At 40.7% G+C, this 863,624-nt stretch overlaps 12 protein-coding genes, 6 long non-coding RNA genes, 3 other non-coding genes and 2 pseudogenes across 155 annotated transcripts in view; 11 read left to right on the plus strand and 12 right to left on the minus strand.

Annotated features, from left to right (window-relative positions):
• Positions 1-1,105: 1,105 nt before the first annotated feature.
• On the minus strand, positions 1,106-224,613 carry MYO9A (myosin IXA). 6 transcript variants are annotated; one of them, XM_081506176.1, is made up of 45 exons: positions 224,215-224,613; positions 170,836-171,746; positions 165,316-165,410; positions 162,200-162,262; positions 159,864-159,963; positions 158,107-158,163; positions 148,743-148,843; positions 147,221-147,347; positions 137,497-137,586; positions 133,329-133,445; positions 130,818-130,952; positions 123,128-123,249; positions 118,804-118,945; positions 109,293-109,488; positions 96,898-97,017; positions 85,415-85,490; positions 81,467-81,610; positions 79,840-79,879; positions 72,851-72,973; positions 68,483-68,563; positions 66,692-66,802; positions 65,711-65,833; positions 63,609-63,758; positions 62,473-62,792; positions 60,266-61,873; positions 56,326-56,425; positions 55,743-55,809; positions 55,597-55,661; positions 48,670-48,782; positions 44,973-45,115; positions 42,122-42,345; positions 41,537-41,653; positions 39,814-40,002; positions 39,347-39,394; positions 36,136-36,247; positions 34,116-34,177; positions 31,722-31,914; positions 30,147-30,275; positions 29,117-29,222; positions 28,231-28,362; positions 27,219-27,342; positions 25,860-25,913; positions 6,973-7,175; positions 4,587-4,729; positions 1,106-3,911 (listed from the first exon to the last, which is right to left on the minus strand). In XM_081506176.1, exons 2-45 carry the CDS (start codon positions 171,673-171,675, stop codon positions 3,448-3,450), a joined length of 7,869 nt encoding a protein of 2,622 aa, XP_081362302.1. In that variant the 5' UTR covers positions 171,676-171,746; positions 224,215-224,613; the 3' UTR covers positions 1,106-3,447. The 6 variants fall into 6 exon arrangements, with proteins under 6 accessions (XP_081362302.1, XP_081362301.1, XP_081362299.1 ...); XM_081506175.1 differs by lacking the exon at positions 25,860-25,913 and having other exon boundaries at positions 55,597-55,809; XM_081506173.1 differs by lacking the exon at positions 25,860-25,913 and having other exon boundaries at positions 55,597-55,812.
• On the minus strand, positions 85,470-85,651 carry LOC145516028 (U2 spliceosomal RNA). The gene has a single exon (XR_014061207.1). It is a non-coding gene; the product is annotated as a U2 spliceosomal RNA (small nuclear RNA).
• Positions 224,614-224,955: 342 nt separating the features above from the next.
• SENP8 (SUMO peptidase family member, NEDD8 specific) lies at positions 224,956-255,309 on the plus strand. 5 transcript variants are annotated; one of them, XR_014058568.1, is made up of 2 exons: positions 224,956-225,003; positions 254,305-255,309. XR_014058568.1 is itself a non-coding variant. In XM_081506350.1 (2 exons), exon 2 carries the CDS (start codon positions 243,795-243,797, stop codon positions 244,431-244,433), a length of 639 nt encoding a protein of 212 aa, XP_081362476.1. In that variant the 5' UTR covers positions 224,956-225,003; positions 243,759-243,794; the 3' UTR covers positions 244,434-245,208. The 5 variants fall into 5 exon arrangements, 3 of the variants coding, with proteins under 3 accessions (XP_081362476.1, XP_081362477.1, XP_081362479.1); XR_014058569.1 differs by lacking the exon at positions 254,305-255,309 and adding an exon at positions 233,650-234,296; XM_081506350.1 differs by lacking the exon at positions 254,305-255,309 and adding an exon at positions 243,759-245,208.
• A 7,987-nt stretch (positions 255,310-263,296) lies between these two features.
• On the minus strand, positions 263,297-288,796 carry GRAMD2A (GRAM domain containing 2A). The gene is given in 14 exon segments (XM_081506354.1): positions 263,297-263,405; positions 264,305-264,422; positions 264,425-264,500; positions 264,596-264,600; positions 264,641-264,785; positions 265,756-265,818; positions 266,335-266,406; positions 266,535-266,633; positions 267,217-267,320; positions 268,392-268,467; positions 268,834-268,891; positions 269,712-269,795; positions 269,905-270,030; positions 288,734-288,796. Coding segments are annotated over 12 exon segments (999 nt in total). The 5' UTR covers positions 269,786-269,795; positions 269,905-270,030; positions 288,734-288,796.
• Positions 288,797-297,260: 8,464 nt separating this feature from the next.
• On the minus strand, positions 297,261-323,589 carry PKM (pyruvate kinase M1/2). Of its 13 annotated transcripts, XM_081506245.1 has the most exons (15): positions 320,917-321,039; positions 317,763-317,827; positions 315,028-315,141; positions 314,918-314,939; positions 314,490-314,606; positions 312,040-312,221; positions 311,363-311,454; positions 308,463-308,594; positions 307,849-308,035; positions 306,750-307,020; positions 304,786-304,936; positions 304,407-304,559; positions 301,245-301,411; positions 298,703-298,884; positions 297,261-297,997 (listed from the first exon to the last, which is right to left on the minus strand). In XM_081506245.1, the coding sequence occupies exons 4-15, from the start codon at positions 314,932-314,934 to the stop codon at positions 297,891-297,893; spliced, it is 1,758 nt and encodes a 585-aa protein (XP_081362371.1). In that variant the 5' UTR covers positions 314,935-314,939; positions 315,028-315,141; positions 317,763-317,827; positions 320,917-321,039; the 3' UTR covers positions 297,261-297,890. The 13 variants fall into 13 exon arrangements, 11 of the variants coding, with proteins under 11 accessions (XP_081362371.1, XP_081362373.1, XP_081362372.1 ...); XM_081506247.1 differs by lacking the exon at positions 317,763-317,827; XM_081506246.1 differs by lacking the exon at positions 315,028-315,141.
• A 6,542-nt stretch (positions 323,590-330,131) lies between these two features.
• On the minus strand, positions 330,132-356,304 carry PARP6 (poly(ADP-ribose) polymerase family member 6). 39 transcript variants are annotated; one of them, XR_014058546.1, is made up of 24 exons: positions 356,240-356,304; positions 355,884-356,079; positions 354,793-355,052; positions 352,711-352,917; positions 352,009-352,086; positions 351,182-351,276; positions 350,693-350,753; positions 350,373-350,463; positions 349,854-349,920; positions 347,193-347,342; positions 346,225-346,375; positions 345,574-345,627; positions 343,971-344,066; positions 343,577-343,669; positions 342,447-342,572; positions 341,099-341,164; positions 340,086-340,153; positions 338,754-338,802; positions 338,393-338,502; positions 337,605-337,677; positions 331,561-331,640; positions 331,099-331,162; positions 330,844-330,928; positions 330,132-330,507 (listed from the first exon to the last, which is right to left on the minus strand). XR_014058546.1 is itself a non-coding variant. In XM_081506264.1 (24 exons), exons 3-24 carry the CDS (start codon positions 352,711-352,713, stop codon positions 330,405-330,407), a joined length of 1,833 nt encoding a protein of 610 aa, XP_081362390.1. In that variant the 5' UTR covers positions 352,714-352,917; positions 354,793-355,049; positions 356,240-356,304; the 3' UTR covers positions 330,132-330,404. The 39 variants fall into 39 exon arrangements, 10 of the variants coding, with proteins under 10 accessions (XP_081362390.1, XP_081362387.1, XP_081362388.1 ...); XR_014058539.1 differs by having other exon boundaries at positions 338,393-338,505; XR_014058533.1 differs by having other exon boundaries at positions 346,165-346,375.
• A 2,548-nt stretch (positions 356,305-358,852) lies between these two features.
• LOC145512510 (uncharacterized) lies at positions 358,853-377,666 on the plus strand. Its single transcript, XR_014058572.1, has 3 exons — positions 358,853-359,415; positions 371,034-371,215; positions 374,824-377,666. It is a non-coding gene; the product is annotated as an uncharacterized LOC145512510 (long non-coding RNA).
• Positions 368,861-398,781, minus strand: CELF6 (CUGBP Elav-like family member 6). 5 transcript variants are annotated; one of them, XR_014058564.1, is made up of 14 exons: positions 398,208-398,781; positions 394,371-394,453; positions 384,306-384,354; positions 373,871-373,999; positions 373,689-373,768; positions 373,385-373,528; positions 373,135-373,267; positions 372,880-373,026; positions 372,608-372,670; positions 372,264-372,344; positions 372,034-372,177; positions 371,309-371,463; positions 370,410-370,482; positions 368,861-369,200 (listed from the first exon to the last, which is right to left on the minus strand). XR_014058564.1 is itself a non-coding variant. In XM_081506345.1 (14 exons), exons 3-13 carry the CDS (start codon positions 391,840-391,842, stop codon positions 371,336-371,338), a joined length of 1,185 nt encoding a protein of 394 aa, XP_081362471.1. In that variant the 5' UTR covers positions 391,843-391,889; positions 394,371-394,453; positions 398,208-398,697; the 3' UTR covers positions 370,355-370,482; positions 371,309-371,335. The 5 variants fall into 5 exon arrangements, 3 of the variants coding, with proteins under 3 accessions (XP_081362471.1, XP_081362470.1, XP_081362469.1); XR_014058566.1 differs by having other exon boundaries at positions 368,862-369,200; positions 371,309-371,398; XM_081506345.1 differs by lacking the exon at positions 368,861-369,200 and adding an exon at positions 391,756-391,889 and having other exon boundaries at positions 370,355-370,482; positions 398,208-398,697.
• A 161-nt stretch (positions 398,782-398,942) lies between these two features.
• On the plus strand, positions 398,943-415,709 carry LOC145512513 (uncharacterized). The gene is made up of 4 exons (XR_014058575.1): positions 398,943-399,020; positions 404,025-404,120; positions 413,653-413,753; positions 414,780-415,709. It is a non-coding gene; the product is annotated as an uncharacterized LOC145512513 (long non-coding RNA).
• A 2,754-nt stretch (positions 415,710-418,463) lies between these two features.
• HEXA (hexosaminidase subunit alpha) lies at positions 418,464-449,808 on the minus strand. 6 transcript variants are annotated; one of them, XM_081506324.1, is made up of 17 exons: positions 449,525-449,808; positions 435,193-435,283; positions 432,123-432,215; positions 431,732-431,908; positions 429,282-429,374; positions 428,209-428,274; positions 426,498-426,544; positions 425,877-425,987; positions 424,906-425,007; positions 423,938-424,070; positions 423,183-423,363; positions 422,186-422,272; positions 421,863-421,935; positions 421,020-421,203; positions 420,776-420,866; positions 419,750-419,854; positions 418,464-418,711 (listed from the first exon to the last, which is right to left on the minus strand). In XM_081506324.1, the coding sequence occupies exons 9-17, from the start codon at positions 424,999-425,001 to the stop codon at positions 418,648-418,650; spliced, it is 1,014 nt and encodes a 337-aa protein (XP_081362450.1). In that variant the 5' UTR covers positions 425,002-425,007; positions 425,877-425,987; positions 426,498-426,544; positions 428,209-428,274; positions 429,282-429,374; positions 431,732-431,908; positions 432,123-432,215; positions 435,193-435,283; positions 449,525-449,808; the 3' UTR covers positions 418,464-418,647. The 6 variants fall into 6 exon arrangements, with proteins under 6 accessions (XP_081362450.1, XP_081362451.1, XP_081362447.1 ...); XM_081506325.1 differs by having other exon boundaries at positions 435,140-435,283; XM_081506321.1 differs by lacking the exon at positions 432,123-432,215 and having other exon boundaries at positions 431,732-431,912.
• Positions 449,809-450,087: 279 nt separating this feature from the next.
• On the plus strand, positions 450,088-458,188 carry LOC145512514 (uncharacterized). Its single transcript, XR_014058576.1, has 2 exons — positions 450,088-450,182; positions 457,823-458,188. It is a non-coding gene; the product is annotated as an uncharacterized LOC145512514 (long non-coding RNA).
• TRNAK-UUU (transfer RNA lysine (anticodon UUU)) lies at positions 457,812-457,884 on the minus strand. The gene has a single exon. It is a non-coding gene; the product is annotated as a tRNA-Lys (tRNA).
• A 3,900-nt stretch (positions 458,189-462,088) lies between the features above and the next one.
• On the minus strand, positions 462,089-463,529 carry LOC145512507 (NADH dehydrogenase (ubiquinone) complex I, assembly factor 6-like; annotated as a pseudogene).
• Positions 463,530-465,300: 1,771 nt separating this feature from the next.
• On the plus strand, positions 465,301-480,085 carry LOC145512502 (transmembrane protein 202-like). The gene is made up of 5 exons (XM_081506349.1): positions 465,301-465,410; positions 465,675-465,927; positions 478,154-478,303; positions 478,903-479,034; positions 479,751-480,085. Exons 1-5 carry the CDS (start codon positions 465,330-465,332, stop codon positions 479,939-479,941), a joined length of 807 nt encoding a protein of 268 aa, XP_081362475.1. The 5' UTR covers positions 465,301-465,329; the 3' UTR covers positions 479,942-480,085.
• Positions 477,406-491,901, minus strand: LOC145512509 (uncharacterized). The gene is made up of 3 exons (XR_014058571.1): positions 491,516-491,901; positions 479,728-481,067; positions 477,406-478,240 (listed from the first exon to the last, which is right to left on the minus strand). It is a non-coding gene; the product is annotated as an uncharacterized LOC145512509 (long non-coding RNA).
• LOC145512501 (transmembrane protein 202-like) lies at positions 490,224-522,233 on the plus strand. 3 transcript variants are annotated; one of them, XM_081506348.1, is made up of 7 exons: positions 490,903-491,011; positions 491,614-491,863; positions 492,478-492,624; positions 493,174-493,305; positions 494,337-494,422; positions 494,815-494,928; positions 522,150-522,233. In XM_081506348.1, the coding sequence occupies exons 1-6, from the start codon at positions 490,934-490,936 to the stop codon at positions 494,881-494,883; spliced, it is 762 nt and encodes a 253-aa protein (XP_081362474.1). In that variant the 5' UTR covers positions 490,903-490,933; the 3' UTR covers positions 494,884-494,928; positions 522,150-522,233. The 3 variants fall into 3 exon arrangements, with proteins under 3 accessions (XP_081362473.1, XP_081362474.1, XP_081362472.1); XM_081506347.1 differs by lacking the exons at positions 490,903-491,011; positions 522,150-522,233 and adding an exon at positions 490,224-490,336 and having other exon boundaries at positions 494,337-494,853; XM_081506346.1 differs by lacking the exon at positions 522,150-522,233 and having other exon boundaries at positions 494,337-494,853.
• On the plus strand, positions 517,664-623,264 carry ARIH1 (ariadne RBR E3 ubiquitin protein ligase 1). Its single transcript, XM_081506319.1, has 14 exons — positions 517,664-518,344; positions 569,178-569,245; positions 589,991-590,135; positions 597,603-597,695; positions 598,196-598,251; positions 603,272-603,338; positions 604,609-604,715; positions 607,263-607,305; positions 607,837-607,908; positions 610,340-610,470; positions 613,906-613,963; positions 620,078-620,338; positions 621,400-621,512; positions 622,472-623,264. The coding sequence occupies exons 1-14, from the start codon at positions 517,976-517,978 to the stop codon at positions 622,554-622,556; spliced, it is 1,668 nt and encodes a 555-aa protein (XP_081362445.1). The 5' UTR covers positions 517,664-517,975; the 3' UTR covers positions 622,557-623,264.
• On the plus strand, positions 596,390-596,462 carry TRNAE-UUC (transfer RNA glutamic acid (anticodon UUC)). Its single transcript has one exon. It is a non-coding gene; the product is annotated as a tRNA-Glu (tRNA).
• A 17,071-nt stretch (positions 623,265-640,335) lies between the features above and the next one.
• On the plus strand, positions 640,336-686,650 carry BBS4 (Bardet-Biedl syndrome 4). Of its 50 annotated transcripts, XM_081506277.1 has the most exons (19): positions 640,336-640,380; positions 649,084-649,126; positions 652,995-653,055; positions 663,087-663,144; positions 663,889-664,058; positions 665,991-666,070; positions 668,047-668,110; positions 669,366-669,477; positions 670,661-670,733; positions 676,912-676,965; positions 678,699-678,826; positions 680,693-680,747; positions 681,662-681,730; positions 682,652-682,804; positions 682,900-683,071; positions 684,631-684,700; positions 684,996-685,137; positions 685,657-685,858; positions 686,351-686,650. In XM_081506277.1, the coding sequence occupies exons 5-19, from the start codon at positions 663,953-663,955 to the stop codon at positions 686,458-686,460; spliced, it is 1,590 nt and encodes a 529-aa protein (XP_081362403.1). In that variant the 5' UTR covers positions 640,336-640,380; positions 649,084-649,126; positions 652,995-653,055; positions 663,087-663,144; positions 663,889-663,952; the 3' UTR covers positions 686,461-686,650. The 50 variants fall into 50 exon arrangements, with proteins under 50 accessions (XP_081362403.1, XP_081362441.1, XP_081362418.1 ...); XM_081506315.1 differs by lacking the exons at positions 652,995-653,055; positions 663,087-663,144; positions 663,889-664,058 and adding exons at positions 643,031-643,159; positions 650,082-650,141 and having other exon boundaries at positions 640,336-640,467; XM_081506292.1 differs by lacking the exons at positions 663,087-663,144; positions 663,889-664,058 and adding an exon at positions 643,031-643,159 and having other exon boundaries at positions 640,336-640,467.
• LOC145512516 (uncharacterized) lies at positions 680,918-685,328 on the minus strand. The gene is made up of 2 exons (XR_014058578.1): positions 685,103-685,328; positions 680,918-683,106 (listed from the first exon to the last, which is right to left on the minus strand). It is a non-coding gene; the product is annotated as an uncharacterized LOC145512516 (long non-coding RNA).
• Positions 686,651-694,517: 7,867 nt separating the features above from the next.
• Positions 694,518-725,615, minus strand: ADPGK (ADP dependent glucokinase). 14 transcript variants are annotated; one of them, XM_081506332.1, is made up of 8 exons: positions 725,031-725,615; positions 724,437-724,529; positions 718,536-718,761; positions 714,951-715,013; positions 705,604-705,724; positions 701,105-701,301; positions 700,400-700,498; positions 694,518-696,112 (listed from the first exon to the last, which is right to left on the minus strand). In XM_081506332.1, exons 3-8 carry the CDS (start codon positions 718,626-718,628, stop codon positions 695,558-695,560), a joined length of 1,128 nt encoding a protein of 375 aa, XP_081362458.1. In that variant the 5' UTR covers positions 718,629-718,761; positions 724,437-724,529; positions 725,031-725,615; the 3' UTR covers positions 694,518-695,557. The 14 variants fall into 14 exon arrangements, with proteins under 14 accessions (XP_081362458.1, XP_081362461.1, XP_081362459.1 ...); XM_081506335.1 differs by having other exon boundaries at positions 694,518-696,109; positions 724,459-724,529; positions 725,031-725,431; XM_081506333.1 differs by having other exon boundaries at positions 724,459-724,529; positions 725,031-725,431.
• A 61,846-nt stretch (positions 725,616-787,461) lies between these two features.
• On the plus strand, positions 787,462-788,013 carry LOC145513811 (tetrapeptide repeat homeobox protein 2-like; annotated as a pseudogene).
• Positions 788,014-850,786: 62,773 nt separating this feature from the next.
• LOC145512229 (uncharacterized) overlaps positions 850,787-863,624 on the plus strand; it is a 42,938-nt gene continuing 30,100 nt past the window's right edge. Inside the window, exons 1-2 of one of the 3 annotated variants that reach the window (XR_014058417.1) lie at positions 851,018-851,178; positions 861,446-861,750. This is a non-coding gene — a long non-coding RNA (uncharacterized LOC145512229). Of the gene's footprint in view, positions 851,179-861,445; positions 861,751-863,624 lie in introns of all 3 variants that reach the window. The other 2 variants (XR_014058420.1, XR_014058419.1) reach the window with 2 other exon arrangements.

Genomic DNA, 863,624 nt, shown 5'->3' on the forward strand with positions numbered 1-863,624 from the left:
AACACAGAATGACCAAGGGGGGAAAAATGAGAGAGAGGAGAATGAGGAAAGCCAGCTGGAGTGTTTCTTCTTAAAATTAAACCTCTCTGAGCTTTGAACACATCCTGAGAATATTTTCTTCTCTCTTGTTCATCAAAGTGCTTGTGAAAGGTACACATTCCTCAGTTACAGTTTAAAAAAGAAAAATGTGGCCCACAGGCACTGAGGTGGGCCTGCAGAACCTTGCTGGAGCTCCTGTTTTCTGCATGCTTCTGGGACCCTCCATCTTTGACAGTGAAAACAACCCTACTGAGATGGAAGACAGAAGTCTCTGCTAACTCCCATCAGAAGGGAGGGCTCTTATATCCCACCCCCCGAATTCAGGTCCCTCTGCCTCCACAAGCCCCATACTGGGCTGTTATCTTCTTTGTGTTCACAGAAACCCAGAGTGGCAAAATAATTAAAAAGGCAGGAAGTACACAGTGCATTACAAATGAAGCAAGTCACCTTCCTGAATCCTTTCTGTATTTACTTCACTTTGTGTATACATACTTTGACCCTACAATTATACTTCTCTGCTTCCATTACGTTTTCCATGATAAGGGATACGTTGGCTTTAATGGGGAGAATTAGAACTCCAGGCTGTATCTGGGGCTGGGAACGTGTGGTAAGAAGAGAATGCTCTGCATTTTAGAGTATGGGCTCCAAATGAGGGGCTGCCTCTATGCTGCCACATATGGGTTTCCTTTGAGGCATTTGAGATCAAAGAAAATGAGCAAAGGAGAAGCAAATATAAAACACACATTTGACACATACAGATGTTAAATATCTTAATTATAAGTGATTGTAATGCAGCATCAGCTTGTGGTACCGTAACATGAACCACAGAGATGACCGATTAAGATCAGAGGAGAGGAGAGACAGCACTTGGTTCTGACAGTTGTTAAGTGTTATGGCTTCATTTTTTTCAGGCCAACAATGCCCATTATTCTAGAGAACAGCAGCATGCTTTCTTTCAAAGGGAGGGTCCCCGCCTTTGCTCTCCATTCTTAGCATTCCATGCATCTCCCTTTCCCCACCCCTCCATTCTGACAGCTTGTTAAATGACTAGAAATCCACAAATCTAGCAACTGAAAAACAAATATTTATTTAATGTTATCCAAATTCAGGTTTTAGGTCCCTGAGAAAAAATTATAAAGTCTCTTAACATCCATCACCTGGTTCCTATAAAGTGACCTATATGAGTAGTTTTTTTATTTTTTAACTGCCAAAAACTTATTTTGCAAAACAACAGCAACAAAACAAAAACTCCACAAAGATTTAGAAGGGAGACTGTATGCCAAGATGTGTTTCCCAGGCCATTCTTCTAGGCCAAAGAAAACTACTCAAGAGGGGTAATCGCTTGTTTTTGTATGGTATTTAACCAATGTCCTGGAACAAGTGGAAAGGAGTAGTCAACACCGGCTAAAAACCACTTTCCCAAGAGTAATGGGAGAGACTGCGTCTGGCACAGGGACTGGGGCACCCATGCAGACACAGCCACGCTGAAGGGCTGGGTTCTGCTCTAGAAGATTCTCTGAAATTCAGATTTTTAAAGACTTTATTTACCTTTATTATTCTTCAAGGCAGCAAGAACAAGGCGGCAGATGTCTGCAGGCTATAGAATTGAACATGTTTAGTTACTAACCATCATCATTCTGGAAATTGACAAAGACTCCTTTTCCCGAGGTCATTTCTGAACCCCACCAGGGAGAGGTAAGCTGCCTGCTACCTGGAGCTGCCACTTGGGATGATATTTGTGTCTGGCCTCTGGGGCTCAACAGCAGCCACAGAGGCAGTGGCATGAGGTTCACTGTTGTGTAACAGGAGAGACTCTGCCTTATTAATGCAAGTCCTCAGGTTTCTATAACTTCATCTCAAAGAAGTATGAAAAGGAAGAATAACCAAAATTCAGGTTACAGATGGTAAAGGCTCTTTTTTAGAACAGTGCATGTGGTAGTTAGATGCATTTAGTAACTTTAAAAAAGAAACATTTTCACATACTTATCTCAAGAAAGGGTATCAGGTTTCATTTCCCATATATTACAAATAGCAAAAACAGACTTCTAATCCCACAAACACTAAGAAGCTTACAATGCTTTTATAACTCAGGTACATGGAGACACCCAGTGGTGAGAAAAATGGTCTGACTTATCCCTCAACCCAGGGATGTCTGGCTCTCACCACCACATCCAATGGCCCTTAATCTGTGGGAAGAAATTCTACGGGGAGGAAGGAAGCATAAAGTTAAAAAGAAATATGCACACTATACATATATATATTTACAGTAAACTTCAGTAACCAGAATATTAACAAAAATAGCTTCAAGTAGTCCTTGATTTTTTTTAATCTATTTAATACTGATGGTCCGAGGAAAAAAAGATAAAAGCTAGATGGGTCATATTAAAAACTTTTCTTTCTTTTTTGGCAGCTTTCTGTAACATTTATTCATGCAGTGCTATGTGTGAATGCTTGGGGAGAAGTGATGAAGTGGTCACATCATTTGTGTGAGCTCATGGTGGAAATCCACCAGCAGATAAACAGGTTCATATATGGCCTTCCGTTTAATCTATTCAAAGAGAAAGGCCTGGATAAATTAGAATGAAACCCTCCTGTTTAGGGATCACCATGTCTCTGGGACATTTAAAAAATATTAGAGGAACCTGATTCTAGGAACAGTATGGCTATTGAAACTTCGGCCCATGCAATACATTTGGCAGGAACTAACCAGGGGTTAAACCAGCATTGCTTATTATGACATCAAACATTGCTGAAAAACAAAACAGGTCTTCTCTTCTTCACTGGATAACCACCGAGGTCTCAAACATGCTCTGATGGCCTGATGGAGACAACTGCTTTTTTTTTAACTTTCCCAAGAATATAACATGGAGTGTTTCTCAAAAATCTTAAAATAGAGGGCTTAGGCTTTTTGCTTACAAATCCTTGAAAGAAAATTATATTCTATACCAGCTCCTAACTATCCCAAAATAAACCCAAAGGATTTTGCTTTCATGGTTAAGAAAGGTTTATATGTTTTCTTCAAATGTTAGAAATCAGTGGGTCCCTCTAGCCCACAATGTCCCCCCAGTTCCACACTCACCTCTGGGAAGGGAAAAAGGGAGGGAGGAGAGGCAACTACAAAGACCTCCACAACTGACCCAAATCCCAAGGCCCTGGGCACTCTGTTCAGCAAAATCTCTTGTCGGATACAGCAGCCAAGGCACAGCTGGTACCATCCCTGGCAGGCTTCAAAGAAGACTTTCCGCTTCGGCAGGAGGCCCACCTGGGACTCAGCACACAAGGTCTTGGTTGTATGCTAGGGCAAGAGGCAGGGCCACAATCAGGATGGATACTGTGGACCAGGTGATGAAGCCCCAAGATGAGATGTGTTTACCACTCTGTAGCCAAAAGGGATACACATCTGCCAGTTCAGACCATAAACTCATTATTCCCAAAGAGAGCTAGCTGTTGGGCCGAGCTGCAGTCTGGGTCCACAGTTTTCCTGCGGCCAGACACAACTATCCCCTCTGGGGTCTCTTTGGTTTTCTGAGGTGAGTTTTTCACATTCTTTAATTTTTGTTTGCCCTTTTCAGGGTTGAAGGTTCCTCTGCTGATGAACTGAGGCTTGTCTTCTAGGGATCTGGTCTGGCCCGATGGCCCTTCCATCCCCAGGGCCTCACCAGCTGAGGAAGCTCGGTAGAAAGGAGACTTGGAATAAATCTGAAATCGTCTTCTGGTCCCATGAGAAGATGCAGTGCCAGATGAATATAAAGAAGAGACTGACGAGTCCACTGAATCCAGTGAGTCCTGCTGCTTTTTGAGCTGTTTCCGCAACTTGCTTGAAGGTTCCGACTTGCCAGCTGCCTTCGTAGAGATAAGGGCTAAGCTTCTCTCTAATGCAAGAAAGAGACCAAAGCTGTAAATGACAGTTCTCTCTGAACCAAATCATCGTATGATGAAGAGGTGTCACTGCTCACATGTGAAAGTGGGTGGGCTAAGATCTGGAGGGTCCAGGGTGACCTGCTTTGGGCACAGTCACAACTCAAGAAGAGCTCACCACCCATCTCTACACCATCCATATTGTTTCAGAATCAACCCTGAGGAAGCTGGAGTGGGACCATGCCATTAGAAGAGGCCTACAACCATCCCCATGATTTAAAACACTGCCAGAATACATAGTAAATACCACATCTCGCAGAAACACGGCAGGCAGTTAAAGACTTCCTTGGGTCCAGTCCCATCTCATAGCAGGGCACGGCTCCCAATACCTGCCCTTAGAAAATGGGTCATGAGTCAGTAAGACAACGTGAGCTATGACTGCTGGCTTTCCTCTGTGGTAAATACAGAGGAAACATTACATTACAAAAGAACTACGTTACACTGAAGACTTGGTCTGATGAACAATTTATACAGAAGCTTCAGGAAGACTGGTGTATTTCAGCTCCTTAGGACACTGCCATTTCATGTAAGGTCAAGGGCCTTCTTGAAAGAGACTGTTTTTGCTTGGGAATCCTTATTCTTCCTTTGCAAAACAAATCTGGAGTCTTTGGTCTAACATGTTCATATACCTGATTTCTCAGAGATGGCACCTTCAGATTCAATATTCAAATTTTCTGAGCTATCAGCAGTCCCTATGGAGGCCTCAGACTCAAGGGTTTCATCATCAGAAGCACGTGGTTCCAGGACAAGCATCTCAAATGTTAGTTCTTCCCTGTAAGATACAATCAAGACATAATTATCATTGGATAAGAAATAGAAGGAAGCCAACAGGAAAGCAGACCTTCTGTGAATGTCAGGAATTTAGGTAGCAAAAACAGTCACATTTCTTACTGTTCCCTTCCAGGGTGGTGATAAGGACCTGTATACCTGATGTGAAGAGCCAACTCACTGGAAAAGACCCTGATGCTGGGGAAGATTGAAGGCAGAAGGAGAAGGGGATGACAGAGGACAGGATGGTTGGATGGCATCACCAACTCAATGGACATAGGTTTGAGTAAACTAAGGGAGATAGTGAAGAATAGGGAAGCCTGGCTTGCTGCAGTCCATGGGGTCGGAAAGAGCTGAACATGACTTAGTGAATGAACAAGTCACAGTCACAGTAAAGGTTAAAGACAGCAAAGGCTGGGACCTATAATCGGGCTAAGGGTGAGGCAGAGGAAGATGCTAAACCTGTAAGATCCTTTGATAAAATGAACTCTGGGCTGCTAATCAGGAGATTGGGATTCTAAACTCACTCTAAACTCATTCATAATACATCAGGAAAGTACTTTCCTCTTTCTGGACCTTAACTTTCTCATCCACAAAAACAATGAGACTAAACTAGATGGTCTCTACGATTCCTTCCAGCTCTTAAACTATTTTCTACAAAATTTTATTAGCTGCTACACACTATATCCTCTACCTTCTTTGGTCAAGGAGAGACCTCTAGATCTCCTAAATGAAATGAAACAGACTGACCTCTTCTGTCCTTTTAAACCTTTGCCATCTCCACTTAAGACTATTCTCTACTCCTCCTTATCAATCACTCACCTCCTCTCAGCCATGCCTCCTCATTCCCTGAAGTCTTTGGTACGTGGCTCCTAATCTTACTTTCTCACTACTGGCTGACACCACTCTGATTCATTTTAATCAATATCTTTGTTAAAAGCTCATGTTAATACCCTAACACCAAAGTTCCTTTACAAATGTGCAATTCCTAATAACCTTTTCTCCACTCTATGTAGGCAATTTTCCCCAGTGGGCAGACCCTGGAGTTTGTCGATCCACTCCTCCACTCTGTCCACTGCCTCCTTTTCCTTCCAAGTTTAACTCCATTTTCATCAATTCTCCTCCTTTTCAGAGCCCTCTTAGCTTCTCTTCCACTCTACCCAGCTTTAAACTATTCATCCTTTAATATCTCCAATACCTGGCTTGAGATTCATGGACAGTCTTTGCAAGGATATTCTCGTAGTGTCGCCAACAACTCACTGCTTCAATGACAACTGTCATAAGCAGTGCACATTCACATCTCTGAGACTATGTTCATACGTTTTCCTTTCTCTGGGACCTTCACCTTCCTGGCAAATTCCTATTCATCCTTCAATACTTCCAATGCCATTTTCATCAAAGCTGAATTAGCTCCTCTTTTCAGATCATTTTTGTATCAACTAGCTAGCTGCTCATCAAAGTAGACCATTTCTACCTTATCATGTTCAGCACAGTTGAGCCCTAGCTGCTTTTTCAGCTTGTCCAAATTCTAGAAGCAATCCTGACAAGCAAAAAGTATTTAAAAGACTCATAATCTCTTATGAATCAAGCTCTCAGACCTGGGATCCTGAAACTCAGGAACAAAAATCCCCTTAAAACTTGAGTCATCACTGTCAATCAGTACACAGTACCTTCAGAGAGAAACACGGGATGTTCACATTATACCCAAGAAGTAGTGTTACCATCCTTGCTCCAGGAATGGCAGAGGTCACAGAGCGGTTTATTTGCCTCTCCCTCAAATTGCAACTAATTTCCCTACCCGGTGTCCCAGCACCTCTAAGAGTTGCTGCCTTACCCTGACCATCAAGTTGCTGACCCCATGGTTATACTGATCTTCAGATAATAATGTTCCTTTATGGAGTTCTGAATCATCTTAGCCTGGGAATCCTTATTCCTCCTTTAAAAGAAAAATCTGTCACCAAGACTGGTGACCTGTTAGGAATCTTGGCTAAGATTGACACACCCTGTCCAGTCAGCCTTTTGAGAATCTCCACTGTAGCAGCTTCAGATCTCCCAGCTCATGAGCATCCTTCCCTGAGGTGACAACTTTCGCACTGCTACCTGAGTACGGACAGCATGTCCTTGTCATCTCCACATCCCCTGTACCCTGACGTAAAGTCTGACTTACAATAAGGAAGAATAAGCAGAGGGCAGGAGGAAGGAAATGGAAACAGGTAATGGTTGCTTGCTTTCCTTCCAGTGACTCACTTCTCTTTCTGCAGATTCTCAATCTGCTCAGTCAGGACTCTCTCCTCCTGCTGCATAGCTGCCTGCTGCTGCTCAGTGATGTCAGTCTCCAGGGCCACCTCACTAGTCAAGGGCTCTTCCGTGACATCAGACATGGAGGGCAACCGAACCACAGCAGGAGAGGATGGACATGGATAGTTTCCTCGACGAAGACGCCCCTTGCCCTGCAAAGAAAAATACATGTTAAAGGTAAACTGAGTGACTCCATCAGTTTTACTTGGCCCAGTTAGGATAACAAGTGTAATATTTCCATCACACCTAGTGAATGGTGGGAATAAGTGGAAACATTCTATGAGACCTAAAATATTTAGTGAGATACCATATCCATCAAACACATTTAGGCTAAGTATTTCTTAGAGCACTGGAAGATGGGTATGTAGGTGGGTGGGAGCGTAAGAACACACCGTGTACTGGGATGAGATTCTCTTTTTCAACTAAGGTATAGTTGTTTTACAATGTTATATTAGTTTCTTTTGCTGTACAATGAAGTGAATCAGCTATATATATACATACATTCCCCTCCCTCTTGAACCTCCGTCCCTCCTCCCAACTCCTACCCTTCTAAGTTATCTCTGAGCTCCAAACTAAGCTCCCTGTGCTATAAACCAACTTCCCACTAGCTATTTTACACATTGTAGTGTATATGTGTCAATCCTAATCTTTATAATGATATGAGATTCTTCTTTTAATCTAAGCTATACCTCCTGCAAACTAAATATCCACACATGGCTATTTAAATTTTAATTAATTAAAGTTAAATGGGATGTGGGGGAGGGATAAACTGGGAGACTGGAATTGACATATGTGTATGTGACATGTGTGCATATTACTATACATAAAACAGATAACTAATAAGGACCTACTGTACAGCACAGGGAACTCTACTCAATACTCTGTGATGGCCTATATGGGAAAAAAAAATTCTTTAAAATGAGTGGATATATGTATAACTGATTCACTTCACTGTACACCTGAAACTAACACAACATTGTAAATCAACTATACTCCAATAAAACTTTTTTTAATTAAATAGAAGTAAAAATTTAGCTCTGCAATCACCCTAGCCAGATTTCAAAAGTTCAATAGCCACAGGTGGTTAGTGACTACCACAAGGAAAAGTGCAGATATACAGCATCTCTATCATCAAACAAAGTTCTGAGGGACAATACTGCTCTATTAACGTTAACCTTGGAATATATACTCTCTCTAGGATGACTATACAAAACAGGTCCTAAAACTCAGCTTTATTTTTTAAAAAATATCATTTATAAATTATAGGGTGTTAGTGAGAGATATTCTCTAAGAACAACTCAAGAAACTTCCTTCTTGAGATCAGAGGGGGAATAATCTCATTGTTTTAACTGGTTACTTTGTATGTAACTTTAGCCTCTGATAATGACAATTAAACCTCCTGATGAGAACAACTGGACCAAACATAAAAAACCTAACAGATTTTTGAAGGCACTACAGAGCTAAAAAGGCAGACCAAAGAGAGGTTGGCCCAGTATTCAGGGCTAATTTATATTTAAGAAGAGGGAGATGAGAGTCTGAACAGAGCTTTTGACAGACTACAGCAGGAGTCAGCAAAACATGGGCCTTGGGCCAAATGTGTCCTAAAGTCAGATTTTGTAAATAAAGCTTTACTGAAATACTTTTCTGCTCATTAATTCATGCATTGTCTATGGCTCTTCTGCAGAATAATGGTAGCATTGATAGTTGTAACAGCTTCCATGTTCCACAAAGCCTCAAGTATTTAGGCTATGGTCCTTTATAGAAAATTTGCCAAGCCCTGGGATAAGATTAGTAGTCCAGACCCAGGCAAGGGTGTGAGCTGTAGTCGGGTGTTGAGTGTGGACTCCATCCATGCCTCATGCTGGGACCCCTAAGGTTTGTAAATTGAAATTATTATAGTTATTGCAGATACTGCAGGCTAGCTTCAAGTTGTCTGAATGGTTCAAAAAAACTGTAATCCCTAAAACTGGATTCAAGTAATCTCAGATTGCTAGTGTCCTACAACCTGGCAGAAAACAATGAAAACACTCTCTGGAGGAAAGTAACACTATCTCAGGTTTCAAAATATTTTTACAAATAATTTTTAAAAATACTTTGCTCACATACAATAAAAGGTAATCAAGCACAAAAGGAGACAAGACAATGTAAATGGAAACCAGTAAAAACAACAGAAACCCGCAATGACACCAGATATTAGGACTATCAGAACAGACTTAAAACAACCATGCTGAAAGACACAGAAAGACATAGTTTAACTAGTGGACTGGAATAGGTCAAAAGAAAATATAAAGAATCAAGCAGAGAAAACAAAACAAATTTTTTTTTAGAAAGATTCAGTAAAGAAGGTAAGAGGACACAATAAAAAGATCTCCCATATGCAAAAAGATTACTAGGAGAAAAGAGAGATCCTATAGGAGAAATACCAAAGAAATAATAGCAGAACATCTTTCAAAACCAATTAAAGATATCAACCTACTGGCTGAAGAAAATCTTCAACCTCTAGGAAAGATAAACATTGGGTTGGCCAAAAAAGTTCGTTCGGGTCTTTCCATCTGATGTTATACGAAAAGCCAGAGCAAACTTCTTGGCCAATCCAATAAAAAGAAGTCCATACCCATACCTAGAGACAGCTGCTAAAAAATAAAGGCAAGAGAAAATCTAAAAAGAAGTCAGAAAAAAATGTATCTGCAACAAAGAAGCAACTATTTGATTCAAGGTTTACTTTTCAACAGAAACAATGAAAGTCAGAAAACAACAAATGGTATTTTCAAAAGATGAAAGGAAAAACTAACTGCCTGTCTAGAATTCTATACATTGCAAAAGCAGCCTTCAAGAATGAAGTTCAAATAAAGACATTTTCAGACATACTAAGATAGGAAATCTGTCACCAGCAGATCTGCACTAAAGGAAGGGCAGACAGAAAATGACCCAAAGAGAAAAGTCAAGGAGAAAGACATGAAGAGCAGTGAAAACAGTAAATATGTAAGTCTAAATGAATTTTCATAAAACATAAGAATAATGTACTGCATTTAAAATACACAGATAATTTAAAACATCTGCATAACAACAACAGCAACTATATCATACAATAGCTAAAGCATATTAAAGAACTTGCACTATCTAGGAAAAAAATAAAAGCACCAACTGACTTTGATAAATCACAGAAGTCTGTTGTAATCTTTAGGTTGAAAACTAAAAGAAGAGTAAAAAAGTATAAAACTTTAAAACTAAGGAAAAAATGGAATATAATATGTAGTCAAAAGAAAAAGGAAAAAAAGAACTAAATAGGCAAGAAAGAAACAAAACATAAACCAGGTAGGAAAAATTAAAAGCACAAAATAAAATAGTAGATTTAAATGAAAATATATCAGTGATTACATTAAATTAAGTAGATTAAATGCTTTAGTTAAAAACCTGAAGATTATCAGACTGTATTTAAAAAAAGAAAACTCAACTATATTAAGTTTACAAGGCATGCATATGAAATATTCAGAATTCAGGAGGGCTGAAAGCAAAAAGGCAGGAGTAAAAGACATACCATGTCAGCAGAGAGAAAACAAGTGTCTACACACAAATCAGTAAAGTAATAGACCTAAACAACTAATAGACCTAAACACAAGTTATCTAATAGACATATAGAATTCATGACCTAACAACTACAGGATATTTTAAAGCACACACAGCAAAGACAATAATAAATTTCCCAGGATTGAAACAGTTTATCTGACCTTTGAAGTAATTTAAAGTAAGTTTTCTGATAGTGAAATTACAAAGAGAAAACTAAAAATCCCTATGTATGCAGAATTTAAGAAACAGACTTCTATGGATCAAGAGGATGTGATACATATATGAAATAATGCAATTTGCAGCAACATGGATGGACCTAGAGACCATCATACTACATGAAATAAGTCAGAAAGAGAAAGGCCAATGTCATGTGACATCACTTATATATGGAATCTAAAATATGACACAAATGAACTTATCTATGAAACAGAAACAGATTCCCAGACACATAGCACAGACTTGTGGTTGCCAAGGGGGATAGTGAGGGAGAGATGGATTAGGAGTTTGGGATTAGCAGATATAAACTATTATATATAGAATAGATAAATAACAAAGCCCTACTGTATAGCTCAGGGAACTATATTCAATATTCTGTGATAAAATCATAATGGAAAAGAATATGAGAATGATATATGTGTGCTGTACAGCAGAAATTAACACAACACTGTAAATCAACTATACTTGAATAAAATTTAAAAAAAGAAAAAGAAATAGACTTCTAAAACATCCATAGCCAAAGAAGAAATCACAACAGGAATTTAAAAATTCTTTGAACTAAAAACAACAATATCAAAACCTGTGGGATACAGTGCAACCCTGTTGATCTTAAAGTTATAAGCTTTATATGCATACATTAGAAAAAAAGGCTAAAAATTAAAAAGGTAAGTACTTTAGAAAAAAAGGTATCTATTTTAGAAAACTAGGGAAAAACAACAAAATAAACCCAAGGAGAAAAAAAGGAAATAAAGTAAATAGACACTAGAAGAGGACCAAAGAGGATCAAATGCAGCTCTTTGAAACAATAAAGAATTTTAAATGTTGGCAAAATTCACAAGAAAGAAAGAAATCACAAATAACCAAAAGCAGGAATGAAAAAGGCAGCATCATCCAAATCTAGTAGACATGAAAAAGAAAAGAGGCTACTATGAACAACTCTGTGTTAATAAATCTGAAATTTTATACAAAGTGGAGAAATTTCTACAAAAGTCCAAGTAACTAATACTGTCAAGGAAATAAAAAAACGTGATTAATTTTATCAACTTAATATATAAATAAAATCTTTATAGAGAGAAAACTGGAAGCTTAGATGATTTCACCAGTAAGAAATAACAAATTCTTCCACAGAATTAAAAATAAGGACTACTCTCCTGCTTGCCACAACTAGAGAAAAAAAACCCACACAACAATGAAGACCCAGCACATCCATAAATAAATAAAAATTACTAAAAGAAAGGACTACTCTCCAACTCATTTTTAGAGGCCAGCATAAACTAGATATTAAAACATAGGACATTAAAAGGAGAGTCTATTATAGGACAATTTTACTCAAACACAGGTGCAAAAATTCTAAACATACTATAAACCAATCTCAATAAAAATCCCAAGACAATTTTTGTGAAGCTGATTCTATAATTTATATGGCAATATATGCAGAGCCAAGAATAGTCAAAACACTATTGAAGAAGGTAGAGTGACTTGTTCTAGCAGGTATTTTTGGAAAGCTATACTAATTGAAATGGTGGTGTTGATACAAAGATAGTCAAAATAGACTAGAAAGAGATCCACCCATATAAAGACCACTCCCTACATTATATCACATACAAAAATATTTTCAGGTGGATTATACACCTAAATGTAAAAGGCAAAACAATAAAGCTTGTAGACGATAATAATAAAGATTATCTTCATAACTTAAGATTGTTAAAAAATTCTTAAACATGAACCTAAAAGTACTAATCTAAAGGAAAAGAAATGGTAGGGACCTAACAGAAACAGAAGATATTAAGAAGAGTTGGCAAGAATACACAGAAGAACTGTACAAATAAGATCTTCATGACCCAGATAATCACGATAGTGTGTTCACTCACCTAGAGCCAGACATCCTGGAATGTGAAGTCAAGTGGGACTTAGGAAGCATCACTACGAACAAAGTTAGTGGAAGTGATGGAATTCCAGTTGAGCTATTTCAAGTCCTAAAAGATGATGTTGTGAAAGTGCTGCACTCAATATGCCAGCAAATTTGGAAAACTCAGCAGTGGCCACAGGACTGGAAAAGGTCAGTTTTCATTCCAATCCCAAAGAAAGGCAATGTCAAATGCTCAAACTACTGCACAATTGCACTCATCTCACATGCTAGTAAAGTAATGCTCAAAGTTCTCCAAGCCAGGCTTCAACAGTATGTGAACTGTGAACTTCCAGATGTTCAAGCTGGATTTGGAAAAGGCAGAGGAACCAGAGATCAAATTGCCAACATCTGTTGGATCATCGAAAAAGTAAGACAGTTCCAGAAAAACATTTACTTCTGCTTTATTGACTACGCCAAAGCCTTTGACTGTGGATCACAACAAAATGTGGAAAATTTCTTAAAGAGATGGGAATACCAGACCACCTGACCTGCCTCTTGAGAAATCTGTATGCAGGTCAAGAAACAACAGTTAGAACAGGACATGGAACAACTGACTGGTTCCAAATTGGGAAAGGAGTATATCAAGGCTGTATATTGTCACCCTGCTTATTTAACTTATATGCAGAGTACATCATGAGAAATGCTGGGCTGGAGGAAGCACAAGCTGGAATCAAGATTGCCAGGAGAAATATCAATAACCTCAGATATGCAGATGACACCACCTTTATGGCAGAAAGTGAAGAATTAAAGAGCCTCTTGATGAAAGTGAAAGAGGAGACTGAAAAAGTTGGCTTAAAACTCAACATTCAGAAAACTAAGATCATGGCATCTGGTCACATCACTTCATGGCAAATAGATGGGGGAACAGTGGAAACAGTGGCTGACTTTATTTTTCTGGGCTTCAAAATCACTGCAGATGGTGATTTCAGCCATGAAATTAAAAGATGCTTACTCCTTGGAAGGAAAGTTATGACCAACCTAGACAGCATATTAAAAAGCAGAGACATTATTTTGTCAACAAAGGTCCGTCTAGTCAAGGCTATGGTTTTTCCAGTGGTCATGTATGGATTTGAGAGTTGGACTATAAAGAAAGCTGAGTGCCGAAGAGTTGATGCCTTTGAACTGTGGTGTTGGAGAAGACTCTTGAGAGTCCCTTGGAATACAAGGAGATCCAATCAGTCCATGCTAAAGGAAATCAGTCCTGGGCGTTCACTGGAAGGATTGATGCTGAAGCTGAAACTTCAATACTTTGGCCACCTGATGTGAAGAGCTGACTCATTTGAAAAGACCCTGATGCTGGGAAGGATTGAGGGTAGGAGGAGCAGGGGATGACAGAGGATGAGAAGGTTGGATGGCATCACCGACTCGATGGACATGGCTTTGGGTGGACTCCGGGAGTTGGTGATGGACAGGGAGGCCTGGTGTGCTGCGGTTCATGGGGTCGCAAAGAGTCGGACATGACTGAGCAACTGAACTGAATTACCAGATGAAAAACATATGGAATCTTTGCTCAAGAAGATAACAAGTTTTGGCAAGATGGAATTATGAAGTTGCCTGTAAAAGGGCAGAAAGTAGTGGAACAAAATGGTAAATGTGTTGTTCAATAAAGTTTTTGGTGAAAATTAAAGATGTGCCTTTTATTATTACTCAAAAAACCAAAGAACTTTTTGGCCAACAAAATACCATGTTCATGGATTGGAAGAATTAATATTGTTAACGTCACCACACTATCCAATGCAATCTACAGATTCAATATAATCCCTATCAAAACACCTAAGAAATTTTCCACAGAACTACAACTAATTCTAAAATTTGTATGAAAACATAGAATATTCCAATAGCCAAGCCAATCTTGAGAAAGAAAAACAAAACTGGAAGTATCACATTCTCTAATTTCAAAATATACTGCAAAGCTACAATGATCAAAATAGTTTGGTACTGGAAAACACATAAAGATCAATAGAACAGACATTGAGTACCCAGAAATAAACTCATGCGTATAGTTAATTAATCTACAACAAAGAAAGCAAGGATATACAAGAGGAAAAGACAGCTTCTTCAACAAATTGTTGGGACAACTGGACAGCTACATGCAAAAGAATAAAACTTTCTCAAACTAAATACAAAAATAAATACAAAATGCATTAAAGACTTAAATGTAAGACCTGAAACTCCTAGAAGAAAACATAGGCAGTATACTCTTTGACATTGGTGCTTACAATATTTTTTTGAATAAGTCTCCTCAGGCAAGGGAAACAAAAGCAAAAATAAACAAATGGGACTACATCAAAATAAAAAGCTTTTGTACAGCAAAGGAAGTTATCAACAAAATTAAAAGGCAGCCTACCGAATGTGAGAGGATATTTGCAAATGATATATCTAACAAGTAGTTAATATCCAAAATACTCAAAGAACTCATACAACTCAACTTCAAACAACAAACAACCTAATTAAAAAATGAGCAGAGCACCTGCATAGACATTTTTTCCAAAGACAACGTATAGATGGTCCAAAGACTCATGAAAAGATGCTGGACATCACTATCATCAGAGAAATGCAAGTCAAAACTACAATGAGGTATCACCTCACACCTGTCAGAATGGTTATTATCCAAAAGATAGCACGTAAGTGTTGGTGAGGATATGGAGAAAAGGGAACCCTTGTGTACTACTGGTAGGAATGTAAATTGGTACAGCTGCTAGGAAAATACTATGAAGGTGCCTCAAAAAATTAAAAATACTACTGTATTATCTTGCAATTCCACTCCTGGGTATTTATCATAGGAAAACAAAAACACTAATTCAAAAAGATCTATACACCCCTATGTTCACTGCAGCATTATTTACAATAGTCCACATGTGAAAGCAACTTAAGTATCTACGGACAGAAGAATGAAGACGATGTGGTACACATACACGTACACACACATACACATACACACACACACAGGAATATTACTCAGTCATAAAAGAGAATGAAATCTTGTCATTAGCAACAACATGGATGGAACCAGGCTATGCTAACTGAAATAAGTCAAACAGGAAAAGACAAGTAATGCATGACTTCACTTATATGTGAAATATAAAAAAACAAACAGTCACAACAAAACAAACAGATTAATAGGTAGAGAAGAAACCCATGGTTGCCAAAGAGGAGAGGGATGAGTTAAACAGGTGAGGGAAATTAAGCGGTACAAATTTATAGTTATAAAATAAATAAGTCACAGGGATGTAATGGGGACTATAGTCAATTACATTGTAATATTAAAAACTCTGTACAGTGACAGGCTAGACTTATAATGGTGGTCATTTTTTAATGTATAAAAATATCAAATCACTATGTGCACTGCAGCACTATTTATAATAGCCAGGACAGGCAAGCAACCTAAATGTCCAACAATAGAGAAATGGATATAGAAGATGTGATACTTATATACAATGGAGTATTAATAAGTCATAAAAAAGAATGGAATTGTACCATTTGCAGAGACATGGATGGATTGAGAGATAGTCATACAGAGTAAAGTAAGGCAGAAAGAGAAAAACACCATACAGTATCATTTAGAAGTAGAATTTAGGAAAATAGTACATAGCAACTTATTTGCAAAGCAAACAGAGAAACAGACATAGAGAACAAACTTATAGATACCAGGGAAGAAGGGTGGGTGGGATGAACTGGGAGATTGGGATTGATATATATACACTACTATATATAAAGTAGATAACTAATGCTGCTGCTGCTGCTGCTAAGTCGCTTCAGTCATGTCCAACTCTGTGCGACCCCACAGACAGCAGCCCACCAGCCTTCCCCATCACTGGGATTCTCCAGGCAAGAACACTGGAGTGGGTTGCCATTTCCTTCTCCAATGCACGAAAGTGAAAAGTGAAAGTGAAGTCACTCAGTCATGTCCGACTCCTAGCGACCCCATGGACTTCAGCCTACCAGGCTCCTCCATCCATGGGATTTTCCAGGCAAGAGTACTGGAGTGAGGTGCCATTGCCTTCTCTGAGATAACTAATGGGAACCTACTTTATAGCACAGGGAATTCTACTCAGTGCTCTGTGGTCACCTAAATGGGAAGGAAATGTAAAAAAGAGGGGTATATGTATACATATAACTGGTTCACTTTGCTGGTAAAGCAGAAACTAACACAACATTGTAAAGCAACTATACTCCAATAAAAATTTTTAAAAAAGAAAAAACTTTATGTGATAATATCTTACAATTCTAAATTGGTCGAATAATAATATACTTTAAATAAGGTTCCAGCCCCACATCCTGAGGTTAATAAACTCTGTAATTTCAAGAATTAAAAAATTGAACCACTATACTGTATATTTGAATATAATATTATAAATCAATTACACTCCAAATAAAAAATAAGTAAATCAAAAAATAAGTATAATGAGAGGATGTGTGTAGGTTATAAGCAAATACTATGCCATTTTATATAAGGAACTTGAGTGTCCTAGAAATTTGCTATCTGGGTGGGGTCCTGAAACCAATCTCCTGTGGATACAGAGAGACAACTATACTTCTAGCACTTTTATTTTTAAACTTTCCATCCTTGATTCATCTAGATCAACATTTATCTCATTTTTTTCTAAAATATAGCTAGCCTTTTTTCCTTCACCATTTATAGAATAGTACACCTCTGAAATGCCAGTAGATCTCTTTTTCTTTGCACTTGAGGTGTGACTTAGGAGGCTAAAGATATAACACACTGATGGCTGTATGTCAGTATGGACTGCTACAAGAACTCTGGCATAAAAGGAAGATCTTATGTTGTCTATTGGCATACTGTGCTTCCTGTCCCATATTCTTCTACATGATCCTCATAAGTGTAACCCATGGTAGTCTTATGAGTCTGAAAGTTTAGCTCAGTCTCAACAGATCCTCTCTCCATCATGTTGGGTGTTACAACAATAAATGAATAGATGAATCTGGGAAGAACTGACAACCTTTATAAAATCAGTCTTCATTTTTAAATCATTTATTTATTTAAATCTTTTGTAATTCTTGGGGCCTAAGACTTGCTCTCTACATATCGTCAACATTTCTTGTTCTAGATTTCTTTGTTCAAGTGTATTCCTTGGTATTTTATGTTGCTGTTTTGAATGTATGTGCATGCTAATACAGTGTATGTGTGAGCATTTTTCTTCCATTATATCATCCAACTGGTGTACAAAATCATTCATTGTACCCAGATACTCTATCATTTGTAACTGCTTTTGAGCTGATTTTTTTGAGTTTTGCATGTATATAATAATAATGAAAATGGTGATGATTTTACCTCTTCCTCTACATTTATATCTTTGATTCCTTTTTATTATCTAATTGCATTAGCTAGTTCCTCCAGAACAAGGTCAAATAACAGTGAGGATAACGGACAATGAGGGTAACTGCCTTTTTCTAATTTTAATTAGAAAGCTTCCAATGTTTCTCCAGTAAGCAAGATACTTGTTGGGGGCAGGGATGGAAAGGGGAATAGATATATTTTATCATGCTAAGGAACTACAGATATATCCCCACATTTTAAGAAGAATTAAAAAATAATACCTATATAATTATATCAAATGCTTCTTAAATATCTATGAGGATAATATAATTTGATTTTTTTTTCTACAGATCAATTGTGTGTGTGTGTGTGTGTGTGTGTGTGTGTGTGTGTGTGTGTGTGTGTGTTGTGTTAACTCTTTGTGACCCCATGACCCCATGCAGCCCACCAGGTTCCTCTGTCCATGGGATTTCCCAGGCAAGAATACTGGTGTAGATTGCCATTTCCTCCTCTAGGTGACCTTGCCAACCCAGGGATCGAACCTGCATCTCCTATATATCCTATGTCTTTCCCTGCTGAGTAACATGGTGAATTATGTTATTAAAGTCATTCTTGCATTCCTCAGTTAAATCACACTTAGTCAAAGTTTAGGTTTATGGGCCACTGAGTTATGCTTGATAGTATTTTAACTTGGGATTTTTGGATTAATACTCACAGATGTAGCAGTTCTGAAATTATGTATCAAATGTTTTACTGATATACATACATATCAATATGTATTTGTACATATGCATATATGTGTGTATATAAAGACATACAGGTAGAAGTATACATATATATACGTATCAAGTGCTGTTCTATGGCTTACAAACTCATTTAATCTTTGAATTTGGTACTATTAACCCCAATTTATATATGAGAAAACTGAGGCTTGGAGATTAAATGACTTGACCATGTTAGTAAACTGGTGCTGAGATTTAAACATAAAAGTTTACTCCAGAGCCCACTCTATACTGTTCTTCTTTTAATACTTTTACATAAGATTTGTATTAGTTTTTCTCTTTTTCTTTGGGGGGGATGTTAATAAGTACCAGTGTTACACTCTTCTCATAATGTTATATTCTTCCTGTCAGCACTGGAATACTTTAAACTGTATTATATTTTTAAAGGGTTGGTAAAACTCCTCTTTGAAACTTTATGTCTGGTGTTTTTAAAAGAGGAAACTCTTAGAAACCTGATGGTCTCTCATGACCTACAAGGAACAGGTTCAAACTACTAGTCCTGGAGTTTAAGAACCCAAAAACTTACTTGCTAATTCATTACATCTTATCACTCTCCCCTTCCTTCATTCTTACCAAGAAACCTTATATTCCAGCCATTGAAGCTTGTTTAGTGTTCTCAGGCATTAAGTTATCCAGCTCTCTGCTTTCCTACAGCTTTTTGCACAGACAAGGTGGGATTTCGCAAACTGAACTGCAATTATTTGTATCTTTGTTTACTAGACTACTAATTTATCTATACCACCAGCACCTAGCCCAAGTGCCTAAAACATAGGTGAACTGTTATACTTTGGTTATAAAAAAAAAAAAAAGAATGAGAATAAATGAAATTGAATCAAAGAGTAGGGGGACAGATCTCACCTTGCAGAAGAGGATAAGAAGTGTCTAAAGTGTTGTCTAAAAAGAGAAGTATCTCTTAAGAAACATACTGAAGGTAATCTCATTTTTACTTAGTAAAGTTTAAAAATATTAAATGAATTTACAACACTGAAATGAATCATGTTTTAACTCTATAAAAATCTTCCTAAAATAATAAAAGAAATATTAAACTGTGAATACCTTAGGATTGTCATAACTTCACTAAACATACATAAGGAAAAAGTTCAAGGGAGATACAAGTATTCTAAAATATTAACATAAAATTGTGATTTTCTTCTTGCTTTTTGCACTTTACCCTACTGGTCAAATTTTTCCACAAACAACATGAAACACATATGTCAATGTGTCTTATATGTAGAAACATAAGATCTTAGGCTTATCAAATGCCTAATTTTAAGATATAATATGCTATAAGAGAAAAAACAATTTTAGTGACTTGAAAATGCTAAATATAAAATAGTTTATCTTTCAAGTTTGGTGAGAAATTATAAAACTGTTTCTTTAAAAGCATTAAGTATTATACAAAAGTATGATACTTTTATTATATTATGTAATGCTCAAAATTCTCCAAGCCAATCTTCAACAGTATGTGAACTATGAACTTCCAGATGTTCAAGCTGGATTTGGAAAAGGCACAGGAACCAGAGATCAAATTGCCAACATCCACTGGATCATAGAAAAAGCAAGAGAGTTCCAGAAAAACATTTAGTTCTGCTTTATTGACTACGCCAAAGCCTTTGACTGTGGATCACAACAAAATGTGGAATACCAGACCACCTGACCTGCCTCTTGAGAAATCTGTATGCAGGTCAAGAAACAACAGTTAGAACAGGACACGGAACAACGGACTGGTTCCAAATTGGGAAAGGAGTACGTCAAGGCTGTATATTGTCACCCTGCTTATTTAATTTATCATGTGGAATGCAGGGCTGGAGGAAGCACAAGCTGGAATCAAGACTGCCAGGTGAAATATCAAAAACCTCAGATATGCAGATGACACCACCTTTATGGCAGAAAGCAAAGAGGAACTAAAGTGCCTCTTGATGAAAGTCAAAGAGGAGACTGAAAAAGTTGGCCTAAAACTCAACATTCAAAAAACGAAGATCATGGCATCTAGTCCCATCACTCCATGGCAAACAGATGGGGAAACAATGGAAATAGTGAGAGCCTTTATTTTCCTGGGCTCCAAAATCACTGCAGATGGTGACTGCAGCCATGAAATTAAAAGGTGCTTTCTCCTTGGAAGAAAAGTTATGACCAACCTAGACAGCGTATTAAAAAGCAGAGACATTACTTTGCTAACAAAGGTCTGTCCTAGTCAAAGCTATGGTTTTTCCAGTATGGATGTGAAAGCTGGACTATAAAGAAAGTTGAGGGCTGAAGAATTGATGCTTTTGAATTGTGGTGTTGGAGAAGACTCTTGAGAGCCCCCTGGACTGTAAGGAAATCAAATCAGTCAATCCTAAAGGAAATCAGTCCTGAATATTCATTGAAAAGACTGATGCTGAAGCTGAAACTCCAATAATCTGGCCACCTGATGTGAAGAACTGACTCATTGGAAGAGATTCTGATGCTGGGAAAGATTGAAGGTGGGAGGAGAAGGGGATGACAGAGAATGAGATAGTTGGATGGCATCACTGACTTGATGGACATGAGTTTGAGCAAGCTCCAGGAGTTGGTGATGGACAGGGAAGCCTGGAGTGCTGCAGTCCATGGGATTGCAAAGAGTTAGACACGACTGAGCAACTGAACTGAATTATATAAAAGAGCTAGTATTGAGCTTTAAATATGATTTTTTAAAAAAAGGAGATACAGAAATGAAATGAGACTATTTAACAATCAATTTTTAGAAGGCAAATGGTAGATCTTGCAGCAAAAACAATGTATAGGGAACCATCATCACTCATTCTTGTGTAATATTCCTTACTTTCTATTCTCTAAACACTCAATGCCCCTCAGTGATCTCAGTCACTCTACTGTTTATAAATCTTCATCTTCTCTTCTCTCATATATAATCCTACCGTGCCAAGATCATGCAATTCTTATATTTCCTTACTCCATAACTTCTGCCTTTTATTCCACAAACCTAATTTTCAAATTTCTTGAAAAGCACCCTTGCCAGAAATTACTGTGGTTCTTCCACTCCTATGGAATTCTATCTAAAAGAGTTCCCTACATAATCTTTTTCCTGTTTGTCCACATCTGAGAGAATAAGACAATTTCAAGGCTTCAAAAGAGATGCTCCTTTCACAATACACACAAAAAAGCACAAACACTGTTCTCCTCTTGCCTACTTTGCCGAAGAGGTCCTGGGCCAAATTCTTCTCAGCATGGGTACTGCATGCTTCCTGCATGCGGATCTTCAAGTCCTGCCTCTTGCCTATACCATCATGATGATCTCTCAAAGAGGGTTCCAGAGGAATAGAAAGAGCAAGGGTCTTCTGGTTGTGGTGTTATCTAACCATGATACTAAATGTTCTTATCGCAAGAAAAAAATTGTTAACTACATGTGGTGAGAAATCTTAGCTAAACTTATTGTAATAATCACTTCACAATATATATTAATACATATATCAAAACAATTATGTGTTACATCTAAAACTAATACAATATCATATAGCAATTATATCTTAAAAGAAAAGATTGACACTACAAAAATACCTTCTGGACAGTACCAGAAACAATAAGAACAGTTCTATATTCTCATAAAATCTTCATTCTGTGAATCTAATTCTTATTACGTCAAGTCACCTGAATGTGAAGAGTAGACTCAGACACTGTGCACTAACATAAGGAAATGATAGGAACCCTTGCCAGAGTCAAGTCCACACCTGAATCTTTTTCCTTTGGAGCTCTTCAAAGCTTCCACATTTCAATTGATTCTTAACTTTTCAATTATTAATACTTGACTTTTAGAAGGGCATTTCTTGCTTCTCTTGGTGTAGTCAATTGCAAAGTTTACCCTTGCAGATCCACACTGATATACAGAATTTCAGGGACGCCAATTTCTAACAGAGACATGCAGGCAAGTTCTTCAGAAAGTCTAGATGATGCAAAATTCACAAGCACTGCCAACTACTATGAGTGCAGCAAGAAAACCCTGAAGATTTAAGAGCAATTTTGAAATTCCAAAGTAAGTACATAAAATAGCAACTGATACTATTTTAAAAAACTAGAATGTTGTTTTTAAAATGCCTTTTTTAGAACTGTTATTAAACTAGACCCATCAGGAAGGAAGTACTCTACAGTTAATTTTAGAAGTGATATACATTATATCCCAAACTTTGTTTGGCTGTGAAAACTTCTGTGTGTAACATCTTTCAAAAGGATAATTTGTGAGGGGGTTTGACAGATTAGTAAACCTTATTTCAAATTCTATTCTTCATATTAATTAGCTTAAATAATATTAAATCAATACTTACGCTTAGAATTATAATATAAATAAGTTACAAAAACACCTAATTTGTTATATAAGAGACATAACAGGATAGACTGTGAGGACATCATATTCTGAAATCCTAGTATGGGAACAGCCTAGCTTACACTACACAAATTTAATTACATGGAAAGTACCTGGCAGCAGAAAACATTTCAAAATGGAATGATCAGGATTCAACCTATTTTAGTGAAGGTACATATGATTATCTACAAGTCAAGAGTCTTCTAACTGATAAAGGCTGCTAGTCTTGCTCATCTCTAATCTTTTCTTCTTTAAAATGCTACCACTTGTTTTTCAAAAAGAATAGATGGTAATGTTCCCTTACTTCAAAACCCTTCCATAGCTCCCAAGAGCTTCAAAATTGGAGAATTCAAAATTCTTAATGCTGCAAATCTGGTTTCAGTCTAACTTTCCAAATTGTTCTGCCACATCCACACAACCTGCCCAGCTCTAGCTATACAAGGTAGTCATATCTGTTTCATGCTTCTCTGGCTCTGGAATTGTCATTCCCCTTTCTTCTCTCCATTTGTTAAATTACTACTCATCTTTCAACACCCAACCCAAATGACTTTTCACGTTAGCAATAACATACAAATTCACTTCATTCCACTTAAGAAAAGTCACTACTGTATTTAATTACAGAATAGCAACTTTTTCACCTATGAAGACATGAATACAACTGACTTTGATTAGTTTATTTGTAGTGAATATTCTAAAAATCACTTCTCTCTCCTACATTCAGTTCTCAGATTCAATCCCTCAGTTGCTTAATGAATACCAAATACATACTAGACACAGTCTTGATCTTAAGTCTGGGCCCAACACCTGTTCTATAGCTAGATGCATATGCAATAGGATGCATATGCAAGTGGGAGTTTTCCTCATGTTCCAAAATTGTGCCTAAGGTCAAAAGCTGAGGATAATTAAATACCCCTTCTTATAGTTTTAAGGAGCCAACAATAGCTGGCACCAGTTTCTCCTCTTAGGGCTTATTGAGAGTTCCATTTTCTTTAAACCAACACTGTCATCAATATTCTAACACCTTTCCTTCAATATATATCTAAAAAGGCTTTAAAAAAAAAGAGGGGTTATTGGACTTTGAGAGGAACATAATGTTTATGAAAGGAGGATATTCTCTCTCCTTTTATAGGAAAAAAGCAGTGTCATAACTGAATCGAAAAGGTAAGAATCCAAGTTTGAAGTCATCTGAAACAAAGGCAGACTGGTATTTCATTCCCTGTTTGGGTGTCTGTATAGGCAAAAGGCTTACTGATTTAAAACTCTATAATATGCTTAGGGGAAAAGAGAAGTGGGGAGAGAGTGTGTGGAAAGTGTCACACAGGAAGGTAGGCAAGACTATCACCCACCTTAAGTTCTTAGGAACCAAGAGGTATGAAAAATATAACCTTTTCCCCAGTGTGCTTGCAGGCCCTAGAACTGGCCATGGGAGGTAGATCTGATTGGGTAAGGTCTTGAGGCAAAAAAAAAAAAAGACACACATATCAGAGACACATGGTATGAATGCCATCAATCAGAAGATATAACCAAATCTTGCAAGGGATTGCCAATGCCTATGGAAATAGGATAGACTTCAGCTCACTGTCAGCACAGTCAGCACATCTTCATTTAGCCTGTCTACAATGAAACTGAATAGTAGTGCTGAACAACCAAGAAGACTCAATACTTGGCACATCATGTAGAATTCTGCCTCCCCTATCACTCCTCCCAGTTTCAACACCAGAGGAAAAAAACAGCACAGGAAAGAGGGAAGGCAGAAGTGTGTGACCTAAAGTTTTCAGCCCCAGATTAAGGTCTAGATTAACGTCTAGACCTTAACGTCTATTCTATCCTGGGAAAAAGTGATAAGAGTACTGGATCAAGCCTGTGACTGATGCTATAACATGAAGAGAACTTAGTCTTAAATAATAGACTGAGACTAGAACATTTAAAAATTATGGGAAAAGTGACAAGACATGTTAAGGTACTTGATATACCCAGTAGGAAAGGGGATTTTGATATGGCAGAGTCGGAAGGCAGTTACTAGATAAAAAGCAAAATTGATTTATATTTATATCCCAGCAAATTGAGATCTTCAATGAACTGGTTACACAAAGATGGACAGTCTCTGAAATTAGTTTCCATATATACTGGTGCTCCATCTCTTCATTCTTTTGTTGCATGTGTGAAATTTTGGTATGAGCTCTACTATACCATCATTATTTAAGTCTAGAACCAGTCCATCAACAGGCTCACTACTACTTGCAGCTGTCTAAAAAATACTTAAGTAGATAAGAAGTCATACTTCTACCTCTAGGAAGACAACAAAGTCACAGATAAGAATGGGTAAATAAGCACTTCTAATGATGGAGTATGACAAAAACAGTAATAGGTTTTTCAAGTAGGAAGGGAGGAGACTGATGAGAACACAGCTCATAGAGCAGAAATTTACTTGACACCTCATTGCTCTCAATGTTCACCTTTCAATAATCACACCAAAGAAGAAATCCACAAAGAGGTTTATCTGACAAAGAGGAAAAACCAGAATATTAGAAATGGACAATGTTCAAAAGCATGATACAGAAGAAAGAAAGATTCTAAAGAAAGAGAGTAAGAGAAAAGCACGTGAAGGCTGAACAGGAAGTGGGACCTGAATTGGGGCTGCACATGGAGGGTGAACAGGCATGGATGATAGACAGAGCAGAACAACTGCTGGATGCATGAGAGACAATAATGTAAAGTGGCTGTGACACATTACAATATAATACATACCGAGACTGAATTGCGGGTAATGCTCATAAATCTAACTGCAATTAGTACAGGTTTCTGGATTAGGAAGGACATGAAAAGGAAAGCAGAAGGTTAGAATGTACATGTCATTGTCCCATTAAAGAGGTTTAATCTCTCAATGGAATGAATATATCCGTCTTCTGCAGCATCAGCTAAAAAGTACAGCTTGTCTACCTGCTTTGAAAAGTAGATTTACAGTAAAAAGTCTCTTCCTTTCTTCCCTGGATGGGTACTGCTAACATGGGTCTCTCATAACTGAGCTCTTAAAAATTCATACTACAAAAAGGATTTCACTTTTAAATGGGGTTTCTGTTTTCATTTGCTGGGGAGAAAATTTAGAATGTGTTTTGTGATGAGCTTTACTGAATACCTTTACCGGCTGGAAAAACTGTGTTTATGTTTGTTTTTAGAGAACACCCTTCACTAACTTAATCAACAGACATTTGTTGGGCACTTGTCCTGTGCCAGGCAGTTTAACAGCAAAGGAAGAAACAGAGTTACTTTAATGCTAATCTAAGGATAAACTATGAAGTATAGCAGAAGTATTGCTGGGCCCCTGCAAAAGCATGGGCTTGATGATGGGGAAGCTTGCTTCTCTTTAGAGATTTACTGGGGATCTGAATGGGTGTTCACTAATACAGTTTTGTTTTACAATTCAGGGGAAGGGTAGTAAATGGGCAATAATTAAACTTAAATGCAGCAGTAAGTTTCCAGTTACCTAGACCCTATTGATTATGGATCAGTGTGAAACGGAGTTATTTACATATAGGTCACTGGTTACACAGGAAGATATTAAACAGAAAAGCAGCCAAATGGAAGAAATAAATTATCATTTTTGTAAAGCTTTTCTTCAAAATCTAGCAAATCATTATTTGATAATAGCAGATACATAATGGAATTCTGTAACATATGAACCACATTCTTGTAAGTGATTAAGTTGTCTGCATCCCCGAAGTACTGGCAGGACCACCAAAAGTGACAAGGTTAAAGATGGGAATAGATGGTAGAAGGAAGTAGAGGCAAAAGTTAGGGTGGGTCAAGTTTTCATAGAAAGAACAGGAAAAGAAGACAGGGCAACTTATTAAACCACCATTTTATCCAAATTCTTGATTTATAAAATTGTTCACATTTAATTGAATATATTCTGCATATAAAACTAAAAAGAGCTAAAAGATGAAACATGAGGCATAACATCATACCCTGAGATAAGGTGATTTGTTTTTTCACTTGCTCCATGTGAAAAAGATTTGGAGAATAATCTCTCTCCACACATCATAATGTGCACTGAAAATCCAAGGAAGTCTCCCACTTTCCCCTGTGATTCTATGTCCTGCATCTTACCATTGATCTACGAATCAGTGATAGCCTGGTCTTTGCTTTATTCTCAGCAAATTCCAGACTACTAATATCTTTGAGACGAGCCTTATATTTATTCATTTGTTCCACAACAATCAGCTCCACACAGCTGAAACAAAAGGAAAGAGAGAAAACTGTTAAGAGTTGAAGTAAATACATTATATCAGCCACAGACTACTTTTCAGCTAAGTGTGGTACAGAGTTAGAGGATAAGAGAAAAACCAACATCCCTTATTTTATGAGCTCAGAGACAGGGTTTATAATGGTGGTTCACAACTGCAGCCACACTTTAGTATCCATTTGAGGAACAGGTATAAGCCCTGATCCCCGATACCAAGGTCATACCCCAGACCAATTAAATCAGACTCTCTGGGAATGGCACACAAACACCAGGCCTTTCTGGGGGAAAGCTCCTTCTGCAGGAAAGGTTAAGAATCAGCACTCTAGAAGGAAATCAGAGATCCGTGAAAAAAAGGCCAAGGTGAAATACAGGAATACTGAAGTATTAAGACCAAAGAGATACAGAGACACAAGAGTACAGTTAGACTGGATTATAGGAAAACACAAAGTATATGTAATTTGGTAAAATGAGATTTTAAAATACATTTGGAAACTATAAACAAACCTAAAGAAAAGCCAAATTTAAAAAATAAGACCTTTCAAAAGAAATGATGCTTCCTACATAGAATCTAAAGGAATTTTTCATATTCAGCATAAAAAAGACCAATGGTGCCTAGCAATCTTATTAAAAACATATGAACTTAAGAAATCATTCACTAGGGGAATTCCCTGGTGGTCCAGTAGTTAGGACTCTGCACTTCTATGGCAGCATGGCCGTGTTCAATTCCTGGCCAGGGAACTAAGATTCTTACAAGTTGAATGGCACAGCCAAAATAAAAAAGAATAAATCATTCACTCTGTTTGATATCTGGATAAAGTGACTACACTGACTCGGAAGTCTGTGGGGTATTGCAGAGGTGATAGTGACTGGCCTTACGTGGTAGTCTTACTGATGTCCTGCACACTTTGCAGTGGGTCGATGGTGTCAGGGCAGCGGAGAATGCAGGGTGCAAACACAATGGCCAAAGCATTAGCAGACATTCGATTAGTGTCTTCCTGTAGAGCAATCCTAAGGAACAAAAAACCCAAGTGAAACTGGGATGAAAAAGGAAAACTGCAGGGAGATAGACAGAAGAGATGAGAGAAAGACAGATGACATCAGCTGCACAGTACTGGAAGGATATTCCTATCAGTTGAGACACTGCAGAATTTTCCCAAAGCTGTGCCCTTGCCTCTGGGAAGCGCACTTTCCCTCTATTCCTTCCCTGAAGCAACTGAAGTCAGCAGATAGCTGACCAAGGGAAATTTGTGACTCACTGTCCCAGGTCACCATTACTAGATGAACATGTCTAAAGAATGCAGAGTAGAGACTTTAAGGCATTTTCAGACAGTAATAAAAGATATTTACCCAAAGAGAAAGATGGCTTTCTTCCCCAATATCAACACTCAGGAGAACACAGACTGCCCCTGAAGTCTCTTTGGTCAGTCAGTTCCTGAGCTCCATATGACCCCACCACCTCCTATGAATTAGGCTATGTCAATAAACACACATCTTCTCTAGTTCAAGAGTTAAGACATCTAGCTAGGCTACACAGTGCCACCGTAAGACTGAATGATTACATGGCTCACTCGGGTGGGGAAGCACCTGCCACGCAGTCCAACTCCATGGAGAATTTCTGCTCCAAGGAATCATAACCACCTGTTCAAGGCATTGACTTTATTAATAAGAAAAAAAATACCAGTTTTTCATATGAAGGAACTCTTCATTTATTTAAAATAATCCAAGAGAAAATGTTAAGCATTCCTTTGTTTCTTGAAGTTACCTGACCAGATGAAAGATGAGGCGTTCCAGTGTATTGAGATGAGTTCGGGAGAGCTGGTCAATGACAGAGTATACACCACGGATTGTCTCTTTTCTCTCCTGAAGGCCTGAAAACAGTAAGAGCAGCAATTAAGACTGAATATCTTCCTTCTGAACAGACACTGGGTACAGCTGACTTTTAGGAGTTTTAGCCATACCTGTATAGCAGAAGAAACCTCACTAGTTACCACTAATCTCCCTCTGCTTGAGTTCTATACTCACTAAGCAGTCTCCTGAGTTTTAATTTAGATCCCAGTAATTCTTGATTACAGCAAGGGGCAAGAGATACCCCAATTTTTCATTTTGTGGCAAACCACTTCCCCATGAAAATTAATCAACTGCTATATAAGTTATCTGTTGTTGTTGTTTAGTCATTAAGTTGTGTCCAACCCTTTGCAATCCCATAGACTGCACCATGCCAGGCTTCCCTGTCATTCACTATCTCACAAAGTTTATTCAAACTCACGTCCATTGAGTTGGTGATGCTATCCAACCATCTCATCCTCTGCCACCCCCTTCTCCTTTTGCTTTCAACCTAAGCTGTAAATCAATCGTAAGGGAATTTGAGGAGCCATGCCTTGGGGCCTAAATGAATATTTCTAGATAGGCCTTCATCAAAATCCTACATATCTGTAGCACTGAAAAACTAAACTAACATGTTAGGTATGGCACAGAATAGATAGCCAACGTTACACTGAGTTCTTGCTTACATTCACAATTTAATTTGTTTATAATCCTAGTCTTTCAACCTCTTTGTGAGAAGCAACTAAGTGACTTGCTCGGAAAGTTTTTAGGACATTGACATTTTAATGAGTCTCTAAGAAAGGCAACATTTGAATAGGTGAGAATTCAGTGGCAGTTTTATACTGACTGTATTACTTTTGAATCTGTATGAACTTAAGCCAATTGAGAGAATGGCTAAACAATCTAATATGAAGGTAGCATCTTTCCCAAGTGTAGCCCTTCCCTTAACCCAGGAAACCTGTGCTTACCCATAGCTCGAAGAAATTCCTCATAGAGTTCAAAGGTCATGAGTGGATTGGGTAAATCACGAAGCCATTGTTTGAATACACTCGCAATGACATGTATGTTATAGTCATCGAGGTTTACATTCTCAGCATCTACTCAGAGATAAAGAGTTTGATAAGAAAGCCAAAATATGCAGAGGGTCAAATAATGCACTTTAGAAACTATCATGACCAAAAGATGCCTTTATTAATATCTTCTGCAATCTAATTCCATGCTTTGGAACAGTGTTCCTCTTGTGGTAAAGGTAAAGTTTTTATCTGTTTTTCGAACTGCTGTGGACTGATAGATGTGTAAAATAAAAGATCACATGTTTTCATGTCAAAGTACTATAAACTGCTATCAAAGTTTCTAAATGCTTGCTCTCAATTTCTGTACTTCTGTTGCTGTAGCCTGGCCTGTGAACCACACTTTTACTAGTGATGTTTTAGATGACCAATAGAAGAAAGGCCTAAAAGACATCTTCTACAAGTCAGACTGATTTTAAGTGATTCTTAGAGATAAAAGGACAGTGATAACTGAGCTTATGAAATGTGAAGAAAATCTTTACTATGCTTCACTTAAAAACCTTCTAGGGTTATACATGAGATGACTGGGGTGATATAGGATGAACGGTGCCTGTCAGTAGACTCTTGGTTATACAGAGACAAGTGTTACACCTATATGTGATTCAAAAAGATCTCTTCCTGAGAATTCTCTGGAGGTCCAGTGGTTAGGACTCCATGCTTTATGCCGAGGGCCCAGGTTCAATCCCTGCTCAAGGAATTAAGATCCCACAAGCTGTGCAGTATGGCCAAAAAAATCTATCCCTTTTCAATAATGGTAAAGAGCAGAAGTTGAACATAAAGCCAAAGTCAAACCTCTGCACACATTGCAGAATTGAGGCTACAGCTCTACACAGACACATATTCAAACTGCTAATTATCAATTTAAATAACTATGTCATCAATGTAGGAAAGCAAGAATATACACCAGAAAGAACATCACTTGGAGTCAGAGTAACAGAGACTAACAGGCAACAGCTTAGATTATGGGTTAAATGCCAGCTTTGTCACTTATTGGTAGTAAGTCACTGGGCAAGATCCTCAATAAGCCTCAGTTTCTTCATCTGTAAACAGGGATAATAATCACTGTTTGTGAACATTAGTACAAAGATTTGTTGTGAAGATTAATACAAAAATATCAGCACATTGCCCTGCATCTTATCAGTAGCTCATTATTTAATTTTCCTGAACCTAAATTTTCTTCTTTGTAAATTAAAGATATGATCTTACCAGACTGCTAAAAAGATTAAGTGAGATCTGTCTGAAATATCTAATAATGCCTTGTACAAATGATACTCAATGTAGGTTTGCTGAATGGACCATATAAAAGAAAGCTACAAATGATAAAAAAAAAAAAAAACAAAACCAAGCACCACAGAAAAGACTGCATTCTTCTGGCATCAAGGAAAGGATCAACATGTAATAAAAACTAACAGCATAAGATGACCTACTTAAATTTAAGAGTCTTCGGTCTTGATTTAGAAGGCACTATCTTACCTGTATCTAGACCTTGTCGAAGCTCCTTGATTTTATTAGTTGAACCAGACTTTCGGTAAATACCTTCTGTGTACAGTCCATGCATTTCAATGTAGTTTATGAGCTTTTCCACCACCAAAGGAACAGTTCGGTCTTCACTGGTCAAACGGGACAATTCAACCCCAAATTGTCGAGAGGACAGCTCTGGATCATACTACATGGAAGATAATTTTTGATTCCAAATACATTCAAACACCTTTAAATATATTTATCCAATTCTTTAAAAGTAACAACTTTTTCTTTTCCTCAAGTTTTACAAGCACAGTTACGAGAGCTGGGAGGAAAGGGAATTCTTGTTAATGCTGAGAACATAAAGAAGTAAGAAGTTCGTTTCAATCCTCTTCCACTTGGAATCCCCCCACCACTGCACTTCCCCCCTCCCCACCCGCCCCTGCCAAATAATGGGGAAGAATGAAGGCAGTGGCTATAGGTTACTGCTTCCCTTTCCTTAAAAAAAAAATCTCTTCATGTAAAGATGGGCTGTGGGCAAAGGAGAAAGGGGAGAGACTTTGTATATTAAACATTTACCACGTACCACTAGAAAAATCTATTGATTTGATATGAATTAGAGTTGTCACTAATTTCTAAAGCATAAGGATGCTCTGGTGTTTATGTAAACTTTAGAGAAGTCAAACTGACTACTGACGTCACAGCTAAAGGCAGAGGCACAAAGACTGGCCCAAGATCAGTAACCTTTTATTTACTTCAATAGTGTATTCTGATATTATATTTCATTATTATTTTATGTGATTGGGAAAAAATGGCTTATCCTTAAGATTATTTGAAGTACTTCAAATAAAAGAAGAATGCCAGCTATTATCTCTGAGACTGAAAAGTTTTTATGTAAATCTCCTTTTTGTCCTTTCCTTCTCCTGCCCCATGCTCCTTGCCTAGCCCAACAACTGTATACCTTAGTCTCTCCTTCAACCTGTATGCAGTCAGTGCTGAGTTCTTTTAGTCAATCAGTACACTCTTTCTTTTCATACAACTCCAATTTTTCTTTCTTTGACACTGTGAGACTGCAAAATAATCTGCTTTTCTGTTAGCTTCTTGGCCTCTTGACCTGTGCAGCTTAAGAATTCAGAAAACACCTAAAGGGGAAAACCTCTGAGTTTTAGGCTCACTTCTCTATATGTTTTGGATCATGGTCCCTCAAGTCTTGGCAATCCCAAACTCCAACTTTTTTCTCTATAACCCTATAAGATTTCTAAAAGCTTTTCTAGATTTTCTGACTCTTAAGTGTGGCCTTCTGCCCAGAATCTTGATTTCTTGTCCTACAACAAAAACTGACAAACTCCCACTCAGAGGAAAACATCTCACACATATAGATTCACCAATCTGTAATTCTTTTCTCTGTAGGATCTAAATTCCAATTTTCCTGGGCAGCTATCTAATGCTAGGCAACAGACTTTTTTCAGTTTTCTCAGCACGAGTATTAGTCTACCACAAGCTGCTCCATCTTAGCTGGAAGCAGATGTCTTCCCTTCATTGTATATTTTAAGCCTTGAGTCAAATTTCTCTTTGTACTTTGACATGATTTGTCTACTAATTTGAAACAGATGAAAACTATATACATGGGCTGTAAACATGTACACGCATTTTATTATAGTTCAGATCTGCATAGTATTGTTAAAATTGCATGTGACAAATAAGTAAATGTGATTACATGTCAATAAAAGCCTGAAATGTTTCCAAAATTGTTGCTTTGTTGAAGCATAAAGTTATCAGAGTACATGTTCAGTATCGAATCCAAGTGGAATTTTGTAAACACACCAACTATGCTGATGAATTTTACTGTGTATGTTAAAATCTTTAACTGTAGCCTACTACTTTCAAGACAATTTATAGGAACACTTATGAGTGTTTAGAGTAGGAAACCTTAGAACTTCCCTGGTAGTTCAGTGGTTAAAACTGAACACTTCCAATGCAGGAGAGTGGGTTCAGTCCCTGGTCAGGGAACTAAGATCCCACATGCTGCATAATATGGCCAAAAAATTTTTTAAAGAAAAAGAAAAAAAAAGCAGGAAACCTTTTTAAAAAGAGTGCTTTAATAAGTTGTCGGTTGTGAAATCAGTTTAGCAGCTCCCATGTAGTAAAGGTAAATACAGTTCTGGGAAAATCGATTCAGTTATATATACACACATACCTCTATATGTATAAGCTGGATTATAATATAAAACTTATTTATTACAGTAATTTGTGGCTAAAAAGTTTGAAAACCACTACTCTATAAGATGATCAAAGAGGGCTTGATTTCTTTCCACAAGGCACAAAAGACCTTTTCTGTCCTTTCCTTTTCCTGCACCATTCTCCAACAGACCTGTTATTTATTACTCATAGGTAATAACTTCTTACCTTTTTAGAGCACTTGGCTGTGGTTTTCAGACAGCACTTCTTATGACAAGCATACTTGCACACTGAAAAACAGGTTAAGAATGTAACATTTTCAGAAGTCTATATATTAGTGGCAAAACTTAACAAGTTTACTGCTTTATTTTGAACATATATTTTTTTCTTTAAATCTGAGATTCCTATAGCATCATATACTTTGTATCAAAATAGAATAAAAAATGGTCTTAACTCATTCAATTCAGAAAAATGAAGCTGAAAAACATACCTAAAAATCCTAATCACTGTCTGGGGAAAAGCTTTTTATTCTTTCAAGATTGCTTGCCTCTCCTCCTTGTCCCCACCATATCCCAGCAAAATATTTATCTATCTTCCTGGTTTCATTCACAAACCAATGCTCATGTTCCCCTCTTATACTTGCTCTATGATCTGATAAAATGCAAGAAATACCTATTAAGAATCATTCCAGTGGATAAGAAAAGCATTAATATCAAAGACCTGTACTAAAATAACAACAAATCTGGTAGCATATTAGGCTATAAGAAAGGCCTTATTTACTCTCTTAGAAGGTCCAGAATACAGCTCTGAGGAACCAGAACATAAAGAACATCAGTAGTGATTGAGAAGATGAGATAAAAGGTTCAGAGCAGAAATCAGTTCTTGGACCAGAAGATAACAGGGTGGCTAGGCAGCAGTGTGGGAAGGGCACACTGAGAGGAGAATACTGAGAAAATACTTGGCCTATGTTGTTTTGCTATACCAGCTCTGGCTCTTGCAAATCAATACCTGAATATTCTTCTTGAGCTTCTAAAGCATGATTTGAGGGATTTTCAAAGCCAAGATCAAGTAGGGGAGGCCATATATTTGTAGTGGTAAAATCACCAGCACAACCACACAAAAAGTTAATTCTATTAAGGAATCAAAGCAAACCCACCCAAATCATAAAAAAAGAAGTAGATTCTTTATATTTTTCAGCTTCAGATCACAGAGAAAATTATACAAAACCTACAGGAATCAGGCTAACATTAAACATTCAAGTACATGGCAAACTACACCCTATTTTACTCTCACTATAGTTTTTTTTAAAGGAAAACCACTATTGAATCATTGAACAAGTGAATATATCTAGCAATGTCCAAGTGCTGATTTTGCTATGATGAACATGATTTTCATCCTTACTGCCATCCTGGACCCAGCCCTTTCATTCGATTCTGGCCCACTAGTAAACAAAGCTTCACAGAATTAAAAGCACCAGAGTAGATGTATATGGAATGACAGGAGTGAAAGCTAAAGATTCTCTGTAAGCGAGAACCAAGTGGACCCTCAAAAAACCCTCCACTCACATTCTAGGATTTAAAGGTTCTGATGAAAGGATTATAGTAAAAATAAAGTGTCTTTCTAGTTATAATCTAAGAATTTGTTCAATAATTCATCCATCCACCTATATAGGTCCAACTACCCAGTAGATATTTACTAAAACTTATAATGTGCCAAAACTGTTCTGATACAGGAGAGACTTCTGTATAAGACAGTTTCTTGATCTTATACAGAACACATTCTAGTGGGACAGAGAAACAAGGAAACGAATACTTAGTATCATTTTGGGTGGTGATAAGTAGGTCTCCTGCATTGCAGAGGGATTCTTTACCATCTGAGCCACCAGGGAAGCCCCAAGTAGTATGAAGACTAGAAAAGCTGAGTAAAGGGATGGAGAACTGGGTAACAGAGCAGCATTTTAGACAGGAGAGTAAAGAAAAAGCTCTCTAATATATGAGTGGAGACATGAATTAACTGAAGTAGTAAGTCATACTAACATCTAGGAGAAGAACGTTTCAGACAGTGAGCTACAAATACAGTGACCAAAGAACATCAAAATATCTTACTTGCCTACAAAGAGCAGGTGAAAAGGAGTATAATGAGAGATGAGTTTAAAGAATTAGGGAATGTGAATTATTCCTTAATGTTAAACTCAGGAAATGAAATATCAAGTGGTTAAAAACATTCCTCAAAGATCTCTCATACTTACATTTGCAAACAGAGGCTCGATCCATTATCCATATCAAAGAAGAACAGTATTCACAGTAGGTAGGGATGCTATACTGGGTGGCCTTAAAGATGTGACCATTGTGCTCTTCTACCTGAACGAAAAAATACAGTTATTTATGTCAAAGCCAACACAGTAAATGCTGCCCTAACATGTCAGGTAATAGGAAATCCTTCAATTCCTTGTTGTCTTCATTGGGCACTTATTCCAGGAGGAGAATTATGATCTTCTGAGAAATAAAATAAAAGTAAACTATACGACCCCTGCTTTCAAAAAGCTAACAATCTAGCAGAGACAAGACCAACTTATATGAAAATCAGAAAACAATGCTATAAACATATAAGAGATGTCTTATACAACTCTGAGGAGAAGGCAATGACACCCCACTCCAGTATGCTTGCCTGGAAAATCCCATGGATGGAGGAGCCTAGTGAGCTGCAGTCCATGGGGTTGCTAAGCGTCAGGACATGACTGAGCGACTTCACTTTCACTTTTCACTTTCCTGCATTGGAGCAGGAAATAGCAACCCACTCCAGTGTTCTTGCCTGGAGAATCCCAGGGACGGGGGAGCCGGTGGGCTGCCGTCTATGGGGTCGCACAGAGTCGGACACGACTGAAGCGACTCAGCAGCAGCAGCAGCATACAACTCTGAATCAGCATGTTAAATTAAAAGCAGTGGTTTTTAAATTTTTAACCTCAAGAACCTTTCACACTTTTCTGTTTATTTATCACAAATTCGTCTTCAATAAAGAGCCGGTACATGTCACTATGAACAAGTTGATATATCCACCAGATAAATTCCTAGATGCAGAACTGCTGGGTCAAAGTTTTTCTGGTTTTGTTTTTAATATTTTTAAGGCTTTTAATATACCATCATTAAAGTACCTTCTCCAAGGAAGTTATGCAAACAAACCCCCTATTTGCAGTATTGGAAAAATATCTATATATTTATTTATCTTTCCAGGTAACTAATTTATTTTTAGTTTTGCTCATAGATGGACAAAGTAGAAAATCACTGTTGTTTATTTTAATTTGAATGCTCTTAAGTATAAACATTTATTTATATATTTATTAATATTTCCTTCTATTACCTGCATTTATCACAGGCCCTGAAATATAACAGCTGTTGAATTAATGAATTTTCTTTTTTTTTAAATGTCATACGCTTTTACTCATTTCTATCTTCAGGTATTGTTCTCTCCGATATAGACATGAAAGAGACTACTCTTATAAGGCTTAAAATGCATAAAAGGCCTAAACACTACCTGTTAATAACAGGCACCTTCCTACTATTCCTCCGCCTTGCCTACCCTTTCCTTCATATACGATCTCAAAAATTCTCAGTGGTAGGTGGCATTACTCCTGTTTTATATAATATATACTCCTATTATATACATGAGGACATTGAGTCTCAAAAGAATTAAGCTGTCTAAAGTTTCTCAATTGGAAAACCCTCCATCGGTGAATAAGAATAAGCCAGGCTAAAGGGTTTAGATACCCTACTTTCAGGGTTCAGTTCTTAACAAGTAAGATCATGCTAAAAACAGAATCAGATCATGCTTCTAAAACACACAGTGGAAAAGTGACAAGCAATGATCTAAAGGACCTCAGAATTTGGTTTACAAGTGATAGGGAATGATTTATAATCCTGATTTATTAATAAGGTTAACAATAAATATTCTAGGATTAGAATCTGCCATTGGCAGGGGTGAATCCAGGTTCTGTAGGTCCTAAAGCTTAACATTTTCAGGGGAAAGGGAAGAAGACAGGAGAAGGAAGGGAAACAACCAGAGGAGAAGGAAGAGAAGATGGGGGTAGCAAACGCAGCTGAAGCAGAGGGAATGGGGGAGGAGTGGGAGGAAATGAAGTTTAGAGAAGTCACGATCAAGATGATGTCAAGTCTTATAGATGGTAAGAACTCTGGGTTTTATTCTGAGTAACACTGAAAGTTACTAGTGAGATCTGAGTAGAGGAGGAACATGACCTGATTTCTGTTTTTAAATGGTCATTATGGCTATTATTTAGAAAACTGTAAGGGGAGAGAATATAAGAAGGCAGACCAATTAGGATACAACACATAGTGTATTGGACTTCTCTGTCGCTCAGCTGGTAAAGAATCTGCCTGCAATGTGGGAGACCTGGGTTCTATCCCCTGGAACGGAAAGATCCCCTGGAGAAGGGAATGGCAATCCATTTCAGTATTCTTGCCTGGAGAATTCCATGGACAGAAGAGCCTGGCAGGTTACAGTCCATGGAATTGCAAAGAGTTGGACACGACTGAGCGACTAACATTATCACTTTCACATAGTGTATTAGATTATTGTAGTAGCAGTGGAGGCAATGTGAAATGGTCAGATATTAGACATATTTTGAAGGCAGAGTACCTACCAGTGTTCTACCTTTTTTTCTAGCTCCCCTATAAACATGCAATACTTGAACCTGTTAAAGCTACTGGTTCAACATGCCAGGTTTTTCATTCACATGTCTTTGGACATACTCTTTCCCTTTGGCCAGACACTGCCTGTCTAAACTACTGCTCACTTGTTAAGAACCTGCAAAAATATCTTTTCTTCTGTAAAGTATTTCTTCATTCTCTTTGTATTTCAACAGCACTTTGTACTATTTCTATCATAATATTTATCACATCTGAAACTAGTAATTTTTTAAATGCCTGCCTTCACTAGCAGATTCTGAGCTCCTCTGGGGCTTAACACATCCTTCTAATTACAGAGATTATGGTAAAGTATGCAATAGAGATAATACAAAAGATAAGAACATGAACAATGATAAAATATACTCAAATGCCTTTGGGAATGTCTTTTGAATTAGAAGGACTTATCTTTGTAAAATCCTAAATAGTCCTCATATTCTTTACAACAGAGAGAGAGCTCCTAAAAAAGTGCCTTCCCAGTTCCTACTTCTGCAAAAGGGTCATATTTGTTTGTAACTTTCATGAGTAAACATTTCAGTTTTCTGCCATTTTAGGAAGCCATCATTAATAACAAGTCAAGTCAAGGAATTCAAGACACATTTGTCATTATACATTTTTGTAAAGGCATAAACGATTACCCCCTAGACATCTGATAAACTTAATCCTTAAATATACCCAGAGAAATACTGTATGATATATTTCAGACTGCTAGTCTAAAAATTACTTTATAACATAGGGGAAAAAAAACAGATTACAACTTACTAAATCAGATTCTTTTTTCCTTCTTTTCTTTCTCTCTGTTTTTGGCACCTGGTGGGAAAGAAATACAGAAAACTGTGATATAATAAAGACTAATATACTTTCTTACTTCTTTCCTAAAGGAGAAATTTGTGAGTCCTTACATAAAAGTCACAAGATGATACAAGGAAATGATGAAAACCACTGTTTTCCAAAATGAAATTCATGTACTGACCTCTAGCAAAGCAGAGGGTATAATCTTACAGCAATGGCATTCTTAACATTATATTTTAATGCAATGAAAAATGTATTAATTGAAGAAGGCTTAGATAATACAGTCTGATCAACTTGTAAGAGAGAATGGAGTTTGCTAGATCTGAAGTAGTGCAAAGCTGACAAGTTCACTGCAGTGCTTTTCTCAAATACTAGATGTCCTAAACTCTTAAGAAGAATTCATAACTGAATTCTTTAGAAATCAAAATATATTTTACCTTTGTGGGTATATATTCCAAAGTCTTGAATTCATTCATATATTCATCTAAAAACACTTTAAAAGTGTTAACCCAAACTCTGACTGGAGACTCACTCCAATCTCGCTGCTCAAGCCTCATTGTCTTTTCCAAAATCTGTTCAAATAGTGCGTAGAGGTCTTTATATCGTATGCTTTTCCCATCATCTACCTAATAAACAATAAGAAAAATAAGGTTTTAAGAAGAAATTCTTTATATAGAGAAGACCGATTAAATTTTCATCGGGTAGTATTTTGAATAAAAATTATACTTTCTAATGGGCATGCCCATGAGGTCATGTGGTATTTGTAAACTCCCACCCTGCTATGGAATGTTTGCAGAATAAAACCTGCTACATTTTAGTAAAATACCTAATAGTTTAAACAATGTAATAATTGGAGAACGTCTTGGGAATTTCTCCCATAAATCTGGCTTTTTAATATTTAGGTATGAAGATTATTTGCATACCTCTTAATTATCTATCTCTCCAGAAATGAACCTTATTTAGATAGTTCCACCTTAAAAGTGAATAGTTGAATTCTTACCTAGTGAGACATTAGGTAAATTTTACTAACTTTACTTAGCTAACTTTACTTTTTCATTTTTCCAAGGAAGAATGACATGCCTAAAAAAACACTATATTTCTTGCAATGGGAAATGCAATTCCTTTTAAATATAAATGAGGTGTGGACTCTTCATGAGGAAGAAAAAATAGCATTTAAGTGACCAAAACATGTCATATACATTTAAAATTTATTTCTCTTTCACTTCCTCAGAATTAGAGGTTGAATCTCTTTGATCCAAGATTATAAAACCACTATCAAGCTCCAGTTTACAATGTTGGTCCTTCCTATGTGATTCAAAGTACATTGATCCCTAATCTAGAAAATTAGGTGTGAAGCATGATAAGTAGTTGGCAGGATTGGAAAAATATGGCCAATATTGTCCCTACCCAAACCTAGTCATTTGCCATAGTCTAATTACTACTTTATTATGGTCATGAAATTACTGCTCTCTAAGACTGTCTAGTTTCTACTTGCAAAAGGCCAAATACCCGTATACTGAGTGGAAGGTACACAGGAAAGCTCTTTCACTTTTCACATAAAATTATAGGTTGAACAAAGAAAAATCAATTAAATACAAATTATTTTTTATAGAATAAATATGAAAATTCAAGAAATACTAATATTCTATAGAGCAAAAGCATTAATTACTATATACTTTAGCACCAGGAATAAATTTTCTAAAACATGAACATCATATGAAAGTATACAGTAAAATAAAAGTGACAAAAACTCACACACAGAGATTATTAAACATAAACTGCTCTAATTCCACGGAATAAAAAAGTATAATAATTCCAACATAAATGAGAATTAGAAGCTGGAGCGAGAGCTAAAAGTATCACAAGAGGTCAAAAATAGAGAGCCACTGAGTGAAAAATAATCATAGCTAGAGTATTTGAATTTAATATCCTAAGAAGATGAAAATATACCCCTAAGAGGGGGAAAAAGACTGCTCAAGGAAATTAAAGGGTGTTATTAATCAGAGGTCAATCAGTATGCTTTTCCATATCCATCCCTAAAACTAAAAGAAGACACTGGAGAAATCTCTAGTTGAACATGGCCTTGTATTATTTTTATGGCGTTGTCAAAATTTTTCATATGTTGAACTTCTGAATATCTCCTGACACAGTCCAACTTACCGCCAATGCAGAAGAATAAAAGCTGAAGATATTCTGCCGAAATTCTTTCAGGGCTTTCTTGAATACAACATCCACTAGTGTGTCTTTCTTGCTGTCTTCATTATCTAGGTCATTCATCTGGGGACCACAGAAAGAGTTTTTGTACACAATCAACTAAATTGAAAAGAAGTGAATGCCACATTGTTTCTTCAACAATGACTATCCTGAAAGGGCAAATTATCATGGGACCCAGATAAAAACATGACTAGACAGCCAAAGTTTTATTACTTTGAGATAATTTCTAAGGTCTCTTCTAATATTGTATAATTCAATAGTTTTGCTACCAGGAAAACAACTCAAAGTGTACAATGACAAACCTCACCTTAACATATGGAATGCAACATGACAGTTACAGTAAAAGTGAAGTCAAAAGTAAAGCCTAAAACCTTAAATTCTGTCTACTCAGTCTGATTCATGCATATCCTATGATTTGCACATTTCTGATAAAGAAACAGACCTTCTAACTTACTGAAGCATACATACTTTAGGGGGCATATCCTGATATACACACATTCTACAGGCAAAGCTGCTTAGGGGCCTGAATACCTTTTTCAGAAGAAATTCATCCATGCTTTTTAAATCACTGGCACTTGCTATAATCTGGACAGAATCATTTTGCCAGTGCATAGACTCCAAAGCCACACTGCTGATCTTCACACTTCGCTTGCGCCTTGCCTTTGGAGAAGGCTCTTTGTTCTCTTTGAATTCCTTTCGGCAACTCCCAGGCAATTCCGGACTCAAAGGAGGTGTTGGGTGATTATGAGATAATTCTGTAAACCAAGATAGAGTATACAAAAAAAAATTTTTAGTAAAAATATTGAAATCTCCACACCTTCTTTTCAAGTTCCTTTCATAAGTCACTAAAGGAAATAAGCAAATATCTGAAAAGTAACATTAATGTCTGGGGTCAGGCAGTTAGGCAATTAATCCAGATTGTACGTTTGCACTGAAAATTTATTTAAGAATTATCACTTTCCAATGGGAAATGCTATCAGGTGTCCCAAAGAGATGAGGTCTGATACTGAAAACCTGGATGGAAGTGCTGTATACAACTGAAGCCTGGATTCCAAAGATCTCAGTCCCAAAGAAAAGAAGCATACACAATCACACTGGGACATTAAATGTTAACTGCTAACCCAGTCAGAGCTTTACTACATCTGTTTGAAAGAACAACCAGCTTATACATAACCAATAAGTCAGTGAAGCTTGATAATTAGTATTATTTCTTTACTAGGGTCTAAAGCCATAAATGTTTCAGTGACAATATCTGGTGTTACCCTGGCAACCTCTATTTAGAGAGCAATGTAACTCAATTGGTTCACTTCTGCTTAGATCTCTACTATTTAGGATTTTCTTTCATATGTATACTTCCCCCAAAATTGTATTAATTTCTCAGACAATTTCTGGACTGAACCAGTTTTGTATATAACATGGGAAAACACAACAAATTTTTTCTGCAATTGTTTATACCAGAGAAATTTGGTTCCATGTAGTCCACTGGAATCTAGAACTACACTGGGTTTGCCAATGCCTACCTGGGGCTTGATGAGAATGTTGGTCTCATTTCACATACCTGTTCTTCTCACATATATTTACCTTACCTTCTGACCAATGGTATATCCTCATTCCATCTAAAAGCTTAATTCTGATAATAAAGGGAAACAAGTAGCCTTCTATATGCTAAATGCCACAATAGGCAGGAAATGAGACAAACTAAATTTCAGATATGGCACCAGAATAAAAAATATGAAGATATAGAGAGGATACAAGTATATTCAAACTGGTGTCAACTGATATTAATTCCATTATACAACCTAGATATACAAGTATCTAATTATTTCATTTAACAAACAATATCTTTCTTTATACTAAAAGAAATAATGGTTACTAAAGAAATTGTCTATAATCCTAGTTCAGCCTTAAAAACAAGGGCTACCTTAACAAATCTTTACTCAAAGATAAATAAAAAGGTACAATTTTAATTTTTATACGTGTATCCTTATTAAGCAAACACTCAAAGAATTTTCTAATTCCTTCTTGGAAATAAGTAGTCGAGACTATAACTGTGAAAAATGAAAAATTTAGAATGACTACTATAAAACAGATAAAACATAAGAAATGGATCCTCGTAGGAATTCCAAATTTTCCAAACTGAACTTGTAGTATTCCCTTAATTTACTACTAGTTTTATCCATACCAGTTTGCAAAATGATAGAAGCAAAGTCATAAGACAGAAAAACAGGATTCTAGTTAAATTTCTACCAGTTTTCCCTCTGACACACAGGTGCTTCTTCTCTGGTTGATCCATGCCTCTGTGAAACTTGATCATCTTTCCTTCCTTTAGCTTATCTTATCTTCTGTCCCTTTATTTTTATCTTAGCCTAGATGTGACAAGTTTTGTTTACTTATTTTAACTTGGTCTGTTCTATTTCTACTTAGAGATAATAATTTTCTTCTAGTGCCTATTTCTATTTTATTCAATACTTACATTTCACCCACTCATTGGTATTTTACCCACTCATTATCACATAGCCACCTCTGATGCATATCCCCCCTACTGAAGATAGCTGGCATCTTTACATAGTAATTAAAAATGCTCATACATACTTGAGCAAAGGGCTTGGAGAGAAAGGGCTAATCTTCAAATGTTGGGATTACCGGAATCCTTGAAGAGTTAGTAATTCTAGCCTTTAGAGAGACCATATCAACAGATAAACTAACTGCTGGGTACTTGTTATGTGCTATGATTGATGCCCCCAAATTAAAATAACAGCTACCATTATAAAGTCCTAGCAACTGACATATAGTAGATCTTTTAGCACAACAGTTAAGAATATGGACTCTGGAGCCAGATCACCTGAATTCAGATCTCAGCTCTAACAACTGCTATATGTGTATAAGCAAATAACTTCTCTGTGCCTCAGCTTTCTCATTTATAAAGTGGGAAAAATAATCATACCAACCTCAAAAAATGGTTGTGAGGATCGAGTTAATACATCAAAAATGCTTACTTAGTACAGTGCCTTTTTCATAGTAAACAATCAAATATTAGCTGCTGTTATCTTATTAAATTTTACTAGGAATATATATTTGTTAGGTGAATGAATGGTGTCTAAATTTTTACACTTTAGAAAACTGAGGCTAATCAAAGATTCGCAATTGTTCTTGAAGTTGTTACTTTACTGTTTTGGTGCTGTATTTCCTTGAAACTGCTCTTACAGGTAAAATGTAATTCTATAATTATCTTTTAGTTAAGGAAGGATTTAACAATCTTGGTCCTATCTCACTAGAATATCTTGCCAAGAGGATTACTGTTACAAATATTAGAGGGATAGCAACTTTCAGAATGAGTAAACAGAAATTATGAAGACAATCTCCACCCTTTGTCCATTTTTACCATCTGGAAACTGATGAGCTGGAATCGTATCTGAGCCAGCAAGGAGTGCTGAAACCTCTGAGTGGGTATCAGGTTTCACTCTGGTAGTCTTCTTCTCCCCTTGTTTCCCTTTGGCCCAGAATCTCATCTTAGCTCTCTGAGGTCTGTTTACAAACAAAAAAAAGTAAAAATGGCAATCAGCATGTCCTATTGACATTATTTGTATATCACTTTAAGTTACATAAACAATTTTCATGTGAATTAATTCATTTAACCTTTACAGTTAACTTAAGTCATATTTAATCTTCAATTGTACAGTTAAACTTCATCTGGAAAGTAAATGATAGTCTCCTCATCTTGAAAACAGAAATGAGATCCATAGATGTTAACAAAACCACCACTTATATGAGTTATTATCATATAATCATATTATCATATTAGTTATTATCATATAAGTACTTATGCTCCAAGCATAAGTACTTGTATGGTTACCTTAAATACCTATAACAACAAATTTACATTCAAACCATAAACAGTTTTCAGGTGAAAAACTGGTGGTTTAAATATTAGGTGACTTTCCCAAGGTTACACAGCCAGTGAGTGACAAGGTGGAGGATCACACCTACTATGCAACATTGCCTCATTCTTAGTACTTCCATACTCTCTCCCATCACATACATCAAGGAAACATCCTGAGATAGTAACAGCTTACTGACCCATGTATCCTAACTGGGTACTAGGAGGCTTACTTGTACATTGAGTGTTGGTTCCTTTGTATGTTTGTCTACCAAAAAAGAAATTTTTTTTGAGCATCTACTAGAAGCCAGGCACTGGGCCTTATTTACAATGACTACTTTTCACAACTGCCATGATAAATGAGTATTTTTATCCTAACTACACATCAACAACCTGAGGCTCAGAGGGCTGATAGAGACAGAAGTTAAAATCAGGTCTATCTGCTTTGGAAGTCAATTTTCTTTTATTCATGGTGCCCTCTTTTTTTAATAGCATATTACTAAACTTATACATCTATATGTTAAAAAAAGAAATTATTCCACAAAGCTTATTTCAAATGATAGCTTTTTTCCTGCTATTCTTATCCCTTTTCTGATTCCTAAACAACCCTTTAGAACTTACTTAAATGGTTCTTTTAATATTCACCAAACTTATATCGCTATCATACTTGTGACCACAGATAATAAATTAAGCATGTTCCAACACTCCAGTTCTATACCCTCCACAAACACAGACATCCCCCCCAACAGAATATCATAATTTTAGTTATGTCAATAATACATTTTTTTCAGTAGTATTCACCTTTTTTGCTATGTAAATAATATCCACAACTGAGGCATATAGTACACTATATAACCCATATTTTTTAGAGTTAATGTTTTATTTTATATTTGCTCATTTTTCTACATTCAATTCACCTCCAAGTGTTTCCCCATTTGTGAATATCTCCTCTCAATATGTTGAAACACAGTTAGGTACTCCATCAGTTCCATGTTCTTAAAGAAATCTTTCCCGGAGCCTTCTAACCTGCTCTAATCTGGCATGGTTCCCTCTGTGACTGCTGTACAACCATCATTTGTAAAGCTACTTTCAGGATCATAATGGAGATTTCTTTTGTCTCTATTATTTTATGATGACATGTCTTTTGGTATGGGTCTTTTGGTATGGGTCTATTTTCATTCATTATGTTGAGCCTTGTCAATCTAGAAGCTCAAGTCCTTCAATTCTGTGACATTTACCTGAATTACTTTATTAATGATTTGCTCCTCTCCATTTTCTTTGTCCTATCTTTCCAGAGTTTTTACAAATGCGTCACTGGATGTCCTAAACTGCTCCTCTAATTTTCTTCTCTTTTCTTGCCTCTTCTCTCCCTTTGTCTTTTTGTTCAAATTTCTGAGAGATATCAACTTTCTTTCTCATGCTTTGGACTTCTTTATGCTATTGTAGTTTCAATTTTCAAATGCTCTTTTTTTATTATGTTTCCCTTTCAACTATTCTGTCTAATTTCATGAATACAGTTGTATTTCTTTATGCAGAAGATCTATTGATAGTTTCATGTATCTGTCTTAAAGTTTTCTTTCCCCTGTATAGTTTATTTCTTCCAAGTTATATTTTATCCATTAATTTTAGTTTCTTTCATTTAAGATGGCTCCTCAAATGTGTGGTGATCATGCTTGGAAGCACTTCCCTTGTGGCTCAGCCGGTAAAGAATCCACCTGCAATGTGGGAGACCTGGGTTAGATGCCTGGGTTGGGAAGGTCCCCTGGAGAAGGGAAAGGCTATCCACTCCAGTATTCTGGCCTGGAGAATTCCATGGTCTCTAATCCATGGGGTCGCAAAGAGTTGGACACGACTGAGTGACTTTCACTTTCACATGCCTGGAAGTTCTAGTGTGCATTGGTGGGGCTTCCAAACTGTGGTCACCCTTGCAGGGTTATCTGGCTGATACTAATCCCTTTAGGTCTTTTCTTGAGGGTTGGACCAAAGTCCCAAAGACTCTGAATCATCTGCTTAGAGGGTATGTGAAACATGGGAGCTGAATACAGAATAAAACCTGGGGGATCTTAACATCCAGTATGTAAACATTCATAAAATCCCCCTGGTTCCAAATATGTACCTCAATCCTCAAGTATATCTGGTTACCTCTAAGTGCAGAAACCATTTGTTTTATCCTTTCCAGAAAATATATCTCCTATTTTCTGCTAGGGTTGGGGAAGATCAGCCAGTCAGATGCTTCTTTCTCAGTTGGCTTAAGATTCAGCTTTCTCCTATCTATTAAGACATTCAAAATTTGTCTATTTATCTTTTAGATTTCACATTTTTATTATTCCTGTCTCCTGTTGCTTTGTTGCTGCTGTTGCTTTTGTCCTATACAGGTTATTTTAGGAGGACGTGGAAATTAAATTTATATATTTAATCTGCTATCTCCACTTGTATATTTTTCTACGATGTTATATTTTGTTTCTCAAACTTTCACCTCCAGCTTAATCTGCTCTAGATTTGGGTTACTTTGGATTATGCCTCTACAGTCATTGAGAAAGTGATCTTTAATAGGGTTATGAACCAGATAGATATTCAATATGATATTCAAGTGTTCAGTGAGGACCCAATTGCCTTATATAATACAATAAGGGACAAAGACATACTGTTGATAAACAAAAACTTCATATACTTTCCTAAAAAGAACAGTTATTTCCTGAAAGCTTTTTCCAGTTCCATTTGTAAAACACTTAACTCAGAGCAGAATTCAAGTCCAAAACCGGAAAATATTTTCACTCTCATCTCATCTAATGTCTTTTCTTTTACAAACCCTAAGTCATAGAATGATGTTAAGACTTTGCCCTGGGGCTTCCCTGGTGGTCTAGTGGTTAAGACTACACTTCCTCTGCATGGGGGTATGGGTTCGACCCCTGGTCACTGAACTAAGATTTCACAGGCCAAACAGTGTGGTAAAAAAAAAAAAAGATTTTGCCCAAATCACAGTGCTAAACATATAAAAAGACAAAGTTTACTATATATATCTGAACTGTTTGTTTCTGTCAGAGTAGGTGCTTAGTATTTGCTGAAAAATGAATTTCAAAACTTTTGAAATCAATAGCTGCTCTATGAATTATGCTTCTATAAAGATGCTTGGTATTTAGCTATAGTCTACTAGTAAATAAAATTATATTATCCCTATTAACTTTCAGTGTATGCTTTATACCTTATATCTGAATCTGAAGCCTTCTGTCTCACCGCCAACTTTGTAATCTCTCCTTGAGACATGGTCTTATGAAGCTTTGCTTCTTCATCAACTGAAGAAAATCGCTGTGATGTCTGTAATAATTACATATGTAAAGACTTTAAAACCAAGTAATTATTATCATAGCACTGTTACTAAAACTCAGATTACAGAATTATTTGAGAATTACGTCTATTAAAAACATACAAAAATACATTCATATTACTCAGAGATTCATTAAAATAAAAGAACCTACTAAAAATTTCATTAAGTTCAAACAGTAATCCAAAGTAAAGGGCACTTGGGTCAATAAAATGCTAAATGGGAAATACCAGCTCATGACAATTTAGCAAACAATATCAAGTAGGGTGAATAGAAAAAAAAGACTATCAAATGTAAAAGTAAAAAAAAAATCAAAACCATCTAAAGATAGAGACAAAAGATGTAGGACCTGATAAATCTAGATATACAGGATAATTAATCAGTAGTGATCAACTTAAAGACATAGCCTAAATTTTAAAGAAAAAATTCTCAAGGTCTGCAAGTTAAAAGATCAAATAACTTATAAGGGCAAGAGATTTAGACTGGCAACAGACTTACCAACAATAACAAACAAAGTAAGACAATAATAAAATAGCATTTTCAAATAACTCAGAAAAAGAAAATATGAATCAAGGACTTTATATGTAGCCAAGATGTCCCTTCAAATATCAAGGCCATAGAAAGATCTCAGGGAATTTCATATCAATGGCCCTTTGAGTAATCTAAGGGAAGAGCTTCATCCAACCAAGAGATAAACAGGAAAACTTCTGCAAAATATTTGAAGTGATAATTTAATACATTTACTAGTAGATCGAAGACAAAAACAACGGTGGGGACTATGGTGAAAGAAATGCATATAAAATTACATATTCTGAAAAAGTAGAAATAAAAGCTTAAAAAACAGGAGTAGAAGGGAATAGAGACTAGAATAAATCATCAATAGTTGTGTCACAATAGGTAAGAATATTACTCATTTAAAAATGACTAATTAGAGTATTATTGATTACATTTAAAAATATTAAAGGCATTTTTTAAAAAGTTACATATAAAAGTAAACAACAGAACAAGAACACAATGTTTGCTAAACGTCAAAAGAAATTTGAAAAAATAAAAGAGAAAAAAAATGAACAAAGCAAATTTAACATAACATGATAATAACAAAATTGCAAGTTGAGAATTAATCTCTCACTTTCATCAATAAACATGAATAGATTTAATTCACCTACTAAGGGAAAGATTTTTTAATTTGGCTCACAAAGCAGGGCCCAACTATATTATATAAAAAACATACCTCTAAACAAAAGGATCCAGACAAGCTAAAGTTAAAAGGATGAACAACAGTATTCTAGGCAAATGGAAAAAATAAGAAAACGGAGGCTGTGACATTACTAATGTAGAATTCAAGCAAAAAAACATGGAAGCTGACAAAGGACACTTTAATACTAAAAGGTACAATTCACGATGAGTAACAGGAATGACATTAACATTCATCTGACATAAGACAGATAAAAAATTATAAGGATATAGAAGACAAATAACATTATCAGTAAGGTAGAGATTATGTTTGTATACTGAAATTTTATACTCTGAATAGAGAATACACCTTATCAAACACACATTCAACACGTAACAAGTGCTGGCAAGGATATGGATAGAAGAGAACCCTCATTCACTATTAGTGGGAATGTAAATTGGTATGGCCACCATGGAAAACATTATGGAAGTTCCTCAGAAAATTAAAAATGGAATTATGATATGATCCAGAAATTTCACTTCTGGGTATTTATCCAAAGGGAAAAGAACACTAATATAAGATATATGCACTCCAATGTCCACTGCAGCATTATTTACAATAACCAAGTTATACAAGTAGCAAAGTGCCCACCAATAGATGACTGGATAAAAAAGATGCGGTATATATATAAATACACACATATATGTGTGGAATATTACTAAGCCATAAAAATGAATTCTTGTCATTTGAGCCAACATGTATGGATCTAGAGGGAATTCTACCAAGTGAAGTAAGTCAAAGACAAAAACAAGTAGTGCATGTTCTCACACGTGGATTCTAAAAAACAAAAACAAAATGAAAAAGGACTCATACAACAAAGAACAAATGGGTGGTTGCCAAAAGGGAGTAGGGGGAAGGAGGAATGGGCAGAAGAGGTGTAGGTTTTGAGATTAAGAGGTACAAACCTCCAGTTCAATAATAAACAAGTCATGGGTATGTGTATAGAGCATAAGGAATATGGTCAGCAATATTATAATAACCTTGTATGGAGATTGATGACTCTAAACTTATTATGGTGATCATTTCAAAATGTAGGCAAGTGCCAAATCATTACATAGTATACCTGAAAGTAACATAACATTGCAATCATATATATTTCAATTGAAAAAACGCACATTCATAAAAACTGATCATATTCTAAGTAACAAAGAAAATACCTATAAATTTGATCAAACAGAAGCATTATAAATAGTCTTTCATCAGAATACTATAAAACTAGAAACTAACAAAGATTTAAAAACAAAAAGGCTCTTCATCTGAAAATTAAAAAAATTTTTATTAAACAAGTTTCAGGTAAAATAAAGAAATATAAACTAAGATTACAGATTTTCTTACAAATAATGAATCATTTACACATTAAAATAAATGAGATATATCTGAAGTGTGATCAGAGGAGAATTCATAGCCTTAAAACCTGTATCAGTAAAAATAAATTAATTAAATTACTCACTCAGAGACTAGAAAAATAAGAATGTAAACCAAAAGAAAATATGATAAATAATAAACATAAGGTAAAAACAGAAATCAGTGGAGAATGAAAAAAAAGGGAATATGATAAATAAAACCAGATCCTGTTACTCTGGAAAAAATTAACAAAATAGACAAATAACTAGGTAAAGAAAAAAATAATCTATGAAATAAGAACTGACAAAAGGGAAATAACCACTGAAACAAAATTTTTTTAAATCATGAGACTACTTTATAGACCTCTATGCAAGTAAATCTGAACAATGAAACGGAAAAACTAGTTGCCAAAATTGACCTTATTAGACAGAAAGCTTTAAAGGTTAATTCTCCTAGAAGAAACAGAAGAACTTATACTACAAACAAGTACCAATCCCAGATAGTTTCATAGGAAAATTCTACCAAATCAAACAGCAGAAAGTGGCAATGCTGTCTTCTGACTTTTTGGGCGGAATAAAATACATATATAAATACTTAGTGTAGGGAGTTCCCTGGTGGCCTAGTGGTTAGGATCTCACTCCATGGCCAGGGGTTCAAATTCTGTTCAGGAAACTAAGATCCTGCAAGCTGAGAGGTACAGCCAAAGGGGGGCAAAACAAAATTAATGAAAATCTTAATAACAAAACTGAAAGCCAGAGAGCCCTAACAGGCTTGAAGAAATTAAAAAAAATAAAATAGAAAACAGTATGTTAAAAAGTAAATACTAAGTGTATGCAATAAGCTGCTGTCCTGGGGCCACCAATCTAAACTTTTTATGCCATAAACTGTTCAATTCACCAGTTTTCCAACTTGCAACACTCACCTCAAAATCACTAGCCTAGGTCCCAAAATATTATAAATACCCTTTCCTGACTTCCCCTTTCTGAAAAATTACTAAGACCTAGTCGAGGTGGCTTTCCTCTTACTGTAAAATAAGCTAATAGACTTAGCCGTGCTTGATCAATGGGTTTTTTCCTGGCAGTTTTCTGTGGAGTAAAGAGAAGGAAAATTCAACACAGATAAGGAGTAAACAGTATCTCAGAGAAATCCAAACAGAAATAGGAAGGTAAGAAGTACAGTAATTCTGGGGGAAAATGAAAAACTCAGTTTTATCATACAGGAGATAAAGACAACAAATTCTGGAGAACTGTTTGGGAGTCAGACACATGGAGATGACTGCTTTAAGTGTAGGGAATGGCAGAAGAAACTATACAGAGAAAACTCTGTTACCTATATCAATCCTACAAATAAGGGGTAGAAATGATTTTATTAACTCATCATCCACACAATTCAGAGACTAAATAAAAAGCTATATGAAAGCTATCTTTAAAATGTTGCTTAGCAGAACATGTTGTTGTTCTTGGGTAAAAACCAACATGGTATGTATAAAAACTAAGCGAAAGCAGCATACAGAGACTAAACAGTTATTCAAATGGCAGAGTTGAAAGTAAAAAAAAACCAAAACCGAGGTCATAAAGACAGAAACTACTACTCTCACTTCCACTCCTTCACTGCAAGTAACAACTAATTACCGATTTGTCAACTCCAGAGGTAATGCTTATCAAATCCCCTTGAAGGAATTCATATCTAACTGTTTTTAATCTCATTAGGATCAGTTATTTCACAAATGGAAAGGTCAGTTGATGGCTTCCTTGAGGAAAGACACACTTCTTAGCAAATGTCAGAGTTACTAAGTCACTTTGTCCAGGAAAAAAAAAAAAACCACAAAACTATCCAGCTTTTAAAAAAATCATGTGCCCAGAAAATCAAGACCGTTTACAACCCTGAAGATATTTCGATTTTGATAATTCAGTAGATTCCAGTTAGAAATAATTAGTCTTCATTTTCACAATATCAGATAACATTAGAACATGGCATATTTTCAGATAAACAGAAACATACTTTAAAACTGTCCCTACCCTTCCCACCCCCAACCCCAATAAGTATCTGTCAGCATAATCTAGAGAAAGCAAAGCTTCTTCATGCAAGTGTCCACCAGAAACAAACACCACAACCTATTCCTAAAATAGCTAGTGATGAAACACAAGGACAGTGAGAAAGCTGGAGAGGTGACTCACACACTGTGCAGGAGGGCGCTCTACAACTACGGGCATGCAGTGACCGTCAAGCAGGCGAACAGAATCACAGGCAAAGACTGCCAGACAGAACCCTTAAAGGGGCTGAATGCTCCAAGCAGAAAGCCCAGCTTCTTGGTTCATCTCAATAAGAGTTCTCAGAAAGAATTCTACCACCAAAAGGACTTGTATCAAAGAAAGGTTTGTATCAAAGAAAACTCTCAGGAACAAAACAGCAATTACAAATGCTGAATTCTTCAACAAATGAAAACTGGAGAATAATTTAAGTATGCTCCCTATTTATACTAGAAATATATAGCAGTGTTTTTTCATTAAAATTAGTTTGCTCCATTACATGATTTCATCTCTAACCAACTAAGCATATGATAGAATACGTTTCAATAATTATAACTCAAAAAAAGGGCCATCTCCAAAGTGGAGTTATTTAATCCTACACTGAAGAGAAGTCTTCGGTTCTAATTAGATATATTAATAAACATACAGGCTGAGTAACTTTTACCATTTGGTTCAGGGTAATGATTCATTTGTCTAATTAGATAACTGGCTGTGCATTTTTCTATTTTTGTTGGTGATTTTATTTTTTCTTCCTTAGAATATTCATATTATCATTTTAAAACTGGGTCTATCTCCAACAAAAGATAAAGACAATGAGAATATTCTGGAACTTAGTGATAATTTTAATTAACTAGGTCTTTGGCACAAACAGTCGGAAAGTAAAAAAAAAAAAAAAAAAGTGAAAGTGTTAGTCGCTCAGTTGTGTCTGACTCTTTGTGGCCACATGAGTCCACCAGGCTCCTCTGTCCATAGAACTCTCCAGGCAAAAATACTGGAGCGGGTAGACATTTTTTTCTCCAGGGGATCTTCCTGCCCCAGGGAACAAACCTGTGTCTCCCACATTGCAGGTAGATTCTTTACCATCTGAGCCACCAGAGAAGCTCCCAAACAGCTTAAAACCATTCAAAGATAAAATATTTAATGAGTCAAAAGAAGACCATCCTAAAATGTTCCTCCCATAGTGAACAGATACTACAGAAGAACATTAGAGACTAAACTTAATTAAGGATATGCATGGAAATAAAATGCATATCACTCTACTTCCTCAGTGATAACATTTAGTACATAATAGATATACAGGGTACTCCTACTGTATTTTCCAGGCCATTCCAAAATCAAACACTTTATATCCATAAATACACTCAAACATATCAAACTATATGTACCTAATTTGGGCTGAGACATGATAATAAAGCTATTTTATTTATGCAGCTTTATTTAAACATAATGTTAACGTTATAATTTGTGATTAATACAAATTCACATTATCTACAGCCTTTTAGTTGGCTGGGTTGGTCCAGGAAGATATTTTTGGCATTTCTCATTAAATTTTTTAAAAATTCATGTTTATTTTTTATTACTAAAAAATGCAGAGGGGAAGGTTTAAATGCAAAAAAAAAAAAAAAGAGAGAGAAAGAGAGAATACTATTTCAGTTAAAAGCTACTGGATTATTTAACATATTAGACCACAGAGAGATCAGGAAACTATAGCTAGCAGGTCAAATAAAGCTCATTGCCCGTTTTTGTAAATAGTTTTATTGGAACACAGCCAGGCACCTTTGTTCACTTACTGCCTACGGCGGTATCCACTCTACAATAGCAGAGTTAACCAGTTCCGACAGAGACTGTATGACCCATAGAGTCTGAAATATTTAATATCTGGCCCTTTACAAAAAAAGTTTGAGGCTCCTGTCTAGAAATTTTTAAGACAGAACACAGAAAACTTCTACATTAGTGCTAAGTTAAATAATTTTAATATTTTTTGCCTAATTTATGATTTAACTGACATATACTGCTAAACTGCCCTTAATCCAAGTCCTGTTAAATTAAGGTTTAGCTTTAGTTGCTGTGTTCACTGAGGTTTCCTACGTACAAACCATTATATGGAGAAGAAGCTGTGAAGGTTAGCTTTAGATTAGCAAAGACTATTTTCATCAGATTTGCTTGTTGCCTATTTTTCTTATATTGCTATAAAATTACCATTTCGGAGTCACTGTGAGAGGCCTGACCCAGGCTGGGTGCAGGCCCTAGCTCAGAGTGAGAAGCTTGGTCAAGGGAGAGAAGGGGCTCAATAATGTCATCGTAATCATCTTCCTCTGTATCCCCCTCCCCATCGGCAAAAGTACCTCTAGTCAAGAAATCGGAGCGCGTCCGCGCCATTCGAGCTTTCTTTTTATGGGCCGGTCTGGCAACCTGCTTGACCAAATGATAAAACAAATAACACAACAATGTTTTGTTTTGGTTTTTTGGGAGATGATGCCAATGAAAGACATCAGAGAGCTCATGAATTTCTTGAAACATCCCCTCCCGCCCCATGCCTTTTCCACTAGAAGTGACAGCCATAACCAAAAGCAATCCATATTCATTACTCTGGACAAAGAATGGAAGCTAAATCCACACTGTTCTTCTCCATAGCCAAGGAAGTCATTTTTCACTGCCATAATAAGTCACCAAAGTCACCTGCATAAATTGCCTTCTTTTCCTTTAGAATTCCTTTTTTGTAAATATAATCTGGATTTGTAGGCATTCTTCCCTGCCTGAAGTATTCCTCTCTGAGTATAACAGACTTACTAACTCATGGCTTCTTTTTCTATAAACACTTGGGAGTAAATGAGTAGATGAAGTGTTCTAACTATAAGAACAGTAATTTCCAAAACAGTATGCACCTATTTTGCATAGAGGATAAATAAAACAAAATTCAACACTTACCTCTCCTTGGCCCGGCCCAGTTAATTTTACAGGTTTCCAAGTTGGTTCATCTTGTTTCTGGAGTTGAGGATTTCCACTGTTCAAGGCTTCCATGGTGACACTTCAGATGAAACAACAGGATTGCATTTCAATTCTTAGCAGATAACTCATGGCAGCAGTCTTAAAAGGATAGCATGAAATATAGTCTAACAAGCCAGGTCAAAGAAATGGATTTCATGATGAGAAAGGGAAAATACCGAGTCCACAAATCTTAAGAATTAGTCTTAGAAGGGGTCTTTATATGCTCATCATTATAAAACACCTGATAAGTAGCTACCGAGTGATGAGGATCTCATCACTTTGCTTTATAGGGAGATGGTTCTATTGACAAACAAGTTTTCTTTCTGAAATCTCTCTGCCACTTTTATCTGTTGGCTTAATTTTAAAATTTGAGGCTGTACAGAATAAAATCAACACTGACAGAGTAAGAAATTGTTATCAAACTAAAAGAAGTATGCCCCAAACCATAAAGACAGGATAGTGTTAGTTTACAAGAATTTAATTTTTGCTTGAATAACCACATGACATGACTGCTTTATCATTCAATTCTCTGCAGAAATGAATGTTTGTGTCTGATGAAAATCTGAAGCAAACCTGTACTTTTACGAACCCAATTATCTATATTACCTCAGGACCATGAATCTTAAAATTTATCAGTAACATACTGCTCATCTCTTCTTAGCAAGACTGTAAACTCACTGAAAATCATATTTTACCTTCTAGCACACTGCTGAGTTTAAAGTAGACACTAACTTATAATATCATTTGGCAAACTAATTGCCCTTGCATTCAAAATCTTCCATGAAGGCCTAGGTTATCTTGTCCTTTGCCCCACACAATAATCCCTAAACATACCTTTCTTACAGCTAAAATCTTCTTAGAGACCTTCCTTTCTGACCAGTATAAAGTCAAGTCCAGCAACCCTAGGTTGTCCTAAAAGATTCCCTTTTGATTATTCAAATCTCTCTTGCCACAGTTGAGTCATTTACCTTTGATTTGTTCTCCAAAAGAGGGGCAATTAATAGGACCTTTGATAAAGAGGACCTTTGATAGCACCTGGATACTCTGATTAACTTTTAAACTCACAGCATTTTCTCTAAGTTTTTCCATGATTTCTTTTTTGTTGTCCCTTGCTAACCAGATGAGGACTATGATGTACTTACCACCCTACGGCATAGAAAGAACACTAATCTAATGTTACTTCCTAATCAGGACACCCAAAGCTGATTTCTAATCAGGAAACTCAAATTCTGGGCTCAGCTATTTCTAACTATGTGACCTTATCCAGGTCATTTCACGTCCACAGGCACCAGTGACCTCATCTATAACATGTGGTAACTGAATAGATAACTTAGAGACACTAACATTTACAATTCTATAAAATGCTAATGTTTCTAGTATTACTTACAGAATAAGAGAAGATGTGAAGTATGGATTTCCCTTAAGCTTTCATGCAAACAATCTAATACACAATCATTTTGAAGATAAATAGTTGTTAATAAGGTAAAGTAAACTAGGTCAAGTAGCTGTTAAGGCTGTATCTTGGCAAAATGATAAGAGGAGTAATTCACAAGGATGATTAATGTTTTTGAAATCTGCCTCTTAAGAAATCTGTATGCAGGTCAGGAAGCAACAGTTAGACCTGGATATGGAACAATAGACTGGTTCCAAGTAGGGAAAGGAGTACGTCAAGGCTGTATATTGTCACTCTGCTTATTTAACCTATATGCAGAGTACATCATGAGAAACGCTGGGCTGGATGAACCACAAACTGGAATCAAGACTGCCGAGAGAAATATCAATAACCTCAGATATGCAGATAACACCACCCTTATGGAAGAAAGTGAAGAAGAACTAAAGAGCCTCTTGATGAAAGTGAAAGAGGAGAGTGAAAAAGTTGGCTTAAAACTCAACGTTCAGAAAACTAAGACCATGGCATCTGGTCCCATCACTTCATGGCAAATAGATGGGGAAACAGTGACAGACTTTATTTTTGGGGGCTCCAAAATCACTGCAGATGGTGACTGCAGCCATGAAATTAAAAAATGCTTGCTCCTTGGAAGAAAAGTTATGACCAATCTAGACAGCATATTAAAAAGCAGAAACATTACTTTGCCAACAAAGATTCGTCTAGTCAAAGCCATAGTTTTTCCAGTAGTCATGTATGGTTGTGAGAATTGGACTATAAAGAAAGCTGAGCCCCGAAGAATTGATGCTTTTGACTTGAGAGTCCCTTGGACTGCAAGGAGATCCAACCAGTTCATCCTAAAGGAAATCAGTCCTCAATATTCATCGGAAGGACTGATGCTGAAGCTGAAACTACAATACTTTGGCCACCTGATGCAAAGAACTGACTCATTTGAAAAGACCCTGATGCTGGGAAAGATTGAAGGCAGGAGGAGAAGGGGACGACAGAGGACGAGATGGTTGGACAGCATCACCAACTCAATGGACATGAGTTTAAGTAAACTCTGGAAGTTGGTGATGGACAGGGAGACGTGGCGTGCTGCAGTCCATGGGGCCGTAAAGAGTCGGACACGACTGAGTGACTGAACTAAACTGAACGGAAGTCTTCTATAAAACAGATTCATGGATCTAACAACTATACACACACACACACATCCCTCACATAACTAAACTGAGTCAGAAAGGCAGAAAATAATATGTTCTTAACATTTTCTGATGGGCTTTTTTGCTACAGAGTCTTTGAACTGCTGGACAATCTACAGATTAACGGGCAGGACTAGGATCTCAAGCTGTCATGTAGTCCAACTGCATTTTATAACATAAAAATTCTTAGTGGAAAAATAAAATATCAATGATCTCTTGCTCATGTTTACAAAGGTTTTCTATAAAATCTGTATGCAGTTTTTTAAAGACTGAAAGATGTAAAAGCTCAGGATTTGATGAGAAAGTTATTTTCACAGTTAATATGAAATTTAACTTTTTTTAACCCTAAGATATAGCTCTCCTTTCATTTAAACAGTGATATTCTTCCACAAGAACTGAAAGAATCCACTGTGTAACTAGGCTTAATAAAAAATTTTAAATTTTATCAAATTTGTTTTATGTACCACTTAAATGCTTTCTCACAGCTACCACTAGTTAAGGTAACTTAATAGTATAAGGAACTTCCACTTATATGAGGTATCTAAACTAGTCACAGGGAATTCTCTAGCTATCCAGCAGTCAGGACTCCAAGCTTTCACTGCTGAGGGCCCAGGTTCAATCCCTGGTCGCAGTGCAGCCAAAAATAAAAATAAAGTAGTCACATTCTTATAAACAGAAGGTAGAATGGTGGTTGCCAGGGGCTGGTGGTAAAGGGAAAAGGAGAGTTGCTTTCAAGGGTAACCGAATTTGTTTTACAAGATAAAGTTCTAGATTTGTTGCACAACAATGTGCATATGGTTAACACTACTGAACTGTACACTTTAAAATGGTTAAGATGGTAAATATGACGTGGCTTTTATCCGCCCCCCTCAAAAAAGTACAAAGATCTTAATGAAGACCATAAATAGGCCAATAGTTATCACAAATCCCATTAATTTTAAAGACTGATACAAATAAGCATGGACTGCTACACCTAATAACTGTGGGGCAACCAGCATTTGCTGAATGTCTACTGCATTTCCAGACACTCTGTGGCTCTCCACAAATGCTTTCTCCCTTAATGGGGGGGAACTAAAAATCCTGCTGCCTGTGCTTAGTCAAAGACTCCCAGGGTATAATTATATCCAATTTTCAGGGGGCTGGTGTAGTCAAAAATCAGGAAATTTTTTTACACACAGAAAATGGCTAATTTGAGTAGCACCCATACAAATAACTGAGGTAGACCAAGGCACCTTAATGAAAATTTCCAAAAAGTTTCTCATTTATACATAAAAATAAACACTTCACTTACAGGGAACTACTCATATTTTCCTTTGGTGTGAAAAAAATGGCCTTAGTAGCTCCATCTCTGAAAGGGTCATCAGATTTGTGGCTACAAGGCTGAGCCGGCCTAAGGTGTTCTCTCTTTGAAATGCGACTATGAGAGTGTTTACAGGCAACATTCAGTTGGGTGGACATTCTGTCTGTCTTGGATAATTCCTTGACAGTATGAGATTGGCCAGGGCTTCCTTTTCTTTCAAAGAACAGAGTGACAGGTCGGTCCTTCAAGGGTAAGTGAGCAGAGGGATTGTCTTTTGGAGCAAGAACAGAATCTTTTATAGTTACTGATGGAGTCCCAACCATACTGGGTTCTTCATCCTTATTTGGGGTTTTCAGGATGAGTAGAGATGATGGTCTCTCTATTCTCTGCTTTGACTGATGGAAAGATGGTACCAGAAAACTCTCCCCAGTTCTTGGTTTTTCAATTGTCTTGAAGGCTTTACGCTCCTTTTCTAAAATATCTTTTTGTCGGCGAATCTGTTTCATCATCTCTTTTTCATTCTGCTGCTGCAATTGCTTTTGCCTTTCTTCCTTCTCAGTGTTCAACTTTTCTAACTTCTTAAGCACAGTATTTGAAGAATCTGTATTCAAAGACGCAACAACCTGATTTTCTCCTGGGAGGTGGTACTTTCCGGCTTCCCTGCTGATATCCAAAGTAAGAGATGGAAGAGTTTCTTCACTTTCCGATAGTTTGCTTCTCTGGACTCTTGTGTCTAGCTGGGAGCTCGTTTTCAGTGGGTCTTGATGGGGAATATAAAAAAATGTAGGCAAACTATTTGAAACAAAGGGGTCTCTCAGCTGTGGTTTACAGGTAATAGACTCAGAACTGCAAACTAGTTTTTCCTTCACAGCCCCATTCTTTAAATGCACTGAGTCAGAGGGTGGCCCTCTTTGAGTTAATGTATAGTTAGCCTCACTTGCGGCACTGAGAGAATAGTCCTGTGGATCAAAATCTGGACTGTGAGATACCTCAGGTGGTACAAATGGCAAGTCTCTTTCATCTAGAATTATGGGCTCTGGTTTGCTCTTTTGGCTCTCCTCACAGCTCAGAAGTTCCAAGCTTCCTTGTGAGCTTTCACTATCAGGTGTACCCTGTAAAGACTGAAGGCCCTCAGGCATCAGTTCCGTAGACCATCTACGCTCTTCTGAAGGAGACACACCACCAAGAGAACGGACTTTCAGCAATTCTAAGCTAAATATAGCTTGCTCTAGTTCTCTCATTCTCCGACTTTCTCTTTTGGCCCGACTCACTTTTTTCTGGTGGAGATCTTCCAAGGACTTGGGTCTTTCTCTTACAATCACATTTTCCTGCAAGTCCACACCACTTTGACTTCTGGCTCTCTCCTGTCGCTTGTTTGGGGACTCATTCAAGCAGTCCATTGAACTTTCATGACTAACTCGATTACTCTCTATCACAGATTTACATTCCTCTATGGCTTTTACTCTGCTGTCAAATGAACAATCCTCCCATTTTGAAGGGTCTGAACCATGAATTTCCAGAGTCCCATAGGGCTTGATACTTGCCAATCCAAGTTCTAGTTTTGCTTCTTTTACTCTTTGTTCTTTCAGAGATTTAAATCTATATTGAAACAGAAAAAAAAAAAAAAAACAAACCAGGTTAGAGATGTCTCTTGGTTACCAATGGAGAGAATAAGTTTATTCAGAATTTTTTAAAAAGTGAAAAGTCTCAAAAAAAATTTTTTATAATATTAAGTATTTCTTAAACATGGATGCATATTTCAGAATTCTGTTTCTATGAGTGAGATGATGTTTTATTAAGTATATTATTTCTAATTGGGCACTCTAATCAAAGCATAAATTAACTCAGAAGCAAAGCTCTCATTTTAATAACATCTTATTTTAAGATAAAACTTAACAATGAAATTGAAGTTTCTGAAAGTAAAAACAGTTGGAATGTTGCCAATTTTTAAGGATTTAACCCAACGTAAAGTTAATTCTTAGCAGTTATAACCAGAGACCATTTAGGTTTTCAATCCAATTTAATTCAGTATTATAAACCACACAATGTGGTTTAAAACTGCTGGGGGGATCACAGTCTAGAAGGGAAGACAAATTGTACACAACCAGTTCTAATTCAAGTTAGGCAAATGATAGAGCAGACATATAAGCAAAGTACTTGAGAAAAGAGGAGTTAATTATTATAGCAACAAAGATTACCTTTGTCTTGCTCTGAATCCTCTACACAGTGACTGCAAAAGGATAATTTTGTTCCTTTGTTCTTGATACCTCTTACGTTCCCTGTAGCCTTTCCATCTTGCCTGTATACAGACAGCGGCCAAGTGCCTCCGCCTACAGTGCTCCCTCCATCTCTGCTGGATGACAATGGCAGCAGTCCGCAGCTCCAAATACCGCTGCCTCTGTAAATGAGCACGCCAGGAGGCTTGCAGAAGAGTGGCTGCACTTGCCATAAGTAAAGCATCTTTCTGCACAGCTGCATCTCTGACTTGCTTCTGATGTACGTAATTCCTCCAGAATTGCTGTGGGGAAGACAAAATAATAAAACTGGCATCATATAACACATTTTCACAGAAAAAAGAAAAAAGAAATCTCTTATGTCATAACTAAAGATTAAGTGGCTAAACAGCTAAATTGTCGGTGGTTAAAGTAAAAAAATGTTTTCCAGATATGCTTAGTGAAAATAACAATTTTAGATAATATAACCTTGATGAAGTTAATTATACAACTTAAAATAATTTAATTTTTTGATGATTTCATGCCTTACAAGTTAATTTTAATAAATTACATTATATTCTCATCTACAATTTGCCAGTACTAATGGGTCAATGTGTATACATTTCAAAGATTACAATATTAAAGACTTTCTTGCACAAAGAGAAAAGGTCCTATGGAAAACAGCTGTGAATAAGGGAGAAATCAATGAGGGAGAAAATAAAAAGATAAATGTAAAATATGAACTTTTTATCCAGAAAGAATAATTATAACAACAATATATGTATCATTCTCAAATATCACTAAGAAAACTAAAAGTAACTTTGTCAACAAAAATTAAGGCACATAACTCCTTTGCTCCTAATTATACCTCACAAGACATTATAACTATAAATTCAATTTAATTTCAACTGTACATTAATATATTTACTAATAGTCTATTATTGTATTACCAGGTAAATCTGTTGGTTGCTATGAACATTTAAAAAATGAGTAGGACACATTTGCATCTCTGAAGAAATTTACATTCTTATTTAAATGATTCACAATAAAACACTTCTAGTTACTAAAACAAATGCTAAATAAACTGGCCAATCTCATGCAAAGGATCCTTTCCTTCCCACCTGGATGACAATAGATGCCTGTCTCAGATGGAGGAAATGCTGCCTACATAGCAAGACCCTGAACCATCGCTGCAGCAATATGATTCTGCGGAGCACCTCTTGGTGAAGCAGATCCTGTAGGTGTTGTCGTTCCTGCTCCTTTAGGAACACCTACCAGAAGGGAAAAAGATGAAGATGAAGATGAAGATGAAGGGGAAAAGATGAAGAATACAGCTTAAGAAGAAACGAGAAATTTATTTAATGCATTGTCATTCCTGTGATGATTCCCATGGTAAGCTTTTTTAGAGAACAGGTACTACTTGTACAGGTAGTCCTGATATTTCTATCAGGAAATATAGAAAAAGCAGTCATTTAGCCAAAGCAGTCATTCTCAAATTGGAAAGGAGGTATTAAAATATAGAAGGGGAACTGGAAAGGTGAGCATAGGTACAAAAATCCCAGTGCCAGAGATTGTGATATATTATGCCCTGGGGAAATTCACTGCTGTCAGGAGCCAATGATTATAATAGTGATAAATAAAAACGATCTTTTAAAATCCAGTATGCATCAAAGGTGTCTTTGCTGCCCAAAGATATTCATCAGTTTGTTTATTCACTCTTTCATTCAATTATAAATCTTTAGGAATTTAGGGGGATATAAAGATAAATTAGACACAGTCCCTCTGGAAACAGGATTTGCACCTCAACTTTAAGAGCAGATTGATATTAAAAACTGTATATATTTAAGATGTACCATGTGATGTTTTGATGCATGTATAAACTGTGAAATGATTATCACAATCAAACTAAGAAACATGTCCATTATCTCCCATTTTTGTCAAAAATTTAAAAAAGATTTTTAAAAAGCACAGATAGGTATCAGAAACCCATAGAGTGATATCAAGGGCAAGAGACAGAGGACCCTTCCTGAGCAAAACAAGGAGCTGGAAACAAGAATAAATGTACATACTGGGGACCATGGAACAATTAAAGAGTATGAAGTCACAACATGGAGGTTCTTGAAAAAGAGAAAGATGTTTAATCAGGAGGTTATTGGGTGATTATTACTGAGCAGGAAGCTGACATAAAGAAAGAAGTATATGAAGATGATGATTTTGATACTAAGGGCAGAGTTACACGGAATAACAGACTGATATCAGATGATGGATCTATTTACTATAAGAGAAATGTGTGAGAGCTAAGAAACAGAACTAAAATGGAAATAGTAGGAATGTAGGGAAAGGCAGAGATGTGAGAATCATTTGTAAGGAAAAACAATGGAAACACAACTTTTTTGTAAAAAGGTTAAAGTGAAGGGTAAGCCATATATGATTATGGTTTCTAGCTTAGAAACTACAAGAAAGGTGACAGAGAAAAAGAGCAGCTGATTAGTTAAAGACAGTAGGGGAATGTGGCTAACGTCATTTTGGGCAAACTGAGTTGAAAATTACAGTAGAATACCTAGAAAGAGATGCTTTTTAAGCAGTTAAAATTACAGGCAGCACTAGAGCATTGGTCATAAGCTCTTTGATTAATACTGATCATCTCATTAACTAAAAATCTTGGTCTAATCAATTTCCTTATAATATCTTGTACATTATCTTTCTTATCAACATTCTCCTAGGCAAAGACTGCCATTATTTTTTTTTTTAAGAAAGAACATAAAGTATCACTTTAATAATATTTTGTATTGGATAATTTTTTTAATTTATTTACTTTTAATTGGAGGATAATTGCTTTACAATATTGCGTTGGTTTCAGCCATATATCAACATGAATCAGCCATAGGTACACATATGTCCCCTCCTTCTTAAACCTCCCTCCCATCTTCCACCCTATCCCACCCCTCTAGGTTGTCACAGAGCACCAGATTTGAGCTCCCTGTGTCATACAGCAAACTTCTATTGGCTATCTAATTTTAGATTAATTGGTAATTTTAATCTATATTAAAATTTTAATTTTACATTAATATGATAATGTATGTGTTTCAATGCTACTCTCTCAGTTTGTCCCACTCTCTCCTTCCCCCACTGTGTCCACAAGTCTGTTCTCTATATTTGTGTCTCTGCTGCTGCCTACAAAAACATACTCAGTTTGGACAAGGGCTGTATATATTATATTTACCATGGACTTTCCAACTTGATAATTATCTGGATTAAGATTTATTTTCCTGAAGAAATCCTGAACGTTAAATTTGGATGGAATAATATTTCGGGGAAGTAGTACATGGAAATGGCTCACAAAATCCTGAAAAATGAAAAGAAAATATTGTAAAATCACAAGAGAATTATATGTAAACAAGACCCCAAACAAGTTAATTGTCCTTTTGTTGATTTCTGTCTCATTATTTTAAACGGGGTGAAACCAAGACGTTACTTGTTAATTTAAAATACTACAAAACGTTAATTAATTAGTAAAATGGGGGGTAGAGATTTCTATATATTTTGTTATCAAAGTGGAAGAAAAGAAGAAAGACAGAAACTAATTCTCCCTTTGAAAAAGCTATACTAAAGAGCAAAGAAAAAGTTACTTCATAAGGTTCTGAAATTTTTAGCAGAAAAATAAGGAAAAGTGGCAGCTATTTCAGGTTATAACTGAAAATAAAGCTTCTCCTCAACAGAAAAGACATGCTCAGCTTCTGAAAAGCTTCAAAATAATTTCTATACCCATAGCAGCAGTAGCTGATGAGAACAGCTGAAAGCCTTGTTGGCAGCGTACTATGAAAGAAAATTCTGCTGAGAAACTTTAGGGAAAATCAAAAGGGATCTTTTCTTTTGAACTAGATTGCTCTGATATAGCATTTCAGTTACTGGAGTAATCACTGTGAAGAACTGCCATGTTATGAGTAAACTTATATAAGCAAACATTCAGATCAAATGAGAATAGCCAAGAAGCAGAATCTATCACAACACAAGCTTAATGATACTGCTGTCAGTCAATGGAAATGAGTATTCTCTATCCCTCTTCAATTCTGTATGTGAAAGACAGAATGGGGGGGAGAATTAAGAGAAATAAACAAGTGAGTCCCAAATGAAAAATAAGCAAGACACAGGACTAATTTACTTGATGTACATATAAATTTAAATATCACTATAAAAGCATAACCTGGAAAGAATATTTGCAGCTGTATCCTGATTGGCGAATTCGAACTGTCTCCAGCATCCCAGTGTACCGAAGCTGTCTAAGCACCAAGGCATCATTGAACCTTAACGGTAACTAAAAGAAAGCAAACAGAAAAAGGGTTAACCCAGAACAACAGACCTCCAAATTTATGTTTGTTTTGTAAGTATAGTTAAATTCTGAATATCTAGGAACTGACTGGAGGTTGTCTGGTTAAGATACAGCAGAGGCAATGAGACAATCTTACCTCCACAACTGGGAGCTTCAGAAAAGTTCTGACTGCCTGACTAAAGGGAAAAAAAGAGACACCAAGCTTCCAGGCTTCACTACTTGTAGAAGAAAAGCACCCTCAAAACTCAAAAGGAAATGTTGCTGCCCACAGGCCATAGAGTTTAGTCACTATAAAATCTGTAACAAGATTAAACTACTTATACACAGTTAAGAGTATATTTTTGTTAAGATTTTACCCACCATCTCACTCAGAAACCACCTACTACAATCTTCCAGTTAACTTGAGAGCTGACAGATTCATCTTCTATGACTAGTACAAGAGCTGTTTATCTCCCTAAATAGTTTTTGCTGATGATCCTGTAAGACACCCTGGAAAATAAAAAATTCCTATAGTCCCTCATCACCAGTCACTCCTAGGTATCTCGTAGGCATGTTTTTAGACATTCAAAAGAAGATGTACTTGAAATTTCTGGTATTTCTCCTTATTCTCTAAATACCATTTTCTATTTTCCACTAAGGAAATCCCAAACATTTTCCTGCAGGAAGATAGGGTAAACCAACTATCAAGAAAAGAGTCAAGCGGGCAGCTTATGTTAAATAATAATAGCAGTTAATGTTTATTTAGTACTTATTCTGTGTCCTTAAATACTGTATTAATTGAACTCTTCGTAGAACAAGGTCTCGATAACAGGGACTCAAATTTCTCTTTAACTGTAAATAAAACAGTTTCCCTTTTTGTCACCATAAAAGAACCAACCATTAAGGAATAGCTAACATTTACTAAGCACTTAGTATGGGCCAGGAACATTCAAAGTACTACATAGGTTTTTTTTTTTCATGTACTCACAAAACACTTATGAGGTGTCCTACAATTACAGTATATTCTTACACAGATGAAATTATTTAAGTTACAGAGAGGTCATGAAACTCACCTAAGACCACAAAACTTGTAACTGGCAAAGCTAGAGACTGCTTCTTAAGAATTAAGAAAGCTGAACTTAATTTCCTACTACATTTCAGAAGTTTGGGCTGGAACTATTTTTTCCTATGATGGACATAAAGATGACAAACGTTTACACTTAATAGATACATTTTGCAAAGCTCTAATTAAGGGAACTGTCACATAAAACAAGAAGGAAATCAAGAATGTCCAGAGTAATCTATATTAAAGAGACAAGAATCTAAACATGAAAAACGCCAGGCAAGTTCTGTAAGAGTGATTGACTAACACCTTATGTCTGAACAAGAGATTAATCTTAGGGTAACAAAAGTTGCAAAAAATTCTTTTGTATAATGGAATTTCAAGAGATTTTTGCTTCTGTAGCAGATGCTAAATTCTAGAAAATGCTAAATTGAGCTCATATAAATAGTTCATAGGCAGGTAAGTGAGGAAATTAGAAGGATATCCATAGAAAATTCAGAACACCATTTTCCTTACAAAGATTCTCAACAGCTCTTTGCCTCCACATATCCTCCTTAGAACGAATTTAAAGTTTGGTTTGAAGTAAGCCAAGCTAGAAGCTCTCATTTAAGGGACATTCTTACCTTTTCAGCATTAGAGCGAATGCATTTTACAAAATACGGTTCTGCTTGACCAAGTGTTTCCATCAGCTTGCTTAATGAGGCCTGCAATACAAAGCAATATAGTTACCACTGTCTCTCATTCCAAACTGGAAACAAATGATTTATGATATTGGTAAAATATGCAAAAACAAGTGATAAACAGACCCAGGTTTGTTTCTGAAAAGCAAATTGTATACAATGCCATACTGATTAAACTGAGGCCAGTTCAGGACAAGGATGGCAGTTTAACCTTAAAGCTGAGAGACTGGCAATGGTAAATACTGCAAATAATTTTATAGTCAGCTAAATATATAATGGGGGCTTCTCAGGTGGCTGAATGGTAAAGAATCCACCTGCCAAGCAGGCAATGTTTCAATCCTCGGTTTGGAAAGATCCCCTGGAAAAGGAAATGGCAATCTACTCCAGCATTCTTGCCTGGAAAAACCCACGGATAGAGGAGCCTGGCGGGCTACAGTCCTTGGAGTCCCAAAGAGTTGGACATGACTTAGCAACTACACAACAAGTCTACAATAAATTTTACTTTTCTTCAGACTTCATGAAACAATTTTATTCAAATGGATGCAGTATTAGAGCAACTTTGGGGAAACCATTCAGTAGGGCAGCAGTCCCCAACCTTTCTGACACAAGGGACCAGGTTCACAGAAGACAGTTTTTCCACGAACTGGAGCCGGGTGGGAGGATAGTTTCAGGATGATTCAAGTGCATTACATTGATTGTGCACTTTATTTCTATTATCATGACATCAGCTCTACCTCAGATTATCAGGCGTTAGATCCCAGAGGCTGGGGACTCCTGCCGTAGGATATACAGGAAGGTAGCAGTCTCCTGCTTCAATTTTAACCTTTAAGTATGTAACGATGGTCCCTCTTCCATTCTTGATGCTGATTATTTGTGCTTTGCCTGTTTTTTCCAGGTTAGTCTAACTGGAGGTTTATAAATTTTCTGATATTTTCAAAGAACCAGCTTTTTTATTTCATCGGGTTTTCTCTTATTATTTTTCTGTTCTTTATTTCATTGATGATTCTACTTTATCATTTCACTCCTGTTTGCTTTGGGTTTAATGTTTTTCTTTTTCTAGTTTCCTAGGGTAGAACCTTAGATTACTGATTTGAGGCCTTCTCTTTTTGTTTTTTATTTCATTGATTATTTCTACTTTATCATTTCACTCCTGTTTGCTTTGGGTTTAATGTTCTTCTTTTTCTAGTTTCCTAGGGAAGAACTTTAGATTACTGATGTGAGGCTTTTACTTTTTCTAATAAGAGAATTTATTGTTATAAATAAACCTTGGAATATTACTTTAGCTGCACTGCAGAAATTTTGATGCTTTATTCTCATTTCTTTTTAAAATACTTTAATTCTGGCAATCTTAATGTTTTGAATAGATACAAATTCTGTGGTTTCTCATCATTTTTATCCCAAATTTAGCATTCTTATATTGTAGATTTCCTGGAACTGCAATCTCTCAACTTTTGTTTGTCTAAAAAATCTCTAACCTTCATTACTCACTTGTGAAGAGAATTTTAGAGTGACAATTTTTTTTTTCTTTCAGGCTTTTAAAAATATTACTCTTGAATTCTGGTTTTCATAGTTTATGATGAGAAACACACTGTTATTCTTATTTTCATTTCATAGAACATAAATATCGTCTTTTTTCTTTGGTTGTATTTAAAATTTTCTTTTTTTAACTGGCTTTAGCAATTTGATGTGATGTGTCTTGATATGCTTGGGGAGGGCTTGCTCAGGACTTGTTGAGATTCTTTGATATTTGAGCTTACATTATTCATAAAAATCAGAAAATATTTTGGTCATTATTTCCTCAAAATTTTTTCTGTATCCCCCCTTTTGCCTTTCCTTCTTAGATGTCAATTACATCTATGTTCAGTGACTTAGTATTTTCCCACACGCTACTAATGCTTTTTTTTCTTTTTTCCCCCAGCATTGTTTATTACATGTCTCTGCATTTTAAAGTAAATGTAAAGTCTAATTCACTATTTCGGCACTAATCCCAACTAGTGTATTTCATTTCCAAATATTACAATTTTAATCTCTGAAATGATTAATCATTTGAGTCTTTTTCCTATCTTCTATTTTTTTCTCACTATAATTCACGTTTTCCTTATATCTCTGGACATATTTATGTGGTTTATAATAGCTATTTGAGATCCTCATCTACTATTTCCGTCATCTCTGTTATTTTTACAATCTGTTTCTAACGATTAATTTTTCTGTCTTGTTATGGGTGGTTCTTTCCCTGATTCTTCACATGCCTAATAATTTCACATTGGACACTGAAGTGATTTTATATTCTTTGATTTTGCTGTATTTCTTTAAAGAGCAACAGACAGTTGCCCCTGGGGTTGAGTTACACAGGATCATTTTGATTCTTTCAAGACTTACTTTTATTAAGCACTGTGAGGGCAGGTTCAGAGCAAAACCTTTGGCATTTGTTTGGGCTCCCTCTCCCTGTGCTACAGAAAACTATCTTTGTGTAGTAACCTGGGACTTGCCTCATTTATTTCCCTTTTCTCAGGGATCATAATCCTGTAATGCTTATTGTCTGATAACTAAAAACACTCTATTTTTACCTTTTGCCTAGTTTTCTAGATGTTCATAATAGAAGGGCAATTCCTATATTAGTTAATCCTTAATGAGTTCTACAATTTCACTTTGATGAAATTAAATATTCATTCACAAGAAGGGCGTGAAATCATAGACACCTGGCTGCCGTCTATGTCCATCACTTCTAATTTCTTCATCTGTACAATAAGAATGATGGTATTTATCTCACAGAATTGGAGGAAAAATAGATAATGCATATGTATAAATATTTAATAAGGAATATGAAAAACACAGTACATTCATCATTATGTTTCTGGATGGTAAATGATTTTCATTTGTTTTTGTTCACTGTATTTTCTAAATAATAAAAAGTTTAGAAAAATTAATTCATTACTCATAATATTTAACAACACATTAGAAACATTACAGATGACTCTTTGTAAACGTTAAATACAATACATGAATATAATTTGAAAATATCCATAATTTCTGAATTTGGGGGATTTTAAGGGACATTATAGGACTATAATTAAGTTTTTACTGTAGTAGCTATAACGAGTATTCTTCAGGTTAAAGACTGAGTTTGATAAAGAGGCACCTGTAAAAGAACCAAGATGATAAAACAAAGGACACAATAGCTTAATGGTTCTACTCTTCCTAATCATGCAAAGGAGACTAATGGTTCCTTAGATAAATAGGGTCAAGCAACACCTCTCTCTTTTTAAATAATCAAATACCATTAACCCATAGGATTGTGATTTAAGAAGGTTTGTGTAAAATTCATGGCAGAGCTTCCATCTTATATTCAATTGTCTTTCCTTTAACTTTATTAGGACCTAGTAAGTTATTTGGCTCTGCAATCTTGTTTTTTTTTTTTTTGGAAAAAACATTTGACCAAGTAGCTTTTTCTCTGGGCCTATGGTGAAAACTGTCTAAAATAAAATGACATTTCTAGCTTATAGGTTGAAGGACTGTGCTTATAAATCAAATAAGATCATATCCAGTGACATGTTAGTAGATAATTTACATTCAGATATCCTGGATTAAAAAGGAGCACTGAAAAAGTGCTAACAAATAGAAATACAGCTATCAGTAGATAAATAAATTTTTAGTTAACAATGCTTTACTTATTACTTACTGCTTCTGTGAGTGATAAAAAACAAGGTAGAATAAAATTATCTAAAATACCATTACTCTTCAGATTTTCAGATCATTTTCATAAATATCTAGTAAATGAACAGAATATTAGAGATAATCTGATAAGAACAGGAAAAATGAAGAGTATTTTGAAATTCATTCTGGAGGTGATTTGGTTAATTTATTATGATATTTATTCCTAAATGCACAGTCACAATAAAATGATCTAGATTCCTATATATACAAAACTAAAATAAAAAGTCAAGAAAAACCTTACAATTCCATTTAGTTAAATAATGATGGCAGTAGCATGAAGTTTAAATATACAGAGAAAAAAAACATACATCATGTGTTAACAGTGCCACATCTGGGCAGTCAACTTTCTGGTGCTTTTCTCCTCAAGCTGAATATAATGAATTCCTCTTTGGGATACATACTACATACTACCCAGAGACGAACAAAAGCACCTGATTTTTCTCCTATCACTGGTACTACCAACCAAAAGGACCATTCTACTATAACTTTTTAGTCACATGAATTTTGCAGATTACTTTGACCTTATGATGTCAATCTGAACAAAACAGATTCTTCTTTGTTAAAAATAAAAGGAAAAAAAAGTAAACAGGAAACAACCTGGAACTGGGCACTGATGCTGGGAGGTTTCTTCTTCTTGTGCAAATGAAGAAGAGACTTGGTAATGCGATCCTGTAGCGTCAATCTTGTTAGATGCTTTAAAGACTTTACTTCCAGCAAATGCTGAAAAACAGGGGGAAGAAATCAAATTCTTCACATAAATTGATCTAAGAATAGGAAAAACAAAGTTGTAAGCCAGTATTTATTATTTCTATGTATGACTGTGGTGAATATGGGAGATTAATATTCAATACACACTCTACCCATCAGCTAAAAAGAAACTGTATTTCTCAAACTCTTACATCTCAGGTTCTGGATGTGATTTAAGTTCCACAATTCCCACATGTTAAACTGGGAAGGTCTAACCAAGGCAAACTCAAGGGATTAGATCTGGTAAGAGTGCCTGAAGAACTATGGACGGAGGTTCGTGACATTGTACAGGAGGCAGGGATCAATACCATCCCTGAGGAAAAGAAATGCAAAAAGACAAAATGGCTGTCTGAGGAGGCCTTACAAATAGCTGTGAATAGAAGAGAAGCAAAAGGCAAAGGAAAAAAGGAAAGATATTCCCATCTGAATGCAGAGTTCCAAAGAATAGCAAGGAGAGATAAGAAAGCCTTCCTCAGTGATCAATGCAAAGAAATAGAGGAAAACAATAGAATGGGAAAGTCTAGAGATTTCTTCAAGAAAATTAGAGCTACCAAGGGAACATTTCATGCAAAGATGGGCACAATAAAGGACAGAAATGGTATGGACCTAACAGAAGCAGAAGATATTAAGAAGAGGTGGCAAGAATACACAGAAGAACTATACAAAAAAGATCTTCACGACCCAGATAATCACGATGGTGTGATCACTCACCTAGAGCCAGACATCCTGGAATGGGAAGTCAAGTGGGCCTTAGAAAGCATCACTACGAACATAGCTAGTGGAGGTGATGGAATTCCAGTTGAGCTATTTCAAATCCTGAAAGATGATGCTGTGAAAGTGCTGCACTCAATATGCCAGCAAATTTGGAAAACTCAGCAGTGGCCACAGGACTGGAAAAGGTCAGTTTTCATCCCAATCCCAAAGAAAGGCAATGCCAAAGAATGCTCAAACCACCGCACACTTGCACTCATCTCACATGCTAGTAAAGTAATGCTCAAAATTCTCCAAACCAGGCTTCAACAGTACATGAACTGTTAACTTCCAGATGTTCAAGCTGGATTTAGAAAAGGCAGAGGAACCAGAGATCAAATTGCCAACATCTGCTGGAGCATCGAAAAAGCAAGAGAGTTCCAGAAAAACATCTATTTCTGCTTTATTGACTATGCCAAAGCCTATGACTGTGTGGACCATAACAAATTATGGAAAATTCTTAAAGAGATGGGAATACCAGACCACCTGACCTGTCTCTTGAGAAACCTGTATGCAGGTCAGAAAGCAACTGTTAGAACTGGACATGGAACAACAGATTGGTTCCAAATAGGAAAAGGAGTACGTCAAGGCTGTACATTGTCACCCTGCTTATTTAACTTGTATGAAGAGTACATCACGAGAAACGCTGGGCTGGAAGAAACACAAGCTGGAATCAAGATTGCCAGGAGAAATATCAATAACCTCAGATATGCAGATGACACCACCCTTATGGCAGAAAGTGAAGAAGAACTAAAGAGCCTCTTGATGAAAGTGAAAGAGGAGAGTGAAAAAGTTGGCTTAAAGCTCAACGTTTAGAAAACAAAGATTATGGCATCTGGTCCCATCACTTCATGGAAAACAGATGAGGAAACAGTGTCAGACTTTATTTTTATGGGCTCCAAAATCACTGCTGATGATGACTGCAGCCATGAATTAAAAGACGCTTACCCCTTGGAAGGAAGGTTATGACCAACCTAGACAGCATATTAAAAAGCAGAGACATTACTTTGCCCACAAAGGTCCGTTTAGTCAAGGCTATGGTTTTTCCAGTGGTCATGTATGGATGTGAGAGTTGGAGGGTGAAGAAAGCTGAGCGCCGCAGAATTGATGCTTTTGAACTGTGGTGTTGGAGAAGACTCTTGAGAGTCCCTTGGACTGCAAGAAGATCCAACCAGTCCATCCTAAAGGAGATCAGTCTTGGTCGTTCATTGGAAGGACTGATGTTGAAGCTGAAACTCCAATACTTTGGCCACCTCATGCGAAGAGTTGACTCATTGGAAAAGACCCTAATGCTGGGAAGGATTGGGGGCAGGAGGAGAAGGGGACGACAGAGGATGAGATGGTTGGATGGCATCACCGACTTTATGGACGTGGGTTTGGGTAAACTCCGGGAGTTGGTGATGGACAGGGAGGCCTGGCGTGCTGCGATTCATGGGGTCGCAAAGAGTCGGACACAACTGAGCAACTGAACTGAACTGACATGGGTCGATTTTTCTTAGTATTCAACTTATAGCTTAAATACCCAAACTTTTTCATAAAGTTATTACTTGCATACCCCAAAGCAGCCCACCTGTATGCTAATAATATGTCATTTCATCTTCCTCTTTGCATATAATATCATCTAAATCTTTTATTGTTTTTCTCTTTCTCTGAAAGAATCACTATAAGAGAGCAAGAGTTCTTTGACTAGACTGTTCATCCCTGTACTACCAATGTCTAAAACAGTGTCCTGTTCTACATGTGCCGTGCTCAGCTGCTCAGTCGTGTCTGGCTCTTTGCAACCCCACAGACTGTAGCCCACCAGGCTCTGCTGTTCATAGAGATGCTCCAGGCAAGCATACTGGAGTGGGTTGCCATGCCCTCCTCCAGGGGATCGTCCCAATCTAGGGATTGAGCCCAGGGTTGGGTTCAATCTCCCGCATTGCAGGCAGATTCTTTATCATCTGAGCCACCAGGAAAGCCCCTGGTTCTGCAAACTCAATAAATATTAGCTGGATGAATGAAAGAATGGTTAACAAGCAATGATTTTTGAACAATGTTTCCTCAGACTTTTGCCCATGAAACTCATCATGATTAGATCTATCAAGAAATATTCAGTAATTACTACAGATCCGGTTCTGTTCTAAGTGGTCAGAATACACTGCATTCAAGTACAAGGAAACAGACTATAAAGACATTAAAAAAAAATGATAATCTCAGGGTTATTCTGATTTATGAAGATAAAACAGCGCAAGGAAGAATGGAGATATAAGGCAGAGCAGAACAAGGCAGTGGACAGGAGGCTAAGAAGGCAAGAAAGAGATAAAACCAGTTAAGGGACAGCTTCAATAGCCCAGCATGATGTGACAAGGACTGAAATGAGGGTCCAAGATCTAGCAGAAAACAGATATGGATTTAATTCCTTTCCTAGATCTTCTGTTCATTATCTACTTTATTCCTTGCTTAACTTCATCTTCATTGTTTAGTTTATTCAGATTAGTCAGTTCATTCTTTTTCAAACAATTATTTACTGCCTGCTGTGCAAGGTGCTGTAGATACAAAGATTAAGAAGATATTGCTCATGCTGTTAAAGAGAACTAAAATGGATAATAAACTTATCTTCAAGGTTTGAGCCTGAGTGACTACAAAATTCAGTAGGGGAGTGACACAGAAAAGTCTCTTAGGGCGTCAAGTCTGAGATATGAGCAGGATGTCACAGTAGAAATGTACAACAGTGGAACTGTGGGTAAAAGACTAGAAATTTAAAGACAGATCAAATTATAAAGATATATTTAATAGAAGTGATGGTTTCAAGCTATGAGAGGGAAAGTACTCTCTAGAAGAAAAAAGTACTATCAAAACAGAACTATATTAACAGAGGGCTAAGGGCTATTGGAGGGTTATGTGTGTTTAATATTTGCCTGTGTTTATTCAGAATTGTAAAAAAAAAAAAAGCATTCTAAATCCTACCTTTATCAATAAAATGAGATGCTAGAGGTGCCCTTAATACAAGTGACTGAATCTTATTTCCAGTAGCAATAAAAGTTGTAGGAATATGTACATCAATGATTCACACTCAAGGTAAGAAAGCAGTTTCAGATTTCACAAAAGAGCAAAAGGGAAAAAAAGTTTAGGTTATCTGCATTGCTGCTGCTTCCTTCCACACTACGTGTAAAACTAACTTAATGCAACAGAAATATCTTAGTCAAAAATGACCATGGTCAATGAGGATCTAGGATCTGCTAATTTAATTTTATAAATATAAAAATTTATTTTGCCTTGGTTTGAACTAGACTGAAAGAAACAAGCAAAACATTCACTAAGCCTAATTAGAAAAAATAAGGTATATTTAAATAAGGGTAGGAAACTAAGATGAAGAGTGAGGTTACTAAACAAACTACACATTATACATATACCTATGTACACATATAAGCCACAAATTCAACTCTAACATTTTGGTAGAAAATATGAAGAAAATAATTATTTACTGAATACTAATCATGCACATGGGCTGTCCTGGTGGCTCAGTGGTGAACATCTGCTGCCAATGCAGGAGATGGAGGTTTGATCCCTGGGTCAGGAAGATCCTCTGGAGTAGGAAATGGCAACCTACTCCAGGATTCTTTTTTTTTCCACTCCAGCACTCTTGCCTGGGAAATCCCATGGACAGAGGAGCCTGGTACGCTACAGTCCACAGGGTCACAAAAGTGTTGGACACGACTTAGCAACAATAATCACGCACATACCAAATATATGTATTTCATCCTAACATATATTATCCCTCACATTACAAATGAAGAGACAGAAGTTAAGACAAGTTAGAGAATTTACTCCAAAGATCAGAGAGCAAGTAACAACAGATCCATTACTGAATGTAGGTCAGTTTTACTCCAAGGTCTATACTCTCATAGACTATGCTGCCTCTCTAATACTAAATAAAGCGAAGAAGAACTAAAGAGCCTCTTGATGAAAGTGAAAGAGGAGAGTGAAAAAGTTGGCTTAAAGCTCAACGTTTAGAAAACTAAGACCATGGCATCTGGTTCCATCACTTCATGGGAAGTAGATGGGCAAACAGTGGAAACAGTGTCAGACTTTATTTTTCTGGGCTCCAAAATCACTGGAGATGGTGACTGCAGCCATGAAATTAAAAGACGCTTACTCCTTGGAAGGAAAGTTATGACCAATCTAGATAGCATATTTAAAAGCAGAGACATTACTTTGCCAACAAAGGTCCGTCTAGTCAAGACTATGGTTTTTCCAGTAGTCATGTATGGATGTGAGAGTTGGATGGTGAAGAAAGCTGAGCGCCGCAGAATTGATGCTTTTGAACTGTGGTGTTGGAGAAGACTCTTGAGAGTTCCTTGGACTGCAAGGAGGTCCAACCAGTCCATCCTAAAGGAGATCAGTCCTGGGTGTTTGTTGGAAGGACTGATGTTGAAGCTGAAACTCCAATACTTTGGCCACCTCATGCGAAGAGTTGACTCATTGGAAAAGACCCTAATGCTGGGAAGGATTGGGGGCAGGAGGAGAAGGGGACGACAGAGGATGAGATGGCTGGATGGCATCACCGACTCGATGGACATGGGTTTGGGTGGACTCCGGGAGCTGGTGATGGACAGGGAGGCCTGGCGTGCTGCGATTCACGGGGTCGCAAAGAGTCAGACACGACTGAGCGACTGAACTGAACTTAACTTGAATACACAAAACACTAAAATAAACAAAAAATTAGCTACATTTAATTTTTAAAAATTGAGAAATAGATGGGATTCCTGTGTTTGATAACTGAATGGAATTATTGACTTCAGATGTATCTAACATATTCTTGTTGACTATCATATGAAGTTTAACAAGTTACAAAACAATGTATATACAGATACAAGGAGTCACTCTGCTGTACAGCAAAAATTAATACAACATTTTAAATCAACTATACTTCAATTTAAAAAAGTAAGTTATCCATCTGAAGAGAATGAAAAGAACAGGGCAAATGCTAGATCCACAAGTGGCATTCAAAATACTAAAAGGCTAATGAGACAGTGAAGGAAAAAAAAGAAAGACAAATGAACAATAACAAATATTTGACAAAGAACATGGTCTCCTCTCCTGTTCTACATAAAATTTTTCATAATCACAAATCACTCAGTAAGTTTTCTTTGTGGTTTAAAACACATTTGCCACTACCACAAATCACATTAGCAATGCATTAAATTTTCTTTGGAAATATAAGGTGACTTAAGTAAAAGGAAAAACTACAGATGCATTTTCTTGTTTTTTAAACTAGAGAACTTTGAGAATAAACAGCTCTTTTTCAGTTCTTTAAAATTTTTGAATTATGTTCATTAACCAAGTTAATAACACGACTGACTCCTTTGGAAGGGCACAAGAGAAAGAAAAACTCTAAGATTTTTCTATAGTAAATCTAATAAACATTTTGGCATGTAGATTAGAGTAAGCAAATTACAAGTCCTGGGCCAAATTATGCCCATTGTTTTTATAAGATTTCTATAGTTGAAACAATTATATGAAATTCAAGTTTCAGTATCCATAAGTAAAGTTTTATTGGAATACAGTCACAGCCATTCAGTTACATATTGTCTCCAGCTGCATTTGTGCTATGACAGCAGAGCCAAGTAGTTATAACCCAGACCAGATGAGCCTGCCAAGTCCAACTGGACCTTTACAGAAAAACCAGGCAGGCTAACTAATGTTAATGATGATGACAGAAATTATTTTTAAATCAGATAAAATTTTAAAAATTTTAAATCAGATAAAATTCAGAATGTCTCCTTAACCTGATTTAAGGAGAAATGAAAAAATCTATGCAGAGGCAATTACTCAACAAAAATTCACATTTATATTCAGAAGCTTTTCAAACACTAGAAAGTGAGATATATCACAAATATTTATCTGAAGCATTAAGCTTTGCCATTTCATAATAACATTCAGCATTATTTCTAAAATGGTTTTAACTGAACATACGAAATTAATCTCTATTTTGGGTACAAATAAGATACTTCTAGTTTATGATTTCTACAAATTGTTTGCATGAATAATAAAAAAAACATTCATGAAGTGAGGCACAAAGGAAAAAATATTTTCATAATACTCACCTTTGGAAGCCCAGGTTTGGATTTGAAATTTTTGTTTCTCCTATAGAGACAAATCTTACATTAGAAAAAAAAAAATCGGAATGATGAATTTCACGTTCTCTACAAAAAGAACATTATATACCCACTTCCAAGTTATAGGTCCTTTAAATGAAAACACTAATTCAACTAAGCAGGCACCTTTGGGAAGGAAGGATAACCAAAGTAAAGACATGCCTGCTCCATAATACGGGTACAAACAGATTGAGCTTGATGATCAGTAACATGATGTAGATTCAAAGCTCAAGTTTCATTTTCTTTTGGACACTAACAGGGCTCTGCATTCTTAACCTACAGAGGTTTTGTTTCTGTCATTTTAAACTTAAAAAGATGCCTAATTTCATGAATTATTAAAATGTACTTTTCACTAAGACTTATGATCTTCCATTTTCAGAAACTAAAAATTCTGCTCTGCTCTTTTTTTCTTTATTCATAATTCAATATCACATTTCAATCAAACCTTTTTTTTTTTTTCCAAATGGCTACAAAAAAGGAATAAAACCCAGTGCTTATGAACATGGGCTGGGGAATCAGGAAGACCTGAGCTTGTTGTATCTGAGCTCTATCACCTACCAAGGTATGATTTTGATCTCTTTAAAACTTGGTTTCATTATGTAACAGTGTAAAAAGGATAATGTAAGACAATGTAAGAATGATAATACTATCAACCTCACAGAGTTGCTGTGAGGATTAAATGAGTTTATTCACAATTCTGGAATGTAGCATGACATATAAATTGAGCTTATTGACACTGTTAAGAGATGACTTAGGGATTAAGAAATATAATCTAGTCACACTTCAAGCTAATGGTCAAAAAATATGTTTTGGAAGTGTTTTAAATATATTGATATAGGTAGGTAAGAACTTTTTACTGGTCTCCCATGCATCGTTAATACTTATATCCTGAAACCAGTTCTACATCAGGTAGGGAGAAACAGCACGTTTCAGCAAGTATTATGTATCACCATACAGGTGCCCCTTGAACAACAACAGTTTAGACTGTAAGGGTCCAGTTACACATGGAATTCTTTCAACATGAACTACAACAGTACTACTTGATCTGAGACTGGTTGAAATCTGTGGATGTGGAATCACAGATACTGAGGAGCAGTGGATATGGAGGGCTGACTATAGGAAACACATAAATTTTCCATTGTGCCAACCCTCTGGTTGGCACCTCTAACCCATGCAGTGTTGAAGGGTCAACTGTATGTGGTCTCATTCACCATTTCATAAGACATTTACCTGCCCAACTTGTTAAGAATGCCAGAATTAAAGGGCAACTGCAATTAAAAACTAGGAATCCTAAAAAAAAGCTAACAGTATTTGCTCTCTCTGGATGTAGAGTCTGTTAAAGAGCAATAAAGAATCATCTCCATAAGTATATTCAGTCACGAAAACAAATAAACAAATACCAGCTTTATAATACATGAGACTGTCACAGTTCTAAATTCTGACTACTTTTCAGTCTTGTTTCACTTAAAATTCTACTCATGAAAATAATGCTTCACAATTACCTCTCTTCTTTTTTAGCCAGAAATTTTTAATCAGTTATTAAAAAAAGCAAGCCATATTGTTGATCAATACTAACGTGAGAATCCCATGGGCTCTCTCCAAGAGTTTGCTGCTAGCTGAATTAGCGAATATCCCATCTTTATCAAGCAAGGAGGTGTTACTTGATAGTTTACTCTGGCAAATCCCAGTTCTGCCATTCCAGGCAAAATCAAATGTTTCACTGTAAAAATTAAATATAGTACAATTTCCTTAATTGAGACATCCCTAACACTCCAGAAATTTCTTTAAAAAGTAAAACAAAGCTTTAAACACTGAAGTCAAAACTTTACTTTACTTTAAAAAGTAAAACAAAGCTTTAAACATTCAAGTTAAAATTTAGAAAAAAATGCTAAACCAGCAGAAAATGGTTTTATCAAAGAGATTACTGATCAATTTGGCCTAATCTTTTAGAATCTCAGAACCAAATATTTCTAGGATTCTACCACATTCACATTCAAAAGTACATGATGAGCACACCATATAGCTATACATACCATTTAACAATCAGTAAATAATATAATGTAGTATAAGATACTGTCATGTCTTTTGTCTTTGTTTCAGGCCCCAAATCCCTATCCTTTAAAAAGTATATATTAGCCTGAGTGTAACCACTTCTCTGAGTTTCACTTCTTTTCTGAGAATATTCAATGTACATAAAATAGAAATAAAAACTGTTTGCTTTTTTTCCTGTTAACTGTCTTTCATTAGTTTAATTTACAGGCCTATAGCCATTGAACCTAAGAAGGCAAAGGACAGTTTTATACCATATAATTTGATGTATATAACATTATCAAAACAATAAAACTATAGAAATGAAGAACATGTTAGTGGTTGCTAGAGACAGGAAAGGGACATGGAAGAAAAAGAATACAAATAAGCAGTATGAATCAATTCTTTTATGATGATGAAAGAGTTCTGCATGCTGATTGTGGTGCTGGTTACACAAATCTATGCCACTGTTGTTTAGTCACTAAACTGTGTCTGACTCTATTTTGACCCCATGGACTATATAGCCCACCAGGCTCCTCTGTCATGGGATTTGCCAGGCAAGAATACGGGAGTGGGTTGCCATTTCCTTCTCTAGGGGATATTCCCGACCCAGGGATTGAACCCATGTTTTCTGCATTGGCAGGTGGATTCTTTACCACTGAGCCACCAGGGAGATAAAATTGCAAAGAAACTACATATATACAAACACAGATTTTTTTTAAATGGTGAAAACTATAGTCTAGTTAATATTAATAAAACAATGTAATTTTCTTGGTTTTCATAATGTACTACTACTACATAAGATTCTTTCAAGGAAAACTGAATGAAGAGTACATAGGACTCTATAAACTATTTTTCCTTTGTACTATTTTTGAAACTATTTAAAAATGGAATATAACCTTAAAATATTTATTTTCCCATTAGTTCTTTATTTAAATTATACCACTTTTTAGATAGACAGGACAATATCTTCAAAATCTTTTAATAGCTTTGTTCTATCCTCCTGGTCAAGTTTCTGATGAAGAACAATAGAAAATAATCAAACATGAAAAACTTTATCTATAAAAATTTTCATCAACACCAAAAAATTAGAAACAACTTAAATAGCCAACAATTGGAAATAAATGAAGAAATCACATCATAACCATACCAATGGGAGTCTATAAGGTCATTGAAAATCATGTCGTAGAATAGTTATTTAATGGCATAAAAAATTGTCTGCATATATTATCAAATCTAAAGTATTGCTGTATGGTGTGGTTTTGTTTAAGACAATTATATTTATACATATGGAAAGAGTACATACAAGAAAAATTTTATGGGCAAAGTAGACATTTGCTCAAACAAGATATATGAATCATCAAAAAAGATATACAAGTCAACAATAAGCACATACAAAGATGCTGAACATGATTGGTTATTAGGGAAATACAAATCAAAACTACAAGGAGATACTACTTTAATCCTGTTAAGACAGGCAATAACAAAACAACAAGGATGTGGAGAAATTAGAACTTTTATCCATTACTAGTGGGAAGGTAATGAAGCCTTTATCTCTCACTCAAGGAAAATGTACACAGCTAAAAACAGATTTATATTTGCATTTCCTTGTTTTACAAAGACTACCTCAATTCTTAGCCCTAGATCACCACCAAATTGGTTGTTCCACTCTTTCATTTATGACTCACTAATTAGGGATATTCCATAGGTAAGGTCCAAAAACCTCTACTCAGTAGATACAGGCTAATAGTTTCATGACTCATTTGATTTTCTAAGTATCTATTTTTCTATCCTCTCCATCTTCTCGCCAATTTTCTCTAAAATATGTCTAAAATAAACTCAGCAATACAACAAACATGAGCTGAAGGAGCTCCTGTTAAAGCTACTAGCTGGCCTTATCCTGATAACATTACTTCAGTGCCAAATATCTTTCTTTATTGTATGCAAAGGAAAAGAATCAAGCTAGTGTGATCAATTTCTCTGTGAAGAAGGGTCTCATAAATGAGCTTATACACACATCTTTATGAAATTAGACTGTCTTTCCATGAGTCCCTAAATTCAGTTAGCTGCTTGAACCCAGACTGATTAATCTTAAAACAAAATATCAGACTATTTCAACTAATGTATAAAAACAGAAGCTCATACAGATCACCTCAGACTTGAAAGCAGTACAAAGAAACACAAACTTGGGAATTCCCTGGTGGCCCAGTGGCTAGGATGTGGCACTTTCACTGTGGCGGCCCAGGTTCAGTCCCTGGTGGGGGAATTAAGGTCCCACAAGCCACACACAGCAGTCAAAAAGAAAAAAAAGAAAGAAAGAAAGTCCACAAATTAGGAATTCAGAAATCTAAACCATTAAATTGCTTTGGGAAATGCAACAAGTCACAGTTCCTTTTTTTACGCAAATCAAGAAAATGAGATCCTTAAGTTAGGGATCTCTAATGACCAGGGTAAGAACACTGCCAGTATATTGAAAAAAGGTACACAGGATCACCAGATGAATGATTTCATTTGTTCTTGAGTAAAATCTAACATGCACATATAATGGTGATTTTTGTCAGCAGCCAACTGTCATACATACACTACAAAGACAGTAAGTCATTCAATTTGCTGGCATTAAAGTAGAGTTGAGGTCTGATACTTGGGCTGTGAAAGTTCTTGTAGGTTAAAATAGTGAACCAAGACTTCTTGTAATAAGCAATAAAGAGTTGTAAAAAAGTTGTGGAGCAGAGAAGTAACAATATACATTAGGAAGACATAGTAATTCAAAATGGAAAACCTGATCAATGAAGTTAAACCATAATTCTAAATTCTAAATAGATCATCCTAAATTTAGTGTCTTTCCAGGGCACTAAGAAGCTCAATTCTCTTGATGTTCAAAATGTACACAGAAAACTCTAGATATTAAACAATATTCTTTTGCTTATTTAAAGTACAATCTTTATAAAATAGTATGTGCAAAGGAAACAGGAGTTTTATTTACAAACTCAGAAAATTACTTGTACTTGGTACTTTCAAATTTTACTCAAGAATTCTTCATTGAAAATGGTAAAAGGTAAGCTGTGGTTACCACATTCATCAAGAAAAGGTACTGGAGTATTTAAATGTGGCAAAAGTTTAAAGAAAAGGTTTCAGACGGTTTGATATAAATCAAATTACTCAGTTATTACTTACCAGTAAGATTTCTCCATGGAAAGAAGCAAAAAACTCATTACTTTTGCAAAAGACATAAAATGCCAGAAAAGTCTCAGAAATGAAAACATATGAACTCATTTTTAATCATTCTGGGGAAACTTTTTTTAATTGTACAACCATTTTACCAGAAGCAATCTTAGATAATATACTCTATTGTTAACTCTAACCTTATTACAGTTTTAAGAAGGTTTTTTAAAAGGTCTGATTTTCTTCATATTTTTAAAGCCCCAGAAGTATTATTACTAAAAATTTGAGCTATTTCTTCTGTACTTCCTTGAAAACATAAACCAAACATACTTACTGTTGGTTTTTTTCATTTAGAGTATTCATGCCCTGGAGATCAGAAAGAGGTGTTCTGGGATTTTTCCGAGTTATATCTAGTGTATAGAAAGCAAAAATTTTCAATCAGTGCTACCAGAGACTAAAGACAAAACAGATTTTCTAAGAGCAAATGAAATTAATATACTTAAATAGCAAATACTGCTAAACATATCAGAAACATCTACACTTGATCTTAGCCAAAAGGCTGAGAAGCGGTATCAGAAACATCTAAATAAAAATATGAACCAAGTCCCATGACTGTTACTTATAAATCTTAGTCAACAATGAAACCAATTAGGGAATTTAATAATAAATTCTTTAAATTCTTCTCTCATTTAAATATTTTTAGGAAATCCAAGGGTAACTGGGCTGAAGGCCTAGAAGTGTACAAGTTCTTTTCTTATTTTAATATTCAATATTAAATATTTAATCATTTAGTGTTCAAAACATTAATTTATTTGCATCACTTTTCAGCAATAGTATATTGCTGACATGAATTGTAGATTTTAGAAATCAATTAATCTTATAAAGACACTGAGAATCAAAGACGATGAATTGCTTCCTCAGAAATAACAATATTTTTTAAACAAAAACTCTAATTAAAAAATAAGCAGAAGATTTGAATAGACATTTTTCCCAAAGAAGATGCACAGATGGCTCACATGCACATAAAAAGATGCTCAACTTCATTAATCACCAGGGAAATGCAAATCAAAACCAAAATGAGACATCACTTCACACCAGTCAGAAAGGCTATCATTAAAAAACACAAATAATAAGTGTTGGCAGGGATGTGGAGAAAGGAAGTGCTCATATACTACTGATGGGGATATAAACTGGTGCAGCCATTGTGAAAACAGTATGGAGGTTTCTCAAAAACTAAAAAGGAACTACTATATATGATCGAGCAATTCCACTCCTGGCTACACATCTGGAAAACATGAAAATGCTAATTTGAAAAGACACATGCACTCCAATGTTCACAGCAGCCCTGTTTCTAACAGCTAAGTGACGGGAGCAGCCCATGTGCCCATCCTGTTTATAGCAGCTAAGTGACAGAAGCAGCCCGTGTGCCCATCAGCCAACAATTGGCACAAGAAGATGTGGCGTATGTGTATGTATACACACACACACACACGGGCATATTACTCAGATACTAAAAAAAATAAAATAATGCCATTTGCAGCAGTGGAGAGACCTAGAAAATATGCTTAGTGAAGTAAGTCAGACAGAGAATGACAAATACTATATATGACTTATATGTGGAATCTAAAAAAATAAATACACATGAGTGTATATGCAACAGAGCAACAGACTCACAGATACAGAAAACAAACTTGTAGTTACCAAAGAGGAGAAGGAAGATGGAAGGGACACAATAGAGATATAGGATTAAGAGACAGACACTACTATATATAAAATAGTAAAAGTATTTCTACTTGAGATAAAAATCTTGTATGTGGAAAATACTAAGAAATTCACAAAACAATATTAGGACTATTATTAAATAAGTTCAGCAAAATTACAAGATATAAGGTCACTATTAAATCTACTTTGTTTCTATACAATAGCAACAAACAATTAGAAATGAAATTAAGAAAACAATTCCATTAATAATAGCATTAAAATAATATAAAAGGAATAAGTTGAACAAAAAAATACAAAATATCTACTGAAAAACTACAAAGTATCTTAAAAAATAATTTAAAAAGGAAACCTAAATAAATGGAAAGCCATCTGTGCTCATGGACTGGAAAACTTAATACTGTTTTAAGATAGCAATGTTCCCAAATTCATTTACAGAACAATGTAATCTCTATTAAAATTCCAGCTGTATTTTTTTTTTACTAAAATGAATAAGCTGACCCTAAAATTAATATGGAAATGCAAATGACCCAGAATAGCAAAAATAATGTTGAAAAAAGAGAACACAGTTGGAGGACTCATACTTTCTGAATACAAAACTTACTATAAACATATAGTAACTGAGACAGAACGGTACCAGTATAAAGATAGACAAATAGATCAATGGACAGGAACTGAGAGTACAGAAATAAACCTTTACATTTATGATCAAATGAAATTTGACAAAGGTACCAAGACAATTCAATGAGAAAAGAATAATCTTTCAACAAAAACTGAGAAAACTAGATAACCACATGGAGAAGAATGAAGTTGGTGATCCAGTAGTTAAGATTTTGCCTTCCAATGCAGAAGGCAGGGGTTTGATCCTTTGTGGGGAAGCTAAGATTCCACATGCCGCATGACCAAAAATTCAAAACATAAACAACAGAAGCAATACTGTAACAAAGACTTCTAAAATGGTCCACATCAAAACAAAAACAGAAACAAGAATGAACTTGGATCAAAGACCAAAATATAAATGGTAAAAGTACAAAACTCTTAAAACGTGGGAGTAAATTTTTTTTTTGTTTTTTACTTTACAATATTGTATTGGTTTTGCTATACATTGACATGAATCCACCATGGCTGTACATTCTGACCTTGGATTAGGCAGTAGTTATATAGCTATGACATCAAAAGAATAAGCAACCAGAGAGAAAAACAAGAAATTATCAAAATTTAAAACTTTGGGGTTTCAAAGGATTCTATATCAAGAAAGTGAAAAGGCAATCCATAGAATGGTAGAAAATGGCAAATCAAATATCTGATGAGAAACTTGAATGTAGAATATTAAAAAGAACTTTCGCAACTGAATAATATGAAGACAACTCAATTTTAAAAAGAACAAAGGATATGAATAGGTATTTATCCAAAGATGACAAGCAAACGGCTATTAAGTACATAAAAAGATGCTCAACATCATTAGTCACCAGAGAAATGAAATTAAAACCACGAGATTGTACTTTACACTCCCTGTGCGTGCGTGTTAAGTAAGTCACTTCAGTCGTGTCCGACTCTTTGCAACCACATGGACTATAGCCCACCAGGCTCCTCTATGCATAGGATTTTCTAGACAAGAATACTGGAGTGGGTTGCCATTTCCTTCTCCATCACAGCCCCTAGCATGACTATAATAAACACAACAGATAAATGTTGGCAAGGACATGTAAAAACTGGAACCTTGCCTACACTCACGTGCTGCATGCTCAGTCATCTGACTCTTTGCAACCCATGGGCTGTAGCCCACCAGGCTCTTCTGTCCATGGGATTCTCCAGGAAAGAGTACTGGAGTGGGTTGCCATTTCCTCCTCCAGGAGATCTTCCTGACCCTGGGATCGAACCCACATCTCCTGTCTCCTGCACTACTAGGTGGACTCTACCACTGCACCGCCTGCGAAGTCCTTCCTGCATACACTGCTGAATGTGAAATGACACAGCTGCTTTGGAAAACAGCTAGCAGTTCAAGAACAGAGTTACCATTTGACCCAGAAATTCCACTACTAAGTATATGCCCAGGAGAAGTGAAGACATAACATCCATACCCATATAAAAACTGTTACTGGAAAACATATGTCTTGGGATCAACAAATTCAGTTAGAACTTTGAACAACTTTATTTTCTTACATATTTGAATGCATTGATTTCATTTCACTTACTCAGTTCGTAAGTCACGGATACCAATTATCCTTATGACAAATTATCATTTTCTATTCTCCATACCCATTCTTTTCTTCTGCATATTGATACATAATCATCTCAGGCCTTTCCTTAATACTACTAATGCAATTTTCAGTTATGTTTCCTCTACTTATTGAGATCACATAGTTGTTGATTTATGCCTCTGCTTTTAGCTCAAAACCTGTTTCAATATCATTCTGATTATTTCATAGTCTTAAATTTGTGTTACTGCTTTACTGGATTCATGTTCTTGAATTCTTCTTAAACTGTAAACTGCTCACAGGGAATTTTCTTCCCTTTTTTGGAGTATCTTCCTTGCAAACTCAATAGGGTGTTTCTTTTGTGCACATTTCTTTTATGGTATCATTTAAACTTTTTGAAAAACCCACTGTGAGACTAATTGGTAATGTAAATCTATTCATACTTTTATTAATTTTAAATCATAGTACTTATTTCTCATATTTTGTTTGATATTTATTTCACTCTTAAAACTGATTTTTTTCCCCTGATAGATGAAGGTTTCTTATGCTACTTTAAAAGATAAAGATTCAGGGAAATCCATGATGGTCCAGTAGTTAGGACTCTGTTTTTGCTGTGGAAGGCAAGGATTCAACCCCTGATCAGGGAACTAAGGTTCCATGAACAGTGCAGAGTGCCCCACTCTCCCCCAAAAATTCAATTTTTGTTATTACTGTGGTTGTCTGTAAGGCAGACCTTCATGTTTGTTTACCCATACTTATTTCCTAAGTTTGATAAATAGCCTCAATAAAAATAGCTCCCTGATATACCTCCAGGCTTACCTTGTACATGTTTCTGTCAACCATTTTCAAACAGGAATTCTAGTCACATAACATTTTTAGAATATTTTAAATTATGTTAGTGCAAGTCTCTGTATAGGGCAATAAATAGCCAAAGGGCTTTGGCATTCATTATCGCATTTGAGTCTCACACTGCCCCTGTGCAGAGGGACTACCTTTCAGAGAAGGAAACAAGCTCTGAGAAACACCTTCCACACACGGTAACACAGGGGCTAAGTGGCAGAGCCAGAATTTGGGCCTAGTCCTGCCCGACTCCAAATGCCAGGCTGTTTCTCATTTCTCTTTTGAGAGTAATGTGAAGCTCCCTACGTCATAGTCTATGTGCCCTGCCACAAATCTCAGGTCTTCCAAGAACTGGAGCCTTCCTCAATATTAGGCAAGCTGGCTGCTGGTTCCCACTCTGATCTGGAGGAAGCCCTTATGAAAAAGGTGCGGACATTTCCTGGGGTTTCTATATTTTTATTTTTAATATTCTTAATTCCATGAAAAATAGTCTCTTCTACATACCTATAAATTTATGTCAGGCTTCATGATAAGCAATTAATTTTTTAAATTGTGGCAAAATTTACACATTGTAAAACATATTCATTGTAAGCATATAGCTGGTCAAGTATAGGAAAAACTGCCACCGAAGAAGATATACTGAATGACTAATAAAGCTGGCAATCTTTAAAGAGCCTAGGGATCATTCATATATCTTCTTTTCTAAGTGTATGCTTAAACCTTTTGACCGTTTTTAACTGAACTGTTTCTCTTATTGCAGTTTTTTCATAGTTTGTCTTCAAGTCCATTATCAGTTATGTATTATAAATTATTATGAATATTGTTTCTCAGGCTGTGAGATACTTTTTCTTTTAACAATATCTTGAAAGTTTTCAATTTTGATGAACTTCAATAATAACAGGTTTTTTTCTTTCATACTTCACGCTCTTACGTTCCATCTAATAAATTTTGTCTCAAGACTGCAAAGATCTTCTCTCAGGTTTTCTTCTGTAAATTTAATATGTTATTCTTTCCAAAGAGCTGTATGATCCATTTCAAGTTAATGTTTATGTATAATATAAGGTAAGGATCGAAGTTCTCTTAACATTCTATTTGCCATGAAGTGATGGGTTTGGATGCCATGATCTTAGTTTTTGACTGTTGAGTTTTAAGCCAGCTTTTTCACTCTCCTCTTTCACTTTCATCAAGAGGCTCTTTAGTTCTTCTTCCCTTTCTGCCATAAGGGTGGTGTCATCTGCATATCTGAGGTTACTGATATTTCTCCTGGTAATCTTGATTCCAGCTTGTGCTTCATCCAGCCCAGCTTTTCTTATAACATTGTCTAATTTTGGTTTTAGAGTAAGTATACTGGCCTCATAATATTATTCGTATAATATTCCTTGCTCCTTTGTTTTCTGGAATAGCTGAGCAGAACTGGTATTATTCTTTTCTTAAACATTTTTAAAATAAAACTGGTTATCCAAACTGTATGAGCCTGGACTTTTCTGTTTCTAAGCGTGGAAAGATTTTATTTATGAATCCAATCATTGATACAAGACTAAACAAATTCTCTATTTTTCCTTGGATCAATTTTGATAACTTGTTTACATTCAAGGAATTTATCCATTTCATCTATGCTGCTGAATATACTGCCAGAAATATTCATTATTTCTCCTCAATCTTTTGATGTCTATACCATAGTAAATGTCTTGTTCATTTCAAATAATGTATTTTTGTCTTCCCTCATATTTCTTGATCAGAATGGCTAGAACTACACTATCCAGGTACAGCAGCCACCAGCTATATGTGGCCATTCAAATTTAAGCTGATTTAATTAAATTTCAGTTTTAAATTTTTTTAAAAAACTTCAGGTGTTTAATAACAATATGTGGCTACAGTTTTGAAGAGCATAGTTGGAAAACATTTTCATCCTCACAGAAAGTTCTACTGATCAGTACTGGACTCAAGCTTTATTAATTTCAAAAATTGCTCTTTTGGTTTCCACTGATTTTCTCTAATGCTGTCGGCTTTCTATTCAGTGGCTTTAGTTCCTTATTCTTTACTTCCTTCTACTTATTTTGGGTTTAATATGCTCTTCTTCTTGTAACTTCATAAAGTAAAAGCTTAGATCACTGATTTTTAACCTTATTTCTTTTCTTAGATAAGGATTTAAAGCTATCGGTTCTCTTCAAAGCACTTTAGTTGCATTACACAAGTTATAAATTGCTGGTCCTTCATATTGTTCATGAACATTACAGTCTCTTATAACCCAAGAAGGTCAGAAGTATGGGTTTAAATTGAAGTAACATTCTATCACACTCTCTCTCACTCTTTCTTTTCCCAGTATCTTATTTCTTCCCTTTCCAGGGCTCCTGATCTTTGTGGGAGTTGCAGCTCATGCTCCTAAGAACCCTAATTTCTTCCCCCTCTTCTAATTTCCTCCCTGCAAATCTCAGAGACTAATCATTGTAGAGAGAAGGTGGGAGACCAGAAATAAAATGGAGGAGGAAGAGCCACAATACCTTTTATGTCTAAATCTCAAAGGTCACACACTGTCACTTCTGCCACATTCGATTTGTTAGAAGGAAATCACTAAGTACTGCGTGTGCCTTTTGAAGGGAGGAGTATCAAAAAATTGATGGACACATTTTAAATCACCAGAACAACATCATAATTTTTACCCTAAAAAAAATCATATATATTTTTAAAAAGAACTAGATAAGGAAAGAAAATATATATAGTCATATTTTTATACATATGTATTACTTCTGGTTTCTTTATTCCTTTTAATAATTCACGGATCCGTCAACTAGAGTACAGATCAAACCCATTGCCTATTTTTGCATGGCCTGTAAGCTAAAAGAGATTTTAACCTTTAAATGATTGAGGGAAAAAAAAAATCAATGAAAGAGTATTTTTGTGACATGTGGAAATATGAAATATAAATATATGGAATTTAAATAGCAGTGTCTATAATAAAATTTTATTGGAATGTAGCCATGCTCATTTATTTATGTACTGTCTATAACTCCTTTCGGAACTGAGTTGTTTCAACACAACATATGACCCACAAAGCCTAAAATATTTACCATCTGACTCTTCGCAGAAAACATTTACCAACCTCTACTATACATCCAAGTTACCATCTGATGTCATTTCCTTTTAACCTAAAGAATTTCCATTATTTCTCCTCTTGGAACACATATTATGGTGATAAATTCCCTCAGATTATCAGGTTATCTATTTATCTGAAAATGTCTTTATCGCAGCTTCTTTTTTAAAGTATTTTTTTTAATATTTTTATTTATTTGGCTGCTTCAGGTCTTAGTTGCAGCACACAGGATCTTTGAACTTCGATCTTCATTACAGTAGGTAGGCTCTTTCAGTTGTGGCATACAAACTTTTAGTTGTGCCATGTGGGATCAAGTTCCCTGACCAGGGATCAAACCGAGTCCCTTGCATTGGGAGGGCAAAGTCTTAGCCACTGGACCACCATCAGGGAATTCTCTATTTCAGCTTCATTTCTGAAAGATACTTTCCTTAATTGATGATTGGACATTGTAGATGATGCATTGTAATAACAATGAATTCCGTTATGTTTTTCTGCAGACTTGATTTTTCTTCTAATAGACAATTAATTTATCTGTCCGCAAACTATAAATCATAGCTTTTATAGCTGTTTTTGTTATCTGGGTCTTGCATTGTTCTATTGGATTTTAAATTTCAGCCTCCATTACTTTCAATGAGAAGACAGGTGTTAATCATATCATTATAAGCAAGTCTCATTTTATTGCACTTCATTTATCACGCTTTGGAGATACTGCATTTTTTACAAGAAGATTGTGGCAACCCTGTGTTGAGCATGTCTATCAGCACCGTTTTTCCAACAGCATTTGCTCACACAGTGTCTCTGTGTCACATTTTGATAATGCTTGCAATATTTCAAAGTTTTTCATTATTATAATATTTGTTACAGTGATCTGTGATCAGTGATCTTTGATGTAACTACTACTCCCTGAAGGCTTGGATTATAGTTACCATTTTTTAGCAATAAAGTATTTTTAATTAAGGTATATCATTTTTTTTCCAACATAAAACTATTGCACAACTGGTAGATTACAATATAGCATAAATATAACTTTTATGTGTACTGGGAAACCAAAATATTCATCTCTCTTCATTGTGATATTTGCTTTATTACAGTGATCTAGAATCAGTTCTGAAACTGCTCAGAGGTGTGCCTGCATTCTCCTGTATTTAATGTAATTTCCTCTGGCTGCTTCAAGATTTCCTTTTTATTTCTGGCATTTAGCAATTTGCCTACAATGTGTCTAGTAGCGGTTTTCTTTTGCATTGGTTCTAGCTGGAGGTCACTGATTGTCTTGAATCTCCAAGTTAGTTTTTCTCAAACATGAGAAGTTTTTATCTACCATTTCAGCCACTATAGTTTTTTGCCTCTTTCTCTCTCATCTCTACTTCTGGGATTCTAACTAAAGACAGTAAGAATTCAGATATCCCCTAAGAGGAACTATGAAGAGATAACAAAAGGCCCTCTGTTTAAAAAATCAGTAAACTGCACTTGTGTTTTTCAAAAATTATCTCCTATTTGGTTTGCAATTCTATTTATTTATTTATTTTTAATCTTTTTGGCCATATTGTGTGGCATGCAGGATCTTAATTCCTGACTAGGTATTGAACCCGTATCCTCTGCATTGAGAGCACAGAGTCTTAACCACTGGGCCGTCAGGGAAGTGATTTATACTACTCTTCGACAGAGTTCCCAAATACTCAGGACAGTCAACCAGGTATGGATGGCTCTAAGTTTAGGCGTTAGCCTTTTGGCAGCTCTCTCCATTCCAGGATTTTCCTCCTAAACTTCAAGCTTCTTTGCCAGTCCTCAACTTAGTCCTCTGACACTTCAAACCAGTATAGTTGTAGTTTTCTGTCCCTGGAGCTAGGGGAGTTAGGGAGCACCTTGTGTAAAAAGCCACAAATTCCCAATTCTTACCCACTACTTATCCATGGACTTCCCTGGTGGCTCAGACGGTAAAGCGTCTGCCTACAATGTGAGAGACTGGGGTTCAATCCTTGAGTCAGGAAGATCTGCTGGAGAAGGAAATGGCAACCCACTCCAGTATTCTTGCTTGGAAAATCCCATCGACAGTAGAGCCTGGTAGGCTATAGTCTATGCAGTCGCAAAGAGTTGGACATGACTGAGCGACTTCACTGTCTTTCTTTCTACCCACTACTTAAAGAATAAACTTCCCATTAGTTTCCGCTTCTTTTTGGTCTGTTAGTATTTTTGGTCTCTTTTCCAGTGTTTTTAATCAATTGTTACCTTAAAATTTTTTTCCAGGTTTTACCATCACTACCTGTGGCAGGGTTTATTTACCTTACCAATTCACAATTACTACTACCTAACACTAGTTAGTCCCCTAATTTTTTAAAAACAATCTCCCAAACTTGAATTTATAATTTTATATATTATAAAATTTTAATTATTGGTAGTAATATAATGGAAAATAGCATAAACTACCTAAAGTAGTGGAAAAGTCCACTTCCACAAATGTAGAAATAAATTTGCAAGAATACAATGTACAATATCCTCCTGCAGCTCATGATGAAATTGGTGCCTTCCTATTCTACACCCATACATACCTACCTGGAAACAATCAGGCCTGTGAGTCATGAAAATTGACAAAGCAAATAAACTACTTGTAATTATTTAAAAGTTAAAAAGAACTCATTTAAGTGCCCCCTCAAAAGATTTGTCGACTGTTTTCAATAATATGTCCTGGATTAAAAGATTTAGAAAAGGAAGATGTGTATTTGGAATAAAGACTTGTATACCTTTTAGAAACAAGAGCAATAATTAAGAATAACATTTAAAGATGTATTTTTAAAATTAAATACTTACCTTTGCTTTTCTAGAATGAGAAAATATTTAATAATATTTTTCAAAATGTATTACACATTTTCTTATACCAAAACAGTATAGTAAGAATTGAAGAAAGAATCCACAACATTTGCCTTTAGGAATTCTACTTATATTCTCCTTTTACTGATAATTAAACACTAATATTCCATGCAATTTCAGTCACAGAATTGTGAAGTTAGCAAAGTAAATCTGTGATCAGTAAAAAGCTCAAAATACAAGACTAACTAATTTAGGTCCATTATATTATATGCAAATGGCTGAGTTAGTATTCTTAAGTATTCCTAGTATTCTTAAGGATCCCTTTATTCTCACTACAGCAATAGCAACAGCCAAACAACAGTAATTCCACAACCAAAAGAATACATTTTCATGCAGAATTAGTAGAACAAATAGAAAAGGAGAAAATGGAGACCAAGGGCATCTTTTCACACCAATTATATATATATAAAACAACACCCATTATTATTCTATCATTCTTCCTTAAGCCAAAACATTAACTGGTGGTTTTGCTCCAAACCAGACATGGCAAAGTCTGATAGGAGAATTATAGTCAAATTAAGTGGATTTGCCAATGATACATGAAAGCAACACTGCTGATGTTGAAGTTCAAGTATAAATAAGCATAAAAATCAGCAGGAATTCAAGAGATAGAGGAAATTATTGGCACTGTTAGATATGTTAATTATCTTGATGGTGATGAGTTCACATATATGTCAAACCTGTATGCTTTGGCCTGCAGTTTATTCTACCTCAACTAGATTTCAGTAAAGGTCAAAAAAAAAATCAACAGGAAAAAAATCAATACTCATTTTTATTCATCATTTGGATACTTTAAAGACAAAAATGGAAATCAATTAAAAGTTTGTAACCAAGTATAAATAACAACTCAAGGATCACAGACAAATAGTCATCCAAATTAAAAGAACATGTATATTATCTTTATATATATATCAATTCTTTCTTTATGTCAAGAAAAAGAATGAAAGTCTCAATGGCAGTATCCTGAGACTCTCTGGTCAAAGGATGATAGAGGTCACATTGTCTATTTCATTTAGGTTCCACCCAGGTGTAGAATGCTCCTGGTTTCCATTTCCAAATGGATGTGATAACACAGAGTTTATTAATCAGGATTTGCAGCCTTACTGTACTTCTCTTCCTTGCACCTCTGCAGAATCTCTAAGCTCCTCTGGTGGACTGGGTGTTGGAGAAAGCTAATACTATCCATACTTTTCAAAACTGCACATGGCGCTGTATCATCATGTCCTTAGGAAGCAAAAGAAAAACAAAAAAATGGAGAAAAGAAAAAGACATTATATAAGCCCACACCAACAGAGAATCAAGGACAATGCTGCCAACTATTTTAAGAGTACATAAAAATGTATCAAGTAATTGTGGTTAAATGTGAATAATTTTTCCAATTAATTTGAAGAAATTACACAAAAAGAAAAAAATAAAGGTCCTGTTTAGGTATTCAAAGTATTCTTTTTCAGTACTCAACATGTTGTTGCGTTAACACCATACCAAAAATCTCTAATTTAAAATACTAGGGAAATTACAAAAACAATTTGTATGGTGCTATTTTTTTTAATGGACTCATTTTTATCAGGTCTGAAATATAATTAGAATAGAGTTGGCAACAATGTAAGAAACACTGATGGAATCCCAAAGAGAAACAAACCCAAAACAATTTACCAAAAGTTAAACTTTCACAAATCTCGCAATTAACCACACTTGTAGGAAATCCAAGTGTGTCAATGTTGAAAAAGTAGAAAGAAAAGCACCACAGAACAGGAAAACCCAGCACCACTTCTGTGTTTATAAATCTGAAAACAAAGCTGGAGAATCTGTCAAAATTAACTATTGGGAAGAAAGGGAAGAGAGCACATTCAAGCAAGGACCAAAGCCCCAGATTAGTGTTACTGAAACAGTGGGTCACTCGAGCAGTAAAGAGAGAAGGACGATTGTACCATAAATATTAGGAATAAATGGATTTAAAGAGAACTCTGGTTTTCCAGGCTTAGAAGGTGTTGAGAATCATTTATACGAAGAACATCTCTAGAGTTAGGACATTAAGTTCAAATGTAAGTAACTTTGCCTTTAAAACACAAAAGTGAACAGTTTAAAAACAGATGGAGGCAAATTAAGCAACACATAATTATGTACTAAAGTTCCACTAGTATGCACGTACTGTATAATTAGGAATAAGATACTATCTATGAATAGTTCTTGAGGAAGAATCATTTTAAAAGTTAAACAAAGGCAGAGTAATTCGAAGAGGTTTGCAAAGCATGGTTTAATCAAACTATAATTCCTTAAACTGGATACCAACACCCAGAGAATAGGCATCAACTTTTCAGCTAAGGAGATATAAACTTATGATGCCGTAACAATAGATTACAATAGACAGACACAGGTATATATATTTGTATATCTGATATAGTATAATCAGGTTTTTATAAAATATTTTAAGAATTCATACTAGTTAATTTAAAAATAAGCTAATAAAACATTATCTCATTTATCTAGTATGGAGAGTCTACAGTTGCAAGTGTTCAATGTTTCAAAAGAGACAAGTTTTAGCAAGTTACCACCATTTCTTAGTCAAAAGATACCTCAATAAAAATATTCTCTTCTCAATAATCTCCCACCTTGATTGGGTGCTTGGAGAAGGAATGCTTAGGCTCAGATGAGCCTACATTTGGCTAGTAACATGGTGGGGTAGAGTTGGGAGGCTATCAGTGGAGGGAGACCATTTGAGGAAAAAAACACCTGGTGAGTTCTACTCATACTCTATCCACATTGTAATTTTCTAAAGTTATCATCAGAGTTTCAGGCCCTTCAATAACTAATGATATATAGCAGTCAGAAATAATTTAAGAAAATTATGGTATTAAAGCATTTTAAGTTCAGAATATTAAATATACTAAATTATTATGTAATCTTAAGTTAAAACTCACTCAGAATTAATACAGCCATTGTACTCATATTAGTCTCTCAGTCGTGTCCAACTCTTTGCAACCCCATGGACTGCAGCCCACCAGGCTCCTCTATCCATGGGGATTCTTCAGGCAAGAATACTGGAGTGGGTTGCCATGCCCTCCTCCAGGGGATCTTCCCAATCCAGTGATCGAACCCAGGTCTCTCGCACTGCAGGTGGATTCTTTACCATCTGAGGCACCAAGGAAGCCCAACTAAGCACAATTTCAACTGGATAATGGGTAATTTTCTATCTTGTGATCGTTTTGTGTCTTACCGGCATACCTACAATTCAGGTATGAATGAAAATTCTTCCATTTTGCTTTCTATGCCTTCTTTTAACTCTTTCCCAATTTTAAAGATTGCTTTACAGATTCTAATACTATTTCCAAACCTTAAATTGATATTCCTCTCTTTGTTGTGTTCATCAGCTCCCTGTCAAGACAGTTTGGTTTCCTAGAATGGTTTTATAAGTACATTTGCAGTGGAGTCTCAAACTCTTAAAAGGTTTATTTAGTGTTTGCTTGTGCTAGTTTTTAGTCTAGCCTGGATAATTTCTCAGTCTGAGATTATGCATCAAACTGCATAAATTCCTATGCATGGTTAACAGCCATAACCCATGCACGGTGAAGATACAGAACACTGCTTTTTTTAGGCAACCTTTGTTTTCAAATTTTATCCAAGGCCTTACACATATTGATAAGATTATTCTTGTTCCTCCTAGGCAGGGCCAATAAATAGAATTTTTCAATTATCTTTTCAGTGACAGAAAAGTTCAAGCTCTTTGAAGCTCCTTATACTACATAACAGGGGCTTAATTCCAGCTTCCTTGTAGCATTCAAATCTGAAACCATGTCTCTGATCCTGTAACAGTTTCTATAATGCCAGTTCCCAGGCCTTTTTTAAAGGTATATTTTTAATGGTCATTTTTAAAGACAAATTTCACATACAGTAAAATTCACTAATCTCAAGCATACAGTTTGATAAGCTTGAACAGACAATTATATCATGTAATCCTCAATCAAGATATAGAACACTTTCATCACCTCAACTAGTTCTTGTATTCCCTTCTGGTAAATACCATCCCTACCCCTCCCAGAGTGAACCAACTAATGATCTATGTATTATTTAGCCTGTTCTTAAACTAAGTGAAATCATACAGTACATATTCTTTCATGTCTGGCTTTCTGATAAATATTTTTGTGACTCATTCATCGTATCAGTAGTTTAGTATTTTAATTGCTAAATAATGTAACAAGGTAGGAATATATCACAATTTGGTTATCGTTTCTTTCACTGATGGTTATTTGGATGTTTCCATTTGGGGGTTATTATAAATAAAGCCACTACAGACATTAACTCTGCACATTTGTATATAACAGCTTCATAGAAATACAATTCACATAGCACACAATTCACTTATCTAAAGTGTACAATTCAGAGGTTTTTAGTAAAATTCCCAAAGCTGTTTAACCATCATCACAATCATTTTTAGAATACCTTCATCATACCAAAGAGAAACTCTATATTTTTAAACTATCACTTCCCTTCTCATCTCCCAGTCTTCCCACTCCAATCCTAGGCAAACACTAATCTATATTCTATATACAGATTTGCCTATTTTAGAAAACTGATATAAATGGAATCATACAGTATGTGACCTTTTGTGCCTTACTCTTTCACTTAACAAAATGTTTTCAAGTTTCATCCATGTTGTAGCATGTACTAGTATCTCATTCATTTACATGACAGAACAGTACTCCATTGTATGGATATAGCAGTTTGTTTATCCATTCAATTGCTGATGAATATTTGAGTTGTTTCTATCAATATCTTTCAGCTACTATTAGTATGCTGCCAAGAACATCAGGTACAAGTTTTGTTTGAACACTTGTTTTCAATTCTTTTGGGTATCTACCTAAGAGAGGCATTACTAGGTAAAATGTAACTAGCTGGGTGTTTTACAAAGCGGCTACATCATTTTACATTTGCACCAGCAGCATATGAGGCTTCCAATTTCTCCACATCCTTACCAACATTATTTCCTGTCTACTTTATTACAGCTGTGAAGTGATATCTCACTGTGGTTTCAATATGCATTTCCCTGATGACATATTATATTGAGCATCTTTTCATGTGTTTTATTGACTATTTGCATATCTTCTTGAGAGAAATGTCTTTTCACATCCTTTGCCCTTTTTAAAATCAGGTTATTAGTTTTTTACTATTGAACTGCAAGAAATGCTTACATTCTAGATACCAGTTCTTTATCAGATACATGTTTTATAAATATTTTCTATCATTCTACGAGTTGTCAGTTCTTAATAGTGTCCTCTGAGGCACAAAAGTTTTCTATTTGGGTGAAGTCTAATTTACCCCTTTTTGTATTTTGTTGCTTATGCGTTAGGTGTCATACCTAAGAAACCACTGCCTAATGCAAACTGAGAAATGTGAATCCTCCAACTTTTGCCCTTCACGCATTTCTAGATTTCCTTTACATATCAATTTTGGGATTAGCCTTGTCAATAGCTGGGGTTTTGACAGGACTGTGTTGAATCTGTAGGTCCATTATTGCCAGCAAACTACATTAACCCTTTCAATGCATGAACGCAGAATATTTTTCCATTAACTGTGGTATTCCTTAAATTTTTTCAACAATATTTTGCAGTTTTGGTGAACAAGTCTTGCAATTCTTTTGTTAAATTGATTAATAAGAATTTTATATTTGTTGGTGCTCTTGTAATTGGAGCACCAACTTAACTTTGTTTTCAGGTTTTTCATTTTTAGTGTATAGCAATACAACGGATTTTGCATATTGATTTGGACTCTTGCAACTTGATGAGCTCATCTATTATCTCCAGCAGATTTTTTTTGTAGATTCCTTAGGAAATTTTATACACAATATGCCATCTATAAATAAAATGGTTTCTTCCTTTCCGATTTGGATGTTTTTTATTTCTTTTCCTTGCCTGTTTACTCTTACCAGTATCTCCAGGGCAATGTTATATAGAAGATGTGAAAGCAGATATCCTGTCTTAATTCTGAACTTAAGGGAAAAGTATTCAGTTATTCACCATCAAATATGGATTTTTCACAGGTCCCCTTATTAGGCTGAGGAAGTCTTCTTTCTATTCCTAATTTGTTCAGCATTTTTATAATGAAAAACATGAAAAGGTGTTCACTTATGTGAGGCCTTTTCTGTGTATGTTGAGGTGATGACGTGATTTTTGTCCTTTATTATATCAATGTGGTGTATTAACACTGACTTGATTTTTCTAAGCTGAACCAACCTTGCATTTCTGAGTAAACTTCAGTAGATTATGGTATAAAATATTGTTTACATATTGCTGAACTCAGCTTATAAGGATTCTGTTGACGGATATCGGTTTGTGGTTTTCATTTCTATGATGTCTTATCTGGTATCCTGGTAATACTGTCTTCACCAAATGAGAACAAAAGTACTCCCCTATCTTCTATTTCTTGGGAAGAGTTTATAAAGAATTGGTGCTAATTTTTCATTTCATAAAGTACTGGGTAAAATTTATCAGTGATTTCACTGTTCTTGGCTTTGCTCTGTGGGAAGATTTTTTTCATAACTAATCCAATCTCTTTTCCTGTGACAGGCCTTTCAGACTTTCTATTTCTTCTGAAGTCAGTATAGGTTGTTAGCATCTTTCCAGGAATTTTTCCATTTCCACTAGATTTTAATTTGCTGCCATACAACTGTTCATAGTATTATAATCCTTTTCATTTCCATCAGTTCAGTAGCAACACGGTCCTTTATTTCCCCAAATTAGTAATTTGAGCTCCTTTCTCTTTTTCTTGGTCTATCTACCTCGAGGTTTGTCAATTTTGTTTACCTTTTTAAAGAAGTAGCTTTTGCTTTTGTTTTCTTCTATTTTATTTATTTCAGATCTCCTTTTTATAATGTCCTTCCTATCTCTTCCTTTAGGTTTAGTTTGCCCTTTTTCCCTAGAATCATAAGGTGAGGCATTAGGTTATTGATTTGAGATATTCTTTCTTTTTTAATAGAGGTATTTGAAGTTATATATTTTCCTCTAAACACTGTTTTAGCTGTATCCCATAAGATCTGGGTGTATATTTTCTTGCATTAATTTCAAACTATTTTCTAATTTCCTTTGTGATTTCCTTTGTCTCACTGGTTATTAAGAACTGTGTTATTTAGTCTCCACACATGTTTAGAGACATATTATTTTGTTCCTCTATTCTTTCAATACAATCTTCTTTTGTACTAAATATATGTTATCTAGTATAGTTTAAACATTTTGGTCATTTATTTTACTATATTATTTTTTAGCTATTTTCTTAACAGGGAATTAAAATTAGCATCTTGACTTATAACAATCTAGCCTGGATTAAAAACTACTTAATTTCAATAGTATATAAAAACTTTCCTCCTATATAACTTCATTCCCAACATCTTCCTTTATGCTGTTACTGTCATGCAAATTACAGCTTTTAAAATGGCGAGCCCTCCAACAGAGATATGTAACTATTGTTTTTTATAGCTGTCTTTTAAATCAGATTTGAGGAAAAAAAGGTTACAAAATTATTTTTTTAAAGTTACAAAATGTAAAAGATACATTTATACTGCCTTTAATGGTACTCTTTATTACGTCACATGATTTCAAATTACTGTCTAGCGGCTTTCATTTCAGCCAGAACTCCCTTCAATATTTCCTGTGGGACAGCTAGTAGCAGTCATTCAGGATTTGTTTACCTGGGAATGTCTTAATTTCACCATCATTTTGAAGGATAATTCTTCTTGTGTCTGTGTATATGTGTGTTTTTTTTTTTTCTTTTTTTGGCTGCACTAGGTCTTCATGGCTGCACAGAGGCTTTCTCTTGTGGAACACAGACTCCAGGCATGTGGGCTCAACAGTTGTGACACATGGGGGCAGTTGCTCTGTGGCATGTGCGATCTTCCCCGACCAGGTATCAAACCCATGTCCCTTGCATTGGCAGGCAGATTCTTAACAATTGGACCACCACAGAAGTCCTAAAGTATAGTTTTAGTGAATACAGAATTCTTGATTGACAGACTTCTTTTCTTCCAGCACTTTGTATATGCCGTGCCATTGTTCTCTAGCCTCAATGGTTTCTAATGATAAATCAACTGTCAATCATACTGAGAATACTTTGTGCATGCGTGCGTGCTAAGTTATTTCAATCATGTCCAACTCTTTGAGACTCTATGGACCATAGTCAGCCAGGCTCCTCCGTCCATGGGATTCTCCAGACAAGAATACTGGAGTGGGTGTGAGGACCTTCCTGAGTCAGGGATCAAACCCACATTTCATGTTTCCTGCACTGGCACACCAGTTCTTTACCACTAGTGCCACCTGGAAACCCCACTTTGTGCATGATGTGCTGCTTTCAACAGTCTCTCTTTACCTCTAGATAGTTTAATTATGATATATTTAAGTTTGAATCTCTGAATTCACCCATCTTATGATCTGTTGAGCTTCTGAGATGTATAGATTAATTTTCTCACCAAATTTGAGGAGACTGGGGCCATTATTTCTTGAAATATTCTTTCTGTCCCTTTCCCTCCTTTCCTTCTGGACTCTCAAAAGTTTATATGCCTCATGGTATCCCATAGGTCTAGAAGCTCTGCTTATTTTCTTCATTCTTTATTCTTCCTCTTCTTCAACTCAACTGATCTGTCTTCATGTTTACTGATTCCGGCTTCTGCTTATTCAAATCTGCTATTGAACCTTTCTTCTGAATTTCTCATTTCAGTTACTGTACAATTTTTCCCACTTCTTAACTGATGTGTGTGTATCTAAAATTTGATATTCTCCATCTAGTGGGACATTGTTCTCATACTCTCCTTTTGTTCTTCAGATATGGTTGCCTTTATGTCTTTAAACATATTCAAAATAGTTTAAAGATTCTGTCTAGCAATATCAATGCCTGGATTTTTTCAGAGATAGGTTTTTACAGATTCCTTCTTTCCCCATGTGTGGGTCATATTTTCACATTTCTTTGCATGTCTCAAAATCTTATATAGAACACCAGACATTTTAAATAATATAACATGGCAACTCTGAAAATCAGATTTTCTCTCTCTCCCCAGGATTTACTGTTGCTGCTGATTCTTATAGTTGCTATTTGTTTAGGACATTCCTGAACTAATTCTGAAAGTTTGTATTCTTTGCCACAGGTGACCATGAAAACCTCTGCTCACTTAGCTTAATAAATAGCTATTGATTGGAGGCATATATCTTTACATGCCTGAAACCAGTAATTCTCCCAGTCTTTGTAAAAGGTCATTGAGTGCTTACGTTGAAGCATGCCTACAACATTCAGCTAGGCAGTTTAGAACTCTGCCTTACCCTGCTCACACAAAACCTGAATGTTATCCTGAGATAAAAAATCAAGATCTCTTCAGGTCTTTACTGAGCATAGCCCTAGGCACGTACACAGTCCTACGCATGTGCTTAGCCACCTAAATTTCCATGAATACACAGAAACTTTTCATAGCCATTATGGAAACCTCATTCCCCAGGTGTTCCTTTTAAATGTTTTGATTAGTTTTTGCCCCAACTGTTATCTATTGCATCAGAGAGTTGCAATGTTCAACAACTGCTTCTGACTATTTTGGACAAACCCCTAGATCAAAAGTTATTCATACTGGGAAAGCTCCAAGTCAGGTTAAAAGATAGCCTTGTAAGTGAGGTCTTCCATGAAACTACCAAATAGGTTAAATAATGAAATTCTCTGAGAATGGAGCTCTGAAGGAGTGCCAGTCCCCTTCTACTCCCTCCAGTGGTTGTCCCATTTCTGATTTTCATTGCACATCTAGACTACAGGTTTTCAAGGCCACTGTAGAGCTCAAGAGGGAGGGTGGTGACTAGTGCAAGCTTAAACACTATAAAATGCACTGACATTAACAATATTCAGTCTTTTTTCTTGTATGTACACTTTCCAAATTACTGCAGGCCTTTGATGAATTTCTTGAGCTCCAACAAAGTTATTTTGACAATTTTTTCAAGTGTTCCTGTTGCTTTTATGGAAGAGATCCATTTTCAGAAGTCCTGTCTCCACGGTTGAATTGACATTCAATCTAAAACCCTTAATCTTAATCACTACACCATAGAGCCTAACACAGAATGAATTTATTAGTAATGGTCAGGGTTTTGTTGTTAAGAAAAATGTATTTAATTGTCTTAAGTACTGGGTAGAATTGCGGATAGACTACTGCATAGAAATCCTAGACCCAGGGCTTACCAGGTGGCACTAGTGGTAAAGAACCCAGCTGCCAATGCAGGAGAAATCCTAGATCCTGTTTGTTGTTGTTGTTTAGTTGCCACATCATGTCTAACCCTATTTAGGTGATATCGAAATTAGTTTTAGTACCTGGTTATTTCTGGAAATGGATCGTCACTGGAATCCTTCTCCCACTTGCAAAATCAAATGGGAGTACAGTAGAGTTATGCAGCCCATTGTGTGGGATGGTGAAGAGGAACAGGTTATGTGGGAACCATTAACACTCTCTACCTACAGACACTATATGAATGGCTTCAGATTTTCTCCCTGTAGATGAAGACACTGAATGGCACTTTAAATTCTCATTCTTGCCTCTTATGCCAATACCACAGGTGAATTTCTTGTCTCTCCATAGTCTTTTTAGATGGATTAAAATTCCTCTTTGGCTATATTTTTATGTAACTCCAAAAGAAACAAATAAGCATCACTGCACTCACAGCAACACACTGTATAACTCATGGTCAAGTTATGATCTCCACTGTACTCTCTAGTCCAGGCTCTTTCTTATTCAGAAGGAGTAAATCAGAGGCAAGATGGATGACACCACTGGAATAGCTGTTTTTCCATACCTCACTGTTGACCAGAAAAATCATTACCATTTCTAATTTTACCTCCTAGCAGGGCCAACATGGAACCTCATTCAAGTTGCCTGTTTACATGACTCTACTAAGAATATTTTATGGTTCCCTAATAAACTGCCACAGCTATAACACACAACTATTACAAATTTATTCTTCAAACAATTAATTTGATTTTTCTTATTTAAAGGTCTTAAAATGGGATTGTTTCCTCTAATATGGAAGTCTATAAAAAAGAAAAAATAACAGTCAAAAGAAGATTTAAATTTGATACTCTCATTTGTGCTCAGCTGGCTTGATGAAGAAGAATATTAGAGAATTCCTTAAGAAAATCAAGGACTTTTTTTCTTGGTTCAGCATCAAGGTATTTCTTGACAATTAGCTTCGAGTCCACTGATATTTCCTTTAAAAGATACTCTCAAAGGAAGTGAAAATATATTGTGTATTCTACATTTTCTTTTTTCATTAGAAATAATATTTTTGACATCTTACTCTAATTCAAAATCTGAATTTGGTTACCTTCTGCTTTTCACATGTTCTACTTCTGTTTAAATAATCTCCAATTCCTGTTTCACTTTGATATATCTGCATACTACTTATGGTGATTATAAAAGTTCTGAATCTACTACTTAGTCCATTTTCAGTTATTCTGTTAGTTTCTATTCTGCAATACTACGTTCTAATTTTATAATATCCTTTTATCCTAAACTCACCAGAAAAGAACAGGAGGTAAATGGTACAGAGGGAGGAAAAACACTAAATTTTGGCACTGACACTAATATACTGTAATACAATTATTCTCTGTAACAAACCTGCTTGTTTAGCGATTGTCTCAAAATGCAAACGAACTATATATTTTTTTTTCTTGATAAAAAGGGAAATTTTTAAAGTTTATGCAAGGGGGACTTTCTAGCATGTTGTCATATTCTCTTTCTTAACCTAGAAGATAGTTTCACAAGTGTTTTCACTTTGTGATAATTCACTGAACTGTGTTTTTGTTCAGTGCACTTTTATGCAGACATGTCATATTCCAATATAAAAGAGTTTATTACCCAGGAGCTCTATGCTGGTCAGAAAGAGAAATTAGATTAGAAAACAAGAAGAATCTAGAAATTATCAAAGTAGAGTTAATACAGGCTCAGCTGATTGATCATTAGTAGCATTAGTAACATTGCATGTCTTTGTACTCATACTAATATACACAGAACCAGCTTTCACAAATAATAGTTTAAATGCCAAAAGAACATACAATGTAACTTTTACAGAAAGCAAAGTATTTAACAGTAAATGTAAGAAAAGTTTATTGTCTTAGTTAAACCTTAGTAGAATATGTATCAATTTCCAGAATTGACACATTTTTCAATATTGATACATAAACTGATGTCCACTACAATAAATAAGAATGCATCTTTTAAAAAAAACTTTTCCTTCTAATTTTCTGTTGGTAACTGTAGTCAATATGCAGTATATATTTAAAAGTGGCCAAGAGATTAACTTGTGAAAGTTCTCATCGCATACAAAAAACATATTGTAACTCTGTATAGTGATGGATGGAATCATTTCACAGTATATATATAAATACTGAATCATTATGTTATATACCTAAAGCTAATATAATGTCATATGTCCATTATACCTCAGTTTAAATTTGTTTCAAGTTTTTTGCAAAGGTAGCCTCTTAGAAATAATTTTGGCAACGGCAAAGCAGTTTTAAGATTTTCTTTCTATTTTCAAAAAATACATATAGTTCTATTCACAAAGGCCAGTTCGCACACATTATAATCTGAAGTACAAAAATGAAATTCAATTACTTTTGCCTCTCATTTTAGAAATACAATCTTTCTAATATTTCATTCATTTAAAAAATATAATAACCGAATTTAAATTTTCACTGCTAATGCACATGCCAGAAAGCCACATAAGTAAGCCTAGGAGCCCTGAAAGCACAAAGTGTATCCTCTTGCACTTCTGCTGAGGCTTCTTGGGAGAAAAATATTATTTTAAATGATTACATATGTATTAGAAAATCCTCACTATGCAGCAATGGTCTATCTAAGGTTAGAGCTACAGCAGAGGGGCACACAAAAAAGTATCCAGCTTTATCCATTTCTAACTTTTAAAGTAAAATTCAGCTAACTAAATTAAGCATAAGGAAACAAAAATTACACCTCATAAAGCAGACACTTTACATGTATTATCTAATTTTACTCATAATATTGAAGGTACTATTAACACTCCAAGTAAAATAGCTAACAGTCACAAAATCAGTCAAGAGAAGAGATGACAACTGATTCAACTGATGACAACAGAGATGACAAGTGAAGCTGGGTTATCCACCATACTATACTACCTCCATCCTAATTTTTCTGTCTCCTGATTTATGCTTCCACATTATGTTTCATTTGTAGGAAAAACTATGACATTAGAAGAAAACAGAACGGTATCAATAGTAAGTTCTATACAATTAAATAATAATTACATGTTTTGCTTAAAAATCTTACCAATGTCAGTATGCCTAAGAAATACCAGGTGCTTTACACTCATTATTCCTATCAGTATCTATTAATAATATATATACACACACATACATAAAGTTCACCAGCACTCATTAGATCTGAAACACAATGTTAGGGCATGGTTTAAAAAAAAAACAAACAGAAGCATGACAGAATACTGATGTCTATTGCTTACCAGTTTTCCTCTGAATGTGTCTTTTTCCAGCTTCCCTGAAAGCAACCATAGCTCTAAAAAAAGCTCGGAGAACTGACCACCGGAAAACAGCTACGGGATCAATTCCAATCATCCCAGAGATAAATGCATTCTTGCTACTTCTCAGAAGAGCTACAATGTCAGGGCGCATATGATCTGTATTTTTTTCCCGGAAATCCTACGTGAAAAAAATACCAGTGTTATTTTTGAAAAAACGTACTAAGCCAAGAAGAAAATGGGTGGCATATTTGAACAGTGGCTGAATAAGGGTATAGAAGTGATTTCTGTGTTAGCCAGCTAGATGGGCCAGATAGATATCCTCTATAAAGTCCCATCCAAGCCTAAAACTACTTAATTCTATAGTTCATTTAAATTAGAATGAACATTCCACCAACTTATTGTAGCTTGTTAAACATTGGTCTGGGAGAGATTCTCTAAGGGACTATCACATAAAACAACAAGAAAGTTGAGTAATAAAAAGAAGCCAAAAGTGAGAAGACCAGGAGCAACATTTCACTCAAAGGGAACCCTTACTACCTATAGGTGGTGCTAAGTTGCAGAAGTTAGGAGAAAGTTAGTAAGACTGAAGCCTAGAGCATTCTCGGCAAGGGTGAGAGAGGTACAAGAAAAGGGAGATAAATAGGCTATGTAAGCTATGTAAGACTGAGTTAGGAGTTTGGACTTTATTCAAGTGTCAAGGAAAGCCACTGGAAGGATAATGATATGAACTAACTGGTGTTTTATAAACATCACTGATAGCTAGTGAGGGAATTAATTGTACAAAGAATGGAGAAAGGAGACCAGCTACTGCAGTATTCCAAATAAGAGCTGACAGTGACTTGAACTATGAGGATGGTACTATAGGAAAGGGAAAATGGTTACATATTTGGGACATTTTTTAGAGGTAAGGACGAAGGACTTGCTGGTGGATTAGAGCATTGTGAGTGAATGAGAGAATTAGGTTAACATCTACATTTTGGGTTTGAACAACGAGGTAGGAGGAGGTACTATATATACTAATATGGAGAAGACTTAAGAAAAGAGAAGATATGAGGATAGAAAATGATGATCAGGAGATAAGTTTTGTCCAAGAATTTTGAGATGCTAAAAATAATGACAATAGCAAGCAACATTTATTGAGAAGTTACTAAGTAAATGGCACACTTCTAAGCATTTTACATATGTTGTCTCATTGAAGCTCATTTCATCACCTTAACAAATCCTTGAGATAGATATACCTTAACAAGTCCTTGAGATGGATGATATTATTATTTTATAGATGAGGAAATTGAGTCACCGAAAGGTTAACTATCTTGGCCCCTATCACACAGTAATGAGAAGAACAGAGGTTCAAACACAGCCACTCATAACCACTATACTATGTCTGCATACAGACATCAAGTAGGCAGACAGATATATGTGCATAGAGTCTCATAGACTTCAGAAAACACATTTGGCTATCATCAGCATATACATTTTTAAAGTTGGATGAGATTACCAAAGGAATGTAAATAGCCAGTTAAAACCACTTGCCAATGGAGGTGAGAGATGACAGAACAGAAGAAAATGAGTTTAAATACTCCACAAAAAGATAAGGAGAGCAAGAAACTTACACTCCTGGAAGAAGGTCCCAGACTGATACATAGAGTCTAGGCATTTGACTATAACCACACCCAGATGGAAGGACTGGTGAGTAAATCACTTCATGTCAGTGCAGCTTCACAGAATAGCTCTAACTCAGATTCCTTGAGGGTCATGCCTAGTATAATGTCATCAACACTCAGGTCCACAAGGCAGCTTGGACTCATCCTGCTACCTTTGGGACTTTCTTTTCCTAATAATTCCTTGTTCTCCTGAAAACAGGGGGAAGGGGGAAACAAGTCAGAAGTCTTGGTGCTTAGTTTGTCCCTAAGTACCCTTTGAGCAAAAGTATATATTATAAAAGTTACTAAAACTGAGGAAGAATTTTCAAATCAAAATGCCAGCAGCAGCAAATACTGAGGGCAGACAAATGTCAGGCACTAAGTTAAGCACTATACATAATTAATTTAATTCTAACAATTACTCAATAAAGTAGATTCAATTATAAACCAAACTTACTGCTAAGTAGTCAGAGAGATAAAGAAGTTCATCAGAAGTCAAACAAAATAAGCACTGCTACAGGAACTAAAACATCAGTCTGCCCTACTCCAAAGACTATTCTGTCTTATTAACAACTACACTGTAAAACCTAAAATTCTTTATTTCTTTTCCATGTTAATAGTCATCAACATTTCCCAATGTAATGGTCCTGTCTCTCTGTCTTCATATTTCTACATTCCTAAGTACATTTCATAAACTAATCACATCATTGTTGAAACTGTCTTCTGCTGCTTTCTATAACAACACAGCTTGCGACTTACTACTTAACATCTTGTTCTATCCCTTCTCAGTCCCCACTGTTGGTTTTGTATTGAAAATTCTTAGTGTTTCATCTTGTGTACTCATATTTTCTGATCATCTTACATCAGTTTATCTCAACCATAATTGTGGCTTAAACTCTATCTAAATGATGAAACCCAAATCTGTATTTACAACTCAGATATTTCTTGTTATGTCTGAAGATACATTTATACATTTTAAAGGTATCTCAAACTTGAAAGAAAAATGTGTAAGACTAATATTGCTTATATGCTTTAAAGCAGTCACCAGTGAAACCAGGTGGACCTGGAATTCCCTTTGTAGAAACTTTTAAATTACTGATTCAAATTACTTAACAAACATAGGATTTTTAAGTTTTCCTCTATTTTCTGGTGTCAGTTTTGGTGATATTTTTTCATGGAATTTTCAACTTTACACTGTCAAATTTATTGGCAAAACATGTTCATATCTTATAAATATCTATAGAGTGTGTAGTTAAATCCCCTTATTTGTTTCTGCTACCAGCAATCTGTGAATCTTTCTCCTTTCATTAGTTATTTTCTGTTATCTTTTATTTATACAGTTTATCCTTGAACAACATGGGGGTTAGGAATGCTAACCAGAACCATAGCTGAACATCCCCATATAACTTTACTAAGATCTTCATAGCATCTACAATGCTGCATTTGTGGATTCAGTCGATCATGATCACACAGTACTGCACCATCTATTTACTGAAAGATGTCTGTGCCTAAGTTGTTATTCAGTCGTTCAATAGTTTCCGACTCTTTGCAAACCCATGGACTGCAGCATGCCAGGCTTCCCTGTCCCTCACTAGCTCCTGGAGTTTGCTCAAACTCATGTCCGTTGAGTCGATGATGCCATCTAACAATCTCATTCTCTGTCATCCTCTTCTCCCTCTGCCCTTGGTCTTTCCCAGCGTCAGGGTCTTTTCCAATGAGTCGGCTCTTTGTGTCAGGTGGTCAAAGTATTGGAGCTTCAATTCAGCATCAGTCCTTGCAATGAATATTCAGCATTAATTTCCTTTGGGATTGACTGATTTGATATTCTTGCTGTCCAAGGGACTCTCAAGAGCATTCTCCAGCACCACAGTTCAAAAGCATCAATTCTTTGGTGCTCAGCCTTCTTTATGGTCCAAATCTCACATCCATACAAGACTATTGGAAGAACCATAGCTTTGATTAGACGAACCTTTGCTGGCTAAGTGACTGTCTAGGTTTGTCACAGTTTTTGTTCCAAGGAACCAGAGTTTTTTAATTTCATGGCTGGAGTCACTATCTGGGGTGATTTTGGAGTCCAAGGTTATAGTCTGTCACTGTTTTCATTTTTTCCCCAGGTATTTGCCATGAAGTGATGGGATCAGAAGCCATGATTGTAGTTTTTTGAATGTTTAGTTTCAAGCCAGCTTTTTTACTCTTCTCTTTCATCTTCACCAAGAGGCTCTTAAGTTCCTCTTCAGGCCATTAGGGTGGTGTCATCTGCATACGTGAGGTTGTTGATATTTCTCCCAGCAGTCTTGATTTCAGCTTATGAATCATCCAGCCCAGCATTTCCCATGATGTACTCTGCATAGAAGCTAAATAAGCAGGATGACAATATACAGCCTTGATGTACAAATTTTCCAGTTTGTTGTGATCCACACAGTCAAAGGCTTTATCATAGTCAATGAAGCAGATGTTTTTCTGGAATTCTCTTGCTTTCTATATGATCCAACAGATGTTGGCAATTTGATCTCTGATTCCTCTGCCTTTTCTAAATCCAGCTTGTACATCTGGAAGTTCTCAATTCAAGTATTATTGATTTAAGTACTATTTTGATTGAAGTACTAGCTTGAAGGATTTTGAGCATTACCTTGCTAGCATGTGACATAAGTACAACTGTGTGGTAGTTTGAGCATTCCTTGGGATTGCCCTTCTTTGGGATTGGAATGAAAAATGACCTTTTCCAGTCCTGTGGCCGCTGCTGCTGCTGCTGCTGCTGCTAAGTCGCTTCAGTCGCTGCAGAGTATTCCAAATTTGCTGGCATTTTAAGTGCAGCACTTTTACAGCATCATCCTTTAGGATTTGAAATAGCTCAATTGGAATTCCATCACCTCCGCTAGCTTTGTTTGTAGTGATGCTTTTTAAGGCCCACTTGACTTCACACTCCAGGATGTCTGGCTCTAGGTGACTGACCACACCATTGTAGTTGTCCGGGTCATTAAGACCTTTCCTGTACAGTTCTTCTGTGTATTCTTGCCACCTCTTCTTAATATCTTCTGCTTTTGGTAGGTCCATACCTTTTCTGTCCTTTATTGTGCCCATCTTTGCATGAAATGTTCCCTTGGTATCTCTAATTTTCTTAAGGAGATCTCTAGTCTTTCCCATTCTATTGTTTTCCTCTATTTCTTTGCATTGTTCACTTAAGGCTTTTTTTAATCTCTCCTTCCTGTTCTTTGGAACTGTGCATTGAGATGGATAGATCTTTCCCTTTCTCATTTGCTTTTCGCTTCTCTTCTTTTCTCAGCTATTTGTAAGGCATCCTCAACCATTTTGCCTTTTTGTGTTTTTTTTTTTTCCTTGGGGATGGTGGTCTTGATCATGGCCTCTTGTACCATGTTATGAATCTTTGTCCATAGTTCTTCAGGCACTCTATCAGATCTAATCCCTTGAATCTATTTGTCACTTCCACTGTATAATTGTAAGGGATTTGATTTAGGTCATACTTGAATGATCTAATGGTCTTCCCTACTTTCTTCAATTTAAAGTCTGAATTTTGCAATCAGGAGTTCATGATCTGAGCCACAGTCAGCTCCTGGTCTTTTTTTTGCTGACCGTATGGAGCTTCTCCATCTTTGGCTGCAAAGAATATAACCAATTTGATTTTGGTATTGACCATCTGGTGATGTCCATGTGTAGAGTCATCTCTTGTGTTGTTGGAAGAGGGTGTTTGCTATGACCAGTAGGTTCTCTTGGCAAAACTTTTAGCTTTGCCCTGTTTCATTTTGTACTCCAAGACCAAACTTGCCTGTTACTCCAGATATCTCTTGACTATCTATTTTTGCATTCCAGTCCCCTATGATGAAAAGAACATCTTTTATTTTTTGGTGTTCGTTCTATCAGGTTTTATAGGTCTTCATCGAACCATTCAACTTCAACTTTTTTGGCATTAGTGGTTGGGACACAGACTTGTATTACTGTGATGCTGAATGGTTTGCCTTGGAAACGAATAGAGATCATTCTGTCGTTTCTGAGACTGCATCCAAGTACTGTATTTCGTACTCTTCTGTTGACTATGAGGGTTACTCTATTTCTTGTATGGTTTCTTGCCTATATAAGTAGATATAATGATCATCTGAATTAAATTCACCCATTCAAGTCCATTTTAGTTCACTAATTCCTAAAACATGGATATTCACTCTTGCCATCTCCTGCTTGACCACATCCAATTTACCTTGATTCATGGACCTAACATTCCAGTATATGCAGTATTGTTCTTTATAGCATCGGAATTTACTTTCACCACCAGACACATCTCCAACCGTGTACAAGTGGACCCCCTCAACTGAAAACTATGCTGTTCAAGGATCATCTGTATTATTTTCAGTTATTTTTTAAAGAAACTAACTTTTAGCTTTGCTCATTTCTTTTACTATATGTCTGCTCTTTATTGCATTGATTTCTAGTCTTTGCTTTATTATTTCCTTCTTCTAGTTTAATTTGCTGATTTTCCCTCGTGTTTTGCCAACCAGTCTTCCTTTCTAACATACACTTTTAAAGTTATAAATCACTGCTTTAAATGCATCCTACAAATTTTGATTCATTATATCTTCATTAATGTTCAGTTTAAAATATTACCACTTGTGATTTCTTTTTTAACTGAGGGAGTACATAGAAGAAGTTCACTTAATTTCTAAACACCAAAGAGTATCTAGTTATCTGTACGATGTGCCAATTAGGTCAGTTATTTAGCAGTGCTATTCAAATTTTCTGTTTTTAGTGATTTCATGTCTGCATATTTTGTTGTTACTGAAAGATATGTAGGAAAATCTACAACTTTAATGATAAACTTATCTAGCTCCCCTTTTAGCCTGAAGTGAAGTCATTAGGTACATATAATTTTTGATTATGTCTTCATTGAAACAGGCCCCTTTTATTGTTATGAAGTGTGCTTCTTTGTCTCTAATAATGATTCTTGTCTTAAAGCCTAACTTGTCCAATAATAATGTAATTACAGGAGCTTTCTTTTTGTTAGGGTCTGCCTAGTGTGTCTTTTTCCCATCCTTTTACTTTTAACCTATCTGATAATAAGAATGAATGAATCACAGACATAAATGTATATAATGTATGATTCTATTTATCTGAAGTTTAATAAGTAAAAAAAAAAACAAACTAAGGATAAAAAATTACAGTCACGTTTACCTCTGGGTAGGGGAGAATGAGCCTGGAAGGGGCATGAGAGAAATATGGACACTTGAGATTTCTGCATTTTGAGATGTAACTGACACGCAACATTGTTTAAGGTGTATAAAATATTAATACTGATTTGATACATTTATAAACTGTAATATGATTACCATTTTAAAGTTAACAAACACCTCCATTATGTCATACAATCATCATTTATTTGTGGTAAGAACATTTAAGATCTGGTATATCTTAGAAACTTTTGAAGACAGTGGTATAATCACAATGCTAACTATAAACACAATGTTTACTATAATTATGATGCTGTACATCAGAACTCCAGAAATTAACTGCAGGTTTTTATCCTTAGCCAGCCTCTCCTCAACTCCCCCACCCACTAATAACCACCATTCTACTCTGTTATTCTAAATGTGTGTTCTAAAATCTGTTCCTTCTTGTCTTTTCCATCTCAGAAAATAGCACCTCAAATTCACCCATCAGCTATAGCCAGAAGTCAGTTAACTATAATCCATCAACAAGGTTTACTCATTGCATCTCCAAAAATATCTCATAATCATCTAGATCTCCTCCACCTCTACTGCCACCTCAGGGGTCCAGTTTACCTTAATGTTTCATTGATCTCCCAGCTCCTAATCTCTCCCTCTGCTAGTCTTTCTCCTCTGAGAAATCAAATTTTAAAAACACATAATATATCCTTTGCTTAAAATTTTTTCATGGCTCCTCATCAGAATTCCAACAAAAACCAAACTCCTTTAACTTGATCAAGAAGCCCCAAAGAACTAAGTTACTGTCCATTGTCTAAATTGATTTCATGCCACTATCTTCCTTGATTACTATAATCTAATAACGCTGACCTGTTTTCAATTATTTTAATATATTAAATTCTGTCCTATCTCATGGCCTATAAGATTCATCATCCCAACCCCTCACCAAGGTAACATTTACTTCAGATCATCTCTCAAAATTTGAGTTTTGCCAGAATTGAAACAGACGCGTGTACCCCAATGTTCATCGCAGCACTGTTTACAATAGCCAGGACATCGAAGCAACCTAGATGTCCATCAGCAGACGAATGGATAAGGAAGCTGTGGTACATATACACAATGGAATATTACTCAGCCATTAAAAAAAATACATTTGAATCAGTTCTATTGAGATGGATGAAACTGGAGCCTATTATACAGAGTGAAGTAAGCCAGAAAGAAAAACACCAATACAGTATACTAATGCATATATATGGAATCTGAAAGATGGTAACGATAACCCTATATGCGAGACAGAATAAGAGACACAGATGCATAGAACAGTCTTATGGACTCTGAGGGAGAAGGTGAGGGTGAGACGTTCTGGGAGAATAGCATTGAAACATGTATATTATCATATGTGAAACAGAACACCATTCCATGTTCGATGCATGAGACAAATGCTCAGGGCTGGGGCAATGGGATGACCCAGAGGGATGGGATGGGGAGGGAGGTGGGAGGGGGGTCCAGGAAGGGGAACACATGTAAACCTATGGCTGATTCATGTCAATGTATGGCAAACACTACTACAATATTGTAAAGTAATTAGCCCCCAACTAAAATAAATAAATTTATTAAAAAAAAAATTTTTGAGTTTTGAAGGAGGTGTTCATTACCTACAAACTAAAAATCGACTAATTCACTACTTTCTCTCATAGAACCTATTCGTTTATTTATACACCAAGATCATGTCAGCTAATTAATCACTAGATCATTCTAAACACAAATGTCAGACTCTGTGCTTCGTGTTTAGAATGATCTAGTGATAAATTAGCAGCGGACAGTCTGATATGTGCTTCGTGTTTTAATAAATACTTCTTGAATAAATGAATCAGTGATGAGTGAATGAGTGGTCTTAATTCTGACTCTCACCTCAAGATCCAGGTAAAACATATTGCTCCACAATATTCCACAGCATCACTACCTCACCTAGAAATTGCCTTCAATGTCAGGCTTAAACATCAAGTAGTTGAAGGGTAATGGGTTCCTCAATTACAAACAAGGGATGGGCAAAATTATGAAGATTCCTTTCTGCAGGAGTTAAGTCTCAACATATTCATTAGGAGCTCAAGCTCACAAATATCCGAAGGTACATGAGGACATGAGGCCTCATGGATGTAGAGAAGAGAAAAATTCAACCAACCATACTTAGATGAACTAGTAGGTTTAAGACATACCAATGGTATCTATTCTTGCAGATCTAAAAAGGCTATTATACTTCTGTAATAACCTATATGAGGAAGGAATCTGAGAAAGAATGGATACATGTATATGTATAGCTGAACTGCTTTGTTGTACACCTGCATACCTGCTGTACACCTGAAACTAACACAACATTATAAATCAAGTAAACCGCAACATAAAATAAAAGTCAAATTTAAAGAATTAAAAATAAACAAGATAAAAAGGCTATTACATTTCGAATGGATTGACATCAATTTTAGCTGCAGGAAAAAACCAATACAACCACCAGCTAATGACAGCAGAATACTGCAAATAACAGTATGAATTTTGATAGTATCTTTATAAAATTTCTCCCACTGTCATTGACCAACTACAAAGAAAACAATATAATAGGGATGGTGATAACAGTTAAGAACACTCCTCTGTCCTAAAGGCTTATTCAATGAGAAATTTACTGACCTTTACCCCATATTTTACTTTCCCGGCATAATGCTTTATGATGAAAGCAGGCTCCATCACAGCTGGAAATTCAATGTAAGAATTCTCTTCATGTTGGTGCTTAAACTTGTCCAGCAGTGTTTGATTTGTAGCCTGTGGAAAGCTAAATTAAAAATAAAAACAAAATCACTAAAGAAAGATGCAGCAGTTAATAAAGTATTTTTTAAAATAATTATAATTTCATCTAACAAATTTAGCAAATTATAGAGAGTTTTCACTTAAATAAATTCTCATAACAAGCTGAGAAGAACTGGACATCAAGTTGCCAACATTTGCTGGATCACAGAAAGAGCAAGGGAATTTCAGAGAAATATCAACTTCTGCTTCATTGACTACACTAAAGCCTTTGACTGTGTGGATCACAACAAACTGTGGAAAACTCTTAAAGAGATGGGAATACCAGACCATCTTAACCTGTCTCTTGAGAGAAACAAGAGAGTTTCTTGTTTGCGAGGCAAGAAGCAACAATTAGAACCAGACATGGAACAAAGAACTGGTTCAAAATTGGGAAGGAGTACAACAAGGCTGTATATTGTCACCCTGTTTATTTAACTTCTATGCACGGTACATCATGGAAAATGCCAGGCTAGATGAATCACAAGGTGGAATCAAGACTGCTGGGAGAAACCTCAAATATGCAGGTGACACCATCCTAATGGCAGAAAGCGAAGAAGAACTAAAGAGCCTCTTGAAGAAAGTGAAAGAGGAGAGTGAAAAAGTCCCTCTTAAAACTCAATATTAAAAAAAACTAAGATCAGGGCATCCAGTCCCATCAATTTATGGCAAATAGAAGGCGAAAAAGTGGAAACAATGACCGATTTTCTCTTCTTGGGCTCAAAAATCACTGCAGATGGTGACTGCAGCCACGAAATTAGAAGATGCTTGCTTCTTGGAAGTAACGCTATGACAAGCCTAGACAGGGTATTAAAAAGCAGAGACATTACTTTGCTGACAACGGTTCATCTAGTCAAAGATATCATTTTCCCAGTAGTATGCATGGATGTGAGAGGTGGACCATAAAGAAGGCTGAGCACCTCAGAACTAATGCTTTTGAACTGTGGTGCTGTGTCCCTTGGACAGTAAGGAGATCAAACCTATCAATTCTAAAGGAAATCAACCCTGAATACTCACTGGAAGGACTGATGCTGAAGCTGAAGCTCCAATACTTTTGGCCACCTGATGCGAAGAGCTGACTCATTGGAAAAGACCCTGATGCTGGGAAAGACTGAGGGCAGGAGGAGAAGAGGGTGAAGAGGATGAGATGGCTGGATGACATAACTGATTCAACGAACATGAACTTGGGCAAACTCCAGGAGATAGTGAGGGACAGGGAGGCCTAGTGTGCTACATTCCATAGGGTTGCAAAGAGTCAAACATGACTTAGTGATTGAACAACAAAACAATCTGAAAGATGAGTAAAAAAAGATTCAGTATTCCTATTTTGTAGATGAGAGCTCAAAAGTTGTGATCTGCCTAATACTACTATTCAAGTATCAGAAGTAAGAAAGTTACTCAGGTTTTAGATGTTTATCTTGGGTCACAGTGTGCTGCACCATAAGGCTCAAAGGATAATAAAAACCAAATCATATGTTGCTTGGGCTCAAGAAATTGCAAAAAGCGAATGATCTCTCAGGTTGGACAGGTCCTTTAAATCCAGAGTCATTTTTTTCTTGTTACAAATTAAGTAGTAATTTTCTTACCTACATCAGTTACTGAATGTTTTTGTATTATATTTATTATTCTTTCAAATACACACCAATGGATTTATACTCACTGATGAACATTTCATATCTGGGAATTATTCAAATAATATTTATTAAGAAGTAACTACACAATAGTAGTAGTTATTTAGTGGATAAGCTGTATCCAACTCTTTGCGACTCCATGGACTAGAACCCACCAGGTTCCTTCGTCCATGGGATTTCCCAGACAAGTATACTGGAGAGGGTTGCCATTTCCTTCTCCAGAGGATCTTTCCGACCCAGGGAGCGAACCAGCATATACTGCATTGTGAGGCAGATTCTTTACCACTGAGCCACCAGGGAATACAGTATAATAATAGCAATAATAGTAGTACAGACATATAAAATTTATAACAGAAAAAAAATCACTAGTGGTTGGGAATAATGGAACGATTCAGAGGATACAGGAGGCAATTACAAGCTATATTTTAAAAGTTTGGTAGGAGTTTCAAACAGAGAAAATAATCACTAACCAAAAAAAAAAAAGTAGAGGGCAAGTATCTTTCACAGAATAGTGTCATTTAATAGTAGTTGAAATAAGGAAAAATAATGTGATGTGAGATATAAAGATGTTGAATACAATATCTAATGCATTAAAATGATTCCAAAACTACAAGAAAAATGGTTAATCACATAGTACATATTGGAATTAGGAAGAAGAATGGTCTTTGATGTCAAATAGATACAGCCAACATCATGAATTCTGTCTGTGACCTTGGGCAAGCTAGGTACAACCTTCTTTAGGAACTGGTTTGTTAATCCATAAATGAGTAAAATGAATGATAGTGCTAGAAGAATTAAATAACACTAGTAAAAATATCTAACATTAGTTGACATCCTATAGGGATGATATAAATGTAATTTACATTTTTATGTTAGCAACACTGCCATCTTCCTAGTCAACCGAGGCCTGCTTTTGCATCAAACACTATCCCTTCCTCTAGGCTTTTCTCTCCTTCCCAGAACTCTAAAGCCATTCCAGAACAGGTTACAACTCTTGAACAATTTCAGAGAGTACGGCTCCAGCCTTTATAGTAGCCTTAGTGATTCTAATTTTACCATGTTTCATGTCACCAAACCGGAGAAGGCAATGGCACCCCACTCCAGTACTCTTGCCTGGAAAATCCCATGGACAGAGCCTGGTAGGCTACAGTCCATGGGATCGCTAAGAGTCGGACACGACTGAGCGACTTCACTTTCACTTTTCACTTTCACGCACTGGAGAAGGAAATGGCAATCCGCTCCAGTATTCTTGCCTGGAGAATCCCAGGGAGGGCGGAACCTGGTGGGCTGCCGTTTATGGGGTCGCACAGAGTCGGACACGACTGAAGCGACTTAGCAGCAGCAGCAGCATGTCACCAAACAGAACTACCAAAATAAATTTTCCTACAATGTGCTTTTAATGGTATGCCTCCCCTACTTCAGAAAACTGAAATTCAAGCTCCTAAGCCCAGACCAACCCAACTTCTGCAAACACACTTCTCACTACTCCACAGCATGCTTCTTTTCAGGAAGGATGTTCATCTCATTGTTTCTAGGTAAAGGTCTATTTTCCTTCTAATCCTTTGAGTCATTAAAAAGCTTGTGATTTGTTTCTTTTTTTTTTTTTTTGGATAAACAATGGAAACAATTAAATGTTTCCATTTAAATTTCCTTTATTAAAACCAATGCTAATTTTCATGTTTCTGGGACATTTATATTGTTTATTTACATCTTTTGCTCATTTTTATTGATACATTATTTCTTTTTTTTGACTGGAAGATAGTTAATGAGAACAAATATGAGGGCAGTTTCTATTTCAAACAAGGAAAGATGGGAAAAAAGCTTTCCACCAGTCCTGCATTCAGTAAACAATTGTAGACACATACTACATAATCAAGCAAAAGAGCCTGGAACAGAGGCCAAGCAGACATTATCGTGAATCAATTAAACACGGACCTAATCTAATTCCTAAATATTTTACTAAAGAGTCACAGAAAACCAACACACTCTCCACCACCTTGGTTTCTCCAATTCTAGATTTGCCATCTCTTAGGATAATTAAACTATAATAATACTTTCTAGAGCACCGAGAACACAGTGGAGGTTTATTTCTGAAGATTTATTTCTGCAGCATATATATTTAAGTTTGGTATACTGAACAGTGTTACCAAGGGATGGCAAATATCTAAGATATGCTGTCACTAAAAACTTGCACAACCATGTCAGATATCACAAATCTATTATTATATTCTTCACCACTAAACAAGAAAACTGCAAACACACCTCATACGTAAAACTTAATTCAATAAGAGAGAAACACACACAAAATATATATATACCAACAATTGAACATCAAAGTGACTTTGCAGAAGAAATTTGGAAAAGGTCAAGGAAAAAAATGAGTTCAATAGTGAAGTCCATCCAATTTTCTTAGAAACACACAAAAAAATGCATACCAGGGAAACTTTAGCTCTTAATAACATTAAGAAGAAAGTTTAGGGCTTAAGAAGACATGAAAAACTCAAATGGACAATAACAAAACTGAAAAGAATCATACTCACTTGCTTTCTTCATCCAAAAGATGGAGCAGGCCTGTTGGTTTCTTGCTAATAAGATTTATGCAACAGGTATTATCAATATAGTCTATATTGTGCCAGCTGATACCTTCAGTTCTATATTCCTCCTAGGAAATAACAAATTAACAATTTATTCACCTTGCAGAAAATAAAAGGTATGTGAGAATAAGGACTAAAAAGTTTTTACCAGGATTAAAAGAATAGACTAATCTTTTAAAAATCATTAATCTACACAATGCAAGAAATGTATATTTCAGTTGCATAAAATTGTGATATAGCGTATGTCTATTTTCTTTTAATAGTACATGCAACCAAATTTTCTGATTAGAATCCTATTTGTGATTTCACTCAGATGGAAAATTAAGTCTGATTTGTTTTAGCTACACTATCTTATGACTACACTAAGGAAAAATATAAAATGAAAACGACAAATTTCTCCCACACAACTCGAAGCCATCAAAAGGAACCATTGGATCATCAACAGTGAATTTAATGAAACAATGTCTGAGAAAAGTGGAAAACTATCACCTCCAGTGATCACTGATAAAAATCATATAGAATTCATACATACTGAACTTTGGCAAAATAAACAGAATAACTTTCAAAAGCGGGGGCAGAGTAGTTTCCCCAATTCCAAGACTAAATAACTCAAAGCTCACACACTGAGTAACCATTCGAAACTCTCTTATGAAGCCCCCACTGTTCCTTCCTCAACCTCTACACTGGGAAATAAATATTCTTTTATTCATCTCTGTGATGCTTTTACTTTTACTTTTTAAACTGTCAGAAAGATGATTCTGAAAATAAAGAAGGTTCTACACTGCAATGATATTTAGGCACCAAATTAATATCCTGTTCATCTGATGGTTTTAGTATTCACTGATTATACTTGCATACCTCTCAGCAAATACAGTGGTTTCATGAAACAGTGATTTTAATAATTTAATCATTCTTTCCGTATTATCATTATCCTGTAAAGGAAAAGTGGACCCTAGTATAAACTAGTTACTCTTAACTGTAAAAAGTAAATGCTAACTTGATTCTTCCCCCTCAATAGTTTCACAAGCAAGTAATGCTATACAAAGATCACCCCCAAGCCACGGTGAAGTTTCTTCCCTATTCCTTTTCACAGCATGGATAAAAAGCATACTACATAGGATAAGCATATGGATTTTTATATTTTTTACTAGTATTTCAAAATCCCTTCTCATTCTGTTTCCCCAGTGGTGATTCAGATACTCCTACTCAAAGTTAACTTTTATCCTAACTTCTAATACCACTGACAAAATTCACCTCCCTATAAAAATTATATATGTATAGAATCATGCAATACATATTCTTTTCATCTGGCTTTTCTTCTGTTACTCAACATTATGTTTCAGAGAAACATCTATGTTGTCGAATGCATCTAAAGTACATGCATTTCAATTGCTGTAAGACAGGGGTTGCAGAGTACTACATTTACTCATTTATGCATTGTCTAGGCTGCTTTCTCAAAGTAATAGCAGAGCTGAGACCACATGGCCTCCAAAACCCAGAAGACTGATTTACTTATACTTTTTTTTAGAAAAGGCATGCCAAAATCTGCTACAGAGCATTAACTCTCAAACTTTAATATACAACAGAATCACATGAAGAGCTTGTTAAAAATAGAAGCCACAAACTCAGAATTTGTGAATAAGCAAGTTTGGGGTAGTGCACTTGGAAGGAGTGGCTAGGTGATACTGACTGTTTCAGTAGGGGTAGGAGAAAAATAACTAACTCTTCAAGAACCAATGATATATTTATATACAATACATTCATCTACTGGACTGGAGCAGGAAATGGCAACCCACTCCAGCACGCTTGCCTGGAAAATCCCATGGATGGAGGAGCCTGGTAGGCTGCAGTCCATGGGGTTGCTAAGAGTCGAACACGACTGAGCGACTTCACTTTCACTTTTCACTTTCATGCACTGGAGAAGGAAATGGCAACCCACTCCAGTGTTCTTGCCTGGAGAATCCCAGGGACTGAGGAGCCTGGTGGGCTGCCATCTATGGGGTCGCACAGAGTTGGACACAACTGAAGCAACTTACCAGCAGCAGCAGCATCTACTGGACTATTGATGGACATTACATTCATTTCCAATTTTGGCTATTAAAAATAATGGCATTATGTACATTTCTGTACAAAACTTTTTGTAAGCATTTATATAGATTTGGAGAGTGAAACCACAGGCTTATAAACGACAAACATATAAACTCAGAAGATACTGCCAAACAACTTTCTAAAGTGGCTGTACCAATCTATGCACCCATCACCAGTGTATGAGACTTTCCAGTGCACAGTATTTCTCTAATATCTGTATTATCAGTTTTTTCATTTTAGTCATTCTGGTGAATGCCTAGTAATATTTGAGTATGGGTTTAATTTTATTTTCCCTAAAGACTAATAAATGAAATATCTTTTCCTATGTTTACTTTCCATTTGGATGTCCTCACATGCCTACATTCATGATAAAAATTCTTAGAAAACATCCTTGCCTTGTTCTCAATCTTAGGGAGAAATCATTTAGTCTGTTTCCATTAAGTACGATATTAACTGTTGGTTTTTTGTAAATGGTCTTTATCAGGAAGTTCCCTTCTATACCTAGTTTGCTAAAGGTTTTATTTTGAACAAGACTGAGTATATAATTTTATCAAATGTATTTTATATTTTTATTGAGAACACCATGAATTTTTTTCTTCTTCTGTTTTGTTAACAGATGAATTAAACAGACTGGTGGTCAGATGTAATACACACCAGAAAAAACTCCACTTGGTTCTGATATATTATCCTTTTGTACATCTTGCTGGATTTAGTTTGCTAGTATTTGTTTAAATATTAGCAAACTGAAAATTTCCTACACAAATATTAGCAAACTGAAAATTTCCACTTCTAATAATGTTTTTCACAGATTTTGGTTATCTTGGCTCCCCAAAATATGTTGAGAATTGTCCCCTTTTATCTATTCCACAAAAAAATTTATGTTAAACTGAAAATACTTCTCTCACCATTGGCAGAATTCATCAATGGTGCCATTCTGGCGTACAATGTCCTTTACGGGAAGAATTTTAACTACATATTCAATTTAATAGTTACATAATTTTTTTTTTTTTTGGTTGCACTGGGTCTTCATTGCTGCACACAGGCTTTCTCTAGTTGCAGCAAGTGGGGGCTACTCTCTGGTTGCTGTGTGTAGGCTTCTCATTGAGGTGGCTTCTCTTACTGCAGAGCATGGGCTCCAAGTGCCCAGGCTCACTAGTTGTAGCACGTGGGCTTAGTTGCTCCACGACATGTAGGATCTTCCTGGACCAGGGATGGAACCTATGTCCCCTGCATTGGCAGGTGGCTTCTCAACCAAAGGACGACAAGGGAAGTCTCAATAGTTAAAAGATTTGAACCTTTGTTTTATCTGTGTGAACAGAGCTTTGAAAAGTTTATCATATTATTTGGTAAGTCTACTTATGGACATAAAGTTGTTTAGTGTATTCTGTAACTTTTTAATATGTATAGGATACACAGTGATATAGTCTTTACCATTGGAATTCTGGCTATTTATATCCCTCTCTGTCTTTATGTGTCTCTGTCTCTTTCCCACTAATTTGTTGAGGCTTTTATAAATGTTATTGGTCATTTCAAAGTATTACTTACGTTTCAAAGTTTATGATTTTTGTTGATCCCTTCCCGTAATATATTTATTTTCATTTTTATTTTTATCTTTTATCATTTCCTTTTGTTTAGGTTTCTAATCATTTTCAAATGTGTTAAATCATTGCTCTTCAATCCTAAAATGTTCTGACAGCTATAAAATTTTCCTCTAATTAAATCATTAGTCAAATTTCTTCAGTGACTAAAGTACATCTTTAGACACAAGTTTTAATATTTAACATATTAGGTTCAATATGTTCTCTAATTTTTTCAATTTCTAAGCTATTTAGAAATTCATTTCTTAACTTTTAATCATAAAGTATTTTCTAGTTATCTTTTTGTTGTTGGTTTCTGATATAACTTCACTATGGTTTTGAGATCTTTGTGGTTTCAAAACTGTGAAATTTCCAAAGACTTTCAGGAGTCTTCTCTATCATCGCAGTTCAAAGACATCAATTCTTTGGTGTTTTGCCTTCTTTATGGTCCAGCTCTCACAACTGTACGTGACCGCTAGGAAGACCACAGCCTTGACTATACAGACCTTTGTCAGCAGAGTAATGTCTCTTGCTTTTCAACACCTTGTCTAGGTTTGCCATTGCTTTCCCGCCAAGAAGCAATCATATTCTGATTTCATGGCTGCAGTCACCATCCATAGTGATTTTAGAGCCCAAGAAGAGGAAATCTGTCACTACTTCCACCTTTTCCCCTTCTATTTGTCATACAGTAATGGGACCGGATGCCATGATTTTAGTTTTTTATTAATATTTAGTCTTAAGCTGGCTTTTTCACTCTCCTCCTTCACCCTCATCAAGAGGCTCTTTGGCTCCTCTTCACTTTCTGCCATTAGAGTGGTATCATCTGCATATCTGAGGTTGTTGATGTTTCTCCTGCCTGTCTTGATTCCAGCTTGTAACTCATCCAGCATTTGCATTCTTAGGGCTTCTCAAACGTTGTATGTTGGAATTTTTTGCTTTTTGTTTTAATTTTGGAAAATTATCAGCCATTGTTTCTTCAAATATAGCTTCAATCTTATTCTGTCACTTTCACATATGTTTTTCCAGAATTCCTGTTACACATATGTTAGATCTTTTCACTATGTCCCATATGCCTCTTCCAATATTTGTATTTTCCGCCTTTATTCATCAAGCTGGTATTTCTTCTGACCTATCTTCCAAATCACTAATTTTCTCTTAAGTTATATCTAATTGTGAAAAATTCATATTATGTTCTTAATTTCACCTACTTTTTAGTCCTAGATTTTCCCAAATTAAGGATTTTTTTAAAGTTTGCTGTTCTTTAATAAAATTATCACTTTAAAAAATTTCTTGAAGCCACTGTTAAAGTTCATGTTTGATAAGATCATTATCTGAATCCCCTATGATAGTCTACTGTCTCACTTCTCTTGGTTTTTTTCTCATATTGGTTTCCTTCCTCGTATGTCTTAAACAAACATTTCAGTTAAAAAACTGAATGCTCGCACATGAAAAAGTGCACAGAAAACTTTAGTAATGAGATGATCTCTTTCTCCATCAGAGATTGAATTTGCTCTTAGCAGGTGGCTAAGAACACTGGAAATTCTACACTGTTTTAACCCAATCAGGAACTGAAATTATTTTAAACTGAGCTTTGGCCCCTATGATGCCTGCCTGCTCTATTTCTGCTCTGGTGGTTGGCTTAGTCGCTGAGTTATGTCTGACTCTTGTGACTCCACAGACTGTAGCCTGACAGGCTCCTCTGTCCGTGGGATTTCCCAGGCAAGAATACTGAAGTGGGCTGCCATTTCCTTCTCCAGGGAATCTTCCTGACCCACAAATTGAGCCTGGGTCTCCTGCATTACAAGTAGTCTCCTGTATGGCAGGTGGATTCTTTACTGACTGAGCCACTGGAAAAGCCCTACTTCTGCTTTACCTTGACTGTAAGATATAACCCTTTGAGGTCTTCAAGCCTCTGGGAGTTGCCAGGAAGCTCCCCTTTTTGTTCTTTAACCTGGAGAAAACCCTTTCTGGAAGCCTTCTACCAGAAGAGAAATGTCTCTAGCAATAAATCATTCCCTGAATGCTGAGCTCATCTCCCTAGATTTCATGCTTGCATATCTGAGCCCTGTAAAACTTCACTTATTTGAAGGTACTCCAATGCTTTCAAATATGTTTTGTTCAGTTGTTTTATTTTTTGGATGTTCTGAAAGGCAAGTTTGGTCAAAATTTCCTAGTCTGACATCCCCAGAAGAGGGACAGACAAAAGAACAACTCACTAGATTATGAATTCGACAATAAGATTCTTCAACTCTAAACTGTTTGTCTTCAATGCCTAACAGTGCCTGAAATATAACTGACTCTCTTCAATCCATCTTCCACAGTTCCAATTCAAATGTTTGCTAAACATACTTCAAATAGCTCCCCATTCTCTAACAGAAAAATTCTAATCTTCTCTGAACAACTATGTGATCGAGACTATCTCATCAAACTTATCTCCTTTCCTGCCCTCATCCTTATATCCTGTATTTTTGCTACACTGAATCATTTCCAGTTCATCAAAAGTGCTGTGCTATTTTATGCCTCACAGTTTTAAAGATATTGTTATCTTCGTTTAAAATATCTTTTCCCCACTGACAGTCTGGTGAGCTCAACTTTCTATTCAAAACTCTATTCCAGAATCACTCTATTCCTAGGAAATCTTTGCAGACTTTCAACAAATTCTAATAAATTTCATCCTTTCTATCACTACTTTACCTTATATCTGATTTTAGTACCTATCATCCTGCATGGCAATTATTACATATCTCTCCCATCTTAAGTGCAAATGTACTAATTTTGGGCAAGATTTAGAAGTGAACTTCAGTAATCAAAATTCTCAAAATGTTCCCTGCCAAAGCATCTTTGGTATATTTTTATTTCTATCACTTAATGGTAAGCACCACATGTTAGGTGATATTATAAAAAATACTACTATCTTTTAACAGTGGTGCTTAAACAATTGTGCTTAAAGCCAAGACAGAGCAAGCCCCAATGACGGGGAAGACCTGTTGTGATTTTCTGTTCATTTCTTTTCTTCATTATTTCCTTTGAGTTGAATGTGAACCCAGCTTCTATTTATGTCTTCATACACAAACTGAACTTCTGAGCTATAAACTTGACTTGTTACTGAATTCAAACCAGGCTTAGAGAAAGAACCCACATTCCTTTCGACCCTGCACTTACCCTAAGAATTCCCATGTAAATTGATGGCTTACTCTTTCTATCCTAATTCAATCAATTTTAGCATCTCAGAAAAATATGTCGTTATTCAATTTGGTCTCTCTATACTGTCCTATTTCTTTGTATCCACATTCTAAGCTGATTTAAGATTTTATTAATAAGCTCCTCTATCCCATCCTTGAACTAAGAGATCAAAGGAATTAAACAAGCATACTTAATATGACACACTGTGACCAAGGACACAAAAGCAATTAAAAATCAAAAACATCAACAAAAATCAAAACAAATCCATAGATCGTTTCATTCAAAGGTTCCATCAAATAAGCATATATTACTGATTCTACTTGAGGCCTTTTAATTAAAACAGCAAACCCTGTGTGATAAGGCCCAAAAAACTATGCTCTCATCTGTCATTTGCTTACACTAATATGAAGACAATAATGTATTTATTGAAATCAACACTTAAAATACTTGCCATGACTATGACTCAAAAAATTTATGTGGTGTATATGAAGGTGCAAGTAGGGGTTCAGGGAGTGGGAAAGGGGCAAGTGAACACACATTCACATCCTCACACATGTGTGTGCTCAGTCACTCAGTTATGTCCGACTCTTTGTGAACCCGTGGACTATAACCTGCCAGGCTCCTCTGTCCTTGGGATTTTCAAGGCAGAAATACTTGAGTGGGTTACCATTTCCTCCTCCAGGGGATCTTCCCAACCCAGGTATTGAACCCACATCTCCTGCATCTCCTGCATTGGCAGGCAGATTCTTTACCACCAAGCCACCTGGGAAGCCCATTCAGGTACTCACTTGTTCCAATTTAAAGATATGCTGATTAAAGTAGTGTTGTAAACGTTCATTAGCAAAATTAATACAGAACTGTTCAAAGCTGTTATTTTCATAATCTTCAAACCCAAAAATATCAAGAACACCAATGGACAAAGTCTGTGAAAAACAAGAAAGAAATTATGGTTAAAAAATGATGCTTAAATTTATTTCATGAACAATATTCACAATATAAGTAACAAAATGTTCAAAGTTCTTCAATAGCAGTAGAGGAAAACATGAGGGGACCCAGTGGTCAACCAAAATATACTACAAATAAAAAGCATTTTAGTTCTCTTTATTCTTCATCATTTTCTTTTTATCTTAATTATAAAAATACATCTGAAGTTTTAACACATGTAATTCATTGATTACTTCACAGAAATGTACAAAGCAGAGTTAAAGACTTGTTACTTCAATACCACAAATCTCTAAATCCCCAGAGACAAGGGAAGGAAAAAAAAGGGGCTATTGGAAAGTCAAAAGGTTAGTAAAGTAAAGCTAGGTTAATCCTGGGTATGCCTGGTTCTGGCAAAGGACCATGCAAATTTTCCTAGTTTGACTTCTCTATTCCAATAAAATTCTGCTTTAAGATAAGTTAACAAGCATATTTCTTGTTTTACACAGGCTAGAAATGAAACTGGATATCAGGATATGTGGTTTCTTGCAGTTAAAACATTAAAATTTTTTATCAAAAGAAGTCACACAAGATTTATGACATTAACTTAAAAAAAGATTTATGACATTAAACGGTTCTAAAAAGATTACAGCAAACCACTTCACCATCCTCAATTTCTGCTCACTAAAGTCAAAAACACTCAAATCTTTTTAGTTGCTTGGTACAGAATAGTATAATATAGCAAAAAGTGTTTATTCTTCTATTTCTTGATATTTCACTTCCAGGAACAATCTTCTAACTTCTTGCTAAGGATGATGAATATTCAGTTCTGACACCTCAAACCACTATTCTTCCTACACCCCCACCTCATGCTTAAAATAGAGCTGTATGACAGTTGTGCTTAAATGAAACAATTTTTCTTCACTGGGCTAAAAGATACTGGGCAAACTGATGTAATGAGTGATAAACAGCATGAGACTTAAAAGTCTCCATTAAGAGTATTTTGTTTGATTACTTCTGCTGACTAATTCTAAGCCTTTACAAAAAGCAGTGAAAATAATGATCTTCAAAAAGAAATCAATTTAGTAAATTAGATTAAAATTAAAATCAATTTCCTACTCTTGGACTTAAAAGCATGACATGGTCATATAAGAGCAATTGCATTAATATATTTAAGATGGTAGGATTAAGTAGTAAAGATGACATTGCTATTTGGCCTGAAAAGGTAGATTATTTCGTAAAAGTTGTTGGGAAATAAAAATGGATTTGAAAAGATTAAAGGTAAATATCTAAAATCTATGATGTTAAAAAATAAATTCCAATTGGGGAAAAAACATAAACATAATTGTGAATACAAACATGAACATAAAAAATTAAATTCTAAAAGTATGAGAATAAACATTCATATTTTACAAACTTGTACTGGACGAGTCCTTCCTATATAAGAAAAATAAACAAATAAAACCTAGGGCAATAAAGTAAAATAATGACAGATTTAACTGGGGACAAAACTTTAAAATATATAGGCTTAAAAACTAATATGAACAAATCTGAAAAGTTAAGAGAAAATATTTGCACTATATATCAGAAACTTTGTCTCTGCAATATTCAAAATAACTTGTAATAAAATGACAAATAAGATAAAATAGCAAAAATATATAAAGAAATAATAAAGAAAAGAAATAGAGAAAACATGAGAAGATACTCGACTTTCATCTAACACTGAAAAGATTCGTAATAAATCAGTCCCCCTTATCAGATTAGCAAGATGAAAATACTGATAATATTCAACTGAGTAAAATTACAGGGAAACAGGCACTTCCATTCATCACTAATGAGGTATAGCCTTTTTCAAAAGCCACTTAGCAGTAGCAACCAAACTTTTAAAATATATATGTATCCTTAAGTCCAACAATTTGAGGATTTTATCCTAGAGAAATGTGCACAAAGAATATCTGTTACATAATCATTTATAACAATAAAAAAATGTATTTGAATGGGGGAATTTATGCTACCTATGCATATTATATAATATTATAATATTGAAAATAATGAGGTCCAGATATCTATCAAGACATAGCTAGGTTAAAAAAATCAAATTAGAAACAATGCGGGTAATAGGATCCTATTTTTACATTTAAAAGAAACTCTGTACAGGTACATCTACAGGAATGTAAGGACATAGGGTAAAAGCTCTGACACACAGAACAGTTTCCCTGAATAGGGTCACAGAAACAGTAATAAGTAGAGAAATAGCAGGAAATAGTATAAGGTGATACTTATTGCTATATAAAATTGTGTTTTTAAATGTCATGCATTAAACATTTTATTAAAACAGTTTTTCAGGAAAAATATATTAGAGTCCAACATATGTCTACCTTGGTATTTTGCTCCAAATCTTTACTATTCATAAGTGCATGATTAATCCGAAAAACGATCCAGTCAAACAGGGCACTATATAAAGACTTAGCCATAGAGTTCCTCACTGTCACAGCCTAGGGGAAAAAAAAGTTAGGAATCCAAGTGAAATTGGCAACAATCTGGAAAAAAAAAAAGCTTATTATCTTGAATTAGAAATTAATTTTTATCTCAATATAAATAATTTATAATTGAAGTTTTCTACACATACTCATTAATTTAATCCAACTCAAGAAATCCAGGCTAAAACTGCCATGAAAAATTAAAAAAGCAAAATGTAGGTCACTCAATTCAAAATAGTTTTACTAAAACTTGGGGTATATATTTCATCTAGTAAAGAAGGTAGAATAGGAAGTTTATTAACAAATGAACTTTGACAGCTAAAGTGAGGAAGAATATTCCAGGCATAGGAATAAACCTGTTAGCAAACAACATCAGTTATCTGTGGAATCCTAGTCAGACACTTGAAACAATAATAATACCACCACAATTACATTCCTAGTTGTCTTCAGCCTGTCATCCACAGTAACATCTAGAACGTCTTCCTCCCCAAACACTAACAATTCTTTCATTATGGAGTTATTGTGATTTATTTTTTTCCCTCACCTCAAGCTTTCCCCAGTTTATGGAAACTCTGTATATATACTCAGTTTTTGTGAAAACCTGAAACTGATCTAAAAAATGAAGAAGACTACTTAAAGAAAATTCAACATTTAGAAGGCACTACAACCTAAAAAGAGGGTTGGGGAAGCACATATCTTAGACAATTGAATACTATCACTTAAAAAAGCAAATCCTAATAATTTACATATTTATTATTTAGGGACTTATTTTGAAGTTTATATATAGAGGAGGTACAGAGCATTGATTAAGAGCTAGACTATATTCCAATTTCAGTTTTTTACTTATTCTAACAATTTGAGATTTGTCAACTTGCTGAAACTCTTAGGCTATAATCTTTTCTTACAATTGTAAAATGGATACGATACTACAACTGACTACATATAAATGATGAATGAATGTCTGAATTTAAGTGAAGAAAAAAAGCTTCAAGCTGCTAGAACACAAACTAATTACTATTACCTACATAGAAAAAGAGAAAACAGGTATAAAATTCTCTATCCAACAATTAAAATTTGAAAATAATTGGTAAATGTTTAGAAGTTCTGAGAGGAAAAAAGATATGGACCTAAAATTCTATTCTTAGGCAAATGATCAACAAAGTATCTTTAAAATATCAAGAAAATCAATAGCAGAATATATAGAGAGAATAATCATTCTATGCTTCTGAGGGGTGATGGGGGGGAATATGGGATTAAGAAAATCTGATTAAATTCAGCAAAAGCAAAATATTTTAAAACATAGAATAAGAAAACATGCTAGTTGCCATAATCAATATAAATGAGCTGAATTTTTCATTAAAGGACAACCCTTCACAACAAATTAAAAGATTCAGAGAAAACTCAAATATATGAATATGTCTATTTGTGCCATAACTCCCAATATTACACTTCTAGCCTCTTTTCTCTGAAATGTAGTCTTGTCATAGCTTGACCTCAATAAGCCCAAATACCAATTAATTATTTTCCCACTCAAACAAGATCTTGTTTAGTGTTTCCTGTCTCACTGAATGTTACCAATATTCTTCTAGTTGTATGTACCACAAAATCAGGATTCATGCCTGACGTCTCCTTCTTCCTCCCTGCTTCCCACTAAGAACTCATTGCCAAATCTTGTTGACTTAATCTAAATTTTGTTCTTTTTAAATACACCCACTTCTCCCTATCAGAATGTCACCTTTCTAGACATAGTAGCAAGCATCTTTCTCCTCAGAAGTAGTAACTACTACAGCCTCCAAACTCATCTTTGCACATTCACTCTTGCCCTCTGTGTTAGAATCTTACAATGGTTGCCAAGACTCCCATCACTGGGTATACACGCTCTCTAAACCCCTCCCTCTCTAAATCCCCTCACAATTAGTGAGAGCACGACTGTAAAGATGATGGATTTCACTCCTATAACTATCTTATGTTATATGACAAAGGTGAAGGGATTTTAAATGTATAATTATGGCCCCAAATCAGCTGAAATTTTTAGTTAACCCAAGAGATACTGTCCCAGGTAGAGATGGCTTACTAGGGAGTGAGCGCATACATCAGAGTTTCTCATGCTGGACCTGAAGAAGCAAGCTGCCATGTGTGTACAGGACCACATAACAGGAAATGTCAAGTACACTCTAGCTGCTTAGAATGCCCCCTAACAGCAAACAAGAAATTATGGACTTCAGTCCTACAAGGAAGTGAATCCTGCCAACAAACTGAACCTGAAAGAGGATGTTGAGTCTCAGATACAAAAACAGCCATCAAGAATATCTTGACTTCAGCCTGGTGAAACCCTGAGCAGAGGACCCAGCTAACCAAGGCCCAGATCCACGGAAACTTTCTGATAATAACTTTGTGTTGTATTAAGTCACTAAAGCTTGTTACACAGCTACAGGAAACTAACACACTCTCCTCCAACTGATTGTTCACACTGCTGTCAGATTGTCATTAAAAAAAAATTCTAAGGCAACTTTTTTGCTTAAAACACTTCTCTCCATTGCTCTTCAGATAAAATACTAAAATCTTTAAGGACTGCTCTTCATTTTAACCATAATGCCTAGCACAATTCTAGGCACAAAAAGCTTTTTCAAATATTTACTTAATAAATAAATACACCAAACAAACATGCTCAGTCGCTCAGTCGTGTCTGCCTCTTTGCAGCCCCAAGGGATGTAGCCCAGAGGCTCCTCTACCCATGGATTTTTCCAGGCAAGAATACTGGACTGGGGTTCATTTCCCACTCCAGTGGATCTTCCAGTCCAAACAAACATAAACCAAAATAAAACAGGGGCAACAAAAATAATCTCAGAAAGATGAATTTAAAGTTAAAAGATGCAAATAAACATAACAAATATTTAATAATCAAAAAAGTTGAGAAAGAAAATGTAAAAGCATTGAACCTTTATGTAAAAGAAGAGCAAAACTCTTAAATGGTTTGACTTTTTCTGTGGTCTACAAAGGAGCTCTCAAAGTTGGCAAGTATAAAATATGACATAAGATACCTGAATAATGAAGAAATGTGGACTTACATCAGGAGAGACCCAAAAAATAGGATAAATGGATCAACGTCTGCCTAGAAAGCATTCTCTACACTTAAATTACTATTTTCCCACCTCCATGTCTTCTAGTCTCATATTCTTATCCTACCTTTATAATAATCATCACTATGATTTCTCACCATTTTTGTAAAATTTCACCATAAAGTAGTAGACCTTTCAATAATTTTCCTACTCCTATGTACTTCCAGTATTCTTGGGCTTCCCTTGTGGTTCAGCTGGTAAAGAATCCACCTGCAATGTGGGAGACCTGGGTTCGATCCCTGGGAAGGGAAGATCCCCTGGAGAAGGGAAAGGCTACCCACTTCAGTATTCTGGCCTGAAGAATTCCATGGACAGCATAGTCCATGGGGTCACAAAGAGTCGGACATGACTGAGCAACTTTCACTTCACTTCACTTTCATATACTTGAGTGGTAAAACAGTAATATTGGCTCCCTGTAGCAATAAAACTTAAGTGGAAGCCTTACTATACAGATGATATTTAAAGCCATGGGACTGAGTGAGACAATCGAGATAAAAAGTATACAGAAGGAAAGACAAAGACTGTCCTACGGAACTCCATCCTTTATCAACAGAGTCAGGAAGAAAGAAAAAAACAAACAAAAAGAACTGCAAAGGAGTGGCCAACAATGGAAAAGTAACCCAAGAGTATGATGTGCCAGAAGATATGATGTGCTCAAGAAAGAAAAATCATTTGGGTCAAATATTGCTACCTACCCATATTAATCAAATGAAAATTAAAAATGGTGATGAGATTAAGATCATTGGAGAAAAATGTAAGCATACTGTTTAAAATCACATTCAACTTTAAAAGTTTCCAAGTTGACAGAAAGTTCATGATCAAGTTTCAAGAGCCCAGAAAATATTTCAATCAACACTTCCATTTTCATTCTATTAAGAGCAAGAATATAAACCTAAACTTCAAAAAGCATTTAGAGTTCCCTGATTTCAAAGAAAATCTATTCATACCTCTGCCAGTTTGTATGGTAAAATAAGCTTTTCTCCCACTGTCACAGTCTTCCTTGTAACTAGTGCTTCAAATAGCATCTCTTCTTTAACCTATAAAGCAGAAAAGTAAATTCAATATAAGATTTATAAAAACAGTTGAATTACTTAGTGAAATGTCAAACAGAGAAAAAAATAATGAGAAAAGCAAATACACAATAGAGAAAAAACAGAAAGACAATACCCTGGGCAATTTAATTATTGGCCAAAGTGGAATTTAAGTGTCCCATTCACCCTACTTCACCACAAAAAAGACACAAAGGGTAAATAAGACAGTTTGGTCTTTTTAAAGTTTTCTTTCTGATCATAACAGAGAAACATGTTTCATTGTGCAGAGTATGAAAAATACACAGTAGCACAAAAAATATTTTAAGATAGTCAGTCATAATCCCACAACCTGTATACAAGGACTAAAAAAATGACAATACTTTTTTTTCTTAATTCTTATTTATTAAGTGAATTTATCTGGCTGTACCAACTCTAAGTCGTGGCATATGGGATCTGAGCTCCCTGACCAGTTATCGAGCCCAGGTCTCCTGCTTTGGGAACATGGAGTCTTAGCCACTGGACCACCAGGGACATCCCAACAATACTTCTTGAATTCCAGGAACATTACAATGGATAGTTATTGATGTTTCAGATGTTTATTTTCATTTACAGATGTTAAACTTTAAAATAAAGTTGATGCTTCCTTTATTCTTACTCTCTCTACAGAAGCCAAAATAATCATGAATTTCTCATGTATCACTTCAGTTCATGTTTTTATACTTATAAAACAACAGTGAGTCATTACCCTGCCACCAGCAAACTCGTGACAGGTTGATCATGTTTTAAAATAAGATTACACCATAAAGAAAATAAACCTTCTTTTGGAGCATCCATTGCTGAATCTTCAAATTCCAAACAACGGAAACATATTGAGGCAAATTAACTTCACAAAATGAATAGCCAAAGTTTAAATGTAAAAACCTCAACCTTTCAGTATATTTAAAATATTTCAAGAATCAAATTATCAATAATGCAGATTATACAAAATGACAAAACTAAGAAAAAACATATGTGATTAAAAAAAAACACTGTAATATTCTGAGGAGTATTTCTTCATGCCAGCAATTATTATTAAAACTGAACGTCGGAAAACGAGTGACCTATGCAACAGATGTAAGAAATGTTTTTAAAGGAACAAGCAAATCTAAACTGGCAACAACATGGAGCAAAGGTGACTTTCATACCCTTGTATAAATTGGTATAATCACTACAGACAGTAATATGTCAGTAACAATAAAGCTCAATACGTGTACATACCATACCCAAGATTATACTCCTTGAATTATATCCTAGAATAATCCTCACACATGTTAACAAGGATATATGCACAAGGCCTATCACAGTACTATCTATAAATGGAAAATTACAAATAACCTCACCCCCCACTAAAAAAGAAAAATTGTTTTATTCATATAGGAGAATTTTGTACAACAGCTCAAAGAAGAATCTAGAATATATAAGCCAACACTGAAAAATCTTAAAAAGCAAAATATGAAGTCAAAAAGTTTTAGAATGATACATACAGTATAACACATATAAAGTGTGAAAACATTCAGAACAAAACTATATATTCTTTATGGACACATCTATCTATTTTGAAAATATAAAAACAAGAATGGGAATGATAAAAACTAAATTCAACTCGTGGAGGTGATAGAATTTCAGCTGAGCTATTTTGAGTCCTAAAACATGATGCTGTTAAAGTGCAGCACTGAACGTGCCAGCTAATTTGGAAAACTCAGCAGTGGCCACAGGACTGGAAAAGGTCAGTTTTCATTCCAATCCCAAAGAAAGGTAATGCCAAAGAATGTTCAAACTACCATACAGTTGTGCTCATTTCACATGCTAGCAAGGTAGTGCTCAAAATCCTTCAAGCTAGGCTTCAACAGTATGTGAACCAAGAACTTCAAATGTACAAGCTGGATTTAGAAAAAACAGAGGAACCAGAGTGCAAATTGCCAACATCCACTGGATCACAGAAAAAGCAAGAAATTCCAGAAAAAACATCTGCTTCATTGACTACACTAAAGCCTTTGACTATGCTGATCACAACAAACTGGAACATTAAGATCTTAAAGAGATGGAAATACCAGACCACCTAACCTGCCTTCTGAGAAACCTGTATGCAGGTCAAGAAGAAACAGTTAGAACTGGACATAGAACAATGGACTGGCTCAAAATTGGGAAAGGAGTACGTCAAGGCTGTATACCATCACCCTGCTTATTTAACTTATATGGACAATACATCATGGGAAATGCCAAGCTGGATGAAGCACAAGCTAGAATCAAGATTGCCAAGAGAAATATCAGTAACCTCAGATATGCAGATGACACTACTCTAAGGGCAGAAAGTGAAGAGGAACTAACGAGCCTCTTGATGAAAGTGAAAGAGGAGAGTGAAAAAGCTGGCTTAAAACTCAACATTCAAAAAACTAAGATCATGACATCTGGTCCGACCACTTCATGGTAAATAGACATGGAAAAAATGGAAACAGTGACAGATTTTATTTTCTTGGGCTTCGAAATCCCTGCAACAGTGACTGCAGTCATGAAATTACAGGATGCTTGCTCCTTGGGAGAAAAGTTTTGATGAACTTAGATAGTGTGTTAAAAAGCGGGGACGTCACTTTGCCGACAAAGGTCCATATAGCCAAAGCTATGGTTTATCCATTAGTCATGTATGGACATGAGAGTTGGACTATAAAGAAGGCCGAGCACCAAAGAATTGATGCTTTCAAACCGTGGTGCTGGAGAAGATGCTTGAGAGTCCCTTGGACAACAAGGAGATCAAACCAGTCAATCCTAAAGGAAATCAACCCTGAATAGTCATTGGAAGGACTGATGCTGAAGCTGAAACTCCAATACTTTAGCCACCTGATGAGAAGAGCTGACTCACTGAAAAAGACCCTGATGCTGGGAAACATTGAGGGCAGGAGGAGAAGGGAGCTACAAAGGATGAGATGGTTGGATGGCATCATCAACTCAATGGACATGAGTTTGAGCAAACTCCAGGAGATAGAGAAGGATAGGGAGGCCTGGTGTGCTGCAGTCCATGGGGTGGCAAAGAGTTGGACATGACTGAGTGACTGAACAACAACAAATTCAAGGTAGAAGGTACAAACTTCCAGGTATAATATAAAGGTCACATGTCATGGGGATAGAACGTACAACATGGTAACAACAGTTAATAAAAATTGTATTCGATATTTGAAAATTGCTAAAAAAGGTCTTAGAAATCCTAATCACAAGAAAATAAACTTTTTGTAACTATGTATCCTGAAAGATGTTGATTAGACTTACTATGATCATTTTGAAATATATTGTATTTTGTATATTTGAAATATACTGTATTATGTTTAACAGCTGGAACTAATGTTGTATGTCAATTATAACTCAATGAAAAACAAGAAATTGTAGCTGCTAAGTCGCTTCAGTCGTGTCCGACTCTGTGCGACCCTATAGACGGCAGCCCACCAGGCTCTGCCATCCCTAGGATTCTCCAGGCAAAGAAATTGTAGGGAAATCATTAAAAAAAAGAAAACCTCAACACTGACTATATAGCTGAGACTAAAAACCAACTTATTTTTTTTAGGTGTTTTAATAATACTGTGAATTTTTAACAAAATTTTTTGGAGTACAGATGATTTCTAGTGTTGTGTCAGTTTCAAGTGTGTGGAAAGGTGAATCCATTGTAAATACTCGTGCATGCCTGCTCAGTCGTGTCTGACATTTTGCAGTTCCATGGACTGTAGCCCATCAGGTTCCTCTGTCCATGGAATTTTTCAGGCAAGAATACTGGAGTGGGTTGCCATTCCTGACTCCAAGGGAGCTTCCCAACCGGGTGATCAAAACCACGTCTTCTGCACTGGCAGACAGATTCTTTACCACTGTTCCACATGGGAAGCCATATTTATATAAATAAATATATATCCACCTTTTTTTTTTAGAGTCTTCTCCCATATAGGCCCATCACAGAGTACTGAGTAAGGTTCCCTGTGCTATACAGTAATTTCCTAATTATCATGAATATTTTTACAAACATAGCCCTTATCATTCAGATAACTGGGATTTTATTTTAGAATTTGTTTTAAAAGAATTGGGAAGTAACAGAGGTAAAGATACAGATGAAAAGAGACAGGCCACATTAATAAGTGATGAAGCTTAACAATGGGTACTTCAGGATCTCTCCACTTTTGACCGCATTTAAAATTTCAATTAATAAAAACTTGGAAAAAAACTAAATTCATAGTAGTATTTATACTTCTGCTGGGTAACGTACACAGTGGACTTCAATTACATGTAACATTTTATTACTTGGATAATATTTTGAGTCTACAGGTATTTATTATACCTTTTTCATATATATTATATTCTAAAAAGGTATTTCATAATTTAACAGAAAAGAGAAAATATGTTAAAAATATCAGTTCAGTTCAGTTCAGTCGCTCAGTTGTGTCCGACTCTTTGCGACCCCATGAACCACAGCACGCCAGGCCTCCCTGTCCATTACCAACTCCCAGAGTCCACCCAAAGCCATGTCCATTGGGTCGGTGATGCCATCTAACTATCTCATCCTCTGTCGTCCCCTTCTCCTCCTGCCCCCAATCTTTCCCAGCATCAGGGTCTTTTCAAATGAGTCAGCTCTTCGCATGAGGTGGCCAAAGTATTGGAGTTTCAGCTTCAACATCAGTCCTTCCAACGAACACCCAGGATGGATCTCCTTTAGGATGGACTGGTTGGATCTCCTTGCAGTCCAAGGGACTCTCAAGAGTCTTCTCCAACACCACAGTTCAAAAGCATCAATTCCTCGGCGCTCAGCTTTCTTTATCCAACTCTCACATCCATATATGACCACTGGAAAAACCATACCCTTGACTAGAAGGACCTTTGTTGGCAAAGTAATGTCTCTGCTTTTTAATATGCTGTCTAGGTTGGTCATAACTTTCCTTCCAAGGAGTAAGCGCCTTTTAATTTCATGGCTGCAATCACCATCTGCAGTGATTTTGGAGCCCAGAAAAATAAAGTCAGTCACTGTTCCCACTGTTTCCCCATCTATTTAGCATGAAGTGATGGGAACGGATGCCATGATCTCAGTTTTCTGAATGTTGAGCTTTAAGCCAACTTTTTCACTCTCCTCTTTCACTTTCATCAAGAGGCTCTTTAGTTCTTCTTCACTTTCTGCCATAAGGGTGGTGTCATCTGCATATCTGAGGTTACTGATATTTCTCCCAGTAATCTTGATTCTGCCTTGTGCTTCCTCCAGCCCAGCGTTTATAAGAAGTATATAAGAAATGAAAGACAAATTATGTATCAAAGAAAACATGAATAGAAAGAACATTAAGAAACATGAATAGAAAGCTAACATCATAGAGAAAAATAATTTAAACATTAACAAAGTATTCACAATGAATACAAAAGTAGTAAGTTTTAAACATTTAATCAACAAATTATTTCCCAGCAAAACACAAATCATCAAAATTAACTCAAACCAGAGTTAAAAATCCTGAAAAATCAGTCAACACAAAACTAACTGGAGGAACATTAAATACCATTGGTCATAGCGTTGATATTGTTCATATCTTTAACAAACATATTATTCTTTGCTAACAATTCTTCTATTAAATGCAGAAAAAAGATTTTAAAGAATGAAAAACTACCCAATCCATTTTAAGGAACTGATTTAATGCTGGCACTACTTGACAATGATCATACACAAGTCTACGCACATACCATAATCACATAAAATACACTAATCTTATTTGGATTTAATAAGCAACCTAAGAAAATATTACTGAATTCATATTTTAATCAGCTACCTTTATAATTTTCCAAAGAGTCTTTAAATTTTATTGGACTTTCCTGGTGACAGTGGTTAAGAATCCGCCTGTCAATGCAGGGGACACGGGTTTGATCTCTAGCCTGGGAAGACCCCACATGCCACGAAGCAGCTAAGCCCATGTGCTCTGCTAATGAGCCTGTGCTCTAGAGCCTGAGAGCCACAACTACTGAAGCCTGCTAGAGCCTGAGCTCCACAAGAGAAGCCATCGCAATGAGAAGCCAGTGCACCACAATGAAGAGAGAAGCCCCCTCTCGCCACAACTAGAGAAAGCCCGAATGCAGCAATGAAGACCCAGTGCAGCCAAAAAAAAAAAAACATAAGTAAATAAAATAAATAAATAAACTTTATGGGGGAATTCCCTGGCAGTCCAGTGGTTTCACAGCCAAGGGCCAAGGTTCAATCCCTAGTTGGGAAGCTAAAATCCCACAAGCCTTAGGGCCAAAAAAACTTTTTTAATAAAAAATAATGATAAATAAAAATAAGGTCTAACTATAGGCAGAACACTCTGGTAGGTGTTGTCAGATCTTCTCTAGCTCCTTGACTTTGAAGATATCTTCTTTCTACTTATTATTGAAACTTCACTCCTCAAACCACTCCAAACTAGAAGGAACCACTCCAAACAAGAAGGAATTTGAAAAGCTTGAATTCAAAATGTGGGATTTGCTCTCAAATCACACTTAGTTGTTAGTCTAACTTTAACACTGTAAGACCAATTTTCAGAATTGGATTGCTGCCCCCCTCTTTTTTTTTTTCCCATACACCTGAGTTCTTCTTTAAATTTCCCAAATTGCTCTTATTAGTCTCTCACCAAACAAGTCCTATTTCACTAAGACTAGAAGCCTTGGTATCTGCTGAATTCCTAAACTTCTAAAGATCACTAGCCACAACGCTCTGTATTACCACAATACAAAATGAACGACTAAAATATCACCTGGAAGTCCTGCCTGAAATATCTGTTTTCTGACCCTCATGACCTTCAAAATTATAGCTTTCAGACACCACACTCCACATTCTGGAACTCCTTTCTAATAAGTGAGTCTAGTTCCAATTCAAAGTACTCCCTCCTGCCTCTTCTACCAGGCTAACTCATTCCATTAAAGTTAATAAACAAACAGCAAGGTATGTACAAAATAATAAACATTGTAAGGTTAGATAAATAAGCACATCCACAGATCTCAAAGAACACTGCCAAGACCTTATAATGAACACAAACTGGTAAACAATTAACTATGTTACAAAGCCAATACTGAATTATGCTAAGGAGAAGCGAATTGTTCTATGCTGACAGAATCAGTTTAAACCATTTAATATGGTTAAAACTGATGAAGCAGTATATGAAAGAAGATTTGGAAAATAAGTGATATTTTAACAGGAAAAAAAAAGGTTACTGATAATTGTAAAAAAAAAAAAAAATTGTAAAAAAATAATTAACATGTTCTTCAATAGGTGGGCTTCCCTAATAGCTCAGTTGGTAAAGAATCTGCCTGCAATGCTGGAGACCCCGGTTCGATTCCTGGGTGGGGAAGATCTGCTGGAGAAGGGATAAGCTACCCACTCCAGTATTCTTGGGCTTCCTTTGTGGCTCAGCTGGTAAAGAATCTGCCTGCAATGCAGGAGACCTGGGTTCGATCCCTGGGTTGGGAAGATCCCTGGAGAAGGGAAAGGCTACCCACTCCAGTATTCTGGCCTGGAGAAGTTCATGGACTGTAAAATCTATGGGGTTGCAAAGAGTCGGACACAACTGAGCGACTTTCACTTTCCCTTTCAATAGGTGAATAGACAGGCAAACTGTGATACATGCACGTTATGGAATAATATTCAGCAATAAAGAGAAATGAGCTATCAAGCCAGGAAAAGACATTGGATGAATCTTGAATGTATACTGCTAAGTGAAACAAGTAAGTCTGAAAACATGATATATTAATACTATATGAATCTAATTATGTTACATTCTGAAAAAAGCAAACCTACAAAGCTAGTAAAAACATCAGTAGTTTGTAGGGAGGGGTTGAATAGGTGACACACAGGGAAGTTTCAGAGTTGTGAAACTATTTTCTAAGATACTGTAGTGGAGGATACACAACATTATGCATTTGTCACAATCCATACATATATACATACATAATCCATGAATCCTAAGGTACACAAATCTTTAGCAAATTATTTACGATGCTGGGGGAATCTCAGGAAAGAATGCAGGCCATGACATGGAAACTATATGACAAATATATGCAACAACCTCAGTGAAGAGGGAAGGAGGAAAACATACTGACCTAAATAATCTTGGAAAGGAACGGCTACCCATTCCAGTATTCTTTCCTGGAGACTCCCACGGAAAGAGGAGCCTGGCAAGCTACAGTCCACGAGGTTGTAAAGAGTCAGACATGACTAAGCAACTAACACACACACATAGTTGACTTACAATGTTTCAGGTATACAGCAAAGTGATTTCGTTTTATTTATGTATATAAATACATATCCTTTTTCAAAGTCTTTTCCATTATAGGTTGTTATAAAATACTGAATACAGTTCCCTCTGCTATGTAGTAGGTCCTTATTGTTTATCTATTTTACATATTGTAGTATGTATCAGGTAATCCCAAATTCCTAATTCATCCCTCCATCCCATTTTCCTTTTAGGTAACCAGAAATTTGTTTTCTATGTCTATGAGTGTATTTCTATTTTGTAACTAAATTCATTTGTATCATATGAGAGTCCCTTGGACTGCAAGGAGATCAAACCAGTCAACCTTAAAGGAAATCAACCCTGAATACTCGTTGGAAGGACTGATATTGAAGTTGAAACTCCAGTACTTTGGTCATCTGATGCAAACAGCTGACACATTGGAAAAGTCCCTGGTGCTGGCAAAGATTGAGAGCAGAAGATGAGGGTGTCAGAAGATGAGATGGCTGGATGGCATCACTGATGCAAAAGACATGAACTGAGCAAACTTAGGGAAATGTTGAGTGACAGAGAGGCCTGGCGTGCTGCAGTCCAAGGGGTCACAAAGAGTTCGACGTGACTGGACAACTGAACGACAACATCATAGTTTTAGATTTCACATATAAGTTATACCATATCATATCCCTCCATCAGTTGCATAGTTTGGAAATATTTTCTCCCATTCCATAGGTTGTTTTTCCATTTGTTTATAGTTTCCCTTGTTGTACAGATCATGTTTATCTTTATATAGACAGTTACATAAAAATATTTGGAGATATGTGAATATACTCAAGGTGAGTTTACACATACATGTTTCCTGTTCTGCCAGAGGAGAGGGCCCATAAAAAACTACACCACTTTTAAGATGAGTAGTTAGCTTAGAAAACATGAGAAATCATCAGTCCAGGAAGAAAGATTAAGGTAATGAGGATCTTGATGTGGGAAGAAACGCCATAGGACATGAAGACATTTGACTCCTACTTAGCCATGAAGAAATAAAAAGTAGCACTTTTTTCTCCACCCATCTAGACACTCCATCTTCAAACAAAATAATCTAACCAACATCCTTCTATGTAGGAGAAAATTTACAAAGACCTAGAACATGATATAGTATAGAGTGAAATATTCATCCTATTCAGCAAATTTAGCAATTACAGATATCTGGGACAAAGGGAGGCAGGGGAGAAAACCCACATCTTCTTAAGAGTCTGGCACACACAATAGAAAGAATTCCAATTTCTGGAGTAACACTAGTAATTAAAAGTATTAACCTATTTATACCTACAAAATAGTTACACAAAATAAAAACTGAAAAGTTACCAGTATTTGAAATGAAAACGGAGAATGTAATCACTCACTTCCAATAACTCTGAGACAACAGGCAGAACTTCAGGATTACAGATATCTATGGAGTCATCCCGGTATGTCTTCTTTTTATAACAGATATTACCCAAATGTAGTATTGCTGAGAGAAGAGAGAAAATCCTGTGAAAATAAAACCATAAATTACAGCTTTCTTATGTGACTTCTCTTAAGCTTATTTCATTCCAAAATTCTAATCAAGCTAATTAACCATTACAAATACAGAGCACTTTGTCTTCAGAGAAATAAGAAATATGAGGATAATAATAACTACAAAAACTAAAATTTATTGAGTGTTTACCATGTCAGGCACTGTGCAAAGTGCTTTACATAACTCTACTTTAAGAACTGTATCCACATCAGATATACAGATACAGTTGTTTGAAGGGGACTTTTTTCTTTTTGTTTTAATTTTTTTTTATTTATTTTTTACTGTACTGGGTCTTCATTGCTGCACAGACTTTTCTCTAGTAGTGGTACGCAGGCTTCTCATTGTGGTGGCTTCTCTTGTTGCATAACTTGGGCTCTAGAGACCGCAGGCTTCAGTAGTTGCAGCACATGGATTCCGTATTCGTGGCTCCTGGGTTCTAGAGCACAAGCTCAGGAGTTGTGGTGCACAGGCTTAGTCACTACATGGCATGTGGGATCTTCCCAGATAAGGGACTAAACCCACGCTTCTTGCATTGGCAGGCAGATTCTTTACCATTGAGCCACCAGGGAAGCCTTAAAGGGGACTTAATATTGTCTGAATCTTCTGTGGTGTTTCAAAAGTCTATGACATTCTAAGTGCTTTTTATCCTACCTGGAATGTCCTTTCCCTACACTGTCTATTTCAGACCTACTGAATTAGAATCTTTAAAATGCTTTCCCACATCATATTATACTGACCATCATATTATAATGCCTTTTTTAAAAACAATAATGGAGACCACTGGACTATATGATCTAATATTAGGCCCTTATTGTAAAACATCTACACCTCAATTGTCCTTCCCTCCTGTCTCAGAAGAACGCATGCCTCTCTTCCAGCCAACAGATAATCCCTATACTTGCACTCTACATCTCATGAATTCAGTTTACTCTGGGACATTATTATACCTATTTTCTGTCTCTCACCTGAACTTGACAAGAACTTTCTATCAAAGTAACCTCACTTTTCTTTTACTTTAAGCAACCCACCCTGAGATCCCACATTGTTTCCTTCCCTTCACAACAAGTGTTATAATTATAAAGCAACTGCTAAGGAAGGTACCCGGAGAGGTTTGGGGGGCACCATGAACTCCTGTAATAACATGCAAATGTTTATGGATTACATTTTTAGGAAGTAGAGCTCTAACTTTCAACAGATTTTCAAAGAATTTATGACAAAAGAAAACAATTCAAAACAAGTCTTTTACAAAAATAAATTTCCTAATTCTAAGTAATGCTTAAGATGCAAGAGGCACTAGATTAGGAATATCAGAAAATTGTTTCAAAGGATCTCTACTGAGGGTAAAGGAATACAATAAATAAACTCACTGTCTTCGTGTCTTGGGAAGAAATCCTACCATTTCCATGGCTAGTTGTAAGCGTTCAAAGTCATGCCTCAAATCTTCCCCCTCCACAGTGAAGCAATCCTGCTTTTTTAAGAAAAATGGAAAAGAAAAATCAAGATTATCTATTGAAAAGCAACCTAAGCCACTCAGAAATATAGTAGTTTTAGATAAGCATATCTATGCATATTTAGATATCATCAAATTCATTAGACTCTTATCCTACTACAAGCATGCAAACCAAACATATACCTACCTAAATACCAGTACATTACCTTTTCCCTCTTCTTCACAACCACCCAAGCAAGGATCTCAAAAGTAACTTACAATAAAGAGCTAGCAAAACTCATAAAATGTTCTGATACCAAGTTTGATTTTGAGTAGTTCTGAAGAGTCTTGGAGATGCGAAGCATTTAAGACATCAATTCCACATACAAATGTTATTTACTCAACAAATATTTAATAGATGCCTACCTAGATGCAAGGTGCTGAACTAGATCCTGGGACACAAAAATATATTTTAGAAGAAGCAGTAATTTAGTTGAGAAGGGGAGCCTAGACTTAATATAAAGATGTTTATATTACATCAACATTAGATGTCACATAAATAGTTTCTAACAAATAATATAAACAACATGGCAATCAGAAAAATAAAAAAGTATATGTGAAAGTACAAAAACTTTCAAAAGAACCCTCATAATATGAGCCAGTAAAAACAGTTATGGACTACCAGACCAAAAAATATTACTCTTCTAGAGCAATTCTTGCATTTCAGTTCCCCCAAAAGTCAAAAGGTAATACTGTACCATTTGGTAATACTGTAAATCTTTAAAACAATAAAAAAAGTCTTTACCTGCCTTTACCATGTGTTCTCATAGTTCCTTTACACTTATATTTTCAAAAACTTCTTCACATGTATTTACTTTTTTAATGCCTATCTTCCTATGAAATGTTGTATCAAATAGTCAGTGAACACAAGAACTATTATTTGTCTCATTTACTGCAGATTTCCAATATCAAGTCAGTGCCAAGAAGAAAGTAGGAAATTACTGGAGTAAACATACAGTCAATGAATAACTTAACTGAATGAGACATTCCTTTTGAAGAAATAAAGTGCTCATCTATTTTTAAAAAGTATTTATCAAGTATCTTCCATGTACAACCTGCTTTAGGTACTATAAAAATGAATATATATATAAATAATAAAATTTTAAACACTGTCTTAAAATGCTACTAAAAATAATTCTATTCTTTATGGAAAGGTATGCATGGATTTTAAATTCACTTTAAGAAAAGTTCTGACTATAAAATGTTTGGTAAGCAATTTTAAGACATAGTTCTACAGACATGACAACATCCTAACCCACTAAAAAATTTTAATTTAACACATTTTTCTCTTTCCTAAAGCTTTTTAAAAGCTCTTTCTTTTCTTCCCCCTAAAACCACAAACAGCTCACTCATTTTATAATTTAGTAAAAATTTTTCTGTAACAAATAAGTGGAGGGAAAACAACCTATATGCTTCAACTTGTGTAAACTCAATAACACAGTAATGATTATCATAAAAGACAGCTGCTCTTATCTACCTCAAGAATGAATAAAACAGTGTGGATAAAATATTGAGAGCATATATTGAAAAAAGAACTAAAATATAAAGACATTTATACCTGCTGTTATCTATAATCAAATGTTCTTCAGAAATACAAGACCAAAATCATAATGAACTTTTAAATACTTGTATTTAACATGAAATTCCTTGATGACAATGGTATTAGAAAAACTAAGGACAGATTCATCTATCAGACCAGAAATATCATTATCTTAATCTGGGTTCATATGTATGCAAACCTTGAGACCAAGATTCGGTACAAGTAGCGTTGGAATGTAGGGAAGGCAATGTTGCCTAAATAGAGTACAATATTAAAGTAGCTACCAAGGTGGGTAACTGGACTTTAATTCCAAAGTAACCTCTGGGAAACAGTATAAAAAATAGAAACGTGAAGGAGCCATAACACTTATATATCATCTCTCATCAGTTCTGGAGACAAGCTGTTAATTCCTAGGTACTTTTAGAGGACCAGGCAAGAGCACAAGGCCTTCCAGGATTCTAAGAAAAGCTTTCAAGCACCAGATACAAATACTGGCTGTTGGAGGTCATTCAGAAAACAATAAAACAGTAAAGGTCAAAGAATGAGGTAGGGAACTAATCAACAACTGTTCAAACCCTTTCTACTGAAAGAAGACAGTTGATTCCTATTGTCAAACTCAGCTCAGGCTCCAGTGTTACATGATAACATGCCACTGCACACTTCCCACAAATACACCAAAATATTCTTTCAAGCTATCAGCATTTTTTCCCTTTGTATGAGATGATGAGAACCCTTTCTCAAATAAGTACCTACAACAAGCCTGGCATGTAGGAAGTATTCTGAGGGAGAGAAAGTGAAGAGCAAAGTCAAATTACACGTTTCTCATATGTTGTCTATATTTCTTAGAATGCTGTTTATAAAAATTATACTTTTTTGTAGCTACTAGTTGATAATATAGGACATAAATCTGAAAAACTGACTTTGAGAGTTAGTAAAGATGTTGAAGATCATTTAAGAAAAAAGAGTATAAAAAACATAGCCTGATTTGACAAATACTAACAAGTATGAAAGGGGAAATTAACAATAACACAATAATAGTGGGAGACTTTAATACTCCACTCACACATATGGATAGATCAACTAAACAGAAAATTAACAAGGAAACACAAACTTTAAATGATACTATAGACAAATTAGATTTAATTGATATTTACAGGACTTTCCACCCCAAAACAATCAATTTTACCTTTTTCACAAGTGCACATGGAACTTTCTCAAGGATAGATCACATCCTGGGCCATAAATCTAGCCTTGGTAAATTCAAAAAAATTGAAATCATCCCAGCCATCTTCTCTGACCACAATGCAGTAAGACTAGACCTCAATTACAGGAAAAAAACTATTAAAAATTCCAACATATGGAGGCTAAACAACACGCTTCTGAATAACCAACAAATCACAGAAGAAATCAAAAAAGAAATAAAATTATGCATAGAAACGAATGAAAATGAAAACACAACAACCCAAAACCTATGGGACACTGTAAAAGCAATACTAAGGGGAAGGTTCATAGCAATACAGGCGTACCTCAAGAAACAAGAAAAAAATCAAATAAATCAACTAACTCTACACCTAAAGCAACTAGAGAAGGAAGAAATGAAGAACCCCAGGGTCAGTAGAAGGAAAGAAATCTTAAAAATTAGGGCAGAAATAAATGCAAAAGAAACAAAAGAGACCATAGCAAAAATCAACAAAACTAAAAGCTGGTTTTTCGAGAAGATAAACAAAATTGACAAGCCATTAGCCAGACTCATCAAGAAACAAAGGGAGAAGAATCAGATCAACAAAATTAGAAATGAAAATGGAGAGATCACAACAGACTCCACAGAAATACAAAGGATCATAAGAGACTACTACCAACAGCTATATGCCAATAAAATGGACAACTTGGAAGAAATGGACAAATTCTTAGAAAAGTATAACTTTCCAAAACTGAACCAGGAAGAAATAGAAGATCTTAACAGACCCATCACAAGCACGGAAATCGAAACTGTAATCAGAAATCTTCCAGCAAACAAAAGCCCAGGACCAGACAGCTTCACAGCGGAATTCTACCAAAAATTTAGAGAAGAGCTAACACCTATCCTACTCAAACTCTTCCAGAAAATTGCAGAAGATGGTAAACTTCCAAACTCATTCTATGAGGCCACCATCACCCTAATTCCAAAACTAGACAAAGATGTCACAAAAAAGGAAAACTACAGGCCAATATCACTGATGAACATAGATGCAAAAATCCTTAATAAAATTCTAGCAAACAGAATCCAACATCATATTAAAAAAGATCATACATCATGAGCAAGTGGGCTTTATCCCAGGAATGCAAGGTTTTTTTAACATCCGCAAATCAATCAATGTAATACACCACATTAACAAAATGAAAGAAAAAAACCATATGGTTAGCTCAATAGATGCAGAAAAAGCCTTTGACAAAATTCAGCATCCATTTATGATAAAAACCCTCCATAAAGCAGGAATAGAAGGAACATATCTCAACATAATAAAAGCTATATATGACAAACCCACAGCAAACATTATCCTCAATGGTGAAAAATTGAAAGCATTTCCCCTAAAGTCAGGAACAAGGCAAGGATGCCCACTTTCACCACTACTATTCAACATAGTTTTGGAAGTTTTGGCCACAGCAATCAGAGCTGAAAAAGAAATAAAAGGAGTACAGATAGGAAAAGAAGAAGTAAAACTCTCACTGTTTGCAGATGACATGATCTTCTACATAGAAAACCCTAAAGACTCTACTAGAAAATTACTAGAGTTAATCAATGAATATAGTAAATTTGCAGGATATAAAATTAACACACAGAAATCCCTTGCATTCCTATACTCCAATAATGAGAAAACAGAAAGAGAAATTAAGGAAACAATACCCTTCACCATTGCAACAAAAAGAATAAAATACTTAGGAATATATCTACCTAAAGAAACAAAAGACTTATATATAGAAAACTATAAAACACTGATGAAAGAAATCAAAGAGGACACAAACAGATGGAGAAATATACCGTGTTCATGGATTGGAAGAATTAATATAGTGAAAATGAGTATACTACCCAAAGCAATCTATAGATTCAATGCAATCCCTATCAAGCTACCAATGGTATTTTTCACAGAACTAGAACAAATCATCTCACAATTTGTATGGAAATATAAGAAACCTCGAATAGCCAAAGCAATCTTGAGGAAGAAGAATGGAACTGGAGGAATCAACCTGCCTGACTTCAGGCTCTACTACAAAGCCACAGTCATCAAGACAGTATGGTACTGGCACAAAGATAGAAATATAGATCAATGGAACAAAATAGAAAGCCCAGAGATAAACCCACGCACCTATGGACACCTTATCTTCGACAAAGGAGGCAAGAATATCCAATGGAGAAAAGACAATCTCTTTAACAAGTGGTGCTGGGAAAACTGGTCAACCACTTGTAAAAGAATGAAACTAGAACACTTTCTAACACCATACACAAAAATAAACTCAAAATGGATTAAAGATCTAAACGTAAGACCAGAAACTATAAAACTCCTAGAGGAAAACATAGGCAAAACACTCTCCGACATAAATCACAGCAGGATCCTCCATGACCCACCTCCCAGAATATTGGAAATAAAAGCAAAAATAAACAAATGGGACCTAATTAAAATTAAAAGCTTTTGCACAACAAAGGAAACTATAAGCAAGGTGAAAAGACAGCCTTCAGAATGGGAGAAAATAATAGCAAACGAAGCTACAGACAAACAATTAATCTCAAAAATATACAAGCAACTTCTGCAGCTGAATTCCAGGAAAATAAACGACCCAATCAAAAAATGGGCCAAAGAACTAAACAGACATTTCTCCAAAGAAGACATACAGATGGCTAACAAACACATGAAAAGATGCTCAACATCACTCATTATTAGAGAAATGCAAATCAAAACCACAATGAGGTATCATTTCACACCAGTCAGAATGGCTGCTATCCAAAAGTCTACAAGCAATAAATGCTGGAGAGGGTGTGGAGAAAAGGGAACCCTCTTACACTGATGGTGGGAATGCAAACTAGTACAGCCACTATGGAGAACAGTGTGGAGATTCCTTAAAAAACTGGGAATAGAACTGCCATATGACCCAGCAATCCCCCTGCTGGGCATATATACCGAGGAAACCAGAATTGAAAGAGACGCGTGTACCCCAATGTTCATCGCAGCACTGTTTACAATAGCCAGGACATGGAAGCAACCTAGATGTCCATCAGCAGACGAATGGATAAGGAAGCTGTGGTACATATACACAATGGAATATTACTCAGCCATTAAAAAAATACATTTGAATCGGTTCTACTGAGATGGATGAAACTGGAGCCCATTATACAGAGTGAAGTAAGCCAGAAAGAAAAACAACAATACAGTATACTAATGCATATATATGGAATTTGAAAGATGGTAACGATAACCCTATATGCGAGACAGAATAAGAGACACAGATGCATAGAACAGTCTTATGGACTCTGAGGGAGAAGGTGAGGGTGGGACGTTCTGGGAGAATAGCATTGAAACATGTATATTATCATATGTGAAACAGAACACCATTCCATGTTCGATGCATGAGACAAGGGCTCAGGGCCGGGGCAATGGGATGACCCAGAGGGATGGGATGGGGAGGGAGGTGGGTGGGGGGTCCAGGAAGGGGAACACATGTAAACCCATGGCTGATTCATGTCAATGTATGGCAAAAACTACTACAATATTGTAAAGTAATTAGTCCCCAACTAAAATAAATAAATTTATAAAAAATAAAATAAAATAACCAAAAAAATAAAATAAAAATAAAAGTAAAAAAAAAAAAAAAAAAAAACATAGCCTGATTTGAATCCCAATTACATTATTAAATTGCTTCATCACCATGGGGGAAATCACTTAAATTCTGAGCCACTGTTGCTTCTTGTGTGAAAGGTAATCATACTAACTACAACCAGCGGTTTTATAATGATCAAATATAATATGGATGGTAATGGTTTTTAAATGGAAAAGCATTTGCAAAGGAAGTGGTGAACCATGCAGAGACCTTCGTACTGGACTGGCATAAAGCCAAAAAGGTAGAATTTGAAGGAGTGACCCCCAAATGTATAAACTGTTGGACAGTAAATAGCAGTAAAAGTGTTATGCTTTAGAAATACTTAAAATATGGAGGATGTAAATATTATGGATTCAAAGGTTCCTGTCCAGTTGCATAGGATTCCTGCAGCAGGTCTACTTCATGGGAAAATGGGAGGTGAGGTACAATACAAATGGTTGGGTTCCTATAAAGGCAGTAATGACCAGGATGAAAGCTTGGCCTCACTGAGAATATGATGTTTTAATCCCTTTGCAGCATGCTATTCAGTATCCCGAGCCCCATTCTGGCAATTCTCACTAAACTCGCCTGATGTTGGACCCGACCATTCAAAGTTTAATTCAGAAAAATTTTAAATTAGGTGAAACTGTTTACATTGAAGTTATTCAGAACCAGCTTTAAGGTAAAATTATTAGAATAGATTATTATCATTTAAAGAAGGGAAATTAGCATTCACCATATATTTTCTACATACCAATCAATATGAGAGTCACTTGCTGTATATAATCTTAAATTCTCAAAACAAGAAGTTAATTACGCATATGTACATTTTATTATACCTATATTTATAGGAAAGAAAATAGACTCAGCGGTTAAATAAGTCACCTAAACAACAGAGGAGGTTACACCAAAATCTGTTCTAAGTCCTCTGCTTTCTTTCATGAAACACTAGTTGCTTGAGCTTGTTTTATTAATAGGTGATTTAATTCCTTAAAAGGAATTAAATCACCATGCAATGGGCAACAACAGGTCCCTTGTTAAAAGCAATTTTCTCACTTAAGGTCCCCTTGGGATCATTTATACAATTTCATACAATGTATATTAAGTAATATAGCAAACTGCAGAATCCTCCTTAATCCTCTCTTCCCATAAAGCTAGTCATATAAGTTCTAAAAACTCAGAGTGAAACAAGTTTAGTTTGCCCCCAAATATGATACGAGGAGGTGTTAAGAGGAAAGAATTAAGCAAAAGATCCTCAGATAGACTACTTGCTTCCATTAAAATTACCCTGCAAGAAAAAGCAGCAAAAATTAAAGTTCCAATGATAATAGATTTGAAAACATAATAAATAAGAGAATAGTGATGAAAGTAATATTAAGGGAGTAGGAAAGTATGGCTACAAATTTCTTCTAAAAGGAAAAGAAGGATATGATGCTTTCAATGGTGGCAGCAATAGTGGAAACATTTACCATGTGCTTATTAAGCATTAAGCAATTCATCAAGCTCTGTAGATGCACTAATTTAATACTCACAAAAGTTAAAGACCATTATTTTCCCCTTAAAGAGGGGATGAAAACAAAAAGATCAGTCACCTGCTTGGCTTCTCAAAACTAACAAGTAGATGAGCCAGTTTTCAAATCAGGTCTATCTACTTCAGAACCTAAAAATTCTTAAGCATTACTTAGACTATCTAAATAGCAGACCAGCTGACAATCTCACTGTAAGCTCTGTACAGGCAATCAAGTTTTATATTCACTATATGAGTTTCCCAGGCTCCTACCTACTTCCCAATGAGGAGCGCACAGTCAACTGGCATACTAAACAAAAGATGGAAGCATCTCAAGAGTGAAAAAACAGCATAAAATTTTTCTACTAAAAATTATCAGTATCTATAAATTTACTGTCTAAAATTTATTTTCTAAAACATCAAATCTGGAATTGCAAATTACTTGATTGTGAAACAGTACTACAATTAAACTGAAGGAAAAATTACTAAACCTACTCAAAATCTGATAGTCTTGCAATTAGCAGAGTTTGTAATCACATGCAGTGAGAATTAAAGTGATAGTTATTTAAAGCAGGATTAAGACATATTACATTTCCGGGAGGAGTAGTTAATATATTAGTTCATTAGTTAATGAATATATAGATGCGTGTGTGTTTTCAGCCTTTCACATCTGACCTAGTTGCAAACTGAAGTAAAGGAAAAAGATTTTTTATGTTCTATTCACAATTACAAAGTTGTTTTTATAAATAACAACAAATAATGCTAAATTTACCTACTCATTTTATATTACATCATATATGCCTTTAAATCATCCTTAATTTGAAACATAAAATAATCTTATTTAAAGGAATTTCAATTCTTAATTTTTTAGAAAATTACATATAGGCTATAGCCTCTCTTGCTATTAAAAAAAATGCATGCATTCATTATGTGAAAAGACTGTTAACAGACACTTAAAACAGGAAGGATGCAACTTTTTAAAATAAACAATAAATACTACCCATGATAGGAGGGTAACTAAACTACCACATAAGAATTGAAATAAATAAATGTATGTCAAGGGAAAAAAACCCTATAGGTTATAAGGATCCACAACAAGGCTGAAATTAGGAATGCAATCAATGTATTATTTTTCAAAATAAATACTGAATATAGTCTAAATATAGCCCCCCAAAATCCAAAAAAGGTAAATTATTTTTAATCAATAAACCATACATACACAAAAAAGTCAATTCCAATAAAATAGACACTGATTTATCTTCTTTCCTAGATTCTTTGTTTGTATTTCAGCTGACTTTCTTCCTAACTAAGTCACAAAAATGGTCCTTTAGCAGGAACACAGGATACTTAGGCACTTGTACTGACCGGCTCAGAGTCAAAGCAATAATCATCCCAGCTCTGTCTGAGGGGTTTCTTTGTTATCTGAAAGTAAGGCAGATTAGTTAGGTAGAAGTAATGATTATTACACTCTTCTAATGATCTCTTAGATGTAATGTTCAGGTAGTACCGCTGTTATACAAAGAAAAGTTATTTTGTATAGCAGCACAAAACAACTAGATAAACATTCAGATTCTGAGAGTCATATATTATTATAACCAATCCATATTTGCTATTGTTCAGTTACTATGAAATTTATAATAACTGTTGAGTCCCATAGTCTCTAAATACTGACCCTAAGACAAGAATATGCATAGTATGGCCAGTAATTACAAAAAGATCTGGAAGAGGAGTAGTAAACTCCAGATTTCTCTAGTATTAACTTTAGGGGTTTTCCCACGTGGCGACAGAGCTAAAGAATTTGCCTACCAATGCAGGAGATGCAAGATTCCTGATTTGGAAAGATCCCCTGAAGAAGGAAATGGCAACCCACTCCAGTCTGGTTGCCTGGGAAATCCCATGGACAGAGGAGCCTGGTGGGCTACAGTCTGTGGGGTAGCAAAGACTTGGACATGCTACACACATGCACATCAGCTCATTTTATCAGCAGTTGCTACTTTTTCAAAAGGAAAATATTTTATCACCCAAATATAAGGCAAATAATTTAAACAGGGAAGGGGAAAAACTTGAAAGCTAAATCAATGATTTAATATACTTAATTCAATACAGTAAAAATGCCTCACATTATACCAAGAAGTTATATTTTAAATAATTTTTAAATTCTCAATATAGTAACAGAATTATGTTAGCTTATATAAATATGTAGTTTCTAAATTATGAAATATCACTTATATAGCCTTCTCTACATCTTACGAAGTGTGAGATGTTACTTTCAAAGCCCTAAATACATGCTACAATCTTTGAGCCACCATCCAAGTGTCAATTTAATATCCCTCAGAAGAACTTTTAAAACTACCATAAAGGAATTTCTTTCCATAGACATTACATCTTGCCTCAAATAATTAAAAATGAGGGGAGACAATCTGTTACCTAAATGATGTACTGTCAGATCAATTTCATTATTATTGATTCTAGAATTTTTGTTAATATGAAAAATAAAATTGAAGAAACCAATGCAATGAAAAGTTGTGAGAATTACTCCTTATTATAGAAGTTTAGGGGAGAATTTTTTAAGTTTCAAGGTAAAACACAAATTCTCTAAGTCATTTCCTTTAATGAATTTTCACACTGAGTATTTAATAATCAGTAAATTATAAAAATAATCATACTCTAAGTCAGTATCATAATATCATGCAAAGAGGTATATATATTAGACTTCAAAACATGCAAATACAAGTTTCAGTAATCCTTTGTGAGGGCAAGCATTAATTATTAGTAACATTTAACATGCTCTGGTCTGTAAAAGGTAAATCACTTTACTTATTGAAAAGTGTAAACCATTTTTCTAAATTAGAGGTATCTATAAACAGTTTATTATTCTCTTAAAGAGTCTCACAAAAAACAAAAGGCACATAACTATCTTTTATGATTCATATAAGAATAAAAATAATTTTTAAATTTGAGAAGTACATCACATAAATTTTTAGATAGTATACATGAAAATGCTAGTTAATATCCACTACCAACCAGGTTTCAGAAACAAAGTACTAGGAAAAAAAAACTTTTCTCAAGAGCTAAAATTTAATAATGCCTTACATTTCAAAATGATATTCATGAACTCTCACCTGATTGAGATAATAATATTCTTCTGGCTGTTTAAGATGGAATGCTAATCTCTCTTCTTCACTTGCTCCTGCCAGAAGGTAATAGAATACATGATAGTTCCTGTTGGAAACAAAGAAGTATGGTTTTATAATGAACATGGTCTATGGTTATCATTTAACAAGAAAAAGAAATTAATTTGTAAACTGTTTCAGCTTTGCTTCATTTTTTTAATACAAAGGTGATAAATTTGAATAATAATCTGGCAGGTTACAGTCCATGGAGTCGCAGAAGAGGCAGACACAATTTAGTGACTAAAAAACAACAAGTTAACCAAGCAGGTATTTAAATGGCTAAACTCAAAAAAAAATTACAGACTTCAAATTAGCTCAGAAAATTCACAAAACAAATAGCAGGAACAAGATTAACAATCACAAATCCTGGGATGGGGAGGAACTCGTATCTAGAGCTGCCAAATGATTATTTTAAAAGTCCCATTATTATTTTAAATGTCCAATTTTCAACAAAAATTTGAGTCATACAAGAAAACCAGAAACTGTAACACATACAAAGAAGAAAAAACAATCAATAATAACTGTTTGTGGGGCAGTCTGGACATTAACTTACTAGACAGGACTTTTACTTAGCTGTTTTAAATGTATTCAAAAAACTAAAGAAAACCATGTTTAAAGAACTAAAGCATGAGAATGATGTCTCGTCAAATAGAAGCTATCAATGAATATACAGAAATTATAAAAAATAATCAGAAAGTAATTCTAGGGTTGAAAAATATAATAAAATGAAAACCTGTCTAGAGGAGCTCAACAGAAGATTTGTAGGCAGAAGAAAGAATCAGTGAACTTGAAAAAAGGTCAGGTAAAGCTAGCTAGTCTGCGGAAGAGAAAGAAAAATTATCAGTCTCAGGGATTTGTGGGACACCATTAAACAGACACCAACAAATGCACAATATGGTACACCAATATATGCACAATGGGAGTGCCAAAAGCAGAAGAAAAGAAGAGAAAGAATATTTGAAAAAAATAATGATCAAAGTCCCACCAAATTTGATGTCAAACATTAATCTCTACATCTAAGAAACTTAATGAACTCCAGTAGAGAAATACTCAGAGATCCACATCTGGACAAATTAAAACTATTAAAAGACAAAGACAAAATTTTTCAAAGCACCATGAGAGAAATGCCTCATCAAGGGATCCTAATGTAACATTACCACCTGATTTCTCATCAGGAGCCATGGAAAGGAAAACAGATTCAAAGCACTTAAAAAAAAAAAATCAAGAATTATATATCCAGCAAAACAATCCTCAAAAAAAAAAAAAATAGAAGAAATTAGGATATTCCCAGATAAATCAAAACTAAATACTTCACAGCTAACAGATGGACCCCATAAAAAATGCTAAAAGGAGCTTTTATGGCTGAAATTAAAGAAGACAAGATTCAATTAAGCATGAAAAAATAAAAAGCACCAGTAATAGTAACTACATAGGTAAATATTATAAAAGATAGTATAAATGTCTGTGTTGTTCGTAAGGCTTTTTCCCCTCCAACTAGACATTGGCAAAAAGCAACAACTATAAATCTATACTGATGAGTATACTATTATAAACATTTGTACAACACTAACAACACAAAGTCTAGATTAAGTAACATACGATAATGCTTAATGAATCTTTATTACATAAAAGGACTACACTAAGCATTTCATAAACATTATTTCATTTAATATTCTAAATGACTAAATGATAGCTTTCCATCTACAAAATAGGAAAAAGCATCTCAGAAGCAGAGAAGTTAGGTGAGATGCCAAAGGCATATCCAATACTTGAATGTAGGCTTGTTTAACTTCAAAATCTGGCTCTTCATTTTGTCTCACTGTAACATGAAGCAAGTCATTTACCTCTCTGATATTTGGCTTCCTCATCTAAAGGAAGTTACATATATATCATCTCTGAAATTCCATATACCTCAAAGATTATAATAAAGTTAAGAGCTTTATTAAAAACTTTTCTCAAATTAGAGAAAGAACACTAAGACATGGCAAAAGATCCAAAGACAAAACAAAAGATATCACCTAAGACACCACTATTTTCCTGTTCTGATAGTCTTCCTAGAATTTAGAGAAGACAGCAGTTCTATATAGTCGTTAAAAATATCTCACAGCATCTTCAAAAGTACAGTATTCTTCCCATGACAGAAATAGCAATTATATGTAAAGTTATGCATGGTATAAACTGAATTAAAAGTCATAACACACAAAGATCTGAAAAGTCAATCTGCATGATACAAGTGTTACACTCAATTTAATTACAATCTCAATTACACAAATTAAAATATGTACCGTTCATTATGCTCTTGATAAACGAGTCTAGACTTCTCCAGTAGATACTTTTCAACATAGGCACTAGAATAAAAATAGAATTGGTTGACATAAATAATAAAAGCCTAATATAAGGTAAACAAGTGTTTTATCAGAAAAGATGCAAAAGTCTAAAGAATACTATTCAGAGTACATTTTCCACTATAATTGGTGGTACAGTGGTGAGCATAGCTGCCTTCCAGAGTACATTTACCATTATAATTGTGTTATGGACGTAGTTAGTGTTATCCATGTTAAATTAATAAACTCCTATTTTTTTTTAACTTTCCATAAAGCAAAATAAAGTCAGAAGTTCAAAACATGGCACTCAAGACCCTACAATGACACACACTTTACTTTCTTTCCAGGCTCAATACCACAGTACATTCTTTCAAATATTACACTTTGGCTAGGCTACTAAGTAAGGCTCAAAGATATACTTTCTTTATACACCCATGCTGTTGCCACATCCTGGAATAAATGTGTTTATAGCTTGCTAATTTCCTCAATAAGCACTCATTAATTGGGCACTGTGTAAGCACTGTTCAGATACAGAAAAAGTGATACACTACCTGTTTTCAAGTGATATACTACCTGCTTTCAAGGGGCTTACAAACTAGCAGCTATCACATTGAGCTGACAGGATTTATTATAGAGCAATGACCAGAATACTATAAATGTAAAAAGAGAGACACATATGATTCAATTCAAGAAGGAAAAAGGATGTAAGGAAGAACTCCCATAGAGAGTGAGTACACAGTACTTATTAATATGGATATAAAAATCATAAATAAAAACTAGCACACAACACAACAACCAGTTTACATATGTATGTATAAAAATATGTCTGTATGTGTACATCTGTGGGTGTTTGTGTCTTTGCATTGATCAAATGAGAATCTTTTCTCAGGAATGCAAAATGATCCAATATTGGGAAAATAATGATAATATTAATAAATTCAAGAGTGAAGATCAGAATGATTTTCACAGATGCCAAAAAGGCCTTTAATAAAATTCAACAGCCATTACTGACAAAAATACTCAAAGAAAATTAAAATCAATGCTTAATTCATTAACATGATAAAATGTCCTAAAGCCAATATTCTACTTAGTGAAGAAAAGTAAAGGCATTCACACAAGTATCTAGAACAATATTATCATAGTTTAGGAGGTAGGTAATCAAACAAGATAGAAAATAATCAGAGATACAGTAACAGAAAAAAAAGTTAAACTATCTATTTTAGCAGATAATATAATAAACCTAGAAATCGTAAGAGAAACAATCAACAGTAAAACTAATACAAACAATAATTCAGCAAGATAGTAAGATATAAAATTAATATAAAAATCAATAGAAGTAATTGGGGCTTCCTTGGTGGCTCAGATGGTAAAGAATGTGCCTGCAGTGCAGGAGATCTGGGTTCAATTCCTGGGTCAGGAAGATTCCCTGGAGAAGGGAATGGCTACCCACTCCAGTATTCTTGCCTGGAAAATTCAATGGACAGAGGAGCCTGGGAGGTTACAGTTGATGGGGTCGCAAAGAGTCAGACACAACTGAGCAACTAACACATACAAGTAATGTGCAATTTTAGAAGATATAATATAAGAGAAAAATCACACTTTTAATAACAATAAAACATTAAAAATAACATAATATTTAGGAATAAACTCAATAAGAAATATAAAAAAACTAAAAAAACATGTCTAAAAACCATAAAGATGTTAATTACTCCAAAATTTATTAATCCAATAAAACTAACTGAGATGGATGAAACTGGAGCCCATTATACAGAGTGAAGTAAGCCAGAAAGAAAAACAACAATACAGTATACTAATGCATATATATGGAATTTGAAAGATGGTAACGATAACCCTATATGCGAGACAGAATAAGAAACACAGATGCATAGAACAATTTTATGGACTCTGAGGGAGAAGGTGAGGGTGGGACGTTCTGGGAGAATAGCATTGAAACATGTATATTATCATATGTGAAACAGAACACCATTCCATGTTCGATGCATGAGACCAGGGCTCAGGGCCGGGGCAATGGGATGACCCAGAGGGATGGGATGGGGAGGGAGGTGGGTGGGGGTCCAGGAAGGGGAACACATGTAAACCCATGGCTGATTCATGTCAATGTATGGCAAAAACTATTACAATATTGTAAAGTAATTAGCCCCCAACTAAAATAAATAAATTTATTAAAAAAAAAAAAAAAACTAAGCCATGAAAGACATGGAAGATTCTTCAATAAATATTGTTAAGGAAGAAAGAATGCAATCTGTAAAGACTATATTCTATATAATTTCCAATTATGTGACATTCTAGAAAAGGCAACCTATTAAGACAGTGAAAAGATCGGTGGCTGCCAAAGGTTAGTGAGTGGGAAGGGATGAACACGTGGGGCACAGAGGATTTTTAGGGCAGTGAAACTATACCTTTATACATTTATCAAAGCCCATTCAATGAACAACACAAATGGAACACACTAATGCAAGATATTATAAACAGAGGAAACTAGGGGATAGCATGAAGAGGTGTAAGGGAATGCTCCCTGCTTTCTATTCATTTTTGTCATTAATCTAGAACTGTTCTAAAAATAGTCTATTAATTCTTTAAAAGCTATAAAGAATACTGCTGGCACAACCAGAGGACTCTGATCACAGACTGTAATAGCAAAAATTATAACTATGACAAAATTAAATACCCTGAGTATAAAACAGTATACAGGAAAACGTCATTGTGGCTGCTTTAGGAAATACAGTAATTATTTCAAGGGGTCAAGTTATACACCCAACTTACTCAAAGACAATTTTAAAAAAATGAATATATGCATAACAAAGAAAGATAAAGCAAATGCATATAGTTGTTAACAATTTATAAATCTAAGTAAGGGTGGATGGATGTTACACTATTCATTCTTAGAACTTTCCTCAGGTTTGAACTTTTCCAAAAGAAAAAAATAATTGAGAAAAAAAATTTTATATAAATACTAATGTCACTATTTTCATTACAGAGCAAATGAAAAACTTATGATTTATAAAGGGGCAACGGCAAACATTTAAACATCTCCAAAGCCTGATACTGCTACTTACCCAAGTACAGTGCCTGTTTCTTGGTAATTTACTTGAATAAACTTGCCAAAACGACTTGAATTGTTATTATGAGCTGTCTTTGCATTTCCAAAGGCCTGTCAAAATAAATAGTTCTCCTTAATTCTATTTTTTAAAAACGGAAAATCCTTAGATTTCAACGAGAAAAAACAGCTAAAGAGATACTAGAAAAGCAATTCACTTATAGCTTTAGGCTCTTCATACTTCAGGTAAAGTAACTAATATCTGCAATAAAGTCAAGTAGATTGCATTTTATGCTACTGAGTAAAGTAAATCTTAATTGTAAAAACTTATTGCTCATTACAAATCAGATTTCACTTTCACATTCCAGTGCCAGCAAATTTTCTTAATACATTTATATATAATATATATTTAATACATATATACATTTTAAAATCTTGTTAAACTGAAATAACAGGCTAGGAAAAGAATAATTATATCAGAACAATTATAATTTAGAATAGTATAGAAGAAATAAAGTTCCATCATGCAATATACTATACTGTATTTTGCCTATTTAAAATAAAACTACAGTACTATTTTAGAAAGAATAAAAAAAAATACAAGCTTCCTAAGTTATAACCCAAAATATATACCATGCAATGAAATATCACCTAGCAATAAAGGTGAAACTACTGGTACGGATGTCAACATTGATAAATATTAAACGTTATGCTATAAAACCACACACAAGAGTATATATTATAACATAAAATTCTAGAAAAGGCAAAACAAGAGTAACAAGAAGCAGATTAGAAGCTGTCTGGGAATGGGGTAGGAGCAGGAAATGTCTAAAAAAGGGACACAAGGGGTAATGAAAATATTCTATAACTTGATTCTATGATGGAGGTTATCCAGCATATGCATTTATCAAAAATCACTAAACCATACATTTTAAGTGGCTATATATTATTTCAAGTTATATCTCAATAAAATTGAAATTTAAGAACCCACGTTTAAACTCACATATTTAACAACTTAAATGAAATCTTCAATACATACTGCTGAATGAAAGAAGGCAGTCTTGAAACATTACATACTGTAAGTTTTCATTAATATGACATTTAAAAAAAAAAAAAAGGAAGGAAGAACAAACAAACTGTCTCCAAAAGTTAATGGGAGTATGGAAGGGCAGAGGGTATGAAAATAAGGAAAAGCATCAGGGAGTTTTACAGGGATAGTGGAACTACTCTGCATCTACACTGCATACAGATGGCTATACAAATTAGTATGTTTTATCATTTATACAATTCTACTGTAAAGGTATTTTTTAATTTTAATCTCTACTTTTAAAAGTAAACATTAAAAAAAGGCAAATAAAAGACAATTTCAGATATACAAATGTGAAAATATTCATCATAAGTGAACCCACACTAAAAGAAACAAAGGAAATCCTTCATGCAGAAGGAAAATGATATCATGTTCAAATACGGATCAATGTAAGGAATGAAAACAGAAGAAATAGTAACTACATGAGTAAATATATGAAATACATTTTATTACTTAGATCTCTTGAAAAGATTACTAAGGATGAGATCAGAGAAAATGGTAAAGATCTCTGAAATCCCTCTCCCCTTCATAAAAGAAATAAGACCAACAAAAACTGTCAAAATCAACTTTTTGATGATTCTGGAAGTTAATGAAAGGCTTAGAGTAATCCCCTGTAAGAAGAATATTTAATCAAAGAAAACAGCTGGATTTCAGTAAGAAAAGCAAGCACTGATCGCATTTTAACCTACCTGATTACCAATTTCCTCTCTCTAGCTCCACGTTGAAAAGAAAACCAATACCCTACAATTAGTTTTTTCAAAAAGCAGTCTCACCTAGAAGCCACTGGAAAGATCAGACTAAAGTCAAAGCCCTGTCCCATAGATAATCGTCATAATTTGACCTATTTGGCATTCTCCTAGAAAACCTCAATCAAAGGGCTATCTTTATTTGACCTAACAAGAAGTCATCATTCACTGAGAGCAGCCTTTTTCCCACTAAAAGTAGACTGCCATATGATCCACCAATCCCACTGTTCAGCATATATCAGGAGAAAAATCTAATTTGAAAAGCGAAGAACTAAAGAGCCTCTTAATGAAAGTGAAAGAGGAGAGTGAAAAAGTTGGCTTAAAACTCAACATTCAAAACACAAAGATCATGGCATCCGGTCCTATCACTTCACAGCAAACAGATGGGGAAACAACTGAAACAGTGACAGACTTCATTTTCTTGGACTCCAAAATCACTGCAGATGGTGAATGCAGCCATGAAATGAAAAGATGCTTGACCCTTGGAAGAAAAGCCATGACAAACCTAGACAGCGTATTAAAAAGCAGAGACATTACTTTGCCAACAAAGGTCCATCTAGTCAAGGCTATGGTTTTTCCAGTGGTCATATATGGATGTGAGAACTGGACTATAAAGAAGGTTGGGTGCCAAAGAATTGATGCTTTTGAACTGTGGTGTTGGAGAAGACTCTTGAGAGTCCCTTGGACTGCAAGGAGATCCAACCAGTCCATCCTAAAGGAGATCAGTCCTGGGTGTTCATTGGAAGGACTGATGTTGAAGCTGAAACTCCAATACTTTGGCCACCTCATGCAAAGAGCTGACTCACTGGAAAAGACCCTGATGCTGGGAAAGATTGAGGGCAGGAGGAGAAGAGGACAACAGAGGATGAGATGGTTAGATGGCATCACTCACTCGATGGACAGGGGTTTGGGTAGACTCCGGGAGTTGGTGATGGACAGGGAGGCCTGGCGTGCTGTGGTTCATGGGGTCGCAAAGAGTCACACACGACTGAGCGACTGAACTGAACTGTCCTTTAGTCTATTAATGTTTAACACTGCATTTATTTTTATATTGTTTAACCAACCTTTCATTCCTTAATATAAATCCTACTTTACCATAGTGTATACTTCTTTTATATTTTGCTGAATTAAGTTTGCTAGTATTTCCTTAAGAATTTCTCTGTTTCAAGGGATGTCAGTCTGTAGTTTTCTTACGTTGTGGTGTCTTTGTCTAATTTTAGTATCAGTGAAATATTTTGGACCTTGTAAAATTAGAAACTTTTCCTCCCTCCTGTTCTATTTCTTGGAATAATTTTGAAGGATTTGTGTTAATTCTTCTTTAAATGTTTGGTAGAATACATCGGTGAATCCATCTGGTCCTGGGCATGATTTTTTTCTTAAGCTTTTCACTGCTAAGAAACAGACTCACAGACATAGAAAACAAACTTATGGTTCCCCAAGGGAAAAGGGGGTGAAAGAGGGACAAATTAGGACTTTGGGGTTAGCAGATACATAGTACTACATATAAAACAGACAAACAACAAGGTCCTACTGTATAATCATATTATATGATTATAATATGAATATAATATGATTATATATGATTTACAATTATATATAAAGAATCATATTCAATATCCTATAATAAACCATAATGGAAAAGAATGTGAAAAAGAGTGTGTGTGCAAGCATGTGAGTGCATGCTTAGTCGCTCAGTCGTGTCTGACTCTGTGCGACCCCATGGAACCCGCCAGGCTCCTCTGTCCATGGGATTCTCCAGGCAAGAATACTGGAGTGGGTTGTCTTGCCTCCTCAGGGGATCTTCCCAACCCAGGGACTGAACCCAGGTCTCCCACATCACAGGTGGATTCTTTACCATAAGCCACTAGGGATATATATAACTGAGTCACTTTCCAGTATACCAGAAACAAACACAACACTGGAAATCAATTTACTTCATTATGAAAATTTTCGAATTTAAATTCTTAAAGAGAGGGTTAAATCTGGGAGAAGATGTGTATATATTTTCAGAACACATGTCTGATAACGGATTTGCCCCCAATATACACAAAGAACTCTCAAAACACAACAATAACATGTTGTGCAATAGACTTTGACAGACACTTGACCAAAGAAGATACATAAGTGGCAAATAAACACATGAAAAGGTGTTCACATCATGAATGTATTATAGAATACACATTAAAATCATGAGATACCACTGTATATCTAATTTGAAGGCTAAAATTAGAAAGGATGACTATATCAAAGGTTAGCAAGGATATGGAATAACACGAACTGTATACATTGCTTGGTAGGAATGTAAAATGGTATGTACAATTTATACGTAAGTTTGGCAGTTTCTTTAAAAGTTAAACATATACCTATGATAGGATCCAGGCTAGCCAGGTGGCTCAGTGGTAAAGAATTCACCTCCCAATGCAAGAGATGCCAGTTCGATCCCTGGGTCAGGACCATTCCCTAGAGAAGGAAATGGCAACCCGTTCCAGTATTCTTGCCTGGGAACTTCATGGACAGAGGAGCCCAGTGGGCTACAGTCCATGGGGTGGCAAAACAGTCAAACACGACTTAGCGACTAAAATACATAAACATACATGATATGATACAGTCATTCCACTCCTAGCTATTTACCCAAGGAAAAAAACAGATTATGTCCACACAAAAACATAATATTTTATGTATAATATGTATAATATGTATAATATTATATTATATTATACATAGTATAATATGTATAATATTTTATGTTGTTTATGTTGGAAACAACTTACATGTTCATCAAAAGATGAATGAATAAACAAAGTGTGGTAAATACATACAATGGAATATGGAATACTGTCTTAGCAAAAGGGATTATTAACACACGCACAAAATAATTATACCATGTGAGAGAAATCACACATAAAATAGCACATACTACATGATTCCATTTATACAGAATTGTAAAATGTACAAACCAACCTACAATGACAGAAAGCACGTAAGAGGTTTCTTGTAGATGAGAGGAGCAGGAGGAGTGAGAAAGAGGCATGGCAAAAGGATATGAGAAAATTTTAGGGATAATGGGTATGTTTTAGTATCTTGACTGTGGTGGTGGTTTAATGGGTACACACATATGTCAAATTTATCAAATTGTACCTTTACATCTGTGCAATTAGACCTCACAAAAACTCTTTCAAAACAACAATATGAACTCTCCTTTAAGCTCTAAAACAAAAATAGTGTATTGTTTCCTCTCTACCCTTGATGGTATTATTTATAAAACAGAACTAAAAAATATTTCCCATATTCTCTATATTTTCAAAGATGAACCCTTAGAATTTCAATCCTAGGCACATTTTAAGGCTGCAAAGACAAAAATACATTGATAAGAATATTTTCCCCAACTACCCATTACCATAGTCAATTACAGACAGGAATCCTGCTCCTGCTATCTCCCTTTACAGGGGGATATATCTGACTCCAATTATCTCTTTCTTTTGCATCACTATGGCCCAAAGTTACTCTTTGAAAAAAATACTGCCACTGTTAAATCTTTCAATCTTCCACACTGTCATTTTCACTCTCCTATCTTCCAGTTTTCCTTGGTAACTAAAAAATAATGTCTATACTTCTATTTAGTTTTATTTCATTTTCTCACATCTAACAAATTTTAATTTTTTTTAGATATGTTTAATAACAAGAAAAATTATTTCTACACACTTACCTCAAGTACTGGTCCAGCGCCAAGAATAATTTGTTCCACTCCACTGGCAAATCCTTTCTGACTGAGGGCAGTAAGGTGATGAATAAGAAAGTTTGTGCTTTGAGTCTTTCCAGAACCGCTCTCTCCTGAAATAACGATGCACTGATTCTTTTTGCGCTGAAGCATGGCATGATAAGCTACATCAGCCACAGCATAAATGTGAGGCTCAAGTTTTCCCAATTGATGGTTATCATACATTTTGACATATTTGGGGTTATAAATAGGAAGAAACTTGAATGGGTTAATAGCTATTAGAATACTGCCAACATAGGTATAAATTTTTTCATGCTTAAAGCGATTTCGTAGGTTTTCTAAGAGAGTTTTCTCATTCAAATCAGGTAAGCTACATAAATCGTCAAAGTCCTTCTGTTGAGGCTGTGGAAGAAAACCCCGTTCCATCATCCTGCGACGTTCTTCTGTTACCCGTAGCCATGACTGAAGACTACCATAATGAATTGATCCATCAAGGTTTTTTTCTCTCAGAAGAAAACGGTAGTCCTCTCCACTCAGGCGATTTTCCAGAGCCATGCGGGGCCATAACATCATTCGCTGAACTGGACAGTCTGTTGGATTGAGTATCCATTCTTCTCCACCAAATTCTTTTACCTCTGCTAGAACGTAACATTTTGTTTTGTCAAGATTAAGCTTGTTTATAAGTGAGTCAATCACCTCAGCAGCTGTGGAGTTTTTTCTGGCAGGAATCGGACAGTAGATTGTCCCTTCTGAAATTGTCCCAGGATATATACGTAATGTATGTTCACTATCCTCAAAGCGTCGTCTTCCTCCATCATTTATATTCATATTGGATCCTGTCCCATCAGCATGGATGGTATGTGTTCAAGACTGCGCAAATCATTTTCATGGCAAGAGAACTGCAACATAAAAGATGTGAAACATTAAGAAGTCACATTACACAAAAAAAGAGGCTTAACAATTATGTTGATTATATCTTTTAGAACAAAAAAATCCCAACACTTCTCTTAGAGTAGGAACAGTTCTTGAAAACAGTCTGAGACCACAATATTTCATATATTGTCCAAATCTGGACGCTTTCTAAAGCAGCCAAAATTTTTTCAATGTTTTGTTATATTAATAATTCAAAACCCAAAAAGTAAAAATAATAATTAATTTGTCCTCTACTATCTCAAATTTTTCTGAGGTAGGTACCTGGGATCAGAATCAACTTCTTTACGTATGAAAAAGAGACTCACAGAAGACTGAATTAAGATGGACAGAACAATCACATAAATCTAATCACCATATATCCAAAAGCTCTTATGGATAAAGCAAAACCAAAAAAGAGTGTCACCAACAAAGTAAAAACTTGTGAAAGTAAAAACAGTAAAAAGATGAGATCAGATAAACAGAAATTAAACTAGATGGAATTATAACCAAGAAAACAATGAGAGGAACCTTCAACTATACTAGCTAGATATTAACAAAATGCTCTCCATAGTACTTGTATCAACTGACTATTGCAGTCACCTAGGAAGAACTTGTATTTCTCTGCCTCCTTACCAAAAGTCAGTACTGTCAGACTGGAGTTTCTGTCAATATAAGAAATGTAAAAAGATGTTTCATTACTTCAAATTTTATTTCCCTGATGACCACCGAGAAGGGGTAACACATCCTACCATTTGCCATTGGGGCTATGATTGCTTATTCATTTTCCCTTTTTTGATTTGTCTGCTCATTATTAATTTGAATGAGTTTTTTGTATAACCTATGTATTCAATTTTCAGTTGAATGAGTGACAAATATCTGCTACCATTCAGTACCTTATCCTTCTATTTTGTTCATGTTGCCTTTTGTTGTACAGAAGTTATATTTTTGATAAATTTAGCAATCCTTTACAGGTTACTATTTCTTTTTTAATAAGCAACATTAGCAATTGCAGTTAACTTTTGTTATGTGTTTATTTCTACTAGTCATTTTTCAAAGCACTGTACATGAATTATTTAATTTAAAACTCACAAGTCATCCGAGGGTTGTTTTTTATCATCATCATTTTACAAAAGGTTGTTTTTTATCATCATTTTACAAAAGAGAAAACATAGAAATTTTACATTAACTTGACCAAATGTGATAAAGTTGAGATTTGAAGCAGGCAGTCTGGCTCTAAAACCTATATACTATTATCTCCTAGTATAGTTTTTTAAAATCCTCCTTTATCCTAAGGATATAAAGTTATTACCCTATATTTTCTCCTAAAAGACCAAAATTTTGCTTTTCTTATTTAAGTCTTTAATGCATACAGATCTTATTTTCATGTGTGTTGTGAGACAGGGCTCATAATTATTTTCAAATCAATTCAGGTTAGCAACTGAACCAGCACCACAATGAAGAATCTAATCTTTCCCCACTGACTCATAATGCTACCTCTGCCATGTGGCTAATTTCATATAAGTATCAGTCTGTTCTGGGCTCTGTAATCTTTTTCACTCGTCTATTTACCAACAGTAAGCCTATCTTAATTGTTATAGCTTTATAATAAGCTTCGATATCTGGAGGGCATATCACCTCAATTTGTTCCTCTTTAATGTTACTTCAACTATGTACCACCATAAAAAATTTAAATATTAGCACATCAACTACAATGAAAAGACTTTTTGGCATTTTGATGGATTTTATAGCTCAATATTGGAAAAAACTGACATCCTACTGACTTCCCATTCATAAACACCATGTTGTTGTTTTTTGTAATCACATTGTTTCACTCCTAAGGATTATCTTATTTTCATATTCATCCAATCTTTTTTCAATTAAAATTTCATAATTGTTTTAAGAGATACTACTTGCTTACTTACCTCCTTAAACATCCTATATAACTGGATATTTTTCAGAATAATAATGTCATCAGAGTGAATTGCTCTTATGATTGTTGATTTTATTTCTTATTTTTCTCAGCATTAGATACCTTAGTTTGAGAATTTAGCTTTACAGGTACATTTTTTGATGGAAGACTTGTTTTTCATACCAACATTTACTAAGAACCCATTATTTACTACTTTTTTTTAACACCACCACAATACTATTAATCAATACTATTACAATATTAACCTTTAAATTAATATTTTTAATACAACTGACATTTAATTTTCCAAGTTATCTCATAAATATTTTTCTTACAGTTGGTCTATTCAAATCAGGAGATCTGTCCTGCAGTAACAGCATAGACACATTTTAAGCCAGGAGGTTTCTAGTTGGAAAGCTATGTTTGTGTTCTCCTGAATTCCAAGGAATAAAGCCTCATATAAACTATGGCCTCTGGCAACAGAAAGCAGCAAGGCTACTCCTTACAGTCACACAGGTTTTCCCTGTACTATTCCAGGATACTGCCTAACTCACCTATAAAGGTGAATAGTATGGCAACCCCAGAACTCAGAAATACTCTTTTCAATAGAGGAGCCCCACCTACCCTGGACTCGTGGTTACCTACAATGAGTCCAATTCCAGTGACATTTCTGCATTATCTCAAAGAGGCCAAAACCTCAGCTGCGTTCCCTGAAAGCTCCCAGTCATCAGCCCTGCTCACTGCTCTGTTCCATTCTCTTTCCAGAATAGGAATGTTTGCCTTATTTTGAGCCCCATTTATGTCAATTCAGTTATCTCGATTTGTTACTTTATCAGTCACTGCTCTGTGTTAGAAAAAAGGGGTTCTCTCAAAATGTCACTCATAAATTTCCTGGTGGTCCATGCTTTCACTGCAGAGGGCCCAGGTTCGATCCCTAGATGGAGAACTAAGATCCTGCAAGCTGTGCAGCACACTCCCCCCACAAAAGGTTTTTTTAAAAAAAATCACTCATAAATACATCTTGACAGCAGGCCATGTGTGTTTATCAGAATCATCTGGGAAACATTTTAAAAATATACATTTCTAGGCCTCAAAATGGTTCTGAGGTTGGGAAAACAAAGCAATTCTTTTGTTGCTGGTCCAGAGAATAGCATTTGGGAATCAATGGTCTATATTTCCACTTTCCACTCCCTTACCACTCTTTCCACATAGCAAGCTACTGCCAATGTTCTTTAAAGATGTCACCAATGACCACAAAGCTGTCAAATCCAAAGGCTTCTTCTCAAACCTCATCTTAACACACCACACTGCAGCATTTGACTAAGGTGGCCAGCCTCTCATTCTAAAAACAGCCCTCACATTACAATTATTTTCTTTATAATCTTCTTGATAGGTTCATTTTTTTTTTTATGACTCACTCTTACAGTTCCTCTTCTACTATCTCACTTTAAAGATAAAAATATTCTCTCAATTTTTAGACTCAAAGCAGTGCTCATTTTTCTGGTTGACTACATCTAGTCCTCTACAATTTACACTGTTACAGATGCTTTTGCACTATATTGGCAGAACTGAACAATTATGACAGAAACCATATAGTCCATAAAACCAAAAATGTTTATTATGTGTCCCCTAAAAGAAAAAGATGCCAACCCCTATTCTAGGATAACAACTAAAAAAATAAGGAAAAAACATAACTTCCCAACTAATAGAATGAAAATATGGGATGATAAAAAATAATCTATTCAAAAGAGGGCAACAGGGGCATTTAGAACAGACAGTACAAACAGAAAGCAAACTAAATATAAGTAACTATATTAAGTGTAAATGCTCCAATTAAAACAAAAGATTGTCAGAGCGGATTTTTAAAATCCACCTATGTGTTGATTTCAATAGACACACATGTATAATATGAGGACACAGAACCTAAAGGTTTAAAAAAAAAAAAAGAAGCTATACATGTAAATTCTAGCCAAAAGAAAGTTGGTATAATCAAAATAACTTCAAGTAAAATGGAAAAAGAAAGTTGAGTTAAATATCTGTTTTAGCTTTTACATACTGCAATACTAGGTTTACACCTGAGACAAAAGTCCCTGGCTATCAATGGTGACCCTGAGAAGCAGAAAACAGAAAAGAACTATAATAAGTTAAACAGGAAGTGCAGACTAGCAAGTAAGCAGACTAGCAGGTGTTCTCATATCTGCTATAGGAGAAAGGAAAAGAAATATGAGTGAAATGTTTATTAGTTAGAGGGCTTGAGAACACACCTTTATGATTATAAATAGAATCAAACAGAGAAGCAGACACCAAAAACTTAAAAAAAATGAAGGTCTAATAAGCCAAGGTTCTTTGGTAAACAAGACTAAATAAGATTTAAGTCAAAGGTGGACAGCTAACTCTTATGGAAAGAAAAAATGACACTTTTTCTGGAAGAATTTAAAAATGAGTAAAAGGATGGGTTATGAAATAGCTTTTCAGGTTAACATGTGTGTGTTAGCTGATCTTCATCACTACATAGGCTATTAGAGCCCAATTTTAACTTTTGGTAGATCAACAGCAACTAAAAGCCAGATTTGGTAGTAAAAGAAAAAAATCTTGTAGTATTTCAACTAAAGAAAGGGTGATGGAAGAAATGAGTTATTGTATGACACACTACAGCATAGGTATGTGGATATCTACTGGTTTGTCAGTAAGTACTCTGTACCTTCTTCTGCTGAAAGCACTATGTTTTTCCGCAGAAGACCTCCTCCCTTGCCATTTACCACCGTTTGAATGGACTGACCACATTCTCCAGTTAGCTGAGACACAGGCCCGGCCAACCAGTTTATTCCATTCTCCCTATGACAGTGGCTGCTGATTGGGAAAATCTATTGAAAATTTGCTGTAACTATTAGGAAAGAAGCATTTCTTTTTCCTACTAGGACTGCTAACCTAAGATGTAAATCTAGAGCTACTGGCAGCCACCTTCTCTGAATGCATAGAAGAAGCCTATCTCCAGTTAAAGAAATGAACTAACTCAACACACAGCAAGGCCTTACAACACTGAGCCACTGAATCTAGCTGTGTCTCTGATAAACTCAATCACTGAATTGCCTTTTTAAGCATGCCAATGAATTCCTTTTTATTCCCTGAGCCACTTCGAGTTGGGTTTCTGCTCTCTGTGATCAAAAGAACCCACTACAACAGGTTCAGTACAATATCCTTTGATAATACAGGTATCCCTTATTATACAAATTTCTCATATCCAAAAAATCTCACAATCTAAATTCAAGAGCCAAATATATTTGAATATATTTTTGGATACTTCCTTCAATATCAAACTATTTGCTATCCACTTAGGTAATCAAATAAATTCAAATAAGGCAGTACCACTGAGACATCCAAATTCACTATCAAAACTGAAGAATTAAACAGATATGGATGGTGAAGGATACTTGTAATACCAATCACGCAGAAACATGGCAAGGGATGAACAATACAATGTCAAGTAAAAACATATAAAATATAAAATTGTATATAAAGGTATACATATATATAATGGACCCAAATATTCGCTTTTGAAAAAAATCTTCAAATTTTCCTTTTATAGTCTTCACCAAAAATAAATTTGACATGCGTTCAGTTCAGTTCAGTTCAGTCGCTCAGTCGTGTCCGACTCTCTGCGACCCCATGAATTGCAGCACGCCAGGCCTCTCTGTCCATCACCAACTCCCGGAGTTTCCCCAAACCCATGTCCATTGAGTCGGTGATGCCATCAACCATCTCATCCTCTGTCGTCCTCTTCTCCTCCTGCCCCCAATCCTTCCCAGTATTAGGGTCTTTTCCAATGAGTCAACTCTTCACATGAGGTGGCCAAAGTATTGGAGTTTCAGCTCCAACATCAGTCCTTCCAATGAACACCCAGGATGGATCTCCTTTATGATGGACTGGTTGGACCTCCTTGCAGTCCAAGGGACTCTCAAGAGTCTTCTCCAACACCACAGTTTAAAAGCATCAATTCTTCGGCGCTCAGCTTTCTTCACTGTCCAACTCTCACATCCATACGTGACCACTGGAAAAACCATAGCTTGACTAGACGGACCTTTGTTGGCAAAGCAATGCCTGCTTTCAAATATGCTATCTAGGTTGGTTATAACCTTCCTTCCAAGGAGTAAGCGTCTTTTAATTTCATGGCTGCAATCACCATCAGCAGTGATTTTGGAGCCCCCCAAAATAAAGTCTGACACTGTCTCCACTGTTTCCCCATCTATTTCCCATGAAGTGATGGGACCAGATGCCATGATCTTAGCTTTCTGAACGTTGAGCTTTAAGCCAACTTTTTCACTCTCCTCTTTCACCTTCATCAAGAGGCTATTTAGTTCTTCTTCACTTTCTACCAAAAGGGTCGTGTCATCTGCATATCTGAGGTTACTGATATTTCTCCCAGCAATCTTGATTCCAGCTTGTGTTTCTTCCACCCCAGCGTTTCTCATGATGTACTCTGCATATAAGTTAAATCAGCAGGGTGACAATATTCAGCCTTGACGTACTCCTTTTCCTATTTGGAACCAGTCTGTTGTTCCATGTCCAGTTCTAACTGTTGCTTCCTGACCTGCATACAGGTTTCTCAAGAGACAGGTCAGATGGTCTGGTGTTCCCATCTCTTTCAGAATTTTCCACAGTTTATTGTGATCTACACAGTCAAAGGCTTTGGCACAGTCAATAATTCTAATTGAACAGAAATTCTATGAGATAGGAAATAAATTATTATCTTGTAAAACAGAGATTAAGGCAAAAGAGCAAAATATATACATATATAATTTACAATTAATATTTCAAATCAGCAGAGAAAGAAGGATGAATAATGATGTTGGGATAAATAACAAATTGTGAAAATAAAACTATACATATTAAGAATTACTGGCACTTAATAGCAATCAGACATTGTTATATTTTTCATAAAGAAAATTATTTAATATTTTTTTAATGCCCTACCAAAGCAGTTACTTCCAGAGTATATGCTAACAGAGAAAAACAATGTGGTGAGACGGTTGCTGTGGTCAGTAGGGTGTGGTTCAGAATAGGCAAGCTTATGATGTTATTCACTGGACGGAGTTAGAAGAGACTAATTACAGAGGAAAAACTATGGTGAAGGAAACAGAGTTCAGGAATACAGTTTCCTTTAAATGAGAAGTTTGGTTACAAAAAAAAAAAGATCAAAAGGAATAACTAAAGGTTTTTAATGCAGTGTTTTGCAGCTATGTGCTAATAAAACTTAATTCTCAAAAAAATATGCACTGTTGCTTTTACTTTTTATCAAGTTCTCCCAAGTTATTTTTCAACAAGAAAAAAGAAGTGGCCTTTCTCTTTATATGTACTTTATCACAGGGATCTGTTTATGCAGTTTAGCAAGCAAGATCATACCTTATTACTCAGTAACAAGAGAACTCGAAGGACAGAATCAGGCAAATGTACATCTAAAAAATGAAAACCTAGCTTTGCTATAGCTTCACTCAAAGCAAAAGACTCACCAGTACATTTTGAAAGAACATTCTACTATCAAGGTAGCATCCTTTGAGAAAACATTACTGACTTGTGTACTGCTATACATTTCATGGAGAGAGAGTTATTAAACATTTTGAAGTTATGTTAGAAAAATGATTCTGGAAAAGTGGTATTCAAGAGCTAGTATTCATGTTTTTTCATTTCTTAGTACTTAAAATTGAAATGTTCTACAAATAAATATACTCATTACCATACTAATGTATAATCACATGCAGACATACCTTGAAGATATTACAGTTTTTGGTTTCAGACCACCAGAATAAAGGAAATATTACAATAAAGCAAGTCACAAAGATTTTTTGGTTTCCCATTACATTTACACTATATATAGTCTACTAAGTATGCAATAGCATTATGTCTAAAAAATGTACATACCTCAATTAAAAAACACTTTATTGCTTAAAAAAAAAGCTAACTGAAAAGCTTTCAGTGAGTTGTAATCTTTTTGCTGGTGGAGGCTCTTCCCTAAATGCAGATTGCTGCTGATCATCAGGGTGACAATGGCTGAAGGCTGAGGTGACAACGGCAACTTCTTAAAATAAGACAACAATGAAGTTTGCTGCATCAACTCTCTTCCTTTCATAAATGATTTCTCTGTAACACTCAATGCTGTTTGATAGCATTTCACCCACAGAACTTCTTTCAAAATCGGGAGTAAATGCACTCAAACCCTGCTGCTGCTTTATCAACTATGTTTATGTAATAATCTAAATCCTCTATTGTCATTTCAGTAATCTTCACAGCATCTTCACCAGGAGTAGATTCCACCTCAGGAAACCACTTTCTTTGCTCATCCATAAGAAGCACCTACTCATCTACAGGTTTTAACGTGAAATTGCAGCAACTCAGTAGCATTTTTGGATTCCAATTATAATTCTCTTGCTATTTCCATCACATCTGCATTCACTTCCTCTACTGAAGTACTGAACTCCTCAAAGTTAGCCAGGACGGTTGTAATCTGCTTCTTCCAAACTCCTGTGTATTTTGATATCTTCTCATGAATCACAAATGTTTTCAATGGCATCTAAAATGGTGAATCCTTTCCAGAAGCTTTTCTTTCTTCTTTTTTTTTTTAATAAATTTATTTATTTTAGTTGGGGGCTAATTACTTTACAATATTGTAGTGGTTTTTGCCATACATTGACATGAATCAGCCATGGGTTTACATGTGTTCCCCATCCTGAACCCCCCTCCCACCTCCCTCCCCATCCCATCCCTCTGGGTCATCCCATTGCCCCAGCCCTGAGCATTTGTCTCATGCATCGAACATGGAATGGTGTTCTGTTTCACATAGGATAATGTACATGTTTCAATGCTATTCTCCCAGAACGTCCCACCCTCACCTTCTCCCTCAGAGTCCATAAGACTGTTCTATGCATCTGTGTCTCTTATTCTGTCTCGCATATAGGGTTATCATTACCATCTTTCAAATTGCATATATATGCATTAGTATACTGTATTGGTGTTTTTCTTTCTGGCTTACTTCACTCTGTATAATGGGCTCTCCAGAAGCTTTTCAAATGACTTTTCCTAGAATCATCAGAAGAATCACTCTTCATGAAAACTATAGGCTTATGAAAAGTTTTTCTTAAATAAGAAGACCTGAACGTAACAATTACACCTTGATCCATGGCCTTCAGAAGGGATGTTGTGTAGGGGGCATAAAAACAATAACATCACACATCTCTATCAGAGCTCTTGGATAACCAGGTGCATTGTCAATTCTGAAAGGAATCTTTTTTTTTTCTGAGCAGTAGGTCTCAACAGTGGGCTTAAAATAGTCAGTAAACCATTTTGTAAATAAATATGCCGGCATCCTGGCTTGGTTTACTCCATTGCAGACCACAGGCAGAGTAGATCTACCTTAACTCTAAGGGACCCTACGATTTTTGAAACAGTAAATAAGCACTAGGATTCAAGTCACCAGCCGCATTAACCCCTAACAAGAGACAGCCTGACCTTTGCAAACAACCCCTGACTTCTCCTCTCTAGCTATGAAAGTTCTAGATGGCATCTTCTTCCAATAGAAGGTTGTTTCATCTACGTTGAAAATCTGTTGTTTAAGCAACCTTCCTTAATTATCTTAGATTTTCTGAATAACTTGGTACAAATTCAACATCACCACTTGCTGCTTCGCCTTGCACTTATATGTTATGGAGACAGATTCTTTCCTTAAACCTCATGAACCAATCTCTGCTAGCTTCAAACTTTTCTTCTATGGCTTCCTCACCTCTTTCAGCCTTCTTAAATTGAAGAGAGTTGGGGCCTTGCTCTGAATTGGGCTTTGAAATAAAGGAATATTGTAACTGGTTTGATCTTCTGTACATACCACTAAAATGTTCTCCATGTCAGCAATAAGGTTATTTTACTTTCTTTTATAATTTGTTTACTGCAGTACCACTTTTAATTTCCTTCTAGAAGTTTTCCTTTGCAATGGCATCGTGGCATTGTGTCCTTTGCAACAGACACAAGAGGCTTAGCTTTCAACCTATCTCAGCTTTTGACATGCCATCCTTGCTAAGCTGAATCATTTCTAACTCTTGATTTAAAATGAGAGACACGCAACCCTTTCTTTCACTTGAACACTGAGCAGCTACTGAGGAGCTATTCATTGGCATGATTTCCATACTTCATATCTAAGGCAATAGGAAGGGCCAAGAAGAGGGAAAGAGACAGGGGAGTGCCCAATCCCTGGAGCAGCCAGAACACATACAACATGTACTGATTAAGTTCATCGTCTTATATGGGTGTGGTTTGTGGCACCTCAGAACAATTACAATAGCAACATCAAAGATCATTGATCACCGATAATCATAATAAATATAATAATAATGAGAAAGTTTGAAATATTGAGAGAATTACCAAAATGTGACTCAGAGACATGACGTAAGCATATGCTGTTATAACACTGGACAGGAGGTGGTGATCAAAACCATCCCCAAGAAAAGAAATGCAAAAAGGCAGAATGGTTGTCTGAGGAGGCCTTACAAATAGCTGAGAGAAGAAGCGAAAGGCAAAGGAGAAAAGGAAAGATATACTCATCTGAATGCAGAATTCCAAAGAATAGGAAGGAGAGATAAGAAAGCCTTTCTCAGTGATCAATGCAAAGAAACAGAGGAAAACAATAGAACAGAAAGACTAGTAATCTCTTCAAGAAAATAAGGGATACCAGGGAAACATTTCATGCAAAGATAGGCACAATAAAGGACAGAAATGGTATGGACCTAACAGATGCAGAAGATACTAATAAGAGGTGGCAGGAATACACAGAAGAATTATACAGAAAAGATCTTAAGGACCCAGATAACCATGATGGTGTGATCACTCACCTAGAGCCAGACATCCTGGAGTGTGAAGTCAAGTGGGCCTTAGGAAACATCACTACAAATAAAGTTAGTGGATGTAATGTAATTCTAGCTGAGCTATTTCAAGTCTTAAAAGATGATGCTGTGAAAGTGCCGCACTCAATATGCCAGCAAAATTGCAAAATTCAGCAATGGCCACAGGACTGGAAAAGGTCAGTTTTCATTCCAATCCCAAAGAAAGACAATGCCAAAGAATGTTCAAACTACCACACAACTGCACTCATCTCACATGCTAGCAAGGTAATGCTCAAAATTCTCCAAGCCAGGCTTCAACAGTACATGAACCGTGAACTTCCAGATGTTCAAGTTGGATTTAGAAAAGGCAGAGAAACCAGAAATCAAATTGCCAACATCCACTGGATCATAGAAAAAGCAAGAGAATTCCAGAAAAACATCTACTTCTGATTCATTGACTATGCTAAAGCTCTTGACTGTGTGGATCACAACAAACTGTGGAAAATGTCCACTAGTATTACCTGCCTCCTGAGAAAACTGTAGAAACAACCAGACATGGAACAATGGACTGGGTCAAAATTGGGAAAGGGGTACGTCAAGGCTGTATATTGTCCTCTTGCTTATTAAACTTATATGCAGAGTACATCACATAAAATGCCAGCCTGGATGAAACACAAGCTGGAATTAAGACTGCCAGGAGAAATATCAATAAATTCAGATATGCAGATTGCTTTCACCCTTGTGGCAGAAAGCAAATAGGAACTAAAGAGCCTCTTGATGAAGGCCAAAGAGGAGAGTGAAAAAGCTGGCTTAAAACTCAACATTCAACAAACAAAGATCACGGCACCTGGTCCCATCACTTCATGGCAAACAAATGGGGAAACAATGCAAACAGTGACAGACTTTATTTTCTTGGGCTCCAGAATCACTGTAGATGGTGACTGCAGCCATGAAATTAAAAGAAGCTTGCTCCTTGGAAGAAAAGCTATGACAAACCTAGAGAGCATATTAAAAAGCAGAGACATTACTTTGCCAACAGAGGACTGTGTAGTCAAAGCTATGGTTTTTCCAGTAGTCACATACAGATGTGAGTTGGACCATAAGGCTGAGTGCTGAAGAATTAATGCTTTTGAACTGTTGTGTTAGAGAAGACACTTGAGAGTCCCTTGGACTGCAAGGAGATCAAACCAGTCAATCCTAAAGGAAACTAGTACTGAATATGCATTGGAAGGACTGATGCTGAAGCTCCAATACTGTGGCCAACCGAGGTAGAGAGCCAACTCATTGGAAAAGGCCTTGATGCTGGAAAAGATCGAAGGCATGAGGAGAACCGGACGACAGAGAACAAGACGGTTGGATGGGGTCACTGACTCAAGGACAGGAGTTTGAGCAAACTTCAAGAGATGGTGATGTACAGGGAAGCATGAAGTGCTGCAGTCTATGGGGTTGGACATGACTGAGTGACTGAACAACAATTCTTCCTCTTCCTGGGCGCAAAGTTAAGACTTTATTCCACAACCTTTTCTGCAGTTAGTTACACTGCGATTAAGTCCCACACCAGTTGACACGTGGGCAGGCTGAGCATTAAAAGTCCCCCCCAAAAAAGGATCTGCCTTTCCGTATTTGCTGAAAGAATGAAGAGGATCCAGTTGCTGCTGCTAAGTCACTTCAGTCGTGTCCGACTCTCTGTGACCCAATAGATGGCAGCCCACGAGGCTCCCCGTCCCTGGGATTCTCCAGGCAAGAACACTGGAGTGGGTTGCCATTTCCTTCTCCAACGCATGGAAGTGAAAAGTGAAAGTGAAGACGCTTAGTCGTGTCCGACTCTTGGCGACCCCATGGACTGCAGCCTACCAGGCTCCTCCATCCATGGGATTTTCCAGGCAAGAGTACTGGAGTGGGGTGCCATTGCCTTCTCTGGAGGATCCAGAGAAAAGCTCTAAGATCCTAAGAAACACAGAGCCAATAGATGGAGGACCCTGAGTCCCCCATGACCACAAGAAAAAAACTACCCATCATCACCCCAACCCAATCCACCTTTATTGGACTGGGAAGTAAATAAAAATAAAATTTTATTGAGTAGAACCACTGATATTTGGAGGTTTTTCAGTTATAGTAGGCAGTTTACCCTAATGCATTATAGTTACATTTTTTCAATCCCTCCCTTGTAAGCAGTTCTGTAAGGAAACTCCTTAGATTCAATCCATCAATAATTACATTGGTCTGCCTCGAAAATATATCCTGAATCTAACCAGTTTTCACCATTTCTATCTGTATCACCTACTTCAAAGCCCACTATCATTCTCTCATCTGAGTTACTTACAGTGTGATGTCCTTCTTCTGTCATTGTTCTGTTACAGCCTGTTTATATACAACAGAACAGGCAATCACCCTTTTTAAAGGTAAATCAAACCTTGACACTCTCCTATTGAAAACCTTGAATGGCTCACCTTAACACAACTAAATAAAACTGAAATTCCTTATTATGCCCTAACCATCTTTCCCTCACTCCAATCCAGTATAGCCTCACTGGTCTTTTTTCTGTTTTGAAGCTTACACCTGCTTCAGGACCTCTATGTTTGTTTCCTGCTCTCTCTGCCTGAACCTTCTTTCATATCACTGAAGTCTCTGCTCAAACGCCAACTCCTCAGACAGGCATTTCTTTACAACCCTATTTAAAATAACCCTCTTTCTCCACTCTACTGTCATTGCCCTGATTTTTTTTTTTTTTTGCCCTGATTAATTTTTATCAGAGGACTTGATGCACTATTTGGAATTATATTATTTACTCACATTTTTGTTTACTGTCTGACTTCCCCATTAAAAGGAAAAGACTTGCCTTTTTCATCATCAGTATCCACAGCTCAAAACTGTGTTTGTTAAAGGAATAAACAAATTCATATCAACATTAATTCAAATATTTTACCAATTATTTCTATTGCCTAAGGTAGTTATTTTATTAAAACTTCACTGCAACTTTTTCATACTTTCTCATCTGTTTTCTATGTATACACCACTGTATTTGACTTCTTTAAGAGCTACTTTCAACAATTTGACAGTATGTGGCTTTAAATGTTATGTATGGTTAAAAAAAAACCACAATATTGTAATTATCCTCCAGTTAAAATAAATTAATTCCTAAAAAATTTAAAATAAAAAAAAAAATTTTTTAAATGAGCAAGCAATCAACGTCCTTTCCTAAGGAGGTAATCAATGTTGCAGATACAGTAAGCATGCCCAGCAACAATATATATAGGACAGTGGCTCTTAAGAAAATATCCAGGGGACTTCCCTGGCAGTCCAGTGGTTAGGATTCTGCACTTCTTACCTATGCATGGTATGTGGGTAAGAAAATATCCAAATGGTCAAGAAAGATATGAAAAAGAATGCAACATCTGTGGTAGATTAGATTATTGTTCAAAAATACTTCAGTGTCCATTGGAGAAGCATACCTCCCCTTCCTTCAAATTCAGGCTAAGATACATGACAATTTAGAGTGAAAAGTCAGCACACATTATGCAAACAAGGTCTTGAAATATGTGTGGTAAGCTAGGTAAGCCATCTTGCACTTTGTGCAACTACCATGAGAACATGCGTCAACTAGCCTACTGGTCTCAGTAGGAAGGAAGATAGGATACTCAGAGTAAAGCTGACCCATCTGACCCAAAAAATCAAGACTAACAAATACTTATTGTTGTACACCACTGGCAATTTTCAGATTGTTTGTTAGCCAGTCATAGTTGACTAACACAATATCATTAGTCATCAGAGATATGCAAATCAAAATCACAATGGGATACGCCAAATCACTATTAAAATGGCTTATGTCCACGAAAAGATTTGTACAAGAACGTTCATTGTCACTTCATTCATAAAATAGTCCCAAAATGAAAACAATCAAAATGTTTATCAACAATAAAAGTAATAAATGGAATACAAGACAGCATTAAAAAAAAGAACAAATTACTGATATAACATGAACTCACAGATAATATTGAGCGGGAGAAAAAAGCCAGATACAAAATGATACACACTAAATTATCCCATTTATATAAAGTTCACAAATAGAGAAAGTCAGTCTATGGTTATAAACTTCAGAAGTATGATTCCCTGTAGGGGAGGAGAAGTTTTGGAGGCAAGGCACAAAAGGAAGCCTTATGGCATTTTATAAACATTCTATATCTTGATTTAGATGATACATAAGCAGCTATATACATATAATTTTTAAATTGTGAACAGAGTATTTTAACCTGTGAACACCACACTCACTTTATGTTACACCTCAATAAAAATGAGGAAAAACTTTAGCATAACTAATGAGATTAGTTATCTGAAGTTAAAATGATATTTGATGTGATAATTATCAGTCTGATATTACAACTGTTACTGATAAGAATGTTTCAAAACTACACTTACCAGAATCTTTAAATACCTTGAGGAAGTACAAAAATCAGCATTTAAATTAAATATTATTACAAAGATTTACTTAATTCTAGTTGATTTAAAATATTATATTAGTGTTGGGCATGTAACACAGTGATTCAGTAGTTTTATAGATTATATATACTTCATTTAAGTTACTACATAATAATGGCTATATTTCCCTGTGCTGTATAATAAATCCTTGTTGCTTATTTATTTTATATATAGACATTTGTATCTCTCAATCTCATACTTCTGTCTTCTCTCAACTACCCAATGGTAATCACTAGTTTGTTCTCTGTATCTGTCAGTCCATTTCTGTTTTGTTATATACGTCAATTTGTTTTATTTTTTATATCCCACATATAAGTGATAACATAAGAGTATTTGTCTTTCTCTGACTTCTTTCACTAAGCATAACACCCTCTAGGTCCATCCACACTGTTGCTAATGATAGGATTTCATTCTTTTTATGGCTAAGTAATATTCCAAAGGTCCGTCTAGTCAAGGCTATGGTTTTTCCAGTGGTCATGTATGGACGTGCGAGTTGGACGCTGAAGAAAGCTGAGCACTGCAGAATTGACGTTTTTGAACTGTAGTGATGGAGAAAACTCTTGAGAGTCCCATGGACTGCAAGGAGATCCAACCAGTCCATCCTAAAAGAGATAAGTCCTGGGTGTTCATTGGAAGGACTGATGTTGAAGCTGAAACTCCAATACTTTGGCCACCTCTTGCAAAGAGCTGACTCATTGGAAAAGACCCTAATGCTGGGAAGGATTGGTGGCAGGAGGAGAAGGGGATGACAGAGCATGGGATGGTTGGATGGCATCACTGGCTCGATGGACATGGGTTTGGGTAAACTCCAGGAGTTGGTGATGGACAGGGAGGCCTGGTGTGCTGCGATTCATGGGGTCACAAGAAGTTGGACACGACTGAGTGACTGAACTGAACTGAATATTCCATCGTGCGTAATATTCCATTAGTGTTTTCTTTTTCTTTGGGTATATACACAAGTGGAATTGCTAGACCATATGGTAGTTTTTAGTTTTTTGAGGATCCTTCATACTGTTTTTCTTAGTGGCTACACCAATTTACAATCCCACCACAGAGCACTAGGGTCCCCTTTTCTCCACATCCTTGCCAACATTTTTTATTTATAGACTTTTTGAAGACAGTAATTTTGACAGACAGGAGTTGGTATCTCATTGTGATTTTTTTAAATTATTTTTTGAGTCTGTGGCTGTACAATGTTGAGTTAGTTTCTGCTATACAGCAAAGTGAATCAGTTATACGTATCTCACTGTAGTTTTGATTTGCATTTCTGTAATGATTAGCAATGTTGAATATCACATGCCTCTTGGCCATCTGCATATCTCCTTTGGAAAAATGTCTATCCATGTCTTCTGCACATTTTTTAACCCAGTTGTTTTTTTGGTATGAGTTGCATTGCTGTTTATATTTAATCCCTAATCAGTCATATCATTTGCAAACATTTTGTCCAATTCAGTAGGTTGTCTTTTCATTTTATCAATGGTTTCCTTTGCTATGCAAAAGCTTTTAAGTTTAATTAGGTCTCATTTGTCTGTTTTGGCTTTTGTTTCTTTTTGCCTTAGGTGACAATCCAAAACAATACTGCTAGGATTCATGTCAAAGAGTGTTCTGCTTATGTTCTCTTCTAGGAGTTTTATGGTTTCCGGACTTATATTTGGATCTTTAGACCATTTTGAGTTCATTTTTATATATGGTATAAGCAAATGTTCTAATTTCATTCTTTTATATGTAGCTGCCCTGACTTCCCAACACCACTTATTGAAGAGACTTGTCTTTTCTCCGTTGTATATTCTAGTCTCCTTTGTGGTAGACTAATTGGCCATAAGTAAGTAGGTTTATTTCTGCACTCTCTGTGCTGTTCTATTGATCTATACATCTATTTTTATACCAGTATCATGCTGTTTTGATTACTGTAGCTTTGTAACATAGTCTGAAGTCTGGCCACATACCTCCAGATTTGTTCTTTTTTTCTCAAGATTGTTTTCAGAAATTGGGGGGTCTTTTGTGGTTATCAAAGATTTATCTTTTAAGCGTTACATTACAGCTGATGCTCAACAACATGGGTTTGAACAGTGCAGATCCACTTATATGCAGATTTTTTTTAAACAGTGAATACCACAGTACTATATGACCCACAGTTAGTTGAATCCACAGAAGTGGAACCATGGATATGGAGGAATCACAGATATTGAGTGTGAACTATACCCTAAGACACAAGTCAGCACCCCCCAAGCCCTATGTTGTTCAAGGGTCAACTGTATTTCAAGGGTCAACTGTATTTCCAGAGTTTCAAAATAAATGGACTTTTTGCCATTCTACAGGGATACCACATGAAGACTAGACTATAATCAAAATACGAATCTTAACTTAAAATCTCTCCTTCAAAAGATAAATTTCCATTCTTTCTATAGCTACATTTTTTCTTAATACACAAGCATAATATGGATGGAGTACTTATGAAGCCTCTGAGCTTTAATTTAAAAAATTTCAGAAATTTCTAAATGTTTATTCATTCCAACAAAAATCTTGTTAAGGTTGGAAAAAATGTATATATTTTACTCAGCAAATTTTCTACTCTGTAGAAACTCCCTCAAATTTACTCATAGTTATAAAACAGTGCATAGTTTGACAGAATAACTAAGAATACTACAATTCTTTAAAATTCCTAGTGAAACTATAAAAATCCAATTCACATACAGAAAAGATTATTACAAGTTACTTTTTCTAGATCATTTATGCTCATGTTTCCTTCTACTGGTCAATGAAACTCACCTACAAGACTATTATATCATCTTTCCATGGTCCTCATGGAAAGAAAATTGTATTTTAAACAGCTTTCTCACCAGGTTCCCATTCTCTAAATAAAAACATTAAGTGAACATGCATTTAGTGAATCCTAAGAGCCAAGGAATGTGTCATATATCTCAGCAGTACTTCACTTCTCTAAAGTGGAATTCTATAACATTTCCTTTACCTCATTCACAGCTTCAAGAAAAATATCTCTTTACTGAAAATATATAGTTACACATTGTGGACAAGATGTGTTTTACATGTATTGTCTTATTTAATAAGAAATGTATGCTATTATCCTCATTTACAGATGAAAAAAACCAATTCCAGAAAGGTTTTGTAATGTTCCCAAGATAATATAACCAGTACAAGAATGATTTGGAGTAAGAATCCAGGTTCCAATTTCTTAGTCAATTTGCTACACTCAGAACAAATAAGAAACATGGTAATTAATAATAATACCAATAAACACTCAATATAGCATTTACTATGTGCTTAAATCACTTAATCCTCATAACAATCCTAATTAAATGTATGCTATCATTATCTGTTTTACAAATCAAGAAATTGAAGCACATAGAGGTTGCCACTTTTCTAAGGTTTTGTTGTTGTTCGGTTACTCAGTCATGTCCAATTCTTTGCAACCCCATGGACTGCAGCACACCAGGCTTCACTGTCCTTTACCATTTCCCATAGCTCACGTCCACTGAGTGGGTGATGCCATCCAACCATCTTGTCCTCTATCATCCCCTTCTTCTCCAGCCCTTTATCTTTCCTAGCATCAAGGTCTTTTCTAAAGAGTCGGCTCGTCGCACCAGGTAGCTAAAGTACTGGAGCTTCAGCATCAGTCGTTCCAAAGGATATTCAGGACTGATTTCCTTTAGGATTGACTGGTTTGATCTCTTTGCAGTCCAAGGGACTCTCAACAGTCTTTTTCAACACCACAGTTCAAAAGCATCAATTCTTCAGTGCTCAGCCTTCTTTATGGTCCAACTCTCACATCCATACATGACTACAGGAAAAACCGTAGCTTTGATTTTACTGACCTTTGTTGGCAAAGTAATGTCACTGCTTTTTAATACGCTGTCTAGGTTTGTCATGGCTTTTCTTCCAAGGAGCAAGCGTCTTTTAATTTCATGGCTGCACAAGCTACTAAATGGCAGAGACAAGATTTAGACCTCAGGGGCCTAGCCCTAGAATTTCGGTTCTTAACTATTATGCTACTTTGCCAGTCATAAACTACCTTATATTATAGTCGATAAGGAATGTATCACATTTCCTCTATGAAATCATAAGCTCTTAGAGAGCAGAGATCAAGTCTCAGCATTAGGTTTTCTCTGGTATGGGGATTGGTAAATAATGAAGGGAAACTGGGCAATGCACTGGAGTCCTAAGGAAGGCATCTCTGCAATAGAGGTGTTTGAGCTTAGCCTTGTCATTGAACTCCAAATGGTGTATCTAATCGCTTAGTTCACCTTTGGCAGTCTCTTGTCTATAGTCTTGTTAAGGGCACAGTATTTCTTTGTATCTGCTACACACATCTAGTACCTAGTAGGGTCTTCCCTGGTGGCTCAGGTGGTAAAGGATCTGCCTGCAATGCAGGAGACCCGGGTTCAATACCTAGGTCAGGAAAATCCTCTGGAGAAGGGAATGGCAACCCACTCCAGTATTCTTGCTTGGAGAACCCCATGAACAGAGGAGCGTGGAGGGCTACAGTCCATGGGAACACAACTGCGACTAACACTTCACTTAGAAACTCAAAATATGTCTGTTGTATAAATATGTGAAACAAACAGCTATAACTCATGATCCCCGCTATCAACAGATCAATAAAAGAATACAGATTCATTAGCATTTATATAACTTTAAACCACTATCCTGCTGTTGAAGTAGACAGGAGAGCAGGAAAAGAATGTGATAAAGAGTAGAAACATATTAAATATATCTAGCAGTAAATCCAGTAGTATCCTGTAGTATTCAGTAGTAAATATGGGAATAAGCAAAACAAAGACAGTCTTCTATTTCTTAATTTAGATATTCATAAATTTTTATTCCTCCCCCTTTTTTCAAGATATCCTTCATTTAAGCACCTCTCCCTCTGACTTTCAACAAGAATTAGATACTAGGGAAACTGATCTATAAGTTGATCCACTTAGGAGCCCCACATATGCCTGCATATTCTGGAGATGTTGTTGACAAGATATACTCAATTACTACAAAATGCATATCAAAATACTAAAACTCAGCATCACTTTCCACATGCTTAAGCTTGTGCAGCCAGAATTCAGCACTTATTTTGGCCTTAGAATCTTTCAACCCTACTTCATCTATGGAATACATCTTCCAGGTACTTCGTGGCCTTTCAGATGTGCATACTCTCCAGCACTTGAATAGTTATACATGTATATTTCTAAACTCAGATTTGAGTTCTCCATATTCTGAAGAGCTTTCAGAAGCAGAAGATCCTTTGAACAGACTCTCTCTTCTTGTCCACTTTGAAAGAAGACCTAGTCTCTTTAGACTTTGTTCCTACTACAATTTTTTTCTGTCCTGCTTTCCTATCCTTTTAACAATGATTCTAATGTTCCCTTTATTAACTACTGTTGCTCCATTCCTTCATTCTAGACAACATAACCAATGTTCCAAAACTCAACAATTAAGCATTCTAAAAACAAAAAAATTACCAAGGAACATAGTAATTTTTTATAGCTATAAATTCTTTTTCTGTGAAGGGACAGATAGTAAGTATATTATGCTTTGTGAATCACATATAGCCACTGTCACATACTTAGGTTTTTTGTGGGTTTCCTTTTACTCTTTTAAAAAGGTTCAAAAATGTAAAAACCATTTTTAGCTTTCAGACAATACAAAAACAGGCCACCTGCCGGATTTGGCCTGTGGGCAGTAGTTTGTCTATCATTATACTAGAGGGCTTCGGTGTGCTATTTTAGTTATCTGTAGCACTCAGGGAGATTCTGTGAGTGCTAAGAAGCCTATAGGACAATGAAGGAATCAACTATGCTAATAACATGGGAGAAATACCCCCAAGCAAAAAGAAATAGTGCGAAATCAGAAACAAACTTGGCACAGTTGAGGAACACAAAAGAGCTTAGTGTGGCTGAAGCACAGTATTCAAAGAGCAAAATGATGAGAGATAAGGTCAGAGATAAGGAGGGACTGGACTGTGTAGTACCTTGCAGTCTGGGATTTTAATCTAATGGAACAGAAAGTCTAAGGTACTGTATCATTCTCTTTTGTCTTTATATACAGGAAATGATACAACCTGATTTATGTTTTTAAAAGACTATTCCACTTGCTTGAAATAAAATGCATTAGAGGAGACAGGGAGGAAGGGGCAGAAGCAGGGAGCCCAGTTAGGAGGTTGTCACTGTAGTCCACGCAAAAGATAATGGTTAATTACTTTACAATATTGTAGTAGTTTCTGCCATACATTGACATGAATCAGCCATAGGTGTACATGCATCCCTCATCCTGAATCGCACCCCCCGCCTCCCTCCCCATCCCATCCCTCAGGGTTGTCCCAGTGCACCAGCTTTGAGTGTCCTGTTTCATGCATCGAACTTGGACTGGTGATCTGTTTCACATATGGTAATATATATGTTTCAATGTTATTCTCTCAAATCATCCCACCCTCGTCTTCTCCCAAAGAGTCCAAAAGTCTGTTCTTTATATCTGTGTCACTTGCTATCTTGCATATAGGGTCATTGTTACCATCTTTCTAAATTCAATACATATATGTAAAAAAAATAATAATAATAATGGTTGATGGTAGAAGTAGTAACAATGGAGACAGAAAGACGTGGAGAGACCGGGTATGTACTCCGGACTCACTGATGGATTAGATGGGAGAACAAACACAACACACTGGTTTACCTGACTGAAAACAACCAAGTAAACAGTGTTTCTATCTACTAAAATGAGGAAAAAAGAGAAGAGGTTTGTTTATATTTTTTTGTTGGTGCTGTTTTTGTTATTGTTTGGAAGGGAGGGGAAAATATGGCTTAGATTGTCTTTGGCCATATTAAATCTAAAATACCTAGAGGATTAGGACTTCTCTGATCCTAATCATTTTCCTGGTCCAGTGGCTGAGTTCAAACTCCCAAAGCAGGGGCCCAGGTTCAATCCCTGGTCAGGGAACTAGATTCCACATGCCAACACTAAGAACCAGCACAGCCAAATAAATAAATAAATATTTTTAAATAATAATAAAATAAAACACCTAGAGGATACGGAAGTGAAAATATCAACTAAGCAACTGGATATATATGTCTGTAAAAGGAATGAGAAAAGAACTAGAGATCTGGTATTCATCTGGTATGCCATCTGGATGGCATCTGAAACAATCAGACTAAATGAACTTGCACACACTGACTGCAGATAGAGAAAGAACTATGATCAAGCCCTTCAGTCACGAATGTTTAGTGGTCCAGCAGAGAAAAAATGAGAGTCAAAAATAGAGCAGCTAATGACTTAAAAACACACAGCAGTAACAGTAGAGTAATAACAGTAATAATGGTTAACCCTTAGGATACTTATTATGTGTCAAACTATCCATTTGAGTCATTACATCTCAGAACAACTTTGTGGAGGTAAGCACTATTATCTCCACTGTCAAATGAGGAAACTGAAGAACAGAGGATAAACAGCCTATTCCAGATGACACATCTAAGTAGAGGAAAACCACCAGGCAAATGAAGGGTCACGGAAAAAGAAATACTTCAAGAAGCAGCAAATGAAGTCAGATTAAGACAGAGAAAATGACCTATGGATCTAAAACCATGGAAATCATTTGTGACCATTTCTGTGTTTGATTCATGATTCCAGTTGATTTAGTATGGGAATGTACCTTAAATTCTCATAGGGTTAGTGTGACAGATACATAAAAGTTAACATATGAAAACAATATAAAACAACATCTGGCACATAACAACAATATATAAGCTTTGGCAAGTATTATTATTGAGTATTCCACTATGTACCTGAAGCAGGCATCTTAGTTTTTATATAACATATTTTATAGTATTATCCTCTAATAATATGAATATTTAAGACCTTGTAGCTATACAAGAAACCACCAGAAGTTAAAGATATCCACTGCTAACCACTTGTCAACTGTGACCTTCCATTAAATTAGCATTTACCTCTAAAGACCACAGACATATTATAGATTAACAACTTGCAACATTTCTCTCAGATACTTTAAAATCATTTAAGTAGCTCCTATAACTAGGATAAATCAGAAAGTGTACCTTACTCAACCACTGCAAAAATCAGGGCCTATGGAATAGCGAAAAATCATAACCATGTAATGCAGATGGCAACAGCCATTAGATATAGGCATACACCTTGCTCTAGCAAATTTATTCCATAGAGCCAACATAGTGTTTTGAGATACACATCTAAAGGGAATCTAAATTAAAACATCAATGACAATCTCGTAAGAACTGAAAGAAAGATTTAGATAAGGAAGAGTCACATTTCTAAAAAAACAAACGAATACATAAACTGTAGCTGGAATTAACTGTCTAGCAATGGTTCATCATGGCAATGATTTTATAAGAAAAGCCCCCTGGAGAGTTAAGGACAGCTAACACAAAGCAGCTGTGTGAACTGGAACAAGCTATTTAATGTGCAGTATTCAGTTCAGTCGCTCAGTTTTGTCCGACTCTGCGACACCACGGATTGCAGCATGCCGGGCCTCCCTGTTCATCACCAACTCCCAGAGCTTCTCAAACTCATGTCCATTGAGTTGGTGACGCCATCCAAACAATTCATCCTCTGTCATCCCCTTCTCCTCCTGCCCTCAATCTTTCCCAGCATCAAGGTCTTTTACAATGAATCAGTTCTTCGCATCAGGTAGCCAAAGTATTGGAGTTTCAGCTTCAACATCAGTCCTTGCAATGAATATTCAGGACTGATTTCCTTTAGGATGGACTGGTTGGATCTCCATGCAGTCCAAAGGAGTCTCTTCCAACACCACAGTTCAAGTCTAGGTTCGATGCATGATACAGGGTTCTCGGGGCTGGTGCACGGGGATGACCAGGAGGGATGGGATGGGGAGGGAGGTGGGAGGGGGGTCCTGGAAGGGGAACACATGTACACCCATGGTGGATTCATGTTAATATATGGCAAAACAAACACAATATTGTAAAGTTAAAAAATAGACAAACTAATTAAAAAAAAACGCATCAATTCTTCGGCGCTTAGCTTTCTTTATAGTCCAGCTCTCAGATCCATACACATGACTACTGGAAAAACTATAGCTTTGACTAGTCAGTCCTTTGTTGGCAAAGTAATGTCTCTGCTTTTTAACACACTGTCTAGCTTTGTCATAGCTCTTCTTCCAAGGAGCAAGTATCTTTTAATGTCAAGGCTGCAGTCATCATCTGCAGTGATTTTGGAGCCCAAGAAAATAAAGTCTGTCACTATTTCCATTGTTTCCCCATCTGTTTGCCATGAAGTGAAGGGACCAGATGCCATGCTCTTCCTGTTATGAATGTTGAGATTTAAGCCAGCTTTTTCACTCTTCCTCTTCCACTTTCATCAAGAGCCTCTTCAGTTCCTCTTCAATTTCAGCCATAAGGGTGCTTCATCTACATATCCAAGATTGCTGATATTTCTCCCAGCAATTTTGATTCCAGCTTCTGCTTCATCCATCCCGGCTTTTTGCATGATGTACTCTGAATATAAGTTAAATAAGTAGGGGGACAATATACAGCCTTGACGTACTCCTTTCCCAATTTGGAACCAGTCTGTTGTTCTATGTCCGGTTTTCACTGTTGCTTCTTAACTTGCATACAGATTTCTCAGGAGGCAGGTAAGGTGGTCTGGTATGCCCATCTCTTTAGGAATTTTCCACAGTTTGTTGTAATCCACACAGTCAAAAGGCTTTGGCATAGTCAACAAAGCAGATGTTTTTCTGGAACTCTCTCAGTTTTTCTATGATGCAACAGGTGTCAGCAATTTGATCTCTGGTTCCTCTGCCTTTTCTAAAACCAGCTTGAACATCTGGACGTTCTCTGTTCAGATTGCTGAAGCCTGGCTTGGAGAATTTTGAGCATTACTTTGCTAGCGTGTGAGATGAATGCAACTGTGCAGTAGTTTGAACATTCTTTGGCATTGCCTTTCTTTGGGATTGGAATGAAAACTGACCTTTTCCAGTCCTGTGGCCACTGCTGAGTTTTTCAAATTTGCTGGCATATTGGGTGCACTACTTTCACAGCATTATCTTTTAGTACTTGAAATAGCTCAGCTGAAATTCCATCACCTCCACTAGCTTTGTTCACAGTGATGCTTCCTAAGGCCCACTTGACTTCACACTCCAGGCTGTCTGGCTCTAGGTGAGTGATCACACCATTGTGGTTATGTGGGTCCTTAAGATCTTTTCTATATAGTTCTTCTGTGTATTCCTGCCACTTTTTCTTAATATCTTCTGCTTCTGTTAGGTCCATACCGTTTATGTCTTTTATTGTGCTCATCTTTGCATGAAATATTCCCTTGGTATCTCTAATTTTCTTGAAGAGATTTCTATTCCTTCCCATTCTATTGTTTTCCTCTATTTCTTTGCATTGATCACTGAGGAAGGCTTTCTTATCATCTCTCCTTGCTAATCTATGGAACTCTATTCAAATGGTTATATCTTTCCTTTCCTCCTTTGCCTTTAGTGTCTCTTCTTTTCTCAGCTATTTGTAAGGTGTTCTCAACCACTTTGCCTTTTCGCATTTCTTTCTCATGGGGATGGTGGTCTTGATCATGGCCTCCTATGCCATGTCACGAATCTTTGTCCATAGTTCTTCAGGCACTCTATCAGATCTAATCCCTTGAATCTATTTGTCACTTCCACTGTATAATCATAAGGGATTTGAGTTAGGTCATACATGAATGATCCAGTGGTTTTCCCTACTTTCTTCAATTTAAGTCTGAATTTGGCAATCGGAAGTTCATGATCTGAGCCACAGTCAGCTCCTGGTCTTGTTTTTGCTGACTGTACAGAGTTCTCCATCTTCGGCTGCAAAGAATAAAATCAATCTGATTTCAGTATTGACCATCTGGTAAGGTCCATGCGTAGAGTCTTATCTTATGTTGTTGGAAGAGGGTGTTTGCTATGACTGGTGTGTTCTCTTGGCAAAACTCTGTTAGCCTTCACCCTGTTTCATTTTGTACTCCAAGGCCAAACTTGCCTGTTACTCCAGGTATCTCTTTGACTTCCTGCTTTTGCATTCCAGTCCCCTATGATGAAAAGGACATCTTCTTTTGGTGCTAGCTCTAGAAGGTCTTGTATGTCTTCACAGAATTGTTCAAATTCAGCTTTGGCATTAGTGGTTGGGGCATAGACTTGGATTACTGTGATATTGAATGGTTTGCCTTGAAAACGAACAGAGATCATTCTGTCCTTTTTGAGAGTGCACCCAAATACTCCATTCCAAACTCTCTTGTTGACTATGAGGGCTACTCCATCTCTTCTAAGGGATTCTTGCCCACGGTAGTAGACATAATGGTCATCTGAATTAAATTCACTCATTCAAGTCCATTTTAGTTCACTGATTCCTAAAATGTCAGTGTTCACTTTTGCCATCTCCTATTTGACGACTTCCAATTTGCCAACTTCCAAAAGCAAGAGAGTTCCAGAAAAACATCTACTTTTGTTTTATTGACTATGTCAAAGCCTTTTACTGCTTGGATCACAACGAACTGTGGAAAATTAATGAGATGGGAATACCAGACCATCTGACCTGCCTCCTGAGAAATATGTGTGCAGGTCAGGAAGCAACAGTTAGAAGTGGACATGGAACAACAGACTGGTTTCAAATCAGGCAAGGAGTACGTCAAGGTTGTATATTGTCACCCTGCTTATTTAACTTATACACAGAGTATATCATGAGAAATGCTGGGCTGTATGAAGCAGAAGCTGGAATCAAGATTGCCAGGAGAAATATCAATAACCTCAGATACGCAGATGACACTACCCTTATGGCAGAAAGCGAAGAAGAACTAAAAGTCTCTTGCATAAAGTGAAAGAGAAGAGTGAAAAAGTTGGCTTAAAACTCAACATTCAGAAAAGGAATATCATGGCATCTGGTCCCATCACTTCATGGCAAATAGATGGGAAAACAGTGGAAACAGTGGCTGACTTTATTTTCTTGGGCTCCAAAATCACTGCAGATGGTGACTGCAGCCATGAAATTAAAAGACGCTTGCTCTTTGGAAGAAAAATTATGACCAACCTAGACAGCATATTAAAAAGCAGAGACATTACTTTGCCAACAAAGGTCCATCTAGTCAAAGCTATGGTTTTTCCAGTAGTCATGTATGGATGTGAGAGCTAAACTAAAAAGAAAGCTGAGCACCGAAGAACTCATGCTTTTGAACTGTGGTGTTGGAGGAGACTCTTGAGAGTCCCTTGGACTGCAAGGAGATCCACCCAGTCCCTCTTAAAGGAAATCAGTCCTGAATATTCATTGGAAGGACTGATGCTGAAGCTGAAACTCCAATACTTTGGCCACCTGATGTGAAGAACCGACTCAATGGAAAAGACCTTCAAGCTGGGAAAGGTTCAAGGCAGGAGGAGAAGGGGATGACAGAGGATGATGGTTGGATGGCATCATGACTCGATGGACATGAGTTTGAGTAAGCTCTGGGAGTTGGTGATGGACAGGGAGGCCTGGCATGCTGCAGTGCATGGGATCGCAAAGAGTCGGACATGACTGAGCGACTGAACTGAACTGAATTTGCCTTGACTCATGGACCTAACATTCCAGGTTCCTATGCAATATTGCTCTTTACAGCATCAGACTTGACTTCCATCACCAGTCACATCCACAACTGGGTGTTTCTGTTTTGGTTCCATCTCTTTATTCTTTCTGGAGTTATCTCTCCACTGTTCTGTAGAATATTGGGCACCTACCGACCTGGGGAGTTCATCTTTCAGTGTCCTATCTTTTTGCCTTTTCATGCTGTTCATGGGGTTCTCAAGGCAAGAATACTGAAGTGGTTCACCATTCCCTTCTCCAGTGGACCATGGTTTGTCAGAACTCTCCACCATGACCCGTCCGTCTGGGTGGCCCTACACTGCATGGCTCGTAGTTTCACTGAGTTAGACAAGGCTGTGGTCCATGTGATCAGTTTGGTTCATTTCCTGTGATTGTGGCTTTCATTCTATCTGCCCTCTGATGAATAAGGATAAGAGGCATATGGAAGCTTCCTGATGGGAGAGACAGACTGTGGGGGAAACTGGGTTGTATTCTGATGGGTGGAGCCACGCTCAGGAAAACTTTAACCCAATTTTCTGTTGACGGGCAGAGCTGTGTTCCCTCCCTGTTGTAATGTGCAGTATTATTGACTGCCATTTAATCGTGGTTTCATGAAGGGGCTCACAAACTTTTTCCATAAAAGTATAGATAGCAAACATGTTAAACTTGGCAGGTCATAATGTCTCTTTCCCAAATACTCAACTCTGCCCTTGTAGCACAAAAACACCAATAAACAAACATTTATCCTCATATTACCTGCCTTTTACTCATGAAAGCTGAAATCCAGAGAAAAAATAAAATTAACTGATAGAAAGTTAAGATTTTATTAGGCATTCTAGTCATATGATAATAAAAAATTAAACATGCTCCATATATCATCTTTAATGGAAACAGAAAAGCTTAAATCACCTGGACATTCCAACAAATTTGTTGATGCTATTAAGGAATTAATAGAATACCACTTTAGCAAATGGGCTTCCCTGGTGGCTCAGCTGGTAAAGAATCCTCCAGCAATGTGGGAGACCTGGGTTAGATCCCGGGGTTGGGAAGATCCTCTGGAGAAGGGAACAGCTACCCACTCCAGTATTCTGGCCTGGAGAATTTCATGGACAGAGGAATCTGGCAGGCTATAGTCCATGGGGTCACAAAGAGACACAACTGAGCAACTTACTTCACTTATTAAACTGTGCAAATGAAGAAACTAATATAATTTCTAAACAATTTTTAATTCAACTAATAATATAACGTTATGCTGAGGCTTCTTCCTCTAGTTAAAATATATAAGGTCACAAGAGTCACCTTGACCATAAATAAAAGAAGAAAGTCTGGGCGAACTATTAAAAGTTGCAAAAAAGTAATTTTTTTTAAACTCATCAGAGAGCTGAGAACACAAGGAAATCTAAATAAACTCAAATCCATAGAGGGAGGGACAAGCCGTTATTAGGTAGAGAGACAAGTGAGCAGTTTCAACTCTAATACCATGCTGGGCAAAGGGGAAAACAACCCTATCGACCAATATGATGGACTGAAATCCAGAGAAGGCCTGTAAGCAGAGTTAATCAATACAACCTAAAAAAATTCTTCCCTAGGGAGCTTTCAGAGAGTAGGGAGCAGCAGGCATAAACCTAAGGGTAAACCAGGAGGTCAGAGTGAGATCTTCTGGAGAGTAGTAAGCCAAGTGCAGGACTATAAAAAGATATCTAGAATCTAGTTGTACTTAAATTCCAAGCTCTGTTGTAGGGTGGAGACTGAATTCACCCTCAAAATACTGGAAACCAAAATTAACTATAGCTGTAGCCCAGCCTAGTTATAATTCAATTCTATGTCAGAATGAAGACAATTAGCTCCTTAGGCTTTTGCTCTGTCTGAGGAGTTAACATGCTTTTTTCCAGGAAGAAGCAGTAATAAACTTCATTCTAACTGTTTTATTCATATATAATATTCACATGCAATAAAAATTATAGGTTATTCAAAGAATCATGAAAATGTGATCCACAGGCAAGAAAAGGAATTCATAACAAACCCACACACAACCCAGATGTGGGAGTTAGAAAAGACTTTAAAATAAATTCTATAAATAAATACTTAAGAAAAATATGGATTTAATATATTTTGGCAGAGAAATGAAAACGCTGGGGAGAAAAAAGAGCCAAATAGAAATTCTCAAACTAAAAAACTACAATATCTCAAACAAAAAGTTCACTGAATAGGCCAAACTATAAACAAGATATAGAAAAGATCACTGAATGCAAGACTCAATAGAAATTATCCAAACTAAAGCACAGAGAAAAAAGAATTAAGGAAAGTTCAAGATTAGACTCATATATCTGTGAATATATGAAAATAGTCTGGAAAGAGTTTCATATAGTCCATATATGGAAATATATGGAATAGTCTGGAAAGAGATGAAAAAGATAATGGAATAGAAGAAATATTTGAAGACAAAAGGGCATAATTTTTTCAAAATTGATGCAAAAATAAGTCTACAGGTGCAAAAAACTCAGCAAACCACAAACAAAATAAATACAAAGAAAGCTGCACATAGGTGTAACATAGTAAAACTGTTTAAAACTTAAACTAAAGAGAAAATCTTAAAGTATCAAAAGAAAAAGGGCAAGTTACATTCAGGTTAACAATGACAAATGACTTTTCATCAAAAACACTAAAAACTAGAAGATAACTGATAATGTATTTTAATAGCTGAAAGAAAAATAAATCCATCTAGAATTCTAAACCTTACAAGAAATAGCTTTTAAACATGAAGGTTAAAATAAAAATTTTTTCAAACAAAAGCTGAAAGAATTTATCACTAGCAGCCATAAAAGAAATACTAAAGGAAACAGTTAGAACTGGACATGGAACAACAGACTGGTTTCAAATAAGGAAAGGAGTACGTCAAGGCTATATATTGTCACCCTGCTTATTTAAAACTTATATGCAGAGTACATCATGGGAAATGCCAGGCTGGATGAAGCACAAGCTGGATAAAGCACAAGCTGGAATCAAGATTGTCAGGAGAAATATCAATAACCTCAGATATGGGTGACACCACCACCCTTATGGCAGAAAGCAAAGAAGAACTAAAAAGCCTCTTGATGAAAGTGAAAGAGGAGAGTGAAAAAGTTGGCTGAAAACTCAACATTCAGAAAACTAAGATCATGGCATTAGGGCCCATCACTTCACAGTAAACAGATGGGGAAACAATGGAAACAGTGACAGACTTTATTTTCTTGGGCTCCAAAATCACTGCAGATGATGACTGCAGCCATGAAATTAAAAGACACTTGCTCCTTGGAAGAAAAGCTATGACAAACCTAGACAGTGTATTAAAAAGCAGAGACATTACTTTGCCAACAAAGGTCTGTCTCGTCAAAGCTATGGTTTTTCCAGTGGTCATGTATGGATGTGAGAGTTGGACTATAAAGAAAGCTGAGAGCCAAAGAATTGATGCTTTTGAACTGTGGTGTTGGAGAAGACTCTTGAGAGTCCCTTGGACTGCAAGAAGATCCAACCAGTCCATCCTAAAGGAGATCCATCCTGGGTGTTCACTGGAAGGACTGATGTTGAAGCTGAAACTCCAATACTTTGGCCACCTCATGCGAAGAGTTAACTCATTGGAAAAGACCCTGATGCTGGGAAAGATTGAGGGCAGGCGAACAAGACGACAGAGGATGAGATGGCTGGATGGCATCACTGACTCGATGGATGTGGGTTTGGGTGGACTCCAGGAGTTAAGTGATGGACAGGGAGGCCTGGCGTGCTGCAGTTCATGGGGTCACAAAGAGTCGGACACGACTGCGCGACTGAACTGAACTGATACTTCTCAGCCTTGGTACTATGGACATAAGGCATGCAGAAACATCACCAACCAATGAGAGTCCTTCCAGTCACTGAACAAAACAATAACATGCTGGTTTCTGTCAATTATTTATCTTATTGCTCACACAGTAGGTTATTTTTTTCTGATCACTGCAACTATCCTTGAGTCGAGAAAATTCTAATGTTAACTCTATGTAGCTTATCATATCGAAAATCACTGCTCTTCACATACTATCTAAAGAGAGTCCAGCTTTGTTGGTTCCAATTAACAAGACATGTACTAAGAGTTTTTTCTACTTACACTGATGTGTCTGTGCTCACTTATCCACAGTCATCCAGCCTCCCTTCTCTGATCAATGATGTGCATTTTTGCAAAAGTGGTCTTCCAAAGGTAGGAGTATGATCAGAGAACTGAGTATCACTATACTCAATAAACTTACTCAATAAACCCTAAAATTGTGTATTCATTAACATGGTACACTGAACAGCTAAGTTAATACTTCAAAATATTAATCAAATATTGCCTTAAGAATCAAAACATTATTGAAAAATTGATCATTTTTACTCCTTCAAGACCTTGATATTATCAGGAGCAATGCTGCCAGACCATCTACAAAAAACTTCAATCTTGAATGTTGTCTTAGGTTTGATCATTTTAAAAAGGTGCCGTCATTCACCATGTGTAAAAAACTACATTATGTGAATGACTTCAAGTGGGATTCTAAACAAACTTATCTCTCTTCTATGAAGCTAGGAGATAACAATGCTAAATTACAAACTTATGAAAACTGAGTATTTATGAAAAGAAGTTAGTTTCATGAAAAAGTGCAATTTAATCATTATTTTACTGTATAGTATTAGAATCAGATAGCAAATACAAATTATTTTTCAGCACATCAGACAATTTTCAACTATTCTGAACTTTTAGGGAAGTCATTCTAGAAATCCAAGTTACCCAACAAACTGGAATTTCAGCTCTTTGAGTGTTAGAAGCTACTGCTTGCAAATTCTCTGGAAAAAATTATTTCGACAACATTATTTCTAACTTTATTATCCTTTTAAGCAGAGAACAGTCGGCCCTCAGAACACATCCACACATGCAGAACCCACAGATACAGAAGGCCAACAGTAAGGAACTCGAGCATCCTCAGATTTTGGTATCTATCGTCGAGTGTTCTGGAACCAATCCCCTATGGACACCAAGGGATAACTGTATAATGAATATAATTTATGTGTTTCTTAAGAATTTGGACTCCTGTAATAAATGTCCACTTTTATGATAGCGATAGTCATAGAAACTACTGATACATAAAAGTAAGGTTGCCTGTCCCTATGCTCAGTATCACCAGATCGACGTACTTTCAATTTACAGAAAAAATTTTATCCTGCCAGCATAAAAACCTACAAATGCTCTTCTATTCTCATTGCTGCTTCTAATTCATGTGACCTTAGAAACAAAATACTACTTATTTGAATTGTCTAAAATAAGACTAACCTCTAAATGAATGCCTGAGGGATTCTCATAAGTATAGCAATGTTAACCACATATTTTCATAAAATGTCCATTAACCATTTAGAGTTTTGTTTTTTCACAATATAATTCTATAGAAAAAACATGGGCTTTATAGTCACAGAGGGGTTCAGGTCCTACTTTTAATACTTACTAATGCATGAGCCTTGGTCAATAAATAATAAACCATCTTCCCTAAATGTTTGCATACTTGTTAAATCAACATTATCACCTAACTCAGAGTAGCTATGAAGTTAAATATGATACTGTATATAAAAAACAATGATTACTACAAAGTAGGTACAAAATTAAATGGCCTATTTTCATCTTTGATTCATATAGTTAACCTGGCAGATTTACTAAATTTCACTGTCTTTCATACAGTCAATTTTTTTTTTCATTTCCTTCTCAACATCTTTTTATTTCTCCAATTTCTACACACGGTATTTGTCTTCCCTGCCAAAGACCTTATGAGTAATTTATGCCTTTCTTGTCTTCTGTAGCTAAGACACTTCTCCCACCTGGCCCAAGTAGCATAAATCCTACAGATTGTATTGGGAACACGGAAAGCAATGTACAATCCTAACTTCTCACTCCTAGCTGGTAAGCAAGCTTCCTAAAGTCAAAGCCTCTGTTGGCTATCTACCAGTAGTACAACTTTTGAGCTAACAAATCTATTTCTCTGAGTCTTAAACTTTTTTCATACTCAAAAATAAATAACAATCTCCAATAATATGGCCAATTATTTAGAACAAAACAGCCCTCTGAAATTTTTTAAATTAATAAAATAGAAAATACATAATTTAAAAAGTAGGAATTATAAGACCAAAACATTCAGAGACGTAAGCAGAAGGATGAAGCCAAATTAGCCCCTGATTGAAGCCGAGGCTGGGCTTTGGCTTTCAGTCTTACAAAGACAGAAGCCAAACCCAGGGCCCATCCTAGGAAGTGAGTCTGATAGGAGACCCTATACAATACAACTAGAACTCATAAAATAAACCAAAGTAAACCTGTCCCACTGTACCCTATCCCCCAAGAACTGCGAAAAAAAGTTGTGCTGGCACTGAGTTGTAAAGGAGAGTTCCTGACAAGTTGTAATTTTTTCTGTAAAAGGCCAGACATAAATACTTTAGGCTTTGGAGGCCATATTGATCTCTGTGGCAACCACTTGATTTGGTGGCTGTAGCATGCAAAAGCCACAGACAATACACAAATGAGTACAGCTGTGTTCCAATAAAACTTTAGTGATGGACACTGAGATGTGAGTTTCATATAATTTTCACATGTTGCAAAATATTATTTTTCTTCACACATTTGAAAATATAAAAACCATTCTTAGCTTGCAACCTTAAAAAACAGATGACATAGGCCACAGGATGCTTTGAATTATAACCAAAAGACACACCACCACCTCAGCTTATTACCACCCTAACACACACATACACAAAACACTCAGAAGCACAATTTTTTTACCTTAATTCTATTACCTTATTGATACACACACACCAAAAAAAAAAACACAGGTTATAGGCATCCAGAAGACGCATGTGCAAATATCACAAATAACGTCCCAAGAAAAGGCATTACTTAGACCAAGCAAGAAGGAAACAAAGCACCATGAATGAGAAGAAGCAAAGAGTAGAAACATATCTACAAAAATTTCAGATCTTGAAAATGATCACACAGGAAAAAAAAAAATTTGCTTACTAATGTATCAAGTGATAAAGAAGACTGAAAACTATCTGAAAGGGACAAGAACCATAAAAAAGGACTTTGAAGATTTTAGAAAGAACTAAAAAGGACTTCTAAAATTATAAAACACAACAATTGAAATGTAAAATGAATAGTTGAAGTGAGTGAACTAAAAGACATATCTGAAGAAACTGCCCACAGTGAAAGAAAAACAGAGTAAATTAAGAAACATGTGAGAAAGAAAATCCAATATATGTAAATTTGAGATCCAGAAAAAGAAAAGAAACAGCACTCAGATCATAACACCATGTTCTTTAAAACAAATAGAAATCAGTAACAAAAAAATGACGAGGAACAAATAGTATCTTCCATACAAATATCTATCCCATCCTATACACCCTTCTACAACGTGATATTTACACTTTCCCTATGTTTTCTGCCCCATGAACTTGGATGGACCTTTGTAACTGTCCTGCCCAGCAGAATGCAGTGAAGTGAGGCTAAGTGACTTCTGAGACGAGATCACAAAACAGCAACATGCTTCTACCTAGCGCTTTCTCCCTCACGAATTCTAGCGGTTATACCTTAACAACACTTAAAAAGCTCCATGGAAAAATACACACGGAAAGGAACTCAGGCAAAACTGCCAAGCTGAAACACTCTTGAATTCCTGACCCACAAATACTATAAACAATAATAAGTCACTAAGTTTTGGGCTTAACTTGTTGTACTGAAATAGACAACTAATATAGTAGGAAATCCTAACACAGTTGCAAACTTAAAAATACAATCCTAAATAATCCATGTGACCATTAAGTAAACAGAAAGTATTTTGAATAAACCGTAACATAAATATTATATTTCAAAACTTATGAGATGCAGCTAAAGCAATATTTTATAGGGAAATTATAATTCTAAATGGGTATAACAGAAAAAAGCAAAAATTAGGGAACTGTCTTTTCAAGAAGACAGGAAAAAAAAGAAAGTAAAACTAGGACAAGTAAAAAGAAATAACAACAAAAAGAAATTAAAATATATATATAAAATTAAAGGGCAAACAAAGCCAGAAGTGGGTCTTTGAAAAAACTATAAATTGGCAAACCTTGAGCCAAGAGTAACGATGCAACAAAAGAGAAAGGGATCAGGAATGGAAAAAAGGGCAAAACTATCAATGTTGTAAATGTTACAATGGTAACGTTTTAATTTAGATGAAATTGAATGGAAGTTAGATGAAATCCTTTATTAGGATATTTCCAACATATATATATGTTTATATATATACCTCTTAGCACAACTTCCGCAGAAAAATGGACTTGTCTCATTAAAAAAAATCTTAATGACCCTAATAAAAACTTTTCCCAACAAAGAAAACTCCAAAGAAACCTCCAGAGCCACATCACTTTACCAGCAAATTCTCCCAAACACTCAAGGAGTAAATAATATAATCTTGAATAAATTCTTCCAGATTCTTTTAATGAGGCTAGTATAACATCAAAATCAAAAAATTCTGGCAAAGACAACAAAATCATAAGCCAACTGTACTCCAGAACTTGCACACAAAAATCCCAAACAAATATTAGCAAACAACATCCAGTAATGTAAGTACAGTATACTATAATCAAGTTACATATCCCAGGAAAGCAAAGATAAATCTTATATTTACATCAGAAAGCCAATTAATATAATCAACCAGATTTTAAGATCCATAAAAATCCAATTATTTATTTACATCTCAAAAGGAGTCTTAGCAAACTAGGAATAGAACAAAAATTCTTCAGTTGCTAAAAGGTAACTACAAAAGTCTACAGAATACTTAATGGGGAAAGGCTGCTGAACATTTTTCCTTTGAGATCAGAAACAAGAAAACGATGGCCCCCATCTACTTCTATCAACATTATACTGGAGATAGTTGTATACTCTAGATGACATAGGAAAGCAAGAAAAAAATAAAACAAAAGGTATAAGGGACTTCCTGGTGGTAGAGTGGATAAGAATTTGTCCACCAATGCAGAGGACAAGGGTTTAATCCCTGGTCCAGGAAGATTCCACATGCCACGCGGAGCATCTAAGCCATGTGGCACAACTACTGAACCCATGCCTTAGAGCCCCCAAGTTGCAACTACTGAACCCATGCCCTAGAGCCCGTGCTCCACAAGAAAAGCCACTGCAGTGAGAAGTGTGTGCACCACAAGTAAAAATTAGCCCCCACTCCACAACTAGAGAAAGCCTGCATGCAGTAATGAAGATCCCATGCAACCAAAATAAAAAATAAATTAATTACTTTTATAAAAAGGTATAAGGACTAGAAGAAACAAGAAGCAAACTATTATTTGCATATGACATAATTATATATATATAGAAAATTTGAAAGAATCTACAGATATTTGCTTTATTGACTACGCCAAAGCCTCTGACTGTGTGGATCACAATAAACTGGAAAATTCTTAGAAAGAGATGGGAATACCAGACCACCTGATCTGCCTCCAGAGAAATCTGTATGCAGGTCAAGAAGCAACAGTTAGAACTGGACATGGAACAACAAACTGGTTCCAAATCGGGAAAGGAGTATATCAAGGCTGTATATTGTCACCCTGCTTATTTAACTTATATGCAGAGTACATCAATGTGAACTACCAGGTTGGATGAAGCACAAGCTGGAGTCAAGATTGCCAGGAGAAATATCAATAACCTCAGATATACAGATGACACCACCCTTATGGCAGAAAGCGAACTATAAAGCCTCTTGATGAAAGTGAAAGAGAAGAGTAAAAAAGTTGGCTTAAAACTCACCATTCAGAAAACTAAGATCATGGCATCTGGTCTCATCACTTCATGGCAAATAGATGGGGAAAGAATGGAAACAGTGACAGACTTTATTTTCCTGGGCTCCAAAATCACTGCAGATGGTAACTGCAGCCATGAAATTAAAAGACACTTGCTCCTGGGAAAAAAAGCTATGACCAACCTAGACAGCATATTAAAAAGCAGAGACATTACTTTGCCAACAAAGGTCCGTCTCGTCAAAGCTATGATTTTTCCAGTAGTCATGTATGGATGTGAGAGTTGGACTATAAAGAAAGCCGACCGCCAAAGAATTGATGCTTTTAAACTATAGTGTTGGAGAAGTCTCTTGAGAGTCTTTGGACTGCAAGGAGATCAAACCAGTCAGTCTTAAAGGAAATCAGTCCTGAATATTCATTGGAAGGACTGATGTTGAAGCTGAAACTCCAATACTTTGGCCACCTGATGCAAAGAACTGACTCACTGGAAAAGACCCTAAAGCTAGAAAATATTGAAGGCTGGAAGAGAAGGGGACAACAGAGGATGAGATGGTTGGATGGCATCACTGACTTGATGGACATGAGTTTGAGTTAGCTCCAGAAGTTGGTGACGGACAGGGAATCCTGGGGTGCTGCAGTCCATGGCGTCGCAGAGTCAGACACGACTGAGCAAATGAACTGAATTGATAATCTCTTAATACTCTCATTTAACAAACACAAGTTGATTATTAGTTTTATAGCTCTGTATGCCAACAACAATTAGAAAATAATCTTTTTTTTTTTCAAACTTTGAACTTTTTATTTTGCAGTGGGTGTTAGTCACTCAGTTGTGTCTGATTCTTTTGTGACCCCATGGACTGTAACCCTCCAGGCTCCTCTGTCCATGAGACTTCCCAGGCAAGAATACTGGAGTGGGTTGCCCTTTCCTTCACCAGGGGATCGTCCTAACCCACGGATCAAACCTGGCTCTCCCGCATTGCAGGCAGGTTCTTTATCATCTTACCCATTATTGGGGTATAGCCAATTAACAATGTGGTAATTTCAGGTGAACAGCAAAAGGACTCAGCCATACATACATATGTATCCACTCTCCCACAAACTCCCCTCCCATCCAGACTGGCATATAACACTGAGTAGTTACATGTGCTATACAGTAGGTCCTTGTTGGTTATCCATTTTGAATACAGCAGTGTGTCAGATCATGTACACAGAAAATAATCTTTTAAAGATATCACTACTTATAATTACATCAGAAAATATGAAGTACTCGGGAACAAATCTAACAAATAATGTATAAGACCTCTACTGAAAAGACTTTATCATGAATCATTACATAAATGGAAGGATATCCACTTTCATAGTCTGGAAAACTCAATGTTGGAAAAATGTCAGTTCTCCCCATCAGTTCGTTTTCAATAAAAATCTCGCATGCTGTTTTTATGTTGAATTATTTTGTTAGGCTTGCATGTGTGCGTGTGTGTGTGTGTGTGTATGGAATATGACACAGTCATTCTAAAATACATATAAAAGTCGAGACTTTCCTGGCGGTCCAGTGGTTAAGACTCTGAGATTCCAATGCAGCGGGCACTGGTCTGACCCCCGGTCAGGGAACTAAGATCCCACATGCCACATGGCCAAAAAGATTATTTTTAATTTAATCAATCAAATAAAATATATATGAAAGTGTGATGGGCTAAAAACAGCCAAGACTCTCCTGAAGAACAATAGCAAAGCGTGAAGATTTGCCTTCGTCACTCAGCCCCTCGGTCGTGTCCGACTCTTTGCAACCCCATGGACTGCAGCACACCAGGCTTCCCTGTCCTTCACCATCTCCCATTTCCATCGAGTCAGTGATGCCATCCAACCATCTCATTCTCCGTCATCCCCTTCTCCCTCCTGCCTTCAATCTTTCCCAGCATCAAGGTATTTTCCAATGACTTGGCTCTTCATATCAGATATCCAAAGTATTGGAGCTTCAGCATCAGTCCTTCCAATGAACACTCAGGACTGATTTCCTTTAGGATTGACTGGTTTGTTCTCCTTGCTGTCTAAGGGATTCTCGAGAGTCTTCTCCAATACCACAGTTCGAAGGCATCAAATTTTCGGCACTCAGCCTTTTTTATTGTCCAGCTCTCACATCTGTACACGATTACTAGGAAAACCATAGCTTTGACTATACGGACCTTTGTAGGCAAAGTAATGTCCCTGCTTTTTAATACGCTGTCTAGGTTTGTCATTGCTTTTCTTCCAAGGAAGAAGCATCTTTTAATTTCATGGCTGCAGTCACCATCCATGGTGATTCTGCCTTACCAGGTATTGAAATTTCTAAAGTAATAAGTAGTTAAGACGGTGCATTACTAACACAGGAATAGTCAAACAGACCAATAGAACAGAGAAGCAAATCCAGAAACAGAAGTATGCAAATATGGATACTGGACATATGTCAAATGTGGCACTGCAGATCAGTAAAGAGGAATCTTTCAAAATCCATGCTGGAACAACCGAGTATTTGTTTGGGTGGGAAAGAATAAGACTGGACGTCATACTACCCATGAAATCTATTCCGGGTACAGACTAAATTTGTGAAAGATTAAAACTTAAAAGCTCTCAGAAGATAATACAAGAGAATATCTTCTTTACCTCAGGCTACAAAAAGGTTTCTTAATTTAAAAGGAGTCAAACAGCACTAGCCAAAGTTGATAAATGTAACTACATTAAAACTGAGAAATTCTGTTGATCAACAGGCACCACAAAAAGTGAAAAAACACACTCAAAAACAGAAGATACGGATATACTACAACAGTTATAACTGAATGACAAGTATCCGAAACACATATATGGAAGTCCCTGGAGGTCTGGTGGTTAAGACTCCATGCTTTCACTGCTATGGGCTTGGGTTCAATCCCTGGTAGGGGAACTAAGATCCTGCAAGCCACGCAGTGCAGCCTAAACACACACACACATATAGAATTCCTAAAAATCAGTAATAAAACCACAGATCACCTAACAGAAAAAAGCTGAGCAAACAACTTAGACAGGTACCTAAGAAAAAAATTCAAATGACTATGAAAAGATGCTCAACTTCATTAGTAATCACGAAAATGCAAATTAAAACCATGAGACACCAATATGTTTTTCAAATTGGCAAAAATTAGAGTTTAAAAATACTAAGTGTTTAGAATGTAAACAAAGGGAACTCTCACACATTGTGTTGGAATTACAAATTAAAATAATTTTGAAAAACAATTTGCCATTATCAAAGTTGAATGTGTGCATACCTCGCAATCCAGCAATTCCATTCTTAGGAATTCTTAGAAATATTTGTGCACTTGAAAACATGAAAACAGGTACAAGAGCACTCACCACCTAATTATTTGCATAACAGCAAGAAACTGAAATCTACACAAATGTCCATCACAACTAGAATGAAAACAATTGTAGTACCCTGTGACCATACATTGGAATACATCACCACAATGAAATCTTATGAACGACAGCTAACAACTTGGCATTAAATTGACAAATTCTGAATTAAATTTTTTAAATCACATAAAATACTCATATTAAGTTCAAAAACAAGGAAAAATAAGCTACATTGTTTAAGGATATATGACCTGGGATTTAAAATTATGAAGCAAAGCAGGAAAATGACAGTCACAATAAGTCAGGATAATAGTCACTTTCACAGATTGGGATATGTTGACGGGGTAAGCTGAGGGTGAGGTAATGGGGAAGCAATTCTTGTTTGTTGGCCTGGGCAATGACAACACAAATATTTACTTCATAATTTTCTTAAAACTGCATATGTTTTATTTACTCTCCTGTATATGTGCATAAAAAAGAAAAGTAACAACTCTATATGACTGCTATAGTAATCTCTTTTTTGGGGGGGAGCTGAGTCTCACAGCAAGCAAGATCTTAGTTCCCTGACCAGGGATGGAACCTGTGCCCCCTGCAGTGGAAGCATGGAGACTTAACCACTGGACCCTTACAACAGGAAAGTTCCTGCTACAGTAACTTAATATGATAAAGCAATTTACATAAGCCCCAGAGACTGAATTCCTTGCATCCCAGCAGGTCCCTTCCCTCTCTCTTTAGTATTGCTATCTTTTACTCTTTACACTCAAACTATACATTTTATCTCCCTTACTAGACTCTAAGTATCTGCCCACTGAATGCTTGGAGATAATCTGAAAGAGTTAAGGCAAAAAGAGAAGAAAAGGTGAAGTTAAGGAGCAGGGAAGTTGTGGGGAAAAACAGTAAGGAAAGAACTTAACTTATGCTTACATGAAAACACCCAGGACATCAGATTTTTATTTCAATGCTTCAAGGAGCCAGGAAGCAAAGGGAGAAAGAAGTAGGTAAATCATCCCTTGTCCCTTCTGACCCAGGTGCCATAAAACAAAGCAGACTAACATTAGTGATATCAATCACCTAATATTTAGGTGCAAGAAAGTGTACTTATGTCCCAAAATATCTACTTTTCCGGAAATCTTCTTAACAACAACAACAAAACACAGTAACAAAGCCCCCACCTCCCCCGCCTTGGACTATAAGTCTCTCTGAAACAAATCAACTCCTTAATTATTTGAGGAAGAAACTTTACTGTTCAATTAATCTATTCAATATGCAATATTTATTCATAGTTCAAAAGACTAATAAGCACAAATATCTAATCAGATATAGACTCATTAATAAAATTAAGGTATATCAACACAACAGAATATTGTGCCTCCATAAAAAAGAATAAGATCTGTATATACCAATATGTTGTATTCTCCCAAATATACTGTGAAATGGGAGACAAAAAAGAGTAAGAGATACAAAACAGTAAATATGGTATGTTACCTTTGGTGTATGAAAGGAGAATACACACATACACATACACCTAACTTTGAAAGAAAAAAAAAAACTGGAATGATTGATCAGAAACTTACAAAAATGGATATCTATAGGGAAGCAAGGAGGAAATAGAAGGGATGAGGATGAAAATAAGATATCCACATATACCATCACATTTGGCTTCTCCTTTTGAGCTATGTATCTTACATATTCAAAGGGCAAGAGTAAATTGAAAAAAAAAAAAAAAAAGAGGAAGCAAACTCTAAAATGATAAACAAGTGGACCTAAATACACACCAAATTGGTAACAATCACACTGAGAAAATAATGATTTCAAGTGACTTTTAAACACAGTACTAACAGTAAGCATAACCTTGGTGGGATACATTCTAAGGACAAAATGAGATGCAAAGAAATCTTAAAGTTCACTGAGTAACTTTATTTTTAAATTATTTTAGCTATACTTAGGAAAAAATTCAATGTTAATAAAAACTAAGATTTTCAATATAAAAGAGATTAAAAATAAAGTGTTTTTTTAAAAAAAAGATGAAGAAAGAAGTGTGTAATGTTAAATTTGAATTGGAATTATCAATATGACCTCACATTTTTTTTTCTTCCTGACAAGGCCTAAAAGTGATGACAGTTCCATAAAAAGGAGCATATTTAGCTAAATATTTATGTTTTCTAAACATCATCCCCTTCTATAAAGAGACAGATCTCCTTGGAGAAACTGCTGATTCCAGTCTAAAGCAGGAAAAATCCTTGATGAGCCAAGGTATCTTATATCCAAAAGTAAGGAATCACTCAAAGACTAATAATAGGTTTATGCCAAAAGAACTCAGGTGCCTGCTTGAAGGAACTCCCAACAGCCTTACTTAAGACAATCTAAGCATCAAAAAAGAACAAAGGGAGGGAAGGAATGGGAATTTGGGATTGACACAGTTGAACTATTACATACAGGATGGATAAACAACAAGGTCCTATTGTGTAGCACAGGGAACCATATTCAATATTCCATGACAAACCATAATGGAAAAGAACATATAACTGAGTCACTTTGCTGTACAGAAGAAACTAACACAACTCTGTAAATGTACTATATACTTCAATAAAATCTAAAAATAAAAGAACAGTTGTAAGTAATTGTAATACAACAAATAAACAAAGAGATGATTAACAAACTCATTTGTCACCACTGTAGATGACTATTAAGACCAACTCCTCACTCTGAAAATTTGACAAGACTTAAGCATTTACTTACTCTGCCCTTTTAGGAAGAATTGCAGTTCACTCTTAGGTGATGAAAGTTATAAACCATTTGTTCACAGAAAAATGACAGTTAATAAATGTAAAAAATTACCAAATTGGAAAAAATCACCATTTTCAACCTTCAGTTAATAACTGATTTGCCCAAGGCTCACAAAAGATTCTAAAATCACCAGGTGAAGAATATTATGAAGAATGGAATATTTGTAAGATATCAAAGTATCACCCTCACAGACTATTGTACTTGATGATCATAAAAGAAAAAAATACACTTTTACAATGGAAAGATACAGCAAAAATCACTTTAAACTTCATAAAACTTAGATCACTAATAGTGATATTATATAGCTTCGCTGGTGGCTCAGTGGTAAAGAACTCGTCTGTCAATGCAGGTGACGTGGGTTTGATACCTGGGTTGGGAAGATCCCCTGGAAGAGAAAATAGCAAACCACTCTGGTACTCTTGCCTGAGAAATCCCACAGATAGAGGAGCCTGATGGGCTACAGTCCATGGGGTCGCAAAGAGTTGGACACAACTGAGCACCTGAAACAACACCACCTCCCATGTTGCCTATGATGCACTCTTGCCAAAACTTTTTAACATGCATAACCAAGCCTTTAAACTGTAACTTTCAGTGTTCAAGACATACAGGGGACAGAGAAACAGTTAAGCAAAAGCACAAAGAAATAATTAGATAACTAGAAAACAGGCCATTCTATAAGATAATGATCTAGTCTTGTCAAAGAAATTTCAATATCATAAGAAAAAGGAATGGGATAAGAAACTTTTCCACATTAAAAAAAGAATAAAAAGATAAATCAAATGCAATGCAAAAATCTTGACTGAATTCCAGTTTGAAAAACTGGGAAGAGTTAAATATAGTCTGAATACTAAATGTTATCAGGAAATTACTCTTATTTTTCTTACGTGTTGGTAATGGCACTGTGGTGACATGGAGAATATTTTCTTAGGAGATACACATTCAAGTATTTTGAGGTAGAAGTCAAAATAGCAACAACTTTCAAAAGGTTCCGTTGAAGTATATACAGACACCTACACACAAAAAACAATAAAGCAAATATGGACAGCATATTGTTAATTTTTGAATCTAGGTGGTGGACTTATAATGTTCTTTGTTCTATTCTTTCAGCTTCTCAATTTTTTTTTTTTTTTTGCCACACCATACAGCATGCAGGTGTTTAGCTCCCCAACCAGATATCAAACCTGTGGGAGGGTAAAGTCTTTATTGCTAGACCACCAGGGAAGTTCCTCAAAATTTCCTAAGTACTTTTATTATTAAAAAAAAAAAAAAGTAGGGAGAAAGCAGGAAGAAAACTATAGTAAGGCAGAGTTGCAAAAGAAGGTAAGGAAAACACATAATCTCAAGATCATTTATAAACTCATATTCACACAGTCATCTGAAGAAATTTCTTCTCCCTTACATTAAAAAAAAAAAAAAAAACCACCTTAGGAATTCCCTGGCAGTCCAGTGGTTAGGACCCCATGCTTCCACTACTAGGGGTGCAGATTCAATCCCTGGTTGGGGAACTAAGATCCGGCAACCCAGGGAATAAACTAAATAAACTAAAGTTACTATCCTTAAAAAAAAAAATTCAGCAACTATTCAGCCCACTATCATCTAATCAATATAAGTAAACAGATTTCAAACATACTACACACAGCAATAGTACTACAATCTGTCAATGATTTAAGGAATGTTTGTCATTGGCAAACAGAACATTGTTATGATACTTCACACTGAATCAAAAGACATTCTAACATCCATTAATTTGATATACTAAGATATTAAGAAAAGCTTCTCTTTATAGAGATTTTTTTGAGTTGAAAAATATGGTCACACTTCAAAGACAGCAGACTATCCAAAGATTTACTTCTACTAGCAACAAACTTTGATGGCCATTTATTTACACAACACTTTAAATTCTTGATCTCATATTTAAACATAACCAGAAATAGACATATTCAAGAGGGAAAAAGTAGACTTGTAGGGTATCAACCACGTGGTTGGTACTTGACATAACTGTTTAATGATAATCTTATGAGATGAACATTCTTGAAGCTCAGAAATGTTAAATGATTTGTCTACAAATAACAGCTCATAAGTGATAAGGCTGGAAACTGAATCAAAAAAGCTGGAAATCCAGGTTTAAAAGTCTATACAGTAAGTCCTCTACATATGAAGGATTTCTGTTCCAAGAGTGCCTTTGTAAGTCCAATTTGTTCATAAGTCCAAAAAAGTTAGCCTATGTACCCAACTAACACAATCGACTATATAGTACGATACTGTAATAGGTTTATAATACTTTTCACACAAATTCCTAAAAAACAAAAAATAAAAATTTTAATCTTACAGTACAGTACCTTGAAGAGTACAGTAGTACAACGGCTGGCATACATGGGCTGGCATTGAGTGAACAGGCAAGAAGAGTTACTGACTATAGGAGGGAGAGAAGTCAGTAACTATCCCGTAGTTACTGACTATGGGATATGGTAAAACTGAAGGACCATCAGCAATAGGAGACAGAGAACAAGCTGCAATTTCACTCATGCCTGACACAAATGGAAGGCATGTTCGCATCTTTCAAAGTTCACAACTTCAAGGTTCATATATAGAGTACTTACTGTATTCTTTCTACTTAACTGGTCTTAACAAATTTAATATTTACTGACAGAAAAGTCCATCTATGGAAAAGGATTGTTTAAAAGAATTCCTTCATATTCAAAGAGCCACATAATCTTAAAGTTGAAGAAAAATCAAAACAGAGAAAAAGTACTGTATAAAATTATTGTTAGTTACACAGACACATACAAAAGAAAAACCCAATTCTTAGCAGGCCAGCTGTCTATGACACAGGACAGCTAGTCCTTTCCTCACTGTACATGTAAAATTATACTCCAGTTGCCCGTTGGATGACCCCACTGCCAAAATATGCTAGCAACATAATTCACATTAAAACCCAGAGGCCAAACACCATTTGGAAAGTGCTTTACATGTTTACTATACTCATCCCAAGCACGTTCTTCACTCAAAACAGGCTATTTTAAGCAAATATTCTTTGGTCTATCAATTTTTTTCTGCTGCTCTAAAATATTAAACTTATAAACAAGAAAATCTACCTACATACAAACACCCCATAACCAAATCTTAAAATGTTATGTGACTTTGAATTTATCTACTGCACAAAAATAAGCCAAAATTACATTGTGTAATATAAACTATGTATGTGCTTTCTATAGGATCAAAATTCTAATGTCTATGTCTCTTGTACATCTCAAGAAACACAAAATATGTAGAGAAATCTATGTTAAAGAGTTTTCCTATTTAAAATCTTCTTTGAACTGGACTCTTGACCAGAAGAGGGCATAAGGTGCCTTGTAGGCTGTAGTAATATCCTGTATTATCCTAGATATGGGTGTTGGTTACATCTGTGTGTTCACTCAGTGAAAATTTACTGAGCTGTACATCTATGATCTGTGTACTTTTCTGTATACATTATAATTTATAATAAGAATATTCTTTTTTACAAATCCTCAATCTAAAAACCTGCCTAACTATATTGCACCGATACCAAAGAAGCTACAGCCCAGTGAAGAAAACAGATAAGCTATTAGGAATTTCATTAGAGAGCTAAGAAAGAAGCAAGCACTACATACAAGGAGCACACAGGAGCAACACCTAACTTAACCTGGAGGAAGTAAAGCATCCTGAAGATACACCTGAACTGAGACTTGAAGATCAGATAGCAGATTGCCAAGCAAAGAAAGCTGGAAGGGAAATACAGGAGAGGGAACAGAGCATGCAAAGACCTAAGTTCAATGAGTGGATCAAAGAATTTAAGGAAGACAGCAAAGAAGGCAAGCCTAAAGAAGAAAGAGTCAGAGCACAAAGGATCTCACATACATGCAATGCTACAGTTTAAAGTGCTTCCCTGGTGGCTCAGATGGTAAACCATCTGCCTGCAATGCAGAAGACCCGGGTTCAAACCCTGGGTCGGGAAGATCCCCTGGAGAAGGAAATAGCAACCCACTCCAGTACTCTTGCCTGGAAAATTTCAAGGACGGAGGAGCCTAGGAGGCTACAGTCCATGGGGGTTGCAAAGAGTCGGACACGACTGAGCAACTTCAATAAAGCACTGAAGATCTTTCAACAGAAAAGGACATGATTAGATGTTTATTTGTACCATGTCAATCATGGTGCCTGCCATGTTTACAATCCCATTTTGTGAGAAGTTACCCTGCACACTGCCCCGTGTTTTTCATTATTATGCTCCTGCCTCACATCCACATGCACAAATAAACACACAGTCAACACTAAATGGCTAGGAGTGGTCACATGATCCAGTACACAGACCTGCTAGCAGCCCATGATTAAAGATTAAACAATCCAAAAATTGTTTCAAACCAGAAAATCCTAGGAAGAAGTTAGCAACAGGAGCTTAAGCTAAAGAGACAGTAGCCAGGAGGCAAGATATTGGCACGGGAGTGACGGCAGTTATAAGAAGGCAAAAATTAAGAATAAATGAAAGCTGTGAGATTGGAGGGGGGTGGCGTTTAGAGAGAAAAAAAATAATACAGAATGAAGTAGAAAAAGTAGCTAAGACAACTTAACAGTAGAGCACTAGAGTGAAATCCCTGGGTTGGGAAGATCCCCTGGAGAAGGGAAAGGCTACCCACTCCAGTATTCTGGCCTGGAGAATTCCATGGACTGTATAGTCCATAGAGTGACAAAGAGTCGGACACAACTGAGCGCCTTTCACTCACTCACTCAGAGTGAAATCTGTCTTTTCCGGCTTCCAGTTTTATTTTTAAGCTCACGTTCTTTTTAAGACGGAGCTATTTAACTTTTCCTATGTGCCCTCGTGCACGTTTTCTTTCAGGAAGCACTCCTCTATTTAAGGTAACTTGAGTCTCTTCCTTGCGTACAAAAGAGCCTAACTAAAAGAGCAGTTTAGAACACTTACTCTGGCAGCAGTACAGGGAATGAACTAGAGGTTACGGCAAAACAAGAGGCAGATGAGAGGACAAGAAGACCAACAGACATTTGGGTTAAAATAGATTCAACAAAAATAGCAATAACAATGATTTGAAATATCATGAGGGAGAATGTGCCGGACTTAGTGATGTTGGTAGTATGGTACAGAATGGAGTGGAGGATGAGTTCCAGCTTCCTAACGGCTTCATGAGGAGGAGAGAGTGGTACCATTCATCAAGACAGGAAATCTAAAGAACAGATTCTGTTGCCTTTGTCTCTTTCTACCCCCACAGCTTTCTGGAAGGAGGGGAGGTAGAGATGAGTTTTATTTTGTACATATGTGAAGTGCTTGTTGAAATGTGAATCCAAGATTAAATGTCCATTAGCAGTGATTTACATGGGTCCAGAGTAAAGGCAAGAGCTCTACAAGGCAGCTCGAGATTTATAAATACATTAAGGCAATGTATGTCACAGTGGTAAAGAAGCTGCCTGTCATTGCAGGAGACACAAGGGCACAGGTTCAATCCCTAGGTTGGGAAGATCCCCTGGAGGAAGAAATGGCAACCCAATTCAGTATTCTTGCATGGAAAATTCCATGGACAGAGGAGCCTGGCAGTCTACAGTCCTAGGGTCGAAAAGAGTTGAACGCGACTGAGCACACATTTAATCACATGGTTTAAAAACACGACCTAAAAATCTTTGACTAAACTCTATTACTAATATAGCTAGAAATCATACAAACTAAAACACTTAATATTTTTGGCAAACAACATTTTCCAAGCTCCTATACTTCTCTGTAAACAATGAAGACTGAACAACTTTTACAATACTATAATCTAAACACTTAGAAAAAATGGGGTTATAGTGCTAACTTCTATTGAGGCTTTGCCTTTCTAAAAACCTAAGTTTACTTCCATTTCCCTCAGAACTATGTATCACTCAAGGGAAAACACTGTTAAAAAGTCTTGTCAGACAGTGAACCTATTGATGTTTAAACTATAACAAGATTCTTTACAGAACTGAACCACATAATTTACTATTAATAGCTTAGACATTCAATTCTATGTGTACTGTAAATGCTGGATTTCTATCCTACAATCTTTTCTCCTCTCACCTAAACCTACTATCAACCCAGAATTTAATAACGAGCTTAAGCCACATATCCAGTTGCCTATTGGCCATATGCATTTGGTAGAAGTATAATCACCAGTCACCCAAACTCAAAATATCACAAATTGAATTCCTCTTTCTTAATAAAAACAAAAATTCCACTCCTCCCTCATACAGATCCCAGTGAAAGGTACAAGCTAGAAACCTAGATCTTATCCTCTATGAACCCTCAGTCTAATACCAAATCCAGTGAAATCACCAAATCCTGTCTATTCTCAAAACCCAAATGAAGAAGCTGCACCATTATCATTTACCCTCCCAACACCTTTAGCCTGCCTTTCAATCCACCCTCCTCAAAGTAGATTGAGTGATCTTTTAAAAATGCAAATCATTTCAGTCCCCTCCTTTAAATCCTTCAACAACTTTATCAAGTAAGTTATAAATAAATATAAACATTTATGTACATATATGCTAAGTAGACTCTATGGACTACAGCCTGCCAGGCCCCTGAAGACTGGAGTGGGTTGCCATGCCCTCCTCCAGATCTTCCTGACCCAGGGAGTGAACCCGCATCTTCTGTGGCTCCTGCATTGCAGGCAGATCCTTTACCACTGAGCCACCAGGGAAGACCAATAAAACATTATAAAAAAATCCGATACAACATTATAAACTCTATCAAAGCTAGTAACTCCATGAAAGCCCAGCGAGTGGTTCAATGAAAAATTTACTTTAGCTATATCCTTTTTTTAGATTCATAAAAGAATCATCAGGAAATTTTTTGAATCCTGAAAATTACTTAAAACATACATATAACAGCTGATATATCTAAGAGAAAAGCACATAGCATTGTCTGTAAAAACAAAGACTGAAAATAACCTCAAGATCACCAGAATGGAATACTTACTATCTAGCCAGTAAATGAGTCAATTCCAAATGTACTATTGTTGAATGATCTCTAGTATCTATTATTAAGGGGGGGGGGGCTATAGCCATAATATACAGTATGCAAGCATTTGTCTGTGGAGTGTTTTAAAAATATAAATGTATAAACTTGTATGCTAGAAATATCACAAGAAGGACACACACAAAGATGGAAATAATGGTTGCGTCTAAGGAAGGAAAATGGGTGGCTGGCGAATAAATGGGGAAGAGAACTTTTTACTGCATATTCTTTTGAACCATACCTAGTTATGACCTATAATTTTCATATGATTTTCTCCCTCCTCAGTTCCACACACACAAAATAAAAAATTTTAAAGTACTGACTACAAAAACCCCTCTTACTTCATCCCCCTACCAACGTTAAAATTATGCACTGATCATTCGGTGTAAGATTACATTTCCTTCTTGACAGCTCAGGAGTTCAATAAACTATTTTATTCAATATTTTATTACTGCTGAGAAGGCTGCTGGTAATGACATCGGTGAACACTGCATGGTGACCGTACTTGTTCCTTGGAAAAGCAAGACAGCAGCACCAAGTAGCAGAATTTTATTATCGAACTGGCATTAAAACCTTCAGGGATTAAGGAAAGCTACAAATCTTACTTTTCCAGCAAACTGAAAAACAATAAAATAATGATTTAAGAAAACACCCTAGTATCCTTCAAAAATAGTGCCAAAGATATATTAAAATCTACAAAAACGTGAAGCAAATAATAACACATGGAGACACAGTTTTATTCTGAGTGATATGTGATTTAATCCTTACAGAAGTCCCAAAACTGTCAGCATCTGGATTACCTCACACATTCTAGAAAAGAGACAAGATGAGAAGCAGGCTGTGTGATCTTACAATAATAGCACACACCCCCTGCCCTGGGTTTCCATGCTCTTCCCTCTCTCTATAGCCACCAGACTAAACCCTCCAAACCTGGTTACCAGTTGATTCCCTTAATCCCCACGGAGGGAATATACTAGGGTAACACCCCTTCAGGATTTCATGGCAGTCTTTCCAATCAAAGAAAGGATCACGAGCGGGGAGAAAGATACTAAGGTCTGCCTAAGGAGAAGAGGTCTGTGGGAGAGGCTACAGCCGGAGTCGGGGGAAGAGGCGGCAGTTGATGGTGGCTAAAGAGGGGCTGATACCGGATCTCTCGGGAGGTAAGAGCATCACGAAACAGACTATGGGAAAGCCGAGTTGGGTAGGGAAAGGGCTAGTCGGCCGGGCGGTAAGCGAGCCGGGGGTGGGGGTTAGGAGGTCTGCTGAGAAGGGTGGCCACGACGGATCTGCCCTGGTCCAGGGGGTCGCAATGGGTTAGGGGTAGCCCTAAGTGGGTCTGAGAAACTGTGATCCGGTCAGCTTACGGGAGGATGTAAGAGTCTCGAGGCCCCATTAAGCATCTAAGAGTCCGAAGGGGGTCCAAGAGGGCGTACTGGCGTGGGGGTGGGGGGCGCCCATGATAGAACCCCAGGAGAGGATGGAGGGCCAGGAGGTGTCTGGCCAATGGAAGATACCATGGGTGGGGTCTACTGGGGACCCTGGGCAGCGATCGGGTATCTGGGAGGCTGCTGGGCAGACCCGCTCGCGGGGCGTCTCCGCTGGGGCGGGGCGGAGTGGCCCCGCAGGAGCCAAAGAGAGAGACTGAGACGTGGGCCGGGCCGGGCGGCAGGGCCGCTGGGCGGCTTGGGCGGGTCTTACCTCGGGCTCCGCCGCGGTGGCCACCGCAGCCCCCTCTTCTTCGGCGGAAGCCGCCTCCCAGCCTCGGCCCCAGGGTCACGCCGAAGGAGACAGCAGAGGCCGAGACCACCGAGGGTCGGACGGTTCCGGGAGGGTGGGCCCAGTTGCCTTAGGGTCCGGGCGAGCGGCCGCCGCGCATCCCCCGCCCTGTCAGAGAGACTCCGCCCGGCCTGGGCAGGCACATCCCCCGCCGCACCCGCCCAGCACGCGTTGCACCGCCGCCTCAACCGGTGTCGCCACCTCTGCTGGTGCCAGAGGGTGTCTTCGCAACCGCGTCTCAGCGTCCTAGCTGGACTCTCAGCAGCCACAGACAACCGCCACCGCGTCCCAGTCAGCTCCGGCCCGCGCGCCCCCGACCCCGCGCACGCGGCCCCGCCCCGCGCGACTCCTAGGCTGCAGACGAGCAGGCGCGCGCGCACTTACCTCCCACGCCCCCTACCGCCTGCGGGATCCCGCCCGGCCCCGCCCCCGCACGTGACGCCGCCAGCGAGTACAACGTGCGCTTGCGCGGACACGCCCCATTTCAATTGCCTCAGGCGGACACGCCCCGTCTCATCGGCCTCAGGCGGCCCCGCCCAAACGTTTCTTCCTCACTTTACGGCAGAGCTGGGAACCTCTGCCTTAGAGGGCTAGAGAGGAATGTCGCAAAGTTGGGGGGGTAGAAAACTCTGGATTTGCGACTATAGCGCTGCTTTTCCGGCCAGTACAGAGCTGCTTGGAGGCTGGTGGGGGTGGTGAGGCCCGAAGCAGGTAAGAAGCCTGCTCCCTACTTTGGTTTGTTAGTCTGTGGGTCCGGGCAGGGGACCGCTTTGCGGTCCACGGAGATCTAGCGTATCTGTGCTCCATTTCCAATTCTGGCAAGAATTCTCAACGACACTCCTGTTAGCCCTCTCTCCTGGTTTCCACACACACACACACACACACACACACACACACACACACACACACGCCCTTTATTTCCCCGCCCCGGACCTCCGTTTCCTAGTTGTACTTTTCATTCATCCCTCAAGACTTTTAACTGAATGGTTTCTGTGCGTTGAACTCCAGAAAGTCAGAAGCAAATGAAATAGTTTCAGCTTTCTAAAGCTGTCAGAGACGAGGAGATAATTCGCAGTGGTAGTAAAGTAAAATTAAAATAGGTAGAAAAAACCTACAGGATACTCTTGAGCGTGATTGTGTAGAAAGACTTGTGGAAACCCCTTCCAAGGTGACCTTTGAGTCACTTAATTTGTGTTAAAAGGCTAGTGAGCAGTAGGTGGTCAAAGAAATAGAAGCAGAGAGTACAAAAGCATATGCTAGTACTGGCTGAAAGAGTAAAAAGTTAAAGAATATAGCTGGTGAAAACCATGCAAGTGTAGGCTACTCTTTAAAAAACATCGTTGTAAAGGGGTTAGAGGCAAGCATGTGGGCCACAAAAATGTTTTCTTCTAAGATGGGAGACTTTTGGTGCGAGTAGTTAACTTACAAAACCAAGAACACTCGTGGCGTTCAATCTTGTATGCACATTAGAGTCACCTGGGAAGCTTTTTAAATATAAAACCAATGCAGTTGCTCCACCTGAGGCCAGTTAAACCCAGGTATCGGTATTTTTTTTAAACTTCTGAGATGACTAATGCTGTGGGTTAAAACCCACTAAACTAGAACAAAGGAAAGCAATGAGAAGTAGGGGAGGGCAGAAGGTTGATAAAAGTGGCTCTGTAACATTAAGATGGGAGTCATTTGATGAGAAAAAGTTGGAGATGGAATGGGAGCTTGGTCAGAGTGATGAAGTTTTGAATAATGGCTCTGGAAAAATGGAAGAAGGAGTCACTCCTGCCTTTCCCTTTGGCACAGTTCCATCCTTCAGTCTTAATTGGGTCCACCTCAGTTATTGCTCTCTTTCCCTTTCCCTTCCATTCATGGTTTATCAGCTGGGGATCCAGGCTTCGACCTCCAGGCCATCCTCATTTCTTTCCCCCAAAAGATCAAAGCTAGGCTAATTTATGAGATTCAAGAGCTAACTTCAGAACCCTAGAGATTAGTACAATACACAGTGCCTTGCCAGTTTAGAATCTGTCTTTTATAATTCATTTCATCAATCATTTAAGTAAGGAATGAGAAAGATTTAAGACTCAGCCCTATTAGGACATCATAGTATTAGGAAAAACAAACCTTTAAAAGAGTTCTTTAGGCAGGCAGAGAAAGTCTGTGTAAGGCAAAGCCCAAGCCATTGAATGGCTAATGTGTTTTAACTAGGTTAATTCGAAAACCTATCAGCCACCAGATAAGAGTGAGTCACCATTGTCTGGTGTGACTAGAGTTTAGTATGAAAAGTAGGGTGGGAGAGAGATGAAGATGAAAAAGTGGGTGTGAACAGATAATGAAGAGTCTTGAATTCCATGCTAAAGTGTTTAGGTTATATTCTGTAAGCAATTAATATGTATAAATAATAAAGATGTATAAAATACATAGAAACAAATGAAGTTATTGAAAGTTGTAAAAATATAAAAACATGTGTGATGTAGTTACATATGTGATTCCATACACACTAAATAACATCAGACAGCAGGTCTGTTGTTCAGTCACTCAGTCATGTCCCACACTTTGCAACCCCATGGACTGCAGCACACCAGGCCTCCCTGTCCGTTACCAACTCCCGGAGTTTACTCAAACTCATGTCTATTGAGTCCGTGATGCCACCCAACCATCTCATCCTCTGTCGTCTCCTGCTCCTCCTGCTTTCAATCTTTCCCAGCATCAGGGTCTTTTCTAATGAGTTAGCTCTTGCCATCAGGTGTCCAAAATATTGGAGCTTCAGCATCATTCCTTGCAATGAATATTCAGGATTGATTTTCCTTTAGGATTGACTAGTTGGATCTGTTTGCAGTCCAAGGGACTCTCAAGAGTCTTCTCTAACACCACAGTTCAAAAGCATCAATTCTTCGGCGCTCAGCCTTCTTTATGGTAGCAGGTCTAATTATGTAATTTCAAAATAGTGATGAGTATAAATTTTACTTTGAGACACCTGTAACAACGTTAATGTGATTTGGAAGTATATTCCTATTGGTGACAAAGAGACCAGTAATATTACTGAGGATTATTGCCTACACTTATTGAAGATGTTAAATTTCAGCCAGAGGTTATTGAAAAGATGTGATTTTTTTCCCTAATCCAAGTTCATGGAACTGTTAATTCAAGCCATCTTCTGGTCCAAGGATCCTAGATTTATAAATAGCTCACTGTAATGGTTTTAAACAAGATCACAACAGATCAAGTAAGTGTTTTGGAAAAGTACTTGAGCAGTGTTCACTTCTCAACCTTTCTGTTGGAATGGGGATGGGGAACTGGCGATTTTCTTTTCCTGTAATTTTCCTATAACCGCTACTGATATACTGTTGCCTAATTGAGAACTGAGCTTGTGGCTATCTATGTAGGATAAGTACAAGGAAGTAAATTGGGAAAGATAGGTTAGGGCTATCTTTGTTGAAATTATTTAATGCCATGCTGTAGTTTGTACTTAATTTTTGTAGATAATGGAGAAATGTTTGAGAACTTGGAGCAGGATAAGGAAACTAGAGTTCTATTTGAAAAATAATTAGCAGTAATGTACAGGTTACATTCTATCAAAAGAGAAGATAGGAATGAAGAGGCTAGACCAGCAATTAATTAAATTTTTTAAAAAACTAAATTTTATCATAAAGCAATCTCTAAATAGTCTACTAAGTTCCTTTATTTCCCCAGTGTGACCAACCTAAAGAAAAAGATTGGACTAAATTACATGCCTTTCAACAAAGAGGTACATACCTGTGTAGAGATCTGTTAGCATTTTTCCAGGTCGAGAGGCTAGCCCTTTCTTTTGTATTGTAATGATAATGTTAGAACGTCTAATAAACAGTGACTTTACCATGTATCTAGGTTCCTAGATGTTGCCAAGGCCTTTCTTGGTTATATTTACGTCTACACCTGTGAGTCCTACAGTTCTGACTTTTTAAGGTCAAGACGCGTCTCCTTGCCAATTCCTTAAACCTTCTTTGCTGGGTAAGTGCATTAATAAACAAAAAGGAAGTCCTCAAGGCCTAGGGAACCCATCTTTTTGGAAACTGACCATTGCCAGACTATATAAAACTTTCTGCTCAAATCCCAGCTACTCCCCAAATGATGTGCCTTTTTAACCATATTATTAAAAACATTAAATTTGAGGCCCAGATATTACTAAACCAAGTAAGTAATGTAAAGTTACTTTTCTGAACCAGATTCTACTTTCTTCAGCATGACTAGTTGATATTCACTTGTCTATCTACCTATTGGTGTGGTTCAATACAGATGAAAATCAAGTTTATGTAGATGTTGAGTTTCATCTGTTTGCTTTTCTTAGGGAATGGGAGAACAGGTCTGTTTTAAAGCAGAGTACTTGAAATTTCTGAGAGATTTTCATTACTTACAGAAAATCTCTGAAAGTTCCTTTCTCTGGCTTCCAATTAGATGACTACACCTTTGAACATTCATCCATTATAAAAGCATTAGAACACAGTTGTGATATTGAAAAAATTGTCCTGGTTGCAGTTATTATTTTTGAGCATCTATATTGTAGATTTAAAAAAAATCTTAGACCTGCCTTCCCTCATGGCCAAAAAAATAAGTAAATACTGTCTCAGAGTAGTGTGATAGGTTAAATTCCTTCAAAACAGTCACTTGTGGATTTCTGGCTATAATTTTCCCATTACTGTTTATTGTAGCAACTTGGCACTTTACATTAACAGCTAAAATATATAGATGCTGGAAATGTTTAGTCCTATTTCAGTTCAGTTCAGTCGCTCAGTCGTGTCCAACTCTTTGCGACCCCATGAATTGCAGCACGCCAGGCCTCTCTGTCCATCACCAACTCCCGGAGTCTACCCAAACCCATGTCCATCGAGTCGGTGATACCATCCAACCATCTGATCCTCTGTCGTCCCCTTCTCCCACCCCCAATCCTACCCAGCATTAGGGTCTTTTCCAATGAGTCAACCCTTCACATGAGGTGCCCGAAGTATTGGAGTTTCAGCTTCAACATCAGACCTTCCAATGAACACCCAGGATTGATCTCTTTTAGGATGGATTGATCTCTTTTAGGATGGATTGATCGGATCTCCTTGCAGTCCAAGGGACCCTCAAAAGTCTTCTCCAACACCACAGTTCAAAAGCATCAATTCTTCGGCGCTCAGCTTTCTTCACCATCAAACTCTCACATCCATACATAACCACTGGAAAAACCATAGCCTTGACTAGACAGACTTTTGTTGGCAAAGTAATGTCTCTGCTTTTACATATGCTATCTAGGTTGGCCATAACCTTCCTTCCAAGGAGTAAGCATCTTTTAATTTCATGGCTGCAGTCACCATCAGCAGTGATTCTGGAGCCCAAAAAAATAAAGTCTGACACTGTTTCCACTGTTTCCCCATCTATTTCCCATGAAGTGATGGGACCAGATGCCATGATCTTAGTTTTCTGAACATTGAGCTTTAAGCCAACTTTTTCACTCTCCTCTTTCACCTTCATCAAGAAGCTCTTTAGTTCTTCTTCCCTTTCTGCCATAAGGGTGGTGTCATCCACATATCTGAGGTTATTGATATTTCTCCCGTCAATCTTGATTCCAGCTTGTGTTTCTTCCAGCCCAGCGTTTCTCATGATGTACTCCGCATATTCAGACCTCGTCAGATAACTCAGCAAGTATTTGTGTTAATTAATATTTAAAGATAAATTCTGTATGTCACAATTGGGTCCCATCAGACCCTGTTTTCCTATCAGCACTGTAAAACAAATTCATTATTTTATTCATTAAATATTTATTGAGCACATGCTATTTGCCAGGCACAGTTTTGAGACTCATTAAAGAGGAGTTTGTAATAACAATTTACTTTTAACTATGGAAAAAAATAATTTACCAGACTTTGAAATCTACAAGACAAGTAAGAATTGAAAAATGATGCCTTTTTCATTCTCTTTTAAACCAGATGTTTGCATATAGCTACTGTGTGCTAAACACAGTGATTATGAAACCAGGCAGATTATAACTTTAGCTTGACCACATCTTATCACCTAAGGTATAATATTAGCTATATACTAAATAAAATTCTGTCTACTCTTTTGCAAAATATATCTTACTCAGACCTCTCATTAAAAAAATGTCCTCCTCATCCACTATATTTACAGTCCCAGTCATTTCAAATTTTGCAATTAAGTCATTTCTCAGAAAATTTAAACAAAACCACTTCTAGAAAAGACTGGTGTTTACACCAAGTATATAAGAAAGGGAAAAAAAAAATTGTGACACAATTATAGATGGAACCTTTGAAGTGGAATGGTAGACTAAGAATAAAGGGTTTTTTTCTGATCAGTGACCCCTTAACCATGCCTAATATGTATCAGAACCATAAATAGAGAGCCTCGGTGCTGGAAGAAATCCTAAAAGTTTACTTAGTCTATCTCCCTGGCCCAAGGGAGGGCCAAATGGAATTTATGGCTGATGAGTTACCAGGCATCATCATCATACCAAATGGTTTTTCTGCTTTGAGAGCTGAATTCCTCTGTTGGTAAAAGATTCATGTGAGAGGTATGTTGTTCAAATTTATAAATAATTTGGGGCTTCCCATGTGGCGCTAGTGTTAAAGAACCTACCTGCCAATGCAGGAGATGTAAGATACCCGGGAGTTCAGTCCCTGGATTGGGAAGATCCCCTGGAGGAAGGCACGGCAACCAGCTCCAGTATTCTTGCCTGGAGAATCCCGTGTACAGAGGACCCTGGCGGGCTGTGGTCCATGGGGTTGGAGAGTCGGGCTCCAACTGAAGCGACTTAGCACACATGCATAAGTAATTTATAAAATTGAAAAATCTTATGTTTTTAACAATCTTGTGTTTTCAGGCACTGAAGATAGCAGGCATGAGTAAACACTAATCTCTGTCTTCAAGAGAGATATAAAATCTTGATGGCAATTTTTACATGCCACTTGATACAAATCTCTGGATGGGTTAGGCTAGCATTAAAAGGAAATATTTAATTAGGGGAAATTGAAACCAAAAAATAAGGCTTCAACTTCCTTCCTGAAAATTTTTCTGCTTATGCTGACATGAAAAAGCACATTTGGTCTTGAATGTGATTCATTTTGTGAAATTACAAATGGAATCATACATTAGAAGTTGGATGTAATCTAATTTTAATGAACATCAGATTATATTTAAATATTTGTGTTTGAAACTTTGTGCAAGAAAGATTAGACTTACTGTTTTTTCTTAGAGGACATAAGTGAGACCAGCGAGTCGAAGAAACATATATTTTGCGTGTGTGTGTGTGTGTTAGTCATGCAGTCATGTCCTACTCTTTGTGTCCCCATGGACTGTAACCTGCCAGGCTCCTCTGTCCATGAGATTCTCCAGGTAAGAATACTGGAGTGAGTTACCATTTGCTTCCCCAGGGGATCTTCCTGACCCAGGGATCAAACCCAGGTCTCCCGCGTTGCACGCAGGTTCTTTACCGTCTGAGCCACCAAGGAAGCCCCCCAGATATATTTTAGGTGACTGTAAAAGTGAGAGGTGTTACGTTTCTTTCTTGAATGAATGAAAGTAGCTGTATTTCCTGGTTATATACTCATTAGAAAAGGGGGGAAATAAAGCAATATCAAGTTAGAGGAAAACAAAGTATTAAAATCCTATCCTTAAAACTGTATGACTATAGCTGGCTATCATCCTTGACTAATTTTGTACAAATTTTTATATAACCTTTCTTTTCATAGCATATTATGAGCATCTTTCTATGTCAATAAATTTATTTTTTAATGGCTGAAAAGTATTCCATTAAATGGAAACTCTGTTATTTTACCAGTCCTCTTTTAAACTTTGGGATTATTTCCAGTTTTTCTTATACAAGTATTACTGTGGTAAACATCCTTGTTAAATTTTTGCATGTATCCTGAAGTTTCGCTTAAGGTGAATTTATGAAAGTGCAAGGTGATCCAACCAGTCCATCCTAAAGGAGATCAGCCCTGGGTGTTCATTGGAAGGACTGATGTTGAAGCTGAAAATCCAGTACTTTGACCACCTGATGCGAAGAGCTGACTCATTTGAAAAGATCCTGATGCTTGGAAGGATTGAGGGCAGGAGAAGAAGGGGACGACAGAGGATGAGATGATTGGGTGGCATCACCGAGTCAGGGGACATGGGTTTGTGTAGACTCTGGGAGTTGGTGATGGACAGGGAGGCCTGGTGTGCTGCGGTTCATGGGGTCGCAAAGTAGACATTTCCAAAATATTAAAATATAATGGCAAATTATCCTTCCAAAAAATCACATTAGTTTACACTCCTGTTTACAGTGAGACTTCATTTTCCTGTAGTTACTCAGCAATGCTGGTTATTATCAGTTTTCCCATCTTTGCTAATTTAACAGGTGAACAATGAAATCTTAATTCAACTTACATTTCTTTGATTACTAGTAAGATGTTGGGTATCTTTTCATGTGTGTATTGGCCAGCTGTATAAAGTGTTTTTAAGCTGTATTTTAATATTTTTGTTTCACTTTTTAGCATTTAAATTTCACTCGATCTGAAATAGAATTCAATATGAGATCTGAAGTAGGGATCTAGCTTCATTTTTTTTTTAATCAAATGATTAACAAGTTGTCCCAATGTCATTTATTAAATTTCCCAGTTAGCATATCCCAAACGTCACTGCACAGTTAATGAGGTGTTAATAGATATTATACCAAAACAGAAAACAAAAAGTGTTTCATTGGTCAAAGGAGCGGGGAAAGAATCAGATCTAGAAAAGTTAAGTTTCTGTATTGCAGAACCTCTCCTAGCCTCCAGTATGCTTGTGTGCATCGTGAGTCAACAATAAGGAGTTTTGGGATGTAGCATTTCCCTAACTTACTTAACCATGTAATCTTTTTCTCTCCTGAAATGCCTATAAAATTCTTTGAAACTGTGCTGTCCAAAATAGTAGCCATGGGACTTCCCAGGTGGTCCAGTGGTTAAGATTCTGCGCTTCCAGGGGTCTCAGTCCCTGGTTGGAGAACTAAGATCCCATATGCCAGGAGGTGCAGCTGAGAAAAACAAAATAGTAACCACTGCCCACATTTAAATTTGAATTAAAATTAAGTAAAATCAGTCCTTCAATCTCACTAGCCCTTTACAAGTGCTAAATAGCTAGTGTGGCTAGTGGCTACTATATTGGACATTGCAGATGAAGAGCATTTCCATTGTTACTGAAAGTCCTACTGGACCTCACTGCTATAAGACATAGTGATCTTTGAAAACACGGAATAATCCCTAAATTTCTCCCATTGATTTATAGTGTCTTCATCATCATCATTTAAAATTTCTAACTGCATGGATTTGTTTTTTACAGTTGTATTGACTTAGCTATTTCTGCTCTAATATTACACAGCTAGTGGTGAATCAAACTCCTGCATGTTTTTCCCTGAGAGTTCAGTTCAGTCGTGTCCGACTCTTTGCGACCCCGTGAACCACAGCACGCCAGGCCTCCCTGTCCATCACCAACTCCCGGAATCCACCCAAACCCATGTCCATCGAGTCGATGATGCCATCCAACCATCTCATCCTCTGTCATCCCCTTCTCCTCCTGCCCTCAGTCTTTCCCAGAATCAGGGTCTTTTCCAGTGAGTCAGCTCTTCACATCAGGTGGCCAAAGTATTGGAGTTTCACCTTCAACATCAGTCCCTCCAATGAACAACCAGGACGGATCTCCTTTAGGATGGACTGGCTGGATCTCCTTGCAGTCCAAGGGACTCTCAAGAGTCTTCTCCAACACCACAGTTCAAAAGCATCAATTCTTCGGCGCTCAGCTTTCTTCACAGTCCAACTGTCACATCCATACATGACTACTGGACAAACCGTTGCCTTGACTGGAAGGACCTTTGTTGGCAAAGTAATGTCTCTGCTTTTTAATATGCTGTCTAGGTTGGTCATAACTTTCCTTCACGGAGTAAACGTCTTTTAATTTCATGGCTGCAGTCACCATCTGCAGTTATTTTGGAGCCCAGAAAAATAAAGTCAGCCACTGTTTCCACTGTTTGCTCATCTGTCTGCCATGAAGTGATGTGACCGGATGCCATGATCTTAGTTTTCTGAATGCTGAGCTGTAAGCCAACTTTTTCACTCTCCTCTTTCACCTTCATCAAGAGACTCTTTAGTTCTTCTTCACTTTCTGCCATAAGGGTGGTGTCATCTGCATATCTGAGGTTATTGATATTTCTCCCGGCAATCTTGATTCCAGCTTGTGTTTCTTCCAGCCCAGCGTTTCTCATGTTGTGGTCTGCATATAAGTTAAATAAGCAGGGTGACAATATACATCCTTGACATACTCCTTTTCCTATTTGGAACCAGTCTGTTGTTCCATGTCCAGTTCTAGTGGTTGCTTCCTGACCTGCATACAAGTTTCTCAAGAGGCAGGTCAGGTGGTCTGGTATTCCCATCTCTTTCAGAATTTTCCACAGTTTATTGTGATCCACACAGTCAAAGGCTTTGGCATAGTCAATAAAGCAGAAATAGATGTTTTTCTGGTACTCTCTTGCTTTTTCGATGACCCAGCGGATGTTGGCAATTTGATCTCTCGTTCCTCTGCCTTTTCTAAAACCAGCTTGAACATCTGGAAGTTCACAGTTCACGTATTGCTGAAGCCTGGCTTGGAGAATTTTAAGCATTACTTGACTAGCGTGTAAGATGAGTGCAATTGTGCGGTAGTTTGAGCATTCTTTGGCATTGCCTTTCTTTGATATTGGAATGAAAACTGACCTTTCCCAGTCCTGTGGCCACTGCTGAGTTTTCCATATTTGCTGGCATATTGAGTGCAGCCCTTTCACAGCGTCATCTTTCAGGATTTGAACTAGCTCAACTGGAATTCCATCACCTCCACTTGCTTTGTTCGTAGTGATGCTTCCTAAGGCCCATTTGACTTCACATTCCAGGATGTCTGGCTCTAGGTGAGTGATCACACCATCGTGATTATCTGGGTTGTGGAGATCTTTTTTGTACAGTTCTTCTATGTATTCTTGCCACCTCTTCTTAATATCATCTGCTTCTGTTAGGTCCCTACCGTTTCTGTCCTTTATTGAGCCCATCTTTGCATGAAATATTCCCTTGGTATCTCTAATTTTCTTGAAGAGATCTCTAGTCTTTCCCATTCTATTGTTTTCCTCTATTTCTTTGCACTGATCACTGAAGAAGGCTTTCTTATCTCTCCTTGCTATTCTTTGGAACTCTGCATTCAAATGGGAATATCTTTCCTTTTCTCATTTGCTTTTCGCTTCCTTTCTTTTCACAGCTATTTGTAAGGCCTCCTCAGACAGCCATTTTGGTTTTTTGCATTTCTTTTTCTTGGGGGTGGTCTTGATTCCTGTCTTCTGTACAGTGTCATGAACCTCCATCCATAGAGAGGGGAAATGAAAAATTCCTTCATGGTGTAGGAAGTTAGACTAAAAGGAATTAAAGTCCTTTATACGTCTAAGGGGCTTCCCTGGTGGCTCAGCTGGTAAAGAATATGCCTGCAGTGCAGGAGACCTGGGTTTGATCCCTGGGTTGGGAAGATTCCCTGGAGAAGGGAGCAGTTACCCACTGCAGTATTCTGGCCTGGAGAATTCCATGGACTATTCTGTGGGGTCGCAGAGTCAGACAAAACTGAGCGACTTTCGCTTACACTTATAAGACTCAGTAAAGGTAAAAATTTCTTTGCAGAACATGATTTGTATCAGGTGAGTATCCATACTCCATTATTCATTTATTCTACAATTATTATTTATTGAGTATCTGCCCAACAAGTTTTGTTTTAGGTCCAGGGGACCAGAATGGTAAGCAAGTTTAGGCAGAGAAGGTTTATTCTCTTATGATCATGGAGCTTATGTTTTGGCCTCAGGGAGAGGGGGAACAATTAATGAAGAAACAGTGAAAAAGAAAACTGTCAGATAACCACAAGTGCTGTCTATTTCAGTTCCACAAGGAATTGAAATTAGAGGACAAGCGAATGGTGGCCTCTTGTTTTGGCTGAACATGGGAGAGCTCTGTGAATAAGTGACATTTAAACTGAAATTACCCAGCACATGGTGCCAACCTCTAGAAGGTTCAGGCACAGCTAGTAGCCCAGCCCTCAGGAGGAAAAAAACATGGCGTGTTTGAGGAAAGTTGGTGTGGCTGGAGCTTAATGGGCAAGGGGGAAGAGTAATGGAAGTGAGGTTGGAGAGGTGCCTAGGGCCATGTAATCATTCGGGCGTGGGGGAGAGGAGGGCTTGTAAGCAGCTAGGGTGGGAAGTTCACATTGTTTCCTGAGTGTGATAGTGTACTGCCAGAGGACAGGACAGATGTGAGCTCACTTAAATGTTTAAACAATTACTCTTGACAGCTGTATGGTGAATTTACTGGAGGGGTCAGTAGTAGAAATAAGGAGACGTGTTAGGCTATATCAAGATAAGAAATAATGATAGACTTGACTAAGGTGGTGGTAGTAAAGACAAAGTGTTGGACAGGTCCAGAACATTTCAGCTGTAGAATCAGCAGGACTTATCAATTGGTTTATTGGGGAATCTGGTTCCTAAGAATTAGTGATTTATGTTACAGGCCTATCAAGTATGAAAGTGTTAGTCACTCAGTCATGTCTGATTCTTTATAACCCCCTGGGCTCTACCTCTGTCCATGGGATTCTCCAGGCAAGAATACTGGAGTGGATTGCCATTCCCTTCTCCAGGGGATCTTCCCGACCCAGGGATAGAACCCAGGAAGATCCCCTGGAGAAGCGAATGGTAACCCACTCCAGTATTCTTGCCTAGAGTATCCCATGGACAGAAGAAGCCACTGACCACCACCATCACCTCTAGCTATCAAGTATGGAGACTGACTAAACTGTTCCACTGAAGTGTCCAAGCCAGCAGAGTAGGGTGAATGAAGCAGAGATAATTGCCTTCCTCTGGTGCAAAAGTGCTCTGCTGATCTCTTATTTTAAAAATCTGTGCTGATGTTGCATTTTATGCTATGTTATATCCATGTTTATGTTAATAATTAAGGTATTGTAAGTCGCTGATTAAAATATTTTTAGTATTTAATATGTTAAAAAATACTTAAATTGCCTACCTCTTTTACCCCAGTGCTAGTGAAATTGAAGCTCTAGGAAGCTAGCCTGTGTTTGAGTTTGGTGTGTGCGTTTGTGTTTGAGTTTTGGTGTGTGTGTGTGTTGAATCTTGAGTTTTGGTGTGTGTGTGTGTGTGTGTGTTGCATCTTGCAGCTAGCCGCGTATGTATAGGAGCACTGACCACATTTGTGAGCAGTTGCAGTTTGATACAATTTAAAACAAAAACTGAAGGGAGTGAGGAGGGGGAAAGGGAATTGCAATTAGAAACTACTGACTGTTAGAATCTTCACTTAAAATTGACTAAACAGCTGCAGTTTGCACTTTATAGTGTTTAAAAACATAACTGAATGAAGCTGTTCCTTTTTCTTTTTAAGGAACTCTTACTGAATAATTTTGGGGGGGAATGAATAAAGGTCACGATTCTGGGATAGTAGGTTTTCTTTAGGGCTTTACAGTAAAGCTTATCTGGATCACTACTGTTATTTCAACCACAATAGACATATTATCCCAAAAGTTATGAGAATTGCTACATACTTTAAAATGCTTATTTATTAAAATCTTCAGGTTTATTTTTGATCTTAAAAATGAATACTCAGGCATCTATAAAGTAGACAATTCTTGTATCTACTAATTAAGCATTTTAAGCATTTCCTCATCAAAAATTCCAGTTGAACCAGCAGTAATATCTCTAGTTGAAGGTTAATCTCTACCTTTAAGATATGTTAACAAATAGCATCAGTGCTTTATTAGACCCCTAAAAGCTCTTAAAATTAATTCAACCTAGGCATTTACGACAGATTACATTATAGTAGTCTATAACAGAGACTGGCAAAGTTTTTTTCTAAGAGGCCAAACAGTAAATATGTTAGACTTCACAGGCTACTCAGCTCTTAAAGCTGAAAAGCAGCCATAAAAGACTTCCCTGGTGGTTCAGTGGTAAGACTCCTCGCTCCCATTGCAGAGGGCCCAGGTTCGGTCCCTGGTTGGGGAATTAGATCCTACCTGCTTCAAGGAAGAGTTCGCCACCCCCTGTAAGACCTGTCACAGCCAAATAAATAAATAAACATTTTTTAAAGTAGCCATAAAGAATATGTGAACAAATGAGCATGATTTTGTTCCAGTAAAACTTTAGAGAGGAAGGGAAGATTTTGAAGATGAGGCTTAGAATTGTAGAACCCTATAGCTAGAGGTGGTGGTAGTCAGTGGCTTCAGTCATGCCTGACTCTTTGTAACCCCAGGCACCTCTGTCTGTGGGATTCTCCAGGCAAGAATACGGGAGTGGGTTGCCATTTCCTTCAGGGAATCTTCCTGACCCAGGGATTGAACCCATGTCTCCAGAGGCTCCTGCATTGCAGGCAGATTCTTTACCACTGAGCCACTGGGGAAGCCCATAGCTAGAGGAATCTTGTAGAAATCATAGAATCACTTGGAAACATCTTAAAAATACTGGTGCCCAGACCCTCCCCCCAGAGATAGATCATGTGTTTAAAATCTCCATAGATGATTCTGACATGCCTCCCTGGGTAGAACCACTATTTCTCTGGTCCAAACCTCACTTTACAGATGAAAAAACTGAGACCCAGGGGTTTTAAAGGTCTTCTCCAGAGTCAAACAACTGGTTGATTGTAGATCTGAATTGAATCCCAAGTCTGCTGACTCCCAAGCTAGTGTTTTTTCTACTGAACCTGCAGCTTCTTGCCTTACTTATATCATCAGGAAATCAGAATGATTCTTGTTGAATTATAATTTTCCCTTTTAATTTTTATTTAATTGCCTGTTTTTTATAACAAATATTCAAGTAGTATGCACTTGAAGGATTTTAAGATGAATGTAAAAAAACAGTCTCTTGTTAAAATTAAATATTTTGGAAAGTGTTCTATACTTGGAATTCAGTATTCACTTAGCTACAGAAGTTGGAAGATATAATAAAGTAAACCCCATAACCACAAGGTTTGAGTATGCTGACAACACACTAACAGCATTGCTTCACTCAGGTTGAGAGGCTACTTTTCTGTGGTGTTAGCATTCACCTCTGCTTATGTCAAAGGTAAAGTTCAGATGCACAGTCATGCCCTGGCTGGATCTATCTTTGTGGCTTTATATAAAGAGACAAACAGACATTTTATTTTCAAGAAATCTTTAAGGTCCTTTATTACCGCCCAAAATATATAGGGAATGGGGAAGGAAACAAGTTTTCCTTGACAGCTTGCTGTCTACCAGAGAACATGCTAAGTCTTTGCAGTCATGTTTTTAATTCACAAAGCAGCTCTGAAAGACAGGTTTTATTATTACCTCATTTTACTCATGAGGAAAATGAGGCCCAGAAAGAGGATGAATAGCTTGCCCAGCCAGAGTCACACAGTTAGCAAGTGGAAGTCAGAGCCCAAATTCAAAGCCTCCTAGCTCCAAAACATAGAACTATACTGTATTTTGTTGAGTTTTACACACAGAACTATGGGGAAGTCATTGTCTCGCCAGTATTCCTATACCATCCACCAAGACCAAAAACATGTATCTTGTAATTCTAAAGGAATTTACTACTAATCAACAGAAGAAAACAGACAAAACACAAAACTAAAGCAAAAACAGGAATATTACAATATAAAATTTTTAAATGCCTTATTTCCATTAATTTGTATTTCCTGACTCCCTTTAAAAGTGTTTCATTCATCTGACAAACATTTATTGTACCTCAGATATGCTAAGTACAGTACTCACTATATAGAAAGGAAATAGCCCTAGGATGGTTCTAAATGGCTCCTGGTTCTTGTGCTAGGTCTGCTTCCATCTCTGTTCTCCCCTTACCCCATTAATGGTGGGATCATTGCCCTTCTGGTCACTCCAACAAAATCCTCCAAACTGTTTCTTAATTCTTCACTCCTATCTACCCTCCTCTGATCCCTTACTGATTCTGTCTATAATATCTTTTCCTGCTCGCCTCTCTCCTACTACCATTTTCCCTGATTTAGATCATATCCTCCTCCTACCTTTCATTAAAAATCTAATTGATCTCTACCTCCAATATCTCTCCCTACCAATTAATCTTATATACTATGCCTGAATCATCAATCTTTCTAAAGCATTGACATAGCCATTAATGGCTCCCCATTGCCTCCAGTAAAAGTTCTAGACTTTACACCTGGAAATCAGTCTATCAGCACCTAACTTCTAATAATCTTCCTCCAACCTTTGTCTGCATCCCTGTTCCCACTTCATTCCAGCCAGAGTGGACTAAACTTAAAGGCACTTTACTTCCCTCTGCCTTTTGAGTATAAGCCACCTTACACATCTTTATATTTACCATGACACTTGCATTAGATGTGTGTGTATTAATCACTCAGTTGTGTCTGACTCTTTATTACCCCATGGGCTGTAGCCCACCAGTCTCCTCTGTCCATGAAATTCTCCAGGCAAGAGTACTGGAGTGGGTTGCCATTTCCTTCTCCATCTGCATTAGGTACTTGATAGGTATTTATTGAGTAAAAGAGATGTATATATTCATTATGTGTTCATTATAACATAATAGGGTTAAGCTCAGTGAGGGTAGAAACTATGACTTTTATTCCCATTTTCATTTTCTAGCCCCTAGCACATAGGAAACATTCAATAAACATTTATTCAGTGTGATACACTACAGTTATCAGTTGCTGGGATGTGAATTTCCTGATGACCCAGTAGATATCCAGAAATACTACCTTATGTTATATTTTTTAAAATGTTAGTTACCTATGTTTCTTCATTTAATATTGACACATACCCTATGGTAAAGGTCATGTATTAATAGTCTCACTTTACAGAAAAGGAAACTGGCTTAAAGAAATGAAGTCTTTTTTTATGATGACATAGCCAGTGAGTAACAGAATGGAGTCTGAAATTCAAGTCTTAAGATGTGAAGTTTAGCGTCCATTTTCTTGGCCAAGGTGGTTTGACCAGTTTGGTTTCATTTGCTTTAGAATTGTTATGGCTAATCTATTGCAATCATGCTGTATGGAATAGAATTAAGTCCTTGATTGACACATTATCTATATGTTGGATGTTTTCAAAATCAGCCAAACCACAAAAACTATTTTCTAAAGAAAATCTTGACCCTGCCTGTGGACACAATCTTCATGGTGAGATGCATGTCTATTCAGATAGACACCCTTCGTGTTGTGAGCTTCTATCCCTACTTGGATTTGCTCTTAATATATGGGTCTGATTTCTTCTGGCAGCTTAGAGAGCAGGTCTCCAGATATTTAGCAAGTATTGCCATCTGGCCCTTACCACTCCTAGTAGTCACTGAAGACATCAGGGAGAGAGTCAAGAAGCCTTGCTCAATGCATATGCAGTCATTCCTTTTTCTTATATTCTTAAATTCATATATTCTTAAATCCAGTCTCATCAGCAGCTAGCTGAGCACCTCGCCTCTCCACAACTGCTTTTACTAGATTGCTGTTTGCTCTTTTCCCATCAGACTGAATATTAAAGATCATTGTTAGAAACAGTACTGTGAAATTATTTCATCTTTTATAAGATTATTATATACCCCATATATGTTATATATATTAATGTCCCATAATATAAAGATGTTATGGGCATTCATTATGATACTCCATGGTTTTTTTTGAAAATTTCTTGAGAGAAATCTGTCTGACCTTAATACAAAGAATGCTTTTACCTCTCCTGAGCAGTTGCTTTGTTTTTCCCTTATGGACATTGTGAATGTTTAACTTAACACTCTGTAGTTAGCTGCCAAAAGCTAAGAGCCAAATTTGTGGCCCACCCATAACAAATGTGCCTATGCCTCATTAATTTTGTTCCTGGCTCCAGTTTAGGCCTCTGCTCAAGTTATTCTTTCTTCTTAAGAAAAATCTTAATTCATGCCATCTTATTTTATATAGATATATACACTCATCAATAGCCTTGTATTCATTTTGAAATAGTTCATATTATGATATTCTGTATGCACAGAAAAACCATCTTTGGTGCTTCCTAATTACATCATTGCTTTAGCTTTCTTTTCTTCAGGGGTACATTTATTTCACTCTGTGGGGTTTTGCAGGGTTTTGATTATATGAAAATGATTGTGTCAAAAACTTTTATTGTTTTAATATTATAACCAAGCGGTAAAATAACTGATCTAATGGCCAGAATTGATTAAATTGATGACACTATTCTAGCCCAGTCTTTCATAGCAGTATTATTTTCTTATAATATGCTTTGCTTTGTACTCTCAACCTGCATGGGGCAATTTGTTGCTTTGTGATTTCTAGAAATATTGTTATGTTGCCAAGTGAGTGCATAAGCAGTGAACTCTTGAGTTTAAATGTCATATCAGTATTACCACACTTATCAGACTTCTTGTCTCTGTCAACACCTTGCTTAAGATGATCATGAGCATATAAATCTTACTATATGACTTATCTTGCTCCCACTCTTAATTTAGTCATGCCTTCGTTTGAACAAGATGTATAAATGGATATTTGCTTCCAAACCTTATTTGCTTTGATTGGTTTGGAGCTCTATCCAATTGTCTTATCATCTTACTAATGTTATCCAATTAATAACATAAATACTATTTGAACAACATTTTATTTTATACTCTTTTTAATACCATCAAGTAAAATTATTTGGACTTTTCCACAACTCTCTGGGACCTTTTTACAGAAAACCAAAAAGAAGGACAAATATCAGATGATACCAGCAAATCAGTGGTAGAACTAGGGCTAGACCCAGATCGCCTGATTCCTGTTTCACACTTCACTGCCAAAAGAATTTCTAAGTTACATTATAAACACTGTATAGTCTTTATCTTACTCCTTGAGGTTAAAGACGGGAAAGACTGTCATTCATGTTACTAACTGGGAAGAATCAGGAATGAATTTCATTTGTATTTCTCCCATTGTTTTCTGTTCTTGAAATTGCAGTTCCTTTTAACTACAACTCTAATCACTGTCACTTTCCATCACGCAATGAGGAAGCAATATTTTATCTTATCTCTTGAAAATTATGTTGAAAAGGAAACTATTTCCCTTAGTAATTAGTAACATTTAAATTGGACTCTGAAAATTCATCTTTAATACCATTTTCCATTCTTATAATGCATATTCATTAAAGGGGCAAATATATGGCTAGTGATGTAGAGTTTGATAGAACATTAGTTATAATTTTAACTAAATCTCAGCATTTGAAGAGATTTTAAGTCCATGCTTACTGTTTCATATGGAGAATTTGCAAAATTTTCATTCTGGTGGTTAAATTAGAGGTTTTTTGGGTTTTTTTTTTAATGTTTACCCTTAACCATGCATGGTTGCTAAACACTTTACAATTATATTTAATCTTTACCCCAAACCTTGTAAGAGCAACTGCTATTTATGATCGCCATTTTACAGTCAAGTATCGTGTTCAATAGTAAATATTGTCTTCTGCCTCTCCTTCAGCTTCTGGAATTTCTGAGCAGCCCTGGTCAGTACAAGATGGACCCAGTAGTCTTGAGTTACATGGACAGTCTACTGCGGCAATCAGACGTCTCACTACTGGATCCTCCAAGCTGGCTCAATGACCATGTTATTGGGTTTGCCTTTGAGTACTTTGCCAACAGTCAATTTCATGACTGCTCTGACCATGTCTGTTTCATCAGCCCTGAAGTTACTCAGTTCATCAAGTGCACTGGCAACCCAGCAGAAATTGCCATGTTCCTTGAACCCTTGGACCTCCCCAGTAAGAGAGTTATATTTTTAGCCATCAATGATAATTCCAAACACGCAGCTGGAGGAACCCACTGGAGCTTGTTGGTTTATCTGCAAGATAAAAATGGCTTTTTTCATTATGATTCTTATGGTAGTAGTAACTCATTCCATGCAAAACAGGTAGCAGAGAAACTAGAGGCTTTCTTAGGCAGAAAAGGAAACAAACTAGCCTTTGTGGAAGAGAAAGCCCCTGCTCAACAAAACAGCTATGACTGTGGGATGTACGTGATATGTAACACTGAGGCCTTGTGTCAGAACTTCTTTAGACAACAGCCAGAATCACTACTGCAGCTACTCACTCCTACATACATCACAAAGAAGAGAGAAGAATGGAAAGATCTCATTGCCAGACTTGCTAAAAATTAGCTGTTGAAATATATTTGACTTTTGAAGTCTCTTTCCGCCTGTCCCCATGTATTGGATGGCTGCAGTCTCATTGCCTGAGGGAAGATGCCTGGGAGAGGAAAGCTTAGAATGCTTAACTTTCTCCTGAGAGAATGTTGTCCTCCACATTATCCTATGGAAAGTGTCACTTTAACCCTAACTTCAGAGCAATATGTTCTGTGAAGATGTCTTCAAAATATGCACCAAAACTGATTAATTCCCTTTTGGGCTCCCTTATCCACATTGGTTTATTCCAAAGAAAAAAGATTGATCTGTAAAACAAATTAAGAATATGTGAAATTTAGAAGCAAGAAGAAAATTATAGAGCAACCGAAAACTTAACTGCACAGCCCACGTATTTCAAGAGATCAACTAGCTGGAAGCAGATCAAGACCTAACCTAATTTAAGATTGAAGTTTTATCAGTTACTCAGTTCTGTGATACCTCTTCCATTCAACAAGCAAAGGCTTTCCCAGCTATAACATTTGCCATTACTTGATAAAGATGGTGTTAGCCCATAGTCACCCATCTAATTCCTGGAGCACTTTAAAGAAAGGGGGAATCTTAAATAACTTTGTTAAAATTGATGTCTGTGGTGGACCTCTTGTTTTGCATCTGAAACTTACTCAAAATTCGTTTATTTTTGAGATACAAAGGAGAAAAAGTGACCTTTCTCAATTCTTTCACTTAATTCAAAATGCAGACAATGTAATTTTTGAAATGTGGAACCGAGAGTAAAAAGAAATGCTATTCTAAATTATGGATGTGTTTTTACAGTTATTTCAAATAACAATTTAAATGATATGTTATATACACATATTCTATTCTTAATGAGAATTAGATTGCAATGTATATGAGACTTGAAAGTCAAAGATTAGCTTCAGCTGTGAAACTTATAATTTCAGCCACCTTCCTAGCCTAACCCTGCCCCCAGCCCTCATGGCTCAAAATAACCTCACCGCTCAGTGACCACAGAGGCAATAACCCAGTTCCTTTTAGTCAGGAAGGGAAAACCCAGTAAGTGTAAATAAGTACGGGTCACATAGCAGGCATAAGTTGAAACTAAAAGTCAAAGAGAAAGCTACCAAAAAAGTTTTCAAGTCAGTATATTTGAAATAAATAAGGATACCTAATGGAAGCTGGGAGCAGGAAAAAAACATTAGGAACAGGCAATCAGCCATAGAGGTGGAAAAGGGAGGGAGGAATAGCAAAAGGACACAATTGCTGAAGCCAGGAGTGTAGATAATGATAAGGCAATATTGTTTCAATAACTGCTGGCTTAGGCATATAGTCTAGACTGAAAAGCTCAGATTCGTCTCTGGGAAAAGTTGTTGTCTTCCTGATAATGATAGTGCAAAGTGTATCTAAATGTCAGATTGTCTCCCTCTTAAAACAGTACGTATGGGAGCAATCTTTCCTGTCTCCCTAAAATTCATCCCAGAAAGAAATTTTTTCAACTAGTACATTCTTAAAAATTAAAACCAAAGGTCTCCTTTTCCAGATACATAGCATGATTGAATTGTCCCACAGGTTAGTCTACTGTAAAAGTTTGAATATGTCATTTGTGTTAGCATTGTAAATGATAGGAGAACTTAAAGAGTCTACTTGTAATATTTTACTCGATAGCAGCCTGTAAGTTATACACCTGCATGACCATATACCATTGATGTTACATGGTACATAATAGGGAGATCTTTTGTTGGTATTGTGTTCCCTTGTTTTAGAGTCAGGAAAGATCCAGTGTGCAAAGTTCAGCTTCAAAATATTCAGTAGTTAAGCAGATTATTCAAAATAGGATTGAGCAGTTACCACACTGAACCATGCTGCTTTCAGATATCCTGTTGTTTTTATCTTTAATTTTTGCTGTATCCATATTGACTATCTGGTTTAATAAGTACTCCACTAAAGTGGCAAAGTAGAATTTCTCAGTCATGTGACTATTTACTGATACTAAATTTTTTCTGCCAGCACTTAGAAAATGTTTAAAGAAATTTACATCCCAATGTGTGGGAAAAAGCATGAATGTTCTAATCAGTCTAAGCAGTATCAGTTATAAACTTATAGTCTCAGGCAGGTTTGAGATTCAGTAGCCTCATCTCCAAAATGAAATTGTATTTGATTTTACCAGTTTGGGTCCTCTCCCTTTTTTTTCTTAGTAAGTTGGGAGTTGGTGATGGACAGGGAGGCCTGGCGTGCTGCGATTCATGGGGTCGCAAAGAGTCGGACACGACTGAGCAACTGAACTGGCTAAACATTCATCAATTTTGTTTATCTTTTCAAAGAACCAGCTTTTCGTATCATCTTTTCTGTAATTAAGTCTATCTGGTCTAATGTGTTATTTAAGGTTTGTTTTTTTTTTTCTGTCTGGATGATCTGTCCATTGATGTAAGTATGGGATTACTGTTGATTTCACCATTTATTTCTGTTAATATTTGCCATATATGTTGAGGTGCTCCTCTGTTGGGTGCATATGTATTTGCAAGTGTTGTATCTCCTTGGATTGATGCCTTGATCATATGTAGTATCCTTCTTTGTCTCTCGTAACAGTCTTTTATTTTAAAGTCTATTTTGTCTGATAAAAGTATTGCTACTCTGGCTTTCTTTTGATTTCTATTTGTGTGAAATACCCTTTTCCAGCCCCTCAGTTTCAGTTCATATCTGTTTCTAAATCTGTGAGTCTTTTGTAGGCAGCATGTACAGGTCTTGTTTTTGTATCCATTTGGTCAATCTGTGTTTTTTGGTTGGAACATTTAGTCTGCTTATATTTAAGATAATTATCGGTCTGTATGTTCTTATTGCCATTTTGTTCATTGTTTTGGATTTGTTTTTGTGGTCTTTCCCCTCCCACTTCTTTTGTTCTTGTCTCTTGTGACTTGGTGATGATCCTTAGTGTTATATTCCTCTCTCTTTTTTTGTGTGTGTATCTAGTATAGATTTTTGGTTTGCTCTTACCATGAGGTTTTTGTGTAGCAGTCTGTTACATATGTGATTGTTTTAAGTTGCTGATCTCTTAATTTCAAATACGTGTAAAATACCCTGCATTTGTACTCTTCTCCTCTTATGATTACTGTTTTTGATATCATACTTTACATCTAATTGTTTTGTTTATCCGTTAAATGCTTATTGTGGATATAGATGATTTTATTACTTTCATCTTTCAACCTCTCTACTAGCTTTGTATGTGGATAATTTCCTACCTTTCCTGTATGTTTGCCTTTACCAGTGAGCTTTTTCATTCCCTAATTTTTTTATTCTAGATGTAGACTTTTTTTGCCTAGAGAAACTCTTCTAACATGTGTTGTAAAGCTGGTTTGTTGATGCTAAATTCTTTTAGCTTTTGCTTATCTGTAATGCTTCTAATTTCTCCAGCAAATCTGAAAAAGAGACTTTCTGGCTATTTTTGGTTGTAGGTTTTCCCTCTCAGCACTTAAATATATCATACCACTCCTTTCTTGCCTGCAGAATTGCTGCTGAAAATTAGCTTATAGCCTTATGGGAGTTCCCTGGTATGCTGTTTGTTGCTTTTCCCTTGATGCTTTTAGTATTCTCTGTTTATCTTCCATTTTTGTCATTGTGATTACAGTGCATCTTGGTATGTTCCTCTTTGGATTAATCCTTTATGGGACTCTGCTTCCTGGCCTTGGGTGACTCTCCTTTCCTAGGTTAGGGAGGTTTTCTGCTATTATTTCTTCAAATATTTTCTCAGGCCACTTCTCTCTCCTCCTTCTGGGACCCTTATAATGCAAGTATTAGTGTGCCTGATGTTGTCCAGAGGCCTCTTAAACTGTCCTCATTTCTTTTCTTTCTTTTTTTCATTTTTCTATTTAACAAGAGTGATTTCCACTACTCTCTCTTCCAGCTCACCAGTCTGTTCTTCTGAATCATTTAGTCTACTATTGATTCCTTCTAGTGTATTTTTCATTTCAATTATTGTATTGTTTATCTTTGGTTGTTCTTTTATATTTTCTAACTCTTTGTTAAAAACTTCTGACTTCTCTGTGCATCTCTCCTCCCTAGTTCTTTCATCATCCTTACGATTATTACTCTGAACTCTGTCTGTGCCTGTCCCCACTTCCCTTATTATTTCTGTACTTTTATCTTGTTCCTTCACCTGGACCATTTTCTTCTGCTGCCTCTTTTTGTCTGACTAAGCTGCTGTTCGTGTTTGTGTGTGTGTTTAAACTTTATTTTGTGTTGGGGTATAGCCGATTAACAATGTTGTGATAGTTTCAGGTGAACAGTGAAGGAACTCAGCCATACATATGTTTTTATATATGTGGTAGGTTACTTACTTTTCTTGACCTTGGAGAAGTATCCCTCTGTAGGAGGCATCCTGTGTATCCCAGTAGTGCACTCCCCTCTCATAACCCAAACTATATGCTCTAGAGGTTCCTCCTGAGAGGTCTGCATGGGCCTTTCTGTCGTGGCAGGCTGAACTATATATGCTGTTCGCTAAGCTTGGTAAGCCCCTAGTCTGTTTGGTTGCCAGGCCCTGCCTTGTGCAAATTCTGCTGCCTGTTGTTTCACAGGCCTGGTCCCGAGGTGGCTAGTAACGGAATCCAAAGGTGACCTGGGGCAGAATCGGGGTCCTGAAGACTCTGGGACTGTTGCCCACCTACTGGCAGGTGAAGCCAGATCCTGGGGTTGGTGCCAAACTACTGGCAAGCAGAACTGGTTCCTGAAGTCTGGCTTCAGGGCCCAAAGTTCCCAGAGCTCCTTTCAGTTCATTGGTGGGAAAGAGCCAGTTCCTGACACAGTTGGGTATGGAGTCTAGAGTGTCCTGAAGGTTGTGTTGCCCTGCTCGTGGACCGAGGCAGGTCCCAGGGTAGAGTCTGGCCTGCATTGCGGTATCGTAATTCTCTTGCTTCACCCCCTGGTGGATGAAGCTTGTCTAGAGGCTTGTGCAGCTTTCCTGGTGCTAGGGGCTGGTACCTGTCCACCAGTTCGTGGAGCTGGGTCTTGGCCCTTTGGTAGGCTGAGCCATCTCTAGGGCCATGGCTAGGTGGCTATGAGCTCTTTAGTTTTTAAGCTGCTTGTCTGCTGATGGGTGGGACTGTATCCCCACCCAGTTGTTTGGCCTGAGTCATCCTAGCACTAGAGCCTACAGGCTGTTGGGTGGGGCCAGGTCTTGGCACTAATGAGCCAATATGGCAGCTGCCAGGAGTGTTCTTGTGGTTGAATGTTCCCCAGTATTACTGCCACCAGTATCTATACCCCTTGGGTGAGCCACAGCCACCCTCACACCTCTCCAGTAGATTCTCCAAGATCAGCAGGTAGGTCTGGCTTAGGCTTCTATCAAATTTTTGCTTTTGCCTTGGGTCCCAGTAAGCATGAGATTTTGTGTGCTTCCTTTAACATTGAAGTCTCTATTTCCCCCAGTCCTGTGGGGCTTCCATAATTAAGCCCCACTGGCCCTCAAAGCCAAATGCTCTGGGGGCTCATTTCCCAGTGCCAGACTCCCAGGCTGGGGAGCCTGACGTGGGGCTCAGAACTCTCACTCCTGTAGAAGAACCTCTGTGATATAATTATTCTCCAGTTTGTGGGTCACCTACCCAGGGCATATGGGATTTAACTATGTCATGAGTCCACCCCTACTACCCAACTTGTTACGGTTCCTTCTTTATGTCTGTAGTTGTAGATCTTTGCTGGTAGTTTCCATTATTTTTTCAGCCGTGGTTGTTGTGCAGATAGTTGTGATTTGGGTGTGCTTGTGAGAGGAGGTGAGCTCAGGGTCTTTCTACTCCGCCACCCTGATTGCTCTCCTCATTATTCTGATTTTATAGAAAAGAAACTTACAGGAGCTCAGTCACATGGTTGCAAGTGACAGGGCCAAGATTCTAGTGCAGGGCCTCCATCTCCTCACACTGTATCCATCTGTACCTGTCTCCCTCTCCCAGAAAATGATAGCACATCTCCTTGCTTGAACATTTTAAATATAATTTTGCGTCACTTTATGCATTTCCTAAATTCAGCAGGTATATTATAGAAACCAATAATGAGAAACTGTCTTTCTCAATTAACTGCTATGTGACAAACCTATATAATAACTGGCTTTGTTTTATATATTAGGTCATATTTGGATCAGCTGCTGACATCAAAGTACTGATCTAAAGCATTTTAAAAGCCCTACATTGTACTTTTCAGATTTCATGAATCTGAAAGATGGGAAGTAGAACCAGAGCAGCAGCCGAGGCAATCGAGGTTTTCTTGTGTAAGAAAAACTAACATGTCCAAGTGTCAAAGGAAGTGGTAGCCAACTAAAGTGTCAGTAATAGGCAAGAGTTACCATTATTCGGGTACAAATTAACCTTGGATCTTCCTGCAGTTTGGGCTAAAAGACAAAAGAAGAATTACTGCCTGCCTCTTTTTCCTCCATGTACCAAAACAGAGTAGCCTGTATTTAGAAGAAAACCTTCCCCGCACAATGCAAGCTAGGACAAGTTTCTCTGCACTAGGCCATGCTTTCCTCACCAGCTCACACTCTAGCTAGCTCTCCACAGCTGCTATCTCAGTCTTCATTCCTCAAACCTGCAAAGCCCTCACCTCCTCCCACACTCTCCAGCTTCAGAGAGCAAATAGGCACGGTCATGAACTTCAGCTTTCCTGACACCAAATCTACGAGTCTTTCTATTCCCACCTTTGAGCCTTCCTCATTCCTGTTGCAGTGACCCTCAAGCTGTGGCTAATGCCTTCACCTGTGCTCAGGGATTGTGCACAGACAGTTCCTTCACACACAGCAGCAGCAGCAGCAGAGTCTCTCTCTACAGGCTCCTTTGTATCAGCGTTTAGTTGTATAGATGTATTAAATCTTCTGTCTTTAAATAAAGCATGACCTCATGTCCCCCTGTAGATACTGACCTTTTACTTTCTTCCTCTTTACAGCCAGATCTAAAAGTGTCAAAAGTTTCTCATCTCCTGCCCACCTCTCAACCCACTTTAATCTAGACTATGTTCCCATCACTCTACAAAAATTCTCAGGATTACTAATGGTTCTCATTTTACTAGTCCTCCTAGCAACATTAAACCCTCCTTTTCAAACAACCCTTCCTTTAATTGATGTGATACCTAGTTTTTCTAGTACTTCTTTGACCTCTCTTAATTGCCAGTTTCTTGTCTACTTGCTGTAGATTCTCAGGTTTGATTCCCAAATCCCTTTTCTCATTCTGTACATACTTCCTAGGCTCTCTCATCTTTTCCCCAGGCCAATGACAGATTCGGGCACATCTCTACTCTATCCTTCTCTCCTGAACTCTCCCAAACTTCTACCTGAATATCCACTTACAGCCAACTAGACATTTTCCCTTGCATATTTCACAGGCAACTCAAACCCACCAAATCCCAAAGCTCAACTCTTCTTTGTCCATCAAATCTGCTCTATCAGTATGTCCTACTTCAGGAAATGGTACCAGTGCACCACCCAATTCTAGCCAGAAATCTAGGTGTCATCCTTGACTTGTCCATCCCTCACACACGTCACACCTACCAGTCTCCTTGTCGTGTCTATTCTGCATCTTAAATATGCTTTGAATCCCTGTATTTCACACTGCCACCGCTCTCATCCAGACAGCCATCATCTATCTCATCTGGACTGCCACAATAGTTTGTTAACTAGTCTTCTGGTATTCACACATCCCCATGTTCATCCCCCAGTCCATTTCATATACTGGCAATATCTTTAATAAAGCTGCACGGTCTGCCCCTTCCTAGACCCCTCTTCCCCTAGTGTGTGTGTGTGTTAGTCACTCAGTCATGGCAGACTCTCTGCAACGCTGTGGACTGTAGCCCGCCCGTATACTGTGCCCCAACTCTGCAGACCTTTCTGTTCCTCCAGAACAACACATTCTTTTCTCCTCTTAAAGCCTTTCTACTTGCTGTTCTCTCCCCCTCTAACTCTCCCATACTCTTCAGCAGGAAAACGCCTGTGTAATCTCTTCATCAGGGAGATCTTCCCTGGTGTGCCAGACTAGTTTGCTTCCCTTGTTGAACAATACCCTGGAATCATGAATTCTTTTAGTGTGCTCAAATCACATATAATTTTTGGCGGTATATCTCTTGCCGCTAAACTGGAAGCCCTGGAGGCCAGGGACCATGTCTACTCATCATTGAATATCTGCTGTTTAGTGTGGTTCCTGGCACATGAACAGTGGTTGGTATTTGTTGAGTAAGTAAGTACAAATATATTGAATAGAGGCAATCTATCAGAAAACACATCATCCTTCCATGGTATTGCAGCAGAAATCAAAATGCCTTGTTAATCAACATAACTTTTCATGCTTGCATAAGACCAAGCTATTGTAGGGGGACAATTTGACAAACATAAGCAACTTGACAGAAAACAAGGAACTCAGCATGTAAATCTAACTCTGATGCATCTGCTGATTTTTCTTTAGAGATTTTCACATTTTACATAGTTGTAATTCATGCATAAGCAGTATTTTAATTCTGCTTTTTACAAATTTCCACCCTTAATCAGTGTCTACTCATGTTTAATGGTAACCTGGAGTTAACATCAAGTTAGTAGATCTTAATTTTCTTAGCCATTTCCTCACTGTTAAGTTTTTTGGTTAGTTCCAATGTTGTTATGAATAACAGGGCTGCACTCTTCATAAGTAACTTTTTCATTCCAAATTATCTCTTTGAGGAATACAAAAGTGGACTTGAGACATCAAAGCATATGAGCAATTTATAATCCCTTCATGGTGATGTCCAAAGAGTTCTCAAAGGAGAATCTGTGCAGTACCATTAAAAATGTATCAGAAAAACCTATATCTAATTCTGTATAGCTGTACCGACATTGGGTTTGGTACTTATTTAAGTTTACTTCTTGAAGTTTAATAGGTAATAACTGAAATTCATTAAGCTCTTTGTATGTGTCAAGGACTTACAAGGATTTGATGTAAATATCTCATTTTAATAACCATAAAGCCTGGTTATTATTAAAATGGAACATTTACATCAGTAATAACCATAAAGCTCTAAAGGGCTTCCCTGGTGGCTCAGACAGGAAAGAATCTGCCTGCAATGCAGCAGACCCAGGTTCAATCCCTGGGTTGGGAAGATCCCCTGGAGGAGGAAATGGCAACCCACTCCAGAATTCTTGCCTGGAGAATCCCATGGACAGAGGAGCCTGGGAGCTAAATCCATGGGGTCGCAGAGTCGGACACAACTGAGCAACTAACACAGAGAGCTCTAAGGTAGATACTACTGTTACCCTCCTCTTAGAGATGAGAAGACTAAAGCCTAACAGTTGCCCAGGTGAACTTAATGAGGTTTAAATGTGGATGTGCTGATTCCAGAACCTCTGCTCTTAACCATCATGGTACACTGCTGTGTGGTTTGTTAGTGGTAATTTTTTTTTTTCTGTTTTATTTACCCAAAAGGGAAAACCGCTATTAAAAACAAAAACTGAATACAGCCTCTCTGACTTCAGGAGTGTCACCTAATTTATTGCTAGAGAGTGTTTGTTGTTTCGTTTGAGGTAAATGCCTAGATGGACCTCTTTGATTGAGAAAGGTTAGCTCCCTGGGTTTAGCCTAAGTGGGCCAGGAGGATACAAAGAGAGATCAGTTACTGCAAATAATAAGATGAAAGAAATCTGAATTTTCATTGGATGCCCTAGAAAAAGAATGAGGCCTAGGAAAGAAGTGGAGGGAGGTTGATGAAAAGAACTGAGATGGGATACATGCCAGAAACATGGCAGGAGACAGGGGCCTACTGGAGGACATGGCTGGTGAGAAGTTTCCTGAGATAGAGCATGACTGTCAATTTTCATAACAGTCACATGTGCACTGAATTTGAAGTTGTTTTTGGCTTTGTGGCATAGCCTTCCATTAACACTAAATCTTTCGTGCAGGTTGGGTACATTGGATTTTCTTGGTGGTAGATCATTTGGAGGAGAGTCACATCATGGGCAAAAGCTAAAGGAACAGGAGACATCAGTCAACCAGACTGCATCATGGAAACTCTTGCAGAAATTGAGTCTCAGGACTGACCACAATGGTTGAAAATGGGGCTCGGGCCATTTTTGTGCTGAAAGAATAACCCCTAAGCATTAAATTGCTTGGAGTTGCCCAGGTTGGAAATTTCTGGGCTACATTCCAGTGAAAAAGAACTTTCACTGAGCCACGGGAAAAGAAACTCTTGGTTTATTAACAGCATTTGTCAGTCCCCTGCTTGCCTGTGGTAATTCCAGAACAACAAACTCTTCTAGGTTTCCTCCTGCTTTATCAGGCACTCATCAGTTTCCCTTACTAGTTCCTCCTTTTCTTCCTGATCTCTCAATGACAGCGTGCCACAGGGCTCAGTCATCCATACTTTCCTCTGTTCACAGACACAGTCCCTTGGCGATCTCATCCAGTCTCCTGCAATTAAATACCATCCATATGGTGACAGTTCCCAAACTTCTATCTCCCAGACCTCCCTCCTGACCTCCAGACCCATGTATCTGTTACCCACCTGACCTCCCTACTTCAATGTCTAAAACTCATCTCAAACTTTGCATGTTAAATAGTACATTTCTGATCTTCCAAAAACTGCACCACTAATGGCTTTCTTCATTTCAGTTGACGGCAATTCTATCCATCCTCTCAAGCCATAAAACATGAGTATCCTTTATGACTTTTTCTGTCATTCTCCATCTCTAATTTGACAGGAAAAACTATTGTTTTTACCATCAGAATATATCTAGAATCTGCCTGTTTCCACCTTCTCTACTTTTACCACCTGAGTCAGTGCCACTGTCATCTCTTAACGAGATGGCCCAAAGTCTCCTAACTGACCTCCCTGCTCTCACCTTTCCCTCCCTCACAGCCAGTGATGATCCTTTTAAGGCCCCTGTAATAAAAGCTTATTATTCACTCCTTTGCCTCTTATTTCATTCAGAGTAAAAGCCAAAGTTCTTACAATGGTCTTAGTTGATCTTCACTGATTCCTTCTTTAGACAGAGATACATCTTGGTAAATCATAGCTCTTCATTGCAGGCCAGGCTCTATCCATCCCCTCTACCAATTGGCAAGATAAAAAATGTTAAAAAGGTGAATGCAAGCCTAGCAAAATATAGATCAGTAGCTTCTCTGCCTGTGGACAGATTGTGCACTCAGTCGTGTCCGACTCTTTGTGACCCCATGGACTGTAGCCTGTCAGGTTCCTCGGTTCATGGAATTTTCCAGGGGATCAAACCCACATCTCTTGCTTCTCCTGCAGAGAGGGCATTCCTTATTCAAAGTGGAGTTGAGTAAGATGTGACTTGAGGGTGAGGGGTAGAGAGAGAAATCCTGAGATCAGCCAGTTTCTTGCTAATGAGTCTAGAGCACATTATGTGTAGTTTTGGTGTATCCTCTAGAGGTTTCTAAGATGCAGAATGATCTACTTCTGAAGCTTCCTTAGACCATTAAGTTCTTTGGCATTGATGACGAATTTCCTGTGGCAAGGAAATCATTTTACTTTTGTCAGCTATTCTAAATGTCAATAGATTGATGCAGTTGGTTATGAAAATACCTGCCAACATTCTGAGGTTCAGGCCCTCACCACGTGTCTTCTAGACTAATGGCTCTCAATCAGGGGCCGTTTTGCCCCCCAAGGGACATTTGGCAATGTCTAGAGATGTTTTTGGTTGTCACAACTAGGGGCGGGAAGTAGGAAGTGCTACCGGCATCAGGTGGGCCAAGGATGTGGCCAAACACCCTACAATAGGCACAGGATTACCCCCACCACTACCATCAAAGGACTGTGCGACCCAAAAAGGCAGCAGTGCTGAGGTTGAGAAACCGTGGTCTGGACTATTCTGACGGGCTTTTCACTATTCTGACCTTATGCTCCATTTCCCAACCAGCATTCCCAAACCATCATATTTATCCATCACTCCTAAGCTCCTATAGCCCCAGTAAGCTCTTCATTGCCCAAAAAATCAAGTTCATCCTTCTCATCCTGGCATTTAGATCCTGAGAAGTTTTGCACACTTATGTATCCACTCCCCAGCAGAAGTCTCCTCCTAAGCTGTCATTGGCACCACCATCCTTGTACCGCTGTCACCCACCCCAAACACACAGCCTGTGAGGATTCTCCCCACAGCTCTCTGATCAAATCTTGCTCATCCTCTGAATCCCACACAGGCAACACACCCCTTGCCACTGAGTCAGTCTATACCACTCCCTTTTGTACTTATCAGGGCTCACATGTGTCACACTGTCACATAGCTATCCTCAGTAAACTCTTCGGAGGGGTCCATAAGCATTTCTGTCGTATTGAGCTCTGTTTCTACAGCATAAGTTGTGAAAACTGTATTGTTGTATTGAGAGGTTCTTGTGAGAGTCAAATGAGCATAAAAAAGCACCTGGTGTGGGGCCTGGTATCCAGTTTGTTGCTCAGAAAATTATAGAATCATAGTATCTATAGAAGCATACATCCGAGGGTCCACAGAATGTGCTTAATACATCTTTTAAACCTAACTACAGCCTGGAAAGAGCACACATTCAGACTAGCCTGGAGTTTGGAACTAACAGCAAAGAAAAACTTCCATCAGAAATCCTATACCAATTAACACGCCTTCACGCCAGAGTGAATCCAGGAGCAGTGGGTGTCACGTTCTCCCAAAGCGGAGCCTAAGCCAACCTTTCTGCATTTAACAAGTTAATGAACAGCTTGTGAGTAACACTTTGCCCACTCTGGCCCAATTTAGAAGGCTGCCAAAAGGATAAGATGTCAATATGCCACTCTCTGCTTTGCCGGGGTGCCAGCTGCCTTCTGCCTAAGTGCTTCTGCCCTCGACCATTGGGGAGGCTGATGTCCTGAGACAAGGCAGCACCAGGAGGATGAGGCTGCAGCCAGGGCCTGGCCTTTCCCCAAGCGGAAAAGGGCCTTGTGTCAGATCCTGTGAGAGAAGTGAGTGGGGCACAGTATTCTGAGCAGTCCAGGTCTGGCTTGAGGCCAAGCACTGAGTGGCAAACAAGAAGGAACACATTCCGGGAAGGCAAGGAGCCCTGCCAAGGCGAAGGCGGGCCAGCCAGCAGGGCCTGCTGGGCGCCAGGTGCTCCTCGGCTCTGTGGAGGTCAGGCATGCAGAGGATGAACTCGGGTTTCTCTAGATTATCATTTCAGAGGCTTAAATGCCTCCCTCCCCCTCACTTTCAGAGGGCAAAGCCTGTGGAGCCATGTAACCATTAAATTCGAATCCTCTCTGCTCTGGGCTCCAGCCCCTTATCTCTAAGTGAAGGCAGGAGGAAAAAGAGGGAGATCACACAAGGTTTCTATAATTCCGTACCCTGAGTAAGAGAAGACATTACTGACAACAAGGAAAGAGAGGAGGAAAGCTGGGGGTTTCTGTGCCCTTGTGGGAAACTGAGCTCCCCACTTGCCCCCCCAGGCACCCCACCACACAGACACACAGCCCCCCTACACTTGTTCTTCACCCCGGCCGCTTCTGCCTTCTGACTGACCTGACCTCAGATCTGCAGAGCCCTCAGGAATGCTTTCCTCTCCATCATCTCAGGCCTCTCCCCCAGGTATGAAAGAAGAGGGGAGAGGAGAGAAAGGACCAGAACGGGCCAGGGAAACAAGGCCACGGGCGCCTGCCCAGCCTCCCTGCTGCCACTGTCGGGGCCTGGGGACGGTGGGGGGCCTTTGAGAGACAAGAACGAAGTCTGTCCCTTGCGCCTTGGTTCCAGTTCCTGCTGGACTTTGCTGCCACCTAGTGGCCCAGTGGCCTCTCAGCCCCCTCAGGGCGAGATCCACCTAGGGAACTGACTTGTGCCAGCCTGTGGCTGACAGGCGAGCTTCGGTACTCTAGGATGCCCTGATTCTGTGGTCCAGCTCCTAGGAGAGAGGAGCAGCACAGGGCCACGACCTCACCTAGCTCGACAGGAGTCCTGGTGTCACGGCCACCAGATGAGAGGGCCAGGGCTGGCTGGATGGGCACTTGGGAGTGGGAGTGAGGGCACTTCCTTAGTCCCAGGATGTCTCTGGCGGGATGCAGTGGTCCCAGAGCTCTCCTCACTCCTGAATGCCTTTTTCACAAGAACTCCTGCCTACTCCCACGATTCTCCCGCATCTGACTAAAGCCCATGATGCAAACTGAGGTTCCCACATAAAATATATATATACATATATCTCCCTCCCTTTGTCCAAGTTTAAGGCAGTTGTTTCTCCCTTATAAAGCTAGCTCAACTTAAAAAATATAAGATGATATGCCCGCAACTGTGATGATGCTATGAATTACTCCTCGGGAATAGTGAAAGGGAGGTGTATGATCACATGCAGAGATTCAGCCATATTTTTCTGCATGTTGCATCCACATGTTTACTTCCTCTAGCAAAAGAAAGCCCTTGGTTTCAGTAACCACTGACTCTACCAGCTCCAAATTTTCAGACCTGAGCTGCCATACCCATGAATGTATAAAATCAAAATTACCTTCTGCCTACCTCTCCAACCTCCTATTTTTTTATTGTGGTAAAATACACGTAAAATTTATCACCTTAATCATTTTTAAGTTTCACATTCACATTGTTGTGTAACAGTCATCACCATCTCGAGAATTCTGTTTATCTTGCATAACTGAAACTCTATACACATTAAACAATAACTCCCATTTCCCTTCCCCATAGCTCCTGGCAACCACCATTCTGCTTCCTGTTTCTATGAACTGGACACGTACCTCATACAAGTAGAGTCATACAGTATTTGTCTTTTTGTGATTGAGTTACTTCACTAAGCGTAATGTCCTCAAGGTTCATCCATGTTGTAGTGCGTGTCAAGACTGTCTTCCTTTGGAAGGCTGAATAATACTGCATTGCGTGTCTGTAGCACATTTTGTTTATCCATTCAGCTGTCAGTAGACACTTGGGCTGCTTCCACCTTTTGGCTTATTGTGAATAACACTGCTATGAACATGGGTGTACAGATAGCTCTTCAAGCTCATATTTTCAATTCTCGTGGGTATATGTACAGAAATGGAATTACTGGATCAGAGGGTAATTCTGCTTTTAATTTTTTGAAGAACTGCTATACTGTTTGCCACAGTGGCTGCACCCTTTTACCCTCTTATCAACAGTGCATAAGGGTTCCAGTTTCTCCACATCCTAACACTTATAGGGATTTTTTTGTTTTCTTTGCTAGTAGCCATCCTAATGGATATGAAGTGGTATTTAATTGTGGTTTTGATTTGCATTTCCCTAGTGACAGTGATGTGGAAATGTCTATTCAAGCCCTTTACTGACTTTTAAATAGGTTGTTTTGTTGTCACTGAGTTGACCTCTCCAATCTCTTTTCATGTCAGTCTCCCATTGACTCCTATTCCAGATTCATGCAGATAGTCTCTATTCCTCAGAGACACATGCCTTCTTTCCTACCTTTCACAGTTACTGACCCTTTGTCAGGAACATTCTTTCCCCAGCTCTTTTCATGACTGGCTCCGCGTCCCTTAAGCAGCAACTTAAATCTCACCTCAGAGAACATTTCTTGACCACTCATCTAAAGCCATCTCCCTATTTACTGTATCTCATATCAGTCTCTTTTCTTCATGGAACATAATCAGAATCTGCAGTTACCTTGTTTGTTCATGATTTACTTGGAACTTAGTTTATGTGGAATGCAAGTGCCACAGGGGACGCAGCAATCCTGCCTGACTGGTCACTGTTCTGTCCTTGGCACCTAGTTTAGCACTAGCTCAGAATCCGGGCTCAGTATTTACTGAAGGAACGGATCACCACTAGAGGGGTGCCTCTCAGGGAGAAAGAAAGGTGATGTGGCCCAAATTGGGTTTTTTTTTAATATTTTATTTTTGGCCGTGCTGGGTCTTCATTGCTGCACGTGGGCTTTCTCTAGTTGCTGCAAGCGGGGGCTGCTCTTCCTTGCAGTGCAGGCTTCTCATTGCAGTGGCATCTCTTGCTGCAAAGCACAGGCCCTAAGCGCGCTTGGGCTTCGGAACTTCTGGTGCATAGGCTTAGTTGCTCTGCGGCATGTAGGATCTTCCTGGACCACGGATCAAACTAGTGTCTTCTGCATTGGCAAGCAGATTCTTAACCAGTGGAGACCAGGGAAGTCTCCCAAATTGGACTTTAACCTCTGAAATCTGGGCTTGATATTATAGAAAAGGACACAGGAGTTTTCTCACTCTGAGTTTGACTTTTAATTCCTGAGTCAGGAGCACGGTACTGTTTGAACCACAGACCTTGCTTTGGAGTTGCCCGGGAGAATGGGGAAGCATTCTCAGTGTCCACCCAGCCAAGGCAGGACGCTTGCTATGTGCTGTGGCCATCTACACCATTCCTTATTCCTGACCTATGAGTCAGCTTAGCTAACGTCCCATGAGATCTGCAGAGTTCTTGGGATTCTGGGAATGACCTGGGCTCCGTCAGTCTCCTTGGTGCCAAGTATGTCAGTAAGAGTACCTTTAATGAGTAATCAAAACCTAAAAATGAACTTTCCATACCACAGGATTAGAAAAATCAGATTTTTATTTTAAAATATTTTCAAAGTTTAATGCCATAGTGGAACAACTGAAGGATAGTTGAACCAAATTCTCAAGGAATTAGAGAAGCATCTGCCAATGCAAGCAGGTCTGCATAAATACACATGGTTTATAAATGAGCACAACAGAAGGTACCTTGGCCGAAGGAACAGGCTGGGGAACAGAAGGAAGAAACAGAGGGCCCTCCAGAGGGACAGGCACACTGCAGTCACTCAAAGCTCTGGACCCCAAGAGGGCCTCCAAAGCCACCTACCCTATTGCATGCCTCTTGCCCTCTCTGAGCCCAGGGCATGGAGACTGGAGGCTAGGTTCACCATTATGTTGGCATAGCCACCCATGACTTGGCACCTCTCATGACCTCTGGCTCAACCCAGCAAGGTTCAGAGAATGGACCTATTCTCCCTGCCCTTCAGCAAGGACCAGGGAGGGGAGGCGTTGGGGCAAGTAGGATTATTTCCCTGAAAACAGGAAGCTGGTTCCTAAAATCGGACGGGCATCCATCCAGTGTGGTGCTGCAGGGAGAATGGAGCCATGAGTTTTACCTGAGACATACATCTTGAGTGAAAGTATCAGGCTCTGAGCCCGATCCTAGAACCTGGGATGGAGAGACCTCCAGCCTGAGTTTAGGAAGTTATCACCTCCTGTCAGTCCCTCCAGTCTTCATTTGGGTTTGTCATAAACAGGACAGTCACACTCCACAATAAAAAATTTCCACCAGGATCCCCACACCGCTCTCCCACCAGTTAACCCCTCAGGTGTCTGAAGAGGGGAAAAGTGGCTATTTCTGACCCCACCCACCCATCACCAGTGACCTTCCCTGATATGTCTGGCCTCCTCACCAAGGCCTTTCCAGCATCTCCAAAGACACTATCTTAGCAGATCGGAGTCCCAGGAGAGTTTTAAGGCACAGAAGTTTTGTAGCTTTGAGGAGACCTTGTCAGAGGAGGAGTCGTCTCTAAGGCAAAGCCACTGTATCCATTCTTCTTCTACCTCTCTTGCTCCCAAAGGTATCAAACAGACCCCCTTGGCCTGGTCCCTGCAGTCACAGGCCCACCTTGGACACCTCCATCTTACTCATGGAGAACAGAGCCCAAGGCGTGGAGGACCCTTCTGCATGGCCTGCAGCTGACATAGTGAGCTCTGCCCTGTGTTGGCCCAACACCATCAAGCCCGTCAGGCTGCCGTTGGCCACGCCCAAAATCCAGGCAGTGAAGCAGGGAGTAGAAAGCAAGACCTCAAATCAAAGCCACTACCCTTCCCATCCCCCACTTCCCACATGGGGCACCTTGGAAATGTTTGAGCACACCAGGGGAAGATCGAGTACCTGGTCTGTGACCACAGAGATCAAAAAGCTCTGCTCCACCTGTCTCACCAGGAAACAGCAGCTGAGGATGCAGAATGCTGGACCTCTGTTCTTCACAGCCACTGCCATTATCCCCTGCTGCAAGTCGTGTGCTCCCAGATTGAGCCAGCCTCCCCAGGAGGGGTCAGAACAGAGCCTCTGCACAGAGCATGAACACGCCCCTGGCTAGAATCCTGGCCACAGACCCTCCTTTCCTCATTCAGAGCTCACCTCACTCCCTCCAGTTTGCCCTGCATGGGCCCCTGGCCACCTGCAGAGAAACCCTTTGGGCCCCAGAACAGGAACTCTTGGGAGTCCAAGTGAGAGCACAGTATGCTGGGAGAGAGTGGAGCCCATGCTGCCAATTTGGGCTCTGGACGCTGTCCTGCCACTGGAGTGAGCCATGTGGTTGGTATCGAAGCATGGCCTTTGTCCCTTGCAGTGGCCCCAAGTGCTCTGTGTGTCGGAACTGTTTCCAAGGAGCAAATTAAAAAAATTTTTTTCTCATAAGTGGCTGCTAAAGCTTAGTGTACAGAACTCCTTGTCTATTTCCAGAAACTTGGCTTTCCATCTGAGTCCCCAAATTGTAGGAGTTTTGTAAACAGATACTTTAGACCACTCATTTGAGAAGGGAGAAGAGCTGCAGGGAGGAGGAGGATTCTGCAGTATTTTCTTTCTGACTTGGTCTCAGCACAGCGGCAGCACAAACCAAGGGCATCGGTGGTGGCACCTTAGCACCCAGAGCATTCCTCTTGGAGGATTGGGGTCAAAGGCCAAGTGGCTGTTACCTGCACACAGATGAGATGGCACACAGGTCAGGCAAAGGGCCTAGAAGGCAGACAGACAAGTCAGTGGGTCCGCCTATGAGGGTGGGTCAAGGTGGGGTCTGTGTACCCTGCATACCCTGCCCAACCTTGCTGAGGGCCAACAAACCAGCTCAAAGGCAAGGCCAAGACCAGCCAGACTAGCAAGGAGCCTGGCCATGGGTGTTGGCTCCTGTCCTTCACCCTCAATCCCAGAAGCATGAGAAAGAGAAGGGGCATCACCTGTGCCCAGGGACCGAGCCGCCCCAATTCAGGGAACATAACTGCTGTTCTAGCTGGGAGATGCGGAACGCCAGGTAGGATGAAGACATGACCAAGAAGCAGATCCTGGAAAAAGAGGGGTAGGGAGGAGGTGAGCCTCTCTTCTAGAAAAGGGGCATTTTTACAGGATCACCAAACATAGGAGTGGGACTAAGCTAGTTCCTGCAACTGGAGGAATTAAAGAACCCTTTGCCTACAGCTTTGTTCAGACCTGGGCCCCTTTGTTCCCAGAGGCCACAAGGGGGTCCTGAGACTCATCCCCATGAAAGTGTCCCTGAAGCCCAGCAGGAGTTCTGGGTCCTTCAGCAGAGCCCACCTTCCCTCTAACCAGCCACCTTGGTCCCACACCCCCTTTGTGAGGCCACTAAGATTACCCCCTCAGGTGGTAGCCCTTCCCCCAGGCAAGTGCTGAGGTTGACAGTCAAAACCCAGCCAGCAGACCCAGAGGAAGGTGCCAAGGTAAGGCAAGGGAATCCAGAGGCTGGCTGGCTGTTCATAAAACATCCCACCAAGCTCACTGCTCTACTGGCTCTTATGCCGAATGACAGACAAGCCTGGGGTCCCAGAAAACACCCCAGGGTGGGCGGTGGGAAGGCCATGGCCCTCCCCTGGCCTGTCTGATGGGCCTGTCAGACTTTGCCAGACCCTCTCCCCTCCCCAGTCCTCTGCAACTTTTTCTTTCTTCAACAGTTTCATATTTTGCCCTTCCCCAAAGCCTTAACCCTAAATTACAGGGTTGAAGGAATAAAAACCAGAGATACTTTATCTTGCTCCAGAAGGCGCTGCTGCATGGCCACCCCTGCCACCCAGGAGCTTGCAGCTGACTCAGAACCTTCTCCCTCACTCTGGACACTGACTTCCCACACACCAAAGCCCCAGCTTTAAACACCCAGACACCCAGGCAGGTCGGGTCAGGTGTGTCCCCCCTCCACCCTACCCCACCCCCGCACTCTCCAGTCACCTACAGCACAAAGAAGACCTTCAGGAGCCGGTAATCCCATAGCCTGAGCTCCCCATTGCTCGTGGGCCCCTCCTCCAGCTTCTCCTCCTCACAGTCGGAGATCTCTGCAATAGGACAGCATTCGGCATCTTCCTGGGGCAGAAGGCAAGCCCCCAGCCCACTCCCCAACCCCTGTTCTCTGAAGCCACTTGAGCTCTCAGCTTTCCCTTACAGATTTGCAGAAAGAAAGAAACTGCCCTCAGAAGCCCTCCTGGCTATGATGACCTCTTTTCACAGAAGTGGGAGGATGGAAAACCTTGTCTTTGCAAGCAGTTGCCATGGACCAGCATGCTGAACTCACCAGACCCCAGAGGCTTCCTGGAGGGGAAGAAGCCATCCGTGGATTCCATGGATGCCCGAGGGATACAAGGGATGCTGTCTGGGAGGGACAGGGACCTGGAGGCGGGGCAGACTTTCCTCCACTTCATCTCAGGGATGAGGGCTTCCTGCAGAGAAGGCAGGAGACAATGTCTCACCTTGGCCCTTGAGATCTCACTTTCCCTAAGGATCCACGCTAGGTTTATCAAAGCCTTTCCAGATATTCAGTATGGATGCCTAGCGAGCACAAAAACAGATAACCAGAAGCAGAGAAACCACAACACAGCAATCACATTTCTCATCTGCTCCCTTGCAGCTACTCTTCCAGGGGATGGTGTCTTTGAAGACTGCTAGTGTAGAACCAGGACATGAGGCAACCCAGGTATGTGCTCAGATCAGCTGAGTCCAGGAGAGCTCGCACTCTCTATCTTAGGTGGAATAAGTCGTGCTTCCTGCTAATCTGGGCTCTGAGTACATCACTGCCCTTGGCAGGGGCATTTAAGGTCCTCATCAATAAAAATGGGAACATTGCCTTCCATCCCCTGCATGGCATTGTGCATATCACACGCTTGGCTAAACACTTAATAGTTACAGACAGAAACTTCAAAACACCCTGGAGTCATTGCTACCCCCTCACCCCCACCCCCACCCTAGAAACTTTACTTACCCAGGATCCCAGGAGCAAAAGAAAGGGCTGGGATCTCTGCAAATCTACAATGAGCCTGCCTGTGTTCTAGAATGATAGCCTTCAGAGCTCTATCTCAGAGACATCTCCAGCCCCTTGAAGGCCCTCCTGACTCCACTAAAGGGAAGAGGATGGGTTGCTGGCCCTGTACCTATGAAGGTGTGGGGGTCCAACCTGGGCCATCTTCTGGGGGCTGGGCATGTGTTCTGCTCAGAATGTCAACATAATTTGCCCAGGACTCTGCATGGCGTGGAGCATGACGAGTCTTGGGGACACCCTGACACAGCATGCCACTGGCTCTTGAGCCTGGTGCCTCAGTTCTGCACTGTGGGCCCCCCACCGGGAGGCCCTGAAATCTCAAAGCCACGGGCAATCTCAGGCCAGCATCTTCTGCTCCCAGCCTTAGTGCTCACCAGAGACTCGCACTCAGGTTCCTCTGGAAATTCTCTTACACACAGACTCTTCTTGCTTGAAGGCTGGGGACAGAATGGAACAGAGGTTACCTGTCCATCATGGAACAGCCAAAGTCAGACATGGGGAGGTACTAACACTCTCCAAGAGAGCTCTACCTCCAAATGAGCCCTTTGGGTCAGATGGAGTCTAAAGTGTTTGTGGGGAGGATCCCTAGTTAATGCTGAAGCAGAGGGCAAATCCAAAGGGATGTACTCCCCCCCACTGCTGCCCTCCCCCTTCCTCAGCACAGGCCAGAGAGAGCTGAAGTGGCCACATGCTCCTGTCTGTCTGCACCAAGGAAGCACAAGTAAGGGCTGCACATGGGACACGCAGGGGCCCAATGGCCTCAGAGACACAAGCTCACTAGCACAGACACCCGGTCCAAGGACTCCCTCTGATTCACTGAGCCTGTTACTCCCCTCTCTGCCCCGGTTCCCTGTGCCCAAGAGATGGGCCGACTTCCTCCAACACCCATGTCCAAGACCTCAGTCCAGGCCTGAGCAATCTCCCAGGCCCCAGCCCTGCCCCAGGCTCCATACCTGTAGGTGGGTGCAGACCCTTCTCAGCATGTCGTATACACTGTCCCGGGAGAGCAGGGACACAAAGACATACTGGAATATAGAAAACAGAAAGGGACAAGGTACGTAAAGACTTGGGAGAGTGCCAGGGTCAAGCCATGGACTCCTGGGGCTGGAATGGGGAGATAGACAAGGGAGCGCTGGCCCAGAAACTTACTGACCTTCTGGCTGGTGTTGGTGGTGATGGCCAGGCCATTGGGAAGGAGCCGTGCCATCTTGTGTTTTTTGATCATTTGCACAGACACTACGGGAATGACCACCTGTTGAGGGGGAGGCAGGCTTCTCTCAGGACTCACCCCCAAGGACACAGTCCCTCTGCTTCCTGCTTAGGGCCCTGGCCACACCTGGCAGTGAGCCAAGCATGAACTCCATGGACAAGTCCGGCCCACGGGGGAGAGTATCTGAATTTCCCACCTCCTGATGTAGGCTCCCTTCCAATTATGTCCCACCCCCAGGCAGCACACTCCACTCTAGGCTCCTACTCCATCATCTAGGAGGCCAGGATGGTTGCCCTGGTGAACCCCATACTCTAGTAAGAGTTCCCTGAGCCACCACCTGGCCACTTTATGGCCCCGAAAGTGTGACATCCCACTCGGTTTCTGAAGGCATTTAGGAGGTACCCCATAGGCAGAGTAACTCGGCAGCGAACTCTTCAGGCTGTTCAGGCCAGATGTGGAGTCTCAATCGGGGCCCTGTTTGGAAGGGGAGGGGCTACTGCCCTGGACACCAGGGAGAATGCCTTGCAGTGAGAGGCCTCACCAAGTGCCAGAGTGCAGAGGGACAGGTCAGCCACAGGGCAGGGGCTTCTCTTCCCTGGGCTGAGACCTTACCACTTATTACTACCTTGATATCCTTGCCGAAGAGGCTGGCATGGAAGCAGAGCCAGTTGGGGGAGATGTAGAGCCGGCCCTGGAGAAGCAGGTCCCTCTGGAGGGCACAGGAGCACACTGGGAAGTCACACAAATGAGACTGCCGTGAGCAAGGCCTGGCCGGGAGCCCCAGGGCCTGGGTCCCCCCACTCAGAGGAGTCCAGAGTCCAGCCTCAGGGACTGTCCTCCTCAGTCCCGTCCCCGGTCCCAGGCCCCAACCACCCATTCCCTCAGCACCCTTGCATCCTTTCCTGAGAATCCTGACCACCTCTAGTAGTCATGTATGGATGTGAGAGTTGGACTATAAAGAAAGCTGAAAGCGGAAGAATTGATGCTTTTGAACTGTGGTGTTGGAGAAGACTCTTGAGAGTCCCTTGGACTGCAAGGAGGTCCAACCAGTCCATCCTAAAGGAGATCAGCCCTGGGTGTTCATTAGGGCTGATGTTGATGCTGAAACTCCAATACTTTGGCCACCTGATATGAAGAGCTGACTCATTTGAAAAGACCCTGATGCTGGGAAAGATTGAGGGCAGGAGGAGAAGGGGACGACAGAGGATGAGATGGTTGGATGGCATCACCGACTCAATGGACATGGGTTTGAGTGGACTCTGGGAGTTGGTGATGGACAGGGAGGCCCGGCGTGCTGCAGTTCGTGGGGTTGCAGAGTCAGACACGACTGAGCGACTGAACTGAACTACTCTACCCGCCCCTCCAGATCAGTAGATGCCTCCTCTTCCTCCACCCATGCCCTAAAAGATCTGCCAGGTTTCTGCACTGTCCCCCTAACCTGGATGTTCACCCCCATAGGCAGAACCTCTTGCCCTGCTCTTCCCTGGAGAGAGGGCCTTGATTGTGCAAATGCTCCTACACACTCCCTGAGAGGTCTGAGCAGGAAAGAATAATCACTGATAAGAGCAGAACAGAAACGAGATTTGGAAGCCCTGACATTCAAGAAAATTTTCACAATTCAACTTCATGTCTCAAATCGGCCCAAACTTCTCACACTTCTGAAGGAAAAAAAGACCAACCACTTCAAAGGGCAGCCAGTTCCCATGGCTGAACTGTGCCTGGAGGTTTCAGGTGGGGAGAGGTCCTGGGCCTCGGGCACTGCAGGATAGCCTGTCCCGCCATCCCAGGGAGGAAGCTCACCTTTGAGAACCACCTCCTCCAAGGGAATGTCCTTAAACAGCTTGTGGTACTGCTGGTTGTATTTACTCAGTAGCATCTGCAAAACACGGGAGCTGGGTCTGAGAAGTCCCGGGAGATCATACCACCAGAGGGCCCTGCTCCAGCCACCAAGAAATAAGGCCACAGGGCGTGGGGGACCTACAGGGTCTTAGCCATGAAGCAGCAGGTGAGCAGCCAGTGGGTGAGGAGGGCTGAGTTCTGAGCACAGCTTGTTTCCTGGTGACATGGGGTCCTAACAGGCAGCCCATGACGGGAAGGGGACACAACACCCACCCAGGAGGGAACATCTACCAGGTTTCCTGGTGACAGGCCTGTGGCCACAGAGCCAACAGTCACCAAAGTAAGGCAGCCCAGGAGCCCCTCCCTCAGCAGGTAGTTAAGAAGTTGGCCTCCACACACTTACCCCTTCTCGGCTACACTTCTTTACATCTTCACCCTTCAAGCTTTCTGGCCAGTACAGACTGCAAAGGAGACACGCCGTTGCAGGGGCAAGGAAACTCGAGTCCTCCCCCATGCATCCTTGTTGCCACTGCTGCCCTGGCCTCAAAGCCACCAGCTTGGGGCAGAGACTGGAGCCCGGGGCTCGTCTCCAGGGGTTACAAAAAAGTGGTAAGCACAGCAAGCACAGAGCTCGCCCTGGGCAGGGGCACGCCTGCTACAGGGAGGAGTCAGCTGTGCGCAGCCACCCCCCAGCCCCGGAAGGTATAGGCAACCTAGCCTCACTTCCCAGAGATGCTTAGGGGGTCAAAAACCCCCTTCCGTTTCTCTGCCCAAGGGATGAGCTGAGGAGCAGGCCCCGGGATGAATGAGCAGGAGACCAGGGATGGGGCCAGTATGGGGAGCAGGTGGGGTGGAGGCGTCAGACTCACGGCTCTGGGGCCTGGCCATGGGCCATGATCCCGGCAGGACTGCCCTCCTCGCAGCCGCCTCCCAGGGCCTGCAGCTCTGCGATGGGGAGCTGGGCAGACTCCCCTGACCTGACGGAGGCTACCAAAGCTGGCAGAGATGGGGTGGGGGGGTTCGCTGAAACGCAAACTTTTGCCCTGTCCAGGATGGCCTGAGGACAGGTGGGCAGAGAGGAGGATGGTAACCCGAGAAGCCTAGACTCTGCTAGGTCCCAGCGCCCTGAGTTAGGCCTGGGAGTGGGAGGAAGAGGCCCCGGGCAGCCTATGCCCAAACAGACCCCATGACGCGGACTTAAGGCCCCCTTTCTCACAGGTCACCTCCCAAGGGCTGCCTACTTCCAATCAGACATATGTCCGACTGGGAAACGGGCCTCACCTGGTGTCTTGGGCTCTCTGGACCCCGCCTAGCTTCTCGGTGCTCTTCTTAAGAGAAGCTGTCTTCCCATGCATCTGTTGGTTGCTAAGGAGAAATGGGCCCTCATTAGGAAGGGGGGGTCTCTGGGGACACCCTTCCTGGCCAGCTCCACCGTGCCCAGGGCGGCTGCCTCTGCCCCCCGCCCAACACCCACCTTGCTATTCCAGGGGAGGCTGGAGATGCCACAGTCTGGAGGCGGCACCCCAGGCAGGGGTTCGGGGCGGCTGAGAGAGGAGCCTCGCTCACCAGCCTTCCTGGAAGCCTGAAGTCCAGTTTATGCCTGGGTCGGAAGGAGAATCAGCCTCCCACGGAGCTGCCAGCCCCACTCTTAAGAAGGCAACTGGGAGGCAGGCCCCTGAGACTTCCTCACGCCTGAAAGCAAAAGTTTCAGAGCGCCCAGACAGTATTACCATAAACTGTCCCAGCTTCTGGGAAAGGACTCTGAGCACAGGAGGCCTTATCAAGGCTGAGCAGCTGATGCAGCGCAGATGTGTGTGAACGTCAGCCCACAGGTGAGTGTGGGCTGAGGGGGCGGGGCTGCCCCACACCAGGAAGTGGCCTCGACACCTTCACACCGTCAGGGTAGCTCGGCCCTGAGAGCCAAACCATCTCAAAAATGTCCCATGGAGAGGGCCCGGCAAGGGGGAGACACCTCTCCCCAGGCAGGTGGGGCTCCCCAAGGGCTTTTCAGTTCATGCCTCCACTAAACAGCTCCAGAGCCTAGGGTTCACCCTTTCCTGCTCCTCCAGAGCAGAAAGACTAGGAATCGATAAAGCCTGAGCAGGCAAACTAGCTGAGTGAGCCCAGGGGTGATGGGAAGAGAGGGTGGCCAAGAAGCAGGGCCAAGGCAGGGCAATGTGGTGGTCGTGAATAGTTAACGGGGTTTGTGCACTGATCTCTCAGCAGGTAAGGAACTGGAACCTGCAGATCCCAGCGCTCCATCCCTCTCAGCTGTGTAACCAGATAATGTCAAAGTTCTCTTTAAGAACAGAGTTATCGCCTCAGACGAGATCTGCCAAGACCCTTCAAGGTTATTAACCTGACGCCCTCCCACCCTACCATTGTAGAGATAGGAAACTGAGAGACCTGCCAAGGGCAGGCTGTACCAGTGTCACACGGCAAGGAACGAGGTGATCTCACCCACCAAATGGGCCCAACCATGTGGGCTGGTGACCTCTGTCCTCAACCTTATGGAGAATTTTGGTGCACATATCATGTACTTCCTAATCTTGCAAAGTGACAGGTTGTACTAGTGATTTGACCCCTTGACTCCTAAAGCTAGGGCTTCCCAGGTGGCTCGGCAGTAAAGAATCTGCCCATAATGCAGGAGACTCAGGAGACATGGGTTCATCCCTGGATTGCGAAGACCCCCTGGAAGAGAAACGGCAACCCATTCCAGTATTCTTGTCTGGAAAATCCCATGGACAGAGGATCCTGGTGGGCTACAGCCCGTGGGGTGCTCCTAAAGCTAACTTCTGGATTTATTTGGGTCCATCACTACACATTTCACAGAGACTCCCCTGCAAACCTTCAGCTTTTTAAGATTATAGAAAATACAAGAAATACAAAATATATAAAGTATGATGATCAAAAATCATGCATAAGGGACTTCCCTGGTGGTCCAGTGGTTAAGAATCTGCCTTCCAATGCAAGGGATACAGGTTGGATCCCTGGTCAGGGAACTAAGATCCCACATGCAGAAGGGAAACTATGCCTGCGTGCCACAATGAAAGATCCCAAATGCCACAACTAAGACCTGACACAGCCAAAAATACATAAATAAAAACAGTTCTCAAAAAAGAAAGAAATTCCCGGGAATTCCCCGGTGGTCCAGTGGTTAGGACTCTGCACTTTCACTGTGGAGGGGGAACTAAGATCCTACACACTACACAGCAAGGCCAAAAATAAAAAAAATTCTCCCCCAAATCACACAAAGAAAATATTTATTCATAAATATATAATTTGTGTAAGTGGGATTATGTATCACATAACTTGTATGCCCTGGCTTTGTTACTTAACATGGTTTCATGAGACATTCCCCATGTCACTATTCGTTCCTTGGATAGATTCTCAGAAGTAAAATTAGTGGATGGAGAATGAGCATCTCTTAGGATCTTTTAGACCCAGTTCCCAAATGCTTTCCAGACGCTATACCGATGATGAGCATGGCCATCAGCACTATCTGAGGGTGCCCACTGCCCTGCATCCAGGCCCTGCTGCTGCTGCTGCTAAGTCACCTCAGTCGTGTCCGACTCTGTGCGACCCCACAGACGGCAGCCCACCAGGCTCCCCCGTCCCTGGGATTCTCCAGGCAAGAACACTGGAGTGGGTTGCCATTTCCTTCTCCAATGCATGAAAGTGAAAAGTGAAAGTGAGGTCGCTCAGTCGTGTCCGACTCATAGTGACCCCATGGACTGCAGCCTACCAGGCTCCTCCGTCCATGGGATTTTCCAGGCAAGAGTACTGGAGTGGATTGCCATCGCCTTCTCCAATGCATGAAAGTGAAAAGTGAAAGTGAAGTCGCTCAGTAGTGCCCAGGGGGAAAAATCCCGCTTTCAGGTTGTTTCATTTCTAGGAGATAATAAATACTATAACCTGGAGGGTCAGTCAGCTAGAAAACAATGGTAGTGTTGCACCTAGTGATGAACTTTTAAATACTTCTGTACTAGTTTTCAAGGCTGTTGCTGCTGCTAAGTCGCTTCAGTCGTGTCCGACTCTGTGCGACCCCGTAGACAGCAGCCCACCAGGCTCCCCCGTCCCTGGGATTCTCCAGGCAAGAACACTGGAGTGGGTTGCCATTTCCTTCTCCAATGCATGAAAGTGAAAAGTGAAAGTGAAGTCGCTCAGTCGTGTCCAACTCATAGTGACCCCATGGACTGCAGCCTACCAGGCTCCTCCGTCCATGGGATTTTCCAGGCAAGAGTACTGAAGTGGGTTGCCATTGCCTTCTCCGACATCCAGGCCCTACACTGGCTATTATTTTTTTCTCACCTTGCAAAGTTGATAAGCGAAAATATATTGTTTTCATTTCTATTTCTGCTTACTGATAGGTTCAACATTTTTTGCCAAATACATTTTGACCACTGGGATTTCATCTGTGAAGTGTCTATAAGTATCTTCATGTCTTTCTTATTGATTTGTCTACCTTCTTTGTTGAGAAGATTCATCCTTAGTTTATCATTTTTGTAAATACTTCCCCTATTTGCCTTTTAGCTCTGTCTGTGGTATTGCTGCTATATTTGTGTTTAATTTTTGTATGGCAGATCCCAGCCCTCTCTTTCATCTCTCTTCCTTTCTTGCTTTGAGTGCTTCAATAGGAGAGGCCCCCGAGGCAAGCGTGCACAAGTCGAACAAGCCTTCACGAGCTTGAACCCTGCAGCCCAGGAACCCTCTGGGCCTCCAGGGAAGAGAAGAAAGATGTGAGCTCCACTCTAAGGAGCTCCACATTCCGGCCTAGACAACCAAGGATAAAACAGGATCCCAAGAGAAAGGAGGAGGAGCTGGGCCATGGTTTCAGAAGCAGGAAGCCTGTCACTCAGGTACTAGAAAGTGTGATTCAAGTTGTCAGGGCTGCAGGAGGTCAGATGACACACAGAGTCACAGTTACAGCCGGATTCCCAGAGAAAGGAAGCTGAGCCTCACCAACTGGGTGGGACTGCAATCCTGCTTGCCTTCCTCACCTAATCCTGCATGGATAATCAAGCCTTTGCATGGATTCTAAACCTAACTAACTGATCCTTAGATTCAAAGACCTCAGGAAGGGGTGCCTTCCCTGGGCCCTTCCCCAGCCTAGTGGTGAGCCCTGCTGCAGGCTCTCACTGCCCCGAACCTCAGGCTCCTCTCAGACACTTGTGGGTGAGCCCTAACTGCCCATCTCCAGGGGCTCCAGGACACTTCCTCCAACACCGCAGTCTCTGAGCCTAGGGCAACACCAATGTGCAGCTCACATTTGTGACAAGTGTAGACAGTGTAAGCGAGATCAAGAACAGAAGCTGGAGGAGAGAAGGGCCATGAGAATAACAAAAGAAGGCTGTTGTGATTCCCATAGCATCTCCATGAAGAAAATAGGAATGGAAAGAGGGACGTCCCTGGTGGTTCACAGGTTAAGACTACGCTCCTGATGCAGGGCGCGTGGACTCCATCCCTGGTCAGGGAATTAAGCCCACATGCTTACAGTGGACCAACATTTAGTATAGTGCTGCCAAAATTTTTCTTTAAAAAAGAAAAGAACAAAAAGAAAACAAGGGAAAACATCTCAAATATATTTAGACTAAAAGTAACCTCTTTTCATGTGATGATCATGGTGGTCAAAAGCCAATCCTTCATATCTATCAATTAAAACCAGCTCCTCCTGGTCATCCTGATAATGCTGTTGATTCAGAGACCCTGGATATGGCCAAAATGCACTGGTTTCAAAATCATCTTCAAATCAGACTCTCTACTAATTCGTCTTCTTTCCCATAGTATTTGTTTATGCTATGCTATGCTAAGTCGCTTCAGTTGTGTCCGACTCTGTGCGACCCCATAGACGGCAGCTCACCAGGCTCTGCCGTCCCTAGGATTCTCCAGGCAAGAATACTGGAGTGGGTTGCCATTTCTTTCTCCAGTGCATGAAAGGGAAAAGTGAAAGTGAAGTCGCTCAGTCGTGTCCGACTCTTAGCGACCCCATGGACTGTAGCCTACCAGGCTCCTCCGTCCATGGGATTTTCCAGGCAAGAGTACTGGAGTGGGGTGCCATTGCCTTCTCCAGTATTTGTTTAGATGAGTAGAAATAAAGAGATGGAAGTAAAGTCCAATGAAAAGCTAGGTCTGGGGCAATGGTCATCAAGAATTCACCAACAGAACCATCAGGCAGGATCCATGCAAGGAGCAACAGGGCTCTGATCCAGAGCAGGGAGATGGCAAGAGCAGGAAGCTGGAGAGTGGGGAGCCAGCCTGGGTCCCCCCACCCTGCCGGCAGCCTCTGTTCCCATAGAGAATTACTCAACCAAGTTGGTCTTGCTCTCTGGGCTGTGAACAACACCTCCTGCCTGGCACCCTTACCCCACCTCCACATGCAGACTGTGGAGTTAATATCAGGGGTCTTCAAATCCATATCTATTTTTTTAATCAAAGCTACAAAATACGTCATTACTGTCATGAGGAGGGTGGAGTGGGGGAGGCTCAGTATTTTGGACACTAAAGGGGGTTATAGGGACTTCCCTGGTGGTCCAGTGGTTAAGAATCGCCTTCCAATGCAGGGGACGTAGGTTGGATCCCTGGTCAAGGAACTAACAGCCCACATGCTACGCAGCTAAAAAAAAAAAAAAAAAAAAAAAATTTACCAGGCATCTGAGGAAAACAGCTAGAATAAAAGTTTGAGAACAAAACAAGCCAAAAAAAAAAAAAAAAAGCAGAGGGGGAGTTGCAGAGGCTTGAAAATTCCTCAAATGAGGCCCTCTCACCCTGCTGAGCCTGATGGGAAGGCAAGATGCTGATCTGGGGGATACAGCTGTGCTTGCCCCGCCCTTGGGCCTCATGCCTGAAAAACTCAGGCTACCTGCCCATCCCTTCCACAAATACTTGCTGAGCTTATCACCCCATGAGCCTGGTATGAACCTGCCCAGCCCGGGAGAGCTGCTGAGAGGGAGGGGATGGACAGCTAGCACTCAGATGTCGGGAGAGGAGCCAGGCCCATCAGGAAAGGGGAGACAGAGAGAGGAGGTTGAGAGGAGGGGAGAGGCAGTGCAAAGGGGACCCGGAGATGCAGAGCCTCGATGCTTCCCACAGGCCCCAGGGACGAAGTCTCAAGGGACACCACACACACACACACACACACACACTCTGCTCAAGGGACACCACACACACACACACACTCTGCTCAAGGGACACCACACACACATACACACACACACACACTGTGCTCCTCCAGGCTCAAAATATCTGTACCAGGCAGACACTCTCCAATCTAAATCCCTAACTGTGACACATCCCTCCTGAGCGACAGAGCCTGCCATCTAGATGTTTCCATCAAAGTGAATTCAGTATCATGTCCCCAAATCTGCTTCCCCTTGAAAGGCCCCATCCTCCACAGTTCCCCAAGCCAGAGTATTCAACTCACCCCACACCCCGTCAACCCCCAGGGCCCTGAGAGCCACGATGCCATCTGCTGTCCCCACTTCTGCTGCACCAGGCAAGCCCAGGCCACCATCATCTCTCTCCTGGATGCTGGCATCAGCTTCCTAACGACACCTGCCCCCTGCCCTGCCCTGCACACCTGGACCTCTCCCACATCCATGCTGCCAACAGAGCCATCTGCAGCCCAGATCTGAGCCTGCCAACCACCCCCCACCCCGCCTCCTGACTTTCCTCCTGGAGTTCCTGCTTGCCTCCTCAGCTGGCCTTCCTGCTTCCTTTCCAGCCTCACCCATGCAACTCAGTGGCACCCCCTTCACCCTGCATGTTCGCTCTTCCTGAGATTCCTTGCCATGCTTATCTACCTGGAGAATTCCCCAATCATCCTTCTAGGTTCAGCTCAGATATCACCTCCTCTGTGAAGCCTTCCCAGCTTTCCCCCAGCAGAGCTGGGCATCCCTCCTCTGTGGTCCCTTGCCCCTTTTTTCACGCTGCTGCTCCTGCACTTACCACCCCAGTGCTTGTCTGTTTAGACATCTGAGCTCCACCAGGCATGTGTCTTCTACATCTCTGTACCCCGAGCACACAGTAGGCACCCAATGTTTGCTGAAGGAATGAGTATGAAGGAGAGACCGAAAAAGAGACATGTTGTCACTTCAAGACAGAGAAGGGGAGAAAAAGAAGCCAGACAGTAAATGTAAAGGAGGGACTTGCCCTGTGATCCAGTGGCTAAGACTCTGAGCTCACAATGCAGGGGGCCCAGATTTGATCCCTGGTCAGGAAACTAAATCCTGCATGTCTCAACTAAGACCCAGTGCAGCCAAATAAATAAATGACTTTTTGTAAAAAGAGTGAAGGAGGCCCAGAGAATGATGGGTGCCCAGCAGTAAGGGGAGGGGTGGTGGACAGGAGCTGATGGGGGTCACCCACAGATGGGCCCTTCCAGGAGCCCCAGCCTGTGGAGCAGGCAGACAGCCCAGCCCAGCGCCACCAGGCACTCAATCCGTGCTGTGTGAATAATCAAAGAGGAGCTCAGGTGGGAGGCAGAAGCATACAGAAAGGATAAAGTGGCTAAGATGGCGCAGGATGGGGTATGTGGGGAAAAGCACAGGCTGGGCCACTCCTGCCCTCACAGCAGTGCTCACTGGCAACACTCCCTTGGCTTACCCAGCCCCCCACCCACAACCTTCCCTAACCACTGGGAAAACCTCCCCCCAACGCTCCTCAAGCCTCAGGCAACAGCAGTGCCCGTGGCTGATGCTGAAGTGGAAAACTTGGCCAGGCCTGACAGTGTGAACCAGCTAGGACTTCGTGGTCACAGGAGGGTCCCCTTGGGCATCTCCTCCCCCTGGGAGGCTGTCCACACACTCTCCCAAGTTGTCTCCTAGTGGACATCTGAGATGCTAGAGCGTCCTGTGGGTCCTGTCAGCTCTTCTCAAGGCCAAGGACAGCTCCACCCTCTCCTGCAAGCAGCCAGGATGCTGGGCCCCGGTTGGTCCAAGGAGAGCCCTCTTCCAAACAGAAAACACAGCAGCAGCCCGAGAATGCAAAGCCACAGACCACGGATAGAGCCATTGAGGGACAGACACATCCTGGAAGGAACATCAGCCACTGGGGCTCTGTGGCCTGGACCTTAGGGAACCTCCAAACTCCCCCAGCTCTACCTCTCAACACACAGCTCACCACTTCACAGAGAAAAGAGACCATTCTGTTAACTCTGCTGGGGACACACTAGAATTACCTCTAGAGCTTTTTAAAAAACCAACCAAACCAAACAAAAATGATGCCTGAGCCCTGTTCTCAAACCAATTAAATCAGAATCTCTGGGGATAGCATTTAGGTAATTACACATTTTTAACTTGTTACTGACATTTCATTTACATATTAAAGCGTGCACATAAAGTAACTGTACAATGCAATGTATTTTGCCAATGGACCAAACCTGAAAACCCACCCCCCCAAAGCCCCTCCTGCTTCTTCCAGTCCTACTGCCCCTACCCCCCACCTTGGGTCAGTGATAACCACCAGCCTGATTCCAGCAGCACGGATTGTCTCTGCCTCTTCAGCACCTACCCCCCACCTTGGGTCAGTGATAACCACCAGCCTGATTCCAGCAGCACGGATTGTCTCTGCCTCTTCAGGGACTTTCTATGGATGGAATCATATGGTACATGTTCTTCTTTTACTCGGCAACACACTTGGAGATTCATCCACGGTGCTGCATGTGGTTGCAAACTGCATTTTCACCAATCTTTAGAATTCCTTTATATGGACATATTGCAATTGATTGATTAATTTTACTGTTGAAAGGCATTTTGCCGTTACGTTTCCAGTTTTTGCCTATTACAAAACCGTTGCTACAAACATTCCAGCACCTGTCTGGCAGACACAAGTATTCACCCTATGGGTAAACACTTAGGATTGGAATTGCCGGGTCATGAGTTTCAACTTCAGACTTTTAAAAGCTCTCAGGTGACGTTAAACCCTTCCTTTCTTTGTGGTTCAGAGAGACACAGACTTCCTGGTCTCCATGGCTAATCCTCCCACCTGGGCTCTGGACCTGGGGCCCTGACCCTCCTGTGCCTCCACCCGGCCCTCCAGAGTTCCAAGAACATCCTTGGCAAGACAGGGAATCACACTGTTAATAGAGATTTCTTTCATCTGTGAAGATCACAGAGTTCATTTACTGAGTTGTGCCAAGGAAGTAAGACCTGCCTTCCCCATGTGGCAGGGCCAGCCTGAACTACACTGTGTCCTTCCCAAGAGCCTCCCTAGCTTTCTCTCAGGGCCACTGTCCCCACATACCGCCCAAAAACTGGTTAACGAGACCTCTCTCCAAGAGAAACTAGAATCATGTGGACAGTCAGGCTCATCAATTGAGCTCAAAGTCAGGTTCAATCAATACACTGAAACCGGAAGACGAAAGGCAATCTCCTTTTGCAAAAAATCACTCTATTATTTCTTACACAGAAGCTGCACTGCACTTATTTTCTAATAATTTTCTTATGTCCATATGCAAGACAACAACAGCTTCACCCTTTCCACCCACAAGAAAAGGTGAGACTTCCCTGGTGGTCCGGTGGCTAAGACTCCACCCTCCCAATGCAGGGGGCCTGGGTTTGATCCCTAGTCAGGGAACTAGATTCCATGTTCCACAACTAAGACCCAGTGCAGCTAAGTAAATAAAAATTTTTTTAAAGGCAGGGGGAGAGAATCCCATAACTGAACTCCACACTGAATGTAAGGGATGGGGCTTTGAGTTGGGGGCTACATGCTGGGTGCCAATCCATCTGTCCTGCTCAGCAACCCTGGCAAAGGACTCAGGGTGCGGCAGGCGCAAAGCCTAGTCACAAATCCTCCTTCCCAGGAGCTTTCTGAGAACCCCTGGGCCAGGAATATGCTTAGTTTCCCTTTACAACCTGCAGCTGTTTTGAAATAACGGGAGACGTGGAAGATCAGAGACCCGGCTTCCCAAGGCTACCCCGTTTGTACAGAGGACCCTGGCCATGGCCAATAGAGCCACAGGTGTGCTCCAGACCTGAGCAAAGCCACCTGCAAGCCGACAAGTAGCCTCTTCAGAATGAAAAACTGAGCTGGCCTGTCAGGTTCTCTTTCTGATGAATCCTAACTGAGAGATATGGGAGGTGGAGGTGGGCAGCCAGAGGCAGTGAGCCGGCAGGAGAGAGCTGCAGGTGTGGTCGGCCAGAGTCACTGGGTGCACCTGGAAACTGGGTCTAGAATGAGGACGAGAGTAGACAGAGAAGCAGGTAGAGCCTTCCCTGGTGGTCCAGTGGCTAAGACCCCACCCTTACAATGTAGGGGACCTGGGTTCGATCCCTGGTCAGGGAACTAAGATCCCACATGCCACAACTCAGAGTTCAATGCTAAGACCTAGTGCAGCCAAGTAAACATTTTTTTAAAAGAGAGAAAGAAGCAAGTGGGCCATGGGCCAAGCCCTCCATCTGGGAGACAGCAAAGACAGTCCCCTTCCCTCGCCTGCTCCTTAACTTTCAATTCTGCTTCCAGGGCCCAGGCCCTTGCAGCCAAGACCAAAATTCTCCACACCTGGTTTGCCCAAAGACCACACACGAGGACAGATATACGATGCCCTTTAAGACACAAAAGACACAATGGGGGCAGGTGGTACAACTTACACTTCACCCACGGGTGAAGGAGGGAAGCTCAGCTGGGTTCAGTGGCAGCACAGGGACAGGACTCCATAGAGGTCTGATACCCACAGCTGGGGGTACCATACTCGCAATGAGCCTTCAGGGCCAGGAGAGGGAAGAGAACTCTGAAGAAGGTTCAGATCAAGTCTGGCCCTGTTAATGAGGGAGCCCTCAGGGAGAAGGAGGTGAAGGAATCTGGCTCGTGATTTCCCCTAATTCAGTCCAACTCTAGTCACACAAGGGAGATGCATCATCCCCATTACACAGATGAGGAAACTGAGACCCAGAGAGGTAAAGCTCCTTGCTCTTGACCACATAACTGGAGAGTAGTGGAGCTGGAATTCAAACTTCAGTCTGGCTGAAAAGTGTACACACTGCTTGGAGGGGCTTGGGGGCCCCAAATGCTGTCCTTTCCTCGAGTTTTTCCTGCTGCAGGGCCAGGCCCCCACTCTCCCCATAGGGCCAGTAGAGGGGGACTCAGGGAGGCAGAGAGTGACTCTTGAGCTGAGATGACCATGCAGGAGCCCCACTGGGAAGTAGGGTTCCTTAGATCAGACCACTCCACCAGATTTTATTTTCCTGACTCCAAGAACCAAACAAACTGGGAGAGCTAGTTGCTCAGGAGATGTGGGCTGGCCCTGCCCTCTTGGGGCGGCTGGATTCAGCCTGAACAAGGACCCCTTTGAGCTCTGGTGCTAACAAGAACTCCTACCTCCTGGGATCTCAGAAACCCTGGGTCCTCCCATTGAGTGGGAGCTGGGAGGGCCGAGAGCTAGGCTGGTCCCATCTTCTTTCAGTAGTCAAGTGTTTGGTGGACTGGACCAGCCCTGGTTAAGGGGCCCCACACCTTTTCCTTGCCCCCTGACCTCCCACCCAGGACTGGGCTCTCTCAGCACACCAGGATGGCCTGCTCCTCATGGGGACAGAATTCGGGGGCAAAATGCTCAGGTTGACTCCTCCCTTGCCCCTGGGAGCAGTGCTAATGAGCCACCCCTCCCAGCCCTGCCAGGGCCCCCACTCAGCAAAGATGCTCCTGCCCCAGGTGGAAAACCCCTCACTGCCATCCCTCAGCACCTCTTCCCCCTGAAGCCTGGCCAGCCTGTGCCCCCAGGAACGCAGACCACTCCCTCCTTGTGCCCACTCCCTGTGTCTGTTCAGAGAGCTCCCTTGCCGCCTTGCCTGTTGCTGTGGCTTGTCTCCCCACTTCCTCTCTTACCCCAGGGCCTCGCACAACTCCAGGCATACAGTAAGTGCTCAATAACTGTTGACTGAATAGACAAATGCTTCCTGTAGGAAACTCCTCTGTGTAGTTTCTTCAGCATCAATGGGGGCTCGGGATGCAAACCTAAGAACCTGGAGTGAGAGCAACCACTCAAGTTTGCCTCTGGCTCCCTCCCCTCTGACCCCCAGGCCCCTCCTCTGAGTCTGCTTCCTCCTCTGTAAAGAGGGGAGAATCCCCTCTCCCTGCAGATGGTCATGGTTCCTGTGAGCATCTGAGAGAGGTCACGGCCCAGCCCTGGTCAAGGGGTGGGTTCTCCCAGCCTTGCCCACTGAGCCTCCCACCCCCGCCTGCACCCCGCCCCACCCCGCTCATCTCACCCTGTCCCCTGAAGGATTACTAGAGGTGAGCACCCCATGGGAAGTAGAGATGGAGGCACCACCAGCCCCCCGCTGTACCCACAAAGCTTCATACGTGTCCTGTGGGACTGAATCTTTTTCCTGGTGACAGCGGCTGCGGGAAGGCCCTCTTCACACCTGGGGCGGCACCCACGGTCAGCCTCCCACCCTCTCGAGCTCAGAGGTGCTCCCGGAGCTCAGACCCAGCCATATTCAGGATCCCGTCCTCTCTTCTCCCCCTACCAGAGGTCTGAGGCCAACAACCTGCCCCCTTCCTGGCCAGAGCGCAAAGACCTGCAGACTGAGAACAGTCACCAGGGAGACTGCTGGACAAACGGCCGAAACCTGGGATCTTCGCTCTGGGAGACATCCAGGATTTCCTACAAAGCCCAGGCTACGATGGGGCAGGGAGCTGGTCCTGCAGAGTGACCTGCCTGTCGCTGGCCCTGTCCTGCTGTGCCCACTGCTGGAGCAGAATAAGGGTGAGCTGGCACCCCTGGACCTGGTCACAGACCACTTTTTCTTGGCAGGCCACTTGGGGCCTGGCTGTTTCCAGACTAGAAGCTGATCATTCAGGTCTAAACACAGACTTGCATTCATTAAGAAACAGAGCACTCCTGTGCTCCTGGGGGCCACCCTCCGCCAGGCCTGCTGAGCAGAGGGCCCACAGACACCCTCAGATGCTCCAGGCTGCCAGGAGGGGTGGCTGCTCCTGGGACAAGTCAACTCTGTCCATCCATGGATCCCATGCAGTGCATTCTGGGACACCCATCTCAGAATCGCGTTAGCTTTGGGAACCCACTCAGCTCTTCCCAGAGCACTGGAGGTCTTGAGAGGTCTCAGGGTCCCGAAAGACCCTGGGCGTGGGGACAGGAAGACAGGGAGGCAGGCCTGAAAGAACCTCTCACAGCCTTGGGGAAGCCACTCTCTTCTTCTGGGCCTCAGTTACTCCTCAACAAAGGGGCAAGAAAGTCTCCAGCCAGGAGAGAAAGCAAATGTTGTCTGAGGGAATAACAAAGCCGAGCCCAGGACTGGGTGAGCACAGCTGGCCACTGGCTCTCTGTGGTCAGAAGAACCCCGACCCCAGGAGAGGCTGGCAACAGCATAGCCCTCAAAGGCTGCCGGCCACTCTGCCTCCCTCCTCTAAACTCCAGCTGAATGCCTGGATTCACTTAGCTCTGTGTAAGTTCTGTGTGTACGAAGAGGCATGAGGCAAACTACTATCCCCAAAATGCCTGGTGGGAGAGGCAGACGTGAAACAAATATTTATAGAGATCAATACATAATTATAACTGTGTAATGTGTACTATGAAGGCAAAGCACAGTGTCTGAGAGCACCTCAATCAAGAAGCCCTGAATCAACTGCAGAGAGAGGGGAAGACTTCCCTGAAGACATAGCAGCAGCATTTGCCCTGATAGTCAATGGATGCTAGTCAGACCAAGGGGCTGGCGGGCGAGAAGAGGGTTGGAGGGTATTGGGGAGGGGTCATGGTAGAGCAAGGGTTCCCTGCCTCTGGGGTCTGATGATGATCTGAGGCAGAGCTGATGTAATAATAATAGAAATAGTGCACAATAACTATAAAGTGCTTGAATCACCTTGAAACCACCCATTCCCCCCCACCCATCTGTGGAAAAATTGTCTTCCATGAAACTGGTCCCTGGTGCCCAAAAGGTTGGGGGCCACTATTTAGAGGGTTTATGATGTGCAAAAGCCCTGACGCCAGATGTGTGCAGCACGCAGGAGAAACATAAACAGAACCTTTGCGTCTGGAGGGCAGAGGCAAGCAGTGAAGTAATGAGCAACGGGGCTGGAGAGGTAGGCAGGGTAGATCATGCAGGGCCCAGTGGGCCCCAGTAGGATTTTTGTCATTCTCTTAAAAGCTAGGGGGAACCAATGAAGGGATTTAAAAGGGTAAAGACACTATCAATTTGGTATGTTAAAAGAGTATGGAGCAGCATCTGTTTGAGCTGGCATATGTGGACATGATCACAGATCACCCTAAGACATAGATTTGTTTCAAATACAAAACGGTGTGGGACAGGGGGAGTAGAGGATGAGTATTGATGAAATGGGGACAACCTTACGTTGGTAGTTATTTTAGTTGGAGGTGATGGATACATGGTCACTGACTCTCTGTGGTCAGAAGAACCCTGATCCCAGGAGAAGTTGGCAGGAGCCTAGGATGGAGGAGGGGTGTCCATCCTACAACTCTCCTCTTTTTTTTCTTTGATACCCAGAGAGTGGCTGTGATTCTTTTTTTTTAATTCATTTTTTAAAAAAATTTTGGCTGCACTGGGTCTTTGTTGCTTAGCAAGGGCTTTCTCTAGTTGCAGAGAGCAGGGGCTACCCTTCCTTGCAGTGCACAGACTTCACATTGTGGTGGCTTCTCTTGTTGCGTGGCACAGGCTTTAGGCACGTGGGCTTCAGTAGTTGTGGCTCACAGGCTCTAGAGCATGGGCTCAGTAGTTGTGGGGCAGGAGCTTAGTTGCCCTGCAGCATGTGAGATCTTCCTGGACCAGGGATCGAACTCTGCATTGGCAGGCAGATTCCTATCCACTGCACCACCAAGGAAGTCCCAGTCTCCTCTTTTGTATAAAAGAATTTTAGAATTTTCCACAGAGACAGGCCAGTTAGGAGATTATATTCCAACAGGGAGATGATGTCTCAGACTTGGTGGCAGTTGTGGTGATGGAAGTTGAGGGATGGATTCACGATACATATATCTCCAAGTAGAACCAATCTGGACTTGGTGATCAACTGGATGTGGGGTGTAAGGGAAAGTGTGTCAAATATGATTTTAGATTTCTGGCTTAAGCAAGTAGGATACTGCTCTGTTTTGCTGAGACAAAGCAGGGGAAACAATCATGAGTTCAGTCTTAAATATAAGTAAGAAGCATTTAAGTAGAGATGTCAAGTTATATATGAGTGAGGAGCTAAGAAGAAAGCTCCAGGCTGAAGGGAGAAATTCCTGAGTTATTGGCCCATGAATGGATACAGGAGCTACGAAGATCCCTCAGGGAATCTTCTTCTCTCCTAAAGAAGAGAAGCTATGGACAAGGGTGCCAAGACCAGTACAGTGGGGGAGAGAGCAGACTTTTCAACAAATGGCAGGAACAACTGGATGTCCACAGGCCAGAGAATTAAGTTGGATCCCTATCTCACAGCATGTACAAAAACTAACTCAAAAATGTCAGAGCTGGGACTTTCCTAGTGGTCCAATGGTTGAGAATCCACCTTGCAGGGGCTTCCCTGGTGGCTCAGTGGTAAAGAATCCACATGCCAATGCAGGATCCAGGAAGATCCTACATGCCATGGAGCAACTAAGCCCGACCACTCTGCCTCCCTCCTATAAACTCATTGAGTTTAACTCCTATAAACTACTGAGCAACTAACTCACCTGTTGAGTCTGTGCTGTAGAGCCCGGGAGCCACAACAATTGAGCCCATGAGTTGCAACTACTGAAGCCCGAGTGCCCTAAACCCTGTGCTCTGCAACAAGAGAAGCCACCACAATGAGAAGCCTGCCCACTGCAGTGAGAGAAAATCCCACACAGCAACAAAGACCCAGCACAGCCAAAGCTAAATAAGTAAATAAAATTATTAAAGTAAAAAAAAGACTCTGCCTTGCAATGCAAGAGACTCAGGTTCAACCCTTGGTTGGGGAATTAAGATCCCACATGCTGTGGAGCAAGTAAGCTAGCACATCCTGACTACTGAGCTCTCATGCTCCAGAGCCCATGTGCCGCAAATGGAGAGTCCGTGCACCACAAAGAAAGATCCTGCATGCCACAACTAAGACTCAATGCAGCCAAGTAAATAAATACATTTTTTTTAAATGTCAGTGCTAAAACTCTTAGAAGAAATCATTGGTGTAAATCTCTGATTAGGCAATAGTCTTGTAAGATACTCGCCTGCTGTTCAGGAGACGCAAGAGATGTGGGTTTAGTCCCTGGGTCAGAAAGATCCCCTGAAGTAGGAAATGGCAACCCACTCTAGTATTCTTGCCTGGAAAACCATGGGCAGCAGGCAACTGTCTATAACTTCACAAAAAGCTGGACACAAGTGAGCACAGCACAGATGTTCTCTTTGCTCCTGCCTCTCAATCTCTTAAGATATGACACCCAAAGTACAAGAAACAGCAGAATAGATAAGTTGAACTACATCAAAATTAGAAACTTTTGTACTGCTAATGATATCACTGAAAAAGTTAAAAGGAGACTCATAGAATGAGAGAAAATAGTTGTAAATCAGAGATCTGATAAGGGACTACTATCTAGAATATATTAAAAACTCTTACAACCTTGTAGGTATTATACTAAGTGAAAAAGGACCAATCACAAAAATACAAATGCTTTATGACTCCACTTATATGAAGGACCTAGAGCAATCAGATTCATAAAAACAGAAAGCAGAATGGTGGTTGCCAGAGGCTGGGGTTGGGGGTGGGTGGGTGGAGAGTTATTTAATGGATATGGAGTTTCAGTTTTGCAAGGTGAAAAAGTTCTGGAAACTGGTTGCACAACAATATGAATACATATATTTAACACTATTGTACAAATGAACTTAGAAATGGTTAAGATGGTAAATTTTATGTTATATGTTTTTTCATCCACAATTAAAATTTTTAAAAAGAACTCTTAAAACTGAACAATAAAAAGACAAATAATCCAACTAAAAATGGGCAAATGTTTACATAAACATTTTTCCAAAAAAGATCAAAAGACGATTAAGTACACAAAAAGATGTTCAACATCATTAGTCATCAAGGAAATACAAACCAAAACCACAATGTGATACCACTTTACATCCCCAAGAGGCTGTTATTTGTATCAGATGTTGGTGACAATGAGGAGAAATTGGAACCCTCATACATAGCTTCTGGGATTGTAAAATGGTGCAATTGTTTTGGAAAACAGTTTGGTGATTCTTCAAATTGGTAAACATTTACTATATGACCCAGGAATTCTACTTCTAGGTACATACCCCCCAAAACTGAAAATATATATGCACACAAAATCTTGTACAAGAATGCTCATAGCAAAGGGAACCTTCCTACCCTGTTGGAAGGAATGTAAATTGGTGCAGCCACTATGGAAAACAGTACAGAGATTCCTCAAAACTAAAAACAGAATTCCCGTATAATCCAGCAATCCCACTCCTGGGCATATATCCAGACAAAACTACAATTCAAAAAGACACATGCAACCCTGTGTTCATAGCAGCACTATTTGTAATAGCCACTGCATGAAAACAACCTAAATGTCCATCAACAGGTGAATGGATAAAGAAGATGTGGTATACATACACAATGAAATATTACTCAGCCATAAAAAAGAATGAAATAATGCCATTTGCAGAAACATGGATGGACCTAGAGATTATCATACTAAATGAAGTCAGAAACAGAAAGACAAATACCATATGATATCATTTATATGTGGAATCTAAAATAAGACACAAATGAACTTATCTACAAAACAGACTCACAGAAAAAATAGAATTGTGATTGCTAAGAAGGAAGGCATGTGGGAGAGGGATGGCTTGGGAGTTCGGGATTAGCAGATGCAAGCTATTATATATAGGATAAATAAACAAAAAAGTCCTACTGTATAACACAAGGAACTATATTCAATATCCTATAATAAGCCATAATGGAAAAGAGTATTAAAAGAATGTATATATGTATATAACTGAATCACTTTGCTGTACAGCAGAAGTTAACAACATTGCAAATCAACTGTCCTACAATTTTAAAGTTTTCAAAAAAGCAATGCTCATAGCATTATGATAATTATTACCATTACTATTATTATTACTATTACCATTACTATTATAGCCAAAAAATGGAAACCTAAACACCCAGCTGATGAATGGATAAGCGAAATGTGGTATATCCATACAGTGGAACATAATTCAGTCATACAAAGGAATGAAGTACTGATATATACTGCAACATGATGGACCTTAAAACTTTATGCTAAGTGAAAGGCCAGTTGCAAAAGACCACATATTGTATGACTCCATGTACAGGGACTGTCCAGAACTGGCAGATCCACAGAGACAGAAAGTAGATCAGTAGTTGCCAGGGGTTAGAGGGAAGGGGAAATGGGAAGTGACTAAGGCACATAGGGTTTATTTGGGGGGATGATTAAACTGTTCTGGAATTACACAGTGATCATGGTTACACAACTTTGTGAATACAGTAAAAGTCACTGAGTGGCACATGTTGAAAGGATGAATTTTATGGTGTGTGAATTATTTCTCCATGAGAAGGATGGGGGTTGGAGAGGAGAGTAGTCTGGGACCTCAAGAACTACAACACTTAAAGACTGGGTGGAAGGGGTTCCCTGGTGGTCCAGTGGCTAAGACTCCACATGCCCAGGGCAGGGGGACTAGGTTTCATCCCTGGATGGGGAACTCGATCCCACATGCCACTACGCAGAGTTCCCAAGCTGCAACTAAACATCCCTCATGTTGAATGAATATCAAGATCTCAAGTGCGGCAACTAAGACCTAGCACAGCCAAATAAATTAAGTATTTTTAAAAAAGAAAAAGTCTGTATGGAGGAGGAAGAGGAATGCCCCAAGGAGACGATGAGAAGGTGACCCAAGAGGCAGAAAGAAAACCAGGTGTATAGGTTGTCGTGGAAGCCAAAGGAGTGCTTCAAAAAGGAGGAGTGGGAAAGCAGGAAGTTTGCTGGGAGGCCAAACTGCAGGAAGACTGAAAGGCAGTCTACCAACCAGGAGAGGATCCATGCGGTAGTGGGGAGTCTGAATCCACACCTAAAAGTCTGCTCCTCCCCGCTCCCGCCCATGCTGGTGACTGCATCTCAGGGACGGACAGTGAGGGCAGGCCTCTGAACACAAGTGAGGATGCTGCCGAACACAGCCCGAAGCCTAGGTCACCGGCCAGCTCAGAGCCACACCAACCTTGGATCCTGCGAAAGGCCACGGAGATTCTGGGGGATGGGAAAGAGAAGGGACTGTACCTCTCTCACCCCGACTGAGGAGGGGTGGAGGGAGAGGATGCTGCCGATGCCCGAAGCCTCCCTGCCTCGTCCAGCCTTCCCCAGCCATCCTCACCTGACGCTCTTCCGCCCCTGGAGTGTCTCTGCCGCAGTCTGCGAACCACAAGTCCATTTTCTGCGTCTGCCCTGGGAAGGGCTGGAGAGCCCGCAGGCACCCGGCGCCGAGAGCGCAGCCACACCCAGAATTCCAGCAACGTAGGGCCCCGCTCCAGAGAGCCCGCCCCGCCTGCCCTGCGCACCCCTTGATGGGGGCCGGTGGGTCCCTAGGCGAAGAGCAGAAGCTTGCGTAGACCAGAGGCTGTTGGAGTAGAGCACCCTGGAAACGGAGCTCACGCCCCCTCCAGCACCCAAACCCGGTAGTTGGTCCGGATTTGGAGTGTCCCAGGCAGGATCCAGCTCCTTGCCCCGCCGCAGGCTTCTGCTAACTAGGCTACCCCAAGCCATACCTGCGCTTGTGTAAGGGCTCCGATTCCTGGGCGATAACCTACTCTTAAAGAGCTTACTGGATCCTGGGACCTTCTCCTCCAGGGAGAGCCCCAGATTGTTCAGCTAGTGGAAAACCCCTAAGAAGGGTTGCTTTCCCCACTGTTATTCAACATCGTTTTGGAAGCTCTAGACATTGCACAAAGGCATGAAAAAGAAACAACAGGTTCACATATTAAAAAGAGATTATTCTTTGAAAGAGAGCAACATGAACTACCTAGAGAATATATGTTCAACTGGAAAAATCATAAGAAAGTGGCCCAGATATTCTTATGTCTGGACACTGGGCCAGCCAGAGTTGTGATGAAGATAGACACACATAAAAATACACTCTCACAGACCTAATTGTTATTCTAGTGGTTACAAGATCAACATAAAAATCAATAGTTTCTCAGTAGACATGCAATAAACAGTTATCAAATATATTTGGGGAAATGATTCTATTCGTGTGGCAACAACATGTATAAGTTACCCAAGAATAAACTTTTTAAATGTAGAAAAATCTAGAAGAAAACCACAGGCATTTTTAAAATAACCTGAAAGAAGGCGTGAATAAGTGGAGAGATAAACTATTCCTGAGTGGGAAGATTGAAAGTTTTAAAGAAGCGAATTTATCCCAACTGTCATGCAAGGGTTTTGCCCTACCAGATGTCAGAACAAACTACAAAGCTGGAACAATTAAAATATTTACTAGTTTAGGAAAAATTAATAGATCAATAGAATGTAAGAGGGAGTCCAGAGCATGATCTATGGGTATCTGAGAACTTAGTATATAAGAAAGAACTACGGGACTTCCCTGGTTGTCCACGGTTGAGACTTCACCTTCCGATGCTGGGGGTGTGGGTTCATCCCTGATGGGAGAGCTAGGATCTCATATGCCTCAGGGCCAAAAACCAAAACATAAAACAGAAGCAATATTGTAACAAATTCAATAAAGACTTTAAAATGGTCCACATCAAAAGTAAAATCTTTTTAAAAAAGAAAGAAACTGTTTCAAATAAGTAAGGGAAAAAGAGATTGTCCAATAAATGATATTGGAACAACTGGGTACCTCATACCATTCATAAAAATACATTAAATAAATTCCAGGTAGATTAAACATCCAAATATTTTCTAAATCAATAAAATAGAATAGAATATGACTATGTAAGGAAACATCTTCCTAAGCAAGATATAAAACCCAGAACACATAAAAGAAAACATTTAAGTGCATAAAAATTAAAAACCTCTGTACGTCAGAATTTAAACTGACAGGGGACTTCCCCGGTGGTGAGTAGTTAAGACTTTGCTTTTCCACTGCAGGGGACACAGGTTCCATCCCTGGTCGGGGAACTAAGATCCCACCTACTGCACAGTGCACCCAAAATAAATCAATAAAAATTTAAAAGGTGAAGTAAACAAATGCAAAGAGTCGGACGCGACTGAGTGACTGAACTGAACTGGCTGAAACAATATTAAAAAATTAAACTGAAAAAGGACTGGCATTTTTAAATAATAATAACTCTTCTACATCAGTAAGAAAAAGGTAAACAATCTAATAGAAAAGTGGGCAAAGAATATGAACAGGCAAGTCACAAAAGAAGAGAGCTCTCTCTTACCTACTTTACTGATAAACATTAAAAAAATTAGAGTGCTCAATATTACCAAGGATGGATGTGGAAAAATAAGCATTCTTATTTTCCATGAGACTTAAAACTAAGTTAACCTTTCTGCCATATATCAAATGCTTTAAGAAATGTAAATCCATTGACCCTAAAGCTCCATTTCATGCAACTGGTTATAAGGAAATAAATGGACAAGTAGGCAAAAATTTATATTCCTATAAATTATGAGGAAATTAAACAATTATAAGGAAAAATGTAGAACCAAAATAGTATTTTATCAGTAAAATCAATTCCTATGCAATTGACTAAAAGAATAGAGTATAGCTGCATGTGCTAATATGGAAAAAAGGTAAAAAATGTGTTGTTTAGCAAAAAGTATATATAAGTTAGTAACCAAGATATAACCCATTTATGTATTTATGTGGAAAGAAGGGAACTCTTCTACACTGTTGATGGAAATGTAAATTGGTACAGTGACTATTGAGAATTGTATGGAGGTTCCTTAAAAAACTAAAAATATAGCTACCCTGCAATCCCACTCCTGGGCCTATATCTGGAGAAAAACGTCATCTGAAAGGATGCACGCACCCCAGTGTTCATTGCAGCACTGTTTACAATAGCCAAAGACATGGAAGCAACCTAAATGTCCACTAACAGAGGAATGGGTAAAGAAGATGTGGTTCATATATGCAATGGAATATTACTCAGTCATTAAAAAGAATGAAATAATACCATTTGCAGCAACATGGATGGACCTAGAGATAGTCATATTTAGTGAAGTAAGTCAGACAGAGAAGGAGAAATATTGTACAACATCCCTTATATACAGAGTCTAATAAGAAATTATATAGATGAACTTATTTACAAAACAGATTCACAGGCTTAGAGAATGAATTTATGGTTGCCAGAGGGGAGGGATGAGAGGAAAGGAAAGTTAGGGAATTTGGGATTAACATGTACACACTGCTATATTTAAGATGGATAACTGGGACTTCCCTGGTGGTCCAGCGGTAAAGCATCTGCCTGCCAATGCAGGGGACACAAGTTCAATCCCTGGTCCAGGAAGATTCCATGTGTCACAGGGCAATTGAGCCCATGTACCACAACTACTAAGCCTGCGCTCTGGAGCCCACTAGCTACAACTACTGAGCCCACATGCTCTAGCCCTAGAGGCCAAGAAGAACCACCACAGTGACAAGCCTGTACACTACAATGAAGAGTGGCTCCCGCTTGCTGCAACTAGAGAAAGCCTGTGAGCAGCAGTGAAGACCTAGAGCAGCGATAAATAAATCAATAGAATTTTTAAAAACACTTAAGATGAATAACCAGCGAAGACCTACTGTATAGCATAGGGAACTCTGCTCAATGTTATATGGCAGCCTGGATGGGAGGGGAGTTTGGGGGAGAATGGATACATGTATATGTATGGCTGAGTCCCTTTGCTGCTCACCTGAAACTATCACAGCATTTTTAATCAGCTATACTCCAACATAAAATTTAAAAAGTTAAAAAAAATATAACCCATTTATAAAATTAAAAATTTTGTATCAAAACAAATAAAACTAACAAAAAAAAGAAACAATAAAAAAATTCTGTATCAAACAATAGTGATGATATCTCAGGGAAGAATTCACTCTCAGTAGTTTCTGTTTTATCTGAAATTACTATAACAGGGGTGTAATATCTTTAAAATCAACAAAAATAATAAAGATATTTAAAAATAAGGTAGAAGTGATATCTTTTTTTACTTATTAAATTTCAAAGGTTTAAAAGTGTAATAACATCTATGGTTGATCATCATTTTGGTGAATGGACAGTCTCACACTCCTGTGTAGGAGAGCCATATGTGAATAGGTACATACGTTTACATGTAGATACCCGACAGACTCGTAAATTCCACTTCTAACAATTTATTCTCAGGAAATAATTGGACACAAATTTAAATGTATATAAATATTCACTGAAGTGTAGTTAAAAAAGGAAAAAAAATAGAACATGAACAAAGTGTGGTTTATTCATACAATAAAAGGCTATGTAATGATTAAAATATTTCACTATTAAAACATTAAAAATAAGTTTAACACAAAGGATAGCATTATCTAACATTGAAAAACAGCATTACATGTGTCTAGAACAGCATGCATACTAAAATATATTGGGGGACTTCCCTGGCAGTCCAGTAGCTACGACTCCACACTTCCAATGCAGGGAGCCCAGGTGGGATTCCTGGTCAGGGAACTAGATCCCAGACGCCATAACAAAGAGCTCGAATGCTACATCCAAAGATCCTGCATGCCACAACTAAGACCTGACACAGCCAGGTAAATAAATCAATCTTTTAAAATAAATAAACAAAATAAAAATTAACAATGTGCTTTCCCAGTAGATTTTAAACATCACTTGAGGGAAACACTAATTTAGGACAAAGACTTAGAGACTGGCTCAACCTCCATAGATTATTAAACACTCCAGTCCTAAATTCTGACCAAGCATTTGTAAAGTAATAAAAATGTGTGGTTGTGGTGGGGAGAAGGGAGGCACCAGCCTGCCCTGTAATGGTTTATATTCTTGGGAACAGCACTTTCTTTCTGTGCTTTGGCCAGCAGGGACTCCCTGGGGAAGCAGGTACTTCTTTTTTTTTTTTTAATTTTCTTTTTAAATTAGTTTATTTCTTTGTTTTTGGCTGTGCCAGGTCTTCATTGCTGTGTACAGACTTTCTCTAGTTGTGGCAAGCAGGGACTACTCTCGAGTTGTGGTACAGAGGCTTCTCGTTGTGGTGGTTTCTGCTATTGCGGAGCATGGGCTCTAGGGCATTTGGGCTTCAGTAGAGTTGGAGACGACTGAAGCGACTTGACAGCAGCAGCAGCAGTAGTGGCCCATGGGCTCAGTTGCTCCATGGCATATGGAATCTTCCTGGACTAGGGATCAAACCTGTGTTGCCTGCATTGGCAGGTGAATTCTTAACCACTGGACCACCAGGGAAGCCCAGGTACTTCTTGATTACAAAGGAAGCTCCACTCCCTTCCTTGCTGTCCCCATCCTCCTTCCTTTCCTACATTAGTAAACAGCTGGGGAATTAATCAAAACTTCAAAGGATGGTGATAACACATGGTGACACACTTGTGCCCTGCAGTCCAGGTGAATAGCCACACAGCAGCCAGACTGACTTCATGCCAAACTTACCCTTGCTTAAAAGAGGGCTGCAGAATTGGGTGGAATTAGTTTCACTTCTCAGGAAAGAAAAAAGGAAATTATTTTCTGGTGTCTGGACTCAGACCCTGGATACCAAAGTGGAATGCTTCATGGGTCTCAATGCCATGGGCTTTCTGTAGGTAGTCATGGCAACGAAGTAATTATGTAAAGAGATAAAATACCTTCAGAAATCAAGGGGAAAACAGGCTAGTTAGCAGAATCACTGAATGGCTGCACAGAAAAGGCCTTTAAGGAGCCTACAATCCGTTCTCCTTACCTTACAATGGCAAAGCAGGCCCAGAAAGGAGACCTGACTTGGCCCAGGTCATAGCAAAATAGGAACTTCTGACAAGAGAGGCTCTTCATGCTGGTCCGATAAGTATGGTATGTGGCATTCAAGGGCCAAAGCCAGGTTAACTTAACCAGGTTAAGGACTAGGAGGGGCCACCCAAGCAGGCATGTGGAAGAACTTCAGGAAGGCTGGCTGGCAGAGCCCATCTTGAGTACTGCTGACCTCAACCTCAGGGATCTTAAGTGGATGGATTGGCACACAGACCCTCCTGGTCTACACTAAAGCTCCAAGGACCCAGCTAAGCTCAGAAACATCAAAGCAATCGGTAACATCAAGGCCTGGATAGGACCTGGATTGTCCCCACTAGGCTATTCAGAAAATTCTCCCAAAGGCAAGTCAGGAATGAGAACCTTGTTTTGGCCCCCACACAAATGCTCCTGGAAGCTCAGTAACAGCTTCTGTCAGCTTTGTGCTCTAGATCTGCCCATTTGTCCCAGAGATATTCACTGCTTAACTGGTCCTGTAGAAGCACAACCTCAGACCCGAGTGTCTGTCTGTGTGATCAGAAGACTACAGAAGGAGCAAACCCTCCCTCTCACTGCAGAATGGGGGTGGGGAGGGAGATCTACACCCTCTACTCCTCTCTCTCTGAAGCCCCATAAATTTTGCTGTGAAAAGAACTGGACTTCAGAGCCAGCTAGAGATGTACATTGGAGCAAAGGCATCGTGGATTGTTAGGGCATTCTTTCCCTAGGAGTCCGATTCCTGCAGGGGTGGGTGGGGCAAGCAAAGCCAACAAAGGACAAATGCCAGCTGTGTAGGACTTCACCAGCTTCTTTGAGGACAGGACAGAAGGAGCCCTTAAGCCTTCCGCCAACTCCACGTACTTGTGTGGCTTGGGCACTGGGTCACACTACATCCACACTATCTGCCCCAGGGCTGGATGGCCAGGGGTGCCAGGCTGCCCATCAGAGCTCTGGCTGTGGGGTTTGGGACCTGGACAAGGGCAGCAGTTTAGGGCTTCAACCACTGACTCCATCTTTCCCAAATAATCCTACCCGCAGGGGCCCAAGACATCAGGGGGCAGAGGCCACAATTCTTGATCCTACCTGAAACGCCACCTCTCGTCTGCACTGCCTCCCTACCCCTTGACCAGCTGCAAGAACTTTCCTTCTTCCGAGAGTGACTGTGGAACAGATCTCGAGGCTGAGACTGGCCCCAGCCCGCCCGACGTGGACGGGCACGACGCAGGGGTGCGGCAGAGTCGTGCTGGGACAGCTCCACGCTGCCTCCTAGGCAGCAGAGCGCCGCTACAATTGCAGACCCGGTTAGAAGAGCGAGGCTGAAACTTCCGGGGGCCGGAAGGGAAGGATCAGCCTTTGGGTTGGGGGTAGTTGGGACAGGAGGTCGATATGGCTAGGGAATGAATGAATGAGCGAATGAATGAATGACCAGCGACGGCGGCAGAGGAGGATGGTGGTGAACCACGGGAGGTATCCCGAGGAGGGTGCCCTCCACCTCCCTGGTGCCTCCCGGACGTCCATCATCCCCGATGTTCGAACCCCTCGCAGCGCCGGCACCCTGACATCCCGCCCCCGCGCAACACCTCGCAGCCCGGGAGGCGCCGGGGCCCGCGCGGCGCAGCTCTGGAGCAGAGCCGCATTCCTGCAGGGTGGAAAGTGCCCGCCCCGCGGGCAGAATCCACCGAGGCCCGGCGGGTGCCGGGTCCCGCCGGGCAGCGTCCCTTCGAGGCGGACTCCAGGCTCCAGAGCCCGGTCCGTGGGTCGCACCCCCTTACCTGCTCGCCCCTGCGGCCGCGCCCGGACTCAAAGCTGTCATCCCGGAGCCTCCAGACAGCGCGGGGGACCGAGTGCCCACTCCGGACTGCCTCGGAAGATACGCCCCCGACCGTCCATTGGCTGCTCTCGCGGGACGGACAGAATGGGACCAGCCCATTGGTTGTTCCTCCCTCTCTCCAGATCCAGGTGGGGCCCCACGCTCTGCTTAGATCTTACCGCTCAGTCCACGGGACCGGAAAGTCCCGGAGACCTGGGCCTGGGTCTGCATCCTTTGCCCTTCCCAGCGAGGGCCTTGGGTGCCTGCTTCAGGTTCTTCCTCTTTAGCCATTTTAGTCTCGGAGCCTGAAGCCCTCTGCAGGAGCCCATTCCCACCCTCCTCCAACACCTCCCAATCCCAAGCTCCAGCGCAATTTCAGTTTCTCTCCACACCAGAGAAGTGAGGACATGAGCAGGGAACACCAGAGGGGATTTTGAACAAGAGTCTGCAATGATTTCATTTGTTTTCCCCAGAGCTGGGGATTTCGCAGGGTCTCCCAAAGCAGAAAGCTTCTGGAGGTGTTTGGAAAGGGACTGCAGATGGCCACGATTTTGAGTGGGAAAGCACAGGCATTAGAGCTCAGATTGGGGGTGTGACAATCAACCTGGTATGTGGGCCTCTTCCCTCTTATCCCCACCAGGAAAGGCTTGGTCCTTGGGAGTGGTCAGGAGGCAGGGAAGATGCAAACCGTTCTGTTCCATTCCCAATCCTCTCCTTGCTTTCTGAGCCTGCTTTTCATGGAGGGACGACGTGGGAAAACAGAAGGGGGCACAAATATTCTGGAAACTGGGAACAGAACCTAGCCTCAACCTGGACCTCTACTGTAGGATGACCTAGGGGCAAGGAGCAGGACAAGGGTCACTTCACTCCTGGTTTACCCAGAGCAGGAGGGAGGGGCCCTTGTGGCTGCCTTCTCCAATCTTTGGTCTAAATAAGCTGTTAAAATTTCCCCAGCTGCAGCATCTTTTAAACCCCAGGGCACTGAAAAGGGTAGCCTATATTCAAGGTAGTCAGCGACTGCTCTCCTAGCACTTCTGCACCCTGGGGGACAGGATGGCAGGTGGCTTGAGTTTTAACAGGAGCACTTGCCAGGAGCCATGGGGATCTTGCCATTTCACCCCACTCAGAGGGCAGGGTTCAACCACCCCCCCATCCCCAACAGAAGAGAGGAAACAGGTGCTTCAGCTGTTTATTGACATACAGGTAGGCTCTATAGCAACAAGCCTGGAGGCGGCTGCAGTAGTGGGGGAAATGGACGATGGGGGGTGGAGTGTTTTGTCTGCAGCAACAGCTGGGTGGAGTGAAGGAAGAGAAGTATACGGTGCACAAGGTGAGGGTGAGGGAGGCTGAGGGGGTTGGAGAAGCAAGTAAGGGCCAGGGCCAGAGTCTACTTAAACTGGAACCATTGCCCCATGCCCTAAGGCCCCTACTCTTGATCCTGGGCCAGGGTGGGAATTCTCTGGATATCCATTTTCTACAGGAACTGAATTGGGTACACAAAGCAAAGGAAGCAGGAGCTGTTGCCCTCTGTGTGAAGCTCTGGGGCCTCCAGTCCTGCCTGCAACCCTCCTTCATCCCTTGCTTGGATGCAGCCACACGATGGGTGGCCCAGCTCTGAACTACCTCACCTAAGCAGAGTCTTAAAGCCAGCCAGGTTTCACAGAGGTATTCATCTTCTTCCCTGGCGTCCCAGCCCACCAGTGCCACACTACAGCCCCAAGTGAGCACTACAAGCAATGCTGGCCTAATAGATGGTTTGGGGAAGAGGGGTGGGACAGGGGCTGGAGAAGGGGCTCCAGAGTCCATCATGGCACAGGAACTACACGCATGGTGTTGGTGAAGCCGGAACCAGGGCGCCACCCGGTCAGCACAATGACCACGTCTCCCTTCTTGAAGAAGCCTCGGGCCTTTCCTGGAGGAAGAGAAGAGAGCTGGTAAATGAAAAATCAAGCCAAGAAGGTATACACTTGGGAGAGTGCCCTACAATTGAGGAAGGGCTGACAGGCCTTTACTTCCTTATACCACAAGGTGGCGCCAGGCTCACAGCCCAGGCAAAGGGAACGAGGGAGGCCTTGGTATCATTTCCTTATCACTCGGATGGCGGAGGTAGCAGGGACCTTTGGACATCATTCATTTTCTACTCAAGAAGGTGGAAAGCCTAGCCCAAGGTCACAGCTAGCTGTTTCCTCTCATCCTATGACATCCTACTTTTATATTGTGACAAAGGCCATTTGAGTACATAATCTAAATGTGTACTGGCCCCAAGTGTAGGAAATCTGGTTAATTTTATGGGAAAAAACAAACAAACAAAACCCTCAATAATGAGCAAGTGCCAAAGAACGGACAAAGGTGATTATCCAGGATCCTTTGCTTTGGCTCCCACTCCCAAAGAACATGAGGTGAAAACCTAGGCTGCTCAGCCCCACACCTCAAAGGTCCTCTCCCCTCCCTGAGCTCAGCCCAGGACTCCAGGGACTGGGATGAAGGACCCAGTGAGGTCAACTAGTGTTCTTGCCCCCAAAGGCTGGCATGTTCCTCTCTATAGGGTCTCAGAGAAGCCAGTGCTCAAGCACCTTCCCCAGCCCTCCACCGGGAGCCCTCACTCCCAGACACGCACCAACATTCATGGCCAAGTTCACCCGGAGATCCACATCCTCAGCCCAGGCCTCCTGCACTGGGTCCTTACACACCACAGGGAAGATGCCGCGGTACAGGTGGGCCTGGCGAGCTGTCTGGTGATTCCGGGTCACAGCAATGATGGGGGCCCGAGGGCGGTATCTGGCCACCTGATGTGCAGACCTGAGATAGGGCAGGCAGACAAGATGGTTAAACAGTGTCCCAGGAAGCCCCTCAGGGCCTTCAGCAACAACTCACCCTGGAATCCAACTCTGCCAGCTGGAGGCTATAGCCATTTCAACATCTGCTCCCAAGACTGCGGTGTTCTATCACCCTGTATCTGCCATGGCAGATTCTTCACAGCTATGCTACCCTAAACCCCTCCTACAGGCCAGGGCCGCAGTATCACACTGACCCAGCATGGTCAGTCTCACCCACTTACCTCACATGGCCCATAGTTGGCAGACCCACCCCCCATCCCCTGAACTTTTCCATTCTGGCACAGAGAAGCAGCCCTATCCAACCTCAACACCCTTTTCTCTTGCTGCCAGCAACAGCTACACGCCAAGCAGCATGTAAATAGCACCTGACACTTGACATCTGCAAAAGAAAACAACAACCCAAAACAGGAGCAGAGACCACCAGCCTGCCTGGGAAATCTACAAGACAAGCCTTCCCTACTGCTGTGCCCTCTCCTGACCTCACATGACCCCCAGGCCCCTGAAACAGTCCCAGTGACTGGGCTATAGAGCCCCAGAGTCAAACCTTAGTATCTAAGCGAGGCTGAGGCTTAGAAATAGGCAAGACTAGGGGATGGGAGTGTCAGTGGGGAGTCTCTGCCTATGAAGGATCCCCTGGAGGGGACTGGACCCCTTTAAAGCTCAAAGGCTGGATGCTTCCTTCAACACTGACACTGTACACTTGTAGGGGTTGGTGTCCCAGGAGTTGGAGGGGCCTGCCGGCAGGGGGAACTCGAACTCTGAAGGCAAGCTATGAGGACACGCAACAGCTGTCAGGGAAACTTAAGCCATGTCACAGCAGAGGATGCCCTGCTTAAGTCCTGGCCTCCATACAAGGCTTTCAGAGGGAAGCAAGTGTTGAAGTCAGGACTCGCTGAGAGTGAAACCCCAGAAGACTGGAGCTAAAAATAGCCAAGTAGCAAAGGTTGGACCTTTTCACAAAGGTCAACCCTAACGGCTGGAGCTTTTTATCCTAAGCCCTCTACTGAGGGACTCGGCACACATCCTGTGTCCTGGTCCTAAAGGCAGTCCCACCTGCTGCTCCTTGATGCACGGGGGGTGCTTGTCTGCTCCTCTCCACCCGCCTCCTCCAGGAAACCCTAGCTGCCCCATGGAGAAGCAGCACACCCCCAGACCCAGGGAGCAAGGGATATTAACTTGATGTCCTGGATTTGGAAGGGACTCGAGCCGGAGGCCAAGCAGAGGTCTCAGCCTGGCTGCCTGGCCTGAGCGCCAGCAAGATAGCATAGTGACCTTTCCCGGGCAGCACCCACTTATCTTTGGGACTCAAAGACAGATGGGACAGGCACACCAACCAAACAGCACTGTCAGCAAACGGCACTCATTTTGCAAACTGGACTTTTTAAAGAGCACTTAGCCAGAAGAAGCAAAACTGGTGGTCCTTTACTTTTTAAGCACAGCTTTTCAATATCAAATAATCACTTGTCGTCAGGCTACCTGTGGTTATCTAAGTCAATCTAGCTTGTTGTGAGGGTTTAATAAACTTGCTTTGGATCCAAATGGTTCAAAATGCCCATAAGTGCTGCCTGAGGTCCTGTCCTTCAGGCCCAGGGCCCAGAGCCTGGCTGGGGGGCTGGGTGGGGGCTCCTTCCCTGCAGGGTCCAGGGTGCAGGCAGAGGGGTCTTACCTTGGCTTGACGCCATCTGAGCACCGTGCAGTGCACTGCTCCCAGGACCCCCAAGGAAAGGTGCCACCGAGCAGGGCATTCCCAGGGAGCCGCTGCCACCTCCTACCTGCCAGACTTGGTGAGGACGATTATGGCCCCACTGCAGCACTTGAAGGATGCCTCCACGGCCCCCACGGCGGCGGCTTCGGTGGGGTCGCTGGTAATGGGTGACAGGCGACGGAGCTCCTCGAACAATTGCAAATGGTAGATGGCAGCCTCTGCCTCACGGGCAATCTAGGGGCAACATCCGTCCAGAGGGACGAGGGGGACAGAGCTGTCAGAGCCGTGTCACACGGGACGGGGAGGGGAAGAGTCGCACAGACAGCTGGGGAGGAGCAAGTCCCTGAGTGCAGGGGCCAAGAGCAGCCCGATCCCTGGAGGCTCTGAGCTGAGTGAGATCGAGACTCGCAGGAACCAGCCCCTCACCAGGCGCCTGTGCCGTGGCTGTGCCTTCCGAGCCGGAGGACCCTGTGGCCCTGTCCTGCCCTGACCTCCCTGGCTGGCGTCCTGCAGGTGAGAGGAGTGTTCCAGGCTCGGGGCTGGGCCCTGGCTGTCGTTCAGCATGGCTGGAGCAAGAGCTGTTTATCCTACAGAGTTACCTGCCCTCGGGGCCCTACCTGCCAGATTCCGTCAGAACTATTAAAGCTGCCGCTAAACACTTATATGAAGCCTCCACGCTGCCCATGGCCATGGCTTCCATGAGGTCTGTGGAGTGACTTGAGGCTCGCGCAAGTTCTTCAAACAGCTTGCGGTGGAACATGGCTGCCTCAGCCTCACGAGCTATCTGTAAGGTTTAGGGGAAGGGGAGGCAAGGAAGAGGGAAGAAGGAGGGGGGGGAGAAAACAAACGAGAGACAACAACATGGAAAGACAGAATGGGGAATTAATGAGAGGAAGGTACCTTAGGTTAATTGGCTAAGTCTCTCCTTCAGGCAGATGCAAAGAGGCAGGGTGATGAAAGCCTGTTCAGGGAGGTTCAAGCTTCAATGGCTACTGTTTCTCCTCCAGAGGGGAAACTGGTTCTTCCATTCGGGAAGATCTTTTGATTTTGGTAGGGCTCTATGGCGGTGGGGGTGGAGGGAGACAATATGGCGGCAGGCTCTAAAGCCTCAGCATGGAAACATGTGGAGGCTGGGCCGCTCCCTGGCAGGACTTGACCACGCTGCCTCATGACATAGCTTGCAGGAAGGAACAGGCCCCCCTCCTCACATGGCTGCCTGATTACCACAGGGCTTCGTGCCTGGCCTCCTCCATGCACACATGGAGTGCCTGCTTGCTTAGGTTCAGACACAGAGATGCTACCTGCCTTTCCAGTGGCCTGTGGTAGAAGCACATTGAGCAGCGATAGAAAGCTGAGGAGGTCAAAGCCAAGGACGTGCGGCTTGACCACATTCTAAGCAGGCAGGTGGAAATTGGCAAGCTTGTGACGGGCACCCTGAACAGCCATGTGAAGAGACAGGTGCCTGTGGAAGCATACAGGTAAGCTTAACAAGGCATTTGATTAAAATCGAATGATTAAAACACCCATGAGGAAGTCACTGGGTTATTTACAGACCAGCTGCTCTGATAACACCAAGAATTAGAAAGAAAATTTAAGCTTTAGAGGGTTATAATGCAGTTATGAGCGTCTGAGACAATGATGAGTGAGGGAAGAATCAGTAACGTCATCTCATTAATCTGACAGGATAAGCCAATGAGTGGCTGAATTTGCTAGGTTAAAGGGTTTCTTCCTGCAAGAATGGAATGCATGCAGCCCAAAAGGACAGGGCACATGAACAGGACAGAGAACCATACCTGGTACTGCCTAGCCCATAGTTAAGGAACATCAATTGCATCAGTTAGATACAGGAGAAAGCAGTGGACAGTTAAGAGGGGAAGCTATTGGCCAGTGTTAACTAGTGACATGGCCAGGAGAAGCCTGGGCCATGAGGCCCAAACCCTGTAACTTATCTCCTGAATAGGGCCATGCAATCCCAGTCTTACAGTTCTAAGGTGTTTGTTCAACAACAACAACAAAAAAAGACTGGGTATGGAAAAACAGACATGCTTGCAGATCCCGGAGTCTGGTTCTTAGTCGCTGACCCCAGGACAGGCCCCACAGGAACACCTGTCCTGACCTGCTGGATGTGTTGTAAGAGAGAATGCTGGCTTCAGAGTCAGCTGACCTGGGTCCAAACTCAAGCTCTATTATCATGTGCCCTCATCCATAAAAGTGGGGTGACATCGACCTCACTGAGGTTAAGAACCTGCATAAGGTTCTTAGCAGACATTTTATAATAGCAGTGCAATTTAACACAAAGGCTGTAATTAAACATATCCCATCTAATTCACTTCTTAGATAAGGCCTTGAGAGGTCAAATGATGTGCCCAAAGACACCTACAGTCTATCATGTCAAGGACTCAAGAGGCTGTGGGGCCACATGACTAAGCAAGGCAGTTATCGTTACATATATATATAATTCTATATGGAGACCCATAAACATAACATCAACCACTTTAGAGGGGGCCGGTTCAAGGTCACTATCTCCCAGGAGAAAGTCACTGGGACAGATGAGAAGGACCGTGAGCCTGGAGTGCATGAGCATCAGGACAGCAATCATGTCACACATAGGGTGGCCATCAGCCAGGAAAACACAGCTGTCCCAGGGGCAGGCACTGGTCTCTACTGATTTCATTACGGGCAAATCCACCCAGAACACCAAGGACAGACCAAAAAACATCTGTAGTCAAGATGTCTTGTTCCACCCCTGAAAAAGTATTTACTGTAACTGGCATGTCTTCTTTGGAAGCCACTTGAGCCTAATCACATAGAAAGTGAAGAAGGAAAGGATGGTATCTAGTCCAGAGGTTTTTTTGGGGGGATGCATTGGAGGGATGTGGCACAAAGGGCTTGGGGTCCTTTGCTGGCTGGAAAATGAATAGGAAGGTTAAAGAAACAGTTTGCTGAGCTATACATTATCAACAGCCACCTAGGACCCTTCTGAAAGGTCATCTGTAGCGCTCATTTCCCCAGGCCTGTTGACCTACCCCTGTGTTACTCTTCAGGACGCTTTAGAGCAGAGGCAGCCAGGCTGTGGGACATGGTCCAGCAGAAGACCCTGGAAAAGCTAGCTCCCACAGGAGAATGAGGAGCAGCCACTAGGGCTCCTCCAGACACTCTCACCCCAGGGCCAGCTGGGATCAGCCAGCCTTCCACCTGTTTCTATTTGTAGGCCTGTAACCCCTCCCTTAAACCCCACTTCTAATCTAGGGTGAGTGCAACAGCTCAGCAAAGCAGGCGCTGCTGCAGGTACCATGCAAGGCCAGCTCACAGCCAAGTCAGGGCAGGCCCAGAGGACTCCGTTGGGGAGGCACTGGCTGGGGACAGGTGGGGAATCAAAACAGAAGCCAAACACAGGCCGGCTGGGAGCAGGAGCTCCTGGAATTTTCCACAACAGGACAGAGGTGCCTGGGTCCTCTAGACCGTCCAGGGGGAAGCAGTACATATATCCCAGGACTCAAGCAAGGGAAGGATTCACAACCCCAGAAACAGGAGTGAACTGTGCTATGTGTGATGAAGAAGGCCGCCTCCAGAACAGAAGGGACTGGGAGACCGGTGTGGGCAGGAAGGCAGAAGAGCAGAAAAGAAAAAAAAACCAAGACACCTCCACGACCCCAGCACACACCTCCTCACTCTGCTTGTGACTTGGAGGATAATAAAAGACCGAGGCACAGAAGGTGACACTACAAGGTGCCCCCATATGCCGGAGTTCGCCTCCACCCCCAGCAGGGAGAGCTTACCAGGTGCTGCATGCGGACAGCTTCCAGGGGGTAGTCCCCTTTGGCCGTCTCTCCGGACAGCATGATGCAGTCAGCTCCATCCAAGACTGCATTGGCCACATCACTGCCCTCTGCCCGGGTAGGGCGAGGCTTCTTGATCATGCTCTCCAGCATCTGGGAGGGGACAGAGCATTTGTGAGACATGGCCTGGGAGGTCCTCAGACACAAGGTGAACCCCTGGAGAGCATGTATATACAAGTCTGGCTTCCTGTAGGTGCGTGGGGGCAGGAGGGCAGGGGAATACGTGTGTGTATGATGTGGGGCAGGGTCCAAGGGAAGAGACCAGGTAGCCTCCAGAGCTTCCTTGTACAAGGATGTGAGCTCAGGGAGAGGCACACACCTGTGTGGCACAGATGACGGGCTTCCCAGCTCGGTTGCACCGACCAATCATCATCTTCTGGGCAAGGAAGACCTTCTCTGCGGGGATCTCAATGCCCAGATCACCACGCGCCACCATGATCCCATCACTGGCTTCCAGGATCTCATCAAACCTGACAGGCAAGTTGCAGAGACAGAGGTTATACAGAACAGGGGCCTTTCCCGGGATTCCCTGACTTGGCCATTCTTGCACCAGGACAAGTACCCATGACATCATCACAGGGGTGTTCCAGCTGTCTCAGTGCCCCAAAGGGGGCCAACAGTTCTGCTCGCTGGACTCCTTCAGCACCAGGATGGACACTTCACTGAGGGGAAGGGGAGGGGGCGGGGCCTCCTCCAAAATTCACTTCCAATTCACTTCCTCCAAATGGGTTCACTTCCTCTCCATCTCCTGCTTTTTTCCCTTAACTTTTTATTTTACATTGAGGTCTAGCTGATTAACCGTGTCTTGATAGTTTCAGATGCACTGCAGAGCGACTCAGCCATACACATATGTGTATCCATTCTCCCCTAGACACTCTCCTCCCACCCAGGTTGCCATGTAACACTGAGCAGAGTTCCCTGTGCTATACAGTAGTCCTTGTGGGTCATTTGTTTTAAATATAGAAGTGTGTACAGGTCCATCCCAAACTCCCTGACTATTCCTTCCTCCCATCATTCCCCTCTGGTAACCGTACGTTCATTCTCTGTGTCCACCTGCATCTTATGAGGTCGCTCTTAAGGTGTCTCTCTACCATCTTCATTTCAGTCATCACTGCTGGGGTAGAAATGGAACCCAAGGTGGCTGACTGCTCTTGACACAAAGGTCCACGGCCTCTTCCAGTCAAGGACACTGGAAGGCTGCTCCTTCAGAGGTCCTCCCCAGTGTGTTGAAGGCATGAGAATATGGTCTTGCCTGGCCTGAAGCCAAAGTCAGCAGGTACCCACGGCTTATCAGGATGGCAGAGGGAGGGCCCCGAATTTCCCAGTACCAGTACAAAGGACATTGACACCAAGCTAAGGATGGCAAGGCCACAACAGTGGGCAGCGCTGCTCCTCCCACTCTCCCCATGCACACACCTGACCCACTCAAGTAAGCCTGGGTTGTCGGTAGTGCTGGGTTTGAATAGGGAGCCAAGCAGGAGTAGATGTCACCCAGCTGGCCTTACTTATGTGGCTCTACCTGGTGAGCAGTGGGGAGCCAGTGGAGCAGTGCTGGGACCATGTAGAACCAGAGGAGGACGACGGCATGTTTCCCCCAGAGAGGTGTATACCATGCCGGAGCTAACCCAACCACCAATCCCACTGCTTTCCAAGTGAAGACTAGGAGGACACGTGCTTCAGCCCTGAGTTTCCACACAGCTCCCAGGTGAAGGAGCCTCTTCCTGAGAGCCTGCTGTCTTCCCCCTTGGTGGCCCCCAGTTCCAGCAAACTTTAGCTAGTGTAGGAACACTACACACGGTTCTTGAGCCCGGGAGCGGTGGTGACCCTGTCCTTCTCCAATGCTGTTCCCTGGAACAATGTCAAGATGCTGGCACCCCAATCATCTGCAAAGCTTTCTTTCTCCCCCTTGAAATACCAATACCAATTTCAGGCGTGCGCACTAAGTCACTTCAGTTGTGTCTGATTTTGTGACCCTATGGATGGTAGCCCACCAGGCTCCTCTGTCCATGGGATACTCCAAACAAGAATACTGGAGTGGGTTGCCATTCCCTTCTCCAGGGGATCTTCTCGACCCAAGGATCAAACGCATGACTCCTACATTGGCAGGTGGGTTCTTTACCACTAGCGCCACCTGGCAAGCCCACCAATATCATAGGATATTCTGAGTCAGTGGGTCTGAAATGTTCGAGAGGTTCATTCGAAAGGGCAGGTGGCCAGGTGTTCACAGGCTACATCTTGCTCTGCAGAGAGCTGGGCTGGGGATGAAGGAGGCAAGGGACTTACCTCCGAACTCCCTCATGGTTCTCAATTTTGCTGATTATCTTGATGTTCTTTCCTTTCTCTCCCAGGACCTTCCTGACTTCATGGACATCAGAAGCCTTGCGGATGAAAGACGCAAACACCATATCCACATCCTGCTCCACCCCAAACTTTAGATCCTGGATGTCCTTTTCTGACACAGCAGGCAGGTCCACAGCAGCCCCGGGGAGGTTCACACCCTTCTTGCTGCCCAAGAAGCCACCATTCTCCACCTCTGTCACCAGGAAGTCAGGACCTGTATGGAATGGAATAGGTTGGGGAGGCCGAGCCTTGGGCGCACGTGTCCTTACCAGGAGGCAGGCTCTCCCCCAAAGAGAGAACTGGGAAGGAGCACATGGTGGTTGGTGGAGCCACACTGCCAGGGTTCACACTCCAACTTGACTAACTGTGTGACTGTGGGCAAGTCCATTAACCTGTGTCTCAGCTCCAAGGGGATAATAGTATACTCATTAGGTTGTTTCAAAATTTAAACAAATCTACATGTAAAATACTTAGAACAGTGCGGATCACTTAAAGGTTAGCTATCATTCCCAGGTACACTGGAGCCCTATAGACACCATATTAAGTGGATGAAGGAGAGAAGCAAATCTTCAAATAGTGAGGATGGGTAAAAACACTTCTCATCTGCTCTCCAAGAGTACAACTAAACTGGAGTGAAATCTGTTTTTGAGGATAGAAGTTTATTATAAAAGGAACTCCTGGGACTTCCCTGGTGGTCCAGTGTTTAAGAATTCACTCTGCAATGCAGAGGAAGTGAGTTTGATCCCTGGTGGGGAAACTAAGATTCCACAGGCTGCAGAGCCACTAAGCCCTCAAGCCACAAGAAATGAGCCCATGTGCCACAAATAGAGACTCCAATATTGCAACTAATGATCCCATGTGCTACAACTAAGACCCAACGCAGCCAAAATAAATGAATAGATTATTTGAAAAAAAGAAAAGAAGTCCTGAGGCTATATAGATTCAGTCTCTCTGCAAGCCAAACAACCTTCCTATCTTCTGGCAAAGAAATTTAGAGATAGGAGCTGGTTTTAAACAATCAGACCCTGGCTCCTGTCCCTACCTTTCTGCTTCACCAGCAGAGAAATAAGCCCGTCATCCACGTAGATCTTGCTGCCCACGTCCACCACCTTGCAAATGTTCTTGTAGTCCAGCCACAGGATGTTCTCGTCACACTTTTCCATGTAGGCATTGTCCAGGGTGACCTTCAGTGTAGCTCCTTTCTTCAGCTCCACCTCAGCGGTGCCGCTCTGCAGCAGACAAGAAAGTAAGCCACAAGTCCAAAGAAGCTGGGCCTTCCTGGCAGGAGAAAAGCTTTTTCCTCTAGGGAACCAGGTTTAAATTTCAGTTGGAAGTAACAATAAAGCCTTTTCCTTTGGGAGGAAATAACCATACAGTCTAACTTAGTATATTTCAAGGAAATAACCCAAGAATAACCTACAGTGTTTTAGTTATACTAAAGAGGAAGAGATAAGCTGCTCCCCAAAAGACTTGGAAGTAGATTTTGAGTGTAAAAGAGGTTTCTTTCTGGTATTGTTTCTTAGCAAAGCAGATCAAAGGAACACTTTCCACAGTGATGGATAAAACTCTCATTTATAGACCTAAACTCAGAAATGTCGCTTCTGGGCTCTCTGGGTCCCGCACGCCTTTTCTCCTGCTTCTCCCCAGGATACTCACGCCCTTGATGAGCCCGGTTCGGATCTCAGGTCCTTTGGTGTCCAGGGCCACTGCCACTGGCCGATAGAGAATGGGGTCTGAAGCAAAGCTTTCCGTGGCTTCCCGTACATTCTTTATGGTCTCTGAGTGGTACTGGGGGAACAGAGGGGCAATGATAAGCTGCACACCTGCCATCCCACACAACGGAACTAGGGTTAGCGCCGAAGCTGATCACCACTATTCTAGACCACCGCCTCCATGACTGAGCATCCTCTCCTCACTTCTCGTCATCCCTGAGCACCAAGTTGAGCTCCCTGGGCTATACAGCAGATTCCTGCCAGCTCTCCACCCACTTCTACCACCGCCCTCACCCACTCTAAGGGCAAATCTTAGGAACTTTAGAATATTTACACCCATACCTTTAATGGTTATTGGTGGCAACACATGTCAACATAAAAGAGGCTTGTTTCCTCCCCCTCCACCCCCTAGGATTCAACAAATACCCTCAGCAAATAAAGCACACAACTGGGGTAAAAGACCTTGTATCTGGAAAATACTGCTCTGGCTACCAGAGTTAGACTGATAGATCTGATAATTCTGAGCTCTTCTCTATCGATTACAACTGCAATTCAAACTCTGTTATTTACTTAAGCTGATGCAGCCCAAGTTAAACACGTTGCTCAAGTCACGCAGGCCTGGTTCTGACAGTCACTTCCTCCAGTCTGATTAGAAACGGAAATGGAACATGGAAAGTGGGAATACGCCTTTCTCTGAACTAACTGACCTTTGCTATTTCTCACTTGCAACAAATCGTGGCTTCAGTCTCACCTTGGAAGCCCTTTCTCTTTTCCATTAGCCGTTACTGTTTGACTAAAAAGGGACTCAGAGCCAAGATGGCAAGTTCCTAGTGCTATCAGTGTGACATTGCTGATAACACAGGCTCCCAACTCAACACTCTGTGGGCCTCATCCTTCAACCACCACCATTCTGGCGAGCGGCACCTGAGAATATGACACATCTTGCCCACAAGAGCTGCCAAAAGTGGGGGCTAGAGACACTGTGGCAAAGCTGTTCAAAGACCAGATGCAATAACAATAAAACCAAAAACAAGAGATCAGATGGTAGATGTCCCTCTGTCTGAGTGAAGGACAGAAAGCAAATCCAATGTTCTGCCTAGTAGAATATTAAAAACGGTCAAAAGTTGGAAAAGCATGTCTCAGCAGTTTGTCAAACTATAACTGTTTACATTATATAACTAATATTTCAGATCAGTTTCCAAAACCCTGATTCCAGGGATAACATAATTTCATCCTGGTCAAAAACCTCAAATTAAACCCACAAGGGACTTCCCAGGTGGTCCAGTAGTTAAGACTCTGTGCCTCCAAGGCAGGGGCCCTGGGTTTGTTTGATCCCTGGTTGGGGAACTAAGATCCTGCATGCCACGCAGTGTGGAAAAAGAAAACAAATTCCAACTCTAGGAATAAGAGTTAAAGCACAGATAATCACCAAATGCCTCTTGTAGTTTAAAAAACCAAACCCCCTGAGCCAGCCCCCTCCAACAGGTGCAGATACCACCCTCTCCCCCTGCCATTTCAGAGCCCTGTGGTATTATTTTACTGGATGGAAGAGGCCATAAGGCCTAGTTAAAGGTCAACTTCCTAAAAGCTATTTCTTCTCCTTCCCCTGCACACAGCAGACCCTGGCACAAGTCAGCAGGAGGGATCAATTGTGAATGGACCTTCACTGGTGTCTCTAGCTCTCTCCTTGGGCTAAGTGAAGGCTTGCAGGAATGCCTAGTGACTCCTGTGGAGGACTCTTCACCTTTGGAAAATTAAGAATGCCATCTGTGGGCTTCTTAACCTGCCCCAGGGTGCCTGCTAAGCATAGTTCCTCTGCATTTGGTCAGGTCCCTGTGACATTTGGAGGCTATAGGCTGTTTATGGAACATGTGTTAGGGAACCTACGATGAAGACTCTCATGTTTCCAGAAAGGAGGCATACAGTTCTTGGATTGCATTTCCTGAGGCTTTATTTTTAGTTTCAACTTAACACCAACTTTCAAATGCCAGAGGGCAACCCCTTACTACTTGACCTTACAGGGCAGCATTTTCTTTATTCTGAACAGGAAATAGAGTCCAAGAGGAGCAAGAGTTTGCCTCATCCATTGGTCTTCTATCAATGCCAGTATGAAATCCCATGGTACTGTTCCTCAGGCAGCCCACACACTCCTCAAAATGAGCTTGTTCTGATCTTGGGAATAGAAGCACAATGGAGCACTTCCCAATAGCTGCCACCTGGTCCCAGAGGTCAAGTCAGCTCATAAACAACCCCAGTACTAACATACTCCTACCAGACCACCGGACAAGTGTGCTGACTTTATTTTATTTTAATGTACCAGAACTCCTGCGAAGGGACAGGCTGGGAACATAATGTTGATGAAGCGGGGTACCACAGGCCAGGACCCAGTCCTTCACTTGCAATAGTGGAAACCCTTCTCTAAGACCTGTCCTGTTTAGCATGGGTCTAAAATAGGCCAGAATAACCTGCAGGGTGACCTACTGGTTCATCATTGCAATTATGAGCTGTTACAGAAACCCTGGTGCAGAAGTGTCAAGCCCCATGGCTTAGAGGGGATTCCAGGAAAACCCTTCCATGCTTTCCCTTATCAACAGCTAACGGAGCATAGGTGTTGGGGAGAACCATGGCCAATGACAAAGCAGGTCATCTTTGCTTAAGGAGACTTGGCCACTTGAGATGTCAGGTTGGGGTGGGGGGCCAAAGAACAGTAGGGATGGGCTGGTGAAGACAACCTTCCCATTGATTCTCCACTTTTTCTTGCCTGGTCCACTGTGGCTAAATAAACATGGCATGCCCACCCTGTTTCCTACAAGCTGCCCCAGGGGCCACACCGTCGAGGCTCACCTCGTGAGTTCCATGAGAGAAGTTCAAACGAGCCACGTTCATTCCAGACTTAATCATCTCCTTCAATGTCTCCACTGCTCGTGAAGCTGGGCCTATTTCAGGGGGAAAAAAAAAAAGTTTGAAAGTCATTAAGTGTTCATTATCCAAAAGAGGATTAACACTTCAAGTGTGCTTCAGTTGAAAGAACTCTTAATAACCTAGGTAAAATGTGGCCGGCCCTCTATGTTCTCCTTGAAGCCCAGTCAGATGTCCAGCTACAGCATTTTGGTTGAACAGAGCAAGTCCACAAGATCTTTCCTGGGTCTCTGAGATGCTCAGAACCAGTAAGAACTGCCATGGAAAATACTCTCTAAATTTTACCTTTAGCAGAACACATAAACCATATGAATTCCTTCCTGCAAATTCCTATGAACTCAGTTTGAAGAAGGAAATGGCAACCTACTCCAGTATTCTTATCTGACAAATCCCATGGACAGAGGAGCCTGGTGGGCTACAGTCCATGGGTCACAAAGAGTTGGACATGTCTGAGCGACCAAGTCCATGACTTCATTTTCCCTAAGAATCTCTCTGTAGCATCTTGCTCAGAACCCAGGTTTGCTACATTTAGCCTTTTGGGGGAAAAAAGATCACTGTCTCAGGAAGCCCTTGTTTCACAGGGAGTGGGCACCCACACTCACCAATGGTACAGATGATGCCGGTGTTTCGGGCTGTGATGGGCGGTGAGTCAATGTCCAGGCGGCACATGTGCTCCAGGAATGTGTCGGCCATTGCTGCGTGCAGCTGCTGAGTCTGAATGAAGGCCGTCCCAGCGTCACTGTGGTGCTTCGACATGGCTTCTGATGTCTTGGGTCCAGAGGAACTGGAGAGAGAGAGTGATCTGTCTGAATGGCTAATATATAGCTTGGCACAGAAGCTGCTTCCTGCTTACACATTAACTCAACAAGCATGCTCTGTGCACAAGCCACAGGCAGCCCAGCCACGCTCTGGCTACGTGGGTGCTCAAGTCAGCCCATGGGCTCACATTATCATGAGCAAGTAGGAAAGACCCCAAATAACAAGTCAAAACCACATTCCCAATGAATATATTTCCCAGGCACATGTTAAGCACACATCTCCCTAACACTGGGCTAATGTCTATCTTGACAACGTCCCTACTAATCCTGTAAATGACACCATTTTACATGCACTGCAAGAGTTTCCTCAAAAAGAGCCAATCTTCCAGGGATACAGACAACTCACCCCTAGCTTAGTACAATCTAGCTCTTTGTGTGAAAAGCTGTCTCAAAGCTATAAACATCTGCTATGGGGTGTGGCACCCATACTCTCTCTTAACAATCCCCACCCAAACCCAAAGTGACCTTCCTGGTCGTGGAGACAACCACTATTCAGGTAGCCTCCTAGTCCTGGAGTCCTAGGTTTCACTAACCCACAGGGACACATAAGTCCATTCCTCAATTCACCCTAGGCTGGACTGTATGCCCCAGCCCACTGAGAGGTGAAAAAAACCCCATCCTTGAACAGGTAAGTCCAACCAGAACCAAGAATGCAAAATATTTTTTTCCCCAGGAATCTGTACTTAAAAACTACATCTGGTACTTTCAGTCAGAAGGACTTAAATACATTCAAAGCAATTTGCATCAAACCAAGGATAACCACAATGGTTCTAGCCTGGCTCTAAAATTATTGCACTATGAAGAAATTAACACTGCTTGTCAAATCCTTTCCAGGCTGATCTTCTGACCCGCCACCCATTCCCTTTCTAAGTCTGGAAAGCACACCACTCACAGTAACAAAGACCATCTGTTCCAGGTAATTAATTAGCCCAGGTCACAAGCCTGACCCAGGGCACAACTGCCCAGACCTTTGTTTTTCTTCATTACTGACTTGACAACTAAACTCACTCAGTCAGTTAGCTAGCTGATTACAGACAGAGACTTGAGACGCTTCCAGGCACTGTCTGCAGACTCATCTGGTAAGCACGTGAGCCAGAAGCCTGCAGTCCTCAACAGAATGCCATTCCTTTTTGCAGGTTTTCAGACCAAGGGCTACTCCTCTCCAAATCCTTGTGCCTAAATGCTGCAGCCGAGGCACAAGAACAAGTCTTTCTTTTGTCCTGTCCCACGTCCTCCAAAATCTCAGGGCTCCAAACCAAGGCACCCCATATATGTAACCCTTACTCTTTCTCCTCCTCCATCCTTGACTGTGTGGCCTCTCTGGGTGGCTTGAGCACAGCATGCATCTAAATCCATCTGTCACTTTCAAGAAGTCTGGTAAACTTTAAGAAGCTCTGTGACCAGTTATAAGGGAAGCTCCTATAAGCTGTTGAAAACCAATAGCTATAGATCCCCAACTATACCTTTAAAAACAAGAAAATAAGATACCAGCCAACTATTCCACATGGCATATACACTGTTTCTTTCGATGTGTATCTCCTAACTCCCTACAACATACTAGGTACCGAGATGAAAACATCCTCTCCACCAAAAAACAGCATCCTTTCCTCCATGACCTAGTGGTTTTGTATCTCTTAGCACCATGAACTTGGAGGTAGTCCAGTGTTTGCTGAATGATGTTTCAGAGCACCTATTAATGCCTCTGTGTCAAACAGAAGTTATAGCTATGCCCCCTCCCCCACCAAATCTGAGAACTTCTGAATCACTGACAGGATGGCCTGGGCAGCCAAGGTCCCTTTCCCTGCACTCAGGGTGGAAGCTGGGCTTACACAGTAGCACCCAGACTACTGTGGTGCGTAGGTGCGTCTGGCTATAAAGGGAACACCGCTGAAGAGATGGTTCCCTTGGTGGCACACCAAGGCCACTGGAACACACAGGTCTCACTGTGGCCTCCAGGCAAATGGAGTCGGAGTCATCCAGTGTGACCTCAATGAGTGGGTTAAAGTAACTCTTCTTAAAAATCATCAGTTGGGGACCTCATTGGCAGTCCAGTGGTTAAGACTGGGCACTTCCATTGCAAGGACCATGAGTCTGATCCTCAGCTGGGAAAGTAAGATCCCACTGCTACATAGCGTGGCCCCTAAAAAAGGCATTAGTTGGATCGGCTCTAGTCCTGAGACATTAGGGTCTCCTTGCAAAGACCCGACTGGGGGCCACTGATTATTGTGTCATACCTTGTGTTCTCTGGGCTTGGGCTTCCGGTGACATAATGCTCTTTTTTTGACTCAGGGTGGCTCCTTGGCCCCACTTGCAAAGACTGCTCGGAGCTGAGAAAGGTTTGCCCTGCAGAGCTGTACAAGGATTAAGGTAAAAGCTGAGTGCAACTAAAGCTCTTTGGGGTAATGGAGAAATCACCTTAATAACCAGGTATCCAGGCAGCGGTAGTTCTGGAAATTCTACGTTATAAATTAATACACAGAAGTCACCCAAGAAAATTCTCAGGTAAAACAGTTGTCAGTGGCTCCTTTGCAATGCTTTATCCCCTCCCCTATAAAGTCTCTTTAAACCTTGGTTTACTAACATTTCACTATTGCCTCCCCCTTTTCTTTGGGAGGGGAGGCACTAAATTAAACATACATAACTGGACTGGAAGGATACCTACCAAAATATTATCAGCATATTGTCTGGGTGGTAGGATTACAGCAAATTTCTTTCTTCTCTTTACTAAAAAGTTTACTGATACTACTTTCATAAGAAAAACTATAAATGTACCTCTTTCAAAAATGACACATTCACAAGCATCCTTGTAAAAATGTTGGAATTAAAACAAAAGTGAAGATCCTCGTGCCATTCTTCAACTGCCACTCTATGTACTTCAGGAATATTCTAAACATGGTAGAGGTGGAATAATGCATCTTAGGCCCTAGATCACAATCGCACAGCAGGATAGTTTCACTGACTTAAGAAGATCAACCTTAGGAATTCTCTGGTGGTTCAGCAGTTAGGACTCAGCGCTTTCACTCCCTGGGCCCAGGTTCAGTCCCTGGTCAGCGAACTAAGATCCCGCAAGCCACATGGCACAGTGAGAAATAAAAGAAACCCGAGTCACTCTAATACAGTAGTTACCAAAGGATGGCCCATGAGAGCATAAATTTCAAAGACATTATTTGCCTTCTTTAATGTGCTGGTATTTGTACTGATGGTGCAGAAGCAATGGGCAGGTAAAACCTTGATTCATCCAGAACCTCCAAATGGGGAGAGGAAAGCTAATATGGTCCATAGACCAACTCTGTGCCCTAAATCTGTGAGTTACATGCCCAAATCCAACAAACTTCTCTTCCTGTTTAGTCTGCCTTCAACCATCAGAGCAAAATCTTTGTGACAAGGATATTATAGTACAGAAGGGCAGGCTCAAGAACAGGAGATGCTATCAGCAGATACAATTAATATACTGGGCTCAACCACTAACCCTATTTTATCATCTCAGATTAACCCTGAGGTCTACAAGCTCTGTCTGATCTTTTGCTCACCTAGGCTACTAAGTACAAAAAAAAAAAAAAAAACAAGTGAAATGTTACCTGCCATTTGAGTGTGCTCACCGACCAGCAGCAATCTAAAAAAGCTAGCTTGTCAGCAAGTCTGTCCAGATTCCTATGAGATCTGACCATGTCCTTCAAGTCCAATACCAAACCAGAGACCGTGTCTCCTGCCCAGGTCCCCAGCTGTGTTTCCATTCCCTTAGGCTCTGTCCCGAAGCCTCCCATGAGCCTCTTCTCCGGAGCACAAGCTGTCCACCCCACCTAAAACGCCCCCTGGACTTCCCCCCAGCCCTGGTTCCTCAGGGCCAGCCTCTGGGAAGAGCTCCCTGTCCTCAGGCTGGTCGTCTGGACAGTGCCTGCCAGCACACGTCGCCCAGCTCGTGCCAGTCTGACTCATTTGTACATCCTCCTCCTCAGGAGGCACAGACATGCAGAGCCAACCTCCAGCCAGCAGTGGAAGCCGGGCATCTCCACTGATGGCAGCAAATGCCGTGCCCGGGTACAGGAACCTGAATCTTGAGCCCGAGCCCCTGCTGTAGCATCCTCCTCAGAGACATTTCTCCTCTGTGAGAAACAAGACACCATCAGAGGCCTGAGAGCAGTTGAAAGAACGGAGCGGGCCCAAGGGACAGCTCAGCTCCACGGGCCCCGACTCCTACCTTTCCTTTCTCAAGTGGCTCCTGGTCTTCTGAAGCCACAATTCTGTTCATGCCAGACACAAGTCTTGGATCACTCTTTAGAAACCAGGGGGTAGAAACCGTGAAAGAAAAAATACCCAACACATCACTGAGAGCCAGTACTGCTGGCATGGTGTGCTGGAAGGATTCACGCTTCACTCTACCAATTCGAGCTTTCACAAAAGCCCACATCATTCTGCCCTAGTAAGCCAGCTTGGCCTATGAGCCCATATCTGCATAAGCCAACCTTTAACCAATTTGTGCTCTGATGCCAATCTCACCACACAGACTAACTCAATGCATTATCAATGATTGTGTTTCTCACTGTGACATCAATTTGCTATCTACATCTCCAAGTCTCCAAGCTAGCATGGAGGTCTGCTTCCCAAATCTTTGGCACACTAATCACCATCAGAAAGTTTTCATCATAGTATGTAGGACAGGGACTCTCCTGCTGGCCCAGTGGCTAAGACTCGGAGCTCCCAATGCAGAGGGCCCAGGTTTGATCCTTGGTCAGGGTACTAGATCCCACGTGTTGCAACCAAGACCCGACCCAGTGAAATAAATAAATATTAAAAAATGCTAGACAAGGCATTCAGGTCAGTCTGCTCTCTATGAGCTCTGTTAGTAGATGACGGAGCAGAAAAATGTAATTTCCAAGACTGGCCCTTATCTGACAAAGGCAGCGACAAGATCAAAATGGGTGCCAGGCCAGCCACAAAACCTATTTGTTGTTGTCGCTCAGTCGCATCTGACTCTCTTGCAACCCCATGGACTGTAGCCCAACAGGCTCCTCTGTCTTCAGGCAAGAATACTAGAGTTGATTGCAATTTCCTACTCCAGGGAGTCGGGATTGAAACCGTGTCTCCTGCACTGGCAGATGGGTCCTTTACACTGAGCTACCTGAGAAGCCCTTCATCCTCCTACACAGTTAGAGTAATGATAACAGTATATTTGCATATGGAGTGGGGCCAGGACAAGCAGTTCTTAGCTAAGAGATGGGAATATTAAGTCCATTCTCTCCTCAACAGGTCCCATATAACAGAAAGCAAAGTCTGGTGTTACCAGGTTACACAAAACAAAATGAGCCCACCTGTAGGTTTAAGTAAAATTCCCTTGTTCTTTTATTCAGGGTTAGAACTAAGTGACTTAAATATTATACACAGGAGCCCAAGGTCCTATTTCAAATCTGAGTGTGTAATAGGGCACAAAAGCTGATGCTAAATGAGCCCACACCTATAAGGACCACTCTACTCCAGGGCAGTAAGTCCTGAGTCAGAGAAACCGTTACCATTTCAAATGCTGAGGATTTCCTGGTTCGATCACAGATGCCCAGAGAAGAGACCTGGTTTCAGTCTGGAGGAGGAAGTGGAGACAAAGCTTTTGCTGAGTTGTGCTCCTTACTAGACTTAAAATTATGAGGCAGTGCTTCAGGGTGTGAGACTGACACTCTGGAAGCATCAAGATCCCACCAAGCATCTGGGATCCTGATTTAGGGTCCTTCCAAGTCAGGTACAACACCGGGGGGAGGGATAGTCTCAGCAAAGGGAGGCCTTGGCTCAGCACTTAAAGGAGGAGCTGCCCTGCATCAATCATAGCTGCAGGGAGAAGAGGAGGGGATGAGAGGAGGAAGGGCACGCCAGATCTCTCAGAGCACTGACCTACTTAGTATGCCTGGTCTCCCTACAGTGACCACCATAGGTTTGCTTCTGTTTTGAACTGAAGAAACATTAACATCTACATTTCTGCCACCCAGAACTGATCATTAATATTATCCAAGGAATTCCCTGGCAGTCCAACAGTTAGGACTTCACACTTTCACTGCTAAGGGCTAGGTTCAGACCTGGTTGGGGAACTAAGATGCTGTGAGATATGGCCAAAAAAATTTTTTTAATTGTTTTTAATCCAGATTTTTAGACTTAAAAAAAAAAAATTACCATTATATCCAATTAATTTGTCCTCCAACCCTTTCACATCGCATCATAATACCCAACCAAGGAAGGTCATGAATTTTCTATCCTTATAGTTCATCTAAGGGTGTCTGTATCTCTACTAAACACTATGATACTGCTGCTCCTATTAATACGCTAAGTAATATACTGTAAGGCTTTCACAGCACATTTAAGATCTATCCAGTTGGCACACAGCTCTAGTTAATTCATATGAACTGCTATACAAGCCCAGCGTGTGACTAGACCATTTATTTATGTATTCCCTTACTGGTTGATCATTTTCCCATTAAACCCAATTTGTCCTCATTAATCAATACTATAGTATTTCTCCTAGAAAATGTCTCTTTGTGCAGGTGTGGCTTCTATATCCAGAGGTGAATTCCTGGGCCACAGGGTATGCCTGCTTTCTGTTTTATGCAGTAGTGCTGAATTGCTCTCTATAGTGGTTATATTCATTTACAACCAACCAGTCAAGTGAGTTCTTGCCTTCCCACACCTTTGCCAACACTTGACACTGTCAGACTCTTAACAACATTTGCCCATCTGATGGGTGACGTGTTAATCTGCTCTCTAACGAAATAACAAGAGAGATATCCGATATCAGGATAGTTTTCTTTTGAGTCTTTACTCTCCTGCCTCTTAACTAGACTAGAACTCCAAAACATCGTATGGCTTGGTCTCATATGCCATGACTGCACTCATCACCTGAGAAAGGGGTGATGTGATACCAGTCATCTAAAGTTAAATATTATCTGTTGGCTGATTAAATGTTTGGAAGGGCTGGGGCTCCTTTCAGAGAATTTTCATAAGAAAAAAAAAATTTTTTTTTAAACTGCCATCAGCCGAGCTGGTCCATACTCTGAAATGCCATGAGCAGCAACCCTGTCATAGCTAGTCTTGGCATCTCCCCGACTAAAGCCCTTGTCTGACTTCCAAACACAGCTTGCTGGCGTCAGGAAAGAGCGGCTTACTGGTCTCCAGGAGTTCTGCCTATAGGGAGAAGTGGGGGAGGGGCGTCACAGAGGCCACCAGAAGTCCGGCAGCCTGGCTCTCCCTCCTACGTGCGGACTGGCACAAACCAATATAGGAAAAACGGCTGCAGGGGGGGGGTTGCACCACTTGGTGGCCCTGCCCACCTCCCCTCCTAAGCGGAGCAGTCATAGGAGGAGGCCCAAAGGTTCAGCGGGAGTCTGCACATGCTGTCACTCACCACCCATCTTGGCTCACCTCCCCCAAAACAGCTTCTTTAACAAAGCCCCAAATAATCAGCCTATTCATTTATCTAGTCCTTGGCTAGTTTGTGGTTAAAGAGAGAAAGAGAAAAAAAGCAAGTTTTCAGAAAGTATGGTAGAATTAAGAATGGTCTTCATTGGGAATTCCCTGGCGGTCCAATGGTTAAGACACTGCACTTTCAATGCCGAGGGCCAAGGTTCGACCCCTGGTGGGGAAACTAAAGTCCCACAAGCCGTGCCACAAAACAACGCCCCTCCCCCCCAAAGAGTGGTCTTCATTTAGTTCTATTTCTATCTGTACCAGAACTGAAGCTTAAAGTGATGATTCAAGGTCCTATAGGACCAGTCACGAAATAAATCACTTACATATCTCACAAGATCCTCACTCAACAGTGTTGCAAGACAACTCTGCTCCCATGGATGCCTCATTCCTGTGGTGCACCAGTTAACTAGGATTTGACTGTGGATATTCCGAATGATTCAGAAATAAAGTTAATGTCAAATGAGTCACTTCCCCCTACCTTCACCTCAGTCTTAGCTCTTAGCCAAAATAACACACTCTTGACTTGTCTTCATAAAACCTGAAGACAAATAATTAAAAACTCCTGTAGACTTGCATTACAAGTGTGTAATGCAAGAGTTGCATGTTTTTCTACCTTCCTGCTCTCAACCATTTCCCCATTTCTTTCACTGCCTCAACATTAAGAAATAAGCAGTTTTAAGAAATAAAATGGCATTTCCTGTGACCCCACATTAATGTCACAACACTCGGCACACAAGCACCTCCCCTAAGGTGTTAGCTCTGTTTGGAGTAACAGCTACCAAACTTGCCAAGTCACTGGGGCTGCAATTCCTAAAGACCCAATAATGCTTTTGGTTAAACTGTGAATTCAACACTTAAATTATTTATTTCTAATGCAGTGCTTAAAATGAGAGCAGCTGTCCTATACAGAAGACTAATGTCCCTACATTTTGGCTCAAGTCTAGTAATTAAAAAATGAGTTCAAGGACATAAGCTTTAAGTCATCGTTATTCATCTTCCCTACAATGCTTATTCCCAAAAGGGCTGCACAAGGCTCAGGGCAGCCTGAGGCTCAGCCACGTGGTGTTTAAGCACTGTCCAGAGAGTCTGGGGACCTTCACCATCCATTTGTCACCTAGCTGAGACACTTTTAATCGGGATGCTTCATTATGTGACTCACTTAAAGGGGAGAGGGGATTTTTAAGTCTGCAAAGAACACAGTGCAGTTTCCCCACTCACCCAACGAAGACAGTTCTCTTAAAAGCGGAAAAATTCAAAGGTTGAGTCATCTTCCCTACAGCCTCCCCCACCACCCACACACAGATCTGGTGATGTGTTACATACTCTTCCCCCAAGAACAGCACCCCCTGCATTCCCAACAGCGGCCTCAGGCAACCTGAGGGCGAATTATTTGCTAACAATGCTGTAGAGTCCTCCGGACCTAGGCCCTCCTCTGTATCCCAGGGAGTGGCCACACCCTGCATACAGCCAACAAGGAGCTACCGTCCTTTGCCTCTTATCTTAATCTCACACCAGCTGGCTGAGCAAATCCCAGAACGCTACCTCCAGTAGGTCCCAATAGAACCTGAAGATTTTAGTCTTAGGGTTGCATGTCTGTTTCTAATCTTACAGCCAAAAGCTATAATACCAAAGGCTGAAAGCCATCTCCCTTCCTGCCTTCCTTTGGCTAGAGGACCAAAGAGCCCCTGTTGCAAGTGGAGAGTAGCAAAGTAACACTGTTAGTTACTTTGCCAACACTGCAGCAGGATCCCTGAGCGGACTGGTTTCTAGGTCTCTGGTATTTACGTAGAGCCTGACTCCCAAAGATGAACTATGGGTCTGTGTTCCGGGATGGCAGCGAGAAGAGGAGCGCGCTCGAGTTCAACTATGGATTAAGTCATTGGGCTCAGAAACCAAAAGAATACATCTGGAGGCATCTCACCAGAGATTAGACACTGCACCCAGTACTCAATATATTATCCATGTAGGTGTGTATATAGCGACCCACCCTTTCAACAACCAAGATGAAAAAAGTTACAATTTGCACATGGGAAACTGAGGTCCCGAGGCTGAATTCCTTCTATTATTCATATCAGTATGTAATGAGTTAAACCTGATTCTGAAAGCCTGTTTTCAACTTCCCACTGTTTCTGTCCGTCATGTCTGGACCTCAATTATCAGGCTCATTTGTACGGGGGAGGATCAGTGCCCTGGATTTGAAGAACAAAGATAAGAAGCCAAGGGATGCCAACCCATTACTGGGTCTTCAAATAATCTTCAGACTGGAAGGTGCTTTTCCGCTTCATCAAACCCCGTGTGATGCCACCTGGTGAGACCTCCTAAACCCCGACAGGAAGTGCGTACCTTCCACGTGTGGAAGCACGTGTGTACCTTCTTCACGGCACTTATCAGTGGTAACTTTTACATTCGTTTCCTAATCAGACTAGGTTCCGTGGGCTAGGACGATTTCAGTCATCCTGGTCTGGTCTCCACAGCCCTCCCCCTAACAACTCTTGACACGAGTTTTTATTGAGTGAGTTCATGTACGTGGCACCAAGCTCTTGATATATTTCCACTCTCCTCAACCCGCGGCCTCCGCGCTCTACAATTGGGCGCATCTGTTAAGCAACGCTGTTAAGTTACGTGAAGCAGAGGCAGGGAGCCAGGTGAGTGTCTCGAACTCGAGGAGGCCTCTGAGCAGCACACAGAGGCTTGTCGGGCCGGAGATGATGCTTGGTCGGTAACGGGCCCGAAGGTCAGCGGTTCATGATGCCGAGGAGCGGGCGCGGCAGGGCGGGTCCGGCGCCGCTACGTGCAGCCCCGTCTCGGCGGGATGGAGCCCGGGACACCACCGCCCCCCACCCCCCCCGGAGCAAACGCAGCGCTGCGGCCGCCCTATCGTATTCTGGGCGGCACAAAACAGGAACGCGCCACTGGGCAGCCACCCTTTCTTCCTCTGCAGCGGGTTAGACCAAGGGTTATGTAACCCTCTAGCTGCGCCTCCGGCCGCCCCCGCATCCATCTCCGGGCCGCCTGGGAGCCAGCTTGCCCATCCGCAGACCACTGCACTTTGGGCGCTGACCCCGGAACTCGAGCCCGGGGCTAGGGAACTATGATGGAAAAGGGGGGCAGGAGATGGGAGGCCGAGGGGCGGGGACGGGAGAGCAGGCGGACGTGACCAGAACAGAAGGGGAGGGGCGAGGAGGCTGGTGGCGCGAAGGAAGGTGCGCAGGAGAGGGATGCGCTGGAGCGGACGTGACCAGAGTGGGGGGGAGGGGCGGGAGCCAGGGCGTGAATGAGGGTAGGTACAAGAAGGGGACAGCATCTGAATGGAGGAGGAACAGGAGAGCGGAGTTAGAGGAGTTTCAAGGAGAAGTTACAAAGAAAGCATCAGAATGAGAGGGACACGGACAGGCTGAAAACAAGAAGCGAGTATTAAGGATGAAGGGAAAGAGACGGGCAAAGGAGTAGAGTGGAAACGGGGGAGACTGACGCATGAAAGGAAACTATCAAATTAGGAGAATAAAGGGAGGAAAACGAGAGGGAGACCAGATAGAGGAGGGAGGAATAGGGAGGTGAGAATGGGACCAGAATGGGGATGGGAGAAGCTCAGGGACTGGGGCAGGAAAGGGGCTGGCTGACCCATCTGCCTTCGGAAGAAGCGAGAGCTGGGGGCTTTGAAGGAGACCCTAGGCACAAGCAGCCTTTCTTCTCTTTTCTGATCCCAACCGGGTGAGCCCAAGATGCCCCGGATCCTGCGCCATCCTGAGTGCGCAGGCGGGCCAGCATTCCGCACTGCCCCGGGAGACGGATGGCCCAGTCTCTCCCCACGCTCACCTCCGACGTGGTCCGGCTCGGGATGCGCTGCCACCGCAAACAGGTCCGCAGACTCGCGACGCTTCGCTCCAATGCGGAGATTCGCTGCCTTAGCCTCAAGGTTATCCCGACTGTGGGCCGCCGCAATCCCTCCGCCGCCCCGCCTCCCATCCAATCCTGGCTCCCGGCTCTCGGGGCCCCGCCCCTCTGCGTCCTCGCGGGGCACGGTCACCTTCAGTAGGAAGTGCCGAGGAGGCGGAATGGGGGAATCAGGTTACCCTTTGAGGGAGGACTACATTCCGTGGCGGAAGGACACGAAAAATAAAACTCGCAGCATTGAGACTCCTTACGGCCCAATGGGGAAGCGGCGAGACAGGAGGACCCGCCCTCGGAGCTCTGGCGACCTCCCTCCCAGACCCTCCCGGCGCCCAGGCCACCTGTTGCGGCCAGCTTGGAATGCTGGACCAGGTCTTCTCTTGACCCTTGGCCAAGGCCACCCCAGCTGAGTGGCCCTGGCCTACCCAGATAGTGCCCAGATTTATGGGTCTCCGGGCAGCAATCCCCCTGCCCGGGTGCCCGCCCCAGCGCACGTCCCGAAGACTGAGCCGATCAGTCAGAGGTGGGGTGGGGGATGTAGACTAATGGATGGTTGGAGGTTCGGGCCGCCTTAGGAGGGGCTCCGACACTGGAACGGGGGTAGAACAAGGGAGGGCGGGGAGAACGCGGGAGGGCGGAGTGTGCTAGGAGCGGGAGCGCGAGGCCCTTTTGTTCTTAGGGTTTAGAACAAAGAAGGACCAGTAGAGGCCACGTGAAGACTTTAGTAGGGGCTGGAGTCCAGCGGAGCCTGAGAGTAGAAAGTGAATAGAAGGTATTAATATTAGTGCAGCTGACCATATCAGGAAATGTCAGAACGTTAGATCCCATAATCTCTGCCGAAGTAAAAATTTGTTTTCAACCTTGTGTATTTAAATCAATATTGTTGGAGATTTTCTTGTATTTTTCCTTAAGGCATTTTCTGATTTCCTAGTGATCACAGCAGTTACCAACGAAGCAACTGTTAACTCTTGCCTTCTTTCAGCCAAATTTTGAGAGCAGATACAATGTTAAAAATCTCGTTAAAAATCGTGAACACTATTAGGTTCTTTCCTTTTCCTGGAAAAAAGAGACCAATGGGTGTGACCCGCTCAGGCAGACACCCTGCCTGCAGCTGAATCACAGGCCTTCATTATGCTTTCCTGTTAGCTCAGATAAGCTGACAAAAAGTAACAACATTAATGTAAGATAAAATATTTTAATCTCTTCTATAAGCTGTTTCTGGTTCCCTTAGTTGCAGAGAGGAAGTGAATGCTTCGTTATTGAGGTGGTAAGAGCTCATGAAGTTGCTGAGAGGGAAAAAAAAAAAAATCATGCTTTACCAGAGGGAATCAGATTCTTCTCTATCCAGAGAAAGAGGGTGGCTTAAGTGGCCATATTGGCCCATCAGCTAAAGATGAACAAAGTACAGTGCTGAATAACACTAGAGTGGCAACGTTCTGGCCAGTGCTGGACTATGTTGCATTTTAAAATCTATATCTAGATATATTCCTGTGATTGAAAAGCACATGTATTAAACTGGAGAGCTGATGGCAAACTATTGCACTTCAGTTACAGATTTTGGTCTTCCAACAGTTATAAAAATGCTGTCCATGAATAACCAACAAGGACCTACTGTATAGCACATGGAACTCTGCCAAATATTATGTGGCAGATGGGAGGGGAGTTTGGGAGAGAATGAATACATGTATATGTATGGCTGAGTCCCTTTGCTGTTCACCTGAAACTATCACAGCATTGTTAACTGGCTATACCCTGATACAAAATTAAAACTTTAATAGTTAAAAATATATATATTAATGAAACTTGGGCAGACACGAATGGGCCGTATTTTTGCTCATATTAGATGCATAGTGAAAATCTGTCAGTTTAAGGTGATTGTCATTACTGTGCTGAGAAGCAGCTTAGCATAGACGCATGGGTTCCATCACATTTAGTTCCAGTTCCACTCACTAGCCCTATAATCATATCCTGTAATTTAGTGTGAGTCCAGTTCCTTAAAAGTAAACTGCAGACAATTCTAGCTCCATCGGGTGGGGTTTGATAGTTGATGTATGTCAATGAGTATAGCACAGGGCTCAACAGGCATCCTCTTTGAGAACTCACTAGTTCTGGAGGTTTCTCCTTGTGACTAGTGCCAGAACATCTGTCTCAATTCAAGTAACTGGGTTTGCCCTTCTCTGAGCCATCCTCCTGAAATGTACTTTTATTCCGTTGACCCAGCAACAAGTGACCCCAGGGCTACAGGAAACTGGGGAGGCTGAGGGAGGATACAGACCCTGCCTTAAGTTAGGCTCTGCTTCCAGCCATTCTGCTGTGCCCACGGGCTAGCAGGATAGGAGGAGGGGCTGCTAGGTTCACTGGACTGAGGTGTGAGTGAGGGTGTTGACTGCTGTGTTTGTTACCTGTTTGGATTTTCAGCCACAGAATCACAGAATCTGGAATTTAACCCTTGATGGTCATTTGGACTCCCTTGCAAGGTAGGTGTGTCAACAAACAATCCCCGAACAAAACTCTGGAGCCTAAAGACAAGCTTTGACCCTGGTGAAGAGGGTAAAGTTACAGGTTTTACCATTAAGTGATCTCTTGGCCTCTGCCTGAAACAGCAGTGTTACTTCTCTCAGGCCAACACAGGTTTCCAGGGCAGCCCACTGGCCTGGATGTCAGATTTAGAAGTGCTTACCACTTTGGACTTCATATACCCTTTCCAGAGCCAGATCAAGTAGAGTTTTTAATTTCTTCAATGTCTTCCTTCCAATTCCCAAGATCTCTTCAGGCCTACCAGGGTGGCAGAAAACCTTAATTTCTGAGTTTCCCCCAGACAAATCCTGGAAGGAAGACAAGGTTGACCTTTTGGAGCTAAGAGATAAAGAGAGAACAGGTTGTCTGTGGGGGAAACGAAAAGATTCATGGAGGAGGAGACTTGGGGGGCTGGTTACCATAGAGATGGGCACGGGAAGGCCATTCCAGAGGAAAGGGACAGTAAATAAATGTTTTCTGAATGCAACTGTGTATCTAAGGTTCCCCCTCCTGAGGAAATGGCTTATCAGCACTAAGAAAAGGGAGATTCCTGAGGAGTCCTTGTTCCTTCCAGGTCATTCCACTCCCTCAGCCAACAGGACCTCCAACAGTTTTTCTCTAGCCCAGAACTGTTACTAATCACAGGACAAAGCTTCCTTAGGGTGGGTTAGTCCTATCCAAGCCACTTCCATGGAGGCCTGGGCTCTCTCTTTTTGCGCTACAAGAGTAGCCAGAGCTCAGGCTCCTTATGATGCAAGTGGAATGGTAAGCAGACCCCAGTCCCCCAAAGTAATCAAGATTTAGGAGACCAAGAAAGGCATCAGTGGGAATTCTATGAAGGTCCGGTGGTTAAAGAGTCTGCCCTTCCACTGCAGGCAGCATGGGTTCAACTCCTGACTGGGGAACTAAGGATCCCGCATGCTCCTTGTTGTGGCCAAAAAATAACATGAATAGAGAAGTTTTGCCAAAAAAAAGAAAGGCATCAGCAAACAATAGCTCAAATGCCCCCTCCCCAGGAAGTCCTCCTGCTGCAGTGCCATCATAATCCACATTTTCCTTGGCACCGTATTTTAGTCTCCACCTCCATGCTCGCTGGCTACCAGCTAATCGGACCCGCTTATCCTTGGAAGGATAGCTAGGACAAAGATGACTTTGGTCTCTCTCCTAAAGAAAATAATTTTTGTAGGCAGTGCTTTAACTTAAAGGGTGACATCTTTGGGCCCACTGCAGGGTGACTCTGAAATAGTTGTGGAAAATTCTATATTCTAGAGAGACTGCTTCCCCTTCAAATGAATTGCTTTATTTTCCCCCACCCCTCCTCTGGGGGAGAAGGGCTCTGAAGGAATTACATGACTCCTGAAGCTTCCTCCCCGCCATTCCCAAACTGATCCCAGAAGCTGAGACATCATCACCGAAACCTCCATCTCAGAATCCTTTCTGTGAGAAGCTGGTAAGGAACCCAGTTATGACTCAGCACCAGACTCTTCCCTTCCTCTCCCCATTGGCCAGAATGAAAGGCAGAATCCAGAAGACTCCTCCCCTGTGGATGGCCACATTCTCACCACAAACTGAGTCATGGCCACATCCTGCCTGCAAAATGGAAAATTACTTAGAGAGGGAGGAGGAAGGTTAAACTCTAGGAGTTTTAAGTTTTCAATCCAGAAATCACAGCCATCTACTCTCCACCTGGAACTAATTGAGGAAAATAGTTGTTTACACAGCCCTAGCCCTAACACAGCATGTCCAAGTCTAACCGAATAAGGCTGCTTGAGTCCAGGACTACGTGGAAGGTAGGGGGCAACCATCAACCTCTGTGCATAGTGTCTGTACTGGCTTTGGTGAAGGAGGATCTCCTGCTCAGACCTGGCTTTCACAGGCTCCACCACCCCAACTCCAAGGTGGCCAGGTGGGAGAAAGGGGCAATCCTTCAACTCCCACTCCAGGCTATAGGATTCCTCTCCAGAAACTCAGGGCCCCATGCAATTTTCCCTGCAATAAAAGCATTCTTGTTAAAGGAATGCTGCGGGTTTTTATTAGGCTTGTTTTACAGTGTACATGTTTTGAATTTTTTCAGATACAGTTATATGGCTTTCAAAGTTCTCAGATTCAAAAGGTCCTGTTGCTATTATGTAGAACACTATAAAGTGGCATATTTCATTAGTTTTATTGGCATTAAGAGACTATTATGCATATGCTATTAAGAAAGTGATTCCCATGAGGCCAGCTCAGGTTTTTTGAGTTTTTCTGGCAACAGTCTATTACTTCTCATTCCACCATTTGCTAGTACTTGTTTTATCAGATGCCATTGATAAGAACTGTAAGAAATGGCTGTAAGAAATGGTTACAAATGAAAAAAAAATCTATCAACAATTTCTGAAAGTTGAGCAAAAACGCTGTCTAGCCAAGCACCTAGGTTCAATTGCTGGAACACTAGTGGGAGCAGTTTGAGAATCCCTGCACAAGTCAAAAAGAGCTACAAGTTCAGGTCCTGGAGTTGAGCAACCCTGGTTAAAAACCCAGCATGGCCACTAACCAGTTGGGAGACGTTACCCACATTTAAGATGCCTAAAAAAAACCTATCTTCCATCTTTGTTGTCAAGTTTAAATCAAAAAATAATGTAAAGTTTGAAAGGCTACATAGCAAAGAAACAGCACAGCAGTTCAGGAGTCAGGCTGCCTGTCACCAGCTGTGGAATATGGACATATTGCTCATCCTTTGTGTCTGCTTTCTCATCTACAAAATGGGAATAATGGCATCTACTTCATAGGCTTGTTTACAAAATTATTTTAGTCCGCATGTGTACAACACTTACAACAATACCAAGAACATAGTAAGCCAAGGTATTAGCAAAGTATTAAAGTGCTTAGCATAATGCCCAGCACCTACCTAATAAGAACTGAAAAATGTTAACTATCTCTAATACTATACAGATGAGCTGCAAGGGTCCTTCAAGGAGGCTGGCATTTCAGTTAGGATGGACTGCCTAATGGGGGATTTCCAGGTGGCTCAGGGGTAAAGACTCCACCTGCTAACGCACAAGATGTGGGTTTGATTTCTGGGTCAGGAAGATCCCCTGGAGTAAGAAATGGCAACCTACTCCAGTATTCTTGCCTGGAAAATACCATGGACAGAGAAGCCTGACGGCTACAGTCCATTGAGTCACAAGGAGTCGGACACAACCAATGACTAAGCACACACACACATAATGAAAGACTACAGGTAGTCTAGTACAGGCCATATAAATCAAGAAGCTATAACAATTTTTAAAAAGCCTATACTTGAAAGTCAGGCTTGTTTAAAGCTTTTTGTAGTCTCTGTGCTTATATTCCTGTTTTTCTTCATTAACAGTTTGTAAAACTGGCAATATACAACTTGTCTCTTTGAACTTTAGGGTTTTAGGTACATGGAGCACACACAGCCTGAAGGCCAGAAGGTTGGCAGTGAGAATTTCAACAAGGAGATGGCTTTCATGCAAACAATTAGATGTTCAGAAAACAGCTGTCTTCTCTCACATTGCTAACTTTGAAGAATCTGGATTTTGTTTCATTAAAGGAAATGGTATTTCCTTATGATCTCTTTATAGATTTCAAGTTAGAGAGCTGTCAGCTCTCCCTCCACCTCCCTTATCCCAAAGAAATAGCTGGGAGGAGGAGGAAGAGAGTAGAGCCCAGCCACCAAGATATAGAGCAAAGGAAAGGATAGGTTTTGTGCAGAAAAGAGGTTCTAAAGATAGGAAATCTGAGCTACTGTGGCCTCAATGGTCCTTTTAAATCTTGAAGAAGAGTCACCAGTGGTATTCTGTATCATTCTCAGTTTGTGTCATATGCATGTTTCCTTTATCTAATCCATTGAATAAAATGTTGACAGATCTATAGGATACTATACTAGATAGACTGAGCTTTGACTCCATCCAACATAAATAGTCCCAGCCCCCGTGATGTTCCACTCTCCCCACCCCTACCCCCATTTGGGGGCTTGGGGCAGCAGGTGCTGGGCCAAGGCTAGTCAGACCACAGTGATCATATCCAGTCCACAGCACCTTCCATTTTATTGTTTTATTTACAAACAGGGTGAAGTCAACTGGGAAAATCGGGGTAAGGAGTCAGTCTGGGCCATCCAAATGTGGAGTGGTTCCTGGGTCAATCTCCACCATGAAGGCCGCCTCGTCTATCTTTTTCCTGCCCCTTGGTAATGGCCCCTTGATTCCTCAGGGCAGACTTGTCTGCTGCTCCTGAGCCCTTTTATGAGGGCAGATGGATCCTGGGGGAACAGGGGTGGTACGAGGGCTGGGGCCCCCTCAGTTTGTGTAAACCTGAGTTCCGATCACACGCATGATTTCCTTCTGTATCTTGGGGTCCTGAGTATTAATGTTGGCATCGCCCACCTGACCATCCTCATATCTGCCAAAGATAATGCAAACGTGAGCATAAGAGGGAGACCAATCCCAGAATAATGTCAACCCATGGACCTGCATTTAGGGGTGTGGCCATCCCATCCCAGAATCAAAACCATTTCTTGCTACTCTTTAGGGTGGAAGAGTTTATCTGGTTTCCTCTAAACAGACCTTGATTTATACCCATCCTCATCCTCCAAGGGGAAAGTCCCAGTTCCGGCTCTACTCAGGTAGCCAGGGACAAGTCTCCAATAACAGAAACAAGACTTTCCCAGTAGTCCGTATCATTGTGTGCTCACCCTCACTTCTCCAAGTAATTCCCAAGGTACCCTCCTAGACTTACACAAAGAAGAACCGTGTGCAGACATGGTCGGACACAGGGCACACCCAGATGTTCCCATGCTTCTGGAGGTCCTTAGATGTAATCACTGGGAAGAGAAGGGCCAGAAGTTATAGGTATAATGCTTGAGTCAGAGAGTCCAGGCAGGGAGGGGAAGATAAGATGCTTCAACATCACCCTTGGCGGATCATGTGCTGAAGTGGCACCAGAAATAAAAGTTGGGCACCTACAAAAACAGGGACTGGGTGAGCTACCTACCTTCACAAAGTGCTATACAGTTTAGATTCCGACTCTGCAGGAACCTTGACTGAATGGATCGGGTCTAGAAGAGGAGAAAAGAGCCAGGTAGATGGGTTACAGCTTTCCCTAGAGAGCTGAGTTAACCGGTAGTGGTTAGGGGGCTGGGGATTGGGATATCCTGGGCTGCCAGCCACCTCCCAAAATTTCTGATTTTCATAATCAGTCTGGATGAGTCCAAGCTTCCATCTTTACATTTTCATGTCATTGGATTTAATAAACTCAGTCTCTGTTCTCATACTCATGACTGAAGCCACAAATGACTCTGGAAATGGGTTCCTCTTAGAACGTATCTGATTCCTTGAAATGATCTATAAGCCACCCACCCCCATCACTACCAATATTTCCCCATCCATCTCTGTAGCCTAAACTTATCCAAGAGGAAGTGTCCTGCCTCAGTGGAACAAGAGCAACTAATAATACCTGGGGGATGGTATTCATTCTGTTGTATCTCTGGACGAGCTCATCTTTGGAGGGCATCCTGTGCTGTCCTTTTCCCATTCCTGTCACAAAAAAACAAACCAGTTCATTCACCCATTCCTTCATCAAATATTTACTGAAGTGCCTACTATGTGCCAGGCACTGGAGCTAGAGACACTTGGTGACACAGCAGTGAATAAAGCAAACAGTATATCTGCCCTCACAGAATTTAGCCTGATGGAGATTATAGGAAAGGAACAAATAATCATGACACAGCATGGTAGGGGTTATGATGGGGAAAATACAGAGTACTGAGTGAGCCAAAGGATGGGAACTAGCCTAGCCCACAGGTGTGAAGAGGGCTTCCTGGTGACAGCTAGGCTAAGAACTATAGAATTAGGAAGAGTTAGCTAAACAAAGAGGAAGGAAGTGTTCTAGGCTGAGATAACAGGATACGAAAGGCCTGGAAGAAAGACAGAGTAGTGTACCTTAGTTTGTATGGAGCATAGTCAATGGCAGAGAAGTGATGAGAGATGATGGGGAAGAGGTAAGCTAGGATAAGATCAAGCAGGCCTTGTAGGCCATGTTAAGGCAACTGGAGTTTATCCTGAGAACATCAGGTAATCACTGATGGATTATAAGATAGGGAGTAAGAGGTGAAATGAGCAAGGAATGAGGGGCCTAGGAGAGTGGTGACCAACATTTCAGGTCCAATGCCAGGCTGAGTAAAATGAGTGGAAAGAAAGCAAGCAGAGCAAGTCAGATCTGCTCCAGTTTCAAAGTTACATAAAAAGCTCTGACGAGAGTCATTCAGACTAAAGGGAGAAAGCAGAACAGGTAACTGATGAATAATTTTCCACAGGTAACCACAATGGCAACTACCCTGAAAAGTCCTGCTTCCTTCAGAAAGTCTTCCCAGACTTGAGGAAGAGATGCCAATTTACTTGCTTTCACCTTATCTAAATCCATAAATCCTCCACCATCCTTAACCCTCACTGAATAGCCCTGTTTATAACATTTAGAGACTCACTCTGGACTCTTCCTATTTAGATATGAAACAGTGCTTGTGTGCCCCTATTCCCAATTCTTTCTGTCCCATGATTAGGACTCCAGTCTCTGTATTCAGCTTTATCACAGGCCCAGCCTTATCACAGGCCCAGCCTTATCACAGTAAGGGGTGAGTCTGTGTATGTGTGTAGGAGACCATGAGACCAGAGAGGGAGATGAAGATGGGAAATGATGCTATCACTACAGACCAGAAGCAGGGGCCCTTTTCTCATCAGTCCACCCTGGCACTTTCTATTATGACTAATTCCATTCTGCTGCAAGTCTTGGTTTTGTGGTAGCCATGGTATAGAAGCAGGGATGATAACCACTGGACTGACATTCTTCACTACTCAGGCTGTCAATTCATCATGCACTCACACTGAAGCCCCATGACAGATTTGTGGCTTGAATAAAAGTTAAGGCAACAAGAACCTCAAGATTTGAACTGCCAATTTCTTTCTCCTATAGGAATCCCCACCATCCTCTGTTTCCAACTTCTTCATTAGCCTTAGCTAGGTTTAACTCTGCATCCAAACATGATAACCTTCTCAGCATGGGTATTTCAGTGCATGGTTCTGAATAAAATTCCCATTTAGGTTCTACCCCAGAGGTTGAGAGACAATCTGATTTCTGTGGCTGGTCTTAGAGATGGCCCTTATGATATAATCCAAATCTTGTTCCATCCCAATCCTGCTGTATACTGCCCTGACTGTAATAACCCCAATCATCTTGTCTCAGTTTCCTGAGGCCAGACACAGAGAACCTAGAGGCCAGAATACTCCCTGGTTGCTTGGTGTCCAGAGTATATACTTGTGACAAGTTTCTAAACACGACTAAACAAACAGATGGAGCTTACCATCTTCTTTCCCACTCTCCCTCATTTTAACCTGCACACTATGGCCAAGTCTTAGAGGCTCCGCTAGTCAAATGGATGCTCTCTATTTACAATGACCCCTAAGAAGGCACCTGGATACCCTGAGGAAAAATACAGAAAACTAGAGCAGAAAAGGAAAGAAGGAAACATACAAAGAAGACAGAGTTAGTTATATGCTAGACTAACTAAAATAAGTCAGATATTTACACACATCCCATCCAGAGTTAGAGACTCACATATCCATGGGGTCCTCAGAAAATCAGTTATTCAAGCAAAGCCTGCCCTGTCAGTCCAATATAATGATAAGAACACTGGCCTAAAGGTCAGGAAAACTGGATTCCACTCGTAACTCTGCTAGTTAGATCCATGTGAGCCAAGAAAGTCATTTGACTTTTCTGTGTATCTGCTTTATCTGAAAAGTAGTAAGAGATTGAACACAATGACCTATACCTACAATAGAAAAACATGGTATTTTGTATCTATAATCAAATCAACCTTTGGAGGGAGAAGGATGGTGCCATATGATGTTTTTACGTAATCGATAAATGAAGAAAGTTAAGTCAATAGAGATTTCTAGCTCCATCTGATAACTAAAGGTATCCAGGCACTCAGTAGTAAACAAAGGCCAATGGGAGAGGGGAATAGGGAGAAAACAGACAACAAAAAAGAATTCTGTGGCCACCAGAAGCCAGGAGACTCACTATTTAGAATAAGGGATTAATCTGAGATAAGCTTAGGCTGGGACAAAGATAAAAATTGTATCTAGACAAAGCCAAAAGACTACCCCAATCCCACCCCCACTCTGGACTCCAGGCACACAGAATAAGATTCACTCACGCATTCAATAAATATTCACTGGGCACCTACCCTTTGTGGATTACTCATAGACAAACTATCATTTGTTTAATAGGACAATGAACTAAGAACAGACGTATGAACTAAAATATTATCAGTGACTTACATCTAAGTGCTCCTAACCCTATCCCAATATCTGCCTCCACTTGGGAGATACCCACTATTTTGAAATTTAGGTTGTTATTTTTTTTCTTTTCCCTTTAATCACACACACACATAGCTAAGTAATTTTACTTTTGAGCAATATAAAAAAGGCATCATATAGTAGTCCTTAGCCTTGCCTTTTTTTTTTCAACCATTATTTACTTAACATTTTTTCCATGTTGCTGAATGCCACTGTTGGTTCACTGTCATTGCTGAATAATAATCTATTGTGAGAATAGATTATGATGTATTTATCCATTCTCATGATGAGTATGAGTTTTTTTCTAAGATTTGCTGTTGCAACAATACTATGGGTGCACAATATTCAGAAAATACAATACTTTGGGTGCACATATTCAGAAATGAAAATGCTTGGTTGCCAGGATATTTCTCAAGCTTTATGAAATGTAACACCAAACTGTTTTCCAAAGTGGTTGTACCAATTTATATTCCATAAGCAATAAAAGAGATCCTGCTGATCTACAACCTCTGGTACAATCAGAGGTATTACTGGATTTTTTAATTCTTGCCAATCCACATAGGTGCTAAATGGTATGTCATTTTGGTCTTGCCTTTACTTCCTTGATTAATAGAGGCTGAGTAGCTGCTCATATTTTTGGTCACTTCTTCAGTGACTTGCCTGTGTTATTTGCCTATTTTTTTTATTGGGTTGTCTTTTTCTTATCTGCAAGAATTTACAATGCACTTTTATTACTAATCTTTTGTAGTTATATGTGTTGCAAATGTCTTCTCCTAGTTTGTAAGCTGCCTTTTTATTTTAAGGTGTATTCTGATGAACAGAAGCTTATAATTTTAATAAAATCAAATTTACTGATCTTTTATGATTTGTAATTCCATCTTTTTGTATTCTCTGGATGATTCTATTTAAGATTGGTATAATTTGTTCTTTGAAAGTGTGACTTAAGATCCACTTGTAAAATTACCTGGATTTGGCAAGGTTTTTGTTTTGTTGTGAAAAATTTTAAGCTACTATTTCAATGTTTTTTATGTTAGAGCTATTCAGGTTTTCTATATCTTCTTGAATCAGTTTTGTTAAGTTATATTTTTCTAGGGATTTATCCATCTTGACAAAGTTTTCAAATCATTTGCACAAAGTTGACAGAATTCTATCAGCTTTTAAAATTTTGGGACTTCCCTGTCAGTTCAGTGGTTAAAACTCTGGGCTTCCCATACTGGAAATGCAGGCTTGATCCCTGGTCAGGGAACTAAGATTCCACATGCCATGTGGTGCAGCCAAAAAAATAATAATAGTAATAAAAAGTAAAAATAAATAAAACTTTGCTATATCTATAGTTGTGTTCCCTTTTTTATTCATATTATTTAATGCTGCTCTTTTTCTTCTTAATCAATCTACCCAGGTTTATCTGTTTTGTTAGTTCTTTCAAAGAACCATCTTTTGGTTTTTGGGGGGCCTGTCTATTGTACCTGTTCTTCTTTCAATAATTTTGATTCTTATTATATTATCTCCTTTCTTCTTCTTTGCTTGGTTTATTCTGTCATTAGAGACCTTTCTATTATAGTTCTATTATTCTGAAGCTAAGTGTTCTTATTTTTGTAACAGTTACATTAATGGAGAATACTAAATCTATAAAGAATCTAGCACTGGCCTCTTCATATGGTAGACATGCAACTATATGGTGGCTTTCTCTTATACAAAGACTATACAGAACCCGAACTATAAAAGACTGAGAAGAACTCAGATATAAACTTGAAACAATGAGAAAACTGAGTCAGATTTCTTTTCTGAGCTGGACAAAGTGGGACTCATCTCATAACTAGAATCTGGATGTGGCTCATACCTTATCTTTGGAATAAAATGCTTCCTCTTGCATTCAATGTGACTAATATAATAGTGTATAATTACAAACAGTTTAAATTTTAAAAGGTGGTTGACAGGGAGGAGAACCATGTTCCAGAAATGTAAGCCAGTGAAAGGGACTCAAGACTTCAAGTGCATTCATGTATCAACTCGCATCCACGTGTGCACAAACACAATCTGACAGGCTACTGTCAGCACCAACAATGTGCTCTCCGGAGAGCCTAGTCACCCCCAGCAACTCCTTAACCCACTCCTAGGGCTAAGGTCCCACAGTGAATGGCTTTATTCATGAAGAAGAGGATACCTACGAGAAAGGGAGGTAATTGGCCTCACCATACAAATAATCTAAATTCCTAATGAAAGAAAAAAGAGAAAGATTATGTATCTATCCATGACTGGGGAGAGAGCTGACACAGACCAAGTGTCCATGATGAAGAGGAGACAGCATAGGTTTATGTAGTCACAAAATGGATGCAATGTAAATAGAGTCAATGTGGCCAAAGATTATTTCTTACCTGAGTATCCAAAGGAAATACTGGAGATGGGGCTCAGGTAGATGCCTTTGCCATAGGCTGCTCCATGCAGCTTGCAGGGAAACACCAGGATGAGCAATATGAGCCTGGGCCCTCCCATGGCTGTGTATTAGGCAGCCACAAGGCTTATCCAGCCCTCTGTCCCTCCATTTAATCTTCTCACTCATTCAGATAACTTTAGGCACCTACTCTTGAAAAGCTGATTAGCTGAAAAGTAGATGCAGGTTAACCCCTTTGCCTATGAAATACTAGATACTGATGCCTTGGAGAGTGGTAAGTGGCATAGCCACCGAGTCAGTCGCTCAGAATCCATGCTCCTGCCATAGGCATTGGTACATATGCAGATCCCTGCCCTCTAAAAATGAATACAGAACAGGCAGCCAGGAGGAGGAATAATAATCATTCCTTGGAGTCTTGCAGGACAAAGAAATAAGTCTCCTGTATCAACTCTGACTGAACAGTCACATATATTGAAAAGCTCTAACAGGTTCATTGATCACAGTGATTGCAATCAGCAATTTCTATTTCTGCCTACAGCTATATTCCCACTCCTAAAAACACAGCCTCAGGTCAAAACACAACCACCATATTCATTCTATACATATAGTTTCAACTTCCTCCCTAGGAAAGCCTCAGGGGAGGCTAGGTTTGAGGATGCTGAGGCAAACACAGTTGAATACTTTAGAGCAGACTTCCCCGAAACGAGTGGGGCAGGGAGAAGGTGGAGAGAAAGGGAAAAGGAGCACAGCCTCACCTGCAGTTTGGTGTAGGATGCATTGACCAGCCCATTGCGCAGGATCGAATGCCAGTTCTCAATGTGGGACCCACTGTAAGGCAGTGTAGAATACATGTCTCCTCATGGAATGAAGTTCCCAAGAAAATTCCAAGACTGCCACTCCCACCCATTCTCACACACACAGGACATGAAAATGGACACAGATAAAGCTAGCGATGGACATGCACATGGATATAGTTACAGGCATGCAAGATGTGTGTGTGTATGGCTAACCCTTACATCTTAATATCCAGGCTTATCTTCTCTTCCACGCTTCAAACAGTCCCATCCTAAATCCTCAACTGCCGGTTCAATATTTTCATTTGCCTATTATCCTGATATTTCAAATTAAACAAATTCATCTCAAACTCAATGAGTTTGATCCCAAATATGGCTTCCAATCATGACTTCACATCTCTTTTAAGTTACTCTTACTCTATTATTTTCTCTCTTCTCTCAAAATCAGGCATAAATTGCTCATTTTCTTCAAAGCAGTTTTCAAATCTATCCCTGCCAAGCTACCTTCAACCACATCTTTTTATATGTAAATGTCATTTCTCCTCAACTACATCCTAAGTAGCTTAAGATTAAAAACCATACCTTAAGTATCTTTATCCTCTACAGCACCTACCACAATAGCATTTAATATGTTGACTGACTGGTTGATGGACATAGGTCATACAAACTCCTATTCCTCAAGTGAACTTGCCCCATCCCCCTTTTTTGCCTTAGCCAGCACCCAGCCCCAACCCTGCCCCACTCCTCACTGGAAGGCAAAGGTGCTGCCATAGAGCTTCTTGGCGGTCCGGAACCGAGCCTCCTTGGCAGGAGGGCTGCTCAGCAGGAGGAACTGGTGTGAGGTGTGCATGAACTTCAGCTGCTGCCCAGGGTGGGGGTGGGGTCAGGAAAACAGAGCAGAAATGGGAGATCAGGGAGGGAAAGGTTGGGGATAGGGAGCAAATTAGGCTTGTACTGACCCCAAATAAAGGAAATATGCATTGGCCCAAAGACTACTGTTGATGGACAAGTCTAACCAGGCAGGTCTAGGACCAATGTGATTAGCTGGTTTGGAGCCTCTCCTTGCCCCTCACTAGAAATTTAGAGCTTAGACAGAGAATGGTCACTTACCCTGCTGAGAGGTAGTTTGACAATGTGCGACCTGTTGCTAGAGATGATCCTAGGATAAAACAGAGAAAAAAACAAAAAGGACAGAATAAACACGTGGTTAGGCCATTCTAAACAAAGCAGCAGCCTTGCTCTGCCCCTTGGAGAATACAAGGATTCCAGGGTTGTTTGAACTGTGAGCCCAGGACATTATCGGATATTCCTGTGGGTGCTAATGTTTGTGTATAAAAATGTAAAAGAAGTTACTGACCAGAGACCAGTTAGTTACTGGGTTAACAACAGATAAAAGAAAGAGAGGGGTGGGACGTGGGCTGCTACATCCAGGGAGAGAAAAGTAAAGAACAAAAAGAAGAGCATAAGAGGTCAGCTACCAAAGAAAATTAGAGAGGTGGTTCTGTGTTAGGATGGTGACAACTTACATTTGGGATTTAGAAACTTAGCTCTGGGGCTCAGGAGCCAGCCTGTCTGAGCCCAGAGGAAGGCTGAAGGCTCTCAGAGATGGGGGGAATGGACAGTTACTGTCTGAGCTGCAGAAAAAAACAGAAAAACTAGAACGCACTTCCTGAGAATTCAGGGACATACAGGCCTGTATGTAGGCTGAACTCAAGAGTACAGAAGAGAACAAAGGCATAAGCCACTGAAGAATCAGCAAGGGGGCAGTATTTCTTTTAGTGGTCATCTGGTTGTTTGTGTGTTTCACTCATATACCTGTAATGCCATCCTGAATGGTCTATGCCTGGTCATTCCTCATGCTAAGAGGGAGCATGGTGCACTGAAAAAGTACTAATATCAAAGGCTGACCTGACAGAGCAAAACAGGCTGGAAAGGGAAGGCTATGCCAAGAAGAGAGAACAGAAATCAAGGTCAGGGAGGGAGAGCAGGGGGTGGAGGGAAGTAGAAAGGAGATACAAGATCAGAACCTTTGCTCAGAGAAGGGAGCAGTAATAGTGCTTCAAGGCTCTGGACAGTCAACACCAACAGGGAAGGCCTTGAGATAGAGAAAGGGAGTAAAAAGAGAGAGACCTCTCTGCAGCATAGAAAATCTGATTGAAATGAAGTGTTAATTTCTACAGGCAAGCAGCACTCAAAAACCTACTGGCAAACAAGAAACACTAAAGAGAACTTGAAACATTGTATTAGAACTTGTGGGTTCTTTGTTGGATCCCAGTTCTTAGCCAAGCCAGATATATCAATAAAACCCCAAGAAAAAGCAGCCATAATATCTATAATCTTAGGAACAATGCTGAAACCACCTCTAAAGGAAGGTATAGGCTCCACGTCTGATACTATGCCCCATTCCCCCAACTGCTGAAGGATGAACCATTCTACTCATACCACTGTAGGAGAGGATGGGCCAGGGGATCCAGCTTGTCCATCTGCTTCTTGATTTCCAGATATGAGCCCTGTAAGACAAAGGCCGTAAGGTTATCTCCCAGAAGAGGTGGTAGCCCTCCCACTTTCCACAGACTATCAGGGCCCAGGGCAAGGTAGGCACTGAAGACCACACCAAACCAAGAGGAGATGGGGGTTCCCACCCTCAAGGACCCGTCAGGCTGGGACGACTCATAAATAAATATGAAAATGACTGAAGATGCTTACAAAACAACATGCAGGTGGGTCTCCCTCATTTTATGCAATTCCTACAGCCCTAAAAAGTTGATTATAAATCAAAAAAAATAAATAAGTAAATAAAATCAATGTCCCAGAAAGATCAGGCTAAGGAATCCTGTGGTAAAACTACATAAAACACAGAGTTCTTCTGACAAGTAAATCATCCCTCCTAGGTGTATGTTATGTGTTAATCTGAACTGTGATATATAGGATTTGCTGAGAAGAGGCCCACCTGTAAATGTGAGTACAAATGAATGTCTATTCATGCAGAGATTGCAGACGAGGGGTGGGGAAGTCTGGTGAGGGACAGCCTTGAGTCAAAGGATGGTCACTGCTCCATGTGGCTGCCCCACCCCTAGAAGGATAGAAGATGCAGGCCCCTGGGTCTAGTTCCTTACCTCCAAGCCCCCCTCCTCACCCTCCCAACCCTGGACAGAAGTCCTTCCCTAACTTCTCTAGTGCCCTAAGAATTACAGAAAAAAAACATTAAATAAGAACAACTTGTGAAGGAATTAGCAGCAAAGGTAAAGGTTGAGAGAGACATAAGGAGTGAGAAATAGGAGTAACAGAGCTAACAAACCAGAGAACAAAGACTAGGAAAGCTGAAGAGGGAAAACTAAAGAGAATACAGCGAGGAATTTGAATAGCATCTCTAAATCTTCACTCCACTCCAATGACTTTTAAACAGAATAGGGCACTTGAGTGGGCAGGCAGGGGACAGGCAGAGGACAGAATACCTGGGTCATCTCCCGGATGGACATCACACTATCCAGAGCTTTCTGCAGTCGCTCATAATTCTTCTTCTGTGGGGAATCAACAGGAAAAGAAGAACCAGGTGAAGAAATGTGGAAGAGAGAAAGATGTGATGAAAAAGAGGGCCACATGTACAAAAGAAATCTAGGCCCCAGGGAAACAGCATAGTATGTCATGAAAAGAACACAGACTTAATGCCAAAAAGTTCTAGAATCATGTGATAGTTCTCTTTTACCAGCTGAGAGTAATAGGGGTAAGTTACTTAACCTCTTAGAACCTCAGTATCCATGTATGTAAGTAAAGATAAAAATCCTCACTACCCTCATACGGTTAGTTATTTAAACTGAAGATTAAATAACATGTAAAGAATCTGATACAGTGCCTGACACACAGAAATGAGCAACTGTGAAGCACTGTGCTGGGCACATGTGATGGTTATTTCAACAACTGTCAACTGTGTCCATTTGGGAAATGAAGTGCCCAAACATTTAACTGAACATTGTTCTAGGCATGTATGTGAAGGTATTTCTAGATGAAATTAACCTTTGAATGGCAGACTGAGTAAAAGAGACTGCCATCCCTATTCAGGTGGCTCATCTAATCAGTTGAAGGCCTGAATAGAACAAAATAGCTGAGTAAGAGGGAACTCCCTCTGGCCTGACTGCTGGGACATTGGTCTTTTCCTGCATTCAGACTAGAATTGAAAAATCAGCTCTTCAATCTCGAGTTTGCTGGCTTTTGGACTGGAACTTACATCAGCTCTCCTGAATTTCCAGTTTGCCCACTACTCAGCCTGCTACTTCTCAGCCTTCATAATCACAGAAGCCAACTCCTTCCAGTAAATTTCTTTCTCTATATATCTCCTATTGTTCTGTTTCTCTGGAGAACACTAAGTATTACAATATTTTATATACATTATGTCTCATTTTTATAATAATAAATATTATCTGCTTTTTACAGATCAAGAAATTGAGGTTCAGAAAGGTTAAGTGATCTGACTAACACCATCCAGCTAGGGAGCAGCAGAACCTGAAATGGAATCAAGGTCTGTCTGGCTTCTAAGTCTGTATTATTACAACGTAACTAATATTAATTTGTCTCCCTGTCTTCTGAGAAACTCAGAAGTTAACCTTATATTATTAGTTATGTTTAGTTACTTATTCACTAAACAGTTAAATCTTAGGGTTCAAGAGTTCCCAAGAAACAAGTGTGCCATTTCTTCTGTCCCCTTATTCCAAGTTGCTGTGTACACTAGAATGACAGCCTATAGTCTCCCACTATCTTTCACCATTTCTGTTCTTTAGTCCTGACTTTCTTCCCAAGCAACTATACCTTAGGGTTAAAGGCCAGAGTCTTGGGATCAGTGGGGTCCACCACAGAGGGATAAGGCTCAAAGATGATGCTCTTTCTAGGGGACTCCAAAGCTGCCCTACACATGGCAACCAGCAGATCCACCACCTTAGGAGAAAGGAAAGAAAGGGGACAAAAGCTAAACGATTTCACAGGGCTGGGAGTTGCACAGTATCCAGCATGGGTCTACCTTCTGGAGGTGCTCGGTATTTCTCTTTTTAAAAGCAAATATGAGGGACAGACTGAGAGTTTTGGATTAGCAGATGTGAGCTATTATGTATAAAATGAATAAATAACAAGGTCTTACTGTATAGTACAAGGAACTATACTCAATATCCTGTGATAAACCATAATGGAAAAGAGTATGAAAAAGAATGTACATATAACAGAATCATTTTGCTGTGTAGCAGAAATGAAAACATTATAAAGTCAACTATATTTCAATACAGTAAATTTAAAAACCACAAATGTTTTGATTTTTTTATTAGAAAAATACAAGCTTATCATAAAAATTCAAGAACAATGTTTTTAAAAGAATACTTAAAGGAAGATAAAAACCATCCCCTTGCCCCCAAATCTCATTCTTCACATTAACTACTGCAAAGTTTGATGTATATTTTTCCAGATATTTTTCCTAAAGAAATTGTTATTTTATTATATAGGCAAATTTTAAAGAATTATACATATTGTTATATTTTCTTATTTATATATGTTATAATTCTCTATCCATAAATAATAGCTGTATAGTATTTCTACTGTAAGAACAAACCATCATTTCTTTAACTGGACCTTGTACAGATGGGCTTGTACCTATTTTTTCTTTTTTCAACTATTATAAACAATACTAGGGAATTCCCCAGCAATCCAGCAGTTAGAGGACCCTGAGCTTTCACTCCCTAGGGCATTAGTTTGATCCCTGGTCAGGGAACTAAAATATCCCACAAGCCATGTGGCACAGCCAAAACTTAAATAAAATATTTAAAAAAACCCACTACAGTGAACATCCTTACATAGGAAAGCATTTCTGGAGATTAAATTCCAAGCAGTGAAACTGCTGTGATTCCCAGCCATAAATGATCCCAATTCCCCAGCAGCTCTTCCATCCCCCATACCTCTGCTCCAGTGGCCACCTCCTCTGCAGCTCCGGACATGACTCCCAACGTGTAGAAGGAGAAAACGCACAGTTCACGAGTACAGACGGCTGGCTGAATGGACATATTAAAGAGATGATGGTGGCAGGAGGTGTGCAATAAGGTGTCACAGGGCAAGAGGAACAATTCTGACCTCAGACAACTCTAGACTGATATTCACATATCCTCATCTTTCCAAACAGGACTGCTGAGACTTGTTTTCAGAGAAAAACTATTATTTCCAGAGTTTCAGGGAGTATGGACAGAATTCTACCTTTAGCACAGATCCAAGAAGAAAGGAAAAACGGAGAGATGAGGAACTAATGGGCCTTAGCTAAGGGTGTAAGAAAGAGGGTCACAGAATAGAGGTGTATACCTTGAGCATGGACCCATTCTGGAAGACATGCTGCTCATCACATACAACACAGTACTCATTCAATGTTGGGATTCTCTGCTCTGCATATTTCATGATCTGGGGAGAGAGGAGATTCTATTAAGTCTTTTTTTGGAAGTCAAGACCCAGATATAGGAAACAATCTGAACTTCCTTTCTATTACTCTCCTACCTCCCAGCCCTGTGCCTAAGGTAGACTCTATTCTTGGGTCCTACACTTAATTAAATCGATGGCCTAACTCTGGAAGACTATATATTATAATGAAAATAAGACCAGCCATGGTAGAAGAACTGGGTTAAGAGTCCCCCTTCTACTACTTAACACCATATATAACTTGGGGCAAGTTAACTTGAGCTTTGGTTTCTTCATTTACAAAATGGACATTACTCACTTTACAAAAGTACTGAAATTAAAGAGATGATTTCTGTAAGAGTATTTTATAAACAGTAAGAAGCACTAATCAAACTATTAATATTATTTGCAGTAATTAGATTGTCCCCATGTGACAAGTGAGTTGAGTATTCAGTCCATGATCAGATGGCAGCGGGGGTGGGAGGTGGGGTGGGGGTAGTGCTGAGAAGCCATGTTTAACTACCTAGAACAATCAGCCTGTAAAATGATCAAGAGCACAAATAAAACTCTGCTGGGAAGAAAGCACAAATTCAGATCTCATGCAGCAATATCCTAAAGTATGTTTTACACAATCTGTCTTAAAAGGCTTTCACAATCACATAACACTGTGTAAATCAAATTGTTCCCATTTCACAAACTTTCGAGATCGTAAATGGACATGCAAGGGCTTTTGTTCATTCATTTAACACAGATTTTTTGAATGCCTACTATGTCCCTAGCTCACTGAAACATATCCTTTATTATTCAATAACATAAAAGACTATCCTCTCAAACCCTATAGTCCAACAGGGGAAATATGGTATGTATACAAATTAATTACAATTCAAGGCAGCATATAGTACCTGACACATTAGTGCTATATAAAACAAAAAGTATCAAAAGAATTCAGTGAGAAACACATTTCCATCTAATACATTTCAAGTAATAGAGAAGATTTTATGAAAAAGTTGGCATCTGAGACTTGATTACAATAGGCAGATATAGTGAGGAATTCCAGTAGAGGGAATGACAAAAACAAAGATATTGAAGATGCAAAAGTGAAACCATGTCAGGAAAATAAAGAGGTTTTAAAAAGAAGCAAATGACCAGTAGCAGCTAAGCACTGAAAGTTTGTGAGGAAAAGCAAAGCCCACTTGAGCAAGGATGTGGGGGATTATAAGAAAATCAGTGTCAATTCTCTTATCTTGGCACCAGTGCACTTAAAATTTGCAGTGCATCATTTGGCACTTGATCATAAGTGGTATATAAGCGTTGTCGTCCCAATAATGCTCTAAGCTTCTTGAGGGTGGGAACTAGGCCTTTTCTCCTATTCACACAACATTCAGTATAGTTCTGGGAGCAGAGCAATTAAGGAAATGTTTGCTAACTGACTGACGAGTTGAGAGATGTTAAGGGATCAGATGGGTCAGAAAACAGTGGAAAGGCTTTGGAATGAAGCCTTGGACTTGATTACCTGGACAAGGAATCCATATTCCAGAGTGGGGATGTTCTTGCAGTGACCACTGACCTGATGAGAGTAAAAAAAAAAACATAAGGCTTCATGAACCTCCTGGGAAGCTGGTGACTAGAAACACCTCACTCATGCCCATTACCTAAAATTATCCTGAAGTAGCTAAAACCTAGCTCTGATCAGTCTAAGCACTCCTCAAGCTGCAGAGAAGACCTTTAGACATTTTTGGCAAAGGCTCTTAATACAGGCTCACCTATCCTTAACCCTTTTCAAGGTAGAGGTAAGACGTTTGTAAAGTAGCTGACTACCAAGTCCTAACCACAACCTAACAAAATTAAACATAACATCTCCCTGGGATGCCCAACCCCAGACTCTGCTCCATGACATACTATCAGAGAAGCTTGCTCTAGACCATGTAGGTATAAATTCGCAACTATTAAAATATGTGTTATATTCTATTGATTCATGATTCATGCCCAGATTTGGTTTATGATGCCTGGACAACCAGACTCCCACCCCATTTTGAGAAGCTGTATTCCTTCACTTCCCCTCCCACCCTCTGACACCAAGTCAAACCCCTCCTCAGCCATGTACCAAAGGAGAGGTCCGTGCTGGGGGAGGGAGGCCCATGTGCTGGGGACACAGGAGACCTGCCTGGGGGCTGGGAGGGTAGCCAAACACCTCCACCTTGGGGTTTTTCATGGTGCAGGAGATGGAACGGTTCATGAGACGTCCAACTCGAAGGTCTGGTACACCCAGTTTGCCTTTCAGCATGGAGTCCTGTATGATAGGGAAACTGGGAGACCTGAACAGAGAGCAAAGAGAAGTGATGAAACTGAGGATTCGGTATGAGCCCTAGAAGCCTGGAGGGACTTCCCTGGTGGTCCAGCGGATAAGACTCTGCAGGGGGGCCTGCATTCGATCCCTGGTCAGGGAACTAAGATCCCATATGCCACACCACACAGCAAGGTCAAAAAAAAAACAACCCCTATCCAAGGAAAGTTCCACTGGATCAAACTGTCAAAACAAATAGATCACTACACGTCAGGTTTTATGTCATTAAAGCCTAGGTCATTCTCTACAGCATCTAGGCCAGCTAAGGAATGATACCTTGGAAAGGATACCTGTTTCACTTGCTCAGTGTGTGTGTGTGTTGTCTGTATTAATATATATGTGATTAAACTACTAGGTAAGAAATAGTTGGAACCCAAAGAGCCTACTGTCTGACTATCCATCAATACTGGTACCTGGAAAACTACAAATCTGGGTTTGTATTTCCCTTTGGGAAGATCAGAAGGCACAGAGTGCGGGGGAAAGGAGAATGAAAGTCTGGGATCAAAGAATGAAGTAATATTTGTTTCAAGAATCCAGGTAATAAATTGCCCTTTCATAAGAGCAAGGGGCTGGGGCCTATTAGCTCTGCCTCTGTCTCCTTAGGATAGGAAATAAGGGTGAGGGTCAAAGAAAGCAAAGATGGAGAAATTAGTATATATTTCTCCAAACAGACACCATGCACTAGCTACTATATTTTACATAAAGGACAAGGTATGACTCCTGCATCAGGAGTAGAAGGGAAGAGATCAACATGATTAGAGACAACCAGCTCGTGGAGAAACACTTACTTGGGGATGGGTGAGAAGATGCTGAGGCCGGCTCGGAACTTCTTGATGGTACCACTTGCCTTGAACCAGCTGTGCCGCTTCTCCTGCTGGGTCTTTAAAAAATCGTTGCTGAGATGTTTCCATTGTTGGGATGTAAACATACCCAGGATTCTAAAGAATCACAGAGGAAGAGACTTAGAAAGCTCAAGCAGGGGAATCCCAGGTCAAGAAATAGGACTATGAAAGTCAACTAATCTAAAATTCAGGCTTAGGGACTGCAAAGCTAGTTGGTTTAGGGAACTGTGTGTGTCTCAAAATCCCTCTGATATAATCTTAGCACATGGATATGTGCTATTCTAAAGTACCTCTTGACCTGGGTAAATTCCCACTCCCTTACCTAGTCTAATGGACCAGAAAAATTCTTAGATGCTTTGCCTTTACAGGAAGATCTCAAACGTGAGTCTTCAAAGGCTGTGAATTTGGCAATTTATTGCCAAGAAGAGCTATACTGAAAGTGAAACATAAGTGGTGGAATAGAGTGAGTACTACCCTTGGCCTTGTGAATAGTGAAGAAAAGGACAAGAAACCTGAAGGGTACTGATACTGTTAGGCAAAACATTACAACCCCAAATTTATGGTTTCCAACTTGACTAGTCTTAGTTCTTTCACTTGTCCTTGATCAATTCTCTCTAGTATTACTCTATTATTCTAAATCCTTATCACCTTCTTTAAGCTCCTAACTTTACCTACAACTGATATTCTTTCTTCTCAACAGAGAAAACTGAACTCATCAGATATCATCTTCCATGATTTTACAATCTTACTACAAAATCTATTTCCACTTCCACCCTCACTTTGATCCCTCCATCCTCTGGAGACAAGCTGACCCTCCTCTTAAGGATCAATTGCTCTAGCTGTACTCTAGATCTCAGCCCCTCTGCAGGGACTTTGATCTGGCAATTATTCCCCTTTCCTGTCAGTTCCTTTCCCCACATCTACAAAAGTTCCAAGTTTCTTTATTTCAACCTAGCTACCTCCTAATCCTCATCCAAATTTCTTAATCCGTATTTAATTGTTTTTACTTTGTGGCCAATCATTCACTTCTCCAGAACACTTATTATATTCTGGTTCTACCTTCACCATTTCACTACAACTCATTCACTTCTCCAGAACACTTAGTATATTCTGGTTCTACCTTCACCATTTCACTACAACTGCTCTCACCTTGATGGTAAATCCAACCGAAACTCCTAGTTCTCCTCTTACTCATCCTCTCTGGCATCTGGCCCTCCCTGTAGAAATGTTCCTCCTTGCCTTCTCTGACACTGTTCTCTTCCCATCCTTCTCCAAGCTCTCTATCCTACCTTCAGTGTTTCTTCTTTCTCTACCTATTCTTGGCATTTTTTTCTGGGTTAAAGGGTGTTCTGCCCTTGACTTTATTTTCTTCTCATTCTATCTAGCTCTCCTTTGACATTCTCATATTCTACACTGGATGCAATTCTCACCTGTACACTGCAATCTATCTTCAACCTGTCCCTTTCCTGTAAGTATCAAATCTACGTATCTCTCTATTGAGCAGCTCTACTGAATATCCCAAAGTTACCTTTAAACAACATATTTAAAACAGAACTATCTATCTTCATCCCACAAACTTGTTCCTCTTCTTAAATTCCTATTTAAATGAGTGGTATTACAATTTACCCAGACATCTAGGTTGGAAACCTAAGAGTAATATTCCTCTATTCCTTGGCTCTTATCATATACAACATAACCAAATCAGCCTTCGAGTCTTACTGACTTTAAACATTGCAAATCTTTCTAGTATATCTCTCATCTGTAAACATATCTACAGTCATACTTTGGCTCATCATCTCACGTATGAACATCATTTGTAGAACAAATGCCTCCTACTAAAATAGTTCTAGTCTCTTGTCATACTCCTTCTATCTATGCTGCACAATGCTACCAGAATGTTTTTTTAATTATTAAATCTGACCATATCCTTTCCTTGCCTAAAACCTTTCAAAGCTCCCACTGCCTACAAAATAAAAGCAGAAGATCCTTTCTGATTTTACACTTCCTACACACATTGCCTCATGTGACTGTCCTTGCAAATGTTATTTACTCTCAGAGTCTGTTTACATGGACAACTTTTATCCATCCCTAAAAACCATTAATCATCTCCCTTTCATATTTCATTCATCTACCTGCCACCAGACTGACTTACACCTTCCTGTGTTCTTTCTAAACTTTACATTTTCACTTGTATTAGAACAAGTATACGCTGGACTATATTTAGAACTTGACTGAGTGCACTTCTCTTTGTATACCAAATACTTATTTAGCAAAGTGCTCAATACATTTAGTAAACTAAACCTGTCCAAAATTCTAGGGCTTCACTCTGAGGAAGTGTGATGAGCATAACTTTAATTCCAGGGTTGTGTTTTCCTTTAAAGGCTAAGTACTGATGAGTCTCACCTCTCACCTCCAGGAATCCTCAAGGGCACATACCCCAGAAACACAAGCTCCCCCACCTAAAAATAAACTGGACTCCCCAAATTTACTTTAGTCATTCTTGGGCACATGTCAGAAATACACTTTTGGAAAGAAACATTCAAGAGTCTGCCTGTCCTATCTCTCTTTCCCTCAAATGTTCATAACCAGAAAGATCAAAGTTCTTACTTTTTCAACTGAAGACCCAGCCCAAATCCTTCCTTATTTGATGGCTGGAAAACCTCAATTGATGGTTCTGCAAAGAGAAGAAAAAGCTCCTACTACATATATGTGTCTATCCTTCTGGTAGTCCAAAGCCCCAGTTCAGTGGATTAACTTCCTCAGATTTCAGCACTCTAAACAATGATGATGGAAAACAAAAACCTCTGAGGCAGAAGGTAGATTCTGGGAACGGTCTGACCAATTTCAAATATCCTCAACTTTTATAAGGAAGCTGAGGAGAAGGGGAAGAATAAATAATATTGAGGAACTAGAGAAAACAATTTCATTAACCAAGAAAGTCTTTAAGGCATGACTATTAGGTGATAGGGAATGAAGACAACAATGAGAGAAGACTGAAAATCACCTACCAATGGCCTTCAGATTACACCAAAAGGCTTTGTTCCTAGTTTTTCTCTACCTCAGTTAACTTAGAATGTTGGATTAGACTAGTTACAGCACGCAGATGCACAAAGTCACTGCCTTTACCCGGTCCATCAAGGTACTGGGAGAGAGAAAACCGCAGCCTCAACACAATAGGTTCTGTCCGGAGGACCTTCCAGGCTGTAGAAACTTCCTCCTACAAGAGTAAGGGGAATAGTTTCTAGTTCAGCATCAGAGAGAAATGGACTTTGACATTTTCGCTATATGACACACACATGCATGCAGTACTGTCTGCTGATAGTCTAGAGGTAGGCATGAAGTACACGTGCTTCAAACACAGCACTTGGGAACAAGACTCCCGGCCTATGTGGCAAAACCCACAGGCTAGACTAGACCTGTTGTTGGCAGGTACTAGCATCACTTACATCAAGGAAGCTGATGTTGATGTGGAGGTCAATGTCCACGTCATCGATAGTTCCATATTCTCTATAGAGATACAGGTGATCACATGTGAGACTCATTAAGGGAGAAAGAAGGGAACAGAAATTGAAGTGGAAAGAGAAGTGAGCCTGGGGATAAGGGAGAGGGAAGGGTGGAAGGAGGCTCTGTACTTAGCTATAGCCACTTTTACAGTCAAAGCCTTTGCCAGGCCACAAGCCCTTCTTACCCCAAAAGTGAAACTTCAGCCTAGAGGATGTAGGATAAGAGGGAACTTCTAAGAAAAGTGGTTATACTTTCCTAATTGCTCCTGTCAGCCTACCTTAAATATTCTGAGAAACTCTCACCATCATTAAGCTCAAAACTTATGAAAGTCCACAGACCCCACCATCACACCATAAAGAAAAAACCTCTACCTTTTAGCAACTCACAAAGAAGTGGCTGAGCCCCCTGCCATCCCTGAAGTAGAGTCCCACCTGATGGATACAGAGTTCTCACTGTAGATCTCCTTCACAGCTTCAATGTCTGCATCAAGCTGTGGGTGCCGATATAGGTCAGCTGCACAGCTTCCCTGAGTCAGCAGCAAAAATGGTGGAGAGGGGAAGAGAGAGAGGAAAACAGAATATGAAGAAACATCAGGAACAGGGAAATCAAACTATAGCAACACATAGAAGCAAACGCTGCTTTATAAAGGGGTTCTTGGTGGTGGCCCTAGCTGGGGACTTCACTGACAGACAAGTCACCCCCCATCAGCACTCTAGGAGGTTTCAGTAGACCAACTGCGGGTTCTGCTTAAGGAGTTCACATCCTTAAGTCTCAGCTTCTCTCAACCTTGACCAGGACTCTTTAGGTATCCCTCCTGTGAGAACTCAGAACAGGCTGAAGAGTACAGAATTTAACTCAGATTGGTTCTGTCTGCAGCATCCAACATTTCTGCTCAGGATCATGCCCTGGGCAGTGACAGTACTGAACAATCACTGGTAGAAGAATCTTAAAAAATTTGACCCTAATGAATGAAATGACCCCTGCTGGCTAGTGAGGGAACAGTCAGAAAATCATTGTTTTCAATTAAGAACCTATGGCTAACTAAACTCCATGCACAGACGGTGTAGTTTATACTAGAAAAGATACGAGTTCCAGGCAAGAGCAAAAATATGAGATCAGCTCTGACCAAATAATCCTCAGATCACACTGACACTGTACCTTCATCTCTGCTCCAAAATAATCTCTTTCACTCCTGACATATCCAGAGGAAAGTATACATTTAGACCATCCAACACGGGTTTAAGGGCTGTAATCTCACCTGAACTCCATAGAGAAACTCCTCTGATTCATTGTCTCCCTCCGAATCATCATCATTCCAGAACTGGCCTTTGATGTCCTGATGATGAAAAACAAGAAATAGGGGTGCCTGGTATCTCATGGAACAGAGTGGGGTTAAGACAGGAAACAGATTTTCACAAATGAGAGATCCCTTGGGATAGAATAACTGAGGCCCCAATCCCTTTGCTGCCTTCCCCTGACCCTTTGGGGACATCTCAGTCTTTTCCCGAATCTGGTCATATCCATGGTCTAGCACTGACTTGCTGGCACAGAGGAAAACAATAGGGAATTTTAGCCTGCTTAGGTATTGGGTATGATGATTGAAGCTCTAGTAGCCAGTGGGGGAGGCATGCAGAAGACTTCAGTATCAAGGTTGATTCTCAGGCATATCTAAGTTCTAGTACAAGCTAGCCTCTTCTGGATCATTACCCAAGGTGGCTCTCAAGCACACCTTGCTCTTTTGTCTCCTAACTTCCTTTCTATCCCTTCAAGTATTTAACTCTTCCCTTCCTTCCCAAGAAAATTCCCTATACACACACCAAGTAATACTGTTTCCATGCCCCATCTCCTTCCTTTAACTTCAAGTAGCCACCCTATCTTCCAAAAGGGAGCGGAGAGGGAAGGTGAGGTCTGCAACCTGTTTCATCTACCCCCTGGACAAAGGTGGGCAGTGAATTCTCACCATTGGGTCAGTGGGTAACACACACTCCTAGGTCAGTGCTAGGCAGCACCCCTCCATACCACCAGTTGAACCCAGGCCAACAAGATGGGCATTTAGGAGGCCAAAAGAGGAGACAAGGGTTGGGAGGGAGGTGGCGATGTCAGGGGCTGACTGGAGATCTGCTGAGGAAGGCAGGATCTGCTGTTGTGGTGGTAACAAGTCACTGTCCTGCAGAAAGTAGACAACAATTGATCTCATCGTCACTTAACAGCTGGGTTGCGTGTACAAAAGCACACGTTTAGGGGTACACTGTTATCATACATATGTATGAACACTTGCACACAGAAACATACTTGCATGCATGTAGACACACTTACACACACAGTTCTTTAAAAAGAATGAACCATGAAAGCACTACATGAACATAAGACACTACTGTCCTCCAGTTGGAGAGCTCTGACTGAAGCAAGTCCCTGCTCTAGTTCACAACATTGTATCAACTCCTGAAGCCAAAATGATGATGGCAGGACCAGATGCTACGCTACTCAGTCAAGTCAGTTCATTTTAGAATATTCTTCATAGAGTCAACCACCATCAGCAGCAGACACTTTTTAAAAAATCTTTACCCCTAGTTATTTCTCCAAATTGAGTGTTTATCTCTTATTTAAAACCAGTATCCTTAGGAGCCTTTCTATAACAATCATAGCTAAGTTTAAAAGTCTCAACAACTCTGACCTAGACACAGTCTGAGTTGTCACAGCCAAAATAATGCCCTGGACTCCTCTTGGAACGTACTACCCTCCAACATGTAATGATGATCTGAAGAAATGCTCAGAAAAACACTAACTTCCAGCCCTTGTGCAAAATAAAAAACCACTGCTTCTTGGCTTTGAATTTATCAGTTTCATCCACTCCAACCTTAAACAGAGGTGTTCTTGATCTTTAACATGGTTCTCTTGCATCTTAGGTATCTAGATCAGTGGCTCTCAAGTAAGGTCTGTGAACTGGCAGCATCAATATGACCTGGGAACTTGTTTAAAATGTAAATTCTAAGATCCCCTATTGAGATCTACTGAATTAGAAACTCCATGGGTCTAGTAATCTGTTTCAACAACCCCTCCGAGTTATGCTGAGAACCACCATTCTAAATCCTTATGTGTTCCAAGGGCCTGTGGTCTGTTCCTCAGATACCAATGTAAACTTGTAACTAATCCAGTATGGAGACATAAAACACAATGCCAGGGAAAAGAGCATAGTAGTCCTTCAGCTGGCAGGGCTGCCTGACCCATCAAAAACAATATGCAAAAGGAAATTGCAACTAAAGTTCTTAGAGAAGAAATGGCCTGATATCTGAGACTTGCTTTAAAATACAACTCCAGCACAAAAGGCAGAAAGGGCATCAGGGTGGGGAACAGGTGAAAAAAACATGGCAAAGTGATGATTACTGATGAAGCTAAGTGATGAGTACATATGGATTCCTTATACTCTCTACTTTTGTGTATAGTTGGGAGATTTTCATTAAAAAAAAAAAACATCAGAGACTACCCTTGGAAGGGCTCTCCCTAAAAAGTTAACTATAAATAAGAACAGGAAGATTATCACTAAGACTCCATAAATGCCTATTTGCTGTTCTTCAAACATATCAAGCATATTCCCACCTCGGAGCCTTTGTCCCTGCTGGTCACCCTCCTCAGGATGCTATTCACCCAGATATCCACATGGCTTACTTCTTTACTCTTTCAGATCTCTGCTTGGAGGTCACCTTGACTATCCCATATAAAACAGCAAAACCCCAACATACAATATAGTAGCACTCTCCATCCCCCTTCCTTGCTTTAATTTTTTCCACAGCACTTACCACACTCTGATGTACAAAATGTTTGTTTGTTGTATTTATCTCCCACCAGAATGTAAGCTCTATGGTGGCAGAGGCTCTGACTCTTTTCATTGTCTATACTGTCAGTCCCTCAACACTTATTTACTGAATGAATGAACTGTCTGCTGGAGACCTAAGCCAAAGGGGAGATACATGCAAGAACTTAAACACAACTACACAGACAAAAGTCATACAAAAATAATTTTAAAAAGCAAGACTCCATTCACCTTCAACAGTAGCTGAGAACCAGAACATGAAAATCTGGGGGCTGGGTTTGTGAGATTTGAAAATAAACAGTCAGGTGCTGATCTGGATGATCACAGAGAAATAAAGAGGGAGGCACTAATGTCCAGCCTGGGGCGTCTTGGGCTGGGTGGTAGGATGATGGCAGCGTAGGCCAGAAGTACCAACTTTCACAAGCTCTCTGTCACTGTAGAAGTCAAGAAAACTTAGTCTCTCTCCAAGGGTTGTTGCTGCTTGGTTTCTGCTGTTATCATAAGGAGAAAAAGATAATTCAGAGGGTATTTCTCCTGTCCAGGGAAAAGACAATTCAGAGACTACCATCTTTTTCAACCTAGGCTGCTTCGGTGAAAGGGACTCCCACCTTCAACTCTCAAGGCTCATTCCTCTGAGAGATGGAGAAAGGGTTTAAATGATGAAGAGTGGCAAAAGGGGAATACTGGGAAGTTATCTAATTCACAGAATTACATTTTAAACTGGAATAAGCTGGAAAGATAGTCTTTTTCAAAGCTTTCACCTTACATATAAAAAAAAGTCAGGGGTAGAGAGGTCAAGCAGCTTGCTTAGGTTCAGGCAAGTGGAACTGGGACTTAAGCACATTTGATAGGTTCCACTCACATCCACTCTTCCTGTGATATGGTCACAAGCAATAAAGGGAGTTGCTAATGAATTAAATAAGAAAAACCTTTCTAACGTATCTAAATGAGGTAAAGAAGGGAATGTTTCAAGAAAAAAACCCAGGCCAAATATAGACTGTGTGAAGAGTGCCCAGAGAAGGGTGTCTGTCAGTCACTGCCTCGGACGACAGCAGAAAACGGAATTTGCACGGGAACTGGCCATATGTAATTAAGCCTCAAGTCCGGATCACAAAAGTCGTGGTCTTCTCGGTGTGACAACTTTACATCCAGTCAAAGAAGCCTCCGATCTCAATGTTTAAACTCTGGATGTGACTCCCACCCTTCTGGTCCTGGGCAAGGAGGTTACTCCGCTCTACAGCAAGTGCTTCCTCCTGGAAAGCCTAGGCCACGGAACAAAGAGCGCGGCGGCGAACTCATGGACCTAACGCTATCCCGGGTACCTGGCGGAGGGACAGGCCGGGGCGAGCCCCCGAACACTGGCTGCCACCGTACTTCCAGAACAGGCCGTGAGGCCTCCCTTGGGGGGAGCAGATAGACCTCTTCTCCGTTTTCCTCTGGAGACCCCCAACACCTGCCTCCCTGGAAAGAAGCTTTGTGCCCGATCTGTGTCGCTAGCCACCCGGCCTTGAGCGATGCCTGTAAAGCCCAGGAGGGCACCTCAGAGCCACCCGGTCCAAGCCCCTCACTTCATCCACCCCGGCCGAGGAGAGGCGGGCCCCGCACCCTTTCCGCGGCCCGGCCGCCCCGCCCGGTCCCGGTGGCAGCCGCCCCACAGGCCGGCCTCGCGAGTACTCACGGCGACCCCGGGCCGCGCACGGCCGCCGCCGAGGGGACGAGCGGCCCGGGACGCCCCGCGGGGGCGGAGCTGCAGGCCAAGGGGCGGGGGCCGGGCCGGGCGGGCGAGGTCGCGCGCCCCAACGCCTCGTCGTTCCGTCACGGCAGCGCTGAGCCACTTTGCGCACGCTCGCGCGGCTGCACTGTGGCCACGTGGCCCGCTCGGAACCAACTGCCAAGCAGCCTACCTCTGGGCGCGCCCCCGCCCCCGACTCCAGGCTTGGGGCGCCTGCTCAATGGCCGCTGGTTGGGAGGTGGTGCGCAGCGGATGATGGCGCCTGCGCCGTGGGTCGCGCCCGGTGCGAGCAGAAACAAGAGGCTCCCCACGGGTCCGCGGAGGGCCCTCTAAACAAGACGTTGGGCGTTTGGCGCCTCCTGTGGTTGGGAGGACGGAGCAGGGAACGCAATCCCGGCTCTTCCTTGGAGCCAGCGTGGCGGATACAAATTGAGGTTCCCCTGAGACTCCAGTACTCTTGCCTGGAAAATCCCATGGATGGAGGAGCCTGGTAGGCTGCAGTCCATGGGGTCGCTAAGAGTCGGACACGACTGAGCGACTTTACTTTCACTTTTCACTTTCATGCACTGGAGAAGGAAATGGCAACCCACTCCCGTGTTCTTGCCTGGAGAATCCCAGGGACGGCGGAGCCTGGTGGGCTGCCGTCTATGGGGTCGCGCAGAGTCGGACACGACTGAAGCGACTTAGCAGCAGCAGAGACTCAGCTGACTCCAGGAATATCTAGTTTGTAACACCTCAGGGTCTTTAAATTCTTAAGCTTAACTCTTTTGCTCCCCTGGTAGCTGTGATAGGCTGGAAAGCACTCTGGCCCTCTATTTAGACAATCTGGATTCAAAGCTTGGTTTCAGCACGTACTGATTGCTCAGGCTTGTACCAAGACTTTTACTTTCTGAATCTTAGTTTTCTCGTCTGTAAAGTGGGGACAATGATATCTTTTTAATGGGGCTGTTGTGATGAGGATGAAATGTGATGGTGTGTCGCACCATATGAATGTGCAAAGTATTTGACCCATTATATCTTACAAAACAGAAATTTCATATGGTTCAACCTAACAAATATAACTTATATGCAGAGTACATCATGAGAAATGCTGGACTGGATTAAGTACAAGCTGGAATCAAGATTGCTGGGAGAAATATCAATAACCTCATATGCAGATGACACCACACTTATGGAAGAAAGAGAAGAAGAACTAAAGAGGCTCTTGATGAAAGTGAAAGAGGAGAGTGAAAAAGTTGGCTTAAAACTCAACATTCAGAAAACTAAGATCATGGCATCTGGTCCCATCACTTCACAGCAAATAGATGCGGAAACAATGGAAACAGCGACAGACTTTATTTTTGAGGCTCCAAAATCACTGCAGTTGGTGACTGCAGCTATGAAATTAAAAGATGCTTGCTCCTTGGAAGAAAAGTTATGACCAACCTTGACAGCATATTAAAAAGCAGAAACATTGCTTTGCCAACAAAGGACCGTCTAGTCAACGCTGTTGTTTTTCCGGTAGTCATGTATGGGTGTGAGAGTGGACTATAAAGAAAGCTGAGTGCAGAAGAATTGATGCTTTTAAACTGTGGTGTTGAAGACTCTTGAGAGTCCCTTGGACGGCAAGGAGATCCAACCAGTCCATTCTAAATGAAATCAGTCCTGAATATTCATTGAGAAGGACTGATGCTGAAGCTGAAGCTCCAATAATTTGGTCACCTGATACAAAGAACTGACTCATTAGAAAAACTCCTGATGCTGGGAAAGATTGAAGGTGGAAAGAGAAGGGGATGACAAAGGATGAGGTGGTTGGATGGCATCACCAACTCAATGGACATGAGTTTGAGTAAACTCTGGGAGTTGGTGATGGACAGGGAGGCCTGGCATGCTGCAGTCCATGGGTTTGCAAAGAGTCGGACACAACTGAGTGACTGAACTGAACTGAACACATATAGAGTAACCAGCAGAATACCAGGAACTAGGATGTACTTCATAAATGGAAGCTGTTAACTGTGGTTATTATGGTTGTTGACCTCAGACATGGCCAGACCTCCCTTCATCTTTAATCAGAATTGGATGTCTTGGGGCTCCCCACATGCCCCTCTTTTCCATCAGCACTAATAGGGAAAGGTTTATCTTTTATCTGCTTACCTTCCTCATTCTTTTTTTTTAGCAGCCATGAAATTAAAAGACACTTTAGTCCTTGACAAAACTATGAAAAAGCGTGACAAACCTTGAGAGTGTATTAAAAAGCAGAGACATCACTTTGCCAACAAAGGTATAGTCAAAGCTATGGTTCTTCCTGTAGTCATGGACAGATGTGAGAGTTGGACCATAAAGAAGGCTGAGTACCGAAGAATTGATGCTTTCAAACTGTGGTGCTGGAGACGATTCTTAAGAGTCCCTTGGATTGCAAGGAGATCAAATCAGTCAATCCTAAAGGAAATCAACTCTGAATACTCATTGGAAGGACTAATACTGAAGTTGAAACTCTACTACTTTGGCCACCTAATGTGAAGAGCCAACTCATTGGAAAAGACCCTGATGCTGGGAAAGATTGAAGGCAAAAGGAGAAGGGGGCGACAGAAGATGAGATGGTTAGATAGCATCACGACTCAATGGACATAAGTTTGAGCAAACTCCGGGAGACAGTGGAGGACAGAAAAGCCTGGTGTGCTGCAGTCCATGGGGTCGCAGAGAGTTGGACAGGACTTATCAATTGAACAACAGCAAGCACACACAAGGAAGGCTTTGGCCCTGAGTGATGTGAACACATGACATATCTACCCCTCCTGAGCGACCTCAGTCATAATGTTCCCAGTGACCTTTTTTACATTTGAATATCCTTGGCATCTCTCTTCTCATTCCCTCTCCCTTTTGATGTCCCTCCTCTTCTCACCTGGCCTCTAAGCTTGTGCTCCAACACTGTCTTCGTATTAGTTTGTTACACCCATTGTGTATAATAACTGAAAAAAGTGAGGGATATAAAATAACAGAGCTTGGAGCCTTAGTCACAGAGTGTAGAAGTTCAGAGTCGCTGAGGAAGGAGTTGCCTCTGCTCCCTCACACAACTCACCAGCAAAGGCCCCGGAACAGCTTTGGAGAGCCAAGTATTCGTGGGAGTGTTTGAACAACTTTGGGTAAGCATGGGAGGTCTGTCCCCATGAGTGAAATGTCAAAATCCAGTATTCCATAACCTTCCAGGATTTCCCCTCTTTACTTCCTCCCATCTCACACCACTAGATATTCTACTCATTGTGAATCATGTGAATCTCAGCTGGCTAATACTTGATTAGTCTTTTCCTGTCTTCTTTTCCCAATCAGTCTAGATCCTGTGGTCAGTTACTTTAACCACATTTTTGCTAATATGCTTGCCCTTTAAAATCACAAGCAGCCATCTACCTTTTCTATTCTCCTGTCCTAAATCTGGATAAAGGAAATCACCCAGTCCTGCAGCACTGAGCTTGTGAGTGGACACTGTTTTCTGTTTGTCCAGCCTGTGAACCCTATTCTTTGGGAATTAAAATTTCCATACTGACTCTTCAGATCTGCAGTCCCCAGGACCAGGCTTATCTTCTGTGACCTCTGGCATCCCAGCTGCAGTTTATCAAACTGTGAGTGGATTCCTAATCCAAACTGAGCTAAGCCCGTGTTCTCTCCTGGGAAATTTGGATTAGGGCTGAAAGGCTATGATTCTAACTGAACTGGTTTCTTGAGCAGAAGAGATATGAACTCATGAGTCATCCACCATCCCAACTATTGGGTTGGCCAAAATGTTCATTTGGGTTTTTCCGTACCATCTTACAGAAAAATCTGAATAAATTTTTTTGCCAACCCAATGTTATGAGGAATGGAGAAAGGCTATCTCAGAGAGATAATGAAGACTGGAGAGGCAGAAACCAGAAATCATGAGACAGCTCTTTGGTTTCTGAAAATGTCCCAGGCCCTTTTCCTTCCTTTCTTTCTTTCTGGCTGTGCTGGGTCTTTGTTGCTGCTCATTGGCTTTCTCTAGTCATGGTGTGCCAGCTTCTCATTGTGGTGGCTTCTCTCATTGCAGAGCACAGGCTCAGTAGTTATGGTGTGCGGGCTTAGTTGCCCCTCGGCATGTGGAATCTTCCCAGACCAAGGATCGTACCTGTGTCTCCTGCATTGGCAGACAGATTCATAACCACTGGACCACCAGGGAAGTCCTCCCAGGCCCTTTCTAAGGCCCTCTGACCTTGGAATCTATGAGTCACCTTTATCTAGAATAAATCATATAAGGAAACTTACCCTGGACACGATATAGAGCTACAACAAATTCACTGTCTCCTCAGCTATGCCCTGAGTGTACAGTCCTTCTACATGTCAGCTTCTGCCATCACCCCCCATTCTGCTTCACAGAGAAAATAAAGTCAACGTGGAGGAATCTGGCTTAATGTTCAGCCCCCTCCAGACATTTGAATCTTCCCCACTCTTTCTCAGAAGTAATGAAGTCTCTCTTCAAATCCAAGCTAATCCTTTCTCTTAAAAATCCTTATAATTTGTTTTTCACTCCCTTTTGTCTCTTTGGGAAATTTGCTCCTTTATTTATATCCCTCTTTCATGAATAGTCAGCTTTGCCTCACTCTTACTCTCTGATCTCGGCATATAAACTTGATCAAATAGCTCAACCTAAAACAAAATCCAATTTCAATCCCACACACTACTGATCATTACACCACCCTTTTTCTTGTCTTCAAACAAGGCTCTAAGTAGTTTACACTCTCCATCGAGTGTCATCTTCCTCTCCCCCAAACCTCTACTGAAAACATTCAACAAAGTTACAGATGACTTCTGAGCTTCGAAACCCACTGGAAAATTTCAGGCTCAACAATAAATTGACCATTGATGTCAGTTGACATCCATGATTAGCAGTCCCTGCATCCTCTCCCTCTTTTGGCTCCTGTGGGCTGTGTTCTTCCAGTTTCTTCCCACATTTCACATGGCTCCTTCATGACTACCTTAATAGATTTCTGTCATTTACCAGTTGTTGTTGTTCAGTCGCTAAGTCATGTCTGACTCTTTGCGACCCCATGGGCTGCTGCATGCTAGGCTTCCCTGTCTTTCGCTATCTCCCGGAGTTTGCTCAAACTCATGTCCATTGAATCGGTGATGCTATCTAACCATCTCATCCTCGTTCACCATTTAAATAATAATATTATAAAGAATACAATTCAGGCAACACCCATTTCTCATTTCATCACTCTTTCCAGTGACCTCAATAGCATCTACCTGAAGCAGACCATAATCATCTGGGGCTTTGCAGAATCTCATTACCCTTCCTGTGTTACAAGTCTTGGAGGTAAGCAGAGCCCACCTTCCATGACAGACACTGTAAAGATTGGGTCTTTGCTTTCTCAGGTCTTTGGCAACTAAGACAGAGGCATGTGACCTAAGCTTGGCCAAATAAGTCCCAGGAAAAGAGCTTCTGGAATATATGATTCTGAGAAATAGAACCATGGAGAATGCATCCTGGTGGCAGTGGCCACCGTACTCTGTGTGTGCTTGGGGGTTGCAGCGGTGTGGGTTCAGGTGGTGATGACGTCCAGTGCCCAGTGGTGATGACAGTGGCAATATTCTCACTGGGTTGATCTGGCATCTATTTTGGCTTTTGCTCTGGTGGACTGGCCTCCAATTGCTCTCAGCTATTTTTCAAACTTGCATGTCCTGCTTGGCAATCCCGTGACCTACCCAGTGCCCTTTCAAGAAATGGCTTCTCTGTTTAAATTTTCCTGTGTGACACACTGACAGCAGGTGACTTGGACTCCCAAATATTTATCTCCATTCTTTGCTTCTTGCATTTCTTTTTTTTAATTTTTATTTCTTTTTTTATTATTATTATTTTTTTGCTTCTTGCATTTCAAGTTGCCTTTTAGACAACTCCACTTGTATGTCTCACAGGCAAACTCATCTTTTTCCTCTCAATCTGCCTTCCTTTCATAATCTTAGCTTAGTAAATAGCACCCAGCCAGAACCCAGAGAGGAAAACATCTTAGATTTCTCCCACCCTCACGTAAATAGACGGAGAAGGTACTCCAGTACTCTTGCCTGGAAAATCCCATGGATGGAGGAGCCTGGTAGGCTGCAGTGCATGGGGTCGCACAGAGTCAGACATGACTGATGCAACTTAGAAGCAGCAGCAGTATGTAAACAGAACCAATTTTACCTCTTAATACATCTTAAATCAATCCCTCTTTTAAAAAAGTTATTTATTTACTTGGCTGTGCCGGGTCTTAGTTGCAACATGCAGGATCTTAAGTCTAAGGGAATCTTTCTGAAACCCAAATCTGATCATGTCATTCCTCTGTTAAAATCCTTCAATGGCTCTTTATGGCCTCCAGGATAAAATCGGTACCCTTTCCATGACTCTGGCTCCTATTTGACCCTCAGTACTCTCTCACCTGCATCCTATGCTCCAAATAGGTCAACTGACATGTTTTTACAGACCATGCAGGGTGTGTTTTTACACCCCATGACTCCTTAGTGGGACTGACAGTCACAGGGCCACCTCTGCTCCCTCCCCGATTCTATCCCATAGAGATAATACATGACCCAGCAGGCCATGTGGAGGACTCCATCCTCCTGACCAAAATGATTAGTTCAGGTGAGGCTTTGTGACCAAAGTAGAGCCAATCATAACCTTCACCTTAAACTTTCTTGCTTTTGAGGCCATGGTGCCAGGAGCACACGGGACTGAAGCTGCTGGCACCCAGCTCTCTATCATATGGAGAAAGCACGTTTATGGCAAGTAAGAGAATGGACAAAGAATGAAGAGAAGCAGAGCCCTGAGAGATGGAATGAAAGAGGTCTGATGACATTTGTTTGAGCCCTTGAATTCAGTCCTGCCTGAAGTTATTAGTAGCACTACGCTTCTCAGCTCCCTTCTTGCTTAAGCTGGTTTGTGTTGGTTCCTATTGCTTGTAACTCAGCCAGTCCTAATATACTAATGGAATGGCATGTACAATCAACAGACTCTAGAATGTAGAACTGGTGGAACTGAAGTGGAGACAGTGTGGGGCTCTGACAATCCTTGAATGGGAAGTTAGAAATCCCTGTTATGTAGTATCAAGTCAGCTGGCTAAATGATCTTCTATTTTATCTGAAGCTTTGGGTCATGTATTCATCCTAGATGGAGATTTCAGGGACACCCTGGACAAATATCTGGATGTTGGAGTATACCGGCCTCTCACAAGATTTCTGATAAGGTCCTGAAGTTTACCTGCTCCCATGCTAGTAGAATCAAACCATAGGCAGCTTTGTCTAGAGTTCCTTTTTTGCCTGTGACTGGCTAGCTAGACAGCCAAGGGTCAAATAATCACATGTGTTATAGATCATAAAAGCCAGATCCTCTGCCCCAAACTAAAATGAATGAGAACAAGGGTGGAGAGGTGAGATATCCTGCAGGAGATACTGGAGCTTAGGGTCTGGGAAGTTCTAGAGAAAAGGCCTGATCCTCCAAGCCACAGCTGAATGTGTCTTTTTTTTTCTCCCAAATTAAATAATGTATATTTTACTTAAAATTTAGACAGTCCTGGGGGCTCTGGTGTCTGGGGACCTTGGCTGTAAATCCTGTGGGAGAGAGTGAGGTGCATTGGTCAAACCTGATGCACCTTTCCAGACTCCTCCAGCCACCTCCTTCTCTCTCTCTCGTAGCCAACCCCCACCACTTCCACATTTGTGGTCGAAATGCCACGTGGCAGACATGGGATCTGACTTCCCAAGCAGCCACCCAGGGGCAAATGATGCAACTCAGAAATGTAGTGGTGTCAGGTCTCTGCGGGGTGCACCTTGGCCAGTAGAAATCAAGCAATGAGAGGGGAACAGCTGGGAAAATCGCCTCTCAAATCTCCTCTTGGTAAACCCTCTAAGGTACAGTTTCTCCTTGCAAACACCATGTGCTTCAGCAGACAATCCCATCAAGTCACTGGCTCTGTCCACAGGGCTCATGTGACGCAGTGGCCACCACAGGGATACATTGTCTTGCATTGCTTCACATCTTTCCTCACCGCATCTCTCTTCTCCCCTCTCACCATCCTGGGTTTCCATCTCTCCAAAATGTGAGCCTCAGACTCTGCTTTCTAGAACACTTGGGTTAAGATATGGGGCCACAATGAAAGCCCCCATCCCAACACTGTATGGGGTAGCAAGAATGTCAGTTCAGTCACTCAGTCGTGTCCAACTCTTTGCGACCCCATGGACTGCAGCACACCAGGCCTCCCTGTCCATCACCAACTCCCGGAGTTTACACAAACTCATGCCTGTTGAGTTGGTGATGCCGTCCAACCATCTTATTCTCTGTCATCCCCTTCTCCTCTCGCCTTCAATCTTTGCCCGCATGAGGGTCTTTTCAAATGAGTCAGTTCTTCGCATCAGGTGGCCAAAGTATTGGAGTTCCAGCTCACTTGCAGGAAATCCAGTCCAGATCTCTGGATTCCTGTCAGGGTCCCAGTGCCAAGAGTGCTGGGTCAGGCCATTTCTGACCTACTCCCTAGGAGAAGCTGAGGCCAATTTTTCAGGCTCCTTTTGTGGTTCCCTACATATTCTTCTGGGCACCTAAGACCCTGGGAAGAATCAAACCCAGGCTTGCAGTTTGCTGTGCCTTCTGAGTCTCTGTGCTCTTGGCCCACTAGGCCACTAGAGCCTGGAAGTTAAAAGCCCCCTCTATAGGTGGCCGATCAAAGGCCCATTACCCCAGGCTGCACTACTGTGAGGGCAGTTCCTGAAGCCAGGGCTGGGGAGTAAAAGAGTTGTAGTCTCTACCCTTTCTGAGTTTTCACTTGGCACAGACTTGGTCAGCTCTTTGTGGACCCCACGTGACTCAAGCTCCAAGGGTGGTTGCAGAGTATGCATTGACTTTGAGCTTCCTGAGCCCATGAGGTGTCTTCCTTCATGGGTTCTCCCAAAGAACACAGGGCTGTAACATGCTTGTGCAAATATATGTTGGCTGAGGGAGGCCCAGCATGGATGCGTGTGTGCTTAGTCATGTCCGACTCTTGTGACCCTGTGGGCTGTAACCTGCCAGGATCCTCTGTCCTTGGGACTTTCCAGGCGAGAATACTGGAGTGGATTGCCATTTCCTCCTCCAGGGGATCTTCCCGACCCAGGGATCGAACCTGCATCTCCTGAGTCTCCTGCACTGTGGGCCGATTCTTTATCGCTGAGGCGAGGCGCCAGGAAGCAAGGGAGGCCCAGAGGCCCCAAACAGCCTCTGAATCCCTACTGCATTTGGCTGTGTCACAGTACAGGCAGGTATAGTCAGGACAGTGACTGCCCAAAGATAGAACCCAAGCTAGAAAAGATAAAGAGATTCTGAGGTCTCCCTGACCTTTGTACCCGCTTTCGGAGGGTATCACACGTGTGTTCTGCTCCACTGAGGCAGAGGTGAGACCCCAGGTCAGAGCACACAGCAAATCCAGAGCCGCTTCTGAGGTCAGAGGTTGTCAGTCCCATCATAGACCAAAGGTCTTTTCTCTCTATATCCAAGACACCCAGGTTGCATCCAGAGAGAGAAATTCCAGGAGCCCTTTTGAAGGCTGAAGACTCTGCCCACAGTGCCCAAGTTATACAGGTTCTCAGAGGGTCCCCCCAATTCAATGTCCACTGTCAGACTCCTCAGGAAGGTTTTGGTGATGTGACCTTCGTGTAATATGGACCGTGGCCACAAGGAAAGGAGCTGAGCAAGCTGATGATCCAGAACCAGTGCTTCTGTGGTTACCTTACTCCTGTCCTGAACAGTGCCTTGGGGCTGAGGCCTGCGAGCCAGTACCGCTTAGGGATTTTTGACTATAAAGTTCAACATTCAGAAAACTAAGATCATGGCATCCAGTCCCATTACTTCATGGCAAATAGACTGGAAACAGTCGCTGACTTAATTTTTGGGGGCTCCAAAATCACTGCAGATGGTGATTGCAGCCATGAAATTAAAAGACACTTGCTCCTTGGAAGGAAAGTTATGACCAACCTAGACAGCAAGTTAAAAAGCAGAGACATTACTTTGTCAACAAAGGTCGGTCTAGTCAAGGCTATGGTTTTTCCAGTAGTCATGTATGGATGTGAGACTTGGACTATGAAGAAAGCTGAGTGCAGAAGAATTGATGCTTTTGAACTATGGTGTTGGAGAAGACTCTTGAGAGTCCCTTGGACTGCAAAGAGATCCAACCAGTCCATCCTAAAGGATATCAGTCCTGGGTGTTCACTGGAAGGACTGATGTTGAAGCTGAAACTCCAATACTTTGGCCACCTGATGCGAAGAGCTGACTCATTGGAAAAGACCCTGATGCTGGGAAAGATTGAGGGCAGGAGGAGAAGGGGACAACAGAGGATGAGATGGTTGGATGACATCACTGACTCAATGGACATGAGTTTGGGTAAACTCCAGGAGCTGGTGAAGGACAGGGAGGACTGGTGTGCTATGATTCATGGAGTCGCAAAGAGTCAGACACGACTGAGCGACTGAACTGAACTGAGTCAGGGTTACTGGAGCATGAGCCAGCTAAGCGTTATATAGGTAATATATTTAATATATTACATATATAGGTAATATATATAATATTTCTGGAGGCACTGAGGTTAAGGTTGACATTATCACAGACAGGCCATTATGGAAGCCATGAAGCTGAGGGGGAAGGGAATGGGCCAAATGTGACCTGTTGCAAAGAGAAACCACAAGGGCCAGATCCAGACTCAAGGACAAGGACTCAGCAAGATTCTTGATGATGGTTACTAGCTCACAGAGAACAACCAGTAATCAAATCAAATCAGTTTGAAAGGAATTGTGCAGAGACTTCTCACTTGACAGTCAGGGATCTGGGAAGACATAATCTCTAAGACAATGTTTAGGCCTAAACCCACGTTCAAAGGGGGCTTTCCTGATGGCTCAAGCAGTTAAAAAAAATCTGCCTGCAATGCAGGAGACACAGGTTTAATCTTGGGGTCAAGAAGATTCCCTGGATGAGGAAATGGCAACCCAGTCCAGTGTTCTTGCCTGGGAAATCCCATGGACAGAGGAGCCTGGAGGGCTACAGTCCATGGGGTCAAAAAAGTGTAGGACACGAATGAGCAACTGAACATGCATACACATGCACCATGTCCAAAGGGAGGAGGGATGCTTCAGTTCCAGAAGGGGCATCTTCTCGAGGATGTCTATAAAGGACAATGGATAAAGAAGATACTTTCCAGTAAGAAAGGACCTAGAGTAATTAGTTTCATTGACCAAGAAACTCACTCCACTGTCCAGAAGGATGGATCTGCTATATGCTATGGATTAGTGACCATTGTTTTCTCTTCTATTCCAAATTGTTTTTTTTTTTTAATGGTTATCCTATTTCCCTCTACTATTTCATATTGGTTATGCAGAGGTAGATACATTTATCCTTAAGCCATAGATTGCAAAATCACAAGGCGTTATATCCAGACCTAATCAATAACTGCACATCACAAAGGGACCCTGCACTGAGGGCTCAATAAAGCAACTGGGCATGATTTGGTTGTGCCTCCCACTGAGAAGTGGGTGAGTGCAGTTTTTAGTTAGGCCTAAGAACATTGTATCGTTAGGCAGGCATATTTTTGACATTGTATGTTTGTCAAGAAGAGTATATAGGTGGATTTTGGAATATTGTGGATACACCTTGCTTATCTGCCCATCTTCTCTTCTTCTGAAGAGCCATTTCACCCTTCCACATAGTCCTGGTGAAGCTATCAATTATAGTGGCTTACTCTTCCACCCTAGATGTGGGCACATGTCCATTCTGGCCAAAGTTCTCCCAAGGTCTTTAGAGCTAGAACTGGTGAGGCCACCAAATAGAAGGAAGCAGAGTCAAGAGGTGGAGACATCATTGACTGAACCCATAAATCCAGATCCAGCCTAGATCCAGCCATACCTAAAGGCAAGTACATCCTTTGATTTATCAATTTTGTAAGCCAACTAATTTCCTGTTGGCTTGTTTGAATTGGGTTTCTGACACTTGCAACTGAAAGTATTTGGACTTATACATGCACACACAACAGAAACAAACACCATAGTAGTTTAAGTTCATTAGACATTATATAAGTCTTCTATGAGCTTAGAGGGATCAGCAAGTTTTTGAACTAAAGCAGAGGTCTCCAACCTCTGGGATCTAATGCCTGATGATCTGAGGTGAAGTTCATGTAATAATAACAGAAATAAAGTGTACAATAAATGTAATGCTCTTGGATCATCCCAAAACCATCCTTCCTCCGTCCATGGGAAAAGTATCTTCTGTGAAACCAGTCCCTGGTGCTAAAACGGGTTGAGGAGCACTGGCTTAGACCATGCCTGTGCTCCAGCTCTAGCACAGTGCCTAGCACCTAGCAGCGAGGCGCCTCTATGCCTCCATGTGAATAGCTGTTTGTACGTGCAGATGTTACATATTCCCGTCTGTGTCCAGGGTGCTTAGTCTGTGTGTTAGCATTGCGCTGGTGTACAGATGCCCTTGACACTAGCTCCTCTCTCAGCTGGAAATTATTTGTTGGTATATATGGCATCTTACCTGGTAACGTTAGTTTTCATCCCATTCCCTCCAAAAACGAGTCAAAGACAAAGGAACAGGTGGGAACAAGTTTTCTTAGAAACTCTTATGAAGGAGGAACTCTCCCTCCGCCATGTCCTTCATTGTCTGATGTGACATCAGATTGGAGGCGTCCAGCCTCAGCAACACTGGGGACCAGAGTGCCCACCACACAGCTGGGGCCCCAGACTAGTCTGATCCAGGTGTGTGGGGCGGAGCAAAGATCATCCTCCTAGGAACAGGATGTGCAAGGCCCTGTGGGCCCAGGAAAGGCTGACCAAGGCAAGGTGAGTCATGGTGTTCTAAGCCGAAACTTTTGCCCATCTCACAGAAGCAGGCAGGAAGCACCACCATCGATCAGCTTTATATGGCACCCACTGGATACACAGACAAAGACAGACAGACAGGGCACACACCACTTCTAAGCCAAACACTGCTCACCATCTAGAAGCACCTCGGATAAGCACATGTGAGACACTCTTGCATAGGAAAGATGTAGTTTTTAAAGGAATGAAGAAGTATTTTGGCAAAACATCTACTTCCCTCCCAGGTCCTGGGTAAAGACGGACCTCTAAATTCTGAAGCTTCTACAATATTGAAAATTATCCCCTTCTCTCAATGGCAGTATATACAGTAGCAAATCTTCCAAGTCTGTTGTCACAGCCCTCTATATATATCCTGAATCTACTTTACAGGTGGGTAGACTTAGACTTAGAGAGACAGAAAGTGGTCTGGAGCAAAGGGGACACTAGGGCTGGTTCAAGGTGAGGGGAAAACAGGAGGTGTCTCAGCTCAGCCAAAGGCAGGGCCTCTGTCTATCTGGACAGGGAAGGGAAAGACTGGGGTGGTCCACACTCCCTTTCATCCTAACTGGGGAAGCAGAGGTTCCACAGGAAAGGCTGTCAAGAAGGAAAGGCAGGTTCCCACTCCTGCTGGCTTAAGAGGTCTTTCAGGGTGGCCAGGACCAGGACAGGCCAGAGCTCCTCGTCAAGGCTTGTTCAGGGATGCTCTCTGAGTTTGGGGGCTGTGGGCTCACTGCCTTCCATAACTCTCTTGTTACCTGCTTAGGAGCACAGACTTCAAGTCCTTAATTATTTTAAAAGGTGTAGGGGTGGGGTTGGGAGGTTAAGAGGGAATGAGACACAGAATAATCTTTCCACAGCCTTCCTCTGCCTAGGCTGGGGCCTTCAGGGGTCTTCTTCACCCTGTCTCCTAGGGATATTTAAAGGCAGCTTTTATTAGACTCTATACTGTTTCTTTTGTTTCTCTTGTGATTTTTTTTTTGTTTTTTTCTTTGTTTTAATTTATATACATATATATATATATATTCTTAAAAAAGCAATAGTCCTTTGGTCCCTAAACTCTAAGGAATGATATGATTTTGAAAGAAGTAGATCTGGGCTTCCCTTTGGAGAAGCCCTTGGCACCCCCTAGGCCATCTGCTGGTTCCTCTCCCTAGACAGTCACTCCTCAGCCAGCCCCAGCTGCCTTGCCAGCCTGAGCTCTGCATCACAGGCACAGAACAACCCACTTGGTGAAAACAATCCTTAAAGCGGCCTGAGCCCAGGCGTTGGCCTAGGGTCCACCTCCATCTGCGGCTGCTCCTTCAGGAAGGGCTGCTCAAGCATTTCTGTGCTTCTCTTTTCCTTTCTTCTCACTCTTCCATTTCCAGTGTTGGGTGTTAATTGATAAGGAGAGAGAAAGGAGAAAAAGAAAAATGTCACTCTAGAGAGCAAGACAGAAAGAGCAACTTGCCCCATCCGTGACATCTCAGGTGAGTGGCTGGACCTCAGGCTTCTCCTGGAGCCAGACTCTGGGTCCTGGGCAGATCACCATGGCCTAGCACCCCCTCCCAAGGGCTCCCTGGAGGGCAATTCATTTGAAGGAGGGTCTCATGAACCTTCTGAGACAGCAAATCTCTCAAAGTCACAGGTATCTGGCCTTGCCAGAAATCTAAGAGAGCTTGTCATCTTCCTCCCCATCACCACCAGGCCCCGTAAATCTTCAGGGTATTTGCTTCTCTCCTCATCTCCATGTTCACTGCCATCATTCCAGCCCTGACATCCTGTCCTTTCTTTGCTTAAACTCCTCAGTGATTCTCTACCATCTTCAGGATAAATTCCAAACTCATGGCCTTTAAGATCCTTCACGAGCTGACACAAACCTACTTTTCTAGTCTCATTCTCCACCCCTCTGCTCTCCCTACACAGGTCCCCATGACTATCTCTGGCATGGAACAAGCTGGTTGGATCTTACTGTAATCATTTCTCCCAGGCTGTGGGGACAGGAATGATGTCAAATTTATCTCAGTTCATAGATGGAAGGAAAAAAACAGCCCCAAACTGAGGATTCCTCCTAACTCCTGGCTCTTCTCACCCAGATTTTTTCAGAGGTGGGTGCCCTCAACATTGAAAAAGGAATATCAAAGCTGAAGAGTGCCTCCATCACTCAGGACCCATCTACCTGGGGTCCACAAAGGACTCACCTTTCATGGTTGGTCAGTAAGAGCAGATCAGTAAGGCCGGTTAGCATCCTTGGGCCTCTTCAGCTGAACCTTGAGCCTCTTCATGCCAATCTGAAAGCCATTCATGGCCTGAATAGCTGTCTGGGCACTGGTTGGATTGTCAAAGCTAACAAACCCTGGAGGGTATGTGCAGAGAGGTTATCTGGGAACTCTACCTAGCCGCTTCTCCTCACCCCGCTTAGGCCAATTCCATCAATCATATACTCCTCCACCCTTCAGTGTTTGCATATGTGCACACACACACACGGACACTGGCTCATACAGACATGGACAAGTGGCCCAAGTTTCCTGTGATTCTTGGAAGGACAGGAGGTAATTCTGAGTGCGTGTGTTGGGTGGCGGGTGTTTCTCTGTTTTTTCCTGGCATGGAAAAAGCTCTCTCCCACCACAGCTCCCATTCTGATCCTCTGAATTGCAGTTGCAGTTGGAGGGGATCTCTGACTCCAGACCCCCCCCCCCCATCCACTTGCCCTGGCCAGATTCTGAAGCCTAACCTGGTTGAAGATCTACCAGACACCTGAAGGTTCCAGGTGAACCTGATATAGACTTGTTCCTGGTCTGGGACCCTGCTGAGTGCTATACACTCAGTTTCTAGGAATCATTGACTTCTGGAGACGCAAACTGAGGGTTTGTAGGGAGCCTCATAATTAGGAGTGGGAGAGGTCCACGGATGGGGCTCAACTCACCAAAACACTTGCTCTGGTTTGTGGCACGATCCACAAAGACTTTGGCAGAGACAACGGCTCCAAAGGGCAGGAATGTCTGGATGAGTTCTGCATCACCAAACTCCTGAGGCAGGTGATAGATGAAGAGGTTACAGCCTTCGGGGCCTGGAGGAACATCGGCAGGCTGGTTCAGCGGAGGAGTCCTGAGTCCAGCCCCACCAGGCCCTAATCTCCAGACCACTGTCCCTCACCTTCTCTTTGTTGCTGGGGCAAGGCTGAAGGCTGCTGGGGAAAAGTTGTGCTCACTGGGGCATAGGCCGACGGATAGGCTGCTGGAGACAGAGGTGGGAACGGGCATTGACCCCCAGGAGCCATCCCCCAAGCAGGACCCCATCTGCCTGGCCACTTATGACCAATTCAGCCAGCTCACAGTAACCCTCACCCCTAGAAAGGTCGTTCTGGGTCCAAGGATGAGGGAATGGAGGGTCGACTCCTCAGAACAGAGCCTAACCTCCCCCACCCCGCCCCCCACAAATCTCCCAGTTACTTTCTGGGGCCCTTCAAACCTCCCAGGCCAAGTAGCGCCAAGTGAAACCTGCGTAGTGGTGCATCCCAGCGTAGGCCTGCTGCAGGGGGTCAGCCACGCCGGGACTCTGGGCTGAGGAGAGAAGGGTGCAAGGCCGAAAATGAAGGTGGGCTGACGGGCAGGGCCAGGTGAGAATTCAGGGAGTGTGGAGGGAGGCGGTGAGAGGCATCAGGGAAGGAGGAGTCTCTTCTTAGGGATGCCTTGCCACCACCATCCCCCAGCCCCCACTCCCCGTTCCCCACTCCATTTGGGGGGAGATTCGGGCAGAGTGGGGGGCCCACCTGGGTAAGGAGAGAGCCCGTTATTGTAGAGACTGTCCGAGCCTGGTTGCCCGTTGGTCTGGGGAGTCAGGGGACCGAATCCATTGACGCCGATGGGAGCCGGGAGACCCGGAAGCGTGCCCGGGCCACCGCCGGGCGGGGAGTTGGCTGCAGGTGGCGAGGAGGTGGGAAAATCAGGTCGCCGCCCCACTCTCGCTCCGCCCTGGCCTCAGCCCCGCCCCAGCCCCGCCCGGCCCCGCCCCCTGCGCGCAGTACCTGCTGCGGGCAAGAGCGGCGCTGCTACCAGGCTGAAGGCCGCCACGTGCTGCATCTGTGCAGCCACTGCCGCCACTGGGCCGAGGCCTGGGCCCTGCGCCGCCGCCAGCAGGGCCGCCTGGTGCTGCAGGATCTTTGGGAGGGAAGAAGGGCAAGTGTGGAGAACCCAGTGGCGGGCAGCAGCCCGGGCTCCCTAGCCCCCGCCTGACTCACTCGCTGCGCCCCTTGTACTCCAGGACCAGGCACCTACCGCGGTGGTATAGGCTCCACAGGCTCCTAGTGGCAGCGGCGCCGGATGGAAGGCGCCCAGCTGGCCCGCCATTTGCTGCATCCGCCGCAGTGCGCGCTCGCGGTCCGTGTCTGCCAGCTTGACCACGAGGCTGGACGAGGCGCCCTGGGTAAAATAGAGAAGGCTGCAAGGACCGGTCTAACCCTCAGCTCCAGCTCTGGGCCCAGTGCCTTGCTCATCATCAGGCCCTTTCCCGGGGTATGTGGGGAGAAGCAGCCAGCCCCCACCCCACTGGCCTCGCCCTGGCCCCGGCGCCTGCCCTCACCGCCATTGTCCGGCTGCCGTGCAGACTCTGGATGGCTGCCTGAGCTTCCCCTTGACTCCCGAACTTCACAAAGGCACAGCCTGGGGCAGGATAGAGGTGGCTCAGGTCACAGAGGCCAAAGGGTCCTGTGGTCCAGAGTGAGGTAGGGGTCATCAGGAAATCCAGGGGTCAGCTCAAGTCACCTTTACTAGTGCCATCAGGGCTCCGCAAGACGGTGCACTCCTCGATGTGGCCGAAGGGCTGGAATAGGCGTCTGACGTCCTCCTCACCCTGCTGCTTGCCCAGCATACCCACAAACAGCTTTCGGTCCTCTGGGGACAAATCCAGGAGTCACCTGGGAACCCTAAGTCCTCTTGGACTCTGCAGAGGAACAGAGGAGCCTAGGAAGGGAGCTAACCACGGTCTAGCTCTGGGAAGAAGAGGAGGAAATGAGAAGGCCCTACTCATTGGGCCCACAAGGTTGGGTTTCTTTGAGGGGCAGGATGACCTTCAGATGGATCTAGAGGAAAGTAACTTGGGATTTCCATCAGGAAAACCTGAGTCCTGGAAAAACTCTGACTCATGGCTGCTCTTGTGGGAAGTGAGTCAGTCCATATTTTTTGGTTGGATAAAGCCCTACATACATCATTTTATGTTTGCCCTTTATGTTCTTCGAGTTTGGGAAATGCTGTTTTGGACCATTTCAGCCCTATTAAGGGAGGGAGTCCTAGAGGAGTCCTAGTATTCATACTGGGTCTGGAGGAGATAAGTACACCCTAAGTAGAAGCCTGCTGGCAATGACTGGAATCAAGGAAAATTCTGGATCAAAAAAAACCCACAAAAGACAAAACAAAAAAAACAGCACAGAAACAATTGTCTCATTGTACTGCTGCATCCCCAGACTCTTGAGCACTGGAATGATGAACACCCACTGCCAGCTCCAAACTCAACCTGGGTGCCCCTCCCAAAGGCCTAAAGAGGAAGGGAAGCTTGGATTCCTAATCCTCCAACATTGGCGTTTTCCCCACTACACTTCCTCAACCCGTGACCCCTTTCCTTACGTCCCTTCCTTCCTCACTGAGCTTAGGAGGCCCTCCCTGAGCCCTGCTGCCTCCTCCATGACTTCCCCTGTTTTCCGGCCTTGATCTCTCCCCAGGTGTTCGTGCTATGGGAGAACAATTTCTGCCTGCAGACCCAATAGCCACCTGAGAATCTTCCTCTGTGTCCCCACTTCCTATGGGAGTGGTAGAAATGCCAGGAAAGGGGCTGCAGGCTGGGTCTGTGCCCTTGAAAAAAGCTGCAGAACTGTATGCAGGACTTAGATGCACATCCAGCAAGAGCACTATCCAGGAGTCCAGCTCACAGGTCCTGCTGTCAAAGCCTCTCTCATTTCTGCACCAGGGTAAGTCTGAATTTGAGAGGGGGCTTCATCGGGGTGATACAAGTTGGAAGAGAAGGACTGGGTGGGAATATGGTTTCAGGCTCCACCTTTGCAATCCTGGAGCCTAAGAAAATCCATCCCAAACTCCTTTTCTCTTTGACCAGCCTGGCTAGGCTGTTGGGATCCTTGGATCCTGAGTGCAGAAGAAACAAGGCTAATGAAGGTCATAGGCTGAAGCATGGGTGACAGTGAAAAGGAAGAACAGATTGATCAAAATTAGCAGTGGAGGAATCTCTGACAAGGAGATTACGTGTGTGTCCATATTCACCTGGATGGTGTGGGGTTCAGCCTAGGCGGCCCTGAATACCATGGTATCTGTCATCTGCCTGTCAATGCTGTGTCTGTGTGAAGGGCAGGGGCTGCAGTTTATATGGGATAGAATATGTTTCAACAGAATCCTTCCCTCTGTCCAGAGGGTTACTGCCCAGAAATCCTGATGGAGAAGGGATAGATAATGTACTTGTGGCCAGAATTCAAGTGGAGGTATTGACCTTCTGTGGTAAGAATACAAACCAGTGGGTGTACTTCACTCCTGGGTGTGTTAGCCACAGAAGAGTGCCCTTGGAATGGATCACTGGCTTTCTAACCTTTTTAAAAAGCTGTGAAATCCATCATTCTAACAAAAAGATCAGGATGAAGCTCAAAATATAAAAGTAGAACTGTTTGGAGTAAAGCCAGAAAAGAGGGAGGAGGGCTGGAGTTTCTTTTGCTTCATCTTCCCTTGGTTCTCCCTAGAAGGGGATCCAAGGAAAGTCCTTTGTAAACCACTGACCTAAAAGGCAGAACATACAATTCCACATGGTATATGAAGAGGGATCTGAGATCATTCTGTTCAGGAACCTGAGAAGACAGGAATGGTCTTTCATGATTCTGTTGACTAATATGGTGGTTTTGCTTTGACATTGGAAGATAGGCCCTATTTGATCAAGGAATCAAACCCTCTGAGATTGTTATTGTTCTTAACTATGAAACTAAAGTATGCTCATGCATCTACAAGAGGCCCAGGAGGGGCTGGAGAAGATCCTGGGGTCTTCAGAGTCCCAGGGCTTCATAATGTCCTAACTTGCAGTGCAGTTGTGACATTGGGTAGCATCTGCAAGATGATGATAGCACCCGGGTAAGCTGTCACGCCACGTGAAACAGCATCCAGGTAGCCCTAGGAGGGAAGAAAGATGTCATGGCTGAGAAGATGCCCCCAGAACAGAAAAGAGGTTTGTGTGGACAGTGGTCCAGCCCTTCATCTGCTCTTCCTCCTGTTGCTCTTTTCTGATGATGGTGGTCAATTATATTTCATGTCAAAGACCATGAAATTCTCTGATCCTTCTTTTCCAATGAAAATCTCTCAAATTAAAATTTTCCATTTCCATGACAGGGCACTGACCCTATGGTTCTGAGCTACTGGGTTGTACAGAATTTGAAATTGAAATGAGTTTGGGCCATGGGCTGGTCTCTATGCTGCACATTGCACAGGTATCACCTTAAATCCTAGTGTCCTCTTTGCCCCTTTATAGGAACGTTGATGGTGTTAAGAGGAGGATGATCTGGGTCACAGTGTGTATTAGCATCAGATGATCCAGAAATGGTGGGATAAGTTTCTTAAAAGATCTGGTCAAAGAGAATTACAGCCTGGCCCCCTGAGAGTAGACCCCAAATGCACATCCCTGAAGATTTTGAGGGCTGAGGCATGCTCCCAGAGAGACGGTGATGACAGGGCTTAGCCCAGAAAATTCAGTATCCTCTAGGTCGAACTATACCAGTTTGGTAAAAAAGAGGATTCTGTAAGAGGTAGGTCAGAAATGTCTGAATAAAAGCATTCCATGAGTGGTGGGCAGGTCTGTAGAAAGATGGAAATATTGGACAAGGAGGCTTAACTTTCCTGGAGTGGACGGAATTAGAAGATAGCATCATTGTGGAGTTCAGACATAGCAGGAAAGAGACACAGTTGAATAGTATAACTGCCTTTTCATGATGCAACCAATGTGTACTCCTTACTTTTCTATCAATGCTTTTTTGAACCAAACCAAGTTATTTGGACCCTAGAGCTTCATCTCCATAAAGCTACCTTGTGCAGCTGGTCATACAGGGATTCTAATGTAGCAAACAATGGGGTTGAAAGCCCAGAGTTAGAGTCAGTCCCTCTGTCTTCTTCAGGAAGGCTATCAAGACACTGCTCTAGAAAGAAGGCTCTGCCCCAAGTTGGCCCAAAGGAATTTTTGAGGTGCCCAAGTTTCTGGCTTCTAGGCCCCTCACAGCCAGCCACTCACTTCCATGTTGGTGAGATATTATGATTGTAGAAACAGTGCAGGGACAAAGTTTCAACATTGGGATACCAACCACCAATGCATCCTAAAATTACCAGTCCAACTTTCCATCCAACTACCAACTCAGGAGAGCCTGCTGATGGCAGCCTTTGATGCCCTGATGTTCTTAGTAATGACTGCAGCATAATGACCTAGCCAAGGAAGACTAGGAAATGAGTGAAGGAAATATCCAGGGGAAACAAAGTCTTCTGATCAGATCTAATGAGTATCAGGGAGGGCGTTAATTCCAAAAGAAAACTGTTAGAACTAAGAAACAAATTCAGCAAAGTTCCACTATAAAAAAAATCAACAAAATAATCAGGGCTTCCCTGATGGCTCAGTGGTGAAGAATACGCATGCCAGTGCAGGAAACACAAGTTCAATCCCTGGTCTGGGAAGATCTCACATGCCACGGAGCAACTAAGCCTATGCGCCCCAACTGCTCCACAACTACTGAGCCTGTGCTGTAGGACCCAGGAGCCGCAACTACTGAGCCCATGTGCCGAAATTACTGAAGCCCACATACCCTAGAGCCTGTGCTCTGCAACAAGCGAAGCCACTGCAATGAGAAACCCGCACACCACAACTAGAGAGTAGCCCCCGTTCACTGCAACTAGAGAATAGCCTGTGCAGCAATGAAAACAGCCAAAAATAAATAAAATTTTAAAAAATCAGTTGTGCTTCTATACACTAGCAATGAACAATCTGAAAACAAAATTAAGAAAACTATTCCATTTAGCATCAAAACAAATAAAATACTTAGGAATAAATTTAAACAACGATGCCAAAGAACTTGTACCCTGAAAACTATAAAATACTGCTGAAGGAAATTGAGAAGGCACAAACTGAAGGAAACTGGAGGACATCTATTGTTCAAGAATTGAAAGGCTTAATATTGTTAGATGTAAGTATTACCCAAAGCAATCTGCAGATTTAATGCAGTCCCTATCAAAATTCCTATGGCATTTTTTTAAGGAATAGAAAAATCGATCCTAAAATTTATATGGCATCTCAAAATACCAAGAATAGCCAAATAATCTTGGGGGGAAAAAGAATGTTGGAGGTCTCAGAATACCTGATTTCAAAACTCATTACAAAACTACAGTAATCAAAGTATGGTACTGGCATAAAGAGAGACGTTTAGACCAATGGAGAGGAATAGAGAGACCAGAAATAAGCCCTCACATACATGGTCAAATGATTTTTGACTAGAGTTCCAGTCTTTTCAACAAATGGTGCTGAGAAAACTGGACATCTACATATAAAGGAATGAAGTTGGACCCTTATCTTGCACTGTATACAAAAATTAAATGAAAATGAATCAAAGACATAAACATGAAGGCTAAAACTATAAAGCTCCTGGAAGAAACAGGGGGAAACCTTCATGACCTTGCATTTGGTAATGATTTCTTGGTGATGACACCAAAAGCACAGGCAACAAAAGTAAGAATAGAAATTTTGGACTATGTCAAATTTTAACAGTACTCTCCATCAAAAGACACAGAGTGAAGAGGCAACCTACAGGATGAGAGAAAATATTTGCAAACCATATACCTGATAAGAGTTTAAGATCCAGAATATACAAAGAGGTCCTATGATTCAATGATAACAAAATAATTCAATTTAAAAAATGAGCAAAGGATCTGAATAGACATTTCTTCAAAGAAGATATACAGTGGCTAGCAAGTATATGAAAAGATGCTCAACACTACTAACAGTTAGTAAAGTGCAAATCAAAACCACAATGAGATATCAACTCACACCCATTAGGATAACTGTTATTTAAAAAAAGAAGAAAAAAAGGAAGAAAATACATGTTGGCAAGGATGTGGAGAAATTGGGACCCTTGTGCACTATTGTTTACATATGTGCACTAATGTAAAATGGTACAGCCATTATGGAAAACAATATGGCAATTCCTCAAAAAATTAAAAATAGAATTACCATACTACCTAGCAGTTCTGGGTATATATCCAAAAAATTGAAAGCAGAGTCTCAAAGAGGTATTTATACACTCATGTTCACTGTAGCATTATCCACAATGGTCAAAAAGTAGAAGCAACCCAAATGACTATCAACTGATGAATGGATAAGCAAAATGTGGTGTATACACACAATGGAATATTATTCAGTTTTTTTAAGGAAAGAGATTCTGATACATGCTGCAACATGGATGAGAACTCTAGGTGATATAAGCCAGTCACAGAAAGACAAATACTGTATGATTTCACTTATGTGAGGTATATAGATTAGTAAAACTCACAGAAACAGAAAGTAGAATGGTGGTTGCCAGGGACTAGAGGGAGGGAGAAATAGAACTTGATGTTTAATGGGAACAGAGTCTGAGTTTTATACGACGAAAAAGTTCTGGACTTTGCACAGCAATGTGAATGTTGCTAACAGTACTGAATTATATTCTTAACAATGGTAAAAAGAATAAAGATTATGTTATGTCTGTTTTACCCCCACTTAAAAAAAAATACAGGAGTGAAGGAGGAGGCCTGAAAAATAGGGACTTAGACCAAGAAAGAACAGAGACTCCACTGTTTCTTCATCCTGATTCAAGAGAGCCAGGAGGCAAGTAAGAAAGCCTGGGCTTTCAGGTTCCCTTAAGAGAGAAGGCCTCAGCCTCCGGAGATGCATTAGTGTGGAACCTGGCTGCAGAATTTATGGGAACTAGCATACATTAAACTATGTATATTTGTATAAACATATACATAGGGCTGGCATATATTTAAAGGCTATTGTGGGATGTCCCTGGTGGCTCAGTGGTAAAGAATCCGCCTGCCAATGCAGGAGACACAGGTTTCATCCCTGGTCAGGGAAGACTGCCACATGCTGCAGAGCAACTAAGCCCTCAACTACTGAGCCTGTGCCTTCTAGAGCCCGTGCTCTACAACAAGAGAAGCTACCGAAATGAGCACCCTGTGCACTAGAGAGTGGCCCTCACTTGCTGCAACTACAGAAAAGCAATGAAGACTCAGCACAACCAAAAATAAATAAATAAATACATTTTTTTTTTAAAAAAGACTGTGCCTTCCAATGAAGGGGGTGTGGGGTCAATCCCTGGTCAGGGAAGTAAGGTCCCACACGCTGTGGGGTGTAGCCAAAAAAGTTTTTTAAAATGCTGCTGTAATGTAGTCCATGAAGACTTAGATACACTCCAAGTGTCACCAATGCTACCAGAGATGGCCATGGAAGAAGAGGACCCTAGAATGAAGGTCATGAGACGGGTCTGTGACCTGTAGAGCATGGTTATACAGAGAGTCTTATGATCATTCAGATTCATAAGGAGCTGTTTGGTGTCAGAACAAATGGGTAGTTTCAAGAACAATGATGTTGTAGGTAATGTTATAGTGGGAAGAAGACAGAACATCTCTGCATCTTTCCAAGCTATTATGAAAAATGTGTTTTATAAATTTGCTTTAAATATTTTTTCAATGAAAACAATTCTACTTTTATTCAGGCTTTCCCCTGCTGTGCTAACAATCTGATTTCTACAACATTGGCTAGAAGTGAAAATAAAATAGACCTACAATAGAAGTTATAAAAAAGATAAAGTAAAATATAGGTTATTTCAACCACAATCCTCATGTCTATTGATTAAAAATAATAGTAATACTACTCTGTTGCATTGGCATCAAAATTCAAGAGATAGAATGTGAAGTGACTATTTTTGTCAAAAAGCTCATGCACGTGTACATAGTAGAATACTCCTGTATGGCAGAGGGAAAATGGAAGTCTTTGGGCCAAAGACACAAGCTTGATAGGCTTGGTTAGGCTGTCACAGTGCTGGTCCACTTTTAAAAATGGAATTAGCTGCCAACATTTAATATATTAAAGGGGAAATTTTTAATTAAATCATGACAGTCTCAACCATTTAGGGTTACTTACCTGGCTCCTATAGCATTTGAGTTAGTGATCCCTGTTTTATGGGAAGAAAAAGCTAATAATCTCTTCCAGAAAAAAATGACAAAGTTTTAGAAGATTATATTTGCCTTGATACTCCTTAGATTATGTCTGCATTGATACCAATATTTTTTTCAGATGTAAAAGTCATTAATCATCTGTATACAAAGGATTTAATTTCAGGAATAATTTAAAAATATGCAAGCTCACAGGCTTACCTATATCAGGGCAGGTATGCTCATTAACTCTGAAGGTTTATAGAACATTTGGGATCACAGAGATAAGATTTGAATGGGATAAGCTGTCCTACATTGGTGTCAAATGTTACGTTTCAAAATCAAATTCAATACCATTTTAAAAATTGCATTTCTAAAGCATTAATATGTGTTAAAATTCAGCAGAGAGCTTCTGAAGAGATATACAATAGCATTGAAGAGAAGGAGCACATTTTGATTAGTATCTAACAGATCAGTTAGTAGTAAAATACTTCAGTTTCAGTTCAGTCGCTTAATCATGTCCGACTCTTTGCGACCCCATGGACTGCTGCACGCCAGGCTTCCCTATCCATCACCAGCTCCCAAACTTGCTCAAACTCATCCAACCATCTCATCCTCTGTCATCCCCTTCTCCTCCTGCCTTCAATCTTTCCCAGCATCAGGGTCTTTTGCAATGAGTCAGGGTCTTTTCCAATTTTACTGGAAAAGTAAAATATTTATAAAGACCCAACTGTTCTACAAGACTTAGTACATATGCCTCCTCTCTCCCAAATGTGTATCAGGGAACATTTGGTGACTTTTAGTGGGAGCAGGAAGGAATTGAGAGATCTGGTCATCCAAAACTACAAGCAGGATTATCCATAGATGCCTTTGGAATATATGCTCCTTAAAAGCCATCACTTGTCAAAAAATATCTATGTTATACATGACTACTAAAGGACTTCCCTGGTGGCTCAGATGGTAAAGAATCCTCCTGCAATGCAGGAGACCTGAGTTTGACCCCTGGGTGGGGATGATCCCCCAGAGAAGGGAATGGCTACTCACGCCAGTATTCTTGACTGGAGAATCCCCATGGACAGAGGAGCCTGGAGAGCTACAGTCCATGGGGTCACAAAGAGTTGGACATGATTGAGTTGCTAAAACTTTCACTATTTTTCTTTTTAAAATTATGAATCCTACTGCTAGGCAGACCTCTTTTAAGCTAGATTTGCTTTTCCTGCTCTCTTGAGCTGCTCGGAATCTGATCAGGTATAGAGGTGAAATGCCATATGTACAGAATTTGTCAGTGATATTACACCTGCAAAACTTGTACAAAAAGGGGGAGGAAAATGATAAAACTCACACTGATGCCACTGCTAGGGGCCCAGATGACCAAGACATCTGAACCAGGCTAAGCAGAAGCATTATTGGTGTGGAGGTCTCCTTTGGGCAGTGGCCCTCACCCTGGTAAGATGTGTTAGACTCCAAGCAACAAGTGTGGCCCCAATGTCCTGGACTCAGTTCCTGAACCAGACTCCAAGTTGCATCGTGTTCTTCTGAGCCCTGCACATGTGCTTCCCTCTGCCTGACATACTTGCTCCCTTGCTTCTCCTTTTTTTATTTGGCTACTTCTTGTTCATCCTGGAGGTCTCAGCTTAAATATTGTTACCTCTGGGAGCCCACCTCGACCTCCTAGACTACGTTAGGTGCCCCATGTTTGTGTCCCCACAACCCCCAGGACTTGAAAAGCACTGATTACACTGAATAATAGCTTCCTTTACTGTTTATATCCCCTTATAGCTCCAGAGCTCCATGAGGCCAGGTGGCAGGTTTGCCTTGCATTCCTAATGTGGAGTAAGTTACTCAAAAGATATTGGTTGAATGGTTGAACAAACTACAGTCCAACCTGTCTGCTTCTTAGCTTACTCAAATACTCTCAGGTGGCCTCTCAGCTGTGGGACTGTCTAGTGTTTGTGAGCAGGACTGAGAAGATGGCCAACATTGGCCGTGATGCCTAACAGTTTCCCAAGAAGCAGAAATTCTTGGGACAGGTGAACCAGAGGTTTGGTATGCAGCCTGGAACTTCTCAAAAACCAGTCTGCAAAGAATGAGATGGAAAAGGAGGATGTGTGTATGAAGGTGGAGGAAGGAAGCCTGGAAATAGCTTCTCAAGACAAACTGGGATGGTACTATCTTGACCAGAAGCAGAGAATCAGAGATCAGGAAATCAGAGACCAGAATCAGAGATCAGAGAGAGTCAGCAGATGTCAGGGAGAGCTACAGGCAGATATTTTGGAATGATTTAACACCCAAGGGCAAGAAAGACACCAAGAACTGACACCAGAAGCTGGTATTGCTTTTCCAGCTTAGAAGCTGGCCATAACGTGGCTGGTTGTCAAAAAGCACAGGCTCTCAAACCCTCTGTTCTTAAGGAGCTTTAGTCTTTTTCTGCACTATAAAACAGTGCAGCTAAAAAAAAAAACACCACTTTTGAAGACTTTCCATGGTCCTCAACATAGAGTCACATTTCTTAATATGGCCTGCAAAATCTGTCTGACCAGCCTCATCTTTTTCCTAAGGCAATTACAATGAAGGAATATGAGTGGCTCCAACCCAGAATGGACTGGGTTTTCTGTAATCAGAAGAATCTGGAAAAGGAGACTAACTCTAGCCTGGTTCTTCAAACAAATCTAGAAGTTCCACCTGTTAAAACAGGAATGAACTTTCTCCAGGGGCAAGGTGGCAAGAACTCCCTTCCTTTATGTGCAGCCTCTGTCTCCTGTCTCTTCTGGGTCTGGGGATGCTGGGACCCCATCCCTCCTCAGTCTGATCTGGGATGGCTGAGTTGTTTCTGGGGCTAAGCAATCTGGTCCCTCCCTACTTGTTCCCCTTATCCAAGGTGGGCGGTGGGGGGGGGCTCTAGTAATAAAACATGGGTAAGCCTGACTTCAGGAGTGGGCCCACCATCCCCGACAAGGATGATACCCTGAGATTTGTCAGGCAGGCAAGTTACCTCCTCGGCCCTCACTGGCAGCCGGCTTCACCTGGATAGGACGATTCATCTGAAAGACATCGGACCAACACACCCCATCAGCATGACCGCCTGGCCCTGGGGCCCTGGCTTCTCCACCCCTGGACTTCTCAGGATCTAAGCCCTCACCCCACCGCTCTATACCCCACCACTCTCACACAGGAATCTTAGATTTTCTCCAAGTTTCCTCCCTTAAACGTAAGACTTTAGAAGGTACTGAAGCCTGAGGATTAGGCCATAGGAAGCTCAGAGCAAGTAGAGGAGGGAATATGGAGGCTAAAGAGATTCTCCTGCCTTGGGCTCTGTGCACGGACCACGTGAGGCCTGTCCCTCTGGCTCCTGGACATCCTCTGGGTGAGAGGCATTGGGTAGCAGGGTAGAACTGATACTGCAGATTTGTGTTTTGTGTCTAAGACTGAGAATATAATTTCTATGTGTCATTTAAACAATCTGGGAATCAAGATTTAGTGTTGTCTACCCCCAACTCTGCCGTTTAGTGGTTGTATGACTTAGAGTAAGCCATCCTCTCTCGGATTCAACTTGTCAAAAGAGAAAAACCTCCCCCAAGCTTCTATGTCACTATAGTCTACACTCACCCTCCCAGTCCTCTCCCTGGGCACCCCTACCCCTAAGGATGCTGGAGTTCTCCAGGGTACCATCCTCAGCCCCACTCACCCCACTCTTCCCTTTCATCCTGAAGAGTCTCATCCACACCCACAGCCTCTGCTCCTGTCCCCACAGGGATGACTCAGAGCTCTGCGTCTCCAGCCTGGACCTCCCACCTGAGCTTGAGCCCCTTGTGGCCAGCTGCTTGCTGGACACCCCGACTAGAAAGTCCACTGGTACCTTCCACTGAACACACCCAAACCAGAGCTCATCTTTTTGCCCAGACCTTCCAGTCATCCAAGCTGTAAACCTGGAAAGCACCTTGACTCCTTCCTCCCTCCCCTCCCCCACCAACCGATTTCACCTTCTAATTCAGGGGTTTCCTGATCAGGGGTAAATATGAATCACCTGGGAACTATATCAGACTCTCAAGTTGGGGGAACTGTATCATTGGTAAACGTTCCCAGGTGATTTCGATATACACCCCACCCATTCCCATCCCCCAACCACCCTGAGAGAATTCATGATTGAATCCCCATCTCACCTTCCTCTCATGGGTGTTGTGGGGATCACATGAGATAATGGGGACGCAAAAGGTCTTTGTAAACTGCCAGGAGCTGGGTGCGTAGGATGTGAGGAATTATTGTTGGGGGGCAGACAGCTGAGTGCTGGGAGGAATGAACCGCAGCCTTCCTGTTCGTGGAGGAAGGGGTACTGATGCCCATCTGGCCTGAGAAGGTGATGATCTGACCCCCTCCCCTCAGGAAATGCAATGCTTCTGCACCAATCAGGGGCCACTCCATCCTCTACCAGTGTGCTTGTTGCCGAGACAACGGGCAGCTTCCTGTTACCATAGCCACAAGTGCTACCCAGTAACCATGGTAACACCCTGGCAGTCACAGTTGAGCAATTTCCCTTAGATCAGATTTGGAGGAGGGGGAGTGGGGAGGGCTTTAAAAAAAAAAAAAGGAAAGGAAAACAGGCCAAGCCTGAACCAGCACAATCCCCCTCCCTCCCAGGACTCAGGTTCTTATGCGCTCTGACACACCCACCGGCTGGTGGCGGAGCACCTGCAGTGGACCAGGTTGTGGGAGGGGGCCGAGACACCGACAGGACTCAGGCTGCAGTCTAGAGGGGATGACAGATCAATCCAAGCAGATTAGGGCGAGCTGGACAGGTCTGGAATGGCCTGGACCAGGGACCGGGAGGACAGAACCCCTCCCTGGTCATGGCCACCTGTGACTGTGGAGGAGAGACCAAGAGACAGAGCCATGGAGAGCAGAGACACAGGGAGAGATGAAGAGACACAGGAAGACAGAAATGATAAGAGAGTAAGACGGACCTACAAAGGGGCAAGGAAAGAAATACTGATGGAGATGAGAAGGAATTGAGGGGATAGGGGTCAGGAAGGGAGCATGGGAAAGGGAGGGTGGAGTGTGGCAGAAGGGGAGAAGCCTGGGGTGGGGGGCAGTGAGGGTGAGCAAGACCATCATTATTTTATTAGTTCTTAAATAGATTCTAAGAATTTCTCTCTGGAGCCTAGAGTGATGAGCACATGTGACAGCAGTTTCCATGGCAGCTGCCTCCCTGGCTGGGTTTCTGGGGAGATGGAGCTCATTGGGGCTCTGAAGGAAGTCCCTTCCCTCCTCCCCCACTGCACCACTCTTTATTAGGTGGGACATAAACATCCTATGTAGACCTTGCAGAGTCTAGGTCTCAGAGGTTGGGCACCTAGACTTTCCACCACTCAGCCATGTTGTCAGTATTCCCAGAACTCTGAAGAGCCCTGAGATAGGCCCTTCAGGGGAGACAGCAATGACCCTGGGACCCTGTCCTTAAAGGGTAAAATGATGCCACCATTTCCTAAGAGCCCACTATGTGCCAGGCCCTTCCTGGGGCACTTTATATACACTGTCTCTAAATTCCTTCCAAACACTCTACAAGAGAATGCCATTGTTCCCATAGTACAGATGAGAAAGTTGAGGCTGGGGGAGGCTAAATCACTTGTCTGAGATCACATGGTGGTTGAGCTGGGATTTGCCCCCAGGTCTGTTTGGCATTGAAGTCCATGATTTTCCCTTGAATTGCTCAACTCTGTTCTGAAGACATGAACACAAATGAGGCACAGAGGGACCAGGACCAGGGGAGGAGTGCAAGGTGAAGTGCTGTGGGAGAGGCTGACTCCAACTGGAGGGGATGGCTCAAGGACTGCTTTGTGGAGCAGGTAGGGTTTGAGCTGGGTCTTGCAGCACTGGGGTCACTGGGCCATGTGGAGATCATGGAAGGGGCAGGGCTGGAGGCTGAACACTCCAGATGGCTGGGGTATGGAGAGGGAGATGCAAGTCTGAAGGAGCAAGGGTTTTCAGGTGGGTGCCTGACATTGAGGAGGGGGCTAGTGAGTGAAAGTCACTCAGTCATGTCCAATTCTTTGTGACCCCATGGACTATACAGTCCATGGAATTCTCCAGGCCAGAATACTGGAGTGGGTAGCCTTTCCCTTCTTCAGGGGATCTTCCCAATCCAGGGATTGAACCCAGGTCTCCCTCATTGCAGGTAGATTCTTTACCAGCTGAGCCACTAGGGGGCTAGGGTAGTACAAATTTCTCCCAGTCAGAAGTGGATTTAGATCCTGGCTTCATCAGTACATTTACTTAAAGGTCTCTGAGCCTCAGTAGCCACATTAGTAAAAGGCGACTCATGATACTACTTTGAAGGGTTGTGGTGAAAGTGACAAAAGCTAGATCTTAGTAGATGCACCGATGTAATATGTTTTTTGTTTGTTTGTTTTTTGTGTTTTAAATGGAAGGATATGAAATTGAAAAGTCGGAAGAAGCCAGATTGGGGCAGGTTTTGAAAACCATGATGAGGAAGTTTGTTATATTTCAAAGGCAGCAGAGATCCAGGGAAGTAGGGGAAGAATCTGTCTTTTAAAGGATCCCATGAGCTGTCATTATGCAGAGAAAGGATTGGCAAGGGAAAGATTAGAGGCAGAAAGATCAGTGATACAGGTAAGGGGTGAGGGTGACCTGGATCAGGGCAGAAGGAAATGGACAGATTCAAGAGATGTTGAGGAAGAATGAACTGGACTAAAGTTGTATTGGACATGGGGAATGAGGGAGGGGAGGAAATTCTGACTGACTCAGGTGCTGGCTTAGGTGTTGGGGAAGTTAGTAGTTTGGCGGGTAGGAGGTGCAGGGGAGGGGCCCAAGATAGTGATGACTGAGTTGGGAAAAGAAATGCTCCCCTAGGCTTGACCTTCAGCCTCCACTGGGAAGTGGTTGGAGAGGGCATCCGGGATTTGGGTATGTTATCTGTGACTGAAGGAGAAAGAGAGTTGCCCACGTGAGTTACCTGGGCAACCCTACCCTGCTTCATTGCTTCCATAGCCAGGGGAGGGATGTGGGAGTGGGGTGAAGTACCCACAATTCCCCTTTGAAGAAAAGATGGCATTGCCTCCTTGGTCAAGCACTTGTCATGGGACCTCAGGGGAGCTCTGGCCCTTGGCTGAACACTTGTTCCCCTGAGTTTCCCAAGTCCAGGCCTATGTCTGCTTCAGGACCTAGCCCTGGAGGGGAAGTCAAGGGAGAGTATGTCAGAAAAAGGAGAGAACAACCTACTCCAGGCCATGGAATGAAGAAGGTCAGCAGCAGCACAGACACATACTGGGTCCTGATCCTTCTGCCCCTGTGAGCAGCAAGGAAGGCCGGACCTTATTCCTTCTCCCTGCTTGACTTGCCTACAGTTCCTGCCTTGGGCTCCGCATTGCCTTCTTCAGACTCTTCTGTCCTGATGCTAACTATTCCCTCCACTCGGCACTCATGATACCCTCAGCCCCTTCCCCTCACTGTGGCTGCTGCTGCTGCTAAGTCACTCCAGTCGTGTCTGACTCTGTGCAACCCCATAGATGGCAGCCCACCAAGCCCCGCCGTCCCTGGGATTCTCCAGGCAAGAACACTGGAGTGGGTTGCCATTTCCTTCTCCAATGCATGAAAGTGAAAAGTGAAAGTGAAGTCACTCAGTTGTGTCCGACTCTTTGAGACCCCATGGACTGCAGCCTACCAGGCTCCTCCATCCATGGGATTTTCCAGGCAAGAGTACTGGAGTGGGGTGCCATCACCTTCTCCACCCCTCACTGTGGGAAGAATGTTTATTGGAACCTCCCCAAAGAAGGGGCTCCTGGTGGGTCTAAAATAGGTGTCATGGGTGCAAGAGAGAGTTGAGCAGATAAAAAGGAAACCACCACTGTAGCACTTTGTTTCACCTCACCCACTTCCTTTAATTCAGTCCACTCCCGAGTCCCATTCATTCTAGGGTCTGTATGGTTTTTCTGAATAGATCACAAGTCCATCCTCTCCTCTCCATCCCTACCTCAACCCCAGCTCCAGGCCAATATCATATTCACCTACACTCAAGCAACAGTGCCCAGAGTGTCACCTGCCTCCAGCAGTGCTTCCTCTCCACACCAGCCTCACACCATAGCCAGTGTGATCTTTTAATACCAGTCCCTCACTCTTCCCTGTTCCAAATGCACCCACAGTTTCCCATTGTAAGCCTCCAATAAAGCCCGAGATCCTAAGACTGGGAGCCCAAACCTGTTAGTCCTGCCTCCCCTGTTTTCCTGTACATGTGATCCTCTCCATTCAGTTGGAGCCTTAGCCATCTCTGCTGGACACCTTCCCTGCCAGTTCTCACACTGTCCCCAGGATTCCAGAAGTGGCCTTTGTCTTTTAGGTTTCTAAGCCCTCAAACGTGATGATCATGATTCAGCCCAGATAGCATCTCCTCCCTCTCCACTCCTGATGCCTCTTTTATGTGCCCAGAGGTAAACCCCACTGAGGTGCAGTGGGTTATTTCTGGGCTGGAAGCTCCTTGAAGGCAAAGGCGCCAGCTCACACAATAAGCAGGTGCTAGCACATACAGTGCATCTGTGTGAGATACAGACAGGCAAATTAGATACTGTGGACAAATTAGGAAGAATGTGCCCCTTCCTCTGGGCTGACACAGTCCTATGATCATGAGCATGGCTGAATCAACAGAGCATGGCTAGACTGCAGCCCCCATTTGCCTTTTTCACTCAAGCTCTTTCGTGCAGGACACAACCTGCAAAAGCAAGTGTACTCAGTGTTTGAAGGGGTGGATGCCCAGGGAAAAGGAGATCATGAGCATGAAGAGAGACAAGTGAGGGAGGGGGCACCTTCTGAATCCCGGAAGGCAGGACCGAGGTCTGGCCTCACTTTCTCCAGGTGGATTCCGGAGCCTGAAGTGAGGCTGAAAGAAGCCGCTCCAGCTTCCTGGGGAAGATGCTGCAGAAGCTAGGACAACCACTGAGGTCTGAAGGGAGTCCTGATTTGGGAGCCAAGCTTTGATAGGTGATAGAAATTAGCAGGGAGCTGGTAGAGAGGGGACCGGGGAGGTACCAGCTGGGCAGACACCATGAAATTTCTCCTAGGAGTTCAGGCTGTCTCTTTGAGTTTGACCCATCTTTTCCTAACCCCACAGTGACAACTGTGACTGTCTCCAGTAGGAGTCCAGATTGAAGTCTTGTCTCTGCTTCTCCAGTAGGTGGCAGGTGTGCCCAGGACCCTGCGCCTACAGGGATCTGGGCACCTTCCCCCTCCATGCTGGTGGGCCCAAGGCCAGGTGACTAAAGATACTGCTGCCCCTGGCAGGCCCAGAATATAGATGGATGGCTCGGCCAATGCTGGGGCTGGCCAACAAGGCCATCGATTTTCATTTAGGAGAATAATTAAATATTAATTTTCACTTTGTTAAGCTGAGGAGGGTGAATCAAGCCAATCCTGGCAGTATCAGAGGAAGTCAGGCCATGTTGGAAGCCTGAGGATGAAAGGGTCAGAGGGGACAGGTGTACCCAGTCATCATCTGCTCTAGAACCTTTGACCCCTCTCTGCCACCAGCCTGGCTCAGGTAACAGTGCAGTGGTTAAGTGAGTGAGTTCTGGAGCCTGACTACCTAGGCTCAAAGCCCTGATCTTCCTTCCTATCAGTAACTAACTGACCTTGGGCACTTGTTCTCCATGACTCAATTTCCTCATCTATAAAATGTGAATGCCATAACAATACCTTTTTCGTAGAGGATTAAATGACTTTGAACGTGTCAAGTGCTAGGAACACTATCGCTATCAATACATGTTAGTTATTATTTCTCTTTTCCTTCCCAGAAATTACCCCAGTAGTATAGTGCTTCACTGTCCTTATCTCAGGTGCCCTCAGCCTGATAGAGTCCACCAGGTATCCCTTCAATTGTGGAGCCCTGTGGCTGGTTGAGGAGGAGATTTTTTTCTTTATTATTTATTTATTTGGCTGCACCAGGTCTTAGCTGCAGCATGCAGGATCTTTAGTTGCAGCATATGGATTCTTAGTTGTCCCATTCAGAATCTAGTTCCCTGCATGCATGTAAATGCTAAGTTGCTTCAGTAGTGTCTGACTCTTTGTGATCCTATGGACCATAGCCCACCAGACTCCTCTGTCCATTTGATTCTCCAGGCAAGAATGCTGGAGTGGGATGCCAGGCCTTCCTCCAAGGGATCTTCCCAACCCAGGGATAGAACCAGAGTGTCTGACAGCTCCTGCATTGGCAGGTGAGTTCTTTACCACTAGTGCCACCTGGGAGGCCCTGTAGTTCCCTGACCAGGGATCAAACCCAGATGCCCTGCGGTTTTGTTTTGTTTTTGTTCTACAATAGGTCCTTGTTGATTATCTGTTTTGAATATAGTAGTGTGTCCCCAACTATCCCTTTCCCCAGGCAACCGTTAGATTCCACATATAAGGGATGTCATATGATATTTCTCTTTCTCTGTCTGACTTACTTCACTCAGTGTGACACTCTCTAGGTCCATCCATGTTGCTGCAAATGGCATTATTTCATTCTTTTTAATGGCTGAGTAATATTCCATTGTATATATGTATCATATCTTCCTTATACGTTCCTCTGCTGGATCCCCTGCATTGGGAGCACAGAGTCTCCAGAGTTAGCCACTGGACCACCAGGGAAGTCCCTAGGAGGGATTTGTTCTCCCAGATTTCATCTTAGTTTTTTCAGTGCCTTCCGTTAGCTTTCAGGATAAAGTCCAAACCCTTCACCCTGGGATTCAAAATTTCCCCTTCAACCGTTGCCCTCTGTGGATCTTCTCTCTGGTCTGGCCTGTGCTCATGTGGGGACCCTCCTCTACACTCCCAGCCCCATTTCACACCCATCTGTTCCTCTTGTCTCTGCACCTTTACCACGATGTTTCCCATATGGAATCTTATCACTTGTCTCACTGACTCTTAATTCTAGTGACAGAAGTCATTTACTCCCAAGGGTAGATGCATAATGACTTCTACTATCACTCTTAGTAATGCTGCTGTTACTACTACTACCATCAGCTAACCTGTACTGAATACTTACTGTCTGCCAAGACTTGTGTGAAGCGCTTTGTATGACTTAGTTTATTTATTATAACAGCCCTACAAGCTCAGTTTCACAGAGGAGGAAAGCCTAGGCTTAGAGCGGTAAAGACTTGCCCAGGGTCATAAAGTTTGTGAGTGGTAAGTCCTGGATTGACACCCAGGTCTGTCTAGCTCCAGAGCCTGCCTACAGAGGATTAGTGAGGGTGATAAGTTGGTGTTGCAGTGGCGGTATTAGACTTAGTTGCTAAGTCTTGTCTGACTCTTTGTGACCCCATGGACTGTACCCCGCCAGGCTCCTCTGTCCATGGGATTCTCCAGGCAAGAATACTGGAGTGGGTTTGCCATTTCCTTCTCCAGGGGATATTCTCTACCCAGGGACTGAACCCGGGTCTCCTGCATTGCAGGCGGATTCTTTACCACTGAGTCATCCAGGAAGCCCACATTGGTGTTACTTAACACTGAGCCTTCAAGAGCCAGGCTCAAGTTCCTTCAATTACAAGGATTGGTTCTGGGATCTGACACCCCATTAACAGCTTGATCAGCTCTAAGTAAAGCTTGTCTTTTTTAAAAAATGTAATTTAATTTTAATTTTTATATTTTGATTGTACTATGTGGCTTAGAGGATTTTAGTTCCTCAACCAGGGCTTGAACCTGGGACCTCAAGCAGTAAGTGTGGAGTCCTAACCATTAGACTATCAGAGAATTCCCTAGATTGTTTTATTGCTGGAGAGCTCTGATGATGAGAAATAAATTCTTTATACTGAGCTGAAATTAATGTGCCTGTTCTTTATACCCCACTGATCCTGGTCCTGCCTGGTGGGGACACCCATAGAAAACCAAATCCTTCTTCAGGATCTGAAAGCGGGTACCCACCCCAGCAGTAATATGTATTGAGATCTTACTTTATGCCAGGCACTTGCTAAGCCTCAGTTAATCCCCCCAATAGTCCAGTGAGCTAAGCGTTAGTATTACCCACTCCCTATAGGTAAGAAACTGAAGCTCGAAGGTCTAAGTAATGTATCTGAAGACACAGAAATGCTAAATGGCAGAGCTGGGATTCAACTCCAGTCTGTGAGACTCAAAAACTAGTATTCTTAATTATTATGTTACGATGTCTCCCTATTGTAGCACCCACTAAACCCTGTCCAGCTAAATATCCCTGATTCTTCAAATTATCATTCTATAATATATTTTATGTCCCTATACCATCCAAGTCTCTTTCTGGTAGGCTCATGACCCTCTTAATCCTGAGGCCTGGAATTGGATATATTCCCAGGTTTGGCCTGCCCAGGACAGTGGAATAGCATTCTTGCTGTAGACATGTCACTCCTTGGACAAGAGAAAATGAAGCTGTGTAGTATGACTTGCTCTTGGTGAACCCTAGTTCACCAAGTGTTAGGAACACTAGTTTCTTAACAATCACCACTTTCTTCTTTCAGCAGTAGGTCCTACTTTGTTTTCTGTCCAGTGATTAGCCATTAGCCAAGGCCATATCAAGTGCCACTGATGTACAGTGGCCTAGCTGCCTGTAGAATGAGGTCTCTCTTAACTTTGAGCTAAGTGTTTGGGGGTGTGGAAGGAAAGCAATCTTGGTGAGTCAAGACACCCAAAAAAATGTTACAGGAAGAGGATCATCAAGGACCCCAGAACTGGAAGAAATGGGATACCAGCCCAGCAGAGCCTTCCCCTATATATCTGCAAATATGCTCACACCAGTGACAAATGACACCTAAAGTCATGATTTTAGCCAACATGGACAAATTCTAGCATAGCTCACAAGAGTAATGCCTTTCCTAAAAGATGGGAATAGTACACTTGGCCCAAGAGTCTCAAGCCCATTTCTTTGGACCAGAAGACTGAATACAACATATAACCTGTAGCTGTTAAGGATACAAGTAAGTCCTCTCCTAGAGAGATGACTCTTCTTCTAGTTCCTGATCCCAACCCAGTCACCACATGCTGCTTTGGCAAGCACATAGGGCATGTTCCCAGCCAGAGGTGATTCCCACCCCCCCAACCCTGGTGGACTTACCCCTGGCAGGGTCTTCTGCTCGTGCAGTGCACTCTGGGCCTTGAGAGCAGAGTCCCGGGCGCAGTAGGTGAGGAAGGCACAGCCTGGGGAGGAAGAGGCTGGCTCAGGGGGTTTCCTGAAACCCCCAGATACTCTTCCTGGAAAGACCCCATTACATCGACAAACTCAAGGCCATTCTCCTTTCAACAAGGGTACTGCTTCCAAGAAGCCTTCTCTGCCTCCCACCTTCTCTGAAGGGAGGGGCTTCATGTGACCATGTCGCAGACTCTGGCTCCCTCATTCGCTCCTGGCCTTTCGCCTAGGGAACATGTGCACCCACACCCAGTCACATATTCATGCAATCCTACATCTCCCCTCCCCATGCCAGCCATAAATCCTGTTGGGGTTAAACCTCCCTAAGCGGCTTTGCCTTCAGCTTTAACCCCAACCTCCCCCTTCCATTTTGGATTCATACTCCCAAAGTCTCTAAGAATCAGCCTCAATTCCTTCCCAACTCAGTTTCAGATGGGAGGAGACAGAAGAGGAGGAAGAAGGTTGGGAGCCAAGCCCAGGACCCCACAACTCCTTCCTGACCTCCTCCTGGTTTGAGTCTAAGGAATGGATTGATCTGAGGCTTGGGAGATGGAACTGGTTTAAGGACATCCTATAGATAGGAGCTTCTAGGGACTTCCAATCCTATCCAAAGTACTTGATCCATCAACCCTCTTAAAGAGGGCCTCTTAAAGAGTTTTTATGCCCCAAATCTGCCTTCTCTAAAAGAATGAGTAGTTAAAGGGGAGAGAAGGAGTCTGAGTTGAACCAAAGGTTCAGTCCTACCCACTCTTTGTCCAGCCTCAGAACCTGTAGCCTGCTAGGAAGCATAGGGGCAAGACTTCTTCTGTTCCAAAAGTCACTGAGCACTCACTTACTCAGAAAAGATTGATTGAATACTTACTTCTTATAGTGGTATATTATGATGGCTTGAAGGTAAAGTGGTAACAAGACAGACACATTTCCTGCCCTTATGGGAATCATGTGAAGGATCATGAGAGAGACGTATCTAAGTCCACACAATTGAGGAATGAATGTCTCAAAGAACACACTGAGCTCTCAGTGACAAAGAAGGGTTAACGAGGTGATGGAAAGGGTAGTGATTATTTCAAGCAGAGAGAATAGTATATATGAGGACTGAGTGAAGAATTCAGTATGTTGGGGAAACAGATGGAAAGCCAATATGGTTGAAGGTTAGTAACTGGGGGCAGATTGGCCAGAGAGGTATGCAGGGATCAGCTCATCTGTAACTTCAGTTTGGATTTTGAACTTTGTCCTAAGAACAGTAGAGAGCAACTAAAGGGTTTGAAGCAGGGTTGTGACATTAGGTCTGTGTTTTCAAGAAGAGCCTTCTGAGTGAAGGAAGGAGAAAGACTAAAGGAAGAGAAAGTGGATGTGGGAAGCCATTAGGAGCTTGGTGCAGTTTTCCACTTAGACCTCAGCAGACTGCAAAGGCAAATGGGAACATTTTATCCATTGTCTTCTATGTGGCTATCCTCTTAGGGTGGGCAGATATCTGCTATTCTCTGGGTTAAAGAGACCTTAGAGAACTCCTGGAACAAACACTTATCATATCATAGGAAAATTGATGCCCAGAAAGTATACCAGTGGTAGGACAGGGTTTGGAATCTCCAACTCCTAGGCTGAGCTTGTTTTCAAAGCACTGTGGCTGCCCCCTTCAGTATTCAGCCATCTAAAAGAAAATGAGTCAGTCTGGCTTTTGGATGTCACTGTTGCTGGAGAGAAGGTGGAGAATATGTTGATTTGGAGACCCTCTCCATTGACCTTGCAAAGTAACCTTGCCTTCAAGAGTTGTGGGTTGATTTGGCGAAAAATCACCAAAACCTGATTCTGCTTACGTCCCTGCTCCATCTTCCACCACCAAACCGTATTAGCTGACGTCAGAACTGAGCAGGGCTGGGGCTCTGTCTGAAAGGCTCAAGGGCCTACTTGCTGCCCAAAGGATCCCTGTGTGGACAGGGAGTGGAAGAATGGAGGGATAAAAAGACAGAGAATCATGACTTGAGGGACAGAGGAATGGGGAAAAAAAAAAAGAACAATTAGAACTAAGTGGAGAGAGAGAGAAAGGATTAGGGAACAGTTCAGAGACTCTGATGGTGTTTGAGTGAGAAGAGTGAGAATTAAAGATAATCTATACACTTCCTTTACTACACAGATTGCTCAGAAAGACCAGCTTGTACTTACATACTGAAATAAATGTCTAAAAAATAAGACCATAAGTTGCTATGGATGTTCAGGCAGTTGGGCAACTGGACTGCATTAGAAGGAATCTGGGTGGTATGGTCTTGTGGTTTCACGCCCCTTTAAAAATAACCCCACTCCAGAGGGTGGAAGACACACAGCTACATAGCTGGTCCTGGATCCTCTATGGGCATTTTCCTGAAACCCCTACATTAGTGTGCCTAGGAACTCCCCAAAGCCTCTGAGTTGAAAAGGTGGTAGCCTGATTCCAGCTCTCAGCCCTTAGGAAAATACATTTAGCTGTTACCCAGGGCCCACCACTTCCCTCCTGGAAAGATCATGGAGGATAGTTGGAGACCCTCCCCTACTCCACAAATCCTGAAACTACAGCATGGTGAAGGTGGGGAGAGAAAAAGGTGATTCTTCTCAAATAATTTCCTTCCCCTGCCCATGTATGACATGTGACTCTGGCCATCTTACTCCAGCCCAGCCTGGACAGACTTTTCTGCATGTAAACAAGCCTCCTCCCTCTCCCTACAGGAAGAAAGAGGTGTGGCAGGACAGGACCATGGTGCCTGTCTCTCAAACAGGGGCTGGGAGAAGACCCCTTTCTGCCTCTTCAACTTGATCCGCCCGGAGGCTCTGGTCCACAGGTTCTGGTCTAGGACCAGCTTGTGAGGGAGGGAAAGCCATAAAGAAGATTGGGAGGCCATAAAGAGGATTGGGAAGGGACAAATATGTGGCACGTGAGTGAGGAGATTAGAGGGTAAAAGAAGTGTGGGTTCAGCAGAGAGGACACCTGAGATACGGGGGATAAGGGAGCACAGATGGCTGGAGTTCCTGCTGAGGTCAGAGTCCTGGACTCGGATGAGAAGAAGATAGTGTTGGGGTTCTGGATGGGAATGGAGAGACTGGGGCTATTCCTAAGCAAGAAGGTGGAAAATTAGTGCTGAGAGCCTCCTGGGAAGGGAATTGGATTTTGTGATTTAGACGGGCCTGCATTCTGAAGAAGAGAGTTTGGGTCTGTGGGATTTTAGGTTGGCAATCTGAATCAAAAGAAGGCTCCAGACGTTGCCAGGTCTTTGAGGCCAGAATGAGGGGTGCAAGTCCAAAATGTGTGTGAACGTGGTTAGCCCTGAATTGGCTGGCACCAGATTGAGGGGGGGGTGGTGATTCAGGAATGACTGGGTCCAAGGTTTGGGAGACTGAGGGTGTCAGAGACTTAGAAGGTGGAATAAGTTCCCAAATTCCTGGATTTGGGCTGTCTGATGGGAAAGATGGAGGGAAGTCCAGCTGAAAGGCGGAGACTGTTAGGGTGTGAGAGCCGAGGGGTAGGGAGTTGGAGGTTAGAATAGAAAACACGTCAGGGGGCCAGAGTGATGATCAGAAGGAGGGTGTCAGAAAATTCTAGGTTGAGGGTTCTGTGATCTGGGAGAAAGGCTGGGCTTAAGTGGGCTGGTACTGGACTGGTGTTGGACTGGCTCTAGGCAGGGCTTGGGTTGGGGCTGCAGTTGAGGCTGGGATTTGGGCTGGGCCTCACTCTAATCGGATTGGGGCTGGGCTGGGCAGGGCTGGGCTGGGCTGGGCTGGGCTGACCCCGCGCACCTTTGTGGAGGCCGGTGAGCCGGTCCTTCAGCACCGTCAGCTCGTAGATGCGGCCGAACTCCTCGAACAGCGGCTTGAGGTCCTGCTCGTCCAAGCCCCGCGGGATCTGCCCCACGAAAAGCTTGATGGCGTCGTGGTCCTTCATGGGCACGGCAGGACCCGGGTTTAGCCCGCTCATGCCGATGCCGCTGTCCGCGGTGCTGAAACCCAGGCGCGGGCCGGGGCCGGCGGGCGGCGCAGACCCTCCGGGCGCCGCGGCCATATCCCCGCCCGGTCCGCCCTCCCGCCGGTCCCGCCTGTCCCGCCGTCCCCTCCCTGGACCAGTGGAGAGGGCCGGGGGGGAGGGGGCGGGACCCAGGCGGCGAGGGCAGGGGGGGAGGCTGCACAGGGGGCGGGGTCCGGGTGGAGGGGCGTAGAAAGGGTGGGGCGGGCTGAAAGGGGGCGGGGCAAGGGGCGGGGCAGGCCCGGGCCGAGGCGGCGGGACGCTGGGGTCTGGCTTGAGGTCCCCGCGCGGCGCTCTCTGGGCTCCCGCCCGGGCTCTCCCGGAGCTGAGCCCCGAGCCCCAGCCCCTGTGTTTGATGACGTAAGGGCAGCTGGCCGCCGGGTCTACGCAAATGATTTGCATAATGAGGAAGCAACGGCCAATCAGAGAAGGAGTTGACCGGGTTCGGCCGGGGGCGGGAGGGGCGGCTGGGCTCTAGCGCTCCTTCCTGCTCGCCATGGCAACCGGACCCTAGGATGCCCTGTGTCTGTCGAGTATGTGCGGGCGTGGCCGTGGATCGTGCGTGTGCGCCTTGGACAGCGTGAGGGGAAGTAGCTTTGTCATGCGTGGTGATGTCTGAGGAGGGAGCTAACCCCCCTCCTCACACACCAGCACACACAGGCACACACCTCCAATCACTGGAGCGTTTCCTGCGGGGGTGGATGGGGATTCCTCTTCTCCATTCCCACTACCGAAGCCAGTCCTCGGAGCCGATCCCACCCCGCCTATCACACAGCTCTCTCCTCAACAACTACCTTACGCACGAGACTCAAATACATTCGTCTCCTACGGATCCCACAAAAACTAAAAATAAAATTTTAAAGAAAGGAAAACAAAACAAAAACTCCAAAACACTCCTGGAACATGAATTCCTCCTCAGGAGAGTGAGGGAACTTACATATTCATATGTGCTCACGCGCCTAGTTCATCCAGATTCTGTGAGCTCACGAGTGTTATCCTCTTTTTCCAGAAAAGGAAGCTGAGAGTCTGAGAGTTTAGGACCAAGCCAACCCCTAACATCTGCTGGGGCCACGGCAAAAGAAGAAATGAAAATACACATACTGCACGTCTAAATATTTAAAAGATATAAATCAAGTTGCAAGTTGTTAAATAAAATATGTTTATTTCTTATTTCCACAAATACTCCTTCATAATAAAAATGAAAAATATGTGTAAAACTGCTTTTATATGATGGAAAATTGGCAAAATATCAGAGCTGATGGAATTTTATTGCTCTTGCTTATGTCTGAGTATTCTCTTGATGGGTCAGTGATATTTGGACACAAGTAGTACAATAAAGATAAATAATTCATAAGTTATATGTTTATTTCATAATTTTTTCTTGCCTTCTTTCATTAAAATTGCTAATCTGTCTCCATTGATGACTGTTCAAGAGGAGCAGTAGCAACTGGAATCAACAAAATGTTACAGTATTCAAATTCAGAAATAAAAATTAAAGTTTTTTTTTTACTTTTAGTAAAAGTTATTCCTTGTAATTACCTGATTATGGAATGGTTACCAGAATATTTGTTTCACTGAGCTCGATATATTTTTTTAACTTTCTTTCAAACTTTCTCTATAAGTGTATTTTTTAGTTTTCAAGTGTTTGGAGAATTTTCCTGTTGTCTCTCTTTTATGGACTTCTAGTTTGAGAACATATTCTGTATAATTTCAGTTTTTTAACATTTGTTGAGGTTTTGTGATCTTCAGAATATGATCTCTCTTGGTAAATGCTTTGTTGGTTACTGAAAAGAATATTTTCAACAGTATATTCTGCTGTAACTGGATGGAGTATTTTATAAATGCTGATTAGATGCTGTTGGTTGATGGTGTTGTTGAGTTCTCTATCTTTGCTGACTTTATGTCTACTTGTTTTCTCAACCGTTGAGAGAGGGGTATTTAAGGCTACAACTGTAATTGTGAATTTATTTCTCCTTTCAGTTCTATTAGTTTTTGCTTCACATGTGTTGCAGTTCTCTTGGTTGGTGCATACACATTTAGAATTCCTTTGTATTTCTGGTGGATTGACTCTTTTATCATTATGTAATGTCAATGATTATATTCTCTGGAGCCAAAGATGGAGAAACGCTATACAGTCAGCAAAAACAAGACTGGAAGCTGACTGTGGCTCAGACTATGAACTCCTTATTGCCAAATTCAGACTTAAACTGAAGAACTTAGGGAAAACTACTAGACCCTTCAGGTATGACCTAAATCAAATCCCTTATGATTATACAGTGGAAGTGACAAATAGATTCAAGAGATTAGATCTGAGAGACAGAGTGCCCGAAGAACTATGGATGGAAGTTCATGACATTGTACAGAAGGTAGTGATCAAGACCATCCCCAAGAAAAAGAAATGCAAAAAGGCAAAATGGTTGTCTGAGGAGGCCTTACAAATAGCTGAGAAAAGAAGAGAAGCTAAAGGCAAAGGAGAAAAGGAAAGATATACCCATTTGAATGCAGAGTTGCAAAGAATAGCCAGGAGAGATAAGAAAGCCTTCTTATCAGCCTCAGTGGTCAGTGCAAAGAAATAGAGGAAAACAATAGAATGGGGAAAACTAGAGATCTCTTCAAAAAAATAAGAGATTCCAAGGGAATATTTCATGCAAAAATGGGCACAATAAAGTACAGAAATGATATGGACCTAACAGAAGGAGAAGATATTAAGAGGAGGTGGCAAGAATACACAGAAGAACTATACAAAAAAGATCTTCATGATCCAGATAACCACAATGGTGTGATCACTCACCTAGAGTCAGACATCCTGGAATGTGAAGTCAAGTGGGCCTTAGGAAGCATCACTACAAACAAAGCTAGTGGAGGTGATGGAATTCCAGCTGACCTATTCCAAATCCTAAAAGATGATGCTGTGAAAGTGCTGCACTCAATATGTCAGCAAATTTGGAAAACTCAGCAGTGGCCACAGGACTGGAAAAGGTCAGTTTTCATTCCAATCCCAAAGAAAGGCAATGCTAAAGAATGTTCAAACTACCGCACAATTGCACTCATCTCACACACTAGCAAAGTAATGCTCAAAATTCTCCAAGCCAGGCTTCAACAGTGCATGAACTGAGAACTTGCAGATGTTCAAGCTGGATTTAGAAAAGGCAGAGGAACCAGAGATCAAATTGCCAACATCCACTGGATCATCGAAAAAGCAAGAGAGTTCCAAAAAAACATCTACTTCTGCTTTATTGACTATGCCAAAGCCTTTGACTGTGTGGATCACAACAAACTGTGGAAAATTCTGAAAGAGATGGGAATACCAGAAACCTTACTTGCCTCCTGAGAAATCTGTATGCAGGTCAAGAAGCAACAGTTAGAACCTGACATGGAACAACAGACTGGTTCCAAATTGGGAAAGGAGTACGTCAAGGCTATTTATTGTCACCCTGCTTGTTTAACTTATATGCAGAGTACATCATGTGAAATGCCAGGCTGGCATTGTGATGAAGCACAAGCTGGAATCAAGATCAGATATGCAGATGACACCACCCTTATGGCAGAAACCGAAGAAGAACTAAAGAGCCTCTTGATGAAAGTGAAACAGGAGAGTGAAAAACTTGGCTTAAAACTCAACATTCAGAAAACTAAGATCATGGCATCTGGTCCCATCACTTCACAGCAAATAGATGGGGAAACAATGGAAACAGTGAGAGACTTTATTTTCTTGGGTCCCAGAATCACTGCAGATGGTGACTGCAGCCATGAAACTAAAAGACGCTTGCTCCTTGGAAGAAAAGCTATGGCCAACCTAGATACCATATTAAAAAGCAGAGACATTACTTTGCCAACAAAGGTCTGTCTAGTCAAAACTATGGTTTTTCCAGTAGTCATGTATGAATGTGAGAGTTGGACCATAAAGAAAGCTGAGTGCCTAAGAATTGATGCTTTTGAACTGTGGTGTTGGAGAAGACTCTTGAAGAGTCCCTTGGACAGCAAGGAGATCAAAATAGTCAATCCTAAAGGAAATCAGTCCTGAATAGTCATTGGAAGGACTGATGCTGCACCCGAAACTCCAATTCTTTGGCCACCTGATGTGAAGAACTGACTCATTGGAAAAGACCCTGATACTGGGAAAAATTGAAGGCAGGAGGAAAAGGGGACAACAGAGGATGAGATGGTTGGATGGCATCACTGACTCAGTGGACATGAGTTTGAGCAAGCTCTGGGAGTTAATGATGGACAGGGAAGCCTGTCCTGCTGGAGTCCATGGGGTCGCAAAGAGTCGGACATGACTGAGCGACTGAACTGAACTGATTTCCTTTCCTCTTGGATCAATACCAAGGGATAGAATGACAAGACTATGTCAGAGATATGTGTTTAGCTTTTTAAGAAACTATCAAAATGTTTTCCAAAGTGGTTGTTTTATTTTACATTCTCAGTAGTAGTGCATGAGAGTTCAAGTTCTTCTACATTTTTTTAACATGTTATAGTCAATCTTTTATTATTTTTTTATAGTCAGTCTTTTAAATTTTAACCATTGTAATTGGTGTGTAGTGGTATTCCATTGTGGTTTTGATTTCAATTTCCATAATAATTAATGATGTTAATAATCTTTTCATGAGCTTATTTACTGTCTATCAAAATCATTTCCCCATGATAAAAATTGTTTTTTTTCCTTATCATTACATATTGGAAATTCTTTAGATATTGTAGTTCCAAGTTCTTTGTCAAAGTTATGCTTTGCAAAGATTTTTCTCCCAGACTATGTCTTGTTTTTTCATTTTCTTAACAAAGAACAACTGAGCAACTGAACAGCAGTTCAGGTTTCTATAGCAGTTTTTAGTTTTAATTTTTATGATGACCAAGTTATCAATTTGTTATTTAATGGGTTATGCTTTTGGTAGCATATCTGAAAAATCATTGCCTAAACCACGGAACACAGATTTCCCCTTATGTTTTTTTCTAGAAGATATTATAGTATCAGGTTTTATATTTAGTTCTTTGCATAGTTTTTAGTTAATTTTTTGTACAGTATGAGGTATGGATCAAGTTAAGAAATGTTTTTTTTACATATGGATATCCATATGTTCCAGCAGCATCTGTTGAGAAAGGCTATCCTTCCTCTACTGAATTGCCTTTGTCAAAAATTAATTGTATGTTATGTTATGTGATTATTTCTGGACTCTGTTTCATTCCATTGAACCATTTCTTCATTTTTATTCCAATATCACCCTGCCTTGATTAATACAGCTTTAGCATAATTCTTGAGATCAATTAGTGTTGGCCGTCCAAGTTTGTTCTTTTTCAGTTGGTTTGGCTATCCTAGGACCTTTGCATTTCCATATAAATTTTAGAATCAGTTTGTCAATTAAAAAAAAAATGCCTGCTAAGATTTTTCCTGTGATTGTATTCAATCTGTAGATAAATTCGGAAGAGAATTGCCATCTTAACAAAACTGAGATTTCTGCCCCTCAAACAAAGATGGGTTTACATTTATTTAGACTTTTAATTTCTCTCAAAAAATTTTTGTATAGTTCTTTTACATCTTTGGTCAAAGGTCAAAGTTTTGATGTTATTATAAATTGTATCTCTTTTTTTTTGGCCAGGGTTGCACAACTTGTGGGATCTTAGTTCCCTGACCCAGGGATTGAACCCAGGCCCTCGGCAGTGAGAGTGTGGAGTCCTAACTGCTGGACTGTCAGGTAATTCCCAAATTGTGTCTTTTCAAAAATTACAATTTATAGTAGTTTTCTGCTTGTATATAAAAATATAATCCAGTTGGATTTTCTCTATAAACAATCATGTCATCTGCAAGTTAAGATGGTTTTACTGCTTCCTGTTTAATCTGCATGCCTTTTATTTTTTTCCCCTGCCTGACTGCACTGACTAGAATTTCCAAGTACAATCTTTTTTTTAAAGGCGTTTTGATATTTATTTCTTTTCAGTTATATTTTTCAAATAATAAAGGAAATAATCACAGTTACAGGGCCTGACAAAGTGTAACTACTTCTAGTCCAGATTTCTCTCTTTATAGATATATGAAAATAAGACATTGATGGAATCCGTATTTCTGACCAGAGTCCTTTCCCCTACATATTGACAACACTCATAAGGATCTTGTATAATATAAAATCTCTACCTTAGACAGTTTTATTTATTTTAGCATATGCTGTTTGGTTTTTGTTGTTTTTGCCATGCTGCACAGCTTGTGGGATTCTAGTTTCCCAACCAGAGTTTAAACCCAGGCCCTTGGCAGTGAGAGTGCAGAGTCTTAATCACTCGACTGCCGGGGAATTGCCACATATGATGTGTTACTAATTTACAAATGTCCAAAGTACACATCTTCAGTGAGCAGTACCAAAGTTAAATCCATAAAACTTAGAAAACTAGAACATGTGATCCTCCTGCTGTACAATCTTGAATACAAGCAAGTGAAAATGGAAACCCTTGCTTTGTTCTCGATATTAGGGGAAAAGACTTAGTTTTTCATCGTTAAATATAATGTCAATGGTAGATTTTTTTGGTAGATATACTTTATCAGGTTGTGGAAATTCCTTTATGACATTTATAAGAGCTTTCATCATGAATGGGGTTTCTATTTTTTCTAGTGCTTTCTCTGTAACTATTAAGATGAGAATGTGTGTTCTCTTCTTTTTTCTATTAATTTTAATACTCTGTATTGTATTAATTGATCTTGGATGTTCTTTTTTTTTTTTGCCTGTGAGTGTACTGTTATTCCACCACTATTTGTTTAATAGAATATCCTTTCTCCATTGAATTGCCTTTGTTCCTTTGTTGAATTCCAGTTGACTATATTGTATTGGCCTATTTCTGGCCTTGATGCTGTTCTTCTGATCTACCCATCTATTCTTTCACCAAATATTAAACTGTCTTGTTTACAATGGCTTTGTACTAAATCTTGAAATTGAATATTGTCTGTTCTCCAACTTTGTTCTCTTCAGTGTTGTATTAGCTATTCTTGCCTCTTGCCTTTCCATGTGAACTTTAGAATCAGTTTGTTGATATCTGTAAAATACCTTGCTGGGGTTTTGATTGGAAATGCATTGACTCTATAGATCACTTTGGGAAAAAACTGATAACAGTATTGAATTTCCTATCTATGAACATGGAAGATCTCTTGCTTTATTTATATCTTCTTTGATTTCTTCAACAGTGTTGTATTTTTCTTATATATATCTTGCAAATATTTATTTGTTCCTAAATATTCAAGTTTTTGGTTCTAATGAAAATGGTGTTGTATTCTTAATGTCAAGTTCAATTTTTCATTATTGATATACAGGGTAGCAATCAACATTTATATGTCTTGTGTCCTGCAGTCTTATTATAGTTGCTTATTATTTCCAGGAGGTTTTGGTCAGGTCTTTGGGATTTTCTTCCTAGACAGTCATGTCATCTGTGAACAGTTTTACTCCTTTCTTCCCAATCTGTACATCTCTTATTTCCTTTTATTATTGCCTTAGCAAGGACTTCTAGTAAGATGTTGAATAAGAGTGGTGAAAGAGGGCATGGCTTGCCTTGTTCGTGATCTTAGGTGGAAAGAATCTAGTTTCTCATTGTAAAGTATGATGGTAGCTATAGGATTTTTATAAATGTTCTTTATCAAGTTGAGGAAGTTCACCTCTATTCTCAGTTTCCTGGAAGTTTTTAGAATTATGAATGGGTGTTGGATTTTGTCAAATACCTTTTTCTGTATTTGTTAATGTTATCATGATTTTTCTTTAACATGTTGATGTAAGGAATTGTATTAATTGACTTTCAAGTGTTGAACTAGCTTTGCATCCTGGAGTAAATCTCACTTAGTTACTGTGTATAAGTCTCTGTATACATTATTGGGTTTGATTGGCTAATATTTTGTTGAGCATTTTTGCATCTGTGTCCATGGGGGATACTGGTCTGCAGTTTATTTTTTCTTGTAATATCATTGTCTGGTCTTGATGTTAGGATAATGCTATTCTCTATTTTCAGGAAGAGATCATAGAGAATTGGTGTCAATTTCTTCCTTAAATATGTGGTAAAATTCACCAATGAACTCATCAGGGTTTGGTGCCTTCTATTTTGGAACAATACTCATTACTAATTCACTTTCTTTAGTAGGTATAGGCCTGAATTTCAGATTGTCTACTTCTCTTTGTGTGCGTTTTGGTAGATAAGGTCTTTCAAGGAATTGGTTCATTTCATCTAGATTATTGAATTTGTGGACATAGAGTTGTTTATAACATCCCATTATTTTTTAATGTCCATGGGAATCAATAGTGATGACCCCTCTTTCATTTCTGATAAGAGTAATTGGTATCTCCTTTTTTCATTGGTTAGCTTGGCTAGAGGTTTATTGATTTTATTGATCTTTCAAAAGAAGCTTTTGCTGATTTTCTCTATTTCCATTTTTCAATTTTATTGGTTCCCGCTCTAATTTTTATTATTTCCTTTTTCTGCTTACATTGGATTAAATTTGTTTCTAGTTTCTTAAGGAAGACTTAGATCATTGATTTTATCTTTTTTTTTCAAGTTTAAACTAAATATTGTTTATATTTTATTTTATTTATTTTATAATTAGTTTATTTATCTATTTTTTAACTTTACAATATCGTATTTGTTTTGGCATACATTGACATGAATCCACCATATTTTCCCCTTCCAGAACCCCCCTCCCACCTCCCTCCCCATCCATCCCTCTGGGTCATCCCGGTGCACCAGCACCGAGCACCCTGTATCATGCATCGAACAGGTCACTGATTTTAGATATTTCTTTTTTAATATACACACTTAATGCCATATATCTCTACAGTGTTTTTACACCATCTCACAAATTATAATTGTGTTTTCATATTCATTTAGTTTAAAAATATTTTAAATTTTTTCTTGAGATTTTTTTAAGCCAGGTATTATTCAGAAGTATGTTATTTAATTTTCAAATATTTGGGGATTTTCTGGCTATTTTTCTGTTATTCTAGCTTAATTCCATTGTGGTCTCAGAGCATATATTTTATGACTTCGGTTTTTTAATATTTATTAAGGTGTGTTTCATGTCCCAGAATGTGGTCTATCTTGGTGAAAGTTCCACGTGAACTTGAGAGGAATGTATAGATTCAGTTCATTCATGGTGCTGCTCAGTTCAGTTATGTTGGTATTAATTTTCACCTGCTGAATAGTGGATTTGTCTCTTTCTCCTTGCAGTTTTATAAGTTTTCCCCTCATATATGTTCCTCTTATGTATACTCTGTTAGGGCATATACTTTAAAGATTCTGTGTCCTTGGAGAATTAACTTCTTTATCGTTATACAATGTTCCCCTTCTTTCTCATTTTTTATTGCAGTATAGTTGATTTACAATGTTGTGTTATATACACTATATATACATTTACAATGTTGTATTGTTTTTGGTGTACAGAAAAATGATTCAGTTATTCATTCATGTATGTGTATTCTTTTCATATTTTTTCCATTATGGCTTATTACAGTATATTTAATATAGTTCCCTGTGCTATAAAGAAGGGCCTTACTATTTATCTATTTCACATATAGTAGTTTGTATCTGCTAATCCCAAACTCCTAATTTATCCTCCCCAGCCCCTTTCCTTTTGGTAACCATAAGTTTGTTTTCTATGTCTGTGAATCTGTTTCTATTTGGTAAATAAATTCATTTGTATCATATTTTAGATTCTACGTTTAAGTGCTATCATATGGTATTTATCTTTCTCTTTTTGACTTACATCACTTAGAATAATAATCTCTAGGTCCATCCATGTTGCTGCAAATGGTGTTATTTCATTCTTTCTTATGGCTGAGTAGTATTCCATTGTATATATACCACATCTTCTTTATACATTCATCTGTTGATAGACATTTAGTTTACTTCCATGTCTTGGCTATTTTAAATAGTGCTGTTATGAACACTGGGGTGCATGTATCTCTTCAAATTAGAGTTTTCTCTGGATATATGCCCAAGAGTAGAGTTGCTAGATCATAAGGCAACTTTATTTTTAGTTTTCTAAGGGACTTCCCTACTGTTTTCTGTAGTGACTGTATACCAGTTTACACTCCCACCAGGAGTGTGGGAAGGTTTCCTTTTCTCCACACCCTCTCCAGGATTTGTTATTTGTAGACGTTTTAATGATAGTCTTTCTGACTGGTGTGAGGTTATACCTTAGTTTTGATTGGCACCTCTCTAATAATTACTGACATTGAGCATCTTTTCACGTGCCTATTGGCCATCTGTATGCCTTCCTTGGAGAAATGTTGATTTAGGCCTTTTGCCCATTTTTTGATTGGGTTATTTCGTTATTGAGTTGTATGAGCTGTTTGTATATTTTGCAAATAAGCCTTTGGTTGTATCATTTGCAAATGTTTTATTCAGTTTTGAATGTTCTCTTTTCGTTTTGTTTCCGGTTTCCTTTGCTGTAAAAAAGCTTGTAAGTTTAATTATGTCCAATTTGTTTATTTTTGCTTTCATTTCTGTTGCTTTAGGAGACTAACCTAAGGAAATATTGCTACTCTTTATGTTAGAGAATATTTTGCCTGTTTTCCCTTCTAGGAGTTTAATGATGTCATGTCTTTTATTTATGTCTTTACTCCATTTTGAGCTTATTTTTTGTATGGTGTGAGAGAGTATTCTGCTGCTGCTGCTAAGTCGCTTCAGTCGTGTCCGACCCTGTGCGACCCCATAGACGGCAGCCCACCAGGCTCCGCCGTCCCTGGGATTCTCCAGGCAAGAATGCTGGAGTGGGTTGCCATTTCCTTCTCCAGTGCATGAAAGGGAAAAGTGAAAGTGAAGTCGCTCAGTCGTGTCCAACTCTTAGCAATCCCATGGACTGCAGCCTACCAGGCTGCTCCATCCATGGGATTTTCCAGGCAAGAGTACTGGAGTGAGGTGCCGTTGCCTTCTCCGAGAGTATTCTAACTTCATTTATTTACATGCGACTGTGCGGCTTTCCCAACACCACTTGTTGAAGAAACTTCTTTCCATTGTATATCCTTGCCTACTTTGTCAAAGATTAATTAATTGACTGTAGGTGTGTGGGTTTATTTCTGGGCTCTTTATTCTGTTCCACTGATCCATATGTCTGTTTTTGTGCCAATGCCACACTGTTTTGCTTAGTATTATCTTTGTAGTATTGTCTGAAGTCTGGGAGGGTTATGCCTCCAATTTTGTTGTTTTTCTTCAGGATTGCTTAGGTAATTCTGGATCTTTTATGGCCCACATAAATTTTAGGATTATTTGTTCTAGTCATGGATAATTTAAATCTACATTAAATCTGTAGATTGCTTTGGGTAGTATGTACTCAATTCAGTTCAGTCGCGTCTGACTCTTTGCGACTCTGTGGACTGCAGTGCGTCAGGCTTCCCTGTCCATCACCAACTCCCGGAGCTTGCTCAAACTCATGTCCATTGAGTCGGTGATGCCATCCAACCATCTCATCCTCTGTCATCCCGTTCTCCTCCTGCCCTCTGTCTTTCCCAGCATCAGGATCTTTTCCAATGAGTCAGTTCTTCGAATCAAGTGACCGAAGTATTGGAGCTTCAGCTTCAGCGTTAGTCCTTCGAATAAATATTTAGGACTAATTTCCTTTAGGATTGACTGCTTTGATCTCCTTGCAGTCCAAGGGACTCTCAAGAGTCTTCAACACCACAGTTCAAAAGCATCAGTTCTTTGGCACTCAGCTTTCTTTATAGTCCAACTCTCAACATACATACATGACTACTGGAAAAATTGTAGCTTTGACTAGATGGACCTTTGTTGGCAAAGTAATGTCTCTGCTTTTTAATATGCTATCTAGGTTGGTCACAGCTTTTCTTCCAAGGAGCAAACGCCTGTTAATTTTATGGCTGCAGTCACCATCTGCAGTGATTTTGGAGCCCAAGAAAATGAAGTCTGTCACTGTTTCCATTGTTTCCCCATCTATTTGCCATGAAGTGATGGGACAGCTATAAAGAAAGCTGAATGCCGAAGAATTGATGCTTTTGAACTGTGGTGTTGGAGAAGACTCTTAAGAGTCCCTTGGAGACGGTGAGGGTGGGACGTTCTGGGAGAATAGCATTGAAACATGTATATTATCATATGTGAAACAGAACACCATTCCATGTTCGATGCATGAGACAAATGCTCAGGGCTGGGGCAATGGGAAGACCCAGAGGGATGGGATGAGGAGGGAGGTGGGAGGGGGGTCCAGGAAGGGGAACACATGTACACCCATGGCTGATTCATGTCAATGTATGGCAAACACTACTACAATATTGTAAAGTAATTAGCCCCCAACTAAAATAAATAAATTTATTAAAAAAAAAAAAAAAGAGTCCCTTGGACTGCAAGGAGATCCAACCAGTCCATCCTAAAGGAAATCAGTCCTGAATATTCATTGGAAGGACTGATGTTGAAGCTGAAACTCCAATACTTTGGCCACCTGATGCGAAGAACTGACTCATTTGAAAAGACCCTGATGCTGGGAAAGATTGAGGGCGGGAGGAGAAGGGGACGACAGAGGATGAGATGGTTAGATGGCATCACCGACTCAACGGACATGAGTTTGAGTAAACTCCAGGAGTTGGTGACGACAGGGAAGCCTGGCGTGCTGCAGTCCATGGGGTCACAAAGAGCTGGACATGACTGAGCGACTGAACTGAGCTGAACTGATGGGACTGGATGCCATGATCTTAGTTTTTGAATGGTAAGTTTTAAGTCAGCTTTTTCACTCTCCTCTTTCAGTTTCATCAAGAGGCTCTTTAGTTCTTCTTCACTTTCTGCCATAAGGATGGTGTCATCTGTGTATCTGGGGTTATTGATATTTCTCTCAGCAATCTTGATTCCAGCTTGTGCTTCATCTGGCCTGGCATTTCACATGATGTACTTTGCATATAAGTTAAACAAGCACGGTAACAATATACAGCCTTGATGTACTCCTTTCCTGATTTGGAACCAGTCTGTTGTTCCATGTCAGGTTCTAACTGTTGCTTTTTGACTTGCATACAGATTTCTCAGAAGGTAGGTAAGGTGGTCTGGTAGTCCCATCTCTTTAAGAATTTCCCACAGTTTGTTGTGATCCACACAGTCAAAGGCTTTGGTATAGTCAAGAAAGCAGAAGTAGATGTTTTTCTGGAATTCTCTCGCTTTTTCTATGATCCAGTGGATGTTGGCAATTTGATCTCTGGTTCCTCTGCCTTTTCTGAATCCAGATTGAACATCTGGATGTTCACTGTTCATGTACTGTTGAAGGCTGGACCCATTTTTCTCCTCTGACAATTTTTCTTGCTTTGAAGTTGGCTCTGTTTGAAATACAGCTACTCCAGCTTTCTTTTGATTAGTGTAACATGAAATGTCTTTCTCCATCTCTTTACTTGTAATTCATCTGTATCTTTATATTTAAGGTGGGCTTCTTGTAGATACGTAATTGGGTCTTGCTTTTTATTTATTTATTTATTTTGTTTATTTGGCTGCTCCAGTAGTTTCAGCTTGAGGGATCTAGTTCCCTGACCAGGGATTGAACCCAAGCCCCCTGTTTGGGAGCACAGAGTCTTAGCCACTAGACCACTAGGGAAGTCCTGGGTCTTGTTTTTTAATCCATTCTGACAATCTCTGTCTTTCAATTTTTTTTTATTTAGGCCATTCATGCTTAAAGTGATTATTGATAAAGTTGGATTATTATCTAACATATTTGTTACTCTTTTCCATTTTGTTGCCCTTGTTCATTGTTTCCATTTTTGTCTTCTACTCTTTTTCTGCCTTTTATGGTTTTAACTGAATGTTTTGAATGCTTTGCTTTCTTACCATATCAGTTATATTTCTTTTTTCACTTTAGTGGTTATCCTAAGGTTTATAAAATACATTTACAACTTATCCAAGTCCAGTGTCAAACACTGTACTGCTTTATGAGTAGTACAAGAGCCTTATAATAGAGCGTTCCCAATCTCCCCCTCCCATCCTTCACAACATTGCTGTCATTTATTTCACTTATTCATAAGGTATCATAATCATTAACAGTGCTGTTATTATTTTGGACAAACTTTTATTCATTAAAGAATAAAATTTGCATCATAATTGGAATCACACTGAATCTGCAGATCATTTTAAAATCCTTACAATGTTGGATCTTCTCATTTATGAACATGTTACATATTTATATCTGGAGAAGGCGATGGCACCCCACTCCAGAACTCTTGCCTGGAAAATCCCATGGATGGAGGAGCCTGGTGGGCTGCAGTCCATGGGGTCGCGAAGAGTCGGAGACGACTGAGCGACTTCACTTTCACTTTTCACTTTCATGCATTGGAGAAGGAAATGGCAACCCACTCCAGTGTTCTTGCCTGGAGAATCCCAGGGGCGAAGAAGCCTGGTGGGCTGCCATCTATGGGGTCGCACAGAGCCGGACACGACTGAAGTGACTTAGCAGCAGCAGTTCTTTCAAAAGACATCTGAATGTCTTTGAAAATTTTTTTCAAACTTTATCAGATTTGAACTTTATAAGTTCCTATATGTCTTTCATTAGATTTATTCCAAGGATCATATAATTGTTGACTCTTGTTACATGAGGCATGCAATTATATGAGGGAATGTCATTTTTTATTTGTTCATTTATTTTTGCTTAAGCCAGTTTGAGTTGTTTCCCTGCAACTAAAGGAGTCTTGACTAATACAGGTAGAATGTCAGGACTTGATGATGGAGCACTCAAGACACATCATCTTGAAGTGGGAGACTTATATACCCTGCTAAGTGAATTAGACGAGGGGGCAATTTTGAAAAATTAAAAGCATGAAATTGAGGGGCTTCCCTGGTTGTCCAGTGGTTAGGACTCCACTCTCCCCATACAGGAGGCCCAGGTTTGATCCCTGGTCGGGGAACTAGATCCCGTGTGCCATAACTAAGAGTTCCCATACCACAGCTAAAAGGGTACACATGCTGCAGTGAAGACCGAAGATCCTGTGTGCTGCAACTAAGACTCACCGCAGCTGAATAGTAACTAAATAAGTATTTTTAAAAAGCAGAAGCAGGAAATCTGATTTGTAGCTTAACAAGATGACTTGAGGCAAGTATGTTGTTGCTGTTGTTCAGTTGCTAAGTCATGTCTGGTTCTTTGCAACCCCATGGACTGCAGCACACCAGGCTTCCTTGTCCTTCACCATCTCCCAGAGTTTGCTCCGATTTATGTCCTTTGAGTTGATGATGCTATCTAACCATCTCATCCTCTGCTGACCCCCTTCTCTTTTTGCCTTCAATCTTTCCCAGCATCAGGGTCTTTTCCAATGAATTGGCTCTTTGCATCAGGTGGCCAAAGTATTGGAGCTTCACTTGAGGCCGGTGTTATCAGGATCCTATTCTAAGTTCAGGTAAGATGTGATGGGCTTATTAAAAGATAGTGGCAGTGCAGATAGAGATGAGTTAATGGCTCTAAGAATTATTGGTTCAGAATGGGCATGACTTAGTGACAGATTAGAAGGCTATTATGATAGATGGGTGTAGTTAAAGATGACTCCCAGATTTTGGGTGAAATGAGTAGCAGAATAGTGGTATAGGAGTAGAGTAGGGAGCTATGAAGAAGGATGATGAATTCTGTCTGGCATGAGCTTCGGATGATATGAAGTGGATGAGTTTGGAGCTTTGTACATATAGATATATACATATAGCTAAAGATCTGTTTGAGTGTAAATGAGATCACTGAGAAGAAAGTATAGAAGAGGAAAGAGGACAAACCTTAAAAATGGTTGGCTGTGGAATGGGATTTTGCTGGAGTCATCAGTGATGCAGGTTAAGAAACAATCATGAAAGACGTAGGAGAAAACTCAGGGAAGAATGGTGTCACAGAAGTCTGGGAAGAACGAATTTCAAAGGAGTGATCAAAATCTCAAAATACAAGGAAAGGGCAAGTGATATTTTAATTACTATGTTGACCTTGCAACATATAGGTTATTGTTCGCCTCAGTGGGAGCAGCCTTCATGAGGACTGAATGAGAAGTGGAGAAATGGAGATAAATTCTTGTAGCTGTTGCAGACAACTTGACTGAGAAAAAGCAGAATGGAGAGTTTTTAATTTGTTTAAAGATAAGGGAGATTGCACATGTGTGTGTGCTGAAAGGATGGAACCATCTGTAAGGAAGAGTTTGAAAAGTGGGAGGACATGGACTCGAGCCCAGACATAATCGAGTACCCAGCTTTATGTGTGTGTCTGAGTGTGGAGTTCAAGAGCAGGAAGATGTCTGGTGTGAGGCTGCAACTGATGGTCAGACACAGGATAGGCTAGAATGAACTAGGGGAGCCTGGATCCACAGACCCTGGGCACCAAGCCTGACTCAGCCTTGCTAGGTAACCATGAACGAACCATTTAACCTGTCTATATCCGTTTCCTTATCTGTCAGGTGAGGATAATATTGATCTACCTCACTGGTTGGGATGCTGCTACTGCTGCTGCTAAGTCGCTTCAGTCGTGTCCGACCCTGTGCGACCCCATAGACGGCAGCCCACCAGGCTCCGCCGTCCCTGGGATTCTCCAGGCAAGAATACTGGAGTGGGTTGCCATTTCCTTCCCCAGTGCATGAAAGGGAAAAGTGAAAGTGAAGTCGCTCAGTCGTGTCCGACTCTTAGCGACCCCATGGACTGCAGCCTACCAGGCTTCTCCGTCCATGGGAGTTTCCAGGCAAGAGTACTGGAGTAGGGTGCCATTGCCTTCTCCGGTTGGGATGAGGATTAAATAAATTAACATCTGAACAAGTGCTTATACCAGCACCTGACACAGCAAGCACATAAAAATGACAAAAGCACTTTTGTTCCCCTGGATGGATTTCCACAAATGTCTTCACTCAGATTTGTAACTTATGTCAAGTCCGGGTAAACATCTGCATAGTTTTCTCTGAATATTTTCTTCTTAAATAAGTATCTTCCCGTTTATAATTTCTGGATGCCCCTAACATGTTCTTTTAAATCTAGCAGCACATCAGCACAGCACAGAGCCCCTATTTCCATGTCTGCTTGCCAGCTGGTCTGTCTACACACACATATACATGCCCCTTTTCTGAGTGGACACACACACAAACCCCTTTTCTGAGTGGGTTCCAAAATGTCCCTTCCTAATTTGCTACGACGTGAGCCATAGAGAATTTATTAACAATGAAGAAAAATCATAGCTAAGTGTCAGATTTCCAGAGGAAATAAGATTTAAAATAAAATCTAGAAAGTGGTTATTTTGGGAAGCAAGAGAGTGGAACTGGAAAGTGGGGGACATATATAATGTTTCATCTCTTAAAAAGAAAATAAATTTAAAGCAGATGCAACTATTGAAATGTGATAAAGCTGAGTGGTATGGTTATACTGTGTTTATTATGTTATTCCCTACAATTTTCTGTTTGACACATTTGAAATAATTAAATAAAAGTTCTTACTGTGGTAGGGAAGACCCAAGATCGATGTGGTTAGAATACAGTAATTACTGTGAAAATAAACACGGTTCATCGACATTTTCAAAAATCTCACTGAAAAACCCATGAAACACACACACACATACACACACAGGGCTGCTTCAGAAAGAATTTTAAAAACAGTTGTGAAGATTTATATATAGTTAAGAGTGAACAGTGTTGAAAAAAATCAACAAGTAAATGTTTCACTGAAGTTAGTTAATACGTATTTATATTATATATTTATTAATGATATAAAGGACACAGATTTTCAAACTTTCAAAGTTTATTTATAAAGGAAAAACAGAATGATTTTAAGACAAAGACAATTCCTACTTATTTTCTTTCTTAGTAGGAAAAAAAGTACATGAAATACAATTTTCACAGCCTGTACTGACTGATAAGTGATATTGACAAAAACTATAAAAATCTATAAACTTTAGAGAGCTAGCAATGTTGCCACTAGGTATATTCATCTACACTGATATAAATTAAATTCAATCTATGTCATATAATCCTTTGTTCACCTTTTCCCAGTATCTGTCAGCTTTCCTCACCCCTTGCTGTGTCCCTCATCACTAGTGCTATGGAGCACCCAGGCTCCCAAGTCCTCTACTATCCTATCCCTACACTAATCCGCCGAGGTGTACCTCAGAATACCAGGTTGCCAAGAAGTGAGGGATACCTGGCACATTGTCTCAACTCCTACAGAGAGAGGGGGAGCTGAATGTCTTCTCAGCCTCCATTCGCTTCTTCACTTATATTCCCTTTGGGGAGGTTTTGCATCCTTAGGAGATTCAGAGGAGAGCATGGAACGACTCTTTGTACCCAAAGATAACTAGAGCCAGGAAATCAGGCCAGGCATTTCCCCGCCCCCTGGTGGTGTACAGAGAACACAAGCAGGCCAGAGGAGCCTGGCCCCGAGCAGGGTGGGACAGGTAAAGGGAGATGAGGAGAAGCAGTGACTCTGGGCATTGGAACTGAGTGGGCAGTTCTACAGGTACTGCCTCTGTCCTATCAGCAGTTCAGGGTCTGATGATGACCTTCAGGTAAATGCTCTCGTGATCAGGGGGCCCAGAGATGCACTGATGGAGGTTGGGGGTGATGACCTCCCAGTAAATGCTCTCATGATTGGAGGGACCAGAGATGCATTGGTGGAGGTTGGGGATCAGCACAACACTGATTTTTTTTTTTTTAATTTGTAAAAAAAATGACAACATTAAAGAAAATGTTTACAAGAGGAAAAGAAATCATTGAATCTTACTGCTTTAATACAGGTATTTTCATGGCCTCTTCCTTCATTGACTTGAGACCTAAAATTTAGTGTCTGATCTTTTTATTAAATATTGTACCAAACAATAGCAATATTCCAATTATGATCAAGAAAGGGCACTTGAAGTATAGCAGCATTTCTACAGGGTCCTTGCCTGGGAACTCCCCAAATGTTTCTCCGGGTAATAGAGAGTAAGGGTGCTCCTTTAGTAGGCACAGATAGTGGAGACTTAACTTGTTTCTCTCCAGGCCAGAGCCCTGGGCTCAGCTTCCCCTAGAGGATTCTTCAGGTAGAAGGCGCGCAACCTGTCCCTACAGTAATAGTGCAAGAAGGCCTGATTGGCGCACATTCAGTCAGGTCCCCAAAGGAGCATGATTGAGGGACTAAAGGATGCTATTTAAGGACCAAATTTTACTGTGATCCCTTTTCAGGCCTGCTTTCCCCAACTTTCTGGATCCACTAGATTAGAAACTTTCTGAAAGAAATGTCTGGACCTCTCCATTGTCCTTCCAGCCCAGGACCAGGTAAAAGAACCTAAAAATGGTCAAAGAAATCTACATCTAAAACAGCTGCTCTGCACTGCTGGCCCAGACTCTGGGCTGCACCGTCACTTCTGAACATGACACCAACAGGGGGCAGTCTGGGTCCATGATGAGCCATTTCTTCCTATGGCAGACTGGTCACTGGTGCAAAGACTCTTCCAGAGCCACATACCCACCTCTTGGTCCTCTCCAAGGGCTTTCCTCACATGGTCTCAGCTGTGCCAGCAGTTCTCTGAGAAGATGCTACTGGACTGGAAATGGGTGGGAGGAGGGGTGGAGGTTGCTGGCTTTTCGGGGAGTGGACCAGGGCCTCTGGGGACTAAGTCCTTCAAATTCAACCACCTACCACAGTGCCAAGATCATGGTATGTGTTCAACATTTAATAATGGTTGCATGAAATGGAAGTAACAAGAAACCTAAAGCAGAAGAAAAGCTCTAGGGGAGGGAAGTTTGTGAGTGTGCATGGGGGAGGGGCTGTTCTGTGACCAGGTTGGGGCTGGGGCCCCTGCCGCTTCCCAGGACTCCTCTGGTCCCCCGCGGTGTCATATTCTATGTACAGAAGCCTCAGGGGCCCAGGTGATGAGTCTAAGGATGGGGTATGTGTCTGGTCTCTGGTAAGCTAGGAGAAGCATCAAAACTCAGGCAGGGCAGGACGGCACAGAGGATACAAGTTTCATTCCCAGCCCTCAACTTATAAGATCCCTCTAGGGGCAGATACTGAGCCCAAGCTGGCTGGGCCCCGCTGAGCCTATCACCCTTAGGAGCAGAAGGCCAGTCCTGGCAGTTCCCCTTCCCTAAGGCCACTGATATTTGTTTCCACACAGGTAATCCATGTTTGTTATAGAAAAATGCCACATCACTCTTTATTGGACACCAGCGCCAGCACCAGCCCCCTTGTCTCTAGGCACAGGGGCATGTGGGCAAGGGGCTCCATCCCCTGGGCGGGGTGCAGTGGAAGCCTGGCCCTGCTTCCGCTCTCCTAGGGCCAGTACCCTCCTTGGTGCTGGGGGCTACTTGCTCAGGTTTGTTCAAACTCCACGTCACAGTAGCCTACGCTGAGGGGCTGGGCCTGGACACCACGCCTGCAAGAGGATGTAAAGAAACAGGTACCATGAGTCCTCGAAGGCGGTTAGTTTTAGGCTCCAGCAACATCTTCTCCACCACAACCAACAGACTCCCCTTCCCCCAGTTCAGTGGATTTCACACTGTCACTACACACCAAAGTTCCTCGGGGTCTCACTTCCAGAGATTCTTGCTGGGGTGGGGCTGTGTGTTGGCAAGAATGTGCCATCTGGATCAGGTGCCCCAGTGATTCTGATACAGGGCACCTCGGAACCTTGAGGAAAACCTCCCTGTTTCTGTGCCCAAGCCCCAAATCACTCAGTCTCTTGAGAAAAAAGGTGGATGCCTACAATGTGCCCAGTGCACTTGGCCCACTGAGCCCCTGTTAATGGCTCTAAAACACTGTAAATGTCAGGGGCAGGGGGCACCGAGGCACTGTCCAGCCCACCCACAAGGTGTGGGCATGAAATCTCAGCCTCACCAGTTCCAGGACCTGACCAGTCTCTTTAAGGCACCTCGAGACATGCCTCCTTTATTATCCAAATAAGTTATTTGCTCAGAGATGGTAAGGAACTCGCTCAAAGTCACCCAGTAAATTAGACAGTAGAGGCTTAGACCCCACATGCCTGGCTCTCAGCCTGGGACTCTGCTCTCTACGAGGCTGTTTCCCCAGGGCCTCAAAACCAAGTCAATGAATGAACCAGAGAATGGACCCTCTTACACAGGCCCATCCCAACTGGGGCACGGGTGTTGTGAGAACCCATAAAAGCATGGCCGTGGATAAGAGCACAGACAGTGAAGGCAGTTCAAGTCCTGGTTCTGAGCAACTTTGGGCAAGTTACTGAACTGCTCTGTGCCTCAGCTGCCTGCCTCTGAAATGGAGATAAAAACTCTATCCCGATAGGGCTGTGGTGAAGACTGAACGAAGCAGTGCCACCAGACGGCTGAGCACAGGGCTTGCCACCCTCAGCACGCTTCAGCAAGTGGTAGCTATTATTAGTGTTCTTTTCCTGTCAGGAAGGGGTCCTCAGCCCCCGATCTGCCCATGGTCTGCTTACCTCAGCAGCTCACAGCGGAAGTGTGCCAGACGTTTAAAGGCAAAGTCCAGGTTGGACACCATCTTGTTGCTCCACAGCCTCTCGGCAACAGCCCCTGCTCTAGGCCTGCGGGAAGGAGACAGGTACCAGGTTTGGGCTCTGGGTTCCCTGCAAGGGTGCTGGACACCCACAGCCTCTTGTTTAGGCACCCCGGACTAGCTCGGGGCTGAGGGATGTGATTGACAGTTTAATCAGAGTGACAGCTCACTGGAGGGCTCCCCAGGGACTGCCAGGGCCCAGCTTCATCTTCAGTAAAGTGGGGATCATGATCCCTCCTCCTCTCCCAAAGACACAGGGACCAGAGTCCGTCTGAAAGGCATCGTGAACAGTTACTGATGGCGGCGGCAGCAGCTGTTCTCAAAATGTAAACTCTACACAGCCCCCCAGGCTTGCTGAGGGGTAGCAGCACTCTGAGGAGACAGCAGAGAGGAGTCTTAGTACAGAGACTGTGCATCTCAGGGCTGGATCCTGAGCCATCCCGAAAACAAAATTCTTTCAACGTGCTCTCCAGGCCTCCTTATCCCTATGTGTGAAGTGGGGACAACAATCTCCATGTTGTTGTTTAGTTGTCATGTCCAAGTCATGTCTAACTCTTTTGTGACCCCATGGACTGTAGCTTGTCAGGCCCCTGTCCATGGGATTTCCCAGGCAAGAATGCTGGTGTGGGTTGCCATTTCCTTCTCCAGGGGATCTTCCTAACCCAGGGATCAAGCCCAGGTTTCCTGCATTGCAGGCAGATTCTTTACCACTGAGCCACCAGGGAAGCCCAACAACCTCCATGTGACATACCTAATGGGCTGAAGGAGCAAATACAGACGTCAGGCAGGAGAGGACTGTTCTATACAAACAGAAGCAACAGTGCGAGGCCCCTTCTCTCCCAGGCCCGAGAGGAGGGCACTCGGCTGGTGGTGGCTGGACAGGCTGAGCCTGAGAGGGAGAACCCATGCCCACCAAGCCCAACCCTCCATTCCCCCAGAAAGCCCTTACCAGAGCCTGGGGACCAGGTTTGTGCTGTCCACATACTCTCCCCACATACAGGCCTCTCCACCAATCACCAGGGCCTTCTGCTCAGGGGTACCTGAGGGAAAACAAGCAATGACAGGCTTCAACCTCCTTCCCAACATGGTCCTCTCCTCAGAGAGGCCATTTTATCTGCTGATCTGGAATGTCCAACCCAGGCTCTCCTTCTCTCCCCCAGCTGCTTTGGCAGCAAGGAGAGCTCCCTGTTTACCTTCAAATGCCAGGGGCTCCACCAGGTAGATCTCCTTCCAGTCAGGGCCATAAGTTATGTGGTTCAGGTACCAGGGGGCAGAGAGCAGGGCCCGAAAGCCAGCGCTGGTGACCAGTGCCATCTCCTTCACGTATTTTACTGGTATCTCTTCTCGCCATACTTGGATGATTGTGTCTGGCCGAACCTGTCACAAAAGGTCAAATGGCATAAAGGTTCCCGGGACATATTCTCATGCAAGCAGCCCAGGCCAAGGTGGGTGTGTGCCCCCTCTGCTCCCCAGCATCAAAGCATTTCTCTGTGACTCCTAGCCACTGAGCTTCTAGCCCAGTGAAGAGGCCAAGGCCCCCAAAGGCCCTAGGAGAGCTCTGTGCTGCCTCCTCCCCTAGCCCCTCTGCAGCTATCCTATCTACAATGAGATAGTAACTCCAGCAGTGAACTAACAAAGGCAAGCAGCGGGGCCTAGAAAACGCATCAGGGGCTGTCATGTCCAAGCATCTCCAGATGTGTCTGAAGATGGGATGAGGTTCCTGCAGAGCCCCTTATGTGGCAGGGAGCTGGGATCTTACTAGTCAATGATGAAGGAGAAGATAGCCCTGCTCCCAGGCCTGGAAGATCCTAGTCTATGACACAGGAATGAAAACCCAACCCATCATGCCAGTTTCAGGAATCCCAAGTAACCTAGCAGCACAAGTAACTCGATCAGTTCATAGACAGGGAAGACAAATGGAGGCTCTGACACCCACACTCAGGGCTCAGAGCTCTGTATCCATGCAGAAGCAGGGAAAGGATGGGAGAACAGAGGGAGGCCCTGAGGGTAGCACCTCTTCTCTGCCCCAGGCTCACCTTTACTTTATTATCAAACACCTCTTGCCACACCACGTAGCCCTTGCCATAGGAAGAGACAATGTCCAGTAGCCTAGAGAGTACAGAGAGTGTTTGCTCAGTTCAGAGAGGCTCTGAGCTACTGGTGCCAGTGCCCTGGGGGCTGAGCCTGGCTAGGGGCCCATTCCTGTCTGACCAGTTGGGAACTGACCACTCCAACCAGAAAGGACAGGACAGAGGACCCCTTCAGGGGCCCAGAAAGTGGTCCAGCAGGGAGGGCCTGGCCCTGCTATGGAAAGAGGACGCTGAAGGAGGGTGACTGCCTACTCCCGTTGCTTCCTCACGTCTGGATGTAGAAGGACTCCAGCTTCTTGAAGTCATCACCAAAGCCTTTCTTCTTCATAAAGGCCTGGATATCTGGGTTGGACTTCCTGAATCCCAAGAGAAAATGAAGATTAATTCTTTTGACATCCTCAAAGCCCAAAGCTTGGGGATTTGTCACCTGGCCTCCCACAACTTCTTTTTTTTTTATCTGAAAAACCAATCAACTGAGGATCTCAAGAGGCCACAACTTTGGGAAGTATGGTTGAAAAACCTAAGTGAAGGGGAGCCACTGATGTAGGCCAAGAAAGGCTTGGACCTGAAGAGCTTCGAGTTCTCTTCCAAAGAGAATACATCTCAGTCTCTCTGGGCTGTGACATGAGGCTTTGAGGTCTTGACTCGGGCACACTGGATTCTGGTTTCCGTCTCTTACCTCCCACATCCTGGGCATATCCTGGTTTTTCCTTAATGTTTATTCTTTATTCCAAGTGCATACAAGCATTGCTGTCTGTCACCCGTGGCAGCTCCCTTGCCGCACAATGTCGACATTTTATTTTTTCTCTCTCCTCCATTCTTTCCCCAGATCCAGCTCTAGTTCCCACTTCTCCAAGAAGACTCTCAGCCTCTTTTGAGCTAAGTAAATCTGAGGGCTGGAACCTTATAATTTAATACTAACTAGACACTGTCATATATTAGCCTCAAATTCGTGTGTCCTGCCTCTTCAACCAGACTATTTTAAACTGTCAAAAGCAGGGACTATCTTTCTCCATCCTGCTTTTTCCAAGACAATTCTGTGCCTGGAGGTGGTTTTTCTGTCAATATCTCAAGACTATGACAAGATCACGGACTTGCCAAGATCAGGTAGGGTCTCTTGGTAGGTGGCGAGAGGAAAGGCCGAAAGCCTGAGGCATCTGGATGGACCGCTGAGGAGCACCTGAGACAGGGAGCTTCTTCGAGGCTAACTTCTCCTCTGAGTAGGCCATCTGTCAGGCCAGGATGGGAGGGTCATAGGGCTCATACCAGCAGGTGAAATCAACCTCATCTCCTCCAAGGTGCAAATAAAAATCTGGGAAGACAGTACTGATCTCCAAGAAGAATGTGCTCATGAACTCGTAGGTATTGTTGAGAACCGGATTCACTGGCCCAAAGGTGCCAGAGGGGTGAGACCCAGAGTAGCAAGGAGTTAATAATCCAGGGACACCTAAGGCAATAGAGAATCTGACACTAGTGTCACAAATACACAAACCCCACGTATAGTCATATACATGATGACAATCATGTTCATAGACATTCTCTCAGGTAGGAACACTCAGGCACTCACTGACATGAGCATTTAGTGACAATCAAGGAAATACAAGTGTGTCCACAAATCATACCCAGACAACTGTCACACACTCCTGCTGCCTTGACACATTCCTCCACTGGGGTCACCCTTGCTCCCAAAGCCAGCTCTCCTCACGTAGCCTGCCAGCAGAAAAGCAGAGAGCCTGATCTAGACAGACTGGCAAAATCTTTCTTCCACTCTGGGCACAATGACCTACAAGGGCATTATCAGGCAAGGACATCTGAGAAGAATTTGCCCATGTTTTAATAGTAAGAAGTGTCCTCTTTCACTCAAAGTAAATTCTGCCTATCTAAATTCCCAGTGGAAGAAGTTGATGGAAAATATTCTTCCAGAGACCAAGGCTGGGGCATGCTACATCCAAGAGCCAACATCCTAATTCCCCATTGAAGGAAATCAGTGGACTCCCTCCAACTGCAGACATTATTCTTACCTGGCCCCCAGGACAGAGTGTGGCCAGGAGTGTCAAACTCTGCCAGGACCCGAATACCCCGAAGTCGCGCATATTCAATCACCTCCTTCACATCCTGTGCTGTGTAGATGTGAGTGGCAGGGTTGTAGGACCCCTAAAAGGCACGAAACACATTGAGGATCCCATTTCCTGAAGGCTAGCAGAGGAGAGGATATTCAAAATGCCTTCTGGCCCCCCTGGATATCAGAAAACCTGCCCACAGGGCTTCCTTGGTGGCGGAGTGGGTAGGAATCCACCTGCCAATGCAGGGGACCCGGGTTTGATCCCTGATCCAGGAAGAACCCATATGCCTCTGAGCAACTAAGCCTGGGTGCCAGAACTACTGAACCCGTGTTCTGGAGCCTGCGAGCTGCAACTACTGAAACCTGCATGCCTACAGCCTGTGTTCTGCAATAAGAGAAGCCACTGCAATGAGATGCCCACGCACCGCAATCACAGAGTAACCTCTGCTTGCCACAACTAGAGAAAGCCCAGGCAGCAATGAAGACCCAGCACAGCCGAAAATAAATAAATAAAATTATTTTTAAAAAAGAAAGAAAATCAACCCACAGCCTGTTGATATCAGGTGCTGTCTTCAAGGAACTGTATCATAATTTCCCACAAGCTGTCCACTCATTGTCTTATCTCAGTGCCATGATGCCAGCGAGACAGACAAATAAGGTAGTTATTATACCCAGCTAAGAAAATATGAATAAATAAAAAGATGGGACCAGGAAAGATTCTCTCCTGAAGGTCACAGAGGAAATTAATGGTACAATTTAGACTTGAACTCAGGTCTCTTGACTCCAAAGCCAGTGCCCTTCTCCTATATGTGAGTGTTTCCCTTAAACTGGCTGGTTAGGAGGAGAGCTGATGTCCTTTGCTAGCAGGGCCATAGCCAGAGTCAGACTTCAAGCCATCAACTTGGTTTGGGTAAAATCGAAACATACCTTTTTGGTGAGGTCTGGGAAAGTGAAGCTCTCATATGGGAAAGAAGAGTCATCAACCAGATGCCAGTGGAAAACGTTGAATTTATTGTATGCCATGACATCCTGTAGGTCAGAGCACACACTGTGAACCCAGCACAACTTCTCCAGCTTTAGCCCCCAGCTTGGCAGGCTGCGCTACACACTTTAACAGGCTCAACCTGCCCCAGCTTCCTGGTAAGTGTTCACAGGTTCTCTGTATCAAACCTTCCCATCAGGTTATGCCTGCCATGGAGGGAAGGGGGAGACCCTGCACGTCCAAAGATGGCTGACAGAAGCAGTATTTCCTCTTTGGGGGATGAGTTACAGTCACACTGGGAGAAGGGCTGCAGCTCTGTGGTACCTGGGAGTCAGGAAATCCCACAAGACCATGGAAACTAATATTTCCTCTTGCCACTTGTTTTGGGTTGTCTGACTAGTGTTTATCCAAACTGTGAGGTCTGTTGTGAGTTTAATAGCCTCATAAGCCATAAATCTGAGATGCCAAGACTAGTGGATGTGTCCACTTCTCTGATTCCATCAGAAAACCAAAGGAATAGTTAGACATGTAAGCCAGATGGGTAACTGTCAGCTAAGACTGCCCATCAAATTCTAGACAGTTAGGATCATCCCCAGCTAAGGCTCTTGAACATCTCTTTCCTAAGACTTTATACTAACTAAAGATAGCTGCCCTTGGTCAGAGAAGCCAGTTCCCCAACCCACCTCCTCTGTTACTGGAGATGGTCTGGACATTGGTCCTCAGTAGCCAGTGGGGTACGTTTAAATCACTTGTATTTTTTTGAATCTTGGAGCAGGTCATCTTTTACATATTTCCTGGGAGCTCATAAAGTTACATAAATTCCCTCTGTAACTCTTTAAGAATATGGCACCGGATCTATCTGTTGTCCCATCACCCCAGAATCCTAAGGGCAAAGAAGGCCTTAAGGCCTGGGTACCAGAGTGTCCAGGATGCTAGCCAGTGGCAGGTAATGGCGAGACGTATCCAGCAACAAGCCCCGGTGAGGGAAGCGAGGGAAGTCCTCAATATCCGTCTTGTTGACATAGAACTGTGTGGACCAAACATCGAATGTGTCAGGAGTCTAAGGCAATTCACCAGTGGGGTGGAGGGGGATGAGAAAAGTCTTCTGAGATCCCTGAAAACCCAACCAGCTGACTGTTCTTCAGGGTAACTATCTCCACAAACACCCCACACCTCCAAATGAATGACCATAAGCACGTACCTCTCCTGACAATAACTTTCCCCTGCCAGCCAATGCAGCTGTCCCACACACCACTCAGCTCACATGTACCAGATTCTCACTGACTCAATATTTTCTTCAAAGCAGTGTGGTCTCAAGGTCATTACTCAATAACGACGCAGGGGAACTAAGTTATACCCCAACTGGCAAAATCTACCAAACCAGTTTCCACCCATTATCTCCATGAATACTCTCTTTGGGACCATCTCAAGCCACCAGGACTCTGTTTAAGGCAAAAAAAGGTATTTCCAGGACTCTCAATATTGCAAGCAAATGCCAGAGATTTAAGAGGAGCCCTTTTTGAAGGCCCACACTCACCGTGCCCTCAGGAGATCTCCAAATAAGCTGGCTAAATGTCTCCAGACCTACAAGGAAGTAGAGAGGCGGATGTAAGGACTTAGGGAGGGGGGTAAAGAGTTAGAACCATCTAGAAGGTTTCTATGTGGCAGACCACAGTGCTTGCGCACACAGTGAAATGAAATCTAGTGTAGGCTGCACGCTTCTCAACAGCTAGAAAAGGGGAACAGTAGGAAGCCAGTATCAATTTTTACTGTCTTTTATTTTGGGAGCATGCAGTGTAAGGGGGTTTTGTGCCCCTCCTAGCAATACACTCACCCACATGCCTCTTATCTATAATCCCTAAGTCTTGAATTCACAAAGATATTAAGAAGAGAGGCCAGGCATGCTGAGTCCAGAGCATTAAATGCTCTCAACAGCTGGGGCCTATGAGGACATATGAAAGGACAAGCCAGCTCACAAGGGGTTAAATAGTTCGGTGGAAAATACTCATCAGGAGCTAAGGGAGCTGAGAAAAAGGGGCCTCCAACCCGCTGCCTCTTCACTTTGAATTGTGAGAATGTGATCATAAACTTGAGTTTCATAAACTCAACGAGATCGTAAACTTGTGGGTCCATAGCTGGACCCAAAAGACAAAGAAACATCCACTTTTCCTCTTAGACCCTGAGAAGAGAACCAACTATAGGGAGCTGAGGTCTGGCAGGTAGCAACTGCCCCAGGAGACTGGACACAGACTCCTAGATTCCAGTGAGGCCCAACAGCAGGCATGCTGCGTCCAGAGCACTAGATGGTCTGAACACCTGGGCCTTCATTTCTACAAAACCAGCAGAAGCCCTGTGAAAGATTCCCAGAATCCTAAATTTTCATAATTTAAAAATCTGTGAGACCTTTGTGGTCATTCAGCACCTCCTTTGAGGCCAACTTCCAGTGTACCATCTGGGCTTCTCTCCAGTCTGACCTTGACGCCTGGAACTTGGGGTCCCAGAACTCTCCCACTTTAACCTAATTGTTAGCACCCACACAAAATGTACAAGAGGGAAGAAAGGGGAGTCAACATGCTATTTCTCCAAAATGCTGGGGAGGGGCGGAGGGGCTAGGGAATAAAGACAAACCGAAACAAGGTTTGGAGTTCAGTGAGAATTTCCCTCATTCATCGGCAGAGCTCTTACTAAAAGGGGTGGAAGTATTTGGCTAAGTCTGTGTCTATGGACCAAATATCTTCTCAGTGGACCAAATACCTTCTCAGTGAACCAAGAGGAAGGGCAGGGGCCTATCACCCATTGGCTAGCGAAGTCCTCATTTTATTACTGTTTACGTCTTTTTTGACATTTATCTCTCTTTTGATCTAGATTTCCGTTTTAAAGAGCCCTTCCAATCCTGTGTTCGTAGTGAGAGCTGAACAAACAGTGTGTGTGGCAGAGTGGGCCCCTCTCCCCAGCCCCCTGCCCCTGCTGGTGCCTGCCATCAGCCTGCAGGGACTCCCTCTGCTTCCCAGAGTACCTGCCAGGGGAGTGGCTGTCGCTGCACAGGCTGTGACACCTGTCAACTGCTGGAGACAGCAGTGAGGAGAACACTCCCTGCAGGGAGTTGAGGAAATACTCCAACTGGTCTCCATAAAGCAAGTTCCTAAGGTGGGGGTATTTGCCTGGCCCCCGGTCCTGCCCCTCACCCCACCAGTGCCCACCTTCCCACATCATCCTTCTCTCTCCCAGCATCAGCCCCATCTTGTTACCTCGCAGGGCGCCCCAGACAGTCTCGGAGAGGAGGAGACACTGCTCATCATTTATGGTCAGTGTGTCTGAAATGACAGAAATGATTCCATCAGGTTAAGGATTTCTACCCTCAGATCATAGAGAATCACATGTTCTCTGTAAAACCTCGGATTAAAAATCTACAATAAGGAACTTTCCTGGTGGTCCAGTGGTTAAGACTGCGCTTCCACTGCAGGGGGCATGGGTTCGATCCCTGGTCGGGGAACTAAGATCTCGTATGCCGTGGGAAAAAAACAACAACAAACAAACACATTTTTTCTTTCAGAGGAAGCATTACCTGAGGGAGCAGGGCTGATACTCAGGCCTGGGGCCAGAGTGGGAGGGTGGTCACCCAGTGGCTCTGAGGCCCTGGAAAATGATGTGTGAGGAGGGGCAGGCTGGCATGGAATCCTCTGCAAAGCACCCCCCGCCCTGTGGGTCAGTTTCCCCACCAGAAACATGGATTCCCGCCAGGCTGCAGCTCAAAGGACGAAGGGGAAAGGGATGCTTGGAGGGGTGAGTCCAGGTTACAATGTTCCCAGAGCCTTTGAAGTCACTCCCCTCTCCCTTTGTCTCCAAGCTTCAGCTACTTCCTCAGCAATGTGAGGAAGAAGCCAAGACCTGAATGTTCATTTTGCACACTGAGATGTCCCCAAATGCTGCTGCTCAGGGCAGCCACAGGACGAATGACTTGGCTTCACCTCAGTTCAAATGGCCGAAAACTCCTTCTCTCTCTAGTGTAGGGTCTCTAAGAGAAAAACCAACAAAGTGCATAAGTTCCTAAAATGCTGGTGGGATTATATTCAGTCCAGAAGGTAGGTGTCCTGTGGGACTCAGTGACTAGCTAGTGTGATGTTCACGGCCGACCTTCAGACGCTGGTTAGAGTGCACAGGAAAAACTCTCCTTAGATGGCTCTGGGCACTTGGTGACCCCTGCCCCCCCCCCCCCCATGGAGGGCTCCAGGCCTAGCATCTGCAACTGAGGCCAGGACATCTGGAGTTATAGCTCCAGACAAGTGCTGGTTTCTAGAACAAGGAACAAAGTGGTACTTACAGTTCTCTACAGACCCCAGAGAAGGAAACTGGTCACATCCGGGAGTGACGACAAGGACCACCAATGAATTCTTCTCTGTTATATGCCGTTTTTCTGCAAGGACAGGGTAATAAACTCAGTGTGGCTGACTTGCTGCCAGAAATATCAGGCAAAACCAAGGAACTACGGGAGGGTCCTCAACTCTAGTTCTTTTAGTTTGTGTCTGTGGTAAGAGGGGAAGGGGGGCGGACAGCTGCCCTTGGCACAGATGCCGCCTAGTCACCTGTTTGACTTGTTCTCTTGGGTTGTGTTCCCCTCCCCATAGTCACCCACCCTGGCCCTTGCATGATGGACCTGCCAGCAGCTCTTTGCAACCAGGGCTCTCTGTTTCTGGCTTGCAGAGGTTCCAAGACCTCAACAACTGCTTCTGAACTAGAGGTGGCTCTGGAGTATTGCTAGTCAAAGTGTGGTCTGCAGATTAGCTGATGAGCCAGTGGTGTTACTGGTTGGTCACCAGATAGGAAGCTTATATGACTCCAGAGTGTAAGTCAGTTATGTCAGAGCAAACACAGTTTAGTGCTAACAGTTTCTTGTAACAAGGTTTTCTTGATGAAGGGAACAGTTTTACATTCTGGTGAATATGCTTCTCATCTCATTGCAGACTGGCACTTGAAGTAGCACTGCTCTGGAGGGCTCTAGATGAAGGCGTCCAGCTTTGTAACAGGTTAGGAGCTGATGTGAGCAGATGAACTAGGTGATAGGAGGGTATGCCGTGCAGAGGAGGCCTCAGATGGCCTAGCTGGCACTCCAGCAAAGTACGTGGCCACCAGACCATCCTGTTTCTTTCCTTCCTCTTCCCAAACAGGTTCTCTGTCCAAAGCAGACTTCTGCCCAACAGTGGAAAGCCACCCAGTTGGAGACAACAAAGTATCTAATATGGTTCAACAGATTCCAGTCTACACAGGGAAAAAAAAAAAAGCACCAAACCGTAACACAAATGGACGGTCTCTTCCCCTCCTCCCACTGGTTCTTGTCCATGACCTTCAGGGTGGTACTGATTGTACCGCCCCCCAAGCATGAACCTCAGTGAACTCCCTCTATTCTGTTTCTGGAGCCACATTTGTCCCCATTGCCACCATGACATCCATGACTTCCTATGAAACTACAAAGTCAGGGGTAGGATGGTCTGGCACAGTGCAGGGAGAGAGGATTCAGAACCACATTGGAATCCCAAACATTACCCATCTGTAGGCAGAAGGAACTCAGGAGCCTTGAACCAAAAGGAAGCCTGCTTAATTGCCTGCTCATTATACCACATGGCTGCATCTTGGCTTTCAGGCTGGCCAAGAAGCAAGCCAATCAGGGGTCCTTTCCTACTATCAAGAGCAAACACATTCCTTCCCCTGCCGGTAAATACGCTGTTGCCCCACACTAACACCTGCTTATACCCTGGAGGCAGAAGAGAATTTGAGGCTATTCTAGAACAGGCCAACTCACAGCTCCATTCTAAACCCTGAAGACTCATGCCCACAACATAGAAGGACAACCAGACTGTCAGGGCAGAGAGCGCATTCAACACAGAATGTGCAGGGCCATCTCTACAAATTCCAAAGACCAAGGAGGGCTTCACTGAGAGGCAGGCATGAAGAGAACTGTAATATCCCTCCTTAAACTACAGCCTCGTCCCTCGTCTCCTTGTCCCCACTGGACCCCACACATCACACAGTCCCAGTATCACTGTGTGGAGAGTTCATCTGCACATCTACCCAGGCAGGCATGCCAAATAGGGCAAGAGTCCTAAGCTATCATCTTAACCTTCTGGACTTCAGTCTACCAAATAGAGAAATCTCAGCTCCCTTATGCAACTGCCACAGTCACCATCCTGATGACGAGAGAGGCTGCACAAACCCCAGCTTAACTGAACTCTTACTGAGAAGACAAGGGAACATGTAATTGCTGTTATTGTATTTTGGTTTTTCTAAAACACACCTGCACTTCATTCTCTAAATCCCTGGTCTTTTAAGAGGGAAAAGGTCACAGACTCCTTTGAGGATCTGACAAAAATGAAAGGACTTTTGCCCTAGAACAAGGCCCCTCATTTAAGGGGCTCATCTCTCCACCCCCAGCCATCATCTCATGGTGAAGAAGCCCTATCGTAAGTGCTCTCAGTGACTCATATGGGTCTGGGTTGATTAAAAAGACACAGAGTCATGGCTGCTGCTTAAACAAGCTCTGAGGAGGAAGGACAGGAGTAGGCGGTGATGTGAGAGCTGGCAAAACAGGAGGGACACTGGGTCACTTAAACGGATGTAAATAGAGACCATCATTGTAGTTTCCGCCTCCGAGTCGCTACTCTGAAGAGAACAGGAAGTAGGCAGGGGACAGGCAAGCTGCCTCCACACACACCCACACCCCCTGCACTGGGAGGGACTGAGGTGTGGGAAGCAGGGTCTGGCAAACAGCCGGCTCACCAGCAATCGCACGGGCACCCTTGCGATGGGCCTGGGCAGGACAGCAGGAAATTCTGAAGTCGCCAGGGCTCAGGAAGCAGCGTGGAAGACAGAGTACCAAACTGGGAGATCAGGAAGAGTTAGTTCTGGCTCGGTTTTGCTGCTGCCAAGCTGAGTGAGTCTTGTGGCTCCCACTTCCTCCCTGGTAAACAATGGCAGGGTGGGACCATTGTTTACTGGCTGCTCCTCCTCAGAGCCAACACCTCATGATTCCACAGACAAACCACACAGCCCGCGGTCCCCTTCCAGACCACTGCTCCCTCATCTCACTGCTTTCACGGAAGCCTGCTCTTTCCCGGCTTCAGTGAAAAGTCTGTATTTTTTTTTTAAGAAGTTAAAAAAATTCAAGGACTTCCCTGGCAGTCCAGTGGTTAAGAATCCATGCTTCCAATGCAAGGGACACAGGTTTGATCCCTGGTTGGGGAACTGAGATCCCACATGCCACCTGGTGCAGCCAAAAGAGAAAAGAAAAGAAAAGAAAAAGGCAAACAGCCCGGAAGTGTTTATAGAAAAAGTTATCTTCAGCACCCCTCTTCTTCTCTGACAGGATAACCACTATTAATTTTCTCTCCTTATCCCTCTCTTTTCAGCACAATTTTGCCTTATTCATCACAGGTCAGGTCTGGAGGTGGAACTCTTGATAACAGGGGAACCCGAGACCATTTTACCACCCAAATCCCACTGTTTGTGCTTGTGCGGGTCCCAGTACTGACCCTTCCATTTAGTTTCTGTTCTCCATCCTCTGCCGTCTTCGCTTCCTTCCCGTTGCCCGAGATGTGGGCACCTCCAACACCATAGAGCCAACACTCTCAACAGTCCATCCCTTCCTTCTGTTGCATGCAGTGGGCAAAACCCTCAACCTGGATCAATCGAACATCTGCCTTTGGTGCACCTAATCCTGGTCTCTCATCTTGGCTGGGCCCTTGATGCCGTCCTGAAAATCACCACCACCACTGCTTTCTCCTAGTCTCTGCAACAGCTATTTCAGACTTGTACCATTTCTTCAAGTCCATAACCGGATTACCACTTGCTTTAATCTCAGCAGAAAACCAGAAGGGAACTCTGCCCACCTCCACCTTCCCCTCTCCTCCCTGACAAAAATACCTGCAACATACACCTGGTCTTCTCCTCTTCCTACCTCAGTGGAAAGGGCTTCTTTTTACCTGTGGTCTGCAACTCTCCCCAAGCTCCTCTTGTATAAATTAGTTCCCTTTTCCCCCAGGTCTTCAAATTATTTCTTTTTGCAATTCTCTCCCATCAGCATTAAAATATTTGCACGTCTTCCTGGTCTCAACTCATCCCAAAGAGTCTCTCTTTCTCTCTCCTTCTGGTCACAAAGAAACTCTATAGGAAATGCAGGCTAAGCAGTTCAGTGCTAAATTTCAAAGTCAGACAGATTTGGGTTCAAATCTTGGCTGATACTTTCTAGCTGTGGGACCCTGAGCAAGTTATTTTTCCCTCTGAGCTGCAGGTTCCTCGTCTGGTGACCATAACAGTATTTAGCCTATTGGGCTGAAGATTTAATGAGTTAATGCATGTAAAGTGCTTAGCTCAGTGCCCAGCACATAAAAGGAGATGCATGCACAGTCCTCTCTTTGTAGCCACTTCCTGACATCCTCTCAGCTCCTCAGTCCACTATAATCTAGCTTCCTTCACTATCACTCCTGGGAAAATACCTTCACCAAGGACCTGTGGTTCTGCAACTAAATGCAAGGGATTTTTTCAATTTGTTCATTCATGTATCAGTTAATTTATTGAGCACTTACTATGTGCCAGGCTGTCCTAAGTGCTGGGGATACAACAGCAATCAAAACAGACAAAAATCCCTGCTTTAGAGAAGCAACATTCTACTGACACTCACTTCTGGGCCTCTTGGCAGCATCAGACAGCCCTGACTTTCTTGAAACTAAACTCACTTAGCTTAAGGGACACTTTCTGTCTTGGTTTTCCTTCTAAGGCCTTGAACATGCTTCCTTGTTCTCCTTTTCCTTCATCCTCCCCTACACGCTAGTGTCCCCAGCCTTCCAGACTTCTCTTTTTCTCCTCACTTTACACTCTCTCAGGACAATGTCATCCACTCCCAGGGTGATTGATGATTCTTAAATCTATCTTTCCTTCTGGAGCTCTAGACTGATACAACTCCACTCAAATGTCTCAAAAGCACTTCGAAACTTAAACACAGAATTGACCTAACTCTATATTAATCTTCCTGGCTGACCTTCTCTCTCAATTTGATAATAGCACCATCTATTGAATCACCCAAACCAGAAACCTCCTCCTCCTCTCATCTTTCTGAGTAGATCAAAAGATCATTCACGTATGCTTATTGACTGTCTAGTATGTGGCAAATCTTGCGCTAAGCACTAAGATCTGTTGCTGTTGTTTAGTTGCTCAGTCGTGTCCGACTCTTTTGTGACTCCATGGACCACAGCCCACCAGGCTCCTCTGTCCATGGGATTTCCCAGGCAAGAATACTGGAGTGTGTTGCCATTTCCTTCTCCAGGGGATCTTCCTGACCCCGGAATCAAACTCCTGCATTGGCAGGTGGATTCTTTACCACTAAGCCACTAGGGAAGCCCAAGCACTAAGATGACATAAACTAAGAAGAAGGACCCTGGTGGTCCAGTGGATAAGATTCCACATTCCCATTGTACGGGGCCTGGATTCAATCCCTGGTTGGGGAACTAAGATTCTATATGCTGCAACTAAGCCCATGCACCACAACTACCGAGCCCACATGTTCTAGAGCCTGCGCACCACAACTAGAGAAGCCCAAGTGCTTCAATGAAGACCCAGTGCAGCCAAACAATAATAATAAAAGAAAGATCTAACTAAGTGTTGTAACTACAAAGTTGATAGTAGCTCTTGACCTCATCTTCCCACTCCCATTGGGTTAATGCCTTGATTCAGCCTTTTGGGAATTTTCACCCAGATTATAAAAAAATCTCCCAAGGTGCTCTCCCTGCCTCCATTTATATACCATGTCAATCGACTATCCTTTGTGATCTTTTAATATGAAAGTCAGATTATGACAATCTCTGCTCAAAACCCTACAGTGGTTCCCCACGGCTTTCAGGATAAAGTGCAGAATTCGGTGAACGATTATACAAACTTGTCTTTCTCTGCTCCTGTTTGGGAACTCTCCCAGGAGCACGATGAACTCTTTACAGAACCCTGAAAGTGCTACATTTTCTCACTCTTTTTCTTTGCATGTATTGCTTCCTCCAACTGAAACTAACTTTGCATTGCCTCCATATCTTACCTGACTAAGAAACAGCTCTGTAAAACTTTCCTTCTGTAAAACTTTGTCCGTCCCCTCCCCTTTCCTAGCAGACCTTCCTATGTGATCATAAAGCAACATATACATACATTTTTCTTAACAGGTATCTTAATATATGCTGTTTATTTGTCTGTCTCCTCACCAAGGCTGTGAGTTCCTCAACAGCAGGGACCAATCTCAGTGTCTTTGTATTCCCAGTGCCTGACACACGGTAGTCATTCAATAAATGTTTGCTGAAAAGAAAAAATGAATGATGCTAGAATTTTTTAAATGCATATTTAATTCTATATATGCATAATGATTGTGCTACACAATAATCAGGTATAAATGGCAAACAGTTAATATAGAGATTACTTTTATACACCCAAACCTGGCATTTCTGAAGAGTTAAGATTCGGTTGCCATGCTGTGTATGCTCAGTGGTGTCTGACTCTTTGGACCCCATGGACTGTAGCCCCCCAGGCTCTTCTGTCCATGGGATTCTCCAAGCAAGAATACTGGAGTGGGTTGCCATTCCCTTCTCCAGGAGATCTTCCCGATCCAGGGACTGAACCTGTGTCTCTTGTGTCTCCTGCATTGGCAGGTAGGTTCTTTACTACTAGTGCCATTTAGGAAGTCGGATTCAGGTGGTGAATAGCAGTAAGACACTCAGACACCCAAAAAGTGCCTTTTCAGATACTGCTCTGAAGACTCTTAGGTCCACCAATCCAAAGATTTGGGTCTTTCTACTTCTCTGGAAGGCAGTACTCCTTCCTGCAACAGATATCTGGAAACCATATCTTTATCTCAGTGTATAATAGCCTGTCCCTCAAACCACCCTGCTCCTCCCTGAATCAAAACATTTCCATCACAGCAATGTATTCAATTTACAGAATCTTAGCAGCATGAAGAAAATACCACTTGCTTTGGTAATAAAGTGGCATGTGTTTTGGCTTCTGGAGTGAAATCTTGGGAAGTCAACCCAGTTTCTGGCACATCCCACTCATTCAGGTCTACCCTGCCCAGCAGTCCTGCACTCTCCTTGATGGGGCTGGCGCTGGTTCTCCCTCTCCCTCCCACCTTTATATGCATGGCATCCAGGCTTCCTCTCCCCACACTTGACCTAATGAAAGCCCTTGGAATCATTCATTTCTCACTCATTCCAGCAAGAATATACGGAGCACTTACTGTGCATCAGGACCTGTGCTAGGTACTGGGATGGTTAAAAGGAAAAACAAGCCCTGGTCCCTGCCCTTGAGGAGCTCACAGTCTAGTGGGAGAGACAAATATAAACAACAGTTTCAAAACAGTGTGATTAAGGCTACAGTAGATATTATAGCTGCCTCCTTGCAGAGGCAGAGAGGAAGGCTTAACCTTGGAAGGGGAACCTCTGAGCAGGACTCTGAACCTTGAGTTGGAGTTTGCCAGCTACCAAGAGGGAAAAGGTATTCTAAGCCTGGGCAGCTGCTGATACACAAGAGCAGTGATGCATCCAGGAGAAGAGGCAAGGCCGTCCTGTCAAACTTCTCCTGGTAAAGTGGGAATTGAGAATCTACCTGCCCGGGCCTGCAGCCCCTCCTGAGTGCTGCTGAATTCTGTCTGGACCATGGTGCCTCCTCCCATGAGTTCTACAGTTCTTTTCCCTCCATAGACTACTAATACCTACTCTGAAGTACAATCCGTCTAGCCCATAGGTGAATCCTGAATGTTTTCCCTTCTGTCTTCTTTTGTAAAAGTTGTAGTTAGAAGTTTTCTTTTTTCCTTTACTTTTCAAACTTAACCTGGACTTGTTCACTCCCCTCATCCACTGCAAGAACATCTCCCTATAATTCAAGATCCTAAGAGATAACTTTAGTTATCATTTTGCATACTTCCCAGTTTTTTTTAACTATATGGATTTATTTTAAAAACAAAAATGAGAGCCCAATACATATTAGTTTGTAACTTTTTTCCACTTACCAAAATGATTTGCAGATCTTTTAATGTCAGTATAAATAAACCTACATCATTGTTTGTAAGTGTTGAATGCAATTCCATTTTGGAGATATACTTTAATTTTTTTTTTCATTTGGCCACGCCATACAGCTTACAGGATCTCAGTTCCCCAACCTGGGACCATGTCAGTGAAATCAGAATCCTAACCATTAGGCCACCAGGGAACTCCCAAACATACTTTAATTTTAAAAACCTGAAATTACTAACTTCTTTCCTCTTTGTGGACATTTGGGACTACTTCTAGGTTTTCAATATTATAAACAAGCCTCTAGTAAATATTCATATCTATATTATTTTTTAAAGCAGTTGTAAGAGATTTTGGTAGGAAAATTCCTAGAGGTAGAAATGCTAGGCCAAAAATATGAAAGTTTTTTTTTCCTTTTATTATTTATTTATTTTTGGCTGCGCTGCGTCTTTGCTACTGCACACAGGCTTTCTCTAATTGCGGCAAAGTGGAGGCTACTCTCTAGTTGTGGTGTGTGGGCTTCTCGTTGCAGGGGTTTCTTTTGTTGCAGAGCATGGGCTCTAGACTGCACAGGCTTCAAGGGTTGCAGCACCTGAGCATGTGATCCCCGCAGCATGTGGGATCTTCCCAGACCAGGAATCGAACTTGTGTCCCCTGCATTGGTAGACAGATTCTTAACCATTAGGAAAGTCCAAGTTTTTAGTTTTCACGCTGCCAATTACTCTTCCAAATTACTGTACTAGTTTATCTGAACCAATATACATGGGCCCATCTTTCCGTCCTTCCAAAACTAGACCATCTCAATTCCTTTCCATCTATGCCAATCTGATTGATAAAAAGAGATACAGCATTGTTTTAATTTGTATTTCTGTAATAGTCATTGAATTTCAGCACTGCTTTGTATTTACTGGTCATATTCTTTGTACTTTTTTCCCCACAAAAAACTTTTTTATTGAAGTACAGTTGCATTGTGCTTTCTACTGTACATCAAAGAGACTCAGTTATACACACACACACACACACACACACATATAATTCTTTTAAAAATGTTCTTTTCCATTATGGTTTATCCCAAGAGATTGGATATAGTTCCTTGAGCTGTACAGTAAAACCCTGTTGTTTATCCATTCTATATGTAACAGTTTGCATCCACCAACCCCAAACTCCCAGTCCATCCCTCTCCCTCCCTGCTCTCCCTTGGCAACAACAAGTCTGTTCTCTCTGTCTGTGAGTCTGTTTCTATTCTGTAGATAAGTTCATTTGTCTTTGCATTTTTTAAAAGTTAATTTTCTTTTATTGATTTGCAGAGCTCCTAGATTTTAACCTTGTCTTTTAAGGTTACAAATATTTGCCTCATTTTGTCCTTTATTTTCCATCATATGGGTTCTTTTGCTTTAATTTGTATGTAGTCAAATCTGTTAGTCTTTTCCTTTATGGTTTCCTTTATCGACTTGCTTAGAAAGGCCTCTTCTACCCTGGGACTAAATGAATTGTTCCTTTGAGTCCTTCTAATAGTTTGATGGCATATCTTTAGATCTTTAGCACACCTGGAATTTACTTTTGTGCTTGGCATGAGGTAAAGATTAAAAAATTTTCCAATGAATAACCATCAACCAGTCATCCTAACATATTTATTGACTAACACATCTTTTCACTTTTGATTGGAAATGTTTCCTTTATCATATATTAATTTCTCATACACACACACACACACACACGTGAACTTTTGCTTATCTCTGGAACTTACTTCCCTGGCAATCTTATAGTCATGGAAATCTACCGGGTTGTACTGCTATCCTCTTCTGTCACTCTGCCCAATACATAAACACCTCTGTTCTTTTTGGGCCCACACTCCCATTCCTGTAAGGGCTATTTCCTCTCCTCCACCAAGTCACCTGTACTACACATCATCCACACCTGCCAACCCTCTGGAAACTTATTCCATGGTTATTCAACTACCAACATCTGCAGCCTTTTCTACTTCCCCCATAACTGAACACTGCCTTTCCCTACAACTTGCTCTGAGAGGCAGCTCCTTCTCACATCCTAGGATAGACATATGGGGGCTGCTTCCAAGCCATCTACCCTCTTCCATCAAGTGAAAAAACAACCACCACCTCTCCTCTGAAAATCATGACATTCAGCTATAAAATCTTGAACCTCTCCTTGTCACAACACTCTGCAACTTCCTGGTCACTTTATTTACCTAAGACTTTGGATTCCAGTCTCCAGTCTTCCTCTCTGTCTGAAAGCTAGTCATAATCCTAGGTGACTAGGTGATTCAAGAGGAAGAACTAACCCACATTCTGGCTTAGCAGTTATCCAATGACATCCGCCTTTTCCTCCTCAACACCTCTCATGGTCACCTTTAGGACTCAGAAATGTTCCAACTCATTCTCTCAAGCTTTAGCACCATTCAGCTAACTGTCTGCTAGCTAATTGGCACCTCACACTCAACAGGTCCAAAATCAAACTCACTTTTAATCATTCCCGTTTGCCTCCAACCTCTTAATCAATCTCTCTCTCTTTTCACTCCTTCCCTTGCTCTCCTACTATTTCCCCTATCTTTGTGAATGGCAGCTGAATAAATTTAAATTACTAAATTGCAAGTCTGGTGTCATCCCCAGCACCCACTTCTCCATCAAAACCCCTACTTTTCAAGCATTCCACTTCCTAAAATTTTTTTCTTTTGAAAAAATTTTTAATTTTATGTTGGAGTATAGTTGATTGACAATGTTGCATTAGTTTCAGGTGTATAGTAAAGTGATTTGATTATCCATATACATGTATTTATTCTTTTTCAGATTCTTTTCCCGTAAAGTTCATTACAGAGTATTGCGTTCCCTGTACTAAACAGTAATTCCTTGTTGTTAATCTATTTTATATAGTAGTATGTATATGTTAATTCCAACCTCCTAATTTATCCCTCTCCTCCACCTTTCCCTTTGGTAACCCTAAGTTTGTGAGTCTGTTGCTGTTTTGTAAGTAAGTTCATTTGTATCACTTTTTTAGACTTTCACATATAAGTGATATCATATGATATTTGTCTTTTCTGTCTGATTTACTTCACTTAGTATGACAATCTCTGGGTCCATCCATGTTGCAGCAAATGGTACTATTTCATTCCTTTTTATGGCTGAGTAATATTCCATTGTGTAAATGTACTACATCTTCTTTATCCATTTAATTGTCAAAGGACATCTACTTCCTAAATTTTTCTTCAATCTTTCTAGTTTTCTCTGTCTGTACAGCTGTCAACCCACTTAAGCCACTTTCATCTCTTATCTAGACCACTGTAAGAGCCTTTTAAGTGGGTTTCCTGCCTCTAGTCCCATTCCCCACCAATCCCCAATGCAGTCAGAGTTTAGTTACATCACTTATCCTGTTTAATGGCCTTTATTGGCCTTCCTTGACCTTAGGATAAAGTTCATGTTCTTTATCAGGGCTCACCAGGTCATTTCATGACCTTGCATCTACCACCTCTTTAGCTTCAGAACTTGCTGATTCACCCTGTAGCTGTGTGCTTCATAGTGACTTTACTGAACTTGAGTTTCTTAAATATGTCATGAAAGCTTCTTTCCTAAAGGCCTTTCCTACATGTATTTCTTTCTGTGTAGATTACTAACTCCACCTCCATCAGCTCCTTTCAGATCTTATTAGCTCTTATTGGAAGTCTTCTCAAAATGTACCCCCTATGCATATGCACGCACACGCACGCACACACACACACACACACACACATACATATATCAGGTGTTCCCAAAGCACCTGTACTTCAGTTATTAGCAAAAATCACACTTTACTGTATGTCTGTCCACTTCGAGACTGTAAATTCTTAAGTATTCTAAAAAATTCATTTAAAAATTTTATACAACTTTTAAAGGTTACTTTCCATTTAAGATTATTACAAAATACTGGCTACGTTCCCTACATTGTACTTACACCTTTGAGCCTATCTTACACCCAACAGTTTGTACCACCCACTCCCCCACCCCTATATTGCCCCTCCTCCCCCCAACTGGTAACCACTAGTTTGTTCTCTATATTCTGTGAGTCTGTTTCTTTTTTGTTGTATTCACTAGTTCGTTGTATTTTTTAGGTTCCGCATGTAAGTGATATCATAGAGTTACCTGTCTTTCTCTGTTTGAGCATTATGCCCTCCCCATCTATTTTGCCGCAAACCACAAAATTTTTGTATGACTTTTTTATGGCTGAATAGTATTCCATTGTGTGTATGTGTGTGTGTGTGTGTACACACATACAACATCTTCTTTAGCCATTCATCTGTTGATGGACACAGGGTGCTTTCATATCTCAGCAATTGCAAATAATGATGCTGTGAACACTGGGGTGCATGTATTAATATCTTTTCTAATTAATGTGTTTGTTTTTTTCATATGTTTAGCCAGAGGTGGAACAGCTGGGTCATATGGTAATTCTATTTTTAGTTTTTTGAGAAACCTCCACTCTGTTTTCCACAGTGGCTACACCAATTTACATTCCTACCAACAGTGTAGGAGGGTTCCTTTTTCTCTACATCCTCACCGATGTTATTTGTGTTCTTTTTGATGATGGCCATCCTGACAGGTGTGAGGTAGTACCTCATTATGGTTTTGATTTGTGTTCTTTTTGATAATGGCTATCCTGACAGGTATGAGGTAATACCTCATTATGGTTTTGATTTGCATTTCCCTGATAATTAGCAACACTGAACATCTTTTCACATTCCTGTTGGCTATCTGCATTTCTGCTTTGGAAAAAATGGCTATTAATTTCTTTCAACCACATTTTAATTGGGTATTTTTTTGACGTTAAGTTGTATGAACTGTTTATATATATTGGATATTAATCCCTTCTCAGTCATATTATTTGCAAATATTTCCTCCCATTCAGTAGTATCTGGTCTTATTTAGGTCTTTAATTCATTTTGAGTTTATTTTGTATATGGCGTTAGAGAATATTCTAACTTCATTCTTTTACAGGGAGCTGTCCAGTTTTCCCAGCACCACTTGTTGAAAAGATTGTCTTTTCTCCATTGTATATTCTTACCTCCTTTGTCACAGATTAATTGACCATAAGTGTACCAGTTTATTTCTGGGCTGTCTATCCTGTTCCACTGATCTATATGTTTGTTTTTGTGCCAGTACCATACTGTTTTGATTACTGTAGCTTTGTAGTATGAGACTGTAAATTCTTTAAGGACATATGCAGCTCATTAATATTCTCTGGACCGGTGCTATTGACAAATTATAGTTGCTTAATAAATACTGCTTGTATTAAGGATGAATGAAAGAGGGGAAGCCAACTAGAAATACTACTGGAATCTGCAAACAATGGGCCAGGGATCAAAATATTCACAACTTGAGTGCTAACGATTAAAGCAATTAGATGTTAGAAGTTACTATCTGAAGTAATTAACACTGAAGTGTTATCAGAGTTTAATCCTACAAAAGGACAGTGAGTTTCCCAAATCCCTAACTGGTATAATGCTTGATAAAGGTATTTATGAGTAGACTGTCCCTACACTGCACAGCGTAAAAAGCAAAGTCTTGGTAGACAAACAGACCTGACTGGAATTTGCACTCTGCCACTGCTAGCTGTGTGACTGTGGACATGGTCCTTAACCTCTTTGAGTCTCAGTTCTGAAAGATAAGTATAACACCAACCTCACAGAGCTGTTACGAAGATCAGAGGGTATAACATACAGCAAGTGCCAGATACGCAATAAATGCTAGTTTCCTTCCGTTTTCTATTTGTCTTTTCCTAAAGTCACTTTTGCAAGTTGGCTGGAAGAGCTTAGGGGCACGGTGCCTTGTCGGAAAACCACACCACAGACGCAGCTTCCCGAGGGCCTTCCATGAGCTTCTTACAGAAGCCTAAGGGCTCCACTACTGTGTGATGCCACCCTGTGTGGCAAACAGGCTGACACACCACCATATTGGGTTGGCCAAAAAGTTCATTTTCTGTAACATTTTAAAAAATCCTGAACAAATTTTTTGGCCCACCCAATATAAAAGGGACATGGGCTTGGAACTCTGAATCGGCCTCAAACTAGGACTGTGGCCCTAGTCAAAAGACCAAAGCCACAAATGTGGGATCCCAGTTATTTCCAGGACAAGACTGAATAGGACTGTAGTTAAACTTTTCATCCAGGACAGTGTACCTGGCAAGCCATCTCCCTTGCTCCCATCCCAAAGCTTTATCAAAGAAAGGAAGCTTACTGACTGACAGTCAAGTGGCCAAGCACTCAAACTTCCCGCATCTGAGCACACACCGCCAGAGAAGAGAGTTTCACACCAGTCTCAAGCCGCAGCCAACCTCAAGATGTGGACACAATGGTAGCACCCCACTGCTAGCTAGAGATACAATAAACAGTGGCAATAACGGTAGCTTAAAACAGATGCAGGAAATAAAAGAGAGAAGTTCCTGACCCAGTAATAGGTCTTATTCACTACAGCCATGAATAGAGAAGAAAAGCAAACCCATTTTTCTATTACAACAGACTACAAACCCATGAGCCTTGAGGGAGACCACAGAAAATGCTTCACATATATATGTCTCACCTCTCCAGACCCAACTTCCTCTCTTCAGCTGCCCTTCTGGTCAGTGGCCCCACAAAGGTGAGAGAAAGCTTGTCATCCAGTTGGTTAAACCTCTGGATGATGCACATCGACTCTGATCTTGTCGCTTATTTCTAGGGCCAGCAGAAGAAATTTAGGAAAACACAGAAACATAAGAGGAATAACCTCTTTCATTTCTAAAAGAAATATTAGTTGGGAAGCAAAACTCTTTTCTTTTTGTATAACTGTCACCAAAGGAATGTCACTCGGCATTGAGCTCTACAAGGACCGGGTGAGCAGCCACTGCAGTCACAGACATTCAACACACCTTGACAGGAGTTTAGGGCAAAGATCAGGAACGAGGCACTCTGTGCTCTGGGAAAACTGGCAGAAGAAGCCTTCAGACAGTTAAGATATTTTCAGGAGAAAATTGTATTAATCCAATTTCTTGTATCTTTCCATACATAGAAGAGCACCAGATATGTGTTCCCTGTGACCAAGAACAGCCTTCTACCGAGATGTGTGCTTGACCACATGGACCCCTTTCTCCACAATCACCTATGTGCTTGGTGACCTCCCCCACTACCTCTTTGGAGCAGTTCTTCAGAGCTGTGAGAGAGGCTGTCTCCTGGGTTATAGTCCTGAGGCCCCAAATAAAACTGGACTCACAGATCTCATGCTATACATTTTAATTTCAGTTGACAAATCATTAGGAAAAGGATTGAGGTTTATGCCTTCAATGGGCTAAGAAATCCACAACATGCCCTAGCAAAACTGAGCAGCTCTAAGGAAAAAAAAAAAAAAAAAAGACCCCACCTGCTGTTAAAAACAAATCAAAAAAGAAGGAATCAACTGGCAAAAAATCTCCAGTGCCGTGCTTCACTCTTCTGTGTGGAGGTGAGAAAGTGGAGTGGAAGGGGATGGGAGGAAAGGCAGCTCGAGGGTTTAGATGTTTTATATTTTGTTTCATTTTAAAAATCACCAAGTTCTTAGGCTTCCCTGGTGTCTAAATGCTAAATGGTAAATAATCCACCTGCAGTGCAGGTGACCTGGGTTCAATCTCTAGGTTGGGAAGATCCCCTGCAGGAGGGCATGGCAACCCACTCCAGTATTCTTGCCTGGAGAATCCCCATGGACACAGGAGCCTGGCGGGCTATAGTCCATGGGGTCGCAAAGAGTCGGACACACTGAGTGACTAAGCACTGCACAGTAAGAGACACAGGTTATATTCCCGGTCTGGGAAGATCCCACATGCTGAGAAGCAACTAAGCCCAAGTGCCACAACTACTGAGCCTGTGCTCTAGGGCTGGAGAAATGCAACTACTGAAGCCCAAGGGTCTAGAGCCCAGGCTCTGAAACAAGAGAAGCCCGCACACTGCAATGAAGAGCAGTCCCCGTTCATGGCAACTAGAGAAAAAGCCTGCACAGCAACGAAGACCCAGCACAGCCAAAAAAAAAAAACACCCAGTTCTTCCTTCTACTGTTCAAAGTTTGTAAATACACTCATCATTATCTCCCTGTATCCTCAGAAATGCTTGGAATGTAGACACATTAGAAAATAAAAAGCAGTAGTAACTACTTGCAAATTAGGCGATTTGCCAAAGGAATATAGTTAAAGAAGTAATCAATAAACATTCTGTGGCTGACTCCTGAATAGATCATGTTTCAGACCCTGAGTCCACTACTGTAATCAGTCTTCAAGCAGGGGAAAGGGGAAGCAGAGATGGCTCAAGGAAATAAGACTGGAATTTTTCATAAACCAGGCCCAGACTACCCACACACACCTAGACCAAGCTGAGCTTCTCGGGTTCAGCTGCAAGAAGAGGGGCTGGTAGAGGCCAAACTAGCCTAGGCCCAGGGATTCAAAATGGAACACAATTATTTTGCCCTTTGCCAAAAATGATTCTCCTGATACTTATTCTTCTCAAATCACTGTATTTCGCTTCCTTATATAGCCCTCCATCCTCCACATACCCCTTCACAAGAAAAAGAATTCTACTACAGAACTCTCTTGCTGCACTGTTTTCTTCCTCTTTGCTTTTAAGACAATATATATAAGTGCAGTCAAGTCTTCTGCATAATCAGATTTAGCCACTTTACCTGGACTTTTTAACTTATATGCAGAGTACATCATGCAAAATGCCAGGCTGGATGAAGCACAAGCTGGAATCAAGACTGCTGGGAGAAATATCAATAACCTCAGATACACATATGACACCACCCTTATGGCAGAAAGTGAAGAAGGAATAAAGAGCCTCTTGATGAATGTGAAAGAGGAGAGTGAAAAAGTTGGCTTAAAACTCAACATTCAGAAAACTAAGATCATGGCATCCGGTCCCATCACTTCATGGCAAATAGATGGGGAAACAATGGAAACAATGAGAGACTTTATTCTTTGGGCTCCAAAATCACTGCAGATGGTGACTGCAGCAATGAAATTAAAAGACACTTCCTCCTTGGAAGCAAAGCTATGACCAACCTAGACAGCATATTGAAAACCAGAGACATTAGTTTGCCAACAAAGTTGTCAAAGCTATGGTTTTTCTGGTAGTCATATACAGATGTGAGAGTTGGCCTATAAAGGAAGCTGAGCACTGAAGAATTGATGCTTTTGAACTGCGGTGTTGAAGAAGACTCTTGAGAGTCCCTTGGACTGCAAGGAGATCCAACCAGTCCATCCTAAAGGAAATCAGTCCTGAATCTTCATTGGAAGGACTGATGCTGAAGCTGAAACTCCAATACTTTGGCTACCTGATGTGAAGAACTGACTCATTGGAAAAGACCCTGATTCTGACAAAGATTGAAGGCAGGAGAAGAAGGGCACAACAGAGGATGAGATGGTTGGATGGCATCACCGACTCGATGGACGTGAGTTTGAGCAAGCTCCAGGAGTTGATGATGGACAGGGAAGCCTGGCATGCTGCAGTCCATGGGGTCTCAAAGAGTCAGACATGACTGAGCAACTGAACTGAACTGGACTTTATCAACTGCATCAAGCACCCCAAGGCTATGCCTTGTCCTTGTCACAGGGAAGGTTAAAGTGTACACAGCCACTAGAGCAGAGAGAACCAATCAGTGTTACTCTTCCTCCCTAGCCCAGCTGCCCCTTACCGGCTTCCCTCCTATGTTCTCTAGATGCAGTTTCAATGCATCTCCAATTCTGTGATGAGTTAAGAGCAGCTTGAGTTAGGACCACAGCATACTGTGATCCTCCTTTTCATGAAATCACATGCTAATATTCCAAATTTGAAACTTGAAAGACAATCAATTCTAAATGAAACCTGCAAATCATCTTTTTGATGATCTTAGACATAAAGAACAGTCCCTTGGACTGCAAGATCAAACCAGTCAATTCTAAATGAAATCAATCCTGAATATTCATTGGAAGGACTGATGCTGAAGCTAAAGCTCCAATACTTTGGCCACCTGATGCGGATAGCCAGCTCATAAGAAAAGACCCTGATGCTGGGAAAGATTGAAGGCAGGAGGAGTAGGGGGCAACAGAGGGCAAGATGGTTGGATGGCATCACCAACTCAATGGACATAAGTTTGAGGAAGCTCCAGGAGATGGTGAAGGACAGGGAAGCCTGGCATGCTAAAGTCCATGGGGTTGCAAAGAGTTGGACATGATTGAGCGACTGAACAACAGGACATAAACAAAAATCATGAAACCTTTTTACAAACTTTTATACAAAGTAGCCCTTTAAAGTTAATTTTAATATATTCAACAAATAATTAAATGTCTACATTCAGGGCATAATTATAGAACGAATGGCCAAAGGAGGAATTTTAGGAGATTCAGATTATCATGAATTATGCCACTTATTAACCTGGTCACTTAACATCTGAGGATGAGCTAATCAAATATTGATAATGGCTGTAGAAGGATCCAGATACTCATACAATAATCTTCCTTCCATTCTAGATTAAAAGGTCTGGGGAAGGGGTGGGGGATTATTCTGTTCGGGGACAATGGCATCCTAACTAACTCACAGGGATGTACATGTAAACATCAGAACAGGATGAGAACTTTATAATAATCCTTAAGGACTATGGCTTCAACCAACTAGTTTCAAGAAGAGCAAAGAAGAATGCAGTCAAATGACATAATCAGATTTAGTCATTTTACCTGGACTTTATCAATTCCATCAAGCACCCCAAAAAGTATTTGGAGCAACATTAGTTGGATGCTATCCCAAATAATCAGGTCTTTGATTTACAAACAGGATGTGGCTTAATGATCAAAACAGAGAACTAGGTTCATTCAAGTATCTAGAGCCTAAAATAATCCTGTTTAACAAGTTTAACAACATGTAACACATACCCTCCAGTTGGCAGAAACACCTGTCAATTACAAGTACTAAATACTTCCACAAACCATTTAGCAATTAATGGACTACAGCTAAGCCTTGGAGGCAAGTTCAGAATAGAGTTGAAACTCAACACCAGACTTGTTGTTTAGAAAACCTGGAAGTATGAACTTCACTGAATTCGAGGAGCTGATCAAAACCAGAAGTTGTGCTGCATTAAGAAAGCACTGGGGACTTCACTTGCAGTCCAGTGGTTAAGACTCTGCACTCTCAATGCATGGTGCATGAGTCTGACCTCTGGTGGAGGAGCTAGCCTACAAGGACGTGCATGAGTCTGATCTCTGGTGGAGGAGCTAGCCTACAAGGACACTGGAAGCTTTAGCTAAGTTTTAACTTGCATATGGGGCTTCCCAGGTGGCTCAGTGATAAAGAATCCACCTGCCAAGCAGGAGATGCGGTTTTGATCCTTGAGTGGGGAAGATCCCCTGGAGAAGGGAATAGGCAACCCATTCTAGTATTCCTGCCTGGGAAATCCCATGGACAGAGAAGCCTGGCAGGCTACACAGTCCTTGGGGTTGCAAAAGAGTTGGACACGACTTAAGAGACTCAACAACAACGTGCATATGTTGTTTTCTTCAATCCCATTGGGCAATTGATTCTTCCTTGTTTTGGCAGAAATAGGATTATGGCTTATGGCTCAAGTCATTTGAAAGCCTCTCCAGGAAACTGTGCTCCAAAGGGAAGACTCCACAGGAAGAACATCAGAAAAGGAAGTTTCTTGTCTCTCTTTGGTAATGTTCATCCAAAACAGTTTTCATTATCTCCCAGCACAATTTTCAGTAATCGCCTTAAAGAAAAATTGCCAGCCCCTGCTATTTCAGATGAAGCCCATATCCAAAGCACTCCTGACTCTTCATTTCATCTCCACACCCTCCTCAACCTCACTGGTCCCCAGCCCCCCATTCTCATTACACACACCAGCCCAGCACTGTGATTTTAACTGTAAGCCTCTGTTCCTCTGCTCAAACCTTCCTTCCTTCCTGGAATACCCTCCTTTCTGTCCTGGCCAATTACATCCACCACCTCACTTTAAGTGGCTGCTTAAAACTCGTTTCCTTATGGAAGTGATCAGTGATTTTCCTCTCACAGTTCAAACATTTCCCTAATAGGGGTCAGATAGTTTTATGTAATTTTGCACAGGTCAGTATATCTCTCATGTCTTAGTCTTACCAGTGGTGGGTGTTAGCTCTGGTCTCCTCTCCCCAGCCCTGATCACAACCTCACTAGGACCCAGACACTGGAACACGCTCAGAGGGATCACCTTAGACGTCTACTGGCACAGTGTTTTTAGGAATTCCCTATTCTGATTGAACTGTAGTCCTATAGCAGACATTATTAGTGAAATATATAGCACGAGGGCAGGATTACAGAAAAGTTCTGGCCAGTCAATTTAGTGAAGAAGTGAATGGAGGGGGGGACCAACCCCTGGGGAGGCTGAGAGGACAGCTGGAGAAAAAGGGCAAGTGGAAGTGGAGGCTAGAGGATTGGGACAGACTAGGGGGTTGGGCAAAAGGCAGCGGAAGGGCGTTTCAGGAGGTTTGGGGGAGTTGTCCCAAGGCAGGGCCTTTCGGAGCCGGGGAACGAGACTGGGCAGGTCCGACTCACCTATGGGGTGGGGAAAATGTAAAGCCACGGAACCGAAGAGCAGGTCACGGTAGCGTTGGAAGGCCTCGTCGAGGACGGAGCAGCCCACCTGCGCGGCCGAACTTAGATGGTACTGGAATTGGAAGCTGTGCGGGAAGATGGTGTACCGCAGCTCAGAGGTCTGAATGTACTGGGGCCATGGCCACACGGCCGTCGCCCGCCCAGCGAACGCTGCCGCCAGCAGCAGCGAAAACCTGAGCGTGGAGCCTGCCATGGCCCGCCAGTCTACTTCCCCTCGCCCACCCGGCCGGGTCACGTGACAGCCTGGTCAGGTGGGCGGCACCCGCGTGACAATCGGCGGGTCACGTGACCCGCGACAGCGCTTCACCGGTGACTCCGGAGTACTGATTCCCAGTCCCTCCAGTCCCGGAGTGAACCCGAAGCTCCCGCGGCCTGCGGTGGATGGTGCAGGGCATCGGCGATGGTTCAAATTCAGGCCGTTCCCAGGACTGGTGGAGCAGTAGCTAATTCACCTCCACCGTTGCCAGGCCTGCGATCACAGAACTATAAGCGCACCAGAGGATAGAAGCCGCACTTGGGGAGGCCGAGTGGGCGAGCTAGAAAGGAAAGTCTCTCGAGCCGTGAACGCGGACTAAAAGGTCGCCAGGCCTCCTGGGAGGTAAAGGACGTCCCAGGCCCAGGGAACTTCAGAAGCAAAAAAATGGAGACTTAAAACCACAGGCCCTTGTGATGTGAAATGCTGTGGGGCAGAAAGGGGTTGGATGGAATTAGGTAGTCAGAATGGCTCAGCTAGAGTGCATCACAAGATTACAAAAATGGGAACTACTTATGACTGGGGAAAAGATGTGTACTTTCAGAGCAAGCTTGAGGCAGCGTGTTTCCTGACTCTGGAGTGGGTTCTTCTTTAGTGGTTAATAATCTCCCAGTAACTGCCCCCAAATCCCCTCCTCACAGACAAAAATGGCACAAACAGGGTAGGTCCTGTACTTACTGCAAGCGATAAGACATTGCTTGTACTTTGATTGCAAACTGGAGAACACTCAGAGATAAGACAGCTCTTATACCCAGAGAGAAATTCTGCAGGGGTTTACATAGAAAGTCCGAGAATCAGGACTTAGTACAGTAGGAAATTGAAAATCAGCCTGAAGATTTGCATTTTAGAAATCTCATGTTGATGGTTGGATGGATAAGAAACCAGTGAGGGAGGCTTTTTTATTTTTTTTTTGATTTGGCGTTGGAAGATAATGGGAGCTTTAATTCCTGCAGTGGGAAAGGAAGAGAGCTATAGATCCAGGAAATAGTGGGTATCTGGAAGCAGAGAGGTTAAGGGGCTTGAAGGCTGATCAGTGAGAACACAGATATTTATTGAGTCAAGGACCCTGTCTTCTTTGTTCACCACTGTATTATCAGAGCACAGTTGAATCCCTTACTGCAAAAGGAGATAAAAATAGTGCTGTCGTGAGGCATTATTTGGCTAGTAGATAATTTTTTAATCATAAAATTGCATTTTTGAATTAGAAAAAGTGGTAAGATCAGGAAAATTAACTTTTAAAAATAAAAGTCTCTTAAAAATCATGATCACTTATATCTAGGCTTTAGGTACGTGTGAAAATGAAAGTTGCTCTGTCGTGTCCGACTCTTCACAACCCCATGGACTATACAGTCCATGGAATTCTCCAAGCCAGAATACTGGAATGGGTAGCCCTTCCCTTCTCCAGGTATTTAGCAGTTACATATACATGGCTCCGGAGAAGGCAATGGCACCCCACTCCAGTACTCTTGCCTGGAAAATCCCATGGACGGAGGAGCCTGGTAGGCTACAGTCCATGGGGTCGCTAAGAGTCGGACACGACTGAGCGACTTCACTTTCACTTTTCCCTTTCATGCACTGGAGAAAGAAATGGCAACCCACTCCAGTATTCTTGCCTGGAGAATCCTAGGGACGGCAGAGCCTGGTGAGCTGCCGTCTATGGGGACACGACTGAAGCGACTTAGCATAGCATACATGGCTCATGGGCTTCCCTGGTAGCTCAGTGGTAAAAAATCTGCCTGCAATGCAGGAAACCCGGGTTCTATCCCTGAGTTGGATAGATCTCCTGGAGGAGGGCATGGCAACCCACTCCAGTACTCTTGCCTGGAGAGTCCCATGGACAGAGGAGCCTGGAGGGCTACAGTCCATAGGGTCGCACAGAGTCGGACACGACTGAAGCGACTAAGCAGCAGCAGCCTACACATCTTATGTTGGGAAATAAAGAAATATTGTCTCTCACTTTTTTTAACTTTCCAGGATTCATCAAGAAATTCCTCTTAGAAGGTCAGTTATGCTATTTAATAAAACAGAGCTTGTAGCAAAGGAAGTAGAAATTAGATCTCTCAGTTTCAGATCCTAATATTGCATATTTACACTAATTTCTATATTGCTTAAACCTAAATTTTCTTCCTCACAAATGCCTGAGTACGCCACCAGTTAGGAGAGACATTACCCAATTACTTAGGGAGGAGATCTGAGAACCATTGTCAGAAGAACCAAGTTCATAATCAGGTAGCTGTCCCACAGGATCAGTAATTTTTTTTTCAGGATCAATAATTTGGAGAGAGTTCAAAGCAAGTTAAAGGTGAGAGCAAAAGGTAAAAGTGGGGCTTCAGGACTTGGCAAGTGCCATAACTCCCCTTTCTGTAATACTCAACCTATATCAGGAGAGATAAGTAATTTACATAAAAGAGCCACAAAATGAAGAAGCTGGACCCAAATAAGGAGACTATAAAAATTACTAATGAAAATACTTCGAGATTATTATTGAGAGAATATTACAAACATATTCCAATTATCCCCTCTGACCAGTATATCAGACAATCAGAAAAGTAATAGACAATCATTAAAATTAAAAAAAAAATCATCAGAGTCCAATTAAATGTTCAGAGCCTAGCAGTAATAGTAGCAAAAATTAAAATTAATGGTTATTTAACATTATAAACTGTTCAGTTTTGTATGTATACTACATTGCCATCAACTTGGACAGTGTGTACATGTCCATCCCAAACTCCCTAACTATCCCTTATATGAATAACAAAAACAATGACACAGAAAATATGTATTACATATCTGATTGTTTTCTCTATTTTTCTTTTTATTAAAGACAACTTAAATAAAATATGATTTAACTTCCATATCTATGAAAATGAAAGTCGCTCAGTCGTGTCAGACTCTTTTCCACTCCATGGTCTATACAATCCATGGAATTCTCTAGACCAGAATACTGGAGTGGGTAGCTGTTCCCTTCTCCAAGGGATCCTCCCAACCCAGGGATTGAACCAAGGTCGCCTGCATTGCAGGCTGATTCTTTACCAGCTGAGCCACAATATCTATAGCATCTAATAAAATTTGGTTATCTATCAGAAAAAGAATTCACTGTCAGACAATGTATCCAGATTTTTGGCTCATAAAGTGGAGTCATTAGTGTAGAAGAAGAGAGGTGGGAATGACTAATTTTGCCTGAGGAAGTCTTTCCAAGAGGAAATGATTTGAGCTGGCTTCCAAAACATGAATTGGCAGAGAAGGAGCATGGGCAAAGCACAGAGGTGTGGAAGAAGATGGCATATTGAGCATAGGGTTTATAGGGGTAGCTAAGGAGAAATGTGCCGTAATGATCTCACTTCTACCATATTCCCTTCTCCCTCAATGCCTTTCCCACCTCCCACTCCCACCACCTACTTGAAGGTCTAAACTTACACTTTACCACCCTGTCAATCTCTGTTTTCTCAAACTTGAGTAAGATTCCATAGCCCTCTAAATTTTTCTCCATCAGAGCACTTATCTCAGTATCATAATTGCCTGTCCATTTGTCTGACTTCTCCACTAGTGTGAAAGTTCCTTAAGGACAAGTTCTGTATTTACTGCTGTATTCCTAGCCCTGGGCACATCTCCTGGGAACTCAACTTCAAAGACCCAAGAGATCCCCAGCCTGCCCTACCTGCTGATTCTTTGTGAGTGGCAGGTAGAACGGGAGGGACATCCAGAGAGGATACCTAGGCGGGACAGTAAGACTCTGGGAGAGTTTAGCAAAATAGTAAAGAATCTGCCTGCCAGTGCAGGAGACCTAAGAGACGCAGGTTTGATCCCTGGGTTGGGAAGATCCCCTGGAGAAGGAAATGGCTACCCGCTCCAGTATTCTTGCCTGCAGAATCCCATGAACAGAGGAACCTATGGGCTACAGTCCAAAGGGTTGCAAAGAGTCAGACACGACTGACGCGACTTAGCACAGCACACAGTACAATAGCGCATAAAGAGAAATACTGACAAAAATTATTTTAGAAAAAGTAGGTTGAAGCTGAGTGATAAAGTAAGGAAAGGAGGAAATTCTTGATCAAGGTTCTGTGTACTAGATAAATGGTACCTTATTTATCTCTCACACCAGCTGTGTGAAATTATCATCCACATTTTACAGGTGAGGAAACAGGCTCTGAAAATTAAAATAACTTGACCAAGGTCCCATAGATAGTTGTCAGAACCAGTATTTGAACCCAAGTCTTCTATGCCAAAATCTATTGCTTTTACATCTATCATACTTACTTGAAAGCTAGGCTAAAGATTGTATTGAGATTTTATTCTTAAGTCTGTAGGAAGCTAGTGAAATGTCTTAGCTGAAGAGTGATGAGACCAGAGTTGAAATTTGCTCAGGTCAGTTTGTTAACATATGTAGGAGGAGTTGAATGGGGAAAGTCGTGTGTAGGTAGATTAGGTCTGGGGTTGTTGACTCAGAGCTCTCTAAACAACTGACCATTGTCACGTGCTGTGGGGCTCAGAAAATGCAGACCCAGATTCAGCTGGGAAGGATGACTTCATTTTTCTTTTCCCATGTTGGCTAGACAGACCAATGAGACTTAAGTTTTGTTTAGTTTGTCAACATTTACAGAAGTGGAGATGGCCAAAATTGGCTATGCTCTGACTCTCTTTACACCCATTCCAGTTCATACTGAAGCATCACTACCTCTAATATACCCTGTTACCTTCAGCTTCTCCAGTGCTATGTCCAGAATTAAAGTATGCTATGCAGTTCTCCACTACTAAACATTACAGCGTTCCTTGAGGTTACTAAAAATATTCTGTGTCCAGTTTGTCTTCTTTTTGAGCCTTATCCCCTCTACTCTCTTACTTAGTCATATAACTGTTCCAGTTATTTTTTCAGGCTTGTTGTTGTTTAGTCACTAAGTTGTGTCCAACTCTTTGCGACCCCATGGACTGTAGCCCGCCAGGCTCCTCTGTCCATGGGATTTTCCAGGCAAGAATACTGGAGTGGGTTGCCATTTCCTCCTCCAGGGGATCTTCCTGACCCAGGGACCAAATCCAAGTCTCCTGCATTGGCAGGCGAATTCTTTACCACTGAGTCACCTGGGAAGCAACCCCTTTTCAGGCTTACCCCCTAATTCTTTTTGTTTAACATTTTTCTTTTTTTAAATATTTATTTAAAAAAATATTTATTTGGCTGTGCCACATCTTGGTTGTGGCATGCAGGATCTTCAATCTTCATTGCAGCATGCAGGATCTTTAGTTGTGACATGTAGAATCTAGTTCCCCCACCAGGGATTGAACCCAGGCCCCTTGCATTGGAGCACAGAGTCTTAAGCATAGGACCACCAGGAAATCCCACCCCCAACTAATTGCTAACAACTTTTCCTAACTCTAGACATACATTTCTTGCAATAACTGGCCTTGTCCTATCTCTCTCCAGTCCTAGCCTACACACAAAATTTTGTTTTAACTGCCTGGATATTTACATGGGAATTTCTCTTTAGTTTTTGGGGAAACTAAAGCCCTGAGGGAACTTTCAACAGATCTGAGCAGAAGGAGTGACAGTGGGGAAGAGGGATATGGGTCAGATGCAGTGATGTTTCAAATCCAAAGTGACCAAACTCAGCAGCTAACTGGGGGAAGCGGGGATGGGGACAAGTGAAAGAGGAGAGAAAAAGGTGCACCAGTCTCGTTTCCGAAGGGAATGATGGGGCCACTGACTGAACACAAAATGAAGCGCCAGTTTTGGGAAAAAGATGATGAACTCTGAGACATGCTGCACTGGGGGAGACTGAAGGACCGCAGAGTTAAAATGACTACGGGGGCCAAGGAAATACAGGCTGGGGGCTCCAAAGAGAGCTCTGGGCATCATCTGCTCAAAGATAATAGTTGAGATCATAAAAATAGTCAAGAGAAAATGGGAAAATGGAAGGAAGACTAAAAAATAGGGGAAAAGAAGACTCTGGTAAGAGAAGTGTGTGAGGGATAAAAGGAACAGGGGATATAGCGGTTAGTAGAGTAGACTGAGATCAGAGATGTAGATGAGGGTAAGGGCTTACCTGAACATTTATTTTTAGTTGCTTTAAAATTTTATTTATTTATTTTTGGCTGTGCTGGGTCTTTATTGCTGCAGGGGCTTTTCTCTAGTTGCAGAGAGCAGGGGCTGCTCTCTGTTTGGTGGTGCTGGGCTGCTCATTGCAGTGGCTTTTCTTTTTGCAGAGCACGGGCTCTGGGGCATGGACTTCAGTAGCTGTGCCAAGTAGGTTCTAGAGCACAAGTTCAGTAGTTGTGGTGCACGGGTTTAGCTTCTGTGCGGCATGTGGAATCCACAGATCAAGGATCAAACCCGCATCTCATGCATTGGCTGGTGGGTTCTGTTTACCACTGATCCCACCAGGGAAGCTTACCTCCTAACTTTAAAATACAAATGTGTCATAAGCCCTCACAGTCAAAATATGTTGATTTTATCTCCATGACATGCCTTTTGCTTGCAAGGAATATAGGGACTCATGTTATTTAAGGGGAAAGGAGGTCTACTGAAGTGGTATATATAACAACCCAGACAAGAGGAAAAACCAGACTTCAGAAAGAGCAGAAATCAAGGGCCTGACTTCTTTCTCATCTCCCTCTCTCTTAGGACTTCTGTTCTCTGAGTATCGACTCCTCTGGTCAGTTTTCTCTTTGCTTGTCAAGTTACTTGAACTTCCTTATAATCTCTAATTCCCCTGTGACTTGACATTTATTGCACAACACCCAAAATTTTCCATGACTTTCCAGCTCGAGAATTCTCTTATTCTCCCCTCTATGCCTCTGGAGATCCCACTGTTTTCTAAAGCTCTGTGCAAATCAAGATTTTTTTTTTTCATTTTTCTTTCTTTCTTTTCTTGTCTTGCTGTGCAGCTTGCAGGATCTTAGTTCCCTCATGAGGGATGGAACCTGGGGCCCGGGGCAGTAAGAGCACCCAGTCCTAATCACCAGATCACCAGGGAAGTCCCAAATCAAGATTCTTCTGATCTCCCTGGAAGAATAGTGTGCATGTTTCATAATTTAACCAGTTACCTATGATGCACACCTAGGTTGCTTTCAAGTTTTCTCGGTTACAGACAGTGCTACAATGACACTTGTACATTGTACATTGTACCCTCTACAATTTTTAGAGGGTACTGGTTGCCGAGCTAGTGTGTTTTCATCCTTTCTCACCATCAATACCTTGCTTTTCATTTGGAAATTTGATCCATCAATTTGGTAGCTTGCATGAGGCTGAGCTAGCCCTGGTTTAAGCCATGTAATGAGGGTTGCTTCCCCCACCCCCTCAGTATAAACACTGAGAAGTGTAGGATAAGAATGTACATTTCCACCAATAATGTGTGCAAATGCCTACTTCATTACTGTCTTCCAACATTAGTATTTACCTTTTCATTGCTACTGTTGATGCCTTTTAGCTCTAGCAAGATGCATGACTTCTACCTCATTATAGAAAAAGAAGCTGGATCATTCTGGAAAAAATAAGGAGATAGGAAGAAGTAACATGCATATATAATTAACCAAAAATACAAAGAATAAAAGGATAGAAATAAGCCCAAACTATCTAAACCTATGTAAATAGGTTAAAGTGAAAGTGGCTCTGTAGTGTCCGACTCTTTGAAACCCCATGGACTATAGAGTCAATGGCATTCTCCAGGCCACAATACTGGAGTGGGTAACCTTTCCCTTCTCCAGGGGAATCTTCCCAACCCAGGGATCAAACCCAGGTCTCCCACACTGCAGCTGGATTCTTTACCAGCTGAGCCACTAGGAAAGCCCAAGAATACAGAAGTTGGTGGCCTATCCCTTCTCCAGGGGATCTTCCTGACCCAGAAACCGAATTAGGATCTCCCGCATTGCAGGCAGATTCCTTAAATCCTCCCATTAAAGGGCAAAGACTCTCAAATTGAGCCAAAAAAAATAGCCTAAATGTTATCGTTAAGAGACACTTTATTTTGTTTATTTATTTTTTGGTGCCTGGACAGGGACTTGAACCCTGGACCCTCAGATTAAAAGTCTGATGCTCTACCAGCTGAGCTACCCAGGCTGTTATGAAATGTTTTCGATGAAGTCAAGATGATGACACTGAAAGAATGGTCAGAGATATACCAGAAGAATGCAGACAAAAAGGAAGCAAGGAAGGCATTTATTAACATGTGAAAAGAACTCAAGACACACACAAAATTGAATGAAACAAAGATGAATATTTTTAATGATAAAAGGTACAACTCACAAAGAAGATAGACATCAGAAACCATTAGACACCTAACAACAAAGAAACAAATATACCTAAAGCAAAAATCAGAAGAAATATAAGGGAAAAGAAAAAATTAAAATCATACTGAGACATATGAACATTTCTCTGAGAATATTTTATCAAGTGCAGAAAAAATAAGAATAAGAGCATATTGAATGATTTCATTAATAATTTAAATATAATAGATTTAGAATCTTATATCCTACACAAATATATAAAAATTTTGTATCTCATATGTTGTTTTAGCTGTCCATAGGACATTTAGAAAAACTGGCAAAAATGTCAACATTACAAAAAGTAAAATTTTCTTTTGCTTCTTACTCAAAGTTTTCCAACTCATTTTGCGGTGTTTTTTTTCTTACTCAGAGGTTTCCAACACATTTTATTTTGCAGTTTTTTTTTTCAAGTAGAAGTCTTATAGGATAGGTTCTTTGACCATAATATATAAAAATTGAGGAGGAAAAATCTAAACATGTAGATATATTTTTAAAATTCTAAATAATTCTCAGGCTGACTATAAAAACAAAGACTTTTGTGGGACTTTGGGACTTTGGTGTCCCAAAGACGAAAGAACAAGGTGAACAAGGGGGATCTTGGAACGCAGAAAAAAACAGACCATAAAAACAGAAAAAAAAACAGACCTTTATCGTCCTTCTCTCCCCCAGGCTGTCAACTACTGAAGAATTTTTAGGCCCTCCTGAGCAGTATAACCTGTTTCCCTTCCTACCCCATATAGGGAGAAGGTATTTGCTTTACTCTTCCCCCACCCAGTACACTATCCCACTCCTTGTACCTGGGCCATAAAAATGGGCCGAGGACTCACGCTCAATGTCGGCTCTCCCAGACTATCAAGAAGCTGGCCCACTGTGCCAGCAGCGACCCTCCCCTCCCCCACTCTAATAAACTTTATTCTCCTTTCATTCTGCCTCGTGTCTGGAATTCTTTTCCAACCCTGGCATGGACCACAGCAAAATACTCCTAGAAGCATATCAGAAGAATAATGTGTCCTGTCCAAACATTTTATTAGAGGAATGCAAAACTAGGTAAACAATAGAAAATGCATTAAGGCAATGTTTATATTAAATAGCTTGAAAGAGAAGGACCATATTCTAGAGGTTAAGAAGGAAGTTGATATGGCTATTCTAAATTAGACATCTTGATGAAATAGACATAGAATGGAACTTCTTTAACAAGAAAATGAATGTACATATGAAACAAAAGCCAATAGAGTTTGTTCCGTGAAAGTCAAGAGTAAGATAAGGATGTCACTATCCTTAAGAAAACTGTCTAATCAATGAAATAAGACACATTTTGTAAAGGAAGAGACAGAATTATCATTATTTGCCGATGATAATGATGTCTACTTAGAAAATTTGAGAATTATACAACGAAACTATTAGAATGAAAATAATTTCAGTCAAGACCTGATAAAAGATAAATATATAGAAAAAGAAAGGTTTTATATTTATATGTTAGCAATAACAAATTAGGAAATCAAATGGAAAATTTTGGTTCACGAAAGCAAGTAGGTTAATGTATGTAAAACACAGTTTTACACTAGCACAGTTCCTAGTAGATAAGGTTATATGAATAATCTGTAACAATAAAATATTGATTATATAGATTCCTAGAGGTGAAATTACCAAGACAAAAGATACATTTTTAAGTCTTGATTTTCAAAAAAGATTCTTGATATATGTATCTAACTTTTTATTAAAGTACAATATACATATAGAACACTGGTGGTCAGTGTCTAGATCAAGAAATAGAAAATCTCCAGCACTCCAAAAGTCCCCTGCATGTCCCCTCTAGTTCCCTAGTCATTTTCCTCCCAAAGGTATCTCTTTTTTAAAAATTATTCTTTTAATAGAAGATTGATTTTTCTTTTTTAAAATATTTATTAATTTATTTATTTGGCTGCACTAGGTCTTAATTGTGGCACATGGGGTCTTTAATCTTCCTCAAGACATGTGGGATCTTTAGTTGCAGCATGCAGAATTTTTTTTTTTTATAGTTTCGGCATTTGAACTCGTAGTTGCGGCATGCAAGGTCTAGTTCCCCGACCAGGGATCGAATCCGGGGCCGCCTGCATTGGGAGCATGGAGTCTTAGTCACTGGAGCACCACGGATGTTCTGCCACAGTATTTCTGACTTCTGACCACGCTGATTAAGTTGGCTAGTTTTACACTTTATTTGAGTGGAATCATACCTATGTACCCTTTAAGTCTGGCTTCTTTAGCTCAGCATTACATTTACGAGATTTATTCATATTTCTCATATGCTTATAGATTACTCATATTGCTTTATAGTATTTCCTTGCATGAATTTACCACAAGTTTCCATTCTTTTACCCAACTACTAGTACTTCCCAATTGGGGGCTATTATGAAAAGTACTAAAAAAAAAAAACAGTACTGCTGGGAGCACATATGACACGTATGATACCTGTCTTTTGGTAGACATGAGGACAATTTCCTTTTGCATACCTACCCTACCCATGGCTTCCCAGGTAGTGCAGTGGTAAAGAGTCCGCCTGCCAATGCAGGAGATGCATGAGATGCAGTTTTGATCCTGGTCCAGAAGATCCTCTGGGGAAGGAAATGGCAATGCACACCAGTTTTCTTGCCTGGAAAATTCCATGGACAGAGGAGCCTAGCGGGCTACAATACAGTCCATGGGGTTGAAAAGAGCTGGACACAACTGAGTGACTGAGCACACTCACACACTAGATTGAAAAGGGAATGTGTTTATTCACCTCCAGAAGATTCTGCCAAGCAGTTTTTCGATGTGACTATACCAATTTACATACCAAAAGACACATATGAGAGTTCCAGTTGCTCTCCATACTTGCTGATACTTTTTCATTTCAGCCATTCTGATGGAAGTGTAGTGTTATTGCATTATGGTTTTAATTTGCATTTTCCTAAGGAAGGTTATGACCAACCTAGATAGCATATTTAAAAGCAGAGACATTACTTTGCCAACAAAAGTCCGTCTAGTCAAGGCTATGGTTTTTCCAGTGGTCATGTATGGATGTGAGAGTTGGATAGTGAAGAAAGCTGAGCGCCACAGAATTGATGCTTTTGAACTGTGGTGTTGGAGAAGACTCTTGAGAGTCCCTTGGACTGCAAGGAGATCCAATCAATCCATCCTAAAGGAGATCAATCCTGGGTGTTCATTAGAAGGATTGATGTTGAAGCTGAAACTCCAATACTTTGGCTACCTCATGCGAAGAGTTGACTCATTGGAAAAGATCCTAATGCTGGGTAGGATTGAGGGCAAGAGGAGAAGGGGGTGACAGAGGATGGGATGGTTGGATGGCATCACTGACTCGATGGACATGAGTTTGGGTAGACTCCGGGAGTTGGTGATGGACAGAGAGGTCTGGCGTGCTGCAATTCATGGAGTCGCAAAGAGTCGGACACCACTGAGCGACTGAACTGAACTGAACTGAATGACTAATGAAGTTGAGCACCTTTTTAAACGTTTATTGCCCATTTTGATATCTTGCAAAGCATCAGTTGCCTTTTCCTAGTAGGTTGCTTTCTTTCCTTTTGATTTGTAAGAGTTTTGTTTTGTTTTTTTTTTTGTCTGCATCAAGTCTTAGTTGTGGCACACAGGATCTTTCGTTGTGGTGCATGAACTCTCTAGTTGTGGCTTAGTTGCACCTTGGCATGTGGGATCTTAGTTCCCTGACCAGGGATTGAACTCGCATCCCCTGCATTGCAAGGTGGATTCTTAAACACTGGACCACCAGGGAAGTCCCCTGAAAGAGTTCTTAATATATTCTTGCTACAAGCCCTTTGTTAGATATAAGAGTTGCAATATTTTACCCCACTCTGTGGATTGTCTTTTTACTCTCTCAATGGTATCTTATGGTGAATAGAAGTCCATAATTTCAGTATAATCTATCAAAATTTTCCTTTGTGGTTAACACTTTTTCATGTCTTGTTTTTTTCCAGCCAAAATTGTTTTTTCAGTACCATAAACTTATTTTAATATCTTTTTCTCTATGACTAAATACACACTGATAATGAAAGTAATGTGTTTTTCTGTTGTCAAGATGGGTGCATGCTAAGTCACTTTTGCAATCCTATGGACTGTAGCAAGTTTCCTCTGTCCATGGGATTCTCCAGGCCAGAATACTGGAGTGAGTTCCCATTTCCTTCTCCAGGGGATCTTCCCGACCCAGGGATCGAACCCACATCTCTTATGTCTCCTGCATTGGCAGGCAGGTTCTTTACCACTAGTGCCACCTTTGATGCCAAGATGGGTAGAATATGTTAAAATCCACCTATTGAATTTTCTTTAAATAGTCCTCCAAAGCATCCTGATAAAAGGCAGGAAGTTTTCACTTTTGCTTTTGTGGAAGGACCCAGAATGCTTTACGTGCAAATGTGCCTGGCTAGTAATGACATATATTATGTCTCTCACATTTTTATCATTGGTTCTTCTGTAGAAAGTTCTCTTGTGAAATACCACATGTTGTATTTATCAAACATACGAATATCCAAGGGAAGGAACATCATCCTTCTGCTACTGTGATAGTACATTGCTCTTTTTTGTGTGTGATGCAAGGACTTCTCATTGCAGTGGCTTCTCTTGTTCCCCAATATGGGGCTCTAGGGCACACAGGCTTCACTAGTTGTGGCACGAGGGCTCAGTAGTAGTGGCTCCTGGCCTCTAGAGCACAATCTCAATAGTTGTGGCATATAGGCTTAGTTGCTCCACGACATGTGGGATCTTCCTGGACCAGGAATCAAACCTGCATTGACTGATCAAACCTGATTCAGGGGGATTCTTTACCACTGAGCTTTTGAGAAGGCCAATAGTACTCTTAAGCATATAACAATACCTTGTGCTTTTCCAGTGTAATTTGCAGTGTGATCAGCACCGAGACTCTATATACCCAGTATTTCCAGTGTTAAATAGAGAAGAGAGTTCTGTGTGTTTTCATCATAATTTTCCAGTTTCTACATATTATGATATACTTTGTCATCCAATTTTTTTCTTCTTCATCAATGATTTTTAGAAGCCGTTTTTGATCAGATTATGTCTTTTGACAGCAGCCTCCCATCCACTTTTCCCTCTCAGTGACCGGTGTGGGGGCTTGGTTTTCCATCCTTACTGGGGCTATGTGAAGTCAGTCGGGGGCCCAGAAACAGGGCCTGCTCTGCTGGTGTGCAGACCTTCCACAGCTCAGTAGCCACAGGCTGATGGGGTGGATTATCACAGTATATATAGTCCACAGTTTTGTTTTGTTTTGTTTTCCAAAACTGCATTCGCATCAGTCCGATTGTTTTCTCAGAGACCGAGTCTTTAACCAGCCTGATCTAGTTCTGCATTGAACTCACTCAATGCAAGAGCAGAGCTCTGGGATTCTGCAGGGAGCAACAGGAAACATAAGTAGCCATCATGATACTGTTTCCACAGCAGCTCCAGGTAGTAGCAGCCTATGCTCAAGCCACTCACTCCACTGGCCATGGCCATGCTCCCGTCGGGTCCCAGGAGTCTGGAAGGTGGAGGTGGTAGCACACACTGGGGATCCCAAATTGCTGCTCCTCTTTTTTTTTTTTGGCTGCACCTCGTGGCATCTTGGTTCCTTGACACCCGCCCCTTGCATTAGAAGCATGTGGTCTTAACCACTGGATCACCAGGCAAGTCCCCCAAACTGTTTCTTAAAGTAGGTGAATTTCGTATATACATAGTCACTGTTGTTCAGTCACTAAGTCGCGTCCGACTCTTTGTGACCCCATGGACTGTGGCATGCCAGGCTTCCCTGTCTTGCACTATTTCCCGGAGTTTGCTCAAACTCATGTCTATTGAGTCGGTGATGCCATCCAATCATCTCAACCTCTGTCTCCCCTTTCTCTTCCTGCCCTGACTCTTTCCCAGCATCAGGGTCTTTTCTAATGAGTCGGCTCTTTGCATCAGGTGGCCAAAGTACTGGAGCTTCAGCATCAGTCATTAGATGTGAATAAATGCTTGTTTTGTCATATTCATCCCAGGCTTTAGCAAGTTCCCAGCTGGTCTGAACATCTTGCCTTTTGGTAGTACTGAGACTTGAATGGTGCCTGACTTACTCCTTTACTAGTTTTAGGAGACAGAGAGTAAAATAATTCTTTTGCAGAAGGAGGACTATGTGCTAAAATACGGACAAAAACTAGCAATTAATAGTAGTTCTCACTGGCTGAAATAAAGAATAGGTATCCACAAGTTGGGATGGGTGGGGAGAATGTATGCTAGGAGAAAAGTGTGCTGGGACATTCTGATTCAGCCCAAACTTTGGAAAACAAGAGCTGGTAATCCAGCTGGGCATTTACTGGAATCAAAGTTCATGCTGTGGAACAGGATGACATCTGTTCAGTATCTTGGATTGGTTTTGAGCTCCTGTGGGGAAAGGAGTTAGGACCAATGCTGAGAGTTGTCTGAAAAGGAGACTTTGAGATACTCTGGGCATATGTTGCGCTGGCTGTGGAACCAGGGAAAGGCTATTCTCAATTCCACGTGGAAGTCAACACTGCTGCGTTATCTTGATGGTAGCTTTCAGCACATTGGCTGGTAGCCCCCTGGGGTAGGGACACTGGCATTTTCACAGACCCCTGTCTGCATTGGCAGTGGCAGAGGCTGCACCTTGAATGGTTTCATGAGTAGAGGACATTGAAGAGGGGAAACTAGAGCAAAAAAGGAAGAAAAAGGAGGATGCTGAATGAAGGACCATGGCTGACAGATTCCTGCATCTATTGAGACATGCCTGAGGTCTTCCACTTAAAATTGGGGCGAGAATATGAATTCTGAACTGCTGAGATATCTTTATACATAAACATATTTATATTCCTATCAGATATATAATCTTAAATTATAACCACAAACTATTGAGTCCTGGAGACCTCCGAGTGTACTTTTTAATTTGCTTTTAGGGAACTACATCTCATTTATCTTTATGTCCCAGGACCTATCACAAAACTTGACATGTAGCAACTGGTGACAAAATATTTGTGGATTTATTTAACAAAGGAGTTGGGAGGGGTCAGAGAAGGAGGGTGCAGAGCATTACATATACATGCACATGCTTAACACTTGAGGATTTCTTCTCAATCTGACCAGACCCAGAATATGAAGCAGAAATGGAATCTGTGCCAAGGGGTTTCTGGCCCCCTTTGAATTCTGCCCAGTGTGTATGAGGATGTACCGAGACAAGTTCCGTGGCAGTTAGAAAGTGAACTGGCTGCCAAGATGGAGGGGGAGGAGAAAACAGTCTTCACTTTCTACTATCCTGAGGTTCCCAAAGTCAAGGGGGACCGGAGATACCAAAGGGTGAGGAGATATCTAGTTGTAGTTCAATGGGAAAGAAGATTACTAAATGGGAAAGAAGAGTACTTGTTTAGAGGTGGGTCTAGACAGAGTGTCCTAACAATAGGGAAAAGATGACCCTGACCTATTTTTTTTACGGAAGGGGTAGGGAGAGATGTCCCAAGTTCACATGTGGGGGCACTTGAGGTAGAGAAGAGCAGGAGACCCCAGGGATTAAGGGTTATCTTCTTGGGTAGGCAATATCTCCCTCATCCTTTGCCCTTGTAGCCTACCCTCCCCACCCAACATCCGAGTGCCTCGATGCCACCCCAGAGGCGACAGCAGCATGTGGATCAGACACACACCTACATCCGAATGTTCTGTGGCAGCCTCTGTGGCTTTAGCCTCCTAGTGCTGATCTGCATGTCCCCAATGAACTGGGTGCAGTTCTTGGTGATCAATGATGGCCTTGAGCTCTACGCAGGACTCTGGATCTCATGCAACCATGAGCTGTGCTGGAGCCACACACCCAAGCCACCCTGTGAGTGTCACTGAATTGAATGCTGCATGCCCCACAGTTCCAGAATTTTCTGCCACATTGGCTCTTCATCTTTTTTCCTCCAAGATCTTTCGACCTTCACCTCTCTGAGTCCAGAAGGGATCTCAGCTAGACTGTGAACATGGACGTCCTTTTCTCTGGTATCCTTGGTGTACCCTTTCTCCTTCATACCTCAGGTCATTTCCTCTCCCAAATTATGAGCTGATAGTCTTTCACTCTCTGGGAAGAACTTGTTTGTCATCTATGAGCTGTTCTTGTGATGCAATGAGATTGTTAGTCTAATGTGGTTTGCAGAAATAAGAGTGCTGGATCATAGCTGGAAGATAGAGCAAAGTGTCTCAGCCTCCATCAGTTTTAACTTTCAAGGTCAGTTTGTTCTGCTAACTGTAGAAAAGAAGTTGAATGCATGTCAGATATGTACTCAGAGAAGACAATGGCACCCCACTCCTGTACTCTTGCCTGGAAAATCCCATGGATGGAGAAGCCTGGTAGGCCACAGTCCATGGGGTTGCTAAGAGTCGGACACGACTGAAGCGACTTAGCAGCAGCAGCAGCAGCAGATATGTAGTATAACAAATGCCAGATATTTAGAGAATAAACTGTCAGATTTTTGTGAATTTAAGTAAATCTGAAGATGCAACACATAATATTAAAAAATAAATTTCTAGGGGAACTTCCCTGGTGGTACAGTGGCTAAGAATCCCAATGCAGGGGGCCCAGGTTCAATCCCTGGTCAAGCTACAAGATCCCACATGCCACAACTAAGAGTTCACATGCCACAACTAAGACCTGGCACAGCCAAAAATATAAATGTATTAAAAATAAATTTCTAGGGCTAGAAGATACCATATGCATGAAGTTTTTCAATCAGAACTAAGACTTAGAGGAAAGCTAAAACTGTACTACACAGTTTCCCTAACATCCACCAAGAGATACATTTACACAAAAGAACAGGTACTGTGAAAGAAAGCATACATGAGTGAAGTGTTTATTTCTCCAAAGATGAACAGGAGTCCAAGACTTGGGGGGAGGGGGGCATCTATCCAACCCTGAAGTGGAGTATCACCTATTTGGCATGGGCTCATATTTAGTATGGGTTTCCCAGGTAGCTCTAGTCGTAAAGAACCCACCTGCCAATGCAAGAGACATAAGAGACGTGGGTTCCATCCCTGGAGGAGGGCACAGCAACCCACTCCACTATTCTTGACTGGAGAATCCCATGGACAGAGGAGTGTTGGTGGGCTACAGTCCATAGGGTCGCAAAGAGTCACACATAACTGAAGCAACTTAGCATCCATGCACACATATTTAGTATCTGGAACTAAGGGATAGGATCCTAAAATGAGATCTTCAGGAAGAACTAAAATGAAAGGCAGGCAGACAATTCAACTTCATCTTCAACTAAAACTAAAACCTAGAGAAAATAATTGCAGCAAATATGAAAGATAGAAGGTTAATGGCCTTAATATATATTAGATGATATACAAGTTTTCATTATAATAAATAAAATAACTCCATAAATTTTTTGTAAACAATTCACAAAACAGACACTGTGGATGTCTAACAAACATAGGAAAAATTACTTTAACCTTGATCTGTCATTAAAAAACAGCAAATCAAATGAACAATGAGATAGGATGTTTAGCCGTGATATTAACAGAGATGTGTAAATGATAATATCTGTGCACAATGCTGCACACTCTCACACCATGAGGAACAACCAAAGCAATATGATAAGTGCATCCAGAGATTTACGCTCACTAACTTCATTTCTAGAGAAATGGAGTAAGAGATACAGGCATAGTGACTTCCCTGGTGGTCCATTGGTTAAGACTCTGTGCTTCCCCTGGCTTGGTCAGGGGAACTAAACATCCTACATGCCTCATGGTGTGGCCAAAAAAATAAAAATAAAATAGATACAGGCATAAACATTAAGCTGCAATTGTATTTATGTTACTGGGTACCCAGGCTAAACCTCAGGCTTTGAGATTATTATTTAAAATGTTTTAATAATTTTATTTGTTTATTTTTGGCTGTGCTGGGTCTTCATTACCATGTAGACTTCTCTCTAGTTGTTTCTCATTGAGTGGGCTTCTCATTGCAGTAGCTTCTCTTATCGCTGAACGTGGGCTCCAGGGCATGTGGGCTTCAGTAGGTGCTGCACATGGGCTCAGTAGTTGCAGCTCCCCCGCTGTAGAGCTCAGGTTCAGTACTTGTGATGCATGGGCTTGGTTGCTCAACGGCATAGGGGATGTTTCCAGACCAGGGATCAAACCTGTGTCCCCTACCTTAGCAGGCAGATTCTTTACCATTGAGCCACCTGGGAAGCCCCTATTTAAATCTTTAGTGAATCAGAATCTTGAAATGTTGTCACTTAAAGCAGTAATTTATTTCTTGAAGCCTTGAATTCACCTATGGGGCCAACTATTGTTTAGAGAATGTCAACTGAGTTCTTTAAGTACACAGTTGTAAGTCAAGTATCCACCCTATTTCCAGTGTTGTGCTGTGCTGTGCTTAGTTGCTCAGTTGTGTCTGACTCTTTGCGACCCCATGGATTGTAGCCCACCAGGCTCCTCTGTCCGTGGGGATTCTCCAGGCAAGAATGATGGAGTGGGTTTCCATGCCCTCCTTCAGGGGATCTTCCCAACCCAGGGATCAAACCCAGTTCTCCTGCATTGCAGGTGGATTCTTTACCAGCTGAGCTACCAGGGAAGCCCATTTCAATGTTAACTAGTCCTAATTCTAGGGTCAATAATTAATCTGCAATACAGATTTTGTTAGGAATGCCCCAAACGTTATCAGTATGTCTAGGATTCATCAGCTTGTAATAATAACATGCTATTGTAAGGCAAGTGCAGAGAAAAAGAGAGCGAGCCAGGCAGTCAGGCAAGAAAAGGGAAACTTATTAGAGGGAAAAGAGAGGGTGACTGGCCCTTAAGGAGAACCAGCAACCTCCCTTTCTGACGGAGTCCTTCTTATACCCCACCAACGAAAAATTCTCTGAAGGGATGGTCACGTAGCTGGAGTTCTGGAATCTGGTGGTCTCGCAGCTTTGAGAAGATAGGCGCCAGTGAGATAACAGGAGGCCATTTGGGGAATTTCATCAGTCTCAAGGATCACTGTGATTTACTCTTTGTTTGCGAGGTCGACATAACGAGCCATTTTATCAGTGAGACCCCATGTGGACCCTATCATTCCAGCCTTTTTGATTTAGGATAAGGGCCGAAGGTCAGTCTTCTATAACTGCTTCCTGCAGGACAGGGGCATCGTGGGGGTGAGATAAGAAAAGGCTGGAATGTGGGTCAAGGGGATTTGCATGGGGTCGAAGTTTTTGATAATCTGAGTGAGTTAGAAGTAGCTTGTGGATAGTTCGGTTGGTGAAGTCTTGTAAGCGATCCTGCCACTGTAAGAGTTACACTGGGCTCCATAGAGGTGATGAGAGTTGGGCCCTGGGGCCCTGGGCACCTTCAGTCTTTAGTGGTGAGTCCGAGGAGGCTGGGCAGAGCTGGGTTGGAGGACTCCTGCTCGGGACCAGGAGGGGATGTCTGGATCCCTGGAGAGGGATTTGGGCAGTTGACCTTCCAATGTCCCTTTATGCCACAGCTGGGACATGGACCTGGAGGAAGCCTTGGCTTTAGGCATGAGCGAGCCCAGTGGCCTTCTTTGCCGCCTTTGAAACAGTGCCCAGGGGGCTTCCTTTCTTTGTTGGTTGACGGAGGCTTGGAGCCATGTAGGGCAGTGGCTAAAAGGTGGTATTTGGCCTGATCTCGTTGGGCCTTCTCTAGCTTTGCCTGTTCTTCCCAGTTATCAAAAATCTTAAAGGCTAAATTTAAAAGGTCTCATTGAGGGGTTTGAGAGCCTTCTTCTGCCTTTTTTGGTTCCTTTCAGATATCTGGGGATGACTGGGAGATAAAATGGGTCTAATTTTGTATATTTTTGTAGCGCTTCCATTAACCTGGCTAGAAATTGTGCCGGGTTTTCGTCTAGTCTTTGAGTTATTTCCCGGAGCTTAATTAAAGTTGACGGCTTTATGCCCTGCCTTTTGAAGGCCCGCAATGAAGCAAGCAAACATATGATTACGGGCTGTTCCTCCAGGTCTCCCTGCCTGATAATCCCAGTTGGGATCATCTGGTGAGGGGGGAGCCATGGCCCCTACAGGCTTAGTGTCCTCTGTCCTGTGTATCTCATCAGCATGCGCCTGAGAGGCTTGCCATACTCGTTCCTTCTGTTCTGGGAGAAGAGTGGAGGAAAGGATGATGTAAATATCATGCCAGGTTAAGTCATAAGACTGGGTAAGATACTTGAATTCTTTTAGATAATTATCAGGGTCTGAGGAGAAGGAGCCAAGATGCTTTTCAATCTGAGATAGATCGGTGAGGGAGAATGGGACATGAACCCCAACAATGCCTTCTGCTCCAGCTACTTCTTGTAAAGGGCGGAGTGGAGCAAGGGAAGGAGTGGGGTGCTGCAGTGAAGTTTCCTGTTTTAAAGTTGTTCAGGACCAGGTACAGGGAGGGGATCTAGGTCTAGGGAGGTCGGGGTAAAGCCTTGGGACCCTCAGGGTAGAGGGTGGGGCTGAGGTCTCAGTGTATCTTAGGCACAGGCTGGGGAAGGGGGTTGGGAGCTGGAGGCCTGCGCTTGAGAAGGAGGGAGAGAGGAGGGGGCGTAAGGTAGAGGTTGTGGAACTGGATCTGGAGCGGCTGCAAGGGGATCAGGAGCGCTAGGGGCGTGGGCTGTGGTCAGGAGGGTCGAAGGAAGAAGAAGAAAAGTCTGAACAGGGATCAGGAGACACTGTATTAGGAGGATGTGGCCCAGAGTGGGCTAAGAGTATTTGAGAAGTAGAACAGGATTCACAGAGGGGGTCGAGAGCGAAGAGCAAAGAGAGCCTGACCATAAGCCTGACCACTTATCATTGTGGCGACAGAAGTTATTGAAGTCCCGTAGAGGATTATAACCAAGAGTTCCGTTTTCTGGCCACTGGGACGTGTTATCAAGTCTGTATTGCGGCCAGACAGTGTTAGAATAGTAAATAAGTCTCTTTGGTCTGATCTCCCCTTGAAACCTAAGCTTTTAGGTTTCAGAGAAGGCATCCTAGAGGAATAGATTTTGAGGGCTGGGATTGAGAATTTCCCATTGCGGCTGAATAGGGAGGTTAGACAAGGGCGAGAGAAAGCGAGGAGAAAGATCCAAGAGAAAAGGTGTCACCGTTCTCAGGACTTTCTCAGAAAGTAATAATAGTCTGCTTTGAAATGGGCATCCCCCTATTTCAAAGTCAGATGGGGCACAAGGCCAAGGGCCCGAGGGCCATGGGCATCCTCCCGCCTAGTGCTAGGACTTGGAAATGAAGCGAGAGTGAGAGGATCCAAGAGAATGGGATTTCACTCACCCTTGTAACGGATGGATGAAGTGTGGGCTGGTGTGTGGATGTCAGTCCAGCAAGGCAAGTGGAGAGTCCCATCCCGGAGCTCGTCCCAGCTTCTCGGCCAGGTCCAAGGGAGGGGACCCCGGGAGGTGGGCTCGTGAGAGAAGCCCACCCAGTTGCGGTGGATCTTCCCTCCCGGGTTTAGGCACCAGAATGAAAGGCGAGTGCAGAGAGAAAGAGAGCCAGCCGGGCAGTCAGGCAAGAAAAGGGAAATTTATTAGAGGGAAAAGAGAGGGTGACTGGCCCTTGAGGAGAACCAACGCCCTCCCTTTCTGATGGAGTCCTTCTTATACCCCACCAGTGAAAAATTCTCTGAAGGTATGGTCATGTAGCTGGAGATCTGGAATCTGGTGGTCTCGCAGCTTTGAGAAGATAGGCGCCAGTGAGATAACAGGATGCCATTTGGGGAATTTGGTCAATCTCAAGGATCACTGTGATTTACTCTTTGTTTGCGAGGTCAACATAATGAGCCATCTTATCAGTGAGACCCCATGTGGACCCTATCAGCTATTATTGCTCAAGTTCAAGAACTGTGAACTTTTACCTACTGGATTGCAAAAATTTAGCCACCTCTCCCATGGTGTCCCCAGTCATTTCTGAGACTTTCACTGGGGCTATCTCAGATGGGCTCAAAAACGTGTGTGTTCATGTTCCTCCGTCCTAGACTTTCTTCAGGCCGTTGTTCCTCTACCTCTATCCTCCCCTGGTTCTAGATAACTGATAACCTCTGTGCCCTATTGGTAATGGGATGAAGAAAGAATGGGAGTAAAGGATGCAATCCTTCATTTCTACTACTAGGTCTCAGCATGCAACAGACCTTTCTGCTAATTTCCTACATAACATAAGTGAGATCAGACCATAATGTAAAGGAATGTGTGTTGCCAATGAGAGGAACTTGAACTGTTTTGCAGAGGGTAGAGAAGAAAGCCTGGGTCTTTGGTCCAGAGCCAGGACTCTGGGAACTGTCAACACCCACAAGCTATGTAAGGATGTTTGATTCTGGTGTATCTACCAGCTACGAGTGAATCTAAATACAAAGAAGGTTTCAGAACTTCCTCTCCAGAGTGCTAGGTATCCATCCAGAATCTCTTGTATTCCAAAACCACCTCCTTTGGGCACTTCCCCTGAGCCTGGGGGAGTTTTGATCTTATGCTCCTGGAATGAAGGCACAATGGCAGCAGCTTGGAGATTTAAATTTGGCTAAATAAGTGGACTGATTCCTCTGCTTGTCTCCAGAAGCACCTTCCTCATCCTCAAAGTCAATGTCTACTTCCCATCTCCATCCACTCAATCTGGCTCCTTCAGAGTAAAAAGGGGCTAGATCCCTTCGGAGCACTGCTACCCTGTCCTGGCTTTGATTTTTGCTGAAGAAACTAGAGTGAAGTGAGGGGAGCCCTCTTGGAACATCTCATTACCAGATGACTTCTCTACTCTGCTCTTTATTCCTCTTCTTTTGTTGTTGTTGTTGGAAAAGGAAAGTTTGCTTTATTGAGGAACCCAGCAACCTGGGGAGAAGGTGGGCTTGTGTCCAGACACCAGCTCTGAAGATTCTGCTCCACCATGAAAGCTTCTCAGATGGTAAAGAATCCACCTGCATCGCAGGAGACATAGGTTCGATTCCTGGATCGGGAAGATCCCCTGGAGAAGGGGATGGCTACCCACTCCAGTATTCTTGCCTGGAGAATCTCATGGACAGAGGAGCCTGATGGGCTATAGTTTATGGGGTCGCAAAGAGTCAGACACGACTGTGCATGTATTTTATATATTTTATATCTATGAATGTTTCTAAAGCGAGAATCATTTGGGGAGTAGGTCAGAGTCTTCACTATCTTCCACTGTGTGCAGATTTTTTACCGATTGGTTGGTGGTGAGGTAACAGGGTGGTGTTTTAGGAACCTTGTGCTCAGGCTGAAGTCACCATCCTCTATGTGGGTGGGGGACTTAGTTCCTAGTTTCAGGACTTAATGAAGCTCAGATTCTTTTTTTGTTTGTTTTTTGGCTGCACTGGGTGTTTGTTGCTGTGCGTGGACTTTCTATAGTTGCAAAGAGCAGGGGCTACTCTTCGTATGGGCTTCTCTTTGTGGTGGCTTTCTTTGTTGTAGAGCACAGGGCCTAAGGCACTCAGGGCTTCAGTAGTTGCTGTATGTAGGCTCCAGAGTGAAGGCTCAGTAGTTGTGGCCTTGGGGCCTACTTGCCTTTCGCTTGTGGGATCTTCCCAGACCAGATATCGAACTGGTTTCCCCTGCATTGCAAGGCGGTTCTTAATCACTAGACCACCAGGGAAGCCTGAAGCTCGAGTTCTTGATATGTCATCACAGAAAGAATTCAGGGAAAGACAAAGTGATAGGTAAGAAGTGGATTTATTTAGAGAGAAACACACTCCACAGACAGAGTGTGGGCCCTCTCAGAAGGCAAGACCAGCATGCTCTTTCATCTCATGTTGTCTTTACTTCCCCACTGCTTCCTTTTGGGGTGTCAACAGCCTTAAAAGAGATGAGCATCTCACGTGAACCAAACCTATTTGTTCACAAGAGTGGGGTGGTTTACAGCCCTATAGCTCTCACTTTCCAGAAACTCTTGGGCAAAGTTTTACTTTCCTAATAATGGAAGGGGATCTTGCCCATCAATTACAAACTGCCAAATCGTTTCTCAATTCACGGAGAAATGCTACTTCTTTCCTGTTGGCTAGTGCCCCCTCCTGTCCTGGCAGCTTTAACATGCTACCTGGTGGTGCTCTGAAGTGCAGAATCACTGATCGGGATGATCCTAAGAATACCAGCAAGGACCTTATCAAGTTTTTCAAATGATTTGGACTTCTCTGCCAAATTGAAAGTGATGTCTCTTCCAGGATGTTAGCTTCATTGTCTTCCTTAACTGGGAGGCTTGTTTTGCTCTTCCTGCAACCTAAGTCCACATCAACGCATGTCCTTAAAGAAAGCTTAGAAATGTTTGGGTACAGGTGACCCACATGGGTGTTCCTTCTATCTAAGGCACTCCTCTCTGGACCAAGACTTCTTACTGACATGTACAAGTAGGAACTTTTGTAACAGGTTCTAAAATTTTTGAAACATTAATAGGTAAGCTGCCATATAAACTGTTGGTTAGGGCTTCCTTGGTGGCTTATTGGTGAAGAATAACCAGCCAATGCAGGAGACACGGATTCGATCTCTGGTCCTGGAAGATCCCACATGCCATGGAACAACTAAGCCTGTGTGCCACAACTACTGAGACTGTGCTCTGGAGCCTGCAAGCCATGACTACTGAAGCCCGCACACCCTAGAGCGGAAGCTCTGCGGTAACAGAAGCCACCACGTCGAGAAGCCCACACACCACAATGAAGAGTATTGCCACAATGAAGACCCAGTGCAGCCAAAAATAAATAATTTTTAAAAATTATTGTGATTTCTTCTTACAGAATGTAGAGGCTTGAATTCAGCTTTCAGACCTTTGTTTTGTTACATGAATTAAAAAAAAAAAAACTATGAAGTTAACCAAATTCAGCTGTTTTAGACTCTGAAGCTAAGTGCTTAGTTTGGTTAGATAATTTGTTGTATATCATTATGACTGGTAGACATGGTTCCTCTAAGGGTTTAGACTATACTATGATGCAAATCTTTAGTTGTTCTCATGGAATTGTGAGTGATCTTGTTTACGGAGTTTTCAGGAGATGAGAAACTGAGACTGAAAAGATGGGTAAGAAGAACATGAAAATAGTCTTCCGCTCGTGGTAGAAGAAAGACTGGACTGTAACATCTTAGACAGGAGCTGGTCTGGATATCTTAGTCCTCTTTTGTGTTTTAAATATCAGAACCCATGTGAACCAGCGTAAACTAAAGAGTGAACTTATTTATAGAGATTCAGAAGAATCTCATAACTCCCAAAGACAGGAAGTTTTCTGGATCTCAGGGGATTCCAGATCTCAGGCAAAGAAAATCAAGCCAACTAGTCATTCAGTCTCTCCTGAACTCCTTTGTCACTTCACTTTGTTTATGCTTTTTTTTATCTCTACAGCTCAGTTTTTCCTGCTTATTAGTATGTAAGTGCCTGGAAAGGGGGATATCCCAGGCTAGCTTTATATCTTCTTGGTTCAAGCAAGCAAAAGAGGAAAGTAGCATCAATCAGTCCCAAATCCAGCTATCCAAGCACAGGAATTAAACTGGTACCTTTCCTTGGTCCTGCTAATGATAGTCAAAGGAGTTGTAGGCAAGGGTCCAGGGCTTGAGACAAGGGCTGTGAGGGCCCATGGAAGACTATAGGCTCAGTACTGCAAAAGATGCCTAGCACACTGGGCTTCATGCAGCTCAATCTAGATGATGGTTCTAACTGGCTAGTTCTGTATATAATTTTATTTATTTATTTTTGGCTGTGTGGGTCTTTGCTGCTGCATGGGCTTTTCTCTAGTTGTGGTGAGTGGAGGCTACACTCCAGTTGAGGTGCATAGACTTCTCTTTGCGGTGGCTTCTTATTGCAGAGCACAGGCTCTAGGGCTCTTGGGTTTCACTAGTTGTGACACAGGGGCTCAGTAGTTATAGCTCAGGGCTCTAGAGCACTGGCTCAATAGTTGTGGAGCAGTGGCTTAGCTGCCTCCCAGCACATGGGATCATGCCAGATCAGGGATTGAACCCACGTCCCTTGCACTGGTAGGTGGATTCTTTACCACTGATCCACCAGGGAAAGCCCTACCTGGCTAATTCTGAATGACCTAGTTTTCAGAAAATGTGCTGCCCTTGAGTTATCATGTTTTAATGTGGCTAACTTGTTGGGGCCATGTAGCACCTGACCTCTGTGGGTAGGAGGGTGAAAAAGAAAGCGAAAGTTGCTCAGTCTTGTCTGACTCTTTGTGACCCCTTTGGAATTCTCCAGGCCAGAATACTGGAATGGTAGCCTTTCCCTTCTCCAGGGGATCTTCCCAACCCAGGGATCGAACCCAGGTCTCCCAGGTTGCAGGCGGATTCTTTACCAGCTGAGCTGCAAGGGAAGCTCAAGAATATTGGAGTGGGTAGGAGGGTGGTTTCTCTTAATGGAAATCACTGTTATTGATTTTGTTAGCCAGTGGTATGTTCTAGACAATAAAATAAAACTTAAGAGGCAGTTTGTGGACTAGGATAAGCTTGGTAGTCTTCTCGCTAAGGTTACTTGGAAGCTGGACTTGGATTTTTAGGCATAAAAGTGCTTAGAGAACTTTTCCTGGTAGGGATGAGCTGGCCCTTGTTACATTCAGACAGAAAATAAGCTAGATGAGGAAGCACCCTATAAAGAAACTGAATATATTGGTAGATCTGTGGTATCTCAGTAAAGATACATCTACTTGTAAGTTACTCCATTTCTTAATTCTTCTGTAAAACTGGGAAAGATATTGCTGGGGAAGTCAAGTGAAGGATCTATTTCATGTTAAAGGGATATAGTAGCAAAAAGTAAGGGCTGGCGGGGCTTCCTTGGTGGTCCAGTGGTAAAGAATCAGCCTTGCAATGCAAGGGACACAGGTTCAATCCATCCCTGGTTCAGGACAATCCCATGCTGAGGAGCAACAAAGCCCACAAGCTGCAACTACTGAGCCCATGTGCTGCAACTACTAAAGCCCACTCGCAAAAAAAAAAAATAATAAAAAAAAATAAAGCCCACTCGCCTAGAGCCTGTGCTCTGCAACAAGAGAAGCCACCACAATGAGAAGCCTGTACACCCCAACCAAGAGCCCCCTTGACTCTCCACAAGTAGAGAAAGCCTGAGTGCAACCTTGAACACCCTCCACAGCCGAAAAATAAAATAAATAAGTAAACAAATCTTAAAAAAAAAAACAGTAAGGGTTGGCACATTCCCTCTTCTTTCTTACCAACACCCAGTCTGAAGGGGCAGAACCAAGGAGAGCAGAGCCCTGGCGCCAAGAGATGAGCGAGAGGAGTGTTATGGCACCAGGGTCAGGGCATTGGAGCAAAAGAACCTTAGCAGACCTGTCCTCAAACACACGTGAGATGGGGCCTTGAGAGACTCAGAAAAAAAGGAGGTATTTGTGGGGTGTTAAATTCCTGCAATCCAGTAAATTGGGGGTTTGAAATCAGTACGATATGGGAGTTAAGGTAAATGTGACTTCCTATTATAGTCACAGGCTGATTGTTCATGCCAGATACATTTAAAAGAGAAAAATAAATAGAAACAAACTCCAACAATGGTAAAATCATTAAGCAAAGTATGTTGATATGATAGAGTATCTTGTAGCCATTAAATGTGATGTTTACAGCAGATCTGAGAAAAATCCTACTGCATCATCTCTTTAAAAAAATCACTAAATTCAGTATCATGTCGACTATGTACAGGGGATAGAAAAATACCAGAAAGAAACCAAATAAGATGCTAATAATGGTTGTCTGTGGGTAGTGGGAATGCGGCTGATATTCTTCCTGCTTCTTGGCACTTTTGTAGTACCTCCAATACTATATTGAGTATATACTATGTTTAGAATTAGAATTAGGAACAAGAAAAAGTTTAAACATGTGTTGTAATATTGGTCACACCTCTTACAAGCTGGTCTACATCTAAGTTACTGTGTTAACATACCCAGAACTATTTGTATATTATCTTTAGTTTTACAGTGAAGGTTTTGCCTTCATAGTAAAAAAATTCCAAATATCAATGAAGAGCTGGGAAAGATTCTTTCTTCTGCCCTGAATGCCACATAGCAAGCTCAGTTCCATCCTCTTTAGTCTTCACTCCCTTCTCTAAGACTCTGTCTGGTTTTCTTAAGGAGAGGTTCCCAGCTGGACTAACCAAGCCTCTCCTTCTCTTTGGCAGATTACCTCCAATATTCCAGGGCCTTCTTCCTCATCTCTGTCTTCACCATACTTGTTGTCCTTGGCTGGCTCTTCAGTTCTTGCCTCCCTAGAAGAGGAAGGGTGACTGGTAACTTGGATCTGAAGGTATCCATGCTCAGCTTCATCTCAGGTACAGACCTAGATGGCAGGGTAGTACTGTGGTAAAATTGTTGAGGGAACAAAGTTCCTCTGTGTGGGTTTTTTTTTTTGTTTTTTTTGTTTTTTTTGTTTTTTTTCTGTGTGGGTTTTTATCCTCTTTTTCTTGTTCCCTTTCTCTTCTTCATTCCATTAAGTTGCCAGCTACCTGCCCTCTCTTACTGTATGAAACACATTAGTTAACTTAACCCAGGGAAGAGGCCTCCCCTTGGTCAGTCATCTTGGTTAGATTTTTATCCCTTTGATCCTTTCTATGTAATATGGTATGGGCTTCTCCGGTGGCTTAGTGGTAAAGAATCTGCCTGCAATGCAGAAGATGTGGGTTCGATCCCTGGGTGGGGAAGATCCCCTGGAGGAGGAAATGGCAGACCACTCCAGTTATTCTTGCCTGGGAAATCCCATAGACAGAGGAACCTGGCAGGCTACAGTCCATGGGGTTGCAAAAAAGTTGGACACGACTTAGCAACTAAACAATGACAAATAATATGGTGTCTGGAAGTAGAAGAACTGAGGGTAGCAGTCAAGGCAAATTAAAGACACTGAGGGATGTGACATATTTTCTTCTGGTCCTAGCCTCCTGCTTGCTGCTCTGCCTCATCCTGTTTCTGGAACAGGTCGACTTGTATACTTCGGAAACCGTGGAGTCAGCTTTCCTATGGCCCTATCAGGTTAACTGGGGGAGTGACTTCATATACTTGTTTGCGGGTGAGTCAGTCTCTTTCCTGCCTTAAGCTAGGAGGATGGAAGGGGAAATCAGTTCTCGAAAGGGAGGAGGAATCTAGGAGAAATAGAAGCACTAACCATTCCTGTTAAGAACATTCATACCTCAAGAGGCAGTGTGGTATGGTAAAGAAAACATGCATTTTGGAGTCTGAAAAAAAATCTAGAATTAGTAGCCTGTTCTACTAACTGGCTTCCCTGGTGGCTCAGACGGTAAACCATCTGCCTACAATGCGGGAGACCTGGGTTCAATCCCTGGGTTGGGAAGATCTCCTGGAGAAGGAAATGGCAACCCACTCCAGTATTCTTGCCTGGAAAATCCCATGGATGGAGGAGCCTGGGAGGCTACAGTTCATGAGGTCGCAAAGAGTCGGACACAACTGAGCGACTTCACTTTCACTTTTCTACTAACTGAGGCACAGATGGGTTGAGAAACTTGCTCAAGACCATACAGAAAGTAGGAACTATGATTTGCATCCAGGAGGTTCAAGCTTTGTCCTAACCATGGAAGAAGTTCAGTAATGAAATGGGGGTGCAGGAGGGTAAAGGAACCCTGCTGGTGGGGGGCAGGGGGTGGCGGGGGATTGACTTCACTGAAAAGAGCCCTTGTGAGCTGAGTATTGAAAGAATAAGTTAGAATTTTCAAAGCCAAAAGACCATCTGTCTCTTGAAACTCACCTCAAATTCTTCTCTTCCCTTAGGGATTATCTCCTTTCTCAATTACATAACTTCCAGATCTTCTCCTCTGGATCAAGACATCACTGCAGTTCCTACAGAAAAGTCAAGGCTGGGATTTGGTCCAGTGCCTCTGTCTGTTGAAGATGACTGGTCAGAGCTTCTGACAGAATCTTCCAGTGAGATCAATAAAAACCCATCAAATATAGAACTGTGACTGATAAGACAACCCAACTATTGCTTGACTTAAAAACAGGGGAGAAGCTAACTGAGTAGGGAATGATTGTGCAAATTTGAGGAAACTCGCCTAATATCATGTCCATATTACTGAAGGGGACAGCATTAAAGCTGATGAAATGTCCTTTGTGTATGTTGCATCCAAAATGTGTATGATAGTCATAAAACAAATAATGAAAACTCACAGAAGAAAAAGTTGCTAAAAGAAAATGTCAGTGTTTAGGTACATGGATGAAGGAAACTAGCAATAGATGGCAGTGCATTGAATCAGAGTTCTCTTGGGAATAAGGGATTTCACAGACCAGAGGGGTGCATGCAGGAAAATGTCACCAAATTTTGTTTGAACTTTTCTTTGCCATGTATGGCCTTGGGAATACTCAGGATGGAAGGCATTTGCACACTATTGTTGAATCTGAATTGGGCATCATTACCAGAAATGGAATGAATATCAGTGGAGATAATACCTACCACCCAAAGGAGTTGAGAAGTGCTGAATAGATTTAGGGGAATCTATGACACCTCCCCTTTCTATGAGGAATGGTAATTTGAAACCCTTATAGTCTATTCAGTAAACTGACACTTCTTTCTAGCTGGGGGTTATGTGAACCAGACATCTGCAAACTCTGAAATTCTTTTTTTTTTACTCTGAAATTCTATACAAAACTCATGTGTGCTCTTTTCTGTGAAGAGGGCCATACTGTACTTTTTTATTTTTAATTGGAGGATAATTGCTTTACAATGTTGTGTTAGTTTCTGCTGTACAACAACATGAACTCCATCAGATTCTTGATAGGGCTCTGACCCTTCTGATTCTTTAGGAATCTATTATGTCTTTCCAAGTCAAATGAGGCTAAAGGACTTTCTTCAGCCTAAGCATATATGTGGACCAAGTTAAAATTTTTCTCCATGTTTTATATACTGTGTTCAACTAAGTAAGGGTAGGGGCATGCAAGTAATCACATGAATATTTTGATGGCTAGAGATCCCTTTTAAACTCAGACCAGATACCACGCAGAAGGTCATGGGACATTCATCCTGTCTTTTATTCCTCTAGTAGCTGCCACTGCGCTTCCGTTGGTTGAGGTCCATCCTTCTTCTCCTCAAGCCTGGCAATAGAATGGAATAGTGGCCAGTTTCAGCCCTTGCTGCTCTTAAGGATAAGCCTTGGGATCATTTTGTTTTAAAGATTTGTTGATTATCACTGTAGAAAACAAACATAACAGCTCTAATAATCCTGGCCCCCATCAGTAATTCCCAATCATTTCCAGATGGTAACTGGAAGACTGTTAGGTTAATACTTCTGCTTTTATTCTTAAAGGTGGGAGTTAAGCAGCACATGCGTGTATATACCCACCCACAGAGATACACACAAATGCATGTATATAGACACACCCCATTTTGACCCTGCCTTAGAAAACCCTTTTCTCCATGTTGGCGATCTTAGTTATGGCAGAGTCTAGTGTCTCCCTACTTCAAGGGGCCTCATTTCAGAGGCTCTTCAGGCTGTTCCTGGGCCTTTGTCTGGTTGTTAGATATGGAGTTCAAGTCTAACTCCCCCTCCTCTTGTCACCACTAACACTAAGTATACCCCACATGTTGACTAATTTAGAACTTACCGGGTTCACAAGCTTTATTTATTGTATGATTTGGTTTGAAGACTGTAATTATATGACTAAATTGACTAATTTGACTAAAATGACTCCCTAGTTGGGTACTTGTGATTCTTCAGGGAATGGAAGTTTTAAGTGCGGTGAGAAGGAGGAAGCAGGTGTGAATGAGAAGGATGCTAGCTATTCAGAAAGTAACCATCAAGGCCCTGGTTATTACCAGAAGATAGCAGCCAAGTTTTCTACTTTGCTATTAGAGAATGATCTTTAAGCATAGAGATCCCTTCATTTCTCCTTTAGAAACTGAATGCTTGGGACTTTTCTGATGATTCAGTGGTTAAGAATATGCCTTCCAATGCAGACAACACGGGTACCATCCCCGGTCAGGGAACCAAGGTCCCATATGCCATGGGGCAACTTAGCCTGTGTGCTGGAGAAAATGGTACACCACAGTGATAGATCCTGTGGGCCACAACGAAGACCTGACTCAGCCAAATAAATAAGAAGAAACTGAATGCTCTATTTTCTTCTTACTCTCTTTGTTTGCTCGCAGAGAATCCCTTTAAAAAGCTTAGATAGACTTCCAATAAGATAGCTCACTGGGGGCTTTCCTCATGGTCCAGTGGCTAAGACTCTGAGCTCCCAATGCAGGGGGCCTGGGTTCAATCCCTGGTCAGGGACGTAGATCCCACATGCCACAGCTAAAGAACTCACATGACACAAAGAAGTTCAAAGATCCCACTTGGCACAGCTAAGATGTGGTGCAGCCAAATAAATAAATACTAAAAAAAAAAAAAAGGGATGGCTCATTAAATGACCCTTTGCTACATCCCCTCTGCTCCAGATATATTACATGACAGATGAACGGAGAAGGAGAGAGGGGAGGGGGAAATACACATGTATAGCTAGGTCAAAACAAGACAAGCATTTTCAAAAACCAGAAAAATAACAAAACCACAATGCTGTGATGGAGTTAAGCCAAAGACTTATTGGGCTCAAAGTCCAAAAGTTTGGCAGAGGTGAACAGGAAGACAGTTCCCGTGGAGTGAAAAGGACTAAAAGTGCTTCTCAAGATATGGACTAGAGCCAAATTCCCAGCTCTAGTTCAAACTAGGGACTTAAAAGAAGCTGAGGACTTCCCTAGTGGCGCAGTGGATAAGAATCTGCCTGCCAATGCAGGGGTCATGGGTTCTATCCTTGGTCCATGAAGATCCCACATGCTGCAGAGCAACTAAGCCCCTGCACCACAGTTACTGAATCTGTGCTCTACAAGCCCATGCTCTCGAGCCTGCCAGCCTCAACTACCAAGCCTGTGTACCCCAGAGCCTGTGCTCCACAACAGGAGAAACCACTACAATGAGAAGCCTGTGCATCACAACTAGAGAGTAACTAGAGCAACTAGAGAAAGCGCAGCCCATGCAAAACAACAAAGGCCTAATGCAGCCAAAAAATGAATAAATTAATAAATTAATTTTAAAGATATTTTAAGAAAAGAAAATTGGGGCTGCAGTTTATTTGGAACTACAGATCCAAAGAGGTAAAAGGACACAAGTACAACCTTGCTTTATGAAGCAGTGCATTGATTCATTAACTAGGTCATAACAGAACAGGAAATCCGAAATATCTTATGAGACCTGACCCTGTACTGGGATCTTTGGCCAAAATAAGGAAATCCCAAAACTATCAGTTGGAATGAGCATACAAGGAGAAAAAGAAACAAAAGAGCCAGGAAAATTTTTTTGGTGCCTGAAAATAGGAATTTCAACCATATAAAGAAATGTTCATTTCATTTCATTGATTATCTGCTCTAATTTTTATTAATTTTTTCTTTGATTTACTTTGCATTTAATTTGCTGTTATTCCAGTTTCCTAAGGAGCATAGATAATTGATTTGAGATCATTTTTCTTTACTAATACATACACTCAGTGCTATAAATTTCCCTCTAAAGCCTGCTTTCGCTGAATCCCACAAATTTTGGCAAGATCTATTTTTCATTTTCATTTAGTTCAAAATATTTTAAAATTCTAAGTTCTCTTGAAGTTTTTTCTTTGATCCGTGTGTTATTTAGAGGTCTGTTATTTAAAATCCAAGTGTTTAGGGAATTTTCTAGTTGTCTTTCTAAAGTTGAATTTCAGTTTAATTCCATTGTGATTTGAGAGCATACACAGTAAAATTTTAATACTCTTAAATTTGTTAAGGTGTGTTTTATGGCCCAGAATATGATCCATCTTAGTGGATATTCCACATGAACTTCAGAAAAATTCTCCTGTTGTTGCCCTGAAGTGGTCTATCATTGTCAGTTATATCCAGTTGGTTGATGGTGTCCTCATTGATGTTCTACTTGCTAGATCTGTCCATTTTTGATGAAGAGTGTTGCAGTTTCATGGCAAATAGATGGGGAAACAGTGGAAATAGTGACAGACTATTTTTGGGGCTCCAAAATCACTGCAGATGGTGACTGCAGCCATGAAATTAATTAAAAGATGCTTGCTCCTTGTAAGAAAAGTCATGACCAACCTAGATAGCATATTAAAAAGCAGAGTCATTACTTTGCCAGCAAAGGTCCATCTAGTCAAAGCTATGGTTTTTCCAGTAGTCGTGTATGGATGTGACAGTTGGCTTATAAAGAAAGCTGAGCGCCAAAGAATTGATGCTTTTGAATTGAGGTGTTGGAGAAGACTCTTGAGAGTCCCTTGGACTGCAAGGAGATCCAACCAGTCCATCCTAAAGGAAATCAGTCCTGAATATTCATTGGAAGGACTGATGCTGAAGCTGAAACTCCAATACTTTGGCCACCTGATGTGAAGAACTGACTCATTGGAAAAGACCCTGATGCTGGGAAAAATTGAAGGCAGGAGGAGAAGGGGACGGCAGAGGATGAGATGGTTGGATGGCATCACTGACTCAATGGACGTAAGTTTGAGTAAACTCCGGAAGCTGGTGATGGACAGGGAAGCCTGGCATACTGCAGTCCATGGGGTCGCAAAGAGTCGGACACAACTGAGCAACTGAACTGAACTGAACTGTTGAAGTTTCCAACTATGATAATGGACCAATCTATTCCTTCTGGTAGTTTTGTCAGTATGTGGCTCATGTCCTGTTGTTAGGTACATACACTTTAAGGATTGCTATTTATTAAGGGATTGACCCTTTTATCTTTATGTAACATTCCTCTTCATCCCTTACAACTTTCCTTTTTCTAAAGTCTGCACTGTTTGAACTTAATAAAACTATTACTAGTTTTATTAAGGAACTATTACTAGTAGTAGTAATAGGAACTATTACTTCCTACTTTCATTTGATTAGTGTTAGCATGGCATATCTATCTTCATCCTTTTACCTTTTATCTATATGTGTCTTTATTTTAATTAGGCTTCTCTTAGACAACATAGAGCTAGGTCTTCTTTTTTGACTCACTCCAAAAATCTCTGTTTTCTAATTGGTATATATAGACTATTGATGTTTAAATTGATTTTTGATATAATTGGATTAATGTCTACCACATTTGTCACTATTTTCAATTTGTTGTCCTTGTTCATTGTTCCTATCTTTGTCTTCCTCTCTATTTTTGCCTTTTTTGGTTCTAATTGAGCATTTTATGGACTTTCCAAGTGGCACTAGTGGTAAAGAACCCACCTGCCAATGCAGGAGAACTAAGAGATGTGGGTTTGATCCCTGGGTTGGGAAGATCCCCTGGAGGAGGGCATGGCAACCCACTCTAGTACTCTTGCCTGGAGAATCCACTGGACAGAGGAACCTGGTGGGTTACAGTCCATAGGGCTGCAAAGAGCTGGACATGACTGAAGTGACAGCACACGCACGCAAGAGTATTTTATGTGATTCTGTTTCTGTCTTTTCTTAGCATATTAGTTATACATCTTGTGTTTATTACTTTCCTTAGTGGTTATCTCTGAGTTTGCAAAATCCATTTACAACTAATTCAACTTCCATTTTCAAATAACACTATGCCACTCACAGGTAGTGCTGGTGCCTAATAATAACAAAATAATCCCAACTCCTCCCTCCTGTTACTTATATCATTGCTGTCATTAATTTCACTCATACATGAGTATATATGATACATTGTTGATGTTATTATTTTAAACTATTATCTGTTAGATCAATTAAGAAAAATGAATGTGTTTATTTTACCTTCACTTATTCCTTCTCTTATGCTTTTCCTTTCTTTATATAAAGTTTCTGACCTGTATCATTTTCCTCCTCTCTGAAGAACTTCATTTAAAATTGCCTGCAAGACAGGTTTATTGACAACAAATTTTGTCAATGTTAGTCTGTCTGGGTAAGTCCTTATTTCTACTTCACTTTTGGAGGTAATTTCACAGGTTACAGAATTCTAGGTTGGGTTTTTTTCTCTCTCAACACTTTCAATATTTCACTCCACTCTCTTCTTGCTTGTACGGTGTCTGAAGAGAAGTCAAATGTAATTATTTTCTTTGCTCCTTTATTGGTAAAGTGCTTCCCCCTACCCCACCCCTGGCTTCTTTCAGGACATTTTTGCTACCTTTGATTTTATGCAGTTGAAATATGATATTTCTAGGTGTAGTTTTTCTTTTCTTTTGGCATTTATCCTACTTTTGATATTCTCTGAGATTCCTGAATCTGTGGTTTGGTGTCTGAAATCAATTTTGGGAAAATTCTCCGTCTTATTGCTTCAAATATTCCTTTATTCTTCTTTTTCCAGCATCCTGACTTCATGTATGGTACCTCTTTAGTAGGTGTCCCACAGTTCATAGATATTCTGTTCCATTATTTTCAGTCTTTTTTCTCTTCGTATTTCTTTTTGGAGGTGTCTGTGATATATTCTCATGTTGAGATTATTTCCTCAGCCATGTCCTGTTTACTACTCAGCCCATCAAAGACATTCTCTTTTTCTATCACTGTGTTTTTCACCTCTAGCATTTCTTTTTAAATTTTTTCTTATGATTGCGATCTCTCTGCTTACATTGCCCCTCTATTCTTATGTGCCATCTACTTTATTCACCAGCACCTTAGCATATTAATCATCATTGTTTTAATATGTGTGATAATTCTAACATCCCTGTCATACCTGAGTCTAGTTTTGGTGCCTGTTTTGTCTCTCCAAACTATGTTTTTTGCCTTTTAATATAGCTTGTGATATTTTCTTGATAGCTGGTCAGGATGTACTGTGTAAAAGGAACTGTGGTAAATAAGCCTTTAGAAATGTGGTGATAAGTTGTGGAGGAAGGGGGAGCACTCTATAGTCCTGTGATTACATTTCAGTCTTCTGGTTTTTTTGTTTGTATTGGCCATGCCACACAGCTTGTGGGATCTCAGTTCCTCAGCCAGGGGTTGAACCCACACTACTGGCAGTGAGAGCAGAGTCCTAACTGCTCAGCCGCTAGGGAATTCCCAGCCTTTCAGTGAACCTATGCTTCTAGACTGTGAGCTTCACAAGCGGTCCTCAGTTCTCCCTTAGGTGCAATAGGCTGATCTGAACGGGCTGAAGTTGGGAATTTCACTTCTCTCACAGGTCAGAACAGGCTGGAGTTTGACATTTCCTTTCCTCCGGATTGGTTAAACTCTGATAAAACCCCAGCAGTTTAGGCTCTGATCAGATAGTTTCTCCTCAGGGAAGTCCTTGTTAAGAAGAACAGAATGCTCTGGTACATTTTTTTTTAAGTATTTATTTTTAAATTGAAGAATAATTGCTTTGCAGAATTTTTTGGTTTCTGCCAAATATTAACACGAATCAGCCATAGGTATGTATATGTCCTCTCCCTCTTGACCCTCCTTCCCATCTCCCTCTCCATCCCACCCCTCTAGGTTGTTACAGATACTCTGTTTGAGTTCCTTGAGCCATACAGCAAATTCCCATTGGCTGTCTATTTTACATATGGTAATGTAAGTTTCCATGTTACTCTCTCCATACATCTCACCCTCTTCTTCCTACCCCTAACCCCGCATGTCCATAAGTCTGTTCTCTATGTCTGTTTCTCCATTGCTGCCCTGCAAATAAATTCATCAGTACCATCTTTCTGGATTCCATATATGTGCGTTAGTATATGATATTTATCTTTCTCTTTCTGACTTACTTCACACTGTGTAATAGGCTCTAGGTTCATCCACCTCATTAGAACTGACTCAAATGAGTTACTTTTTATGGCTGAGTAATCTTCCATTGTATATATGTACCACAGCTTCTTTATCCATTCATCTGTTGATGGACATCTAGGTTGCTTCCATGTTCTAGCTATTGTTAAATAGTGCTTCAATGAACACTGGGGTACACGTGTCTTTTTCAATTTTGGTTTCCTCAAGGTACGCCTAGTAGTGGGATTGCTGGGTCATATAGTGGTTTTATTCCTAGTTTTTTAAGGAATCTCCATACCATCTTCCAGAGTGGCTGTATCAATTTAAATGGTTCCTTTTCCCCTCTCATGGACCAGAAGTATAGGATTCTCTAATATTCACTGCAAGAACCTGGTTAAGTTGCTGGAGGTAAAAGTCACTAAAGTGTGAGGACTTCTCTATGACTGGGTTGCATTGTCTATTTTTTCTTTCTTTCCTCGTGGTTAATGATTTATTACAAAGGATAATAAAGGACAGGAATGGATAGCCAGATGAAAAGTTACCCTAAGACAAGGTCCCGAGAACAGGGGTTTCTGTCCCTATGGACTTCGGAGTGCACCACCCTCCCAGTATGTGATATGTTTTTTTTAACTGATGTATAGTTGACTTACAATATTATATAGATTTCAGATGTACAACATGGTGATTCACAATTTTTAAAGTTCATAGTTATTTTTAAATGTTGGCTATATTTCCTGGCTATATTGCTGTGCAGTATATCCCTGTACCTTATTTACTTTATACATTATAGTTTGTAAGGAGGCCATAGTTTTTAATCTCTCAGACTTGTTCACACTGAACCTTCTAGTGCAGATTTTCCTGCTCTGGTACTAATTTCTGCAGACGTTTCTGTTCCAGTAAGTTTTAATTTCCTATATTTGCCTTTCTGCCTCTCCAGTTCTGCAGGGTCACAGTTTTCCTTGTGATCTAAGAAGAGTTGTTGATTTTTTTCAGTTTGTTTATCTTTTTACTTGTTGTTATAATGGAGTGACAACTTCCAAGCTCCTTGCATGCCAGACTGGAAACCAGAAGTCCTGTCTTTCTCTTTTACCTTTCTAATTTTCAATCAATCAAGAAATATCACCTATGCACTTCCCTGGCAGCCCAGTGGTTAAGACTCTGTGTTTCCCCTGCAGGGGACAAGGGTTCCATCCCTGATCAGGAAATGAAGATCTTGCATGCCACGTGGTGCAGCCAAAAAAGAACAATTTTTTTAAAAAAGAAAAGAAACAGCACCTAATCATTATGATGTTCCAAGCACTGATGTTGAGCATACACAGCTGAATAGGCTGTGTCCCTGCTGCTGAAGGAGGCTATAGACCAGAAGGAAACACAGACAGACAATTGTGAAACTATGCAATAAAGATTATGAAAGGACAAGTACAAAGTGCTGTAGGAGCACAAATTCTGGGATTGAGGGCTGGTTTCAGAGAAGGCTCCTCTCAAAAGTTAAGAGTAGAATGACTTTTTAAATTTATTTTAAAAGTTTTTATTGAAGCATAGGTGTGTTAAAATGTTGTGTTACTTTCCACTGTACAGTAAAGTGAATTAGCTATATGTGTACATATAGCCCCTCTTTTTTTGGATTTCCTTTCCATTCTAGGTCACCACAGAGCACTGAGTATAGTTCCCTGTGCTATATAATAGGTTCTTATTAGTTATCTATTTTATAAGACAAGAATGACTCTTGACTAAAGTTAATAAAGATAGGTTGGGAAGTGTGATAGGTACCATGTGCAAGGTAGATAACATTTGCACCAAGTGCAAATGAAGGACCATGTTGGGTTAGGAAACTGCAAGAAGAATAAAATGATTTGGAGCACAAGGTGAGAAGGAGGGAGAAAATGAGCCTAGACGTCACTAGGCTTTTTGCTCCATGGCATTAAGAACCATGTCCAGCAGGAAACAGATGGCTTTGCTCAAACTGAGTCTAAAAGACTTAAGGGACTATTTACAAGGATCCCTAGGACTGAAAAAGATTTTGGAAAACCATCAGTGAGAAGAGCCATTACCACCCCTAAGACTGATCACGTAAATGAAAGGAACACGTGACCAGAATAGAAAAGGGTGACTCTATGGAGAGGACTAGCCTATCAGGAACTCTCCTTACGGAAAGGGACATGGACAACCCTCGTAGTACTCTGTTAAGGAGAGAATGAGTGAAAAAACATATCGATCTCTACACCTCTGATCTTCTGCCCATGCCTGCCATTGGTCAAACTTAATCAGAGGCTGGATGGCAAGAAAAGCCCAAATTGGTCAGCTCCTTGAACAATGATGGGGAGCAGATCTGGAGGGGCATGTGGGAGATCTCCAACAAATCACTGCGCCCCCCAGTACCTGACACAATACCTCACACAAATGAGCGATTAGATGACTGAATAAGGTTGAATAGTGAGCAGAAACTCCATCTTGTTGGGTTTCACTGATTCATGCTAACATAATTTTACTTCATAGCAGTGGGGAACAATCAGAGAATTTAAGCAAAAGGGAGACACAATCAGATTTGCATTAACAACATCAATCTCGGTAAATCTGTGCAGAATAAACTGAAGGAGAGCAAACCTGGTAGCAGAGAGACCAGGTACAAAGCCGTTGCAGCAAATCCAGGACAGAAATGACAGATATCCTAAAGAAGTGGAAACAAAAATACAAGGTGGGCTTGAGAATATTAAAGAGGTAGAATTGGCAGAACACATTGTGATTGACTGGTGGGAGATAATAAAAGGGTATGGGGGACATCCCTAGTGTGGTGCAGTGGCTAAGACTCTCCAATGCAGGGGACCCGGGTTCAAACCCTGGTCAATGAACTAGATTCTGTATGCTGCAACTAAAGATCCCACATGCCCCCAATGAAGACTGAGGATCCTGCATGCTGCAACTAAGATCCTGTGAAGCCAAATAAAAAGAATAATAATAAATAAATATTTTAAAGAAGAAAAGGGTACAGGATGGGGGTTCAGGATGGGAAGAGGATGACTCTGTTTCTTAAAGACCTCTTAGGTGTTGATGTGTCTGTGAAAAATCTGGGGTCAGCGTGCAGATTGCTGTAGGAGTCTGGAGTTCAACAGAGACCTGGGTGGGAGTCTTGGATTGGATCAAATCTGGCAGATGAGACAGTGTCACAGTACCCATGCTTTGTGTTCTGACTCCTGCTGTCTCAGTCTCCTGGGTGGGGGGAGGGGCAGGAAAGGGTGTTGGGAGGGAGTTGAGTTCTATGGCAGTTGACTAGAGCAGTGAGCCAGAAGCCAGGATGGAGAGAAGAGAAGGAAATGAAATGGCCTTGCAGAGCATTTACAACATCAGCAGAATGAGCTACCCAACCTACAGGGTGTGTGTGTGTCTGCCTGTGTGCTCAGGCGTGTCTGACTGATTGTGATCGCATGGACTGTAGCCCACCAAGCTCTTCTGTCTATGGGATGTTCTAGGCAATAATACTGGGATGGGTTGCCATTACAGGGTGGGGAAAGCCTTTTGTGAGCCAGGTAGGGGTTGAAGTCCTTTCGGAGGCAGCAGCTTGTGTGTGTCATGGGGCGACTGTCAAGGCAGGAGAGGCGAAACTCACTCCATTTTTTAAAAACTGAGGAGAGGTGAAATGGACTATTTTTTTAAGTTAACACAGTATTGAATGGGGGATTTTTGCTGAAACAAATGCCTGTGTCAGGCGATTTGTTAGGGAAGCGAATGTTCAAACGTCTCCAGTCAATAAAGTTCAGGTCGGGAAAGATATATTAATACATCTGTGGTCAGTAAGTTGTTAATATTGAAAAATAGTTGTGGGAGGCTGGGGCCAGAGGAGAAAAATACCCTGAAGTGTGGAGGGAGGAGGACTTACCCCCAGCACAAGTCAGGGCTTGACTTTTCTGTGGGTGGAGATGGAGACGCCTGGGTTGAGATTCCTTCCGTGATGTCTTCCTTCCTTCCACACCACAGCCAATTCTCCCCCGCTCGCACCGCTTCTCTTCCATACCGCCCTACCAGCGCCGGCTCCTGCAGAAAAGCCGCAGCTACGTTCGCCATCTTTGTGCTTGCTCATCGGGCTTCAACTGCGTCCTGTTGCTCTGCTTGTCCCCTTTACACTGGGTGCAGTTCGTGGTGCTGAAGGACAGGCAGAAGCTCTTGGCAGGGCTCTGGACCTTATGCCACCATGATCTCTGCTGGGGCAACACTCCGAAGGCCCCCTGTGAGTACTTTCCAGATTCCAGCCCCCTCCTTCAGTACGCCCACCCTCTCAGATCACCCCACCGCTCACCACTCTCCTTTCTCCTGGCAACCCTGGCCCACAGCCCTCACTGATTCACAGGCATGTAGGGACAGCGCCTCTAAGCAGGGCACCCTTGTGTGAGTTTGTCTCATCCCAGCTTCCTCAATGACTTAAAAGCCAAAGCCCCGTTATTATTGGAAGCTAATGCCTACTGACCTTTGCACTCACAACTTCCCTCAGAAAAAGAAATATTAGTCATTTTATGCCTTTATATGAGAGTTACTTCATAACATGCCTCTTAAGGTTATGGTTCTAATTTCAGCTTTTCCCTCCTTGTAGAGTAAATTATTTCTTTCCTTGTTAAAGGAATTCCATATGTCAATGAGGAGGTCAAAAGAGGGTCCTTATGGGTGCCTGTGAAGCCCGCCCACACACACTTGGGGGCTCCTTACTCTGACTCTGTTGCGTGTAAGACAAGCCCTGATTCCATCGTCCTTTGTCCCTCACCCCTTCCCAAGACCCTGTCCAGCCTTCTGTAAGGGCAGGTGTCCTTCATTCCAATCAAGCTTCTCCTTTTCCCCTTTCCCTGGCAGACTACCTCCAATTCTCCAGGGCCTTCTTCCTCATCTCTGCCTTCACCATCCTCATTATTATTATATGGCTCAGCATCTCTCTCACCAAAGGGCCAGGAGACAAAACCTACATAGATCTGGGCATATCCATCTTCTGTTTCATTTCAGGTACAACACGGTGAGGTTGGAAAAGTTTGTCCCTATAGTCCTTGTAGTTCTTCCCCTCCCAGTGCCATCTCCCCTTCTTTTATCAAGTCATTCCCAGCCTTACATGATACTGCTATCATAAGACCCTTATCTCTTCCCAAAAGGAAGAAAGTTTTCAATAAACTTTTACTCCAGACAGAGCTATTACCTCTGAAAGAGGGGACCCAGAAAAGATGATGCTTAATCCAATGGAAACATCTCTGAGGGTTATCTGTGGGACTATGGGGGAGATATTATAGGCTGAAGGCTCTTCTGGCACCCAGAAAATTACCGTGTAGCAACTTGCTAATTGTTCTGTCTATATTATCTATAGGCTCCACCTTGACAACTTTACTCCAGTCAAAGCAGAAGGCCTTTGCCAAATGGGTCTTCCCATGACCACTACCATGTAATAGGTCTCCACGGCATAACTGAGGCAGTTGAGGGTGATAGCAAGTGCAAAGAGAGGGAAGAGGGTGGAGGCAGAAGGAGGGCTATCATAGGTAGTAATAGCTTTCATTCTGATCCCAGGCACCTGCCTACTCTTCTGCCTCATCTTTTTCCTGGTACAAGTGAAACTGTACAGTAAGAATGTCTTGGAACCCCGTTTCCTGATAGTCTACAGCTTCAATTGGTGGGGCAGTATCTTCTACATGATGGTTGGTGAGTTAAAGCTCTTGTTAGGTAGTGAAGGCACTGCTGCTGCTGCTGCTAAGTCACTTCAGTCGTGTCCGACTCTGTGTGACCTCATAGACGGCAGCCCACCAGGCTCCCCTGTCCCTGGGATTCTCCAGGTAAGAACACTGGAGTGGGTTGCCATATCCTTCTTCAATAGTGAAGGCACAGAAAATGCAATTTTACATGATTGCTCTTCTATCTCCTTTTCACTTTCTTTGGGTTGTGTCTGGTATATTAGAATCTCATAATTTGGAAGGATTCTGCAAGTTTCATTTTCATGTCAATGAACAATCCTTAAGCAAGAGCTTCCAATTTATCTAAAGCATTTTTTCAATAATGATACCTGACCCTGAACAGATGTATTCAGGAAGTAGAGAAGGTAAAGATATAACTGAGCTATTCATAGTTCTTCTGCTCTTTCAGAAGATAGTCCCTTAGTTCCGCTCTTCCTTTGTCATATCAAATAAACTCTCCACCTTTATGGATCTCCAGAATAAAGCAGAGCAATAACACTGGAGTTTGCCTATGCAACACTTCACCTATAATTGTTCTAAGCCACCTACTTACCTTTATTAACTGCAACAGTAGCCTCCAAACCATTGCCTCACACACTCTCTTCATAAGACCCTTTTTAGCAAACGTTCCAAAAAGATGTATGTTTCTTTATAAATATGCACATGTATTACATTACTAATATAATCATTACATTGTAAAATACACTCAAAAGTAGAATTTAAACATTATTTGTTAAAAATATAAAAATAAGTTATTATTTTCTTCCTGTGCCCCAGTAAGTTGGTTTGCATACCTCTGGAAAACATTGTATTACAGAAAAACTGGGACTAATGTTCTGAATTCCAAGCCCCTAAAGATAATGAACAGAATATTCAGAAATGTATTATTAATCAAATCTCATTATAATTAAGTCAGTGTTACTCTTCAGGGGTGTTTGATGACTTGAGATTTTATCTATTACTCCTCCACAATGCTGACATTGACCTTTTCTTTTTCTCTAGGGTTCCTCTCTGTACTCAATCACTTAAGTTCTCAAGTTCCTCCTCTAGAGCAAAACCTCCTCGTGATCCCTATAACAAGGATAAGGGTAGGAAATATAGCCAGAGTGAAATTGAGTCTATCTGAGGGAAATTCGGGTGTTTCTGCATGGGTGAGTAAGGCAACAGAAAGACAGTTAAGTTCAGTGGTACAATCAAGGTCCCAAGCAGAAGCCAAGACAGAGACAGGGCCAGAGACACAGACAGGGCCAGAGATAGGAAGTGAGTCGGTAATATGGGATGAGTTAATAGTTCAGGCAAGGTCAGCTACTGAGGTAGAAGCAGCTGACACAGCAGAGCAGAGAACACAGTAGCAACTGTGAATATGTCAGGCGATAGACCTGACATTAATGAAAAGAAAATGAAGACCAGGGTAATGAAGATAGACTGAGTTGAGAAAAATGATGATAACAAGACAAAAAAAAGTTAATCTTCAATCCAGGGTAGTAGAGGGCAGAGAGAAAATATAAACAAAACAAAACCCTGCAGAGAGATTTCCCTTCAGAGCTGAAGATGTTTGGCTGATCCTGTTTGAAGAGGAGTAGGAGTATCAGAGGTAATTCTGAGAGGACAGTAGGATGACTGTTGAACCACCCCCCCCACTAGATTATGCCTCACTCACTGAATAGGTTGATATTATGGATGAGAGTCATTTGTATGGTTTAGGTCAAAGATGCCAACAACCTACAAATCACAAATAAAGAAAGCTTACTAAAAAAGTTTCCATGTAGTGTTGTATTCTGTGACTAGGAAAGGCTGCAAAAGATGGAGCACCCAATCCTGTTAAGCCTTTCCAGCTTTCCATGACCACAAAATGGAACATCTCAGCAGAATGGAAAGAGCATTGGGTTTGGAAATCCAAACTCATTTTTGGACCTCCCTCCCCTAATGAGCTAGGCTGACTTTTGCTAAATATTTAACTTTCTTTAGCCTTGACCTGCAAGCCTCTGAAATTTCTAGTGCTGTTTTGGCCATAAATGGTGAATGATAGAGAAATTATTCCTGTTGGCACATAAAACCCCAGGTTATTTTAGTAAGTAACTTTCTAGTCAGAGTAATTAAATTTAGTTCTGTACCTCCAAGGCTACTTTTGGCAAGTCACTTCTTATTTTTATTCAGATAGCTCATTAAAAAAAAATATAGGTGATTCTCATGTTTTTTTGACTATTTGCAGGAACTGGAAAGGAAGGGAAAAGATAATAGCAAAAGAAAAACAGACTGTGAAAGAGAGTATACCATCTAGACTCGGAATTTCAGTGAGAGTTTAAATGGTTTTGCAGAGGGGTTGTGGCCTTTAAAACCAGAAGCTAGTTTTTCTGGTTGGCAATATGAATAGTTCACCATGAAAACTCACTCTTAACTCCTTAAACAGTCAATATTTTACTACTTCTGCCTGCCTGTACCTTTTGTGCATGCTCAGTCACATCTGAGTCTTTGTGATCCTATGGACTATAGCTCACCAACCTCCTCTGTCCAGGGGATTTCCCAGGCAAGAATATTGGAGTGAATTGCCATTTCCTTCTTCAGGGAATCTTCCCAACCCAGGGATCAAACCTGTGTCTCCTGCATCTCCTGCATTGCAGGAAGATTCTTTACCATTTGAGTCATTAGGGAAGCCTGTACCTCTTACTAGCTAAATTCTATGGCCTTTAATTTTACCATTTAAATACGGCCTCATTGTAAAGCAATTATCTTCCAATTTTAAAAAATGACCCCTATTTTAGCACTTTTATTTAAAAAGCAATATATTTCTGGAAACCAAAGCAGTTGATGAAATAAATTTAACTTTAGCAAAAAAAGGGGCCTTAACAAATAGTATCCCCATTCCACATATTTTACTTTCTAGAACATTAGATAAGGGACCAGGATTGAAAGTAAAGGGTAAAAAAGTATTCCTGTATTCTTTCTGGAAAATAGGAATTAGCTGATGTCCATATGAAAGAACAGACTCTCTGTGAGGATAGTTAAAATTTTAGTCATACCTTAATTTAGATTACTTAAATCAATTAGATAATTACATAACCAAATACTACTAAGAAGATGTTTTGATGGTTGAGAAAAACCATAGAGAACATTTAGAGCTACCAAGGGAACATTTCATGCAACGATGGGCACAATAAAGGACAGAAATTGTACAAACCTAAAAGAAGCAGAAGAGATTAAGAAGAGGTGGCAAGAATACATAGAAGAACTATACAGAAAAGATCTTAAGATAACCGCGATGGTGCGATCACTCACCTAGAGCCAGACATCCTGGAATGTGAAGTCAAGTGGGCCTTAGGAAGCATCACTACAAACAAAGCTAGTGGAGGTGATGGAATTCCAGTTGAGCTTTTTCAAATCCTAAAAGATGATGCTGTGAAAGTGCTGCACTTAATATGCCAGCAAATTTGGAAAACTCAGCAGTGGCCACAGGACTGGAAAAGGTCAGTTTTCATTCCAACACCAAAGAAAGGCAATGCCAAAGAATGTTCAAACTACTGCACAATTGCACTCATCTCATATGCTAGCAAAGTAATGCTCAAAATTCTCCAAGCCAGGCTTCAACAGTATGTGAATCAAGAACTTCCAGATGTTCAAGTTGGATTTAGAAAAGGCGGGGGAACCAGAGATCAAATTGCCAACATCTGTTGGATCATAGAAAAAGCAAGAGAATTCCAGAAAAACATCTACTTCTGCTTTATTGACTATGCCAAAGCCTTTGAGAGTGTGGATCACACAAACTGGAAAGTTCTTCAAGAGATGGGAATACCAGAAGACCACCTTACCTGCCTCCTGAGAAATCGGTATGCAAGTCAGGAAGCAACAGTTAGAACTGGACATTGAACAATGGACTGGTTCCAAATTGGAAAGGAGAACGTCAAGGCTGCATATTGTCACCCTTCTTATTTAACTTATATGCAGAGTACATCATGAGAAATGCCAGGCTAGATGAAGCACAAGCTGGAATCAAGACTGCTGGGAGAAATGTCAATAACCTCAGATATGCAAATGACATCACCCTTATGCAGAAAGCAAAGAAGAACTAAAGAGTCTCATGATGAAAGTGAAAGACAGTGAAAAAGCTGGCTTAAAACTCAACATTCAGAAAACTAAGATCATGGCATCTGGTCCCATCACTTCATGGCAAATAGATGGGGAAACAGTGGAAACAGTGACAGACTTTATTTTTTGGGCTCCAAAATCACTGCAGGTGGTGACTGCAGCCATGAAATTAAAAGACACTTGGTTCTTGGAAGAAAAGTTATGACCAACCTAGACAGCATATTAAAAAGCAGAGACATTACTTTGCCAACAAAGATCTGTCTAATCGAAGCTATGGTTTTTCCAATAGTCATGTATGGATGTGAGAGTTGGACTAGGAAGAAAGCTGAGTGCCGAAGAATTGATGCTTTTGAACTGTGGTGTTGGAGAAGACTCTTGAGAGTCCCTTGGACTGCAAGGAGATCCAACCAGTCAATCCTAAAGGAAATTGGTCCTGAATATTCATTGGAAGGACTGATGCTGAAGCTGAAGCTCCAATACTTTGGCCACCTGATGCAAAGAGCTGACTCATTGGAAAAGACCTTGACGGGTCTTTTTGGGAAAGATTGAAGGCAGAAGGAGAAGGAGACGACAGAGGATAAGATGGTTGGATGGCTTCACCAACTCGATGGACATGAGTTTGAGCAAGTTCCGGGAGATGGTGAAGGACAGGGAAGCCTGGTATGCCGCCATCCATGGGGTCACAAAGAGTTGGACATGACTGAGCGACTGACGGTTGATTTATAATATTGTGTTAGTTTTAGGTATACAGCAAAGTGAGCTTTATATATATATATATATATAAAACTGACTATGTATATATATATATATATATATATTTATATATTTAAAGGATTCTTTTCCCATGTGGTCCATAACAGAGTATTGAGTATAGTTCCCTGTGCTATACAGTAGGTCTTTATTAGTTGTCTATGTCATATATATTTGGTAGTGTGTATATGTTAGTCCCAATCTTCCAATTTATCCCTCCCCCCGCCCTCACTACTTATAATTTTTTATAGCCAATCTAGCACAATTTCCCGGTCAAGTATTTAGGAATCCCTGCATCAGATTTTTTTTTTTAAGACAGTTTAAATTTACAAGTGGACGACAGAGTGGACAGAGCATTGCACTAGAAATTAGGCAATTGCAGTTCTAGTGCCAGTTCAGCTGTTGGTCACTTTGGTACTGGGCAAGTCAGTTTATTCTGTTGAGCCTCTGTTTTTCCTCCTGTAAAATCAGGACTTCTAAAATCTCTTCCAGCTCTATATCCAGTCAGCTCGACTTGTCTGGACATTCTGAGGAACCAAAAGCATATTGTAAAGATTCTAATTCCCAATGCTCTCTGCATTGTTTATGAGAGATTATGCATATGAAGATTATGTATAACGCCATTGTAGAAGAAAAGTTCTATCTAGATGAGGTCCCTAGAACTCTTAGGAGTGCTGTTATTGTGATGCTAACTTTGAACAAATCTCTGGAAAAAAATGGTGGCAAAATGCCATAAACTCTTGGAGAAAAGCCTCTTTGTTTACCAGTGGTAAACAAGTATGCCTGCAGCTACCTACCATTCTGAAGTTGTTTTGGCTCTGACTGCAAGACAAACTTTTTGGCCTCCAACTGTTAGCTAAGACTTTAAGGCTCACAATTCCCATATAGCCCAGATCTCGAAAGAGATCTGGGTCCATCATTTACTTAAAGTTCTCCTATGACCCATTTCCCTCTGGTTATCTTGCTCTGACTAACTCATACTAGTTTGTTTCCCTCTCCAGCCCATGCCCTCTTCTCTTTTTCCAGCCTCAACACACAAATTCAACTTCTTTGACCCCTTATTCTACAATTTTTCAGTCACACTCCTGATGATCATGTGATCATTTTAAAAATTTATTTACACTGAATAATAAATAGACAAATTAGAACCGGACATGGAACAATGGACTGGTTCAAATTTGGGACAGGAGTACGTCAAGGCTATATATTGCCACCCTGCTTATTTATTTAACTTGTATGCAGAGTTCATAATGTGAAATGCCAGGCTAGGTGACACACAAGCTGGAATCAAGATTGCTGGGAGAAATATCAACAACCTTAGATATGCAGATGATACCAATTTAATGGCAGAGACTAGAAGAGGAACTAGAGAGCCTCTTGATGAAGGTGAAAGAAGAGAGTGAAAAAGCTGGCTTAAAACTCAACATTTAAAAAACTAAGATCATGGCATCTGGTCCCATCACTTCATGGCAAATAGATGGGGAAACAATGGAAACAGTGACAGACTTTATTTTCTTGGGCTCCAAAATAACTGTGGATGGTGACTGCAGCCATGAAATTAAAAGATGCTTGCTCCTTGGAAGAAATGTTATGACAAGCTTGGACAGTGTATTAAAAAGCAGAGACATCAATTGGAGGTTGGATGGTATCACTGACTTAAAGGACATGAGCAAACTTTGGGAGATAGTGAAGAACAGGGAAGCCTGGGTGCTGCAGTCCATGGTCCATGGGTTGCAAGGAGATGGACATGATTTAGCAACTGAACAACAACAAAACTAGTTAGTAATATCACTATGGGCCAATCATAATTTTCCTGATTTTCTTATTCACAAAGAGATTGATATAGAGATAACTAGTATCTCGTTTCACAACATTCTGTGATCCTATTGTGTGAAAAATGTATTTTTAGTTTTTTTTCTGACATGGATAGGCTTTGGAATTTCAGCCTCCTCTCCCATATTTTCATATTTATCCTAACACTTACATACTAACAGTGAAATACAGGTTTATGTTCTACTTCTGTAAAACAAAATGAAGAAAACTTCAGAAAATTTCACATCTCATTCCTATTTATCTGGCATTTTTAGATCTGACTTCTCAGTGATGGCATAAGGTATTTAAACATGGAAAATGATTGCAGTTTTGCCTGGGAAATCAAATGTTTATTTGGTATATACCATATATTTTCCATAGCTATAATAATTGTTAATTACATATTGATCTTTGAAAGAGCAATCTATTCCATTATTAGTTTTTGCTGACTCCATGTTCCTGTTTATTTCTTGAATCTGTTTTTCCTTATACTTATCATCCTGATTACATTTACTGTTAAGAATTAAAGTTGAACTAGGAATTTGGATAACTCCAAAAATAAAAGTTCTTATTCCTTTAAGCTGAAATATGTTAAGAGGATCAGCAAGGGTGGGGGTGGGAAGAGAGAGAGAGAAAGCAAGAGACACAGAGATGGAGAGCAGGTGGGGATAAAAGTATGCCTATATACCCTTTTGCACATAGGCATACTTACACAGGTGGCTCACTTTCACTTTTCTACTTAGACAGACTGAGAGCAGGTCCTTTAATCTCTATGAGTCTTTAATCCTTCTATAAGAATTAAAGTGTATTTGCTTGCTACCTTTTTTGTTCTTTAGAAAATTTTTTAACTACCATTACAGTTATTTTGGCATTTTATATCTTTTTTTTTAAACATCAGTAGTAAAGGGAAAATTAAATTAAAAAAATTACCAGTTATACATACTTATTGTAGAAGTATAAGAAAATATAGGTAAATTAGAAAAGAAAAATATCTTTACCTAAAATGGGATGGTTGTACAACTCTGTAAATGTATTTAAAATCCTTTAATTGTACACTTAAAATGTGTGGATCTTATGATTAGTAAATGAACACTCAGTAAAGTTTTAGAAATTCCCCTGAGTACTCATATAAATCTGCATACAGGACACAGGACCATCCTTTAACTCTGCTTTGCAGCTGCCTTTTCTTCCCTGTTCAGCTGCATAGCATGACCATCTTTCCAGATCAGTTCATAGTTTCCTATCATATAATTTTAAATGGTAGCATGGCTTTTAAAAAAGTTTCTCCCAGTGGCTCAGCAGTAAAGAATTTACCTGCAGGAGATTCGGGTTTGATCCCTGGGTGGGGAAGATCCCCTGCAGGAGGGCATGGCAACCTATTCTGGTATCCTTGACTGGAAAATCCCTTGGGCAGAGGAGCCTGGAGGGCTACAGCCCATAGGGTCATAAAGAGTTGGACACAACTTAAGTGACTGAGCACACACATAACACATGGTTTGTAGTTTGTTTAACCAATTCATTCCTTGAACATTTGGCAGCTAGATTTTGATTTAAATTTCCTTAGGTTAGTTTGCTAGAATTATTTCTACTGCTGGATAAAGGGTATGCTCATTTTAAGATTTTTCATACTTATAAATTGCCCTCTAGAAAAGCTATACGCCTACAAAGTATCATTCTATCCCTGTTTCTCTCCCATCAAAATCAGTATTGTCTCTACCATTATGACATGAAAATGAAATATGTTATTAATTTCCATTTCAATTACTAATAAAGTTAACCTTTTTGAGTCATTTATTGGACATTTGTATTTCAGTTTATGTCAGTCCATTCCTCAAACACACCAGTATGTGTATATATGCATGTTTCTTAATAATTTATGTGAGATTTGTATTCATTAAAGATAAACAATGCTTTGTCAGGTATATCAAATGTTTTCCCAGTTTGTATTTTTTATTTACGATGTTGCTTTTACAGAAGGAAACTTCAAATTATGTAGTCAAAACTATTAATCTTTTGCTTTATAGATATTGTTGTTGGTCCTACTTTTGTAAAGTTTTTCTCACTCTCAGATGATTAAAGATTCACCAATATTTCTCCTACTAATAATTTTCTTTCATTACATTTAGATATTTAATTTGTCTGGATTTTATTTTGATATATGACATAGAGGAAAGATTAATTTGGCAGAGAGAATGAATAGGAAACAAATTAAGTTAGATCTTTATCTTATTTACTGTATGCCTTCTAAGTGTGGAAAACTGTGTTAAATATGTAGTTTATAGTAATAAACATGACAAGATTAGTCTCTGCCCAACCATCTAATTTGGGCCTTCCCTGGTAGCTCAGTCGGTAAAGAATCTGCCTGCAGTGGAGGAGACTCAGGTTTGATCTCTCGTTGGAAGATCCCCTGGAGAAGGGAACAGCTACCCACTCCAGTATTCTTGCCTAGAGAATTCCATGGGCAGAGGAGTCTGGTGGGCTATAGTCCATGGGGTCCCAAAGAATTGGACATGACTAATATTAACTATGTAATTTACCAACTCAGAGAGAAGACAAATATTATACAAATTTGATGACTGCTATAAAAAAGTACTAAGTTCTGAGGTAGTGTATAGTATGTGTGTGTCAGTCACTCATTCATGTCCAACTCTTTGTGGCTCCATGGACTGCAGACCTCCAGGCTCCTCCGTTCATGGGATTTTTCAGGCAAGGATACTGGATTGGGTTGCCATTTCCTTCTCCAGGGGATCTTCCTGACTCAGGGATCAAACCCAGGTCTCCTGCATTACAGGCAGATTCTTTACCCTCTGAGCCACCAGGGAAGCTACTAGTGTGTAGTATGTAGACTAACCAATTTTTTGATACCTAATAAGCTGTTGATTATGAAAAAGGAAATATTTTGATTAGAGTAAAGGGCTTACCTGGTGGCTCACATGGTAAAGAATCTGCCTGCAATGTGGGAGACCTGGGTTTGATCCCTGGGTTGGGAAGATCCCCTGGCATAGAAAAGGGCAACCCACTCCAGTATTCTTGCCTGGAGAATCCCCATGGACAGAGAAGCCTGGCGGGCTATAGTCCATGGGGTTGCAGAGAGTTGGTCACCACTGAGTGACTAAGCACAAAGGAAAGTTCAATTTAAAACAATGACAAACCCATGATCTCAGAGTATCCGTGGGTCAAAATCTGGGTGTGGCTTAGCTGGGTCCTGGGTCTCAGGATATCTCTCAAGGATTAAACAAGGTGTTGACCTTGAACCCAACTGTGATTTCATTCCAATCCCAAAGAAAGGTAATCCCAAAGAATGCTCAAACTACCACACAATTGCACTCATCTCACATGCTAGTAAAGTAATGCTCAAAATTCTCCAAGCCAGGCTTCAACAGTATGTGAACTGTGAACTTCCAGATGTTCAAGCTGGATTTAGAAAAGGCAGAGGAACCAGAGAACAAATTGCCAATATCTGTTGGATCATCGAAAAAGCAAGAGAATTCCAGAAAAACATCTGCTTTATTGACTACACCAAAGCCTTTGACTGTGTGGATCACAACAAACTGTGGAAAATTCTTCAAGAGATGGGGATACCAGACCACCTGACCTGCCTCTTGAGAAATCTGTATGCAGGTCAGGAAGCAACAGTTAGAACTGGACATGGAACAACAGACTGGTTCCATATCGGGAAAGGAATACATCAAGGCTGTATATTGTCACCCTGCTTATTTAACTTATATGCAGAGTACATCATGAGAAATGCCGGACTGGATGAAGCACAAGCTGGAATCAAGATTGCTGGGAGAAATGTCAATAACCTCAGATATGCAAATGATACCACCCTTATGCAGAAAGCAAAGAAGAACTAAAGAGCCTCTTGATGAAAGTGAAAGAGGAGAGTGAAAAACTTGGCTTTAAACTCAACATTCAGAAAACTAAGATCATGGCATCTGGTCCCATCACTTCATGGCAAATAGATGGGGAAACAATGGAAACAGTGACAGACTTTATTTTTTGGGCTCCAAAATCACTGCAGATGGTGATTGTAGCCATGAAATTAAAAGACGTTTGTTTCTTGGAAGAAAAGTTATGACCAACCTAGACAGCTTGTTAAAAACCAGAGACATTACTTTGGCAACAAAGGTCTGTCTCGTCAAAGCTATGTTTTTCCAATAGTCATGTATGGATGTGAGAGCTGGACTATAAAGAAAGCTGAGTGCCTAAGGAATTGATGCTTTTGAACTGTGGTGTTGGAGAAGATTCTTGCGAGTCCCTTGGACTGCAAGGAGATCAAAGCAGTCCATTCTAAAGGAAATCAGTCCTGAATATTCATTGGAAGGACTGATGCTGCAGCTGAAACTCCAATACTTTGGCCATCTGATGTGAAGAACTGACTCATTTGAAAAGACTCTGATTCTGGGAAAGATTGAAGGCAGGAGGAGAAGGGGATGACAGAGGATGAGATGGTTGGATGGCATCACCGACTCAATGGACATGAGTCTGGGTAAACTCCGGGAGTTGATGATGGACAGGGAGGCCTGGCATGTTGCAGTTCATGGGGTCACAAGGAGTCGGACATGATTGAGCGACTAAACTTACCTTGAAACAGGCCTACAATCTCACCTGAAGTCTTGACTTCAGAAAGATTCACTTCCCAGTTCCTCTCAGGTGGTTGTTGGCAGCATTTAACTCCTCCTTGACTTTTGAACCAAAGCTTTCAGTTCTTTATTTATTTTTTTTAAATTCTTACTTAAGGATTCAGTTCCTTACAGGCTGTCGGTTAGAGATCTCCCTCAGTTTCTTGGCATATAGACCAGAAGAATTCAATCTCACCCTGGAATGGGTAATTGAGCTCTGATAAGCTGATTTGTAAAGAATGTCTGTTTGAAGTAAAAAGTAGCATAGCAGTTGTATTGTTAGTTCTAGATTGAGGACTAAAATGAATGTGTATACACTATGAGTTTTTTGGTTGGTATATACTTCCTGCCTATATGTAAATTAATATTATTGTGATTTAATTATTCACAGAGAATTAATTACATTTTGCACAGGAAAAGTTGAAGATGTTTAGAGTGGGCTGAAGTTGAAATAATTTATAAACTTGAGTTGCTCTTTCAAACACATCATGGTTATAGCTTCAAATTGTATTCCATTTTCTCCTTCCCTTCCCATCACACAGACTATATTGTGAATATATTCTTTGAGCAGTCAGACAATGTGGCAGCTCTGAACTTAGCCACGCAAATACTCACAGAAGAATATACACAATCATCTTATTTTTTTAATCTAATGTTGTGGGCTTTATTTTTAACTCAAGAAATTCAATTTTTAAATTATATTTAATCTTTGGCAGATATCAAAAATCTGAAACTGGAATTTGACTGTCAATATTAGACTTTGAAAGTGATAGCCTTAGCCAAGTGCATATATTTTCATTCTGGGCAATATTGCCTCCAAGGGGGCAGAAATTGGTTCTTTGGTGTATGTGTGCTTGAAAAAAGTAGTCTTTTAAGTATGAAGTATAGGTCTAAGACATTACATAAATAGATATATAGTATTTCTGTGGTATTAAAATTTCATGAGAGGAGATGTTTAGGATTAAAAGGTCTGAAAAGTTTCCTTAAGGGATGATAATGAAGAAAGATAGTTGAGAAACACTACCCTAGTGCTAAGCTTAACAAATAAGCTGCCTTGTGTGAAGCTTTCCAATAAGTATCATTTCCCGTATTAGACTGTAAGCTTCTTAGGGATAAGAAATGTAAGCTGATTTTTATTTTCAGTAATGTCTAGCACAATGGTTTATATCCAGTGGCATTCAGTAAACATGTATTTAATTGAACTAGCATGGAACACATCTTCCCCTCCTTGAACCCAGCCTGTTGCCCAATAGAATCCAAATGTGATGATCAAAATGAGTTTAGTAAAGCAAGCAACCTGACATAGTCTCACAAAAATGCTAGGAAAATAATGACAAGCTTTGTTAAAAGAGTGAAAAATCTTCAAAGTAGCATAGCAGGAGGAGCATAGTCTCTGGAAATGGAGGAATTGAGGCTTTAATTTCTAGCTCTACCATTTGCAAGCTATGGACTTCAGACATGTTACCTGTGGAGGAAGAGGAGAGAGGATGAAAAAGAATGAGAAAAGGGAAAACAATATAAGAAGGGTACAGAGAAAGGGACAAGAACATTGTCCAAACAGGCCATGATTCAAATATGCCATATTATTTCATATTTATATGTACATACAACACTCCTTCTTTCCAGAGTATCATTTATTTTTTCTCCAATTCTTATCTCAGGCCACACCTCCCCTAGGAAGCCCTCCTTGACACTTTGTCTGCTTCCCGCACTAATATGCCTTATCTTCTCACTACCCTAAGGTTCAGATCATACATCATTACAGTACTTATCATGTTATAATGTAATTAATGGTTTACACGTTTCCCTCACTAGTGTAGCTTTATCTTCTTACTCTACACATCTAGCACATTGCCTGAGATACTGTTAGTGAACAATTGTCTTGTTGAAGTAACTAATAAAAATACAGGCATACAAGAGTATAGCAACACTTTTCAATAATTTGACAAATGAATAATCTATACTTTTCAAAGGACAACTGCTTTAAAATTGACTGAATAATTTTCTTTGTATATTCTCAGGTCTAAAACAAAACATTTTACAGCTCCTATGTCCAATGATGATATTGTAAAGAGTCCTTCACAGTTAAGTCAGGTAATCCTTATAATGCAAGAAGGAAAATCCTATTATTCTTCCTTTTATTTTTAATGGGAAAACAGGCTCTTAAGTGGTTAAGTAACTTGCTTAAGGCCATATACTTAATAAATGGGGCTTCTACATCTGGAGCTTATGGGGCTGTCACACAATAGTGCATCTTAAAGTTAGCTGAGTAAAATTTACTCTTGTAAAACATCTGTTTGACCCTCTTTACCTGCAACATCCCACATACAATCATCTAGAAGAAAATAGACTCATAGCTCATATATGCAGTTGTTTATTGTTCACAGAAAATTGTCTATATATAACCAGTTTTGCTTTATGAAAAAATGTACTAATCATTAACATGGGGTAACCCTTTGGGACTATACTATTTTAATAACATTTAGAGACAATGTTATAGTTTTAATTATTTTTACTGACCTTTCAAACTCTTTAAAATGAGAACTCGTTCAGTGCTTCAGCATTTGAGTGTGTCAAAACATGCAACCAACATACTAAACTATCTTCTCATGAAAGCAAAATGTGAAGCAGCTCATAAGGAATTCTGGACATAAAGTCATGTATCACAAGGCCTCCATTATTACTTTACTGATGATGTCTGTGAGGGTACAGTCAGGAAGACAGAACTGAAAAACTGGTTCTTGGCACATTGCAACATAACTCTAAGGAGTGGCATCTGGTTCCTGGAGCTGGAAGAGGTGACTATGTCTTTTAAATCACGGTATTGTTTCAAATGAAACAAATGAAAAACAAACAAACAAACAAACAAAAAACAACAACAAAGCCCAAGAGAGAAACAAAAAAAGAAGAGACAAAAGAAAAGTGTTTATTCCTGGATGCTTTGGAGCCAGGTGGGCCTGTCAGATGCTGCTGTTTCAGGGTTCCCTCAGTTACTCCAATCTTCAACCCCTTAAGGCTTTTCCATTTGTTCCTTGCTACAGTCCTTCACTCACTCATGAATAGGCAGCATTGTAGTAGTTGTGTCCAATGTGCTGAATTCCAACATCAATCCTGTCTTGCCATGAACTGTTAAAAGCTGAGGTACCTCTGGGGATGTGAGAAGTGGGTTGGGCATTTGCACTAGAGAAACCCTAGATGAGGGGTGCCATGGAGAACATGCTCATCAGGTCTCCTCCTCCTCTTGCACACAACTTTCAAGTTTTCATGGAGACTTAGAAGAACTGACAGGGAAGAACACTAATCTTGATATAATGTCAGCAAGATTCAATCAACACATTTTGAGGTAAGAAGACAATGTCTATCGGTTTTTAACTTTGCTGTTGATTAGTCACTGAGTGGTGTCCAACTCTTTTGCGACCTCATGGACTGTAGTCCGCCAGGTTCATCTGTCCATGGGAATTCTTAGGCAAGAATGCTGGAGTGGGTTGCCATATCCCTCTCCAGGTGATCTTCCCAACTTAGGTTTAAATTAATTCATTCCAACATGATCAAAAGCTTGGAAGTGTGTCAGTAACGGGTGATACATAGTAGTCTTGAAGCATATGGGTTAGTTGGGGGTAGAGTGATTGGAAAGGATGTCATGCAGAGAAAATAAGTATACGTGCGTGCTAAGTCGGTTTAGTTGTATCTGACTCTGTGACCCTATGGGATGTAGCCTGCCAGTCTCCTCCGTGGGATTCTCCAGGCAAGATTACTGGAGTTGTCATGCCCTCCTCCAGGGTCAGAGAGGGGGAGCAGGGCCGTGGTGGGGGTATCTTCCTGACCCACAGATCGAATACGCGACTCTTGTGTCTCCTGTACTGCAGGCAAATTCTTTACCATTGTACCACCTGGGAAGCCATTGCTGTCTTAGAACAACTCAGTTTAGTGACTTCTGCCTTTGTAAACTCCTTAGCACTTAACATTTGTGCCATTCTTCTTGTTTTGTCATGGTTACCATTTTTATCATTAAACTTTCCTTTAAATTTGTCTCTTTCCCTTAAACAATGATTTCTTAGGTGTTCTCAGGGTTCTTCCTTTTCAAGCTCTGTAGAATGCTTAGGTGCTTTGCACTAAATAGTCATTAATACCTATTGTTTGACCAAAAAAAGTGCCATGTATTTTAAAACATGTTTTATTAAAAACAGTAAGATTGTATCTGCAAGATTAAAGTGGGACTATTTAAATTGAGGATAACACATCTGTTTATTCACTATTCTGTTTTTATTAACTGTTTCCAGGGGGAAAAAACATTGCATACTGTCAATGTTTATGCTGCAAGTCTGGACAAGTAGGCTTGATAGCAATTACTCCATTACAACAAATACAAAGACATATTTTAGAAAAAGGAATAATATCTTATTACAACTACTGAGAATTGTGTGGAAAAAACAGAGGACTTGGACTCTGAAAATTTGGATATGAAAGCGCTGGTGAAACATGGCAAATTTTTGTCTTTTTCCTTACCCATAAAATTAAGAATCTCAACTTCTAGATGCAAACTATTTCATTTAGAATGGATAAACAGCATAGTCTATTGTATAACACAGGGAACTATATTCAATCTCCTGGGATGAACCATATGGAAAATATTGTTAAAAAAGGATGTATATGTGTGTAAAACTGAATAACTTTGCTGTACAGCAGAGATTGGCATAACACTGTAAATCAACTATGCTTCAATTAAAAAAAAGAATCCCAACTTCATGAGCATAAGGAGTAAATTTAAAATATACACGCACTCACTCTAGCATCAGTTCAGTTCAGTTCAGTTCATTTCAGTCGCTTAGTTGTGTCCGACTCTTTGCCACCCCATGTATCGCAGCACGCCAGGCCTCCCTGTCCATCACAAACTCCCGGAGTCTACCCAAACTCATGTCTATCAAGTTGGTGATGCCATCCAGCCATCTCATCCTCTGTCATCCCCTTCTCCTCCTGCCCCCAATCCTTCCCAGCATCAGGGTCTTTTCCAATGAGTCAACTCTTCGCATGAGGTGGCCAGAGTATTGGAGTTTCAGCTTCAACATCAGTCCTTCCAATGAACACCCAGGGCTGATCTCCTTTAGGATGGACTGGTTGGATCTCCTTGCAGTCCAAGGGACTCTCAAGAGTCTTCTCCAACACCACAGTTCAAAAGCATCAATTCTTCGGCGCTTAGCTTTCTTCAGAGTCCAACTCTCACATCCATACGTGACTACTGGAAAAACCAGTAGTTTTTGACTAGGTGGACCTTTGTTGGCAAAGTAATGTCTCTGCTTTTTAATATGCTGTCTAGGTTGGTCATAACTTTTCTTCCAAGGAGCAAGTGTCTTTTAATTTCATGGCTGCAATTACCATCTGCAGTGATTTTAGAGCCCAGAAAAATAAAGTCTGACACCGTTTCCATTGTTTTTCCATCTATTTCCCATGAAGTAATGGGACCAGATGCCATGATCTTAGTTTTCTGAATTTTGAGCTTTAAGCCAACTTTTTCACTCTCCTCTTTCACTTTCAGCAAGAGGCTTTTTAGTTCTTCTTCACTTTCTGCTATAAGGGTGGTATCATCTGCATATCTGAGGTTATTGATATTTCTCCCGGCAATCTTGATTCCAGCTTGTGCTTCCTCCATCCCATCGTTTTTCATGATGTACTCTGCATATAAGTTAAATAAGCAGGGTGACAATATACAGCCTTGACGTACTCCTTTTCCTATTTGGGACCAGTCTGTTGTTCCATGTCCAGTTCTAACTGTCTCTTCCTGACCTGCATACAGGTTTCTCAAGAGACAGGTAGATGGTCTGGTATCCCCATATCTTTCAGAATTTTCTACAGTTTATTGTGATCCACACAGTCAAAGGCTTTGGCATAGTCAATAAAGCAGAAGTAGATGTTTTTCTGGAACTCTCTTGCTTTTTCGATGATCCAGCAGATGTTGGCAATTTGATCTCTGGTTTCTCTGCCTTTTCTAAAACCAGCTTGAACATCTGGAAGTTTATGGTTCACATATTGCTGAAGCCTGGCTTGGAGAATTTTGAGCATTACTTTACTAGCATGTGAGATGAGTGCAATTGCGTGGTAGTCTGAGCATTCTTTGGCATTGCCTTTCATTGGGATTGAGATAAAAACTGACCTTTTCCAGTCCTGTGGCCACTGCTGAGTTTTCCAGATTTGCTGGCATATTGAGTGCAGCACTTTCACAGCATCATCTTTCAGGATTTGAAATAGCTGAATTGGAATTTCATCACCTCCACTAGCTTTGTTTGTAGTGATGCTTTCTAAGGCCCACTTGACCTCACATTCCATGATGTCTGGCTTTAGGTGAGTGATCACACCATCGTGATTATCTGGGTCGTGAAGATCTTTTTTGTATGGTTCTTCTGTGTATTCCTGGCACTTCTTCTTAATATCTTCTGCTTCCTTTAGGTCCATACCATTTATGTCCTTTATTAAGCCCATCTTTGCATGAAATGTTCCCTTGGTATCTCTAATTTTCTTGAAGAGATCTCTAGTCTTTCCGATTCTGTTGTTTTCCTCTATCTTTGCATTGATCGATGAGGAAGGCTTTCTTATCTCTCCTGGCTATTCTTTGGAACTCTGCATTCAAATGGGAATATCTTTCCTTTTCTCCTTTGCTTTTCACTTCTCTTCACAGCTATTTGTAAGGCCTCCTTAGACAGCCATTTTGTTTTTTTTTGCATTTGTTTTCCATGGGGATGGTATTGATCCCTGTCTCCTGTACAATGTCATGAACCTCTGTCCATAGTTCATCAGGCACTCTGTCTATCAGATCTAGCCCCTTAAATCTATTTCTCACTCCCACTGTATAATCATAAGGGATTTGATTTAGGTCATACCTGAATGGACTAGTGGTTTTCCCTACTTTCTTCAACTTAAGTCTGAATTTGGCAATAAGGAGTTCATGATCTGAGCCACAGTCAGCTCCCAGTCTTGTTTTTGCTGACTGTATAGAGCTTCTCCATCTTTGGCTGCAAAGAATATAATCAGTCTGATTTCGGTGTTGGTCATCTGGTGATGTCCATGGGTAGAGTCTTCTCTTGTGTTGTTGGAAGAGAGTGTTTGCTATGACCAGTGCGTTCTCTTGGCAAAACTCTATTAGCCTTTTCCCTGCTACATTCTGTACTCCAAGGCCAAATTCGCCTGTTACGCCAGGTGTTTACTGACTTCCTACTTTTGCATTACAGTCCCCTATAATGAAAAGGACATCTTTCTTGGGTGTTAGTTCTAAAAGGTGTTGTAGTTCTTAATAGAACCGTTCAACTTCAGCTTCTTCAGCATTACTGGTTGGGGCATAGACTTGGATTACCGTGATATTGAATGGTTTGCTTTGGAAACGAACAGAGATCATTCTGTCGTTTTTGAGATTGCATCCAAGTACTGCATTTCGGACTATTTTGTGGACCATGATGGCTACTCCATTCCTTCTAAGGGATTCCTGCCCACAGTAGTAGATACAATGGTCATCTGAGTTAAATTCACCCATTCCAGTCCATTTCAGTTCGCTCATTCCTAGAATGTTGACGTTCACTCTTGCCATCTCCTGTTTGACCACTTCCAATTTGCCTTGATTCATGGACCTAACATTCCAGGTTCCTATGCAATATTGCTCTTTATAGCATACAGTAGACAATAATATATTTGCTCACTTTTTGCCCATTCATTCAAATGCATCCACAAGGCAACACAATAGATACAGTAAATCAGAGAAGCCATTCTTTTGCAAATTTTGTTATAAAAAGTTTTTTCATCAAACGATTAAATCATTAGGACAAACATATGTTCACTTCTGGGTTGGTGGTGATCATTTGCTATTTTTTTGCTGTAATAAGTACACAATTAGGCCAAATACATGTGTCTTGCAATCATGGGAAACACAGACATTTGTACATTGTAAATTTGTCTAATTGTAGGAGGGCATGCATGTATGCTGCTTCTAGATTCAGCATTATCTTACCACACATTGTAGATAATTACTTGCATAAAATCTCTGGCTCAATAATAAAATCTCTAATTCTGTATGCTAGAAGAAAAAGATAAGGTAGAGAGTGTATCTTAGGGTGTTGCAGTCAGAAATATCAGGTTCCATTTTTGGTTATCACTATTTCTCCCAGACTTCTAATGAGGCATACAACCTCAATTTCTCTAAGCCTTATTATATTATTTACCACATAGAACTGGTATGATAAGATCTACCTCTCAACAATGGTGTAACCTTTAATTGTTGCTTGTAATAAAATACAAAGTACACAGATGGTGTTAAAGAAATGCGAAGTATTCAAGTAGCTTATTAGAATCTCTTTGCACTTTTGCTAAAATTGAATTTTAAATTAAATTTATGTTAAAATTTCATTTTCTTACCTCCTGCCTGGTAAAACACAGAAACAATTAAAACATCAAAAAAAAAAAAAAGCAAAAAGTGGTGCATGACAAAGTGCTATTTCCATTTAGTTTTGGAAACAGTGTTTTGATTAAATCATATACAAATTTTGAGGGAGGTGATCACATCCCAATTTGTGTGAGATCTCTCAGTTTTAGCACTGAAAATTCCACATCCCAGGAAACTCTCATTTTGTGCCAACAGGGACAGTTGGTCACTCTAGTGCCCTACCATTGCTAGAGGTTTTTCCATAGCTTACAGCTCTATTACCTGCCCTTTGAAAAAGTCCAGTGCTATTTTAATTTCTATTTATTTGAAAAGCACTTGCATATTTTTCCTGCTGGAATTTAGTTCATAACTATTTGGTATGCATATAAATATTTATGGAGTTTTACACCATGAGTAGGTATTTAATAAATATATACTAAAAAAAAAAAGGACATGGGGACAATGTGAATACCTAATTATAAAACAATTATTCTTTTGGCACCAAGGAAATATTAACTTGCCTATTTTTTTTTCAAGGAACTTGTTTTAACCTCTTGTTTACAAACTCTTGTACTTCTACCCAGTAATCTCCATACCTGAGAAAGCAATGACACAGGCAATACCTTTAAGATCAAGTCACTTAAAAAAACATTGTATGTGGGTCATCCTTTGGCCAATTTGGGGCCAGAGAGAAGTTGTTATACTGGTTTCCTTTAATAGCACTATACAATAACCTGATTCTAAGATATTTTTAAAAACATCAATAGAGCAATGCTGAAAATCTCATTATACCCATGAATAGGAGACCCCAAAATTAAGAAGCACTATGGTTTTGACCAAAAAGGAGCCATCAAATGGTGGAAACAGTTTCAGAGAAAAAAGCATGCCAATTTTCTTCCCCGGAAAATAAGGATGACATAGGCCATATACATGTAAAATCAAAATAAAATCAACTACAAGGTTATAAATCCAATTTATATTTTTTTTCCCCCAAAGATGCAAGGTGACTTATGATACTTTTTAAAGTTCTAATTTTGTGAACATATAACTAACTATGTGCCAGGCACTGTGTCAAGTGTTGTAAATATATTATTCCATTTGATACTCACAAATAATTCTATGAGAATAGGGAATTATCCTCCAAAGTGAAGCTTGGGCTTCCCTGGAGGCTCAGATGGTAAAGACTCTGCCTCTGTGGAAGACCTGGGTTCAATCCATGGGTCGGGAATATCCCTTGGAAAAGGAAATGGCAACCCACTCCAGTATTCTGGCCTGGAGAATTCCATGAACAGAGGAGCTTGGCAGGCTACAGACCATGGGATTGCAGAGTAGGACAGGACTGAGCGACCAACTTCACTTCAAAGTGAAGCTCAGAGAGGTTCAGTAATTTGTTCAAAGTTACAGACAGCAGCTGGAGGGGCAGAGGTAAATTCTGCTCTATTCCTTCCTATGCAGCTTCTCAACATTGTTGACATAAACACTGGTAAAATTCTATCTAGCCCTACCTTCTCTTGACCTTCAGTCTTGTATATTAGTATGTAGAATTGCCTTCTCAGTATCTCTACCTCAATGTCTAACAAGCAACTCATTTTTAACTCATTTCAGTAAACACCGTTGTTCACCCTGTTGCTCAAACCCCAAATTTAGGAGGCATCCTCATCCTTTATCACAGAGTCGGACACGACTGACGCGACTTAGCAGCAGCAGCAGCAGCTCATCCTTTATCAACCTCACTGTCAGGCCATCAGCAAATCTGTTGGCTCCACTTTCAAATTACACATGACTCTGAGCACTTATCAGCCCCACTGTCACAACTCTAGCCTAAGCTGTTACCATTATTCACCTCAACTTCTGAGATAACCTCCTAATTGGTCTCTGCTTTCATGGTCTATTCTCCAAAAAGCACTGTTAGTTTTTTTAAAAAGAGAGCATATTATTTCATTCTTCTGTTTAAAATCCTTTAATGATTTCCGTTGTAATAATGTAAACTTCTTAAGATGCCCTACAAGGTCCTACTGGCCCTCTACCTTGATTCGTCCTGACTTAATCCTTTAACACTCAATTTTTGCTCAGTATGCTTCAGTCACAGAAGTCCTTATGATTTCAAATTTCTGTGATGTAAAGTCATGTACTTTGAGCAGATTTGGAAGGGCAGGGTTGGGGATTTGAAAAAAACTGGTGAAGATTCCAAAGAGTTGCCTAGAGTGGCAGAACAATTTAGAAAAATTTAACAGGGCTGCTGGGTGGTGTTGAGGCATCAGGTGTGGTAGGTGATTGGAATTTAATAACAGAATGCATGTCATCATGCAAATTTCTCCATTAGTGGTCAGCTGCTCCTATCAAAGGGGAGGATATGGATGGTAGGGTTCAGTCAAGATAAGTAAGTAAGTAAGTTCAGTCACTCAGTCGTGTCCGACTCCTTGCGACCCCATGAATCGCAGCACGCCAGGCCTCCCTGTCCATCACAAACTCCCGGAGTCTACCCAAACTCATGTCCATCGAGTCGGTGATGCCATCCAACCATCTCATCCTCTGTCGTCCCCTTCTCCTCCTGCCCCCAATCCTTCCCAGCATCAGGGTCTTTTCCAATGAGTCAACTCTTCGCATGAGGTGGCCAAAGTATTGGAGTTTCAGCTTCAACATCAGTCCTTCCAATGAACAACCAGGACTGATCTTCTTTAGGATGGACTGGTTGGATCTCCTTGCAGTCCAAGGGACTCTCAAGAGTCTTCTCCAACACCACAGTTCAAAAGCATCCATTCTTCGGTGCTTAGCTTTCTTCACAGTCCAACTCTCACATCCATACATGACAACTGGAAAAATCATAGCCTTGACTAGATGGACTTTGTTGACAAAGTAATGTCTCTGCTTTTTAATATGCTATCTAGGTTGGGCATAACTTTCCTTCCAAGGAGTAAGCGTCTTTTAATTTCATGGCTGCAATCACCATCTGCAGTGATTTTGGAGCCCAGAAAAATAAAGTCTGACACCATTTCCACTGTTTTCCCATCTATTTCCCATGAAGTGATGGGACCAGATGCCAAGACGGGAGTGGATGAAAAGAAAGATGGGGTAAAGGAGTTTAGGGTACTGTCAAGCCTTGCTGAATTTTCTCTGTAGGTGTGTAAGAATGGGGATGGGGTGGAGAGAAGGGTTGCTAGTATACTTAGGTTGCTCCAGGTGTGGCAACTACCTAGAACTGTTACAAACAAAAAGGACCAAGACACAAAATGTTAGGTTTTAACTTGCAAATCCTTGGATTATTTTAGGAAATCTTATTATTAAAAACTAAAAAATGGACAAATTAATAAGGCTTATTTCCATTATAAAGGTATTTTTCACTTTTCAAAATCAGATTCCAAAGGGAAACTGTATGTTGAAAGGTAAGATTTATCAGTAAATTAGGAATTCAGACTTTAAAATTTTTTCAATCTGGCCAATCCTTCAAGTTATCCCAAGAGGAAGTTTTCTCGTGCCTCTTCTTCCTTCAGAATATTTCTCTGGCTTTTCTGTCCTATTTACAAAGATTTACATCTACTACAATGGCATAAAACACTCTTCCTCTCTTGTTCACAACTTGCTTGATATTTTGTCATTTACCCTCCTTGCATTTTAAGCTCCCCAAACTAAACTATTTTACGCCTACTGTGCTCTCGCTTTTGTTATTTTCTCAGGCTAGATCATCTTCCCTACCTTCTCTGTTAAACTCCTGGCCATCTATCAACACTCAGCTCACACAACACATTTTCAGATAGGAGACAGGCATTATCTCTCTGCTTTATTTGGTCCCTGTATATATTCCTATTATTGTCTACATTGTATTATCTTACAACCCATTTTATATATAATGCATATTATGCATTTTAAATTATTTTTATGATTGCTATTTAAGGTCACCCAGGTGCTAAAACATAGGACAAGTGTTCCGTGTTCTTCCTCAAGTCTCTTTCCCTTTCAGTCTCAGGTATAAAATGGGTACTGTGGCTCCATGAAGATAAAAAATATGTATGTAAAGATCTTACACAGTACTCAATTAAGGCAAGCCATGACTTTAACAGTTTAGTGCCTTGAATAAAGTGCTTGATAACCTGAGTTCAGGAAACGCTTCTTTTAAATGACGTCACTGTAGGCGACTTAAAAATCACAGCACGTCCGGAGAGTACACAATCTAATTACTTAAAACGGGGTTCACCAGCAACACAGCTTAGAGGTTTTGCATAAAACAGAATCCACTGAGTAGCCCAGGCTAGAGGAACAGTAGCTCAACAGCCAAGGTATTCCTGGAATCACTCCCGGGACGGCGGGAAGGGTTTCTCTGGCCCTGGGGGAAGGCCGCCTTCCCCAAAGGATTGCGCGAGGGGCTGGATCTTCATGGCCTGCGGCAAAATCCACCACCTGGGCGGACCAGGCCCCCTCTCGCTCTCGGCGACCAATGGCCACAGCCTCCTCCAGTACTCTGTTCGCTGCCGAGAGCCCAAAGAGCGACCGCAGCCGGAACCCAGCCTGCGATACCCGCGGCTCCGCGCTCCCAGGGCAAACCGAGGCCGTGGGGTCTCCCCACCCTCCACGCAGGGGCGGCGGGGCGGGGCGCGATGACGTCAAGAACAGTGACGCGACGACGCAGCGCGACGCGGTGACGCACGCCCCTTTGTTGGCTCAGTAGCGGTAGCAGCGGCCGTGGAGGTGGCGCTGGGGACTGTTTTCTCTCGGAGGTCTGAGCGGAGCCGCGTCTGACTGAGGCGGGCGGCAAGCGGCCCCCTCGCTCCCTCCCTCCCTCCTCCGCGCCCTCCCCGCCGCCGCCAGCCGCCAACCGCCAACCGCCGCGCCCGGGGAGGAGCCGCGGCCCGCGGGGCCGGAGCCAGGCCTGCGTCCGGACATCAGCCGGAGCCGGAGCGAGAGCCGGGGCCTCGGCGTCCCCGCCCTCTCCCCGCCTCAGGGCCAGCGTCCGCCGGGCCTCCGCGCGTCGCGCCATGGACTCGGACGAGGGCTACAACTACGAGTTCGACGAGGACGAAGAGTGCAGCGAGGAGGACAGCGGCGCCGAGGAGGAGGAGGACGAGGACGACGATGAGCCGGACGATGATAACCTGGATCTGGGCGAGGTGGAGCTGGTGGAGCCGGGGCTGGGCGTCGGCGGGGAGCGGGACGGACTGCTGTGCGGGGAGACGGGCGGCGGCGGCGGCAGCGCTCTGGGGCCCGGTGGTGGCGGCGGCGGTGGTGGAGGCGGCGGCGGGCCGGGGCACGAGCAGGAGGAGGATTACCGCTACGAGGTGCTCACGGCCGAGCAGATTCTGCAACACATGGTGGAATGTATCCGGGAGGTCAACGAGGTCATCCAGGTGAGTGTGGCCCCCGCGCCAGCTTGACCGAGCCGGACCCGGGAGCGGATTCGGGCGGTCCGCGCGGCCCCGAGGGGCAGGCCAGGGCCTGGTGCGCAGCCTAGCCTGGTGCCTCCCGGCCCTGTCTTCTCTTCTGTTGGGGATAGAGCAGACATTCGCCGGGTGTGGGGAGGTGCGCTAGGGGCGGTGCTTTCCAGGTCCTGCTATGGCGGAGGCCTCCGGCCGCCTCAGACTTCTCTTGCGGGCAATTGCTGCGGGTCCCTGGGCCCGGTGTCCTTCCTCTGGCCTCAGGAGAGCTTACAGGGGCGGGGCGGGATGAGAGAAGATCTGGGCCCCTAAGACGGCTTGCCCGGCTTTCAGTCTCACTTGAGCACTTTTGGAAGGGGTTAGAGTAGGCCTAAGGGCTTGCTTGATGTACAGTTGCCCCAAGTGGGCACCAGTTAATAAAGAAATGGATCTGCTTGGTAGTCTTAAGTGCCTACTTTAAAGTGGGGGAAGGGAACTATTTCTTGGAAGAGGTGCTGATGGATCTTTTCTGATGGTGAGGCTTCTGCTTGTATCTTTTTAAATGTTTGCTGTTCGTTTGGGTTCTAACTGCTACTCTTCTCAGTTGTAGCATACTTGAAGCTGTTGGCATAGTTGCTGCAACTTGCATACCCAGCCTTTGCAGCTCAAACAACAGCAAAGCGCAGTGTTATTGTGTAATATTGAACAAGACTTGTATTGTGAGTTAGCAAGTTAGAGAATTTCTGCTTCTGGACTCCTTTCTCTGATAATTTGTATTTCATTGTCGGTAAGTAGGACTCGGTTTAAATTGATAGCCGGATCTCATCTGATCTTCTTGTGGGTCATATTTTGCGTTTTGAGCTTTAGAAAATCAAAAGTTTCAGTTTATTTGGAGAAAACAAATGAGGGGGTCGGGGTACGACTGCAGAATAAAAATGGAGTCTTGATTCAGTATAACTGTTAGAAAACACTAGTTTCATGGAAGAAAACTGTATAGGTGAGCATCAGGTTACTAGTGCCTTCTTGTATGTGATTTTTTTTTTTTTTCCCTTTTAAAATTGGTTGACTAATATTCACTGGTAAATTAGCAGTATGTCACTACGTGCTTGTTGAGCTTGCATGATTAATAGATTCTTTTTATTAAATTTTTTACAGTACTGTTTAGTAAAAAAGACACTTTCTTTTGAAAATGAAGCCATCTATTTAGTCCTGTTTGAAGACAGTGTTTTAAATAATAGTAAAAAAAAAAACAACTGTGATACTTAGTGCTATTACTAAACAGTGGAAATCTCAAACTTTCGTATAGATAATGTAGTCTGAAGAGGAAATTGAAGGGTTGTAGAAGGAAGATAAGTTTTGTAGGTCTTTCTGATCTACAAATACAACACTTACGTTCTTAGGTCACTAAATTGAGAAATTTTTTTTTTTTTTGAGGAAAGTTGAATTTACAGTGAAACCTTGAATTCCCTTTTCATTTATTTATTATATAAAGTATATTGAATCTGATGCTTTCAGACCTATCACCTGGCTTATTCGCATGTTTAATTGCCTTTAAAAATTCATGGATGTTTATTATTTAACTTCTTGTAGTATGTTTTCACGTAGTTAAATCTCATTCAGCCTTTTCAGCTCTTAGGTGTGTCCTCAATCACTGAGGCCAAACCCTACAAATTCTTTATGTCACTTCTGGGACAGAGATGTAGCTAATGCATGTGACATCATTTTTTCTTTGTTAGTTTAGAGGAAGAGGAGTAAACATGGATAAACTGAGCTAAGAAAAGCTACAAAATACTAGAGAATTTTTTTTAGGTGTCCTACTTTAACCATGTTTTCATGCTGGATTTTTGAAACAACTCTTTTTTTTCCTGGTTTACTACTTGTTAAGGGTGCTCCTAAGTAGGACTGCTGAAATGAGTATCTTTCCTTTGTTAGAAGTTAATATTTGGAAATATCAGTAGATCAAAGGATAGGATTTACTCTAGATCTTTCTTGAAATGGTATACACTGAGCAAGTGATGCATTAAACTAGGGTTTGGTTATGTTATAGATTATTTATGTTAATAGATTTAAACAAGTTATACAGGTAACACATTACATTGTAAGAAAAAAACTGATGAGGTGAGGAAAACAAAAGATGAAATAATTATTTTGCCTGCTACTGAGAGAAATACACCAGAATCTGAACTGTAATAATCGTTCCAGATCTGTGGATGAGCTATGCATGTTTAAAAAAAAAATGCAGAATAAAACTACATTCTTTTTATGTTTTCAGTAGAAAAAAAGCAGGTTGCAAAAACAGAGAAAGTCAACAACTTTCTCCTGTCAATAAGTAACTATTTTTCAAGTGTTTACACAGTTACAGATCTAAACTAATTTAGTCAATCTGTTATTATTGGTCTTCCTTTTTATTGTCTAGTTTTCATCTTTTATAAACCTCACTAGGAATATTCTTACAGATAAATGTCTGAATGTTTTATTTTGTTAGGATAAATTGCTGAGCCAAACATTTGCTTATTTTCAACCATTTAATAAATATTAGCACATTGCTTTCAGCAAGGTTATACTAGTTTTCCCTCCATGGTCCTTGATTGGTCATCATTTTTTAATTTTTTTTTTTAACTAATGAGGTTGAATTTCTAAAGAGTTTTTTGGGCATTGGTATTTCGTAAATTACCCTTTGCTTTTGCTCATTTTACCCCCTTTAGGGATGTTTATCTTTGTATTGATTTATGAGACCAGTTTATATTCATAGAGCCTTTAAACATCAGTCGTACAGCTTTTTATTTTTTTTTAAATTAGTTTATTTATCTATTTTTTAACTTTACAATATTGTATTTGTTTTGCCATACATTGACATGAATCCACCATGGGTGTACATGTTTTCCCCTTCCAGAACCCCTCCCACCTCCCTCCCCATCCCATCCCTCCGGGTCATCCTGGTGCACCAGCCCCAAGCGCCCTATATCATGCATCGAACCCGGACTGGCAATTCGTTTCACATATGATAATTTACATGCTTAAATGCCATTCTCCCATATCATCCCGCCCTCGCCCTCTCCCATAGAGTCCATAATACTGTTCTATTTATGTCTCTTTTGATGTCTCGCATACAGGGTTATCTTTACCGATTACAGGTTTTTCAATTAAAGCTAATGTTGGTTTAATATGTAGTAAGTTTTAAGTAAGTTAAAAACCATTCTTTTATTAACTTAGTTCACAACGGGGAGCTTGCTGTTAATTCTAAAAAATTTAAATCCCCTTCTTCCTGGTACTACTTTTCAATATGAATCACGTATGTTAGTGAATTTGAAAATAAATGTGCAGAAGAAAAAGATTGAATGTAAAAAAGTTTGCCAAGTTAATTGATTCTTCCCTGGGGGAATTTGATTCCTTTTTCTGGGCAACAACAGATTAATACTGTTGTTTGTAGATATCTGCTGGTTAGTTCTAGTCTTCAATCAAGTTAACACTTTTTCTTTTAGAAAGCTCTTGGTTTTCTGGCTCTCTGTAACTTTTGTTTGTTTAATTTGATCTTCTTTTATTTAAACTCTTTGTGGCTACTTACCTTTTGAACTTTAAGATCAGGGGTTTTCTGTAACATATCTTAAGGGTAGAGAAGTGCTTAAAGTCCTTTATTTACCCAGCTATATTTAACTAGCATTGTTAATATTAAGATGGTTAATAATATTACAGTGGTTATCTAATGTAGTTGTCTAAATATCTAAGTAATTTATTAAACTAACACTACACAACTCTGGAATTCAAGGATGTTTAAATTTGTTGTGTTTTGTTTCCACAGCATTCTTTAGCAAATGTTGATTGTGCCTTGTGTGTGTGCTGGTCACTATAGAGGATATGGTTCTTGCCTAAGAAGCATATAGAGGTGGGGAACATAGAAATTCTTGGGCTCAATTCCCAGAGATTGTTATCCGTTAGTCAAGTCTGAATTGGAGCCTAAGCATCTTACATTTTTAGCCAGTCCAGTGATAGTTCTGAACGACTGGAATGTTCATAGTTCACCCAGTGTCATGATTTTGACTCACTCGGGGAAAATGAGTAAGAAGGGCAGTAACCCTTAGGAATACCACATTTAAAGGATATGCTGAGGAAGAGGCACATGGAACTGTTAGATGTGAGTGATCAGACAGGAAGCAAAAGAGAATTGGGTGGGCTTCTTACTATTAGAAGATTTATTATTCTTAATAACCTGATTTAAAAGACAACAAATTTTCTGTTGGCTGTTGATATGAAATCTTTAATATTTTGCCCATTTTTTATATAAAATATTTGAAGTACTTCTAAGCTGAGGTTTCATGCATAAATTAGAGGCAGTATAGTCCAGTGTATTGTGTATTGGTTCAGGAATCAGTTCTAGCCACTGCTTTTCCTAACTGGCAGGTTAATTTTCACATCATAGAACCTTCAGTTTTTGTCTGCTTCCCCCCGCTCCCCCCTTTTTTTGATTTGGGAAGTTAAAACAGGACTGTTGAACTACTAGATGGGTCTTTTCTACATTAATGCTTAATTTTTCTAATATCCTTTTAAAAAACCCTCAGTGAATTAGAGGTACTCCTTGTTTCAATGAAATTGAACTCAAGTGGGCATATCAAGATAAATTTAGATTGGTTAACTGGGTTAGGGGGAATTTTGTGTGTGTGTGTGTGTGTGTATGTTGAAGCCATTGCGGTGTTTGGTGTAGTTTATTCCTTTTGAACTTTTTTTTTTACCCAGCTGATCTCCTTGAGTTACAAGCTTTAAGTTATGTTCTTTTTGAATCACTTATAGCATTAGTCATGAATCAGGAACTGTGGGGGTGGGATCCAGCAGTCTGTTTTAACAAGCATTCCAGGTGATGCTGATACAAGCTAAAGTTTGAGAACTACTTGGTCTAGTTGAGATTTAACAGCAGTGTTTTCCATGTATAATGACTAGTGATGAATTACTATAGAGTGGGTTAATGATGGAAGGCAAATTGTTTAAGAAACTAATAAAAGGAAAATTTCGAGAGCCTGAGCAGTTACGAGGAAAGAGCTAGCTAGAGAGAGCCTACAAATAACAGTTACTAAGCTAATCATGGAGGGGATTTGTTATCATTACTGTTCTTCTTCAGATTAGAGTAGTCTATACTCAGTTATTTCAAACATGCAAGCCAAACCAGTGACAATCTCATATTCTAGGTTGGAACATTTGGGTTTTCTTCCACCCTTTCTCACCCCCAGGGTTTTTTATTTTTATTTTTTAAAAATAAAAATAGTTGAGAGAGTTTTTTTATTTGATACACTGGAAGGGATATAAGGAATTGAATACTGTAAATGCAGTTGCTCAGTACTGTACAGAATGTTGAAGAAAATGTGAGACTTACTCTTAAGGAGTTCATGGTCTCTGAATTTCGACTCTTAAAGCTGTTAGATCAGTGCTAAATGGATTGTAATAGGTATTCATGGAAGAGATCTGTGAGTTTTATCTGGAACATGTCTAGGATTTAGATGGATAGAAGAGACAGATAGGAAGCCATTCTAAGAAATTGAAATAAGAATGAGGAAGCTGTGTCCCAGTGATGGTGAGGTCACCTCAGGTAAAACAGTTTGTTAATTATAAGTGATAATGTTGTAAAAGCTGGGAGGTTTGATACTCTGAACAAAGATAGGCAGAAGTCATCAGATCAGATTACTTTCTTGTGGGTTTGTCCTGTGGCAACTATATGTATTATTTTTAGCCCTGTATTTTCCTCAAAACTTAGTGGCTTAAAAACAGCAAACATTTATTATCTCACACTTTCTGTGGGTCACAATTCTGACTTCAGCTTAGTTGGGTGCCTGTTTTAGGGTCTCTTATAAGGCTGCAACTCAACATACTGGGCTAGATTGTAGTTATCAAGGTTTGACTAGAGGAAGATCCCCTCGCGAGCTCACTCGTGACTGTTGGCAAGCCTCAGGATTTTTCACTGGCTGTTTTTTGCCCAGTTCCCTGGCATGTGGGCTTCACTGAAAAGTGGCTTACAACACAGTAGCTTCTTTCCTTTGGGGTAAAGGGTTTCTGATAGAGAACCCCCCAGATGGAAGCCACACTCCTGTAACACCATCTCAGAAATGACATCCTATCACTTTGCCATACTCTACCTGTTTTAAGTGAAGAACTAAAGAGGAAGGGATTACACAAAAGTATGAAGATGAGGAGGTAGATCCTGGGGACCGTTTTAGATGCTTCTTACTATGATACATATAATCTGGCTCAGTTAAGAGGTGAATGAGAACTATAGTATAATGGTTATCTATCCAGTCAATTTATATACTAATGGGAGTGTGTAGTAATTTGGATTTTTTATTTTAGAATAACCGTAAATTATTTGTGTTTGGCTTTGCAAAGTGTTATATCTTTAAATGATAAGTATTCCTAATTACCTTCAGTGGCTGAGATTGAAAGAATAGTTTGCAGCTTCTTGGAATTATTAATAGCTGGCAGGAATCTGAGATTCTCCAGTCTGTTGGGTTTTTTTTTTAAACTCTAGTTACATAGTGGAATCACCTGGGAATTTTTCCATCACATTTTAAATTTTGAGATAATTGTAGAGTCAAATACTGTTGGCAAGATATAATGCAGAGAGATCCCCTATACCCTTTACTGATTTTTTACGATGATAACATCTTGCAGAACTAGTATATAGTATCATAATCAGTATATTGATACTGATGCAGTTTACTCATTCAGATTTCTTTACTTGAGGATTTTTTAAAAAATATTGGGACTCATAACCCAAGGCTAAGCAAATGAATCAAATGAATTTCTAGGAGTTTGGACCAGGCATTATCATTAAACAGAAGTTTTCCCTTGTTTATTTTAATGCACAGCCGGGTTGAAAGCAAAGTCATTGTTCTTGTCCAGTGTCTTTAAGAATCCTCTCTTTGTAACATTCCAGTCTGCTTAACTATGAGTAAATGACAGTAAACTAGTTTGTGATATAGCTCATTCTAACTCTTGATTTTCGAAAAAAAATGGAATTAAACTGTTACCACTTTAACTTTGGTCCATTGTTCCTAGGGTGGCTCTTTGATATTTTTAGTTGTTTTCTTTTTTTTTTTTAATTATTTATTTATGGCTGCATTGGGTCTTCATTGCTGCTCTCAGACTTTCTCTAGTTGCAGTGCAGGAGCTTCTCATTGCGGTGGCATCTCTTGTTGCAGAGCTCAGGCTCTAGCGTACAAGCACTGAGTTGCCAGGTGGCATATGGAATCTGCCCTGCACTGGCAAGCAGATTCTTAAACCACTGGACCACCAGGGAAGTCCTGTTTTTTTCTTAACAATTATTGTTTGGAAACATGAAGGAAAAACTTTTTCTTGAAGATAATCAATCCTCTTTTCTTTGTCTCTTCTATGACAGTGAACCTGTATCTTTGGTTATGCATGTTGCCTACGTCTCTAATTTTCAATTATACAGTGCCTTTCCTAGGTATAATATCACAGGCCCATAACTTTGTTACGATCTTGTCTATTTATACAGTTCATCTTTTAATATTGATACTATATCAATATCAGGTTGATACTGATATCAGTAACCTTTGGTTACTATGTAACCTTACAAATAGCTTAATTATTCCCTTTAACTGATGGGATAAATAGAAGATTGAGTGGTTAGACTGACATTTGATGATCACTTACTAGGTGAGAGAATAATCTGTAATCCGAGGCTGCTTCTAACCTGGGATCACTGAATCCTTTGGGACTGATGAGATGGGTCCTTGATAAGGCACTCCTTGCCTTCATGGCTGATTCATGTCAATGTATGGCAAAAACTATTACAATATTGTAAAGTAATTAGCCCCCAACTAAAATAAATAAATTTATTAAAAAAACAAAAAAAAAACAAAAAAAATAAAATAAAATAAAAATAAAAAAGCCTACTGTGTTTAAGACAAAGTAAATCAAAACTACCCAAGCTAATTAAAATGTGGGCCAGTGTTGGATCTTCAGTTCCAAAAGAATGGGCATGTTTTATAGCGTCAGTAGATTTCTACAATCATGTATTTTAAGTTTCTGAAATGGAGCTGGACCCTACTGTGGTCCTTCCCCACCCACGTTGTTTTGTCTGGAAAAATTTGAGCCAAAGAATAGGTTTAATCAGATAAATGAGAAGATACAAAAACAAAGGAAAACAGTCCAACGAAACTGTTGTTCAGTTGCTCAATCTTGTCTGATTCTTTGCAAGCCCATGGACTGCAGCACGGCAGGCTTCCCTGTCCTTCACCATCTCCTGGAGCTTGCCCAGACTCATGTCCATTGAATCAGAGATGCCATCTAACCATCTTGAATAATACCTCATTTCTTAATCTTGCTGTGTGGTAGATGTCAGTTGGTGTTTGAATTAAATTAATGGGTAGTTTGATATCTTAGAAGGCAGTTTTAAAGGGTCTTATTGAGCTTGCATCTGCTCTGGCAGATTAACTTTTCAGAGGCTCTACTTTTTCTCTTTTTAAAAATGAGAATACTAGTATTAAGGTCAAATACTGTATTGGGAGCTTTTTCATGTAATTTTTTTTCTTTAACGTAAACTTGCTGAATAGCATTTTCCCCTTTTTCCTATGTTCCATTTAAAACAAGTGTCACAAGTGACCTGACACTTAATACATTTTGGCAAAAAGTACAGCAGATAATGAAGTATTAGGTAACATTTCCTTATTACTAAGACATTTGTTTAGACAATGCTAAGAATAGCTATAATCCCAGACACTTCTCCCCAGACTTGATTTGCTATCTGCTGTGAAACTGTCATACTTCTAATTCAAATATTAACTGATTCTAATTACATATTATATCCTTTCTCAGTCACAGTTGTACAGTTTTTTAGGGATTAAGTATATGCTAGAGACTGAGAAGTATATTCTGATTTTCTTAGCAAATATTTATTTTTTTTTTTAAATAAATTTATTTATTTTAGTTGGGGGCTAATTACTTTACAATATTGTAATAGTTTTTGCCATACATTGACATGAATCAGCCATGAGTTTACATGTGTTCCCCTTCCTGGACCCCCCACCCACCTCCCTCCCCATCCCATCCCTCTGGGTCATCCCATTGCCCCGGCCCTGAGCCTTTGTCTCATGCATCAAACATGGAATGGTGTTCTGTTTCACATATGATAATATACATGTTTCAATGCTATTCTCCCAGAACGTCCCACCCTCACCTTCTCCCTCAGAGTCCATAAAATTGTTCTATGCATATGTGTCTCTTATTCTGTCTCGCATATAGGGTTATCGTTACCATCTTTCAAATTCCATATATATGCATTAGTATACTGTATTGTTGTTTTTCTTTCTGGCTTACTTCACTCAATATTTATAAGTAAAAACCTCTTATGTGGACTCATTGAAATTTGTGACATTTTGGACAGGTATTCCTCTGAAACCCATTTAAAAACAAATTTATTGCCTTTTCTCTTTAAGGCTGTTCTTCCTTTGATGGATTTACTAATCAACCATTCTTGGAATTTGAAAATCATTGATTTTTTTTTGCCCCAGCATTTCCTGTGTCCAGTTAGTCCTGATCAACTTACTCTGAAATTTGTTATTCCTCTCCTTTTAACTAAATAGGAAACACACATTTTCTGTTATATGTCTAGCCTAGATACTTTAATATGGTGTATGAGGCTTCCTCACCTCGATTTCTGGTAATTTTTTCATTCTTATTGCTGTTTCTGATTTTCCCACCATTCCCAATTGCACTACTTATAATTTCTTACTATATAAATGCACATTTATGTTTTCCTGTTTTTGTTCATGCTGATTCCTCTTTTTGTGATTGCTCTTTCTCTTTTTTTAAAAAAATTATGTTTTATTTTTGGTTGCGCTGGGTCTTCATTGCTTTCAGTAGTTGCGATGAGTAGGGGCTACTCTTTTTTGCCAGGCATGGGCTTCTCATTGCAGTGGCTTCTCTTGTTTCACAGGCTCTAGGCGCAGGGGCTTCAGTAGTTGCAACATGCAGGCCCAGTAGTTGTGGCTTGACTCAGTAGTTATGGCATAGTTATGGCATAGGGGCTTAGTTGCTCCAAGGCATGAGAAATCTTCCCAGACTGGATATAGAACCCATGTCCCCTGCATTGGCTGCTGCTGCTGTTCAGTCGCTCAGTTGTGTCCGACTCTTTGTGACTCTGTGGACTGTAGCCCACCAAGCTCCTGTCTATCCACGGGATTCTTCAGGCAAGAATACTGGGGTGGGTTGCAATGCCCTCCTTCAGAGGATTTTCCCGACCCAGGAATCAAACCTGGGTCTCCTATATTGCATTGGCAGGCAGATTCTTATCCACTATACCACCAGGGAAGTCTTCTTTCTCTTTTTAACTGCCTGATACCCTTCTACTCATACCCTGCTCAGATATTACATATCTCTTACCAGGTCCCGCTTCCCTACCATCACTGCTCTTTTACCTGTGTTTGCATAGCCCTTTATATGGATATTACAGGAGGCTGTAATACAGCCATCCCAATACCTAAGTCACTAGCTGGCTATGAGGGTTTTGAAGATAAGAGTCGAGTCTTCATCCATAGCGTATGTCACACTAATAGTCTTTGACATAGTAGAAACTCAGTGAATATGAGTTGAGTTGTTGAGTTGAGTCGCTCAGTCATGTCCGACTCTTTGTGACCCCATGAATCACAGCACGCCAGGCCTCCCTGTCCATCACCAACTCCCAGAGTTTACCCAAACACATGTCCATCGAGTTGGTGATGCCATCCAACCATCTCATCCTCTGTCGTCCCCTTCTCCTCCTGCCCCCAATCCTTCCCAGCATTAAGGTCTTTTCCAATGAGTCAACTCTTCGCATGAGGTGGCCAAAGTATTGGAGTTCAGCTTCAACATCAGTCCTTCCAGTGAACACCCAGGACTGATCTCCTTTAGGATGGACTGGTTGGGTCTTCTTGCAGTCCAAGGGACTCTCAAGAGTCTTCACCAACACCACAGTTCAAAAGCATCAATTCTTTGGCGCTCAGCTTTCTTCACCGTCCAACTCTCACATCCATACATGACTACTGGAAAAACCGTAGCCTTGACTAGATGGAGCTTTGTTGGCAAAGTAATGTCTCTGCTTTTAAATATGCTATCTAGGTTGGTCATAACCTTCTTTCCAAGGAGTAAGCGTCTTTTAATTTCATGGCTGCAATCACCATCTGCAGTGATTTTGGAGCCCCGAAAAACAAAATCCGACGCTGTTTCCACTGTGTCCCCATCTATTTCCTGTGAAGTGATGGAGCCAGATGCCATGATCTTAGTTTTCTGAACGTTGAGCTTTAAGCCAACTTTTTCACTCTCCTTCTTCACCTTCATCAAGAGGCTCTTTAGTTCTTCTTTGCTTTCTGCCATAAGGGTGGTGTCATCTGCATATCTGAGGTTATTGATATTTTTCCCAGCAATCTTGGTTCCAGCTTGTGTTTCTTCCAGCCCAGCGTTTCTCATGATGTACTCTGCATATAAGTTAAATAAGCAGGGTGACAATATACAGCCTTGACGTACTCCTTTTCCTACTCGGAACCAGTCTGCTGTTCCATGTCCAGTTCTAACTGTTGCTTCCTGACCTGCATACAGGTTTCTCAAGAGACAGGTCAGGTGGTCTGGTATCCCCATCTCTTTCAGAATTTTCCACAGTTTATTGTGATCCACACAGTCAAAGGCTTTGGCATAGTCAATAAAGCAGAAATAGATGTTTTTCTGGAACTCTCTTGCTTTTTCAATGATCCAGCGGATATTGGCAATTTGATCTCTGGTTCCTCTGCCTTTTCTAAAACCAGCTTGAACATCTGGAAGTTCACGGTTCACGTATTGCTGAAGCCTGGCTTGGAGAATTTTGAGCATTACTTTACTAGCATGTGAGATGCGTGCAAATGTGCGGTAGTTTGAGCATTCTTTGGCATTGCCTTTCTTTGGGATTGGAACGAAAACTGACCTTTTCCAGTCCTGTGGCCACTGCTGAGTTTTCCAGTGAATACATGTTCATTGAAGTTTGTCCCTTGTTTCCTTGGTTTCCTTATCTGTAAACCAAAGAGAGCCAGATATGATTTTCTTCAGGCACTAATAAATTATTTTATGATTTCCAGATAGTACCACAGTAGTAGTGTAAGGTGACAAGAAAAAAGTGTTTGAATTGCAAGAGTGCAAACTTTTTAAAGCCTCTGAATATACAGTGACTCTTTTAGATTTAACTTTCTTATTTGCATGTAGTTCCTTGGCACTTTATATGAACTGAGAGTTACATGAAAAATAACTTAGTGACTCTAATGCAGTCAGTAGTTCTCAAAGTATGGTCTGTGAGAGGAAAACTTTTTAGGACATTATTAGCCTGTTAACATGCTGGGATTTGTACTGATAGTGCAGAAGCAATGGATGGTTACGTAAAACCATGGGAACCTTAGCAAGATCAAGTCAGAGGTGCTAATTATACTAGTACTAGTCATTTTATTTTTCACTGCCACACATTCATTAAAAAATGTTGATTTCACTTATTGTCCTGGATGAAGCAGTAAAAATTATTAGTATTATTTTATCTTACCCTTAAGTACACATTTTCTTAATGTCTTATGTGGCACTTCTACATACTCAGGTACAGAGGTTGTCTTGAAGAAAAACATTCGTGCATTTGATTGGTTTCTGAGCTGAACAAGCTGCTTGATGGAATACCAATTTTACTTGGAAAAAAATGACAAACTGATTATTCAGACAAATGGAAATAAACATATGGTAACTATTTCTCCAAATACACCTGTTATTTAAAAAAAAAAACTGCTTACAGTATTTGTTGCCAATGATAAATATTTAAAGTTTTTAAGTGGAAATTAGAATTTTGGAAAACATATCTGCCACTGTGAGACTGAGACTGACAATATCCTGGTGATGAGATCCTGTGTAATATATCAACATTTGGAAGATCTGCTTTTAACATAATGAACCAGTATTTTTCAAATGACTAATTTTTCAGTGACCAGTTGTGATATTTCACAGTCATACATTGGTAAATGATCCGTTCAAAGTACAAGATAGACCACTGGATTTTAATATGACAAGAGTAAGAAAAGTTCTTTGATATGATTTCAGATTCTATTTTACAGCTAGCTTTTAAGAAACTACCACCTTTTGAGTTTTGGTGTAATATAAAAAAATATCCATAGTTATCTGAAAAGGCTATAAAAGTTCTCCTGCTTTTTCCAACTCTACAATCTTTGTGAGACTATCTTTTCTTTTTTCTTTAAATAAAACAACATATTTGAGGATTGAATACAGAAGCACATTTGAGAATCCAATTGTTCTCTATTTACCCAGTTATTAAAGACTTAAACAGTGCACTTTTTCTCTCTGTTTTAGACCATACAATTTATTTTAATAAAAATGGGCTTTATATTAACATAATGGGGTTTATTACTGTTATTTTTAATGAATTAATAAATATTTTAAAAATTCTGTTTTGATATCTAACATAAATACTGATAGTTATAATTCACATGAACAGAACTCTTTGGCACCTTCAGTAATGTTAAAGTTTAAAAAGGGTTCTGAGGCCAAACAGATTGAGAGTTGCTGCTTTGATATTCTGAAATATTTCTGAATCACTAAGGAAACATAGTATTGGCTTGCAAACAGGAGGTACGACTAACCATTACATGACTGACCACACTATGCGTTTACTTTAAATTAGTAATGGGTTATACATGACGGGTTAGGAATTACTGCTGATTAATCAGAAACATACATAAGCTATGTTAGATGATGTGCTAATATGTAACAGAAATATTAGAAATGTAAATCATAAAATATGACTAATTCTGGAAAGATGTTTAGAAATGGAGTGGGATGCTTAATTTTTTCAAGGAGTAGTTAGTAGAGATATCACCTGATATATTCCATTAATTTGTTTATATTCTGACTTCTTACATTGAAATGAAAGCTCTGTGAGAGCAGTGGCTGTGTTTTATTCATTGCTGTAGTCCCAGTGCCCAGAACAGTACCTGACACACTGTGAGTGCTAAGTCGCTTCAGTCGTGTCCGACTCTGTGCAACCCAATGGATTGTAGCTCTCCAGGCTCCTCTGTCCATGGGATTTTCCAGGCAAGAATACTGGAGTCGATTGCCATGCCTTCCTCCAGGGGAGCCTCTCAATCCAGGGGTCGAATCTGCACTGCCTATATCTCTTGCATTGGCAGATGGGTTCTTTACCACTCTGCCACCTGGGAAGCCCACCTGACACATAGTAGTTACTTAGCAAACATTTTTGTGTACACATTTTTATTTTACCCCTGTTCTTTAATATTTTGCTATGTATATAATTTTAGGTTGGTAGTTTTCTTTCAGCACTTAAAAGATTCCATTGTTTTCTGGCTTCTATTGTTTGTGGTAGGAGGAAGCTAAGGAACCTTTTAATCTGGGTGTTTATAATATTTTAGACTTTGTGTCTAGTTGTGGTTTTCTTTATGTTTATTTTGCTTTGTGTTTTCAGATCCTTTTGAATCTTTGGGGGTGATGTCTTATGGGTTTTGGAAATTCTCAGTTTTGCCTTTATCCTGTTTCCTCCAGTTGCACATTATATTAGAGCTTTTTATTATGTTCCATATGTGTTCGATGCTCTTTTGTGTATCTTATATCCTTTTTCCTCTGTGCTTCAATTTGATTGATTTCTATTGATCTATTGTCTGAGTCTCTACATCTGTGTTCTCCTTTATCTGATTTGCTATTAAACACCTCTCAATTATTTCAGATACTATATTCTGGAGTTTCCATTTAATTCTTTTTTACTGATGCTGATTTTCTAGTGATATTTTTCTTTTCATTTGTGTTACATCTTCTGCATTATTTTCTCCAGCATATTAAGAATTTATTACTAAAAGTTTTGTCAGCTAACTACCAACATCTGGATTATCTGTTAGTCTCTACGTACTATTTTGTTTTCAGTCACGTGTTCTTGTCATTTGACATATTTTGATTACATGCCAGTACCTCTGTATAAAGTATTTAGAGATTCTGAATGATGCTGGATTCCTCCAGAGAGGATTTTTGTTTTTCCTTCTGCTTGACAGTGAGAGTGGTGAGTGGTTGTCTTAATCCAGTAAGGTTGAGTTCTAGCCCTGTTCAGTTCTAGTCTGTCTCTTATCTGCCGTTGGCTTTTTAGTCTTCAACTAAGAACTGATGTTTTTTCAGCAGTCCCTCTCCTAAGGGCTCCCAAACTTTATTTCCTTCCCAGACTGCTGGAAGCACCAATCTGTGTTTCAGAGGCTCTAGATTTTTAGTCTTGGTCCTGTGTGATCCCAGGATTCACAAATGTTCCGGGCGGAAGACCAGCCATTCCTCTACTCATTGAGATACTGCTTCGAGTCTCAGTATTCGTTTCCTTTTGTTGTTGTAATAAGTTAACACAAAGTTAGTGACTCTGGACAACAGAAATTCATTATTTTACACTTGAGAAAGTCAGAAGTTCAAAGTGAATCTCACTGGGCTAAAATCAAGGAGTTGCTGTGTTCCTTCTGGAGGCCCTATGGGAGAATCTATTCCCTTGACGTTTTCACTACTAGAGGCTGCCTACATTCCTTGACTTATGGCTTCCTAACTCTAACCTTCCGGAGAAGGCAATGGCACCCCACTCCAGTACTCTTGCCTGGAAAATCCCATGGACAGAGGAGCGTGGTAGGCTACAGTCCATGGGGTTGCTAAGAGTCAGACACGACTGAGCAACTTCACTTTCACTTTTCCCTTCCATGCACCGGAGAAGGAAATGCAACCCACTCCAGTGTTCTTGCCTGGAGAATCCCAGGGACGGCGGAGCCTGGTGGGCTGCCGTCTATGGGGCCGCACAGAGTCGGACACGACTGAAGCGACTTAGCAGCAAGTCTAACCTTCAGAGTCAGAAAAGCATAGCATCTTCAGATCTTTTCTCCACTTTTGCCTCCTCCTTCTTTTAAAAAGACCCTTTGATTACATTGGGTTGACCTGGAAAATCTCTAAGGCAGCTAATTAGCAGCTTTAGTTACATCTGCAACATTAATTCCTCTCTGCCATGTATTATAAATTCATGGGTTCCAAATATTAGGATATGAACATCTCTTGGTGGGGGAACCACTTTGCTGCCTGTCAATAGCACCCCTCTGTGGTAGATTATCAGTCTTCTGCTTGCTCCCAGAATTCTCAAGTGCCTACAGGTAAAAACCACTGAGGTTGTAAAATTACCAGCTTCTCTAGTTTTTGTTGCCTTCACAGCTCTCTGCTGTTTTCAGACATGATTTTGGGACATTATTCAGCTTTTCTGGTTCTGGATGGGGATGGTTGTTTACATCTTAACTATATTCTACTTGAAAATGGAATAATAAATATTTTTAAAAATCAGTCAATATCCTTAGTCTATCAGATCTGTCTTGGAGATTTTTGAAGCATGTTTTCCATGGGTGTATACAGCGACGTGGGCTTTTGAACTTCCATTCCAGCTAGAAAGTATGACAGTTTAAAGATTGGAGTAAGGGAATGTCTGAGATTTGGGAAAATAACAGGATGGAGGGGGAAAAAAAGATCTAATTTACTCATTTTTATGTAAGGAAAGGTGTAAAACATAGAAGTGGTAATAATCGCTGATATTTATGAACTGTGCTAGGTGTTTTCATCCATGTTTATTAGTTTATTACAAAATCCCAAGAAAGTAGCATTATCTCCATTATATAGATGAGTAAATTGAAGTTAGAGAAGCTGAGAAATAGTTTCTCAGGGAATCTCAGTTTCTCTGTTACAGACTGGTGGAGGACATTGAAACTGGGTCTTTTTGACTTAAAATAGAAATTCTTTCTGCTATACCAAACTTTTTCAGACCTTAGTTGGACTTTGACAGTCAAATTCTCATACTTAAGTTTTCTTTGTGTTTGTATTCTGAAAACTTTAGTACTAAAAGAATCTTTCATTTTGGCTAATTGACTAATTTTAAATGTCTCGTATTAGTTATCTATTGCTGCATAACACATTACCTAGCACTAGAGATTTAAAACAGCAAACATTTGTTATAGCTTTAGGTTGCTTAGCTGGGTGATTCTGGGTCAGGGTCTCTGATTAGGTTGTAGTTGTCCTGTCAGCCTAGGATGCATTTGTCTGAAAGCTTGGTTTGTGTTGAAGAACTGTTTTCAGGATGACTCACTCACGTAGCTGTTGGTAGGAGACTAGATCTTCATCACATGGGCCTCTTCACTGGGCTACTTTAGTGTCCTCGCTACAAGTTAGCTGACTTCCAACTAGACCGAGTAGTCCAAGGAACCAAGACAGATACACTAAATGTTTTTATGGTTTAGCCTTATTTTGTGATTTCTGCATTGTCCTATTGGTTATACAGGGCTTCCCTGGTGGCTCAGTGGTAAAGAATCTGCCTGCCAAGGAACAGAACCTGGGTTTAATTCCTGGGTCCGAAAGATTCCCCTGGAGAAAGAAATGGCAGCTCACTCCAGTGTTTCTGCCTTGGAAATCCCATGGACATAGGAGCCTGGCGGGCTGCAGTCCATGGGGTCATAGAAGTGTCAAGACAGGACCTAGTGACTGAACAACAGCAGTTGGTTACACTGTCAGACCTATTTACTGCGGGAGGGAACTGCACATATCCCAGAGGGCAAAGATCACTGGGGGCCGTCTTGGAGGCTGGCTACCACACATACTATGTGAAAGGAAGGGAAAGATACAGGACTCTGGTTATGACACTTTATTTTATTAGTTCCATGATCATGAGATTAAATTTTTTTTTTTTTTACATTATGCTTTTTACATTTTTTTTTTTACATTATGCTTAATAAATAACAAAAAGTGAACGTGAAAGCTCTCCAAACTGGGTGTTTTTATAAAGCTCTTAAGTACATAATAATTACTTTGTCTATTTAGTTCATATTTCTTTTCTTATAAAACTCATACCTTATCTAAGACTAGAGTCTGACCCATCTTCATTACTCTGACCTTAGACTAACTCGGTTTATAGTCTGAACCTGCCCTTGCAGAAGGAGAGGTTTGGACATGATGATTTCTAAAGCTCTTTTCTAGGTATAAAATTCAGGTGACAAAAGATAATTAGTGTGAATGCTTTCAAGATAGGAAGCTGAAAGACCACAGCCTCCTTTCCATCTGCTCTAATGGCCCTGTCTATCTGAGATTGGTCCTCGTGGATTTTCTAACACTGTTCCTAAAACCATCGCACACCTGCCTGCCGCCACGTTCTGCCAAATCTACTGAGCTTTGATGTGCGTGTGCTTCCCCTTGGTGTGCTCTGGCAGTAGATGTGCAAAGAGGGTTGGAGAGCAGTGTCCTTTCCAGGGCTCCTAGTCTAGGAAGGGCAAACACATAAATCCTTGAGTGTAAAGGCAGTAACTAGAACCCATAATGCCTACTTTTATCCACGTGTGGCTTAATCTCAGTTATATTCTATTTCTTGATTTGCTCTGGCCTGGTTTTCATAGTTGAGTATCTTGGTGTATTGCCATTACCCAGAAATCCCACACCTGCCAGTTTGTCTTTTGAGATGTTATTTTTACACCAGGTCAACCCTGATGTGTTTTCACTTTTGTTGTAGTTAGACCCCTCTTTGCTGCTTGGTTAAGGAAAGCCTTGCCTTCTGAAGACACTAGCTGGTTTTTAGGAAAGAAGGAAACTAGTCCTTTGGATAAGTCTTGCTAAAAGATATTAGAAGTTATTAGAAGGTTCTCACTGGCAACAGCAGAAAAACTAAAAGAATGAAAAGGGTGATACTGATGGAAAATGGGGCCTTATGAATGTAGTGTGATTACCACAGATTTTTTAGGAAATGCTGAATGTCTCCTTTTTTTCTGAGTGGTCATCCTGTTCAATTTTATGACAGTGTCAAAAATGTTCATACTTGGTCTGTTTATGGCCTGAGAAAGTACACCGTATCTTTGCCAATCTTGATAAGCAGTAGGAATGGGACAGGAAATGGTGCTTATGAGGAACCTACTAAGCCTAGAGCTTCTAGAGCCTAGAGGGTTCCATTAACTAGGTTACCAGAGGATGCAGATTAGGATAAAAGATTCTTAGTCTGATAGATCAGACTTCTCATAATTTGACCTCTATCTACTTTGCCCATCATTTCTTCACACTCATCTTGACACAACAAAATAATGATAGTCCCTGTGAAATTTTTCTTTGTGACTTTTGTCTCTTTTCCTTTCAAATGCTTTTCCCCTAGTAAACTCATTAATACTTCAAGAAGCACCTTAAACATCATTTTGTCTTTGAATCTTTCCCTTTGAGTGGGTCTCAGAATTTTGTATGTATAATACTATTATTTTAAAAATAATCTGTTATTCTCTTGCTAATAGATTTTGAAAATCCTTGATCACTGTGTTAATTTTGGTATTCTCATTGACTTGCACATTTCCTGGAACATGGCTAATAAACATGGATTTGAAGAGTCAAAATTAAATGTGAATGAGTTTTATTATTGATAAAAATAAGTCTTAGTACTACCCCTATGTTTTTCCTTTATGAATGGTTCACATTCCTCTTCTGTTGACTTCATTGAATTAAATCTTCTCTCATTCTCTAATATATTTTCCATTTTTTTGTTTTGAACCAGTTGTTAAGGGAATATTAGTCATCACAACAGTTCTTTGAAGTAGATGGTATTTTTACTATTTTATGGATAAGGAAACTGAGACTTAGAGGAATTAAGTAGTTTGCCCAGGCTTTCGTGGTTGGGATTGGAACTTGGTATTTTACATCATTAAATATAAATAAAACATATATGACTGCTCTTGTCTTATGTGCTGGGTATTTTCTGTTTGTCTCTCCAGATCTGTTCTACCTTTCTCTCTCCAGCTCTATATGCCCCAGGAAACTAACTGGTACAGTCAGTGGGCTGTTTTATGACTTTAATGCTGTTGCTTATGAATCTAAATAAATAATAAGCCGGTGTGGGGATAGGGGCAGAAGTCTGCTACGTATCCCATTTAAACTTTGCATCCTACATATGTACCATCTTCAAGAAAATTTCAAGCCAAAATTGGTATTTATAGTATTTACTACTTTCCATTCTGATTTAAACATTAAAAACAAAGTTTTAACATTAAATAATTCTACTACTTGATGACAGGAAGTGGTCCACTGGAGAAGGGCATGGCAAACCACTTCAGTATTCTTGCCTTGAGAACCCCATGAACAGTATGAAAAGGCAAAAAGATAGGACACTGAAAGATGAACTCCCCAGGTCAGTAGGTGCCCAATATGCTAATGGAGATCAGTGGAGAAATAACTCCAGAAAGAATGATGGGGTGGAGCCAAAGCAAAAACGATACCCAACTGTGGATGTGACTGGTGATAGACGCAAAGTCCGATGCTGTAAAGAGCAATATTGCATAGGAACCTGGAATGTTAGGTCCATGAATCAAGGCAAATTGGAAGTGGTCAAACAGGAGATGGCAAGAGTCAATGTCGACATTCTAGGAATCAGCGAACTAAGATGGACTGGAGTGGGTGAATTTAACTCAGATGACCATTATATCTACTACTGTGGGCAAGAATCCCTTAGAAGAAATGGAGTAGCCATCATGGTCAACAAAAGAGTCCAAAATGCAGTACTTGGATGCAATCTCAAAAACGATAGAATGATCTCGGTTCGTTTCCAAGGCAAACCATTCAATATCATGGTAATCCAAGTCTATGCCCCGACCAGTAACGCCGAAGAAGCTGAAGTTGAACGGTTCTGTGAAGACCTATAAGACCTTTTAGAACTAACACCCAAAAAAGATGTCCTTTTCATTATAGGGGACTAGAATGCAAAAGTAGGAAGTCAAGAAACACCTGGCGTAACAGGCAAGTTTGGCCTTGGAGTACAGAATGAAGCAGGGCAAAGGCTAATAGAGTTTTGCCAAGAGAATGCACTGGTCATAGCAAACACCCTCTTCCGACAACACAAGAGAAGACTCTACACGTGGACATCACCAGATGGTAAACACCGAAATCAGATTGATTATATTCTTTAAAGCCAAACATGGAGAAGCTCTATACAGTCAGCAAAAACAAGACCAGGAGCAGACTGTGGCTCTGATGATGAACTGCTTATTGCCAAATTCAGACTTAAATTGAAGAAAGTAGGGAAAACCACTAGTCCATTCAGGTATGACCTAGATCAAATCCCTTATGAGTATACAGTGGAAGTGACAAATAGATTTAAGGGACTAGACCTGATAGACAGAGTGCCTGATGAACTATGGACAGAGGTTCGTGACATTGTACAGGAGACAGGGATCAAGACAATCCCCATGGAAAAGAAATGCAAAAAAGCAAAATGACTGTCTGAGGAGGCCTTACAGATAGCTGGGGAGAGAAGAGAAGCGAAAAGCAAAGGAGAAAAGGAAAGATATTCTCATCTGAATGCAGAGTTCCAAAGAATAGCCAGGAGAGATAAGAAAGCCTTCCTCAGCGATCAGTGCAAAGAAATAGAGGAAAACAACAGATTGGGAAAGACTAGAAATCTCTTCAAGAAAATTAGAGATACCAAAGGAACATTTCATGCAAAAATAGGCTCGATAAAGGACAGAAATGGTATGGACCTAACAGAAGCAGAAGATATTAAGAAGAGATGGCAGGAATACACAGAAGAACTGTACAAAAAAGATCTTCACGACCCAGATAATCACGATGGTGTGATCACTCACCTAGAGCCAGACATCCTGGAATGTGAAGTCAAGTGGGCCTTAGAAAGCGTCACTATGAACAAAGCTAGTGGAGGTGATGGAATTCCAGTTGAGCTATTTCAGATCCTGAACGATGATGCTGTGAAAGTGCTGCGCTCGATATGCCAGCAAATATGGAAAACTCAGCAGTGGCCACAGGACTGGAAAAGGTCAGTTTTCATTCCAATCCCAAAGAAAGGCAATGCCAAAGAATGCTCAAACTACCGCACAATTGCACTCATCCCACATGCTAGTAAAGTAATGCTCAAAATTCTCCAAGCCAGGCTTCAGCAATATGTGAACCGTGAACTTCCAGATGTTCAAGCTGGTTTTAGAAAAGGCAGAGGAACCAGAGATCAAATTGCCAATATCCGCTGGATCATCGGAAAAGCAAGAGAGTTCCAGAAAAACATCTATTTCTGCTTTATTGACTACGCCAAAGCCTTTGACTGTGTGGATCACAATAAACTGTAGAAAATTCTGAAAGAGATGGGGATACCAGACCATCTGACCTTTCTCTTGAGAAACCTGTATGCAGGTCAGGAAGAGACAGTTAGAACTGGACATAGAACAACAGACTGGTTCCAAATAGGAAAAGGAGTACATCAAGGCTGTATATTGTCACCCTGCTTATTTAACTTATATGCAGGGTACATCATGAGAAACGCTGGGCTGGAAGAAACACAAGCTGGAATCAAGATTGCCGGAAGAAATATCAATAACCTCAGATATGCAGATGACACCACCCTTATGGCAGAAAGTGAAGAACTAAAGAGCCTCTTGATGAAGGTGAAGAAGGAGAGTGAAAAAGTTGGCTTAAAGCTCAACTTTCAGAAAACTAAGATCATAGCATCTGGTCCCATCACTTCATGGGAAATAGATGGGGAAACAGTGGAAACAGTGTCAGACTTTATTTTTTTGGGCTCCAGAATCACTGCTGATGGTGACTGCAGCCATGAAATTAAAAGACGCTTACTCCTTGGAAGGAAGGTTATGGCCAACCTAGATAGCATATTTAAAAGCAGAGACATTACTTTGCCAACAAAGCTCCGTCTAGTCAAGGCTATGGTTTTTCCAGTGGTCATGTATGGATGTGAGAGTTGGACGGTGAAGAGAGCTGAGCGCCGAAGAATTGATGCTTTTGAACTGTGGTGTTGGTGAAGACTCTTGAGAGTCCCTTGGACTGTAAACAGATCCAATCAGTCCATCCTAAAAGAGATCAATCCTGGGTGTTCATTGGAAGGTCTGATGTTGAAGCTGAAACTCCAATACTTTGGTCACCTCATGCGAAGAGTTGACTCATTGGAAAAGACCCTAATGCTGGGTAGGATTAGGGGCGGGAGGAGAAGGGGACGACAGAGGATGAGATGGTTGGGTGGCATCACTGACTCGATGGACGTGGGTTTGGGTGGACTCCGGGAGTTGGTGATGGACAGAGAGGCCTGGCGTGCTGCAATTCATGGGGTCGCAAAGAGTCGGACACGACTGAGCGACTGAACTGAACTGAACTGAAATACTTGATGTATGTTATAGAATGCACATGTGTATAATTTAAAATTTATTTGTTATTTATATATGGTATTACAAACTGAAACCAGTAGTCTTCAAAGTCTGCATTCTCCTGACAAAAACACTAAGAGGTCCTAGGTGAATAGCGTTATGAAATTGTTATGGATGCACTAGATAACAGATGCTTCATACATTTAAAGGGATATTAGCTCATTTGACTTATTTGGTTCAATAATGAAAAAATGTTTCTTTTTTGAAGTTCATAGAGGACCATATTACTGATAACGCACCATTTAAAGTCAAATCTAAGTGTGTCTTTATCTTTCAACCTTCTGTTCAGTTCTTATAAAACAAAAACTTAGAGTGAGCCTCATTGTTATTTAATATGAAAGTAATACTCCTTTGAAAAGAAAGTATGTATGTGTATATATAATTTTACTTACCAGTCTGACTTTTTAAATATAATCATTACCTTTCATTGGCCCTAAACATTTTGTTTGTTTTCTATTAATATAATCATCTCAACTCACGTTGCATTAATATAGCTACACTGGGTCCTCGGAATATATGAGTATCTGTAGCTTGATTTATAATGTTGCATTCCACTCAACTATAAAGCTGAAAGGGTGAAAATAGGACTTTAAAATTTACAAAAATCCTCTAGTCATCCTTAGAAATCAAAGTGTAATATGTACAGTAGTTAAAGAATGAAGGATGACAGTAAACTTGTCAAGTATTTAATATCAAAGTCAACACAATTTTTGATTCATGTATAGTAAGATTAATAAGAATGAAAAAGATCTTAAAGGTTTTGCTGGCCAGCAACTTACCAAGTGTACCGTCCCCCTGTTAAGTGATCCCTGACCATGACTTAAACCCCAACAGCTGCTCTAGAAGTAAGCGCATTTCATATTTGAACAGCTCTGATTTTGAATTTTTCCATATGTTAATATGTTTCTTTGTAGCTTTTTTCTTGAACCTGCCTGATTCTAACCCTTCCTCATGATAGCCTTTCTGTAATTTTTAAAGAGTTATTTAACGTGTTGGTGATTACTAATGCATTAAACTAAATCCAGGCTAACGTTTTTGTGTGTGTGCAGAATCGAAAATAAAGCTTCTGCTTCACTTTTTAAAAAAAATTTATGTTTTAATTGAAGGATAAATGCTTTACAGAATTTTGTTGTTTTCTGTCAAATCTCAGCATGAATCAGCCATAGGCATTCATATATATCCCCTCCCTTTTGAACCCCCTCCCATCTCCCTCCCCATCCCACCCCTCTAGGTTGATACAGAGCCCCTATTTGAGTTTCCTGAGCCATACAGCAAATTCCTATTGGCTATCTATTTTATATATGGTAATGTAAGTTTCCATATTACTCTTTGCATACATCTCACCCTCTCCTCTCCTCTCCTCTCCCCATGTCCTCCGTAAGTCTATTCTCTATATGTCTATTTCTCCTTTGCTGCCCTGTAAATAAATTCTTCAGTACCATTTTTCTAGATTCCATATATATGCATTAGAATATGATATTTATCTTTCTCGTGCTGACTTACTTCACTCTGTATAATAGATTCTAGGTTCATCCACCTCATTAGAACTGACTCAGATGTGTTCCTTTTTATGACTGAGTAATATTCCATTGTGTATATGGACCACAACTTCTTTATCCATTCATCTGTCAATGGACATCTAAGTTGCTTCCATGTTCTAGCTATTGTAAAGAGTACTGCAGTGAACAGTGGGATGCATGGGTCTTTTTCAGTTTTGGTTTCCTCAGGGTATATGCCTAGGAGTGGGCTTGCTGGGTCATGTGGTGGTTTTATTCCTAGTTTTTTAAGGAATGTCCATACTGTCTTCCACAGTGGGTGAATCAATTTACATTCCCACCAACAGTGCAAGAGCATTCCCTTTTCTCCACACCCTCTGCAGCATTTATTGTTTGTAAACTTTTTGATTTGATGAGGGCCCTTCTGACCGGTGTAAGGTGATATCTCATTGTAGTTTTGATTTGCATTTCTCTAATAATGAGCGATATTGAGCATCTTTTTATGTATTTGTTAGCTATCTGTATGTCTTCTTTGGAGAAATGTCTGTTTAGGGCTTTTTCCCACTTTTTGATTGGGTTGTTTGTTTTTCTGGTATTGAGTTGTATGAGCTGCTTATATATTTTGGGAATTAATCCTTTGTCAGTTGTTTCATTTGCTATTATTTTCTCCCATTCTGAGGGTTGTCTTTTCACCTTGCTTATAGTTTCCTTTGCTGTGCTTCACTTTTTATGGATTGTTGAAGATTTTTTTTTTTAATTTTTTATAAATTTATTTATTTTAGTTGGGGGCTAATTACTTTACAATATTGTAATAGTTTTTGCCATACATTGACATGAATCAGCCATGGGTTTACACGTGTTCCCCTTCCTGGACCCCCCACCCACCTCCCTCCCCATCCCATCCCTCTGGGTCATCCCATTGCCCCGGCCCTGAGCCCTTGTCTCATGCATTGAACATGGAATGGTGTTCTGTTTCACATATGATAATATACATGTTTCAATGCTATTCTCCCAGAACGTCCCACGTTATGAACTGGTATTTTGGATTCAGACCTGTCTTTGTCTGCTCAGAGTTACAGAAAGTAGCATACTGCTGCAGCACTTATGCATCCTGTTCCGTTAAATAAATGCCAGGCAAAGCAGAAGCAGATGTTTCTTCATACCCTCATTGCAGACATTGGCAAGTTTTGCATAACAAGTGAATAGCTAACTCATCCTGATGTTACTCTTTTATTAATAGTCACTGTTGATGTATATATTCTTGCCTTTAAGGGAAAAGAAGCTATTAAGATTTTCTGACAGCCAAAGTCTCATTCAGAAAAATGAAGCAGCCATGCTTAGGTTTAGAACAGAGACATCAGTTTGCATTTTGACCTGTTCATTGACTGTCTTCCAGCAAAGAATAGACATTCTTCAAAATTATACACATTTTGCTAATTAGAAATCTCTTGGAGAATCTCACTGCCATTCGTTTTCAACTAGCATCAGATATTTTGGGAAAGTGTGTCTGGATATTTCAACTCTTGTTTAAACAGAATGTGGCCTTCCCTGGTGGCTTAGTGGTAAAGGATCCTCCTGCCAATGCAGGAGACGTGGGTTTGATCCCTGGGTCAGGAAGATCTCCTGGAGAAGGAAATGGCAACCCACTCCAATATTCTTGCCTGGAACATCCCATGGACAGAGGAATCTGGTGGGCTGCAGTCCATGAGGTTGCAAAAGAGTCAGACACGACTTATCAACTAAACAACAACTACTACAATATTTCCTCTGACTCTGCATTTATATAAATAAAAGCAGTTGCTGGACATTATTAACTGGTTGACTGATTAAAATGTTTTCTACTGCATTTTTACGCTTCTGAATCAGTTTAAAGGAAGACTATTTAGAAATTGTGATGGAAGTTTCTTATCTTTGTTAATCAGGGTTTTCTTCATTCTGTATAACCAAAGCAAAATATGGAAATAAGTTGCATACTGGGGCCAATATGACTGAACTCTCCTCCATAGCCTCTGATTAAAAAAATTTTTTTTTAAATAGTTTTAGTATTCTGAGACTGTTGATACGTTTTTTTAAGGATTAGACCATCATTTTTCTGTTTGACTATGCATATATTTTCTCGGCTCAAAATTCAAAAAGTTCAAAAGATAAAAAAGAAAATTTCCCACCTTAATATCTTAACTACTTGATTCCCTCCCTCAGAGCTTATCACTACTATTATTATCTTTATTCTTAGTACTTTTTTCTTAAAAGTAGAACCCCCACAGTTCTCCTAACCTGATTTTTATCTTCCTTTTAAGGTCCTAAATATCATGATTATTTTATGAATTTCTGAGATTAATAGATTCTGAAAATAATGCTTCAGTTTAATTGAGAACAGTATATAAGTTGACTACTTGATTGATTTTTACCTAATATTTTCTTAGCTACACTGTTCTGGGGAAAGGACAGTTCTTTAAGGAGGCTTGTATAAATAAATTATAATACAGTGACATGTCCAGCAGTAGAATTACAGGATCAAAAAGGAATGTTTAGTGCTATTTTCTGGAAAGTACTGACAAATCTTGGTGAAAGTGGGTCTGAAGCTGGGTTTTGAAAAATGAATAGTAACTTACTTAGGCAGATGGGATTGGAGATGGAATTCCAGACAGAGGAGGAAGAGCAATAGAATGTACAAAAGGTAGAAGCTATTAATGGTCTAGATTGTTGAATGAACAATAAGGATTGGAAAGTAGTGTGGTGAGAACTGGAGCTAGACAGGTTATGCATTTTGTGAAAGGTTTTAGCATAGTGCTAAATGAGATGGGGCCGGTTGAAACAACTGTAAACTCCTAATATAGGATTAGTGTTGAGAAGAACCACTTTGTTGGCAGTATAGGGAGTAAATGAGAACAGGATGACATTAAGAAGCAGGGAGAGTAGTGAGAAATGGATTATAATCTGGGCAAGAAATATATGATGAGGTTATCAAAGCAGGAATGGAGAGGTAGGAGAGGTATTCAGGTGTTAGGAGGTAGCATCAGTGAAAATTGAATTATTTTATTAGGAGACAAAATAGTGGTTAAGACTGACATTGTAAAGAACTTAGTTCCAGCTTTTTTTTTTTTTTTAACTTTTATCAGCTCTGTGACTCTGTATCAATTATATAATTTTAATCAATTCCCTTTCCTCATGTATTATAATGTAATTGAAGCTTTAAGCAGCCTGCATTTAACTTTCTGAATTAATAGTTCCTTTCCATTCCCCTAGTAAAGCAGACCTATTTGATGTTCATGGCAAGCTCTCAGCTTGTTGATCTTCCTAGATAAGTAAAATTAAATGATGACATTAACCAGTTGCATAGGACTCATCATACTATATGATGCCATTTATATGAAGTGTCCAGAATAGGCAATTCCATGGAGACAAAAAACAGAGGCTGTATGGGGAAAGAGGAGAACAGGGAGTGACTGCTAGTGAGTATGGGGTTTGTTTTGGGGGTGATGAAATGTTTTAAAATTGGTGGTTAACACATCTTTGTGTCACAACTCTGAATGTAATCAAAACCACTGAATCACATACTTTGAATTTTATGGTGTATGGATTTGACGTAACAGGAAGACTGTACATCGCTTTTAAAAATACTGTTGATGGTTTTGTGTGTAAATGTTTTACTGTATCTTAGAAATTGGCCTAAATGGCACTAGCACATTCTTTTAAGTCACCCAAGTAATATAGATGTGGTGTGAGCAAACATTTTTACATAGTCACGAAAATACACAATAATAAAATGCTGAAATATGGCTTTCATTCAGTGATTCCCACTAATAAACTTGAATCACACAGGCCTTGGCACTACAGTAGAAATTTTTGTGTATAACAATTGCCATTTTAATATTTCATAGAAAGTCTTTGGATGTGATAGCTTCTTGTGTATTTTACAGCAACCTCTATTTGAAGAAATTGTGTGGCGTGGTTACAGAAATACCTGCTGTATCTGTAACTGCTGATGGTATTAAAAATACTGATTATTTTGCCTGTGGCAATGGCACTATTTCTACTTGAAAGAAAATAATATGGAAGTCAAGAATAGTTTATTTGGTATGTGTATGGAAGATTTGCAGATATGAAGTTTAGGTATTTTACTATAGAATATAGGTATGTTTTCTGGTTCCTCCCTCTCCTGTATATACTTTGATTTTAATTTTTATCAAGTCTGTCTATCTGGCCTTTGCCGCTGTGGCCCATTGATCTGTCCATCTGTCTGTTACAGTGCATATTGGGTACTTCCAGACGTATGAATTCAGTGATGCAAAGGACAGGAGGGCTGCAGCAGCAAAGGTAGGACAGAATCATTCCAAAGACAAGTTATTAAAGGATCATTAACATATGTATGTGTGAGCACATATTGATAGCAGCACCTAGTTATTTAAGGGCATACCATTTATCCTATAAATCGATATGGAAAGCCTGTTCTGATATGACAAATTTGACATATCTGTTTATAAAGGGCACAGTTTTACTGTTTTTTTAAGCCAGAAGTTTACTTGGTATTCAGGCAACAAAGTAAATTGATATTTGCCGCTATTTTTAAAAAATGATAAATAAAGATAGATTGATCTGGCTATGCATATATATTTATGTATTAATGTTATATATATCTGATCCTATTTTGATGAAAATAATTAAATCCTGGTTGTTCTTTTAACTTATGTAAGGAACCTTAAGGATTTTTACTTAAATATTTGTACCATTTACTCATATTTGTATCCATTTACTTGCTAAATGATCACATTTGTAATAGCTGTTCCTGGCTTTTTTTTGGGTAAATGTTGGATTAAAATGAGAGCAACAGCACTTTTATACTGAATCCTAAGAGCTAAATCACAGCCAAGTTATAAGAACTTAGGCAGTACAGTGCAAACGTTTGAAGAAAAAGAAGTGAAAGGCTTATCTATATTGTGTAATATGGTAAAGTGTTGGATTGCTTATTTATTACTCTAGTATTGGTTGTAAAGTCAGATTTTATAGGGATAACTGAATGATACAGATATTTGCATCATTTTCTTTGACGTTGTGCTTCCAAAAGAAAGGGGTTGTTTTTCTAGCAGGTAATTATAGTGCTTCTCAAGGCTTCCTGAGTGAAAAGGCAGATAAAAGTTGGCCTTTGGATTTCAGTGAAGATTGCGAGATGTTCAAAGTGACTTTAAAATGAAGATCTTAGATATCACTAGTGGAAATTCTGGCCCCAAAAGCTAATGTTAATAGTTACTTTAATAAACTCTATATGCTATATTGAAGAGATCTAGTCTACTGTCATTTGAACGTGAAAATGTATTTTGAAGTGAGTTTCATGGTATACTGTAGTAGAGATATCTTCAACCAGTAGTGTTAAGGTGTTTCGGTGTATTTTAAGATCTTCTCCACACACAACAGGATATTTTGATCTTAGAAACCTTTTTGGTTAACTTTTTAAAACTTTCATACCTTCTTTCAGATGTTTTTTAGGTATTTTGTGGTATAAAATAAATCACAAATTATTATTTATCTTTTTGTGTGACATGAATATTAGTCATGAATTTATAGTTTCTTCAAAATTGTCAGATCTAGTAGTCCAACTCAGTGTAAAGAAAAATAGTTTTGAATTTCAGAGACCTAAGTATGTTCTAATGTTGACTGCCACTATTGCCATTTCAAAAGTAACTTCTGCTTTTTGGTTTTCACTTTTTTAAAAATGCATGTTGGTAGTACCTTTACAAAATCTAGATAATCTATGTCTTTATGAAAAGGAATTCTTAGTAAGGGGGTGAAGATGAAACTGTTTAACTGTATCTAAATCATTGCTAAGATTTGATTTGTTAAAGTTGTGCTTGTTTATGCTTTTGTCAATAAACTTTAATCTACAACTGACACTGTTAAGAATCCTAAAATTTCCATTAGTCTGATAAAGAAAATATTATTTGGTTGTTTTGATTTAACATTTTTTTGAATTGCCATTTCATATCCTTTGTGCCTTTTCTTATCGAGTTCTTAATATGATAGTTATTGTAGTTCTTTTCTCCCATTTGTAATTTGTGGTTTAAAGTAATACTCTCATATGATAACAGATAAGAAAGTAAAGAGCTGTTATGTCTTTAAATGATTACATTTATACACCTGTTTCTTTTCATCACCTTTTGACATTATCTCTTTCCTGTTCCTTTTCTCACCTTGGTGGATCACAATTTATGCTAGCTGTATTTTTATATTATCAAAGTTCTTTTGTCTTATGATCATAACCAAGTCTTAGTTTGCTCATAGCTTGATTTTTAAAGTGACACCACTGAATAATGTTTGCTTTTATGGTTATATCACTGACAGTCCAAGTAGTCCAATGTATACCTGGGTCATATTTACACTTCTCCAGGAGCTGTCCATTTTGCTCTTCCCAGGATGCCCTTCCCACTAGGCCTCTTGTAATAGCCATCAGCCACGAACTTTTACGTTACTATTCTGTCCCTGTTTCTTAGATCTGTCTTTTTTCCTTAATACAATCTCACTTTACTGGACTACATCCTTAATTTAACTCCCATATACTTTTTCTACACTAACTCTGATAATGTTTTCAGTTTGTCTTTAAACTTGGTTGCTAGATTGGCTAGTCAGGAAACTTCTAGATTGGGATGTTTGTGAAAGATACTGCCTTCTACATTCATGGTTGCTAATAAATTAATACAAGTCTGCTTCCCACTTCTTGATAATTTTTTTTAAAAGTTTCAGCATTTTGTCTTTATCCTTTTGTTCTGAAGAGACATATAAATGTGAATCTTCTGATTCAGTGTGTTGGGCCCTTATTGGACTTTTTAAACTGAAATGCTTGTGTCCTTTTAAAACTTTAAGAAATTAAGTTTTAATATCGCTTTGGTAATTCTCTCCTCCTCTTGGAGTTCCTGTTAGTTGATTGTTAAAAATAGTAAGTGGTGACTTTTCTTAAAAACTAAGATAATATTATGTAAGAATGATTTCAGAGAGGGTGCCTGTAAGAGTGCTGAATCTTCAGCTTTCACAAGGAATGTGGTAATATCTAAAATGGAAAGATAGTAACTATATGAGCTGCTGCTGCTGCTGAGTCGCTTCAGTCGTGTCCGACTCTGTGCGACCCCATAGATGGCAGCCCACCAGGCTCTGCCATCCCTGGGATTCTCCAGGCAAGAATACTGGAGTGGATTGCCATTTCCTTCTCCAGTGCATGAAAGGGAAAAGTGAAAGTGCAGTTGCTCAGTCGGGTCCAACTCTTAGCGACCCCATGGACTGTAGCCTACCAGGCTCCTCCGTCCACGGGATTTTCCAGGCAAGAGTATAAGCATATTATTTAGGATAAATTTAAAAACAATGTTTTAAAAAAATGAAACAGTAGTAGCTGGGGATGTACATGTGTCTCTTTTTCTAAGTGCCTCCACATGGAGAAATAACTACATACAAGATTTCTTAATGAGAACCTACTGTGTAGCACAGAGAACTCTACCCAGTGTGGTGATCTAAATGAGAAGAAAATCCAAAAAAGAAGGGATATGTGTATATGTATGGCTGATTCACTTTGCTGTATAGCAGAAATTGACACAACAGAGTAAAGCAACTATATGGCAATTTGAAAAACCAAAGACTTAACAATGTTCAGTTTGTATGTTTGTATGCCATCTTTAGATAGTTTGAAGATGGCTGTTAGTGTGAGAAGTGACAGTACATTGAAGTCACTCAGATGTTTTGTTTCCGTGTTTGGTGGAACACTTTCAGCATGTGCCACATAGCTATGTGGAATGCTAATACTTTGGGCTTGACCATTGGAGTCCAGAGGTGAGAATATGAGTAGATAACTCAGGGTTGCTAAATAATCTTAATTATTTCTCATAGTTTCAGAGCTATGAAAAAAAGTAAAATAGGAAAATGTGGTTTATATATAATCTTCACTTGTGGTTTAGATTAGCTCCATTATGCCAAGATAGTTTGGAATTGGAGTTACCTGGTTCTTGGCCTTACCTTTTTGATTTTTTTCCCCCCTTGTAATGAGAATTTTTAAGAGCTGTTCTCCAAGCAGCTTTCAGATATACAATATGAAATTAACTGCAGTCATCATATTGTACATTATATTCCTGTGATTTATTTCATTTTTAAAAAACTTTGTTCTGTTATTTTTGGTGTTGATGGGTCTTTGTAACTGTGTGCAAGCTTTCTCTAGTTGGGGTGAGCGGGCTCAGAAGTTGTGGCTCCTGGGCTTAGTTGCTCTGCTGCATGTGGAATCTTCTTGGACCAGGGATTGAATTCATGTCCCCTGCACTGCCAGATGGATTCTTATCCACTGTACCACCAGGGAAGTCCTAGTTTTATCCCTGCTCTTAAGGAAACGGCAGTTAGGAGACTGAGGTCCACCAAAATCTTGCCTGAATGGGGCCTCACATAGTGGTGAAGATTTAAAAGAGTTAAAAGATTTAAAAGATTGTTGGTGGTGACTCAGCTGTTGTTCAGCTAGATGTGAAAGTAGATAGTGCTATTTAAAGTCATGAATTTGTTTTTCTGTTGTAAAAAGGAAGTTTTACATATTGTTTCTACTGATCTTGTAAATAATATCCCTTCCATCACCCAACCCATTTGGTTTGCATTTGAATTTTTACAGAAAAATTTAAGTGATTTATCCACAGTTTAGTATCCTTCCATTTATAGAAACATTTGTCTTATTCTGACTAAACTCTTGACATTCTCTAAAGGTGAAATCTTTGACTCTTCAAATTTGAGATGACATAGAAGTAATTTCCTTCATAAAATGCCTATACAAGGGCAAGTGAAGAAGAGCAAAGTCAAATTTGAAATGTTATTGATGGGTGGTTGTCTGGGTGCATTCAGTAATAAGTTTTGGTACATCAAGATTAAATTTATAGTTCAGATGCATACTTCAGAAAATTTTCAAGTAAAGCATCATGGATCTACAGAATTACAAATAGTTGGTCAAAACTTGTCAGTGTTAAATTTTTAAAAAAGAATATCAAAGGGTAGTGAGTAGAGTATGAACTTCTTGGTGAAATAATCTCCAGGAAGCACTTCAGTGGAAAAATATCTCAAGAACATTACACTCAACATTCCCACCCCACCCTCCCCCCCTTTTTTTTTTACCTTCCTTCTCCTGATAGTTGCTTAGAAGTAAATATTCAAAACTGGAAACTTTGAGGATTAGTGTTTAGTTGTAATTTTTTTTTCTATGCATGTAGTGTTTAAGCCATCTGAGAATTCTGTGATGGTCTTCCTCACCCTCCTAATCCTCTCTGTAATTAGGAAGATGGAGTAGAAAGCCAAAAACTTTATTTCTCAGACTGTTTTGCATTTAGAGTTTTGTAGATATGAAATAGTTGCTGCCAATTATTTAATAGATGCGATTGTGTGTGAGGTTTGAAGGAAGTTCATCTTTCTTCCCTTTTCTGCCCCCCATCCCTCCCTGCTGCTTTTTTCCGGGTTGTGAAAATGTGAGATTTTTCTGCAGTAGCAGAAATGCAGCATTGCATTATCCATTCTTCACCTTTCTATGTTATCAACAGGCATTTGTAGCAAAGGCAGCAGGTAGGCTCTTGTGTACATCACCTTGTTTCATGGTTATCTAGAGGCAGTTGTTGGCAGTGTCAGTGGTGACTCTCTGATCCCTTGGATCACAGTTAGCTGCCATTCTTGAATTTAGTGGCTCTGTTGGTAGCTCAGTCAATAAAGAATCTGCCTGCAATGCTGGAGACCTGGCTTCAATCCCTGGGTTAGGAAGATCTCCTGGAGAAGGGCACGGCAAACCACTCCAGTATTCTTGCTTTGGGAGTCTCATGGACTTAGGAGCCTGATGGGCTACAGTCTGTCCCAAAGAGTCGGACGATACTGTAGCAGCTGAGCACACACATGCACGTTGGTGGCTCAAGGGGAGAGAGTCCCTGGTGCTTCAGTTGTCTGGTGTTCTGGTGTCATTCTTGTAGACAGTCGTAGCCTTACAGCCCCATTCTTCCAGTCCTTGCAACTGTTAAGTACCCAATTGCTCATATTAACTCTCCTTTTCCTCAAAATATCTAGTGCTTTCTCTTCCTGACACCTAATCCTGATTGATCAAAGTCAAGAGTATCTTTTGGTGACAGGATCCTACTCTTTAATTTTGTATATGGTACAGTGTGAACTTTTGATACCTAGAGAATTTATTGTATATCATTAACTGTTAATTATATTGCAGTCTTTTAGTGACTCTTAGTATAAAGTTCTCAGCATTCTTATATGCTTTTAAAGGGAAGACGTTTATACCTGAATTATACATGATAATTTCTTAGAAGGAAATCAGGTATTTAATTAAATCTGAGAGTTTGGAAATGAAACTTTTTACAGTTAGTGTGACCAGCTCAGAATGTTGCTTCCTTATATAGTTTGTATCAGTGCTTCTCAAATTTTAATATGCATACAAGTTAGTAGATGTGGATTGGGATTTAGGATTCTGCATTCCTAACTAACTCTTGGGTGATTATGATTTTGTGGGACGCATTTTTGAAGTGTTGGGTAGGCCAAAAAATTTGGATTGGTTCTTAACCAGAACGAACTTTTTGGCCAACCCAGTAGTAAGGCCTATACTGCTGTAAATTAAGGACCATTTTACATTTCTATTCATATGATAAAGTAGAAACAAATCTTTTCATCCTACTCCCAAACCAGTCCCTGGGGATATAATTCTCAGGGACAGTTTTCTAAACTTTAAAATTGCACATTCAATATGTCATAGAAATTTACTTTAAAAAAACACACAAAAATGGAATATTGTGCATTGCTCAGGAACTTGCCTTTTTCGGTCAGTGGATCTCAGTAATTTCCTTCCATTTCAGTGTTCACAGGTCTATTTTGTTTTTTAAATTGCTGCATAATATTTTAAGTATGGATATAGCATAATTTATAGGCAGTCTTTTGGGAGAATGTAGGTTATCTTTGCTTTATTGCTTTTACAAATAACGTGCATATGTACTTTCTTATTACCCTTTTACACTTGAAGATTTCTTTTGGGTAGGTTCCTAAAAGTGAAATTTCTAGGTGCATTTTAAGTTTTGATCAGTTCTGCTAAACTGTTGTCACAAAGGTTTTAAGAGAGTTGTCATCTCACTAACATGTTGTGGGCTGTTTCCCCACACCTTTGTTTCCAAATATTAATATTTTTTAAGATCTTGGCCATTGTGCTAGATTAAAAACAGTCTGTACCTATATTAAGGAGATTGAATATTTCCTTTTCGGCCAGGTGTATTCTTTGAATTCATAAACTGTCCATTTTTGTTGGATTATTTGTCTGTTATGGACATACATGTTTGTTTACCTTTTATTGTAGGTGTTGCAAATATTTCTGTACAGAAGTTTTTGTACTTTATGGCTTTTGGGTTTCTAATATTGCTTTAAAATGCACATTTAATAGCCTGTAAAAATAAATAGGCAGTAGCTGTCTTAAGGAGGTCTGACTGATTGTGACTCCATGGACTGTACCCTACCAGGCTTCTCCGTCCTTGGAATTTTTCAGTCAAGAGTACTGGAGTGGGTTGCCATTTCCTTCTCCAGGGGATCTTCCCGACCCAGGGATTGAACCCAGGTCTCCTGCATCGCGGGTAGACGCTTCACCGTTTCAGTCACCAGGGAAACCCTCTTAAGGAGATCAGATTAAGCTGAATAGAAACATAGAAGCATGAGCCCATTCTTGTGTAGGAAAATTGTCAAACTGAGTTTTGAAATGGAATCTACAACCTATTCTATTTCAGATCAAATTTTGAGTTAAAGCTAGCCTTTGTGGGGTCTTTTCTATGTATGATCATTGGGTTATTTTTTTTATTTATTTTTTTGCTGTTTTATCTTAGACTACTGTTTTATATTATAAAACTCATTCATCTAATCTTTAGCTTTCCCCTAAAATAAGGATTATTTATTGGGACTTTTCAAAAATAGTTGCTTCTCCATAGTACTAATCCTAGGAACGTCATTCAATAGCTTGATTGATCTGCCTGGAGATTCTGTCATACTCTAGAGTGTGGGCATGTCTGCATATATGCATACATCTAGAACTGTGGTTCTCCACCTTGGCTGCATGTTCGAATGCCAGGAAGCTTTCAGTAAGTGGTGATGCCAAGATTTTTCCCTTGTGCACCCAGTCCCCTCCTCTACCTCTCCTCCCTTACTTTGCTTCTGATGTATTTAGCCTTGGATGTGGCTTGCACATCAGTTTTTTAAAGTGCTTCATATGATTCTAATGGGCTACCATAGTTGAGGACCATTGATCAAAGGATAGAGGATGATAGTGCATAAAGTCAGCTGGGACAGTTGTCATATTGAGACTCACTTTTTAAAAATGCAAAAATGGAACTTTGGACATACTTTCAAAGCAAGTGCTGCTGCTGTAACCCTAGAATGTAATTTTCTTCAAATTACTAAAACACTAAGCCACTGTGTTCATATGGGAGTTCTACACATACGCTTCACTTTTTCAGAGCCCCTATAGTGGGAAACTGTTCAGAACATTAGTTCCCAATTCTGGCTGCATATTACTATTGTCTGGGGGAACTGTAGGTTAAAAGTTGGATGAAAAATACACGAATCCATGTCCCATTCCAGACAGTTGAAACCACATTGCTGGTGCTGAAGTCATGTATTGATATTTTTACATTTCCAAAGGAGATCCTAATATGTAGCCAGAATGGGGAAACCATTGTTTTAGAGCTTATAACTAGAGATCGTGTGAAATTTCAGATTGCCTTATTTTCCTAAGGTTAAGTGTGTTGCTGCAAGTTTTAGTTTTCTAATTATGGTGATTTTGCTCATTAACTGATTTTGTTTGGCTTGTTTGTATCTTCTTCCTTTTCTTTTTTTTTTAAAAAAGAACACCAATAAGAACAGGATGAAGAGCTCTTTATGTCATCCAAGAGCTTGAATTGACTAAAATAATGGTTTTATGAATTTTGCTGGTGGTAGCCACCATACATAGGTGGATTTCTTTGACCAGGCCCCAGCCTAAAGCAGTTAAATCAGAATCTTTGAGGGTTGTGCTCTAAGGATAAATTTTTATAAACTTCTCCTAATATTCAGGTCTTATTAACTTACTTTATCTTTGGTCAGTTTTATTTTTCTCTACCCTCATCTGTACAATGTAAATAATGCTTGCCTTGCATAAAATATTAATGTTAGGATTAAATGAAATAATTATTTAATGTATATAAAGTGCCTGGCCCTAAGTAATTTCACATCTGTGTTCTTCTGTTTAAGATTGCCCTTTTAATGCTCACTGTACTTTTTTATTTTATAAAGCACCTTATCCTTTTTTTTTTTTGGCTGTGTGTGCTGCAGCATGTGGGATCTTAGTTCCCCAACCAGGGATTGAACTTGTGCCCCCTGCAGTTGAAATGAGGAATTTTAACAACTGGACCCTTAAAGAAGCCCCACTCACCGTAAATGCAATTTTTTAAAGTCCCACTTTTTTAAAATACGTTTTTTTTTGTAAAAATTTTTTGTAAAGGTTACACTCCATTTACTGTTACTACAAAATACTGGCTATATTCCCTATGTTGTACAATACATCCTTGTAGCCTGTCTTAGACCCAATAGTTTGTGCCTCCCACTGTCTTACCCCTATGTCCCCCCACCCCGCCCAACCACTAGTTTGCTCTCTGTATCTGTGAGTCTGCTGCTTTTTTGTTACGTTCAGTCATTTGTTGTATATTTTACATTCCACATGTACGTGAATTCACACAGTATTTGTCTTTGTCTTTGACTTTCCTCTCTTAGGGATAGTGACCTCCATTGAGTTAGACAAGGCTGTGGTCCATGTGATTAGATTGGTTAGTTTTCTGTGATTGTGGTTTCAGTCTGCCCTCTGATGCCCTCTCTCAGTGCCTACCATCTTAGTGGGATTTCTCTTACCTTGGATGTGTGGTATCTCTTCACAGCTGCTCCAGCAAATCGCAGCCACTGCTCCTTACCTTGCACATGGGGTATCTCCTCATGGCTGCTGCTCAGGACCTTGGACGTGGGATAGCTCCTCTCAGCTACTGCTCCTGACCTTGGAACAAGTAGGGCCACCCAAGATGGACGGGTCACGGTGGAGCGTTCTGACAAAATGTGGTCCACTGGAGAAGGGAATGGCAAACCAGTATTCTTGCCTTGAGAACCCCATGAACTGTATGAAAAGGCAAAAAGATAAGACACTGAAAGATGAACTCCCCAGGTTGGTAGGTGCCCAATATGCTACTGGAGATCAGTGGAAAAAAAACTCCAGAAAGAATGAAGAGATGGAGCCAAAGCAAAAACAACACCAGGTTGTGGATGTGACTGGTGATAGAAGCAAGGTCCGATGCTGTAAAGAGCAATATTGCATAGGAACCTGGAATATTAGGTCCGTGAATCAAGGCAAATTGGAAGTGGTCACATGGGATGGCAAGAGTGAACATTGACATTTTAGGAATCAGCAAACTAAGATGGACTGGAATGGGTGAATTTAACTCAGATGACCATTGTATCTACTACCATGGGCAGGAATCCCTTAGAAGAAATGGAGTAGCCATTATTGTCAACAAAAGAGTCCACAGTGCAGTACTTGGATGCAGTCTCAAAAACCACAGAATAATCTCCGTTCGTTTCCAAGACAAACCAGTCAATATCACGGTAATCCAGGTCTATGCCCCGACCAGTAATGCTGAAGAAGATGAGGTTGAACGGTTCTATGAAGACCTATAAGACCTTTTAGAACTAACACCCAAAAAAGATGTCCTTTTCATTATAGGGGACTGGAATGCAAAAGCAGGAAGTCAACAAATACCTGTAGTAACAGACAAATTTGGCCTTGGAGTACAGAATGAAGCAGGGCAAAGGCTAATAGAGTTTTGCCAAGAGAACGCACTGGTCATAGCAAACACCCTCTTCCAACAACACAAGAGATGACTCTACACATGGACATCACCAGATGGCCAACACCGAAATCAGATTGATTATATTCTTTGCAGCCAAAGATGGAGAAGCTCTATACAGTCAGCAAAAACAAGACTGGGAGCTGACTGTGGCTCAGATCATGAATTCCTTATTGCCAAATTCAGACTGAAATTGAAGAAAGTTGGGGAAACCACTAGCCCATTCAGGTATGACCTAAATCAAGTCCCTTATGATTATACAGTGGGAGTGAGAAATAGATTTAAGGGACTAGATCTGATAGATACACGAACTATGAGTGGAGGTTCGTGACATGGTACAGGAGACAGGGATCAAAACCATACCCATGGAAAAGAAATGCAAAAAGGCAAAATGGCTGTCTGAGAAGGCCTTACAAATAGCTGTGAAAAGAAGAGAAGCGAAAAGCAAAGAAGAAAAGGAAAGATATTCCCGTTTGAATGCAGAGTTCCAAAGAATAGCCAGGAGAGATAAGAAAGGCTTCCTCGGTGATCAGTGCAAAGAAATAGAGGAAAACAATAGAATAGGAAAGACCAAGATCTCTTCAAGAAAATTAGAGATGCCAAGGGAATATTTCATGCGAAGATGGGCTCAATAAAGGACAGAACTGGTATGGACCTAAAGGAAGCAGAAGATATTAAGAAGAGGTGGCAAGAATACACAGAAGAACTGTAAAAAACAGATCTTCATGACCCAGATAATCACGATGGTGTGATCACTCACCTAAAGCCAGACATCCTGGAATGTGAAGTCAAGTGGGCCTTAGAAAGCATCACTACGAACAAAGCTAGTAGAGGTGATGAAATTCCAGTTAAGCTATTTCAAATCCTGAAAGATGATGCTGTGAAAGTGCTGCACTCGATATGTCAGCAAATCTGGAAAACTCAGCAGTGGCCACAGGACTGGAAAAGGTCAGGTTTCATTCCAACACCAAAGAAAGGCAATGCCAAAGAATGCTCAAACTACCACACAGTTGCACTCATCTCACATGCTAGTCAAGTAATGCTCAAAATTCTCCAAGCCAGGCTTCAACAATAGATGAACCATAAACTTCCAGATGTTCAAGCTGGTTTTAGAAAAGGCAGAGGAACCAGAGATCAAATTGCCAGCATCCACTGAATCATCAAAAGAATTCCAGAAAAATATCTGTTTCTGCTGTATTGACTATGCCAAAGCTTTTGACTGTGTGGATCACAATAGATTGTTGAAAATTCTTCAAGAGATGGGAATACCAGACCACCTGACCTGCCTCTTGAGAAATCTATATGCAGGTCAGGAAGCAACAGTTAGAACTGGACATGGAACAACAGACTGGTTCCAAATAGGAAAAGGAATACATTAAGGCTGTATATTGTCACCCTGCTTATTTAACTTATATCCAGAGTACATCATGAGAACCTCTGGGCTGGAAGAAGCACAAGCTGGAATCAAGATTGCCGGGAGAAATGTCAATAACCTCAGATACGCAGATGACACCACCCTTATGGCAGAAAGCGAAGAAGAACTAAAGAGCCTCTTGATGAAAGTGAGAGAGGAGAGTGAAAAAGTTGGTTTAAAGCTCAACATTCAGAAAACTAAGATCATGGCATCTGGTTCCATCACTTCATGGGAAATAGATGGGGAAACAGTGGCTGACTTTATTTTTTGGGCTCCAAAATCACTGCAGATGGCGATTGCAGCTATGAAATTAAAAGACGTTTGTTTCTTGGAAGAAAAGTTATGACCAACCTAGACAACATATTAAAAAGCAGAGACATTACTTTGCCAACAAAGGTCTGTCTCGTCAAGGCTAAGGTTTTTCCAGTAGTCACGTATAGATGTGAGAGTTGGACTGTAAAGAAAGCTGAGTGCAGAAGAATTGATGCTTTTGAACTGTGGTGTTGGAGAAGACTCTTGGGAGTCCCTTGGACTGCAAGGAGATCCAACCAGTCCATCCTAAAGGAAATCAGTCCTGAATATTCATTGGAAGGACTGATGCTGACTCTGAAACTCCAATACTTTGGCCACCTGATGTGAAGAGCTGACTCATTGGAAAAGACCCTGATGCTAGGAAAGATTGAAAGCAGTAGGAGAAGGGGACGACAGAGGATGAGATGGCTGGATGGCATCACCGACTTGATGGACATGAGCTTGGGTAAACTCCCGGAGTTGGTGTTGGACAGGAAGTCCTGGCGTGCTGCAGTCCATGGGATTGCAAAGAATTGGACACGACTGAGCGACTGAACTGAACTGAGTGACCTCCAAATCTATCCACATTGCTGCAAATGTCAAAAATTCATTCCTTTTCTGCCTGCATAATATTCCATTGCGCGTATATACACCACATCTTTATCCATTTTTCTGTTAACGGATGCTTAGGTTGCTTCCATATCTTGCCAATTTCACGTACTGCTACTGTGAACATTGCAGTGCATGTATGCTTTTGAATTAGTGGGTATAAAAGTACCCAGGAGTGTGATTGCTGGGTTGTAAGTTATCACTGTACTTTCAACAGTCAGAATTCCGTTATAGGTGCTCCAGCGCAAGTTAATTACTTTTATAATTTATATTTCGATTTACACGCCCTAAATTGTACTTTCCAGTTCAGTCTCTCAGTCCTGTCCGACTCTTTGGGACCCCATGGATTGTAGCAGTCCCAGCATCCCTAACCATCAGCTTGCTTAAACTCATGTCCATCGAGTCAGTGATGCCATCCACCCTTCTCATCTGCTGTCATTCCCTTCTCCTCCTGCCCTCAATCTTTTCCAATGAGTCAGTTCTTCATATCAGGTGGCCAAAGTATTGGAGCTTCAGCTTCAGTCCTTCCAATGAATATTGAGGGCTGATTTCCTTTAGGATTGACTGGTTTGATCTCCTTGCTGTCCAAGGGACTCTCAAGGGTCTTCTCTAACACCGCAGTTCAAAAGCATCAATTCTTAGGCACTCAGCTTTCTTTATGGTCCAACTCTCACATCCGTACGTGACTACCGGAAAAACCATAGCTTTGCCTAGAGGGAAATTTGTTGGTAAAGTAGTGTCTCTGCTTTTTAATATGCTGTCCAGGTTGGTCATAGCTTTTCTTCCAAGGAGGAAGTGGCTTTTAATTTCATGGCTGCAGTCACCATCTGCAGTAATTTTGGAGCCCAAGAAAATAAAGTCTGTTACAGTTTCCTCTGTTTCCCCATCTGTTTGCCAGAAAGCAATGGGACCAGATGCCATGGTCTTAGTTTTTTTGAATGTTGAGTTTTAAACCAGCTTTTTCACTCTCATCTTTCACTTTCAGCAAGAGGCTCTTCAGTTTCTCTTGGCTTTCTGCCATAAGGGTGGTATCTGAGGTTATTGATATATGACAATATACATCCTTGATGTACTCCTTTCCCAGTTTGGAACCAGTCCATTGTTTCATGTTTGGTTCTAACTGTTGCTTCTTGAGCTGCACACAGATTTCTCAGGAGGCAGGTAGGGTGGTCTGGTATTCCCATCTCTTGAAGAAATTTCCATAGTTTGTTGTGATCCACACAGTCAGAGGCTTTAGCGTAGTCACCGTTAGGTTCCATGAGTTTTGACACATGCCTAGAGAATATAAATTCCTTCTCAGGCAGCTTACAGAACAATTTCATTATCACCCTCTAAAAGGCTCCTCTTATACCCTGTTTGTTCAAATCCTACCAGCCCCCAACCCCTAGCAACTAGAAGATTTGTATACCATCCCTGTATTTTGCCTTTTCTACCTTGTCATAAAAATGAAATCTTGCAATAACGTGTAGCCATTTGAGTGTAGCTTCTTTCACTTAGAATTTGCATTTGAGATTCATATGTACTGTTGTAACAATAGTTCTTTGTTGGTGAGTAGTATTCCATCCAGTGGATGTACCACCATTTGTGTATACATTCCCTAGTTGCAAAACGTTTAGGTTCTCAGTTTTTACTAGTTATCAATAAAGCTGTTTTATATATATGTGTGTATGTGTGTGTGTGTGTGTGTTTGTATGTATGTATATATATATATATATATATATGTATGTATCTGGAGGAGGAAATGGCAGCCCACTCCAATACTTTCCTGGAAAATCCCATGGACAGAGGGGCCTTGCAGGCTATAGTCTGTGGGTTGCATAGGGTTGGACACGACTGTGCGACTGACACACACACACAAACATCTTCATACAGGTTTTTGGGTGAACATAAGTTTTCGTTTCACTTGGGTAAATTCCTAATAGTCAGATTTTGGGGTTAAATATTATGTTTAGCTTTAAAAGAAACTGAAACTTTTCCTGGTTGGCTGTATTTTTGGCTTTGCTGGGTCTTAGTTGCAGCCTGTAGGATTTTCTAGTTCCTTCATCAGGGATTGGACCTGGGTCCCCTGCGTTTGCAGTGCAGAGTCTTAGCCACTGGACCACCAGAGAAGTCCCATGTTTAGTCCTTGCTTGCATTTGGTTCATGTTTAGTACAGCTTTTGGTTTCATTTATTTTCTCATTTTTCTGTCTTCAGTTTTATTGAATTCTGCTGCTTGGGTTAGGTATAGTTTGCGCTTTAAAAAAAAATTGTTATCTTTCTTTTTTTTTTTTTACGTCAGTAATGTTTTATTACACAGGATTTTAGGTCCACGTGCTCTGGAACATGCTACTGCTGCTGCTAAGTCGCTTCAGTTGTGTCCGACTCTGTGCGACCCCATAGACAGCAGCCCACCAGGCTCCGCCGTCCCTGGGATTCTCCAGGCAAGAATACTGGAGTGGGTTGCCAGTTCCTTCTCCAGTGCATGAAAGGGAAAAGTGAAAGTGAAGTTGCTCAGTTGTGTCCGACTCTTAGCGACCCCATGGTCTGTAGCCTACCAGGCTCCTCCATCCATGGGATTTTCCAGGCAAGAGTACTGGAGTGGGGTGCCATTGCCTTCTCCGCTCTGGAACATAGATGAACGTAATAAGGGTAACCTTAGGAAACTGAAATTTCTTGGCACATCTAGGGAGGAAGTATACAAGCATAACTGTGGTAGCAATTTTCTGATATGCTACTATATGGCTGTTTTTAGATAGATTTCCTTCTAAACATCAAACCTTCAGGAGGTAATAGCTTTAATTATGATAGCTTGCTGCTGCTGCTGCTAAGTCACTTCAGTCGTGTCCGACTCTGCAACCCCATAGACGGCAGCCCACCAGGCTCCGCCGTCCCTGGGATTCTCCAGGCAAGAACACTGGAGTGGGTTGCCATTTCCTTCTCCATATCTTTCTTCATTTCTTGTGTAAGCATTTAACACAGTGAATTTCTTCCTAAACAGCATTAGCTACATTTCACAAATTTTGATGTTTTGCATTTTTGTATTCCTCAGTTCAAGATGTTTTCTTATTTTCTTCAAGACTTCCTCATTGACCCTTGGATTACTTAATAGAAGATGGTTTATTTTCTGAATCGTCTATTCAGTGGATTACTGAGAGAGGAGTTTTGAAATCTAAGTATAATTGTGGATTTGTCGGTTTTTCTTTCATTTCTGTCAGTTTTTGCTTCATTTTTTATGGGACTTTATTGTTAGGTGCATGTTTTCTTGGTAATTTGACCTTTCCACTGTGAAATTTCTCTTTATTACTGGTAAATTTTCTTGTTTTGAAGTTTACTTTGTCTGAGAAAAACAGCTGCTGCAGCTTTTGCTTGATTTGTGTTTTGCATAATACATCTTTTATAAAATTTTTTACTTTTAGTCTCTATATCATTATATTGGGAAATGGGTTGTTATATAAACAATATATAGTTTTGCCTTAAAAAAAAACTAAGCTCTCCGTCTCTTGTCTTTTATTTTCATTTAGCAGCACAAAGATTTCTTTTTTTAATTAAAGCATAATTGGCATGACATCAGTTTCAGGTATATAACATAATAATTTGGTATTTGTATAGTTACCTCTGTCTTTTAAGTGGTTTTTTGTTGTTGTTGTTTTCCCCACTTTTAACATTTAATGTATTTATTGATGTTGAATTTTGATGTTTTAAATTATCTTTCTCTTTGGTCCTCCTTTTCTGCTTTTTTTGGATTGAAATTTCAAAAATATTCGACTTTATATATGTATCGGTGCTTTTATGTTTCTCTTTTTAAGTGGTTGCTCTAGGCGTTGTATATAAATATTTCACTTCTCGGTCTACTTAGAGTTAATATTTTCCTACTCCCAAGTGAAACATAGAAACCTTATAGCTATACAGATGACGTTTGTATCTGTCCCTTTGTATTGTAGTTGTCTTATGTGTTACATTGATACACATTTAATCTTTCCCGTCACCGTAACGTGTTATAATTTCTGGTTTCAGCAGTTTTGTATATTTTCAGAAACATAAGAGGAGAAAAATAGACTATGATATTTACTCATTTACCATTTCTGTTGCTCTTCCTTCTTTCCTGAAATTCTAGGTTACCCTCTGCTGCCATTCCCTTTCTATTTGGAGAGGTTCTTTAGCAGTTAGTTCCTTGAGAGCAGGTCTGCTGGCAATGAGTTCTCTTCATTTTCTTCTGAGAATATCCTTTGCTTCAATCCTGAACTATACTTTCATTGAATATAGAATTTTAGGCTGGTAGCTTTTGATATTATCCCACAGGGCCCCAAAACTTCATACACACATAGTCACTCACTCACTCACTCACTCATTCATTCTTGTTATTGACATATCTTTGAGTTCACTGACTCCTCTGTCATCTCCTCTCTGCTGTTGAGCCCATCCAAAGATCTTAGAGTTTTTTAGTCCTAAAATTTTCCATTTGGTTCTTTTTTTTAAAAATAATTTGAGCTTCTGTCCTAAGAATTTCTTTCATTCATTTTAAGGTGTTCACCTTTACCTAATGTGTCATGTTTTTAACAGCTGCTTCAAAAGTCTTTTGATAATTCTGATATCTGGGTCATCTTGGGGTCAGACTCAGGTAATTGTCTTCTTCCTTGATAGTTGATCAGATTTTTGTTACTGTTCTTACTTTGTTTCTGGTAGTTCTGTATTCTCTTCTGGATGTGTAGTATGTTGTGTGAGATTCCATCATCTGTTCAGCTTTCTAAATCTTTGCTATGTTCACTTTGCCCCTCCCATTCCCACTAGGTTGATCTAGGATTTGGGCAGCGGTTTATATCATAGCTCTGTTCTGGAAGCTTCTCCTATTCTTCTTTGGCTGTTCCACACATGTATTGCTTGCATGTGAGCCCAGGATTTGGTTCATCATAGAATTAGGAATCTGCTTCCTTATCTCTCTCCTTTCAGTGATATCTCTGTTTCCCACAGGCCCTTTTCTTCATTCCTCTAGCTGAATGTATGGAGTTCTCTGTTTTAGTTTTATGCCTGTCATGCCTTGAGGTGAAGTGGCAAGAGAAAAAAAGTAAATAATGGGATTCTCTAACATGTTTTACAACAGAGTTCTTCCTTGTTCTTCTGTTCAGAGCGGTGGATTTTCCCTGGTAGTTTTCTGTGGTCTGCAGTAGTGTAGTTTCATGGCTGGGACTGGTCTTAGGCCAAGGCTGGGAGAAATAATAAAGGAAAATGAAAAGTATTCTCTCTGACTTCTCCAGGGGCATTTGCCCTAGTCCTCTGACCAAGAAGGTGCGCTTGTCTCAGTTTTTGCCGATCATACCTATTACACAATTATGCCTATTTGGCCCACCCTTGTGTCCAAGCCAGGAAATAAAGGAGATAAAACAAACAGGATACTCATTACCATCTTATTTGTTGTTCTTCGCTGTTCTCCCCATCTACCTGCTGTTGTTCAATTGTTAGAGGACTCTTGTTAGTTGTATTTTGTGCCGAGTTTTTAGTTGTAATTGGTGGGAGGGAGATGCCAGGACCAAAAGTTAGATTGTTCTGTTTTTAAATAAAAATAAACATTATTAATGTGTAAGTTTTATTTGACTAAAGGTACCTATTTTTAAGTGTATAGTTTGAGTTTTGATAAAGATTTTCCCTCATATAACCAACCATCACATTTTTCAGTTCCTCAAATGCCCTTGAGCCTTTTAGCTTTCTGTCATCCCCTCCTCATCCTGCCTTGAATTGTGGAGGATATAAAAGATATTTAAACATATGTAAGTAAGATCTTTAATATTCCTTTGGATTCTCCTACGTGGAATAAAGGAAGGAATATTAGATCCAGATTGTCCTAGGCTAGAATTTCCAACTATTGCACTTAATTAGAGGTATGATATTGGGTAGTTTTTGTATTCTCCTGGAGCCTAGTCATGGTTCTCTCATATCTAAAATGGGAAGTAAGAGTATTTACCTTACAGAGTGCTCTCAGCGTTAAATGAGGCATAAAATACTTTGTTGTGCACGTGTGCTTGGTCTTTTAAGTCATGTCCGACTGTTTCAACCCTATGGACAGTAGCCCACCAGGCTCCTCTTTCCATGGGATTTTCTAGGCAAGAATACTGGGATGGGTTGCCGTTTCCTCTCCAGGGGTTCTTCCCTACCCAGGGATTGAACCCACATCTCTTATGTCCCCATGTCTCCTGCATTGGCATGCAGGTTCTTTACCACTGGCACCACCTGGGAAGTTCTTACACAGGGTCCAGAATACAGTAGATGTACAATAAACGTTATTTTTCCATCACCTTTCCTTACATTCAGTGCACATAAATGACTTGAGCCAGCTGCACTGAGATAGTGACCCAAATATATTTATTTAGTATTGTGAAATATTCTCTGCCCTGAAATGTAGATCACTGTCAGAATATAGCTATTTTGGCGTTATCATGTGGTTTAGCCAAATTTTCCAGTAGTATCCTTCTGGGAAAAATTTTCTGGCATGTACCTCCAGTAAAGTATGTACATTATTATTTTTTAAGTCTTTATTGAATTTGTTACAGTATTGCTTCTGTTTTATGTTTTGGTTTTTTGGCCAAGAGGCTTGTGGGATCTTAGGTCCCTGACCAGGGATCGAACCTGCATCCACTGCATTGGAAAGCACAGTCTTAACTGCAGGACTGCCAGGGAATTCCCTGTGTTTTGGTTTTTTGGCCCTGAGGCCTGTGGTATCTTAGCTCCCCAACCGGGAATTGAACTTGCCACCCCAGCATTGGAAGGTTAAGTCTTAACCACTGGACTGCCAGGGAGGTCCCTGTGTACGTTACTAAACAAGCACATTACACGTACACAGAAATTTTTGAACGGCCAAAACCAGAAGGATTGTCATGTTTTCTTCATCCTGGGGGACCACTGGTCTAATGTTCTGAATCCCTTTGGCAACAAGCACATTTGGGGATGGAACCTAGGAATCTGTTTTTTAACAGAACATTCCATAGTTATTTTTGAAGAATCAATAAAACAGGTTTGGAAGCTCTAGACGAAACCTGTTTTTGATGTGGGATCTCAGACACAGAAAAGGGCACTTAGCAACGTTAGGTCAAAGAGGGCATTTCCCCAACTCTCCCATTTTTCTCTTTGCAAGTTGAGACTTAACAGCTCCTGAAAAATTTGCCCCAGTGGCAGAGAATGTATAGTGTGTTGGATGTCCCAAAGTTGTAGTTGCAAAATCCCAACGAGTACTACTAAATTTCCCCAATTGATGGGATTATTGCCCTTATTTTAAATGTGATTGAATAGCTATTTCAGTTTTAGGCAAGTGAAAGTTGCTCAGTCCTGTCCCATTCTGTGACCCTATGGACTATACAGTCCATGGAATTCTCCAGGCCAGAATACTGGAGTGGGTAGCCATTCCCTTCTCCAGGGGATCTTCCCAACCCAGGGATCCAACCCAGGTCTCCCGCATTGCAGACGGATTCTTTGCCAGCTGAGTCACAAAGGAAGCCCACAATCCTATTGTAAAAGAGCTGGATATGTGATAATTTCTGTATTCTGTACAAATATTATAATTTAGGGTGAGCTAATAGATTTCTTTTCACCTGTTCTGATAGACTGACAGTGTTTTTCTCAAATAGTATGTTGAAGGAAGATTCTTAAGGAAGTCTGGGTCTAAGAAGTTCGGAATACCTAGATGGATTAGCAAAATGTTCCTGGAGCAGAGGGTTGGGACTTACCATATCTGCATCTTTGGCTTTTTTGCCAAAGGTGAGTCGGACACAACCTAGCAACTAAACAACAGCAGCAGTGTGGATGTCTGTGAATTTTTGTGACAAATGGTATTACTAAGAATAATTGATAGGAATTTCTTTCATGACATTTTTATACAGGATTGCTTTTAAACTAAATCGGTAGATGTGTGTTATTAGTTCAGCCGTGTCCGACTCTTTGCATCCCTGTGGACTGCAGCTCGCCATGCTTCTCTGTTCATGTAATTCTCCAGGCAAGAATACTGAAGTGGGTTGCCATTCCTTTCTCCAGGGCATCTTCCAGACCCAGGGATCAAACCCGGGTCTCCTGCATTGCAGGTGGATTCTTTGCTGTCTGAGCCACCAGGGAATCCCAAACACTTACTGTGCCGGAACATTGCTGCCTAACTGTGGTGAAATAAAAGTGGTTTATATACAAAGACCCATTTTTGAAATGTTACTTGATAGAATAAAATTATGCCTAAAGTACCGATAAGCAGACTCAGGTTTGAATTTCACTTCTGACATTGTAACTAGCTCTAGTGTCTTTGAATAAGTTGGATTTCCTTCATCTGCTAGGCCCCATCATCTTACTGAGATAAAACTCTGTTCACTAGTTTCATGGAAAACAAGAGGGTTTGTGACATCACTGGATGATGAGGGGGCAGTAAAGTTTGGACTCTGTGGTTTCCTTTGAGAAATGAAATAGCGGTTACAGATGATACTCTATACATTATTTCACAGTACAGGTATTTTGTCTTTTTCATTAAGGATCGCTGAAGGGCCTTTTGAATTAAAAATGGTTTGGACTGATTAGAACTATTCAGTACATAAAGTATCAGAAACTTTATTGATTTACAGTGTGTTGATGTGGCAGTCTGTTAAGTCTAATTGCAAAAAAGTTCACTTTATTATTAGTGCTTGATTTAATACAGTAGTTTTTCATTTAATTTCTTCTTGGCTTATTGTGAATTCTGCTTTAGAATCTCATAGAAACATGGCATATTAGTGTGACAAACTATTTGTAAATAGTCTTGATCTTAAAATTTTGTGTTTTCTTAGGGGAAAAAAGAAATACCTTAGGAAAGGTAATTTGGGTGGGGTGTTATAGAAGAGTAAATTTAACCTAAAAAATTCACTAAATGTCAATAAGTGCTATTACCTTAAAATGACTTTTTTTCCCCCCTTCTTTAGAATCCAGCAACTATCACAAGAATACTCCTTAGCCACTTCAATTGGGATAAAGAGAAGCTAATGGAAAGGTAAGGAACTATATTGTGAGCTTTATACTTAGAAGTAATATGGAAAGCCTGTTGAACTGAGTTGATGAGACACAAGTAAGGGATTGATTTATATACTTAGTGAACAAACCGTGTATGAATAGTATTTGCTTTAATATATTCCCCATCTATAAGTTTTTCAGTAAACCTAGTATTAAGGGAACTCAGGTTTGTTTCTTCGTTTCCTTTGGAGGTGAGGTGTGGGGACTCTGCTTCAATATCTTCTATAATACATCCTCTTGAGTACTGAGAACTAAAAGTAGGTGTTTTTCTGTTTGTTTTTTAAGGACTTGAACACATGAATAAGATCTTCCTTTAATTACTTAAAACTTTCTTGCTCTTAAACTTTTAAATCTACTGTAGGCATAATAATGACATTTCTTCATTAAATATAAAGAAGTTGTTCAGGGTATCCTTACTACTAAAACAGCTGTTTGGAGTGGTTCTCTGGTTTCAGTGCAGCACTAAATCCCATTGGGTATTTTCTCTTTGGAAATGTTTCTGGTTCTAAAGGCAAGAAATTAGGACTGGAGAATGACAGTGCCTTCTTTATCTTTTCTCTTTCTTAGATTGGAAATTTGGAGCACTTGCTAATAGGATGAGAGCCGTTATTTATTCTATCAGTCTAAAATTAGCAGTTCTACTTTTAATTTTAAAATTACATATAGTTTTTGTTACAACCTGAGAATCCAAGTATTATGAGAAATAAATGGAAGATATTTCCCGTGTGACGTTAAAATCAAAAACACTTTGCAAAACAGATGTTAATACCAAGAATATTAACGAAGTTTCTCACGTCTTGCACCCCAATACAGTTTAATAGTAGCAACAATAATTGTTAATTATTGAGCCCTCTGTGCCAGGCATTATTTCATTTTATCTTAGTGATAGCTTTATGGAGCTACAAATTATTATCCCCACTTAATAGGTGTAGACCCTAAGACTTAGAGCTTGATATATTCGTATCAGTTTTGTAACACAAGGAGTTAGCACTTAAACTCAGTTTTGTTGGACTCCAAAGCTTATATTCTTAGACACATACTGTAGAACTTTCCCAGGTGCTTGAAGAATAAAATGCTCCTTGACTAGTATGGTGTTTTTTTCTTCCCCTGTTTTTGCATGAATCTGACCTTCTTTTTTGAAAAAAATCAGTGGTACTTTTAATTTTGGTCAAGTTTGTTTTCCAACTTACTTTATGACACCACTGTTAGGAAAAAGTAATTTCATCGTTTACATCTGATACTCCTCTGCTGAGCTAGACTTATTTATAGTTTGTTTCTTATCAGTGTATCTCTCCAAAGACATTCTCAAATTTGCCCTACAGCATTGCCAACACTGTTGAAAGCATTTTTCAATTAAATACTATACTTAAGTGTGATGAGTATGAATTGAAATAGGTGACTTCTGGAGACTTTTAGTATGTGTGAACATTTCAGTTTCTGTTTGTAATTCCAGTTTTTGTTTTGTGTATTCTGGAGGTATATTATTGGGTACTTATAAATCTTTAGTGTTTTTAAATCAGTATGCAATACCTTTTTGTCTCATACACATTATATCCTGTGTTGTCTGATAGTAGCACTGCTATACTTTATTTTGTAATTACTAATAAGTTTAGCTTTAGTTACTGATTTCCTTGACTTGTGCTTTATATTTACTATGTTTTCTGTTGGGTTATTTGGCTTGATCAAGTTTCCTTTCCCCTTTTTTCCCCCTAATAATTTCAGAGTTATATATTTTATTTCAGTTTTTTAAGTGATCACCCTTATAGTTTGTATATGCATACTTAAGTATAAGTTTATAACAGTATACTATTTATATTCATGTCCTACACAAGACAAAAACTGTAGCATAATTTTCTTCTCTGTCCTCCCCCTTCCTCTCTCAGTTGGATAAGTTGATATATTTGAAGTTTTCATTTAATGTTAAGCATTTTTACTATCAGTGTATTTAACTTTTTTTGTTTTTTGGCTAAATTTTATTTTTTGCATCCCACTGTCTCCAGATTTACTTTTTTTCCCACTCCAGAATAATACATTCTTTAGTGCTTTAAGAGAAAGTCTTTTTTTTTTTAATTTTAATTGGAAGATGGACAGGGAGGCCTGGTGTGCTGCGGTTCATGGGGTCGCAAAGTGTCGGACACGACTGAGCGACTGAACTGAACTGAATTACTTTACAATATGGTGATGGCGTCTGCCATACATCAGCATGAATAGGACGTAGCATACATGTGTCCCCTCCCTCAAGAGAAATTCTTAGCAGTTTGAAATTGTGGAGTAAGTTTGGAAAACATAGCTAACTGCGCACTTTAAGTCTGAGGACTCATGTTTTTAGTTTGGGAAATTCTTAGCTATTATTTGTTTAATATTACCTTTTCTCCATTCTCTTTGTTGCTTTCTAGAATTCCTGTTGGTTATATGTTGAAACTTCTGGATCTGTTTTCCACCTTTTTAAAAAATGCTTCTTCTGTATTTGTCTTTCTACTTTGGTCTGTGAAAGTTCTTTAGGTTTACCTTTAATTCACTAACTTGCTTTTCTTACTGCATCAGCTGTTTAGCCATCTTGAATTGTTTAACAATTCAACTTACTCATTTTAATAACTTTATTCTTGTTTTGTGGGTGCTGTCTCTCTAGGCTGGTGTCAATAGATAAACTTAGAGATTAAAATATGTATTGGTATTTTGTGTATCCTTCAGAGTATATTATTTTCAGTTGGTCACATTCTGGGCTATAATACATTCCAAGAAAAATTGATACGTCAGTTCTATTTTCACACTTGCAAAAAACTCAGAATCCAAAATTGAAATTATTAAAATAATTAGAACCAAATAATGGGAGGACAGATGTGGAATGTGGCTAAAGAGGTACAGTGAAATTTGTAGTCAGTATCTATAAAAAAATATAAATAGGTAGAAAACAAACTGAACCTTTGAAACAGGAAGTTAGAAAAGTATATAAAATAAACTCAGAGAGTAGAATAGTTATTTAAGATAAAAACAGCATTAGTGAACTAGGGAACGGAAATAAACTGATCCTAGGGAGAAAAATATTTGCAAAAGATACCTGTTACCCAAAATACATAAAGAATTCTTGGAACTCAGTAGTAGGATTAAGACCCAATTTTAAAGTGGGCAAAAATCTTAATACTCACCTCATCAGAGAAGATATACAGATGTCAAGTAAGCATATGAAGAGATATTAACATCACATATCATCATTAGGGTGCTGCTCATTAAAATGGGATTGTTGAAATTACCACTACACACCTTGGTTAGAGTGGCCAAAATCCAGAAAATACCACCAAGTACTGATGAGGATGTGGAGCAGCAGGAATTCTCATTCATTGCTGGTGGGAATGCAAAATGGTCCAGCCACTTTGCTTCCAGTTTGGAAGTTTCTTACCATATAATCCAGTCACGCATCTTAGTAGTTACCCAAATGAGTTGAAAACTTATGCCCACCAAAACCTGCACATGGGTATTCATAGCATCTGTATTCATAATTGCTAAAACTTGGAAGCAAACAAGATGTTCTGCAGTCGGTGAATGGATGAATGAACTGTGGCACATCCAGACAATGGAATATATCATTGCTAAAACGAAGTGAGCTATCAAGCCATGAAAAGACATGAAGGAACCTTAAATGAGTATTGGCAAGTGGAAGAAACCAGTCTGAAAAAGTTGCATACTGTTTGATCCTGGGTGTATGACATTCTGGAGAAGGCAAAATTATGTAAATAATGAAAAGATCAGTGGTTGCCAGAGGGTAGAGGGATCCAAAAGAATCTTTTGGGCAGTGAAAGTGTTGTTTATGAAACTGTTATGATAAGTATATGTCAACTATACATTTATCTGAATGCACTGAATGTACAAACCTCACACCTAATGTAAACTGTGGGTGACAGTGATGTGTTGATGTAGGTTCATTGCATCAAATGTACCACTCTTACGTGAGATATTGATGGAGGGGGAGGTTGCGTGTGTGTGTAGTGGCAGGGGGTATATAGGAAACCTCTGTGCTTTCAACTTTGAGCTTAAAATTGCTCTTTAAAAGGTAAAGTTTGTTTTGAAAAAGAGAGGGAAATAAATCATTGGCAAATGTGATTGGGGTAAGAGGAAGAGGCACAAATAAGCAACATTGAAAGTAATGTATAAATTATGGTTAGGAAAGCATATTTCAAAATTTTTAATTAATACTGTGTATACCACCATGGGGCTTCCCTGGTTTCAGGTGGTAAAGAATGTGCCTGCAACGCGGGAAACCTCTGTTCCATCCCTGGGTCAGGAAGATCCCCTGGAGAAGGGAATGGCAACCACACCAGTATTCTTACCTGGAGAATCCAATTGACTGAGGAGCCTGACATGCATTACAGTCCATGTAGTCTCAAAGAGTCGGACACAACTGAGCAACTACACACTTACACCACTTATACCATTACATTTGAAAGCTCAGAAAGGAAATTACCCATCTCCCAAAGAAAAAAGTAGGAAGACAACTGTAGGAAAATGTAAATACACTAGAAGATCCCTCTCCTTTCCCAAAAAGCACCAGATGATTTTATGTTCAAGTTCTATCTTAATAAACCCTTAAGGAGCTACTAGTTCCTATTGAAAATTATTTTAGAATGTAAAAAAAGATAAGGCATCATTATTTCATGTTAGCCAAATCAGAATAAATCTGGTTATGATATTTGACAAAGACAGCATAAGAAAACTACCTTTGTTATGAACATAGCTTTTAATTTCATGAATAAAAAATAATTGAAATAATAATAGTCTAGTAGGATTTCTCCTAAGAATGCAAGAATGGGTCACCTTTAGGAAAAAACTTGTCTGTAAGCATTTACTACTTTTAACAGGTTGATGAAGAGAAGCCAAAAGGTAAATTATAAGTGCCAGCAATGTATTAATAATATTGTGTATTTATCCCTGAGTCAGAAAAAAACAATTTTTTGCAAACTAAGAAGGTAATTTCTTAGATTAATAAAGGATATCAACTAATAACCTATAGCAAAACCATACTTAATTTTGAAATATTAGAAATGTGCCACTTAAAATCAAACAGGGTTATTGGCAGTCACCTCCGTTTAAATGTATTAGAAGTTCTAATACATAAAATAATACATGGAAAATTAAATAAGTGGCATGATCGTTTTGGGGATGGGAAGATTATGGATTTTTAAAAATTCTTTATGCTTTTTTGTATTCTGTGAATTTCCCTCAATAATTGCAGAAAAACTTTATAACAAAATAATTATTTAATTCAGAAAATAAACATTTATTTGTAATGAAAGCACTTTTCTGTAAAAAAAAGAAAAAAAGACTTCCCTGGCGGTCCAGTGGTTAAGACTCTGCACTTGCAGTGCTAGAGGCGTGAGTTTGATCCCTGATTGAGGACCTAAGATCACATATGCTGCACAACATGACCAAAAGAAAATAAAACATTAAAAATAATTCTTTTAATTAAAAAAGAAATTCATATAAGAGAAATTCTGTGAAGACAATATAATCATTACCTAGGAGACTCAAGACAATCAATTGGTAAACTATTAAAGGACATAAAAATTACCTAAGAATTTTTGTAAATGCCAATGCCGGGGCCCTTTTCCATTGTTATCTCTCCTCTCACCCCATTAATACCCTTGAAGAATGAAGAGAAACACGGAATTATGAGGAGGCTTGGCTTCAGTGACACTGTGCGTCTCCCAGTTCTTAAGTATAAAAGTGAAAGTTCCTTGTATGATAATCTTATAATATTTAGGATCCCAGGAATCACAAGCGAAGATAGATAATATGGCCAATAAATTTTGTTACATAGCATTAAAAAAAAAATCTTGTTTTCCAGTTGGTGACACAAAATGTATTCAAGTATTATTTCTATTCATTTTGACATACTTAAAGATGATTCTTACCTTAGTAAAAATTGTGAAGTTTTAAATTTCTTCCTCTCTCTTTTCCATATACTAAGCATATAAATATTTCTTGTGTTTATTAGTGAGCCATAGTCCCTGTCCTGGAGGAGGGAATTCATAGTCCAGCAACAGGATTAAAGATATAAATAGATTCTTAACAGTAATTCTTCTTACTTGCCTCCTGGACTTCTAGTCCACAGCTTAAACAGATCTGTCCTGACCCTAAATATGAGTGATTTATTCTTTTGAAAAATAAATGTTGGTGAAGGTGGGGAGGGGCTGGTAGACAAGGGACCATTTTAACTTTCTGGTCTCTTTTGTCTCTTGTAGCAGCTTTCTAGACTTTTGACATTTTCTTTCTTACCCAGCCTTCTGCTTTTTAACTCTGCAGATTTCTTTCTTTTCTGTTTTTCAAATTAAGTAGAATTTTCTCTATTCACGGCTTCTTCCCATAATCTTCCAGGTGAACAAATCAGAGAATCAGAAGTGCAGCAATAACAAATCTGTCTTTCTTTAAGGCCAACCTTTCCATCTGGGCTTTGATTCTATCATAATTTTTGTGGGATGTTGCTTGCATTATTTCATCTCTCATCTTGAACTGTCTCCTTTTCTGGTATATCAGTTAGGGTTTTTAGTTGTAAGCAAACTGAGAGGTTAAGTGGAAAAGACATTACATATTGAGAATCAGCCCTGAAGTCTGAGTTCAGGAAGATGCCAAACTCTTTTAATGGAAGAGCTGTTGCTGGTGCCGTTGGGCACAAGCATCACAGCTTGTAGCATCAAATATTGGGCATGTGACACCAAGACTAGTAATTCTGCTATTGCAGTCTTTGAAAATTGAGTATCTCCTTACCTCTAATAGAGTAAATTTCTCATTGACCCTTCTTCAGTACTATGCTTGACAGAAAAACTATGAATCACCCTGCATCTCCTAGGCACTTATCTTCCCAGCAGGAGAGACTGAGAAAGTGAGTTCTCCTTCTTCCCCTTATTTTTATTTCATTAGTTTCTGCCTGCCTTTCTCAGTCTTCTCTTTATTTCTTATATTACACATTAGTAGTATAAAACTTTTAAAGTAGTTACCAACTTTTTGTGTTGCCTCAGCTTTGGAAATGTTTCCTTTATCTGACCACAGGTCTTCTGTGGGTGCCAGTGTAGGCTGTTAGCTGTGCAGTTCTAGGGAGCGCCTTTGTTTGTTTTTTGTACTCATATTTAACCAGAACACTTGTGTTTGACTCTTCACGACCCATGTACTACAGTCCACCAGGCTCCTCTGTCCATGGGATTTCCCAGGCAAGAATACTGGAGTGGTTTGTTATTTCCTACTTCAGGGGATCTTCCCAACCCATGGATCGAGCTAGAGTTCCTTGTGTAGAAAATACCTCACTAATCTTTCATTCCTAGCACTTAACACAATTCCTAACATATATAGAGTTTAGTAAATACTTTAAATTCAGCCCTTTCTAGCTTTTGTTTTTCTACAGTAGAACTTTTATTTAATGTATGATATGCATCTAAATCAGATTTCAGTTTGTCAGAAGTTTGAGACAAATCCACCTACCACCACCACCCTGTGCCAAGTTAAGCTCCTTTACAGTTAGTAGCAAGTAAAAAGTTGGTATCTTCTTTTCTTCAGCTCAGATTTCTTTTCATATAGGTATGTTTTGTTAAATTTTAAAACTCATTGTAGTCAGTAATACACTATTAGTTAATCAGTTAACTGGCCTGTCTGAAGTGAGGAGCAGTACAGGTGGCTGATGACTACTTTTAATGGACAGGTGTGATCATAGAATCTTAAAAATGGATATCAATCTTTTCCACCCTATGTTGCAAATAGCTTTCCACTTTTCATTCTGAAGTTACCATTTAGTAATTAAGTATGGGGGTTAGCCCTCGTACATTATTGTGATAGTATGTAGCTTTCCTCAACCACATTAATAATAGTATATTGTTTCACAGTTAACTGCGAGAATGTGAAAGTAAAGTTGATTTGTCAGATGGCAGACTTTTGTGATAGCATTCATCACTGTTCTACAGTATAGCAGAGTTTTTCCACTTCAAACAACTCAGGTGTTAGTGCAGAGCAGTGTATAGAAAGCAGCAAATGTATTATCTTATTATTGCTATTGTGGTTAAGAATTTATTGATGAGATGGAGTTTGATTGGACTTAGAAGGTCAGGGGAATGTGAGAACCTGGGTATTACAGGTTCAGAAAATAGTTTTGGTGTGGGGGGTGTTTAAGGAACACATGTTGAATGGTAATTAAGATTTACATGAAGAATAGAGAGGAAATGATTGGATGTGTTTAGTGGAAAGTACATTTTGGAAGACCTTGAATGCTTAGCAAATAAAATTTGACTTTTCCACTGTTAAGTGGAAAGCCCTTAAAAGTTTTATGGAGAAATGTAATATAAGAACATTATTATAGAAAAAAAACTAACAGTATGAGCTGATTGAAGGCGGGAAGACTAACTGGAAGACTGTTTCAATAATACAGATAAAAGAAAAATGTCGGCTTGACTTAGGTTGGTGACAGTTAATTGAAAGCCGAGTATTGATGGAAGAGATGTGAAGGAGTTTAACAGAAAATAAAGTAGACTGGAAAACTTCTGGGAGTCATTCCATCCACTAAATACAATAACAAAGAACATCTGATAATTAGTAAAATAAGAATTAGAGGGTTAAAACCCAAGAGAACATGGAAATCTAGACAAATGAGCCAAGTACCCCAGTCTGCTGTGCCCTAGAAGCATATGCTGATCCAGAAGAGGTAGCCAAGAGATTGAGCTGTGGTTTTTGTTGGCCTTTGGTTAGTGGGAAAAAAGTTGAAGTTCTCATCCCACCAAAAATGAGGATTAGGTAAACTGGCTCTCCTAAATACTGAAGATAGTATTCAGGTCATCTGAGTGGCCCAGAAAACCTCAAGCCTTGAAGTTGAATTAAGATGGTTCCAGACTGTTAATGTACCCAGACACCTGACAGAACCAAGTATAAATTTTTTCTAGGGAAAAGCAGCAAGGCCTCAAATTACTTCCTCAAATTATTTTTTGTAATTAAAGTATACTAATTGGAGATTCCAGATATTAGAATTAGTCACACTAAATTAGTAAACTAAAATAGGTATGCTCTCATCAGGGAATTAGAATGTATGAGCTGTCGTACAGATTTGGAAAAAAAAAAAAGCTTATTAAACAAAATAAGCAAAATTAACTCAGTGAATTAGTTTAACAGCAGATTGGACACAGATAAACAGGTTTAGTGTACTATTAGATTGGTGCAAAAGTAATTGAAGTTTTGGATCCTGAATTTTAAATCACTATAACTAGGCTCAAACTAATGTTCATATTTATTAAACAAAATAGGAACTGTTACAATCAACACGTTTTTGCCAGTGAGAAATAAGTCTACTCCTGTAGCATAAAACTCCATGTGTTAGGAAAGCGTTTTCTGCTTCCTGCTGGTTGTGGACGCATTTTCCCTGCAAAAACTTGTCGAGGTGCTTGAGGAAGTGGTAGTTGGTTGGTAAGAGGTCACGTAAATATGGTTGAGGCGAAACTGTGTAGTGCAATTCGTTCTGTTTTGAAGCCTTAGTTGTACAACATGCGGTCAGGCATTGCCATGGAGAAGAATTGGGCCCCTTCTGTTGACCAATGCTGGCTGCAGACATTGCAGTTTTAGGTGCATCTCATTGATTTGCTGAGCATATATCTCAGATGTAATGGTTTCACCGGAATTCAGAAAGCTGTAATGGATCAGACTGGCAGCAGACCATTGAGCATTGACCATGATCTTTTTTTGGTGCAAGTTTGGCTTTGGGAAGTGCTTTGCAGCGTCTTCACTGTTCAGCCACTGAGCTGGTTGTCACCTGTTGTATAAAATCCACTTTTCATCGCACTTCACAGTCAGATCAAGAAATGGTTTGTTGTTGTGTAGAATAAGAGAAGGCACTGCAAAATGATGATTTACAGTCAGCTTATGAGGCACCCAGTTACTATACTTTTTCACCTTTCCAGTTTGCTTCAAATGCCAAATGACCGTAGAATGGTTGACAGTGAGTTCTTTGGCATCTTATCCTGTAGTTTTAAGAGGATCAGCATCGATGATGGCTCTCTCAGTTGGTCATTGTCCCCTTCTGATGGCCAGCCACTGCACTCCTTATCTTCAAGGCTGTCGTTTCCTTTGCATAACTTCTTGAACCACCACAGCACAGTACATCTCTTAGCAGTTCCTGGGGCAGATGTGTTGTTGATATTGTGAGTTGTCTCCACTGTTTTATGACCAATTTTGAACTTGAATAAAATCACTTGAATTTTGTTTTTGTCTAACATCATTTCCACAGTGTAAAATACATATAAAATAAACAGAAAGTAGTAAGTCGTTAGCAAAAAACATAAAGCAAGAACTGTGCATTAAAACGATGTATAACAGAACCACATTTATTTAAGAATATATTTCAATATCAAATTGCAAATTTCAGCAGTGCAAAACTGCAATTACTTTTGCACCAACCTAATAGGAAATCAAAACACTGTTCAGAATTATGCACACACATGGATTGATGGGAAATACACAAGAGAAGAAACATAAAAGATACAACAAGAAGGTCTCCATTGAGTTTAGAAAAAGAGGAGAAAATGGATGAGAGGTGATATTTGAAGGTTTAATGACTAATTTTTCTAGATTGGTAAGAGAATTTAACTCTTCCCATGCATAATAATATTCATTGGAAGGACTGATGTTGAAGCTGAAACTCCAATATTTTGGCTACCTGATGCGAAGAGCTGACTCATTGGAAAAGACCTTGATGCTGGGAAAGGTTCAAGGCCGGAGGAGAAGGGGACGACAGAGATTGAGATGAGATGGATGGCATCGCCGACTCAATGGATATGGGTTTGAGTAAACTCCGGGAGTGAGTGATGGACAGGGAGGCCTGGCGTGCTGCAGTTCATGGGGTCACAAAGAGTCAGACACGACTGAGCGACTGAACTGAACTGACTGATGCATAATAAAATGCTGTTTTATTGATTCTAAGATATGGTTTTTCACACCTTAGATATCTGTCTAAAATCTAAATGCATCTTTCAGTTGATGGCACCTTACAGTCCAACAAGACTGATAATTTGACTTATGTGAAAAATTTCCCATTTCACTTTCTGCCAAAGCATTTTATGAAATATGGTAAAAAGAAATCTGCATTTTAAAACATCATGGTAAACCTATAAACATAAAGAGACAATCATAAAAGCAGTAAGATACAAGAAAGATTACTTACCTAAAGTGAAACTATCTCTCTCTATATATAATGTATGTAGAGGGAAAAATAGATAATTGAAAGTATATATTATATTCTTCCAGAGAATAGCTGACTTCTCAGTACTAAAAGTGGAAGTGATGGTAGGATGATCCCTCAGTAGATGAAAGAAAATAAGTGCTAATCTAGAATATTATCTAGAATACTGTAATCATCAGAATGTCTTCAGAAACACACAGTGCTATCTTTTAAAATTAATATTAAAGTGGCTTTATGTTGTACTTAGCGGGTTGTATATTTTTAAGCCAACATTTTAAATTCTATCCATGTTTATTAAAGTTTCAAATATTCGTAAGTGCTTAAATAGCAACTATTTTGAATGTTAAGGGAAAATAATTGTAGACTGCTGCCTAATTTGTGCTAAAACGTATCAGTTCAGTTCAGTCGCTCAGTCGTGTCCGACTCTTTGCGACCCCATGAATCACAGCATGCCAGGCCTCCCTGTCCATCACAAACTCCCGGAGTTTACCCAAACACATGTCCATTGAGTCGGTGATGCCATCCAACCATCTCATCCTCTGTCGTCCCCTTCTCCTCCTGCCCCCAATCCTTCCCAGCATCAGGGTCTTTTCCAATGAGTCAGCTCTTCGCACGAGGTGGCCAAAGTATTGGAGTTTCAGCTTCAACATCAGTCCTTCAGTGAACACCCAGGGCTGATCTCCTTTAGGATGGACTGGTTGGATCTCCGTGCAGTCCAAGGGACTCTCAGAGTCTTCTCCAACACCACAGTTCAAAAGCATCAATTCTTCTGCACTCAGCTTTCTTTATAGTCCAACTCTCACAACTATACACGACTACTGGAAAAACCATAGCCTTGACTAGACAGACCTTTGTTGACAAAATAATGTCTCTGCTTTTTAATATGCTGTCTAGGTTGGTCATAACTTTCCTTCCAAGGAGTAAGTGTCTTTTAATTTCATGGCTGCAATCACATTCTGCAGTGATTTTGGAGCCCCCAAAAATAAAGTCTGACAACGTTTCCACTGTTTGCCCATCCATTTGCCATGAAGTGATGGGACCAGATGCCGTGATCTTAGTTTTCTGAATGTTGAGCTTTAAGCCAACTTTTTCACTCTCCTCTCTCATTTTCATCAAGAGGCTTTTTAGTTCTTCTTCACTTTCTGCCGTAAGGGTGGTGTCATCTGCATATCTGAGGTTATTGATATTTCTGCCGACAATCTTGATTCCAGCTTGTGCTTCTTCCAGCCCAGCATTTCTCATGATGTACTCTGCATATAAGTTAAATAAGCAGGGTGACAATATACAGCCTTGACATACTTCTTTTCCTATTTGGAACCAGTCTGTTGTTCCATGTCCAGTTCTAACAGGTTTCTCAAGAGACAGGTCAGGTGGTCTGGTATTCCCATCTCTTTCAGAATTTTCCACAGTTTCTTGTGATCCACACAGTCAAAGGCTTTGGCATAGTCAATAAAGCAGAAATAGATGTTTTTCTGGAATTCTCTTGCTTTTTTGATGATCCAGTGAATGTTGGCAATTTGATCTCTGGTTCCTCTGCCTTTTCTAAAACTAGCTTGAACATCTGAAAGTTCATGGTTCACATATTGCTGAAGCCTGGCTTGGAGAATTTTCAGCATTATTTTACTAGCATGTGAGATGAGTGCAATTGTGCGGTAGTTTGAGCATTCTTTGGCATTGCCTTTCTTTGGGATTGGGATGAAAACTGACCTTTTCCAGTCCTGTGGCCACTGCTGAGTTTTCCAAATTTGCTGGCATATCGAGTGCAGCACTTTCACAGCATCACCTTTGAGGATTTGAAATACCTCAACTGGAATTCCATCACCTCCACCAGCTTTGTTTGTAGTGATGCTTTCTAAGGCCCACTTGACTTCGCAGTCTAGGATGTCTGGCTCTAGGTGAGTGATCACACCATTGTGATTATCTGGGTCATGAAGATCTTTTTTGTACAGTTCTTCTGTGTATTCTTGCCACCTCTTCTTAATATCTTCTGCTTCTGTTAGGTCCATACCATTTCTGTTTTATTGAGCCCATCTTTGCCTGAAATTTTCCCTTGGTATCTCTAATTTTCCCGAAGAGATCTCTAGTCTTTCCCATTCTGTTGTTTTCCTCTTTTTCTTTGCATTGATCGCTGAGGAAGGCTTTCTTATCTCTCCTGGCTTTTCTTTGGAACTCTGCATTCAAATGGGTATATCTTTCCTTTTCTCCTTTGCTTTTTGCTACTCTTCTTTTCACAGCTATTTGTAAGGCCTCCTTAGACAGCCATTTTGCTTTTTTGCATTTCTTTTCCATGGGGATGGTCTTGATCCCTGTCTCCTGTAAAACATGTATAAATACATGTAAAGTGCATGCATAAGAACAGTAATGAACTAAGCATTCATCTTAAGTCTCAAGTTAATGATACGTCAAATAGAAAAAGAAGAACAAAATAAATTCAGAGAGAATATATACAAGAAGAAATACCAGGGGAGACTTTAATGAAATGGGAAAGAAACATTAAAAGAGATCAAGAAGACAAAAGATGAGATTAGTCAAGAAAAGAAAGCACAAATAACCAATATCAGTAATGAAAGGAATGTCTTTTTGAATCCTAAGATACTTAAAAAAAAAAAGATACTGTGAATAACTAGGTTGAAATTTTACATGAAATGGATAAATTTTTCGGAATTTGCAATTTCCAAAAATTTACATGAGAAATAGAAAACCCATATGGGGTTATAACTGTGAAGTGAAACTTTCAATAAAGTCCAAGTCCAGATTGGATACATTGGAAACTTGGACCAACATTTAATGAGACAGAAATTCTAACCTTATAATACATAACTTTATTTAGAAAACAGAAAAAGAGTGCTCCACCTTCTTGAAGGTATCACAACCTTGATACTAAAACCCAAAGGAAAATTACATGTCAGTTCCTATCATATACATAGATGCCAAGAGAAACAAAAACACGAAATATTTGCAAATTGAATCCAGCAGTACATAAGAAGAATTAATAATCCAGCATGGCCAAGATTTATCCCAGAAATGCTAGGTTGGTTTAACTTTAAACAGTTAAATATGGTCACTTGAACAAATAAATGAGTATAATATTTCAGTAGATGCAGAGGAGCAGTTGCTGAAAATTAGCAATTATTTATGATTTTAAAAAGAAACACCATTAGCAAACTAGGCACAAAAGGAAACTTTCTTAATCTAAAAATCTATAAAAGCATCTGTTGGAAATATAGTTCATGATGAAATGTTGAAAATATTTCCCTTTTATATGGAGTTTATGACATGGGTGTCTGTTATCTTCGCTCATGTTCAACATGATACTGAAGGAGATCCTAGCCAGTAGTATACCAATAATAATAAAGTATAATGGTTGTAAGGCAGATACTAGACAGTTAATAATCACTGATATGAATGGTGTATATTGTAAATCCAAAGGAATCTACAGATAAGTTGTTAAAGTAAATGATTTTAGAATTATAAAAATTTCTTTTTCAATTAGCAGCAATACAATTGCATATCTTTGACTCAGTAATTCCACTCCCAGGTATATAGAGAAAAATAAGCATGTCTAAATTGAAAGTTATATATAAGCATGTTTATAGCATTGTTACCATACCAGCCACAAGCTACAGACAACTCAGGTGTCTATAGACAGGTAACTGTGGTATATTTATATAATTCAGGAATGAAAAGTAAAGTAACGCAACAACTGACTACATAGATGAATCTTAAAAACATTATATTTAGTGAAAGGAAAACAAATTCAACAATACCTAGCCTCAATATGGTCTGTTTATATGAAATTCAGAAACAGGCAAAAATAAGTTATATTGTTTGAGGGTGGGTATTTTTAGGTGGTAAAATGAAGTAGTGATTATCTCTGGGGTGAGAGCTTGTTACTGAAAAAGGTGTTTGGAGGGTTTCTAAAGTGCTAGCAATGTTCTAGCTCCTGACCTCGGTTGTATGATCCCCCCCCCCCCATTGCCTTATTCCCTGAATTCTTATCACATTTACTGTGATAAGTGGCTTTTAAGAAAAACTCATAATGACAAAATTATTGACATGGCAAACAATGATGCCAGTCATTTGGAATTCAAGAAGACATACTAGCCAGCTATATATATACTTCCATAACCAGACTTAGTTTTTAAGCTGTAATTGTTCCTGCCTTGAAATTTAATTTATATTACTTGGTATATTTCTCATATTCAAGGAAAATGAAAAATTAAGATCTAAATATTCTGGAGAGTTCGCTGATTAAGTGCCAGTTTGCTTAACTATATTTCTGAAAACATACTGAATGACTTCCCTGGTGGTCCAGTGGCTAAGAATCCCCGCTTCCAATGCCTAGGGCACAGGTTTGATTCCTGATTAGGGAACTCAGATCCCACACACTGCACACATACTGAATGAACAGAAAGAACCGTAGGGTGAGGGTTGATAATCTCTACTGAAGACTCTCTCAGGTTGCCCTTTTAACTTTTTTTGCTGCACTGCACAGCTTGCAGAATCCTAGTTTCCCACCCAGGGATCTAATGATGCTCCAGCATTGGGAGCATGCAGTCCTAACTCCTAGAGCATCAGGGAATCCCCAGCCCTTCTGACAGTCTTAATCTGGAAAAATCTAGGCCTTGTGAGAGATGGAGTGGGTATACTGTAATCATGCCCTCGCCCCACCAAAGAAAGTCCGGAATGAAGGGAAAGAGCAACACTACCATTCTATTTTTCTTTTCATCAATATGATTTTCCCAAAGGGTAGTCAAATTTTGTAGGAAAGGAAGATAGTATTGTTCTAGGATAATCTTTGCAGCTGTGTACTGGAGTCAGTGAAGCAGAGAGAAATATGTGTGTTAACTCATTAAGCAAGGTACTTGAACTGAATTGCCTTACATTGAATTAGTCTCTCTTCATCTTGGTCTGTTTTGACCAGCAAGGATGTACGTAAAAGCCAGCAAACTGAAGGAACTTTCAAATATGTGACCCAGGTATACAAAGTCTGAGAAGTTAAGAACCCACGTATATTCTTGAGCATAGTAGTCCTTATAAAACTGTCATAATTAGCAGGTTGAAAAAAAGCTTCTTTGTTCTTTTAAGAAGATTAAGCAATAGACTTTGAGATAAGGGATCAAAGATAAACTGATGAAATAACAGAACAAGATGAAAAGGAAGCTGACAGAACTAAGGGGAGAAAAAAGAGACAAGCAGTAATCTTGCAGAAGTTAACTCGTTATTGACCAGAGACATATTAATATGTCTTTTGTTACCTGAACGTTACTGACGGGAGACCTTTCACTTGCATAACAACTTGTGGGTCACATATGTTTCTGCAAAAATCCCCTGGTCAATAATGTATTGAAAGCATGTTGGCAATAGCCAGAAATAGAGCAGGTACTATGGAAAATGGAGACATGTAAGAGAAGAAAAGGACAAAGAAGGAATTAGTAGATGGTAGGCAAGGAGGCTGTATAGTCCATGGGGTCGCTAAGAGTCAGACACGACTGAGCGACTTCACTTTCACTTTTCCCTTTCATGCACTGGAGAAGGAAATGGCAACCCACTCCAGTATTCTTGCCTGGAGAATCCCAGGGACGGCGGAGCCTGGTGGGCTGACATCTGTGGGGTCGCACAGAGTCGGACACGACTGAAGCGACTTAGCGGCTGCAGCAGCAGCAGCAGCAGGCAAGGAGGACAAATGAACAAAGATTGGGTGTAAATCCAGCAGGTCTTAATAGCTAAAAGCTCTTGAAATAATTACTACCTGAATTGGCATTTCGAAAGAGAAAGTTAAATGCTAAGATCAACCCTATAGAACTAGACTTCAAGAATGAAGAAACCTTGAATATATGTCAGTTGAAAAATGATTTGAATTATAAAATGAGAATTATTTTGACTAAAGACTTCAGTAACAACAGGTACCAGAAGAAATGGAGGTTGTCATGGGTAGGATTTTGGCTAAAATGAGCATTTGAATACAATTAAACATTTTAGGGACTTCCCTGGTGGTCTAGTGGTTAAAAATCCACCTTGCAATGCAGGGGACATGGATTTGATTCCTGGTCACATGCCACAGAGAACTAAGCCCTTGTGCTGCAACTGCTGACCTCTTGCACCACGGTGAAAGATCCTGCATGACACAACAAAAGATCCACGTGCCAAAACTGAGGCCTGAGGCAGGCCAATAAATTTTTTAAAACCCAACATTTTAATTATGTCTAAGTAATTAGGGCTGTCAGGCTTAGGAAATAGAAAGCTGTTTTTACTATTCTTGAAAGAAAAGCTATATAATGTAAAAAACAATGTAATTAGTGAAAAAATTATGTAAACTGGTAATCAACTGGGAAGAGTTCCGGGAAGTCCCAACCTAAACTATAGAGTTAAGTGTACGGTATTACATAAGGACAATCAATGTATTATTTGCAGTTGGCAAAATTGGTTTAAATACCCATTTTAAGGTATGTTCTATAAAAATAAATTAGACTTCAATATCTTTCCAAATAACCATAGCAAAGTCTTTGGTGGACAGAGCATGTGATGATTAAAAATAAAAATAAAAACAAATTTTAAAATGTTACATTTCTGTAAAATGGAACTTAATTAAATGAACAAAATTTCTTGGCCTGCCTGCTATGACCAGCAATATGAGTTGGTTTTTCAGTTCCCCATTCTGTTTACCTGGGCTGTATTTGAAAGTTATTTGCCTTCTAGAATGGACCAAAAACTATAAACTATAATATATTGCTATCTTTAAGAAATATTCCTGACTAAAGAGATTCAGATTTATTATTAATTATCATTGAGAAGTTATTCTTTATTCTCTAAAAAGAAATTGAATGCTTATAGATACTAGGGTTACTACAGTAATAAAATAGTCCTCATGGGCTTTACATTCTAGTAGGAAAAACATAAAATAGTGATAACAGGAATGGCAATCCACTCCAGTATTCTTGCCTGGAGAATTCCATGGACAGAGGAGCCTGGTGAGCTATAGCTCACAGGATCACAAAGAGTTGGACACAACTGAGCTACTTTCATTTTATCTTTCACAGCAAAAACATAGTGATTACAGAGTTAGTAATGTGATTTGTTACACAGGAGTACAAAATACTGTGAGGATGTAATCCAAGGGAGTCTCACCTAATTTGAAGAGGAGGAACTGTCAAAGAAGATTTGTTTAAGGAGATGAGGTATAAATTGATAACCTTTAAGGTAGAAGGAAGTGTTTCAGTAGTTGAAACACCCTTCAGTAGTGGCTAGCTTTTTGGCTTAAAATTAAATAGAACCCCTGCTTTCTTCTTACTGCACAAAAATAATTTCCACGTAAATCAACAGTTTTAATGGAAACAGTTTAAAGGAAAGGCCTAAATCATGAGTGAATTTCTATAGTCTTTGCATAAAGAGATAATTTTTTAAAAGTTCATGAAATCCATAAATCACAACAGTGTTGCATGGTAAATTCATCTACATAAAAATGAAAAGTGGCAGTTAAACACCGTTAAACAATATTCAAAGGCAAGTTAGAAACTGGGAAGAAAGCAGTCCATAAAACAAAGGATTACTCTTCATTTACATGCTGAACTCATAAACTAATGGCAGTGTCTTCACAGAAAAATATATTCAGCTTCACTAATAAGGAAATACAAGTCTAGATATATTTCCCTCATCAGATGGGGCAGGATTTTAATCTAGGATTGTCTGTATGTGGAACATCTCTAAATATCTTTCAGTATAAGGTTGGTTAAGTATACCTATATTATAGTATATACCTACAGAGAAATATTATGCAACAGTGAAAAATAATGTAGCCCCATGCTCACAGACAAAGGTGTTGTTAGATATTGTTTAGTGAAGAAAGCAGGTAATAAGCCTGGAATATGAGATTATATTAAATGTGCACATGTCTATTTGTATTTGCATAGAATGCTATCTAGACTGTTCACCGAAGTATCAGTTAGTTGTTAATTTTCAAGTTTTGGATGACTGGAGTTAGTGTTTTCTTGTGACCACAAATTTTTTTTTTTTTAATTAAAAACAAGAGGTTAATTCATATACCTATTCATATTTAGATTTTTCTTCATATGTTTCAACTTTTCAGATAAAACTTTTATCTTAGGTGTTTTTCAAAGATAACTTTAGTAGAAAAGCATTTGATTTATCTGCTCTATATATTTTGATTAGCTTAATCATCAGAGACAACTTCATATGCATTCCCCTTTTATATTAATAATATGTTGACATTTTGATTGATAATATGACCATTTCATTGAAACATAAATGTAGTCAAAGCATTTATAAAAGGATATTTATTTTGTCTTTAGAGAGTGATGCTGGTTCTCATGAGTGTTGTTCTGGAGATGTAGTAAATGCTTTGACACAATGCCTGAACAAGGCTTTCATGAAAACTATTGGGAAACTCTTTTGAGTAGCGATTATTTTTTAACTTGAGAACCTCTTGTTTATATATAAAGAACATTGTAGTTATTTAAACCTGTACTTAAGTTAAAAAGTAAATTGATCAGATTCCATGTTAACAGTTTTGCTGATTAAATTGAAAGTTTTGTCTTTAATCTGTTGCTTTTCCGTTTAGAATATTAAGATATTTCAGGAGACCAAAGACCATGTCTTAACTGGATTAATGGGAAACATTGTGTTAAGTGTTTACCCCTATCTTCAGTCAGGAGAAGGAAACGGCAACCCACTCCGGTATTCTTGCCTGGAGAATCCCAGGGACGGCGGAGCCTGGTGGGCTGCCGTCTATGGGGTCGCACAGAGTCGGACACGACTGAAGCGACTTAGCAGCAGCAGCAGCCTATCTTCAGTCAAGAAGTTTACAGTTTAGTTGAAACTTTCTAGCTAGTACTTGCCATACTATGCTGTTGCTATCTTAGTGAACTACTTCTGTATATAGAGATACATACTTTATATGAAAAAAATCAATATATAGATTATTTGATATAAAAACTTTTAAAGATATACTTTTTTGTTTTCTCCTTCTTCCCCTACCCTAATAAATTAAAAATTATTTTCAAAGAATATTTAGAAAGCAAGTCTTTTGTAGAAAGAGACACATGTAGTAGTTTCATTTTTAAATGATTTGTGGGATAAAGTATGCTTTGTAGGTAGTTTACTTGCTAATATATTTAAACTGGTTGAACTAAAATTATTAATGAAATTAATTCATTGGTATAAAATATAGCCTAGCCTATTAAAACACACTCTTCATAAGGTACCGTTAGAGGTAATACAACTTTTATTCTTAGATTTTAGTTGTAGTGCTGTTAATATACTAATATCTTAATTTCTCAGGATAAAAACAAAGTAAAAAATGTTAAAATAGCAAAAATTCGATCTGCTTTCCTATACATACACTTCTATTTGCTATAGTTTGTAGCCATACAACACATTTTCTCTGAGCAAGAAAGAATATGGTCTTGGTTTAATTCACTTCATTGCTTTTCCCTATAGAAAATCAGGTTTTTGAGAGCTCTAACAGTGTGCTGTTGCAGGGCTCTCATCCTTTCTGTTTAAATAATGCAGGTACTTTGATGGAAACCTGGAGAAGCTCTTTGCTGAGTGTCATGTAATTAATCCAAGTAAAAAGTCTCGAACACGCCAGATGAATACAAGGTCATCAGCACAGGATATGCCTTGTCAGATCTGCTACTTGAACTACCCTAACTCGGTGAGTATCTGGTAGTTTAAGGCCAGCACTGCTGACTCTCGACTTCAGAGGGTAAATTGACTTTTCATTATTTCAACAAAGGCAGTTCTGGGAGTCGGGGATTGTAGCGAAGCAGTAACCTATCCATATAGGAAGAATAAAGAAGAATGAGAGCTTGTCTCTCAGCCCCTCCCCATCCCCATTTGCCTTTTAAAGCTGCAACTTGTCCAAGTTGTCATTACACAGCTAAATCTTTTTATTTTACCTCTATGGGAGAATTGTGTAATAGGTAGGCAGCAAATAGAATTATTTTTTAATCAAATTAAAATAGATTGAAAACTAAGCTTTTAGAATATCCAGAACACTTACAAAATATCTTTAATGCTATTTCACTAGGGAGCTTTCAGGACTCTTCTTAACAAAAGATTTTCACACATACAGATCCATTCCAACAGCAATTCTTTAGTACATGTATCCCTCCTAAAACCTGTTGTATTTAGATGATTTACTTTGACTTATCTAGTGAAAAAATGTTATGCTTAAAGAAACACAATCTTCCTATGAAAGCACTTTATTAGTAACCATAGGAAAATTACATTTGTGGCCAAAAAAAAATGTGTTTAGTTAATCAGAATTCACCTCTTAAGATGTTTAAAGATATCTAAGGCTAATTTAATTCTACAACAATTACAACCATCTTGTTCATATTGTCTACTGTAATAGTTAAGCAGCTTTTTCTAGTAATTAGTATATACCAGGTCTTTGTCGCCAGTAGTGTATATTTTAACATATTGAAGGTTTTTTGTTACTAGAATTTGACGTGTACCTTTAAACATTCTCACTTGAAGGAAATTAATTTGTTTGCAAATACAAGCGCTTAGAAGAGTTTTAAAAGAAAGTTAATTATATGCTGTTAGAGAAGTGGAAAATCAGAGTTAAAATAATTTAGCAGGGGCATTTCCCTGGTGGTCCAGTGGTTAAGACTCCTCATTCCCAGTGCAGGGGGCACAGATTTGATCCCTGGTCAGGGAACTAAGTTTCCATATGCCACATGGTGTGGCCTAAAAAATAAATCAATTGATTAAATTTAAAATTTTCAGTCAAAGAAATTTAGTAGGTAAAATACTAAATTGAATTTCCAGATTCTCAAGTCTTTCTTAATTTATTTTCAAATTAAAACAAATTTTTTTGTCCTTGCCATGTGGCGTGCTCTTAGTTTCCCGACCAGGGATCAAATCCTTGTCCCCTACAGTGGAAACATGGAGTTTTAACCTCTGGAGTGCCAGGGGAAGTACTCCATATTCTCAGTCACAGCTGTAACACTAGCTTTTTGGCTTTGGGTAATAAATAAATGATTTAATCTGGCTGAGTCTCATTTTTTTTTAACCTTTCAAATAAATTGAATAAGATACTGTTTCAGATCTCTGTCAGCTTGAAACTCTATGCATTTCCCTCTACTTAAATCACAATCCTAACTTAAGTATTTAAAAAGAACAATCAGCACTGCTATTAAAAATACATTAGTTTTGTGTTTTGACCATTTTATTATCTTTCTTTAACAGATTCTCTTTGCAAGTTGACATTTGTGTAGTGGATGTAGTTTATAAATGGTTCTATGAGGTAATACTAAGACTCAAAAAGTTTGTTCCAGATTATATAAGGTTTCCTTATTCCTTGGCATTTCCCTTCCTGCTCTCTTACAGCCAGCTCCTCTTTAGTATAAACCTTAAATGTAAGTACTGAAGCTAGCTGCTCACAAATATCCACTATAACTTTCTCAATGCCCTTGGTATTTTCTGACAGTCTGAACAAATTAGAATTGAAAATCATAAGTAGATAATTTGCAGTGTAGATTGTGGTATACTTATAACTGATAGTGGAGGAAACACTCTTCATTTATTCAGCAGACTCGACACTATTCTAAATGTTAGAAACAATGGAGAATAAAGGCATAATTTACAGGTTAACTGGGCAGATAAGTAAAATGACATAGAAAAAATGGTAAGAGCTTTGATAGGGCGTGGTACTGAGGGAACATATTGGAGAGACACCTAACCCAGTTTTGGATCAGGGAGACTTCCCACTGACATTGACGTTTGAATTAACCTCTGAAGGTGTCTACACCTTCGGGGCAACAGGGAGTATAGCAATACAGAAACCAAAGGAAGAAAATGCAATACCAAGAATGGTAAACAGTGCTAGCTTCAGAGAAAATAATTGAAAGGTGAGTATAGAATTAGCAGCGAGTTGACTGACGATCCTGAAAAGTAATTTTAAGGATTATGGTAAGATGGGAAACCAAACTACATGAGCTAAAGAGTCATTGACTTGAAGGTGGGAAAGGAAGTGGAGGCAATAAACATAAATTACTCTTTCAAAGGAAGTTTGGCTATGTAAGTGACAGGACAAGAAAGTAAACAGCAGCATTGGTTGGAAAGTAAGTTAAAGTGTTATGGAAACTCTGCCAGGTGTTAGGAAAAAGTAATCACGGTGAAACTAGGACTAATTTTCTCACAGTTTGTGGGCTAATAAAGGATAATTTTAACCTCTTCAGTTTTTCAAGTGAATGTCACCTGAGATTTTTTATTCAGGCTTTATTAATTGGATGAATGGTTTCTTTACTTAACATTATTTGCCTAACTCCCATGTATCAATTTCTGCTACTCTTCAAATACTGATAACTTGCCTTTTATTATTGTGTATCTTCAATACCTTTATCCTTCTAGAAAGCAACTTTGCTTTATATAGTGCTACATGAAAACAAGTTTTTAAGTAAATGCTTCTGACAGCTTAGTTTATAAATTTGATACTTTGGAGCTATTTTGGGTGATCTCTTCTTTAAAAACAATTTCCTGAGATTTTGGAACACTCGTTTAAGTTCAGAGATTCCTCCTCTGTCCCCCTACCCCCTTGTGTTGTGTACAGTTCAAGAATTTCTTAGCTTTGGCAATAGTTACTTTATATAATAATATTATTTTCAATCAAAGCATAAGATTTAGCTCTACTAGGAAATGTAGCTTGGGCTATCATATCTTTTTTATGAAGTAAATCATTTTCTACTTTCTAAGAATAAAGGTATATTAAATAGATGAAAGCAAAATTGAAGATTGTGAGAGTTGCCACCCTCTTTTTGCTTTACCTTTGGACATGTATGTGTGATTTATTTTTTTAATTTATGTTGTTTAGTCTTGTTATCTGTTTAATTGAAAGAGTTATTGGAAAGAGGGAAAAAAACCTTTGTTTTTGTCTTTGTCTTATTTTAAAAGAGCCCTGGTGTAAAAGTCCCCAAAAGCAGAGGTGTTACCTATAGAGATCACTGAGTAACCATTGTGACCTTTAATCTGTCAGTCTTTGAAAAAAAGAGTAAAGCACATGAGGATGTGTTTGTGTTTTTAGGTTATGAATGAAACATTTTAGAATTACTGATATGGCTTTATTTGTTCTTTATAGAATGCCCCCTCATTATAATATCAAAAATCAAATACTCTATCCTTTAGTAATCTGGCAATAGGTTAGTGCCAGATCTCCTTCACTGTTGTGAGTAGAAATACGAATAGATTCTTTTTATTTCTCAGATCTTTTGTTTTTGGATGAGAATATTGATTTCCCAAATATTTATCTTCACTTATTTTGTGACTCACGTAGAATCATTGTCACTCTCTGAATAGTAACACATTTTAACCTTGATATTTTCCATGTTATTTGGTCTGTAAAACCAGTATCAGGACTCTGAACTATTTTCTTCCCCAGCTACTTTCTAAGTATATTTTATATAGTTGGTATGCTATAATATTGTATCTTATTTGCATTTATATCTCATAAGCAACATCAGAAATTTTATAAGCATATTTCAAATAACAGCTAATTAGAAAATGTTATAGAATTTAAAACGCCACTTTAATAAGAACCACAAAATGAATAAAAGAGCTAAGAATAAACTTGGCAAGAAATATGAAGGAAAGGGGAGATAAATGAATGACAAGTATTTGGAAAGATACAATATTAGTGAAATAAAGCAAAGAATAGATTGATGAGGGTAGAGAGGAAGCTAGTTTTACCAAATTCAGGAATAGGCAGTGCAGTAAAGCAGAATAGAGTCGAGTAGTGTTTAGTTGCTACATCATGTCTGACTCTTTTCCACCCCATGGACTGTAGCCTGCCAGGCTCCTCTGTCTATAGGATTTCCCAGGCAAGAACTAGACTGGGTTACCATTTCCTTCTCCAGGAAGTCTTCCTGACCCAGGGATCAAACTTGGATCTCTTGAATTGGCAGGTGGATTCTTTATCAGTGAGCCACCAGAGAAGCCAGAGTCAAGTATATTTGTGGAGAATTTAATATACAGCAGAGACGGCATTTCCTTTAAGGTGGGTTATTTAATAAATGGTGTTGGAACAATTCAATAGCCATCTGGAAACTTAGATTTCTACCTTACTCCTTATATCAAAATTAATTTAGAACTCTTGTGGTGGTCCGGTAGTTAAGAATCTGCCTGCCAGTTTAGGGGACACAGATTTGACCCCAGGTCTGGGAAGATTCCACATGCCACAGGGCAGCTAAGCCTATGAGCCGTAACTACTGGAGCTCTCGCACCCTAGAGCCTGTGCTCCACAACAAGAGAAGCACCCTAGAGCCTGTGCTCCACAACAAGAGAAGCCACCGCATTGAAAAGTCCATGTACTGCAACTAGAGAGCAGCCCTCGCTTGCTACAGCTAGAGATGCCTGTGCTCAGCGACAAAGACCCAGTGCAGCACACCCCCTCCCCCCAAAAAAAACACAACTTAAAAAATTTTTTTGCTGGCTTAAAAACTTATTTGCACATATTGAAACAAAATAATCTTTTAGCAGTTTTTCCTTTGTATGTCTTTAAAAAAAATTTTTTTTATTGAAGGATGATTGCTTTACAGAATTTTGTTGTTTTCTGTCAAACCTCAACATGAATCAGCCACAGATATACATATATCCCCTTCCATTTGAATCTCCCTCCCGTCTCCTGCCCCATCCCACCCCTCTAGATTGATACAGAGCCCCTGTTTGAGTTTCCTGAGCCATACAGCAGATTCCTGTTAGCTGTCTATTTTACATATGGTAATGTAAGTTTCCATGTTACTCTTTTCATACATCTCTCCCTCACCTCCCCTCTCCCCATGTCTGTAAGTCTATCACAACTTTTTTTAACTTAAGAAGAAACTAATTTATAGGCCATGGATTCTAAAGCTGATACATTTTGCTGCATATGAATAAAGAGCTTCTGCATAGCAGCAAAATGTATTGAAACTGGGAGAAAATATTTTCCACACTTGTAAACAGTCAATTTTCTAAATAAGTTAAAAAAACAAAAACAAAACAAAAAAAAAACAACAACAAAACAAAAAACAGTAAAACATGTAGAAAAAATGCCCAGGGGAAATTTTGGCAAAATAGGCGAAGAAAATACACAGAAAAAGAAATATACAGCCTTAAATGTTGTTTCAAATTTTTAAGCTTCACTCAAAAGAAGAAATTAAAATCAAAACTATTGGTAGTTCATTTTCACCTGTTACTGGCAAAGATCAAGAAGTTTTAAGTGTTTTGGCATGGGTGTGAGAAGGTTTTCTTCAGTAGTATAAATTGCAACAACCTCTTTGAAGAAGCTCTTTGTAATCAAAATGTATACTGTTAGAATTTTACTTGTACAAATTTTTCCTGATAAACATTCATTTGATCACAAAGATAATAATAATAAAGAAAACCAAGATACAGAAGAGAGTTTGTGGTACTTCTTCCATATATTGGAAATAGTGATTACTTCTGGGTAGAGAAGTAGAGGACAAGGTAGAGAAAGATGGAGATAAGGGAGACTTTTTTTAACATAAACTCATATTGTTAAATAATTGTCTTTAACTATAGCCTGTATTATATTAATTTAAAAAGAATTAGGTAGTAAATATAGTAAAATATTTTTAAAGTAAAATATGATAACCATATTTGTCTTTTGAAAATGTAGTCCTCTACACTCTTAATATTACTTAAAGTACCTGCTTTTAATATCCCATTATAGAATATAATAAGGTTCATTTAACCAGCCATCAGATTGAAAGTATTTCAAATCATATAAGTAGTATAAGATCAGGCCAAAGTATTACTATTATTATTCTTATTATTCAAGTGTTACTACTATTCTGAAGACGTATTTTGGTTTCCATAAGGTTTTATTTTCTAGGTTAGGTGTATTCCAGTGCAGCTCCATGAAGTGTGGTATCTGTGTGACGTTTTAGAAATAACACCATTGGGAGCTCCCTGGTAGTCCAGTGGTTAAGATTTGGTGCTTTCACTGCCATGGGCCTAGGTTCAATTCCTGTTCAGGGAATTAAGATCCTGCAAACCAAGCAAGCAGTATGGCCAAAAAATAATAATAAAGTAACAGCTTTATTGAGATGTAATTCATATACCATACAATGTGCTTATTTAAGATGGTCTTAAGCATAGGCACAGAGTTGTGTAGCCATCACCACAATTCATTTTCAAACATTTTAATAATCCCCCAAAGACCGGAGAAGGAAATGGCAACCCACTCCAGTATTCTTAACTGGAGAATCCCAGGGACGGCTGAGCCTTATAGGCTGCCGTCTATGGAGTCGCACAGAGTCGGACCCGACTGAAGCGACTAGCAGTAGCAGTAGCAGCAAAGACCATTATCCTTTTATCGTCACTTCTCATTCCCCTCAAGCTTGTTAGCCTCAGGCAACCACAAATCTACAAGTGAAATCAAACAATATGTGGTGTTTCGTGATTGGTTTATTTCACTTGGCATGTTTTCAAGGTTTGTCCACATTATAGTACGTGCTTTACTGCTTTTTATGGCTGAATAATTTTCTGTTCTATGGATATTCCACATTTTGCTTATTTATCAGTTGATGGACATTGGAGTTGTTTCCACTTTGGATTTATTGTGGCTAATGCTGCTTTGAATGTTTGTGTACAAGTTTTTATGTGGGTATATACCTAGCAGTGGAGTTGCTGAATCATTTGGTAATAACTTTTAATTTTTTGAGAAACTGCCAATGTTTTCCAAAATTCCTGTATATTCCCACTAGCAGTGTTTGAGGGTTCTGATTTCTCCATATCCTTGTCAGCACTTTTATTGTGTCTTTTTGATGATAACTGTCCTAGTGAGTGTGAAGTGGTGTCTCATTGTGGCTTTGATTTGGCTTTCCCTGATGATTAAGGATATTGAGCATCTTTTCATATACTTATTAGTACAAGCTTGTGTGCCTTTCCTAAAAATTATAAATATCAAATGTAGATTCATCTCTCATTGTTTTGTGTTTAATGAATTTGTGTGTATAGATTTTGCCACTTAGAAATTTGTTTTAGGAGCCCATTTATTCCTGTCAAATTGGACATTTTAGCCACTACGAGAAACATGATCTGACTGATTCTTATTGAGTCACTACAGTGATTCTTCTGATAATCTCTTTTGAAAGTCCATATATTATTTTTGTTGCAGTATTTCACTGGCCTTGAATGTGGACATAAGTTTTGTATGCAGTGCTGGAGTGAATATTTAACTACCAAAATAATGGAAGAAGGCATGGGACAGGTAAAGATGCCAATTTGTTCTTGAGTTTTTGTTGAATTTAAGTGTTTAGACTGTTACACAAATATAAACAGGTAAAGAATTCTGTGTTGTGAATTACATGTGGTGCTTTTTTCTAGGTTAAAACAACTAAAAGATAATTGAGGGGTTTTTTTTTTCCTGTTTACAATGTGATATTTCAGTTAAAAATCCAGTGCAGGTAATGTTTTCTCAGCAGGCATTAATATTTGTATTTATCAGGCTAAACTTGTTGAGAATTTTTGTTGTATCTCTTGCCTTTGCCAGTTAAGTTTAATATTGAAAAACCAGCTGTTTGGGTTAGCAATTTTAGTTGCTTTATGGTGACAAGTACTCACATACAGGTTTCCTTTAAAACAAAGGAAATGATTAAGGTCCTATAAATGTTAAGGTATCCTCAGAACCTAGCAAAGTTCCTGGCAGTGGTAAACATTCAGTAAATATTTGTTGAATGAAGACATAGTTTAAATTTCGATCTTTTCCAGACTATTTCGTGTCCTGCTCATGGTTGTGATATCTTAGTGGATGACAACACAGTTATGTAAGTACTTTTGATAGATTCTGCATGTTGAATATATATTAGTTGATTAAGCCAAATTAATTTTTGCTCAACACCACACCGGAGGTGAACATTTAAAGCCTGGAGAGACTTTCTAACCTACATTCCTTTGTAGTACACAAGCCTGTTTGTAGTCTGGTTAAATGCCCAGTCAGTATTTTGTTAAGTTGGCAATGCATGATAGCTAGATTTCAGCGAACCTTGCAGTTGGAGAATAGGTTATGTCAGTATGTCAGTTGATCCTCTGGGAAGCAGAGCCAGGACATAGTTAAAAGAGAAGGAGCTTTATTACACAGATAGCATCCATGTAGGATAAATAGGAATAGGAGGAGTAGACAGACATGATACAATTCTGACACCTGTTGAGAAAGAAGGAAGAAGAATTCAGTAGGAAGAGACTAAGACTGTGTGCAGCTCTGAGAGTCTTTGTCAGCCCCGTTGGGAACTCCAGTGCATAGATTTCCCACAGAGGAATACTTCAGTCAGCAGAAATGGCCAGTGTCATGCTCAGTCTCTCACTGGGAGCTAAGCAAGGGGGATGTGGCCTCGTCTGGAACACTTCTACAAATCTCAAAGGCACTGCAGCTGGAGGCTGTTGGCTAACTACTGGCCTTGTGAAAGGTTCCCTTTTGAAGGAGAGAGAGAAACTTGAAGAAAGAGGTATAATTAGCTCCTGTACATGGGATAAAATCCGGAGTTGCTTAATTCCTGAGTCAGTGCTGTTTTTATAACCTCAGGTAGCCTAATTGATTTTAGTCTAGGAAGATAAATAGATTGAGGGCCTGAATGATCCACAGACAAATTTTATAATTAGTCCTGGATAATTGCCTCTATAGAAAGGTATGTCTGCATTTAAGCACTGGGATTTGAGAGTAATAAGAGTAAAAGCAGTTATGGGTTTTAGTGAGCAAATTCTTAACCTAATGAAGCCATAAATTGACTTAACCAGCACAGTTTATAAAGCCACTGATTCCACTTTATTAATCCCAACCTACTTTGGTTTACTAAAATACATTTACTCTTGTCAGCTTGTCTTTCAGTAAATCTTATTTCCATTAACCATGTATGGTCTTAAAGTACCACCATCCTTCCAGTTGTCTTTATCTTGTCCTCTGATACTTTAATTCTTTGTATTCTTTCATCAGTACAGGTCACTGTATCTTTTCATTCATTCCACAAACATTTACTGGGAGCCTGTTTTATTAGCACATATACACAGGAGAACAAATTAAGATAAATATCCTTTCCCCAAGAGGTTCCTAATAGTAAATGCATAGTTTACATTTGACACATGCATGTTTGCCAGATCATTTCGATTGTGTCCGACTTTTTACGACCCTGTGGACTGTACCCCTCAGGCTCCTCTGTCCATGGGGTTTCCCAGGCAAGAATACTGGAATAGGTTGCCATCCCCTTCTCCAGGAGATCTTCCTGACCGAGGGATTGAACCCGTCTGTTGTGTCTCCTGCATTAGCAGGCAGGTTGTTTACCACCACTGCCACCTGGGAAGCCCATTTTATGTGTAAATGTATGTATAAAGTTACAGAGAAACACATTACCTAAAGAATTAGGGCATCTTAGGGAGAGATATCAAGGATTAAAAATTTTGTGTGGAGGGTAATAGTCCATGCACTTCTCTTTTATGTATTCTGTCATGGCTAAAGCACAAAGTAGCAGATTACTAGAGATGAGGATGAAAAGAGTTCGACAGTTTGAGTTTTGTCATAGGACTGATGAGATTTGCATTTTAGAAATAACCTAGGTAGTTAAAAGGAGGATAGTGTAGAGTGGGGAGGCATTTGGGCAGTGAGATGTGGTTAGAAGATTATTGTTTATCATGCCTGGTTCAATAAATAAATGTGAATCAGTATTAGATATTCTGACATTAAACATCTTTTTATGTTTATTTATTTGGCTGCATTGTAGTTGTGGTGCATGGGATCTTTGTTGCAGTGATGCGGGATCTTTCACTGTGGCACTTGGACTCTAGTTGTGTGTGGCACAGGCTTAGTTGCTCCATGGCATGTGGGATCTTAGTTCCTTTACCAGGGATCGTCGAACTTGTGTCCCCTGTGTTGAAGGCTGATTTCTTAACCACTGGACCACCAGGGAAGCCCCTTAATTATTTTTTCATTTTTTTAAAAAATATTTGTTTAGTTATTTGGCTGCGCCAGGTCTCAGTTGCAGCACATGGAATCTAGTTCCCTAACCAGGGATCAAACCCATGTCGCCTGCATTGGAAACACGGAGTCTTAGCCACTGAACCACCGGGGAAGTCCCATTATTTTTTAAATGATGTAAATTTCTCATAACATAATATTCACCTTTTTAACTAAAGTACGCAGTTCAGTGGCTTTTTGAATACTTATGTGATGTTGTGTAACCATCACCGCTATCTAATTCCAGAACATTTTCATCACCCCCAAAAGAAATCCCTTATCCACTAAACAGTTACTCTCAACTTCCTCCTCTCCCTAGACTCTGACAACCACTCATCTTTGCTGTCTGCATGGATTTGCTTACTCTGGACATTTGATTTAAATGGAGTCATAGCATGGCATACCATATATGACCTTTTGTGAATGGCTTCCTTCACTTAACATAATGTTTTCAAAGTTCATTCATGTTGTAGCATGTATAAGGACGTCATTCCTTTTTATGGCTAAATAATGTTCCATTATATGGATATTCCATATTTTATTTCTCCATCAATTCTTGGACATTTGAGTTATTTTTATTTTTTGTAGAAATCTTTGTAACTATTTGAATATTTGTGTGCAAGGTTTTTATTGAACACCTGTTTTTAATTCTCTTGAATGTATATACCTTGGAGTGGAATTAATTGTTGAGTCATATGGTAATTTTGTGTTTGACTCTTTGAGGAACGGCCTTGTGCACTAATTACTTTTATCCCTCTGTTTCAACATGTGCAAAATCTTGCAGGTTTACTTATTTGAAAAGTACTTACTAAATACTTTCCACAGGCCAGGCAGTGTACTGGACATAAGAGATCCTTTCATGGAGCTTATTGTTTGGTTGAGAATAGGGAATTAGGGAGGCAGATATTAAAGAATGATTATATGATAGCTGTCTGATGAAAATTATGACACATTCTGTAAAGAAGTGTATAATTTGCCATGAGAACTGAAGGGGAGTGGTCTATATCTAGACTGGTATGGTGAATTGTCAGGAAAGGCCTCCTTGAGTGAGTAACAGTACATCTTAGCTGAGTGAAATAATAATGATGGTGATGAATTCAGCTTCATTTAATATTTATTGAGTGCTTACTATTTGCCAGGCACTATGCTAGTCTCCCAGCTCTATTTCTGCTATCCATTTTACAGATTAGTAAACTGAAAAATGGGCTTCCCAGGTAGCTCAGTAGTAAAAGTCCACCTGTTAAGCAGGAGATGCGGATTCGATCCCTGGGTTGGGAAGATCCTCTGGAGAAGGAAATGGCAGCCCACTCCAGTATTCTTGCCTGGAAAATCCCATGGTTAGAGGAACCTGGCAGGCTACAGTCCATGGGGTATCAAAGAGTTGGACATGACTTAGCAACTAAAATAACAACAAAACTGAAAAGTGAAAGTCAAAGGATTTACCCTCAGTTCATAAGTTGAGAAGCCTAACCTAGGTCGTCCTACCTCAGAGCCCCACTAGGATAATCCTTTGTTTGCTTTCTAAGGGAGGTAGCCCCAAGCAAAAGCCTTTGAGGAAGGGTGTGCTGTGCTTAGTTGCTGCTGTGTCTGACCCTTTTCTACCCCAGGGACTGCAGCCGGCCAGGCTCCTCTGTCCTTGGGGATTCTCCAGACAAGAATACTGAAGTGGGTTGCCATGCCCTCCTCCATGGGATCTTCCCAACCCAGGGATCGAACCAAGGTCTCCCACATTGCAGGCAGTTTCTTTACTGTCTAAGCCACCAGGGAAGCCCTGAGGAAGGGTGGTGCTTACTATTTTGAAAGAATACAGATGTGAGAGGAGTACACTGAGGAGTGCACAGGACAGGGTGGGGGTCTTTTAGAAGGGGAGTGGGATGAGAGAACAGAGTGGGATAAGAAACTCAAGATGAGATTGGGCTTTACTTTGTTTTGATACTGTTCCTACTAGCTTCTTTGGTGGTTACTCTCTCTGCTTTAATACCGTCTTCCTATAATACCCACAGACGTCCCTGGTGGCTCAAACGGTAAAGCATCTGCCTACAATGTGGGAGACCTGGGTTCAATCCCTGGGTTGGGAAGCCCCTCTGGAGAAGGAAATGGCAATCCACTCCAGCGGTCTTGCCTGGAAAATCCCGTGGATGGAGGATCCTGGTAGGCTACAGTCCATGGGTCGCAAAGAGTCGGACACGAGTAAACTAAACTTTCATAATACCCACAGGCGTGTTTTAACTAGTGAAAATTAAACTTCAAGGTTCTTCACTTTCATGAATTCCTGTGAGTTCAAGAAATTCTTGTGAATTAACAGTATTCTAGGTAAATAAGGAAAGCCACGTTGCAATTAATAAGCGTTTCTAATAAATTACCAAAAGATTTCAGAAGAAGGAGGCTATCAGAATTACATGTGGCAAAACCTATATCCATTTCTGAACATACCTGTCAAGATCCTTTTATTTCACACACTGATTTTAGGGGAGGAGATCTTAGGAAAGGTGGCTGAGAGTTGCTGTCTTAAGGCAAGATATGAGAGTCAAAAGACTCTGAAAGGGGCCTAAATTTGGCGATAGTTGGTAAGTCATTAGACTACAACACAAATACCATTTGGGTAAAAATAGAATATTTAGAGTATAAGAACCAGGGGGGAACATCTACCAAAATAAAACTATAGAAACTTTGAAATTATTGTTTTGATTTCTACAGTTATATATGTTGACAGTTTATACATATTTTAGTACTTCTAATTTAAAGCAGTTTTCATACCAGAACACTAAAATTTTATTTTATGAATGTGGAAAATACCCTTAGCTGAAAACCTCCTAATAAACTGTTTTTATTCTCACTTTCAGGCGCCTGATCACAGATTCAAAAGTTAAATTAAAGTATCAGCATTTAATAACAAATAGCTTTGTAGAGGTAAGTGATTTCTCATAAGTTTTATTCTTTAAATAAAAGAAATTCTGTTTATTAATAGGAATAATCAGTTTGTCTTACATAAGAAATACCTTTATGATAACTTCAGTTACTGTCTTTTTATGAAGCATACCAAAATACCTTTATTCTCAAAAGAATGTGACAAATCAATAAACAGATGTCTTTTCATAGATCTTAAGCTTTGATAGAATTATTTTTATAGTCTTTATCCTTAGCAGAGAACTGTAGCTGATCCTTAGTGATGTCATGTTTAATCATGTTTGATACATTAGCCCTGGTATATCTTGGCTTGTTTTACCTTCCTTCCATTACCAGTAAACTTTGTTAAAAAAGAATTGTGTAGTGTCTTGTGTTTGTTTTATCAAATATGGCTTAACAGAAAAGAAATTGTCAAACCACTGCCTGCCTGCTTTTTGTAAATAACGGGACACGCCCATGTATTCTGTGACTGCTTTTGTGCTGCAGTGGCAGAGTTGAGTAGCTACTAAAGAATGGCCCATGGAGCCAAATATATCTATTCTCTGGCTCCATGTGGAAGAAGTTTGCCAGCCCCTGGGTAAGAGTATGAGTGTAACTTGGTGTTTCACTTCTAGAAAGTAATTTTAATTTTTGTTAGCAGTTAAACTGAAGGTCTTCTTGAAATAGCATTTTTTAAGAATTATACATTTTTTTAAATGATCCATAAACTTGAATTCTGATGGAGTGTTCCTTGAGCAATGTTTTGTCCCATAATAAAAATATATCAAAAGTTATATTTCTTTTGAAGAACTAAAATGCAACCATTGCTGTGGTTTAGGAACTGGTTTTTGTTCTTAGAAGAACTTTTTATGGTCAAAAGAGAAATTCCATGTGTATTCTTTAGCTTGTTTCATATAGCATATGAACTCCTTCCCTGAGTGGAAGCATTATCTTATTTTTTTGCATCTTTTAAAATTGCCCTGAAATAGAACCATACACAAATTGATGTTTGTTAATGATCACATAATGGTGATCATTTATTTTAAAGTTTCTCAGTGGGATTTTGAAGATAGAACAAGAGATAGTTTATAATTCCAGGTATTCTAGTGATCTATAATCTTAGATCCAAAAGCATTGCTGTAAGACTATTGATGGCAGGGTTTTATATGCTTGTGACACCGTCCGCACTTTATGATAGTGAGGAAGTAGTATACATAATTGCATGGTGTACTGGGAAATCGTGCATCATGATTTAATTTGCTGTCGTTTTTAAATTTTCTAACTTGCATTTCAGTGCAATCGACTGTTAAAGTGGTGTCCTGCCCCAGACTGCCACCATGTTGTTAAAGTTCAGTATCCTGATGCTAAACCTGTTCGCTGCAAATGTGGGCGCCAGTTTTGGTAAGCAGGTGATTCCCTAAATTGGAGTAGTACACATAGCTTTTCTATTTATGTTTGGTAGTGAAATAGAAAAATTTCTTCACCTCAGGTAGGTGGGTGATACTGATTTTAAATAGCATATATTTCTTTCAGATAAAACTTAGCTTAAAAAGTCTCATATCTTAAGATAATTTTTCCTCCTTCTATGTTGCTCTAAGTTTTGGATTTATTTTCTTATGGGAAAAAAAAAGTACAGCTGTAATCACTTTTTCTTGTATCCTCATTGGCACATATATAGGAGCAAACTTAAAGATCTGGGACAAAAACTCAGTCGTCATTTCTGATTAACTGCTTATCTTGTCACGTTGTTTTTTGTTCCCTTATGGCTCATGATTTGTTTTCAGATTATCTCTTAAGAAATACAGAGTTAGGTGTTTTTAATTTCCTTTGTTCTGATGAGTTTAATCTTGGTCCTAAAAAATATGTAGGTAAATTTGGAAAGATAAAACTTGGTTGACTAGATGTTGATTAAATCTTTTAGTTGTTGATTAGATCTTTTTAACTAAGAGTTTTTCTCTGAGGCTTCTGGCCACAGCTTTCTTGGTAACCTGGATTCTTGAAGTAGCATAGCCTTTGAATTCTAGGTTCAACTTAGCAGGGAATTTCCATTACCATACATTAGAGACCATTCCTTTATGGATCTTTAAGGAATGAGAAGCCATTCAAGCCAAGGGGCTCTATAGCTAGCAAATACACATTTTATTGATTTTCCATATCATTATTTTTTTGTTGTTTTATTTCTGTTTTGGTCATAGGTACGCATTTTGTGGGATCTTAGTTCCCTGACCAGGGTTTGAACCCAGGCCCTTGGCAGTGAGAGGATGGAGTCCTAACCACTGGCCCTCTAGGGAATTTGCTCTGTATCATTCTTTTTTTCCTCCAAACAGCAATAGAATTAGTCTTAGCATCATTAATACTAAATATTTCCCAAAAGAATAGGTAAACTCGAAGAGATTAAGTTTGTGTAAAATACATGCTATTTTGGTAAAGATATATGTTATCATTTCAGAATTTACTCTGTAGACAGTGTGGAGTCTTAATTCCTTCCCTGCTTTTGAATATATTTTGTGTATGAAGTATTTCAGATACAGATATAGTATAGAGAATAACAGCAATACTTAAATACTTATAAAGTTACAACCCACCTTAATCAAAATCAGTTTGTTTTTGTCAAGAAATAAAACATGAAAAAAAAAAAACCGTGAAAGATATATTTCAAGCTTCTTGATGTTCCCTTCTCTATTCCATTCCCCGTCTTCTTTTCCAGAAGTAACCATTATCCTAGCTTCATTTAAACTGAGAGCACTTTATTCTTCTAATTTGCAAAGGATTGGGGGCATTCCCAAAGTACTTGGTTAGCTAATTAATCAGCCATTCCATGGTTATTTTTTTCACAAGCATTGGTTTTTATTCTTAGTAGTGTTAGTCGCTCAGTCATGTCTGATTCTTCGCTACCCCATGTACTTTAGCCTGCCACGCTCCTCTGTCCATGGGATTTTAAGGCAAGAATACTGGAGTGGGTTGCCACTTCCTTCTCCAGGGGATCTTGCCGATCTAGGGATAGAACCAGGGTCCCCAGCGTTGCAGGCAGACTCTTTACCATCTAAGCCACGAGGGGAGTGTTTATTCTTAATTTATACTTTTTAAACAAATACATATGCTAATGCTCCTAGAAAGCAGAAAGGAATTAGTTAATATAGTCTTAGAGAATATGTAGTCATCATCTTTTGTTTTATACCTTGTTTGGTACACTTTACTAGGCTGAGGTTCATTTGTTTGGATCTTGCAAAAATCCCACAAACAATCCCTTTTTGTTTCCCACATACTGCTTACTGTGCATTAGTACTAAAGTATAGAATTACCAAATGAAGTCAGACTAACTCTTCATTTGGAATGTCAAATAAAAATATTTAATATATGCCTATGAAGCATTGGCTGAAATTTAAAATGTTCAGATTATCGAACATGATTTCATTTTAGTTCAGTTAGACAGTGGTTGCAGCAAGGAATTACACATATTAAAAACTATCAGAAAAATAGAGCTCTAACTAAACTGATCGTATTGTCTTAACAGTTTGGTCTGGAGAAAGGCATGGCAACCCCCTCCAGTATTATTCTCACCTGGAGAATCCCCATGGACAGAGGAGCCTGGCGGGCTACAGTCCATGGGGTCGCAAAGAGTCGGGCACGACTAAGTCACAAAGCACACAGCACACAGCAGTTTGGTAGCTATTTAGATAGTCATTTTTTCTGTAATTGTCATGATAAATTGTCTTCATCCTTCAAGTCGTTTCTTCATTTTACACACAAACACTCAGTATGTGCTGGCCCTAGTACTAAATGCTAAATAAATTACTACAGAGTAAAATAGACATGGTTCCTGTCCTTGCATTTGCCAGTCACTAGAAACTGGTGAAAGTACTGAGGTACTGTAAAGCATGAAGTTATTTGTTTGTTTACTCACAGTAGGTAGGACTTAATTCTTTCAACTCTTGTGTCACTTAACAGCTTTAACTGTGGAGAAAATTGGCATGACCCTGTTAAATGTAAGGTGAGTTTGCCTGGCATTTTCATTTTTAAATAAGGTAGTAGAGTACTTCTAAGACTTGATTACTTTAAGTCACAGCCCACATTTTGTTATTTATTCATTAGTAGTTGGAACATGGTATTTTGTCCTTTTTATTTCAGGTGATCTTTGCAAATATTCAGGAAACCTTCCTTAGGAATAAAGTCATCTCCTGATTATCAGGATAATGAGGGATAAGGCACCTCCCTTGGGAAGCTTTACAGTTAGCTAAGGGGAATGACACACCTTGCAGCTGGGCTTCTTGTTGAACTCTAGGTTCCTCACTTACCCTGCAGCCAGAGAGAGTCCTCCTTTGGTTGATTTTTTTTTTTTTTTTTTTTTAATGTATCTGGACTGTAAATGAGAATTACAGGATTTCTTGATTTAAAAGGAAGTAAATCCAGTAATAATCCTATCCCTTTGGCTTTTACATTTAAGCTTGACTATATTTATGTTGATGTAATTTGCTATCCTTAAGTCTTCTGTTGTGCTCTAACAGTTCTTGTTTTCAAACAGTGGTTGAAGAAATGGATTAAAAAGTGTGATGATGACAGTGAGACCTCTAATTGGATTGCAGCCAACACAAAGGTTGGTATCTTCCTTCAGTAAACCCTTGGTATTGAAACTGATAAGAATAGGTGTTATCAACTTCAAAAGCAGTAAGTTTACCTACTAAAGGGCCTTGTTTTCCCTTTTGATTAAAGGTTGCTTTTTGTTTTCAGAATGATTGCCTATTAATAATTTTCCTTTGTTTTCCTTTTTGAGTTTGTTTTATTGAATACTGCAGTATGCGTAGTACTCTGCTTTAGTTTTCTTCCATCAGAAAAGTAGTGGTTGCTTAATCAGGTTTCTACCCTGGGGTTTGATAATATCTTTTCATGTAAATTCTTGGCTGCCTTCTAGTATACCAGTGAAGAGTTTATTGCATCTAGCCTTTTTTGTTGTTGTTAACTAGGCTATATTTCTGCCCTTTAAAATCTCCAGGGTTTAACTTTTAAGGAGTTATTCTTTAGGGCAGTATCGAGTCAGAGTAAATGAGTAACTTTATTATGTAACTGAACTGGGCTTCACAAATTGAACGTTTTTAACATGTTAAACTTCCAAAATATGATTTACTTAAAGACTTGATTCCTGAGAAATGGAAGCTTAAGGATAACATGAGTATCCTTGGTTTTGAGGGGTTTATTTTTTGAATTCATTGGTCGTGATACTAGTTTCAAAGTTCAGTATCTTTATGACATAAATCACATCTTAAACCCTAGAGGAATGTCTTACAAATGCAAATAAACTTGAACACCCTTCTTTTCTGTCCCTAAGTGGTAAGCATTTGAATCCAAACTGTGTACCCAGCCAATTTTTTGTAGGAAATTGTATAAACATCCAATCTTATGTCCTATCTGAATAGGAAGTGACTTTGAGTGGTGAATAATAGTGTTATTCATGGGCTGTTTATTTTTATTATTATCTTTCACATATGATGATGATGCTTTAAAAATATTGAGTTGTTTGACCAGAGTTAGTTATAACTTTGCAGTCTTCTATCACTCAGTCATGGGATAATGATAAGAAGAGGAGTGCTTCAATGACGGCCAGCATATGATTCTATACTATACTATTGATAGCCCTGCTCTACCCGAAAAGATTAAAACATGTGTACATTTCTGTCTCCCAGAAAGCATTGGCAATAAAACAGTCCTGTTGCATAAAATAAATACCCAGATCTTTGGGGAATGTAGTTTTGAAATTAGCATTTCTATCTCTCTGAAACCAGCATGATAAACATACCTTATGGCACTTAAGAAAACCTTACTGTAATGTCGAAAAGTGGTTGCTTTTTTATTTTTTTAAAAAATTTCCTGTTACTCAAGCATTCTTCTTCAAAAATTGAAGATTTCTCCACCAGAAATGTTCATTAAAGTCCTAGATCCTTAAATATGCTGTCAGATTAGTATTTAGAATAGAGCAGTTGTATTTTCCTTAAGTAGTTTGATTTTAAACTACCCTCTTCTGTGTCTGGAAAAATCCCTACATATTCTAAATCCCCAAGATATTTAATATAGGGAGTATAGGTTTGAATATGCTTGACTTTGTTTAGAGGGTAGATTAATAAGAAAGAATGGCAATTTGTAATAATAGATTTATCTAATTGGAAGTTTTGAGATGAAACTGAGGGTTTTTCCCTCTGGAGACATTTCAGAAGCTTATTTTTGTTACTAGCTCCTTAAACAGATTTGCAGGTTGTTGATATGTTAAGAAATCAATACTGTTTAGTTAATTATAGCCAAGAAATACAGAATGAAACATATTTTAGGCCTGAAATTTGCTTCTTTGGGAAGATGGTAGTAGTTTTTATGTGAATGACTTCAAAAATCTGATGGTATTGACCTCTTTTGAATTAACCACAATGAAAAGATTTTAACAAGGGTACTTGGCAGAAGAAAGTTGGGAAATTCAGTAGCCACAAAAAGAATTATCAGTCTTGCTTGCCTGACTCTTGAGGCCAAATTGCTTGGGTTTGAATCCTAACTCTACCGTTTGCTACTTGTATAACCTTGGATTCGTTTCTTTAAAATTTTCTGTTAGTTTATTCATCTGATGAATAGAAATAGGAGTAAGACCACTATAAGGATTATGAGTTAATGCATGTAGAACACTGAGAACAGTGTATGGGATACAGGAAGTATTCAATAATTATTTCCAGATAGCACTAGAACAGTATGTTTACAGGAACAAAATGATTAGCCTCTCATAAAACTATTTTTACTATGTGTATGGTTAAAAGTACTTAAAATGTTTTTGTCCCCCAACCCCACTAACACAAATCCTTAAATTGTCATGCATCTTAAAAACCTGTAATAATAACTCATTTTCAGTAGTACTTAAGTGTTTGACACTGTTCTAAGTGCTTTACGTGCATCAATCACAATAAATCACAGTATTAATGTAAAAATAAACCAAATCTAGAACTGGCTTCTCCTCAGTGTAGCATTGACACCAACTTTATAGTTTCTCTTCATAGGAATGTCCCAAATGCCATGTCACAATTGAGAAGGATGGCGGTTGTAATCACATGGTCTGTCGTAACCAGAACTGTAAAGCAGAGTTTTGCTGGGTGTGTCTTGGCCCTTGGGAACCACATGGATCTGCCTGGTAGGTTGGGGAAATGAAGGGAAGAACATGTTCACATAACTGTGTGATGTATCTGCTGCATATTATGAATAAGGTTTCTGCCCCATGAAAATCACCCTCTAACTTGGGACTAGATAAATGAATACAGGGTGATCAGTATTAGAAGTGTATGCAAGATATCCAAAGAGAGAGTTTAATTAGGTTTATTTCACAGAGCAGGTAACAACTGAGTTGAACTTTAAGGAAGACTAAGAGTTCCATTTGTTCAAAGAGTGGTAGGAAAAACATTCAGGACATGAACAAAGGTAGAAGAATGTGATAGTACATGACTTACTCAGAAAAGAATTGCGTTGTTTAATATGTCTCTCTAGACAATAATTAAAAACTAAGGCACTTGGCAGAACCCAATCCACAGTTGTGTTTTAGTTATCCTGCATGCCGTTAGACAAAAAAATTTGTCCCAAACTTTAAGAACTGGAAAATAACCCAATGAAATCCTGAGTTTTAGCATTCATTGAAACATAAGAACAGGCCTGCATTTCTGTTTGGCAAAAATCACCTGGAATTGGTTGGTTGCTTTTTAGATGGAGTCTTTACTGCAGTTGAATGTTTTCCCTAAGACCAAAGGTTATTAGCATTTTATTGGCATTTTCATGTCTTATGATGGCACATTTGATAGTGATACATACCTTTGTTCCCTGCATGTTTATTATCATGCATGCGGGGAAAATGCAAGTTAGATTGAGGATGTCTTGTTGCATTTTTCTCAAAACAAGAAAAATGGGAGCTAGCGCATCTCCTGGTAAATGTGAAAATATTTCTGGGTGTTACAATATGCAGATTGCCTTTTTCACTAGTTTATGTTATTTGCATTTGTCTCCTGTTGGTGTTTGAGTTAGTGGCCCCTCATAAATTGTGGGGAATAGGAAAAGAGAAAGTAGGCTGGGACCTGAAGTAGTTTGGACAATTATCAGAAGTATTTTAACTAAGAGTAACAACATTAGATCTGTAGTTTAGATGAGAATGCTCTGTATTAGGTGCTTTTCATACCTTATCTGGACATTGTGGCTGCTTTGTAGAGAGTGGGTGGGAGGGGAAAAATTGCAAGCTCAAGACAAGATGAGGAGAATCTGAACTTAAAACAATGGCAAGCCTTCCCTTTTAGTTTCTTTGGAATTTTCATTCATTTCATTAACTAGAGGAATAGTAAGGGGGATTGTCTGAAATTGATTCTAAACTAGGTAAAAACTAATTGGTTAGGTGAAAAAAAAGAAAGTGATTTTACTACTGTCAGAGCCAAGGAAGGATATTTGGTGTTTAGGAATGCAAATTGAAGGATTAGAGTGTTCCCGGAAACTAAATTCATTTGAGTGTATATAAACAAGTTTAGTGAAGAGGAGAGGGAATGGGGAAGAAGTATTAAAGAGACTTTTGTGTGTATGTAAGGAAATCTCTGATCACAACTCAAATTTTAAATGAACTTGGTTGAAAAATGAAAGGGTACAAAACAAATGATGACTACAGAAGAATGAAGAATGGCTCGGACCCGGGCGGGGGGTGGGGGGAGTGGTTATCAGAAATGTTGCCTGTATCTTGCCTTTTCCCATGGCTAACGTTGCAAATGAATCCATGCTGTGCTTTCTCGTTTAAATCTGAAAATAACCTCAGAATCTTCAAAATAACATTCCAAATAGCACTATCAGTCATCTCAGTTGGAAGTACAGATGAGCCCTCTGTGCTTTTTTGGCCTTAAAATTCTTAATGTTGGCAAAGCCCAGAGTGAGTTGAGGCTTAAAAATATCTAACAAATATCAAAAGGAAACTTTTTGAGGATATGTCAGTTAGGAAGAAAATGTGTTAATCGTTGACCAGTAGATATCGAGAAGAGGCATCTTTAGGCTTATTTGTGAGTAGAATAATTATTGGTAAGAGAGGATTATTAATCAAGCTGGGGGAAAATTAATGTCTCCTGACTCAGGTGAATTGTGGTCTGAGTTACTTTAAAAACTTTGAGATGCAATCAGTGAGCCCCTGTTGGTTGTTCCTGAGTACTATGGAAAATAGAAAGGTACCTAAGATTGGGAGCAGACAATGTAATTCCAAAATTTCTGATTCCACAAATTGCATATGAACCACAATTTGTTAGTTTGTTTAGTTTTTCTCTTATGTGAAATTCCAGAATCAAATGGTATTGTTAGGACGATGGATTATGGAATGTTTATTTCAGCAAGGTATTTCATTGTGCACTGAGGTTTGTAGCCTAGGCTGTGAACTACAGATGGGGATGTTTGGGAGTACAGGTAATAGATTTGTGTCTTCCTAGTGGAATGCTTTAAGGTTTGCCGAAAGGCTTTGTCCACATCTTTTTTATTCACATAAACTGTATACTGTATACTGCTTTTCAGTTGTATTGATGATTTTCTTGAATTAATATAAAAATTTTGTATGCATTTTGGGGTTACATCAAAGAGGGATATTGAATATATAAACCATTTTAATCTTAAAGGATTTGACAAGCTGGAGTAATAAATTCAGTTTAACAAGATTTATATTCAAAATTCTTCTAAAAAGGTCATCGTTAAAAAGATTCTGAAGATGTGAATTCACTAGTTAAGAGCATGGGTCTCAGTTGGCAGAAGGGCATCAGATTAATTTCCACCTCTGAAACTCTTCTTTTGTGATCTTAAATATGTTGCTTATCTTCTCAAAATCGGATTCTTCATCTGCTCAGTGAGGATAATGATACATATTTCATAAGGTAATTGAGGGGATTAAATGTGATAGTACAGTTAAAGTCCTTAGTAAGTGGGTGGAGTACAGTATATGTCAGTTGTACTCATAATGTAGGCGGCCATAAAATAAAACAGGTAGTCAGAAGAAGGAGAAGTGCCTGTCTTACACGTCTCCACTCTGAGCTGACTTCTCTGGGTAGATTTCCCCTTGCTCCTCATTTTGTGTATTGAGTTTTCAGGGCTTCTCATAAACTGTTAAGAGCATGTAAAGCACATAGCACAGCACTTGTTATATAACAGTCTGTCAATAGTTGGTTCACTTTGGTGTATACAGGTGAGGATAAGAAGGTGAGTAATCCTGCAAAAATTGGAAATATTTGGCTAAATAACAGACAGTGTAGGAGATGAGATAATCTCTTTCTTCAAAAAGTGAATTAGAAGTTCAAACTACAGTTGGTAAGTGGAAGAATAATAGATTAATAGATTATCAGTAAACTTATTTGAGTGGACTACCTCAGGAGGTGGGAAACTGCTTATTACTAATAGAGAACAGACACACTCTTTTGGAAAGGATTCAAACACCTAGGCGCTCCCCCCCCCCCCATTTTATCTTTGTAAAGGAAAATATTGGCTCTACATAATCGCTAAATCCAGGCTAAAATCCTGTGAATTGTTCCCTTTTCATTGATTTATGGCTTTATGGAATCCTCTTTACTTACTTCAGGTACAACTGTAACCGCTATAATGAGGATGATGCAAAGGCAGCAAGAGACGCACAGGAGGTAAGTACATTGATTTTCAGGTTATGGTTGAACAGGAATGTGCGTTACATGTTGATTAGGGAATAATTTAGCAAAAGAGTTCAATTCTGAAAGATTTGTTAAAGGATACTCTTATAAATACTGTATATCTGTGTACATGTAGAAAGGGAATCTTATGCAAAATACATATTAGGAGTATTTCTATTTACAGGTTTGTCTGCATTTTAAAAAAATTCAGTCTAGTCATATAGCATACTTCTAGGTTTCAGTAGACTTCAGTAGCAAGATTTTCCCTTCCCAGCAGAGAGTCTAAAGAACAGTGTTTGTTAAATGGCACTGCTGCTATTTATATGCAGCCTCACTTCTTTTTAATTAATTAATTAATTACTTCATTGTTCATCAAGAAGCTCTAATGATTTTAGGTAACTTGAAATGAGCTGTCTCAGGAGGTAGGGATTTTCCTATTACTGAATAAGTAAATAACCCACTTTTATAGAAGAAGGGATTCAAACCCTTGGTAGGGATTAGATTCAGTAACACTGTGAGTTCCTTTCAGCCTGGTAATTCTGCCTGAATAGTAGAATTCTAGAATTTAGTCATCCCTTACATTCATACATTCTGTATTGAAATTCCCCATTTCTCCTCCCAGAATCTTTTAAAATGACTTGTCTTGCCAAGATGCAAGCCAGAACACGATCTGTTTGTTATTATTTCACTTTTCAAAGACTCCTTTAAAATTTATTTAAATTACTGTAAATACAAAAGAATATATTTACATAACCTAGACCGTCATATTACAGATGTTTACAATATTTGTGATCCTTTTAAAGGGGGAAGAAAACCACAGATTATAATGTTGGTTTACATTGTATTCATTATAATATTACTATATTAACTGTGTTTGAAGTAAAACCAGCTGGACTATTTTAAGCAGCTATACAACCAAATGAAGAAACCTACAACCAATGAAACTCAACTAAAAACTAATTAGACAGATAAGTTATTTGTTGAAATTAAATTACTGTTGATAGACTAAGACCCAGAATTTTTGAATTTAGTATTACTATACTACTAAGTACCACATGATAATTTGTTCTCCCATCAGTTTTCTATATATCCACTACTGCCTTTTCACCCCTACAGTGCATCAAAATTTGATTTGATCAGAATTTATTATTAATGTATTTCCTGTCACTTATTCTCAACTCTGGTGCAGTTAAAGTAATATGGCTTGATGCCAATTGTAGCCATTTTACAAATGTAAGACCTGAAAGCATTGATTCTCATAAATTTATTCAGGTGGTCCAGAGTGTTTGTGTTTTCTTCAGGTTATTTTCAGATTTTTAATATCTAAGAATTTCCATGATCTGTTTAAACTAGATTATTTGGCACCCCTACTCAAGTTCCCTCTAGTATCCTTAGACTATAATTTGAGAAACATCATCCCATGTAACCTTTGTATAAAAAACTCTACAATGAGAGTGATGCCTTTCCCACCGTCCATTTTGAATTGATTCCTCTCTTTCATTTTTATTCAGCTCAGTTTGTCATTGCATCTCCTTCTGTTTCAGGTTTGTTTGTTTTTAAATCTTAGCTTTTCCCCACTTCTGGCTTCTGCTTTTGTCCTAAAGTTTTCTTCTAATTTTGATAATATTTTTTTCAACCCATAAAAAAATGTTGTTTTTCTCTTATGTAGCATTATATTTTTCCTAATTACCATGGTGGGCTTTTAGTTTTTTTGTGCTAAGTTGCTTCAGTCATGTCCACCTCTTTGCCAGCCCATGGACTGTAGCCTGCCAGGCTCCTCTGTTCATGGGGTTCTCCAAGCAAGAATACTGGAGTAGATTGCCAATTCCTTCTTCAGGGGATCTTCCTGACCCATAGATCGAACTTGGGTCTCTTACATCTCCTGCATTGGCATGCAGGTTCTTTAGTAGTCTAGCTAGATCTAGCCAGAATTTGCTGACAATGGGTTATCCTTGGCCTTACCTGGTAAGTGTTTGGGTGCTGGTAGAATTCCTTTCTGAGATCTGCAAGGAGGGTGGGTTATTGGACAGAGCTTCTCAGCCCTTTTAATGTGTAGATTGTAGACGTTAGATTGCATTATTTTTCTAGGTCATATATATTGGACTAAACTAGAACCTTCTGATCCTGTGAGTGTACAGGGAAAGGGGTTTATATGAGTTGACTGTATTTGTTTATTTAGTAGGAGCCATACCTCCCAGAATGGAGCATACCATGGCACACACACCTAGCTTATTCTTTCCTCACTTCCTCTACGTCCATACTCTGGCCTAGTGTTTTCTCAATTGTAGGTTTTTTTTTTTTTGTAAAATAGTGGTTCATAGCAGCTTTATTTGTTGTAGTCCCAAACTGGAAACATCTAAAACTTCCCTTAATTGGTGAATGATTAAACAAACCATGGTAATCCATACTGTGAAATATTATTCAGTGATAACAAAAAATGAACTGTTGATCCACTTAGCAATTTAGATGTCACGAGCACCGTGCTGAGTGAAAAAGCCAGTGTCAACAGACAGCATACTGTGATCTCTGTCACATGATTCTATTTATGTTATATTGTTGTTGCTAAGTTGTGTCCGACTCTTTGTGACCCCATGGACTACAGTTTGCAAGGCTTCCCTGTCCTTCACTATTCCATTCCCTGTGTTTGCTCAGACTCATGTCTGTTGAGTCAGTGGTACAATGCAACCATCTCACCCTCTGTTGCCCACTTCTCAGCATTTGTAGTTCGTTTGTTTGTTTTCCATTTTTAGGCAGTTGTAGTTCTTAAAAAAGTACTAGAAGGTTGGCACACAGTACAGAAAGAACATAGATGGTACTTTTTTCTTCTTTTCTGTGACTACACTGTGCAGCTTGTGGAATGTTAGTTTTCCAACTAGGGATTGAACCCGGGTCCCTGGCTGTCAGAGCACAGTCCTAACCACCGGATTGCCAGGGAATTCCCTAAATTTTCTTATCTACTAACCCGGAGTCAGTATACTTCTGTGAGTGGTCAGGTAGTAAATATTTTCAGCTTTGCAGACTAGACAGTCTGTCAGAGTTATTCAGTTCTGTCCTTCTCCTGTAATGCTTGCTGACTCAGCCATAGACTTAAAGGAGTAGACATGGCAGTGTTTCAAGTTAACTTTGAAAACAAAAATAGGCAGCAGCTGGATTGCCTACCCATGTTCTAAGCAATCAGGTTATTGTTTTGTGTGTTTTTCCAAAACGTTTTCAGGATATTGCATTTCTCAATCCAGATTCTGGCATTTCATTTAAAAATGGGTATTATTTGCAGCGGTAGTATGGGTGTTTTTTTTTCCCCCATATTGAATTTTAAAATTATTTTAATGATGCAAGCTGTTTGAGAATTCTTAGTCATATTAGTTCCTATAACATACATTTTAATGCATGATTTAGGTTTTACATTTCATCTTGGGAATTTGACAGGCTTGAAAATATTAGTGCTTTGTATAGAGGTAAAATGCCAAGTATATTATTCTCTACATATTCTATTTTTAGAAATAATTGGCGTAATTTTATTATGTATAATCATATCTAATAGCAATACTATTATTTTTATCTAATAACAAATAGATATAATTGTCATAGTATTTTTAGATATGATTGGCATAATTTTCCACTGTGTAAGCATTGATTTAATACCTACCTAACTGCTAAAATAATATGACTTGTGTAGGTTTTTTTGGGTATTTCCATGTTGTAAGATACTGGATCATGTGATTGGCTAGTTCTGTGGTTCAGAGTTAGTGTTTCTGAGCAAGAGACCAATCATAGAGCCTTGTAGTATCTGTACTGTTTGTAGGCCTTAGGCATGAGGAGAGGAGGAGGAGATGATGGTTAAAGAAAAGAAATACATGGGTGTGGTAAGAAACACTTCTATAGTAGTTACATTCAACAGTCGTTTTTTAGATATTAAGTACTAGAGTTATAACAAGATTGCTTCTTTTTAATCTTGTTATGTCTCGTACTTAATATGAAGAAAATTATTTTTTTGGCTGCTTGTGGAATCTTGCTCAAACTCATGTCCGTCGAGTTGGTGATGCCATCCAACCATCTCATCCTCTGTTGTCCCCTTCTCCTGCCTTCAATCTTTCCCAGCATCGGGGTCTGTTCCAGTGAGTCACTTCTTCGCATCAGGTGGCCAAAGTATTGGAGGTTCAGTGAAGCCTGACACGCTGCAGTCCATGGGGTCGCAAAGAGTCGGACACGACTGAGCAACTGAACTGAACTGAACTGTGGAATCTTAGTTCCCTGACCAGGGATCAAACCCATTCTGCCCTGCAGCGGGAGCTCAAAGTCTTAACCACTGGACCACTGGGCAAGTCCCAAGATTACTTTTTTAAAAGTGTATCTCCTTAACATTTATAGTATAATAAGAGAGACCCATGTGAATTATTTTTGCAGTATGATAAATAATATAAAACAAATTTAGACCTGATATCGTATATTTAAATCAGTTCAGTTCAGTTGCTCAGTCGTGTCCGACTGTTAGCTGCAGCACTCCAGGCCTCCCTGTCCAACGCCAACTCCCAGAGCCCTCCCAAACTCATGTCCATTGAGTTGGTGATGCCATCCCACCATCTCATCCTCTGTCGTCCTCTTCTCCTCCTGCCCTCAATCTTTCCCAGTGTCAGGATCTTTTCAGATGAGTCAGCTCTTCACATCAGGTGGCCAAAGTATTGGAGTTTCAGCTTCAACATCCGACCTTCCAATGAACACCCAGTACTGATCTCCTTTAGGATGGACTGGTTGGATCTCCTTGCAGTCCAAGGGACTCTCAAGAGTCTTCTCCAACACCACAGTTCAAAAGCATCAATTCTTTGGCGCTCAGCTTTCTTTATAGTCCAACTCTCACATCCATACATGACTATTGGAAAAACCATAACCTTGACTAGACGACCTTTGTCGGCAAAGTAATGTCTCTGCTTTTTAATATGCTGTCTAGGTTGGTCATAACTTTCCTTCCAAGGAGTAAGCTTCTTTTAATTTCATGGCTGCAATCACCATCTGCAATGATTTTGGAGCCCAAAAAAATAAAGTCTCTTACTGTTTCCACTGTTTGCCCATCTATTTGCCATGAAGTGATGGGACCAGATGCCATGATCTTAGTTTTCTGAATGTTGAGCTTTAAGCTTTGTCACTCTCCTCTTTCACTTTCATCAAGAGGCTCTTTAGTTCTTCATACTTCATCATATTTTTTAGTACTTCATGTACTTTAATATACTACTGTAGTAGTATTTATGTTTGTATATTTATTATATGTTATTTTATTTTATAATTATGCTATATATTTATTATATATTTTTGAAGCAGTATTTTGTTAATATGTGTTCCAATGTTCCAGTGTCCCCATTTATCTCATAAACTTTCTTTTATAATTGGTCAAATGAGGATCCATATAGGTCCACAAGTTGGATGTGATGTTATAATCTATAGGTCATTTCATGTTTTGGGGCTTTTTTTCCTTCTTTTGCCATTTATTTGTTGAGGAAACTTAAGTCATTTTTGTGCTGTAGCATTTTTCATATACTGGATTTCCCAGCTGCAACTCCCTGGTTTTATTTAATAGGTTCTTCTATCCCTAAACTTGCTGAAACTAGTGGTTAATTCTAGGTACTTGAATTCAGATGATTTGGTGAGGGATGTGGAAAGAACACAGAACACTTAACTGGTGTTAAATGTACTGGGTAGTTTCTGTTGCATTATATTAGGTGTTATATGATATCTGGTTGCCTCTCTTTTGTTTTTTACTTTAAAATATTGATGCACCTTACTGCACACTGTAGAACAGAGCTCTCAAGTAGAATATTCATAATGATGGAAATGTTCTTAATACCACTATCTGATTTGGTAGACACTGACTGCAACACTAAGAAACTGAATTTTCAATGTTAATAGCCATATGTGACTGCTGGCTGCTATATTGGAAAGTACAGCTATAGGACATTCAAAAAATATTAAGTAACAGAGGTAGCAATAGATGTCTCTTTGTTCTTGATTTTAGCCTAAATTCCTATTCCGTTTCATCAGTAAATATGATATTAGGTTTTGTGTACCTGTAATAAATTTGTTATAATTATGTGACCTTAATTTTTCTTAATGGGACAGAGATCTAGGGCAGCCCTGCAGAGGTACCTGTTCTACTGTAATCGCTATATGAACCACATGCAGAGTCTCCGCTTTGAGCACAAACTATATGCTCAGGTGAAGCAGAAAATGGAAGAGATGCAACAGCACAACATGTCCTGGATTGAGGTGCAGTTCCTGAAGAAAGCAGTTGATGTCCTCTGCCAGTGTCGTGCCACACTCATGTACACTTATGTCTTCGCTTTCTACCTCAAAAAGAATAACCAGTCCATTATCTTTGAGGTAGGAATAGTTACTGAGTGGGTAAAAAAACCACCTGTGTGTCATAGGACTACTTATCTTTATAGATAAGAGTTTTAAAGATTACTCTTTGCCCCCAAATGTGGATCAAAAGTTTAGTGTTGGTTAGGAAGGTACAAAAAATTCAGATGTCTTGCTGTAAACTACATTCAAATTGGTTTGGTTTAGCCAGCTAGCTAGCCAGCTAGTGTGATTAAGTGTGCAGGCTCTGGAATTAGTCCTGAATTTGAATCTTGACTTCATCACTTTTTAGCTCTGTTGACTTGAGGCAAATTACTTAACCTCTTCTATATCTCTATTTTAGAATGGGGATAATACTTTTCTAGACATGTTAAGATGTTTAAGTGAGACAATCCCATGTATAATGCTTATGTAACACCTGGCACATCCTAAGTTCTTTCAAATGTCTATTCAGGTAAAACTAATAACATGGTATTAGAAGTAAATATGGTGCTTGTCTTTTGTGGAGAAGTAGTGACTAAAAGGGGCCTTTCAACAGTAAAGTTTTTTTTTAGTAGAGATGCTCATTTAAAATTTATGCATGCAGTATTGATGTGGATAGATGGCTAGATAGTAACAGTGACTAGCAGATGGGAATTTAGATGAGTAAATGTGCAGAACTAGCTATATTAGTAACAGATAACAAAATTTTAATCTTCCATACAGTGTTTTCTGATAAGATAGGTATCTAGCTAGATACAAAGAATAATGCATTTCTGTTTGTTCTCACGCTTTAGCGTAATAGTTTTCAGAGCTAGAGGATTTCCAAAACATTTTCTTAAGTACTTTCAAATTGTACTTGGTATTCTTCCAGAGGTAATGGATAAATGTTTGGTTCTTTTTATAGTTAAAAAGTTCTCCTGAGAGGAACAAAGAGAAATCAAGTTGTTAGAGGTGGAAGTGATGAAGGACTTTAGAGGTGCAGTTGACCACCTGTGGAAATTGGTGTTGAGTATAGTCTATCAACGAAGCAGCTAAGATGGTTTATCTCTTAGCTTTCTTTTGAAGGCAGAATTTACTGTATATTCTTCTTCCTCTTGCAGAATAACCAAGCAGATCTAGAGAATGCCACAGAGGTGCTCTCGGGTTACCTCGAACGAGATATTTCCCAAGACTCTCTGCAGGATATAAAGCAGAAAGTACAAGATAAGTACAGGTAAGTTTATTTTTAGTTGTTGAGCAAAAATGTCTGCCACTGGTGGTCTGATATGCCATAGTGGTGAAGTTAAATGATGGTGAAACTTGGGTTTAGCATATTCAATAACTGAAAGGCTGCCATGTTTCTCACATATTGCTTCTGTCCTTTGGGCACAGGGAGGAAATCACCCATTTGTCCTACTGGCTGATCCTGCTTCTTCCATGTGGCTTTATTTATGTAGTTATTACCCTGTCAGGAAGAAGGAGCCCAAAAAGGGCAAGTGACTGTTAGGATGAGGGGTGAGAATAACATGCTGGCCCTGGCCTAGGGATCATGTGGATCATGGCTCTTGGCAAGTGAGCTACCCAGACTTTATGTAAAGATTTTTTTCTAAGATTTGATTTTCTAAGGAGAGATTGACTTTGTCCTAGGGATAGATGATACTGAAAGAGATGTCACCTCTTAAGTAAAAGATGCAAAATGTTTGCTTTCTCACATAGAGCTCTTTCTCCAAAAGTTGTTTTTTGGCAAAAGTTGTTTTCTCTTTAATAGTAGTAGAAACCTCTGGGAATTTGCAAGACTTGAAAATTTAGTCCTGAGTAGCTAATTATAGCTACCACTAGTACTTTAAGATTTTACGGTTGTGAATAAATACCCCCTGAAATTACTTCTTCCTAAAACTGTTTACTTACCTGTAGAATGATAAGATTGAATCAGATAATTTCTAAGGCCTTTTTATTGCTCTGGGATTAATTTCCCCAAACTAGAAACTCTGAAAAATACCTTCTGAAAATTAGAAATAGTCATGTCTTTACATCTAGAACTAAAAATATACCTTTTAAAAACAGGTGCTTGGTTCTATGTCTGGATAAACTATAGGGAGCCCTAAAAAACAAGTAAATGCCTCTTTTAAAAAAAAAAAATTATTAGAGGCTGACAACAGGTGTTTTGTTTTGTTTTTTTCTCTTTGATTACAGATACTGTGAGAGTCGACGAAGGGTTTTGTTACAGCATGTGCATGAAGGCTATGAAAAAGATCTGTGGGAGTACATTGAGGACTGAGAATGGCCCTGCATAAAATGAACTCTGAAAACTTTACCATCTAGAGTGCTCATGCAATTAAAACAAACACAAACAAGGAGGCACTAAGCCTATTCTGACACCGCTGGTCTGTAGTACCAGAATTCTGTTTTGTTAACGGAAAGTTTAAGTAAATTATATTGTAATAAAAAAAAAAAGGTAGATAAACCATTGTACAACAGTATTCTAGGCCGCCAACAAAAGTGTGACAGACACACTAAAAGCCCTCCAACTTTAACTTGTAACGTAGCTTCATTCTCAAAGCTGACTCCTTTTTTTTCATTTTCTTTTTCCTGAGTGTAGTACAGTTAAAATTTAAAACAGCTCCTTGACACTGCTTTTCATGTCCAAACCAGCCATTTTGTTGTACTTTGGTAAAGGACCTCTCCCGTTTCTCCCCTACACATACAGATACACCCACACACACAGACTGTCTCTCTCTCATACCCCAAGGTCATGAGTGAATAATGATTAGTTCCTTGTAAAAATTCTTGGGGCGGGTAAGAGGGTAGGCAGAAAGAGGAATTAAACAAAAAAACAAAAAAAACTTTGTATATGACTTTTAAAACAAGAGGACAACACAGTATTTTTCAAAATTGTATATAGTGCATATGCATGGACAAAGCAAGCGTGGCACGTGTTTGCATAATGTTTAATTACAAAAAATATTTATTCTTTAAAAATCTTCAAGATTATGTCTATTTGCTGTGCATTTTCTTTCAGTTTGCTTTATCTTTCCAGGGTTGAGGGTTGGGATAAAAGGTGTGTTGGTTTAGCACCTCTGGAACACCTAACTAGAGTTCTTTGATTGCCCTTTCCTGAAATTACTTTGCTCTCTCTGGTTTTGATGTATTTGTTGCTGGCCCTGGGTCTCATGCCTGGAAATTGCCAGCTCCTGGTCGGGCACAGAGAGGTCAAGCTCTGACTAAATGCCGTGGCCTGATAAGGGCTGCAACAGGGAGCTTTGTTGCTGCCATTGAAGAATGACCCAGTCTCCAACCTCATCCCTCTCCGCAGCCTCATACATCTACGTAAGCCTTTGTGTGCCCGTGTCATACACACAGCTGAAGGCTTCCTAGGCTTCCTGTCACATCCAGAGGAAACATTTGAAAAATTTGTCCCTTTAATTGCTGCTTTGAGCCTTTTAAGATTTTAGTTATGGCTCTTCTCTCACCCCTTCTTTATGTTAGGGTGTCAAATAGGAAGTTTTTGCTTTAAATATAAATATAAATAAATAGCCATTCACTTAGATTCAGATTGTGAATTAAAAATGGCAGATACTGAAATTGCTTGTGTGTGTTGCTGTGGGTTCAGTTTGAAGGCAAACATCCTAGAACTTGATATTTCCATCTAGTGCATTTAAATAGAAGTCACTGTTTGCTTCTTTTCTATTTGTCAACAGATAGGAGAATTAATAAGGCGTTTTAGCTGTGATGTCCATTTTTATGAAATTTCTACTAAGAGCTATGTTAAAAGTAAAGGATGGTGGTGGTTTTATTAACTATGTATCTGTTTAGGCCATTCTGGCTGTGGTATTTTTCATCCCTAAATCTGTCAGTTTTTATACAGGAGTACAGAGTGAACTAGGCAACTAGATGAGGTCTTAATACTAAATACCACTTCTGGCTGAAGGACCTCTTTGTCTTCCTCTAAATGTCTTGCGCCTAGGGAGTGTTTACCTTTTGTGAGGCAGCTTTGTCTCCTCTTGCACCGTACATCTTACTACTCCATTGGGAAGTAGGTTCACTTTCCTCTGGCCTTTTGCCTAAGTTAGGCTTTGCTAAATCAACCCTACTTTTCCTTTTAGAAAAGGTTGTTACATGAGATGTACTTGCAACTGTTCTTTTCCCATCAGAAATCAGTGAATGTTTGCTGAGTATATTATGCTGCTTCCTTAAACCACTTGTCGCTCTAGGATCAACTTTACCTATACCTTTTATCCTCCCCTCCCTTGCCACCTCAGGTGCAAATCTGAACTCAGTGTCTGCTTCTTCCTTATTCTCTTCTCCTTCCCTTTCCCTGTCGACTATTTGATTTTATTTTAAATGAGTGCATCAATCTTAAAAGACATTTATCAAAACTAAGAATTTTTTTTTTTTTTTAAGAAAGCTTGAATAAGTTCCTTTCCCTGGTAACTTTGAAAAGCAGCCAGAGTTGCTATCTAGATATATGTGGTCCCCTTAAAATGTTTTGTGTATATGTGGTGTTTTAAGAAATATCTTACATGGTTAACTACAATATCTAGATTTGAGTGTCATAAATCCTTTTTACACACTCCCCTTACAAGAGGTATCCAGAAACAGTGTGTGCACTTCATAATAACAGCCCCCACCCATGGAAGAACTGTGCCTCTTAGAGCTGTTTTCTAGTTTCAGTGTTGGCATATTACCTGAGGGTATTGCAGTTGTGGGTGCATTCCCTAATATGTATGGATCAAGATGAATTGGCCTTTTCCAGTTCAAGCTTTTAACAACTATCTCCATATCTGACAGAACTCCCATCAGTTATTCACTTTCATGGTCAGTAACTTCAGTGATCTCAGCTGGGATAGGTCTTAAGCCATATGATATGACGGCATCCGTATTTCACCTACCTAAGTCTTTCTGTCAGAAGGCTGTATTCATGGTCAGCACCAGGGTCTCCTTTGTCTTCTTGAGGTCTTCTGAAAACTGCATGCATCATTTGAACAATTCATTGAGCAGTAGATGGACTTAAATAATTTACAATAAAATTGTTGATCCAAAGCGCAGGACTACAAACCACAGTGGTAAAATTGAGTAGCATATATCATCAGACTCTAAATTCTGTGTAATTAGCTGCAACCCAGATTGTATGTGTTTTATGTGTTTAAATAAATACATTAAATACACATGTGTATACATACACACAAATATAGCAGATCCAAGACTGACTGACTTGATTTGAAATGGTTGAATCTGCAGTGTAAAATGTGGATCAGCCATGATTAGGAACTGAAATTTAGCATAAGAGAGAAAAGGACTTGATGTACAAAAATCCCGGTATAGAGCACTTGGGGTAGGGGAGGGGGCGGGTTGGTGAGACAATCAGATCGGTAAATTGATTAAATGCTCCTAACCCTGTAATTTTGTGCATAGAGCACACTGTGCTGTGGAAATAACTGTTCTTAGATTTTCATTGTAACTGGACTGTTCAGGTTGCCCAGAGGGAAAGAACATTCCTAATTCTAATAAAATAAACTTTTATTTTGTTATTCCATTAGTTACTTATGTTTATTTTTATATTAAGAAAAAGACATTGGTGGCCTAAGAGTCACCTATATTATGTGCCTTATTCACTGTTCCTACTTAACATAAAATGTCAAGATTTGGTTCAGTTTCTTTGCAGGGAACTGTGAATGAGACTCTCCCCAACAATAAACTTGGTTAATGAAGGCTTCAGAACATTTTCTGGAAGCTTTCCAAGTTCTGAGTCTTGAACATTGAATTTAGGTTGCTGTTTGTTCTATAACAGTGATATTAGATGCTCAGTAGATCTTTGTCAGTTTATAGAGATAAAATATTTACAAAGGCATTCTCAAACTTGAAACTCCTTCACATTACTTCCACTTGGTTCACTTTTAGAAGCTGATATCTCCTGCCAGAATGAGGGGAGAGTTGTCTTAAAGAAGGTCCCAAAGTTGAGATCTTTGTCATTAATATTCTAGCCAAGGCCAGATTTTAGGGCAGTTTAATTTGGTCTTATTTGGATTTATAATTATCAGAGTTCATTTATCACTTGTATCTTCAGAACACTTTAACTTGTATCATTGTCTAAAAGAAAGGTAAGATTACTCAACAAGATTAAGCAACTTGTCCAAGATTTCACAATTTCTCCTATCTCAAACTTAAGCTTTATTCTTCCTGAGCAGCGTCATGCTACCTCTTTGTATCATATTTTGTTAATCTGGTTTCAGAATGGTACCAGCATTTGATACAGAGAAGTGGTTCTTACCTAATCTATGGTGTACTTTTGAACCTATCAGAGACTGTATAAATACCTGTTACTGTTCCTGTTAGAGGAAGGCTATATGCTACATCTGATCTTTAATTTGCTCTTGCAGGGTTTGCAACTAATGTGGCTCTCTGTTTTGCCTCATCATAAAAATCAGCCATGGATAGAAGAATAACCCTTCCCATCTTGGTGACTGGGACTGGCACCATGAGAAGACTATCACACGTGATAGTTGAGAGTAGAGAGTTCAGCATCGTTCGATTTGATAAACAGTGGCCAAGTAATACTTGCAGTTGTAGGTCTAATTATTTGTTAAATGAATTTCCAGTGTGAAAATTTTTGCATTGTCCATTGGAACTTGGTAGAGTATTTGTTTTATAACTGAAAATGCACAGAAAAGTGTATTTCCATCTGTTTCTCAGCATTTCTCCTGTGGAACCTGTGAAATTTTTCAGAAAATAAGTAATGAGAATTAGGGGGAGACCTTGGCTCATTTAGAAACAGGAAAAAGTGTGAACCCCTCATATTTTTTCAGAGTTCTTTGGGGATAAAGTTGATGTGTTTCTGGTTCATTTTAAGGAATTTGTTTCTCCACTTAATTACCCAAGATGAAATAGCTAACTCGGAAATGTTCAACCGGAAATAATCAAATAATGCCTGTTGCAGGAGCAGAGGCAACTGTGGTTGATCTTTTAGCAGTAGCTTTTAGAGTAGCGAAAATAATGAGATTCTTTTGAAAAACAATTTTTAGACTGTGATTAAACTATAGATAATGTTTGTTTAGGGCCATTTTCAGAGTGGAAGCCAATTAGAATATAAATCAGTCACACATTGATAACATAGCAGCTCTAACAATGCCAAAAGCACAACTTTATTACCACAGTAATCCATGGGTTTCAAGTGATACCAATACAAGAGTCAAACTCAGGTGTCTACAAGAACCAGGTAAATATTTTAATAGGCTGCCCTGGGCTACGAGGTCTCTGAGAGGAGCCTCTCAATTTTGAAATGTTGGTTATTAAAATATTCTTAAATGTGGGTCAGAGAAGAGCTGCACATGGGCCTGTCATTTTCCAACTTGTGTTGCAACTAGAAGTCATTGTTCATTTTACACATTGAAATCACAGACACTTCAAAAGGACAAGCCAAAAAAAAACCAACTATGCTTGAGTCCCACCCCATAGAAATTATGATTTAATTGCTTTGGGTTGTGTCCTGAGCATTATTAATTTTTAAAGCCACACCCAACCGTGATGCTTGTGCAGTGCCATCTAAGACCCATAGGCAAGGTTGAGTCCATTGATGTAGATACTTACATAGTTGCCAAGAGGAGTATAGCTGAGCACTCTATAGTCAGATGGGACAATAGGGCTTGTGGCAAATTCACAGGCTCAGGAAAGGGCCATGCTGTATGCCCTAGCTGAGTGGGTTTTGTGGAATGCTGCCTCCTAAGTGTCCAGTGTGAAGTGCCCAATTTGTTATTTTTGTTGTTACTGGTTTTTTGATAAGTGGTACACCTTGGAGAAAATAAATTCACAAAACCAAAAGTACTGTAGAACTGACAAACTGAATAGAATATTCACATCAACTGGCAATACGTTTTCTTAGTAAGAGAGAGAACCCTGTCTGGAAGTAGAGTGAGCAAAGGGTGTTGGTTAAGCTATCTGTTTCAAGTCAATGCACAGTTTCACTTAATCAGTTAAATTCAGAGCACTTGAAAGTCACAAGCTTCTTCTTGGCCATTACTTTTCCATTCTTTTGATCAACTTGTATGTTTTAAGACAGTGTATTTTCTCTTATTTTTATTCCGAGTGTGGTTGGTGCAGTAGAAAGAATATCTGTATTTCTCAGCCACAGTTTTCCCTTTGTAAAATGGGGATACTGGTGGCTCAGACAGTAAAGAATCTGCCTGCAATGTAGGAGACCTGAGTTTGATCCCTGAGTTGGGAAGATCTCCTGGAGAAAGTAATGGCAACCCACTCCACTATTCTTGCCTGGAGAATCCCATGGACAGAGGAGCCTGGCAGGCTACAATCCATGGGGTTGCAGAGTCAGACATGAGCAACTAACACTTTGGCTTTCAATAGGAGCTATAATTTGAGTGCTTCTTGCCAGATGCCTTACTTAAATTATTTGTATCTTTTAGGCAGCCCGAAAACAAAGTAAGCATTGCTGTCCTGTTTTATAAGAAGAAAGGTGTCAAGACTAGTAATTCAAACTTGACCGCATTTATGGTGGTGTTGTGCTTGTCTGATTCCATGTGTTCATTCCCTCATAATATCTTTTATAGGAATGTTGTGAGGATCAAAGAAAATCAATGGGAAAACAAAGCCTAGTTACAACTAATGAGCATACTAATACTAATTTAGGCAAAAAATAAGGATGCAAAGTTGTCTCATAGACTCCCAAAGCAGGATGAGATTGGATCCAGGAACTAGAAAGCCATTTTGGACTCCTAAAACTGGCATTGTCTGTATAATCTACATCACTCTAAAGGCTTCTGCTTTTCCTCTCCACTACCACCATAGCTCTAGGTGTTACATGTTAACTGTCCCAGACACATGTATAGAAAACCCAACAGACCCTTGGGACATTATGATTGGTACAAATGTGACTGTGGGGGGCTTACCCCTGTGGATGAAGAAGCATATCTTAGAATGTTTTGCTGGCTTGTACATCACAAGTGTCCTCAACAACACCAAAATGCCCTGAAAGTTTTCTTTTTAAATAAATGTAAAGAGTTTGTACATGATAGATAACTCATGTCTAACTTATTTCGTGTTTACTAAATGCTTCATGTCCATGTTTTTGAAATTTAAAATCATATGAGATAGTTACCATCTGCATTTTATAAATAAGAAGATAGAAGCTCAGAGAAGGTGGATTCTCTCTCTGAGGCCATCTGTTTGTAAGTGGCCGAATGAAGATTGAAACCTAAGTTCCTCAGTCAGCACCCGCAGTGTTGGGAACTGTTTTACCACAGTGAACAAAGCAGTCTGTCTGAAGCACTTAATCCTGATTCTACATAGAGATTCCATGGGTTGCTCAAAGTCACCTAGCCAGTTAATGGCAGGTCTGCAGGCACATTTTGACTACTAAATTAATTTCATCACTCTAGCTGCTTCCCAAACAACTTTGCCAAAAGTAATTGCTAAATTTATACAGACTAGTTAAGGGGCTTCCAACCTCAGGAGACTCAATGACCAGTTCTTTTTGACTCGTCTCTATTCAAAACTGGAGAAGGCAATGGCAACCCACTCCAGTACTCTTGCCTGGAAAATTCCATGGACGGAGGAGCCTGGTAGGAGCCTGCAGTCCAGGGGGTCGCTAAGAGTTGGACACGACTGAGCGACTTTACTTTCTATTCAAAACATGTCTTTTTGTTGTTAACCTCAGATACTCTAAGAAGGACCCGAAGTATGCCTTTTTCTTGCTCTCATTTCAGAGCCACCCTGACATTTTAATGAGTTTAAAAGCAAGCCTCTTATTTCCCAACCCTCTCCAGAAAGCACATCTCTTTTACCTATTTTGAGCTGATGATGTGGCTTATGCACAAAGTAACATTTCCTGATTTGATGTCTTATTTAGCACCAGTATATCCCTCCTCAGGATTCCACCTACGTAGAAGTTTAATATTTACTTTTCAAGCTGCCTGCTTTTGGCCATGGAATATTCAAGTTTCTTTCAGAGTGGGAATTTGGAAGGTGATTTTAGAGACTTCTCTATGGTAGATAGTTAATTGTCTGGAAAGCTGTCTAGGCTGAAAACTTGCTTCTGTAGATTTTAGATTTCTTTCTGATGGTTAAAATTGGTTTCTGTATGCTTAACACCAAAGCAGTGCAACTTCAGTGCATGTCCAATGACAATTTCTTAGAATTGTGAAGATCTGATTCTGTGGAATCAGTTGGCCAAATGGAGTTCCTAAGGAATGAGGAAGAAAACACACAAGTCTCAAGTTTTCTGAGGGACCCTATCCAAAAACATCACTACTTACTAAATTTCCCAACTTCCTCTTGTAGGGAGACTCCTATGTGTACTCCCACCTGTGTAGGTCACGTCCTTCTCTCAGGGAGTGCCACATAAAATGATTACCAGAATTTAGTAACACCTCTTGTAGATCTACTTGGCAGTAAACATTCTAATAGAATGCTTTAAAATTGTAAGTTCTTGCACCTGCTCTCGAGTCATTTATAACCTAACCACTGGTCTTCCTGACATGAACAGACTTGTTTGCTTGTTAATAAACGCCTACCTTATGATCCTGACTTGTGGTTCATTTCTCCATAACTAGGGCAAATACTAGTGTTTTCTAACAAAGGAGGAAGCATCATCTGCGTGTCCACCTGCTTTGAATAGGAAATAAATTTGAATCCCCAAAACATGTGACTGATTTAGAGTATTGTAAAGGTCATGACAGCAAGTATCAGAGAGTGGGTTTAATGAAGCGTAATAGTGTTCTACATGCCTTTGAATGATTTTTATTCCATTGTTTTAACTACCTTGCAATAGGATAAGTTATGTGTTACAGCACCTATTCATGTTAAAATCACATTCTACACGTTAGTGCCTTAAAATAGTCAAATGGTTGTTCACTAACCAATGGCAATAAATTGTTGGTTCCACAAAATTGCTTCACAGATTACAAATGCTACTTTTTAGGTTCACTGAATTGTGTGCCCTTTAAGATAAATGCTATAATCAAGGGCCTATCCCTGAACAGATTAGAGCCCAAAGATTGCACTGAGGAGAACAAATCAGATAGATCAGTAAAGGGTTAGAAACAGATGCTCTTAGAGTAGGTATCCTCAACTCACCTTTAGTTTAAATTGATCTGTAGAAATCAATGTATTATAAAATGTGCACTGTTAAGTGTTCACATTAATGTTTCAACAGTTGTATACATCTGTGAGATAACCCTCCTCAAAGAAGATACAGAATATTAGCATTAACCCAGAAAGTTCTCTTGTGCATCTTTAAAATTATCCCTGCTCCCCTCTACTCCAGTGATCATTTGCTGATTTTTCTAACTATAGGTTTATTTTGTCATTTTTGGACTTTTATGTAAGTGAATCATATAATATATACTATATACTCTTGCATCTGGCTTCTTTCACTTAAAATGCTTTAAAGATGTCTCCATCTTGTTGTATGTATTGTTAAATTATTCGTTATTGCTGGGTAGAGTTTCATTCAAACATGTACCACAGTTTGTTTACCCGTTCTGCTTTTAGGCTGTTTCATTTGGGGCAATTACGAATAAGGCTGCTATGTATATTCTTAAGTTATATTTTTTTGTTTTGTGGATACATTTTCATTTCTCTTGGACAAATACCTAACCATAGAAAATTGCTGAGTCATATGACAAGTTTTTAAGAAGCTGCCTTCCTGTTTTCCAAGGTGGTTTATCAGTTTGGGCTCATCAGTGATGTATGAATTCCAGTTGCTTCACATGTTTGTCAGCATTTACTGTTGTCTGTGTTTTTTATATTTTCTTGGTGTGAAAGAACTCTGATTTTAATTTACATTGCATTTCCCTGATAATTAGTGACATTGAGCACTTTTCATATGCTTAATTTACATTTGTATATCTTTCATACTTTCATGAAATACCTTTCATGTGTTTCCCATTTTAGAATTGAATTGTCTTTTTATTGTGGTTATTCTGTGAAATCTGGATAGATGTTCTTTGATGGGTATATGTGCTGTGATTTTTTTTCCTTTTTGTAGATTATGGTTTGTTCACTTTCTTATTGGCATCTTTCGATGAGCAGAAGTTTTTATTTTCATAAAGTCTACCTTGTCAGATTTTTCTTTTGTGATTTTATGACCCCCAAGCTCACAGAAATGTATTTTTTTCTAGAAGTTTTACGGTTTGGGTTATGTCTACCTATAATCCATCTCACTGGTTTCAGGTTTTACATTTATGGTATGGAGTTTTACATTTAGGTATATGATCCATCTCAAATTAATTATTTGTACAGAACATGTTTATCTCAATATAGATATCCAGTTGTTCCAGCAACATTTGTTAAGAAAGATTTTCCTTCACCCATTAGATTGACTTAGCATCTTGGTTGAAAATCAGTTTACCATATGTGTGTTAGTTATTTCTAGACTCTCTATTCTGTTCCCCACAGAATACTTTATTCCTCACAATACTTCATGAGTACTGCTTTTCATATTTTCCAGCAAGTCTAATGTTCCATCTGGTATTGTTGTTCTGTCACTAAGTCATGTCTGACTCTTTGTGACCCCATGGACTCCAGTGTGCCAGGGTTCCCTGTCCTTCACTATCTCCTTGAGTTTGCTCAAACTCATGTCCATTGAGTTGGTATAAATTCCCTTTAATCTGAAAAACTTTTAGTATTTGTTCCATTGCAGTTTTTCTAAAGATGAATTCTCTTGGCTTTTACCTGTCAGAGATTATATTTTACATTTATTTTTGAAGGTTATTTTATTTGAATACAGAATTCTATGTTGACCTTTTATTTCTATTTTCAGGTCTTTAAATATGTCCTCAGTTCTCATTTGTTTCTGGTGAGAAGTTGCCCATCATTTTTATCTGTTTGCCTGTCTGTACTGTGTTTTTTCCCTTTGATGGTTTTATCTGCTCTTTATTTTTGGTTTTCAACAGGTTGGTTATATGTCTAGGTATGTTTTTCTTTGTATGGGGTTTACTGAACCTGTTGAATCTGTATTGATGTCTTCCATTAATAATGGGTATTTCTTGTGGCTATTAGCTCTTGAGTTATTTCTTTTGTTCCATACTCCCTCACCTATCCTCTCCTTCTGGGACTCCAATTACATGTATATTAGGTTATTTGATTTTATCCTGCAGATCTCAGGTGATTTCCCCTCATTCTTTTCTCTTTTTGTTTTTAGCTGTCATCAGGTTCCCTGATGCTTTTCTGTTAAACCTATCTGATGAAATCTTTATTTCTGATACAGTACTTTTTACTTTTAGCATTTCATTATATTTGTATAGTTACCATGTTTCTGCTTTTTCATTTTTCACATGTATTGTCCACATTTTCCACTAGACTTTTTAAAGCATTTTCATCACAGTTATTTCAAAAATCCTGTCTATGGATTCTGACATGTTGGCCTCCGCTAGATTTTTTTTTTAGCATTTTGCTTTTAGCCAGAGTTACTTTTAAAGATCCCAACTGATAATTCAACATCTGGGTCATTTCTTATCCTGCTGCTCTTGAACCTTTCTCTGTTACCATAGATCTTACTTTCTTATTTTTGCACATGTCTTAATGTTTGATTGTATGCAGGACATTTTGTATACAAAACAGGAGAGAAGTGTTACTAATCACTGAAGTAAGTATTACTTACCTTCAAAGTGGGGCATGCCCATTTTTCTTTCAGCCACTTGAGTACTGGCTCAGTCAATCTGATGTTTATTTGAACTAGATCTGGGCTCTTTTGCAGCTTTAGTTTGATTCAGCTCACCATTAGCTTCAAATATTTTGAACGCAGAATCAGAACTTTCCCTTCAGTAGGACCTACTGAAAATAGGTTTTGGGCATGGGCAAGATCCCAGAGATCTGACTTTGCTTCATAGCTAAGGTGTCAGCTTTTGTAAAAGTGAGTGATCTTTCCTTTCTAGTGGGAATTGTAGATAAACCAGCCTAGCTCACTTGGTGGGATAAGTGGCTGGGAGGGTATTTCTCTCAGTTCTTTTTGTTTGTTTGTTTTCTTTTAGTTGATTATTTTTAGCTGCACTGGGTCTTCATTGCTGTGTGCAGGCTTTTCTCTAGTTTAGGTAGGCAGGGGCTACCCTCTAGTTGTGTGCAGGCTTCTTATTGGGGTTGCTTCTTTTGTTGCAGAGCATGGGCTCTAACTGTGTGGGCTCAGTAGTTTTGGCACACGGGCTTAGTTGCCCCATGGCATTTGGAATCTTGGACCAGGGGTCAAACCCGTGTCCCCTGCATTGGTAGGCAGATTCTTAACCACAGGATCACCAGTGAAGTCCTCTGTCAGTTTTACTGTGTGCCCCACCCTTTGTCTTTTCCAGAGGAGTGCCTGCAATGCCTGGGGGTTGGGTCTCTCAGCTCTCCTGCCTCCTGTCTCCCTCTTAGCCTTCAAAAGTATCTCTGGTGGATTTCTTAGCATTCCTGTGTTGCCCCCTCATTTTATGAGCATCTTGCACTTGGGAAAGGCTCCACTTACTCAAGGGAAGGAGAGATCTCTCTTAACTCTTTTACTATACATACCCTGTCCCACTTTTGGTCTACTACCTCCCTATACATTTTTTTTAAGATCCAAGAGGTGCGATTGGTAGGTGGGTCCAGCTCTCTTTGTGAATTTGAGTCCTCCAGATTCTATTGTCATACCAGCCTCAACGGGACTGTTACTTTTTTTGTTAAATTCAACTGCCTTCTCTTTATTCCCTTATGGTGGATTTATCTTCCTAGCATAGGCATATAAGCAGCCATGTATCTCCTCTCTCATATGAAGGACTTAGCATGCTTTCTGGAGGTTGGTTCACTTAGATTTCTTTATGTCCTCAGCTCTCTGATGAGTTAAAAATAAGTTTGATTTTCAAGCTAATTTAGCCTTTGTTTGCTAGGGTGAGAGATATATGGCTGTTGTGGTTTTCTACATCCAAACGAGTGAAATCCAGGAATGGGAGCCTTAAAAAATGGTTTCATTTACATATTTTTAGAATAGATTTTAAAATTAAAACTACATGGATAATAAAAAGCTAAATTTTACAGAATGGTGAACAATGAAAAGGGAATTACCTTCCCATTATAGTCCTCTCTACACCCTCTGCGGAGACAAACATCATTACCAGTTTCATGTGATAATTTCTCAAAATTATATTTTCGAAAAGTATGCATGTCCCTCCCCTTTTTATATTTTGGCTGCACCACATGGCATGTGGAATCAGTTCCCTGACCAGGGATAGAACCTGCGCCCCCTTGAGTGGATGCTTGGAGTATTAAACCACTGAACTTCCACGGAAGTCCCCCCTGCCCCCCTGCTTTTTTTTTAAACAAATTGAACCACACTGTATCTTCTACATTTTGCTTTTTTTTTCCATTTAACTGTTTCACCATCTTAAAGTTCTTTACAGGCTGCATAATTTGTCTTTTTTTTTTTTTTTTTTTTCTGGCCACTCTATACTGCATGCTAGATCCTAGTTCCCCAACCAGAGATCAAACCTATATCTCCTGTGTTGGAAGTGCGGAGTCCTAACCACTGGACTACCAGGGAAATACCAGGAATGGGCATGTTTAAAATGCTTCAAGAGCTTCAGATTACCTCAAGGTGTTCCCCGTGCTGGCTGGGCTCTCGGAAGTTAGTGGTATGGGTTTGGGGAAGACTGAATACCGCAAAAGAGGTATGAGGTGCTGGAGAGTTGCCTGGCAGGTAGTGTCAGAACAAAGTTGGCTGTAGACCCGACCAGAGTGGGACTGACATATTGAAGTATTTGAAATGTAGAAACTCAACTGCAACTACTTTATACATATATTGGGGATGTTAAAAAGTTACTGGAAAAAAAAAAAAGTTACTGATGCCTGATTGTTCTCTTGCCTTGTCAACTCCACCATGGGAAAAAAAAGAAAAATTCCATTTTGTTTGGAATGCCTTACCCATCTATATGACTTGAATGATGCTGGTAAACAAGATTACATCCACAGAGGTTTTCTAAGGGAAATGAAGACTTACGTGTTACATAAGAAGCATTATCTATGTAATTCTGGGATCTCCCCTTGAAAATGTTACATGTTTTGAAATTTTTCTGATTATCTAATTAGCACATTAGATTTAGTTATTGATATTTGAGAAACCAGCATTCTTTTTCCCGAAAAAGGCTCTTGCACAGAAAGTGCTCTTTCTTCTAATCTCTGGGGTCAAAGGAGAGATTCTTAAACATGTAATAATGACTTCTCCTTACTTAATAACAAAGACACACCAAAAAGTTATTTACTTCTCACAGGGCCCCTTTCAGGGAGATTTTATATATTGGGAAGTATGCTTATGGGTTTTCCACCAACATCTTCCCTGAGGCTCCCCATGTCAGTAACTGACTGCTGTGCACTCCATTGCTTTGAAAGTTAGAAATGCAGTCATCTTTCTGAGACAACTATATCCCTTTCCCTGATTCCCCCATATCCAGTTCTACAGCATAGGAAATTCGTTTTACTTTGTAAAATTCTTCAGAATACATTTACCATTTCTCCATTTCTTTTTCCCATCACTTCAGTCTAGGTGAACTGTTTTATTTCTTTTGCAGTATCCTTTAGTCACCTCTAGAGTACCAATTGGAGAAGGCAGTGGCACCCCACTCCAGTACTCTTGCCTGGGAAACCCCATGGACAGAGGAGCCTGGTAGGCTGCAGCCCATGGGGTCGCTAAGAGTCGGACACGACTGAGCGACTTCACTTTCACTTTTCACTTTCATGCACTGGAGAAGGAAATGGCAACCCACTCCAGTATTCTTGCCTGGAGAATCCCAGGGACGGAGGAGCCTGGTGGGCTGCTGTCTATGGGGTCGCACAGAGTCGGACACAACTGACGCGACTTAGCAGCAGCAGCAGCAGAGTACCAATTCTTGTTCTCCTCTCAATTCATTCTCCACTCATTAGCTATTATAAACTCATTAAACGTTAATTCTGACTATATCACTCATTGCTCAAAACTCTCTAGTGCCTTCCCGATGCCCTTAGAATGAAATCCCTCACATGGCCTCTGTGGATCTGCACCACTAGTCTCTCCTGTTTTTGTTCAGTCGCTGAGTAGGTCATGACTAAGTTGTGTCCACCTCTTTGTGACCGCATGGACTGCAGCATGGCAGACCCCTCTATCCTCCACTATTTCCCAGAGTTTGCTTAAATTCATGTCCATTGAGTCGGTGATGCTATCTAACCATCTCATCCTCTGCTGACCCCTTCTCCTTTTGCCTTCAATCTTTCTCAGCATCAGGGTCTTTTCCAATGACTTGGTTCTTTGTATCAGGTGGCCAAAGTATATTGTCACCCTACTTGTTTAACTTATAGGCATAATCTCAGTTCAGTGCAGATATATGCATAATACATCAGGTGAAATGCCAGGTTGGATGAATCACAAGCTGGGATCATGGTTGCTGGGAGAACTATCAACAACCTCAGATATGTAGATGATACCACTCTAATGGCAGAAAGTGAAGAGGATCTAAAAAGCCTCTTGATGCGGGTGAAAGAGGAGAGTGAAAAAGCTGGCTTGAAATCACAATTCAAAAAACTAAGGTCATGGCATCCAGTCCCATTACTTCATGGCAAATAGAAGGGGAAAAAGTGGAAGCAGTGACAGATTTTTTTCTTGGGCTCCAAAATCACTGCAGAGGTGACTGCAGCCTTGAAATTAGGTCTTTCCTACCTCTCCACCAATTGGAACCAACTCCTCCTCCCCCTTCCTCTTTCCATCTGTGCTGGTCTTCCTGTGCTACGAACTGGCCAAGCTTCTTCCATCCTCAGGGCCTTTGCACAAGCTTTTCCTTTGCCTTAGAATTCTTCCCTGGCCTACGCACTTCCTCATCCCTCTTCCCCAAGTTAATGCCTTATCCTTTAGGTTTCATTTTAAACATATCTTACCTAGGGAAACTTCCCTATCTAAACAAGTCTACAATGGATCTCCCTGTTATTTGCTTTCACTGTTTCTCCTCAGCATTTATCTCAATTCTAATTATACAGTTACGTTGTTTTATGTTTTTTTTAATCTACTTATTATTTTTTTAATCTTTTGGCTGTGCTGCACTGCTACACTACACATGGGATCTCAATTCCTCAACTAGGCATTGAACCTGTGTCCCCTGCATTGGCAGCGCAGTCTTAACTACTGGACCACAATGGAATTCCCTTATGTTGTTCCTTTAATTTTCTCTGTTATTGGAATATCCATTTCATATAAAATTTAAATTGTAACAGGGTATAAAGTCTCTTCCTTTCCCTGTCACTCTGTTACTGATTTCTCCTCCTTATAAGTACTTAGTTTTAGCATTTTGAATATCCTTTCAGAGATATTTTGAGTATATAAGCAATGATGTACATAATATTCCTCTTTATTTTTGCCTTCTCTTTTATTAACACAGATCTTATGTACATTTTTCCACACTTTGTTTTTATCTGTTACTAATATATTGTGGTAATCTTTTATATCACTATGTAAATAGCTTATTTTTCATGTACCATATGTTATGGGCATATCATAATTTCTTTAACCTCAAATATTAGGCATTTAGGTTGTTTTCATGCTTTGGTTATTACAAACAATGCTGCATTGAATAACTTTGTATTTAAGGCCATTTCCCACATTTATACCTATAGTATATATTCCTGGAATTAAAGAAATTAAAAGTTATGCACATTTTTAATTTGGGAAATAATTCCCAAACTGCTGTCAATGGAGGCTGTAACAATTCACATTCTCTCTAGCCGCAGAGGAAGAATGCATGTTTACTCATAACTCAGTGAAAATTTTGTTCTCTGCCAATGTAAGAGGTAGAAAGTATCTCTTGGAAACTTTAATTTGCATGTTTTCTCTTCCTCGCAAAGTTATATTTTCATATGTTTAAGACGCATTTGTATTTCTTCTTTAGTGAACTGTTTCTTCATAAACTTTGCTTATGTTATTATTTAATGTGTGACTTCCTCACTACACTCTAAGGCAAGGGTCCCCAACCTCTGGGATCTAATGTCTGATAATCTACGGTACAGCTGATGTAATAATTGAAATGAAGTACACAATAAATGTAATGCTCTTGAATCACCCCCAAACCATCCCCCCTATACTGGTTGTGTGGAAAAAACTGTCTTCCATGAAACATCCCTGGTGCCAAAAAGGTTGGAGACTAGTGCTCTAAGATCGGGGATCCCCTGTATTTTGCTCATCGCATAGCTCTTGGTACTGGAATGAATGAAGCTCAAAGAAATGACTGGCTCATGTTAAGCAGTAGTCAAATTTAGAACTCATGTTTGACTCCACAACCCACGTATTTTCACAATCACCCCGTGGAAAGACGAAGCATTTAATTCACCACACCAGCGGCTAGAAAGGTAATGTAAAATGGCCCAAGTGTGCTGGGAAGCCAGGACTGTGGCAGAATGAACAAATGCTACCTACAGTAGCAGCCGTTTTTCAGATATGTTTTACCATCAAGCAGGACTGCACACCTATTGTCGGATCTTTATTTACTCCGAGGCCAGATTTCTGGCTTAAGAAATCTCCTAATTTTTAAGTTTCCGATCAATACAATATTGCATTCAAATACAGCCCACCGGCAGGATTTGCAACCTCTAGCGTAAACAGAAGTGGGAGGCTGATGAGGCGGGTAATACCTTAGCTGGATTAAGATAGCCAAGAAAACTACGAATTTTTATGTAAGACGAAAATAAGGTTCTTAGCCGTAGGGTCTGGGCTTGGGAGCAGGGATTCCCAGAAGGCGGCTTGAAATAAACGCTGGGTGGCGTCAAAGCTGGGCAGGGCCAGGAGTGGCTGTACCCAGCGCTGTCGGGGGGTTTCTCAAGAAACGTCCACACAAGGGCGTGAGGCGGTAGGGGCTGGCCGGGACGAAGGTGACAACTGGCTGCGCAATCCCTCACCGGCTCCTTTAGAGCCAAGTGGACCGCACGAAAGCACTCGACTCATTCCGACATTCTAGAAGATCCCCCAACCTCCCAAGCAAACCCTTCCGCTCGGCGATCTACTTCTTTCCCTGCTCAGGCCCCTCCCCTCTTCCCCAGTCCTACGATTTCCGTTTGCCTGGTCGTCTGGGAAACCAGCAACTTCCGGCCTCGCAGCAGGGGGCGGAGCTAAGATGGCGGAAGAGGAACTGTCTGCGGTGAGCTTGGAGGTTCTGTTTCATATGTGGGCCTCCTGCTGTGGTTGGTATTGGGCAGGGTCGGGCCGGGCGGCGCAGAGCGGAGAGGCAGGTAGACGGGTGGCCTGTGTCCCACGTTGCGGCCGCTGGAGAAATGCGGGGCTGGGACCGGAACACCTCGGGTCGGGCGGGGTGACGCGGTAGGGTTCCGGGGAGCTGCTCGGCTTGGGTCCCGGCTGAGATCTTTCCAGCTCTGAGCCTGTGCTAGGACTGGGGTTGCTCTTGGGGTGCTCTGGACAGAGAAGGGAGGTTTTCATCAGAAAAGGCTTTTTTACTCGCCCTATGTTTTCTGTCTTATGAGGTTAGGAAAGGAAGCACTATCACTTGTGCAGAGACAATTGCTGTTAATCTCTGGATTAGGCAGTGAGACAAATCCTGAAAGCTTTCTTCTGCGTGTAGGTCGGGACCGTGTTTTGGCAAATACAGGAATTCAACTGGTCTGAGTTAAGCGTTGATTAAATTCCACAGAACTGCTAATACAGAGTAACTCAGTTGAATTCAGGATGACCCAGTAGTAGTTATTTTGGAGGCGTAAATTCACAATTGGCTCTAATTTCTAGAGAGTTCCAAGTGTGAAACTTTGTTTCCCTTGTTTTAATGTTGAATTTCCAAGCATGTTCTGCGGATTTGTTAAAATGACTTACTTGTTGTTTTAGTGGCTAAGTCGTGTCCGACTCTTTTGCGACCCCACTCGGAATTGAAAAATATAGGAGATAAAATAGCAGTCTTTGACTGACGGTTTTATACCTTAGTTTTGGCTGCTGAGAAGCACGGCCAGTAATACCTGTCGGGGTTCTGTTTTCTAGTCTGTCTTCAGAGAAATCAAATTATTTTAGTATAATGAGAAAACTCTGTATACAGACCATGAGGCCCAAAGCAATTTGTTAAGCTACGAATTTAAAAAAAAGTTAAAAGCGTTATTAATGTTCTTTGATTTTAGACATTGAAAACATACTAAAGATACTTAAGCTGCATAATCTTAAGTGTAAGGTAGAAAGGGTAACATGACATTGCTGCAAATATAGCGTATTTTCCAGTGCTCATTGCAGGTGTAGGTAGGTATTCATGAACAGAATTTAAAGTGTGATGGCAGAATTGTCTTATACTTTTGAATCCCTGGTAGTGTATTAAAGAGAATGGTTTATTTTGATATGACTTAGCACTTTGGCTGCAAGTTAATCATTTTCATTATTATCAAATTTATTGCTAGCAGTGTTACATTTATAATAACTCATCTTTCAGGTTAGAGCTGAATGGAAATTTGAATTTCTATCCTTTTTGGAAGTTATATGGCATCTTGTAATACAATTAAAAGGACCTAGCCATGCCACTCCACCTATATCGTATTGAAATAAAAGCAAACCATAAGCACCTGGTCCACTGGTATTCCTTGCAGTACTGTTTATAGTGGCAAAAAGCTGGAAACAGAGTGAATTCCCATTAGTAGGGCAATGGATGGCATATGATATTCCCATACTGAGGAATATTATGCAGCAATTTAAAAAAGTGTCCAAACTATATATGTTGATGTGGAATGATTTCTATGGTGTACATTTAAGTAAAAGCTAGTTGTGGAGTGGGGTGTTAAAGAAAATTCAGAGTAAATTTTAAAGATTGTATTGGTTTATTCAGTGATGTAGCATCCCGTCTAGGAGACAGAAAGGAGCTCTGAGGAGCTGTACAAAATAATATACTTTCATAGGCAAAAGGGAGCAGGAATAAGGAAGTTATAGACAAAAAGAGGGTTGGTTATGGCAAGATGACTTTCCTTCAGGGGATGGCAGAGGTCTATCAGTTATAGTATATAACTAGTGCTGATCAGAGGACTCCTGATTGGTTTAAGATTCCATTTCTGGGAGAGCTGAAACTAAATTAAGTTTCGATTTGGTGACTTGGGGCTTAGCAAACAAACATGACTCCATGTTGGGCCTGTTGTTAACGGATATATTGTATGATGTTAATTTTGTGATGCAAAGGAAAAACACGTAGATCTGTAGATATGCGTATATAGAGGAGGAGAGAAGACAAAAAGACTTAAAATTCAGAATTTTGAACACATTTGTAAGGAAAAATCTAAGAGTTCTGCAGCAAAGACCTTGAGGTTAGGAGACATCCCAGCAAAAGGAAGTATAACTAGTCCAGTGTGGGACACATAGCAATTTTAATATGCTCCCGAAACTACTGAGGATTGTTACTTGTTCCTTAGGAGAACTGGGGACTGGTATTTTTGTCTTAAGAATATATAATAAATAGTTTAGAGAGCTTAACGAAACAAGTGAATAACTCTGGTTTCCTTGCTTTATACTTAAAAACATTTTTATAACTCTCTAATTCCTGTTTGTTTGTTTGTGGTGTATTTGTGTAAATACCCATCATTCTTCCTGTAAATTACAAGATTAAACCTTTCAGAACAGAAAGCAAGAATTACTACTTGCTACTACTGGCTCCAATATAGTGCCTAGCATATATCAAGTGATAGCATATATGAATAAATGATCATAGAACTACTTAAAGATGAAGAAAGAACCAAAAAAAAGTAAGGAACTTACTATATTTATCTCCCAGTTAATCAATAAGATTGAATGGGCTAAGAGAATGCTTTGTATTGCAGAATGTCCTGGAAGATCTTTTGGGAAAGAGGCTTATCAACACAATAGAATATTACTCAGCCATTAAAAAGAATACATTTGAATCAGTTCTATTGAGATGGATGAAACTGGAGCCCATTATACAGAGTGAAGTAAGCCAGAAAGAAAAACACCAATGCAGTATAGTAATGCATATATATGGAATTTGAAAGATGGTAACAATAACCCTATATGCGAGACAGAATAAGAGACGCAGATGCATAGAACAGTCTTATGGACTCTGAGGGAGAAGGTGAGGGTGGGATGTTCTGAGAGAATAGCATTGAAACATGTACATTATCATATGTGAAACAGAACACCATTCTAGGCTCGATGCAGGAGACAGATGCTCAGGGCTGGGGCAATGGGATGACCCAGAGGGATGGGATGGGGAGGGAGGTGGGAGGGGGGTTCAGGATGGGGAACACATGTAAACCCATGGCTGATTCATGTCAATGTATGGCAAAAACCACTGCAATATTGTAAAGTAATTAGCCCCCAACTAAAATAAATAAATTTATTTTTTTTTAAATTGTAATTTATTTTAATTCTACTTTGTGCAGAAAGAAGCACTGCTGACTCATGAAAGTGCTTTCTGACCATTTAAGTCTCTTTAATTAATATGTTCCCCAAAGTTAAAAAAGTCCCAGTTAGATAAAAAAAAATTTGGGTTCTTTAGCCAGCTTTGTTGAGGTATAATACACATGCCATAAAATTTACTTATTTTAAGTGTACAGTTTGATCAGTTTTAGTAAATTTATGTAGTTGCACAACTGTCACTACCATTCACTTATGTCCATCACTCCAGAAAGTTCCCTTAAGATCTAACTACAGGTATACTCCTAACGCCAGCACATGGCTAATCTGCTTTCTGTCTGCATAGTTTTGCTTTTTCTACAATTTCATGTAATGGAATCACTTAGCATGTATTTTGAGGTTCATTCATATTGTATGCAACAGTAAAAGTTGGTAACTTTTTATTTCTAAGCAGAATTGATGGATATTTAGATTGTTTCCTGTTTTTGGCTATTTGAATAATGTCACTATGATTATTGGCATACAAACCTTTGCATGCCTGTGTTTTCATTTCTCTAGGAGAGTAATTGCTATGTTATATGGTAAGCTTATGCTTTAAAAAGAAACAAAACCTAAAACTGTTTCCTTAAGTGGCTAAACTATACCATTTTACATTTCTATGAGCAGTGTATGAGGAATTCAGTTTTTTCACATCCTTGTTAACACTTGGTATTGTCAGTCTTTCTGAATTGAGCTTATCTATAGTGGCTGTTGTGATTTTAATTTGTATTTCCTTAATGAATAATGGTATTGAATACTTTTTTATGTGCTTATTCATCCATATCTTTTTTTAAGTGTCTCTACAAGTCTTTTGCCCATTTAAAAATGGATTTTTTCTATTATTAGTTAAGATTTCTGTGTTTGTTCTATCAAGATAATAAAATAGCTAAAAGAACACATTATAAATTCTTTTTTATTTTGAGGGTTTTTTTGGTTGTTATGAAAGAATAAAAGGTTATTAAAAGTTTTAAAGAGCAGTGCTGTTGATCTTTGAACACCATGGGGATTAGGGGCACTTATTCTCTGCACAGTTGAAAATCTAAGTCTAATTTACAGTGGCCCTCTCTCCCTAGCTCCCTTGCATCTGTGGACTTAACCAGTCTTGGGATATGTTTATATTTTTACTACTGGAACATACTTAATATTTTTACTATAAATATTCAATGTATATAAATATTAATTAATACATAAATTATACTCAAATTTAAATAGGTTAAATTTTATATTGTTACTATTGAAAAAAATCTGTATATAAGTGGACCCTCAGAATTCAAACCCTTGTTGTTTAAGTGTCAACTCTATAATGAAAACTTGTACTCATACTTCACATGTTAAGAAATGAGTCATTAAAAACAAACTTACCTAAATGTCTCTTCCCTGCAGCATTTTCCTCTCTTTTTATCAAAAAATGATCTCTTTCCTTAATTTTATGTTAATTATTCTTTGGTTTTCGTTATAGCCTTTGTCATACTTAATATCCTTAAACAATATATTGATTTTTTTTTTTAAAAATTAATGTTTTTTCATTTTTTAAAGCTATAAAGTATCTTATTATAGGGAAATGCTACAGTTTGTCCGTTCTGTTAGATAGAGATTTGGATTATTTCTGATTTTTTTCCAGCTTTATTGAGGTATAATTGACAAATAAAATTGTTACATATTTATAATATACAACGTGATGATTTTATATGTATACACACACACACAGTGACAGGATTCCCGTCATTGAGTTAATTAACACACCCATCACCTGTTTTGTGTATGAAGACAGTTAAATTCTAGTCTCTTGGCAAGTTTCAGTTATTCAGTACAGTGTTATTAAATAAATACAGTCACCATGTTATACTTAGATCCTTAGACCATATTCATCCTATAACACCTGGCAAGCACTTTTTTACTTTCTGTTTCCATGAGTTCAAATTTTTTTTTTTCCCCTTCTGGTTTTTAATTAAAAGAAAAAAAAAAAGAATGCTGCTCTGAACAGGGCCAGGACTAGGGTAAGGCCTGCACTAAGGGTGCAGAATTTAGTAGTATCTCAGACCTGGCTATGAACATTTTTATATATTTCTCCTGATCTAAGAGTTTCCCCCAGTGTATTCCTAGAAATGGATTGATTTCTGGTTTATGGGCTACATACATCTTTAACTTTATAGCTTATGGGAAATTTTGAGATGATTGTAGCTGTTTATGCTTCTACCACCAGTTCCCATTGCTCACATCCTTGTTATTGCTACAGCTTTAAATTTTGTCAACATGGTGGATATGAAATTATAAATGATAGTAATTTACATTTCCCTGATTAGTAATTAGTATTGTTGGTTGTCTCCATTTCCTTTTCTCTGCAATGCCTAGTTCTTGTGTTTTATTTAATTTTCTACCTCAGTATTTGTTTTTCTTACTGACTTGTAATACTTACAGTTACTGGCTGTTACTTGTCTTTTTTGGCTTTGTTTTGTATTGTATATATCTTCCCTCAGTCTTCAGTCTTGACTTCCTTTTTGGAACAGAAGTTGTTATTTTTTGGCTGTGCTGTGCAGCTCAAGAGGTCTTCGTTCTCTGACCGGGGTTGAACCTGAGGCCACAGCGCTGAAAGCACCAGGTCCTAACCACTGGCACTACCAGAGAAGTCCCCAGAAGTTATTAATTGCAGTGTTCAGTTCAGTTCAGTCGCTCAGTTGTGTCCGACTCTTTGCGACCCCATGAATCGCAGCACACCAGGCCTCCCTGTCCATCACCAACTCCCGGAGTTTACCCAAACCCATGTCCATCGAGTCAGTGATGCCATCCAGCCATCTCATCCTCTGTCATCCCCTTCTGCTCCTGCCCCCAATCCTTCCCAGCATTAGGGTCTTTTCCAGTGAGTCAACTCTTCACATGAGGTGGCCAAAGTATTGGAGTTTCAGCTTCAACATCAGTCCTTCCAATGAACACCCAGGACTGATCTCCTTTAGGATGGACTGGTTGGATCTCCTTGCAGTCCAAGGGACTCTCAAGAGTCTTCTCCAACACCACAGTTCAAAAGCATCAATTCTTCGGCGCTCAGTTTTCTTTATAGTCCAACTCTCACATCCATACATGACCACTGGAAAAACCATAGCCTTGACTAGACGGACCTTTGTTGGCAAAATAATGTCTCTGCTTTTAAATATGCTATCTAGGTTGGTCATAACCTTCCTTCCAAGGAGTAAGCGTCTTTTAATTTCATGGCTGCAATCACCATCTGCAGTGATTTTGGAGCCCAAAAAATTGCAGTGTAGTTGAATGTTTATTTTCTTAATTGGGTTTGTGCTTTTATATCTTGTTGAGACCTTCCCTACCCTATGTATTTTTTTAAAGGCTTTAAAATTTTCCCTTTCCGTATTAGTCTTCAATGTATTTTGTTTTCGTTTTCCTGATGAAGCTTTTTTCTTGAAGTCTGTTTCGTCTAAATGTTAATATTGCTACTTTTCCTTTTTGCTTCTATATTCCTGGTGTATCTGTTCTCGCTTTTACTTTGTTTTCCTTTGCCCTTTTGTTGTAGATGTTTATACAAATAGCATATATCTAGATTTTTTTTTTTTAAAAAAAACCTATTCTGGTAATCTGTCTTTTAACTATAGAATTTCATGTTTTTCTCCTCCTATTCTGACTTTCACCTTCCTTAAGAGAGTACTCACATTTTTTAAATAATATATATTTAACTTAAAGTTCATACTTAAACCTGAATAATACAGGGATCATCAAATGTTTTATTACCCATTGCTTTCTGCCAATTATGCCATTGTTCAGTTTTTTAGTTTTTGTATTTCTCAGTTCAGCCCCACAAATTATACTTTTTGTTTGTTTTATTCAGTAAGTAGATGCTTATACTTCCATATTTTACTAGTTCATTTAGTTGTTCTACTCCTTGCTTCTGGGATTATTTTCCTTTTTCCTAATGTATGTTCATTAAAAATTTATTTAGGAATTCTAAAAACTCAAATTTTGTTTTAAAGACTTTTAAATTTTGCCATTGTTCTTGAATGTTAGTTTTGTTTGTTGTAAGAGTTCAGATTGGGAGCTGACAAACTGTTTTTTAAGGGGCCAGTTGTAAATATTTTTTAGCTTCATGGGCCATATATTCTCTGTCACAAGTAAGTCAATTATGCACTTACAGTGGAGATCATCCATAGGCAATATGTAAACATGTGAGTGTAACTGTTGTGATAACATTTTGGTTGTAGACACTGAAGTTTGAATTTTATATAATTTTCATATGTTCTAAAATAGTAAATTTTTAATATGAAAAATGTAAAAATCATTCTTAGCTTGCAGGCCATATAAGCATAGGCTGGATTTGACCTGTGAGCCCTAGTTTGCTGATCTCATGTCTAGGTTAATATTCACTTTACTTAGTATTTTACTCTTGGATAAGGTACTAATTCTAATTATTCTTAGAATGTCAGTGATATTATCTTCAGTTTTTAATTGTTGAGAAGTCAGCTGTCAGTCTAATTGTCATTTTGTTGCAGATAATCTGGTGATATGTTTTTTCCTTTGGCTGGTTTTAAGAACTTATTGTCACTGCCCAGGTCCTATGATGTATCTAAGTGTGAATTTATTTTCATTTAACTTGGTTAGAATTGGTTGAGCATCAAGAATCTAAAGATTAGTATGTCTCATTCTGGAAATTTTCAGCCATTATTTTTGCTTATATACAACATGGCAGGTGTGCTAAGTCGTTTCAGTCATGTCCGACTCTGTGCAACCCTCTGGACTGCAGCCTGCCAGGCTCCTCTGTCCATGGGATTCTTCAGGCAAGAATACTGGAGTGGGTGGCCATGCCCTCCTCTAAGGATTCTTCCTGACCCAGATTGAGCCCGCATCTCTTACTTATACCCTGCATCGACAGGCAGGTTCTTTACCACTAGTGCCATCTGGGAAGCTTCTTACACACAACATGGGAGGCAGATTAAAAAATAAAATTCATTTGAAGATTTTCTGCCAAGTTACAGTATAGAATAGTGTGTCTATGATATTAAATAATGGCTCTTTAAAAATACTCCATCCTAGAATTGAGTGCTAGACCATCTCTGTGTAGATGACCTTATAAGCTTCCTCTTATCAAAATTGTCACTTTTTTGGTTTGGATGCTAAGCAGTATAGCATTAAGTATAATACTAATATGTTTTATAATACTAATATGTCTAAGAACTTAGCATATTTATTTGTATACTTTATATCATACATTACAGTTCTATATAATAAATGCACATTGTAAGTATATATAATATGCATTATGCATTATTAATAGTTGGGACAGCAAAAGTACAACTTGACATTTGTTTTTTAAACAATATTCAAAATAATTCTTTGTACTTTTATGTAGTTAATGAATTACTTGCATGATTGGAGAGCTGTTGATGATTTTTATTTGAATGCTTTTTTAAGCTAGCAAGATTTTATGGTGGTACTTTAACATAGACTTCTTCATTTCATTTAGCTTCCTGCATCTGCTGAATCTCAAAAGCCCCGGCTGAAAAAAGGTCTGTATATAATTTCATTGTGCCTGTATATTTGCACAGATTTCTCTGTCTTATTGATTTTTCTATTCTGCCATATCTAGCTTTCATTTTGTGAAGTTGTTAGATTTTAGGGGATTGATTTTACCTATAAGTATGTTTAAATGGGGTTTCATTTTAATATATAAATGTATACTAACTTTCTACTTGTGGAAAAACCACTATAAAGTTCCTATAGTACAGATCAGGCCTCAAATAATCTCATGTATATTTGTGTTGAATAAGTATGAGGTTTTATAAAAAGTCTGAGAAGCCTAACTTGGCGAGGATCTGTATTGTAAAGAACTGCATTTAAAAATATGATAGGTAATTCCCCAACAGTCTAGTGGTTAGGACTCAGCGCTTTCACTGCCAGGGACCCAGGTTAGATCCCTGATGGGGGAAGTAAGATGCTGTGAGGTGCAGCAAAAATATAATTAATTAAAAAAATAAAATCCAATAGAGGTATGTATTATAAAGAGAAATAAGATTTCTTCATTTGTTAACCTAGGAAGTCTTAGGAGGGTTTGCATCAAGTTTGTCAGTGACTATACTGGATGATCTTCCATGTCTAAAGGACTGGGTGTCTTATCTACTTCTTAGGCATTAGAAAATACCTGAACTTTTTGTTTAGCAGGAGAGACCTTCTGTTTTATTGTTTATTCATTTATTTGTTATCTGCTGGATGAGGACACATGGAAGGGGTGTGAGTTGCCCAGGGTCTGGTGTGGTGCTCTTGTTTGCATACCCGAGTTATAGTCACCAGGCTGTATGCCGTTTTGCAGCATGCATTCTCCTGTTGTCTGCTAAGAGTTTTGATTTTGTTAATAAAGTGTTTACTTGGGGCATTTCTGTTATTCTTTGAAATTACAATACAAGTTGTTGGAAAATATTAACTTTCAGGAATTTATTTTCAAAGGTTTTTTTTTTTTTTTTTTAGGAAAACAGCTTTCATTGAAAGAACAGTACATCTACAATGTAGATTATTTGTGAAATTTAGGTGAATTCTGCAATGTCTAACATCATTGCTAGTTTTTTTTTAATATTTGTATGTATGTGTTTGGCTGCACTGGGTCTTGGTTGTGGCATGCAGGATCTGTAGTTCTGGCATGCGGGATTTGGGAGCAAGGAGTCTTAGCCACTGGACCACCAGGGAAGTCCCCATTGCTAATATTTTAAACACCATTTCTGGACATGAGAATCTTCTTGCTGTGATATCTGTTCATTTAATCAGTAGAGTGATTTGGGACTTGTGGGTATTGTAATCATCGCTCCAATATTCTTTCCATACTTCCTCCAGGGTCACACCATGTGGTTCAGTTGACTCCCAGTCCAGTAAAATTGTAATTAGTATACACCAATCAAGAATTGGCCCATGCCCAATTCAGGCTAATGAGATGAAAAGTTTATAGCTATTGAAAAAGGGACGTATTTGACAAGTATGCTATAAAATTTAGCAGTGCCATAGTGCCCTTTCCAATCAGTTCTTCCTCCCTTCCCCACTGCAGAGCAACCACTTTCTGGTTTCTGGTATTAAAGTTTAGTTTTTCCTGTTCTTGAACCCCTCATACATGTGAGTACTTAGCAGGTTCCAAGACCAGTGATAGGTATTTGGAATGCACAGATAAACAGGGCATGGATTCTGCCCTCAGGGAATTGACAGTCTTCAGGGCATAGGGAATATAAGCAAATAATGAAAGTGCAGTGTGTATTCCCTCTGTCCATCCTTCTGAAGGTTAAACATTTCCAGTTTCAACTCTTTCCATGTGAGAGTTTAGAACTCTTTTGCCATTATTGCTTTGGCTCTATAGTGAAATTTGTTGGTCCTCTTGGAAGTAGAGCGTTTAGGACTAAATAGAATATTTCAGGTATGATGTGAACAGGGCCAAGTGAAATGTCTGGAAGATAAAATCTGTTGATCTGGATATTTCTGTTAATCAGCTAAGGTTGCTTTGCCTTTGGGCAACCATTTTACACATTTGCAATACTATTGCAGTGTCAGGGGTGTGATTCATATATAAATATAACACATTATAAATGATGCCTTTAGAATTGTTCAAGGTGGTGACACAGGCTTGTAAAATATCAAGGGTATAACCTGCTCTTATCTTTCCCTTACTTTCTGACTTCCGTAACCCAAGATTTTATCTGCTGATATGGTGAATCACATTGATTGAATTTTGGAATGTTGTGCCAACCTTGCATTCCTGGGATAAACCCGACATGGTCATGGTGCAGTAAACTTTTTTATATGTTGCTGGATTCGGCTTGCCAATATTTTGTGAAGTATTTTTGCGTCTGTGTTCATGAGGGATGTTGGTCTATAGTTTTCTTTTTTTGCAATGCTTTTGTCTCTTTTTGGTGTCAGGATTATGCTGGCCTTAAAACAAGTTGGAAACTATTTTCTCCTCTGTTGTCTGGAAAATTGTGTATAGAATTAGTGTTATTTCTTTTCTTAAATGTTTGCTGGAATTGGACAGTGAAGCAGTCCCAATCTGGGTTTTTCTGTTGTTAGAAAGTTTTTAAGTCAAGCCAAATTTCTTTAATAGATGTGGGACTATTAAGGTTATATATTTCTTTAGACACTTGCTTTGATAATGTTTCTCTTTCAAAGAAATTTGTCCATTTCATCTTAGTTATTAAATTTATAGACATAAAATTCATAATACTTCTTTATTTTCCTTTTAATGTCTAGGATATATAGTGATATTCTTCTGTTGTTCCTAAATTTAGTACTTTATATTTTCTTTTTTTTTTTGCTTGATCAGTCTGGTTAGACATTTATACATTTTATTGATCTTTTCAAGAACCAACTTTTAATTTTGTTTTTTCTCTGTTGCTTTTTTGTTTCAGTTTCATTGATTTCTCCTTTTACCTAATATTTTCTTGTGTTTAGTTTGCTTCTCTTTTTGCAATTTCTTAAGGTAGAAACTACTGAGAAGGCAATGGCAACCCACTCCAGTACTCTTGCCTGGAAAATCCCATGGATGGAGGAGCCTAAGTAGGCTGCAGTCTATGGGGTCGCTAGGAGTCGGACACGACTAAGCGACTTCACTTTCACTTTTCACTTTCGTGCATTGGAGAAGGAAATGGCAACCCACTCCAGTATTCTTGCCTGGAGAATCCCAGGGACGGGGGAGCCCAGTGGGCTGCCGTCTATGGGGTCGCACAGAGTCGGCCACGACTGAAGCGACTTAGCAGCAGCAGCAGCAGCAAGGTAGAAACTTAGATCATTGATTTGAGATCTTTTTTCTTCTGTTATAAGCATTTCGTACTTACATCTCTCTCTAAACACGGCTTAACTGCTTCATATACATTTCAAATGTTATGTTTTAACTTTTATTCAATTCTAGATATTTTAAAATTTACTTTGTGTTCCTTTTTGACCCTTATACTGTTAAGAAAAGTATTGATTGATTTACATATATTTGGGAACTTTTCCAGATCTTTTCCCCCCAGATATCTTTTAATTATTGGTTCTTAGTTTCATTTTATTATGATTAGAGAACACACTTTATGTAATTTGTTTTATGGCCCAAAATGTGTTTCTTATGTCTTGAAGAAAATGTATGTTCTGCTCCTGTTGGATGGCGTATTCTCTAAATGTCAGTTAAGTCTACTAGGTTGATAGTGTTATTCTGTGTACTTATTGATACAGATACTGTTGTCCTTAATGAGAGAAAAGTGTTGAGGTATGGAAATGTAATTATAGATTTGTCTGTTTCTACTTTCTGTTCTGTGAATTGGTTAATTCTAAAGAATAGGATATAGGAAATAGTTTGTTTTATATAAAACTTTGTTTAATATTACTCAGTAATTTCTCTTGAATGCTGATGTTAAATTGGGCTTCCAGTTTAGGTGATGTAGTAAACTGGTCACTCCTGCTGCACATATGGAACAGTGCTGGATAAAATGTGAGTAGAAAAAACAAAGACACAGCCAGCCTGAAGGAAAACTATCTTTAGCAAAAAAGAAGACAGAAAAGGAAAGGATAATGGTCTTTATTTTTAAAAATAAGTTCATGATTTTCTAATGAGAAAATCAGTATAAGCTTATAGAAATTTGGAAAACATAGGGAAGTATAAAGAAAACAGGAAAAAATCAGCCCTAAGGATTAATGAACTTTGACAAATTAAACATCAAAGTAGTATTTTGAACAGAAAGCTTCCATGTTTCACTGTGCAATCCTTAGATGTCTCACAGATGGCCAGCAGGCACATGTAAAGATGCTCCTAATTACTAATTATTAGAGAAATGCAAATCAAAACTATGAGATACTGCCTCACACTGATGAAAGTCTTCATCATTAAAAAGCCTACAAATAGTAAATCCTGGAGAGAGTGTGGAGAAAGGGGAACCCTCTTACACTGTTGATGGGAATGTAAATTGGTGCAGCCACTATGGAAAACAGTATGGAGGTTCCTCAAAAAACTAAAATTGGAGTTGCCATATAATCAAGCAGTTCCATTCCTGGGCATATACCTAGACAAAACTCTTAATTCAAAAAGAAACATGCTTCCCTGTGTTCATAGCAGCACTGTTTACCAAGCCAAGACATGTAACGAACCTAAATGTTATCGACAGATAACTGAATAAAGAAGATGTAGTGTGTGTGTGTGTGTGTGTGTGTGTACACACACAGAATATTACCAACTGTTAAAAAGAATGAGATAATGCCATTTGCAGCAACATGGGTGGACCTAGAGATTGTCATACTAAATGAAGTAAGTCAGGAAGAGAAAGACTGACACCATGTGATATCATACATGTGAAATCTAAAATATGGCACAAATTGATGTATCTATGACACAGAAGCATACTCACAAAGAGAACAGACTTGTGGTTGCCAAGGGGCAGGGAAGTGAGGGAGGGAAGTATTGGGAGTTTGCAATAAGCAGATGCAAACTACTATATATAGGATGGATAGACAGCAAGGTTCTACTGTATAGCACAGGGAACTATATTCAATATAAAGGTTTATCATAGTATATTGAAAATCTAGTATTTTGTTGAAATAGTATGTAATATAGTATATGAAATAGTATATATTTAGTATATGAAACAGTATATATCATAGTATATTGAAAATCTAGTATGAACAAAATCATAGTATTTTGTTCAAAAGCATGGTAAAAGTTCATCGTAGTATACTGATTTAGTTCCCTGTGCTATACAGTAGAACCTTGTTGTCTATCCATCCTATATATAGTAGTTTGCATCTGCTAGTTCCAAACTCCCAATACTTCCCTCCCTCACTTCTCTGCCCCTTGGCAACCACAAGTCTGTTCTCTTTGTCTGTGAGTACGCTTCCCTGGTGGCTCAGCTGGTAAAGAATCTGCCTGCAGTGCAGGAGACCTGGGTTCAATCTCTGGGTTGGAAAGATTCCCTGGAGAAGGGAATGGCTACCTGCTCCAGTATTCTGGCCTGGAGAATTCCATGGACTGTATAGTCTATGGGTCGCAAAGAGTTGGACACAACTGAACGACTTTCACTAAGGTTTCACATGGTAAACCATTATGGAAAAGAATATAAAAAAGAATAGATAGATATAGATGAGTCACTTTGCTGTATAGCAGAAATTAACATTGTAAATCAACTATACTTCAATAAGAGGCTTCCCAGATGGCACAGTGGTAAAGAATCCACCTGCCAATGCAGGAGATGCAAGAGAAGTGGATTTGATCCCCAGGTCAGGAAGATCCCTTGGAGTAGGAGCTGGCAACCCACTCCAGTATTCTTGCCAGGAAAATTCCATGGACAGGAGCCTGGCGGGCTACAGTCCATGAGGTTGCAAAGAGTCAGACATGACTGAGCACACACACATACTTCAATAAAATTTTAAAAATCCTTAAGTATCTTTTTAATCTCTAGTTTAGATTTTCTCACTCTTGGTACTGTTGACTTTTTGGATTTTTAATTGTTTGTTGGGGGAGCTGTCCTGTATATTGCAAGATGGTAACTGCATTCTTCATCTCTGCTTAGTAGATGTTAGTAGCATCCAGTTGTGGCAACCAGAAGTGTCTCCAGATATTGCCAGATGTTCCCTAGAGTACAAAATTTTTCCTGATTGAAAACCACTGCTGTAGTTAAAGAGTATGATACTTCAGTAGAAGGTAGAATGTAGGAAGTTGGTAAGTTTAACATGGGGACTTCACACATAAGTTGAATTAACAGGCAGAGAGGCTTTATTTGAACAAGCAGCAGCCATGGCATTTTAACTGAGAAGTTCTGAGTCTGGGTTTGGATGTTGTCTCCCACACCCTTCCCTCTTCAGCTTGAGAGGCCAATATCCTAGCTTGACTCCAGGCTTAAGGGTAGTGAGTGCCCACTCACTGGAGGGGATAAACAACTTTCTATTTGGGATTCTTGTCTAAATATATTAGGACCTTTTCAAGAACAAGCAACTTATTTGGAATTGTTTGCAGAACTACTTGATGGTTCTGAGAATGCTTACATCCTCTTCATTTTCCTCCCATGATATGACCTCAGATAACTCAGAAAACTTCTTTCTGACTTTCAGTTGAGGTGAGTTAATTGATTTACTTCATGGGCTTATTTCCTTCCTTAAAGGAGTCTTCATTGACGACCTTACACATTTTAGAGTGACTGCATAGCCTAGGATGAATTTAATTTACAATCTGAGACAATCTGTTTACTGTGTGAGAAACTTGGTCTCAGCTTGTGGTTTGCTTTTAAAGTATTTTTTAATAAATGAAATTTTAAGAAATTGTGGAAAAACATACATAAAATTTACTTCTTTAATCATTTAAAAGTACAGTGCAGTGGCATCAGTGGCATTCACCATGTCGTGTAACCATCACCATCATCTATTTTCAAAACTTTTTCAGCACTCCAAACAAATTCTCTAACCATTAAATATAAACTCTCCATTTCCCCTCACCTCTAGCCCCCAGTATCCTCTGTTCTATTGGGTTGGCCAAAACGTTCCTCTGGTTTTTACATTTTTCATTTTCACCGAGAACTTTATTAGACAACGTATTCACTATTTTGTTCCACTATCTTCTGCCATTTTTCATCTTCATAATTTCATCTTCCCAGAACTTTTTTATCTTTTTGAGGAAAGAACTGTTCCAAGTACCTTTTACAGTCTTCCAGGGAAGTGAAATTTTTTCCACTGAGAAACTTCTGTAAAGACTGAAATAAATGGAAATCCAAAGGTGCAATACCTGGTGAATATGGTGGATGATTCAGAACTTCTCAGCCAAGACATAACAGTTTTTGCCTGGTCATCAAAGAAACATACAGTCTTGCATTATCCTGATAGAAGATTATGCATTTTCTATTGATTAATTCTGGAGACTTTTCAAGTACTGCCTTCATTTGGTCTAATTGGGGGCAGCACTTGTTGGAATTCATCATTTGGTTTTCCAGAAGGAGCTTATAAATAGAGGACTCGCTTCCAGTTCCACCATACAACATATCACCTTCTTTGGATGAAGACTGGCCTCTGGTCTGGTTGTTGGTGGTTGATTGCGCTTGCCCCATGATCTCTTCCATTCCACGTTATTGTACAGTACCCACTTTTTGTGGCTTGTCACATTCGTTTTAACAGTGGAAAGTTTTCATTATGTTTAAGTAGAGAATCACAAATGGAAATACAGTCGAGAAGGTTTTTTTCACTTAACTTATGGGGAACCCAAGCGTCAAAATGATTAACATAACCAAGTTGGTGCAAATGATTTTCAGTGCTTGACATGGATATTTTGAGTATGTCAGCTATCTCCTGTGTGGTATAGATATGATTGTTCTCAATGTCTTGATTTGATCACTGTCAGCTTCAATTGGTATATCCAACTGAGCAGCATCTATCGAGAAATCTGCAGCATGAAACTTTGCAAACCATTTTGACATGTTCGATTTAGTCATGGCATCTTCTTCATACACTTTGCGTTTTAGTTGTGTTTTTACCTTTCTTGAAATAATAAAGCATAATATGCCAAAAATGTGGCCTTTTTTCTTCCATCTTTAGTATTAAAGTGGCTACAGAAAAATTCACCAATTTTGATAAATTTTTAAAAAATGCATGCTGATATGATAGTTGTCACAATACAGTCTAACTGAATTGTTCGTTAAAGACAACTAAGTGCAACTAGAGCCATCATACAGAAAAAACCAAATGAACTTTTCAAGCCAACCCAGTACTGTCTCTATGAATTTGCATATTCTCGATATTGCATTCATATATGCAGAATTATACAACATTTATCCTACTGTTTCTGACTTATTTCACTTAACATATTTTCAAGGTTCATCTGTGTTATAGCATATTGAACAGAATTTCATTACTTTTTAAGGCTAAATAATATTCTGTTGTTTGTACATACAGTAAATATTTTGTATATCCAGTTATCTGTTGATGGACTTATGGGTTGTTTCTGCCTTTTCACTATTGTCAGTATCACTGTTATGAATGTTGATGCATAAATATGTTTGAGTACCTACTTTTTTTTTCTGTTTTTTCTAGGACTGCAGCTTTTTATTGAATATGTTACATAAGAGATTTAGTCAAAAAGCTCATGTTGTCGTTGGACTCCTCTTGTTCTTCTTTCTTTGCCTTCCACTTCTCAGCTGGAGAGCAGTGGTGGAAGGGCAGGACTTCCTGGTAGGGCAGATCCATCAGCCCCTACACTGCAGATGAGGCTTCCCATGTTGACAAGGCTGGAGCCTTTGCAAACTGGCCCTGCCAGAAGTGTTCAGCATTTCTGTTAGCTGTTTTAATGAGAACATTTATCTATCCTCTGTGACTGAATGTCACCTCATTGTGGTGTAGGGTGAGGCCAGTAGATGAAGGTGAAAGTGCCCAGTTGGTGGCTGCCCACCTCACTGCTATTCAGGGCCTCACCGCAATGTGGCCTTAACTTCCTTGGAATCATTTTAACACCACTGTAGAAAGGGGCTCCCTGCTTTCAGCTCTTTTGGGTATATACTCTGAAGTGGAATTGCTGGCTCATGATGTAATTTTGTTTGATTTTTTTTTTTGAGGAATAGTGTTAACTTTTAATTTAAATAGACGGTACTAGACATCTTTTATTTTTCCCCAATGATAGTAAAGTCTACAAATTTTAAGTGCCTAGTTTTTGAATTTTGACAAATAACATATGTCGTCATCACCCAGGATGAGTTAAATATTTTTATCACCCAGAAAGTTTCTTCCTGCCCCTTCCCAATAAATCCTTCCTTCAGTTCCCAAGAGGGAACCATTGTTCAGATTTCTGTCCCTGAAAGTAAATTTTGTCTGTCTGTGCTTGAACTTCTTGTCATTGAAGTCATACAGTAATGCATCTTTTGATGATCAGAATTTTTTTTTTTTTTACAGCTCGGTTACAGCTCAGAGTTTCATTTGGCAAGCAAAGGATAATACACCCTTGAGGTGTGAGAGTGGGCCGACCCCAAAGGAGAGGCCTCAATCCGACTTGCTTCCTCTTTTTATACATTTTGTCTTCTCCCCGCTGAGCCTGCTCTATGCAAATTGGGCTAGCCAAGAAGGGAAAGTGTACACTTTCCCATATGCTTTCACCTGAAGTTCTCACTCTGGTCCACAGATTTTCTTTTGTTCCATTGTTCCATTCTGGGGGGCTTTTTCCTTTCTTTGTCTTTTAGCCACCACCATTTTGGACTCCTTTTTAGATCAGAAGCTTTAATTTTGATGAAGGGTGATTTATTAATTTTTTTCCTTTGTGGTTAATGCTTTTTGTGTCTTGTCTAGGAGGTCTTGACCCTTAACCTCAGACTGAGTTGTGTGCCCCCACCTCTTCTGCATTGGTATTGCAGAAATTAATCTTTTTGGTTGAGGGGGTGTTTAATTTGATTCTTGACACTTTTTTATTAACATATACCATATATACAGAAAAGTGCATGTTATAATTGTACAGCTTAATACATTTTTACAAAGTGAACATATCCATGTACTCATCATCTTTTTTTTAAACATAAAACCAATGTATTTATTTATTTTTAATTCATTGATTATTTTATTTTTGGCTGCATTGGATCTTCATTGCTTTGTGCAGGCCTTCTCTGGTTGAGGGGAGCTGTTCTTCCTTGTGGTGTGTGGACTTCTCATTGCAATGATTTCTCTCATTGTGGAGCTCCAGCTCTAGGGTGAGCAGGCTCAATAGTGGCACACAGACTTAGTTGCTCCACCGCATGTGGAATCTTCCTGGACTAGGGATCGAATCTGTGTCCTCTGTATTACCAGGTGGATTCTTACCCACTGTGCCACCAAGGGAGTCCTTGTACTCACCATCTTGATTAAATTATAGAACATCATCAACATCTCAGAGGCCCCCTTCATACCCCCTACCAGTCATTAACTACTCCTCTCAAAGATGGTTACTTAGGTATTTAACTCCTACCTTGTAGATAGGGTTTTACCTACTTTTGAACTTGATATAGATGGATGGGATCATTCAGTGTATGTTTCAGTATCTGACTTCTTGCTCAAAATTATCTTTGTGGTATTCGTGCATCTTGTTGCATGCAGTAATGGTTGGTTTTTTTTTTCCATTATAACATAGTATTACATTATGGGGTGATACCCCAGTTTATTCATTTTACTTGGAATGAACATTTGGAATACTTGCATTTTGAGATGTTATGCGTAATCCCATCCTTAAAGTGTATGTTTTTGGGGTACACTTATGCACCTAGTGGCAGGATTGCTGGGTCACTGGGAAGGATGTACTTAAGTTCAGTAGATACGAGAAGTTTCCATCTATGTTTAATATAATCCCCTTTGTGTATGTGTACACTTTCCCATGTGCTTAATTATGCATAGAAATTCCTTAGGAAATAACTCAATTTCTAGTGAGGAGGAGGAATGGACAGAGTCTTTAATACTCTCTCTGTCCTTTCAGTTTTAATTTTACTGTATGTATGTGTTTTTTTTAATTTTTTTTAATTGAAAATCTTGCTACCATAATATGTCAAAAGTCCTGTTCTGCTTTTTTTGATAATAGGAAAACTTTGATATCATTATTAATTTTGTGTTGCTGTGTTACTCATTTAACCACACCAAGTTTCATCCCAATTATAAAGGACTTTCCAGTTTTAAAATGTGTAAAATTGGAAAGTTCTTTACAATTGGGACAGAAACTTGGTGTGGTTAAATGAGTAATTTGGAAGCCTGTAGTATAGCCCTGCCTCTTCCATTAATAAGCTCTTGAATATAGGCAAATCACTTAACCTCTGGAATCTTAATTTCCTCATTTGTAATGTTGGAATAGTCCCAAAATTGTATGACTCACTAGCCTCATGGGAACATTCAGTGGAATAATAAGGGAGAAAACACTTTGCTATAGATATATCATATATATATAAATTAATGTTCCTATTATAGATACAAGTAAACCATATAAATATATAAAAATATCATATATAAATATGGGGAATTAAGTTTTGATTTTAGAAAGTAAGATAGTTTAAAATAATCTAGGGTATGTAGTAAGGGCTTCCTCTGTGGTGCAGTGGTAAAGAATCCACCCGCAATGCAGAAGATACAGATTCGATCCCTGGGTTGGGAAGATCCCATGGAGGAGGAAATGGCAAGCCATTCCAGTATTGCCTGTAAGATTCCATGGACAGAGGAGCCTGGAGGCTTATAGTCCGTGGGATCGAAAAGATTCGGACACAACTAAGTACACATGCACACACGGTATGTAGTAAAACCATAATCTTTTGTATGAATTTTTCCTTTCTTCCTCATTCCATTTTAAGTTCATGAGAGGCAAACCTGTTGGATAGGTAGCAGTTTAATATTTTTTTTATAAAGCTATCTCGTAGCACGTATCCTTGGGTGACTGCTGGCTGAGTCAGTCTAGTTTCCACCTCCTTCATCATCATTTATATTCCTGAGCAGAGTTGGTATTTCTGCTGATCCTGGGCCTGTTTGCCCTCAGATCCATTCCTCAACCTTCCCTTCTCTGGTGAGTATTGTGAGGAGCAGGCCCTTACGGGCTTCATTCCTTCCTAGGCTCTGGTGTCAACACAGTTTCTGGCTGGATTAGCAAGTGAGAGGAACTGGCAGGAGATTGGAGGGTAGGAGGAAGGAGAAGACAGGGCTTTCCCTTCTTTCTCTCTGCTTTGGGAAGTTGGAGGAGTAGTGGTTTCTGAAGCCTCTCTTTTGTTGTTTCTGCCAGTCAGCCCATATGCTTTCAGCTTCTTCCAGGTAACCTCAGCCTTAGATCCTGGTAGCAATACATTCCCTCCGTTTTTCCCTTAGTCCAGAGGTGGTAGTGACTTGTTCCCATGCTAGCCTCTGATTTGCATCACTATTCCCTGTTGGGTCTCATTTCTTCCCTCACCTGTTCACTACACTGAAGTCCTTCTGTTTTAAATCCTCAGGTGGTTTCTGTTTCCTCATTAGACGCTGTCTGATACAGAGCTCAAGTTGATATAACAAAAATGTCTTCCATTCTTCAAGATTTGTTATTTCTTTTGATGTCCCCAGTAATATATTGAGGTAGAAAAGTGTTATAGTTCCTATTTTAACATGAGGAAATTAACATTTATTGAATAACCACTTTCAGATTTTTCATAATTTTCTCCAGTGAAAATTATAGGGGGAAAAAAGGAGGCCCAGAGACCTAAATTACTTGCTCTAAGTCCCACAGAAGTCTGTTACTGATTGAAGATTGGACTTCCACATGTAAAAATCCTATGTGCTACGTGTTTTCTCCTTAACAAGATCCGTTACCAAAGAAGTGTTCATTTATAATGTACTTAGAAAAGCCTTAGTCATTTTAGAAAATTTTTCAATTAAAAATTCAAAGCACAATAATTTTCTGCTCAACATCCCAGATGCTGGGAAAGATCGAGGGCAGAAGGAGTGGGGGGCAACAGAGGATGAGATGGTTGGATGGCATCATCAACTCAATGTACATGAGCTTGAGCAAACTCCCAAGAGATAGTGAAGGACAGGGAATCCTGGCATGCTGCTGTCCGTGAGGTCGCAAAGAGTCGGACACAACTTAGTGACTGAACAACAACATTTGTATATATCCAGGATGCTGTTCACTACCATTAATCAGTTTAATGTAAAGTTTTGAATTTTGGTTATTTTTATGAGAATAAAAATACAATAAAGCAAATTACAGGGAAGAATTCTTGTGATGTCATGTTTGTTTGGTTATGGAATTGTTTTAAGATATGTCTGGTGCATTCTTAAGAGGAGGAAAGAAAGAGATGTCACAAAAGAGTGGAATGGGGACAGGAGAAGAGAAGGGGAAGGGAATATTGTTGCTAGGTCACCAGCCTTCAAGGCAACCCCCACTGCCTTGGTGATGGTGGAGAGCCATGTGGGAGCTGGGGATGTGAATCAGGTCTTTTTACAGTCACCTGAAAGGCTTTACCTTGTCTTGGTAAAAAAATGGGAGGGAGAAGTGTGCTGAGCAAGATATTTTTTACAAACAGCTGAAAGACTTGCTGTGTCATTATCTCATCAGCTGATTGGTTACCTGACCTCCATGGTAATATGCTGCTGCTACGTCACTTCAGTCGTGTCCGACTCTGTGCGACCCCATAGACGGCAGCCCACCAGGTTCCTCCGTCCCTGGGATTCTCCAGGCAAGAACACTGGAGTGGGTTGCCATTTCCTGCTCCAATGCATGAAAGTGAAAAGTGAAAGGGAAGTCGCTCAGTCGCGTCCGACTCTTAGCGACCCCATGGACTGCAGCCTACCAGGCTCCTCCGTCCATGGGATTCTCCAGGCAAGAGTCCTGGAGTGGGGTGCCATTGCCTTCTCCGCCATGGTAATATAGACTCCTAAATTTAGTGTAGCATGGGAGATGACTACCTTGCTCTGCTATAAAATACAAGAGGAGGCTCTGCTTTGCACTTAAATGTCTTATTGTTTTTAGGATCTATCAAATAGGTAATTCTCATAATACTTGCGAAAGCATGTATGAAGCAGTATCCCTGTTTGTAGGGGGAATTTGACTGAGCAATGATTTGGAGTACAAGAAATTCAGCTTACACATTTACAGGTAAAATTCTAACTAAATTCAGGATTTATAGGGATTTCTCTGGTATCTAGAATTTCCTCATCTTCAAAACTGACTAATAATAATGATGATAAAAATAACATCAACAGCTAGCACTTCTTTAGGGCTTACTGTGTACCAGACAGTACTCGAATATCTTTATATGTATTGTCATTCAGTCCTCACAACTCTGGGGATATTTTATCCCCTGATCCTTCTATTTAAGTGTGAGAAAAATATCACTAATAATGGGTATCTTATTATCATCTGTCCCTTCTGCTATCACTCTCTTACCAGCCCCCAACTCTGCCCTGATTACAAGCTCCCTGTAAGGTTATAATCAGTTTTGTTTACTTTTGTATCCCCATTGCCTAGAACAGTACCTGGCATGTGGTTGGTACTCAGTGAATATTTGTTGAATGAATGAGTTTTTTATAGATGAGGAAACTAAGTTTTCCAAGATTATACAGTAATAGGACAATGTGTGGCACTGTAATGATTTGTAAAGTCTTTGGTGAACCTAGAGTTCTTTTAACTTTTAGACAAACTGTGTGAAATGACTGTTAGGCAATTGAATTTGGTGGTGCTTTCCCTTCTTCTAATTCCTACTCCATTTCATGAGCCTCTGGGGCCCTTGAGATACCTTACAAATTGAACTTTTTTTTCTCCCATTCTTCACCAGTGGAACACAAAAAATAGTTCATCTTTTATTGTAAGATTTTAATAATATTGTGCGTGTGTGCTAAGTCGTTTCAGTCATGTCCAACTCTTTGCGAACCTTTGGACTGTAGCCTACCAGAGTTCTCTGTCCATGGCATTCTCCAGGCAAGAATACTGGAGTGGGTTGCCATGCCCTTCTCCAGGGGATCTTCCCAACCCAGGGACTGAACGTGCATCTCATGTCTCCTGCATTGCAGGTAGGTTCTTTATCACTAGCGCCACCCAGGAAGTCCAAGATTTTAATAGTAAGAAAGACTCAGATTTGCATTTTATAAATTTTCTTTAGGCTATAGAAGCAGTGATAGTGATATTATAAACTCAAAGGATTCAGTGTCTCCTTTCCTTTAGAAAAGAGTTAGGTAACAACAGTGAAGTAGGTCATACAGATGAGACTTGCTTTAAGATTGCATGCACACCCACTCACATCTGCCTTTGAGCTTGATGATTTGTGTGGTCTTTTTGTAGGAAATTTAATTTTGGAAATGGTTAGTTAGGCAGAACAGGAATGGATAATATCTGATTATTGATGGGGCTCAGGGGAAAAGAAGGAAGGAAAAAACCGTCTTTGAAGAGTCTCACATAAGCCTACTGACTAGAAGAAGGGTGGTCCCAGTCAGAGAATGTGGGTAATTGGAAGATGAAGAGTTAGGTTGCTTAACATTTAATCTTTTTTTTCTTTCTTCTTATTTATAAAATCATATCCATATTTCTGTCATAATTTCACTTTATAAACTCCATTGTTATTCCCTATTGGAAAAGAAAAAAGCATTCTTAATTGTGGCTCAACTGGTAAAGAATCCTCCTGCAATGTGGGAGACCTGGGTTCGATCCCTGGGTTGGGAAGATCTCCTGGAGAAGGAAAAGGCTACCCACTCCAGTATTCTGGCCTGGAAAATTCCATGGACTGTATGGTCCATGGGGTCACAAAGAGTCAGACACGACTGAGCAACTTTCACTTTCAACGTTAATTCTGGGTCACAGTAAGCTTTTTTTCCTTCCCATCATATTAATATTATGCACATGTAAGTCTTGCGTTTTCTGTTGTTATGTCGCTTAAGGTTCTGGAACAGAATGATTACAAATCATTTCCCTTTCCTCCCCTGGTGTACCCTTTCTTTTCATTTTTAAAAATAAGGGAACACCAGAACTTCCCCAGTGGTCCAGTGGTTCAGTCTCCACTGCAGGGGGCGGAGGTTTCATCCTTAGTCTTGGAACTAAGATCCCATATGTGGCATGGTGCAGGCCAAAAAAAAAAGTGACCATTAAAATAAGCAGGGAATACCTCAAACATGTATTAAAATGCATAAGAAATAACAAATACCCATGTGCTTACGGGCCAGGTTTAATAAAAACATTTAGCCATATATATTTTAGAGCTTTTAATTTTTTTGATAGTAAAGCATTAAAGAGTTTAATTCTCCTTTTTATTGATTTCTAATTCATTCTTCCTTCTTCTTGAGGTCTCCACTGTTCTGAGGTTGTTGTGAATACCTCTCTTCCTTTTTACCATAGAAAAGTTAACTTCCTAATGAATTTTTACCTATATTTTAATTGCATTCAAAGGAATAGTAACTCATAGTTTCTCTAGCATGAATCATTTTCAGTGTCTGAGGTGACTGAAATATTTTTCTCCTTGTTGACTTCTCATTATTGGGCAACAGTATAATGTTTCACATTTGAGCTATTGCTAAGACTATGTTTAGGTATTTTTGGTCCTCTGATCTGTCAGATGTGATATTAACTATATTATATATATTTTGTTAGTAACACTCCTGAAATATCTTTTGGAAAGTCATTTTATTCACCTTCCAAAACCAGGAAGAGAGAGAAACGAAAAGAGGGAAAGAATGATTCTGTTTTTCCCTTCAGGTAATTTATCAGTTGAGAAACTGATACTAGGAACCACACAAACTGTACAGGAATATATATTGCATGTGTACTAGTAGGACAAGTATCTCTTAATGTAATAATCTACACATTTTGTAATATACTTTGCTTAAAAATGGTCAGCAGCAGGAAGAATTTAACATGATATTACAGTCTCCTTTTGGTTAGTTTGGACATGAGGACAATGCTCAAGGAGAAAACCTAACAATGACTGTTTGTTTTTGTCAAAATATGCTACCCAGCTCCAGAGTTTCCTATTTTGGAGAAGCAGAACTGGCTGATACATCTCCATTATATCCGGAAGGATTATGAAGCATGCAAGGTGAGAGGCTGCAGTGATGGAGAACATGAGAGGCAGGCTTTGATTAAGCATCTGTGTCTGTCACTCAGTTTGTATGGCAGGTAATAACCCATTATTTTAATAATGTGTGAAATCTTGTTTCTTCACATTTTGTGTATTAATCAGCTTTTGCTGTGATAATGCTGCTTAACAAACAACCTTATAATGTCAGTGGCCTTATTTATGACTCATAGGCCTTCAGATTGGCTGTAGTTGGTGGGTTTAACCACAGTCTGTGGAGCAGGTTCCAGCGTGCTCCATGTGTCTCCTCATTTTAAGACCAGGCTGAAGGAGCCGCTACTTTCTGGGACCGGTTGGTCTTATGGTGGAGAGCAGATGTTCAAATCAACATAGTATTTAACTTTTTGATCTCTGGATGGTGAAAAATGGTGTTTTCACTTTTATTTCATAATTCTTGTGGTGAGCTTGATCCTTTGCGTATTTTAAAACCGTTTGTATTTTCTTTTCTCTGACCCGTATCTTTGGTGACGGTATATATGTTACATACTTGCTGGCAGAGAATAGTATCATCATGCAAAATATATCCTTGGTATTGTCTTTTTTAGGCATTCAGAGCTTTGTAATGCTTTTAAGGTTGTGATTTTTATACCTGTCACATTTGTACCCACAGCAGTGCGAAGAACTAGCAATGTTTAGTTCCAGTATGGATTTGGAAAGATTTTTTTTTCTTCTGTGATACTATCCTTATTTCCCATTTCCTTTATTGACCACTTTTTCTGTTTCCTTTCTTCCGGCTTCTCTTCCTTTGCTTGTTTCTTAAAAATTGGGGCTGTTCCTGTGTACTGTCCTTGACTCCTTTCTCTGCTTGTTCTGTACACTTCTTCCTGATCGCCAGATCAGTCTGATGCGTACTGAATGCTTCACAGACATTTCAAATTCAACTTTTCTGTAGCCAAATTTACCTGCTTCCTTCCGTACCTATTGCTTCTCCTTTTTCCCTATCTCTTGACTCCTTACATATACCCCTTGTCCATGTCTTATTGTTCAGTTGCCCAGTCATGTCTGACTCTTTGTGATCCTGTGGATTGCAACACGCCAGGCTTCTCTGTCCATCGCCATCTCCCAAAGTTTGCCCAAGTTCATGTCCATTGCATCGGTGATGCCATCCAGCCATCCCATCCTCCGACGCCGCCTTCTCCCTCCACTCTCAACCCTTCCCAGCATCAAGGACCTCTCCTGTGAGTTGGCTCGTCGCACCAGACGACCAAAATACTGGGGTGTCAGCCTCAGCATCTGTCCTTCCAGTGAATATTCATGGCTGATTTCCCTTAAGATTGACTGGTTTGATCTCCTTGCTGTCCAAGGGACTCTTAGGAGTCCTCTCCAGCACCACAGTGCGAAGGCATCAACTCTTTGGTGCTCTGCCTTCTTTATGGTCCACCTCTCATAACTATATTTCACAACTGGGAAGACCACAGCCTTGACTACTTGGCCTTTGTTGGCAGAGCAATGTCTCTCCTTTTCAACACATTGTCTAGGTTTGCTATAGCTTTCCTGCCAAGAAGCAAATGTCCTCTGATTTCGTGGTTGCAGTCACCATCCACAGTGATCTTAGAGCCCTAGAAGAGGAAATCTGTCAGTACTTCCATCTTTCCCCCCTGCATCTGCCAGGAAGTAAAGGGGCTGGATGCCACGATCTTAGTTTTTTCAATATTTAGTTTTAAGCCGGCTCTTCCACTCTCCCCCTTCACCCTCATCAAGAGGCCTTCCAGTTCCCCCTTGCTCTCTGCCATCAGAGTGGTACCATTTGCATATCTGAGGTTTTTGATGTTTCTCCCACCTGTCTTGATTGCAGCTTGTAACTTATCCAGCCTGGCATTTCTCATGATTTGCTCAGCGTATAGATCAAACAGGGTGACGGCAGACAGGTGTCCGTGTCTTCCTTTACTTGAAGACACTTAACCACTACTCAGAAGTATTGTTTGTTTCTTTTTCAGGCTGTTATCAAAGAACAGCTTCAGGAGACTCAGGGGTTATGTGAATATGCTATCTATGTCCAAGGTGAGACATATATTTCTTCTCTTCTTGCTAGAGAAATGCACACTCTGCCTAGATTCTGGAAAAAGAACAACTTATGAAATACTTAAATTCAAGTAAATGTTCCACAAATCTGTTTAGATTACTGTTTTTTTGAAATCAGAACATAATTATTGTGCTGGATTTGACCTCAGAAATGACTAGTTCTGTTAAAACTAGTTCTGCTTGCTACTGTCCTTCACCCCTATTCTAGTTCTGGCTAGTGTTTTGCAGAACTGTTGTTAGGGTTGCTGCCTGCTGCAGCAGTGTTGGGCCCAGAAGAGGCTTTTCAAGAATTCATTGTAGTCAAGCTAGAAGAGATGAGAAAAAGCTTGAGGATTTTTTGTACGGTGAGTCAGGATGAAGGGAAGAAGCCTAGAGGTATACAGGACAAAGCAGAGAATAAATGGAAGTCATCAGAAATCAAATATTATAGGGACTGAATATTATAGGGATTAGAGGGATTGACTGGAATTTTACTCTGTAGTGCCTGAGTAGCATCCTTGGTTGCTACTTGGGCACCAGGAACTTTCTTTTTGACTCTTTGATGTAAATGAATGGTTTTGTTTCCCACTCTACATTTGTAGTCTTCAGATTAACATGCAATTTTCTGATGTAATTGGTAATGTATTAACATATCTAGGATATTGTGGCAAAATAATGCTCATTTATTCCCAATATCACCAGTTCCAGACTTACAGTGCCTCATACTACTTAAGCATGTAAATCTTCTGAAAACTAGGCCTAGGAAAAATGATTGATTTTGATTGGTTGCTAGGAGAACAAACTCTGAAATATTACTGCATTCTTTGCCAGCATCTCCTTGTTGGACTTGGGTTTTTGATTGCACTTGCCCCATTTGGGTGTACTCTCTGAAAACTATCAGGTGAAGTTGGGAGTTACCATGATAAATAGAGCATCTGATAGGAGCTATAAGAATGTTCTTACAGTGAAGAGTTCCTGGAATAATTTACAAGGCACCCGATTATCTGCCTGTTGGAAGCTGGGAGTGGAGAAATAGGTAGGTCCCAGATAACCTTAAAAAAAGGTTTTAGCTCATCACCAACTTTGCTGTTTGTTTCAATCCATCTGAAGTCATATCTGATTGTATTTTAAGACACAGTTATCCAAAGGGTTTCTTTGTTAAGATTTCCTACTTCCCTCTTTCTCCAGTTTTTCACATGCCAGGCTCCATTCTTAGAACATGACTTTATTTTCTGTGTTTTCTCTCTCTTGGCAGCTTTGATATTTCGCCTGGAAGGAAATATCCAGGAATCCCTAGGACTCTTTCAGATGTGTGCTATTCTCAGCCCTCAGTGTGCTGATAACCTCAAGCAGGTGGCCAGATCTTTGTGAGTATTGGCCTTAGGGCACTGGTGGAGAAGAGTGTAAAGTGCATTCTTAGGCTGGGGCTTGCTTCAAGAGAAGTGTAACAAATTCACTTTGAAGAGTGTGGATTAATGTTGAAGTTTGAGAAAATGAGATAACCAGTATACAGCCAATGAGTATTTCAAACACTGCATATTCTAGTTTGATAGGGGAGCACTGATAGTATTTCTCAAATAGTAACATTTTGTGCTTCAGTTACCTTAATCATATTGGCGACCCATGGAATTTTTCTTGTCCACTGTTCCAACACTTAGCATAATACTGTATACACAGTAGTTTTTTAGTGTGTGTTAAGTGAATCCTCTGAAGGCTCCTGGATTCTGGCACTCTCTAGAATCTTTATAAGCTTTTAAGTACTAATAGCTTTACTATTAATAAATATTTACTTTACTAATAGCAGCTTTACTGCTCCAGAGTAGTAGAGTGATCTGTGGAGTTCCCACCCTCACTTTCTAACCTGCAGTGTCATCCATACCTGCACTGTCTTTGCACAGAGGCTGATTTTCCCGTGTCTCCAGAATTAGTATCAAGGAAAGAGACTTAGTTTGGAAGAGAAGGGCATGTCCCTAATACATGATGATGAAAAATTGTGGCAGTTCTTGTTTAACGTGGAATTAATTTGGCTTGTTTCTTGGTCTACATTTATTGTACATTGGGGAAAATAAATTACACAAGACTTTCATTAAAATTGGGGCTTCCCCGGTGGCTCAGATGGTAAACAATCCACCTGAAATGCAGGAGACACAGGAGGCCTGGGTTCAATCCCTGGGTCAGGAAGATCCCCTGGAGAAGGGAATGGCTACCCACTCCGGTATTCTTGCCTGGAGAATTCCATGGACAGAGGAGCCGGGCAAGCTACAGTCCATGGGGTTGCAGAGTTGGACATGACTGAGCAACTAACACTTTCACTAAAATTGGTACAGAATGGGACCAAGGCCTTGGAACAGCTACCAGTGCTGTCCCTACCAAGGGCTTCTGCTGTTGATACATGAGAGTCTCACTGGCTAAACCCACACAAGTCACTCATAGGGAAGAGGCTTGCAAAATTCTCTGCTGCCTGCAACATGAGTCAAATGTAGGACTAGTGGGGTTGGTCTTATAAAAAGCTTTATGCTAATAATTACAGAAAATGTGTTTCTTCCCCAGATTTCTTTTGGGGAAACATAAAGCTGCCATTGAAGTATATAATGAAGCAGCTAAACTTAATCAGAAAGACTGGGTAAGTAGGGAACTTTGTTCTTTGTTACTAGTAACATGCTGACTGTTTCATTTATCATATGGCTATCGTTTGTGTTTATTACTGAGTTATTACATGCCAAAACTGTCTTTATTTTATCTTCACACTTGATTGATGATTTGGCCTAGGTATAGGATAAAAAATTAGGTTTCCTCATAACTCAGCAGACAATGCTGCCAAGCTTTCTTGGTATAAGTGTTGTTGATGAGCAGTCTGTTACTAGTTTGATTCTTGTTGGTAACCCCACTCTCCTGTCTAGAAGCTTTGAGGATTTTCTGTTTATTATCGGAGTTCTGAAATACCAGTAATAGTTGTCACGATGTGTTTCTTTTTTCTTGCACTCATTGGCTCTTTCACTTGGAGGACCCTTGCCTTTGGATAGGGAGGTGGTTTTTTTTTTTTTTGAGTAGTTCTTCGATTATTTTTTCCTCTCCATTGTCTGTATCATTTAGGGATTGTGTGTAACTGCAACAAAACATTAAACACTGACTTTACAAATTACGAGTTTATTTTTTTCTTACGTAACAAGAAGCCCAGGTAAGTAGTTACTGACATTGCTTTGACAACAACACTGAGGCTTTTTCTTCATGGCTACAAGATGGCTGCGACAGCTCTAACACCACATCATTATTCTGGTAGGGAGAAAGAGGAGGCAACAAAGAGAAAAAGACATAACCTTTATCAAGAAAGTACAACTTTCCCAGAAATCCACGTACATTATATCAACTACCTGTTTTGTAAAGAAGATTGGGAAATATAGTTTTTAAGTTGAACACATTGTCATACTAAATGTAATTAGGTTTCTGTTAGTAAGGTAATCAGCAAGAATGACTACTGGGTAGATAACTAGCAGCATTTGCCACACTGTTTTCTACTCTCTATTACACGTGTTCTACATCTGTTCTCCTTGTCTTCTAACTTGCTTCTCATATTTTCCACATCCTTGTCTTTGCTGTACATTCAGAGATATTTCCTCAATCATATCTTCCAAATCATCATTTTTGTTTTTAGCTATATTCATATTCTGTTATTTAGTCTACCCATTCAATATTTTTTATTTCAGTAATTATATTTTTAATTTTTAAGAACTTTGTCTTTTCTTATGGTTGTCTCTTCATGTCTCTGACCCTTTGAAGTTCTGTTCTGCTTTCCACAATTATCTTTTTATTCCTCTCTTTATTTTAGTTCTTCTTTTTCATGCTGATGGTTTTTTCAAAATACCTGTGATTCTTAGAAAGATATATCTTAAGAGTGAAGGAGATTCTTAGATATATAGAAGAGTGAAGGATTAGATTGATTAGTAGAAAGAGCTAGCATGGGTTTTCCCTGCAGTTCTTACGGCCCTATTATTTGTCAGATGTGTTTGTCAGTCACTTTTCTGCAGATCTGAAGACTGAGATGTTTAAGTCTTTATGCCATTGAGTATTTTATAGCCAAAGGCCAAAGTAAAGCTACAGATAAAGGAAAAGTGAGTTACTGTTTTGTTCATTTAGTCACTTTTTTCAACAAGTGAATGTCTGCTGTGTGCCAGGCACTGGGCAGCAGATGCCAAGATGGATTGGTGGTTTATGGGACAATGAACCAGAATAGGAAATAAGGAAGGAAGAGAAGCAAGTTAGGGGAGAGGGTGGTGATAACAAATTAGAATTAAATCCTATTTTCAGAAGATTATGGACATGATGAATTGTAGCTTCTGGTAGGGTATCTAAATTGTATCCAATACATGGCTGTATATAGAAATCTGAAGCTCAAGTGTTCTGGGATAGATACATGTTTTGGAGTCAACACAAAGGTGATGATTAAAACCATGACATTGGATGAGATCACTCTGCAGTGAGCTGAGGATGGAGTCCTGGAAAAACAACAGTTTGAAGGGCTGAGCTGAAGAGAAAATGAGCCCATAGAGGGAGATACAGAGGAAGTGAGACAGGTGAGCTCAGGGACGGGATGCGGGGGAAAGGGAGAATGTTTATCAGTCTGTCCAGTTGGTTGAAAGAGCTCATTTGGTATTACTCATCTGGGATAACAAGTCCATTGGTGCCAGTTGCTGAGTTGCTTCAGTCGTGTCCGACTCTGTGCGACCCCATAGACAGCAGCCCACCAGGCTCCGCCGTCCCTGGGATTCTCCAGGCAAGAATACTGGAGTGGGTTGCCATTTCCTTCTCCAGTGCATGAAAGTGAAAAGTGAAAGGGAAGTCGCTAAGTTGTGTCTGACTCTTCGTGACCCCATGGACTGCAGCCTACCAGGCTCCTCCATCCATGGGATTTTCCATGCAAGAGTACTGGAGTGGGGTGCCATTGCCTTCTCCTTTGGTGCCAGTAGAGGTAGTCATTTCTCAAACATCCATTCTCTGCCCTGATGCTTCACGAGTGCCTGTGGCCTGTAGAAAACCTGTAACTCTACTTTCTTGGACTCATCAGGGTATTCCACAATCTAGCTGCAGCAGGAGAATAATAATTCCTCTTGCCATGATCTCATTGGACTTTTGGAGCAGCTGTTAGAGAGGATTTCCTGTACTTTTAGATGAGGAAGCTGAAGCTTTTGGAGATGGAGTGACTTGCTGAAGGGCACACAGTGAGGTAATGGCAGAAACGGAGCCAGAATTCAGGTCTAGAATCCAGGATTCCTCACTTTAGGCCTGTAATTTTTCCACTGTATCAGTTGCCCTTGCAGGATGTCTGCTGCTCTCACCTCATGAAAAACAGAACTTAACTCAGATTTGTTCTAGTTTTCTTTTCAAAAATTTCCTTGGCTGTCAGTTTGTTTAAGGCATATTGCTGCTGTTTTGCCAAGTAATAACTATGGCAAATATTTTCAAAAGGGTAGGGGCATTAGTTACCTTCCAGGACATTAAAGGACAAGTAGGCTATATTTCTTCTCTCTCCAGCTCCGTGTGTACATTCTTAAAGGATGATGAAGTGGAATGTACTTGTGGAGTTGGAGAGAGGAGAATTACAGCCCTACTTTTCGAGACAGGCCCGAGTTCAAATCCCACTGCTTGGCAATGTGTGGACATATTTTGGGTTGTGATTTAAGAAAAATTTCTTGTAATGTGAGTCATTTATTAGAAATTGAACATGATTCAACATCAGATATTAAGCAGTAACTAATTTTTTTTTCCCAAGTATGATAATGGTATTGTGGGTAGATTTTAAAAAAGAGCGATCTTATCCTTTGGAAGTATATACCGAGGGACTTCCCTGGTGGCTCAGTGGTAAAGAGTCTGCCTGCCAATGCAGGAGACATGGGTTCAAGTCCTGGTCTGGGAATATCTCACATGCCAAGAAGCAACTAAGCCCATGCACCACAACTAGTGAGCCTGTGCTTGGGAGCCTGGGAACCACAACTACTGAGCCACATGTGCCTGCGCGCCTTAGAGCCCGTGCTCCATAACAGGAGAAGCCACCATAATGAGTAGACTGTGCAACAAAGAGCAGCTCTCACTCACCACTAGAGAAAAGCACGTGCAGTAGTGAAGCCCCAGCACAGCTAAAAATCAATATATAAACAATAATAAAAAAAAGAAATACATAAATATTTGTGGATAAAATGTTATATTATCTGGTATTTGCTTACAGAAGTAGTGGGATGGATGCAGGGGTGTGGATTGGATGGTTGTTGGAGCAAGACAATGAGTATATGGTGATTCTCTACGTATATATATGTTGAAATTCTTTTTTTTTTTCTTTTTAAAAATAGTCCCTTAGCAATCTGAGACCCTTTTTTTTTTTTTTTAAACAGTATTTTATTTTGGCTGCACTGGGTCTTTGCTGCTGTGCTCAGGCTTTCTCTAGTTGCAGTGAGCAGGGGCTACTCTTCCTTGTGCGTGCAGGCTTCTCATTGTGATGGCTTCTCGTTGCAGAGCACAGACTCTAGACATGCGGGCTCAGTAGTTGTGGCTCGGGAGGCTCTAGAGTGCAGTCTCAGTAGTTGTGGCGCATGGGCTTAGTTGTCCCACAGCATGTGGAATTTTCCTGGACCAGGGTTTGAACCAGTGTCCTCTGCATTGTCAGGCTGATTCTTAGCCACTGGACCACCAGGGAAATCCTTTTCTTTCTTTTTATCAGCTTTATTGATATATACTTCAAATACCATACAATTCACCTATTAAAAGTATATGATTCATTTTTTTTTAATATATTTACAGAGTTGTGCAATGGTCATCATAATCTTTATTTTTATTGTAATATAATTGCTTTACAATGTTGTGTTATTTTCTGATGGATAGCAAAGTGAATCAGCCATACGTATACATATATCCCTTCTTCCTTGAGTTTCCTTCCCATTGAGGTCACCAGACAGCATTGAGTAGCACCCCTGTGCTCTACAGGAGGTCCTCATTAGCTGTCTGTGTTTATAGTAGGGTGTGTATGTCGTTCCCAGTCTCCCAGTTCATCCCTGCCCCTCCCCTCCTTGGTGTCCATACGTTTGTTTGGTATGTCTGTGTCTCTGTTTCTGCTTTGCAAATAAGTTCATCTGTGTCATCTTTCTAGATGTCACATATAAGTGATATAATACAGTATTTTAATTTTTTTCTTTCTGACTTGCTTACTCTGAATGACTGTCTTTAGGTGCATCCAAGTCTCTGCAAATGGCACATTTTCATTTTTTTATAGCTGAGTAATATTCTACTGTATATATGACCATGTCTTCTTTATCAGTTTCTCTGTTGATGGACATTTAGGTTGCTTCCATGTTCTTGAAATTGTTTAAGATTTAGAACTAAGAAAAAAAAAAAATCCCTGTGCTGATGCTTTCTGTATTAAGCAAACTGCTTAACTTCTCTGAGCTTCAATTTCCTTATCCCTAAGATCAGGATTGTTATACTTACGTTTCAGATTTGCTGGGAAGGTTAAAGTAATATATATGAAAAACATCTGGCATAGGATCACTGATTGCTATTTTGTTGTTATTTTAGGCAACTTGGAAAACATTAAACAGTTGTCTCTGAGCCCTTGAAGGTTCATATTTCTTCAGAGGGGGACACTCCTGGGTCTGCATGTGCTTCTGCACTTCCTCACTACTAACAAGATGGTCCTTACTGTTTTTCGAGCCGTTTCCTCAGCCTTGCCTTTTCCTTTCTTTAAAGCTGCGTTAAATAAAAAAAAAAGATTTAAATAAGGGAGTTCAAGAGATTCTATAGAACACAAGGTCAGGAAATACAGATTGGTCTTGCAGTGAACTAAAACTGGAAAGCTGTCAGCAACCAAGTTAGCTTCTCTGCATTTCTGCTGTTTTTTTCTTTCTGTAGATCAGAGGTTGGCTTTTTTTTTTTTTTTGGTAAAGGTCAGGTTAGTATATATTTTAAGCTTTGCGGCTTTATACAGTCTTTGTTGCAATTACTTAACTCTGAAGTTCTGTGAAAGAACCATAGAGGATACATAGCAAGTGGTTGTGGCTATGTTCTAATACAACTTTATTTACAAACAGGGGCAGAGGGTGGATTTGTCCCATGGGTTGTAGTTTGCTGACCTGTATTGTAAGCCCCAATTACATATCCAATTACATATCTGTAATTGGAGCCAGTCTGCAGAAGCCTGCAGCACAGGACCATGCAGGAAACCTGGATTTGATCCTTGGGTAGGGAAGTTCCCCTGGAGAAGGGAATGGCTTACCTACTCTAGTATTCTTGCCTGGAGAACCTCCTGAACAGAGGAGCCTGGTGGGCTACTGTCTGTGGGTTCACAAAGAGTCATATACAACTGAGCGACTAACACTTTCACTTTCCACATATCTGTATTCCATCATAGTAGCCTCAAGATGGCACTGTCAGCCTCCAAGTGCATATCACCTAGTGAGTGAATTCCTAGATTCCTATGAAAAGAAGTCTGACACCCACACCCACACCCCTGCTTAGAGCTGGAGAAGGAACTGTGGTGGTTTCTTCTGAGAAGAGGGCACAAAGGGTTTGTTCCGTGAGCAGCTCTAAGAGAAAAAAGGTATAGGAATGGGCTGGGTATGCACCCAAAGGTACTATACAGGCCCAGGAAGATCACTGGTTTATTCTGCTTTTCTCTCTTATAATCTGAATAAGATTCAAGTAAAAAACTAACCATAATGCATGTTTTCAAGCTTAAATTTTGTCAAGCAACAATAATCTCTAGGTGCCTGTTCACACTCTAATGAATTTACACTTGTTTTCCTTTCTTTTGTGTGTAGGAAGTCTGTCATAACCTAGGAGTTTGCTACATTTATCTGAAACAGTTTGACAAGGTAATCTGTAGAAATGGTGGTGGTGGTGGATGAGTAGTTGTCTGGGGATTTCACTGAGGGTACACTTTTTACATAGGCCCCATGGATCATTTTGTATTATTCCTACTGCTTGCAGAGACTTTTAGAAGTAAAAAAAATGAAAGTTCCCTATACATTTACCCCCATTTTTATTCTCATTTGTCACTATTCATCTCCCCCCCCCCGCTTTTAACAAGAAAGTGACAAATTCTAGAAACAGAGGAAATGGCAGTCTCATTCCTTTCTTCCTCTCTTATTTTCCACACCTTAGTTTAATTTTCCAGAATAGAAACACAAATGTTCAATAAAATTTAAATATAAAAAAGTGGATCTGTAAGACTTAGAAGTGTAATTATGGCCAAGTGAGCTATCTTACATTTCAGTTTTCAGGTCATTGGAAATGAATTTTTAATCTTAAGTAGTTTGACATGTGAGTTTCAGTTTTTAAGGTTATTTTCCACGTGAGATTTTTATATTTCATTGTGATTAGGCTGTAATGCCCAAGACTCTTATGATCAGATAAAACTTTTGAGCTTATTCTGGTACTCAAAGGGAAAAAATGTATATATCTTAACTGAGAGCTAGACCAAATTATTGAGAACTCTGAAAGTTAATGACAGTGGGATTGGTTAGTTTCCTTCACAATGCTCCCACTTAGTGACTGAAGTTTTATTCTCTTTTCTCCAGTGCTGACAGGACTGAGAACCTGAATTAGCTGATACTCATATTTGATAATGTTTAATATGTACCAGTTTGTAAACTGAAGCAATCTAATCAATCCTTCAGGGTTCTTAAAAAAAAAATAACAAAAAAACCTGTACATCAGCAGTTGAGGTGTGAGAATAACTTTTTGCTCTTCTGAGATATATAAATAATAATACCTGTATCTGTGCAAATAAAATATACATATTTAGTCAATTAGGTTTTCTGGGCAGATCTGGCTCTTCAGTGTTATATACTTGGTTAGGAGCTTTTTCTCTTTAGAGAAATTTTAAGCAAGTACATATCTATTCATGGGATTATTCTGAGCCAAGAGAGAGCTGGATTTGGTTTTTGGTCAGACCTGAACTGAGGAGGAGGAGAATTAGCTTTTACTGTAAAGCTAACAGGCTAAGCAAATACAGTAGCTGGCATTTATATAAATACTTGTTGAATTGGTGAAGGACTAAACAGGCTTTATCATCATCTACAAGATAAGCTCTTACAGAGCAAGGAGTTTTCTCTGTTAGCTTCGGTATACCAGTACCTAGAGCAATAGGCACTCGATGATACCTACTGAATGAATAAATGAATATTCATTCATTCATTTATCCAAATATTGGTGAGGAAAATGAGGTCCCCCCGGAGAAAGGTGTGCAGTTGGTCAGCGGTGCAGCTGGGGTCAAGTTTGGGGCAGTACTCTATGTACCATGATATCCCTCTTGACATATGGAATATGAGTCATGGGAATGGATATCGAAAAGCAGAAAACACTCAAAAAGGTTAATCCTCTTGTACAAGCCCCCCAAGTGGCACTAGAGGCAGACATTTTATGTTTCCAGCTGTCCTATGAGAGCAGTTTGGGTATGTTTTAGTTTTTTGAGTGGTGGGACATTTGCTGAAATGTGATGTTCCTACTTGAGTACAGCAGGAGCTCTTTCTTTACATTAACCGTACAGAGTCCTTGTCTTTTCCTGGTGGTGATTTGGTTCTTTTTACTCTGTCAATCTTGTTAGGCACAAGACCAGTTGCACAATGCCCTACATCTTAACAGACATGATCTGACTTACATAATGCTGGGCAAGATCTTCTTGCTGAAGGGAGACTTGGACAAGGCCATCGAAATTTACAAGAAAGCAGTGGAGTAAGTGTGTTGGTTCCTTTAGAGCAATGAGAAACTAAAACAAAAATGGGAGCAGACTTGAACTCCCATGCCTGAGAGGACATGTGTGACTGGTTACACATTGTATGAGTTCTGCGAGTTAGAGTAAATGTTAAGCTAAAGTTTAGAGCTCCCAGTGGCTTAAATAAGGACGACTTATGTTTCTTTCTCACCTGTCAGTGTGGCTGGTCCTGGGCAGCTCTCTGCTCCACAAGGTCAGTCAGGGATCCAGGTTCCTCCCATGTTAAGCCATCATTCCATAGGTTGTTGCCTAACCCCTGTTGATAATGGAACTGACTGGTGTTCCCAGTGTGGTATTCTGTTTCTCCTTTCTAGGGAATCTTATCTTTTCTGCCTAGATCTTGTCTGGTTTAAGTGGGATAGCTGTAACAAAATGCCTTTGTCTCATTTATTTGGTCACTGGACAGAATGCGTCATCTGTGGTTCAAGGCCACAAAGTCTGTTATTCCAGATAACAAGACTTTGGACTAAACTTAGATTTCTGTTGTTAATTACTCTTGTCTTCTACCATGATAGTAACTTTCCTAGTTACATTAGTCACAACAACACTGCTTCTGGAATTTTTTTCATATTTTATATCTAAAAAGACATAAAAAATACTTTGGTTTGTTAGGCTGCAAGGAAGACTTCTGTCATCAAGAGGCTACATTTACAGGGACAAGTAGGTGGGAGCCCATGTAGCCATATGTTGAATCTTTGTGATGCTGAGTGGGAAGCCTTGACCCCTGACCCGTGCATTCAAGAAATTGGCTCTTTGAGCTAAGCTCACATTAATTACATTAGCTCACACATTCTTCCTGTGTCTGGCTAAGGACTTAAGTCACTGAAATCCTCAAATGAGAATTTGGAGGACAGCTGGGCATTTGGAGCCTTACTGAGATGATAGAAACAGCTTCAGAGAGAGTAATCATGTTTTGGTGGGGGGAAGGATGCCACTAGAATCATGGAAATTACCTACTTGGTTAGGTTAGAGGAAGGTGATCAGGATGGGAATTTATGGCAGAAAGTGAAGAGCAAATACTTACTTGAACTGAGTAAGCTCAGTCTGGCAGCTCAGGCCTCCCCGGGCAGGGGCTTTGCCCCTGTGACTCTGGTCTCCCCGTGGGTAACCTGCACCCTACCTCATTCCTTAGAAGCAGGAGATGTTCTTCACCTTTTGCCATTTTCACTGTTGAAACTGTCTAACCATCCTGCAGTCAGATCATCTCAGCTCAGTGTTGCTTTTGTTTTGTGACAAAGACAGATGCCAGTGAGGGATTGGAAAGGCAGACAATCTTTTACTTAAGCCAGTGTTTACTCCACAAAGCCAATGGCCAATTCTTTCCTAGAGTTGGTATGTGTCTTTCTTCTTTAGTTTGGCTGTTTAGTGTGACTTTTTGTTTAATGTGGAGAGCAGAGCATCCGGGGCCTTGGGATCCTAAATTACCCAAGAAATAATTATGCTGGCTGGCATTGTGAGTGCAGTGAGAACAACAAAAAATCCCACAAGAGGGAAGTAGCTAAAATCATGTGTGTTCTAGACCAACTTGGTTTATAGAGCATTATTCTTGAATTCTATTAGTGTAATTAAGACAGCGGCACAGAATATTCCATAGGTTCTGAGGACTTTGGCTGTAAGAAAAGGTTCTGAGAAAGGAGTACGGGTTCTAAGTCCCATTTCTGTCTTGTTGAGCAGTCCTCCCTATAGCCGGGTTGACGTACTCTTGAAGGAAATTCCCCAGTCTCTTTGAGAGTTCTTACGGGGAGTGGGAGGTGCAGTTACTACAAGTGTATATCAGTATCGCTCATACACATCTTGTTTCCCTCTGAGCATCTCTTGTGTTGTAGGTTCTCACCAGAAAATACAGAACTTCTTACAACTTTAGGATTACTCTACCTACAGGTAAGAGGACTTTGCTTATCCATTGATGTTAGAAATGCTTTTGGGGACTTCCCTGGCAGCCCAATGGGTAGGATTCCATGCTTTTACTGCAGGGGACACAGGTTCAATCCCTGGTCAGGGAACTAAGATCTGCAAGCCACACAGCCAAAAAAGAAAAAACCGCTTTTGGGTTTGTGTGTTATGGTTTTCCTGCATTTTTACTATAACACAGTTTACTAAAGGTCATAAGAAGCACATAAACTTCACTCTGCACTTGATACCCTTTGTCTGCTAAAGGAATGAACTTAATTTTCAGCATGCATATCAGAAGCAAATATACCTGTTTGAGCCTAGTCTTACCCAACCAAAGAAAGAACATGTATGAGAAACAACTTGTGGTCAGGGAAACTGGCATTTTCTGGTGGAAGTACTGTGGTGGTGTTAGGGCTTTGGGGCAAAGGCCATTTCTGTTATTCCTTCTTCCCAGCCAGGTTAGGGTTAGAGAAGGCAAAGCATTGTCTAGAATAAAAATCCTCCCTCCAGCTCTGCCTCTGTGGTGTCCTTTTTTTTTCCCCTTTTTCTCTAAGGCGCTTAACCCTGGGCCTCCTGGGCTTTGGCTTGGGAGGTTGGCCCCAGGGGAGAGGAGGCTCACCAGCCTGTTTCCTGCCAAGAGTAAGAGTCCTTAGTGTGTGACAGCACCATGTGGCAGAGATGGTTCCTGGCAGATGGCTCTTTGACCTTATTAGGGGATAAGTCAATGAAGTAGGAGGGAAAAGAAATGTGGGGACCTTAGTTTTCTTTTTTAAAAATTTGGTATCTGTAGCTTTTGTCAGAAGAACCCAGAAAAGTCAGGGTGTATCTGTTGAGGGTGTGGTTGGCCAGTCTCCCTAACACCATCTCCCCCGATGTAATTCTCTGGTTTGCTTTTTTCCAAGCTTGGCATTTACCAGAAGGCATTTGAACATCTCGGAAACACACTGACTTACGACCCTACCAACTACAAGGTATTGCTGGCTGTCAAACCCCAGAGCCTTCACACACAGGTGGTCCCACCACTCCACCACTCCTAGGGGTGATCTGGCCCTAGAATGCATTTCAAATAACCAAGAAAGTACTTTTTTCTTAGAAAAGTATTAAGTAAATGTGGCTCTTACTTGAAAATATTGTAAATTGTCAGTGCTCTGCTTATCTTCTAAAAGAGCACAGTTGTCATAATGGGCCTGTACCTTATATAGACAGCAGAACTGCAGTGGTGGTGAAGCTGTATGTGTTACTTAGGAAATTAGTGGAGCCTCCACATGGTGAAATGACCCTCAGATTCCTGATGAACCTGAGACTACAGCTCTTGTCCAGTTATGACTTTGGGGATGAGAAGACTATTGTGTGGATGAGTCGTTGAGGGAGATGCAGCAAAACAGGCTTCTTGTTAAGGGTACAGATCAGTCCTTTCTTAGAAGTCATATTAGCCTGACTGAGAGACATGGAAAGCTGGACTGAGGAAGTCTAAAGCTGACTCACCATCTGCCCTGTGGCAGAAGGAGCTGCATCTTTAGAAGCCAACGGCAGGTGCACTCGAGTCGTCTAGAGCACTTGGTGTGTACCAAGCAGGGCTGCAGAGTTAAAGGTGGTTTTTACTTAAAGGCCCTGATACTCTAAGGTAGTGACTTCCCTGGCTACAGGTAGGAAACAAAAGAGCTAGGAAAAGTCAGAGACTTTTCTTTATTACGGGAAAGAGCCACAGTGTGGGGCGTGAGAGTGTTCCTCTTGAGTGTTTGTTCCAGTAGCTGTGGATGTATAGGTCCCTGGAAGATGCTTTTCAGTCCCACCAGTGTTGATGGGCCTACTGAGTATCTACACTCAGGAAGGCTACTTCACTCTGACAGCCTTTTGGGAATGACTGAATTACAAACTTTTCATGTTTTCAGGCCATCTTGGCAGCAGGCAGCATGATGCAGACCCACGGGGACTTTGATGTTGCCCTCACCAAATACAGAGTTGTAGCGTGTGCTGTTCCAGAAAGCCCTCCACTCTGGAATAACATCGGAATGTGCTTCTTTGGCAAGAAGAAATATGTGGCAGTAAGTGTCTCCTCCTCTTTCTGGTTTGTGTTCATAGTTACTGGGTCTGCTGAGCTCACCCCAGCCCCTCACCAAGTGCCCCCTCACTCCTCCAGGCCATCAGCTGCCTGAAACGAGCCAACTACCTGGCACCTTTCGACTGGAAGATTCTCTATAATTTGGGCCTTGTCCACTTGACTATGCAGCAGTACGCATCTGCTTTCCATTTCCTGAGCGCAGCCATCAACTTCCAGCCGAAGATGGGGGAGCTCTACATGCTTTTGGCTGGTAAGAGACATTTATGTGGAGCAGCCCTCTGCAGTCTGTAATGAGGGAAAACTGAATTAGAATCATGGCAGGCCAGTAGTTAAATATCCCACAGAAGCCATTCCCTTGCAGATCCCATAGGTATCTGGATGACTGTCCTAGAGTCTGAAGAAATATGAAACAGAAAGATAACAAAGCACCTGGTTGCTTCTCACTTAGGGGAATTTCACTCAGAGGCCAGCAGGTTAAATAAGGTTCATATGTAGTTCATCTTTTAACAGTGGTATTCCCTTGGCTTGACAGTTCATATATTGAGTCCAACCATGTTCTTAGTTATCATCAAGTGTTAAGATCCTGCCTCTAGTACTTACTATTAATAGCTGTATCTCATAGGGTTGAGGAGAGGATTACATGGTTAGATAATCAGTGAATGTTAACTTGGTTTTGCTGTCATTATATAATTAGTCTTTAATTGTTGTTAGTGTAATATAAAAGTACTGACTATTCTTTCTGGGGGATATTGCTCCTTATACTAAATTTACTACGTTTAATCTAACAGCAGTTTCCATGTGCTCACTGAGAGTCTTCAGGTGTTTTTTTTTTTTTGGTCATTACTGTGGGGTTCTATATAAGTAAATCGAGGGGTGGTTATTTGGGGGCTGTCTGAATACAAAGATAGCCCAGTCATAAAGGGATACGGGATTGTAAGCAAATAACTGTATTGTAGGGCATAAGCAGCAATTCGATAACAGAGTAGAGATGGTCTTCACACTGAGTTTTGAAAGATAAACTGCAATTCAGTGGCACAGAATGGCTGAGAAGCCTCTGAGTAAAGGCATGCAGCCATGAAACTGCAGGCTGCCCCTGGCAGGTAGTGGCAATAGTGTGGTAGATGGAGCATAATGGGAGATAAGTCAGGAGAGGTGGTCTGGGGTCAGAGTATGGAGGGCTGTGAGTGCAGCACAGGGACTATACTTGATCTGAGGGGTTCTGTTTCCCAACTGTATTCCTGGATCTCCTCTAGTGTCTGGAGGAAGTAGACGCATGGTTGCGGGGGAAGTGGAGTGGGAAGGGCTTCCAGAGCAGCTCTGTTATTGTCTGGTTTATAGATCAAGCTTCCAGAAAATACTGATTAAAAAGGGGAGAGTGTTCTGTTGCTTAAAAAAAAGTTTAAAGATCATGGTTATGAGTGCTGGAGAACAGTGAGGATTCTTGAGTAGGACAGTGACGCGGTCAGATCTGTTAGCGAGATCCTGGCAGCACTGTGGCAAGTAGATGGAGGCAGGTGGGACAGTGTCCCTGGGGAACAAAATGGAAAGCCTGACACGACTAAAGCCAGGGCAGTGTCACTAAAGAAACTAAAAGGAATTCATGGAACCTGGCAATGGATTAACTGGAGAGGGGACTGTTGAAGATGATACTAGGAATCCAAGCTGAGTAGCTGAGTAGACAGTGGTGCTAGGAGCTGAGAGGGTGCAGTAAGAGTTACATGTAGGGGCTGAATGAACTGCAGTCTGGAAACATTTCCTGTGTTTTCATGCTGGGCTCTTCAGCCATAGCATTCACTCTCTCTGTTGCAGTGGCTCTGACCAATCTGGAGGATACAGAGAATGCCAAGAGAGCCTATCAAGAAGCAGTCCGCCTTGATAAGTAAGCTGCCCTGCTGAGAATGGTGTCGGGGGCTAGACTCTGCAAAGCCAAGAGGTGGCGCCAGGGACCCGGGGTTGCCCTTGCTCTCCACGTGCCTTTGTGCACAGCAGGTCTGTGTGTGCAAGGACGTGGTTCCTGAGCCGAAGCACCCAGTGGCTCAGTAGGACCTGCCACTGGCTCTGAGAGAATGGAGATCTCTCTATTAGTTTTGTTTCTGTATAATGATGAGGGTCTATCTCTAAATGACCATTTGTTGACAAGCCCCAGCTCCAGAGTCCCTGTCTTGTCTGTGCAGGTGTAACCCTTTAGTAAACCTGAACTATGCTGTGCTGCTGTATAACCAGGGCGAGAAGAGGGACGCCCTGGCCCAGTATCAGGAGATGGAGAAGAAAGTCAACCTACTCAAGTATAGTAGCTCTGTGGAATTTGATCCAGAGGTAAGTCTTAAATCTGGGAGTCATTAAGCAAGCTGTCAGGAGACTTCTGAATCAAGCCCAAATAATCCAGATATAATGTATGTATACGCCTGTTTTGGCTTTGATGTTCCTAGCAGCATGAATTCTTCAATTAAGGACAGCTTGAGAAAAAACTTTCCTGAAAGAAAATAGTAAGAGGAAATTCAAGCTTACTGAGTTGTATCTATTATTGGTAACACAACTCATTTGAGTTGAGATCTGTCTCTTTGTAGCTTCCTCCCACTTCTCCTCACATAGAAAAGGCAGGAATTTAGTCCTTTAATGCACCAAACTTAAATTGTTGGGTTTTTAGAGCCTTTAAAGAATTTCCATGCCATCCACTCAAGGCAGTGTGTTCTCTGCTGTTTAAGAACCATTTCTTTGCAATCAGTACTTACTCTGTCGGCTAACCTCGCCTGCCTGCTAAAGGCCTAGGATGAGGCTTGTCTCTGCTTGTCATACCTGTGACTTTTTTTGTCTTCCTTCCCATATGGACACAAGATGGTGGAGGTAGCCCAGAAGCTGGGAGCTGCTCTACAGGTCGGGGAGGCACTGGTCTGGACTAAACCAGTTAAAGATCCCAAATCAAAGCACCAGACTGCTTCAACCAGTAAAGCTGCCTGTCTCCAGCAGCCTCTGGGTTCTAATCAAGCTCTAGGACAGGCAATGTCTTCAGCAGCCACATACAGGAAGCTCCCCTCAGGTAGGAAGCTGCACACAGCTATGGGGACCTATGGGAACAGCAACTTGTGCCTGCAAAGAGATTACAGCCTTGAGTGAGGCTTGCAGTTTTCAGACTCATAACACATCCAGTGCAGTGCTGTCTAGAAGGGGAAAAAAGCCCAAGGGTGTCCAAACCGTCACTTGTTTCCTTAAGGCCATTTGTGTAAAAGGTCCCAGCTATTGGCAGGCTTAGTAATACATTATGGTACCCTTTGTTATGTAGTCTCAGTTTAATTTTCACTGCCTTATCACAAGTCAGCATGGCACAGGTAATGAATGATTTCTTTTAAAAGGTCTCTGAAGACACACCTGACTTACTTTATCCAGTTATGGTCTTCCTTCACAGCTGCACAGATATGCCACAGTCCTACTAATCCCAGAAAATAAGCTTCAAGAAGAAAAATTGTAACTGACTTTTGATTTCTTCTGGAATCAGGGCACTGAGAATTCAAGCGGTTTGTTTTGTTACTAGGTGCTGGAGGAACATCCCAGCTCACAAAGCCACCATCCCTTCCTCTGGAGCCAGAGCCCACTGTGGAAGCGCAACCTGTGGAAGCGTCAGCACAAACCAGAGGGAAGTAGGTGCAGGGCGACCCCAGGGCTGGGCTTTCTCTGGCAGGGACCCACCAGATGAGGGAAGGTGCTGTGACACAGGCAGCGTGGAGGCCAGCATGTGTGAGAACGCGCTACCGGGAGCCTGGAGCCATCCCTTTGGGAAAGGCGGTTATTAATGTATAAGGGATCACAATAAAATGTTTCTGGAAGAACCTTGTATCTGCCCAGCCTTGGGGCTTCTGGATTTCTAGTTTCTCTCTGTTAAGAAAGGAGCTATTCTGATTTCTAGTATCGTTGTTACTCATGTCATCACAATTAGAAAAATGAGGCTACATACACAATCACAGATACAGACATGGTTTTAGATGGCTCAGATTAGAGGCAAGAAAGAAATAATAGCAATGGGAAAAGTGCCCTTCTTACTGAATAATGTTAGTACAAAACAAAGTAGAATTCTGGAGTGTGTGATTACAATCATTATTTTGTTCTTAAGGAAAAAATCACCATTGTCTGATAGTAGAGTGGCTCGCAATGGACCAGTCCTCCCACAGACAACAAACAGTAACCAGTAGGTAAATATAAAATACTTCCTCGGTTTAATTTTTAAAAAATACATAACTGTTCCAAGTAAAAATAATGACGTTATATATGAGGCTTAATATATATAACTATAAATATTTTTATATTTTACACGATATGATACAAAACTAATTCTAAATAGTTTGTAAAAAGTTAATGCTGTATATATTACAATCCTTATAGCAGAAGCATAGCTCAAAAGACAGTAGAGAAGGGGGAAAAAAACAGGTGGAACAAAGAGAAAACAAATAGCAAACTATAAATCCAGTCATATCAATAAAATGTAACTAGATTTAAAAATGTAACTGGGCTAAACAGTTAAAAAGCAGAGAATGATTAAAAAACCTCATACTATATTAATGTCAGATAAAGTAGAGTTCAAAGTCAGGGGTGTTACCAGAGATAGGGGCATTTCATAATGATAAAAAGTCAGTTCAGTAGAAAAACAATCATAAACATGTATGTACCTAACGTTACTTCACAATACATTAAGTAAAAATTGACAGATCCAGAAAATATTAAAAAAAGAAACTCCTACAACTCAGTGATGAAGACTATTGGGTTGGTGAAAAAGTTCGCATTTTCCTGTAAGATGTTATTATGGCCAACCCAAACAACAACATACACAACCCAATTGAAAAAAACAATAGGCAAAAAATTTGGATACCTCACAAAGCTATATGGCCATATATACTGGCCACATGTGAGTAGCCAGTAAGCACGTGAAAACGTGCCCATTGTCTATCATCAGGGAAATGCAGAGTAAAACCACAATGAAGTACCACCAGGTACACAGCAGGAACACATCAAAATGGCTAAAATTAAACACAACTCCAAATGGTGGCAAGAATAAGAAGCAAACAGAATCGTCATCCATCATTGGTGGGAGTGTAAAATGGTCCATCCACTTTGGAGAAAGGTCTGTACCCATCCCATGATATATACCCATCCCAGCAATTCTAGTCCAATAGAGTAGAATTTTTACTCAAAAGTAAAAATGACTTTTACCCAAAAGAAAGAAAAATGTCCACACAGACTTGATAACATTCATAAAAGCTCCAAGTGGAAACACTGTATTCACAATACTATTTAGCCTTAAAAAGCAACAAACTACATACAACATAATCTCAAAACCATGCTCAATGAGACGAGCTTTATACAGCTATGGTAATTAAAACTGGTACTGGCACAAAAACAGAAATCTAGATCAATGGAATAGAATAGAAAGCAAAGAAAGAAACTCATGCACTTATGGCCAATTAATCAACAAAGGAGGCAAGAATATACAATGGAGACAGCAGTCTCTTCAAATGGTGCTGAGAAAACCGGACAGCTACATATGAAATAAAACATTCTCTAACATGGTTATACAAAAATAAAACTCAAAATGGATTAAAGACCTATATGTAAGACTTAATACTATAAAATTTCTAGAGGAAAACATAAGCAGAACACTCTTCAACATAAACTGCAGCAAGACCTTTTTGGATCTATCTATAAAGTAATGGAAATAAAAATAAACGAGACCTAATTAAACTTAATGGCTTTTACACAGCAAAGGAAACCATAAAAAGACAAAGAATGGGAGAAAGTATTTGCAGACAATGTGACCGAGGGATTAATTTCCAGAATATACTAACAGCTCGATATTAAAAAAAAAAATTAAAAAATAGGCAGAAGACCTAAATAGACATTTCTCCAAAGATGAACAGATGGCCAAAAGGCACATGAAAAGATTCTCAACATCACTAATTAAGAGATGCAAATCAAAACTAAAATGAGGTATCAACTCAAACCAGTCAGAATAGCATAATGTCAAAAAGTCTACAAATAACAAATGCTGGTAAGGATGTGGAGAAAAAGGAACCCTTCTACATTGTTGGTGGGAATGCAACTTGGTGGAGCCACTATGGAGAACTGTGTGGAGGTGCCTTTTCATGCTGTTCATGGGTTCTCAAGGCAGGAATACTGAAGTGGTCTGCCAGTCCCTGTCTCTAGTGGACCACATTTTGTCAGAACTCTCCACCATGACCCGTCCATCTTGGGTGGCCCTACCTGGCGTGGCTCATAAGTTTCACTGGGTTAGACAAGGCTGTGGTCCATGTGATCAGATTGGTTAGTTTTCTGTGATTGTGGTTTTCAGCCTGTCTGCCCTCTGATGGAGAAGGATAAGAGGCTTATGGGAGCTTCCTGATGGGAGAGACTGAGGGGAAAGTGGTCAGTAAATCTTTAATCCAGTTTTGTTGATGGGTGAGGCTGTGTTCCCTCCCTGTTATTTACCTGGGGCCAAACTATGATGGAGGTGATGAAAATAATGGCAACCACCTTCAAAAGGTCCCATGCACAGACTGCTACACTCAGTGCCCCCAATTCTGCAGCAAGCCACCATTGATCACGCCTCCGCCACAGACTCCTGGACACTCATGGGCAAGTCTGGGTCAGTCTCTTGTAGGGTCACTGCTCCTTTATCCTGGATCCTGGTGCACACAACGTTCTGTTTGTGCCCTCCAAGAGTCTGTTTCCCCAGTCCTGTCTAAGTTCTGGTGGCACAATAGTGGGGTTAATGGTATTACTAACCCCACCTTATGCCATATCCAGGTCTGCTGCACCCAGAGCCCCTGCCCCTGCGGCAGTCCACTACTGACTTGTACTGTACCTCTGCAGGAGACACTCAAACAGTTCTGTCTCAGTCTCTGTGGGGTCTCTGGGTCCTGGTGCGCACAAGGTTGGTTTGAGCTCCCTGAGTGTCTCTGGCGGGTATGGGGTTTGATTCTAAACATGATTTCACCCCTCTTACCATCTTGCTGTGAAAACAAGAGAAGCAAAAGACAAACGAGAAAAGGAAAGATATACCTATTTGAATGCAGGTTCCAAAGAATAGCAAGGAGAGATAAGAAAGCCTTCCTCAGCAATCAATGCAGAGAAACAGATGAAAACAACAGAATGGGAAAGACTAGAGATCCCTTCAAGAAAATTAGAAACACCAAGGGAAATTTCATGCAAAGATGGGCACAATAAAGGACAGAAATGGTATGGACCTAACAGAAGCTGAAGATATTAAGAAGAGGTGGCAAGAATACACAGAAGAACTATACAAAAGAGATCTTTATGACCCAGATAATCACGATGGTGTGATCACTCACCTAGAGCCAGACATCCTGGAATGTGAAGTCAAGTGGGCCTTAAGAAGCATCACTATGAACAAAGCTAGTGAGGTGATGGAATTCCAGTTGAGCTATTTCAAATCCTAAAAGATGATGCTGTGAAAGTGCTGCACTCAGTATACCAGCAAACTTGGAAAACTCAGTAGTGCCCACAGGACCGGAAAAGGTCAGTTTTCATTCCAATCCCAAAGAAAGGCAATGCCAAAGAATGCTCAAACTACTGCATAATGGCACTCTTCTCACATGGTAGCAAAGTAATGCTCAAAATTCTCCAAGCCAGGCTTCAACAGTATGTGAACCATGAACTTCCAGATGTTCAAGCTGGATTTAGAAAAGGCAGAGGAACCAGAGATCAAATTGCCAACATTCACTGGATCATTGGAAAAGCAACAGAGTTCCAGAAAAACATCTATTTCTGTTTTATTGACTATGCCAAAGCCTTTGACTGTGTGGATCACAACAAACTGGAAAATTCTGAAAGAGATGGGAATACCAGACCACCCAACCTGCCTCCTGAGAAATCTCTATGCAGGTCAGGAAGCAACAGTTGGAACTGGACATGGAACAATAGACTGGTTCCAAATCGGGACAGTAATATGTCAAGGCTGTATACTGTCACCCTAATTATTTAACTTATATGCAGAGTACATCATGAGAAACGCCAGGCTGGACGAAGCACAAGCTGGAATCAAGACTGCTGGGAGATATGCAGATGACACCACCCTTACGGCAGAAAGCAAAGAAGAACAAAAGAGCCTCTTAATGAAAGTGAAAGAGGAGAGTGAAAAAGTTGGCTTAAAGCTCAACATTCAGAAAACTAAGATCATAGCATCTGGTCCCATCACTTCATGGCAAATAGATGGGGAAACAGTGGAAACAGTGACAGACTTTAATTTTGGGGGCTCCAAAATCACTACAGATGGTGACTGCAGCCATGAAATTAAAAGACGCTTACTCCTTGGAAGGAAAGTTATGACCAACCTAGACAGCATATTAAAAAGCAGAGACATTACTTTGCTGACAAAGGTCCGTCTAGTCAAGGCTATGGTTTTTCCAGTGGGACTATAAAGAAAGCTGAGTGCCAAAGAATTGATGCTTTTGAACTGTGGTGTTGGAGAAGACTCTTGAGAGTCCCTTGGACTGCAAGGAGATCCAACCAGTCCCTCCTAAAGGAGATCAGTCCTGAGTGTTCATTGGAAGGACTGATGCTGAAGCTGAAACGCCAATACTTTGGCCACCTGATGCGAGGAACTGACTCATCTGAAAAGACCCTGATGCTGGGAAAGATTGAAGGCAGGAGGAGAAGGGGACAACAGAGGATGAGATGGTTGGATGGCATCACCAACTCAATGGACATGAGTCTGAGTCAACTCTGGGAGTTGGTGATGGACAGGGAGGCCTGGTGTGCTGCATTCCATGGGGTTGCAAAGAGTTGGACACAGCTGAGTGACTCGACTCAACTGATGGATCTTTCTTACCATATGATCCTGCAATGCCACTCCTGAGCATATATCAGGAGAAAAATATAATTTGAAAAGATACGTGCACCCCAGTGTTCACTGCAGTGCTATTTACAATAGCCAGGACATGGAAGCAAGCTAAATGTCCATCCACAGATGAATGGATAAAGAAGATGTACACACACACACAGGAATATTACTCAGCCATAACAAAGAATGAAATAACGCCATTTGAAGCAATATGAATGGACCTAGAGTAATATACTGAGTGAAGTAAGCCAGACGGAGGAAGACAAATAGGTCGCTTATTTGTGGAATCTAAAAAATGATGCAAATGAACTACAAAACAGAGACTCACAGACATAGAAAACAAAATTATCATTACCAAAGGGAAAAGGGGGGAAGATAAAACAGGGAGTCTGGGATTAAAATATATATACTACTATGTATAAAATAGAAGGCAATGGCACTCCACTCCAGTACTCTTGCCTGGAAAATCCCACAGACAGAGGAGCCTGGTAGGCTGCAGTCCATGGGGTCGCGAAGAGTCGGACACAACTGAGTGACTTCACTTTCACTTTTCACTTTCATGCATTGGAGAAGGAAATGGCAACCCATTCCAGTGTTCTTGCCTGGAGACTCCCAGGGACTGGGGAGCCTGGTGGGCTGCTGTCTATGGGGTCGCACAGAGGCAAACACGACTGAAGTGACTTAGCAGCAGCATGTATAAAATAAGTCACCAACAAGGACCTACTATATGGCCCAGGTTACTATACTCAGTATCTTATAATAACCTATAATGGAAGAGAATGTAAAAAAAAAAAAATATGTATTTATATACATGTGTAAGAATCAGTTTGCTGTACACCTGAAACCAACACAACATTGTAAATCAACTATTCTTCAATAAAAATTAAAAAATCAAAGTAGGAAACATTAAAAAAAAGAGAGAGAGCTTTATACAAAAGGACTAAATATTGTATGGTTCCATTTCTAAGAAGTTCCAGAAGAGACAAAACAATTTATGGTGACAAAGATGATGATGTGTGCTTCGAGGGTCAGGGTTGAGGCTGATGCTAAGCTGGAAGTGGCCTGACGAAACTATGTGGGTGACGGAAACGTTCTGTATCTGGACAGGCACTTGGGTTAGATACATAAATAGATTTCCCAAAACTTACCAAGTGGACTTGAAATTTCTACAGTTTCATTGTTTGAATGAAAATCTTCACCTAAAAAAAAATTAAAAAATATTAAATGATCACTGTGGTAGTGTTTCAGTGATTTTCAATTATTTCTAGAGACCCAGGAAATGGCCTGTTCAGTTGTAACTGACAAGTACCCAACTTTTAAATACGTGCCACATGCTGTGCTAATATTTTGCTTGGCATGCCTTTTCATTAAGAACACTCTGAGGGTAAGGACCATTTACAAGTCTCATTTTACAGATGAGGAAAGATGAGGCTCAGGAAAGGTACCAACATCATACGACACTTGTCATCTCAAGCCCTGCAGAGAATTCAGATTTTTTCTGTTGATGAATAATTATCTCTGCCCCACTCAATCTTGACAGAGTAAGAGCAGGAAACTGAATCTGCACAGTAAATATTACTGATTTTTGGCTGAATTTTTATGTCTCCTGACAGTGTTCTGTGTGCTGCAGCTTTTCCCTGAATATTAAATCAGTTTTAAGGGAATGCAAGAGTGAGTGTTAGAAATTGACAGAAAGGATCCTTTTTCACCAGGCATCCTTTCTAGTCCAGGGGATTTTCAAACTCTTCTTCTTCATATAAAATCATACATGGAAACCTTTGTAAAATAAAGGCTAGCAGTTCCACCTCTTCAGTTTCTCCAGCCCTTCCAACTTGCTTCTGCATCATCTGTCCATCCTCAGTGACAGAGCCCAGTTAATCTTCCTCCCAAAGCTTAATGTGCTTGTAGAAAGGTGGGACGTTCATAGAGGGATGTGTGTACATTCACACCTACACACACACACTCAGGAATATAGTTCTATAAACAATACTTAAAATAATTATTCCTATAATGTATGATGCATTTTGATACTTTATAACCAAGTTGATTTAGTGATATTAATAGTTCAGAACCTACCTTTTGGAAAACATTGCTGTCCACACCTCCTGATCATCTTCCTTATCATCACCAATGAGAACTGGAAAACTTGAGAATGTACTAAGGACAAGGGCTGCCTGTAAGAAAAAGGTCACACGGAGAACATTGCTGCTTAGGGTTAGAACATAAATGATGAGTTATTCTGACTTTTCTTGGGAAAACAGAAATTTCTTCTCACTTACGCTTTTCTAATAAAAATAGAAAATTGTTGAATTATTTTTAATTGAGCTTCGAGGCAGACTGATGAGGTAGCAGCCAGAGATTTCCTTAATAAGCTACTTGGCTTTGAATTTCAGCCTGCATAGTTCTCTAGCCTTAAGATGTCTTCGAAGGAGTAATCAAGCTGTTCCTTCTCAGCCAAACCAGGCGGGAAGGTCATAAATTGAGAACGTGAGGTGGCTCTGAGATTCCAGAAGCTGCTGCTGTGAGCCCAGCATGAATGATTACCCCTGACCCAAGAAGGCCTGCCACCAGTTGACACATGTTCCCACTGCTCTCTGAACAAATCGAGAAGGCTCTTCACACACATTTTCAAATTAATGGGTCATATTGGCTTGACTGCTTGAGACTAGTATCATGTCACTTTAAACCAGAGGACAGACCTATAGCTCAGACTCAATGTGATGGGGAAGACAAGATAATCAAACACCTCAACAGCAGAGGAACATGTAAGTCACAAGTCAAGATCAAAATGATTTACATTTTATCTGGCTCCAGAATCATGGTAGAAATGAAATCAATCACAGACTTAGGATTCCTGAAATGTAAATCGTTTTTAATATATTTAAAAGCACGCTGAAGTCTCCTTGATTTATAAAAATAAATACATAATATGACAAATTTATTTATGATCCTGGGGCTCTTAGGAGGTCCAAGTCTTTAACAGATGTGATGTATCAATGTAAAACATACATGATCTGTTACACACCCAGAAGCAGATTCCAGTTGTAAAAGTAAAGTTCCTTCAAGGATCAGAATGAACACAGATCAGTCTTCTGCTATAGAAAGCATGTCCAGAGCTGGGCAGTGAGGGTGGGCCCAGGCACAGCAGCCTCTAACCAGCCAGTTTACAGTTAAGGAGCCAGGGCAGGAAGGTGCAGCCCTTCAGCTCACAGCGCTACCCTGCAGGACAGCCAGGTCCCTAACTGCAGAGTGACTGGCTCCCTCAAGGGCTCCACGAGGCACCCAGCCTCTGCTGTGTCTCTGAAGCACAGGAAGGCTATTTTGTCCTTATCTGTGGCTCTGTCTTAATTTGGGAGCAGAAAACTGAGAAGGCGTACTCATTGAATATTGTCATTATAACACTGAATGGAAATTATGATCCTGTCATGGGCACTGAGCTGAGAGAATGCAAGAACTCACACTGGGCTTTCAGAGACGGGGAGAATGGGTGACTGAGCATGCGCATCTGAGGTGGGCAAGAAGGGAGTGCTTTCTCCAGCCGACATGCTCTCGCAGGCAGAGCAGTCTGGCCTAAAATACCTGAAGAGGGGGTTGGGAGAATCAAGTTTTTACCCCTGTAACATACAACATAAAAATAAACAACAAGAACAAAAATCCAGTCTTGTTAGTAGACAGCTGAATTGCTATTAAAACCTGAAACGTTTCTGTGTAATTGTCAAAAGGCTGGAATGTATCTGGTACAGTTTAATCTGCTGTTGTTTCTTTGGCTGTCTCTCAGATCAACAGAAATGGTTTTTGACAGTCTCAATCCTATTTCCCAGACCACTGAATTCCTGTCATTTTTAGTTTGGCTAGTTTTCCTTCATCAGAAAAATGACCCCCACGACCTTCCTACGAGTGAGGGTGTGCTTCTGAATAGAAGAGTCCTTCGGCTGAGATGGCATCTCCGAGGCCCACCGTTCGAACAGGATCTTTACACACCAACACTGGTGTGAAGTGGAAGGACACGCCCTCCCTGTGCCATTGGACCACTGGCTCATTTGGGTTTAACACAACCTTGGAGCCAGCTTCCAAGCGGGAGGTCATGAACTCATGGGGTGCCTTCAGAGACACTCGGCGGGTGTCTATGGTTTCCATTGCACAGGCCTGTGTCCCGGCCACGCGGGCTCCTGCAGCCACGGCTGCCAGCTGGTTGGCCCAGTGTCCATCCACAGTCGCCAGGATGTGGTAGGCCAGCGTGTGGAAATGGATCCTGCTGAGGTCTGAGGCTCTGCTTTCACTTTTCCCATGTTCCTTCAAGATCCAAAAGAGGATGTCGCTGACCACGCCCACATCAGGAACACCATTCCAGGAAGAAAGAGAAGAGTGAGGTCCAGATGCCGATTGGCTGAGAAATAACAGCTCCTGTTCATTCAGCCCCAAGGAAGTCACGGCAGGAAAGACCTGCTAACAGAAACAAAACGGGGGTCTCTTTCTGATGGACACCTAGCCCCTAACTCTCCCAGGACATGGCCGGTGACGAAAGTCAGGGAGGGAAGGCAGGGCCATCTTTCTTCCTTCCCAGAGGACTCCCTGCCCCTGAAGTCGCTAAGTGACAGATCAAGGTCACTATCTTGGCTCTCACACCTCTAACTATCTCCACTCGCAATATCAAGTACAGTAACTGGGAAGGTGCAGTGATGCCATATTAGAGCCAGCCTCCTGTTACACGCTGGAGGACAAAGCCGAGTGTGTACACTCTGTATTCCTTTCCACAGTGCCCAGTCTCTTCCTCGGCACACGCAGCAGAGCCTCTCACCACTGATGGGGCCTGACTCTCAGTTCCCGAACATCAGTAGGTGTTATACCCACACGGCGGCGAAGAGCCCACCCCACGGCCAGGGTTATGAGGAGAGTGCCTCGTGTCAGATCTAAGGTTTTTGAGCAGGTGTGGGTTAGGAAGACTGTTATGCGATAATAACGCTGTGGAAAACGGCACTGAACAGGAGCCAGGTCTTCTGTCTTGAGGGGAACCACGATGTCCACCTCACTATCTTTCTTACTTAGCACTTCCTTTTTAAAGAAGTGAAAAAATAACTTCAAAAAGAGAAATACATGAATAAAAATCAAACTGAAAAGCACCAGGCGTGAACCCTCATGTAAACTATGGACTCTGCATGACGACGACTTGTCAGTGGTGGTTCACTGACTGACAAATGTCCCATCTGCAGACAGGGGAGGCTGTGGCTGGGGGTGGGGGCTGCGAGAGCTGTGTGGGAGCTCTACATCCTGCTCACCTCTGCTGTGAGCCTAAACTGCCCTAAACACCTTTCACAGGTTAGACTGGTAAGAAGGCACATTTATAAATCACACTTCAGCGGCAAAGATATGAGGAAAAGAGCACTGTAAAGAATTCTAGTAGGAAGTAAACCTGTGCTGTGCTCATGGATGCTAACTTTGCAAGATCAAACTGACAAATGCTTTTTATGCCCCAATCTAGTGGTTCAACTTCTGAGAATGTATCATCCACATGTACCTGGTCATGGGTCAAATAAACTCACGTAAAAGGTTACTCACTGAAGCGCTGCAGGAGCAGCAAAGGGCAGTGAGCCAATCACTCGGCTCTGGCTGGCATTAAAGACCCTGTGTGCACCACCGCTGTTTCTACCCACATGGCAGGAGGGAGACTGATGACTCTCCAAGTGATGACAGAGAAAACATCTCCAAAATGCATCCAGTGGAAAAAAAGCAAAGTGTACAACAGTCTATGCAGTATGCTATGCTATCTTTTGAGATAAAGAGGGATGAAATAATAAGGCTGTATTCCTCATTTGCTTATATATGCACACAATGAGTCTGGAGGGATGAGACAAAACTTAGAAGGAGGTTACTAACAGTGGGTACAAGGGCAGGAGGAAGGGAGATTTCACTGTGCATCTTTTAATATTTTGTGAATTTTGAACCATATATTACCCATGAAAAACGTTAAAAAACAAGAGGTTAACTAACCTGCCTAAGTTCACAGAGCTACAGAGTGGCAGGCAAAGCTGGCATTCCAATCCTGGTTTCCAATACCTGTGCTCTCAAGCGTCCCACTCTTAGGTTTATCTGATCATTGTTACTGTCCAAAGGCTGAACACCTGGGGGCCTGATGGCGAGGGAGTGAAGCGTCCCCCAAATTTCCTTTCTCTGAGCTTCCTGAAGTTCAACTGAAAGCACTGGGGTTGGGATTTTGGTTTTCTCCTTTGGGTTCCATTGCAAGTGGCATTCACTTCCAACCTCCCCATGCTAGAAGGAGACGCACACACTACAAACCCACTGGTAGCACACCCCATGAAACCCATCAGTAACTCTGCCAAAATCTGATTGATTATATTCTCTGCAGCCAAAGATGGAGAAGCTCTATACAGTCAGCAAAACATAAGACCGGGAGCTGACTGTGGCTCAGATCATGAACTCTTTATTGCAAAATTCAGACTTCAACTGAAGAAAGCAAGCAAAACCACCAGACCGTTCAGGTATGACCTAAATCAAATCCCTTATGATTATACCATGAAAGTGACAAATAGATCAAGGGATCAGATCTGATAGACAGAGTGTCTAAAGAACTATGGACAGAGGTTCATGACATTGTACAGGAGGCTGTGATCAAAACCACCCCCAAGAAAAAGAAACACAGAAAGGCAAAATGGTTGTCTGAGGAGGCCATACAAATAGCTGTGAAAAGAAGAGACGTGAAGGGCAAAGAAAAGGAAAGGTATATCCATCTGAAGACAGAGTTCCAAAGAACAGCAAGGAGCGATAAGAAAGCCTTCTTAAGTGATCAATGCAAAGAAATAGACAAAAACAATAGAATGGGAAAGACCAGAGATCTCTTCAAGAAAATTAGAAATACCAAGGGAACATTTCATGCAAAGATGGGCACAATAAGACAGAAACAGTATGGACCTAACAGAAGCAGAAGATATTAAGAAGAGGTGGCAAGAATACACAGAAGAACTATACAAAAAAGATGTTAAGATAAACATGATGGTGTGATCACTCACCTAGAGCCAGACATCCTGGAATGTGAAGTCAAGTGGGCCTTAGGAAGCATCACTACGAACAAAGCTAGTGGAGATGATGGAATTCCAGCTGAGCTATTTCACATCCTAAAAGATGATGCTGCAAAAGTGCTGCACTCAATATGCCAGCAGATTTAGAAAACTCAGTAGTGGCCACAGGGCTGGAAAAGGTCAGTTTTCATTCTAATTCCAAAGAAAGGCAATGCCAAAGAATGTTCAAACTACTGCACAAATGCACTCATCTCACATACTATCAAAGTAATGCTCAAAATTCTCCAAGCGAAGCTTCAACAGTATGTGAACCGAGAACTTCCAGTTGTTCAAGTTGGATTTAGAAAAGGCAGAGGAACCAGAGATCAAATTGCCAACATCCATTAGATCATAGAAAAAGCAAGAGAATTCCAGAAAAGCATCTACTTCTGCTTTATTGACTATGCCAAAGCCTTTGACTGTGTGGATCACAATAAACTGTGGAAAATTCTTAAAGAGATGGGAATACCAGACCACCTTACCTGCCTCCTGAGAAATCTGTATGCAGGTCAAGAAGCAACAGTTAGAACCAGATATGGAACAATGGATTGGTTCAAATTGGGAAAGAAGTATGTCAAGGATGTATATTGTTACTCTGCTTATTTAACTTCTATGTAGAGTACATCATGTGAAATGCTGGGCTGGATGAAGCACAAGCTGGGATCAAGACTGCCAGGAGACATATTAGTAACCTCAGATATGCAGATGACACCACCCTTATAGCAGAAAGCAAAGAGGAACTTAAGAGCCTCTTGATGAAAGGGAAAAAGGAGAGTGAAAAAGGTGACTTAAAACTCAACATCCAAAAAAATAAGATCATGGCATCTGGTCCCATCACTTTATGGCAAATAGATGGGGAAACAATGAAAACAGTGACAGACTTTATTTTGGGGGGCTCCTAAATCACTGCAGATGGTGACTGCAGCCATGAAATTAAAAAGATGCTTGCTCCTTGGAAGAAAAGCTATGACCCACCTAGACAGCATACTAAAAAGCAGAGACATTACTTTGCCAACAAAGGTCATTCTAGTCAAAGCTATGGTTTTTCCAGTAGTCATGTATGGATGTGGGAGTTGGACCGTAAAGAAAGCTGAGTGCTGAAGAATTGATGCTTTTGAACTGTGGTGCTGAAGAAGACTCTTGAGAGCCCCTTGGACTGCAAGATCAAACCAGTCAATCCTGAAGGAAATCAGTCCTGAATACTCACTGTAAGGATTGATGCTGAAGCTAAAGTTCCAATACTTTGGCCACCTGATGTGAAGAACTGACTCCTTGGAAAAGACCCTGACGCTGAGAAAGATTGAAGGCAGGAGGAGAAGGGGACAACAGAAGATGAGATGGTTGGATGGCATCACTGACTTGATGGACATGAGTTTGAGTAAGCTCCAGGAGGTGGTGATAGACAGGGAGGCCTGGTGTGCTGCAGTCCATGGGTAGCAAAGAGTCAGACATGACTTTTTAGTTTAGTTGGCTAAACTGAACTAAACGAACCCATCAATAACCCTGCCCCATGAACCCATCAGTAACTCTGCTGTCTTCCTAACTTAGCAGGAGATCCTGCTCCAGGGCAGTCCTGGCTCCTGACTTGGATCTCGTGGACCAGGTCTGGGTGAGATGACAGCCACAGCACACTGAGCCCCGAGTAGTGCCCGTGGGTTACCTGGTGCACAATGCTGCTCATGAGCTCCTTGTTGGTCATGCTGGCCAGCTCCAGGTGAACTGGAACACCCATAGGGATGTCAGAAATGGAGGTCACGACCTGCGGAGACAAGAGCACTGCCATCAGAAACAAGGAGTCAGGCAAGAGGGAAGGATGGCTCCAAGAGGCAGTGTATCCTCGTGAGAGCTTCTGGGCAACCACAGCCTCTGTGGACAAGGGAGGCTTTGCCCAACAGGGGCAACTAAGCTCTGCAGGGAGGCACTGGGGTTAAGGACTTGGAGCGCACCGGGAACCCCCCCTGCACGTTCACACAGCCAGCCTCTTCCTGGGGACCTAAATTGAGCAATCGGCTTCAACTGCTGTGTGAATCTGCAACACGGCTGATGTGAATGAGATGATACGGAAAACATAAAGGACACAGACCACGAACACTGCAGCTGGCAGCCATGTTTGGTTTAGCACAGGAAGCAGAGGCTCAGGCAAGATGATGTTCTGACCTGTCCTACTCAAGCTGCCGCCTGTGCCTGAAAGAACACCGTGAGGCGCCTCGCTGGAGTGGGAGGCAGGCTTCTTGGCTACCACGACCCATCCCGGGAGGCTAGGACCTAGGGCAAGGCAGTGCAGGCTGCAGCGCTGAGAGAGGCGGGAATCCGAAGGAGAACATGAGCTGCAATCTGTGACATTCTGTGGCAGTGCCGCCATTACCTCCAAGAGCCTCTTCCTCTGGAACTCCTTGCTGTGTCCCTCCATCATGTGCAATCCAGAGAGGACCACCAGGTCTGGCTGGAACTCCTCCAGGCTAGACACAAACACCTCCAGCATATTCATGGCCCCGTTGGAGAGGTCGTGGGAGAAGATGAACCGGTTGGCATGGGGAGCTTTTAACTGGCCCCACTCCTCCCCTAGAAAAGCCCAGTCAACACAACGGGAAGAAAAGGAAGAGGCTTTGAGTCTCCAAGCTGTGTGGGGATAGCAGGGCCTCACTAGAGCCTTGGCTCGGGGCAGGTGGGCCTCTGGTTGAGTGAACCCCAGCTGCCACGGCCTAAGGGGAGCATGGTGCCACAGCCAGGACGGTGATCAGCAATGAACCAGAAACCCCAACCCCACAAAAACACAGTATGGGTGCTGTGCGTCTTTGTCAAGGGCTGGCAGGGTCACGCCCCTCGAGTCCCGGCAAAGTTCTCCTGTCCACTCAGCTCTCATACCCAGGAGCCCGTGTCCCTCCCCACCCAGAGCATGACTCCTAAACACCAGTGTGCAGCACACCGTGTGGGCCCTGAGGTGCAGGACAGGCTGCCTTTCCTGAAGCAACTTCCACCTCATGGGAACGCCCTAGCACCTGTCATTTCGTTGGGACCTAAGGAGGCTGGAATTCCAACAGCCAGGCTGACCACACCCCACTCCCCCAGCCGGGCTGCCCACTGGTGATTTCTGGGCATTTGATCTGGAAGCTAAGAGTAAATGGCTCCTCTAGCCTCCTATGAGCAAGCTGCTGTGGAATAATGACTGTAATAAGGAATAAAGACCAAGTTCACGCATTATTTCCCCCCTAAATGGTTGCTGACGGCTCAGCCTGAGGTGTGTGCCTACTCCTTTGAGGATCCAGTGGTTTCTTTTACATGGTTTGGTGCTGTCACTTTGCTTTGAGTTTTCTACTGTCTTATCTAGTGTTCAACCCTGTATCATTACTCATCTTTGGGCCACATCCCCACTCAACACTGTGTGTCTCTGATTCCCACAACCCAGTCACAGTCCCCTGTGCAGACTGCCCACTCAGTGTTCACTAATCTGATCCAAGCAGGAGGAGGCCAGACCCTCCCTGGCTGGGTCCCGGGCAGGGGTAGTAGCTGGGAGTCTATGCAGCTACAGGAGTGCCTCTCAGCATTGGCCAGGAGTCAGAACCCAGTTTTTAATGTGCAGATGGCATCCCCTCGTAGATCCTGATATGCAGTTAGGTGGTGAAATACCAGTTAAGACCCCCCCCCCCACATACATACAGCTGCCAAGCCCTCGAGGGGAGGGTGCTAGTGCCTGAGTCCTAAGGGAGGGGGTGGTGTGGGGGCAAGAGGGTTTTCCATGCTCACTCTGCACCATACCATGCAGATCCCACATTCCTCTCCTTAAAGTCTTGAAAATCTCAAAACTCAGCCTAAGGGCTGCCTAGGCAATTCCTTAGAGGCCATGTCCCCCTGAGCACCAGGGGGAAAGCAGTCACCCCCAGCCTGGGGTGCTGCCAGAAACTGGCATGATTTATGGCCCAGGTTTACACAGCTTTCCTTCCACATGAAGCATCTGTCCCATTTACAAAATTGAAGTCCATATGATGAAACCTAGTTTTTTATTGGTTTTATCATTTACTGGCTATTCCTTCAGAAAGTTTTTCCCCAAGGCAGACTAACCCTGGCAGACGGTCTGCATGCTGCAAGCTGCTCTGTTCCCTGGGTCAGCGCCCCACTTCCTTCCTTCCTTCCTTCCTTCCTTCCTCTGCTGGGCCTCTGTGTTTTTTTTTGGGGGGGGAGGGGGAGTGGTGGCCATCCTCCCCTTGTTCTGAGTTCAGCTTTGCTGAATCCATTCCTCTGAAAAACATTTTATATGTGGGACATATGTATAAAAACCTATGAAAGCAGGAAAGAAAACATCACCAATTTCCTAAAACCTGATGTAATGGTTATATTTGTTAAAACACCACATTCCTTTCGTAACTCCTAGCCCATATCTTATTATTTGTCCAAAGAAAATGCCCCATGGTGATCCACAGAGCTGACGGCAGCATTCCCCCTCTGCTTCATATCTGAAGACCCAATGCAGGGGTCCTCACTGAACTGTCACCTCTGAGTAGACTCAATTCTGGTACCTTCTTCCCTGGGCCACTGCTGTATTAGAGGACTTGGCATGCGACTGTGCAATCATTTATTCAAGAGGACACCTCCTGTAGTGATGTGTGGGCTGAGGAAAGGGCCCGTGTCTTCTTCTACCAACACACTTCTACTGCCTCACACCACACCTGGCATTCAGCCACAAGACCGAATCAGCAAAGGAACAAGTGAGGAAGAGGACTGATGACTCAGGTGCCCATGACACAAACGATGTGGGGTATGCATTCTAAACCAACACTTCCCCAACCAACAAAATTCTGTACAGTGGTAAAAACACGCAACACGGGTAGTCTCCACAGGACAACACCTGGAACTGCTACTCAGAGCAAAACTGTGCAGAAGCACGATCTAACTTAACCTAGGAGAGAAGAACCACACAGCATTCAAAACAAACTAATTTCCTCAGCAAAAAGGAGAGGGAGGCAAAAAATAAACATGCTTCTGCAAGGCAAAGACGAGGGATGTGGAGAGCTGACCGCTGGCAGTTTCCACAGGACTGATGGAGTGGCCCAAGAAATGACTGAAACACAGACAGGGTGAGCCTGTGATAAAAGTCCATGCCCCTCTTTTCTAAGTTTTGAATTTATTTCCTTAAGTGATCCCTTCTCTCAGTTTATGATCCTGCCCTTCAGCCAGTAAGTCAGCAAAACCTATGCAGTGACTCACTGGCCCAAAGCCTGAAAATAAGCTTCCCTGAGGAGGTCTGGTAGGAGAGAAGGGAAAAATATTGACAAATCCCCTCTGGGAATTTATCCATCTAGGTTAGAGAGAAGCTGGGGATGGATTTATGTTAAGAGAGCTGACCTGAGGGCTGCTGCCACTAGACTAGGTTTCCTCCAGAGGCTGATGAAAATGTAACTTCACATTGAGCTGACTGGAAGGCCACTGCTTAGTACTAAGAAATAAGGCATGGAAAAGAAAACCGAAAGTAGGAAGCATGTAAACTCAAGGATGGAGACAATCTCTTCTCAAGATAAGCTGTGCTGTCTTCTTTACCACATACAAGGCACAGCTGTCAAATACACCAAAGGCTTGGTGCTAGTTCTCTCCACTCTGTCATCACCAGGGAAAATGACTGGAACAGGGAGCACAAGCCCGGAAGGGAGCACCAACAAAGCGAACATGAGACGGATACGCAACTAGCAGCAGCGGCAGTAGCACCCCAAAGGCACACCTTCAGCCATTCTAGACCCTTCCAGTCAACAGACTGACTCATGCCTTTCACTGAAGCAGTTCACTCTTCACCACTACCTTTAGGCATTAAAAGCCATTACTCTGCTTTCCCATGAAAATTGAGAGAAACTCAAAAACTGTGCAAATGGGAACCGCCCAGCCCAACATTCTGGCTCTAATTTTCAGACCCTGCCTGCCCTTCCTAACACCCTCAGTTCTAGTAAGCATCCAAAAGAGAAACAGAAGCAATTCTCTTTTTGTACTTAGAGGAAGGCATAATTTTTAAGATACACTATATTTTATATCTTATAGTCAATTACTCTAGTAGGTAAGGGTTTCTTAAGCATCAGACTTGGAAGCACTTTGCTAATGCATATTAACTAAGTACTGCTTTAAGGTACTAATTAGTCTATTTAGATGCTTACATCTTTAACTTGCGTTAATAATGTGATGAATCGGAAATTCAAGAGTTCTGTGCACAGGAAAGATACAACAGCAAAACATGGAATCAAATACGCAATTAAGATACATTCAGGTATTTAGAGTCTCTCAGAAATCAGATCTGTGTTCTGTGTAACACATAAAATCTAGCTGGGGTAGGGTAAGATGGGGTGAATTTGGAGTTATAAATCTTGCAACATTATATAATGGGAAATAGTATGTGTTGTTAAATATAAAACACTTCCACTAACTCACCCAAAGGAAAGGAAAATCCTTCAAAGGAAGTTTGCCAGAGGCCTGGGATTAATCCTGAGCAGCCTGGAACAGCTGGCCAGCAAGGCCGAGGGCAGAACCTGGCACAGAGCTCAGAGATGTTACCTGCCCTTCTCTTTTCTTCGTAATGAAGGAAAACTGTATATACATGTGTTTCACACATTTTCATTTAAGGTGCCAGCTCTCCTACAGCCTGATTTCTCTTGGGTTCAGATCAATCATACTTGATGGCCTGGTAACTTTATTCAGTGTTGTAATACTCTCCCTTGAGACAAGGGCCTGTATCAGCTCCATAGGACCAGGGACCAGGAAACCTGTGGTAAGGCAAGAACAGGGCCCTGCCAATCTACAAACAAACATTTCTAGCACACTGATACCCCCACCTGACAACACACAGCCTTCTGACCAGGCTTATGCCATTACTTACTCATTTCCTCTTACCTGCTTGATACTCTAAAATGAGGTGGAACTCATCCACTTCCTGCAATGACTCTGGTGGGACAAATACATTGTCATCAAGAAGCTCATGCAGCTTTGGACCAACTGGACCACAAAGAAGAACCTGGAGACAAGCAATACGAAGTCTATCAGATCTGCCCCCTTTCCCATGAAATCGGTTCAGTAAGGTACATCCAGCACTTTCATTTGTTTCAACAAAAAACACTGGACTCCAAATCCAATTCTGAAAGCTTTTGGTTTGGAAGTATGGAAGGGGAGAGCTACTACCAGAGTGCAGGCCTGGAGGGTATGGACACAATGTAGCCAGAAATGAGAGGCTGACAAAAGACCCTTGTCACGGATCCACATGTGTTACACAGGTACTCATGCTTCTGCTGAATTCCACGCACTCTGTTAGGGGCTGAAAGTTTGTTCCCCACCCCTCCCCCCGCCCCCCTGGTTTCCATGTCGAAGTCTAACTGTCAGTGTGATGATACCTGGACAGGGTTTTCAGGAGGTAAATGAGGTCATATGGGTAGGTTCCTAATTCAATCGGACTGGTGGCCTTAGAAGAAAAGGGAGAGAGCGAGAGATTGCTCTTTCTCCACTACATCCATTAAAGAAAGGCCCTGTGAGGACACACAGGCAGGCAGCTGTCTGCAAGCTGGAAAGAGAACTCTCATCAGAAACCAGACCCTGCTGCAACTGTGATCCTGGGGCTTTCCAGCCTCCAGAACTCTGAGAAAATAAGTTTCTGTTGTTCAAGCCACCTGGTCTACAGCATTTTGTCATCAGGCAGCCTGAGAAGACTAAGATGCACTGTACCTCACTTTCTCGCTTTTCTTTACTGACTCACATCCTGTGTAGGCAAAGAGATACAGGATGCTGTCTGCTCAAAGCTGCCAGACAAAAGCAACTGGTTGACTTTTACACAGTATAGAAAAGAACCTCAGGGTCACAAGGCTCTAATCAACCAGTTACCTAACTTGTGGAGTCTGGCTCCCTACTATACTAAGCTGCTTTGTGAACAAGACAGACTTCCCAACAGAAGAATTAAAGAACGCTTCAGTTCATAAAGTTTGGGGGGAGGTATGCTGCCAACTTTTAAAAAACATTTTCTTCAATTCCAACCTGGGCCTCTTCCTGGCAGTTCCTTCTAGAAGCCATTTCACACCTTCTGCTGTTTCTGCCATGCCAGCTCTGGCCCCACTCGTGACCAGGCCACTCAAAACCACTGGAGCATGAAGGCTTGGACCAGGAATCAAAGGAAAGTCTTCAGAGATGATTGTTGCCATTTCAAGTTTAATATGCCCCACCAGAAGTTTCCAAAAGTATTTTTACTTGCTAATTAATCACTTGTTTATACAGAGGCATTTTCATGTATCTAAGAAATCCCAGCTTCTGGGCAAATATACATCTCCCTCTCCTTGACACACGTCTGCTATTTGCTAAATCTGAAAAGTCTCACCCTTATAATTTTATTTATTTTCTCGAATTCTTGGCTGGAATCTCAGTTTCCAAGGTGAGACAACAAGGGCCAGATGTACCCTCCTACCTAAAACAATAACAACAAAACAGATAAAATACATGAAACAACGGTTTCCAGAAAATTTGGGCATTGGGCAACAAAGGACAGTGATACCTATGAAACAGAAAAAAAACTAAATAAGCCCTACAAATCCCTCTGCAAATGAGCCCCAAAGAATTTTTGGATACATAGACGGTCAATACCAAAATCAGACTGATTTTATTCTTTATAGCTGAAGATGGAGAAGCTCTATACAGTCAGTAAAAACAAGACCTGGAGCTGACTGTGACTCAGATCATCAGCTCCTTATTGCAAAATTCAGACTTAAATTGAAGAAAGTAGGCAAAACCACTAGACCATTCAGGTATGACCTAAATCAAATCCCTTATGACTCTACAGTGGAGGTGACAAACAGATTCAAGGGATTAGATCTGGTAGACAGAGTGCCTGAAGAACTATGGATGGAGGTTCATAACACTGTACTGGAGGTGGAAACCAAAACCATCCCACAGAAAAAGAAATGCAAGAAGGCAAAATGGTTGTACGAGGAGGCCTTACAAATAGCTGAGGAAAGAAGAAAAGTGAAAAGAAAAGGAGAAAGGGAAAGATATACCCATCTGAATGTAGAATTCCAGAGAAGAGCAAGGAGAGTTAAGAAAGCCTTCTTAAGTGAACAATGCAAAGAAATTGAGGAAAACAACAGAATGAGAAAGACTAGTGATCTCTAGAGTCCGTTGGACTGCAAGAAGATCCAACCAGTCCATCCTAAAGGAAATCAGTCCTGGGTGTTCAATGGAAGGACTGATGTTGAAGCTGAAACTCCAATACTTTGGCCACCTCATGCAAAGAGTTAACTCATTGGAAAAGACCCTGATGCTGAGAAGGATTGGGGGCAGGAGGAGAAGGGGACAAGAGAGGATGAGATGGCTGGATGGCATCAACGACTTGATGGACATGAGTTTGGGTAGACTCCGGGAGTTGGTGATGGACAGGGAGGCCTGGTGTGCTGCGGTTCATGGGGTCACAAAGAGTCGGACACGACTGAGCAACTGAACTGAACTGAGTGATCTCTTCAAGAAAATTGGAGATACCAAGGGAACATTTCATGCAAAGATGGGCTCGATAAAGGACAGAAATGGCAAGGACCTAAGAGAAGCAGAAGATATGAAGAAGAGGTGGCAAGAATACACAGAAGAACTGCACAAAAAAGATCTTAACAACCCGGATAACCACGATGGTGTGGTCATTCACTGAGAGCCAGACATCCTGGAGTGTGAAGTCAAGTGGGCCTTAGGAAGCATCACTACGAACAAAGCTAGCAGAGGTGACAAAATTTCAGACTAGCTATTTCAAATCCTAAAATGATGCTGTTCAAGTGCTGCACTCAATATGCCAGCAGATTTGGAAAACTCAGCAGTGGCCACAGGACCAGTAAAGATCAATTTTAATTCCAATCCCAAAGAAATGCAATGCCAAAGAATGTTCAAACTACCATATAATTGTGCTCATTTCACATGCTAGCAAAGTAATGCTCAAAAAAGCCAGGTTTCAACAGTGGGTGAACCGAGAAATTCCAAATGTACAAGCCAGATTTAGAAAAGGCACAGGAAACAGAGATCAAATTGTCAGTATACGTTGGATCATAGAAAAAGCAAAAGAATTTCAGATAAACATCTGCTTCATTGACTACTCTAAAGCCTTTGACTGTGTGGATCACAATAAACTGTGGAAAATTCTTAAAGAGATGGGAATACCAGACCATCTTACCTGCCTTCTGAGAAACCTGTATTCAGGTCAAGAAGCAAGTTAGAGCCACACATGGAACAACGGACTGGCTCAAAATTGGGAAAGGAGTACATGAAGGCTGTATATTGTCACCCTGCTTATTTAACTTCTATGTAGAGTACATCATGAGAAATGCCAGGCTGGATGAAACACAAGCTGGAACCAAGATTGCCAGGAGAACTATTAATAACCTCAGATATGCAGACGACACCACCCTTATGGCAGAAAGCGAAGAGGAACTAAAGATCCTCTTGATGAAGGTGAAAGAGAAGAGTGAAAAAGTTGGCTTAAAACTCAACATTCAAAAAACTATGACTATGACATCTGGTCCTATCACTTCATTGCAAACAGATGAGGCAAAAGTAGAAACAGTGTCAGATTTCATATTCTTGGGCTCCAAAATCAATGCGGATGGTGACTGCAGCCATGAAATTAAAAGACACTTGCTCCCTGGAAGAAAAGCTATGACCAACGTAGACAGTGTGTTAAAAAGCAGAGACATCACTTTGCTGACAAAGGTCCATACAGTCAAAGCTATGATTTTTCTAGTAGTCATGTACAGATGTGAGAGTTGGACCCTAAAGAAAAAGCAGAGTGCTGAAGAATTGATGCTTTTGAACTGTGGTGCCAGAGAATACTCTTGAGAGTCCCTTGGACAGCAAAGAAATCAAACCAGTTAATTCTAAAGGAAATCAATCATGAATATTCATTGGAAGTACTGATGCTGAAGCTCCAATACTTTGGCTACCTGATGCTGGGAAAGATTGAGGGCAGGAGAAGAGGGCAACAGAGGATGAGATGGTTGGATGGCATCACTGACTCAATGGACACGAGTCTGAGCAAACTCCAGGAGATAGTGAAGGACAGGGAAGCCTGGGTGCTGCAGTCCATGGAGTCATAAAGAATCAGACAGGACTTACTGACTGAACAACAATGAGATATACAGAACCTGAAAGAATTAATCACCAGCAGACCTGTATTACAATAACTATTAAAGGAAATCCTTCAGGCAGAAGAAAAATACCAGATGGAAATACTAATCTAAACAAACAAAGAATGCCAGGAATGGTACTCTGTATAAGTACATAAGATCTTTTTATTATTTAACTGTCTTTAAAAGATAATTAACTATTTGAAGAAAAGTATTAACAGCATAGTGTGAGATGTATAGTCTGTCTAGAAGTAACATACATGCCAGCAACAGTATAAAGACTGGAGGTGAGAAATGAAGGCACACTATTGTAAAGTTCTTACATTCTACCTGGTGGTTTAATAATATCACTTGAAAGCAGACTGTGATAACCTAAAAATGTACATCATTAATCCTAAATCAACCACTAAAAAAACAAGAAGCAAGCTGTGAGATTTAAATTTAACTTGATATAACAACGACACTAAATAAAAATGGTCTAAATACCCCAATTAAAAGACAGGGAGGACTTCCCTGATGGCCCAGTGGTTAAGAATCTGCCTGCCAATGCAGAGGACATGGGTTTTGATCCCTGGTGGGAAGATTCCACATGCTGAGGGACAACTAAGCCTATGCACCACAACTAATGAGCCCATGTGCCCTGGAGCCCTTGCTCTGCAACAAGAGAAGCCTGTGCACTGCAACTAGAGAAAGCCCGAGCATAGCAACAAAGACCTAGCGCAGCCAAAAAAAAAAAAGAAAAAAGGTAAGGAATGTCAAAGTGCAGTAAAAATCAAGCCTCAACTGTATGCTGCTTTACAAGAAACACATTCTAAATATAGACACAAACACGTTAAAAGCAGACGAATGGGAAAAGATATATCGTGATGACACTAATCGAAACTGGAAAGGCTATTTTTTAATTAAAATTGATTACAGAGCAAAGAATATTATGAAATTATTTTCGTTATCCCTGGTAATGATAAAAAAAAAAAAAAAGTCAGTCCATGAAAGAAAGAAAGAAAGTGAAGTCGCCCAGTCGCGTCCGACTCGGTGCGACTCTGTGGACTGTAACCTACCAGACTCCTCTGTCCATGGGATTTTCCAGGCAAGAGTACTGGAGTGGGGTGCCATTTCCTGCTCCAGGGGATCTTCCCGACTGAGGGATTGAACCTGGGTCTCCCGCATTGTGGGCAGATGCTTTACCCTCTGAGCCACCAGGGAAACTCCATAGAGGCAGATGGCAAATGCTAAATAGTTATGCATCTAAAAAGAGGCTTAAAAACACATGAACCAAAAAGTTACAGCACTTCAAGGGAAACAGACAAGTCCATAATTATTGTCTAAGATGTCAATATCTCTCTCTCAATAGTAGATAAATCAAGTAGACTGAAAATCAGAAGACTATAGAAGACTTGAAAAACATTATCAATCAACTTGGCCTAACTGACATTGATAGAACACTCTACCCAAGTGTTTACCAAGATACACTATATGCAAGGTCATAAAAGTCTCCATAAATTTAACAGGAATCGGAAAAGCATATTCTCTGATCACAATGGAATTAAAACAGAAATCAATAATATAAAGATATGTGGAAACCCTCTCAATATTTAGAAACTAAATAACACACTAAGTATTCCACAAGATAGGCTATTAAAATATCTCATCTCAAGAAATCAAAGGGAAATCAGCAAGCATCTGGATTGAATGAAAATAAAAACAAAGAATCAAACTCTGGGGGATACAGCTAAAACAGTACTTAAGGGGACGTTTACAGCACTAACACCCTGCATCAGAAAACAAGGAAGTTCTCAAATCAGTGACCTTAGCCATGGCTTTAAGAAACTACAAAATGGAAGTTAAATTAAAAACAAACAGAAACCAATGAAATAGAAAAGAAAAAAAAATACAGAAAAAAAAAAAATCAGTGAAACTGAAAGCTCTTTATTTATTGGAAAGATCAATAAAGTTGATAAACCAATAGCCAGACTTATCAAGGAAAAGGAAAAAGAAAAATATATAGATTACCAGTATCAGGAAAGACAGAACATCACTACAGATTCCATAGACTTAAGGGAGTAAAGGAACATTATGATTAACTTCATGCCAATAAATTCAACAACTTAGATGAAATGGACACATTTCCTGAGAGACAAAACTACCAAAGCTCACTCAAGAAGCAGATACTCTGAATTTCTTTTTATCAAATCATGAAACACCTTTCCACATCAAAAACTTCAGGCCTCTACATGGGAAAAGAATTCAAAAAAGTAGTGAATATATGTGTAACTAATATACGTTGTTGTACACCTGAAACTAACACCACATTGCAAATAAACTATACTCCAATAAAAATTTTTAACCCCCGCTTCCCAAAACAACAAAGTGAAATGGAAAAATAAAACACTAAAAACCAACCAAACAGCAGAAAAACTTTATGCCTGGAGGGCTTCACTGGTGAATTCTACACAAACACTTTTTTAAAAAAATCGAAATACTCCCCAATTCATTCTATTAGGTCAGTATTACCCTAATACTAAAATCAGACAGACATATGAGGAAAGAAAAATACAGATCAATATTCCCCAGGGAAATTGATGTAAAAATTTTAAACAAAACGTAAGTAAACTGAATCCAACGATATATAAAAAGGGTAATACATCAGAAGCAAGTGAGGTTTATTCTGGGATACATGGTTTGTTTGACATTTGAAAAATCAGTGTAATTACCATTTACCAAAGTAAAAAGCAAAAACCACACAATCATCTCAACAGATGCAGAAGCAGCATCTGACAAGATCCAACATCTCCTTGGCTAAATTCCAAAATACATTTCATAATGACACTGCTCTCTTCTGCTATCTGGCTTCTATTTCACCATTCCATAACATCTGCCTGTATTATATTCACCAGGGTCTATTTCTGAGACACAACATAGTTTGCTTGGAAAGAACATGGACTCTGGAGCTAGACTACTTGGGTTCAAATTCCAGCTCCACTCCTTACTAGGTATGTGACCTTGAACAGCTTTAACTTCTCCATGCCTCATTTTTCCTATCTACAAAATGGGGATAATAATAGACTTCCCTCACAGGGCATTTTGAGGATCAAATAGGTTAATATAAAGTAAAGCAGTTAAGACAGTGCCTGGGAAACAGTAAGAACTATGAAAATGTTAATGATCATTATTGCCTATGGAAAATGCTGCTGCTGCTGCTGCTATTTCGCTTCAGTCGTGTCTGACTCTGTGCAATCCCACAGATGGCAGCCCACCAGGATCCTGTGTCCCTGGGATTCTCCAGACAAGAATACTGGAGTGGGTTGCCATTTCCTTCTCCTTAATCTGTGGTTGTTTTTAGATGATCACTTGGTCATGTTGAGAAGCATTTCAGCAAGTTAAATTTAATCTGAGACAGCAGTATAGGGTGGTGAGGTCAAGGCAGAGCCGGTGTTTGAATCCTGGCTTTGTTATTTTATCATCTACCACTAGCTGGGTGACCCTGGGCACATTACTTAACCTCTCTGGACCTCCTTTCTTTAAAAGGATGGTAATACCCAAATCCATCAGATTATTGTGAAGATCATAACAGTCTGATGAAGGAGTAACAGATACCTTTTTCTTTTCCTCAATCTTTTACTAAGGTCAGACTCTCTCTTTTTTTCTTCCCCTTTTTCTTACCAAATACTTTCCAATTGGACTGGTCTCAGGCCCAGCTTCTCCAATGACCGACAGCAAATACTGGTCTCAGAAGAGGAAATACTGAAAGGAACATCTAACCTAGAACTTCCAGGGACAGAATTAAATTACTTCTCAGGGTCAAGAGGGTGTTCTTTTAGGGACCCAAACAAATGCTCAGGATTCTGATGCAAAGGGCCTAGGTTCTCTCCAATGAGCGTATGATTGATCTTCCCTTCCATCCATTAGCTGGCAGTACTTCTCAAGATCAGCTCTGGAACTTCTAATATTTTTTGTTTGAGAGTTTATTACTATCTGTAAAGATAATGACTCTTAAAAATTTCCCACTGTAATTTTATGAAAACTTTAATCCTTATAAAAATGTGAATGTCCACACTTTAATATGCTCTCTATATCTAAGCACATCCATCCCTTTGTGTATGCTGTGGGTCCATATGAATTTTGTCCTCTCAAACTGTTGATCATTTATCTGTGTTTCTGGGTCCGTCTTTGCACTTTTGATTCTGTACCCCTAAGAACTGTTGATGGTTCCCTCTCTCCATCGTCAGTAGTCACATCTATTCTGCACTTCTCAAGTTCATTTACTTCAGAACCATCTCTTAAACTTACCTTCTTTGTCCCTACATATGGTCTATCACCAAATGATTCCACTAGGCTTTAAGTAGACATGTTTCTCCACTTCTGGCTACTCGAGCCAAAACCAGCAAGGAGGTTAGTGCTGTGGTCTTGCTGTAAAATGACTGCTTTTACAAGACAACAGCAATAACCTCCTTGTTGGCTTTCCCTCTCAGACCTACTCCACTTGCAGCAAAAGAACTTCTTACTCAGAAGCTATTTTGAACATAGCAGTAGTTTTAATTCTACTTAAACCAAATGATTTAAGACTTGAAGACGCGACCCTAAAAACCCCCATCCAGTGGCCTTTGTTTTTAACACTCTGGATCCAGCCTCAAGAATCAGCCAACTAAGTCTTCTCTTATCTCTGCACAATCCCCAGCCTCAGGCACTGACTCCAGAGCCCACACACTCTTAATGATTACACGGTAAGGTACTTGAGAAAATGGACTCTGGGGTCCTAGGTTACAACTGTTCTATCTGTTCAATACAATTGTTCTAGCTGTAAACCTCTCTATGCCGCAAGCTTTACGTAGAAAGCATGACAATAACAGTACCAACAACAGTACCTATGACCTTATAGGTTATTGCAGGGATTAAATGAGGTAATCTACGTCACACACAGGAGACAACATCAGGCATGTAGTAAACACTCAGAAATCATCAGCTACCACTTCTCTCCTTCGATGACTATATTCCTAACAAGAGTCCCAGGCAAGCTGAATCAAGGAACAGACAGGTACTCTGTATTGCCCCTAAAATTAATGCAATACTAGTGAAGGATATAGGTTTTAATCTGGGAATCTGACTTACCTTTAAATCTGAGTTGGCTGCAAACTTCTGTCCAATTAAAGCTGCATTTCCTCCTACATAGTGCTGTAAGACAGTTCAAGGTTATTAGGCAGTTTTTTAGCATAACTATGCTACTCAAGCTTAATAATGTTTTGATTTATTTAATTATAGTCCATTTTTTTCCCCAAAAAATTTGAGGTGACTTTACAACACGTACACACAGATGGGGTTAATAAAAAATTAACCCCACAGATGAGGAGACAATGAGTTATAAGGAAAGGTGGAAAAAAACAAATTGCTACCTTTGGCAAACAGTTTAATTGCCTAAACTGTAGATCAACCTTGGCCTTGAGCTTCCAGGCAGCCAGAACAGATAAATGAAACAAAAGGAGATACGACAAGTATGGACAGACTTTTATCTTCTGCACTGTGATCCTTCTAAAATAAGTGTACAACTACGTCAGTCTCCTCCTGAAAATCATTCGATACTACAATAACCGAAAATCCAACTCTCAATTTTTTTTTCCTGATGTATATTTCATATATAAATTACAACAGTACAATGTAGTGATTCACTTTTTAAAAGTTATATCCCATTTATAGTTATTATAAAATATTTTCTATATTCCCCATATTGCACAATATATCCCTGTAGCTTACTTTATACCTAACAGTTTGTACCGCTTAATCCCCTACCCCTATATTGCTGCTTCCCCCTTTCCCTCTCCTCACTGATAACCACTAGTTTGCTCTCTTTATCTGTGAGTCTGTTTCTTTTTTGTTAAATTCACTAGTTTGTTATATATTTTTTAGATTCCACATATCTAAGCAATATCATACAGTATTTGTCTTTCTCGGACTTTATTTCACTAAGCACAATACCCTCCAAGTCCATTCATGTTGCTACAATGGCAAAATTTCATTTTTTTTTATGGCTGAGTAATATTCTATCACATGCATGCACACGTGCACACATACTACATCTTTATCTGTTGATGGACACTAAGGTTGCTTCCTTATCTTGGCAACTGTAAATAATGCTGCTATGAACACTGGGATACATGTATCTTCTTGAATCAGTTTTAAAATCCAACTCTCAAGTGAGGTACATAGGTCTTTATCTGTCCCCTGCTTTCCTTTCTGCTTCCACCTGTCTATAGCTCTCCAAGTCTGCCTTCCTCTCTGTGTCTATGCCTTTAAGCACATGCTGCTGCTTTGACTAGGATGCCTCCCCTTTCTCATTCATTGGTCAGCTGATCACTTTTCAAATATCAGCTGTAACGTCACCTTTTCTGTGCTTTCTGTTGCCCTTTTCCTATGGTCACCTCCATCTTCACAATCCTCCTCCTAGAGAGGATTACAGATCCTTTGCTACTTGCCACCTCTAGACTCAGAACTAGACCCCCATTACAGCCCTTGTCCTTTTGAGCTAGTGTCATCTGGGGACGTGTCTAGCTCCTTCAGGGCAAGGACTGTCTTCTTACAGTAAGTCCTCAGTAACTGCTGCTAGATTCTGAGAAAGGAAGAAACACACATTGATGCATCAGGAAATTATAAAAGCTTTCCTGGGAGTAAATTCTAAAGGTAATGGGTTCTAAAAGAAGACACAGCACATCTCTCAGCTGAGGACCTAAAGGAGAAGAGCAGAGAATTGAAGTCTAGTATTCCTTGGTGCTATGGATGGATTCACATGCTCTGGAAACCTGACAAATAGGAAATAAGGCTGATGCTCTATTATGTAAGCTGAGAAACTTCATCAACAGCCCTGTTTGGGAGGAATGAATGCTATCACCTTACCTCTCCAGTCCCTAGCCCCATGCAGAGGCAGAGACTAAACAACTCAACTCTAGATTATCAACAACACTTTTAGCCCAACCGAGTTTTGTGTTGACAGATCACTGGATTCAGATGGGACGGTAATGGCTTTCTATAGATAAATTTGAAACTTTGTGATATATAGGCTGAAATTTGGCCTTTTAACATGTTAACCTTAGTTTTTTATTTAACTCTGATGGCTAGAAGAATTTACTAAAAATCCCAGGGGAAACATTAAGGTTCCATGTAATGGATTTTAGAGTTTTCATATAATAGTTATTATTAACTGCTGTTTATCAGTCCATCTGCCTTATAGTTTAAGGGCGTTTGACAAGGTACCAAATGAAGTGTCACACTAGTGGAAGATAAATAACACATTTTAGGTTTTATAATGTTAATAGTTTAATGATGTAAAAGACAGATAAAATTTCTGTAGAAAAAATGTTTGTATTATGAAACAAAAGGCCAAAGAGACTAGAACAGAAAGCAAACTGGTGTTTTAGATACTACAATCTTAAAGACTTTTAAGCAGTAGATATGCCATCTTGTTAGAATATCAAGACTATTTCATAAAAGATCAGAATCTTGGGAGTTCCCTGGTGGTCCAGTGATTAGGATTCCACTGGGGAACTGAGATCCCACAAGCCACGCTGCGTGTATAGAAAGGAAAAAAAAATGATCAGAATCTCACTACCAAACTCAGCTATCAAAATGACTAATTGAGGTTTTAACAGCTTTGCTGTCTCCTTGAGAAACTCAGCTGGGAAATGCCTGTGCCCACTGCTAATGTTCAAATGGGTGGCTTCCAAAGGAATAAAAAAAACTTGAAGAGCTCCCCAAGTGAGAAGTATACCCAGACTGGGGTGATGGGTAAGAGAAGATTTTAGGTAAAAATTGGGGATGAGATGCACTGGGCATAAGAGAGATGCTTAAACAACAAAAACCCGCCCTTAAGAGGTGTGAGGGCAGGGGAACTGGCAGGTGTGTGAGCCTTGAGGAAGTGTCTGGACCATGTAGGCTCCAGAGCCTTGTTTGTGATCACCAGGTGGGTGTGGAGACTCCTAAGTTCTATCTCTGACAGTCTTTACCCTGTAGACCAATCGTTCGCAGAACAAGGTGTTTAGAATAGCATCAACATAACCAGGAAACTTGCTGTAAGGGTAAATCCTTGGAACCACCCCACAAGTACTGAATCAGAACTCTGGAAGGGTGGCCCAGGAATCTGTGTTTCAATACCTTCCACATGACTCTGATGCACATCCAGGTCAGAGTGCCACCAGACTAGATCAGTGGTTCTCAATCAGGGTGATTTTGCATCCCTTCTCTCCCTGACCCTGGAAACATCTGACCATGCTGGGAGACATTTTTGACTGTCAAAATATGGGAAAAGCAGGAGTGACACTGTCACTATTTCTCTGTGGGTTTGGCCCTTTTCGGTTTAGGAAGAACTGAGCCATATTAATATTACTGCAAGGTATCAGCCAAGCAGTACCCAAACAACTCTGGAGTAGACATTTTCCTACCTTAAACCTGAGCAATTTCATGGATAACCCAGGACTAAAATTTTAATAAGTATGCCTCATTAATGTTGGCTGAATTGAAATGACTAGCAATAGCAGAGTTAAAGGAAGGTCAGATACACACCTTTCCAAAAAGAGAAAAACACTACAGAATTGTATTGCCAACAATCACCCTCTATAGGTGAACTGGAGAAGAGTCCCTTGGTTGCTTCTAGAAACCATACAAAGTATCTTTTCCCACCCTATCTTAATTTACCACTGGTAGACAGACCTGGGCTTCTGGGAACTCTGATGCAACCTGGGCGATGTCATGGAAAGTTTCCTTATCACTGAAGAAGCGTTCAGCAGCTGCTCCCTTCCTCATGAAGTGAACGAAGGCTTCTTCTAGATCATTCCTCGAACGCAGCTCGCTGTGATCTTTCCCATTCCCAGGACTCAAGCCAAGCGCCTGCAAGAGCTTCACCCCTGACAGCACTACATCTACACATGCATTGACGCTAGAAGGAAGGAAGGAAGAGATGGTGTGAGAGAAACAGAAGCTCTGGGGCAACAGCTTTGCATTTAACAAAGGAAAATGTTTCAAAGGCCTGTGTTCAAACAGGGAAACACAGGAAGTGGATCTGAAACCTGACCTGGAAAGCAAATACCATATGGTAGAAGGAGGATTACTTTATCTGGATATGTATGTCTTATCCTGGCAATAGCTTGGTAAACTTGTACACAGGACTCCTGGCAATAACTTGGTAAACTTTTACACTCGTTACAAAGAGAGAAGACAGGTGCTCAGCATTTCAGAACAAAGTGTCATGACACAAATATACCATTTCTGAGAAAATGATGGCAGAGCCAAACTGTCTGGATTCACCCTGGCTGTGTGACCTGGGCAAGTCACTTTAGTTTCTTGTCTTCAGGTTCCTCATCTCTAAAATTGTGTAATACGAGTATTTTACTCATAGGGCTATTGCGAAGATTAAATAAGATAATACATGTTTAGGAACACTGCTTGATACAAAGTAAGCAAGGTAAAAGTTTTGGTCAAAAGCCACCTTCCCTCAAAAGACACCTGAGGATAGTGGTAAAATACACTGACTACTTCCAGGTGAAACTCTGAGAGCTGAGTGATGTCTTAAAGACTTAAGTGCGCCTGCAGCCTTGTAGCAACGCAACACCTGGCAGGTGTTCATCCTGAACTTTAAAGACTGGGTAAGAAGTCAGTGTGGTGTCACCTGGTTAATGCTTACAGATTTATAAAACACACTTGTCTGGCCCCACCTCTCCCAGGCATGCATGGAAGCTGTGGCTTACATTTTCAGTGGTGTGTGTGTGGAAGCTGTGGCTTACATTTTCAGTGGTGTGTGTGTGTTTTTCCAAAAGCCATTCCTTAAAAAAGAATTTCCAAATACTTTGGGGAGGTAGATGAAGTCCCCAGGCACCTTTATTCCTGCCTCTGCTGTCCCGGCCAGTGGGGCTGGATGACCAAATGAAACAGCTTTAGGAGACAAGGGTGGCTGAGCATCCAGGTTAGTTCCAAGCAGTTATGAAACCATAAGTTGTGTGCTTCCCTGGTAGCTCAGATGGTAAAGAGCCTGGGTCGGGAAGATACCCTAGAGAAGGAAATGGCAACCCACTCCGATATTCTTGCCTGGAAAACCCCATGGACAGAGGAACCTGACAGGCTACAATCCATGGAGTCACAAAGAATCGGACACAACTGAGCGACTTCACTTTCACTTTTCATGAAACCAGAAGGTAAATTCATCAATCAAGAAGGCCCAATGGATTGGATTCTGGTGTATAATATATAACTACGATGTCTCCCTTCTAGTCTCCTTTAAAAATCTCTTGATCACCAAATCGTTAATGGTGGCCAGCTCTAAAGATGAGGAAAGAGACCGCAGTAAGGGAGAGGAATTTTATTTTTCATCAGATGTATTTTTAATATTTATAAGCATATATTACTTTTAGAACTGAACAAATAATTCTTAAAAGGTCCTCATGTAGGCTAGATATTATTTACATCACTCAAGGGAGGTTTACAAGGGCCGGAAGAGACACAGCCCTCCTCACAACACAAAGCTGACTACATTCTCATTAAGATTCTATTATTAACTCTTCCCCTATGAATCCCAAATTTTTGAAAAGGTTTTTGCCTACCATACAGTATTTAAATACTCAAATGGTCTTATTCTTTTAAAGTCAAACATACATAATTACTCTGGTCAACTGGGAAGGCATAACCTAGGAGTGAGTATACCTTTCATACAAAGCACATAAAACACACTGACATGCACGTGGCAGGTTCTTACTCATATAACATATTCCTTTCACAGCCTTACATGATACGAACCAACACACCTTGTAAACTGGTCTCAATGCCACTTCACATGGAGTGTCCTTTATTTCTACTGGACGTCACATTAGATGTATGAAGGATAGAAGCTTAAAAGGAATACAGGTATCCCTGGCTCTCAGACTCCAGAAGGCTCCCAATGTTCAGACAGTGAAAGTTTAGATAGCGTGGGACATTATCTCCATGAAGCAGTCCTACCTAAAATGTATCTAAATGGATTTGGGTCCTGAGTCTGCATAGCAAAGGTTCAGATACCAAGGGGATGTACCCATATTTGGAAATAACGACCTCAAAATAGACGTCAATAAACACATCACTTCCATATCTAGTTCTGCTGAGAACTTAAGTAGAGTTTGATTTCTTAAAGATGAGAATGGAGGAAGTTCCAGTTACAAAAAACAAAACCAAAAAGAACACTATTTAGCACATTTTGCAGCACAAGACAAAACCCAACTAAACTAATTTTGAGTTAAAACAATATAACTACCATAGGAAGATTTTCCACCCCCCACCTAATCATGCCATGAATACTAAAGGGGAAAATCTTAGGAAAAAATTTACTTGGTAGCTATTAAAATAAAATCATTGTACCCTTATGTGCCAGATACCAAACAAAGTACTTTTACCTCTGCTTTCTAGTTATATTTTATAATGCTTCAACAGAACAGGAATCTTTCTCTACACTTACATCAATTCAACAGCATACTAAAATGTAAACAAGCACACTACTTACAGGGAAAAGAAGTGTGTGTATGTGTGTGTGGTGGGGGTGGTCAGGGTGGAGCAAAAAAACCAGAAGACAAAATTATGTTCATTTGACACTTATGCAGAATTTCACAGAAATGTATCAAAGATTACAATGAGAGTTTTGAGAAAACACAGACACAGATAAAACAACTGGAAGATAAAATGAGGTAACAGATGCTGAATGCCTACACAAGTGGCTGTGCTAGCAGAGGGCGCTGGGGGCCAGGGCTGCTGGGCATATTATCAGAGATTTGGGGTTGGGGTGGGAAAGAGGAATAGTTTCTTCTAGTCTGTAAATTCCTTAAAGACAAGGACCATGCTCCTCAACTACAGCCTCTAGCTGTCAGCAGCTGAGGGCTCAGCTTCTTCCATAATCCTACAGGAATGTACATTTCTCCCCTCTGAAACCAAACTGGTTACCTTTCCCCACAAACTTGTTCCTTTCTTAAATCTCTCTTCATGGCAACAATGTGGCACACAGTGCCACAAATGAGTTTAAGCTGCACCTCTGGCGTTTGACAGCTGTGAGATCACAGGCAAATCAGTGTTTCCAAGCCCCCGTTCACTCTCTGTGAAAACTGGATGACAATATTTATTGTTGTTTTAGTTGTGGTGTCTGACTCTTGTGTGATCCTCATGGACTGTAGCCCACCAGGCTCCTCTGTCCATGGGATTTCCCAGGCAAGTATACTGGAGTGGGTTGCCATTTCCTTGTCCAGGGACTGAACCCACATCTCCTGCATTGCAGGTGGGTTCTTTACCACTGAGCCACCAGGAAAGCTTGACAATATCTGTATCTGCCTACATGAAGTTGTTACAATATCCCCAATACTAAGAACCTGTCATTTGCAACTGCTTCTATTTACTCTACCACATCTAACCTCTTGTCAAATCTCACCTATTTAGCACCAATGCCAAACAAGAAAAAGCTCTATGGCTTCATAGCTAGTGTCAGGGTCTCAAGACTTTACTCTTTATTAGTCTGTTACCCACAAAAATAATATGAAGCAGTCAAATAGGTTAGAACCACTGCTCAAATTTTCCATTCCTCCAGTTAGTCTGTGAAAAGAACTTAGCATCATTTGTGTGTGTGCATGCCCATTCATGCTCAGCTGTGTCCAGCTCTTTGCGACTCCATGGACTGAACCTGCTTATAAACTTTTATGGTTTTCCCATGACCCACACTGACACACAAGGCTCCTTTCAGTATCATCTTGACATCTATCATAAAGTCCTTGCCCTAAACACAGGACCAACCTGCTATTGTCAAACAAGCCAAATACCTTTTCACATCTGGTTCTCTCTTCCCAGGTGGGCTTATTCCCTAGCCTTCTTGTGGATAAATTCTTTTTTTCTCCAGGGCCTGACCCATGCAAGTCACTGTAGCAGAATATATTTTCCACGATGGCCACAAGATGTCCCATCCCACATGTTCATTTTACAATGAGATGCTGACATTCCTCCCTCCCAGGTGTGTTCCGTGTCCCCTCTCATCAAAACCATTTGGACCTGAGCCTATGGGAGAAGTGACACTGTGTGCTTTTAAGGTTAGGTCATAAAAGGCATTAATGCTACTGCCTGGTCCTCTTGGGGAATCCCTCCCCTAATCCAGTCATCCCTCAATGAGAAAGCTAAATAGTTACAAAGAGAAACCACCTGAATGTGTTCAGGTAAAACCACGACTGAGATCACAGCTGTCAACAACAATCAACACCTTGAGATGATCCCAGGCCCAGCCATCATCTGCCTGAAACTGCACGAAACCCCAAATGAGAATCGCCTAGCCAAGCCCAGCTGAACCTCAACAATAGTGGAATAAAATGACCATTGGTTTAAGCTAAGTTGTGGGGTAATGTGTGATGTAGCAATAGTAAATGTGTTGTCAGCTTCTAGATGGAGCTTCTCTTGAAACTTCATCCCGGGAAGAATTACTAGTTATTCTCTGGGACACAAGAAAGCACTTTTCATAACTGTTATGGACAGCATTGTGTCCCTCTCCCCCACCCCACCCCCCATTCATATTGAAGCCCTAACCACAAATGTGACTGTATGTGGAGATAGGGACTATTTAAGGAAGTAACTGAGGTTAAATGAGGCCATTATCCAGGATTCCCAGGTGGTACAATGGTTAACAAAACTGCCTGCCAGCGCTGGAGACAAAGGAGATGAGGGTTCGATCCCTAGGTTGGGAAGATGCCTTGGAACAGGAAATGGCAATTCAGTCTTCTTGCCTGGACAGAGGAGACTGGCAAGTTACAGCCCCTGGGGTCACAAAGAGCCAGACATGACTGAGTACATATGCACGCAGCCATTATCCAATAGGACTACTGTCAGTTTAAGAAGAGGAAGAGACACCAGAAGTGCTCACGAATGGAGTAAAGGCCATATGAGTACTCAGCGAGAAGGCAGCCATTTGCAAGTCTGAAAGAGAGGACTTCCTCTTGGATTATCAGCCTGGAGAACTGTGAGAAAATAAATGTTTGCTGTTTAAGCCCCCAGTCTGTGGTCCTCTGTTATGGCAGCCTGAGTGGACTAATACAATAACGAATATATTTGTTTCCAAAAAATGAGGCTGGGGCCTTGCTTCATCCATCCCTGGATCCTTAGAACTTAGCATGGACTTGCCGCATACCATGTAGTTAATGAATATTTATTGAAAGTGTGTGCTCAGTAATGTCTGACTCTTTGCAATCCCATGGACTGTAGCCCATCAGGTTCCTCTGTTCATGCCATTTGCCAAGCAAGAATGGCTCCAGGGGATCTATCCGACCCAGGGATGGAAGCCATGTCTCTTGCATTGGTAGGCAGATTCTTTACCACTGCACCACCTGGAAAGCCCATGAATTGACTGAAGACTCACAAAACCAGGGAGGACAATTAAGCTGATAAGGATGCAGGTGAAAGTGCCTGAACTTGAAAGAAGAGTTAAAAGATACACTTGAAGAAACAATAAAAGTGTTAACAGATATGTATATACACAAATACCACCTAACATTAGCTGTCTGCTCTTTAAAGCAGGACTATGCTAAATAACAAAGATTATTTAATCTTCATAATAACTCTGCTTTACCTTACCTTTTGTGGTCCCAATACTCACAGGAACTAGTAGCGTACTTGGTAGAAGATCTGCTTTTGTGGCAAGATATTCAAGTCGAACTTAGACGAGAACTAAAATTCGTAGAGGGAATAATTTACTTACACGGGAGAGGAGAATATAAAGAAAGGAGGCACTGTGATTTGGGAGAATCCTAAAATTGCAATGTCATTGAAATCTGGGGAAGAAAAGAGTTTCAAGGAGAAGGTGTGCTTAATGTGTGGAAGGCTGCAGAGAGCAGACAGTGAAGACTAAAAGCGGAAGCTTATTATGAAAATCCACAAGGCTTAGATAAGCTTCCAGAGAGAAGTTTCAGTAGAACGGTGGTCTCCAGACTATGGCATTAAGGAAGCGAAAACAAGGCGTAAAGAAAGAAACTCAGCAGCTAAAGAGAGCGATCACACCTTCAAGTAGTTCAGATGCAAGAGGGTGCCACTAAAATGGAAAGACCAAGCATTTCTGATTGCAAAAGAGTAGCCGCCAGAAGAGCAGAGATTGGAATGAAAGAGGCTTGAACTTCACGGAGTCAGGTATTTGCAAGAAGCTATTAGGCTGGTTCTAGGGGCTGGTCCTACCGAGACGACATGGGTGCAGGGGCCAGTCGAGAGGAAAAAGCAATCTGGTAAGTCCCGGCAGCAGTGACAACTGGGGCTCGTCCCAGACGTGCGACGCTTCTCGCCAAGCAGGCAGCGTGGACACCAGCACCGAGGGGCCTCCGGGGGACCTCTAGGAGCCTGTTTCCACGCCGGCTCTACCTCCCAGCTCCCAAGCCGTCTGACCTCCGCCAAGGCGGCCCTCAAGAGGCCCAGAGGGCCCGCACCTCCTGGAGACACCCAGAGAGGCAGGCCCCGCAGGCACTCACCCCACGGCCACGCGGCGCCAACGCCGGGCCGGCCGCACGATGAGCGCGTCCCAGGCGGCTGCCAACCGGCCCTCAGGGGAGCCGGCTCCTGGGGGCGCGGGCCCCAGCTGCAGCGAACTCCACAGCGAGCGCAGGGCCGACCCCGGCAGCTGCGGCTCCAGCAGGAAGATGCAGCCCACCGCGAGCGCCAGGAAGCCAGCGAACGCCGAGCCGCGCCACAGCGCCATGGAGACAGAGGCGTGGAAGCGGCGGAGAACAACCCCCTGCCCGGCCCGCGCCTCTTCCGGGCTCAGCACGCGCCGACGTAGAGTCGGGCGCCACGTCACGCCGGCGCGCCGTGGTCCCTCGGATGGGCGGGGCGCGGCGGGGGGAAGGCGTAAGAGAGGGGCGGAGCCTCCTCTTTCTTGATCCCAATCTTGGCTCTTGGGGGCGCGCGCGGTTTTGAGGCTCTGAGGGAGGTTGGACAAAGGCCATAATGCCTGTCCAGGCGCTGTACCCTTTCCCAGAACTCCATCCGTACCCAAAAATAGAGAGGCAAGGATCCGTTTGTTTTCCTAGTAAGATGAACCAGACCGATTTTGAAGAAGCGGGTAAACCTCATGTCAGTCTTTGAGCCGGTCGGTGTTCCCATTTGAGCTGAACCCGCAGTTCCTCAGAGGGGCACAAATCACACTCCCCCTGTTTTAATCTGACCCTCTGCCAGTCTGTCCATCCTCCATTGTTAACTAAGCTCACCCTCTTTCAGACCCGGGGCTTGGAGCTCCCCGGAGGAATACGATGGCAGCAGCGCTGCTTGTGACCCCTTGGGGACACGAGTGGCAGGGGGACTCTGTCCCTTTGGAGGGTGACCGAAACCTGCAGCTGCTTGGGGCGTTTGCCGAGACTGAGGGGAGTCCGCAGGGATTGTCCTCGCTGGATGATCAGCTTCGAACCTTAAAATAACCCTTTGGGGGCGCTGTTCCCTTTAACAACCTCAGAACATGCACAAATGCACACAATCTTGTGTACAACACAAGGGGTTTTGGACCTACGTTAAGAACCCCTGGTTTCTCCTCTTCTCCCTTGGTAACATGACTTAAACCCAGCAGACGCTGTCTTCACTATGACTCTTCTGTGTTTGAGCCTCGGTTGAGAGTCAGTGAAGGTAGGCTTGCTGCCAGCTCATTCTCAGCAGCCGTCTTGCCAGGCCTAGTCTTGTTCCTGGATGATTTCCATTTTTCCAGTTCTTCTGGCTCCTGACCTTGGCTCTGTGTCCGATTTTCCACTCTGCTCCTGACCTTTGGACTTGGCAGTGGTTCTTTATTTCTCTAGCTTTGATCTTGGGCATTTGGCTTCACTCCCCCCAGCATTTCTCTACCCTGGTCATCTACCCTCCCTGTCTCACCCCACCCAGCCCACCTGACCATAACATCCCTTTCAAAGGAGATGTTCACACAGGAAGAGATCTGGGCTATCACAGAAAAGAAAGGAGCCAGTGAGATCCGTGTGAAGCTGTCTTCACTGGAGTTACCTATCCCTTCTCTCACCTCAGGGAGACATGTCAGTTAGTTCCCAGAGAAACTGCTCCCCCACATGGCCCCCAGTGAGCAGGTTTTCTTACTACCCTATAAGTGACTGAACCAGCATGTAATTCAAAAGCAGTGAATTCACTGACTGGCCAGAGACCATGTCTCTCCACTGAGGATTTGAACCAAAAGTCAAGAGTCTGTAGCTAGTTGGTTTGGTTTGTGGACCTGCAAGGTCACATAATGTTGAAGGTTAGATAGGGCCAGTTAAACATACTCCCAAGGTAGAGTTTTAAGGGGGAGCTGAGGAACCTGGACTGTGGGAAAACCATGGAGCAAACAAGCTTAGAGGAAGAGGAAAAGTGATGTAAAGAGAAAGCCACCTGGGGCCTTCCCTTCTGGCTCCCAGGAGACTGCTAAGCTGCCAGCACTTTGTACTGAATTCTTTTGCTTTTTCCTAGGCTTGTCAGAACTCCCCCCCCACCACGAGTTTTATTGAGATATAATTGACATATAACATTGTACAAGTTTAAGGTGTATTACCTACACATTTTGTGAAATGATTACCACAATAAGTTTAGTGAACATTTATCACCTACATAATTTCTTTTTTTTTCTTGTAGGACTTTTAAGATCTACTCTATTAGCAACTTTCAAATATATCATACTAGAATTTGAGGTTTACTCACAGGGGCAAAACTGAGACAGGCTGGAATCTGGGACCCTTTACTGCACTGCTTTTACCTGGACAAATGTCTCCTCCCCTCCTCCTGGAGAAACAGAATACAAAGAAACTATGAGGCACTGAAAATAACTGCATACATGGGGAGTCAGGCAAATTATGAACTATAAAATACAAAAAGGCCAAAACACAACTGTCACTTCTTTTTTTAATTTAATTAATTTTTTAAAATATATTTTTTATTGAAAGTGAAAGTGTTAGTTGCTCAGTGGTGTCTGACTCTGACTCCATGAACTGTAGCCTACCAGGCTCCTCTGTCCATGGCATTTCCCAGGCAAGAATACTAGAGTGGGTAGCCATTCCCTTCTCCAGGGGATCTTCCCTACCCAGGGATTGAATCCAGGTCTCCTGTATTGCAGGCAGATTCTTTCCCGGCTGAACCACCAGGGAACCACCCCCCCCTCCTTTTTTTAATTGAAATGTAGTTGAATTACAGTGTTGTATTAATTACTCATACACAGCAAAGTGACTCAGTTATACATACATAATACGTACATTCTTTTTCATATTCTTTTCCATTATGGCTTACCTCAGGATACTGAATATAGTTCCCTGTGCTATACAGTAGGACCTTATTGTTTATCCATCCTATATACACCAGTTTGCATCTGTTAATCGCAGACTCCCAATCCAACCCTCTCCCATTCTCCTCCCCTTTGCCAGCTGCCACTTCTGAGGTGCCAGGAGCCAAACCAGAGTACTACATGTGATCCCTGCACACAGCACCACGAAGCGAGTGGGCAAACCACCTGAGCCAACCTTCCAACCCAACCCACCAATCCACCCTTACCCTCACCCCCCTTAAGGGACCAGCTCACCCGTCCGCCCTTGGAGAGCCAGCAAGGGCATCTGTTACTTGTTTTCACTGCCGTGTGCTGCATCATGAATTCCAATAAAGCCTTATGTGAATTTCTTGTCTGGCCTCTTATTAATTTCTGTTGATTAAAGAGTTTAAGAACCCAGGCTGGTAACAATCAACAGCAGCTTGAACAAAACGGAAGTTGATTTCTCCTGTAAAAGTCCAAACGGGACTTCCTTGGTGGTTCAGTGGTTAAGACTCTGAGCTTCACAATGCAGGAGGCTTGGATTGGATCCCTGATTGGAGAACTAAGATCCCACATTCCACAAGGTGAGGCCAAAAAAAAAAAGTCCAAACAGGGTGCTAGTACTCTGTGGGCAACAGCAGCAAGCTAAAGATGCTCTGTGGCTCCTATTGGTTGGTGGTTCAGTGTCAGTTTGCATTGTGGGTGGTGCTGAGGTTGGACATGGTGCTCACCTAATTCTAACTGAGAATTAGAGGCAGGAGTTGCAGGAATTGAAGAATGTGAGTGAGCGTTGCCCGTCATGGTGGAGCCTGTTGTGGCTTCTGGTCTCGTAATAGTCACAGAGGCCTTGATTCCTTCTACTCCTCACTAGGGGCTCAGGGGCAGGCATTCAGTGTTCTTGGCACTACAGTTCCTCTTGAAAAATTTCATTAGTGAGCAATAGTCATTTCAGATTTTGATCATCGATCTGTTTAATGACTCTGGAATGCTTTACAAGCCAATTGTTTTTCTTGAAGTTAGATTTCTGGGGGCAGTTATACAAAACGGCCCTAAGTGGATAGGTGGGGCTACCTGTTCTGAACAAAGAGGAAAGGACTGTACAAGCTGCAAGGCACCCCTCCCCCAACCCAAATTGCTTCCAGACATGGCCTTTGTTATTGGTTATCTCTCCGAGGACCTTGAAATGAGAGCAAAAAGCAACTTTATTTCAGAAAATTCAGAGGCAGATGGAGGCTACAGGTGTCCCACCCAAGACGCTGACCTGGAAGGCCGAGGAGCAGATCCCATATTTATATAAGGAGCTAGCAGAGTCCTGTCAGTCCCAAATTAGCTTAAGGCAAGGTCTTCCTTGATGGCTCAGAGGGTAAAGACTCTGTCTACAATGTGGGAGACCTGGTTTGATCCCGGGGTTGGGAAGATCCCCTGGAGAAGGGAATGACAACCCACGCCAGTGTTCTTCCCTGGAGAATCCCATGGACAGAAGAGCCTGGAGGACTGCAGTCCATGGGGTCGCAAAGAGTCGAACACGACTGAGCAAGTAACACATGCACACAGTCCTCGGCCTTGACATAAACACCAGTCAACACACAACCCAGGTGACCTGAAGGGTTTTAAGAAGCAAGTTTGTTTGTTCCCACATTTGGAATGGAAACTAAAGTAGGACAAAACAGGCCTCATGAAATCTGGGATAACCCACTTTTCCCATAGTTTCAAGCTTCTAGGGTTTGATCCAAGGTGCTCACTGAAGTCCATATGGTGTCAAGGCCTTTGCTGATGCCGAGGACATCACCCAACACAGGTCACACCCAAAGGCCAGCACCAGAGCACAGCTTTGACGGTTATAGAAAACTCCCAGGAGACAAAAAAGAAGGAATAGAGGATCCTGGGATCCAAAGAGAGCAGGCTTTGTGTCTGGAGCCAGAGCTCTCAGGCCGTCAGACATCTTCCTCCCTAAGCTGCATCAGGAGGAAACTAGCGAAACAGAGGATGGGCTGCTGCATGGGGCGAGGCGGCGCCGTTGGAGACACAGGAGCTGCGTGACAAGAATGGTGGCAGCAAAGCGGTGAAGAGGGTGGGCTGGTTACTTGCCAGTGACCAAATCTTGCTGCACTGATTGGGAACTTAGTCTGTGGGGATGTAACGGTGCAGTGGTCCTACATTTACACTTCAGGATGAACTGCTCAGAGAGAGTGCTGAGCAGGGGAAAGTGGGAGGTGCAGTGCTTCTGGCTGGCAGGGACCCAAGAGCTTCACAGGGCAAACTAGTCAGCAAGCAGGTGAAGCACGGGCTGGCCCCGTGGTGCTCTCTGGACACCTCAGGCTCCCTGGAATACTGCCATCACACGGCCTGGGGACTTCCCTGGTGGTCTAGGGGTTAAGAATCTGCTTTCCAATGCAGGGGACTTGGGTTTGATCCCTGGTCGGGGAACTAAGATTCCACATGCCCATGCACCACAACTAGAGAGCCCTCACACCACAGGGAAGATCCCATGTGCCTCAACTAAGACCCAACGCAGCCAAATACATATATAAATATTTTTAAAAATAGACAAACACTGCCTGTGCAGCCTTTTCGCCTGTTCAGGCCCTCCTGCTTGGTGTTCCTCTGCAGGCCATGTCCACCAGCCCTGTCATGCCTCGTGCAGTATATGCTATAGTTCTGATTTGGGTTCTGATACCCTTGCAGCACATGTTTGGAAGGAAATGGAAAGTGCGCCTTGAAACTGAATTTCCTTCTTAATTAAAGAATCTTAACGGTTCTCGAAGCATTCTGCCTTTGAGAGTTGTTTTCCAAACTAAAACAAAAAAAAAAATAAATGAAAGGAACACCTCTGCTCTCCAGTCGTCAGGGGCTCAGACTTGTTCTGTCTTTTGCTCTGCCATCCTTCGGGGACAGCAGAAAGGCGGGAGCATATCATGACAAAATCATGATAGCTTTGAAAGAATCAAATCAGGGCTCTGAAAGAAAGGAGAGGCAGTGAATGCTTGTTGCCAGGCAACCACCAGTTTCTACTTAAATGGAGAGATTGTGGGGCTTGATGCCTGTGCTTTTTTTTTTTTTTCCGGTTGTTGTTTGTTTTTGGCCAAATTACATGGCACGTGGGGGATCTTAGATCCCAGACCAGGGATTGATCCCATGGCTGCTGCATTAGAAGCGAGGAGTCTTAACCATTGGGCCACCAGGGAAGTCCCTGAAGCTTGGTTTTAAAACTTGACTTCTGCCATCCACTATCTGTGTGACCTCAGGCAAGTCATTTAACCTTTCTATTCCTCAGTTTCTTTACCTACAAAACAATTCCTAGTTTACCAAATGGTTGTGGGTTGTAGAGTTATCCTAAAAGAGCCTACCACATGTCTGCTACACGTTGACACATGCCTAAACACTCTCTGCCATTGCTCTGATTGGTTCTTGAGAACTATATTTAATTTTCTTCTCAGGCCTCCTGGACTGCCACTCTCACTTTAAGGAGGACTGGCATCTCTGCACAGATCACTGTACAGTGACCTTTTCTCATTTTTAGCTGCTCAGCACCTATACAATATTCCACTGAATGAAAATATGATAGTTCATTTATCAACTTGACTGTGTGTAGGACATTTGTAACTTTCCCAGTGTTTTACTAGTATGTATAATACTGCTCTCCACACACTTCTGATATACATATACAGATGCTCCTTTGGGGTATACACTGAGTGAAATTTCTGAGTTACACGCTAACCCTTGTCCTCCTCAATTTTGCTAGATAATATAAGACATCTTTCCAAGTGGTCCATCAGTTTACCCTCCCACTGGCAGCATATGAGTGTCTGTTGCTCCACATATATACCAACAGATTCTTAAAATTTTGCCATTCTATCAGATGTGTAGTGGTGTTTTACTGTGGTTTTGACAAGGTTTTATCTGTTAGTTGTGAATATCTTGTCCTCCACCCCTGTTGCTTGTCTTTTCATTCTCTTCATAATATCTTTAGTGAATAAAGTTCTTAATTTTAATGTATTAATAGTTTCTTCCTTTTTATTGTTGCCTTCTCCTTTCTCATTGGTACTTTTTGTTACTGTTTTAAAAAATATTTCCTTACTTGGGGTCATGAAAATAAATATTCACCTAGTCTCCTTTTCAGAGGTGTAAGTTTTTATGTTTCATGTTTATATGTTTAATCCACTTTGAAATTGATTTTTGTGTGTTGTGGCAGGAATTTTTATAGATACCCAATTGGCACAGTGCCTTTTATTGGTCATTTCTCAACAACTCTGCATTCCCACCTTTGTCCAATATCAATTATCTACATATACGAGGATCTGTTTTGAGGCTCTTTATTCTGCTCCATTGGTCTATTCATTTATCTTCATACCAGCACCTCACTATTTTGATATGGGAGTGTAAATTTTTTAACCTTAGTTTACAAGAGCAGCTTGGCTATCCTTGGCCTTCTTTTCATTCCTGAATACAATCTCAAATTGACTTGTCAACAACAACAACAAAACAAAACCAAAAAAACAATTAAGATTTTCATCAGTTTCATTTGGGGAGGATTGACATCTTTTCAGTATTGAGTTGTATTTCCTAAGACTACAATATGTCCATTTATTTATTTAGACCTACTTAAATGTTTTGCATAATGTAATAGACTTTTATGTGTAGAAGCTTTGCATATTTTTAGCATGATTTACTTCTAGGTGCTTAAGATTTTTAGTACCTTTATTGAGATAAAATTAGCATACAATAAACTTCACAATAGAGTGTACAATTTAATAAGTTTACCCTGTATACACATCCCAAACCATCACTACAATTCAGATAATAAGCACATCCATCACGCTGAAGGATTCCTCATGTCCACCCTCTCATCCCTTCCTGCCCAGACATCCCTGCTTCCTACTCTGTACCCAGGCAACTGATGACATACTTTCTGTTGCTATCGGTCAGTTTATACTTTCCAGAATTGTATATAAATAAAACCATACAGTATGCGCTAGTGTGTATCAATAGTGGGTGGGGGTGGTGGTAAAGAACCTGCCTGCCAATGCAGGAGACCTAAGAGATGCAGGTTGGATCCCTGGGTCGGGAAGATCCTTTGGAGGAGGGCATGGCCACCCACTCCAGTATTCTTGCCTAGAGAATCCCATGGTCAGAGGAACCTGACAGGCTCCAGTCCATAGGGCTGCACAGAGTCAGACACGACTGAAGCGACTTAGCATGCAGACTGTAGTATGTATCAGTAGTTAATTGCTTTTGGGACTTCCTTGGTGGTCCAATGGCTAAGACTACACTCTCCCAATGCAGGGGGTTCCATACCTGGGCAGGAAACTGGATCCCACATGCTGCAGCTGAGAGTTTACATGCCACAATTAAAGATCCCGCATGCTGCAATGAAGATAGAAGATCCTGAGTGCTGCAACTAAGACCGGGTCAAATACATAAATAAATATTTAAAAAAAAATAAGTTAATTGCTTTTAAAAGAACTTTTTTACTTTGAAATAGTTATAGAGTCACAGGAAGCCACAAAAAAATGGTTCAGAGAAGTCCTCTGGACCCTTCACCCAGATTCTCCCTTGGATCTCTACGTGTCTGGTTGCTTTCTGCCATTCATATATGTGGGCATGCTCAGTCACTCAGTCATGTCCAACTCTTTGTGACCCCACAGACTGTAACCCACCAGGCTTCTCTGTCTATGGGATTTTCCAGGCAAGAATATTGGAGTGGGTTGCCATTTCTTTCTCCAGGGGAACTTCCCGACCTAGGGATTGAACCTGGGTCTCATGCATCTCCTGCACTGTAGGTGGATTCTTTCATTGATCTCTCTGCTCAAATACAGTCTGCTCACACAGAGCTTCCCTGAGCAATCAATGTAACATCATGAGCCTGGAGGACTCTCTCACCTCTCCCTTTTTTACTTTATGTCTAGAACTTATTCATATCTGATTTTCTCATTTGTTTATTGTGATCTCATCCAATTAGAATATGAATTCTGTGAAGACAGGGACCTTGTCTGTCCTAGTCAGTGACTAGAATAGTGCCTGGCATTCAATATGTACTTGTTGATTAATAACAGATCTTTCAGCAATTGCACAATATGAATATTGTTCTCTCCATGTCCCAGATGAGAAACTGAGAAAGATTATGCGACTTGTCCCAAACCACACAGTTGGTGGTGGTGGTGGTGTGGACATTGGGTGCTGAGTTTTGAATCTCTGATTTCTAAAGACACACTACCCTCTCTCCTTAAAAAAACTCTGAAACAGGAAGCAGGGCAGGATGAAGGCGACTGCATCTATCTCCTTAATAGTAGCTTTTTTTTTTTTTCCTTTTTATAACTTTACTTATTTATTTTTATTTTTGGCTGTGCTAGCTCTTCGTTGCTGCACAAGTTTTTCTCTAGTTGCAGTGATGGGGGCTACTCTCTAGTTGTGGTGCACAGGCTTCTCATTGCAGTGGCTTCTCTTGTTGTGGAACATGGGCTCTAGGGTGTGTGGACCTCAGTAGTTGTGGTGTGTGTGGGCTGTAGAGCACAGGCTCAGTAGTTGTGGCACACGGGCTTAGCTACTTCTCGGCATGGGGGATCTTCCTCGATCAGGGATCAAACCCGCATCTCCTGCATTGGCAGGCAGATTCTTTACCACTGAGCCACCAGGGAAGCCCAGTAGCTCTTCTTTATACCACAGATGTAGACCCCCTAGTGCCAGGCCAGGGGTAGCGAACATCCCAAGTGGTCAGTTCTTGGGGTCACTGGCCTCAGCAGCAGTGGCAGGGCCTGCAGGTCCCGATGTGGATGTCACTTCCCTACCTCCCAAAAAGGGCAGGCAATTCATCCCCACTTCATGTTTATGTTTTTGTTAATGAATTAATATTTCTAGCAATTTACTTCTAAACCATTCTTTAAATGGTCATCTAAATCTTTAAAGGGCCATTATAGTTCATTACAATCTATTTCTTTAAACAAGCCATTCCTGATGTTGAAACTGTCTTTTTTTTTTTTTTTTTTTTAGTTTTTGGCACTGTGTACTGTTTAGAACAATAGAGAATAACTTTTCAAATAAAAACTGGGTGAGACACTGGAAAAATACTGGGTAATACACTGGGAAAATTATTTTCACATGTAAAAATTCTGCCTATCTTCAATTAAGGTTTATGAAAAAGTTAATTTCCAAAAAAGATACAAGCTTCATAAGTCATGACGAAAGTTAGCTGGCTTTCTTGAGGAATGAAATTAAAAACAGACTGCACTGCTTACTTTTCAGCAAATTCCACTTTGCCAAATTTCAGAAGGAAAAAGCCTGACGTAGTTTCAGTGTTGTTTCCTTGTCTGGGAGAATCTGGATGACTTGCTCCTCTCTGACAGCCTACTTTGTCATCACTGCTCCCAATCACAGCTGAATCCATCAACAGGATGGCTTCACATGCTAATCATGCACAGCTAAGAATGACAAGCCCAGGTTGGTGCAGATAAATCCTCTACTTCTTCATTGGATGTCAAACATTGTTCTATATGCTCCAGTCAATTTGCATGGAGCTGGAACAAGAAAGAAACCACATTACTTACAGCATATTCATCAACCTTCTGGAATCTGGTGTATTGGTCAGTTACTTTTTCCAGTACAACTTGAGTGGGTATCCAGTAGCAATTTTTCTTCCAGAGCTTCTGATCTGTGGCCAAATGCATGATCCACTAAACTGAGTCATGCTGTAATCTGTGTTATAATCAACACTTTGGAAAATGTATCATCACTATCACATTCTTCAGAAGGAGCCACTCTTGGTGACCATGATTCCTGTGGCTGTTCTGGTGTGGGCATAGGAAGGCCCCCATAATCCTCTTTCCTACTTCCTTTACCCAGATTTTTTGGTTGCTCTTTCTCCAATAAGTGAATACTGGACTTTATCTACTTAAAAAAGAAATCATAAAACAATACATATTCAGTATATATCATTTAGAAAATATAGAAAAGAACGAATACTTTAAAAATCATCCTTAATCCCACTGATCAATGTTCATTTTTTTGCTGTATATCTTTGCAGACTTAAAAAAATACTTTTATATATTTCTTTTTGGCTGTGCTGGGTCTTTGTTGTTGCACTCAGGCTTTCTCCATTTGCAGTGATTGGGGGTCACCCTTCATTGCAGTGGGCAGGTTTCTCACTGCAGTGGCTTCTCTTGTTGTGGCTCCCAGGCTCTAGAGCACAAGCTCAATAGCTGTGGCCCATGGGCTTAGTCGCTCTGAGGCATGTGGGATCTTCCCGCACCAGGGATCCAATCCATGTCTCCTGCATCGTTGGCAGGTGGATTTTTTACCACTGAGCCACCAGGGAAGCCCTTTGCAGACTTTTTAATATAATGTGTGCACACAGATACATACATCTTCACAAAAGTAGAATTTTATTATTTTATTTTTTTCTTAACAATATGATGAACACTGTGATATCACAAATTTTTTAATCCAATATGATTTTTCATGACTGTATAGGCTACTAGTTATTTAATCTACTGGTAGAAAATTAGACCGTTCGCAAGTTTTTGCTATTCCAAACCATGAAGGAGGAACATTCTCATGGCAGAATCTGCAGTTTCTTAAATGCCTTTTTAGGATAGAGCCACGTCTACCTCCGAGGACACTTCCGATGATGTTCTCAGATTTGCCTCCATTAAAGTTGCTCTACCTCCCTTCTGCAGTAGCTAAGAATAACCTCACTCCCCACACACTCTTGTTCATACTTCAGCCTTGCCAGCCCGTCCCAAGATGGATGCTTCAGGTGACCTCTCTGGCTTCAAGAAACCGTGAAGAGAGGGCAGGTAGAAAGGGCCTCAAACCATGTCTGAGGTCACATCTAGGCTCTCTATGGCAAAGGATGGGGGTCCCTAGGTGGAAAAAGACTAGAGACGATGGGCCTCAGGGTCCCAGAGACTCCCCTTGGTGCCCGTGGGTGTGTCTTAGAATCCTGGCTTGGTGATGGAGATGCGTGGATGTCACCCTCAGAGATGCATCAGAACGCAGCCGCGCCTGCAGGAGAGCTCCCGTCGCCTGGAGGGGACCGAGGACCGGACAGTCTGGCGGGCAGCCTAGGAGCGCCCCTCAAGCTCGTGCAGACGCCTCCGGGCTGGCCCGTGCCAGGAGGGAGAGCCGCTCGGAGCCCCCAGGGGGCGCCGCAAGCCCACCGCAAGAGCTGCAAACTCGCCGGGTGGGGACTGCGCGAGCCACGGGGAGGGGGTCCCCAATCTCGCCGTTCATGGCCTAGGCCCCGCGATGGGTCTTCATTTCCTGGGATTTCTTTTTCCGCACAACAAACAGAAACGCCATCAGCTCAACCTGTCCGCGCTTGGAGCGTGGGCTTTTTTCATCCCATGCTCAGTCCCGCAGCCGCCGTGCAGTTGCTCCTGGGCTTGAAGTCTTGGCTCCAGGGTTTTCAAAACTCAACGCGGAGGCCACCGCCTTAGGGCAGCCTTCCTTGACTCCCCCAGATCTCGGGGGCGTGGCCCCCGGATGGAGCCTGGTCCTGTCCAGATGCGACCCACTTCCCAGGCTGGGCTGTCCAACGATGGGGCTTTGGCTGCATCCTTGAACTCAAGCCCTTATCACAACACCTAAGCACCACACCGCCTCCGGCCCGCGGTTATAAGTGAGGGAACCGCCTCTTCTCTCTGCGTGGCAGTCAAGGGTCTATGGGAAGAGATCACGCTCCAGTCCCAGCCCTTCAGCTGCTTTGCAGAATAGAACCCGTGGCCCAGTTGTGTGTGTGTGTGTGTGTGTGTGTGTGTGTGTGTGTGTGTGTGTGTGATGGGTGGGTCTTGCATCTGTGTGGGAGTTTTTACACGTCAGCAGAGTGTTTGTGCATATGTGATTGTGTGGATGGATATTTGGGAGAAAGCATTTTCTAAATGAATGATATTCTATATGGAGTTAAATATATGTCAGTGCGGACAGAATTTCAGTCCTTGTTACTTGATGGTATAGGTAAAATGGACAAATTTGAGGACCGGGATGTGTGTGTGCTCAGCTGTGTCTGAGTCTTTGAGACCGCATGGACTGGGGCCTGCCAAGCTCCTCTGTCCATGGGATTCTTCAGGCAAGCATACTGGAGTGGGTTGCCATTTCCTCCTCCAGGGGATCTTCCCGACCCGGGTATCAAACCGGTATCTTTTGTATCTCCTGCTTTGGCAGGCAGATTCTTTACCACTGCTCCACCTGGGAAGTCCTTGAGGATTGGAGATTGGTTCTATATTTGCAACCACAGGCACCTAACCTTGGGCAAAACTCCACCTCATTGTCTCCACTTTCTTAAACTATCGTTGTTTAGAAGGAAAAATCATGACTCATAAATATACAACATGAACACGTGTGAGATTTTAATTAATTAATGAGGAAACCAGTGATGTGTTAAACATCTCTTCAGAGGACAATACAAAGACCAGTTACATATACTGGCACTCAAGAATAATGAAATGAATTTGTTAATTGATCCAAAATTGGTTTCTTCCACAGTAGGGGGAAATCAATCGTATCTCCACCTGAGAAAATTCATTTGCTGCTGTGGACAGGAATCATTTGTATAACTTTCAGTTTTCTATAGCTTACAGACTCAAAGACAATGACAGGTGAAGACTAGTGTAGAGTCAGATAACCTGGAAGGTTACACTAGCTCAGTATTCGATAGGGTACTTTTCCTCCCATTTCAAAAGATTTTCACGATTTTTCCTGACTGTACAGTAGGGTTGGGTGGCACAAAGTTTCTTCAAAATTTTTGTGGAACTCTTTTCTAAGTGAAATCCTGCAGGAAACCCTCATATATTTTTAAATGTCTCAGTTAAAATAATTTATTATACAGTTAGTACATGTTCATTGTAAAAATGTCAAATAGTACAGAAGGTTATTAAGTAAAAAAATCAGCCTCCCTTCTCTTCCTCTCCCTCCCTCTCCCCTTTCAATTCCAGACTTATCTACTGTAACAGTTTCCTATATACCCTGTAGGTACCTTCTATGCATGCACAAACATGTTTTTTAAAATTCAAATGGGATAAAAATAATTTGTTCTTCTGTACTTTACTTTTTTTTCAATTAAAAAATACATTGTGGGAAAGCATTAGGGAAGTTTCTCAAAAAACTGAAAATAGAACTGTAATGATCCAGCAAGTCCACTTCTGGATATCCAAAGAAAATGAAACACTAAACCAAAAAGATACATGTACCCTAATGTTCAAACAGCACTATTTACAATAGCCAATACAAGGACACAACCCAAGGATCCATAAACAGATGAATGGATAAAAAAGATGTGGTATATCCAATGGAATATATATGCAATGGAATATTACTCAGCCATAAAAAGAATGAAATAATGCCATTTGCAGGAACATAGATGGATCTAGAGATTGTCATACTGAGTGAAGTAAGTCAGACAGAGAAGGAGAAATACCATATGATATTCCTTATATGCAGAATTTAAAAAGAAATGATATGAATGAAATTATTTACATAGCAGAAAGACTTACAGAATGAACTTATGGTTGTCAGAGGGGATGGATGGGGGGAGGAGATAGGAGTCTGGGATCGACATGTACACAATGTTATATTTAAAATGGATAACCAACAAGGTCCTACTGAAGAGCACAGGGAACTCTGCTCAGTATTATGTGTCAGCCTGAATGGGAGGGGAGTTTGGGGGAGAATGGAGACATGTATATGTATGGCTGTGTCCCTTTGCTGTCCCCTTGACTGTCACAATATTGTTAATTGGCTATACCCCGATACAAAATAAAAAGTTAAAAAATGAAATTTTGCCATTTATGACAACATGGATGAATATGGAGGGTATTATGCTTAGCGAAATGAGTCAGAGAAAGATAAAACTGTATGTTATCACTTATATGTGGAATCTAAAAAATAAAACAACATAGTAAATATAACAAAAAAGAAACAAACTCAGATAAAGAGAACAAAGTAATGGTTACCAGTAGGGAGCAGAAAGGTATGAGGGGCAAGGTAATGGTAGGAGATTAAGAGGTATATTGAGAAGGAAATGGCGACCCACTTCAATACTTTTGCCTGGAGATTTCCATGGACAGAGGAGCCTGGCGGGCTACAGTCCATGGGGTCACAAAGAGTTGGACAGGACTGAAGCGACTTAGCACAAGTAGTATTCCATGGTTTGTGTACCCTTAACTTTTTTTAAATTAATTTTTATTGGAGTATAGTTGATTTACAGTGTTGTGTTAGTTTCAGGTGTACAGCAAAGTGAATCAGTAATACATAAATCCACTTTTTTTAGATTCTTTTCTCATATAGGTAATTACAGAGTATTGAGTGGAGGTCCCTGTGCTGTACAGTAGGTTCTTATTAGTTATTTATGTTATATATAGTAGCTCAAAACCCTTATTTGACCAGCTTTTTATTAACAGATTTTGTTAGGTGTTTCTAATTTTCTGGTTTGTAAGCAAATACTATAATGAACTTTCTTAATCAGTATTTCTCTATGGTGATATTTATCTACATATATAGGTAAATTTTATGAGTAGAATCACTGGGTTTAAGGTTAGCTACATTTAACGTTTTGACATATATTGCCAAGTTACCTATCCCAGAAATTGTAATCTTTTTTTTTTCCTACCAAATGACCTATCTTTACACCTCCACCAACACTGGATATTATCAAACTTTTAAATCTTTGCCAATCTGATAGAGGAAAATGACACCTCATAATTTCAGGGCACTTTTCTACCGCTATCCCTAGCAGTTAAAAATCTTCCCTTTGGTGGGAAATTGCTTCATTGGTTGTGTGACTTCTTTCTGCAGAATAATTCACCTGGCATAATTTGAAAACCCTTGAGCTAGATTGACTCTCTGGACTCTCATATTCCAGGAGGCAGTTTCTGTGTGAGTGGGGGTTGGGCCCTGCCGTGTCAGCTTGGAGTTTGCGTGTCACCTGCATCTGTCTGTGTCTGATGTGTGTCTGAGCACAAATGTGTTCCTGTCAGTGAGTGTCCACGTTTCCCTGGCAGTGGAGAAGAGAGGTCATGCAGGTTACAGGGGTGGGGGACAGTTATTGCAGGGAATAGAGAACTCTCCCAGTTGGGGAAAAAAAAGAACAGCCGGGCCTTCTGTTACCTAGAACTGGAAATGGGAAAAGGGCAGAGGACAGAGGCAACTTTGTGCTCTCTGTCTCCATCAGCACACTCTGTTCTCCTGGGACGTGCTCCCGTCTCTCCATGGACTCATAAACTTGCCCAGGAGCCCAGAGCAGCCACCTCAGTCTGAGTTTGCTTGCCTTTCAGCTGAAGTGGCCATTGCTGTCTGAACAGCAACTCGGTTTCCCAACAAATCAACCAGTCGGTGTGACTGGGGAAGAGGAAAGAGCCAGCAACAGAGTCTGTCTGCAGGGGCTTGAAGGAGTGACTCTAAATCTCTGCTTCATCCTGTGCTCCACTGCTTGGAAAGCAGCTGGAAGCTCAAGTCCCTGTCCATCGACAGTGCCGACAGCATATGTGGAAGAGAGAGTAGGAACTCAGGAAGGAGATAGACCTGGGTTCTAGTCTCAGCTCTTGCCAGCTTTGTGACTGAGGGGAGGCCACTTGACTTCTCTGAGCCTCCAGTCCTCATCTGTGCATGCGTGTCTGTGCATGCTCAGTCGCTAAATCATGTCAGACTCTTTGTAACTCCATGGACTGTGGCCTGCCGGGCTCCTCTGTCCATGGGATTTTCCAGGCAAGAATGCTGGAGTGGGTAGCCATTTCCTCCTCCAGGGGAGCCCTTATCTGTAAGTTGAGATTAATGGCACTCCCATCGTGAAGTCATTGTGAGGATTAAATGAAATAATAGATGTCATGGATCATAATAAATACTTCAGTCAGAACTCCCTTGAAAGTGACATTTTGATAATCACACTTCTCAAAATGAGGATCTCAGAGAAGATCCTCAAACATCAGAAATGGAGGGAATCCTTCCTCCTTTTGTGCACCCATTCAGCAGCAGCCTTGGGCCTGTGGTCTCTCTCAAGAACAGCAAGAGCTGGTTCTGTCTCCCCTCCTGTGCCTCTTGCTGCTCATACTTTTATTTATCTATTAAAAAAAATTTTTTTGGCCACACCCTTCAACAGGTGCAATCTTAGTTTCCTGACCAGGGATTGAACCTGCATTCCCTATGAAGGAAGAGTATTAGCCACTGGACCACTGGGGAAGTCCCACTATTTACACTTTTAATTTTAGCCAAATCATGCCACTTCATGCCTCTGTTCCTGAAGGCCTGTCAGCCTGGAGTGCTCTCCCCAACCTCACTCCACCTGGCAGATGTCTACTTACACCTCAAAACATAGCAGGGCAAAAATATATATTATTTAATCTAGCACATCTGGCTATTTGTCTGAAACAGAGTCAGGGTGGACGCCAATCTTATCATATACAGAAATAAAATTCCAGCTGAGTTAAGGGCTTAAAATATAAAAAAGAAAATATTAGGAGTCTGACAAGACAAACCACAGTGCAACTGTAGCATGTACCTACCTAACGAAAAAGTCGGATGATATCAAGTTCTGGGGTGGATATAGATAACTAAGACATCTCTTACATTACTGGTGAGGGGGTAATTGGTACCACTACTTCGGAAAACTGGCAATACCTACAAAGGCTGAATGTACACATATCCTGTTATCCTGAAATTACATTCTTGGGTAAATATCCAACAGAAATGCAAACATAAATTCGCCAAAATTATGTACAAGAACATTCATAGCAGCACTGTTTGTAAAGGCTGCAAGCTGGAAGCAACTCAAAAGTAAGACAGATAAATAAAGTGTGGTATATTTATGTATATATGAATATTATGTATATTCATATATACATATAGTCAGTATTCAGTATTACGAATACTGCACAGGAATGAGAATGAGTGGACTACATGAATGAATCTTATAAACACAGTGTTGAGTTAGAGAAACTAGACACAAAAGAATACATATGGATGATTCATTTAAGCAAACTTTTGACAATAACCTATGATTTTAGAAGTCAAGGTAGAGGTTAATCTTTAGGGAGGGTGATGACTGGAAGGAGGTATGAAAGAGCTTCTAGCGTGCTGGGAGTGTTCTGTTCCTTGATCAGAGAAGGCCCTTGGTTGCATGAATGTTTTTACTTGTGAGATTTTATGCATCCACAAAAATATGTGTACTATTTCATATGTATGTTCTACTTCAATAAAATTTTTGGCAAGGAGGCCTCGTATAAACTTAGGGTTAGAAGACCTTCTCAGCTAAGGTTGGAAATCTAGGGGATAAAAAAGATAGCTATGTTTGCATATAGATATTTTAAAATCATTTTTATGGCAAAAGATACTGCAAGCAATGTCAAGAACAAGCATTAGATTTCGAAAAAATATTTGTGATGCGGGTGATAGTCAAAGCTGTAACGTGTAAAGCACTCTTACCCATTGATAAGACAACCCAATGAAGAAATAAATAAAATGATGCAAATGCAAGTCAGAGAAGAAAATTATTCAACTATATGGAAAAATGCTTAAATTCATTAGAATTCTGGGGAATGTAAAAGTAGTAATAAGGTTACCAATTTGTGTCCTTTGGGCTGGCAAAATTAAAAAGAGTTTCTATATCTATTGCATGTGGGGGAAAAGTATGCACTTAATCACTGGTGGTGAAGATGTAAATTATTACAACCTTCTTGGAAATCAATCAGGAAAAATCCATTGAAATTAAAAATACATATGCCCTTTGACCTAGCAGTCCCACTCCTGGGAATCTATTCCAGAGAAATGAAAGTCTCCACCTAAGGGCCCATGTACAAGGGTGTTTATTGCAGCATTGATCGTAGAGGTGCATGCATGGTGCCTGTGTGTGCGGACACACACATATACACACACCCCCTGGGAAGGAAGCAAATGCCTCTCAGCGGAGAAGTGGTATAGATGTTAGTGCTTTCCCTCAGGGTTCACAGTCCAGAGGCCTCAGGGTCAACTGTGATCTTTCAGTCCATAGGAGGTCTTCACCTCGAGTGCGGGGGAGGGTGGACAGTTGTGGATGATCGAAAGCTCATTTCCTCCTGTTCTTAACCAGCAGCTTGGATTCCAGAGCAGGACTTGGAGGAGTGACCATCTAGGACAGTGGCATCCTCTCTCAGCAGGGCTCAGGTCCTGTCCCTGCAGGATCAGAGAAGGGACACCCACAAAGGAGCATCACAGAGGTGGCTCTTATGGGTATCCACTGTCAGTCACGCCTACAGTGGCTTTTTAAAGTCAAAGTCAGGCAAAAATCTCTACTAACTGAAGAATAAATGAGATATGAGACCAATTGCAAATAATTATTATCTAAAAGCTATGTTTCCTTTCAGATGTTTGTATTCAAGTCACATCTCCATTCACCTGATGGTCCCTCTTTTAAGGGAATTTAAGTGTAAACTGAACTCACTAACCTCCATTCGACTGCTGGGCAGCCAGGGCTTAGCTCAGGAAGACAACTCTAAGCAGGTCTCTATACTAAATGGAGGCCCAGGTCATACATGGGTAAATATTTAAAATTATAAGCCAAGTCAATCAACTATTAGATAAAAATATTTTATCCTCCTATCTTGAAAAATATACCTTAAGATAGAAAAATTAGTTACAGTATAACACTATGGTTTCTATGTAAATGAAAGTTGACAAGCCAGTGAAGATTACAGAATTTATTTTTGCACATATTTGGATATTCTGTGTGAATATCCAAATATGGATATGACTGACTGGTGATGTTTAGATAAGTAATAAAATCAAGGTCTACATAAATCATAAATTATTGTGTGGCTCAGCAGTAAAGAATCTGCCTGCCAATGCAGGAGACACTGGTTTGATCCCTGGGTCGGGAAGATCTTCTGGAGAAGGAAATGGCAATCCATTTCGCTATTCTTGCCTGGAAAATCCCATGGACAGAGGAGCCTGGTGGGCTACAGTTCATGGGGTTTCAAAGAGTCCATCAGGACTTATCAAATAAACAACAACAAACTTTTCATTAACTTTCTGTTTCTTTCTTCCTTTATTGCAAAATTACTTAATCACCATTGTGCAAGATTTTTGCACAATTTATGATCTGTTGAAAATGATGACAAATTAGACTATCTTTTTTGAATCAATGCAATTCTTAAATAATTTTAAAAATTCATTTCAATTTTGAGAAAGTTTCAATAATAAGTGAGATTGTCATTAAAATCTTAAAAACCATATTTATTTATTTTTAAAAAATTTATTTCTTTGGCTGCTCTGGGTCTTAGTTGCAGCATATAGGACCTAGTTCCCTGACCAGGGATCGAAACTGGGCCCCCTGCATTGAGAATGTGGAGTCTTAGCCACTGGACCACCACAGAAGTACCCTAAAAACCATATTTAAATTTGCAAGTGAATCATGAGTTGTTCAAATCCTGTTCAAATATTTTAACAAGGTTAAAATAAATTATATTATTGCAGAAAATATTATAAAATATTTTAATTTCACAATATAAATTTTTACCTCTTACACTGTGAATGTTACCATCTCTTAAAGGAATATCTAGGTTCATGCAGTGATGGGAAGAATTAGTGTCATGTATCTATACTGAACATATATACTGTTTTAAAGGTAAAATAAAGTGTGATTATTGCAAAACGTTCCTCAGCTGCCACGTGAAACTGTGTAAACCACACTAATTCATGAGTACCTACTGGACCACAAACTGGAGCACAAAATGAGCATGAAAATGGACGTACGGCCCTCCTGGGAAACGGCGCTTCACCCTGCAAGAAGCTACTGCATCCATGCTCTCCGAGAAAAAGGATTTGACAAGTTAATTAATTTGTCTTTTTTTCTTCTTACTTAAGTGCTTCTGCCACTCAAATCTTCCTCTTATTCTGAAGCAGTGTCTGTCTCCGATGTTGGCAGAAGCACATCCTTGAAACCTCGGTGACATTCAGACATGGCTGCTCTTTGTGTCGAGGGCATAGGAAAGTGGTATTTCCTGGGGCCTGAACTGTGTTACCTGCAGGCTGCGCTCTGCCTCTGTTGAGCACCAGATCCCAAGTGCTCCTTAATCCATTTATTTTTTGTGTATTTGTGATGTGTGGGAACTTCTAAAACAGGGCTTTGCAAACTTTCTGTGGTACAGGATTGCTTTTTAGTTTTCCAATCCAATCCAAACCAATTCTTTTGTAAAAAATCCGATAAAAATAAATCACTAGAAAAATGAAATTAAAAAAATCCATACCAAATACAAGGCTGAAGTTTTACAGGTTCAACAGACATGAAATTACTCTTGGTTTCTGTGTGTGCTCATCAAGAATTAGTAACAGACTGTGGACAGGAGCTGGTCCATGGACCAGATTACTCAGAAAGCCAAGGGACTCCGGGTAGGGGCCACTCTTGCTTCTAAGGGTGGCACCAGGAACCAGCAGCTTGAATCCTACCCCACAGTCTTTTTCATTCTCTGTTTGAGCTTTCCCCTAGGTCATGCAGCTCTCATTTCAGGCCACCGAGTCATCTGTTCTGTCAGTGTGCTTACATAGGTGCAAATGTCCAAGGTCCCATCATTTCCATGAGCCTCTATAGCCCCTACTTCTCCCTGAGTCACCCCACATCGGTGTATGAGGAGGGGCCTTGAGTGTTAAGCCTGAAGTGGGGCTTCTAAGTCAAGGACCATGCTGAGAGTGTGATGTTGCCTTTGACACAGCCAGGACCTCTCCTAGGCCTCTCCCCACATTGCTGGGATGAAGGTCAGGCTCAAGAGGGCTTTTTTGCCCCTTGAACTCAGGGAATGTGACTACTTCTCTGCTCTGACAGGGCCAGAGGGCAGGAGCATTTCTGGAGCTGAGACTAGGCTATTTACCTGTCTTTACTCTTAGGGGCTGAGGCCAAAATTTGAGACTGGATTGTTTCAGGTGTTGTGTCTGCTAGAGTAGTCAGGGCCCTACATCCAGGGCACATGGTAACCCATGCCATAGGTAGCAGGAGATGTTTGGATATAAGGTGTTTATGAAGATCAGACCATAAAGAATCCACCTGTAATGCAAGAGACCCTGGCTTGATTCCTGGGTCGCGAAGATCCCCTGGAGAAGGGAACAGCCACGCACTCCAGTATTCTGACCTGGAGAATTCCATGGACTGTATAGTCCATGGGGTCGCAAAGAGTCGGACATGACTGAATGACTTTCACTTTCATTTTCAGGATACTCTGAGTTTTCTCAGTGGAGGTAGAAATTTCCGTTAGGCCTGGGGTCGAGAACTCACAAGCTGCTTCCAGAAATTCTACATGGGACAGATACAAGCCTCTAAAATCAGTCACATGTTTTTTATCACCCACATATTTTTTTATGACCCAACTCAAATTTTTTGTTTGTCATTTAACCTTCTCATAGATAATTTTTGCAGTGGACTTAGTTTTATTCATTACCAACTACTGACTGTCCATCTAAACTTTCTCCTTTAATGTTTTAAAATTACAGAAGGAATTCAGAAACATACAAAATGGAAGTCTATAGTCATCACCCCACAGTCCTGTGCTCTTCAGTCCTCAGTCTTGTTCCCAAGAGTTAAGGTGTTTTTTTTTTTTTTTTTTTTTTTACCAAGTGTTAATGGTATGTCCTTCCCAATTCCTGCCTACATATTTCCAAATACTGTCTCTCTCTTTATGCACTATTGGGGAATCTCTGTAATGAGTAACCTATGGAGGTGCCCAAGTGGAGAGGAACTGAAGCCTCTGGCCAGCAGCCACATAAGTGAGTTGAGACTCAGGTCTTCCAGCCCTCACCAAGCCTTCAGATGGGGCTGCAGCCCTGACTGGCCAGGACCACTTTGAGAAATTCCTCAGAAACTGTGTGAGATCATAAATGTTTGTTAAGTTGCTATGTTTTGAAGTTATGGGTTATACGGCAATATAATTAACACAACTTTCATTTCTCTCCATTTCCTGTATCATTGTTTAATTCCCTCTGATAGCAAAACTCTTCAAAAGAGTTGTATTGGGTTGGCCAAAATGTTTGTTTGGGTGTTTCCATGAGACAGTCCAGGAAAACCCAGTATTTACTCGTCGTCTTCTTTCCCTCCCCAGCCCTTTTATCCCACCCAATCCTGTCTGTTCTAATGTGTTAGCCAGTAACTGCTACCTGTGTGTCTAGGACAGGACACTGCCATGTTTTGATTAGTCAGAATGTTCTCATGTGAAGTACCTGTTGCAGACCCTGAGGTGAGGGGTCACACGCAGGAGATTTATTAAGGAAGAGCTCCTAAGAGAGTTGGAAAAGGAGTTGGGGAAGCAGTACAGGGAAGGGGAAGAGGTGAAGCCAAAGTGAAATCTCAGGCAAAGTCCAAGTCTTAGACTGATCCTGATGGCTTTGGAGAAAATGACATCTTATAGTTTGTTCTACCTTGAGGCAAGAGAGCTAGGCTTTCATACGGCTAGCTGGTCATTGGATGGGCAACCCTACAGGACATCAATTCCCAGACTCTTCTGGCTATCTGCATATACAGACAGAGTGACTCCATTAATCCAAGGGCAATTAAGGATCCAAAGGGAGCTGGGCAGAGTATAGTCGATATTTGTTTCAGTAGTGCTTTATTCATTTATTTATTTATGGCTGTGCTGGGTCTTGGTTGTGGTGTACGGGCTTTGCTGCCCCATGGTATGTGGGATCTTAGTTCCCGGACCAGGGATAGAACCCTTGTTCTCTGCATTGAAAGGCAGATTCTCAACAACTGAACCACCAGGGAAGTCTTTCAGCAGTGCTTCTTAAACTTTAATGTGCCCTCAACTCATCAGCTGTTCTTGTTAAAATGCAAACTCTGGCTAGAGAAAGTTTGAGATGGGGCTGAGATTCTGTGTTTGTAACAAGCTTCTGGATGGTCCTCAAGCTTTGAGTAGCAAGGAGCCACAGTACCATTCATGGGAACTTAATGTTATGGGAACTACTCCTTCAGTGAAAGAACATCAGGCATGTTCTGGGCATCTACTGCTGTGTATCAAGCCACCTCCCTCCCCCGAACAGAGTGATTTACTACCAATTTATTATTTTATGGGTTGATTTGGCTTAGCTCAGCGGACATCTCTCATGCAGTTGCAGTCAGATGTTCATTGGAGCTGTGTGGTTTTCTGTGTGGAATGTCCAGGACGGCTCACTCATGTGGTTGGCAGCTGACACAAGGTGTTGTTAGGGAGCTTAAGTGGGGCTACTGATTGTCACATCTCCGTGTGGCCTGGACATCTCATAGCATGGTGGCTGTTCTAAAGTGTACCCAGGGGACTTTCCTGGTGGTTCAATGGTTAAGAATCCACCTTACAATGCAGGGGATTCAGGTATGATCCCTGGTAGGGGAACTAAGATTCCACGTGCCACAGAGCAACTGAGCCGGCGCTAGAACTATTGAGCCTGTGCATCACAACTAAAGAATTTGTGTAGCACAAGGAAATGTCCTGTGTGCCTCAACTAAGACCCAATGCAGCCAAATAAATAAACAGATATTTTTTAAAAGGTGGGGAATCCCCTGGTGGTCAGTGGTTAGGAATCCGCCTGCCAATGCAGGGGACTTGGGTTCAATCCCTGGTCCAAAAAGATTCCACATGCTGCGGAGCAACTAAGCCCGTGTGCCACAACTACTGAGCCCGTGTGCTGCAACCATGGAAGCCTGCACACCCTGGAGCGTGTGCTCTGCAACAAGAGGAGGCACTGAAATGAGAAGCCTGTGCACCACAACTAGAGAGTAGCCCTTACTGCAACTAGAGAAAAGCTGGAGTGCAGCAATGAAAACCCAGCACAGACATAAATGAATAAGTGAAAAGTGTTCCCAGGATTTGTTTTCATCAGGTATGGTAAGACATGCAGACATGGAAATGACTGTCACAGAGGAAGACGTCTACACTCACAGATCTCTAGAAACAGGAGGCATGTGTGCCATGCAGGGCCACATGAGGAAGCACTGGGGTTCATCAGGAGGCAAAAATGGGGGAGAAGAGAGCAGGATCAGAGTCTTTATTAGGGTTTTCATGGGAAGGCATGGGCGAGACAGGGTAGGCACAGGGAATAAGTTTAGGATTGGATGGTTCAAATAATCTCGGTAGGCTCTGGCCATAGGGGTGGTCCTAAGCTGTGTGGCACGTGGCCCTGGAGTGATTTAGGGCAGGAAGAATATTGGCTTAATGTGCAAGAATATGATAAAGGAAGTGTGGGCTGTAGATATGTTGGAAAGAAAGAAAGAAAGAGAAGTCACTCAGTCGTGGTCGACTCTTTGTGACCCCATGGACTGTAGCCTACCAGGCTCCTCTGTACATGGGATTTTCCAGGCAAGAGTACTGGAGTAGGTTGCCATTTCCTTCTCCAGGGGATCTTCCCGACCCAGGAGTTGAATCCGTGTTTCCCACATTGCAGGCAGACACTTCACTGTCTGAGCCACCAGGGAAGCCCAGATTTGTTGGCTTTTATATCAAATCACACTCGTAAGAGAGAGTCTAGGAATGTCCCCTTGCAGGGACATTATCTCTAGGATCCAGGCCTCGAATGTCAGAGCATTAAGAATATGGAAAATAAGAAAATATAGTCAATAGCTCAGTTCTGAAAGGGACCCAAGAGAGAGCATTCCAGAGGCAGAAGGCAGAAGCTACTAGGCCAGTTAAAAGCTATGTCTAGAACTGATGCAATATCACTTTCCCTGGATTCTACTGGTTGAAACAAATATTGAATAACTTAGACACAAAAGGGAAATAAATTCCACCTCCTGATAGAAGAGTGGCAGGGTTCCATCACATCAGGATGGGTGATATTGCTGTGGCCATCTTTGGAAAGTTCGATTGAGCAGATGTATGTCTTAATCAATGTAAACATCCGTACAAATATCTGACAACAGCCAACTTGGGAGATTCTGCAGGTAAAATGCTCTCACACAGAGATATTTCAGTGTATCAAGGCTTTGCATCCCCACCAATCGGAACAGCAAGATGTTCGATTCTTCAAAGTGTTTCCCTCCTCAGTGTTTTACACATTTCCAGTAAAGCCAAAGTTAGCCTACAAACTCTTGCTCATCGCTGCCCCCTGCTGGTGAATCAGAAATCCAGCCACTGGCTCCCACCCTCATCATAGCCTCCAAGTTACAGGCTTAAATACAAGTGCCATGAAGGTAAGCCCTTCTGAAGGGTTCAGAAATGAGACATATATCTGGGGCTGCCCCAGTCCATTAGATATGTTTTTCTATCCTTCTCTGTTAAGAGTGATACTTATTTTTTCCCCCAGGGCAACATGTGAGTACAAACAGATACTGAAGACTCAGCTGGACTCTTCTGCCAGCAGTTTTCAGGCCCACCCCCGTGGAAACAGCCATATTCAGTTACCTAAGTCAGATTGGCATGGCAACCCTGGCTTTCCCAGGTGGAAATGGGTGGGCAAGGCTTGAAGAAGAAATGAAGGATGCAGCTATTTCCTTTTCTCAAGGCATGTGGGAATGCTGCAAACACCCAATCAGAATGTCCTGCAACTTTAGATTTTAAAGTTTATAGAAACTGTACTCAGGCAATTGAAGCCGGGGCATCTTTTCCTGTAAAGATCTACTATTCCACTTTCTTGCTTTAGTCTGGGTCTGTTTTTCCTATGGTCTGATGAGGTCTGTGCAGCCCACTTCTGGGTGGAACAGCCCCTGCTAGGGTCTTCAGAAGGATCTCAGAGCAGTCTGGAAAGGAAGACCCAGTGGTTTTGGGACAGTCCAGTGGCCAGAGTGACCACTAAAGCTGCTTACTCATCCTCAGTCAGGCCTCAAACTGTGCTTCCTGTGGAGTTCTCACAGTCATTCGCAAGGGAAAAAGGTTTTATGTGGAAAAATATGTTTGTTATTTACAACTCCCCACTGCCTCCTGGAAGCCTGTCGGCCAGTCAAGAAGCAACAGTTAGAACTGTACGTGGAATAACAGACTAGTTCAAAATTGGGAAAGTAGTATGTCAAGGCTGTATATTGTCACCCTACTTATTTAATTTATATGCAGAGTACATCATGCGAGATGCTGGGCTGGATGGATCACAAGCTTAAATCAAGCTTGCCAAGAGAAATATCAACAACCTCAGATATGCAGATGATACAACCCTAATGGCAGAAAGAGAAAAGGAACTAAAGAGCATCTTGATGAAGGTGAAAGAGGAGAGTAAAAAGCTGGCTTAAAACTCAACATTCAAAAAGCTGATATCATGGCATCCAGTCCTATCACTTCATGGCAAATAGATGGGGAAACAATGGAAACAGTGGCAGATTATATTTTCTTGGGCTCCAATATCACTGTGGACAGTGACTGCAGCCATGTAATTAAAAGATGCTTGCTCCTTGGAAGAAAAGCTATGACAAAGCTAGACAGTGTATTAAGCAGAGACATCACTTTGCTAACAAAGGTTCATATAATCAAAGCTATGATTTTTCCAGTAGTCATGTATGGATGTGAGAGTTGGACCATAAAGAAGGCTGAGTGCTGAAGAATTGATGCTTTTGAACTGTGGTGCTGGGGAAGACTCTTGAGAGTCCCTTGGACAGCAAAGAGATCAAACCAGTCAATCTGAAAGAAAATCAACCCTGGGTATTCATTGGAAGGACTGATGCTGAGGCTGAAGTTCCAATACTTTGGATACCTGATGCCAACAGCCGACTCACTGGAAAAGACACTGATGCTGGGAAAGACTGAGGGCAGGAGGAGAAAGGGGTGACAGAAAATGAGATGCTTTGGTGGCATCACTGATTCAATGGACATGAGTTTGAGCAAACTCCGGGAGAAAGTGAAGGACAGGGAAGCCTGGTGTGCTGCAGTCCGTGGGGTCACAAAGAGTCAGACATGACTGAGCAACTGAACAACAACTGTCTTCTAAAGAAGATGAAGCCCAAAGACTGTTGAGTGGGGTCCCATGGGACAGAAACTCTAAAAATGGAAGCAAGACAAGAAAGAGACTTATATGGGGTGGGTGGCAGGAGGAGAGGCTGAAACTTCCTGGAGCAGAGTCAAGGGCAAGGAGAATAAGCATGGTTGATAGAAACTTTGCAGGGAGAGAGAGATGTCTAATTGAAATTTCTGTTGCATTTGCTGCATTTGCAAAGTGACACTCTACTCCGTCTTCCCTGTTGGAACTTCAGAGCAAAACCAGTTTCTTACTTTAATGCATTGTGCAGTGGATTTTCTTTGGAGGAACAAAGAGGGTAGCTGGAGGATTGATGAGGGTGGATTGGAGGCTCCCACTACAGAAGCACCAGGCCTAGGTTCAGGGCTACACAGAACACTGGGTACCTCTACACTGTGTTCTCCAGTCTGACCATTCTCTTCTTTTTTTTTTTTTTGGCTGTGCTGGGTCTTTGTGGCTCAAGGACTCTTCGTTATGGCTTTCTCTAGTTATGGTGTGTGGGTTTAGTTGCCCTGCGGCATGTGGGATCTTAGTTCCCTGATCAGATATTGAACCTGGGTCCCCTGCATTGCAAAGTGGATTCTTAAGCACTGGACCACCAGGGAAGATCCCTGACTTTTCCCTTCTTGACAGAAAAGAACATTTAAAGTAGAGGGCACAACTAGGACAAAAAAGTGATTTTGGAGAATGAAGAGGCTTGTAAGGTTGGGGATTGTGAGCTGGTAAGGAACAGAGTGCAATCGGTGAGTTAGGGCTCTGGGTAGAAACTTGCTTACCTTCCACATGAAGGATTCTCCCAGATACTCTGCTAGTCAAAATCTTAGGGTAATTCAAATAAATGTCAGCACTCCATGTGTTACTGACTTGGGTACTTGAACTCTTTAATCAATGGAAATTAGTAAGAGGCCAGACGAGGAATTCAGAAAAGGCTCTACTAGGACTCACACTACAGCACATGGACTAAAAGCAAGTAACAGGTGCCCCTGCTCATTTTGTGAGGAGGGTTGGCTGGTTCCTTTAGTGAGTGAGGGTGGGAGCAAATTGGTCAGTTGGGGCTTGAGGGATGGCTTGGGTGGTCTGCCCATTCCCTTGGTGGTGCTGTGTGCAGGGATCACAGCCTGCTTTTGCTCCCAGCATCTCGGAAATGGCTGTTGGTTTTGACCTTTTTCTGTCTTCTTGTGCTTTACTTTCCTGATTGCACGTACGTGCAATTGTTTTTAGTCCCTTATAGTTTGGTCGCATGCTGTTGCTCCGAGACCAGATGTTTGTCCAGGTGCAAGCACTTTGGTAAAGGGTCCCAGGTCCCAGCCTATCTCACCTGTGGCCCAGGCTTGATTCACTGTCACATTCTAAGCAACATAGTCCATTCCTGTTGTGGGAACCCCATCAGCGGTAATCATTCATTGTGTGCATGCATATGTGCTCAGTCATGGCCAACTTTTTGCAACGCCATGGACTGCAGCCCTCTAGGCTCCTCCGTCCATGGATTAGCTTCCTCCAAATAAAATCTTCGATTCCACAGTGAGGAAGGCTCCCATGCTTGCCTTATCCCTTCTGCAGGGACAACCACTGTGGTAGGACTTGGCCAAGGCATTGCACAGTCCTAGGCTGCTTGGGACATTTTCTAAGGCACATTCCAGTGGGAGGTGAACTAGCTCTGGAGAGGCAGTGTTCTGTTGGCTGTAGGGAGGTGTTTCGGATCCCTTACTCTTCTCTGTATGTTCCAGCAAAGGTCTCCACAGAGCTTCCTGGCAAAGGCATTTCACACTTTTTAACTACTTGGCAAGTGGCTTACAAATCCTTCTAAACACTAGCAGATTAGTCCGTGGAAATCCAAAACTTTAGAAAAAATTAATTGAAAGAGCTATTGAATCGAGGAGGTTTTGCCTGAGTAAATATTTTCTCTATGGAATTCTGATCTATTCATTTAGTAATCCTAATTATGGTTTTGCTAATTTGGGAGTAGTTTCAGAGAAAGCGCTTTATTCCATCAGGAGCCGTCACTAGGTTAAGAGGATTTTGTTTTTCATTTGTGATGTTTCAAAGGAAATTCATTCTTGGAACAGCTTTAGCTCTTTTTTTGCTTGTGTCTGCTGCTTTGCTGCTCAAGGTTGACAAGAGAATACCACTGGCTTTTGTTTAGTTGCCGTGGCTGGGTCCCTTATGCGCTGGCCACGTTATCTCTCTGGCAGCCCTCCTGGGGACTCACAGTAGATGCAGGCAGAGGTGGGTGAGCTGCATTTTGCAGGAATCTCCATTTTCTTCGTTGTCTTCAGAATGAAGGCCAGATAGTCAGAGCAGAAGCAACTTCTCTCAGGCCTTGGGGTCTTTATGTAGGCAGTGCCTACCACCTGAAACTCTCCCCTTTCCTCTTCACCTGACTCTCTCTAAGTCATTCTTGGGTTCTCAGCTCATCTCTTGCTTCTGGGAAGTTTTCTCTCACTCTAGGTCTATATCCATAGCCATGGACCTCTCTTCTGAACTCCATACCTCTGGACCCATTAGTATTGGACATTTCATTGGATGTCCCATAGGTACCTCAATTTCAACATGTCTCAAACAGAACAGCGCACCATTGCCCTTTCCTTCTCACCTCCATCTCTTCCCTCTCCTCTGCTCTAAACCTGTGTCTTTTGCAGTGTTCTGTGCTCCAGGTAGGGCACCATGGGCCATAAAGTTACTGGTACCAAAAACCCAAGCGTTATTCTAGAATATTCCCTTTCTCGTATTCCCATGTCTCGCTCAATTTTTTTCCATTCCTGAATCCAATGGATCCCACTTCTTAAGTTTCTCTTAAGTCCATTCTTTCCTTTCCTTCTGTTACAGACTTGATGTGTGTACCCCTTCAAAGTTCATATGTTAAAATTCTAATCCCCAATGTGGTGATATTTGGTGATGGGGCCTTTGGGACTTCCTTATAAGAAAAGACACAAGAGGGCTTGCCTCTCTCTCTGCTCTGCACCATGTGAGGGCACAATGAGAAGGTGGCCATCTATAAACCAGGAAATGGCCTTTACCGAGAACCCAGTCATGCTGGTACCCTGACCTTGAACTTCCATACTCCAGAGCAATAACAAATAAATGTTGGCTAAGCCAGCTAGTCTATGGTTACTTGTTACAGCACACTAAGCCGAGATTCCTCCCTCTTTCTAGCTTGGGATGCTATCTTTGTTTGCTTGGATTACTGCATTCGGTCCCTAACTTGCTCCTTCGCCTCTGGTCTCACCTTCCAGCCTGGCCACCATACTAATCCCTGATGCGAATCATGCAAATCACGTAATTTTATTCCTTGCTCTGGGTTCTTCAGTTTCTACAGCCCTTATCCCATTGGATAGAATTTAAATTCCCAACTGGCCCCTGCCTAATTGTCTAACTTCATCCTCTGTCACTTCAGACCAGTCAGGGCTCTTTAAATTGCAAGGAACAAAAAAAATCCAATTCAAGTGGACTTAAGCAAAAAGGGAATTTATTGGTTCACATAATGGAATGTCCTGGGGTAGATCTGGTTCAGCTTCAGGGTCCGAGGGCTCAAGCAGTGTCATCAGACCATCTATCTCTCAGTTCTATTTTTTCCCTTCTAGTTCATTTCACCTGTAGACCTCTCTTCACATTATGGTAAGATAACTGCCACAGCCGGAGAAGGCAATGGCACCCCACTCCAGTACTCTTGCCTGGAAAATCCCATGGGTGGAGGAGCCTGGTAGGCTGCAGACCCATGGGGTCGCTAAGAGTCAGACACGACTGAGCGACTTCACTTTCACTTTTCACCTTCATGCATTGGAGAAGGAAATGGCAACCCACTCCAGTGTTCTTGCCTGGAGAATCCCAGGGACAGAGGAGCCTGGTGGGCTGCCGTCTAAGGGGTCGCACAGAGTCGGACACGACTGAAGCGACTTAGCAGCAGCAGCAGCAGCAGCAGCAACTGCCACAGCTCTAGATCACTACATCATAACAGGATAGATCCAGGAGAAAGAATGTCCCTCTCACATTGGTGCTCAAGTCAAGCACAGGATTAGCTCTGGTTGGATCTGATTGGCTTGCTTTGGGTCAGGTGCCCACTTATTAACCAATCACACTTATTAACTGAGAGGAAGGTGATGTTCCAATGGTCTAGGTCTTGAGCCCATCCCTGGTGCAGGGGTTGGAATCAGCTTTTCCAGGGCAGGGCTGCATTGCAGAGGAAAAAGGGAGAACTAACTGGGAGAAGCTGGAATGGAGACAGGGCAGGCCAACACAGACATGCACGCTCATGCCCTTTCTTGAAGGCACCACTCCTCCTGCCACCCTGTTTCCAGCTCTCCCTCCCAGCCGCATCCTTCCCTGTTAATTCTTCCCCTTCTGGGGAACCTTCTCTAATCCTCAGAGAGGCCTGGTTGCCCTTCCTCCCTGTTTCCATGTCCCTTGCTTTGCAGCAAAGATGTTGCTACATTGTAACCTTGGATTCTCATGCCTCTCTCCCTTCTAGACTGGGAGCTCCTTGAGGACAGGGACCCATTCTTTACATTTTGATATTGCCTGTACCTACCTGATACAGGGCTTCCTTTGTGTACAAGGTCTGACCTACAGTGGATGCCTACCAAGAGTTAAATGGGAAAGTATTTAAAGAGACAGCATACTGCTACTACTGCTGCTGCTAAGTCGCTTCAGTCGTGTCCGACTCTGTGCGACCCCGTAGACGGCAGCCCACCAGGCTCCTCTGTCCCTGGGATTCTCCAGGCAAGAACACTGGAGTGGGTTGCCATTTCCTTCTCCAGTGCATGAAAGGGAAAAGTGAAAGTGAAGTCGCTCAGTCATGTCCTACTTCTAGCGACCCCATGGGTCTGCAGCCTACCAGGCTCCTCCACCCATGGGATTTTCCAGGCAAGAGTACTGGAGTGGGGTGCCATTGCCTTCTCCGGACAGCATACTACTCAACCATAAAAAAAGAATGAAACAATGCCAATTGCAGCAACATGGATGCAATTAGAGATTATCATACTAAGCGAAGCAAGCCAGAAAGAGAAAGACAAATACCATATGATATCACTTATATGTGGAATCTAAAACCTGACACAAATGAACTTTTCTATGAAATAGAAACGGAATCAGAGGCATAGAGAATAGATTGGTAGTTGCCATGGAGGACGGAAGTGGGAAAGAGTTGGATTGGAAGTTTGGGATTAGCAGATGCAAACTGGTATGCATAAAATGGATAAACAACGAAGTCCTACTGTATAGTACAGGGGACTGTATTCAATATCCAGTGATAAACTATAGTGGAAAAGATAATGAAAAAAGAATATATATATATATGTATAACTGAGTCACTCTTCTGTATAGCAATAATTAACACAACACTGTAATTCAACTACACCTCAATAAAAAATAAATTAAAAAAAAATAAAGAGACTGAATATGTTGTACAGACCGCAATCCTGAATGCCATCAAGGTAGGAAGAGTAGCAGCATCATGGATAACAGAATCAGGATCCGTGCAGGGTTCAATAACCTGCAAAAATGGACCAGATGTGCCAAGATAAAATGAGATAGAATGAAATGAATAGTCCTGTATTTAGGTCTAAAAAAGCGTTTATTTAGGTGGGGGTAGTAGGGCTATCAGGAAAAGAAACCTAGTAGTTTTTGTGTGGCTACTTAAAAATGCTAATAAGATCTTGTGTAGCCCGACAGGCTCTGCTGTCCATGAAATTTTCCAGGCAAGAATACTGGAGTGGGTTGCCATTTTCTACTCCAGGGGAATCTTCCTGACCCAGGGAATGAACCTGCATCTCCTTCACTGGCAGGTGGATTCTTTACCTCTGAGCCACCTGGCTACATTAGTGAAAATATGCTATTTTTTGACCTCTGATTCTTGGCATATTGCTATCATCAGCCCACACAAGGCCCCTTTTTCATTTTGTTTGTGTTTAAATTTACTCTTTTCTCTCTCCATTCCCTGCCTGCCTAGAACACACTCTTCTTGTTTATATATCTTATAAAGTGTGTATTGCTGTCATTTAAAATTTATATTAATATATGGCTTCCCTGGTGGCTCGGTGGTGGAAAATCTGCCTGCCAGTGCAGGAGATATGGGTTTGATCTCTGGTCCGGGAAGATCCCACATGCTGCAGAGTAACTAAACCCGTCTGTCACAGCTATTGAGTCTGAGCTCTAGGGCCTGGGAGCCAGTTACTGAGCCCATGTGCTGCAACTACTGAAGCCTGGGTGCCCTGGAGCCTATGTTCCCCAACAAGAGAAGCCACTGCAATGAGAAGCTAGCACACCACACAACAAAGAGTAGCCCCTGCTCACTGCAACTAGAGAAAGCCTGTGCAGCAATGAAAACCCAGCCCAGCCAAAAATAAATAAATTTGCAAGTGTGCTAAGTCATGTCAGTCGTGTCTCTTTGTGATCCTATGACTGTAGAGGAGAGTGTGGCAACCCACTCCAGTATTCGTGCTTGGAGAATCCCATGGACAGGGGAGCCTGGTGGGCAACAGTCCATAGGGTCGCAAAGAGTAGAACACGACTGAAGCAACTTAGCACGCGCAGAGGAGATCTCAGAATTTTCTGACATTAGTCCTTGTTTTGGATACGGCAAATACTTCTCAACTGTCCTGCCTACTCTGATCTGTGAGTCTAGAGAATCACGTCCAGTCCTGGGGATCATACTTCAAGAAACCATGACAAGGCTTCCCTGGTGGTACAGTGGATAGGAACCTGCCTGCCAGGTCTAGGAAGATTCTATATGCCACGGGCAACTAAAGCCTGTGTGCCACAACTACTGAATCCGCACCATAGACCTTGAGAGCTGTAACTACTGAGCCCCTGGGCCACAACTACTGAAGCCCATGAGCCTAGAGCCTGTGCTCTGCAACAAGAGAAGCCACCGCAGTGAGAAGCTTGTGCCCCACAAGAAAGAGCAGCCCTGCTCACTGCGACTAGAGAGAGCTTGGGCAACAACAAAGACCCAGTGCAGCCCAAATAAGTGAACAAATAATCAATTAGAAAAAGAAAGATATTTAAAAGAGAGAGAGAGAGAGAGACCATGACAACGTCGGCACAGAGGAGAGAAACTGGGTTTGTGAAACCCATCCATTAGAAGCAGTGTCAGTGAGTGGAACTGGCAGGGGCACTGATCTCAGGTAATGTAAGGAAGGTATTTCCAGAGATCAGAGCCACCTAATAAAGAGATATACCCTCTGGAGTGACAGGGTATACCTGGGATCCCATCCAGGAGTGTTTAAATGGAAGAAGATAGTCATTTGTTGGGGACAGTTCCTTTTTTTTTTCCTTAAATTAGTTTATTTTCTACTTTTTAACTTTACAATATTGTATTTGTTTTGCCATACATTGACATGAATCCACCATGGGTGTACATGTTTTCCCCTTCCAGAACCCCTCTTCCACCTCCCTCCCCATCCCATCCCTCCGGGTCACTGCAGTGCACCAGCCCTGAGCACCCTGTATCATGCATTGAACCTGGACTGGCGATTCGTTTCACATATGATAATTTACATGCTTCCATGCCATTCTCCCATATCATCCCACCCTCGCCCTCTCCCATAGAGTCCATAATACTGTTCTATTTATCTGTGTCTCTTTTGATGTCTCGCATACAGGGTTATCTTTACCAATTGACTAAATACCATATATATGTGTTAGTATACTGTATTGGTGTTTTTCTTTCTGGCTTACTTCACTCTGCATATTAGGCTCCAGTTTCCTCCACCTCATTAGAACTGATTCAAATGTATTCTTTTTAATGGCTGAGACAGTTCCTTTTAAGTTGGAGACTTTTCTGAGTCACTCTGTGCTGAGAGTCAGAGAAGGTATACAGAAGAGGAGGAGAAGGGAGAAACACAATTTTCCTTCCTTTAGTTCCTGTCTTACTCAGCTTGAGCTACTGTAACAAATACCATAGACTGAGTGGCTTAACCAACATTTCTCTCTCACAGTCCTAGAAGCTGGTAAGTCCACAAAGGTGCTGGCAGATTTGGGGTCTATCGAGAATCCTCTTCCTGATTCATAAACAACAATCTTTTTTGGTTTTATTTTTAATTGGAAGATAATTGCTTTACAATATCGTGTTGGTTTTTGCTTACAACAACATGAATCAGTCATAAGTATACATATATCCTCTTAAGCCTCTTGAGGCTCTTGAGCCTCCTTCCCATCCCCACCCCACCCCACCACTCTAGATCATCACAAAGCACCACGTTGAGTTGCTGTCTTATACAGCAACTTACCAATAGCTATCTGTTTTACATATGGTAATGTATATGTTTCAGGGCTACTCTCTCAATTTGTGCCACTCTCTCCTTCCCCGGCTATGTCCACAAATCTGTCCTCTACACCTGGACAAAAATCTTTTTGCTGTGTCCTCACATGGTGGAAAGGTAGAGAGTACTTTCTGGGGTCTCTTTTATAAGGGCACTAATTTCATTCATGAGGGGTCCACTCTCATGACCTAATCATCCCAAAGGCCCCATCTCCTAATAGCATCACATTGGCGGTTAGGATTTCAACATGTGAATTTGGGGGTGCACAGAAACTTTCAGTCCATGACAATTTCTTCTTTTACTTTTCTTATGAGCTTTCCATTTTCTTCATTTATCATAGTATGGCACCCCTCACTTCCTTGTCCTTTTTTAAGAGTCGTACATATACATGCACACACCATTTGTACCCAGCCACGTTCATACATTTGTACATAGCAAAACCACACATACACACATGCACCCACCCACTCACAAGCACACAGATACCCACATATACTGCAGTAAGTGTTCCATAACCCCCAAACCCACATGACTGAATACATGTACCTCTGGCCCTACGTGACCCGACACATATTGTGTGTGCTCCCAAAGTGTAAGGGAATGGTTTTGGGTTCAGTGTGAAAAGTCACAGCCCCAGATCCTCTTTGGTGTGAAGGCTCCATCTGTGAAGGTTCAAGGCCTTCAGCACACATGAAGGAGGGGGGGTCCCTGCTCTAGAGGCAGGTGAATATCCTTCCATAACTCACCTCACTGCTTAGGTCAGAGCTCTGTCTGCACAGGCACAAGGAGCCTTTGGTAATCAGGGCTTTGCTCCATCCCTCTCCCCCCACCCCCAGTGGGGTGTCTTCCAGAATAATCCTTTAGCCTTTACTGACAGGGGCTAAATTAAACTCTGAAATTTGGCCTCTTTCCTCCCAGGAAGCCCAGACAGACTGCTCCCTGATGTAGCATCTTGGTCATTGAGCTTCTGGGTCTTGGACATGTTTCACCCTGGTTTAGGACTACTCACTTATCTGAGCGCATGTGGGTGAGATAATTCAGGAGGCAGAGCGTCCAGGGAGACTGCGGCTCCAAACCATGGGAGCTGTTTCTGTGGGTGGAGGTAACTATGAGGCTGGACGGGTCCTTTCCTTCCCAAGAACTTGGGGCAGAGCCAAGCAGTTGAGAAGCACCCCTTAGAATCGCAGGCAAAGGATAATGACCAATTCATAGAGTAGGAAACTCAAAATGCTAAGGAGTATTTCAAAAGATGCTTGAACCACATTAGTAATCAAAGAAACGCATATTACAACAACAAAGGGAGATTGTTATGTGATGGACTGGCAGGCAGAGAAGTGGAGTAGCGCCAAGCGCTGGCAGGGCTGTGTGCATAGTGGAGTGTCGCATGGGGCAACCACCCGGCTCTGCGCTTGCTCTCTGCTTGCGTGCACAGAGAGGTGCTGGCCGCGAGCTCCTTCCTGGTGGCCTTGGGGCACACGGGCCCAAACACCTGAGGACTGTGAAGGCCCAGGACAGTGCTGGAGGGAATGCCCTCGCTGATTGCAGGGGAGACACAAGGGAACAGACGTGGCTGTGCATCATGACTGGGAGAAGCCTTCTTAAAAGAGGTGATAGGAAATGGGATAGATGTGTCCCCAAGTGGTGGCCCACGGAGCCTCCATCTGACCCGGGGGGAAGGAGAGAGGCTCCCAGCTGGCTCTGTGTCATTTCAAGTTCCTTCGAGCTCCAACTCTGGCTGATTCTCAGCCTCCTGAGGCCCGCAGGAGGCAGCTGCGTGCTTAACAGGCCACCAGGACAGGCTGAATGCAAGTCCAGAGCACATTGTGAGAAGCACTGGTGTGGAGAGGGAAGAGGACCAAGGGCAGAGCATGGGGGAGGAGCTTCAGCTGGATGTGGTCTGAGAGGAGGGAGATCCTGGGAGGAGGCATGGGTCCAAGCGCCTGGGGAGATGGAGACCTTATGTAGGATGAAAGGGCCACTGCACTTCAGGACAAGGAAAAAGACTACAAGAGACCACGAAAAAGCTTTTCCCCTCACGATGTATAGTAAAGACTAATAGGCATTTACCCATGATTGAGGAGATGAAAAATTCTGATACTGTGAAATGAACATCAGATGAAAATACACGTGCCTTTGTCTGATGCTTATTCAGAAAAAAAACCCAAGAAGTACGCCCAAAGACATGGAATGTCCATAAAGCCTTTGTTTGTGGCTTGTACAGGCTGGTTTCATTGACTGAAAGATTGTGCTGTCCTTCCCAGGGTTACAGTGAGCAGTAAAGCTGCACACGGGGACGCAGGGGCAGCAAAAAGCTTTATGAAAGTGAGAGCCACTCTCATCACAAGGGTCCCTGCATTTGTGACCTCGGTGAGATTCATGTGAGGCGTAGGACAGTCAGTGTGGCTTTAAGTTCAATTCTGGAATTCCAAGGACCAGTAAGAAAGGTTGGTTTTTTTTTGAAAAAAAAGGGAGGTAACTTTAAATGGAGTGTAATCTATAAAAATATTGAATTATTGTGTCATTACATCTGAAACTAATATTGTCAATCAACTAAACTTTAATTAAAAATAAATAAAAAGGGAAGCAATGGTAGGCAGAAATTTTTATTTTATCAAGACAAAAATATCCCATCATGAAAGATACAAGGACAGAACCTGAGAATTAAGGACAGGTTTTTTGTTTTTTTTTTAATTAATAAAAAATTTTTTGTCTGTACAGCATTAGCATGGCACAGCACAGCATGTGGGATCTTAGTTCTCTGACCAGGGATCGAATCCACAATTCATGCATTGGAAACACAGAGTCTTTACCACTGGACCACCGGGCAAGTCCCTTAAGGATGACCCTTTGAATGGAAAATGTTCAGATCTGGTGGGGCACAGTTGGAACCGAGTGTCTGCTATCACCTGTGCCCACTCTGAGGGAAGACTTAGCATAATCACATCCCCTCATGGTCAAATGAGAGTCCACAAATCATTAGCAAGTGATGCAGATTTTACTGACAATTTGATGAAGCAATGGAACAGAGGGTGACCTTCAAAACCACAAAACAGAACTGAAGTCAAATAGCCCTGGGTGATCTCTGTTCAACCCCTGAACCTCTCTTTGGAGGCCGCTGCCACATCTCATTTCACCATTCCTCATGCTGCTTCCAACCTTCCCTGACTCCCAGGAAGGCAGAGGTAGACACCAAAATGCCCATTTATTGCTTTATAATAAAAATCTGCAACCCAGGGAGCAAAATAGTTGAAATCCGTACTCTAGACCCCTCAGCATTCCAGCCTTCGAGGTCATGCTTTTCATTAACATCTAGGTAAAGGGCTCCAGAGTGCTGGGAGGGAAACCAGTGCTGTCTCCCGAGGTGTCAGGGCTGGGAGGGCTGTCGGCACACGGAGCTCCTTGCAGCAGCTGCCTTTTTCCTTAGATCCCTGACTTTTCCCCTCTTACTGTGGACCCCTTTCCTAAGGTGACCTCCTAAGATGGTTCCAAAATCCCTGTGAGGTTTTTACATAATGCAGTTTGTTTTTTCATAATGCAATTTAACGTTTTGGTCTTATCCTCTGGTCCAGAGAGGGCCTCGGGCCCCTCTTTGCATAATTAAAAGCTCCATTAAGGTGTTTTCCCAAACAAAAGAGCAGCTGTCTCCCTGTGAGGAATTCTGTCATCCTCTTGGGACCACAGCTCTGACTGCAGTCAAATTTTGAAATAATAATAATAATAGTAATCACACACACAATCTCTATCTACCTAGCTAGCTATCTTCCTATAGAGAGAATGACACAGAGAGAAAGGAATTAGGGATGCTTCTCCTTGTGGTCAGTGTACCCATGAAAAAAATCATCACCAGAAGCCTGGAGTGAATTTCCCAGAACCGACCAGGAAGGCACTGGTGGTCAGCACTGTGTCTCTGTGTTCCAGGCAGAGAGCGAGTGTGGAGTCAGGAGAGAGGAAAGCTGGGTGCTCACACTTCAAGATTAGAGATGTTTCACCTCCAGGACTGGAAGGGCTCCTTGAACTCTTCTCCCAAACCCTGTGTTCATCTTCACACACAAATGTCCCCGAGGCCACGGGCAACATGCCTTTTTCCCAGCACAGCTTGCATCACCTCCCTTTATGCCCCTCCTGGTATCTGTGTTCCAAAGAAATCCTTTTCTAATTACCCTATGGGACTAAACCAAACGTAGGCTGGCACCTCGACAGGAGTTATAGTGGGTTACAGTGCAGGACCCTTTCTTGGGTGTCATCTCTCATGTCTGGGTGGCTCTCCCCATGCCTTCTAGAGCTGGTGTCAGAAGATGCACTCAGTCATCACTGTTGGTATTTCACCATAGCACCCAACTACCAGCAACCTGACACCCCACCTTACAGCAAGAGGCATCAGAATTGGCCTAAGGAGTGACAGAAATGTTGGAGTTTTTGAAGTCTGAAGCATTTATTAAAGTTTGGAGCAGGACTTCCCTGGCGATCCAGTGGTTAAGAATTCACCTTTCAATGCAGGGGATGAAGGTTTAATCCCTGGTCTAGGAATTAATATCCCTCTTGCTGTGGGGCAACTAAGCCCTTGCATCACCCCTAGAGATGTCCACACACCGCAATGAAGACCTAACGCAGTCAAAAATAAATAAAGTTTGGGGCAATTAAACAATCAGCACACTTTGTACATCTCAGACTGCTAAGTTCTAAGATGCTCCTGTAGGAGAGGAAAACCTTCCTTCTCCCTTTTTAGGTTCTGTGACTGGCCTAAGAATTAAACAGATGTCAGATAGAGTAACAGTATAATACATCATGGGCTTCTCCAGTGGCTCAGCTGTAAAGAATCCGCCTGCACTGCAAGAGACACGGATTCAATCCCTAGGTCGGGAAGATCTTCTAGAGTAAGATATGGCACCCCACTCCAGTATTCTTGGAAATCCCATGGACAGAGGAGCCTGGTGGGCTACAGTCCATAGGGTCGCAAAGAGTTGGACACAACTGAAGTGACTTAGCATTCACGCGTAATAGATTATATTGTTAGGTTTGTATACAGAAAATAAACAAATTTATTTAATATTTAATATTCATTTAATATTTTATGTGCATATGGGAGTCTTCAGAAGGAAAATGAAGACCTGAAGAAGCCATTAGGTCCAGAATCGTCTATCCCTTTTTATACAAAGAATGATAAATTGTGGGGCTATGACAAGACAAAGGGGATTGGGCAGTAAATTGTGGGACAGATACTAGAAAATATATGGGGGAAGCACATGGAAGATAAGGCTTGTTTTAGTAGGTTTGCTTGTACAGGTCCATTTAGTTATCGGCTCCCGGGCTCCACTGATGACAATGTCCTCTTCCCGGTACAGGGAGGGCACCTTACTTCAGGGAAATTTTACGACCTGCTTTTAAGTGGAAAGCGGTGGGTGGGGGAGAGAGCCCTGGCGGCTTCTGCTATTTCTCAAGTGCCTTCAGCTCAAGACAATCAACACACGAAAGCAGCATATTTGGGGGTGGCACGTTCTGTACCGCTTCATGCCCTTCTCTGCCCCCCAAGGGGGATCACAGCCCCGAGTGGATCCCCTAACTCTTCAGGGCCGACTGTGAGAACTTCCTCTCACTCTGCACCAGCTGAGACACAGATCTCAGCTTTTCTAGGGACCTCTTCTCTCCCAAGAAGCCTCTTCAGGCTGCTTGAGCCCAAGAAGAACATACTTGGGGATGTTGTTAGCATCGTCTGTGAGAAGAGTGTGGGTATTTGGATGATGTTCGGCCAGAGACTGATGCTACACACAAACTTCCCTGTAAACACCGAAGATGAAGGTAATGGGCTATGGTGTTTCAGGACAGTCTCTCAGAGCCAGACTGAAGGAAATCAAGTTGGGATGTGAGCCGAGTCCCTGGCTGGTTACTAAGGCTGCAGAGTCATGGGTCCTCAGAGCAGCAGGGTGGGGCCTGTGATTCTGAAAGCGTGCCGTGGGGTGGGCTCTTGGAGGAACGTCGGTTTCTAGCTCAGGTCAGTCATCCCTCCCTTCATCATAAAACAGTCTCTGTTTTATATGGAACAGAATTGAGTGGCGTGAGGAATGTGGGAATCTAGATCCTTCACCTGTGCCCACTGAAAGGTGGGAGGTGGTGGTCAGGGCTCAGAGCACAAGGATCCATCCCTGGGAGACAATATTACTCTCTGCTGGGCAGTTTCAAGTGGAGTTGGCGGTGTGTGTGTGTGTGTGAATGCATGCTCAGTCATGTCCAACTCTTCGCGACCCCATGGACTGTAGCCCACCAGGCTCTCTGTCCATGGGATTTTCCAGGCAAGAATACTGGAGTGGGGTGCCATTTCCTTCTCCAGGGGATTTTCCCCACCCAGGGGTTGGACCCGTGTCTCCTACATTGACAGGCGGATTCTTTGTCACGGCGCCGCCTGGGAAGTGGAGTTGATGGTGGGCGGCACCAAACCATGGCCTTGCTTCTGACGTTAAGGTAGGGTCACTACTTCTGCAGGCTCCGAAGGTGTCTGTGTGTAATGGGGCTCCTTGTTCAAGCCCAGCCAGTGTCCATCTCTAGAATTCAGATGGAGCTAGATATTTCTGGCAACCGGAGAGACAGTGTTCTCTTTCGTGTAAAGCATTGGTCGTTTGGGAAGAGGTGACCAGTCCCATGGGTTTTCCCAGTGGAGTCATTAGGGACAAAGCAGCTCTGGGTCCAGCCTTGCCACTGTCTCCAGCGGCACTGTCTCAACCTCCATGGGCTCATGTCCAAATGCTAAGGCTTGGGAGGGGTGAATGGCTGGGATGGTCAGAATGGCAAATCTCATTTCCCTGAAATTCCATAGGGCAGAAGGGGCCAAAGAGCCCTGCTCTGGACCGTTCTGACTGAGCATGGTAAGGAAGGAGAGAGGTTTTGTCCCACTTTGCCTGGCTGGGGAATAGGCTCTGGCTCTACGATGGTACTAGAGGGGCCCAGAACTCCCCTGCAAAAGTGGCGGGGTCAGGCAGACACAGTCTCTAGCAGAAGGGGAATAAATCTGCAGCTGTTGTAGAGCAACTGAGCAGCTTCATCCGTGAGCACATGTGGGTCACCTTCTGGGACTCCTGGAGCCAATTGGGCGGATTTAGCAGGTGGTGGAGATTCAGGGGAGCCAGGGATCTTGTGCGCCTCCTGATTTCGTTCTTTGTTGAGTTTGTCAGCAGCCTTGGAGTTATGTGAGACGACAAAGGAGCCAGATTTTCTGTTTAAGGAAACAAAACCCCATTTTTGTCCACAGACAGATCCTTCTAAGCAGCTGCTCTCTAAGAGGGTGGGCCCCGGGGTTCGGGTCCCACATGTGCCCGGGGTTGGGAGGCTGCCGGCAGACCTGTCGGTGGCTGTGGCTTGGGCTGTCATGGGTCTTAGGGCCTGGATGCTGGGTATTCTGACCCTGCCTGCCCAGACAGCCTGGCCACGGCCCACAGCAGCTGGAAGCGGCAGTCCCTCAAGGCAGAAGCACCCACCAGTGGGTCACGCTGGCCGCGTCTGAGTGGTTTTCTGTTCACAGAATCATTTATTTCTGGTGTTAGGGAGGCCCAGGGTAGCTTTCTCCACTGGCTGTGAATGCTCTGAGCATCATCGATTCCTCTGCCTCCACCCCTGGAAATCTGCTGGAGCAGCAGGTCTGTGTCTGGGATTCCTAGTAGAGGTCAGGGGAGGGCAAGGACCTGGTGGCTTTCGTTCCCTCCCTCTCAGCAGAAGCCCCCTCAGGCCCAGGCAGTAGCCTGTCAGTTTGGACACTGGGTTGGAGCTTCCTAGCCTGCAGTGAGGGGAGTGTGGCTAGTGGACACCCGCAGACTTGCAATCACATATTTCTTTTTGAGACTCCCCTGTCCCTGGGCCCCTGAGGGCATCCCTCAGCTAAGAACTTCCCAGAATGCATCTCCCTTTCTCCACTTCTGCTCTTCCCAAAGGCAGAGGCTGCAGCCCAGCCAGGTGGGAGCTGTGCTACACCCCAGGCTGTAGGGGGCACCTCCCAGCCCCGGGGTAGAGTTAACACGAGGCACCAGACATGCCTACTGTGACCAAGAGACTTGGGCAACCTCATGAGAAATAGCCTGCGCAGGTGTCTGTGTGCTGTGGCTGCAGCACGTGTGTACCTCCATATTGTTTTTGTGTTTGCACTTGACCTTGCATGATGCTGTGAGTGCCCCTGGGCCTCTGCATAGGTAGGTATGGTTGTGTGTGCATTTACCTGGCTGTGACTCTGTGCAGGCATTTATGTGTCTAAGTATGAGTGTGTGCTGCTATGCCCATGCCTGCATGTGTGACTGTGCGTGTGCAAGTGTGCACCTCGTGTTTGCATCTCTGTGTGCACGCACCTCATGGCATATGTGTGCCCGTGTCTGAGTGGGATGTGCCAGCCGAGGCTGTGCGTGCGAGGACGCCTATGGGTGTTTGTCTCTCTCCAGTCCTCCTTCACTCTTCTTAGTCCTTTTCTCTCCATCACCCACGGATTTATGGAAAATCCCAGGGAGGAGGTGGTGGCTGCCGAGAGGGACCTCAGATCCGCGTTTCTGTGCTGTCAGAGCTGCCCTGGACACAGAAGGGACAACATTTCCCAGGCTCTAAGAGCCTCTCCTGAGAGGAAAGCATCAATCTACTTGTCAGAGAGGAAAGAGTTATTTGTCCCTGTCTGGAAGGACCCAAGGGTAGGGCTGGCTCTGAGTCACCACTGTCCCCTGGGCCCAGCATAGAGTAGGGGCAGGGAAGGTGAGAGGAGTAAGGCTGTGAACTCTGGGGGTGACTCAGGTGGGCGACCTGGAGAGGGTGGGAGGGTCAGGAGAGGTAGGAGCTGATGCAACAGGGCTGGTGAAGGTCGTGTCAGGCAGCTGGGGCAAGAGGCTGGGGATAATGGGTGAGCCCAGATGGCTAGAGTTGGGGCAGCATTTCCCTTTGATAGACCAGGAAGAACATGGCAAGTTCTGACCCTTGAGACACTCCCAAGACCTGGTCCTGCTTTCATAGGGTCTTTGCTGACAGGAGGCCTCAGGTGGGGAGAGGGTTCTATTGGGGGGTTCCCTGGGGAAGGGACAACCTTCTCTGTCTTTCCTCACTCTATTTCCTCTTGCACCCTATCCTCAGTGCCTGAGGCAAGTCCTGGCAAGCCTTCAGATCCAGGTCATTGTAGGCTGCAGAGTCACTCCCTGAGAGAATGAATGGACCACTGGAAGTCAGACTCCCAGGCCTGAGGCTTGGCTCTGCCACCGACCACTGACAAGAGGCTCCTCTCTGGGCCTTCATTTCTACCTGTGCAATGGTCAGGTCCCTCATGGTCTACGGTTCTGTGGCTGGTGAGGTCATGTTGTGGTGGGGACATTCCTGTGCATGCTCTTGCCCACCTTTCTTTTCTGTTCTTTACCAGCATTCTGGGTCTCTGGCCCCAGCTGTTGTGCTTCAGAGGGGAGCCCATTCCCCTCATGTAACCCAGATGTGATGACGCCAAGCGGTGACCAGGCAGGAACTTATGACAACTGGTTTTATGCTTCTAGTCTTGGCCCCACATCTGGGAGTGAGTGTGGGGAGGAGGGGGCTGAAGTCAGAGCTCACGCTGGAGGGGATGGCAATGCTGCAAAGGGCAGGGCTGGAGGATTTCTCCCTCCCAGGGGCAAGTGACTTGCTTAGTCATCGGGAAAGCAGGTTGCACGTGTCCATTTGCCTATTTGTCAGCATTGATTGAGCACTTACTCTGGTCCAAAGCCTCTCCTTTGGTCTAGAGGGACTCAGACCACTTCCAAACTTTTAGGCTCCTAGTACAGTATAAAGCTGGTTTTAGAAAAGGCAGAGGAACTAAAGATCAAATTGCCAACATCCATTGGATCATCAAAAAAGCAAGAGAGTTCCATAAAAACATCTATTTCTGCTTTATTGACTATGCCAAAGCTTTTGACTCTGTGGATCACAACAAACTGTGGAAAATTCTGAAAGAGATGGGAATATCATACCACCTGAGCTGCCTCTTGAGAAATCTGTATGCAGGTAGGAAGCAACAGTTAGAACTGGTCATGGCACAACAGACTGGTTCCAAATAGGAAAAGGAGTACGTCAAGGCTGTATATTGTCACTCTGCTTATTTAACTTATATGCAGAGCACATCATGAGAAATGTTGTTGGGCTGGATGAAGCACAAGTTGGAATGAAGATTGCCAGGATAAATATCGATAACCTCAGGTATGCAGATGACATCACCCTTACGGCAGAAAGTGAAGAAGAACTAAAGAGCCTCTTGATGAAAGTGAAAGAGGAGAGTGAAAAAGTTGGCTTAAAGCTCAACATTCAGAAAACTAAGATCATGACATCCGGTCCCATCGTTTCATGGCAAATAGCTGGGCAAACAGTGGAAACAGTGGCTGACTATTTTTTTGGGCTCCAAAATCACTGCAGATGGTGACTGCAGCCATGGAATTAAAAGATGCTTACTCCTTCGAAGAAAAGCTATGACCAACCTAGACAGTATATTAAAAAGCAGAGCCATTACTTTGCCGACAAAGGTCTGTCTAGTCAAGGCTATGGTTTTTCCAGTAGTCATGTATGAATGTGAGAGTTGGACTATAAAGAAAGCTGAGCACCAAAGAATTGATGCCTTTGAACTGAGGTGTTGGAGAAGACTCTTGAGAGTCCCTTGGACTGCAAGAAGATCCAACCAGTCCATCCTAAAGGAAATCAGTCCTGAATATTCATTGGAAAGACTGATGCTGAAGCTGAAACTCCAGTACTTTGGCCACCTGATGCAAGAGCTGATTCATTTGAAAAGACGTTGATTCTGGGAAAGGTTGAAGGCAGGAGGAGAAGGGGACAACAGAGGATGAGATGGTTGGGTGGCATCACCAACTCAATGGACATGAGTTTGAGTAAAGTCCGGGAGTTGGTGATGGACAGGGAGGCCTGGCGTGCTGCAGTCCATGGGGTTGCAAAGAGTCGGACACGACTGAGCAACTGAACTGAACTGAACTAGTAGTATAAAGAACCAAAGGTGCTGAATATGACCCCCTCTGTAGTTCTCTCTCCATGTTTTGCTTAATAGTTCCTTCTAATTTATCTCTTTCCTTTCACATTTTATTATAAGCGGCAAGAAGACACCAGGCTGCACCTTCCATAATTTGCTTAGAAGTATCCTTAGCTAAATATCTAAGTTCATCACTTAGAAGACCTTCTTGCTACCCAACACAAGAACACAATTCAGCCCAGTTCTCTACCACTGTATAACAGGGGTCACCTTTCTTCCATTTTCCAATAATCTGCTCCTCATTTTCATCTGAGATCTCACCAGAGCCATCTTCAATGTTCATATTTCTATCAATTTTTTGTGAGTGAGTGAAAGTCACTCAGTCGTATTCAACTCTTTGTGATCCCGTGGACTGTAGTCTGCCACGCTCCTCTGTCCATCGAATTCTCCGGTAAAGTATACTAGAGTGGCTCGCCATTCCCTTCTCCAGGGGATCTTCCTGACCCAGGGATTGAACCCGGGTCTCCTGCATTGCAGACAGATTCTTTACCATCTAAGTCACCAGGAAAGCCCCTCAATTTTCTGTACAAGATGTTATATGTTTTCTTTAAGATAATAGAAGCATTCTCTTAACTTCCTCCTGTCAACAGAGTCTCCTTTAAGGTCTGTATTTTTACTAACACTCTCTTCAAGGCAGTCTAGGCTTTTTCTATCTTCACCTCAAAGTTCTTCCATCCTCTACCCTTTACCCAATTCCAAAGCCCTTCCACATTTTTGGTATTTGTTTTAGCAGCACCACTTACGGCTACCGAAGTCTGTATTGATTTCTTAGGACTGTTGTAACAAATGATCACAAATAGGGAGGGTTAAACCAATAGGAATGTATTCTCTCACAGTTCAGGAGAACAGAAGTCCAAAATCAATGTATTGGCAGGGTTGGTTTCTTCTGGAGGCCCTCAGGGAGAATTCGTTCCATGACTTTCTCTCAGCTTCTGGAGGTTGCTGGCCGCCTTTGGCATTCCATCGGTGGCTTGTAGCTCTATTACCGCAACTTCTGGCTCCATCTTCACATGGTTGTCTTCCCATGTGTGTTCTCTGTGTCTCTGTATGGCCTTCGTTTTTTTTCAAAATTAACTAATTGATTTTGGCTGTGCTGGGTCTTTGTTGCTGCACACAGGTTTTTCCAGTTGCAGTGAGTGGGGTCTACTCTCTAGGTGTGGGGTGCCTGGGTTTCTCATTGCAGTGGCTCCTCTTTTTGCTGAGCACAGACTCTAGGCTTCAGCAGTTGCAACATATGGGCTCAATAGTAGTGGTGCACAGGCTTAGTTGCCTCGTGGCATGTGGGGTGTTACTAGAGCAGGGATTGAACCTGTGACCCCCTGCATTGGGCCACCAGGCAAGTCCCTCTGTAGGGCCTTCTTATAATGACAGTCATTGAATTTAGGGCCCACTATAATCCAGTATGAGCTCACTTTAATGAATTACATCTATGAAGACCCTATTTCCAACTCAGTACACGTATTAATGAACGTCTTAACTCCTAGGAAGGATAGATATTAGCCACATTCACAAATGCCTAATCAGGAGGAGTAAATGTACTTCAAAAGAGACTATAGGAAACACCTAGTCTCCTGTTCTATACAAGGCAATGCTACCTTCTACTGTATTCACTACAGTCTCCACCTCTTCCTGGGTTCTTACAATGCAGTTTTCAGGTCATTTCAACTAAAAATTCAGCCCCTCACTCACCTTGACATTTTAAATCCTACCCCTACTTTATTTTCTCCCTGGCACTGATTACCTTTTAATAAACCTTATATTTTGTTTATTTATCTTATATACCATTTGTGTTCTGCACTAGAACAACTTCTGTGAAAGAAATGATTTTCATTTGCTTTTTTCATTTTTCTATCTACAGTGCCCAGAATAGTATCTGACACATAGTAGGTGCTCAATAAAATTTTGTCAAATGACTGAATGCATACATGAGTAGAGAAATTTCTGGAAAGTGCTAGTTGCTATGGGTAAGGAGCCGATTCCTTCATTGGGCAAATTTTGCCCTTTCAGGTCACCTGCAGTGAATCATTAGAAGAGGCAGAGGCAGTGTCAGGCTTCCAGAATTTTCACTTATAGCCTCATGGATCTGTTTGGTAATTTTGAACTTTTGGGAGACAGCTGGGATGGTTGGTGAGCTGGGAGGAGGGAATAGAATAGAATTGGGGTGTTCCGGGGCTGTCACTGACCCACTGAGTTATATTAAGAACTTTGTACCATGTCTCCCTGGGCCTCTGGCTCCCTGACCTCAGTTTTCTTTACTTACTGTCAGGAAAGCAGTTGCTTTCTCCCCTGCCCCCTATTTTTTCCATCTGGGATGTCAGAATGAAAGACAAAAAATCTCAAAATCACTTTGAACTTCATAGAGGAGGATGCCAATGAAGCTGAGGACATTATTAGGAAAAAGACAAATCCTTTGAAAATGGAAATTACCGTATCACACAATCTCCCAACCATGGGGTGGAATTAATGAGGAATTTGCCCAAGATTCACAACTTCAAAATGATCTTCCAGGTGGCTAAAGGAAATTCACATTTACACTTCAATCGGAAATTCTTTTGTAGAATGTAAAAGAGGAGGGCTTAATTTTCTGAGATCACAAACAGCCATCCCCTTCCAGAGAGGAAGAGAGCCTGTGATCAAGACTGCCCCAGTATCTGTGAACTCTTCAGCTAATTAGAAAAGTGAATCTAATTTCACGGATTTCAGCTCCTATTAATTTATTCTGAGTTTGTTGTTAATGAAGCTGTGTGTTTATTTCTTAAGAAGAAAACATCAGAGAGGAAAAGAATGGGTGTGAGGCTGTGCTGTTTATTCCCCTGACTTCATTATGTTAATTGAGGAAATAACATATGATTTAATGTATATTACAATGTCATCAACATAGCTCTTGGTTAGCTACTAAAAGAGCCCTGTGTGGTTAGTCCAAATGGGGAATCCATTTTAATAAGCCTAAAACACAGACCTTCTGGGGTCACTGGACCATGGGTCATGAGAGCACCTTTGGTGTCGATCAATATGGATGCAATTGTTTCCAGACACATAGTCCAATCATGGTCACCTCATCCCACTGTCAACACCCACTTTTCCCTGAAAATGAATAGCAGGTTTTCCTTGGGAACTTAGGTTTCATTCCCCAAAGCTGATGCTGAGAAAATCTAATGTTTATATCTCTTGAAACAAGTAGTTAATGTTGGCTTTGGCACTGGAATTTCACATTTCTGCCTTGAGCCAGACCCCACTTGTCAGTATCAGGATTATATCTGGAATTGAACTTTTCTCATATTTGAGGCCAAAGTCTTCATTTTTCTTTGGTTAGTGCCAAGTCTGTCCAGATATTGCTGATACCAGCCTGTTAAAGAATTTTACATTTATTTAAATACTTACTTACCTTCCTAATCTTTACTGCTTAACTCTGAGTAGTTAATACACTGAGTAATATCTGAACACCTAGATAAGCTTTGTCCTGTAATGACTATAGATAATCTACGAAGAAAGGCTCAGGGCAGTCTCTAATGCCTGAAGTTTCCTATCAGACTGGCTGGCAAGGTATCTCTGTGGGAACAGGAAGGACAGAATATACTACTTCTTTGTAAAGCCCTTACAGCAATTGTAAATGCATAGTTATTTATAATAGCTAGTCATTTGTTTAAGCCTGTCTTTTCATAGATTTTAAAATCCCTATCTGTCTTTTTTAGTCTAGCTTGATGGAAATACAGGAGATGCTCAATAGATACCTGTTGATGCTACAGGAAAGAGTTAAGCAGTAGAAATCGGAAAAGGTAAGGACCTATAGCAGACCCCGTGAGCCACTCTCCAGTGATTTCTTTACTCCCTCTTCTTCTTTTTTAACTGTGGCAGACTGGTAAGCTGTTTCATTCACCACTAATCCAAACCACTTCAGCTCACATTCCTGTTCTGTAGCGGCTATTGTTGTTCAGTTGCTAAGTCATGTCTGACTCTTTTGCAGCCCCATTGGACTATAGACGCCAGTTTTCTCTGTCCATGGGATTTCCCAGGCCAGAATAGTGGAGTGGGTTGCCATTTCCTTCTCCATGGGATCTTCCTGACCCCGGGATAGAACCCACGTCTCCTGCATTGGCAGGCGGACTCTTAAGCATTGAGCCACTAGGGAAAGCCAGGCTATAAAGGCTTGGAGCTTTCTAGCTCCAAGCAACATTTCCCAGGCTTCCTTGCAGTAGAGTTCTGCAGGTGATCTAGATCCTGCCAGGTAAGACCCAGATATGGAAGTGATCGGTGTGTCGGGGGAGAGGGGAGGCTGTGCAAAGAGTGAGGGGGTCTTTTGACACAACAGATTGTATTTTCCCAAAGTGGCTATACTGTATTAGTTCTCTCATCAAGACTTACAGTCCATTTCCTCTCTCCTTAAGCTGGATGAGACTTTGTGACCGTCTGCATGAGAATGTGGTTGATGTGACACTCACTGCAAGGCTTCTGAGGCTAGGTTATGACGAGAGATATGACTTCTGTCTGGTTCTCTCTGTCCCTCTCTCTGCTGATGGCACCCAGCCCCCATGGTGTGAGGAAGCCCAGGCCATGTGGAGATGCCGGAAGAGACACGAAGAAAACTCTTCAGGGGGCCTGCTGGGAAAGGTTTCCTCACTTCTGATAAATAGACCCATAGCCCTAATGAACAGTCTCTCTTCTTCATCCAGCTGTGGTGCCTGGAAACGTCTGTGTCCATCTTGCTATCAGCCAACACATAGGGTGGGACAGCTCTCAGAAAACCAGAGAGAGAAAAATTGGAGTGCTGAAGTACCCTGTATGGAGTTCTTTCTTCCCATCTCTGGGTTTCCTGGTAATGTGAGACGATAAACTCTCTCAGAGATACTTTGAGTTGAGGCTTTCTGTTACTTGTAGCTGAAAGCATCCTAACTGACCCACAATTTGTTCCCAGATGGCTGTGGTCAGTTCCTGCTCTCTCTGTGTGTTCTGGGGACTAGGAGTCTCCCAAAGGAGCCATAAAGCTATAGAAAGCCAAGTGGGTCTGATGGAAGCAGAGCTTGCACTCTGAAAGTCAAGTCTGAAACTTCTGGGGTTTGGATCTGTTTTCTAGAATCTTCATCATCAGCTAGAATCTTCAAATCAGCAGGACCTGATTTGTCCTTTCTTATGAAGGTACATGTATGAGCAGAGCCTCCTTTGTACTTTAGAGATCATTTCCTGGGACTGAGAAGTGAAGAAGGAGGCAGGGAAAGATGTGACAGAGCAAAGAAGCCTTGCTAAAACCAAACAAAACTAAAATGTTACATTTCCCAGCCCAGTTCTGGCCAATAACACATACATTTAAAGTTTCTAAGAAAGATTGGCTTTTCTTTCTTTCTGCCTAGATCGTGATCTAGGCAGCCATTTTGTGACCATGAGGAGAAGCAGAGACTGCAGACCTGACATCTGTGAATCACTAACACGATGCCACTACCTACCTCTCTGGTTGTGTGGGGGAAAAATAACAAAGACTCTATATGTTTAAGTTCCATCTCTGTTTCTCTTAACTGAATGTAAGTCCTAACTGATAGACTATCCTTAAACTTGGGCCCTGGGGCTGGGCCTGGGGAAGGTAGCTAAAGATATGCCTAACTGGGACTTCCCTGGTGGTCCGGTGGCTAAAACTCTGTGCTCGGAATGCAGAGGGCCCTGGATTCAATCCCTGCTTGGGGAACTAGATCCCACATGCATAATTAAGAGTTCACATGCCTGCAACTAAGACCTGGTGCAGCCAAATAAATAAATATTTTAAAAAGACATGTCTGATTGATATCTTGTTCCCTCTCTCCTTTTTTCCCTTTGTCTCTCTTCTTCATTTCTTCTTTCCCCATGGAGCATGTATTCTGTGCCAAGTTCTGTGCCATGTACTAGGAGAGGGGAGTGAAGCTTGGGGAACGCCTGCCACATGTTCTGTGGGATGATCTTATCTCTGGAAATAAGTCTGGGTCTCACAGATGCTTTGTAAGTCTCCCACCTCTGCATGGGTATTCTTTCTTTTCTTAGGGAGACAGGAGGTAGAGAGGGAAGAGGATAAATCTCTGAGTCAGACAGACCTAGGTTTGGAACCCAGATCTGCCACCTGTTGGCAGTGAAATCTCAGGTAAATCACTGAGCATAGGCACAAACTCTTCTGCACAGTGAGTTTATGCATGGATTAAATGATACAGCAATAGCTCTTCCATAGTGGGTACCTACTCTAGCCAGGTGAGGCTCAGATGAGGGTTATATAATTTAAGAAAGAAGGAGGTGGGGATAAATATTGAGTAGACATCTGGCAGTATCTACCATGAAGGGGAAAATAGGACCTCAGTCTGATTCCTTATTGAACCTGAACTGTGCTCCCAGGTTTAGGGATAACCTGCATACTCTCCTGGCCCCTACTTTATTCTGGGAATGAAAAGTTTCCCCTGGCTTTGCCCCTCCCCCTGCCACGACCTTATCCTCACTCAGTAAGTGTGCTCAGAGCCCCGTGATTCCAGCAAGACAGTTGGAGAGAATCCATGTGTCTGGGGACAGCTGAACAACAGCCTTCCTGCCCTGGCTGCACACCTGTTAGAAAACTATAGTTAGAACAGTCAATCTTGGGGCAAGGAAAAGAGAGAAGCCAAAGGAGAAAAGAAAAAAAAGGAAAGACACAGCCCAGAAAATGGAATGTTATTCCTGTGCAGCAAAGCCACAGTGTCCACTGGGCACGCCTTAGGAAGAGGGACTGGCCTGTGGACAATTGTGGGGCTAGCCTGGAATTAGGAAAACCATGGCTGACATGATTTGGGAGATGTAAACTCTGCCCAAGCTGGCACAAAGGCTTGTCCTGAGAAGCCCTAAAAAGCCCTCTACAATCAGGGCTCCCAAAATTTTTGATTGTAGCACCTACAGGGAGGTGGCCCAGTGGTAAAAGAATCCACCTGCCAATGCAGGAGATGCAAGAGACACGGGTTCTATCCCTGGGTCGGGATGATTCCCTGGAGGAGGAAATGGCAACCCACTCTAGCCTGGAAATTTCCATGGACAGAGGAACCTGGCAGGCTATAGACCATAAGGTCACAAAGAGTCAGACCTGATTGAGCATGCATGGAATTCCTACAGAGAGAATAGAAGGTTTTGTGTTCTCCCATCCACTTGAACTTCCTTTAGGAAAAAACTCCAGGAATACAAAGAAAGAGAAGAAATACAGCAAGTTATATATATCATGTTGCCAACAGAATAAATGATTCACTTACTAGTTACCTTAGAAGAATATGAACATACCTACTAAATTTTTGTGCTATAAAACAATTTTCTAAAAGCTTAAAAATAACTCAATAATTTTATTTTACTTATTCAAGTAGATAATATTCACAAGCAGTGCAACACACATGCACCTTCCTCCTTAGGCAATAGAGATGTGAGTGATTCACATTGGAACATCAGACTTACAGGGTCTTGAAGTCTATTACAGGAATATTATCGGTTAAAAATCATTGATGCAAACCTGAATCACTATAGAATGTGAAATTAACCTAACGACCTGTGAAAAGCTCAATGGATAATGTTAAAGCTCAGTGAAAAGAGGCATTTAATAAAAATAGCAAGGTCATCAACAATGAGAAAACCATAGTCAGTTCGGGGTAATACTGATGAAATACTGAAAATGCTTCCCCCAAATTGTGAAATTCTAACCATCTGCAAATGTTCACACAGGGTAGGAATTTGACAACATTGCTAAAGATTTGTTGGCAGCCAAATTTCTTAGCAAAGGACACAATCAAAGTCTGGGGTCATTTTCACTGTTGAATAGCACATTTAGTAACATTTCATGACTCATTCATTAGGTTGTGTGTGTATGTGTGTAGTAGTTCAATAGTGTTCAACTCTGTGGCTCCATGGACTGTAATCTGCCAGGCTTCTCTGTCCTTGGAAATTTCTAGGCAAGAATCCTGGAGTGGGTTGCCATTTCCTACTCCAGGGGATTTTTCTCGATCCAGGGACTGAACCCATATCTCATGAATCCTCCTGCCAATGCAGGAGGATTCTTCACCCCTGTGCCACCTGGGAAGCCCAAGGGTTACTAGAAAGTAACCCTTAGTTGCCTCAAAATACGAGAGACTATATAAGCATGAGTCACTTAGCTCTCAGAATTGAAGAGAGAACTTGCACTTTTGGGTCCTGTGATCCATTTGGGAAGCTCTGTGGCCTGGTAGGGATCCTCAGGACACTCGAGGAAACTGCCTTCAACGAGTAGTTCTCACCTACTGGAGGCCTTTTCTTCTGCAAATATTTCTTCTCAGTGTTATAAAAAATTTTCTCTGTACTAGATTACTGTGCTTAGCACACAAATTGGCTGTAATGACTCCCATCTTAAAACTTGCTTCCAGCATTTATTGTTTGTAGATTCTTTATAATGGCCATTCTGACTGGTGGGAGGTGATACCTCATTGTAGTCTTGATTTGCATTTCTCTAATAATAAGCAATGCTAGGTATCTTTTCATACACCTCTTGGCCCATCTGTATATCTTCTTTGGAGAAACATCTATTTAGGTCTTCTGCTATTTGTTGATTGAGTTGCTTGCTTTTTTGATATTTAGCTGCATGAGCTGCTTGCATATTTTGGAGATGAATCCTTTAACAGTTGCTTTGGTTGCAAATATTTTTTATTCTAAGGGTTGTCTTTTCATCTTGTTTATGGTTTCCTTTGCTGTACATCAGCTTTTAAGTTTAATTAGGTCCCATTTTGATACAGCCACTATGGGAGTTTCTTAAAAAACTAAAAATAAAGCTTACATATGACCAGCAATCCCACTACTGGGCATATACCCTGAGAAAACCATAATTCAGAAAGACACATGTACCACAATGTTCATTTTAGCACTATTTACAATAGCCAGGATATAGAAACAACCTAAATTTCTATTGACAGAGGAGTGGATAAAGATAAAGAAGAAGATGTATATGATGGAATATTACTCAGTCATAAAAAGGAACAAAATTGGGTAATTTGTACTGACGTGGATGAACCTAAAGTCTATCATAAGAGTGAAGTAAGTCAGAAAGAGAAAAATAAATATCATATATTAATGCTTGTATATGGAATCTAGAGAAATGGAACAGATTTGCAGGGTAGGAATAGAGATGCAGATGTAAAGAATGAACATGCGGACATGGCGGTGAGGGGGAAAGGAGAGTGTGGGACAAATTGAGAGAGCAACACTGACATATATACACTACCATGTGTAAAACAGAAACTAGGGGGAAGCTGCTTTATGCACAGGTGCTCAGCTCAGTGCTCTGTGATGACAGAGGGTGGGATGGGGTGGGTGGGAGAAAGGGGATATACGTTTATGTATAGCTGATTTACGTTGTTGTGCAGCAGAAACTAACATAACATAGTAAAGCAATTAGTGAAAGTGAAGTCGCTCAGTCGTGTCCGACTCTTTGCGACCCCATGGACGGCAGCCCACCAGGTTCCTCTGTCCATGGAATTTTCTAGGCAAGAGTACTGGAGTGGGTTGCCATTGCCTTCTCCAGGGGATCTACCTGACACAGGGATCGAACCCAGGTCTCCCTCATTGTGGGTAAAGGCTTTACTGTCTGAGCCACCAGGGACTCCCAAAGCAATTATACTCCAATTAAAAAAAAAAAAAAGCTTACTTCTTTTGTTCATACCCTTTCCAGCTCTTCCCACCGTTCTCTCCTCACTATAGCAACAAAACTCCTCAAGAGATGACTACATGTAGTGTCCCCATTGTCCCACTAAGTCAACCTTAGACAAGGTTGTGATTGATTTCCACAATGGATGCACCTATTATTCTTGTTAGTGTCAACAATAGGGTAACCAGCTCATTCCTATATGCCTGAGACTTTCTCAGTTTTTATAATGGAATATCATGCATTCTAGGAACCACCTCATCCTGGGCAAATCCAGATAGTAAGTCACTCCTGATGGCCTCCATGTCATTGAATCCACTGATGAACTCCTTTTCTTACTTGACTTTTCAGCAAATGTTTCAAAAAACACCTTTGTAGAGATACATCTTAACATGCAATAAATTTCATGTACTTAAAGTGTATAAATTTGTAAGGTTTAATATATGAGTAGGTCCAGCAATCAAGATAATGAACACATCCTCTCACCACCAAAAGTTTCTTCATGTCAGTTTGCAATCCCTCTCTGTGACATCCCTCTCTCTGACACCTGCCCCTACTCCAGTCTACATGTGTGTTAGTTATCTATTGCTGTGTAAGGAATAATCCCTCAATGTGTCAGCTTAAATCAATAAACATTTATCATCTCTCATTTTCTGTGGGTCAGGAATCTGGACACAACTTACCTGGGTGCTTCTGCCTCAAGGGCTCTCCCAAGGTTGTTACCAAGATGTTGACCAGGGCTGTGGCCTCCTCTCACAGTGTGACGAGGGGAAGAGGTGCGTTTAAGCTCATTCATATGTATGTTGGCAGGATTCAATTTCTAACAAGCTGCTGAACTTCCATTTCCCATCAGCCTGTCCTTAGTGCAGCTTACAACATGGCAGCTGTTTTCATCAGAGAGAAAAAAAGAAAGAAATCGTCATTTCTTTATAACCTAATCTCAGAAGTGAAATCTCATCATTTTTGCCGTATTCTGTTCATCAGAGTAGATAGGTCCAGCCCACTCTCAAGAAAAAGGAATTACACAAGGGAGGTGGCAATTTTAAGGAGTCATCTTAGAGACTGCTTATCATATCAGGCAATCATTGATCAACCATTGATAAGCTTTCTGTCAATATAGATTGGTTCCAAATTGGGAAAGGAGTACGTCAAGGCTGTATATTGTCACTTTGCTTATTTAACTTACATGCAGAGCACATCATGCGAAATGCTGGACTGGATGAATCAAGATTGCCAGGAGAAATATCAATAACCTCAGAAATGCAGATGACACCACCCTTATGGCAGAAAGCGAAGAGGAACTGAAGAGCCTCTTGATGAAAGTGAAAGAGGAGAGTGAAAAAGCTGACTTAAAGCTCAACATTCAAAAAATGAAGATCATGGCATCCGCTCCCATCACTTCATGGCAAATAGAAGGGGAAACAACGGAAACAGTGACAGACTTTATTTTCTTGGGCTCCAAAATCACTGCATATGATGATGGTGACTGCAGCCATGAAATTAAGAGACACTTGCTACTTGGAAGAAAAGGTATGACAAACCTAGACAGCATACTAAAAAGCAGAGATATTACTTTGCCGACAAAGGTCCATCTAGTGAAAGCTAAGGTTTTTCCAGTAGTCATGTATAGATGTGAGAGTTGGACCATAAAGAAAGCTGAGCACTGAAGAATTGATGCTTTTGAACTGTGGTGTTGGAGAAGACTCTTGCGAGTCGCTTGGACTGCAAGGAGATCAAACTAGTCAATCCTAAAGGAAATCAGTTCTGAATGTTCACTGGAAGGAATGATGCTGAAGCTGAAGCTCCAGTACTTTGGCCAGCTGATGCAAAGAACTGACTCATTGGAAAAGACCCCGATGCTGGGAAAGATTGAAGACAGGAGGAGAAGGGGACGACAGAGGGTGAAATGGTTGGATGGTACCACCAACTCGATGCACATGAGTTTGAGTAAGTTGGGGAGTTGGTGATGGACAGGGAAGCCTGGTGTGCTGCAGTCCATGGGGTCACAAAGAGTTTGACACGACTGAGCGATGGAACTGACTGAATATAGATTAGTTTGCACGTTCTAGAATTTTGTGTAAACGGAATCATTCAGTATGGAGCCTTTTTCTGTCTATATTGTTTCTGCCAGTGCAATTATTTTGGGATTCATTCATGTTGTTGCATCTATCAACATTTCATTCTTTTTATTGCTGAGTAGTGTTCCCTTGTATGGTTACACTACCATTTGTTTAATCTATTCATCTGTTGACGGATCTTTGAGTCATTTACAGTTTTTGCCTTTTACAAATAAATATTCTGTGAACATTCATTTATGAGTTTTTGTTGGGATATGTGCTTATATTCTCTTGGGTAAATATTCAGAAGTGGAAAGGCTGAAACATGTGGCAAGTCTATATTTATCTTTTTAAAAAGCTGACAAACTATTTCCCAAAGTAGTTGCACAATTTGATAATCCCACTGGCAGTGTTCCAGTTTCTCTGCATCCTTGCCAATACTTGGTATGGTCAGTATTTTTAATTTTAGTCATTTTAATGTCTCATTGTGGTTTTAGTTTGCATTTCCCTAAAGATTAATTGGGCTTCCCTGGTGGCTCAGCAGTAAAGAATCTGCGTGCCAATGCAGGAGATGTGGATTTGATTCCTGGCTCAGGAAGATCCCCTGGAGAAGGAAATTGCAACCCACTGCAGCATTCTTGCCTGGGAAATCTGATGGACAGAGGAGCCTGGCAGGCTACAATCCATGGAGTTGCCAAAGAGTTGGACACAACTTAGCAACTAAAAACAACAAAAATAACAAATGATTAATTATATTGAAATTTTTCATGTGCTTATCTACTATCCATATATATTCTTTTTTTAAAATTTTTTGCCCATTTTTAATTAGGTTGTTTGTTTTCTTATTTAGTTTTGTAAGTACTTTGTATATTCTATGTGCATGTTCTTCAACAGGTAAATGATTTATAGATATTTTCTTCCAGTCTGTGATTTATCTTTTATTCTCTTAATAGTATTTTTATTGCAATGGTGAATGAGACTGTTTCCTAAATTTCTTTTTCTGGTTTTTCGTTGTTAGTGTATAAGAATGCAAGAGATTTCTGTGTATTTTGTATCCTGTGTGTGAGTGCCTGCATGCTCAGTCGCTTGGTCATGTCTGACTCTTTGTGCCCCTGTGGACTGTAGCCTGCCAGGCTCCTCTGTCCATGGAATTTTTCAGGCAAGAATACTGGGACAGGTTGCCATTTCCTTCTCCAGGGGATCTTCCCGATCCAGGGATTGAACCTGAGTCTCCTGTGTCTCCTGCATTGGCAGGCAGATTCTTTACCAGCTGAACCACTGGGAAAATCCTGTGACTTTACACTAAATTCATTGATTAGCTCTAGTAATTTTTCTGGTGGCATCTTTAGGCTTTTCTATGTATTATATCATGTCATCTGCCAACAGTGAGAGTTTCACTTTTTCTTTTCTAATCTGGATTCCTTTTCTTTCTTTTTCTTCTCTGATTACTGTGGCTAGGACTTCCAAAACTGTATTGAATAGCACTGGTGAGAGTGGGCACCCTTGTATTATTCCTGATTTTAGAGGAAATGCTATCTGTTTTTCACTACTGACAACAATGTTTGTTGTGGGTTTGTTGTATATGGCCTTTATTATGTTGAGGTAGTTTCCTTTTATGCCCATTTTATGAAGAATTTTTATCAAAGACAGTTGTTGAATTTTGTTGAAAGCGTTCTCTTCATCTGTTGACATGATCATATGGTTATCTTTCAATTTGCTAATATGGCGCATCGCATTGATTGGTTTGTGTATGCAAGAATCCTTGCATCCCTGGGATAAGCCCCACTTGATTATGATGTTTGATGTATTCTTATACACTAACCATGAAAATTCAGAAAGATAAATTAAGGAAAAATTCCATTCACCGTTGCAACAAAAAGTACAGAATACCCAGGAATAAATCTACCTTAGCTCCAATACTTTGGCCACCTGATGCAAAGAGTCAATTCATTGGAAAAGACCCTGATGCTGGGAAAGATTGAGGGTAGGAGGAGAATGGGGCAACAGAAGATGAGACGGTTGGATAGCATTACTGACTCAACGGACATGAGTTTGAGCAAGCTCCCAGACACAATGAAGTCCAGAGAAGCCTGGCACACTGTAGTCCAGAGTCAGATATGACTTAGCGACTGAATAACAACAAAGAAACAAAAGACCTGTATGCAGAAAGCTATAAGACACTCATGAAAGAAATCAAGGAAGACACAAACAGATATACCATGTTTTTGGACCTGAAGTATCAATATTGTGAAAATGACTACAGTATCCAAAGCATTCTACAGATTCAATGCAATCCTAATCAAATTACCAATGGCATTTTTCATAGAACTAGAACAAAAAATTTTATGATTTGTATGGAAACACAAAAGACTCCGAATAACCAAAGCAATCTTGAGAAAGAAAAGTGGAGCAGGAGGAATCATCCTTCCTGGCTTCAGGCTTCAAACTATACTGCAAAGCTACAGTAATCAGGACAGTTTGATAGTGGCACAAACATAGAAATATAGATCAATGGAACAAGATAGAAAGATAAACCTGTGCTTCTATGGACACCTTATATTTGACAAAAGAGGCAAGAATATACAATGGAGAAAAGACAGCCACTTCAATAAGTGGTGCTGGGAAAACTGGACAGCTACATGTAAAAGAATGAAATTCTTTTACACCATATGCAAAAATAAACTCAAAATGGATTAAAGACTAAATTTAAGGCCAGAAACTATAAAGCTCTTAGAGGAAAACATAAGCAGAACACTCTTTGACATAAATTGCAGCAAGAACCCCTCTGACCCACCTCCTAGAATAATGGAAATAAAAACAAATATAAACAAGTAGGACTTAATTAAATTTAAAAGCTTTTGCACAGCAAAGGAAAATATAAACCAGGTGAAAAGACAGCACTCAGAATGGGAGAAAATAATTGAAAATGAAGCAACTGACAAAGGATTAATCTCCAAAATACACAAGCAGCGCATGCAGCTCGATATCAGACAAACAAACAACCCAGTCAAAAAATGGGCAGAACATATGACCCAGCAATCCCACTGCTGGGCATACACACCGAGGAAACCAGAATTGAAAGAGATGCGTGTACCCCAATGTTCATCGCAGCACTGTTTACAATAGCCAGGACGTAGAAGCAACCTAAATGTCCATCAGCAGACGAGTGGATAAGGAAGCTGTGGTACATATACACAATGGAATACTACTCAGCCATTAAAAAGAATACATTTGAATCGGTTCGATTGAGATGGATGAAACTGGAGCCCATTATACAGAGTGAAGTAAGCCAGAAAGAAAAACACCAATACAGTATATTAATGCATATATATGGAATTTGAAAGATGGTAACGATAACCCTATATGTGAGACAGAGTAAGAGACACAGATGCATAGAACAGTCTTATGGACTCTGAGGGAGAAGGTGAGGGTGGGACGTTCTGGGAGAATAGCATTGAAACATGTATATTATCATATGTGAAACAGAACACCATTCCATGTTCGATGCATGAGACAAATGCTCAGGGCCGGGGCAATGGGATGACCCAGAGGGATGGGATGGGGAGGGAGGTGGGTGGGGGGGCCAGGCTCCATGTGGACGAGCGCAGAGTGCAGGTGTGGTTCAAGAACCGCAGGGCCCAACGTTCCCGTCTGGAGCGACGACAGGCCGATGGCGGACACCAGAGGGCCGGCCTTGAGCCCACGGACCCCGGAGCCTCCCGGACTCGGGCTCCCGCTCCGGAATATGCTGCCACAGCTGCGAACCCCCGTTTTCCAGACGGCCCTGGATTCTACAGCCGCCCTCCTCCCCCCGGCCCCGCGCGGGTGCTCCCAGCTCCGGAGCCTGGCGTCTCCAGCTGCGGCTGGGCCACGTGGGTCCCGGCACAGGGCGTCCACGTGTACGGCCCGGCTGCTCCAGCCCCGGCCCCAGGCCCGGACTGGCCTTAGGACCCCTACGTCCCGAACTACCGCCCAGAGCCTCTGTCGCTTCCTGACTGTGCCCTGATGTTCTCATCCCAGGAGCTCTCCTCTCCGACGTCTGGGTACCAAATGGGAGATAGCTTTGCGGATGAGAATGACACAGGCCCCCGGCAGTTCATGAATTTATAGGGTCGTGGTCATCTGTCCTCACAAAGTCCTGCAGACCCCGAGGTGCCAAAGGGGATGAGGACCTTGTGAGTCTGCATGTGGTGCCCATGGGGACGCGGGAAGGTGTGATGGCTTGGTCTTCACATCTGGTTTACTGTCCGCAAAGGGACTGCACCTCCCTTGATCCAGCCTTTGGAGGGGACGTTTTTTTGTGTTACTATGAGGCCATCTCAGGTCTCGAAGCTCCGAATGTCCCCGTCCTCGTTAGTATTTGAGGCGCACGTGGGTTTTTTTGTGAATTTCTAAGTCAGAGGTGGAATTATTGTTCACAGCGTCTGTTTCACAGTCGTGGGAACTTGCTATAGGACCTTCACCAGCCTCATAGGGAATTTAATTAACATTGCCTTAAATCTTTACCTTCCCTTGATGTCTAGAGATTTTTGTTTTTGCTTGTCTCTATCCTTACTTGTAGTTTCAAATAAATGTTTGTGAATAAAAAAGGGGGGCATTAAATCCATAAATAGTTTTGGAGCTAATTGGCATCTTTACAATACTGAGCTTTCCAATCTAGGTATATTACTTATTAATCATTCATTTGGTTGTTTACAAAGATTCTCTGCTAAGTGTTATTATTTCTGTAGGTTTATTTCTAGTGTTTTGTCTTGTGATTACCTGATATTTTAGATGAATTTAAATTTTTATTTTAAAATCTGTGTTCTATATATAGGATTCTTTTTTTTCATATTTTTGTATATATATATATTTAATTTATTTATTTTAATTGGAGGCTAATTACTTTACAATATTGTAGTGGTTTTTGCCATATATTGACATAAATCAGCCATGGGTGTACATGTGTTCCCCATCCTTGTATATAGGATTCTGTGGATAGATTTATTTTGTATTTAGGGACCTGACTCAATTAAAAAAAATTCATAACAACTTAAAAAAAAAAAAAAAAGGAATGAATGTGAATCAATTAAACTGAAGTGGATGAACCTAGAGCTTGCTATACAGAGTGAAGTAAGTCAAAAGGAGAGAAACAAATATGGTATATTAATGCATATATATGGAATCTAGAAGAATGGTACTGATGAAACTATTTGCAGGGCAGGAATAGAGATGCAGATGTAGAGAAGGAACTTGTAGACGCAGTAGGGGAAGGAGAGGGTGGGACAAATTGAGAAAGCAGCGTTGACATGTACACTACCATGTGTGAAATAGATAGTGGGAAGCTACTATATAACACAGGGAGCACAGTCTGGCACTCTGTGATGACCTATAGGGATGAGACTGAGGGGGCTGGGAGGGCGGCTGAAGAGGGAGGGATAAATATATATATAGATATATATACACACACACACATATATATACAGAGTTATCACTGTTTTGCGCTATTGTACAGCAGAAACCAACACATTGTAATCATCCTCCAATTAAAAGAATAAAATAATTAAAATAGTATTTTTAGAAGAGCAGAAAGTTCTAATCTTTAAAAAAGTTTAATTTATTAATTTTTCCTTTATAGATTGTATTAAGAAATCTGTTTCACCTAAGATCATAAAGATTTTATCCTATGTTTTCTTCTAAAAGTTTTATAGTTTTACAGACTCACAGATACAGAGAACAGACTTGTGGTTGTCAAGGGAGATGGAGGGGAGGGAGAACTGGGAGTTTGGGATTTGCTGTTGTTGTTTAGTCGCTAAGTCATGTTTGACTCTTTTGTGACCCCATGAACAACAACATATGGAGCTGAGTATTTAAGTCAGTTTGGAAAGGACTTCAATCCTTGTAACTTGATGGTGTAGGTAAAGTAGACAAATTTGATGGCTGGGGTGTGTGTGTGCTTAGTCGTGTCCGACCCTGCAACCTAATGGACTGTAGCCTGTCAGGCTCCTCTGTCCATACGATTTCCCAGGTAAGACTACTGGAATGAGTTGCCAATTCCTCCTCCAGGGGATCTTCCTGACCCCGGGATCAAACCCACATCTCCTGCATTGCAGGGGGATTCTTTATCATTGAGCCACCAGGGAAGCCAGTTTGGGAGTAGCAGATGTAAACAATTATTACAGGATGGATAAACAAAAAGGTCCTACTGTATAGCACAGGGAACTATATATTCAATATCCTGTGAGGAACCATAACAGAAAAAGAATATGAAAAAGAATATATATATGTATAACTGAACTGCTTTGCTGTGCAGCAGAAATTGACACAACATTGTAAATCAACTCACTTCAATAAGATTAAAAAAATAAAAGTTTTATAGTTTTAGTGTTTACATTTAGATCTATGATTCATTTTGAGTTAATATTTGTTAATAGTGCAAGGTATGAATCAAAGTTCATTTTCTTGCATATAGAGAGCCAGTTGTTCCTGCACTGTTGAAAAGAATATCTTTTCTCCATTAAATAGCCTTTGCACTGTTGTTGAAAATCAATTGTCCCTGTGTGGATCTATTTCTAGATTCTATTTTCTTTTTTTATTGACTTGCCTGTCTTTACAGCAATACTTATCTTGATAACTGCAGCTTTAGAGTAAGTTTTTAAATTAGGCAGTTAGTCCTCCCACTTTTTTCTTCTTTTATAACTTTATTTTGGTTCCTCTAGGTCTTCAGTATTTCAATATGAATTTTAGAACCAGCTTATCAATTTCTACAAAAAAAGCCTGCTAGTATTTTGGCTAGGATTACTTTAAATCTGTATATTAATTTGGGGAGAAATAACATCTTATTAAGTCTTCCTACCCCTGAACACAACATATTTCACCGTTTATTTAGTTTACTTTTTTTTTTTTTTGGCTGCCTTGGGTCTTAGGTATGGCACACAGAATCTTTTGTTGTAGATGGATTCTATAGCATGTAGATCTTAGTTTCCTGATCAGGGATCAAGCCATGTCCTCTGAATTGCAAGGCAGATTCTTAACCACTGGACCACCAGGGAAGTTCCTCTCTATTTATTTAGATCTTTAACTTTTCTCAGTAATGTTTTATAGTTTTCAGTGTTTAGATCTTTCACATCTTTTGTCAGATTTGTCCCTAAGTAGTATTTGTGTATGCTATTGTAATTGATATTTTAAAAATGTAAACTTATGATTGTTCATTGCTGAAAACTAGAAATATAATTGATTTTTGTATATTGATCTTGTATCCTGTAATAGTGAAAAAATTAATTCTAGCAGCTTTTTGGAGGTAAATTTCATTAGATTTTATATATAGGTGATTCAGTTCAGTTTAGTTCAGTTGCTCAGTCATGTCCAACTCTTTGCAACCCCATGGACTGTAGCACGCCAGGCTTCCCTGTCCATCACTAGCTCCCAGAGTTTACCCTAACTCATGTCCACTGAGTCAGTGATGCCATCTAACCATCTTATCCTCTGTTGTTCCCTTCTTCTCCTGCCTTCAATCTTTCCCAGCATCAGGGTCTTTTCAAATGAGTCAGCTCTTTGCATCAGGTGGCCAAAGTATTGGAGTTTCAGCTTCAACATCAGTCCTTCCAATGAACACCCAGGACTGATCTCCTTTAGGGAGGACTGGTTGGATCTCCTTGCAGTCCAAGGGACTCTCAAGAGTCTTCTCCAACACCACAGTTCAAAAGCATCAATTCTTCAGTGCTCAGCTTTCTTTATAGTCCAACTCTCACATCCATACATGACTACAGGAAAAAACCATAGCCTTGACTAGACATATAGGTGATAACCATCTGCAAATAAAGCCTGTTTTTTCCCTAATTGCACTGGCCAGGACCTCCAATATAATGTTGAATAAAGTAAATAGAAAGAACACGTGTCCTTGCCTTGTTCCTGATCTTAAGGGGAAGGCTTTTTGTAGATCACCATTCAGTTCAGCTCTGTCACTCAGTCGTGTCCGACTGTTTGCGACCCCATGAACCGCAGCACTCCAGGCCTCCCTGTCCATCACCAATTCCTGGAGTTCACCCAAACTCATGTCCATTGAGTCGGTGATGTCATCCAACCATCTCATCCTCTGTCGTCCCCTTCTCCTCCTGCCCTCAATCCTTCCCAGCATCAGGGTCTTTTCAAATGAGTCAGCTCTTTGCATCAGGTGGCCAAAGTATTGGAGTTTCAGCTTCAACATCAGTCCTTCCAATGAACACCCAGGACTGATCTCCTTTCGGATGGACTGGTTGGATCTCCTTGCAGTCCAAGGGACTCTCAAGAGTCTTCTCCAATACCACAGTTCAAAAGCATCAATTCTTCAGTGCTCAGCTTTTTTTATAGTCCAACTCACACATCCATACATGACTACTGGAAAAACCATAGCCTTGACTAGACGGACCTTTGTTGACAAAGTAATGTCTCTGCTTTTTAATATACTGTCTAGGTTGGTCATAACTTTCCTTCCAAGGAGTAAGCGTCTTTTAACTTCATGGCTGCAGTCACCATCTGCAGTGATTTTGGAGCCCAGAAAAATAGTCTCTCACTGTTTCTACTGTTTCCCCATCTATTTGCCCTGAAGTGATGGGACCAGATGCCATGATCTAAGTTTTCTGAATGTTGAGCTTTAAGCCAACTTTTTCACTCTCTTCTTTCACTTTCATCAAAAGACTCTAGTTCTTCTTCACTTTCTGCCATAAGGGTGGTGTCATCTGCATATCTGAGGTTATTGATATTTTTCCTGGCAATCTTGATTCTAGCTTGTGCTTCTTCCAGCCTAGCATTTCTCATGATGTGCTCTGCATATAAGTTAAATAAGCAGGGTGACAATATACAGCCTTGACTATACTCCTTTTTCTATTTGGAACCAGTCTGTTGTTCCATGTCCAGTTCTAACTGTTGTTTCTGACCTGTATACAGATTTCTCAAGATCACCATTACATGATATTAGTTGTAGGTTTTTCATAGATTTTCTTTATCAAGCTAAAGATCTCTCTTCTATTCCTATTTTGTTGAGGTATCTGTTTTTTAAGTCATACGGGGATATTGGATTTTGTCAAATGCTTTTTCTGCATCTATTGAGATGATCATATGGTTTTTCTTTTTTGTTAATATGACTCATATGGCCTTAGAAAACAGGACAGTATGAGAAATGGAAAGAATAGGTCAGTATCACATAGATTAAAAGTAGAAATCCTCAGCAAAACAGTAGCAAACAGAATCCCACAACGGGTAAAAAAGGTAATGCATTATTATCAAATTGGGTTTATCCCAGGAATGCAACTTTGACATAATATTCAAAACATTTTTGATGGGCAGAGATTCATTTTTGTTTTACTTGTTTCATCTTAGTTTTAATTTTTAGAGGTTGATTTTAAAATAACACTTTACTTTATAATTATGGAAAACATTTATGTAAGTCCAAAGTCAAATCTACAAAACAAGGTATTTTTAAAGAAGTCCGGTTTCTATTATATCCTTGACTCCTGTGCAAGTTTTCTCCCTCTTTTTTAGGTAATCATTTTTGATAAAAAACTATGATTTATGTTTACCTTTAAAATATAATTTTCTTACTCTCTTTTAGATAAATGGTAGCATACTATACACATTTTTTTTTTTTTACCATCTTACCTTATTGAAATATATCTTGGAAGCCTCTCTTTACTAGTGTATAGAAATGATTCCTATTCTTTGTATGGCTACATATAATTCCATGATATAGATATATGATAGTCTATTCCACAACTCCTATTGTTGGGAGAGTCAGGGGGATTTTGTACTTGCAACTAGGTCTGTAATGAATAGCCTTGCACACGCCTTTTTGTATTTTTACCATTTTATCTTTGGGATGTACTCCCAGTGGGATTGCTAGGTTGAAGAGTGAATGCCTAGATAATTTTGCCAAATTCCTTTCCACAGGTATTGTCTGATTTTGCATTCCCACCACCAAATTATGAAAGTGTCTATTTCCCAGAGCTTCACTGACAGAGTAGTTGTCAAAATTTTGAATTTGGCCCCTCCTAATAGATGAGGATGAAATCTCAGTTTACATTTTTCTTGTGATGAGCAAGGTTGAGCATCTTTTCTTATAGTGAAGAGCCATTCATCTGCATTTCTTTTCTGTTAATGGTCTATTCGTGTCTCTTGCTTATTTTTCAAAATTGTTGCTCATTTCTCTATTTTAGAAACTCTATTAAATATTAGAGGTGTTAACTGTTTGTGGAGGCTTTCCTGATGGTAAAGAATTCGCATGCAATGCAGGATACGCAGGAGACATGGATTCAAGTAGGGAAGATCCCCTGTAGGAGGAAATGGCAACCTACTCCAATATTTTTGCCTGGGAAATCCCATTGACAGAGAAGCTGGGTGGTTGCAAAAAGTCAGACATGACTGAGCAACTAAGCACACATGCTCTTTGTAATATAAATTGACAATGTTTTCCCCCAGTGTGCTGGTTCAGACAATTTTCCTGACAGAACAAGGAGTCCAAAGGTAGGTGGTTGTCGTTGTTGGCTCAGTGTCCCAACAGTGTCAAGGCCAGCCTCTCTGAGATTCTCTAGGTGTTTCTCTTAGAGACACATTATGACCGTGTTAAAGCAGGTAGGACCAGGAAAGGTTGGCTCCAGAGATATCTGTCCTTTCTATTAGGAAGGTGAAAGCTTTCTCAGAAGCCCTCAACGGATTTGCATTCATATTTAATTGGCCAGAACTAGGTTCAAAGAATCCACCTGCAATGCAGGAGACCCTGGTTCATTTCCTGGGTCGGGAAGATCTGCTGGAGAAGGGACAGGTTACCCAGTCCAGTATTCTTGGGCTTCCCTGGTGGCTCAGCTGGTTAAGAATCTTCCTGCAAATGCTGGAGACTTGGGTTCAGTCCCTGGGTTGGGAAGATCCCCTGGAGAAGGAAACAGCTACCCACTCCAGTATTCTGGCCTGGAGAATTCCATGGACTGTATAGTCCATGGGGTTGCAAAGAGTCAGACACGACTGAGAGACTTTCACTTTCAGGTTCAGAGAAAGCTGGGAGAGAAAAGACTTCATTTTTCCTGCCTCTAGAGTGGAGGTGGGCAAGGAGAAGGGAATGCATGTTGAATTACCCGCCCAACTACCGTGGACAGGAATGGGGAAGTTCAGCTCAGATGGAAGGCTCATCCTTTCTCCTATTCTGTGACATGTCTAAGAACCCAGGGTGAGCCAGTAGCTGGCCTTACAGCTCCCAAAAGGGAATTCAGTCTTGGATACATCAGTAGAGATTTAGTGTCTGCAGCAAGGAATATGGGATAACATTAGAGACCCATGTTTCATCCTAGGACTGAAGAAACACTGCTAAGTGGGAGCACGTCCAGAGGAGAGCAGCTAGGTCAGGAGGGTGAGGGCCCCAGAAATCTTGCTCCATCAAGAATAAGTGGAAGAGGGACTTCCCTGGTGGTCCAGTGGCTAAGATTCCATGCTCCCACTGCAGGGGGCCTGGATTTGATCGCTAGTCAGGGAACTAGATCCCACACACTGCAACTAAAAGATTCCATGCACTGCAACTAAGACCTGGTGCAGCCAAATAAACAAATAGATATTTTAACAAAAGAATAAGTGGAAAGATTTGGACATGTTACAATAGAGAAGATATGGAAGGCAGCAAGATATATTTTCCTGAAAACCTGAAGGACTGGCCTGTGGAAAAAATGAGATTTGGTCTATGGTAACAATTGGTGCATGTGTGAGTGAGGCAGTTTTCAATTAATTTCCTTGATAGGTTTGGGATCAAGAAAATTTGGGATGGGTTTCTTCATGAGTAGTGAACTTCCTCTCCACTGTGTAATCAGTCTTGCTGCTCTCATGGTTCCATCCTTTGGTGCTCTTATGTTTTATCCTCCACCACTATGTCAGTGACTCTCCAACCTAGTCTCCAACGATCTCCAACCTAGAGGTCTCTAGTCTCGTCCTCTCCCCTCTCTCCCAAGGCTCCAGACTCCTGTCTTCACCCCACAGTGAAGCTCTTGCTTAAAGTGTGGGATCAGTCAAGATCTCACCAGGAAATAGAAACCACCGGGATATTTAAAATGAAAGACGTTAATGAAAGGAATTTGTTGAACAACAGGTGATAGAAGGGCCAAGAAGTCAAACAGAAGACAGTGAGACAGCTCAAAGATCAACAGCAGCAGGAAGAAAAAAAGGGGGAGTATGTATATGTGTAGCTGATCCACTTTGCTGTACAGCAGAAAATAACACAACATTGTAAAGCAACTCTATTACAATAAACATTAAAAACAAAACAAAACAAAAAGTAGTAGCAGGAAGAGCTATCACCCGGGGCTGAAAGGTGCTCAGTAGACATTTAAACCAAGTGGGAGTGTTTGTCATGTACTAGAGAACTGAAGAGACACAGCAATTGCTAGAGATGCAATTAAGGCAGAGAGAGAAATAGCCTGGGTACCCCGACCCTGACTCCATTTCCTGCCAGTGCTCTGTACACCTTCAGAAGCCAGAGAACATGTGAACCTGGGAAGCACAGTCCCAGAGAGCAGGAGAAAGGAGGAGGAAGATGGGCAGAGGACAGGTACACAAGAGAAGGAGGGGTATAATAAACAGTCCCTTACATTTCTGTTCTTTCCTCCCTCTGTTCCCCAGGCCTGAGACGACAGAGGGAGCTGGGAAAGCTGGACAAAGTAAGCATGTGGGCTGGAGTCCCCAGCTGGTGTCCAGTGTTTCAAAAAGCCTAACATCTTCTGGGGATGATGGAAGATGCCTCCCACGAAGGGCAATACACGGGTTGGGTTTTGGAGGATGAATAGAAGCTCTTTAGGTGGATGAGGTGGGAAAATCCATTCCAAGGAAAGGTTAATTTAAGACCGTACACTAAAGCCCAGAAGTGGGGAAAAAAATCATGGTGTGTCTTAGGAACTGAAATGACTCAGTGTGGCTGGAGCCCTGGGTGTGAAGATATTAGATTTATTAAATAAATAAATAAAATAACCTGTTAACAGATTTTACATGGGGTGAGGAAGATGGAGGTTCTGAGGATACTTTTAGGTTTCTGCTTAAGGCTTGTAGAGGGTTGGTTGTGTCATTAAGCTTAACAATGAGAGAGATTCCCTGAGTTGTGGTTCTACGGTGGTTGTGAAGGTGGGGGTGGGGATAATTAATTACACTTTAGACATGTCAAATTTGTCATTCCCATGGAATATCATCAAGGTTGAGATGTCTAGGAAGGGTATGAGCTGGAATCTTAGGGAACAGGTCTAGTCTGAATATGTCAATTTGGAAATGTTTGGAGGTTTAATCCTTAGGAGTCTATGTGATTATCCAAGGGAACTGTGATGAGGAAGACAGCATTATGGCAGAAGGTAGATCCCTGGGAAAGGCCATCCTTTAAGGGGTGACAGGGGAAATAGATGCAGGAAACATCCTGAGAAGGAATAATCAGCGAAGTTGGAAGAGACTCAAGAGAATAGTACATTACAGCTGGGACCACAACTGACACAAGGATTAAGTGAATCTACTATGTTTGGCAATGAGAAATTCATGGGTTATCCTGGTGAGACCTGTGTCTTGGAGAGGGTTGGTGTGGAAACCAGCCTATAATGGAGAAAAGAGATGGGGAAACGGGGCCAGGGAGAATAGACTGGTTTTCAGAGAAGGCTGGCTGTGAAGGATGGAAAGTGTCAGGAAAACTTGAGGAGACCTGGGTCCAAGGATGACCAGAGATGCTGTGGTCCAGTGGTGAAGACTCTGCCTTTCAATGCAGAGGACATTGGGGTTCAGTCCCTTGTCAGTGAGCTAAGAAACCACATACATTGTGGCCAAAAAAAACAAAATAAAAAACAGAAGTAATATTGGAACAAATTCAATAAAGACTTTTAAAAAATAAATAAAATATGGAAGATCCTTGAAGGAGACAGGAAAATGTGGTAACTGATTAAAGGAGGCCCTCAAGGGGATAGATTGATGTGAGGGCAATTACAGATGTACACATGTGTTTGGGGCAAGAGAAAAGGTAGGCCTTCCTCTGAGATTGAGAGCAGGAAAGTGCAAGTATCTGGAGCAACATATATGAATTATGTGCACAGCTTACCCTTAAGAAATTCACAGTTTAATAGGGAGAAGGGACATGGTGTCTTAGGGCTTCAAGATACAAAAACTCACTCAGAAGCTGAAGGTTAGTGTGAAACCACAGAAAAAAATATGTGCTGGCTTCTGCCCCCAGTTCCTGGCACAGAGCTCCTAAAACTGGGAAATGTGCTGGGTGGTAGGACAGTCTTTGTTCTAATGTGGCAGTGCCCAGTGGGCTCCTGGATGAGGTCTGTTCACCAGAAAGAGCAAGTCCTGATTAGAAACTTGGAACTTTCAACTCTACTCTTATCCTCCATGAAAGGGAAGGAGAAAGAGATTGGAAATTTTGTTAGTGACTGATCATGTCTACTTTATGAAGCCTCCAGAAAGATCCTCAAAATGTGGGTTCGAGGAGCTTCCAGGCGTGTGAACACATCAGTGTGTTAGGAGGATGACACACCCCAGATTCATGGGGACAGATGCCCTTGTGCTTGGGACTCTTCTGAATTTCACCCTGTGAATCTCTTCATGTGGTTCTTCATCTATATCCTTTATCGTATCAGTTACAATAAATTGGTAAACATAAGTAAGTGCTTCCCTAAGTTCTGTGAGCTGTTCTAGCAAATGATTGAACCCAAGGACAGGTTATGGGAAGCTCTGATTTATAGCTGATTGGTCAGAAGCACAGATGACAACCTAGATTTGTAATTGGAGTTTGAGGTGGAGACAGGCACAGTTTTGTGGAACTAAGCCCTCAATCTGTGGGGTCTGAGCTAACTCTGATTAGTGTCATACTGCGCTGAATTGTAAGTCACCCAGCTGGTGTCACAAAGAATTGCTGCTTGGTGTGGAAAACTCCCACACACCTGGTGTCATCTGCGCTTTGTGAGTGTGGTTGTGTGAAAACAGTAGAGGAGAAACACAGGAGGAGAAGGAACCAGTTTATCACAAAGATACAAAGGATGATCGAGTGGACCCAGCTATGAAGTTTTATTTTTAAATAGCTTTACTGAGATATATTTCATATGTCATAAAATTTACCTATTTTAGGTTCAGTGGGTTTTTTTAATATATATGTGTGTGTGTGTGTGTGTGTGTGTGTGTGTGTTTTGAGAATGTTCTAAAATTAAATTGCAGTGATGGTTGCCTTTTAGAACATTCTCAACACCTCAAAAGAATTCTGGATGTATTAGCAGTCATGCTCCATTCCAACCACCTCTCTCCCCTACAACACCTCCAGACAACCACACATCTCCCCTCTGTCTCTCTGCTTATTCTGGGAATTTCACATAAACGAAGTGAAACACTATGTAATATTTTATGTCCAGCTTCTTTCACGTAGCAGTTTCAAGTTTCATTCATGACAGAGCACGTGTCAGTGCTTCATTCTATCACTGAATAATATTTCATCGTACAGATATGCCACATTTAATTTATATACTCATCAGTTGAGAGGCATTTGGGTTGTTCCTACTTTTTCATTACTGTAATTAATGCTGCTATGAACATTGGTGTACATGTTTTTATGTGGCTATGTTTCATTCCTCTTGGGTACATACCTAGGAGTGGAAAGGCTGAATCATACAGTAGTTCTAGGTTTAACATTTTGAGAAACTGTCAAAATGTTTTCCAGAGTGGCGCCACCATTTACATTTCCACCAGCAATGTATAAAGGTTCTAGTTCCTCTACATCCTCCAGGATGTTGGTGACTGACTTTCAGACAGCTACAACCATCCTAGTGGCTGTGACATGGTATCTTGTTGTGGTTTTGATTTGCATTTCTCTAATGATTAATGATGCTCAGAATTTTTTCATGTGCTTATTGGCACACAAACTGTCTTCCCCCTAATCAATTTGTTGAAGTCTCAACCCCCAATGTGATGGTGTTTGGAGATAGGATATTTAGGAGTTAGGTCATGAGGGTAGGGTCCTCAAGATGGGTTTAGTGCCCCTTGCAAGAAGAGACTCCAGAGAATTTTCTCACTCAAGAAATTAGCTATCTGCAAGCCAATAAGCAAGCTGTTGTGTGTGTGTGCTAAGTCGCTTCAATCGTGTCCTACTCTTTGTGATCTTATGGACTATAGCCCACCAGGCTCCTCTGTCCATGGGATTCTCCAGGCAAGAATACTGGAGTGGGTTGCCATGCCCTCCTCCAGGGGATCTTCCTGACCTAGGGATCAAACCTGTGTCTTTTATGTCTCCTGCATTGGCAGGTGGGATTCTTTACCACCAGTGCCACCTGGGAAGCCCCAAGAAAGCTCTTACCAGGAACCGAGCTGTGAGAAGTAAGTCTGTTGTTTAAGCCACACAGTGTATGATATTTTGTTGTAGCAGCCCAAGCAGACTATGTATTTAAGAAACCATTGTCTAACCTGAGGTTAAGAAAGACTCCCATTTTCTTCCAAGAGTTTTTATAGTTTTGGCTCTCACATGTAGCATGCTTATTCATTTTGAGAATGTAATTGCCTCTGCATGGATAAGGAATCCACCTGGTCTCATAATATGTGGTCAAGGAGGTGAAGTCCTATGGTATGTAGCATTGCCTTTTGGGGGCCAGTAGGCAGAGATGGGACACTAGGAAGAGGATTCTCTGAGAAGCAGCCTCTGAGGCAAGGAATTGAGGGCAAAGGATTTCCTAACAAAGTGTTCCAAGGAGAAATCAGTAAGGGAGTGGAGGAAGCAGTATCAGAAAGGGAAGAATCAGTGAAAGAAAAGATTTCAGTTGAAGTCAAAACCTCTGCCTGACCCCTGGGAAGCTCTAGGATATACATTGCATCTGAGAGTTTTCATCAGCTCAGGCAAGAGAGGTGGTCTTTCTAACCCTGTACTGGCTAGTCATGGCTGGGAGGTGGGGAGGGGTGGGGAGTTAACTACCAGGCACTCCCAGACATGTAACTCTGAATATGTGGATATGTTTGCAGCAGCTCCAGGAACTCAAGGGCAAGCCTCAGAAGAAGGTCACAACTGCAAACAATTAGTATCAAAGTACACAGAAGCTTGAGGGGGTGGGGGAGGAGTTGGGAGGTGAACACTGCAAAAGAGAATCTGAGGGGGATCTAGGTGAGCGTTTGAGGGTGTCCTCCAAAGGGCGCTCAGGAATGGCACTATATGGCACAAAATAACAAGACTACATGACATCAGAGAGATACAGATAAAGTGCTGAAGGAGGTCTATGGGAAGAGAGGTTTTTTTCTTCTTTATTGTGTAATGAAAAATTAATCATGGTGACTGTCAGAGATGTAGAAGTGCCCTTAGGATGCTACAAGAGTCTCACAGAGGTAGATAAAAACCCTTCTGTTGAGACAGTACCAGAACTCTTTTTCTGATCACTAAGTGAGCTCTCATCCCCCTGGGGACTTCTCACCAGGCATTGTTGTCTCCTGGCTCTGGGGCTGCATTCCCACACCAGGGAGACTGAACCTGCTGCCTGCTGGGGATGCTGGGGATAGATCCCCGAGATTCCTGGTGTCTGACTCGGCCCAACCCCAGGTCTTCTGAGTAGCAACCCTTATCATCTTTTACCTTTCCAAATGGTATCCCCTCCTCACCATGCTTCAAAGAACAGAGGTCTCTATTCTATCTCTTTAAGAAGCTCATGTCTAAATATGATCTGGTATATTGTGAGTAGATGCAGTGATACAGTTAATGAGTCTCTAATGTGGACAATTATAACCTTGGCTTGGTTCTCTCCCACTCACGTGCACAGACTGATTTAGTAACACACACCCACTCACAATTATACGCTTGTCCCTGAGAAAATACCATACCCAGGCCTCACAGGAGCAGAGCAGAACTGGGCACGTGCATGCACACACAGGCAGACAAGTGCCCACAGGCCCTCACACCCTCTCAGAAAAGTCTACTGTGGTACATGTATTTGGGGTGTCTTCTCCGACAGCACACCTTCTTGGAAAGGACCTGCTATCGTACCTGTTGAAGAGGTGGGCCAATGTAGCAAATGGTCCTGCCCCCCTCCCACCGTGTGTGCTTGCCTGCTAAGTCGCTTCAGTTGTGTCCGAATTTCCTGCCAAAGGCTGAGTGTCTGAAATACTGCAGTGCTGTGCATGCCCAGTCATGTCTGACTCTTTGTAACCCCATGGACTGCAGACAGCCAGGCTCCTCTGTCCATGGGAATCTCCAGGCAAGAATACTGGAGTGGGTAGCCATTCCCTTCTCCAAGGGATCTTCTTGACCCAGGAATCGAACCCAGGCCTCCTGCATTGCAGGCAGATTCTTTACTGTCTGAGCCACCAGGGAAGCCCCTGCCCCCAACCAGCTATGGCTAATGGGACCAGTCACTTACTCTTAGTTCCACAAGCAGGAATGCTTTTAGAAATTCTTTGGTAGCGAGAAACAGAAATCCACTTAGAATATTCTGGGAATCAAAGGAATCGACAAAACACAAGGACAGGAAAGACAAAAGGGCCTGATGAGGGACTGGAACTGAAAAACGAAGCCACTGGCAACCGAAGCAGCTACTTTCCCATCTATATTTTTCTCTCTGGGGCAATGAAGGTCTTTCACTGCTCATCTGCTTCCCTTTCTGTCTTGCTGAAGTACCTGCATTCAAATCACGTGGAACATTTGTTAAAAATTCAGAGCCCTGGATCCCTGGGGATGCAGCCAAGGAAACCACATTTTAAACAAATGTTCTGCGTGATCCATCAGCATAAAAAGTTTGAGAATCACTGTGCTCAGGTGCTATATCATTCAGATATTGACACATGTCTTTGAGACATGTCTTCTGGGGTATACCACCACCAAAGAACTAACTCACATGGTTCTTAAAAATATTTGGCAGCACTAGTTCTTAGTCATAGCATGCAGAATCTTCCATCTTTGTTGCAACATGTGGGATCTCTAGTTGTGGCATGCAATCTCTTAGTTGTAGCATGTGGGATCTAGTTCCCCAACTGGGAATCGAACCCAGGCCTCCTGCATTGGGAGCGCAGAGTCTTAGCCACTGGACTGCTAGGGAAGTCCTCTAAGTCACACGTTTGTGTTCCAGTCCCAGATTTCTGGGAGTGAGAAGCCAACTAATGCCTCGTGGGTCAGAGGTCCTGGTCCACTGGGCTGTGGCTCTCAGTGATGGGGTGGTCTCGTCCAATCAGAAGGTGCAAACTCTGACAAGCTAGGGAAACTGACCAACGTCTCTGTTAAAGTGAGATGTTTCCAGCTTCTTATAATAAATTCCCTTTTACTTAAGTTCGTTTAGGTGGGATTTCTGTAGTAAATGACTCCTTAGCCACAAGTTCTCAGAAACACTTAGGCATGCTCACTTGCATGCATCTGTACATATCAGCTCATGAGTACACACCCACCGTCTGGGTGCTATGGGAGAAGTCTGTTCTAGTAATGATCTCTTTGCAGCCCCATAAGACTATAGAAAAGGTGGGGGTATCTTTATTAATTATATATGTTACATTCAATGTAGCATAGTATTTAATTTAAATAACTGCAGGATGTGGCTTTGATACTTTGACTCACTTGTCAGAACAAATGGCTTCTCTCCCTTCCTGGCCTGCTGTGTTGATCTCTCATGATGAAAGCCCAGCTGGGTCTGCCCGTTTCATAGGATTTTTGTCCTAGAAAATGATGAAATGCTTCCCTGACTGAGATAAAGCAGGAGTTACAGCCTCTGTGCCAGCTTTGAGAGGGAAATGCCAGGGAAATAGATCCATTTTATCTTTTCAAAACAACAGGTTGGGGAGATGATGCTTAGAACAGGATGCTTTTGAGTCACAGCCTGAGAGGCTGATTGCAGGAGGCAGGTGTTCAGTGCAGATGGCCCCACAAGTGTGGTAATGCTGGGCACTGTCAGTCTCCTCCCTCCAGGTCATCCATGTCTCCTGATCTTGGCCACACCTTCCTTTTTGCTGGGCAGTCTCCATCTGTTTGTGTTCTCAGCAGTCAAAAGAGAAACCATTTTCTCCTGCAAGTTCTTTGGAGGTGAAAGTTTGGTGCACTGCTGACAATTCTAGACAACTCCATAACTCCACAATACTACAAAACCCCCTACAAAACTAGAACTTGACAAATGGTCTAGGAATTCCTACTTTGACAAACACTTCCCTGGTGGCTCAGATGGTAAAGTGTCTGCCTACAATGCTGCCAGGCTCCTCTGTCCATGGAATCCTCCAGACAAGAATACTGGAGTGGGTTGCCATATCCTCCCCCAGGGGATCTTCCTGACCCAGGGATCAAAGCCTCATCTCCTGTGTCTAACGCATTGAAGACGGATTCTTTACCCACTGAGTTACCGGGGAAGCCCAGAGGGCTCATGAAAGTGAAAGTGTTTAGTCTCTCAGTTTGTCCGACTCTTTGTGACCCCATGGGCTGTAGCCCGCCAGGCTCCTCTGTCCATGGAATTCTCTGGACAAGAATACTGGAGTGGGTTGCCGTTTCCTTCTCCAGGGGATCTTCCTGACTCAGGGGTTGAAACTGTGTCTCCTGCATTGCAGGCAGATTCTTTACCATCTGAGCCACCAGGGAAGCCCCAGAGGGCTCATGCCAGGGTCTAATTGGAATAAGAAATTTCACGATCCTTCCTTTGCTAGGAGTTTCCAAAACAATGCATCTGGTCAAGTCCGGGCCAGCTGGCTGAGCACATCCCTGGAACTGCCTCTCTTCCCTTCCTGAAAGACAAGAGACTTGGCACTGAATGTAGGTCAAGTTTGTGTCCAAGATTCTTTTCTCTTTTTTCTCAAGACAAAGTCTAAGAAGTAGCTGGGCTGGGAGTGGTTTGGGACAGGGAGGAGGGAATCTAACATTTGTTCAGTGTCTCCAATGTGTTAGGGATAGTGACTGGTTCATCAATGCCATGGCATTTGGTCCTCACCAGTCTTGTGAACTAGGGAGCCTTAGCCCTACCTCATGGATGAGGCAATTGAAACTCCAAGTGGTCACTTGCTAAGGTCACACAGAAGCAGAGCCAGGATTTTAAGTTACTTTGTTTGGTTCCAGGGAACCCCCCTTTTCTACTGCACCTGCATAGGAGGCAAGAGATCCCCTTGTCCAGACTTATTCCCCCAACTTCCAAGGGTTCACGGTGGTAGAGGAAGGGCCCAGGCAGGGCTTCTGCCAGTGAGCTTCCACAGGGCCAGACCACTGTGCTCCATCCTTGGTTGTTCTCTCTCCTGTTTCTCCATTCTCTCCCTTTGCCAACCAAATACCCTCCAAGCAATCGGATGTTAAAACAAACAAACAACAATGACCAACAATGAAACCTCCTGACTCTCCTCCAGTTCTAGCCACCATTTTTTTTTATCCCTATAGGCTGATGCAGTCCCCTTCTTAGCTGCACTTCTTTGAAAAAGTTATCGTCATATCACATTCCCGTTTCCTCACTATCCTGTCTTCATCCTTCATCATATTCCAGTCTGGCTTCCTCTCTCTGTTCTTCACTGAAATTGTCCCACCACGGCTGCTAATTACTTTCTTGTTGCTAAACTCATTAGACACTTTCCATTCTCATGATATTGGATTTCTCAGCAGCATTGATCTTTTGACCTCTTGGCCGGCCCACTTTTTCTTTTTTTCCATGACAACATAGTCTCTGGAATTTCCTCCAACCTCTTGACTACTGCTTCTTCATCTTCTTTCCAGCCTCTTTCTCCTCCATCCAAATTTCAAATATCTAAGTTTTTCGGGGCCTGACTTCAGCCCCTTCCCATTTCAAGCTCTGATCTCATTGCCATCCATGGCTTAAATATCTCTGGATGCTGTATGTGCATGCTAAGTTACTTCAGTCGTGTTCGACTCTTTGCGACCCTGTGGACTGTAGTCCTCCAGCCTCCTCTTTCCATGGGATTCTCCAGGCAAACATACTGGAGTGGGTTGCCATACCCTCCTGCAGGGGATTTTCCCCACCCAGGTGTCAAACCTGCTTCTCTTATATCTTCTGCTTTGGCAGGCAGGTTCTTTACCACTAACACCACCTGGGAAGCCCCTCTGGATGCTAATGATGCCTGTATTTGTATCATCAGTCTAGATGACCCTCCTGAGCTCCAGATCCATGGATCCAATCATCTATGCAAGAGTTCAGCAAATATTTTTGTGTGTAACAGGCCAGACAGTAACTATTTTAGGCTTTGTGGGCTAAATGGTGTCTGTTCCAACTACTCAGCTCTGTCATTATACTGCAAACTCAGCCATGGACAATGTGACAATGAATAGGCATGGTGGCCGTGTTCCAGTCAAATTTTGTTTATGGACCCTGAAATTAGAATTTTATGTAATTCTCATGTGTTAGGAAATATTATTCTTCTTTCAATTTTTCTCAACCATTTAAAAATTAAAATTTAACATAATTTTCAGATGTCAGGAAATAATTATCCTCTTTTAGATTTTTTCCAGTTATTTTAAACTGTAAAAAACCAGATGGCAAAACAGATGTGGTTCATAGGCTGAGACTGGTCACATCTAGGTCTATGTGTTGGTTCACTTAGGTACCTTTTAGATGCCTTTACACCAGAATATCCACAGCGTAATTCTGGAGCTTCACCTCCAGATCTCAGTATCCCCAGCTCGATAAAGGACACTTGGTAAGATCTGAGAGTCATCTCTGATGGATTCTTTTCACTCACTCCTCTCTGCTTACAACATTCAGTCACCAATGGAACACTTCCTGTTCTTCCTTTTAAATACAGGCAGCAGGATAATATTGTGAAATATCTACCATGGTTCTCAGTTTGGGGGTTTGCATTCATCCACTGTCTCCACTTCTTCAAGTCTTTCCTCAAATGACATCTTTTCCACAAAGTCTTCGGAAAAGATGGATGATCTTTCTCCATCTCTGATACCTTTACCCTGATTTTTTCCTCCCTCTTAGCACTTTTCACTTGAAGATGTATTAATACTCTAAAATTTATTAGGTATTACTGGTTTTAACATTTTTATTGGGTTTTTAATAGATTATTTTGATGTTGACCATTTTACAGTATTTATTGAATTTATTACAATATTGTTTCTGTTTTTTTAATTAATTTATTTTTAATTGAAGGATAATTGCTTTATAATATTGTTTGTTTCTGTAATACATCAACATAAATCAGCCATAGTTATACATATGTCCCCTCCCTCTTGAACATCCTTTCTACCTCCCACCCCATCCCACCCCCTAGGTTGTCACAGAGCCCAGGTTTGAAGTCCATAAGTCATACAGCAAATTCCCACTGGCTATCTATTTTATATATGATAATGTATATGTTTCCATGCACTCTCTCCCACCCTCTCCAGCCACTGTGTCCACAAGTCTCCTCTCCATTGAATTTCTGTTTTGTGTTTTGGTTTTTTGGCCACAAGGCATGTGGGATCTTAGTTCCCCATACCTCCTGTGTTGGAAGGCAGAGTCTTAACCACTGGACCACCAGGGAAGTCCCATATTATTGCTATTGTTTCTAGCCTGTGTCTCCTGGTTAGAACACCCCCTCTCCAAGGGTAGGGATTTTTGTCTGTTTTTATTCTCTGCTGTGTCCCAAGCACTTAGAACAGTGCACATAGAAGGGGCCCAACTCACATGTGTTGAATCAATGAATGATGCTGAGGCTTAGGTTTCTTGATGGGGAGGACAGGGTTAGTGGACACAAAAGAAATCATTGCTATTCATAAATTGGACTCTTTAAAGCAGTGGTTCCTGACCCCAGCTGCACACTAAAGTCATCTGGGAGCTTTAAGAATCCTGTCGCCCAGGCTAAGCCCCAGACCAATTAAATCAGAAGTTCCCGGAATGGAAACTTTTCAGGTCCCTACAAAGTGCAGCCAAGATTAAGAACCACTGCTTTAAAATGATGGAAATTATAATGGTCATAAAAGCAAGATTTTCATTTGTTAAAGTCAGACTTTGTGGTGGAGGGAAAAAAGCATTCGTGGGCTCTGAAGATCCTGAGCTCAGAGGACTGGGTGTTTGAACAGGGAAGAAAGAAGAGTAATTCACAGAAGATAAAAGTTCAGGCTGGGGGCAAGAGACGAGGACCAGAAAGCATGGTGGGGCTGGTACATCAGTCCCTATCATGGTTCAGGCCGTAGGTGTGGTTGCGGATGTGAAAATGGAGGAGACTTTGTCTCATTTCTTCTAGGATATAAATGGCAGAACAATTTGTCAGAGCGAACCTGAATTAACCTCTCCTTCTACCCCACCTGGAGACTCTTTCACTTCCAGTGGTTCCATTTTCCAAGAAAATATTCCTGGACCCTAGAGAGGGGCCAAGCAGATGGCTTTCTATGGGGAGCTCTCATGGCTGCCAGGGGACTATTGTGTCATGGGATAAGGGGAGCCCAGAGCAGAGGCAGTGGGAAGGCCAGCACAGTATAGAGATGGGTCAGTCTCAGGGAACTGACAGAGCCAGACATTGTAAAAATGGGTAGTGGGTCAGAAGAGTGCACATCACTGTACTTTTAATCTGGGAAAATAGATCTCATGTCACACCATCAATGGACCCTTGCAGGATTGTCATGGGGGCCAAGGCAAGGCTGACACCCAGACAGGCCAGGTCACCTCTGCAGGGTTTGGCAAGGACCAGAGGACAACATACATACAAGGAGCCCCTTCCCTGACTCCATAATGCCTCCCAAACCGTGCTAGCTCTCACCTGTGTTTTTCCTTCATGTTACTTTCACATTTGTTATCCCAAGGTTAGTAAACAATTGTTCGATGATTATTTGCTATTTGAATGAAAGAGCCTATGAAGGCAGGAACCACAGCTGTGTCCCTAGAAACTAATACAGTGTCAGGCCCACAGGAGCGGATATTCACTGAATGAATGAAGACATGAATGAATGGGAGTCGCACCCTTAGTGCTGGGCTGAGGGCTTGGGGCAGGATTCCAGACACTGGGAAGGCTTGCATAGCCACCAAAGTGCTTCTGGGAAGAGGAAAGTCCTCGTGGGATGCTTGGAGGACAGGGACCATGTAGGCTTTTGCTCAGTTCTGCCAATTTGCATGGGTCTGGGCTTGTCTCTGTGCTACCAGGCAGTGTGTGAGATTCGTCAGCCTCAGACACAGGTGTGTAGGGTCGAGCCACACATCGCACCACATCCTGCCTCAGCACTACCTCCTCCACACTTGGCTCCCTTGACACCCAAAAGGCTCTTGTCCTGACCAGGGCACTCCTAGTTTCCTTCCCACCGCTGCTCTGTCCTTCCCACTGGCTGCCAAACTTCCCCCACCTCCCTCCTACCAGGCCCCCGCCTTCCTGTCTCTGGACCCATAAAAAGTCACTTTGGCCTCAATCAATAGGCCATCTCTTTAACAAGGGAGATGCTGGTTTGCAGAATGGAGCCTCTCTGCTGGGCCAGGGGAGAGCTGGTTTCCGAAGACAGCTCTGCTTTGCAGGATAATGCATTAGGCCACATCAGCAGATTTTTGCTTTTTACGAGGACATATACGATTCCCCAAAGAAATCTTCCAGAGAGGGTGTGGGGAGGGTGGAAGAGTGGGGAGAAAAGTGAGGAGACATAATTCTGGAGGTTCAGAGAGAGTGCTGCTCAGATTCTGTCCTTTGCCACCTTCCTGTCCCTTCCTTAGGGTCTTTAAGTGTAAGGGCAGCTCTGCTTCCTCCCACTATCCACTTACACAATGTAAACACTCAAATCCGTCTAGGAACAGAACACACACACATGTGTGCACACATGCTCTTGGCTTACACTCACCACAAGTATACATAGATGATGCTATTCCTTTAGCCCGCAAGGTGCCCCTTGCCATTCCCACCTCTTCTCATCACCCAGCTAACGCCTGGGCCTCCCTCACAAGTGAGCTCACTTTTCAATCAACCCTTCCTTGGGGAGCCCCCCAGCCCGGTCCCCTGGTGAAACCTTCTCATGGCACCCTGTGAGGCCATCCCCCACTGCCCTCCACCTTTTGGAGTCATTTGCTGTAGTAGATTTTGACACTAATGTGTGTGTTTCTTTAGTTAATATGTGCCTCACTTTCCAGACTGTAATCTTCAAGTGACAGTCACCATTTTGTTCTATCCTCCCCACTCAGCAGGTCCTCATTAAATATAATAATTGCTGAATGAATCAGTGGATGTGGTGGGCAGCTTCTAGAACCGACCCCAATGATCCCACTTCCTGGTAGTCGTGTCCCTGTGCAGTCTCCTCCCCTGAGTGTGGGCTGGACCTAATGACTCTCATGAGTAGAATATGGCAGAAGTGTTGGATGTCACTTCTGAGATTAGATTATACAAGATCATGAGTCCACCCCCCTCCCCTCTCTCTCTCTGTGTTTTGTTTCCATTCTTGCTCTCTCTCTCTCTCTCTCTCTTTGACTTACTTGCTCTGAAGAAGTTAGCTGCCACATTGTGAGCTGCCCTATGGAGAGTTCTATGTGGCAAGGACTTGAGGATGGCTTCTAGGTCACAACTAGTGACCTGCCTACAGCCAGGAGAGCTGGGCTTTGAGGTGACTGCAGACCAGTCTGACACCCTGATTGCAGTTTCATGAGATGCCCAAACCAGCTGTGCCCCAATTCCTGACCTACAGAAACTATGAGATGATGAATGTTGTTAACTGAAGCCAGTAAGTTTCAGAGTCATTTGTTATGCAGCTGTGGATAGCTAAGACAAAAATAGATGATTGATAAACACCATAGCCACTAGCCCATCCTGTACCGAAGTATGCCCTCATAGCCTCTTCTGCACACTCAAATGTTCCACATAAGTCTGCCCTTTTGCCATACAGGAGCAATGTTTTCACACACACACACACACACACACACACACACACACACCCCTGAACCCTGAAAGGCACTCTTCCTTTCTCTCTTTTCCCTACCTTCCAACCTTACTCAGGTGGACATATTCCACCAGTTCCGTTGCATCAGGCCAGAAGGCCGGGCCGACATGGAAGCCACACCGTGGTCCTGCTACTGAGCCCCTCATTCCATGAACCTCCTGCCTAGCTCTGCATCACTGCTGAGGCCAGTGTCACCAATCACCAAGCAATCTTGTGAGAGGGGTTTTGTGGGAGGTACAGGCCAGCTCCCACCTGAGGAGCAGTAGCGAGGAATGAGCCTTCTCCTGCTGTCAACTGCAGCCCTGGCCTGGCCAGCATTGTTGTTGTTGTTCAGTTGCTCAGTTGTGTCCGACTCTTTGCGACCCCATGGACTGCAGCATACCAGGCTTCCCTGTCCTTCACCATCTCCCAGAGTTTGCTCAAACTCATGCCCATTGAGTCGGTAATGTCATCCAACCATCTCATCCTCCATCACCCACTGTGAACCATTCTCAGCCTGGAGTCCTGTACCCAGGCAGCTGTAGGCAGCCGACTGCACGCACTCCTACCTGGGCTGGACAGACTGGGCAGCAGGAATGGAAAATCCCTTTTCTTCTTGCTTGCTCTGTCCCAGCTTCCCTGAGGCCCAGGAAGAGAGCCTCTCCTAGCCCAGGACTCACAAGATCCTTCTCTGGAAGTCATTTCTCTAAGTCAAATCACCATCTGAAATTGTCAGTGGCAGAAGCTCAGGTGACTGACTTTTAGAGACCTCAAATCTAGGAAGATTTGTTGGCAATAGCATGAGTATTCTTGGTTGGTTGGCAAGAAGAGGTCCAAAAAACCTGCATTTCCTACTCCTCTCTCCTTACCACCCCACCTTCGGCTCAGAGGCACCTGCCTTGCTCTGGGTCTAATGAGGTTACTCGGAGTCCAGTGCTGATGTCTCTGGGAAGGATAGTCGAGGAAAATCTGTAGGCGTTTGCTTCTTACTATCTCAGACCGTATTCTCCCCTTAGCCCTGCTTTCTTTGGGTAAGATATGGGGGCGACTGGAGCTCTTCCATCAGGGAGAATGAGCAGCACAGGCCGGATGAAGAACTGAATTGTCTGGATGGACTGGACATCAGGGCCCTCAGGGGTTGCCAGAGCCACTCTGCTTAGCTTAGTCCTTGGGCTGTGGGCAAGGGCAGCTGGCACCCTTGGGTCATGCTCCTTGCAGGCAGGGCCAGGGAGCAGCCAGCTCTGTGGAGCTTGAGGCTTCAGGCCCAGAGCAGGGGTTGGGGGATGGGTTCCTGGTCTGGGAGGCTCTTACTGGCACCAGCAGTCCTCAGCCCTGACTGGAGAGGGGAGCTGATGTGGCCGGAGTCTTGGTTGAAAAACAAAGTAGAGATGCCTTTAGCATTATTAGTAGTGAGTTCTTGCATTGGCCTCAATCCATATGCTCAGAGGCCTGCACTCTGCACACTGTGTATGCCCATGTCTGTGTGTGCTCTGTGATGGCCTTCACAATGGAGACCTTTACCTGGCAAGTCCTCATGCGTAAAGGAATCGAAAGTTTTCCCTGATGCAAACCTATCTATCTAATTGATGGCCAAGTAGCCCTGCATGTCAAAGAACTTGTAATCTAGTTAAGAGGACCAAAATCGCAAATGAACGGTAGGGGTGGGTGGTGGTCTCTGGTTCGTATCAGCAGGGCTGCATGAGTGTCTGCCCAAACACACCTTCTCCACCTGTGCTCCAGCCTCCGACTTCCAGGTCCCCGACCTGCCACTTTGAGCCTCTCTCTCAGCCTCCTCCTGTTTTCTCTTCTCTTCCCTCCTCACCCAGCTTTCCATGGGCTTCTACTCCGCTATCTCTCAGTCCTGTAAAACCCCAACCCTGTCTGGGCTTAATCACATGCCTTCTTCACGCCTGTACTGACATTGCTTGAGAGTATCTCTGAAGCCTGCCACAGCCGCATGCCCCAAAGTCACGGTACACTCACGGTCCGCAGTCACCTGGTTCCCCTGCGCATCAGGTCATCTCTTCGGGTTTCTTCAGGGGCTTTGTTTCCTCTTCTCCACACGGGCCATTCCAGTCTTTCTCCTCAAACTTCCAACTCAATCATTCCCCAGCCCATTACATCTCAGCCCCCTGCCGCCATCAACAATAAACTTGCTGCTATCTCACCAATAAAATTACCCCAATTTTGCTATCAAACCTCCAACCTATCTGAAATTCACCTATATCCTCTCTTACCCTTCTGTTACCCAGGAGGCTTATGCTCTAGATTCTAGAGCCTCTCACCTTCCCACCCTTTCCCCATCCCTCACTTATAGCTGCAATCTTTACCTTCCTGTTGATCTCTTTTCATCAGTATTTAAATATGTTCACGTCTTTACCTTTAAAGCAATCTTCATGGACGCCATCATGTCCTCTCCAGCTGTCATCCCATCTCTTTGCTCCCTTTCACAAGCAGATTTCTTGAATGTTTTCTACACTCATTGTGCTACATTTTTCCTTGCGTACCTTACTCCTCAATACTTGGTCATCAAAATTCTGCCCCCTCTTGTCCACTGAGCCTGTTTTCATCGATGCTCAGCATCGTTAATTATTAGAGAAATGCAAATCAAACAACAAAGAGATAGCACCTCATACCAATCAGAATGACCATCATCAAAAAATCTACAAACAATAGATGCTAGATAGGGTGTGGAGAAAAGGGAACCCTCCTACACTGTTGGTGGGAATGTAAATTGATAAAACCACTATGGAGAACAGTATGGAGGGTCCTTAAAAAATTAAAACTAGAACTACCATATGACCCAGCAATCCTACTACTGGGCATATATCCTGAAAAAACCATAATTCAAAAAGACAGGTATACCCTTGAAGCACAGGGGAAAAGTCTGGACTAGAGGAATAAATTATAGTATCTGCTGTACAACCAAGTAAATCAGCTATTTGTATACATATATCCCCTCCCTCCCATACCCTGTCCCACCCCTCTAGGTAATCACAGAACACCAAACTGAGCTCCCTCCTATATAGCAGCTTATATAGTTCATTGCAGCACTATTTACAATAGCCAGGACATGGAAGCAACATAAATATCCATCAACAGAAGAATGGATAAAGAAGAAGATATGGTACATAAATACAATGGAATATTACTCAGCCATAAAAATGAATGAAATTGGGTCATTTGTAGTGATGTATATGAACCTAGAGTCTGTCATACAGAGTGAAGTAAGTCAGAAAGACAAAAACAAATATTGTATTCATTAACACATATTTATGGAATCTAGAAAAAAGATACTGATGAACCTATTTGCAGCACAGGAATAGAGACACAGACATAGAGAACAGACTTGTGGACACAGAGCGGGAAGGGGAGGGTGGGGTGAATTGAGAGAATAGCATTGACATATATACACCACCATGTGTAAAATAGAGAGCTCGTCGGAAGTTGCTACATAGGAGAAACTTGGCAATTTGTGGTGACCTAGAGGGGTGGGATGGAAGAATGGGAGGGAGGGGATATATGTATACAAAGAGCTGATTTACTTTGTTGTACAACAGATACTATAATTTATTCCTCCAGTTCAGACTTTTCCCCTGTGCTTCAGTTTTAACCACCTGATAGACATCTCTACTTGCATGTCTCAAACTTAACAAATCTTTGCATAGATATCGTAGGAAATATATTCTGAATCAAAATGCATGTGATATACAGATGACCAAGAGGCACATGGAAGGATACTCAACATCGCTAATTATTAGAGAAATACAAGTCAAAACTACAATGAGGTATCACGTCACACCAGTAAGAATGATGGTTTATTCACTAAGTTGTGTCCCACTCTTGTGACTACATGAACTGTAGCCTGCCATGCTTCTCTGCCCATGGGATTTCCCAGGCAAGACTCCTGGAGTGGGTTGCCATTTTCTTCTCCAGGGGATCTTCCCAAACCAGGGATTGAACCCATGGCTCCAGTCAGAATGGCCATCATCAAAAAGTCTACAAACAATAAGTGCTGGGGAAGGTGAAGAAAAGGGAAACTTCTTACACTGTTGGTGGGAATGTAAATTGATAGTCAGTGTGGAAACCAGTATGGAGGTTCCTTAAAAAACTAGAAACAGAACCACCATATGAAAGTGAAAGAGGAGAGTGAAAAAGTTGGCTTAAAGCTCAACATTCAGAAAAGTAAGATCATGGCATCTTGTCCCATCACTTCATGGGAAATAGGTGGGGAAACAGTGGAAACAGTGGCTGACTATATTTTTCTGGGCTCCAAAATCACTGCAGATGGTGACTGCAGCCATGAAATTAAAAGACACTTACTCCTTGGATGGAAAGTTATGATCAACCTAGATAGCATATTAAAAAGCAGAGACATTATTTTGCCAATAAAGGTCTGTCTAGTCAAGGCTATGGTTTTTCCAATAGTCATGTATGGATGTGAGAGTTGGACTGTGAAGAAAGCTGAGCACCGAAGAATTGGTGCTTTTGAACTGTGGTGTTGGAGAAGATTCTTGAGAGTCCCTTGGACTGCAAGGAGATCCAGCCAGTCCATCCTAAAGGAGATCAGTCCTGGGTGTTTATTGGAAAGACTGATGTCGAAGCTGAAACTCCAATACTTTGGCCATCTCATGCGAAGAGTTGACTCAGTGGAAAAGACCCTGATGCTAGGAAGGATTGAGGGCAGGAGGGAAAGGGGACGACAGAGGATGAGATGTCTGGATGGCATCAACGACTCGATGGGCATGAGTTTGGGTAAACTCCGGGAGTTGGTGATGGACAGGGAGGCCTGGTGTGCTGCGATTCATGGGATCACAAAGAGTCGGACACTACTGAGCGACTGAACTGAACTGAACTGATGACCTAGTAGTCCCACTACTGGGCAACCCTGAGAAAACCATAATTCAAGAAGGCATATGTATCCCAGTGTTCATTGCAACACTATTTACAATAGCCAGGACAAAGAAACAATCTAAATGTCCAATGATAGGTGAATGGATAAGAAGATGTGGTACATATATACAATGGAATATTATTCAGCCATATAAAGGAATGAAACTGGGCCATTTGCAGAGATGTGGATGGACCTTACTTTACTCTGCCCATACGGAGTAAAGGGAGTCAGAAAGAGAAAAAACAGAGATCATATATTAATGCATACATGGAATCTAGAAAAATGGTATTGATGAACCTATTTCCAGGGCAGTAATAGAGAATGGATATGTGGACACAGAGGGAGGGTGGGGGTGAATTGGGAGATTAGGATTGACATATATATGCTACCATGTGTAAAATAGGTAGCTAGTAGGAACCTGCTATAAAGCACAGGAGACACAACTCGGTGCTCTGTGATGGGTGGGATGGGGGCTGGGGTGGGCAGGAGGTTCAAGAGGGAAGGGCTATACGTACACATATAGCTGATTCACTTCATTGTACAGAAGAAACTCACAGAACTTTGTAAAGCAATTGTATTCCAATAATAAAAAAATGTATATGCTAAGGCTTTATTGGAGGTGTGAGTCCATGGTAGCACCGGGCGATAGAAAAAAGGTAAATGAGAAGGGAAGGAAGGAAGCAAATACAAGGTGGTGTGTTACCGACTGTTGTGAGTCTGATTGTGTACCTCAGAAAGACTTGCTGAAGTCCTAATCTGCAGTCCATGTGAATATGACCTTATTTGGAAATAATTACAGATGTAACTAATTAAGAGGAACTTTTACTGGATTAAGGTGGGCCTTAGATCCGATCTGTCTGGGGGTCCTTGTTAGAAAAGGAAAAAACACGCAGAGACACAGGCACAGAAGGGAGAAGGCCTGTGAAGACAGAGGCAGAGATTGGAGTGATGCTGCCACAAACCATGGAAGCCTGGGGGCCACTGCCTCCAGGAAGAGGCAAGGAAGCATTCTCACCTAGAGCCTTTGGAGGTAGCACAGCCCTGTCAAACTTTGATTTCTGACTTCTGGTCTCCAGAATGGTGAGAGAATACATTTCCGTTGTTTTAAGCCACCCACCTGTGCTACTTTGTTATGGCAGCCCTGGAAACTAATACACAAAACTAGACACAGCTTCAAAAAATGTTGCTTGGGTCTTTCCTGGTGGCTCAGTGGCAAAGAATCTGCCTGCCAATGCAGAAGACACGGGTTCAATCTCTGACCTGGGAAGCTCCTACACACACAGAGCAACTAAACCAGTGCCCCACAACTCCTGAGCCAGTGCTCTAGAGCCTGCGGCCACAACTACTGAACCCATATGCTATAACTACTGAAGCCTGTGTGCGTGCTAGAGCCCATGCTCTACAACAAGAGAAGACACCACAATGAGAAGCCAGTGCAGCACAACTAGAGAGGAGCCCCCGCTCACCGCAATTAGAGAGAAGCCTGAGCAGCAATGAAGATCCAGCACAGCCAAAAAAATAAAATGTTGCTTGAACATAGAAAGAAACATCCTAAGTGCCAATTGACAGATGAATGGATAAAGATGTGGTATAAACACACACATATATATGTATATACCACATTTTTTGTACATATGTATGTATGTATGTATATATGTATGTATATACCACATCTCAACTGTAAGGGGACCATGATCACAGACTGTGACATCGTTAAGCTGCTGTATCCGTCCTGGGTCTGGTCTAATCTCTGAAGGTGAGAATTAGAAGAAAGGACAGAAAGCTTCAATTTCTGTGAATTCCCCCAAATCTTTCCAGCAACCAAACTGTTTTCATAACACTTTGTGACCAGACTGTGAAGTGAAGTTGCTCAGTCTTGTCCAACTCTTTGTGACCCCATGGACTGTAGCCTACCAGGTTCCTCCAACCATGGGATTTTCCAGGCAAGAATACTGGAGTGGGTTGCCATTTCCTTCTCCATGTGACCAGACTATTGAAACTCAAGTTCTGAGAACGGACTCCACCTTTTGCTCTGGAGAAGCAGAGCCTCTCCCTAAGGCAATGAAGGATGACTCAATTCATATGTGAAAGGAATCTGGGCTGAAGGAATTATGAGGAGGGGGGAGAATTCATTGACTATTTCAAACCATTACCCTGAAACAAGTGTTCGTAAGTGAGGTCTGTGCCAAGCAAGAAGAATATAAATATTCTTAATGGCAAAGCAATGATTCTGCTCCAGTTGGAGTAGAACATGAGGAAAAGTTAGAGGAGATTCTTCAGAGAGGATGACAAGGGTGCTGTACTTTGAAGACTGGATTTATTTTCATGAGACAGGGAAGAGCCTTCTAGACAAAGGTCTGGCTAAGAAAAGTCAGAGAGGCCTAAGTGTGCACGGCACATTGGAGTAAGTGATTAAATGCAGCAGGGAGCGGCAAGAGAGTGGCTGGGAGGGAGTTTGGGGACAGAGTGAGAAGGTTCTTGAACGTGCAACTTTTGAAGAACTGAGAAAATGGTGAAGTGTTGGGAAGATCTGTTGGAGAAGGGATAGGCTCCCACTCTCATATTATTGGACTTCCCTTGTGGCCCGACTGGTAAAGAATTTGCCTGCAATGCAGGAGACCTGGGTTTGATCCCTGGGTTTGGAAGATCCCCTGGAGAAGGGAACGGCTACCCACTCTGGTATTCTGGCCTGGAGAATTCCAGGGACTCTATGGGGTCGCAAAAATTCGGACATGACTGAGCGACTTTCATTTTCACTTTGGCTTCTTGCAGATGTCTCCCCCTGGTCTTGGGTGTCTGTACCACCTCTTCACCTGCTGGATAAGTGGGCATACAGTGCTGGCCACCCTGGGGGAATGGTGGGAGCTTGAGCCAGCTTGGGGAGTGTGTGTACTCCTGGCAGTGGGGTTGTCCCTTGGCTCAGGGGCTCCTAGGATCCTGAGAGCTTGACCAAGATCTTGGTATCTCTCTGGAAATCCCTTCCCCCTCAGGCCCTTAGGCACATACCTGAAGAGACAGAGAGGTGCTGTTAGTAGACCAGGCTGCAGCAACCCCTGGCCTCCACCAGCCTGTGGCTGGGGAGACCAAGCTCCCCTGGGGGCTCTCCAGTTACCCACCGTGGGCCCATTGTGTTCCTGTGCTGTCATGGTGCTCAGCACTCTGTATGCCCAGCCCAGAGATGTAAAGTAGGCTCCATCCTACATTTAGCCCCAGGGTAGGGATTCCTTCCACTGCCCACCCTACGACTCCCTTGGAAACAAGCGATTAGAAGCTTTCCACATTTATGCGGGTGGATAAAGACATGATCCTCCAATAGTTAGGAAGAATGCTGAGGCTGGGGAAGTCCCCTAGGGGTGCATCCCTCTCCATGCCTCCTTGCTGTCATCAGTGGATGGTGGATTCCAGTCTGCTGTCCCAGCCATGGCTGCTTCCAGATAACTGAGAGAACCCTACGGACATGGGATCATTGCAGGCTTCAGTGAGGCACTTGAGCTAGTCAGAAGAAGAGAAAGACCACCTGACCACCCATGGGATCAGGGAATATTTTTCTGAAGCCCCTTTACTCTTTGGGAATAGAAAGTAAAGTTGGTGGTCTTCTTCTGGTTCTACTCTCATCTTGCCCACACCCCCATCTTCTAGGGTTTAGGGAGCCAATCCCTTCACGGGTTAGACTTTCACACAACCTACTCCAGTCAGCTACAAGACCATAAGGCCCAGGCAGGCTTCTGCCCAGTTCCCTGCACCCACTGGAATAGGTCTATGGAGTGAGATGTATTAGTTCTCTATTGCTGCTATAACAGATTGCCATAAATCTAGCAGCTAAAATGACACCTGCTTATTATTTCACAGTTCTCTAAGGCAGAAGTCCAATACTTATCTTACTGAATCAAAATCAAGATTACTGCAGGTTACATTCCCTTCTGGAGGCTTGAGGGAAGAATCCATTTCTTTGCTCACTCAGGCTGTTGGCAGAATTCAGCTCTTTACATTTGTAGGACTGAAGTCCCTGCTTTTTTGTTGGCTATCACTGGAGGACCATTCTCAGCTTCTAAAATCTGACAGCATTCCTTGGCTGTGGTCCCCTTTCCCCATTCTCCATCTTTAACCAGCAATGATGAGTCAAGTCCACTCATTAAATCCACCTTAAATTTCTCCTGCCTTTTATTCCATTTTATGTCAGCCTGGAAATACTCTCAGCTTTTAAGGGTGATTAGGTTGGGGCCACCCTGGTAGTCCAGAATAATCTTCCTGTCTGAAGATCTATAGCCTTAATCACACATGCATAGACACTTTGGCCATGTAATATAATATATTCACAAGTCCTGGGGGTTAGAGTGTAGACATCTTTAGGGGTTGCTATAGTCAGAAACAACTGAGCAACTAACACACTGACACACACACTCAGCCTACCACGGTGTGACCTGAGAGCTTTGTCTCTACACCCTCTTTTCCACTTGCCCTCACAAACTTTGGTCCCTTAATCTCAGGGTGGAGGATAAGCACTTTTTAAGAGAGGAGTTCAGGTTTCTTGATTTTCAGGTTAAGGCTTCTCTTCTCTGAAGTGGTCTGTACGACTTCTCCAATGGGACGCTGGCCTGTCAACTGAAATCTCACTTACGATGTGAACTTATTTGGAAAGAACAAAAGAATGAGGGAGAACTGGGACCCTACCTGCCATCCCTGATCCCTTCTTCCTTGCCCTGCCTCAGACCTTGGCCTTTACTCATTTACTGACAATATGGAAACAAAGTCGATATTATATAGGCTTCTCTCACCGGCCTTTAACTATCGGCAGACTCTAGACTCCCCCTTGCCAGGGAGCCCAGGCCAGACAAGTAGGCTCTAAAAAAGTATTTACATTTGTTTATCAAAGTTTTTCATATGTTAAAAACATGACTTGGGGAAGTGTTTGGAAATAGGAAGTTTTTCCACCAGAGGCTGGAACCCTGCAGAGAGTCAGCTGCTGCTTCTGTGCACCCTCCCATTGTGTCTGCTCAGCATCCAGGTCCCACTGACCTCCTGCTCTCTGAAAAGGCCCATTAGTCTCACTGGACAGATGGAAACCTGTAGAATACAGAGCAATCTGTGGATTTTCTTAAACACCATATCTTTAGCTACAGACAGCATCTATCCCCAGGAAACCTGGTGTCTCCCACAGGGCTGACTTCTACTCCAGCCACTGGAAGGCTTGAGTGAGTCTGGCTACTGGGTTGGCTTCTGCCCCTGGCCCTTGGGCTCTGAGCTCTTGGGCTGTCTCATCACCTCTCAGATTCTCAGTGTTGTAAATACTTTGTAATCAAGAGAAAGGAGAAGTATCAAGGTGGTACCTTACTGGGTACAGGGCTAGGAAAATAAGAGCCTCACCTTATAACAGTGCCCTCAACATCTTCTTCACCACAAAGGACACCTGGTGATTGAAAAGCATTAATCAGTACTTTCAGATTTGTTTATTTCAGGAGCTTAACCTTCATCTTTTGGCCTTCCCAGTATCCACTGCCTTCTTCATCTCATTTGTCCTGGTTCTCATCCTGTTTATAGCTTCAATATAAATATGCCCCTAACATTTCATGATAGGAGTGGGTAGCCATTTCCTTCTCCAGGGGATCTTCCCAACTCCGTGATTGAACCCAGGTCTCCTGCATTGTAGGCAAATTCTTTACCATGTGAGTCACCAGGGAAGCTTGATTAAAAAATCACTAGATACATTTTGCCACAGTAAAAATGTTACTGTATTAGTGATCCTCAAACTTTGGTGTGCTTGGGTGTTGCTTAATAGCATCCTAGTGGTGTCCTGAGCCACATCCCCCAAATTCTGATCTGGGTCTAGGGTGGGTCTGAATGTCTCTATCTTTAACATCTCAGTTTTTAACAATTCCCTGAGTAACTGATTCAGCTCACTCTCTGTGACCTGGATGATCAGTCAGTGCTACAGCCTGACTGCCTTTTCTTGGGGTGGGTATTTTTAAGTTCTTTGTTAATTTTATTTCAGTCTCTTTCCCTCATAAGTTAGAAGTATCGTAGACTTGGACCAGGTCCAATGCAGTATTTGGTACAGATCTGAGTGTACTGGTAATTTTCAGTTAATACCACCTGAGTTATTTTTGTTTGAAACTAGACTTTCAACTCGGAGTCAAGTTGCTATTAAATACTCATTCAGTTTGAAAGGATAAATATATTTTTAAATTTGTTTTTGCATATGTGGCAAAAGCAAAAGTACTCTTGGTGTGATCTCAGTAGATGATGGTCAATGTTCATTCATTCACTGGTTAAGTAGGGACATAAAGATGAATAATGACCAAACACTTTTATAAGTAAGTCCTATGTGCTACAAATCCTGTGTGCTCTGACCCTTACCTGTACCCCAGCCTCTAAGAAAATTTATTTATTTATTATTTGTTTTTGGCAGCACTGGGTCTTCATTGCTGCACCGTGGGCTTTCTTTAGTTGTGGCGAGGCTGCTCTCTAGTTGTGGCGCATGGGTTTCTCATTGCGGTGGCCTCTCTTGTTGTGGAGCTCGGGCTCAAGGGCACAGGGGCTTTAGTAGTTGCAGCACATGGGCTTAGTAGTTGTGGCACATGGGTTTAGTTGCCCTGCAATATGTGGAATTTTCCTGGACCAGGGATCTAACCCATGTCCCTTGCATTGGCAGATAGATTCTTAACAACTGGACCACCGAGAAAATCCCCCAGACTCATTTTGAAAGCATAGGAAGTTCCAGCCCTGCACCAGCCACATTTAACTTCTTCCAGGTCCTTAAACTAGCCCAGTTTACTCTCACCACCGGATCTTTGCTTATGTTATTCCCTTTGCCTGGAATACCCTTACCTCTTCTCCCTAGCTAAATGCTACTGTATTCTTCAGCTGTCAGCTCAAAGGACGCCATACTCTCAGGGAAATTCCACTCTTTTCCTAGATCTGGGTTAAGCTGTGTTCTCACATTATAAGATGTCTCTCTGTGCTTCTCCTTAGCTGCTCGTATGTATCTAATGCATAGCAGGCTCTCAGTAAATATTCGCTGAATGAATGGAAGCATGTAGGTATGAGAATCTTTGAATCCTTAGATTGTTTACAGCCTAAGTGGGAGAAACAGATGTGTGAAGTGATCATTATAATAGGTGCTACAGTGAAAGAACATATCAGATTTGTTGGAGAAAGGGGAACACAAAGATGGCTTGATCGGTATCTCTTGTGGAGCTGGGCCAGGGAGGACCTTATAAAGGAGATTCTTGAGATGAAGTTTGAAGAATGACCTGGAGTTTTCCAGGCATATAAGAGAACATTCTTGGCAAGAAAAGATGTGTGCATTGGCAAAGGGTTGAAGTGCAGTGATGTTGTGGCCTTGGCTAGTTTGCTACACTGGAGGGATGGAGTTTGGGCTCAGTGCCAGAACTATGCCCAATGCCACTGGGGGCAAATTCTACTCTTTGGGGGGATTAATTGTGGTCTTCCAAAGATGTCAAAGTCCTAAGTCATCATACTTGTGAATGTGACCTTACTTGAGAAAAGGGTCTTTGTAGATGTAACTTAAGAAAGAGTTCTGGATGAGTTAAGGATGTAGAGGCGAGATCATCTTGGATTAACTGGGTGGACATTAAATTCATTAACAGGTGTCCTTATAAGAAAAGGAGAAGACACATACAGAGGAGGAGAAACCCAGGGGGAGGCCATGTGAAGATGGAAGTAGAGGCTGAAGTTATGCAGCCACCGGCCAGAGAATGTCAAGGATTGTACTGATAGCCGTCAGAAGCTAGAAGAAAAGCAGGGATCAACAAATTCTCTTCAGAGCCTCCAGAAAGAACTAGCCCTGCTCAGTTCAGTTCAGTCACTCAGTCAGGTCCGACTCTTTGCAACCCCATGGACTGCAGCATGCCAGTCTTCCTTGTCCATCACCAACTCCTGGAGCTTGGTCAAACTCATGTCCATCGAGTCAGAGATGCCATCCAACCATCTGACACCTTGATTTTAAACTTCCAGCCTCCAGAACTGTGAAAAAATGCATTCCTGTTGTTTTAGGTTGGTGATGAATTGTTATGGCAGCCACAGTTTACTTATACATATCATCAGGTGCCCAACCTAGATCCAGCATGGTTTTTAGACTGACAGTGTGTGTTATTGGAATCCAGAGAAGAGCTCTAATGAGTGCTTGACTCCATCTCTGTCCCTTAGTTGCTTAACACTGAGAAAATTATGGCCATAATAGATGTGAACTTGTAAACAGGCAACAAACTGGCTGCCCAAAGGAGGCAAACTTTTCAGAATTAAGAAAGGACAGAGCTGGCTAGGAAGAATTTTCTAAAGTCTTTTTGTCAATACTAGCTCCTTATTCCAACTTCGGGGTGAAATCCTGGGTGTTTGGCATCACTCCCTTCACGAATTTGGAGAACTGCAAGTACCTTTATAAAGACAAGCATTTACCTGAATGGCTTCCAAGATCTTTTCATCAGGGAGAGAGCAGTGGGGTGTCATTGGTGATTTTTTAATGCCACTAGTTAAAGCAACATTTCTCTTGTTCACCAACCTTCTCGCCCAAAGCAAATTGAAGAAGCTCCTATGATTCACCTTTGTCTTCTCCCTTCTTGGAAACATAACATTTGTTTAATCCTTGTAATTAACTAGACATATGAGCTTTTTGTATATGAGGGGGAGAGAGTGATAGGCAGAATAATAACTCCCCAAAGATGTCTTTGCTCTAATCCCTGGAACCTATGAATATGTCAGGTGATATAGAGGAAGAGAATTAAGGTTGCAGATGGAATTAAAGTTGCTCATCAGTTGACCTTAACATAGATTACACTGGGTTATCCAGGTGAGCCCAGTGTAATCACAGGGCTCATTGTAAAAGAAGGAGCATGGCAGAAGAATCAGAGTCAGAGTGATGCAATATGAGAAAGATGTTTCATTTGGCAAAATGGTGGCTTTGAAGATGGAAGGGGCAGGAGCCAAGGAATGTGGGTGACCTCTCAAAGTTGGAAAAGGCAGAAAAGTGCATTTGCCCTCTAGAGCCTTGGAAAGGAAAGCAGCCTTGCCAACACCTTGATTTCAGCCCAATGAGAGCCATTTCAGACTTCTGACCTCAGACTGCAAGGTAATACATTGTTGTTGGGACTTTCCGATGGTCCAGTGGCTAAGATTCTGCACTCCCAATGCAGGAAGCCAGGTTCGATCCCTGGTCAGGGAACTAGATCCCACATACTGCAATGAAGGTTGAAGATCCTACATGCCACAGCTAAAGATTCCACACGCCACAACTAAGACCCGGCACAACCAAATAAATAATAAATTTAAATAAAAAAATTTTTTTGTTGTAAGTTACTAGGTTTGTGTTAGTTTGTTACAACAGCCATAGGAAACTAGCATGGTAGGGTAGGGGGAGATTGGAGAGGGATAGATTGGTAAGAATTCCCTTCCAGGTTCCTGATGCAGTTACCCTATGGGGAATTGTTGAGGAAATACAGATCTGGGGTACTGTCAGCGACACAAAGAGAAGGTTATGTAGTGTTACAAGCCCCTGACACATGTCAAAGAACCTGACAGGACCCCCTCACCAGCTTTCCTGGAGTGTGACTGTTAGGGGAAACACTGACTGAAACTGCCCACCCTGGCCAGGCACCACAGTAACCATTTGCGTGAATTATTTTAGGATAGGAGATCTTGGTAAGGAATATGGAACTAACAAGCCACCACCAACTGGAAGAACTGGTCAAAAAGAGAGAAAGTTTAAAAGGAGAGAGGAGGTGCCAGTCCGTAGGTCCTACCAACCTCCCAGAATCCTCTTTGCTGGCATCCATCTTGGCTGAGTGATATGGCACCACCAGGAAGGACCCTGAGTCAGGGTGATCGGCCAGAGACAACTCAGTAACTAACCCCATCACCATAAAACCCGAGGCTGCGAGCCATGTGGCAGAGCAGTCCTGGGTTCCCTTAGCCTCCTTCTCTCCACCCACTGCCCCTTTCCAACAGTCTCTTGTTTTGTCAGCACTTGTGTCTCCTCTGACAATTCATTTCTGAGTGTCAGACAAGAGCCCATTCTTGGGCCCTGGAAGGAGTCTCCATTCCTGCAGCATGACTGTCTCAGACTCTCTGATTGCAGGAGAATCTGCATGGTGCCCAGCTGGGAATGGCTGCATCCTGACCATCTGCAAAGTGTAGGGACACGTGGGATCCTCCTCTCACAAGTCCAGAGCCAGATCGGGAGGAGGCGTGGCCATGCCAGCCACTCTGACCTAATGCAACCTTCAGCCCTCTGTGGTGTCTGATTCCTCTGGCAAACCCCCTGAGGCTTCACTGTGTCTGTGGCTCTCTCTTGTGGTTCTTCCAAGGCCCTCCCAGGCCTAATGAGACATCCTGGGGCACCTGTCATGACTGGCCTGTGTGCCCCCTCCCCCTCCCCCTGCCTTGGGAGGATTTGGAGAAGCGGCTGAACCTGCAGATATTCCAGGCATGCCTGCATGCGTCACTTTTCCCGACAGCTTTCGTCTTAGTCTTCTCAAATGTCTCTCCGAGCACTGGCTCCCAGCCTCCTGGCTGGGAATTCATGAGACCAATGCTGCTGGAATTGAAACTTGTCAGGGATGGCTTTGCCTGCCTGGCCTCAGAGTATCCAAGCAGAAACAGGAGGGGAAGGGCTGGTGGGGCCGGGGAGCTCCAAGTCTGCGTGGCCCAGCAGAGCCAGGAGGGCTAGAACCACTCTGATTGGACTCGTGTTAGCACCTTCTCAATGTTGGTGGAAACCCAGGGCTTCCTGCAGATCTATTCTGGAAGTTCCCCATGGTCTGGTGAAGTGTGTTGGCTCTGGATCCCAAGCCTTATTTTTCCGCTCACTGGCTTTGTTAACTTGAACTTGCACAACTGTTAAGCTTTTCTGAGCTTCAGTTTCCCCATGAATGTAAATACAAAAGAGCAAGCGAACAGGTGGCACTAGTGGTAATGAAGCTCCCTGCCTGCGCAAGAGATGTAAGAGACATGGGTTTGATCCCTGTGTAGGGAAGATCCTCTGGAGGAGGGCACGGTAACCCACTCCAGTCTTCTTGCCTGGAGAATCCTGTGGACAGAGGAGCTTGGTGGGCTATGGTCCATAGGGTCGCAAAGAGTCAGACACAACTGAAGCATCTTAGCACACTTGCAAGTGGATAATAAGCATTAGCAGTAATCATAAAAACAATTGCTATTATTTCTGATACTATCAGTTGAATCCTTCATCTTCAAGAGTCACGAATCCCAAAGTATTCTCAAGTAACCTTCCCCAAACATCCTGGGCCCTCCATTCCTAGTTCTCTTTGTTTGACAATTTTATTGAAGTATAATTGACTTAAAGTGTATAATATATTTTGACAAATGTGCATATTCAGGAAACTGTCACTACAATCAAGATGATGAAATTATTCACTGTGCCCTAAAGTTCTCCTTGGTAATTCTTCTCCACAATCACTGATTTGTTTTCTGTACCTATAGATTAGTTTGTATTTGTAGCATTTTATGTAAATAGAATCATACAGTATATACTTTTTTTTTTCTGGCTTACTTCACTTTGCAACCCCATGCATGATTCTTTTGAGATTCATCCATGTTGTTGTATGTACCAAGGTTTATTGTTTTTTATGTTGCTGAGAACTATCCTATTGCACAAGATATATTGTATTTGTTTGGCCATTCACCTGTTGATTGACATTTGGGTTGTTTCCAGTTTTTGGGTAGTTTGAATAAAGTTGCTAGGAACAACATTTATGTGTAAGTCTTTGTATGAACATATGCTTTTACTTATTTTGGTTAAATATATAGGAGTGAAATGGCTAGGTCACATGGTAGGTATAAATTTAATGTTTTAAGAAACTGCCAGACTCTTTTCCAAAGTGGCTGCATGATTTACATTCCAACTAGCAGTGCATGAGACTTCCGATTGCTTTACTTCCTCACTAATGCTTGGTTTGATCTGTCTAATTTTAGACATTCCAATGAGATATAGTGGTTTTAATTAGAATTTCCTAGATAATTAATGATTAATGATGTCAAGCATGTTTTCTTGCGTCATCCGTATGTCTTCTTTAGTGAAATGTATCTTCAAATCTTTTGCCTGTCTTAATAATTACACATACATTACAGAGTTTTGACAGTTCTTTGTATACTGTAGACATAAAGCCTTTCTGATATGCTTCTTTGAAAATATTGTCTCTGAGTCTGTGATTTATTTTGTTTCTCTCTCTTAACAATGTCTATCAAAGAACAGAAGTTCTTAGTTTTGATGATGTCCAATTCATCAGTTTCATCTTTTTACGGATTATGCTCCATTTTGAGTTCATTCTTTTAGATAATGTGAGATTAGGATGAAGTGGATTTTGTTTTGTTTTGTTCTTTTACACTTGGATATTGTTTGAGCATCATCCATTTAAAAGACTATCATTTCCACACTAAATTGCCTTTGCACCTTTCTTGAAAATCAATTTATCATATATGGGTGTATTTTGGACTCTATTTTACTTCACTGATCTATTTGTCTCTCTTTATATCAATACCATACTTTCCTGATTACTGTAGCTTTAGAAGTCTTGAAATCTGGTAGTGTAAGTTCTCCAACTTTGTTCTTTTTCAAAGTTGTTTTAGCTATTCTAGGTCCTTTGACTCACATGGATTTTAAAATAAGCATAACAATTTCTACAAAAAGTCCTTCTGGGATTCTGATTGAGACTGTGTTGAATCCATAGATCCACTTGGAGAGAATTGATATCTTAGCAATATGAAGCTATCCAAGCTAATGAATACAGTTACACATTTATTTAGGTTACATTTAAAAATTTTTTTTAAATTAATTTTCATTAAAGTATAATTGCTTTACAATGTTGTGTTGGTTTCTGTCATACAGCAAAGTGATTCAATTATATGTATATACATATATATATTCTTTTTCAAGTACTTTTCCCATTTAGGTTATTACAGAGTATTGAGCAGAATTCCCTGTGCTATGCAATAGGTCCTTGTTGGTTGTCTATTTTAAATATAGCAGTGTGCACATGTCAATCCCAATCTCCCAATTCACCCATCCCCTTTCCCCTTGGTATCTATATGTCTGTTCTCTACATCTGTATGTGTATTTATTTAGGTTATCTTCAATTTATTTCATCAGAATTTTGTAACTTTAAATGCACAGAGTTTGCACGCTTAAAAATCAGATGTACTTCACTAATTTACATTTTTTGATGCTATTAGGGATGGTACATTTACAGACTTTTACATTTCAATTTCTGCTTCTTCATTTCTATTAAAAAGAAATACATTTAAGGCATCCAGATTGGAAAGGAAGAAGAAAAACTGTCACTATTTGCAGATGACATGATATTATATATAGGAAACCCTACGGACTCCACTAAATAGCTGTTAGAACTAATAAATGAATTAAGTAATATTACAGGATACAGAATCAATATACAAAAATCTGTTGTATTTCATACACTAAAAGCAAACTATCAGAAAGAGAAATTAAGAAAACAATCCTGTTTACAATTGCATCAATAAGAATAAAGTAACTAGGAGTAAATTTAGCCAAGAAGGTGAAAGACCTGTATACTGAGAACTATAAGATATTAATGAAAGTGAAGAAGACATGAATAAATGGAAAGATATTACCTGCTCATGGATTGGAAGAATTAATATTGTTAAAATGTCCATACTATCCAAAGCAATCCATAGGTTCAGTGAAATCCTTATCAAAATTCCAGTGGTATTTTTTCACAGAAATAAAACAAATAATCCTAAAACTTGTATGGAACCACAAAAGACCCTGAATAGCCAAAATAATCTTGAGAAATAAAAAAGAAGCTGGAAGCATCATGCTCCCTGATTTCAAACTATATTACAAAGCTAGAGTAATCAAAATAGTACAGTACTGGCTTGAAAACAGATGTGTAGATAATGCAACAGAAGAGAGAGCCAAAAAATAACCCTCCACATATATGGTCCGTTAATTTATGGCAAAGGAATAAAAAATATACAATGAAGAAAGGACAGTCTTTTCAATAAATGGTGTTGGGAAGACTGGACAGCCACAAGCAAAAGAATAAAAATGAACCATTATCTTATGCCATTAGACAAAAATTAACTCAAAATGGATTAAAGACTAGAATATAACACCTGAAACTATAAAACTCTTAAAAGAAAACATAGGCAATAAGTTCCTTGTCATAGATCTCGGCAGTGATTTTTTAAATCTGACACCAAAAACAACAACAAAAAACAAGTGGAACTATATAAAACTAAAAATCTTCTACACAGCAAAGGAAACCATCAATAGAATGAAAAGGCAACCTACTGAGAAAATACTTGCAAATCATATGTCTGATAAGGGCTTACTACCTAAAATATTTAAAAACCTAAACAACTCAATAACAAACAAAACAATCCAACTGAAACATGGGCAGGATATTTGAACAGATTTTTTTCAAAAGAAGACCCACAGATGGCCAACAGGTACATAAAAAGATGCTCATCATCAGAGACATACAAATCAAAACCACTATGAGCTATATCACCTCACACTTGTCAGAATACTATTATTTAAACATAAGAAATGACAAGTATTTGTAGGGGTGTGAAGAAAACATAACTTTTGTGCACTGTAAGTGGAAATGTAAATTGGTATAGCCATTATGGAAAGCAGTATGGCAATTTCTTAAAAAATTAAAAATAGAACTACCATATGATCCAGCAATTCCACATCTGGTTATTTAGCTAAAGAAAATAAAAACACTAACTCAAAAAGATATATGTACCCTCGTGCTCATTGCAGTATTATTTATAATAGCCAGATATAGAAACAACTTTAAGAATCCATCTTGATGAAAATGTGGTTTATATACATAATGGAATATTATCCAACTATAAAAAAGAATGAAACCTTGCCATTTGTGACAACATGGATGAACCTTGAGGACATTAGGCTCAGTAAAACAATTCAGACAAAGAAAGACAAATACCATATGATCTCACTTTTATCTGGAATCTAAAAAAAAGGAAACAGAGCACAGACTTGTGGTTGCCAGAGCAATGAGTGTGTAGTGGGTGAAGGGTGTCAAAAAGTATGACGTTTTAGTTATAAAATAAATAAGCCATAGGGGCATAATGTATAGCATGGTGACTATAGTTAATAATGCTGTATTGCATATTTGAAAGTTGCTAGGAGATTAAGAGATTAGATCTTAAAACTCATCACAAGAAAAAAAATGTTTTTAGTATGCATGGTGACAGACATTGAGTAGGCTTATTGTGGTGATCATTTCTCAATGTGTATACAAACATCAAATCATTACGCTGTACATCTGAACTAATGTTATATGTCAGTTTTATCTTAATAAAAAAGAAATAGATTTTGTTTATTGATTTTTGTCCAGTAACATTGTTAATTAATTTGTTTGTTCTAGTTACTTTGATAGTTTGCATTGAATTTTCTATATAGATGACTTGCAGATGTCTATAAATAGAGTTTTACATTTTCCTTTTCAATCTATTCTTTTCTTTCTTTTTATTGTCTTATTTCACTGGAGAGAATCTCCAGTACAACGTTGAATATAAATGATAAGAACTGATATTTTAGCTTTTTCTGATTTTAGGAGGAAAGCATTCAGTCTTTCACCAATTAAATATGAGGTCACCTGAGGTCTTTACTGATAGTCCCTACTGAGAAACTGTTCTTCTATTTCCAGTTTTCTGAAAGTTTTTTTTTATTATTATCAGATACGGATATCAAGTTTTGCCAATTTTTTTTATACATTTACAGAAATGACCATATTTCACTTCATGATTTTTAAATGTTCAGCCAATATTACATTATTAGAATAAAGCCCACTGCACTGTGATATACTTTTTGTATATTTTAATTACAATTTCCTATAATTTTGTCTTTTGTCAGTGTTTATTAGGGATGTCGATTGGTAGTTCTCTTTTCTTCTGTCTTTTTCTGATTTGGGTATCAGTGTAATAATAACTTCCTCATAGAATGAGTTAGAAAGTATTCTCTCTTTTTGATATTCTGGAAGAGTTTGTGTAGGATTGGTATAATTTCCTTTTGTTAAAGTTTGATAGAATGCACCAGTAAAGCCATCTAGGCCTAGAATTTGTTTTGTGTGTGTGTGTGTGTGTGTGAGAATGTTTTTAACTACAAATTGAATTTCTTTAATAGTTATTGGGCTACCCTGATTAATAGTCCCATATTCTTTTTTTTAATTAATTTATTTTTTATTGAAGGATAATTGCTTTACAGAATTTTGCTGTTTTCTGTCAAACTTCAACATGAATCAGCCATAGGTATACATATATCCCCTCCCTTTCGAAACTTCCTCCCATCTACCTCCCCATACCACCCCTCTAGGTTGATACAGAGCCCTTATTTGAGTTTCCTGAGCCATACAGCAAATTCCTATCAGCTATCTATTTTACATATGGTAATGTAAGTTTCCATGTTACTCTTACCATACATCTATCTCACCCTCTCCTTCCCTTTCCCCATGTCCATATTCTCTATGTCTGTTTCTCCATTGCTGCTCTGTAAATAAATTCTTCAGTACCATTTTTCTAGATTCCGTATATATGCGTTAGAATACGATATTTACCTTTCTCTTTCTGACTCACTTCACTCTGTATAATAGGTTCTAGGTTCATCCACCTCATTAGAACTGACTCAAATGCATTCCGTTTTATGGCTGAGTAATATTCCAGCAGGTATATGTACCACAACTTCTTTATCCATTCATCTGTCGATGAACATCTAGGTTGCTTCCATGTTCTAGCTATTGTAAATAGTGCTGCAGTGAACAATGGGATACATGTGTCTCTTTCAGTTTTGGTTTCCTCAGGGTATATGCCCAGGAGTGGGATTGCTGCATCATATGGTGGTTTTATTCCTAGTTTTTTAAGGAATCTCCACACCATCTTCCATAGTGGCTGTATCAATTTACATTCCCACCAACAGTGCAAGAGCATTCCCTTTTCTCCACACCTTCTCCAGCATTTATTGTTTGTAGACTTTTTGATGAGGGCTATTTTGACTGGTATGAGGTGATATCTCATTGTAATTTTTATTTGCATTTCTCTAATGATGAGCAATGTTGAGCATCTTTTCATGTATTTGTTAGCCATCTGCATGTCTTCTTTGGGGGAAATGTCTTTTTCCCACTTTTTGATTGGGTTGTTTGTTTTCCTGGTATTGAGTTGTATGAGCTGCTTGTATATTTTGGAAATTAGGCCTTTGTCAGTTGTTTCATTTGCTATTATTTTCTCCCATTCTGAGGGTTGTTTTTTCACCTTGCTTATAGTTTCCTTTGCTGTACAAAAGCTGTTAAGTTTAATCAGGTCCCACTTGTTTACTTTTGTTTTTATTTCCATTACTCTAGGAGGTGGGTCATAGAGGATCTTGCTTTGATTTATGTCATCAAGTGTTCTGCCTATGTTTTCCTCTAAGAGTTTCATAGTTTCTGGTCTTACATTTAGGTATTTAGTCCATTTTGAGTTTATCTTTGTGTATGATGTTAGAAAGTGTTCTAATTTCATTCTTTTACATGTAGCTGTCCAGTTTTCCCAGCACCATTTATTGAAGAGGCTGTCTTTGCCCCATTGTATATTCTTGCCTCTATTGCCAAAAATAAGGTATCCATAGGTGCATGGATTTATTTCTGGACTTTCTATTTTGTTCCATTGGTCTATATTTCTGTTTTTGTGCCAATACCATACTGTCTTGATGACTGTAGCTTTGTAGTATAATCTGAAGTCAGGAAGGTTGATTCCTCCAGCTCCATTTTTCTTTCTCAAGGCTGCTTTGGCTATTCAGAGTCTTCTGTGTTTCCATATGAATTGTGAAATTTCTTTGTTCTAGTTCTGTGAAAAATGCCATTGGTAATTTTATAGGGATCACATTAAATCTGAGATTGTGTTTGGTAGTATAGTCATTTTCACGATGTTGACTCTTCCTACCCAGAAACATGGAATATCTCTCCATCTGTTTAAGTCATCTTTGATTTCTTTCATCAGTGTCTTATAATTTTCTGTATACAGTTCTTTTGTCTCCTTAGGTAGGTTTATCCCTAGATATTTCTTTTTGTTGCAATGGTGAATGGGATTGATTCCTTAATTTATCTTTCTGATTTTTCATTGTTAGTATATAGAAATACAAGTGATTTCTGTGTATTGATTTTGTATCCTGCAACTTTGCTAAATTTGCTGATTAGCTCTAGTAATTTTCTGATACTCTTTTAGGGTTTTCTATGTACAGTATCATGTCATCTGCAAACAGTGAGAGCTTTACTTCTTTTCTGATCTGGATTCCTTTTATTTCTTTTTCTTCTCTGATTGCTGTAGCTAGGACTTCCAGAACTATGTTGGATAATAGTGGTAAAGTGGACACCCTTCTCTTGTTCCTGATTTTGGGGGAAATGCTTTCAGCTTTTCACCATTGAGAATAATGTTTGCTGTAGGCTTATCACATATGGCCTTTACTATGTTGATGTAGGTTCTTTCTATGCTCATTTTTTGAAGAGTTTTAATCATAAATGGGTGCTGAATTTTGTCAAAGGCTTTTTCTGCATCTATTGAGATGATCATATGGTTTTTATCTTTCAGTTTGTTAATATGATGTATTACATTGATTGATTTGCATATATTGAAGAATCCTTGCATCCCTGGAATAAACCCAACTTGATTGTAGTATTTGAGCTTTTTGATGTATTGCTGAATTCTGTTAGCAAATATTTTGTTGAGGATTTTTGCATCTATATTCATCAGTATATTGGCCTGTGGTTTTCTTTTTTGTGTGTTGTCTTTGGTTTTGGTATCAGCGTGATGGTGGGCTTGTAGAATGAGTTTTGAAATGTTCCTTCCTCTGCAATTTTTTGAAAGAGTTTTAGAAGGATAGGCATTGGCTCTCTCTAAATGTTTGATAGAATTCTCCTGTGAAGCCATCTGGTCCTGGGCTTTTGTTTTTTGGGAGATTTTTGATCACAGCTTCAATTTCAGTGCTTGTAATTGGGTTGTTCATAATTTCTATTTCTTCCTGGTTCAGTCTTGGAAGATTTGAACTTTTCTAAGAATCTGTCCATTTTTTCCAGGTTATCTATTTTATTGCCATATAGTTGTTCACAATAGTCTCTTTTAATCCTTTGTATTTCTGCATTGTCTGTTATAACCTCTCCTTTTTCATTTTTAATTTTGTTTATTTGATTCTTCTCTCTTTTTTGCTTGATGAGTCTGGCTAAAGGTTTGTTAATTTTGTTTATCTTCTCAAAGAACCAACTTTTAGTTTTCTTAATCTTTACTACTGTTTCTTTCATTTCTTTTTCACTTATTTCTGCTCGGATCTTTATGATTTCTTTCCTTCTACTAATTTTGGGGGTTTTTTGTTCTACTTTTTCCAGTTGTTTTAGATGTAAAGTTAGATTGTCTATTCAATGTTTTTCTTGTTTCTTGAGGTAGGATCGTGCCGCTATAAACTTGCCTCTTAGACTGCTTTTGCTGCATCCCATAGGTTTTGAGTTGTCGTGTTTTCATTGTCATTTGCTTCTAGAAATTTTTTGATTTCCCTTTTTATTTCTTCAGTAAACTGTTGGTTATTTAGAAACATGTTGTTTTATTTCCAGGTGTTTGTGTTTCTTACAGTTTTTTTCTAGTAATTGATATCTAGTCTCATAGCATTGTAGTTGGAGAAGATACTTGATACAATTTCAATTTTCTTAAATTTACTGAGGTTTGATTTGTGACCCAAGATGTGGTCTATCCTGGAGAATGTTCCATGTGCACTTGAGAAGAAGGTGTATTCTTCTGTGTTTGAATGGAATGTCCTGAAGATATCAATGAGATCCACCTCATCTAATGTATCATTTTAGACGTGTTTCCTTATTAATTTTCTGTTTTGATGATCTGTCCATTGGTGTGAGTGGGGGTGTTAAAGTCTCCTACTATTATTGTGTTATGGTCAATTTCTCCTTTTATGTCTGTTAGTGTTTGTCTTATGTATTGAGGTGCTCCTATGTTGGGTGCATAGATATTTACAATTATTTTGTTTTCCTCTTGGATTGATCCCTTGATCATTATGTAGTGTCCTTTATCTCATCTAATCCTCTTTATTTTAAGGTCTATTTTGTCTGATATGAGGCTTGCTACTCCAGCTTTCTTTTGTTTCCCATTTGCATGGAATATATTTTTCCATCCTCTCACTTTCAGTCTATATATGTCTTGAGGTCTGAAGCGGGGTTTCTTGTAGACAGCATATATATGGGTCTCGTTTTTGTATCCGTTCAACCAGTCTCTGTCTTTTGGTTGGAGCATTTACTCCATTTGCTTTTAAAGTAATTATTGATATATATGTTCTTATTGCCATTTTCTTAATTGTTTGGGGTTGATTTTGTAGATCTTTTTTCTTCTGTTGTGTTTCTTGACTAAATAAGTCCCTTTAGCATTTGTTGTAAAGCTGGTTTGGTGGTACTGAATTCTCTTAACTTTTGCTTGTCTGAAATGCTTTTTATTTCTTCATCAATTTTGAACGAGATCCTTGCCAGGTACAATAATCTTAGTTGTAGATTTTTCCCTTTCAGTACTTTAAATATACCCTGCCATTCTCTTCTGGCCTGCAGAGTTTCTGCTGAAAGATCAGCTGTTCAGCGGATGGGGTTTCCCTTGTATATTACTTGTTGCTTCTCCCTTGCTGCTTTTAATATTCTTTCTTTGTGTTTAGCCTTTATTAGTTTGTGTCTTGGCGTGTTTCTCCTTGAGTTTATCCTGTATGGGACTCTTTGTGCCTCTTGGACTTCATTGGCTATTTCCTTTTCCATGTTGGGGAAATTTTCAACTATAATCTCTTCAAAAATTTTCTCATACCATTTCTTTTTCTCTTCTTCTGGGATCCCTGTAATTTGAATATTGGTGCATTTGATACGGTTCCAGAGGTCTCTGAGACTGTCCTTAGCTCTTTTCATTCTTTTTACTTTATTCTGCTCTTCAGAAGTTATTCCCACCATTTTATCTCGCAGCTCACTGATTCATTCTTCTGCTTCAGATATTCTGCTATTGATTCCTTCTAGAGTATTTTTAATTTCAGTAATTGTGTTGTGTGTCTCTGTATGTTTGTTCTTTAATTCTCCTAGGTCTTTGTTAATTGATTTCTTGCATTTTCTCCATTTTGTTTTCAAGATTTTTGATCATTTTTACTATCATTATTCTGAATTCTTTTTCAGGTAGTTTACCTATTTCCTCTTCATTTATTTGGACTTCTGTGTTTCTGGTTTGTTCCTTCATTTGTGCAGTATTTCTCTGCCTTGTCATTATTTTTTTTTAAGTTATTGTGTTTGAGGTCTCCTTTCCCTCAAGAATTCAAGAAAGTTGAATTCTTTCCTTGAAGAAGGTTGAATTCTTTCTTCCTTCTGGTTTCTGCCCTCTTAAGATTGGTCCAGTGGTTTATGTGAACTTCTTATAGGGTGAGATTTGTGCTGAATTTTTATTTGTTTGTTTATTTTTCTCTGATGGGCAAGGCTGAGTGAGGTGGTAATCCTGTCTGCTGATGATTGGGTTTGTATTTTTGTTTTGTTTGTTGTTTAGATGAAGCATCCTGCACAGGGTGCTACTGATGGTTGGGTGATGCCGGGTCTTGTACTCAAGTGGTTTCCTTTGTGTGAGTTCTCACTATTTGATACTCTCTATGGTTAGTTCTCTAGTAGTCTAGAGTCTTGGAGTCAGTGCTCCTACTCCAAAGGCTCAGTGCCTGATCTCTGATCAGAAACAAAGATTCTACAAGTGGTTTGTTAAGGCATTAAGTGAGATTAAAACAAATATCCAAAAATGAGAAACCAAATATGAACCCCAGACAAATGGCAGTTACAAAATCAGGCAAATAATAATTAAAATAATGGAATATACACATATACACCCATGAGCAAAGTGAAAACAGTCCAACAAACATAAAGTACAGTAGATTGACCTGGCGAACAAAGGAAATAAAGAATTATATTTACCAGTCAAGAACAAAACTAACTTAAGCACAAACTGGAAAACAAAACTAAAGCAAGGTGCCGAGTGGGGAATAAAGCAATGAAAGCAAAACTAGCAAATATGTTGAGAGGAAAGGAAAGAAAGAATATGCAAAGTTAAATAGAGGTAGATGAAGAAGATTTATATACATTAAAGATTAACTGCAAGGGGAAAAGAACAACAGGAAAGGCAAACAAAGGGATAAATGTAGAAAAAATACAATAGGTTTAAAAAAGTTTAAAATATAAAAAAGAAAATAAAAAGACAGAAGAGGAAAGAAAAAAGGGGAAAAAAAGGAAAACTTTACAGAACTGCAAAAGCCTAATGTAGAGGCAGAGGTTTATAACAACAATGGAAAAGATGACTGAACATACACATATACATAGACGCCTATAAGCAAAATCAGAACAGTCCAACAAACATAAAGTACAATAGACTGACTCAACGAACAAAGAAAACCAAAAATTATATCTATCAGAACAAAACTAATTAAAGCACAAACTAGAAAACAAAACTAAAGCAAGGTGCCAACTGGGGAATAAAGCAATGAAAATAAAACTAACATATGTTGAGAGGAGAGAAAGAAAAGAAAGGAAGAATAGATATGCAAAGTTACATAGAGGTAGATAAAGAAGATTTATATACATTAAAGATTAACTGTAAGGGGAAAAGAACAGTAGGAAAAGCAAACAAAGGAATAAATGTAGAAGAAATAATCATAGGTTTTAAAAATTAAAATTAAAAAAAGAGAAAAGAAAAAAAAAAGAAGAGGAAAACTTCACAGAACTGCAAAAGCCCAAAGTAGAGGCAGAGGTTTATGACAACAATAAAAAATGTGACTGAGGAAAAAAAAAAAGCTCAAAAGCTTAATTGGATTTCTTAGTGCCAAATAAAATTGACAACTACAACAGGGTGGGGGGTGGGGTGGGGGGAATGAAAAGGAAAAAGAAAAAAAAATCCAAAAGAATCTACAGAACAAGTCAAAAGACAAGAATAATAAATGTTTTTCTTGAGTCACTGCTGTCAGAGTCCTTTCTCTCACTGGGAGTCACAGTCCACCTCACCTCCCTAGGATGCCCTCCAACACTGTGCTGGTCTCTGGACCTGCTATGCAGGCAGCTCAGATTCTAATCTGGTCCTACTCCTGTGTGCTCTTGCCTCCAATGTCCACAGCTATCAGAGCTAGTGTGTTTTCTTTTGTGGGTGCTCTCAATGGCCTTTTATATATTTCATCAACACAGAGTCTGCTTAGTTGATCAGGTGGATTTAATCTGCAGCTTGTACAGCTGGTGGGAAGGTTTTGGGTCTTCTTCCTTAGCCACACTGCCCCTGAGTTTCAATTGTGGTTTTATTTCCACCTCTACATGTGAGTCGTCCACTGGGGTTTGCTCCTGAAGCTGCCCTACAGGACTTGGGTTTGCCCCTGTGAGGGCCAGGTGTGGAGGTGGTGCAGCTGCTTGGGTTGCAGGGGTTCTGGCAGCACCAGGTACTCAGAGGGGTTGGCGCTGGGGCAGCAGGAAATACAGTGCTCTAGAAAGGTATGGCACCCAGTATTGGCCAATACGTTCTAGTATTTTTTCCTGGAGAACCTCCTCTCTGACAGAGAAGCCTGGCAGACCACAGTACAGGGTCGCAAATAGTCAGACACGGCCGAAGCGACCCTGCGTGCATAGACACAACACTTTTTTATGCCTGTGGCAGCTCTGCCCCAGTGAGAGCTGAGCGTGAAGGTGGCGCAGCTGCTTGGCTTGCGGGTACGCTGGCAGCGCCAAGTGTGCAGGGACACGGACTGCGTCTGCCGCAGGAGTTACGGCCCTATCAGAGGCTTTTTTCGAACCTCTTGTAGCTGGCGATCAGAAGGCCTTTTTGGCCAGTCTTTCTCCTTAGCTCCGCCTGTTCAGGCACTTAGAAGGTTCCCTTGGCTGGGTTCCTCCTGGTATTCTTTTAATATCTTTAGAACCTGTAGTGATGTCTCTCTTGATAATGGCAATGTGTTTACTCTGTTTTCTTTTTCTTAATCAGTCTGACTGGAGTGTTATTAATTTTATTGATCTTTTCAATAAATACTGAGCTTTTCGTTTCACTAATTTTTCTGTATTGTTTTTTCTGTTACCATTTTAATTGACTTCTGCATTTTTGGGATTCATCATGCTCTTCTTTTTCTAGTTACTTAAAGTGGAAGATCAGATCACTGAGTTGAGGACCTTTTTTATACAGGCATTTAGTATTATAAATTTCCCTGTAAGTATTGCTCTTAATTGTACCCCACAAATTCTGATACGTTGTGTTTTCATCTTCATTTAGTTAAAAAATTTTCTAATTTCCTTTGATTTATTCTTTGACCTGGGGCCTGTTTAGAAGTATATTATTTAAAAATATTTGGAGATTTTCCCAGAGATGTTTCTGTTTTGATGTATAATTCAATTCCATTGCAATCAGGGAATATCTCTATATGAATTGACTTCTTTTAAAGTGACTGAAACTTGGTATATGGCCCAGAATATGGTCCATCTTGCTACATATCTTATGTGCACTTGAAAATATTGTACATGCTGCTGTTGTTGTGTAGAATGGTCTATAAATATCAATTATACCAATTTTTTTTACAGTGTTTTAGGTTTTCTGTGTTTTAAGGTTACTTTTTTACTCATTCTGTCAATTATTGAAACAAAGATGTTGAAATCTCTAATCAAAATTGTGGACTTGTCTATTTATCATTGTAATTCTATTATTTTTTGCTTCATATATTTTGAAGTTCTGTTATTAGCTGCATAAACATTTAGAATTATTATGTCTTGAGTAATTGATCCCTTTATCAACATGATATGGTATTATTATCCTTGGATATATTTGTTGCTCTGAAATCTACTTTGTTTGGTATTACCATAACTACATGTTTTTTTTTTAAACCTTTTTATTTTATATTGGAGTATATTCAATTAATAATGTTGTGATAGTTTCAGGTAGACAGCAAAGGTACTCAATCATACGTATACATGTACCCATTCTCCCCTGAACTTCCCTCCCATCCAGGCTAACACATAACACTGAGCAGAGTTCCCTGTACTACCTACAGTAGGATCTTGTTGGTTATCCATTTTAAATACAGCAGTGTGTACTGTTAATCTCAAACTCCCTAACTATCCCTTCCCCCTATTCTTCCCCTCTGGCAACTCTAAGTTCATTCTCTAAGTCTGTGAGCCTGTTTCTGTTTGGTAAATAATTTCACCTGTATCATTTCTTTTTAGATTCTGCATATAAGGGATATCATATGATATTTCTTCTTCTTGACTAATTTCACTCAGAGTGACTATCTCAAGATCCATCCATGTTGCTGCAAATGGCATTATCTCATTCTTTTTAATGGTCAAGTAATATTCCATTGTATACATGTACTACAGCTTCTTGATCTCCTTCTTTGTTGATGGACACTGTAGGTTGCTTCCTCATCCTGGCCATTGTAAACAGGGCTACAGTGAATATTGGGCTGCATGTTTCCTTTCAAATCATGTTTTTCTCTGTGTATATGCCCAGAAGCAGGATTGCTGGATCATATGGTAGCTTTATTTTTAGTTTTTTAAGGAACCTCCATACTGTTCTCCATAGTGGCTATACCAATTTACATTGCTACCAAGTGTGTAGAAGGGTTCTCTTCTCTCCACAGCCTCTCCAGCATTTAGTGTTTGTGGATTTCTTGATGATGGCCATTTTGACTGGTGTGAGGTAGATATCTCACCCTGGGTTTTTTTGATGAGTGTTAGCATATGGAGTGGGTTGAATAGTGTCCCCCAGCAAATTCACGTCTACTTGGAATCTCAAAATGTGGATCTTATTTGGAATTAGGGTCTTTGCAGATGCAGTTGAGGATCAAGATGTGATCATACTGGATTAGGGTGGGCCAATGAGAGTGTCCTTGTGAGACAGAAAAGGACATACAGAGACAAAGGGGAGGCCACGTGAAGACGGAGGCAGGTATTGGAGCGATGCTGCCATAAACCAAGGAACACTGAAGTCACCAGGAACTGGAAGAGGCAAAGAAGAATTCTTCACTAGAGCCTCCAGAGGGGTCATGGCCCTGCCAACACTTTGATTTCATACTTCAGCTTCCAGAACTGTGAGAGATACATTTCTGTTGTTTTCAGTCACCAAGTTTGTTACAGCAGCCCCAGGAATCTAATGCAATATGATATATATTTTTACCATCCCTTGGCTTCAAATCTATGTCTTTTTATTTAAAATGTGTTCCTTATTCCTATAGTTGGACCTTGCTTTATTTATCCAATCTTAAGATATTTTTTTCTGGGGGAGTTTAGACTATATACCTTAATTTGATTTAAAAAATTGGGGGGGGTGTGTGTTTAAATCTAACCTTTTTGCTATTTGCTTTCTGTATTCTTTTCCTGACTTTTTAAGAACTAATTGTTTATTTTTATTATTTCATTTTATGTCCTTTGGAGGGTTACAATTTCTTTAAGCAATTGGTTGTGATATTTCTTTCATTTGAAGTTCATTGAGGCTTTTGGATATGAAAGTACGTAGTTCACCATCAAGTCTGGAAAATTCACAACCATTGTCTCTTCCACTTTTTTTTTTTTTTTTATATACTTTCTCCTCCTTTGGGAATTTCAATTAAGCATGTGTTTGGCTTATTAAAGTTGTCCTGCAACTCACTGATGCTCTGTTTCTTTTTTTTTCAGTCTTTTCCCCTCTATTCTGGATAGTTTCTATTGCTGTGTCATCAAGTTCACTATTCTTTCCTCTGTGCTATCTAATTCCCTCTAGCTTATTTTCCATCTCAGATATGGCAACTTTTTTATCTCTAGACATATGATTGGGATCTTTTTTTTAATATCTTTTATGTCTCTACTAAATATGCTCAATCTTCCCTTCAGCCTCTTGAGCATATGGAGTGCAGTTATAATAACTTTTAATATCCTTGTCTATTAATTCCATTGTCTGTGTCATTTCTGGGTCAGTTTCAATTGGTTGGTTTTCTCCTCACTATGTGCCTTATTCTCCTACTATTTTTCAATCTTAATTTTTTATTAGACATCAAGCATAGTGAATTTTACCTTATTGGGTGCTGGATATTTTTTTTTCTTCCTATGTGATTCTTGAGCTTTATTCTGGGATGCAGCTAAATTACTTAGAAACCGTTTGATATTTTTGTTTGTTTGTTTTTCAGATCTTGCTTTTAAGTCTTGTTCAACTGAACCAGGACAGAATTTTTTCTAGGGTTAATTCTGCCTCACAAATTAGGCAAATCTCTTCCTGGTATTTTTCCCAATGTCCCATGAATTCTGAGGTTTTTTCAATCCAGCTATTGAAAACAAGAACCATTTCTAGCCTTGTGTGAGGGCTAGGGATATTAGAATATTTGCTTCTAAACTTTTCTCTTTCCATGACCTTGGATTGTTTCTTCACATATATGCACTGATGAGAACTTAGCTAGAGACTCAAGGAGGACTCTTTCTGCCAATCTCCAGAGCTCTCTTCCCATTTACAGCCCTCTCTTTTCCAGTTGTTGGCCTGTGAATTCTAGGCTCCCAGCCAACCCACCTGCATCTCCTCAACTCAGGAGACTACTGGGTTCTTCCTGGGCTCCTCCTTCCCACAGTGTGGGCTGGAGTCTCTCTAGGCAGTTAGCTGAGGCAATCATAGGGCTTCCCTCATTTATTTCTGACCTCCCAAGGATCACTGTCCTTTTCTTTCTCATATCTAGTGTCTCAAAAACTGTTGTTTCATGTATTTTGTCTGGGTTTTTCTTAGTTGTTTTAGGGAGAAGGTAGTTGGCAGCAGAATTTATCCTTTGCCTCATTCTTCTTTTTTTTTTTTCAAAAAGATTTGTTTATTTAAAATATTTACTTATTTATTGGCTGTGCCAGGTCTTTGTTGTGGTATGTGGGATCTAGTTCCTTGACCAAGGTTTGAACCTGGGCCTCCTGCACTAGGAGGTCAGAGTCTTAGCCACAAGACCACCAGGGAAGTCCCGCCTGGCCTCACTCTTTATCCATTCTCCATTCCCTTGTATGTCCCTTCAAGTCTTGCTATTGTCAGAAATGTCATCTATTTAGAACCTTCCTTTAGATCAGCAGGAGGCAATGTGGCAGCAGTGAGGGACATGCTGTTGAAGCCCAACATACTAGGCTCAGATCTCAGCTCTGCCGGTTCCCTGTGTAATGTTAACCAAATTATTTCACTCCTGTGAGCCTCACTTTCCTTATTTGAAAAAGAGGGAAAAAAATGAGACCTAGTTGCAGAAGCATTGTGAGAATTAAGTAAGTTGATACATAGAAAGTGACTAGCACCAGGTAATGGGCTCAATAATGTAATTCAATGAGTGTATGACTGAATGAATACAAGTAGGATTTGTTTTTTAAATTGCTCCAATTTCTTCATTGTCTGCCCTAGCTCTCTTCCTAGGGACAGTCCTACTGTTACTCTGGAGCTTCCAGAAAGGGTGACCAGCTCTAAATTTCTTCTACCAACAGAGGGGAGCAGTCATGTGGAGAACTTCCAATAGCACATACTAGAAATATCACAGACATTTGGCTGCATGAAGCATTATAATGATCTTTTCTTTGCGGCAGATTGACTTTACTAATTAGGTTGGACTTGAGCCAATGTTAAATACAGTTTGCATGTACAGAACACAAACCAATTGGCAGAACTGGGGGAACTCAGAAACACTTTAGGTATCAGGACAAGCTAGCTATGATTAAAGCTTTGCTTCAGATAATTCTTTTTCTCTCCCCCAGCCTCCATTTTTCTGAGCTCTTTAAATATTAGGGCCATTAACCCTTGATCATAGCTGCTGCAAACATATCCTTCCCATTTGTTATTCAATTCTGTTTTTAAATTCAAATCTGATGTAAACAGAATTTAACATTTTTATGCAGTTAAACTATGGATCTTTCCTTTTGTAGTGTCTTCTACCACTTTTAGGCCTTAGAAAACCCCCATCCAGAGGTCAAATAAACATTCATCTTTATTTTCTTACAGTTTTTAACATTTCTTATTCTATCTAGAATTTATCTTGATTTGGATGTGTGGCGTAAGGTGCGAAGGCGTTGTATTTGAGATAATTAATGCTAGCTGCTACAACTGTTAAACCCTGAAATCTCAAAGCCTTAACACAACAAAACCTTAATTCTCAATGATGTCAAGTGATGCCAGTGGTGGTCAGGTAGCACTCCCGAGCATGTGCCTCCAAGTGGTGACTCAGGAACCCAGGCTGCTTCAGCCTGCAATTCTACCATCTCAGTCTTTTGCTTCTAGTTCTCAGACCCCATAGAATTTCAGATAGGAATTAACTGCTGTTACTTGAAGACCTAATTCAATTTTTCAAATAGCCAACCAATTACCTGGTGGCATTTACTGATCATATATGAACTTGTTATGTGTGCACTGTGGTCTAGACTACTTCTTTTGTTCTATTGGGCACTATAATAGATTTTTTTCCAAACTACCTTATATTTTAGCATCCTCTCAAGTGAGTTCCCCCCTCATTGTTTTCCATTTTCAAAGTTTTCTTGGCTGTTACCTGATAGATGATATTACATGTTACATATCATCTCTTGGCTCTGTGAACGTATCAGGTGTATTAGTACATCAGAGACTGCACCTACCCCCTGGGGTTCAATGAACAGCTTGGGTGGAGGATGTCTGCTATATTCTAGATGTCTGCATCTCTTCTAGACCCTTATGTTGAAGTCTTAATGTGATGGTGTTTGGAAGTGGGGCTTTGTCATGAGAGAGGAACCCATGATGCGTTAGTGTCCATATAAGAGGAAGAAGGGAGTTAGCTCTCTCTCTCTTTGCTATATAAGGAGATAGAGAGAAAGTGGCTGTGCCTACAAGCCAGGAATTGGGCCCTCACCAGACACTGGATCTGCCAGTTCCTTGAGCTTGGATTTCCCAGCCTCCAGAACTGTGAGAAATAAATGCTTGTTGTTTTAGCCACCCAATCTCTCATGTTTCTGTTACAACAGTCCAAACTGACTAATACAATGTCCAAATCCTTGTCTCCATCTTTTAAGCCTTCTCCCAACTCCAGACCTACATTTCTAGGTTCCTGATATATACTTGGAAATACCTGGAAATTTGGCTAGCTCCTCGGGGAAGAGCTAGCTCATGCTAAAGCCAATGGCTGATTTTTTATAAGTCAGAGGTAGAGGTAAGTGGGGAAAAGGAAAAGAACTGATGCTTCAAAATATTCCCTCATCTTCACACAAAACCTGGAGGAATAATTCAAGGGTCTCTTTACTTGGGAGGGTCTGCTCCTTCTGGGGAAACCTTGAGAAAACCATTTCATGAGTCTACACTCTCTTCACTGTGGCTGGGGTTGAGAGTCAGGAGGAGAGGAAGTTCAGCAAGGGCTCGAGGGATGGTATCGACGTTGACCCCAGTTGCCAGCAAGAGGGCCTTCAGGATGAGTGGGGTGCTTTTTCACCATCTGCAATGAAGAAAGGATGTCACTAAAACCATAATAACAGCAATTGTTCTCAAGTGGTGGTCCAGTGGTTAAGAATCTGCCTTGCAATGCAAGGGACATAGGTTTGATCTCTGGTCAGGGAACTAAGATCCCACATGCCACAAAGTGAGCCTGTGTGCTGCAAAGAGAGAGTTCGTATGCCTCAAAGAAAGATCCTGCATGATGCAGTGAAGATCCTGTGTGCTGCAACTAAGACCTGATGCAGCCAAATAAAAAAATAATAGTGATTGCTCTCAGTTTTTCAGCACCTGCTATGAACTGGGTATTTGGAGCAAACTCCAGGAGATCGTGGAGGACAGAGGAGCCTGGCAGGCAATAGTCCATGGGGTTGCAAAGGGTTGGACATGACATAGTGACTGAATAACAACAATGAATTTTTGAACATTAACTCATTTGACTTTCACAACTCCCTGACAAGCTAACTAGTGTGACCGTGGTAAAGAGATGAGAAAAGTCAGGTTCAAAAATTCAAGTAGCTTACCCAAGGCCACAAAGATAATAACGAGCTGAGTTGGGAGTTACTCTAAGTCAGTTGGCTCAGAAGGCAGTGCTCCATCTCCTCAACTGTGCTGTATCTGCCATCTTTCAAAACAGTAGGGAGACCTGGAGTATTTAAAAACTGGTAAGCAGAATTGAAAATTGTCTTGAAAATTTGTTACAGTTGTTTGAGAGAGGGGATGTTCCATCTTACTAGTGTGGTGGAGGGAGAATTTAATTCTTCATGCTGAAAAATAGTGATGTGTTTGGTGAAGAGGGAACCAATTGGCTAGAATAAGAAAAATGGAGTTTCTAGACGTTAGACAATTGCTTATATTTACCTTTTGCTTTGATTGATAGACCAGCTATTAAGGAAGAGGGCCAGTATCTCTAATGTAAAATAGAGAGGAACTGGTTAATAAGTCTTAATGAGCCTTGAGCTGAACTTGGGCTAGGAGAGAGGTGGATTATGGATGACGGTAGAGACCAGCCAGGCTTCTATGTGATTGAAGGCCACAGAGGAAGTGAAAATGTCTAATTTGTGTTGAAGGAAATCTTCTGTGTTCTGAGGAGACCCCTCTCCTATGGCAATCAACCTTTAGAGCATTAGAACTTTAAATACAGAAAAGCAGTTGTCATAATGGGGAAACAGTGGAAACAGTGTCAGACTTTATTTTTGGGGGCTCCAAAATCACTGCTGATGGTGATTGTAGCCATGAAATTAAAAGATGCTTACTCCTTGGAAGGAAGGTTATGGCCAACCTAGATAGCATATTTAAAAGCAGAGACACTACTTTGCCAACAAAAGTGCATCTAGTCAAGGCTATGGTTTTTCCAGTGGTCATGTATGGATGTGAGAGTTGGATGGTGAAGAAAGCTGAGTGCTGCAGAATTGATGCTTTTGAACTGTGGTGTTGGAGAAGACTCTTGAGAGTCCCTTGGACTGCAAGGAGATCCAATCAATCCATCCTAAAGGAGGTCAATCCTGGGTGTTCATTGGAAGGACTGATGTTGAAGCTGAAACTCCAATACTTTGGCCACCTCATGTGAAGAGTTGACTCATTGGAAAAGACCCTAATGCTGGGTAGGATTGGGGGCAGGAGGAGAAGGGGATGACAGAGGATGAGATAGTTGGATGGCATGACCGACTCGATGGACATGGGTTTGGGTAGACTCTGGGAGTTGGTGATGGACAGAGAGGCCTGGTGTGCTGCAATTCATGAGGTCGCAAAGAGTTGGACACGACTGAGCGACTGAACTGAACTGAATTGGCCTGTGATGATCTTGACACAGCATCACCACACTCTTTTAGCCTAAAGGTTCTGAGTCCGTGATGGGTTATTCCAACCAGTTTGGATCAGGAAGCAGAAAAAAACCCTTATTTATAGAGCAGATTCCAAGAGAAATGCTTGGGAGAGAGAATAGAGTGGATTTAGCTATGGCCATGCTCCCTCTAATGCCCTGTGACAACCTAAGTCACCCACATAGTTAAAGAGTGTCTCAGACAAATGGAAAACTCTAGCATGTTGGGATTTGCTGGGCATCATACTTTTCTGCAGTGTTTAGGGCACAAGAAACAATTATGCTTTTTGCCTGGTGTGCCTCTTCCCTTAATGACTACATCCATGTGTATTTTAGAACTTCAGTCTTCTGTTTCTTATTCATTTACACTTTACACTTCAAAAGACTGTTTTGTAAGAGCTACTCAATGCACAAGAAGTCTCATGAGTTTTTCCTTCTAAATGAGCCAGCAACTTTCCAAGAATCAGGAAGCAGTAAGTTGCCAAGAATAAATAAATGATCTCCAGAAGGTTCAAGTTTGGTTTAAAACTCTGTAAGGTTTTAAGTAGGTTCTATATCTGGCTTAACTCCATGTCCTCATTCTAAGACATAAACCACAGGAAGGAAGGCTATTCCTGGCATGCAACTTTTCCCCAAGCATTGAATTTAATGATCATTTCCAATAATGATTAATTAGAAAATTCTAGCAAAACAGTCATAAGGCAATGATGTAAGGAGGAATGGGGGTATGGTGGAATAGCTCTTGTTTGGAAGTTATGTAGCCACAGGCTTGGTTATGCTACAAAATTTGTTAGACAAAGTAAATCTTGTCTATCTGTGCCTCAGTTGCCTCATTTATTGAAATGAAGAAGCAATAGTGTTGGTCTTTAAGATTCTATGATGAAAACCCATAGTGATCCTTTGTCCAGTCCATGGAAGCAAGTAGTTTGGGGTATCAGTAGGTTGATAAAGATTGGAATTAAGTGATTGTGTCCATGACCAAGTATGAACGTTTAAAAAAAGTGAAAGTGATAGACCTGTCGAAAGAAAATGTATGTAGGAAGAGAACAAGTATTAGGGGATGTCTTAATCAGTTAGGCTGCTATAGCAAGATACCAGGGACTGAATAGCTTTAACAACAAACATTCATTTCTTACAATTCTGGAGGCTGGCAGCCCAAGATCCAGATGCCAGCATGGTCGGGTGCTGGTGAGGGCAGGGCCTGCTTGTTGCTTCATAGAGAGCTATGTCCTCGCTGTTTCCTCACATGGTTAAGAGCAAGTTCAGATCTCTTCCTTCATTCCCTTTGAAGGGCACCAATGCCATCATGTAAAACAGAGGTGTGTGTGCTTAGTCGCTTCAGTGGTTTCTGACTCATTGCGACCCTAACCATAACCTGCCAAGCTCCTCTGTCCATGGGATTTCCCAGGCAAGAGTACTGGAGTGGGTTGCCATTTGCTTCTCCAGGGGATCTTGCCAACACAGGGATCAAACCCTTGTCTGTTATGTCTCCTGCATTGGCAGGTGGGTTCTTTACCACTAGTGCCACCCACCCCTATCACCTCATTCAAACTCAGTTACCTCCCAAAGGGTCTATCTCCAAACACTACTGGGGATTAGGGGCTTAACATATGAATTTTCTGGGGAAGGGGAGCACATAAATATGCAGCCCATAGCCAGGGATGTAACAGATGTTGGTATCTCCCCCAGATCCCTTGTACCAGGCTGGTGCACCAACCTCTAGCTGCTGTGGGTGTTGACTGCTAACAGTTCATATCAGCACGCTTGCCTGGAGGCATGCCTTTGGCTGCTAGAAAGCTGGAGAAATGGGAGGTTACAAGTCTCACCCCCTTAGGAAGCATCTTGGCCAATGACTGACCACTGGAGCAGTCTAGAAGTCCAGCTCCTTTGCCTCTGGGCACTTGATGACCCAGGACTCTCCAGGGATCAGCTGTAGTTAGATTTCCCCTGACATCTTTATGAAGCTTCTTCTCCTGCTTCTTTTACTCATCTGCAGGTCTCTCCTGAGAGTACTCCCTCAATGCATCACTCGCCTAAGAATCCATCTCTCAGGCACTGCTTCTAGGGGCCTGACCGACAATGCAGGGAAGAAAATGAGCTATGTAACTCATTAGTGTTCTAAGAATCATGCTGGGCTTGCAAGTCCTGGGCCTGGCCTGGACCAGGTCATGGTGGAAAGATCAGGGGTGCAGGGCACTAGAGAGCTCTGGAAAACAGAGCTCTGCAGCTGGGGTAGGAGTTTTATGCAGCCAGCCAGCAGCCATTTGCAGAGAATTATTACTGTGATGACTCTGGGCTTGCCAGCAGCTTCACTCAGGTCAATTCAGTTCATGCTGTAACTTGACCAAGCCAGGCCTTGCGCGTGTTGAGGGTTGAGCAGTATCCTGAGAAAGGGAGGGGATGGGCATCATAGCAGGGAATGGTCAGCATCTGTTCTGCCCAGGAGACATGTGAATTCAGGACTAGGGGATCTGAGAAGGAGTAAAGATAACACTCAGCTGAAGATCAGAGAAGACTTTCTGACAGAGATGGCATTTATTCCAGACCCTGAAGGATGCATCTGATTTAAAAATGTGGACATGTCGGGCAGAGCTTTCTAGGTGGAAAAAGAGTCTTAGCTAAATGAACAAGCTCTTTTTCTCTGTGAAACTATACCGAAGTAAAATTTCAACCTTGGGCATGAGTCACAGGTCTGAGACTCCATATGGGGAATTGAAACTAAGGTCCCGTGGGACTGAGAGCTCCGGGATCTGTTTTCCTCCTGGAGAAAGCTATATGTCCCTTGTGAGCACGCTCAAATACTTCCGAGGATGCATTCCCTTTCCTATGGTCCCATGTGATGGTGTATATCATGGTAAGGGACTTATTTGGGGAAGGCTACAGACTTCAGCTCCCTAGGGGAAGCCAGGGCAATGCTAAGTGAAGGGGAGAGATTGTGAAAGCTCCCTAAAGATAAGGACCCGGACTGAGCGAGGGCAGGAGAGAATACTATATGCCCGAAGCAGGGAATTCTCAGGGGAGACAAGAAAGCTAAGACGAGACGGCAGCTGGTGGTAGGCATCAGCAGATGGTCTGCCTCGCTGCCGGAGATGGAACAGCAATCGCAGACAAAGACTCCGTCCCAGAGAGAGGAGGACTGCGACACTGGCCCTTCTGCAGGAGTCCTTGGCCAAGCTGGGGAGAGAAGCCTCTCACCTTCTGCCAGAAAGTGGGATAAAGAAAGGATAAAGGCACTGTCTAGCTCTCATCTCAGGAGGGTCAGGAAGCAAAGAGATGGATGGAGACTGCTGAGAACTGGAAATGCTTTATGTCAAGGTCAAGTAAGGAGCCTGGGGCACTACAACCCTTCAGGGTTGTCTTCCCAGAGAGGTGGGAGTGGAAATGAATAAACAGGGAAAAGTCTGAGCCACCAAACAGAGGGGACTTGGGGGAGATTATGTCAGAAGGGCTGAACAGTCATGAAGCCTTATGTTAGCATTTTTATCAAAGTATGAAATCACATCCTTGGGACTTGAGATACTATTCTGACTTTATGATATTACAGAATTTTCACATAGCAAATCCTTTTCTTTGTGATTTCTCTTACAGTTCATACATTTAGAAAATCACCCTATTCAGGAGGTTTGACTTCATAGTCTCCAAGTTTTGCACAGTTTGAAAAATTGATTCTTTAAAATCCCTGGAATTAATTTTGGTGCATAGAGTGAAGTGTGAGGACCTCATTTAAAAAATAATCTGAAGGCTGTCTTTTCACCTTGTTTATAGTTTCCTTTGTTGTGCAAAAGCTTTTAATTTTAATTAGGTCCCATTTGTTTATTTTTGCTTTTATTTCCAATATTCTGGGAGGTGGGTCATGGAGGATTCTGCTGTGATTTATGTCGGAGAGTGTTTTGCCTATGTTTTCCTCTAGGAGTTTTATAGTTTCTGGTCTTACATTTAGATCTTTAATCCCTTTTGAGTTTATTTTTGTGTATGGTGTTAGGAAGTGTTCTAGTTTCATTCTTTTACAAGTGGTTGACCAGTTTTCCCAGCACCACTTGTTAAAGAGATTGTCTTTTCTCCATTGTATATTCTTGCCTCCTTTGTCGAAGATAAGGTGTCCATAGGTGTGTGGGCTTATCTCTGGGCTTTCTATTTTGTTCCATTGATCTATATTTCTATCTTTGTGCCAGTACCATACTGTCTTGATGACTGTGGCTTTGTAGTAGAGCCTGAAGTCAGGCAGGTTGATTCCTCCAGTTCCATTCTTCTTTCTCAAGATTGCTTTGGCTATTCGAGGTTTCTTATATTTCCATACAAATTGTGAAATGATTTGTTCTAGTTCTGTGAAAAATACCATTGGTAGCTTGATAGGGATTGCATTGAATCTATAGATTGCTTTGGGTAGCATACTCATTTTCACTATATTAATTCTTCCAATCCATGAACACAGTATATTTCTCCTTCTGTTTGTGTCCTCTTTGATTTCTTTCATCAGTGTTTTATAGTTTTCTATATACGTCTTTTGTTTCTTTAGGTAGATATATTCCTAAATATTTTATTCTTTTTGTTGCAATGGTGAATGGTATTGTTTCCTTCATTTCTATTTCTGTTTTCTCATTATTGGAGTATAGGAATGCAAGGGATTTCTGTGTGTTAATTTTATATCCTGCAACTTTACTATATTCATTGATTAACTCTAGTAATTTTCTGGTAGAATCTTTAGGGTTTTCTATGTAGAGGATCATGTCATTTGCAAACAGTGAGAGTTTTACTTCTTCTTTTCCTATCTGTATTCCTTTTATTTCTTTTTCTGCTCTGATTGCTGTGGCCAAAACTTCCAAAACTATGTTGAATAGTAGTGGTGAAAGTGGGCATCCTTGCCTTGTTCCTGACTTTAGGGGAAATGCTTTCAATTTTTCACCATTGAGGGTAATGGAGAAAATAATAGCAAACGAAGCAACAGACAAACAATTAATCTCAAAAATATACAAGCAACTTCTGCAGCTGAATTCCCGAAAAATAAACGACCCAATCAAAAAATGGGCCAAAGAACTAAACAGACATTTCTCCAAAGAAGACATACAGATGGCTAACAAACACATGAAAAGATGCTCAACATCACTCATTATTAGAGAAATGCAAATCAAAACCACAATGAGGTACCACTTCACACCAGTCAGAATGGCTGCTATCCAAAAGTCTACAAGCAATAAATGCTGGAGAGGGTGTGGAGAAAAGGGAACCCTCTTACACTGTTGGTGGGAATGCAAACTAGTACAGCCACTATGGAGAACAGTATGGAGATTCCTTAAAAAACTGGGAATAGAACTGCCATATGACCCAGCAATCCCACTGCTGGGCATACACACCGAGGAAACCAGAATTGAAAGAGACGCGAGTACCCCAATGTTCATCGCAGCACTGTTTACAATAGCCAGGACATGGAAGCAACCTAGATGTCCATCAGCAGACGAATAGATAAGGAAGCTGTGGTACATATACACAATGGAATATTACTCAGCCATTAAAAAAATACATTTGAATCGGTTCGATTGAGATGGATGAAACTGGAGCCCATAATACAGAGTGAAGTACGCCAGAAAGAAAAACACCAATACAGTATACTAATGCATATATATGGAATTTGAAAAATGGTAACGATAACCCTATATGCGAGACAGAATAAGAGACACAGATGCATAGAACAGTCTTAGGGACTCTGAGGGAGAAGGTGAGGGTGGGATGTTCTGGGAGAATAGCATTGAAACATGTATATTATCATATGTGAAACAGAACACCATTCCATGTTCGATCCATGAGACAAATGCTCAGGGCTGGGGCAATGGGATGACCCAGAGGGATGGGATGGGGAGGGAGGTGGGAGGGGAGTCCAGGAAGGGGAACACATGTAAACCCATGGCTGATTCATGTCAATGTATGGCAAAAACTACTACAATATTGTAAAGTAATTAGCCCCCAACTAAAATAAATAAATTTATTTAAAAAAAAAATCTGTAACTCTCTCACTGATGAAAAGAGAAAATTGGTGTCTTGTTATAGCAGTAATTAGGAAAATAGAGAAGGACTGAAAGAAGAAAAAAAATCATGTTTTTACCACCCAGAAGTACTCATTTCTGGTACAGTCCCTTTAATTCTTTTGTTGTCTATAGTTTTACTGATTGTAATCATATGATACATGCAAAATTATATAGGCTGATTTTTAAAACTGTAACTATTTTGATAAAATAAATGTAATGTATGCTTGCTCATTAGAGAAATTCTGAAAAATACATAAGTTTATGAAGCAGAAAATGAAATTCAGTTTTGGGTATCTCCTTACAGTGTAATTTTTATAATGTACTTTCATGTTTTTTAAATCATTGAGACCATACAATCCATACTGAACTTTAAGCATTGTGAGCACATATTTGCAGGCTCTAGAGAGAAGATACTATGAAGAAGGGCATGGAAACATATCTACATACATATCTAACCTATGTCTTACCTGTATTTGTATGTGGAACCTGTGACCCATTAGTCTTTCACCCCAAATATGTCAATACTCAGGTTGCTCAATGTAAATTTTTTCAACTGCATTAGTAATATTTTACTTCTTGAGGCAGATAGTTTTTATTGTATTATTTTTTAAATTAAAATTCAGGTGACATCAAGATGTATTTAGTTCTTTTGTAACATTTTGTTTGGCAATGATTTCAAATTTATAAAAATAGAAAAAGCAGCATTCATATACCCTGATTTACTACTTGTTAACATTTTAAACCCTTTTGCTTTATCATATGCCCTCTCTCCCCAGAATTTTTTCCTGTACCATCTGATGGTAAGCTATATACCTCATAGTCCTTTAATCCTAAATACTTTGGTGTTTCCTAAGAACAAAAATATTCTCTTAGGACTTCCCAGGTGGTACAGTGGATAGGAATCTGCCTGTTAATGAAGCGGACATGGGTTAGATCCCTGCTCCAGGAAGATCCCACATGCCACAGAGCAACTAAAGCCAATGTGCCGCAACTACTGAGCCCACTCTCCAGAGCTCTCAAGCTGCGACTACTACTGAGCCCATGTGCTGCAACTACTACTGAGCCTGTGTGCTGCAACTACTGAAGTCTGTGCACCTAGAGCCTGTGCTCTGCAACAAGAGAAGCTGCCACAATGAGAAAGCCATTCACTGCCATGAAGAGCAGCCCCTGCTCACTGCAACAAGAGAAAGCCTGCATGCAGCAATGAAGACCCAGTGCAACCATAAACAAATAAATACATACGGACATACATACACACATAATTTAAAATATGTTCTCTTACATAACTACAATACAGTTATCAACTTCATATACTTACAATTTACATTGCCACAATACTTTTCTAATCTGTTGTCCATAGTCTAATTTTGTCAGTTGATCTAATAATATCCTTTATTGCATTTTCTTCTCCAGCACAGAACCCAATCTAGGGGCAAGTACTGCTTTTTGTTGTCAAATCGCTTTAGCCTCTTTTAATCTAGAACATTTCCAGAGCCTTTCTTTGATTCTTAGGACAATGACATTTGTTAAGAACATAGTTCTGCCTATCTTTTTAACTAGAATATCCCTCATTTATACAAATGCTCATTTTGATTAAATTGTGATTATGATTTCATGATCAGAATAGTGTATCGAAGATGTGGTGTTCTTTCAGACTATCATATTTAGAATTATACACTGGTCGCCTGTCTCTCTTGTGCTTAGTTGCTCAGTCATGCCCAACTCTTTTGTGACCCCAAGGACTGTAGCCCACCAGGTTCCTCGGTCCATGGGATTTTTTTTGGCCAAGAATACTAGAGTGGATTTCCATTTCCTCTTCCAGAGGATCTTCCCAACCCAGGGATCGAACCCACATCTCCTGTGCCTCCTGTATTGCAGGTGGATTCTTTACTTGCTGAGCCATTGGGGAAGCCCCCTGTCCCTCCTAACTATTGTTAATTGTAATTATTCTATCAAGGTGTTGCCCCATTTCCCCTATTATAGAATTAGTTCTTCCCCTCACACTTGCAACTTTTAAGAAGCCTGTAGATAGATACTTTAACATCAAAACTTCCCCTAGAATTAGCATCCACTGATGATTCTTTCGTGATTCAATCTTTATAATGATGATTACAAATGAAATTTTTCTAACTCTAGAATCCCTCCACATTCACCAACTGGCTCTTGACATTCTTTAGGAGACCTCCTTGGCATTCAAGAGACTCCCCCCCCCATATACTTAATTATTGTTTGTTTTTTTATCAGTTTTCAGTATAGGCTCACAAACTATTATTTTTTTCCCATGGCTCAGTTCAGTTCAGTCGCTCAGTCGTGTCCGACTCTTTGTGACCGCATGAACCGCAGCACGCCAGGCCTCCCTGTCCATCACCAACTCCCTGAGTCCACCCAAACCCATGTCCATAGAGTCGATGATGCCATCAGCCATCTCATCCTCCATCGTCCCCTTCTCCTCCTGCCCTCAATGTTTCCCAGCATCAGGGTCTTTTCCAATGAGTCAGCTCTTTGCATCAGGTGGCCAAAGTATTGGAGCTTCAGCTTCAACATCAGTTCTTCCAATGAACACCCAGGACTGATCTCCTTTAGGATGGACTGGTTGGATCTCCTTGCAGTCCAAGGGACTCTCAAGAGTCTTCTCCAACACCACAGTTCAAAAGCATCAATTCTTCAGTGCTCAGCTTTCTTTATAGTCCAACTCTCACATCCATAAATGACCACTGGAAAAACCATAGCCTTGACTAGACGGACCTTTTTTGGCAAAGTAATGTCTGTGCTTTTTAATATGCTGTCCAGGTTGGTCATAACTTTCCTTTCAAGGAGCAAACATCTTTTAATTTCATTGCTGCAATCACCATCTGCAGTGATCTTGGAGCCCAGAAAAATAAAGTCAGCCATTGTTTCCACTGTTTCCCCATCTATCTGCCATGAAGTGATGGGACCAGACGCCATGATCTTAGTTTTCTGAATGTTGAACTTTAAGCCAACTTTTTCACTCTCCTCTTTCACTTTCATCAAGAGGCTCTTTAGTTTTTCTTCACTTTCTGCCATAAGGGTGGTGTCATCTGCATATCTGAGGTTATTGATATTTCTCCCAGCAATCTTGATTCCAGCTTGTGCTTCCTCTAGCCCAGCATTTCTCATGATGTACTCTGCATATAAGTTAAATAAGCAGGGTGACAATATACAGCCTTGACGTACTCCTTTTCCTATTTGGAACCAGTCTGTTGTTCCATGTCCAGTTCTAACTGTTGCTTCCTGACCTGCATACAGGTTTTTCAAGAGACAGCTCAGGTGGTCTGGTATTCCCATCTCTTTCAGAATTTTACAGTTTATTGTGATCCACACAGTCAAAGGCTTTGACATAGTCAATAAAACAGAAATAGATGTTTTTCTGGTACTCTCTTGCTTTTTTGATGATCCAGCAGATGTTGGCAATTTGATCTCTGGTTCCTCTGCCTTTTCTAAAACCAGCTTGAACATCTGGAAGTTCACGTTTCACATATTGCTGAATCCTGACTTGGAGAATTTTAAGCATTACTTTACTAGCATGTGAGATGAGTGCAAACATATTATTGCACTTATGTATTTGGGGCAGACTGTCTAAGATGCGGCCAGTGGAAATCCCTTCAAGTTGGCTTCTGTGTCCTTGTGATGGGTCCCAGCATCCTTCAAGTACTCCCTCACTTTCTGGAATAACAAGATGTTCTAGGCTCATCTTGTGCCCACCCTGTCCTAACCTTGGAATCAGCCATTTCTCCAAGGAGCTAGGTGTTATGCACTTAAAGAGTTTTGCATGATTTATTACAAAAATTATAAACTCATCACTCCTTCCTTAATTTCTGGCTTCCCAGAGGCAACTACCTTCAGCTCTTGAACTGATTTTACTTACCTTTGAATTACTAAATAACACGTGTCTGCTGTTCTAAATTTTTCACAAGCGTGGATATTTCCCATCTCCTTGTGCTCTCAATTCACATATATCATAAATTTTGTTCCCTCAGTATTCAATGTTTATATTATTATGATGATGTAAGTACTATTCATGGTTGAACTATGAATGTCCTATGATTAAGATTACTTTTCCCTTCCTGCATAAGGTTTTATTTTCCCTGGAATCAATTGTCTTTACTTTTTCCATTTGCTTAGTTTCTTTGTGTATTATTGTTGCTAATTCAACCCCAAGTCCTCTGCCAGTTCTCTAAATCTGCTCATAAGAGCTCTAGATGCATCAGATGCACATTCAGTTTGACTTTCTGGAAGTACCTGTCCCTGGAACCTTCTGATCTGCTCCAGCTTGGCCTTGTTGTGATACAGATGTGATCTTGGTTTCTTTTACCATTATCTTGGGGAGTTCCTCCATCCCTTTCTGGATCTCTTTGTCCCTGATTTCCATCTCTTTCTATATTTAGCCCTTTGTTTTGATGAATCAGAACCTCTAGTAGTTTCTTTTCCACTCTTCCTTTTGGGGCCATGCAGTATGCAGGATCTTAGAGTCCCAACAAAGAGTTGAACCCACGTCCCTTGCATTGGAAGAGTCTTAATCACTGGACCACCAGGGAAGTCCCCCTAGAAGTTTCCTAAACAAACAAGAGACAAGAGTACTTTTTTGAGACATTGCATTTCTGAGAATCAGAAATGCCCTCACCATTAATTGACGATTTGACTGGATTTAGGATTCTAGCTCAGATACAAGTTCAACTAAGAATTTTGGAGGAATTACTCCCTGTCTTCTAGCTTCTAATGTTGTTATGAATAAGCTGAAAAGCAATTCTGATTCTTGATTGTTTATATGAAAGCATTCTTCCCCTTTCTGGAACTATCTCTTCTTTGTTTTCAGTTTCTGAAATTTTAACATGGCATGCCTTGATGTGTGTCTGTTTTCATCCACTAGGTATCAAAGGGTTCTTTTGATCTAGAAACACATATCTTTCAGTTCTGAAATTTTTTCTTGAGTCATTTCTTTGATAATTCCCTCTTGTTTTTCTTTCTGTGATTTGTGTGACAAATCTCCCAAATTGAGTCTCTTCTAATTTCCATTTTTTAAGTCCCCCTCACTTTCTGGAAGATTAAAAAAAATCTTCAAACAGAATCAATATTGTCAAAATGACCATAATACCAAGACCATCTACAGATTCAGTGCAACCCTTATTAAATTACCAATGGCATTTTTCACACAACTAGAACAAAAAATTTTTTTAATTTGCATGGAAACACAAAAAATCCCCCAAAAGTCAAAGCAATCTTGAGAAAGAGAAATAGAGCAGGAGGAAGTAAATGCCCTAACTTTAGACTCTACTACAAAGCTATAGTCATCAAAACAGTATTGTACTGGCACAAAAACAGAAACCTAGATCAATAGAACATGACAGAAGCCCAGAAATAAAACCACACACCTATGGTCACTTGATCTATGACAAAGGAGGCAAGACTATACAAAGGAGAAAATATAGACTCTTCAATAAGTGTGCTGGGAAAACTGGACAGCTAAATGTAAAAGAATGAAATTAGAACATTCTGTAACATCATACACAAAAATAAACTCAAAATGGATCAAAGATCTAAATGTCAGACCAGATACTACAAAACTCTTAGAGAAAAACATAGGCAGAACACTATTTGACATAATCACAGCAACATCTTTTTGCATCCACCTCCCAGAGCAATGAAAATAAAAACAGAAAACAAATGGGACCTAATTAAACTAAACTTTTGCACAGCAAAGGAAATCATAAACAAAATGAAAAGACAACCCACTGAATGGGAGACAATATTTGCCAGCAATGTGAATGATAAGGGATTAATCTCCAAAATATACAAACAGCTTATGAAACTCAATTTTTAAAAACAAAAAACCAAACAGAAAGTGGGCAGAAGAACTAAATAGACATTTCTCCAAAGATGGTCATCAGATGGTCATAAGCAAGTGAAATGATGCTCAACATCACCAATTATTAAAGAAATGCAAATCAAAATTACAATGAGATATCACCTTATACCAGGAAGAATGGCCATCATCAAAAAGTCTACAAATAATAAATGCTAGAGAAGGTGTGAAGAAAAGGGAACCCTCCTGTACTGTTGATGGAAATGTAAATTGGTACTGCCACTATGGAGAACAGTGTGGAAGTTCCTTGAAAAAAAAAAGAAAAATAGAGCTACCGTATAATCCAGCAATCCCACTCCTGAACATACACTTCAAAAAGATATGCACCCCAATGTTCATTGTGGCACTGTTTACAATAGCCAAGACAAGGAAGCAACCTAAATGTCTATTGATAGATGAATAGTAAAGAAGATGTGGTACATATATACAATGGAATATTACCCAGCCATAAAAAGGAATGAACTAATGCTATTTGCAGCAATATAGATGCAAGCAAGAGAGTATCATACTAAGTAAGTCAGGACCTTTAGTTGTCACATGGGATCTTTAGTTGCGGCATGTGGAATCTAGGCCCAGACCCCTTGAATTGGAAGCAGGGAGTCTTAGCCACTGGACCACCAGGGAAGTCCCAGATGTAATTCTTTTGTTCCTCTGTATGTAAAATATTTTTTCCTCTCTGGCTTCTTTCAGGGAATTTCTTTATCTTTAATTTTTATTTAGTTTGAAAGTGATGTACCTAGATTGAGTTTTTTATTCTCCAGCATTTATCTTGCTTATTGTTCTGTGAGTTTCTTGGATCTGTGGTTTACAGACATTAATTTGGACAGATTCTCTGTTGTCATTGTTTCCAACATTTCTTCAGTTCCTTTCTCTCTTTCTTCTCCCTCTGGTATCCCCACTACATATATGTCATGCCTTTTGGAGTTATCCCATAGTCCTTGGATATTCTGTTCTGGTTTTTTCCCCCGTCTTTTTTCTCTTTGCTTTTCCACTTTGGAGCATTCCATTGATACATCTTCTAGCTCAGAAATTCTTTCCTCAGTTGTGGCCAATCTACTAATGAACCCATCAAGGGCTAGAGTGGACTGGATTTGAGTATTTACAGTCTCCCACATGGGGTGGGAGGCTAGAGCTGCCTGGAGGAGATTTCCCTTCCTGTAGATCACTTAGGCATTAGGGAAATCCCAGATGTAATTCTTATCTTTGCTCATCTGTATCTAAGATATTTTCCCCTCTCCTTTCCTGATCAAGGGATAAGAGAAACCAGTGTAGCTGTGACTGCAAGCCATTAGCTTTTATAAACATGTGTCTGCGGGGCCAGGGTCCTTCGTTCAACAAATGTTTCCTGTGTGCTGTCTCTGTGCCACACACGTTGACTGGCATCAGCTATCTCTGTTGATGCTTAGAGATGCTGTTTACAGCATCTTTGGGGACATGAGGCATTCCAGAGGGCAGTCTCTGAGGAAGTGGCTTGGCCTCTCTGAGCTCCCAGGAGTCTTTGGCATCCATTTTTAGTGGAGAGGACGGCTGGGAGGGGCACGCGAGGCTTTCTTGGAGACTAAGAAGCCACGAGGCTGTAACTCCACAGGAGCAGGCAGAATTGTACAAACTCAAATGAATTAGGAGTGTAAATGGAGCGGTTCGACTTGGCTTGCACAGTACAATAAAGATCTGCAAATACTCAGCTTCGTATTGAATTCGAAGCAGGGTGATTAATTCATTATTCACTTCCCAGCCTGGAAGGGAAACCATGTATACCCGGGGGCCAGCGTGGATGAGCACAGTCATAAATCACGCCATTACAAGCCTTGCAATGAGAAAATCAGCTGGCTGGAGGGGGACGCTCTGCAGGCAGCAACAGTGGCCGGAGAACCAGGCTGTCGAGGCGGGTCGGCCAGCTCCCTGGAGACGCACCAGTTGGCCAGTCATTCGGCCTTCCAGCCAAGATGGCCAGCCTCTCGGCCACCCGGCTTGGCGCTTCCTGACCAGACCACAAGCAAACAAACTCCACTCCACCCAGGAGTGCGTCTGTGACCTGAGGTAACCTCTTCTGAAACTGGACAAAATACTAGGAATAGTGTTAGGATCTGTCCGAAAGCCTTCTATGGTCCAGTTGGGATAAACCACTACCTGCTCACTTCTCTGGGCTGTTCTGGGTCCCAGGTCCTTCTGGTTCAGCCAAAGGACCAGGCTGGTCAGCATCTCCCAGCTGGGAGCCCTGGATGCCCCCAGCTGCTAACCATGAGTCACAGCCTTTGCCCAACAATCTCTGCTGCCTTCAGGGCACAGCCCCTTGGGAGACCAGAGTTTCATCTAGAGTTGAAAGGTACCACATGGCACAGAGCATCCCTGTCAGGTGGGTTTAGCCACTACTGGAATACAACATGGTCCATCAAGTAGACAATTTTTTCTCTTGCAAGCAAGACACCCTTAGTTTCCTCAACTGTTTCTCATATTTCAAGATTTCCAGACCTCCCACGCCCTGACATTTTGTCATAGACTATTTCCCTTTATTTCCCCTTTATTTATGACTGTGCTGTGCTTAGTCGCTTTAGTCATGTCTAACTCTTTGCAACCCCATGGACTGTAGCCCACTAGGGTATTCTGTTCATGGGATTCTCCAGGCAAGAATACTGGAGTGGGTTGCCATTTCCTTCTCCAGGAGATCTTCCCAGCCCAGGGATCAAACCCGCATCTCTTATATCTCCTGCATTGGCAGGTGGGTTCTTTACCACTAGTGCCACCTGGGAAGCCTTATTTATTACTATTTCACTTTAAATCTCCAAGCCCCCAAATGGGAGGTAGCACCTCCCATGTGTTCTTATCATGAAAATAACAATAATTAAGATTTACTATGTTTTTTTTTTAATTTATTTTTGAGAAAGATTGATTGATTGATTTAGTACTTTTGGCTGTGCTGGGTCTCTGTTGCTGTGTGTGAGCTTTCTCTAGTGGCAGCGAGCAGGGGCTACTCTTTGTAGTGGTGCACGGCTTCTCATTGCAGTGGCTTCTCTTGCTGCGGAGCACGGGCTCTAGGGCATGTGGGCTTTAGTAGTTACAGTGCCCAGGCTTAGTTACCCAGCAGCATGTACGGTCTTCCTGGACCAGGGATCAAACCTATGTCCCCTGTCTTGGCAAGTGGGCTCCCAACCCTTGGACTGCCAGGGAAGTACAGTATGTCTTTTTTTTAAAAAAAAATTATTTAGTTAGTTTTAAAATTTTTTGGCTGCAGCATTTAGCATGCAGAATCTTAGTTCCCCAATCAGGGATCAAACCCGCACCCCCTGTAGTGGAAGCACCCAGTCTTAACCACTGGGCTGCTAGGGAAGTTCCAAGGCTTACTATGTCTTAATGCTTTATATGTATCATCTCACTTAACTCTCAGTGACCTGATGGTATACTTATTAATTCTAATTTACAGATGAGGCCTGTAAACTAGAGGTAAAATGGCAGGTAAAATGGCAACCCTTGATCAGTCTGACTCCAGAGATCGTGCTTCTAACCTTGTTGATGTGCCTGCTCACTCACCCAGGTCTGGTGAGTTTATTAGCTGAGACACTAGAGACATCTGTTTCAAGGCCTGCCAAACTTGGGGGCTTTCTTCCTCAGAGTCAAGTTGAGCTTTGAGAGCCTGGCCAAAACCGTTTCATCTCTACCAAAAGTACCATCAAAACACAAATAATAATAAAATAATGAAAGCATTATCAACACTACTTTCTCCTCTTCTAGAAAAGGGAGAAGGGGTCCTTATTTCTCACATTCATCTCTCCAGGACAGATATTATGGCTCAGGATGCAATCTGTTTGCACCTTTCTTTTACCTCATTTCGGACACAAAAGAGCATGATTCTCCCTAATCTGTTTATGGTACAAAAGAGCAAGCGAACAGGATTCCTTAACAAAAGGGTCTCTAAT

Source organism: Giraffa tippelskirchi, chromosome 7 (genome assembly GCF_054371585.1).
Source record: "Giraffa tippelskirchi isolate mGirTip1 chromosome 7, T2T-mGirTip1v1.2.pri, whole genome shotgun sequence".
NCBI lineage: Eukaryota > Metazoa > Chordata > Mammalia > Artiodactyla > Giraffidae > Giraffa > Giraffa tippelskirchi.

Excerpts from the sequence above, each read along its gene's own strand:
- LOC145512501 (XM_081506346.1), top strand. The coding sequence starts at position 490,934 with ATGGAGAGAAGAGAAGGAAATGAAATGGCCTTGCAGAGCATTTACAAC. Across the intron at positions 491,012-491,613 it reads TGAGCTACCCAACCTACAGG|CCAATTCTCCCCCGCTCGCA; the intron begins GTGTGTGTGTGT and ends TCCACACCACAG. Across the intron at positions 491,864-492,477 it reads CAACACTCCGAAGGCCCCCT|ACTACCTCCAATTCTCCAGG; the intron begins GTGAGTACTTTC and ends TTTCCCTGGCAG.
- ADPGK (XM_081506326.1), bottom strand. The coding sequence starts at position 725,544 with ATGGCGCTGTGGCGCGGCTCGGCGTTCGCTGGCTTCCTGGCGCTCGCG. Across the intron at positions 701,302-705,603 it reads CATTTTAGAGTATCAAGCAG|GGGAGGAGTGGGGCCAGTTA; the intron begins GTAAGAGGAAAT and ends GGGCTTTTCTAG. Across the intron at positions 696,113-700,399 it reads TGAGCAGCATTGTGCACCAG|CAGGTCTTTCCTGCCGTGAC; the intron begins GTAACCCACGGG and ends TGTTTCTGTTAG.
- SENP8 (XM_081506350.1), top strand. The coding sequence starts at position 243,795 with ATGGACCCAGTAGTCTTGAGTTACATGGACAGTCTACTGCGGCAATCA.
- CELF6 (XM_081506343.1), bottom strand. The coding sequence starts at position 398,469 with ATGGCCGCGGCGCCCGGAGGGTCTGCGCCGCCCGCCGGCCCCGGCCCG. Across the intron at positions 374,000-384,305 it reads TGCCAGTGAGGGCCGAGGAG|AGGACCGAAAGCTGTTTGTG; the intron begins GTAACTTGCCTG and ends ATTTGTCCCCAG. Across the intron at positions 373,769-373,870 it reads CCCTGATGGCACTAGTAAAG|GCTGTGCCTTTGTGAAGTTC; the intron begins GTGACTTGAGCT and ends ATCCTGCCCCAG.
- PKM (XM_081506244.1), bottom strand. The coding sequence starts at position 320,966 with ATGACTCAACCTTTGAATTTTTCCGCTTTTAAGAGAACTGTCTTCGTT. Across the intron at positions 304,937-306,749 it reads AACCATGAGGGAGTTCGGAG|GTTTGATGAGATCCTGGAAG; the intron begins GTAAGTCCCTTG and ends CTTGCCTGTCAG. Across the intron at positions 304,560-304,785 it reads CCGTCATCTGTGCCACACAG|ATGCTGGAGAGCATGATCAA; the intron begins GTGTGTGCCTCT and ends GTCCCCTCCCAG.
- BBS4 (XM_081506268.1), top strand. The coding sequence starts at position 640,357 with ATGGCGGAAGAGGAACTGTCTGCGGTGAGCTTGGAGGTTCTGTTTCAT. Across the intron at positions 643,160-649,083 it reads AGCCCATTATACAGAGTGAA|CTTCCTGCATCTGCTGAATC; the intron begins GTAAGCCAGAAA and ends CATTTCATTTAG. Across the intron at positions 685,859-686,350 it reads ATACAGGAAGCTCCCCTCAG|GTGCTGGAGGAACATCCCAG; the intron begins GTAGGAAGCTGC and ends TTTTGTTACTAG.
- ARIH1 (XM_081506319.1), top strand. The coding sequence starts at position 517,976 with ATGGACTCGGACGAGGGCTACAACTACGAGTTCGACGAGGACGAAGAG. Across the intron at positions 569,246-589,990 it reads AAAGAGAAGCTAATGGAAAG|GTACTTTGATGGAAACCTGG; the intron begins GTAAGGAACTAT and ends TAAATAATGCAG. Across the intron at positions 607,306-607,836 it reads ATGACCCTGTTAAATGTAAG|TGGTTGAAGAAATGGATTAA; the intron begins GTGAGTTTGCCT and ends GTTTTCAAACAG.
- MYO9A (XM_081506173.1), bottom strand. The coding sequence starts at position 171,675 with ATGAATATAAATGATGGAGGAAGACGACGCTTTGAGGATAGTGAACAT. Across the intron at positions 165,411-170,835 it reads GCGCTGGACCAGTACTTGAG|GCCTTTGGAAATGCAAAGAC; the intron begins GTAAGTGTGTAG and ends TTATTTTGACAG. Across the intron at positions 4,730-6,972 it reads GAGAATCTGCAGAAAGAGAA|GGAAGAACTAACATTTGAGA; the intron begins GTGAGTCACTGG and ends TGTATCTTACAG.
- PARP6 (XM_081506255.1), bottom strand. Across the intron at positions 350,464-350,692 it reads TCAACATCAGCTTCCTTGAT|GAGGAAGTTTCTACAGCCTG; the intron begins GTAAGTGATGCT and ends TTACTCTTGTAG. Across the intron at positions 330,508-330,843 it reads TGCACACGGTTCTTCTTTGT|ATATGAGGATGGTCAGGTGG; the intron begins GTAAGTCTAGGA and ends TATCTTTGGCAG.
- HEXA (XM_081506320.1), bottom strand. The coding sequence starts at position 449,777 with ATGGCAGGCTCCACGCTCAGGTTTTCGCTGCTGCTGGCGGCAGCGTTC. Across the intron at positions 421,936-422,185 it reads GAGTCCTTCTACATCCAGAC|GCTACTGGACATTGTCTCTT; the intron begins GTGAGGAAGCAA and ends TGTACTCTCTAG. Across the intron at positions 421,204-421,862 it reads TGTTTGATAATAAAGTAAAG|GTTCGGCCAGACACAATCAT; the intron begins GTGAGCCTGGGG and ends CTTTTGTGACAG.
- LOC145512502 (XM_081506349.1), top strand. The coding sequence starts at position 465,330 with ATGGAGGGGGAGGAGAAAACAGTCTTCACTTTCTACTATCCTGAGGTT. Across the intron at positions 465,411-465,674 it reads GGGACCGGAGATACCAAAGG|CCTACCCTCCCCACCCAACA; the intron begins GTGAGGAGATAT and ends TTGCCCTTGTAG. Across the intron at positions 478,304-478,902 it reads CATGCTCAGCTTCATCTCAG|CCTCCTGCTTGCTGCTCTGC; the intron begins GTACAGACCTAG and ends TTCTGGTCCTAG.